Source organism: Gymnogyps californianus, chromosome 3, assembly GCF_018139145.2.
Source record: "Gymnogyps californianus isolate 813 chromosome 3, ASM1813914v2, whole genome shotgun sequence".
In the NCBI taxonomy this organism is placed as follows: domain Eukaryota; kingdom Metazoa; phylum Chordata; class Aves; order Accipitriformes; family Cathartidae; genus Gymnogyps; species Gymnogyps californianus.
Genome location: NC_059473.1, coordinates 7,811,538 through 8,758,225, shown reverse-complemented (window position 1 = coordinate 8,758,225; position 946,688 = coordinate 7,811,538). Strand labels below are relative to the sequence as shown.

The 946,688-nt window shown below is 39.6% G+C and overlaps 2 protein-coding genes and 1 non-coding gene across 6 annotated transcripts; 1 reads left to right on the top strand and 2 right to left on the bottom strand.

Annotated features, from left to right (window-relative positions):
• Positions 1 to 5,884: 5,884 nt before the first annotated feature.
• On the bottom strand, positions 5,885 to 904,638 carry MACROD2 (mono-ADP ribosylhydrolase 2). 4 transcript variants are annotated; one of them, XM_050893412.1, is made up of 19 exons: positions 904,465 to 904,638; positions 899,751 to 899,867; positions 879,516 to 879,623; positions 711,140 to 711,169; positions 629,703 to 629,819; positions 382,307 to 382,428; positions 301,901 to 301,931; positions 271,786 to 271,859; positions 94,584 to 94,665; positions 79,601 to 79,642; positions 72,209 to 72,292; positions 58,190 to 58,252; positions 54,680 to 54,748; positions 45,091 to 45,168; positions 44,386 to 44,460; positions 43,660 to 43,761; positions 13,868 to 13,951; positions 7,928 to 7,996; positions 5,885 to 5,994 (listed from the first exon to the last, which is right to left on the bottom strand). In XM_050893412.1, the coding sequence occupies exons 1-18, from the start codon at positions 904,508 to 904,510 to the stop codon at positions 7,935 to 7,937; spliced, it is 1,386 nt and encodes a 461-aa protein (XP_050749369.1). In that variant the 5' UTR covers positions 904,511 to 904,638; the 3' UTR covers positions 5,885 to 5,994; positions 7,928 to 7,934. The 4 variants fall into 4 exon arrangements, with proteins under 4 accessions (XP_050749369.1, XP_050749370.1, XP_050749371.1 ...); XM_050893413.1 differs by having other exon boundaries at positions 72,209 to 72,289; XM_050893414.1 differs by having other exon boundaries at positions 899,769 to 899,867.
• Positions 495,676 to 495,865, bottom strand: LOC127015349 (U2 spliceosomal RNA). Its single transcript, XR_007766327.1, has one exon. It is a non-coding gene; the product is annotated as a U2 spliceosomal RNA (small nuclear RNA).
• FLRT3 (fibronectin leucine rich transmembrane protein 3) lies at positions 793,765 to 798,841 on the top strand. Its single transcript, XM_050893408.1, has 2 exons — positions 793,765 to 794,227; positions 795,351 to 798,841. The coding sequence occupies exon 2, from the start codon at positions 795,396 to 795,398 to the stop codon at positions 797,343 to 797,345; it is 1,950 nt and encodes a 649-aa protein (XP_050749365.1). The 5' UTR covers positions 793,765 to 794,227; positions 795,351 to 795,395; the 3' UTR covers positions 797,346 to 798,841.
• Positions 904,639 to 946,688: the final 42,050 nt, after the last annotated feature.

Below are 946,688 nucleotides of genomic sequence, written 5' to 3'. Positions count from 1 at the left end.
CGTATGCTCTTCTACCGAGGAGAGGGTGATGCTCGGTAGGTTTAAACCGGAGGGAAACCTCACCTGACTCATGCAATCAGAAGTACCCCCCAAGCGACGAGCCCTGAGCTGCCACCAGATGGAGCAGCCTCCCCGAGTACCTCCTCCACCGGCTGTGTTTTCATCAGGACTCTTTTTTTTTTCTTTTTTTTTTTTTCTTCTACAGGAATTCATTACGATAAATGTTTTATCAGTGAATTCCAAAGAAATTAACAGTGATTTGCCACTTACTTTAAGGGGTTGCCGATAATTCTAATGGAACGAGAAATTAGGGTATTTAAATGTCTCCTGACACTTTTATTTCAGGCAAAAAAAAAGAAAAAAAGCCCAATCCAAACCCCCAAGACTAATTAAAATCCCAAAGCACAGTTTTCACCTTACGAGATAGATCAAGGTCATAAAGATCCCTTCGGAAGCGTCTGTGCAAGAGGAGAGGGGGGCGAGGAATCAAAGCCAATTTAAAGCATGCACAGAGCCCTCTGAGGAGCGGCAGGTTCGCGTGGAAATCCCAAAAGACAGCCCGATTCCTCTGGGAGAATCTCTCCGAGAAGGCTGAGCAGGAAAAGCGGTAACCAGGCCTCCGTTTCTGCAGACTTAGAGTGACCGCCGCCGTTATCCGCTCGGCAAAAGACTTCCCCAGGCACAAAGCTACCGCTTTTCCAAACAAGATCTGGAAGGGGAGGTGTCGGTCTGGCCAGCAGCAACAGGAGTATAATTAAGGATAGCTTATCGCTCATCTCGTCCTAGCAGACTCACTTGCTCTTTGCCTAATCCACATCATCTGGACAAACACCCATCGCTGCGAGGGTCTGAGCAGCCTCAAACACATGCCCTTCTTCATCCTCCAAAACCACGGAGGTTTTCCTCTCGACCCTGTGCTATTCAAAAAGGGTGGGACGGACAGTACTTGCTCCTAGAGGAGAGACGAATTTATTTTTCTCCTTTTAAACATATACACCTGCCACAGTCAAAAATGTTCCCTTGCAGCAGAAAGAGGCTACAGCATGGGGAAAGCCGGCACCTCCTTCTAGGCTGTACGGTTCTCGAGATACAGTGAGAACAGAGTTCTTGACGAACTGAATCCAACGAGAAGCTGTGTTACAGCTATTGCTGGTATTTCTCAGGTTAGCTCGCCGCTACTAAGACCGTACATGACAGTTGGGTCCTCCATCCAGCAAAAAGGCAGGCGTTCCCCGCTGCCACGCGTCTCCTGTGCCTTGTCCTCTTCCATTCGGCAGTCAAAGGGTTGCAGGCAAGGAAAGGTCAAATTTCAGAGAGGGAATCCATGCCTCGGAGGGCTTTGAACACACAGAGCCAGCCCCCTAACTTCAGTTATCAACGATTAAATCCTTGGCCTCGGCTAAGAAGAGTAAGGCAGGGTTGGTACAAGTGTTTTCATCTATACCGGTGCCATGGGAAGAAAAAAGCCACCTTCTCCATTTTTGCAGCATCTTCTACCCATTCAGTCTTGAAATAAGCGACGGCAGAAAGGGCAGATAACATCTAGCGTACACTGCGTGTTCTCTATTATACCTGCGGATTGCATATATATGGGAGTATTCTTTGACAGATGATAGATGCTGGGGATTTAGTACCGGTACAACTGCCGGGACGGGTTTTGTAACATCTCTGGTGCAGCGATGGGACCAACCTTTTCCCCTCCGAGCTGCCAAGTCCCCGTTCTTACCTTTCAGTGACACCATCCAAAAATCCCTCCGAGGTATCCGTTTCTCACAAGACTCTGCCATCAAGCGAACGATAAATTTAAACGAGGACCCGGCTGCGCGCGCTGGCGATCGCACGTCCAAGCTGAAACACCGACAACCGAAACGACCGCCGCACGATCAGCACGGTTAGGAGGGAACAAACACACAAGCGGCATCGCCTCGTCTTCAGGACGAGCTTTATTAACGTTTCGCTTTAACAAACATCGTCGTACGAAGGCATCGGTTCTTTAAGTTTTCCAACGCGTGGCACAGACAAAAGGAAAAATAACAGACTCGGAGGCAAATTCAGCCTGTAAGTGACAGAGTAACGGAAGAGGCATGTGTTAACCGATAGAGCTGCTAGACGATATATTAGAAGACATTTTGCAAGCACAGTCTACATTTCTTTGCATTGAAGTAAAAACATATTTTTGGATTGAGAAAATTACCTTTTTTAATTTTTAATTTTTTTTAATTTTTTTAAAACTTTCCTTTATATCACAAATGTCAGGGTAAGGCAAATCCTGGATGAATCATATGATAAAAACCCCTATTCCCCGAGAAAATAGATCCACATACTCTGTTAGGTTTGTCATTTTAAAAGCAAAGCCAGCATGCACTGCATATAGAGAAAAGGTTTTTGGTTTTTTTTTTTTGTAATATTTTTATTCAAGTGCCTAAAGCAGAACAGTGTTAATTCACAGAGAGGCTTTCTCAGTGCTTTATAGAAAGACTGGCAATTAGCTGCAGTGAACGTGTGACCCATTATTAGAGACTATGTCTCAAACATCCCCTTTGGATGTCTGTACGGAAGGAAACCCATTCGTCATCGGAGCAGTCACCAGCCCGAGGAATATCGTGCCTAACGGTACGGATGAGCACTTTCAGACACGGGAGAAACAACAATCAAGCAGAGCCCGATACTTTGTATGCAAACATCAGCACCAGAGGGCTGCTATTCCTTTTACGCCACCTACTGCAAACACATTTCGGGTTTAAACCAAAATCCTTGACATAGATCCCTGTGGGGCGATTCTCGGTCTGATGCTTGCTTTTCTACAAAACCAGCTCCCGCAAGAGTGGGCATCGAGGGGCACGGGTCCAGCCTCAACTACTAACTCAGCTGAAGAACTCACGCTGCCAAATTATCCTCACTTTACGACTAGTGAAACACGCCAACAACTCAAACCAAAACCCTCCTGAAGAAAGATAGATATGGACACAGCTGCAAATTGTCCTGTAAGGACTTAATCAGCTCCTACGTTTCCTTGCGTTACACTTCCTACCTGGGCTTCACGCTTTGTCACTGCACAGTTGGGCAAACGGTTCGTGGTTTCAAAGACTCGCTTGCTGTTCTAGGACCAAGGTTAAATGAAAAGTGCAATGAAATTACTGTCGGGGGTTAGAGAGCGTCTAATGTGACGCATCTTTGCAGTTAATTTTTTTTTTTAACTATCGGTCGGTCTTCACAAGGAGTTTAAGGAGTCTTTGTCTCCTTGCTGAACCGTCACACCTCGGCAGCCAGCCTCCTGCGGGGCTCTCCCTTTGGCTCCCTCGCTAAAACCGAGGCTGGCGATGGCGAGAGGGACATCCGATACGCGGATAATGGCAGCCTACAGCTCCGTTAACGTTGCCAATGGGCGAGCACGACGGAAACAAGAGCAGAGCTAGGCTCGGGGGACCAGATACTGCATTGACTGCAGTTATCGCAGCTCTGTGGAGCTCAGTTCACCCCGGCTGAGGACCTGGCCGCCTCGGATCTCCTCGACATTTCGCACAGCTCAAAGTCGAGCTCGCCGGGTTCATTCCCGGCCCTGCGGGGCCGGTTCCCTCACTTACCTAGACGGAGGGAGCCCTTCAATCCTGGTCTTTTCACAGCGACCGCACAAAAGGGGAACTGAGAGGAGAGACACCCAACGCATTTATTCCTCTTCCTCCTGAGGTATTTATCCACTCCTGCCCCACCTATTATGACAGGCCGTTTCAATCAAAATCACCCGGTACGGAAAATATACAGAAACATAGGGGACGCGCACCGTGTAGAGGTACTACCCGCAAGGCCTCCCACTGCAAAACTGCAATCAGCTGGAAACAAGGTGAAGGAACAGCGGAGAGAAAAAAAAAAAATCCATGTCCCAAAAGACACGCTCTGTCAAGCATGACCCCAGGGACGGGAAAGAAAAGCAGCAGAGACACCTCAAAGGGAGCAGGGAGTCCCTCCAAGGGTGCTCTGAGGAGAACAAGGGCCAGAGGAGTGGTATCTAGCAAATTTAGGTAAACTTAGCAATATTATAAACCCAATTCACAAGCTTACATCAGCTCGTTTACTCCTTCCGCAGTCGATCCAATTCAGAGTTATGCATCCACCGACCTCCAGGACAAACGGGTGACGAAGAAGCTCCTCGAGATCTTCTCCGGTGCTAGCGTCACCTGGGTTAAAACACCACAGGAGCTGGCACATGGAAATACTCTTCTGATCCCACCACAAGCAAACATGCTGGAGCTGCACATAGGGAGACAGGGGGCTGCCTTTCTAGGGGCCGTACGCTCCGGGCGAAATCTGGGGCTTTTCTTGTTTTCCTTTCTAATCCTTGTTTGTCCTGACACCCTTTTGAATTAACCTGCAGCTAACGGCAGCCATCAACTGCCGTAGCCGGCGCTAAGTGCGTTAGGGCCACGTTTGACTCGCTGTTACACCAGCAGACGATTTATGCCCAAACCTACTCTAGCTGGGATAAACCCAGATCGCAGGAAGACAGAGATACTTTTTTTTTGGCCAGCTAGTAAATAACTATTTTGGGATTCATGTATATTTGGGGGCGGGGGGGGGGAACCAGAATCAATTACTTTGCTTAAAAGGATCAAATTATTATCAGCAGCATTTTAAAATACAGTTTGTAGCACACCACACCCTGGACACAGGTTGTGCGCTCTTCCATTGAGTGTATTATCTATCGGTTTCAGTTACAGCACGGTTGGGAAATGTATGTGAAACCCTTTTGTTCCTTTTCTAAAAATTTCAGCGCAGCATTTGCTGGCAGAACAATTGACATATGGTGAGACATTCTTATCCAAATAACTGTTAATTGCTTTTTTTTTTTTTAAATTAAAAAAAAGAAACCATGCATATGCAGTAGAAAATATAATGAGGGCTCACACAAGATACAGTGTGAAGTTGTTAAAGCCAGGAGCCGTTTTTAAGGTGCCTTGAATGCAGAGTGCCTGTTATCCTCTGTCACTCGCAGGCTCGAGGAAATATCTGTTGCCTACCTGCGCTCAAAGGTCATACTTACGGCACTGATTTTGAGGTGCGTGGAACTAACCGGAAAAGAGCAGGACTGATTTGGGGCGCCGGCTGTTCGAGGCCACACGCGTTATTCGCGTGTAGGACCCACAGAGGGACGTGGCACGGCGTAGGCCGGTCACGGTTTAGCTTTCCCATGCCAAAGAGAAAGGCAAAGGGCAGAGCCACGGGCGATCCCGAGGCATCGGTATGATAGAGACCAAACTCCGCTTCCAGCATGGACTCAAGGGAATCCGGCCAGCGTCTCTTCTAGCAGCCAGGGTTCGGACATGGCGACCTGCTGGCAGGAGCTGCCGATCGACAAGCCTGGAGGCGGGCAATGTGCAGGGCTGTCTCTATCAATATTTCTGAGATTTTGGAGCGTCTAGTCTTTCAAATCCCTAGCACAAGGAGGGCGGCTGTTTATCAGTGTATGCGGATTATAATCCTTTGTGGCAGTTCATGTTCTCGAAGAAAATCTCCATTTATATCCTAGGGAACAGTTTAAAAAAAAGGGGGGGTGGGGGAGAGTGGGGGGAGGAGAATAAACTGGCTCGCTGTCCTGGTTTCGGTTGCCTGCAGACAGTACCATAACTGGGAAAGAAGATAAAGATGCTAGAAAAGGGGTGGGCCTGCAAACAGGCTACTGATGATACAATGCAGGAGGAAAAGAGACCCAATATAAGACAGGGACTCACAGTTCAGAAGAAACTGTTGTAATTGCAGGAATAATTGCAAAACATTGTTAGAACTGGGAAGTTATGTTTCTTTCCAACAGGCTTACAGAACAAAATGCAATGAAGAACAAAGAGAAATTAAAGCAAAGAGTCATTTCCCCAAAGCTCCCTCCCTCCCAACCCGCAGAGCATCTCTGCGTGCTCTTTTCTGCCAAGAATGATGCTGTAGGATGTCAGCGCCTGCCCGTCGGGTTTCCTCGGGTCTCTCTTCTCCTGTATCCTTCCTTTGCTGCAGCAGGGGAGAAGGAAAAGAAAGGAAAGGGGGGGAGAAGAAAGGCAAAATTTCAAATGTCTGCACAGAACCCAGGTCTCATCTTTCTAGCAAAGATGCCTTCCGTCACACGCGCAGCACGTGTATGTGTCACACAGTTTCTATATAACAGCCGCTATTATCTCTATAGCAAATTAACCGTGCGCATTAGGGTTTCTTGGTTTTCCATAGCACCGTGCCACCTAGCTTGATATCAGAGACCCCCAGCTCTGGCGAGTGCTTTGGTGCTAGACCACAGAACATATATTAAAAACAACACATTAAAATACTAAACATAGTAAGCAAAGGAATCTCCTTGGCTCTGAAAGACCCTAGCGAGACCCTTTGAAGTTTAACAGGCTGATCGGTCCTCCCTGGTGACCCGCTCCTTGCAATTAAAACAGCGGCAACAGGGTCGAGAGGACTTCGATAGAGAGCCGTGAAGGATTCGATGCCTGCTTCTAATCCTGCGCATGCCATTAAAACGCTGGGCAAGACACGGTGCGCCCCGGCTTGGGCTCCTTTGCTTCAGAAAGGCGCCAGCAGAGCCAGCTCTTGCAGTGGAATTGAAGAGATTTATTAATTGATTGCTAATTGCGGTCTTATTCCTGTGAACTCTGCCTTCGTACAGTCAGAACAACTCCAGCCCAAAACATTCACAGATATTCATTTTCCATAGGAAAATGCAGCGTGAAACACAGACTTCCTACAGGCTGTGTGAAAGCAGTAATAATCATCAGATCCATTTTTTTAAACTGAGGAAGGATATTAACCTTTCCACATATTTTTAACAGCGAGGATTTCATTAGTTCCTCTTCCTTTTTTGATTGAACAGAACATACAACCAGAAGCTAGGGGAGGGGGAAGGAAAAGTTGTGGAAGCCGTATTTTAACGGCGAGGGTGCCTTCTAGTTTTGCTTCAGTACTTTTTACCAGGGACCCCATCAGGCCTGTTTCTCACTCCAGCAGTACGGCAGCACATCGTCTATATGCTGACAAGGACAAAGGGCTACGCTCAGTAATAAGACTTTGTATTTTAAATCTCTGTGATACAGCTGCTGCCGTCGTAAAGCCGCTATATTTGGTCTTGAGCTACACGAAATCCCATTACAAGCATAAATAACGCATCTTGCTGTACGTGATATTGGCATCTCACGATAACCCTACGCCAAAGGAAGCGGTGCGCATTAACGCTTAAAAACTACTTCCGAGGGAGAAATGGCAACCGCTTCTTGTAATTGGGGATGAGCCTCGGCCTTCTGTCTTCCTACCAAATTATTCATTTTTATCTAGGGGCGAGGCTGTTTATGCCTACGACGAACTCTGCCGCAACAACAACGATTGCACGCTCCTGCCATAGCACTATCATTTATCGTATGAAGCCATAAAAAGCTCCGAAAGGCGGCAGAGCTCCAGAAGGCAGCTCGCTGACTTTGCCTTGTTTTTCAGTGGTATTGCTACAAGTGACGTTAGGCATCAGAGAGCCAAGGGCAATAAACCCCTCGTGACGTGAACCTGTTGTTCCCAGAATACAGATCGTGCAGAACTGAACTCGGTTCCAACCGGTGTAAATTGCCTGTCATTTTCCTAAGCCACGCCAAAAATTGTTCACTCGGTCCCTCTTCTGTTCCTTATCTCAGTGCTATCTTGCCTTCTGATGATCTAAGACCGTGAACTGCCTAAATCCATTACAGTTGCAGACTGCTTCTATAATATTTACTTGACAAATCAAGTCTACTGGATGTTTTCATTTTTTGGCGTAATATGGGCCATATTAGACAGTTTCTTTTCCTTTGTATTCTGTCTTCCTCCTCTTTTTTTTTTTTTTTTTTGAAATTCTACCTTTTAAAGCAAGTTTTCAAACAGAAACTGAATGGAAAATGGGGGGAAAAAATAGCCATAAAGGTCTTACCTGTTACTTAAGCTTCCCGCTCTGTTTCCGTAGGATCATTTATACTTTCAACTTGACTGTTCATTTCAGCTGAAAACAAAACGAGACAGTCATCAAATTCTATTCATGACACTTGTTAAGTTTATCACATCGAGTAATAACCGCTTCTAACCCAAAGGGAACATTTATCGCATTAAAAATTCTACGCCGTAAATCTGCAAAAAGGTCTCTTAGGCCAGCCATCCTAACCTGTGGTTCCATGGAAACCCTGATGAGCAGTCCTGCCAGGGTGTAGGCTTCAGCATCGCTACAAACGCAAGCCTCCGGATCTAAATTTTCCCTTTGGTCCGCACGCATCCCGTTTGACTTTGGCGCCCAACCGAGGCGCCCAGCTCAAGGGCTCAAGGACCCTCCTCCGTTTCTGTAGGCCACAGGCAGAGATACAGGTATCTCCAAAGGGTGATCTGGAGTTTCGTTGGGCTAAGGGGTCTCGATCCTGTGATTTGAACATCCGCAGGCTTCTGACAAAGTCCCCGGCAAGACCCGGGGCTGAGCTGTGGGCCGAACGCGGATCCATCTCCAGTTACAGAGATGCTGCCGCTGCCTCCGGGCGTCCTCGAACTGCAAATTGCTGGAGCCTAGGAGAGGATTCAGGGGCAACATCACTATGCTCCCACACATACTAGTTCGCTCGTGTACTATCCGTTTACAAAAACCAATCTTTTTTTTTTTTTCCATTTAAAATTAGTAAAAAATAAGAAATAATTTAAATAGAAGGCTTAAACTCATTTCAGCGTGACCTTTGTCAAAAATATCAATTAAACTATGGCAGGTGTCATCAGTCCTATCTAGGCTAAATATAAAAGCGTTACTTCAGCACATGCATTTTTAAGATTAGTATTTGTTCTGCAATGAATTTGAATGGAGCCATTTATATTAAGACTTTGTTTCCTTTCTTTAAACTTGCTTTATGTTGTGGTATCAACTGCAGATTACGAGTCATTTGACGTGGGTGACGGGGAAAAACCTTAAACCTGAATGGGAGATTTGGAAACTAAGGGAAGATGGGAGGGGGGGCGGGGAAAAAGCCAAAAATCAATAACCATGCTACTGCCAGCCAGGCAGTACGATCTCTTTCTGAGTCAATATCACGTCAATACACCTGTTAGGGTTTTGATGAATTATTTGTAAATTATTCATCATCCATATGCAGAACAGATACCGTAATGGCTTCCTGGATGTATGCAATGAATAATAAGAAAAGTATCCGCTCCTGATTACGGAGCTCTGATGCACATCGCATTTAGCGATGTTGTATTCTTTACGCACATTTGCATAGCAAAGACAGGATGCTTAATAAAAAATCATTAAGGGAAGGCTGCTGCGCACTGACGACAGCAGCCTTTCTCAGCCTCATTATGCCAGCCAGTTTCACTGGCTGGGTTTTCTGAAAATACCATGAGGCTTCCACTCACGTTCTACAGAGATGTGCAAAACCAAAGCTTGATTTGAAACCTGAGGTTAGGCTCCATCAGCATCCCAGATGAGTACGCCTCCTTCCCCTTCCGTTTTTTTTACGGCTACGAGCAGTTGACCCCCGTCCGTCAATGCTGATAGCACGTTACACAGAGGCGGTCAAATTGTAAACCACCCGGGAATGCTTTAAGGGCAACGCAAAAGCACGGGGAAGCTCCGGCGGAGGCGTGGGACCTGGAGCCCCTGCCAGCAGGGAAGCAAGAGGAATCACCGAGTCCCACTGTTTTGCAGTGGAAATGGCAGCCAGGCATCCTGCATCAGCGGCGCTAAAAGCATCCGCCGTGCACGCCGCAGCGAGGAGGCGGCTCGCAAGCGCTAAGGCACCGGCAGGTTTCATTATTAGCTTTTTCCTATGTGTTTGTGACTAAGCTCGGCTCTTTGCATTAACGCTGGGAAGGACAGGCAGGTCTAACTGAAGGATAAGCTTCTGCAGACCACCGGGTGAACCCCGACAACAGACGTCACTACGAGGCCACCTACACAATCCTCTATATTTAGCCGGCAAATAACACGGCAGCAAAGCACCTACCGCAAGAGCAGATGGAAGAGCTGCCACCGGGTACGGTGGGGATGTGACTCACAGCCCTCGTTGCCTCCCAGCACCAGTTAGTGTCAGAAAGACGTTGTTAGCCCTGGGCACGTTACATCTGATCGCATCGCAAGCCAAAACTGGCCTTTTCCCTGCTAAACAATGTTTTTAGAGGCGTTAAACTGCTAACTTACGTTAGCGGTCTTTTTGCACCGACCGTAATACGCTACAACAGCCAGCAGCTCAGTAAAGCACCTGAAGTTCAAGGAGGCTGCACGTGTCCTAAATTCAGTTTTACCTATTCCCCCTTCCGCAGCTTCACGCGGGGCTTTTTAGGCCAGAAATGGACATTACCGTGCAATGGAAACGGACATTCCTCTGCACTCTCTCTGTCTGTTTTCCCTTAAATTTTGGCCTGTTGGGGAAGCCTGCACCTCCTCCCTCAATCTGTGAGCTGCTTAGCAGCTCTCAAACTATGACCAGGGAAGGATTTTCCCCCAAAAGCAAGCAAGTTCCCCTTAAGAGGAGAAGAAATAACCCAGCAAATAGTTCACATCCATCAAAGCGCCGCAGTCGCGGCTGACCCGGTGGATGTGTGTCGGCAGCAAGGCATCCCGCCTCTCCCCTGCAAAAAAGCTACATGCTTAAAGGTCAGCTAGCCAGGAGTCACGGCGCAGCATCTAAGTAGAGAAGACAGGCAAACGGGAGACTGGAGAACCAAGTTTAGAGTTGTCTGCGAGAGAGCGAGCGCACTTCCCCACCCCAGGATATTATGCTGTAGACCTGGATGGCAGATGACACCAAAATATTACCGTCTTCATTTAAAGAGGAGCTCGGTCAGACTCTTACTTGCAAACATAACCTATTTCTTCAGCCACTTCCTAAACAACGTTTCCCCCTTGCATCCACTTAACTTGGCTATAGCACATTCAGCTGCAACTCCAGACTGCCTAGAAAGAAAACCATCTATCTTGAATTCAACCCGCTGTGCGGTGGTGAAACACGTGCACCTGTTTACTCGGTAGTTACTCGTTTCTTGGATATTACATCAACACCATAAAAAGCACGAGGGTGTTAGCTGTTCAGATCTTGCTTTTATATTGCTTTGGTGAATCACGTGAAGGTCAGATTGCTGACGGCGCATGCATCAGCCCGCACAAGCTTATAAAAAGAAAAATGAGAAATTTCAGGTTTGACACTGCCTTCATCTTTTTCTTTTCTCCTATTGTGTCAGCAAGTCAGGATGCAGCTTTCCACAGGCTTGAAATAAAAAAGGCAAATGAGTAACCCCATTATGAAAGGAGTGAAGAGTTTGATCCGCCTAATACCAGCTGGAAACTAACATCTGCCTTAGTAATCTTTAAAGCTTCGGTGGCATAAAAAAAAAAAAGAAAGAAAAAAAAGAGAAGAATAAAAAAAGGCTGCCAGCAGGGAAACATCGTCTAGGAAACCAATCACCAAAGGTGGGGTTTGTCATCATTAAAAAATACTAATCAGCCAATCTGTCCCGGGTACAAGAAATTTAATATCCAGGGGTCTTCGCTCCGGTGGCCGATGGAGATTGCCCGTAGCAACCTGTATCTCTGTATACACGTCTCTATTCGGGCTTACGTGCGCACCCTCTGACAGCTTTCCTGACGGATAATCACGCCCAGCTTTCAAATAATAATAATTTCTGAAATCTATCACTATTATGGCCCTGCCCACTAGATGAACCAATATGGAGATCCACCTAAGCTGTCTAAACTCTCTGCATTTCTAAAGCACTTTTCGCTGTGACACGGTACATGAAATTAAAACACGAGAGCCGGGCCGCCAAGGGGTACCTGGTGATATATGCTTGTGCTTTCAGCTGTGAAGCGATGAGCTCTCCTGGGGCGGAAGGAAGGGGACCAGAGAAAAATAGGCAATTTACATAAAAATTACTGTCAAAGGGAACGTTTTTCGTTTTTTTTGTTGTTTAATCTCAACTAGTACCCAGTACATTTAAAAATCTTAGGGCCTTTTTTCAGCAAAACTTAACCCTTTAGATAAAACAGAGCACGGGGAGTTTGATCCTTCCTCTGTTCTGATTTTTTTAAACATGTAACATACGTCCACAAGAAAAAGCACCCTGTAATATAATCCCAATAGCAACTTAAGCTGTAGAGAAATGAAGACTTCCCTGAGCAGCAGAGTACTTTTCTGCAGCCTTAGCAAACACCCTTTTCCTGTCCTTTCATATAACTTCAAAAGTTCACAGAAAAGGAAGTTACAAGATGAGTTATATGTAGAAGACCTTACAAGATAAGCAAGATTTGAAACAAAGAAACCGATCAAGATCATCATTTCAGAAGCTGTCAGCTGATCCAGCTGTGCTGCGCTACGCTACAGCACACATTACAAGAGCTATACGATCGCTTTTCTTTCCAGTGGGAAATCCCTTAAGATATTCTTTTAGTAAATTTGGATTTGTTTTCACTAAGTAGCCCACGCCATTCCAGGGATTCGAAATTCAAATATTTTAATGTGACTATGACTTTTTGGTTTGTTTGTTCAGAGGATGAGGAGAGAAGGCTGGTTTGGCTTTATTCTGCACACTTACTAGTAATAGCATAATCTCCAGTATTTTTAAAAAAAAAAAAGAAAAGCCATTATGCACGCTTGCTTTTCCTGTGCTTGCAAAAACTTCCCTACAGGCCAGTATCTAAATCAGCCGTCGATTCAAATGCAGCAGCACGATCTCACATCAGAGAAAAGAAGTCAGCATTAGATTCTTTGTATAACTAATATCAAAAAGAATATAATTGTTTTGTCTTTGAGATGTAAAAAAGTGTGCCTTGAATTTATACTATGTCAGTGCTGAAGAGGTTAAAGGAGGAATCAAAAATCAGTCTGTGCTACAGAGAGGGGTCCACTTCACGATAATAAAACAGAGACTGGAACCCCAATTCCAAAAGCACTGCCTTTTCGGTAAAAACCAAGAAAGCCCCTTCTATAGCTTTGTTAAACTATAAGAGCCTATCCAGAGGATAAAGGGTCTGCCTCACCAAAACCTAAGCACCAGGACACTGATTCCATCCGGTATTTCTTTACACACAGGAAGAGCCTAGAAAGCCAATTTTGTTGTTGTTGTTGTTGTTGTTCACGCCTACGTTAGGCACCGCAGAGCTGGCGCAGCATCCTGGTACTCGGCCCTTGCCGGGACTTTGCCAGACAGCTGGGTCATCTGCTCACTGAGGTCCATAACAAAAAATTTCATTTCCAAGTCAGGAGATTCGGGTTGATAATGTCCACAAACCTGACTGCAACTGCTGCTGGGTCACCAAATCGTGACAGTTTTATCATTAGTAAATGTTCTAGGGAGAGCACTTCCATCTGCTGCCGGACTGAGCTACGCAGGGACTCTGAAGGAGGAGGAGGAGGAGGAGGAGGAGGAGGAGGAGGAGGAGGAGGAGGAGGAGGAAGGGAAATCAGCTCCGAGCTAGGAGGCGGCCAGCGTATGAGTTCAGAGTGGTTATACGGCCAACGCTTGCCCCACGATGGAGTTGGGCACTAGCACAGAAATTTTCAAAATATCATCTTCTGACTCCTGTGTGAGACCACACACATCTTGGCCAATTTGATATCCAGACCAAAATTACAGTGGGCCTAAAATATTGTTCAGTTAAAAGGCAAGCAAATTGAACGTACCGATTGAACACGTAAATCCAGTCAACTAGAAAAGCAGGGCTATGGCCCTGAAAGGTACTTCCACTAGACTTCCAAGACAGAAGAGATCGTGTAAACTCTCAAGAAGACTCAGCTGAAGAGACTATAAATATAACTGCTATTTTTGGAGGGAAGTGTACAAACAAAGCCCAGAAAGACATGCTTCGTATCCACCTCAGGACAATTAAAATATCAGAAAAACATACCATCCTTATTTGAAACGTCTGCTGCTTCACATGCGAGGTCAACTTTCACAGGCTCCACAGAAGTTTCCTCTTTCCCTTCCATCCCTGTAAGACAAGCCAAAGAAGGAGAAAAATCAATACTTACAGTATCCGATTAACGTATAATTCTCAGACTCTCTATGCCCGTTTTTTTCCTTTTTCTTCTGGCATGCTCTTACCTTTATAGACTCTGCTGCTGTATAGTGGCAGCCATTAGAGAAAAGGGCAGAGGATATAGGGGGGGGAACATGGCTTGAAAATAATTGCTTGAATATTTGTAGCAATGTGCACTCTTTTCTAACTGGGATTGTTAAAACCACATCACGGTGTGTGCTTCTGCCTCCCTGCCATTCTTTTCTCATCATTTTTGAAGAATCCCTTCTGCTCATGAAATGCAATATATGATGGGGACGTAATCACACTTATAAAGTTTCTCTAGCTAGCAGAATAAAAATAGATACAGTGAGAGTTCAAATACACCAGGCAGTCAGACACAAACCAGAATTTGAATTTAGAAAAATGCGTTTTATCACTGTAACTCAACATTTTTACCTCTTCTGCTTCAGGCTTGTCTAGAAGCTTAGATTCAATCTCCTAACAATATTTGAAATGGAAAAAAAGAGTGCTTTTGCTGTTCCGTACACAGTTCTCCTACTATTCTGCCATTTAGAGTGCCGAGAAGCCAATTTTTAGTTAATTTCCGTCACGCTACTTCTCTACTTTTGTGGCCGCTCTAAAGCCTGTTGCACCTATCCTGTGGTTGAACTACAGGATGTCAAGCTATCGGTTGCTAAGTGATGCAGACATTTGGGCGGTTATTACGAGACAGCAAAGTGTAGCAAGGACAGAGACATCTCAAAAATGGTTTACTCTTAAGCTGAAATCATTTACCTCTTCAGCAACAGAAATTAAACGTTCCCAGTCCCACAAACACCTCCTTCCCCTTTCTGTGGAAGGCTAGAGTGGGTTTTTTTTAATGCATTTCAGTGCACTACAGTTATTTTGTCCATAAACATGTATCTACCACTGAAGTTTTCAGCCAGTTTTTCCTTCTAATCGTATCTGCAAGCCAATACGTTGTCACGGAGATTTTAGTCTCCTCTGTGCTCGCTATGTTGGCAATGCTATTCTCACAGGCAACTTCCAGCGCACTACCTATGGTCCTACCAAGCATCGAAATGCTAAAACAAGGACCCAGCACATACAGAAATCAACAAAAAAATAGCCACCGGAAAGCTCAATTAGCCATCTCAGCGAGCACGGGGGAAAGCACGATGGATGACTTTACAGTGATGGACATGTCACCCATCATTTCAACAGATCTTACTTCTACTGCAGAAATCCTTCAGTGGATCATCGTATCACCAGCTCCACCTCTTCCTCACCGGTTTAAAATCATCTCCGCGTACAAACAAACAAAATACCTGTAAACATCTGTGACTGCGAACCCCGCATGTCAGCGAATGCCTGAGATGGCCCCTTTGCGGGTGCGTCAAATCCCTGATGCTTCTCCGGGGAATTCAGGAGAACGAGCGTGGTTTTCTCCTGAGGTTTCTTACGCACCAACAGGCCTAAGCTTTCCCAGCGCTCGCCCGCGGCTCTTTTTGGCTCACGCAAAGGATAAACCCAGGTCACCTCGTCGTGGAAGCACGTGCACGCGGCAGGAACTCGTCAAGTACAAGGCTGAGAACGTACGTTCAAAATCCCTGCCTGACTTCTCCTAGCAAAATCAATATGAAATTTGGGTGACTATGAAAGCACTGATTGATTAATCAGGAAGATACACTGAAATTCAGGTTGTGCTACATTTTGATTAGCTGGGGGAAGCAGCTCTACGAAAAGCAAAATTTTGGAAAATCAACTGTGCCACCGCGAGCGCAGCCTGCAGCGGACGCAGCCCTTGCCACCCAGACACTCAGATGTCTGACGCAGGGATTTGGGATCCCTGTTAAACAGCAATGCACTCCGACCGGCAGCTGATGCCTCTGAATCCGACTTTGCCTCCTCTAAAACACCGTCTATTAACCATATAAAGCAGATACGATACGACAGGATACGACAGGTTACGCCTTGGCTCCCAGTTTCTCTAACAGCTAGAGATACCTAGTCGCTCTCCCGTTGTCAGCTCCTAAAGATGCCCGCGTGAAGTTCCCAGGCCCTGTCCCAAGATCTCCCATTAACTAGCCGTCACGCCTGGCTTCACTACGCTGCCGAAAGGTTTCTCGCTTGCAATTTCAGAAATCTCTCATGGAGCTGACAGGTGCAAAGGATTATTGGCACGGCGCTAGGTGAAGACAGAGCCTAATTAAAGAGAAGACAGTTTGTGCATATGCATGCGTGTGTGCGTGTGCACACGCGTGCACACGTGCTAATGAGGGCTGCCATTGCAGGGACGAAAGCAGAAGGTATTGAAGGCCCTCAACACCAAAAGCTACGGGTTCGCCTCTCAGGGTGGGCAGCCCTAGAGAGAGGCTGGAAAGAGTAACAGCAGCAGCAGCAAATTTGCAAAGTTACTTTTCGAGAGGTTTAGGGCCATAAACATTGTCAGAAGAGCACTAATGCATGTTCTGCTTTTTCACCTTCTTTCCAAGTCTGAATACCTGATTCCCCATCCCTTCTAGGAGGGGATTATGGCCGTATCGGGGGGGGGTTTATAGCGTATGTTGATTGTTGGATATCGTCAGCAAGAAAATGATAGTGGGAAACAATGTTCAGGGACAAACAAGGCAGAAGATACTTTAAACCTTAGCAAAGCCAAGCACCACCGCAAACCCTAGGAGGAGGCTTGCACGTTATATCGTCCCATTTTTTGGGAAGACTTTCAAACTCAGTTAATATAAATCTTCATTTCTTCCCTTGCTATTATTGTGGGTGGGGGACAGGAGCATTCCCTATGCTGCCATGTGCATGTGGAAAGGGTATTATCCAAAAAGCTTCTTCCCCACCGTGCAGTAAAACCGAGTGCCACACAGAAATGAGCCCATTTCACATAAACAGCAGAACTCGATCAATACCAGAACCACCTTGACAACCAATTTATTCTAGAGGCCTCCCCTCATCCCCTTGTTTTGATTGCTTCAGGTTAGAGCAGAGACAAGCGAGGTATTTCGGGCCTCCGAGCAGGAGCTGAGAGTTACCGAACGGGAGGGAGCCCGGGAGATACCACTTTCAATTTCAATTACCATTTCCAATTGCGCTCCTGACAGAGCTCGTTACCTGAACCCTTTGCAGGCTGGTTACGCAACCAGCCTAGCACTAAGCGACAACAGGCTTCTGGCGCGGGCAAGGATGGCTCCCAGCCTTTTGAAATGCATAAGACAAGTATATACCAGGAAGATAGAAATCTCTGTACGGTTATTTCGTCTTTTTTCTCCTTTATAGTCACAATCCGTCAATAGTTCCACGTGGTTACAGCTAATACACTGTTCTTTCTCTAGAGAAACGTGGCTCCAGATTCACGTACGATTCACAAGATTAACATGAAGATGCGGCGGTTGTCGGTACATTAGCATAAATTTTAAAAGTGCCCGAGCACAGAGGTCAGACATCTATTCTCCACGCCCCGATAAATCCTAATAAGTAAAAAGTGGAACCCTCCTCCCTCCTCCTCCTCCCTTTGCACAAGGTTTACATCTATTTCAAGCAATAAAAGCAGGCAACTATGCAGGCTTAGAAGCTGTAACACAGAGCAATCCATAAAACTCATTTTTACCTGATCATCAGGAAGGCTTTGCTGTGTACTGAAGAGCGCTTTTGTAATCAGGAGAGAGAGGCAGCCTCCTCTCCCAGGTAATTCAAAGCAAAATCCCACCGTGGTCTCCCTAGAATCGATGAATCATTCCTGGAAGGCACCTGAACTGGGTTTCTGCTCTGCGCTGCCCCCCTTAAGGGAGTTTATTTCTCTTTGCTGACTATCGAGGGAGCCTGGGAGACGGGGCTCTCTCGGCAGAGCCCGGCCTTCGAGACCAGCCTTGGCAGAGTCCTCGCACCAGGTGTGGGTAAGGGATTGTCAAGCGGGCTCTGAATCGGGAATCTGGATTTCTGCTATTAGCTCCTAGCTTGTTATAAGGTCGTAGACTAGCTTTAAGACAACCAGAAGAACAGATTTCATGGATACGTGAGTTCTGTCAGTGCAATCGGGCAACATCAAGTTAACTTAGATCTTAAAAATTCCCCAATTTGAGAAGTCTTGCAACTCAGTGGGAAATCCTGGCCCTAAGATCATTCTGAATATTGGAGGAGGAAGAACAGGTTATCAATAAATACAACAGTCCAGACAACTACTTCTATTTTTACAGGCAAAATGGCAAGGTCATTATTCCCGACACATGTCTGCCCAGCAGTTTTGGGTGTTGTCACAGGAATTCCAATAAAATACTATCCTGCCCATGGACAATTTGCAACCAGGGAAAATTCATTAGTCGTAAATTATTTGTAGAGCATTTGCTTCTACTCATGTTATATACTTTGAAAAAAATCACCTCTGTCATTATGCAATATGAAAACCACATTGCAGCTATTCTGAACGATTCAGATTTCCCTGATTCATACCCACTGAATAAAATTTATTATTTTGAGTTTAGCTGTAAATACGCTTCCCCTAATTGGGAGATTCCAAGAGACGGAGGCTCGTTAAAATCCAAATTTCTCTGGTTAAAATTTGAAGGCACCATTTTTCATCTGCAGCAACAAAACCAGACAAAGCTCTTCTGACCCACAGCTGCATTGTGTTATCTGTCAAAACCAGTTCCATTTTTCTTGCTCTGCAAATAGCCAGAGCTGTTTTTTCCTTCTTCGCAGTCACTTCACCGTAGCTCTTTGCTAATGTGACTGTCAAGCCTTCATGTATTTTGTTTACCGCTGTATTTTAGTAGCATTATAAATGCTGTTTCACTTAGAAACTGAAGCCGTCCGTGATACAAGGGCTCAGTTTGACTCCGGGTCGACACCTCCATCTGGGATGACTGACCCTTTTAACCAGACCAGATTCTACCACGCAAAAGATCTATGCCGTCTTCTTGTACGGGTCTACATGCAAAACCACCCAACCTGCTGCTCTCGGGGCTCCGAAACAAACACAGCAACCGCGGTGCGTCTGTACTTCGTTACGTTGAAATCGGCAGGCAGTTTTCCCCCTCGCTATCCTTCTGCAACGCACAGGTTGAGCACGACAGCGCCGAGCCTGCAGGAATGGCACTGCTGCAAAGGTGCCTCTTGCTATTCAGCGTGGCTTTGTTAACAACAAACATCTCCGTCTGTTAAATCAGGAATATTCTACCTCGATCAAAAAAACCCCCAGCAATTAGGCACCATAGAGATGAAAAGAAAACTCAAGGATGCAGATTTCAGAGGAAGGTGTGCTGGCCAGGACGCTAGCTTTGCCAGGCTTTCGAAGGCATTGAGCATCATTTCTTCATGCAACGCGTGGGCTGTCAGGATTCACGTTGCAGCCCCTTCATCTTTAAATGGAGCGTTTACCCTCCCTTTTGGCATTTTGGCTTTGTCTCCCAGAGTAACCCAGCGCAATGAAGCTCCCCACCCTTCCAGCGTAGCGTGCATCATCTCAGCTCTCTGTGTTTGTGCACGCAACTGTACCTAAAGCATCGCGCTGCTTCCAGCCGCTGTTATTTCCAGCTCAAGCTGAACCGCAAATTTTTTTAACGCGATTTAAAAGTGTCTAAGATCCGCTTATCCCTATCCCCTTCCAGCCCTTTATTAAACATACTGTTACTAAATCTCATTATGCCTCCTCTTCCCTAAAGGTGGGAATGGGAGGGTAGTGAGGATTGTCTCTCAGCAATACGGTCTGTAAGACCCATACAAATTGGGCGTCTCTAAAATCGCTAATGCCCATCAGGAGCTCTTTGTATCTTTTGTCTCTCTGTAACAACAGGATAAACCTGCACACAGCAGGCTCTTGATGAATACAAGGGCATATCGTTTTAAGGAAAGCCCTTTTTGAATTTTTTTATTCTGAAGAAGCCTTAGCTGTCTCTAAGAGGCCACGTTGCTGTTTTCCAGACGCTCTTTCTCTGAAACCTCTCATCAGAGAAGAAGCCTGCAGCACGGAATATCTGAAATGGAGCACCCAGAAGCTTTCATCGCATTCCTCAATCGCTGGCTGTTAACACAACTAAAATATTGCCTGGTTGTATTCAAACTGGGAGATCACCTGTCCCGAACAGCTTCCAAAGCCTCTGTGCTCCATCTCCCTGCCTACAAATAAGGCAGATAGCATGCTCAGCGGTATTATGAAAAGTGAAGGGTTTCTGGATGAATAGAAATGGCATGATTATTTACCTTTCTTTCCCATTCTGTCATTTTCCCTGCTACCTTCAACCGTTTATGAAACTCTTAAGTGATTTGATTCAGTTCCTGATCACTAGCCTCCTGATCCTAAAAAGCTGCGTAGGTGTGAGGAATTACAGCACTGGAGGACCCTTTCGCGTAAGCCGCAGGAAATCTCCAGGTCTCCTAAGGCTCAGCTTTCACCAGGGGGAACGACGTTGGGCATTCAGAAATGTTCTTCTAATTCCGCGGCCACGGAAGCAAGCCTGCTGAACGACCGCCGGCTGCCAGAATGATACCTGCACCTCCACTCCCATCACAACATTATTTTCTCTGCACACTCACCGTGCTCATTACCACGTACCTAGTCTGCCTCCAGCTGTCCTTGTACAGCAAGTTTAATTCCTCTTTGCACCACTAATCTGGGGTGAAGGACTCGGTCCTTAATTTTGAAGAACCGATCCAGGAATCCAATGGCTTTAATAGGCCTTGCTTTCCCCTCCATCATGAACAACTTAATAGCTCGTGCTGCTGCTGGATTTTCCATCAGTACGGACTGTGCCTCTATTCCATTTCAATCTCGCATTCACTGTATTTGCTGAGCATTTCAAATGATCTCGAGGCAACCGCAGCAAAGCAATAGACTGTGAAAGCAAAGAGGTCCTGGATCTCCTAAGTAGGCCAGATTTGTCAGGACGCCACGCTATTTCAGAAAAGGGAAAGAAGCTTTCCGTTTCCCTCCAAAGGGGCCGCGCCAAACAGAAGACACCGTGCCAGTCCTCAGCCCCGAGCAGCTGCGTGAGAACTAGGTGGGTGCTGGGTGCGAATAGAAACAGTATCTATAAAAAAAATTATAAGGAAAGGGTGGGGAGGGAGAGGGTAAGAACCTGAGAGGACACAAATAGCAAATTGCCCAAGAACTGGAAGTTAGAAAAGTTCCTGTCAGACAAGCACACTCATCTTTTACGAAGTCCTCGTTCCCTGGCTACAGCACAGAGGACGATGGGGTCAAAAAGCACGCCATCCGCACAGGACAAAAGGAGGCTTCGCCTGAGTTTCTGATAACGTACAGGCGGGGCTGCTCACCCTTATGGCTGCAACCATTTATTTCTGGGGTCACTGCTTCTGAAAGAGATTGCTGCTGAGTCAAAGAGTAGCCTTGGAAAATATTCTGTTCAATTCCTTTTCAAGGAGACTATTGCCAAGTATATGAAGAATGAGCTTCAAAAGTAGCAGGGAATAGCAGCAGAAGGGTAAATAAGGAGGGTGTATGGATCTACCTGAAAGGCAGTAACAATACGCAGCGTGGGAGAAAGACTCTTCCCTGTTATTTATCCAGAGACCCCAACCTAAATTTTGCAGCTTAAAATAAAACAGAATATTCACAACAAGGAAAGGCGCATGAAATTCAACAAAGGTTTGCTAATAGATGTAACCTTACAGGTACGCTGTAATTTTCAAACATTTTGTGATATAAAGATACAACACCCAGCATGAAAAATAAAAATTAATTAAAAAAGCCCAAACACCAAAAAAACCAAATCTCAATAAAAACTTGGTAGAGTATACAACACACCCAGCTGAAACGTCTTGCTCTTTGGAAGGAGTACTTGCGTTTCTAAAGGCTCATCACGTCCCGACCGAGCACTCTGTTTGAATTTTTAGAAACCTGTTAGCTTCCTAAAACCAAGCCGAACATAACATAAAACTCATTTGCTTCCAAAGAAGCGGTCATTGGCAGCGCTCAATAACAAAGACCTTCCAGGTGATACTTATCATATCTTTGTCCCCTATCGAGACACATGTTCAATAATGATCATTTTTCAAAAACAATTAAAGAACTGTACCCTTTTTTTTTTTTAAATGAGCTCTGCTCTGACTCCTTCAAAGCCAAAATTTTACAGTCAGCTTTAACTACATGATGATAAACACAAATCTGCTATAAAGGACTCATTTTGCTACTGAGCGCCTCACCTGTTCCACTTCTCAGGGCTGTTGTTTTGGACATGGATGGTGACTCATCAAAATATAACAGATGTTTAAACACCACACACACGGACACACTTGTGTGTATATATTTACGTTCAAGAGCAGTAAGCAATTTTTCATAAACAAATGGCTGGGGGTTGTTTTCCCTCTGTAAAGAAGGGAATAGCCATGTGATAGATGGCGGTGCTGGATCTGTTACCCAAGGCAACGCTCCCCATTCTGCTTGGGAAGCGCCTCGCGCCCCGTGGAGAGAAGCCATCGCTGAAATCTGGCTTCTCGAGATTCGTGCGGCTTCCGCTGTCGGAGGATGTCGTTAATGCTGATTGCTGCCCCCATTTCTCTGGTGAAAGCCTGGCATCCTCCTCTACGGCAGCGAGTGAGTCAACACCAGCCAGCCTCAAAGGAACGGGAGGGAAAGCAAACATATTGCAAATGCTATATTACCTCGTAAGCGTGGATGCCATTTTAAATTTCTGCTCATAACTGGATGAATGTAAGAGCAAAATTTTACAATGATGACGTAGAGTAAGATGTTTCCCCAGGAAATAACAGAACTACATCAGAGCAAGGGGTGGTCTAACCTCCAGCTGCCCTATGCCAGCAGGCAATAACCCCATCCTCCTCCGAACACAGAGCATATAGAAATAAGCCATGAGAGGACCAAAATCCCCAAATCACAGTGCCGCCAGAGGGAATCGCATACCACCTACTCCCAAACCGAGACAAGCCTAAAAGAACAACCTAGCTACTACCGCGGGCGTTTCAGCTCCGTGGTGGCAATCGTGCTCTTCTACCTGTTTCAGTGGCACGTCTTAAAAATCAGCTTTTACCACTGACATTTTGGGGAGTGAGGGAAGTGCAGAGCCAGACAGCGATAGCGTAGCTGGTATTTAACACTTGAAATATCCACTCGTCCTCCTGACACTCACCTCCTCCCATGAAGCCAAGAGTATTTCCAAACCACTGAAAAGCACGATGGAAACGATGACTCCTGTGGGTTGCTTTTAGAAAAAAAAGTAATCCACCAGCCTGGGTGTTATCATCTGCACCGTAGGAGCGTATCGCCACATGATGATCGGCTTGGCCGGTATTTCCTGGCAAGGCTACAGACTGGATTTAGATTACCAAATCAGTGAGGTTTATTTGCTCTATTTCTTGGAGAAAATTTTAAGACCAAATTCAAAATTCACAGTGTGGGGTAGAAAAATTTTGCCCGCAACAGAGCTTCCAGAAAAGCAATTTTGCAGGCCAGGAAAAAGCAACTGTCAGTACTGGCAGTCATACGCTTGCTTCTCTTCCTTGCAGAGAGCCATTATGCAGTGTTTTCTAAAATTGTAAATGTTCTTTCTGGCTCACAATAGGAAACAACACTAATATGCATCACAGGGTGTGAGATAAAATGTGCGGCGCTATTGTTGCCTTTGATTTGTCTTCCATTTATATCAGCTCTCAGTAAGAATTACACAAAGACAGAGCTGCAGATTTTTCTTCTCAACTTTTTCACATTTCATCCTTTGTTTGGTTCATAAATTCTAGGCTCTAACTAGGATGTTACATCAGAGACAGGAATTTACATTTAGATAACATAATGCAAAGAATACTAACAACCATAATCCTCCCCCCTCCAAACAGCTCCAGAGTACCTCCCAAATGACCTCAGCTTTGTAAAACAGGGATCTGGCTTATTTGCTTTAAGCTGAACATTTCTTTCTCTTTCTCCAGTAACCTAACATTCAGGATTTTTTTTGGTTGGGGTTTCGTTGGTGTTTTACGGTGGGGTTTTTGTTGTTGTTGTTTCCCGCTCCCCCCTCCCTCCCTCCCCCCCTTTTCCTCGATTTTAGCGAGTCTCGCTCCCTGTGCTGCCCCTGACTTAGTCTCTAGCTATGGAGATGGCTCCAGTTTGTAGTCTGGGAAAAGGCCTGGGAAAAGACCCTGAGCACGGTGGGGGAGTGTGATAACTGCAAGAGGAAGGCCACTTTGTTTCTTGCGAGTTACCTAAAAAAATAGGTAGCAGACACCCCCAAGAACACCTTTCTGATTGCAGACGCTTAAGAGAGACAGCTTTTCTTGTTCAGGACCCTACACAAGGACTCACTAGTCGTGGGCAAGCAAAAAGCCAGCAACGTGCATTAGAGCCACGGCAAATCGCTCTGGAGAAGTCCTCAGTCAGCTTCATCAACTCTGACGTCTACCAACGTTGACACCCAGGTCCAGTGATTTACCAGATTTGCAGCTCAGTCTAGGTGGAGGGGGCAAGTACTGGGGGCTTTTTTTGTCTCCCAAACCGCTTTACTCCTAATAACACTTCCCCTTATACGAGCTCGTTCCCACTGTTTGAAGAGGTCCATCTGCTGTTACCGGTCACTCTGGCAACTTTATAAGCAGGAGAACAAGGGGTCAGAAATTTACTCTAGGTTTCACACATATCAGAGACTTATTTGTATCAAAATAAAGTAAATTCAAATAGCTAATTAGACCAAGGCTGGCTTACGACTAGATCATTACTGTTACATTGGGTAAAAATCGGAGCAACTCATTCGGAAAGCTTACGCACATTTTTTTCTCAACCATCTTGCTTTCACTCCAAATTATTAGAAGATTCCTCAAAGTCCTGTTATATCTCGAGGCACCAAATAGAAACTGGAGGTCAAAAATACAAACCACATAACACAGAGTCAGAACAAAAGTCTTTAAGAAAAAAAAGGGGGAGGGGGGAGGAAACTTTCAGTTTTGTCTCAATATGTTTCTTATCAGAGAATATGCTTTCAAAAAGACCGGGATTTTTCCCTTTAGCACTGGAGGTTGTATCCCCTCTCTCCATCAAACACTTTTAACACAGAGGTTGTTCTAGATGCCAGCAGACATAGGTCAGTATTTTCAAAAACAGGTGACTAACATTAGAGGCTCTTTAAAACAGAGTTTAGATCCTGATTTTCAAAAGCTCCAAGTGCCCAGCAGCTCCAGCTGGCTTCAAAGGGTCTCACTTCATAAGGCGTTGGGGATGTGCTCAGCATTTTTGAAAATCAGGCCACTTATTTGGGATCCTAAACACGGAGTTAAAAATTCAATGCCAATTCTCACTGCACTAAGGATGACACCAGCTCTCTAACCCATGCTTAGAAAGCTCAGTGACATTATAACTAACAATATGGCTTTTGGCTTCTTTTTCCCACAACAGAATTTACAGAACTGCTAATAAAACCGGTGTCTATCATGAAAACTGGCAGACTCTTGAGTCTAACAAGATAACTATAATTTTCCTTGAAGCTATTGAGCAAGTCTATAACATCTCCCAAAATCCTCTTAATAACTGACGGCTAACGCGGGTTCCTTACAATGAGGCGTCCTGCAGGTCAGCCAGAATACAGCAGCCAGTGCTGTGGGGTACTCAGAAATGCCACATGCCATATGAAAGTACTGAAACCCAGGCTGGCACACTGCAGCACTTAGCCCTTCCCGTAATGCCATCCCCCTGCTATGGGGTGCCAGAAAACTTAAAGGCTTATATTTGGGATCTTAGCACCAAAGTCAAGACCTCTACCAATTAAGCCAGAAGACAGTAACTGTGTTAGCAGTTGATAGCAGCAGACTTTTGTCCTGCTAAAGGAGGATGACAATCACCCATTAAAAGCATTTCCTCAAGCTAAACTCGTTCAGATTGCCAGATTTGGACCACGTTTTATGATTTATTCATAATGAAGAGCTTCCTAGCTCGTGAACTTGCAGATGCCCAAAGACTTTTCATTATACAGCTTTCAGCTATTCTGGGCTTAAAAAAAAAAAAAAAAAAAAAAAAGGAAAAAAAGAAATTGATATAGTGGTTCCACCCTTGGGTCAACCAGCAGCAACATCTCCCCTCTTCTTCTCCCCTTGAGTACCCACAGCTGGAGGACAACACAGAGCTTTTGCCAGCACATAGCACGAGGGTCAGAATTAGAGGCTACAGATGTGCGCTATTTCTCGTGGTCCAGGTCTGCAAGAATTTGTATGCCGGCGTAAGGATTGCCACTGCCCACAGTCTCCACAAATGCCTCGGCGTCTCCTACTTTCATGGGAACTACCGAAGCTTTCAAAAGAACGCAAAAAGTGCTAATCCCCTGGTGCAAGTGACTTCAGCCTTGACAGACGTTTTCCCAGAGTCACAGATAAAACTGAAGGATTCAGCCATAAAGGATTAGGAGTGGTGTCACCTAGAATTAAGTCACTGGCCTTGAACCACGTTTTTGTTCAGCCCCGTCAATAGCAAATTTCAGTCTTAAAAACAAGGTTTATTGAGTTTCTTTAAATATATATCTTGATTTCCTGAGTAGGTTTAAAGGTCTAGACAATTCATGTTATATTGGTTTATAGTTTCCATTTTTTACTACACTTCACTGCACTAAACAACATCAATCTGACAGTCTGAGGAGACTCAAACAACTTTTCACAACTGTCCACAGGATGTTTCTTAGGTATATAAGGAAAGCAAGGAAATAAAATAAACACCTTGCATAGCTCTTTTCACATAGAATCTATTTTAAATACTACAGACCCTAAAAGGGGAGGGCCTGTTACATAGAAAATAGGTGGTCTTTGCCTAAAGAGTTTATAGTTCACAGCCAATCTAGATAAACACCTTGCCTACTTAGCTATCACGCTATTCTGATGTAAGCACCTAAAAGAGGTCCCTAAATGAGATGTGTTTTAAATTAAAAGTCTGCAGCCTTTCAGTCATCAGGTGCAGAGATTACTTGTGATGGTAGGGGAGAAATAAGCCTTGTGCCTTAATGGGTTCAGTTCGCATTGAATATCTGTGACAATGCCGATTGTCACTGATTGAAAATCTTATGAAGGTCCTAAGCACAGAGTACCACTGATCCTCAGCCTGGTAAAACCTGCCATAATTTGGGAGTATCGTCTAAAGCTAACTTTGACTTAGTACTGTGCACTACCAGTTGATGAGGAATTTGCACGGCAGAGGCTAACCTGCATTTACAGACGATAGCCACAGGTTTTAGGCTTGTTCAAGGAATACGATCTTGCAAAAATGTAACAGCTGAATAAAAAAAACCCTTACTTAAGCCTCAAACGTACCTCAAACACGGGGAAGGAGGAGGAGAGGGTAAGTCTCCATGTCACGCCACGTCGTGCGGCACCTCGCAGAAGTTTTGGCTGCTTTGCTTCCCGCCATCAAAGCTTGCGAAAGCGCCTGGCTCAGGCCGGAGACCGGCCGGGCAGTCGGCAGCAGCCTCGACACCACGCCAAAGCCACCGCAGCTACCGCATCCCGCAGGCAGCGGGTGGTCCTGCTGCACAGGGAACCGACTGGAAAGGCACATGTGGAGTTGATCAAAATATTTCTAACAAAACCTTTTCCTGAATCAAATTACTTTTTTTTTCTTCTCCTTTCAAAAGAACAGATAGTTTTATGGGAAATGTCATGTTTTCAGGGAGTCATACAAACGTAGCCTGAGAAGCCCAAGATTTCCCGACAAATGTTGCTGGCTCTTGCCAAAACTATGAACTGAAGCTATCGGATTTCTGTTAAAAAAAAAAAAAGTTAAAAACCTCCCAAATTTAAAAGGAAATGAGTATTTTTTGATTTTGTAAAACGTTTTCACAGAGGGAGGAACAAGAGGGAAGTGCTTCTGACTAGCTAGCAGGAAGCACCTATGAGTGTGTGTATTGGTCATCCATGCAACAAGTATTTCTGGCAGAGCTAAGCGAGCTATTCTTTAATCGGCAGGAGCTGGAGGAAGCCTTCTGGTCACAGATGATACATGTATAAGACCGCAGTACAACTGCGTTAGAAATCCATGAAACGCATGCTCCAAGTAGGCTGATAAGCACGCAAAGCCATGAAATTTAGGCTGTGCGTTCCTTGGGTAGAGACAACCGTGTACGGCACCTTGCACGATATTACCAGTTCAAGTTTAGGAACTGTGTTGCATGCTGTATGGCAGTAATGATTAATGATGACAGTAACAATACTAATGGTTAAAAAGATCCTGCATATCCTTCTGCATGTTCCCTGCCAGCAAAATTCTTCAGTTAAGTTTCATTTCGTTAATACAGCAGTAATTCATAACCCAAGAGACGACTTAATAGTGTACCAATTATGGTACAATAGAAAGTATCATGAAAATAGATCCAAATGAAAGCTCGCTAAGTTCAGTTTACCAACTTTTCGCTCTCGTGGCACGTTTGCTATAGCAAGCTTAGAAGTTCAGATCCATTTTATTTCTGCCTGTCCTCAGGTTTACTAACTCTGAATTAATGCGGCTCCTTCCGCAGCCCAAACATGAACAAACTCTGCAAATAGCTGAAGGAAATGATAAGGACACCAGGTGACATAGATCACGTACTGTACACAGAATTACCTTCCCCAGAGTGAGCCCAGGTAGCAGCGTTTTGTGACATTCATCATGAAAGTTCAGTCCTTGGAGCGCTGCCATCGTGGTCATGCGGAGCCGGCTCTCCGCTGATAGAGCGGAGCTTATAACCAAAGGCCGTCCCTCCTGAGGGCAGTGCAAAAGTGAGTTGAATATCAGGCCTCGGGAAAGGTGGTTTTCTAGCCTTAGCTGGTTTTATTTCAGTCTTTCAAGGGCTGCTAGTGGGCCAATCAGTTTAAGTATGTGACGGTTTATAGCAACAAAACTGTGAAGTCTCCGGAAACTAGAAACCGGTGAAATGTGGAAAAAGAGTTGCCTTCTTGCCAAAACAAAATCCCCGTGTTGGATCAAATACAAAATATTTTGTAGAAACACAGAACTTGCGCAAAGCTTGTCACGAAGGCTTTGGGGGCTGCTGGGCGGCAGCCTCTCTGGTGTCCTTGGCCACCCTGACTGAGCGCAGCCAAGGCTGGACCAGCCTCCTGTCCCTTCCCCCAGCTTCTCTACGGACATATCCTTCCAGCTCTGATTTATTCCCCACGTGGGGACACACATCACCAGCAGCAGGGCTGCTCAGTGAGTGACTGGGGAGCCCCTGCTTCTCCAGGCAATGCCGCCTCAGGAACTCCCAGCAGCATCGCAGCAAGAGGACAAGCGAGACAGTAATTGTGAAGCGTGCCTGGCAATTCGTACGTGCTGCAGTTGTTCTTGAAGGGTTAGAGCTCGCTCCTTCATTTCCAAAGCCTGCAGTAGGTCTGAATACTTCAAGTATCAGACGGGATAGGGATACAGGAAAGCACGGAGCAGCTTCAAGTGGTGCAGTTTCATTCTGCATATGCATCCTTTGGGTCCTGGAGTCTTTGCCCAAAGACTCTTCCACCTCTAAGTCAATTAAGAGAAGGTGCAAAATACCAGAGACATGGCATTTCCTGGCAATACTGACACACAAAGTGTGTGTATACATATATATATTTATAACCAGCTACTTTAAAAGCAGACTTTGAAATGCCACTGGCTTGCTTCGTTCTGAGCGCATTCCCAGGGAGAATGTCAGGTCGCATAACTCATTTGTTATCTTTACACAGAGGAGCTCCACTAAGCACCAGCCATCATAAAAATACTAACATTCCTTTTTGTGGAAAACAAATATAAAAGAAAAACGCAGCATCTCTCTTAAAAAAAGCCAGTTAGCACTTCAAAGATTACCACATGGTCTGTAAATAGCAATGTCAATACACCGGGGAGCTGCGCTCCTCTTTGTTTAACGACAGCCTGAGTTACTCAAATGGAGGTAGCAATGTTACAGGCCTTCCCCGTGACACAAAACTACATCGTGCATTTATTTAGACACACTCTTTGCATTTTCTTTCCCTCGATGGCTTAAAAAATACCGAGAATTGGAGTAGCGTAAGAACAGCATTTCAATCTAGCCTTATATAAAGCACTGCTCTCCTCTGGGCAGTGTGCACCCAGCAGCATCTACTTTATACATACCACGAAGGGGAGCGTCAGGGAGAAAACTGCAGTAATTGAGGTCACGTCCTCCGTGCTTGTGAAGAAACCCCCTCCCACATTTTTCCGTCATCCACGGACACTTTAATGTATTTACAGCTAGCCGTTTTAATTATATCTAAATATTTATCTCCCGAGTGGCTAAATTAGTAGGTATTTAATTCTAGTGATGCAAATATCTGATGGCTGGGAGCTCTCATTTGCCTGTAAATGCGAAACACAAGCCACTGAATTCAATTACGTGGCAAATGTCCACAGGTACCTCTGAGGTATCTGACAACCCACACAAAATCTGTGCTTCACATGCTTAAACAGCTCGCTCTCATGCTTTATGGGGAGGGAGGGAAGAAGGGAAAGAGTTGTGTTTTGGGTTTTTTTAAAAATCTCATTTGCAGTCGTACAGCTAAAGCTCGGAGATTAATAATAAAAGTGCATATGTGACAATGCAGAAACAAATGCTGTTCAATGTCAAATACAAAGCAAGATGCAAATTTATTTTTCTGTTAATTAACCAAGCTTTCATCTCAACTGCTCTGATCTGTAAATAAAGCTCACATGCTAGTTTCAAACAAGTCCGGGAATTAAGCAAACAAATAAAAAAACCCCCTAAACCAAAATACCCCAACCCAACAGTCTCCTAGCACTGGTTAGCTAATTATGTTTGCCATTTTTCATTCAGGGGGACCTAAACAGATTAAAACAGGTTGAAAGCAACAGTACTCAGGCACTGGCCTAAGGGCGACAGCCCTCCTCTGAATACCAGCAGCCATCAGACACTGTGAAACACTGCCAAGAACCAAGGGGCATCCGGTGAATATTCTGAGAGATAAGAATGGGAAAGACGGACAGAAGGATGGATGGGAGGACAGACAGACAGAAGGAAGGGAGAGAAGAAAGAACAAACAACTGGTCCCCAACACTAAATAACATTACATTCTCCTGCAGCTATGCCTAGCCTCTAAGGATTTGCTTTCCAAGCTCTTTATTGAAATTGTTCAGGTCCTTAACTGATCTCCTGGGGGGCAAATCGAGGGGGTGGGGGGTGGGTGGGTGGGGGGCGCTGAAAAGCCTTAAGCTAATTAAGCATGGCTGAGACATGCTTGATGAGATGGGAAAAACACGAAGCTTTTGAAAGGGTGAAAAATCTCCGACCATCTGGTAGTGGCGTTGCAGAGAGAAGAAAGAGGAAGGACAAAGGGGCAGCTCTCCGCAGCGAGGAGGTACAGGACTCCTTTAATTACCGGGTCACTGAGACCATTACCGCTCCAAATGCCTGTGAAAGCCCGCGAAACAAGTTTAGGAGGCTCAGGAAAACCAACAGCTCTTAGCAAGAAAAGCATCTGCAAGAAAGTGAATTGGAGCAGCTTTCCCCAAGATATGTCTGCTAATTAGAAATCACAGGTAATAGGATGGGGGCGGCGAGGCCTCCGGATCAGAACAAGACTTTTTCCGGCAACCTCTCTACCTGTCTCCTCCAATTGCTGTTCTCCAAGGCCCTGCAGATGGTGCTCTCTTTAAATTAATACCACCCCACCAGCCAGAAGGAAGCTTCTGTTGTACTTGGCAATCCAGGTGAACAGCCTGCATTTAGGTTTCAAAATGAATGCCCCAGGTGTTTCATCAATCTGGCAAGCAGCTGATGTGCTCCAGCCTCTTCAGGCCTGGTTAAGGCTCATCTGTGTTTTCCCATCTCTAAGACCAGCTAGAGAAAATCACAGCATTCAGAGGGCGAACTTCGCACGCCGGAGCAAAATCTGAGCTATCTTTGCTCTAAATGGCTTTGTCAGCCACGAGCTGCGAAAGTGCCAGTGCGATCCAAATGAAGAGCCCTCCCCTGCCTTTTCCTCTTAAATGAGCTGGATACGGCTACAGCTGACTACAGTTGCAGGCTAGCAAAGAGCAAGCTGGTTTCGACACCAGAAGCTGTGACCAAACCTCTGCCAAAAAGCAGCGCTACGCTAACTCTCGCTTCGGGATGCGAATACGTGCAGCTGATTTCCTTCCCTCCCACACGCAGATTCTTCTCCAGTTATTTCGGCTGCGTGCTGTGATCCAGTCAGATTCGCAAGCTGCGCAAGAGCAGGCTACATCCATCCTTGGATGGGAGACCTCGTTAAAAGAAGGAAGCGGTACCAGCGATCTAACGCATTGCACTGCGCTGCTGTCTCCAGGATCAGACATAAAACCCAGGCCTTGACTACCTGTGGTCGTTAACTATCCCGTAGCAGTTGTGATAAGAACAAATGGCATTAACCCTATTCTCCGGCCAAATCTCAACGTGAATTTCTCTCCACTGAGCTCCCCTTGAAGGTTCATTTGGAAAGAGTTCCCATGTCTTAAACTATCACACTTTTAATTCATTACTGTTAAACATTGGCTGCATTTAATGCCAGAGGGAACAGTTTCACAAGCAGATTCTGTGATCTCTGTATATATCAGTTTCTAAGATAACTTGGGTTCCTTTAAATAGGTACCGGATATATATGTATTTCATATCATCTGCTTTTCACTTCAAGAGCCAGCTGGATCTGCAAGCAGAGCTGCATCCAGAAAATCTATTCCCCTCCACGTCCTACATAATGCTGGAAGCAGGTAATATTAGAAATATTGTTTAAGGACTTTTTCCTTTTTCTTTCTTTTCTTTTTTAAGCAAACTTGCCCATGTTGCGGGGCCAGAAGATTCAAAACCAAGCTAAAAAAGCATCCAAACTTTTGGATCAAAAGCATCACCTGAAAAGCAGCTGTGTTCCAGCTGGCCCTTGATGCTGTGGGGGGCCGCAGTACCACCGCCTGGTTAGCGAGTCATCTGGTGCAGACCGTGCAGTTCAAGACTTCGGTTTATATGTGCAAGCAGATTTATGACAAGACAGGCACTAAAAAAATTGATAATTGTATAAAGTGGCCACAATAGCTGTACTTACTACACACTGGACAGTTACTACTTTGGAAGACAGAGAGATAAGACAAACACAACCACAGAAGATGCCAGTTTTGCCACTCCAAGACCAGCGTGGGAGTTGTTAGCTACACTCATGTAAGAGGAACTGTAAAATATCTGCCGTCCCAAGGAGGAGGCCCCAGAATGTAAGCGCAACTCTGGTCTCTTTTGGAGATCCAGCTTTGTAGACCAACGTGACCACCAGAGAGGAGCTCCTGATACCCAAAGGAAGGACTGGGTGTGCTGGTAGGGACCACAGCAAAACGCCGTGAACGCGCGAGGTGAGATGCCAAGAGGCAGGACCAGGACTGAACTGAGACGTGATCGCAGCAGCCATGCAAAACTCGGAGCCGTGAGCAGCTAAACCCAAGTGAGGAAGAGGGACCGTGCCAGTGCTTACCATTGGCCTTGTACCCTGCTGATCAGAGCATGCTGGAAATAAATCTGAATTCAAGTCCCTCTCCATGCTGGAAGGGGTCAACTCCCGACCCTCATGTCCTAGAGATCCCTGGCAAGGCAGCCGTGAGGGAAAGCCCCTTCCATCCCTTCCATGCATGTTGGAACACCATCGACGAAAACGCATGACCTGCAGAGCCCTTTCAACACTCAGAAAAGAGTAAAACAAAAAGCAGCGTAGCTGCTGTACACTCGAAACAGCAAGTCCTGCTCAGTCTTCCATCCTCTCCAGACCTGCTGGGTCCTGGGCTGATGGAGGCACCACGCTCAGGTATCGGCACCCCAGAGAGGGGGAGATACTAAGACACAGCCCTGCCAACTACCTCCCTGCTCAGTCTGAGAGCTTTTCTGCTATTCTTGCCTGTTGCCTGGACAGCTGGAAGAATCAGCCAATTTAATTTCCTTGAATCGAGCTGCTGGAGTTAGGTACTGATTTTTCAGCACAGTGACATCTTACTTTGAAGCACCTGAGGTATCTCCATTTGCGCTCATTTGCTGCTTTTGTGCTACGTTTCAGGCTGACAGATCATACAAACACATCCAGCGAATGCGTTTTAACTGATGAAACACCTCGTAACCATGATAGCATTTGGCCACAAATTGGGAATCTCAATTTTTTCCAGGCACTGAGACAGTGACTTTGCCACCCTGACCCCCTAACTATATACCATTGTTAGCTGTAACCAGGGGGCAATGGAGAAAAGATTATTGACTTTTTCTTCTCAGAATCCAGAACACAGTTTAACTGATTTTCTATCCAGGTAAGAATGGTATAGCCTGTAAGTGACTGCTTATTTCCTCCACAGAGCAAATGCTGAACGTGTAAACACGCTGCCTTTCAAGGGCTGTCAAGTAATGTAGGTATTGAGTGTTTTTTGACAGGATGCTGTAAATGGAATAAAGGCATTTTTGGTCTCCGCAGTAGCTATGATTACTGGCAGAGCTATGCCCTTCACACTGGTGACTGGGGAACAAACAAACAAAAAAGGCTGCACATCTGCAAAGGGGAAAAATGAGACAAAAGGCTTACGTGTCCCAACATTTCAGGGTAAAGACCCTGCACCAGTGAAACAATAACGAAGGGCGTTTTGTGGTTGAAATTTGCTGGCTGCAGAAAGCTATGGATTTTAAAACTCAGGATAGAAGTCACAAGTAAATTCTGAACCTGGGAGAAAAATCCTTAATAACTGTTTGAGCAAAGAACAGCGTTAGTCAGGTATGGAACAATTACGCTATGAGCATCCCAGCACGTATACGGGTAAGTAAAATACAACATCATTTCATACTCTTCATACTTCTCTTGGATCTCTCAAACAACACCAAGTGCTTCTGCAGTTCCCCATAGACTGTCTATAGCTGCAACTCAAAGTGCATCGTCCAGAGCATCTGCTTTGCTGGACTGGTTTAAGTGCAGCTACGAACACATTCACAGCGCACAGGAGTGCTCCAGGACAGGACCCCCAGAGCTCATGCAAGACCCCAAAAAAGGAGATGCTGAACTTTTTGTTAGAAAAAGGAAGTCCCAAAGAGCTGCACTCCTGCACCAATACGCTGAGATACCGCTACTGCATGATTAAGATACAGGTGCAGTCACAGAGATGTAGGAGGTGAGATTAAATGCTAGCTTCCTCCCTGGCAGATCATTCACGGTGACTAGAGACAGGGTCAGCTTGGGCTGTTGGGCTAACACTATGGGCCAGGTATACCGGTGGTGACCTCGCATGCTCATCTGGAGGCGAAATGTGATGAAAGCCAACCAAGCGGAGGAAAACTGTTCCAGATGGCAAGATCTGCTCGAGAGAACGCTTACCTGTCAACCGCATTAGGAAAAGGTGAGGGGACAGAAAACCTGCTGCCAAAAAATTATGGGTAACGGGCAGAAAAAAGGAAGAGAAAATCCAGAGGTATGAGGAAAGCATAATGCTTCAAAGATCTGAACGAGATCGGGTGGGATTTTTCCTGCTCTGGGTCTGCAGTAGTGAGAAGCAGATTTAATCTCAGTCAGAGTCATGCCCTATCAAGGCAATCTCCACTTTACAAGTTGTAGACACATCTTCCCCCTCACTGTGTAATAGTCCCTCCTTGTACAGCACTGGCCTTCCCCTCCAAGTGCCAGGAGCAAGGGCACCTATGAAGCCACGGTGTACCTCCCTGGCAGAGCCAACACCGTGGGGATGCGCAGAAGAGAAAACAGAACAGAGCTGAATCAAAAAATGTGCCTCCTGACCCACCTCATAGTATGCAGAGTGAGTAAATGCCACCCTTCTCATATGAGAACAAGGTTAACTACTCACCCACACCATTGGGCACAACTAGAGCAATAAAGCTACTGACAGCAAAGCAACAATGTCGTTCCCCCGCTCCCCCAAAAGAACAAGTGAGGGAATCTTTTGATGCTACGACATATGCTGCTTTCTTTGAATTTGTTCCTGTTCTGCACTTGAAATAAAAGACAGTTCTCCCAAATCATTCCCTCCCCACTCCCACTGCTTGTGTTTTTTTCTACACTCGGTTATGACTCCACTCGCTCTATTTCATGAAAATCACTGGCTAAGTACAGTTTCTTTCTCTGCTGCCCTAAGTGTGTGCCATTTGTGTTTACGAAATAGCTATAAGATAACGCAACAACCTGGACAGCATGGTACATCCATACATAACGTAAGCAAGGGGGAACACAGAATTTCCAGTTCCCAGAGCCAGCTCAGTTGGATCTGTGCATATTCCATGATAAATAAACTTTAATAAAGGAGGTAAGATTCCAAAATTAATCAGTTCATAACAAAATGAAGCCTCTTTTTGTAGCAGACAGGGCACAAGAACATAAAATTTGTCCACGAGGGATCAAATTCTTTCCTTGTGTAGCTCCCCACACTCCATTGGTCTGCTGGACCTATTCTAATTTAAGACTGAAGTTCTTAGTGTTGCCAACAGGAGTTAAGCCCACTGTTCAAACAGACGCCTTTGTAGCTGTATTGTATATTTAAAAATGGTGCCATTTCTCTGGAGGAACTAAAGCTAATTTCCAGATACGCTGTTAACTGCGATGCCATCTGTAACGCTGCAGTCCTTGGCCAGCGAGCCCTACTTTTTCAATGTGTTACAGGAAAAAGTTTCTAAGATGTCAGTGTCTCTCCCATATTCCTTTCACTTGTTCCTTGGGTGCTATTTGAGATGATTTGAGAGAGATACGCGTTTCGTTTGCATAAGGCACCGCCGCCTCTCTGGAGATTTGAGCTAAAACCAAAGCCTAGTAGACTTGGACGCCACCACGTGAAATATGGATTCCATTATCTTTCCAGTTTTCATATGCTAAAAGGGCATTATCAGTGTCTTAAAGCTCTTTAAGCCTTGTAGCTCACAAGTACAAAACATGTAACATCATGTAATACTATTATAAACATATGAGGACTTAGAATGACTTCATAGCATCTGCTTTTCAGTGGGATTTCATGGCTTTATATTTTTTGGCATTCCTACCATGGAAAATAAAAATGAAAATGGCACTTCAAAATATTCCATTAAAAATATCCAGTTTCTCCTCCAGCTTCTCAGAGGACTTAATTTTTTTTATTTCTTTTTATTTTCTGGATATGGTAAAGAGTTCTAAAAATTATTTTACTTGATTTAATGCTGACTGTGTTTCAATTCAGTACTGTAACATGAGTTAATTAAACTAAACAAAGGCCACATTGTCAACACTTTCAGCAAGAACAAAGAAATGATATTTTTAAATGAAATAAAAATTGCCAATTCATAATAGTATTTCTATTCTGCTTACTGAAAATGAAACGAAGCAAGCAATCAAATACACACAATAAACCTTAAACACTATCATTGTTAAAGTATTCCCTTTTCTTGTTTCTTTTTTTCTTTCCTTTTGGCTTTTTGTCTTGTACCTACCACCAAGCCTGATAACATAAAGTGACTGTGACAGCAGGCAAAATGTTTAAGCTGAAAAATTCCCTACGTTTTCTACTTTTTATTAGAAAAGCACACAGAAAAAATGTATCGTTTGTCTTTGAAAGAGATAAAAAATAATTAAAACTTAAAATTGATCTTGCACCACCTATTTTTTTACATACATTCAGGCTAGAATCTGATATACGGAGAGTAATGAAAAGAAACAGATTCCTTCTGAGGCAGGAAAAAAAATATGACTTTTTTCCCCCCAGGAGACCGAAATCAATATCTGGAGCAGACTACTGACAGTATAATAACCACCCCCGTCCTGCCAATGCACAGCGCTGCGCAGCACAGGCCAGGCAGTACCCTTAGGGAAGGCCTGCAGGGGGGCTGCATCCCATTTGCCGCCTCTCTCAGAGCTGGGGAGGAACACCATTTTGGGCAGCGTGCGCTGCCTGATGCGGTATGACTTCTGCACCGGCCTGTGCTTAGAAAATGAATGAACCCCGTCACCTCCGTGGTCCTGCTGGTGCATACCACCGGTCATGACAGCCCGCAAGGGGCCATGGAAGTAGCAAAGCTGGTCCGCAGAAGCGACGCTCCCTCCTAATAATCTTGCTGATCCTTCGCGCCATCAGTGAAGCAACTGCTGATAGCACCCACCCTTTGCTGATATAAGAGCCCGGAGACCTCCCAGTTCACAACTGACAAAGCCACCACAAATATAACCGTGGACACTGGGACCAAAAAACCCACTCCTCTTCCGCAAGCTGCAACATCCAAGCGGAGCACAGAACACGCTCGCACAGAGCCAGTCACAGGCAGGCCAGCCTCACCTGTCTTCAGCTTTTAACAGAGCTACCCCAATTCCATACCTATGCAGGACGTTTTAATTGTGTTCACGAAATTCAACATACAGTTTGCAAACTCGGAAAAAAACGCCGCCTACCCTTCCAAAAGTAATCTTTTGCTAGGCTAAAAGGTTTTTTTTCCCTGCCTACAGTTATGGCCTTTGCTGCTTCCACAAGGCATAGAAATTACCTGGATACACTTTTCTGCCACGGCTACGTTGCCTTCAGAAGAGCAAAGTACTTTGGACAGGGAGATACAGACCAAACAGCCCTCGGACCACCACAGATTGACCACAGCAGGCTGGCAAGCAGAATCTGGTCGCAAAAGCTCCTCATCTGGCTGATATTGCAACTGCAAAGTTCACTTGAGTTTCATGATGTTCTCGAGAAAATAAAGGCATGTAAAGCGAGGCTTCTTAAAACCTAAAGGTATCCCATGAATAAAGGCACTTTTGTGGCTTTCCGGCGATAATCTTGTTACTATGTACCTCCAACTACTTCCAGCTACTTGCTTTGGAACAGTCCACCTCTCTGCGTAGCTTAGAGCTCTAGACATGTGAGTTTGAATACCCACTTGCAATTTTCTGGTTCCACAGCTCTTCCAGCATTTCTGCAAAAGGTCCAAAGGTGCACTTTTTTTTTCTTTGCCAAATATCAATACCTGTCAGAAGCAGATTTTAAAGATACATTTCATATTTAGGGCCAGACTGTTCTGTAACAGCCCCAAAAACGTCATCTGATTCATTCAGTATGGGTTGTTATCAAAGACCAAACACACTGTATCTGATTCGGGATATTTATTCCTTTCTTCTTTGGGCAACTGAATAAAAGAAGTTGGAGCCTTTATACTAGATCTTCAGAAGCCACAACATTCTAAAATATCTTTGTATTCTTTTCTTTCAAAACAAAAAGAAAATATCTTTTTAAAGATATATAAGGAAGATTTTAAAAATCTCTTTTTTTCCCCCAAAATGTCTCATCCACTTGAAGCTGAAAAGAAGTTTGGTTAAGAAATAAAAGGTAGTTACAATTGCCATGACTCAAGAATAAAGATGTCATATTTGTCCAAAAAGATCTTTCTCAAGAAGTATTTCATTTCTCTATAGCCACAATGTCATATCAAACAAAGTCATTATTTTGACATTATTTACAACTGTACCAATGCATGTAAAATCCTATAAATGCCTGAGACTGAAACTATAAAAAATTGAGAGCTCTTTTCCTCCAGGTTTTGGAATATTTAATTCTCTCCAACATTATGCCACAAAATTATGTCTCTTGCTAAAGTACAGATGGGGAAATGACCTGAAAATCCAGCTGTTTAAGTGAAGAATGGACGAAGTAATGGCTACAGAGTTACATAGCTATTCATGCCACAAAGACTGTTGAGCAAAACTGGGCTTAGCTAGAACAGAAATTAGGCAGAATTCAAATTTACAGTAAACAGGCACCGACCAGAAGCCCGGCAAAAGAAATTATGTATACTGCAAATGATTTAAACCGTGAAAACTCCCCCAGCCCGTTCCCAAGCCTGCCTTGACACTGCATGGTTCATACGGGAAAAAAAGATGGTTAATACAGTTCCCTAAACATGGCATTCAAACAGGCTAAGACGCAACTGCACAGAAATAGTAATTGTAAGGGCTGTGTCCTGCTCTTACGCTAAGTCCCTGGACACTTTAATATCCTTTTTATAGGCATTAATTATGGCATTTTGCTCCTTGATTGTGGTTCAGCAACAACCTGCTTCTGCATTTCTGGACTTGTCCAACGGAAAATAAATGTGTCCTTTGCCCAGGGAGGATGCTACCCAACCACTCTAAATTTGTTTCCTGGGTGGAGAAACATCCCAGGTCAAGCTCGAATCATGTTCCAAACAGCACAATAAGACAAAATATTTTAGCCCGAATACAGAAGAGAGCCAACAGAGAAATAATGGCTACTTCTGTTCATATTCCAGTGCTCTGACGGAAATCTTATTCTCCAAAGAGTTAAGCAACTTCCAGAGACGATCAGTGAGGAAAATCATCATATCTAATGTCTTGACGAAGGGAGATAGAAAGAGCTGGGAAATAAGAAGATAGAGGGGAGAGCAGGCTCGGAGGAGGAAATGGCTACATATTCACACAAATAAACATGAGTTTTATTTCTGTGTGCTGCAAATTGCGTTGTGGAAGAACTGTGCTGATTAAAACTACAACTAAATGCTGAATGCTTGGTCATTACAACATGACAGGACTATTTCCAAGTGTACATACAAAGGGACTGCCAAACGGTCTATTAAAAGCGTGTACACTTACCTAGTCAGCAAATAGGTCAGCGATCACCACTTACTCTGCTTTTTAATAAAGGGATTTGAGAATATTCCCTAATCTTATAAGAAACACAGATTTTCATTATTCTTCTGTGAACTAGAATGAGTGCATTATAGTAGCTGGAAAAAATTAAAAAGGCATCTTAGTTTGTCTTTTTTCTTCAGTTGCTCCCTAGTAATATATAACTTTAAGTTACGGTAGGAAAAAAGGGAATAAATTGGCACATGCTATATTTTATTACTGATTTTGGAAAAAGCAAGAGCAGGTTTTTATGAAACACATACAGTGCCTTACATTGTTAAATTCTTCAGGGTAATCTGGCTTGTTTCTTACTGCTGGCAATGGGAAACAGTAGTGAGACTGCCAAGACTTTGATTCGTCGTTCCTCTGGGCTCCGGGTGCCCCAGAACCTCGAAAGCGCCAGGATCCATGACTCCTTGGTAATACGCACTACGGCGTGACCCTGGAGCTGCGAAGCCAAATGAGCTATACAGAAAGGACCCTGCAAGCCCTAAAATCCCCCAAAACACATAGATGAGCCGGTAGTAAAACTTGCACAATTAGATCAGAAGCTTTACCTACGGTTTGTGAGAAGTTTGTGAAAACTGAGACACATCTCAAAACCAGCAAGAAACAGTCATTTTTCCACGAAAAACCAGATTGCTGAAAAAATTCCTAACACGCTTCAAAGCCACAATCAGTAACTAAGCAGAAATCTAGCTTTAGGTTGGAAAAAGGACTTTGATCTTGGTCATTTAGTGGCTTCCACAGCTCCAGTGCTGGGGACAGCACAGGTCACAGATGACTCCCATTAATCTAATGGCTCCCAGTGGGGGGGGGGGGTGGTGGTGGTAAGGGGGGGGCAGGGAGGGAGAGGAGACAGAGGCAGCTATGTGCTACCCTTCGCTCCAGGATGAGCTCGGCAACACAAAACCCACTTAAGATCTGTGTATTTCTATTTAATGGGACTAGCAGTCCCACGTTAGCTTTTCTTTCACGTGTTCTTAGACAAAAATATGCCATTTCATTATATGTCAAATGTACTCTGGATGCTGCTGGAAAACTATTGAACTGAATTAGTTTATGAGGTAGCACTTGGGTTACATGAAATAATGTTACTTATTAAATCTCTGTTTTATGCCAGGTTATCTCTTTCCATTAAGAGTAGTCTCTCTTTGGGGAATATATCTTATTTTATCAGCCTGAACTTCAGCTGATTTTCTTTTTTTACCTCTCTTTGTCCAGATCCACCTTGCTTTGTGGTGAACTTTCAAAACTCACGTGGCAGAGTATGTGCCTACCAGAACTGGAAGCATCTCGCAAGATGAGCGCTGAGGGTACCCTACGTGTTCTTATACTCGTAAGAATGAAACAAAGCAAGGGAAAGCCTTAGTTTCCTTTCCTTCTCAAAACCCTGAAGAAGCACAGCCTCAATTACCTTTCCTTCTCAAAACCCTGAAAAAGCACCCATTTATTTTCCCTGACCCAAAGACAGTATGTTCGGAAGAAGCTAAACAGAATATCTATGCAGTTACGTAAGTGCTGTTACCCTGCAGGTAGACTCAACACATCATCTCCTCTTATTATTGAGCTGACCAAAAGCTCACTTAAATCAGTGAGAGTCCTTCTATGAACTTCAACGAGCTTTGGATTAGACAAATCCTGCACAACAGCAATACCTGAGCCCCCAGGTAGGAAACACATTCCAAAATGCTTGGAAAGAACCTTTTACTTACTTAGTACTTGAACCTATTAAATCAGGGGCAGGAAAAGGAAAAGTGCCAAGAACAACCCTTTTCTGACATTACCTTCTTTTCCTTAATGTTGCATATTTTAATAGTAGGTAGAACAGATGGTGAAATATAATCTCTCCACCGAGAACTAAATGACAGTCACTAGCTGTAGGGGACACTAAAGTATTAAAGAGAAGGAAATGTACAAATAACGAAAGTACATTTTGTCCAACTTGCTTTTGATGAGGCATAAAATAAAATGTAAATAATTTCTATTAGGAGGAAATTAACATAAAGACTTTGGTATTTGCAATCAGAGTCAGCTTGTATTATATAACCCGGATTTGCAACTGAGGTAGCGCAATACCATTTACCTGGATTTGAAGCAAGTATTATATCAATTCTATTTTCACTATCAGTAATAAAGCACAAAACCATACCATTAACATGACTGATAATAAAGAGATGTGAGTAGTCTCAACTCGGATAGGCAATAAAAAAAAAAGAAAGGAAATGTTGTTTAGCTGTATATGAACAAAGAGGTTCTATTAACCTGGGTTTGCAGTGAAGAAAAGTGTCAATATCGCTAACGCAGGTTTGCAATTAAGTTGGTGTCAATGGGGCTGGAAAAAGGAGTTCATAATTAGGACAACACAGTTAGTATTGACCTGAATTTTCAATAAAAATCATGTCTGCATTTTAATTTGGAACTGTAAAATTCAACCCTGTGCTCTACAAATGACCATATAATTATTAACTTGCAGTTACTTTACAATTAGAGAATTATTTACATAATACGTTATTTTTTATATAACCACGTGCCTGTTACAAATGGTGAGCCGAACGTAGGATTCCCAAAAGTGGCCAACACTTAAAATTAAACTTCTACATTTATTTGCAAAAGTATTCCTAAGGATTTAAATACTTCACTCCCAGAAAAAATTACTGCTTCAGCAAGACCCTGTTCCTGCTCCAAATATTGGTTTCTTTATTAGAATTACTAGTTTTAGTTAATTACTAGTTAAATCTCTATTAATGATCTCACAAATAATTATCATACCCATTTATTGTAAATATTCCCGACGCTTCTAGCAAACATGATCAAGAGGGTACTTACATGGACATAAATTGGTTGTTTAACCAGCCTTATGCACTTTAATGCAGAAAACCAAAAATGAGAAGAATATTTACTTTAAAGTCACTTTAGAACCTGAGCACGCACTTTTTTGCACTTATTTTCCTGTGTAAATCCAAGTCCAATATATCAAAACAACACTCAAGGATAGGCAAAGAAGGATTTTTCTTAGGAAAAAAAAAATAATGCTTTTATATGCTCTTTCCATCTTTCCTCACAACAGAAAAGGAGAACATGAGCCCAGCAGCATTCTCTGTCTCAATCTATTTTATAAGTAGCCCCACCTCCTCCTTCTTGTTCTTCGTTTCCTCCTTCTTCTTTTTCCTCTGCATCATGAATCAAAGGTATCTCAACTTCTGTTGCATCTTCCTGGTTCAACAATGGCTCTGAACAAATTTGAAAAAAGAAGATGAACAGTAAGGCTTTTCAGAACAGACATAAAAGGATTAACATACACTAGAGAGAGAACCATTAAAAACACTGGCAGAGGAAAAGGATCCTTTTCCCCGAAAGTACAGATACAAAAGCTGTCTCGGGGAAATCCGAGTGGCTGTAGTTGAGAGCAAGGCCTTGATCCTCCAAGGTGCTGAGCCTTCTGGGATTTAGCACAAAAACCCCACGGGCCCAGCTCCAAGCGCGGGCCTTCACCGGGACGCGTTGCAAGCCCAGACACACACGTACTCAAGTGTTTTGCTGGACTGGGGACAGAGCATTCAGTGCTCCGAACGTATAAGGCTGAAGTGCTTGTCATCAGGAATAAGAAATGCAAGTTCACTTCTCTCTCTAACAGTTGCAGTCATTAAAAAGTCCGCTTTTATCACCGAGAATCCGTAGATACTCCCCTGCTCAGGGCTGAATTTAGAGTTACCATAAGAAGATCCAGCTCCACAAATTTAGCTTAGTAGGTATGGAGAAAGAAAGGGAACTTAAACACTACTGATAATATCTGAGCAATAACTAGTGGTTTTGCCTGTTAATCTTCCTCTTTGATTTCAAGGCATGTGCAGTACCTTCTATTTCCATGCAGGAGCTTTGGGAATCTGCCCCAGTTTTCATCTCCTCCTCTGCAGAAACACCCTGTTGTCCTGTTAACACGACAAATTGAAAATGACATCAGCACGATGGCTGCGTGCAGGCAACGGCAAGTTCATCACAACAGGACACGAACCTAACATATAGCACGGTCCTTTTCAGGGCAAGTACCACTTCTTTTCTATTAAACGAACAATGTTGGATGTATTTTATATATGAAAATACCACTTAACAAACTCTAAGCATTAAGTACGTTAAATGGCTGGTCAAAACTAACCCTGAATCAACTTTTTTTTTTTCCTTCCTTTGTAGCTCAGCCTTGATGCTGATTCTCATAGGAGCTGTTGCAAAGCGCTCGCACTTGACAGTCGACTTAGCAGAAGGAACAGAATCACCCCACAGGCTTTTAGAACAACAACAACAACAAAAAGGACAATAATAACAATGTTATGCACCCAGGATCAATATGGTGAAATCCACATATTTGGAGACAAGTGTCTTTTCCAGCAACACCAGAGATCACCGCATCACAACCGGTTGGCACACAACCTCTACTAGCCGACAGCATTTTCTTAAGGCAGTAGAGGTCAGGCTGAAAACCACTGGATGCTGAAACTGGAAGAACTAAGGTTCCCAACAGGTTCGTTATCTCTGTCTTAAAGAATTTTGATACGAAACTTTACCTTTGGCTTGCTCTTGTTCACACCCCACAGGATGCACTGGGTCACTCTCCTGTGCGCCTTTGGAGTCCTTCAGCGAGTCTGAGGAGACAGCAAACAAACAAACAAACAAATTCTGCAGCAGTTTTCATGCTGGAAAAGTCTGGTAGTTACTTCAGACACAGATAGCCCTTAGGTGCTAGCTTCATATCTGGCATTCTGATACGCTGACAGATTTTCTATCTGTTTAACTACAGACTTATATACTACAAAAGTATACTCATGGGTTTCAATTATTCAAATTGATTTCAAAATCTGTACACTTACTGAGCAGTTTTTTGCCTGCAGTACAAACCTTAAACAAGGAGCTGGCAAGAAAGGACACGTAAGAATAATCAGCAGTGCTACTGAGAATTTTATTTGTACTGAACAGAGTGGCACAAAGTTATGAGAAACAGCACGACCTACCTACTTGATAAATAAAGTGATTTCTTATTTATTTAGAACAATGCCAGCAGTTTTCATGGTTGCACTTCCACAAGCTTGACAAACATTAAGTCCTGTAAATCCCAGTGCAAATCCTAGCTTCGTTTCACTCGATGACAGAACTCCCAAGGTCATTATCGTGGCCAAGACTGCTTTTCCTTTTGGGGGAGACCAGCAAAATGAACTGCCCAAAGCCATACCCTGAACCAGTGGCACAGTGAGGTTTAAATTAGACGACGTAAGTCCAATCGCTATGCTATCTGCAGTCTTCATAAACCCAGGGCATTATTTCGTTGTGTCGAACGAAATTTTCTGACAACAGCCACTCCTCAGTTTTTGCATACGGGATGCAGAAATGCATCATTCCACTGCAGTCAGGAAATCACAGCAACACAGCCACCCGTTTTAGCTCTGCTCATCTGCATAACACACAGCTTTCACTGGATAAAGAGCTCTCTTTGAGCCTCGTTAAAAAACGTCGGTGATCTAACTGGACATTTCTGCAAACTACAGGGGTAAGTACACTTGAGGTCATAACAATGGTAACAGATAATCAGTATTTGTGTTCCAGAGCGAAACACTTTCTAAAATGCTGCTAGATGGAAAACTTAAGTCACAGTGCCAAAAGATCTACGGTGCATGATAACAAATTACGCTGTGACAGTCTTGTTATGGCTCTACTTCTGGAAGGTCCCTTTCTACAATATAGCAGAGCAAATCTTACCATATACCAAAGGATGCCCCTGTAAAACTCTGTTCCTGAAACTTGCCAAGAATAATCTCTGATGGATAAGTGAGAAAGCTGGGTTGTTAACATCTGATCCAAATTTAATAATCTGTAGAAAAGGTATGCAATGAAAGTGTGTGGCTTTAATTAACTGCAAATAATCCCCCAAGGCAAATATTTAATTACCTGCACAGCTTCTTACTTCTTTCGTGGCATGACAATAAGTTTATAAATCCAAGTTTGAAAGCAGAATATCTCACTGATGTACAATTTGCTAAAATAATTTGCCCTTGCTGCACTTTTTTTCACCCTACTGTGGACTTAAAACGCTACTCACTGCTATCAACTGGACTGCTCTGGCCTTTCATGCTAGGATGCCACATTGTGCTATGAGTTACAAGCGATTATTCTGTCAGCCCAAATCAGAGCAAAAATAAATTAGACCTTCATCAAATTCCAAGTTTAATCAAAAAGTGAGTGGAAGGACCACTTGGTATAAATGGGAATGACACTAAAAATCTGTAGGGAATTTTTCAAGCAAACTTTCAACCCATTGAGTGAAATTCTGGCTTTGCTGAAGTTTTTGACAAAGCTTTCAGGATAACAAACAAGCCAAGACTCGTACCATCTGTAGCCCCATACACTACATTAATATAATCTTTTTCTGCATGATTTAGTTGCATGTTTGTAAAAGGAACTGTACTGACAAAGCTGGAATCAGAAGTCCTCTGCCTTAAGTACCGTGCAGCCCTTCAAACAGCCAAAAGTGATGATAAAGTGTGACATTACCTGCTGTGGGTGGGAGAGATGCACACGGCTCTGTCCCATCAGACCCCTAGAGCCATCTTATCCTACACCTATTGCACAGTACTTCATACTCCCAGACCTGTGCCTTTAATCTCAGTTCACAGATGCCACCTTTTCTCCCAGAATGAGGAATGACTGCAATTTCATGCAAAAATCAATCCCCAGCATCAGAGGAACAATTATGCGCTTTGGTCAATAATAACAAATGGAGTTTAGGGAGTCTCGTGCCTGGCTGATGTATGTGCCCCATCACGCTGCTGTTTGTCGTGGAGCATTGCATAGCTTACGGCAAACTACAGCTATCACACAGCGCGGGGAGCTGTCGCTACTCCCACTCTTTGGCACAGCCGGCAGCCTGACCCCGCAGCTGCGCCGAGCGTCAGCATTAGGCACCACAGCTAGAGACCACCTATGCTATTTGGCACATCTTCACACATTCCCATAGCTGGCTCTACACGGTTTATTCTTACGGGATTGTAATTTTGTGTTAAACTTTCATTTTAATCATAAACAGTTCTCTAATTGTTCCAGGGTTCAAGAAAGCAATTTAATTGCACAGAATTCCAAATTATCCCAGGCAATATACAATGATAATTTTGCACAAGTTATTTTTTGTAAGCATGTTTCTGAAAAGAGCAGAACATGGACAGGATTTACTGCCTAGCTGTAAGAGTCCACTGCTCTTATTTCAGCAGCAGAAATCAGTCTTTGCGTTAGTATGCAGATTCTGAGTTTCAAAATCTTTAAGGTCAAGACCATGTCAAAGATTTCTTCTTTTCAAATGCAAATATTAGATCAAATATTCAAGCCAAAAGGTCCAAAGACAGATTTACTTTTCAGATTGACAAGAACAAAACAAAGCAAAGGAATAAACTCAGATTCATGAGGAAAATCTGAGCCAAGCAAGAGTAAAAGTGTAAGACCAAATGCACCGGTCAATAAAAGCTGTTCCCAAATTGGATACGAGGCAAAAGTGCCACCTCCATTTCACTCGGCAAGCAGCGGTGGGAATCCCACCAATGCTGATGATATACTACTTTCTGCATGCAAGTTTTCAGTAGGGTAGTGGTATTGCTTGGGCTCAGCTCGTCCAGCCCTTTATAGCCTTATGCAACTGGGCATAAGCCGGTATCATAGTCCTAAATGATTCCAGGGTCTACAAAAGCTCTGGCCATCCTCTAAAGCCTTCATTCATCTCTAATTGGCTAGGGAACTAACTCTGATTTTTTAAACGGCATAAAGCAGTGTTAGTCTTCTCCTAACACAGCTACTTATCTGTGAAGTCGTGCCAGAGAATCCAAGTCAGGATATTATTTCGCAGCACAGTATGCTTAGTTTTTTGATAATACACGCTGGGCACTGTTTACCTTGGGTAACCACAAATTGGGACTGTAAGGGTTAACATTCCTCCAGGCAGGACTGAAAATAATCAGTGTTTCTGATACTACACTGCAGCACAGTTCCTAATGTCATCATTGATCACACATGAATGAACCAAACATGACATTTAATGACATAAATGAACCGAAGATAGGCCACTTTTATCTACTGCACATCAAGCATTGAAGTGCTCATTGAAGTCTGAGCATCCCTTCGTTCCTTCAAACCTGCTTTTACTCAGTGGCTGCAGTGACAGTGTCCACGCCAGGAGTGCTTGGCTCTGCACCCCTCCGTCGTACTGAAACAACTGTCTCGTGGGCCTGCATGTTTGAATGCACCTGGGAATTAGCCCCAACCTTTAACAACCAGTGAAGAAAATATGTGGACTTTAAGCAAGCCGATCAGAATACTCCCCAAGTATATTCACTGTTCCAACGTATCAACTGTATGTTGAATTAAGCTCCAAGAAAACCGTGTAGCTTGCAATGAACTATCAATCCTACCCTTCCTGCCAATAATCAGACACTATTTTGTTTAAATACTGCATAAACCCCAATGCTTTTCCATGCCATTCATATTTTTTTTGACGGTATAAAGCAATGCTGCTCAAACAAAATTTTGCGAATGCTAAAGAATAGGAGAAATGTTAAGATCTGAATGTTAAGTGGTTTTAATGATCTTTTAAAATTCACTTCCTCAGCTACTCTCTGTATGGCTTATTTACTGAGTCGTTTCTAATGTGCAACACACCTGGGTCCTGCACACAGCATAGATAAATCACCATGTTTTAGGGAGCTGTAAGAAGATTAAAGAGGGAAAAAGCAGGTCATTATGAAAGAAACAGGTTCAGTGCATTTTATTTTTTAAGCATGATACTGTGAAAAATGACTGGAATATTTCCAGAGTGAAAGAAATCAAGCAGGCGTCTAAAATTACAGGTAATGGTGTGCATGGAGGCTGCCACATGATTAGGGTATTCTTTTGCCTCATAAACTGAGGAAAATGTGTTAAAATGAAGTACTATAAAATGGTGATTTATGAGAAGTTAGGGAGATATTCTTGAGCTTTGACTTTAAAATGTTATTTTTATATCCACCAAGATTTCATTTTAATCTATCTTTATGACAGATTAGATTTATTGGAGCCCAAGTTTATACGGCTTGGTAAAACAGACCCTTTTAGGTGCAACAACCTGTAGAGATATTTTTGCAAGTGTTCGGGTAATAGACCAGGCAGTTCATCTCCGCAGGTGGGGTCCACTGAGTAACGCTCCCACCCGCTCGTGCTTCGAGCTAACAGAAGGGCGTCTCCTCTAACCTCACCTTCTGTCCACAAGAGACATTTCAGGCGCAGCTGGTACGATAACCGTGGGCATCCCGCTGCTGCCGTCAGGGGCAGGGCCTGTCGAACAGGGCACTGGGAAAGGAAAAAGCTGAGAAAAACCTGGCCGCCTCAGTTCGACCCTTCGCTGGAGAAGATGCCACACAGCTGAAGGTAAGGGTCGAGGGGGACAGATGGAAGGAGTAGGTGCTCGCATCAGGCTGACGGGAGCGCAGCTGGATGGCTCCAGGTCAGCTAATATTTAAAAATAAGTAGGATCTAAATAAACCAGCTAAGTAGATTAGTGTTAGCTGTTGTGGCTGCCTGTACCGGCGAATGGTAGAGCAGAAATACCTCTTGAGGAGTTTATGGGCTGGACCCCGTCTGGATGTGCAATGCTACAGACAGGTCAGATTAAAAGGAAAAGTGAATAACCCGTGTTATGTACAGCTCGAAGTGACAATTATGGAGGGCGTTAGGAGAATAGGCGCTCGGGTTGGATGGTGATGGTTAGGTCCCCAGTTTAAAAAAAACCCAACAAACCACACCATTTAGCTTGTGTTAGCCAATTTGCTTTCATAGAAATCCTTCTAACCAAGGGAGAGAAAAATGTTATCGCTGTGGCTGGCAGGCAGAGCCACAGCTACGGTTGGGGGTGTTGAAACTCTTCCATTAAAAAAGTTCTTTTTCAGTTACCTATAATTGAAATTTTTCAGGCTGAAATTTTCCAGGTCTAATCATAGCCCAAGGGTGAAGTAAAAACATTTCATTGGTAGCTGCTGAGCGCTCAGCACTTCTGAAAATCAGGTCATTCATTTAGATGTCTTAATATATACTTAAGAGCTGATTTTAAACACCTCTTTTTGAACATATTGGCCTTTCAGTCAATCTTTTTCACCCACTTATCAATGTCTAATTTACGTCGATTTGCACAGCTCCCCTGCATTTGAAATGCTCTGTCTTTCAGTTTATCCCTTCTCAATCATTTATGTCTTTAGGACATCAAGATTTTTCCATGGTGAGAATTACAGCTGGCCAAACAGGAATTTTATATCCATTATGTTTTACAGGCAGGATACTTACAGGCTTCTGGGTCGCACAAAGTGAGTTTTCAGGGCTAACCCCTAGCAAAGGCATATACTTAATTCTGTTTCTGACAACATAAGCCCTCCAGCTGACTGAATCTGACTCCATTTCAGAGAATGTAGAAAAATAGTGACTTGCTTTAAATGGCACTCCCACAGGAGCACAGACTTTGGTGAACACCTGGAAATAATTAATCGCTACTTTATTTTTAAAATTAATTAGCATATGATTTAATTTAGTTGACCTTCAAATGAGAATTCAGTTGTTATTAAGTGCTAATGAATTAAAATCAGCGTATTGTGCACAGAAACTTCGCCATGATTGCATAATGGGGAGTTAATTCTTCACCTGTGCTAAATCCAGTTCCTTTTTTCATTTTTCTACCAGAAAGCCCTATCATTAAATCAGGTTAAATAGCAATTGGTAGGACAGGTAACCGAGATGAAGATGCAGAACACTCTCTCACACACACACGCATGCACACGCACACATACTCTTTTTAAAAAAAAAAAAAAAAAATCCCAGGTTCAAACCAATCCACAGCTATATACAATATGGTCCATTTAAAATGACTTTGTAGTCCCAGCACAATCTTGTATGGATAGGCATACTAGACTGACTGCAGCCTGTCTGATACGTGTTTTATCTGCTGCATAAACATTAATGACTTTAATCACTTTGTTCTGCCCTTACACTTCATAAAGAGAAGCATCTCTAACTTGAAATACGCTGTGTATAAAGGATCTACTTCCATATGCACAGTAATGAAGCACTACGAAGGTGCTGCCTAGAGATGTCAGCTCTCCCCCCAAGAGCTAGTAGTTATGCATGCAAGTTTTCAAGGGTAAAACTGCAACATTTCTTTGCGGTATTTCCAGACAGTGGAAATAGAAACTTGGTACAGACTGGAATAAGACGATACCTCCACAGCATAACATCAAACATCTTGATATTCTTGGAATATGACTGTTCTGCTCTTTTTTTTTTTTCTCCTGAGGATGGACAGAGCACTCAAAAAATTCAGTCTGCTCAAATGCCACATGCAAACTGGGCCCGTGTGGACTTTTTTTTTCTGGACAGTGTCTCTTCTATTGTGAATAACAGAAGAGATGCACTTTCACATTCATATGAGATTTGTAATCTCACAGTAGGTTTTCATTTTAATCGGAGCCCCTCAAAACATGATTCCTGCGCTGTTCCACACACTTATCATGAAACATCCCCTTTCATGTTCCCATCCTTTCCCTTTTCCTTTAAAAAAAACCTGATAAAGACAACTCAGGTAAGACAAAAATACTAGAACTTCACGGCAGCAGAGATGCATGTGCTCTGTTTTGAATATCACCACATTTTAGAGCAATAAATAACTATTTCAATGTGTTTGCTATACTCTAATCCCAGAAATATGAGAAAAAATAAGCAGAAAGCCTACTAGTCAACTCTAATTGGAGTCAAAATACTTGTTTCGGTGCACTCACGAGAAGTGACAATTGAAAGACTGCTATACTTCCTTGGAAACCTCCTATTCCGAGTGGTTTAAACTATGCATTTTGGGAATATGTAGCCTAGAGTTATTTGCCACAAATCTCCTTTCACAGTAATTAGGTGGAAGGACTGGAAAAACTAATTTCTTTAAATGCTTTACATCCAGTTCATTTAGTTGAAGATAAACTACAGAAATGAGTATGTTCCAGAACCTGGCAGGTTTTAGCTGTGTTAACTCAGTGGGCAAACAATTTGAAGGCTGAAATTTATTTTGGGAGCAGCAGGTGTTTTCAGAAATGCCAGGATTTTGTAAAAGTGCCATTTCCCAAGCAGTAGCAAGTTTTCTGTAACACTAGTAGTCATTTTAAAACAACTCAAAATCTAAAATCTGAAAAGTTGAAAATCTACTAATGGAAATAAAGATTAAAACCATGGCCCGGTGGATGTGGTGGCCTCATCGTTCAAAATTCTTGGTTACATTTAAAAAACTAGCAAGCAAATCCCACAACATGTTGTTTTCCCCATCATTCCTTTTTTCTACTTGTACCACTTTACAAACAATATATACGGAGGAGCGTCTGTCTCGCTCCTTTTTCCCTACCAGATGCTTTCCGTCTTACTTTTGAGGAGAAGTAGGACATCAAAGAGAAACTGCCCTTTGGATTTCTCAGGGCACTACCTCTTCTGTCAACCTCTCAAGAGAAGAGGGGAAAACACTATACTCTTAGCATATTATAGGAAAAGTGAGACCTATAGCACCAGGATGGCTACTTTCCTGAGAAGAGACAACTAATACAATGGGTCAAAAAACTGGAGTGGTTACACATTGAGATGGTCACCGAAAAGCAGATCAGAAGACACTGGCTTCATAGTCAGGAACAAGCACTCAAAGCAATACCAAAATGTTGGGATCTTCAGTAAGACTGCAGACAGCAAAAAAAAAAAAAAAGAAAAAAAAAAAGAAAAAAAAAAAGTCCAAACTCAAAGCCTCACCATGACCCTCACATTACGAAACATAAAACACACATCTGATGGAGGATCTTATAGATACAGGATACATAAACAGGCCAAATGTCAGCAAAATAGAGAAATGAATGACAGGCAATCACCAACTATGCTGGGGCCAAATCTATCACTATTTCTGCCTTCCGCTAGCCTTGCCACGACTTTCATCTGTGAAGATATCAAAAGCAAAAGCCAGTGCTCCAGCAAGGGTTTGTGGGGTTTTTTTCCCTGCAGGATCAATCAATCAGTTAAGAGAGCACTTAAATCAACCTGCACAAGGCTTTGAACTCGTAATCAGGTAAGTATGTGGGGTCTCTAGCATGTGTCTTTGGAACAAAAGGGCAAGATCTCACACCCTGTCACACTTATCTAGAAAAATGAGAAGAGAGTCAAGCAGCAATGCTGAATTAAACATTAAATCTTTTAAAATAAATAAGTTAATGGATGTTAATAATTATATTATCTCAGTAAAAAGCATTAAAATTTTCTATTAGTCTTTCTTGAAAGCTGTACTGACGGACTGTATTTATTATAGATAGCATAACTCCTGTTTTGAATTACCAGTAGCGAACATTTTATAAATCACCCAGGCTTTTTCCTGACGTACCTCTGCAAAAATGCCCAAAACCGTAGACCGGCACAAGCAATTAATAGTGTGATATCATAAGAGTATCAAAAACAGTACGTGTGTGCACTGGTTCCTATCTGTAAACCAACAACTCCACAGGAAAAATCTCAGCTTGAAACATTTAAATTAGCTCATCTCTCTTTCTTGTTTCCTAAACTCCCTGTCATTTGGCCCCGTGACACTTTTAAATATTTATCACAAACTAAATGATCTGAGTGCCCAGCACAGTCTGCACAAGATAAACATTACTTTCTCCCTCTCAATTATGACTTCATCTCCTCCTGTCTCCTCTTGATGTGTTTATAGCTATTGTGTTTTTCTTTTTCCCCATCAGGAGAGCACCAAATAGGGAGCTAATATTGCCGAGATAGATGCGCACGCTTAACTTTACGCCTGTGAATCGCCCCAGCCAGCCCAAGCTTTGGGCTCATTTCTGATATGTCACGTATGATATTTTAGTATTACTTCTATAACAAGGGGACTTAGGAATTCACAGCATCTCTCCTACCAGCACAACAGCTGGTGCCAAGTACTTCATTACAAAGACTTTTGTAAACGAAAATCCAAGCGTTTACCTATTTCTGTATTGTTTAACAGTGATTTTGGCAATTTCCAGACAAAGGAAAATAAGGCTTTACGAAATGTCCTCTTGGGACTGGATAGTTTGAAACACAATTTACAATCTGTACCTTTATCCTCACTCAGTTCTGTTTCTTCTGATGATGATAGGCTGGCTACAGCTGAAGGTTTCGTCTCATCTGTAAGAACCAAGGAAATGGAAGAGAAGTTATTAATTAGACAGCAAACTGATGAACCACTTCACTGGAAAAAAGTGTTACGCCTTATTGAGGCAAGATACTAGACCTGAATTTGATTTACTGGGCTTCCATCCATTCACATTGCATTCACCGGCCATTACTGGTCCGATTGTCTTCCCTAAGCCAGGGGTAAACTTACGCTACAATACTGCCAGATCAAGTCTATATTTCAATTTCTCAGTACAGAGAGAGGAACAGCTATCAGTTTCATGGGTAGGCTGGTGTTGCTATTTGCTTTGAGATTCCTTTTTTCATTTAATCCATCTATTTTGAGAAAAAACAATTAAAGCCATTCTGAACTTCAATCATGTCCATGAATCCCATTGGAATCAGAATGATTACATGCAAATGCTTTCCTGAAAATAGAAGCTTTCATGAATCAGGGCTGAAATTTAGCAAGTCCCTGAAAATCAGCGGCTTGGAGTTTTTTAATGGTAGAGCATGCAGGTAAAACTATTGTATTTAATAGATAAAACTAGTACCTGAATTTAATAGAACGTTCTAACTTTCACTGTTGCTTTTTCTTGGCCATTTTTATAGTTCTAAAACCTTTATAAGCCTTTGTTTTCATTTCTAGCCTTTCATTTCTTTCAAAAGACTTGCCTCTGATGATTCTGACCATTTTTTTTTTCCTAATACAGTCATCGAGTATTTTTAACTAGCTTGAAACAAGAGCTCTGAACCACCTGCCATTTTGTTTTTCCACGGGTTAACTGTGAAGTTCACTGATGATAGACTGGAGGCCAGACTTTAAAAAAATGACACAGTAATAGCTGAAAAATTTCAGGCCAGTCTTCGTACCCTATAACTGGCTTTTTCGCTACTGTATAATAAGAATATACAAATCTTTATGTAACGGACTGGGTAAGAATACAGTGTCTATTTTTTCTCCTACATTTTCTTTCACAATATCAAAGCATACGATTCGTGATTTGTCACACTCAGATGACAGTTATGCCTTTTGGTTTAGAAAATTCAAATAAGAACTTTAACATTTGATAGGATTGCTACTTACAGTGATCGTTCATAGTGATTAGAAATGTTTTAGGCATACAACTGCGTATCTTAGAAAATCAAGTCATTTCCTACTGCCAAGAAATGGCACAGAAGCAGCAATCTAAAAGTTCCTGATGATGTTTTGTCTCCACGATGAGTAGAGTGGAAAGCAGCAGCAACTCATTAGCTGAATGTAACTAACTCGAGGTAATTGTACACCTCTCTGTTCTTGTCACTATGTGAACCAGCAGGGATAGATGTTAAGCCAAATAATTTTTTCCTGTAACACCGTGTGCCTGTGGCCAGGGAGGTGATTCATGGACTATGCATAGGCACAACGCTATCTTTAGGCATGTATCTAAAACGCATTCCTAAAGTATGACATTTTCTGGATCTGGGACCTAAAATGTCTGGATCTTTTCTTTGACGCTCTTCATGAGAGTAACAAAACATGACTACCAATATGAGATAGCAAAAGAACGTACATCATGGCCCTGATAAACCAGCTCTGACAGCTCGTAACGTAACAAGTCATAATGACGGTTTTGGGAAAAACACAATACATTTAAGACAGCTCCAGTAGCAAAGTAATAATTTAGAGAGGTACATATTCCTTAATTCTCTTGGGAAAAATGAAATGTATCTCATTCAATCAAACTGTTTTGTGAATCAAAATACCAGGGAAATACGCACCCCATCAGAGTGAATATAGCTGACAAGCACAATGGGCTGTATTTGGCATCTGTAGACAGTAGCATAACCAGGTTTAACCGGAGCCTCTGCAGTTGGAGCTAGGAGCTCCTAGCAGTACTAGCTCTTAGGCGAGCTAGCAGCCAAGCAGTACTTGGTACGGTTAAAAGCTCCATATTGCTCGGGCAAAGATACGCCCTGCCTAGTCAGAGATTCAAAACAGAGCCTAGATTCAGGCAGAGCAACGCATTCCTCCCTTCTCCCTGGCCCCCTTCGCCTGTTTTAAAACATGACTAGCATAAAAGTGAAAAACCCAGGAAAGGAAATGTGGTTGTCCTCCAGCACTTACAAAATACCACTGCATGCTTATCTTGGGGAGGATAAAGGGCCTAGGTCCAAAGTTTGCTGAGGTCCATGAGAATCTTTTTCATTCTGTCATACTGTGTGCCTATGGCTTCACCTCCCACTGCTTGCCCTGCCCGAGGACATAAAGAAGAGGTGATAAAGAGGACATGAAACATAGAAGGACTTCAAGCACTTGTGGACAGCATCAGCTGTTAACACCTAGTTGCAGAAGACCGACCTGTGGAGCGCAGGCAGAAATGCTGCACTTCCACATACACATTGCTCAGTGCATAGGACAAAAAGAAGGACCCTCATCAAATGAATTCCTCATCTGGAAACAGCCATAATGCAGTAAGCAAACCGGGTAAGTCAAGAATCTAGGCCTTCTAAATTTTTTTGCTGCATTTACTGGCTGGCCCGCTTCAGCTCAGTCTTCCACATATTGAAAACAATCTTCAATTCTGATTTAAAAAAAAAAAAAAAAAAAAAAAGTTCTGAAGAAAACCGTTTCATGCTCTCTGGATTAAGTATCTGTAAGCAACATCCTGCACTACAATGAGAAAAAACCCAAACAGCCAAGAAAAGCATTGTGTTACATGTAATACTACACTAAAAGAAATCCTTAAGAAATAAGGGGATTTACAGACATTTTGATTGTCACTTCAGCTCTTCTGATAACTGATTAATTCTAGTTGTCTTTTGCATTGAACAGAGTTGGGTAGGATGAAAAATACAACCATAAACAGAAAAAAATAATAGAAAATCTATTGTGAACAGAATGACATTGTATTTTAAAATATTGAATTCACTATAATTTATAAGCATGCCGTCTGCAAAACCCACTGCTCGTGAACTCTGACATTCATTCACAGTATATGCAATATCTTTCTGTATGGATTTAAATCTTGATAACCCCTGAGACTTGTGTAGACAATTTATTAAAACTTGAAAATACCCTTCAAAATCTTCAGAAGTACAGTTTTCATCAAAAGAAGCCTGCTTCCTTCATCTCCAAATTTCCTTTTCCCCCATTTCTATTCTATGTAGAGGGCTACTCTGTTGTAGACAGAGGGAAAATTATTTCTTTCTAGTTAGAGGATTACCTAGAGGTAGTCCACCTTAAAGGGAGAATGTAGAGCTGGTAAGCTAAAGAGGGAAGCCTGCATTCCTGCATTGCAATACGTTCATTCATAATGAATGGAGCTTCGGTCTCTAATGGGAGAATTGCTCAAGACCTGAGCTAATCTGGTGAAAATGTACAAACACTCTCTGTCAATAGCATTGACTAAGGTTATTGTTCACCAAGGTGGATAAAACCTAAGAAAGTCCTTTAAGGAACTCGGCACACACCTGCTTCTCGGCTCTGGGCCTCCATTTCTTCGGTGTTTTGCTTCTCCTCTGTGCCATTACCACCTATCGAGGAAAACACATAAAAATTATTTATGATATATCTTTTTATTGGTAACAGCAGCAGCAATATTAATTGTAACCAATTCAGCACAAACTGCTAATTTACAGCAAGGCGCCGTGACAAAAGGGGAGACATATAAAGGTAAACTGAAAATAACCTGGAAACGTAACCAGTCACATTTAAAACAGTCACGTTTTCACATCTCAAGCTGAGGAAGGGGGGTTAGATTAAAGATTTTATCTCAATAGGCACACTGGAAATATCTCTATACCAAATAAAAGTATGTTTCCCTAAACACTGTCTGCAATAGATGAAATTGTTGCTTGATCTTAGTCTATGTATTTTATAAAGATTTTTTTCCAGGATTATTTTCCTCCAGTAACATTTCCACAAGATCCTTGAAGTGGCTGTGTTTCCGACTTGCAGAACCTACCTTAATGCATACGGAAAGCAAGAATAGGAGGGGGAGAATTGCCCAAATTTTATTTTAAAGCAAAAGGCACAACACCACTTAGCATAAAGTATAAAAATGCATCACAAACGACTGCAAAGAAGAGAGCAAAATAAACCAAACTAAGATTGCTAGGATTGAATGCATTTTTCCCCTTTTTACATTCACATTCATTCCCAATTTTCTCCACTACTTTGCATTCGCATTCATTATCCTTTTCCTTCCCTCCAGCTCCCTTTCAGAAGGCAGGTACCAAACAGCGAATTACCACCAAGAAAAGTAACACCCTGGGGAACGTCCACGGACACAAGATCAAGCTCTCTTAACCTTTGCTTGGCCCGATTAGAGATATATCAGGAAGTCTGTATTTTCAATGATGGAGAAGGCTCTTTTAGCTTCATAATAATATTAGAGGCTGCAGTGCAGCATGCTGGATCAGATGCGATGGCTACGCTCCCTCTTTTCCAGCATGGCGAGATAGACGGCAAGAACAGCTGAGTACCAGCCTTAATGAGGCATTTGAAAAACTGACTGCTGAACATATACACTGGGAGAAAGGAAATTCATTCCCAGGCCTGTAAATGGCTTGATAATGATACACATATTTTTTGCTGTGATCTTTTCTGGCTCCTGGGTTTTTCTGATTACAGCTTCTCTAAAGCAACGTGGTTAAAGTTCCTCGCGCCTCCACCTTGCTTTTACTTAACACATGGAGTCTGTTGAAGAGAACAGCAGTAGCCCAAATGCAATTAGGTGGATGGAAGAAAAACAGAGAAAGCGCGTGTTTTTCAGAAGCAAATGTACATCTGGTGGCAGGCGGCATTCAGCTAATATTTAAAGGCTGAGGTATGGTGCTCTCCCTCTTTTCAGCAGGCAATACATCCCGGCATCCAGCAGATGGGACTAGCGGAGAAGTATTTCCAGGCTGACCCTGCACAGAGCTGCTGCTCTCAGGAGGAGAGGAGATGGAGCAGGAGTTTGACACTCCACCTGAGAGGGGAGAGGTGGGCAGGGAACCACTGATGGCCATCACCCGGGACTCGGGCCTCCTGCCTGCTCGGTAACTCTTTGTACCGATTTTAACCAGCCTTAATGGATGACTAGCTATAGTGATTTCTTAGCACATTAGTAAGCTCTAACCTGTAAAAAATTGCATTACATGGATGACCAAAATGGCTTGATAAAACCAGCTGGGTTTTTTCCCTCCCCCCCCCTTGAAATAAAAAAGTGCTCTTTTCAACATCAGTGTTCTTCCTGTCCAGGCACAATAGCAGAACTGCATACAAAATAGGAAATTAGCTGTACTAGAAGATAAACTTTTCTCTCTCCCTCCCCCTTTTCTTTTAAAACATGGACTTGGGACTTTGCAAGCTTTGCAGCAAGCAATTAAAATAAATAAGGGGAAAAAATCCTTTGCACCACCAGGACGCGTTTCAAAGGGATAAAGTCACCTAGCTCAGGAGCTGCAGAAAGGAACAGCACGTTCAAGACAATCCTGTAACGCAACAGCGCCGTGACACTTGAAAAATCTTTACCGTTAGGTCAGATCCAAAGAGAATATTGCATCACTGCGAAACAAGCGGTGCCAGAGCATAAAGGATTTCATTATGGCCAAGTGCAACATGTTTCGCTTTGCACAGAAGGACTTTACATTCAGAAAAAGCAGGTCAGGCATAAATGGTAACTACCGATATATCACTGAAAATCATGTCAGCAATTACCTCACTGCATTCACAACATAAAACTACATTTCTGGATGATACTTGTTTCTACATCCATTATAACAAGTATGACTATAACCATGAGTTATTTGGCTAAACCCAGGTATTTCAAGGATTCATTCATGTTTATTGCCAAGGGACTACATCTCTTGTTAAAGTCACTTACTCAGAGCAAACTTAAACTACAAAAGAAAGTTTAAATGATCATTTGGTTCATCAGATTATCAGATAAAGCACATATTCATCAGTACATTTTGTCAACTCTAGGTCTATTATTTCACTGGAGATTCACTGTTTAAAAGTGGTATAATACAACGATAATTACAGCACTATATATTGGATTCTCAACATGTTTTCCATCTAACACTTCATTTTGTTCCATTAGAAAGGAAAATGTAAAAGACTTTAAAGCAGAAGCTTCACCTCTTGTACTCTGACCCCGTCCAACAGACTGACTGGATCGTGACATGAAAATTAATCTCGATTGAAAGTACGTGTTGTGCCTGCCAAGTGACTTCGATAGAATTAGAGACAAGGAAACGCTAAAAAATCAAGAGTGGACCAGTGATTCTCAAGTAAATGACTTGCAGAAGGAAGGGTTAAGCTCTGCTTTGCCTGGAGAATATCTTCATCTCAGGAGAAAGGGAGGAAGCGGAGTACGAATACACCGATAAGAAAACAAACTATAGGGTGGAGAAGTGACTAATCCCAAAGCGTCTGACAAACAGTTTTTTCTGTTTTTTAAAAACCCTTCTAATAAGCCTCTCACTGAGTGTCTTCTACTGATGAAGAGTCTGTCTGTAATTATTGCTCTCCATTGGAGCTGGGTGCAGGGCAAATGGAAAGGCTTTAAGTAGCACACGCTCAAGGCAAAGAGCTGGAAATATATTTTACAAGAGTAGCAAGCCAATTTTTCACCATATTTTTCTTCACCCCGGCTCTCCTTTTCTCCAGGCAGAAAAGCCAGACCCAGTGCATTTCCCTTGAGTCTTCCCCATGACATTATTAATAATAAAAATGTCTTTTCCACTGGATGGCTTCTATAGTATCTGCCATCCTTCTCTTTCCACTACTGCAGCAATTGGCGATTGCATTTCCTTTAGGTGAAAGCTGTCCTCACAATATCTGCTTTTCTATTATACTAGTAATAGAACAGCAATCTGTCACTCACTCCAAAGGAGATAGGAAAAAGTGGCGAATGACCTGTCGTGTCATTTTAGGCCAGCAAATGTAAATGATTTTGAGCCACATCAGAAGACAAATGGGAACATCTGCTTCTTTTCCCCAGCATGGCAGTCAGTTGAAAAAACAGGAGTTTGAGAATTACAGTAGCACCGTACAAACAAAATAAGCACATCAGACACTAAAATACCTACTTCTGGCCATATATTTTGCTTTCCCTTGCGAAGCTGACTACTGCCTGATAAGCGCTTGCTCTCTCCTCTTGGCCTTTTTCTTTGAGATCAGCAAGAAAATTCCCCCCCAAATGATATATACCCTCATTTATACTTGGTAGAAAACAGGCTAAACAGTGATCAATCAGCACACTCAGCAAGCTGGCAGAGCAAGCGGCACTTCTAACTAAACTAGAAAACCGGATACTCTGTGAGTGCCTGCCCACTTTATGTTAAGGAGAGATATTTAGCATGCACAGTGATATGCCAGCTGCAGTAGCAGCCCCAAAACGAAGCAGATGATACGATAAATAATAAGCTGACAGTCAAGTGGGAGAGGGCTGGGACAAGATCCCTATGAAAGTCCAGAGGACAAACTCTAAGCAGCAGCACCAGAGCAGGTTTTAGTATTCTTCCCATTTTCTCTGCAAGAGCCTGGAGGCATGTGGCTTTTTACATCTTTCACTGTTCTTGCGACAAACATGGCAAGTCAAAAATATTAATAGTCTGCTGGTCTCTTGGCTCGTCCCATTTCAGAGCTGAATAAGTGCCAGGTTTGCTCATACACCTACTCCTCTTCAGCAGCACCTTTCTTCTCAAGCAGTCAGCGACGTACTTAGAGCTGAGGCTAAAGTCAGTGTCTCAAAAACGGGTGCAAAAAGACAACTCAAAAACTGGTGAAAAAAGACATTCTCCAGAAGAAAACAGAATTGCAGATAACGTATTTCTATTTAAAGGAAGAAATTCTGCATAACCAGTACAGACCAGTCTACTTCTAGCCCTCCAACATAGACGTTATTAATAATAAAATTGTATTCACTACTGAGAAAGCTGTACTTCTATCATCCATAGCGTGTCAACAGTCAGAGTAAGGTTCCTTCGAACAACCTCCTCCTTCCTGGAGTAGAAATAAAAGAGACTGAGGGCCAACGCCTCAGGCTCACATCTTGTTTGCCCCTCGCACATATCTGTGTACGCACCACATCCCCAAGCACCAGGTTTGACCCTGTTACATCCCCGCATGGCTCTTGCCATGCAAGTCTGGATGCACCCTCTGGTTCTCTGAGCGGCCAGCGACTGTGCATCTCTCCTGCAGTGTGGCCTGCGAATCTCTCTTCAAACTGGGCCACGCTTCTATGACAAATGCAAACACAAACCAAGATCTGGCAGATAAAGGATGCCAGTTTTGAATTATCTTTTCTACAGCACAAAAATATTGCCACGCTAATCATACTAATGATACGAAGGTCCTTCTAGGATAATAGGGAAACTAATTAATGAGAAAATTAAAAATATAGGCCTTGATCTTACAGCTGTTACATTCTGTACACATGAGTAGATATGCTGACTCCAGTGAAACTCCTAAAATGCGAGAAGAAAGCCCATGTATATTTATATATACACTCAAGATCATACAGCCTGCAACCATTTTCAGACTATTCCAGTGGCAAAATGATATCAGATATAAAACAAGAAGCACATACACACAAAGGCCGTTATTGTACAACTACAAACGCATTAAAATGAATCATTAGGGTGGTGGCCTGAGGTTACTGAACATTTTCAGTTTGCATTTTAATTTCTTTTAATTAAATTATGATTTAGGTCAGTTTTAATCACTACTTGTATATAACCCCTTTGGGGCAAATTTTAAGAAGGGTTAGTAAAGAGTTATCTGCAGTAATTGTTTAATGGAGTTATGAGACTTCTTCCCTCTGTGCTGCTTCAACAATTTACCTCACTGCAGATGCAGACCTGAATGCGCTGCTGTCAATGCACCCAGCCTAGCGAAGCTGTCAGCGTAATAAATAACAGGTTTTCATTTTCATGCAGCATTTTGTCAAGAATTGTTGAGGAGTGTGGGAAAAGAATGAAAAAACTGTAGCTCGTGGGGATTATCTCAGAGGTTAAAAATAACACTATTGTATTTCACCTATTTAACATCCTGAGAAATATAGGAGCCTAATCTAAAGCCCACTGAAGTCACTAGGCGTGTTCCCCTTGCCTCACTCCTCCGCGGATCACAAGGCAAGTAACTCGGCTTCATTATACCTTTGCTGGCTAGGGAAGAACCAGGGGACAACAGCTACAGCATCAAATTAGGTGCTTGGAAGACATGAGCACTCAGATTTGTCCCAACCCACTTCATACATAACATTGCTGGGAACGTTGTGCTAGGCTGGTTTTCCACTGGATGTAATTCTTCTGTCTGACATACAGCGTGACTCAGATTTTGCAATACAGGTGCCTGGCAAGAGAAATCTAAAATTTCATTGCCAAAGATGCTGATCATCGCTGTTTCTGACAATCTGCAAGTGTGACTGTTCAAAACAAATGAAAGCAGACATCTCCTGGAAGCTCGAGCTGTCCAACATAACCAGACTATGGACATCACACCCTAGACGTCACATGCAGCCCGTACAGAGGACAAAGATACAATTGCCATTTTGAAGCAAAAAATACACACACTGTGCTGCACAAGTATTATCAGTGTTATCATAGTATACAAAAGTGGACAGAAATCGCTCATGGGAGTTGATGCACATTGAAAAGCAGGTCGAGGCAGAGCTCAGAGCAGAACGGAGGAGCCCTGACTCCGAGCCCTACAGGCAGTCAGTCCTATCTAAGAGACAGAGAAAGAAAGGGACCCCATACGTGAAGGTGCACAATACGATCACAAATTTTATCGTTACTGTGTCCATTTACTATTCGTTCATACTTTCTTGGTGTGCCTAAGAGACTAGGTAACTGCACACCATTAAGGACTGCGACACAGCTTCTTTTTGAAGCCACAGTCAAAATAAAACATGAGACCTATTTCAATTTTTTTGCATACAAGTCACGAAATCATGTGCTGTGGCAATGTAACAAAGTGAAGAAAAGGACAGAGAAGCCACATAGAAGATAATTTTTTGTTAAAACCAGCATAAAATGTGAACGAAAACATGCACTATTTTGTATCAATATTTCAGAATTAAGGGACAAGCCCTGTCTTCTGCACTGGACCTGAACGATCACGATGGTTTACTGTTATTCACATCATGGTTAGAAATGAGAAATGAATTCCTTGACAGATGAGTCCCCTCCAGGTACGCTGGTTTGTGACTGTGTATCATTCTCCTCTGACAACACTGCATTAGTCACTTTAGCAACTTAGTGTTTTGCACCTTAGCTCATCTCAGGAGAAAGGAAATCTGCTCTGAAGCATCTAGTGTGAAAACAGGAATTGCAACTGTTTGCCTGGTACGGTTTACACACACATACATTCAGCTGCTAAAAGAAACCCAAATGGATAAATGGTCAACACAACAGGACTGCACGTCACCTGCGGAGGCCAAAATGAGCTGCATTTTCAAAGTTGTCTTGTGTAGCCACTGCACGGCAATTTGATGAAACAGTAGAAGCCACTTCAGCAATGAAAAGACTCTTCTAAGAAGGGTTTGCTTGGAGAGCAAATACAAATAAAAATACAGATAACGTCCTGTTTTTCCCTGGCTAAGTGGAAGGTGATCACTCGATATTCTGAGAGCTGTAATCAGTCAAGACAGATGGTGGACTTCAAAACAGAAGTGAAAAAAGAAGCTATCAACCAAAGTGGATAGGGGTGAATAGCATCACTTTAAATATAACCAATCTGCATTAAGGTGAAACATTTCACAGACATGTTTGATACACAAGCTTCCCAGGAAATTTCTTCTGTAGTACTCTATCTTAATTTAAAATTTTATTTAAGGATTTGGTTTGGTGGCAAAAAGAATACAGTAACTTCTACGCTATCTTAATAAGAAGTAGCACTTTTAAGGCTGAATAAGGGAGCGTGTGTTTTTGAAGTATAATTATGTGTCTAGATGTTCATTTTTAGTAGATTAGGAGTGGAGCAGAAATTTACTGAAGAATATTACTGCCCTGTGGGATGCAAAGAAGAAATGTATCTACAATTTCTCAAATGATAAAAGAATTGCTTGCTATAAACCGAGGAACGTTTTAAAACTAATAGGAAGTCAAATCTAGTTAATATTAATCCATACCTTAAAGAGAGAGACAATCAGGCCTGCTTAGTATTAGAAGGCCCTTAGAAAAGATGCTTTGACCATCACTGTGTAGTGGTAACACAGAGCAGCTGTTGTACGCACCCTCCCCAGCCCCAGGAAGGGTTAAGCCCACCTCAGAGGAAAGCAGCACAAGCCAAGCACTGTTGACTTTTGTGGGTGCATACGCTACATCCCTCTCTATGAAGCTAGGGAGTGAGCAGCAAAGCTGCAAAATCATGGTATATAAAGGAGAACCAGGAAAGGGAAGCCTTATGTTAATCTCACAATTAAAGGACTAAGCCGTAAAATGAGTTTTATGTTCTAGTCCCAAGACTATGCACTTTTTGTCATTGGACAAAAACTTTTTGGGAGAAGGGATGAGGAGCCACGGTGTCTCCGTCTCGGTGAGCATCCTACCTACTCACTGTGAGCTGCTGAACCAATGAGTTGTTGCGATAAGATGAGACTCCATTTCGCCTCATTTCTACTGTGTACTCCAATCACTAGACTGACATCTCTCACGGACAGAGCATCCACCGAGCGAGGCAGGAGTCTGCTGGTGAGCCTCGGACTCCTGACACTGCTGAGCAACATTTCAGACATTTGATGTTGCCCTTGAAAGCCAAGGGGTCGATAGTGTGATGACCCCATCAGGCAAAGGAACCTACTCTACCAACTATCTTAAAGGTGATTTGTGTTCATTTTGACCTTCCTGGCTTGGCTTATCCATCAAACTGTTCTCCTTCCCACCAAGTGAACAGAAAGCAGACAAAGTTCATCCCGGACGAGCAATTCCAACAGACCAGCTCCTCGCACATACACTGAACCTCAGCTAAGGTGATTGCATGAGACCAACAACCTATCAATCTATCAGGAAGAATCTGGTCATTCATTTTGGGAGAAGCTTATGAAAAAAGCTGGAGCAAGACAACTTGCAGAGCTCCAGTTCTGTCTTCACATCCCTTGAGGGAGGGCAAGGAGGATCCTGACCCTCAGGAGGCACAGAAATGGCTTTTGCTGCATGGATTGATTACCTTTCTCCTGGAGGAGGAGAAAGATCAGGCATTTGTGCTGCTGTTATTAGCTGTATTAATTGTCGTTGATACAATATTGACCACCTGCAGACCATGGTGGAAACAGATGGGGCAGCTCTTGGGCAGGCTCCGTTTTATATCTGAGAAATCCTGTAAGGACGGAAAGGGCAAACAGTTTTGCTTCTCCCAGTATCAAGAAAATCTATTGCACGCACCTCGCCATTCAGTACATACAGGAGGACATTTGGGGAGGTAGCCAAGAGAAATAAGGAACATTTTAAATTTTTGTTTTGTTAGACTTTTGTAAAAATTGTTTGGTTTTGCTTGGTGACAATCAGTAGGATGAGAACAGGTGACCTGTGGCATTTCTGCTAACTCATGGCTGCTACGCTGTGACAAGTACTGCCATTTTGTCTACATAATTACTTTAGGATTGAGTTATGAAGCTACTGAACTAAGACGTGATAAGTTTTGTTTAGTGCCGAAAACATTTTTCTCATCTGAGACTTTACAATCACTCAGTCACTGAGTGCACCTGACTGAGGGGAAAGGCAAAATTATCACTGGCTGATTTTACTCTCCCAGGACCTGGTGGGGGGGGGGGGGGGGGGGGGGGGGGGGGGGGGGGGGGGGGGGGGGGAGAGAAAATTGCACTGCATGTTTGCAACATGTCAAACCTGAAATACTGCAGGGAACCTGGGAGTAAAGAATGTTTCTCCATGTATCCAGTCTATCCATTTCCCCAGACAATAACCCGCGCTACGATGAGAAACTACGGAATACAACCATTGACAGGAGAATCTGCTATGCAGTTCACACTTGCTTTTCTCTATCAACGGTCTGAAGGCAGAGAACAATATATCTAATAGCATAATAACAGACACCATTAATACTTTAGAGGTTCAGTATAAAATTGCTTTCATTAGCATGTCAAGTGTTTATTTTAGCTTACTGCAAAACAAGCTCCTTACATACAGCCACTTATTTGACTTTCCTTGATTGCAGAGAGGGTAATAATGAAGGAGCCTACTTTCCCTGATCTTCCGTGGAGATTTTTACATGCACTGAAAAGATATTGCTCCATTACCTCTAGCCAATGAACCAGCTTGGCATGCTGGAGAAAAATATTACAGCAGAAAGATTACCGAACTCAGTGGAATAGTTTTTACAGACTGCCACAAGGGCATGCATGAGGCTGTTAAAATAGCAAGTTGTATTCCCATCTTCAGCCTAAAAGGACGCTGACAACTAAGCAGAGGAAAAAATATCTGGTTCTTCCTGTGCCTCAGTGTGTATTTGTTAAATATTTTATATCTGGTCATGTTACCAAGGGGAAAATAATATCTTATGTTAAATGTAAGTATCTTTGGACTTGCTTTTATTGCTAAAAGCTATGGGTTGGGGTTTTTTCTGTTTGCTGTTTTTTGGTTGGTTTTGGGGGTTTTTTGGGGTTGTTTTTTTGTTTGGTTTTTTTTTATTTTATTTTTTAAACTTGGGGTACCTAAAAGCATGTGAACTATCCCAAAGTTAAAACAGGCTGAACACAAAGCACTTCAGTTTTACCATGAGGAAAATTCAACAAAGTTGACCTCAGGCAGAGTTTGGTTTTATTGTGTTTTATTTGAGACTGTGTTTATATCCATTAGCTAATTAGAAGTTCTTTTAAAAAGGAAAAAAAAAAAAAGAAAAAGGCAGCTTTTTGGAAGTGGAGACAAACTCCTACCTAAATAAAATTACTCAGACATGTAGTTCTGGTTCATGTCACATATTCACAGCTTTCATAATCTTCAAGGCTCCCCATTAAAAGTTCTTTTAAATTAGTCAAAACCAACAGCTAATAATTAGAACAGTAGAAACTAAATCCTGTTCTCAGACAAATGTGTGCAAATCCCATTTACTTAAATGGGAATGGCTCACAGGTGCGTTACATTAGACTCTAGCCACTCGGCAACTTTATAGGAATTCAGTGTCTGGAGCCTAACTGCTTGACTCCTCTTCAAAACAGAGGCACAGGTAATGCCACAGAAATCTGATCCAGGTTTCTTCCCCAGCCCCCCTCAGCGCACACTTTAATTACCTTTTTCCCCCCCATCACAACAACCCTCAAGTCTAAATTTAGACTTTCAATCCTAAACATTACAGGCCCGATTCCTGCCTAAGGAGAAGACGACTCCGTCGCCAGCTAGATTAAATTCTGCAGCAGTGATTATGTGTTACAGGCCTCAATTCTGCATCAGCAAAATCCACTGTACGGCATCAAATTCAAGGAGTTCAGGCATTTTACAGCTCGAGGGTAATGCAATCATTCTATTGCCATTCTATTTACTTCACCCTTCCAATGCATTTGTTTGTGCTCCACAAAGTGAACTGTAGGTCACCAGGAAACATTGACAGGCATAGTAAACTAGGAAACTGTATCTAGTAAGCCACAGAAATAGTTAGTGGAACAACATCAGTTATTTTTCCAATGGAAGGAAAACCTTACAGTTTTGCAACGCTTTTTTTTCCCCTCTTTTTTTTTTTTTAAAGACACTGATACAGTGAAAGCTTTTAGCCACACTCCATATAAAAATATATCATAAAAACTATTATTGTTTGACCTATTTAGGAATACGGAAAATGACACCACGATCCCACATGCCGTTTAGCCTGCATACAAATTGACATGTGGTTTGTCATCACTGAATTCTCTAATCCAAACGTAAAATTGGTATTTTAATTTCAGCTGGGTTTAGTGCAGCATGAAAGGAAAGACGACCAGTCAGGATGAGATTTCTTGGGTCCCCCCACACCTTCCAGGCGATGACAGCTATTGCTTTAAGTACTTGCCATTAACAACCAGTCACAATGTTAGTGACAGGATGTTACTAGCAGTTACTTAAAGTGATAGATGTTAACATTCTTCTGCTCTTTATGACTCACACTACACCCCAGTCAGAATATTTTAGGAGCTGAATGTACAGCGCTAGGTCAAAATGATGAAGATCGTGGAGCCACTGGTTGAGGTGCAGAATGAGACGTGTCATTTGAGGAACATTAGGTCAAAGAGAATCCATGATAAGGAACTGTCATGGATTAAAGATTAAGGTTCATCCTTTTAACTATTTCACATAAGGGGAATTCTCCAGCACTGGGGCATTTTGCTCTTCCACACATATGAAAGCAATGTGAAACTCTGAAAATAAGTCTTTGATGTTAACGTCTTTTAACAACGCTCCCCATGGGATACAGATAAATAAAAGATACTTTGATCCAATTTTAGAACATCGTAGACCACATTTACCTCTGTACACATGGACAAGCTGCACTGTGAAGACTCAAGTGCAGGAAAGCACTCTTAGAGGAACAACACTATAGGCATAATGTTAAGCACCTGTGACTTCTGACCATGGACAGATGTAATACACTGCATAAGGTCTAGAGCCATAACCACCGTAACTGGAGAGGAAAAGGATACAGCAAAAATTTCTTGTAGAAAAGGAAAGCAAGAATTTTATTGCTCCGTGTTTTGCAGCAGGTAGGTGATTCACCTGACCAACTTAACCACCCAGACTATGACCCAAGCCCCGCACAACTTTGTGTATTATTAATCACATAACGTCAGAACAGGTTAGAGATAAAACAGCAACAATTTCTCTTTATATATCAGCAATAATCAGTAGCCCATAACATAAAAATAGCATTTGTAATTCTGAATCTACCTTGAGATGAAATACACTTCAGAAGAATTACAATCTCATGATCTAGGCCAAAAGGAACTTTCCAAGTGTGTGCAAACAACATTCTTAAATGAAAGTTTTCCAGTTCTTTCCCGAGAATTCAGAGTAAACCTTTCCCCCCAAAATGCAAAACCGATTAATAGCTCTGAAAAGCTGTGTGGCGGTGCAGACCCCCTGGGCCACACTGCAATGTCAGGACCAGGCAACATTGTGTTCTTATGCAGCGAGTTGGGACAATCTGGTACTTTCTTACCCTAGCTACGGTACAGTGAGTTAGGACAATTAGGCACTCCCTAACTGCACCTGAAACTCCTGTTGCCTGGAACCGTACCTGAAACTCCTGCTGCTTGGATCATGGCCCACCTTGGAGAGTGCCAGAATTACCTGGCAAGAATTACGGCCAGAATGGAAATACACTGACCAAAGTCAATCATCTCATGATCCTATAAATAGTGATCCTAAGTCAGACCCTTTGAGCTTTCCGGGATCACAGCAGGCTGTGACCCACTATCTCCCCCTGAATTGGGACGCCTCTCAGGGTAGATTTCACGAGGATTTTTAAGGATAGTTTCGCGAGGATTTTAAGTGGTACACTTCGTGAGGATTTTTAAGGGTAGTTTTGCAAGGAATTTAAGTAGTAGATGTCGCGAGGATTTCCAAGAGTAGATTTCGCGAGGATTTCCAAGATCGTCTGCTGATAGATGCCAACGAAGAAGAATAGTAATTCACTACAATTAGATTTCACAAGGTTTTTAAACATCATTTGGTACCAATAATTATCACAACTGGCCAAGAGAGAAAAATCTTGATAATCGGTTAACCTCTATATCTGTGTGTATGTTTGTGCGTGTGTGCGCTTTGATTTAGGAAACTTTGTAGTGCTGATAGCAAACTTTATTAAATCACCCTGATAATCGGCTGATGATTAAGTATTGTTAAAAATCATATAACTTAATCTTGTGATTTATCGTAACAGTGTTAATAAATCTTAAATTGCTGCTACCTCAAAGTCTTATAGGATACATAATCACTTATTCCCTTTTTACAAATTGGCATAGTAATTTAACAGGAGATTTTCCTTACCCTTTGTATCCCTCCTATTAGGCATAAACCGTTGTCCAAGTCTGAGACTAAGTTTGGATCCAGCTGCACCTAGACTCCGCTCTGAGATGGAGTTTAGAAAGCAAGGCGGTCCATTCTGAACCTCGTGACTCAACGGGAGGTTTTTCTTACCCTAGTATTAATTCCATTAGACATAAACCATTGACTAAGTCTGGGACTACGATTGGATCTAGCTCCACCTAAGCTCCATCAGGAGTTTAGAAAGCAAGGGAGTCCATTCTGAACCTCGTGACTCAACGGGAGGGTCTCCCTTACCCTTTTGCGTCTCCGGTCTTGGTGTGAATCATTCTAACTCAATTCTAATTTGATTTTCCTTTGTATGTTTCTCCCATGTAGAAAGTAATAGAGTGAACCTTGCCATCGAACTTTGTTAAGCCGCACTTTTACAAATTCACATTAAAAAAATCACTTTTGCTAATATCTTTGACGGTGATTCTTTAAGCTATCTAAACCACCCCATTCGCGATAAGCTGTCAGACCACCTACCTTCAGCATCATTCTGCAGGTCCTCAGGCTGCTCTGCTTTGCTCTTTGTGGGAGATGCAGGCTGGCCTTTTTGTTCCAATCCTTCTTTAAACAGAAAAAAAAAAAATTACATATATTATTTTGAATTTTTTTTATTGTATCCAATATTACTATACGTGATACCACAACTGTGAGTACATTTTATCTCAGCACTCCATTCAGTACCTGATGCTTATCTTTCTATCATTAAAATTAATTAGTGTCATCTGTTATAAAAGTCATTATAGGTATCTTTCAGCTTGGACTGGCCTTTCCCTAACTTTCACATGACAGCAGTGATACTGTACTGCTTCACCAGCTCTTAATCTCTTCAGAAATAAAAAATTTATTAATATTTTAATTTGTAGTTTTTAACATAATATATATTGTACTGCATTATGGAACTGTAGAGAAATAATCTGAAGGAAATTATTTTTCCCTCTCAGCTCAATTCTTCATTCAATGTTATAACACAATAACACATCGATATTGACTGAAATTAGTAATGAATGAAAGGTAGGGAAGCAAGTTTGATAGTGAAGTAAACTTAAGGAAATGAAAGCTTTACGAGATAAAAATGTTCTGGTTGAAAAAATCCATTCAAAACTTTTAGCCAGAAAGCAACAGGAAGATGGAGGAAAAGGAAAACCTCCTAAGTAAAAACAGTAACTGAGGGCAGTTAACTTAAGATCTCCTGTAGGGACTGAAGTTCACAGTGTTTAATATCAGTTGGTTAAACTTTAAAAATTATGTACTTTTTCTACAACTTTTTCAAAATATCCTGTCATCTTAACATAAAGGATGAAATTACTGTTTGTTCGCTATGATAGACCTCAAGGCACAAACTGGTAGCACAAAAAGCCTGTTAGTACAAAAGGAAGGCCAAGCTGGAAATTAATCATAAAAGGTATTTGTAAATTAAGACATTTAATGAAAGCAGGCTCACTAATTAAAACATTCTTCAAACATTGTTGCTTAACCACGAAAGCAGAGAATGGCAGACAATTAAAACTCAATTCATTGCACCTATTGAATCTATTCAACCGTGACAGGAAAATGACTTTCTGTCATTTGACTTTCCATCAAACCTCCCGATTCCCTGTGGCCAACTGAGGGCTGAAGGAGAAGTCTAAAGAAAACATACTTTTGTGTGTGCTGGAAAGAAACCTTGACCGCTTGTAACCGGGAAATTTAGGAAGACATATGACCTTGCTCGATTTACCCCTATTGCTGTGCTGTGAGAAAATAAGAATCATGATATTACCTCAGACTGATTAGCTAATTAGCAACTGGGAGAAAAGCTGTCTACATGTGTATTATAAATTGCTTAAGTGTTCCGAAAACTCTCATCTCTTCTGCTGTCATACATACCCCGCACAATCATCTACTCTGTATGTCGCTGGATTTTTAAACAGCTCTCAGCAATCAGATGCCCAGTTCTCATAAAGGACTTGGCTCTGCTAAGAGCTGTAGATACTACCCTTTTATCTTCTACCCTTCCACAACTACATGTATCTAGAACCAAAATGCTGAAAGTTTCCAAACAGGAGATATGAAAGAAGTAAGAGAGGATGTGGAAAGGGAACCTGCAGGATCATGGGGAATATTGTGTTCATTCAAGAGACAAAAAGGGAGTGAATCGTTGGCTTTGTACGGAGCCCAGGAAACTCAAAAACATTCTCTGCCTGCCCTCCTGGGAAACTGGTTATTCTACTGCACTTACACATCCATAAAAAAGAAGAGCCATGGACTGGGAAGCTGGCAGGAATTTACAGGAAGCAACAGCTCAAAATGTCAACAAGAATTCCAAAATGGAGATCTGTGAGTAATTAAATTCCATCTCACTTGCTTAATTTTAAGGAATGAGCATTACCGAAAAAAGCCAAACTGAATCCTGTTCTTAAAAATTTCTTCTAGAAAGGAATTTCTGCTTCATTATAGAATTCCATATAGTTCAGAGCATGAAGGGCCCTTAGCAATCAGTAAATAAAGCTAGTTACTGCAAAGCAGAACACGCATTGAGGTTTGGCTTGGTATCAGGAGGTAGACCTTTCCTGACAGCACTTAACATAGGACATGTCATGTGTCATGTCATCACATTTGCTCATCTGAATTTGAAATTCAAATACAATATTTTGAGGAAAACAAGAGTTTTCAAGTGCTAAGATGAATTTATTTCTGGAGTGGTGAGAATGTAGGAGTAACCACAAGAAATACTGTGGGGAAAAATAAAGGCAAAAACTGCCAAATAAAGACACACTTTGTCAACCTTTTAAAGGGGTTACTCAGGAGCAATGGTGATAGAGTTCAACAAGAACTTCAATACAAAAGAGAGATGCTGAAAATAACCATGCTTTTAAAGATCGATTCCTGCCAACTCTCTCCCATTCTTTTAAAAAAATGACTTGAATATTTATAGTGGACCACATCGACGTATGGCTTCTTTGGTTCTAATCCCACTCTGAACTACCTGCTACGTTCCCTTTTTTGGTTGACAACGATTCACATCAGGGGATGAAATCAATAGGAGTGTTTCAATCAACACTCACCCCTCTAGTGACGAATTTTATCATTTAACCAGTCTGTGAGGCTTCCTCCAGTCCCACAAGTCAAATTTCAATCAAATTTAAGTGCAAATGTCCAGCCAGGTCTTTCAGAAGTATCTGAATACATTAGATAATATAACCAACATCTTAATTGACAGCACAAAGATGGAGAGGGAGGAGGCTTACATTCAGAGAAGTCAGAACTGTTACTATCTCAGAAGCAATGATCTTTTTGCACTCTATAAAGAACCTTAAAATGCTCACAAAAGGATGTAGAGGCACTGTCCTAGGAGAACAAGATTTCAATCACAATTTCACTGCTTTTTAGCAATTTCCCTCATTCCAGAGACAGAAAAGGATTTGTGCAGGCTTCAAAATAATGTCTTTTTATTATAGTCAAAATACAGCTCTCAACCCTTTCTGCTGTCCAACAGTATGTAAGTCTTTCAAAACAGTTAGCCAAATATTACAGAAATTTTGCCTGCAAATTTCTGTTTAAAAACAGCACACCTAGACAGGTGTCTGAACTGATCGTATTAAAAGCTTTTCTAATCGTAATCATCTGTGCAAAAAGGTTTCTGAGCTCTAACACTGGGAGAAATGATTCTTCTTTATAGGCTAATTCAGAGGGTCAACAAGCCACTTAAATCTCCCAGTCTGTCTCCGAGTAAGCTATTCCCAACATCCCTCACAACTTCCAAATCTCCCTGGTTACAAGTGATTGCTGTTTTCCTCTCAGAAAAAAAGAGAAAGTCTCCCTCCAAAAGAAGTGTCCAAGTATAAGAGCGTGCACACAGTGGAACATACAAAGAAATTCTGTATTTATACAGCATTGATTATAATAGGGCTTTCCTTGTTAGCGTGAACGAGATCCTTCGTCCTGCCATTCTAGCTGGCTGTGGCTTCTGAAGTAATGAATTGGTAGTTAATTAGGATGCTCAGGACAGAAACAGGATAACCAGCGGGGCATTTATTATGAATGGGAATAGATGGGAAATGAGAGACAGTAGTGTGGAGGCGTTCATACAGGTGAGGTCAAAAGGTTTTGGTACCTGGTGGAGAGTAAAGGTTGAGGGAGAATATAGATTCAGAACTGAAACGCTTTTCTGTTTCTTTTTTTCTTTTTTTAACGGTAGGAGAATTAACTTATGTCAGTGCATAATAATGCGATACTATTGTGTAGGAATCTGAACTGTGCTTCTCATAATAGCACATGCTTCTATAATTTCCACATGCAATCACTGCAATTGCGCATACAATTATGGCAGTATTAGGGCTTATTTTACACGCTTCTGTGCATGGATACGTGAATCTATGGGTATAAAAGTGAAGTCCTTCAGAAGTTAAAGTTTAGAATAATCTTCCCTTAATGGAGCTTAAAACATTAAGCATCACGACTCTGCAGTGTTAAATCACTGAAGTTAAAGGTAGACAAGACTATTAGGTCATCTGGTCCTTCTCTTTGCTTATGTAGGAAATCATTCATAAAGGAAAGCCGAGATGTAGAACTGCACAGGTCCCTACCCGCTATTGCTGTATCTGCTCTTTTGACTCAAGCCATTCTAACAGCAAACTGTATGACATATGATAACATCAAAGCACTTTGAATTAAATGGTGCTGTTAAGTCAGCAGCTGCTACAAGATACAGCATCCAGAATAACAAACTGATGGGTTAAAATCCCGTGGGTCAAACGCCATTAAAAGAGTGGTCTTGAGTGTGTATATTTAATAAGACTAGGTTATTTTTATTTTTAGATGTTTTTTCTTATTCTAGTACATCCAATATATGCAGTGATGTTATGTGATTAACTCGCTAAAATGATCATTCATGCTTGTTGATTTTATAGTATTAATGTAGATATTAATGGAGATTATCTGGCAGATGTAATTAAGAGATTCCATTATTTATTTTGAAACGAAATCATAGAAAGAAAGGCCTTTCTGCATGTAATGAGATATTTGCACTTCAGGGTGGCAGAAACACAAGACAGATTACTTTCATAATGTATCCATCACTCAATAATACACACATTTGGTCATCTGTTATTCCTTACTCCCGGCTAATTCTCTAGCTGTTCCCAAGGCCTAATCTGGTGTGCACTGAAGTCAATGGACACATTCCCACTGACTTCAGCTGACACCAGATCAGGATCAGGTTTTTTTCCTCTAATTATTGCCGCCACCTTTAAATTAGGACCAATTTTGTAACCTCCACCTCATTCTACTACATTCTTCAAATGGAAATTCGTACAGATAAAACGAGTCTACATCTCATTTGTGTCCCTGTACTTCTCCGTGTTTTCTCTTGGTTTGATATTGGCCCTCAGAAACACCTAGCCAACAGGAAGTTGGAGACACAGGAATTTAGGTGAAATTTAGAATATTTGAATCTCTGCCAAAGGTCCTACACACGTGTGTAGTCTGCAACATGTGCTCTCCAGGAATCCAACACTTCTTTTTTCCTTTTTTTTTTTTTTTCTCTTAAGCACAGGAATTGGAGAAATAACCCAAAAGCAGACTGGATATGGACAGCTCAAAAAAAAAACCAGGGTCATCAATATTGGTGCCAACTGCTGACTCCATCTGCTGGAGTCATGACCCATGAAGTCAAGTGGAATGAAGAATGATTATTCAATTAATATCTTGAAGTGGTGACTAGAAGTTGCTACTCTATTTTTCTCTTAGAACAGTAAAAAGCAGATATCCTTCAAACTGATAAAAATCTGAGTATAAAAATGAAAACTCCCCTCAATGCAGAAACTATGTATGTATTTATAGTTTCCACAAATGCATCCTACAATCATTAAAAAGTCCATATACAAACAGGTCAAAAGGGCATAACTTTTGTATATCTGCCTCACTACTGGAGCAGATATACTAAAGATACTTCTTTTTAGCTATGTAGGTATTGATTGCTGACAATCAATGCACTGATTCCCAAAATATCTCCAAGTGATAAAGAAATAACCAAGTATGTGCTGTTGAAGCTCACAGCACCATAGAGGCAAACCTGTGAGGGAAGCTATGATCTCATCTATCTCATATGCACAAAGAAACAGACAGGTAGGGAAATATCTTCCTCAAATGACTTAATTCAGTGATAATTTCCCAGAGCAGCTATGTAGCTTCACCTAAATTAATGAAGCTGTGAAGAATACAAGGCAAGAAAGAAGAGACTGGCTATTAAGTGGAAATGTACTTCCTTTTAATTCTAATATAAAATTCTTAAAAAAAAATAAAATCAATGTAATTTGCATAATCTCCATAAAAGCAACAAGATAAAAACTGCAAAATAATTGGACTTATAAAAGTATACATGCCATGATAACTGTAAAAAATGAAATTGGAAATGTTAGATGAATACTGCGAATTCAACTGTAGGATAATCTTTAGCAAATGTTTGTTTTATAATGAGGGTCTTTATTTTTCTTCTTTTATGTATGTATGTACAACTATACCAATCACACTAATTGTATTAAAATTTCTAAAAGTTCCTATCCAGTAATCTTGACACCAAAAAGTAATTATAATTATATGTAATAAAATCAACAGGCCAGAACAGCCATAAAAGAATGTGTTAATCCATCAGTGTAACACCTATCTATCTGTGTATATCCATGTTTTCACATCTATGCACATGCACCATTCTTCAAGTATTCCTAATTTCTAAGCTAATTAACTGGTTGCATAAATCATCATAATCCATTTGTCTTTAGGACAATCTTGCCAATTTAAGCAGCCATCATACCGCTTCAAAAGCTTTTACCTCTGTTTTCTGGCTGGCATATCTCTACCTTTCTCCATGTGGCTCTCGTTTCTGATCTCGCATCTTTTCATAAAGAGAAGAACTGGAAGTTCCTGCACAGTCACTGGGCGATGATGGGATCAGGGTCACAGAGACCTGGGGGACAGTGCACATGCCTGGTGCACCGTCACAGATGGGTACTAGCTGGTTAGGAAGGAGAGGCAGAGAAGAAGAGTAGGGGGAGCTACGCTGCGTATAAAAGGAGGTCCTTCACTGCACAGAAGTCTCTTATGGAATAGGGGATGTCCACTGAGAACCTCTAGGTGAAGGTCAGCAGGGAAAGTAACACAGAGTGCTGTGGTGGAGGCCTGTTACAAGCCTGACCAAGAAGATCAAGTGGATGAAGCTCTCTACAAAAAATTAGCAGAAGTCTTCCGACTGGAAGCTTTTGTCCTCATAGGAGATATCCAATCCTCTGTCCTCTCCTTTTCTCATTCCTCAGGCCCTTCTTTCCTTTATACTTATCCATCATTTCCATTTCAAGTCTATCCACATCCACAAACCCTAAACACATTGACACTTGTTTTAAACAGCAAACTAGGAGGAGCAGAAAAAAAGTCCTCTGAAATACTGTCCAATCAAGTTCAATGTATTTAAGAGTTTTCAGGAGAGTTTTGGTACCTTTTTCATTGCAAACAAATCATGGCCACTAGTCAGAATTGCAAATGACTCAAGAACGGCTGTATTCACACCTTTTTACAGACAGAGACTGCAGAATTTTAATTATTTCCCATTCATGTTCAAACTAGTTACTAATAAAAAGCAACCGAGTATCACCCAGAGGCTCGTGACAGATGATGACATTAAAAAGGTAGTCTTCAGCCATTCTTACCGTGTACTATTTATTATCAGGGATGGTTTACCCTATGTTATGTTAAAAACCAGAGATGACTGTCGTAACATTGGCAATAAATGATTGGCACTGCTTATCACAACCAAGGCAATTAGTTTCAAGAACTCTCTCAGTTTGGTTGATGCTTCAGAGAAGTGATATATTTTAGGTTAAATTATTGTTTACTCACCTGTCTCTTCACTCAGCTCAGTCCCTTCTTCATTAGCATCATCTGTCAAAAAAATTGAAAGAAAATGATTAATAAGAATACCAGGAAACATGTAAAATGAAATATTCCATGTTTCAAATTGCCCATATGTTAGTTTGCCTCCTCCCATTTAACATTTTGCAGTGAGATCTGGAGGTGGATGGGAAAAGAAGGTTTTGATACTAGATTGTTACTACCAGATACAGGAAATGCAGGGAATAAAGACAGGGAATAAAATTCTGCATTCTGCAAATTATGACTTGTATAAAATGAAATTGTATTCTCTTTTCTAGCAGAGTTTTTGGTTTACTTGTCAAGTTTCAGTTTGCTTTGTTTCCTGGGAACAGCTGGCTATGTTAAGAAGAGAACTAGTTATCCAGAAATCATACCACATAAAGAAGTTACCATAAATTTGCCAGACAGGACTTCGGTTTAAGACCAAACTGGGCTAGCCAAAAATTGTACACTTGTAATTATTAAGATGATACATGAAGAAAGCAGATTCCTTTTTGCAAAAGTTGCATTTCGGTAACAAAGGAATTTCTTACCGCAAGTTGTTTTGATGAGGAAAAAAAAAAATTGTTAGCCTTAGTCAATATCTAGGTAATTCAATGTTCCAGAACCTTAATCATCTAATAGAGAGCTCATTGACCACAGAAGTTTATGTCAACTATGTTCCTAATTCATATAGACTCCATTTATACTCTTTTAAATGGATTTGGGCACGTGCAAATTCTGTAGCAAGCCTACAATTTCTGTCTAAAGCTTAACGTCTTTCAAACTTGCCTATGTGCATATTATGACCACCACTTGAACCCAAAGGAGTTTTGCAATATTACGATCAATGGTAATGGAAACTAACAGTAGTATTTAGGTCCTAATTTACAGGGTCAGATCTTTACACTATAAACTCCACTGAGATCCAAATGCTGTGACACACCCTATGAGGATTAAGCTCTGCTTGCATTAAGATTTGGAGCCTGAAACTTTATTTTAAGTAGCATGAGAACAGAACAATTGGTTAATAGTAGAGGCTTCCACTGGGAATTATGTTTGCTATAAGCATTAAAATCACGAGTGTGAGAATTTTCATGGATGCTTGTGAATCTACAGTAGATTGATCTGTATCCATCCTTCTCCCCCTTCCATCTCATTCAGACATGATCTGGAGGACAGGACTTTCAGAAGCCACTAAATGACAGCAGGTTATGTTTCTCTTGAGTATGCTTTAGTCTGGCCCAAAGGATGAGGACACTGCACATTTTACTTCCTTTCTCCTTATTCTGCAAACAATTCTTTTGGAGATCAAAAAGGCACATGGACCCCTACTGTACAAATATAAATTTGTACAAAGAAACTTTAAGGAGCTTTGACAAGTAATTTTTGAGATAAAAAAATGAAAAAAATCTTGTTAAAGCCAATGGGAATTCTGCCATTGATTTCAACAGAGCCAGGATTTTCAACTGGAGTCCTGACATTTTTCAACAAACCACTCAGAAAACATTTGGTTAACATAGAGATTATTAATTATTCAGTTTCCAATAACATGTTCTTTCCATGGAAGCGTTTATAATGAAACCAGCATGATAAAATTTCAAATTAATCTAAGACTTGACACTAAATCAGCAGAATATAATATCTTAACATACATATAATCACCTGGTCTTCTGCGGAAGTTCTTAATTATACTTCTGTAAGTGACTTGGAATACGAAATTCCCAAAGCAACAGAATAGCTTCTAAGCTGGTGATAATGGACACAGACAAGAAATCTGATGTTATTAAAAAGTAGTGAAGTCATTATGCAATATAATTATGAAGAGGCAAAGACTGCTTTTGTGAACTAATCGTGAATTAGAGGCTGTTTTTTCTGGGAAAAGGAACCTAACTCTCGCTGAAAGGCAGTAAAGTCCTTACGTCATTTCTGAAAATGGGAGTTGGGCTCCCAACCGCTTAGCGACATGATCTCCAGGTCATTGTGGTGCCTTTGAAAATTCTACCCCAATTTCAATCTGAATCCGAGTTTCCTTTGGCATACAGCACTCCCCAGTCACTTCATGTGTCTGTAATTCTTACTCTCACACTATTAATGCATCTGGTGGAAGTGCTTCCCTGTCAAATACAAAGCGGTCTCTCTCACTGACCTTGGTGTGGCTGGCTGAAGTGATAAATACCATATTTAGTTGACAGAGCTCTATGACAAAACCAATTATTTGAGATAAAAAACAGTGTTTTAGAAATCTATATCCAAAATTCATTCACTTTCCCCCCAAAAGAATGATATTACAGGCAATTTCTTGGTTAGTGGTTCTGAAGAAGTAAAAGCAAGTAAAAATATTTTTTACTGATACTCTACATGCCTAATATAAAGCAAAATCAGTGCCAAGATTGCTATAAATTACATTTGTAATAGCTAGGGTTTGGGTGGGGTTTTTTTAATGTTCCCTATACATTTTTTTACCCCATCTAGAGGAAGCCTTCTAGAGGTTTGCTTTGGTTTGAAATATGCACCACAGAGAGTCAATCCCAAAGCAAAATTGAGTAAAACCACAGAAGAACCCAAAGAGTGAATCTTTGACACCAGTAAACATTTCTTCAACGACATATTGTCAATATTTCTCGCCCAAACTCCCCCATTTGAAAGACCAGAGGTGAGGTCCTCTGTAACTCGTCACCCTTACTCAAGAGCTGTTGAAAAATAATTGACTAGGAAAACATGCTATAGTGTGTGCACGCATGTATCCACTCTCGGTTACTCTTTCAGCTGGAGAAGCAGAACAGCGACCTTTCACGTGGCTTCCCCATGAAAGCCCTGGATTTTGGGAAACTCTACCAAGACAACCTTGCTGGAAAAGGAATGACAGACCTTGCAGCCTGGAGTGAGAGGAAAACTGACAGTGACTCCCTGCAAGGGTCAGCCCACCCCCAAGAAAACTCACATCAGTATTTAGAAGGCTTAGGATACAAGGAAGCCATCTAATCCAAAATGTGTCATATGGTTGAGAGCGTGAAATTTGCCAGCTTATAAGTTGGGCTATAGTATATAAAATTAAGGTATTAGATGGATGATCTATGGGAGAGCAGTTTCCAGTCAAGTATAAAATAATTTACAGTTGAGAGTCAACCTATGATTGAAACTCGCCCTCTAACTCTCATGCTATCTGGGGTAACTGTATCTCTAAAGATTACAGAGCTTTGCACTCGGTAACAAGTTGCTCAGAGCATACATATTTGTGTAAGTCACAGGCTCCCTGGCAGAGTCATGTACCAAGTGATGCCTGTTACTCTTTCATTGCCCTCTCCCTTGTTACCTGCCAAGCTCTGCGAAACAGAATAATTGCACCATACCTGCTCTTACTGACACTGGAGAAGAGGATGCCTTCTTCCGTCATATACTTTTTTTTTTTTCTTTTGCCTTGCTGGTCAGGTTCTTTCTCTGTCTCACTAGTCGTTGCATACAAGCAAACACAAGCCAGATGGCTAAACCCACCAATCTGTGTTAAGATTTATGTTAGGAACAGAGAGGTGAAAGGCTCTAAATACCACTACTAATCCCCAAAGACATTAAACTGCCTCCTCCTTGTTGCTCACGCTTCTATTTGCATTCTTCTTCATGTTAGCACGCAGAGAGTCAATGCTGTACAAACTCTTTTTATTTTTAACTGTGCATGCATTGAAGAGCCCTTACATGAGATCCAGCTCCATGCTGCAGGAGGCTGCTGTTTCATCTGCATTCAGGGCCTGCATCCCAGGCTGCCGGTGCTCCCCCAACAGCACTGCATGCTGCTAGCTCCTCCCTGCCTTCCTCTAACCTTTCCTCAGCTGCCTCGTCTCATCCTTCAGGATTTGTTCCTTTCCTCAGCACTTTCTGCTGTTTCCTGATTTCCAGACGTTTCCTTGTTTCCAGCCAACCCACGTGTCTCGGTCTGCTCCTCCTTGCAAGTGCAGCTCCGTGTACTGAACATAACCAGGGGAGGGGCCGGGAGGGCGCCGTGGGACCAGAGCAAACTCCCCTCTGCAGCTTGTATACACACGCACTGGCAAACAGAGCAATGAGAAGGGCAGAGCTGTACAGGAGGTTGAAGTGACAAGTTGGTGATCATACTGCTGATGCCTCAAGAAAAGCCAAAACCAAAAAAAACCATAAAACCTTTCAGCACTGACAGCTGCACCCATCCTGTTGAGCTTATTTGCTATACAAAAATAGGGGTCCAGCTGAAAAAGTTCCTGCCGTCAAGCATTTCCCTAGCAGGTGTTCCATCTGCCTGTACAGTTTCCACTAGAATAACAGAGGATGTGCAGCACAACAGTCTCGCAACATTGAGGAAAACGGTTCCCACTTTGGGGCAGTTCCTGCTTGCTCAAATGAAAAGCTTCTTGTCTCCCATCTCCGAGTGGGCAGCAGCGTGGGCCAGGGTACCCGCCTGATGCAAACTGTCTAAACCACGATAATATCAGGTTTCCAGCAGCTGAAAAGACCAAGTGGGTTCTCACTCTCCATATTTCTCTCTACCACACTTGTCCTTCCAAAACTTTGTCCCAAAGCTTCACCCACTTGTCTACATGATCATCTTAATATCCTTAGGGAGCTTTAGAATCATGTGTCTCATGTCTATTTTCAATCCTTAGTAATTGAAAAATCACTTCGTTTTGATTGCTTACAACCACTGCTGCTACTCAACAGGAGCTTCACAATAGTATACGGGCTCTATGTCCATCTCAACCTAAAAGAGTCGATGTTTTTGTAGCATAGTAAACCACACGAGAACCCCCTAGGGTTTGATGAAGCCCAAACATCCAGATGAGGCTTGCAATAACCTAGGAGCTCACAAGCTCTTTCGGTTGTTTTGATCCCTCCAACTCAGTTCTGCGCTGGGAGAATATAACAGACTGACCAATAGCACAGAAAAAGAGAATGTTTTCTTTGAGGAAAAGCAGATTTGGAAATCTCTGCCAGATGAGATCAACTAAACCCAGGCCTGACTCTTTTCACACCTACTGCAAGGTCCTGAACATGGGTCGGGGCAATCTCAAGCACAAATACAGGCTGGGCAATGAGTGGATTGAGAGCAGCCCTAAGGAGAAGGACTTGGGGGTGTTGGTTGACGAGAAGCTCAACATGACCCAGCAATGTGCACTTGCAGCCCAGAAAGCCAACCATATCCTGGGCTGCATCAAAAGAAGTGTGACCAGCAGGTCGAGGGAGGTCATTCTCCCCCTCTAGTCCGCTCTCATGAGACCCCACTTGGAGTACCGCTTTCAGCTCTGGGGCCCCCAACATAAGAAGGACATGGACCTGTTGGAGCGAGTCCAGAGGAGGGCCACAAAGATGATCAGAGGGCTGGAGCACCTCTCCTTTGAAGACAGGCTGAGAGAGTTGGGGTTGTTCAGCCTGGAGAAGAGAAGGCTCCGGGGAGACCTTACAGCAGCCTTCCAGTACCTAAAGGGGGCCTGCAAGAAAGCTGGAGAGGGACTTTTTACAAAGGCATGTAGTGATAGGACAAGGGGTAATGGCCTTAAACTGAAAGAGGGTAGATTTAGATTAGACGTAAGGAAAAAGTTCTTTACTCTGAGGGTGGTGAAGGCACTGGAACACGTTGCCCAGAGAGGTTGTGGATGACCCATCCCTGCAAGTGTTCAAGGCCAGGTTGGATGGGGCTTTGAGCACCCTGGTCTAGTGGAAGGTGTCCCTGCCTATGGCAGGGGGTTTGGAACTAGATGGTCTTTAAGGTCTCTTCCAACCCAAATCATTCTATGATTCTATACTTGTAAAAAATTGTATTTTCCACAAAGGTTTCCCTCATCCTCAGTGCTCGTAACAGGAAGAAGAAAAAAAGAAAAAGGTAAAATAAAAAGATCCTTAACAAAAAAGAACATTCTTCTGCTTTGGAAGAAGAAATAGGACTTCTTTTGGTTCTGAACATTTGTATCCTTTAATCATGCAATCCTGCATACAGAGCAATAGGCACTATATAAACCTCCACCTGACACTAAGCAAGTTTAATCAAATTTTTTAGTCTGATTATACAGAAACTTCCACTGATACACTCTGTATATCCTGGCCTTACTGCAGCACCGGTGCAGTTTTTCTTCCTGTGTTGCTTAGTTACACCAGTCCCACAACACTGGAGTCTCACTGAATGTAAAATGTGTTTGTAGCTTTTGAAGCCATATCAAATAGAAATCCTTAGTACCAACCTCCTAAGAAGTTAGGCACTGGTTTTTTTTGTCACCACATAGATGGCTTCTTTTATGTACTGTATCACTTGATCTGCTGTAAAACACATATACCCATACAAACCTCGGCTGCATATAAAGGCTACGTGGTAGCTGCCGTTCCCACTGCGAGTGAACTGGACAACATTGTTCCAGCGCAGGAAACGGTGCTCACAGCCAGGATCAGATTTGGATTTCTATTTCCCAGATGCTTCTACCTTACACAAAAAGAAAGAGGCACTCCCTGGGAAAATATACATCAGTTTTTAGAAAAGAACCTATCGCAAAACTTCCTTATTTCCTCCCTGCCCTAAAATACTGAAAACAACTGAGTTTTGTTTACACAAGTGCTGAAGTGGATTTCTCACCCGCATGTATGCTAATGTAGTAGTCACACACAAAATGGTATGTTTTGCATGTGGTGACACATTTCTAAATACAAGCTTCTAACAAAATCTCATCAGTAACCTCAGGCAGAGGCAATCAAATGAGACAAACACAAATTTAACTGCATCCTTTGCAATTAGAAGCACTTGAGCACATGAAGCGACTCAGTGTCAGTGACCAGAGAGAACAGGGTATTTTTGAGCATGACATAAAATGCATTTGGAATGCTTTACATGGGATGCCACAATATGCAACACAGCAGGAAGAAAAGATCCCTGATCAAAGATGTATTCACATAAGGTATTATACAGAAAAAGCTTCTGCTTGTTCATCTTCTGGTGCCAGGCATCCATGTGTGAAGGACTGAGTACAGAACAGAACAGTAATACATCTCCCTCCCCCATACCAGTCTCTCCTGAGCCTAAGGGTACATATAGACCGTGGTGATTAATAGCCACTGTTGGACCAGTCCTCTGTTGGTTGAGCTAATCCTCTTTTTAACTATATTTAAGACCTACAGGCTCCGCAGCACCTCATAGCAAGCATTCTTATACCCTAACTATGTGTTGGGTGAAAAACTACTTCCTTTTGCTTGTTTTCATCCTGATTCATCATTTCCTCGGACACCTTGCACTTCTTGTGTTACAAGAGATGGTAAATAATTGCTCCATATTCACCTTTTTAATTACTGCACTCATCATCTCCCCTGTGCTCTCCCACACTGTTAACACATGCAGCAGCCTGGTCCTTGCATCTGCGTGACCCTCGTGCCTTCAAGGGCATCCTCATCGCCTGCCACTTCGCTGTTTCAACGCAGCCCTTATCCAGGTGTCTCCCAGGAGCTGGAGAGCTCAGGAATTTGGAGTGAGTGGACAAATACATAGAAACAGCCATTTCCCCTGACTTCTGGATTGACTGCAGGCTCCATCGTCAGTCTCACAAAAGGAGACAAGGAAAATGTCTACAAGATGCTACTGGAGCAAAGAAGAGGAGGCTCCACTTAGCAAAGCAAAAGCTCCTGACAACAGCTCTTTAATATGTTACGGGCCCCTTGTCTGTCCATACCCTGCTCCAAGCAGTGCCATTGCCGCTATTAGGAATGAGGAGGCAAACAATTTTCCAGACCATATAGCAGACAATATCACAAGCCTCTGTCAAACCATGTACAACCAGAGGATCCAAGCCCAAATTTTGAGGTGACCAATACTTGCAACACGCAGCCAAAGTCTAGAGCAGTGCTCTGTCAGCAGTCAGCCAGGAAATAATTCAGAAGGGATTGTACCAGGAAGTTTTATTACAACTCAAACTGAAGCAGGAAACTGCCCATTAACTTTTTATTAGGTACTGGAAACCCACTGCTGTATTAGAAGGTGCTAGGAACCCTCTCTTGGTCTGCATATCTCTTAAGATGCTGAAAATAGTATCTGAGCCATCAATTACATACTCTGCCTCCCAAGCACCACAACTGAGCTGCTTCTTGTTCACCCTCCTGCGCTACATTGAGACACTGGCAAAAGGGGCTAAGACAGACAACCCCAATGAGTGGCAGGACTGACACAGTCACTGCCAGGGCAAATGAAGACAAAAAGCCATAGAAAAAATTTGTTTCACAGTTTTACGAACACCTTTAGCTTTTAGTTAGCTTGAGATTTTATGAGGTAAGTTGTTTCAGACACATTTTGAAATGGACAGATATTTTAAGCATTACGGCTATACTAAACTTTTGGATTGAGAACAATTTTTACAGCATCCTGTTTACATTGGAGTGTACTTTATCAGGATCTGTAGGCGCTGAGAGAGAGAACTAGAGCAAAGCCAGCATCCTATTCTGGTGCACAGGCTCCTCCAGCTCCCCCGTATGGGTAGTGCTTCCTTTGAAGCCTCTGCTACTGAGGGACAAGGAACCATCATGGGAAACAGCGGGGCTGTGCTTCTCCCCAACTGTTTTGAATTAAGTCCTTCAGCGAGGGGTCTTGCAGAAGCCATCTGAGGATGACATCCTCCAATATAAAGACAGCTCAAAGGGGTGCAGAGAGCATTTTGCACCCATGTGAAATTGTCAGTGTGTCACAGCTTCTCCATAACCGCTGCTGCCTTCCACCCACCGAAAATTCCTCACTCATCTCTGCCTGAACACAAGACTCCCCCCCGCCCCGATTTCCAATCTGGGGGGAATATTAAATGCTGGCATGGAGTCCAGAGCAGGCCAGATGGCTGTGAATGCATAAATATTGAGTGGTACCCCGGTACACTCTCAATGGCTTGATACATAGCCCTGGAAAGGAAAGGGATGCATGGTCATGCACCATCTCATGGCACAATCACCATTTGAAAAGCCAAGCAGGATATCCAAGAGACAAGTCAAAAGTTTCACAAGCCAGAGAAACCAGAGAGACCCCTGAGCATCCCAATACAACAGCAGGGATTGCAGCGCCATCAGAACTGTGGGGTCAGGGAAGCGAGACTCGTTTCACTCCTTCCAGCAAACAGGCCTGGGTCGCAGATGATCCTGCCTACAGCCAGGGCACAGGCCAAAGACTGACACCATGTCTCAATCCGCTGCTGCTGTGGCCGATCACTCCGGCTCTGTCCCAGCTTCTGCTCAGCCCCACATGTGTTCATGCACCCACAGCAGGTGTCTGCACACAAATTTAGGCTCCGTGTCATCAGCAAGGACCCAGCCCATCCACAGTGCCTTGAAAGCTTTGTGAGGGAAAGCAATGGAGAAAGGGAGGTGACAGTCTGACTGTCTCTAGTTTAAACCTGTGAAAACGCAGGCGGTTATCAGCTGTGAACATGACAACCTGAAAAATCTGCACAGAGACGGGATAGCAGCTGCAACCAAAACCTTCAGGATGGCCCTCATTGATCAGGAGGAGAAGGCCAAAGGGATTTCAAACTCCCCCAAATCTTACTCCCTAACGTCTATTTCCAGGGGGCTCCAAGCCCCAGTCGCCTTTGCACGTCTGCCTGAACCAGTCAGAAAAACCAGAGCCTCGTGACTTACGAGGCAAATCACTACCCAGGTGAAATCTCAGATAAAGGATATCGGGTACTTCCAGTAAACCGCTTGGCACCTATCCACATAGTAAAATAAAGCCCATGAAAAATATTTTGTGGAATACATTCAGGTGATGAATTAAGGAAACGAATCAGCTCATGAACACTGCAAATGCAAATAGAGAGGCTAAATTTATCAAATGAATTACCCATTTGATACAGGATTACTTACTAAGGGCTAACTTATGATTCCTTTTCTCACACCGAGGACCGCTTCAGCCCCAGTGAAGTCTGCCATATTAAGCGGAGAGGGCGATGCTTCTCAATACCAGTACAGAAATTACAATCTGCTTAAGAGTTCACTCACGTATTAGTGCAGGGATCTGCCTTTTTAATACAAAGCCCTTCATTCAGCCATTTAGACAGTTTCCAATTTGATTCCAAGCCTGGTAGATCTCTTAACAATGAATTTCCTCTGCAATTGTAATATATTTGCACATTTATGCACAACTAGGATGCTGTGCATCCTCCTGAAGTAACAGGAGGATTAATATAAGACAGTAGGCTCTTATCCATATGCTTTGGGTAGGGGGGACAGTGTTTTCATCAACCAGGAAAAAGCAGAAAATGCATTAAATGTCATAACCTGGAATAGAGGGGAGAGAAAGTTTTTTCAAGATGAAGCAATTTCTCTCTCTCTTTCCTAACACCAACTGATACGGCTCAAAAAAAATGAACAAGCTCTCGGGCTCAGCATCCTTTCATTAGCTCTGAAAGGAGACGGAGTCTAAAAGCTTGCATCTTCCATCTATCAACTGGTCTAATAAAAGTGCAAACCTGTCCTCTCTCTAACAATTTTAGCGATGCTTTAGTGAAGTAATTTTGTTACTCTGTTTAAAGTAGTAAGAATGTAATATAACCTTGAATGCTGCAGCTTCACAGTACGTACCCTTTATAACATTATTTTTGTCTAAAGAACATTTTCAGAAAAAATGATTCCCCTCTCCAAACCACTGATAACAGGTGGTAGATTTAGAAATACTTTAAGCATTACAATTTAAGATAAACCTTTCATAATATACAACAGCCACCACAAAAAAAAAAACATTTGCCAAAGGTCCTTACAAGATTATCTATTTGACATATTAAGTAGCTAGGTATACACAGTATACAGGAGAAAAAAAAAAGGTATCTTTGCCTCCAGCTGCCAACTGTTTACAAATACTCTTAATTTCACTCCTACAAACAGCATCCTAGAAGTATGTATCACTGTAAGGTAAATCTAGCTTTTCAAGGGGGACTGTCTTTATACCATTTCCTGGTCAGTCTTATCTATATTTAGCAATAAAAGTAATGCCTAGCATCTAGGCTCCATGTAGAATTCTGTTAGAAGAAACAATGAATTCCAAGAGAAAAAATGGTACGAGTATCAGCTCCTTTCCCGGAAAGCTCACTCATAGTACTAGTAGCAATGAATCCAGCAATGTAAGAACTACACATCTGAGCCAGAACTGCAGGCAAGGATATTTTATTTGCCTGAAAGATACATAGCAAGGCATTCTCTCAGATTAAGCAGAGAGAATTTCCCAACACAGTTGAAGGGAGAATGGCTGGGCTATCTCATTCCACTAGGAGACAGGACTCAACTGGTAAAAAGAAAAAAAAAAAAAAAAAAAAAAATCACTGTTTGTTGCACCTAATACGTTAAAACAGCGATCCGTCTTAAGCACAGAAGGTTGGTTGTTCTACCGAAACAGTCTTCCACCCTCGCTCTTTTTCTACCAGGACATACAAACACTTCTCAGCAAAACCCCAGAGGTTCACCAGAAAATTCTGCGTGGACCAAGACCCTTTACTTTCTAAACCAGTGCTTTTCTGGACAACCACTAGGATGAGATCCTAAGTCTGAGTTAAAGATTAAGCGGCGCTCCCCCTTGGAGCATGCTGGCTTTGGCTCGGGTTCTGTACAGGCTACTGATTACTGAGATTAAATCAGAAATGCTGAGACTGTGACAACTGGTCTGTTACCGAACAGCTTTGCTACACTCCTAAGATATGAAATTACTTAGAAGTCTGCCTCTTCCCCCTATATATTTAAAGTTTGCAAATGACAAGGCTCTTGGCAGTTGTCTTAATATCAGTACTATTACTCAACTAATTTCTTTGGCATTCCACTCGCAAAATAGGCCTAATGATATGTTCAACTAATGGAACAATTTCCCTCTATCTATATTCCACTTACTCTAATGCACTGAGGTGTAACTCTAGCTTCATTTCATTATCACTTGACTAGCTCAAGCACTGGGATGTCTTTTTGGATTTATTAATGCACTGGGTTTAAAGTAATAACTATTTATGTATATAACTCCATGAATATATTCTTCTTTCTAAGCATTTTTGTCCACATCTATTAAAGTAGATATATTTCATAATGTTTCTGAATGCGAGACACACTTTAAAAATGTCTTGATGTTTTTTCTCTAAGCTTAAAGCAATATCTCAGTGTTATTCTCTCCTGTGAGTTTTCAGATTGTGTCCTATTAATTTAAATTTAGGGCAAGTCTATCCTTAAAGACTTTCATTTCACTACATCAATAGATTCACTTAAAAACAAAACAAAAACACCAGAGTTTTGACGATTCCTTCCACAGTCTAAATATCAGGAATTTATTGCCAAAGGTAGAAACAGTTGCTAATTCCTTGACACAGAGCCATGTTGACTAAGTCATCTGTGCAAGAAACCAGTCCTGCAGAGAGATGGAATATCCCTACAGCAGGAGAGTCTGTTGATAACTTGTCAAAGTCTACTACGTTAAATGCAGATGGCAATTCACAAGAGACCAGAAAAAAGGAACAAACAGCAGGCATGACGGCCATCTGGTGCTCGCCATCCAGACCTTCAGCTGATGTTCTCACCAGTAGGCTGTAGGCAATTTAGGATGGGGCTGACTTCAGCTGACATCTGTTGAAGTGATGGTACCCTGCAGAAAAGTGTCAATTCAAGATGGCAAAGAAAGCCTGAGACTGTATATTAATCATTAGGGTGCTCCTCCAGGAGAGACACCCAGAGACTGATCATTTCTCCAGGGACACTAATGGAGAGTCATTTGGGTAGCATGTCTCTTTCCTGCTTCTCCCTGTCTCCTCACAAGTTGAAGATCTAAGTGACTCCTATAAGGGCATACCAAATGTCTGTGGTGATAAAAGACATTAAAATCAGATCCCCCGAATCACTGACTACTGACTTAACCCCAGGAAATCCTTCAGAGATTATGCTTTATCCCTGAGTCAGGGATAAAGTTTTAGATGCTAAACTGGTTTCTTTTAAAGCTCCAGCTCACCAGCCAATAGGTGCTCAGGTCCTTCTGGAAACCAGCATCATTAAGGCATATCAAAACTCAAATTCAGAACTAATAGTTATGAGAAAATTGCAGCGGGGAGCCTATGAAAATGGGTCCTAAGATCTTCTCGCGATCTATACCAAATTGTGGCTACTGAGAACCAAACCATCCTTCTCTGAACAGCCGTCTGTGTAAGCATTGGATCAACCTTTTGCACAGTCACATACCTGCAAACCACTGGATTTTCTGCACCTTAGAGGGTCCCCACCACGACCACCTCTCTATGGTCACATATCAAACTCCCAGTTTTAGTTCAAGCAAAAAAAATTGTAAAAACTTTCCATGCATGAGGACAAACATACTTTTAAAACTATGGTACAACTGATCATCTACATAATGTGGTGTAATGCAATTAAAAGTCTTTATATAACATGACATGCAAGCACACAGGTTCTCTGTAGACAGGAGTTCAACAATGTCAGGTTTTGAAAACCCCCCAAAAGAAATAAATAAATCTCCCATCTTCCTCTCTTTTCCCCTTTGCGCTTGCCATGCTCCAGCTCTGAAGCATCTTCTTGTCTCTCAGGCTTTCAAACCCATGTGGGTTTTACATTTATAACAACAATACCAGGCTTTAATCCACAATTTCAAAGACCTTAACAATGAAGGTGAGTATTAATACTCTAATTTGTTGACAAATTGACACTGTAGTCTACTCTTGCTTAATCTGAAGGGCAGGGACAGAGCCAGCAACAGTAGGCAGGGTACTGACACTTTATCCTATGTGTTGGGGTACACTGCCAAAAAAAAAAAAAAAAAAAAAAAAAAAATCATGCAATGAATGGATTAGACATGAATGCAGTCTTTGAAATGCATGTTCAATGTGCTCCAGACAAAAATATTAAGCGGTTAGACACCATTCTATGCTACCTGAATAATTTAATAGGTCTTTAAGTTTCAGCTGCCAACCATTGCAAACTGGAGATTACAAAGTCGTCTACAAAAAGCTTTGTTCTAGTGAGATGAGACAGAAACATCACAATTTCCGTACTACCAGCCAAAGCGAAAGGAAAAAACCACTGTGGCTACTGTGACAACACGGTCCTGTAGAATTAATGGAGACTCACAACACACCAAAGCTCTGCTTCCTATTACTCAAAGGCCCTTTCCACCAGACAGACAGACAGCGTGGGGAGTATTTAAGTGACTGCCACTTCTGAAACGGGTGCTAAAACAAAATACTAAAATCTGGATCTTGTCACATATAGTAGGACTGACGTTATAAAAAACAAAATAAAATGGGAGAAGGTTAGGGTTGATAAAAATACTGAACACAGATTTCTAATGATATATGATAAAAATAAATCACAGGCATATGGGGGGGAGGGGGATTAAAAAATTTACTATCCACCAGGTTTTCTTAAATTCTAGAAAGTAACCTCCTGTGTGAAACATAAGATGAATGGCTAACATTTCCCAAGTGCTCCGGCGAGAGCCATCTTTCTCCCATTCATTCTTGCACAGGGACAGCTCAAGTTTAAAGTTCTCATTCAGACACAGTTGGGCTCTAACCCCTGCGGTATCTTTTCAGACCCAGAGAAACCCTACCAGCATCATTAATGAAAGAGCAAAGCACGTACAAAGCGCATGGAAAAGCAATATACACTAGGAGCTATACACATTAGTGCAAATAATTTTCTCCTCAGAGTCAAGAGAGCCAGCACCACGGACCAGGTTTCAGGAGGAGATACGGATACAGCAGAGAATCAAGAAACTAGCTGTACTGAGCGTACAAAAGGCGGCCTTGATTTTGCAAAAGCAGTATCACAAGTAGTTTTACCGGTTCACAAATTTTAAATGTCTGCATTTGTCCAGGATCAGAGCCTCTGTGAGCAGCTGATCTTTAAAGAAAGTTCACATTTTAATATTTGGCTTTGGCAGGGAAAGAAGAAAGGATGCCAACTGTTGTCTTTTTGCTGCATCATTTTTTAAAGTCAGATGGCACTCAATTGCTACACCTACCTAGAGGGAAAAACTCGCCCATTTTCTTCTTGAAAATTTTGTAGTCAACCTCCAAAAAGACGCAGAAGATGATACGATCCACCTGTAAGAAACAAAATTATTCACAGTGAAATGATCGCAATCATAAACATTGGCAATAATAGTTAATAAAAGCAAAGAAACTTTTAAGCCAACATGCTTTTACGCTCCAGGCAAGCAAGAAAACATCACAGGGACGCATGTTTTGACTTTATTGTGCATCTGCGTTGTAATTTATAAAATAACATTTGCAATCGCAGCTTACAACTGTATTCTTTGTTAACTGCCTCCTGTTTATGCAAGCCACTCTTGAGCACAGTATAAATGACTTTTGGCATTCTAGATGAGTACTGGGATGCAATGTTTGATGAAAGAGTCACATGGGGGGCTTCTAATAAGCATACAAAAGAGTAAATGGGTAAGCAAAGAGCTCTTTTTCCAATCCTTGTCCGACAAACCTATTTGCAAAACCATTTAGTATTTTAAAATGGCTTTAAAAGGTTTCATGCGGTTTTAATTTACATGAAACCACTTACTCTTGCTATAATACAAGCAGAATGCAGCAAAAACAAAAGCTGATTAGATGACAGGTAGCACACGGGGTAAATAAAACATTTAATATGCCATCTACTTAGCAAGGCTGAGCATATCAATGAAACCACAGCCCATAATGTATGCGCCACCCACCAATGAGTTCAAATAAATTGTTTGGGAGATCATTGTATGTGAAAGGCTTTTCTAAAAGAGACCAAAAAAAAGCCAAACAAAATAAAAAACAAACAGAATTCCAAAGCCTTTAAGACTGAAAAACACCCACACTGGGCTTTACTCTAGCCTTGCTATTTCTTTGTTTTATCTGTTTGCATAGCCCAGCACAACTTGCCTCTGCAGCCAAAACCCAGCTCCAGGAGGGAGCTGTGGAAGTCAAAAAGACCCTCCCACAGCTGAGCTGAGGGACCTGCAACCCAGTAATCAAGTTTTTCTCTGAAGTGCATGAGAGCTTAACCAGAAAAGGATGAAGCCCAAGCAATAGGAAATTCAGTATCTTGGCTGGCATTATGCTGTCCTCGTGTCTCCATGGGCAATAAGCCGATCTGTCGTAGCAGAGCTCCTCAAGAGTGCCTTTGCACATGCTAGAAAAAGCACCAGCCTCCCCCCTGCAGGGAAACCAGCGGGAGGAATGCTCTCAAAAAAAAAATGCCTTCTTTCCCTTATCTTCAGTAGAAAATGCTGTCCTTCTGCTAGAGCTGCTCTTCGAAGCAAAGTGCAAGTCTTGGCTTCAAAGATACCATTATGCTGAGCAGCTCAGGACGTCATTTTAGAGCTCATTTTGGAGCAGCCTGGTAGAATACAGAAGGGAACGAAAGCAGGCAATAATCGGTTACGCTGGAAAATGCTAGTAGTTGCTAACAAGGACATCTCTGAATCAAAGCTGACTACAAAACCTGAGAGAGCAAACTAGGTAGGAAATACGAGACTGAAGGTACAGGTTATGTGGGCATTAAGGAAGAAAGAGGCTTGTGAGCAGGAAAGAAAGCAGCAGGGCAGAGCTTGGGCGGACGCTGCTTGCCAGGGAAGCCTATCGGCAGATTTGTGAGCAAGAAAACTGCCTGTTGCTGTCTGCTCGTATGATGTTCACAGAAACAAGCTGTTCCGTGCATCCCTCGTAAACAAACCTGGCTAGACCTTAAAAATATGCTGGACTATGTTATCAGCTACTCTTCACGAGGGATACAATAAAGAACCCAAACACTGGTGAAGTGCTCAAGCCAAAAAGCCATACTCATCTGTGTACTCACAAATTTATAACATAAAGCACCAGTGGCAATAGATGCCACATTTTACCTATATGAGAGTTTCAACCTAAGTAAAGTTGTGTGTTTTCAGGAGGGAAGCTTTAGACAGTGAATGCTTAAACTACATTTATTGTGAAAATTGGTTTAGGATAGTGCTGGGGTGATGCTAGATTGTCATTTTCTATCTTCGCCTCCCGAGTGGAGCAGATATTCAAGCATTACAGTGATAGGCCCAATACGTGAACCAGGACAGACAAAGGCGCAAGGATGGAAACTTATAAACCACAGAAGGAACGATATTCCCACGCAGAGAAGTTCTGAGTCGTCTTGCTTTCTATAGAGTCTCATATTCTCTGCTGTAAATACTGCAGACATTCCCCTCATTTTATATAGTTCAACTTTTCAAGGTGTTCCCTTTACTTTTATTTATTCTGTGCAGTTGACAATGATAAAACTTCTGTAGTCCTGAGAATTTCTACTACTAATATAATTCCTTAATTTAAAGATAGGGAATCTCTCTAGAAATGGCAGACTATTTCAAAATTTCTACCCTCCTGACTGTATACATCCTATATATAAACCTGTTCAATTTCTTCTTGGTGTGAGAAAAAGTGCTCTATTTTTAAGCATGCATAAGATATTGTGATGACAGCTGAAATTCTGTGTTTATCTGATTGAATGGCATGTGTTGGCAGATAGTAAATCTGAAATTAAACCATATTCTATCATCCTGCCAGTCATTGACTATTTTATCTAACATCCCCAGCTAAAATAACTCAAAATTAGGTATGGAAAGTAACCCTTGTCCTCACTGTTCCCGTTCCAGCTACAATAAGGAAAGGTTTAATCCAAGTGACTCCAAACCTGCCTTGCCTGCTGGCTCACAAAAGCTCAGCAGGCCTTTTGGGATGCGCACTTATGAAAGCTACTGCTTATTCAAAGAGGAAATCTCTCCTCTCATGTGGCTAGGAAATGCCAACTTGATTAGATGTTTCATGCCGCCCCTTTATAGAGGGCAGGGAGCAGCCCCCAGGGACTCCCCCGAGCGTGCCCAGGGAGCCCCCAGCGCTTTTTGTAGGTGCCCGGCCCCTCCACAGCTGACCAAGCACCACTCAACTGCAGCAGAAGTTTAAAGGAGCTGCAAGTTGACGGTATTAAAGCTCATCCTTGATTGACAGCTCTTTTTTGGAGGCCAGTATTAAAATCAACCATCCTCTGTCAGAGCCTGATTAAATTCTGCTCGCTTCACAGCTATGAATAGGTGGATCAAAGAACCCCAAAATTAAGAGCGCCGCAACACAGGAAGAAGGGAGTTAAATTGCATGAGCTGTTCACTTAGTAGGCAGCTTCACAGCTCAAGGCTGAGTACATTGATTTTTTTTTTTTTTCTTGGGCCCTGCTCTCCTTGCGAGGCTCCATTTAATTTTGAGGGGGATACCTTCCCGGTGGTTTTGTTAGCTGCACCTGATAAGGATCAGTAAACTTCTGGGGCTCTGCAGGGCTCACAGGGCTCAGGCTGTTTTGCAGTGGAATGGACCCAGAGTCAGTCATTAACGCCAGGATTTTACAAGGATACAGCCAATTCTTACGAACTGAAAACCCCTCCACTGAGTATAAAAGCACTATTGGTCTTAATAGCAGCAGCGTTGATCTTAATACAAAGAAGCTAGCAAAAATATTTCCTCCTGTTTTTTGTTCAGTGGGGTTTTTTGTTTGTTTGTTTGTTTTTTTCCCCAGTGAATTGGAGAGCGCTTTGCATCTAGTGAGTTTTAAGTTTATTGGTGGGTTAATGCACCTTGGCTTAGTTCACTCGTAGACCACTAATGGTCTAGAAGAGCTCCATGGGAGGCTGGGGCTGGCGGGTGCTCAGGAGCTGCACCGTCACCGCAGCACGGGCACGATGAAAAGCTGCTGAGGGTCCCACAAACCACACGGCAGAGCTGGGAGCTGCACCCCTCTGCGGCAGCCGAGCTCCACCAACGCACAGACACTGCCAACCAGAGACAGCTCTGCCCACAGAAGGCAAACGGAGCAAGATGGACAGGCACCGCTTGAAGAAATAATCGCAAGCCTCGCCGCATCCAAAGCCACAATAAAACAAGAGTCTGCTGATGCTTTCTGGCAACTTTACAGTCTTTTTTATGGATTCTTTGAGAAGAAGAAAAACCCCTGCCTTCCTAGCAAACTAAAAGTACACACCAAGTTCCCTAAAGGACCCTTCCCCCCACCGCAGCATGGGGGAGGACACTGCATGCATACGCACACATCTGTGCATGCAGCCACTGATATAGGAGGAGTTTATATTCTACAGCTGTACCTATATACATTTTAGGATCGAAAACGTCTCTGTATCTCAGCTCTTTTGCTGTGGCCTCTGGCAGGTTGTCCGATTCCTCTGACTTAATTTCCCTATCTGTTTAGGGGACAGTAATACTTAGTTGTGCACTTATGCATCGCTACGAAGAGGTATTGCCAAGCACAATTCACAGGACATGCCAAATGTTGTCATACATATAGCTGTATGTATACCCGGGTGCCATGCTGTATATATCAAGCACAGATTTGAAGCAGAAAACTGATCAAAAGACTTTCTAGACTATTTTATCTAATGAGTGTTACCGTGTCATTGCCACCTTGTGTCCTAACAAAGTAACAGCTCGCAACGACAATAAACCCAACTGCATTTCAGCACTCCCAAGTATTTCATCCATATCCCCAGTACCAAGACATTTACCCAGCAGGCAGTGACTGCTTTTTTTATACGCAACAACAAGTTTCATCATAATTTAAATCTTACCAGAAAATGCACAATAGAAAAACAATGCTAACTTGTAAAAAAATGTTTCCCAATCCCAAATCAAATTAATGGTAACAAACAACAAAGAGAATGAAGCAGCTTTCTGCTCTTTGTACGTGTAGCAAATCCCTTTTATGAAATGCCCTTGGCTGATCCCACTAGGACCTATTGTTGTAAGGCGATGGTGAACACCAGAAGCTTGCTGTAACATTTTTAGTTTATCAAACATTCTGTGGACTTAATTTGAAACTCAGTGAAGCCAAACGGAGGCTTTTTATTGACTTCAGTGTGCTTGGATCAGTGCCTATACTCCATAACACCAGAAATAACATTTGCCTCCTTCAGAATTAAAGTTCTTCTGATATTCAAATTTCATTACCCTAAATCTTCAGATACTTTCTCAAACATATCCTTAACAGTCACAGTTCAGAGCTGCCTGTACCCATTAAGACTCCTTGACTACAGTGCCTGTAAGGAAGAAGCCCTGAACCTTCAATCGTGCCGCAATCCCACATTTTCCCTCTGTTCGGACTACGTCTTCTCGGGCAGCCCCGTTGGCTTTCATTGCCCGGCAAGACTTCCCTTGTAGAGACCAGTGGGAACAAAGCCACCTAAGTCAGGTTTCCAAGGCATGCTCTCGTGGAATCAAAATCTCAGTTGTGGGAAGCAAAGAATAAGGAGGAAGAGATTTTTTAATGCACCCCAGGATCAGGCTACGAGTGTCCTAGCTGGTCGCTGCACACTGTGTAAAATTGCTTCTATTTCTGTGGCAAGGGCTCAGTTTGCTGTTCTGAAGTCCACATCTCTCTCTCGCTTATCTTCAGGGACCCCATTTTCCATCTCTTTTCTAGCTTTCTGACAGAGTTCCTTCCTGCCCAGGACCGAGCTGACGCATTGAATTGACTACATGCAGAGGTACACTTCAAAGAGACCAACACCTGTTTCTGCCCCCTTAAAGTACTGGTAGATGATGCTCTTGATGCTGACAGTCTCCCCTTCAGCCTACCCTCTGCCCCATCTGATGCTCTGGTAATCCTACTGCAACCAACTAACAGATGGAAATACCAGCTTTGTAAAATAACACAGGCATCTGCCATATCCCTTGCAGCAGCTGTGATCCGCTTTGCCAGAGGCGCTGCCTTTCCTGAGCACCATGCACATCTGGCCAGCTGTCCAGATAGCAGTCTGCCTGACCGAAAGACAGAGCAGAGAGGACTGCATCCCACTTGGAAACGAGCCGTGGTCGAGGCCAGAAGTTTTCACACACTCCTTCCACAGGTGAATGCTTCAGGCCCTATAAAAACTACTCATTTCATAGCACTGTAAATTAAAATTCAGCCTCCTGGTATTATCACTAATTTCACAGAAACCATTAAAGCATAGAGCCTAGCTGACTGTCTGCTCCTTTCAGCATGACATCATGGTCTATAATTGCAGAATTACCCTCAAAAAGAACTTCAGTCAAGTATTTATGGCAAATACAAAGCTTCGGTGCCACTTCCATCCTCATAACAAGATTTAAGCGGGGCAGAGCTGTCAGACTGGTGATACGGTGAATTTGACAATCAACGAACTGTGTGATGATGTTCACAAAGCAATTCACCTAGCCTTAAGATCTTTACACCTGGCCCAGCTTCAAAGCCACTGCAGACCTGAGCCAAAACACCCCCATGTTTACTTGAACTTGCAGCCACCCAAAATGAGCCCAGCATCAGGCAAACAGGCAATCTCTAGATCACCCTTCAGTCCTGCTGGTGGAGGGAGAAAGACGTACTCTCTCAGGGCAAAGCTCTTTGATTTTCATGGACTTGAGTTTTGAGATTCTTTGAATCCAAAGCAAAAACGTAAATAAAAATCCACATTACTGTAAACCTCCTGCAAGTAATGGTATTAATGGAGCGTTATGATATCACATCAAGAGCAAATATCCGTTGAGGACTAGCTGTGAAGAAGGAACTCTTACTTAAACCATCATATTACTTAGGCATTCACTGAAAGAAAAAATAATACAAAACACATGAATTATAAAATGATTTATGCTTATCATAAATAGAGTGGAATGTTTTCTATAGTGGTCTTACTGAAGTTAAAAAACAGAAACAAAGTTATTATTAGTGCTTTAATATCCTACTTCATGACAGAAAGCATACTTTGCTTGGAGTGGAAGATAATTAAAAGTCCAAAGGCAATTTAAAAAAAACCAAAAAAAAAAAACCCCAAAAACCCACAAACAACAAAAGAACTACCAGAAATTTATTACGAGTTTAAAATATTAATACAAACAACATCCCAAAGGAACGGTACATAAGGCTTTGCAGCAATCCCTGCCTCTAAAACAAAATGTAGTAGCAACACGCTTAGCAATGAAACTCAAGATAAATTTAAAACATGGTCAGAACATCTCTCCCTGCCTATTGTGCCTGTTCCTACAGCTCTGCTCATATTCAACAGATGAGGGCAAATTACTCCCTGTATCACACTGGTACCAGACACACCACTGCAGTTATCACTATGGCACAAGCCTATCTCCATATTACTGAAACACATTAAAAACCATAAAACTTTCCAGGGGAGAAACACTTTTACCCGCAGATCTCAAATACAGGTAAGCATTACAGTTTGGTGATAGTTCTGATAGCTCTCTCTCTCCAGGTGCAGATTTGATGTGCCCAAGGTCACAGAGAACAAGAGTAGCAGAACTGGACCAGGACCCTGGGATTTTTTCTCCTGTTCTCTCTCAAGCAAAGATGCTACAGGAAAAAAAAAAAAAAAAATCCTATCCATGGTCACAAGCTTCACTGCACATCACCAGTTTTCCTCTGGCATATCCTTTCAATGTACCTATGTATTGTGAGAATCAATAATGATAACTCTTTTTCCCTAATACATTGGTTGTTTTTTAAAGGTTACTTATTCTCCGTGAGAGAATTCACTCTGTGCCTTCACTACCTTTTTAATACAGTATATTATTCAAGGACAGGTAGAGCTTTCCCTTTTGGACCTGGCGACTCTTTGCGCTGAGCTGTTACTTTTTTGTGTGAACAAAGCACCTGCCAGACAAGCAGAGTGGCTGTCCTAAAGAAGCAAACTGGATCTAAAATAGGAAATTATGACAACATTTTAGGAGGAATTTACAAATGGTCAGCAACAAAATTGCATGTGTCCCAGTTACTTATACATTGCATGATAATATGACAAATAAGACATGATAGTCCTGTAGTGCTAATATAAACACAGACAAACTGTAAAAGAACCAGTAGTTAATAGTCCACATGTGGCTTTTTGCTCAACAACTAAAAGTTTTTCAGTTTCCTAAAGGTGAAAAAACCGGTAAAATCAGCCTAGGATTTAAGGCAACGTCTCAGTATATTTCTTTTGATGGTCACTAAAACTTGTCAGGAAAGGGGCAAGAGAGTAGTTTAAAAATGCATTTGTTTTTACCAAGATATCCATCAATCTGCACAATTCACTTTTATGCCACACAAACACGATGACATAAAGCCCATTCATCTTTTCCAGCTTAATACCTACTGTCCTTTGAAGATACATGTTTGGAATATCTGAAGGCGACCTCCATTTTTCACAGTTACCAGTCATAGGGCAGCTGACACAGCCAAGATAATCCTGTATTCAGCGAAACCGGGGGAATGAATGGATTCTGATGAATGTAATTTGCTATCTCAGTGACAAATGGCAAATGTGAAGAGAGGGTATGCATGCAAATATAACTGCGTTAAATAAGGACTTGTGAAGGATAGTACTCTGAAAATATCTGATAGGCAGTTTTACAACAACCATGTGTTTTTGAGGAGATAAATCATCAGCTTGCTTAAAGTTATCATTATATCTTCATTGTGGATCTCCGCTGAATAAGATGGTATTGTGGCATACAATCAAGCAGGGCGTTATAATCCCATAAGCCAACTTTTTGCACCACATTTTACCTTACAACGTAAATTTTTCTGTATCTTTTTAGTACAATTTGGACTTAAATACCCCCCCAAAGTTCCCAATGATTATGAGCATCCTAAGCCTGTTTGGGCATCCAGTCTGTGGTAGACTAATTCCCAGAAGATGCCATGTTCCACTAACACCAAAAGCTCGTTGCTGGATCCCCTGAGGCTGAGGTGTCACTTCAGAAAATTCTTGTATTCTTGATGTTTTTACCAGCTTTGTTGTACTGCGTAATATCCACCAATACAATTTCCACTCCTTCCCAGGGCCAGCAGGAGAATCAGCACTACTTGCTCAGAGTCCACCACTCAAGAAAAAAGAATATGCTTGAAAACAGAAATGTAATCTCCTCCTTGCCATCATCTTTGTGGCTGCTGCAAGATTCTGAATATAAAACAGCCCCAGGTTTTAAAAACACACAGAGAGACCAAGTGACGGTACCTCTTGCCCTTCAGACAGATACGAGTAATTTAGGTTTGGATGCTAGAGCCAGTGCCAGGAGGAGGCAGAGCTGCCTGAGGCTGGGGACCAGCAGGGAGAGCAAGGGAGATTCATGCCCTGGAAAGCAAAGCTCCCTACTGCTGTGCTGCCGAGGCAGGGGATGGCAGTGACTTCCAGGCATTATGAGAAGTCACCAGGTCCCTGAGCAGTGGGAATCACATGTCCGTCAGTCCCCAACAGCTCTGCCTCCCTCGCTTTTCCCTGTGGCAGGGGTGGGCATCCCCTCCTGGCTCAGGAACAGGAGCGTGCTGGCGTCTCGTGGCTAGGACAGAAACATTTGTTTCTGGCTATGCTGCTGAGAATCCCTGAGCAGGCTCCTGACGATGCACAACAAATGTTTGAGCTGCGGAAAAAGAGCAGAAGAAACAGTTCCTAGAAGCAGCAGATGATAGCTTAAATAACTTTTTAAGTGCGCTGTTACAGGCAGGGTAAATTTGCAGTCATGATAAACTCAGCAACAATTTTCTCACTGAGGTTGAGCAAAGGTTTTACCTCACCTCAGGGCTGGGCTATTTTACAACTGTTGACTGCTGTCACTTGGGCTTTTCACATTATTTTCCAAATTACTGACAGATGAAAAAATTCTGGCTTCATCTTACAAAGTTGATTTAAAATTCAACTTATTTAAGTATTTCCATCAAAAGAGGCCAGATGACCCCCACATACAAAATTACACACACACCTAGAACCTGGAAGGTTTCAGCTTAGAAAGCTTTGCAAAACACATTATTTGATGTAGAAGTCCCTCAAACCTAACGCAATTGAGAGCAGTCCCTGAAGGAAGCTCGCACTGGGTATTTCCCTTGTTTGCCATTACATTTTCTTTAATCATTCTCACCTTCATCCTACATTAACGTTGATGTTAGTCACTCTCTATCCAAAAGCTGTTGACTTCAAAGGGGTTTTGGATCAGTGCAGCTCAGCATTTCCCACCCTGGTGGGAAGACAACAGCAGCACTTTGGACACCAAGTTTGTCTGACTACAGCTAGGTTTCCAAAAATTCAACAAGCGTCATAAAAACTGCACTTTTAGGGATGAAGAGTGCTAACTTAACCTGTATTAGCAGCACTACCACTGTGATCATCTGCAACGTATTGCAGGTTCTCCTCCCCAGCACCTCCATATATTCTTTATTCGAGGGAGAACATAGGTAGAGATAACGCTGGTGTGGAAAGTTAAGAATTACTCCCCATTGAGAGGATTAAAGCTCTTGTAGTGGAAGCAAAGTGAAGGGGCAACATACCTGCTACCCAGGTTATAAAGGAACAATATACACACAGAGTTTGCAAAACTCTTATTCAAAAAGTTTGTTGTAGATAGAAAAGAGTCCTTCTCAAAATTTTTAAAAAAAAAAGAAAAAATTGCTTTCCCAAGAATATAGGTCACATTGCATAACTTGAAACAGCTCTGAAACCACTGCTCATTCTAAAACCTGGACTGAATCTCATTTATGTAAATATTACCTTATCTCTCTCCTTGAAGAAAATGTTTTACGATTAAGTTATCTGTCATTCACAGATCAAATTAAACTCATTAATGCAAGCTATTAAAGACCATTTTTTAAAGGACAAAGGCTGGTTTTCTGAAATACTGTATGTGTCTCATTCTAATGCTAGAGATAATCTTTTTTGCCATCAGAAAAAGACAGAACCAGGCAGAAGAGGAAGCTATTAAATTTCCAGTACTGTTAGGAAAAAACACTTCCATTCCCAGGATGCTTACTCCAGTGTCTCTTCCAAAAAAGAGATCAACTCAGGATCATTTGCTTACTGCATGTCAGATAGATGCCAGGTAAAGTATATGTAATTTTTAAAAAAATGTCTATTTATCTCCTTCCTACGCAAAAGTTCTTTCTTCTTTTTGTAGAAAGTCACTTACAGTCACAATTACACCCTATTCATGCCTGAGACACTTAGATAGGTACGACAAAATAACGCGTGGTTTTGTTAAATAAGAATGACTGTAGAGTAACGAGTTATTCTCACAAGATTTTGCAATGGTTGATTCCCAGCATCCTGAAAGAAACCAAGTCAGGAGTCTGTATGTTCCAAATGCAACCTCTGCAGCACTTCTTGCTCCTCAGAAAGGAGATCAGGAGGAACAATGAGCAGCGAGACAGGAAAATTTGATGTAAAATCCTTATTCCCCAAGAACTCAAGAACTTGAGCTGGCGGCTGGGTCAACTCAGGGAATGGCTGCACTTCAGAGCCTGCTTTTGGGATATTTGCACCTGTGAGAGTCTGGGACCAGTAAGGCAGATCTATGCTTGAGAGCAGACGTGATTATAGATTTGGCATGGGAGCTCGGTCTGCGATTCAGCCAAAATGCCCTCATGTGAAAGGTCATTACGCCAGCTTGATACAATTGACGAATGTCTTCCACAGAGGATACTGCAACTTTAATATAAGTTGTTTAGAAAAAAAAAATCCGCTGGGATATAAATGTCAACTGTATGCCAACATTTTTCACAAGGATTGGGAAGGGAAAAAAGAGCTTCATCTCTAAGGGATCACTTTTAAATTAATTTTAATAGATAGTAATAGGCTGACAGATCTCTGAAAATAGCCAGCAGATGTTCCAGCGCTTTACCAAGTCCCGATGTCTAACCTCGGGTACACCAATTCCACAAAATTCATCTTCTGGACGCAGCTCTGTTTCCGCAGCTGGAATGCTAATGACGGCTCTTAGTGGTTTCTGACTTCTACTAGTGTTTTTATTTCTGTGGCAGATCATGGCGCACAAGCCACAGAGGCGGGCAAGCACAGATTTATGTTTTATTAGAAAGGACAAGAAGATACCTTCTTTATGGTACGTTGCTATCTACAGATAACCTTCGCTCTATCTATCTGCTCATCATAAGATAAAAAGCATCTAAATTACTAAGATGTTGCTCAAATACAATTGAGAACATTAGAACATTAGCACAATTTATGAGCTGCTCAAATGCACTGATGCATATAAAGTCTCCAAAACCATTTATTGTCAAAATGTCAATGCTAAATGCACAAAAATGTAACTTACTTTATGCCATTAATTAAGTAATGTTTGCACAGCACTTTGAAAATGTAAAAGCACTTTGAACACTGAGAGCTAAGCAGTATTATTTTTACTCGTGTGGACTCACTGTATGAATCATACATAATAATCACCTCTTGTGGAAAGTATTTTTGGTCCACAGCCAAAACCTAACCTAAGATTTGGCATTTCTGTTCAGTAAAGCATCTGTAAATGGTCCTGTTCATGTTTCAGCTGGAAATTTTCTGCAACACATTCATTACTGAGTCTTCACCACATATACCAGGTATAAGGTGCCTTCACAGCTTTGTAATTAACATTGTATAGCGAGACAGCAAACATTTTATTGTATTTTCCTCATCTGCCCAAAACATTTGAGAATAGTGGTTCACTAGTGTTAGCTGTGACTAACTCCTTCTCTTTGATCTGTACAAGATGCAACAGGTTTAATGGATGTAACACAGGATTGGGACTCCCTTTCACCTTTGTGAGAGCTGTAGCTCTCAAATTATTTTGTGATCTCCTGGTGAAAAGCATTACATAAGAACTAGATGGTATCATCATTATCTACCCCCACTCTGTGATTTCCTCCCCTCTGATCACCCTCTGTCTGGGCTTTTTTTTTTTTTTTCCCCTCTTACCCTTTGTGACTGAAGAGGTGCCATGACCGTGAGTTTTCCTTCCGAAGTGAGAGCACAGAGAGCTTTCACAAGGTCACATTTTATACCTACAAGCACATCTGTTGCATCAGCCTTGAAAAAAAATATGCTTGGCTATCCCATCTTTGCACAAAATTGCTTCTCCGTGATCACGTTCATGGGGGAAATCTAAGTCTAAAATAACCAGAAACCAACAAAACTTGACCATTCTCCTGTTCTGATTAGTTAACAAGAACGATGATGACTTACAGCTGGCCTGAGTACCACCTGCAGTCAGGTCGGCCCCATGTTTCCAGAGGGTTTGGCTTCTTGGCTGACCTTGTGGTGATACGCTCCATCATTGTTATAACTCTCAAATCAGGAGATATTTTATGCATGCCTTGTATTTGTTTAAACACATGTCTATCCATAATATAAATTAGTCTTTGTGGGATTAACCTAGCCAAGAATTTCTCTTCTACAAATCTGTCCGAGCGTTCAGATTTAAAGAGTTTTAAAGAACCTTGTCTGTAATACACCACACCCATCTCCTACTAACAACTACCCTACTATACTCTTGATAGCCGATAAGTATATTTATTCAGCATCGTTTTTTATTCTTGAGCTAATGGAGAAAGAAAAACAAGAGTGGGAAATATCTGATGCAGTTAACATTGATCTATAAAGCTTGGACCTATTTTCTCCACTTGGAATACAGAAACTAATATAGGGATTTTTAAAAAGAAACAAAAGAAATAAAAGATATTTGAACCGACTGACTTTGAACAGATGAGACATTTTACGGTGTTTACAGTGTAAGTTTACAAACCACTCTGGGGCAGCTACACTGCATATCTTATCCATAAGGTAAACACAGCGAGATCATATACTGGCTCCCAGCATTGTGCGGCCTTTCAGGACTAGCACTCCATTCGGTGCAGCTGCCAAGCCAGGCTCCAGAGGGGCCACGCGCTCAAAAGCAAGGGGTGCACCGAGCCTGTCGAGAGGGAACTGAACTGCTGGAAACGTTGCTCACCACCTGCCTTATTCTGCCTGGCTCCGTGCTGAGCTCTCAGTCTTTCCCTCTCACAAAGCAACATCTTTATCTCATTTTAGCCAGACAGAAAAAGGGAAAACGCAGGGAGCGCAGAGGAGAGTTGGCTGCTGTGAATGGAGCGGGCTGGCCCTGGTGTAAGTCAGCGTAGCTGGCAGGGGGACTACAGCAATTTACAACAGCAAAGTCTCTCGTCTGGCACCTCACTTTCACGCGGTTCCTCTCCAGGTTCGGTAATTCTTGGTGTTAAAAATCTGTACAGTACAGTCAGGATTCCAGATATATAGATTATTCAATAATAATAAGCTACAGACTTACGTAATACTCTCCACTGCCTTTTAATCTGCTGTAAGTGGAGGAGGAATGAAAGAAAGAATAAACGCACATCTGTCCTGGATGTGCGGATTAACTCTATCCCAGCCAAAACCGGGACAACATCTCATGCAAATGTTGAAAATAAACCATTTCAACTCAAACAACCACCTCCCATAACAGACATGACTTTACCAGGCACCTCTTTTCAAGAACTCCTACCGATTCCCAGTTCTCTGCAACCTCAAGTGCCAAGAGGACAGAGAGTCCTTGATCTCATAGTCGGGGTAATTTATGGCACTTTTCCCCATGACACAGCCAGGACCTGACTATAAAGCCTACAGAGACGAGTGGCTCTATTCAGATTCCTTACTACTGACTTCACCTGCAAGCACTCGCGGAGCATCTGCAAAGCTGATCTCAGAGACAACTCCAACTGATTTAGCTTCTGTCTCTAACGTTCAGTAGTCCCATGTTAAAATCCACATGGCTTGTCCCTGTATTTGCATTATTCATGATTACCAAAACCAAATTATTACTTGCTGAGGATCACATAACACCCACCCAAAGCTCCACGTTCTTGTATCTGGTAACTCACCAACAAATTCCACTTCTGTAAGTCTAATGTGCTGAGCGACAACTTGAACACGTCTAAATCTCTGAAAAGTCAAATCAATTTTCTCATGTATTTTCTGTTATAAAAATATCTGCTCCAGGGCTGTGATTTTTATGCCAAGTTTCAAAGCAGAAAGACTGTATACAGTTAAATTACAACCCTCTAAAATGTGGATTTATAATACATATAATGGAAGTCCTATAACTATAACATTTCAAATGTGACATTCCTACAAATGCCAGTTTTCAAGGGATGTTATATGATGGTTTGAACTGCCTCTTGATCCATGGCAAGACGATGCCTTCTTGGGGGAGGAAGACTTGTTATTTTCCAATTATTATACAGAATGAAGATGGCATCTTCCTCCTTAGAAGGCAACTCTGCCTACTAATAAGAGATCCTGTTGGAGTGATAGATGATTGAGCTTCTGTGGGACTAACGCAGCTTTCAGTTAGCATGTGCCTCATTCTGTCTGCAGAACTCAAAACATACTGTTGCTGTAAACACCATATTTACATCCTTAACCATCCAAAATCATGACAACAGCTTTAAAATCACAGCATTTCACAAACTAATAATTGCGGGCATCTCTTCTGCCTTGTCATTTCTGAGCTTTTAGGAACTCAGGTCATGTTTTCACTTGTGTTTTCCAACTACAAAGACTAAAACATATTAAAAGCATACACACGCAATAGCTTGAAAAAAAAAAAAATATCTGTGTCTTGTATGCCTTCAAAGCTCAGGCTTTGAGAAAAACATCAAATATCACAAGAGCTGGCAACAATGTAGACTGTGCTATCCATTCTTCAGAAGTACAGGAACATGAGAAAACCACCAAAGCAGAGGCATATGACCTAGTTGAAACTCCCTGATATGATTTGCAAGGTTGCTCTGGCTCCGACCTGTTCACACGGAACTCAGTCGGGCTCCTTTGATTATGAGGGGACTTGGGTCAGGCTTTCTGTGATGGCCTTTGCACACTTCTGCCTCCGTGGAAGAGAACAATGGGTCGCATCCCTCCTGCCATTATCTGTATATAAGCGTCTCTGCATGGATATTTTCTCTTTACTGTGCTGAAAAGGAAGGCGGCTTTTTTTTTTGTGGAGTGGGTTGTCTTCTCCTGAAACATCCAAGAAGGGGCTCTGAGGATTTGAAGCAGCAGCAGCAGAAGGAACAGCTCTGGGAACGAGTTTTTTTTCTGCTGCACTTTATCGTACCATGTACCCCAGGACGTACTGCCACTTGGATCTGTATTTCTAGGCTTCATTTCCCTGCAGAGCTCTTCCACTGGAGCCTGTAACACAGCACTAGGGAATAACACCAATGATATGGAGGACTTGCTGCAGCAATGCTGCCAGGTACAGAGCGAGCAACATAGCAGCAATCGGCTGTAGCTCACACTCAAAAAGCTACCACTATCCTAACCCTTCCTCTCCTAAGAAGAAAGTGGCAAGAAAACTCCGAAATAATCTTGAGAGGATCTTGCCTTTGGCCTTGGAAGCCTTTCGTGGGACTTTCCGTATGAGGTTTCAACTTGACCTATTAAGTTTACCTGGAAAGTTAATGACTTCAGTAATATTGCCTGTTGCAAACTCCCATGAGCGCGTGTTGCTTGATTTGAGAGTCCGTGATTCGAGGTGGTGAGTGGGGAAGTGCTGCAGACAGGATTCCTTCAGTGAATCAGTACAACTCGAAACGAAAATACTCACTTTACAGTAAACAGTATAGCCATGGACAGGTTTTAAAGCCTGCTACTAAACACGTTCTGGCAACAGAAAGTAGCTATTAAAAATATTTTCAAACGGAGGAACCGAAACGTGCTCTCTTTTGAAATGAGGCAAGTATACAAATCACTGTTTTTAGGAGTTTTTATGGTTTTTTACCCCATCGTAACATTCAGAACCATCTACTTCCCTTTTATTCATGTTGTGTTTATTTAAAAGGTTCAATCTGCCTTAATTCAAAGCAATTTTGATTGCAAAATGGTTTTTTTATCATTCTTTTATGTGCTATTCTTTTTCTTTTCTTTTTTTTTTTCCTCTGAAGCCAGGCTACAGCAGCTCATCAAAAGGAAGCAAGGCGGCCTGAATTTTATCTTACTGTTATTGTGATATAGTTGCAGTGGGCAATCTGAACTCATCAAGAAACAATTGCAGTAAAGATATCTAAGTGGATGTCACAGCTCTGCTGAAAGATAATAAAGTGAAATGAACCAAAAAAACAATCTTTCCAATACAAATCACATAGTTTAGTTGCAGTGATTTGCAAGCAGAATATGAGTGCGGGAGGAGGGAGATATAGTCAGAAATGCCCGACTAACACTTTTAAATGATTTTTAACACATTTGGTGAGTGCATAATTAAGGGATTTACAACATTAAAACCTGGAGCTGTTGTGCAGTACTACACTAAATGAGACAATCAGTAACAAGGGAAAGGGTGAATTACACCACCTTCCACTGCAGTTTGAACTACTGTCTCCTAAGATAAACACTATTGATTGTTTTTAAGCCTCCTCTCTATTAGAAAGAGACTTCTAATTTTGGGAAATCAATAATAAAAGATAGCAGAAAACCCCAGATTCTCTCCACATAAGCCTGCAAACAGGAAAAGGCAGAACCTCACATTAAATTGGAAGATCATCCCCGATTTGCAGGGTGGAGGATTTGCCCCTTGGGCTGTGTTCTTCTTCAACACTGAATCTGCATCAGTGTCCACAAACTGTTGTTTTAATTTCCTGAAGGAACAAAAATGTCTTGCCACACATGTTTTAACATTTTTTTTCTTTTTTTTTAATGTCAACTCTGCCTTCAGTGCCTGAAAATTAACTCCTTAAGTAGTTTAACAAATCTCTCTCCTTTTCCAAAGCAAAGACTTTTGTTAGAGACCAAAATAGCATCAGCTTTCAAGCTGTGGGGTCTTTTCTACTTCTTTTGTCTATTTAACAGCAAAGGAATGGCGTGGTGGTATTGAATTACCAATGCTGATGTGTTGGGAGACTGTTTGGGTCTCCGCTTTCTGGTGGGTTTTTTGGGGCAGGGCTGTTTTTAAAGGCACATACTGTATAAGCCCAACAGACAATGCCAAATCTCTAAGAACAGATATACACAGAACACTTCATAAACCACATTTGGGCAGACATTGTGCATTATATACCATGCAAGATGCCCAACGCGCCTTCCAAGAGAAACACCAACACCGACTGAACACGGGCCAAGGATTTTCTCATTAGCATGAATAGAGGTTAGGCAGGCACACAGCGTTTCCCCCTTCTGTTTCCCATTTACAGAGGCTACCACTCCTAGGCATATTATACCTAATACACAGCTGGATCTTCTACAAAGAAATAGTTGTGGTTTTTGCCTGACTTTTGCTGCTAAACTCCTGTCTGCTTGGAATTCACATGATTTCCTCTGAAACTGGTGAGGTTTACCATAATATGACACTGCTTTTCTTACAATCTAACAGGGAATGGTCATCCCAGGCTGGTATTAAAACAGCAATTTCACTGGTGACTCTCTTGTTAAAGCAATTACCTATGGCCATTATCTAAATGCATCACTTAGTCTTTGACGGCAAATTGTTTAAATAAATAAGAGGGAACAAAAATAGCTAGCAAATACCAAGAGATAATTGCATGGTTAACCCTATAAATGACAGCGTTACGAGAACAGCGGAGGAATTTTTAATAAAGTAATCACAAACAGATTAATAGTTTGGAAAGCAACAGGGGATTTTCTCTTCCACAGCAATGGGATTTTCAGCAGACCCAAACCAGCTCTCATCTAAGTAGAAATGTGCTTATCTATATCCATCTCCCCTGATCGCCTCACTTCTCACCATAAAGGGAAATCAATATGAGAACTTGTTATTCAGAAGAGTCTCAAGAGTCAGGCACTGTGATTGCACCTCTAATCCTGCAGGAATCTATTTCCAACAAGTACATCGTATCAAATGCAACAGGCACATTGTTTACAGCTGCTTTGCAAAGCCTACAATATAGGGAAGCAAATAAAACCAGATATGGGGTATCCAAGCTGACCTCCTACCTCTGGGTCCGACTCTTAGCGTCAAGAGTAGTTGCACTAAAATAATCCTTTTGATTGCATGCATTTCTAGGATTGAGACCTCTGTTATTAGCGAAAACAGTTTGCTTCTCTGCACAGTGCCTATATATGGATTTCTCTTGCACTCATTTGGCTGACCAATTAGGAAAACAAGGGCAGTGTAAGGGTTAAACATCGATCTCCGGGTTCCCTTGGCATGCTAGGGAGCTGCTGCTAATAACACTGGTGGCAGTTTCCTGAGCTGTAACTCACAGCGTGATGAGAACAACTTCTGATCTGATGAAAATTCCTCCCTCACTGCAGAAAAACACCCTATCGTTTAAAAGTTTTGAATGTGCTAACAGCTAATTTATTAAAGGAACTCCTGCAGTGTCCATGTTTACAGGGCTCAGGCTGCATACAAAGAAAAGGCCTATTCGATGCACATAAGGGGAGCAGAATTGAGCTGTATTTTTGGAAAGGCAGCACAGTGTGCCAGAAGAAGGGCTGGACTGATGAAAGGAACAGCTATGATGTTGTGCTGAGACTTCTTTCAGCCTTGACTAAAAAGAGCACAATTACTGATTGGAAAAGAAGAACAAATAAGAATAAGTTGTATTTTACAAATGTCGAAATAAAGTAAAACGAGTTCAGGCCAGATTACAAATACTGAGAAATATAAAACTTTCCTAGATGCTCAGATACGGTAACGAAGGAAAACGTACATGAGGGCAGACAGACATTTTAACTCATTTCTTGTTGTAGAGTGTTTTCTCTTTTTAGGAAGGTTTATACTTTTCCCTATAAATCCCAAGCTAAAATTTCTCAGCCCCCAAACTAGTCTCTACCCCCAAACCAGGGGCATAAAAGGGATGAGGGGAAAGGAGTCTTTTTCCAAAGACTTTTGCTTTTAACCAAGAAAATAAGATACCGTCCACAAATTTTAAATGAGACAAATCCCCCTGTCTTCTGCACAAAAAAACGCTGTAACAGACGTTTTCGGCCATCTCCAATAACAATCACATTCCAGATGTCTCTCTCTGACAAGCTGTTAGACTGCCAAAGCCTGAAAATGGAAGAAGTCCAAGATAGAATTAGGTGTCCTCTACATCTAACAACATTACCTCATTACCTGCAAGTAAATATTAGGCATAGCCTGAGTTTAGAAAATAAGGCTAAGTGCAAGGAGCACCTGGTTAACAAGCTAATGGGCTAAATAATTCTGTATAATTTTCAGACACTAACACTTATGTGTTAGATTTCCTCCTCCCAGCTGTGTCGCTTTGCTGAGAAGTATTCATAAAATAATCTTAACAACTTTGCAGTATTCATTTAAATTAAATATATACACTTCAGCTTTCACTAAAATACCATTGTTAGAAGCCAACCACTTGATGTGTTGTCAAGTGACACTCTAATGAGTATGATTTTTAATGGGCTTTAAGTAGCTGAGGGGAAAGAAGTAAAACCATGGATTGAACACCATGCTGAAGGTACGTGTATCTGTTTGAGGTACTACATTGTCCCTGAGCCTCTGATGCATACTGTATGAAATTACACGTTTCTATAATGAGTATGCATAAATAAGTATGTTGACATTACCTTTTCCTTACTTCATTCAGCCTATTTTTAAAGTATCATCTTAAAATATATTCACAATATTTTTGGCTCTGTGAATAAAGTTACATATTAAGTAGCACTAATTATAAGAAGCAATGCTCTGCTCCTTGCTATGCCCAGTCCATACGATCCACATATGTCTAGATTAACAACTTCCTTGCCTTCGTGGGGCCTCAAAACAAATGGCATGTGGCACTTCCAGCACAGCACAGTCATATATATGATGGGCTGGCCTGTGCACAATTTCTTCCTCATTCAACTTTACCTTTTACCCATCCCTTACTATTTTTAGCCCCTCAAGTCTCCTTGAAAGAAGAAACAACGTTCCTAAATCCTTTAGTGTTTACTACGTTTAATCCTTTCTAACTTACAACAAAGCTGTTCACAGCACAGCTCCATCCACCGAAATCTTTTTAACTCCCCACTTGCCCAAGCTGTGATCCTACCACTGTCTCGTGGTTCCCCCACCTTTTGAAGCAGTCAGGTCGCAGTGCGTTGGGTAGTTTTATCATCTGAAGCATTGTTAATATCTCAATTTACCTCAAAAAGCTTAATAGTCATCTTCCATCTGTGATTTTCCTATGAACGGGGTATTTCTGTGCCTCTGCTCCAGCCTGGTTCTGCGTGTGGCTGGCTAGTTCCGCCTCACTTGCTCTATAAACGGATTTATATCCAAGTTCTCCACCAAGGACTCATTAATCTCCTGAAGCTGGTCAGCAGCCTTTTTAATGCTTTTGCTCCCTGCACCAGAAAGGCGCCTAAACAACATTTTCTGCCACCGTTCTTCTCAGGGAGCACAGTGGGAGAGTTTTAAGATGACCTTAATGCTTGTCTTTGGATGTCCTGTTTGCTAAGCTTCATTAGTGCCTGGCATGATCGACCACGGGCAGATGTGGCTCCACGTCGCTATCAGGAAAGCTGAGTGGTGATGCCCCACAGCAGGGACGTTGGGGGAAAAAAAGAAAAAATCAGGTACAAGAAAAAGGGACAAGAAAAAACTAGTTTGGAGGAATGCACAGAGAGCCCACAGAAGAGGATTAAACCTTGAGGTTTAATCGGTAGGAGACCGGTATGCTCTTTAATGTAGTGCCAGGGCTGTGAAGTAACTTGAGGGGTTATTTTGATGCCAGTGGCTGCTCAGCCTATAGATCAGTGTGCTTTTGCAGCTATGGATGCATATATCGCTCTCACCTTGTCTGCACCTCGTTTACTGTGATACTGGCTGGTAGCGCTATTGGGCTCATAATCTCCTTTCGTCATCACATTACTGTCTGCTAAAAAACATCCTATATCACCCTTCTGAGGTTTCTTAGATTGCTGAAAATATTTTGCTTATAAACAAGTCTGTGACATTTGACATGAAGTCATCCATAATTATAAGGTACTGAAAACACATTAAAAATAACCCAACATATTTTTTTGAGTAAATACTCTTGCAATGATAATATGCATGCACTAGGCTGAGAGGCCAAAAACATTTTAATATCCATTTGCAAGGGGCCAGAAAACTTCCCTTCTGGAGGTTACATATTAAATTAAATTAAGACAAATTCCTTCCTTATGGATGACAGTCCTGTAAATGTCACCACAAGGCCAGAAGAAGAGGGAAAAAATATTTTATACATCACCCTTCTGGAATGTAACAAGGGGAAAAAAGTCTTGATGCCAGGAAGGACGGTTTCATTGCAGAGGTCACCATCCTGTTGAAACACACACGTCCAAACGCGGGATCCGGTCTGAGGTCTCTCTGGAGCGCAGCAGGAGTGTCAGCATATGTAAAAAAGACTCACAAGCTGTGATTCACAGAGGGGATATGAAAGTGCCCCAGCCCTAAAAGCACACGACAGGGGCGAGGGGGCCCAAAGGCAGCTATGGCGTTTCTGAGCTGCGGGTCTGGTTGCGGGAGTGAGCAGCACCTTCAGGGGCTACGGGAAGTTGGGGAGGTTTTCCAAGAGCACTACAGAAATTCTGCTGTCCCCTCCTACTGCATCATCTCTGAGGACTATTGTAATTTTATCTGATAATGCATGCATCAATCTGAGATATTCAAAAGAGTCTCAATTATTTCAAAGCACCTATCTGATGCGCTTTCAGAAGCTCTGGTACTAACAAGCATCTTCCTTCGATGCTTTTGATTATCTTTCCTAAGCTGCTGGAGATTTTGATGGTAGTCATGAACCAGATTCCACAACAGATTTTAGTCCATAAAAACAAATTAGGCAGAGAAAAATTCTCTCTACTTATTGGTACGGCATTTCCCTGTTTGTCCCATATATTCCAGGAAATCCTTGTCATCACATGGATCATAAAGGCTAAACCAGTCACCGCGTGAGGATCTAGACATTGGCCTCCAATGCCGATAAGAAGACATAATTCCGAATCCAAACTGGTTAAAGGATGCTGGTGGGGTTTGTGGTTGTTGGGGTTTTGGGGGGTTTTTAAGTTCTAGCTTTTGTTGACCAAAAAAAGGAAAGCTCCAGCAGAGATCAGTTATTTCTAAAGGTATATTTAAGTTCAAGAGTCAAAGAACCAATTTTTGACAGCCTCAAAAAATGATACTGCTGCAGGATTTGCAAACAGAAACAGCAGAACCAATATCCAGGGCAGCATCTCTGAAGAGACATGTCAAATTTGTTCACTGGCTAAGTCCAGCAAATTCTGTCATCATTTGGTACCACAGAAATGTCTGTCAGAAAACAAAGAAAAGCCTTCTCCCAACAGTTAAAGAATATTTAAAGATTTGTTATTTATGCTCTCTCTAATCGTCTCCTCTGAGCCTGTGGCTGGGGACTAATTACAGTAACTACTGAAAAAACAAAACATATATTATGCTGTGTATTTTACTGAAAATATACTATAATGAATTTCAGTGGGAGAAGAAAAACAGGGTATTTAAATCTCCTGGCAGAAATGTGTATTTATGAAAATCAGCCCTAGGATGAGGCGATGAGAAGAAAATATTGTTACCTATATGCTAACAAGATTTCTGACATATGTACCCCTGTAGGTCAAATAACAGACAAAAAAACCCCATCCTTGGGACTAAACTTGCCCTTTAGCATTCAACGACTTGTAGACCAATTCCAACCTGACAAGTACAAGCTGGACGGGACAATTATTCCCAGAGAACAAACAGTAATTATGAAACTTAACACTGCTTTAAAGGACCCGCATGCACATGAGACAGGGGTTTCTAACATTTTCTCTAATTTTTTTTCATTCCTTCTTCTTTTCCATAAAATAAAAGCAGGATCTATTCCTTTCTGTTCCCTCTCTTTTTAGACAGCTATAGCTTTGTTTTGGACATGATCGAATGAAGAGAACTTATAATTCATAACATATTGTTCTCAAAATCTTTATGCCATACCTGGCAGATGGCTCGATAAATAAACTAGGAACATCAATAAACACAGCAAAGAGCTGTTCTTTATAGTGGAAAGCATGGTCCCAATCCTTGCTAACATACACAGTGCAGCTCTGGCATATGCAGAGGACACCCGCGAGATGCTCTTGCTTGCCCCAGCGAGGAGCTTGGCTCGCTCATGGCTTCCTTCGCTTAGATCAGCCGAGCTGTTCCCAGTCCAGGCGACGAGAAAACTGCCATGAGAGCGGGAGTCCCGGGGTGCTTTGAACCCCTCTCTTTCTGCACAGGGATGTGCTCGTGAGGGACCGGGTCACGTGCGGGTCCTTAAAAGCGCCTTGCTCCAGAGGCTGGAGACTCACTGATGTGACCTGCACTGCCCCTATTTCCCCATTTCATGGGGCAGCTTCTCTGCATAATCACCGTTTCTTTGCTTCTCTTCAGGCACCAAACCGGCCCCAACCTGTAATGCACTTTGGCCATGCAAACTGGGGAAAAGCTCTTCCTCAGCCTCTGTGCAGAGCTGCACAGAAAGGAAGGAGAATCTGCTCCAGTGTCAGCCGGACGCGAATGTGAAAAGACCAGGCCATTCCGAAGTGAGGAATTACAATCAGAAAAGTCCCTCCTTTTATCTTGCACATTAGAGAAAAAGAAAAAAAGAAAACCTGAGAATAAAGAAGCAATCACTTCAGCTTTTCTGCATAGAAGGGCAAAAAGCAGCTTCAGCTACCAACTTCATTATTTTTGCAGTCCTATAACTTACAGCTCAAACAAACTGCTCTCAGTTCTAACATTTGTTTCTGTTTTCAGACTAATAGAAATCTAATTTCCTTCTCCCCAAGAGCAAATGTCAGCACAAGCGGGATCTGAAATTTGTTGCTTGACACCTGCAGCAAAGAGCTAAATTGAGAGTAATATTTCAAAGAGGTACTTGGGAGGTATGCACTTAAATTTGGTTAACAGACAAGCAGGCTTGTGTATGTTCCTCCTGCATACTGCCTCTAAAACGTATCCCCCATCACCCTGGATTGACGTAAGGCAAAGGAAAGGGAACTGCTAGAACCACTGTGATTGGAACCATGCAGGCCAAATTCAGCGTTTTAGGAAACTTCATAAGTCTGGCTTCAGAAATGAGCATGATGATTTTACACTTCTAAACACACAGGCCAAAAGAGCCTGCCTAGCTTTTACATCGTTTGCTGGGTTAACAGTAAAAACAGTCTACAAATAAAATGAATATCTGGTATTTGTGATTCGGGATAATTCCAGATTAAAATCCTGACGGCTATACACAGTCAGCATCCTCTCTCCTCCTATCCTTGCTTCGGTGTCTAGATTTCTACACCACTGCGGGCAATCTGCCTCTGAGTTTTGCAAGAAGAAATCAGCAACCAGTACTGGCTGTGAGCTACTAACTGCAACCCAGGGATTTCTGGAGAGTTTATGACACTCAGCATCCTGTGAATAGGTATTCAGAAATTCAGCATTTAAATGTAGCAAATCAGCATATTTCTGTAATGATATTTATTGATATTTATTCTAGCTGATCTGTAAAATGCACTATTCCAACACAACGGTTGGGCAGTGCAGCACGCGAGCTACCTCTAGTTTGGTAACACACTCCAGGCTGAGAAGGCAGGCTAACTCCTATCCAGGTCTGACTCCATGTAACAGAAGCTCACAAATTCACTATATTTTACCGCTTAACTGGTATGGCTTGCATAATCCTTTCGGTACAATTGCTTCGCACAATTCCGAAATTCGCAGTGCAGATTTCTCATTTTGGGAACAGGTCCCTGAGCTAGAAACCGATAATGCTCTAAAATACACTGGCAACTCCTGTTTGAAGATGTCAAAGTGCATTTTCAGTTGTCACATCAGCCTGAATAGACACTTATCTTATTTTTATATAAACAAACTCACGCTCAGGACAACCAAGCCACAGAAATGTAAGCAGGGAACCAGGTAAGACTAAAAATCAAACTGCCTGCCTTTTTGTCCTCTGCTACAAACACAGGAGTACAAGAACGTATATGGCATTTCAAATTAATAGAGCATAAATGATGTAAATTAACATTGCTTCCACAATGCAAAAGAACAAAGCAAAACTAAAAGGATGCGACAGATCTTAAATTTATCTAAATTGTCATAGCTCCATTAAAGTCATAGGGACCGAGGTGGTAATCCAGTCATCTTCAATACAGAAATAGCAATATTTGGAGAGGCTAACAGTTATTAGAAATTCCACTGGCATGGAGTTTCTTTAATCTTAAAATCAAGTGATGTCTCAGAGGCGCTAACTGGAAGACTGCCATTACTTTCAGCACCCTCTTCTAAAGCTGCTACAGAACCAATAATTAATGCAAAGGGCAGATTATGCACATGCAGTAGTACAAACACATTAAAAGTTCTGATTTAAGTAAGAAAAAAGATCGCCTGTAGCCTGCCACCCACAGGGACCATTCTACTATTTTTAAGTCAATTAGTTCAACTTCTCTCAAAAGTCAGCCCTCTCTATCCTCGTTAGTGGTGACAAACACAGTTTACTGCACTTATTATTCCTTTAACAGCTCATTAGAACTGGAATACATTAGTGCCAAAGGATCTGAAGGCCATTTATCATCAATTTCTTTAAATACAAAACAAAAGACAAAAGCCATCTAAAATCTCCAGAAGGATTGCTATTACTGTAAATAGGGTAACTTAGAAAACTGAAACAAAAACCCAGCAACATCTGTATTTGTTGATCATTACTTCAGAATTAAAAGAAAGTGGGAATCACTTTTTCCCAGCTCCAACTGAAAAAAAAGGAGATTATTATATTTTCTTAGCTTTCAAAAGTGGAAACACATTCAAAAACCAATAGGACGATTCTCAGACACTGCATTGATGAGGAGCACGGATGTACCAAGAGCAGGAAGAGTCTGACCGACCGATACCATGAAATGTAGTATCTTCTTACGAGAAGCATCATTCAGAAAGTGCCATATTCACCATTAAATCTGGTTGTTTTCCAGCATAGCGACTGCACAGATCTAGTAAATGTCCACAGAAACCATATATTTCACTATTAGTCACTTGTATTGGGCTTTTCCAGAAGTGTTGTATTATGATAAAAATCATCAGATGCATTTTAGGAAAAATAGTTAAGCTTTCTGCATGAAAAATTAATCATTATGTATAATTACAACATAATAATAGGAATTACCGGATAAATAGTCTCATCAATTCCTATAAGGAAAATGCCTCTAGATGCCTTTAGCTGAAACTAATTGAGTTGAACAGGAAAATAGTCTGAAAAGCTGAAGAATTTATCAGAGAATGACAAGCTTTTTATATATTTTTGAACCATCTTATGATTTCTATCCCATGGGCATAACACTTTGTGCTTCTTTTTAAAAAAAAAAAAACCTCTGCAGAAATATTATCATTACCTCTTAAATTTTACAGTAATTTTTCATAAGGGAAACACTTTTCACATTTGGGGAAATCTTTAGGACATAAAAAAGACTTAAATGTGTATGCATTAGTCTGGAAAAAAAAAATGAAACGCGTATTTAAAAACCGGAGAATCAAAACAAATGGAAGTTCTTAAAGCCACAGTGCAAGAAAAATCCTACCCAAAATGGACCAAGGAAAAGTGTTTATAGCCTACACCTGAGAGACTATTAAAAATACAGATAAAAATAAAGACTGGATAAAGACCTTTTTAGATACCCGTGCAGACTAGCTCTAGCATGGCTTTGCATCATGAGTCCTGCCAAGGTCAGAAGGGAGAGCTAAGAGAGGAATCCCAAATGCCAGCCCTAAAGAGCGTCGAGTGCCCTCTCCCCTTGGTTAGCAGGAGCAGAGGGTAGCTCAAGGTTCACAGCCAGCATTGTGAAAAGCTGGCAGAGGGCTGAAGTGAAGCGGAGAGATGTCCTCTGAGAATCTGGGGACCTCAGAGAGCATCGCTGTGTCCTGCTGAAAGCATCCTCTGCAGGCGGGAGGAGGCCAACAGGCAAGAGGTGATTTACTACCAAGTTCCTTTCAGTCATAAAACACGATGCTTTTTGCCGAGGCTGGGATTTCACATTTGAAAATTTAGGTTAGAAGCAAAAAAAGGTGATCAAGTTAATGCAAGTTAACAATTTACAGCTCCTTACCCGAGCACAGTAACCTATCACTCCCAGCACTAGCCATTTATAAATGAAACACTAACTTGCAGCACAATACTTTAACCCCATAACTTTAATTCAAGCACACTTTTTAAGCAGCATCATAAGCCATTTAAAATGGAGCATTACGGAAATGCCCGCAATTTTTTCTATATGGACAAATTAGAGCCATTGACAGTAGCTTCTAATTTTACCCAAACCTATGCAGGTCAAAAAGACAGTTTTATAAAAGCATTAATGCTTTAATGCTCTGAATTAATGTAGAGAAGCCTCAATTAGTCAGCTTCTTTCCTTAGGGAGAATCTCTCCTCTCTATGTTTATTTTAATTAAATACCAAACAATGTCACTAAAACACATCCTCAGCACTGTGCAGGAAACAAGGCAGTTAATCCGATTTTTTTTCTTTTTGAGGATATAAAGACAAATGCATTCAGAGAAAGGGATAACTGCTTTTAAAATACAGAACTGATATTCCCTACCTAACATAATAAATTGGAAAACACAAGTATATCTAATGCATATTTATGAAAGGCAGCATTTAACTGCTCTATAATACTTTGAATAAAACCCCGTAGAAGGTCTGTGCAGCTTATTCTGAAGGCGGTCTCCCACGTACGCAAGAGCAAAGGTGCCGACATCGCAGGTCAGGTGTTGGGCACGAACCAACAAACCTCTTCGCTTGCTACAGACTAATGATGAAGGATGGCAAAGGCCCCTGCATGGGCACCCGCTCCTGCACCCATGTGCACACAGCTTCTCAGTGCTCAACACCGCATGCTGGCGAGACCATCGGCATATACAGTAACAGGTACACTATGTTCTACTGTTCTTGAGTATTGCCTTTAACTTCATAAAAAAGGAGTTTGTTGTTCTCAAAAACAGTTTTCAAGACAAGTAGTCTGAGACGTTTTACAGGGCTCAAGTGTTCAGCATTATTAATGTTCTGTAAGCTTTTTCATCATGTCATTACTAAATAAAACATCAGCTGAACCTTTCTAAAGTTCTGCAGATATATGAGGCAGTTGTTAACTATATTTATATGGGACATTTCTGCCTTGCTGCTATAAACTATTCTTACTGCAGTGGATTCTGATTCAGCACTTCCCTTTCAGGTGTGAAATTCATGCAAAAAGGAGAAAATCTGGTTTGTTCATTTCCTATGGAAACACTAAGGAAAGTCACACTTAATTAACTTAGGCGCAAACACATTAATATGGTAAGAGTACGCATCCATACCTGATAAATAGCTGTGCAATGATACCAGCTAATGTAAAGGGGGGAAAAAAAAACAACCCACCTCTTTCCAGAACGAGTGTAATTAGTAATAAAGGTCCCCTGTAGTTAAGCTGAAATTACTGTAAGCGTTGCAAAGACAGCTACCACTTTTCCCCATGCTCAGCCTGTCAAGCCATGGCTGAACACTGCGTGTGCTCGGGGACACGAAGATGACACCTCCATGCCATAGACACTGCGCAGCAGCAGCTTTTGCTGGAGGAAAGGGATGTATAGGGCCTAATCTACAGAGCTGGTGGCTGGGGACAGGGTGCAGTTCCTATCTGGCCAGTGCCTTCTGTGCAAGGGCATCCAGGAAGAATTTCCTTTCCTTCCGCTTCCCTTCCCCAAAAGTACCAGCCACAGGAGAACAGAGACGAGGATGCATCAAAATGAAATGCTTGCCACCCATTTCAAAGGAGTTCGAGAGCCAAAAGGAAAATAAATCTAGATCAAAAGAGAGATGAAAAAGAAAATACAGCTGTTGAAAGAACAAAAAAGAACAACTAAGATGGTAAGGAGAAATATTACTTATTTATATATGCTAAAGACCATTTTCAATAGCAAATAGAGAAAGCCGTCCTGGGTTATAATCCCTCCCCTCCAAATACACAGGAGCCCAAGGGGCTTCACATTGCATTTTCTGATCTGGCCAACCAGCCACAGGGCTCTCTGCTCCCACCTCCTCTGCTCTGCCAGACTGCTGAGGAAAAGGGGGAGGAATTTTCTTTCTCTTATGGCCTGCAGCTTTGGAGCAGAGACAGAAGACAAAGGGCAATGTTGGTAAATGCAAGATGGAAGGTGAGGTGTCATAAGCTAATAAATTCAGAATTAAGGCCTTTTGCTTGTTTCAGATCATATTTGCAGAGCTTTGTGCAGCGGGAAATCTCCCAAGGCACACCTAAATGTGGCTTTGCAGTTAGGCATATGTGTACGAGTTAACGGTAGTAAAATCCCAAACTCTGAATTCTTAAATTCCCTGAGTTTAGTTCAAACCAATTTTTGAACTAAAATATTTCTGCATTTAGCAGCAATCTTGCTAATCGATGGCCATTGACCATGGGCTCAAATCCAAAGTATGTTAACTTCACTTCAATTCTGAGACACAGGAACTGCTATGTTAGAATAGACCGAGGGTCCAGTATCCTTGTCAGTGCCAGATGCTTCAAAACAAGTTAGATTAAATTTTGCTGCTAGCAAGATTAATTCACATACTAATCAACTCAGCTGAAACCAACATAGTGGTGAGCCCTAGACCAGATTTTGACCCTTACTGTACAACTTACAGCATGGGAAAATAAGAAAGATTTCTTCTGACCACAACAGATGATGCCCTGGAGCAAAGTGACTGATAAAAGATTGGCACGCAGTGGTAATTCCATTTAAGCTAGTGTATCCAATTTGGTGTTTTGATCTTTGAGGATAATGTTACAGGATAACATTTTCAGAAATGCCCAAGCAACCTTAGCCCTTCGGCTCCACTGGCTTTCGGCGGGGTTTATACACTAAATCACCCAGGGACATTTGAAAACATTGCCAATACACTTGAAGCTCTAGATGTAAACCAACAGAGGCAGCCAGGCTTTGCACTGTGAGCTCCACAGGGCTTTTTTTGAGGGAGCAGAAGTGGCTTTTCTTTCCATCCCTGGTCTGCACCAATTTTTTACAGTCAGTGGAGCAGCAGTTGTCACGCCTCCATGGCTTCACCCCACTACATCAGGAGAAACACGGGAAATGTCAGTCCTTTCTCTGGCAGGCTCCCAGGTCCCCAGTTTGTGCTCATCTGGCCAGTTCCAAAATGGAGCAAACACGCCCCCCACTTCCCAAAAGTTAGCGGGAACTTCCCCTGGGGCAGCCTGGCTTTTGTTTTTCCAGCTCCTCTCCTGGCATGATGAGCTTTTAACAGGCACATTGCAAAGAGGCAGAATGTTTCATGCTTAGTGCAAGGGTAAGAAATACATCAGAAATGCAGGTCAGTTAATTTTGAACACTATTTTTAATTACAGACACTTCATTATTTATTTTGTACTCTGAACAGCTTATCAGGATGATCCATTCCTTGTATCATTAATTAAATTCTGTGGGCATAATGTAACATTTCAAATCGCTCTTTCTGCTCATTGTGTGGCCATATATATCACCTCATCTCTTTGAATCTTCATTTCCTTGGAATTATAGGCTGTTTGTTTTCTTTAATTCTCCCAGATTCTGTTCTCTGAGTTTTCTTTTCCCACTGCATTCATCCCAGGATGTTAAAATGACATACCCAGAACAACACCGCAGTGCGTGTCACTGATGTACGCCCGGTTTGGAAAGTATGCTCCCAGTTTGACGGATGGGGTAAAGCTCTCTTTTTCAGGTGGGAACGTACTGCTAAGTCTATGCAGATGGACTATTTTTTCTGTGGTAGAGCAACATGAATATGGATATCCAGCTGTAGTGCTTAGGTGTAATCAGGGAGGGAGATGCAAAAGCACAATGACAAGAAGGTCAATATGTTTTGGTCTAATAACAAATCCTACTCTTGGTGCAGCTGAAAAAAAGAGCTGAAGGGAAAGGCTGGCATTAAAAGAAATATATTTCAATAATTATTTCATTCCAGGAAATGTGATAATTGCGTATGCACAGAGTAGCCACCGGAGACCAACTGCAGAAGATATGTTGATTGAAAATGCATTAAAACAACAGATTAATACACAGTAAATATTGAAAAGATGTATTAAATGATGCATCAATTAGAAGAAATACATAATTTATGTGCATCTAAGTATTCTTAAAATAGGGGAAAGCCTGTCATGCTCCCACATGCATACATCTCTGGTTGCAAGTATACTCACAGCCAGCCTGCGTATGTAGACGTGTTAAATATAAACTGAGGCACTAGAGCAAGCTCAGCACAGGAAGATTCAGCTGCGAACAGGCAAGTCTTGGGATCATGTAGCCAATGTCATGGTGTAGCCATTGCTGTGAATGGCAGCAGTCCTGGAAACAGCCTTATCTTCCCGCCACCTTCACTGAGATGCCGACAGCCAACTCTGTGGCCTGTGGTGGACACAAGGAGCTCAGTCCTATGTCCTTCTCTCTGGGCCATCGTACCCAACCCTGCAGTTTCCTACACAGCAGAACTGGGTAGACGGGCAGCAATCCCCGGCTACAACCCCCTGCATGTCCACCACACACGGCGGTGCAGGGCGCCTACGTTGCACTGCTCTTTGCATTGGTGCTGAACAGCACTGTGGCCACAGGGGAAGAATGGGAGGCTTAAAACCAAGCAAATCTCTTTATTTGCCCTTTCCCATACCTACTGCCACAACAAAAGTAAAAACTGAGGCACTCCAAAGTACAAAAAAGCCACACTTCTTTTGCATGCAAAGTCTCTTCTCCAGGCCTGCAGGGCTAATGAGAATGATACCATGACAGCGTAAGCCATCACATTCTGCATTTTACCAATTTCTGTGCCTTATCTGAATCCTGACAGCCAAGAAATATGAAGAGATCACACCAAAAGCAGAATCTGTTTTAAAATACTGAAAGAATTAGCAGCATAACTGGCCCGTGTGAATCTCCAGTGCTCATTCATGCACCACTCCACATGAACTCTACCTGCTAAGTGCAGCAAAAGGCTAAATTGTTGACAGCAATTTACAATAAATCAATTCATTGATCCTTCCATTGTTGAACCAATATATATTCCCATACAACTTCAATTAGCCCTGTGAACAAACTGACACCTGGCAAACAGAACCATAAATTACCCTTTGATGTTATCACATCCTAAGGCGAAGTACCCAGGGGTTGTTTATTCTACTAGAGGTCCACATTCCTGAGTATACTTTACAAGACAAAAGGAACGAAATGCACTATTAACACCTTTGTCTAAGGGACACTTCTGTAGCTGTTAGAAAGTCCCTAGTTCTTTCTTCCTTAGAAAGGAAGAGACCAATAAGGAGGTGTCACCTGAAAAGACCGCCACTGGAAGAATATTATAACATCATAAAATAACAGAAAATAGAAAATGCTGAGGTGTTTTCTCAGCACCCCTTCTAATCAGCAAATACATAATGAAATGCAAAAGTGAAAAAAAACAAAACAAAATGCTGAGCGGGGAGCATTTGAAATGATGAAAGGCAATGAAGCATGTGTTTCAGAGCCCACAGCCAGGAGAGCCCTGGATTCTGCCACTAAATCATTCTTGGGGAAAACAGTCCTTAAGCGTCCATCTCTCTATCTGCAAACTCTCATAACAGCAATTCGATTGAGTTTGGAGTAAATCACTTAATATTCAAGAGATATAAAGTCCTTTAATAGTGTGAAGTAATACTATAAAATATCACGGTTGCACAAACAAATCAATAACCTGAATAAGGAAGACCAGCCAAAGACTGAATCAGGGAGGTGAGAGATGGCAGTCCAACACAATGAAACAATCAAAATGTGCTATTGATATTTCTGAAGCTCTTCTGCTCTGACAAACAAAGGTCCAGAAGGTCTAAAAGTTTGGAGTCGACATCGGAGGCTTTCACACTGAATGCTAAGTGAGCAAATAAGTTATGAAGCCATGACTCAGCTTTTACAATGATGGAAAGTTTCATCTATGTTGAGCACTCTCAAAGCTGCTTCCTAAATCATCCATGGTGATTACTCCCTAAACAACATTTTGAACAAGTGCTGCTTAAAAAAATAAAGTCATTTGGAGCAATTTTTTAAAAGCATTTAAGTGTTAGAAATTCTTGACCTATATCCAGGATTTTGTCCTCTTTCTGCTTTGTTTTGTTAAGTTCACTGTCAAGGAGCCTGAGACATCAGGGATCCCCATCAGAGACCGAGATGGCCTGGCTAGATTTTGCAGATTTTCCCTCTCAATCAAATCAGCTTCTGGCATAGTTTAGCATTACATTAAGTGTATCTTGCAAGATAAACGTAATGCACTCAATAATTGATGGCATGTTATGCTATATTTGTTAAAGAAAAGCAAGGAACTAAAGCATTAAAACCCACAATATACACTGAAGATGAATAAATAGAGTAATTAACAGCATACTCTGCTAGATATGTTGCAAGTCTAATCGACCTAGAGGACAAAATGACAGACAGACACAGTACATCACCAGAACTTCACAATCAGGATTTCTCCTCCAGGACAGCATATTCTGCAAAACTCAGTGCCAGTGAAAAGTATAACCTTTCTCACTTTAAAGACTTAGCTCCACTATACAATACTCTTGTTTTTTAAAAGCCCAACTCTCTTTTAGCTTCCAGCTGAAACACTGCAGGCCAGACCCTCATCTGCAGTTAATCAGCGTGGCTCCACCAAAATCAACAAATCTGTGCTATTTAACACTAGTCCAAGAACTGACTCTATGTTATTTCCCAGCGTATTGTCTTCAGTTGGGACTGCAGATGTAATTATTTTGATTCCGGCATCTGAAATATTTGATCAAGAGCAAGTTAATTAGGTTACTGCCAGTAGAGCGTCTTAAACTCCCATCATTTTTGATGTTCACTAGAACAATACATATTCCGCAGCTGAGTAAATATTTCTTTGGGGAACGTAACTTATGAATTGGTTCTCACTCCAGATGTAGATCGCATTTATACAAATTTGCACTGTGGCTTTGATGTGAATCCTATCATCCTCTGGTCTGTGATAACTGAATGCCTGTAGACTCACAGCTATATCAATAGTGATACTCTGAACTTCTGTAGTGCCTTTTTCTATTTAGTGCTTTACACACATTAATGAACTAAGCTACAAGGATCCCTGTGGGGTAAGAGTTATTCTATTCATTTTACATATGGGAAATTTATGATGTAGAAAGATAAAGCCACTTGCCAAGGTTGTGAGGGAAGTCTGGAGCAAAGCTGGAGAGAACTGCAGTCAACACGTAAGAAAAGTTCCAGCCTTATTGAACAGTGAGAAAAGTTTGCAGAATTCAAGCCGCGTTTTTAAAATGTTGTTAGGTAGACAAGTGTCATTCAATATAACAGCAAGAAAGAAAAAAATATTATGTGATTTTGCTGAATGAGAATTAAATGCAGTGCATATTTATTGAATACGAGAAGTTTTTTTCTCCAGCAAATCATTTTCCCAAAAGACTTCAACTTATATGTATTGGAATTTCCTTTGCTGTGGAAAAAGTCTCCCTTAGTGCATCCAGTAACAAAATAGCACAAGCAATAACTATTCTGGGTGGAACTTGCTGGCATTCATTAACAGTATTGGCTCAGATGTGTGGCGTTTCTGGAAGTGCTTGGAAAAAAAGGGGCGTTTCATCACTGACTTCACTGACAGCAAAGGTAGACCAGTCCTGAGCTGTTTTTAAAATCCTGCCCTCTGTCATGACATGTTGAAGAACAACAAAAGCATGATTCACTGATCGCCCGATACAAAATCAAATTTTGATACACAGATAGCATTTTCAAGTTAAATAGTGCAAAAGGACTGTAGACAGATATTTAAGAAGATACTACAGATCATACAGCTCAAGTCAGACAATGTTTTCAAACAACAATGGTTAACTTGACAGTCAGTAAGACAAATAACTATCCGTGGCATTAATAGCTGCGGCAGCAGAATGAAATGCTTGAGGACCAAACAACCCTTGACTCCAGAATGGCTCTGACTTTAGAGATGAGTATTACAGTATGTTTGAGAATTACTTCAGGAAGGACTGCCCCATCACTAGCCATATAGGTTCAAGGCTCAGTGGTTATAAGGATGGCAATGGAGATGTTGATTCAGGAAAACTTCCTCCTTCAGGAGGGAAAAAACCAAGTCACACCTAGTTGAAGTCAATGGACTTCATCTTGTGCCTTTGAAGAGCTTTTGGCGGGGGATGTACTAAGTGCCTATGTCAATGTTCTAACAATACAAAAGAAAATGACAACATCATTTCTTTAAGGAGCAATAAGATTAAGCAAAACATACTTTCTAACAAATATCTTGCTCTACCATATATAAAAAACCAGCCTGTATATCAGGTTGAAGTAAAAAACTGTTGAACATTTTAATTACTAGATAATGTTCTCTCTTTAGTATGGAACTGTCTCTTTTCCTAGCTAATGTTCTGTATTTCGAGTGGAAATATGACAATTTATTGGAAATGAGACTCTGGTCTTGTACATTTTCGTATTTCAGAGGTCAATTTGCATACTAATCATGCACCTCTTCTCTTCTATATTCCACAATACGAACAAGTTCATTCGCAAAATGTGGTACGAATTGACAAGGCATAATAGTTTCTGTTAAAAATACAAACACATGAACACTGTCGAGTTACAGCTTAAAGCAGATCTTTCTTTTTGGCAACGTTAATTTGCAAATAGGGTAGTCACGGAACTGCTGGAATTCATGCTACAGACAGGTTTCAGAAGAGGAAAAACGTATAAAGAGGAGAAATAAAGATGCTAGGCAACACTAGAAAGCAGGAAATGGCACAGAGAGAAAAAGATAAAGAAAAAAGAAGTGGAAGGATGCACGTTCTAAGGAGGAATGAAAGGGTGGCAAATGAAGGGGAAATGGTAACAGAAACAAGGCTGATGTTCAGCCCAAAAGGAAGGATCTCGGAAATAAAAGCTATTTTTTGACCACTAAATTTTGCTGTCGGATAGAACCAAATAATTCACTAACATTGTCTGTTGGGTAAATAACTACTTGCAAATGTGTGCTGTCTTTTTTTTTTTTTTTTTTTTTTAACCAGCTCTTCCACTGGTGATAAACAGTGGCTAGATCTGGCTTTTCTAATGCTCTTTTCTAACAAAAAAAAATTAGAAAAAGAAAATTTGGGTTTTTTTCTTTACTCATTCTTCACTGACACACAAAAACACTAACTGCTCATAAAACACTAAAAAGAAAGCATCGCAGGAGAGTTCTTCATGGCTGAAAATAAAACCTAAAATCACATCAAAAGTATTGGCCCAAAGTCATTTTCAGTGAACCACAACTGTTATTTCTCATGCCAGCTGGGAACATAAAGAGATTTTATTAATGCATGATTTCTGCGTTTACCTCATATTTCTAACTTGGAATAAATTAGAAACAGACTTAAAGGCCCCATTCCACAGCATGAAGTAAACAAATGTGTTCTACTATATATGCTTTTCAGAATGAATTAAATTCACGCAGCATTTGTTCTACTTGCTCAGAGCAGACAGCTTTCATTCTGTACAAAAGTCTGTAAGAACAACAGACAACAGAGTGAAGGCTGGCACTTAACCTTCAAACAACAACAGCCCCATCTACTTCTGCCTTGTTCCCACCACTGTTGGGTCACTGCACTGAATAGCAATGGAGCTAACTATATTTTTAAAACAGTAACTATATTTCTGTGACTGCCAACTGAAAACATAACTTCTATTCAGCATGGTGTTATCAGGCTAGAACACTGATATCTCAAAAATTAACCATTATTTAATGCAGGAAGAAACATGGGAATTAAACTCCCTGCTCATCCCTACCAAAAGTGAAGCAGTAAACCAAAGCAGTACGAGACTGGGGATGTGGTGGCTCTGGAAGGCTGCCTGCTGCCCAGAGCTGCTTACATCTCATCGTTAACAGTTTCATCTCATGGCTTGTTCGGAGAAGGACTGTCCCACAGGTCAACACATGTGATCTGTTAACAATACCTAACCAGAAGAGCTTCCGCTTTTATAAGCAAGCTGAAATGGGTCTTGACCTTTTTGGGGGGCCTTTTGTAATTTGGGGGGGGGGGGAAGAAGATTAAAAAAAAAAAAAAGAGCACTGCTGTTCCCAAACTCAAAACCATCAGATTCTTTTTTCTTTTTTCAAAGGGGAGCACCAAATTCTACTCCAAATTCAACCTCATGAATCTGAGGTTGAACTGAACTGAATGAAAAGTTGGGTCAGGCTGAAGCTTCTGCCTTCTCTCGGAAGAGAAGGACCCAAAGAATCACTGCACATGCTCCTCAGGCCACTTTTAGCAGCCTCTAGATCCACCACTGGGATAAGTGCTGCATGAAAATATAGCTCAGAAATGCAATAACTACCTTATAATAACATCTGAATCGCTTCTGTGGAAGATAAAAGCAGGTTATGCTACATCAACTACATTTTTCCCGACCCAGAATTTCAAAACATATTTCTATCAAAGAGACTAACTGATGGTGCCAACCTCTCACTGTAATCAAAAGCAACCACCGCAGTTCATATGCACAGGACGTCTAGCTATCAATCAGGTAAATAACTTTAAAAAAATTTCATTACCGGAATGGAGTTTGGATTAAACCTTTAGAAGGGAGCTAGCAAGTCATTATTATGCACACCATTTTGGTGGTTTTGCTGAGCAGCACTTCACTCTTCCTAAAGACCCCCAAAAGTCAATAAAGTTGAACTAAACAACTTTTAAAGATATAATCTTACACCTGGGCCAAAAACGCTAAGGCTAAGGAACACCTCTAGAACATCATTTACCTGAAAACAATGCTCAATTCTTTTCTCATTTGGTGTGGTGAATACCTAAAATAACTTGGTGTCTATCCAATGGAAATAAAGGGGAACTCTTACTTAAGCTATGCATGAGAATTAGCTTAAATTCAGAATTTCCCCACTAATTATGGTTCACAGTGAGACCTTAAGACTATACGCAATGAACAATATGTTGCTTATATGGCAGTCACTATTAAGGAAAAAACGTATGGAAGAATTAATAATTATGAGAAACAGAGGTGTTTGAGGTTAAATACATAAGCAGTCCTTACAAAATATATTTTCCAAGCTGTTTTTATGACAATTTTTACAGACATATGGGCATTTTAGTAGCATAAGCACAGATTTCCATAAAGAAATTCTTAATCAGATTTACCACGCCTTCATTTCTGTTTCATATCAGTTTTTAACATCAATGAAAATAATCTGGCTGTACTATTGAAAGACTGGATTCATACACTGGGGTGTCTCAATGAGAGTTATTAATTTACTGACAGCAATTTATGTTCCAAAGGAGATGCGCAACACATAATAAACATAATGACATGAAACAAGACAAAACATTAAATCTTGAGTTAGCCCCTCTGGGATAAATACATTCAGACATTCTGAACGATTAATGAATCGGGTCATCCATATAAATCTCTCATTTCTTAAGTGGAGTGTCTGTTTAGGTCCCATGTATGCTGCATTTATGAATAACGGAAAGGATTGTATATCTTGTCCCTTCACACTGTGTCTGACCTGGTGTTTTCACTGACAGGGATTCTAGCCGTAGTGCAAATAAGATACATCCCAAATGCAAAAGCAAACACGTAATAAAACTCCATCTATAAGCACAAATTGGAAGGAAAGATAATCACTGAATTCAGGTGTTAAGCAAACATTTTAAACAACCTTTCATTACCGTGTTACACATATCCCTCTTAATCATCACTGGCATTGGCAAGCTCCTAAGATGGTTAACTCATCTGCCCATCACTATTAAAAGTATTGTGAAAGTCTAACGCCACTCATTCAAATCCATATCAGGTTACTGTACATTGCAAAGGCAGCACTATTTTTCTTGGAGGAAAGGAGATGGCATCTTTCAGCTGTACGTAACCTTTTGACCGCTATGTATGTTAAACCAACGTGCTCAGCAATACAATTAAATTAGTGAAATGCTGTCAATCAGAGAACATTTCTATGCATGACCTAGGGGCAAGAGGAACAAGGGGTTTTGGGTACAAATGCTGGCTCCAGTTCAGGAGAGCACTTTAGCATACTCCTGAGCGAGGCACTGAGGGTCTTTAAAGCCACTGGACTGTAAGCAAATGCTTAATTACAGAATTAACTATTTTCAGAATTCAGTCCAAACAGCTTGATCTTGCAGTAGATAAACACTCTCAGCTGCCATTATATTGAGAGTTGTTAATGCTCGGTGCTGAAGTGACTGAAAAGTTTGTGTGCACACATGCTAGCTGGAAACCATGTCTCTAGCATTACGGAAGAGAGGCAGAGGTGTGCTAAGGCTGAAGATCGGTTGCTCTTCTTCCCTTAAAACAAATTCAGCACTTTGAAATGTGGTACACCCCCTTTTATCCCGTGAAGATAAGGAATACAAACAACCTCCAGGGTAAACCTACAGAAGGATGAGAAACTCAGAAATCCAAAAAGAGAAAAAAAGTTTAACATCGAAAAGTAGGTTTGAAAACATTATCCTCTGTGGCCAGGGTAGTTTGTCTGGGGCAACTTCTGCGAGCAGCAGTAGATTGTAAGTGTTTTAAGTGAATTCTAATGAAAGACCCCTTTTCAGCCCTACCTTGCTTTTAGCAGCATTATTTCATTATTATTAGCATTCAAGTTTATTAATTGTCCATTGCATGCCTAAAAGTACTTTTGGGGAGCTATAATAGCAGCACTTTCTGTGATGGAAGGAAAACTTTGTTAGCAATTAGGCACTTGAAATGTGTTAAGTGGTTTGAGAGTGGTGCAACTTGAGCCCTGGGTGAAAGTGTAAGTAGATTCCAGAATATCTGACAAGCAGGATTTAGATACACAAGTTTAACAAGTGTATACTAATGCAGATAAATGTCAAAACAGAAAGGAGATATGTCACCCTTGAAATGGCAGATTTTTTTTAACTGCTTGAGACTTTAAGAATGCATATTTGATTGCTCATTAAAGTGATTATTGTTACAGAGTTTCTTAAGTGCATTACACTGCCTCTTCGCAAGATTTTCTATCCAAACCATTCAACTGTCTTTTGTTTTCTGTTTAAATAACATTTAAATTATTTAACAGAAAACTGGTGCAGTCTGGTGACCAAAAGTTCAAAAAAACAAGCAGAACTTCTAATGAATAAATTGCGGGAGCAATTTGAAAATTGTAGGGCTGAAAGAACATTACAAGTCTCATTTGAGGAAAAAAAATCTCCTCGAAGAACACTATTTATCATTTCAAACACATTTCCTTGCCTGCTGAGGAAGGAAGGAAGGAAGGAAGGAGTCTGAGGTCTTTAAGACTGAGCAAGTGGATGAGATTTTGTTATGAGAATAGATTGCACAATTGCAGTAGCCCCAGCCTCAACCTTCAAAGCTCAAATGTTTCCTGTTGACAATTCATGTACATCAGAGAGGCCAAAAACTTAGTACACAACAAAACTTAGTACACAGAAAATAGGACCAGAAATCCAAATTTTTTTTAAGAGTATGTATACATCTTTCCCTCCTCCTTCATATATATCCATTATGCCATAAATGCATTAACCTGTAAGAAGATGCAGTTTCTACCCTAATTAAAAAATAATCAAGAAGCTTGCCTGTAGAAATAATGGCAGTAATGTGATACATACACATGAACCTCAAAATTAAAATTTCATCTTCCATAGCTTGCCTAAATAGGAATCCTTTTAAAAAACTGTCTTTAACTGTGGAAACCAAACTGTGAGAATCTGGCCCTTCATGCCTGTTAAATCACTGACACACAGACAGGTCAAGAAAAAGGTAGGGAACAACCGAAAGCAATCTGAGGATACTAATTTGCAGAAGATGGTTTCTATATATTTTCTCTCATGGATTTCTTGTTAATAATTTACAGGAACTACAGCTGAAGTTCAGTATGCAGTATATTACACCCAAGTCTACAGCATTACAAAATCTGCTTCCATTCTAGGAAACATTAATGAATCCAGCAAGGGTCGCTCATTTTACATGCAAAGATTAGCTCTCAAATTACTAGAAAGTTTCAAAATAGAAGAAACTTTTGCAATATGTTTACATCTTCCTCCTAAAAATGTGGAATTACTTTTCCACAAAAGTGTACTATCTTGAGTACTACTGTGAAATTCAGCTGCAGCGCAGAGATAGCTTTCCTAGTCAAGTAAAGGTTATAATTTTTCAAAAAATGGCATTCACACAGATGGCAAGAAATAAGAGATTTACTTTTAGATTCCTAGTTTTTTGATTATTTTCAGCACTGCAGACTTAGATTCACAAAGAATAAGACACTTGGCTTTTACTAATATTCCCCAAGTATATACAAAACAGGTGGTAATATTATTACACTACCTGTCAAGTTCTTTGCAATGATAACATTTACTGTTTCCTCTACTTGTAAAAACTAATATTACTCCAAAGATATGTTTATTCAAAACATTTATGTTCTTCATGAATATACATTTTTTATTTTTGTAATCATACAGTTTTTCAATTTAGGTTGCACTGAAATTAGAGGAAATTTTATAAGTGGTATCTACCAGTCCCATAAGTTGACCAGCAGCCACACGCTGAGCATGAATCCAGTGGACAATATCTTATTTAGCCTTTATTCTCAGCAGGCTTGTATGGATATAGCTTTAGGTAGATTTGTAGCAGCTAAGGATTTGTTGTTTACAAATTATTATTTACATTAAGTTTCTTCAATTTTTACTAAATCATAATTTATAGGTTGGAAAACAAATCATCATCTAATTCAATTTAGAGACCGAAGCCACCATTCTAGTAGTGTCACTACTGCACCCAGAATGACATTGTCACATTATTAGTAGAAGTACAATATGAAATCTCCGATGTAATTATTTTAAAATATTAATGTGGAAATAAAAGAATATGAATAAAGCTTTTCTGTGTGCATGGGATATCCAGGGCATTACTGTTTGTCAGTTTGCTGTTGACAAGCCAGGACACTGACAAGACAGGGCCCTGACTTGCAGCATACGTATAACGGTGCCGAGTCCACGTCCTCCTTGTTTCTAACCTTCATTATCCACAAGACAGCCACGCCATTAGCATCAGTCCTTCAGGAGGCTGCCGACTATTCGACTTTGTGTCTTACAGGAGTTATTACTGAGCTATTCACTGTTTTGGACATGTACTGGACTTACTGAAACACTCGGGTATGGGGCCTAGAGGACAAGGCCTAGCCTGTACAGAGAATTTTGCACAGCCACGCTACATGAGTTTAGCACTTGGACCAGTTTACCTTGCAAGGCAAGCCTAACACAAAGTACAGTAAAATGATATGAACGTGCATTAAATGAGACAAAACATCTTTTCCTTTAAGGAGTTTTCCTGAGGAAAACAAATAGATTTAATGACACTTCCCACTACTCTGGGAAACACAAAGGACCAAGAGCCTGAACATCACTAAGGAAAGCTGAGGGTGGCAGTAACAGAAATACTGTTTTCACTATTTCTCCCTCTCAGCCACTACTATGACCTCTGCACTTGCGGGGCTGCGAGCTAGCTGCGGCTCACCCCAAGGTAGGCTGCAGCAGGGAGAGCTGCAGCTCTGGGCCTGCCTGCCCGCAGCACCTGAAGCTCTGAGGGACACATTCGAGCTTGCTCCCAAATCCCAGCCCTGCTGAAAGGCCGTTTTTCACATTTGGTGGCAGTGTTTCGCAAGTCTCTCGCTGTCCGCCTCCCAGCCCTGCCCCGCACCACCCTCCTCAGCGAGCCCAGATGCTGAGCACAGCAAATGGCATCAGGGAACTGATCCATCACAAGACAGACACGGGGAAAAACTATGCTTTCTCAGCTGTCAGGCATGCAAAACGTCTGTCACAAGAGGCTGTGCTGGCCAAATGGGTTTTCCCTTTGGTTCGAAAGGTGAGATCCCCTTCCAAAGCGGAGACCTTCTGCGGGGTATTCCCTGCAGAGTGCTGGCTATAAACCCAGCTGCAAACAGCATGGCAGCTCCACACAGCCTGCTCTTTCCCTTGGTAATATGTACAATCTGGGTAGCTGGCTTTGAAGGAATAAAGCAAAACTTGCCTAGCTACAATCTGGCCTTTTATTTCTTTATACCATGCACCGTACAATAATAGCGGTTTTCACTATCAGCCTCCCTCAGTCAGGGCTTAAACCTTTGCAGATGCCAGCAAATCTTCCATTTCACTTCCATGTGAACTGCAGAAGCCAGCAATCCTACCGTAGCTTGTTACACGTTTCCTAATGTTAACCTCTGCAGTTTTGAACACCAGCAGAAGTTGCACGTGTGTATTTGAAAGGAGCCTGCAACCCCCTGCCAGCTCCCCATTGGGCTGCAGACAGCGTGGCCTGTCCCCACGAGGAGCTCTGCGCACGTGCTCAGATACCGACCTGACACACAGAAGGCAATGAGTCAGAAATACCACCTAAGCACCGGTTGTCTTACTTCTCTCCTTTGCCTCTGTGCAGCCCGTTTTCTTTTCATAGCTGTAAAATTCAAGTAAGGGACAGACTTACTGAAATTTCAGGTGTCTCTGTCAAACAAACCATTGAAAGACTTGTTACTATATGGCATGATATCAATTCAGTAACATTCCTTCAGCTCCTAGAGCTTACCTACTTTGTGTAAATGAGACAGGCTACCCACAGCTTCCCAACACAAAATCCAAACTCTTTCAAAGCCTAGCGTTGCTATGATAAAATGCACATGATGTAGGTGCTGTTCTGTAAGCGGGAAAGCCCCATAGCCCTGGTTGCTTGGAGGAACTTGTATTTTAGAGCCAGACAATAATCAACAGTTATCAGAAGTGATGTCTTTTGTTATTGCTCTTTGCTTTTTTTTGCAGGCACCTGGGTTTGCCTTTTATATGATACCATCACCTATAGAGGAAGTCACAGTAGTAATAGGCATCTTGACTCTCCCTGGACATAAATACAACCTAATAGTTTAAAAATTCTCAAATCCTAGATAAACCTTAGCCCTTGGAGCATCCTTCTGTGCTCTTATCTATGGCCTATCATGTGACTAAAACCTGCTTCAAAGCAGGTACAGCACTTCTCCATAACAACACATTCCTGCTGCTTTTAAAAGTGGATTATGTGAATTCAGGAACATGCTGGAGCCCAGGTGACGAGCCGCCATGCCCGGGTGCGGGGGGATGCTGGGGCTGCAGCAGAGCACACAGGGCTGTGGCAGCTCAGCCCCTTCCCTGTGCCAGAGACTGGAGCTGACCTGGGTTGTGCTGCAGCTGCGGGCTTCACAGGCCCTACGGGCTGGGCCTGCGTTAGGGAAATCAACTCTGGTATAACTGCACATCAAGAAATGGAAAGTAACAAAAGCATATTAAAAAATGAGGAAAAAAGCGGCATCTGCAGCAATTCAAGTTCTCCTTAATGGTGGCCTCAGTTAATAGTCCCAGGATGTTCACATACAGAGATATAGGACTCTCCAGCACAGAAAAGTCTTCATTCTGTGTTTGCTTCTGGGTTTGATGCACTGCTTTTCTCACAAGAGAAAGGGCAGTTATTTTTTATCTCGTCCAGGAGAGCTGTGGCTGAATTACTGAACTACAATACAGGTGCTTGCGTAAAAAGAGATAGCTCACCAGCCAACAAAGCAAGTTTAAAATGGCTGGGGATCCCTGAAATCACACATTCAAACCCCAGCAGGGCTGCCTCAAGCCTTCAGCATTTTAAGCAAAGTAAATTGCAGAGGGCACATTTTAGGCATGGGGTCTCCCTCACCAAGATGAAAGTGAGGAGGAAAGCAGGAGGCTGCCAGCCGCTTCAGACAGAGCCTTGTCAGACCAGTCGCATCCCCCGGCCCTGCGCTCTCCAACTAGGAGCAAAGTCAATTCCTTTTCTCCTGGGTAATTCAAATGGAGACGGAGAAACCATTAAAAGATGAGAGGGGTGGGGGGGAAGTAAATACGTGTTATTACCAAACTCTATTTAGTGGTAAAGAAAAAAGATGAGTAAATCTGAAGTTTTTATGCATCTTTAAAGCCAACGCTGGTGTCCTCCAGATTGTCATAAGCCAGCCCTGGTGTTTTAAACACAGTCATAATATACCTATACATTACCTCTCTGTCACTTCATCTGAATCATTAATGTCACGATGAAGAAAACAGTCTTACTTCCTAGGTAATTACTGTATATCTATTAAAATGAATTAAGTCTCTATTGAAAATGCTTGTTTGTTCCATATCCATCCTGTTAATGTGCATCTTTTCCTTCATTATATCTGGTAAAATGTCAAGCCCGCTATGTTGGGGAAATCAATAATTAAATAGCTTTACAGTAATTACTCCAGTAACACACATTCTTGCCACTTAACAATACAAATTAAATCCACTAAATTAAAATTTACACTAACAGACAAAGATGGGCATGTCAAGCACTAGCCCTCAAAGAATGTCTATACTGGTCAGAAAGTCATTGCACTGAGCGACAAGTCTCCTGCAGAATATTTTACGGAGTATTTTATTTGCTCATTTGTCTTTATCGTCAGCGTGTTTCAAGGCATGAGAGGCGAGTCAATACAAAAACATGGCAAGCAGCAGCTGTAGGGAAAAGAGCGTGCTTTTCTCATACAGCACAAACAAATTGAAATCATTTGCAAATAATTTCAGTGTAGCTGACCTCCCTGCATCTGATCCTGTATTTACAGTAAATGCCTACATGGAGACATATGTAATATGAATATAATTTTTAATATATACATACAAATAAAATATTTTCATATATTTATTTACAAGCATACATTCACTGCTTTGATAACATGTATAATTGGATGCATAAGATACTAGGCATTTTTCTTATTTCAGGAGGTTTTTTTAAAAATTAACTGAACACTGCTCATTTCATCATTTATCTGAGAATTAATATTTTGGCGTATTCTAACTAAAGAAAACCAAAGCGTGCAAACAGGTGTCGCTGCAGACATGTAGGCACGTTCATCCCGGATTACGCTAAACGCTTAAATTGCAATAGCTCACTCCACCGTTATTAATCCCAGCCTATAGGGGAGAGATTGATGGCAAATTTTTAATACCATGGGTTCACGGACACAAGCCATACCACAGCTGCACAGCTAAAATAAGGAAGCCTGTGCTCTCCCGCCCACCCTGACTCCTTCCTTACTTCTGAGGCACTTCCACCCCGATGCAGCCTCATGGTAAAATTGATTTGGGATCGGAGAGGCTAATTTTAACCTCCATCATTGCCATTCTCCATTTCCCTGGGGTTGGAGTGAGGAGAAGGGCAGGGAGGAGCCAGGAGTGTCGAACTGCTGCTTTGCAGGGTGGCAGAGACAGAAATTATGATCTGGCAATCCAAAAGCTGAGGTATCTGGAGTCTTGTTGAAGGACCAGCTATAGACATTGTGTTTTCCTTTAGGCCAAATTCTCTATCCAAGCAGTAATTTTAATGGCTTAGTCATATCTGCTGAGATATGAACATTTTTGGATTCTCATTTTAGAATAACCAATATTTTGGCCTTGCCTACCTCAGGGAAAACGCTTCTTTTTTCTACAAGAGGAAAAAAACAAATAATCCGAAACCCCGACTGAAGTCACAGCATAGGCAAGAATCCTGCAATTACTTTAAAAAAAAAAAACCAACAAAAACCTGACAGGAATATACTATAGTCAAACCTACTCTCATTTTAACTGTCACTTCTTCATAGATTGGAACAGGTATCTGTGCTCCACACGTGGAGTTAACCAGCAAACCCAAATTTCCCAGTTGCACTGCAGTACATATTAACATTATCTTGATTTTAATATTATCATATATATGGAACAATTTCATTTATTGAACATCATTACCCAGGCTTGAGCACTGAGCACAGATGGATGTAGGGGCGACTTCAAGCTCTCTGTTCAGCGCAACGCTGCTCACAGGGAAGCTTTGCGACATGCTTCTACAATGAAATGAAGATCTGGGCCCACAGAGTTATTTAGGCTTTTCTCTCATTTATGGCAAAGATTAGATTCTCTCATTTTTTAGTTCAGCTAAGCCACTGATATTCAATTTTTGCTGAGAAGTTTACAAAATAATCACTTGACATTTCACAAAATATCACAGTATTCTTCCTTACAAAAAAAAAAAAAAAAAAAAAAAAAGCCTTGCTCAAGCCTTAGGTAGAGGAAATGGATGTACTAGACCAGTGCTGCCTAAAGACATAAGCCTTCAACCCACAAACCCTTTGGGGAGCCAACCACAATTCCTTCTAATCTTATTGACTGAACCTTCACCAATGATGATCGAGTTAAATTTCAAGGCCGCTGGTTCATGCAAACATTTACAAGATTATTTTAGATGCTGACATACAAAAATCTTTAGGTGAGATAGAGGGGGACATAGAGGGACATAGAGGGAGCAGGGAGAGCTGCTATCTTGTCTCTACCACCAGCCTCGCTATCCTGCACGTTTCTGTTTTCACTCCACGCAGGACCACTGCTCAAACTTAAAAAGTCTGTTTTGGCAACGGAGAAGCAATTCCCTAGAAGAGTCTGAGAGTCAGCTCTGCTATCATTGAACCTGAAGAAAGTGCTCTGTATTAGGGTGACTGATCCTTGAGATGAGGGTATTTCAGATGCTAAGTGTACTTTCAATATCACATGGGTCAGGAAAGGCTAAGAGGTGTGGAAGAGACCAGAAAGGGAATAAAGTGTAATCACAGGGAGAAAGGGGGGAAAAAAAGAAGCAAAAAGATCAGAGATATCTACTGTGAAAAGCGCTGCGTTATCTACTGATGCTTAACACAGCTATCACACAGAGCGCTACTCATATCTTTTTTATAATACATATCTTTTTTCTTTGTATGCTCCAATTTATATTTAACAAGACCTCTCATTCACCCTCTCTGCACCCAAATAATAAAAATAAAAAATCAGAAAGAAAGCCCCACTGGGACTCAAATAAGCTAACACTTATATACTTTTGATGTTAGGGTAAAGAGACCAACAAAATCATGGTCTCTTGACCTACATGGGAAGCACTGCTATTATGCTGAGGCAGCATAGGAAAAAAGAGAAAATGCTTTCCCTTGAAACAGCTATGAAATAATGCAGACTTTGCTGTGTGCTAAGTGTACAGCTACTGCTGCTCTGGCAAATGCTGGCGTGTTTTTTTCCCCCATACTGCTTCATGAGATAAAAATTAAAATATCCAGGAAAACACTTGAAATGAAGCTAAAGTTGAATTTTTTCTGCCTTTTGAGTTTCATTGCTAGATAGATGTTTTGACATCCCCCTTGACTGCATCTGTGTTCATCTAATCCATTATTCTCACCCAAATTTTAAATTGTACATTAATTAAGAGGATATGGCAAGCAGCTTCTGAACTGGTGCCCTGATTGTATTACAACTGGGAAATGGGATTGTATCAGCCTTCAAAAAATACAAATAGTGTGTGAGATTTGTGAGTTATGAATTATCCATGGATACGAAATTAACAACAGATAACTCAAATGTACCCTTTTCATCATATTCATCCCAAACAGAAAAAAAAGAGTGCCAAACTGCCATCAGTTGCGTGATTTTCAAAACAAAAACATACTTTCTGGATGTCTGATATTTGTGTCACATCATGCTACTTGTAAGCTATCTGTCATTTTAGGCCAGGCTCTCCCCAGATTGCAATCTCCTCTGCCCTCTCCAGATAAAGCAGCCCTCTCTGCACATACACACCTATTCTCAACAGAATGGTCATTACTTAGGAGGGTGCGAGCGTCTTGTTGAATGTTGTTCTAGCCAAAATAACAGAAGTAGTCATGGACAAGCATCTACAGTAGTAGAGAGGTGATAGTAAAGACTGCCATACCGTTATATGCATGTACAGGAGAGAACTGATAGGTTTTTTCCCTTGCAGCATTATTGAAACTCCTGGAATCATTATTTAGCCAACTTGAGAACAGTTTACTCAGTCACAGAAGAACTATTTAATATTTATGGAAGTAATGGACAAAGACAACAATTGCATCTCATTAGCTCTTTAGATAATGTTTATTCCAGAGCTGGGAATAACCATATGTTATTGCCCCGCAAATGAGCAATGCAAACCCAAAGCGCTGAGCGTAAATTCCCTGGCTATTTAACTGAGCCAGTTCCCAAATCCTGGTCCTGCGTCACTGCACCAGGGAGCCCTCCTGACATGTGGCCAACAGGCCCATGTCCTCAGCTGTAGCTTGATGGGCCGGAGCATGGCATCAAAGCAAGTGGCAGGAACCCGGCTCAGCCTTCCCCATAATTTGGCACAGTCAGACTGCTACCTAAGCTAAGGATCTCCTGAGCACAGCTCTGTTCTGGCATCTGCATGTGAGATGTGAGTTGGTCGTGTCAACCCATTTCCCAGCATTGTACCCAAACCTCAGCCACCATCATTGAGTGCTAGAGACTACAGTGCAGCTCTTTCCTTTGGCTGAAAAGAAAATTTTCTAGCACTTTTTTGAAATACCGTGAAAGTTATACCAAAAATGAATATGCCTAGAAATACGGAGCACATTAGTGAATGTTAAACTTCTTACCAACCAAAAAAAAAAAAAAGAGTAACAATCAATTTTTCCAGATTTTCTGTGCATTTATTTAGAGTATGCATTTTCCAAGTTCAAAACAAATACTAAATATAAATCATAATTAAACTTTGCGATGGTTCTGCAAGACATAACAAATATCTAACATGGCACGCTCTCAGTTTTTATATTGGTAAAGAATACGTTCATTTTTTAATTACACCATGTCATTTATTTCAGCTGCAAAAGAAGAAAAGAATAATGTGTGCTCACAAAAGCACACCAAATCTATACATTTTCAGTCCCTGAGTTGGTGGTTATGGCAGGTTCCCAATAAAGGGGATTTGTGGGGTGACAGCCTCCCTAGCCACAATGTAGAGCTATAAAGACCAATGAAAGAAAGTCTTTGTTCAACCCAGTTCTTAAAAGTAATGATGACAGAAAATGCAATCTTGCTTTTTATATTATTAAGTGGTCCCTTCGAGCAGTGGATGGAGCTGTAATTTTTTCTAATTAAAATATCATTATTACCCTATGCGTACTGTTTAAAGGAGCTTGAAAATTTCAAGGTTTCTGAAGAGAATCCCTTATTCTTTCTGCCTACTTACCAACTGCAAACTACGCATACCTTTTATATCGCCAGTGAACACCTAGGATTCATTCAGTCCTAGTGAGCAGCAGGCTTATACTGACTGTCCAATTTTTATAGTTAGATGAATATTTGGGTAATAGAGTTTGTCTGAAGCCAAATTAGAAATCAAATAAATGATAATATTACATGCAATCATTTTCTGTGGCTGATAGCTTAATAATAAGGACCCATTTTAATGCTATGCCAACTCCATAATCCCACAAAATTGAATACATCGAAATCCATACCTCCTCTATTATACTTAGTTAACAACTTGCTAATATTGTTCATCTGTTCCAGTATTTTCCCAAAATCCTCTGCTTGGAACAGGGCATTATTTCATGATTGAAAAAACGGCAAAAAAATAAAAGGAGCAGCTGTTAACTTCAGCAATCACAGACCACGTGCAACTATAAACGCATGAAGTACTCATTTTTTAAAAATTACTTTTTTTCATTTCTCTCCATGTGTTGAAATCCAAGTTTGGATACACCAAGATGTTGCCAATTAATCTAACACGCACAGCAGAATGATCACTTAGCTCTAAGCAAATTATTCATATTACACATTACATCCCCATTCATATTTACTCTACAGCTTTACATCTGGACATAGCCAATAACCTCCTCGGTAGCATTAACTGCTCTGATATTTATAAATCCAGATCAAACAGGATGGACTGCAGTGGGAATCCACTGAACCATCGAAACACCACCGGGCTTCACAGTTCTACTTTGCTCGGTGGTTTTATCAAATCTCTGCCAAGAACGTTACTTCTAAATGTCGATTGCTGAAGAAAGTTTATCCAGTGTCAGAGTCACCAGCACATAAGTCATTCTAAAATAACTACTTGCCTCTCATTTTGAAGTGTTAAAAAAAAAAATGCTGATGAGAAACTAAAATGGCACGCGAAAAATGAGTCTGTGAAAGAGGAGGGAGGGAGGCAGATCTGTCGGGACGGCAGCTCTGAGGATGGGGCTGACCTTGCTCCACATAAACGGGTAAACCCTCTATAGGTAAATATAAGCTGGGAGAGGAGAAAACAAACAGGTGAGAGGGACTGGTATCACATTAGAACTGGGTGAAGAAGGCAGCTACAAACATGAGGCTGCAGAGCAAGACTAGGATTGAGTCTGGGTACAAAGACCATGAAGAGAGTTGGGAGCCTCACAAGCGAAGACTTGACTTGAGTAGGCAGCAGGAAAACCAATGGGACAGGAATAATTAGAGGATGCCAAAAAAAGTCCAGGTTAGGGGACCACGCAGTTTCTCCTGCAAGGTGCCTGGAGGAGAAGTCATCGCAGCATCTCGCGATGCTTGTCTACCAGCAAATAGCCCTGAGAGGCTCTACGGTGCCTCTCTCGTGCTGTGTCACGTCAAGGCTAACAGCTACTTCTGCCACCAGCTCCTCTCTTAGCGAAGTACAGAGGGCCCTGATGAGTTACAAAAGGCATCAAGTGGATGCCTCATCACAGTTTCTTCTTTTAAAACCCTAGGCAGCTGCATTTAAAGACCTACACAAAAGAACACCAGAAAGGCTGTCATCACTAAAAAGTTAAGAAATGCATGAAATAAGCGGCCCATACAACCTTCCTTCAACTCCCTTCTCCATATGCAGATGTCGTGGCAACCCAGAACATGAGCGACACAAGGCAGCTGGATTCATATTGGAGAAATGCTCTTAACGTTGGCATTTCTTAATTTTTGACTGCTTTGCAACCATAATAAAGCTTACTTCTTTTAAACAGTAAGTGCCATTTTTACGTTCTTTAGTAGGGGGCTTCTGAATGCCATAATTACAGTGTGGCATGTGCGATACCGCATTCGTTGTACCTGCTCTCTGAGGCTTGGTATTGAAATTGAAGCCCCTTGAGATCTTCAGCCTTTTTGTTCAATGTATGTAATCTTTTTAATATGAACTTATATGTAGGTTTTGTAGCACAAAATTCCTTCAGGCACACACTAATGCTTTTTCCTCCTGGACTAAATTGTTGGAATGAGCTGCTTTGAAAGCTGTCACAATGACATAAAACACTTACTCTATCTGCCTCTTCCTTCACCGCCAGTGGGCAATATTATTTCATAAACAGTCTGCTTCCTGGCTGATGTTGCCCACAGTAAAAAAAAGCCACAAAGCCAAAAGGCAGTCTTTTCAAAACATAGATTTTAAGCATCCCATAAGGTCTAACCACATGTACGCTGTCACATAAAAATAAATGGGAATATTTTTACACTACAAATGAAGTAGCTGGTGGAAGCAGAGGAGAAACAGTGGCAGAACAGTTATGGCATCTTGCTAGAGATGCAGAGGGTTTTTCCAGACTCATGGCAAAAATACCCCCCCCCTACTGACACAGCTGTAATGGGCACACATGTCCATGACCTCACAGAAATTGTGGTTTAACCAAGTGAGACGGTCTACTGCTGCTTCAGAGGCCTTGACCTGCTGATCATGAATGCAGTCAGGGATTATTTATATTTCAAGCTGGACTCATCCTCGAATATGAAAAGGAGTTTTCTGCCAAGTCGATGCTTCTCCAAAAGTAACCACTTTGCAGATACTCTCCACTTTTTGTGAAAAAGACTCTCTTCTGAGAGCGGAAAGTGTCAACCCAAAGCAGCCACGGAGCATCCACCACTCCAGCGCCTTAGGGGAGTTGCTGCTCATCATCTCCTGCTCTCATGCTTTGTGCTCTGGACTCCCAAACCATACTACAGCAGCCCTGGCGCATCAGAGTATTCCCTTTTTTCTAGCACACTATGAAAATCATGGGGCCATGGCGTAAAGAGGCATCTGAAGGAAACTTGTTATGAAGAGCATCAGTGACTTTTCTGACACAAAGCCTTTTTGCCCGAGATGTTGCCTTTTTCCCCAGAGAAAAGGAACAAAAAAAAAGAACAGAAACAAAACCAAATAATACATATTTTCTCAGTAACTTCTACAGATGGATCTTTAACCAGATCATCTGAAATGGTAAATCACAACTGAACTTTGAAAATATTTTTTCTTTACAATAATACACCTATCTTCAGCCTCTTGCTCATGAATGTAGTATCTACCCGCCTGCAACTGCATAGAAACAACTTTAAAAGCCAGCAATATCTTGATCCGGCTTTACTCAAATGACTGCTGCAATCAAAAGGAAAGCCAGAAGTAGATGAAAACCTATTTTCACTAATGCAATAACAATAATTCTATAAACATATTAACAATTTCCTGCCTCACTCTTAATTTTATTTTCTCTCCTTTGTATTCGTTTAAAAGGATAATGATATCATTTGTTATTCTGTCTAATCTTTGTTGAGTATACAGGCTAGGAGAAAGACAAATGAGATTGCTGGCATTTAGACAAAAAGGCAGATACTATGGGACATAATTTGGGTATAACAAATTATTAGGCAGGTACATACTTGTAATTGATACTTAGCTCTGCAAGTTTATTACACATAAGGTTGCATCTGTAATGGGTCCACAATGTGCTTCCAGCTATTACTCGAGAGAGTAAATCTTACTCAGGCAAGTTCAACAGAATTCAAGGCAAACTCTTTCACGATGAAAGCTCGCAGAAGCCAGTGCTGCATGAGTTGGGATTGATCAATATGTTCAGTGTCATTTATGGGGTTTTTTTGTTTGTTTTGGTTTTGATTGGTGTTTGTTTTGGTTTGGTTTTTGTTTTTACTTTATTACTTCAAATTAAATTTATCTGTAATTTCATTTGTAGAAAGTGGAGACAAAACATTAAAACAGCATGCTTTCAAATAAATCCTAATTACTTACAAATGCAAATGCATCAACTAGGCTTGGACATGCAATTAGATAGCTAATTATTATAAAAAAAAGACAATCACAGATTGTAATACACGCTGTCAGGTCCTGCATTCACAAAATATAATATCATCTTCAAGTGGCCTGGGAAGAAACTTTTGCTGTTTTTCACAGGATATAAATGATGGAGTCACCGGGGGGATCGATAAGAGCCTGCCACAGCGGGAGGTGGTGATGTGTCACCTCGCGCTTCCCCTGGCAGGAGCTTACAAGAGAAACGGCAGGACTGGGGCGCTGGTTAGAAACATTTCTAAGTTGTGGCCTTCTCCTGGGCGCTGCCAGCTGCACCCGGGTTCCCATGGGAGCAATGGAGAGATTGTAAGACCTGGGCAAGAAGCACATTTGCCAGTTCCACAATTTCAGTATTCTCTTTGCTTAGGGATTTTGAAAGAGGAGTTCCACTGAAATGAATATACTTTTACAATTCTGCTTCTCTGCAAAGAAACTTCTCCATGAAATCTTTCCTCTGTAACAGTCTTAATCAGATCACAGGCCTACCCGTAATCCTTTGAAGGCTTCACATCTCTTCTTACAGACACGTAGCCCAACCCAGGAACGCCACTCCAACAACCACCTGCTGTGAGCAGAGCTGGGAGAAAGGGAAACCAAAGCTCTCCAAAGTAAATTTCCATTCCTAGGCTGCTGAAAGAGCATAGAGCTGACACAAAAGTAATAAAGAAGAAACCTTCTCTGCATGAGCCACCAATCAGCACAATATGATTAGACTGAGATCATGATAAAAACAGATTTGCCCAAAAAAAGATTCTGCAGAAGCAATAACTCACTAACGATACACCTCACGAGCTGCTCACTTGCTGATGTAAGAGAGATCTTAATCCTCCTAGAAAAATCACCAGAGATGAATAAAAGGCTGTGTTTATTTTATATGTTATTTTTAAGCATTTTCCTGTTGATAAAGTCTCCACATTTCCAGATGCTTTTGAGACTATATATCATGGCTCTGATAGCAATTAAGAGAATGCTACTCGAATCCATCTGACATAAGTTACCTTTTTGTGCCAGGATTTTGCCATGTAATATTTCCAGCTGCATTCTTTTTGAAATGCTATTACTGCTTACAGAAATGTAAAACAAATCTGTCATTTACCTTTTTTCACTGTACCAAACACACAAAAAGTATAAAAACACTGAAAGCATTTTAAAGCATTCCTAATTCGCTTTGCCTACAAGAAGCTAAAACAGTTTTCCAGATCAGCCCATGAATCGGAGCATCAATATAAAATGCAGATGGCAGTGCTATTCGGCGTGCATCCACACCAGCCAACTTCCCCGTTGGACCACTCCTTTCACTGAGTATTTTGTAGCCTGTGGCACTGGCGTGAGATTGCTTCAACTGATTTGATTCAGCTTATTCCTAGAGTTACATATTAGAAATGGCAACAACGGTAAAAAGCATGAGCAGAGACAGGGGCAGGGGAATACAGGAGCCAGACGATAAGCTTTGGTATAAGAGTAAGTTTAGCCCAGCGATCTCGGCAGAGGCAACTGTGGCAAGATGGGATTTGTCATAAATCCCTTTTGATCCTGTACGGCCGGTGTGAGTGCATTCAGGAGAGAGAAACGCTAAACGTCATCTGCACGACCTAGGTGGCACTCAACGTACCTGACTGTGTTTCTACCCTTTGGGATTTTTTTAAAAGTACTCTCAGGGATTTCTCTGCGTATAAACCCCTCACAACTCACCTGCCGTTTTTAAGGCTGTGCTTTGAAGCAGCTACTCAAAATAAATAATACCCTACTGTGTGAGTAGCCCTGCTATAAGCGAGGAGACCGTACATAAGGTGAAGTAGATCATTGTGATTAAAGGATTGCAGCACTTTTTCCTTAATCAGCAATTCACAGTCCCTTTTCTTTTCAGGTATACAGTACCATGGCTACTCTAACTACAGTGTGAGATACTTTTCCTCTCAACAGCTCCTTTACTTCTGGTTCCCCTTTTTTCTCACTCACACGCTTTCATGTTATTTCTGTTTTCACAAGCTCAACTTGGCTACGAGACTAACTTCTGTTCTTATTCCAGTATTCTGGGGTGTCATATGATTTTTTGTTTTTCAAGATAGGAACAAAGTCAAGTCATACCAATTCCAGCCACCACAAACAGAAGAAAATGCTTACAATCAGGAGCCGCGGGAAAAAAACCCTCAAGGTGCTTGAAATGCTATATAGACAGGATATATACACTCTGCCCTATCCCTGCTGAAATCTTTGATTGTTTAGGCAGCAGTCTATGTCAAAATCCATTTCAATAATACCCTAACTGGCTCAGCAGCCTCCTCTCATTTAGTAGATTCAATCATTTCTTGCTGACGGAAGGCAGAAATCACAACTAAAAGATGCCATTTACAGTACATTTCTCCCATGACTGTAATGTTTTATCACTTACAATCTTTTGGACACGATTCCATATCTTGCTCAATGTGTCATGAAAAGGGAAAACAAACATGAGGCAGCAGCAGCGGCAGCTTTGTCACATCTTTACTGAACTCATTAATCAATGTTTGTACCATTAGTGAACCAAAAACCAGGCAGGACAGCAAAGGCCCAGAATGCTGCCTGCAGCCTTGGGGCTTTTTTTCTTCCCTATGCAAATAATTTGCCTGTATTTCATACTGCTAGAAGTCACATCTATTATTCAATTATTCAAAATACTTCAGCATAATTCATATTTTATGAGCCCAGAGTAAAATCAGGTTAATTGGTTTGTGTCAGATTATGAGTCTAATCCAGGAACTCCAAGCAGTCAGGTCAGATTAGCAGTATTTCATTCCTTTCTCAGAAAAATCCATTACACTGAAAGGTCCTGATCCTGTACAGTTGAAAAGTGTGGGAAAACTGTCATTAAACCAAACGAGAACACTTTCAAATAATAAAACCCATTCAATCTTTGTTGCAGTAGGAAAGAAATATATCTAATCAAAAGTAATTTAAAATTTTTCACCTATCTTTTCCTAAAAAAACCCCAACAACACAAAAAACCAACCACAGAACAAAAAAACCCAACCCCCTCCCCCCAAATATTTGGAAAACATTAATTTATAACAGTAAACATTAATTTTCAGAGTGCTTTGGGGCTATATATATTTCTGACTGGATAAGTGGATTATTGGAACTAATTTTCTATCCCTGCACATTTTGTATGCTAAATTGAGGAGGAGGGAGATCTGGTGGGTTTTTGCAGTAAGAAGCACTCATTCAAGGAACGCCCTCTGACGTGTTTATGGCAACATCAGCTAACAACTATTCATTACATCAAGTGAACGTCTTTACAACTTGCTCCCCAGGTCTGCTGAAAAGAGCAACAACACAGCCATTAGGAAGAGTCTGAAAATCACGCAAGTATACCCCCTCCGGAAAGCCCTGAATGATGTAGTCTTCCCAGATGGTCTCCTCATTTCTCATGGGGAAAGGCCCTGGTTGTCAGAGGTGTTGAGCACCTACAATTCGGTCAATAAAATTTCTGCTGTAGGCTCGAAACTGAGAACTGATTTTGTAAAACTATTAAAACCCTGTAATATTCACTTTGCAAAGATTGCTTTTCTTGTTACCATGTTATATCTTCAATTTCCATGACAAAAATGCAAACAAGACATAAAGGATGCAATGGATTTAGGCCGTATCTTCCAAGGACACTACCTGGCAATAAAACACAAAGCTGGATATTGCTTATTCATTGAGCGTGCACAGTGGCTTGAGTTGGCTACCTTCAACCTCCCCTTTCCAACTTCATCTCAGCTCTACTTTGCCCTTTTTGGAGCCGATTTCTCACTTACCTATTATACTGCCTATGTCCTTTGCGCTAGGGTTGTAGAAGCCAAAACAGGGGTGTTTTAAAGGAATTGTCTTCAACTTTTTCTTGCAAGAAATATATGAGAATTCCCTATTCACCCCACATGAAGACTGTGAGTACTTATTCTGTGAGAGACTGGAAAGACATTGAAAACCCACAAGAAAATATCAGATTCCCATTACGGCTGTGAACATTATTCAAGCTCAGATTTAGATAAGTAATTAAACTAGAAATAGCAATTACGGTCATCAATTTTTCTACTCACACCTAAGGCAAAACCCATTGGATCACGGATGATCCTCAGTATCCCCACCTCTTAGCCTGACTCTTTCAATGACTAATTCTATTTGTTCACATCATCAAAAGTCTCAGGGAACATTATTTACTACTATTTCATCAATTGCACCTGAATTCTTATAATCTTCATAGATCAGGTAAATCAAATAATAAGTAATCAAAACTCGTCAAAGGCTGATGGTCATGAAAGGACAGCCATTTCTGAACAGACTCTTCCAGCAGCATTTATATTGTTAATCGACATAAATGAAAACAAGACCGAATGCTTGAGACACAGCCACTCTTTCAGAAGGGAAACAAAATGAGGATCTTCTCATCTTTACATTTTGGTGACGCCAGATGAAAGGGGACATGCACCCAATAATAGCCAACTACATACCCTGTATTTGCTGTAAGCGAATAATTGACCTGCAGATGTGACACACTAAAATCAATAAGTGCACCTGTCGGGATTCTGTAATTTACCCTGCTGCGAGACAGGGAGTACAGGGCAACTGGTTATCCACAGAGGGTACGATTACCCGGCATGAAAAGGAATTTAATGACCTTGCAATGCCCTCTCTTTGATAGCCACTTGCTCTGTGTGATCAAAAGTATGAGGCTGCATACCACACTATAGAGTTAATAAACAGTTTCTCCAGGAAATCTCTTTCCAAGCACCAAGAGACTACAGATTTCTACAAGTACAGTTGACCTTTACATAACACTTAATTCCCAGGTGGTATCTCAAAATGACGGACCCATCTGTAAAGTCATTCTTTCATCAAATTAAATGTTTGACAGCATCCAGCAGATTTAACTTTCATCTAAGCAGAGACATAGTAACTTGCCCTGTTTTCAACAGTCTGAAATTTGAAGGTGAACACGCTGATTAATTATCTCTTTTCTTAAACCATTGCCATTTTTAAGATAGAGCTTCAGCTATCTAGTGGGGAATATGCCTATAAAGTAAGGATTAAAAAAACCTCAGAATTGAGTAGATGCTTTATTCAAGATCAAAAGATAGGCAGGTGTCAAAATTCATCTTTGATAACACACCATCCATCAGCTTTGAGTCTCTTCCTAAAGTTTACATTTTTCTTTCCACTGCTACAGTAATGACATTTTGCACAACACACCATGCTACACTTTATATGCTCCTATAAAAGCAATTTTCATTCTTGTTTCTAAGTCTGTATCCAAGCTTAACTTAAGCTTTGCATCTTTGATAAAGTAAATCATATAAAAGGTACACAATTGGCAAAAACGCATTCTTTCCTATTTTAAACTCCATGGTGATTACTAGCAAAAGGCAGCGCATACCCCATTAAGAAGTGTTATGCTTCTGTATACAAACTTTACTCCTAATGGCTTGTTCTTTCAGAATAAGATTACCTCATTAGCATGGTGGAATGAGTTTGGGTAAATGAATGGTACCTATATTGTCAGTAAAGCTGAAATACTATTACATACATACTTCTCTAGGGAGATTCAAGTAAAATTTAAATCAATTCACAGTACATTTTTTATGATATAAAAAGGGGGAAGAAAACAGGTACATCTGGTGTGAGCTGACCTTCCCTTGGGACACAAAACTATTGATCCCATTTTCTCCAGCATCTGTTAGATGTCATGGTAAATGCAATTAAATATGTGGTATGCTATAATTCTCATTTGTCATGCTTTCCTGTAGGCAGAAAGCACCTTTCCAAATTCTAATATTTACCCCTTTATAATATCTGTCCCCACTGTCAAGTAACAACAGCTGGACTTCACTAATCAGGAGGAAAGTTCACTTTACATTCCCTTCTGAACTCAGATCTCCCATGTTTCGCTAATGAAGAGATGACAAATTCCTCTCTCCATCATCTGATTTCTTTATCATCTATAGGGCAGTGACCTGCTCAACACTCAAATTCACAGGTGCTAAATGAACAAGCTCTAATTAAACCATTTACTACATATGTAACATCACAACAGGGTAATTTAAATAAACTAAGTATTTTAACACAGAGAAAAAGCTGTTGTTAATATGTTGGAGGAATACCTGCATTCACTTACATTCCATGTGATGCCTTTCCACCGTTTTAAAATAGACTTGGTATTACAGATCCAAAGGATTTCAAATGCAAACTTTGTTTCACTAACCAATTCAATGATGTGTGCATTGTACATATAATACTTGGTCTTTTATCTGTATTCCAAACAGAGATCATGCTCCTGATAACTTCTCCATTATTAGCCAACAATACTTACACCGAGCTTTCTATCTTTTGTACACAGATGAAAGATTGAGACCCGTGCTATATACCCATGCATTCAGAGACCATAACCTCCTTTTAATCATGCAACACCCCCCCCCACTTCTTAATATTTGGTAGCCACCCAGTCCTGAATGGACTGAAAATCAACCTATACCTTTCCTATACCAGCCACTTCATCACCAATGAATAAGTCTTCTATTAAAATTTCTGAAATTTTTTTTTGGTGCAATTTTGAAGTCATTTACATAACTCTGTAGAAAATTGAGTCGATAGGAGGAAGCTTTAAAAAGATCAGAATTTGGCCAGTTTCTGAAAGAGTTGTTAGTCATTGTGAAGAACCAGAGCTTAGAAAAAGTCTGACTGCTTGTTTTCAAATTTAAAAAAAAAAAAAAAGAAGCTTTTTTGTCTGTGTAACACACATATCACTTGCACAAGGGTTTTATAGCAAAATCCTCATTGAATTTTGACTGCAGTAATTACAAAGCAATTGCTTTTACAGGTGACTTGCTTAAGATTCATGACTAAAAAAACGCCAAACAACTCCTCCCACAAGCCCCCAGCCTCAAAAACTTCTTTACAGAAGGTCTATCATTTGGTGCCATCATGCACCACAGTGTTACAAGCTGAAAAGCAAACTCCACACCACTAAACCAAACCACCCCACCTCTGACATTTCAGCAGGAACTTCAGTCTGCATTTCTATGAGCACTGGAACAAAGGTGGAAAAGAGTGGCCACATAGGTGGCATAAGGAATCTTCCAAAATACACTGACCTGCTCTAGGGCAACCTCTGAGTAAAACACCATAAATCTCTCTTAGCAAGAGCTGTTATTCACAACAGCTTTGTTCAACTTCAGGATGAACTTTCAGAGAGATTTACCTGTAGAGAAAATCTGAAGGTTGAAAGAAGCCAGACTTCAACATAAAAATTCCAGTTTCCAAACATGCTAAATTTTAAGATGCACCCTTCCTTCATACTTTAATAGGACCTCAGATAGATTTAATAAATCTCAGATAGATTTCTGAATTACTGCTTGTGAAGTAGAACACCACATAGCAGGAATAAAGCTCTGACATCGAGTGATCTGTAATGTAAAAACTGTCAAACTTTGCAGGTTTTTACTAAATCTTCAGCCTAAATTACTTTATTAGTCAGAGCTACAGAGAGATTAATGTGGCCTTAGAGCCCTCGAGCCAACTTAATTCGGTACTACCATCTGTACTGGCTAGTTAAATGTTTTTGTGTAGTTCTTTTTCTTTTGCCATCCCTCCCATGCTCAGACCATTATGGGAACCTGAGCAGGATTACTACTTCCATCAGTCCAAAGTGCAGGCGGCCTTTGCGTTTCTTTTGGTGGACATTAAAATCAGAATTCATCATTTGAGAAAACTTCTCCATCACCCCAAATAGGGCTTGCCCCATTTCCCATTCTTTTTGGGACAGAGACACAAAAGAAGTGGGGTAAAATTACTCCTTTTGGAGAGGGGTTGCAAGTAATTTTGGTGCAAGGGCAGCTGATTTTATCCATCTCACCAGTACAATGCAATGACCATACATTTAATAAATGTGCTACAACTAATTTTTTCATATAAAGAGCCATCCTTCCTTCCTCTCTGCTTTTGCAGCGAAAAGGTTTGAGAACTTGGCACATTTGGAGCACACATTGGAACAACTTCTTGGCAGTCACATAGGCTTTGAGATCCAATTTGAACATGATGAAGGAGTAGTCCCTGACCCAGGAAAGCACTTAAATGTATGTTTTACTTTGCAGTAGCAATCCTAGTAGTTCAGTTTTAGTGAGCTAACACTTTACTACTAAACCCCATCTATTTCTGAGTATGCAAAAACAGAGAAAGTGCCTTCATGAATCTGAGTTTTGCTTGCAAAGGTTTGGGGAGTTTTTCCCTTTGCTGATTTCACAGCTCAGAAGTAGAGAAACAACTTTGCCTCTTGACTGAAGATGTCTGTCAATTTTGCAAATAGAAACACACAATTTTCTCTTTGCTGCTCAAAAGTAGTTTTCAAAAGAAGTGGAAAGACTGGAAAAAGTTGGTTTGGTATAAAACATTAAGGCTTTCTTCTCAATCACCAACTTGAGTTTTTGACAGGAGAGGGAAAGGGTAGACTAGCAGCCCCAAAAGTGATAAACAAGTGGGAAACTCCTCAGGACAGCTGACTTTCTGTTTAAGTGGAAACACAGGCTTGACTGTAAACTCTGGGGATCCTGATCAAAGCAGGTCACCCGCCTTTGCAAAACAGACCATCTGATCTCCATTTTATATCAACAATAGATGAACTGACGAACTAGCCACAAGTCTGACACAATAAAGGCAAAAAGCTTTCAGCCTACAATAAACTTACCTTGAGGCTACAAGAATGTCATCTTTGAATGTTTTCTGGCATTACTTGATCTGTCTCACCCAATTAGTACTAATACACTACCCAGCTAATACAGCGACTTCAAGGATTTGTTGCCCATCATCATGACGGTAATGAAGCATTCAGCACAGGATAAGTCATGAGGTGGTTTTGTTCTGGTTTTAAAAATGTATTCAGTGAAGTAAAATTCCAATATTATTCTGCAATACACTTTTATTATGTGGAGGTTTATAAATTCTTCTCCAGCATCCTGTGGCTCAAAGCTGCTTAAAGCTGTTATTTAAAAATCTTAAAAATTCACCTGCCATTCACTCTCAATGTCTTTTCTTTTAGGAAACTCAATTTTAGATACACACACACCTAAGTACGTATACATAAAGAGATATACCTATAAATATATATTCAAAAGCATGGTTTATAATTCCCAATATTTCTATCAGCACTATCACAAGTTAAACATTCTGAACAGTTTCTTCCTTGAAAGAAAAAGATCTGTATGAGAGAATGTGAAATTTTCAAATTTCTTCCAGAGATGCGCATGAGCTAGCAGTCCTAGCTACATCGGCATGCAGGTTCATTAACCTTGATGAAAACCAGGGTAAGGGAATCTAAGCGGAGCCTCCATACACTTCCAGGGCTAAACAGCTCCTCTAAAGCTTTTATCTACACTGAACTCCCACCGGGAGTGTCAACATACCTTGATCTCTTTGTACTCTATTCCCCATCTATAAAATGGGGATATTAGTCAATGCCAAAAAGGAGCTCTGTAATATATTAAAGAGCGTCAGGTTCTTCAGTCACAGGAACCACAAATTCCTAAGTACCACTGCACAAATAAGCTCACTTCTGATTCCAATCCAAAAGTTTCGGGCTTTAATGCAGTATTATATTTTAACATCTCTTTTTAAAACACAAAACCTATCTCTTTTGCAGAATCTGAACAAAAATAATCTCCTGAGATAGCTGCAATCTCAGCATAGTAATTACTGCATCTTTTAATATGCTGATTTTAAAAGGCACACTTACTGAGAAAGTAGCTATGTGATCCCTTATGTTTGGCAATACCATAAACTAAAAAATAGCGCTAAGAAGTCTACAAATGCATTTTATGGGTGGAGAGCAACATATTCCATAAAAATTGATCTTATTATTTTGCATATCTCTAGACAGTGGATCCCCTCTGTCACAAATGCTCTTACTGCCAGTTAACCTTCGATTTTAACAGGCAGCTCATGCCTGACATTTAATTAGTGACCCAATTAAATCTTTTGCTGTTCTCAGCTTATTTTATCATTTAGAAGCAAAAGAAAGAAATCAAGACAGGCATGAGGAAGAAATTACAACTGCCTTTATTAGCTGTTAGAATAGTCATTCTGGCAGTATAAAGAGATAAGGACTTTGACCATTTCCCTAATATTGGCATGTTTGTCTCAGATCCTCAAAACCATTCCCAGAGATCCTTTCAGTAGTTTTATGGGAATGAGGCAATTGTAGAAAAAGAAGTATCAATGTATTATGTACTGGCTATACTGACATTAACAATACTAACACATGGTTCACTCGCCAAGGTACGATAGAAAGATGTCCATGAGGACAGTGGACTGTCATGAATGGATAATGAGTACCTAAATGCTGATCTGTAGAGTTCTGTGTCCTCTCTTCAGTGTAATTTTACTCACCCTACAAAGATTTCACCATTAGCTAAGCTATACATTCTGAAGTTGTTATAGCAGCTGCTCAGGGTGGTTTCATTATGTTTATACAGCATAGTTAACTAGTAATCCTGCATATCTGCAACAATATTAAGCTCCTTTCCTTCTTCCCAGGAGAGGAAGGCTTTTGTCCAACTCTTCCCTTTTTAGATACCTTTTTGTTGTTTTTTTTTGTTTCTGGAAAGATGCTCCCATAGAGGAAAAGTTTTCTGAAAGTTACAGCTTTTACTGAGAAGTCATTAGGAAAGCGCTGGTGCAATGTCCATGCTAGCAGCAGTGTCCCTAGCTGGCTGCCTGCCGTCTGCCTGAATGCGCTCCTGTGACAGTCTCGGGAATTACTCCATGCAAATGAACAAATTGAAGCCTAATCCCATGAAATCTCCCCAGTTGCTACTGTTCTTGTATCTTCCTTGTATATCATCCTTTGTACGGATCCCATCATATTCGCCTGGCATTACAGTGGTACCACAGGGTTGGCCCAAAATGCAGCAGACATCAAAGATCTCCAAGAATCGAACTCCTCTGCCTCGTCAGGCTAATGGAGGCAAACTGAAGTCCCCCAAGTTAACTTATAAAATCCAGCAGGCCACATCGCCCAATTGCACTCTTAGTGCATATCAAGTGTGTTCACATGAGAGTTAAAGCAGAGTAGCTAATGTTCTGTTAAATCCCACCTTGAATCACTGCACACAGCCATCCCACGCAGACAAACCCAATTAAGGGCAACTGAAATCAACCATTCCTCTCTCGCTAGCAGGGCTCTGGGATCTGAGACCGATGTTCATCTTTAGCAGGGAGGGTACCAAGGCAGGAAATCTTTGTACCCAAACCCACTAACTTCAGGTTTTATTTGTGCCATTGCATTTATTTAGAAATCAAAGAGAATTTTCTTTTTTAATCATTAATTACGGAATTGTTGAGGCAACAACCAGAAATGTCATCAGTAAAAGTCTGTGCTAAGGGTGTCTTATTAGAAGATCTGTTTATAGATTTTTGAAATTTATTTATCTTTCTTTAAATCAATTTGAAAGTGACTAGCGGCACATAATTTTCCATTTTTACTAATCACAACTAAAGAGCAGTATTAGGATGAGACAGTTATAAATAAAGCCTGTTGAGCAGCATGTTGTCATTATTTTAGAAAGCTTAAGTTGTGCCAAGTTAATAGATGAAACTTAGAGCACATGTAGAAAAAACAGATTTTGTTAACCCTTGCCGTGCTAGTAGCTGAAGACCATCGCTATTTCATTAAAAAATACTGTGCTACATCAGTATTTACATAATTCTTTTGATGGTAGTCAAGGAGTTAACAAACATCTGGAACATGCCTTTTTAAAGATCATGAACACATTCAAACTACTTTTATCTTGGAAGTGATTCGGTGCATCTGATCTACTGTGGTATAAAACTGGAGGAGCTGTCACATACAGTAACTGAACGGTTTGAAGGGAAAAACATTTCCAGCTGAAACATACAACAGTTTCCATATAACTCGGAATACATATAGTAAATGATCTTTTTCATGAGAAAGGGGCTAAGTTGTATCACAGGATTGAAGGGCAGCCAATGAATATATACTAAAACTAGGATTTTAAATTTATTATTGATGATTTGACAACTGGATTTTCTGAATTATGAGCTCTGTCCTCCAATTACTGAACTAACTCTTTTTCCTTTCTGTAGCATGAGCAGTAATAAAGTTTTGGGTTTGAGTGGAAGAGTTTTGTTAGATTAATTTTCCTGTTGCCAACGCTACCTATACTTAATATACTTTGGGCAGGTTCCAACAGGCAACTGGCTAGATGATGGTAAATTTGCAAACCTACACAAGCTAATAAGATCTGACAAGAAGAACAAGGGGTCCAGCACTGAAGTGAGTCGTATGATGCAGAAATACACCTGTAGACTCACAGCACTGGAGATCCCTTGAATCACAGCCCGGTGAAGTTCTGGCTGTCAAACTTCCATGTGGTTAAACATTGCAGTCTTTGACAGAGCGTCAATGAATTCTGACTACGTATTAGTCCGTGCACATGCTCTCCTCTGCCTACCAGGGAGATTCGCAATCTGCAGTTGAGTCGCAAAACCATTAAATGATGTTGGAGTATAAGAAGATGGTCCTGTCGCTTAGGGTTGGAGAAGTAACAAGCTGACCACCAGAACGATGTGGAATCTTTGCCAATACGCGGTCGTGGGCTAAAGCAGCTAGTGATAAGTGACTGCTTTGCTGTGGAAAAACTGGGGTCTTCTAGCTATGTGCTTGGTGGGAAAGAGGGGTGACCTACTTGGTGGGCCTGTCTTACAGTAGGGTATCACTGCATCTGCTGTTCACAGTTAATTCACAAATAATTAATATTTGTGATATTCTACAAGGTACTAAGGAAATCGTTTTCTACTGGACTCGATCATTTTCTCTATTCTGTATTTTAAGATATAAGAAAAAACACACTGCAATGAAATTACACTGTAAATAAACTGTCACGTGGTTTCTAACTGAATGCCCAGATAAGACACACATGGCCAGAAAAGCTGTGTCCGCTTTATTTTCTTAATATTGAGGAATGCAACCTCTGCAACAAAATACTCTTACCTGAAGCTAATCTACCTTATCCTCCTGGATAATAATTGCATATTATTTCCTCCCAAATATTTTGGAACTGCTTACTGCTGGTCCTGCAGGCTTGTGTCTTACCTGAAACTAGCACGTTGGACAGCCCTCTTCTGCTCAGTTTTTAAGATATGAAAATAGGGATTCTTGAAAAGCGTTTCACCACCCTGATCCAATATTAGGCAACTGATGCATTTGAGTTTGTCCTCAACGGATAAAGAACATTAACCTGTGGAGTTTTCAGTAAAAATCGACACATCACCTATTAAAAGGTTTTTGCAATATGGCTTCTTTTGTAATTCATTTTCCTCTCCCATACTGTGTGATGTTACCTGCTGCAAGAGTCCTAACACATACTATTTCAATTGACGATGTCATATTTCTGCTTATTGATTCTCAGTTTTGTGCAGCTGATGAAATATGTCCATCTACTGTGATGAAACAGCTTTTTTCTAATACTTTGTCTATGTGAGGAAAATAATGCATATTTTTGTCACTAAAGACTCTCTCATAATATTACTTAAGACTAATCACTCTATTTTCTCCCATTCTTTATCTTTATTATATGCCAAATTATTCCATTATTTATCACTTTTTCCTTCTTTCTAGAGATTCCTCCCCTTGATTTGCCATGGTCTTTCTTTTCATTGTTCCTTTCTCCCTTCAAATCCCTGCTTGTCTGCGTATTCAGAAATTCCTACTGTTCCTTCGTTCTCATCATTTAGTCTCTCACATCTGTGCAGTGACACACATCTGCCAGTCCCAGTCCTGCCCCTCACTCCAGTGTTGCTGTCCAAATTTTCCTCCCTTTCTCAGATACTTCCTGCAGACTAACAGAGCTCACTTGTAACTCCAACTCTCAGAGGAAAGATGTCTTCAATTCAAAACTAAGGTATCTATTACCTGAGTTAAATAATTCCTTCTTAGCTATCATCATCAGCACGCTCCCTGCCTGCACACAGGCCAGCTGGTAGACAGCAATATTGCTCTTTTTTCTGAAGCTAGCAGGGTCTGTATTAAGCCCCGAGTTATACTCTTCCAAACTTCTACTTGTCTTCCAGAACCTGGAAAATATAGTCACTGATTTCCTAGAAATTTACTTCATCCTCCTTTTGCTTACTGCAAGACTACTTCGTCTTTCCCTGAAGAGGGAGCAGAAGAGTGGAGGCAGGCTGTCAGTCTCCACATGCTGGGAAATCGTCCGCCACGTGCATTTTTGGTTTCTACAGCTTCGCTCAGTTAATCAGGCACAGAGTAAGCTATGAAACCCCAAGATGGCATCTGCCATATCTAGGGAACATCCTTCTCTGGCAGATATGTAAGACAAGCTGCCAAGTCCACTGGAGCAATGAAAAAGATCTTGAGCAAGTTTTGGCCCATGCCCTCTAGTAATTAAAGTCGCTGTACAGCTTCCCATTTGCCTTCCATAATTATTAAGAAAGAAGCAGTATCATTTGTTGGTTCACAGGCTGCAAAATGCACAGAGTGGAAACACTAACTCCAGCTTACCTGAAAGCAGCATTTTTACCCTTTATTCCTCACTATAGGTATTAGCCTGTTCTTCTAAACAGAAGTTCTTTGCACTCTGCACATGCAGAATTGACACAGAAATGAGGTTCCAACGCACTCAAGGCTGGTACAGCAAAGAGGGGGCCTCTGTTCCCACCAGCGTGCCAACACTGCAAAGACCCTTCAATGTTTTAATTTTAAATAAAAACTTAAAATGGTCCACATTCTTGTTCCAAAAGTCTTATAAAGAACAACAAAATTTATCTTTTAAAGATTATTTGTTTTCATGTCATTCTATAATAACAAAAAGTAATTTAAATCTATGTACGAAATTAAATTTCCCTGACAAAAGAAAGAAAAAGAAATAGTTAATCTTCTTTTAAAATGCTACCATTTCTGGCTGGCCTGATTTCAAAATGGTGTTTGTACCACAAATGCATTTTGATATCTGAATTTGGGCACAAAAAGCACTCTCGCTCTTCCCAGGAACCAGCTGGCTTAACAGGGCCCATCGTACTCAATCACGTGACTCTCTTTTACAACCTTGAGAAACATTTCTCCCCCAGATAGCAGTGGCCAGGTTTCTCCCTTTTTTTCCCTAATTATCATGAAGAACCAGTGCTAAGCCGAGGTCCTTCTAATGTTAAGGATCCATTTGCTACTGGGTACACGTCCTCCTCCTTAAAGTTATAATATGCCATGATAACAAAACAATTGTTGAGGATCAGTAATGCTGTCACAAATGGACAGCTTTAATTACATTTGGAACAATTTACAGGTACCGAGGAACTTAAAATTAAATGCAGACAGCCTAAAAATAAGGACAGAAATGAAAGTAAATGAATATCCAACATAAAATGCAATGGACACAAGATTTACCCAGTACTTGCCTACACTGCAGTTCTTTAGGTCAATTTTGCACCTGTATACTATTCACACCATTAACATGGAAAACCAGGCAAGATAAAAATGAGGACAATTAATCTGGATTAAAAAAAAATAAATTGAAGGGCTTGCATTAAAATAACAATTTCTAAGCACTTGCTTGTAAGGACTGATCAAAAAAAAATACCATTTTAAGGCAGACGGTGCCAAAAAATACTGACTATTAGTCCCTTTTGGAAAACACTTGATATATAACTTGTTAGATGTCACAATCAATAAGATATCTTTTATTTTAACATGTTACACACTAGTGTTTACAAATGTAATCTTTTGCTGTCTCTTTGGAAAAACACTCTACAGAGAGAGCATTACACTGTAATGCAGAAACCGGTATAAACTAGGTCTTCAGATCCAGCTGAAATGAAAACATTGGCAAAAACATCCTTTAAAAAAATAGCAATGTGCAAGTCCACCCACAAAATAAATACTCTAATGCCTTATTGTCTTTGAGAGTAACAGAAAGTCTGCATATATAAAGCTAATGAAAGGATTGCTCAATTTATCCGAGCAGAAGTGCTTTTAAAGCCTTGATAGAACGTGCAGATACTCATTAAACATTGCAAGTAGCTCACAGGCAAATGGGCATAACTTTCCCCCATGGGAATATGCAGCAGATGATCAAAGACAAGCAATGAAGAATAAAACTGGCTAATATGACAGTCAAGGCTGGAAGGATTTGCTGAGATAAGAAATGGTTCTCAGCGTTCTGGCAAGTGTATTGTTGTCAGACTCTCAGTGCTTTCCATTTACAGAGAGTTTCATTGCTCTTTTTTATTTCAAGAATTAGCATATCAGAAGATGAAGCCTGGAGCTTTGTGTTTTTTGCTTATTAGCTCATCAAAAGCATGTGTTTCTATACCTTTTGATTTACAGTAAAAAAAAAAAAGGAAGAAAATAATTCTATCCATCTTTCAAATTTCTTGCTTCCCTGAAAAATACCCACAGGCTAGCTTGGCTGAGGAAATGACATAAACCCTGCTCTGGTAATCAGAGAACGCATAATGGTGAGCGCTAGATGAATGTAATTTCACAATTAATATTACAGAGTTGATTTGTGATAGTTTTTTCAATACAGCCATAAATTGTAGGGACAATTTCCTCAGAATTTCAAAAAACTGCAGGTAAGAATTCTGAAAGTCTATACAAAGATAAATTCAGCATTAGATATCAACTTGAAAAATAAAAATAGACTGACCACATTTAAAAGTCATGAGTGCCTTCATGGAAACGATCAAGACGTGATTATTTTTATTGTACAAAGAAAATAATCTGTAATAGTTTGAGGCTTTTTAAGGAGAGTGATTTCACCAAAACTGAAAATGTTTATGTACCAAGAAACAAAAATAAGGGGTCTGAGTACGAAATACGTCAGATAATTAAAAACTGTTTAAATATATGTCACCAACTGCCTCATAACTCACAATCGAGAAAGAAGGCTATCTATACACAGAAAAAAAAATTGGCACAAGGAAGAGAGAAAACAGCCCTCCATGAATAAAAAGGCACACATACTCAGAATGGCTTACACATACTCAGAATGGCTTAAACAGTGAAAAAAAGGGGTCGCCATTAAAAACACGAAGGAAAAAAAAAGATTCAGTCTATGGATATGTACAGGCCCTGCATCAACCTGCAATGTAAACATGTGTGGAGATATGCATATAAATAAATTCTATTACTTTTGTTACATGATATATCAGTAAGGCACTTAACAGAGGTGGTGATGCACTGCAAGTAAGAATTAAAGGAAAAGAGACAGAAGAAATTGGCAATTATTGGAGATGCGAGTAATAAAAGGGTTTTCTTTAAAAACTGTTAGGAACAAAATGAGTCACAGCAATTTTGCTTGTTGATTAGCAAATGAAAACAATTAGTCGTCAATACTGATGTAAAAGGGTGCAAGCATTCAATAAATTTCTCTCTCCTGTATCTGGAAAATAAGGCAGAAGATAAAGTCATACCATTTAATGATGATGACACTCATCTTTCATTCTAAAAGTAACCGAGGGTGATCTTAAAGAGAAGCTTCTAAAGTTAGGCCTTTTTAAAGCAGCAGGCCTGCATAAGCTTCAGGCCAACACCTTCAAAGAGTATTTTTGAAGGAGCAATTTTTACCACCATCATCAATTTTGAATAACTCTTTGAACACTAAGGAAATTCAAGAGGTTTGGAAGAAAGTAAACATGCTAATATAGCAAAAAGAGTACTTGGTGATATAAGTAGGTAGAGACCTGCCACCTGAAATCAGTCCTGGGCAAAATTATGAAACAAGCAACACAGCCTTTTTAAGTAATTAAAGAAGGACTGTATCAATCAGAAGTGTTTATGGTCTTGTCAATCTAACTCAAGATATGTGCTGATGACATTACACACTATAGGGTTAATAAAGGTAAAGGTGCTGAGAAGATAAACTTCCCTGAGGTATGCAGTTCAGTGTTGTGTAATATTTTGTTTAAGAAATAAGAACACTACAAATTTAATGTAATACATTAAATATACGAAAGATCAGCTAACTGACAAGTTTTAAAATTGAATTGGCTGTTGTCCAAGCAGAGGCCAAAAAGGACCAAACCTCTACCCTACTGCTACTGAACATAAATCCAGAAACAAAGAATAAAGACTGTATTTAAGGAGTAAGGACTTTATCCCAGAAAGCGGCAAGTGAAAAGGACGTGCTGGTCACGATGACTAAGGGTGCTGGGCAGCCACTTGATGCTACTGCAACATCATCTTCAAAAACTTATGACAATTGTGCCCAAGTCCAAGAAGGGAGAGGAGGAGGATACAAGAAACTACAGGCCAGTCAGCCTCACCTCAGTTCCTGGGGAAATCATGGAGCAAATCCTCGCAAAGCCATCTCCAAGCACATGAAGGACAAGAAAGGGACTGGAGAAACCATCAGGAATGCACCAAGGGCAAATCTTGCCTGACAAACCTGGTTGCTTTCTATGACCCAGAGGACAAAGCAGGACTAGCAGATATTGGTGAGCTTCATTTCAGCAAAGCTTTCATCACTGTCGCTCACTGTAGTATCCTGTAGCCAAATTCTTGTGACGTGGTTTGGATAAATGGTCTATAATGTGGGATCTTGATCCTTGGAGAGATTCAAAACTCAACTGGACACAGCTCAGAGCAGAGCTTGGACAGTGTGTCTCCAGAGCTCCTTTCCAATCTGAATTACTCTTTGATTCTGACTCTATAATCAACCAAGCATGAGCTCCTAATACAACATTACAGAGTCTTTAACCTTGTGGACTAAAGAAAATGGGTAAAAAAAAGAAGTTAACTAAATTCAGGCTAGAAGTAAGGTGCAAGAGTTAACAGCGATGTAGCTAGAACTTTAGTGACCTTACCAAACAGTGATGGATTTTTTTAAGATGTATTCCAGTTCAAAATTAAGACATTAAAGTCAGAGTATTTCAACTTTATCTTGTCTCTTCCAGAAGGCCTATGAGTTCATCACAATCCTCTTCTCCAGCCTTATAATCTATGCATCTCTGACAAGAAAACAAGATTCCGCCCCCCCATTCTAATTCTTAGGAGAATTATACTCTATTATCCCTGTGACGGAAGGAAGAAATAATAAGGGAAGGTGAAACAACTGTAGCACAAATAAACCAAGAGTAATGTTCCAGCATTCAAGAATCCAAACATTGAAAGTAGTCCCGGCAGAACATTAAATCACTGCTCCAGGATGCCATCAGAAGTATAAAGCTGGGTAAACTATTAGGAACTCTACAATTGCAAGTATCACTTGGGGAGAAATTCTGACAAAGAGAAGTGATAGACACATCATGTTGTGAATATACAGCATTACTTCTTTAATGTTTATATGCCCAGAGTGTTTTGAAAACAAATGCTTTGTGCATAAAGAGACATAATAAAAATTCTTACTACTTCACAAGATCTCATTTTTTGTGAAAATATTTTTCCCTATAAACATTTGATGTACACATCTGCTAGAGCTAAAAGAAAGTTAGAAACTTTAAAAAAAAAAAAATCACTAGAACCAAAACCTGCAAAACACACATAATGTAGTCAAGGAGTAAAACTTTGCCTGTTACGTTTCTATACACCCGAAATTAAAAGATTTATAGGAGTCCTTTTGTAACCTTCTCCACTGAAAACAATATTTTGAAAATTTTATTTTTAATTGTGTAACATCTATGATGTTATTCAATGCACTGAAGTCCATGGATGCAATTTTAAAAATAAAATTAATTATGATTGGTCATAGTTTCACAGGCAATTTGAAGAAGTTAATTACACATTCAAAGTGCTTCTTTCTCTTTTCAAATTAAAAACAGAACTGACACCAGCATTACTTAATAGCTTATATAACATAATTATATCCTTTTATTCATGCACAGGCTACATTTTTATATCACTGATTTTGTCCAGTGTGTAAGTTAGTTCCTGCGATGAAGACAGTTCCATCGTAAGATTCTGTTGGTTTTTCTTCCAAATAACGAAAGCAAAGCTCAATGGATTTAATGTATAAAACTCCAAGATATTGCCAGATTTTCAGAAAAGAGTGCCATGAAAGCTGATGCAGCTTCACCGGTTCACCCCTATTTGGATCTGCCCTCTCCTACACTCAACACTTAGGAACACATGGTTTCCACTTTAAATATAGTTAAAGACTCAACTGTCGTTTACACTTATCTTTTATCCTCTTGCTGCTATCAGATCATCCTTTCATCTCTGACCACCCACACAGCCTGACGGTTTGGATTTCAACGGAGCAGACATTCTGTAATGTCCACAATATATATAGTTTTTGCCATATGCACTTCTCTTACCATTTTCTTTTTAAGGACTTTTCTAATGTCACTTTCTGACAACAGGCCAAATGTTTCCCCTTCCACGGAGAAAAACAAAGAGGAGAAGGGAGAGAAACAAAGCCAAAATCCCCTTCCTAAATAGGTGATGAACCCAAAGCAAGGGTGGAAATGGTGGCCCAGAGGTGTAAACATCTGAAACGCCACAGAGAAAAACACACATGCAATTATGCTCCAGGTCCTCATGGGAATATGTACGAGTACAGCTGATGACCACTTTCAAAACACGCAGATCTTGATCCAAGCAGAGTTTTCCACAGAGTAACACTGCCAAAATTGCAAGTCTAGAAACATATTTCCCTTCTTTTTTTGTGCATTTGTTTTGCATTTGTTTTCTAACATACTTGTAGGCCAGAAAAAATACCAAGCCAACAAATAACAGAGAGGTAAGAGAGCATCTTCTATGTCTCTATTTCAGATTTTTCTGACTATCATGCAGAATAAAGAACAGTTACTGTTTGGTTACAGTTAGTGAACTAATGGGTTATTAGTCTGACAGTGATTTTACAACATTCTGGTGTGAGGATATAAAATGCTGCAAGAAAAGATGCAGTAAGAAAAGAGCTTGTAAATACATTAGGAGCAATAAAAATGAAGGAAAGGTTCTTTACTTACAAATACTAAAGTAATGGACAAATGGAGATGACTGATACATTCAGTCGATGCCTTTTTGCTTCACTCTTCACAAAAACATTACATTGATCAAACCCTTAACGTAATTAATTTCAACAACAAAGAAAAGGAATGAAAAAACTGAGAAAGAGTACATTTGAACATATTTAGGTAAAAGAATTGTCAGTGGAGCCTGATGAAATCACTCCAGAGTCCAGGGGAATATTGACCATTCTCCTGAAGAATTCACTGATGATGAGAGAAATCCCAAAGGACAGGTAGGAAGCAAGGAAGGGAAAATCAAGAGAATGAGGATTTAAGAAATTACAGAGCAATAAAATAAATAAGAAAGGTTCTAATCTAGAGAAAACATTTAACCACCCCTAAGCAAACATCTAGAGGATAACAAAATGCCTGAGGATGGCCAGCATGGAGCTGCTAAAAACAAATGCTGTCAAACCAACCTGATTTCCTATAGTGGTCTACAGTGGGCTAAAGAGAAAGCATCAGATGGGATCTACCTTGACTTCAGTCACGCTCTTGACATATTCCACTCGACATGGTCCTAAGCAAACCGCAGAAATGTAGGTTAACATGAAACCACAACAGAACAGGTGCAGAACTATCTGAAAAACTGAACTGCTCTGAGGGACAATTACCAGTGATTTCCTGGCAAAACTAGAAAACATATCAACACAGGCATCAGTGGCTCTGTTCTGGGCTCTCATGCTTGATTGTTGATACCATTAATGATGGAATGAACACACGTATAAAATTGGCCGGTGAAAAAACTGAGAGGAAGGGCAATTACTTTTGAGGATGAAGTTAGAAAACACATCTTGCCGAATTGGAGAAGCAGTCTGAGATCAAAGACAAGTGAGAAGCACTTCACCTGCAATACACAAATCGTAAATACAAATGGTCAATGCCAGACTATGAAAACAGGATTTGAGGAATGTAATGTGCATCACAGGATAAGCGAATAAACAATGTGATGCAAAATTTGCCACAAAGGATGAAAAACATTATTCTAGGAATGCACTAACAGGAGTGTCATTTGTAATACCCCAGAGCAATTAGTCCATTGCTATCACGAGTCCAACAACGATGAGGTCTCAGGTGGAGTACACAAAAGATAACACCAGGCAAACTGGTGAGTCCAGAGAAGAACACAGAGGAAAGGTGTCCTGGTTTCGGTTAGGACAGAGTTAATTTTCTTCCTAGTAGCTGGTATAGTGCTGTGTTTTGGATTTAGTAGGAAAATAATGTTGATAACACTCTGATGTTTTCAGTTGTTGCTAAGTAGTGTTTATACTAAGTCAAGGATTTTTCAGCTTCTCATGCCCAGCCAGCAAGAAGGCTGGAGGGGCACAAGAAGCTGGGAGGGGACACAGCCAGGACAGCTGACCCAAACTGGCCAAAGAGCTATTCCATACCATATGACATCATGCCCAGTATATAAACAGGGGGGAGTTGGCCGGCAGGCACAGATCGTGGCTCGGGAACTAACTGGGCATCGGTCAACGAGTGGTGAGCAATTGCATTGTGCACCACTTGCTTTGTATAGTTTAATTCTTTTAGTATTACTATTGTCATATTATTATTATCATTATCATTGTTTTTCATTCCTTTCTGTCCTATTAAACTGTCTTTATCTCAACTCATGAGGTTTTTTTTTTCCTGATTCTCTCCCCCATCCCAGGGGTGGGGGGGCAGTGAGCGAGTGGTGCTCAGCTGCCGGCTGGGGTTAAACCACGACAAAAGGTTTAGAAACGTGCTTGTAGAAAGGCTTAGAGGAGTAAGTGTGCGTGTGTGCATGTGTGTGTTCAGCCTACAAAAAGATGACTGAGGAACATGCTGCAGCAACACACTCAAACATGGTTGAGTGGACAGTGATCGTCAAATGCTCCATGCATCTGGTCTGGGGAAATGAGATCTCACCAGCTGAACTTCCAGCAACATACCTTTAAGGTACTAGATCAAATTACCTCACTGTACATTCACTTAAGCGTTGGAACAGAGCAACCTAAAGACATAGCGGAATCCACATTATTGGAGGGTTGTTTCAAGATACAGGTTAGACACATCTCCCAAAGACATAAGGATGTTCAGTACTGACTCAGATCAAGAGGATTCACTAGACACCTTCGTGAGGGCCTTCACAGGCCTGTCTCTGTGATCTGCCTTTACGTTTGCTTATTGCCTGGACACACATTTCTGAATTGCCGGCTGCTTTAATACGCACATTACTCGGTAACAACTATATTAGTTGGATGAACTTCAATCTAGCTTTAAGAACAGTTCTGAGTCACCAAGAATCCCAATTCTTCACTTTTTTTTCCCAGCTGAACTATACTTCATTGCATTGCGGCGTCTATAAGCCTTCAGGTAACTGTGTAAAAGCACACCCATCTACCATTTCCTCTGACAAGACTACAATGAGATACAACCCTACAACATGCGAAGGTGCATGCTTTAATGGGGCTCCTTTAGAGCAGCTCACTCATGTGAAACAACAAATCCCAAAGCTGTCCTTTTTCTTGCCGCTTCAGACTAAAGGGAGACTCAAATCTGAGTCTCATGATTAAGAGCCATTTCTGAAGACCAGCTAGGACTCAATATTTACTAATAACGTGCTTTCTGCTTGAAGCACTGTTACAGATACAGCGGCTGGTATGTTCAAGTTTATTCCCTACTTCAATGGGACAAACACATTAATCACAAAACACACCTGGCAAGAGCTCAACATCAAAAACGCTGATAAAAAGCAAAAGTCTGAAAGGAAGATGTGGGGCTGTCAATGCGAACGTGTAACTACTGTGACTATTGAATGCTTGAATTTTTTCAGCTTGAGTCACAAGTTCAGCCAGCAAAATCTGCATACAAATCTTTACCTGTCTCCTAAGGGTGAGAGCTGTTAACTGTGCCTGCTTGGGCAAAAGGCAGTAATATAAAGCAATGGTTATTTCTGCCTAAAACTTTCTAAGGCTTTTTTTTTTTTGTTGTTAAGATTCCAGAACCAGGAAGCTAAAATGAGCACGTATCTAAAGCAAGTACAGAAATAGGATCTCTCAACCAGTAATTTCTATCATACCAATCTTCTGCAAGGGATGTAAACAAAATATAAAGTGCTATTTTAGCATAAATGCAGCCTCTAGGGTTTGTTTGTAAAATGTTCTGGATCAGATTTTCAGTATCAGATGCATAAGTTATGCCAGGGGAAAAAAAAAAAAAAAATAGAGTGCAAAGCAGACTTCACTGCATGTAGTTGTCCCTTCCAGGCACAAAGCAGATTCTGCCTCACGCAGTGACCTGTCTTCAGTGTGTCATTCTCTGCTTCTCACAATTAGCAGGGCATCAGGCCAGAACAACACAAAAACGTGTGCTTCATCCCATCGCCTTTGTATTTTTATATATTTGGCTGGTGAATTTGAAAATATGCATGCTTAATTCTAAATATATCCTGCCATAGATAAATTGGCTGAAGAATAAAATGCAAAATGAAAAAACCACAAACCCCGGAAATGACAGAAAAGATGCACACTTACTTTATCTTTCAAAACGAAGAGCAATTGTAATTAGCCTTTTCCCTTGTTCTTCCTCCATGAAAAATTGTGTTTTAACAGATCTTAAACATCAAACAGCTGATCCTCACAATAATTTGTGAGACAGGTAAGTATCCCATTTCTTTTTATAGAAGCAAGCAGAGACAGATCAAGGTCCAGGCTGAACGCATTTACTCACCAGAGTCATCACATTGTTTCAGCACTAATTCTGTGAAATAGCTGCTCCAAGATGGAAGTAAAGGTTCACAGGTGGGCTTTAAATGATTCTCTTAAGTTCACAGTGCAAAGCATTATCAGAAATTCAATTTAATCACAGGAGTTCCCAGGGGTGTTTTATATGCTCAGTCCATTACAGTAAGCTACCACTAGGAACAATGATAAGGTAATAAAGTGGCTCCTGAAAAACTTATTAAATGTGCTTTTTGTATTATCGATACCCACGGAGATGACTGAGTTTTTCAAATCATCATGCCATTCTACAGATTGCTTTACACAGAAAGGGTCACAAATCCACTTCAGCTCTTTAGCTTTGTGTCTATAAACGATTTAAAGCACAAAGTTTCTTTCTGGTATTATAGTCATCAGGGACAGGGCTCTATAGAATGAATATCAGGTCTGCAGAAAGCAAACGATGAGGAAAATGTCGTCCGTGAGGGGCACAAGCTGAAAATATAAGGGGAAAGGGTTGGTTCACAGAGACCACGTTATGTGCCTGCCCCATATGTAATCCATTTGGAAAACAGAGTAGGCTAAAGTAAGGCCAAATTGCAGCAGATGTGAAAAGACACAAGAGAAGACTTCTGGCCCAAGGGAAGTTCAGACATAATTCTGGTGCTAGCATTTAGATGAGATGTAATGGTTCCTTCTGAGCCAGAAAGCCCTGAAGACGTTATATGTGCAAAACAGAAAGACCCGCTATATATACAAGCGATTGCTCCACATTTTCATAGCCTTCAGAGATGCACGTGCCTAACACTATCCCCAAACTTCATTGCTTCCACTGGGGAGGGACAGCCTCCCTCCTCGTCTCTCTTTAGCTGCTTTCCTCATGTCTAACACCATCCTCACATTAATTTCAGCTAATTACACTCCGGCCTGTGTTCAATACCAAGAGCTTGGGTAACCAGGCAAGGGGTAATGGTTCCTGAGAGCCACCTGAAATCCTGAGTATATATACATATATCTTCTTCTGCTAGGAAACCTGCTAATTCTTTGGATGTAGTTCTTGGCAATTCTCTTTCCAACGTTGCTGCACCTGAGAAAGGGGCTTTCATCAGGCTGTGTTACACCACACAAACGAAAAGAGCTGCCAACAATTTACCCAATTTGCACACCTAACAAAAATATCGCTTAAAATAATTAGGTACAAAGTTATTTAAAAAATCATCACTACAACTCATGCATACTATCATTGCAGTAGTAAGTACAGTATGTCATTGTCAGGTTTCTAGGTGTTTTAAATTAGGCCTGCTCTCTACAGGAAAGCTAGCAGAAAATGAGCTAGGACAGTAGTTTACAAGATGCTATTTCACACCAATCTCAGTACAGCTATTTTCTGTCTCCACAGCGAGGATCTTTCACAGGTGTAGCTTAATGTGTTTGAGAACAGGTCAAGCATTGGAAGTACCTGAATCTACACAGGTAATAGGATCTCAGGAGCTGAGTATTCACAATAGCTGATTTTAGGCACCCGAAGTCTCTTTCAGCAACCTGTACCCAGATGGGATATTCCCTTGCAGAGAAGGCATCTCCGCTGGAGAGCTCAGGGCAGGACCTTACTCTCGACCACCACACAGCCTCCCCACCTGCTAAAAAAAGCACCTAGTCAAGCAGGTCCACACCACGAGGCAGTAGAGAGCTGCTAGCAATCTATAAATTCACATTCCCAATCCTACCCTCTTTACACCCTTGAGCAGAAAAGCCCATTAGAATAAAAAAGCTTTCAGGCAAATAAAAGTCCCTCACAGGGGGACTATTCGTATAAAGAATTTTCCCAGTGACTGATGTCTCCCTTATTTCATGCTGTCTTTGTCTGTGCTGTATATACCCTATCTAAAGGCACCCATAACATTTAAGTCTTGCAATAAAAGTTGTGAAACAGGGATTCCAGATGTTATTATTTCTTAAATCCTGGGTAGCATACTCCCCCAAACCATTTGAACAATTCATTCCCAAGTTATGTATGCACTAAAACAACTTAAGTCTGTTGTCAACAATTACAATACAAAATTACTCTCCAAGAAGCTCTGCGCTTTATGATAAATGCTAAAAGGAGATTAAGTATCTGTGCTGCAGCATCACTCCTGCCTGAAAACTCATGGAGAAAACCATTCATTTATTCTTGGCATTCTAACTAATATTTATGCATGGTGTTCAAATAAATTCAATACTAGTTTTCAAGGCAAGCAAAGCCAGTGACTTCTAAATATTATACAAGCTATCACTTAAAATATTGGGGATAAACTGTTCATTAATGACGAGTTTTATTATTACACTCCAAGAACCACTAATTATTGTCTCCACTGGTCACTTTTAGAGGGAAAGATGCAATAAGTTAGTAATAGGGCATCAAGATGATGACAGGAAAGCTCTGACTTACGGCTTTAAATAAGATGAATAATGTGAATTAGCACCAGGATTTAGAACAGTTGGCAATGACAGAGTTTGCAAAATTTAATACCTTTCATTTTAGATGTGCTTATTATAAAATAATGATCTCTTCTGAAAACTTAGCTAGATACGAACGCCAGTAAGCCCTCCACTACACACCGCTGTAACACAAACAGGAAAGGCTACAGAAGAAAGGTTTCTGACAGTAAAATATGATGAGCAAATTTTTCAGCATATTGTTTACAGTAACTCAAAACTGTCATGGACAGTGAAGTCCCAGGAGGAATTAATGAGGCATCAGTCCTTGGACTGCAAACGGTAAATGTCAGATAGGCACTCGCAGTTTCTTACAAATGTGTTACAGGTAAAGCAGACATCTTATGGACAGGTGGCGGAGTTTAGACAACTTCTTTTACTGTGTTGCTACTAGCAACACTATATATCTATATCTATATGTTCTTGAATCTTGTCCCATATGAATACAGAAGATTTAGTCAGTAAATTTTTATGAATCTGAAAGTGTTATGCTGTACGTGATACAATTAAATCTTATGTTGCTCCCTAAACCAGACTATGAGATACTGTCGTAACTGTTGGGAATGCCAAGCTGACAAAATAACATACTTTTTGTTGCTAAAATGGCAACCCCCCAAAACAGACAACATTCCCCTCTGTCATTAATCTAATCAGTCTGCACGAATCACGTAGAATGAGATTTTATTAATTTTCCCTATTTCTGACCCTCCCCCCAACAAAATTAGTACGTTTACATGCCCGCAAAAAATTCATTGTTTGTATCAATTCCAGATGAATTTCTGATTATTTTGTACTTTTCTGTATTCACCCATCTTTATTTAAAACGAAGTAAAGGTGTTCCAGTCATTATACCCTGGAAACCTCATGGTGGGAAACACTGGTTGGAAACATTATTTTCATGATACAAATCATTGCTGCAAACTATGGTCAGTTATTTTCCCTCTCCTCCCTTTCTTCAAACTGCAGTTAATCCTCCGTACCATTTCGTACATCCATCCATTCCCTCTTCCTGCCCTAAGGATAAATCTCTCAATCTGCTTCTAATGATCCGTCATCAAACTCCTTCACTTGGCTATTTTGTAGCAAGCCGTCCCCTACCGAAAATGATTTTATCAAAACTTTCTCTCTTACTCAACAGTTCATTGACATCAATGTCTATTTCTCTATCTATATTTTATAGGTCCAAGCAAAGCTATGGACACACAAAAATTAAATTCTGCTTTGTTCTCTCAATTTACTACCCAAAATGGTAAGCATAACTTTGAAGTAAGTAAACTCAATGGTTTGGGGTTTTTTTTCTCCATCTCCAAAATCTCTGCTGGTGTCAGAAATGGTGGCAGACACCCACATATGGGGAAATGAGGGAAAAATACAAATAGTGCAGTTCTAGAGAGAATGATAAGTGATGGTGAAATGAGATCAAAAGGGCTTTCGCTGAGATTCTAAAATTGCACTAAGGTCCCACTGACCTTCTGTGCACCGAAGTTAACAGCCGATTGCTGAGGGTAAGGGATGAACTCTGCATCCATTTCACAAACGCCCTCCTGTCAGCTAAATGGCAGGAGTGGCAAAGCCGTTTCACTTCTCTCAATCTGCCATGTCTATCAACAAGCACTTTAGTAAATTCACCTCCAGTTACATTTTTTCTCTCTTTCAGATACTCAAAAATTATGAATCAACTTCAGGCAGTAGAGTGTTTTCCATATAAACTGTATCCATGACCACTTCATAGAATTAATACAATCCAATGACCAATCCATGGCCCTGCACAAATTGCAGAAAACAGTAGAAAGACACATGGCCATATCGTGCCATTGATTTTTAAAATGAACTCCCAATTGGAGTCAATAATGAAATATGCTTAAAAATCAATGACATGCCTACTATGTGGTGATTAAATCTGTAAAACGAAGAAAATCCATTAAAACTTTGATACTTAAACACTCCCAAGTCACTAACATCCCTGTTTCTGAAATTCATCTTGACTGCATGTCAAGACAATATATTTGACTCAACTGCAGCAGTAGGAATTAATATTACAAGTCTCAAAAAATCCCAAAAAGCCATTTTTTCCAAAAGCTGCAACATACAAAGGCAGCGTATAAGTGGCCTCAAAGTGCCTCAAGGCTACTATTTGTACTTAAAAATAAAACTCTTGTTGCAATGTTAAAATGCAAGGGCAGATGATGTCTGCAATCATTTCTCAGGATGAAACCATTGACTGAGTAGTATTAGTTGCAGCTCTCTGTCTAATCATCCATTTTTTTATTTCGTAACAACAAAAATTCACAGCAATCTTCAGCCCTCCCCTAGGAGGTTGTTAGTACAAATTGTTGATGTTATACTGGAATGGCACACAAAAATCTTGTTGTTGCCACTGAGAGAAAACCAGGTCCTGGCTACACCACCTGCAGGAAAGCAGCACCGAGAAACACTGAGTATTAGCCAAAATTAGGGATGGAGTGATTAGTTTGCATTGATGTCCCCATGCTTAAAAAGAGAAACAATCTTTAGTTTCAGGTTCTGCAGCTGTCAGGGATGAAAGTGAGATAAACTGGACTACTAGTTTGGTCCAGATGGCAATCTCTGCTCCTATGGTTTTCGGAACGTCACAGAAAATAATACTGCATTGTTTTCTTGTTAATAAAAATGCAGGGAAAAAGCACGGCATAATAGTGATTTACTGTACATGAGTGTACAGCAACCATTAATTACCATTATCTCTGTTTGTTCCAGGTGCAGTCAGTAGCAAAAAGAGCCATTTTCAATTATCCAGAGATTCCTCCTTGAAAGTTAAATAGCACCACCCAAGTCCCCACCCAGAAATGTGGGAAAAGTTGATAACTTCCCTTGAGCTATCTTTATAGGTAGTATTACTTTACTGAATTGCAGGGTTTAAAACACAAAGAATTCTGCTGGGAGGTGGGGAAGGAAGAAACATCAGGAAAAAGTTGGAAAATTAGTAAGTAATAAATCATCGTAAGTCTTTCAAGTGAGATTCCAATCCCCAAGGGCATCTGGCAATTGTTTTAGCTTCAGCTCTCCTCCCACGATTTTGGGTGGTTAATGATGCAAAACTGGTCAGTGTTAGTTGCTTTTCACCACTCTTTCCAGGCCCAGGCGCATTTACAGATTGGTAGAAGCAGAGAATGTTGGAGGAGCCCAGAATTTCAGCAGATAACTGGCCCTAAGTGATGTGCAGCTTGGGCAGCTCCTTTACCACCTCACCTAGGGAAGCAGCTACAGGATTAGGCAGCCCATGCCCGAACAGTTCAGATACACATCTATTTGTAGCTCTAGTCCTGTACTTCAGAGAATATTTCAGTATTTTACTGTACTTACCCTAAGCTCAAAGCTACCTAACCACTTTGCCCTCCCCTGCCAGGGCTGAAAACACAGCAGTTTCTGGAAAAAAAATGCAACAGGTGAGAGCACTGACAGTGGGAGCCTTTGCCACCATAGAAACCATCTCAAAAAAAAAAAAAAAAAGTATGTGCCCTTTTAGTCAGTCGTTTTCTTGCCATCTTTCTGGCTTGCAATGGTTATAGTTGTGGACATCCGACCTTGGCTGTGTCTGATCTTCACCTACACACGCTACATACTCTCTAGGGTTTGATACCTTCAAGGGTACCCTCCTAGGCTTTGTATGCATCATAACCATCTAAAAGCATGCATATAGACTGCAACAACAATTCAGATGCTGTTTCAAGAAACACTACAGAACGTGCTTAAATCCAGGCCCTGTGACTAATAGCATGCATAAAGCTAAGCAGTGTTGAAGTGTTTGTGAAAGAGCACCATGTACAGGTACAGACAAAAGACTCACATCCTCCTCTTCCAGTCAGCAGACACATCTACTTACTACCGGTGGCCCTGAAAAGAAATGAGCCTTTGCAATGTGCCCCAAAGGTCAACGTAGCAGGTAACAGAAGGCGTATTTTAAACGACATGCTTTACAGTGAGCTATTAAAGCACCTGTTCAGCATTCACTTCTCCTAACTTAGTTTGATTTTTGAGGCCTCTAATGTTTTAAGCATATATATTCAAAACCCAGTTAACATCATACTTTGGGGGTGGTACTGATACTGTGCTTTTCACTTTGACCACTCTGAAAGCTTGGGACAAATTAATAGTTCAATTATACAAATACTGAGTGGAGCTTTGGTATTTAAGGTATTTTACCCCTGATCTTTGTAAGACAGATTTATATTTGGGATGCATCAGCTGACTTAGAAAACATCCAGAGTTAGGCGGTTTTTTTGGCATTAACCAAAAGATTGGGTAAATTATGGAACCAATAAAATTGCCAAGATTTGTACTTTTCACAACCAGTTGCTGCATTCCTGATTTATTAGCTAGAACTTCAAAGGTTTGTCATAAAGATAAATAAAAGAGCATGGATGGGAGCATAAATACACGGACTCGACAGCTCTAAAATACACTGTTTACAGTGAACCGGGAGAGAGCAGCATTTCAGGTCATATTTTATATCTAGCAGAGCAAAACATCAGAACTGATATAACTGATAACTGCTGTAAAGAGTGCAAAACCGCTTTCCCAAAGATGGAAAACCTTTAGATATAGCTGACCAGTGTCCAGCTTTAAAAACTAAAAGCAGCCAAAGTGTTAGAAACGGACTCATGTTTGCTGTGATCCCAGACCCTTCTCAACAAAAATTGATATCCCTTCGGGAAGGGGAAGAAAGCAAGATCTCTCTCCTGCATATGATAAACAGAACGTAAAAATGCAAAAAGTAGCACAGTTAATTGATTTTGAAGATTCATGCATCAGAAAAAAAAATGCCCCTTGTCCATCACCTCAATAAATTCAGGACAACAAAAATGATGATACTTTATCCTTCAAAACTATCCATATTTGATTCATATGCTGTAATAGATAGTACTTACAGAGCCATGTGAGCAGGTAACAGACATATGAAACAAGAGAAGCAGTTCAACCAATTTTACTCCACGAAGAAAAGAATCAAAGCAGACAGTGGCTCACAAATGACATCCTGGTACTCTGGTAAGGTCAATGCCAATTCTGCCATTCAATTTGCTGAGGTCAGGCTTTCACGATGTCCCATCACATTGTTTCTTGGCCACACATGCCAAATACTTTTTCACTTTGAGGACCAAGCTGTCATTTTTCACTTTGTTATCCTGCTCTTTAACTGTCACTAAAGTGACACTGATGTATATCCCAGGAAACAGAAGGACAATTTTTTAAATTATTATGTGCCAGGAACTCGTTCCCTTTTAAATATTACAGTTGCTGAGTTGCTATTGCCTTGTACCTTATTAAGGCTAACATTTACAATGTTGGCGTGTACACAGTACACTCATTAACTGGTTTTGCAGTTACTGAGTCTGAAGTTAGTATTTAATTGCCTGGAAACACTGTTTTTTTTAATTTAAGTTCTTCTCTATTCATACTACTCCTCTTAAAAATGAGTATGTTCAGTATCTATATCCAGTTTCACAAGCATGAGGTTTTGGTTTGGTTTTTTTTTAAATAACTATAAGCAATTAACTGGGAATATATAAACCAATACTGAATTTTCAAATTACTGATTAAAAGTGAAACTTTCGCAATCTTAAAAAAAAGCATGTCAAGAAACACATTTGTGATTTAACAGAAAAACTATGGCTAAACATAGTTAAGCCTTGGCATACCACAGCTCATTTCTGGACAGAAATAAAAAATAATAATCCCGAAATAACGAAAATCATTGGCTGAAAAAATACATATCAATGAATTTAGTGAAGGTTTACCCTTTAAGGGATCAGATTCCAACCAGGGACAATCCTGTCTTGGGAGATGAGAGCACCGCAAGGCTTTTGCGGGCAGCCCAGCGGGGTCGGGTTGGCGAAGGCAGCAGATGTGTTGGCGGCTGCAGGGCATGCTCTTCTGCAGCAGCCACACAGCGCTTCCGATTTGCATCCACACAACCCAAGACTTTCTCCAACTCTTTGAGAACGATCCCCAGTTAGCCATTCCCTGCCAGGTGTGAGACACCATTAATGAAGATTTTAATAAGGCAGCAAAGGTCACTTCCCAGAATTCATGCTCTAGGGGATCCAACCTCTAAACTCCTTGGCGCCACGCTAGATATTTTCTTTGAGAGAGGCGCTCCCTACCTGCTTTTATGCATCAGCAAAGCCTCCAGTACCTTTCACAGAAGGATGAACAGCTGTCAACCTGGTGGTGTTTCAAATAACATTTTCATTCTCTCGAAAGTCTTTTTGTGCACCTAGTTTTCAAATCGGTACTTGTCCTTTTTTCTGAAGCTAAAGACATACCCTCAATACTTAACGCACGGAGAATTTTTACACCTGTTATTGCCATACACCAGCAAAAAATCTGGTATGGTGGGTTACTCTCACCGGTGGCCACAGAGCTCTTGTGTGTGTGGCATGGACCTCCAGCATCACATGGCACAGCAAAGAGAGGCCCCTGCCATGCAGAAAAACATGCTCCCAAGCCCTGGTCCTGGGAGGGCCAGTTTCTTTCAGCTCCTCCAGTCAGAGCCATGGGATTAGGGAGCACCCACAGGAATTGGGAACATTCCTGGGGAAATTCAGTCCCTCCCCATACTGCAGGCACCGAGGACTCACCGAAGAGTGACACTCCCTCAGGCTCTCTCCTAATTTCCCCCTTATATCAAGTACATTTTGGCCTCTAGAAAGGAAAACTGACTTCCTGCTGCCGATGTATGTTCTAACCGTTCATTTCAACATGAGTTTTGACAATTCACAAGGAGATGTGGAATCTGCTTCTGCACACTTCTTCCATTCTCCATATTTTAGTTTAATGGTCACTTTTTTTTTTAATAGGGAAAAAAAAAGCTTTCAATGTCTTTTTTATTTGAATAACGAAGGAAATGGCATGTTATCATTCTGGCTAACGTTTGGAATGAACAATGGTGCATTTACTTGGCCAGAACCTCACTGTAACCCAGTGATCTGATGTTTTCAAACTTCAGAGTCCATAAATATGTGTGGGTGTTCTCAAAGGCTGCTAGTGTAGCCAGGCTGAGCTCATGATGCAAACAAAGTGAGCAAAAAAGCCAATGCTCAAAAAGAAGTTTTATGTAACTGTTCAGAGACTAAAAACTATATAAAACCCTCCAAACTCCTTTTAGAGTAATGCCTCAAATTGAAAAGTTTAACCAATGACAAATTCAGTGAAAACTAAAAACAAACTCTTCTAGCCGTCTTAGCTTTTTTTCCTCCTTTTCCTAAAAACTTTTAAAATGTCACTGCTCAGAAAAGCGAAATTAATGGCCCCAGATCCTGAAATCCTCTGCCCAAACTTTCTAACAATGCCACTACATTTCAGAGCAAAGAGGGTTATCACATTTTCTACCCATTTCACCACTGACCTCTGTCAAACCTGCGCAGAAGGGAAACACAGAAGAGCAGAAAAAAGCATGTGCCCATTCTCCAACAAACTGTTCACTTCATAAAATTGGCCATCCAACAATATCACAATTTTCTCTAATTACCTGCCTCTACTCAAGTTAAAGTGGTCGAGTCTAAAGCCTCTAAACTTTTAGTATTTCCCTTGCATGTCTAAGACTAAACATGCCATATAAAACAAAATTTTAGTATTCAAAGCTGAAGTTAATCTTTGGTTGTGATTAATAAAACAAAAAAATATTTTCTGAATGACCTGATATAATAAGTTTAACAATCCCAACTGAAGTTTTGATTAAAAAAATCTGAGAAGTCTCTTTGTAAGATTTTTTTTTCATATAACAGTGCAAACGTCAATGACCAGTTCTTTGCTACGATAAAATTAATGCTCTCCAGAAACATAACAATTTTGCTTAACTTCTGCAGCATTCTCACCAGCCTGAGGTGTTCTGTGACACAGAAACAGCGCATTGCTCCCACTTGAATGCTGTGCTGAGGACCATAGGTATTTTAGGAAAAGCAGAAAAGGAACCGAACTAAACAACAAGACACACTCCAATTTGAAAATTTGTAATTTCGTGTTCGATTAAACAAAAGGATAGAAGTAGGTAGTGAGAGGAAATCCAGTGTTAGGAAATCAGAATAAGCAATACCGAATTTGCAGTCACTTCTAAACTTCTAATAGACTTCTAATACTTTATCTCTTGATATATAGTCCTATATTCTGTAACTTATAATGACACAATTCCACTCAAAAAGCCAGAAACAGAAGAAACAGAACAACAAAAAAAAATCTGATAATTGCATAGAAGCACCATGTAGTTTTCTCCTGTAGCTTTGTGCTCAGGTAATGAAGTGGGATGACACCACGATGATTTTCGGCCTGTCACTATTGCTAAGCAACACTTTGCCTTCTAATGGCTAATGTGCCTGTGTCCTTAAAGAAAGGGAATATATTGACACTCATTGCAGAAATACATATTTTCTTGAAATTGAGCCATTTTGCTGTCTCTCAACCTTACAAGCTATATCATTAGTTATTTTCAAAGCCACAGGATTTAGGGATTTAGGTAACTTGGACAAACTTGAACTCTAGATGATGCATATTTCTAGGGAATTGCACGCCGTGCTGTTCTCCTCTCGGTAAGCAATACCCATAAAAGCTCTATTTCATGACATCTCAAACACATTCCCTCTAGTAGGTTGGAAGATTGAAATCTTTCTAAATATCCAATTCTCAGCAAAAAATTATATCCTGCCTCAAAGTTAAATGTAGTAAAAGTATGATATGAAGAAGTTGCAAACATTTATGAATGTATTGTCAGTTACATACGCCAAAACCACTTTGACTTCACATCAGCTAAATCCATCTGACAATGCAGTAAGGTTTTCTTGTTGCTTCCTCAGACAGCAATCCTACTGCAGTCTCTAACAATGCTACACAATCACGTTGCCTATGCAAATTAGCACATCATAATTGGCAGCAGCTGAGCTTAACTTCTAATGAGCCAATCCAATCGTATATGTAAATGTCTTCTGGGATTGATTATTGGAGCTAATAGCATTTGGAGTTTGGGTGGCTTGTCTGCCTCCCCCCGCCCACAGAGTTTTAAGATAGCCTTGAAGTAAGCAACATCATCTCAATTTGGCTACAAGCTATTTGGTCATGAACCTTGATTTTAGAAATATTTTATTTCAACAGTTCTGCATTCTGATTTAAGTGCGTATGAAATAGGATAGCCATGTGGTAGCACTTCACAATTATATTTGTAAAATATAGTAACGCCCTTCTCAAGAATCACTGGTTTTTACAACCAAATTGACTATCTGTCCTTGATCCCTCATGATCTATCTCATTTTTTCTGAAACAGATTAAAGAAAGCAGCAGAATTTCTGTCCTCTATTTACATAACCCACAGTCTAGCCTGGCCTAGAGCACACAGCTTCTGTACCCAATGGCACTGCAGTGAATAATGCGATTACTATCCTTTGTGGCAACTTTGGCCTCTTAACCTGTATTGACCAGGTAGCTATCAATACCTAGCTCAGAGTGGGGTCAGCCTTCAGCACAAATTGACAACTGCTTTTTCAGAGTGCCCTAAAATAGGACCTTTTTATTTAAAAAAGGCTTTTTTTATATATATATTTATACTTGTATATATGCTCTTTTTTAGATATAAAAATAAGACTGATATAAACAATGCAGAATTTTGAACTTCGACTTTACCCATTTTGGCATAATCCTGCACTGAAGTCTTTGCATATAAACCCACAATTCCAACATAAGAGCAGTTACACTGGAGCAAGACAAAGGTCTACATGGGATCCAATTAACTGTCTTTATCACCAGCCAATAATGGATGCTCACATAAAAGAGGATGAACTGGGCATGCAAATAGTGGCACCTCCCCTGAACACCGTTTCATTATCAGGGAGAAAGCATTTCCAAAGGCCAACAACTCTCAACGTAAAACCACTCTACACCGAGACCTCGAGGTGACTTGGCAGCAGCACCAGCAGCAGCTGAATGTGCCGACAGTCAAAGTGGTGATGACTTATCCATGGAAATGTTCCTCATCTGTAATCACGTCTTGAGGCCACCAAACCTTGACCACTTCTGTCTAGGATGCACTGCATGCTGCAATCTGCACTCGTATCTTTCCACTAAATAGCATCTGTCTGCCTCCCCAGGACCCAAAATGAACCTGTTCCCGTGCACTTCCCCACAAGCGGGAAGGATTTTGCAATCTGCTGGGCAGCATTGCATCAATTCAAATAATGTCATCTACACAGCACTTGTAAGCCGAACAGTGAAATGAGTCATCCATTCTTTCAGGAAAGAATTTCACAGTCTGGAAGTAAAAAGCTCTGTTTGCTATGAACATTTGCTTTCTGATGCTAAGAATTTGGAATCATGGAAAATTCAGATTGACTGGTCCCTGGAAGAGAAAAATGTCTAATGTAACACTGGTAAATGGACCGTGGGTATGGGCAGAAACATCTGTTACTTGAGCAACTTGGGCTTTATTTTTCTTTCAACATGGTAATATGAAGCACTAAAGAGAAACGACATCTGGCACAGAATATTTCATTGTCAGCTAGACCTTTTGTGACTTGTAAATGCGCTTAAACTGGGGATGCAGAAAACAAAACTAACAAATATTTTCTGGAGCAAAAGCACTGAGTGGAAGTCATATTGAGAGAGACATATATATTTTTTCCCCTTTAAAAAGAAGAATGTCTTTCTCCTTTCATACTCCAAATGCAAACATTAAAATGTTCTGGAAATCAAAACATTCCTGATGAATTTGTTTGTGTAAGTAGAGTAGGCAAACGTCAAGTGACAGCTGGCACCTGAAATTTTGTAGGAAATACCAATACTATCACTGTTCTGTATTGTTACTGACCAGATGGTTATTTATGGGCCTTTTGACCTCAATTTCTTTTAAACTGGGAGTAGTAGAGTTGAACAGAATATAAGATAAGGGTAATTATTTTTAAAGAACTGCAATGTAAAACCAGAGCATTATTTTTTTCCAGACTGACATCAACTTCAATACAAACCAAAGGCAAATTGTCTGGCAGGAAATGAGACCATTTCAGCTGCTGATTCCAACTTTTACTTCACATTTTTTATTTCCCTAGGTAGAATATATCAACTATAGAAATCATCACCAAATTTTGCTAGAAATTACCCCAGAGGGTACTCAGTCTACATAGAGAAGTAAAAGATTTATCTTGATACCATTTTGAAACCACATGGAAGTGATATCTTTTAAATGCAACTTCTGTTAAAGGTGGGTTTTAAATCACATCCATGCAGCAGATATTCAAATAACAGAGTGTGAGTAACTATGTTTTCTCTTTAAACAAAGGCAGCATGGAGGTTATAATCTTTCTAAAATCACCTTTTCAGACCCACTCAAAGCTGGGCACATTTTAAAAAAAAAAAAAAATTACTTCAAACCAGATCGCAACAGAGCTAGATAATAAAGCCTGCCTGGATATCTTATCTTTTTAAGCAAGAGAGGGAAAAACTGGTCCTGAACACACACTGCCACTACAATTACAAATATGAACACCTACACAGCTACAGCTCCACTAAAACCACACATATTTTTACTAGAAGTAAATGTAGCTTATGATATTTCACCTTTTCTTTTGAAGAATTCCAGACTTCACTGTATCCCCTACAGCCTTATCCCAGAGTCTTTTCAATTTTGTCTACAATGGTATTTTGTTATTTGTTCTGTAAATCCAGCACAGAAGACGTGTTAGCTTCCAGCTCCCTGCAGACGTTACTTTGGATGATGATATTCTTAAAAAGCTGATATTCATTTATACTGAGACATGCCCATTTTAAAGGAGGCCAAAACTGTCATTTCTGGTTCATTCAGCAAAAGGAGGGGCTGAAACCGTTTTAATGGTCTCTTATTCCAAAATTTAATTATAAGAATTTAGTATTAAGCCCTTTAAAGATGTATAGAAATGAAAGCTTGATGGATGAAGGTATCAGTAATGTGCTATCTGGGCTCTGCAGAAGGCAGGGATGCAGTACACGTTCTCACATACCTTTATAGGTCACACACATTTATGTTTTCTGTTTGAAAGTGACAGCATACAACAGTATCCAAAGACCATGTATAATTGGTATGGCACTACTCTCCTACAACCTGCCTTATGAGCAGAGATAGACAGATGTGGGAAAAGTTACCCAGTATTTCACTTGCAGAAGTAACAGTGAAACAGCTAAGGAAAGGATAACACCAGATGTGCTACGCATCGCCCATGTCTACAGAGCAATTTGCTGTGAGAACTGGTGCACTGTAGCTGGAATGGCAATTACAACAAACACACATCCACTGAAACAATCTGGGCCTGTTATTCTGCTTTATGGTGGCTCCATTCCCTATGTTGTTAGTGAGGAAAAAAGTACTCCATCTGACATGCCATAAAGAAGAAGAGGACATGATATGAGGAAATAATGCACTGTGCGCCTTACAAATACGTGCCCCTCAAGATTTTGTCAGTATTGAAAAACCCTACTGAAAGCAAACATAAAATAAAATAAGTGGAGGACGTGGAATCAGAGAGAGGCATGGATAAAACAAGGGAAACTTGTTTGTATGACAAGTAATGAAACCAACCTCCAGCGACAGAAAGGATAGCCGTGAAAGAAACACAGCAACAAAAAAATGCACAATATAAGACCACAAATTCTTGCTTCCCCATAAAACTGCCATAGCCAACTTTATCATGTTTACATGGGATGTTGGCTTGAGTTTAAAGGAAACACTCACTATACTATATATAGCTGGCAAGAAAAAAGGTTCTCTCCAAAGCTTCTGGGAGCATATGTTTTTCTGAATACATGGAATAAGAGTAGTGATTTGTGCCATTAGAATATATATTATTCTAAAATGTGTCTGCATGGCTCAATCAGATTTCTTCATTTAAAAATATAATGCAATGTAATTTTATTCAACTTTTTAGAAGTGAAATACAACCCATGAATAACCTCTTTCAAATCTCTGCCATGAGAGCAAGTTCTCTAAATGTTATTCTGAAGCACCAGATAATGACTCCCAGCATCTAAACCCCAAACCACTTGTGAAAATTCAGCCTTTCGAAGTGCTCTAACTCTATTACTTCCAGCTGCTTGCATCTGCCCAAATGTACTGAATCTCGCACACAAAGCCAGTAAATCAAAGGAGGAAAGTGGAGGAAAACGAGAGTAACAGAACTCTAAAAGACGCATACTGAAAAATAATTTGCTGCTATTAGGGTCACTGAATTCTACATATTTTCAAAAACACCACCAGCACTGAAGCTCCTAGACAGCTCTTTCCACAAAAGAAGCCATTTCAATCTTAAACATGCCTTATATTTCAAAGTCATTTTTCCTCTAAAACCTGCCCATTACCACAGTCAAGAATGAGTTTCAGAGAAATCTCACAGTAAACATATATCCTAGTGCATGACGTTTTAAATATCTGCATATATGTAGCAAGTAGCATAAGACAGCTGAAACTGTCTTTTACACTACAAAGACAATATATTTTATAGAGGAAGCTTAAATATATATATATAGCCAGTTCAAGTAACCTGCACATTCCCCATCAGATGCGAGGGCGTCAGTAAAAATTAACGTCAGATTTCAGTAACTTTGAAGACAAACAGCTTGACAAATGGATACAATTTCTGAAGCTTTATGATTTTAAGTATCAGACAACAGACTGGCAAACGCTCTTGATTCTGTTAACATACTTAAAGGTTTTTTGAAATGTTAGAGCACTTTTGATTTCATTTTTTTTAAACACTTTTCTAGCCTTCCTGCTTATTGGGAACACAAGAAATTGTGATTTCAGTATTTCTTCACTCCCTTTGGTTAGATTTATTTTTAACAAATATCTAACTGAGATAAAGCTCATATGCAAATGCACTCACTAACAAAGTCACCAGAACTGGACTCTTTACCCTTTATCTCTAAAACATTTGTCCTTCCATCACCAGAGCTAAAGGACACTTGTTCCATTTGCTAACAATAGCAGTACTCTCATCCTTCCCTTTTTGCTTGGCCACTGGAGAACCACCTCTCTCACACACATGTAAAAGATCAACATTTGACATGCCTCTCCCTACCATAAAATAGTACAGTCCTTTTTGTATATCTTTTCAGTTTTTCAACTGAACTTCATCTTCGACTTCAGTCGAAGGAAAACCTCAAATACAGCAAAATGCAAGGCTGGAAACATCTTTTTAAGGTAAGTATCATCATAGGTCTAATTTAAAAAATCTTAATTGTACCTTTTATTAGCCCAAATTAACTAGTCATTTTAATTATATATTATACTATATATATAGTGTGTATATATATAATTATATATATACACTATATATTATATATATTTTAATTATATATATTACCTGTCTTCAGGTGGGAAGCATCTATGTCTATTATCTGGATAAATCATATAGATGGCCTAGTTTCCCTTTATTTTTAATTTCCCTATATTTTGCCAAATCTGGCCAAATGCTTTGAAGTACAGCTAAACACAGGAAATAAAACCACAGTTTCACTGAAACCAAAGAACTCGCTATAAAATTCAATGGGAATAAGATTTCAGTTTAAGGCCAGGCCTTGAACTGAGAACAAATTAAAAGCACAGCAAGATTTAAGACTAAACCAAGTTGAGAACAGAATAGAATATCCCTAAAATGACCAACCTGCTTTGAAAATATACCAGCAGACTTTGCCAGGCCCCATTGCTAGCTCCTGTGCCTCTATATACCGTGTGTATACATGAGCAAACAGTTATTCTTTCAGATGCTCATCCCAGTTAGAAACGGGATCATTTCACACAAAAGGTGGTGGGTGAGGAGCTCAGACCTGACATATTCCTCACTTCACTCCTAACTGTTGCAGATTTTCCCAAATTAACTACTAACATGCCCGGGGAGAGATGCTCTATATAATCTATTATCTTCGAATCTAAACAGTAGGTAATGACAAAAACACTGAGTCTTAGGACACACAATTATTAAATATTTGTGGTGATTCTTTCCTCATTAAAATTGAATGTATCAACAGAGTTGCGGTTACAGAATCCATTTCAACCTGAAGTGAGACTGTAATCTATGAGAATCTAACTCAATGAAATATTTGACCTCAGTGAATCAAGTGTCAGAAATATGGGTTCCTCTCCAAGCTGCTTGCACATACCAGCCACAGGCCCTATGGCAAATGATCCATCCTTCCCTTTGCTTCTGAATGGTCTTTCCACATCTTTCCACAAGAGGACCATTTTAAAAACCTGTGCACTTGAAGAAAGCAAAATACAGACGTGACTTACACCATTTGCCCTTTTTTCCCCGCATGTTAATATTTTAGGTTGTTTTTCACATAAAGTAATTACTGTTTCTGTAGTTTAAAAGATAAAAAAAATCCCTGTCATCCCTATCCCAAACATTACATATTTTGTTTTACAGCTTTGAATTGTGGTAGAAAGTAGGGCTTCGTTATCTTACTAGTCCCATTAGTAAGGCCTAGTGGTTACAGTAATTAGGAGACTAAAATTCTGAGGAAGAAAAAATTATCAATTTCACCCTGTTACACCAGTGAAATACAAAGAGATAAGCTCTTACACTTTCCCACTAATAGCTCTGAAAATCTGTATGTGTTTGAGCCTTAGAAGGAACTTTGAGTGATTAAAGAAGGTACATCACAACCTTTCCCAAATCCATACTATGTGCAGAGCCACCCATTCAAACTCACGTCTGGGGCTTCAGCAGACTCTCGGTAGAGCACAGCTAAGCCCCACCAGTGAGGCTGATGATTTGTATCAAACATGGTCAAAATTTCAGTGACTCACACTGACTGAACTAGAGAATGAGCCAAATCCTCAGCACAGCTGAGCTGATGGGGTCTGGGATGTGACCTGTTTCTTTGACAGCTTGATCCTGGTGTTGAATTGGCATGACTGCTCCCACGTGCTTCCTACCCAGGCAGGACGAAGAGCAGATATCACACAGCCAGTATGCTCGGTGTATGTGCTGCTAGTGAGAAGACTCTTTGGTAGCCACATTAGGTATGCTAACCATCAATTGTGCTTTATTACAGACACTTACCAATAAATATTCATGTGGTGTAAAGCACGTACTTAGAGAAGTGGAGGAGAATAGCATGTTTAGAAGCCAGCCCAAATGGTATCCACTACAAATTGCTCAACATTGAACAAAAGACACAGTAAAATAGCAGTAACATATCTCAAAAGCTATCAGGCCAATGGGTTAAATTTGAAATTTTATGGTGGGATTTGTAATAGAAAAATAAGTGTCTCGCTTAGGTAAACTAGACAGTACAGCCTAGGTAAACTAGACTAGGAGGTGAAAAGAAAGTTCCAAAGACGCAGATGAATGATGTAGCCAATATGAGAGATGAAGATTTTAACTAGAAACTCTGAGAAAGAGTAATGCTGATGCAAAAATTGACTTTCAGAGTCATTCCATAGAAATGGATGTGGTCTAGTGTTCGACACTGTGCTAAAAGAGGGAAGGATAAGTATTTGCAGGGATCACTGATTGACAGAAAATGGAGAAATCATTTTTCATGCTGATAGAAGTATTCAGAAGGGAGGTATCTGGAAAGGTGAAATGGATGAGGGATAGAGTGTATGCTAAAATGGTTGAAAAAGCGAGGCCTTCTTCAGGACTTGGCTAAGAAAGCACATGCATTAGAATAAGAGTTCCTGGGACCATGAAAACAAAACAAGGGTTTCCTCAGAGATATAATAGTTTCAACATTTTACCTAATATTGAACTCGAATCATTACTACTGTGTGCAACAAACATCAACTTAAATAATTAAATCAGCACTCAATTGGTTTTGAAAAAAGTTGACATACTTAAGCTTAAATCTTTTTTCTCTTCTTGTGCTCTCTGACCCTCATATTACTTGTAGTGTTGTTACTTAGTAGATAGGTCATCCTTTTCTTCTCCACTCTTTTTCTTTTTTAACATGCCAAGTGAGATACAGAAAAGGTGCACTTCATCTTGTCAGGTTATGTCTTATCCCTGCTAATGTTCAAAAAATAGAGAAGTCCTGTCTAAAAGAAAAAACAAATGGCATCAAGTGAAGCTTAAAATGTCAGCATGAAACATGAAGGCAACTTCTTTTTCACACAACTTTGACCATGTGATATCAACACTTCCAAAGCTTGCCATTTCAAATAGAAAAGGAAGGATTAGAGCCACAAGATAGCCAACTGAATTCATTCACTTGCAATCTGCTTCCGTGCTCAGGATCCCAGGCTTTAAGAGTCTACGCGGGCAACATAAACAAGCTCCTACAGGGAAAAGCCCATGTCGCACTGCAGAGTGTCCTAAGAAAATGTTCTTTATTTAGCTTCAAATGTAAGGCAGATAAATATTTACAAGATTAGCTCAGCACAGTTAACACAAGACTTCTGGGAATTTTGTAAATTTCTAGTTACAGTTGTCACTCTAGACAAACAATTCCTCAAGTGGAGGCAAATTAAGAGAGTCTTTTCACTCTGTATTAGCAAATTTCATGGTGTGCTCATGGCACACTTGCTTGAAGTTTCAGAGTCACTCTAACAGTTAAACTACTGCTTTATTCAGACAAACTTACAGCCTCTTTCAAAATACTAAATCCTTTTCAACTACACACATATGCAGCCAAACATCTAATTATATTTTGCCATACAAAGTACTATGAAATAAACATTCACTTTAAATATGATTATCTTAATTATGGTAATGGCTTCAGGAGAAACCCACAGAATTATGGCTGATGACATTAGTCTGCTCAGTCTTAAAAAATACTACACACCCAACAGCTATGTAGATCTAATAATAACGAGAAACAGCAGAGTAGAAAGGTAACTATAGCTGAAGCCATGCTGACAATTTAGTGAATGCTGCTAAAGTCAGCAGCTAAAGATGGATAAAGATGCCCTGTTTTCAAAGGAATCAGAGTTCAGCCTAGCTTTTTAAGTTTAGTCAGGAGAAGAAGAGTTCTTATTTTTATCCTGATAATACACGTGTTGGTTTCCTAGCTAGTAACATGCTCCCTGCCTGATTGGGATAGCTCATTACGGAATGAGGTAGACTCCCATAGACTAGAAATCCAGAAATAGTGTTCAAGAGTTTTCCAGCCTGTACGCAATAGGCTGCACTCCACCATGAAAGATGACTGAGGAGGAAACAAAAACAGGAGAGCGAGGAGATGGAAAAAATTGCTGTATGGATAAAGGATCTACGACTAGAGGAAAGATAGGAGGGAAAGAGAATTAGGAATGCCTTTACTCTGTGTAGACGATGTTGCTTTGCCCCTAATCTAGTGCCATTGTACCGTGCCTCTGGCAAATGTCACCATGGGATAATAAAGCATAAACACCATGAATGATGCAACCGCATCTCATTTATTTCAGACTCCAGTTTAAGACTTGATTTCTTTTCTTGTAATAACTACAACAGAATTGGCTGCAGTAGGTCTTAACAAATATAGCTTCAGTTCACTTCAAATTCATGATAGTTTCTTTGCTGCAGCAATGCAGGAACAGGACCACTGTCTGTGTGCTGTGCGCTACTGAGGGACACGAATTGGACAACCAGTGCATGCCCAGCCCGGCTGTCCCACACTTACTGAATAAATCTGATGTTTTCAGGATGCCTCAGAGGAACTGTACTGTTCGTGCAAAACTCCCTCGAATGTGTGCTGTTATTGGGAATTAATGAAAAGATGCAGATGTGACTCTTGCTAGTAAAAGGCCTTTGATCATACTGTACAAACGGATGGCACTGTTGTCACATTTCAGAGAAAGAGATCAGCAGTTTTCATGCCATATGGTTTTCTGAATCTGAGAATCACCACCACTCTGTAAACACCTTGATTTTGGTGTCACCTGCAACTGACAAATGCCGGCTTATTATAAAAAGGGCACAATAGCTGCTAACTAATCATAAAAAGTTTTGTTTTGTTTTGTTTACTCAATGATTAATATCCACCAAGAACACACTTCTTTCTTCTTTTCCTTCCAAGGACTTACACTGAACTGCAGCAAGTAGACTAGAGACTGTGCCTCATATAGATAATGATGAGATTTTACACTTCCAGCAGCAAATCTCAGCCTGTTGTTCTTAGAATGAAGAACAGCTGGTTATCTACGAGGTGTATTTTCTGGATTGCCAGGGATGTTATGTATAGTATCCTTCAGCAAAGCATAAGGAGATACAGAGTCTTCTCACCATCTGGGAACATCCCCCTAGTGTCATTTAAAAATAGGTTATACAAAGGGGATGCTAATGGCAAAGACCGTGATGATAATGCACAGGCAGAAACCACTTCAGTTATCAACAGCCTGTCTGGCCCTGACAACAAGAGCTGCTGCAGTACTTCAGAGGTCACTGGCATGGGCAAGGCTCACTTAAGAAATATTGTGTGAACACAAAAAAAATAGTCCTGAATTTTACAGCCTCATTATAAGATAAGAGACAACAGATGGATGCAGAGAGATGTCAACTATTTTGCAAGTATTATGCCAAAGGCTATTTTAAGGAAGGACTTCAAGGGTTTAACAAATTTTAACAAATGTTTTCAGGGAGAACAAGGGGAATGATTTGCAGGACGCGTAAAAGGTCTTGTCTCAGAATATAACAGAGAGGCTGGCCCAGCTGAGGAGCTGACTTCTCAGTGTAGAATCATAAGGAAAAAAGGCCACAGAAGTGAACATGTCCATCTGTTGTGCTAGAAAAAGGCAGTGCAAAAAAAAGGAGGAAGATGGCCAAGGCAAGAGATAAGGATACGACCTTTACAGCAGCATCCCAAACAGGTAAGAGGAAGCCACAATTGAATTTGGGAGAGCCAGAGAAAAAATAAAGATAGCTGGAAACAAAATGTGAGATGATGTTTGGACCAGAGTTTCAGTTCTGTGACTAGCTAAAAAAAAAAAAAAAGTGTTTATCTTAGAAATCTTCCAGCCTTAGACACAGCATGGATGTGAGGCTCTAGAGAGAAGTAGCAGTGGCCCCTCATTACAGGATGAGGGGCAGCAATTTAGGTTGCAGTGACCAGTGGAGGAGACAGAATTATTTTGGGAAATGTGACTGTTTGGGAGCCGAGGCAAGGATTGAAGAACAGTAAACCTCGTGCTTGGGTAAGAGAGAGCTCACCCTCGCTTATGTATGTGCTTTAAACAGATCTCTGAATAACAGACAAAAAAAACCCCACAACAGTTTAAAACCATTGTTCCCTCTCCCTCAAAAAATAATTGGGGTGACAGCACTGGTGCAGTTTTCTAACTATACAGAATAGTACTTTATTCTTATGAGAAATGGTTTCCTGAAAAAAACTCCCTTAATGCATTAAGCCTTATGTGCTTCAATCATAAAGATGCACAAAGCAAGCAAGGGGAGAGCAATGTATTTCAGGCAATTAGATGCAAGATGACATAGCTGCCATTGCTCATTGACTTCCTTTGACAATATCTACTGCAAATGGCACAGATCCCTATGGAAGTCTTTCAAAAGCTCACACTATTTAATCTGCCGGCATTTTAATTAGAAATAAAAGTGATATTTTCTTCAAACAGTCTGAGAACAGGGTGAACAACAACGATCCAGACAGTCTTAAAGCACTTGAGGATAAGGCTTTCAACAAGTGATACGCCTTGCGCACGCTCACAAGCTGTGTACATAGCTTGGCATTTTAGAAGACTGAATGGCAAAATCAGGAATATGTTTTCAATGGCATGAAAGGTGGGTGGTGTTTGATTCATTCTCCAAAGAACGTGAATATCTTGTTTAGCTCAGAGGCAAAAACTAGAGGTGGGGGGGGGGGGGGAAAACCACACACACAGAAAACCCCAACAAAAAAGCCCTGTTCCAGGATGTGTCTGGAACATAAAATCCTGTCTAGCATATGTTATGGCATGTTATCAAACAGAAACACACTGTGCCCACATGCCGCTTACAAAGAGATGACTCCACCAGTAATTTTGTGAGAATGCCTCTTCTCCCGCCATCCTGTGGAAGAGCTCCGAAAATCAGCTTTGGGCAAACATCTAACAGGATGTGAGGATGAAACCAACGGCGAAAAGCTGTAACCTACAGCACTTGGTAATCAGCAAGCGGGTTTTCCAGGCTGAGGATGAAACAAGCCCCCATCTTCCTCCCACGCTGGTAGCCACAGTTCAGCATTGTGGCGTTTACAAATACAGAGCACGTGCCTCCGCCATTCAGCCACGGTCCTGCCTTTCTGCTCCGTCAGCCCTCACGCCTGCAGAAGTCAGCTGCCAGCGTTTTAAAGGGGGAGGTACTGACTGGGTTCAATTCACATGTTTATCCAGGTTTTGCTTTATCCAGGCTACCCCCTCCTGCCAACACCCCCGGAGAGCCCAGAGTTGATTGTCTTCGGCAGATTCTCCCAACAACTCGCAGTTTCCACAGCAGCTGGCCATCGCCAGCCCGGGCAGCAAGCAAAGAGTGCTACTCTGCCAAACTGAGGCATTAGCCCTTTATCAGTAGTTGCCACTTTTCTCCCATTTTGTGACGAATTCCAGACAATCAAAACCATATCAAGCAGAGGCACAATTGACACAACTCACTAGGTTTATTCCAGCTGTGTGCCTCCTCTAGGAGAGGAAATACCTCACTTCTGAGCAAGGCATCAGGCAAACACAGAGCTACTGACAGCGTTACGGTTATGGGAGTAAACATTAATGCATGGAAACAGGAAGGTATTGTAGTATTGATTTTGCATCAAATTTCCATCTGGAATCAACTGTGCGCTGCAAGATGAACCAAGGGAACCACAAAGTTTTCATAAATAGGTGATTTTCAATAAAGCCACAAGGCTGCTGCTCCTTCTCTGTTTTGGGACTCCAAGATACAATCTCTGACATAGGCTTTTAATAGTTAAGCAATTATTTTATAACTTAAATATTGAGAAAGTGGGACATATGGATAAGCCGAAGTCCAAGCAGCTGAGAAGCTTTGTGGTAGACTAAAAGTTAAATTAAAAAATGACCAGGTTGTTCCCATAACAGGCCCAGCTGTAAAACTTTCGCAGGCTCCACTTCTAGCCCAGCAAAATATTAATTTCTAACAGAAAAACGCTGCTGAGAGGGGTGCAGGTTGAACAGAAGAATTACAGGCACAGCAGAACTCTCTGGGATCTGTTTTTGTCTTAAGCCCAGTATAGGTTCTGCTTCTTCAACGATTTTCAGTTCGCCACTCTATGCCATGTTTCTCAGCAGCACAAGTCTCAAGATTTTTCCTCTGGAGAAATCTTGCACAGATTGCTTGTACCAGTCCAGCCACAGGCTGAGCAATCTGTTCCTGGTTTTTTATTTTGTTTTGTTTTTTCCCTTCTTGGCTTTACCACAATAAGCTCTTTAAAGGCACCACAAGCTGTTTCCTTCTACACCAGAAAACAAAAAATTGTCCTGAAATTTTAAGTTCACCCTTTGAATTCTTATGTTTCCCACCAAGTACGTTCTCTAAGTGGATGTTTAGCGGAGCAGGAATACAACAGCAGACATAGATTGCTACCAGCAATTTGAGCATTTATCATTTTTGACACAAGACCTTGCAAAAGTTACAGCCATATAGGAGTATAATTTTGATAATAAATTGCAAAGTGAATTTCTAGAAACATCTTTTCCTCTGTTATACACCCCAGACTTCTTAGGAGTTTTAGGTACTTGTACCAGGCATCTTCATGCAATCCAATGACAAGTATGCTTAGCTCGTGTATTTTCCTAGACCTCCCAACAGAAGTCTGGTAGCTTCTTGGTACTGCTAAGGGATCAACAAAGAGGTTTGCCCCACTGTAGCAGTCCAAATCACTGACCCATTGCATTACACGTGATGCAGAGAACTTCCCATTCATTCCCACAAAACAGACAAAAAAGGCTGTCAAAAATTGCCTCAGAGGCTTCTAGAAAAAAAGACCTGAAACTTGATGCATCCCAGTTTTCTAATGGACAATCGACACAACATTGTTAAGAGATGAAAGGGTTTTGACCGCCTTTGGTTTGTGTAGGTCTAGACTATTTCCCCATTTTACAGTCAACAATGAAGCAGTGATTATCTGATTTAGAAACCCCAACAAATCTGGGAGAGAGCCAGAAAGGACCTCAGCCTGCTGGAGTCACTGCCCCACGCACTGACCATGAAACTTCTCCCGTTATCGTCTGCTGTCTCTCAGAACTGAGCTCTTAATACACGGTCACAGAATCTTGTTTCATGCCCAATAAAAAGTATATTGTTGTTGCCAGGGATTAACTGCTCTTGAAAAATGGAAAGATGAAAAACTAGGTAGCGAGAGAACAAACAACATTCTAAGTATAGATGGCTTGCTCCTGATCCCACGTACCTTAGGACATCTAACTGCCTTTACCGATTTGTGTCAAAAATAGGGAGGAAGCTGCTCCGATGTTGCTGACAACAAGCATGAGCTGGTTTTTAATGTAGAACCACAGAAAAAAAGAGAGTTGTCTTGACTAAATTACATGAACTTCAGATAACAACATGTGCTCATCAGGCAATCCTCAAAGCCACAAATAACGCTCTTTTTTAACTCTTTCTATGTTCATTGCTACATCTCTGAGCATGCAGTTAAGCACTTTTTATCATGTACATTTTAAATGGCAGATTACTTCACAAGATGAAATTTATTTCTTTCTCTCCTGTAAGAGGGAAGGGCCAGTGATTGAGCATTGTTCCAGAACAGAAGGATAAGTTATAAAGCTTACTTGTTCATGGGGGTTTTCTTGGTGGGCTTTTTTTGGTAGGGTTTTTTTTTTATTGTTCCCTCCCTGGGGCAGAAAAATATATGCTTTTAATGGAAATGAAATGAAAAGGAACATGGATTTAATAATGAGAAAGAGCAGAGGGAGAAATTCACATAATTCAAAACTCATTTTGTGATATTCAAAACGCTTGGAAAATGTTTTATCTGCATTACAGAACTTCAAGCTGTACTAAGTTCCCCCATCCCTAACTTCAATTGTTACTCGCTAAATATTTTCCCAGAAGGAATATGAATTAAACATGAAAGGAAAAATTCCACTAAATACAGCCTAGAGAAAGCAGGTGCAGCTCTTAGAGAAGTGCCTGGCCCCAGTTCAATTTGATGGTGTAAATTACATCTCCAACGTCCATGTTGTTGGCATTAGATTAAATTAGGAGTGGATCCTATGAAATCCCAAAAGTTATGCTGATGTAAAAATACGATAAGAGAAGGGAGAGCTGGGAGTGGGGAAAGAACGATGAGAAAAAGTGAGTGAGCATGGCAGAGTAATGTAATGTATATGAACAAACAAAACCAGTATGAGTTATAGTCTCCATTAATCCTTTCCTTCCTATATTTACTTTTTTGCCTAGAGGGAATGTAACATAAGGGAGAATTCCTGGTTTTAGATTATGCTTCTACTATCCAAAAAAAAATTTCCAGAACCAACATGAGTCTGGAGACTTCAGTAATTGGACCCATACATCACAGCGGGTTGTCAAAATAAACTTTTATTCTGCTTTGCAGAGCTGGTTATTTCATAAGTGAAGACCTAGGAAGGGACCAATCCTAAACAGTGCTGAATGCCCCCTGCAAGGTGCTAAGTGCCTTGAATGTCCATTAAAGTAAGTGAGAATTGAGAGCAGCCAGCACTTCACAAGAGATGCTAAAATGCTTTGCAACACTGAGCTACAGATATGTCAGATCCTGAATGCTTTTTTTGTTGTTTTTTTTTCTTTTTTAACAAGGTCTGTGTGATGCCACTTTCATCTGTGTTCTTTAGAGGTGAAGACAGCACTGGAAATGTGCTTGTACGCAGCATTCTGCCATCTTATAATCCCCTCTGGTTTTGTTCTAACCGGCACATACTGATGTGAAGGAGTAGGGCTCCCCGCGTTACTGATTGGCACCACGGGAACCTGCTGACCCGCGACGGCAGCCGAAACAGTCAGGAACCTCTGTCCTCCCCACCAGCAGTATTTGGCCTTTTAGAGGAGCTAGGGCTCCCGCTGAGCTCGAGCACGTTTCTTTGCTCCAGAATGCCGGAGCGTGCAGCAGGCACCCTGTGGGACCCAAGCTGGAGCCAAGTGCACCCTCCACGCTGCAAACGGCATCTGCGACGCACACTCTCCCCTCTCCCTGCACAAGCAGCAAGCTGGCAATGACCTGCTTTATCCATCCATCAGTGCTAGGCTTGGGGGAACTTCATCTGAGCACATCTGGGACATATCTATCCCATTTACACAATGGCAAACAGCATGGGAACGGTGATCTGCATTAAAACCCCAGATATCCAGGCACTCCCAACAAGGGAATAAGTCCCTATTTGTGACATAGTACAACTTAAATTGCTAGACGGTGGTTCCTTACTGGTACAAACATACAAATCAGCAAACAAATGAATTTACTATAATCTGAAAGTTATAAATGCCTGGCTATAATGGAGTGGGGGATTTTTATAAGGAAATGCAGAAACAGACGTTGGCTGCGGTGGACAGCATAACGCAAGGCACTTTCATCTTGTACTATCGCAGCTTGTCACATTAACAGAAGTACTTATTTCAATTTCCATGGTTTGGAGCAGCCAAAGGGAAACTTGCAGCTGATATAAAACCACGAAGCAGTCTGAGTAGCTTTAGAGCAGGCACAGTATTTTCACAAAGCAAGTGCAAGTGCTTTCTGTGAATATAAAAAATACTGCCATGACATGACAGACCTGATCTTTAATTACCTCTATTCAGTACATTAGCATTTGTCTGACAAAACAAACATCAGGAATAAAGCAAAGAGGAGATCCTGTGAAATAAGGGGGAAACACAAAAACTATTTCAATGTGAATAAATGGACTCTGAACAATTTCTTGTTCACTGCTATTTTAACAATCAATTATACGTTTCCTGTAGGATGCTGTAATACACAAAACAAAGGCAGCAGCAGTCAGACTCACTAAAAGAAACAGACTTTTAAAAAAAAGAAGTGACACAATCCATTCCCTGAAAACACAGGAGGAGGAGAGGGAAGGAAGAAAAAGGAAAGGGGGGAAAAAAAAGAATAATCTCTCTTCAGTTTGACAACATTTCATTTATATAAAGTTAGATCTAAACAAAATGTAGGATGGTATGATTTCAGCCTATGATTCAAAGTCATAGGCTGCCTGATATAAAGTGATGAGGCATTGAAAATATCCCTTTCTAAAGCATTGGTTCTAATTAATTGATTTCCATTTAGTGCTTGCCGATACAAAGCTTTGTTAAATCTTTTCCCCCTTCAAATATCTGTCGAAGAACAGAAAAACTCCTATGCTTTTGTTTCTCTTTAGAAAATATCTGACTTAGAGTGGTAAATGGGAATTGGTGAGACAAGTGCAAAAATAATTGGGACCTGCATGATCTCCGTTGGTATGAACATCCCAAACCACAACCCAGCCATTAATAATGTAAACTGCAAGGCTTTGGGAGGCCGAGAGCATCTCCTAGGATACGTCCTGGCATCCAATCACGACCGTTTCGGAGACAAGCACCACCAGGAACGTGTGGATTCGGGAGGTGTACAAGTGTCGAGTCCACATGAGTCTGCTTGCGATTGCAAGTGACATTAGGCAAGTGCAAACTTGCAAATAGAAGAGACGATGCAAACAGAGAGAAGCCGAACGTGATCGGATGGGAACAGGTTTATAATGCTTGATTGTCGTAACAAAAAGACATGCCAGAAAAAGGATTTGTTAAAACGTATAAGGAGAAGGACTACATTTCCAACACTGAAACACAGTTTATATATCCAGACCTAAGCTCTTTTGGATTAAAACCAAAAACTGGTGACATTGCCCTGCAAGCAAGACCCTGATCCAGGAAAGCAATTAAAATGTGCCATAGCTGTTCTGTGTGTTCACAGCCTAAGACAGATATAACCAATTTAAATAGCCAGAATGTAATAGCCTACGACTCACCAACCCTAACAGTTTACCTACAATGCTCTATTAAAAGTCCTAGGGTGCTTTTAGAAACCTTTAGCTACTAAAATCAATTCCCTGATTCTCTTTAAGTCAGAATCCGATAGCTGGCATCGCACCTGTAATTGCCCATGAACCCTTGGAAAGGCACGTGCAGCTCTGCAGCACCAAGAGCACGGCTCAGCTGTTACTTCCTTCTCCCCTGCAGCTAAGGGAGGATAGACATGGCTCTCCGTAAACCTGCGTTACCAGATTAAATTAAAGCTCTAAAGTGCAATTCTGCAGCCAGATCCTAAGTGGTTGGAGACAGACAGATGATGAAAAAAAAAAAAAAAGGCCCCGACCTTACTGCTTGACTTTCTCCACCAACCCAAAGTAGGATGTGGAGAGTTCTGATAAATAAAATAAAAATGAGAGAAAAATAATCTAGCTGCATGGGTTTAAAAATTGTATTTTGCAAAGCACTCAGACTGCTTTACCAGGCACTGGCCTTGAGCACTGGGAGCTGAAGAAACAGGAAGGATTTGTATGAGTAAATACAAGGCAATGCTGTGGAAGAGGAGGAGGTGTTCTGAAAAACTGACGGCATTAGCTATGGTTTTAAGGACAACTATTAAGCAGCTGCCTAAACAGGCGCTCATATCCCATCTCAGTCACAACACAGCACAAGAAAGAAAACCTCTCTCAGACTCCAAAGATGAACTAATACAAATGAAAGCACAAAAACCACTTTCTCCTTTGTGATTTTTTTTTTTTTTTAAATTGTTGTAATGGCAAGCTATCTCCAAATGTGTGAAAATAAAATCCAGGTATAAGCCACACTGAATGCAGGATGAATGTCAGGAACCCTCAACACACTAAGTCTGTTTATGATAAGTAGCATAAGAAAAAAGCATTTTAGCAATTGCTGCCATACCCAACTACACAAATCAATTAGAGACTGCGTTTACTATCATGGGGCAGGTGTCCTCGTATCAGCATGGTAGATGTAAGTTATGTACGTCTTACACATACACCAGAAGTGTATACATTTCTACAAATTGGGATAGTGCTATCGAGATTACACTGGTAATCAGGGGCTCTACAACACAGGATGCTATTTGTCAAGACAACAAAAATAGCAAAGGCTACGAAGTAAATCCTGACCTACAGGAGCCCATGACACAATTCCCATCGGAGCTGACAGAGCTGGAGTCAGCCTACAGTCCTTGCTGCAAAAAGCTTGTGAGTTAGAGTCTTAGCAACAGCATAGATGGAGTGGCATAAAAATGGTTGGACAGTAGGATGAGTTGAATGTAAAATGAGTATGTCTGCATAATAAGTGGGAATCTAAATAGACTAAACTAACAATTTTCAGAGTACTAGTATTTTATAAATCTTCTAGGTGAGTTGAGTTCAACGGGTGTATTTTACCTTCTAAGCAATGAAAGATAAGTAATGGATTATGAAGATATAAGAGATTTTCAATTCACTTAAGTTCTTCATGTGATAAGGTTAAAGAAAGAGTTCAATTATGGTGCAACATTCAAGTTAACATGGAGATAACAATGGGCAGGTAGTTGTTACCTGATTAGCTGAACAAAAGAAAAATGAATATTTGCAAGGAAAAAAAAGATTGGGTAAAAAATAATTAATCTTGAATACCTACGCAAGCGTAGGTGACACTTGATAAGCTCATTCATTAGAATTTCAGAAGCATTCTTTTTGAAGGAATTTATTTCACTGGAATTTCTAGACTCACACACCCCTTATTCTCCCTTTCCCTTAAAGCAATGTGAGATTTTTCACAACAATCTGCTCACTAATGAGAATTTAATCATTTAGTATTATTTGTTGCTTGAGACCGCTCTAATAAAGCGAAGGATAGCAGTGAACCTTATGTTGAAAATAAGACTGATAAATTCCTTTGCGCATTACCTGGCCGTCTTTTTACTTTGATTAGTAGAAAGTAAGAAAATGTAATTAATTCTCACAATCTATACCCACATATAAATGACATATTGCCTAGGGCAAATAAAGAGAGAATTTATCCGTGGTGTTCATATTTCTCTGTTCATGCAAAAGGCAAATGCCTCTTTTCAGAATGGCTATGCAGCAGTGAAACAGAGTAATCACTATTATTTATCACAAATACTAGAAATACCTCTTACATAGAATTACATTGTTCCTAATGAATAGTAGTTTCATTTCTCGAATAAGTGCAGGAATGTGTCACATTCTTCTGGATATTTACAGAAATGTATGTTACGTGCAAACAAAAACATCGTTGGTAAATACGCTTCTACAGAAAAGGGTATTTCCAGGAAAATGTTTTACTCAAACTATCATCTCTGCCACTGTAAACCTGAATGGGAGATAATACTGATAATGCAGTACGAGCTAAGCTTTTTAGCAGAGAGGAACGCTATAAAACCAGCATAGTAGCATACAATCTCCCAGTAAAGCATGTAAAGCTGCGCTGTCACTCTAGTACTCGGGTCCTTTCAAAGCTCTATGTATTTCCACAGTCAGATGTTGCCGGACACTTAAAATCACATGCTCTTGTCAGGTGACTCAATGTTATCATCAGGTAGAGCTGGAGAGAAGGAAACTATGCAAACTGTTGGGTTATCATTACAGAGAAAATCTTGTGTGTTCTGTTTACAGTGAAACAATATTCATTATTGCCTGTGCAGGCTTCTGTCTGGCTTAAAAATCGTTACAGATTTTCAGTGTTCACTTACAGTAGTCTTACTCCTCTTCTTAAAAAGCAGGGCAATTATTTTCTAGCATCAGACTCATCACCCATTTGTTAAAACAGCGATTTCAGGAGCCGCTATTTCTGGGGCTAAGGCCAAAGAGCACAACTGCCTGGAATATCTTGGGATTTTCCATACTCTGCGCTTTGGGTGTTGGAGTGCCACATTTCAGAAGCTCAGTGAGTGGAGAGTCTCTGACCACTTACCAGTTATTAAAACCTCCTCTTCTGTGTGTTTCAACTTTATTTGCTAAGTTTTGGGGTAGAACAATGAGGAGAGAATATCAATCACATTTAGCATTGCTTCCCTTCATCAGTAAAGGAAAATCAGCAGGTAAAAGAAGGTCACTTCTAATAGCTTGACTTAGGAGAAATTTCCTCAAGGGCAGTGGCCCTATACTGATGTAAAACATCGTAAATATTAAGTGTCACTCCTGAATAAATATCTGGGAAACCATTCCAACTTAGGTGATATGATAATCAGCTGAAAAGTATTTGATATTAGCTTCTCAGTTCTTGGTGCTGCTAAGTGTGCCTGTGACAGGAGCTGCTGAGCTAACTCAGCATACAAAATTAACTGGTAATTCTAAATACGGGTAGGATAGAGAGCTAATTGGAAAGTCCCCTAGCATTAAATAATTCCCATCCGTCTTCAAAAGCATAGTATCAATCACAGCGACTGTTGCACTGGTCTTCCTTTTCTGGCATTCTCCAAAGAGGAAATGGGAAAAGTACAGAACATATAAATCATTTTGATATAAAAAGAAAGTGCTTAGGCAGCCATGTAATGAATCCCCGGCACTGTCATCTAGGTTAAAGGCCATGAAAAGTTTTGTAAGGTCTTGAATATAAACAGCATAGCATAATGGAAACCTGGTTTACAGCCTCACACAGCAATATGAAACTCTATCTTAAACAAACACACAAGCTAAATTCTAAATAAACCCATAAACCAATAACCATAGTAAGATAAGGACTAAGCTGTGTGTCTTACTCTGAATCTTACTTTGGTTTTTGCATTTTAGCAGCAAATATTGGATTGCCAATTAGATTAGCCACTTGCAATTATTTCCATATTGTGAAAAATGTCTGGGTTGTTTTCAAACAGTCCTTCTTTCTTTCCCACTGATTAGAAAGCAGGAACTCAAGCATTCAGTGGAACTCAAGATCCAAAGGTGATGCTATCTCACACAGTACAGAAAGACTGCAGCTTAGCATTAATCATGAAAACCATACAGAACAATTATCAGATAAAGAATAAAATGGCTTGTGCCTTGTTCAGAAGAGAACCATGCTCCTCTCTGTTAAAAAAAAGAAAAATAAAAACAGGTAGGGCTATTTTTAGAAATAAACAGGTTTTCTCCATCCTACTCAACACATGCCATCCCGGACAACTTCTAAGTCAAGTCAGCAAATGTTTGCTGTGGACTCTGCAACACACTGTCTGTGCCTGCAATTGCATTCTAATTATTTGTGTCTTTGTGTTTTGTATACTTATGTTTATCTAGAACGAGTGGCTCTTAACGTGAACTTAGAGATGACAGATACACTAAAATACATGTGCCCTTGACGAAAAAAAATATCAAAATTATTTAGGTTTTGTTTGAGGGTTTTGTAAAGAAAAAGAGTTGATGTCAAATGAGATTCTGAATCTCAGATTCGAGGTGGGTTGCGCCCTCCCATCCACGGCCCTTCACTGCTATGCCTCCCCCCAGGGACCGAAGAAATGGCTGACCTGGGTGTTTGGACTTGCACTGCCAAGATCAGCCTCTCCTTCGTTACATTTAAGGGGGCATCTTAAACTGCTCAGTCTGGTGGTTTACCCCTGTATGCATCAAGCTGGATATAATGAGATATATACATATATATGCACGTATGATGTCCTCGGTAATAATGGTTTGATATTTGCAAATGAAAATTAAAATATAAAGTTTGCATATTATTAATAAAGTAATGTAAAACAATAATTGGGTGTTGGCTTGTAGGACCCTTGGAAGATTCCTTGGCCAAAGTATGATGCAGAACAATAGACAATTTCAATAAGGATGAATATATTAAGGAGAGCATTTTTAAAATATGTATCTTTTAAAGGTACAAGAATTTGACTTCACATAAAATTATCATGAGACTAAGTACTGCTTAATTTTTTTTAAAAGTTAATTAATATAATGATGGTGATTTCTAATATACTTTCTATCAAGCTGATAAATATTCATGTTACTTTAACGCTGTCACACAGAGACGAACGAACATGGCATACAGCTCACCAAGAAGCAAAATCTGAGCTTTAAATGTATGCATTAGAGAAACAGTATTCAACTACGACTACATAAGTCTAAGCTCCATTTAGTGTGGTTTAAGAAGAGACAGGCAAAAAGCCAAGGATATTTAATAACAACATTAACAAGGGCAACAAATTTTATTTCTGTTTTCTGCAACCTAGCAGCCAATTCCATATTTTAGAAGTTATAAAGATTCCTCTGTCTAAGCTGTGGACATCAACATAGTGCTTACAAATCTGCAGATTACTCACATTAGCTTGTAAAATTTACCTTACGCTTTCATCAGGCACCATTAATCCTTCTGAAACTTTAGATATTTGTATGTACCCAGTGTTCTCTCCTGATTCCTCCCTGTAGGATTTTCAGTGATTCACCCTTAGCATATTTACTTTCATAGTATAGTAAGTGGATTTCCCTAGCTTTTCAGGAACTTCTTTGCTCCTTTGTCAGACAAGTGAAAAAAGACTTAAAGCACTTCTGCTACTGACCAATTGTCGACATTCAACTGGGACAATCTGGTTCAGATCTTAAGATACAAACCAAAATAATGCCAGTAATGAGGGATTAAAAACTGAACTAAATTAGTATTTTTTCTTAGCAATTTTGCAATCTACAGAAAAATTAGGGCAAAACCAAATAAATATTGACAAAGCATAAAAACCGCGAGGTATTTCAATTAATTTAAAAAAAACAAAAATCAGTTCTATTTATTTGGTTTTGAATTTGCAGCAGCTTTGCCTGCATGCGGACAGCAGAAATGGACAATTTCGTCATTCTCACTAATGCTCTCCACAGTAGTACTGCTACGTGTCTGTCTGTCTAAGCCTTTTTCCACTCTTAATAAACCTAGAAATCTTGGTACCTCCCTTACTATAGCACTAGAAGCTCACATTTGCTTCTCTTAATGATTTTCAGTCATATGGCACAATTCTCCCAAATTGGGGGGTGGGGGGTGTCACCTTCGACTAAATATGATGTATAGACCTTGTCCCAAGATAGACAACCCCGCAACAGAGCTCATCTGACAATGAGTTTGGGTAGACAGATCCCTGATAGCTGTGGGATAAATAATACAGAAGGTCCCACTTTTGAATACCCAGCATTAAGTTAAGAAAGTCTTCAATTCCATGATGCAAAGATTGACTGAAATAAATTTACTCTACAAGATCACACTGGTCAAAAATTGTTTTGATGGATGAACAGTCCCACAGAAGGCATTAAGCCATATTAGGAATTATCTGTGTTTTCACCCTCATTCCTAATAATTTAAGCTATCATAAGCTCCATATCACATGCTTCAGGTAATTTGATCTTATGTCTACATCAGATCAGATAAAATCTGTACTTCTATTTGATGCAGTAATGCATAGATTTAATATTAATAGGCATAAAACTGTGGTCTATATTTCTAGTTCCAATTGTTATTTACCCAGCCAGCAATTCCTCTTGTCTTTTCCTTATTTGTTCAGAAACTCATTGATAATTTCCATCCACGTCAGCAGTAATGATTCTGAACTCCATCAGATACTCATTTAATGCAAGTGTCTGCATAGTCAGTCTCAGAAAGGCTCAGTGTCAGGCAATCCTTCATATAGGGAGAGACAGGTCCACATGTAATTCCTGTTCTAAACTCTCAGGCTGAGGGTCCCCAAACTAAATGCACATAAGTACATGGAAGAAATGGGTATTTATGATAATTTTTAGTCAAGTGGGTTTAAAACTGACACACAGCATGCTTTTCAAAGTCATAGGGTAAAAATACTACATCTCACTTGGAGGGGACTTTCTAAAGAATAAGCAATAACTTTTACTATTAAATAAACACCTCTAGTCTATAAAGCATTTGTTATACCTTTCAAAATGTAATTTTTCCATGAGTGCCCTGCATCAGTAGTTACTCATTGTTGTGGTTTCTTTTATTTAGCTGAAAGTGGTACGGGCCTTCTCTGCCAGTATTAAAGGTGCCACAGTAATTGCTGTAGCTATCCAGGATAAACATGAGAATTGTCCTCAATTTTCATTCCCTCTTACTTGCATTCACTTTTAAATTTGGCTTTTGATCAGAGCATCGCTACCTACTTTCCACTATTGCTAGAAACTTTTAAAATAACTATATTTTCATTCCAATTTTCACTATGAATTTAAATTTTGTGATTGATGAGACTTAAAAAGAAGCAGTCCCGATCCTGGAACTGTCAAATTGAGATGAACAGAACTGTTAATACACTTTAAGTTAGGGAAGCATTTCAGTACATACGTGGCTGTGGGCTGTGATGGTTTCGCTAACTGGGGCATTTGACTGGTCAGGAAAGAAACACAGATTTTGGACTGTCACAGGGTGAGTTGTTATTTTCCCTCTGATACTCAGGATCCCAGAAAAGAGGTGACCAGGTGGAAAGGAGGCAAGCAGAAGGGCTTGTAACTCACCTGAAGACTAGCTGAGCAATCATCAGTCTTTCATCTGTTCTTGACAATGTTGAGGGAAAACTGGAGATTGGAATTGGCTGTCTGCAGTTGCAAGGCCCATGAAGAATTTTTCCAAAAAAGAGCTGTCTTGCCCCAAAGCAAGGAAGGCATCTCACGTTCTTCTTATGACAAAGACAACAGATACCGCACATGGAAAGCAAGCTTCTTGTGCACTCACAGCTCAAGAGGAAAGGGGAAACTAAGGAAATACGGCTCAGGGCAGCCAGACAGCCAAGAGTCAAATGTCAGAGGTAAAAGAGCAGTAGCAGCTTGGTGGCCTCAGAGCCAGGGCCAGAGGCCAGCCTGCCACAACAGCTGCTGGGCTCCTGTCCTGTCCAAGACCTATGGATTCATCAGAATGATTGTCTAACTCTTTCCTCAAGGCTCCTAAAGGGACCAGAGAATTTGGTTTCTCTCTATTATGGAACATCTAACTAAGCCCTTCTGAGCCCTGCAGTAGACAAAGCTTATGCCAAGTTACGGACATGTAATATACAATCTAGCCTGACATTTAATCCCATATGAGATACTTGTATAGGACTTTACCCAAGCACCCAAACCAATGGTCTCATCACGTCTGGCTTACGTTATCACAATCCACACAAACAAGAAAAAAAGCTTATTTCATTTGGATGATGGGGTCACTGGCATTTGGCAAACGCTAGGCTAAGCATTATTGATCATACACAAGGAAAGTGGCAGAAAACTGCTACAGTTAACAGGATGATGTCTCAAACTTTTTGGCAACTTGACAAATGCACTGCTTTTTTTAGTTGGGCCCCTCATCCATAGGTGACATCTACACACATCAATACCTGAAGACGTGGATCATGACAGGATGGCAACAGTCTTGTAAAGAATGCTACCAGTATTTTTGCCTGATCTTTTCTTCTCAAAAACCATATCAAACATACAAGAGACCCTGAAACTACAATGACTGCATTAAAAGTGTTTCTACAAATTCCTACTGTATAGAGCCTTTCTCACCATTTCTCATCTTTTATCCATTAGTTTAACTCATTTAAAACCCATGTTTAAACTACTCTGAAACAGGCAAGCAGCACTATGCGTTTCAGTTGTCCAACTGAATGTGTTACTTGAAGAATGTCTTCCTACTTAGATTGTTCATTTTTGTACTAGCTGTGAGAAACAACCAGTCTTGACGGTTATTTTAAGATTTAGATGTTTGGTGTTAAATGATGCTGGGTTTAGAAAGTTATTGAAGAAGTTTATAAAATATGTGTTAGCAATTATTAGGCAAACAATTTATGTTTACTATAGTACTTCTGATAATAATCAGGAATAGGGGGAAACCTCCTGAAACCATAAAAAGTCATTAAATTGTCATCTTGCTATAAATCCCCATTCTCAAGTATGTTTTTCAATTGCCAGCTTTGCCAAGGGGAAGATATATTATTTGTTCACACGCTGGATTAGAAAGCTATATCAAAACACTTATTTTCCGTGGGGTTTCTTATCCACATTCTTTTACTGTACCTTAAAACATTAGCTTATACCAAGTGGTTGTTGCTTAAAACTAAGTTACTGTGTGTCACGACAATTTCAGGTTTCGTTTTGCTAGCTGGAAGCTCAGATCCGGTTACTGTAAACATAGAGACATACTGAAAATATTTAGATAAATCAGAATAATTAAAAACAAGCTTGGGAATAATGAAGGGCATTCACCATTTCACGGATCTTCATTGGTTTGGGATCTACAAGGGAAGAATTACCTAAGATTCATTTTGCATGTGTAGTGCTTAAAGACTGATGGGATTTACACAGGCCTGAGAACTGTATATACCCCAAAGCACTGCTAGATGCTTACATAGTCACCGAATAGAGAAATATGAGTCCAGCTGCTCACCCTAGAGATCGAGCTATTCATAACACAAGCACTGTACTAGCTGTCTTACAACCATTTTACCAAGCACACTTCAGTAAGAGCTTCTTAAAAATCTTAGTGCCTCTCACTGGGACTTCTGACAGTCCTTTAATATTCAGTGGGAAATGTAGGTGCTCAGCCCCTCTGAAAACCAGGCTGTTCCTATAGGCGTCCAACTTCAGATACTCATGTCAAAAAAAATCTATAATCTCTCCCAAAGAGAACGAGAGAGGCAAAATGTTTATCATAAATCTTCTATTAACATGTTATGTGTTCTCTAAAAGTCTGAACTATTTTAAATTTGCACAAATGCTCAGAAAGATTTTTAAATTTTGTCATGTATCTCCATTGAACAAGATTAGTAGCTTCATACAAGCTTTTATTGCAAAGAAGATGATTACAAGGATATTTTAAAGTCAAAATTTCACTACCACGCCTAAAATTCTCATAGCACTACATTAGCTCTGTGATCCTGAAGAGATGCACATATTTCTATGCTACATCTGTCACCCAAGCGTAGCTTTAAGTCACTTTGATCTTCTACATAGTTACAGTCACGCGGATGACTTAGGGAAGCCCTACTAGGTGCAACAAGGCTTCAGCGCCTGAGGGTCAGCCTGCCCCACTGTTCCCCTTGGTACTCAGATTGCTTGGCCATAAATGTAATCCTCTGGCCTTCAGCAAGGTCTGAGCACAGGTTCCCTGCGCTGCCTTCCCGGGCTGGTAGCAGTGGACAGTGCTCAGTGTAGGCTCATGGTCCTTAATAGCATAGAGACAACTGTGCTGCTGCTCGCAGCAAGGCAATAATAAACAGCTGACGAGGCACAACTATTTCAATAAACGTGACTGGAGGAAAGGGGGAAGGTTTTCTTCTCTGCTTCATTGAGAGCAACCTGCACTTTTGTTCCTCCACTTGACTCTTGACATGACAGGGAAAGTGTTATGAGAGGAACAGCACCTGAGAAGTACTTTCTATCAATAAAAGAGAAACAGCAAACACTTCCTGAAGAAAAACGCGTTTCTTCTCAGTAATGAAGATGATGACACAACTAGTGCAACTTAGCTTGGCGGCTTCTCTAGAGTAGCTTCAGGAGTTCTGCTGCCACAGAAATCAGGGCACAAATCAATCTTGTGAATGACAGGACAAAAGTCTCATCAGGACATGTATTTAACAACGGCTGTAAATATCAGAGATTCTCTTTCTAACACAGTGAAGATTAAAGCAAGTCTATGTTACCACTCTGCCTGGAGAGACCTAATGTGAGAGAAGTAGGTGGTGCAGCCTCACTGCATGAGATGATGATAATGTGCAAAGACAACCTGGACATCAACATTTAAAAAAAAAAAAAAGCCAATTGCTTCCCCTTGTCTCGTAGATAGGGTGATGCGGAACATCGGACTAATCCCACGAGGAACTCAGGTTACTTGGCGCTGCCCTTGTACCCTGCCCTACAGGAAAGGCAGACGGACCCACACGCCCTGGCACTGGGATGCAGGCAACCCCGCTGCAGCTCCCAAATCCCTCCCTGAGCTCACCGGAGCTGCTAAACCGTCACAGATGTAGCGGGACAAAAAGAAGTAGTGCTCTTTTCTCATCCTATTTTTTAACTTTCTTAAGTTTGAGACCTCCAGGACAGGATTTATGCGCTATAAAGGGTGTCTATGTAGTGTCCAATGCTTTTGGTAGGGAGTGCAGGTACTACTGTAAATTGAATAATAAGCAACTACCTAAATGTACCCTTAGAAATCCCACAGCCTGGCTTGCTGATTTGGCCCTGAGGATCCGAGTCCATTACAAAACTTCCTCTTCTTTTGCCTTGCAAGCATCTATTTAATAGTAGTCACAATCTATTTTTTACTGCAAAAATAGAACAGAAAAATTTGTCACAGATTCAACTGAAAACTATGTGTTAATATGAATCATACATTTTCTAACACCCCCCCCCCCATTAAATTATTCTCTGGATTACAAATCAGATATTCTTTTATTAGCATATTTCATTTCTAAGCCTTTCAAAACATAGAAATAATATTTTTTAGCAAGAGACAGCTCTTAGACAATAAAAAGATATTAAATTGTAGGTTTAAAAATTTCCTTTCCACTGGAAGTCCGTATATATTGAGATGGTAACAGAACAATTGTGCTACCTCAAGATTCATTAACTGCTGATCTCACTAACAGACGGGCAAGAGAGAAAACGAGGAAGGGAATCTTTTGAATATTTCATTAACTCTGATATTCAATTATTACAACAATGCCACTCAGGAGGGCTTGCGCTGAATTTCTGTCAGAGATTGTTATTTTAAGAAAATGATAACTGATCAATCTGAACACTCACAAAATTGTTTTTCAGTTTCATTATTAACATATATTACTCATCCTCCCTTCGGAAACAGGAAAAAACCTGTTTATATTGCACTAAAATCCTTAGGATTTGAAGCAAAGTCACTTAAAAACAAAATTTGAAACCTACATATTTTTACATGAATAATGACAGATGCATATACAATTTCTGTATTTTACATAATGGAACGTATACAGCAAGAGGACTAATATTTTTTCTTTCTTTAACCTCACCAGAGCGTACTTACATGATAGAGTAGCTTTTTTTCAAATTGTTCCTATTTTTCACATTATTATATTTCTTCTCACAATTTTCAACATTTCTCAACTATTCTCCTGTACATTTTGGTAGCTTGCAGCAAGGCTTTTCCTTTTAATTATTAATAGGGACATTTTTATTTTTCACTAACTAGACATCTACAATATAAACGGGTCCTATGAAATACTTGCCATGTCATTAAAAGCCCTCAGCAGAAGTTATCTTTAAATGGCTCTTGTATGAAAGTGATGCAGCATTGTTTCCCCCACTCTACTTCCCACCCTCCTTAGACATCTAGAACTGCAAAGGAAAAAAATGTTGGTTTAATGCCTTTCCATTAAGCTAAGTAAGTAGAAGCAGAACTGCTTCTGAAGGTAAATTAGTCATAACAGCTACAACAACAGACCCAAGGAAAGAAATCCTGTATCTCAGCTGATGGACAACCACTTGTCAGTTGGATGCATGGCAACTGAGTAGGAAAAAATTTAAACATTTATTTCCAAAAGCACGTAAGTGAACACCAGTAAGAGGTTTTCAAAGGATGTACATGCCTAACATCCACTGGAATCAGCAACTGTTTGGCACTTTGTTCCCTGCGAAGGAGGAGGCGGAGCTGCCCTTAGCATCTCGCTTTAAGTACCAGAGACTCTCCCGTCTCTGCAGATGACGCGACAGCCTGCGCACCACTTTGCATTTCACTGTTCAAACAATGGAAACTTGGCATGTGCGTCACCTGAAAAATTTCAGCTTTGGGAACTGTTTTACTGAGATCAATACTAGGATATGATTCCCAGATGAATTTTGAGGCTAGTTTGTAATATCAGAATACTCTATAGCTTGTCACAATTACATTTCCACAGTTATATTCAGAGTTCAGTACGCATATGAGAAAAGACAGGAGGTTGCTCTTCTCCACATTGATCTTTACTTTAAAAATGCTAATTATTTTGCAGTCTCATATTACATCTTTGATATAAAGATCAGATGTCACAGCCACAAGTGCTGGTTATCTAATTACACGCAAAGCACATCTCTGTATTTTGAAAAACACAGTTAATGCACACATTCCTATTGCTGAAAGCCAATTTCCTTTAATTTCATTGACTTCAGCAATAGTGGATGAGCAAAACTGCCCCTAAAACACAAGCAGACAAAACCATCCCAAGACAATCCTTTTATCTGCAGCTAACAATTATGTGCCATTAATGTTCTCTGAAAAAAATTCACACAAAACCCACACTGAAGCTAACATAAGACATCAATTACGTTCAGCAGAAGCTAACCCACATATGAAAAATATGTGTCTCCTGCACATAGCTCTAGCCTCAACCCAAGCTGTTGCAGTGTGGTCACACAGATAGCCATTTGTAAAATTACTGCTAATGTTTAAAAGGTTTTAGAACAAGCTTTATTCCAAGATTCAGGAATTCTGGTAATACTTTTGAAGTCCGTCAAAAAACCCACCCCAAAACCAAAAAACCAAGCACATGTGAGTTCAGATGCTCAGATAGCTTCAACCAAAGTCTTATGTTCCCCGTTTGTAAAACTAAGATGATGATACCAATGTCACCTACCAGGGCTGTCAGAAATTCGTTGGCTAGTATTTATGAAGAGCCAAGTGCCAAAGTTGCTCTTTAATGCTGACTTTGTCAGGATTCTTACTGTCCAAGGCCACAGTCAAATAAAAATTGAAAACAAGATGACCACTACCACATAGGCCACAATATGATAGACTGCACTTGAAAAATAGCTTTAAGAAACAATTATGTTTGCACTTAACAGCATCTCTCTATACAGAATGATTGTGCTTAATTACGGTTAAATATAATACACATATACAGAGAGAACTAAACAAACACGTTTAACTTCCGCTGCTTTTGTCACAGGAAAGGACTTTGTTCCTATAACATTGAGAAAGACTATTTTTTTATTTTCCTCAACATCATTATTGGAAAAGATATTTAGTGTGAAAATTAGATACACATTCAAATTTTTTCTCTCAACAGATAAAACTGACACAAACATATAAATTCCCTTTATTTTCAATATAACCATTTTACTTCAGCTAAAACCATGTTTATTAAAGGTTCAATGATCGAAGATAAACTAATCTTTAACTACTGTTGACAAACGATTGCTTGGGGACTCCTGCTCATCTAATAAAGTGAATCTGCGCTCCCCACATTTCTCCTTGCTATCACACCATAAACTATTTTTATAGCATCTTCTATGCAATGCATCACCAGGCACTTTATATTATAAGACTAATCAGCAGATAAAACACCACTGGAGCTTATAACACTGACATAAAATTCAACATCTAGCAAAGTCTAAATCAAAAAGATAAGTTTTCTACATCGATTTGCAGACTAAGAGAAACATGCACTCCCTGCACTTGAGGATGGGAGAGAAGTCCAGGGATGTGGAGCAGAGCAATTCAAAGCTTACATTCAATAAAGCTTGCATGCAAACCTTAGAAGTTACGTTGGGAGATTTCAAAGGGCCTAACACACACAGAATGAAAATGTCAGGTGCTAAACCCATGTAATGCACATTCAGTTTTCTAAGAACACAGGTTTTAAATGTGCATGAGAGCCTTGGCCAAAAGCAATTCCAATTCTTTCAAAATTGTCTGACGATTGCTTGCATTATCTCTGTTTTGGAAAGTAATAAGCAGCTGTTTCTCTCACTACAGAATCAGTCAAATTATTTTATTGAACCACTGAGAAGGTAGAGAGGTAAAAACAGTTTGGAAGGTAAACTAACTCAGCCAAAACCTGATGAGAAACAGAAATGATTCAACACTTAAGATATTTTGAAAATAACAATCTAATCTAACAGTTTATTTCAGAAATATTTGTCGGGAACCCAGTACTCCTGCCCTCACTTATCAGGATTTGTGTATATAACTACACGAATTCAAACCAATCATAGATATCAATGAAGTATAGAGAAAAAAATTAACTGTGTTAACTTCTAGCTGAAAGAGATTGCAATACTTATCTCAGTATTAGTAAATATACTCATCTACAGGAATAGGACTCCTGCAATAGTGATTATCAACCAGATTATACGGGCAGAATTCAAAACTCATATAAACCAATCTTCAGTGTATTTCAGGGAAGAAGGAGCTTTAAGAGGCTGAAAAAATCAGCAACGAAATAAAAGTCAGGACTTGTGAAGTCCAGAACTTAGATGCAAACCAACTCTATTCCACAGTGAGCTGAGAAAAGGGACCTTTAGCTAAAATGCCCTGAACTATACAGCATTTTAAAATAAACAGTAGCAAAAGACACATTTCATGTTGAAAAACAACAGTGTAGCAAGTTCTCCAATGTGGGATGAGGATACATCACAAGCATCATCATAGGACTTTATATAGAGAAAACATTCTTAGGTGGGCCGTATGTGTTAACAAAACCACCCTGAAAAGTTTTCATACAAATTGTCACATGGAAATATTTTAACTTGCAAAATCAAATTAAAATGCTTCCCCTACAGGAACAGGGATTGGAAACGGAAAAGGGGTTTGAGACATTGTGGCTAACAAGGCCAAAGGATGGCCAAGCCTATCAGCGATGCTAGAGCCTGCAATAATAAAACAAGATCTGAGATCTACATACAATTTCATGTATTATAACTGGATTTGCAACTCAACAGTCAACATCTATTCAGTCATACACTGTGAAAGTGAAAACACCCTATAATTTTATTCTTCTAAATCCAACTAACATATTAGCAGGTACCAGTTAAGTCCCAGTACAGTAAGAGTTTGTTATTGCTGCAGTCACTGTAGTGCTTGGCTTTTAATAAAAGCCCAAACTATACATCCTGTTACTTGCAACACAAAACAAACCCAAAATGTATTAGCCCACCTGATATATATCGCTTGGATTTAAAAACCAGAAATTTTTCCACTCAAAAAAAGGAGTTGGATACACATTGTGGCTCACAAGCCCTAACCCTACCTGGAACACTTGTGTCCTGGCAGAGGTAGCGTTAACACTATCCTGCATGGGATACCAGCACATCGCTGCGCTGGTAGCTGCTCACTGCAGTGAGGCCAGGTATTATACCTCTGCAACAACATAAATACGCATAGAGAACAGTCTGCCTTGACCATGCTTCCCTTTCCTCTAGTGGAAAGAGCTGATACGGTAACAAACAGGAGTCTGCAAGGAGCAAGGGAGGATGACACCCGAGACTAATCTTTGAGCATTTGACTGGAAGACAGAGAATCTGACTCTATTCTGGGCAGCTGCTGCATAAGTACACTCAGAAATGAGAAACAAGAAGGTGTTAAAAAAGTGTACCTTGATATGTGGCTTAAAATCCTTGCAAAATAATCCCCAATCCTCTTATATTTCCTAGATCTAATCCACACAAATCATGAAGACAATAACACGGAGGGAGTAACCTTGGACATGGCCAAATGACTTTGCAAGATATGGCAACTATATTCACACTGTTGCTTATGACCTCGCAAGGTCAAAAATGAAGTGCTTCGAGGTGCTCGTACGGCTTCTTGCTGATCTTAAACCATCGAGGCAGCAGACATAGCAACTGCAGTATCATCTGCAACAGATGTGGTATACTGTATACTTGGACACATTCCCTCACAAAGAGCCAAAATAGGACTGTGAATAATTATAGGGGAACAAGTAACTATTACAGGGAGCGTGGCCTGCAAGTTGAACACCAGTAACAAAGAGCTAGATTGCGAGGCTTTGTGATGAAGAGCAACTGAAAACCCCTGCTCAGTGGATTGTGGTTTGAAAAGCTCTGCCTGAATTGGCCAAAAATTTACATGATGATCAAAGGTAAAATAAGTTTAGCTGAAGAATAGCAGAAACGCGCTTCCATTTTTATAGGCAGGATGGGAGATGGCATACTGCAGGCAAAAAGATGGAAAGTAGCCTGAGCGTTGCAAATCAAGGTTGAGACATTTGTCACTGGATCAAAAATTCAGCTGCACTTAAGATTTTTACTGATATGCAGGTGTTCAGTCACTGTCACATTAAGGCTTAGAACGTCAAGCAACGTGCACCCCCAATGGTCTGACAGGACAGAATTGTGATCATGACCCTTGTTTACAGAGGATATAGGGTGCAGAGGCAGCAGAAGCGATAAACTGAAGATCCCAGTTACAGAACTGGAGGGCGAGGGGTCCTGAGAGTACTTCTGCTTCATAACTCTCTGTATTATCACTGCCACAAAAATCAACCTAACTGGTGCCTAAACAGCATAAATACAGATAGCTGTACATGCAGGTACATGCGAATGTGAAGAGTCTAAAACAGAGCTGCGTGAACATCAGCCACTCCTGTCACACTCCTCTCTGCATTCAGGACTCGCCTTGTTGTGGTAGTAGGACATTTCTATTAATAGGCAGATACATCACATTCAAGAATTCACTGTACCTTTCATCAAACAAATGGACAAGATTTTTAATACCTAAGGGACAGCCTCAACCTTAAGTACCTCTTTGGTAATGTAGAATGAAAATAAGAATCTGTTGCTGACATAGAGCTGGTTGTCTTTTACATATTCCAGATCCTAAGTTCACAGATCCTAAGTTCACTAATTAAGCGCTGAACTTTCAATAAAGCTGGTGTTCAATTGTGTTAGGTTAACTAGTAATAGGTAGTCACTTAGCTCACCCGTACTCAATAAACTGAACTCCAGCAGAAGACAGAACAGATATACGCAACCACATGGCAAGAATATAATGGAAGGCATTAATGGCACTATTGAGAGGCGCAGAGGATGCCAAGAGATTAACAGATTGTCATAAACTTAGTGTCCTTGAACAGCTTTCAATTAGAAGGCCTTAGACAAGTTTACAAGTGCAAATAGTAAATCATTACATATCTGAGCAGCATAAGTAACTAAACACACTTGCTTCCTGGCTTAATTACAATCTAGTCAGAGAACTACATTTTTATATATCAAAAGTCTATAATCAGAAGACTCATTATCCGGAAGTACACTGTTAAATGGGAGACGGCAGCCAATAGCTATATACATAATTCAAATAGTTAGCTGGGATTACTCACTGGTTCACATCCTCCTGGGCCTGAAACATTAGCTCCAACAGTCATCAAAACAGCAATGCAACAATACAAGTTGATGAACTCACAAAGGAAAATCATCTCATGACTGTGAATAGACATTTACTAATAATAAAACATAAAGAAACGAAAACTCAGGACAGTGTTAAGTCTAAAATTTGTGGTAACATAGATGTGAAGCATCTCCAACAATTCTTTTTCCCACAGAAGAAGCATTTCCTGACAAAGGTTGTTTCTAATTTCAGCTGCTACCTTGTTCCCAATATTTGGCACACTCTGAGCAGATGATGAGGACCAGACACTCAGGCCTAGGTCAGTACTGGAGAATTCAGCAGTTGCAAAAAACCCACGTTCTCTGCAAAAAACAGTTATTCCTGCTTGCAAACCTGCAAAACTTTTGACGGAGTGAAAAATGTCTTTCCAATGTAGACAGATGAGCTCTGACCTGTGACTATCAAACATAACATTTCTCTACTCTGATGAAGACAGCAGAGCAGAAAAAGTGAGATTAGATTCCGATTTCAGTCACAGGAGTAAAATCAGAACAACTCCACTAATGTACTCTCCATACAGCTAGTGTTTGGTCCTTTGAGTCCAGAAATAAAACCTGACAACAGAGTCTCAATCATCCTTCTGAAAATCATAGTCTCAGTCTCTTTAAATGAGCCAATGCTGACTAAAGCATGGGGCCAAAGAGGACCACCAGTGGTTTGAGAGTGGTTACATCAGATTTTCTGATGGAACCTGATGGAAACGTGATGCATCTAATGGAAAGTCCGCTACCTGCATGCAGCATTCATATAGACAGCAACATGCTGTGCAAGGCATTTGGGTACTCAAAATTACTTAGGAATATGAGAAATACTACTAGAAAGCTGTAAAAGAATACATGGAAAACAAAGTGTAATCTTAATGGAAGATCAGAAGCAACAACTAAAGCAATCAACGGTGAGCAGTTACAAAAAAAAAAAAGCTGGAGAGAAACACAAACTAAAGCCTTCAGTGCAACGTGAGCTGCCTCTCAGCTGGATTAGCAGACTATAAAGAAGAGGAATCAACTTCCAAATTACAATGCAATTATTTCACCAGGTTCTTCCTTAGAAAAGATAATTATACTCTTGCAAATACTGAAGGGACATACAAAAAAATCTGAACTGTGGTGTTTCAAGAGACATTTCATAGTCCAGAAAATCAACAGGCAGTTCTACCTTCATCTGAGATCAGAAAAATATTTACAGGCAAGGTAAAGGTGGGGGGGGAAGAAGCATCTCATATTAGCAAAACCCTGATTCAACTAATATTTCATTTTACAAGCATGGAGTTTAATTACATGCTAGGCTGAAGAAAGTTTAAAATAAGTTACTATATGAACTTCATGAAGAAAACAAGCCTGGTTCAATGAGGATATGGAAATCTGGAAGGTTGGCTAACAGTTGTATCATGAACAACTAAATTCTTCCATGCCCTTTAGCCAGCAATAAAAATAATCTTATTCCAGGTTTTAAGCATGACATCTTGGAGAGCTTGGTCTGTCTCTCACAAGAAGTTAGATTCTACTAACTGCATCATGTATGCAACATTAGGCAAAATGCAGAAGGAAAAAAAAAATGCAGACTTAGGGTAGTTCACAACTCCTTTAGCTTCAGATGCTTCCAAGCAGAAACAATGCAAATAATAATAATAAAAAAAAAAGCTGCCTGTAGATTTTTAGGATCATATTTTTTAAGTTATGTCTTTCACTCTTTCCATGACTTGAGGCATACCTCAATACGTTCCTGTGAAATCCACTTAAAAATCCATGCTCTGCACCCAAAACCTGCCAGAGGTTAGGGAAAGTAATCTTCAAAAAATAGATAATAATTTAAAAAATAAGCTCCCTCTGTATAACTCTTTATAAAAAGGAAAACAGACTTAAAAATGAATTTCTGAGATTTCCTTAAAAAAGTGGGAAAATTAGGGTCTTTCATTACTTCAGCCTTTGCTACTTCACAGGCTTTCCGCACTGTTTGTCTTCGCTGCCTTGGGGAACAGTAACTATGATTATACAGTGCAAAATAAGTAGCATTAGCCCTAAGGTCGGGATGAAACAACTAAAAATTTCTGACTCCTTTCAGGGTTATGAAAATGTACACTGACTTTCCCCCTCCTCCCTTAATAAGATGAGTAAGTTGTGCCTGAGGCCAGTTGAGTTCCAAGCAGCTTCACTAAGGAGCCTTAGTACGAGTGTGATTACCCATCGGCTTCTTCTGGATGATCATTTCAAGTTCCTCTGTACATATCAAATATACCTTAAAAATGTACATGTATTTTTTTCTTCCAATAACCTTGCCTTCAAGGTAACATTGCAACAGCACAGGTGCAAATTTGCCAGACCACGTCACATTCTTTGGGGAAAACCTGACCTTTTATATTTTTCCAAACTTCCCCAATAAGAATAAAAAAAGAAAAAAAAAAAAAAAAAAAAAGGCTGTCTTCCCTTCCCCAACTAGCAGTGTGGATCTATGTAATAATGAATGCTTACTGTCCTTTTTAAAAACAAAATATGGAGAAAAGCAAAAAGACTCAATAAAATGTTTGGCTCCACAGGTTGATAAAAGATTAATATTATAAAGAAACAATAGAAGCTGATCAAAATACTACCAATTTGGTCTAAATGCTTAGGATTTATAGCTATGCATGTATCGATTTATATAAGTGGTTTTGGCAAGCATTCATATTGCTATAACAAAAAAAAAAGTGCTATTGTCTCCTCCTACAACTTAATGTCACACTGCAGTGAGTATCTGCACGGTGGAAGCCCACATCCCTATCTGTTTTACTGCCATAAAAGACAGTTTTAGCAGAAGAGATGTTTACGATGTTATCTCATACATATCTGTTACAAACCTAGGGATGTACAGTGCAATGAGGACAACAGATATTTGCAAGTCCCATCATAGGTTTGCCATATCCACAGGCACCTAATAACATTGCTCACACTCTTTGGATATTGTACATTATCATCCTAGGCACCAAAACAAATACGTGAGGACAGTCCACAGCATACACCTAACGCTGTATTTAAAGCGGTATTTATCATTTTACTTTAAATTGAGAGTTGGTTTCAATGATACTACTGTTTGCCCCAGGGAGGAAACTTGCAGCATTTTTCAGAGGTTATCAGAACAACTAAAAATGAAATATTAGAGTTTGACAGACAATTAGCACAAACACCTTTTCCAATAAAACTAAAAATGCCCTTTAAGTAAAGAAGAAAACATACTTTATTACGTTAATTCTTACAGCTTCACGAGATAATACTCAAATCAAAGCAGCGAAAGTGTAAATTCTGGCTAATACTGATAAAACTAGGAAAGGACAGTTGTTTTTGGCAAATCTGAGAAAGCAAGCAAGGCTTGCAAATCCTAAAAGCTTTTAACAGAATGACATTGCACACATACAAAGTGAGGTTTGACAAGGCAGACTAGAAAACAATCAGCAGCTTGTCTCAGCCTTTCTAGGCTTGATGAATTCAAACAGAAAGCAGCATGATAGGATTCTACCCATGTATGTATTTTTCACTTCAAGGTCCTACCAAACCCTTTCTAACAAACTGTGAATTGTAGGTTATGGCTCTCTCTGCATAACAAGGCTCCTAGGTAAAAGCAGAGCTTGCCTTTTACTACATTCAATTCAAACTTCTGTAATGAAACTATAATAGAATCAGGCCAAAAGCTCAGTCCATTTAATCATCTTTAAGTCACACTTGCTGGAACCAAATCCAGATAAATCACAGAATATCCCCCAGCTCAGTGGTTTGGCCACACTGTGCTCCTAAAGTACAAGGAAAAGATGAGTAAAATAACGTTTAGACTAGCAGCATGTGCAGCATGCTCCCTGAAGACTTTGGTTTCATGCATGCACCCTGATATTTTACAAACACACGTCAGGCTCATTGCGTGACACTCCTTCCTCTCCTGACCCCCGTTGGTGCCCAGCTTTCCCATCTGGCTCATGTAGCTAAAATGGTGCTACAGCTTAAAGCCAATTTAAGATGAACAAAAATAAAAGCATTTATTTGGAATACCCAAAATAAGCAGCACAGTTACACAACTTTATAAAAGACATAGGTGAAGAAATGAAAGGAAAGCAATGCTTTAATTATACTGTCTGCTTTATACATCTCCTTGCTCATTGCACAGTTTCGCTCTCTGTGCATAGTTTATGCCTGAGGTTGTATCTCCTAGACAGCACCTACATCTGAGTTTTGTCAGAAAATTTCCCTGTAAGGGAGAGTTTCCCCATGGAGAGCTTCCAACAAAAGAAAACCCTTGGAAGCACCTGTCAGAGCTCACCCTCACGTGGCTCCACCTTCCCCGACCATGCAAGCTTTTATAGCTAATCTCTCCTTTGAAGTTTCCCAGGTGTCCAGAGAGATCTGATCTTTCATTCCCAAACGCACTCTAATCTCTCCTTATCCAGAAGATGGTCTTACTATTTTTTTCTAATAAAATAATCACTGCTTTCCTCCTTTAGAGATGCAAATGTCTCTAAGACACAATGCCAGTACTGAGTGGTTACTGAGCAACTCTCCTTGCTTTCACAAAGGAAGGAAACCTCTCTCTGCTTCCCTTCTGTGACTTACTGCAGTGCTCCTGTATCAATCACTACAACTACATTAGATATAAGCATCTAACAGGTACATAAACATGTGTAACTCCTGATTTGACTCTGGACAAACATGATGCTAATGAATTTCTCTGGGGTTATAAAGGGCTTGTGGTGACTTAAAAAACAAACAAACAAACAAACAAACAAAAAACCAAAAAACCCTACTACATTATATCTTAATTCTCATATTTAGAATTATGCTGGTCTTATGCCCACATGGTCAGAAGTGAGTCCTCCCATGTCCTACCTGTATCCCCCATTGCCTTTCTCAAATTTTGGGAACAGCACTAAAATATAACCCACCTGTCTCAGGAGTCATCCGCTTGCTCCTTCTGAACAAAACACACTTTTGAAGTAAACACCCTACCAATTCATAGCATCTTTCAGACCCTTCTCCAAGTGTTTCCAGGGACTGAATACAAGAAGTTTCAGTGTAGATACCTGGTGGTTATGGATGTTTAACTAACTGTATGGGCAATGCTGATCTGATGGGGAGTAAGGCGTATGAAGCATGAGACTTGCTCCATTCTACTTCCCTCCTATCAGATCAGTCCTTTCTCTGCAGCTTGGGAAATAGGACTCAATGCTCATTCAGCATCCAGGAAAACATTTCTGTGGTTGAATAGGCAAAAGATAATCGGAGCCATTCAGAACTCAGATCAGGAAAAGTGGCAACAGGTACTAAATGCACAAATCCCCTTCTATTGTCCTCGTGTGTAAACACAAGCTTTGCCATGCTGTTAACAAATTCCTGCATGTCATATGGACTCTCCCCCAGGTGAGTGAATGAATGTGTCATTCTTGTAGCAAATCATTTCAATAGCCTGGAACTTTTAATGCAGCCACATGGTTCTTGCGTATATCCTGTCATTCAGTAAGACCATAACGTTTATTTTGCAGCCCACACTACACAGTAAAGTAAGATAATCCACCCCTTGCCTGCAAGAATGCACCTACACAAATCTTTGGTAACTTGCTCTTGAGATTGTCCTCTGTATGCTATATCCCCATGTAGGAAATGTAAAGTTTCCTGTTTGCTCCATTTACTGCCTTACACACAAAGTCTGCTAAAGCACTCAGATGGAAAGAGCTAAATAAGTTGAACCATACAAGTATATGATCATATACTGTATTTTTCCACATTGTTTGTTCTTTAACCAGTACACAGAATACCAACGTTCACAAAACAAGCACAGGTTTAATGTTCTGTACCTCTGAACAAGAGGAGGAACTAAAGAGGTACGTACTCTTTCCCCACATCCCCACCTTGCTAACTGCATGCTATTAAAAATATTCTTCAACAATGTTAACTTTTCCCTACTATCCAAGTACGGTGTTCCTCCAAGCTTTACAGACATTCATGGATTTACGCCAGCAGGGTGAACAAGGAATGTTGCCATAGAACTTTACAGACAGGGAACTGAGGACAACAAGAAGGATGAGCTAAAGAAATGTCCACTATTTTTGAGCATCCTATTTGAGGTAACTTAGCTTTCTCGCTAATGCTGACTCCAGTTGTTTAGCTGTTGAAAGCCAGATCTCAACATTTCTCCTCGGACACGTGAAGAAGTTCTGTTAAAGTCATGCAGGATGACTCATTCACAGGCCCAGACAGGCACTAGTTCTCAAGGCAGCTTTCTTGGCCACCATATGATCCTTTCTCTCTTTTACAAGCATCCATCATTTTTTTTTTCACCTTCTCAATTCTGCTACATATGGTGTGACACAACATCCTTATGAAGCTCCTTGAAACAACAGCATCTTTTTTCTACTTAGCTGTGATTTGTCCAAAGCACATGCCATCTGTGCATCCTGGAGAAAAAAACCTGTAGCTAGCGAATGCTTGGCAAACGTTTAAGCAAAGGAAAGCAGGTCATAAAATGGGACATAATGGGCTACATCAACTACAGATCTTAAAATCAGCCCTCCCTAAATTATACATGCTAGGACATTATATGTTAATTTTACTGTTGCATATTGATGTGATGCACAGATCTAAACCACAGATCTGGATGATAAGCCACCACCATCACTACTAGTTTTTGCTCTGTTGGAGATTTGGAGAGTCATAAGAATAAACTCCAATGCCTTTCACAACACAGCAAACATCCAAAACATCCACCACAGATCTAGAAGACCTGGCCCTCCTTCCTTAATGGGTACAGAGGGACTTCTATGTAAAAGCACAAGTAATTTCACTGAGAACAGAGAAGGGGGGGAAAAAGAATCCCCCTAACACTGAAAGTTAGAGACAGTCTTTGAGGATGCAGATAGACCCCAGTTAACACTTACTAATGCTGTCTCAAAGTTTTTATTTTCTATGCATTTTAAAAAATTAAAATAGCTAAAATAAATGACAAAAGCCTGGAAAGGAAATACTATTCATTCACTTTTATGACATGGAGCTTAATGCTCTGCCAACATGCCTCTCCACAGAGAGCTCAAGGGGTGACCATTCACCCTCTGACCATTCATTTCTTCACATCTCCTGCGAGGCTGCCGACAAGCACGCTAATTACTGCCAATGATGATAACACTTTCTATGTTGTGAAACGGATACCTGGCACTGGACTATTCAGCTAATTTCACAGAAGCGAACAGTTGTCAAACGATAATGATTTCTGGCCGCTACAGAAAAAGCCTCTATGGGGAACTCTAGAAAAAAAGTCATAAGACAATGACACAGAGGGAAAGAGAATAACATAAGATGTGACATCTTCTTGTCACAATGTTATGTCTCTTTTCTCCTTTCCTCTTTTAAATGTGTAGCACCACCAAAAAGCCAATCACTCTAACCATTCTGCTCTGCTACTCCCTGGGGCTCACAAGAACACAACTGGTTGTGCGGCCACCCCAGCTGAAAGTAGCGGTCCTGGAAGGAGCAGCCTTGAGACCCTCCCACACACCCCTGCCAGTCTCTACTTGTTTTCCTGATGCCAGTCCTGAAAGTGAAATGGGAAGGGATGGGAGAACATAGCTCAGAAAATGAACTATAAGACCTGTGAGGATTTTAGGAATAACTATGGTCCTCTCTGGCTTTTTGTCTTGATTATATTGAAGTATTTTATTTGGGATGGGTCCACAAGACCCAAGGAACAGAGTGGAGCATATATCTGTAAGGTGAAAAGCGCTGTATTTTTACCACCAGACTGAAGCAATTCAGTCCTTTTCCAACTTTTTTTAATTTTAAACAAAAATGGTTTAAACACAATGACTTTTCAAATTTTTACTTTATCAAAAAACCCTGCATATGAGCAAAGTTCACCTGCATTAATGCTGCTTAAGTGTACCTATGTCCTTGACACTTTGCCATATCTGTGCAATAACATTTATTTTTATTAAAGTCTCAATGCCATTTTTCAAATACTTGAGCCAGTTCTGTTCAGATTTACAAGAAAGCCCTTTTCAGCGTTACCGTGCAAGATGATTCACTTACAACACTGTCTTCTGTTAAAATTATTCAATTCTGCCAAAACAAAACAAGCAAATAAAATCCTTCTAGAACACCGCCCAACCTATTAGCCTACATAATAGAGATGTTTTAATGAGAACATCTCAATTTCTCTTCTGAAAGAGTTGATTACAGAATCCCACATACAGTTAGTATAGCGTTTAGCAGATTTACAAGTTGTCCTCGGGAGCATCTTTTATCATTGTTTCAGTTTTCACCTATAGGCAACCTCTCTTGGGAATTCTGACAGGAAATTTGCATTTGTTAAGCCTTCTGCTCAGAAACTTTTATTAAGGAGGTTACAGGTTAACCGACAGGTTAAGTGGAGCTGCTGACAATTGGAAAACATTGAATCATTTATAAGAACAACTGTAAAAATACTATGTGTAAATAAAGATTTTATTACAGACTACAGAGCAATCTACTCTTTGTTCCTGTGATCTGTAGCTCTGCTAACCAAGGATTATGGTACCATCTACCAGCCTTTTACCAGCTATATCAACAGTACAACATCCTCAACAGGACATGAAGTGGTTTAGAGCTTTATTCTGTGGAATAGTACTGCATGATGTGTGCAATCAGCTGCTGCAGGAGTAGAAGGAAGTCTAAAATAAAAATATAGTTCAATATGCAGAGGGCGAAACGGTACTGGGGAAAAGAAGGCAGATTCATTCATATTCCCTCATGGGATAAGATACATCCTTTTCATCATCTCTAATTTTTTTTACATATTCTACAGCCTGTAACAAAAGATGACCTGCAGGCACTTTCTGTCAAATGCCTGTCAAAGTTACGTTGTATATAACAACCTAGAAGGATAGCAACTAAAATGTGCTAACATTTCTTAATGCATTCTTTGAAACTCTTACTGGTTTGGGGCTGTATTGTAATAAACTTACTGAATATCTTTATTGCTACGATTTAAAGTGATAGCAACTGACGTGCAACCGATGTAGCAAATACTCTTTCAGTGTCACTTGCCGTTGATACTAAACTGGGAACACGTAAACCATCTGGAATAAATGTACGCACAAGGAAGTTTAGTGGGGATCTAGACCAAGCACAAGTTTTGGCTGATTTAAATGAACTTATTCAAATCTCCTTTTTAATACCAAGCAATAATGTAGAAACAAAAGGAAAGAGGAAGAAACGCTGTCCTTTGTTTCAGTAATGATCAAACTAGACCACATGAGCGGAAGATTGTGTAAACTTCTGCCTTGCCACATTTAGCCCAGGAGGATATACATGGCAGTGCACCCTTTTTCTAGCTAACTACTGTCTAAATAGTTGATTGAGATTCTGTTCCAGTCCAGTACAATGCTAATTTTTAAACTCTGGAGAATGATAAAGTATATTACCTTATTTGTATAATCACTTCCTTATTTCTTCCACTGACCACTTCCCTATTTCTGGGAGTTGGTTTTTTTGGGGGGGTGGGGGGTGGGGGGGGTGGGGTTGTGGGTTTGGGGTTTCTTTGAGAGGGAGGTGTGTGTTTGGTTTTTTATGGGAAGGGGTGGGGGAGTGATGAAAAAATATTTTGATTTGTTTATCAGTTAGATATTATTTTATTGTCAGAGGAATTAATACTGTCAAGATTTTACAGTTGTGTTTTGTAAAGCTGCTTGAAATATATTTCTGAATATTTCCAAAACATGTGAGCCTCACCCATTACATGCATTTAAAAAACCACAAATATTGAGAACGTGGAATATGGCCATTGAGAAATGTCAATGTATACTTGCAACCGGTCCCTCTGAAAATTGCAACCCTGTACCAGTATCCTGTATAGATAGGAACCATATAGGGAATCTGACATATCCATTTTGGTAACTCTGTACAGATCCTAGCGATGCACTTATTTATAAATATTAACTAAAGAAACAACAGAGTAGATGGAACATTTTTATTTCTCTTAAAACACCGAGGTCAGATTCTGAAACCTCACATCTGGCTTCTGTAGATTTATGGTGTTTAAATATTTTGCTGCAGCAGCAGCAGCTCTTCTTGGTGTTAACCTCCTCTATGTGTTTAAATACCAAGGTAACTATGTGAAAGTCTGAGTTCTACAGATAGCTCACTAAATCCAAGCAGATGCCAGTACTTCTGGAGAAACCAAAACCCAAAAAACCTAGACTATTTTTGTTCGGCTGCTTAAATACAGAATTAACACTGTAGCATTAGGTGTTCCTGTTTGAAAATTTAGACAAAGAGCAACTTGGACTCTACAACTCTACCTCTCTGAGTTCAGCCTCCTTTTGCCACTGGCAACCAAGTCATGAGCCCCCTTCCACAAAGTGATTAAGCTCTGTCTTAAAACTAATGAAGCTATTTTGTCCCCTGCTGGACAGGTTGCTCACAATTTCTCCACTCTGATATTTAAACACCTTCTTGCCAGCTTCAACTCATTTGTGGCCAGTTTATCTCCATTTGCTCCTGTGCCAGCATTACCCTCCAGCTTCAGCAGCTGCTCTTGTTGTTTACCTGCCTGATGTATTTATAGAGAGAAACGATATCCCCTCTCTCAGCTTACTTTGGCTAGGTTCAACAAGCCAAATTTTTTTATCCTCCTCTCAATAAGCTCTCCCTGTTGTTTTCCAGTGCCAGTCTGTGTTCATCCTTCTCAAACACAAGTGATCACAACGGTACGCTGATTTCAAGACCAGGTTTCTCCAGTGTCTTTCACATCACAACTGTGTCCCTATTTTTACTAGAATATTTCATACCATACCTCCTAAGACTGCATTTGCCTTGGCCACAGCTTCATCACATTGCTCAGTCATTATGTGATTTAATAATCGTAAACCTTTTTCCTCTGTCATTTCCAGCTGATGAATCTACACGATACAGTAGAAATTTTTATTAACCACAATGCGTATTACCTTATAACTGTCCTGCAAATTTAATCATGTTTCTGTTACTCAGTCTTCAACATTTTCTGTTATTGTTATGGATAGCAAAAGCCCCACGACTTTCATCAACAAATTCCATCGGTTTCATCTAACTCTCACATCGAAGCCATCAGTGGAAATAACAAAGAAAATCAAAACCATGGCCAAAGTTTGAGAACCGTGATCTTTCTCTAGCCCACTACTTGTTGTAGGCATCTCATCACCTCCACAGCCTTGGCCAGTGATCATACAATTTTCTACAGATCTCCACCTTCTTCAGCTAATGAAAATTTCCTACATAATATTGCATCATATGCTTTATCAAAATGCAGGTAAGATCTAATGTTTTTGCTTCAAATAGGAAGTCAAGTCCATTATCAAAGAAAGGTATTAGGTAATATCTGAAAGAACGTCTTTGGCAAAGTCACGGTTGCATTTTATCCCAGTTCTCCATTAACCTCTGCGCCTTTAATTATTCTTTATTTCCTTTCTTGCTCAAAAAATCTGCATATTGTTCAGAACAGATTAACAAGGTTGTAGTGGGCCAGATCACTTTGTCTTCCTCTTTCGATTGGTTGTCCCTGATTTGAAAGATTTATCACCAACCCTTGCTACTAGAGAAGTCATTTCATATTATCAGGTCTTTCTGAATTCTGGAAAGGAGATTATGCCGGCTCCCATGACTTCAGGGCATTTATGTAAGGACTTTAGAGCTTGGCTTCCACCTTCATTATGATAATATCCATTTCCATATACTAATTCCTGTGAGGCACCCTGTCTCTGCCCTACCTTCTCTACTGAATGCCTTTATTTGAACTATATCTGTGCTCGCTTTAATTTTTCAGTGAAGCATATTTCCATGATGTAGTCAATATTAATGAGTGCAATGATGCTATGCATGTGCACACTGAGAATGTGTTACTTTGAAAGTGATGCGGAAATCAGTGGGGTTTCTCACAGAAGAGAAATTACTTGGTATGAATAGAGATGGCATAAGACTTTTAAGACTTACTCTGAGAAACAGACCAACTGAAGAGCATCTGTAGGATTAATGTGGAAGGAAGAAAAACTCAGTTTCTGGGAGAAAAAAAAAAAAGCAGAAGTGTAATTGCCTCCACACCTCTGAGACAAGTGCAAGCAGAAATGGGGAGCCTTCTGCCAGGTTATTTGAAGGAAGGGTCAGGACAAGAGACACTTAACTAAATCAAAGCCTGCACCTCTCAGAGATAGGAAATAGCACAGGGCAACTGTCAGACTGCATTGCTCAGGGGAAAAAAAGCAGCATCTTCATCGCTGCCTTGCTTTGCCTTCTTGCGGTCACCCGTTTTTCTCCCAGGAGAGAGGAGAACAGAGAGTGTGACAGCAGCCGAGGACAGGCAGCGTCTTGCTGGGTCAGAAATATGAAACTAATCTATACTAAGCTGAGAATGTGAAAGTAATCTATACCAGGAGGAGAGCTGCGGACTTGGGCAGCTAAAATTGACAGTTTGAGATAGCTTCTGAATGTGTGAACTAAGCCGGGATGAGAACCACTTTTACAGTGAAAGGTGTGATCAGCCATTGCTGGGAAAGGAAGGTTGAAATAAGAAACAGGAAACACCAACCCATTATGGCAAGAAAAAGCTGTTTAAGATGTAGGAGGGCTCTGAGCTACTGCTATCTGAGTAGGAGTGCAAAGCCTGGCGATGGCAGCAAGGACAGAGAGTGAGAAGAAAAAAAGTGAAGTAAGAAAGGCAGAAAGGAAGCAAGTTGCTCCTACTAAATAAGGCAATATTGCCACATCTAGCTACAGTGTTGTGAGATGAAGCCTATCTGGAACAGAACAGGGGTAGTCAAATGAAACAAATTCCTGAAGAGGGTTTATTATCCTGGCCTTGGTCAATAAGTAGCCCTTCCCAGGGACAATCCCATCCGTACCACAGGAAATCCAAAGTACTTTTCCCAATTTGCTGTCACAGTTTCGTGTCTCAAAGACATATAAAAGGATAATTGCATCTGCATTCCAACCTACTGTCCCAGCACACAGCAAATAGTGATGCCACGGTCCAGCACAGATCTCTTTCCAAAGCATTGCTGGCCAGAAGAGAAAATTGCCTCTAAACTGAATCAAGCTGCACTATCTCTCTCCCACTTCAAATCCATCCTCAAGATTCACCTCTACTTTGAAGCCGGAAAAAAACCCCAGCTAACCAATTATGGCTAGGTAGTAGCTGGGGATAGCTGATTAAAAAAATTAAGCTTTTTGCAAACAATCATGCAACAAATAGCCAGTATAACAGTGCAATTTTAGTTTGCACTATTCTCTGTTTTCCCTTTCTGTTCCTTTCATTTGTCACACTTGCACTTCAAATTGGACTGTTACCTCTTTAGAATAGGGACTTCTAGCTATATGGCACGATGATCTAAATGGTGATCATACTAAAATAATACATAATAATATGTGCTCAGGGCATTAAACAGGTACTTGTTTAACACAAAGATGTCAGGAAGAGATTCTGCAATATCTCTTACTACACCGTGGTTTGTCTTGATATTTCTTTTAATTCCCTCAACATCTCCCTAGGTTTATATTGTTACAAAGGAAAAAGCCTCTCAAAGCCACTGTATGTGCCAGTTTAAGGATAACTAGTGCTAAATAATTTACTGCAAGCAACAAAGGCTAAAGAGTTACCTGAAGATGCCACGGGAGCATTCTGTGCACTTTCGCCGTCTTAATTTCAGTGCCAAATGATTTTGTTTGATTTTTATCCAAAGGCAAAACCCTGTCACTGACAAAGAGGTGCAAAAAGTGCTGACTTCAGAAAACAAAGCAATCGTGGTGATGACAGCATTTAGCTTTGGTCTACTGGTGGCAGATATGTCACTTTTATGCAACTTCATATAGAATACACTAATAAAACATGATAAAAGTCTCCTTTACTTACAGAGGCATGCAGCTGATGATAACCCACAGTGGAAAGTTAATTTTAAAAAGTCAGCATTTTAATTCTGCTAGCAATTTTTAATTCTCCATTTTAAAAAGTACATCTTCAGAACAATATGTTTGATTAGTAAAACTATACACTCTGTGTTACGTGGGCTGAGATTCTAAAATATGCTGTCATTTACAGCCAAGCAGTCTGAAATTAAAACTTCCTGAACATTATCAACTGTACTAAGATTTATTTTTAAAAGCACTAGTTTTTGAAAAAGCAGCATACACTGAAATAAAGGAAAGTTTGTGTTTGAATACAGTTTAGTGTGTATCCTGCCTGACACAATATGTAAGCACCGAAACATTCCAAACTTCTTCAAAGAAAATGCCCAGAAGTTGTAACTTATACCATTTTCTGAAGTGAACGGAACAGGCCTGATAATCTCACAAGAATAGCTCTTGTTATGTAGTTTGTCCCTCCTGCTTTGAGCTCTAGCTGGATCCCAGAAATGAAGAAATTCAAGACATGTAGGATAACGACATACTTTGAAAGTGAGACTGACTGCATGTTTTTCTGTTCCCCTGATGTCCCTTTTTATTTCAGGGATTAAATTTAAAGACTGTTCTTATTCTATGTGAATCACATGTCTAACATTTGCCTATCCGCAGGAGGGAAAAAAAAAGGTAGTAACATCTAGTAGTTTGGGGACCACTATCTGGCAGAATTCTCTAGCTGGCAGAATACTGGCAATCAAAAGTGGATCATGCACACTACATCTTATATAAAAGAGCCCACATGCCTCTTTGCACTAAAATAACAGCTATGCTATGCTAAGCATAGTGTTCGTCGTCTTTTTCAGCAAAGCCATGACTGCAGAAGAAAGCCAAGTGTGGGGTGCTTTTATTGATTTGTATGGAGTAAACATTTTTTTGGTCACAGCATCAGAGAAAACTTTCTTCTAATACATCTAGGCAAATGCTTTAAACAAATAAATAGCTTGCCAAAGCCTTTAGACCGCCACAAATATCAACTCTGACCTGAAAACAGTAATGGAACAAACTGCAGATTTCTTAAACGTGAACAGGTATTTGTGATCATTATAAATACAGCACTTAATGTTTTTCATTCACTTCTGTGTTGTTTTTTCTTTCCCTAGATCTAATCCAATTTTCCAGAAAAGCTCTTCTTTTTCTGTCTCATTCACGTCCACAGTCCAGCATTCAGAAACTAGGAACATATACGATACAGCATATGCTGATACTTGCAAATATCAGCATTGAAAGCAGTGTACTACAGTGCACGTCTCTGAAAAGAGGCTACAATGAATCATTTCAGCATGCTGATTAGAATTTTTACTACTTTTAAATTTCAACTTTCATTTTTTTACTGCATCTTAATGCACTGTTCTTTCCCTCTTTGGCTGGCTGCAACTCACTGTTTATAACTAAAGAATTCTTTTTCTGGTTTATCTCTGACTGTAAAGTAGTTTACGATGTTCTCCATGGTGAACAGCACATATAAAAATAAATTGTATGCTAAATATGCTCAGAAGGTAATACGATAGCAAATCAAGAAACAGGAAGATTTAAACCTCCCTTGCTGCTCAAAAGACAAACAGCTTAGCAGAGATGAGGGATATCAGCTTTGGTTCAATATTCTACTTCTCCCGTAGAATAAATATATATATTACATATATGGATATTATGTTTTCTAACAATAAATACTCTTTCATGCCATTCCAGAATACCAAATAAGATAAAAGGCTGGACAGGTAGCTGAATTTCGATTCTCCATACAAAGCTACTGCATTTGATTTCAGCTCTTACTGCCACCCAACATATAAAGGAACGATGCAAGCCTAAAATTACATTGTGCAATGTACTCCATCACATGTTCAGAGGGGTTAGCAAGGCATCCAGGCACGTGCTAGAAGTTATACACATGCTTTAGGACTTTGCTGGGTGGGGGACATAACTGTGGAGCAAGGCCACTGAAAACACCAACTTTCCAATAGTTATTCCTGGTGCACGCACAGCTTGATGAGTGCTCACTGGAGCAAAGTGCTCTCCTCACACTGCCCCATCCTCTCCCAAAACCAAACAACTGAAGGAAAACTCTCCATCCCTCAGAAACAACTTTCTAGAGTGCATAATATATATTCCAAAAGGTTAGAAAGTGTTTGTGCATCTGTATACATACAATTAAAGTGTTTGTGCATCTGTATACATACTATTTATCAAATTAATTACATTAAGAAAAAAGAGCATTAACTTTAAACCAGGTCTTCAGAAGTTAAAAATAGCTATTACACTGTGCTACACGCTTTACTACTCAAGATCACTGAGGAGGAAACATATAACCATAAATAACATACTACATTTAATAGGGAAACTATAAGAGGGCAGTATATCAAAACCTGCTATTTACTTGACACAACTCACACAGTAAGCTCATTTTTGTTGTAAGTAAATCACCTCAGTATAAACAAGGACTTCAGAAAAACAAGCAAGAATTCATAGTCTAACTCAGGAGTACCATAAATCTGAATGTTTCCATATGAAAAAAAAAAATGACACAAAGCCACTACTTGCATCAAATTTTCAGCATACAAGAAATTTATCTTGTTAGCGTGCATCATATCGTTACAGCACTATTCATTGAGATGCCAGAACTGAAGACTCCCCAAACAGTCTGAAATGGACAGATGGGTAAAGCTTTTATGATGTTCCCAGAATGGCTGTTTTCATGACATGCCTGAAAGAAAACACAGACGTATATGACCCTTTTTAATTTTCCTCCTCCGAGCCAGTATGCTTTGCTGAACAAGACATAGTTCAGCAGCAGGTCTCAAAGAGCGATGAAAGTGAGTGCTCCATTTATGACTCCTGAGAAATAAAGATCAGGGCACTGGATCCCAAATAAACTACCTTTAGTCAGAAACAGATACTTGTTCTCCATCTGAACACTCTACAGAGCTGTAAATATCACAATTGTACACCCAAATTAATTTGCAGAATTGCTTCGGGTGAAGAATTCCCATTGAACAATATAAGCATAGGCCATAAACCTGAAATGTCATTAGTTCTCATCCGCATCTCCCCGGACTTTCGATGCTCACAGTAATTTATTTTTAGCTAACTAAGAGCAAACCTCCCTGGTTATGATATCATCTTCATACCACCATCCAAGTAGGCTACTTCACTGCAATGACTTTTATATTAAAGTATTGATAAAACATGGAATTGTTAATAGGATCACACAATGAATTTATATTTTGAACAGCTGAAACTACAGAAGCAGAAAACTCTAACTATAAATCTGCATTACATAATTTTACTTACCTTGCTACAGTTGGAAATGTTACTCAGAGCAATTCAACCCAAATTCTTATGGCCAAAGTAGGAAACAAGTAATGGCAGAAAACACTCTCTGCAAATATTCATTCTACGATACATTTCGGAACATCTATTTTGTGCTCATTACCCACAAAAATCCAAGGCACATGAGTTTACTCACAGTGCTACTCACCAACAGCACATTTTGATCTTACTTACTAAAACATTCAGAAGAAAATTATCTACAGTATGTTCCCGTGCTGACTTTCTGATTCATGCTGAGATGCCTGTTCATTCAACCCTGTAACATCAACATCACCATGTGACTTGTAAGTCTAATTAGCACTCCACAAATTATGAATGGCAAATATTCCCAGTGAACCGTTCCTAAATACTCGGAAGACTAAGAAATAAATACAGGAGAAGTTTTTTTTTTATGACTTTTCATATTTAAGAAATTGGTCATTTTATTATCAGAGGGGAAAAAGTATTCTCTGCTATTTATCAACTGCGCGATAGACCTGGGTACATTAACAAGTACAAAAATAAATAATAAGCAACAAGAGGAACACATTTCTGTTTAGCTTTGTGACTATCTCACTTTGCCCTCACAGCTAGTGAGGGGTTAGCATCCTGTTGGGCATCAAAGAAAGGCGTGTCAGAGGAGTAAGACTTAGAGTTGAAGGTTTTACAATGTCTAAGGAATTAGGAAACTATATAAGAGCATCTACTTCCCATGCAGAAGAACTCCATATATAACCACCGCTCCCCAGACTAGCTGGCTGATGGGATTAGCATTTGTTTTTTACTTAAATTGTATCTCAGCACTTGCTCTCTCCTCTTGCAATCAGTGCTCCTTAAGCAAAACTTTAAAGAATGAAACTTGAAGGGTAAGAAATTTGTGAGGACTGTTCCTTCAATGCTGAATCAGCTGATATATACCTAAAAGTCCAGTTCTCAGGAGTGAAGTGTGAGCAGCTTCAGTGAGGCATTTGATCATTTCATAACAACATTAAACAAACAAAAAATAATATATTCAGTAAACCAGAATAAAATTCTATTTACTCATGTAAGTGCAAAAACTCATATACAGATCCTGTTGAGGTTGGAGGATCTATTAGTGTGAAGGGCTACTTGTGAAAATAAACAAACATTCATAGTCAGATGCTCTTGCCACTACTCAGTATTCACTGAGTAAAATCCCCTACAATTAGAGTAAGGGATAGCAGGAGACCCTCAGTTACACAATGTGTGAAGTGTTTATTTCCCGGTGCTTATCTAAGCTCACATGTAGCTTGCTTATGTCAAACCTCCGTGATTGCTCTGGCACATACACAAATAAATACTTAATATTCTGTTTACATCAAAGAAGCTTCGTTAGTGGCATCGATCAGCAACAAATAAATTTCATGCTGCCAACACAATCCAAATACATATCAATCTCTGATTTTTGCAGGCAGGATTGGGCCATGACAAAAGACTCAAGGACAATCTTAAATCTAACATGGCACATCTAGTACTTTCCTAAAAGTTAATTATCTTGTGATGCCAGTCCAACAAAAATAAATCTGAGAAAGTACTGAAAATAATGACTGCTAGAATCTGGCAGAAAAGAACAGGGAGGTGGAGGAGAACACTTTGTATTTAGCCTATTATTTCTTCTCCCCTCTCCCCTTCTCAAAGCACCTGGCATTGGTCACTCAGAGAAACAGAGCAGGGCCAGCTTGACATGTGGTTTTAGTCATTGTGACCATTTCTACATTCTTATGTCAAGTTTTTACAAGACTGGGGTTTCTTTTCTCTGTCTCTGGGTTTGTTAGCCTTTTACACTGGGTCTTCAGAGTTTCCTCTATAGCCACCAGAAAAGGAAAACTCTTTCCTTTTCAATGAAAGCTAAGATTCTTGTGTGATTACATGACCTGAGGCTTTAAGGTGAGCAAGCAATGCAAAATTCATAATAAAATCGTGTTAGCAAAAAGCAAAATTATCAGAAGCAACGATTACAAAGTATTTTTCCTGAGGCAACAAGGTCATTTGGCATATATCTTCTGTGTGTGTATACTGGGTAAAATTCATTCCTCTGCAGAGGGACGGCATAAAACCTGTGAACCACTTCAGTCTCATTTAAGACTTTAAATTAGGACTTAAGTAAGTGATGCATAGGCCTTCAACTGGATGCTAGCATGGAGCTGAATCTTACCCTCAATGGATATTGATCTCATCACAACTGGTGCTGCTCTTACATTAGGTGTAAATTCTTGCATAATTCATTTCAGATAAACAAAATTATTCTACAGCTACCAAGCATTAATTCTCTTGCTGAATAAGCCACATGAAAATTTCATTAAAAAATGAAACCAATTTTTCAAACCCATCCTCATATTGAGAAAACAAAGCACTCTGTACTACATTAGTTTCATCTTGTGATTCCTTAAAAATACCTGCCTATTAGCACATGCCAAGGCAATAAACCCAGAATTAGAATTTAGTAAAATAGTAAGATATTTCCCATCAATATGCCTATAACAACTAAGCAAGCATTTCATAACCGAAACCCTTTGCTGCCACAACTAACACTGATGTGTGTATTACTACGGTTAGTTAGGAATATCAAACGGAGTAGTTCGAGACCCTTTGCGCATATTATACGGCGGTAGATCACTTCAGGATTTACTGGGGGCAGCAGAGAAAAAAGTACTGTTTTTATCAGGAAGTAACACCACGTAAAAGCAATGCAGAAATTCTGATGGCATTCCCATGGTTCTGACTAGATCTTTCTACCTACTTTGCACAAGAACATGTGACCCGAACTCCTGTGCTGTGCAACGTGACAGATAAAAAGAGAGGATCCCCCCTGAAAGTTAGACTTCCAAAAACTCACAATACAGAGACCACAATTTACTGATAATTTAAAGGTTGCCTTTGCAAACTGCCAACCAAATGCACAGCAGTCGAGAAGGCTAATGGAAGATACTGACATGTTAACTGTGTGATATATACAGAGGCAAGTTCAAAGCTGCAAATATAGTGCCTGAGGAGAGTGGCGAAGAGCCAGATGCTGCTTCTGGCAGAATGTCTAGGCATCATTGCGCTGACATCCATCAGAAGAGGACAGCATGTCAGGAGATGGCGAGTGTAAGCTGCATTTCCTCACATCAAACACCTAAAGCTGATTCTGCTTTCAGAAAGATTAATTAAGGAAAGGCTGATATTTGGACAAAGAAAAAGATAGGCAGAGAAAAATGTGATATCAAATTCAACAAAAAGGCACCGTAAACAATGGTGCAGGGACTGCTCGTGGCAATGGATCCCACCAGTATACCTTGTGGTGGCCAACCCCACCTGAGGAGTGAAGACCGGCTTCATAAAACCAGGTAACCAGATAACACCTGCAGAGATATTGAAACAACACAGTTGCATACCACCGAATTAGGATTCAGCAAAGGAATAGCTATAAGGGCATGGAGAAGAGCTCATGCGTTACCATGACGCAGAAAGAAGTTGCACCGTATTATTCAGAGATTTTGCTGTAAATAGATACATCCTAATGGGCTCCTGATCCGAAATATCTGGTTATTTCCTTTCTGGGGCCGGGATGGTATTTCCATTGACACTTCCATTTTCTTGCTTGCGATGGGTAGGAGGGAGACTAACAATGTTGCTGATTCCCTTCAGCAACAGGGGGTGGGCAGGAAAAGGCGTCGTGGTGCTAGTGCCTTGTGGTGCAGCTCTGCTAGCTGACTGCAGGGGACTGGGGATGGCAGAGTGTTGAGCTGAAATGTTAGTGGAATGTATTTTGCATTTATTCCAAAAAGAATGGGGACATTTTAAAAGTTTTTTTTTTTCTGGCTCAAGCTAAGAATTTCTGGATTCTTCCATCCAAGAATCTGACTCATTTTGCAGTCTGGGGAAAGACACAAGTAGGAACATTTGTAGCTCCTCTTTCTCTGTGACACGATCTGTAGTTGAGTCTTCTTAGTGGCAAGAAACATTTGGCTGGAAGTCTGCCTGGGAGGAAGGAACTGAACATTATCTAGTCAGAGCTTTCTGTACCATGCCTTAAAAGCAGCATCTAGATAGAAGAAGAAAAAAAAAACACATCCAGGGTTGGTTCAAGACTCTAGAAGCCATTTTAATGCTGTGGATGTTTTTTATGCCATAACTTAAATTCAGTTCAAGTTCTGTAATGGCTTAGAAGTAGCAAAGGAAAAGGAACTTGATACCAAAATATAAGATCTACTCTGCAAATGTCCAGATAAAAGAAAAACGGAGTGAGAGAAACAACCTTAGATGAAGACAGGAATGCAGCTATCCTAACACAAAGCAAATTCAGTATCAAAAAGTCATTTCCTGAAGAGGACAGACAGAATAGAATAGAACGCCTTCTAAGAAATAATACTCGGAAACAGAAGGGAGGAGGAAACGTCAAGGATAAAGTCTAATGCAAAAATCTATTTGATCATATTTTACAGATGGTCATTTATATAATTGCTATGGATGTTATTGGATCATATATTCCAAGACAGAGGACATAATGAATGCCAATAAATTCATGAGAAATGGGAAGTCTATATCAAGTATTTAGGTCCAGCAATAACATACAGCTTTGGTATGAACTCTAAGAAAAAGGAACAGTCTCTGACAGATTGTTAACAGCAAAACACTGGAGATTGTCATGCTTTAACACAGAAATTGCTAGTGCAGCTAGTACGCTTATAGAGCTCTAAGAAATGTTATAGCTTATTTAGCTCCCAAGGCAGCTTCCATAATTTCACTTCTACCGATAATGTTTAAGACTGTGGACATCTCTTTAACAAAGCATTCATTAAAAAATACAACTTTGCATTTTACTTCGTATGTTAACATTTTTGAACTGGTGTTCAACGCTAGAGAATCAGTTACTCAGCATGAATCTTTATGACAGTGACATCACAAATCAATCAAATCCTTCTTTCTATGCCAAATCCATAGAAGCTATCAGTTTGAAAGCACAGATAATATGCAAAGACATAATCCAAATATTTGACAAACACACATCTCAAAGTTACAAGCACATTTACAAAGACTTGCAAACCATTTTTTTTACTTTAGTGCAGCCAATGGGGCAGATTGCTAAATCATGAATTTTCATCATTTCCTCTATTGCTAACTCCCAAGAGGGCCAATCCACATTTATTATCAAATGTAAGGAAAAATATAATAACTTTATAAAATGTTTATCCATCTATGCACGCACACTTTTCTCTCCCCTGTGAAACACATTCAGCAAATTGCTTCATCTAGGCTTAAAGGACCACTGCAGAGTGATGGACTTAAATAAAAAACTAGAGAAGTAAGAGTTAAACAGATGTAAAAGGCTGGCCGCTTTTGCCTGCCTGAAGGGCTTGATCCTGCTGAGAAAAAGCAACAAGTGCTCCACGGATTCATAAAGGCAAGAGATTTATTCCCCCAAGCTGTTGCGTGTGTGCCCAGCAATCCTGAGGGGTCAATTCTCTGAGCAACCAAACTTAGGAAAAAAAACTTATTATTTTCTTTCTTCTTAAAACTCAGGAAGAAGAGGAGCTTGGATGACAGTCTAGGAGAGAGATCTGCTTACAACAGAGAACTAAACAGTTTATCAGGATTACATTAGACGATCAACAGGGGGCTCATGTAGCTGATTTGCAGCTTAATATTTACCTTGTACCACTGATTTACGGGCACATAGGTATTAACTGGACTGCGAGCATACCATGCAATTCTTTCATCGTTCAATGTGCTTCTTGTACCTTTGCCAAAAGTCATAATTTTCCAGCATCCTGGATAGTTGCATAGCCAAATGATAAATGCTTTCTCAATGAAGAGAACATCATTTGATTGGATTTCTCCTTAAGCTCAAGCCTCCCTAATAATAAATATATTGCTTAAAATTCTGCCTGCTTGGAAACAAAGGACAAATTAAATAACTGCTTCACTATGAGAACGTATGTGTGTGGGAACCTCCACTTCTATACGCAGCTTCATTGAATTTGGTGAGACTTGGTGAAAAAAAAAATTAAAACATCCATAGAGTGATGCCTCTGCAATTCAGGAAACCATAAATCAAGAAACCTGGAAGAGGCAGAGTGCAATGGCAATACACTGTAGTTGGTTAAAAGGCGTATCAGCTGTCAAATATTTTGCATGTATTCTGCTGAGGAGATGCTGTTGAACAGTAAGGAGGTTTTTAGATATAGCTCAGTGAGCTGTCCTGCTCTGTAAGTCATATAAACAATTCATTTTGGTTGAGTCAAATCTCCAGTCGCATTTCATTGTTATGCACAAAAAGATACAATATGCTACTTCAGAGGGTCTTTACTTTTAAAATAAAACATATTTGAATGAGTTGCTTCATATAAACAACGTTGATTGTTCCAGTACTGGAAACAGGCTGTGGGTAACCTGGAAACAAACCTGACATAACAGATTTACACCAGGGATTCCTCTGAGACCATCCATGATCCAGTCACATCTGTTAGTACAGCCTTATCTGCTAATGGAAGCAGTCAAAAACGGTGAAATAATACTAGCTTAATGCCACCCCAAAGCACTCATCCATGCCAAGGGACGTGACAGTTACCAACTATGCATGTCAACCACTGCGATGGCCAAATAGGCCCAACGGGGCAATGTGTACCTGTCACCACAAAACCTGCTCTCTAAGTTACAGCCATTTTAGGAAAAGCACTTACTAAACCCAAACATAAGTTGAAAGATTTGGAAAAATCTGCCGTCAGAGCACCACAAAATAATGACTTCCAACTCGTCTTTAGTGGAAGGCCGGAATTTCCGACTCTGATGGTTTCGTAATATCAGGTCTTAAATGTCACTGATCCCACAGAAAAGCACTGATGTGCTTTGGCATTGGTTCAGCTCCGTATGGGTATGTACCAGGCCTCACACTGGTTTAGTTTTCATTACCTGAAATGTCATTTTGAAGGGTTCCCCATTTAATATATAAATGCCAGATGCCAAAAAGATGTTCAGTGACCTTCTGAAATAATAGCGCTATCATTTTGCTTTAAGGTACGCTGATTTTCTCCTAGGCACGGTGCCCACAAACCAGCCTACAACATAGCAGCACCATCATAGGATGATATTGGTGGAAGCAACTTTAGACTAGAAGTGACAGTGGACATACGGCAACAATTACTCTGAGGCAGTCTTGGCAGTTCAGGCGTGTTTGTATTTCCATGCGAGGTATCTGAGTCCAACTGAAGTAAAACTGTCAGAAGTACTTCACTGTCTAGGAGCTTCAGCTACATTTCCAAAGGTTACTTAGTGATTCAGGACACCAACTCTCATGGAAAGCTTTTGAGATTTCTCACTGAAAGTTAATGGGACTTTGGCTTCTAGGTGTAAGAGATACGCTTGACATAAGACTTAAAAATTTGAGTAACATAAGCATATGTAAAATATTTACCCGTATGCACTGTATTCATCTTGAACTTAGGGGCTAATGGCAAAGTTTCAAAACCTCTGGTAATAAATCCAAATTTTAGTCAGTTTTACTGGGTCACTGAATCACTGTATTTTTATAGATGTTACTCCCTATCCCTTGCATCCTGGAAGATGATGACAGTATTATAAAAGCATCTCAAACTGATAAGAGAACGAACATAGAGTAAAATCAGTACGGATTTTACTAAGTGCAAGGGTAGTGATGACACTAGATGCTACCTGAATCTCTACCTAAGAGACTTCTCTCTGACTGAGATTTCTTCTAGAGTTCATGTTAGTCTCAACATGGGGATGATAAAAGTGTAAAAAAAAAAACCCCAAAAAATCTGGCAAGGGAAGAACACAGACAGTATTTTAAAGTAAATCATCCCATGGCAAGATAACCTAACACACTGCTTCCAAACAGAGGTGAAAGAAGGCACTGCAGGAACGCTTTGATTATCCTCCATCTTATGTAGCTCAATTCAGGAAAACTTCTACAGTGACCGCGGTCTTGCAGTTCACCTGTTCAGGACAAAGGGAGCCTCTCCTGCACAGTGCAATTCAGTACAATCCTGCCCAGCAGCAGGGAATGCTGTGAGACAAGTGAAAATTAAACCCTCTGCAACAGATTATTTGAAGTGTGAACTGATACAAAATGTCAGCTGCAACTTCCTTCTCAGATGTGAGCAATCATCCCTTCTGCTGTTCTACCTGTGCAAAAAGTGTCTTTAGCTGCAGGAAAGGGAGATGTGTGTACATCTGGCCAACACTAATAAAAAGGCAACTGCGTGAGCGTTTTGGGGAAGATCTTGAACTAGTGGGAAAAAATAACACTGAAACGGCTATTGATTTCAACCAAACTATGTCTATTAAAACCGCCCTCTATCTTTGGAGCATCATGCCAATACACATATATTCTAAGAAGAATAGACAATTTTCAGAGTTATCAAAACATATACACGACACACTCAGATCCATGGAGACTTTCAGCATAGAAAAATAAACTATTTTTAAACAAAGAACTGAAACCACAACATCCTCTGCCCCATACAGTCCAGATGTAAGTTTTATCTGTATTTTTCAGATAGAGTTACAAGCTGTATCCGCCTAAACTGATGCAGAAAAAAGGGACAGAAAACTATCCCAAAACTTCAGCAGTTTCCTCTAGGCCTCAAGGGACGTTTTAATAATCCTTCAGGAAATTATAAAAATAGTGTGACATACTTGTAGCTGAAAAAGAATAATTCACTCATGACTCCACTCTATTGTCCATTTACGACCTTTTGTTACGCTACAGGGATATAAGTACCAAGAGGAGGAAAATACTTGCAGACAACATCCTCCTTACCATTAGCCTAGTAGTGCAAACGGTCTTGCATGCCTTGTCTGGAAGCATGGAGAACTTCCTACAATACAGTAGTAATAGCTACAGTACAAGTAAAGTTGGCAAATTTGTCAGTGTTACGTCCAGATTCAAGGGGTGCTCCCTCAAAACCATGCTCTTAAACAATGTTCACCAAAACATCACCAAAAAAAGAGAAAATGTGCTAAGCTGTATAAATTTGAATATTTTTTTTTTCATTTACTCAGCTGTTTATCAGCTTAAAATAGAAGCTATGTTGGTTTTGAACTCTGACCTTTTGATTAGGAAAACTCATTAAGGAAGATAAAATTCATAAACCTTATTCAAGAATGGTCCTGAACACTTAAATATGTCTTTTGTTACAAATAAAAGGAAAAATTTTACAGGATTATAAAAAGAAAAAATGCTTAGACTGTTCATTCAAGTTGTATACTCTGAAATGTGAAATGCTAAACTATCTGTGCCCAAGCTGAAATGGTTAAACTGGGGAGAAAAAAAAACCAAACAAAAAACGTGGAAAAAATAGCAAATCCCCACCCACTCATTAAAGGAAATTTAATTTCCAAGACACAGCCCAAAAACACATCAACATGGTCCAGTTCTCTCATGAAATTTAGTAGTATGCAGTTATACAATAGGAAACTGCAGAGATATAGACACTACCATACTCTGGTATGGTCTAAGAGCCTCTAGCTGTATGTACAGGTTATATATTAGATGACACATAGGGCCAAGTCTTCATGTATGATAAAGCTTCCAAGCTTCACTGACAGGCACTGGGAAGCGGCACGGATATTGTAATCATACTTCAGTGGTGAGAAACTTTCCTCATTTGTGTACTGTCTCCATATATTTTTTAAAACTCTTCTTTCATATATTTTATCCTACAGTTAAAGTTTAAAGTTAAATTCTTCCACTGTTTGGAAAACCTACTTTTCTATTACAACAAGTAGTTCGGGTACATCTAGATTTAAATAGCTTCCCCGTCAACATATCTCTAGAGATGTTTGATGTTACCCAGAAAGACATATCCAACATCATGTTTTTTCACAGTAAGGCTTGGTTTCTAGGTATGATTTTAAATTGGCATCTGCTAGAAATATTTTGTGTTGCTTCTAAAAGAATCAGTATGTGAATTAAATTATAAATCTGCCTGGACAAGTGATTATCAGTTTGTTGTAGCATCCTTCCATAATAATGACAGTACAGGAGGACTTCATTTAGAATTCCTTCAGAAGGGAGATTGCATTTAGGTCCCTTACAACTAACGCATTTGTTAAAGCTTTTATTATGCAAGTGTTGCTGCTGCAAAATGTTGAGGGTATCTTGTCCTACATCAAAAAATAATTAGAATTATACAGAATCAATAAGCTAACTCATAACTGTGCACTATATGAATCAGTTCATTCCCCAAAATAACTTTCAATTCAAGATTGAAAAGATTTTGCCTTGCTTAGACCAGAAAAGGAAGTTTTGAGATAAAGACCTAGCTACTACACACTCCCCAGATATATTTACCATAAGTAATTAAGGAATCCTTTATGAAATGAAATATTTATTCCAAAAATCAAATGAACACTCTTGATGTGTACTTCCCCTCACTTGCTGACCCAGTACTCCTACTTAACCGTATTAATAATGAACCATTTTCAAAAAGCCAAAATGGTTAATACATTCCTCATAATCTCCTAGTCCTGGAAGCTGAAGATAGTAGTATAATTAATGTTCACGATGAATGTCAGAAAGCTGCTGCTTTGTTTCTTTACTTATATGGGGGGGAGAGGAGGAATATATAGAAAAACACTGAAGAAAAGCCATTGAGCCCTTTAATATGTAGTTGTTTTCTTCTAAGTATTCTTACAGAAGACCAGCCTCTGAAGCATTGGAAATAATTGACTCTTTTCACTATTTCACAAAACAAGAAACGAGTGCCCAGTCTTGCAGTGTTGTCATTGTACAGCAAAGACAACCCATGTGGAAGAGATAAAAAGCCTACACATTCCCAGTTCACCTCCATCTGGATGAGGAAGAACAAAACCAGAGGGTGATGCATCTTTATCAACAACTGCCAGTCACTACTGTTTTACCATATGCAAATGCATTAGCATTCACTTGCTGAATTTGTTCATCAAAGCAAAATGCTTCTGGAAACAGAACTGCTGACAAATATAAGGAGCTGTCACGTGGAGCACTTTGGTAAACCTGCCTTAAACTTGTTGCCTATTGTCATTTTTATTGTGCTTATAATTGCAATAATAAACAATACCTCATGTTCTTCCACTCTCATTCTGAAGATACAAATTGCTATTAAAATCCTGAATTCCAGAGAATAGCTTTTGATCTAATTTTCTAGAGCTGCCTTCTCTTAAGCATTAAAGTTCTTGCCATACTGTGCACATAGTAAATTCTCATTTTTTATTTTTTCCATTTAAGATGCAAAATTTGTAGGTGTTTTGGTAATAATCAGACCTAAAATTTCAAAACCATCACCCAGAGGCTTAGTACAACAAAAAAATTACGTATCTCTGTGTGTGTGTTCATCCAAATCCACCCAAAACTGTAGGCCTCTGACTCCCTCCCCAGAAGGCTTTACCAAACGTAATCGTCAGTGCTCCACTGTGAACAAGGCTATGACCTCTCTATTGATGTATTTTCATTGAAAGTAAAGCTACAATATAGCTAATCTATATCTACTGTATTCTAAATAACAGCTGAATATCACCGACCTCACAAAATACAGATAAAGAAGTTGACAGAAAAAAAAGCCATAGAAATAATTACCTTCTAAAATTATATTATTTATAGTCTTTTCTGTTTGCCACTGTCATTTCTCTAATCATTCAAACACACATCTAGAACTGGTACTTGCAGACTAATCAGCTAGCACTGCTTGATTGATTCTTATTGCCCCAGAAACAATATAATCTGCAAAATTTATTGACAAATATTCTACAGAGTCACCAATCTCGTGCATGACTGGTACTACAATGATGGAGTATAAGTTCATATCATTATTGAGAACTGGGTCAGTTTAGTCCAAAAGGTATTACTGAAGTCATTTAGATAAATCAGATTATGTTTAGTGAACCCATAGATCACCAAAAAAGCTAATTTAACATGTACATGGCAACTGTTTCAGTCTTGCTAAGGCCAAGATGAGCTGCAATGTTTATTTGGTGTATGCAAGTCACTCAAACCACCTCAGTCATACAATCATTTGTATAGATTCACCAGCATGATTTTCACTGGAGTTTCACTTCCACTAAATTTGTTCCCTTGCAAAGTCAGCTCAACCTCCTCATATTTCTTCTCCCACATGCCAAGCTCAGTCAATACTTGAAAGACCCATGTGCCCACAAGAAAGGTGAAATATGTTTAACTGTGTGCTTGCAATGGAAGTTATGGATGGCTGATTGTTTGTAATCACGTGGAAAATGTTTACGTCAATTTTTCTTCTGTTTTCTTGATACAACTCCATGTTTTGTAATTTATTTTTTATCAGTACCCACAAATAAACAATATAATGTGGCTTTTTTCTTCTTTTTGAGAAAATTCTTTTCTATACTCTTGTGAAATAGGAAGAGTCTATTAGGGATTGAGACAATAAAGACCCAAACGTCCATATGGCACCTTTACACAAGCAGTGAGAGGGACTATGGATCATCACAGAGAATTTGCAGCATATACTTAACAATATGTTACCCCCAAGTACTTACTAAAGTTGCTGAAATTGTAACTGCTATTTGTGGGTAAAGGAGGATCATGTTTGATGACGTATTCACAAGTCATCAATCTTAACTCTTTACATGTAAGCACAAAGCATACAGAGACATCTACAAATATTAAGAACTCTTCTCTGGTTTTTAATACAACATACATAGTGAAAACAAGAGAGGAAACAAGAGGACCTTCTTCACCCAAACTTCGTATATATTGTGTAGGTATATGGAAGGCAGCTAAGCTAGGGAAAGGCAGAAAAAAAGGAATAATACATACATAGCAAAGAATTAACCATATCCTGGCAGCCTGGATATGCTTCCCTAACTTCAGGACACGGCACCATCATCCTTGCAGCAGAAGTAGTCTCTTGGTAAACTCGGCTCTAACACCTTGCCTTACGCCTGAAGTTTTACCATGTCTTGCAGGGACACAGATTCCCTGCAGGGGACCACATGGGCCAGGATCCTCCTGGAGAGCTGGCAAACACCCTGCAAGGCAAGTATGGTTGTAAAGAGAGTAACCTCATTTTCACTTGGCAAGCAAAAGACTACTATGGACTGATCTGAACCAAAGCCTTATTTGAGGTGTCCTCATACAAGTATCATTCATCTAGGGAAAGGCGCATTGCAGCTTCTTATACTCGGTAATATGTAGAGCATCTTTCCATGCATCTTCTAAGCAGGCAATGTCTCACACAAGACAGTCAAGTATCAACAACCGTATTTTACAAATACGTCAACTGAGAGGTTGCATGCAATCCTTTCCATAAGAAACAAAAGATGCATTTCTAATACAGCAGAACACAGATTCCTCTATACTGCCTTTCAGAGTGACTCTAGCAAAGTAACTACATTCCCAGAAAACACTTCTGTACACCACTGAAAAATCCTGACTTTGTCCACCACTGCAGCTATCTCAGTAGCACTTGGCCCCGGGCTGGCGATCCACAACTCTCAACACGCCAAAGTACTTCAAAGCTGCAGTAGAAACAGGGAGCAGGAAAAGAGCACACTATTCCTGAGATACAGAACCATGATCTCAGCTTATAATTTTACACTCAGCTTTTCAATTAATCAAACAAATGATTAGCAAAGAGATAAGACGTAAACAAAAGACTTAGGTCAAGAACGAATTTCCACTTGGATCTTGATCTGCATTTTATATATGTTACAGTGGCACCTCCTGAACTTTTGAAGGTTGAACAAAGTGTCCTGAAGACATTGTTTTAAGCCCAACTTGATATTATTTGAAGCAAAATGCCAAGAAATAGAACCAGCCAAGGCACGAAGCTCGACAACCAATTTTTTTACATGCCATTTCCTGCATTGCTTTTGTTTTTAACTGAAACGTGACCTGCCAGTAAATGAACAGCCAAGCGTTTATTGTCACCAGATCTCTGAAGTGACAAGTCTTTAATAAGACTGCCTTCTGCAATAAACCTTTTTTGTAAGAAGAGATGAAAATTGTCCCTCAAAACATATTAGTTAGATTGGACAGATTTATATAACAGCACAACAGAATAGCAAGTCATGAAGGATAAAATAATTATCTTAATAATGTCCACTACAATGATGAACTGAAGCAGTTTGTACATTAGTAGGCTATTTATGTACACTTTGATTGCATTAGGTTTCTCTGCCTATAGTCACCTCAGAAGTGCACCAACAGCTCTGTAACTCACTTTGTGGTTTATTACTGAGAGTGCAGCAACTAATATTTCACTTTCTTCCCAATTTTTAAAGCAAACATTTTTGCCTTTTTAGTAGTTGCCAGTGGAAGTAAGACAGAAGGAAGAGGGTAATGTATACCATTTCATGCATAATATTTTGATATTTATGACAAAATAATTTTTTGTTATTTGTTTTTTAACCCTTCCTAGATGGGTCATTTCCAGACACAGCTATATCACATCCCCTTTTTTGCTGTCAAAAAATAAAATCCAAAAGTAATTCCTGGTAAACAGAGACCATATCTGGACTCATGGCATTACTGAAACAAGGAAATGCCATACTGTCCACTTTCCAAACTGCTGCCCACATCCAGTCTTAGCCTGGGTGGCCAAGAATCTGAAATAAGGGGAACACTGTCAAAATCCTACAGCAAAGGGCATTTCCCAACCAAATGATTCTTCTAGCACTGATAACAGCTGAATACAGGCAGCAAAGATGATCAGTGCTTTCCATTCAAAATCACGCCTTAGCAAGAGAAGAGCAGAAATAATTGTTTCCTCTCTTGGCCGATCTGCAGCACGAGAAGAGCAGAAGATCAACAGAGAAATATACTGAGGTCCCCTGGATGAGGAAAGACATGCAACAGGAACTGTTGGATTCACACAGACTTTTGGTGGGGTTTTTTTTGGTTTGTTTTTTGGGGGTTGGTGTTTTGTGGGGTTTTTTTTGGTTTGTGGTTTTTTTGTGGTTTTTTTTTTGTTTTGTTTTGTTGGTGGTGGTTTTTTAATGAAGAAAAGCATTGCCATCCAAAACTGCAAACTGGAAACAGTCCTGAGTACCAGTGCAGATGATGCATATGGAGCAGTTTGAAGAAATGGAGCTATTATGAAGGTATAATCAGGTTACACTGAAACCATTGAATATATTTTTCAGTGGTCATTCAAGATTGCCTGTTGCAACTTCAGTTTTTCCAGCATATCTCATTCTGCATCCAAAACGAACTGTCTGTCTTTACAGACTACAAATCAACCTCAATGTGTGGGAGTCTCTTGTATTGAGCAAGGCATTTAAGGTATGTTTAGTAATACAATATTTTTATATATTTATCATGGCATCTTGTATTGCCTTGACACTGCAGAAAAACGAATGGATATGTTTTGTTTAAAATAAACAGACATGTCTTCTTTGTCACGGTTTTATGATGATTTCCACTTCTGTTTTCATTTGAATGGTATTAAATGTGTTTGGTTTTAAACAGCCTTTGAGAAATGATTAGTGATAAAAACATTTAGATAATTGTTCATCTATTTTTGTTCACACTGACATATCAGATATGCCATTCTCTGCTGAATTCCGAAAAGATGGACGCAGTGTTACACAATATCCACTGCCCCCTAGTCTTTTTGTTAATCATCCCTAATCAGCTGTTGCTTCACAAATCAAATTTTTAGTCCTTTTAGGCATGCAGTGTGATGCTAATGTGTGGCAACAGAATGTTGATTATAGACCACTGGGTAGCACTAGCTGCCCCATTAGTGGCATCCAGCTGTCCAGATTCATGCATGAGCAAGAAGGATTTAATAAGTTAAGATGAAGAGCAGTGAAATGCCTGTAATGCAAACAAGGACAATACAGACATAATTAGCGTGAGGCAAACCATCTTTTCAAAGCAGAATTAGTTCTGAGGTAAATGACTGTAACTTCATTAATCACTAGGTGTATTGTAAACTTTTAAACTAACCTGCTTTGACACCACAGAGGAATGTAGGGTATTACAGAATTCCTGTACATAATTATGAAAGTGAAACTAAATCATTTCAAAAGTTGTATGAACCATTCCTACCCAGTGCATGAGAACACAATTCTGACGATTGTGTGACTATTCTGAGATTATTAAAAAGCATCAGCATTTACGAACTAACAAAAGAATTGACTATTTACGCCATAAGGCGTGATATTTCTTCTTATTCTGGAGTGAAACGAGCACAGCCACTATTTGTGGATGCATTAACCTCACTGCACAGTGCCAGACCCAAGCACTGACCACAGCCTGCAGTTCTTGTCCTGCCCAGAAAAGCAGCAACTCATTGGGTGCAGAGTGCTGAGAAAACAGTCACACACATTCTCCACAGAAACACTACCTCGTGTATATTGATAACAAAGTCAAGCGTCTCAGCTGATGGAAGTCTGTAATTCTTGAATTAAGGTCTCTCCGAGACAGGACAGCCACATTTGTTTCGATTCAACAAAACAGGACTTTTACTCCCAATGATTTAGACATCGGTATTTTTAAAAATATTTTTAATGCTTCGGTTAACCCTGTTTCTGGAAATGATGAACATAAAAGCAGAGTGCAAGAAACTGGGCATTCCAAGGCCTACAGTGCTAAAAATATCTATGAACAGCTTGAGCACAATTTCAAGGTTTAACTGTTTTAAAATAATTTAATTAATATAGAAGACTGCTACTCTTTTGGGATCCCTGTGTTTTCAGCTGCAGGAAGCATCAGAGTATCACTGGCCTCAAACTTAACAACATTCTCATCTTATCAGAATTTATTTTTAGTGTCATCTTTTAAAATCAGAATCTGGAAGTTTGCATATGGAGAGTTTCTGTATTTTTCAAATGTAAAACACTTCTGAAGGAACAGAAAACATGAGCATTCAGAGTGCTGTTATTGTACCCCGGTTGTTCATTACCAACTACCATTTCTTCATTTACTATTTTGTTCCTCTGTTACTCAGTGATAAAGGCTTTTCTAGAGGTCAGTCTTTTTTTTCCCCTGACAAACTTTTCCATGCCTGCTATTTTTTGCCTTCTGATCACAGCCTACAAAGACAAAAATCCCCCACCACGAGCTTCCTTCCAAATTGCAAGTGCCTTCCCAAAACATCACGGTAGTTCTTTACTTCTATATCCAATTGCTATAAGTTCTAACAGCTTCAAATAAAAGTGCTGAAGGTTGAGATTAGGCCATCATTACTTTAAAAATGAACACAGCACCTTTTTTCTTACTTTATACATCTTGGCCTAAATTTCCTTAGGGTACAGAACTTGGTTGTGTGTTACTCTGGTATAATAAACAGTCAATGGTTCCATAAATACCAGGGTCCAGCTTCTCAGCTGATGCAAATTGACTTAAACAGAGCTAAGCAGACTGACACTAGCTGAAGAAACAGCTCTGTATATCTAATTATACACACAGCAAAAAAAGTCCCTAAGAGCTCTATCTCAGTTCAGCCTATTTTACATAATTAACTGTACAATAAAATGTTCCATGATCAAATAGCTCAGTTCCTTTGAAGTACTCACTTTCCATTTCCTTCAATAAGCACATCTAAGACGAAATTCCTTTATACGTCCATGAACATTTGAAAATATCAGCACTAGAGGCTGCCGTTTTCTATTTTGTGCCTAATCCCAGCTACTCTGGAGAGAAAAGCAAAATCTCCAGCTGGGTGCCGTGACTGCAGAATAAGACTCTTTAAATACATAACGTTCATCAGTACAACAAGAGTCATGTCAGTTGTGGTAGGGACCAAAGCCATGTTCTCCATTTCATTCTACACAGGCCAGACGAGTGCAAAGGCCGAAAAGCTCTCAGACATGAACAAAATGGTCTGGATTTGAATCAGTGACCTGGAGGTGAAAGGCTTGCTAAGTAACCTCCCCAGCTTCACTCTGGCTCTCTTCTTTAGTCCTCATTCTGAAAACAAAGATGCATTCATTTTAAGCTCTGTTAACTTTGGGAGGGGGGGAAGACAGTAATTAGCATGCCTCCATTACATACATGGTTCATTTCTTAAACTCCTTGTCAATTCATTACTCCAATTTTTGACAAAGCAGCCTGGATTAAACCCATAAGTAAATGGATTTATGTCATTTAGTCACTCAGATTTTAAAACACTCTGAAGGCTCAGTGCACTGCCCTACTCCTACAGGAACTTACGTGCTATTCTCTCAGACAAAATTTATTAAGTTCATTACATCATTACTTTCTAAATCAAAATTCTCTACGTATTTTAGGAAATTGCCTCCTAGAATCAGTGTATATGGAGTCCGAGAACTGTTAAGTTAAAATAACTTCTCTTTGGTTATCTCTGCTTTATTTCTCCCTAGAAGCCTTTAAGCCATTCACAGCAGTCCCTGACAGAATGTGCTGGAATACAATAATATGTCAATTAAGTACAGTCAACCAGCTGCTAATACTATTTCTCCAAAATGTCTTCATTATTAATGGAAAGCACTGTGGTGTGGCAACATGCTAGAAGACTAACTGAAAAACAAATTATGACCCAGTTCTATGAATAATTATATTGCATTTCCTAACATTTTCCTATCACGTTAATTAGTACAGTTGTGGTTTTAAGTTCACAGATCCAGTTTGACCTCTTTTAGCAACAGCCCACAGAGGCCACTCAGCCAGCAAAACCCTATACTTGTCATATATTTTCATTTGATAAAGTTTTATAAATTATACACCATCTATGGCTTTACATTCATAGATGTTTTATTTAACCACCGAACATTTCTTCAAAACCACTTGCTAGCGCATTTAGAATAAAATAATCTGGAAAAAAGGTAACAGCTCCAAATGACTGTGTATGGAATTCCTCACATGGGTGCTAATTAATCTAGTCAAAAGCTGGGATGTGACAGCTCTGGAGAGTATTATAAAATATAGAGCCTTTTTTGCTTGTACATCATTAGGTCAAACACAGCCCAGGTGACACGTGTCTGAAAGCAGACGGCAGCTGGGGCCAGGGCTGCTTGGTGGCCTGCGTGGAACACACCGATTGTCTCAATCCAGTTCCAAAGCGACACACGTCACCATCACAAAAAATGCTCCAGGAGCTGGCACAAATTGACACCCTTGTTGGCAGCCGCAGCGGCGGTGCCAAAGGCTGAAGGGGGTTTGTGATTGCTCTGTTCTTTTGCTCACAGACGTTGTCATTTCTGATAATGCTGACATCTCAACACATCCACAGCCCAACACCCTTCAACCCCCTTCCTCCTTGCATCCTGCCAGGCAGTGTCACTACCTTGGGTGGCAAAAACAGTAAATTACCAAAATACCTCAGATAGCACATATACACTGTTTCTAGAGATACACTCTAATTACGTTCAAATCTCATTACTTTTCTAAACAACTGTAAGTTTGAGCAGTAATGCAGTGCATAACAACAACAATGCATCATTAAAACATAGGACTGCTGCATTATAGTTCAGAGATAGTAAATGGTTTGATAGCATTTCATGTTCAATTTTGTTTTAAATAACAGCTGTCTGTGCTTCTCGGTGTCCCTGCGGGAGGAAAAAATCAAAGCTAATACAGAAAAAAATACTACTCCCCTCCTCCTTTCCGAAAGGAATTCTTCAACTATTCAGTCAATTCAAATCTAAAAATAACTGGAAAAAAAAATACTTGGAAAGAAGAAAGAATGCCTTCCTAATTGCATATTAATTGCTATACCCAATTGTAACTTTCTTTTGCACTAGCAAGTAACATCATTTGCGCCATTATAAGGCTCTCGAGAATCCTGCCAACAGAGAATGTGCATGTCAAATAATTGATTCAACCTGCCACTTCCCACAGGGTCAATAAGGAGCAGCTGGACTTGAAATCCCTACCTAAAAACAACAGCTGCGACACACAAGATAGACCCAGAGCAGAGGTACAGTCTTTGTTTCCTCTCTCCTGATCCAAAGCACTTATTTGAATGCCCAGGCAACAGAGCAGAATATAAAGAGACAAGTTCACCACTCACGCAGGGGGCAGAACGGGGATAACTGAAAGGAAAAAATTGCAAAGGGAAAGAAGGTACAAACGAGGGGAGAGCAAGACGTACTGAACCTGCCAGATCCCTGTATCAGGAGTTCATTTTTACTCTATGCAACTGCTCTGGATACGTAGGACATCCAAAATCAACTTTTTCCACCAGCAAGCTTCAGAAAACCCGGTAGCTAACGATGCGCTTTCAAGGTCTATTGCAGCTTTCCCTTTCAACTAGGCTATCTGGGAACTAAGAAACCGGATCAAATAGCTTCTCAGCACTTCACTCCTAAAGTTCCCGCAATACCCTAGGTAAAAGACAGTGTCAGCCTATCTTGCTCCTGCTTATTACTCCCAGTCCTGACCACAGGGAAAAACCATACACACTCTTCATGGCTATCCACGGCTCGACATCTGCCCTCTCTTGCCAGACCTTAGCTCACTGGACCACAGCAGAATCCCTTTTTCCCCACATACAAAACATAGAAGGTGACCATAAACTGCCAACAAAGACAGGTTACTAACAATTTACGTGGAAATCCCAGTTCGCTGAGCAATCTGGCATTGAAGCAATATTTATACTTGTTATTATCTGCCTGTAAAGAATTCTTTATTCTCTTAATCGTCTCTGAAAAAATCTTAGTTACTTATTTCCCTCTCAGCTTCTGCTATTTGGAGGCATCATACAAGCTAGATTTATTTTTGTAATGCCATGGCTATAAATTGCATGTGAGGGGATTGTCCTTCAAATACATCTTTGTCTCAAAGTGAGCCTTGCAGAATCTGAAACACCATGCTCACAACAACACAAGTGCTAGTAAATATACAACTATATTTTCTGTAAATACTTGTACGTCCAACATGGGAGCGAATTCAGCCTTTTCATCTACCTCCTGTAACAAACACTAACACTGCCATCATTAAAGATACTAATGCCTGCTCTTCCTCGTTAGCAACTGGGATACAAAAATTCTTTCACTGCAAAAATTCTCTCTGCTAAAATTTAGGAGAGCTTTGAGGACTAGTGTTAGTCTATGGAAGCCTACCCTCTGGATTTACACTCAGAGCTTTGAATTACAAGTATCTTTGATCATCTGCAATGTTGCAGTTTCTTATATAGGCAGCTCCACCTTGCTAATAGGAGCTTCAGTACCAACAGCATGCCAGGCACTTTCCAAATTCCCATGAAGGCCTAGACCCCATCCTGACAAGCATATATGCATAAGCAACCTGTAGTTATAATGAGATTTTATTCTCATATGATATGCCCCATAAAAATCACACTGGAAAAAAAATGCCTAGGGTATTCTACAAATATAAGTATGCATATTAATTAGATATTGCACTTATGTTATATAAAGCTGTGTCAATGTTCATATAATCCAACAAAAATCAAGGGCAGTTGTGCCTCAACTGTCTGAAGGGAAATATATTTGCTTTGTAAATATTAATGAACTTAATATGGTGTCTGCAGGGAGAGATTTTTAACAGGGAACACAGAGCAGTGAGGCACCAGAGTCACAGTGAAAGTCACTAGGACTAAAGCATGCAATTTCTATTGTGCCCTTTGAAACATTTCCCCATTATGAGGTTATCATCATACAGATCGTATATTATTAGCGTGCAGTCCCAAAGGAAGATGTTTGTTTAAATGTCCACAGGGAAGAGGTTATCATCCGGCGGGTATCAAGATTAAATTCAGGGGAGTCAAAGTGCTATGTGATAAGTTTCTTTCATATTAAGGCAAGGTTTGCGCATTCACTTCAAAACAGTAAGCAGCAGCGCACGTTCAAAGACTTTTTCCACACATGGAAAAGACATTTGAGATACACTCTTGCAAAACAAGGTGAAAGTAAAAAGAATTAATGAAATTAATAAAATATACTGTATTTTAGCAATAAAACAACAGTTATACATTAACATATCAACTAAAGGATAAGACTATGAATATGCAAACAGAAGACTAAGGCTTTTTAACCTTTTGGCTTACAAAACCCAAAGGGACTTTAAATGAAAGCTGAAATTTCCAGCAGAAGAGGCTGAAAGTCACATACAAAACCCTTTTCCCCAACCTGAGAACATGTAGCTGGACTGAAGCTTAAATACACAGTCCCTTGTAAGTGTGTGGAAAAGCTGGATAGAAGAAGCCGGAAAAGAATGCAGAACCTGAAAAATTCCTTCCTCGCACCTCATCAAATCCAAGGCATCTGGAGATGGGCTCATGAAAGGCCCTAGTTTCCTGCAAGGGGGAGAAATCAGAAAGACACCTATCCCCCTGGATTTACTGTGCATTGATCATGTGGATGAACATGTAGCAGCTGGTTCTTACGATTTTATTTCAGACTGCAGTACTAAAGAGTACAGCAGTGTATTAGCATGTGGTATTTTTAGTCTAATACCAAAGACAAGACAAATATACTGGCTCAGAAAAGTTCAATACTCTTGGTTCAGAAAAGCATCCCAAATTCAGTTCTGGTAATATTAAAATGCACTCCTGAATCAGGATGAAGACAGACAGAAAAGCAGAGAGACATGGGCAACTCCAATCTGGTTATTTACAAGGCATAACTGCAAGTCAAATCTGTGCTCTGTGCCACGGTGACTTTCATTTCAACTGTAAAATTATACTGCTTTTAAACCAACTTAATTCTGCTTTAACCCTCAGGCAGTATTTATCATCTTAACCACTGATTGTTTTCAAGTTATTTTACTAGTCCCAAAGTACATTCATCCCCCCCCCCCCCTTTTTTTTTAATGTAAAAAAAGAAAATAAGACTTCAATAAATGAACCCAATTTAGATTTAGGAGCTGTAAACAGCCTATGCTAGTAAAAATTAACCTTCACTCTTATCTCATGAGAGATCAGGTTAGAAGCAAGGTGAGAACCTGAGCAAGTCTTTTTGTAGCCTTTGTTCAAAAACTCTTCTCAGGAAGCACTGTTTATTCCTACTGAAGTAAAGAATTTCATAGCTCATCTAATTTATTCTCCAGTTTTTCATTAATCCCAAATAAATGAAAGAATCACATAACCTGTCCTGAAGTCTAAGTAGGAAGGCGATACACACCCTTAAACTGTGCTCACATTTGAATTTAAGCAAGTTGTCCTGTATTAATTATCAGGAATTTTACCTTGGAAGCCTGCCAGTCATTCCCATGTTTCCACAGGTTCTTATTGTCAATGCTCCCCACATCCACAGTGCTCTTCTCATCTGTTCTGTCATTTCATATATAATAGACAGACCCATTTTTCACCTTCCCAGGAATATAGTATGATGCAGAACCTATGAAGTATGTGGCCAATATCATCTAACCTATTAAATGTCAGAATCATATATCTCAAACTATATGTCAAGATGCTGTAAGTCTAGCAGCAATGAACTCATTTTGTTCCTCACAGGGAATGCACTCTGGCTATGAGAATCCACGTGGGTTTTCTTCCGTATGGATTTGATTGTGACCTACGGTTGATGGCTAACATGCTCGGAGATGATGGTAGGAGTTGGCCAGATAAAATCTCAGACGGGAAGACAGAATAAAACTTAACAAAATATTCCCTTTATAGTTAAGCTAGCTTGTACCAGTTTGGTCCCTTGAAGGGTGATTCGATGCTTGCTCCAGTATGAGACTCGCCTAATGTATTTTTATATTTTATTATTTCACCCTCACATGCCATGCTGGACATTGTGTTTTGGGGAAAATTGTAGGCAACAGAACTGAATTTAAATCGAACAGAAGCAGCAGCTTTCCAGAAGCAAGACAGCTACGTGAGTTTATTGGAAACAGAACACCAAAAAGCAGACATCGTACGCTCTGCAGGATGCCAGGAAAGTGCCAGCAAAACAAAGCATGTGCTCTTGGCTCGTGTGGAAGGACCGCTGCCCATGCCAGCAGAGTGGCTTCACTTAGCACCACAATGTGCGCTGCAGCTGGGCAGGCAGCGCAGCCGTCAGCTGGTAGCCGTCCGCCCCGACCGCGTGTGCTTCCAGCACATGCTGGGCTGCACAGCTAAAGCACCTCCAGGGCGCTCAGAGAGGCCCAGGTCACATGGACTGACGTTTCTTGTCTGCAAAGACCGATGAACGCATCACCCGAGAGTCACTTCAGAGAACTGAAAACCCTGCAGCCAAAGGAAATCCCCAAATCAAAGACATCCTCTGCAGGCTGCAGCTACGAAGCGGCCTGCCCCAAGGCCGAACCAAAGGGACCCTCCCCTGGTTTCTGCCAGCAGCCTGATGAGGCCTGGGTGGCTGACTGGCATCAGGGACAGACTTCAGCTGGCCACCTGGTTTATCCGCTGCTGGCGACTGCCTGGCCATACCCATCCTCGGCAGACAGCTTCCACTGTGAGTCTCGCAAAACTCTGTCTTCATGATGGGAGCCTCCTTGCAAAACCTCCACAGAGCAAAAGGCAAACCTTCTCCTGCCCTCTCCTTCCTCTTACCCCATCTCAGCTCAGTTCCTGCTAAGATCCAGCTGTAATCCACAGATACAGTTCACCGGGACATGAAAGTATAGCAAAATGTAAATCACCACAGATTTATTAATAAGAAGAGCTCAGAAGCAAAACAAAGATTGCAACAGCAAATTCTCTGTTACATGGATGAAATACTTCATGAGTATCTCACTAGAACTACATGGATTGCTATTCCTCATTTATTCGTCTATTTATTCCTACGTACCCACGGGGTGAGAAGCACAAGCCAATTTAAAGAAAAGAGTCTCCAGAAGAGTAGCAACAATAACTGAATCTTCCAAAATGAAGGCTGGACATCTTCTGCATTGGGCTGATTTGACAAGCCAGTTGAAATTATTGGGATTTCTGGCTGAAAGCCAGCACTGAAATAAAGGGATGTTATCATGATCTTTTTTTGTCATGCAAGAAGTAACAGGAAAGAAAAAAAAAGTAACATTGTTTCTATTTATTTCTTAAGATCTTTTCACACAGCTTACTACAGTACCCAGGCCTCTCCAAACATACAGAAATCAAAGAAACAAGACAAAAATCTCAACCCTGAACTAGCGACAATTTTGTTCTACATGCCTGTAGAATTCTTGAGCTATTCAGTTCCTGTTATCATAACTGCCATTAAATTGTAAGGATAAAAAGAATAAATGCTTTGACAAATTTCAATTATTAGATAGTTAACTACTGTAAACACAAAAGAACCCATGCAGAGACCTATCTTGTATTAGTGACACTCATTAGCTGTAATGGAGTTACAGGAGTCATTATTTGTGCAGTACACTAAGTGTATATAAACTTTTACAAAGATACATTCATTGAAAACATCTACACTATGCATAGAAGTGGATTTCCTTGATCCTCAACAAATTTTAGGGGGAAGGGGTGACAGGAAGGCATGTTTCCAACTCCTCCTCCCCCCCCCCCCGTTTTTATTTGGGTCACAAGTAACTCAGAAACTGGTCACACGGGACATTGGTCACATGGGATATTCACAGCAATCACAAGCTCTAACTTTTCTTTCCAAGAGGGATGCCTTCCTGCCTTTCTCTCAGTAGCTGTATCAAAAATAACAAAAGCTTTTTAAGTTTAATAAATAAAGTATCATGTGTAATGAATACGGGCTTTGTCTGCTTTGCTTTATCAGCCTTCCACCTAAATAGCAGTCTGAAGAACACATAAGAAAGCATTGCTGCCTTGGCAGCTTACTTATCATTTCAGAAAATGACTTGTCTGTTGGGATGATAGTTAGGTTTGGGCTTTGGGGACAGCACTGAATCTCTTTGAGCCCAGTGAGAGAGCAGCTACACAGAGCAAGTAAATCATTTTAATTTTTTACAAGTTGAAAAGCATTTTTTCCTCGACTTCAGCTAGATGACAGTGGCATGACGGCTGATTTTCATTTCAATCAGAGCAGCATATGATTACCACCTAATTAGAATGTAGAAATAGAAAGGAGATCATTTTTTAACCTACCCAAGAGAACAGTGCTGGGGGAGGGGAGGAGATTATGTTAATCAAATGATACTGGCATATAAGAGCTACCAAAATAGCCACCTGAATTTTTATCGGCACCCTTACTGTCCTTGAGGATCTGTCAGTGGCTTCAGTCGAAACCTGTATTTTTCAGAGCTTTATTTCTGAGTAATAAATATACTCTAAAATAAATACATGTCAATGCAGGCCCAAACTTGTCATAGAAGTTATCACCTTAGGCATAAATACGTATTTTTTTTCAAAATTACACATAGTTTTGTTGACAACCGTAAAACCGTAAACATGAAAACTACCCAAGCAAAAACAAAAGTAATACTATCTTAGGGGGAGTTGTTTGCATTAGTGTTTTTTGTTGTTGGTTTTTTTTTTTTTTTTAAATATTTGCTTTCATTAATTAAATATTGTCAAGCTAGCTAATCCACTCCTTTTTGGAATAAACGCAGAAACTTAGTTGCTTTGCCTAGGGGAATATAACTGATGTTACGTTAAAGCAAACTGCATCAGACAACATTTTCCAAGACACACTGTCTCCATCTGCATCCTTCTGTAGAGATAAAGACAAAACCTCATCTCAAGATGCCACTTTGTTTAATTGTCTCTGAAGAATGAAGAGCCAAAATTAGGTTGCTGAGACCACCAAAGGCAGGAGAAAAGAGAAATTAAAAAAAAATTAATAATGAAATGATCTTTCAGGCAAGCAGTCCGCAGAAATACTGAAATTGGGTTGCTCTGATGTTTTCATGGGCTCAGGAGGTAAAAGCAACTTTTTGTTAGCTGCCTGACCCAATTTTGAAGGGAGAGACATGAGAAATGTTCCTACCCTGCTGTCTTACACCTGCTAGGTATATGCCTATGTACCACAACACTGCATAGCACAGATACTGCCAGACTAACGTGGTATCCAAATGGATACCATGGGGTGCCATGCTTACCTGCAGAGAGCTGCATGACACAAAGCTGTGATCATGTTAGTTTACCCCAAAGTAAAACTTTAGTGCTTTTAAAAGCTCACTGAGGTACACCTGCACTACCCTGCCTTGTGCAACAGAGAACAGTGGCAACTCCCTTTGCTCTGTCCTCGCAGGCAGTGGCTGTCCAGCAGGACATCGACCTCTCTCCAAACTAGGCACCAGTACCTAGCACCATTTTAGGTGCTTGGGATATCCTGCCTGGCACACAGATATCCCTCCGGAGGCCAATGGCTCTCCTGTGGGTCCTGTGCCATATCTGTCAGCCCACGCAGCAGTCCTGTCCTCCCTCGGGCACCTCAGACCAGCGCTCTTTTTATTTCAGCAACAATAACTCTTTGAGCCGAGATGCCTCAGGCTGGCTTAGGCCTGGGTGGCCAACATACAGTGCAGCTGGTTTAAGTCCTGCTGGACCTCTCAGCTGTGTCTTGACCTCTCAGCTGTGTCTTACACTTGAGGAAGCTGCTCCCTCACTGCCCTACTCTGGCCCTTCCTGACCAGGAGGAGACACCTGCTTACCACAGCATCAGGGTGACGAGCTCCATGAGGACAAGGAAAACAGCGTAATCCCTGAAGCTCTGCTTTCTCATCACAGATCCTCCCTTCCTTGAATTCCTACATACCCTCCCCATCCTTAGAAACTCAATTGGTCACGCTGCTTTTATCAGCATGACAAAAGTCCCTCCAGTCACATCTACAGTCCCCATCGCAAGGAGCGTTTCCTCAGCTCTCCCTGGTCTCATACGCGCACAGCTCCTCCTGGCGAGGCAAGGCCAGCCCAGCCCCTGCGTGCCACCAAGGCACAAGCGCGTATGCAAATTGGTGCGCAGGAAAGGTAATTCCACTTTCACTATCTCAGTAGTGGAAAATATCGCCATGATTTGGATGAAGCACAGTACAAAATGAAGCACAGGTGCAGGGAACCCGTGTTGTGCTGTGCCTAACTTGACAAACCAGGTGTTTCCTCCTGAAAATTTTTGTCATGACGAGTATAGCCGGTGTGATCCTGCGCCACACCACCCCTCCCAAAAACAGAGTTCCACTAATTTCAACTGTACCAGGATTTTGCTCATCCTGTTTTGCTGGAAACGTACAACATTTTTTTGGCAGTGGGATGATACATAACTACTTGCTAAAACACAGGGACCTAAATCTCATGTACTTCAGGCAAAATAAGAAAAAGTCTCTCTTCAGTAGCGATTCTAATGAAAAGGATCAGGAATGTGTTGATTTATTTTCCATTTATGTGCTTTTAATCTGCATCAGTTATTTCAATGGAACATATATTGCAATCGCACTTTCCTAGTTGTTGTTCTACTGGGGTGCGTAATAAATGTTGTGAGATATTGTGCAAGAGAAAGAACAATACTTTGAACTAAATGTGCTGTTAAATTAAAGTCTTTTCTTGAGCAGTGAAAAAGTCCTGAGGCTTTTCATGTCAGTGACATAAGGTAAGGCATACACTGAGCATTTTTTATTTTTCACCCTTTTGAGAAAAATAGCATGGTACTGAAGTAAAAGCAAATAACAGTTTCTAACATTGCAAATGTTCAAAGATACCTGCCACAGAAAACCAAGCATAACCCTCTCCCCGCTGCTCCCAAAAATGTAGGGGGGGGGTCCAGTATTTAAAGGTATCACAATTCTTTTGTGATACCATTATGGGAAATCAGGTGGCAATATCTCAAACCTTGCCAAATTATCCCAGAAAGAAACATTCTGAACTGTTCAAAGAGCTTAATGTGCATTTTTAAATGAATCCCAGTGTATAATTTCCTAAAGGATAGGATCCAATTCTATTTTGTGCTCTGAAGAATTCTATTAAACCTCTAGAGCACTTTGCGAAATGTGAAAATGCAGTTCGCTAAAGAGATAGCCTAGGTGGTCTGCAGTAAATTAACCAGTACTGCTGACTGGCCATTCTTGTGAGTTTGCTCCAAGGGATTTCTACACTTACAGTATAACACCATTTACCAGCTTCTAAACTAGATTTGCCCTCTGGCTGCAAGTCAGCAGACCTTGGTGTAAAACATGGCCAGAAATCAGTTTGACTAAGAGCTGCATTTCAAGACCAGAACAGTGCTGCATGTTACATACAACTAAGTCCAAACCATTACTTACCATACTGTTGTTTGCCCTCGTGGATTTTACGTAGTTAAGTTTTAGGCTGCTAGACTACGACGGCTGCTGCCCTGCCTAGCTGGTGTTCTGTGTTCAGTAAATTACAATACACCTCTCTGTGTTGCTTTGTAACAATTAACCTCAGAAACGAGCTAACTCCATTTGCATGGTAATGAGACATTCATCCGAGCGACATCGGAGTTAAGCATGCTAATAAGTTTTAATGCAAACACCTGAGGGGTCAAGCACAACCATGGACTTGGATAAGAAAACCTTTTATTAAATGCAAATCACTTTTCTTGTAAATACTATGACAGAGAACTTCGTAGGACTAACACAGCTTGCAAGAATGGAGTCATTTAGGTTATATTTTCAGGCCCCCAGGCTGACTAAGGAACATAGCCACTGATTTATTTATATTTTGAATTAATACCAGTGTGGATAAAATCTTCATTATAGCATCAAAGGAGAGAAATACTACAGGAAGGGAGAGAGGAGAAAACAACAATATTGCCTTATCTTTCACAAATTTGTCACAGTTTCCTAGGATGCAGGAAGGCAGATACGACACTGCTGCTGTAGAGCACAACAAAAGATTTACAAATTTGTCAGGTTTCCATCTTACTCACCTATCTGTTTTTGCCATGTGTATTGTTATGTAGGCAACTTTCCCAGTGAGCAGGCTATCATTTTGGTCTCTATCTTGCACTAAAACTTCTTGAATTCATTCAATCAATTCACATTCTACACTCAAAGAGTTTGAGATCTTAGTTAGGACAACCAGCACCAAACATTACAGGGGATAACTGCCTGCCAAATATCTTTGGGACTAAAGGAGCAGAACGTTCTCAAAGGCAAGGCAGATTGCACAAGAAGGAATGAAGGGAAGAAGCTGAGTCATTTAACTCTGGCAGAGCCAAGTGCAGGAGGCCTCTTCTGTTCAGGAGAGGCTGTTAGCAGGACACGCTGACTCATTTTGACAGCGCAGCCAGTGTCAGGGGAGCAGTTCTGGTTAGCGATAACAGGAGTGAAACATAGGCAGCCCTCTGAAAAGCTGGCCTCGTGGCAAATCGTTAGAGGTTTTGCTCCAGGACTAGAACATGTGAATTTAAATATCCAGTGGGTGTAGTGGGAGTTGCTCTCTATGACAGAAGTTTATAGAAAGGACTGTATCATATGGTTATCTGCGTAAGAGGAGACTATATTGTTGAGATACAGAAAAAGTCCCTTTCATTTCCGTTGCTGTATGAAGAGCTACATTTGGGAAAGTTTGGGTGATGTATAATATTACTAGTCAAAGCCCAAAATCTAATCCAAGAAGTAAGTGTACACAATATAAAATAGATCAGATTGACACCTGGCACAGAGCTATGTCAGTGCACTTAAACCAGATGAACTACGCTCACCTCGCTATATGCATTAAACAGCAACCCAACAACTGTATGCTTCTCAAATATCCCTTTCACTGCATAAGTTACTGCTACCTTCATTAGAATTGTTAAGTATTTTTATTTTGCTGCTGACCTATTTATGTCATATAAAACATGCTAGTATGCCATAGTCTAAAATTCAAGCCAGTAGATTGCAGAAAAACCTTACGAAGAGGGAAAGCTTTGTACAAGAAAGTACAAAGCTATGGATAACTGGACCCTCAAAATGTATCTTGACTGAAATCTAGTACTCCACTTCCTTCGAAAATTAACAGAAGCTCTTGGGGATTAGCTCTGAATTGTCATATTCACTGGTACGTAGTAATTGTATCAAATGCATCAGACGTACGTCTTCAAGTGCATCAAAGAGCACGAGACCTTAACTTGGTGAGTCTGGGATTCAGGGTGTTAGGAAACATTTATTATAACAACTATTAGCTATACTAGTCCAAATTCGAAAAACAGCTGTGATGTAAGCTCAGCAGGATAATTTTTAACAATTGTTTTGTAGTCAGGACAGCCTGGGCTCCTTTCACTGTCCAAACGTTGTAAACTACAGCTACTTATTTAAAAAGAATTCAGATTAAATTGGAGTTTGTGGGGAGCAAGACAGGACGTTTAGAGCTAGACAGCCAAGAAGGCCAAGAATTAGAAGGGAATTTGTTACATAGTGAGAAAGGAGGAATCATGCATATTCAGTGTTCGTAGTTTACACTAATCTGCGTGGACCATAAATATAGCGGCATTTTGCAAAAGCAGGCCAGAATACATAAAAAATTATTATAATTCAGATAAGAGTCATGAACATATATGACAAACACTGTCACTTCAATCACTATCTGCTATGAACCTCAAGTCTTCTTCCAAAACAGACCTGGAACTTGCTGAGGACAAGAAGAACTCCCTTGAAGTCTATGGAGGGAACCAGAAAAACGTGGAAGCAACACACTAACTAAAAGAAAGAGGGAAAGGTGACACGCAGGGCATACAAGTTTCCAGGCCAGAAGCAGAAAAAGGAGAAAAAAGGGAAGACTCAAAGTGTATTGAAAGTGAAAGTTGTCTTATAGCTGAGAAGCAATGGCTGAACTATAGAGCAAAATACTTCAGAAAATAGGTTTCATTGAGAAAACTTCTACACTTTTGATAGGCAGTCTACCAAATGAAGTCAGGTTTCTTGTAATACCACTAAGAGAAAAGTAATTAAGAGGTGTATATACAATACATACTCAGCCTTTGAGGAAGAAAAGCTTACTTCTGGAGCCAAAAAAGATTTTTAGCCTATTTTTTAAATTATGCAGTAAAAATACAACTAAGAGAAATTATAAGATGGCAAAGCAGCGCAAACATAGAGATTCTAGCCTTACACTTCAGGGTTAAAATTACATGCTAACAGACTAGATTCACAGAAATATAAGCCTAGAGCTAGGCTGATGACACTTAGGCACCTATAGCGTTAACAAAGACCGTTCATCCAAAACTCCCGCTTCACTGCTCAGCTCTCTAAGTCACAGGAAGCTACCAAGCGCTCAGTGCTACAAAGAACCAGCGTCCAAACATCTACGCACTCCTTAGTGTACCACCTTCAGGTTTGAAAACCTCAACTTACCATTCAAATCTCCACATAGTATTTCCTTTCAATTCAAAGTTGGTAAAAACCAAAACAAACCACATAAAACTGCTTAATGCATACCCTCACGTATCAGATTCTTGTGAGAAAAAGACCCCCTGAATATATTGCTAGAGGAAAAATACTACTAATTATGTCCCTGTAACCAGTGCTTCTCCACTGGATGCTTTGTTAAATATTTTCAGACAAAAATACTGAAAAAAATCTAGCTGTCTGAAATCTGCTGGCCGTCATCACGAGGAAACAGATATCTTCAGTTTAAGACATCATGATTATTTTATTTGTTCTGTCACTTCTTTGTTGCATTTCTCCAATTCAACACTAGGAACTATCAGCCTGCTAAGAACTCAAACCAGAGAAAGATAAAAACTAGAAAGGAGAGATATGGAGATCATTCTGTTGAAAGCATTTTTTTGTCTTGTAAAAATAATCACCATCATGTTGTCACTGGAAGAAGACCAGTCCTGTTAAAAATTCACAGTTGTATCACATATTTAGTGAGTGTTCTAGGGAAAAGGAACGCTTAACTGTAAGCAAACCAAAAAGTAATGAAAACAGAAAATACTATCATACAGCTCTTTACTGTAAAGTGACCCCTGGAACACCACTGACCTTTGGTGGCTGTTTCCACTGACAACTGTTATATACATTTCCTTTCCAAGAATCTCCTCATTATTACATGAAAACTCTGATGCTCAGACACAGCTTAGGAAGAGAATAGTCTTTTACTCTGCCAGGAAAGATTACAATGCACAGGAAACGCACAGTATGGTTTCAAACAAAGGTATTTCCCTTCAACTCCAGTGTAGCTTTTAAATATAACAATCTTCCCCTGGCTATATTGTCCTGACCTGATTTCATTGGTCTTAAGACTAAATAATAAATAACAAAAGACATTGAGGCTCAAGCCTGTGTTTACTCTTTTCACAGTTTTGGAGTCAAAGACCATAACCTTAAACAGAAATTTGAGAAATGTATATTTTATTCCATACCTCATTGTGATTCTTCCTTAACCATTCCTTAATAGTGTTAAGGGCAATGACAGCAGCAGGCTCATTTGGAAAACCTAAAGACAGAAGAAATGAGAGATAAATAAAAGGCACACATTTTTCTATACATATGAGAAAACAAAAATGTGGATTCCCCCCCCCCCTTTTGGACTATTTTGGGATTACAGTTGGTCAACTCCCTTCTTCACAGATTTGTATAAAGGTTTTAGGTAACATCAATTACTTTTTTTCCCAGCTAAACAAATTGAAAATAGGGCCAGTGATGTTTTATTGGATTTTTTTTTTTTTAAACTCGTTAGGAAAGCTCCACCGCTCAAGAGATGTAGAAACAATAGAGAGCTATGCATGTGTCTTACTAGGCAGGCAACAATATATCACATATATCACAGTAACAAATACTAAGCTTACATTTCATGGCATGCAAGAAAAATTCAGACATTTCTTAAGGCATAAGGGCTTTCTTTCTTTAATCCATCTGTCAGCAAAACTATACAACACTACGACCCCAACACCACAGGCCTTTGTGCTGGTTTTGGCTGGGACAAAGTTAATTTTCTTCATAGTAGCTAGTACAGGGCTATGTTTTGGATTTGTGCTGGAAACAGTGTTGATAATACTGGGGTGTTTTCGTTATTGCTGAGCAGTGCTTCCACAGAGTCAAGGCCTTTTCTGCTTCTCACCCCACCCCACCAGCGAGTAGGCTGGGGGTGCACAAGAAGCTGGGAGGGGACACAGCCAGGACAGCTGACCCCAGCTGACCAAAGGGTTATTCCACACCATATGATGTCATGCTTAGCATATAAAGCTGGGGGAAGAAGAAGGAAGGGGGGGGGGCGTTCGGAGCTATGGCATTTGTCTTCCCAAGTAACTGTTACATGTGATGGAGCCCTGCTTTCCTGGAGATGGCTGAACACCTGCCTGCCGATGAGACACAGTGAATGAATTCCTTGTTTTGCTTTGCTTGCGTGCACAGCTTTTGCTTTACCTCTTAAACTGTCTTTATCTCAACCCATATGTTTTCTCACTTTTACTCTTCTGATTCTCTCCCCCATCCCACGGGGAGGGGAGTGAGCGAGCGGCTGTGTGGTGCTTAGTTGCCAGCTGGGGTTAAACCACAACAGCCTTGTAAGGATAGAAATGTTTGAGTTAGAAATCTCTTAATTTATGACCCAAAACATAATGAACAACTTTGGAAATTAAGGAATTCATGAAGCATAAGCGTATGAATTTAAGACCTGATGTTGCATGATGTACTAGCAATAGTAACTCCCCCCAGCACTAAACAATATCAGAAATCTTTCCAGGAATATAGACTTTTTGCTTTGATGGTCTCTATCTGTCAAATCTAAAGAAGCCTTCATTACTTAGGCAGCCTTAATTTAATTTTCCTTTAAATTCCTAACTTGAGGGCAGCAAATAATTTTTGTGAGAATTTAAAAATAAAAACCCATAAGCTGTGTGAATAGCTCTCAGTAGGTTAGATTAATAGAACAGTCTTTGAAGAGGTGGAGCTGCAGACACAGTGTACAAGCAAGCAACGGGGCTAGACAGAAACAGTCAGGAAATTTGGCATACAGCTGCATACGTATAGCCTTTTTTACATCATTCATCACCCTCGCACCATCAACTGAAATGCAGACATTGCAAAAATTAGTAGATGCGTCCAGCTTTTTGACCTGGCACATTATCCTCCAAACTCCTATCTTCTTTAACCCTTTTTCAGAACTTGTGCACTGCTAGATGGGGGAGGGGGGGGGGGGGGGGGGGGAAGAACAAAATCCCTCCACCCTGAGTCACATCCCCAAAACGTTACTCCCTGTAACTGGACTCCACAAGGATTTTGTCCAGCAGCATGTGTACTGTTTTGAAGTGATAGATGACAACTATCCAGCAAGAGAAGCAACTAAAATACTCAATGTTTGGGTAATACTGATATTTAGCATGTCCTTCCTTTGCATACATTTCTCAATAAAGCGTATTTTTAAATTTTTTGAAATCTTTTTTTCCAGGTCCAAGATGGAAAATTAACTAAGATCCTACAAGTGTTACTGTGGATACTTCCACTGCTGCTGGGAAAATATATTCTTGTGACATTTAATAATGCTGCTGCTATCATCAAGGCATATTTCTTATGACACCAACTAATGAACACTAACGAAACCCAAACCAGGGACTTCCAACAGCCTCATTTTCATCATATAAAATAACAGATCTCTAAGCAGACCGTCTGCTCAAATTAATAATATCCTATCTAACAAACTGGGACTTTGTAACGTAGAAATTCTGTACCCTGAGCGTGGTAGATCTGCCTGGACATACAGTGAACGCCACGCAGAGGGACAAACGCGTATTTCAGACAACTGATATACCATTGTTTATGCACTGAATGGTTTATTTTCAGAACAATTCTCCCTCCAGCAAGATTAACTTTTCAGGCTTGTTTTTCACTCCCTTGCAGCAGGGTATTTGCCCAAAACTGTGATAAAGCACTGGCGATTTTATAGAATCTCTCCATAAATTGTACATTATTTAGAAAACTGCTGCCATACCAACCAATCTTAAATAGAAGCTTATCTAGAAAACTGGTGTTCAATTACTCCTAAGTAACCACAATGTAAAGGAAATAGTCCAGCAACCAAAATAAAAAGCCTTGAATTCTGTGTACGATTTCAGAAACTATCTTGAAATCCACAGAAGCCTTTTATGACTATTACCAAAAAACCCCAAAATCTAATTAGTATTTTACACACATTTCTGGCAATTTTAATGAAAGGATTACCTTATTAGCTTTATGCAGAAGCAGGATGGAATTTAGCCTCCTGTTCCATACCCTGCACCAGCACAAAAGATCCTGTGTCTCTGATTCTCGAACAGAAAAACATTTTGTTTTATAGGACTGGGTTAAAGGGAGATAAAGTGAGATGGGATCTTTTTAAACATGTTTTTGCGTTGTTTTTATCTCCAAGCTACATTTGTCTGCCATAACATTTCTGGTCTGCTCCCATCCACGCACCCATCCCCCTTCCCCACTTTCCTTTCAGCAAAAAAGCAATCTCAGTGAGCACGTGGGAATCAAATTACTTGAGAGAAATGAGCTCGAGGAGCCTCACAGTTAACCGACTGCTGGAGCAGCAGCTCAGGCAATTCTGGCTAAAGGCTCAATTTCACAAAAGATAAAACAGGTAAAGTAATAAGAGTGACACTGGCCCATGTTACTGCAGTGAGTGCTCCTCCAGAATACTGAAAAGGACAAGGGCACAAAAAGGCAAAGAAGCATTAGCCGTAAGGTACAGACAAGCGGTGCCTCCGTAGGACTTCACTGGGTTTATCTGGCTGGAGAAAAAGGGAGGGTTGGCAGGTTACATGTCATGGATAGGTGTGGGGTGAAGCGTGTACCTGCCCACACACACAGGCCTCTAACTTGGACTGGGCTTCCTACATCCTCCAGTGGCAAAGCCAACATTTTGGCAACAAATCCTATTATACCACAAAAATGGTGCAGGCTATCTTTGGTTCCTGAAGAGCTGCTTCAGCAAGTGGGAATTTTACTGCAGCCCTCTGCATTTTACAGTGCCCGCTAATCACATCTCACTGTCTATTACCAGGATCTACTCCCAACCCTTCAAGTACAGCAAATCCTAGAAGTGAGCAGCCACCACTTCTTGTGCCCCTCTCAGTTCAGAAGCCCTCCTTTAAAGTACAGTTTTATTCATTACAGCTAATGCCACAGTGGGTGCAAGCCTAAGTCAGTAGGAACGAGGGTGTGCAGAACTAGTCCTGCATGGTTTGAAAGACATGGTGGGTGAAGGAGAGATCCCATGTGCATGTATGGCCAGGGATGAGCTTTGCTCTGCTCATTCAACACTACCAACTCTGGAAAGTATGTCAGCGTTGACCATCTCCACGTGCCTGTCCCTCTGACCATATGGGAAAAGGCTGCATCGCAGCTGTGTCTCCAGAAACACTTGTTACTCCAAAATCTTTGTAATTTGCTTGGAAGCTGTTATGAAAGCTCTCACATCTTTGCCCAGTTGCTTCACAGCTAAAAAGTCACTCTAGACAGGACAGCCGCCTTTGCATACACCTTCAGAAAAGTGACTGCCAGCTTTAACACTGACTTGGGTACCAGCATCAGCCAAGCCACAGCCAAACTTAGAAACTTCCTCTCCTTCTCTTTGCGTGTTGCTAATAGATGTATATACTACTACATTCACTCCCTAAGATGAATGACTATGCCTTCACACTCCCCATTACAAAAACCCCATCCTACTACCATCACATAAAATATACCTCATCTGAACTCTACTGCTTTTGGTATGTCCTTGCACAGATACTACCCACAGTGACAGCCTATGAAAGCTTTAAAAGGTCTTCAAACTTATGAGCTTCTGCACCTCCTTCCAGGACTTTACCACCTTATTCCTGGAAATTGTAACACTGACCTGAGAAATGGCTGCTGAAACAAGCTGTACGCTGTGCAAGTTCTTTAGAGGAGGAGAACTAAGATAGTAACTGTAGAGATACACATGGAAGTTCCCCTTACGTTTTGTATTTATTCCCTGGAAAGCAACTGGTAAGAACATAAGTCCCCCTGTTTCATCAACGTATGGAAAATAGGCGATGAATTCCCTGTTGTTAGACACTCTAGTGTAAATGCTCAGCCTTTTGTGCTTGGGGCATTTAGCAGAGAAGCATTCACACTATTGTGAGTGTCTGTTACTGTATGCCTAATTTGTCTGTGCAGTATCTGAAAAATGTATACCAGAAGTTCTTCAATGAATAACGGTGCAACAAGGATTTTGTGAGATAAAATTAAGAGAGATCTATTTAAGGGACTCCCAAATTGTATGGAGATGCTGGTAGCTTTATCCATCTCTTTTACTGTGCTCAATCCAATGCTGCATCTTATTAAAAATTTCTAACTTACAATCAGGTAATGCCACCTCCCCATGAAAACCCCATTAACAAAACATAAGTACTAAATAATCAACCTTTAATATGATATAACTGAAGATGATGATAACAGATTATATCGGTTAGATTATAGTACCAATAAGCAAATGTCAATCCAGAAAATCACTTCAGTAGCTGCAGGGGTAAGTGTTATAATTTGTCAGTTTAACTGAGATGCCTAACGTTTTCCGTAAATCAACTCATCCCGCTAAAAAAAGGTCTGCATCTTCTTTTGTTAGCACAGCCTAAGTGCTAGACAGTTTTTATTAATTTAAAATATGCTCCCTTTTCTATGGTTTCTGAAAGGCTCATCACAATATTCTTATTTGCCAGTTTTAACGGTTTCATTTTGAAGCAAATAATGAAAAGAACCAAATGCACATCAACACAAATACTCATTATGTCTCATACTTTCTCAGAAAAATATCTACACTAGCATGTTTGTCCATATATCAAGATGCAACAGTTTGCAGACTGTTCCCATGTTCTAAAATCAAACCTGAGTCCCACTGCTTAATCAACATGACTATCAAAATATAACAACTTTCCATTTATTTAGTTTATATATTTTCAATGATGTTTAATAATATATAAAGGATGCTCTTCAAATAGTAGCTCAACAGTCACATTTTTAAGCTGTGGAAGTGTACCAAAGGCCCTCTCTGCAGTCAGTATGACAGGGTATTTCCACCATGCATCAAGTATTTGCTATGTGGGAATCATCAGCACGAGATGGTGTCGAAAATAAAGACGTTTCCCAGGTTTGTTTAAAAAAGAAAAAAGGCACTAAGTGTTTAGTCCATATATGTTCTGAAACCCAATATTACTATTGGCACTACAAATGCTTTCTGAATCACGACAGACGTGAATAACTGCGCTTCATTATGGTCATGTGGGTTAAGGCTAGCTATTGACAACACACTAATGATAACACTTCAGCCTTATCACTTTATGACAATGAAAGGAAACAAATGAGATGCACAGCCCAGCATGCCTGAGGTAGGGTTAACTATACATTCACTTGTCCTTCAGCTGTGAAACTAGCAGTATAATCTTGCAACTGATCCCATATAATCATCTTGTCAAAGATATATTTTAGTAGTCAAAATGAATTCACTCATGCTAGGTTGATTCCCATTACCATGGTGAATCTGGCCTGTTTGGAAGCAGAGGTGGTAGTATTCTACCAACAAGCTCAGGTTGTTGCTATTGTTGAGCTTTTTTTCTTTTTTTTTTTTTTTTTTTAATAACCATGGTCACATGGTGATTGGATAAACAAGCTGACAAGTTGCTAGCTTGATCATTTTTGTGGACACTCGCAACCTGGAAAGGAAGTGCCCTCATTTGGATCAGCTGCATTGAAGGCTAAACAAAGGAGCCATGAATCTTCTGCTGAATAACCTACCTTGCCTTATTGAACTCATTCAGCCAGAGAAAACCTTATTTGCTGTCCACTCAAAAAGTAACTCTTGGAAACACAGTGAAATTAAGTACTGTGAAAAGCCAGTAACCTTTCTGTTACCCCAGTTACTCCAAGAAACAAAGCTGCACATATTCACTGTATCCTTCATAGACTATGCTAGAGTAATTAATTAGCATGCATATAAAACGTCAAAGGAAAATGAGAAATTTTCAAAATGCATAAACAAAACATTCTCCTGAAGAAATCATTATATGTCTCTCAATTCCTCTCAAGCAAGGAACATGCCCTTTCATTTTCCTTGAGTGAAAAAATTCAGCAGCAACAGAAAAATACATACAGTTCCTGAAGAATGATTGCCAGTTGCATTCAACCGCTGACATGATAAAGAGGCAGCTGGCAGAAGATGGTTAATAAAGAAACCCAAAATAAGCATCTAGCAACTAATGCAAGAAACAGAATGTCTCTGCTATGATACAGTGACACAAAGCAGGTAGAGTATTGAAATGACAGAGGAGAGCCCTTCTTCATCCACAGAAGTACATTGGGTAACTCAGTGATCCCTGGTTAAGTCAACCAGGGTCATTGCTGGCGCCAGGGCACATTTATAATGTTTATAACCTCATGCAAGTCAGCAAAACCAAGAGAAGTTGCAGGCCAAGATGCACTGGCTCTCTTGACAACAGGGCTGGCTCAGCCTCGGCTTGTCAGAAAAGGTGCCCAGTGTGTGCTCATTGCTGTGCTGACTGACAGTGGTCTCTCGTCTGATCAGCACGGCAACCCACCTTCATCATCTACAACTCAGCCGCTTTTTCAGTACGAGTTGCAAATCTGGACTCAAGCTTATGGCTGCAGACGAAGAGAGGTCAGTTACAAGAGGGTAGCTAAGATGCAAGAAAAACCATGTCATTGCTGTTTCTCTGAAACACACAGTATCATAGCATGCTTCACTTCACACTCTACTACATTGATGATATCAGAAAAAATACCTGCCATATAATTGTGTTAAAAGTGTCAGCTGAATATAGACATACACTGTAATTATTTAGGTCATGTGAGCAGAGAGAGGCTTGCACTAACAAGTCTTAGGATTCCACTAAACTAGATTTCAAGTTTACCAAGTTGTTTGATATTTATTAGCATTGGGAGGAAAAAAAATGTTGTTTTACTGAAAATGCATTTACACTTGGATTGCTGAAGAAGCATAGAGCTTCCCTACGAGTACCTTACTGCAGGAGGCATTATACTGCAATTCTGCAGGAGAGCTGCATATTTGCAAGAATTTCACTTTTCTGCAGCAGTCAGTAGATTTTTATTAGAAGTCAAGATTTTGGTTTCATTCTTTTTCCAGCATTTATAGGGAGTACGCTTGCAGGGGGACCACATCATGGATAAATGAGTTCTCTAACAGTCTTGTAAAAAAATATAGCAAGCAATACTCAGAGACTCTCTGGGAAGCAAACTGCTTCGTAGCTGTGCTGTTTACTGTGCTATGTGATGGAGTTTTTCTGTCTGTCAGGGTATTTCTAATGCCCATGTGGAACATTAAGGCTTCAAGCTGAGCATAATAGGGGAACCAACAGAAAGATACCACCACAACACTGAAAGAGAGAAGATCTCACTACTCTGGCAATTAGCATTCTCATATGGTAAGAGAAAGTATATACAATGCAAATGCAAGTGAAATATACTCACACAGGTAGTTTCGCAATTATAAAACCTACCTATGAAAGTGTATATACAACGTTTGCATAAATTACACAGCCGTTTAGACACACGTATGCAGCTGTTCATGAGCTCAAGTACATCATTCTTCCTAAAACACACTTTACACCATATCCAGAATTGCTATTCCAGAAACAAGTGTTGTACAGAGTAACGTTAATTGAAAGAGGTTTCAAAATGTACACGAGCTCCTTAATGCAGAGTATTTCATCTTCTACTTATCCATATATAGCAAGCAAGTTGGGTTTTTTTTTTAGGGTGGCAACATAATACAGCAAAAGTAATTTGAAACAAAGTGTAAAGCACTAGTCAACTGTGAAATCTCCCATCATACACTGAATTGAACAGCAATGGGATATTGGCTTCATTGTAGTTACAATTCCAACAAGGTTAAACATTTATTCTACCCACTGATTTAAATAAAAATGCCTTGTTCTCAACTGAAGCAATGTGTAGGGAATCAATCCCACCTTCCTGAAGTGCCTTGCTAATGCTGCAAGAGATAAAAAACAAACAAACGCCCCACACACCCACACACTCTGAATTCCACTTGAAACTGGTAGTTTTTCTAAAAAAAAAATACGTGGTCCAATGCAGTGATGCTTAACATTCACTGACACTATCCCAGGCCCTCCTTGACACACACTGCCTCTAAGCACTGAGGGAAACCTACGTATCCAGAGATCTGCTGTTCAGCAATAGGAATAAAGTAACGATCCTGGACCTCCCAAAGCTCCGTTCCCTATGGAAATGCATTTCGCAATTGATTGCAGACTCTAATTGAAGGCTCGCCCGATGTTGAGATATTCTCGACGTGCCTCTCTTTGCTGAGTCCCTGATGTCTACTAATGCGTCTGCCACTACAGGCTGGGCGGGGGGAGAAATTGCTATGAGAGGCTCTTCTTGCTGACAGGATCTTTGTGCAGACAGTGGGAGCCAGGAAAGTGCACTGAAGTGCCGCAGATTGGGGTGGAAGAATAGGAAGAGAGGGAGGGAGCACAGGACGTCTTGCTGCAAAGATGGGGTGCAGAGTTTTGGGGAGGAGGGCTGACACTGGCAGAGACAATATCAGGGCTGTTGGCTTCGCTGGCACTCTCAGTATTTTGAGTAGAACAGGCAGCATATTGTGACGGGAGTTACAAGTACCAGGACTTGGGGATGTATACAAGGGACGTGAGGGAAGACAAGCTACCACAGCAAAATGAAGGGAGATGACAGTGTAAAAAGCCTGAGAAACTTCAGAGGAATAAAACATACATAGGCAATGGACAAAAATACAAAGTCACATAAAGAAAACAGACAGCGTTGCCAGCCCAGCTCTATCCTTTAAATCACTTCCACCACATTCAATTGCTCTGACAGATGCAACCCACAGACCTAGCTGGATTATCTAAAACCAACAGAGTACTTGGTGAAGGCCATACACGTACAAGAACAAACAAAACAATCTGACATTATTTCTACTGAAGCACAGTTCTTATCTCCTCTCTAAGGGAAATCAAAGATTTCCTAAGAGCACATAAAGAAAATCAGCTGAAACAAGATATACTTACTCCTTGTGAAAAAAAAGAAAAGGCGGGGGGGAACTAAAGATGTTCTTTTATCTTTTTCCCCAAAAGACATATATGGAAAAAAGTTATAGGGCAGGTTGGGTGAAAAAGCAAGATACTGTGTGAGGCATATTTAATCTACTTAAGTTTACTCTTTTTAACAAACACATTATTGATTCTTGGTTTGTGTATATTATTCACACTGTGGATTTTTTTTTCCATTCGTGCCTCAGGCAGTGATAAACCATACTAAAGGGTCACACAGACCAGCAGCTATTGTATTCAGGAAATCTACAACAGCTCAAAACTGAAGTATTTCCAGATAACGTGGAGTTCAAAAACGCCAGTACATTTTGGAGGAACAGAGAGGGGGGTGCATTTTATATTTGATGCTTAACAGCTTCTGTTCTTCACCGTACAGTAGGGCACTTCGTACTACTTCAACACCCGCAATGTGAATGCTGCTGAAACAAGTGCTTGTGCAGGATGTTTGACTTGAGACATCATTGCACTATCTCAACATTTTATGCATTAATTTTTTAAGAGGAAGCATTTTTCCTCCTTGCCTAGATGCTGCTTCAACTCTGTAGAAGTCATTTGCCTGGCAAGAGGTGAGCTTGCCATCTGAAAATACATATCCTTCTTTTTGTCCAGCAAGGGTCACGGTGCGCCTTATTTGATTTTATGCTATTGTCTGTACCAGCAACCAGCCAATCTACTCTAGATACTTAATTTCATGTCAGGCTATATTGCAGCAACTTTGTGAACAAAAATTACATGGAAGCCACCAGCAGCTATTCAAACTTCCTCCCAATGCTGCACTGAAAATTCTTTTTGCTCGTTCTGTTACCTGAGATCACAGCAATATACACAAAAAGGGAAAAGTGATTAGAAAGAGTTTTAGGGATTGGATTAATGGGAAGACTGGTTTAAAGCAAGGATAAGGAAAACTTGAAGTTTAAAACTCTCTTTTCAGCACACCTGACTGGTTACAACCATGCATCTCATACTTCCAATGCTCTTAGCAAGTCCTCATATGCTAAAGAGTACAGAACAAACGATTAATGGGTAAAATACAAAAATATCATAATCTCTTAGAAGACTCTGACTCTTCTTCCACCTTCTTTCTGTTTTCAAGGACTCATTCACTCACATGCTAATTATATATACCTGTGTTAGCACCTCCTTATCGCAACACTTCTCTCAACTGACAATCAGCCCCTAGCATCAGTTGCCTTTTAAACCCAACAACAGTAGTTGATCAACAAAATATCCCAGATCTCATCAGGTTCTTCAGTGTGTCAAAAGATCACAGCATTAATTGTCAAACAAGTATTTTATAAAATATGATTTCTGCTAGTATCTCTAATTTGCATTTCACTCACAATTATGCATTTACTGAGTCTTGCATACTTCAATCAAAAAGGAAATTAAATAACTAGTTAATGGCACTTCCAATCCCAGAAATTCAAATCCAATTTAGTCTTGATATGAACTTTAGGTCTTATTAACACTTGTTTTAAATAGCATTTTCAGCATGTATTCCGACAAGTTGTCAGTGTGATTTTTTTTTTTAGGTTTGTTTTTTTTTTTTAAATCATTATACAAGCAAATGTGTTCTGCTTTAGCAAATAATGGAAATTCCTAATGTTTAGAAAGGTTTAACAAATGCCAACATTTCTGGTTAGGCCAACATTGGTAAATCTGGCTTTAAAGTAAAATGATCTCATTTTGCGAGATGCCATTCTTCAGGGGAAAAAAACCCCAAACACACACGTTTTCCGTGTCATTTTGAACAATATTCAAATTGATACAGCAGAAAGAGAAATGCCAATGCAAATGACAATTATTGTAGTCAGAAGCATTGCCCATATTTGAAAAGAAGGAGCCTATGCTATGGTTGGTTAGATCAAACAGCGAAGGATACGGAAGACTAAGAAATTTCTTTGTCCAACAACCCAGTACAAATAAGAAGCTGATCTGGACAATTTAAATGTAAATTTCTTACCACCTGTCAGACAAGTGAGATTTAAAGACCTTCACTTAAAAAAACAGGCATCTCCAACCTGAGTCTTTAAGTGAAAATTGACCTCCCACCTCAATTTCCTTGTAAATGTGGCCATGTGGCAGCAAAAGGGGTGGTTTATTCCAGCACTTTATTAAATTTAGCTTGTGTGTACGCTCAGCATGAGATGACCCACGCTACGCCTGGGGAAAACGACATTTTTGAGGCAGATCTCCACGCTCCACGCCTCAGCCAAACACAACTAATCCTCTTGGAAACACGACATCCCAGGTAGATTAGCGGCAGGCGCATGGAAAAGCATTTAAACTTATTGGATGGAGAAACCTCATTGATTATCAAGCAATGAAGCAAACTAGGAAAAATAAAAGCTCTTTAATTAGGGGAAATGTAAAAAGAAGGTGGGTCAGTTCGAAAGAGTTTTTTACATAATCGAAACCAAATGTAAGCGTTAGTCAAGCTTACAGAGCGGCTTTAGGTAATGTGATTTCCATTAATTTTATCAGAGGGTTCTCTCTATTTATACAATTACATTCGAGATAGCTTGCATTAACACGATAGCTGCACAACTCCACATTGTGAAAAATACCACTGCAATATCGAGTCGGGTTGGGATTATTTCAGTGAATTATCGATATGCAGTCACCACCCTCCACAGCACAGTCTTCCCCACAACTCTGGGGACAGAAACCAGTAAAAAAAACCCCCAAAACTACATGGAGGAGGGAAAATTATCACTGTATAGGACAAAATCTAGATTGGCCAGGGCAATTAAGGTACATTTATAGAGGTTTTACCTCAGCTGTCCTCGCAGGACTTACCCCTGGAGGGGGAAAAGAGCCTCTCCCAGCTCTATGCCTTAAAACTGAAAGAGGCATGTCACTGACTCTCCTCCTCCCACTGCAGCGATCACAGACAAGATGGCAAAGAACGTGTCTAAATTAAAAATCAAACTTCATAATATTTCCTGGTCTCTGGCTAAGTTTTTGCTCTTGTATTGTGTGCAGACGCCAAGGCGCTGGCAGCGGGGGGGCTGCAGGGCCCCTGCGAGGAGAGGCCGGGGCTGCCCCATGCCGGGTGCAGCCCGTTCCAGCCGGTTCTGGCTGGCTCCAGCAGCCCCTCCGCAGGGCGCAGCCCAGACCCTCCACAACGCCCGCGGCGCCTCAGGGGAAGCTGGTTTTAGAAAGGGCAAAACAGCGCTCGGCAGTGAGGAGGGGGGCAAAAAAAACCAACCCAAAACCCAAACAAAACAGTGAGAAACAGCCCCTCGAGCCCCTCTTGCAGGAGGAGGTAGAGGATTTGGGGGTGAGGGGGTGACGTTGAGCCTGGGAAAGAGGGGGTGTGCAGGGAAGGCCTTTGTCGCTCACTATTCAAACCTATTTTAACTGGCAATAGATTAAATTAGTGTTCCCCAAGTCAAGTCTGTTTTGCCCATTATGGTACTTGGCAAGTGATCTCCCTGCCTTTATCTCAATCCACATGTTTTTTCCTCTTATTCCCTGCTCCGTCCTGCTGAGGAGGAGTAAGAGAGTGGCTGGGTGGGCGACTGGCAGCCAAGGTCAAGCCACCACACTACCACAGATTTCTCTATCATAAAATATTCTATTCTATTTTTCTTTCACCAAAACACACAATTTGAAAGCGTGCAAAATGAAGTCACAATAACATGCAGAAAAACTATAAAAAAGGCAGGGAATGGAAAATTAAGGCATAAGAGTACTTATACTGGTGAGACCAGTGTAAGAGTTTGTTCAAAAACAATCAAAGTAGTATTTTGGGGGCGTGGGGGAGCAATTCTAGTTAGACGTTTCTAGTTAGATTTACAAAACTAACAGACTATCATTCTACAATAAACAAGGTCGACTTTTTTATAAATCAATTGCTAAAGAAAGGACCTCCACAACAAAGCAAGAAAACCCACAGTACTGAGTCAAAACCAATGAGATCAATATCTATGCTTATTGGAATTATACATATTTATATATGAGCTTTGCAAAATAATCTCATGCAGCTTGATGCTTATGCAAATAAAAGCTACTGAACTTACAGTAACTACCTGGAGACAGGAAAAGAATAACAGACTAAAAGTTTGTAGGGTTATGCCACTGAAAGTCTGAACATTACCACTTAAAATTATTTCAAAAAGCAAACGAAGACGCAATTGCTATCTAAAATAGTTAAAAATAAATAAGAATAAATTATACTAACACTGTAATAGATACTAATATCAAGCCATGTTAAAACCACCATATGTCCAGTACTCTGTATTTAACTTAAAAGTATTCTAGGAATAGAGGAAAAAAAGTGGTGGACATCTGAATGAAAGAAGGATCTCCAAAATTCAGAAGGGTCAAGAAGGAGGATTTGTATTCCTTAGAAAATAGGAGATAACAATTAAACCTCTAAGACACAAATGAATTTGAACAAACAGAAAGACTAACTGCTGCAAGGTATCCAAGTTCACGCAAACACCAAAAGAAGGGAAATGAACTCAAATTAAGAAACCCCCTCTCCAATAGGAATTTGGGAAAAATTTCTCTATACAGATCAAAAGAGCAGGAAGGAGGAAAAAAAATGCTAAGGGTAGCAGTCAAACTAGCTTTTGCAAACAGTTTCAAAACTGCTTAGAACACTGTTTGAAGAAAAAGCTAGTGTGCAATAATAGTGCTAAGCCAAAGGAGGAAACAATGAATGTGTGAGCTTCTGGGACATTTCTTGTGCTGAAATTTTAGCACGGATCTTGTTTCCTATCAGTTCCCATCAGATTCCACATATACCTTTCTCATGTTCTGTGTATGTAAGAGTGCAATAATACCACCAGGTACACACTGAAAATAAGTAATGATTCAAAAGGATTGAGGTACTTTTGAAAATTCAGTAAACAAATGAAAAAAGCCCATGCACTAATTTTAACAAAGCAAGTTCAGAGTGTGGAAAAACATCACCTTCTAAATCCAGTTTTAACAAATGAAGACACTATTGCCGCAAGCAGCTCATCTCTGTCCCCCAGGAGTTACTCCACACTCAGACCTGCTGGCTGAACATCCTTTGCTTTGGTCCAAATCAAGCGGGATAGGTTGGCTTCAACAGCTTCAATCTAGGTTTTTTTTTTTCCAGCCACACTCCTTGGGATTGAAATGGATTAGCAAGCAGGTGGACTGACAGACGTGGGGAGGCCGTGACTCCTGGGCATGGGGCGGCTGAGGGAATCTGCGGGGTAAGCACCCTCACAGCAGATGGAACCAGGGTAGCCAAATAGGGCTTAGATAGGATTGTCTCAGTGTTTTGGTGGTGGTGGTTTTTGGGTTTGGTTGGTTTTTTTTTTTCTAAAGCAAAGTATCTTTTAAATAACTGCATCCAATGCGTATTAATGTGATGATACTGTCTTAAGCGCTGAAAATTATAGACAGATAATTCAGGATTGGATTGAAGCACATGATTACCTCCTAGTGTTTACTAAGTGGATATTTAGATTTGTTGTGAAGGAAGAGGAAGAGGAAGAGAGTTTCATCATCAGTTCTGACATTTTAGGGGAAGGGAAGAGCCTTATAATTTAGAGATCCACAGACATTAATGTATTTAGTAGGCAGTGACAAAAACAAGCAATAAATACAGAGTAACCTAAATAGCTTGGATCATACATTAAAAGTTACAAAATTAAGACTACACATGAAATTCAGGCAGAACCATTTTGTTTAGTAAGTAGAAAACAAGTGAAATATGTTGACAGTAAGAGTCATAAAAACAAATAATAAAAATAAGTAGATTAAAAAAAATTGTAGAGGTAAGAGAAAACTTACGACACCAAGAATGATAAAATGTGGAGCCAAGGCTGAAATATATTCAGTGCAAATATCAAGGTGACCTCTTCCTAGCCAGAAAGCTTTGATACTGTGAAACTTCAGTAATTTGTGAAAATTGATCTATTAAGTAAACATAATTCATTAGCCAATGTAATTTTTTTAAAAGTAGATAATTTCTTGAAATCGTATGTAATTTAAACATAATATACGTTTATGAACTACAAGTCTATGTTTTATTGGCATAAGTGCTGATGGAGAAACACTTCCATCTATTCCGTTTCAGAAAGTGTTCAGCTTAGTTAAGGTCAGCATAAATGCCATGTAATCAACGTGGGAAACTCAGAAGAAGGTCAACCACTAGGAAAAGAAATCCTGAAAACATGAAACAAGCTAAAAAAGGATTCAGAAGTTAATTTGTTACCATCAAATGCATGAAATTCCACAACTAGAACATCACTGACTGCCCTTGGTGAGACAATTTTGAATATGCTGGCATTATTAAAGAAATTCAATAGTAGAGCAGTTAAATATTTCCATGTCACTTGTGCACAATTTTGAAAAACGTCAACTGACAATATACATGGGGAGTTGATAAAACCTTGCGTATGCACATAAATTAAACAGCTAGAGATTCTTATACATTCAAGTTGGTCAGTTGTACGTTCTCCACTTCTTGGTTGCCGAGAATGGTAAATACAATCACTGCTTCTGATTACCTATATTCAATGAAATGGTGACAACTCATTAATCAGGCTACACAACAGCGAGACTGGTATAAGGTTCCACAACCTGAAATCCTCATTAGGAACGACACGGAAGCATTGCCAATGTGCAGCCTCATTATCTGCATCATGGCTGACAGCTTCGATTAGAAGGGAGCTTTGAATCTCACATCTTCCTTTGTGAAGAGCCTACTATACATCAGTAAACTATTGCTTTACTGAAAACTAGTAAATTATAACTTATGAAGTTGACAGCAAAATAAAATAGAAGATTCCTAGAGCACTGACCAGCATGGTCAGCATGTAAGTAGCATCACTGTTTTCTTCTATATTGTATTTAGTAATGTGGAAAATGCAGCAACTTTTCCTTTCTTTCTCCCTTCGGGAACTAGGCTTTATTTTTCTAAAAGGGATAAAAATCATCTTCTCTAAATTAAGCCATGTCTGTTTAGCAATGGAATTGTTCTTTTCTCTCATTCCTAAAGTCAGAAAAAAACCACCCAGAAGACTACAATCAGCTAGCAAATATAGTTCAAAATGTCGTTGGACTTACAGCAGTAATGCTCCTAATGGCACTCAGCTAAAAAAAAAATGTTCTGGACTCATAATGGTCTGCTATATTGTGTTTACTAGCTACAACAAAAAGAATGGTTAAAAACCTATCAGTGGCATAATGTTTAGCACCTATTATGGACACAAGTATAACTACCTTATGGTAATTAAAGGCATAAGAAAATGATTAATGTTCTGAAGCCATAAAACTGCATCAGTTGAAAAGCTATTATGATTGCACTGTCTACAGCTCACAGCCTACACTGGGCAATTTACGCTGATATGCATTCTGCATAAAACCGATACTCATTTTTTCCAACATTGGATAATGAACTGGTACATAAAGCTTAAACTACACACCACACACTGGTCACCACCGGAACAGTCGATTTACTCTTATCCTAAGGATGCAACTGTTTTTTTTTTTTTTTAAGATTAGGTTCTAGATCTTCCTATTCTGTATTTTTCTCATCGGAATGCCAAACAGTTCACACTGTCATCTTTTCCATTTTAGAAATATGCTTTTGATCATAAAAACTGAGAAACAGGAAAATGGATACAGAAAACATGCTACCCGGCTGCCAGCTGGAACAATGTGCTGACATTTATACCGGCTCTTATTTAGCTCAGGGATGTCTGAACCAGGCCCTCCCCATGCAGGATCAGCGTAACATTATTCACATTGAACAGTACCTTCCTCAACAAGTGACCTGTAAGTGCTACTCAATTTGACTAAGCAAACCAGAATTTGTTTTTTGAAAGAACAAGTCACAATGTGTGATGAAAAATGGTATTTCCATATGGGATTGTGGTGGGTTGACCCTGGCTGGATGCCAGGTGCCCACCAAAGCCACTCTATCACTGCCCTCCTCAACTGGACAGGGGAGAGAAAATATAATGAAAGGCTCGTGGGTCGAGATAAGGACAGAGAGAGATCACTCAGCAATTACCATCACGGGCAAAACAGACTCGACTTGGGGAAAAAAATCAATTTAATTTATTACCAGCCAAATTAGAGCAGGATAATGAGAAATAAAACCAAATCTTAAAACACCTTCCCCCCACCCCTCCCTTCTTCCCAGGCTTAACTTTACTCCTGGTTTTCTCTACCTCCTTCCCCCCCGAGCGGCGCAGGGGGACGAGGAATGGGGGTTTGTGTCAGTTCATCACATGTTGTTTCTGCCGCTCTTTCCTCCTCAGGGGGAGGACTCCTCACACTCTTCCCCTGCTCCAGCGTGGGGTCCCTGCCACGGGAGACAGTCCTCCACGGACTTCTCCAATGTGAGCCCTTCCCACGGGCTACAGTTCTTCACGAACTGCTCCAGCATGGGTCCCTTCCACGGGGTGCAGTCCTTCAGGAACAGACTGCTCCAGCGTGCGTCCCCCGTGGGGTCCCAAGTCCTGCCAGCAAACCTGCTCCAGTGTGGGCTCCTCTCTCTCCACAGGTCCTGCCAGGAGCCTGCTCCAGTGCGGGCTTCCCACAGGGCCACAGCCTCCTTCGGGCATCCACCTGCTCCGGCGTGGGGTCCTCCACGGGCTGCAGGTGGGTATCTGCTCCACCGTGGACCTCCACGGGCTGCAGGGGGGACAGCCTGCCTCACCATGGTCTTCACCACGGGCTGCAGGGGAATCTCTGCTCTGGCGCCTGGAGCACCTCCTCCCCCCTCCTTCTTCACCGACCTTGGTGTCTGCAGAGTTGTTTCTCTCACATCTTCTCGCTCCTCTCTCTGGCTGCAATTGCTGCTGCGCAGTAACTTTTTCCCTTTCTTAAGTATGTTATCCCAGAGGTGCTACCACTGTCACTGATTGGCTCTGCCTTGGCCAGCGGCGGGTCTGTCTTGGAGCCAGCTAGCATTAGCACTATCGGACATAAGGGAAGCTTCTAGCAGCTTCTCACCAAAGCCACTCTGTAGCCCCCCCCAGCCCCGCCACCAAAACCTTGCCACGCAAACCCAATACAGGGATACTTCCAGCTCCTTGAAAGTGAAGATTTAATGTTCTTATTCCAGAGATAAATGAAAATAGAAGGGGACAGAAAGTCTTCCACTGCCACAGGATCACATACAGTAAATTATTACCCTATAAATAGTATTATACATTATTTCTGTTAAAGGATTCTTTCAAACATCACAGAGAAAAGAGAAAGGGGGGGAAAAAAAGTGATATGTTGCATTGTCCAAAACTAAATTGGAAAATGATAGATACAGTTTATCATCTAGTAATATATAGGAAAGCAAGCACTCCACTCTCTCGTATACAAGTAATATATTGAAAGGAATAAAAAGAGAGAGACACACAAATCGTTTACAAATCAGACTTTAAAGTAATGTTCTTTCCAAGGGGCTAGATACTCTTTCAAGAAAAAGTAAGATAACAAAGTCTTCTCTGCCCAAAATGAACATTATAAGAAAGGTATGATACATCGGACCACATTTCTCCTCTGCTGAAGTCAATGAAGTTAGAGTCAAAGTGAACAGGGTCAATTACAAAAAGCTACATCTACTCCTCTAAATGCAATGGAATATTTCACAGCTAGTGCAAACCACTATAGCTTCTCTGAAACCAAGGCGTATGGACTTACTCCAGTGTGAGTTTAGCTATGTTTCCATTTTAGTTACCAGATGAAAACCTAAAATCATAGCAGTAGATAGTATAAAGAACATTATTATGAGTAGGCCAGTTAAAATAGGGTTTCATATTCCAAACATAACCCTAGAAGCCACACACATACTGCACCATTCCAAGAAGTATGTAAGAAGAAAGCTAACTAAAACATCTACCAAAAGATCTCAAGTTGTTTTCCATAGCTGACAGAGCAAATCTAGTTCTTTAGGCTGCCATTTCCTCCTTTCCGTCTGGAACCAACCTAGGTCCTATTCCCCGGGACAACTTTGGAAACTAGCTATCATCGCTCACACCTGCTAGCAAGAATCGTTGCTGTGACAGGCTTCTTGTGCAGTAGCCGTAACACGTCCACCCAAACCAAGGAGCCATTTCGGTTCCTATGGGATCAGACACAAAATCACTCCTCACAACATAATTTAGGTTGAGCTTTCTCCAGGGATCTTGTAAGCCGCTGCACAGTGACTCCTTCCTGCTCAGGACTAATCCAAGTGATCCTTGTCCCACAGCAGTGATCAACGAGGTGCCGGGTGGTACTCAATAACCTTTATCGCACCCGCCAAACCCTAGCGCCGAGAGTGAACAGTTTGTTTATGGGTGGTGCTGGTGACAGGCACACCAACAAGTCCCCTCCTTCAGTCTAACGGGGCGAATTGAAAGATTAAGTCTGTCATGCCGGCATGAGGCCTCATTTTTCTTCTGTGCTACATAGGTTGCCCCCTTTCCGCAGCCTGTATTTGATTGTGATTAATTTGTCAAGGCTGGCTATGGCATGGAAATGAAGAAATGGATTGCCAATTACAGTTAGTCTTCTCACAGAATACCCCTCGAACCGGTGCTATTCTGCAGTAGTGACAGCTCAGAAATAAAGTGAATTCAGCTTTATTGAGCAGAAACCTGACCCAAAGTGTATTTTAAAGCAGAAGGTGACTTCCTCCCCCAACCAGCTCTTCAGTAAATGGTTGACTTCTATCCTGCCTGCCAGGTACACAAAAAGGCCATCCACATTTATTTTTGTAGTCACCTTGTTAAGATGTACTGAACTTCTGATTTAACACTCTTCAACAAGGTGCACATTTGTTTCTGCATACCTCACCCTGAGTAAGCCTGAAGGGGAATCTAATATGTATACCATTACTGCTAAGTAAACAAAACCAGCAATGATTCTACTCAGTACAGAAGCTCTTAAAAGCATTCAAACTTTCTCCTGAACAGTATGCACAGAGAGGTAAATTTTGACACTTGCTGCGTTTCCTCTGCAGTAAACCTCACATGTTCTCACAAGCTGTTTAATATTTCATTGATATAGACAACTAGCTTAAATTGAATAATCAGATTCTGATAGATTAATGAAAGAGGAAACAATTCCATGACGACCTGATTTTTTATTAATAATTATTAATACAGAATTCAAGAAATAATACCTCAGTCCTGGCAACACATGCATGCAATTAATTTTATGCACTGATACAACCACCAGCAAATTACTCAAGTTGCATAAATTCAAAGCATGTGTACAAATCTAACTTTCTATTACCTTAGAAATTCAGTTAAAAAAAAAAAATCCTTTTTCCCTCAAGAAAATTCAGACCACTATAATAGATGCTTCCTTCCATTGTTGTAATTCACTGTATTTTATACTACTGTCTCGGATATCACATCTTCAGACAGAAGAAAGGTGAAAGTGTTTCTAACAGTCAGCGGCACACAATGGCTTTAAATGTGTTCTGAAGACAAAAAGGCACAACTCTCTTCCAGGCCCAAGGTGGCCTTCCATTAACACAACCACCACCAAGAGCTGCGGTGTGCAGAACTGCAGAATACATCTTATAAACAGGATCCTGGCTTAGAAACAGGATTAGTCGTTCATTACACTGAATCATCCGACTTTGCTATTCTTCTGCCTCAGCGGCAGTTGCCCTTTCCAATGACATATGGTAGCATTCCTATCTAACAAAGATGCAGAAAGGAGGACAACACAGTGAACGACCCTTGGAGGCAGAGACACCTTTAAATTGTACTTCAGGTACTTCAGTGAGACTCAGAATAGCAGGTCTATTCCGTTGATCTTTTCTTTCATTTCAGAAGAAAGTATTTGCCCTAACACCGATACATTTTTACCTTTCACAGGCCACCTAAAAGCCCCAATATTCTCACACCTACTTCTTCCATACTTTTTGAAGTGACTTTCAGACACCAAACATATGAATGAGAGATGATCTTGGTAACATAGAGTAAATTTATGTATATGGTGACTTTCTGTATTTGTACTGGAGTAGTATTTAGGGTCTCCAACACTGACTAGGTATCATATAAATACACAGTAAGAGACAATGTCTGCTGTGGAGAACAAAAAACAGGACAAATAAGGGGCAGCTCCACAATATTCTGTGGCCAGACCTATCACTGTGCACTAGAAATAAGGAAAGAACGAGAAAGAGGAGCTGTTTTCCTAAGGCATTGACTATCTAATGCAGTCACAGAAGTTAAAAAAGATATAGCTAATACCTTTGTGGTAAAACTAATTGGTATACCCCACACCACAAATACTATTCCTAGTCAACTTTAGTGTCTCAGGGCTTTTAAAAGCTACTTAAGGACACACAAGCACAGACTAGTATGACTATTCTGTTCTCATAGAATAAGTTTTAAGCTGTGAGTGGGATTCAATATTAACTGAATACACTTAACAGTTTTCATTTATAAACGTCAGATAAAACATGTACAGTATTAAAATGATTTTGGGTGATGATCTAGGACTAAAAATCTTACCCTAGGCACTTTTTAGGTCTTTTTCTAGCTGCTAAAGTATAGAGAATGTGTGTTGTATAACTAAGATTACACACAAGACTAGTTGTGCCACAGTGCATGGGTAAAAGAAATCGCTGCTAATATGACACACATCAGCTCTAGTGCAAGTTTTCAAACCCAGGAGTAGTTTTACAGCTGTCAAGATGATATCTATTCTTCTTTAACTAGATTAATTTTATATTAAGTTCCTCCTTTCAAGGAAGCTCAGTTGCATCATGAAATTTGACTGAAACCATTAAACTAGCTGTCTGTCTTTTTACAATGTGTTTAAAACTCAGAGGTAACATACTTCATATACAACGTTTTCTGTAGAAATGAGGAAGACATGAAAAAGATGTTCTTGTAATTACTAAGTTGTCACACTACATTTAATCACGAATATGGTTAGAAGACACCCACACCACCACAATGTGCTCCTTTTGCAAAGAAAACCTGCTTTGCTATAGCACCTGATGAGATCTCACCAAGGAATCGAAGGTAATGGTGTGATTCCCTGATACGAATCTCACTTGTCAATGAAGTAAACATGTAAGAAGCTTGGAATAACAAAAAAAAACCCAGGTTGGAAGGGCTACGGCACCTCTGGAGGTCATCTGGTCCAACCTTCTGCTCAAAGCAGGAACAATTTCAAATTTGGATGAGGTTATTCGGGGCCTCAGAGAACCCTAAAAGAGCACATCTTTGTCTTTGCTTCTGAATGCCGACTTCTCAAGATGAAATATAAATGAAGTAGTCATGAATAGCAATATACACACTTAACTGGTTGATTTAATTATCTGAATAGGTATCCAAATGATTAGACTAGTTGCTAGTAGCCTCTCAACTCTTTAAGACAGTAGTTTTTAAGTTATCTTGGGCCAGTTCATTCCTTTATATACATTTCAAGATAAATAAAGTGAAACTGCATAATTTTGAACTTGGGCATCCTTCTGCTGCTGGCTTCTTCCACGACGCTGTGGTATGTTCCACACTCATTAAAGCCAATGCAAATGGTGGAATTCACTAACGGATCGGGCTCCAAGTTCAGTTTTAGAGACGTGCTCTTTTCTGGGGGAAGGGGCAAGATTACATCAAAGAAAAATTTTGGATGGCGATAATTGGGCCTTTTACCAAGAAGTATTTTATACTTCATGTATCATGTTAATTTAATGTCTCCAGGACAAGGTCCGTATATCTTTATTTTCTTACTTAAATTCATTTCTTAACAAATTAGCTTCAAAGAGCTTTAGCTTTTCCTCATTGTAAAGCCACAGAACAAACACATAAGATTATCTTGTTGACATCAGCCAGGAAAATTTAGAAAAGGGAATTAAGTGATACTGTTGGTATATAACAATACAGAGTTTTAACTTTCATTATGGTAATTGAGACATTCTTAATTCTTCGAATGGAAAACCACAAATACCAAAACAAACATTATATCTGACCAGCTGAAGCCCTGTTTGTGATATCTGCAATATGTTTTCTGAATACCAGATATCTTTTCCAACTCTTTTATGCTTTGCAGAATAGTTTGCCTGGGGAAAAAAAAAAAAATGAAAACAAACAAACAAAAAGTGAAAGGAAAAAGGGGAAAAGGGCCCAAGTACAATGTGCTTTTGATGCCTTTGGAAATGTTACTGGCTTTTCTTCAACAGTCTGCCAATAACTATATATCTCATTGCAAAAGCAACTAGACATGAGCCACGCTAGAAGCTTCGAGATGTAAGCCACTATGAAATAAGAGCAAGAGAGCACACAAACAATTGTTTCTTGAAGAGTAGAACCAAGACAGTGAGGTTCAAGAGTGCGGGCAGAAGTTGCAAGATTGAAGGGGGCAATTAATATACGCAAATATAAACACAGAGCAGTCAGCCCAACAAAGGAACCAGGTTTTCCAGACTTTACAAAGCCTTAAGTTCTTCATGCTTCTGCCGATTTTAAAAGAAAAAAGTAACTAAACAGACTTTCTATCTCTTCCTAAAAAGAAAAGGGAAAAGATAAAAAGCAAGGCCATGAGGAAACTGAGTATTCAGTGTTCAACAGTCTAAGCTTTCGAAGGGAAATTTTTAAGGACAGTCACTAAACACCATTTTAATGAAGGACAGGATTTATCCTCTAGTATTCAGGGGAAATGCTGTAAGTTGGACCAGTCAACAAGAACTTCAGAATAGATAGAGTTCTAGATAGTCTAACTACAATATCCATAAAATGCCAATTTCCATTGAAAAAGAAAGCTTATTAAGTCTCTCGTCTGGAATCAAGTTTAAGCTTCTCTTTGCTAAATACATCATATGAATGTTAATTTGAGACTGTTGAGAGCTCATCGATTTACACTTTCCAGTAATAATTTTTTTAGTATTTAAAACATGGGAAGAGACCAATTAGTAGCATGGACACTATACTGTCTGAAATAAGAACACTGTTAAATAATGCATGCAACAAATTTTTATACAAGTAGTAATTAGATTTCTAGGATTACTTGAATATTATAATAGTAATTTCATAGCTGTTACTATTATTAATTTTAATAATAATCTCAGTTAACTGGTCATCAGTCCCAAAAGAAGCATTAAAAAAAAAAAAAAAAAAAAAGAGTTCTATACCTTCATTTTCGCTAAAATATTACATTAAACAAATTATGGAATAAATAACAAAATGCAATTAACTTCCCAATGAGTTACAAAAAACGACTGTTAAAACCACACAGTAGTGTCAAAAAAGTTGATGCAGCCTGAGTTGAGGGGTGAGGAGCTGCTGATCAGGCTAAAAAATTGGCTTAGTTAAGAGACAATCTTCTTAACGGGAACTTTCCTTATGTGACCTACTGGATTTTCTTTTATTCCCCCCCCCCCCCCCCCCCCCCCCGAGAATTTATATGATAATATCCGTTTTCCTAGATCACCATAATTGACATCACAATATTCAAATGCTGATGATCACATACAGCATCAAGCCATTGTGATGGTTACAGGGACTCAAAGCACCAGACTGGAGATAAATACAAGACTGCTTCATGGTTACTTATTATACATTTGTGTATAGTGGCTCTGAAAAATTTGCAGCTAACTCCTGCCTTGGAAAGATTACAGTACAACCCTTATTAGAATTGCTCCTTAAAGAAATACATATCTTAGGAATGGAACGCCAACAGAAAATGAAAAGAAACAGATGGGAAAGATGGAAATAGCAACCTTTAGCCCTGTGTCAGGAATTTATTCTGCCTTTGAAAACATTTGGTTTAGTCTTCTGACTCAGATTTTCAGAGGGCTTTTGTAATCCTCCAGTAGCGCACCTGTCGGTTAATCCCTTGTTATAATCTATCTTGGATCACCTCACGGGGAGAAGAGCTGATGGATACGGTCCCAGCCCTCTGTGGATTGGCAGGATGAATCGTTCTTTGGATACTGAGGAGGACGCACTGGAGGTCAGGACAGCTGTGACACGAGCTGGCACTACACCAAAGGACCTCTCTCCCAGATAAAGACAAAGCAGAGCAGAGGATCTGTGATACCTCCCTGCATCCTGCCTTGAGAACGTATTATATGCTGCTATTTCCTATACATACTGCATACTTTTCTTTTTTTCCTTTCCTTGCTTTCTAAGCTTGCTTTTCAGACTCCCTTTTAGCAACACATAATAAATTTAATCTTGCAATGTTTTGCCACGACCAGGCCAAAAGCTACACGTAAGCACAAGTGGCCTGATTCTAAAAGAAACAAGTCTTACTCCAAGGTAATAAAGGTGTTTAAAATGTGGTGAACCTGTGCGTTTCCACTGTCTAAATCACCGCAGACATTCTCCACTTTCATGGCTTTTGGTCTTTTTCTTTCTGTTTCTCTCTCTGTTTTTTTTAAAGAAATGCAAATATACATTCTTAACAAAACCTAAGAGCTACCATTATATTTTTTTCTCAGAAAGCATAGATGATATCATTTTAGTGAAAGTCAAGCTAAGGTAAAATACACAGCTATACTCATGTAGAGACAAAAAGAAATACCAACTGGAGATTTCTCTTAAAGTTTTATCTTTTCCCCCTCTTTCCTTTTTTTTTTCCCCCTCCCTTAAGTTTAAAATAACATTTAAATACTTGCTTATGTTGCCAGAGAGCAGCTTATGTTGCCAACATAAGTATCCAGGAACAGAAGCCAAACCCTGTATTACTGTAAAATAACAGTAAGAAGGTAACAAATAGGTGTGCATAGACCGTAACGTCTTCAACTCCTTCCATATGTAGTCCACCCCATAATTATCTCTCAACAGAGTATTGTGACAAACATGAAAATTCCTGTCTTCTCATATCCATCTGCAGAGCCTTGTTTTAATTTTGCAGCTCGTAAGGTTTGTAGCACCATATCAGACATCCTTGTTCACTTCGCAGGCTGCAAACACCAGAATTTGTGGATAGCTTCTTAAAGACATGATAATGAGGTGCTCTTCCATAAATTCTACTCAAGAAAGTCGCCTTTTTTTTTTTTAGTATTATTCCTTCTGGCAGTACCTCAGACATAACAAGATGGTAATTATGGAGAAGTGGATGTGTAAATGGTGATTCACTGTGTATAAGGTGAAAATCTGACACACTACAGCCTAAAATAACACTTTTTACCCTCTGGACTACAGATTTGTCTGTACATTTATTTTTATCACTTAATTTTATTTTTTTTTAAACAGATAGTAAAATTGCTTTGAAAAAGGGAAAAGAGACAAAAATGTAAGAAAACCCCTAAAAATCTAGCTGTCCTAGAGAAAAGCTGTGATAAGGTGAAGACTGCACTCTCGCTCATGTTTGAGTATTATTGAACAGCTACTGAGGATCTGTCGCTTGATACTCCAGTACCTCCCTAACGATACGGGAGGGACGCAAGTCCTCCGTACTCCTGAAGCAGCTTTGTTTGTATCAAGAGCATGAAGTTTCATAAAGGAAAGTATTTATTGCAACAGAAAAGAGCAACCCAGGATCCATGCGGATCTGAGTCTTCACCACCTTTGCTTTCTTAGACTGATTATCAGTTTATAAGCGTACTAGAGGTGACAGGGATCTCTTAGGAAAAGATAGCACCTCTTTCTTTTTTTTTGTTCCCCCAAAGTGCCTGTGGGTAGACCCTTACTTGTTTTGCAGTCCTTACAAACATTCAGCATTGGTTGCTTTCTACTTCATTTTTTAAAGATTTAATCCCTCATTTGAAGCTATCAGACTTCTAAAACAAAGATCCCTCATGAGTCAATTTGTTGCCAGCGCTCTTTAAGTAGGAGCGCATTAAAATCAAAGTTTTGACTCCTGGCACAGCGCCTTAACGGCAAATGGCCTTCTTGGGGCTTTAACTCGTTCAAGCTGGAACATCCAGTGCTATGGGTGGAGATGGAGTGTCAGGAAAGTGTTTGGGGAGGAAAGGCAGACCTTTCCTCTATCCAACACCCTTCTCATGAAAAGCAATCTGCCCTTCGCCAAAACCTCAGAAAGCGGCTTGCTTGCTTGTTTCTTCCCAGTTTCCTTTTTATGGGAGAAAAGGAGTGCTCTGCAGTGATGAAAACAGGAAAGGATTGCTCTCCAGAGAAGCGTGACTACTCTCTCCTAATAATAATAGAAAAGGCAAGCAATCTAAGCATTTACAAGAATTTGGAGCAGAATGCAATCCAGATTCTTAAATTGGATACACTCAGTTGATCTCTTGCAAATTTGTCCACTTCCATTTGGAGGTGAAACTCAATTCTCAGCCAAGGGTTTCTGAAGGGACAGCACTTGTTCGTATGGATCCGAGGTGAGAAATCAAGGCTGTGTGTTCCTTCAATAACATTTTATTGGGATAGTCCAGTGTTAACTGCACAATACGCAAAGCAATACTAATCAGCTAGGCCACCGGGAATGAAGTTGATCCACTTGCTTGTCTAGACGCTGACTTTATCTAAAGGAATGTGCATGTATAGAGGAGAAAAACCCAACAAAACCAGACAGATGAAAGCACAGCTTTGCGGGTTTTGGGTGTACTTTACACCTCAAACACATCACACAGCATAATTTTAGCACTGCAACTGCTATCAAACATTCTTGAAAATATTGACACCTGCAGCCTGATGCAGGGTTGCCTGTTTAATTACTACTCTCAGGCAGTACATCTGAGAGTCTGGAAAGAAGGTAAGTATTTTTTTCATTGATGAATAGAAAGTATTTATTAAAACGTAAACAGTAAAATCAATTAGAGATTGTATTCTCAAAACAAACAAAAAAAGCAGCCTCAGAAAAACAGAGTATTTTAGCAGAAGTGTGTCTTAATTCATTTCCAAAGGTGAAAACAGCAAACAATTACTGAAAAAGCATCTGCCACACTATATAATGTTTCAGTAATGCCACAGCTTTCCAGTTAAAATCAATGCTAACTTCAAGAAAAGCATGCTAACGTCCTGAAAAGCATTCAGGAAAAGAAAACTCAAGATTCCTACCAGAGATCCTTTCCAACTTTATTTACTGACTTCAGGAAGCCATATTCCTCACCTGCTGAGACCTCTTCTATTAACTAGGCCAATTCTAAAATAAAATGAACTATTATTATTTGTACATTCCACTTACTAATAATTTCCATATATTTACACCATGTCTTGCCTGTTCTTGTAAACTACTAACAAAAATGTGTCTATGTTAAAGAGCAAGATTTAAGCCAGAGAGTCAAGAACTAAAATGCAGAGCTCCCCTGAAAGTTCAAGAGGGGGACCTGAACTGAGGACCAAGGCAGAGCTTTATCTGAAACCAGGTTCATATTCAGTGACTTCTAGTGTCTGTAGAAATGGTATCTGCACGTTCTTCCGCAATAATGAAAGTGCAGTTCAAGTAGAAAAGGATACAGCACCCAAAGTAATTTAGATTCTACCTTCTGAAGCCTAACTCAGATTTACAATCATCAAACAACAAATTTTAAATAAGAGGTCCTTGAAAAAGAAGAAACAACCCTAAATATTCCTGTCACTTTTTTGCCCCTGCATCTGCAGTATCTGGTTAGTCAAAACTCAAATGACTTTATCTAAAAATTACTATTTGTTAGTTTCACACAGCAGCAGCTATGTCATACTATGGTGTTACATGATGACTGCATCTTTTTTTTAATTTATTGCTGCTTAGCACGTTTCTTTAAAACCTTTCAATTGTACAAGTAATCCACCCTGCTATCATGTGTATGCATTTACTGAACCTAAATGAAAGAAAAATCAGCCTACGTTATTTTTAACTGAAAAAAGTATTTTTGCCCCCTCAGAATTTGCATGTCCTCTCAAATTTCTCCACATTTTTTTCTAAATATTGAACAGCTTGTCTTTTTCCTCCTTCAAATATCATACCCACTTCTTCCACAACGTCATCCAAAAAGCAGCTGACTATTAGTGATGGATTGCCTTAAGATTACAATAAAGAAAGTGACGAACTTTTATAATAACCCTTTCCCTCCAGTTCTTCAGGCGGTATTAATTTGCATGTAAATTAATAAACCAAAAATGTGGAAGCACTACTCAAGGGAGCTAAGACAATTTCATGTTATTCTAGCAAATTTGCTTGAGGAAAACATACTTTTTCCCCCAGTCTTGGACATTGGGGAGTCTTGCTTGCTTGCCTTCTGAATGGAAAATTTTGCCAAAACGCTATTTTTCCCTGCTGAAGCCACAGCAGTGTGTTTAAGAGTTACCGGAGCTGCAGAAGCGTAATCACAGTTGTGGGCCTTGGCTCACAGGCTAAGGGTTGTGCTAAGGGCTGCACAACGGTATCCCACTTATCAGCACACTAGTATCCAGTCACAGTCAAAGGCTTTGGGTCTCTGTTACTTAACACAGTATAAAACAGATTTGCAAGCCAAAATGACTGACGAGACATCTGATATGAAATATCACTGTTTAAAATAGTAATAATAGGAAAAACTGAGTAAGCAATAAGCGACATCTAAGGTCTTACTTACCATAAATTCCTGTTGAAATACAGGGAAATGCCTGTAAAACAAATGAAAGAAAAAAAAATCAGTGAGATTTCTGTTTGCCGAACTTTTTATCAAAACCAAGGGTATTTTTAAATGCCTGTTTTTCAGCACTCAGAGATTACAAGTTTAGCCTTCACTGTTACGGCAGTCAATTCACAGGCATTTTCATGTCATTATATGAAACATATTCCATATGTTTTCCTTGCTGCCATGTTAATAAAGCCGCATTCTTTTTCTCATCTTGTGCTATGAGCAACATTTGAACCCAGAATCATTATTAAAACTGCCTTTTGAGCTAAAAATTAATGCCATGAGCTAAAAATTAACGCCATAAGCTAGTACGGTAGGAAAAAAAGTCATATTCTCTGGGTAGAGTTAGACAATGTTTCTTCAGTAGTAAAATAAGCTCGGCCAGCTTAAACCCTGCCCTTCCCTCCCCTGCCTCTTTGGCATGCCCTCGTTCACTATAACCCTTTTTGTCTCAGAGCCTTTCATTTTTAACCTCAGTTCTTTCAGACATGTGGTTTATGGCGTGACCCAACACAGCCGTACTGGTACAAGTCAAAGGCTTGCAGACTGGTGCAGGGAGAGGAACTAGAAGATGCTGGGTGAAAAGAAAGCGTACATTTTTGGGTCAGCTTGGACACCAAAGAAAATGCATCATGCAACAAGAGATGGTTACAGACACCGTGCCAGCAAGAACGACAATTCACATTTCTCCTAGCTATACGTGTTGTCTAGAGATTTGCATTTCTGTGAGCCAGAGTCAGTTTTCCACCAGGAGAAACCAACGCCGTACTACCGACGTGGTTTCACAAGACAGACAATTTTCTTTGTGCGCAGTTGATATGTGATATCACCTTTGCCTCCCCCCTCTGGACTGACAGCAAACACAGCTCAAAGGTACAAGAGCACCTGAGACCAAAGTCTCAAATATCCACCCTCAGGCTCCCTCCAGATCCCCTGGCGATGAGTCATCATACAAAAGAAAGGAATTCTTCTTTACTTAATCACACAGGAAAACATCATTCAAAGCTAATGCTTGCTTTATATTTAACCAGGGAATTAATTAGGGAATGGTGATTAAGAAAGGAGAGGTCTAATGGAAAGAATACATCCTCCCCTCCCCTCTGAAAATACTTAAGTAAAATAAAGTGGGGGTGAATTATAGTCTCATTCCTTCTCACAACCACTACAACTTACATCCTGAAAAATACTTAGCTTTGTAGTTTGTACCCAATAAATCACAATGAATCAGCTCTTTAAGGAAATGAGGAATGGGGCAGGGGGGGGGGGACCCCGACACATGGTTACAGAGCTCAGGCTGAGGCGGCAACAGATGCTCCAGCAATAAGAGAGAGGCATAAAGGATGATTTTGTCCAGTTTAGCAACAGATTTTAAAATTCACCACTGTTGAAGTTTCACATGTTAAGAGGTAATTGCGCCAAACAAGTGTTTTGTTTTCCATTCTTTTCCACAACTTGAGTAACAACACATGATTTAGATACTCTTATTGGCCACAGGGAACGAGTAACAGAGTATTCAAGGTTCCTTCTTTTACTGGCCCCACAACTCTGGGCAAGGGGAAACAGTCCTGCAGCATCCCTGAAATCCCATAGCTCCTTGGGCAACGCCACATATGGTGCCTACGGGAAGCAGCAACACCACAGACGACTTCAGATCCCCACGTGTGTGGCAAAGCCACCCACCTGGGGGACCCACGGGCCAGGGCAGCTCTGCAGACCCCGGGCAGCAAAACAGCACATTGCACTGGCTCCCCCCATGTTGCGCAGGTGACAAATCTGCAGCGAAGCAAAGGGTATCTGGCTGATATGGTGTCCAAGCAAGATGCATCTACTTAAAGCCCTGATGGTGATCTTGAAGGGATTTACAAGACCGGCCGCTGCACTATGGGACAGGCTCGGCGCACGCTGTCAAGATCTCGCACCGCAGCTGTGTTTATTGGGGCCCCTGGAGCCGAGTGCCTGAAGGGAAGCCTGCGGGCTCCAGGGGACTCCGCTTCCTTTTCAGCTTTGCTCGGAGAAGAGAAGATCAGACGACCGCATTTTCAGCATTGCACGGCAGACGCTTGTCGCATTTGTTCATCTCCACTCACAGAATACACTGCTCTAAGGCTGTTTAGCAAGGTTTAGCTAGCAATTTGTGTGTTGTGCGTGTTTCTTAATACCTACTTCAAAATTACTGTGTAGACACATCATAATCATTACCTTGCTTTCAGTTTCTGTCATGCAGCTGAAACGTATCTGAATGGAGCTACAAGAGTGTGTAAAATCCCATCAAGCTCCTTCCGAATACCAGTCTGTGCCATCACTTAGATGAGCTCTGCCCTCTCCCTCATTCAGAGATGATCACAGCATATAACCAACAGAAGTAATTTCGTAAAATGTGACAGTGCTTTTATTCATTCAAGAAAGGCACGTGCCCAAGATCACATATCAACTGTGTTTCCTCTTGGCTCCTAGGGAGACAATTTAGTCTAGATGCCAGGTTGAAATTACTGGCAGAGCAGTAATGGGGAACTCACAGCATGGATATCAACATACTACAATATTTGGCTTATGGACAAAAGATGTTAAGGTTTCTAACCTTTTCTGTGCCTAATAATCTTAATTATATATTTGATTTCAATAAAAAATTCAGTTTCACAGTAGGAAACATTCATTCCTATTTCCACAATAAAACGTTTCTCATCTTAATTTGTTGCCGGTAACTGCTATTTATTGACTAACCTTTAATTTCTTTGCTACTGAAATAGCGTGTTTGCTTTACTTTGGGGCTAATAAGAAATGCTACCCTGACAGCACTCAAAACGGATACAACTCTGGAGTAAAACACAAGTAATAACGGCAAGAGCTTCCTACTACTATGCTGCTGCCATCATCTAGAGAAAAAGGGCAAATTAAATCAGCTGTGTGAATACTGTAAGACTGAAATTGATTTAATTCCTGTAGGAGAGGATGTGGGCCCTCAGCCTCTGGTACTTTTTAATCTAATGTTTCTTTACTAAAGGTACAGCAGCAGTGCTAATTAGGATGAAACGTAATGCAGTTTCATGAGGAAAATTTACAATAGTCATCATGCAGAGACCAAGTTGGACTCTAAGACATTTCAATAAGAGGGACCTGGGTATTTAAATACTTAAGGGCTTGTCTACAACAAGGGGTTCTAGTTCACACTGAGCTGCAATGTATTAACTGTTATACATTAGATGAATACAATTGCCATGTCTACATGACCAGATGCCTCCTACTGCGGTCCTAATAATTGCTTCCACAGAGCAAGGACTTTCTTCAAATTAAGTGCTCGGCATTCTGCACCGGCATCCCAGTGTCATTTCTGCCACGACCAAGCCACATACAAGGTAAGCACTTTTCTTCCAGCACATAACACAGCAGACAAAAATAATATCGAATACAAACTGAGCTTTCTCTGGTTTCACTGCATCACCTCATGAGGCAGACTAATACATACTCACGTTTGAGAGCCATTTCTTCATGCAACTTGCATTACTGACTCTTCACAAAGAACTCATGAACTTTTAAAAAAGTCTTTGTTTTTACTAAAATTGCAAGTAGAAACAATTTTTATCTAATTGTTCAACAAAGTCAAAAGTCTTTAATATCTGTGGGTTGAAGGTAGTTGAATGCATTACACACAAAACAACAACACAAGCTTCTCCAGCAAGTTTAAGGTAACATTCCCTTGGAAAAAAATTGGCCATATACTTTATACTTTGGCTTTTTTCTTGGTCACTCTCCTTGCTAGCTAGGGCCTGTGCCACCGCTGCAGAAAACCTTGCATCTGAACAAACTTGAGGATGTTAAAAAAGACTACCGTTCTCAGCATCTCAGTCTGGAGGAACTGAGGAGCAGTAGTGGAGCCTCCATGCAGCAAACATGCTCCATGTATCCTCAGTGCTCTGGGACCTGCGATAGAGGCATTTTGCTAGAGGAGGAGCAGATAAATGACACTGGGAAAAGATTTATTCAATAAGCAGCTTGCTCCTTTGGGATCTCCAGAAGTTGCCTCTTCATCTCCCTGTTCTTTTCCATAATCTTAGGTAGCAGCAGCCAGCCTTGCTCGATGAAGACAACGCCCTCCTGTATCAGCTCAAGCTGGGCTACTTCCCTTCCCCGTCATCGTCCTCCAGAGCCCGTGAAGCCTCACGCGCTCCTGAGCTGTCTGCCTTTATCCCCTTGACATTGCTAGGAGTTATCCGTTCACAGCCTCTCTTTCTGACCTTCTCCCTCTTATTTGCCAGCAAGTGGGAAGTTGCCTTGGGTCGTGGCTTTGAGCGCTGCACCAGTGCAACTGTATTTTCCATAGTGGCCAAGAAAATGATATGCAGTTATTTCTCTTTGCCTGTTTTTTATGGACCAAAACCAATTAACTTGCCTTCCACTTTGAAAGACAATCCCTACAGCGCCTTAGCAGCATTAAGAAATTGCACAAGCACTAACACCCCGACCAAAGAAAGACCCGAAGCTCCAAAAAAACCTAAGTGCCAAAACACTCTCCATGTCTGATAAGTAGAAACTTGAATCCTTGCTTCAGTAGGAGAATGCCCCACTCCTGCCACTCAGCGGACCTGACCCAAAACTCAGCCAAACTGTGCTCTCTTAGAGTGCCTCAGTTTATTATTTTTAAAGTTGGACTTGAGTTTTTGTTTTTCAGCTTCCTTCATTTATCTCAAAATATTACAGTAAGATGAGTTCCTCTGTGCAGTAGGCATTCTTGTCTCAAAAGTAGTACAGCGAGCACCTTTGCTAGATTGATTATCTTACAGTTGGTGATTGCCTCATGAACTGAAGTGGCAGGTGAGTGTGCAGAGAGAAAATTGCTTGTTTAAGAGCAGCCCTGACAACACTGCTCTGCTGTGATTCACAAGGGTGAATGCCAGAGGGACCCTGCAGAGGTAAAGCAGAGAGCTACAAGGTAAAGCTGCCTATGCTAGAACAAGCTCTGCCGCGTAAAGTTAAAGTACAATATGGGACTTTTCACACCTTAAGTTCCCATGTGTGTTTTCAAGAAGTTCACTGTAATGTAAATATATATTTGTAATAACTTTGTAGAACATCACAGATTAATAATGTTCTGGTTTCCTTGGCACTTTACTACCTCTCCGACTTGCCACGTCCACCTTAAAAAAAAAAAAATAGTATTTACTGCCTAAAGCCTATGCTTTCTGTCAGAAAGAAAAAACATGTTTAGATAGCGTGCTGTGAATATCTTAACATTCAACACCAAAAAGCTGTGGCACGTACATCATGGCATTATGAAGTGCTGTTATCAAGACTGTGGCACAGCGCTATGAAAGCTAAACCACAAAGTAAACTAATTTAAATGGTATCAATTGTTTGCGTAATGAATAATTTATTTTCATGACAAGATTTTATTATTTGAATCTAGTGGGTGGTGAAGAGGTGTGGTGGGGAATATAGTGGTGTACATTTATCAGTTGGAGCACGTGGTTGAGGTGCTACAACGGCAGGGAATGTACAGGACCTCAGCCAGGAAATGGGAATATGGGGAATATGGGAGAGAGCTTGGTGTGGTTTGACATAAGGTGTTCTTCATTTCCCTTGTTTGGCTGGTGATGGGCATTTTGTAGTCCTTACCCACACGCGCCCCCCCCCCCCCCTTTTCCCCCCAGGTACTGCTGACATTTTGTGATGAATTACAGTTGTTGAGCTGGAATATGAAACAGCAGAGAAGACATGGTCTTTCTTTTCAGAGAAAACCTTTCAGTTCTTTTAGGGGCAGAAAATTATATTTAACCATCAGTTGCACATGCTCCAGACCCATCGTAATCATTATTTTCAATGTACAAGCAGAAGGATTCAAAACTGGAAACCCTTCAAGCTCATCCACGCCCATCCTGGCAGCATCCACCTGGGCAGCTGGTACACACAAACGTAACATTTACTCGTTTTATGTTAAATCACCTCCATTGTGTGGACACTGACTTGTGATATGCAACCGCAAATAGCACCATCTACGCCCAACAGCTGAACAAGAGGATGATCTGTAGAGCTTGGGGACAGCAAGAGGGATGTAAAGCGCACTAACTAGCCATCCCTAAGTCTAGTATCAAGCAGTGTGAGTTAGCACCAGAAGAACCAGCAAATTACTGTTCCTTTCCCCTTGCCGTGACCATTCATCTGCCCTAACAAAATTTCTCTGAGTCAGAGAACCTGACAGCCTGAACCCAGTTACAGCACTATTTTTCAGTGTTCATCAACTAACTTCAGTATCAGCTACACTGATATTCCTGTTGATCAGCCAAAGCTCCTAAAAAAATTGGGTGCCTTAGACGCTTTTCAAAATAACATGCTCTATAAAATCACCTAACTCCAAAAAGCACAATAAACCTATAAACTTCAGGGCCTATTGTACCTCTTAAGCTGCACAAAATATTCACAGGGTACATACATACATATTTAAGATATCAGTAACATCAAACATTCAGAGTCAAGTTTCGCTACTTTTACAAGATCAAACTTACAAACCAAACCATTTCATAAACCACTAACTACAATACTATCCTGTTGCCTTTTAAAAATCGTTATACTACTATTTGGAAGAAAAATAAAATAAAAACTTATGTTATTTCCCAGTCAATCTCCTGCCATAAATTCTATATTTGTCATCATTCTGAACTGTAATTTAATGAACAATAAATTTTGCAAGTAGCTATCATTCAAAGAAAACTTATTAATAGAAAACGCTAATGCAATTCCCTATACTGAAAATTAAGAGAAAAAAATTAAATGGAAGAATTGAATATGAGAATGTTTAAACTCAGTTTTCATTACGGACCATATTAGCATGTTTATTAATCCGTCTTTGAAGTAATTATTGCCTCAAAAATGAGTCTCTTGAATACAGCAGATCACACACAAACCTTTAGGCATTTGTATGAGCTTCCTCATTCACACACTGGCAGGTTCATGAGCTACACCATCCAGCTGCTCAGCACGGTCAGAAACACCGGGCATGCAAGTGCCAAAAAAAGTTGGGGGGAATTTTCTGGTAGAAACATAAGCGTTCAGCTATTTTACACGCCTAAAAGTTTACATGCCAGCTATGCGAAGGTTCTTGAAGAACGCTGATAGCTGACAAAATGCGGTCAAGCAACTACAGTTGAAGTTCGGATTCAGATCGAACGTGAAACATCCTTTCTGTGTTGTGGCTCAAGACTTTTCTATGCACCTTTTTTTACCAAAATGTAAGTTAATATTGCACAATCGAAGGACAACAGGTTTAGAAAGTGATACACAGCAATAATTAAATTTAAAATAAAAATCGAACAGCTGGGTGGCAAATGATTACTGAGAGAGAGGATCTGTCGCAAAGCTACTGGAAGTTGATTGAAGGACTCTCATTTAGTAAAAATGATTTGCACCAAGTGCATAGAGAGCTTCACCATAACTCAGAAAACACAGAAATCCAAACCAAATATGTCAGTTTTTCAGAGGATCTCCACAAGTTTCCCCTGCTGGTCACACTTAAAGACTGCTCCAGGTAAATATTTACCACAAAGACTGCAGTTTTTCTTTAAGTCTGTTGATTGATACAAAAGAGCAGTTACTGAAAAAGGCCACCTCAGAGGTTAAAAGGGCCAAAAGAACATCTTTAATATTTCCTGTTAACCAAACCAAATAGATCAAGGGGCTGCGGGGGAGGTTCTTCCTTTGACGACCTGTTTGCCACAAAAGCGGCAACGTTCTCATTGTCAAACTGTGTGTCTCATCTCACACAATGAGTGACAATTTTGTTTAATTTTTACTGAAATAATTAAAAACTTAAACCAAAGAACATTCATTCAACAATGAGCATGTGGGGAAAAAAAATATTGAGGAATCACTACCAAGATTTACAAATTATTTTTAGCAGCTGTGTATTCTAACTTGATATGAATTTAAAATAGATTTTTGAAGACATTGAAACCAGCTGCTACAATGAAATATGCACGATAGTAGAGCATTGTAGTATGGAATTAACTTAAGAAGATTCACTACTTCAGGAATCTCACCAAGTTTTCATTTTAAAATTTTCATATATATTATCTTTCAGTAATTAAAAGGAATAGCTCAATTAACTGCCTGGATAGAAACCTGGACTGAAAGTTGGTCAAATAATTTATTTGATTTCCCCAAGTACAAACTCAGTTGTGGGGTGGGGGTTGTCTGGTTTTTTTCTGAACTATTTGCACATTTGTAGTTAGAATGAAAAGCTTCTAGGGGAACTACGCACTAACAGTTTGGTCCACATTTTTAAAAATCATAAATCATTTATATTTAGAAATCCTCAGAAATGAAATTGTACTTTCCAAACAACCGCAGAATAGCTAAGGTTGGAAACCACCTCTAGAGATTGCCTCGTCTAACCCACCTGCTCAAAGCAGGGCCACCTAAAGCCAGTCATCCAGGACCATGGCCAGTCAGGTTGGAATATCTCCAAGGATGGAGACTCCACAACCTCTGTGGGCATCCTGTTCTGCTGTTTGACCAACCTCAGAGTAAATAAGTGATTTCTTACGTGTAAATGGGATTTCCTGTATTTCAGTTTGTACCTGTTGCCTCTCATCCATTCAATGGGCATCACTGAGAAGAGGTGCTCATCTTTACTCCCATCCATCAGGCATTTATGCACACTGGTAACATCGTGCCGCTAAGCCTCCTCTTCTCTAGGCTAAACAGTCTTCTCAGCACCTCCTTCTGGGAAAATACAGTCCAAGCCCTTAATCACCTTTGTGGACCTTCGCTGGAGTCACTCCAGTATGTCCATGTCTCTCTTGTACTAGGGAGCCCAAAGCTGAGTAGAGGTGATCCTTCTGATCACCTCCCTCGACCTGCTGGCAACAGTCTTCCTAACGCAGCCCGGGAGGCTGGTGGCTTTCTTTGCCTCAAGGATGCGTTGCTGGCTCATGGTCAGCTTGCTGCCCACCAGGACCCCCAGGGCTGCCTCCGCAGAGCTGTTTTCCATCTGGTCGCCCCCCAGCATGTACTAGTGCATGGGGCTATTCCTTGCCAGGGGCAGGACTTTGCATTTCCATCTGCTGAACTTCATGAGGTCCCCCTCTGCCCAATTCTCCCGCCTGTCGGTGTGCCCCTGAAAGGCAGCACAACCACCTGCTGTATCAGCTGCTCCTTCCAGCTTTGTACGTCCTGAAAACTCCCTGGGGTGCTTTCTGCCCCATCATTTAAGTCACTAAGGAAGATCTTTAATAGTATGGGCCCCGCTATTGGCCCCTGGGGTACACTACTAGTGACTGGCCTCCAGCTGGACTTTGTGCCACTGACCACAACCCTTTAATCCCAGCAGCTCAGCCAGTTTTCAGTCCACCTCTCACACAGCAAAAAAATATGGACAGAAACATAATAATTGGGTTTATAAGACAGCATCTGCCTAGAATGTTCAGAAGCCGTTGCAGTTGAAACACCAATTAAAGCAGCAAAAGTGCAGATGATGAAGAGAAAAGAATAAAACAGCAAATTAGAACTTAGAACAGGTTTAATTATTTTTTTTCTTTCTATACTAACCCATACCAAAACAGGCTTGAAATGAATGACAAACTGATTTTGAACCACATCTGTGATGTGCTTTTACCCCCAGTAGAGAACAGTTATGAGTTTCCTTCATGCTGAAGAGCAAGAAATCAAAAATCCCCTTGCCTTTTTCAGGAAGAGAAAGGGACATTCACCTATGCGCCCTGTATTGCATCAGCTTCTCGGCACTGCAGAGCACGGAGCAGTTCCTAGGTTTGCCTCTAAAGTCCTGGAACTATCAGTGTCTGTTTTGTGAAGAGGAGCTTGAATATGCAACTTCCTTCAACAAGAACACCACAGACAGCCCTTATTACTTTTTTAAAGGAAGGATATTGACTATTTTCAGAAGACTAATAATACTATCTAATCATACTCACTTCAAAAAAACCTGTTGTATTAAGGTATTCCAATTCTTTAGCCTCAGAGGCCATCTTCACAGCAGTGTTTGGGCATCTCGCCTCCACTGGCATATGTCTACTCACAAGATCCTGCAGGATCCACTGACCTCATCTTACATGTGTATTGCTAAGAGGAAAGCTAGGATCCAGTTTCATCTCAGTTAAGCCATCTCGAGGCTGGACTCCTGGTCTAAGGTTCTCTCTACAGTTAATAAAGAGGGTAATTCAGCTGTTTCAGGTCAAATGAATGGCTCTCATGGGGAACCGCTGACTACAGATTGAAGCTGGATACCTAAGCTAAATTTAGGTGAAACAAATCTCTCCCTGAGCACAGGAAACCATACGTGTTTGCCAGAAAGCATATTCAGGAACTGTCTTTCTCTTGAGTCCTAACCACAGGAATATTCTTTCCATTGATTCAATATAAAATTACTTCTAATGAAAAATGATGGGCCAGACTTCTCCAGCTTCATGAGATCATCCTGTATGGTAGTCAGCCTCGTGGGTGTGATCGCGAAGGAGAGCTTAAAACAGTCCAGGAAAAGGTCTGTCTGGCACAATCCTGCCTCAGACAGAACTACTCACATGCCAGCACTGAGCAGGCACCTCCAGGCCAGTGAATACACTCTGTTTCTCAAAAGGGCTAATTAAGAACTACACAGCATCCTCAGTCTTGTGCACTGGTCTCATTTCCAGGAGCACAGCTGTGAAAATCAGATCTGCTGGCCCCAGTGCAAGCTCCTGATAGTCCAGGGTGATTTCTAGCCCAGGGGATGCAAAGGCTGAGATATACATTGTGCTCAGAAGGCGACAGACATTGCAAGCTTGGCCTGAGCCCACGCAGGCTGGTAGGAGAGGACATACCTAATGCAGCATTAGCATTTCCGGCATACAGGTCGTTACACTTACTAATACATTCTTAACGAGCTCCAATTTAGTGTGTAGGGCCCTGATCCTAATCAATATTGTGCCACAACTACAGATCAATACTAGCTTAACATTTATAATATTTTCAAATGAAAAGAAAAAGGAATAAGAATCCACAAGACTACATTAATATAAAAACATTTGAAAGGAGATATTCAGCCACAAACGTATTTACTGACTGCAGTGACAATAACTGCTTCATCCTTAACACTAGGTTAGCCTGTCCTTACTGCTTCATCTAAACCAACATACCCAAGGAAATACCGCTGCACCTTTACTATGGTCTGATTCAGATCTGAGCCAACCTTCCAAGAAAAAGCCATTAAATAGCATTAATGTAGTACTGAGATCATTCTCTGACAACCAAGAATAATGAGGTAAATTAAGGGCAGATGGATATTGAGGCTTTCCTCTAAATGTCCTTAATTTTGTAGGTTTTAGACATACTGTCTCCTGAACCTTGGTGCAATTTTAGTTTTACTATTTGTGGTATTTATAGCTCCCATTTATATAAGTAATATGTAATTTTAATGCAGGTCTAATAGTTCCAACTGCCATTGACACAGACTGTAAAATGAAAAAGGGAGGATACCTTGTTGAGTAAGACGCTGTTTTATTTCCTTCCTGCCACCTTAGCCACTGCGATACAGTGGGTTAATGTCTTATTTGGATTCCAACCTTGTCAACACATCAAAGATCCTCCCGGGTGAAGAGGAGCAGGGCTATGCAATTGATCTCCCCTAACCTGTAACGTCTGTGTCATTCTGGTCCAGGGTAAGCGACTGAAATGCATGTTTCTTTTTGAGAGAGGTAAGAGAGCCGCTGATTGCCTTGAAGAAGTACATGATGATGAAAGGTATGAGACAGGAGTAGACCTTGGGAAATGTCAAGGGAGATCACAGTCAAAATTGTCGTCTTTATCCAGAATAAATAACAGCAGTTGTGGATTACGCGACTGTAATTCTGTTGAGGAGGGCTGGTAACATAAATCACGATAAAGACGACTTGAGACTCTTTTTAAAGACCAAGGAGGTTATTTGTATTTTTTAACTTATTTTCTACTGTTCCCAGGCAGTCTCTACAGATGTTTCTATGGCTGTCGTGAGTCCCCTCAATGCAGTATTTTTCCCCTCACAATTTATTCTCTGCTGTTACCCCACTCTAGCTTTTTCCTTTCCGTCCTTCCACCCCGTCCCAGATGACATACTGCTGCCATCCGCCCCATTCTGAATTCACTGCTTCCATTATCGCTTCCCTTACAGCTGTGGCACATCTGCTTTCAGATCCACTTTACGATTTTTCCTAGGGCCCTGCCTTGCTTTCAGCGTTGCTGGAGCGCCTGTGCAAGAGGAGCAGCAGCAGCTACAGGACCCTCATCACCATCTGTGGCTTCATGCGGAGTCATTGCAGGCAGCAAGAAATCCTGAATTGCAATCCAAATCCTATTTCTACCATTTTTCCTCTTTCAAACTGCTGTCGAATGACACAAATAGACAAGTTAAGCTGCACCAGTATTGCCAAAAACAGGTCAACAACTCTGGAGGCCTCATTTCTGGTACAGTAGGGTTGGTTCAGAAAATGGAAAACACCACGCTGTCTGAAATGTGGTTTTGGAAAAATCAGTGGCAATGTGTTCAACAGGGCACTCAGAAAATGAGGAGTCCTGAAGAAAGGCCAGTCCAGGTTCGCAGGTTCTGACACGTTTCCTCATTCTGAGTAACCACAACAGTGTTTCTAACAAGCTGAATGAATCTGCATAGTGCTTCACTTGGCATCAGTAAATGTGTCAGGATACGTCTCAATAAAACTTCAATGTCAATGCGAGAAAGGCCACCACACACATTGGAAAAGTAAAAAAAAAAAAAACAAACAAAAAAAACAAACAAAAAATGAAGAAAAACCCACACCACAAAACCTGAGAAAATATGTATATTTTCTCTAAGTTCTTCCAGCTTTCGTTCTCTTACAAACATTTATTCTTTCTCTCGATAGGTGCTGCTGCAAAAATACAAGGTTAACAGTTTTAAATGGAAGTGTGACATTAATTTTCTATGTCCTCCTGTTTAATACAATGATCCAGACAGATTTTTGTATTGGATTCAAGCAACACTTAATGCCTTGTCAAATTCTTCCTATTTTCAAATGTTTTGTACGGAAATAACTGGTATGTATATTTTTAAAATAGTAGAAGCGGCAAAACTGGAGAAAAGGCATAAAGATGTCTCTTTTTTTAAATACGTATTTCCCAAATGAAGAAAACTGCACAGAGTAACCAAAATGGAACAGAAAAATATAGCTATCGCTTTGATTTCCCTGTCTTTTCTGTTCGAGTTGCCCCCAGATGCCCTTTTCATTTTTTAAAAAAAGCATATTGAGATCCTTGTGCTGTTGCTTTGAATTTTTTTTTTCTTAAAGGAAAGACAGACATGAAAAGGTCTAAACCAGAGACGCATTATTATTCAAGAAACGTTATAAGGAACAACCACTTGCATTACTAATACTTTATCATTCATGCAAACCATTTCATGTGAGAGACAAAAGCAGCATATATACATCTAAACAGCTATGTATGCCAAATAGATACCAGTTCTGGAGAACAAATACAGCACACAGAGGGGGGGAAAAAACAACAAAAAACCACACAAAAAATCCCAAAGCAGTGAGGAAAATGAATGAAATTAAGAACTTGCATCTGTGGATGGTAAAGGTTTAAGAAACTGATTTTACAATTTCTTGTTTTCAAATACTTTGAAGAGAATTAAGAAATAACCCAACGGTTGTGTACCATGTGCTATGGTAAAGACTGTATAAAAGAAAAAGGGAAACGTTAGTATTAAGGGCCCGGTTCTTCTTTCTGTGTTTTCTCCAAGCTCCCATTGATTTCAGCGAGAGTTCTGTACATGCAGTGACTCCAAAACGGGGCTCTAATTTCTTGTGTTTTCAGACTGATGCAAAGGCATTAACACGGAGAAATTTCCATTTGTGGTAATGGGATCTGTATGGCCAATGATACTTGTTTTTCTTCCTGAGCATATTCCCCTGGTTCTTGTTCTTTTGAGATCTGCTTCAACAGAACACTTCTGTCTTGCATTAAAATACAGTTACGAAATTCATAACTAAACAGTACTTTAAACCATATTGTTTAATCTATGACTTTTCCTCTGACAAGTGTGAAAACGTGTGCAATATGACAGAAGGTTTGCTACAGTAATTGCATGTTGTGATTGAATGATAGAGTAACAACCATGGAAATAACTGTCTTGCTCAAATTGCCGCAGAAGGTAAGTTGCTCCTGTACAGTTTTAACTTATGCACCATCTGTTTTGCCAGTCCTTTAAATGTTCCTTTAACTAGTTAAGGGATTTTATTGTTGTTCGTATAGGCATTGCCACACTTTCTCTGACCTTTTGCACATCGTACTTCGGAAAGAGTGTCTCTCTGTCCCTTTCTGTCCCTCTCCCTTCAAACCCTACTCTCCCCACCCGGGACTCAATCATCCAACACCCACATCTGACAGACCTACCACCCATGTTTTCTAAATTATTGCCACATTAGCTAGCAAAGAAGAGATTATATATATGGGCAAAATGTGTAGGTCCTTTTGAGTATTTTTCCAGTAGATGGAGACACATCCACAAAGTGTTTATTTCCCCAAAAGCTGACATTATTAACCATCAGTTCAAGAATAAAGTAATATTCCAAAATTACTATTACAGTCAAGACTTACCCAGTTGTGAGAGAAGAAATATATTTGGATAATAATCACATTGTAGACTTGAATTAAAATGCTAAATCATTTGCAATATAGCACTAAGTAACACTACATTAAACTTAACAGATGATCAAGACACTAATTCTATATTAAAAACCAAACAGCTGAAGTTAAAAAAAAAATTGAAGGAAAAACCTCTTCCGCTAAAGTGTATGCATTGTCCCCTTTACACATCAGCAAAACCCTACGACGAAATAACCAACACAATAAAACTGTGTTATTATAGTGTGGCACACAGTGACAGTACATTATGTTACAACAATAAGAACTAAGGTTCCTTCAAATCAAACTTGCAGGTGGACAAAAAAATAGGGGATATCAAATGAAACCAGCGTGCTGCAAGTTCAAAACAAACAAAAGGAGATGCTTCTTCACATAAAGCAGAGTGGACGCCACACAAAAGAGAAAAGTTTATGGGAGTTGAAAATCAATATTACAAATTCACCTAAGAAAAAGCCAATGAGGGATTTAAAGCATGAAGATAAAATTTGTGGATCATGAAGTCCCTTAGCGATGAAAAGCCAGGGCTAGGAAAGCATTCTGACAACTGCCATTAAATGCTTGCCCCGTCCTTACACTCCTCACCAAGCATCAGCTCTCAGCCAAAGCAAAGGCAGGGCACAGAATGAGACAGACATTTGGTCTGACCCAGTGTGGCCCTTCATACAGTCTTCAACAAACTTTCTGCATAACTATCGAGAAAATTATGGACAAGCTGGCAAGAGGAGGGTTGTTTTGTTTTTTTTTTTTGTAGGCTAAAATCTGTGAAAATAACAAATTGCATCAGAACAACAATAATTGCTCAATAGGAGGAGAGCCACTAAAGCAACAAGCAGCAGACATGGATCATTGGGCCAACCACCGGCTCAGGCGTACGCGCCTCACGGAGCCGTCAGCATGCCACCGATGGTCAAGGGGAATGGCACACGTTGGCTGGACGCCAGCTAGTGCTCACCGCACCGTCCCTCTCCAGTGACACGAGGCTCTTCCTACTCAGCGAACGCCTCCTTGTCCTTTCACCAAGACTTCAGAGAGTCAGCAAAAGTCAGAACCAGAAACAGCCTAAAAAGGACCTATTATAAGAGGCATGGGACTGTTGCAGTACCTTTTTGCAAGGGGAGGGAATGTCTCCATCACACAGCAGCAGCCCACCAGTCTCCTCTGCCCTGCCCAAGACACAGGGTTTTGGAGAGCAAGTCTTTCATGCCATTTTCTGCCATGGACGTCCTTTAGAGCAACCCTCACCTGGAAAGAAGGTGACAGGCATTGGAGCACCTGTGCAATGTGCACTTGCTTTGCCATGGCATGAGCAAGGAATGTGTATCACGCTAGTCAGTGCTAATTGTAAAAGGGACTACTGACCCTCCATATCCTTGCTGGATTTGCCTCCAGCCACAAAGCTTTCTCAGTTCCCCTGTGAAGATTTTGTCTCTTTGGCCTTCATTGTTTCCTCCCAACGTGCTGCTGTGGGAGGCTTTATAAAGGACTTCAGCCCTGCACAGTGAACAGCTCTCCAAATCGGGAAAGTAAAATACTACATTGTCTTACGTTGTTATAGCCCTCTGGCTTTATGACAAAATAAACACGTGTAAAGGTATGTTTTAGACTCTTCTTTCATGAACATATTGAATACACTGATTGTCATCATATTTTAAATATTTGACAGATCTTTACTACTTCTGCTATATCCTTTTTTTGTAACTCAGTGCCCCACCTGATAGCAGCATTCACATCATCCACCCCCCTAAAAAAAAATCATCCTTGGCCACATCTTAAGACCTGAGCATTTTCTTTGCCTTTCCAGCCAGCACTGTTTCCAAGAAGTCATCTAAAAACTCTTTCAGAAAATTTCTCCCCAAGGAGTTGCCACTAATGAAGAACCCATCCGTGTTTTAGTCATTTACATGATTCCATTGTGGATTCTGCAATTTTTATCTAAAGTCTTTGAAGTTTATATATAATGTCAGTCATTCTGAGTCATCATCAAATTATAGCCCTCTTTACTGCGCTGCTGGAAACGCTGTTAAATGTATGGACCAAAACTGGTCCTGACACTGCTCCCCCTAATACTACTGTTAACCTCTTGATGAAAGAGAATGGCTTTTTTATTCTTTGTATTCATTTCTCATCTGCTAATTGATTTTTAATCCATAACTTCCAAAGGCTATCAACTTCTCCATCTTGTCAATTTTTTTTTTCTATTGTCAATAAACAACGTTGCTTATTTTCTCAACAATACCTGGCAATGAAAGGGAGATTGTCATTGCAGCACAAGCCTTCCTAGCCTAGTTGGTGCCAGAAATAAAGCAGGAGACTACCTCTGGGGCTGCCAGACAAGGCAGTCAAGACTTCCATCCTTATCTCAGTGAAAGGGGGCACACACCGCCCAGGACAAATAGGTAGAGCTGGGCAAAAATAGCAATACTAAGCACAAGTGGAAGCAAACAGAAAAGAGGGAGGCCAATACACGTAACATTTCAGTCAAGTTTTGACCCGTTCTAATAACAAACGAGAGAAATAGCCTGAACACTGCATGTTATTGAGCAGTGGTCCCTGACCTTTGTTAGTCCATACACCGCAAACAACATCAGCCGTTGCCTTTCCTGGCACCCAGACCGCTGTGACAGCAACGCCGGCTTCAGCTTGCTCGATCCCGAGGCCACAGAATGGAGAGCACTAGTAAACGTCTTTGGCTTTTCTTCTTAAAAAGAAAAGATTTTATTATATAAATATTACAACAGTAAGCACCACTCAGAAAAACAGTGGCACATAGATTAATGCTATATCAAAATACTGTGTTTTAAGCTGTACATGGAGTATATTTGGGGTAATTCAGCTGACTGCCAACAAAGTACCACAACTGAGGCACAAAGCTGTCTCATTTCTCTCCTTCAAATTATTCCTTAAAACCTTTTGCTTTTACATCAGCGCCTAAAAAACTTGACAAAATGTAATCTGGTGTTACGCTGAGCCTACTGCAAATCATGACAGCTAACACCACCTCTTCAGTGGGCTCCTGGTCTTTAAGCAGCACTCTTAAATACACCAGCAATAAAAAAGCATCAGCTGTGACTGATTTGGTCTCTTCAACTGCTGGGGTCAGTAAAGACAACCCATAAATTCTTTATGGACTAAAAAGCAGAACATTAAAATATACAGATTAAGCTAAACCCACTTTAATGTAATTCAGGATTTTGGCTGCCACTTCACCCGTAATTAACATCAACACTAATATGTTTTACTGTATTAGAACAAGTATAGCCATAAGTCTAGCATTATGGTATGGAACAGAAAGTGGCCAACTCCATAACACGACTCAAAAACTGTATGCGATCTGGTGAATCTGACTAGTCACTTCTATGTCCATCCCTGCAGCTGCAATACTCCTTCATGGGGTCCCCAAGTCCCAAGAGTTTCCGGGACACGGCTGTGCCATCGTTCAGGATAGTGAAGGGTCAGTTACAGGACACCTGTAATGGATTGCCATTTGCAGAAAAGCCTTGTCTGGGAATTGTAATATTATGCCCAATTAAGGAAAATTGTGGGATAGTGGAGGGGAGAAGGGGAAAGCCCACAAGGATACAAGTCTTGCTCTAAGAACACTTGTTATATCAAAGAGATTCAAAGAGCATTTGGCTGCAATCGCATACACCATAAACCTATCCAGCATTTTATTTTAATGCAAAAACTCCAAGAACAAGTAGCAAACCTAATTCATGTAACACTAGCACGTCCCTCCTGCAAAATAATTTACCTCTCTACATGTAGCTGTGTGGACAAATAAGAGGAGGAGGGGGGAAAGGGTCCATCCCCAACTCAAAGCTTTTTAGGAAATTCCCAGAAAGCAAGAGACCCCTGTATTAGAAGCATGTAAGGGAAAAGATGAGTTGTTTCAAGCCAAACTTCACCGAGCTACGTCACATTTCCTTTTTAACTATTGTAAATGTTTATACTCTCAAAACATGATTCATTATTGTGAAATTCTACAACCCAGAGTATTTTATACTTTTAAGAACTTGCAAATCACACTGAATGTCCACCAGCCATACCCTTGCTAAGTTATCTTTTGACCATCTCACTCCTGGTGATACACAAATCCAGCTGAACTATTGCATTATGCAACTGAAGTTGCCAAAATTCTTTATGATCATGGTTATTCCAGAACAGTTTGAACTTCCTAGAGTGGAGAAAAACATACCAAACACATGTTGGTTACACGAAGAATGAGCCTGAAAGCCTGGTCGTGCCTAAATGCTTATGGATCAGTCCGCAAAGGTAGTCTTTGCTCTCTGGAAGTTGATGGGAGGAGCTCTTTGGGCTTCTTTGTTGTTTCTTTTAACCACTACCTTCAAAGCCGAGCCAGCAGCGCCCACGGACTGGCCCAACGCTCCCCACAGCTTTCCAAACATGACAGCTGGTCAAATTTATTTACCCAGCATTGCAAACTTTCCTGTGCAGTTATAAAGCACCTCCAAAGACAGGTTTTTGCTGTGTTACCAATTTATATGTGTCATGGTTTAACCCCAGCCGGCATCTAAGCACCACGCAGCCACTCGCTCACTCCCCCCACCCAGTGGGATGGGGGAGAGGATCGAAAAAAAACCCAACCAACCTCATGGGCTGAGATATAGACAGTTTAATAGGACAGAAAGGAAGGAAAAATAATAATGATGATGATAATAAAAAAATGGCAATAATACTACTAAAAGAATTAGAATATACAAAACACGTGATGCACAACGCAATTGCTCACCACTCGTTGACCGATGCCCAGTTAGTTCCCGAGCCACGATCTGTGCCTGCCGGCCAACTCCCCCCTGTTTATATACTGGGCATGATGTCATATGGTATGGAATAGCTCTTTGGCCAGTTTGGGTCAGCTGTCCTGGCTGTGTCCCCTCCCAGCTTCTTGTGCCCCTCCAGCCTTCTTGCTGACTGGGCATGAGAAGCTGAAAAATCCTTGACTTAGCATAAACACTACTTAGCAACAACTAAAAACATTGTTTTCCTACTAAATTCAAAACACCGCACTATACCAGGTACTAGGAAGAAAATTAACTCTATCCTAGCTGAACCAGGACACCACGAAAAAATAACAAGTTTTTACTAAAGTAATTAATAGCTTTTCCCAATTATTTTAACTTAATTCTCAAGAACTGAATTAAATCCGAAAAGCAATGGCAAAAACCAATAGTTTCACTATGTTTCCTTATTGTCATGAAATAACTACCCCCAGAAAAGACAGATGATGTACATTAGTACAGATTTAGTAGACGGTTGTATACAAAATTGAAATTATTTTTTTTCCCCTCAGTATCATCTCTAATTTCCAAATCTACTCTAACAATGGAAGACATTTTACTGCCAATGAATAAGTCAAGTTACAGCGCAACTTCAATGTTTTTCTATTGCAAAATCATTTACCTCACTTCATGAAGGGCAGGAAGGTCCATTCTTTTGTATTTCATGCCAAAAAAAGACAACATTTACCTACTCTGTTTCTAATTACTTAGATGTAAAAGGAAACCAGTAAATAAATAAATTTTACTCCACAAAAAAGCTGATAGACAATACTTTTCACCACAACCTAGATGCTACACTTTGCCATGAAATCCATATATCGTGGTCTAAATCTTGAGTCCAGGCTATGAATTATTATGAGAAACACACCATAAACTGACCAAGTTTTGTCGTCATTAACTAGAATAAGGCAACTCTTTGCCTTAAAAGACAAAACAAAAGCCCCAACAACCTCTTATTGCACAAGCCAGGAAGGGAAAGTATCCGTATGTGATACAGACCTGCTATTGGTAGTATATTTTACACAGACTGTGCTCAGAGTCTAGTGCTGGAAGGCAATACGGCACTCGGAGAGGGACCCCAAACCTTTGCCAAAATGGAAGAAGCTGCAGGATCAGCGATGCAACGACTGGGGACGCAGAAGGACGGCATTCCCAGTACTCGCCTCTCCTGACATTGAGGCAGCTGTGTTCAAGCCTTAAGTACTCAAATTATGCAATATTGGGTTTTACATAGTAGAAATAGTGATCTGCTCAAACAAAAATAATGGGAGTGCGCATTCTTCTCTGTAATTGTTCCTGTTGTGGGGATGAAGACAATCCTGTCACATGTGGGACTATCAATGGCTGCGCCTACGTGGTGTATTCAGTTTCTGATACCATTGAAACATTTTACTTAAGCTGCCTTTTTGTCGATACCATGTTCATTTCACATATATTGAATGTACAGAGGTAGTTTAGCCACAGTAAATATGATTTTCAATCTCGCCGATATATTCGCTTCTTTCCTGACAGAGAACAACTGAGGAGGAAACAAACTTGAACATGGATTATGCATACTATGTGAAAATCAGCTTCACATAAGCATTGTTCTATATTCAACCAAAATTTAAGGACAGCCAGCTAAGATTTTGTTAGAACACAATGGGATAATAAACACATCAAACTTGTTGGGTATTTGGAAACCTTACAGAAAAGGAGCACACAAAAGCCATCGCCTGAAGTACTTGCAGCAGAGGTGCCTCAGTGCAGACATTATCTTGTTTCAAGCCAGATACATAAAAATCTGAACCTGACCCAAGACGTAGTCCTTGAATAGGTTATTATCCTTCACATTTTAAGACAAACATATTCTGGGTGCTACCAGAACTGCAGCAATAGGCTTAGCTGAACCTACCTTAATCTAGGTGCAATTTTCCCGGTGAGCTACTGTCTCAAGTAGTCCTTTATTGAAGGGAGAGGGGGAAAAATGTCAACATTTCCAAGGGTTTAAATATTACAAATATGCCACTCAAATGAACCTATCTGCGTCATATCATAAGAGATTTTATTGGCCGTGTAAAACCTGCAAGCCCCGGGAAGGCCTGCTGCATATTCTTGACTAAGCCGATTTCTCCATCAAGGAACTATTTACATATAAACAGGCTTTGCTATAAAAGCATGCCATGACACTAAAGATAGAGGGGGAAACAAGTGTTGGCGAGACTGTTTCCAAACACAAATGTATTTGAAGCTTGCAAAGTATTTCCTTCAGCACACAAAACAATTTTTATTCAGCCATCTCTATCTCGTGTACATTTTTAGAAAGATAAGATCTCTGAGCTACCAATTAGACCGTTTAGTTCCTGGGAACGAATGTAACAAAGCTCTGCATATAAAGATAGGTTTAAAAATCTTTTTTTAAGGCTGCCAATGCAGACATTGAAAAAATCACAAAACTCTAGAATTAAGATTGTTCATACAGTTTTTCATTCATTCACTCTTCCTCAGATAGATTTTTTTACAATTTAATGATTAGTGTATTTCTTTCTGCTGAGCCCTACCTTGTTCAGTTCGTAAAAGCACAATTCAAGTCATCAGCATGAACTAGGTCATTTTAAGCATCTTCTGAAGGGTGCGCCTCAGCTTCCTGGGCCTTCCTGACTCTCCAAACCACGCGTGCGACCACGCAACACTCGCTAGCAAGGCTTTGTGAATGTCTGGATCCATCGGCGGTATAAACTTGACTGGGATTCAGATGGACTCACGACCGCATTTCAGCTGAAGGAGCCAGAACACCAGATACAAAGTTTATGTTGGCTTTGAGCTGGCTATACTATAGCAGATGGACTCTAATCCAGCATAAAATTAGTGAGGTGCAGAAAGGTAACACCTAATATGACAAGGTTTTCGAAACTGAGCCAGCGTAATGATTTTATGCCAGAACAGTGTTGTTCATCAGCACATGGCTGTGGCAGCCTTACCGCAGCAGTGAGAGCCCCCAAATAGATTTACTGTATCATCAAACCACAGTTGAAATAGGAGCAACTTGATTTCCTAGTGTGGGGTATTCACATGTGAAAAAAATCAGTATCAGAGTTAGACATATAGCTGCCTGACTCATCTCTAATTTTTTTTTTTACTAGAGATTTGTTACAGCTGGGGAGAAATCTGTGCATTTCTTTTGATCACTGATGAGCTCCCCTTACATCCAGCCTTTTAGAGCTATATCAGAAGAACAAATTTTGGAAAGAGCGCACACCTGTCCCTCAATTTGGCTGCCCTAGAAGGCAACCCTGCAGCGGTACCACACGACTGTACGGCTCGATCGCTGGTCCAGCCAACTCCTCTGCTCCCAGCAGTGATGAAATGGAATCTGTGCTTGTGTACTGACAGCGGCGACACAGAGGAAACATGCTTCTTGCTGAGCCCCAGGTTTTGTTTCCAGACTCACAGTCTGAGCACTGACCCAACGCTACCTGGCTCACGAAACCTGGCTGTATCTCACAGTCTGGGATGCTCAGGCTGCAGGCAGCCTTCAAATAACAGCAACGCTGCTCAGGCTCTCAGCTCTGCTCACTCCGTGTACCTTATACAGCTGCCTCCTAACAACAGCCAGTTTTCCCACTCTCTGCTACCGAAATAAATTCTTTCTCTACAATTTTGAAATGTTTACTTCAAAACTATTTTCAAAAGAATATAATTTTCAGAGCACAAGTGAATTCATGAGACACACAAATGGCTGAGAAATAAAAAAGCACAAGAAACAAGTCACTCTGCTGAACTTCTCCTAAAAGCAACAGTTTTTCTCTAACAATTTAACAAGAATTTCAGCTCCATACACACAGGTGCTTCACCCACATTACCTCCTCAAGGATTTGCTTCTCTACTGGTGTGAAGCCCCACTTCAGATGCCCAGGTCCTGTTGCTTGTCAAGCAGCAGCTTGTGCAGCATGGGCTGGAATTCTGGTATTTCTGGTGATTTCAAACCCCAGTAAACTAGTTTATCAGACATGTCTTCCACAGTGTCTGCGAAGCTCTATAACTTGCCTGTTTCTTCAGTAGTAAAACTTGATGTCCATCGGCTGCTCATTAATGGTAGTCACATTATCTGCCTTCCTATATTAACAGTGTAATACAAGCAGCCCTCACTGTGAGAAACGCTTTTGATCAGACAATGTCTGGTTACAGAGCATTAAAGAAAGCATTCAGTTATTTACAAAAAAAAAAAAAAGGCAAAAATCTTCTCACCTGTTAGCAGAATACAGAGGGAAGAAACTTTAGGATTAATTTGCATTCTGTGCAAAATTAAATTGCTTTTCTTGCTACCCTGATCTTTATTAAATATTCCATTTCTATTTGCATCCTTGAAGCGATGACATCTTACTGTATATCAATGTTCGGTTGGAGACAAATAAAAAAAAACAGAACTCATCCTACTGGGATCTAATTACCACAGCTGGATTATGTTTTATCAAACAAATGCTTGTAGATTTTCTCCTTCACTGTTTCTTTCTGGAAAAGACCTCTAATATAATTTTGGAAGTTTCCCACACCAGCTGTACTCTGCTAATCAAACTTCATGGAGTGCAGAAACAGCCTCGTTTGCTCTACCTGTGAAAGAATTTTCTGAGTTTATATATTTCGAAAGTATCAAGACGAGCAGCTTTTTCAGAGAGCCCTTGCTCTCAGCAGTCTGCCCTCACAGATCAGCCCAAGGCTGGGACTTCATAGAGTCATTTTCATGATGTAATAAATCAGCAACATGAATCAGGCACATCATTAACATAATCTTGTTAGCTTACAAAAAACCCACACATTAAAAATCTTGTTTCCCTACCAAAGCAGAAGCAAACAGCCGCAGGCAACTTCTCAGCTCTGCAGTCGCCATGCCTGCAAAGAGTCAGTCAAGGCTGGAAGGTTGAGCCGGCGATTGGCTCTTACTCCATAGCAGATGGGACCTCCTGTCCTAAAGAAACGGCCAGAGTCACAGGCCAAGGACTAAAAGGTGACGCAGCGATGGAGCGTGATGGCTTCTGCCAGAGAGATGACTATTAGATGTTCTCCGCACGACCCCGATGGCACTCTGGTAAACCCTATGGCCAAAAAGTCCCGTGTGCCTATTTCCACTTTCAGTCACACCCACAAGTTTTTCTCCAGCTCTCCTCACCAAGCACATCCAAGTCTACCACCAGTACAGTCACCACCTGCATTTGCAAATAGCACTTCTCCCTTTTTAACAATATTAAGTAAAGGAAAAACAAGGTTTCAGGAGAACATCATCTCTGCAAGATCAAGCTCACCTGCGACATCTCTTTTGCCTCTCTGGTTATGGAGCCCCATGCTATAAAGCTTTCCCCCTCTACCCCGGGAGGCATTAAGCAATTCTCCCAGGCTTTGCTGGATCCTGAACTACAACACTGAGTATCATATCAGTGCCCCAGAGTCACCAAACTCCAGTTATTCCTTCTACTCTTTCTTGCAGGAGTGGTGGCCAGTTGAAAGACCAGTAAGACAGCTTTCTTATATAACAGATGTGTTCTTCAGTTTTAGAGGTGGGAACAACACATAATTGTATCATGACAAGCACTTCCCTTGCAGGGTAGGTGTGCCACAGCTAGCTGATACGGCAAAGCTGAAGCTGATGCGCTGCTGACTGGATCACAGTGAATACCAGAAGATCCCAATAAAAATGAGCTGAGGAAAAATTGGCAAAAATGATTATTTATCTCTTGCTGTTCTCCTCTTTCCTTTGAGCTCAGCCGGGTTGGGCTGTCTAGGCTCTACTGCGTTTCCCTCATTTGATCTGCTATTCATGGGTTCAAATACAACGACAGGCATAAAAATCACTAATCTTATACCAGCAGCTGAAGTTTACAGACTTCATATCCATCTATTCACATCCTCCAGTGTCAACCATTAAAAGCAAAATACCTCAGAAAAAACTACCAATGAAGAAGGTAACATGGGAATAGCTCCAAAATGTTGACATTCCTCCCAAAATATTTTCCCATTGTTTTGAGTTAGACACAGCAGGCTTCACCAGACCCATCTTTGTAATCTGACGATTGTATGACATAACTTCCCCTCACAGCAGATATATCTGTTTTTAAAATTACAGTAGTGATCAGAAATCCATGCAATTGCAATTGTGCAATGCACTATTATTAAAACAAACAAACAAAAAACCCCCATGGTTACCATCCCAAAAAACTTTGTGCTGGGGAGCGGAGGGGGACAGGGATTCATGTCAGCTGACCTACAACTCTCTGCACTCCCGAATTATCATTTTTTAACCGTGGGGAAAAAATGAATTCTGCTACTGAATAAATTTAGCATAGAGTCAACTTAATGATCACATTAGTCCCTGTCTGTTCTCCCAATGCCCATTCACTATTTAATTAACCTATTTTTGTAGGTTACTTCTTGGAGCTATTTTTAGGTAGTTTAATCTAAGTTGTCCCTTCTCTAAAGATGGTTACACAAGTTACCTTTCTTCTACCAACTGTGTCATTGCCATTTGGATGTTAGCAAGAAAAAGGTTATGCCAAAGCTTGCTCTGACTTAATTTGCCAGTATACCGCTGCCCAAAATTCACAAGATTTTTTTTTTTTTTCCAGGTTCATACCTAGGACAACAGAAATCATTCCTGCTACCTTACCAACCTGCTAGAAGATGGATTTTCTTGATTCAGGCCAATAATGCAATCTTCATCATGGGCTGATTTAACTGGGGGGGGGGGGAAGACCCTATACATCATTTTCCTGGAAGCAAGACCTGTACACCAGAGATCTTATGACAAAGCCCTCGCGTGCCAGCCCGCACAGATTGCAGCTGTACCAGCCAGAGGGGTGTCTGGTGGTGAATATGCTGACAAAAAAAACTCATTATACAAAATGGGGAAGTGACGTGAATATTCTTTTTGTCTGCAAAGGGTGCAGGATGGACATGACTAACAAGCGAGAGAGTTGTTATTGTGGTTTGTTTGCCGCAGCTCATAGTTAACTGTAAACCTAGAAAATAGGCAGCTAAAAAGCTACTAAAATAAGTACTAGGACAGGAGCCCAGCAAAGGCTCAAAAACTTGTAAAATTCCAGTTTAGAGCCTGGGATTTGCCTGAACTGTTTGAAAAAGGAACCTCAAAAAAGAGATCCTGTTTTCCCAGCTGATCCACAGAGAGACGGGGCATCTTTTGGAAGGAATTTATCATTACCACGGTAACATTTTGAGCGATTGTGATATTGGCTGTCAAGATCCCACATGTCTTTAGCTGTAACAGATTGCTGTAGACTAGTCTTTCCCTTTGCTGAAAGTATCATGTCTGAGATTTTAACTGGGAAAAACAAACCTGTTTTGTTCTGTATTCTTACTGCATTTTTGACTAATCTGCTAACATATCAGCCTTTCCATTCTCAAACTCTGCTTACTGAAAACACATCAAACAATTCCTTATACCTCTAATGGGTAAGAGATGATGACTAAGGCTTTCAAGTTCCTTTTCCAAAATATTCCATCTTTGGTTTAGTGAAAAAGCAAGCTTTTTGGACTTGGGGGAAGGGGGATGTCTCTGCAGAAGACCTTAGCTGTCTCTATTGTTTTAATAAAGTCAGCTGAAGTCCCTTAAAAGTAAGGGGGAGTTACAATGCAATCTGTGTAGTGGAGAATCTAACTCCATATTCTCTATGTTCTTCCAGCAAGTAGTTGAAGAAAGAAGCAGAAGGTAAAGGGTTGTCTTAAAAGAGTTAAGAGTATAGTTTTCAAGTAAGTCAGAAGTGCATTTGACACACACAAGAAATAACATGGAGAAGGATAATGCTAATGAAAAGACTAAGTAATCAACGAGATTCTTAGTGATCACAAAGCCTCACCTGTAACTAGCTGCTTTCAAAGTAACTCGGCATAAATATCAAACATTTGCCTTTTCTAACCTTCATCTTGCAAAAAATAAAGTTCTGTTCTCAAGTGTTCCTATATATACAATAACAATTATATATCTTTGTTAACAATGTAATTGTTATTTTATATAACAGTTGCTGATTATATATCATTGCTAATATATAATTTTTATATATGTTAGCAAGAAAACAGTTATCATAAATCTTGCTCTGACTTAATTTGCCAGTATATCGCTGCCCAGTATCGATGAGATCATATACATTGCTATATAAAAGAACAATTATATTATATTAACAATGATATATAATTGTTATTTTTATATATATATGTATGTGTATATTTATATGTATAACCATGCTTCTAATCTAGCACATTTTTCACCTTATATATATATTCAACAACACTGGAGATCTGTAAGATACATAATTTTACAACAAAGATCTTGCCAAGTAAGGATACAATCAGCTATTAGGTTTTCTTTAAATATCAGTAATGTTTTGGTTAATAAGAAAACAAGAAAGTTAAATTAAAGGTAAATGTAGTATAAATAAAATGTACAGTTTACTCAGGCTGATAAGTTTACAGGAGAAAGACGAGAGTGTGCATACCATAAGTATCCGTTCTTTTTGTATCGACCTTAACTTCCAGTATTCTGCTGGGATCTTTTTAGACTGCCACCCTAATTCATCTTAGGACACAACATATTCATTAATATCCACAGTGGACCCAAGATTTGTTATTCAGTTAGCATACTTAGTAACTGCAGAAAGTAAGAACTGGTGCACAACCTGTAAAGCTCTTGCTGGATAATTGCTTCAAGTTATTTTTTTTTTTCAAGTGTACAGTGGAATACGTGGCTGGCTGCGGCTTCTCAGGTATCTGACTGCACCAGTAACGTTCTGCAGCAGAAAACACCCTTATTAATGCAAGATCTGCCAGCAGATACAATCCCAGTTGTTTTTTTGCTACGTCTAGGAATAAAATTAGCTCTTCAAAAGGATGCCTGCAAGAATGAAGAAAAGTTGACACAAAACAGAAGCTGAAATCAATAGGGGAAAATGGAAGGAAATTCTGAGCTTTGGGGTCTTAAACTTCATGTTACCTTACCTTATGTAAGAATGACAATAAATATATGACAAAATACCTTATGACAACCTTATGTGTTGTCTCTAAGTATTCCTACCTCCCCCTCTCCAAAAAAATTCATACTGAATTTGATAAAGACAACTAAAGAAAATTAAATAGCATCTAGTTAAGGAGCACAGCTGTTTTTTACCTTTTCCAATTTTTGTCCCTGAACACCTTTCTCTTTTAAACATATACTTCTTCCTGATAACTGCCTTAAAATACTGTAAATATCTTGTAAAATCCCCATTGAGCTGTAAGATTACCTTTCAGCTCTGCTGCAAGTTGATATGCTAACAACCAGCAAGCAGTAAGCTTTCTTGACCTTGACGGGACAAGCTACTGCAAGAAAGTGAAAGACTGTATTTCACCAGAACTGCGAAAACAACTCCAAATCTTAGTTTTCCCATCCCAAGCCCAGATCTGAGGTGTTGTCTCAATGAAATTTGGAAATTACATGTCAAAGGAACTTTGCTAAGCCTAACGTAAAGACAAATTTCTCTTTTGTAGGAACTGACAGAGAAAAGATACAGTGTCTGCAGTGCCAAAACTGATACCTGCATTCACCATCAAGAAAATCAGTTAATAACTACTTGTTGCTCGTATTTTCTGAGCTCTTCCAAAGGGACTTCTTGAAAGCACATCTTTAGAAAGGGGAAAGGGGAATCCTGAAAACAAGTGTTAGGAGGTCCCACTGAGAAATGCAGCGATGACAAAGAAATCTTTCATTACTCTTACTACAATGCATATAAGTGTTGATCAAAATCCTCTGTTCAGGGTCAGCCTAAAACTGTGACTCCTTGTCATCCAGCCATCAATCCAGACTGTGGAGAAGGTTAATGGGATTAGGACTAAATTTGTCACGGGTATGACGAAGTCATGTTCAGTATGCTTCTAGAGGTACTGGGAGAGCTCTGGCCTCGTTAGGTGTTAGCTCTTTGTGGCTAGGAGAAAGTTTAAGGGGATTACTGGGGCTATTGTGGGTTGATTGAAACTATTGATTTCTCTCCATGGGGCAGAAGTTGTCGGACACATAATCGTTTGGTCCGTACTCAAAATGTAGTATTCTGCAGTCCGTACTCTTACCAATCCCTGCTCCTACTGCTACTGTCTCCTTTTCTGATTCAGACTATGGAGAAAGGCTACAAAGAGAATGGAAAGCCTTCGCATCCTCACCTGATCCCTCACCTGGGTCCTTGCCTCTGCCCATGCACAAATAATGCTGATTCTCCTTCCTCCTGACAACACCCAGGGGCTAGAAGTTTTATTTTCTTTATTGCTCACTGAAAAACGTCTGCAGGTACCTGACATTATTATTCTTCTTTGCTTTATGAAGGTAAGCAAAACATGCTACCGCGCTGAAGAGCTGGATTAGCACCACGATTGCTGCAATGACTCTGTACGCTCCCCTGACAAAACAGGACCAGGCACCTCCGCAACCCTCGAGGCTCCTCTGTGCAGAGCTCCCCGGAGCCTGCTCCGTCACGCCTCGCTTCAGTATGCGCATGGGACGCCAAAAGGAAGTACTGAGATACTTTGGGCGCTGATCCATATAGCATCCACAGCATAAAATAAACTACCGAGTTTCAAGGGGAAAACCATAGTTACTAAAGTAACCACACATTTGAGTTTCTTCCTTTTTCCATGCCCTCAAGGCAAATTACTTTTATAAAGTTTACAGCAGCCCAAACCCAGAAATAACCACTATAATAATGTATTCTGACCATACTGCAACACATCCATAGTACTTTGTCGAGTAATATTTATTATGTACTGAGTAATTGTAGCTTACCAGAAGACATTTCTGGAAAGATATTGCACCTTGCTTTACAAATTTCAATGGACAGAGCTTAGGAAACCCCAAACTTGATTTTAAAACAAAACAAAAACCACCTTTGGCAGGGAACCATCCAAGTTCATTTTATACTGTTTCTCCCTCCATTTCCCTACCTCTGTGTCTCAGACTCCTCTCTCTACCCACCAGCCTGTGGCTTCCAGTTATTCTAGGCATTTGAGTGGCAGAGGTCTGGCGTAAAAGCCCACAACTGGACAGTTGAACTGGCATCAATTTCATTCCACAGGTTTTCTTGGTTTAAGGTTTGTTCTTAAAGAAAAGTTGAGGACAACATCCAATTCTTTTCCACACTGCTGCCTCCAGTGATTCAGGCTGATGTAATGAATGAGGGCTTAGCCTATAAAATCTATCAAAACAAATTGCAATCTCTGTGTCGACCAATTTGCCCTATCTTCTAAAAGAATAAGCACAGAGGTTAGAATGATATTGCACTATTACGAGAGTTTTGCTGCTAACTTTTAAGAGGAACAGATTGTACCTCTTTTTCTTATTTTTCCCAGCTTCCCCAAGGGGAAACACTCAAAGCCATGTAAAATTTCAGACAACTGGCTTATGTAGCCATCCAAAAGAGAGACAGAGGGAACACAGATGTTATACAGAAAGCCAAATTCACCCTCAGTAATGCAGCAGCAAACATATCCCTTAAATTTAAAAACAGGCGAGTGACAATAATTAGTTTAAATAAAATAAATAAATAGTTTAAATTAGTAAGGATTTTCAGTACTCTCTTGAGTTGAAAACTTACATTTAACGAACTTTAAAAAAAATACTCTAGTTGCAAAAAATATGAAAAACAAAGTATGTCCACAGGACACGTGCATGACCCATGCATTGAATCATAAGAACCATTCATAATAGGACAAAACAAAATTGCGGTGCCTTTTGTTCCGTTTGAGTAAGGCTTTACTCCACCAATAGTCCTTCCAATGTCCAAAAGAGGCAGAGTGATGGAATCAGTACCCCAAATAGCATGTAAAGCATTGAATTTCCAGTCTGAATAGCTCACTACATACACTGTCTATTCTTTAGATAATTGCCACAGGACCTCTCTATAAGATCACTGCAAGAAGCCTTTAGAAAGCTTACCAACTCTGACCAATACATTAGCTACAGTTTCAATTACCCTGTTAATGTGAAATGTTTTTCAGCATGCAGTCTCACAGAAACCAGTTAGCAATACCATTAACTTCACACTTAGTGGGTGAAGAATTGAGAAAGATTAACATTCAAGCAAAGAAATGCTTAGCTGACTTATGCAGGTAATAATCATGAGCGCATAATTATGCTAAACGGAAAAGAAAACACACACACACAAAAAAGTAATGAAAATGCCAAATCTTAAAAACGATCCTATAATGAATAGTAAGGCACAAGATACACTATTTGTAAGCACTGCTGGCATACAAATGAAACGCACTGAAAGAAAACTACCCAATACAGAGTGCAATCGCAAATGTTGGTAAAGTGCACTCCATAAATTCATGCAAACAAAAGAAATCATTAAAAACAACTTTGTTTGCCAAAACCAACATACTATAATACATTTTCTTTTAGACAAATTCTCTTTCGGTATAACGAATAACTATGTTAGCCAGCAACGCAATGAGGAAAAGAACACGGTAATCACTGCAACAGAAACCACGCTGTCCTTGCAGAAGTAAATGTCCCTTTAGAGTATATCTTATTTGCTCTCCATATTTAAAATATAAGATGCTTTTTATCAGCTACAGTATTCTTCTAATAAGTCTTTTGAAATGGCTATATTTACTGTAGCAACTGAATAACTGTGAATTAACAGAAGTTTCTGTTGGTACTTTTCTTCTTTTGGTAAGAAACAACATGAGCTCTGATTGTGAAAATGACTTAAATTCCTGCACTATGGCCCACCGCCGAACAAGGCATTAAGGTTCTTATGTGATTTGCTAAATCGCGATGAAATTAAGCGCGTACTTAAATACTTTGCTGAGTCTGAATACAATGTTTTGCTAAGCCCGACTGCACAAGATTGTATACGCTGCCAAACTAGTACAAGCTGGCATATAAAACTTAGATCACGTGCCAAAGAAGGTTTGTTACAGCGTGAGCCTTAGACATTTATTTAGGAAACTTCATGTACCAAAGACGAGGTCTTGCTAGCTGCAGAAGGCCTTTGGCTCTGTCCAAAGTAAACAGGAACAGAAGATGTTTGAAACGCAGTCAGTAGCCTGCAGACTACTGGTACCGAACCACATGGGCACAAGAACCTGTTCAAGGGAGACGTTTCACCTGAAAGCCAGAGCACCATCCAGTACAGGAGACCTTGATTCAAATTCACGATTCTGCCCGGACACTTGACCTTTCTTGGTTGCCATCCTCCTCCTCTCTCTTATAGGTGGGAAACGTCCCTTGAGCTACTGCTTTGATGTAAAGGGATGAACAACAAAATACAAGACATCAGTAGTGGTGCTTACTAGAAGACATCTCCTCTAAAAAACATTTTGGACTCATGGCACCACCAGAACAAAATTCCTGACATTTAAAGATAATGCAGTTGCATTATGCAACTCCCTTCACCACTGAAGCCAAAGCATCCCAGTCCTTGGGCTCCTGGGATCTCCTGGTTTTCAGAAGAATCCAGCCTCTGTGGCACGCGCTGGCTGGATGATGCTACGGTTGCCATCCTCCATGTCGTTTCTTACTTATCTCTCTGCATCCTCATTACCCCAATATCTTAGCTCATCTGTCTGGCAAAAACGCTCAATTCATCTAGAATTCAATCTGCTCTCTCATTAATTAATATACAACTCTAAGCTGCACAATCTTAGTAAACCCAAGCTCGGCATGCTGTGGAAACCTGCTGCCCATACGGCTGGGGGACAGACAGACTCCAGAAGAAGGAGGGCCGCCTACCAAACCATCCAACCCACTCTTCGTGTGCCTGCAACTACACAGATTTTTCCTTGGAGGACTTCCATCAAGGCCTCCTTAGGCTCAGATTACTTAAATCACTGCTTTGCACCCCTGCTGCAGGCCATATGCTATGCAGGAAACTACTATGCATTTCTAGGAGGCAGAAATCAAACAGAATTGTATTCCTTTGGGGGCAGGGGGGGGAATCTTTTCCTGTCAGTGAAACAGTTTCAAAATGTCTTCAATGCTCCTCTCCTCCTGCCTGCAGCTCTGTTTTTCGAATTGGACTTTCCAGATAATTTGGATGCCAGCACAAATTATTTGGCAAAGGCTGGACTGCTGGCAGGTGGGCTGCTACTTTGGCAATTTCAAGTTTAACAAAAAAAAAAAATTAAAAAAAAAAAAAAAGAAAATCAATCTACAAAACACAAAACGGCCAAACAGATTACTCATTGGCTGGTAAGCCATATCCCCTTGAGGCTGTTGATCAAGCTCTACCCCTGGCTGCCAGCCTGCTGTAGTACAGATGGAAGAACTGGCTGCTAAAATGCTTCTCTCACCCACAGCTCAGCAGGAGAAGGGATCCCAAGTCCTACTGGAGAATATTTCCTTGGTAACTTATCTTGTACTTATCAGTGCCTTTCCGCTGCAGAAGCAGTATTGCTTTTCCTTATGCGAGATCTGAAGGACATTATTAGTAATTTTCAGGTATTTCATTCAAATCAGTTACTCCTTGCAGAACACTGAGCACAGTTAATTGAAATTGTTTCCTTGCTCAAAGATTTCATTTTCACTGCAACACAACCGGAGACATTAAAGATAAAAACTTTGCAGCTGTTGTTTCGTGGGCTGAACTTCTTCATTTCCAGATATCATGTCATTCTCTTTCAGCAGTTTTGACAAGGTCTTACCTGTATTTATACTGAATTTGCAGTGTTTATATCTTACACACTACCTGTATATTTCTGTAATAAACAATAAGCTCAAATCCAAATAGGTTCTATATTACATCACGATGAATCAATGGATTAAAAGGTAATTTTCTTCCACAGTCCCCTAGGTGCATTTAGAAAGTGTGGTATGGTTGGTTTCAATCACAAAGCTTTTTTTACAAAAGCATTGGTATCATATCGTGTGCACTCTGCAGACGCCTGGAAATGGAGCAAAACCAATCCCCAGTTATAATATGCCCCTAACATTATGACATGGGTATGACTGTGATGTATAGGCACAGAGATTAATCAGTATTTTTTCAATTTTATGAAATCCTGCAAATTTAAGCAATAAGTGAAAGTTCGAAGTGGTCACGATTAATGCAAATAAAAATAACATTCAAATGAAATACAAGCCGATAAGCGAAGCCCGCAAGCACCAAAAGCAAAATCTCAGACTTCAAGAGTTAGATGTGACATTGTTTTGGTTTTTTTACTTAATTCGTATTGTCCCTTCTGTTTCCTTAGCACACAGTATATAATGCACAACACACAAACAAGAGTTTGTTTTTAATTTTCCAGTTTAGTGAGTTCTCCTAATGCTCTCCCGATCTCTCGTCCCCACCAACTTGTTTCTCGTCCACTCTCTGACGGTGTCCCGTGGAACAAGCGATCAGCACAAAGGGAGCGTTACGCAGGTCAAAAATCCCTTCTCCTAGCCCCATCATTTGTTCCAGTTAACTGTCACGTTTAATCTCTGTGCAGTGCCAAGGGCGTGATATTAATCAGCTGTTTGTATAACTCTTGCTTCTTAAATTATATTCTCTGCTTTACCCGGACCTGCTCAGAGCTGGCGGTTTGATCAGATGACAGCTGGGGGGCCCTCGCAAGCGATGTGACTCTGCGAGTCCTTCAGCCCGTGGTTTGGCAGGGGGGACATGCCAAGATGCAGGTGCAGCCAGCAAAGCAGCAGGACACCCTCGAGAGCCTGCAAGGGACTTGCCAGTTACTGAGCTGACAGCAACAGCATGTCACGTTAACGTCTTCTTGCAACTTTATTTCCAATCTCCTACCAAGTATTTAATTCTTACTGTAATCAAATCAACTTCATTTTGTCTTCACTTGCAAATCCTGGATGGCAAAGATGCCTAGGAGCAGGGACATGTGGAGAGACCTCAGATCCCACAGGAGTTGTCACAGTTCTTCTTATTGAGGACGAACAGGCAGAGCCTGGAGTGCCTGCCACTCTGCACATGTTGCGTGGCTCTCCAGAGCCCGGGCACAGCCTCCCCATGAGCTGCCAGGCTTAGGTTGGGGACTGCCGGTACCAAGTGTCAAGTGCGTGAAGAGCATCCCTACGCAGATGTCAGGCTGGGCCTCTCTGGCAAAGAGCTGGGGAAAGGAACTTTACAGGTCCAGGAATAGTCACGTTTGGGACGAGTTTCTCCCTGCCAAGAGTTACGAAGCAGAAGGACAGTCGCTAGCAAAAGGCAAAACACTTTGATTTCTTGGCTAGCACTGGCATGGCCGAAGAAAACAAGCAAGTCTACCAGAAATCGCTGAGGCAGTGATATTGGACAAAGTAACAGTCCATATTTCCAAAGGCCAAGTAGAAGGGGGAGGAAACAGGGGACTGTCATAACCACAAAGGTGAGGGAGATCATAAAACACTGAAGAAGGCTGTTTCTGTGCTACAGCCAAAACTAAACCCAGGCTGTAATAAATCTTTGGGGAAGGTGCCCAGGAATAAAAAAAGAAAAGTACTTCCTCAATTATTTTCATTAGAAAAGGCAACATCAGGACTGGATAAGGGTATTTTTAATATTATTTTTAGCCATACAGAATCAATTGTAAGGAGTACAGGGAAAGTAATATAAGAAAGGAAAAAAAAATAAAATTCCTTAAAATGGTAAGGAAGTGCCAACAAGAGACCAAATGATCAGTATGAGAAGAGCTTGGAGTTCATGCTGAAGCAGAAGAGGGTCAAGAGAGAAAATCATTAATCTCCTGTTTAATATTTTTAAAGGTTCAAAACCACCATAAACAGAGGGTTCATCAATATAATTTGATTCCCTTTCTAAATGGCAGCTTCACATTGAACTACCAAACTGGTTTTCTTACTCCTTGATATTTTCCTCCACCACCCGCATTTGACTCAAGTCATTGCAGTAAATACATGGCAAGCTGTGGAAAGTATTTTTGGCACATCATATAACTCGTAGGTACTTGGCAGGCACAGCAGACAGTTGCACTGATTGCCTCGGTGTTGCCTCTGTCACTTAGTAAAGTCAGTGACAGATTTGGCCGAGCTGCCACATCCTCCTAATGCCGCATTCGGCTCGCTCTCTCTCCATTCATTCTTAAAAACAACATATTCAAAACGAATGCGTGAGACAAAATACATCACCTCAGATCTACACACAATGTACTTTTGCTACTGAGCATAAATGTATTCCACCATAAAACAGCAACTAACAGCAGTTCTTGGTGCGCCGTGCAATTGAAATGCTGGAGCTGAAAATGAAGTGGTGGAGGAAAAGTGGTTATAGAAAAGACAGAAATGAAATGGGACTATTATTATGAAGGTCTTTTAAAATAACTTGTAAACCATAAATAATAAAGAACCAAGCTGGTTTAGCAGCAGCATGCTGTTACTGCCGATTAGGAAGCTGGAAATGTGTCTGTTAAGTCCATCCTCCTCTTCTGCTCCAGATGCGAAAGGCTTTTCCTCTCCAACTATTTTTAAAGCTTTCGAGTTTTCCAGGTTACCCTTTTACCTTTACTACACGGTCCCTAAGACACAGCATAGGCAGGACATAAACAGTTGTAAAAAAACCCTCAGTAAACTGTTCAGTATACTGTCATTTCCCCTCCATTTTTTGTAGAGGAGGAGAAAGGCCCAGAGAAGCATTACGCAATCATGTGCTGAGATGCACCCAGGGCAGCAGAGCTCAAGAATAGGCTCTTTCATCATTTTAACACCTTTAATGAGAACAAAACGTAGCTGGCCACCACAGGCTTGACTCTTGGAAAATACACGCAAAGGATATTGCGGAATTTAATAGTGGCAAGTTGGGGTAAGCAGGAATGTCTAGTTCAAAAAGAAAAAAAAGATTTATGGTCATACTAATGTACAGCAGCATTCCAACAGAGCTCAATACGTACCATAAATCAAACTGAGCTATAAGAAAATAGCAGTGAAGCCAGACAATATAGGTGCTTTACGGTATAAAATAATTATAGCAACTGACTGACTGTACTTTCATAACAGTAACACTCTACACTGCTCAGCTTTATTTTCTCTTGCCAATAGTAATCATTTGTAATACACTATTGATGAGAAAGATACCACTTAAAAATCCACATCAGGCACACATCTATTCTGCAACTAGAAAATGCACGCATGATATCGTTGTCCCATGCCTGTTGATGGGAAGTGGTACTATGAAGGAAGACTTTGTATGTTTTGCATCTCAAAACCAGCACGCACAACAAAATATGATGCAGGGAACAGGCAGAATGGTCTATTTTAATCGAACTGAATAGAGCACAAGCATTTTCTTGCCTTAGAGATCTGCCTGCAAGTGACTCCTGCTGTTGATTTTGACTTGCATACGTGATGTAAGTTGCATGCCAGACCAGGAATCGTTTTCACTGCTCCAATCTGGTATGACCCCTCTCTGATCGCTATACTGCTGGACAGCACGGAAGGCATAGAGAAAGATGAAAGCACGCAAACCGCAAGATGATATAAGAATAAATTACACAAGAAATATGTACTAGGAATTTCTAGTCCCTCTCAGAGATCAAAGTGGCAGCGAATGAAACTGAAAAATAGTTGAAAATGCAAAAGGAATCGGTGCTTGTTTGGTTGGTTTTTATGCAACACAGAATTAACTATGGAACTAACTGCAAGAGAATGAAATTGAAAATAACAGATAAACAACATACAAAAATATCAAATAATAAATGTGAAAGCAAGATATCTGGCATTATAAGCATTCCAGAAGAGATGCAATGTCGTCTTGCATGAGAGTTGAAGCTAGCCTCTGCTAATAAGGGATTAACAGTAGGCAACAGGCAGGATATCCCTTAACCATGTGCCACAGGCTTTTTTCCTTGCTCTTCTGAAAAAGCTGTCAGACAGCAAACTTTGAGTTAGATGGACTCCCGCCCTGATCTGTAAGGGCAATTCCTACACAGCCCTAGGCAGAGTGCCAGCAGCTATGGGCGAACTCTTTGTAGAGCCTTGCTTGTACATATAAATCTTGATCTAAAGTACACTCGTTATTTCAGTTCTAAATTGTTCTCAAATCAGGGAAGCGAAAAGTGTCAAACTAGGTGGTGGTTCTGCAATGTCTACAAATGCCAGCTTGGGCTCAGGCTGACATTACTGAATTAATTTTCTCTTCTGATCAAAAGAAGATTTAGTTTTGTGTAGTGAAAGACTAACAACTAACCTAGTTTCTGGAAAACCTGGCAGTACTGTGTATCATTTTGGTAGCTTGATCCCCTCTCTCCTCCTCTCTGAGGATCAAAATCAGGCTAAACAAAATGGGAGCAAACTGACAAAATCATCATACGTAATAATTTTAAATGTAAAGCAGAAACCTGAACTAGGTTATTTCTGTGTATTGCACAAGTCTCACTATAATTCTACATTAAATGTGCTTCTGTCTATATATAATATACATCTATCCATCCATAAAAATCCAGGTATGTGTGGATTTATAGCTCCACAGTCACTGGAAAGCCTTGGATTGATGCAAATGAGGAATGCAGGAGTTATTTTAATAATGTGCACTTCTCTGGCTGGCTTCAACAGATTAAGTCTTTAAAAAAAAAAAAAAGAAGTAGAATTCTTTAACCAACGCATAACAAAATTGTCTCTTTTGCCCACAAAAAAAGCCATTAAAACTCTTCTTCTAATTCAATCAAAAATTTCAGCACTGACAATGCTAAGAACAGCACAGTCTTCAGATCTTTTCCAATTTCCTAAGCTATCACAATCAATTTCTTTAAGACCTGGAACTTATCCTAATTAAGATCTTTGCTTTGATATGCTGAGAATGACCTCAAGGATTCATTCTAATAAACAGAAATAATTCTTGGTAGTCTGCGGTCCTCATAAGCTTTGCATCAGAAATCAGTTAACTCGTTCCATGACAAAATAACTAGTGGTTGATCGTTCTGTCCCAAACAGTATCTGTAACACACTGACATAGACTTGAAAAGCAAGACATGGGTTGCTCATCTGAAATGAAAGTTCCTCAGGAAGAACTGTTTTGATGATTTCTTCTTTCAATGCAATTTTGACAAATAAAATGCAGCCGCCTCATCAGTGGAGAGGAAAAAAACCCCACCATTCTAAATTAAATGACATCTCGCTGAAGCTGGTATCCTGATTCATGCCCCCAAAAGACTACCGTGACTCAGTTATCTCCACAGGCTCAAGACTTCTGATTTCTCCCAAGCGTCTACCTCAGCCAACAGTAGGCTTTTCACAGATTTCAGCTGGAGATAGCTTAGAGTAAATGACCACAGTGGAGATGTTATACAGCTCTGAAGAATTATTTATAAACTCCACTTTTTTTTTTTTTTTTTTTAATAAAGTCTACATTGTCTTCCCGCCCTAAATTAACACTTCCAAAAAAACGTAAACTTTGCATAAAAATTCACTGGTTACCTGCTATAACAACACTTACTTACCCTGAGGGTGGTCAAACACCACAACAGGCTGCCCAGCAAGGCTGTGGGGTCTCCATCTTTCAAGATATTCAAACCCCAACTGGACATGGTCCTGTGCAACCTGCTCCAGGTGGCCATGCTTTGAGTAGGGAGGTTGGACAAAATGATCTCCGGAGGCCCTGTCCAACCTCAGCTATTCTGTGATTATGCAAAAAATATTAATGAATTATAGAGCAGGAGATCACTGCACTGTAGTCTACGAAAGATCACATTAATCTTAGTCTGCACGTGGCTCATTAATAACTAACTATAATTCAAAATGTAGGCAGATTTCATAGGCAAAAACCCCATGGTCACAGAAACATCTTCCCCCCTCACCACAAAACAATTCTTTGTATCAAGAAGCTTCTCCATGCAGTTAAAACTTCGGTTTGCTTTTTATGCATGTAGAAAAAAAGTCAACACTGAACAAGGCTTTGTCAAACATCTTTCATATGCCACTGGAAAGGATAAGGTCATATTATTAAATAATAAATCTTATCTGCTTTTACAGATTCCAATATATTACTGAGAACTGATATCAAAATGGGAGTACTTTGAGCCTCTGTTAATGAACCATGCTACTGTGCTAGGTCAGCACAGTTCTGCTATGCTTTATTGAGCTGATTCCCGCCCGCCGCCCCCCCCCCCCCTTAAAAAATAAAACTCAAATAATCTTATTTTAGAAAAGAAAGACAAGACAGCACTAAGGAATCAGGCTTTTATGTAATCCCCAACCCCCACGTTATTATCAGGGGAGCATACAAATGTGCTAATATGAAAAATCACCTCCATTTTCTAGTGCCTCACAGAGAAAAGCAATTTTATTCTGAATACTTACTCAACTCTTGGACATGTCCAAGTGCACAAACGGACAGTAGTATATTCATCGATTAAGTAAAAGTGCCAGAACTGCTTCTAGATGATACTATGAATCTTACGGCTATAATGTATTGGGGAACAAGGGGAATGCAAGTCTTTTACTCACTATTGCTTATTTCTTACACGTCTGTCTCAACAACAAATATATTCTTTTCCCCAACTTTGTGTTTGGTCAGTGAATTCCCTTTTATAATCCTCCATTTTCATTAGTGACAGTTACATAAATATTTTAAAAATAACTAATTTAATTGTTCCTTAGAGAGACAGATAGTTCAAATAGCTCTGCAGATACTTTTTCAAACTTTCTAGCCGTTGACCTCAATAGTGATCTGTAGAAAATTTGTTGTAAAGTGGGGAAATAATTCCACTTTTGTAACGGCTCACAGCATAAGCCTCTAATGAACACAGAAACCCACTAATTCTGTGCAAGTATTTGAGGTAGTTTATCCAGAGATCAGAGTTGTGATCTTCAAGCTCGTTTAGCATGGTAGTATATATATATTAAGACACAAACCACATATTTATTATTGAGATAGGGTGCTATACAAGCCCATTCAATACTTGTGTCTCTGTGGGGCAGTTCACTTATTGCAGCTTTACCATGTACATGTAGGTGAGCCTGAGAACAGGAACAGAAGAAACTTGCACCCGCTTAGATAATAAAAAGCTCAAACCACCAACCAAGCCAAAAATGAGGTATAGATTTCCTTCCCACACTCCAACAGATTAAAACTCAGATTTGCTGAAATCCATTTTGAGATTTCAGCAAATCCATTTATCTCCGTTATGCACCCTGCTGTCTTCCCATATTTCTTACTCCATGGCCTAAGGTTAGGATGAGGGAAAGGCAGACATCTTTAGATCTCCACAGAGTGTACAACGGAGCATGCAGAAGACCCCAGCCCTGCAAGAAACACTGCAGAACTGGATGTCCAGCTGCAACATCTAAGAGAACATTACTTTCACAGGCATAAGGGCATTTCTGCAAAACACGTTCCCCACTGACCATAAAAGCATTAAAAGAAGGATTTTCCGTAACTTCAGAGCACTACTCTATCCATTTGTTATGAAGTCAGGGTAGAATTGCAATGGACTTCAGTGACTTTAATGTACTTGAAAACCTTCAACCAGACCCTTGACTAAAATTATTTTCTAATACTGATCTAAGGTAAATTAACATCCACTAACAGTAGACTAAAACATGAAACATACAATAATGCTCATGCATGTTTTTCCCCCATTCCAGGTACATTATTTTCTATTTTTAAGCTTCTTTCTCTACATCTGTAGTGACTACAACAGTTTGACCGAAACAGTTACACAAAAGTTAACTGTGTTTGCATCAAACATGGCTAAAGTATTTGGGGATGGATACATGCCAAGCATGAAGTGTAATTGCAATTTATTGTCACTATTACAGTCATAGCTAAATCTAATGGAAAACAATGATACGGTGCTATGGCATCTGCAAGGTAAAATTTCACCAGCACCTTTTTTTCCACCATTTGCCATAAACACTTCTCTCACACACAGAGTACGCATACATCTACTAACCTTATTTCAAAGGAAAAGGCATTGTTCATAAAAATACCAGTATTTTGACTTACACCGCCACAAACAGTCAAACAAATAGTACTGGACTAAAAGTAGCACACCATGTGCAAAGCTCCAAGGTAAGTGTTTCACATCTACAAGCCTGTTTAGACATTGCTTAGGTATTACTTGATGGGAGTTTGACATTTGTGGAAGTCTGGAGGAAAGTCTTTACTAAGAAAGCCACCTCCGAAATTAGAGAGGAAGTAGGTAGGTTGTGGCTGGAACTGCCATGACTGCACAGGAACAGTATGTGCGTGTCTCCACCAGCCATTTCCAAAGAAGTTTTGAAACACAAAGTTATTTCTTTTTCCAATCCAGTCTATTCTGTTGTACGTAGTGATGAGTTAGCTTAAAATCCATATGGAAGAAACATAAAAACTTAACTCAGCTGAATTGAGCATAAATATTCCTTTTGACTCGCCAGTGCCAAGCTCTCTCTCTCTACATAAGTAGTATCGCAATCACTCACATATTTTGGCCGCATAGAATGAATCTGCTCATGTTATGTTATATAGGTAAACAAAGCCAGAAAATATTTCCTGCCCTGAATGCTTCACAAAAAGGAACCCAAGTCAACCAAACTTGCTAAGCTTCTTCCAAATGTTTTATTCCATTTCTGTTTGCTTCTGAATGATGCCAACACACGCCCTTTGTCTGAAACAGGGAGAGGGAGGTAAACTCAAAAAACCTGGAATAGGTAAGAAACTTGCTCCAAGTATGCACTGAAACATTTCCTTACCTTATGCGGCATTGTGTTACAGGACTAGGATATTCTTTTTTTTATGTAATAGTCTTTTAATACTTCAGTAGTTACCTTTCATTTGTTGGAATGGCACATTAGTAAAACACTGGTTTAAAAAAAAAAATCAATCCGTCAAGCACAATCTCATTCATGTTATATATAACATTCATATTCATATATCACACAATGATGTATGGCTACAAAGACATCCTTTCAGCCTGAAAAGACTAAAGGAAGAGAGAAAACGTAGACCTTGCTAATTTTGGCTTCACGTTGAGCTTCATGAGTGAAAAGGAACAGAATAAGAGTTACAGCAACCTTGGCAGAGAAATACTCAAAATGGACGAGAAAGATTTGGAACCAATCTTACTTCTGCAATGTTCTGCTTAAAATAGCATCCACATCCACCCACAGTATTAGCACAGTTAAATTTATGGGTACTCCTTACGCAAATTTTAGCTCACCTCTTTTTCAGGTTATTCGGTCAAGATTTGTCTTATTATATAATGGCTAATAATAAAAGGTCTTGTCATGGCAAAAAAAGCCTTTGTAGTTAACAGAGATTGGTGATTTAAGTAATGAGATACAATTATGCATCTGATTCACAGTGTTAAGGTCGGAGCTAAGTTACACAGTAAGTGAAGACAAAGAAAAAGATGCTTGGCCTTAGAAATAGGTGTAGCAACATCAGCAAAGTTGCCTCTGCAAGCAGAACAACATCAAATGGAACAGCCAGCCCAAGCACAATCAAGTGAGAGGAAAAAATAAAGTTACCTATCATTTGTCAAAGGCTAACTGCAGGCACGCAATTGTTAAACATTTCTTAGCTATTGGAATCATTATTTCTTCGGGCATAAAATACAAAAAGAACTAAAACCAAAAAAGTATAACCACTCATTCCATCTCCGACTTATGGTAAGTAATTTCACAAACAAAGAAGTGATCAAAGAAACCCAGTGAAATTGAGGCCATGAAGAGACAAAGGCACTGACAGAGAGAAGCACTTGAATACACACTGTATCAGCTACATCTTCATTTTTAAAAGATACCACGCAAGACCTCCCTCTGTCCCCAAAGCTTCTCATGTGCTGGGTGAGTGGTTCCCAGCCAACGGTCAGCGAGGCACAGCCAGGAGCTTGCAGCTGCTCCAGCAAGTCACATTAACCAGTAAAACTGCCACCTCTCAGCTCTAAAACATTTGACAACGAAGAACGATGATGTTTTTCCTCAAACACTGAGACCCCGTAAGAAGCTGTTTCCTCCAAAAAGTTTGTGAATTACCATCTTGGGCGTCTATTATGTGAGTTAAGTCAAAAGCAGAGGGAATTAATGTACTTGCTTTAGTTTATTCTCAACTTCAGTGCTACCGTCACTCTAAATTTGAACTATAGCACTTCAGCCTAACAAAATCTTTGTTCCAAAACAAAGGTTTAATGCCTCAAATGAAGGTCATAACTATTTGCCTGTCTCTAATCTAGATTCAATATTTTCTCCATGTGATTCGAAAAGATCAGAACAAAGGTTCTAGGGTATATCATAAAAAAAATGCCAGACATCACTAAGACATCTGCCCTTTACCCAAACCTATCTAATCTTCACTTGTGTACAATAATATCTTAGGGAATTAATATTCTGTGATAACCAAAACCAGAATCCTACCTTAATTGTTTGACAATAATCTGAAAATATTTGCCCAGAACCAAAAGCAAATGAAAGAATAAACGAAAATTGGATTCATTCTTTCCCTGAAGAAAAGGTTTTCTTAAATGTCATCAAAACTGCTTACTGCAGTCAAGATAAAACACCAGCTCCTCCCAAATTATTAAAACAATCAAGCATCACATAATTTTTAGTAATTAGACTTATTAACATTCCTTAGAGACTGATTTGATTCACTACATGAAACACACTCTTTCTTCTTACAAAGCTTGTTTTTTCACCCCAAAGGAAAACTCTAAACAAGTACCAGAGATAGTGAATACTCCAGTGTAGCATCTTAAAACTAACTTCCAGCGACAGTGTGAAATGGTGCCATTAATATGCAACAGTCTTCCATTAAGCCCATATTAAAAAGCAACTCAACATCTAACAAAAAACCTTGCGAATACTTGATTGACACTGTATTGAACTCAGACAACTAAAGAAAGAGAAGCTGTCATGGAGCAAGCAATCATATTATATCCAACTTTGCCAAAAAATAGACCTTTTTTCCCAGCCATAGACATAGCCGTAACGACAGCATACAGCAGATCAATAAGGTGGTTTAATTGAAGCAGACCGATTTCAGAGGTGGCCTATTTGACATCTCTTTCCAACTCATATGTGTTTCTTCCCCTTCTGTCACACAGAGGACAAACCTTTCTGCTATGATTGACTAGAAGCTTTAGATACGCAAATCAAATAACATGAAGGGTCTTCTAAAACCTGGTGAGAAGCAATAGTATTCCTTGCATATTCTCTTTGTAAATGTTCCCTCAGTATGACAGAAGAGCACATATGGTATAAGGTGATGAAAACAGTTAAGTTAAATTCCTTTTTCCACATATTTCAAGAGCACTTCCCTACCTAGCAGATTGAGGAGTTGGGGTCTCTCACTCAGTCCGTCCCATTGAAGCTGCTCCAGTTTATATAGACAACTCAGTAATTGTTTGCTCAGAGAGGATGGACAGACTTACATGGAACCTGCGTCTCCCACATGATGAAAAAATCCCTAATCTTTAGCATCAGTCTTTCTCCATATCTGTATCAAATATTCATCCAAACGAATATTTAATTATCCATAATAAGTAAAACAGGGACATCAGGAGAAGCTGAAGAAGAGGCTGACAAAACCACGTGAGGTTTAGAGAAAAGCTGCAGCGCCAGGGAAGCATGCATTTTTCACAGCTCAGGAGATTACCCTATCTATGAGGCTCTTGCTTAGCCTAAAGCAGGGTCCCTACATCTTGCTTGCTTTGGGGGCAAAAGTTTGTTAGGCCATAAAAAGATTTTTGTTTCATTCCAAACAGACCTAGAAATTCTTCACAAAACTGGTCTTTCCGGCAGTTCAATTATTAACAACACTTCATTATCCCAGTGTTTTAATTAACCGTCAAAATTAGAGAAAAAAGAAGTAATATCCCAAACCGAGAGCTAGAAATTGTTGGCAAAGAGGCTCAGACAAATTGCTAATAGTTTTGTTAGCAGGAGTTTGTCAGAGATCAGCTGCCCAGTTATCTATACGTTAAATAGCGTCAGGTTTGAAGAAAGTGCCCCTGCTCCTCTATTGAAGAAGAAAAAGTAAAGAAACATCAATATCCGCAACTTGATCTCCCAAATCACTAGCAAAGGCTTTTGCCTCCTTTTCAGTAGCTCAATACTAGAACTGCCTCTCTGAAGCACCCAGACACACCAGTGTTAGCGCTGGGGATGGAAGGACATCAAGTCTGATGCAGTTAAGCCAAGTCCTATCTCAGTGCTGAATCTAGAGTGAGGGACAACTACTGAGCTATGACAGCCTGGTTGTAGTTTAGTAATAAAAATAATATTTAAAATCTCTCAGGCATTACAGCGTTGAAGGTTGTCGAAATGAGAAATAAGATTAGGAAGAAGATAAAGTATGAAGAAAAGATGTTAAATGGTGTGGGCTGGAAGACTGCCTTAAGCATCAACCCCAAGACATCTGCAAGTCATGCCAAGACTGGTTTAGTGAAGTATCAGCAAGGTAATGCTGTTCTGAAGAGCTGCAATGCATTTTTGATACTGGCAGTCCATAAAATTGGTATCCCCTGTTGAGACTCTGGAAACGTGCCTTTGTGAGGACAAGTCTACAAATACAAATAACATGCAGGTTGACTAAACAAGCTGTCATTCATTTCAAATGGATTTTACAGTAACATCTACAGCGAGGTAATGATTCAGCACTGAAACCATATGGATAGTGTGATGCATTTCATAAACGTACTGATATCATAATCCACCAGGTAGCAGAGCTAAAGCCTGCAGCTCTTGCTCCTACAAGTATGCACGTGCACCAGAATGTCAGCCTCACTTTTTTTCCTAAAAAAACTTCTTGCAGTTGCACAGAGAAATGGTCCAACCGTAACTGACGAAGCAATTACCTGTCTGTGACTGCAGATCCCCCAAGAAAACATTTCTGAGATTCGACCTACTTCATGTATGTCGATAGGTTGTTAACACAGCAACCTACTGCGCAGGCGGTCCTTTTCTAACCACGTGTCGGGCAGAAGCAGCAGCAAAGTATATTCGGGCTGAAGTACTCACTGAAGTGGGTATACCTCTAAAGGTGGGGACAAGCGGTGTAGGCTCCTGTTGCTAAACAAACACCCCAGGAACGGGAACCTCTCCTACAGACTGGAGTAAAAAAAGGGAGTATTTTGTTTTTCTAGTGATTAAAGAGATTTAGGGTGTAAAACCTATGTGTGTCAATGAAGTTTAAGCTTTTGAGGTGGAGGATCCCTTCATACTGTCAAACTCACTCACTACAGAATACATAAATCATAATTGCGACAGCAAGAAACTATCAGCTACAAAAATGGCTGTAGAACTTTAGACAATTTGAACAAGTAGCATCTGTATGGCCCACAGAACTACTGTATCAAAGAGATATTGGCAGTTTCATAGCGGGCTGCAACTTGCAGAAAGGGAAAAGGGCAAAAAGTGTTAAGAAATTGAGTTTAAAAGTTTACCCTACATCATCTACTGCCCCCGTTCATTTTTACACATTTATTTAAGTTAAAAGAGTTAGTTTTACTTAATGTTTGAGTCCCTGATTCAGCAAGTTGTTTAGCTTAATATAATCCGTTCACAGACCTACGCTCTTGCTAAATGGATCTTTACAGATTAATATTACACTAAATTCTTGCAGACTTTTTATAATAGATGGAGGAGCATGCAGAGCAGTAGCTTTAAGATTGTCTAAAAAACCAGCATTTCTATTTAAGGCTATTTTAGTTTCAATATGGTCTGAAATTTCCACCTATCAGGCTGTGTCCAAAGCTGAATTTTTCTAGGTACTTTGAAGAACTTGATTCAATCATTTTTGCATGAACAGTCAAAACACATTTTTCATAAACATATAATTAAAAAAAAAAATCCTTTTGTTCAACTTCTTCAGTACTGAAACAGCTGGGAGTTGAAAAATGACATTTTTCTGGAAGTATCCTTCAGTGATAAATAATTAAGTTTTCCAGTGAACAGTATTTTGATTTCAGTAAGCTTTTTGAAACTATTCATGGAGGATGTGCAAAACTCTTAAGAAAAACAGTGACAAATTAAATCAAGTGATTTTTCTCAAGCAAAGAGTTCTATACTGCACAGGTAGGTATGATATGATAACCAAACGTAGTTTCTGCTACTTTGTGCCTCCAGCCTCATTTTTCTCCACTCCTTATACGCAGGCAAAAGGTCACTGACTGTAAATCATGCAGTGCCCACCTTAACACAGGAAAAAAAATGTCACCAGGAACATGGAGGGAAATAAAAAATAAATCTGCATTTCGCCTTGATCCCACCCATGTTTTTTTATAGTTTCCCAGTCAATTCAGAAATCTGGTTTTGAGGTGAGGGTTTTTGTTGGTTGGTTTGCTTTTTTTTTTAACCCTTCAAAAGGAGGAACTTCCACAGTGCAGACATTCATGTTTTCTAGATCAGCAGTGAATAAGGTGTAATTTTATGTCTCTAATCACTTTATTTTGCTTACTATGATTGTATTTATATGCATTATATAGGAAGGAGCTTCCGCTCCTCCTCTTCTTCACCCTCTCCAAAAGACAGATGAGAAATGAACATACCTGCCTAGGAAGAATTTACCTACCCATTGTACGTCTGGATGCACCAACTGTGCTGAAAAGTAGACACACAACAGTAACATGACTTTGTTCATGTCCAAATGTGTCACTGTGGAACAGTTACCAGTTATGCCTACACTACACTAGGCAAACTACTATGAATTTAAGAATTTGTTCATGAACGAATGAATACAAAATGTTAGAGGGAGCTTCCCCAAGAGTCTAAATCATCATTCACTTCCCAAATGCACGGCAACCCTTTAAGCACTTAATGTGGTCCGAGCACGACTTTGAGCAAGGGTTTGGGGCACGACAAGGAGGCATACAAGTACCTCAGCCTCAGGTTCCTGATGTTCTTGCCCCATTTATGTCTGACAAACAGAAAACATGACCTAAATCATGCAGTATTTATAAAGAAGGCTTTTTTCAGCTCTCTACTGTTTTTCTCCCTGCAGATTGCCTAGGATATTTGCCTTTGTGAAAATCCAAAATGAAACTGGGAGATAACAAGAGTTTTCCTCCTGGCTCCCAGCTTCAGGATAGCTAGTCTACATGGTAAATCTCACAACATTCATCAGCTGCTTGGAGGAGACAAAAGAAACAAAAACAGGCCTAAAAAAGGTTGGAGAAAGAAAGGAGAAAAGACATAAGACATATGGAAACTTCTGTGGTTTGGCCCACTCCCAGAAAGAATCGCCTCTGCAATTCCTATGAACTACCCCAGCTTCTTCAGAAGTCCTCCCGTGTTACAGCAACCAGTCATTCTGTCCTATTCTGTCATCTTAAGCTGTGCGGTGTTGGTATAACTAATGAAGAGAATGATCTATTCCTTCTAACGTGTACCATCAATAACATCATGCCGATGCAACTCTTATGTTTCTCATATTGTTAAGTGGCCACAAATCATAATTAAAAGTGTAATTCTTCCAAACTATCTACTCATGCAGAACACTGCAACTTCAAACAAACAATCCTTCAAACCTACGTATTAACATTTTACATTGTTCTTTTATAGTTTTGAAAGGTTCTCAATAGAAAAATCCATAAAATATGTTTGGTCATGGGACATGCCTTACAGCATTTTAAATAACCTCATTTTCCTCGCTTCCAAAGTAGTTAGAATATTGAAACAACTCTGAGACAAATATTCTCCACCTCTCCATACAAAATGCTCTCTGATCATTTAACTGTAGTATCATAACACTAAAATAACATGGTATTTTCTGAGTTACAGTCAATACACTGTAATGCCTACATGCAAAAGAAGGAAGTTGGTGGACCATCTACTTGGTTACTCTTGCTGTACCTTTTCCCCCCAGTACAAAACATGACCGTTACATTTTAAGTACATTTAAATATATGTCTAAACAGAAAATCAATGTGTGCTATGATATTTAAAGGACAAGGGAGCTCAACAACATTTGTTACCACTGTACAAACCAAGAGGCATGGTATTTTTGAAAGAGTTTTGCTTTGACAATTCTGTCGTCACTTCAACCATAGTTTCACCTATTGCTCATTGGGAAACTCCTATTCTAGAAATACAGCAAATTGTGACAAAGGCTTCCTCTGTATTTCAAATTTCTCTAAATCTTAAAAAAAACCCCTAACTTGATAAAGATCTTCCCTTTGTTTCCAGTCCTATCCTGCAGATTTTTGTGCATGTGTGAGTGCACACTGACCTCAGAGCATAGGAGAGTATCAGCTTTTCCAAACAATTCTTTGGACACAGCAGCATAGGAAAGAAAGCACATTTAGCCTTAAGGAAGGGTGAGAAAGTAGAGGAATAAACTGAGGATATTAGACCACATTAAGCATTCGACTAAAGTTCATGGACTGACATTAATAAAATCAAGTTAACCCAGAGTTAAAGATAACAAATATTTCATAACAGTTCCTATGTATTTTGATATTGCAAAAATGTTAACTAGGATCACTGCCATAAGGAAAGCCCAAGATACTGGAAACACTGGGGCATGCAGTAGACAGGTGTCAGCACGGATGATTTGAGAGGTTATGAGCACATCAAGCACCACCAAAAGTATTTTGTAGAATTAGAGAGGGTTCAAAGACTCCTGAACTGCCTAGAAAAGCCCTCCTGAAAAGCAACTGAAAAGATTGGAATCATTTACCTTAGGCTGCATCTACATTGCGCAGGGTCACATGCAACGAAGCAGAGCAAATCAGCCTGTGCCAATGCCCATACGGCACTGCTGTACTGCTTTTGGTGTCCCAGCTGGCTCATTTGAAATTGATTTAAATATTCGGTGTACTCATATGTCAGAAGGAAGACGCATAACAAGGAAGAAGACTGAAGTACAGAGGGGGCGATTAATATACAGAAAAAGCAAATTATGACTTTAGTTTCCATTTTTTCATGTTGCTATAAACACTCTTGTCACTAACGTAAGATTGGAACTGTGGAACTCACTGCCACAGGACAGTTCAGGAATAAATTTACGTGACTCAGCCTTCTTGCCAATGGTTTCAATAAAGCTTGAATTTTCTTAATACTAAATAAGAGACAGTATGTACATTGGATTTGAAGTTTAGATGGGAGCTCTAAGAATGAGTCAGGGATGTGGGTCTCTTTTGGAGGCTAAGGAATCAAAATATCTGATGTTGTATTTGCAACATTTGTCTCAAAGTGGCAAGGAACAATAAACCCTATGACATTTCTGAACAGAAATGGGATAGAGTGCTGACTGTTTCTCCTTCACATTTGAACAAGACAGAGAAACACATCCATATGGGCTTTCTCATTATTAGTAGAGAAGATTATTTTTTCTGTGATGGTTATTCATGAAATAGCACCGTGTAGCATTTTCATTATGTCTTTCTTACTCTGCTTGACAACCACTTTCATTCTCCATATTTTTTCAGTAAGAGACCTCAATGGACTAGCATGACATTTTCAATCACCATTTTTTTCCTTCCAAAAACTGAATTAGAACTTGAAGTAGTTGATTTAAAAAAAAAAATAATGAGGCTTGCATAAACCTACCCCCTCCCAAATCTTTCAACACAGAATTGCAAATCTATCCATCATTGGAATCACGATGCAGTTAAAACTCCCAAAGCTTTCAGCTGGACCAAAATGTTAACTCTTAACACTCAAGTCCAGCGAAATGGGAGCCTGTAATGCAAAAACAGCAAGACACCTCTGACTATCCTAGTTCCAATGGGTAAAGCAGCAGTAAAGCGTGATTAATAAGGCAGTTAAACTGCTGCATCTCTCCGTGGTCCTTCAAAAATCATTCAGAAATAAAGAACAGCTTTTCCCTGCCTGTGAGATCAGATTTTGAGATTTTAATGAATCTTCCAAAATTCAATATTCCTGCCAACTGCTTTGTTACAACCTGTTTCTACTTCAAAACCTTCTATCACTTTCCGACAGTGAGCAAGGATTTATATGCATCTTAGAAAGCTGCCCAATCACCAGTTTTGCAAGATTTCTAAGATACAGACAGATTTAAAACAGTGTGTCCTTGACTATGAACATTACACCAACCTCCTAATTCTCTCACATCATTCCAGGACAAATTAAAAGCAGTAAGATTATGAAATTTGCATTTAATTATCAAGAAATGTAACTGCTAATGATTAAAAAAAAATCTTTATTAAAAGTTCCCAGTAACAGGAATAAAAACAGGAAAATTATTAAAACTATTATTTAAAACCGACATTTAAATTGTGTTCTCTGGCAAAAGATAAATTGTCAAAAAAAATAGTGTCATAATTATTGAGAAAATAAGCTGTCCCACAGTAGTCACTTAAATGACTAAAGCACTCATTAAGTTTTTTCTTCCAAATAAATCCCCTGTTAAACCTTTCTTTGTATTTCTTGAAACAACTTATGAACATATAAAATCTCATACGACACCTTGATGGTGTTTTGAAGCATCACTTAGCCTGGGAAGAGGGAAGACAGGGCTTTGGTTTTTTTATTTAAAGTTAGTTGTTTAAGAGCAAGACATCATCAGTCAGACACAGTCCCATGTCTCAGTCACATCCTTTCTTACTGGTTTGTATTTTATGTCTTGTCACCATTCATATGCTTTCCTAATCCCCCCCCCCGCCCCCGGTACAATACCCCTTTAGGAGAAGGTTTATTTTGAAGGCACACAATAAAATAATTAAAAATACAAATACTCCTCAGAGGCCTCATCAGACTAAAGGAGTTTTCTCTAAGGAGGTAAAAAAGTGCTGCTTCTCCCCAGGCACACATTGATCAAAACATAGCCATATCTGGGCATAAGATTTACACAAAACATCTAGACCATTTAACGGGTCATATTTAAAATTAATTAAAAAACAAATACGAGCACCCAAAACCACCCCCCCCCCAAAAAAAAACAAACCAAAACAACCCAACCCAAATTAATGATGCTGCCTAAGGTGTGTAGTTCCATTTTTTTCCAAGAATACACCACCACAAATCTGTGGCATTTCTTCTCAGGAGACAAATAATCTTTTGACAGTAATGTTCTTAAGACACTAATGAAAGACAAAGAAGTAAATGTTAAGCAAAACTCCTTTATTATGCTCACACCAGCACTCATTTGTTGACTCGCACTCCCCTCTGGGAGCCAAGCATCCCAATGTCTCTCACCAGCATCTATCTAAAAAAGCTGACAGCAGTTTAGTTTAGCTTCCTACTACCAAAATTCGCAGCCTGTTTGCTACAAGCAACTCACCAAAGATGCCTTTAGCCAGTGCCACGGAAGAAGGATGTGCCGAGAAACATTTTTTTTTTGCAATGCAATGAGAAGGGATCATTTATGAAAAAAGCACGGACAACAATAACAGCACAAACGCTAATAAGAGCAGAAAAGGCATGCCGATCTTTCAGAGGCAACAGCAGTGCAGCTGGGAGTACAACTTCTGGAAGAAGTGTTAAATTGTAAAATGTGGCAGATTCGGACTATGACCTGTCAAAAGGAGCCTCTCTTATCAGAAGCCTTAACCCATACAAAAACACCCACATCTGCAAGGGTGTAGTGTTTCTGATCCTAAACATGTTTTCCTAGAAAAGCAAAATGAGACTAAGCCAGCAGCAAATTCAGATGGGCATGTCAAGTGACGAGGACTTTGAAAAGCCAGTGAGCCACCTCTAGCACCACAGAAAGCTCCGATGAACTACTACAAAAACCTAAGCCAAGAAATGGAAGCAAGCAAAGGAAGCTTGTCCAAAGGTCAAAAGCATTTCTAACAATGCTAGATGCAATCCGGCCCTTTCTGAAATATTCTGAAGAGCTACAACCCTTAAGACTAACGTCTCAGGACAGCCACAGCACCACCATCCCGCCCACGCCCCCCTTGCTGATTCCTCTAAGACTCAGCACAGACTGCCAGAGGCCACCAAGAAAGCATCTATGTGTCCACCAACAACCCTGCCCTTTGGCAGGGACCTGCGCCTGGGCGAAGCTATTCAAGACAGCTGAAAAACAAATCTCACCGCAAACAGCTGCGGAAAGATGCCACAATAATTGACTGCTTAGGTGATGAAATGGCAGATGAAATACTATGTTGACAAATGTAAATTAACACGCATTGAAAAAACATTCCCGACTTTACTTACACAATGATAAGCTGTAATTTAGCTATTAGAACTCAGAAACAAGAGCTTGGAGTTATACGTAATTCTGCAAAAACATCAGCTCAGTGCTTAGCAGAGATTAAGAAAAGCAAACAAAGATCAAAAATTTTCATATCGCTGCATGCTTCTCCTTTGCTCATACTTTTCTCCAAATACGTGCGATTGGCCACTCTTCAAGAGCAGACACCGAGAGTTAGCTAGATCTCTGGTCTGACTCAGTAACACCTTTCTGGCGCTCCTGCTACAAGAACAGTGCAATTTGACAAAGAGACTATGAATTAAAGCATTATTAAATTCACAAGAATTTCAATTTAATAGCATCAACACTAGATAGGCTATAAATGCTTTCCTGATTGTTACACATTCTATTTACAGGATGAGCCAGATGGCTCAACAAAAACCGATACCAATTTGGAAAGTTTTATTATTGTATGTTGCCACTGCAGGTCTAAAGGAAGCAAAGTACAGCATGTTAAGTTTGAAGGTGCCTCAACACCCTATCTAACACTGTGCTTATTAATTGTGACCAAAATAAGGAATATATAAAGAGGACAGTTGCAGATCTCTTTAAAAGGACTTTTAGCTTAATATGGACTGACATCAAATCCCACTGAAGTCAACAGCAAAATCCCATTAATGAAATGGGCTTCTACCCCAATGTTGACATGTGTTTAGTTAATAGTAAAGACATAGAGGGAACAGGCAACTTCTGTCCTCCTCAGGGAATTCATCCATCCCATCCTACGCAAGAATGTGATACCTAAGAACATCTCAAGGAGAACGCATAATATTTTAGCGCCAGTCTCCTGATCCGAGTACAGATTGCAAAACTGCACACCTACAAGTCAAGATCCAGAGAGCATCACTGTTTCTGAGCACCAACACTGTGGCCACCCCGGAGGAATAGCTCATGAACTGCCTAAAACAAACAAACAAACAAACAAACAAAAAAAACAAAAAAGAGGGGGGGTGGGAAAAGTCTTCTACGTGTATAAAAATTCAAAACATCTTAAATTGTTACAGAGGACAAACAACTAAAACTGCAGTAAAGTAACTCACTCCACAGTGTACAACTGACAACAGTATGTCACTACCAGCTTAATGGCTTCAATTCTGGTATTAAGCATTCAAGACAACTGCAGTGAGAACATGTATGCTTCCTTGTAAATGTTCTTGCTACCAACTCAAACCAGAAGCTAATTACACATCATATATGCTGAGCTCTTGTTGGAGTAGCTGTAAAACTATTTTTTTTTTATCCTCCTGAAGCCACTCTACTGTAAAACCCTTGGATCACTTCTGTGGATTCTAGACCTCCGATACACTGAGGGGCAAAAAAAGAAATAAAGTAAAATAATAACATTACAAGTGAGACACTAAATCAAAGCAAAAGATATCCAGAAAAAGAAAAATGTAAAAATGGAGGAGGAAGGATTTAAACTCCATTTAAATTCCTTAGTGCTCAAGAGTGTGATGTCCAACTCTAAGTCCTGTGAAAATGTTTTTGTCGTCTTTAATTCTGCAAGTGAATCCTAAAATGGAGCACTACCTTCACAAGAGAAATTTGATCAAACAAAGCTTTCTTTTCAGAACACATCTACTCTATATCTTTAGTATTATTTTGACTTTGAAAAAAATTATTAGAGCAATTATTTGACTTAATTGTAATATTAAATTAATTTTCCTTACATTTACCTGTCCCCCAAATATTTTACATCAGGATATACATGAAAATGCTTAGGAACAAAGGAAGTCCTCTTAGAAATGTTCACATAAACAACTGATCTGATAAAAAAAAAAATCCCTTAGGAACTGAGATTTTGCTGGATCTCTAAAAAATCAGCATTTTAAAGATAACATGGGAAACAGCTTGCAGTCATCATGTTGCTACAGGTGCTATTATGTTATTTGTTTGCTCAAGAAATTCTTTTCTTGCTTCCAATTTTACAGCACACAAATTTCAAATTACGAATCTGAGATTCAACTTTCTAATGTAATAAGAACAAAGACTGCAGCATCACGTGAACGTTTTGACTGGCTGTCATTTTTTTCCTTCACCACATCCTAACAGACATATCGAGGATGGTAACTAAAGCATAATAGGAGCTACAACTGTCAAGATTGAACAAAATAGAGAAAGACAGGTTTAGTCCTGCAATATTGTCCGGGGGGGGGGGGGGGGGGAAGAGATCATGGAAATCCTCTCACATTCTTTAACAGCAGAGTTCTTCTGAAAAGCTATTAGTTTAGATAATCTTCCATAAAACCACAAAACTGCATTTCTTATAGCATATGAGAAATCAAGCAAAACTGCTAGGCAGAAGTTAGTCATTCAAAGAGTGTGACTAAGCTTGATTAGCTTTCTGCTGAAGTAATTTTGAAATGTACACATTTTCTTGGTAAGCAATACTGCCAATGGATTATTAAAATGGATCGCTTAGCTGTGTTACTATTTGTGAGCTCAGGAATTCCATTACAGCCTTTACTAAACATAGAATTGGTCTAAAAAGGCAAAATAATTTCAAACAAAACCGATGCAGACCTATGGGTTAGGACAATTTTTTAAATTTACTACTTTTTTAATTGGAAAAGCCTAAATTTTTCCTTTTTTCTCTTAAAAATAACATACCAGTTGCCCAGTGATTGGTATATTTAAATATTTTTATGCTGAGGGAGTCACGGTCACACGCAAGCTCTTTATTCAAATTTCACACACTGCAAACCATAAAGGAGACCGGAAGGCACCCCAGTCAGTCGCATAAAGACAAAACACACGACTCCCTTGCGTGGGTGTTGGTGCTCCAATATCCAAATGCGGTGGTCCATTTTGCCTTGGAAGGGGCTGTCTCTTAGCAGCCTTCCTCAGTTTCACTGCCTCGCCTGGCTACATCTGCAAAGCTAATTGCCCTTCCATGATGCAGAAATAAGCCAGCCAGCCAGCCAAGGCTGCATTAGTCAAAAAGTGAATTTTCTAGCAGTGTTTTTGGTCTTGCTCTAGACAAAAGAATCAGAGCTGGGGTAACATAATATCCTGGCAGCCCTGACAGACACTCCGTCTCCCAGATTCGGGTTTACAACTAGACTTGACTGGAACCATCCCTTGCTGAGTGCAGAAAACAGAGTTCCTTAAATAGCTGATCTGGCAAGCGCCACTCATTCAGGCTCATCTGGCAGAAAGAGCATCTGCAAAATCACTGGGAGTTAATAACGCATTCATCGACACCGAAAATGACTGAAAATTCCCTTTTCATTTATTATCCTACCTCTCTAATATGTTTTAAAAGGAACTGTAATTACCATTGTGCACTGTTGTTATGAAAGAGAAGATCAAAGCCGCTCTAAAGCGGCCGCACGGTCCCATCTCTCTTTTGCTCTTTGCTAAATAACAAACGTGTGCCTTGAAGTGATTGCTCCACAGCGAGAAGTGACTTGTGGGAATGAATTGCAATGACCTTGGGTTGTTTACTGGGGAACTTATCAGAGCTACCACTTAGGCGAGTGCAAAAGAGATTTGATGTAAGCAAACCCAAAGAGTTATATCTAGAACAAATAACACTATCTTCTAAAACGCCTATGGCACCTTAGCAAATACAATCCCTGCTTCCAAACTTTATTATGTTCAGAGCGATGACTGTTTGATACGGTTCGCATCTGATCAGAGAGTGGGCAAAATCTTTCCTAAGAGAAATGTTAATGTTAAGCCTATTTCCAATTTCCAAATAAAATATAATATAATAAAAAAAAAAAATACCCAAACCTCCTCCCTCCAGGTTCCTGCCACCAAGACTTCAAAAGTGCAAATGAAGTGAATGAAACATGAAAATGAAACAACACACCAACAAAACACACTGCTGCTGGAAGGCTTTAAGAAATGCTAAATGTGTCACCTATTTGCAAACTTTTAACGAAGCTGTTGCTGATGAATGGCTATAAATATAAAAGAGTAATGGAACATGAACAAGAACAAGAGCCCTAAACAACAACAGAAACAGTGCCTGACTGGATGAGTAAATATAGCTTAACATGGTTTTGATTCACTGGTAATTTATGGGTCTTTTATCTTTATGAATATAATAACTAATAGGAGCCATAAATAAAGATAACAAATGTTAAATATGTATTACTGTAAGATCTGCTATACAAAAAAAATTAATATATAACAATTGTAAATGGTCTACACGCCAAAAATACTTAAAAAGCTTAGCAGCATTTAAAACAACAACAAAAACAGTTTCTCCTTTTCTTGTAACCACATATAACCTTCAGAGCAAATTAGGCCAAGACTAAATCACAGTTTCCTTGCTGACAAACATGGGAAAAACAAACCTTTGAAGAACGAATGCTGTATGTAATTTAGGTACTGAAAAACGCATATGGTATTATTATAAAGTTAACAGCAGGGAAAGTATCAATAAGGAAATGATATATGCAGCAATTTTTGAATTTCCTCTTACGCCAGAGGGTAGAGGGGCAAAATGGTTCCCATTTTCACTGTTTAATAATAAACTGGCAAAGCACGGCTCAAACAAGCCTCATTAAGGTGAGTAACTTATGTGCTGTCTTTTATCCTTTAGTAGCCTGTGTGGTCTGTTGCTTAAATCAAATTACCAGGCATAGTGTGAATTATAGATTACTACTACAAAAGTTGGCCCTGCTATGGACAATCTGAGCAGTGACTCACAGGCCAGAAGTAGAAGGGTGATGATTTGAGAGCTAGTTAGTAATTAATGGCTTCTAATTAGCCAGCTGAATTACTTATTTGATGATCCCTAACTAGCCTTTTCCCAAAGATGAAATAGCTAAGAATATCACTATATAGTACATTTCCTGTACAACACGGCTGCATAACAAACCAATATAATAAAAACAATTGATTGCCTATGTGATATAGTATTAGTCCCTTACCTCAACTCCATTCACCTAGAAAATAAGTTAAAAAGCACGGTTACACTAAAAAGCACATGGCTTATAAGCTGTGTTTTCCCGGAGGAAAAAATTGGTACTAGCACCTCCATATCTGATTCATAATTCTGCTCCATCTAGCTCTAGCTGGCTTACTTTGAATTACAAACAACTGAGACTCAGCGTGTTATTTTCCCCACAGTATTTAGCTGTCAAAAGATACTGATCTAGAACATGCACTGTTATTTAGCCTTTTAAAACTTTCTGTAGTCGTCCTTCCCCCTGAAAAACAAGGCTTTCTTTTTCAATATGATCCTTCCAATGCTAAGTGTGTAACCAGGCTTTGTCTTGTGAGTGGCAGCTGGTCTGGAGCACTACGGGGACAGGAGGCAACCCGAACCCACAGCAGAAACAAAAACCCACCCTGCAGCGAGGGCAGCAGCCCCTGTCCACACAAGAAACCAAACGCACGTCCCAATGGCAGGGCAGGACCCCCCCAAAAAAGATGCTTCCTCCCCTGCCATAAGCCATTCCCAGAGCCTGCCCCCCCCTTGCACTTTCAAACTTGGGGCTGTTCAATAGCACCTCATAAAATAATGTTCTGTAAATGCTTCCAGTCTCTCACCTCTGCTGAAAAAACTACAACCTCTAGTATTTAAATACACATGCAACTAAAACAGCATTTCATGCCCCAGTGGTCAGTAGTTTAGATGGCATTGTATTGTCACTCAATATGGTAGAGCTTTTTACATCCTAAGGAATACCGAGAGATACTAAAAACACCATCAGGGGTTTCATTTCAGCCTCACCTGCGAGAGCACAACGAAGTTCACAATTATATTTTGCTGTCTATCAAACTACAATAAAAAAATTACAAATACGAAGCACCTATTACCTGTAAATTTTTTATATATACCTTCAACAAAGTATCTATTCGAACTGCTTAAAGGCTTGTGGAAGGGAGAATTGTTTCACAAAGAAATAGTCCAAAAATAGAAAACTTTCAACAGGGTTTACTGAAAGTACTAACTTCAAGTGACATTTTCTAATTTTTTTTTCCTCTATATAGATCTTCTGTGGAAACTTTTTACTTCTTTGACACAAAAGCTGCTTTTTCCAAAAAAAAAAAAGTTAAAGAGAAGCAACAGAAGTCACTAATGGTTAGGGCTTCCATTGAGAGTGAAATAAAAAAAAACACATTTAAGGGACGAGGCATTATAGGCTTTTTTTCTCTTTCCCTTACATCTCTCTTCTTGTCCTCTTAAACCAGAATGTGAAAGGAAGTATCCAACACCACCACATAACAGGAGATATCAGCTAATGTTGTGAGGAAACTCACCAGTCAACAGTTATCGCAAACTGTATTATTTGGATGTCAGGCAACTACATTTTATATTGCAACCATATAACTGCTCTTAGAACCATTTATTTAAAAAAAAAATTATTGGCACCGTACGCCTGGAAAGAAATTCTCTCATATATTCTCAAACCATCATGCAGAAAATAGCAGCTATACAAGTTTTTAAGGACTTCAGTCTTTCCAATGACTGGAACTAACAAAATGTATGGCATACTAAATGAAATGGTTTTGCTTGACGAAGGCTGCAAGTTCTTTGAACAGTGAACCAACTGGGATTCAATATTCTAATTCTCAATCATATAAAACACCATGATGGACAGCTCTGTCAAGCTCATTAATACTAAAGCAACTGCTGATAATTGCTCCAGGTTTCAACCTCTAATTAAAGCTAAGTGGCTGGATTTGCATATAGTAAACAATAGAAGTTTCTTGCAATCACACTCCCAGAGGCCTTATCAGCTTTACAAATACAATACCATTAAAACTTGAATGCTAATTACAGTTAATTTCTCAATGCAAATAGGAGTAATTCACTGGATATTTAGGTCTTTCTTGCTCAGACTTAGCACTGTAGTTTATCTAAATATACCCTAGACACTTACCAAAAATAACACACCAGGAAGAACAAAACATTCCACCACTCTCCCTTCTCCATCACATTTAATAAAATGATGTCAAATGTTATCAAAAGCATTCTGATAAATTGAGCAAGGTAAGTCCATTAGCCTTTCTCCATTTGTTCCGTTTATCTGGGTAACAATGTAAAAAAAAAAACAAAACCCAAATACCCCTAATTAAAATACTTCAGGCTAAGCTACTGTGCGCACGTTACAAACTTTGGTAATATCATAAAAAGACTTTTCAAAACTATCCTTATTTTAAACATTGTCTATATAATGACAAAAATGACAACAATGTGGAAATCTACGTCTGTTGGGAAAACGTGTAACATGCGTTAAAGCATCTTACAATAACACACTTCTAATGTATTTGTAATCTCTCCTTCAACCTCCCGTGTCAACTCTAAGAAAAGAGGGAGCAGGGGAACAAGGGAGTAGAAACCATTTTCCCCCCGTGAAATAGCAGCCAGCACTGCAGCAGCCTCAAGAGCAGGCTAAGAAATGAGCTTCGTGTGCCAGCCTGCACACCGAGAGCCCCTCCGCACTTGCAGCCTACGAGCGCAGAGGATGGCGATGCACGCCACCACGACGTTGTACCGAGGCTTGTATGAGCAGCACCAAGAGGTGAATCGCTCTTACTCAAAGAAAGAGCCCCACTGCTCAGCAGCATGCGCAGTAGTTGATGCTCGGGATATGTCATCCCGTTAGCTCAGGCCTTTCCTATCCATCTGCTTCAGAAAAGTCTAGGATTTTCTCCCATCTGCTTCATTTCAAAACTGCATGGACTAAAGCGCAGCTTTCTACAATGGAGCGACGAGTCACCTAAGAACGGCTCATCCATAGCTACTATAAAAATAGTAGTGCAACACTGACAATGTCACTGGCTAATTACTGACTCCGAATGTACCAGGGAAAAGTTACAGTTTTCTTCCCACTGCTACGAAGGCTGCATTAGTGAGTCAGATTATGATTTCCATTGAAAGTCCCTACCATTTTTACATGCATCCCTGTGGGCTTCCACACTCCTCCAGCCCACACCAGTTAAGTAACAGGTAGAAAGTGAGTAATTAGGATTCAGAGATACCTGTTTCACAACAGCTGCATCACATAGAGAAGAGTAAACTTCACTTTCCATGTAAATATTTATGTATGTATGTGGCCTCTATAGGGTCACCAAGGCACTCCTGCCACTGCTTTGCATGGAACCATCATCTCCTCCAGCCTGCCTCTGTCCACACCTGCCTGCCTCTGTCCACACCTGCCTATCTGCTTTTCCAAGGAAAAAATAAACCTCCAAGCAGTACCATGAAAATATTTAGTTGGCAAAACCTTATTGTCTTTTCCCCCTTCCCTTTCAGAGAGCCTCCATTTTTCTTCTTTCTTCACTAGCCTCTCATCCTGGCCTTTTTCATAGAGACTGCGACCTTCAGGTCACCTCCCAAGGCTTCTCCCAAAACATCCAAGCTTTTGTTTTACCTTGATCCCAAATTCATTTAAAAAATAAAAATAAAAAAATCCAACACTTGCTATCTTATCCTGCCTCCTTCCAGTTCCAAGGTACTGTGACTCAAACTACGTTCTGCAACCAGATCATCTGTCTAATCCGATAACCTAAACTTTTATTTTTTTAAAATTACATTATTCTTCACTCTTTCTGTTTCTGTCAGTGATCGCATAATCAGAGCCCCTCTAGATTTAATTTCCCATCCCCTTAAGTGTGTCTTTTTCCATGCTGGACATTACTACAGGAACCTCTCCAAGTTCATAGTGCACCAAGTTTTTTAACCCTCTCTCAGTCAATCAAAACAGGACACAGAGCTTCCTCCATGGAGCTCGCACACGCTAGCCTGTCAACCAAACGTATATGCTTTCATGTTACTTTGCTAGGTAAAAAGGCTAAAACCAAGGCAAGCAAAATAAAGCAAACATAAGATCAGCCTCGGTTCTCTGTGTACACTGTATTACCTGCTGCAGTTTATGAATCTGAAATCTACCCACGTCAAACATTTCCCTGCAGACAGAACATCACACCGAATAAGGCAGCCTTACTCCTGCAGTTAGCCCTCAATACGCCTCCAATTATTTGCAACTCTTCCACTGCTGGGGCTTTGTCCGTCACTACTCCTTATGGCAAAAGTTGCCTATTAGCTTTCAAAGTACACCAGCATTTTTTTCTTTTAAATTATTACTTTTTGTAAGCGTTTAACCATTTTTGTTACATTGAACTGATTGGAAGCCAGGGACCACGATCTGCAATGAGCACATTTAAATGGCTTGCAGCAACAGCTGAGCACTTCTGCAGAGAAACCTCAAGTATACGATGATTCATCTCACATTAGAAATGAAAATTTATAGAAAATCATGTAAATCTTTTTGCAGAAATTTAAATTTTTGACACTCTTCTGCTGCAGAATATTGCCCCACTTCGATTGTTTCCACTGGTGCTGTTTTCTGACATCAGTGCGGTGATGCGTGATATACCACAACATTTAGAGCCTTCCCTTCTCCAGTCTGAGATTTGATTATTACTTATTGATTGCAGTCGTTACACCAACTGAAGTCATTTTGGGCGCTGAGAGTTTGGGAGATTTACTTCAGATATACAACATAGGAGCTTGACTCAATAGCTTCGGCTGAGTTCAAATTTTTCATCCACAATGGTTCAGAAAAAGTACACTTATGATCACTCTCTTTGAAAGTCAAACAATTTCATATTTTTTGTTTTTGTAAAAACAAACATTTCCTAATGTGTACCCAGCAATTGCTCAATGCCATTGTGTTCAAGAGCCCTTGAAAGGTTTTATTTCTTCTGATAATACCTCAGAAGAGGATACTGGTATAGCTGCAAGCCTACTCTTCACCATTAAGAGAGCCTGCTGCATTTAAGCGGTTTGATTTATTTATTCTTCAGTATAAAACATCAGAACAATGTATTCTGGAAGAGCTTAATAAACACACTACAAATACGCTAGAAAAACCTTGGGAAAAATAGGAAAGTGGCCCACTGGACACATACCCTTCACTTATAGATTTTATGCCTTCTGAAATTTTACAGATAAAAACCTGTTCTTATTCTAAGTGAGCTATCATTTGACGTGAACTTAGCTCACTGACTCTAATTTTAAGTCTTTCAGGACAGTGCTTTCCTCGACGTCCACAGAACCCACAGGATTTACAAAAAGAAGACCTCCTGAGCCATTCAAAGAAAGAAAAAAAAAAATACAACTTACAGTCTAGAGGCACAGAAGGTTTCCAGAGACCTTTTTAAGGCAAAGGTCTGGACACGCATTCTTAACAGTTAATGGTTTTTGTCAATATAAACCAGTTCTTCCTACCGATGGAGAGATCTTAGGACTATTAACAGCACCACTATTGCTTATTCATTTTTGGAGGAGCACTGAATCTTGATCAGCTGCCATTTGTCTAATGGATTTCAACCTCTTTTGCATACCAGAAGACACTAAGATGAGACACGCAAACATCTCAGTAAAAACTTCACTGCTGACCTTGGCACTATCACGCTCTCAGCACGCACCAAGGTGAAAAGTGTATGCACAACCAGGAAGCACCCAGTAACTCTTTCTAGGAATAGTCTAATTAAACATCATCACCTGTACATTCATAACTTAACAATACATGGAATGGTTATATGGCCGATGTATTATATATATGCTTTTAGGAAGTCTTTGACTGCAGCTTTCCCAACGCCTGCCACCAGTCCCCACTGTAAAGAACTAAGCATCTGCTTCTAATTAGCCCTCTCCACAAGCATTCATACAATTTGCAAGTTTGCCTTGGGTAGGATTTTTCAAGCTCTTCCTGACCTATACTTATGTTACATTCACGCCTGAGTATTCCTGCCTATTTGCTATTCTCCCTTTTGGATTTAACCGCTGAAATAGGTACTATTCACAAGTCAGAATTACAAGGGAATTGTTATCTTTAACTAACAAAATCTTTCACGATTCAGCCCAAACTATCTAACATTTTATTTGGCTGGAAATGCTTTTATTAAGTCCAGGCTATTATTTAGGTCCTATTTAACTTTGTATTTTATACTCCAAAGCCTTTTCTGGAGCCTGTCATTTAACCAAAATCTCCCTGACACTTGTGTAGCATTCCATTATTCTCCCCAAACTACCTCATAAAGACTTGCAAGGTGCACGCATTTGTTTTATAAACCATCTCAGCTCTCCCTCCTCTGGCAGGACTAAGTACAAAGGGATTCGGTAGAATATCATTTTGTGAAATGATACTTTGCATGTTTATTCACAGAAGCCCTAACACTTGGGGAAAACGCAGGGGCTGGTTTTCGTAACAAGGAGATAATAAAGAAAAATGGTTTCATTTACTTAAAGTACATCTGCACTGCAAAGGAAAGGTATGATGATAAATCGTACTAACGCATCCAAGCTACCCAGTTCAGGGACTACAGGTGGTGCAGCTATGACGGAGCTCTTTTGGGTCGAGATTCATGAGTATTTAGCCAGAATGGGATAAGTTATTTCGATTGTCTCTGGTACCTGCAGAAATCCTTCAGATGATGTTGATGACACTGGATTAGGCTTTCCAAAAAATAAATCCAACTTAGGCCAAATACATGACAACGGCAAAATATTCCCCCCCAACTATAAATGAAGGAAACAGATGTACCGCTGAAATGATGCACAATAAATGGTGATGAAGAACACCAGCAGTTCCTGCTTTTAAAAACATCGATCACTAGCAATTTTAATTAAAGTCAACAGTGCAGTAGGTGATTTGGCTCAGCATCCTTGAATTTATCAAGTGGGTTGTTTCTAACACCTGATTACAAGCTGTAGTCACCACCACCATCAGGCCTAAGTAGAATTAGCTGTCATTAACATCATTAGCTTCTGGGGGTGAAGTCCTGAAATGAAATATGATGGATATACATCCTCTCAGATGGCAGCTTATTTTGAATGAGCCAACGTCAGGCTGCGTCGCCACCTTGCAGTTTTTTAGCAATATGTTTCTTGGACCACCAAATGGTTGGTGGTCTAATGAAACTTTTTCTTTTTTTAAATGATTCCATCTTTTAGCAAAAAATTTTGTATTTTATTTGGAATATACCTGGATATAGTGCTATAAGCTTGCTTGCTTTCCTAAGAAAACAGGGAGCTGCACTTTCTGAACTGGTGAATTACGAACATTCAGATATTAATACTGCATCAAAAATTCAGCTTATATACCACACTCCTCATCTCTGTGCCAGGGCACTGGAGAAAAGACGTGTAAGTGAGATAACAAAATGAGAATCTTTACGTATCTGCTGTTTTAGTTAGGTCTGGATACAGCTTTGCTTCTATATAATACAACTCAGCAGCTTTGATAGTCAAAGACCCTTAGTAATTTTGCAGATGATTCAAAAGGGGTGAAATAATGAAAACACGTGAGAATATAGAACAAAAGGGAGATGAAGAGAGATTAGGGAAATGGATAAACAAATGTCCTATGGAACTTAAACATTATGAAACACACTTTGAGGGATCAAAGAAGGGAAGTACGTAAACACTTAAAAGGAACAAAGCTACAGACAACAACAAACATAACTCAAAATTGCAGTAAGTAATAATATAATGTTTGGAACACTGTGTTTCTCTTAAAGAAAAAAAACCATGGCGCTACAGTACGTAAACAGAGAAATTAGAATGCAAGGGAGACATTAATTCAGCAGAAAGAAAGAAAAAGTGACAGTTTGATGACTTACATTTGTCTTGAACCTGTCCTTGTCACCAGACTTAGTCTTGGTGTATTTGAGAATGGAAGAATAGATAAGAAAAGGTCAAACAGGAATGCCTGCGTGTAACAGATGTATGAAGAAATGCTTTGCACCATCGCGTATTTTGCTTTGAAAACCAAAATTCTAATCTGCAATGATCCAGTTGCAAAAAACGCTCGTACAAGGACTTAGAAAGGATATAAATGAGAACTGAACAGGACATGGAGATTTAAGACCAATATCAAAAACATTTTAGTAATCCAGAATCATTGATGGCAACATTTCCTCCTTCTGCAGGAGGCAGGCAGGTACAAAGCTTTCTGTATCACGCAAACACATGGATGTTCAGCTTCAGGGATGTGATGGGCGGGGGCACGTTTCTGTTCCAACATGCCAAAACACAAAGAAGCACATTTACATGGGTGGCCAGAGACTAATCCAGGGCAGGCAAAAATAAAGAGCACAGAGAGGTCATACTGAAACAGCATCATCTGCTTACAAATTCGGAGGATTAATCCCATCACTACTACGCTAGCAAAATTTCCTGCACAAAGCCTGTCTGCGCTTGACTCAGGGAGGGATGCATTCCATGACAAGGAATACCAACAGGCAATAAATACAAAAACTTGTTGGGCTTATGCGCTCTCACCTTTCATATAGGCTCTGACACACTTGTAGTTTTCCTCTTTTTCACACAAGCAGGGGAAAACTGCACTGTGTTTATGGATGTGTAGAGTCAGGATCAACTGTTCAAGGAGGACACGTTAGTGGATAATCCTGCCCCAACACTATCTAAGTTTTCTCGACTGAGATCATCAACCAAGGTTTCAGTCCAAACTATGTCATTTGGTATGAGCAAAAACCATTGTCTCATGTCTGCTCCTCTTCTGGAAGTACACGGTTGTGTGGAATAGACACAGGTCGAGATTTAATTCATAAAGATTTAATCCAGCCAGTATATGTCAGAGAAAGTTCAAAAAGGTACGACAACTCATAAAACCCAGCAATACGTGGATTTACTTCCTTAGAAAAAGAAAAGATTTGCGATGTAACATATTCTCTATTCCAATGTGAATAGAATAAATAATAATTTTTAATAAGACCACTAGTAAAGTAAACGCTCAAGCTAACTGCAGGCTACAGAAATGTGTGTTCTTGGCTTATAGCTTTAACTTAGGTAGTCATCTTTTAGGAAAGGCATAACAAGAGAAAACGAAAAATTCATTTACCTATAATTATCCCAATTTAAAAAAATTCTCCTCCCTTGCAGTGATGTCCTTCTATGACAAACCATGGGAAGTCATGCTACAATACACATCTTCTTTATCTTACTTTTCTTTACCAAAACTACTAACTCCATTTGTTGTATTTGTTTTCATCTGTGCTATGAACAAATCTCTAAGTCCTACTTGGCAGACATCACGAGGAGCTGATAAGCAGGCCAGCTTTGAAAAAATAAGGCTGCTAAACTGTTTACTTGAATATGGACTACATGTAGTTTATATGTGGTGAGAACAGTTTTTCAGATGGAAGAAATTAATATTTCATCAGAATACAATACTGAAGTACCAGTCATATTACTTTAATTATGTTATTCAAATTACAGTGGGTTTACACTGTACCGGCCTTAAAAGATAACATGACATCATCATACTGGAATAATATTAAAAAACCTCTCAGGTAAGGGTATAAATTTTGTAGCTAACTACTGATCATTGCTGTTTATATGTAGCTATGGCATAATATATCATTTCTGCATAACATATGTGGCTCAAAGTGACTAGTAGAAATTCAGGGAAAACATATTTAATGAGCTGACAAACAAGGCTCATGAAAGCATGCCCCCTCTGTTTACTTTTCAGAACTACTTTCCAATATATTTACTCTGATCCTAAACAGATATTATGCTGTAATGAAATACTTTTTTTTAACTTAGTTAAACATTATGATGCCCATCTGATACACAGAATAATTTATGCTTTTAATTTTTCATTTCTTTGCTTTATATTAGCTATGTAAATATAAAAAACAATGTTCAAAATAATCAATTTTTTAATTTGCTATTTGGAAAGTGGACTGATTTCAAGGAAAAAAGCAGATACAAATTTCATACTATAGTTTGTTCTTTGCATAGATAAATTAAGGCAACATTTAAAAAACTAAATGGGATGTACAGAAGTTGTCTCAAAATTATCAGATAAAAATGCCAAGTGACAGGGACCTTGCGAGCACCATGCAGTGCTAAAATGCAGCATCATGCGTTCTTTTCCTCACCATTAAATTGCGAGGAAAAAAATCTGGTAGTGACAAGTCACTATCTGCCAGACAGCCCTTCATACATTTCTAGGTGTCACGGAGGGTACCTCCAGCATGAAAACCTGTGAATAAGCAATTTCTAATTTCAGCAGAATTGGACTCCACTTCTGGTGATGGAGAGAGTCACTGTAGTCCGTGTCAAAAAAAAAAAAAAGAAAAAAAAAATTGACCCTATTGCAACTATTATTTTCCGTTACTGCTATTGCTGTGAATCCCCATGTGTCTTAACAGGGATTGCACCTTCGTAGCACACACACACTGCCCTTAGAGAGCAAATACAAGCCCTCCCAAAGAGCCTATAAACGGTGAAGAGGATGACAGGGAATAGGTCAATGAAAGGAAGTAAAGTAGAAGGACAATGATGACTTTGCACAGAGCCTGATGGCCACAGCCCACCAGCTCTATGGGCTTTGTTAGGAATTTGTATATGCCATCAACTTTTATTATCGATTTCCATTACAAGAACCTGCTATTCAAATAATGACAAGCATCTTATACACTTGAGTCCAGACAGCCAAGATTTGCATGCAAATAAGAATTCCTCTAGTCTATTTTTATATTTTTTTTCTTTTCAATCAAAATGAACATTGTTTTCCAGTACAATTTCCTCTGTACAGAAACATCAAGCATTCTCTTCCCTTGCACTTTATGGTGTAGACTTTCCAGCAATCCCTAGTTTTTATGAGCTGTCTCACATAACTAGCATTGTGGTCCACTGTCTGACAGATTTGTACTTTGTCCTTCCCTAATGAGACAGTTCCCCAATTATCGAGCCAACAGGCAGTGTTTCTAGAAAGTTTCATCCTTTTAAGCACAGGATTCCCACAGGGTGATTGGCGAATTATCACACGTTAAACCCATCCCATACACAAACTTGCAGAATTTATTCCTGAACAAGCCATTTCCTTTTTTATTCCACCAGTTCAGTTGTTCTTTTTTTTTTTTTTTAAGTGTATAGTCAGTGTTTCATTAAACCCAACAAAAATAACTAACCTTTCTCCCTCTTCCCATCACAAAATCACCATGTTGCAGAAGAGCTACAACAGTAACATCACGGAACAACAAAATGGAGAACAGACTCCCCAGTAATGCAATCTGTTTATTAAAGCACCACTGTTATTTCTTTATACTATCTAGACAGTTGTTTGTGGTCAGGCAGAAGATGAACCAGGCAGGTGGAAGGGCTATAGTGGCTTTTGTCCTCTGTTAATGCCACTTGGTGCAGTATCTAAGCCTCAGCATCCCGAGACCTGTCTGTTTGTAGAAGTTCAAGCACTTGCTCAGTTTGGGGCTGTACCTGTCCCTGTCTGTACTCAAAACACTTCTGAACACCTAGGATGGGAGGGGAGAGGGAAAAAAAAAAAAGGGGGGGGGGATATCCCTATTCAGGAGTCACCATATCATACTTAAAGGAAGAATCACATCAGGTCACACCATCGTCACTGTTACACAAATAATTTCTGTGTGGTACATCGCTATGAAACATATTCATGACTGATCAATGTATCCCTCTCAACTGCTCCTGCCACTCTTGGCCATAGAAAACAAACATTGTAATACGCTTCAAGCATCAAATAAAACAAATCCGCTTCCTCCTAGAAAATATATATTGAATATATAACTGTACAGTAGCAGAAACAATATTTAAATGGATTAAAAAAAACACAGTAGCATACACAAGTCTCAGAATGTTATTGCATGTGTTATATGTGCACCCTAAGCTGGTGCATCTTCTCAGTGTCTGTACAAAACCCTCCATGGTGAGAAGGAAGGGGAGCCAGATAGCAGGAGAAACAGAAATCAAAGGCATTTATCTCAACAGGAAAACCACCCCCCAGTGGCACACTGGCAAGGTGGAAAAACAAATTGGCAAGAAGGGGGGAAAAAAAAAAAAAACCAAAAAACCACGCACACAAAAAAATTGTGCAACTGTGTGATCAAAACAAAACAATGAAAACACAATAGCATTAAACCCACTTTTTTTAAAAAGGAATTCTGTTTGCAACATAAAACAATCTGTCTGCCTCTGCACTGCACAGCCAGCTCCTGCAGTGACTAGGCTACCTGCCGATTTCCCCAAGGCTGCAACAGCCTTGCTGCCGGAGCTCAGCCTTTTGGCTTTTGCAACCTTTGGGCTTTTGGCAGTGCTTAACGCATTAAGAACCTGGGTTTCAACAAATGCTAGTGATGGCCGACGTACAGATACTGGTGGAGCCATAACTTTTCTAAACAATTTTCCCAATGCTTTTCCATCCTCCCAACTAGGAAATTCCTCATAATCTCTAGTCTAAAACTCCATCCCTATAAATTCAGACTGTTACTCCTTGTCCTGTCCCCAGACAGACAACAATTTATTAACTTTTACTCTTTGATAACCTTCTATGCGTTAATTTTTTTTTTCCTATCTTCTTCTCCTCACTTTCAGTCTTCTATTCTCTGGACTTCAAAAACTTTTTCTTCCACTCTATTCTTGATGCTGTTTCTAACTCCATAATCATCCCTTGCTGAAACACTTCCAGTTCCCCACACCGGGCACAGTAGCCCAGTTAGCTCTACTAAAGTAGCACCATAGGTAACTTCACAGATCTTTCCTGTTTAATTGTCACTCTACAGCTGCTCCTTTCTTGGTTTTCCCCACAACAGGGTGATGTTGTCAACTCACACCCAGTGCATGTGCCACTACAAACTCCAGCTTATTCTCTGAGGAACCTCTGCCTAGGGCTACAATCATTCCTCAACTTTTCTCAGTTGAATGAGCATCTCTGTTTAGGTGTAACGATTTACACTTGATCTTGCTGAATACATCTCATTTAATGAAAACCTTATTGAAGAAACAGGATTGCGATTCAACCTGCCAAGATCATTGTCGTGGTTTAACCCCAGGCGGCAACTAAGCACCGCACAGCCGCTTGCTCACTCCCCCCAACCAGTGGGATGGGGGAAAGAATAGAAGTAAAACACGTGGGTTGAGATAAAGACAGTTTAATAGGACAGAAAGGAAGGAAAAACAATGATAATAATAACACTATGATAATAATAATACTAAAGGAATTAGAATATACAAAACAAGTGATGCACAATGCAATTGCTCACCACTCGCCGACCCACGCCCAGTCAGCTCCTGAGCAGCGATCCTCCCCTCCCAGCCAACTCCCCCCAGTTTATATACTAGGCATCACGTCATATTGTATGGAATAGCTCTTTGGCCAGTTTGGGTCAGCTGTCCTGGCGGTGTCCCCTCCCAAATTCTTGTGCCCCTCCAGCCTTCTTGCTGGCTGGGCATGAGAACCTGAAAAATCCTTGACTTAGTATAAACACTACTTAGCAACAACTAAAAACATCAGTGTGTTATCAACATTATTTTCATACTAAATCCAAAACCTAACACTATACCAGCTACTAGGAAGAAAATTAACTCTATCCCAGCTGAAACCAGGACAATCATTTTGGAAGAAATGGTTGGGAGCACATGCAACACAAAGCAGCAGGTTCACCTTGGGTTAACGAAAGCATGGCCAGCTATAGCAATTTCTGTAACCAAAAGGAAAGATCACAACCTCCTCATCTGACACAGATGTAAAAAGCCAACGTGGTAATTGAGCAAACTTAAAAACTTAACGGAGTAGATTAATTTTTAAAGATATCATCTGGAAAATATCTAAGAGAAGAAGAAAGTTAATAAGCAAAATAAAAAGAGGAAGGCTAAGCTGGAGAGAAAACTGAGTTTGAAAATGTAAAATCAGTCATATCATAGCTTACAAGTTAAACAAGTGTTTCAAAGAAACAAATTAAGTGGATTTATGATGCTGCGGAAATTTCCTTCCAAAGCAACTCTTCTGATTGATGGATATGAATCTGTATCAGAAAACCAGATGATAGAATAAAGTCAACCTTTAGGAATTTCAGATTTATAACTCATTGCTATGGCAACATTCTCAGCAAGAAATAAGTTTCCTTAAAAATAAACTATAAAAAAAAAATCGCTTCGCTTTTCCCTAAAACATAACTCTGCATCATAAGAGAACAAGGCAGGTAAAGGCAAGACCGTAAAACAATCTGTTAGACCAATAACGTTATAGTACACCATTCTAAGTGCCTTTCTACAATTCAAGTAAAATTCCTCTTTCACGAATTTTATAATTTAGAAGAGGAGGAGCTGAGAACGCTCTGGGTTTGAAACTGATATTAAAAATTTAAGTCCATGAGTTACAATTGAAGATTCAGGCATCACAGAGGCTAAATATGTCTCCACTCAAACGAAGCTCAAAGAAACAGTGCAGCCTATCAGAAGTACAACTTCCTTTTAAAGGTGAATACAAATACCAAGAATATCAGTGCATAGCTGCAAAATCTATTTTTAAAATCCCCAGTTGCAGGTGGGGACAAATATTTAAGACAATTAAAAAGACAATTCGGTTATTTCTTAAGCACTATAAACGGATAAGTGGCAGGTACCTTTCCTGATGTATTTTTATATGCTGCTCTGAATAATTATTAGGTTGTGTTTCTGTACAAACGAGTTATATTAGTATTGGTATTAACTTTGCCAATACCCAGACAACAAATATAATTAACGTAGGTGACCTTTGTTTGTGAAAAACACCTACAAAAAGGATGAGTCGAAAATCCCTGTAGATTAACTTAATATTTATATGAAAGGAATAAAATAGGAAAGCCTCAAATAACACTTCAAAAGCACTGCATATGCACAGCTAGTAATATGCATTGTGTACACTGATTTAAGACCCCAGAAATGGAGGCGCAATGTGGATTTCAAAAAGCATGCCCCGATCCTATTTAGCATACTTTTGTAATAACCTTAACCAAAATGCAGCATAAGCCATGTGCACAGGAGGGACCCACTTTATCCAGAGTCAAAAGAGACAACCTACTCTCCCAGAAATACCCCATCATTACAGGTCACTAGCCATCCCACTGCCAAGTGATGGCTTTTCCACTCGACCTGAAGATGAGCAAGTCAGCCCTTGAATAGGTCCTCTTACTTCTGAGATATTTCTAGATCGCCTGCTGCCTTTATATACTTTAGACAGAAGGAGCAAGGTGGTTGTGCTGAGAAGTAAAGTCCAGCTAAGAGGCTTTCCCTGGAGCAGGACTACCTTTTGCATTCATAGCACAAACATCCAGGCAGAAAGACAGATTGATATTTTTGGTATGTGTTTTTTTTTAATGCAACAGCAAACTAATCTAGTAAGGCTCTAGAATAGCATGAACTCTTCCCTACCTGACTCTAGGGAACCGATAGAAAAATTTCTGTATTTTGTATTTAACCCTGTTAATATATTTGTTGGTGACAAGCAGGCCTCCTTCTGCAACTCAAAGTCGCATTCTTTGAGGATTTCCTCCAGCCCTCACACACTAGCCGTAATTCTTCCTAGAGGTGGAGGTCAGAGAGCGCGGTCTAAAGAAATGCTTCTCGTTAAAGCTTTACAATTCACCCCCACCGCAATGCGGAATGCTGCCCTGAACAACAGCAGAGCTGTAGTCCCAAACAAAACTTCTCCATTTCCCTAAGCATGGCAGAGGAAGCCTGCCCTGCCTTCTGGGTGAGGGATCAGCACCAACTTCCCCGCTCCGCAAACGCACTACAGCCCTTTTGACTTGGATCCCACCCACGACAATGCACAGCATCTTTTTTTATTTTCTGTGTAGCTCATAAAGTGTCCAAGTGCAATCCTGGCTTCGACTGACATCAATTGATTGAGATTTTTTTTAACCACAAACAAAGTCTGAAGGAAGTATGTGGCAGGGAAGTGCTTGATGTTCAGAAAAGTTCCAGGGTATCAGACGGCTTCAAAGCAGCGTATGCAAAGAAAAGCAGGACAGGAGGTCCTCTGAAAAAGTCAGAGCACACAGAGTAAATAATTTCAAACAATGTGTAAACACGGGACCAATTTAATCCCTGAAAACAGTGATTACAACTCCCCCAGTCTGCCTGATAATCTAACCATTAATTGGCCTGTAAGACTCTTATTTAGAAACCACTACAGGAAAACAGAAAAAGCATGTAGTGGACTATTTTTACCATTTCTTCTTTCAGTGAAGATTTGGTGCCTACAATGTATTCCCAGTGTTTCAGGCAGCGGAGATTTAATTGATGCAGGATAGCAATCGCTACTAGTGTGTTAGAGACCAACATCAAAATATAATTTTTTACATTACTAGGAAATCATTCTGAACCTTTAAGAAACTTAATTTGCTTAAATGCCAACTATTTACTCCTAAAATAAATTCCTTGTATTACTTTAAATATTTTTTTTTCTCCTGTTGATCAGTACCAACTTAAGTGGAGATAAACAGAAACAATGTCTCAAGTATCCTCTTAACCAGACAGAGGATTGTATAAATAAGGCTCGTCCAACACAAAAGGTTCACCCAGCACCAATGACCACACAAATAGTGAGAGAGCAGCTCAAGTGTCCTACAGTGGGCACGGCTACATAAACAAGTGCAAAGGAAAAAGCGCTTGCATGTTTTTGGGAATGCCAGATAACAAGTACAAACACAAACATAAATTTCACTTGGGTAACCCAAAAGGCAGATGGAGTAGACGACCTGAGAAACTCCTGTATGAAAATAGCTGATACGGCATTTGAAACCTCATATTGAACGTAAAAGGTCTGAGAAAACGGGCGCAGGAGACAAATCTCGGGGGTCATTTGATTTCTCTGAACAATCCTGCGGGCAAGCAAATTTGTTCCTGAGGCTCTTCTTTCTGCCTTAATGGCTATGCAAATCTTCGCCCATGGCTGGGCTGCTGGTGAATTATGAACCTCGGCAATGACGCTCACTGGCATTTCATTATATTCCCTCATCTCATTTGGTAGTTTTACCTATCGCTTTTTTTTTTTTAATATACTGAGATTATAACATTTTCAGAGGAGATTTCAGTGCTCCCCCAAGAGTTAGCAGAGAGTTGCTCTCATCCATGCCTGGACACCTTGGATGTGAACACAACCCAAATTAATATCAGCTACACCATTTAATTGCCGTTTTGTCATACACACAATGACATTCTTCTCTTCCCCCCTCCATACAGCTGCATCTCCCAATTTACACAGTATTTCAAGATCACTGCTTCCCTTACTCAGTATGTAAAACTTCTACATACACATATGTTTAAGTGGGTTTTGATCTATTCCAAATCTTATTCCTGTTCTCCCCAGTCCATTTTGAACAGAAACTACCACCTCTATGGCATCCATCATTTCTCTATAGGCAGCTCAACAATATGTAATACTGAAACAAAACAAGTGACTGCCATAAGTATATCTAATTTGAAGCTTATTATTCAAGACCATTTCCTCATTATGCTGGTTTTCCAGCACGCTTCTCCCTTTGACTATTTGTGAACTGGGTTATTTTTCCCCACCATATGCTACTTCATCTTTTCCCATGCCGAGTTACACTGTAGCTGTCAGCTCTGGTTCTGACCTATCTTCCACTGAAGTGGAGGCAAATGCTCCCTTCTGGTGCTGTAGCGGATGCTGGATGAGGTTATATTCGCAGTCTCTGTAATCAATTGTCATCATATATCTCTGTCCTTTTCTAGTGTTTGCAACACTGCCTAATGTAGTATCATTTGTAAATGTAATTAATGAGCTGTTTATGTAGTCTTCAAAAATCATTAATAAAGATGTTAAATTAAACAGCGTTTAGCGGTGCACCCTGAGTCACCCTGCACACTTCTGTCCAACTTGATACATTGCCATTCATCATTACTCTTCACTCATAATGCCTCCAGCAATTCTAATTCCTCTGACACGATTCATGTTCAAAACAATTTGTGGGTTTTTTTTTCCTCTTTTTGCACAAATTTCTAGACTTGCTATCCTTTCTGTTTTGAAGATAAGTAACACATTCATGTCGTTACAATCTTTTAATGTCTTCCTGCTTCATTCTCACTTACTACAACTGCTAGTGCTCCAATGCTTTCTGGTTTAGTTAATTCTTGTAGTATACTACAACTTGCTATCATCAATACCTGTTTATTTATATGTCATATGTATACTGCTTTTCCTGCTTTTACTCAGTACCTATTTTAAAATTCCTCATTTTCCTCTTTCCCATATGTATTTCATTTTGTTAAAGAGGCAATCAAAATATGCTGTCAATCAACACAGCTGATTTTCTCTTCCTTATTTTACACACATAACCTTCCCCCCTCCCCCCCATTTTTGCTTGTCTTCTCCCTATTGCAAATATATCTGTTGCCATAATCCAGTCCACATTCAGATGTTGTCTATTTGAGTACTTCTGTTCTCTCTACTGGGTCTCTGCAAGCCTCAGAAGTCTGTAGATATTTTTATTCTCTTTCCTTTCCCTCTATGTCTACTGTACTGGACCTTGCGAAACCCACTTGCACTTTGTATTCTTTTCTTCAGACTCACAGTAATCTACTGCACCTTAATTGAATGAATTATACATTTTACTTTGCTCCAGGCTTGATTTGTTCATTAGGGTAGACACTCAAGTAGCCTTCACTTCCCAAAGCATCACTGAAATCACTGGACTTAGGGCTTTTCAGAACAGTTCACGATCTGTCATGTGGACTTTAAAAATCCATATTGCTTGCTAAGCTTCTTAATGCTGGTATGAATGAATGGCTCTTGGCTCCTGTTCAGCTTGTGCAGCTGTGTTCTGCAAGTCTGGGCGTTGAGTATTTTTTATCTCAAACAGGTGCACAGTCAACAGCTCTTAACCAGCAAGGAAATAATCCGTGGATGATTCCTCCCGTGGTCATCTTTTCTTACTAAAAAAATCAGGCTAATTTTCATGAAACCCATGACTACGACCACTCTTTTTTATTCCATGTTAAATACCAAGCTACCACCTAGAATGTCCTAAAATTACAGGGTCCCTACAGATGCAAGCTTTACCAGCATTGACCAATGCCCACTGCAGTTTTTCCTTTGTTATTTCAATATTCTTTTTTACACCATTTCATTATTATTTTTTTTTCTTTTCTTCCCCCCCCCCCCTCATGTTAGGAACTTTATTCTCACTAACCTGAATGCCCCAGAAGCAGCATGTAATTGCCCAGAGCCTAAAGGCAGGAACAAGGATGAATGTAGGAGCAACAGCACAGAGGTCTTACTGGCTCCAATGAGAATCACAGCACGACAAACATCGTTGTGTGTTTAAACAATCCCAGAGAGGAGGAGTTCAAAACATGCTCCCTTCCCCGGGTTGCTTTCTGTTCTAACTTATGTGCCTAGCGTTAAAAGGAAAAAAAAAAAAAATCAAAAATCAAGTTACAACTACACTGGGTACCACCTCTCTTTTGTAGCTGGATAATGGCAGAGAGAAGGCTTACTGGACACCATTTTGAGAAGAAGAGAGAGGATTTCATTAGCAGAAAAAGTGTGAGGGGCCAGTTTACACCAACAAGAAAGAAACAAGCAATATTCGTCAGGCTTGACTCTGAAGGGAACATCTAACTCAGGCTCAAAGCCCTACACCTGTCCTGCCCCTCTCCCCAAAAAGCTTTATTTTCTATTTGTGACTTTTCAATGTTAATAGCTTTCCCTTACTGAGTATTTCACCCTGATATAACACCATTGGTCCAACTAACATTTTTTAGATTAAGTGTGTGTGTGTTCTAAGTTGCCAAACATACGTGCTATCACACAACCAGCCAAAATGACCCAAAAGGTGTGAAGTCAGGCCCAGGTGGTAACTTCCTTCTTGGTTAAACGTACAGGGAACTAACCTATGGATATCTAAAGACTTCAGCTGCAATGGTTTGAGCTACAGAATCAAAGCTCCAGAGCTGGAGAGGGAACAGCTCCTTTTCTCTGTGAACTTTGAAAATCTGGCCTTTTAAGGTACAAAAATGTAAGATGTATTTCAAGCAATCAAGGAACCTTTATAATTCAATGGAATATCATGTAACAGGCTATTTTATGATTGATTTTGGTGAGGGGGTTGTCGTGGTTTAACCCCAGCCGGCAGCTAAGCACCATGCAGCCGCTCGCTCACTGCCCCCCCCAACCCTGGGATGGGGGAGAGAATCAGGAAAAAAACCTTGGGAGTTGAGATAAGGACGGTTTAATAGGACAGAAAGGAATGAAAAACAATGATAATGATAATAATAATATGACAATAGTAATATTAAAAGAATTAAACTATACAAAGCAAGTGGTGCACAATGCTATTGCTCACCACCCATTGACCGATGCCCAGTTAGTTCCTGAGCAGCGATCCGCCCCTCGCAGCCAGCTCCCCCAGTTTATACACTGGGCATGATGTCATGTGGTATGGAATAGCTCTTTGGCCAGTTTGGGTCAGCTGTCCTGGCGGTGTCCCCTCCCAGCTTCTTGTGCCCCTCCAGCCTTCTTGCTGGCTGGGCATGAGAAGCTGAAAAATCCTTGACTTAGTATAAACACTACTTAGCAACAACTGAAAACATCAGTGTGTTATCAACATTATTTTCATACTAAATCCAAAACACAGCACTATACCAGCTACTAGGAAGAAAATTAACTCTGTCCTAGCTGAAACCAGGACAGGGGTGCTATAAACAGTGCCACTTGACCAATATCTTTATTTTTGGGAAGAAACATTAACAGACAGAATAAGCAACGAATTAATCACTTCTCAGCTATTTAGGAAATAGTATTGCATGCAGTTATCCTCCTGACCAGTGGCTTCTTAGGTCTTTTTTAATAAATAATACAGCATAAGAATAAGCCACAGGAACAGCTCCCTCCCTTTCTTAACAAGACAGTTGTTTGTGCCCCTACTACCAGGCCAACTTTCCCTAACTCCTAAAATAAGCATATCCCTTTCCTCTAGCAACTATTTTGGCCGAATTATATTTAATTTCTTGCTTTTTCACGTCACATACAGCAAGAAATCCTTCTGGAAGCCTACCATTATAATTATTCTACAGCAAGAAAACAAAGATCCAAGTTTGAAAAAATAATGTGTTCTCATACAGTACTTACAATTGATCTGATATTGTTTTCTTTTGCCAGTTTCAGAGAGGATTTATAGCAATTTGCCAAGTTTTCTTTATGAGTGTCGGTGAGATGGCCTCTTGCGATCGGCCCAACAGTATGGATCACATCTGCAGGAAATAAAAAATAAGATTTAAAAAGTTAGAAATCCTATGGTGTTTTTTTTTTTTTACTTATGTCATGACTCCGCAGAACTACTACATTGCAAGTCAATCCATTCTGGTATTGTAACCAGACACAAAGGTAGGAATAATATTGTAAGAAAATGTTTAGAACTGGAAATCACATAAGCAGCTACATCTGTGATAACTAAAAGTGAAGAACAGTAAAGGCCAAATTTTGAAGTATTGGGACTAAAGGAAAAAATGAGAAAGATGCACTAAACGCTTGTGTAACTTATTGTGTATATAAACGTAATGTATTGTGTACTTATACATGTAAGGAATTGTGTACATAAACACTTGTGTAACATATTGTGTACTGCAATCCACATGCAGGATAGATGAAATGTTTTCATATATACCCTAAATCTTTAGGGCTGTATAACTGTAAATATTGTACAATTTTGAAACAGTTGTTCCCAGCCCTTCAAGGTCCACTCACTGAGAAAGTTCACTACATAGAACCTCAGCACATTGATGGTGATACACAGCTCATCTTTTTTTGTCTAAGACTTCAAGTCTTTTCTCAGCAATCATTTTAAGAGAAGAAAAGTTGTGACCTATGAACGTGTTAGTTATTCAAAGAATGTGCTTCCCTCTCATATCAGACCAGATGAAGACACCATGCAATAAAACAAAATATTCTGTTTGAAGGAACTTATAATGAACAAAAAGAGAAAGTACAGTTAAGGAATATCTTAGGTATGATGCCTCTGGACTCATCAAAATCAGATACTGCAATCAAAGTCTCTAAAGTGCTATAAAAAAAATGAAGTAAAAAGCCTGGAGTAAAAAAAACCTTGAAAAGAAATCTACAAACTAAAAGGTGTCATGATTTTTTTATTTTTATTTCCCCCCCACACTTGACTAGTAGGAAGCACTTTTACTTTTCAAACGTCACTCTTCTATAGCACGTGCGAACACAATAGAATGAGTTATGGTGGCAGGTACTTTTTTTTTTCCTTCCTTATCATCCCCTACAATATACAGCAGCAGCAGCAATAAACAGTGGCACTATTTTTTTGCAGCGTTGCCACAAACAGGGATTAGGCCAATGCTTTCAATTGCAGTACCGCTGGTCCCATTGGTCAGGTTGTGTTTCCATCCCATATGGGACAGGATTCCAAGAAACATCTGCTGTTGTTACACTCCAGAATATTTTAATTTGCTCACAAAATCCTACAGTACTCACACCATTATCCTTTGTCCAAGCTGTCTTTGATTATTTCCCTCCAACCTACACCAAAGCATAAGTGAAAATGGACAAACTAACGTTAAAATGTACGCTGTCTTTTTTATCCAGACATCATCTGTCAAGTCCTGGTCTCTATTACTTAAAAGGTGGCTTATGTGCTGAGGCATAAACGTTTTGAATGTTTCCAAAATTTTTCTTTACATTAGCCAGAAAGTATTGATAATTCAGCAAATAAAAGCATTTCAGAGAATCCCAGTACCCAGAAACACAGAGGAATCGGCTGTGATGGGAAACTGAAACCCGCAAGAGCTAAACTTCCCAACTGCTGCAGAAAACCACCCTACTGAGAAGTAAATAAAAGGTTAACTACTCTTCTTTCCATTTTGATCACAGTAATTTTCTCCAGTTGTGGGCACAAGATGGACAGACTGGATAATTTCTGTTGAATGTCACAGCTGCCAGACAGTGACTCCAGCAAACCCTCCCTACAGCACTTCAGGCAACAGAACCATCAAGTAGGTGTTGAGTCTTTATCCACTGATGAGCAGGATGATGATAGCAGGTGACTGAAGCAAGCAGAATGGCTTCACCTGGGAGTTCAGAAAAGAGAGGGGTTTTTTGTTTGTTTTTTGTTTTGTTTTGTTGTTGTGGGGGTTTTTTGTTTGTTTTTTTTTGTGGGTTTTTGTTTTTTTGTTTTTGGTTTTTTTTTTTTTTTTTTTTTTTTTTTTACACACATCTTAGCTACTACAATAAACTGAGAACTATTAACACCTAGGAAAAAAGAAATAGCATAGCTAGTTTAAAATTTGCTTCTGCTTGCAGAGATAAGGAGTGTGTGAGTACTTCCATTAGGAAAGACCATAATTTCAGATCATGACTACAGCAGTTTCCTTCAGGTTGAAACTTTCCAAGAAAGGTTTCTATTTGGAAGTGTTGGCACTTGACTGCAACTTCAGAGACAGAAAAAGCTTCTCTAGACTTTTTTTCCTTGTTTGTGTTTGAAAGAGGCCAGCTGCAATTACTGAGCAAGGGGGAAGGAATATACTAGCGAATCTGATCTCAACCAAGGTCATTCTACATTTATAGACACTAAGACTGGAGGTACCGTGATGTATTTCAAATTCACAACACCCACCAGCCAACAAGCAAATAAAGGAATGACTATAAAACCAACTTAAAAAGTGTAAAAGATGAATAAAAGAAAGAATCATAAAAGATTTCGCTCTTTCTGCTAAGGCTGAGTTAACTTGCATTTCAAGGTGCAGCTGCATAAAAGCTGAAGGTTAATGGCTTAAATTATTAATTTATTACTTAACAACAAGAAGGAGTTTTGGGGAACAGCCCAAGTACCAAATTCTTGCTTGGGTCTTTCTGTATAAAACTCCCCTTGGTATAATATCTAGATGCATTTCACTCATTAAATGTTTAACTCTATTCCTTTAGTCTTCCATTATTAAACAATAATTTTAAAAATTCTCTGCTCAATAAATGGGAAATGTTTTTCTTGTCATCTTTTTTCAGAACTTCCTGATTTAGCATTTTCATGGTGCCTCAATAGCAACCCTCTATCGCTGCACCAGACACTTCATGTAAATAGGTAACCTTTAATGCAGTTATCAGCTTTTATGTTGTAATTTTTACAAGCCCATCATAGGTGGCTCTTTAGACAGAACACTGAAGATGGTTATGAATTGGTTTATAAAATATCAAAACTATTGTAATTGTTTACAGCATATCATTGGCAAAAATTGCTTTTCTTAGGCACTTTATTATTATGAAACACGTGATAGAGTAAGATTTTACTAGCAGAGCAGCATTAATAACATGTCAGTGTTTCATGGTCAGCAGACGAACAGGGAAGTAATAATTTTATTGTTGTACTTTGTCAATAAAATCAGTGTATCCATACATTGCCTATACATTATTCTGCTCAAGCTATTCCACGATACGTTAAAGTTTGCAGGCAGGCAAACCCCTCTGAGATTTTACAGGCATAAAGCAAACAAACCAGAAAATAAAACAGCTCTCCCCCCATCCCCCAGCCCATGCAGTTAATATATGAGGATCAGACTTCACAGGCTGAAGCAGAGCCATTTATTTTTAATATATCTATGAAGACTGTGTCAATCTTCCAGCTTCTCTGTCACAATAAAGTTTCCCTTCTGCTCACACATTCCCTCCGTCACCCAGCTGCACAGAGACGGAGAAATTTGTACGCTATGGAGCTGGAGGACAGAGGAGGGTGGGTGTGCTGGAGTGGGGAGGTCTACAGGCATTTATCTACAAGAAAATTAAGGGGCAGAACCGCTGCACTGCTGCTCTGGCCACCCGCTACAGCAGCCAGCCCCAAATGCAAACCTCCAGCACTGCTGGTGAGGACAAACATGGATGTGCAAGCCCTACTTATCGCCTTCCACACCAGTCTACCCACAACCAGAACGAGCATCCACCCTAGAGAAGCGCACGGCCTTTCTGAAGCAAACACGACTTCCAGGTCAGACTTCCAACAACGGTGAAGGACCGTCACAGGACACGTGCAGGGAAGAGTTTCACCGCAGGAGAAGGCAAACCGACTGCAGAGGGCAACACAGATGGGAGCACCAGCCATGGGGACGAGCACGACAACGGGCTGAAGATAAACTGTGCACGCAGAGGCACAATGGCATGAAACAGAAGCAGTCTCATCACCTAAAGATTTTTAAACTGGGGGGAATGCAGAGAAACTCCAAAAAGATTTAGTTTGGCTGGAAAAGCCTGGTAGAGGTCCCTGCTACCAAACAGCTCCTGTTCCTTCTTGGAGCTCCTGCACCCCTTTTGCTGTCTGAGCATTTCTTAATGAGGTCAAACAGGAGCAAAGGATATGAACATTTCCCCAAAGTGTCCCCTAATATGGTTTTTTGTTATTCAAAACCAGGTAAACAGAGTAAAACTGGGAACAGTCGGCTCTCAGAGAATGCCACACTCACCATTTGCAGTACTTTAATTTTTATGTCAAATGAAGCTGCCAGCCCTGCTTTGAAGCTTCTGATTTACTATGGTCAGTCTTCCAGCCAAGCACATTGATAAGAAACTTCATTAAAAAGAAAGCTGCAATCCACGTGTTTGTAAATCACTGTCTCTGTGTACACAGAGCAGAGATGTTTGCCTACATTTTTAATAGTACACCGAGGTGGAGAGCCCCAGAGGGAGGTATATTCTCATCTGGGATTCGGGCCACAGCAATGGATCAAACTGCTTTTAATGCTAATGAAGCTGCTTAGTTTTAAAGTGGTATTTATAAGGGAAGGAGATATTTTTTTCCTACAGAAACGCTTCCAAAGAGAAGGTAGGGGCGGTCAAAAGAAAGCATCAGCACAGATCTACGCTGTACAACTGTGTTTTTGGAGCTCCTTTAGGGCTGAAGCACCATTTTATTTTTACACTGGCTTTTCCAAGATTCGCGTTGCAACACTTGGTTGATCCAAGGAGACCTTATAGGATCTACCGCTCTCTTGTTGGTCATTTGACTTTCAGGCATTTGGTTAGAAATTCTGGCGGCCAAAGCAAGGCCTGTGACAATCGCACCCCGATTGGTGTGTGCGCACCCCCTGTATCATCTCTGCTTGTTTTCGTTCCATTTTTGGTTCTTTTTCCCTGAAGCACTATAATGAAAGCAGACAAGTGAATCTTCTGTAAACCACAAACTAATCTGGAAGTGTAACAGGCATTTGGGCATTTAAAACATCCTTGTCCCTACTTAGCCACCAGTGAAAATAAATATAATTCGCGCATTTAATAAACACTTCAAAAGCACAGCAACTCTCCCCTCAAACTCCCGTATAGGCCAGTCAAAAATGAAACTACGTCTGCTGTAGCATACAAACTCTATGTTTAAAAAGGCCGATGAGGCTTGTTTTCGCTGGTCTTTTTTATTAAACAAGTCAGTCCATACATCTTAACATGCCGTTTGTCACACCAGTTTTTATCTACACTGCTACGGAGAAAGGGCAGAGCCGCGTGGGCAAAGACAAAACCCAACTTCCAGTTGCAAAAGGATGAAGAGAAGCGACTGTGCCTCAAAAACCAACCTGGAGGACTGATGTAACTTACTTCTGATGTAATTTACTCTTCCCTTGTTCTTCGTAAAAGTGACACTAGATGGCAAAAATATTAGCATAATGAGTTTTTTCCAAACAATTGAAAAAGTACAAATAAGTTTCTCCCATTTCTTCCCTTACAGATGTGAGTGTGGCGCATTCACACCGTTAATGAACCAGCCGACTACGGCTAGAATCAATTACACATTTCTCTCATTCATCCCATTCACACATTCATAGCCATAATCGGCCCATCTAGTGAACTGCATAATGAAGCTGTACCCTGTCAATCACAGCAGGAACCGTATGAATTTTAAGAAGGAAGCTACTGCACTGCGTGTGCCATTGAATTAAAAAAAAAAAACCATCTGACAAAAACTCGGAGCGTTTAGGGCTCCATTTGTAAATCTTATCAGTTGATTTACACCATAAACACCCACCATATTCATGCCGAAAAGGGATAGCTGAGGTTCAATTGATGGGAAATGGAATCATCTCTAGATATTCGTACATACTGAATATCCCTGGTCTTAAGGAATGCACGTAGCCTAACGCTTTGGTACACAAATTTGCTCGGTTTGTTCATTTTCTATTTCTAGTTACATGCACTTGCACATAAAATGTGCATTTTCAGTGCGTAACAAACAACTGTTAATTTAAGTTCAGCTTAAATGAATCCCCTAGGACCACAGCCTAATTTAAGTTATTTACTAATATATGTCTCCAAAACTAGATTAACGGAGCTGAATATTTTAAATGCAAGACAACATCTTTTATAGATCACGCAAGGCTATGCATGACTACGTATGACACAGCTTCTCAGTTCGGAAGTATTTATTTGCTTTATATAGATATACATTGCATTTATCAGCAGTTAAAGAGACAGGCTCAGTTTTTTAGGCTTGAAGCAATAAGCACTGCTTACTCTGAAGTTTGTACCTTTTATAGCTGCCTTCAGTGATTAATTAGCTGTTCTGGGTCAACCAAAAAAATGTTTCATTAGCCACAAAAGCTATGGTATCTAGAAGTCATTTGTTTAAAATATTTAAGCCATTTTCACCTAAATGGCATTGTCTGCCCAAGAAAAGGTAAAGAATATGTTTATTGTAAATGATTAACCAGCATCCCTCTTTGTGGGTTAGGTGTATATTTTAAGTACGAGACAGCAGAGACAGTCAGAAAACAATATTCCCAAAGGGAGAGGCAAAGGATTTGCCAAGCCCAAGAGATCCTTTGGGGAGCCACAGAAGTCTGCACTCAATAGCCAGCATTTAGCAGAGAGCGATCGCTTGGCATCCGTGGGAAGCTAAAAAACACAGAGAGCTTGTTCGCAATGGTTATACCACGGCCTCAACAGCCGGCCAGAGAATTAAGTCACACAAGTCAGAACCCAAGCCTTTTTGGCACTCGTGCTCGTCATAAAATACAAGGCCCAAGTATGCCCGTGTAATCCCAGAGCAGTTCCCCTCCCATCAATGAACTCACAGCATTGCTCTGCCATCAGGGCCTCGCCATCAACATCGGAAACAAAAGTAGGCTCTGTTCAGGCAGGAGAAGCAAGTGATGCAATTAAGAGACACTATACTATATCCCAAAGTAATAGGTTTTACAAAGCAATTTAGTACTACGATGACAGATGTCAAAACAGCGGCTAGACAGAGAGCCCCACAACTTCGATTGAAATAATTGCCTACATGTAAAGCTAAAAGGCAACGGCTCCATTTGGGATATTCATAGCGTGATGTGATAGGAATGAACATGAAACGAACACGACATGACTCAACATGAAATTATGACATCCGTGACTTGCCGTTTCTTTTTTAATCTGGACTTGAAGAACTTGCAGCAAAAATGCTCAAATGTTATCCTTGTTCCCCTCTACAAATCGTCTACCCAAATAAAGACCTTAATATACCTAGGAAAACAGAACAGACGAAATGAAATTATGTTGCTCCAAGCAGATTTTGTCCTCATCACACTACAGCAAACCTCATTTTGCTGTAGCAGCAGAGGAGCTCGGCCAAGCACCGTCCTCATTGAGTGGCTTGGGAAACACATACCAAGTGACCCTCTTGACCCAAGTAATGCTCTCCATCTTCCTCTGACTATTATTCTTTGCAAGTGGACAAGGCTATAGACAAAGATGCCTTAATCTGTCTTTTAGTTTATGTTTGCTACATGTAGGAAAGCAAGAGCCACAAAGATCCTCTCTTTACTTCTCTCTTTATTGGACAGCAAAAGATGTTTGGGAGTGAGTTTGGTTTTAATTCATCTAATAATTCAGTCAGAAGGCTTTCCAGCACTCAAAAATAAACTTGTTTGCCCTTAAATTGAGAGTGCTTATTCTTAAGACACTAAGTAATAGAGAGTTTCAGTCTGCCATTCCACAGAAATTTCAAACCAAAATACACAGCATGGTGAAGGATATAACACTAGCCACATAAATTCAAGGTATATTTAACCACACTTGATTCCTGATTCAAAAGAGAAGCTTGCAAATATTACCCTAAAAACGTGCAACACAAATCCAGTCATAAAAATATGCAAACGGGGTTTAAATTAACTTCAGTTCTACTTTTGGAATCGGATTAACTACAGGGGCACAGAAATCAGAAATGAGCTAATGCTCTCAGCTTCTTAAAGCACAGACCCCTTGCCACACTTGGGCTGTTTTCAGTGTCCAACCTAGTTCCGTTAAAGCTGATTTAGTTACCTCTGTTGGTGTATTGCACAGTTAAAGCATAAATATGCCCTTGAGGGGGTGGGGGGTGGGGAATCAACCCAAAACCCCCCAAAACCAAAAAAAAAAACCCAAACACAAAAAAGCCCACTCAGCCTCACTACAAAACATAGTACCAGACTAATTCTATCCAGAAAAGATTAACACAAAATGGAAATTCTTCTGCTTTCCTTTGAGTGCCAAACAGTGCTACAGAGTGCTCTAATAATTTAACAACAAGCTATAGCAAAAGCCCTTTATTTCCTATTTTAAGGATTTTTCCTGTGCAAATTCTGTTTTGGTAACATTACTAACTTTTGTTATTAAACCACCTTTTGTTATTCGGTTGCGATTGTTGCAAGGACGCTGAAACAAAGGAAGGCATCCCCAGAGAACTACAGTAAAAGGACTAACAAAAAACCTCCACACAACCCAACATGTAATGTTTGCCATGGCCATGGGAAATCTTGAACTGGGTCTTGAATACAAGCAGGTCCCCAGACCGTTTGCAGGGCGAGTGTCAGAACCAGGGTTCGTTGTGCCAATACTTCAAGGCTTTCTTTCCCTTCGTGAAATTATTGAATTACTCAGATTATTTGTCCTTCACATGGGATTTAAGAATATCAGCATAAAAGCTTACAAAGCACCGATCTTCATTTGAAAGGACCAGCGATTATAGCAAAAAGTTTTCAGAAGACCAAACTAAACAACCCTTAATCACACGTTAGCAGCAGAATAACCTCAGGTGAAACGAGAGGAAACTGCCAGCGCTGTTTTTATCTGCCTAGTGAAGGGATACAACTTTTTAAATCAGATCGCTTCAGGTAAAAAGGTTTTTAAAAATCAGACCGAAAGAATTGTTTCCTTAATAGGAAGTTTTATGGGCTCCTTAAAGAGGCAATAAAGTATGACTTAAAGTTTCAAGGAAAATTTTATTATATTCAGAGCTTCACTGTGGTGCATCTATTCCTTGATGGCGGCATATTACAAAAAGTTACCACGCTTATTTTTTCATTTACTTTTTCTACATATTTTCTTCAGAATAAACAAACTTCTCCCACCTCCAAAAATTGGAGCACATCTTTTTCATGTGACGCTTCTCTAATCTACATAACCTTCACAGTACAAAATACATGCTTTGCTAAGAATTTTGCATGTCGTCTTTAAGAAAAAAAGAAAAAGGTGACAAAATGACAGGCTCTCCGCATAACTCCTAAAGAAACCAGTGGCAGCTAAATCAGCCTGACGAACTTTAAAGTTTGAACACTTAAAACTTAGGAAACCATGCTAGGAAAGTTTAGTATTTCCCTTGCCACAAACACACTGCTCTTGGAATACAGACAGGAGAGCCTCGTGCAGCCTGTTGGTACCTTTTATCATCTCTCAAAGCAGAGTGGATGCAGAGGGAGGAGAAAGCTAGAAACAACAAGACTGAAACCATTAAACATTTTTTAAAATGAGTGTTCCCAGTCTAAAAAGACAGAGCTGAGGAGACGTGAACCGTGCTACAGGACTGCATTTTATATAGGAGATACCGTATTTTCCTCATAAGCAACAAACATAGTGTTTATAGCTCTGAACTTGCAAACTGCTTTCAAGTCTGGGAGCAGTCTCACTGAAATCAGTGAGACCATGGCTTAAAGACAGCAAGGATCCAAACATCGGCAAAGGAAACGACAGCACACCTTCTGCCAAGATGAAGGAATGCACCTTTATCACTTAGTCTTTCAAGAGGCATCACTGAAAAAAAAAAATCTCACTTTTACTACTTCTTTATTTTAACAAGAAAAATATAGATAGTCTCTCCAATTTACTTCACCTGAAATATTTCTCTTCTGGACTTTCAGCAAGTCGCATTTCACAGACCTTTGTCTACAGTCAGTTCCTTTAGAGATTGTTTCCCCTGCTACACCCATGAGCCCATCACAAAACAATGGAAAGAGAAAAAAAATTATATTTACTATCACCACTTCTCTCCCAAACTCACTCAACAAACGCAGTCAATGGAAACAGGGACATATGCGGTACCCAAAAGTAAGTTCAACTCATTTTTAAAAGCTGACTACGTTTCAAGTTGGCAGTGCCACTTTAATTGCTTCATATAAGTGTGATAAGCGAAATAACTGGACAGCTCTTTGAACCGTAACATGAGGCTTCATGCCTAGAAGAGGAATCTCGCTTTCTATCATCAATTTTATTTTAATTTTAGGTGGCTGAAACCATGCTAAAGTGCCCTCCTGATATCAACATATTCCAGATACCAATTTATGGGAATGCGGTACGTGCCAAGCATCCGTGATAAATTCCTTTGACCATTTCCTCCCAGTCTCTTCCCCAGAGATGCTCTCTAGTTTGAAAGATAGTTTCATCAGCTGGCAATGAGACAAACATTAGCACTTGGAATTCACTGCTCTGCAACCCATGTTAAAAGCAAACCCACCAGACGATGGAGGCATGAGCAAGCCTGAACCTAAGGGGAGGGGAGGGAAAATGGAAAGACATGTATCTACACAGACTATACTATACCATAGACGCAGACTAAAGAAAAAATAAAGAGATTTAGGGAAGAACTTCAGTGCCTCAACCCTGCTACCTGCATGCTTTATTAATAAACAGCTATTACTTCTCCAAATACTTCAAACAAAATGAGCAAACAGGCTAATTTATATTATTAATAAAGCCAGCAACTATTTTAGCAGAACTAAGTAAACGTGAGGCTTGGATCGAGACTGAAAGCAGATCCTTTGCCCCGGTGAGCAAGGGTACGGTCAAAGGTACGGTTGCCCTGACAGCACTCTCTTCTGTGCACACTCAGCCGACCGGAGCCTTTGCCCAACGCAAACAGGACACAGCCCGTGACTTTCCAGCTACGTCTTGCTCAGTCTGGGGACTCCTTAAATTTGAGCCCAAGCTTACAATTTGCGCTTCAGTCCGTACCTTCGCAGATGGGGCCGGCAGGATGCGCCCCTCGCAGCAGGCGAGGGGGGAAAAAAGAAACCGTTTTTCTGGCTGATATGGCTGCGTCTGAACATGGTAGTCTCTCCTTAACGCTGGGTCTGCTTTTATCAGTTTTCTTTCAGAAACCTCCGCAGAACTGAGCTTTCACAGACACCACAGAAACATCACAATGAAATCTTCTGATCTCTACTCCCTTCCAGCTCAGAGAGAGAGATGCACCAGAGGAGACGAATAGCAAAATGTAAACAAAGCGCTGACAAGAAAACACCACCCATCTTTACTCCATTTACTGTCTGGATTGCGTTCATGTCACAACATCTAACTCAGCAGTATTTCACATTAAGGCATATACACCCTCTCACAGGCTGTGACCAGCTCAGCCAGGCTACCGGCCCCGCTGTGCTACAGAAGCTGCCTGCTTACATGGCAGCTTAGCTCACCAACGACATGGGTAAGCACCACCGAGGTGGAAAGGAGCTAAGAGTCTCCAGCAAATGTGCTCAAAAGTGCTGGCAGATACAAAAGCTAAGTAGAGAAATGAAACGCATCCAACGAGGACATTTAATGAAAAGTGTGGTATGGTATTTTGCACAATATGTAATGCTCGTGTGGATCCAAGTGAAAAACAAGCTTTGACAAACATCTTCACAGTGTTTTGCATCAGTGGAAGTTGTAAACAGTTGAATTTGCAGCAGGAGCAAACATACCAAAATAAGAAGCAGGGAAACTATTTTTCTTTTGTTTTGTCAAGATAAAAATGTCTTGCAAAGCAAACCGTTAGCAACTTGCAGAGGCTTATTGCACTGCTAATATTCTCCGTGTCAATGCCACTAGGAAGAGCCCTTGGAAAAACACTGGTGTCATACCTTGTTCAGCTCAATCGAGAAAACGTATTTAAAACAACCTTCTGGAAAGTCATGTAATGACCTAAAAGAGCTGCTGAAGGGCAGTCTTGAGCTTAGCCTTGCTGTAGAAGAAACACAGATGTAAATACAGTCAACTTATGCTCTAAGTAACATCGTAGCATCCCACTAACCTGTCACAAGCATTTCATGATAATCGCAAGCGGGGAGTTTCAAACTCCAGTCCCTTAAATAGGCCATCATGGTTTAGGAACTGGGAACCAGAAAGAGTGGGGCTAGAAATGGTAGCAGTAATTTGTAAACACAGTAATGCCTTCGAAAAAAACCTGATGTGGCAATGGCAAAGCTTGCAAGGGTGACAAGTGTCGGAACAACATGCCGTTTCCAAGTGCGAGGCTGTGCCTTGTCAAGGCGGAACTGCCCAATTTCTGGAAAACCATATTAAGAAAAATATTTGGAAATTTTATTGCACTTGTTACTGAAGCAAAATGGTTATTTTGCCACCCGCAGTGCCCACAAGCTCAATGCATCATTTCTCCAGGAAAAAAGGAAATGTCTGCAAACTCACATTATCCACTTTAACGCCAGCCTGAGGATTAGGTGGAATTTTTAGAAGTCTGTGTGCAAAGTTGTACTTCACAGCACCGTCTCCCCTTGCGTGGGTTGTCAGAAAGACATACTGCTATTTTCACAGTGAAAGCAATTGCTTCAAGAATAATGTCAGCTCTTATTGTTTACAAAAGGCCAGAAATCAGAGCACATGAAGCAGCAAACAATTTGGCTGACCTTGCCAGCTAAGCAATACACAGTCAAGCAAGCAAAAACATGTTAGGCAAGACAGCAGTACAGAAAACAAAACATAGACACGTGCTTTCACATGTTTTCATGAAACTGCTGCAAATTTTTTTTTCAAGGCAAGCCAAATGCTTGATACTAATCATGGTAAACATCCTGACCTTATGCACATGAATGTTTTCAGTGTAGTTCCCATGTCTGAAAGCATTGGAAAAAGCTAAATCCAATTGCTTCACTAGCACCATTTCCACGGTAAAGTGCCTGGGCTGTGGTATGACTCAGAAGATCAATTTGCAGCAATGGCTCTTAGTGCTTTGAGGAGTCTGTAGATACTACTGGTGCTGCTGCAGCAGATGGAAGAGGCAAAGGATGAGGAATGTAGGATGATGATTTCACTACACTCCCAAAGTTTTAGAAAAAGGTAAAGCTTGAGCGTAAGCACAAAGGCATCTTTCCATTTTTAAGAAAACTCAAGAGGAAACTTTTCAGAAACAAGTAATTTAGCCTATGTTAGTGCTGACAGTGTTAATGTTTTAGAATTTAAATATTTGTAATACTTTGGCTTAGTAGAAACTTCATCTTTCAGAGAAGCCAGGATTTTTCTGCATGTTTGCAGTAAAATCTATTAAAAATTATTAATCCAGAACCTTGCAACCTTTAGTTACAAGACTGTGGTCTCCTCTATAGCTATCTTCAGCTACTTTCAAGATAACTTTTTCTAAACCGATACCCTTGGCTTGAGGGGGGGTGGGGGGGTGGGGTGTGGAAGCAAAGGCAAAAAAAAAAGGACACCAACAAAACTAATTCCCTGTCCTGATTTCCCACAGAATGAAATTCTAATACATCTGAGTGCTCCTTTTCTTCCTGCTTCTCAACCAATAAAGTTTTTGTTGGGAACTTCACCTCATTACAGAGTCCTCATCGTCTAAATAATGTTCAGCAATAACAAAGAACCCTGTCATAAAGCTTTTGATAGATGTTTTGCAGCCAACACGTTACGGTCAGGATTTATGGGAATGATTTGGAAAAGTAAAAAATAGGACTGACTATCATTTAGCAGAGAAATTACAAATGCAAATTCAGAGGAAGACAGTATCCTTTTCTTCATGGAGACAAATTTTTTAAACTAGTTTCTGGAAAGGGGGGCCATGTAATAAACTTCTAATTTCAATAGCAACATTAGGTAAGGAAGGAAAATTACAATAGGCCAGGTACCATGTCAGCCCTGATATACTACTACACTTCTTTATGAGCACATTACAATTCAGAGAGCTAATAATAAAAAGAAGTGATGCTGAGATGATGAATTGATGCTATGCAATTAGACCTATTAGAATTCACAAGAGTCGACAGGCAATAATCAAACCACTTTCATGCTGCCCATTGCAATTATCTTTGCACTTAAGAATCAACAAAGCACATAATGACTTGCTCTCGATTAAGGAATTCATGAGAAATGGAATTTTAATTAGTGTGTAGAAAATTTGGGCCATTTATTACTTTACAGGACAACAGATTGTGAAAACTAGTTGAGTAGTTTATAAGTGTTCAAACAGTGGTTCACGGCCAAGAAGAACATATCGATGCTTCCAAAAAGAAGTTCCTAATAACATCCCTTGAAATGGGATTGCCAAAATAAGTGCATGTTCACTTCTGCTAAATTCTGGAAAAAAAAAAAAAAACAACAAAACAAAAAACCAAAAAAACCCAAAAACCCCAAACAAAACTGTTGGAGGTTGAGACTAAAATGGAAACCATTGCTGATATTTTCAATTACCAGCTGATGGACAAGTCAGGTAGAATTGTTTATTTGTGGTATGAACCACAGATACCAGAAGGTCTAAATCTGCATTCTCATCGCAACATGAGTAGGACAACAAGACAATGAAAATGCATCATCAGTTAAAATAAACAGAGTCTGAATAGTAATTTGAATGCTGATTTAAGTTTTCTTTTAAAAGCCCTTGAATAAGAAGATTACTTAGTTTCAAACAAAATTACTTCTCATCATCTTAGTACGAAACAATTTACTAATAATTTCAACAAAAGCACCAGTTAAATTCTGGAAGTGGAGTTCCTTGATACTATGAAATAGAGGTTGATGGGGAAGTTGAACAATTATGCTAAACTCAAATGCTATGAAATGCACTTTTTTAAAAATGCAAACAAAAATCCATACTTCAAGTGTGAATCCTGGCAGTATAGAGATTAATATAATGCTATCTGCTCAAGGAAATGAATGGTAAGTCAATATGATATTAAATAACATCAATTTGTTAAAAACATAGTATTTATTTTTAAAAAATACTACTAGAGGTCCAAAACAGTTAAAGAACAGTAAATACCGGGGCATTTGGGTTATTCACAATCAAATAATAAGCAATTTGGATTACTGTGTGATTATCTGAAAGAGGGTGCCCCATGCTTTGAGCCTTCTCAATTTCCTGTTTCGCTATGGATAAGCGATTGGATATTTAGTGCTTAAAATCTGTCAGAACGATGTTCTTTTTTTCTATTGTCAGGGAACTATTTCAACATTTCTGGTTCTTGGTTCTGTGGGAGAACCCTGTCTTTCCAATAGCCCCATTAAAACAACATTCACAACCACCTGAATGGCTTCTTGTAAGTGATGATACTTCAAAAAAAGGAAAAAAAAAAGTCACATAGGGATTCACTCTTAAATTCACCTACGTGCTCTGTGTAGCGAGGACTCTGGGAAACAGCAGGGAAAGCAGCAGGCGCTGCTGCCCTAGGGCCATCCCTCCCACAAAGGGAACATTTACACACTGCTGCAGAGCCACCGTCTTCACCCCACGCAGCATTTTCAGGGAAAGGGCACTTGTGGATATACCTTTCTGTCCCCAGCATCTCCAGCGCTGCCGGAATTGCCCCTTGGGAGCAGGGAGAGCTCGTCACAGGTTAAAGCAGCTCAACATGCCGCTGTCACTTGCGATCAGACGAGGACTGGCGACTGGCTGGCTCAGACGCAAGGATACAGAAAGCTGGCACCAAACTCTCCCTGTCTCGCTTCCCACCTTCTGGTCTTATGTCAAGCGCAGCATGTTTAAACCAGCGCATCTCAGCCAGGGTATTAAACGCGCCGCTGAGAACTGCCCTTTCTTCCTACGCAGCGTTCATTCCCGCAGTCGCAAGACGAGGAGGTTGGGGAAGTGGCATAACCTGTTTACTTTGCTGCAGTTGTTAAACATGAGTGGTGTCTGTGAAAATAATGGAATTTGACTGGCTTAGGCGTTGCAGCAAAGATGCCTTTGGAAAGGATCTGAAAGCAGCGAATCCCCTCGGAGTCCCAGGGTGGACACAGGGTGAATAGTTCAGACATACCAGGAATTTTTGTTCAGAAGGCAAGCAACAGCATCATTGCTTGAAAAACATAAACACAATTAATTCCAAATATGCTTACAAGGTAAAGAAGACTGTTACTCCAAAAAGGGCTCCTACATTAACATCAAAATCTGTTAAACAATGTCATAAAAACCACTGCGCTGCTGAGGATTGTTACAAGTGAACCTGAACTAAGTGATTCTCTGTGCTGCAGAATTTACAAGATCATGGCTCAGTACCTCATTAAAATTAGGGTTCCGTTAATTAAAGTCTTCTTTCAAGTGATAGATGGCTACTGTGGATATAAGCTGTGCATACTGTTGAAACTTCATATTAGGAATGGATAACGCACATAAAGTATATAGCCCTGGGTAGAAATAAATTTGGGGGACAGCTCCTACGGAAGCAAAGATTCATTATACTGCAATACAGAAAGGGGGGGACAGGTAGAAGGTTCTGTAAAATTCAGGAAAGGCTTATTAGCCCTCAACTTCATCTGAAAGTCTCTGAATTAACAAGTATCCTTTTCACAGGTTTCCAGTCTTGCTGAAAGCCACAGAAAGGTTTACAAGGCGATTCGATAGCCTTAGGAGTGAACTTTTTTGCACCCCTGCCCAAATCCTTTCATCTGAGAATTTAGAAACTACGTACTTCATTAAAAGGCACAATGATAAAGAAAAACAATAGCTAGAAGCGTGCTTGATATACTTATGAAGACACAGAGTGCAATTTATTTTATCCTGAGAACTTCTCACCTAAAAACTCCTTGATTTCTAGGAAAACACAACACTACATTTTAATGCTGAAGAGGACTTCTGAGAGAGGAGGGATATCTCCTTCAGAGAATGAAGCCAACACTGCTTAAAAAGAGCACAAAAAGTCTTAGGATTTTTAGAGATTCATCACAGATGACATGGAAAGTCCACTGACTGCAAGAAAGTCAATGAGGCACCTCTAAGGTCACGTAAAGGGGATGCATCAGCTGTGCTATACGATGAGAAAACAGGTAGCACGCTTTAAATACTTATCATTTAACCAATAAGGAATAAAACTGCCAAATACAACTTCTGTTTAAAGGAGGCTTTCTTTTTTTCCTTTCAGTAACTTCTTAAAGAGGAGAGCATTTGAGAAGAGCATTCAGTGCTATTTGGCTATTCAAGTCTAGTCTTTATACAGCTGACCCTTCCAAATGCTTTATTTCATTCTTTAATAGTTTCTGTGGTTTCAGTGAATTCAATTCCTTCCTTATTTCCATGACTAAAAGGTAAGTTCAAAACCCAAAGATTTGGATTACTTATAAATTAAGCGTGTGTAGAGTCTAGGTTGTGTTGTAACAAAACATAGAGAAATTATGGAGATCAGAACACACTTTTTTCCCTCCCCCGTATCAGAAAGTGTAAAGAACAAACTATTAACCATATCGATAGTCACCGATAGCTCTGAAATCTATCTACAGAGACATCAGTTCCATGAGCACCGTCTGCAAATACTGTAAAAGCTAGATGTTTGGATAAAGTTTCCAGAATTAGCTGCAACTGAGGAGACTCAAAACCGTGTGTCTTACTCCCAGTTTTGACCCAGTAAATGCAAAAGGTGGAAGACGGTACAGACCTACATTTGGCAGGGGCTCAGTTTTAAGCGTAAGCATTATCTTATTTCTGTGCAGTGTTTCTGCGACTTCAATGGGAATAAGCTGGCAGGCAAAAATACAACTGCAGCATATCCTTAGCATTTACTTGCTTTTGACCCCTAAGTGTCAGCACTGGCCTATGGAGTAACACAGCCATCACAATAATTGGCGTAGCAAAAAGACAGCAAACTGATGAAACGGTGTTCTTATGTGAATTTTTCTGCCTGTAATGGAGGGAGCTGTTCCCAGATGGGACTTGGAAGTTTCTGTACCTTCACCTGGTATCATGTTGATGAGAAGCTGTTCCTCCCCTGCTTTCCCCCAAAGGAAAGCATCCTCGCTCTGGGGAGCTAATTCCCTGCCATAGCTCAGGGCTGTGCAGAAAGACACTCTCAGCAATTAGGCACAGCTATACGAGCCTTTTCAAAGGGACGATGCTTTCAAGAAAGTAAAGAGGCAATTGGGCCTTGTTGACCAGAAACCAGGACAGTAAAACCCTGGAGAGTTTGTACTGATTGGCTTTTTATTTTTGTGTTTTATTGCAAGGAAACTAGATGAATGAAATGCAGCCAGACATGTTTTGACCGCATAACAAATTCATTTAAACCCAAAACTTCTACCTTGTATTCGTATCTGTTCTGTATAATGGCGCCTCTCCCTTTTTCACTCTGCCCCTACCCTTCTTCGCTAACACGCTTATGTATGTTAATGACTTTCTGAAATACAGAATTAAATCAAACCATATTTTAATAAAAATAAATGGAGCAGAAGATAAATAAATCAATATTGAGTAGCATTTTTTACAACTTTCCCAGAAATAAAACAATTAGCACATTAGCAGTGAACGTAATAATAAAATTAGCCAATTAGGATATTTAAGTGATTACCACATCGAATCAAAAGATTAGCTGAAATAAATATGGATAAGCTCTGCTGAGATAAGCATAGAGGGTCTGCACCGTCCTCGTCTGTGTCAAATGGAGAGTGTTTATGGAACACAGTAGATTTACTGCCACGCACGCAACCTAATCTGATCTGTTACTCTTGCTGCACCAGTGTTCGAAGATACCTTAAAAGCAAATGAGATTATAGTTCTGCCCATGTTAATTGTTGCTGTAATAGTATTTGTGGCATCCTTTGACACCAAAATTTACTACAGTTATAATCAATTTTTTAGGAATGCTACCAACTAAAAAAAAATCTAAAAGGTTTAAATATTAATAGCACTTCAATGCTTCTCTCCCAGATGGCAACACAGCTGACTGCCATTCCCTCCTATAATACAGTGCTGTTTATCCTCTGAATGTCCCCAATATAAAACCGTTTTAATCTTTTGTTGCTGTTGTAAAATTTGATCTACTGTGGGACAAAATAATTAAGTGTCAACTTTTGGATATATGGTACAAAAAGTAGATAGAATAATCCAGCCTGTACGTCACCAATAATTCAGTTTACGGCTCAGCGATAATGGGATTCCAGATTATTAGCTGAAAGGCGCAGTATTTTACCCCTCGCAGCACTGGACTAAGGTGTACTTCGGTTGCACTCGGTGCATTTTCGGTGCGTTTTCTTGCTGCTCCTTTTTCTCTTCCATTAGCCTGTTAAAAGCTTTACGATACTCATGCTGTATGACTGCACTGTGTAGCCAACTGGAAAGAAACAGCACTTTGATTACAAGTGTCTGATGACCTGTTAGTTCTTGTAAAAGTTATGGAGCCGTTACGAAATCTAATATAGGGTATGTAAGAAGATTAGCAGAGGAATAGGATTTTGTATCAGTATCTTAAGGAAGATGAATGAAGGAGAGTGAGCAATTAAAGCAATTGTTCTTGTCTGGGGTTTGAACACCCGTATGAATCTGGACATCTACCTATGCCTCTCTGCAAACAGGCACACAGAGGACTGAGCGCCATCAACAAGCCACTATCCTCGCTATCCCTACAATAAAGAGTGGGAAATAATGACACACCGTGTTAGGAAATATTTGAGAATATCTACGTGGCTATTACTAGATGGTTATAAACGCATGCAACTATAACAAAGCTACACTAAAGTCAGAGAACAAGTGGGAGATTAAGAAGCAGAAAAATTGAAACTGAACATTAACACAGAACAACATATTTGTTGAACTATTTGTTGGCTTGAAGCTATTACATACTTTAAGCAAATAATTCAGAAACTAGGCAGCATGCTGAAAAAGCGCATGGCCATCAGAACAGCCACCACCTACCCAAGCAAGTGAGAAATGACAGTAAGAGAAAAGAAGAAACTCGCTCTTCTGTAGCCACAATTAATCTGTGAGCCTTGAGCCTTCAAAGCTGATTACACACAGGCAAGGTTTGCCCCACTGGGTCCTGTGCCCGTGCACTCAGTAATACCAGCTGAGCAAACAACACAGCCTTTGATGCACCAAAAGGCATCGAATATAAGCCAAGATCCACGTGCTCTCTCAAATATGGGATGCTATTATAGACAGACAAGTCTTTGACAAATACAGCAGCTGCTGCACTGGCTAGGCTCCTCTGAAGGACTCGCCCAGCAAACTGCCCTGCTTCCATCATTACAGCTCTGCCGCAATCATCTGGTGACCTGCGAGAGGGACCACACATGCACAGCGGCTTTTTTCTTCCCTTTTAACTGCAAAGATGAATCTCTGGCTCCTGAGGGCTGAACAGTGTCATGTGAAGTAACGCAGCGAGATTGCATCCGTGAGGCACTGCCATGTAAATAAGTTACACGAAGGACAGAAGGGTTTGCTTCATTGACATATAACCTCTATCTACAACAGTTAACCTAATGTGTTTACTTCATTACCCACAATATGCATCCGTCGAAAGACGCTGCAGCGTGTTATTTATACACAAACCATTACGAATATTTTTACACAGCTGCTATTCCCCTCTAGCGCATATTATTTCCATTTTAGCTTGGTAGTTTTCTCAACGAGGGCTCCTTGGTGTAGGTCCACGTGGGAACATCAACTGATAAGACTTTAAATCAACCTCCTTGTTAGTGGAAGCACACAATACTATTATCCAGTGACTTGATATTCCTGCTAAAGAGCAGGAGGTCAAGTCTCTTCGCTGAGTTAATACCTCCACAGAGTAATTCCCCGGCTGGCGCGTCAAGAGAAGATCGCTTCGCTGCGTGGCACAGCCCGGGCCACCGGGACTCAGCGGTGACCCCAGGGACGACCAACTCTCTGGCAGCCGCCACCATATTCAGATCTGGACCTGATGCTCCGCCACGTTTCACCAGCTCTTTACCCACGTTAGCCCAAAAGGCTGTTGCGGAGAAAATAAAGCTAACTGTGCTAGGGTAAAAGCAGGGCAGTGTACCAAGGAATCAGGCATGATATTGTTTTTCTTTGATGCTTTGAAGCCAGCAGGGTTATGCATTTTAAAACATTGTTTCTTTGCGTAGATCTAGTATTCAAAAAATAAATCCAGTTAGTTTAAATAGCATCTGTATACCAAAACATCCAAAGGGAAAAATCCTTTACTTTTTTCTTTTGCTTATGTGTAAGAAAAAAGAAAATTAGACCCTGCGAGCAACATGGAAACCAGTCAGTTCCACAGATTTCATCTGCATATTGAAATAGATGCCCAACTGCAAATTCACACGCACATCCAGCAGAGCACGTAACCACGTCTTTTCATTCAAATCCTGCTAGAGTCAATCAGATGCACGTACAAGTATCTGCCAGTGACATTGTTCAGTATTGAACTGGATTTTACACTTAATATCAAATTTCATTTTGACACTGGTTTCATGCAATTTTAAAAGTAAAATAAACCACACCCCACACCTTTGTGGACTAAGTATTAATAAAAACAAGTTTCTGGAGAGAAGCATTTTTGTACCAGCTTTTGAGCAGTTCAACAGTAGCAAAGTAAGAGTAAACCATTCAAATCCATCTAGTAATTTAATACCCACCCTGGAACTATTGTGTTTTTGAATAGATAATAAGCCTTACATCAAAAAAGTATTACACTAAACATAAATCAGAGAAGCTTAACACGATTAACAACACTGGACCAGTCACCCTGATAGGCGGCTCACTGCCATTATTGAACCCAGTGATGAACAACAGTTTTCCTCTTCTCAGGCACTAGCTAGTACTATAGCATTCCCACCGCTTACCAAGAATCAGAATCTCAATTTTCAGCTGAATTAACTGAGATCAACGTGATATCCACCGTCTGATTTATTAGACTATATATACTGAGGATGTTTATAAAAAACTCTTTTTTTAAGACTCTTGTGCATTTATGCTCACGTCAAAACAATATTGTAGAATACTATTATTATAAATAATTACGTGGCAATTTCATCACGAGAAACAGAACTATGCAGTTAGAAGAATGAGATTTAAAGATAAAACATTTTGAGCACATTGAAAAGAATGCCATCCTAGACATGATGACATGGTTCCAGGGTTGACAGATGCTTAATCATAGGGTTCAGACATCAGGGGCTGACCATGTAGCACATAAAAGGTTGCCAGTACGGTAAACGCAACACATTTGAAAATATCATCATATAAAATGTTGATATGCCCAAAACCAGAAGAGTTTCTTTCCCTTATTTTTAAGGAAGATTTGCAATCATGAACTTCAGTGCTTACAAAAGGACTGAGGCATTTTGCTGAATCACAGAATGAATGACCAGTGACAGAAAATGTTCTGCTTTATTATCATGCCCACGTCCCAGCTGGGATCACTTGAAGCACCGGAGTCTCAGCTCAATTCTGTACCAATTACTCCTTGGCTTTCTGGCAGCATTTTTGCCAGATGTCATTGGCTTTGAGGGCTCTCTGCATGAGTTCACGTGTTCACATGTCGTGAGCATGTGCCACTTGGTAACCGAGCTGGATTTGTCCCTCTCTGACTTCAGTTAGGCATTTGCAAATACATCTGGTATTGGGGAGGAGTTAAACATCTGTTGACTTTCAGTAGAAACAGGTATTTATGCTATCATGTCTTTGAAGGTATCTTTTTTTCCCATCATTTGGCCATCCCTTTGAAAGAACCTGACTAGTATTTTGGGGAAAGAAATAGTATCTCCTACTACAAAAATAAGCCAAACAAGATAGTCCTTCAGTGCAAGATTTGAGAGTGGTAGTTAACAACCAGTTTTATATTATATTAAAGTGAACCACTGTGCACCAGCAGCACCGATTTTAGCAGAACCATTTAGAAACATCCCCACGCCCCGTCCAGCCACATCCGTAGACTCCAGAACTTTTCAAGCCGTTACCAGAGAGTACACCCGCCTGCTGTCAGGAGCAAACTTTTTATTTTCATTTCAAAACTCAAAGCACTGCAACGAAAGGCAAATTTAGAGGACCAGCTGCCTTGGTGCAAATGTAGAGCTTGTTGTTCTGTCCATATTGGAGGAAGTTTTGTGGACATTTCCAGCACAGATGGATTGAAGCTAAGACAATTTATTTTGTGAATAAGTGGAACAAATAATGACTATAGCAAGTCCCTGACAGCACTGCCATGAATTAGATGCAAGGCTCTCTGAATGGCTCACAATTACAGGTTATTTGTGTCTTGCACTATGCTTCTGCTCAGTACAGAGCCCTGCTCAATGCCAAAATTATTGGGAAGAGTTAGACAACAGATGTTAAGATCCCCAAAACCCTGTCATTGGAGCTAGAGGGACAATCATGATCTTTGATTATAATGCTGTTTTACTCTGCAAGATCCCAACGTGCAGAGAAGTACGGTTGTTCCGTACTTCATAATGGGAAAAGCTTTTTTGAAAACCTTGGCCAGTTAGTCTGTGTCCTGAAGCACTGGGTAAACTGAAATCCCAAGAAGAGTTTACAAATACAACCATAACAACGCACTCATATAGAGAAAAACGTCAAGCGTCACTAAAGCCAAAGAGATCCACTCCAATTCAGTTATCATGTAAAAGACGGTGCCTTTGCAAGTTCAATGCCTGATGGCATTCTGGCAGCGGTGTAGATTTAGTGGAAATTCCAGTAAGTCCCAACACAATTAAAAACCAAAATAACATTGCTTTCTTTATGAGCTCTGCATCTAAGTCCTGACCCCATCCTAGGCTTCTCTTGCAAACTCCATGCCACATGACACCAGGCTGGTAAACATCACGTTATGAACAATCTAGATCCAAAATTAGGATTTAATGGTCAAAGAAAGCGTGTCTTACCAAACTTATACTCAATGTAAATTGCTATGCTATCATATTCTGCAATTATCCGATTTTTACTTTTTATTTTTCAACGGAATACTGAAGCATTGCATGGGACTGTTGCCTGCAAATATCTCTCTTACTTGCAGATTTCATGAATTTATGTATATGGTCAGCAAAAAGTATAATTTTCAGGCATAAAGTCAATACAATAGATGAATATCTTTTCAACAGAAGTGAATGAAAATTACAATGCTTAAGCATCCTGGTTTCAGCTGGGACAGAGTTAACTCTCTTCTTAGTAGCCGGTACAGTGCTGTGTTTTGGATTTACTGTGAGAATAATGTTGATAACACTCTGATGTTTTAGTTGTTGCTAAGTAGCGCTTATCTTTTCTTGGGTATTATTTCTTTTTTTGTTGTATTCCTTTTCATTACAATTGTTATTATTCTTAGTTAGTAGTGTATTTTATTTTTACTTTAGTTATTAAGCTGTTCTTATCTCAACCCACAAGTTTTACTTTTTTTTTCTTTCTTCCTCCCCACCCCACTGGGAGGCGGGAGGGGGAAGCAGCTGCGTGGTGCTTAGTTGCTGGCTGAGGTTAAACCACAACATTAAGGCAAACTATGGTTAATGTTTTTGAATACCTAATGACATGTTTATTCTCCTCGCTTTTTCTCACCAGCTAGTATCTTCATAGGATGTTTTTTTTTTTTTTTTTTTTTGAGAGCCAACCTTATATATTTTGCATAAAAAAGGATTTTATTTCAAGCACACGGAGCCAAAAAACCAATCTTGCTATAAGCTGGAAAAAAAAAAAAAGTGTTTTTTGTTTAAACCATCAAAAATTAACCATGCCAGGACTGGAATGTTAAACTATTTTTGATACTGATCTGCCAATCTGTATGGAGTCTTTACTTTTTATTAAGTTGTGTTTCTCTAACAAGAAGAATAGTATATTTACCAATCTCAATTTGCTTAGTGCAAACAAAGTAGCAAGGTACTCTATAGACAATATATCATGCAAAACAATTGCACAGAGTCTCATGACCACTGTAAGCTAAGCTATAGCTATAAGTCTTAGATAGATATAACTTAAGATATAAGTCATGCTGTTCTGTGCTCTTCATTCAATGAAAGATTGAAATGCTTGGTTTCCCACTGACAAATACTTCAGCTGGCCTTTATATTACCTCTGGTTATGCCAAACCACCAGATTCTATCATGTATTCATTATGTCTTATGTTACATAGCCAAATGCAAAGCAGAGAATTGAAATACTAAGTTCAATTGCTACGTATCTTATAACAGAAACTTCATTTGCATTTACAGTAAATTCAGCTGTGCTAATTTGATCACACAGAAACCAAAAAAGTTAATTATGTCTCACAAATTTCAAAGCTTGCTCAAAATAAGCGCTTTTTAGTCAACAAAACTTAAGCATCTTGCATATGTCCCAGTACAATAAGACACGAGAGGTTTTACAAGTGTACATATTGCATAGAAGGGCAGACCTTCCTCCTCAACACAAACTGCATTCAGAGTTAAAATAAGGGCGCAAAAAAGAAAAAGTCAGAATAGGGATTGTTGCAGAACACAATCCACATGAAATTCATCAACGTACAATTTCAAAAAGGAACTTCTCACTCTGGCAGACCCTACAATAAACTCATAATGAGGGATTTGCAATTTCTGTGGTGATGGAGGATTCAGTGCAGAATTGGAAACCGAGGGGCAGAGCAGGGGGAAGTCACACACCAGCAGACATCAGCAGGCAAGAAGAGTCAGTCATTTAAAAAAAAAAAAAAAAAAATCACCAATGAAATAATCTGGAAGCCCCTGTCTCCCTGCAGGTTAGGTTTTGAGGAGTCCCAACAACTGCTTCCCAAGTGACACCTGATGAAAGCAGGGATAGCACAAAGCGGAACATGAGGCTCGAAGGGTCCAGAGAAATTCAGACCGGTGTTCACAGAGTCGGAGGGGAAATGAGGGAGCAGCAAGCTACACTCCGCCAACCTACTCCACTCCACCATGTTATTTCTTTAATTTGTTCTACCTGTCTGCTCAGATTATCTGATGTGAATCTTAAGCTGCAATTACACTGCTGGCCAAGCCATTGGATAAATTACTTTTGACGGAATTAGGAAATTTGCGCTGTAATTGGGTGTTCCTCAGTGATCGACACGGGGCTTTGCCTGATCACCACACTGAGCCGGAAAGGAGATTTCAGGCCTGGTGGGTTTTCTGTGCCAAGAAGAAAAGATTTCTGCAGCTCCTTGAAGCTAGAAGCAAAATTCCTTCCTCACACCGTTAACTAAGCTGCTTACAACACTTCCTAGAAAATAGACCTAATAACTGCCTACAAATGTTGGCGATCTTTGCCGAAGGCTTCAGCGGGGAAAAAAGCGATAATTTTAAGAGTAAAGCTTGGTCCAATGTAAGACTACATACTCGCAGAGACCACAGAAGGTAAATGTGTTCCCCAGTCCGGGGGTACTCAGAAGTAGAAGGGAGAGCAAGACCCCAACCATTGTAGGTTATTCACGTCCTGCCACTGCTTTTCCTACTAAGAAACCGAGTCCATCCACAAAATTCACATCCGTGTGTATTTTCCTAGCCATTTACTACACGAATTTCAGAGAAATACACTTCCCCAGATAGCATCTTGAGCTCACGTAGGCCAGAGCAGAGTTTGGGCCAAGTTTTCCCCATAGAGGAAAAACAACAATATTGGAAGACTCAACTAAAAAGTTAGAGTGTTATATAAAGCATGCAGATCTATGCTACCCATCAGCATGCACACAGTAGATATACTTTTTCTTTCCAATTAGCCTGGTATTGGAGGGAGAAGGGGGGGTGGGGGGGGGCGGGAAAAGCCAACACAGTTTCAAGTGCACAGAGCCTGCAAGTGGACTCTTGAGTTTTTCCCGTGATTTGTAGCTGATCTCCTGAAGGAGCAGAAACTAATGAGAAAAACAAAGTCCCTCTAATCTGTCTTTGCTTGCAAATTCTTTCCTATAATCCCCATCTTTGTTCCCTCCTGGTAGGCTGTTCACCAAATTTACATTTCAGAGTCTTCCCAAACATTCCTTTCATGCTCCTACTGACACAACATATAATCACCCTACCTGAGCCTACTACTTATAAACAAACAAAAGGATTGCCAGCTTTTTTGTGTGCCTTTGAAAAACCTAAGTGATTAAATATTGAGAACATTCAAATATTTAACAATACACTCAGCACACAGAAAAGAAACCTGGAAATTTATTTTTCCAACAGGGAGTGTCACCCATGTAAAGTGAATAGGATGGTGAAGAGCTGCAGGTGGATTTTAGTATCTTAAATTATATTTACAGAGTAAAGAGGAAGCAGTAGGAGGTGACAAAAACGGTAACTACCATATAAGTATTAAAAAGCAAAAGGGAATAACCACATCTGCCCTGGGCAGACACAGTGAGATCGGTTTAAAAAGGGAAGATACCCAAAGGTGAACATAAAACTCAACTACTTATATTCTTGCATCAGTTCTGAAATTTCAGGTTTGTTATAGGGGAAGATCTCTATGTAAAACATATAATTATCTTCTAGAGATGTGTTAATGGGAACTGTTAATTTTAACAAGGTAGAAAACCAGACTCTCAAGGAAAGCTCTTGTTATTTTAAAAATACTGTTTTGAGGGAAATGTTTAACATACATTAGAGGTTCGCTTCTTTTTGTTGGGGAGCAGGGGGAAGCGATCACTAGGGAATAAACATTAGGTCTGTTTGCCAGAATGAATATTTAGATTCAGTAAGAGCACTAAGGGCTGCTGGGGTTGCACCACAGCCCCATGTTAAACCTATTAAATCTTTGTAAAAACTGGCATTAGCAGAAGCATTTGATTAACAGGCTAATGAACACATTGGTACTCTCTAGTACTCTGGTTTTAATCATCAAAAGGTAATCCTTATCCCAATTCCCAAACTTGGGGATCTATCTATGTTTGAATATTAGCGCTGGTGATCACAGCAATATCAAACACAGTCAGACAGCACCATAAGCTTACAGGAAAAACAGCATAATGAGATTTACGTCAGTGTTTCTCACAACGTTCTCAATTAAAAGCATGCAACAGTGATACCAAACTAAAAATTGGTTCTGCGTGACTGAAACGAAGGCCTACTGCACTGACTGTATTTATACTCAATTACTGAGCAGTGACCCTTGACTTTCCAAGGAGGCAGGCAGCCAAAAAGTTGCATTAAAACATAGCTTGAAATCTAGCCAGTTTCCAGAATTCTCCTGAAAGGGAATGAACTCTGTGTTATGCAGAATTGGATTAATTTGATGACGGTCTTTTCACCCATATTCAGTAATTGCGGCCCTTTTTTCTACTGGAACATCATTTTCTGAGTCGCCAGGTCTAGCAACGTACTGCCTTGCACGTAGTAAGTAGAGAAAATACAGAAAAATTAAATCTGAAATCACCCCATCCCACTGATCCTGCTTCTTGACAACATTTTGCCCCCTTCTCCCTCCCCAAACTTGCAGGATTTTCTGGCAGGCTCTCAGTTTACTTTTCATTGAGCAGGTTACTCTCGGGTTTAAAAAAGCCACGCATACAGAATCCATTTTTATCACTACAAAGGTGTGATTCAGGAATTCATATCCAAGTTCCCTGCGCAGCCAGAGTCCAGAAAGCATACACTCTATTTGTTATTGTCACCCTGACAATTCATATCTGAACTAGGGTTTGAACTGAGACATAATTAATGTGAATTGTGTCCTAGGTTTATAATTTAGCTATTACAATATAAAAGAAATTAGTACCCACCACTAAAAATGTCTTTGACTAAGGAAATGCACACAAGTTACATATCCTGTCAAAGCATATCACACATTGAACCACCGTTAAGTTTACAAAGCCTAAGAAAAAATTTGGTTGTTTTTTCCAAAGCCTCCCATAGCTCTGAAACATTTCACCTTGAAATGTTTCAGATTTTTGTTACTGCCAGAAATACAGTATTTCTGGTAGTAGCAAATACATTTAATAATATTTTAGGATTACAAACACCAAGAACCTACACTTGTTAAAAAAAATGGCTACAAAGCATTGCAAACCAATGGAAACGTGCTGATTCTATTGCTATTAAAGACAAGATGAGCTTAAATAGCATCTGAATTAAATGCATTTATGTCACATTCATATTTAATTCTCACACTGAACATGGCGATTGGATGTTTGCATTTCATTAGAAATTGTCAACTGAAGTCAGTGGGAGCATTGGGAAAAAAAACCAACCACATTTCTAAGGTCACAAGATTTTTAATTTTTTAACTCCTCATTTTTCTTGGGAAGGAATAGCCAAGCACATATATTTGGAAAACTGTCATTAAAATAGTCTAGCATATAAAAAGCTAGTAAACATACAAATAAATACTTAGATATAATTTTAAAACATACTTCAGTGACTACATTTATAAATATGCTTAGGACATTAACAAAAATAAGTATTTAGTCCAGAACCATGCAAGTCTATCTCATCGAAAAATATATCATCATGATATCAAAACATAAAAGAAGTGATATATATGCATATATGTATGTGCCTGGGCACTTGCCTCAATGTGTGCGTTCATTCTTCACACACACACAAACACATACTTATTATGAAGGTATACAAAACTCTTCTTCCTAAAAGCCTTGTTGCATATGACCGAGCAAACGTAATGCAAGAGGTTCACACTAAATGTTTCCCATTAAAGTTCTGCAGAAACAGTAATAAAACATCAGGCTGCCAAAATTTCTAGGCAGTGACTTCAGCTGCCCAGGGACCTGGAAGGATTTAACCACTGCAGGTAAAACCTGCACTGGGTTTTGCAGGGAGGCAATGGTGTTACACTGGCTGGAGGCGGCTGAGTCTCACCTAAAGTTCCCCCTTTGACGCAAGCCTGCGTTTGGGGCCATAGATCTGCAGTTTTGACGGGATAAATAACCCAAAAGCTTCGTGATGGAGAGCGCTCAGCGTGGCTGGGAGCTACCCGTCAAACTGAGACCACGCAGAATCCAGGGATGCTACCTCCAAAAAAACAGCAGGATATTGCTCTCCTTCCCCGTGATTCTCCCATGGACACAGGCAGCTGCTGTGTTTTGCCCAGGACTTTAGGCACAGTCTGAACATGCCTGCTAGGCTGGGTCCCAGAGGTGACTAAGGTACAGAAATGCCAGATTTGTGCCTCTGCAATGGGCTTAGCTATAGGAAAGATCCTGAGTCACTGAGAACAGCTACACCGGGGCTGCCTCTGGACAACCTATAGGCAAGTATGCAACTTTACGCATCACCTACCCAGCAAAAAATGTATTTGTCTACAGAAACTACCTCACACATTGGTTATTTCAATGTTTGTGAAATCTTGATATTCTGAGCTCCTTCAAACTATGTCTAAAGCTGCAAGAATACCCAGGGCTTTACAGCTAAGATTTGAGGGATCTTTCTCAAATGAACACGCAAATTATCCAAACTTGAATTATCACTGCACTAGCTGTTTATTCTGTTTATTACTTTGAGTTACTCCAATACTGTATTTGGCCTGGCATCAAAAGAGAGCGTGACTACAGCTGCTTTCTTCTCATTTAACTCACATAGTTAAAAGATTCAACTGAACGGCAGCCTGCTTGGTCTTGCAATATAGAGAGGGTTAGAAATACCTTTCTTTCTCTCTCCCAAATCAGAGAAAATTCTTGCTGAAATAAGGTCAGCAAAGCTTTCGCCAACAGCCCCTCAAGTTCACCGGGACTGTTCACTGTGCAACACGGAAGAGCAGTTTTGACAGCGCTGGTGGTAGGCACAGAGCACTTGGGCAAAGCAAGTCCAGCTACGAGGCTCGCAAGGGGATGGGTTAAGTCTGCTGGAGCATCTGTTTGCAGAAGCAACTCACCCCCAGTCAGCTTTAAAATGGAAACATCCACTTAAATGATGCTACTCGTGGTATTGTAATATTTTTTAATATATTTCAAAACAGGTCCGTTTATCTTATTACTGCTGATCCAGCTTTTTTTTTAATGTACGTCAGCAAAAATAAATCTTTTCCTGTAAACGTGGTACACAGGCAATATCACAACAATTACAACTGCATTATTGATAATGAATACAAATCTTATTAAATCTTTTTTTAATCGTATATTATCTTATTCAAAGAAATACACAGGTACCTCAACAGCAGACGTACCTATCCCTGCTAACCTTGCGCCTTACTGTTGTCTGGTTTATATCCTCTTCCCCATCTGCTTTTTGTTTCTGGGAAATAAAGCAGACATCTCCCACAAAGTTTAAATCTTCTTAGCCAAAATACAGAAGCCAATCAAGTCTAGTCCTTTCTCCCTCCCTCCCTCTCCACCCCAATCCCCCGATGATAATAGCTGCAGATGAAGCCCATACATATAAAATGCCAGATGCTAGTCCAAACTGCTTGTGGTTACCTGACCACAATCGAGTTAGTTTGTGTCTATTCTTCTTCTTCGACAGGGAGCCATCTATGCCCCCCCTTCCCCTGGGCACAATTTATTTGAACAATTTATTCTAATATTTGTCTGTGGAAGGGGGATGGAAAGGAGAAGACTGCAGACCTCTTTGGAAGCTTCCAGTGCAAGCTTTGAAGATACTATTCTTGGTCTTCTGTTACTGTTATATCCTGTTACACTAGATTGTGTTCAACTAGGAGGCAAAGCAGTGTGCTGCTAAATAATACGGCTGCTCTCAGAAAAAGCAGGATTTGGCCAAATTTGGCTCAGACTGGACACCAAGACCACAACAGAGTTTTCCTGTGATGAGCTGACATCTCTGACGCCTCTCTGACTATCACAAGACAAATCTTGTATGCAAAAATTATTGTCCAAAATCACCCCACTATTGAGGCTTATGTCTTTCCTTGCACAGACAGTTTCTAAATTGTTTTGTAAAGTTTGTAAATGGTTTCAGACATGATTAAAACGTAGAAAAAACACATACCAAATGTTTCAAAAGGCTAAATCTAAATATTTGAGTTCTAAATTGCCTGTGCAAAATCAAAGCTCATGTAATACTTCAGAGACAAATTAAGGAACCAAAAATATTGTAAGCGCTGCACATTTTACCACGCATGTCAGCTAAAACTGCTCTCCAATTTGCCCCGAGTGTCGTGTAAATTACCATGCAACATCCTTTTGACCACCGATATATTGTAATTTCATCAAGCAAGCATACAAATCGAATAGCCTCTGGACTTTCTCAGTATTAATGAAAGAGCATTTGTTTCCAGGCATATACAGCATTAACTTATTAGTATTAACAGTGCAACATACAAGTGACAGTTGATTCTAGGAAAAGCTTACATCTCTAAAACCCCTCAATTTTCTTTAAAGCTTTCAAGAAAGCCCCTGTGCTCTGTGGCAACATTGATAAGGAAAATGCTTTGCCTGTGGAGTTAAGCCCTCCACGGGCAGCAATTAGCAGCGACTGACAGACCCAAAATGCTGAGGAGCCCAAGACAGGCTTTTCCTTGTCTTTTCAACCTGTCTTGAGGTTGAATTTTAACTTCTCTCTCTACCCGCACATCACTTCTTGGGGAGGGTAGGGGGAAAAGGGCAAGTGTCACGTGTGAATGATGTATTACTAGATCCCAGGCAATGCCAACCCACCAACTGGATCCAATTGAAGTGCTAGCCACGTGCACGAAGATTTCAGATACAGGGGACAAACAGGGTGGTTCACCATCAGAAGAAGGGTGTATCTGTACGGTGATCACTATCAATGCAGAAAAACAGAGAACTAACAAATACTCATGCTGCAAGCAGAAAGTATCCTTCCTGCTACAGGTTCAGGGAGTTCAGATCGCAGATGTTTTCTCAGCATCAAGAAAGCAATCCAAAAAACATCAAATAAACCAAAAAAGAAGCCTTGGCAACCACCCCCTACAGAACAACACACGCAAGTCTAAGCACTTATGGGGACTCCAGCAATAATGTATCATAATTAATTTAGTGTAAAGCATCCTATAAACTGGGAGCAAGAGGGTACGACCTCGGTCTTTCTTTCTGTTCATATCCTCTGGCTCCGTTTCCTGGATGGAAACGAGCGCTGCGCATGCTGATCTGAACCCATCTGTGGCACAGCCTCGCAAGCCATGTCCAGCGATCCCAGCTAGTGAGCTCGCTCCGGCAGAGCGCGCAACGCCCGCCCGCCCTCCCTCCTCCGCCGCTCTCTCCCGTGATCCTCTGCATCTTCATTCACAGCGCGCCCTGCAACTGAAAGACCTTTCACTGCCTGCCCCAGCTGGCCTCTCTTTTGAATCCCCAACAAAACATCTCCCCCCCCCCGCCCCCCCAAGAAGATTGTCATGGTTAATCCTCCCCTTGCAGAACTGCATTATCTCTTCAATGAAATAGCAACACTTCTTCCAGCCTGAATCATGAAGCGATTGTTTCCTTTCCTGTTCGCTCAAAGCTGATTTTCATAGGTCCTGAGCACATGATCTAATTGGAAATCTTAAGGAAAATACCACATTTCATCGGAGCTGAATCATTTCAGAGAGACATACCTTTTCTTTTTCAGGCTAGCTTTCAGAGGTAGACCTAAAGTATTTAAGTCAACAGGTCAGTAGCTAAGAAGATAAGAGGGCTGGACTCAATTCTATACATTGTCTAATTTTGCAACTTTCGATGAAAGATCTTGCCCTGCTTAACACAGATCAGGGACTTGAATTTTTATTTCCCAGCCCAGCAATGTAACTGTCCGTCTGTAGGGCTTATACATCTTCTGCACACAAAGAGACTTTTGTCGTTCACCAGAGGATGAAAGCCAATTGTGAAAGTTGGAGAGGCGCTGTAAGAAATTCCCCTCTCACGTTGGGTTTTGTGGAGCACTCCGAACTCCAGGTGTATTGCTTTACAGCCAGAAGGGTTACATTACTCTCTCGTGTGACCTCCTGCATGATGCAGGTCACAGCATTCCTCCCTGCCAAGCCTCTGTGTCTAGCCCAACTACTTCTGACTGCAACAGAGCGTAAGACGCGATTTAAACGCTTGCAGTGATGGACAGTTTCACCACATCCACTGGCAAGTTGTTCCAAGGACTAATTACCCTCACTTAAAAATATGTCTTGCATTTCCTGTTTGATCTTTGCTGACTTCAACTCACAGCCACTGGATCTTGTGGTTTTGCCTGCTAGCTTAAAGAGTCCTTTGCTCCAGACATCTTATCCCTCAGTGGGTACTTACAGACCATGATTAGATAGCCACTTAACCTTCTCTTCAGTAAGGTGAGTCCTATGAGAGCAGATGGTGCTGAGCACCTCTAAAAATTAGCACTGCAGCTATTTATGTCTGTAAATTGCCAGCTGATTGTTTCGTAAGGCCGGTTATGGAGAGCTGCTGGCACCATCAACAGAAATTACAGGTGCTCAGCACGGTCCAGCATTTGTTTTTCATACCCCAGTTCCTAAAGGCAAAGGACACAGTCTCCTGTGTTAGCTAGCCCTGACCTAATACAGCAAGAACCAACCTCTGCCACAGGAGATGCACGTTAAATAGGACTAAGTGCCTCAGGACTGAGACGGCTTTACCTCCACGGTCTCTGCAGCATTGGTACCAAATAAATACCCAAACCAACTCTGTTGCCAATTTTTAGCACTCCGAGGAAAAAGAGAAGATCTCATACTACTAAAGGGGGGAACTGAAACTGCTTTGTGCATGGAGGGGGAAACCAGGTCCTGGTGTAGCACAGGCAGGAGCACTCGAGTGGCTGACTGAAGGACAGCAATAGCACCGGCTCTTCCCTCTACTTACCAGAAACATCTCTGCAGCAGCAGCCGCTGCCCAGGGAAGGTGTCACTGTCAGAAATTGCTCTGCATCTTTCAAGCTTTTCAGACCTTTTGAGTCTCTTCTGCCCAAGCTGCTGTCCTTTGGAGAGCAGCTGAGAGAAGTGTCCCTCACCTGAAATGGCCCTTCATCACAGGGGCATTCCCATTGCCCCTCAGCTTCCCAGAAGTGATCATCGTACCATAGTGAGTACATCATTTTTGGTACGCTAAACAGTGAGACAATTAACCTGTATCTTCTGCCCAGGCAGTTTAGTAGCAAGATTCAACTGTTGCAACTCCTCCATAATCAGGCTGGAGATATTAGTGTCAAATATATAAAAAAATCTCCGAGTTCCTTTGCTACTGGTGCTGGCCCATACACATCTTGCAGCTGCAAGGTACTCCCAGTTAAGACCTCAAAAGCTCCAAAAGAGGAATAAGTAGATGGCTCTGAGGAAAGCCTTTTCCATTCACACAATACTATAAAGATGGCCTTCTTATTAGGTAATGAAGGAAATGGCATGAATTCCTGGACACACAGAGACAGGACCTGGGAAGATTTTTGGGGTGTCAGAACCTACAGCTTTGCACCCGATAGAATATGCAACTTTACAGTCACAGCAAACTCCAGCCTTGAAAAATTTTAATAAACCCCAAAAGATCACACTGATTCCCCAGTCATTCCTTTCTCTGTTATTTTTACCTCCTTGTGGGAAGTAAGCCCAACACTTGGAGTTTTCTGGTAAGTGCCTTAATAAACACTTAGGAAGTTGAGAAGAGAGGACACCAACATTGCATACTTTAAACTGAGAACTTCCCTCGTGCCCCTGCCATTTAAACCACGGATAATCGAAGGCATAGAAAGCATATGAAACGTCAGAATAGGGCCCGTATTGTTCTCATAATTGATAATGACTTCCAATGAACTGAATTCTGTTCTAATCTGAATGAAGCAATCTTTTTACATCCAGTGAAAGGAGAAAGAGGGTTGCAGCTTTTTAAACAGCCTCCCCCCCCCGAGAAAACATGCATACAAGTGTGCATACATGAAAGGGACAAACAAGACCAGAAGACAGAGAAGAGACAGAGGCAGAAAATGTGAATAAGGAGGGAGGCAGGCTATAGGCCTGTGAAATACTCTCCAGATTTCCTGCCAGTAAACATCAATTGAATACGAAGCTACTGAAGTATAATTACCTCCTTGTCAATCCTGACATTAACATTTTTCTAACTCTTCAATGACAATCACTTCTTTCAACACTCCTTAATAACAATTCATTTACTTATCCTTTCATGGATGTGTAGGACTGTCAATAACTTCACATCCTTAAAGCAAAACTGGAAAGCTGTGTATCAGATACAGCTACTGAAACTGAACTGGATTCCTGAACAGTCAGGATTTTTAGAGGACGCTTCCCACTTCTTTCAAACACCAAACACAGGAACAACTTTTTTTTTAAAAAGTTACTCTATGCATCTTTTCTCTTAGATTAATGAAAACTGGAAAAATTAGTACTCAAAAGGCAAAGATTATTATGGATAAACAAGTCCGTAAGACCCCTTCCCTGCATTCCCTTTCAAGCAGCTCAGGAAGTACTTTTCACATATATATGCACATAAAGAATACAAGACAATCCAGTTATTGTTCTAGTCTTTAGCACTGACAGGTTGCATGTCTTAGGCAAGTCACTTAGCATACACCTGCTTATTTTCCAATAAATGAAACACTCTAATGGTATTCACCTTCTTCAAAATACCAGCAAGAGTAAGGAAAGAAAAACCCAATACATGCTTTACATAGCATCAAGTCCTACCGATCAGGTCACAGCAGCAATAGGATCTAACACTTGTTGATGCTTTCTACAGTCGTCCTGAGCCATGACAAACATGATTAAAGCAAACTACTTTGAATAAGAAAGATTAACATCACATTCTTAGGTACAGCACAGTCCTGTGACCTGTCTTCCTGCCCCCCCACCACCTTTTTTTTGGGGGGTGGGGTGGTGTTTAAAATCAAGTTCTAGTCCTTCTGACAAAGTATCTTCAAAATACAAACCAAATGAATAGACTGCATGGGGCAACAGAGTTGGCTTTTCCCTAGTTTTTCTCTCTCCAAATGCAGAGTTATTCCTAAAGACTGTAGAAGCTCCTGCGTCCAGACTACACAAAAGGGTATTTGCTCACAGAAGATGGTTGCTCACGGAGGAGCTGCCGCAGTCGGATGTGAAGGCAATGGAAGGGCCGTACCAAGTAACTAAATGAAACAAAAGTGAAGCAAGATACAGAGGAGACTGTGTATTAAACCTTTTTTGTGATCACCATAAACTCAGAAAGAAAGTCTATATGCAGCCAAATAAAGACAGAATATGAAAGTATGAATTTCACCAAAAAAATTCCTGTGATATGAAAAATATTTGCAAGTCTGGACCTCAGTCCGTGAATTAGTCATACGTGGCCTCATACTCTAGCAGCAGGATAAGGACCTAGAATGCATCATGATCTCATTATAATTATCCCGCTCTCAATTCTATCAAGTCTCAGGCAGCATATTTAGACCCTTAATGAAAAACTGCCAGTTTAGCTAGAGAAATACTAAAACACCTAGCCAGCTCTCAACTCTTCTCTCAATGGATCATATCTCTGCCAGTGGTTTATCAGGAAAAAAAAAAAAATCTTGGTTCTTGCTGCTAAACAGGCCCCTGCAGGGTCATGTAAGAAAATCCCCATGTTAACAGATTAAGAAGTTTCCACAGGATTGCAGGAACAAATCACTAGGAGTAAAAGCCTGTCCTCAGAATCCACCCTCCGCCAAAAAAAAAAAAAAAAAAGAAAAAAAAGGAAATCTTTAAAACTCCCTTCAGAAAACGATTTCAGTTTTTGATGCACATCTCCAGTGCACAGACACAGCAGTGTCTTACCTCCGATTCATCTGGCTTCTTAACTTGTTTGCCATAGAGATGGGCCTGGTTATCAGAAACACTAAGCAACCACCAGTGCTCAGCATCTTTAAAACCCCAACTAATACTATGTTGTTTGAAAAAAAGCTTTCAATAAATCTCACAATTTCTCTGCATCCTTCATTTATAACACCTAAAATAATAATGCCAATTAATAAATCCTTACGAGAGCAGCCGAGCAGTGTTGTGCAACAGTATATAACTTCAACTTTAGTCTTGCAATGAACTCCCGCAGGGAAGAACTCTCTTTTCTGTGTAGATATCAGAGAGAGAAACCTAAACAGTTAAATATTACCCAAAAGAAATAAGAAGTGTTAGGCTTTTTCTATTAAGGACCTGCAGCCAGTTCTCTCACCTCGGACTCGCGCTCTTGTTGAAGTCAACAGCAAAACTCCCATTGACTTCAGCAAGAACAAGGTCATTGTCCTTCTGTGCCGCTGACTGGGTGATAGCACAGTCATAGGTCCTGAATTTAAAGAAGAAAGAAATCAATAAAAACAGCCTACAGTTGTCTGGTTACATCTCCCCAGCTACCTACAGACTCACATTGGGGACTTTCAGTAGTTTTTACTTTCTGGACAAAAGGTTCATATGAGAGTATATGATACGTTAGGCTTTATCTGGACTCTCGAAGGGGTTGTAGCCAAAACGCCACTGAGATAAACACGACTTGCCAGAGTCTGGGTGCCCTGCTGATGAGGCTGTTCCTTGTATATTACATGCAACCCACTGTGAACACACAGACAAATATAATGCTCTCTTTTATGGAGCAGCTAATGTCAACAGTGGTGCCTGCACCACATGATTTTATACATCAGGGAAATCCAGCCCAAACACTTCCTACGTTACACAGAAGAGGCATAAAAAGTCAGACCAGATGACTACAATGATTTTGGTATCTGCTTCCATTCATGCAAAACTAAGCACAAAGCTTGCCCTCAATATGTCCAAATACAAAACTACTTTGTCTTTTAAAAGAAAAAAAGAAATAAAGACCATCTGCATGAGCATTCATAGAAAAAAAAAAAATGCAGGTCCTCTCAATAAATATACTTACATTACATTCACACATATACAAACACACATGTATATATGAAAATCTTAATCTTCTGGCCTTACAGAGAACTGAATTTAATTTACAGGAATTTCTGTTGGTTTCAAACACTTTTTAAAATCCCTCATTACATTTAGCGTTTCCTTTGCTTGGCATCAGAAATAACTATTATAAACCCAATAAAACCAACAGCATAAGAACGTTGCTGACTGCAATCTAGAGATACAAATGAATCTTTTATACTGCCAGCATCAACTATCCCTTGCCTAAAAAAACCAACTGCTTAACAAATGAGTGCTTAAATGTGCTTTTACTAAACTTTAGCATAAACTGTGCAGTGTGCATTTGGTAAACTTTGCACTGGGATTTTAATTAAAGCCACCAGCCTTATAAAGTGCATTTTTTCTACTTCTTTTTTTTCCCCTATATTTGTCAGCTTTCTCTCTCCCCAGCTTTAAGTGAAGAGGCAGATCTGTCTGAAGCTACGGCCAAAGCCAAAAATCAAAGCCAGTTCCATTTCCTGGGATGGCTGTGAACACAGTTTACAGTGAGGAAATACACCCACGCGCATTATGGATGACCTTGGGAGCATCATTTCATTGACTACGCTTCTGGCAGCTGAGAGCTGGATCATCAAAAATCCTCCTGAACATGGAAACACACACAGTGTTGGCAGAGAGACAGCAATCCAATACACTCAGCAAAGCAAGGTTCAGGGAAGAAAGAAAAAAAAAAAAACCACCCTCATGCATCCAGTCAAAAGCAGCCAATCGTCTCTCATTCAGCTTTGCAAACTGGCAAAAGCAATACAACATTTACCTGCTTGCATTTTTCCTTTCCGAGAAAACTTTCGCCATAAATACTGCAGGTACGAATACAGTTATATCATCCATGACAGCTGGCAGAGGGCAGTTTCACAGCAGCATATTGGCTTATCTGGAGAACTTTTGCTGAAAAAAGTGCCTTTTTTTCTAAACCAGAACACTGACATTCTTACAGCATTAAAAATATGACAATACTATATAAACGTTTACAAAACATTATCCCCTAGATAATTCATGGCAGACTAATACAGAAGCGAAACTTAAGTGACTCGGAAAACACTGGCTGCAAAAGCTATCCACATTAAAGGCAACATTCAGAATTTTAAATAAGCAGCTACAGAGGCAATTTGGGAAAAATCTATCATGTTGGGATGCACTAAGAATACAATCCTTCAACTAATTAGAAACAACACATTTGATTCTTTTGCAAAGCTATTAATTAAACGTTAATCATCCAAGTAGCAAACTGTTTGCATTTTTGTCAAAAATTGTAATACATTGCCCAAAACTTTAAAAATTCCATATTAGCAATACCCATCAAAAGACTTGAACTTTCAATCAAACACTGTCTACAGAAGAGTGATGAGGCAAATTACGCAACGGTAATTTAACGATCAATCCTTGTCATTTCAGGATGACAGTACTATTTGGAAAAAAGCAAAAGGAAAATGGATTAAAGTGCTAAAATAAAGACGCTTTGTTCATCTGAATAAAACATTTGTAACTCTGGTCTGAGAGGTTACTTTCATTTGCAGCCAGTTTGATTTGCCACTCATCTTCCTTTGGGAACCATTCTGTTTCAAGTGCATTAAGAGATGATTTATTTGCATAAGCCAACAGAGGGTTATTCTTTCCTCAAAAAAACAGAGGATGACATTGCTGTACAAATGAAAGAAAATGTTAACAACTTCTGAAAGTTCTCATAGGTGATTAAGGGAATCATGCCACATATCACAAAATGATTAGCGTCAACGTGGCATATATTACATTTTAAGCATAGTTGAGCTTTTGCACTGTTTCTCCATCTACTAATAAACTATTTTTTGAAGACACATTAGAAATATTTGATCTTCAGAAGCATGTTTCAGACTAAAAGCAGAGATCACTATCCCTCATTTAAATCTTTTTTTCTATATAATTAGGAAATAAGTAGCATCCCTACACATATATTTTGTCATCCATCTTGAAAGAGGAGAAAGTGAAGCTGAAGATGGTCTTCGGTATTATTATGTTGTTCCCTATTTCTGGGGGCAGAGTTGCATCACGGCAAGACACAACGGTAGTCACAAATCTACTGTTGCCATGCCTCCTGTCTGTGGATGTCACTATTGCACTTTGTAATTACAAATATTAAGGGTGACATTCTGTCTCCTGTGCCGGAGGATACTTCCACAGCAGCCTCCAGAGCAATCTGGCTTACTGTAGCAGATCTGGGCGCTCTCAGGCAGTGCCTGCTGCAGTAGCAGTGCTAGCCCATAATGGAAACATCAGGTATTCGCTCCACGCCAAAGAGGCTTTGAAAGTCAATTTAACAAAAATGTCAGCCCAGAGCCTTCTGCCCCTCTTCCTCTCACCTCCCCGTAACGTCGCTTCTTACAAATGTTTTCATGCGCTTCAATTCCGTGTATTTCATCCTTTCAGCTTACAATCACATGTTGCAATCGGCACAGCTGGAGCACAATTTGACCATTAGCTTTATCATGATGCCATCCATTCCCCTATTCCTATCCTACACCCCTCCAAAAACCCTCACCTTACCAAACAAACCCTCGCCAGCCTCAGAGAAAGGCGGCTTTTCAAGCATATCCAGAAGGACCGCACAGGGAACTAGCTCCAAAACCAAAGGTCTTGACAGAGCAATGCATTACAGAGCCCTCACGCAGAACAAAACCCAAACCAAAACCCAAACACCCTCCAGCTGACATGCTTCCGTTGAATAACATAAATAATAAACATAATAATTTTCTGAGGGAAAGGGAGGGATTACAAGAAAGTTGCAGCGCTACTTATTTGTTAGAAGCTGAGACCAGCTCCTTGAACGTCATTGGGAAGTCTATAAATGGCAGAATACAACACTGTGCAACACAGCACTACTAATCTTCAAGCAATAACGGATCCCCTCTCATTTCTAAAGGTGCTGGTAATTAATTTTCATTTTTCCATACCACCCAGACCACTGTTCCCTTTCCTGGTAAGCCCAAGGAATTGGGCTCCTCCTTTCAAGTAAGGACTACTTTATGGTATAAAGCTCAAGGTAATACTCTCTCACTTTTAGGTCCTTGACTAGAAAGGTATCTTTGCTGTTTTTCTTTGGGTTTCATAAGGCAGATGACTATCAGTCACTCACTAATTTCTCTAGGGCTATTTTCCACGCTGGAGAACAAAACTTATATTTTATATTGTTTTCCCTCCCTCACCAGGCCACATTACAATCAAAAAAACTGGGAGACAGTAGGGCACAAGTAAGAACTTAGTACAAAAATTTTTGAAAGCCCAATTTCTTTGCAACTGAGAAAACAAAAAAGAAAAGAAGGGGCACAGGGATGAGAATATTAAAAGTCACAGTTGCCACCTCCTAACTCACCCAGGGCACAAGCCAAAACAATCACGGAGAGACATGTGTTGATGGCAATAAAACAATTACTTACATTCTGTGCCTATTTTAAATATTAAGTGCTAGCAGCACATTGCTTAGCAATTTAAAAGCCCCCAAATTTTAGTTTCAGAATGTGTGAATAAAGCACTGCATATGGAGGAAAACTGAACCCAAACATTTCTTTGTTTGCATATTGAATACCTATAATATTATGTAATCAAAAAATTATGGTTTAGAGCGAGTTTAACACTGCAACTGATAAGTAAAATCTGGCATTGAGGAGGACCATTTATATGCTAAAGTCTGTTTGTACACTAAAATATGTAGATGCATACAAGCTTATCTTTTAAAGCTAATGTACTGCGCACATAAATACAAGTGCTGGATCTAATTTAACAAGATTTGTGGTTATGAACACATGGACACCAAAAATCCAGAATGAATGCTAAGTTACAGTCCAATGCAGTTCCAGCTGGCTAAGATAGAAACATTTCTTTCTCAAACTGCAGTTGCTAGTAAAATCAGTATAGAAAATCTGATCGTACCTACAGCAAATACTAGTTTTATATTTTACTCCTTCCTAAAGTAATGCAAGGAACTATCTCGAAAACTTATCAGCTCGACAGCATCCTTTCAGCTTTCCTCCCTCAGCTATAGGGACAATTTGCCTGTCAAAAAACAACTGGTGGACCAAGACGACAGTGAGTCTGGAGATCAAGTCTGTGACTGAATTTGATCTCACTTTATTCTTTAGTACAACATATATGTACGTAAAACAGAGAGATGGAAAAATACTGCAATAGGAACTCGTGTAAAAGAAGAATGCTTTATTGCAGCAGTAAAAGTGCATTCAGGCAGTAACGAAAGCAGCACCAATTACTCATGTAACAGGCATAACATACACTAACTTGTCTTAGCATAATGAATAATAGTTAATTTGCACGTTGGGGTCCATGTTGAAGCAAAATTCAAAGCATTACAAAAGACATACTGCCCAGCAAAATTAATGTCACATTGATCTTCTATTAAAAGAATCTTTTTAAGAAAAGCAATAACTTACCAGTTTACATTTAAGGTTTCTTACTTTGTTGGTATCACTATAGCTGTAAATTGCAGCATGTTGGACATTAATTTAATCACAGCAACACAAGCCAAGTCACAATGGCTGATCTTTGGTATTGACTTCCGGCTGTTTCAATACGTATTTAAAAAAAAAAAACAAATGCCACCTTATTTTAGAAGCATTATGGTACTATTGCAAGACATCCATATTGGTAAAACCACCAATAATTCAAGGATTTGGTACCTATAAATCAAATTACTTTGCGTTTCACGCTTACGAAAGAGACCCTTGTGAAATATTGCCTAACCCAAATTTAACAAACAAAAGTTAAATATTTATAAACAAGACACACTGAAAGCACAGGAAATCCTTATAGAAGATATACTCCAATATGATTGACTATTCATGTACAGAGTATGACATACGATGGAAATGAATAAAAAGTAAACAACATACTCCATTACTCCCAACATCTGCAAAGCCTATTTTAAACTTCCTAAATCACACAGATGTAACAGCATGGAGCTCTTAAGCCTCGAGTGCATATTGATGAGATCGCATTTCTGTTTCTGTGATCCTGAAGTGAACAATTAAAGAACATACATTTCTGTACCGCAACTGAACAAATCCAGAAGGTTAGTATTTCTATTTGCAAGGCCATCTGACATGTACATCTGAGAGACAAATTAGCAGCTTGCCAGCAGTTCACAAGGAACACCTCACTATATTTTTTAATAAAATGAAGCAAACTGTGGCTAACTTGGGTGTATAACAGAGGTTTTATAGCAAAAGCTGAAATTTTTCTTCTTTATAAGATACATCGTCTCACATTAACATGGGGGTAAGAGAAATCTACATAAACAACAAGGTATAGCAGAAACTAAACAAATTATGCTAACTTCAAAGATGACTTATTCAGCTCTGGAAAAAAATAACAGGTTTTACCATCTCATTTTACCCCCCAGGTTTTCTCTCACCAGAGCCTGTTCTGTACCATCCTGTCCATCATCCTCCAAGACCAAATCTCACATTCCTGCCCAAACACTGTAACGTGGCAGAGGTGAACAGGAACGGCTGATCTCTGTAAACTCTAAAATTATCATACTTGCACAGGCGAAAAAGTAAACCCAGCAGCTAAAAACCAAGGCAGGCCTTTACCAAAAATCACCCATCAAGCAAGAGCATGCAAACATACTGACTCCCATATGCATCTTCTGATTGAGGTCATTAAAATCTGAGGACTCCAGAAAAATACTGTTATCACAAGGACACTACTGTAGAGAAATAACCTTTTTTATTATTTTCAAACTTTTGGTCCTAACAATGTTCAAATAAGAGCAAAGCATGGCTTTCACCACGAGTACATTCCCTCCTCCTCTTTTGCAATTCCCCTGATGTGAAGTCTAAAAGAAAACGAGCTATTGAGAGAGAGGGTGACATGAAAGCAAATCAATAGGAAAAAGAAAGAGAAAACACTGCCAACTTATGTGTTCCTTCGTAATAGAGTCCAGAGTCAAGCGCTGCACATGCCATCCCACTAGGAATAGAAGCAATGGTAAGCAGTATGGGGAAGAAGGAGGGAGAATCCTTAGTGGAAACAAGTTTTTGGAAAGCCTAGGGTTCAAGACCATGCACTGAGATCACTGAAGTTAGACGTGCCTAGAGGCCTCGATGAAACAAACTCCTACAGAAAAGGCAAAAATTCCCCATCTGTCAGTAGTTTGAGGCTCTGGGGGTTTTTTTGTTGTTTTGAGAATGCGGCAGAGCGGCTGATATATTGGCATCAACAGCCACGGAGCCAAGTTAAGTGGCTACATGAATGCTATTACAAATGAGTGATATTATGCATTACAGTTAAAGATCAGTGCAACAGCTTTCTAACAGTCTTATAACTGAGATCCAATGACAACTTTGATTGGCAACATAACTGAATCATTTTTTAATCTAAATAATCCCTTTTCCGTCATAATCATTGATTCAGCTCAACATTGCTCCAAAGATAGATCATACCAATATTAACAGATGAAGGTGGCATTTTTGCCTATCAAGTACTTACCCTCTGTAAGCCTTTTCATTTACAAGGAAACAACAAAACCCTCACAAAGATAATCCTCTTTTTCTGTAAGAATCACTCTAAAACTGAATGTCTAAATATGATAAGAAAAATCAATGATTTTTTAATATTAAAAAAGCAAGACTGGAAACTAAAGTTGTTTATTAAAAATCACTGAAATTCTTCATTACAAACGATATTTTAGCACTACGGAGGACTTAGTGCCCACAGAATGCTACAGGACTCTGCAATCAAAGTCTAGGGCAGTAAAAACCATCAAATACCCTTTCAAACCAGTGAAAGTGGGTTTCTCTTTTTGTGCAAAGTGTCTTTGTTCTGTGCTGCTGTGTGCTGTTTATCTCTAAAATGTAATGCTACTATGATGTCACTGTTAGCATCAGAGCTCTAAAAGCCCGACAGAAACACTGTTTTCAATTTCATTGTGGATTATTATTTAGAAGACATTTAGGAAAATATAATGAGCCCAACAGGAGGCTCAAAATCTAACACATCCTGTTATCTGCCTTTTCAAACAACCTCAAAATCTTTAGCTCAACGCTACTTGCTTTACACTTTTCACTTTTTTTGGAATGGTGTCTCATTTTCCAAATCCCATTTCTATTGATAGATTTCTCCATTCCGTAAACAAGGAAGCTGCTGCTTGCTTAGAAAGTGACCTTCAAGGCTAACAAGAAAACCTACAGCTACCAGACACAATCCAGGTACAAGAGTACGCACGATCATTTTTTTCTAAGAGACATCTCACTACTGTAAATACCAATCACAGCTGGGACAAGGCTTAACAGAAACCAACAGGTAAGTTGACAAACCATTCTAGAAAATCCTGTACTGTATTATTCCTGCTCAAGATCCCTCATGTACGTGGGGAGGACTGCAGATGAGACAGCCCTTTGGGAAGAGGCACACCCACATCATCATCATCAGGTTCATGTTTTACACTTCAAGTGGTTTTGAGCAGAGCTGCTCAACTAGAGGATAGGTCACCATCTTGCCAACAGGTGAAGGTCAGGAGCCAAGGACCAATGTAAAAAGAAGGCATCTGTGAAGTATTCTCAGGTGAAAAACATCATCATGAGATCTAACAGCTTTTTCATTTTTTGTTCTCACAACTATTTCATTAAAGTTTTTCTAAATATTTTCTGAGCGACTTGATACTAAGTACATTGTTCTAATGCACATGTGAAGGCAGCAAGATCTTTCTGCTTCACCAGCCCACCGTGTGTACGTGTTCCTGAATAACAACATACTCTGACATATGTGAGAACAGGCTTGGTCATATTTCCAAGACCTGTAATAAGCTGATGAACAGCAAGTTCACTAGTAACAACAGGGAAATCAAAATGCAAGAAGAATGATTCAATATACAAAACTAATAGTCAGCATTCAGAAAATGCTGTTAGTCCTACAACATTACTGTCAAAAGAAACTACAAAATCAAGAGATACAAGTGGACTTGCTAATTTAAAAGGAATTAAAATTCCTGGCTGGAGCACAGGGAAAAAGAGATGTTTTATTTGTCTTTTTATTTATTTTACATATTTGATTACATAAGTGGGAGCCTATAATTGAAATAGTTTCCATGGGCAAATTAGACAATAACATTTTGTTCTATAAATCAAGCATCACACATTAATGTGGAAATTACTGTTATATTTTAATACAATCTGTACTGCAACAGAAATATTGCCTCGCAAGAAATTCAGGGGCCACAGAGTCAGCGCTGCTTTTGCAAAAAGTAACTTCCTGTTAATCTTCAGGGATTAATTACATCTGTACATATTGCCTCAAAAATCCCAAATCTAAAACTTTTAGCACAAAATGTCCACTGGAAATATCTGCCAGGAACAGCAAACCATTAGTTTAAAAGGCATAGCAGAGACCAGAAATTAGAATACCTAAAAAAAATCAAACATGAATGGTACCGTGTCCTGCGTTGTGATGATATAACGTGCCAGCGCGATTTTTTTTTTTTAATGAAGGTAACGTATTATGATTGATTCCCAGAGGAACACACTTAAGACAGACATCTAACTATGCTTTCAAAAATGTAATTACAGGATTTCCACATGTAACAAGACAGGCGGTATTCCTTCCAAAAATGAAGCCAGCTTTGGCACACTGTAGCCAACTTTTAAAAAAGCAAACAAAAACCCCACAGTGGTTCGAGTTTGTTACAGACTCTCACTTCCACTCCCCTGTAAACACAGAGTTACTGGAACTAAAACCAAATGAGGCCATCTGAAATGTCAGTCTTGAAGTGCCACCAACCTGGCTGGTTTCTGTGAGCTACAGGAACTCCCCAAGCCAGTGAGGAACCCCTCGCAGAGGTAACCCACAAGACAGGGACCACGCAGAGGCTAAGCCAGCCCAGCTATCACGATGCTCTTAGCCCAGCGCTGCTGCTGGGCTCGGATCTTTACCTTTCCTGCTGAGCTGTGGGGCAAGTACAACACTACTAGTTCATTTACAATGCGTCTGTGTCATGAAATCAAACCTAAAATGCAAGCAACAGCAACTTTATTAGCACTTACTGATCCCAGGGGTGATAAATATGTTTGTTTACTTCTGCACGAGCAAAGCTGGTGGTAAAAGGGAAACCGATCAGACTGTTAAGTGGCTGAAACTCGCATTAAAAATCAAATGATAATATAATCCCAGGAAATTGCCAGGATATAGAGATCGAAAGTGCTGTAGTACCCGGGGCCACGCGGGCATCTCGCCAACAGACTGAGGGTCAAATCTATTCTGCATGTATATTTACATAAATTTACATCTATTTTGCATAACAAGTAAACATAGTATGAAATGCACTTTATAGAGGGACTGTCCTGAACTAGCTCATCCACTCGTGCAAGAGCACAAGGCTAGCAATTCCCTTCTTTATTTTTAACTTCCCATACAATAACTAATTTTGTTTTACAACGCAATCACGTGAGAAGACTCAGGTCCTCATCACAGGAAAGTTACTCCTCCGCTAACAAGGTTGTGTGCAAGAGGATCAGCGCAATGAAAAGGGATACACTACCTATTTATTTTACTAGGGGTGCAGATCCCTTTCTCCTATACACGGCATTAACGAATTCTTAACTGCTTTTTTCCTTTACTCCTATAGCTCTTCCCAAATTCAAGTCGTGGATTCAGACTTGCACTTTTTTTTTTTTTTTTTTTTTTTTTTTTTTTTTTTTTTTTACAGAAGGGGTCAAGAATCTTCTTATCAACATTCAGGATGAAAGGAAGAAAAAAATAAAATATGGGAAAACTTTTTATCCATCCCCCTATGCACAGAAACGCAATCTTTACTATGGTATCTATGGTCATATACAATCACATATACGTGTGCTGCGAGAGCCAGAAAGCATTTCCACAGTAAGAGATGAAAAAAGTAATCACAAACATACTTTCCTAGAATAAAAATGTGGATGTGTCCTCACATTACGACACATAAGCACAATCAATTCCTCTGCAGCTACAATCTGAGTAATTGCTTTCAACTGGTTTTGTGGGATGTTTTACTTTTCAAAACTATCAGAGTCCAAATATGTCAAACTGCAAACTATGCAAAAATGTGAGTTCTATTATTGTTTGCAAAATGTTGTACCATTTCAGAAAGTAACTAAACTTGAGCGATGCATAATGTTTTCTTTAAAAAAAAAATTTACTTTGTGCCACATTTCTAGACTTTCCTCTCGTCTCAATTCATCTCTCATATTATACTCTTCAGTCATAGATTCAGGATTGGATGTTTCATAAAGCTGTCCAACTAAGATGAAAATTTCAAACATATAAAAGTAACCCAACGCTTTCTGATATTATTGCAAAATAGAAACTAATATTCCGGAATGAGAGAGTGCAAACTTGCACAAACAGCAAAAAACAGCAGGGGAGCTACAGTGAACGTGCTTTGGACTACACGCACGTCAAAAACCTGGACTTAAACTATTATCCCTTCCTAGTTTAGATGTTTGGGGAACATCTCCAAATTCTAGGATATCAAAACCTTCTAATTATGATTAAAAATTGTAATCCTGAGGAAGGATCAGCCTACCTTTACAGTACAGAAGTCACATTTCCCAGTGCCAGGTCTGCCCTCTCTGAACCCGTTCTGCCTTTTGTCCTGAAGAAACAGATACCAAATGCCAAACAAGCATTATAGCCTTCAGGATAGTAAGCCTAGGCTATAATTTTTCCCTTCTTTTTTCCCCTAGAAGTCTATCTGATTTTGTTTAGAGACTCTTTTGAAAAGCTAATGTTTTCACACCGCCTTTCGCTTTGCAAAACAGTCAAGCGACTAAGTCAAACCTCTTCAGAAATCCTACAATAACAAACTACGTACACAGAAAAGAGGTTGGGAAATTTTGTAGCGTAACAAGATTTCATGTTTAAGCTTCCAGGGAGTTCGACTAAGCCAATCAGATTTTTTTCTTAATTTTTAAAGATTGTTTCAGACATTATCCGTAATAAAGGAATTGAGATATTCTGCTTCTCTGAACTGATTGCTGCTGGGAAATGAAACCAATGCATCTCCGTACAAAACCACGTGCTTTGCCGTACATTTCCCTCATCCCTCTAGTCATTTTCTTCTCATCTGTCCAGCCATACTTCTCATCAGCATCAACTCCCAATTTGTACCATCATAAACTCAGGCTGTATTGCTTCAGCAAAGTTTATAAATTCCTTATGCTTCCTTATAATCTCCGCAAAGAATTAAAACGAGATTTGTCTGGACAACCATCACATTTACCATGTTCACACAGTTCTGCTCGAGACAGCAGTTCATCTTTTCACTTCCAGTCTTGTATTTTAAACAAGAGAAGACGTCTTAATGCGACCGCATAGTCTCACAAACGCAGCAGCAGCAAAGGCTTTATTTTCCTTTATGTCGATCTATGTAAATAACATCTAATCTGGGTACTTAGTCGTCTTCTGAACGCTGCAGCTGAATGCAATGCAAGGAGGGGAAAGGGGGCAGGCAGGGGGAGATAAATCCTTGAAGGATGACGGCTCGTGATTTTCTTCTGCTACTTGTACGTACACGGCAAGAGACACAAAAGGCAAGCTCACTGGAATTTAATCTTATTATGATCCGTTTCCACCCATACTTCATATGCCTGGATGTTAAACAGACACTTATCCGAGCCGTCAGTCCCCTGCAGTCCATCTGCACTTCCAGAAGCAGCAAATAAGACATACTGCGCTCACCGAGAAGCCAGACTGGCTACGCAGTTGTCATCAACAGTAAAGGCAATGCCGGCTGAACTATACCAACGTAACGTGGACCCTTTATTCTTCCATAACCCGAGTTGCTGAAGTGCTTGAGATCTACCTGAAGTATTTTTATCACTATCTGGGGGAGTTATCATAGAATTACAGACCGTATTCAAGAATGAAATACGGTGCAGCCTGATTGGCATAAAAGCCCAACAGACTGTTTGGGGAATAGTTTGTTCTTCTAATGTTGACATTATATCATTTGGTTTTGGCAGCTCAACACCACCGACAAATTTCATCTTATTCAAATTGTCTTGAAAAGCTTAATAACTCTCTTTATTTGGCATACCTTTTAGAAGAAAAAGAAAATAGATACATTATTTGTAAAGCAACATATGTCTGATGACTTTGATCTCTGCTGATGCAATACCCTTCAAGGATAAAAGCAGAACTGTTCAAGAGGAGGAGTCATCATATGAATATACACTTTCTAGCAGCTTTTTGAAAACACATTTCTACTCAATTAGCACTTACAGTGATATCTAATTTTAGATATTAAAGCACTGAACTTTCTGTTGTCGTGCTTTCATGCTACAATCCTCTCCAATTAAAGCAGAATTTATTCAAAATGTTTCCCTAACATGTTTTATGTATTTTCTCTGCTTGACTACATTAATACACAACACAGAGACTGAAACACAGGTTAATTATTCATCTGCTAAATTCCTACAGAAAAGTGAAATTACAAAATGGCATAGGTTAAATATATACTACAGGGCTACAACATGATAGGACACACATTACTGCTCTTGATCTGGTTGTCTTGAGACAGGAACTAGTTATGTGATTCAGTCTTAGGTATGTAGATTGCTGACTATATGTAATCTTATGTCAACTTTCAATGGTTCATCATGCAAATGTATTTATATTAGTTAAAATGAGAGATTCGGGGTTAGTTTTGTTTTGGGGTTTTTTTTGTTTGTTTTTTGTTAGTGCTGTAAAACCGCATGATAAGTAACATATTCCTGTGGAGGATACAATCCAGCCACACATGTGCTTGGCATTCAAGTTTATACAGATGCTGACCCTTCATCTGGGTTATGCTTTGTCTTTCATTTTGATCATCCCAGACTGTTTATATGAAAACTGAAAAGCATTTTTAAAAATAAATCCTGACACATTTCTCCACTATCTGTGGCTGTGTAGTTTATATACAGTGCAAATGAAGTTCATTGTGAATACATACAAGATCAAGAAGTGCTTATGAAAAACAGCAGCAGATCAGCACTTGAAAAAACCTGGGGCACCAGGGGGCTTTTGTGGTGGTCAGAAGACTGGCGAACTGAAACACTTCAGAACACTTCTTTCTTTCCCAACTGCAATTAAGTTTTCCCCTTAAAATTCAAACTTCAGTCATAAAACCACCTAAAACCTGTATAATAGTCTAAATCCAAATCATAAATACAGTAGGCCTCTCTGACCGTACTGGCTGGATGTGACTTGAAAGCAAGATCCAGATTCTCTTAACAGTTCACAAAAGAACTGATTTATATCACATCCTTTTTTCATGCAGTATATATTTATGCAATTTTACAAGTCTGTGTGACGCTAGCCTTTTAGCAACTGGGTACAGATACATCAGTATCTTTATTTTGGGTTAAGTTGTTTTTTGTTGTTGATAACTCTGGGTATCATCTTCCCTATCTATCTCCATATTTTGTTACCTGTGATATCGAAGTCAGAAAATTCAGTAGTCTTACAGGAGACCAGCTTTGTTGTATGATCAATTTGAGAGAAAGTGAATACATCATTTTTTGATTTTTTTTTATGCTGATGATAAAAACGCTCCTCTGACTGTTCCTTGCACTTCGGCGCCTTTTTCTGAAAGGCCGCCGTAACATGTCCTGGGTTGGCATCTCTTCCCTGATCAACTTCAATCACTGTTCTCAGAATTATCCTCTGATTGTTCCTGATTGTTCAGTCAAGTTTGTAGGAAAACTACTCCACCCTTTTGCATATACAGTGGGACTATAAACTCAGAAGTACGTCTCTGAGGAAGCATGTGTGATTCACTCATTGTATTGGGTTTGCATGGCAAGGTTTTGGGTGGCAAGGGCGGCTACAGGGGTGGCTTCTGCGAGAAGCTGCTAGAAGCTTCTCCTATGTCCAATACAGGCAATGCCAGCCGGCTCCAAGTCAGACCCACCGCTGGCCGAGGCCAAGCCCATCAGCGACAGTGGTAGCGCCTCTGTGATAACATATTTAAGAAGGGGGAAAAAGTTACTGCACAACAGCAATTGCAGCCAAAGGAGGCTGTGACCCCGTGGGAATCCCATGCTGGAGCAGGCTCCTGGCAGGACCTGCGGACCCGTGGAGAGAGGAGCCCACGCTGGAGCAGGTTTGCTGGCAGGACTTGTGACCCCGCGGGGGACCCACGCTGGAGCAGTCTGTTCCTGAAGGACTGCACCCCGTGGAAGGGACCCACACTGGAGCAGTTCGTGAAGAACTGTAGCCTGTGGGAAGGGCTCACATTGGAGAAGTCCGTGAAGGACTGTCTCCCATGGGAGGGACCCCACGCTGGAGCAGGGGGAGAGTGTGAGGAGTCCTCCTCCTGAGGAGGAAGGAGCAGCAGAAACAACGTGTGATGAACTGACTGCAACCCCCATTCCCCGTCCCCCTGCGCTGCTGGAGGGGAGGAGGTAGAGGAAACCGGGAGTAAAGTTAAGCCCAGGAAGAAGGGAGGGGTGGGGGGAAGGTGTTTTTAAGATTTGGTTTTATTTCTCATTATCCTGCTCTGATTTGATTGGTAATAAATTAAACTAATTTCCCCAAGTCGAGTCTGTTTTGCCTGTGACAGTAATTGCTGAGTGATCTCTCCCTGTCCTTATCTCGACCCACGAGCCTTTCATTATATTTTCTCTCCCCCATCCAGCTGAGGAAGGGAGTGATAGAGCAGCTTTAGTGGGCACCTGGCATCTAGCCAGGGTCAACCCACCACACTCATCAATATAACTGACTTGGCATCTAACAATTTTAGACAAGTCAGTTTTTCCTATATTTGACTCCAGGAAAGTCAATTATATTTCTAAAGGGCATCCTTCCCATAGCTGAATTCTTTAAATTCTGTAAGCCACATGTTCACGGGTGCGTAACGAGTAACAGAAATTTGCATCCTCTCTACAGCTGCCTTTCAGCTATTTTCAAAATTCCTTTGGAGTTGACATTGTTTTACTGTACCCAGTGATACACTATAATGGACTTTGATTGCATTTGCCTTTCAATACACACTATGATCAAGTAGCATGTTCGCTTTCATAGTTTTCTCTTAAAAATACTTTGGAAGTTTTGGACTTCAAGTCATTACATACTGAAGAGTGGGTTTTGCAGAGAAACCTTAGGTATTCCGTTCCTGCTTTCACAGACATCACAGAACACTTTAGTTTATTTGACTAACCACTAACACTTCTTTTTCCATAAGAAAACGTGTCTTATGTTACTTGAGAAGTCACAATACTGGCGGTATTTTTTTCCATTATGGTTTCTTCTTCTGCATTGTTTTCATTAGCATTTCTTTCACATGAATGTTCACAGCCAACCAGTTCATTTGAATCAGTTGTGCAGCTTGTCCTTTTGTGCTCTGTTACTTTTTCCATCAGCTTTTCCACTGAACTTTCATTTCAAGATCAATAGACTTCGTTTACTGCAATGTAAGACTTTCCTGCTATCGCCACTGTCATTTTAGTCACCTTTAGTGGCTTGCAAATTCAGTTGCATTTGGTGAAACTCAAATGGCTTAGCAGGTAAGATTGAATACAAACTGTTATTTTCTTTTTAATGATATATTATGAATAGAAGTCTTAAAAGGGGCAGAGTTAGTAGCTGTGCCCTACAGTAAGAAAATGGATTCGTCTCATGCATTCCATTATGCATCACAGCTCCAACACAGTAGCCTTGAGTTTATTTGACCAAATCTAATCAGGACTGATGCTACAACCTGAAAAGCAATAAAATTCAAATATAAAATTTGAAACGGTTCTTCTTCTACGCTTTATATAGGCTCTCACTAAAATGATACAGCAGAGTTTTCCATGAAGCCAACCTGATTATAGTATAAACTTTTCAAGAAACCTAAACCTAATCTTGAAAAGCAATGGCACTGGGAAAAATCAACATATTAGAAAAGTCATCTGTAACAACGACATAACAGAAAAATTCAGCCTTCACCTGGACCAGAAAGAGACTTTTTTCTGCACACCCCCCCGCCTTGTGTGGAACATAATCAATAACATAACATGCTTAATAAATCATTGACAGTTAAAAATCTAATTGGAAATACCACCTCACTCACAGCAAAAGAGCAGCTAACATACACAAATGCCTACTAAAAATCAATTGCCTGAAAACTAATAGGGATCCATTTAGTTACCGGAATGGGTTTGCATTGATTTCTTCCTTTATCATCTTTCGTATGTTAGCGTGTGAGCAAAAGTCCATTGAAGGCCGCATTGCATGTTCAAAATTGCTATTTCTCCTATTACCTAGAAAACCTGCTGATCAAATTTTTTTGTAAAGGAAAACCAGACTGAATTCTAGCCTTGCATATGGATAAGTTTAAGGTTTTTTTTTTTTTAAGGAATATATTAGTGAGAAAAAAACAATACACCCCTCCCCCCCCAAAAGCCCTGGCTTCTTTCACATGAGTTTCCATTAAAGTTGATGCTTGCTGGCCTAAAATACAAAGCCGTTGTCATTTCTACACAGTGTGATTTAATTTGTTAGCTGTAACACTACAGGTGGACTGGCACAGGACTGACTAATCAGCTGCCACCATCCCATGTCTGAGTCAGCACAGAGGGGGATTTAACCTTGCAGTTGCAAGGTCAGCAGATCAACATTCCCCTCTTCCCCTTCAACGCAGCAGCAATAATTGCACAGATATGTTGGGCAATTTAACTCACTAGAATGTCAGAACTTCAACCTTTTTTGACATACGCCAGATTTGGTGTACATTGCACAGACATGACGTTTCCGTGCTTTCCCCAGCAATTCTATTTCAATAATGACCAAGAAACAGAATAGAGTAGGGAAATAGAAAAAAACCCCAACAACATGATGTTAAGGCTCCCCTTTAACTCGTCAGCATAAGACAAGGCGACGTATTTAACGAAAACTAAAAAAAAAAAAAAAAAAAAAAAAAAAAAAAAAAGCCTTCCCTAAACAGTGGAATGAGTCAATTATACAATGAATCACATTTTTATGAAAGTGAGAAACAGAAAACTTTCCTATTTAAAAAAAGTTGCAGAAAAAAAATCTGACTCAACATAGCTGTTCTGGCCTATCCACCTTAAATTTCAAAAGAAAATCAAAACATGAAAAAGGAAGGAAGAACCAGAAGCTATCAACTCCAGACTACTATAACCCCTTAGGATGCACAATTACTTTATCCCTATTACCATAAACAGAATTCTTGGCTGAAAAACATGATAGGAACTATGATTGAATAAGGCACGTTGCACAGTTAAGCAATCACAAATCACACTGAATTTTGATTTTAGTGAGATGTCTTGAAAATAGAAATTAAATATCTACAGCTCCGGAGACTTACAGCCAGATTTCATTTCAAATAATGTCTGCAGCTAAAGAGAATAGTTAGATAACAAATGTCACTTCATAGAAAATGTATCTCAAAATTTTTAAGTTTTAAGCAGCTGCATATCTCTCAATGTATTTTAGAAACCTTCTATGCTTGTTAAAAAAAAAAACCTCACACCAAAAAAGCCACTGGGTTTTCTGTTCACATTGTATTTGAGTTAGAAAGAAGTTATATGCTGTGTTCCAGATAGTAGATAATTATGAAATTTCAGTGTCTTAATTTGGAATTAAGATAGGAGAACAATTCACAGTAGAGCTGGGCAGAATAAGGCTAAAGGGAATCTGAACCTGAAACCCTCCCTCCTAAGCTCCCTTTTGGGGCAGCTGTTTATTGATGCTGTCTTCCAGAGTCCACTGTGGCAGCCAACTGCTACCTGCAAACACTACTTTCTTTGTAGGCATCAACCAGTCATGTCACTACCTTCATAGACTCAGATCCACTGACTACCAGAAGCCACCCAGCGCTTCTTCCTAAGTAGCAACCACAATAGTTTCCTACTGAGCCCTTGCAAAATAAGGACTATTCAGGTGAATAACAGACCAGGACAAAAATCTATGCAACTTAAGAGCAATCCAAGGCTGCTGTATTTGAGGATTTCCAATTGTGTGATTTTAATACCAGCTCATAGCTGTAACAGAACACCATTTAGCATCGGTTGGCTCAAGTCTCAAAACCATTCATTGAATTTCACTTCCCCCCCACTCCACCTTAGGTACTGGATCCATCACACTGGATGGCTTCTCCTTGTGTTAGAAGTTCTCAGAAATCAGTCCCCTTAACAACATATAATACTTCCCAAAGCTTAGATGTGCCAGAGCAGTGAACTCCAGAAAACACACTGTAACAAGTAAATTCTGAGCTCTTGCCATTAATCCACCAACCGCTACAGCTACAAGGAAACAGGAACCTGGAACCATGAAACCCCACTGCCCTGAGTCAGCCCATACAACTATCTTCCCCTCATGCTTGCACGCAGCTGTAAGCACAGCCTGCTCTTTTGATCACCTCCCACTCTGTGACCTTTAAGGATCTTTGCATACTTTCCCTCCCTACAGAAAGTGGCTTAATCTAACCTATAACTGACTTAAACTTCAGTACAAAAGTGTGTTCACTGTTTGAAATCTTACTGGAATTTAGCACTGTTAGATACAGGGGAGATAAAAGTTGTAGAGCTGGAAAGTTGTGTATCTAACCCACCCACTGCGGGCATAATCCCTAAACTATGGATAAAGAGCTGACCGCTTCAAAATCCCTTTCCCATTCTCCCTCGGCTCTCGTAGGGGGCTTATGCTCGAGATGGTAACTCATGCATACAGGGTGGCAAGCAAACAGCAGCTTCTATACCCAAAATGTCCCTTCTGGATTCACACAGCAGCTGCAAAAACACATGTTGGCCAACCCCACTGGATGTCCTGCACTTGGCAAACAATCACAAACACATGGAGCCGCTGGGGAGCGGGGAACAGCCAAGGGAGATGCAACAAAACAGAAAAAAAAAAAATCCCAAAAGAGAGAAAGGAACAATAGAAAAGGGTGAGAGGGGGAAGATGAGAAGGTCGTTGCAAGGCAAAGAAAGAAAAGGGCAAGAGAGTCTGGGAAAGCGGTGAGATAAGTGAAGCATATGAGGAAACAGGCTGTGAGGAAGATGTCCCGCCATCAGCACATAAAACAAAGCTCCTGCTGGAAGACAGTTGGGAACAAATGACCAGCAGAAACAAACAAAAAAAATTCTGCAAGACACAAAGAGAGCTCAGTCACACATTAGTAACCAGAAAGCCTTTCCAGTCCACAGCTACTTCTGTGCTGATAACTGAGAAAGCAACACACTGAAAGGTTTGGACACTGTCACTGGCTGAGTAAGTAGGTTAGGCTTGAGAAGACATGATGCATATCAAATGCAAAATGGAGAAAATTAAACATTTATTGACAACAGAAACAAACTTGGGCTAAGCTTCCAAAAATACTGAGCACTACCAAAATACAAGTCCTGAGACGGAGAGACAGCCAATGGAGCCTCCTACAGCTTTTAGCTTAAATGGCTTGCAAGCTATTCTCTTCAGGTCTTTCACACAGCAAAATTAGTGCTTCAGTTCCTGCTGACTGCTTTAACTGCTGCACCTGTGACTCTTTAAATTTGCCACAGCTGGGCTGCTCCCTGCATAATGGCAGTCTTCATCAGGGAGGGGCTCAGCACAGAACATGCCAGATCACCTCCGGGTCGGGGAGGAGGAAAAACACAATGTTGTTTCTCAGTCAGGTAGGATAGCATCGACGTCCACACGTTCCTGTTCGGAAGAGGCAAATAAAATGAAAGCTTTTCTCTCTTTCAGTAAGAGACACCCATCTGCTTTCCTAAACCCAGCAAGCTTCCAGCTAAACAGGGCAAAGAAAAAAAGAAATTAGGAGAAGGCAGAGGAAAGAGCCACTTCTTTTCTCTGCTGGAGAGGGAGATGCAATGGTTTATAGTGAAGTAGAGAACAGGTAAGAGAAGACTCATTTATAAGCTGTATTCACACACTATTCATATTACATTCCCTTCTACATTTGTAGCAAATTGGAATCACAAAGAAACTATAACCTCAAATTGCATGTTTCCTGGGCCCAAGAGAACAGAGATAAAGCTGTTCCCCAGCCTTCACAGCACAGCACTATTCCTGCTCCCAAGCTACACAGCACTTACGGGCACATAAAACCATTCTGCATAGGAGGCAGCACTGTATTTTTGTTTGCTGCTGGTTGCTGAGTTTGGGCTGGAAGATATTTTGTTGTTGGGTTTTTGTTTGTTCGTTTTTTTAGGTTTTGCCCACCAGAAATGCTTTTATCTTTATATCCAGGATAATACATGTGGTTGCACTGTAAAGATGCATTACACTGACACGGCTCATTCCCCCTTCCTGCCAGCACTTACCCTGCCAGCACAGGAACATCCATACTACAGAAGTCCGGAATGGTGACATGGTTGTCACCACACTTACTTAGCTAACAGATACACCTTCCCCCCCCCCCCCGCCCCCGACAAGGCTTCACCTCTAAAGGAAAAGTAACTTGCTCACAAAACCAAATTTATTTTAATTTGCAAGAGAGGACTTCCTTCTACACAATTTTTTAAACTGTGTGATTTAAGCTTACTTACAGTTAATCCATTTTTCTAATTACATTGTTTCTCTCACTATAGATCAACAGTTGATTAATCAGACTCTTCAGTGAAGCAGCAAGGTGTCTGACCTTCTTACTTGCTGTATTTGTAATGAACTTCATCTCATTCTTCAATGAAATAAAAAAACAATCCATTTCAAGCTATCTTTAGAATATCTGACTGACTACAGGGAGCCTATCAGAAGCTCACCTATGGGCAAGGCTATCAAATTTATTCTCTGTCAGTGCTTCTTCACAAGTCTTGTATCTTACTACGCACTCTTGGTGTTAACGAAGAAATATTTCAAAAGACAGTTTTTCATAACGTAATCTGCATTTGCATGTGACAATGTGACACATACAGCAGGTTGTAATTCACTGCAGCAGAAGGCTCTCCTACGAAGCTACAAGAGATCACCTTTAGTTGTGAGAAAAGCTGTTACCACTTACAAGAGATGTAAGCACTTGCATTTCTTCTGCATCTAACCTGCAAAGTGACTAAATACATAAAATCTCAACAAGTCTAAACCCAGTCATTTTCTCACACTCCCAGGAATTTGCCAGCGCACAAACCGCATTCACACAAAATGGAGGCAGACTATAGTACCCAGTCAGAGAGTAGGGCTGCTGGGGGTTTTGGGAAGTTATTTTCCAGCTTTAAAAGAAGATAACTAAACACGATGTTTTTCTAACTGTCCTTAAAGATTCCCAAAGATGGAAACTCCACCACCTTCCCATGTTGCTTTATTCCACTAGTTTGCTATTTTTATAAACAGACAGTTTTTCCTAGGCTTTAACTTTCTATCTTTTACCCTGTTGCTGCTCATCTCGTTCTTCACAAAGGCAAAACAGATTATTCCTTTTTTCTTTACTGCAAGATTACGTATTTCAAAAATTCCTACATCTCCTCTATTCTTTTCTTCAGGCTAAACATCTCCTGTTCATACCTAGCGGAGTCATGTTTTCTAGACCTCCCATCAGTCTCCTTCAGGTTTTCTTCAAATGGTTATTCTCTTTCCAAACTGGCACAGTATGCTAAGCTGAGACTTTGCCAAAGCTGAACAGAGTTTGGGAGAACTACCGGGTACCTCTGGCAGGCCATTACCCTGTTTATACCTTCAAATCAGGTGTCTTTTTGGGCAGCAACAGGATCTCATTGACTACTCAACAGCTTGTGATCTGCTATAATCCCCAAATCCCTGCCTGTAGCCCTCCTGCCTATCGGCTATTTGGGCGGCTGATTTCTGCTATTTAAAGCTGGTACCACAACACCCGTCCAACACTGAATGTAATCCAACTTTTTGGGTTTGTTTCCCTAATTTAAGACGACTTTGAATTCTACTCCTGCCTTTCAGTGTGCTTACAGTCCAGCCTGAAACACTTGCAGATTTAATAAGCACACACTCCACTCCATCATCCAGGTCATTAAGGAAAATACTGAACAGGTTTACGCATGATGATACACATTCACCAAAGATCAACAGGGAACAAGCCATGCCCAACCCTTGACTCTTATCAGTTCGTACAATCCAACCGTATTACATCTTTCAACACTTCTCACAGAAACAGAAATTGGGGTGTCATAACCAATATCCTTTCATGCTTACACTATGTAGCCCCATAAAACAATAAGGAAATACAGTATTGGTCCAGTATCTACCCCAAAAGATGCTATGTGAAGCATAGACTCTGAAAAAAAAAAAAAAAAATCACATGGAATTCAAATTCCTTTTCCCCATTCTTAAAAACATTTCAGAATTGGTAAATACCAACCCAAAATAGGGCCAAGTTCCTGTAAACTGCCACAGTTTGAACTGATAGCTGAGGTTATGAGTACTGTAAGTTAAAAAGCCTACAGTTGGAGTGAATTACCTTAATTCTACTTTTAGAAAAAGCTGTATTAAAGTTGATCTTTGTTTTGGCAGACTTGCTTCCCAACATACTACAGGAGTACCAACTGCATACGTTATTTAAAACAGAAGAATTGAGACTTGCTTCCCCCCCCCCCCCCAAAAAAAAAAAAAAAAGATAATGCATGTGTAAGGAACAAGCACACTGAAAAAGAAATAGTCTGGGCTGACCTGCTGCTTCATCTGTAAAAGCTGTTTTATTTTAAAACTCTGTTCTTCCCAAGGCTCCCCACTAACATTTGGCTAGCTGACTCACTGACTGTTCCCTTTAAACTTACATGGTATCAATTAATAGATTATAGGAGCCATTGATTTACCTTTAAAGTTCTAGTTTATGATCTCTGGTCCTCTGGGAAGTGAGTCGGTACCTATGTAGTGACAGCTCACATCTTCAGCAGCCTACAGCAAAGGCTTCCTTTACAGTCACCAAGCTAAGACTAAGTAGGACAGGGAAAATATCTGGGTTTCTAGCAAGGAGTTTGGCTCGCCTAAAAACCACTTGACCACAGAATATTTGTTTAGAAAAGCCAGAGACTACAGAGACAGTACTGCTGAGGCATTCGTTGAAACGACAGGCATGTTTATTTCTATTGGCTCAATATTTCAAACTCAAAATCATGAAAGTATAAGAATGTTCTGCAAATAAACGGAAACACCACTAAATGGAACAACTGGTGGACTAAGTCCAAATTGGACCCAGGTTCAAACCAAAGGCTCTCTCAGACATCCAGTCTACTGAAGGTACTCCAGTACGATCACACTGCTTCCCCATCATCACTGTGGAACGACCAGATGTTCTTGGTCTGGACCCTCATGCTCCCATAAACACCCGTGCTACCTCCAAGACTCATAACAGATACCAAGCTTTGCTACCATATCAAGAACAAAACCTCAGTGCCCTTTGCCAGACTAGTTACCAGGACAAAACAACATCTGAAAGTTACAGAATGGCCATTTGGAAGTGGGAGCAATATGAATGCTAAGATGTAAAACAATGAAGTAGGTATTCTAAACGATGCGCTTTATTGCTCTTCTTCATTTACTAAGCACCCGTGCAATCTGCACATTGGCCTTCATCCAGCCTTACAACTTCAGCTTCTTGAGCCAGGCTTGGCAATGGCACACTAAAAGCACAAGTTTGCACCAAATCCAACCAAGACACAAAGCAATGCATCTTAATATTCTCACATTTTTAGTCACTATTTATACCGCTTAAATCATTGCTCCAGCTCGCATGCTCACTGTTACGGAAGAACTCGTGGCATTCTCCAATTGGAGTCTCCTGATAAACTTCAAAAATATCATGTTTATTAATTGGAAGATTAATATTTTCAAAAGCTTTGTCCTTTAACTGCAAGTTAGAAAACTCAGTGAAGCAGCTAAAGGGATGCTATAGAGGAGGAAAAGGCATCACTACAGTATTAGCACACCAGCTGAAGGAACCTTACTGGACTGAGTGTTATTAAGTCACTTAGTTATTTTTAAAACTCTTGAAAGATATGGAAAGGGTGATTATCCTTTCCTTCAAAATCCCATCTGCTTTGAATTCTTACAGCTTCAAAATAAGCACACAGTTCTAATTAATTTTAATGATCCGTGCTGAATTACTTACCATCTAAACAAAACTATTTAATTTGTTAGTGTTTTTTAATTTTATTGTTTTATCTTTGCTAATTTATCAGTGCTTTTCACAAACAGAAGCTACAGTTCACCTTGAAGGAGATACTTTCAACTGTGATGTATGGCTGCATAGGCCTATTGTGTTTAGGCATGCTGGCAGGACAATGCTGAATCCAAATTAATACACAGCATTTAAATACAGATCACTGGATGCTCTTTTTTTTGAGGAGGTTCCCAAATGAATGCAGATCTCAAAGTCAGAGCAGGGATATCACAGTTAAAAGGACCAGTCCACATTCAAGTGAATTGAAGGCAAGGAAGGAGAAAATCACCATTTAGCAAACTTGCACATCTTTCTCAGTTAATTTAATCATTTATTATCAAGGAAAGCCTGCACAGTAACATCTTTTGTAATGGTTTTGTTTTAAGAAACACTGTATTCAACAGCTCAGTTTTCTATGGCTGTAGAGGGCTACAGGAAAAAAAAAAATGAGGATGAAATTCTGACTTCAGACTTGACATGGATTTTGCCATTTAGCTCAATGGGACCAGGGTTTCCCCCTCAATATGCCTGGTAAAATGAGGAAGTAGCCCAGGAACTTTAAAGAGTTTCATTTCTATCCCTGACCTTAAATAGCTTATATACTGCTAAACTCCAAAGTTTTTCCCCATTCTAGTTAATAAGGTGAATATTATAAGCAGAATATCAGCAATGTAATCACTAACAAAACACTGTCTTATTAGCCTGGGCAAACATCTCATTTTGACCTAAACGTTCATCCCCAGAACGGTTCTTTAGAGGTCTGTGAAACTTGCGTTGAGAAAAAGTATATAACATTGAGTTCCCAAATCAACATTTCTATTTTCCCCTGCCTTGCATGACACTTTTTCCTCTCAATACCCTCTTTTGCATCTGCACTAAAAAAACATCACAGGGCATAACTCAATTCCATGAATTAATTTAGTGTCAAAATACTATCAAACAATGCTTTTTTTTTTCCCCCTACTCCCTTTCAGCTCAGGGTTAACTTTGAAACATCTGTCATGTCCTGCTTCGTGTTTTATATTAGAATCTTGTTTCTCTTGCAGTCTTAGAGTTTGCAGCAATGACAACTGGCATTTAATAATTAGTTTCCCAATTTCCACAAAAGCACTCAGATTTCAGAGAATATGACCTGTGGGTAGTTTGCATACAGACACTTTACCCTCACTGACGCTTTCTGGAAAAGGAATGGCTCATTACAATGCAAATTAAGGTAACCCATGTCATGAGCTATTCTAAATTATAAAAAAAACCCAAACAAAACCCAAAACATCCTCCTCGTGGGTCTCTAAGATTCACTGCAATGGACATATTACAGCGGAGCCTTACGTGTTACAAGACCATCATGTTTTTTCTGGCCCTAAAATCTAAAGGTTTCCAAGCATTACTGGCACTTAACCTCCTCCCCTCCCCCAAGCAAACCCATTTAGCTTTCAAAAATATTTCTTCTCCCCAAATCAGCTTCAGTGTTTGATGCATACATACTACAAAACGTAGACATTCCTTCACTGAAAATGCACCAGAAACCCTAACATGGGTACACATCTCATTTCTCCAAGTTTATTTGTATGCTGCAAAGGGAAAAAAAATCATCTACATACTAAATTAAGACCATCGGAATACTGGGGGAAGAGGTTATGTTTGTATAATAAAATGTTCCTCTGCTTTCAAAATATGCTATATTAATAATACATTATTCTATTAATAATATATTAATGACCCTCCTCCTCCCTCTCGTGGAAGCTTCAGTCACTGAAGACAACAGTCAGAACGTGGCAGGAGTTAGCAATGTGTTTTCCATAATTTCAGTTGACTATGCAGAGAATAGTGTAAATGTGAGTGATCTCTTATGAATAGGAGTTATCCTTTGGCATTTTACAGGGGAAAAAAGGATTTGTTACAATTTGTTTGTTATCTGGACAACCTCCCCTCAAGCTACACAGACAGGATTTCTACTACCTCAAATCAGCTAAAACTCTCACTATTTGTAGACAACTGATTTAAACTGTTAGTAAGAAAAACTTGATTATTTCTCTGCAAGTCTCATTTGGGAAGACCATCACTACTCACCTTCTCCCTTGCAGGTGCCAAGGCTACGTGGACTTGCGAAAGATTTTGGACTTGACACTCAAGCGTTAGAGATTACAGACTAAGTCTATTACTGGCCTACATTTTCTATTTTCCAGAGGACTATGAAGTAGCTCTGAAAACAGATTCAGGGCCAACAACCAAAAATCTGAAAAGTAAAGAACTGCATGCTGCATTCAATGAACTTAACTCAAAGTGCGTGCTCATTCCAGCATCTAATGTATTGTATATCACTATCCGAGTTTCTTCCTTATGTATTTTTGGTGAGCGTTTTTTTTTTTTCTGTTTTGTTTTTTAAAGAGCTTCTCAAGCTGGAACCATGATCAATTGACTATTATTTCTCTGGTGACTTGTGCTGCTCAATTATGACATTTCATTTCAACCTTACTCTCCCAACACCTTGCATTAATCCACCCAAATAACTACTGGAGACATTTTTGAGATGATTGATTTTTCACATCTGAAAGACATTTGTTCTGGTATGCTAACAGTAATGAATGAGAGAGGGGCCTTCAAGAGTACAGAATGAAACTGAATGCCAAGATAAATGTTACATTTCAAAGTATAATGACTGAAAAATTTCATATAAACATCCTGCTTTTTTGAAGAGACTCCTTATTTTCTTTCACAATGTACATATCTATCTGTTTGTCATCAAGGATTTGATTACTACATTATCAGCATGATTAGAAACACAAATTGACCTATTTGTCATATCAATAGCAGCTATAGCCAGAGGATCAAATATCCGAATTTGCCCTTGCACATCAGAGAAGCCTCAAGAAAGCAAACTAATATTTCAAGAACTCAGCAGGGAACACATGACAAATTAAGTCTCCAAAACAATTACGACATCCCAAAGGGAAAATGTACTTCACTTGCAAATTACTCCTAGACTTTTACATATCTTTTAAAACACATTTTAAAAGGGCAGTACTGTCATAGTTTATAATAGATTATGTTTCCAGGATCTAAGGGCTCATGTTTTGAAGACCTGAAACGGATCCCCAGCACAGGACATACTTGGAAGTAAGATCAGGATTCTTTGCTCTGAAAGGCCATCTACCTTCCCAGGAAGGATATTTTCTATGGGGCTTATTTTAAATGCCATAGTCTTGATGTTTATAGTCTTTTATAATTGTGCTTATACTGTTAATTAATAATACTGGGGACCTGAAATACGGGGTTCAGAAACGTGTGTATCCGTGTGTACACATGCAATTCACACAAGTGGGTATGCAGCAGCACGAGCAGTTCCCACAGAGGGACTAACAGCAGAGAACAGGAAAATAGGTGGTGGTCAGGAAGGGAAGGATAAGGGTACAGAAAACACTGAAATAACGGGTGTAATTCCTAGCAATCGCTCCTACTTCAGAGGGTGGCAGAGCCACATAAAAAGCGATTATAAGGTCGCTCTCTCTTCCCAGCCCTCCAGTGCAACTGTGGCGTAGATCTGACACTTAATATTTACTTATGGGAATTGTATACATTTTTCAAAAGAGAACCGTTAATTTATCTGCAAGATAGGTCAAGCAGTATTCTCATTTCTTCAGAATGAATCCAGAACAAAGAACAGAGAAACACAAAATAACGTGGTTTTTTCAAAACACAATCCGACACTTAGCGTCTATATACACACATGCAACTACAAACTGTTCTCTCTTATTCAAGCTACAAAGATCTCTGTTGTTTGAACCTGAATCAGAAGTCTGACATGTTAGCAAATTTTCAGGCAATCGCTTCTCTAGCTTTATACTACTTTTTACTTCAATATAGAAAAGAAAAAAAAAAAATCATTTGGCAATGCCAGAGGCACCTTCAAGTCCAAAAATAGTTAATCTGAAAACATCTTTTTCTACAAGTCAAGGAAGAAAAGCTAAAGAAAATCCTCTGTAAATCCCACTGGCAAAATACTAAAAGCAACGAGTAGGCTAAAGTACATTAGTTGTTAGTAGGAATGCACAAACGGACAAAAGGTTGTGGTAGCTTTCGTATGTTCTTCTATTAAGAGACTTTAAACACCGTGTTGTGGTGCCAGCTTAAAAAGAGCAGTGAAACTGATTTTTTTGGAAGCTATAAAAATGAAGTAGGTGAAGCAAGGAAAACGTTATCGCATCTGTCAAGTTTTTTTAAATACAAAGGGATCTGATGACTGCCAGGAAAAAAAAGAAAGAGCAATATATGTAACTAAAAAAGCCATACCAATTTTTCCAGATAATTCTATGGCTTGTTATGTTCATCTCTCTCCCCATTCCCTTTAATGACTTTGTGTTTTCAGAGAAAACACTTTTCATAGACGGATCAAGTACAAACACAACGCCCACCAAAAATAGCAGTCTTATGAATGGATTGCTTAGGTATCACAACTATGTACGTTTTATGAAGGTCTGAGAAGCTTCTGCATAGCTTCAGTACAATAACAAAGACTTCAAGGAAATCAGAATAGATATCAACATATCCCAGCATTCAAATTCAGCATCACAGTGTTCAATAAAGGCAGGCACACCAAGCGCCTCACAGTACAACCCTGGTGTTCGGGCCAGGAACTCGACAGCTTCTGAGCTGGATTGAGGCTTGGGGATTTTGTCTTGTTTTCACAAAGGACAAGCCGTAGAATTTCCACACAACTCAAACCATACCACTGCCAAAGCAAAATTTTTTACCTACTAACTAAACCCAAGCAGCTCAAGTAGGAATTTAGGAAAGCCTCCTATTCGGGTGCATTTTTCCAAAAAGGATAGTCAGAGCCATTACAATCTGAATCAGAATGCATTTTGGCATGCATTTTAATATGTTTAAATGAAAAAAATGTTATAAATGTGAAGTGAAAATTCACCATTTCTACCATTTAAATACCCTTTAAAACTGAACTTCAGCATATTTTCAATGCTGTCAGCACAGGAGTATTTTCTACCTTCTCTCAAGCTACAGCCATTCAAGATTCTTACAGCTTATATTGTCTTGACAACCCTACAGACCTGTTCAACTTATATTACAAAGCCATCAAATAGGAGTGAATATTGTGTATAAGGCTGAAAAAGTATGTCAACTCTAACACTGTTCCATCTGCTATTCATAGCTCAAAGCAAGGTTCTTGTATTTCTTTTATATAGGCCTGATTTCATTCATTAAGCACATATGGAAAAACAGCATCCGATAGCATATATGCAAGAAATAGCAGGCCACATGTTTAAACTATCTTTTATTACAAGTTAAAAGCTGCTTCTGCACACAGGCACCACTTCATTTAAACAGACTTAAGTATTTGAGAATGGCAGAACTGAGTCTGATTGGTATGGTAGTCCTTTTATATAAGCTTTTTATTTTTTTTGGTCATTAAACACACACATATAGTCAGCAGCAAAGCACAGCCTGATTGAGACACAAGAGAAGCACTCAGATACGTGACTGTATTTCACAGTTCTGCGACATAACTGCATCATGCCCTAGGCAGGTCAGTTATCCTCTACCTTAACTTCTACTCTATAAACAAATGAAATAAGAAATAATACTTATACACTTCCCAACCCTTCTTCGAGAATGAATGTCCTCATTTTTTCCTAGATGTGACGTCTTCAGGGCCATAAAACTGAGACGAAAGAGCCAGAACTTACAACACTGCAACAGCTGCACTGATTCTGAGCTTATAAACCTCCTAATGCTACTATAAATACTGCTTTGTTTGTCATGATGTGTGTTCCAACCAAACAGTTCAGTCAGCCTGGGGAAAAGAAAAGTATCAGCAGTGAACATAATCTATTTTGTTTGTGAAAGAGTTTGTTGCAGCCTCAGAGGTCTGTTCTTTACCATACACGTGCTTAATTCCCATCAGCGTTAGTGAAGCTTAACGCAGAATTTATGGGGAAAAATGAAGGTTTTGTATTAGCCCAAGTAAATGATTTGCTTTATCTTTTGGTCCCTCTTAATGAAAAATAGCAGTTGCTTTTAAGCATGCTTTGTAGTTAGACAAGTCTTTGTTGCTGCAGAGAAATGTAAATTTATGAGAGTAACAAAACAAATTGATTAGTGACATGGAAACCACTTAATTCTTGCTTCCCATATGGGAGACAGTTAAGCAACCATTTAACCTGTTTGTATTTTGTAAGGAAGATACGGCAAGCCTTCAGCTGAGAGGCTGAAAATTCAAAGTTACCATCTCTCATTTTAACCTGCCTGCAAAGCTACAGTCTACTTAGAGCTCTACACGGGACTAACCGTCCAACTCTAAGTTTTTAGAGCACAACTAGGTTGTGCTAGGAAAGCAGGAAAAACTACCAAGATTCTGACTTAAAACAATAATACTAATTATTGCTGTACATTATCCAGTCAACTCAAGGCAGACAAAATGATCTTTTTGAGTACCATCTATGCAAGCCCAAACATCTAGAGTCCAAAAACCAGACTCACATATGCAAGCCATGTATATCTCTAGCTATGGCATTACACAGTTGTGTACAGTAACATACACAATTACCTGGTCCCCATTTTTACATACAAAAATCATACATTGGACACACACCCTAAATGCCACGTACATGTAACTCCTCTTAGTTCTAATGCAAACAGTCTGCAGTGATCAAAAAGGCTTAATTCACATTCAGATACACTTCCAAACTCTCCTTCCAACACATCTAAATGTGATAAACATGTATCAGCCACTTTGCTTCCTCAATTTTGCAATTTCATATAAGCAAATAGACTGAATCCACAGGCATTTTAGAACAGAATGTAGAACTACAGTTTATAGATAATTTTACAAAATGCCAATATAAAACTGTCCCTTCCTGACCAAACTGCTATACATTTATCATTCCCCTACAAAAAGCTCAGTATTTTAAAACAGAAATACAATAGCAAAATATTGAATTGACACTTATGATAAAATGCATTTGATTAAGACTTAATAAAGTAGTCTGTATATTACCAGTGAATAATGCATCATAAGATAAAGCTAGACATAAAGCAAATAGAGTGTCAAAGCTAATTCCAATGTGCACTTTTCAGCCGTATTACTTATTTTATTACTGGATGGATTTTAAAATGCACACTGAGATTCAATAGCACCCTTTTTTTTTTTTTTTTTTAGCAAATAACAATAAATCCCTTGAAGAAATTTATCTGATTTAGTCACGTTGCTAAATTAAAATCAATGCAAACTTTCCAGGAAACTAGTTAGTTCCTTGTCTGTCTTCATACTCTGAAAAGCACGGTTTAGAAGCAGAACACTTCAAGAAAACTTTCAGAAATAAAGACGGGTGGTGGGTTTTTTTCCCTCCTATGCATCAGGAAAAACAGAATACCACAAAAGAGCATCATAAGATGTGACTGATTAAATATTTTTGCTGAAATGAATTTTCCTAAAAAATTTTCTTAATATTCAACACGAGCCTTCCCAAATTGACAAGCCATAAACTAATTGTCTCAATAAATGATACTGCACACACTGGATGCCAAAGCACAGAAGCAAACACTTGAGGCTTACGTAAATGTATCTTGTCCCATATTGGTAGCAGGCTAGCCTTAACTGAACCCCAACAGTAAATCCAAAAAATACCTTTCCAATAATTAAAGTTTAAAGATATTTGCAAAGGCAAATATTTGTATGCAAAGCCAACAGCTCATTGCTTGGAAAATACATTCTATATTAAAGTTGGAAGTTTCAGAAGTGAGGTGCCCAGAACATCTCTAATTTCACCAAGTCCCCTATACAATTCCCAACTAAAATTTTCACTAAAACTTTAACCCAAAGTTTATAATAGTATCTAGAAAAATAATTGTTAAATTACCAGATTACTAACAATGCAGATGGTTCTCCTGCAAGCCAACTAGACTCAGAAACCACCCCCCAAGGCACCGAAGCAGCGTTGCAGCACAGAAGAGCTGAAAATGGACCTGCTTGGCCCATACACCGCTCTGCTGCTTTCCATGGTTTCCAAACTCTGCAGGAATAAACCCCACACAAGAAGGGATCTCTGTGGCATATAACTGCCAGGTTTCTCCTTTTGGTCCTCAGGGTCTGTGGACTGGGGTGAGAATAAACATGCCAGAGAGGGAACTCGCCCTGAGATCAGGTATCAGGGAAAAATCAAGACAAAAGCACTGACACTCTCAAGCATTACCACTGGTACGAGGCTTCAATTGCTTCCCAATGTTTTCACTCTTGAGATTTTCTCCCTTCGTTTTCCAGCCCAGCGGGCTCCCTCCCCGTTGTTTTCCATCAGTGAAATTCCATCCCTGCCTTTCATCTTCCTTTTCATTTGGCAAGTTAAAATTTTACTCTCCCTCTCCCACACATACAGATAAATATAGATAGTAACTGTAAACCACCACTTTGCTTGCATGTTAAAGCCCGTTGTTCCACCCCGTGTTTATCCTCCTTACTACAGAGATACTGTCACCATATACATTATTACCCTCCTGAAGTCACACTGAAGAAACAGAAGACAGTAGCAGTTTAAAAACATTCAGAATTCAAAAAAGTCCCAAAGTTTCAGGATAAGCCACAAGGCTCATTTATATTTCCACTGAATTGACAGTGACTCTTTCCACTTATTTTAAAACTTTAATAATTGAATTTAATATTATGTTAGAAGAAGTTCTGATGCACAGCAGTATGTAATTTCTAGAAATCTTACTTGTAATAACTCTTAAAGAGCTTTAAAAATGGAACATTTTAAATATTTAAGTATCGTTCAATAGTTTATGTTGTCTCACAAAAAGTTAACTTCCTTTTTCTCTGTATAAATCTCAGAACACTAAAGGCAGACTATTGGAAAATAATTATTAGGGTCTTTTTTTTTTTTTAATGCATTCTGTAATACAACGTGTTCCTAGTCTTTCCTAGTAAAAGGAAACACTGTTCGTATCTAGAATGGTACTAGTTAAGAGAAAAATGGAAAACGTTTTTGTTAAGAGACTGGAGCTTCCAGAGAACAAGCCTCTTGACCTAGATGGGCACAGGCCACTCCTTATCCCTGAGCTCTCTTCGTGCCACATACTGCAAATTAGCATTTGATTCCATGTACAATTGCAGAGAAAGCCCCAATACAACACTTTTTCTGTGCACTGTGTTGAAATGGAGCCTTTTAGTGATGAGCAAAGCTCACTCAGCATATTTACACATTTTAGTAAGAAAAACTTTCTATCGATTCTCTCTAATCTATGTAACAGAGGAGTAAGAACAGCCCAAAAGTGTGATTTATAAACTGTGTAAAATGACTGCTAGTCCTGTAAAACTCCTAAGGAGCAACAAAAGCATTTTTGTTTAGAACGATTAGCTCTGTAGCAAGTATAGGGAAGATTCGCTTCTGACTGGTTTGCAAGGAGCGCCGAGTGCTACGCACACTTCTAGCCCAATGAGTGATTGAGCCACATCCTGGGAAGTGCTGCTGAAGTGGATACTGCCTGATTTTAATGAAAATTTAAAACCACTCTCTGAAAACCAGACAAAAAGCGCCTCTTTTTCAGAGAGCGCCTATAAAAGTAAGACTCACTCTGAAGAAAGAATAGGATATCAAAGAGCTGCATAAAAAGCTGCATATGTAAACTAAATTTTGTTGCTGTGCATTAATCATAGAATGGTTTGGGTTGGAAGGGACCTTAAAGATCATCTAGTTCCAACCACCCTGCCACAGGCAGGGATACCTTCCACTAGATCAGGTACTTTCCTGCCACTATTTTTCCCAAGTACGTAAATAAGTTTTGAAAATGCAGTAACGTGTTATATTTTGATCGCTAAACCCAGCCTATGAACCGGTAAACACAGTCTATGAAAACAGCCTTCTTCCCTTCACCTCAAGAACCACAAGTACCAGCCTAGGAGAGCAGTAGGGTGTAGCCTGAGGCTTCCATTTCCATGCACAGCCCTACGCACTACTTCAATCTCCAAGTTACCAGGTCCTGTGAATTTTAACATCTCAAAAGGCAAAAGTTACAGCTCAAAAATCCTAACATATTTTTTTCCTCCTACTAAGTTTTCAGAATTAAAAAAAAAGAAAAAAAAAAATCACAGTTCAGTCAACGAATAAGAACTTCTGTTAAAAAAAAAATCTCACTTAACAGTGACCTAACCCTGCAGCCTTTAGGATTTACATTCTAAAAATGTTCTTTCCAATTGGGAAGATGAGAAACTTTTTGCTATTAAAACATAGGGCTCTAAACAACTAGCGTAAAAAGCTTTTTTGTACACATGAGCTCACTCTTCATGCTGAGTGATGATTGCTCTCCGAGTCAAGTTGACTTCCCAGGGAAAGAAGAAAAGGATGTTAGATCAGGCCCTGGCAGCAAACTAGCACTGTCGGAGAGCTTCTAGCCAGCTCAGAGTATAGGCAGAGCTTGTTCAAGTTTGCTTGCAAATGACTGTGAAGACATACCCTCAATAATATAGGCCTCAGACCACTCTGTCCTCATGGCACCACTCAAAATCTGCAGAAAACACGTGGCCCAATTCCACGTGCAGTATAACCGAGTGCAGCTCAGCCCAGAATGATCCAACCAAATATATTTAATCCCCATTATATGAACAGTTGTCAAGGTTCTCAGTGAAATATCAGGGTCTTCCTAATATTTTAGGCACAAGAAACATTTCAAGATATGTTATTCACCTCCTGTCTCCATCCCAGATTTATCGGAGGGGCAGAAGAATCGCATAACTGGAAGATGACAGCTTATCAGAGAACAAGAAAACAGAAAACAGCCAGGAAAAGGACACCTGACTAGAAAACACAGCACACAGGAGTCAAGCTAAATGCACATCATAAACACTTACAGCAATGCTTGCTTACACAGTAGCCAGGACACTGTCAATTTTTCTTTCTATTATTAAGAACTACTTTTAAAGTTTTATTATTTACTCAGGTAATCTCAGTCAATCTGAGACTACAAAGCGAGTTCAGGAGTAAATTTCCTGGAAAAAGATTGGTTTGCTTCATTATAATTTTGTCTTTTCAAACAGTCTGTTTAACTGGTTCTTTATTAGGATACAGCAAAAATTACAATAGACTTACAAATTGCAGATTATAGTACCTGCAGCTTAAAATGAATTTCAGTGCATTTTCTCAAGAACCTACCACAAGAAATAACTACTAATGCACATTTTAAGTAGCTCTCTTGGTCAAAGGAAGAAAAATAAAAATCACCAGAGGATCAGAGAAATACAGCGCTGGAAGAGATTATGTAGTTCCAAGCCTTCTATGGAAATACATTTCCATATAACTTCTACAGAAACACATTTGCATATCTACAGGGCTGCTTTAGATAGATAGATAAGTATATACGAATTCTCTTCCATAAAGGAAATTCCATTAAAAAATTATTTTAAGCCTATGACTTCGAAAATGTTTTCTGACATCCAAGAAAAACCATCTTTGCTTCAAATTAAACCAATTGCTTCTTGAGCTTCCCCCAAAAGACACAGAAAATGAATGATTACTATATTTTTAAATAGAAACCTTTTAAAATGAAAGACCCACCCCCTCTGCCCTTGTCTTTTTTTTTTTTTTAATGGAAACAATTCCTACTTTTTTTTTCCCTCTTAAGTCATGATTTCTACACATCCTCACACTCTCATTTCTTCTTTGGAATAGGCAGCGTAGTTCTGAGCGAGTAGCCTCAGAAGCACTGAAACAGAACTGTTGCTCCCCCTCCCAAATTTAGGCATGCAATTCCTAGTTATATATGCTCACTTGTCCACTTTTTTGCATCTTCATCATTCTGATGACACTGTAGGTCAGCAAAACATAATTCCAAAAGTATTGTTCATTTTAGAAGCCTTTACACACTACCTTCCTGACTATGGGCAGTCATGACTACTTCATGCCACAGTAACCAGCTGAGAGTTAGCTGGACATTTCTATGCTTCACATCCTTGTCGCTTTTGTCCTCACAGCAGCTGCTATGCAGTTCAGCAGCTCAGCCAAAATTACTTCTTAATAAATTTTGTTTTATATTTACAACAAATTCACAAAGGAGATCATATTTTGTTCCCAAGTCTGTCCTCAAACACATTAATGGGGGTCCCAAAGGAAGCAGCGTCGATATTTTCTGAATTTTATATGAAGAGCTACACATAACTAAGTTAAAACGGTCTGAACATAGCATATTACTTGCTGGACAAGATGTATGCTAACCGATAGGTAATTCCCTCAATCTAGACATTTTATTCCCAAAAGTAAACCCTGTAACTTGCTGCTACCATACAAGATGACCAACACCCATCAGCACTTATCTGGCTCACTCACCTTAGAAAGCCAACAAAGAAAAGTTAACCTAGTAGAACTATATATCCATTTGAACTCCAAAAAAAGAGACTGTACTAGTTGGTTCACTTAAAACTGGAGTACTTTCCAATAGTCCAACCAATCCGATTAGCAGAAACCTAACAGAAAATTATATAGCATTTCCCCTCCAACCTTACACATAAGTATGAACAAACAAAACTGACACTTCTAGCCTCACCCACTTTCATCACAAAAAAGTAATTTTTCAAACATAGGTCATTAATCTCTTTAATCAAACACTACAATACTATCCCAGAAGCACGTGCTACAGAGCTGCTTCAACTCCCATTAGTTTACAATGGAGCTGGACCTGGCAGGGTGCATGGAGACCCCCAAGCTCTTCGAGATGTAATCTGGAAGGGAAGCTTGGCATTGATTTAAAACTGTGTAGTATAATTTACACTTAATACTTCAAACCTTCACTAATGCAATCAGATAAACAGAATATTTAATTAATCCCATTCCTAACACAATTTCTTCTGAGTTGCCAGGAACAATCAACAAATGACAAGTTCTAAATCATTAGTGTTTCTTGTGATTGTTTTCAAAACAACTAAATTGTGATCACCAGAGGCCTAAAATACTGCTGGTCTTATTGATTATTGCTGTACAAAGACATTTTTCTTTCCTGTGTTCTCTTTCCAGCTTTGCACACAAAGATAATTAAGCAGCAAGACAGAGTAGTGCTGATAATGCACATCCCCAGTTGGGCAGCGAGGCGCCCGGGTGAAGCCGAGCACCTTCAGTACGCGCAAGTGTATGTTAATCAGCACTCAGCTACCACATAGTCCAGCACATCTCAGATTGCAACAGTTTATTCTGAATAATAAGGACACAAATCTGTATTCCTATGCCAGAAAAAAACCCTACAGATTAAATGACTACGACAGGAAACAGCACCCTACACCTCCAAAGTGTTTTATGAGCATTAACTCATCAGGTTCTCAATTAGATTTTTTTTTTCATTTAATTATAATTTTCAAACAAACATTGTTTGAAACAGTAAAGAATTGGGTTTTAATATTCTGGGAACTTGCATTTTTCTTCCTGAAATGCAATTTCTGGCTAGACACAGCCATGTTGCTACTCCATTGACTGATAGTTAAAAAAAAAATGTTGAGTAACTACACAGATATGTCATTGGGATGTTCCTTACGTACAACAAATAAAAAGAAAAGAATTACAGTGCAATAAGCCAGGCTTTCTATGAGCTGAGAGGACAAGGAGTCCCAAGATGAAAGAACAGCTTTTTGTAGGAAACATTTGGTGTTTTGTTTTGGTTTTTCTCTTCTAATAATGAGTTGTGGCTACATTCATCAAACTTATCTTCTGTTTTCCATTGCAAATTCACGTGGGAGCTGCTTAATGTCGCTGCAGCCCACAGTGCGGAAACACAGGCCACCTCAGCGGTATTCTCATGTTTAGGAATGGCACCAGGCTCACCCACAGGTAATTTCTTCTGAAGGTCAAACCACTGCTTATTTTCCATAATCAGAGAGTTAATTGGAAGGAATACCAGCAAGATGACCAAGAAGGGTTCTTGTTCAAACCTGGCATTATACAACACATTAATAGGTTTTGTCTATCGTGTGAACTGCACAAAAAATAATAACGCTTTAAACAATTCCACTCGTCTTTGCAAACGCAGACCCAAAACAGATGGAAAATCTCTCATCCAGTTCAACGCACACTGGATCAGGGGACCTTAAGAGTTCACAGATCTGCTACAGGGGACATTTCTATAGTATACATCAAATAACTGCCTGACCTCTATATCTATACATTTTAACTAGCAGCTGATCTAAAACATATTTGTGTTGGCAATGCTGATTTTCTTTAGTATCTATTGTGTATAAGCTATTAAAAGTGTATATAACTTACCAAAAATGTTCTCCTGTGCATTTAACAAGCAAATAATTTGGCTGAACAGGGAATAAAACGTGACTAAGTATAAAACTGAAAAAAAACCAGCTACTTAGCAGACCTGATTTGTAATTTTCCAGCCTCTACAACTAAACAGATTTCAGAACAATTTCAACTGTTTTATTTAAATTTCATACTAGCTTTAATAAGTTAATAGCATAATTGTATGCACAAATGCTCTCCCGTATGACACCACCAGAAAAAATTCTGCCTCTTTCAGATTGCTGTAAACATAATTAAATTGCAGCTTCTTATAATGTTTTATAAAGTAATATGCAAATTTCACTCACGATACTGTTACTGAAAGTTTCATACGATGTGTGAATCAGTAAAAGCATTTGACTTGACCTGTTAAGGATCACAACTTGTTAATATGTCATCATACAGCATTAAAAGAATCAAGCAAACGTACATTTTACAAGACTTGCTCATCTATAAAATAAGTTCATATACTAAAAATCTGGGTGTTTCAGAGTTTCTTCAATGGAAAGGTTATTTGCAATATTTTAACTCATGACAAAGAATGCTTCCCACCTAATGCTTTTCTTCAAATATGATCATTGATTTGGTAGAACATACATGAAAACTGACAAAACCAAGAGAAACCCAGAAAAAAAACATTATGCATCTATTGCATAATCTCTAAACGAGATCATCCACTAAAGGGAAGATCAACATATCAAGGCATAGAAAATACACGCTGAGAAGAAGGGAAAGTGGAAAACAAGTCAGTGAAGAAGGAAACAATTCTCTTGGGTAACAGCACAAACATACATGGCATCAGGTGAAGTCAGCTGGACTGCTTTCTACCACACAACCAACATTCTTGAATATCCTCCACAATCCATACATCTGGACTAGTTAACAAAAAAAACAACAGGAAAAGCAAGAAAAACCTCAGAAGATAATCCCATCTTGAGTTATGGCTCAAAGAGTGAGATGTAAGAAACAATATATGAAGCCCATTGGATAACATTAGTGACAAAAAATTACATAGCAATTTTTGTTATATTCTATTTAAAATATTTACTGTATTTTTCAGAGCCTTAAATGAAGTTTGAGTATTTTACTCCTGAAACAGGATCTTATAAGACAGTAAAACGTAATCTACCTTTCCTCAATTATTGCCTTTTAAAATCTTTTCTCAGGGAAGCTGTAAAACAATTGACTCAAATTCATACGCAGGGAAGTCAGAAGCCATGTGCAGACTGTATCACATTGCCACACTGCCAGTCAGTAACATTCATATGCTGTACACTTCAATTATTATGCCTGCCCAGAAAAATGCAACTAAGAGGAAAAAGAAGGAAGAAGCAGTGAAGAGAAGGGATGAAATTCATTTGTTGTCAGTCAATAAGCCTATAAACCCAGCAGCCTTGTTAGCGTCTGTTTAAAAGTGCGTTTGGAAGCAATAGAGATGATATCACCTGTTTTTAATTTTCTTTACTTATGCAAGCAACTGAAATAAAAGTCTTCCTTGTAACCAAAGAATATAAAAGACATTACAAATAAATTTTACTAACTCCATTTCATTTGCCTATGATAAAAAGCGCAAAGAAACGAGAAACAAAACACTCAAGACTTGAAAAAATAATAATCAACAACTTGAAGCTCCTTACTTCAAGGTTAATGTGAATGAAATTTACTCAAGTTGAACATCACACCAATTACAAAAGCAAAAAAAAAGGGTAAGCTCTGATTTCTAACAGTAGAGGTAGACACGCTGTTTCCAGAATGCTCATTATATATAGATTTAAGTTACTCCAGGGACTGATTAAGGCTAGAGAAGTTCTGTCAATACCATTATCTCACTAAGATGCAGTTCTGCCCTCTCAATGCATTTATACCTTCAAAAATGAGGACACAACTACAAATGTTTTAAAGTATCATATAATGTCACGGTTGCTCTTTCTTCTTAAGCTATAAGGTAAACTGTTTTAAGTATCAACTACAATAGAGACAAAATGATCTCACCTAGATAAAAAACAGCAACACATAGAAGCAAGCCCTTCACAAGTTGCGGGTGTAGCTGGTCCATTATTTTAAACGTTGGGTCAGAAACTGAGAGAAGTGTATGAAATTGAACACTGTCTTAAAACAGCACCTTCAGAAAGGTTGTGCTCTTTGTGAACGTTATTCAGCCCAAGGTTGTTTTTTTTAATGATTATTTCATCCTACACCGATAGAGACTTTTATACCCAACTTGACTACTGCAAGATTAGCCTATGAAGAGGCACTTCAGATTAAAAAAACCACCATCAAATGTATGTCCTTATGCAACTTGAGATTAGTTCATCTTCATATGCAATGTTTTCATTACTCCTTTGCAGTGAAAAATTAATAATATTAGTTTTCCTTTCCAAGGAACAACCATAATCCAGTTTGAGTTATGGGTTATATGGGTTATTAAGACCATGACCATTTTGCTGGTGACAAAAAGTATTTGTCTTTAGAAAAGCAAACCCAAAACACTCAACTTTCATTCAACAGTGACATTGACAACAAGTCAGAGTATCATCCCAACAAGCTTCCCAGCCAGATGTTGTATTGAAAAACTGGGTTAAACCTGTTTGCCAGGAACTACTGTATTTATTCAAGAGTTATTTTTTTTAACAGTAGAGAAAATAACTTATATACCTGTGAACAAAGCTTTCTTTATAAAAAAATGTTAGTCTTTTCCCATTGATGATACCTCTTCGAAAGGATCGACAGACCTATACATGCACAGATTCAAAAGTCACTAGTTCAAGCTACTTTCTGTATTTACCAGATCGTACTATTAGGATTGCCAAATTTGGACCTACTTCTTTGCATTCCAATGCAAAGATGCTACCAATTTAGGAGTAACAGGAAAAGTTATTTGCACTCATCACCTTTGAGAGATGACCTCTCCAGAGCATTTGCCACATTCATCTCCAGGTGCCAGCACAGGCAATAGCAACAAATTACATGCTTATGGTAATCAACCACAAACTATTATCCCCCTACATCAAGTTCAGAAACATCCTAAATTGATGCAACAAGCATTGCTAAGTAAGGATTTTTAATTTACACTATTGGATACATCTGTAGCTCTGAGTTGAGGTATATACACCTCACAAAGGTGTGCAGACTGCCAGAAGCCAACATCTTCCAATGATGCATCAACCAACTAGAAACACCCAAAGGAAACCAGTCAGCGGTGGGAAATCTCTTTAATTTCTAGTCAGATGACGCTTCAGTCCTTTAAGCTGGACTGTTTAAGCAGTGGTGAGGAGCCACCAGTGGCTTCTATCTTGCCTAGTGCTCTGCTGGAAGAGATGAACTCTCTAATGTAACATGACACGAGGGAAATCGTTTCTGTTTGCTGGGTGCTGCTGGAAAAGGCGCTACCGTGAGTCTTGTAGAACAAGATCATCTAGGTGCTAGATGATCCGAGAGGCATGATCAATGCATAATCCTGCAAGTTACCTCCTACTAAAAAAATACATATAGACTGTTCTGCTCATACCTGTGTCATAAGCAGAAATCAAGTCAAAGGAAACTTCACTCCTCACAAAACTTGAACCTCTGAACACCAAGCCGTCAGCTATCCACAAGCTGGAAACAAATGGTAAGAGCCCAAACGTCGTTGCAATCAGTGCAAAATAATGGGACGAGGCAACCACAAAATTATTTTCGGCAGGCCTGAAAGATATATTCAATCTTTGAGCTCGCTCTGACCTGAAGAAAGCACTGCAGTAATTTTAGTAGTGATATTTACCCTTACTGGGCACAGGTAATTGTTTTTTGTTTTGGTTTTCTTTAGAGCATCATTTCCCTGTTATTCTTCCAAACAACAATGTCATTTTAATCTTTATAGCATGCAAGTGAGAAAAATACGTAGGTGCAATAAGGCTAACTGTACAAAAAGCAACACTGCCCTGGGATCCATTCCAAGTCAAAATGTATGAGTGCATAGGGGAAAAGCAGAAGGGAAAATTCATTAAAGAAAATTAAATATTTTAGGCCCAGAGAACGGTGCAGTTAAGTCTTCCAGTTTCAGTAAATTGTGTCTATTCTTAGAGAAAACAGAAGCTATCTCAGATGAGCTGTTTCCCATTATCTTTGAGAAAAATAAAATAGGATCACATTTTAGCTCCCAATATTACTACTATCTTCTTGGGAATGTTTAGTTTCTTTAGTGAAATCAGATGTCTTCTTGGATCCCAAATCACTTTAAAGACATACAGATGGTCTAAATGCTTGCTTTTCTTTTCATCTTCTTGTCAACTAAGAAATGTCAGCCCTGTGATGGCCAGACCATTATTGATAGTATCAAGCACTTAATTCCCCTGCGTTTAGTTAGTCTTTCCTGGCTACCGGTTTTTCTTTCTTTCTTTTTTTTTTTTAGAGCCACAGGGTTTAGATATTCATTTGCTAAATGATTTGTTCACAAATAATGGGTGGGTGGGCGGGCAGCGGGGAGAAAGAGCAGTAATCTAACATCAAACAGGTTTGGACAGCATTGTGACTACCTATAGGAAAAGAGGTAATTAAAAATCTTGTAACACCAGCAACCTACCTTTCTTCAGACTGTCAGGTTTCCATTACGTAAGGAGGGGTCGTAGTTGGAAAATGGCACAGTTTAATATATTTAAATAAAAATGATACGAATTTTAAGTTGGATACAGCAAACGTACTCATTTTCTTAGAATTATGCACTTTACTGATTAGAAAATGACCTTCTAGCACATCAGGAAGGGCCATTCCCATTAAGAATAAAAAAGCTGGTCCATTAACTACTCATGTAAACAACCAACACAGAATTCCTAAAAAGCATGACAAAATAAACATGAAGGAATATGTACATTCTGAGCAGTACTCTGTGCTGGAGACATTACAAACACATCAGCCAGTGTTTTTTCCCTGCACAACTTTCCCCACCAAAAGAGGAAAGACTATTCTTCTGCAAGAGAGTATCATTAACTAGTAAGACAACTACTGCAAAATGCTGATGTAGTCAAAGGAAATTATACAATAATTATTTTCTTATTAAGAAACAACTGCATTCCTCCTTTTGGCCTCTTAGCAAAAATACCGATTAATGTAGATATTACATTTTATTCACATTATGAAAACTGGAGAGGCAGCTAAGCCTTGCAGAGGTTTCAAGAACTGCTCAGGCTGGATGAACAGATGAATTAACTGCTTCTATATGTTTTCTGTTCTTCACGTCTATCTGCTGACTAATACGAAGCAACCCATTAGTCATCCAACAGCTAGTCCAAGCAACATGCTAAATGAATACGCACGGGGCATTTACATGCAGTTACCTTAATTTAATGTATCAGTGGCTACACTCCCGCATTTTTTAACAGCGAAAATGTCGCTTTTACATTTTTAACTTGCCAGAATCATTCAGCTCTCATGACTTAAATATAATCAAGGCAACCATTCTTTCAGAGCAATAAACATGCAAAAGCGCAGCCAATGATACATACCTAAAAATGCATGGCCTACAGTTTCATCTTGCATTCTGCATTTATTTAAAATCTGAGTGCCTAAAACAGGCATACACATGCACCCATTGCACTTCAGAACTGAAATTCTTCTGAATTTCCATGGCCTTGAGGGAAGGGGCAAGGAAAAATATTCTTATCACTTCATCTCCAAGATGCATCCCATTTACCATACAGTAATTACAGTTACATTGAACAATCGGATGCAGCTGACGGAAACAGATTTTCTCAAGCAAGTATGTTAAATCCAATACATTTTACTGCAGAATTCAGCATTTTATTATCATAAGTGAAACACACACTAAAAAAAAAAAAAAAAAATCAGAATTTCTGTTTTCACATTCTAATAGCAATCTATTCCATTAGTCACACAGATATTTTGTTAAATTGGGGATCTTCAACAAAGGCATGATAGTATCCTGAAAATATTCTCTATGCTTGTTAAATATTTCCATCCTTTTAAATTTTCAGAATAATGTAGAATGTAATTAGTCTGACAGTTTATGAGTTGTACATTACTGTATGTGAATGTGCTGATTTTGGCTGGGGTAGATTTAATTTTCTTCATAGTAACTAGTATGGAACCATGTTTTGGATTTGTGCTGGAAACAGTGTTGGTACTACAGGGATGTTTTCGTTATTGCTGAGCAGTGCTTACACAGAGTCAAGGCCTCTTCTGCTTCTCACACCACCCCACCAGCGAGCAGGCTGGGGGTGCACAAGGAGTTGGGAGGGGACACAGCCGGGACAGCTGACCCCAACTGGCCAAAGGAATATTCCATACCATATAATGTCATGCTCAGCATATAAAGCTGGGGGAAGAAGAAGGAAGGGGGGGACATTCAGAGTGATGGCATTTGTCTTCCCAAGTAACTGTTATGTGTGATGGAGCCCTGCTTTCCTGGAGATGGCTGAACACCTGCCTGCCCATGGGAAGTGGTGAATGAATTCCTTGTTTTCCTTTGCTTGCACGCGCGGCTTTTGCTTTACCTCTTAAACTGTCTTTATCTCAACCCATGAGTTTTCTCACTTGTACTCGTCTGATTCTCTCCCCCATCCCACTGGGAGGGAGTGAGCAAGTGGTTGTGCGATGCTTAGGTGCCAGCTGGGGTTAAACCATGACAGGGAATTACAGCTATCGTGAACTGATTAAAAGTAGGAAAAAAAAAAATCAGAAAAAAATTATAGTCAAAAGCCCCAATTTAAAAAGACATTCATATTCAGGTATTCGTCTTAAGCAACTATGAGTAGACTGGGACCACAGGTCTTGGTAACTGAGACACATCCCGAGGATTTTTTAAGATATGATGCCACAAATTCTTCTTTTGTAAATACACCAGAAGTTACAAGTGATGCCAGCTGAAAGTATTACTCCTGCTTAGGTAACAAAGCGCAACAATGAAAAACTGTATTAAGCTAAAGCCGTGCTCTTGTGCTTCTACTCTCCTACTGTTTTGTAGAAAACAGCTGTATTTCACAATATACAAATTTCTTGTTTCCGTTATTTTAAGATAAAAAAAGTCTAAGCTTCAAAAAGGTTTTTAGTTCTCCTATTTTCGTATTTTTAGGAAGACAGCCACATGTGAAGCTGAAACGTAAACATACTATCACAGGAGGAGCACATGCTTTCTAAGTTTACTCATAAAGAGAACCATTTCATTTATTACTACACTGGAAGCAGAATTTCAAGCTCAAAAAAATAAAGTGAAAAAGTTCTGACTAAAGTACTTCATTTTCTCTTCTGATACATCCTCACAAGAAAACAATCAGGGAGCATATGTATCAAGTCTCTACCATTACTTGTCTTCATAAATATCTAGAATTGTAAATATATTGCAGGACGTGACAAATTAAGTAATTCAAACACGTTCCCATCATAATCCAATTGTGACTGTGGGAATGTTCCAAAGCCCTGTGAATTCAACGGACAGGAAAAAAAAAAGGGAAAAAAAGGTTAGAAATGATCACCAGCTTCCAACGGACTTCGTATCAAGCCAAAGAATCATTAGTACAGGATATTATCAAGTCAAATCTTGTTTATAGATTAAATACTACTTAGCTTTCAATAAACTTCAGAATGTTCAGCTGTATTTTTAGCCAATGCTGTTTTTAAAGACAGTAATTCTGTTTGGAATTGGACTGGTGATGCACAAAACAGAGTGGTCACATGATGCAAAAATGTTTTGCCCTTTCTTTTTAAGCCAGGTAGCTTCTAAAACAGAAAGCCAGCTTACATTCAGCTTCAGGATAACATTTTTTCATAGATCCCCTGGGAATTCCCACTCCACTTATGAAATAAATAATTTAACTTATTGTAAGGAGCACAACGTCAAACAGCAGCAGCATCCTATGGACAATACCTCTGGTCTTCTAAAAAGACATGCTTCAAAATCAGCAATTGAGAAATTTAGATCTATATAGAAATTTTCCTAAGAACAGCACAGGAAAGTATTACTAAGGTATAGCGTGTTTGCAAAGCAATAACACTGCTAACATGAGACACAAACTTTTCTGAAAGAAATGAGCAGCATAATAGAAAAGTGCATACTTGAAAGCCACTATATAAAGTAATTTGGAATATTTAAAGATATAACAACCTCTGACAGCTGTGCTGCTGTGTAGAAGGAAAGAGAGAGAACACTGTCTGGATTTTGTCGAGTCGTCCGTGTGTCATGTCCCACCCCCCCCATATAAACTTTATTTCTCTCTGGATTTAAAACAGAAATAGGCTTGTAATTTTGGGGGGCTTTGTTTCACTGTAGGAGAGCACCTTACAGAGCAGGAGATTTACAGCATCCTTTGGTTGGATGACACGGGACAGCACAGGCTCGGGGCAGCGCTGGGGACACGCACGCAACACTGAAGAGCCACCGCACACCGAGTGTCACCAGGCACAGCCAACACACTTATTTCATGCTGAACCATGGTGTCCAACTTTAATAAGCATTCACTTCAAAATCAGTCTAGGAGCATTTTAAACACTTCCTTCTCCCTCTCCCCATGGGAGGCTCGAGAATCTAAGTCTGGAAAAAGCCTCTCAGCAGGACAGATGTAGTTCAGCCACCTTGCTGTGATTAACAGAGCAGGGGTGGCACTGGCACGGCTTTCCCTGTCTGCCACGCGACAGCCAAAGGAACCGATCCGACATCTTCATTAGCATGAACTTGTCAAAAGAGGAACTACAGACTATTTTTTCCTTCACAAATTTGGGCTAGCCTGACTTTTCCCAGCTGTTATCACAAGAAAAAAGCAATTTTTTCATGGGAGCTCCTCTCTCCATTGCAGGAACAACAAAAGCCAAAGTATTTTGGTTTAGATCCTAACAGCTCACGAAAGCTGTATTTTCTTAGCTCTGTCCTCTATTTATCCTTCATCTCTTCCTATGTGCCTGAAGAGGACTTCTGTGATCCCAACTGACTGAATCACTTGCGCTGACACTCCCTTTATCCTGAGATACACCCTACACATATGAAATGGAGATGGTGGAAATTAAGAGGTAAAAAGAAAAAGATTTGGAAAAAGAAAAGACCCAACAAGTCAACATGCCGCTTTTCCTCCACCTTCCCACACAAGCCAAGTAATTCTGAATGCACCAGAGCCTCCTTGCCAGCCTACTGAGCTGTGATGGACTCAATTCTCTTAGAAGTGGCCAACAAAGTAACAACATTGAAAATAAGCTTAACATCTTTTTTAAAGTTAAAAAAATCTTTTTCTTTTGAGTTTCAAATACCACTAATACCTCAAAGAATGCACTCTACTTGCATGATAATGACCATAATTAGTGTGAGCAATCATTTACTGTCAGAAACTAATATCTCCAACCTAGTATATTAAATTCAATATATTTTCATTAGTTATAATAGACAGAGACTCGGCTTTTAACTGACAGTCACAGTATATTCATTGTTATTACTAGCACTATATAAGATAATGGAAAAGTGGGTGGGCAGAAATGGAAGATTTAAAAAACACCATGAAAGGAAGGTCTCGGTTTTCTATGTAGAAAGCTGCCCAAAAGCTGCGTAAATCACCTCTCGCAGTCTGACAAGCCCTCTGCATTTTTAATCAGGCCTCCTATTAGCTGTTACAGAACGTACAAGGAACTTGAATATACTGTAAGCCAGAAGACTTATGTTTTAATGAAAAAATGTTATATTCAGCAGCTTACATAAGTAAACTTACTTCAAAGAATTCTCATGTACTGTGATTTCAAAGTGAGATGAAAATAACAAAAAGCCAAATTCTTTTGTGACTTGGACCCAGTAAGCTCCAAAACCATAAATAAAAGTATACCTTGACCCAAAGAATGAGTTCTTTGGCGCTCCTAATAAAGACCTGCTGGAAAAAGCCCCGCACTGCTTCCTCAAAGAGCATGCAACATTTCATCTGCATTATTCCCCCTGCAAGAAGCCATTTCTGTATGGATCTATTCTCTTTAAAGAACTGAAGAATTAGCCATTTATATTTCCCAACTACCATTCAGAGTATTTATCTTCTCGTGTGATATGATATTACATAGTAACACAATTATTGGAAATTAATTATATGAAATGGCTCCCATGAGAATTACTCCATGCATCACACATTTAATTATGAATATTTTTGTAGTGCCACTAAATATGGAAGATACTCTATCTGTGTACGCTGATGTATTTCAGATAATAATCCCCTGCCACAACCCATTTCTTTCTAAAAATCTCTTTATAAAGACAACTCTGTGCTTAGAGTGTTTCAGCTCACTTCCATTACACCACATAATGATTGCCAAATAATAGAAATGATTGCATGCAGAAAGAAAAATACAGAATTAAGGGCATAACAACACACTTAACTCTGCTGGAGTGGTTTGTGGTGGTGTTTTTTGTTGGTTTTTTTTTTTTTAAATCAACACTTGTTATATTCCATGATTTGTTGAGAACTCTAAGTACGGTATGAAAAAGCAGATGAATCTGCATAACTGCATTGAACTAGATTATATATAATTTAATAAATATCAGAATAAACAATACTTACTAAAAATAAATAAATCACTATTTGTTATTTTTAGTATATATTTTCACCTTATCTTTTGCTCACTAAACTCAAGCCATCTTACTACAGTATCCAAACCAATTCAAGCTTAAGTTTCCTCAGCAAAAGCAAAAGCAACAGCAGAAAAAACAGTCCTGAAGAACACATTCATGAAATATTTTGCAGTATGTACAAAAGGCTTCTCACATGACTTTCTTGAAAAGCAGTCTTCCCTTAACAGCATAGTAACTGGTAGTAGTAGTAAGTACTAATATCCAGCTAGTACATGGGAACATAGAGAAGAGGGGCCTCTAAAAATCTACTAGTTCAAGGATAATATCACATAAACCCTTTCGTAAATTTTTCAAGTTCCATCTTCACTCCCTCCCCAGCACCCCAACTCAACACCAGAACCTAATTTTTTTTGAGTCTTTTCCAGGTTCAGACAAACAGGGCCAGCTCATGCCACCATCAGCATTTCTCTTCCACATCCCTACCTGACGTACGTCCACCCTGTACCGAGGGATAGCTCACTTCTCCAAGCAAGCAATGCTCTCTCTCCTCCAACGGTCCAACAACTCTTCACCTATCCCAGAGAGATCTCTCTTGAAGGCAGAGGATCAGAATCATACGTGATATTCCAGGAGCTTACCTTCCCTAGCACGGTCCTATTGCTCTCTGAGGCACTGCAGCCTGCTCTTATTCTTTTTTCCACAGCTGCACAGTATCAGCTGCTGATCACCATCTTCTCCTCAGCTAATCACCTGTGAAGCCAGCACACTTGAGTCCTTTCTCCCCACCATCCTTTCCAAGTAGTCCACTCCCCACAAAATGGCAGCAGTTTTTATTATTCCCCCATCCCACAAAAGACCCATTTCCCCCCTTTATCTCTTCTTACTCGCACAACCGCAGAACTCTCGAACAGATTTTGCCGATCACCCCCATATTTAGCTTGTCTCGTGTAACTCATGACACCCCCAGGCTCCTGCACACACCTTCCAAAACTTCCAGGGAGCTCAGCTGCATGGATATCATGTAAAGGGGTTATAAGCCCAAAGTAACAGAATAAAATCTGTTTTTTCCCTGATTTTTTTTCTGTTAATGGAAAAACCCTGTCATAAATACAAAAAAAACCCTCAGTATTCTCCGATTTCACAAGATCCTCTATGCCATTCTTTTCATGATTGCACTTAAGGAGAAAACTTATTGCTGATTTTTTAAGATCTATTTTTAAAGAAACACTGAAAATAAGCCCATGTAAGTACCTTAAAGACTGGGACTTCCACCATCAAAGTCTTAAAATTCTTCACAACTGTTCTTCCCTCGTAAGAATGGCAGAGATTGCGCTAACTGAACTCTCATGCAATGAAGAAATCGAATTTCTTTACGTGCTAGTAGTTAAACCACCTTCCTCTAAATTAGTCAAAGTGAAAAATGCACAAGCTCAAAAAGGAAGGACTTCTACCATCATGAATGTAACACGATGAACCATGGCGTATCTCTAGTCTTGGAACAATGTCCCAGTCAGATGCATTTCTGGGGCAAACCAAACCCATCCTCCAAAATAACAATGTTAGGGGCACAAACGAAGCAAAAAAGAGACCTGGGCCACCAGTCAGGAGGGTGCTGGTTTGGACATGGACCAGACTGTACCTGTGGACCCCAGAAAGCAGCCCACAGAGAGAGTACAAAGCCAAGATGTCCAGTGCAGATACTGCATTCTGCAACAGTACTGTTGAAAAACAGTCCGCAGTTCTTTTCTGAAAAGCAATTCTTCGTACCACCTCCTCCTTTTGGATCAATCACCTCCTTTGGGTATGGGGGGCCCACAGTCAACAAAATATCCCTACTCAAAAAACATCTGAACATGAAGTTAAGCAGAGACACACTTACATGCTACTGCTGACTGGAAGCCATTGCCTAATTTAGCAAAGCAATTAAATACATGATTATTCAGAAGTGAACTTATATTTGAACCATCTGAACCTTCCTTATGCTTATCTTTAAGCAGATTCTAAAGAAGTTGTCTGAAAGAAGTCATATGGATCTGATTTTTTAAATTATTTATGAGCAAATGTGTAGGGCTAGCTGTCAAAACAAAGGAAACAAATATGTCACATGTAAATAAATCTAAACAGTCCCTGATTTGCAAAATCTTTGCAGTTTTTGCATTTCTGAACATAACAAAATTCAAATCACGAGACAGGACGATGATGTTTCACATGAGCATTGAGATCATCTTTTGTCATTCACAAAGTTGTAATCTACATAAGATGTTATTTTCAGTCTACTAAGGATTTTGCTATACCCCAAGTAGTACATTCAATGTGCAATACCACCAGGTGGCAATTTGAAGCACTAACGTTTGGATCTTCTTCAGGTGCACATGATCATTCTACAATCAAGTTACACTGAAAATTCCTCGCACCAGAAACAAATCAGCTACTTACTGCTAGAAGTAGTAACTAATAAAAATCTGTATTTCTATTTTAGACAACATTTTCTATACAAGAACCTTTTTTACTTCATTACCATTTGTGAAAGTTTCTTACTAATATAGCAAAATGGGTGCAAAAAATGTTTAGAATCTTTTATACACGGAGAGTTTGAAAGATGAGGAACCCAGTTTGAATCTAATCTAACAGAAAATGGATTTTGCGACTAAAAGAAATCATTCAACTTGGAAGCCTCTTTTTTGAAGAAAATGTGGGGAAGCAGGATAAGGAGACCACTGTGGAAAATCTGTTTACAGCCCTACCCCCAGGTGTGTTTTTCTACCAAACAGAAATTATAAGAACTGCAAAGAAGTTGTGGGAGATAAAAAGAGAGTAGCACTATTTGAGTGAAGTTTGAAAGCGGCATTGGAGGGGAATACGGATACAGGGGAAATTTTAAGAAATCGCTACGCTGCCTAAGGAATTTAGGATGGGTATGGGCATGAACACCTGTCATAAAGGGAAGGAGCAGCGTAATTTTACAGATTTTGTAGGTTGTGGATTGAATCAGTTTGGATAGAAAAGCTGGAGAGTTTAAAGAGACTTCTTAAGTCGTGAATATTTATTTGTAGAAAACCTTCTGTCATTTTCTTATCACAGATTTCAGGCCTGCATTGTCTGTTATCAGGTAATTTTACAGTACTGGTACTAATGGCCAGTCAGTTGGAATCTATAGTAACACATTGATACAAAATGATAATAAAACAACAACAGGCTCCTTGTTTTACTGTTACACTTCATCTCAAAGGCAGAGAAAACCTATTCACATTAGAAATTGCACTACATCAAGCAATAAAACACATTGGATTTATGCTGCATGCCTCCTGAAATTAAAGACAGCTCTACAGGGAGGTCAGTTTTAAAAGAACTAAAAAAGATAAGTTGAAAAACTTTCTTTACCTCCCTCCAAAAGCCATTGTGGAAATTTAGTCAGGAGAGTTACCCAGAGGACCATCAACTGGCATAAGCTGAGAGAAGATATTTAAGTTCAAGGCCTGGACATCTTAATTGGGAGAAAGTATTAAAAGTTAAAAAGCCAAAGTCACTTGAATTTAAAAAGCCCCAATAAATGTTAGATGTCAAATAGGGTCAAACACAACAGAGAGGACTCGGCTATCACCCTGTAATGGAGGGCTCTTCAAAAGCTTCTTTTAAATTCATTTATTGCACTTTGTACTGCTAGAACAGACTGGAACCAGGGACTGCACTGAAAAAAAGGCTCCCCTCCTTCCATGACTTCACTCCACATGAAGGACGACCCTGAAATACTCCAAGCATTTGCACGTGTGCAAGGCAGCCTGAGCGTGGGTCTTGAAACTGAAAATAAACAAACACAGCCAACCTTCTAGGGATTCCTAGTGAGCAGGGAGGGACAGGGGAGACCCGTGGCCCACTTTGATTTTGGGATGTCTGTTGCAGATCTTCCCATCTCTCCTTCAAAGTATTCAAAGCACCTTAAAAATATACAAGTTAATAACATGTGAAAACCTTTGTTATGCCGCATAAGCCCACGCCAGCCTCTTGAAAACCACCTGTTGTCACTTGATTTTACAAAGCTCTTTACAACTCTAGCAAGGGAAGACCAATTCTGCGGCTGTTAGTATCCTGCCTGATGTCAGGGAAGTTCCTGCATCTTCATAACTCTCCCAACAACCCACCAGAGGAGACCACCAGCGATGCTGCTCATCTGTGACAAGGAAACCCAGAACAGTTTATTGAGCAAGCACACGGTGCTTTCTCACTGCATTATTTACACCCTGCTCTAGGCAAATCATTTCAAGCAAAAATTTCAAAGGCACAATGGATGCAGGGAGGACTCTTAGAGGGAAAAACGTAGGAAATTATCACCTAAAAATCCTGTGTCATGAACAGTCTCTCCCTTTATCTGTGCTTCTCCATCCAGAAAACAAGAATACTGCTAGTTGCTTAAGTATTTTTAACGATGCTTTAACAATTAATGCATTATAGTGCCATTTAAGTGTTACTAGAGAAAAGTACAGGCCTTTGAAAGACAGTACGGCTGAATATGTGGAGACCAGATTAACTGATCAATTCAAAAAGGAACCATTTTGACCATGTAGTTTAAAGCTGGCAGAGCAAAAGCCCTAGAGAAGGCTGAGCAAATACACCACAAAAATACTTGGACAAAAAGCAAAAGACAACAGAGCGTGCAAGAGAGTACAGAGGTGAGCAAAAGAATAGCATCAAGAGAGATGCAGTCACTTTTCAAAGAAGTGAAAAAATGGAGACTCAGAACAATAGGAGAAAAATTAAAAAGTAAATTAAGGCAAGAAAAATCAGATGTAAGGAAATGGATAAATTGTATTAGAGAATTGGGGAAGAAAACATAACGGAGAGAAAAATACAACTAAGCAAGCCATGCTGCAAACAGAATTAAGTATAAATGCGCTTCCGTTTTGCTGAACTTCCTCGGGGCAGAAACCCAAGGATTTTTACCTTGAATCTAGATGTGGGTAATACAGGAATGCAGTGAAATTCTCCAGCCTGAATGATGCTGTCTATGTATACGAGGGTAGAAGCTCTCCCTATGAAACTTTTGCTGCATCTGACTGAGGTTAGGATGGCTTTACACCCAACCTGAAGTTAAAAGCAGGAAAGGCAAATCAGATCTTCCAATTCTGAGATTTTTCTAGCACACATCTCTTTCTGAGGCAGAAGCATAGCTATTAAAACCCAAGTCAGCTAACAGGCTGTTAATGACTCAGTAGATTCTCTTTCATAAAAATTTTGGAGCAAAATGTTAAACATTCGTATTTAAGCTATCAAAAGATGAGTACTTTGTACTGGGACTGGAAAGAATGGCCTACCTTCCTTCATCCTTTCAGCCTCTCTTACAAGGGGAAATACAAGATATATTTAATTCTTTAACCACCACAGATTTTCTGTGTAGATTTCCTGACAAACAACTGTGATCTGTTCTGAGATTATCTTCAAGTACCTACATATGCAAGGGAAATTTCTGTATTAGCCTCTGAGGTCTTTGAACTTCAGATTCTTTCTTTTTATTCATTTTTATTAGACTGAAATTTTAAAGGAGCTTTATGACACTTCAGATTGCACAGCACAATTCGTGTTACATGACTCAGGAAGCCACGCAGGGTATTTGTGTATAGAGCCACAGCGGACCAGTGCTGAGTATTACCTGAATTTTGGCACCTTTTGGTCGGTTGGCATGCTTTAAGGGAGCAATGGCACTTTAACCCCTGGATTCTGGCTTACTTCTGATCCTTACACAGTTCACCCAGGTAATCAACATTTCGTTTAGCATACTTCAGTTGATAGCACACTTCAGTTTAGAGAGAGGCTAACTGCATTAGGATATTCAAGCTATCTGCCACAAGACGTGTAGGTCACAGAAACACAGTGTCAGATAAAAGGAGCTAAGCCTGATCTCTCTTTTGTCTCATAGATTACAAGCTATTCCAGAGTCTAAAAGAAGACGTGTAAATCCTGATTATTCAGGACTGCCAGGAGTATCAGTTTCTTGCACAAAGGAACACCTGGCACAAAACAAACCTGAACAAGTCTGACGTGAATATTTTTTTAGAGGACTTCCTGGGGAATGTCTTCCCTTTCCAGCTAGTACCTTCCCTATCCTTCCTTCCAGTGTGATGGGAAGCTTAGAATCATTCTTAAATCATAATTTAATTAAGGTGATCGACTAAAATAATTGCCCACAGAAAGCTATTCTCCAGCCTGCATATGGCTTAAAACTCAATTCTTTACTCACAGACAGGGTCCCCTCAATGGTGATTCAGACATGCACCATATTGATTCTCCTGCCATATACAGGCATACCTAGAAGTAATACAGAGGTTCAAGCTTGTGCAAAATGTGGCTGCTCAGTAACATTCATTAGCATTTCTGCAACTAGAAGGGATTAATTTGTTTCACAGTCCCTCAGGTATATTATCTTATGCTCCTAGTAGATTCCAGCTCACATCTATTCAAGCTGAAAACCTCCATCCTGATCTCCAGGGCCATTCAATAGAACAAGTCCTACCTATATCAATCAGGGATAATATATCCCTTTCTACATCCCAGGCTGCTGCAGTCCTTGGGGATTGTGCAGTCTGTAAAGCTCATGGATGACTGCACGTACCATCCTTGTTCGGAAGGATTTGTCAAATGAATTTTTTGAGCCTGAACACCTTTGCAGCTTTCCTATCCAAAAGAACACTTTCACAATACATGGCACGTACAAAATTATTATTCCCCAAGCTTGGATTTCCTTACCTAGGGGATAGACACTGCCTCAAATGCTAATAGCAAGTGAGAAAATGTAATTTCCTTAAACAATACCTAAATACTGTTTTGGTAAGAATAAATGAAAATTGCAATATTCTAAGTTAGATGAAAATAATCAACCTATTTACATATTTACTTTACAGAAAAAGCTTGTAACTTATGTGGCTCTATTTCATGTGCCCGGATATACAAATCTAAAAGACCTTGACATAAAAAGTTCATTTCCAACAAAACATTATTTACCAAACAATAAAAGCTGCTAAATTCAAAGGGAACATCAACTACATGATTGGCTTAAATACGCTATGCAATTTCCCCTCCTAAATTTTGGCTTGAATACTGTTTGACATATTTCCAGCAAAACGCAACAAAATGAATTCTCTACTTGTGCCCTGTACAAGCTATGTGACTTACTTAGAGGAAATAAAAGTTTTCACAAAGTGTTTGATAATGGACCACCTTCATCAATCACTATGGCATTCCCCTCCCGTGACTTCCTGCAAAGTCTCTGAATGATCCTGCTTCCCCTCCATCCAAAAGGCAACGTGAGTTTTGTTTAACCTCCCTAACCATAAAACACAGCTCTTCTGTTAATCTGTCCTCTACTAATCAAGACTCCATCCGGAAGGGCCCTGAATATCCGTTAGCAGCTGGAATGCTGCATTCAAATCCTGGTTCCTAGCAGAAAAATGACAGATTTTGAACTATTACTGGTCTAGGATAATTCTTCTTCCGCAGATGCAGGTGCTTGTGTGAGTAATTTTTAACAGTTGTAGTGCAAAATAAAGCATAAATCCCAGAATTGCTAATGTAGAACCATCCACATCCGCTACTCTGATAGGAGAAGTTTCCAAAGCACATCTGTCTATTAAAGCCAAAACTTTTCAGTAAGTATAAAGTGGATTTATAACAATGTGTGTCTCTGATGTAACAACTGAAAATATTGTACCCTTTAGTTACCAACGCAATGAAAATATCGCTTTTGACAATAAAAAGCAGCTTGTTTTCTGATGGTTACAGATAAAATATTGGGGGAAGTACGCTGCTGTTCCTATGTAAAATGACAGATACCCCTTAATATGATAAATTATAGCTCAGCATATACTTAAACAAGATTTACCCATATTTTTTAGCAAAAGAAAGTGGTGTTTCTTAGGATGGCTAGGGAACTACCATGTATTCTCAAAATCTCTGCGTATTTCAGAGGTTTCTGAAAGTTGGCACAAATTAATATATCTTATATAATCTTTATTACCAGCATCTTATTCATAAGGGACTAATTTTGCTCTATCCTGACATACAACATGGAAGGTAGATAGTGGGACAAGCTTTGCTCAATTCAGACTTTTTCCATCATCTGTCAAATGAATTCAGAACTTCTTTGCTCTCAGTGTTTTAAAGAGGGAACAATGAAATTTTGCATAGAACTCAATCTCAAAACATGCTGTGCTTTCTACACATTTTAAACCCAGTTTTTGACGGTATAATTTTTTTCAAACCTGTTTCACATAGCTATCCTAACAGTTCATGCTACTTCACCATGGAGAAGCAGTTGGGAACAAACATATTTTACTACCTTACATAAATTACCACGAAACGATGGCATATACTGTAATGACATTGATGTATTAAATGTCTTTTAACTTCCAAAACATAAAAAATCCACCCAAACCCCCCCACTCCCCGTCCCAAACGCCTGCAATTTCATCACCAGGTAACAGGCTGAAGTACAGAATATATAATAAAGTGCATGTAGCAACTGCATTTCAGGAATTTTACCAATATGAAGATTTATGACTGTCACTTTACCCCAAAATTCTCCAACATCAAAGAGTGGTGTTAAAGCACGAGTGATAGCCAAGACAACAGCTGTATGGATAAAATGTGGTTTCTGTAACACCTACCCTCTTGATGTAAAAAAGGTCAAGGGATGCTACTTTCATACTAAGGTGTTCTGGATGAGCATAAGTTCATCAGTAAAGCCTACCTTCAGGCCGTGAGTTTCTTAACAGTGACTGCTAATGTGCAGAAAAAAGTATTTTAGGGGTGACACGGGGGAACAAAAAAATCTGAGCTTGCCTTCACTGACATTGTGAAGATTAAATATTGGGAAAAGGTCCTGTCAGAAGTTCCTGCTCATTGGAATTCCACACATCAAAACCAGGAGCTTTCTGGAACTATGGAAACTTACTCCTGAATTCATAGACAAGCACACAATATCGCAGATGAAAGACTGCTGACTGCTGTGAGTTAAAACTACTAATTTACTTAGCATATTCTCTCTTTCTGAGATCTCCTTGCAGCTGTTCATTGCAAATGATCCAAGGCAACATTGACATACTTGAGACAAGCATAGCAAATTTGAACTAAGGAAACACTTTTAGGAAGAGGTGAAAAAGGATCTGAACTCAAGAGAAAAATATGAATACCTCCTGGTTCTAAAGCATTAAAAATGTATGCACTGATTTTGTAGTTTCTACAAAAGATAAAAATTTGTGCACGAAACTTAAAATAAAAAGGATTAAATGGTAAATAAATTATGCTCTTGTTTTACAAATAAGGGCAAATGTCAGCCAGTGAACTTACACGTTATTTTGTCCCTGTTGCATTTGCATTACACTGTTCAGAGTTCAAATTTACTTTGGGAAATAATATTAAATATAGGTAAGTGCACTTATTAAATGGTGGAACAATTATGGAATCTAGTCTAGAGAAAGTGGATTAACGGCATTTTGATAAAAAGCCCAAATTAAAGGAATATGAGAGAGGGGGGAATGGGGACACTAGGAAGTCACCTGGGAGCACGCTCTTTTTGCAGCTCCTAGTCAAAGGCTTGGAGATCTCCACGCAGACAGCTCTGTAAAACCACACCGAGGGACCAGGGAACTCATTTGGTGAAACGGGACTGGGAAGCAGTCAAGTCAATGGAGCAGGATTTAGGGAACTACAGTTGGTATCTGTAGACTTCACTGATCTACAGCGGGTTGAAGGGTGCTGTTTTCTGGCACTCCCTTGACCTCTGCACATTCTGTTTGGATTGATAAAGTTTTGGTAACAGATTTTTGTTTCATTTTGCTTTTGTGAGCTACAATTCAGAGACTCAAAAGGCAAAGTAATCAATAACCGAGATGCTAGGGCTTGAATTCTCTTTTAATTTTGCTCATTTCATACTGTATAATTTACCTTCTTTCCTCAAATAAAAACAGTTTGTGCCGTCTTGCTTCCTAATCCTGTCTGCCTGTTAACAGGAACAAAACGTGAAATGAAACATAGCGAGTTGAACATTAGAGTTTGAAAATCTGAGTGTGCTTCAGGTAGAGGTTGATACTGATCATTTTATTTAAATATAATTCCTAGAAATCTTTAGAAGAAACAGCTGTTATTGTTAATGACTCCTCACAAGACATGTATATGCCACCATATGTGTATACATGCTCCATAGTCTTCGTGCATGTCTCATGGTGAAGACTTACTGACATAAAGGCACTGATGCAATCAGCCATGCAGTTCTTTGTACAATATTTCTTTCCACTCTTTTCATAAGTCTCCCACTGTTATTTCAACCTGTCAAGTTTTCAGGGAAATAGTGTCAGTTGCAGTTCTTATAACTAGACATGGTATGCACCCAGGTGCTCTCAAGTTTCCGTTGGTGTAAGTTAGTACCAGCTCAGTCTCTTTCTTCTGGCAAGCGTTACTGGGAGAGATAATCCCCAGCTTCCCTAGTCCTTCACAACACCTCGCACAAAAGAATTAACAACACCATAGCTTAAATCTACCCTTTTCTCACAGCTCCTTCCTTCTGGGCACCCTGGGTTAGAGTGCCTCTCTGTCTCCGGTGACCGGGGCTGGATGACATATGTAACGTACAGCTTTGTAAAGAGGTCCTATGAACCTCTACTTTAGATATACCGAGAGATAAAAGAATATAGGAAAAAATAAGCCAAACATCCCTCCATCCCAAAGCCTCACTTTCTTCACTTCTGAATGCTTTTTGGAATTTAGCAGAACCCTCTGTGATGTCCTTTGGCACACGGTTTTCCTTCTATGTAATGCTGTCCCTCTGTCCTCCAGCCAGAGAGCTCCATCTCTCCAAATACTTCTGAACTATTTTGATTCTACCACTAATTCTGGTTTCTTTGCTCTCCTCCTGTCTAAATTCCCTTTCTTCTCAAGACTCCCAGCTCTGCAGGGGAAGAGGACAGGGGAATCTCAGGTTTTAAGCAGAGCCCACATTTTCTTTTGTTCTAAGTAAATTATTGCCAGCAATTGAGAAGACATCTGATAACAGTAAACAGATCAGAGGCTGACAGCTTGGCTCTGCTCTCTGAATGAGCAGCTAACGCTGAACTCAGTTAAAACGCAGTCATTCAGCCCAAATTAATTACAAACAAGGCAAGGAGCAAAGAGGAGAATGATCTACTGGGAGCTCCTGAAGGAAACTTGGCTGACCCAAAAAGCAGCACTGGTAAATTTTCCCCTGCCCTTGCCCTTTCTTTCTGACCAGGCCATAATTGCCAACGTAGCAATGAACCTAAATGCTAAGCACCTGATCAGCGCCATTGTAAATATCTAAGGGAGAGGGAAGATACAGGTTTCTAACACTTGTCTCCATGTTCACGTGCCCACAAGCGGCAGCCCTGCTCTCTCTGTGTAAAATCATCCTATAAAAACAAAATTCCAACCTTTTAAACACCATTCTCTAAAAAAAAAAAAATTCTATGCAAAACAAACATGTCCTCAGAGAGGCCAATGGAAAAAAGCAGGATAATTGATTCCTTCAGATTTTCATGATTCTCTGCTATCGCTCCTGTACCTAAAAGTGATACTGTTCAGATTTATACAAAAGCTAACACTGTAGGCTAGCTCTCCACCAAGCAGATGCTGTAAGATACACGTAAGACTTATTTTCATGTTATGTTTTTCAGATCCACCTTTTAAAAATAATTCTCTTAAATCTCACAAATCTTACAGAGATATCACGTCATTATACAGTCAATCAACTGCCTATTGAAAATATGATTCATTTCAATATTGCGCAAACCCCTGCTCTCTTACAACATTCAAAAAAAGGAAGAAAAAGAGGTACGCTAAGAGCTCCCACCACCACCACTGTAACACACAACCTGTTTTCTCTGTACCTGTCATGTAGGCTGTGAAGTCATTGGACGGGAAACAGTTTTGCATTCACCTCTTGCACAGTCCTGTGTCTATTGTAGGCACACATCTAAAAACATCTAATTATCGGTAATAATTTATTACCAGCAGATAGTTAACTGCAGATGCCCAGTCTCTCTCCATCATTTGGCCTGGGGGAAAATTCTCAGAGAGAAACCTAGCCACTCTCCAACTAGTAAAAGCAGCTGCAAAAGCTGCCAAAAAGAGGTACATCTGGTGATTCACAAATTTCTGAAGTTTCGATGCGTTTTCCTGTGCTAACTCCTCTTTTGCTTAGCAGATCATCGTTACTTTCCCTCCCTGCCTCTACCCTTCAATTCAGTTTCACTGTTTATTCATTTGTTCCTTTTCAGTGTCACATTTCCCTTCAACTATCTTGCATCTTCATAACCGATTTTTCTTCTCCCTTTCTCTTCTCTCCCATATTCAAACTGGAACTAGTCTGATATTTGCTGACATCAACTGTTCATGTTTTTTACCACAAAATTCTACCAATATCACTCACCCCTGGCTACTATAGGAGATTATAAACCCGTCCCCACGTGTTTCCACATTACCAAGCAAAGCTGGTCTTTAGGCATTACCAAAATAAACAGTATTAGCAACAATTAAATCTGCTTGATTCAGATCCCTCTATGTATGGTTACACCATAGATTTGCTTAAATCATACATGCAAAAGAGCATATAAATTTTCATTACTTTTACTGATTTAAAGCCTTACACTTTTTAAAATGTCATTGAGGAAAAAAACCCACAAACACATTTCTGAGGTTAAATACTGCAGTTAAAGTAAACCAGGCTTCAAATAAAAAGTTGGCATTTTAAAGGCCTGCAAAGAGGATTAGATCTACCCAGTCTGTATAAACATTAATAAGTGGAGCTCCATTCAGATCTAATGTAAGGTGTATGCATCTTTGAGTCATGCGAGCACCGGCGTGAACTCTCTTTAATTTGCAACCAGAAGGTCTGGAGGTTGAAAGAGGTAAAACAACTCAACAGAAAGGTTCACTGGGACATAGATTAGGATCTTACACTTTCAAACCTCTGTTTCTGTTGGCTGCAGCTCTGTCTGATCACTGCTGAGCTTGAGCACTCACCCACTTTACATCTTTAGCACTCTAAAGATATAAAAAATGGAATTCTTTATTCAAGCTGCTTCTCAGCCTAGCACATCCTAAGTAGCAGATTTCTGAGCTAGGATATTTCTCCCTCCCCACCCACTCCCAACCCCCACCAGTGCTGAGAAATGACATGACAGTAATGAATTAAATGATACTCTTGTTTAACTGTTCCTATTTTTCAGTACTATAGTTCTACTTCTGAGTAGTCCTGGCTAATGTTTTCTACAATTCCCCACTGATACTCTGTGGAATGTTATCCTGCTGTAAGCTACTTGTACGAGGAGCCTTTGCTCCTCTGCGCAAGCCATTGGCACGATAGGTCACTGGATGCTGGGAAGAAAGCAGTTCTTGGTGGAGAGCTTTCCCTTTCCTATCTCTCTGAAGGACATTGCAGAGTGGGTGCATTTCAGACACATCTCTGCCCCTTAGCAGAGCAAAGCAGAGATAAAAATCAAGAACGAGAAAAGTTTCTTTTGGATTTTGGGTTTGTTTGTCTGGGACTTTGGCTTTTTTCACGCTAACCAATGAGAAAACTTGCAGTAAGGATCAAAATCCCATCTCTCGGTTTCAGTATGGTTCCTGTGCTGCCCCTTGGGCAGCCGAACAACGCCATGCTTTCCACATGAGGCAAAATGCAAGGTTGCAGTCTAGACTTACAGCAATGACATTCCCGATGCGTATAAGACCAAAAGAAATGAACTATAAAAACTGAAAAATAAAACTTAGCATTTGCTCAGTTGTGTGTACAGCCATGCAAAGGATACAACATACAACCTTCCACATCCTATAATCTTTATTCAGATGAGCCTATCGTAAAATGAGGATTCACCCTTAGAAAAGAAAAGCACAAGTTTAGGAGTTAACAATTTAGTGGAAGAAGTTTATAAAAGAAAAGTCTAAATGTAGCCTGCAATATATAATGTGAAAACTGACAAAGAGATGGTAGCAATATACCATCAAATCCTTTGCCAAAGTAAATGAAAAAGTCACCCGGGCAGATAACATCTGGATATGTGCAATCTCAATTTAGTCAAAATCCCAATGTAAACAAGTCCACTGATAGCAGAAGGGTAGTTAAACATTCCACTGGCTTTGGATAATTGAAACCATCTTCCTTTTCTAAAAAAATAACAAACCTTTCAATTATCAAACTCTGAGGAAGAAACTGACAGCTATTGGAAGGATTCCATTAAAATTTCAGTTTTTCACTTTGCAGACAAACATCTCTGCAAACAATTTTTTGTTTATACAGGTTAGAACGTATATGGCTCTCAAATGGCTTAATACTTGTAAATACTAGTAATATACCGTATACGGATTATATATAATATAAACACAATATATTTGATCTGATTTATTGGACTGAGACAGATACATGTTCTGCTAACTCTATAATGGTATTATTACTTCCAGTGATATCAATATTAAAAGAAAATTTGAAAGAAAATGTATTTGCAGCTGTGTAACATAGAGTTTCTTTAACGTATGCACACCCCCCTGCAAGAATCCTAAAAAAAATGGTAGCAGTCACTCTGGGAATGGTAACAATGCAGCAAGGGAATTCAGTCTCAAACAGATTTCATTTAAAGGCTGTGTAGGATCAGTGGAAATGTATCATATTACACCAACCTAATTATATATTGCAATAGTCATTCAGTCAACCCCTATGTCAACTTACTGCATTAGTATATTATCACTGTAAATGAAGTTTTGACAGTAATCTGAAACATCTGCAACAAGTACCATCAAAGCCATTCAATACAGAATAGCATTAACAAAGTACTACTTTTTTTTTTTTTCAGGGCTAACAACTTAATATAGTTCTGGGGTAAATGGCACATTAGAAATAATTGTAATCATATATGAATCAACTTCCATGCCTACTGCTTGAATGCACATGAAATGGAATAATCTATACATGCTAGCAGTATCCAAGCAATTTTTATGCAACAAAGCTGAAGCCTGTACAGCAGGTCAAAGTCAAACACTCAAGAGCACTAACAAGGTTAGGAAGCACTAGGGGGTTACGAGAAGAAAAAAATTCCACTAAGTTCCATTGCAAAAGATAACAATTAAAAGGAAAATATCATTCACGTGTGCCCCAGCAAATCCTAATGCCAACTAATTAAAAAATAAATTGTAAAAATTCTAAAATTCTGTGTTCCTGTAGCTAACAAAGCTAAAAAGCTCATTTTTAAAAATAGGTCAAGTCTATCTTCTCCATATAACAGTGACAGAAGCAAGTATTAAACTGGTTGATTTAAAAAGAAAGGGATTAACAAAACACTTATTTGCACACAGTTATGCAGAAAAAATCACCTCAAATGAAATTCAACAGAGCCATATTACACTGAGTAGAATACACAAGTAAACCTGATAAACAACAGAGACAACTTGAAAATAAGCTATGAAGTTTCCAAAAAAAGAAATCAAAGAGGAAATCGCATATTTAAGAAGTTAAAACATGCAAAAAGCTTGCTCACCAAAAACTATCTAGTTCACATGAAAATAAAAACGTTACATGGTGCATTCGATGTTCATTGATAACTTCATTTTAAGATATACCACATCCTGACCGAGAGATCAACTGACTTACTCAACTCTCATGTACTGCAGAAGGTAAAACAAATATGAACTAGCTTTCGGGTTAGGGCTGGAAATGAATTTCAAAATATGGAACCCCTGAATTGATTTGCACAGTAAAAATCACATTCCACTGCCACTTAATAATGAAGGAATCCGGAAGAGATTATCTGACTTTTCTTGAGCACACCATGCCCAAATATCTGTGGCCAACATTTTCATAAGTGCAAAGATACAGGGATTTAACTTTCAAGACGGTCACCAAGACAGCCTCAAAATTAACCATTTTGAAGGTGTTATTCTATTGCCTTGCACTTTGTATAAACACAGCCTGGACAGATTCTGTATTACTGTATCAAGTAGACATGGGTATGTTAACAGTGCTGCATTAGACATGAATGACATAGTTCCATCAATCTAAGTCTTTGTGCTTAGATCCCATTTTTCTATTATTCTCTAACATTGGGATGCTTAAATATTATCATTGTAACCACAGACAGATACACGGAAAGAGGTCTCAAAGTGTATGTTTCAATCATTCATTCTCCTGCTACATTTTGGCAAGGGATGACTCATCAGCTGCCATGTATCATGGCTATACATGGGGAATGTTTTGTTAATTTTAAACGACTTTTCTTCTAGTGAAGAAAATAAAACTCATTCATTTGATTGTCCAAAATTGTCCTGTCCATTAAAAAATGAATGACTTATTTCTGCTGGAATGTAAGTTTCCAAATAGAAAAACTGAAACTGAAAACAGTAGCTCAGAATTATCTGATTAGTAGACCTATCGATCTCCTGAATCAAGTTTTGAGAAAGAGAACATGTGCAGAGTCCATGCTTTTTTCAGATATTACAATTCAAATCTTTAAATTACCTTAGTGTGTGTATTCGTTCTTAGTTTCATGTTAATACAAAGGCATGCTGGGGTAGTTAACCTGCTGCATCATGTCGTAATTCAGCCAGCCAACAAAGACTTTCATTTAAGTGGCACCCACAAAACAGCACTACACTGTGCCCCTCTAGGGGCTCCACCTTTGGAAAATGCTCAGTGTCCTCTTTTGAATGTACTTTGTGAAAAAAATACTTCGTAACTTCACTGAAACAACACGCTTCCAGCTTAGAGATTCAACACTCCAGAACTGGAACTTCAGATCTCACCAGTGGACACTCCTCTCGTCCCTCCCCGAATTCTTCCAGGAAAAAACCAAAACGAAACACATGTCATATCTGAGATACATCAGTCTGGAGGATATTCATGTACCACAGAACTCATTAACATCTCTATTATATTCTTCAATAGTTGCACTGCTTCATTTCAGAAATAACATTTCTGGAAAGTATTTATACTACGTTAAACTTAGATCCCCTGAGCAATGCATTGAAGGTAATCACCGGTACATCTGTTTCTGTCATATTTAAATTCATAGCCTAATTCAATTGCAAATAATTAGCTATTTATCACCATGAAGTTCACATTATAAAATTAGAAAGGGCCAACATGATCCTAACCATTTAACAAAAGATACAGGCCTTAAAAGGAGGAAAGGGGAGAAAAACAAACCCTAGCAATCAATCCCCCAGTAAATCAAACACAATCAGTTCTGCTTGCCCATCATAGCCCTGTACAACCCAAATCCCTTTGGTTTTTTCACAAGACTTACAGAATATATTGCCATACGTATCAGGTAAGTCCATCTTTCATTTTTATAGCCTGAAGAGGAGAATTATATAGTCAAAATAACATGAGTACACAGCTCTTGTAATACTGTTGTGACCTCGGTTTCTAACACCTACTTTGGAACATTACTATAACTCAAGAACTTTTTTCACTTGCAAGGACATCTTAATTATCCCACCCATGACATGAATGTTTTTGGAAGATAAAGTCTGTAATTAACTTGTTGCCAAACAATATGTTTACTGTCCCTGAAGGTCAGTTCTCCTATAAAGACATAAGGACACTTAACTTTGGGAGATGTGTATTGTAACTGCCGTCAAACATTAACCAAGTGGTCATCCATTATCTATAGTAGCAGCAATGCAGAGTATGAAGATATTCCGAGCACCATAAAATGGCTGCGTTAAATTAAACCTCTACTGAGGCTTGCAACAAATAAGTACAACTAGAGAGACAGTGCTTGACCCATTGTAACAGGATTTGTTAGAAATTCCACTTAATCTCAGTAGTCAGTTGGCAGTGGGAGAATTTGCTCAAGACAGTCAAACAAGATTGTTTCTGTACTATAGAAATCTGTCTTTGCTGATTGCCCTTGTCAGGAGAAGTTAAATTTTGAAACTGTTTTTAAAGATTTTACCAAAACAACTGTAAGGGCTCCTTGTCTTGTTTACTGCTGAATTTACACTAGAAATTTGCACACACCAGTTTGACTATGAAATCTGTGATGTGCAAAGGGCAGTGGGAGGGTGGGGGGGAGTACCGGTATAACAAGAGGTTTCATTAGCCCCGCAAAGCCATGAAGGGCAGCTTAGCACTCTTGGTACAATTCCTGTACCTAATGAGCTCCCTGTTCCAGGCAAATGAGAAGGTAACCATATTTGATTAAAGATCTCCTATAATACGTCAATTAGTTGTATACATGAGCTACGAGAGGTACAAAGAAAAAAAAAGGACAAACAATAGAATTAAAAAAAGGAAAATTATAATAAAGAAATAGATGTAAAGTACTTCTATGCTGTTGTGCCCAGTGTTACTCAGTCCCTGACTCACAGCCTCATCATTACTCTGTATTTCAACAGGAAACCTAACAGACACTTGGCCCTTACTTTGCCTTACACTCTGCTTCCAGTCAGAGACCGATGGAAGGAATGGAGGGCAAAGAAAAGCAGCTAAGAAAATCAAGGAGGAATAAAATAATCTTTGTCCAACAAGACACGCTCTTCTCATCCTAAGCTCACAGCACGCACTCTTTCACGTAGAGGAACAGGTAACAACTCAGAATGTGTGTTTCCCTCAAAGTGTTGGACCATATGGGAACTACTTGTGAAGAAATGGCATATGGAAGAACCTAAACATGGCAAACAGGCAAGAGTGAAAAAAGTAAACAGGAAAAAGAAATTCAGACGAGAAAAAAGGAAAAATGGAAATGATGAATATTCAAATAAGGGAGGGAAAGATTCAACTACAGAAGGGAAAATATTAAGAATTTAGAAAGGGAAAGAAACGGGAAATTAGGAATGGCAAGATCACTGAACATAAGAACTGGAGGAGGAAGGGGAGAATGGAGACGTTCACATGCAGGTGTGGCTATTAGCACTGGAGTGAACTAGTAAACGAAAGAGTTCTTTTGGCGTATCGCAGTCCATTAAAGAAGATACTCTGTATTTGTACCTTTCATGCAGAAGTAGTTGATTCACGGTCTCTGTTATTTGAAAAACTCATGTATGTCAGCACTTTAGATACTGGAATAGCTTGTTCACGTTGAAACATGGACTATTTGCTGTTTTTCCGTTGAGAACGGATTAGATTTCAAATTCCCCCACTTGGTTACCAAAAGCATTTCCATCAGCTGGAAACACTTTTCAATCCATCTTGCCAACTTTTGACCTATGCTAGTTTCTTTTGGAAGGTGAAACCAGTCAGGATCAGGCATGGATAAGCAATTCTCCACTGAGAGCATGTCAAATAGACACACAGCCTTCCCCAAGCCGGAACGCAGCAAATGTGTATTTCTTGAGAATGGACGCTTACTCAGAGCTGTTCGTATGGAAGCAAATAACAAGAACCTATGTCACTCTGTAGTTTCTCTTGTAGACGAGCGTGGGCATCACACGTGCTACTCATTTTCTGAAATACTATTGGAGAGTGCTGTTTATATGCTGCCTATAGACCATCTAATTTAAAGAATGTAGCATATTAAAGCAATTGAAAAAGGCATTTGTTTCTGCAGCACAAAACGAAGCGTTTGATTACCAGACAAAATAACTGACATACTGTTACACTATACACATTCGCCTGAATACTATGGTATAATAAGCCATTATATGATAAGACTTCAGCTAATCTCAGCCCAGAAACATTCAGTCTTATTCCTTCACTACTGTCAGTGATGCCCCTGAAGTGTCAGCCAGCTGCAAGTTGATTTTTGACTGAGCTCTCCCTTTTGTATGTGAAATGGAAGACAAAGATCTGTTGCTACGGCTGGCTGGCAGCTCATGGCACCTGATACCATAGCAGTATTATCTTTACAATACTGCAGATGGAAGCATACCTAAGTCCTTCCTCACACTCTTCCCATCATTCCCCTTCACCATCCATCCACACTTTTTATTTGGTTTTTAAACAGGTCATCACAAGTCCAGCTCTGATGTCTCTTTAATTTCCCAGATGATCTGCTGACTTACTGGTGGTTTGCAGGATCGAAAGCTTCTTGAAGGCTGGCTGCACCCAGCAGAGAATACAGATGCCTCGTTGCAACAGGAGGAAGAAAATCAGAGCTGAAGTCATTATCCCCTTCACCACCACCACTCTCCATCCTCTGTGTAAACTCTCTTGACAGCATTTCCCCCCCCCTTATCTTCTAGAGTGTCAAGAAAAATGATAAGGTTAAACTTGAAGGCTTGTACATGGCCTTTGGGTTAGATATCCACTTTTAAAAAAAAAGCCCTACATACAGCAAAATATTTTTAAAATCACAGAAACATTAATGTTCAAGGACTAAATTTGCTGCCTTAGCTGAATTACATGCAAAGTCTAATATTGCTCCCCAGAGAAATACTTAATACATGCTTCCCAAACTGACTATTGGAAGCCAACTTCAGAACCAAAATCTTGTTCCAGTATCCAACAACATGTCGCAGCTGCAAATCCCCCCGCTTTGAAACACCATACTCCTTTACATTGCTCTTCATACAAAAATATAGGGATACTAAAACTGGAACAGGTAAGTATTCTTAACTTTAATCTGGTCAAGGTTTCCTTTTTATTTTCTATATTTAGCATCTCCCTGTTCAATCCTCTTTCCCTCTTTCACATACAATCAATCAGACAGTAAGAAGTACAGACATAGTGCTGTGAAACCCTCTAACTAAAAAAGCCTGCTGTGACTCAGACTCAGTGGGATCACAGGCTACCACTCAATTTCACTCACAGCAAGAGCCATAGGTAAAGCTTCACGTGAAAAAAAAATAGAGCGTTACTAAATATTCAGCTTCAAGTGCTACGTGCCAGCAAATGTCCACTGGATGATGGATTGCCTTGCAGACTCCCTCTGCATGCAGTCACCCACGGCTCACCAATGGTTTGTTAGCCCAGGCTGAAGCCTACTGAAGGGAGCAACTTTTACAGTAGTTTGTAAGTCTTTGCAAAACATCAGCGTTTAGGCTTTCAGTCTTTTACAGTTAATTCAGAGGTATAGGGTCAAAATAGATGAGCCTTGGTTTTGCATTAACACCATAAATGATCAAAACAACTCGTTATCTGTGATTCATCTGTTTGTCTAGAAACAAGTAAATGTCAGTACTGTCAGGAAAGGGAAAAGTTTATGATTAAGCTCTGGCTATATTCATTCCTCATAATATCTGCTTGAAGATAGCATTCAAAAGCGTTTTTAAATGATTCAGCACTTGATTTTCCATCCACCTCATTGAGATAGTATTGCAGAGAATTCATACAAAAGAACATTTATGTAGAAACACATACCTTTACATTCAGTATTGTTATATGAAACCATTTTGCAATTAGCTTAATTTTAAGGCAGAAAAATAATTCAACAGAAAATGACACAGGATGACTGGAATAAGCATAGAAAGCAATTGTGTTTAAACACATATAGACATCAAGTCAACGATCTTCTGCAACTCAATGGAAAGCTCATGTGCAGTTCTCTGTTATCTTAACTGACTGTTTCAAACACTGACAGTCTTAACATTTCTGCTGCATGAATTTTTGATCTCCCCTCAAAGAGAAACAAGGAAACCACCCAGTGTTCCAGCATGTAGACAGTAACTACGTAATTCATATCATGATCCCACTGATAACACCTCCAAGTATGTCCTCCTCATCAGTGAAGATCACTGGGAACCCTGAACTGAGAGTCATTTTAGGATGCTTGGTTTACATTATGTTCATCTTTATTTGTTCAAGTCATAGCACGGATAAAGTAGTAAATGAGGTAGGGCACGGTGCACAGAGGCCACCTTCCTGTCTCATGAGAAAAGGCTCTCAAATGAGGAAAGAGCTGCTACACTAATGCAATCTACGTTAATAATAACAATAATAAAATATTATACCTTTGGGTATTTTGAACATGGAATTAAGTCATTTATTTAAAGTATCACGTAACAGCTCTAGAAACAATAGGCACAGGCACTTTATTTATTTTTTTGATGTACGAATCAGTTTTGGATGTAGGTACCTAGTGTCTTGCCATGTCATGACGGCAGAACAACAGAAGATACTTATCAGCTCAGCCTTAATTAATTTGCTCCCAAATGAATACCGCATTTAGAAGGAAATAAATCGTAATTTTATCCTGGAAGACCACTTCACACAAATGGGACAAACTGTTACCTTATCTGATTTGTATCTATTCTCTAATCATGCAGAGGCTTATTATAAAGGAATTTAAAATAATTCTAAAAATACCCAGCTGCTATTGCACATAAATATTGCATCTTCCTCTCTGGATAAAATCCTTCTGACGGAAATAGCTAAGTTGCTTAAGGCTTGTTTTTCTTACTTCTCACATGGACATGCCTCAAACACTCATATCACCGTTCCATCAAATTTTAAATCACCTATGTGGAAATATCTAGAAGTTCAACAACATTCCACTGCCTGTGTTCTGCTATTTTGGTATTTTAATTATGTTACTTCACACAGCAGAACAAAGTTTGACATTAGTACTGAATCTCATAAATCGTCACTTTAACAAAATGCATTCCCTTGAGGAGAGATAATACAGGCTATATGAAAATCCCCATTTTACCTTAAAACCTTCTCCAACAATCCTAATTGTTTTCAGAAAGTCAATGGCAGGATTATGCTCTGTCTGAGGCACAGAAGAAGTGAGTGAGTTATATTTATATGTTAGCTCATTTTTGTTTGTTTTTTATTGTGATGGAGATTTTTTTTAAAAATAACATTAGGAGTCAAAACCAAAAAATTAAATGAAACGTGAATTCAACATTAATGCAATAGTATTGACTCTGGAACAAAAGCATGACAACATGGTGCTGGAGATGTACAGTTAACATTGTGCTAGAGATGTACAATCCTTATCATTTTTCTTCATCTCTTCAAAACATTTTACTAAGGAAATGGCTGATGCTATAATACCACGACCAGTGTACAGCACATAAACATCAAAAAAAATAGTTTCGCAATAATAGCCAGTGATTCAGCAGCTTACACAGACTTTACAAATACCAAAGCTTATCATGTTGCAATAAATTCCACTAAACTGATTTCTTAGAATGCTAATTGTTGCTTTTATAATGGCAAAATCAAGACACCATAGGAATCACTCTCTAAAGGGAACCCAGCAATCTGGTCTAATTGTTAATTGACTAATGAAAGTTAATTTTTAAGTCAGGGCAGCGGAAATTTCACACTTGCATGACATAATTTCTACAGTAACACGGGCTTATGCTTTGAATCTGATAGCGATGCACATGGACACAGATTGATATAAAACACTATGATAGCAACAGGCATACAGAGTCATCTGCAAAGGTTCAGATGTTTCTCACAACATCACCTTATGAGAGCTGCAAAGAGAAGGAAGTGGAAGTGTGCAATTCTTTAAAGAAATTTGTCCAACTCTTCCCATTGTTGTTGCCTATTCTTTCAATTTGTGTATCAAGAATATTCCACTGAGCCCCTCTCCAAGGATGAGCGTGTCCCCTGTCAGCTGAAGAGTGGCCGTAGCAATGCATGCTGAGTTTTGTAAACATATTTCCATGCATTATCTCAACACTCTGCGCTCTCTCTTCCGTGTTTTCAGCCTATTTAGAAAGGGAAGACTTGGCTGTTGCCACCCTCTCTCCTTTTCCCCCACTGCACTGTGAAAAGGATTTCTGCGTGCTAAAAATCAGCACAGCAAAGTGCAGATCTTTGCTTTTCTCCAAAGGCTGTCTCTGGAAGGCACAATGCATTAGGGCCCTTGGTTTCACCTAGACCACCTGGTTTTAGGGTACAGAACCACTCAGAAGAGGGGGAGGTAGACAGGAATGAAGGCAGATAGATTCTACTACTTTTTGGCTAGAAAAAAGAAAGCCTGCAGTCCTATTGCTATAGACAAGCGGCCCATGAATCCTCCCTTGCTCTGCCCCAGGAGACATTCTTCAAAAGAACTAGCATGTATGTGCTGACCTAGGGGTAATGAACATACTTCTTGAATGCCGGCCTGTGTCACAGGTTTAAGTAGCCTGCGGGGTCCTGAGCTGCCCTTACCTCACCTGGGTGAATATAACTCACACTAAATTAATTTTCTCGGAGAGAGAAAAGAGAGAATCAATATTTATTCCAGGATCAAAATGCTTTTCGCTTAAAGAACTCAGCAGTCAAGAAAAATGAGGAGCAATCATTTTGTTCCCATGACAAACAAAAGCTTCCTTGCCAGTAGACACTGTATATTGACAATAACCTGTAAGCATCATAGCACGCATAGAAATAAGATGGTATTTTGCTGCAGTGGATTTCTATCTTGTAAATGCTATTTTTTGGTTCTAAACAGAAATTTTAAATAATCAAAATATTGTATTTTCCACTAAATAGCAACATTAAAATAGTTACAATTAACAAACACTTTATTCCCGCCCCCCCGAACATCAGCTTTATTTAACGTCCTAATTTAAATACTGAGGCCATAAATAATGACTAAGAAATCATCAACCGATTCAAAATGCAAGGAACAGGAAGTTTGGGGTTTTTTTGGAAACTATTATTTTATTTTATTGCAATTAATTTGGTAGTGCACCAAGCCACCACCAAAAATGTCACACCAAATTAACTTTCTTTTTATTAACGATGGCAGGTCAAATAATTAAGAAACTGAAGGTGTCCTGGTAATGGGACTTAACTCAAGGACACTAATTTACAATGACACAGGTTCCTCCCTTCTGTATTACCTCACATACTTAGTGAGAAATCCTTGAAGGGTCAAATTCTTATGTCATCTAGAAATGATGTTGATCACTCTCTATCTGAACTGTATTCATTTTGCTTCTAATACAACTTCCAGTTTTCACCCTGTCACATCAACTTGGCCTTTAGTGGCTTGATTCTGTTTCAAAAGATGTCATAAACCATGCTTGTCATCACCTGCTGTATTACACGGACCTCAGCGGTAACTATGTCACAGGCCAAATAAAACCAGCTTTTGTTAGCCGCCCACTGATTGTGACATGTATGAACAGTTCCGGACCTCCAGTTTACAAAATGGCATAAGCTGGTATTTAATCAATCAAAAACATTCAAGTGAACACCAACCCTCCATAGTTTTTGGCATATTTCTGAATATATTTTAAACACTGGTGACAGCAGTGCTTCCTCAAAGATATCGATCACATCTATTTCTTTCCAATGGTCTTTAATCAAACCAAATCAAATCCTATATGGACCATTTCACAATCATGTAGTATGTTTCTTCTCTTTTGGAATTTGTGGTTATTTCTGATTGCTATTTTATCTCATTTTTCAGAAAAACAGCACCTGTAAAAGTGGTCAGTGAAAATAAATAGCAACAGTGATGCAATAACTTGCTCTTCAACAAGGATGAGACTGACTGTAGGCTCACTGTATTCGGTAAGTACAAAGTAATGCCCAGTCCTGAAGGTGATAATCTGATGTTATAATACTGGACATTACAAAATGGATATTAATATGGATTGAGAAGACAGTGAAAACAAGATTAAAATGCAATCAGAAGTGCTAATTTATTTTATTTTTACAGGGGTTTTATTGAGGATCAGGAAAACCCCTGAGCTGAAAATAGGTGGAGATTAAGACAATACTTTAGAGAACCATAATCTATGCTTGCTCTGTTCCTGCTCTACCCTTCGCACTCATTTATGGTCATTAGGGCACTTGTTGCCTTTTTTTTTTTTTTTTTTTCTTTTCACACCATTCTAGAAACACAGCAATAGCCGGCTTCATGCATGGAGAGGATGGCGTAAGCTCCCAGTACATTTCCCAGTCCCCAAACTCATTTAATACAAAATTTTCAAATTGAGGACATAACAGATATTAAACAGATAAAAACATATGCTACACTTGATCTTTGCCAAAAGGTCAAGAAGCAAACACGAATCAGCAGACTCGATGGTTTCTTGGTCTGACTCAGTGAGCACACTGAGACTGAATCATCGTAAGATTTTAACACTGCAGTAGCAACAATTACGTAGCTTTATCACTCAGATTTATTTCAAGAAGCTGCAGACAGACTACAGACCCCAAATAACTCACTTCAGGATTTCAGTGAGCTCATGATTTTGCACACACAGTAACTGTTCCAGGACAGGAACTTCGGAAAGCTAACGATGCCATGTCCAGCCTCCCAAAATATTCCAGTCTTGGTCTGATTATTTCCTCTATGATAAACTACATAAAAAGAAAAAACACCCTACAACCTTCCCTCTAACCTCCTGCTGCCCCCCTACCCCCCGCCCCAAACACTTAAGCAATCTTCTGGTTTCCGAATCGTTACGGCGTTATTTTAGAACCTTCTCCCCATGGATTAAAGAGCAACACATCTCCTCTACAGAAGGTATTTCACAAAATTCTAAAAAGTTGAGGGACTTTTTAACAAATAACATACTAAGGACAGAACTACATACTGCAGTGCATTTTCTTAATGCGTGCTGGACTCATTAGAGCATCTTACACGCTAATTCAAAGATTACATCTCAGTCTTGTGAAAGCATGATTTTTAATTACTCTGTATCAAACTCCACAATAAATTAACACAGAAAATGTCAACGCACAAAGAACACTAAGACAATACTGGTAAAGCTTAAAAAAATCATCTCTGTGCATGGAAACTAAAAATGTCTTTTGAAGTTAATGAGTAATAACAAAAGACATTTGATTAACTTGGAACAAGACAACAATTTTTAAAAAATTATTTCCATTTTTGAGAACACTTTGTAAACAAGCTTGGAAACCTTTTTACTTCCCATTATATTTTCAATCACTCATTATAATCACTAATTATTTATAAGAATAGAACAGTAGGTCAAAAGTAAATGTATTGTCACAGCAGAAATACCCAGCTAATATACTGATGTTGGTGTTCCAAGCTCCACGAGAGCCAGCCAACTACAAGGTAATTGTTTTACTTTCAATACAAAGTATTCAGTGAATCAGTATCAGCAAATCTACTGGATTTTAATGAGTTAAAATATTTTAATAGCATAGCTTTGTTCTTTAGTTTAATCACCTCTCCCTAAGGCTCTGAACAACATTTAAGCATGTGCTTAATTTGCTATTGAAGTCAACAGAACTTTCAGTGAATACTGGAAGTTAAACATGTGCTTAATGAGATTTACTGAATCAGAATGCGTAAAAACCGATGCAAGCAAAATCAAAGCCCAGAGGCATTAGTCAAGTCCACCCTGAGTTTCCCTAAAGATGCAGGGCCTCCAAAATGCGAATGAAAATGTTATAATTATTATGACATGTCTACTGTACATCCGTATTTCTGAAATACTTATATAGCAAAACACATACTAGACTTTATAGGCCTTTAAAGTAGGAAAAGGAAAAGAACTCTTGAATTTACCCTAAAATACTAACTGGAAGCTTTTGTGGAATTTTGTTTGGTATCAGTAGTTCAGCAATACCCTTTGACATGAGACAACTGTTGATTTGTCTCATGTTTCCTCCAAAAAGAAAATGTAGTATAATTAAAATGTTTTGATTGGGGGCAGGAGGGAATGGAGGGATGGAGTTAACACATATATTCTAGCTATCTGTTCCTCTGTGAAAAAGAAGGAATGTAATCCAATATTAGTATCTCACTGCCTCAATCATTCAGGCAAACTGTGTAATCCTCTCAAACCTGCATATGAACATCTGCTTTATACCAGATGATACTCTTTCTCAGATTAAATTAAATTACCCGCATGCCTTTAAGCCCTCTTTTTTACTACCAAAGACTACCATTTCTTCCTAGTACGGAGGAGTTTTGTTTAACAAACAACAACTCAATAATCTTTGAATACAGTATGTAAAATATAAAACTGTTCTTTATTATTTTGTGTGACATTTAAATGGCTTACGTGAACATTTAATTGAATTGCAACTAATAAATACTTTCCCTGACAGTAAATATTAAAAAAAGGATTTGACTCCAAGAGAAAAATTCTTCAGATTCCACACTCACTATAAATGTTCAAAACTGACTTTGCAATATTTTAATTCTTTCTCTTCTAGCTTATATGGAGGATCTGGTTCTGACATCGAATGTCAGACAGACTTTTTTTTTTTCTGTCCAGAAAAACTAACAGTGCATTGGAGAAATGTTTAGCAATTTCTCCTAACAATATACTGTCACCAATCCTTTCTCGAATATACTGTCAAAATCAGCAAACATTACATGACAAAATTTTGCAAATTTAAATTTTGAGCCTAACAATTGTTACTTCAATATGGCAGTCATTAGCATGGAAGGAGTTAATCTTCCCCACTCTTTTTGAGAGCAAAAAAGGCTAGGAACAGCTGTCACTCAGGTGATGAATACAAGCTGCCAGCCTTTTAAACAGCAGGTACAGCATTTGAGCTCTGAATTAATTAGCATTCAGAAAGCCTAAACACCGCTTGATAACTCCGCAAGATAATTTTTGTCCCTTCCTGCAAATTAATACTGCTATTAAGATGAGCAAGGACACAATGCAGATTGTAATTGTACCCATTAAACAAAGTTTCACAAATAACAAATTAGAGGTTCCAGCCAAGAATGCACCAAGTCAAATAAAGCACTGCTGCAAAAAACGTACAGGAATTCAGCTTCACTTTTTCACAGCATTCACAAAAACACATACAATATGAATTCCTGTGTAAATGCATGAAATGTTTTCTGCATATAAGCACAGGCTTCTCAAAAGTTCAAGTTTCTAAATGTTTAAATAGTGGCTTTGTCTCAAAAGCATTCAGGCTACTTCCATACAAGAGCTGCTTTTAACATATGCATATAGACTGAAATGACAAGTTACCAAGGCCTTGGAGATTATACTTACAACGTCTTAAAAAACAAGGCCTCCACCAAATGCTGTTGCAGCACTGCATCAAAGTCTATACAACTCTGAGTGAAAAATCTTCCTCCTATACATATCATTTCATTTAAATGATGAGCATATTTTAAAAAGCACAAAAATGATTGATATCAGAATTTAATGATGTTTAATAAGTGGCCATCTGTCAACAGTCAGGGAGTAAAAAAGCACATTATTATTTCCCAAAAGATTAGAAATATTGATGCTAATTAAAAGGCACATTATCATTATCTCAAAGCAATGTCTAATCAGACTTCAGGTCCAGCAAAGGGGAAGGGGGGAGACCTACGGATACGAGTGTTCCCCAAATGGGTCATTTTGAGTTGATAATCTCTAAACTGGTGCTATGACAGCGTACAGATCGGGACTTGGCAAGTAGCAGGTAACTCCTGACTGGGTGGGCAAGCAATTAAACCCTGACCTGACGTATGAAAGATTATTTATTTTAAACTCAACTCTTTAGAAGAAATCTTTGGTACATTTTTACAAAGAATTGCAAAAGAAGAGAACTATGCTAAACAAGGCATTTCACTATTTATTTTTTCCCATTTTCCGTACACAGTATTTCAAAACAAAATAAAACTTGGCATCGCGGTGCCCAAACATACGATTAATTGCACCGTACTAAACTGCAACGTACTAGGTATTTTTAGCTGACAAAAGGATTGATGTCACATGCGCGTAAGGAACTTGCATGGCCAGTTGTGACTGAAACCCCCACACAAAGGAACAAAACCCACGAACACCGCGTCTGCGAAGCACTTTTGACTATTTGGGCCTTTAAGAACTCCCTTCTGGGGTTCAGGGCTGCTTCGGCTCCTCATGCTGAGTGCTACGGAGGAAGAAGGTACATAAAGGTAGGTGGTTCAGGCTGCTGCTAATGTTTGCCTGGAGCTCTGCCTCCAACATTAATAGTCAGTTTATTACCTTTTAAAATGTGGTATTTATTGACATTTTCATAATTCATCTCGATCAGAACCTCTTTTAAGCAAACAGACCTCTACTAACCTCAAAATCCATGCTTCATGTTTGAACAGAAGCAGCCAGCAGCCCATAACATGCTTTTTGTCTTAGTATGTAAAAAGCTGACAAGACTCTTGGCATTTATTGCTTGCAGAGAGGCAAAGTTATAGGCCATTGGCAAATGTTTCCCTGCCCTTGGGATACAAGAGATGCTCAAGCAAGATATGACTGATCCCACCTCCCACGTCATGGAAACTACATGTACAGTCCCAGGGACAGCAATACTGACTCTATGAGCCTTGCTAATCAGTTTATCAACTTTACGAGGCTAGCTGAACAGTTTTGTGATGCCAGAGGAAAAAGGCAGGTGAGTGGTGCAGAATACTCCAGCGCTGAGGATAAGTGAAGCATAGACAAACACAAAGTAAAAGGCATACTGAGAACAGATGGAGAAAATAGGGATGGGAGAATCACATTGAAAGTATGGAAAAATGGCAAACTGAAAGTGTCACAGCCATGGCTGCAGAAAAGCACAACTATGCCAGCAATTGAGGCCCAGGGGCATGAGTACCCGTACGTAATTAAGACCAGACTTTTTTTTCCCCATATTTTTAACAGCAAACTTTTTCACCTGTAACTGCCACTATCAAATTACCATCTCCACAGTGCAAAGCCACCTCTAGTCTTCCTCCTCAGGTCAGGGAACCCATTCATCACCGTCATGTGAAGCATACTTCTATTTTTACTTGTCATTTTCAAACTATCGCTTCACACAGGTGTGACCTCTGATCCTGATTTTCCTTCCAACACTCCCTTGCCATACTCTCACAGTCCTCCATTATCTCCTCCCTAAGAAATATTAAAAAACTTAAGAAAGATGTCCCTGGTTTTGATTACCCTATTCCAATCTAACTCCTTGATCTTTCGCATAAACACTTCAATCATTCTGGCATTTTCATTGACTCAAATTAAATGCAGAGCCAGTAATTATTTCACAATCCCCTTGCCCTTTCATACACAAGTCTTCTGCCTCACACAATGACAAAGTATTACCTCCCAGATCCTTAAACGGTTCAGATACTTCAGATAGGCTTTGGATATGAATCTGACACGAGAGGACTCTTCAGTAAACCTTGTGAGGCTTACCCAGTACTAATTATTAGCAATTACAGTGCTTTTCTAATGTTGAGCTCCAATGCTCAAACACGATGTGAGCCATATAACCGTACAATTGTTCCACTGATTAACAGGTTCCTCCGGGTGATCATGAGCACTAGGTACAATCCCCTGTATTTTGCAGCCTGCTAAGTGTAAATTCAGTGGAGCTGACGCCAAAAGGGAAATTCACAGTACTGTGTAGGTAAATTTGAGACAGGAAGTTTAGACAGACATACAGAAATGAAAAAATACCATCAGTATCCAGTTTTACTTATGTTATTTACTTCCATATTCACTACATTTGATTTTAAACTGTCACCAAATTCGTTATTCTTTGTGCTTCACAGATTTGCCTCCTGACTCTGTGCAACTGTTGTACATTGTATAGCCGTCAGAGCAGAAGTGGAATGTACTAAAAGCTGGATAATTGTAAGTTGGGGCATATGGCACTAAGGAGAATGTAGGAGTTAGTGGGAAGAAGGGGGTTTTGTTTTGATTTTTTCAAGAGTCCGGATATGACTAAAGCTTTTTCCGGTGGGCAAAGAAAATATCCCTTGTTTCTCTGTTTCTCCACAATTTGAAAAGTTGCTTGCTTCTTTTTTGCCCCCCCCCCCCCCCTTTTTTTTGGGGGGGGGGGGATACTGGGGAGAGAAGAAGAGAGGCAGAAAAGTTTAACATTAATTCTAATTTGCATGAAAAATAATAAACCTTCCTTCTGGTTCTCTTCCTCTGTCCCAAGAAAATATGTTCTCAAATAGCATGCATTACATTGAGTTTTTTGCAAAAAAAGCACAGAAATGAGCTAGTTGCTGCGTAAACATGTCGGACTTCATAGCTCACATGCATTAAAATGACCAGCACAGTTCGCTCTTCTCAAAGGTATTGCTTCAAGCTGATTGCTGACTCAAGACAAGAACACAACTCTGGTCACAGTGAGTTTCTGAGTATTTTCTCTGCAGCTGCAGGGTATAGAGGGTTTTCTGTTTGTTTTGCTTTTTTCCCCCTTTTTCATATGAAACCTCAGATTCTGAAGTACAGTTTGGCAGCACCAGGCTGAATTCACTGCCAGTTTCCTAGGGTACAGAATCTCTAATAACACAAAGCCCTGACTATCTTCTTGCCCAATAAATAATCAAAATTTTGCACCACAATCTTCCTTAAAAATATGACTTCTTGTTTTTATCTCTCAGTTGCAGCTAATCCTTTCTGTCAACAGGGTTTCATCCGTAACAAGTCTGCCTGTGACATGTTAGGTCCCAGTGCATCTCTTAACAAATCCCCCATGCACGGCGCGGTTCAGAGAGTGCACAGGCTGCAAAAAGGACCGCAGAGACAGAGCCTCTCTTCTCTAATGGGATCAGAAAGGCTGTGCTTTCACATGGAAGGCGCTCATCAAATGAGAGGACGGGAGAGACAGCACCGCTGTCAGGAAAGTCCAGGCTTACGTATCGCATTTCGAGTGCATAAGCAGAACAGAGCATTCATGCTATTTGTATTCTTGAACACCTCTTCTGTCGGGTTGAATTATTGGTCACGTGTTTATTGCTGTCGTGCTGGAAAGCTGACCCAGGCGATGTTTGCTTCATACTCAGCAATTTCAAACAGCTTTTTTCTAGGCTTTAAGGGCTAGCATTGTATAACTCGCTCTCTAGGACTTGTCCTTCCTTTTCTCCTCCCCTCTTCTGTTCCTGCTTCAATTTTACGCTGTTCGCTTCGCCCGACGTTTCAAAAGAAAGTGCACGAGGCAGTAAAAACTGGACAAACGTTTTTGCCAGGAGTGAATTATCAGAGGCTTCCCTTGATTTTGCAGAAGGAATAAAGGGAATAAACTCAGTGACAGCTATTTGCTCTCCCCACTTTTAAAACCTGCCTGCCCCACTATCCACAGCAGCCTACATTTAACGCGCAGTTGTGGAAGGGAGGAAGGTGACAGACACCAGCACGCTCTCCTGCTTCCTGCGGCACCGTCACCGAGCTCCCTTGCAAAATGCCATTACATTGTGTGGCCACTTTCTTCCACTTTCTCAGGGAAACAGTTCAATTTTCATCTCATTGACAAAGAAACAAAAAGTGCACTTAAATTCGCTATAGGGACACTTGACACCTAGGGGGGTCATTTCATCCAGTTATCCGGGATTTTAAACCAGTTAACACACGGCGCTCTGGGCTTCTCTGAAATCTTCTGTCAAGCCAAGAGTTTCAGTTCACTCAACGACCGAAAGTGCTGCCAAAGCTGCTCCTGATTGGTGCCCAACTGCTAATAACTTGAGAGATTACAATGGCCATGTAATCAAAAATTACAGGTACTCTAGTTTTCTCTTCTGAGATGTCTGAGAAAAAGAGTACGCCTCTGTCCATGTATACACACAGAAACATTCTCCAGTGGAGAGAGTGAAACCACGTAACTGAGGGTACTTTGAAATGGAGTTGTTCATATATCCTGTTCTCGGATGAATTAGTGCAGCAGAACGACACAGCTAAGCAGAGCGACAATGTGTTCACTCACATACTGCATCATTTTAAATCCTTTCAGATTTAGCATCTTATAACACCTCAACAAATACAAATTACAAAAATTATTTATCTGTAGTAACTTTTCAAATAATTCTATTGCTTACATTATGTTCTATATAGTTATTTAATGTTATAATCAGTTGAGACACCCGAAGTATACTCCGTAAAATTTCACCTTGGGCTTTCTTCTGAAATGCTGGTATTGCAAAACCTCCACGGGACATTTGCACTTAAGTAAATACTGCTGCAGGCACTTCAGAAAAATACATACACACAAGTCTCTTAATACCGTTTCCTGTATACAAAAATCCCAAATGAACCGGAGGCATTCATTAATAAAGTGCATTAATGGGCAGAAAGTTCTTCACATGGACTCTGTAAACCTTCAAATACTTGCAAGATAAACACTTTGCTTTTGTGTAATAAGACAAAATTTTAGTTTTGATGAAACACTTGGACCTAATTTTCGTTATGAGTGTATCAATGCTCGTACCAAGCACAGATGGGAAGAAGTATGAATTTATTTTATGCTCCCTTTCATCTGTTCATAGTAATCTAAATTTATTGTATTATTGCTAACTAAACTCGAGATCCATTCATCTGGGGAAAACATGTGAGGAACACCCAGATTCCTGGATGGATGTTTTTTGTTTGGGTAAAAGGCATTAGGCCACAGGCACTCTACACACCTTGTAATTAGGTGAGATTCTGAGGACTTAAAAAAAGAAGAAAAAGGAAAAAAGGGGCACCTGAACAGATTTTCCCATCTGCTTTCAGAACGGCTGGTCAATCAGCCGTCAGCTAAACAACTCAAAAAAAGAAAAAGAAAAAAAAAAAGACATTATTTACTAACTGTTCAAAAAGAGCACAACAGTAGCAAAACCACACAACTCTTCCTCTTGTCCAAGCAGAGAAGCCAGCATATGCTATTATTTCAGGGGGACACTTGCCTCTCTGAACAGTAACCCCGCTTCACCTAATAAATTGGGTTTATGTGCTTATATCCAGTAACTTCAGCTGAATTTAGACACCTGTTTAACTTTTTTGGTTTTAACTGAATATGAAAGTAAAAAGACCTACTTAAAGGCACCTTACAAGTGAATCAGATCTGCTGGAGGAAGATAATAGTACAAAGGATAAACAGGAAAATTGCACAAATGCTGTGTAACGGTCAAAGATCTTGGCTTTTCAAGGCATCTGGTGATCTAAACAAGTCCACTGGGACCACATGGCATGTAAACAAATTACCATTTTGTTTAAATGTCAATCAACAAGGTCTTTCCATCCAAACCCAGGTCAGCTGCACTGGCAGCTGTTAAAAGTGGTGACACTCCTGCCTTACATGGAGGCTAAGGACTGGGTGGAAACACCATTCTACTTTTAAAACATCTCCCTAAAACCTTACACTTTACAGTTCTCAAAATTTATACAAATACATGTTACATTACAATACCTGGGGACAATCTCCCCAATTCCTTCCTCCATCATCTTCTCACTCAAAATGTTGGAAGTTAAAACCCAAAACCTTTCACTCTTAAACAGCAACGAGTGCAATTTTCGTACATCATTCTCTACTGCTCCTCGTCATTGCCATAATATACTTTAGACCCAGTTTTACAGGGTAGTGACATAATGCAAACTCTTTGAGAAAAACACAGAAGGAAAAATACTGGCATAAAAAGCCAATCACCAGATCTGAGGATGCTTGCAAAGAATTCTGTCGGATTACCCTCTTAAGTTCACACAATTTGCAGAAGGGTAGCACCTCGCCACTCGGGCAGCGCAGTGTGAGCCCAGGAAGCCAGGCAGATAACACCATGTGATTCCGACAGAACAGCACGGCCCGTCGGAGTGAATCCTCAAAATCCTTCGCTGAAGGTGGCGCATACAAATCACAGGGTGAAACATGCTATGAGGGCATACTTGGGAGGGAGGTGGGGAAAGGTTGTGGGGCAAAACCAGGAAGAAATGAAAGGCACTCACAAAACCAGATAAATAATTTTCTCGGTCCTTTCTTTGTTTGTCAAAATTTTATGTAGCTTTCTTTAATGAGGTTTCTTTCAGTACGAAGAAACAACACTGAACTTTGCTAAAACCAGTCTCAATTTGTTAAATAGATTATGAACTGCAAAGAACACACACAAAGACATTCTTCCTCTTAGCCCCGTAAAAATACATGATCAAGCTGCAGGTGATAAACAGTCAAGAATAACAAAATCCGGTCTACTTCACTGCGAGTGAACAAGTTATGCACATAATCCCTTTCCTAGATATTCCTAGCACACTGTACAAGAATTTTAAAATGTGTCGCACATGACGGTTCTCCTAATACCTTTAATTAAAACACTACCAGAAGTTATAATGAAAAAGGATTACTTCTTTTTTAATACGCTAAAACCTCAAGCTCCTGTTATTTTACATTCTGGTAAAAAGGAAATGAACAATGAAGCCACATTTTGGGATTTAAGATAATCATAAGATTTTAAGTTGAAGGGCAGGAAAGAGGCTTCATTTTTAAATTTGCTTTTAACAGATACAACCCTTATGTTCCTTTATTACTACAAGGACTCTCATTTAAAATGTCACCCTTTTAAACTCCCAACATTTGTTCACAAGCTGCATCTTCCCTCTGCCCCAGTATAAATGACAAACACGGGCTCCCACTGAATGAAAGGAAGCTAGTTAATAATTGGCTTTATTGTCATTTCTGGCTGTCTTGTAACACCCTCTGGATTTTGCTCTGAATGCAAAATTCTTAATATCATTCTAGTTTTCATGGTGCTCAGCACGCTAGCATGTGATTACTTAAAACAAAACAGGGCTATTCACTGTTTGCAAATTCTCCCACTCCCATCTGACAAAGCCACTTTATCCTCTCCTGGATAAAAGCTGGGATAGGAGGGCACAGCAAGATGAAGGTCAGTTGACTTCAAGATCCTTGCGCACCCATGCGAAAAGCCGGCAGGTCCACCTACTAAGGGTACTCAACACTTTTTAGCGTTTTATGGGGTTCAGAGCGTCGCTCCCCTGATTTCAGTGGCAGCTGTAAGAACTGTAGTTGCCCAGGCCTCTGTCTCTTCGCTCCAGGAACGAGGACATCAGCAGATGCTGTCTGCTTGATGCGATGATGCCAGGTCCTCCGCAGAGGAGACAACGACGGTGGTCACGCAACGAGACAAGTAATGGGCTTGTCTCTTCTCCTTCACAAGACTCCCACCTCATGATTTCGGCAACAAAATGAGACAGGGAGCTCCTTCATAACACAAGCCTGATTCCTAGAGCTGTATCATCTTCTGCAATCCAAATATCTTTTGGGGTCTATGATCACATTATTAAAATCTCAATGATGGTGAGCATATACAAAGGAGAAGACTTAAGCAAAAGTGTGCAAGTCATTGTAACTCTCTGACCTTCTTTTAATGCATAGCCTCTGTATGTAATTTCTGGGATTTGGAGGCTGGGAAAAAAATTGAAATTGCTTTGTTTGGATTATTATTTTTTAATGTAAACCGGTTGTTTGGATTTTTTTTTTTTTTTTAATGTAAACTGGAAAGCCCAACTGATATCCCATTATGGAGTAGCATGTTGATGCTGACAGGCATAGCATCAGTTCCAAAGATCCACTTATCTAAAATCTGGTACCTAAGCAATTGAAGTAAAAGACAGATTATATTCAATTGAAGTAGATTTAATTATCTTATCTTTTAATAATCTTTAACTGAAGTAAAAGACAGATAATCTCTTATCACCAATCATCTTCTGTGGTAACAGGACAATAACATACATATCTGCTACTGTGTTTCATAAAGTATTTGCTAACAGCAGAGAAAAATCCTGAGTTCAATTCCAGATTCTCGATAGAGGTGCTGCACTTATTACAGATCCGTCCCACTCAGCTCCATTCCTCTTCCAGAACACAGCTCTAAAACGTTAACATCTCTGTTGAGCATGAGACAACAGGGGTTTTCAGTGCCTTACTGTAACTTTGAACAACTTAGTAGATGTTTTACAAGAAAAAACAAAAAACATAACCCCTTAAGAATTTTCAAACCCTTGCGCAAAGCCTGAGCTCTGCTTCCTAATAAAAAAAACTTTGTTGTTGTTTTTGTTTTCATATGGTCAAACCAGCATTCTACTTTACTCTTGGTCTCATAAATGCTTCAGCTGTTTTCAAATGGACTTTTCGGGGGAAAAAAAACATGCCGGGGCACACAACAGGTATAAAAATGTCTCAATTCAAACAAGTGAAATACGAAGAACTTATGAGCAGCTGACAAAAAGAATTAAAAAGGAAAAGTAATAAATACTGTAAAGTAAAAATGCTACTTGCTCCACCCACAATTATTTATATTACTGGAGTGCTTGAAGACCCAAGCACTGGGTCTTCATGGCACAGGGTTCCCCACCAGGAACTGTGGGACAACAAAGTCCCTGTTCTGAAAGGATTTAATGAATGTTGGCCTTAAAATCAGACCCTGATAATACTGCAGTGCAACTGCAATGAGAGCTTGAGTGTAACTGTGCCACATGAAGAACTATGTCCCACTTAGAAAACAAAATCTGATTTAAGATTTAACAGATTGGAATGAATTTGGGATATAACTATAGTATGACGTAAGACCGAATATAAATTCATTGCCGCTGCCAATATATTTTGCCCAATCGCTCTGCCAGGACATATCGACCGGGAAAAAGTAGTACGCATATGTGCGCAAATCTGAGTGCATTACACATGAACCTCTTCGAGAAAGAATACCTACGCAGGATTGATGGCTACGGACAGTATTTCTAATGGCCTTTTTAATTGGCACTATGATGATTAATTGGGGCCTTCACAGAACTCCAGGAGTTCTCATTACCAAACAGCATGATGTCCTGGCACACTGTGCGGGTGACCGTTATTACTAAATAGTCACCAGATCATGAGACACAGATAAGATAAATTTTATACAAGTCTATGAACCCCAGAAATTGAAGCCTACTACTGAGACAGCAGGAAAATTCTGTTTCCTTCTTAATATATTATTTCAGCAGTGCCCATATGCTCAAAGAAAACAGAAAAGGCCTTGAGAAAGATATTGAAAACAGGCTACATATGTAATAAGGATTATATACTCCATGCAGTATTTCTTGCCATTGCAAAAGCTTACATTTGCTCACAGCTACACACAGGATATTGCAATTATCCCCACAGACAAGAGCAGGCGTTAACCAAGCTAGGCCTGGTTACTACACATCAGCGATTGCTGGGAGAAGGGCAGGTATCTGCAGGAATGGCCATCCACACAAGTACCTCAACTACACCTAGCTGCTGCTGCCTTTCACTGAGAGAAATGGATGATGTGCTGCTTTTTGCACAAGACCCAACTTAGGGGTGTGTTGAGGCTGGCTAACCTGCCACCGGCAGCCTGACAGCTCTTCCCAGAGCAGCCATGACACCGCGGGCAGCGTGTCGCAGGACCAGACAGGAGGAGGCAACATGGAGAGGACCTTGAGCATTTCTGCTTCCACTTTTTGGGTTTAGAAAGTTCTCATCCGGCTTCCTTCATCTGTCCTCCTGCCATTTCTCAGCACAGCCCGAGCACAGAATACAGCGCTCGCCTCCACGCTCACCACAGCCCTTCTCAGCTCATGCCAGGTTATTGAGACTCGCTACACTCAAGTTTCACAGTTAAAGGATTATTTGCTGTCTCAAGGGCTTCCAGAGCCGCTACCTCCATGGCTCCGTGCAGCACCCACACTGTTTTGGGGGTTCCTGGCAGAGCTTGGCAGCGGGGGGGGGGTGGGGTGTCCCGCCGGGATGAGGTGAGGCGCTGCCCGAACCGGTCGCAGCCGGATCCCCAACAGACAAAACAACCGCGCCGCGCGCCAACGCCCGGCAGGGGCGGAGCTTGGGGGCCGCTGCGCAACGACCGTAACGGCTGCCAACGCCACAGCGGGGGCGGGACACGCTCTGAGGAGAAGGCGCGCAGCCGTCCCGAGTGGGGAGGCAGAGGGGCTGAGGAGAGGTCGGGCTGGGCTCGGCAGCCTCACCCGCTGTCACTGTGGCAGCAATGGGGCGCTCACGGGGGCGTTCGCGAGTGCTCGGCGCCACGGGGAGGTGCCGGTTGAGGAGACGGGGCTGCCCCGGGCGGCTGCGAGAGAGTGCCCGGCGGGCACCCCGGCACCAGCCGCGGGGACGTGGGGGACGCTGATGGGGGCTAACGGAGCCCGCTCAGTGCTTCCCTCACAGCCAGGTTACGGAAAGGAGGAGTGCCGGGGTTGCTTTTACTTCGCAATACCAGAATCGGTGATTAAAAGCTTCTTAATTGACAAATTAAATTGGTTGAAATCCTCTCGAATCAAAGCTGTTTCTAGCCAGTGACAGCACCTACACACAACTTTCGAAGTCTGCCATTTTGCTTCGTTGCTGAATAATTATTAATACTGTGGTGACAGTGTATCCAGCACATCTGTAACAGTGAAGGCTAATGGGCTTGGGTATACTCACAAACTCAATCGGCAAGACCCTGTATAAGCCCATGAACGTCTCCAATACAGTATGAAGAAACAGCCATTTAAAAATATTCTGTAAATAATGTTGGATAACATTAACTCCATCTTAACTGCTGTGAATGATTTAGGATTTTGTCGCGCGCTGACAAAGGACTCGGGTTCTCATTAGAATCACGTAAAATCTTCTTACACAAATCTCCTGTCAGCTTCAATCCATTAAAAATAATAAAGGTATGCTCAAAATTAGGGACCAAAACAAATTTTGTTTAGACTTAACAGATTCAATTTAGCATGCTGTTAATCGGATAGCACCGATATACTTTTCACTTGGCCTTGACAACGTGATCTACTATGACATTTGACTCCATTTACATCACATGGTGAATCTGTAAAATGCTGTCACAACTTAACACAGATTCAACCCCACCTGCAGGTCAAAATTAAGCACTTGGGCAGTTACCAGGCAAGCTGGTGCTCCCAAAGTATCGTCCATTGTGCTGAGCATCCTGTGTTTGTACCTTTGCAATATCTCCTCGAAAACCAGAACCTCCAATAACGATCGCCCACCAGCCAGCGCAGGAGAAAAGCTTAGATCATCTCTTGCTCGATTAACTGGCTTTTCATTCTCTTCCTTTCTTCTTCCCACTCCCCAAAAAATAAGAGGCTTTGCCATATCTGAAAAGGCTCTCACCCTAAGTGGAAGAAGACAGGGAACAGATACGATGATGAGCAGAATATATGTCCCATGAAGAGATGGGAGTAGCCTCCAAGAGTATGTTTCTTAAGAAAAAAAAAAAATAATAAATAAAATTTACTCTTCAAAGTTCAGGACTGCTTCCTGAGCTGAGCCCATACTGCTGGGAGCCAGCCAGGGAGACTGGTAGGTGCGAAGCACTGTGAGGGCAGTTGGCTGCACACCCCAAATACCCATGTGGCACACAGTTGCGTCCAGGCTACTTTGGGGGTTTGCTTTTAGTGGCAGCCTTCTGTTAAGAAGCACACCTATTCTCTGAGAAATATATCTTCCCGAGTGCGTCTCCAGCTGACTTGGCGCCAAAAGAATATATTGCAGTAACGTATTTTTCCGTCTCATTTTGTGAGCTAAGTAAAGGCAATGCCAAGGAAAAACAAGCCGACCAGTCAGTCAGTTGTCAGGAAAGCATGCTTTTGTAGCCATGACAGTAATGCTGGAGTAAACTGACTTTGAAAGATTTCAGAGTTTTGTGTTTTTGAGGATTTTATGAACCAGTTTTAAATGCATTTGGATCATTAAGAATTAGTTGAAGTTGTGCTTCCCTGAGAAAGAAACTACTGTAAATCAATCTTATTTTAAATACACATGAACAGCTTAAAATTGCATTGTATGCCATCACTAACATGCATTAGCTTCCAACTCCAAAGTAGATTTAAGTTTCACTACAGAGCTGAAGATATCATTCAGAAACAGATGCTAAGGTGTCATGAAAAGCAGCTATCTTACTGAATAAATGAACTTCTTTACAGCATTAAAAAAAAAATTAGGTTAAATAATAGCTGCCCTATTCAACATTTTTAGATGGTGTAAATAGCCACCTCTATGAATCACAAATCATGAGAAATTGCCGTGTTTCTGGAAACGGGTATTAATCTCCGTGAAACACATGCCCTTGCACTCATGACGCACGGCAAGCTTGCCCAGTAGAAGCTCATGGAAAAAAAAGAAAAGAAAAAAAATATCAGAAGAACTGACACACATGACACATTTGTAAGAATAACTGAGCCGGTGAATCACAAATCCTAGCCTTTTTCCCAGGAGCACTGCTTCGGGGGGGGGGGGGGGGGGACACGACACACAGGATGGGACGGGACGGAGGGAGGGGAGGGGGGAGGGAAGGGAAGGGAGGAAAAAAACCCACCAAAAAAACCCAACAAAATATGTCTCTGTTTTGAAGCGATCTAGATTTTTTAGACTATTACTAAATTTGAAAATTATTCTGTTTTGCCATTCTAAAGAAATAAGGGTAATAGCACATTAACTGTTGTTAAAATGAACCTTTACTTCAAGTTTGATTTAATAAGGAGTTTGTAAAAATCCTGCAACACAAATGAACTCAATATGTTCTCTGCCCTGGCCTCCAGTAGACAGAAAATTATATTTTCAAAATCCATTGACATGAGTCAAATTGTCTTGCCTCTAGAATTTTCATGGTTTCAGACATATCTGACATATCATTTTTGCTACCCTCTTGTTAAGTCTCTCGAATCATTAGCGGCATTTCAGTGTACAGGCGGAGAACGTTAAATTAAAGAGTAGATTTCAGTTTTTAAGCCCCAGGGCAGAAAAGGTTGAGCACATCACAGCGAAAATGTATTTTACTTCCAACTTGGATTGCCTGTGCTCTCATTACATTACCTCAGCACCCCTTCAGCTTCTGTGTGAAGCAGAGGTATATTAAGCTCTGAAGGGAGCTCATTCTTCTGTCCTGTAAGCTAAAGAAAGACATTTCTGGAGCGATGAGAACTGCTTGAGTTGGATGGAGAAGATACTTGAAAATGCCTCGTGGGGTTCCAGCCGTACAAGCCTAAGCATAATAGCACTGAATTGGGGGTGTGGCACACCAGAAATTTATAACTGCTGGTGGACAAAGCTTTTATTGCCTTTAGAAACACTAAGATGAAAGGGAAAAACAAGTCTAGATTGCGGGTGTGGGGGGGTGAATGCACACAATGGGGTTTTTATATATTGCCGAGACAGGCTTCTATTGCTATGGGACTTTTTTTCATTCATTGAGCTAAGAGGATAATTTTGTGGTGTGTCAGCAGACCAGCTGAAGGACTTCACTGCAGCGAGGAGGCCGGTTGGTTCATGCACACCTTGACAAATGGCTAATAGCAGCTGTGGGCTCTTTTGAAATTCTGAGCATTCGTATGTCAGCTAAAGAAATCACAAGTGAAATCTGGTAGAAAAGGAGAAAGGAAAAGCACAGCACCGAGATGGGAAGAGAGGGAGGGTTCATTACACACAGCAGCAGAGTAACTACAAAAGGACGTGCAAGAAGAGCACCAGGGTGCGACTGGTGGCAGTCATGAGAGGTGTCTAGAGACATTTGGCACAGAAAGCAAAAATACAACAGAAAAATTAAAGCGAACATGTATCTTTTTCCACCGTTCCTAAAACTACAGACTTCGGTTCCAAGAAAATAGAGATTATGAAAAAAGAAAAAAAGAAAAGAAAAAAAAAACCAACCAAAACACCCTCATGTACCAAACCAACCAACTTCCTTCCCACCCCATCTCTCTTTCCCTTTTCCAAAACCAGCAACTCTACAATGAAAGAAAAAAAAAAAAAAATCAGTTCAGTTACATGAAGGCAGGGACAGAGGAAGAAGCTTTGAACATGGTGAAAATCAGGGATAAGACGGCTGCATAGAAAGCAAAAGACAGCTGCACCAGCAGAGTAAAAAACATAAGTAAGTGTAAGAAACGTGACTATTCATAGAAAACCTCATTGCTACCTTAGTCAGGGAGGACATCCTCTCGTAGGGCCTAAGCTACCAAAGGGAAGCTATTGAATTGCCTTTCCTCAGACCGGGCCCTCAGCGTACACTTTCATCAACGTCTTTCAAATCTGCACATAATCACTCCTCATTCTGTAACGGCTAAAGATGCACTGCGTAATTTCTTTGGGGACTGATACATTACAAGAGGAGGTTGTGAAAGAAGGCTGCCCAAAATATTTCAAATTAGTTTCTAAAAATCCACTCAATACACCCAGCTTTTCAAAATACTGGCTTTTCATGCAGCATTTTCCAGTCTAACTGCTCTGAAGAAATAAATTAAATTTAACAGGAAAAAAAGGTACAATTTTCTGTAACTGGAAGAGGCAAATCAATACTTCATAAGTATGGTATGCGCTAAGATAATTAATTTTCCACAGTATGCTCAAATCTCAACAGTGAAAACAGTATAAAACCAAATTAATGACTAAATATTCTACATACTAAGAGCAAGAAAACACTCTTTCATTCTTGTTAAATAGATTAAATGGGAAATGGTTTCTATGGCTGTCAAACTGCAGCCAGTCTGGACACCTTGAATTGAATTCTGAACCCTATGGATAGTACCATAATTGTCTTTTCTTAAGGGTTTGTTAGAAGCTTCATATTGTATCAAAAACCTTTTTGAAGGGAAAGGCAACCTTTAAAGGTCTCATTCATTTGGACTGTGCCTCATTTCCATTATTCCCAGAGCTCATGTAGATTTTATCCCTCTCGTTCTTCGCAAGGTCATATTCTTCTGTCATTTTACTCGTTACATCCCGAGCTTCAAGATCAGCAAACACAGCCTTAAATGCACTTCACCCTCACACTAAAAAAAAAAAAAAACAAACCCACCTTCAGAAAAGGTGATTTTGACATTGGCTGCCTGCAGTTTGACTCCGTACCACTTCGCGGTGAGATCAAGAATAATGCTTCACTTTATAATGCTCACCTCGAGATTGCGTCAGTAATGAAACACTCCTAGCAGGGATCAGTTAGAACAGCGAATGGCTTTAACATTTCCAGGGAGCAAAGGAATTGAAACATACCACACTCCACATTTTCAGAACAAAGAGGAGACTAAAAGACAGAGAAATAAAAAAAAAAAAAACAACAACAACAAAAAAATTTCTTCTTGGTGGAATGTCTCGAAAGAGTGAATGTGTGTGGCTGAAGTAGCCGCTGTGCTGTATAAGGCACTATGGTTTTGTTAACCACAGCTTAGAATGAACAGTAAGGGCAAGATAAATTCTCACAAGAATGTTTTCTATAAGTATTTCAACCTATTTCTACTTTTTCATAAAAGCAAATACGTGACGAAAAGGCTTTCTGAAGGAAAGCGTTGCACTGCAATGCTTTCTTCAAGATCAGCTGTAAATTTGTTCCCAAATTTCTAACACTATACACAGACATACATAGGAAGTTCAAAAATATAGCGAGCAAATGCACAAGCAGAAGCAATAAAATAAAATCCAGTCATAAAATCTGCCCCCCTCTGAGTGGGATTTCACAGAATCTCAACTGGAGGAAAGTAGGCAATAAAAGCAGATCTGTGCCTGTTCGCACTATATGCAAGAATGTATGCAGGCGTATCTCACTGCATGATATACAAGTTATTTCACTGGAAATTTCACATCTTCTGGCATGTCATCCCTACAGACCAAGAATCTGATCTAATTTTGATAATTTCTGACAGGATATTTTTATATCGCAACGTATGGACAGAATCCAATGCCAGCCTTGCGCCATTAGAAAGCAGGGGAGAACTTGTTACCTGCCCCTCTTCTGAGGCCAGATTCTCTGTAATGGCCAGAGGACTTCTCCCCTTGTTTGAATCAAAGCAGAAACAGTAATCTTATTCTCAGTTTTTCAAAATTCCTAAGTGCAATTTTATCCTGAAGGGTGATAAGTTGAAGATAGCTCCTCCTATCTTTAGATCTCCTCCATGTGCCTTCAGTATTTAGTCTGAAGCTAAACAGGGAGATGATAGTTAGCTGGTTAGAAAGCATGAAGCCTGACTCTGTGTCTCTTGGAAGAATAGCCAGCTACAGACAAATACTTTTATTTGTGCACATGACATTTAATCTGAGTCATTGAGACAAATGAAGTGCAAAAATGTCATATCTACAATTATATCCCCTACATTCACTTTTCGGAGCGTGAGTATGTCCCTAAAAGAAAAAGGCTTAGGACTGTGCTTTCCGATGCAGTGAATTGTTACTAAGCTGAACTGGGGCTGCAAGGATGATGGGCTGGGTGCGTGAAATGGTCGCTCAATGGGATGAGGCCTAAGAAGATCATAAAAGGCTGCCGGTGACGCCAGCTAATGAAGTCACTCCTTCAGCTCAAGGGCTTTGGCGCTGTCAGTCTTGTACTCGGTCCCTGCTGAATATGTATCTGTATCGGTTTAGACTTTAAAGCTTCCATGTGTATTTTAAGCCTACTTAAGGAGAAAACTATAGTCTTAAGGGTTTTTTATGTAACAGTAGCACTGAGAAATAAAACCAACAACCCATTTTCTGAGACACTGTGAGTTCGAAGTAATTCAGTGATCACTGGAAACTGAAAAAACCCTATTTCTTGATTTTGGTATTTGAAAACTTGAGCTAACACAAGCACCACTATATATTGTCAGCCACTCAGACTTGCCAGTATTCTTAAAAGGCATGTAAATGTTTCAGATTATAGCATAATGATGTAATACAGATATATTTTCTCTCTTCTGTATATCTCTGTTTTGTAGTTACAGTAAATATTTTGCCATATTTTAATTTTAAGATAAGACTGAATGTATACTAACAGGAGGGAAAGTTTTCCATTAAAGAACATAATATTGGAAAACCTAATAAAAATACCTTCAGAAAGTCCACAAGGATTTTAGTTCAAGGCTTTCTTACCATACTATTAAATGATTTAATGTCCACTCTGTGTATGAAGCAACGTTATTTATTGCATACCTTCTTCCAGAAGAGCACTTGAATATTTGCAGAGAAGTACAAATACATCATAAATTTTCCTGTAGCTAACATTAAAAATGAAAACAACTGCTTTGTATTAAAGAATTACACAGTGCCAAACAATGAATTTGGAAGAAAAACATCAAAATTGCTGAAACTGGATATTGACTAGTACACTTCAGTTGCATTGTGTCCCAGGGTTCATGTCAACCATCTTAGATTATTTAAAAGTGAAAAGCTACATTATTTTCCACTGATCTTATGTTTCTGTTCCCATCATCGTACACAGATACCAAAAGTTTCTCTGTCTATTGTAGACAGTATGGCAGGCTCCCATCCCACTGGTTTGGGGCAGGTTACTGGAAAATCTAATATTTGTCTAACACTGCTGACGTAGCAGTGTGAAACAGCTCCCACGTGCTTCAGACCTGGACCACCAAAGGGGCAGAGCCGCGTGCCCGGGAGGGTGTCGGCCGAGAGCGGGGCTGCCGTCGGCTGCGGTGAGATCGAAGCCCCAGAGGGCACGTGTAATTGAGCAAGAGCAGCTCATTTTTTTCTTTTAGTCTGGTTTCAAAACGGCTTGCTTTCTCCTCAAGTTAGGTGGCAAGTGCTCAGATGGCTCAATGACACCTTCTGTACACGAACGGTGCTTCTGTGTGTGTAAAAGGAACAAAAATGGCATTCTGAGCAACAACCCTTTGTTCAAGGAATTTAGTAGAATTTCTTCAAAGGCACCTTGGGAGTTTGGTTTCCAGACCAAAAGTGAACTTCAGCATAATAAAACCTATCAATTCATATACTAGGGCACTGCTGAATCACACCAGCTACATTTCAGAGTTAAAACTCCGCTTTCTACAACTCTGATATGGTATAATTCAAGAAGTAGGAATAAGAGAAGTAGAAAGAGTAGAAAAAGCTCAGAAGAGCGTACAAAAGAACGATTACGACCAAAAAAAGTAACATTAATGTCTTAAATGACAGAAGTGTGCATTACAGTATCAAAATCTAAAGCATCCCTTGCAACCTTGCAAGGGTGAGGAGCACCGTCACACAGAGCCCTGCCCTCGCGTGAAATAATTTGTACTGATGTGCGACACCAGAAAAGAGGACGGGATGAACACCAGCCCCAGACAGCAGAGGTGGGATGCCAGCTACCAGGGACTTCAGTGGAAGGCGTCAGTATTTCCAAAAGCGAGGGCAATGTCTGGGTGTTACCGGAGTATTCCCATCACACCAGAAAGTCTTCCGGGGAGGTTTGGAAAGGACAGACCTGCTGTGCGAGGAGTTGGATTTTGGGGCTGAGCAGGAGCCCAACCCGATCCCCAGTGAAGCAGTTTGAGTTGACTCAACTTGGAAGTGCAAAGCAGTTGGCAAGAGGGACAATTCAAGCAACAGGAGCCTGAATTGAGACTTTCCAGCGTACAAATGAAAACCAGGGACTGCAGCAAATGGTTCTCAAGAAAGTAGATTAAGGAAAGCCATAGCCCTTACCCAACCTCTGTGGTCAGAGACCAATAAATTATATAATGAAACTAGGGGAACTGTGAATGTTGTGTTATTGTTGGGGAATGTATAACTATAACTTCCTAAAAGGGCTCTGCCTGGTCTCAGCGCTTATCCTGCTTAGCTAAAGAGATTATTTTAGCACTCAGAACAGTCCCCATTCGTAGAGTTAACTCCTGATTTGTTAAGAGGGTCAGGTACTTGACTGCGGAAGGTTATCTCTGGGGTGGGCAATTACAAGCTGGGATCACTTAACCAGCCTGCTGAGACTCCTACCTGACCGAGGTATCAGCACACAAAACCACTGTCAAACGCATGCTGAAGAATAATGTTCACTAACAGATGGAAAGATTTACCAGTGAGGACTGGGGACCCTTGACATTATTCAACTTCTAAAATGAAGATTCAACTTTTTAAAAGATTTTTGGACAGTTGGAGTTTTTGCTCGGTTTACTACCTTTTACTCTGATTTTCAGAAAGACAAATTATAAACAAAGTTTCTGAAGAACTCTCAGAATACACTGACTCACTGGAAGGAATCTCTTTAAGAAGAATAATAAAAAAAAAAGTAATGAAACTTAACATGAGGATTTGATTGGGCTGTAATTATCCTCTTGAAACTCAATTTTGCCAGCATCCCACCTCAAAGATGAGCAAAACACAACATGATTCTGTGATTGAAACCTGTCTGCCGTCAATCCACATAACTGCCTTATACTTCATATGGACCAGCTCATCTTGTCAAGCAAAGAAAAATCTCATAATCAGTTTTAGCACCCCGGAGCCCTTCCAATTCTCAAAGTAATATTCCAAACAGCTCAAGTAGAGCACAGTAACGCACAACTCAGCAGCCAACCTATTGTAATGCTATGAAAGAGCAGAACTTCAGATGATAGAGGCCATAAATTTATAAAATCCTTTTAAGGCCATCCATGCCGCAATATGAAACTGAAATGAGTACTTCTCCCACCTGTTTGTTATGGTTTTTTTTTTTCCTGGAAGAACTGGGAAGCAACAAAAGGACAGACAGTTACCTAGCACTGTACATCTGTATGTTAAAAAAAAAGATCATGTACTCCTTTAGTCTATGCAGCATGCTACAGAATGGGCTATAAACAAATATAAACACCTCTCGAATCCTACTTTACCTGTGTGCGTACACGTACATGAGCACAAAGGTGTCCTTGGAGTGGAGATACACCTGATTTCCTACTAACTAATCCCTAGAACAGCATCAAAAGAAGGAATCCATAGCCTATAATTATGCTATGCAGGCAACATATTTCCGTTGTTTTGGGGAAAATCTTCTGGGTAATAAATGCTGATTTATAGCAATCTAATACATTTATTATTAAATATAAGTATTCCTAATGATAATAATTCAGAATTATTAATCTAATTTTATTACAGTCTGCAAATTGAATTGGAATCAAATACATACAACGAACAACTTGTCCACAGGTTTGGGAGAACCTTCCTCTAGAAAAAGTCTTCAAAATACTTGCTTTCTGATGCTTCTGATACTTCTTAACTCAGCCCGTACTGCATTTTTTTCTTAATTGATCTTCAAAAGCATTACTACTACCGAAGTAGTAAAGGCACCTGTTAGTTGAAATGTATGGGGCAGAGAAAAAGGTTGAGTTCAGATTGCTAAGGAACTGTTAATTTTGTGTATAAATAAAATCATATCAAAATTAGGGTGCTGGGACAGGGCATTGCTTACTCCTGATGATGTTCACGAATCATGAATCAAGAAGTCGTATCTTAGAGGAGGAGATGGAGTAACAAAAGAGAAAGAAATGAAACTCAGAGGGATGGAAAAGAGGCAGCTCTGTTTTAACACATTATCTTCCACATCTGGAATCCAGCAGTGGGAGCCTGAGGGAGGGATTAGGAATTCATAATTCTAGATCAATATTTCAGCATAACAATGAACTGTATCATCTGGCTAAAGAATGCCTCATTTAGGTAAAGCTTAAACATCTGTCGCTAACATTAATTTCTGCACGTATCTTGTAAAGCTCCTTCAAACTTCCATCTAAAAGGAAGTTTAGCACCACATACTTTAGATATTTTTCTAGAAAATAAGCTAGCAGCTCTCAGGCAGAGGGAGATAGGGGCTTGGGGGCTGGGGTTGTGTGGAGGGTGTTTGGTTTTCTTTTTTTTTTTTAAAAAGCCATAAAGTGGTGCCAAACTCCGGCCCAGATGATGAATACTCTGGCCTTCATGTCACACTTGGGTTTCTCTGTAGCTCAACCCTGCCAGCTCTCTGCATGCTGAGTCTGCTGCAGAGAGAAACGGATTTGCCAAGTCCGTTTCTCTCGGCAGTAGGTTGTGTGAGCTTTACACATGAAAGGGTTGCTGAAGGGAACTCGCTGAAGTGGTAGTCGATGTCCTTCCCGAGGCCTTTTCATGTGTAGAGCCACTTCTGCTGCGCGTTGGAGTCCGGTAACAGATGAAGTTGCACATCGAAGTGTAAATACGCAAGCCGCAGAATGGGGTGAAAATAATGGAAAAGGAGGTTTACGGCTCAATGTTTTACAATTACGAAACTTCTGCGATCAAAGAAGCAAATTCAAAAGAGACTGCAGGAAAGGAAAAAAGGGCAAAAGAGACAAGAAAAAGTCAACAGAAGGGAGAGAAAGGAGAAAAAAAAATTGTAGAATTCCGTTTCTTGAGGACATAAGATGTAAAAACATTTCAAAAGATTAAGTTGCCCATTTGCCAAGCATCCTAGTCTCCTAGAAATCTGCATGTCATTCCTATTAAGATACAGTCAGTCTGACTCAAAGACTTTCACAAAGTCTGAAAAAGAAGGCGAAGGAAACTCAATGGGGAAACGAAAGCCGAAAATTCCTGTGGTCCTCATAGGGCAGCCACAGCATTTTCCTACTGAGTAACACTGAAAGCACAGGTTATCTTTATACAAATAATTCAGCACGTGCTTAGTGCTTCATTTAGGTGCCATTTCAATGCCGTTCGGTAAATAATTACACTTCACCTTTGTTAGCAGTGCCAAACTCTAGATTAAACCCTGAATCAAGGTTCTTGCCAAAGAATGAATTTGAATCACATGCTCTAAAACAATTCCCACCACTAACTTTTCTCTTAGTAAAATCAAAGATGAGGACTCAGTTCAAATACCCGGAAGGCAACGTTTCAGCTTACTTTTATAGTTCAAATTAAAAGCATGCTTCTGCCTTTACAATGCTAAATTTAAGTTTACCACAATAAAACAAGAATGACACTTATGTTACATAGCCATGGTATCTCTCCAAACAATTACCGTTTACATGTTAAATTAATTGTCTGAACTTGAAAATGAAAAGTCTTTTGCAGTTTTTCACAGCTGAGCTACTAAATGAATCTTACCAAGTCTTGCAGGTATGTCACTTAGTGACAACATAATTGTATTTTAAAATGTGCGTGCAAAAGATTCCCTAATCCAGTTTATACTGAGGCTTTACCTACATAATCATATCAACCAGTAAGGCAAACCTGTCCTGACTGGAGACAAGGCCTCATTAGGTTACGTTGCATTATAACAAGTTCATAACAGTGCCTAACCAAACACTTGCCATCCAGCAAAGTAAGGCGATTAAGTTAACAGTGCTGCAGCATGACACCATGTGGTAAAATGCCATGGGAAGGGTTTAATTGCAGAAGCTTGCATTAAATGCCGAGCTCCAAGCAAGCTGATCTGAATCCGAAATGATAGGAGAAGAAATAGAGCACTCTGAAGTATTTCTGGACTGTACATCTAATTACTTGTGGATGCAAGCTAATGAAGTGCAAAATATGCACAGCAAAGCAGGAAACATGACGGTGTGCTTATGTACATGTGCTTGTAGTTTTTTTAACCCATATAAAATTCACATCCCAAGGTTGCATATAGAGTGCATACATTAGGTCATATACGTGTATTTTCGCGGTTGTTACCAGTCAGGTCTCCTGTTTGCATAAGCAAATGTTGAAAGACTGATCTGATGAAAACCTCTACCCAAATAAATACTGGGCAAGCCGTGCTCATCAGGCACCGCGTTTTGATGTAGGAAGTTCACGCCACCTTCAGGTGCATACTGGCTCAATGGAAGTGAAACTCTTCACTTCTTGGCAGCAAACAGACAAGTTGTTGCCTTCCCATCCTGTTCTCCACCCACAGCAGGCATACTGAAGATTCAGGGCATACTGAAGCTTCGATGTGAAATTTTCATAAGAGCCTAAGTAACTTGGTCCCATCTTCCAAAGCGATACAGATGCCAACATAGCACTGGAAGCCAACAGGACCTCAGATTCTGTGAGCTCCAGTCACTTTGTACTTTGAAAGATCTGAACATTTTTCCTCTCAGAAAAGAAGAATCTTCTCATTTTCAAGTCACTTGATGACTTGAAAACTTGAGAGTTCATTGAGCTCCCCAACAAACTTCCTCTTAGCACAGCAAAACATCAGAGCATCTGCAATTTTATGAAACTTTGCAGAACATGGTTCACACGTGACAGCTCAGCTACTGTAGGTGCTGCACACCAGCAGCCAAGCTCTGATCTTGTTTTCCCTGAAACGTAGAGCCAGACTTCCGGACAGACTTGGCCCTTGATGCATGCAAATACTAGACAGCAGTAAAGGAAACTGCTCTTTGTTAAATGAAATAACACAGCTTGAGATGGATGTTTTAAAAATAAACAAGAGACTGAAGACCCGAAGAGGCACCATGGTTTTGGAGGCTGGGTTATCCTCTTAACTTTGGATAACGACAAGTCAGAAAATCTGCCTCGCCTGCCTGCCCGGCTGGATAGTCCACCTCAGCGTCCCCAACTGGGGTGAGCCGAAGGGGTTCCAAGCATTGGCTTTAGTAAGCATCTGAAAAGGATCTGTGGAAGAGTCCTCCTGAGACGTGTGGACCGACCACCTACCGGACCACCCAGGCAGGGCCCGGTGAGATAAATCTGCGCTGCCCGGGCTCCTCTGCCTGCTCTTCCAGCGCAGACAGTGAGTGCCACAGACGTCGCAGAGTTATCGCAGGGGAGCAGGGTCCGGGTTGCCTGGGCTCTGTTTATTTTTAAGCGTAGCCTGGGAGAATAAAACATGCTGTAAGCTAAACAATTAGCCTTCCAAGACAAATGGTATGGGTCGGACAGATATTACAGTGTAGCTTCTGATCTGCCAATGAAGTGGGCTACAGCTGCAAGTCATTACACTGAAGTGAAAATAGATTAACTGAATACATAAACTGCCTGATCCTTCTGTAAAACTGAGCAGAGGATTTGTGGGATCTGTAATCCTGGTATTCAGGTCTTTCCTTACGCTCGGCAGAGACGTCTGAATCTGTTTCAGGCATGTCACACAGCTATTTTCAGCTGAGTCCTCCAATATTGGAGATTTTAAAAAAGGTCTTTGTAACAATATTCAGCTACGCTAGACATTAACTATCACGGAGTTTTAAGCAAATGCATACTGCCATTCCCCTTGGAGGGGAATATTTATAATGCAGTATATACAGTATTACATACTATGTGGAGATTGTACTACTGTGACATTACTGTTTTCTGAAATTGTCACTTTTTCATTTCAGTTTGCAAGAGTTTGTCTCTATAAAGTAAAACTGTCTATATTATAGAAAAAACCCATATTTTAGGGCCATCACTACTTTGATGTTAAAAATATAGATATCTCCATTGAGAATGTAATGTGAATATACATGGTGTTTGTGCGTGTGTGTATACAGGTAAACCCAAGTACGGAGGTGCACATTTTAAAAGTCACCAAAGTAACACTCTTGTCCTAGAAATTAGCATGGAATTTTGCAAATATTTCACTAAATCTAACCAGTCAGTCTAGGAATACATATAAAAGAACAAAAAGCCAACATCACAAAACTCTTCAGATGGTAAAGGTGCTTGAGGAACCTATCACTGGCGGCTCAAGCTCTGGAACCCAAAGCAGGTCTTCAAGTTCACCCTGCAAGGAGGGCAGCAAAGACTGTGAGAGGCTCCCCATAATATGATGTCCTTAAAGTTGGATGAAGTTCTAAAATAGATATTCTTTTAGCCATAGATACTGTCACTGAAGCAGAGAACAGTATTAAAATAAATAGTATTCTTGAAGAGAACTACCTCATCAAAATGGTTACCTATCCGGGTCTCGCTACTATCAAGTGGAGTTCTGTTACACATAATTACCTGAAATCTTGGAAAAAATCTGATTAAACACACAACACTTAAGCCATGTTAATCATATCTGTACTTTTATCGAAACTCTCTCTTAGTAGTCCAAAATGCTCTCTCCTGGACCTTCTAGAGGAACCAAAACCATCCACACAATACAAATTATTTTACAATAAAAACATATTTCCTTGAAACACAATTTTATGAAGTACAATATTAACTCTTATAAAATTACAATCCAGCCTGTTAGTATTCATGAATATGCTATTCATTAATACGTAGGATATGCAATTTATATTGTTAAATGATTACTTGATCGTTTAAATGCAAAAATCAGCATTTTGGTCAGATTTTAATATTTTTTTGATTTTTAAAAACTGCATACGTGTAATACCAAAACCTACATTTGTAAGCGACAATCTCTAGATTTTTCGTACACTGTTAGCTTTCAGTAATATTATGCTCCAGTTCCAAAACCAGTAGATAAAAATGTGCATGAGAATCCGCAAATAGACTGAAGTTTTCTCTGAAGAAATAAGGAATACTTAAATTATCATAAGGAAGTGACGGTTTTCAAAGTATCTTTGTCAAGTTATTTTGAAAAGTGTCACTTCCAGCTCACCGTCAAGAGAGGGAGCATATATTTATGTGCCAACGAGGGAGAACGAGGGAATGCAAACTATTAAAATATTTCACAAGAGAACTTAGACCTCCTGCCTCTTTGCTAAAAATCTGTGCGTCAGAGAACCTAGTATTAGTCCATAATCTAACATCAGTATTGTTTTGGCAAGTAATTATTAATCCGTTCAGAAATAAGAGAGTTGAGTTAAAATCTAGCTGCCACTTTGGATGTTGAAGAAAGAGCTTGACACTTCTGAAAGACAGAGATACCTAAACTCTTGGTATGTGTCTTGACTGAGGTATAAATTAGCCGGGTTTTGCATGAGTATAATAAAGAACTCCTTTAAGCCCATTTCCTTTGCGTCTCCATCAAACTTTTGGTTTTAGTCATTTTGTTAAACAGAATAACAATTTTCTGATTTAAAAAAGAATTGTAGACAAGTATATTTTAGGAATTCAGAATTCTGTCATGCCATAGGAACTTTTGTTCTTTGTTTAAAGGGATATCAAATTAAAAGAAAATATTAAAAAAAAAAAAATCACAATTTATGTTTTTATTTCCACTACCAGCAAGGTCATGGAAAGATCAAAACAAAACTATATTTTCCCCTCTATGCTCAGTTAATGTTGTGCTCTTGACAGGCTTACGCGGATGATCAGTTCTGAAACTTGCAATAAATTATTCTGAATGTACTTTGCATGCAGGCAGCATGAAAGGCAGATACTCACAAAATAAGCATATCTGTAGGTATCCTCCTGGGTTGGTTTTCATCACTGAGAAAAAGTAACTAATTTTTTGACCAAACCAAATCCTTTGTTTTCTTCTTCTATTTGTTTTTTATCGTAACTCATGGAATATTTCTTTCTCTCCCTCTTCCATGATTTTGCTGGTACACTCAAACAGGACACTTTGCTATAAAAAAGGACCCATTTGCTATTTTATTACTTAATTGAATGTATTTCCTCGTTCTCTGTACTTTCTCAGAAAAAAACAAACCAAAAACAAAACAAAAAACCCCACCAAAACCAAATTAAAAACCCCAGTCCTACTGAGCAGCTTCACATCTGCAAGCACAATCCAGTCTCTCTCAGATCTGTTAACTTTGGCAAGGAAGCATAATGCAGTCCAAAGGGAAAAAGAAAAAAAGTCAAATACAACTCCTGAGACAATCAAATCCTGTACAAAATACTAACAAGGCTTTCAAAATCTTTTGAGGCCTACCTAAACGAAGAATCATCTAAGATTATGAAAAATACGGGATTTTTTCGCCTTACTGGGACGATTCAGATAGTCAAACACAGGAAAAGCTCTGATTCCTAAAGCCTAAGTAAAATTGTAAATAAAACGCAGCGTGAAAGCACTACTACTCGGCAGTCAATTCTTCAATAACAAGACGCTTCCTTGTAACCAGAACAGTTTATTCATCTGACCCAAAGTTCACTGGAAGTCCCAGCTTTCAATAACCGACCCTCAGTAGACAGCAGAACAGTTCAGAATGAATCTCCTACCACACACAGGACATGCTGATACACTGCCAAGACGAGTCTACAGCAGTCGTGTTCAAAACACGGAGTCATGAGATAAAGGTTTCAACTCACACTGTTGGAGAAGGAAGTGTTTGCGAGGGACCCATCCCTAGATGAGACCCAAAGCCTAGATTAATCCTTATAATGCACATACGGGCTCTGTTTTGATCCTGGCTTCCTAGAATAAACAAGACCCAGGCAATTTCCTCCCATCTACCTGCCTCTCCATCCTTTTCTATGGAAATTGTCTTCCAACACATTTGGAAGCCATTAGTGTCAGCTTCAACCAGACCTGGAAGAGGGGTGGAAAACGGTAGGCAATTAATTTCCCTTCAGTTTGGGAAATCAACAGATGGGAAGCCCCTGAATTCCCACCCACACAAAAGCAAGACGATCCTGCTGTGGCCGGCCCTGCCAGGCAGATCCCATAGACGCCAGACAGCTGTTCAGATGGCTCCCGGCCTCGAGGTCGTCGCAGAATGCCAAAGGGGTTCAGGAACCAACAACAGAAAATTTGAGAAAAAACTCAGGTTGTTTTGCCCTGCTGTCCACAGGACTCTTTCTTTTTCAATAGTTGTCACGATTAAGGATGCTTTCTGAAGTTTGAGGTTATGGATCGTACCGAGCACAAGCAACCACTTCATCTACCCATGCCCACCATTCATCACAGTCATTCAGAAGGGAGCTGTATGCCCTCCTTTATGTGACATGCCAATCCATTTCCAGTTATTTCATTAGCTTACTTTATATGTCTTCCCCTATAAATTATACACAAAACAAAGCAGGTTGTTAGAAGAAAAGCCACCTTGTTTCTCACAACACATCCTACCTGCAATATCCGGACAAGGGGGTTTTTTGCTAACTAGTTTAAAAAAAAAAAAAAATGAGGAATGGTGAATAATTAAAATTCTAAAAACATTTTTTGTAAAAATCTTTCTAAAGATGGTGTGTTAGTGGTTTGTTGCCTTTATTCTAAATCGGAAAAAAAAATTAATTCTGATTTGGCATCTGTGGCTTGGGGTTGGATTCCAAGTTTTACAGTCAAATAACTCTGTTCCATTGCACATGTGTGCATCTGTGAAAAAGAGCATTTGTATAGCTGAAGAGATATTAATAACAGATAACAGATTAATTTTCACACTAAAAGGCAAAAGACAGATTAAATATTTGAAAACACGTTGAGTCATGAATAAAATTATTAAAAGGCCATTTTGACAGTATTCTAATATATTCCTTACAACATTAAAGCATGAATTTTGGCTGTAAAAAAATACAAACCCCAAGTCTACATATTGTACACATTTGTCAATGGAAACTTCAGCCTTTGCCAGTGGGCACAGAATCAGTTTAGTTTTGCAGTTGAGAACACAAAGTTCTTTAATAGGCTTCTAGCTGTATTTGAATGATATGGATGCAGTCCTTATAATAAACAGCAAATCTGTGTAATGACATAATCAAATATATTGTTAGCTGTTACCCCCAGACAAAAGATGCTGAAGAACCATTCTCGTTTTTTCTCTTTTTATCACATTATGTTGTGGTGCAAGCTTATTTAAAAAAAAAAAAAAAAGTTGCAATCTTAGCATAGTACTTAAAAACTCACATTTTTTGAAAGAAACTCTCAACTCTCTGCATGTTGCATGTAACACCGTGTGGGTGTTTTTAAACATAGTATGAAGAGACGACAGAACCAGAGAAAAACATGCTTTACGTGGTGTTCCCATATTCCCATGTAAAAGCAATTAAAAAAAAAAAAACTTAAAAAATTCAGAGTATTGTGTAAAAAAAAAAAAAAAAAAACCAAACCAAAAAACCTACCCACAGCATTTGTACTGCAGCAAACCAACGTATCACATTCCACAGGCTTTCCAACAACTTCACTGCCATTAGCTTGGTTTGTATAATTACTGTTATTTTAGTAAACACTTCACATTCCAACTACTTAATACATTATTCACTGCAAATGGCTCCATTCTGCTCTCGTTAAGTCAGTATCAATACTCAGTAACTATTTGGGATTGAGATTATACTCAAAGAATATTTTTGTATTATTTTTTATATATAAATTTCTCTGTCCTTCTCTCTACAATATTTTTATATAGAAAAGAGTATGTGCCAGTTTGGGGGCATGGCCTAAATTCATTTGCACAACAATTCTCAGAATGTAGATGACCACAGCCAGCGAGATCTGTAGTCCCAGATCCTAACGATTCCCAATTTAGGATTGCATTTCAGGTATGGTGAAATGCACGATAACTTGGCTTTAGAAAATGACAGAAGCGTCATCTTTCTACTAGATTTAAGATACATTTTTTTCCCTTGATCTCAATTGTTTCAAAATTATCATACCTGTATGCTCCAGGGAAACCAAAGTATCACATCTTTGCAAAGCTTATAGGGCATTTTTTGGATCAATACCTCAATGCATTAGACTGCTCTCCAGTGCCAGCTTTTATCCTTCAACATGTTTCCTTTCAATATTCTTCCCTCATTTTTTCCTTCACCATTTTTTTTTTTTTTTTTTAACCAAACTGACATTCTTGGTCAGTGCTTGCCTCCACTCTGCCTTGCCTTCAGTCTTTATTTTCTGCCCTGGTTGCACTCATCTCAGGAGTGGGTAGTTCTGAAGAGAAATTCTCTTTCCATGGTTTTGTGAATGCAAATGTAGGATTATTTTAATTCTTCCATTTTCTGTCTGCCACCTCCAGCTGTTCACACTGAATTGCAGTAGTGAACACTATTTGATCTTAGCATTTTTTTTTTTTTTTCTCCTTCTCCACTTAAAAATGCAGTTTCTGTTTGTCTGGCATATCTGTAGTGTTTCTAGCTTTGTGGAAGTGAATGCATGGGATGAAGAGAGGGGGAGGGTTTGAGCACTCCCAAATGTCTACCTAGCACCAACTGAGAGCAAATATAAACTCTTCACTTACAAAACCTCTGCCTCCCTAAACATAAATCAAACTCTGCATCTGTGGGAAAAGATTGAACCTTGGTTTAGAAAAGATAATTTTCAATAGAACTAGACATTTTGGAAATTTTGCACATGCTAGCAAACGCTTTAAGAGGAATACGGAAACACGTGTGACAGGAACATTTTGGGGGAAGAGCAGAGCAATCCTGAAGGGGAGAACTGCACATCTTTCCCAAGCTCTGCTGGGGGCTTCCAACTCAACAGGGGATCAAGTAATGTCCTCCGAATCAGACCACAACACTTACCACTTACACATACATTCAAAAAATATTTATTCAGCTTCTTTAACGATAGCTACCAGAATATTAACTTTTTAAAATATCAAATACCAAACACTGAGATATACTTAGCTATTTCAATATTCTCTTCCCTCACCCCAACGGAGGTAAAATCAAGTCAATATAAGTATCCTAGACTGGCAGTACTGTTTCAGGGAACTATTTTAATTTTACAGACATTGGGGGGGTTTTTGGTGGGATTTTTTTTGGGGGGTGGGGGAGTGGTGTTTCTTTCTTTCTTAAGAAAAAAGAAAAAAACCCTGACTTTTCCAATAGAAAAAAATAGCTTTTTGTGAAAAAGATATGTCATTGGGACAAACCAGCTAAACTTGCTGACTTTAGCCCGGTGTTTGTGTCACCTCACCTTTAGCTGAGTGTTTTGTTCCTCTGATGATTGCAGGTCTTTCTCTCCATGAATAACTCCAATAGTTGTGAGCAGCAGGAACCCCCCTACACCCCCCCCCCGATTCTTGTCAATTCTACAGCTCCCCAACAAGACTCCAGTAGTACCGATTTGTTGTTTGTTTGGTTTTTTTTTTCCCTCTGCTTGGGTAGGTTATAAGCAAAGAAATATGGGAGCCATCTGTTTGTGGATGTTTGATGATAATCTCCCAAATGTAAACCTCTACAGGCCTATCTCTAGGAAGATAAATTCATTTTATTTTAATTGAAAACTTAATTTCCTAAGGAATTGATGAAATGGATCCCACTTCCTACCATGCCCTTCCAGATACAATTTCCTACTCACCAGTAGCAAACTGATCTTCCAGTGCTGTCATTAGCCCAGATATAAGTCCTATTGAAAATTTAATCTAAATGATTCATGGAGGAAACTAATTGGAGGGGTTTATTTCGCTTACCAAAATCTATTCTTAGCGTGAATTTACTATCCATCACCTACCTGTTCAATATGTTCCAGCATTCCTGTAACTTCAGGGTCAAACTCATGACCATACTTTCATGCTTGCTTTCCCCTTTGGTCTAGCTACTGCCTGCCTTTAATAGATCCCCGTCTGGCTCTGGTAAGGGCACGGTCAGGGTAAATAAGGCGTTTCAGATCCTTTTTGGTGTCATGATCAGAATATGACAACATCTGTCTTCTCCTTCCCACCAGTCACAAGTTCGACTAGAATTCAGTAGTCTGCAGAGGACACAGTCCCTTGGGTCTTGGGCCAACCTCTGCTGCAGTATCAGACACGTGGTATAATATTGGGAATATATGGGAACTGTTTGACTTTCCTTAGCCTTTATACCTGGAAGCAAAGCAATGCTCCCAGGAGGACAGCTAACATAAATCAAATTAGTCCCGTTTCTGAACATTTAACTTGCTGAAATTTCACCTTCATCGAACAATGCGAGCACAATTTTGAATGTGTTTTAACTTAAAAATGAAGGAGAAAGAGAAGGAAAAGTAATTGGAAACTTAAAGTGATGGCAAAAAAAGGAGGACTGTTTCTGCTCCATTACTGACAAAGGGCACTGGGCTTTTCTCATTACCAGAGAAATGGTCTCTGTTTTACTTTATGCATTGAAGATTTATTTAAAATAAGCCATATAACCAAACCGTTGCTGAAATGTGAATGTTAATAAACTGGCTAAGATATTGTCCTCTCAAGCCTAAATTAAAACTTGCCATATTTACATATTTTCCTTTTTTGTCTCCCCTCCATACAAAGAAAAAGCCATTCAGAGTCAAGTTCTGAACGTCTAATAAGAATTCAGACTTTGAATATGTTGAGTGCCTCTCAATTTATCAGACTCCATGCTGATCATCTCTTGGTTCTCCACTGGCTTTCAGGGGAACTAGGAAAACTTCCTAGCTCTGACTCTCAGCAACGCTATCATCTCTTCATAGCAGGTTCCTGACTGAATTAATTTTTAATTGTTAAAATAAATTACTGCAACAACCTAAGAAAAAGCGAAGTTCATTTTTCACTTTATTACAACTAGCCGTGCTAGCATTCTAGCTGCTCTTCTCTGATTACATTGTATTGAGTCTGGCTTGTGATACGGAAAAAGATCCCATTAGGAATTGACCTAATCCAATCATGCAAAGAGCCCACAGGCTTAACGGAGAGCTTGGCCCCGTATCATCCATCTATCAAGAGTCCTACATAATTGTTGTCAAGTAACACAGGGCATCGATAGAGCCACAGACTCTGAAAGGAGTTCAGGTATAAAGCACTTCACAATCAATAATAACTGCAATTATTTCTCTTTTTAAAAAAAAAAAAAAAAAAAAAGAATCCTTTCCCCCTCTTCCCCCCATGTTGGAAACCTGGCCAAACACCTGACAACACATCTAGCCGCTAGGTTTTGAGTAAAAGGACGGGCAAGAGCAGAAGCTACATCACTGCTCCTTCTTGGTCAGCCAACGGAGTTTCTGTTGTGGCTGGGCAGTCCTCCCTTCCCAGCCTCGTACTCTGAGCTCGCTTATCCTCCCATAGCTCTTTCAGCTGTTTTGCCTTAACGTGGAAGGCTGCACAACCCTGTTTCCACTGAGCAAATGCATTCAACTGTCAACTCGGTAAACGATCAAAATTTTGGCAGTACTCATCTGTAACGTAATTGTTGACAGAGCAGCATAAAGGCTGAGTCTGCTGCCTATGACCCAAGAAAACCTTCATAACGAAGCTGCTGGAGGCAGTGGCAGAGAATGAGCAAACGTAACGCTGGGTGGTTAGGGAGGCTGCGCGGTGCATCCTCTCGCTTCCTCCTCTCATTTTGCCTTGCTAGGTAAGGCCCTGTGAGAAGTACGGCAAGTCTTTCCCGGCAGACTGGAGATTGCTTGGTGCGCCAGTCCAGGTGGGCCTGGAAACCCCCCCAGTGCTGACGTTGAGCCCTTGGGCCCTGCTGAGGAAGCTGAGGTCATGCTAACACAGCCCCTGTCTCTGGATTTGGAGCCGGGTTCTGGATGCCTGGCTTGGAGAATAGGCAGTAGGTCAGCTTGCAAAAAAGAGAGAAAAAAGCCAGACAGGATGAGAGCCTGGCAAGCTCAATATTCTGCAAACAGCGCTTCCAGTAGTGAGCGTCTGAGGCCAGGCAGGCATTTTTATGCAACACAGAAACAGTTCATCGTCTTACAATACCTTTCTGATCAAAAAGCTGATTGCTCCTGTAGGCATAAAGAAATTAAAACACCAGTTCCCTTCCATCAGTATCAGAGCACTGAGGTGAAAGGGTGTGTGTGTGTGTGTACACATCCTGTCCTCCCTCCAGAGGACACAGTTCAAGTAATTCCCTCCCAGCACCTCTCGCTGCAATAGTTATGACTCAATACAACTCAAACTAAAAAGGCTAGAGATGCCTGTAGTTGTAGAGGAGAGCTGAGTTAGGGACCAGCTGTACAAATTGGACGTATACAAGTCCATAAAATAGCTCTGCTGTAAAGCACTTGGAGGTCCTGGCAGATGGCAAGGTGAATGTGAGTCAGCAGAGCACCTTTGAGGCAATGAAGACAAACCATGTTCTGGACTGCAGCAGGTCAAGGGATGTGATTACTGCGCTCTATTCAGCACTTGTTAGGGCATGCCTGGAATAGTGTGTCCAGTTTTGGTCCCCCCACATTTCAAGAGACACATTATAAAATTGGATAGGGTCCAGCGAAGGGCCACCAGGATGATGAGAGAATTGGAGAACTTATTATATGAAGAAAAGTTGAAGGAACTGGGCTTGGGAAGAAAAGGCTCAGAAGATCTAGGTATAATCTTCCAGTACCTAAAAAAAGTAGTTACAGAGAAAGGACAGGTACTCCTCTCATAAGGATGCATTTTGACAGAACATAAGGTAGTGGGCACAGGTTGCTTCAGGGAAAACTACAGCTGGATATAAGAAAAAAATTCTTCACCGTGAGAGCATCTGAGCATTGCAATAGATTGCTGGGAGAAGTGGTGGAATCTCCTTGGTGGAAATAATCAAGGCTCAGCTTGGTCATGTCTTGGATAACCTAATCTAAGGCCTGCAACAGAATGTCAGACCAGATGATCTCCAGAAGTCCCTTCCAACCCAGACTTTTCTGTGGTTCTAATTCAAAACAAAAAACAAAGGGGAAAAAAAAAAGCAACATTTTTCTCTAAATGAAGATATTTCCACAAATTAATTTTCTGCAGTCAATTCGTTTAGCAACAATCTTTTTAAAATACAACAACTTCCTCTCTCTCTCTCAAATCAAATAAAAAAAAGAGGACAGCAAAAGCCATCAATGTAACTTGCCACGCACAAATTAAACTAAACTGCCGGGTTGTAAAACTACGCAGCTTGTTGGAGCTACATTTATTTTTAAAACAGTTAAGATCCAACTCAATATCAATGGCAAAGAGCTTAAGCAATCATCAATAGTGCAAATCATTGTTTTATCCTAAATGCCAAATTTAAGTGACTCCGTTACTGAAAAAGGAGGATTCCACACAACTTCCCTGCAGTATTGTAAGGGAAATCAGAGGACGGCGCTGCCTGGCATGCAGCAAGCCTTGGTTTGATTGCTGAGCGGTAATCCACAACCAGATAAACTGACAAGTGGTTGTCTGAGACAGAAGGCCTAAGAAATGGCTAATAACAGGCTTTTGATGAATTACCTAATCAAAATCAACACACCTGAAAGGAAGAAGATTGTCAGATGATTTACTAACAAGGATGAGACTCCAGGACCATCTTAATAAGAGGAAGTGTTATAACATTATTTCTACATTCAAATTTGGAGAAAAAAAAAATCCTGCGTAGAATCTTAGAAGAAACAAGGTGTTGAGTTATGTTAGGTAGTTACACAGTCTGATCACAATGATCCAGCCCCATGCTGGAAACCACTAACAAGACAGCATTAAGACACAAAAATGAGAACAGATTAAAGTATCCCTAATTCAGTGCTTCTCCAGGGACAGTAAGGAGTTTCAGTTCTTCCAAGGTCAGGTTGGACGGGGCTCTGAGCAACCTGATCGAGTTGAAGATGTCCCTGCTCATTGCAGGGGTGTTGGACTACAGGACCTGTAAAGGTCCCTTCCAACCCAAACTGTTCTCTGAATCTATGGTTCTATTATTCCATGGCTTTTAAATTTCCAAGTTCAGTTGTGCAATCTGAATGCTTATCATAAGTTGCACATATTATTGAAATACCGTCCCTGAAAACTCAGTTTGTTGTTGCCTTATGCAGTTCGGAAAATAAATTTGACCAGCAAAGCAATGCTCAGCTGGAATCAAAACTGGGCAGAGACTTACGCTTACCAACTGCTCTTACTGATGCTCTGAACTTAAAGCTCATACGATGTCACTCCTGTTTCTCCTCTAAAATCAAAGCACGACAACAAGCATTTCATTCTCTGAAGTCTCTCTAATGGGAACAAAAAAGGGCAACAGCTCCTCACAGGTGTCTAGCAGGGGAAGAAAGATGCACCCGGTGCGGAGTGTGAGATAGCTTGTTGGGTCTCCCATTGAGAAACAACAGAGAAAAAGGAGAATAAAAAACACACACTGGGGGAAGGCAAGATTTGGGACATAAGGAAGAGAATAAACTATTTTAAAAACGAAATAAAGGACAAGAGGGAACAGGAGGAAGCTTTGGCAATTAAAAAGGAGATGACAAAAAACAGTTAGGAAAAAGCCTAAATGACACATAGGAAGGAGAACGCAGTTTGTTTGCTCCAGTTGCTACGTTTCCATGCCTCCCTCGCAGAAGCTAGGGAAGGAAAGGAGAGGAAAGCAAAGCACATCACCGAGAGCCGTGCGATGGGGGAATACTGTGGCTGGCTGATGCAGTCTGTGGGAGGAACTGCACAGCACCTCTATATTTCCCCAGGTTTGATCTCTGAAAAACAGCACTAAAGTAAATATATGCTCCTGTGGAAGTTCAGCGATGTCCCTGGAGCTCATTCATTTTCTAACCTTTTACCAGCTGCTGGCCTGAAATGGTAGGAGTTCACTTTAAGCCAGACTGGATTTCAAAGGAAAGGTCCCAGAGGTGACAAGCCGCTCATTAATTCACTGTAATGCTTTAGTGCTGGAGGAACTGTTTAAATGCACAATCTGAAACTATTTGGAGCCACCAAATAATTATATCACAAGAAGCCACCACACACGTCACATTTACTAATGTTAAAATATAGCTATGTAATCTGCTGATAGAATTAATGAAGAAAAAGGAGGAGACTGGCATTTTATTAAGAAATGCTAATCAACCTGGTTTTGAAGTGTCCCTCATTTGCATTACAAACATTATTATGAAAATTCAGCATTATGCTTCTCTGTGCAGCATTGTGCTGCTCTACTGAACATCAAAAATATTCACTTCCTTAGAGCAGGGAAAAAAAGGGAATGAAAAATCATGATCAAAGATAACTTCAATTACTTGTTAATTTCACCTTAATTCCACTCTTGGGATAATAAGCCTTCCTCATAAGTTTCCTTCCCTGTAACAAATTCTGATATATGCTTATAGGCCCCTAAGTATATTCCCACAAGAAGTACATGAATAAATATGCATCAGTGTAATTTACATAGCCTTCACCACAAGCATGGTAGGACTGTTCATAAACTCACTACTGTTTACTGTGTGAAAAACTCATTAGACTCCCCTTTGAATACAGGAATGAAACTTATTTTTTAATTTATTAGACATATTCTCATTGGTCTTCTATTCAACAACATCAAGTGAGGGATGCGCAGAGACACTTTTGCTCTCCAGCAAAAATAAAATAACAATGCAGAAAAATCAGAAGTATATACTTTTGACCACATATCAAAATTTCAAACACTCATTCCCGAATAAAATACTCTTTTGCTGTTGTATAGATTTGATAAGTTGATACGAAGAAAGTCTAAATAATTTTAAAGTTGGTTTATCTATCAAGTATTTGTCTACAATTTATTCCTGAATATAAACTCTTCCCTTCTCGCAGAGCTCTGAAATATTAACTGCAAAGATTCAGGGAAACAGACCTGACTCACTGATCAACTCTAAACAGGTAGAAAATTAAGAACTTATTAAACTTGAAAAAACAGGCAACAAATCGGTAGATCTCAGTTACTTATTTATCTTCATCAGCTGCACAAGAAATAAATTTCTTGAAAACATTTCTCTCGAGGAACTGGTGAGCTCTGAAAAAAACCTTTATCTTGGAAAATTATTGACCAGCTCTGCCTAAAAACACAGACGGTATAGTGTGATTTCCAGAATTTTCAGTAAGACCAGACAAACTCAGACTGCAAGAAATTTTTAAAAGATACCTGATCATCAACACGTATCTTCTCTCTGGCTATGACTCTGAAACTTAAAAAAGATTGATCATATGGAATGACAAAACAGCTAAAACCCAAAGACGCACAGCTGCTTCTTAAAAGACAAATCTTTTGAAAGGAAAGGTGATCTTATCTCAACTTCTGAATAGAAAAATACTTATTAATCTTTCTTGTGTGCTCATGCATGCGTTTGTTTAGAAAGCAGAACCTGAGGACCAAAGGTTGCCGCACTCTTGTCAGAAATGGAAGCCACCGAATGTTGGGTATGAAAATGGGGAAAAGCCCCCTTTTACAGACACATTAGGTAATGAGAACAAGCTCTCAGTAAAAAGGTGGATGCACTGAAATCATAAGATGCGAGTCTCTTGGAGACACAGCAGGAATTAAGAAGCTCATACAGTGACTCTGATTTGAAGACAGACACATTCTAACTTCCCTGTAATACAAGCAACAGTTTCTTTCTCTGTTACAGATTTTCTTGGGTTTGGGGGAAAAGAGAGAAACAGCAGCTAAATGCCTTTTGTATGTGTGTTTGTGTGCGTGCACATATTGCCAATACAGTAAAACAAAAGACAAAACTGGAAAATGCGAGATGCACCATCAACCAAGAAAAAGACATGGAATAAAGTCAAGCACCACACAGCCTGACAGACAGTGGCGGAAGGATCAAATTCTGTTTTTTTATCAGCTTTCTCAGATCCAGCTTGGGATCGGGGCAAGAAACACTCCAGCAAAAGATCCCTGGCCCTGAAGACTAGGGGCAAAACTTGGCTCACACCTGCATTGCCAGGGGCTAACAATCTCCAAAGGTGGCTACCGGTAAGGACACACAACCGTTTGTCCTCTGGACTCGAAGTGGTGACTCGAAGAGTCATATCTCTTGCATGCTTTTATTTCCTAAATTCAATTTACATGGAACAATGCAAGGATTATGTCGCAGCTCAGAAAATTGGTCATTTTATAGCATGAAACCAGAGGCAAATGTATTTGCCAGTGCAAAGCCATCTGAGATGGTCTTAAAGGACTGTGTCATGTAGAAGCAGCCCAACGTGCTGCAGTCTTGCACATACTATCTTTTTGGAGCAGTTCCTGAAGTGGGTTAGCTCTCCAGCCAGCTGCAGACTTGGTCTTTGAGAGAGCAAGTTGGAGCAATGCAAACCAGAGCTGAGGGAATGCTCAAGGTTGCTTCATCGCCCTCTCTTCAGCAGCACAGATGCACCCAGTGAGATTGCTTTTGCATCTATATGTCTACTATTAGTCGCGTGTTTTCCTTCCTTCTTTGGAAATAAGGTTAATCTCAGGGACAAGAAAAGAAATCTGTATTAGATTCCATTTTATCTGTTTGGGAGAGTATATGATTGTGACTCCATTAAGCCAAAATGTGGATGTTTCTGTAGGATACTAGGACCCACACTTTAGTGATGGGTTTCATAATTTGTTAAGCATATACACTTAGTAAAACAGCATCTCACATTGGCCCTTCACATGAGCAAGACTGAACTTTAAGCCTATAAAATGCATTTTGAAGATATGGATAGTGATTTGAGAATGACTAAACCATAGGGTACATAAGGGTACATAACTCTTCCCTCTTCTCCTCTGTTTGTCCTCAAACTCTATTTCCCCACCGTTTTAATTTCAGCAGGGGAATGGCTGACCGAATGAAAAGCCAAAATACATGGCCTTCTGCTGTTACAGATGCTTTCTCTGCACAGCGAGAGTCTTCAAAATTTTCTCCCTACCTGAAGACCAGGCCAAGGATCATTTAGCCTCAGTGTGTTAGGAAGGGGTCTCATTGGCAGACTAATAAAGTGATAGATTCAGCAGCAGCCTGCTTCTCTGTCAAGAGGGTTATAGATTTTTCTGACACAGTAGGTCTCCCAAAGGAAAAAGGTACACAGAAAAAAGGCCCTGTTGTGTAAGAGACGGAGAGCTAACCATGATCAGGAGTATGTCCCTAAAACGTATACTTCTCTTCTGTATTTCTGGCTGTAGATGAAAAACTACCCATATCCCCAGCGCGCAGCGCTGGGATGAATAATACGTTCATTACTCTTCTTTCCACCTGGACTGCAATTTTAGATGTCCTTCAAATTTGCTTTTATTTTACTAATCTGGATAGTTGAAATGTCACACACCTTAAGGGATATATAAAACATTATTTACTCAATTGACATTTAGTTTCTAAACTACAAGCATTGGTCTGTCCAATCAACGTGACTTGAAACACAGCATGCTTGCACAACAAAGTTCTGCGATATGTTTTCTGGATTTGTATTATTTTTGAGTTGTTTTCTCTGCCGCGTAATCCTCCCAAGGATATAAAACCCCAGGTAAATCAGCATATGATTTGTCAAACAGGCTGCATTCATTTTATTCAGCTATTTCCATTCACAGTATTTAGATATGGCAGACCTTAGGGAGCTGTTTGAGAAGCTACTCAATTCTGTTTTCCCTTTTGCTTTTAAAAACATGCATTTGTATTATTGAGGACTGGGATTTAGGAAAGACAGGAATACAGCAGACACCTTGAACCATCCTGATTTTCTTTCTTAGGCTACCATATGTTAAGTGACAACACTGGCTCTTCCAGTGGGTACTTCATCTTTTATTGGGGTGCTTGACAATCTTCACTGCTACAGTATTTTGTCTTCTAAGGTTCAACAGCTGTAGCAGTCCTTAATTAAGTCTCCTCTGTTCATATGTTTTTACGGCATAGCAATCTAACAAATACTAGGAAAACGAAATCTATTAAACAGAAATAGAAAAAGAATAAAGAGGAAGAAAAAAAGCACTTAGGTAGGTACAGGCAAAGCCACTGCTTAGATGGCTTTTGAATAAGCACCTGGAACCAGATACATCAAATCAAAGGAACAAATTACATTTGTGGATGCACTCTTTTGGGAGCTGCTTTTTTTTTTTTGCTAATTCACCACATTCACTGTATTAATTCTCTTGGCTTCCCATTCATATTGAGTTTCTCTTTTAATCAATACTTTAAACCAAGGGCTTGATCCAAAGCCAACAGGGACCAGTGAAAAGTTTCTTCGACTTCAGCAGAGTGCAAGCACCAGAATTACATTAAGTAACTAGTCTTCATTGTAGATAGACTATATGCAAAACAAAGCATAAAATATTTGAAATTACAGCTTTTTAATAATGCTTCAGTACCACTTTAATCACATAGACATTTGCTCTGCGACTCTGACTTCATATACCAAAATTCAAACAGAAGCTATCATTTTTGTCTCATTTACCCAACAGTGTACACAGAAAAACATACATTATAGCAATTATATTAAAACTATTCTAGAGCATTTCAAAAGACAAGTCTCAGTTTAAACCTCCATTTCTTATAGTCTGGATTTCAACCAGGATACCTGGGGCTAATAATTAAACTCCACAGAAATTACAGAAAGGGAACACTGAAAAAAAAGTCAATAAAGAAACCTTTTAGAGGACTATATCTTGGGAACACATGGTTGCAGTATTCATTCTATTAAACTGTACCTGAAGGAGAGAAGACTTTAAGCCAGTCCTTAGCATAAATGCTGCAGGTGCTACAAAACAGCTTCCTATCATCTGGCAGATGCAATTTCATTGCAGGGGGCTTTACTGCCCTTTAAATGACAAAAAATTAAGACAAAGCTCAAGTTTACTGAAAATCATGCCATTAACTTGCATTCACAACATTGCACTGCAGTAACCACCAGCGATAGATGCCGAAGTTGAAACATCAAGACTTCCCTGTCCTGTGTGCCTAGGAAAGTCCCGTTATATTGTCATTCAGGGGATCTAACAAATGGCAAGTGCTGCCTCACTTTATTCTTTTTTTGTTCTAAAAATAACTCTTCAAATGATAATCTCAGGGTGGTACCTCAAACTTCCGTGAAACTGCATGGAGCTAGGATAACTATTCACTCCATTTATCATTCCTTTGTTTCTTGCTTGACAGGGATGATAGCCTAATTTTTCCTCTGCATTAATAGAACATTCACGTCACATCAAATTCCGAAGTCATTAGTTAGTATATTCACCAGATCTACATTAATAAAGCAATAACTTGATCACTGGCTTTTAAAATGCCAATTCAAAATAGAAAAAAACAGGTGCTGTTTAAACAGCATAATCATTATTCTAATTGATACCTTATAGTTAACACTATAAAAGAAGGAGTAACTACAAGCACTGAACTCCCACATACATTTTAGTTCAAGCAAGCGTCTCTCACTCAGCGTTTAAGGCACAAGAGTTACTGGCATGGGAACAAGAACTGCTCCCGCTAATGCTTGCGGATCTCTGTCCTCATGAATGTATGCTATTGATTTAGCTTCCAAACGCCAAACTATCAGACTTCCTCGCTGTGGGAGAGTTGTAGAGGAACAGGAACTCCAGCCAGAGACAGGATCATTAAATGAACCACCTCTGAAAGGACCTGTTGCCAAAAATAAAAGCGCCTGCCATGATTCTATACTCGGTAGGTCTAAATCTGCTCCATGAGATTCAAAACCCTTTGAAATCGTAAGGTATGTCGATCTAAATCCCAAAGCCTGTAAAGCAGAGAGATGGAGAGAACTGGGGTTAAGAAGGGGCTCCACCGCATGCCCTGGAAGCTGAAGGATTGCAAAAAATGTCTAAAGCTTGAGAGAAGAGCTTAAATCACTTTTCTAGTAATCTCTCATGGAGTCTGTTGATTAGGCCTGCAACTCTTAACAGGCTCTGGACTTGAAGTAAACATTTCTCCAAGTTGTATCAGGGACTGTATAGAGCGCAGAGCAAAAAAAATTAAATCTGGAGTTGTCTAGCAGTAGGGAGAGATGGGGGGGGGGGGGGGAAGACAGCCTATTTCACAGTAACTGCCTGACTGTGCGCCCCGTTTACTGAATGACCAGGAACAAGGAAGTTTTCACCTGCAATTCTGATTAATCTATCTCTATGTATCATTAGTACATTTCAAATAGGCATAATCCTCATTTAAAATGCAGCGTAGATTAATCTCCTTAAAACTTACAAATATTTGGAATATTTTATTCTATCATTACAAAAATAAATACAGGGAGAAGAGCCCCAGATTCACTGCAAAATACCTTTGAAAGATTGCAGTTCATGTCCCAAGTAAAATGAACAAAAAGAAGCAGCAAATCTTACGGGTTTATCATTTTAACAATCTATTATGCAAAATAAATGTGCAAATAACAAGAACAATAGTACTCAAATTTCAAGCATATTCGTTTTCACACAATTGTTTATTCATCTGTCTTTTACATAATCCCTGCGACAGGCACTCACGGAGGAACAAAATACGCATTCACTGATGATACAACTGCACAAACAGGCACGTTTTGAAGCAGTTCAGGTATGCAGGCATATCTGCTCTACCTCAAAACTTAAGAGGTTTTATTTTGTTTAAGAGTACAGGTGTATTTGTAAGAAGGTAATTACTACTGAACAATTTACTGTTCCCTAACTGAGAATATAGTACAATTTCCTAGTGATGCTTCTTATACCAATATGAAAAGGTTAAGTAAAAGAAAAAAGCACAAATAGAATATATGAAAGGGCACCATGTCTTTGAACCCTTATATGAAAACTTAACAGAAAACATTGAGGTGGTACTAACAAAGCAGAAACACATTACAAAGCTACAATTTTGCAAAGCTTACACAAAAAACACCAAAAAGCAGCAGCGTAACAAAATATTCTAGAAGACTTCCCAAGAGGAGAGTTTCAGGATGACCCACACAGTGACAGATCACGAGCCAGAAAGTAGTACCCTCCACTACGGAGAAAATATCTATGGTAGAAAATGGGTAGTGGCCACTGAGGGAGAAAAGGGGGCGGGTGGGGGGGGAAGAGACACCAAAGACAAAGATCAATACGGAAGCAAAAAAAGATAAAAGATACGTAACTAGCCAGAGAAATAGGTGGAGGAGCTTTCAAACATTTTAACTTTACAGTGCCTCTGAGGTAAGTAAATATTACCTCTTTTTGCTTCATAATTGAGGCAATAAGGGTAAATGATTTATCAAGATCACATGGGAAGTCTGAGCCAGAGCCAGGAACCCAGATTTATTACCTAACCTCTACACCACGCTGACTCCCGCGAACATGTAGACAAACTGCAGGGAGTTCAGAAAGAAAAAAAACTAAGACTCCAGGCTGGCAAGACTAAGATACAAAATGAGATTTAAAAAAAGCAGTGGGGCTGGCACAGGTTTTCAGTGATAAAGTGAACAAACTCATAACTGCACACCAAACCTCCCACTTAATTAGATACACAGCGGCTCACGCACGCTAAGGAAAAGCGGCAAAAGATCCAGCAGAAACAAAATTCTGGTCTGCACGCTTTTCTCCCACTGGCGAGAGAGTAAGGGAACAAACAAGAGCGACAGGAATTAGTCACGTTGCTCAGTTCAATGCTTGATGAAATGCTGGACATTTCTGACATACTTTGGTGTAGCACAAGACCCATACAGAGACGTGCATCTAACAATTCCTGAAAACATTCAATCCATTCCTTGGCTAAGGAATGATTAAGTAGTCGTGGGGCTTAACTGTTTCCATACTGTAAAGGCCATCAATGGAAAGGACAAAGATAAGTTATTCGGGTTTATCTGAGGGTATATATTATTGGGCGTAATGGGTTGAATGAAGAACCATAAAATTTAGGCCTAATAAGAAGTAACAAATCACCTACAGATAGAAGTACTCCTCGTATAACTACTGACAAAAAAAAAATAAACATACTGGACAAAAGAACCTGTCTTGATAAATAGTCTAAACACCTATTCCAGCTTTAAAATGTATATTTGCTGGGAAATGGATCAATGGACTCTTTAGAGGGACCCAGTTTGACTTATCCAGAAGCTGAAAGTCAACAGCCCTGTAATTTCCACTTCGAATGTAGTATTTTTATGAGGCGGGTGAGCGTTACACAGAAGTGGAAAACTACTGCTGCTGAAGCAGCAACCTTCACTTGAGAGGACCTGTCAACACATGAAAGATTCGAACATCAAACGGGTTTAAGGTCAATTTTAGCTGTAACCTTTTAACTATTCCTTTAGCTTTAACATACATAACTGAGATCACAGCATTGACATCTATCCTCCAGGTCCTCCAGCAAAATTGATGAAAACAAGTCTAACTTTAGCAAAATACCCTGAAGAATTCTGTTCCTGGGATACCACTTCTAAGGAGTTATCTTACCTATTTATTTTTAATTAAAGCAACATTTAACACAACACAAAGCTGAAATGAGGACGTATAATCAGCGCAGCCTCAGAGACAGGGCAGCACTTGCTGGTCAAGCAGGAGGAAAGAGGTCACGGACCTTTTCTGGTTTAAGGTTCGTGTCCTCAGGTCCTATTTAAGTTAGTTGGTTTTGAAAGAGATCTAAGTAAGGCAGGGCATCATCTGTCCTAGCTGACAAGGTATATGGTACACATGTATTTTTTCAAGTGCAACTCACTTTTGTAGCCACAGGCTCCCAATAAGATACAATTTCATTGCGCTTGATGGGCTTGTCAGGATAGGGAATGATTCTCTCTTGCATATTCAAATTCCTTTCCCCACCATCACTACCACCAAGCAGCACCACCACCGCTTTCGGTAGCTATCCAGGCAGATCAGGATGCTGCTGCTTAAACTAAATCAATTAGCAAGTGGCAGATGTCCAGGGCAAGTATCTTTTCCATGGAAGTCTGGTTCCTTGAAACCAGTTGAAAGGTGAAGACAACAAAAGTTGAAGACTCTGGCTAGGCTCTAATGCCTGTCAGAGGGATGAGACCAACCACAGACAGAAATCACGTCAGGAAGGGAGAGCAGATGAAGGCAGCCCTACTAAAATCGTCAGATACCAACAGGAACCTACAGTGCGCTAGGCAACTTTTTGCCAGATACGTCTCTAAACAAATTAGTTCAGCAAAGCTGACACCTAATTAAATCTACTCTTTAGTGTGTGTCATTCTTCTTGCAAGTCCATGCAAAAAGGCTTATAGGAAACTTTTTAATGACATTAAACATTAATTTCTAGCTGTATTCTTATACCCTCATTCCAACTTACCAGCTCCTACATCAAAATTTATGCCATGCATAGAAAAATACTGTACAGCATATGTGAACACATCAGGATCTTGTGTTGTAAGCAAATCTAAAAGCAGATCTATAAAGATCTAGCATGTATTGGGAAAAACATTATTTAAAATTAAGGGGGGAAGGACCAAGACCTATTCTTCTATCGAGTAATGTGTGGGTACTGAGGGATTTGAAACCATTCTGTGTTATGCTCCATACACACTGCTGACAGCCAAAACTCATAAGGAAACCTATCCTAGTGGTATTTGATGACTGACAATCTCCATGTGGCAATATTTTCATTGGCAGAAAAGGAACATAAAAAGGACAGAAAAGGCAACTTTAAATTTCCATTGATCTGTCAGACTAAGTTAGAATCCTCATATTATGAAGCAGATTTTTTTTAAAAGCTGAACATGGAGTAAAAAGGAGACTTCAGACTTCACAGGACCTAAATCCATTCACAGTAAGAAAATTTTAACAAATGGTTCTTGACATCGCACAATGAAGACATGATATAGTGGGAAATTGTCACCTTAAACCATCATTATACATCTCTGTACATCTATCTTTTAATCTGTAAGCTTTGTCAAAATTTTTTAAAAGTGTATTTTAAAAGGAACTGGAAATACAAGGCTATGAAGATGAATACTCAGGTAGAATTTCTTCAGATCGGCAGAGGCATAGAGGACTCATTTTTGCAGTGGTTTATTTTGACAGCGCATGACTACTCTTCCATGAAAATCATGTGCATACAAAGGCAACAAAAAGATAAATATATCCGCGCAAATGAGACCTGGACGGTGTTCATAATTGCAAAAGTGACTGCACGTCAAACACTCTTTAGGTAGCTGGAGAACAGAGTGTTTGCCATGTATTTGATGGAGTTTATAACATGCGTGTCCCTATTGCTGTTGCATCTTTCTTCAATTTACAAACATTTACCTGTCAAAAAGCATTCTGAACACCCTTAATTGCATCATGATTATCTTCTCAGTAGGCTGCCATTATCATATATTGTGACAGCTTTATGTTTTGCCATATTTATGGTTTTCAAACATGACTAAAAAGAACATTACGGAATTGCTCATCATTACAGGGACAAGCACACAGACTGCCATGTTTGTGCTGTTTATGGCATTGACTCTGAATGGTATACATGTTTATCCAACCACGGGTAACGTTGCACTTAAATATTCCCAACACTGGAAAATACTTAAGTATTGGACACTAAAAAATGATTTCTTTAAAAAAGCATTTAGAGAAACCTCAAAACCTCGACAGGATCACCTATGCAAAATTTAAAGTCAGTGAATTCACTGACGTTAGACAAGTCATCACAGCTCTACTTCAGTGTAGCACAATTTGACGGCACAAGTTGAACTTCATCTGTTTTCCAAACTACATCTTAAAGCCACAAAAAAATCAGAATCTCCATTTGTTTCAAATACTTTTAAAAATGTACCCCAAAATATGTCTTTATATGGTGCATGATAGTGAATCATTTTCCAGAAAATACGATCTCAGGACTTGGGCAGCTCTCCGAGTGAAGGCTGAGGAGCCTGTCGGGTAGCTATGGCTGATGGACAGAAATCTGCTTCCGATGCACAAACTAACCGAGAATCTCTTTCCCTACCTCCCTGTTTCCATATGATACCAAGACAATAGATCTCTTTTCTTACAGTACTGTATTTCTTTAGGTTGTTTTCATAAAAACAGTAAGATTCTTGGTCCGTTCTGGACTACGGGGGCTGTCAGAAGCCCCAGCTTCCTACTGTCTCCTTGACAGCCTTTGAAAATCTATAGGCCATTATGGGATCCAGAAAAGCCAGCTGCCCCACTCATAGCCAAGCATAACCTCTTAGTGCCCTGACGTATCAATTAGAGCTGCTCGATGCATGTTTAAACAGCAGTGTGTTTAATAAGATGCGGCAGCAGACAGTCCATCTTTATTGCTGCTTTCTATGCTATTAGCACTAGGGAAATCGAAATGAAGCTAGCAAGACCAGGTTCACAGCACTGCAAATGTATTCTGCTATTTCTCCTCTCCGTAGGTCAACGCAGGAGTTTCTCATTCCTTCAGCAAGTTGGTTTCCACATTAACAAAAGTAGACCGGAGAAAACATAAGTAATTCCTAGCTGGCTCTCCCTTCTTTTGTTTAAATCACTTTTTCTCTTTTCCCATTTCATTTTCCTGACAATTATCTTCTCATTTTTATTATTCCATTTATTTTCTTCCCCTTGAGAATGCCCCCAATAGAAATGTGAAAATGCTAGCGTCGCTTGTAAAGAATGGGTTTGGCTGAAATAAATGGAAGGATTCCTCTGACTCATGAATTTGGCCACAGCTGGAAAGAAGTAACTGGGTCCCAGTTGAATGTCACAAGATATGAAGCTAGTGTATCTCAAACTAGGTGAATTCAGACGAAGAGTCTAAGCATGTCAAAAGTTCACCCTTCGCTCTGCAAAAAGCAAGAGCCATAAGTTTTCCTGGCTGCTTCCCGCTTGTTATATAACCTCCAATTTAAAATCTTATGGTCTTTGGGGAATTTTTTTTGTACTTCCTACTTATTACCTTAGTTACACAAGTCACATTTTAAACTGCTGCCGTTGATGGAAATAATCACAGCTCCAGATGACACACTTCTTATTTTTGCTGCTCTGAATGTAAAATTGATTGATGAGCCCTGAATTTAGAAGCATCTATACTAATAATCTTGGTTTTTAAATAGTCTCACCTTCCTCAGCTAAGACAGAATATGGTGTTACTTCCTGACAGTGAAATATATACTTATAGTTTTAGTAGATAGAGATTTTACGTCTACAAGCATATCTTGTTTAGTAAGAACAGCATAACCTCCTGTCACATGATTAAGGTAAAGATGTTGGTCTACAGACACACTAACTGTCCAATATCCAGAACATCCAGGGAAAAAAAAAAAACCTCACAATGGTTAAGTCCAAGGTCAAAAGTAAGCATTTGATGCTCAAAACTTGAAAAGTGGAACTAATTTAAATTCTTATTCAGATGTCAGTCTTGTTCATGTAAGAACACTTACGCTGGCTCCAGTTGCTAGCACAATGAATTGTTTACTACCAAAAACATGTACCTTTTTTTTATTATCATCCCAAAGGCCACATCAACAGGTATCAAAAAATATGACACATCTCTGATGAAATAAAGGTGGAAGAGCTCAAATATATTTATCAAAATATTCTAAGTTTCTTCTGCAGTTTGACTCCTCTTACAGCTGAAAATCAAATAATTACTGTATTTACATACAGATGTAATGGTCCATACATGCAAAGTAAACTCATTAGTTTTAAAACCATTCCTTTAAAAGCAAAAATAGAATATACCAGCACTCAACCAGCACCTCTTTAGGCAGAATTTTGTCACTAGGGAACACAACTGCGGAAAGCTGTGAACTTTCATTTACTCGACTGCTCAGCCATGAGCACCGGCATCTCTCAGCATTAATAAGGAAAGAGAAAGCCCATCGTGGGGAGATGGGGTTCTTGTTACAAAACTGACATCACAAACTGAAGAGGGATGATCAATATTAATCATAACTAATAAATATAATTAATAATTAAGAAACAACATGAGGCGCGAAACACTTCTTCCGGAGCAGCAAGACTCAAAAAGTCATGTTCAAAGAAGAAAGTGTGTTTCTGAGTGAACAAATGTATTGACACCTCAGTACCACAAGACCAAGATATACCGCAATGCAGTATTTTCAGAAAAAACAGAAGTCACCCCGGCAGCTTTGGAAGTCGCTCATGAGGCAGCACAGACAAAACTAGAAATTCAATATCTTGTTTTGCCCCTAACTGGGGACTGAGCAAAGAAGGATTTCTTCCTTTTTCGAGAGGTGAGCAGTTGCAAAGAGAGCTGACCCTTCACCCTTGCTGAAGTCTGTGGGAACAGGAATCTTTAAGACTGGACATGATTTATTAAAAGGGCAGGATCAATTAAAAACTCATATTTCTAGCTGAACATTTTATTACCAATAAGTCTTAAGACATTATCATTACCAAGGGGTAATAAAAACTTCTGCTGTGTTTTTTTTCCTCCAGTTCTCTGACTACGTGCACACGCCAGTTTGGCCAGGTAGCTCCCAATAGCTCATATGAGTATTTGGTATTTCAGAATGATAAAAACAGGCCACAAGCATGTGCTTTTAAAGGTAGAAATTTTCAGGAAGATGTCATCAGTGAAATACCTGAAACTACTCAAACTCCCTCTTTAGCAAATTGAAATATATAGCCTGTACTTAAAGAGGGTAAATATACAGGCAATCTAAATGCTGCCTAATTACAGAGATTACCTCCAGCATAATATATTGCATGCAAAATACATAGTTACTTATCAAAGTTTTAAGTATAGCAGGCTTCTCTTCAAATATTAGTATCTTTTAAGTCTCTTCCAGGTTGTATGTTTTATACGCGTCTCTCCCATCTACTGCGCGTTACTTCCAATGCAGCAAACCCCTGGAGTGAGAAAGTTCTTTAACAAATAAGTGAAAATTTTGCTGCCAATCTTGACAGCTCAGAAGGTGATGCAGGTGACATCTTAGAGGCAGTTCTCAGACAGTAACGTGGTATTTTTTCCACACACCCTCGTAGGCGTTGTGACACTAAGTAAAAATTCCGGCAAGAACTTGGTGCCCAGACAAGTTTCTTCAAGTCTTACCTGAAGTGCTATCAGCAGAATGGGTGTCAGCATTATAACGATAGCAAATCTGTATCTCAGGATTGTGACTTCTGTATTAACACTGCCTGGCCCAAGCTGGAACCAGCAGAGAAGTCACAGCTGTATCATCATCCTTCATCTAGCCTACACCTATCACAGATCAAGGGGAGAACGGGAAAAGCAATCTTTGCTGCATTAATATTTCCACTCAATGCAAATTAACACGAGAAACAAGCCTCAGCTCCCAACCACACAGTGCAATACAAGCATTACTTGCTCCAGAGGGAAACACATAGCTGAGTCCAGAGGTATCCAGCTAAAGGTTACCCACATCCCACCCATCAGCGCTGAGTAGGCAGAAAGAAAAATATGCTTCAAATTAAACTTGCATCTTTGAGACACTTTTGTGTAGTTCCAAAGTTGGAACATCAGTTTGTGCACCGCCAATACACAATGAAAACGTTACAGCTCTCTCAGGTACATGTTGTGCTGAACCACAGGCTGTCAAACAGCATAAACTTCTCGGGTGTCTCATGCACAAACTGAAAAATGTGCATGCTCTGAGAGAACGGAGAGCTTAACCGTGTGGATTTGCAGTTGCCCGTAGTATTTTCTTAGTAAGATTCCTTGAATTTGTAAAGTGTTCACCTTCAGAAGACTCTACGGTGGCTATGCTGTAGAGGCCAAACATCTATTTAAAACTACACAAAGCACAGAATCGTTTGATGAAGACCAAATATGTGCAAATAGGTAGCAATAAAGTAGAGCCTGAGAGCTAGTTTTAGCATTTTACTGATTTATAGCATTTTCACTTTTTTTTTTTTTGATGCCTCATTCTGAGTCCTAAAAACAAAACAAAAATCCACTTGAGTCAGGACAGAGGTCAGCGATCACCATTTTAACTTAAAAATATCTCCATTTAAATGCAAATACTAGCCTTTCTTCCTGACCTTTAAATGTTCATTTCACAGAAATGGAATAGAAAGTGTAAATTTTGTGTCTCGATATCTCTAAGCAGTTCCCATGTCATTTAGTCACATTTTTTGTCACATAATTCCTTCTTATTAAATATATTCCTTCTGATTAAATATATGTCATTGTATCAGTGTGCTCTAGCTCCTCAGAGACAAAAACCAGTAATTTTGCATGATGTTTCATTTCACAGAGTACACAGATTAAAACGGAGATTATCATTGCTTCTTGCTCTCTATTATTTGAGATAAACCCAAGTTTATGCGATACCAACAACAGTGCTACAGTATTCTTTCTGAGGCTTGATAATAACAAATTTAAACAATACTGATGTTCACAACAGAGGCTTGCAAGCTCTCCTCGAACCAGTTCATCTAACTCAAAACCTCACTCCCCAGTTTAACTACAGCTATGTATTACCCTTAAATTCACTGGCAATTAACAGACTATTATATTCATAAAACCAAGAAAATAAATGAATGAATATTTCTTTTAATATCAAGGGGGAAAATCTGGTCATTGCCCATTAAGTTATTACAGCAAAGACTTTCCAGATAGGGCAGGACAAGGTCTAGCGACTAGCAAAAAAGCGTGAAATGTAATATTGAGCTATTGATGTCTTAGCGCCGCTGGACACCGTGTGGCATGATTGCCTTCATTACCCATATTGTGGTAGCATCTGAGTCAAGCCCTAGACCGGCACGTTCAGCCAGGTCCCACACAAACAGACCCAAGAGATTCTTCCCTGCTCCTAGGAAGAGCCACCCCATGTTTCTCTTCCACTGAAGTTCTCCTGCGGAGGTCCTCTGCACCTTCAAAGCAAGGCAGGGAAGACCTCGTTCCTTGAAAGAACATTTTTCTGCCTGTTTAAAAAAAAAAACTTGACACTGCCATTTCAAGGAGCAATAACTTTGTAAGATATCAGATTTTTAGCTGGAGGGCAAAAAGGAACTAGTTCCTAGGTCAAATATAGTCACATCATCATCATTCCAGAGCAAAGGTCAATTATTATCTGTACCATCATTTCACACGTCATGGTCTCCCATTTCCTGTTTCACCAGCAAACCATGTTTATAGGTACAACTGTCCTCTCAGGGAGGCAGATAGGATGCTCTGTGCCTGCACATGCGAAAACATTTCTGTTGTTGCTGGTTTCAGCAATTCAGTCATTAGTTTCTTAAATTAGATCCCATCCCTTTCCATACATTTTACTTCATGATTCAAATCAGGACAGACTTAATTTTACTGTCGATGAATTACACATGCAGAATCGCATTGGTGCTCTGGCAAATGTGACTCTGACTGATTAAAAAAAAACATAATTATGCTTTATTATTCCATTTATTGGGGGATGGGGAGAAAAGTTTTAAAGATTGATTTTTCATGATGGCATTTGTTCCTCTTTGACTATCAATCTGGCTAATGGCAGTAGCAAGTCTAAGGAATTGTCAGAGTCTCATCTCTCAAATCAAAAAATAATGAAGAAAACCCAAGTGTGAAAATTAGTGTTTTGTACAGATTATCAGAGTAATTTCTGAAAAATATTTTGGAATGAAATATCATTGCTTATATTTTTTGTCATTGTATGAAGCATTTCTATGCTGATTCTGCAATTCAGAGTTTAACTAGCAAACAAATTAACTCTTTAACAAGTCGTATGGAGTTTAGAAAGACTTATGCATGCAAAGGACAGAGCGTAACGTCAGACGATTACTAATCACAGCAACTGGAGAATCACAGCACAGTCAATTCAATTTTCAGTGATGCCTCTTTAAGCTCTAATGAACCATGGTGCCCTAATGAGAGGTTTCACTGAATCCTAGCCAATCAAGCAGAAATTTTATGGAGAAAAGGGAAAAGCTAAGAAGCAAAACCAGTCAATACCTATATTTTACAGCAATGTATTCAACCATGGTTTAATGGTTACCCTTTAAATCTATAAAAAACTATCATGATAGAATTTTAACTTTGCAGCGCAGGTTTGGCTTGTTTCTTCCCTCTTCGTGCCCCTCTCCCTCCCCCCAAAAGTGGTAGACAGTGAGCTGTACGGGGAGAAGAAATAAATGCTGAAAACCAGTGAAAGGAATCATGATGCCCTAGTTTGTCAGACACTGTGGCAGTATCTTAGGCTGCCCTCATAACTTGAGCCACTTTGATTTATTGGGCCATTAAAGTTCTAGTAATAATTCCAGCGCACTTCCACAACTAATGGTTACTGACAGGAAGAGTTTCTGTCTTTCCACTTAACAGTGTTAAAAAATAATGGATGCAATCCTGACCTCGCTGAAGTCAATAGCAAAACTTCCACTCAGTTCTGATTGATGGAGTTTTACACAGACATGTCTTCCAAGCTGTAAAATGGTTTTCTAAAAGGGTAATTAAAATATGCCAAATAAGTGTTGTCAGCTGGCCAATTCTGTGCCAAAATGAAAACTTTGATCAGAGGGATGGGTAGTCTTCTACAATGTAAAGGACAAAAACGGGTGACCTGCTAAGTGTTTGCCTTTCAAAATATTCTTGGGTTTGACTGGTTGCAAGATGAGATATGTTTCCACAGTAAGCATCTGAATCTGCCGAGGAAACACGAGCCTTAGCAATAGATTTAACTTTTGTCTTACTAGAGCAAATCAGAAGAAAAAGAAAGGAAGAAAAGTAATCAATACCTCCGAATGTTTTCTTGTTGAAAGGGAAGAATTCGGATGTTGCTGACTTAGCAAAGGTTGTTCTCCGTATGAGAGTTCAAGCTGGGATGGACGAATAGCTCTTCATGATCTTCAAGACTATATAAGCTTTCTCTTCACAGGATGATGAGAAGGACAACATAGAAAAAAAACCTTTCCTTTCTGGCTTTAAGAATTACAGTAAAGATTAGCGTGTCAGCAAATCTCCCCTTCCTCCTGAAGAGGCAGAAGTGGGACACGTCATACTTACTCAAGCTCCAGAGCAAATTAATGGCTTTTGGGCCTCACTCTTTGAAGACTCCCAGAAAAACCCTGCGTTATGGGGAAAATAACTTCTACAGAGCACTTAACTGAGGTTTCATAGGCAAACTGGCACAGGAGATTCTCTGAGGAAAGGATACAAGAAACTAATCTAGTTTGCTTGGCATTGGAATAAATCAAGAGAAGTCATGTAGTCGTCACCGATATGCTGCCTTTCACCTTTATGTTATGTCCAGTAGGTCAAACTTGCTTTCTGTTCTTCATCTGTAAGACGGGAGTGATATCAATAGAGTAATATCATGGAATAATATCAGTGAATAATAATATAATAATATCAAGGAACTTCTGATCCTCTAGGTTCAGCCTCTCGCACAAGGATGGTAGATCGTATCTGGATATTAGTACCTCCCTTCAGTCTTAAAACATGTTTCACTCTGAAGCTACGATTGCTCTGTTTATAAGACGAGATTGTCATATGGCTGCGATGCTTCTAAACCACATAACCTCATCTTTTAAAATGTGCGTAAAAAGATTCTAGTGCTTCAAATTCTAGACTAACTAGAGACAAATGTGTGAACCAGAGGAGCAAAAACTAATTCCGCTGCTTTTATATGAGGAGCTAATGAAAATTTAACTGGAAAAATATTGTTTCATAAAGGTCCTGAAAATTAATTGTATCAATGAATTTTAACAGACAAATGTAATTATACAATCTATATGCTTGGAAGCATTAAAATTAACAACTGAATCGAGAGCTGCTTTATTGTATTTTTTTTGTGTGCCAGAAAGACATCTACCAGATCTTTCCCTTTTCAAAGCAATACTTCCAGTTTCCCAGTTTTTTTGTTTTAATTTCTAGGAGTTTTGTTAAAAAATATGAATATTATATAGATGTTCCTTGTAAGTCAATGATTTTCTCTCAAAAGTTTGGTGGTTTTGTGGACACCTAAGTCCATATACCCTGAAGAAAATACAGGATTTAACAACAGTTCAGTTTAGTATGGTCTAGACAGTATAAAGGATTGACATCAAAATACAGAATTTTTCACTGCTATACCTTCATCCTGACTCTGACCCGAGCTCATAATTACCTTCATGTCAGTGAATCAATTCAGCTGTGCTGCTAGAATTCATAAGTACTGACCTTTGATAAATGTGAAAGCAGATGGCTTTGTTGGATCATTGGAAATTTGGCACGTATCACACACCACAAAAACTATGCTGGCCTGTCAGCATCTTTTTTAGCCCCCTCCCTTTTTTTACAAGGGTAGAGAGCTGGATCAACACAGAACATACGTTACATTCAGACGTCAGTGACTACTGTTCCAATTTGCTCTACAGGCACATTTAAGAAGGAAGGTAGCAAGGCAGCACTTTCTCATCCCCTCACAAGCCATTCCTGCTCTCAAATGCAAGAGCGTTTTGGTTTAAAATTCACCTTTTAGCATCTTTCAGAAGGAACAAAAATGGCTTGACCACACAGAAAATAAATTATCAACACGTACAACAAAATTACTTAGAAAAAGAAGAATATTGGTAAGCTGTATTAATCAGGATAACTAGGACAAAGTGGCAGATGAATGACTTAGCAGTCTAGGAATTGCCAGACAAGATCATCTCAGTGATTCAACTTCTTCAGGATCGTTTCACCAACTGTGGCCAATAACAGATGTTTCCAAGTAAGATACAAGAAATCCAGATGGACACAGTTAAGGGATAACATTATGCTTAAAGATAAACGTTTTCTCCACATTGTGAACGTAATCTGAGTTTGTCTTTTGCCCTGAAGCAGGGTCATTTAAATTACTTCCAAAACCCAGGTTTTCTCATTTAGGTCTAGTTTCACATCGCAAGAAGGCTTATGTGACTGCTCTGGCCACGACAGTTTCCCTTCCTCCACCACCAAAATGTGACTTTTGAACCTTTTGGCCAACTTCATCAAAACTAAAATGAAAGGGCATGAAAGTCTAAGAAACAATCATATTCCCAGAGTATCATGAAAGCCAGCTGACACGCCTAAAGAAACACCTAAATTCATGCATCTGCTGAGGGAAAGACAGGCCATAGCCTGCAGCTATACATTCCGTTTGGCAGCAGCCAGCCGATCAATCACATCACACTTGCAACCAAATCATGCCTAACCCAAGCCAAAGGCTTTTTACTCGGGAGAGGTACGGGTCTCCTGCGCAGTCCAGGGGAGGAGAAAGAAAGGAGCTGCTGTTAATTCATTGGGGATATTCAGGTGACAAAGGACACATACCCAGAGGAAACCTGGTTTCATTCATTTGACTGAACACCAAGTAACTTGAGAAGCTTTTCCCTCCACATGTAACTATTGACCCCACACCTCCCCTGCCACCTTTTGCTTTTACTTCTTTTAAAGGCTTGGCCTAATATTTTAGAGCTGTAACTGATCAAACATTCCGTATTTTTTATATCAGCTTTTGCTTTCTGTAGCTCATGCAGTTTCATTAAACTTCTCCCACCTTTTTCCTCATGCGCCAGAAACCAAGTTCTCACCTCTGTGTTGTTGTATATAACAACTATTCAATGTTTTCTATGCCGTCCTCTACAGGGAAAACAATCTTTTGAGTCTTTCTGTACAAAAGATTCTGTCTGTGCCCCTAAATTATTTTCACTGCCTAAATGTGGATCATTTTGAGTTCTGTGACAGTTTTTCTCTGAGAAAACATGTCTAGAAGCATCCAAAGTGCAAACATGCAATTAATTCATCATTACAGTATCTTCTCCACACACTTGCAATCCATGCCTTAGACAAGCTAACATTTGGTTCATTTTTTTAGCTGCAATCATACATTGGTCAACAGTCCATGATAACAAACATTTTTAAAAAGGGGGGCATCTGAGATTCAATATATGTTTACATAGAAAGGCACTATATCAGCAATACAATCCTGTACAGGATAAGGAATTTAGAGATGTCTGAAATGCTGATATTAATTTCATCTGCATTCCCTTGTAGGTGTTACAATGACAGACGTAATACTATAATACAATACCAGTAATATATACTATTTGCTAACAAGCACAATAAAATATTTACTAAAAATTGGACTAAACTTTCAAGGATGAAATAATTATTGCAAACCTGTTTTATGATAGAAGATATGCACGCACAAAGTTTGCACAGCAACAGACAGTAAGAAAAAGCAAATTAAAAAATAAAACCAGAAGCGAACAACGCCACAGGATTTTACTGTCACTGATTCTACTGAATAAAATTGCTATTAACAGACCTACAGGCAGAAAAGGACCTGGAACAGGAGGAAACAGTTCACCCATACTAGAACACAAGCTGAACTTTTCATATAAACTTCCTTGTGTGCATGCCAGGGCACAGGGATCAACTTCACGTAGCACCTGAATGATACATGCCACTGTGACACATCCAAGCACACACCACTGAAAATATAGCATAATTCATTATGTAGGGGAAGGGTTACTGCACCTCCTGACCGTAAAACAAAGGGCTGATGAACACGTCCTAGAAAAAATAACTCTCGCCAGCCTTCAGCTTTGACATTACTTTATCCTTAAAAGCCTAAATAATGAGCATTGATGCCTTAATTTGTTCATTCGAACATGAGAGGCTTCCAGATCTATTAATTTGATGCTCTATTTAAATAGTCTCCTGAATTGCTGAACTTGACTACATTCAATTTGAATTTTAAGTAATTAATTTAAAACAACTTTTCTCCTGGAACAGCAATTGGTATTTAAGCTTTTAAACTGCTGTCAACATTTAAATTAGTCATATGTAAGTGTTTCAACCTGAAGGGGCAATAAATTAATTAGGTTTCATTTACTATGCCTTATCATGAGCACATATCACAAATGTAACCTGGTGGTCCCAGGGCAGTATTTTAAGAGAGAAAAGGAGCGGCTACGAAGCAGCACGTGGTGGAGGCACATCAACACAACGCAGCGCAATTCAACAGACACACCGAATCTGCCAAAAACAGAATAAACTATTAGAATAACAAGGAAGTGGACAGTAAAGTGCGTGAGAGTGTGTGTGGAGTAAGATCTAGGTGGACGCAGAGTAGGCAGTGCTCTGTAACAAACAGAAAATAATTGATGGAGCAAAACCCCCTTCCCCTGGCAGGAACCAGACTCTTGGATTTTTGTGGAGGTGGTCTAGAAGTCTTTTAGAATGCCTCTTTATGCATCCTTCCTTTCATAAGATTTTATTCTTTTGAAAGCACATATCTGACTTCTCTATCAGATTGCATATGATTCAGATTCACTGTGATGAAGCTACAGGACAACCATCTGCTCGTGTAATGACTGTCCCCTCAGACTGAAATGTAACTCAAGTATGTCTTATTAGAGTAGTCTGACTTCATGTTGTCTGAAAGAGCAGATGAAAACCCAGCTCTGTGACTAACACGTGGGGACCAAACTGCTGCTTTCAGCTGGCCACTCACTGCTTCTCACCATTTGATCTAGCAGCAGCAAACAGAGGTCAAGGGATGCACTAAAAACATTCGCTCTTGGACCTGTCTCAATCACTACCTTCAGCAAGAGTTTCTATAGAGCAGGGATGAGGCGCTGGTACACCACAGCAAGCCAGGTTACACATATTTGTTCTAGTCAACAAACTATCTAGTATTTATTGTGGAACCTGGATACTCAGCACAAAAGCATCTTCTCTAAATCATATCCCACCCCAGGTTAAAAAACTAATAATATGCAGATCAGCAACAATTAGTGATATAAAATACTTAAACAATGACCATGGCTTATGAGGCCATGCACAAAACTCAACAAGCTGTGCTTTGTTATCTCATTTGTTATTTTCTGTCACTGGACTTATTTTATATAAAGCAGAGAGCGATGTTACTGCAGCTTCTAGTCAGGCAAGGAAGCAGTGCTGATAATTTTAGTATGTCCAGGAGTAGGTTCTGGCAGGTTTTGTTCTGTCCTGAAGCCCTGGTGACAGAAGTCGCTGACCTCTCAGTGACTGGGCGAGCTTTTGCAACCAAACCCACTGTGGTGTTCTTTGCAACAGAAAACAGATTTAAGAAGAAAAAAAAAAAGAAAAACAAAGACTGAGAAGCAAAATAAGTCCACACAGCAAATACTAGGAAGCCAAACTAACCACTGCTAGTATCCCAAAATTCATCTCAGTCAATTTTATTTTTTTCTGCCAGGAAATAATTGTGAGAGCCACCTGCCAAAGTAGTACTAAAACCCTCTTCACGTTACTGCCATTTCTACAGGAAATTCGTTTAGGAATATTAAGGGAAAGCAAATGTTCTCCCACAGTAAGAAAACAGTACGGACAAAAAGCAATTGAGGGGAGGAATGAGTGACACCACCAGATTTGGACTGGCTGGTCTGAACTGGCTCCTTCTAGGCAACGAGATGGAATAACCAAAGGTCACAAAAGGAGTGAGTGGAATGGAAAATCTGATTTTCTCTAATCAAATTTTGTGCATACAGGTATGTGTAATCTAATTCCAGGCTGCCAGATTAAGATATTAACCCAATTATGTTCATTTTATCACCTTGTAAAAATGAACCATCATTTTATTTAAATTTGTTCAACTGTTAAAGGCTAAGAGAGTAATATATTCCAATGTCAATACAGTGCCAAAATACATTTCATATAGAAAGCATCTATTTATATGAATCTTAATCAGTCTAGACAAGTGCAGAAGCACTTCTTAGTGCGAACCCAGAGGCATAGCGGATAGTAAATTGAGTGGGTATAGAGAAGATTTACATTAGTGAAACTGAAAACTCATTTCCTAGGCCCATTCATAATGGGGAAATTATTGTCCCATTCCCTACAGACTTTCCATTATCCCATTATAGGAAAGCCAGAACTTCTATCTGTGCTTCCACGCCCATGCACATATTGCATCAGGAGAGTATGTGAACTTAATTTGGCCGAGGGCCATAAATTCACTGTGAAAGGCAAATGAAGATCCTCTCAATCTGGTCACCAAGGCATGACATCCTAAAATCCAAGTAAGGCAGAGCTCAAAAGCCTTGTTGAATACAGCATGTTCTACCTAGGTGGTAAAGACCAACTGTGCTATAACAACGTGGGTGTCCCAAAATTAACAAAGTAAATACATATATATCTCTCTCTCTCTCCCTCGGGGCCCAATGACCAATTTTCAAACTGTTAAACCAAGCAAATTGAGAAGGAAAGTGCACAGTGCTGCAGCTTAGCGGCACTAAATTCTTCCAAATTGTATCCTGCAAAGCCAGCCCAAACACCAGTTCTTCTAACGCTACAATGTTATGTTGAAGGCAAGGGAACCTTAGTGCTAAAAGATGGCAGTTTGCAGGAAAATGGGATACCAGCAAAAAGAAAAATGGATTTTTAAATCAGACCACTAGAGAACTTCCCTTACCAGCCATTTGTTCACCAGGGCTCTTCAGCCCACGCTTAAGTGCTTTGGTGAACTGGGGCCACGTCACCTTATCAATCACATTCACATTAAAAAAAAAAAATCCTTAAAAATATATACTGGAAATTTTGAAAAAAGTTATCTATGAAATAACACACCATATCCTTGTCAGAGGCAGTCTGTTATGAAAAGAGAAGTATCACAGGATGAGGAAGACAACGATGAGAACTTCTGAGGTCCGTTTTATGAACCGTAGACTAGCATTCTCTTTTCTCAGTGTTTTTTCTCCCTTTCCTGTTTTGCCTGCCATCCTTCTCAAATAAACCATCATCTGTTATGAAGATTTTATGAAAACCACTGTTTTATCCTGTCTTGTTGCCCATGTCTGTTCTTTACGAAATCAGCCAGATGGAGTCACCTACAGGTGACTACAGTTTACTCTTCAGAGAGGGATTCTGAGAAGGTTGTGAAGTTTGTATCAACACTGTCTAAACACGCCAGGCACGACACGGATGAAGCATACAGGTCATAAAGAGGCACACATGTGGCACTGACCTCTCTGCTGTGGCTGCTGACTAATGTGTAATTTATTAAGGCAGGTTCCTGTGCAAGTTATTTAATGCCAGCTAGAAAGGACAGCTTATCCAGTAATGGAGGTTTCAGTATGTCTCTACCAGTCCTCAGAACTACCCCATCCCACAGAGCACGTAACTCTAACTCTCAGGGTTTACTACCCCAGGAGATATGCCATAATTACATTAAGAAGGATGCCCGCCTCTCTTACAGCCAACATATTAAGGTAAATGTAAAGCAAATTACATTAAGGCAGATGTAAAGCAAAACATGCATGATGTAAAATAGATGGAAATAAACTATAGCGTCCTGCCCTTTGAAAAATGAGTTATCAGACCACATAAGCAGCAGCATTGCATTAAGAAAAAAGGGTGCTTGCTACGTAGATGATGGACCTCTCTCCCAAGAGCTGCACAGGTAAAGCTCACCCTGGAGAACAGAGCGCTGGCTGCTTCCTGGGTGCAACATAAACCACGAGAGCAGATCAAAGGTATTACCTTGGAGTTGTAAAAAAAGACAAATCAAAACAAAGAAAATGCAGCTCTACACACCCCTTCGGCAATCTAGTAATTACCTGTGTTTATATGAACACATGGACACCACCCTCTTCTCATAACAGAGAACTCCAGTAGGTTTTCCTTCAAACCCCACTAAAGGCTCCAGGAACTCAGCATGTAGCCCTAACCAATATGCAGAAACCATTAAGTATACAAAAAACCCCCACTCTCTTTCATTAATTAACATAAAATATTTTAAAATATCAACTATAATAATTATTACTTTAAAAAATTGTGATGAAGGATCATAGTAACTTGAGTGGCCTGGAGAAGGTGATTAAGTAGCAGCTGTTCACCGCCTCTTCATATGCAAGAACCAGAGTCAAATATAACAGGCAGCAGGGAGGTTGGAAAAAACCCAAACAGAAAAAAACAAGGGGACATGGTTCTTCATTACACATACAATAAAACAGTGAAAAAATATGACAGAATGCTACAAATGTGAAGCATTATGCGAGTTCAAAAGCAACAAGAGATATTCAGGAAACTAAAATCTTGTAAGAGTTATTAAAAAAAAATTACACTACCGTTGGCTGAGGAAGTCTCTGTTACAAATACCTGGAAGATGGGAGAATATTCTGAGATTCGAAAATACTCTCATTGGCCCCCAACATGCCACTGGGCTAAACACATCTGCAGCCTGATCCAGTACAGCCAGCATCATTTTCTTTTTTCAAAACTGGTAAAATTTGTAGATGGTTGTGAGGGACTTGAACTTTTAAACTCCGCTTCCAAAATTGTGACACAGGCCCTTTGATACAAAAGGCTACAGAATTCTGGTGAGCTGTTAGCTTGTATCTGTCAGTTTTTCAGGCTCCTTCAAAATTAAAAGTTGGTTTCTTTTAGTAGCCTTCCAGTAGGCTGGATGTCCTCTATCAAATCTTAAAGTAAATACCTATTCAACTTTGTAGATTTTCTGTTTTATTTATTTAACCGGTCAAAACACAGGTTTTCTTGTTTACACACTGCAATTATTCATTTGTTTTATCATTTTACACAACTCAAATGCAATTTTGTTTTATCAGAAGGCATAATAGGAAGATCACTTTAAGGCCAGCACCCCATATAATGTAATTTACCTCCATTACCCAGTTTGCTTAAAACATTTTGCCTGGGAACAGTCAGTAATAAAAAGCACTTCAATCCATCTCATCCTTGAGCTATGTCGTAATTTTCAATTCAGGGCGTTAGCACCATGAAAAGAAAGGTAATCTAGAGTCTGTTATAAAAATATCAAGTGTATTAAAAAAAAAATTGGTGGAAGAACTTGAGAGATCATTGTTCCTATACTTCTTCAATCATTCTAACAATTTCAATCTGAACCCAACTTAAAACATATTAATACATGCATTTACAACATCTACACTATTTCATTATACACCACATACAATTTTAAAGGTATCTTTTTCAAATGCACAAGTCCAACCGACTTTCAACAAAATTCATATTCTGACCTCATAGAGAAGTTGTGTGTTGCAGTTATTTTAAGCCTTGACTTCAGGACAAGACTCAGTTTTCCTCTTCTCGTAGCTGCTCTAGTGTGGCTCTTAACTATTTTACTGACAGAGTTACTTAGATTTCATACCACCACAGACAGTTTCACTTGACATATCAAAGATTCTAAAAGATAACATTTACCCTTTCCTATTTTCTGACAAACTGAGATTTTCTTACAAGGTGAAAACTATAGCTGTATATAAATGAGAGTTGTAGATACACATCCCTCTTATTTAAAAATTAATGAGCAAAACAAGGAGATAAGGGTACGACTGCAAATTCTTAAAAGCACCATGCAAATCTCTGACCTAATTGTATGCTTGCAAAATCTTTCTCACATAAAAACACTAAATGCAGCGGCAGCAGGCTTAACTATAAGCACCGATTACTGTGGACTGCTGAAGAATAACATGAGATATGATAACAGATTCACCCTCCTTTATCAGAGTAAAGAGAGACTGAACTGATCAGATCCACCTGTGATACTCACAGAGCATCTTCCTACTACCAAAACTAAACATTTTGGAACTGCGAGATGGATGAGATGTGAGGATACTCAAAGGAGATAAAAAAATTACTTTTTGCCAGTGTAGGGAGACTCACAGCACTCCTCAGCCCTCAGAAAATAACAAATAATGGCTTCACTGCACTGATGTCTGATCAAAATAATGGAGGTCAATGAGAAATTGTAAAAATAAAACTGTAGAAACAAAGAAAAGGTAAACGACAAAGTAATGAAGTGCAAGACAGGCAAAAATAAGAAAAGGCCACGTTTGCTACGTATTATGCATGTCAAATAGTCCCTATTACCCACCCTTCTCCTTGCCATCTCTAGAAGAGAGCTCGTAGGGTATAAAGTTACATCAGCAGATGCAGGAAAATCCAAACACAGATTGGTTATTTTTCTATACGGACCTCAACTCACACAGAGACCATCCAAGATTGTAAACAAACATTCTTTCAAAGCAGATAGTAAGAAAAAACTCAAAATTAAAGTACTGTGTGCCTCTGAAAGAAAGACTTGATTCAGCAAACGATTAAGAGGCACATACCTGTAAAGATTTACTTCAGTAGCATATTCCATGTCCTTTAAATAATAAACTTAGAATGTTTTCTTAATCAGGCCAGTATTTTCCTCTAATTTATCAAAAAAACCAAGTTTTGTTTCTTTCTTTTCCACTTGTTTTCTTTTCTTGAGGTGAGAGCTCTCACAATTAATTTAAAAATATATTTAAAACCACCTTACAGACAGCAATATTAGTGGCTTGATATCTGACAAGCCCCTTGTCAGAGAGTCACAGTTAAATCCAAAGAAAGAGTTATATAACAAAAATAAATTTTCTAAGAAACATTTGATAGACTTTGGAGAGCCAACCGAACCAGCAGAAAAACTCTTGCAGATCTGCAAAGAAGTCATTAGTTACGTGAAAGTGGATTATCCATTACTAAGTTGTTTACTCTCCTCCTCTCTTCTTCCAAAAGTCAATACATCGTATTTCCCTCAAGAAGCCGTTCTCTTTTCCTCTAATTCTTCCTATGTCTCTAATAATTAATTCATTTTGCTTACACTGCAGCAGCCTCAAAATCATGGTTTCAGTTTCTCAGTAATAGAACTCTGCCAAAGGCAATATGCCATGCCATAACCTCAATTACAACTTACACAGGAGAAGGCTCCACTTATTTTCTGCTGGAGTCACTCTTTTGTCTTAAATGAAATTCTCTATGGGTTACTGGGTGCCAAAGATGTACGGCAAAAAAGCATGCCAGATAATACGAAAAAAATCCATTTCAGAGACAAGATAAGAGATCCGTGTCAGAAAACACAGATTAGAGAAGTGCATCACTATTAGAAGTTATCCTGTCAGATGTTTTCACAACTACAAAATCAGCATCTACAAAACATTTGTGATTTAGCCTGCAACAGAGACTAAAAATAGTACGGGCAATAAAAAAAATTATTTCCAAAACATACGATTCTCCTACAAGACAACTGACAACTTTGTGTGGAAGGGTTTATTCATAAGATAAACTTTTAAAAATACGTAACGTAGTAAAAATTGGTTCTGAATTTCCTGAGGTCTTAAAAATTCCATTTCAGCATTTAAAGAGCAGTGCATTTAAAAAAAAGAAAAAAAACCAAACCCAAATCACTCCACCCCTGCCTAATCTTGCAATCCCCTCAACAGCATTTTAAGGGATACTATGTTCTTCCACTTCTCGTCACAAAAAGCTAACCGGGTGCTCTGCCGCATCCTTTGTCCCTCTTCCAAGGCTGTTGACAGGTATCAACATTCAAGCGCACGTTGTAGGCTACAGCTAATCTTCCAGGAGCCATTACTCCCCCAGTAAGTCCTTACAGGCTGCAAAAGCACAACGCTCTGATCTACTTCACTGACAGAAATTCCCAGCAGCCGCATCAGCGCCGGCTTTTACAATCCCCAGTTCTCTCTCTCATTTGCCCAATAAGGTTCCTCTTTGGCAGCCACACACAAATACTTTTGACAGACTTCATGCGTGTTGTTCCTTCATTTATGCACCAGTCAAAAAGGTCACCCGCTCTCTATGAAAGAGAAGGCAAGTTATTGGAGACTCGTGGCCAGTATAATTGAAGTAGGTAGAATTAGCTGTGCAAGTTTCAGAAACAAGCCGAAAAATCATTTATTGCCCCAACCCGTGAAGTAGGGAAAAAAAAAATTTGGGTTCCCTGAATAATGTCTTTTTAGAGATCTGACATTCCAATGGAAGTTCAAAGACTTTCCACAAAGTGAAAAATCAGATAGAAGACATTGAAACGTGAATGAAGAAATGCTTTGTCCAATTAACCTCCAACCTTAAAAAAAAGACAGTGTCTGCTGGCTTAAGATCACAGAAGCCAAAATAAGTGAGAAAGGATCTTTTACACAGGAATGAAGGAAATGTTTGAAGTCTTTTAGAGAGTCAAGAATGACTTGGAGTGAATTTTATTTATGAAATCACCAATGTAGTGACACAAAATTAATTTGTCTTTCCTTGCAACGAATAACAGTGAGTTAATTGTTTATCTTAATGAACAGTATTTATTCACCTGAAAAGACAGAAAACGATTTAGTTAAGTTTACGCAACTCTTATTGGACATGCATAGCAAGAAGTAACTCGTGGATGTGAATATGATAGAAAAACCTCAAGTCTGTTTTCCCTTCTACAATTAAACTAAACAGTTATTAGAAGTTACATGGTTTTATTCACAAGCTGTATGGAATTTCCTGTCAAAAGCAGCATTATGAATCAAAATACTGAAAGAAAAAGACTAACATTCAGTTAAAAATAGAACAACAAAACAACAACAGCAGCAAACAAAAAAGAAAGCTGTTGTAAGAATTTGCAGCAAGTTTTTAACAATGCACAATTGTTTAACAGGACTCATCACAGATTTTAGTTTAGTGCACTGAAGTAAGAAACCATATGATGAGGGTCAAACTGAAGGCAGAGTTTTCAACAACTGTTTAAATTTTACAAGTTTAGTCTTCTCTCTTAATTGCAATTGGGAATAGTCTAATGCTTTTCCCCAAAGTGTCTTCTGTGCTTAGCATAAGTTTAACATGTGTGGAATGTCCCTTTAATCACCATATTCATTGTGCAGGAATAAAATAGTCAAGGCATTTGCAATTTTAAGAACCGGAGTGTTTAATATATGGAAAGTGATGCATTGGAAAAGAAATAGTGTAATTTGAAAAGAAACTGAAAGAAAAACTGACAGGTGACAAAGACAACAGCAGAATTTTGCCAAATATTTTCCACAGCGAGGCTTTTAGAAACGAGAGGGTGGTCCTGTTCACTAATGCATCTTACTGTAATGGAGATGAAAAAAATAAATGGAAAACTGAATTACTGTATGACCCAAAATAACTGAAGCCAAAGGAGAAAAGAACAGAGCCGTCTGGGATAATGTTAAAGACGAGAGCAATTCTTCTTCCCTTTGTTTTATCCAAACCTGGGTCTCTTGTCAGAATTAGTGAGATCAAGTGACAGCAGTAACTGATGCTGTCAACAACCTCAAGCTAACTTCAAATTCACATGGTCTGGGGATGAACAACACAGCTACACAGTTGGCCAGAATACATAATGCCTTGGGCGTAATGCTGGTATTTGGTTTGTTACCTATCCATCAGCCTCACCGTGCCCTGTGACCCCTTACAGATTGATGCCCATAAAGTATTTTTAGCCAGAAGTTGTCAAAAGGGTACTTCATTCAACTTCGAATATAGCTTTGTGAACAACATCAGTGATGACTCCAACCTGGTTTAGCCTCAAAAAAACCAAAGGACGCACTCCTCTTTCAGACTCCTTTTGGTAATACGCTTTAGATAAACTCTTTCTACATATACATATGTGCATATATGTAGTTTTAATCAATGCATTATCATCCGCTTTTGCATATGCATTCTAATCTGAAGTCACAATCAGTTAATTTACTCCAAATTCAGTTCTAAGCCAGCTTTAATACGGAGACAAATATAGGAAATGCAGTTTGGAAGCTGAACTGAGGCTATCAAGATTATCTTGATGTTTAGCACAGTATTAAAAATTCCATTAAAAAGTGCTACTTTGGACCAAGAAACTTAAACTTCATGCATCAATTCACCTTTTCACATCCACACTGAATCTATCTCATGTGGCTAACAACTCAGTTCACATTGGCTGTCACAAGCCCAATCTGATTTACAAGCCTAAAACTAAAGAAGGAAAAAAACCCCCAAACCATCAGCGTATCATCTCTTTAAACCTTCAGTCTGGACTCTCCCCTTATTCTTTTTGGCTTTTGACACCTCTGTCATTCTCCCTCACAACTGTTACATCGTATCTAGAATGGATACCAAATGCAATGCCGATGTCAAAAAGTGAATCTAATCTTTCTCGCATAACATCTTCTCCAAATTTTCTGATATAATGTCACCTTACTTAGTTATGTTCCGCTCTATCAGTGAGTGACCTTTTTATACAACATATCATGGACTACCTTTATGATTTATATTTGTTTCTGCTTTTCCAAAAGACTAACCATGCATCAAAACTGAAGTTATAAGAAGCATTAATAATTAATAAAAGAATTTATAACACGTAAAACAGCTTCACGAGATTTCTGATCAGAAATCTTTAACAGAGGCAAGATTTACATATTCCTGTCTATTTAAAGAACCATATGTGCATCTTGGAGAAAGCTACAGGTTTTGGTTTTAATGCTTTCAAGTATTTTTCAAGCATTTTTAAACACTCTGGAAAATTATTTAGTTGGTCAGTATATCACTGATATGATACTAGGCTGAAGTTTTCCTTTTATCTGTCTCCATGTTCTATCTTCCATATACCCACGTCCCAGAGAGAGTAAGTGCTCTTCTCCTGGAGTACATGAAAGGATAACAACAGTGCATACAAAGAGAAAGTTAGGCAATTAAGCAATACAATCTCTATGACCTTTACTCATCTAAGAAGAATTTGACCTGATGCTACCAAAGTGGTCATTTAATGGAGCGTGGCTCTCCGCTAGCAGTTTGAGCAAGTTCATTTCTGTTGGCCTCTGTATTTGCATTTAATCTTTTATTTAGTCACAGAACACTGAAGTCACCTTTTTAGAAACCACCTACAGAAACAGGGGAGCAAGTGTTATGTTTCCCCGGTTCCCGCAGAACATTGCAAGATAATGGCAAGTGGAGACTATTTCTTCCATTAACCCTTTGACCCTTCCAGTTAATGGCCTTTTGGTTCAGAGAGATACAACAAACAGAGCTCCCTCTGAGACCCTACGCTAGAGGTAACCTAAGCAAGTAAGGGCTCCACAGTTACTTGAAAAACTTCCGAGGTCCATACGCTGAACATAGACCACACTTAACCGCCAAGTCGGAGGTTCACAAGTTGGCCCATTGGTTTAATCATCTCATGCAATAGATCATTCCTAAAAAAAGGCATACACCCAATCACTTCAGTTTTGTACGTTACAAAGCACAAATAGTCAGATCAACAAAACTTTCAATGAAAACAGTCTCCGTCGAATCAGTGGTTAAAAAATGGTGGTAGTCCCTTTTCACTCAAGAAGAATGCATGGTTAAATATCTGCAGAATATGTTTCAAAGTTAAAAACAATGTCCTTGTGATAAACAAGCACTTATAGCTAGTCAAATTAATACAAAATCTTAATGAGGTGACAGAAGCAATTACTTTCACTGATTTCATGCATTCTTATTACTGTTTTGCAAAGGACTGAATGGGAAACCTTTCACGCTGCGAGAATACCTTAAACCATGATGAACAGCATCACTGGAAGAGGAAGGCGTTTCCCAAGGCCAGTAAAATTTTTCAGCATTTGATGCTGAATACTGAGTTAAGGTATGCCAACGTTTCTGCTACCACCTTCCCTAAAATCTAACTCATGACACTAAGACTGTGCCTGAGTACAAGTACTTGGCTGCAAGTGTAATTTTGTATATTTTGCACAGGAATTATGAAGTGCTGGGTGTACTTGGGATTTCATAACCACAGAAGCTGGCATTCCTGTGATTTGGAATTTAAAACACAAACAAAAAAAAATCTATTCCCAATTTTAAAGACATCTGTGGAAGTCTGCAACATTTTGGCTTCTATAATGATTATAAAAACAATAATACCCTATTTTAAATCAAAGCTACACAAACCCGTTAGACAAACATACAGCCACAGAAGGAGCGCCAAAGCAGCTAGAGCAGGCTGCAAGTAGAAGAGTGTAGCAGAGACGTAGAGATGGCTCATTCCACCACCTAAGAACGGAAAGAGACCTTTCCAGTGTCAGATTTAAGGGCTACAGAAGCACAGGGAAGACAAAATACAGATACTCCTATTCTGATTCCTGTTTTCCCTTATACATCCCCATCTTCCTACTCTTTTCCAGCTCTTATCACACGATCACTAAATGATTTTATTTTTTCCATACACGGGTGATGTGTAGAATTTGTAATCCTAGATAAGCCCAGCTTTGCTGGCCTGCCTCGTACATCTATTCCACCTACGTAACCTTCGGAGGCATCAGGATGTGGCACATGGACCTATTCTCACATTCTTCCAACCTTAGGCTCAACTCATGGGAATGGGAAGGTGCCACGGAAGACAAAGCTGAGAAAAACAACACAGAATTCCTAATTAAAATGTTTTTTCTGCGGCATGCAAGGAAGTGAATTTCACCCTCAATAATCCTCATTAAAAACTGGTAAAATAAGATGGATATCAGATCCAAATTTCACAACTCGGTAAGACTTTTGTGGGCTTTGGATCAGTTTCTACATGAGGACAAAACAGATGCTGAGGCCCAGTATTGTGCCTGAGAATGAATCGGGGCAGAATATCTGTCTAAGTGGACAGAAAAACACATTAAAGCTCAGTAGCATTTTCAACATTAAAGTTGATGACAGTGTTTACGTACAAGTTCATTTATATTTTAATTTGAGCAGAAATGGTTATTATTTGTAGACATTCCCATGGTGATTTTAAAAAAATCAGGGTTCTGATTAGCTGCACGCTCTGAAATTAAAGTCCTTAGGACTGCCTTTTAAATAGAGAGGCACGTGAAGTCACGCTATATTCAAAACTTGTTCACTTTTTCAGTGAAAAACTTCTTTGCTGACAGATTAGGATTTTTTGCCATTCCCTATTTTTAAAGTGTCATGGAGACTACATTTCGTTGTCCATAAATACACTTGTAAAGCTGAGACCTGTGGTATAACATGGCCCTAAACAAACTCCGAGAAGGATCCCTTTGTTTGGGGCAGACAGCTGTTCTGATTCTTTCTGTCAGACACACGATAGCTAATCACTCGAGCGCTACTGAAACTTTATTCGATTATCATTTTCTCAATGAAAAGCACTTGTGAGGCACATCACCTCCCACGTTTTAAAACCGGATCAATTTTCTCTTATGGATTCCAGTTGTTTCAGGATCAGAACGCTCCCCAGAGCTACGCGGATCAAACACTGTACATAAACCAAAGATGAGGCAGGCTAGCAGTTGATTCACCTTATCCAGAAATACCGGTTATTTTTATTCTTTTTTTGTTTTGTTTTGGCAACTGGCACTCATAAAATATCTGAGAAGACCACAGCTACGTGTTGTTTCAAAAGGAAAAAAAAAAAAAAAAAATCAAAAACAAAACCAAAAAAAGCCCCATTTATAAAGAATTAGACCTTTAGGAGACAGCAAATTCCTCCTAGAGCCAAGAGAAAAGCAGACTGCCTCAGGCAATATGTCATCTTCTTAGTTAACACACTGTTCTTTTTCCCCACCCTTTTAAGTGAACTGTTGGAAATGTTTTAGATCTTGTCTAGAGATAAAAGTTAATTTTACATGGTGCCTCAAAGACGCAGCATAAACTCATAAACGAAATAATATTTTTCCAGTAAGCCTTCTGCTGGCAATGCAAGAGCCTGACTTTGCACTGTTGCAGAACCTTCCCATAAGAGCAAGTTTCTACACAGAAAGGTTTAACTTACTTGTCTATCAGCAGTATTCAATAAAACAAGTTCAGATTTATTAAGTGAAGTTCATCACTGTTTAATGTCAAATGCTGTCTTCCTCCGCTAAAAAGGCATTTAAAGTTTTAAAACTTTCAAAATCATCTCCCATTGCATGACAGTAGAGCACGTATTTTCCTCTCTTGTATGAGAACAACACAGACACAAACCCAAAATGAACTATTAAATAACAGCCATTGTCTTAATTATTAATTTAGTTATTATTTAATTATACAACATAAATTAGTTATTATATTTATTTTTTCCTTGATTCAGTAGATTGGTTTTAATTCTTTGCTTTCCCTTGCACGAAAAAGATGAATGCATCTTTTGTGGCACTTTCTGCATGCATTATGGATTTATTTTGATTGAAATTATACTTTTGGGTAACCCATGAAGTTCCAGAAGATGAAGAACAGCTCTACATATGTGGCTCCTGTTTTACAACCAATAAGAACTACCAGTTACTATGCACTGAACGAGCTGTTCTTGTCAAGACACTCATTTATCAACGGAAAAGGAAAACCACGAAAAGAAAGTCCAAAACAACCTCTGATGATGTATTTGTAATATGATAAGAAAGAATGTTAACATGACCTCAAAGATTGAAATACAAACGTTTAATACGTCAGCACAAGTATCTGATGCAGACCAGGTATCCCAAGTGTTTTGAGATACAGGTGTCTTAAACTAATGACTTCATGCACCAAAGACAGCTGCACAGAAAGCCTGTTTATCCGAGTGGTTCTTCAGTTTGACAGGAAAACCTCCCCTTACAACAAGAGTGCTCTGGCAGATTACCAAATGATTCTTTCATACCCAGATAAACAGTTTTAATCCTTAGAGGCTATCCTAGCCAATCCTCCGCCAAATATAATGAATGCAATTAAAGTCTTACCCTACAGTACTAAAGTGATAACCTCTCGTTGTGAGAAACAGCCAGCTGAATACACGTAATAAATATCTTCATCTGCACATATTAAAAACTGAGGCAAACAACCTTCCCAAACAACAGTCAGGATTTCTGCTCTGTTCGTTTTTTTTTTTTTTTTCCCAAAAAACAAAACCAAAAGAATACACTATAAATATGAAACCATTCCAAAGAAAAGCACACGAACTAAGTTGTATTAGTGATTATAAATATAGAGCAATATGAGAGGGCCTGGTGATGAACTCACCAGTATGACATAATAATACCAGTAAATTGAGCACAGAAAACATCCTGACAGTAGTACTTAAATATTTCCCATGTGCCTGAACAATTTGTGCATTAGCAGTCTATTGCCTCATCACTTACCCACAAAACAATCTGGACTGATAACTCTTTCTGACAAAGACTGCCATTTATTATCCATTCTTACAGCGCCCAGAATAGTGGTATTCAATTTATATCAGTAATAATCAAAAAGAAAGCATCCAGTTTGTAACACAGAGCCACTGTCCAAGAGGGGTTGCAATTTGCAGCCCATCTGCCAATAAAGATGTACAGAACAACCTACGCTGGTAACTGCAGCTTCACACAGGCATCACGGGGCACATATAGAAGCAGCTTGGTGCACACGGGGCCATGAAGAAGATGGTCTTGCCTTTCTTGGTGGAGACCCTCTGTTATTTAACCTCTTGGCCTAAGGCTAGTAAGCAGGTAACATGCCCCAGAAGAGGTCGCAGCAATGGGGCAGAGCAGGCAGGAGAGATTTACTGGCATTTCCAGTAAACTCAGACCAGGGCAGGGAAACAAATTGTGCAAGGTTGTGCCCCAACTCTGCTCCCCTTGCCCCGAGCACTGTGTAAGACAATAAAGAAGGAAAAGAACATCACAGCGTAATCAATATGGCCAAGACACAGCCATACATGCAGGGGTCGACTTCCTCATCAGCTCGTAGGAATAGTAGTTTTTACCCATCTCTCTCTTTTCTTTGCCTCTCTGTCTTACGCTCATCTTTACACTACAAAATGGTAGCAACTGAGATAAGACCTTCTTCCCCAAGGGATTTTAGACGTGGTGTTTTTCCAAACATATTTTCTTTTTTAGAGTAGATATGGGTTGATAATATAGACAGATATAAAGTAGTTATAAATACAATTATGCAACCAAAGGATGGCCACCTGACAAGACGACTCTGAATCAGGCTGGTAAGAATAAATACCTTGTCAAAAATATGGAAATACTCGGTCATTAACGAAGTCTGAAGCGAACCATTTACACAAAACACCACCAAGTCCATTAATTGACAATAACTGGTTCTACTTTGAAGCATCTCAAATTCACGTTTAATTATGCTTAATGCATCATTTTATTCTCCTAACATAACTGGTTAGCATAAGCACATAAAGTGCAGACAGTGACCTTTCTGTCTCAAATATGCTATTCACGGCTATTTAATTAATCCCTTACGTGTAGCAGGACATACAGCCTAATGTCGTACAGAAGGGCACTGAATTGGCCTTATTGTCACCATATGAGATGGCATTCATCTCCAAATGCCAAAGCGCAGCATAAGGAATGCAGAATAAGAATAGAAAGTATTTAAAAGAACAAGAGGAGAAGAGACTCTTGAATAGCTTGCTCTTTGATTATCATTTACAGATCAACTTTTTCAATGAAAAATATCCAAGAGATTGTTTTCCCACTTGTGCAGTCCAAGTCTTTAAATGCCGTGACTGCTTTTGCACTTCCAAGGAGTGTTTCTTCACTAACCAGTAATTAAGAGTCCAAGGTCAGTCAAGGCAAAATTAATCTTCTCCAGTTTTGTAATTTTCCCTCTTATCAAACTGTATATGTGCATAAAGCACAGACTGCGATGGCTGTCATAAAACAGCTTGAAAGTTTCAGAAGCAAAGAGAAAGTGAACTGTATTTAGCTGCTATGGTTCAAGCAGTACTGGAAATTTTAAGAGGTTCTACTTCTCTCTTTTCTGATCCATAAGCCTGTCAAAAAGTAAGAGATTTTCAGTTTGGGGATTTTTTTTGTTTGGTTGGTTGGTTTTTTTGTTTAAGTTTTGGTCTGAATAAGAGTACATTAAAAATGTATTTTAAATAATTCCAAGCACAATTTGAAGAAAATAAAAAAAGCCCCAAACTGTAAGTTACTAAAAATATAGAATGTGCTTAAGGTTAATAATATTACATTTAAGGCAAAATTATGTTTCCCAATGTATTTAGATGTCCGGTTATTTTGCTTCAAAAGCACAATCTCTAAACGACAGATAAAAGTGCTAACGCTTCTTCACCCACTAAACCTTCTGCAGCCTGTCCTCCTAGTGCACTCTTGTTTAAAATTCACACCGCATCTCACATACTGAACTGCCAACTTCTAACTTTATCACGAAAAGCAACTTACAACGGGTTACATATTTCTTAATAATGACAGCTGTTTACAGCTGCAAATCTCTATAGACAAATCAGCAGTTATTTTAATTCTTATTGAAAAGAGGGACTGTTCCTGTTTCGCTCTGTGAAGTCTTAAGCAAACTTCTTTCCATGGGGCACTAGGTAAACACAATTAAAAACAAATAACTCAAATGTCTCTTTTACACTGGAAATTTAAAGTACCTCAGAAAACACCATGAGATTTACGAAAATTTAATTGTATAATCTTTAAACAGTTCTACTGAAGTACTTTTACCAAATACAGTTCCCCAGATCTTTTTCTACTTCATAGTTATTACCAATAGCATGTGCTCCTTATACACACAGACTAAGCCATTAAAACAAATGCATGCTGCATGCAAAATCAATTTTTATTGATTGGTTTTGAAAAGCAAAACTACTCCTCTGTTTATATTACTTTCTTCTTCGTATAAGAAAAAAAAAAAACCACCCTTCATTTCTCACAGCAAGAATCCATGCTACATTTCTAAGAGAAATTCTCCTTCCTGAGTATGTCTGTCTGCTCTGTACCTAAAGAAAGCTGACGGTGGGAGGAAGGGGGTGGGGGTTAGTTTTGGTTGGTTGGGGGCTTTTTGGTGTTTTTTTGGTTGGTTTTTGTTTGTTTTTTTTTTTTAAGAGTTATAGACACTTAGGTTAGTCCCCATGTTTATGTTAAGTCAAACATACCTATATACCTGTTTCAGCCCATGAAGGAAAGGGATGTATATTTAGTCTACAGTCTCTTCAGGCCCCAAAGTCTCTTTTTAGCTTAGCAAGACCTGTTAAATCTGCAGCTCTGAAGCTTACGTTGAATGTCACAAGTATGATACTTACTCCACCATCAGACTTCTAGTGAAGAAATCAATAGGAAAACACTCTATGTTATCTCATTGTGCACTGAAAAATTATGGGATAAATAATTAAGGAAAGGTCAGGAGAACTTTATCCTTTTGCACGTGCACAGTACAAATTAGATTACTAACACCAGCTTACATAAATTTGACGCGTACAGAAAGAAATATTTCTTGGCACTTCTTATCCCTATGCACTTGCCTGGCACGGTCCCTACTTAGTCTTTTGCTGTTCTGCAAAACACCTGCTGATGTTTCCAACCCATTTCATTGGGGTATAAATTTAAATTCAGAATTGTGCTATTTAGAAAGCACATTCTGTTCCTAAAATGAAGGGACACTCTGAAAACCCAAACAGTTCTTTCAAAAAGCTATATGAAAAGTGGTGGGACACCAAAAAAAGACGCATGTACCAGGCCTTTGCTTTAATGGCAGAAGGAAGAATTACAAGGTAGCAGGCGTGTTAAGACAACTGATAGCTCATGAAATGTATTCACTCAGTACTATGTGCTGTGGGGATGCATGATCATATGCTTTGTCAAGAACAACTTGAAAACGCTGTCACGATAAACCACAGGACTACACTGCACTAAGCCTTACATGATTATTATTATTCTAATAAACATTTCAAGCAGCTCACGTGCATTCACGCTCTGTGTATCAGAGGGATCTTCCTGGCATTTTTGGATAGCTGCCTTTCAGATTTGACAGTTCATACTCTCTTAATCAACATTGTAAATACCAACAGTCCCTCGTCACCCCCTGAGGGCCTTAAGAGTAATTTCTTAGTATTTTATCAGAAATGACTGTAGAAACTGAAGTCAGAAAAGAAGCAGAGGTGTGTCACTGAGAATTGCAATCTACTCCATATCATAAAATTGAGATTCTGTTTTGGAGCAGCTAAGCTTCTGCAACTCCCTCTTCTCTTCTGAATCAATTATCTTTTACTTTTTTCTTCTTCAAACTCCATGCTGATGCTAGTCTTCTGTTCGGGCCATTTTTACCTTTAAAGGGTCATGACACCTGGCTGGCAAGAGCATGCAAAGGGACAGTGTGAAAGCCCTCAGGATGGTTGGGGAGAAGAATATATAGTATAATTCTTGGCAAACTGAATACCTCTTCAAAGCCTGCCATTCCTTGCTTACACATCCTTTTAGTACTAGTCTTTCTGCTCCATCCCGGATTTTAACCATAATTAAAGCCCCTTCTCAAAGGCTACAGATATTGATTCTAGATCAGTCTTCTATTCCCAAATAGCCCCATAATCTCTATTTACTTCCCTAAATTAAAACCAGCACGCTTTTCTCAGAGTTGCTATGCTTTCATTGTTTCCAGTGGAAGTGCACAGCTTCTCTAGAAGCTGTACAGCATGAAAGGCCTGGCTTGTGCGACTCTGAAAATGCTACAAAAAGAAGCCCACGTCAGAGACAAAAGTAGTCCTTTGTTCAGTCCACTAGATCACACAGCTTCATGTTACCAAGCCTCCTCTCGCTGCGAGACAGATCATACTGGTGTTTTCCAAGGAAAATTGCTCAGTTCCAGACTGTCGAGTTGCAAGAAACTTGAAGCAGCTCCGGGACCACGACCAATCAATAATGGTCCATTCACCCTCAACATGGCCAGCAGGAAAGTGGGAAAAGCAGAGCAGGTATCCTGCATCGCTGCGAGGCAGCTGCCAACAACCGGTCCCTTCAAGAAAATGAACTCTGAACACCGGCAAACATCCTGTATTTATTTCTTACACCAAAGGCTAGCAAACTAATGAAAGGATGAAACTTCCCCTGCTTTTTTTATTTTAAAATATGTGAGCATAGGTAACAGATGCTCCTTGGTATTTCCCGTGTTGTCTCAATTAGTGGCCCAGGAATCCTGGGTTTTAGATTCACACTGAATTCCCCCTCTACTAGACTTGCAATCTGGCACACAGCAGGCACCAAAGAAAATGACTAGTGTGGATAGGTATGCAGCAGAGATCAGAAGTGTGGATACAGTATACCTGTCCATTCAAGCAATGTGTGTTTTCAATATCCAGGCATTCGAGTCTCACATTCATCACATTCAGTGCAAGACAGAATACTTGCTTTTACCTGCAACCTATTCAGTGTACAGAGAATCTATATCCACATCCATCACATTCAGCGAAATAGAGTCTATCTGCAAATGTTGAGCTTCAATTTTCCTGCAGGGATCTGAATTACAATATGCTTCAGGTGAACATGTTAAATTTCTGAATTGGTAGACATGAAAAAAGTTCTGCCGGAGTCATTAATAAATGTGGCTAATGTGGAAAAAGACTCATTTCAGAATGTAGCTGTGCACCATTAAGGGTGCTGGAAAAAGCTCTTTTTCAGCGAGCAAATACAATACTTACGGCAGATGTCAGTGTGTGTAATAGAGATAAAGATGGAGCATCTGCATTTATTACTATAACATGTAAAATGCCAGTATCCACAGTGTAATCTACCCAGGCAATGCTGCTTCTAAACCTTCTAAGGCAACATCATGCACTTTCAAATTCATTTATCATGTCCATGTTGAACTCTTTTTTTCCCCACTGACAACCTATCAGCGATGCCAAGTACCAATGATGAAAACCTGCTTTTGGAGGAAAAGTCTATATAACGTACAAAACAGTGAACACCTATCAGACTCTTGAAATATTGTTATTGTTTTCAGGCACTGCTGGTCACTGCTATGGCACATGAAAAAGAAGGAGGGCTTCAAGTGAAGCGCATTGTCAGTGCACCCTTGCCATAAGTTATGCAAATACAAATCAGGAAACAAGAAAAATGGAACTCCACATAAAGACTAATTCAATTCACAAGTCATGATAATGCCCATAAGCCATCTGGGTATGTGAATACCTTTTAACTGCAACCTTGAAGAAAGAGATTTTGTTTTCTGGAAATGAACAGAATTAATGGTTGAATACTGATTAGTTCGGTAAGAGCACCTTGGTCCCTCAGCAATGTACTGATTTGTTTTCTTTGTAATCTCTCCTGCTGTACTGTTGGGAAATAGAGTATCTACTGGTTTCAGTGTTTGAAATTAGTTTTCAGATGAAAGTAAAAACTCCTAATGTATAGAGCATTACAAACAAATGAATCTACAAAGATGAGAATCAAAATAATCTTTGGACAATGGGTAGAGGGCTAACAGACACCCTCAGGGAAAAAAAAACCCGTCCTTGCTGCCATAACCACAGCACATGTGCTATTCTTGAACAAAGGTCAGAGAAAGGGTAATATGAATTGACTAATAAATTGGAAGAATCTCTATTATAGCAAAAAAACCCCACCCCAGACAAACAAACAAAGCCCAAACTCAAAACTGAGTAACAAAAGAGAGGATTCAGGTATGACTTCAGTTTCAATCTGCTTACCCCAGAATTCTTCCCAGCTAGGTCCCCCACAAAAACTGCATCATCTTTCCCTAAACCAGAGATTTCTGCTGGAGCCATCCTGCTCCACCCCCTTGACTCTTAAATAAACCTTGATGGCCTTCAGGAGGGATGGCACAGATGCACTTCATTCTGCTCACTGTTCCCAGCTGAGAAGTGGCTAATCATTCAGAGATGGGAACCGGCCCTGTCCCGCTGACAGGCTCCATCCACTCTCAGTGCATGAAGTTAAAAACTTTAAAAAAATTCCGCTTTTTTCTGCCTTGTTCCAGGCCAGAAGCTAGTTGGTTAAATAAAACATACTATCTATTACAGCAAAACTATCTGATGCAAGACATTAGATGTTTCTCTAACTGCTAGAGACAGAAAAAAAAAAAAATTGTAACAGTCCCTTTCCATGATGGCCTGATAAGTTCAAGTCTACTGATCCTGTGGAAAAATACAGACACACCCAACTTTTACTGGGCTTAGCTTGTGAACCCTCTTAACCATGAAATAATGAAACTAAGATAGAACAGTACTGAAATTGTATCAAATGGAGTGTGGAATGAGTATTATATAAGAACAATTTTCTTGTAATAACAAATCTTACTTATTTTTATGGGACTCTAAATAATTTCTTCCTAGATTTTCTGTATGGCTTTTCAGCACTGCATAAATGAATATCAAACAGCTATTTAAGGTCTGTCCCATTCCTTTATTAGTTGCCTCTTGGCAACTAGACTTCTTTAATAGGAAAATATTTCATATTTATATCTGATACAGCATTTCTGTGATACGAAAATAACTGAAAGCCATCCGTCTAACAAGAGAATGGGGTGTGAAAATACACACGTTCCTAAAACAACCTCTTCTAGACTTTCATACAAGTTTTCCTCATTAAGTTTTTATGTTTGGAAGAGGCATTATTAAATATTGCGTTTTAGTCCACAAGCTACCCAACAAGAACATCCTTTTTATATTTTCTGAACTCCCACTGGTGCCACTTTATTTAGTGTTCCTGTTAACCAAGATGTTCTTCATACCTGTGTGGTCTAAATAAGTCACTTCCATATTTTTTCATTCATTAATAAGACTGCTTTTTTTCTTTTTTTTTTTTAAAGTATGCAGTTGTCACAGGCTAGCATTAAAACATCACCTGGAAAGCAGCAGTAGAAATGGATCACTTCACATCTGCTTCAGCAAATGACTACGCAGACAATATTTCTCATGGTCCCCTGGAATCCATGGCAAGTCCCATTTGTTTGTTCTTGGTTTATTATTACAAAGCTGACATTTCTGTCATGAGGAACAAAAGATTTCTGTCCGTCAAAGAAAAAAGACGGGAACATCCTTTCTGCGTTAGGTCTTCAAACTGAAGATGGAGGATTTCAAGTTTTTCTCCAATTCATAACCATGCAATTTTTAACTTGTATTTCTGAGATCACGTTTGGGCATGCAAGTTATGCTGTCCATTGCACTCATCTGCTGGGTCTGGTTTTTTGTTCAGTGGTGCTATATTTCACTAAATGTTTCTTCAGTCTCTGTGGGAATTTGATATTTATTTTAGTATCTCAGATGCTACAATTTGACAGATTCATGCTTCTATGTTTTTATTCTTCAAAAACAGTTAAGGTTTCCATCTAGTGTTTGTTGAAGACACTTGGTGTCATGACTGACAAATCTAAGACTGCAGGTAGCCCTAAGAAATTTGGGCATTTTCCATCAAAAAAGTTATGCTCTCTCTTCCTTCCCCCCTTGGTCCCCTCCACCTCGCCCCTTCCCCTCCTCCTTCTGACCTTAACTGATTCCTCTCAGCCACTATCACACCGCTACGTACCCAAACTGATGGCATTATTTTTTTGGATATACTCCAAAATTAACTGTTTTCTGCTACTCTCTGAATGCGCTGTAACCTTTCCAACCTTTCATTATTTTCAGTTTTGAAGAAGAGGCTTATAACGACAATTGCTGCGCTCATTTAAAGCAGAAAAAGAAGTTTTTCTGTTCACTAGCAGAACTTTATATTCTTCCATAGGCTCCACTACCTCACCTGCCATTTTCATCAATATTAGTGCTACAGCGATGCCTTTCCTTTTGGTATTTCTGCATCCATTGCTGCATCCTTTCTCTTGCGTGATTTCCTCTTCCCGTTCTTCACTGAAAATGTGACATCTTCTAACTAGTTTCTTCCCCTGCCTTTTGTTCAAATACTTCAGTGGATAACACAGAGAGGTATGTCCTTAACGTTCATGTAGTCTCCTTGCCTCCATCTCCTCCTAGATTTCCATCTGAACTCTACCACTGAAGCGGAATTTTTAATGAAGTATATAATATGAACACCTCTGTGTTCCTGCATTTAGTTGTCTGTCTTTCCTTCTCTTTTCTTCAGACTGCCTTCTTATTCTAATACATACAAACCAAGAACTTCATCTAGGTTTCTCTACCTACCCAACACACGTTTTCTGGATTTCTGGTTCTCGTTCACTGGCTGTTTGACTTTTCCCACCCATTGCACAGGACAGCTCTGCCCCTCATTTACACTCAGCTGCAATCAAAGTTGGGAGGTGCTCTTTATGCCCTCAAATGAATGGCTTTTCTTCCATTGCTGGCAGACAGCCATCTGTTCCTAAAAATCCCTCCCCACTGCAACCACAGCCACCAACAGTGTTCAGTCACTTCTGCTTCCTTAGTTCAATTTCACCTGCCCGCTCAATAGAGAAAGCAGTCGGTGAAGAACACCATTGAGAAAAAACATTCAGAAAATCATTATTCCCAAAGGACCGGTGGAGTTTGTTATGCCAAAATGTGAGAGTGCATGAGTATTTCTTAAAAGACCCTAGTTATGAGTGAGAATTAAAATATTTATTTGAGGGACTAAGACAAGTAAACCTCAGAGGCTTAATACCCAGATTCAACAACTTAAAATGTCACCTAAATTTCACTAAAAAATTTTGCATTACCACTTTGTTGGGGTTTTTAACTGTCATCCTTCCTTCCTTCCTTAAAGTATTCATGGCATATGTAAAACATGTTACAATCACATCCTTATTCTTTACTCTATTCAGAAGAGATACAAATCTAAACAGAAACATTATTATGTAGATATTAAATTACAAATTATTGGATCAGATATGAAAATCTGATGAATAAAGATCCTACTTGCATAAGCAAGCAAATAAATGCTGCTTCCTTATAATACAGAAGGAAATACCAAGCTTTTCTGCAATAAAAAACAACACTTAATGATCCAGCGCATAATTTGTACAATGAATAATAAGGGAACCTCAACTGTATACATGCTTTGAAATTTTTCTTCACAAGTATTACTCTGTATAGATATGAATGTAATTTGAATTTTAGGTTCAAGGAGGATGTTAAGGCACACTAATTCCAAAAACATCTGTACCTTACTTAACACATAGTAAAATAGTATAAATGCAGAAAAATCCAATGCTTTACAAAACTTTAAGCAGAGTATCTACTTAATTTCTAGGATGGAAATTAATAAAAAGAAGCAGCTTGAAAACTAAAGAGAAGGTCACATCATAGGATACGGCGGCATAATTGGTGGGAAGACGGTGTGCCGTGTTTGAACGTTAAAAGTGTGAAAACATTTATCTCTTCTTAGATGTCAAACAGCTTTTAAAATTATGCACAATTAGACCTAATAAACATCACACTTCTTTTTCAAGCTACTGCACTTTGACTGTAGGCTCCACATATTGTAATGCTAGAAGTGTTGGAGAGGCATTTTATAATGCCGTTGCAGAGAGACAAAATCATTATGAACTAACATCTCTGAAAGTTACAGATAGTTGGAAGATACTCTTAACTGTAGATGCCATATTAATAAATTGCTTTAATCTGAAATACAGACAGTCATCTCTGAAAAGAATTCTACTTTCATTTACATATTGTCAGTGCACTGTACTCTGCCATTTACACAGAGTTTATATTGGACCTCTGATAGAGTTAGTCACACTCTTAACTGAAACATGTGGTATGTTCATGTCTGGTTAGAGCAGTTTTTTTCACTAGATCTCACTCTGTTTTATTCACAAGATACTAATACATCAGATCTATACTACAGACAGCACTCAACTCCTGCAAGGAAACTTTTGTTTCTCTCTCTTAATTTCTGAAGAACATTTGGACAGGTAAAATTAGACCCCCCTCAAAAATCATTCCTATTCACTTCTAATTGTTAACAGAGCAAAGAATGTGTTTTGTGTCAATGTTTAAAATCAATTCACTTTCCTTTGTTGTTTAGGATTTTTTTTGAGATCAATATTTAATGATACATCAGGGACTCGAAGAAATCAAACAAAAAACCCTACTGAATGCATTTAGCAGAAATACTCCTCCATGTGCGACAAGCGAAGAAGCAGATGGTGAACAGGTAAGTCCAGCTCTCTAATTCATTTCAAGGAGCAAGTGTGATTCACATGAGGTTCTGATCTGACCCCTTTTGTAGCTAACTCAGTTCAAAGAATACTATAAAAAGCAGCCAAGGTGTGGGAATTATGAGAAAAAGAGACACCATGAAAATGGAAAGATTAAGATAAAACTCCGGATAGTAACAACTGAAGTTGATACCTCTTGAGTTTTGTTTGCGTGAGCTATTGCCTCATGCCAGTGCGTACAGATGCTCCAATGAACTGGATTCACGCGGACAGACTTTCTGGGGACAAGCACAACTGTGGTGCACTTGCTGCTTTCTGTCCGATTAAGGAGAGGGTTGTATAAACAATATTTATAAATGACAATTTGTACAACATTCCAAGTCAGCAAAGGGTTATTAAAATGAAGGTAAATTCATCTTGATCAGTGAAAAAAATGACACACCTTGTTTTTAAAAGACTACAGTGTAGCAGCACATGGTACTGATTTGGTTAATATCAAATACTCATAATACTTCATATGTGAAGTTTAATGCTTCTTTGTAAGAAATATTTAAGCATTATTTTTTTCTGCCAAAAATGATTTCACACTTTCAAATAGGTGACAAAATAAGAACTACATTGCCAAGTTTACTGAAGTTGTGAATTTTGTTTTCTACCGAAGCAGAGAAAGGGCCCTAAATCACAGGTACCTTGTAAAAATAAAGCACTGTAGATCTACAAAACCAACAAAAAGTGAAGTCATCAAGTTTTCCCGTGAAACCACAAAAGTACAAACACCCACTGTGTCTTTGATTTTATTGAACATTTGGTTTTTGAACTGAGCTGGTGTCCTGGTTTCAGCTGGGATAATTTTCTTCATAGTAGCTAGTATGGGGCTATGTTTTGGATTTGTGCTGGAAACAGTGTTGATAATACTGGGGTGTTTTCGTTATTGCTGAGCAGCGCTTACACAGAGTCAAGGCCTCTTCTGCTTCTCACCCCACCCCACCAGCGAGTAGGCTGGGGGTGCACAAGAAGCTGGGAGGGGACACAGCCGGGACAGCTGACCCCAACTGACCAAAGGAATATTCCATACCATATGACATCATGCCCAGTATATAAACTGGGGGGAGTTGGCTGGGAGGGGCAGATCGCTGCTCAGGAACTAACTGGGCATTGGTTGGTGAGTGGTGAGCAATTGCATCGTGCATCACGTGTTTTGTATATTCTAATTCTTTTAGTAGTATTATTGCAATTTTATTATTATTATTATTATTATCATTATTTTTCTTCCTTTCTGTCCTACTAAACTGTCTTTATCTCAACCCACGAGTTTTACTTTTTTTTGATTCTCTCCACATCCTCCTGTGTGGGGGGAGTGAGCAAGCAGCTGCATGGTGCTTAGTTGCTGGTTGGGTTTGAACCATGACAGCTGGGCAAAGCATTTCGAGAAAACATCATAATCAAAAATTCAGAAATCTTCCATTGGAAATTTTCTTTTCAAAAATGGAGTACTAATGCTAAAGAATTAAACTCAGTTGACACGGGATATTGTCATTAAAATCACCTAGCTATTTTCCATTGAGGAATTTGGCAAAATGTCTCAAAGACAAAGTCTCCAGCTTTACAAAGCCAAGTATATGCAACATTTACTTGGCTGTTTACAGCCAAGAGTGTACTAGTGGAAAGCACGTACAGTACTTATTTTGTGATTAAGTTAGGATTGTAGAAATATGAAAAAAAGTCACCGCCTACCTTTCAAAATTTGATTTGAATACCTTGTACTATCCAGCTGGCGCTTGAGAGGACTCAAGGCATTGTGGTGGGAATAGCCACACCTTCTCCCCTCCTTCACATTCCCGCAGGTATCAGAGACCCAGAAAAGGCAAGAAGCTGGGACAGCAAGCCAGCTGATATGCAATCAAGCAAGTCACACGTGTTATTGAGGCATAAAGTTAAGAGACACAGGCTGCTCTGATCATAAGGATAACAGACAATTTGGCAGGTGTCCATTTATGCTGGAGATAATATCTGTGGCATGGGAAAGAAGAGTTGTATCTGAGGAACCCATTTTTTTTCCTGAAACAAAAATTATAGAGGACATCTGTGAGCCTCCAAAGACCACTTTCTCAGAGAACTCACTATGCAAGGAAGCTGGTACATAGCAAAATGGAATGAATGTATGTATAGTATATAGGGTCCTAACTGCAGTTGCTGTGGCTTAGACTAACTTTGTAAAGTAAAGCTACCTCATTCTGAAAAGAAGATTATTATTGAGCAACATGCTACGTATATACATTTGCTTTCTAGTTTATTATGTTCTAATTTGGAAGAAGCTATTAGCATTGGTTTACTATGGAAGGAAAATGAGCGTATATCAAAAAAGTACATCAATCCAAATCTTTATTTTAATATCCAAGTCTCAGCCAACACTACTGTTACAAGACAACAGCAAACTAGATGTGCTTTCTGGGTGTGGACATGCAAACAGCATAGCAAATGATCACAGATTGCTTCAGATTGTTATACCTGGGTCTGCCACGAGAAGTAGCTTTTGAACTAGAAAATGTGCAACCATGGGAGCACATATTTTATATTCTTTGGAGGCTCATTAGCACATTTCAACAATCTGCCTGGGAAAATAAGGCTTGCTACAGAGAATAACAGTCAAGCCAAGAATGGGAGATACTTCCACAATTCTGGCTTGCAAAACAGACAGGAACGAACCATGTCATTCACATGCATGCCCAAACCTGTTTGTTCCCAGAGCTGAGACAGCAGCACTGCTCATAAACAGCTGTGAGCGAGGGTAATGACATGCAAACGCTGAGCAGGTTAGATTTCTTTACAAAGCAAAGGAAATACTTACTGTATAATACATACTGCCTTCATGTCTTAGGGTATCACAGCCTTAGTGAAGCAGTGAAAAACCATTATAGAGAGTCAGTTTTATGAAGTTTATGTTCATACACAGAGCTGATTAGTGAACAACCAAATTTATGGCAGTGCATCCAATTCATAGAAGATATACTCTCTTTCAGAAATTCTCAAAGGACTCTGTTGGGAAAATGGCAATTTCTGATTCACTCAATCATTCCACGTTGAAACATTTAAAAATAACCAAGAAGCTTTATGTTTTAACAGAGAGGGTTCTTTAAGCAGAGGATGATAGGAAATCTTTTCTAAAGTCCTGCAACATTTCGTAAGACTTAGTGACTAGCAAGCCAGGATAGCATAATTGGGCATGCTTCTTCACTGCTCAAAAAATATTCTCACGTTTTATCCTAAAGGGGAGAAATAAAGAAAAGAAAACTTTTCTCTGTGCTTTACAGTAAGATTGCAATAATGTATTCTGAATCCTGGTACTCGTGCTCGAGACTTCTACTCATGCTACAGCCCCAGAGAGGGGAGAAGTCCACACGAGGGAAGATCTCCTTGACTATAATATCTGCAAGCCATGATGTTGACACATATACAGCACCTACCTGTTTAAACAAGGAGTTGCACCATGTGATTACATAAACTACATTTTAGAAATTTAGTCCCCATTATGGCAGAACGTGGCCATATCTGCCAAATAAGATAAAAGATTGCTTTTGAAAATATTTTTTTTCCATTTCAGTGAAGGAAGAAAGCAGAAATGACAGGATTTCCCCACAGCTTAGATAAAACTTGAGTTGTATTTTGTTGAGTCGAAGATAGGTGGTGCAGAGTTTCCCTTTCTTTCAGAGACTCAGATGGGACCCTGTTGAGCTCCATTCCTTGCCCACAAGCCATATTCAGAGATAAGTCCGACATGCTGTACGCTTGCACCAAATACTTTGGAGGCAGCAAAACAGAAGGGGACTCATCAACTAAGTTAAGTCAAGGTATCACCCATCAGAGAGCCTTCCTAAAATTCTTTTTATGCAAAATTCTTTTCCATAAGCAGATATGTACACTTTGCAAAAAAATCCCACATCATGCCTTTTACTGAACGTGCTCGGTAGTCTGAGTAACTCAAGGTTGGCATGGTTTTGTTGTCTTGTCCATATAGAAGATTCTTTGTTATTTTTTTAATCTAGGAAGACATGCAATTAGAAAATTAACACAGGCAAAATGGTTTTTTTGATAGAAGTTCACACCTTTGATGACTTTAGACAGCCAAATAAGATTACAAAGGCATCTGCTCAGCTACTCAACGGGTGTCTCCTCAGTAAAGGATCTCACGATTGGATCTCAAAGAAAATGTGTGGGCAGTCTTCAAGGAAAAGAGTCCCAAGCGATATCCGTTCAATTAGAAAGGATCTGACGCTGCAGCTAAATTCCTTTGTAATGCTATCTGATGTAGGTGACATGAGGTGCGTATAATTTCAGGGCCATCCCCATTCAACTGCAGCACAAGGCCTGTTGGTGGAACACATCTCATTTGCCCTCTACCCCAAAAATACCACAAGAGGGCATGTCATAGGGTAGGAACTGAAATATTTCGTAGTATCTGTGCTTGGCAGAGTTGAAAGAAAAAGCAGTAAGACTGAGATAATCATACCCAGTCATAAGTCATACGCAGTCTGCAACACCCTGAAGAAATGTGATGACTATGACCCAGTCTGAAAATAGGTAACACGCATCTGAAGAAGCCAGAATGGATCAGCGCTCAGAAGGCAACAACCCTCTGGACACGCTGGAACAGACTAGTTCTGACCTATGAAAAGAGGACGTAATCCTTTGGACGAGACTGGTCCCAATGCTTGGAAAAAGTGTATATAAACACCAGTGATGCACAGTGGAGGCTGGGGAAGAAAAGTGACACCCACTGGCTTTCCCCGTCAAAGAGCTCTCATGCTGAGCCAGCTCGACCTCAGGGATGAAAAGCCGTCACGGTTTGCAGCCAGCAGAGCCACCAATACAGCATCAGATGTACGGTACTGTACGGCTAAGGCTTGACTAATATGTTTGATTAATGCTTGACTTTTTGGTTGTTAAGTGATAAATGGCATAGTAGTTTAGCATAAATAAATGCTTCTTTGTGGTTCCTGAAATTTGCCAAAATATTCCCATCACAGTGGTCCCCAATTTCCTACTCAAAATAGCTGCTACACTTCCTAAATCACCCGTATCTGAGCCACCCATTTGCATACTAGCTCTAACAAATTACAAAACTTGTATTGGATTATTTCCAAAGTTGAGCCCAATGTACCATTTCAGAAATCCCAAATTCCTTTTTGCTGAAAAGAAATAAAAAGCAATTCATTTACTTTGGAGACAGGCAGGATCAGCTAACTATCTCTGGCAAACATGCTTGAATGTTGGATACAGGCTCTATCTACAAACCTACTATCTCACCCAGGCAATCAGACAAACACATCCTCCAAGAACACAAACATACCTGCTAGTCTGGATTGTACTAAAGGACAAGCTTTCCAACTCTTGTATTCTCTTAGAGCAACTATGTGCACAGATAAAGACTATGGATCAATGCCCGTGGGATCTCATGAGTGCAAAGAATCCCTTTCATGTGGTAAGATCACAAAACTGAAGCAAGCACAGAAAAGCTTTCTATTTAATGCATGAATTAAACACCCAAGACACAGAGGTCATTACTGCAGATGGCTATGATTTCCAACTGCACAACATACAAGGAGCAGTCAACCTAGCTGCTTAAGCAAAACTTCACTGCTGTCTGCGATAAGGAGCATAAACACTTCTTTTCTCAAGAGGCTGGAAGCAACGCAGGGGACAGCAAGGCAAAGAAAGCTGTGTCACAAAGACATGGTTAGGTCTACATAATGCTAGGCTGTGCAGAAGCATATAGAAAAAGAGTCAATGGAGAGAACAGAGCTGTAAACACAAAGAAACCCAATGATATGCAAAAGGCAGCTAAAACCGAGATCTTGGTGTGCTGAAAACACAAACGTTACTCTTCCATGCAGGTGGCGCTGCATTTCTCTCAGTACTGGAATGCCATCCCCAGAGGCAGTGGTATTACAGTCCCCCAAGTGTGGGGGCATGTCTCTTTTTCTATTAATGCAACACGTTAAGGGTGTAAAAAACAGACGAGAAAAACTGAGACAAACTACACCGGCTCGTGTCGCATCTTTCCAAGTGAAGACTAAGTGATGCAGTTGGTTGACTACAGGGAAGCAAGATGTTATGCAGCACATGTTCTTTGATAATGCCCTACTTTAGAACCAAAGAGCAGGTTGATTATGTTTTGAAAGCTACATGATCAAAGGAATTCAGAAAAAGCCTTTTGAATCATTTTAGTAGATGCTTCTATCAAACTGTATTAGGCCAAATCCTCCCTTTCAGTTTGAACAGTTTGAGCCATAGCATTAGTCTTCTGCTCTTTAAATCTATTCATAAACAAAAAATAAAATCCCTCCCCAAAGAAATGACCACACTAACCCATTATCTTGTGTAACCAAGTGCAATCAAAGAGCTTCATTTACTTTATGTAAATGTCCTCTCCCTTTCCCAGGCCTAATGTTTTCTTATTCTCTGTTGTGTCACCTCATATCTAACCTACATACTAAGATCGTCTGGGTGGAGACTCTGGGTAAAAAAGTCACTACTGACTAAAAAAATTCAGCACCTTGGTAACTTAAGATACTTCTGAAGTAAATACCCTGGTTCCTCCTTCTCTGTTTACAACATTAAAAAAAAAGTGTGCATGCAATATATCCAAATATTTCCATATTAATTGCAATCTATTTTCTGTCAATAAAAAGTTTACAATTCTTCATGATCTAAAAATCAAGGCTGATTTTCAGTAGCCTAAGACGTTTAAAGCAGACACACATACAGTATGATATTATTAAATATAGAATTCCTTAATGCTTACAGCCTTTCCTCTGTTAATGTTAATAAACCAGGCGTAGAAGTCAGAATTTTTCCCTCCAAACGGCACCACTCACTCTGCCATTGTTTCCAATTATGTTTCTGATCCAAAGACCGGCAGCAGAGAGCCAGCAAATGACAGCTGCTCCATTGTCAACGCGTCCTACGGTACAAAACCACAAGTCATGGCATAAAGGGGTTAAAGAGTGTGATGGCAATGACAGGATTTTGGGGGGATATTAAAGCTCTCTGAAGCCTTGGCGGTTTATTGCCAAAGCGTAATGCATTCCCATGTTTCGTTCTGCGGCTGGTTATGACAGTGTGAAGTATTTACTTATATGGCCATTCTTACTTCCACTCCGCTTCTCTCCTGAAAACTACAGTATAGTATTGGCAAAAATAACGGGTGATGACATTTTGTGGGCCAAGGTCTCCTCTAAGATTCAAACACTAACATTCACTAAACAAATGTGAGAGGAAGACTTGCCTGATATGCTTTGATACAATAGAGTTCGATGGAAGAGATTTTAGCTCCATTTTCCCTTGTTCTGTTTTCACTTAACAGGAAATATTTATGCATCGGCAGTCAGATTTCACAGCTAAAAAAATAATACCTGCCTTGAAAATTTGAGTCTTTCATCTATTTTCTTTTAGCGCACATCAATGAGTGTTTCATCTGAGATGCATCAGGACATACAGTAAGCTCTTAAACACATTAAACCAACTGGATCAAGTCCTTTAAATGTGTTAACTTCTGTCTGCCTTGCTCTTTCATTTTACATCGTGATTTCCTTTTCATTTATTAATTCTACATGTACCATACTAAAGCAGAATAAACTAGAACTAATATTTTCTCAGGCCATTCTATATCCCTTTCCCCTTCATCTCCTTGCCACTTTACATATTTCCAGTAATCATACCCTGGATAGACGACCAGTATCTCAAACACACGAGCAGGAAAAAATTCAATTGTTCCTCTTTCTTGTTGAATCCCTTCTGGTTGCAACTATCAGTGACACTGCCACTGCTCCACTATCAACCAAAGTTCATACTCTCTTGTTTTTCAGTACTTTCTTCCTTCCCAATAGTCTCTTCAATAGTTTTTTCTTTATTTACCCATTGCAGAATTTATAATAGCTCTCTCTTCAGCCCTTTTAATTTCTAAGTTTCCCATTCAGGTCCTAAGCATCTTTTAAGATTAAAGGATCCTCCTATTCTTGAGCTTCCACGTATCTGCTACAATTCCTTTTATATACATCCAGAATATTGCTGCTCAAGTCATTTCACGTCTCCTATCACTTTGGCTATGTCCAGCTTATGCTTATCTACATTTAGCTATTAACTTCTATTTAAACAAAGGACAACTAATCCTTTTACTCATCTACCTAATGTTACGTTAACCCATACTATCATTATAGCTGAAAGACAGAGATTAACTGTGTCATCAACCTAAGCATCACTGTAGTATTCAAGCCTTGTACTGGAGGTTGATGAAATTATTATTATTATTATTATTATTATTATACTCTGGCATCCAGCAAACGTTGTGCTGCAGCAGCAGCATGTGTACTGATTACAACAGAGTACGGGAAGTCATAACCTACATCTGCTCCATGGCAAAGATCTGCTGACTTCAGGGAAATGCTTCTTTCCTGCTCTAAACTTGAGTAAAGGTGATGTAACATATGGTTCCAACGAAAAGGAAACTGAATCCAAACAAACAGAAGATGGAGGTTAAGTTCGTATTATAATTTACACTAGTAGCTTCCAGAGGCTTGCAGTTTTCAACGTTATAAAAGGTCGTAGATCTGGCTTTCACAGTGAGCTAGGTCACATAATCTTTATTATCTTTGTTTCATGGATGCATACTGCACACAACCAAAATAACAAGAAAGAGGAGCTTCCACTCTGCCGTGGCACAGCCACGCATTTCAGTAAGTCAGAAACTACCACTTAAACAGCCAGGAGAACAATCTGTAGAATTTCCAAAGCTATTTCAACACCATCTCTTTTGGTAGCATTGCAGCAGAGCGCAAACAGCCAGAGCAATTTTATGTAAGTGTTTCACATAAATGTTGGTGGACCTTTTCTACCCAAAAGCACTTGAAAGAAGTAGAGGGAGGCAATTTCTTTATATACATTGATTATATAATTTGGTCTATTTGTTGAAAGAGAAGAGGAGTTGATGACATCTCTTTGGCTCCCTGCTAGTTTCAACCATGCTAACAAAAAAGGGAATGGGCAGAAATCTTAAACCCCTAGGCACTAAACAAGAATCCCGATGAACAGAAACAGTAAGAAAATGCACACGTGTGTGGCCAAACTTCAGACTTGACCGCAATAGCCCTGTGCTCCACTGTGGCTCGTCTGTAACAGAGGAAGAAATATGAATCTCAGATTCATTCCTGATTTCATCATTAAATGCTATGCCGGTGGGATACAGGCTGCACGAGCCCAGAGGATGTAAAGCTTGTGCTTAATACTTTTTAAAACTTATTTGCTTCTAGGGATGACTTGTATCAATTTTTATTTCAGGTCAGCATATATAACATACAAACACTTTTTTTTTACTACACACACACTATATTTGTATATTCACCTTTCCCTACACTCAGTTCTTCAAGACCTCCCATTCCATTGCAGTCCTAGATGTGACCAGGGACAAATCACCGGATTTTCCATTCCCAAGGCCATACTCAAAATAAGGAACTGGAAGGATAAGAAACTATCTGAATTTGAAACCTCTGTTTCTGCTATAATTAGCTTTCCTAGAAAAGGTGTTAGAAACTTAAAGTACAGCCAAAAACTAAAACACAGCTTTCTGCCTAATAATTTTCCAGTCTGCTGCATTCTATGGTGAGCAGTAACGGGTGAGTTTGGGACTTTAAAAGCCATTCCCCCTCTGCCCCAAAGAAAGCCACTGACGGGTCTAAGTTGTACAAATGACAGCATGCATGTATGTTACTCAAACAGGAATATGTAATATGAATGCAAATTGCACATGGTGAAAAACGCTAAAAAAGACAGGGGAAGAAGGGTAAATCTCTAAAAGGGAAATACATTATTAAAAGATATCTTTGTAATATATGCAAAGCTGTCTTTTTGACTAAGCTATTGACCAGGGAAAAAGGACTACAGGTCTTTGCTATTATAGTGTGCTGCCAGCTTTCAGCTTTATATACTCACTTCTCCAGTGAGATTTGAATATCCTAGTCCTTTGCCATTTTTACCCTCTCTCCCCAGCATTTGACTGAATTTTAAATGTCTAACACATTGAAATTCAGTGAATGAGATGGAATAAAAGTGTGCAGTGAATAATCAGCAGTGAATAACATCCGGAAAGCACTTGTGTATTTCTTTCCTACTGAGAAAAATTTCCTATTTGATTTATTTACCCCGATGTTCTCCTTACAGGGACTGACATTGCTGTTGACTGGGCATTTATTTATGATCAGCTGGTACCAGGCTCTGTGGGTTTCGTAGTAGGAAATGTGAAATTCATTACTCTTATCACACTACACAGTCCATCTTTTATGTATTATATAGTGTACCGATTTACCGCAGGTGTAGACTTGAAAACCTGAAAAATGAATATTTAATGATTATAACATTATATACGCCTGTATTTTGTTGTAAGAAAAATGTATCAGCGTATTTTGCTGCACATATTCCGTTACGTTTTTCTAACAGGTCAGTATTTGCAACGGTATTGTCCAACTGTTGGTACCAGACATTCATTTCTGCTTTACCTAGCATCACTTCTACCAAATCCCTTCTAGTAAAAGAGGTTCTACTAAAAATAGGAAGAGCAAGATGACATCTCTTCAATGAGCAAAACTATTGAATCTGATAAAACAAAAGCAACTTCCCCTGAATCAGAATTAGTCTATTTTCATATCTGTGCCTGGGAACCAAGCTGTTGTCTAGCTTAAATTAAATGACCATTGGATTCAGAATATGAGTTTAACAGCTGACTTCTGAAGTAAATCTTTTTCAATAAGCAGCATTCAAACAGACGTGTTTCCAAAGAAAAAGTTTCTCACTAAATTTTCCTTCATAATATAATTAAAATATAATGCAATATTGTGGTTGTTGACCTCAAATGCAACTTGCATATATTTCTATTTATAAGCTAAATAACTATGACACAAAAAGAAAGTAAATACTTCAGCTGGGGGGTTGGAACTAGATGATCTTTAAGGTCCCTTCCCACCCAAACCATTCTATAATTCTATGATTATACTCTAAACCTTTAAAGTACATAGTCCGTCGTATTAACTCTGCTTAAGTACTTGTTTGTGTGTTATCACGTTATTAAGATACATAAAACTTCTGTAACAAAAGTGAGCAGACTAACACTTCACATACCAGACAATGTCAAGCATATAATAGCTCAGCCAACCTAGCATTCTTAATTTGCTAATCTATAGCAATGAAATGAACCATAAAGGAAAAAAAAGGGGAAAAGGGGAAGAACACACAAAACCTCCAAAGAAAATAGCAATTCAGTTACAAGATTTTCTATGAAACCATGAATATTTATGGAAAAGCTAGGAGGTTTTTTTTTTTCACTTAGCTTCAAATGTCTCCTTTAAAAACTCTTCTCAAATATTAAGACACGTATTAAAAAAAATAAACTGTGCATATAAAAGAAGGCCAGAATGAAAGACATGCAGCTTTTAAGATAAGCATGCTTTCAGTGCAAGCATCTGCACTCAGAAGAGTATTTACACAAATTAACATATTTTATCCACTGTAAGGACCATAAAGCATTTCCAACTGAGTATATAATTTTTATTTGAATTGGTATGACAAAATCTTTAAGTGTAGCACTAGTAGAAGATATAAGAAGCTGCAGTGACCAAAAGTAACAGTGGATTTCCCTGCGTAAAGAAATGAATAACAATCAAAAAAAGGTTTGGATATTTGGGGCAGAGGGAGGGTGTTATTCTCAAATGTACAGCATCAGCTTCTTGTTACCATGATGTTTTAAAGCAAATATAATCTCTTTCTCAGTGAAGACAGAGAAAAAGATTACATGATATTACATGATATTACAATCCCTTCTCTAGAAACATGGCAATTTTGTCATCAATACATGGATGAGAGATGTTATTACTCTTGGAAAATAAAAGAATTAGAAAGCTACTACACAGCTATCAGGCACGGTGCTATGCCTAGCAAACAAGGTCACTCCACATTCAAAGCTCTACACTGTTGGCAGATTAAGGTCTGCTAATACTACAGCTAGTTGCTTCATCTACCAAAATTCAAATTGCAATGCTTTGGTACATGCCACAGATAGGGTTGCTATGGTACAGCACTCACAAAGGCAATGACTGCTTCCAGCACTTTATTTCATGGCTGCAAGGACTTGTCTTCCTTGATTAATTTTAAGTTAGTGATGAAAATACTAATAAGACTGAAATAGGAAAAGCAAATTCAGGGAGCTACATTGGCTCTTGGACTGTGCCATGATGCACTTCTCTGCAGTAAAACTTTCAAAAGAGATCGTTACTTCTCAGGTGTATGTAGGAAAAATACTAAACTACCTTCTAAATATACAGTGTGTTTAGTTGTACGTATAAAGCATCAATATAGTGGATAATAAGTTACTTGTAAATTAGCTTTTTCCACTTTACTTGCGCTTTGATGCACATAAGACGTCTTTCCAAGGTGGGTCCTGTATCAGAAAAGATATTTTATTCTACATTAATGATTACAGAAAACAGACTTGGTTAAATACATAATGTCCAACATGTACTGCCATCCTCTGAAAAGACTTTTCCAATAACAAATTGACTTTTGCCCATGTTTATGGGTGGCATTTATCCCACCCTACCATCAGACACTTAATAAATATGCCTAAATTATCAATTTAGCTGTCCCTCTTCAGGAGGGAGGGAGGGAGGGAGAAGCGCACCTCCTTCGCTCACATCTGCAGATACCTAAACTCAGATCCCTCAGTTAAGCACCCAAAGACAGATAGCATGAACTTGGGCCTTACCAGGCCACAGTCTCCCCAGTAGACTCCATGTCCTCACCTGAATATTTTCAGGGAATCGAGATGTTTTTTTTCCCCTGAGGCAGACTATGGCAGAGCTCCCCTTCGCAACCCTGTTTCTCAAAGGGTTCTTAGTCAATCAGAATTATTTTTTTTAATAACACAGGTGCATATAATATGGCATATGCACAGTAATCTGTCTAAAATCTATTGCAAATTATTCTAATGTATATGACTTTTAGTGTATTTCATTGCTTCATGAGCACCACAGTCTTACAGATTTAGAAACTGTTATTTTAATTTACAAACTGAGAGTCAAGTTCCTAGCTAAAAGTAAAATCTGCCCCAAAATAGGTGAAAATACTGTGAAGCAGCTGCCATTACTACCACATTTGAACCCTCAAAACCAGAACCTCCGCCTTGAACCTAAAGTCAGAAATCCACAGCCTGGATCTATGCAAGAAGTTTTGGCAGCTGCACTGTCAAATAAAAATCTCACTGAAATGATACCAGTAATTTGTTACCCTTGCTTAAACAACTTGTAGGAGAGAGAAGGCTCCCGGTGACTCAACAGGCAGGCAAACTGGCACTGTATTTACCCGTTGTCACTATCTGGAACTCCAGAGTAATAAATGGATGAAACGCAGCTCATAAAAATATTCATATGATGAAATTTATGGCTTACATTAAAGCGTGTTTAACTTGAAAAATGACTATGTAAAGCTCAACTGATCTGTTCCCTGTGTATATTCACAGTCATATCTGTTTACTTTGGAGCTGCATGTTTAAATTTATTTCCACTTGTGCATTTCCAAACTGTGTGCACATCCCAAACAGCTGAAACTTTTTTCCTCTCTCTTTTTTTTTTTTTTAAATTACATGCAGGTACTATATTTAAAGCAGAGCCTGGTACAATTCAATCTTCTGGACCACAGACATAGCCAAACCCTGAGATGGGTAGTGCAAAACCCCTGTCCCCTTCCCTCCGCAAAGCCGAGGCAGAAAGGACGGGCGAGCTTCGCAGCTGGCGGTGGAAGTAACCAGCCCTGCAAAGCCCAGCTTGCCGAGAGGAGGACTGTATCCAGAGCACAGGTTCCCCTTTCTTTTAACACACCATTCACATGGGAAGAGACACAGTTCTCCTCCGTGCGCAACGCAGCTGCCTGGGACCACGGAGGCGAACACGTCTAATATCAAGCCATCTTTGCCCACCTCAAAGGCCGCTGGGGGAAGGAGGCAGCGGGAGGAGGCCGGCCACATGAATCGACCTGCGCGGGCAGAGCCAGCTGGCTGCCGGTTAGGCAACCCAGCCTAAAGCTTCGACCAGAAAGCTGTTGCACAGATGACAGTATAGATTACATAGGTCTTATTTATACCTCTATTAGCATAACTAACAAGGAGTAAGCAGGATTCTCTTCCAGCCCCTATGTAAAACAAGTATCTCCTTCAAGTGTTTTTCACTGTAGATAAAGAGTGAAAAAAATCTTTCACATGCTCTTAAGCTTCTCAATTTTCCAGTAGCAACAACACACTTTTTCTTCTTTTAGGGGCAGCAGAAATATAATACTAGTACTTCTCAATTTAACATTCCCTACGGTTTTATTCTGTGATCTTTACTGTGGTAGCTAAATTTGTAATATACTGAGGGAATATAAATACGAAACTTCCACAATGCAATCTGCATGGTCTTCAAACAGCACACCATGTTCACAACAGGACTGAGTACCATCAGGGAGTCATCCCAAATTCCTTACCAACACACCGATAAAAGCAGCTAGTAATGAAACCCCTATGGACAATGCTACTCTTCAGACGTATTACAATGTATATGGGAAAATGAAAAATTATCATTCTAAAAATATTGATGGGATAGTAACAGGATGAGGTGTTTTGCAAGTGGACTTGCAGTCATAAGGACAGTACTGAACCAGAATGTTTTCAGTACGGAATTATTTTCCCTTTGTTTCATTCACAAATACAGGTCAGCCTTATGGAATTAATACTTTAAAGACTGAAGTACAATTTCCAGTATGTACAGATCAATTCATGTACAGTGCAATTCATGCTACTCATGTATTGAACTTCTTTTCATTGATCAGTTTGTGTAAAAAACTGCTTTTCCTTCTGCCTCAAAAAGAACTTATCCCACCCCCCAAATATATATATATAAATATATATATATATATATATATAAAAACTTGAGTGCAGTTTCTTTTTCTTTTCCCTTTTTTGAGACAAAAAAACCCAACAAATTGAAAACCAAACCAGCAAGTGCAGAGGAGGACAATCAGCCAGGGAGACCTGGGAGCAACCAGGTGACTTCACAAAACTATTGTGCATTTAGATGTGAATATTTGCAATTACATGCTATTGTAAGTGAATAGCACGTACAGCCTTTTCAAAACCAGCATCTATTCCTAATTCCATTACATCCAGTTTGCTAAAGAACAGTCTGAGTGACCTGTCATTTACAGAATGAGTATTCCTCAGAGACAGATACATTTAATCGGGAGGGGGGAAAAGACATAATTCAGAGGAGATGTGGATTGAGAACCAAACTCTTCTTAAATCTTTCCTGAACTGTCTTTTATTGCTCAGTTGAAAGGAATTTGCAGTGCAAAATGATAAGGAATACAAACCACCTTCTTAATACATATGCCAAAACATTTACTTTTCTTTTTAATGCCACTTTAATTTCTGGTAAAATTCCAAACCAAGGGTTTATATTTCATGATATTGTCAACTTTGCATAAAACTACTGGTACTACTCATGACTTATACAGCCTCAGGGAGACTATTGATTTTTTCCCCTTCATAAATCTGAAAATGCTCTGTCTTTTCCCAGTGGACCCATTATATTTATTGGTATCTATCCCAAAACAACTGCTCAAGGTTATAGCTATGAAAACATTTGGAGTTTTAATTCGCTATACAGAGTCCAGAGAAGCCCACAGATTTTGGCTCAGAACCCAAAATTTGCCCTGACTACAAAAGATATATATTTTTTTAATTGTGTGTCAGGACCACAGGGTAAAACTTCTCTGGACAAGGCTTATACCCTCTCTAATGGAACATTAAGCAAATTTTAAAGGGCGGTGAAAAGTGAAACAAGCCCTTCTTTATAGGCAGTCGAGATCAATGACAGTTACCAATAAATATTGGTATAAATAAATATTTCATAAATATTTATTGCGTAAATACTACTTCTAAACCTCAAATTTTCTTATGGAATAGGTAAAATAAAGAAATTATCCTGGCCCTCAAGAATAGACGCCAAACTTTTGAAAACCATTTGAACGTCTGACATCTCAGATGGAAATAAAATATGTGGAGGTGTGGTCAAGAAGATGAAAAAGAAGATTTAAGCTCTTCAGGTCATTAAAATACAGTATGTTGTAATGACTGATTATGTTGCTGTTGCTTTAATTGGTGTTTGAATCTTCAAAGATAACTTTGCATCACCTTTAAAGCTAATTTATGAAGGAACAAGGGCTGGCATCATGCAATAATCTTCTACTCCCTCTACCTGTACTGAATCCAAATGGAAGATTTGCATGTGAATTTTTTAAAAACTATACTGAGCCACATATCCTATGCTATAATGATCTTCCAAGACAGTATATGCTGACTATACCCACGCCTGTGCGATGTTCCTCTCAACACAAGAAAACTGCTGCCAATATACACCAAGGCACTTTAATCTGAGTCGTGGGGCTACTTGTGAACTTATCCACAGCCACCCCTGGAGCAGGTGCTAGAAATACGTAGAAGAGCGCTAGAGTAATGATTTTGATTTCTTTCCCTATGTTATTAGTATGGACTTGAAAGGTGGGAGTACCATCACCCTTAGCACGTTACCTGTTTCACAAAGCAGCTGCGCGCCGCACTACAAGGAGAAGAACGCTGCCTCCAAACTCAGCAGCTACAGCAATGTCATTTAGTTTTAAGACGTGTAAAAATATAGTCATCACAATAAAAACTGTAGCCTTTGCCAACAGATTTCACAAAGTGGTATCTGAGATACCATAATTTTGATTACATTTAGAACAAAAGCATATGCCTACTGTGCAGTTAAAGTACGCCAATGCTGACTATATATTGCTTTGCACTGTACTTTAATAAATTAAACACAGAAATTGCAGTATGTTATCCACACTCTACATGAAAATACCTACAGCATAATTTATAACTGGCAGCTGACCAGTTGGCAAGGCAGGCCTAGACTTTGCATATCACATGAATACATAGTCTTTCATTTGTAATCTAGCCTTCATAAAATGAGCAGTATCAAATTTTCAAGTCTGTAAATTCTACGCTGAACCAACACAGTCAACTATAAAATCTTGTGTCCTAAGAGTATGACCTGTTCCAGAAAAAAACTGGTTTTAGTTTAGATCATTTTACAGTGTCAGCTTTCATAAACATGTTTGGTGAGTAGATATCACAGCACATACTTCTGTTTTGCTATAGACCTTTGAAAGACAACAGCTTTCAACAACAATCCAAAAATGAGGGGTATTTCCAATAAGCTGAGATTGTCAAACGTTAACACCACGGGTTTACTTGCTTTCACGATGTGCTGGTTATTTGTTTAATGGCAATATTTTGTAACGTTGCTCTTTTTCCTTACTCTTCACAATATTAAAGTTACTATCACCAGATCATTGTAGCAAAAGAATTATCACAAATCTTTCCTGCTTTGCTCGACTTACATTTAACATATTCGAAATGAGAAAAACGCTCCATGTGTATGTACCACTAACTGTACATGGAGTGTGTTACAGATACATAGTAACGACAGAAACAGTAGCTTTCAGAAATTATTTACTAATACATTATCATTAAAATATGTCATATCTACAACTTAAAAAATGGTTGTCATAGTAGGAAACATTCTTACCCTACAATCACAGAAAAACTGTACTTCTAAAAATTACTGAGAAATGTATACACTGTATTTTGACCCACTCACATGTAGAATTAGTTTTCATATTACAATTCGTGAGAGGAAAATGTGGAATGTAAATTTATAGATAATTAAAATCTCTCAATAGTTAACAATAAATTCTTTACATAAATTACTGAGGCTGTGGGTGGGGAGAAAACACAGAGAAAATCCAGGCTTGTTTCAGGATTCAAGCGAGTGACTTCAAAGTAAATAAAAACACCTCTGACAAGCACAAAACATGATAAAATGCACCTTTTTTTCTTTTCTAAATGGGAATCATTATTAAATAAAACCTCTCTCTCCAGGGGAAAGCAACCATGTTGCATGTTTAAAAAAAGCACTGGAAACCACCGCACTTGGGCTGAAAGCCACAAATACTGTGCTGCAGCTTTTTTCCTTTCCTATTAGAAGCAACAACAGTTACTCAAAACACTGAGCTGATATGATGTCCAAGGGCAGGTTTCAGTGCTGGCCGTTCGCATCATCTTTAGGGACAAACGGGTGTGATTTGGGACTGGAGCTGCATTTGGAACCTGCCTTTGGCTGTCCAAGAGATCACCACACAAATAGAAAAAGTCACAAGGTAAGAAATGACGAAATATATTTGGTGTTATCTTGGTATCGATGTGCCAGTGAATATGGCATGATTCACTTGGTCCTCACAACCTGGTTTCTCCTAGTACAACTCAGATTCCTTACTGCTTCCCCTTTTTCCTTCTGAGCACAAAGAGAAAAATGATGCCTATCATTTCCCATGATTTCCCATCCTTCCCAGCCTACCCTCCGCTGACCCCAACATAAAAAGTCATCAAGCAGATTATGCAGAATTCCACATTAAGATTTTTCACATATATCTGTACAGCAAAATGAACATGTGATTTAGCATTTGCTAGACTTATTTTACATGTTAGATAAGTTACACTATTCTTTCGTTTCCTCTGCTAAGCAATGAAACAACGAGCAGTGGGGCTAACCATGATAGCATCTACCTTTTGAAATCACACTCACTGAAATAAATACAACATTCTCAGTTAGAAACATCCAAAATTTCAAATAGAATATACAAGTTGTATTTGCTTCACATTTACTAAGTTTTCTTCTCAACTGCAGAGACAGAGACTCTCTCACCCCTCTCTTTACGTGACAGTTACAGCTCTGAGAAACAAGAAGTTAGCCTAGTACACACTTTAGGATGAAATACGACTACGTGCGTAACCCTTTTTTCAGTGAATACTAGCCTGTGTAATATTATTAGGGGAAACGATGCAGCTGCATCATCTTTAGATCACCAAGAAGTTGTTGCTGTCATAAGAAAGTGCCCCAAGAGGCCAAGAAGCAAGTCATGACACTGTGATTTTGCACTGATTTTATAGAGAGGGTGTCCAAATACTGCAATGGTGAGTGATATGTTCATATCCTCAAGCCCGTAAGACAAAACAGAAATGGGTTAATTAGTGAAAGTAATTAACTGCAAAACGAGAATTTGAAAATGGAAGTTAAAAACAAGATGTATGAGGAGAAATGTAAGATTTTTAGCAAATTTAGCAAATATAATGAAACGCTTTGAATGGTACCTGTAAAGATACCTCACTTTCACCTACACAGAAGTTACCTTTCCAGAGGTAAGGTTAAGGTATTTCACTGAATTACATTTCCTACTCTCCTGTATCTGTGTTTACTGCAGTTTCAAAAGAATGTGTATGAGCACCACATGAACAGCAGCAGGAAATAAAATCTATTTTTAATAGGAACTACTTAAATAAAGTTTAAAAATAAAGTACTTATTTTCAAAACTAGATTGCTTAATTTTTTAAGGGCTTCGGCTCTGTAATGTACAAGGGTGCTCTAAGATGCATATACCCAAAACCCCGATTCACTTTAAAATTAGTGCTCTCTTAGAAGCATGAATTGCTCCATCTGGAAGTGATTAGGGTTCCAAGGATGTGCAGCATTAAGTAATTTAACTCGCTGAAGTACTTCTTTTTTAATAAGCTCTTCAATTTAAAAATAAGAATAGTTTAAAAAAAAAAACAACCTTCCTAGTACAGCTGTTCCGAGTCACATGAACCACTTCATTCATTTCATATACTGAAAGAGGTGGGGGGAAGGAATTACTTGAAGCCGACAGTAACAATTGTAATAGCAACGACCTAGAGGTACAACTGTACAGGGAAAAAAAGTCAAATACTTGACCTAAAATGTTTGTCTGTGATAGTCACTAGGCTATCCCTTCATATGGCTACTACCTGGATACTTCTTATTTTCATTGGAAGATATTGCTGGAAAAAAAGCAGGGACAGCATAATACCTACCGTCGTGGTTTAACCCCAGCCGGCAACTAAGCACCACACAGCCATGTGCTCACTCCCCCCCGGTGGGATGGGGGAGAGAATAAGAAGAATAAAAGTGAGAAAACTTATGGGTTGAGATAAAGACAGTTAAATAGGTAAAGCAAAAGCCGTGCATGCAAGCAAAGCAAAATAAGGAATTCATTCACCACTCCCATCGGCAGGCAGGTGTTCAGCCATCTCCAGGAAAGCAGGGCTCCATCACAGGTAGCAGTTACTTGGGAAGACAAATGCCATCACTCCAAATGTCCCCCCCTTCCTTCTTCTTCCCCCAGTTTATATGCTGAGCATAACATCATATGGTATGGAATATCCCTTTGGTCAGTTGGGGTCAGCTGTCCCAGCTGTGTCCCCTCCCAACTTCTCGTGCACCCCCAGCCTACTTGCTGGTGGGGTGGGGTGAGAAGCAGAAGAGGCCTTGACTCTGTGTAAGCACTGCTCAGCAATAACGAAAACATCCCTGTATTACCAACACTGTTACCAGCACAAATCCAAAACATAGACCTGCACTAGCTACTGTGAAGGAAATTAACTCTACCCCAGCCAAAACCAGCACACCTACCATGGGTGTTTGATCAATCAACAATGCATATATACCTTACACATGATAAATAGTAAACATAATTGTTGCGAGTATAATGCAAAGGCTAATATTTTGAGCACAAAAGTCAAAGTACGTTTCATTAGGGCAGAAACTGATGCACGCTGACAGAGATGACTCTATTTTCCCCTCTTAAAAGGCAGGGGGGTAAAAAAAGGACTTAGTTACTTTGTCATTTGCTTTCACCAGTCTTGCTAGACTGTTATTTGAACCCAGACCCAAAAATGTGTTGGGTATCTTCCAACTGGAAGAACCCACCGAACCACCAAGGACTGCACACCCCAGGCAAAGGGTGCGCATGAACAACAAACACGGACAAACAGTGCAGCACACAACTGCAGAGGTCAGTGTTGATTGAGCACTTTTTCTAGAGATCAAGTTTTCCTCCATCAGAAATGTATGCTCTCTTTTCATGACTTCCCACTTTTGCCACAATTAGTTTCCTGAAAGTATCACTACAGAAATGATTCTCTGTAACACCTGCAAACTCTTTCGGGAATATGCCCAAACTGGCATTTTAGAGTTCAATATCTCAGGCCACAGATTAAAACAAAATTAGTTGTTTTATCTTCTGGTAGGAACTTCTTCTTGACTTTCCATCTGTCTTTGAAATTTTTTGATTCATATTTCTTAGATGTTTTTAGGAGGTTATAACAGAAGAGAAGTTAAAAGTTGGTATTTGACAATGGTAATTTTGGCATTTTTCAGGTTAAAATCTCTTTGTAATTTTGAAGGGTTGAAACGTTAAGGTAAGAGATGCTAATTTCTCTGGGGAACATGAAAATTAAAATATATTTCTAACTTGAATGAACTGACATGCATCATCAGTTGTATTTTCAATTAAGGTTCTGCAATGTTGATTAATTCACTCATTTGAAAACAATTTACATACAAGATGGTCAGGGAAGTGGAATGTTGCCCTGGGGGAACTCAAGAGAAGAGTCAGGGATCAAAGTTTGAAAGCAAATTGACATAGTTGGGGAGCTTTCAATAGAATGATAGTGGTGGTTGAAGATCACAGCAGTCAGATGAGTGTTTTTTGCTTAGAAGACGGTTACTGCCATCACTGAAGATTTAAGTCTTCAGATTTTTCATAAACACACAGCCTTGTACACTTCAAACTATCAAGAAAATGCCAGCCATCAGTCTAGGGAAATATTTGAATACTGAGATGGAAATTAGCTGTAAAATTTGCATTTAGGAATGTGTAAATGTGTGGATGGGCTTTTACTTTACGAAATTATTTCCTTGTTTAAAAAACTGTACGACCTTTGCCAGCTGACTCCAGAAAAACCCTGACTTTTCCTCTATACTCAGTTGTTATGATTAACCAGGATTATTAATGAGAAATTGACCTATTTATAAAGAAATTTATAGAGAAAGATTACCGATAGTTGCTATAGTATTTCAATGGGACGCCCCAAGTTAGATTTCTGTTTGCTATGCTTAAATTGCAAAAACAATTCCAACTGCAATCAACTGCATGGTCTCTTTGAACTGTTTAGAAAAATCAGAGATGCAGCATCTGAGGAAATTAACGTAGCTAACTTTTTAAAAGCAATTCAACCAATTTAAAAATTTACTCACAATGCTGAAATACCATGCCAAGACTGTTGGTTTCACACTTCCCACGTAAGGAAATGTTTAGTAAAGTAAAAAAGCACATATTATATATAAGCTAAATCAATGTCAAGCAGAAACAAAAAATTCAGTAAATATTAGTTTGAACTTAGAGACAAACTATGAAATACGAAACCATGTGCTTTTTTAAAATCCATTTCATAATGAACAGCTAAAAGTGCCCTTCACCAGCTGTTGTTGGAAACCTGTCAGTTCATTTTTAAATAGAGATGTCAAAGGTCTGCAAACCTGTTCTTCAACAAGACTGAAAAGCATATGACTACGAACAATTGAAAAAGACTGGGGTGATGGGGTTAGGTGCAGGGCCACTTGATTTTAAGCAACCTTTTGGCTTGCCGTGTGCTTTGAAACTCAGTCCTCTGGAGCTTTCAAGGCTCTACTGTTACCCCTGTGACACATACATTCAGGACCGCAAAGCATACCTCAGCCTCTCTGCTCTAGGGGCTCCTAGTGAGTTAAAAATGAGAATGTCAGCACAGATGAACTTTCAGAAGTGAAAACTTACGCTATACATCTCTAGAGGTAAAAAGTACACCTAATTCTAAACTCAAATGCAACACACTTCTGCTCTAATAATACATTCTGCAAACAGAAAGCATCCATGTAAAATACCATCCAGTTAGTGCCAGATACATAGAAAGACATTTAGAATTCTTACCCCTTTATGATGCAAAAATACAGTTCTTTATTGTTTAAGTATGTTTTCCTATGACAATGTGAAGGTACATATTTTTACCGATGTAATTGTGTAATCTAACTCTGATGTGGACACTCTAAGCAGAAAGCTGCATTCATGTAAAAGTTCTACCTGTGCCAGTATATGACACAGGAACAAAAACTTCTCCATTTGCTTCAAACATCTCGTGCCACAAAAGTGATCGTGCTTGGGCAAAATTGAGCATCCAGCCTGAAGGAAAAATATATATATATATATATCTATATATATATCTCAACAGGTCCTCTTTAAATGAGAAATGAATAATACTATGTGTAATCATTAACAGAAATCAAGGCGAAGTTGCCCTCACCTGCTACATTTAGCAATGGCATCCAAGGCTTATTAATGCAAACAGTGAGGAACATACGCTCCCTTTTGCAGTGGGGGAAAAAAAAAGTGTGAAAGAGACAAATGCATGAAATGCAGAAACAAGTTGTTACTTCTCGTGCCACTGGTATCATGCAGATAAACCAATAAAGCAAAACCCCAGAGAGGTGTGGCTGAGCTGGGCGTCAGCCAGGGGTCCTGCTGCATGGCCCTTGGATTAGTGCTGCGTTCTTTATGCAGCATTCGTGTGTGGACCAATACGCAGGGCATGTGAAAGACGGCATTACGTTTTTAAAGATACAAACCCAGAATATGGCCAAACACAACGCACAGCGTTTCAAGAAAGTAACGCAGTCCAATACGTTTAAACGATGAAAACTCCACCGCTTAATGTGTGCACAGAGACCAACAGATTATCCAAAAGACTAACGGGACAGTCACGAAGAGTGCACAGATTAGGAAAAACACCTTCTAGAGATGGCAGGTAAAAGTAACAAACTATACTGGTGGTATCAGTATCTTGCAGAGTCCTTCCTGTGCAGAGTGGAGGATGACTACATGTGAGCCGTGCAGAAGGGATGCTGTTACAGACGCTGTCACAAGGACTTTGGTTGCTGAGCTTAAACTGTGGGAACTCAGGGCATTAGCTCTTGAACTGCCTCATTCAAATCAGAGCGCGCCAGCTGAAAAGGCAGCCATCGCGCATCTGTAAAACCCACTTCCCTCTATGGGCCACTCTTAACTGGCCTCCCACGCAAGCGAAGGGCTGGACGAGCTGACAAAGCCAATTCAGCAGAAACACAAAAGCAAAACATTTTTCTTAGTTTTAAAAAATAGGAGCTGACAGAGGTGTCCATCCATTGGCAGCTCTGACTCTGGAATCTGTGCATGCTTCGTTTTTAATGCTGTTTACTTCAAGTAGTTGACAGCACCAGCAATAATCATTGCTACTGTCTTTCTACAGGCAGCTTTGCAGGACCAGGGTCTATGCTAGTCATGCCCCCCAGGCACGGATCTTTCCTGCAGCAAGAATTAAAAGGAAAAGAAACAACAAACAGGAAAATACAACCATTAGAAAGTTTTAGAAGAAAAATGTGGAGGACACATTACAGTTGAAGATATTTTAACCATTCTTATTTAATGAAGGCAAGATGACTCTAAAAGACAGAAACAAAAGACAGCAGACTGCAAATTTATACGTAAATAAAAAGGGGAGAGCAAACAGTTGTATACCTGGATATAATCCTTAAGTAAGACAATGAAACATAGCTACATTTTCAATTTTGCTAATACTATTGTCAGAGTATTTCTTTTGAGGGAAACATAACAAAGAGTTAAAGCCCATTTAACAAAAAAATCCTGTGTAACTGAATGACTGTAAGGATTCTTCTGTAAAAATATCAGAAACATCCAACTACTTGAAGAGCATACATTTTTAAAAATCGTACTAGGCAATGAAAAGAATATGTCCTTTTCCCTTCAGCAGGCCTATTTATATCCCTAAAATTAAACACATGCCTAATAATTAAGCGTGATTAGGTTCCAATTACTTCGTTTGTGCTTCTTTAGTGCTTCTTTCATTTCATTCTAGCTGCATCAAAATGTGATAACCAGAGATATGAATGGCTGAGATTGACTGCCATCGGTTTCAGACACATTTCAGCCCACCCTGAAAAATGTAAGCTTCCTGTCATACGCTGTCAGTAAAACTCATGTCTTCCAAACAAAGGTTCTGAGAACAGAGCTTACATGGCACCTTTAGATTTTACATTTTGTTTGACATCTACCATTTGTGAGGAATGGCATTTTATAACCACTTTCCATCCTGTCTGTCCCCATCACCACCACCTCCACCAAACATAATTGCTTTTACTATAAATATCTGACAGTGCTAGTGAAAGTAATAGAGAGTAAGATTTAGAAAGCTCTTTTTGACTGCCTAATAGATTTGTTATATAAGTGCAAATCTTCTTCTAGTGTTAATGTTAAGTAGTTTCTTTTCTACCAAAAAAAAAAGGAAGGAATAAATCATCTTTCACAAGTGGATAGCACAGTCTGACCAGGAATAAAACAATTCTTGTACTTAAAGTACATTCGAAAAGTTAGCTTATCATCAGGCAGCGCACCACATACCTGCAAATTTCATCTCAGAGATTCAATATTAATGTCCTTTTTAGCAGCTTCTTATTTGAACATATCCTAAGTTTGGTAGGTATAGTACATGACTAAGCAAGAGGAAAAGGAATCAGGTTTGCCCAGGTAAATCCCTTTATCTTCTGACTCAAATACTCATTAAAGTAGGAAGTAACTGATGAGATGCACTGTATCAGCTGCTATGGAAAACGACCCTCAATGAATGTTCAGTTTACTGCGCAGATCTTAAAAAGTGTTCCAGAGCTGTCAATAATACCTGAGCGGCAAGCCTTGACAACAGAAAAGCAAATCAATCGATATAAAATGACACACAGAAATCAATCCTGTATTAAAAAGAAACTTGAGCAAATCAAACAGATGTTCACTTGAAAAGAGAAACATTCCAACACAGTTAAAATTAACAGGTATAATTCAGATTATATGTGTTATTCAGAGCACCAAAGAGCTTCCAAATTAAAACTGCAGGAATGTCTCCCTACAGAAATCATTCTGGTCACATTAAAAGAGGAGATGAGGATCTAAGTAATTTTTTGCCCTCTTCTTACCGCTCAAGTAATTCTGTAAACTGAGAGAGCAATTCTAGGTAAGAGTTATTGTAAAGACACAACCTTAAATACCAAACCCGAAAGACTTCCCTGAAAGTGTTCTTCGTATGTTTCTTTCATGGAGCAAAAGGCCTAGGTATCAGAATGGCTGTTCACAAACAGCCAACACTTGCTCCTTTGTGCTTTTGCAAAATTTCACCTATGTAAAACATACTTTGCTAAACTCAGTGAAGAACACGATCTCAGCCAGAAGGTCTCACCTTATCCCCAAGATCTTGGGAAATTATGAAGTCCTGAAGCAGCACTAGGACTGATGCCTATCTAGCGATTTCTCACATGATTACGCAAAAACATAAGGAGGAGGAAATGCGATTTTACAATCAGCGTCAAAGTTCAGGAATAGACTACGGCAACCACAGCCCATGGAAAAACCACCCTTCCAGCAGTACCCCTAAGTGGAAGTGACCCACCCCCCCCAGGCTACCCCTTCACAGCCCAGACCTTGTTCCCCGCCTGGTATCGACTCCCTGCCCTAAAGCAGCATCCTCTGATAGACTCGTATGTTCTCGGATCATCCCATACAGTGAGTTACAGGAGGAACTAGCCTGAACGTGATGGTAACTTGGCTCTGAAGCACACGGGACAGCTTGTACCTCTCAGAGCTGCCGTTTCCTAACATCAAAAAGTAATTAATCTGAGTTGACTTCCATCATGGAGCGAACAGTTTGCCAACAGTTACCACATAATATTATGTTAGAAATTATACATGTTCACTACACTGGAGATGTGCCTAAGGCATTAACTGTAAATGGTATTTTCAGCAGGGATGTGTATGTGGGCATGTGCACTGGAGTAAGAAAAGCTGTGGCAGTCATGGATTGCACAACCGTTTCCATAAACAGAATCTTCTGTTGAGAGCTTTTCCCCTGCTGTACTAAAGTTTTCCATGTTTGGCCTTGGAAAAAAGCAGAATTGCTCTAAATATTTTGGGAATGAAAGAACTGCTCCCATCTCAAATCCATCACTGGGGATAGAAACAGGAGTCTGATTTCACTGTGTTTGTTCTCTTCCAACATTTACTTCAACACGTGGTACCTTCTCCATTTTCATCTTTAGTTTTTGGTTCTTCCATGCAGAAGACATTAACTGAGGCAAGGTTTACTCAAATGGCTAAACGCAGCTGAGTAGAGGGAAGCCCTGTCAGTGCTTTAAACCACTTGGGACATCTAGGGATGGAGGGCTCATCAACTGAGCCTCGCAAAGTGTGGACCAGTTAGGAAAGGCTGGACAGCAGCTTATGCCCTGCCTTCTGTATTTTGGAGCCTGGAAAGGTACTCAAAAGCTGTCGTAGGCCTTAAACTACACAGTATGTAGGCTTGTTAGGGAGAATAGAAGAGCGGCACTGGCAAAATCCAATCATAAGTATGTAAAGATCACGGTAAACAGTCTAAAGCATTATTAGCTAAATTCAGTGTGAGGGATGAAATTCATACATGGAACCAATTCCTGCCTTATGTATCATTTAAGCTGTTATTTCCTCCGGTAGCGCATAAACCTTATGATGGCATTTTAAGCAGGGTGATTTCACACCGAACCATTTCCGGAAGTCCTGTGAGGTATGAAGATCTACTGGGTTGTTTACATTTGTTATGTTCAAAAGGAGGCTTCCTCCAGAAAGACTCACAACATAAGGTAGATAAGCCGCAAGCAAAGGAAGGTATCGGTCACACACACAGAATAAAGTTTTCCCTTTACAATCTGACATTACATACCTCAGCTGAAATATAATCTGTGTTTTCTTCAAAAACACTAGGAAAACAAAACAAAAGCCCAAGCATACACATTAAATTGTTATCACGAGGAAAATCCATATAATGCAGGTGACAGGTTCCTCTAACAAAGCATTTAAAATAGCAAAATACGGGAAATACCACTGCCTGCCTTCAAATACCCTCAGAAAAGGTTAAGGAATACAAAAGGCAAAAGAGGAAGAAATATTAGCACACAACAGCATAAGCTAAGAGTGTGAAGTGTGTTAATTAGTGTATTATAATGACTTCTGACAGCTTCACATAATGCCTTTTCATCATCATACTGTTTCAATTACGCATTCTCCACTTCCCGCATTAAAACCAGCTTCACTATTATTTTTCACCTGCTGCTTCAGTATTAGGTTTAAGCACTTATGTCTTTCAAGAAAATAATTTTATTTTCCGGAAGTTAATCACCGATTCCCTCGATAAACACTAGGGAAAAAATTCCTCTGCTCTGTGAAAGCATAAAAGGAAAAGAAAGGGAAATGTTATAATGCGGTATGCTTTGTTACCTCCAGTACACCATGATCCTCCATGCTTCACAAAGCCCTTGGTTAGAAGCCAATCATGCAGCTCAGAGTTGGAGCACATTGGTACAGAAACCTTAAAGCTGGACTAACTTTCCCCAAATGCTGAAAGAATGATGAAGCAGCCCATTTTTTTTAACCTTTAGCTCAGCTATTAAACATGGAAACAAGCATTAAGACAAATGTCTGGAAGTCTGATCTACTAACAATATAAATTAAAAGATAAAGTTCGCTATTTCATTACTAATGACCTGCTGGGGAAATATGTACCTTCCAATTTATTTTTTTTTTAACCTTGCGCCTTGAAGAACCACAAATAAGGAAATCCAAAATGAATGCATAAATGGGCCTAAATCCTTTCCAATATTTAAAATACTGGATTATTTCATTAGTCCCATTGGAATGGGGCATAACGAAGACTGGAAGACTACCTCGCTCCTCTCCTGGAAAGGCCAAGCAGTACACCGTGACGTCAAATGCAAAAGACGTGTACTGCAGGGCAGAGGGTGAACACGTTAAAGGAGCACAACTCCACGGCAGATCCCTACAGCCCCTCACAGAAGCGGGCTCTGACAGCAGACCCGAGACATAATGAATGGGTATCCTCCTACGCACGCCTCTGAGCTCACTCTGGGGAGAGGCAGCAGCGGGAGGACGATGATTGCCTCCGGGAAACAATCTTTCTCATCCCAAGCTTCACGGGACACACCCTATCTCCAGTCATGGTATGGGTGGAAGAGTTTTTTCCATGCACTCATAGACCGCTCTGTTCCAACAAGTTTGGTACATTCTTCCTCCATCCACTCCTGAAAGGTGCCAAGAACCTGTAAAGCAAGTTGAGATTTTTAGCAGCGCTCTAGAGGTACCCAGAGCCTTACAGGATTTGGTGTTCAGAAAACCACCACAGGCAGAGAAGTGTTACACAGGGCAAATGATCTTGATCATTTAATGATAGTTTACTGTAGTAAGCTTCAAAATACCCACATTTTCAACCACTTCTCGACTCATTTTATGAAACAATCACTTAGTAAGAAAACTCTTGACACAGAGCCACAAAACAGAAACAACTCCTTGAAGTTTTCATGCAGCAACTCATCACCCAATTATTCCTCTTCCTTTTACATCTCACTGAATTTTAACACTGAAAATGGCATGGAGCTAAGAGGCAACTTTTTGGCCTAAATTCTATATTTGGTCAAAGTTCTCAATTCCTCTTCTTCTCTGCCCCCTCTTCCTCTGCAACATAATGCTTTAAGCCCTTAATTAAAGTTTATACAGCTACGGTGACACTCCCAGGCAATGAAAATGTATACTTGGAGGTTTGACAGCAATATCTTCCATCAAGCAATGCACCACATTAAGTAGCTGCAACCTTTTTTTAACGCATTTGGATGGTTGTAGCAATCATGGATTGCTGGACTGAATTTTCAACCCCAGGCACCTTTTAAGTAAGACTCTTCAGGCTCCGCAGTCCCTTTTTTTTTTTTTTTAATCTAAAGAATTATTTAGTGGCCAGATTTTCCCATGTGCCTAGTACCCACACACTCATTCTGCAATCTCTCTGAAAAGGCGTCTAGTAAGATCTTAAATCAGCACTGGAGTGCTTAGAATTAGTATGTAGTAACAGATTTAGGCAATAAAATTTTAAGCTACTGAAGCTTATTATTTTCATCCTTAAAATCTATTCATGTAAGTGCAGCCACCTTCTAATGCAGAGCAGAAGATTTGAGATTTAAATGTAGGTTCACTTGAAGTGAATTTAACACACAAAAGTGATAGGAGTTGGAATACAGCTCTTTTGTGAACTGAAGAAAAAGAAACGAAAGAATAGAAGCAGCAAACAAATTACAAGACCTGTCAACCTTGTTAGATATTGTGTTGAGAGCAGTAGGGATGAATGGGGACTTCCCACTTCTATGCCTATCACAAACAAATGAAAATATATGCATGGTTTTGAATAAGGTATTTAGGAAGTGACAGATAAGTCTTGAGAAGGCAAGTTTGCTTTCCCTGCTGAGAAAATAACATATCTCAATAACACTACTTTCTTTCATATTCCTCAGGACAATGATTCACATAGGGCAATTTCAATTTATTTTGACTGTTTACTCTGTGTTGACATTCTGAATTGGTAACTTCCGATATTCTACTGTAGGAAGTAGTCTTAAACGTGACAGCTCAAGCTGTAAAGAATTAATACCTTCAAAATTATACATCTCTTAACAAACCATCTTTCTTCCCAGCTATTCCAGCCTTAATTCCAGCATTCCAGATTTGTGTTTGTTTTGTCCAAAAGGTGGGCATTTCATTCCAGAATGTTATTCTTTCCATTATTTTGGAATTACACACATCAATCATGTCTAGGTAAGCCCAGAAAAAATGAGAAAAAAAACCAATTTGGAAAATTATTTGAATGGCAGAAATTGCTATCCTCCAGAAAGATCTGCGCTCATTTATGTACTTGAAAAATTCCTTCTCTTAAGATTTCCCTTATTCGAAGAACACGACCATATGCTGTATGAACATACAGAATCGTAGTGCTATCCATAATATCGAAATAGATTTACGCAAACAGCATATTTAACTCTACAGTAACCATCTTAACATGAAGGGCACAAGCCAGAGAAAGAAAACCAATCTCTGCTTGCTTAACTAAGGCTCGTGTCACTGCCACAACCTAACCAATTGCTTTTAAATGTCACAAGAAAATCTGCAAACTACGTTAAGCCTCCAAAAAGGCTTTCCAAGCAAAAATTTTCCGCCACCACTTTGTTCAGGTTGCTGAAATGACATCTTTAACAGAAGGCAAACTGAAATTTCTTGGTCTTAGAAGTGTCAAACAAGCACCATTCCTCTCAAGCAAGACACTACTTTTATTTTTAAATTGTTCCATTCCTTTCTCTAAGTAGAAAAAGTACACCCTACTATTCGCTCACTATTGTCAAGTAATCTGAAAAGTACAGGAATGTAAAATTAAAGCTCTAACAAAACTGACATAAGCTTCAAAAATCATTCCACATCATTTGAAGATTCCTGCTTCACTAAGTTTTATTGTTCTCCAGTTTAGTTAATCTTCTGATATGTAAAGGTAATTGTTCCATGTATTTTGAAGGTTTATATTTATGCAGGAATGTAGGAATGGTTGTGTAGGTAACTCTGAAATCAATCCCATTAGGGTAGAAGAAAGAATAGATGCCAAAACTCCTCTCTTACAAAGATAAAATGTAAATGCTCTACAGAAAGTGAAAACAGCTCCTCAGGGAATTGTTAGGAACTGGGCAAAAGAGCAATGCAAACGTTTCATTAGTCAAGTAGAAACTTGAAGAAAGAGAACTGGGAGTGCTTCTGAGAACAGAACAGCACTGCCAGCATGGTGCAGTAATAGAGAAAGCCCATGCCTAGTTCACTGACCTTGCATGCTGATGTAATATCAATAAAAGGAAATAGATAAAAATCTGTACATATAAAGTATATCCCATTTATTCCTTAAAGGATTTAGTAAATTCCACAAGTCTTCAGAGGCATAAAGATAAACTAGCTACTCATGAAGGGCAAAGTGCTGTCTGTTCAAGCCAACTTCACCGAGTTTAGCAAGGACTTCAGGGGGAAACGGCGTTTAGTAACATCTCTTGCTGCTCTTAAAAAAAGAGCTACCTAAATGGGACCCAAAATTTAACCTTCTTCCCTTCGGAAAATTTTTCTCAAGAAAACACTTCAAAATGAAGAAGGAAAACAGATTTACTCGTCTCTTTCTCAGCTTGTTAGTTAAGATTGAATCCTCCATACATTACAATTATGTTCTGAATGCATTAAGTATGACTGATATTCAGGAAAAAAACAGCGGGATGTATTAATGATCCACCTCAATTTCTTTTACATTTTTTTAATTTTTAATATAATTTAACAAAATATGAAAATGTTAAGAGTGTTCAGCTGGAAGAGGAAAATAGAATGATAAATATACCACAGTCTCTTTAATCCAAATATTTTCTTTAAAATAAATTCCACTTTCAAGCTTCATTTACAATCTCATTTGCACAGAGTTGCCAATCCTGATTAGCCCGAATGAACTCCCTAAACATGAAGGTGAAATCTCCCAGACAGTGATATAGTAGGAGATTAGAACACCTGCAGACATCCACTGTGCCACAAAAGACTTTCTTTTTACTTGGAATTACCCTCAAATGAATACCTTCAAACATAAATGTACAAAAGAAAGGATCTCACAATCCTTGGTTACACAGAAACCTCGCATTTTAAAGACTGAAGAAATGCATGCTGTTTCAGACTAAAAGCTAAGAAACAAAGAAGTCTCTCTAGCTTTCAGAAACAATGATCACTTTAAAAGGGAGAAAAGTATGATTTTTACCAAAGTCTCAAAACACTTCTAATAGGATAACTAGTCATGAGTGATGTTACAGTAGGCAGGGCAAAGAAATATTTGTTCAGCCCACCAGTTGAATGCACAATTCGCCATGAAGACCCAAAACGCAACCATCTGAAAAGCCACGGTTTCTTTAAAAAAACAAACAAACAAACTGATAATTTTATAGATACCATGCATATTATGAGACTGATTGCAGATGAAACTCATTTCATGAAAATAAGTAACAAATGCCTTAATAAAGGAGGATTTTCACATCCAGCAAATCATCACATGCCATCTAGTCCTGTTGATTATGGCATTTATTTGGTCAAGTATTCACAAGTTAAAACTCTGTGTGTTTAATCATAGAGTCCGGCCTGTTATAAAGCATTGTGTCTTAAGACTTTAATTGATCAGAAGGCAAGCTGAGACTAGTTCTTGCAACTTTGAGAAATTGCAAGCAACCATTTCTCAACATCTGATAGGAAGAAAGCAGAAGGAATGCATTTTAAAATGTGTATGGTTTCATCAATGATACACAAGCAATGTTTCAACAGTTGTGATTGTTAAAAATGAAGGGGTATTCTCTGTATGTATAGAAGAGAGTATTGCACATATCACACCTCATGCAGTAAAAGGAAATGTCAATCATCTTTTTTAATGCATATATTAAAACAAGGTGCATAACCGAGATGAAAAATAAAATATCTTTAGTTATTGAACTTGTACTGTGAATTAACTATGGCCTGAATTAACATATTGGTTTAGATGAGAAAATAGTATTTCCAGCTCAACTGGAAATGCTTGAGCCTGGCTACACAGATACCTGATGAAAGAGGACTGGTTTGCTTCTGGGACGACAGCATTTCCATCTTCCTATAGCCCAAGCTCGGATGCTTCTCTTACATTTAGTAGGAATGAACCCTAAACCTTAATTCAAACTAGTCTGACTTTAATGAAACCCAAGATTTAGACCCAACTTTCTACTAAGAGGAAGTGTTCCTTTCATTAGGTGGAAGGAAGAAATAGAGGTAAACACTAAAATAAAAAAAATCAAAATAGAGTTCACATCAAACAGAAGCAAGCTGGACAACGAATGGAGAAGGAAAGACAAATGAGAAAGGGTGAGACACGGGTGGGAAGACACTAAACTCATCAAGGATGCTCTGCCAGTCTATGAAAAGACACAATAACAATATGGAGAGATCACCACTAGAAGTGACTGCCCAAGAAAGTGATGGGAAGAGGGGGGGAAAGTTTGAAGAACTAGAAAAGTGCAGGGGTGGGGGAGGGATAATATACTTGCCAGGCACAGCATTTAGATAAGAGACACTGTAGTTAAATCTGTTAATTGTACGCTTGCCATTTTATCAATTTGGAGGCTAAAGGTGCAAGATATAATGGATGCTGGGCTTGGAGCCAAATCACAGCTCCTGCTGTTGAACATCCAGCTACTGTAAGCCAATAGGGGTGCTTTTATTTTTTAAAACACTGGTAGGTAAATACATTGTTTTCCAAACATCAACAGCACGTTTCCATTACAATTGCTCCAATAAAATACACAATAATCCAAATGAGCATTAGCACTGGTTTGTATTAAGGATAGCCTGGAGCTAATAGTTAAATGCAAGACCCAGTGTCAAAGAAACACATTGAATTCCTCTGCCATGGGCTGGAAGATATGTTTGGCTGTCTGGATAATATGGAAAAGTGAGGAAAGTGTGGGAGGAGAACAAACGTGTACTGCACATGCGGCCGAAAATGGCACTACCGAGATGTGACCACCTTGGAGGCATTTGTTTCAGAGCAGGGCTCAGTGCAATTAGCCCTGCCCAAAGCTTTCCCAGTTTTAAAGACACTGAATTCACCTCCTAAAAGACCGGGCAGATTAGAAAACAATTCATTCGCTTTACAGTGATACATCGAAATCTCAGGCTGCTCACACTGGCAGGCTCCTGGAAAAACACAAGACAGGGACTTACCACACCTGTGTCTAATATGAATCGCCATTTATTTAATAAAATAGGATTCTTATGAGGAACTAGATTAGATAATGGGTTACAGAGCCCTTTGTTTATACACTTCTGCTTCAAATCTGACACTGAATAGCAGTGACAGAAAATTACTACCAACTGATGCCGGTTCAATGGAATAGTTGAAACGCACTGATACCCTCAGTTTGTTCTTGGTGGGTAAGTTACTCCGATACAAAAGTCACGTCCACAGTTGGAACTAATTCAAAGAATATTTTTTTAAGCACAGAATATTTCAAAAACTGAAAAAATTATGTTCCTCTCCTATTAAAAGATAGTCAACCTATGTCAGATTTGGAAACTTTCTCTTTCCCATTGCTGTCATGCCGACCCATCTGTCTAATGTGGGTTACACACAGGAGGTTTTTTATTTTTTATTTTTAAACAGGCGCTTAAAGTCTGCATCCCTGCAGGCACGAGTGGAGCTCTGAGCTGTCTGGGAGAAGGAGAGCAACAGCAGCGGAACGAGCTCTGCAGCTACAATTTCTTCACACGCCACAGGAACACGTGACACACCAAACAGCATCACAACGTGTGAAAAAGGCCGAAGTCCCCCAAGCTCTTTGGTATATGAGGGGAGGACCTGTCCCACCTTAGAGGATTTCCTTTCAGAACATGGTGTGTCTGCCATACAGGGGATTTACTCATTTGTGCTGCCCTGATTTCTTATTCATAGTCATTGGGCCCCTAAAACATTGTTACTAAAAAAAAAAAAAACAAAGACCAAACCAGTCCTCTCTCATTTTCAGCCTCACCCTCTATGTATGATCACAAGAGATTCTCTGACCCACGAACTAACTGCTCTTTTTGATAAAACCCATCTGGTAGAAAAGCTAAACAAAGCATTGTCTAAAATCAACAACAAAGAGACAGGGAAAAAATAAGATGAAATCTTACTGTGTTTTTAGAGATCCTGAAGTGTTACAAATTACATTAATTTGTCAAAAAGTGTCTGGGGAACTTAGTTGCATACTTAAATTTTTAAAAAAGGAGAAAAACCCAGATACCCCAATTGCATAATTAAAGTTCCGTAAAGAAAGAGGACTCGTGGATCTGTAGCCGCAACAGGACATCCAAGTATCTGTAAGATTCACAGACCTCCAACACAGATCTTCTGCCTCTTCTCTGACGCCTTTGAATTCCCCATGGGGGGAAACCAAGTTTTCTTTACTTCTACCCTAATTATTCCCATGCTAACACAGTGGCATTCCAGTTGATCAAACATAATTTAGATTTTCTTTCACATCCCGGTCTGGGGTGTCAGACAGGTCCCTTCCCTTGCCAAAAGCAGCAAATCCAAGAAAGGCCAAAGTGGTGGCTGTGCCATACAAGAGCTAATTTAACTCGGGAGCATGAGCTAGTGAGGAATGCAAGGACAATACTGGAAGCATTTTAACCATAACCACTGAAAAACTTTAATCCAAACAGGATTTTTTTTCTTGTTGTTTGGGGGGTTTGGGGTTTTTTTTTTCTTGTTTTGTTTTTCTTTTGTAATCTGGAGGGAAATATCAGTCTTGGCTAAAACTAATTTTTATGTCAAATGCAGTCCCCATTTATATAGTCCCTAAGCAAGACAGGTAATAAATATTCTTTAACAATAAATCACAACAAGAGGGTAGTTTTTATGCTCTTCAAAAACCATGCAATAAGGAGGGATCCTGGCAGTGATGGGGAGGCAGTTTTATTCTTAAGTTGTGGCCAATTGTTCAAAGCCAAAACTCATTTTCTGAAGTTGTCCTTCATTGCCAAGTGTAAGATTCTGATTTAAAGTGACTTGTTTTGCATCTTTGTTTATGTTCAACTCTCTAAACTGACAGAAATCCAACAATATTCATGGCTCCCCAGTCAATTTTGTGCTAACTTCACTTTCAGCTTCTCATGAATAGGGCTGTATTACGACAAATTAATTTTAAATGAACAGTCTTCCCTGGAAACACTTATGCTCCATTTTGCGAAAAAAAAGTTGTTTTAAACAAGATTACACCTCTGACAGGATTACACCTGACACAAATGCAATCTTTCACTTGAATGAATTGTGATTTTCAAAACTGCAGGCTTTCAGAGCCTATTATATGACATTATTTTGCTATCCATGACACCTCTCAAAGTCTCAAGGTTTTTTTCCCCTCTCTGCTTCACATATAACATGTGCGGAGTTTCCCCCGTTCTACTGAACAATTAAAAATGAATAATGTGGCTGTTAAAACAAAAAGTTTCACCAAGAAACTGTTTCCTCCTTTGTGTTCATGGGTACTTTAAACAGTTTACAGTCTTGATGACCTGCTGTTTATAGCCCATGCAGGCTACAAGATATTAAACAATATTCTTACTGTGTTCTTACTTTCTCAAAACTGACCCACATGTTTTAATTCTAATGCAAACGCTGTATAAAATTACACTGAAAGCACAGCAAGAAAGTTGCAAAAAAATAAGTGTGATCCAGACAGACATACATATAATTAGATATCAAAGGGGTTATTTTTAGTGTTGCAAAGCATTTCTCATTTATGTATTTATTTATTTATAAGCCTGGAAAAGCCTTGGAAAGCTACCAACTATTTTTATTGAAAACTAAATAGGAAGCATGCTTAGAAGTGTGCAGTGATGTATCAAACACACTCTTTCTTGCCGTGTTGAAACATTAAAATGGTCGGACATTTCTCTGTCCTTCTCTCTGATGCATTACTAGAAAATGTAAGATTTCGGACCACTGTGTCTGAGGTTAAAGCGAATTCAGTATAACTCACTTTCCCAAGGAGCCAGAAGAGAGGTTTGTAGCGTGACAAATAGCTAAGAAAGAGTATCTAAGAAGATGTAATTCAAAGTTGGTGACAGTTGTTTAATTAACACTTTCTTCTGACTTCTTACTGCGTAAATTGTATTATACAAGTTATACTCACCTGCAAACCAGCATGTGGGCAGAAACAGCCATAAAAAAGTTTACACTGAAAGTACGGTATCTTGCATTAATACACTTTCCTCCTAAACCTGGTCCTAGAACTAGTATCAGTCACCTGGAGTACCGCTGGGTCTTTTTTGTTACGGTTTGGTTTTTTGTTAATATTCAAAGACATCCAGAAAGGTGTAAAGCCCAGATCAGAGTGACTGCTGTGCCCTCTAGATGATGCATTTCAAAGTTCCTCTGTATTCCCAAAAGCGAAACTTCAGTCCTAATCCAGCCAGCTAAGAGCCCCATGCTGCAACCACTAAAAACTAACAACATTTCTTCTCCGAGTATTCTGAAAATGGCCAACAATCAATGACATCCAGAACCTATTTTTTCTTATCAGCTAATTAACCTAAAAGATACTGCTATCTATCCAGAAGAGAATGAGCGGTAGAACATTTGCAAGTCACGCAATGGTGTAAATAATCTGCAACATTGACTAGCATGCACAGAGAAAATATAAACACACACATAGATAAGTAGATGTATAGCTGCAGATATATAGTAATATAAATGTATCCCCTCCATCACTTGGTTTTCCTTTTTTTTTTTTTGTAAAAAGGTACAAAATCACTGATGGTAACTCAAGAATCTTCAGACGCATCATCAAAAACTCACAAATACCAAAAAAGGAAGGAAAGAATCTGAGAAGTCTAAGAAGAAATGAAAAAATAAAACCTAATGTATCCTCTTCAACTTGTATGAAATATTTCAAACAAAACTAAAAAAAAAAAAATCTGAGTGTGAAGACAATGTTAAGAAAAGGGGATGCTATCAGAAATCTAAAAAAATGGGGAATTAATTTTTCGTAAATTCCTACTGCTGCACAACAACAACAAAGTCCGTGTGATTTTGATACCCATACTTCAAGGCAAAACGTCGTAGATGATGGTATCTTTTCCCCAGTAGTGAAACAGCATCTTTAGCATGTAAAATAATACCAATTTTTTTTGTTGTTGTTTTTACTATCTGGTTAATAAGTATTTAGATTCTTTCCTACAGCAATTAAAACATTATTTACGCCCTGCAGTCTCACACCTGACTTCTTCTTCCTGAAGAGAAATGTTTCGAATGTTTGACCTCAGTTTTCACCAAAAAAACATGTTTTGGTCTGTGCACTTAGTCTATGTGAAACAGCCCCAAGATTCCTCTGCTGGGTGAAACAAAGATCTTTTAAAAACCATTTTACATAACTTTCCCATCATATCCACTTTAGACTGGTCTAAAGGAATTAGATTACAGACAAAGAACTCCTCTTGAAACAGTCTCACTTTTCATCTGTAAGATTCTTTCAAAATATATTCAGAAAAAAAGAAAATAAAATTAGCAGCTTTAAACCTCAAGTAAACAGCGAGGTTTGTGGGCAAGTGAAGGATAACTCAAAAAAATCACAGCACCTTTCACATCCATGTTATTCCTTTTGCTTTATTTCAAAATAGTAGAATGAAAATAGCTATGTCCTTATTTATTACCTATGATCTGATTATTTCCATTTGCAAATAATTTGTTATATTTTTGGCCGAGGAATAAGCAGATTCAGCACAAAAAGGAATCCTATACTTTGCTTGCAAGAAAGAAAATTAGGCTGTACTGTTTTTAAAACATTCTAGCTACAAGAATATAATTATTATTAATCTGAAGAAATGATATGAAGTTAATGACCTCCGAGAGGCTACAATTTTAAACCTTTTTCCTACCCTAGGGAGACAGAGAATCAGCAGTTAGTGTTCCAATTCAAGCCCCGAGCCTGTGCCAACATATTTTATAAGGTAAATCCAGGTTTGGGAGACAGGCTGCATATTTTTCAGAGACTAAACCAGCATAAATCACAAAGTGCCAACACACTATGAGGTTAATGTTGTGTTTTACTACAGTAAGCAATTTCTATCACCATTTAAAATGAGACAAGCAAAATTCAGGCAGACAAAATCTCATGCATCAAAGATTAATTTTTCAAGTACTGAGTGTAGGCTTTGGCTACTGAGGAAACGTATTAGAGTGGGAGCAGCAGTTGCTGCAGTTAAAGGAGCATAAACATCTCCATTATAACCCATTATAACCCCTTCTCCTTGTCAGCTGACTGTAGCGATCAGAATTTTGTTTATTTTTCTGCTACACTTTAGACTTTTTTTATTATTATTTGAGTAAAAAGGACCAACTATATCCAAATACGGAGGAAATAAAATATATTAGCCTTAAGGGGCACAACGCCCTGCTCCAGTGCCAACATGCCTGAGAAATGACTAGACGCCACCAGTGTGGAAAGGCACGTTCCAGTGAAAATTATTTTTCACCGAATTAGGAGACATTTTAAATAGTACCTTACACATAAATTAAGCATTAGGAAAGTGTTTTCACCTTGTAACTTACTCTCTGTTTCTTCAAGGGGGTATCCAGAGGGTGAACCCCAGTATGTTGAACGCTGACGCCAGGGAACAAACAGCGTGAGCTGCCGTCACCGCCACACTACGCGGCAAACTCAGTTCTTTAACTGTTTTCAATACCATTGAGAATTAGACCTTTGCAGAAATTGTAGATGTCCAGAATTACAGAACTAAGGCCAGGGCGGGAAATTCATAGCATCAACTTTCTGCAGCCCGACATTACATCGTATTAACACACAGGTTATACGCAAATTGTGGACCCAATTACTGAGCAAATGGCTCAGTCCTCCTATTAATTTTGTCTGTGCCCACTCCTGTCCTGGAGTTCAGTGTTCAATGACTGGATTGTAACAAGTGATGCCCAGAAGAGGAGGATTTAGATTTAGCACTGAGGATCAATAGTAAAACATTTCCTTTAGCCACAACGCGTACATTTGTTAACTGAACAATTTGATCTGAAACGAGGGTTGCCAGCAGTACATACCGTAAGTTAACCGCAGCACGACACTACACAGAGCACTGACAAACGCACACTCCGGTCCATTCACAAATTAAATTTTAAAGAATCTGTCCATTAAAAAATGTATATGAGCTAGGCTCGAATCCAAGGACAAAGACCGTATACTCTTGTGATGGAAGACTCTTGCTGATTCATAACCACACATTTCAACTGGTAGCTACAGCACTTGTTCCTTTTCTACCCAAACTGATGACAGACCCTGAGCAGACTTGGAAAAGGAGATGTTTGAACTTGTTTAGTTGAAGTTGATAAATGCATACCCCATCATTCCCCACGAGTCCTAACTTCTCCCTTTGTGTGTGTATGGCGGGGGGGGGTGTACATAAGGGAGAGACAAGCCATAAAGCTTTACAATATACCATAAAACTCTCGCTAAAATCTAAGCAGGTTTTAGGACCAAAGAAGTAATCATTAATATTTCCCTTCCAACATATTTACAGCATATGCAATGTATGCTGTTGTTAATGGTGAATATAGCAGGTCATTAAGATGACTGGAGCCAATTAGACCAAATTAAAACACAATAAAGACATCACTGCATTTATTTTCAAAATGGTCATAAAATACATAAATTGAGCTTATAAAAAAAAACTTTGAAACCCAGACACAACTCAGAAGAAAAACACACAAATACGTAGTAAGTGGTTTTGTTAACCATAAAAAAATCCGTTCCCAAAGAAATCTGAACAACAAAAATATCGCTCAAGAACAAGGGGTCTTGGACCTTTGATTAATTTAACTTGCTTTGCTTCATTTTAAATTTAGTTTTAAATATTTAAGCAATGATAAAGGTTTAAGAAATACAAAAAAGGGATAGCAAACAGCTGTTGCAGCTCAGTGCTGTTTCAGGAAATACCTATCTAGAGCTTTTTCCGGCTATATCTTTTTTCCAGTAGCTGTCACACAGTTTGGGCACAATGCTGACAATAATGTGATGCTACTCAGCTAAGACAAAGAGTATAAAGACATCCCTCCTGGAAAACTAGCATAACACTTACGAAGCTTCAATTATATTAATGATTGTGTCACCCTATGCTTATCAGCAGCCTTTTTCAACTGCAATTTCATCAAACTTCAGTCTAGGTATGGATCTGGTGGCACACCTGTTTTCACTTAAATATTTAAAAGCAATTGTGGGAGAATATCGAGGACCTTGACCAACAGGGAGCTAGTAACCAAGTTAGTCTTCTCTAAGCAATCCTCTTTCTTGGCCACATATTGCTCACTTTTAATGCCTTCCTTTTCAGTTCCCAGACTTATGTCCAATTCCCAGACTTACCTCTTTCCAGAAGAAATAGGGAGGTAGGAAACTCAACAATCATGCAAAGACGATGTTCTTCTGCACATCAGAACCACGCAGAAGAAAGGATCCCTCTGACTCTCGTGTATCAGAAATTTAGAATTGTTTGAAACAAAAGCTATGTATTCTTATATCAACCAAGGTTTTAAAACTCTATCCCCGCCGAAACCAGGACAGTAAGTAAACAAAGATCTTTGTGGAATCCTGGAAATTGGGATAATATGCTTGAATATTTTTCCCCATTTTTCCAATTGATCAGTTTTGGAGGACTGGACTAGAGTTTTGGAGTTCTGTTTCTGCATAATCAACCTTTTAATTACAGCTCTGTAAGCAATCTCCAAGAAAATATGGAGAGATTTAAAATCACTACCCTTACAGCCTTACTTTAAAATAATACCCTCCAAATATTCATCTTTTAAATACAGAAAATTATGTCTACATAATAGAAGCACACTTTTTAATCTCTACTTTTTAATCTTCACTTTTTAATCTGATTAAACAAATTTAAAGGCTGATTCCTCCTACTGCGTTTAATACTAGCACTCCTCCTAACTACCTACTTCACAGCAGGAATTGTCTTTGAGAGCACATTCACATTATTACTCCAGATTGATCTACACGGTGACTTTGGACCAGAAGACTATGCTATATATGGCATTTCCTAAAGGACATTGCTTAAAGTACTAAAAATATCAAGGAAACAGAAAAATTTATTCTATATATTATAGCTTTATTAACAACATAAAACAATGTATTAGAAACTGCCTAGCATTTCCAGCCAGGTACCTCCACTGAAAGTCCACCTTTCAGATTTAATTTACCAATGGTTGGCTCTATCCCATATTACAGGCTGTAAGATTTTATTTTCCTAAGTTTAGGGGTTTTATTATCAAACATTTTTCAGAAAAAGAAAGAAATTATTATTAGACATATTAACAGTAGAAAAAAGTTAGTTTGGGGGCCCTTTCCTGCCAAGGTTGGGGTACCGCTTACCTGTGTTGGATGTTGTCACCACGTCTTCGATTGGTTTTAAGCCTGTTAAATACCTTGCAGAACGGGACTGTATTTTCTAATGTGTTCTGACAGGGTCTTTTTTTATAGTGAACCTCTGCAAGCAGATAACAAGCCATGAGGCTGTTATGGACCCTTGGTTCCAGCCATAAACACAATTTACATTCAGACCATTTTCTGCCAGGAGAGTCAACTGAGACTATTAATCAAATGAGAAAGAAAACAAGCATTTGTAGAGCTTTAAACAGATACTGTTCATCTGTTACTTAAAGCATGACGGTATCAGAGTACTGCTCAATGTCTGAAGACCAGTTGTATAATATTTAGAATGAACTCTTCTTTAAAAGGAACAACAATATGAAGTACAGAAGTTAAGCAATTGATGATCGGTCTGGGAGAGCGTTAAAGGAAAATACCTCAGAGCAAAAAGCACTGCCTTTTTCAGCCCTCCAAAGCGCTATGGAAACTTGGGTGCCTGCATAGGTGTTTGCTGAAAAACAACAATAGATGACATCAACCAAATTATGTATTCAGCAAATAACTCGGTTGGCATTTGGGGGGGCTTTGTGTAGGCTTTTGCAGCACAGAAGGCAGATGGTGGTTACACTAACTTCTGTAAAACTGTACTGAACATTACATTAACTGGTAATTAGAAAACTCAATTTGATTTCACTTCTATTTTCACACAGACTGTTTTTTGGTGTTCAAAAATATATATCTTCAAAAGTTCATAAAGCAACATCTCTAGGCTATAGATATGTTAATCTTGGTCTGTTCACGCTATTAGGATAAAAAGATGAGGAAAAAAATGAACTATTTTATGTATTCTCTCCCTGAACATTTACTGTTACTTGTGTATTTCACAAACTGATCTCTGACTCAGATGCAACAAGAACCAATCACAGAAAGCTAGCCTATACCCTAAATCTTTGCATTTTTCAGTCAAGACATTATTTTTCAATTTTTCCTTTGTGAAGAAATTATTTATCAGACCTGTTCTTATTTAACCTAAGTAAATACAGCAAAGTATTGGATAAAAATACAATAGATCATAAAGGAGATTGCCAGAGTGTTTTTTATTTACCAACCACTAGCTTCCTAACAAAGCATACCTTCCCTTCAAATGCCAAATTTAATTCCAACTTCCTCCAAGTTGTCTATAAAACAAAGCAATATGCTGCATGATCTTTGAATACTAAATCTTCTTTAACATGGAGTCCTCAGCTTAAGCCCAAGTCCTGCATCATACAGCACACATGCAGGCTGCTCCGTCCCAGAGCAGCTTTGCTGATTTCAGCAAACTGCTTCCAAGCAAAGCATTTCAGGATCAAGAACTAGAGATGGGAAAATCCCAGGGGTAGGAAATACGATTGTAACATTTTACAATTCTGTTAAATAACAAAAAAAAATAACAATTCATCACGCTAGGAAATACATTTCACATTTACTATCATTATTCATCCAACTACAATCACGAGAAGAGCACCGACAACAAAATAATCATTGCACTACTCGAACTGTTAATGGATTATTGTAGTCGGTCTCCTGTACACAAATAGGTAAGTGAAAAGCAAACTCATCGTTAAAGCTGGCAGTTACCCATTCACCTATAACCTTCAACAAATTGCTGACACACCAAATTGCATCACGGTGCATCTGGATCGGGAAGTCCGGACCTCCCATCATGTTGCTGCTCTCATCACAAAAATCAGATGTAAAATAGTTTCCACAGTTAAATTGTCATACTATTATTACAAAGTGACACAGAGTGACAAAAGATATCCAGTGGCTCTATAGCTCTTTAAAATATGAAAACAGAGTCTTGATTGTTTGATCACTTTCAGATGAACGGTCTAAAAGGTACAATAATTTAATGAGCCTACAACCAAAAGCTTCTAAAGGGAAAAGTAAAAGAAAACAACAGTTGGTGAACACAAATATGTTTTAAGGAAAAAATCTCAGAAATCAAGAGTATCTAATTCTCAGCCTCTGCATGCAAACTGTACATTTCCCCCCTTGTGCCTGTTTGTCAGTTAATGTATCCTTTCCCCCCTCATGTTGCTGCATGATCAAATACAAATAGACATGTCTTTGATGCAATTTCAATTTCTAAGAATATTGATTAAGCAGAATATTGACTTTTCTCTATGTCTGGTTACAAGTTTTATTTCCAACTGCAAGTGATAATGGGTTTTCTCATTGTTTTGTTTATTATTGCTACATAAAGAACAAAACAAAAAATTTTCCTATAGTCTTCAAACAGGATCCCGTTCCACAAACCTAACTTAAGCAAGACCCATTAAACTGCTATAAAATGGAAAGGGAGGCCACGCCTCCGACATGACCCTTTCTCTTTCTAACACAGTTCAGTGCTCCTTGCTTTGATACCTTGTATTTAATTTCTCTCATTAAAATACATGGGAGGAATTATGCACCTATGGATGAGCAGCTTTTCTGTCCCTCCCAAGATATTTTTTTTTAAAGGGGAAGAATTAAACATCAAAAATCCCCAGCAGAGTAAATTACAATGTGTTATCTAACAATCCTATCCGTTTTATAGGAATCTGGTGAAGATTTTGGCCATATACAAACCCAACATAACTACCACATTGAATCTTCCTCAACAATTTCCCTGACCTCTAGTCAAATTAACCTTTCATAAATAATCATTAGCATGTGGTAAAACTATGTATAAAATACAGCAAAGTTTTCCCATATATAGCAATTACCATTGTCAAGGAAATAATTGGTAGCTCTCATCATCATCATAGAAGGCGCCAACAAATGACTGGGAACACCATTTTCTTCTTTACCTAAGGCATTAAGGGCCACAGGAACCTAAAAAGATACCTGCTACTGCAGTAAGCATTGGATTTTACATTAAAAAAGTGTAGAACAAATTAAGAGAGCAGATCTAAATATTTTTGAATGAGCCATGTTCCTAATGCAGACTGCATATAAAAAAAGAGAGCTTGAATTCTAGTTATATGCTGTTCATAATGCTTTCTTGGTATTTGTATCATCATATCTTAATATACTATTCTGTAAGATCCTAACTTGCAGAGATTTCCTAGTTTTTATTCTTACATAATAGACTGGCCAACTAACGTGCTGTCAATATGTTAGTTTTTTTCCCAGACAAGCTCAACATCTATGCAATAAGGTCAAATAGCCGTCTTCCTATTTTAAATACGATGGGAATTTTGACCATTCCACTTTCAAAGTGCAAAAACATTCCAGCACTGAGCTGCACTCTGTCGAAAGCTGAAGTGTGACAGATGCCTTCACAGTAATTGCCAATCAGCCTCTACGTAGCAGCTGAAAACACAATACATCACTTTGATCTCCTCAGCTCTCAAAGTATTCACAATCAAGGAATCTGCATGAAGAATATGAAATATGCAACATTTCCAAAAACTGTCTCCGTGGAACTTAAATATGATAATGTATATTTTGTTCATACTTCATAAAGCATTTCCAATCCTTTATTATGCACATGAAAGGATATGTTTTAGCTTGCAAAAAATAAACATGAAAGATGCTTTATATTTTAGAGACATGTAGGTTTTCATCGGATAACATAGGTGAAATAACCGTTTAGAAAGCCTGAATTGCTTTGAGGGGAAGACATTATTACAGACCATGCTTAATTAAGTCCCACTGCTAATTCTGTAAAATGAATACCTTGTTGAATTAGACTACAGGGAAATAAAGCATACATACCAGCTCCACGTGCTTCAAACAAAAAGAAAATGCGGAGAAAGGGTTGACTTACATTTTGCAGGTAGGTCATATCCACACGTAATTTTTGCTTGTCCAGTCTCACAGCCACTCAGGTTGCGACATTCAGCAACTAAGCAGGGCCCAGCAGCTCTGTGTATACAGCCATCCACTAGAAAAGCAAACCCAGAAACTCTTATTTCTCAAAAGCCAGTCTTTCTGTTGCCTTCACACAAATATACGGTCACAAACATCTACTGCTCATTTTTACATTCACAGCGCAGACCTACTGATCTCTAAGTAGATATTCAAATATATACAAACATTTTTTCTGCCAGAATTGGTCAATGTGTTTATCAAAAAAATAGTATTTAGTCAACTTCTGCTAATTGAAAACACCTAGAAAAGGTAAAGCAGAACTCAAATTTCAATATTAGAAAAGGGTCTTATTCCAGGCTCTAAGAAATTCTCACTACAAATTATGAAAACAAATTTGATCCCCAGCTAAATGCCAAACTCTCTTTTACTACATACCTCTGATACTTCTACAATTACACAGACCGTTTCATGTCACCATCCTATTAATGCCTTATACAAAAACGCCAAGAAACAATGCTTATGGATTTGAAATATAAAAAATACCTTGTTTTGACCTTTTTTCTTTTTTACATTTTTTTAAATTTTGCATTATTCATGCAATACTTTGGAGTTAATTAAATAATAATTACTAAAGGTTGCAATTGCAGCTAACTATGCAAGAAAACTAGTAGAATGCATAGATCTTATTACCCTTGGGAGCCAGCAGAAGAATAGTAGCAGCAGCAAAGAACAAAAAAAGGCTGCTGGCACAGCATTTCTGCCCTCTCAACATGCAATCAAAGAAATCATTTGCTGTAATTATGGCAAAAAGCTTAAGAAAAAGGAAACAAAAAAAAAAAGAGAAATACTGTGTGCATGAACATATTAACTACTGTAAGGCCCTAAGTCAGCAGCAATGAAGTTCAACTATGAGAAATAATCATCATATAAACTACAATATCAATTCAAAAAAGCTAAAATAAGCTCAAGTATAAAGGCTAAACAAATACTTACAGAGACAAGAAAGGAAGATTCTGTATGCATATCGTTCAATATTTATTTCAGATTTTATTTCAGATTTAACCAGTTCAAAGTTACAGCAGTACCCAACAGCATGTTTGAAGCAATTGAACCAGAAAAGGTTTGAAAAGCCAAGTGTAGATGGGTTTTCAAGAGATGTACATAATCTGTTCATAGCATAACCTGCGCAGCTTTCTACAGGCTAGCGTAGCAAGATTTGGGCAGTACAAGGCTTGGGCGCTCAGCATACCTACCAACCATTCACTGCCCACCGGGATGCAGGGAGACCAGGTAACTCCCTCACCCCGACGTGTTTTTTGAAGCTGGAATGGAAATGATGACTGGCCTTTCTGCATTAAGGGCGTAGCTAGTTTTGCAAGGTGTTGAGTATTTCCCTGAAGCCACGTATCCCCAAGTGGAGGGGCAGATAACATCTTTATCTCAATGAATCTGCCTTCTACTAACTGTTAAAAACTCAACTGCCTTTTTTGAGGTGTTCTATGCCAGAGTTAATATTCATATGACACAGTAAAATTGGATAAGCAGTTCCTTGTAATACTCCATACCCATCCTGGACACGGTGCCACTGATTTTTAAAAAGCCATTTTGAAATACTTTATATTAGACAGATAATTACAGAATGATATGATGTTGCACTTTCAATTAAATTTTCTAAAATTTTCACATTGAAAAGAATGTGGATGCCAAGCCACCAGTTGTAAGCTCGTTGTGCACTGTCTATGCCAAGACACCAAGTCTTCTTACTCTACCTTAGCTGAACTTTTGGTTTTAACTTACCCAAAATCTTTGCTCCAAGATGCTAATGCAAGAATAATATTTTGTAACCTCGAGGGGAAAAAAAAAAACGCTTGAAATCTATCCTGTGCTCATAATATCTGATTTAATTATTTTAACTTAATTACTAAATGCTTTTCCAAACCAAGCAGGATAAGTAAACCAGTGTGCGTTGAAACCTCAAGTATATTTTTATAAGCACCACCACCACAATCTTTACCAACATTAATATTTCCTGAGACATTAACATAAAAACAGCAGTGATGCTTAGGACTAGCACTTTCTGCACAATTCTTTACAGAGGAAGAAGTCTTTCACCTCAGGAGTACTGGACAAGGGCTCAAGTCCATGCAATTATTCTCTTGGCAGTGGATTAACATTTCCACCTCTGAGCTCCTTCTTGCCCCTAACAAGTAGGCACCGTCCCTTGAGCAGTGTCTGTACAATGATTTGTTCAGCGTCCCTCTCAACCAAATCATCTAGATAAATCAATCTCTTTTCCCCCAAACACCATTCACTTTAACCCAAGTCCAGCTCAGAGCACAGCCAAACAACAGAACCCGCAAAAAGGAACCACTGCCTCTGGCGGGGAAGAAGCAGCACAGATTTATCACTACTTCTAAATCTGCAATGTATTCATATACCCGATATGTTAACACACCACGTGCCACATCAGCTGTGACGGCCAACACACAGGCGGTCCCAGCTCCCCATCTATAAACCATCTCATGACGGAAGAAGCATGCTCTTAATGCACATACAGCTATGATACAGATGGTCTATCACTAGTTTCCTAGAGCAGGTTCCACACAGGTCCACGTCCAGTCTTTATAATCAAAGCACCTCCAGAAAGATGAAAACGTAATTGAAGAAAATTAAATTCTTAATGGAGGAAAACAAATTCTATCATAACCAATTTTGACATATGACAAGGAAAATGGAAGACATCTGCCAAAAGCAAACAAGTAGACGTGCATACTTCCCTTATAAAGGTGGCACAACAGAAAATGATTGAATACTTGGGACAGGCATAGATAGAAATGTAGACATTAGCATTTGATATACTTCAGTGACTGATGACATAGAAGAATGAAGGAGAGAGGGGACAACCACCAACAAAAAAACCTCCAAAAACCCAAACACCAAACGACCCAAAATTTTCTGAGTACCCTCTTTTTTCTACCATAGTTTATTAAATACTTCAGCAGAGATGACCTCTGATCTATGTACGGATTTTCCATTTAATACGATAACTCAATAAATCATGCTAGAAATATTCTGTTTCCAACAATCTATACAATCTATAACACAAGTTTGATAAAGCAAAAACCCTAGCAGTGAAATAGCTTGCCAAATATGAGCACTCTGCATAACATAAAGAAAAAAATTGGCAAAGGTGGAGTAGATTAGCAAATCTAAATGTGATACTTCAGTCTCTGCTAAAACATGTCTTAGCTGTATTAATTCAAAAAAACATGGAACGGGCATGCACAAAACATTTACGTGAGATACTTTGTTGTCTGGAAGTGTGCGCTGACTAGTAATGTAAGTGTAGAGAGAAGTAAGCACTGTTAACATGGAAACTTTATGGAAATTACAGATAATGGCAACAACCTCAGGAGGGAAAAATGATGGCCAAAGATATATTGTTATTGTGTAGTAAGGAGGAAGAGATTTACATGATAATAATGGCATGCTGCCAAATTACTTTTATAGGAAAGTGAAGAATCTTTGATATAGTGGTTTCAGATACTTCATCTGTATCATCAGTTTGATATATAGATGCTCATCTGCATTTTTCAAAACAGATTTGGAAAATGTTGAACCATATCCCACTGTTCCTTCCCTGGAATTTCTTTGTGCAACTGGCTGAAAAACCCAGGCACTTATGGTCAAATCTGACTTGCATCATGTGACAGTGATAAGGGATTAGGCATTATCACTGTTTTCTACAACCAATGAAAAATGTCATTTTATTTCGAAGCTACCACTCTGCTTCACAGTATGCCTTTTTTCTACAGGCTGCCCTTCCTGTCCAGGTTTACGGAAATCACATATATACTTTGGGTCATTTATATACACAAAGGACCTGTCATTTCACAGCTACAGGAAAGATGTGGGAAGATCCCACAGACATGACTATCAATCATAGTTTGACAAGAAATCCCATCTCCGGTCTGCATGCTGATTAATTGGCATTTCTAAGTACTGGTAACACTTGAAGGTAGTAAAGACAGGGCTGCTAACCATCCTTATTGATACTGTGCTTCTTGATATGAGTTTCATGCTTATAAACCAAGCTATTTCTAAGGATTTTTGAAAGCACTAATACCAAATGAGTCCTGCCCAGGGCCACCAGCAAGGCAGCAAATACCCACAGGATGGTCTCTCTTCTCTTCTGCATTCCCCTCCCAACAAGCAGGCTGCCAGGCTGCCTAATGCTCCCCACAATCTACCTTGAGGTAAAATAAATACTTTGAAAAAACACACAACACTTCTGCTTTCAAATGACTGCAAAGACTTGAGCAGGTCAACTTGTCTTTTGAAATGTGCTCACATTATTCACTGCACTGTCACATGTGGAGACCCCATACAAATGAGGTTTCTATATTTACTGTTTCACCATGGCTTGGCTGAACAAGCATGTGGAAGGGGTTTCTTAGTTTTGAAGACCTACATACATGAACTGTATTTTGAGGGCTGAAGAACAGCTCAAGGAGCTTGAGATTTAGCTCTATAGTTCAAGTTGTTCATGCTTGCGTGAAGCTATTAAAAGTACTACTCCAACATTTTTTCATTAAAAATAATATTAACAATCTCATTGCATGCATCCGTAAGTTTTAGGAGCCACTAGGGACAGCATTTTGTTCTCCCAACAATTCAGCAGAAGCCATTAATGAAGAAAAACTCTTTTCAAAACTACTGCAGTCAATGGTATTGGTTGCACAAAGAAGTCACCTGAAAATAATTGCTTAAAATACATGGACAAAATCAAGTATCAAAATAAAACTCCTAGGCAAAATGAGAATGTACTAAAACCAATGCATTAAACAAAAATATGGAAGTCCTTCACAACATCTTTCTACACTGCACACTAAAGGATGCTAAAAGGTTAAACCCTTTCTTATTTAATTTATTGTTGTGGTGGGTTGACCCTGGCTGGATGCCAGGTGCCCACCAAAGCCACTCTATCACTCCCCTCCTCAGGTGGACAGGGGAGACAAAATATAACGAAAGGCTCGTGGGTCGACATAAGGACAGGGAGAGATCACTCAGCAATTACCATCACGGGCAAAACAGACTCGACTTGGGGAAATTAGTTTAATTTATTACCAATCAAATCAGAGGAAGGTCATGAGAAATAAAACCAAATCTTAAAAACACCTTCCCCCCCACCCCTCCCTTCTTCCCAGGCTTAACTTTACTCCCGGTTTTCTCTACCTCCTCCCCCACAGTGGCACAGGGGGACGGGGAATAGGGGTTGCCATCAGTTCATCACATGTTGTTTCTGCTGCTCCTTCCTCCTCAGGGGGAGGACTCCTCACATTCTCCCCCTGCTCCAGCGTGGGGTCCCTCCCACAGGAGACAGTCCTCCACGGACTTCTCCAATGTGAGCCCTTCCCACAGGCTACAGTTCTTCACAAACTGCTCCAGCGTGGGTCCCTTCCACGGGGTGCAGTCCTTCAGGAACAGACTGCTCCAGCGTGGGTCCCCCGCGGGGTCACAAGTCCTGCCAGCAAACCTGCTCCAGCGTGGGCTCCTCTCTCTCCACAGGTCCACAGGTCCTGCCAGGAGCCTGCTCCAGCACAGGCTTCCCACGGGGTAACAGCCTCCTTGGACACATCTACCTGCTCCAGCGTGGGGTCCTCCACGGGCTGCAGGTGGATACCATGGACCTCCACGGGCTGCAGGGGGACAGCCTGCCTCACCATGGCCTTCACCACGGGCTGCAGGTGGATATCTGCTCCAGTGCCTGGAGCACCTCCTCCCCCTCCTTCTTCGCTGACCTTGGTGTCTGCGGAGCTGTTCCTCTCACTTATTCTCGCTCCTCTCTCTGGCTGAAGTTGCCGTTGCGCAGGTTTTTTTCCCTTTCTTAAACATGTTATCCCAGAGGCGCTACCACTGTCACTGATGGGCTTGACCTCGGCCAGCAGTGGGTCTGTCTTGGAGCCGGCTGGCATTGGCTCTATCGGACATAGGGGAAGCTTCTAGCAACTTGTCACAGAAGCCACCCCTGTAGCCCCCCCGCTACCAAAACCTTGCCACGCAAACCCAATACAATTATAAAGCAACTGTATTTGTTCTCCAGAATTAAAGGGTTAAAATTATATAGTAAAAACTAGCTAATTTACTGGTGTACAATATAGAATAAATATTTCTTACAGAAAATCTCTTAAAATTGCAAATGAAGCAGAAGCTCAGGAAACACAGAATTAAGGGTATCATGGGATGCTGCTTTAAAAAAAAAAAAAAAAACCTCAGCAAAACTAGCCTTGCAGTGCTGATGGTAATGAAAAAGGGTAAGGTAATCAAACACCACAGCAAAAAAATACAAATTCCCCTGGGAATAATAAGCCCCAAACTTCTTTCATGACCTTGTGTGTGAGTCTGGATAAATTGAAGTTACAGTGTAAACTACACGTGCAGATTTATCATTTTATATTTCAAGAATCTATATATTCTTTTTTCCATAGTAATTCCTGTTCTCTGGTGCTTCTCCAGATTTTCATTTCTTGTTTTCACTAGGAAATTCAGGAGATTTACTTATTTAAGAAAGTTAACTGTGCATGATTTATCTGTGAACAGTACTGTTCTTCCACATGGAAAATGCCAGGAGTGAATAAAAACAGAAAAATGTCATTATATCAGATATATCGCTAGGGACACAGAAGAGGAAGCTCTTTTGGCCAGACTGTGGCACACCTCTGGTATACGTATCCTCAGTCCTTGTGGACCTTTCAAAAATGCCCATTGCAAGGATGTGTGTGGAAACCAAAAAAACCAACCAAACAAACAAAAAAACCCAAAAACCAAAATCAAACACCCCCCAAAAAACCCCACCAAAACCCCCCAAAACAACCAAAAAAACCAACTCACAATCACAAGCAACCTCATTCTGCAAAACTGGTAAAGTACCTCTAGGAAGTTCATTGGAATCAAGTGCTGCCAAAGTTGCAACTGCACCTCTGAGACCGCTGTCAAGGGGAAATAAATCCTGCCCAGCAAGAGACAACAGCTGCTGGTCTAATGAACAAAGGTGGGGATCTTAAAAAGATTACAACACAGATGCCAGTCGGCTGCCGCTGCTAGAAACGGCAGTTTATATTACGGAGATGGCCTCTGCCATTGGGAAGTTTAATGAACTGAAGATTTTTAATCAATGCACTGGTTTATAGGCCACCGACATAATTCATTTTAAATACTTAGCATTTATACAGTACTTTCTGGCCAAGATCTCAAAAGAGTTTAAAAGCACGATCTGCTTTAGCCTTAACGTTCTCCATTTTAAAAACAAAAAACACAAATGAACCATTTATTTTGAGATGGCTATTTCACTGAATTACGTTCATGTTTCATCCCAGACAATCTAAATTTATAGTTCCTTAAATATTCTTATTTTCAGAAACTCTTAGTGCCTACACCTGAGTTAAATCAAGAGAAAACTGAGAGTCTTGAAAGTCTCGATGCTTAAGCTACTGATTACCTAATGTCACATTCTCTGTATAGTGCCTATCTTTATTTAAGAATCAACATTCTGAGGCTGCACAAGGGGCCTCATTGCAGCCAGAATTAAAATTCTGGGTCCTCCCAGCTACCACCACTAAGCTATGCTGCAGAGTGAGTTTAATGAAAAGTAATAATAAGATGTAATAAAACCATTATTCCAGTACAAACTGCAAGGAACAAAACTACTCATAACAATGGCACGTGTAAGCCTTATTGCAAAGTCATACATGGAAAGCTTGTATTTTAGAATATTGTTTAGCTGAAATCCTCCAAATTTAGCATTAAAAACCACCAGTTATTGCCTGCTATGGTGAAAAGTGCTTGGAATTAAATTTTAAAAACTACTGGTTGTTTTAAGAGAAGGCTGTCCTTAATCTGGATGCAGTTCACATTCAAGCATAACAAAAGCAGCTGAAAGATCCAACATAATCAATGTCCGTGCTATAAACTGGCAAAAAGACATATGGAAATAAAGAAGTCAACAGTGATTCGAAATAAAGCTTACTTACCCATGGACCTGTTAAATTTTAAGTGTTCTACATTTATTGCACTCAACCAATCATTCTTACTTTGACAAAAACACAAAACAATAGTAAACTAACAAATTTTGGCAGATTTTTTATTTTAGTCAAATATCTCGGGATATCAGAAACTCGTATTAAAAATATACGAAAAGCTAAGTAAAAGTTGTTCTGTCATGTTAGCAATGACGATTGGTAAATTCCTTCCATAAACGACTAAGCAATAAAGAAAGCATTTGTTTTACCTCACACTTAGGACGTCATCTTTCTTAGTCTCCGAGTGCTCCACTCCAATTTTGTAGACGGAGTTATAATGTCAATAGCATTCACACTTTTGTCAGCCCACTCAAGCAGCATAAGGGCTCAGAGAAACATGGGTCTGATAAACCTGTCTGAATGTCACACTTTTGGCAGGAAAAAAAGAACTAGGAAAGGCTCCAATAGTGTTTTTCCAGTTTTTCCCAGTCCAAAATGCTGACATTAAGGCATGTGTGAAGGAATCGTTCGCTTCCTTTTAATTGTGTTAGTGTTGAGACACCTGACGTACCACACTCTTCTACAGATGGAAATGAGACAGCCTAAGCCTTAAAAAGCTCACCGCAGCAAGCAGAAAAATTGCATGTTGTTGTTTATTGAGAAGTGAAGTGATAAGCTGAAGTTTGGTGAAATTTCAGGCTATTCTATGCTAGTAAACCAAACACAGCTCATGTTCATCTCAACTTGCTCCCCCAGCTTCCCAAACTGAATATTAAGAAGCTGCAAGGTTTTTTTTCATGTCGTATCACCCTGAAGAAACGGGTTTGATGACTCCAAAATCCCTTCCTCAGCCTCCTGGGCAGTCACAGTACTTCATTTCCAGCTGGATACCGCACAGATTGGAAGGACAAAAAGGCTTATCTACTTTTCATTGCCAGGATGTATACTTTGTCCTGGATTTCTGTTCATGTTAGTGTGCTATTATTACAGGACTCCCATTCTTCATCAAGAAAACAACTCTGAAGTCCAACTTCATGCACCATAGCCTCTTCTTATGCCCACTAAAAAAAATAAAAAGTGTGTGGAACAGATTAAGAATAAGACTGAGAGAAAAAAAGTGATAGCTATGTCCCTCTGAAAAGGTAGGAAATTAGGAGGGTTAGTTACACTCTTTGCACTACCCAATTTAGGGTTGTAAGTAAAATTCTCATAGTTAAGCTTTAACCTACCATTTAGGGTTTTGCACCACCTTGAACTTAAATGACGTAAATGTTTAGGGAGATGAGATCAGAACTTTTTTTCTCCCCCCCACTTTCACAGCCCTTTGCAAATTAGGCTCTGCCTAACACTTATTTCTAATGCCACACAGAAGAGTCAACGCCCGCTTTCACTTGGACCAAGATGCCAGCCTCCTCCTGCCCCTCACTTGTTTCTTTTCTAAACAAGCACCTTTGTGCTTCCTCCCTCAAGCACAGGAGAAACTCACAGTAAATATCCACATAATTGTTTTTAAAATCTCGCTGAAACTCTCTTTTGCCATGACGGCTATTAAGCTATTGATGACATTAAGCTACTACCATCATATCAATCTCTATCTAGTGCATAGAACTACAGAGTTTATTTTTATTCCTGTACTGTTTGGAAACATTAAGTTAAATTCTGAGAAACAGTAAAGAAACAAGTATCTAAAAAGATAAAAAACATGCCTGAAAGGGCAATTTTAAAAAGTCATTTACTAATGTTCTGATGCTGCGTGTTAATGAAATAAAGAACACAGAAATGGACAAACTGGTAAGACTCCTTGTCCCTCTGTCTCAGCAACCTATCTCACATGATGGCCAAAGGAAATGTTTAAAAGAAGAGGGAAAGATCAGAGGAATAAATTACCAGTGCTTCCACAGAATATTCTTCCAACCCTTCAGTACTGGCCACTCACAAACCTGAGCAAGATGTCTTTTCTGTATCACTCTGGAAATGCTTTTTTTCCTTTTTTTGGGGTTTTTTTTTTTTTGTGAGCATCTTAGACTTATACAAGCATTTGGATTAGTATCTTCCCATTTTATGTAGTCCTCTGTGTAATGTGGACAGCACCATTAGCAAGGAAATAAATACTGCAGATTATTCTGAGTAAAAGCATGCTGCTAAACCGAAACCAGGACACCCAGAAAAAGAGGATGAAAATAGAAAAACTACTGCGAAGTCTTTAAGGAAGTTTTTTGTTTGGTTTTTTCCCCATTTACAACACACACAGACAAGCGCTTCCTCTCTGTTGTTCGATAACTATTTTTCTCTGGTTTTTTTTGTAATACATCTTTTCCTTCTCTGTAGGTTTCAGCATTTTAGGGCTCCGCATGAAAACACAGGAGACTGCAATGGCATGCTCCATTACTTGCAAACGTTTCAAAAATACTAAGTGCATGGGCCAGTCATGGCAGATGAATTGTATTAAGGCAGAATAGGTATTTGCATATTTGGAGTACAGTTATTAAGCAGTCATCACACAGTGATTATACAAATTTATTCACTATGATCAGCTAGCAGTTGTCAGGCACAGGTCAAGGATTTAGACACAGCAGCCTACCAAGTAATAATTGTAAAATGACTGTGTAAAAGGGAGCCTTATAACTGTGGTGCATCCCCACAGCCCAACAGGCTGTTGGCATGTCATTCCTAAGAGTTTTAAAGGTATAGTGAAAATTAAAAAAAAAAAGTCTAAAGCTAACCACTTTTTCCCCACTGAAATGCAAGGGGATGTGATCTAAGACCTTCTCTTCACAGAGAACACGGAAGCAAAGGCATTCTCACATAGGTGTTTGCGGATTTGAAGCCTGAAGGCTTCTGTAGCAAAATACGACTTCTAACTAAATATAACTAAACCAGACACGGAAGAATGTGATGTTTCTCTTTAGCTATAGGGTGTACCAAGCACCAGAACACTATACATCACTGCTAGAATAAAAGAATACATTAAAGCTTTTGAGAAAATCTGGGAGAAGACACTGAGCCTGAGCCAGACGAAGGAGATATGTGATGCAAGGTGAATAGCTCCACTTCCCTTAAAAATCTTGCAAAAGAACAATGGGCAGGTCTGCCAAGAAAATGTTTTAGTCACTTATGATTTCAAATATTACATTCTAAACACTTTTTATGAGCAATTTGTTTGTTTGTTTTCAAGAGTCCTCTCTTCCCTTCCCCTCTAACCCATACGGGTTCAGCTTGACTATGCGACAGCACTGAATCTTCATGCAGATTTAAGTGATGCATTATCTACGAGAGAGAGAGAGAAGATGAAGAAAGTAACAGAGGAAAGGTTAGTTACAGAAGCAAAGTACATCCAGTTCTGGGCATACTTCAAAAGGGACTTAAAAAAACACAGGGATTGTAGGAACTCTGAATTAGGGCAGCAGCTGGAACGTACAAAGAAGTAAGACTAAGTATCAACAAGAAGATATTCTCTTGCTTGCAGTAAGGCTTAACAGGCTATAGGAATACTATGAATTATTTACTGAGTAGCGGCTGGTTTTCTTATTTCCTGGACCATTTTCACTTGTGCTAATTTACTTTTATCGTAAACCACTGAAGGGAGAAAACTTGGTTGAGATACTTCTCAGTCTGCAATCACAGAAACATCCTCTCAATTTGGAGTGCTGTTTCAAGCCAGATTAATTAACAGTATTAATTATACAAAAATTGCCTTGCAATAGGTAAATCCAATTGAACACATTACAATGTATTCAAATGGAATAAATACAAGGGAAGAAAAAGGTAAACACTAGATTAACCGGAAAATGATGTATGAACAAGATTCTTTCAGACAGTGTTTTAACACAAGCCTGAGAACTAATTACCCATAAAAAGTCTCAAATATTCTTTCCTTTTGTTGAGAGGCTATGACAAATCATATGTGCAACACATCTAAGACAAAGATAACTTAAAAGATCTTGCCAAAAGATAACTTAAAAGATCTGGGACACAATCAACATTCAGCAATGTTGAAGTATCAAATGTTTTCCAGCAACGTGCAAAAATATCACATACGCTACGTACAATTTCCCCTATAAAAACAGTATCATATCCTGATACAGACTAATACTGCAAATCAAATACAGAAGAAAAACTATTTACTCTCACTAATATGTCAGATTGCATTGCAGAATCTGACAAATCTATAAAAATATTAGAAGCATCAGCCTCTAATAATTAACTGTATAAGGAGTAAAGGGGGCAAGCTGCCATCATCAGACCCTACCTTCCATTTCCACTCCTGGACAGATTGTCTCTGACAGTAAAGTTCTGTTTCCAAGGTAAATGGAAAAACATCATACTAACCTAAGATTGTCAGATATATTCATAATGATCAAGTGGAATTAAAGTGACTGCATAACCATGAATAAAAAGAAAAGGAATAAAAACTCTTGAGTGTTTGTTTGTTTTATTTATTTAATGTCAGAAATAAAACAAGATAATGGAAAGAGCATTAGATTCAACAAAATGCCTTCCACATTGCCCACTGTACTTGGGGTTTTTCTTCAGTGTAATCACTTTGGACAAAAATAACTTTAAAAAGGAGAAGGACACAAAGCCTGATAATAGCAAGTGACCTTTAGAGTTCATGGAAGACTCTGAATCCAAAAGTTGCACGGGGAACTTCTCTGAGCTGTTCACTGTCCAGCCCTCCACAGGGCCGTACCCCAACAGCTTGTTTAATCAAGTCCCACACAAGCTTTTTTAACCCACAAGAAAGGTAAGCCTGTAATTAATGAACTTATTACTTATCTGAGATGGCTGCAACCCTCCTTATGCTCCACGAGTTGTGGGAAGGGAAATTAAAGTACTAAGCACAGCTTAAAACTACAATCTAATAGTTTTTGAGTAAGAAACAAGACATCCCACTCACATGGCTATATTTACCAGTTCGGTAATTCTGGTAATTCCCTCCCAAATAACTCTATGTTTGTCCTAAAACACTACTAAAAGAGAGATAAGGAACAGAAGAACTAAAGAGCTGGTTAATCTGTGCAGCATCATTATGTATTATTTAGTTTAATATCTTCTTGTAGTAAATACAAAATCATTATGTGCCATTTTCTTCAAGAGAACATTGTAGTAAATTTGGTGTTGCAACAGAACCATTAAAGTATAATAGTGTACACAGAAAAATTCTACTGATTAGCAAGCAAAAATATGTAATTATAGCCACAGTGTGGGACTCAGTTGGCTGGTGTTTTATTGCATACTGCTTTGTAAGACTACTTTGCTGCCAAAACTAATGAGGAAAATACTGAGTTGTTACTTCCAGTTGTACTAGAGGTTTTTGTCTTGATTTTATTGACATTTATAAAGTGATCATCACATGGAACAAACAAGCCACAGTGCCAACACTGTGAGCTGCAGTCTACAGTAATTAACAAGTAAACACCATCAATTCCATAGCAATGTTCCACAGATACATAATGTATTAACTGAATTTTTAAGAGGTAATTCTGAACAACAGTCTACCCAAAGCATCTCAAGTTCTCCGCAGTTTGAGCAATATTAACGAAATAATACAAGAGCACTGAGACATGACTTTAAAAGGAAAAAGCAGCTCAACATTAGCCCATAAAAGTTGTAGTAAACATATTCAAATGTACATATGTCCAATATATAAAAAAACACATATGATCATAAGTAGAAAGATTGAACAATATGTATCCTATGATATTTGGTATTACACTTAAGCCTCCAGATTTTCCTTTCCAGCTTTCATTAAAAGGGATGGGGGGAAGGGGTGGGGTGGGGTTTGAGGTATATTTCTAGCATTGTACAAAAAAGATGGAAAGTTCCAGTTTAAAAGGCTTGCAGAGAAATAAAAATAAGAAAGACCTAATCCATTTCTGAAAAGTTATGTCGGAACCTTTAAGCCAGACTCATTAAATTTACTGGTTTTTTAACCATACGTGGTTCACATCTAAAATGCAGCCCGATACCATTAGAAAGAAGTAATCATTCTAATATGCCAAAGAATAAAGTGAGAAGATATGTAATGCTGGCTGAAGATACCGAAGCTCCAAAGACTGTATCAGCATAAATTCCACTTCCAGATCGCCCTCCTTTCTGGAAACGTTTAAGGAACAGAATCTTTACCCATATTTAAAAAAAAAAAAAAAAAAAAAAAATCTTAATCGCTTATGTCAATGGTGTCAAATGCAGAATAAGTTTCAACATAATTCTTACTCCATCCACTGTCAGAAAGTATACTTTTTAAAATACCTTTGCCTACTTATTTTCATAGTAGCCAAAGGCTTGCAAATAGCAAGTTGTATGCAGGATTATGAAAAGAGACTATGGTGAATTTGGCAAGGAAGCTTGGAGAGGCATTGTGAACTGCCATCTGTACAAAGGGTATATTAAGCCCCATCTACATTTTTCTATTAAAATTTAGCACTTTGGGTACATCTTCATTAGCAAACACAGAGGACCAATAAGAGCACACCTGTGGAGTAAAACAACTGGTGTTGAGAACCTGTTGTATAAATACTATAAACATTTCAGGGGGGTTTTGGTGGTGGGGAGAAGGTTTGTTGTTTGTTTTGGTTTTTATTTGTTCTTACTTTGGGCTAGTTCTTGTCTGGTCCTAGGACTGAATGCCAGTTTTCCAGTGGAATGTATTAGGGACACATCCTCCAGTCTACTTTTAACAAAAAGAAACCTAGCTCATGTGCTCCAAGATACTTGATGATGCTAAATACCAAAGCAGTGAGGAGAGTCAGGGGATTTCCTTCAAAAGCACATTCTAGGCCCCAACTGTAAACAATAAGGTAAATGCACCCTTTAAGTATTGTTTTTAGTTGAAATTTATTTGAATTTTTCAGGATTTTTAGCAATGCTTGAGTTAGTGTACCTGCAAATAAATGGGAAAAGCCCCCATTCTCACACCCAATTAAAACAAATTTCTGCATCATAAGAGGGTGGCAGTTCTGTTACTGAGCCCTAACAACCTGTATGAATCAAAGTTCAAAAGATCGAAGTAACAATTCACATCAAACTCATACTCTGCACCAGCCACACACAGAAGTCAGCACGATAGGATATTCATCCCTTAAGGTTTTAGTTGTAAACAGGCACTAAAAAACAACTGAGCAATGGCAGAACAAAAACATTCAGCAGTCACCCTAGGGTACGAGCATAAACAAGCCTTGTCTTAGAATGACTGATAGGTTCTGCTTGCAGTGGTGATGTTAAGGGTGAAGCGTCGGGAAGCAACAAGACTGAGGGAATGATGGAGAACCTCTTTCAGAGCATCGAGATGACTTACACAAATAATCTAATGCCATAGTTCTAGTTACTTCTGACAGGAAGATGATCGAGAAAAGTAATCCCCCCGCCTTCACAATATCATACATAAAATTTTACGCAGCTAAGTACTTGTGAAATACACATCTCAGTTCAAACTGAATAAGCAAAATGCGTGAACATGCTGGTGAAACATAAGACAGCCTCCAGAAGACCTATGGTTAACTTACAATCCCACACCATAAATATTTCACATTTCAGTATTACCAGCCTCACACTGTAAAGACAAGCTTGTCGCGGTCCTATGGAAAGATGATGTCTTCCACTCCAATAACTGGACATCCTAGATTTACTAGCTTTAATAGTATTAATGTATTTTATTTTCAACATATATCCTTTCATAGAATCAGAGAATAACTTAGGCTGGATTGGACCCGGGAGGTTATGCAGTCCCACCCCCTGCTCAACTTTCCTTTACAAAACCAAAGCATGGTTGAAATAGATCTGCCTTCTACCCTTCTGAAGTAATGAAAATCTACAGAAAAAGTTGAGATGCTGTTCTACCATCTAAAATCTTTTTATTGTTATTATTTTTACTAATTATGTTTATGCTCCAGGGTAAAACAACACCCAACACCTACATGTTATTGAAAATAAATGTTCTTCAATAATTAAGATGGAAGAACAAAAGCTAAACAATAATTGGCACAAAAGGCTCACTCAAAAACAGTCCCAAGACGACACCTATTCAGTTTGGCCAGGCACCTATTTGTGGTGATAGCAAGAACCACAAAAAATAGGTGTAGCTAAAGTATTAAGGAGGATGAAAGGTCTAAGCTGACAGCAAATACAAACCAGATCTGAATACTCCCGTCAGACCTCCATTTGTGGAGGCCAGACTATTATTTGTTATCTGAGGATTGAGGTATGCACAACATGGGCAGGCACTGCAGGCAGAGGGATGAGCGCAAAGATCCTTAATGAGAGACAATCTAAAGCCTCAAATCTCTCAATACGTAACATGGTGTGATTCAAAAAAGAAAGGGCTGACTTTTAACACAGCTTTCAGCAGAGAAGTGGGGTTCTGATTTCTCTTCCTCACATCTAGATTATTTTTCTTAATTTTGCTCGTCCTTTTCAACAAGGTTTTTTATAACTACCTCTTCTCATTAGAAGGCCAACGTCCCGATCTATTGACCTATTGCACAATATGATTTTAATTAGTTCACGCTGGCATGCAATGCCTGGAGTTTAAGTATTGTTTTGCCTAAACAAATATATTTGCCCATTGAAAGCATTTACATAAACAACCCAACAAAAGCATTTTTAAAAATATTGTATAAAATCCAGTGGGATATAGTTGATTACTAGTCCGACTGTTGTAAAAGGGTAAGTGGCATTCATGACCTTCTGAAAGACAGTTTTCTCTATTGAACTACACTTCCTACTTGATATTTTTGTTTAAAATTAATAGGATTTTTTTTTCCAAGTACCAATATATTGTTCCTTCTCCATTAACACCTTATGTGCATGTCAGCACAGTTACAGATATTACAAGAATATTTGTTTTGAATAGAAATCTCATTGAGCAATGTTTTACAGACCAGACGTAATTTGAAAGCAAGAGTTTTTATCACATCAAAACAACTCCTCAAGGCTTTACACAGCTTTTTTATTAGAGGATTTTATGTACTTCACAAACGAGACTGACACCAAATAGGAAAATGCAGAGAGGGAAACTGAGGGTAAAATGAGGCATGGTATTTTCAATACCTTCCAGACCCTCCCTCTATCTCCAGAAAGCCCCACATCTCCAGTCTCCCTTCACTTACTCAGTTCTTCCACGTCTCCAACCTGGACCTTTTTGGTTTGCTGGCAGGGTAAAAGCCACACATGCTATACTGAATCTGAAATACTGGCCAGCCACACGATGCCACCAAAATATATAATGGTTGAGTCTCTCTGGATTTCCCCACCTTAAGAGAGGCTTTAGCTTCTCTCTGGACGCAATTTTTCAGAAATGTGCAGAAACCTACTTGTTTTGAAACTTGCAACCCTCTGTCAAACACATCTGCAAATAACCATTAGATTAAATAACATGTTGGGAATTAATAGCAGGCAACAGACAGCACAAGGAAACCAGAATAGGAGTGTTTCAAAATCTGCAGACTGCTCATATAGGATGTGGCATAAACAAAGCACAAATGGATACTATCACATATTTCCTTTCCAGTTTGACAAGAAATCCCTGACAAAACTGTCTTGGGCTTCAAGGAGCCCCAGGTTTCACTACAACAATCTGCCCATCTATGAATAAGTGTGTGCACCTGTGGTCACAACATTTATGAAATACAGCAAAGATCACGGACGTGACTGACAAGATGACTCAGTGGACATCAGGGTTTGAACTTCCACCTCTAGCACTTATTGGTGGAATATTGACCAAGAAGTCATTCAGTCCGAACATTTTCTCATGTTCAGCAAATTCCCTGTCAAATATGAGACGAGTTAGTGTTGCAAGCCTAACTACTTGAAAGCAACAAAATATCTCCACGAGACATTTGCACTTTTTTTAGATGCCATGATGTTAATCATTGTGAAACTAATAATGTTCTCTTGATACTTCAAATAGATACCCCAGGAAAGTACAGAATAAAAAGTGAGAAGAAAAAAGTTTAGATAGCCACATTCAATCTTTCCCTTCTATTATTCATAAACCTGTGGGTTTTAAAGGAGAATGCAATTATTAGGGGTTCTCAGAGAAACCTGGCCTAATTAAGTTTTAATTCCAACAGATCAGGAGGTATACTTCTTCCCTGCAAACACAGAGCCACATTTTAGCAGCATTTCCCAAAAAGACAACGTTCCTCGGTAATTCCACAATGGATTTAGTCCGAAATTTGGCACCATCTGTATATCGTAATAGGCCTTTGTGATTCAGGAGTCCAACCAGCCTCCTTGTCTACAGGACTCCAGATAGTCACTTTGGTCACAGATACCTCTAGAATCCTGTGAGGAATTAAAAATCATTGCAGAATAGCTCCAAAAAAGCCCCTTCCTTCCTCTTAAAACCTCTTTGTACTTAGTTGCTTCAGGATATGCTTAAACTTAAACTGATGTAGAAGTACTTTAATAGTAAAATTGTATTACCCAGGGATTGACCCCTTCAAAAACAACAACAAAACAGCAAAACAAGTCAGAGGGACTGCAGTAGGGGGAAGGAAGAAGAGTAGAGATTCGTATGTAAAGCTTTTTGTAGAGTATAAATACTAGGATGAGCCAGAAGACCCAACAGTCAGTGTCACTATTCTCATTTCCACCGATACATTTCTAAATTAATCTCAAGGACAAAATGAACTGTTCCCATGATGCAGCAGACAGTAAGCAGAGCAACTTCTTGCAATACTCAAGACTGCCTGACTCAGATGAAAACTTCACCCACGTTGCCATCAGTCTAGCATACTCTTTAATGGCGCTTTCTAAATATACTCTGGCCTTGAGCTTTGTGAAAGAGTTAAAATTGAAGCATTGCTAAAACACACTCAAAAATAATATCTGTACGGGGCAGAGTCATCACTACAGTCAATTAGGTATTCATGGCTCTGCTCCCATTTCTGCTGCAGAAGGTGTGATTGTTGTACTTTACTGTTTCCCCAATTCTTGCGCTCCATTTAGTTACACTGGTCTAGATACCGCTTCACTACACATCAAAACAAAACCCGCTCCAAAGTGAAGCAGAAACAGATTTACAACGCACAAAACAAGGTGTAATTTTTCAAAAGCCCCCAAATTGGATGCAATACCACATGGTACACTGCAGAGGGTAAATGTGGATATCTGAAAGGTCTCTTCAAAAATGAGGATTTTGCGAGCATTCTCTCCGGAATGCTGAGACACTTGGGTGAACGCACAAAAGCACCATGCTAACTGCAGCACGTACTTTTCCTTGACACGGGTATGGGAAAGCAACAATTAAGCTTTTGTCAACTTATCCTTTTTCCGACAAACAAACAAATTCTTCCTAAATACCTGTGCTGCCAATGTCTCTCACGTATATACAGTCTTTCTTAAAAGACTACAAACAGTCAAATAGCATTGTTAAATAACCAAATGTGTTTTCTCTATCTTACTTTCGATTATTCAACATTAGCACATAAATTGATAGTTATTAAGCAAATGATAAATTTTATCTGTTCATGCAAAGAGTGCCTTACTGAATCAAAACCATTAACAGTTCCCAAGAGCATAAATGTAATTCTTTTATAATGTTGAAAAGAAAAGCTTAAAAAAAAAAAAAAAGTTTAGATGTTATTACACTCAGGAACATATGCAGAGATTCCCCAGAAGAGGCAAGGAACATAGCTGACCTAACACAGTACAGCTTAAAAATCATTGTAAAAGGAATTTAATGTGTATAAGATTAGAAAACATGAAATTTGATTTCTTTTCCTTATGCCTCAGAGCTTCTGTTATGCTTCTAGTCGATTTTACCAAGCTGAAGAAATACTACAAATTTTAAGCATAAACCTACCCTTGTACAATTTTTTTGCTACACCATAAAATAAGTATCCTTTGTCAAGCACAATGACCACATTAAAGAATGGGAACTTAACAGAAAGTTATTTCTCTTCAAATACCCTTAATTCAACTCAGAAGATTCAGAAACACTGCAGAAACTGGAGGCACAGATTTTGAAAATTCTTCCAGGACAGGTAATGGTGACAAATAATTGATGTTACAATCTAGAAGATGTCCCACGCCCCTCCGTCTTTTCAAACATGGTATTATGGTGTTACTCTGACATCTGCCAGGGAAAGAAATTAGAAATATGCTGTGAAAGAATCAGTATAGTTTTTCTGCTTGGAGAAGAGCGTACCTCCTCGTAGCTGTAAGATATGCCTTGCCCTTCGGATGACTTCTTGACCTATCAACACCAAAGTTTACAAAACGCCCATCAACAAAAATCAGCAAAGCCAAAGAGAAAACCTCTTCTGTTGGTTTTGCTCTATCACACCTCTGATGCAAATGAGTGATACGAGGTCTCAGACCATAAAGTGAATATCCTACAAGAGAGTTAGAATATGGTTTTTCCAAAGAAAGGGAACAGAGGTACTTCTGGATAATAAGACAGGAAATGTGTAAATCCCATCCCACTTTCTCATTTAGAGAGTTTAATAAAGCAGCACTGTATTGTGGCACACCAATACATTTTGGCAGCTTTTGGAAAGATAGCACCTCCTGAGCTGTGAGTACCATATTTTACTGCACCCTGTCAGGTTAGATAAAAGCTGTCGGCAACTTTTATATTTTTCCTAGACAGAAGAGTTACACAATATTGCCAAGAAGCTTTAGAACCATACACGCTAGCCTATCACTACTGCCAAACAATTTTTTAAAATTGTATTTCCCCCTCTGTCTAAAAGACACTCTGGCAACTCTACAAACATTCAAGAAAGCGGCATATTCTGCAGCTACTCTGCAACACGCATTGAGACAAGGCCTTAGAGAGCCTGGCTTTGAAGACCAAAGTCTTACTCTTAAACTATTTATAAAACAACCTTTCTATGAAATGATTTTTCATTTTTCTTTCAGTTTCACAGTTAGAGAATAAACATTCTTTAAAAATTATGTTCCCTCTTCCAAAACTAGCCTTAAAGGAGTAAGGCACAAAGTAAAAGGAACAGGGAAAATAAGGAAATAGGAGCACACAGTAAATACGTCAATTATTTTAGCATGTTAAATATGAGTGGAGAGGAGAGAAACTTCAGTTAATAGCACCCTGATTATTCCAGTAGGGCCACTTAGTAGTAGTGATGGAAAGATAACACTTGCTTAACTAATGTTTGTAAAGTACTTCACATTCCTCAGATAGAAGAACTATAGATACGCAACGTATCATCATCATTACACTGGCTGCTACTATGACTTTTGTAAATAATTAAAGGCTGTGACATTACTCCTGGTAAGCATATCGTAATATAACATCTGGGGGGTGGGAGGAACAGACATGACCAATTCCTCCCTCCTATATTTTATGCATGAGGAGTGATACTTCATTGTGTGGTCAGAGCATGACCACCAAGAGGGATAGCTTGTAGCTGGTAAGGTTTCCTGGAGACACTGCGGAGTTCTTTTTGTTAAGACAATAAGCGATCTATAAGCTCGAGAGGTAAGCTGCGATAATATGAGTCAAATTTCAAAGCAGTCTTTCTTTTAAAGAAATTTGTTTTGTTTACTTTGTTGGAAGCTTTTAAAAAACATCTTCCAGTCCAGTGCTCAATACATCCAGGGGAGAATCACTCCTTTACCAGAAGCATTAATTAATTTTAATTACTCCTTCTGACAAATATTCTGTACAGAGTGTAACGTAGGTATGTTTTATTAACAATCCAGGAATTTAAGTATTTTACATTAGGAAAAAAACCTTTTATTATTATAACAACAATAATTAAAGTAGGAAAGATACAAAACATGCAACACAAAATGTATAAAATTCTGACTTTCAAACTAGGGAGGCCACTTTGTGAAACTCTGTGTTCAGACCATTTACGGTAAATACAATTTAGATTGACTTGTTTCTGCCCAAATGATTTTTGCTATTCATCTATCAGATACCAGGCCACAGCAGCATACTCAATTTTGCTACTCAATAGATAACGGTGCAGTGAAGATGGAAAGGCATGAAGCAAGAATAAGCCTATTCTAGCACAGAGAAGAAATACAGAGAAGTTGAGACACTTAAGTTATGAGAGATTGCCATTATTTTCAATGGTGAGGTGATTCATTAAATGATCTTGGGCAGACACGTCTGTCAATACTGGAACAAAGCTACGTACAAAAACATCATTTTAATTAAGGTCTTAGAGGATGTCCAGTGAGTTAACTGGTATTAAATCATGTACAAAGAATGTTCTTATTTCATCTGACGTGTGTGTTTTCTTCCAGACCTTCATCTCACAGGAGGAACGCTAAATGCAATGATAAAATGTTTTCTTTCTTTCTGTGTAGGAAAAGATTACCAGTAAGCTAGGAATTAACTTCCACTGGATTATCAGGGCACAGTAGCTAATTTTATATGGTACACATGTGGTTGTATTCCAATTAAATATATATTTAATTCATCTAGAAATTCTAATATCAGGATGCTGCTTTAAAACATGTAAAAACATGCATGCTATGAAAGCAGGAAAACACCACCAAAAAAGCACCTTGTTAATTGTATCACCAACTGAAGTTAATTAAGTTGGTGACACTCAGTGTGTCAAAAAGCATCTCTTTGTGCCTAACGTGACCTTAAGCCATGGCTGGAGATTGAAGAATTACTAAAAGGAAAAGAAAAGAGAATTATCTCCACTGCATGCCACAACACAGCAGAAAACTGGTTTTATTCCACAACCCAAGAGCGAGAAGGGAAGCAAACTGAAATATGCTACACAGCAATCAGAAATACTGGTGAGAAGAAACCTCTGGAGGTCCTGTAGTCCAGCCCCTCACTCAGGGCAGGACAATCTCCAGACACCAGACCTGGTCAACCTATGCATATGACATTTCAGGCGTCTGGAAGGGAGCTGGTTAGAAACCCACTGTTTCAGAAGAACGCCGTTCCTATCGTCTCGTTGCTGTTTCTCTGTCTTATTTCACGTCAGACGTATCTGCACAGTGAGCTCTCGCAGTCACCTGGGAGAGCAGGAAAGCACCTAGGAGGAGACAAGTCGGCTCCCTGAAGCCAGGCCAGGGAAAATCTTACCCACTGCTTCTAGCAGATGACCTCCACCATGCTCCCCCCATACCCACCTAATTAGCAATGTGTTTCAGGCACCGTACTTTCCACTTCGGTAATGAGGAACATTTATCAAAACTATTGTCTTATTTTTTTCCAGTACACTACAGACTTTGTAAAACTGATACTCTTTCTGCAAATATATTTTCCTCACCTTACCATAACATTTGTGCATTATTTATTAACATGATTTTTGCAGAAAGTTTTCCTTTCGAATGAGAAAGATCTGACTACTAGTATCGCGTTAAATATAATGAGAGGAGTTTTCCACATATTTGGGTTAGTTTTTAAACGCATGTTTCAGGGCTTTTCTGATTCAAGGCCAAACTCTTTCTTGTACACACATCCTTCAATATTACTCATGAACTAATTTAAACACAGGTATCACCTAGTTTCAATGAAAGATTGAAATAAAAACGACCATAATAATTTAATACAAACTGCTATAATATGATGAATAGTACATTTTAGAAAAGCATGCTAGGGAAATAATTTATATTGTATACGAAATAAAAAGGATCATACTCTCAAGAGCTTTTGAAACATTACTTTCCCCTTGATGAATTACAATGCAATTTTCTAGCCAACTAATTTCACTAAAGAAGATAATGACTTGAGCAAAAGGCTAATCAACTGCCAATCAGGATTCCTTGAAGCACAGAATGTCAGATATTGAAGCAATTTTTTTACAAGTCATAAAGTCACTTAAGTTCCGTGATATGTCATAAAACCTGTGATGAAAATCTGAAGTTGATGAAGCATTGTTATTTCTCCAGTGATATTCCTAAACAAACAACTTTCAACTTTAACCAAATCTTCCATTAATATTCAGATCTATTAAAGAAGCATCATCACTACACAATTAGCTGTGTAAATGTGAGTCAGAGAACTAAACAGATTAATCATCCAGGTTGTTTTCTCTACCAAGTGTCTGAATTGTCAATGTTATTTGATTTCTTCAGGAGTGGAGGGTGAGAAGGGAAATATTTTTTTTAAATCTTCACTTATTAGAGTAGATTTTTAACATGATAGGAAGCGCTAATTGATCATGACAATTTATTGTTAATTTAAATCCACTTTGGTTTTGCGTTCTGTAATATTCCACTTACACCTTTTTTTGTAATTCAGCAGAAAATGTTTCAGAACTAAAGCTTTGTAGAAAAACATTAATTGCCATTGTCTTTTCTTCATGAGAAACACAGGTCACTACTCTTTTATGTGTGGATAAATACTATTCTCTGAAGGCAGGACTTAATTATTTTTATGTAGCTTGTCTCTGCCTTTCTATGTTTAAAGTCAATAATTAATTATTTGTGTGGGCTTCTATTTCACCATTTTGTGTATTTTTTTGGGAAGAAAGCAAGGCAGCCTGAACCTCTATTACCCACTTGATCTTGTTGTGATGTTTTAAGTTGGATATGTATTGCACGAGCAGAATGTTAACACTGACAAATACTGGAGAATGGAAAAGAACATCTTTAAGCAATCTAAATCAACAGTGTTTTCAAACTCCAAAACTTTTGGACACCAGGAAGGAGAAAAGCAGACAGTCTAGTCTCATATCCTAAAAATCTATTTCTGAAAATTGAATACACTGCATAATCCCAGAAGACACTGGAAAAAAGGGTTACAGATTACAGATTAAATCGAATGTTTTTAAACAGGACATTGTGTGCCAGCTAAAACTATTCAATTAATTTTTGGTCCTTACACAATTAAGGACCATATCTAAATACAAGAAATTAAAGTCATCAAATGTTTTATTAGACTACCACATTTCACCCTGCTTCCAAAATCTGCTTAGAGTACAATGGCTGTATTGACTTATGCAAATTGGTGCAATTCCTGTGATGAGCTTAAAAAAAGAGTGGATATCACGTATAACGTGTAACTGAAACCCATGTAAAGTACAGATAACTCCCCTAACCACAGCACCAGTTATTCTTTCCATTCCCCACCCTCACGCAGCACACTGCTCCTCACAGAAGTCCCCCTCTCTTCTGCTGGCCTTGGCAGACCCGGAGAAAACATTTTCCCCTCCTTTCTCGCACTAACAACTGTTACATACAAGATTCAAATGGGCTTACTACTATTGATATTAGCTGTTCGATCCTGCTCCCTTCCCTAGATATGGATTGCACACAAATAAACACCTACAGTAGCCTGCTCCAACAAGCTAGCTGCTTCCAGCTGCTGGCATGAAGAATTCCTTGACGGTGCCTTGGTAGCTGCTACGCTTTGACTACTGCCTAACCCAAAATTCATGATCACCTCTCCATTGTGCTGGGCTTTCCAGGCCTGCTTTCTACATCTGCTTGTCGTCTCTTGTCCTCCCCTTACACGGTGAGCTCTTCAGGGCAGGGATGGTCTTTTATTGTTACATGTTGGCACTGAGAGAGAACAGCAGTGCCATAGTCACTAATTAGAGCCACCTGGAGCTATAGCAATTTATAAAAGAATTTTAAATTCTTTTCAGACATCGGAGGCAGCAGAGCAGCGGGATACAAGAACTCCCCCAGCAAAGCAAGGGCCCTTGACAGAACAAAGCAACAGGTAAGAATCAGTCTTGCAAGAGAAACAGCTGCATCTCCTGCTTGTCGGCCTTACCATCGCTGACCCTCACTTTTCTACAAATTGGGGTTGAGTGCTAGAAGAGGCAAAACACTTTTCAATGGAACAAAAAAGAAGAGATCTGGGCAAAGACAGGAAAATTTGAGGCTTTCTAAGGCAACGGGCCAACTCCTCAGCCAATACAGCAGGGACAGGAAAAATTCATTCCCTTTTTTCAAGAGAGAGATTTTATATCTATATATAAAAATGTGCATGTACACACACACACACAAAACCCAGGAAGACAAAGACATAAAAACAGTCCCTTCCAACACCCTAGGTCTTCCTTAGGCCTCCATCTGTTCCCAGAAAAATTATCTCTCAATGAAACGACTTAACGTCTTGTATTTTACCTCCTTTCTATCTATCAAGCACTTTGGAAACAATCAGTTCATTTCAGGGAGGGAGGAGGACGAACTAAGCTTAGGTTTGCCAAACAGCCGTTCCACCTTCCGACTGGCCTCCCCAAATCCCCCAGGTCTGCAGAAAGCTATCAGGTGATGACAGAGTCAATCAGTTAAGCATCCAGTTAAAGCAAATGTATTTGTACAAATTCTCACTGGCCAAACAAGCACAGAGAGCATACAGCTGGAGAAAGCCACTTCTGAACGTTGACCTGCCCAATGTGCATGCTTGCACCTCAGGAATTAAGATGGCAGACTGAGGGAAAAACCAAGACTGGGGGAAAAAAAAAAAAACCCTCTACAGGCAGCACACTATAAAATGAGTTACAGCACTGTGAGCACAGTAAGACGCTACGTGTTCTATATTCTTTGGATATTAACTCCAAGAACATCCTTCTGTCTCGCCAAACACTTGTTGAATGCTTAAGTATTTTAACATATCACGTTTATTAGATCACTGTTTGGAAGTCTTTCCAAGAAAACTGATCTGGTAAAGCAATCACTATTTCAGGGAGCATAGCTGAGCTGCGGAAAGCCACATGTGCTAGAAAAGCTTGACTTGTTTTAAAGCAGTCAGTGGAAGGGCAGGGTGGAAGAATAGGATAGAAATAACTTCCATAAAAATCCAGATTTAAGGAAATCGGGAGAGAAGTAAAAAGGTTCATGAAGGCCTATCAGACCTAATAAAATTAGACTTCATAAGACCTGAGTCATTTTCTCATCATGAGTATGGGCACTGTAGACAAAAACCGTAGCCCCAGACTTTCCAGTGCACTGCACTGTTTCCAGATACTTGTATACTTCTCCGGTGTTTTGCTTTTCTGACACAAGTGAGACAGGCTTCTTCTTTGATGGGAACATTTTAAAACATATTTGAACCAAAGAGCTAATCTGTGTCCATACAGAGGTAAAAAATGTGTAATTTTTACACTGTAAATTGCTGTCTCCTTCCTCACAAACTTCTAGGTTTATATTACTTATGTAGGATTAGCCCTAACCGGTCTGCCAACCTGTTCAGGTATGTCCCTGGGTGGCAGGGAAGAAGTCGGAGTGAAACAAAAATGCCAAATCTTTCTTGATAGACAAAAGTGTATCAAGAAAGAGACAATGCAATACAATTTTGCAGCTGACTATCAGAACATACTGAACCCCAGCTCAGACTTTCCAATAGCACCGCTGAAAATTACTTGCACATAAATTAAAAAGACTGTGATGAGACTTATTACGGAGATACTAGGGAATCACTGAGGATTTTTTCCTTATATATATGTATATATATAACTGCTCTGTTCCTAGATTATTTTATGAAAAAGTGAATCTCAAACGAAAACACACTAGGGAGTGATAGAGTGGAAAGCAGTGGCAAAGACTGTAATGGGGTGGATGAGTGTGGTGGGTTGACCCTGGCTGGATGCCAGGTGCCCACCAAAGCCGCTCTATCACTCCCCCTCCTCAACTGGACAGGGGAGACAAAATATAACAAAAGGCTCGTGGGTCGAGATAAGGACAGGGAGATCACTCAGCAATTACCATCATAGGCAAAAGAGACTCGACTTGGGGAAATTAGTTTAATTTATTACCAATCAAATCAGAGGAAGGTCATGAGAAATAAAACCAAATCTTAAAAACAACTTCCCCCCCACCCCTCCCTTCTTCCCAGGCTTAACTTTACTCCCGGTTTTCTCTACCTCCTCCCCCACAGCGGCACAGGGGGACGGGGAATGGGGGTTTGGATCAGTTCATCACATGTTGTTTCTGCTGCTCCTTCCTCCTCAGGGGGAGGACTCTTCACACTCTCCCCCTGCTCCAGCGTGGGGTCCCTCCCACGGGAGACAGTCCTCCACGGACTTCTCCAATGTGAGCCCTTCCCACGGGCTACAGTTCTTCATGAACTGCTCCAGCGTGGGTCCCTTCCACGGGGTGCAGTCCTTCAGGAACAGACTGCTCCAGCGTGGGTCCCCCGCGGGGTCACAAGTCCTGCCAGCAAACCTGCTCCAGCGTGGGCTCCTCTCTCCACGGGTCCACAGGTCCTGCCAGGAGCCTGCTCCAGTGCGGGCTTCCCATGGGGTAACAGCCTGCTTTGACGCATGCACCTGCTCCAGTGTGGGGTCCTCCACGGGCTGCAGGTGGATATCTGCTCCACCGTGGACCTCCACGGGCTGCATGGGGACAGCCTGCCTCACCATGGTCTTCACCACGGGCTGCAGGGGAATCTCTGCTCCGGCGCCTGGAGCACCTCCTCCCCCTCCTTCTTCACTGACCTTGGTGTCTGCAGAGCTGTTCCTCTCACTTATTCTCACTCCTCTCTCCGGCTGTGATTGCTGCTGCCCCGTAACTTCATTTCCCCTTCTTAAATATGTTATCACAGAGGCGCTACCACTGTCACCGATGGGCTCAGCCTTGGCCAGTGGTGGGTCCAACTTGGAGCCGGCTGGCATTGACTTTATCGGACACAGGGGAAGCTTCTAGCAACTTGTCACAGAAGCCACCCCTGTAGCCCCCCCGCTACCAAAACCTTGCCACGCAAACCCAATACAATGAGGCAGCAGGCTGAGGCGGGGAATAGCAAGGCAGGTACTGGGAGCTGCACTGACTGTGGGATTCTTCACATCCAGGGCACGTTGCAGAGCAATGAAGCACCATCTGTCTGACGGGTTTGCAGTCTGAGAGTAGGGAAGCGACAAAGGTACTTGCTAACCTGATGACCTGTGACTTAGTTTTCCATGATGACAGAAAAAGTAGTACAAATGTAATTTGCGTGAGTTTATACAGCCACGTATACCGCATCTCATTTATTAACACGGTTTCTGACTGCTTTTCCCATTTCTGAGGAAAATGTTCCAGACTCCCTAGAAAACTGAAGGCTGATGCTGGAGCAACCTTTATGCACCAGAGCACGATACCTTTACATGCAGGACATTTTAACTTTCCAGGCTAGAAAGAAATACAGATGGTGGGAATACTACCGCTAGATCACCTGCCTTCAGAAAAATGAGCAAAGAAGAACTATTCACAATAAAGATCTTCTGAAACCAATGGGGTACATTAACCAAGAAACAGGACACTGATTTTTCCTGCTTTTTTTATCCCTGTATGTATCCCACATTTATATTGACACTTTCTCCTTCCATTTTCCTGTCTCCACCTCAGCTTTTCCGACAAAAGAATGGCTTTTGCCATCTGTCTCGCTCTGCTTCTGCCACCAGGGAACAATGTCACTGACTAAGCCTCATATAAAACGTCATAAAGATCTAGTGAGCCATGGGACCTTGATGATTCAGGGACAATGGAGCGGCATGCACCCTATTAGCATGATACCGCTGCCTGGCCTTGCAATAAAAACAGAAAGGGCACGTATGCCCCAAAGACACATTGTTGTATGTCCTGTGACTCTGTTGAAAATAACAAGCTTCCACGACAGCGTGGAGTAAAGGGGCTGTCATAAATAAATGGCATTCAAGTGAACTGGTTGGATTTTAGTCCTACTATCAATTTGTTATTGATTTGCGAGGCTCTTTGCTCTTGAACGTGATGTTGCATAGAAGTCATGGCCATGATACACACACGGGCCCCGTTCTGAGAAGGTTTAACACACGTGTCTGAGCTGACCCTTGTCAGTGCCCCAGGGCTTTCAGAGCCAAGGCTGCATGCTTCAGCTTTGCTCACAACGAAAAGTGGACACAGGCACATTTTGTAAACAAATTGGAGACAGACCTAATCACGCCTCCACCAGCGGAAACAGAAGAACCATATTCAACGTCAGACACTAAAGCTACCTAATATAATTTCTATTTATTACTTGCACTAATTTTTTTTCTACTGTTTTTCCTTGCTATGACTTACCAACTTCTCATATTTCAATGTATAAGTTAACCCTCTATTTAATCAATACCTAACTATATTGTACAGAGAAACAAAACTTGTTGTAATGGCCCGCTACTGAGAATTAAATACTTAATAACCAAGCACTGCATTAATTTGTGCTTAAACTGGCTTTATCCTGATGATCAAATATCTGGGTAGACAAGTTTCACCAAAAAGCTCCATAAACAAGGTGCAATGCCAAACTAAACCTAATATATGTTTTTGAATTTAGTTTCATAGGTATAAAAACAAGAGATCCACATGCTGCTGCCAAGAGCTCACGAGTGCAATTCTTTCTGTAGATAACGTTCTCTTCTCCACTTTCTAAAAAAAATCATTGATCTAGTTTACGATTCGAAGTCTAGATAAGTGCCTGAATATTCTTTCTCACAACCCCACACCTCACTTTAAAATGTAGGCAATTTAGGAATAATGAAAATCTGTAAATAGTCAAAACATACGGCATATAACAAACCGTGAAACTTGGGATCAGTGATGGGTATATTATGAGAAGCTATATAGTACCGTCTTACAACATAATAGGAGAGAAAAAGCTCTGTGAGGCCAAGCAGAGGCCAGTACATGGCAATAGTTAAATTCTGAATTTACAATAAGTAGAAATGTCAAAACTCCTCTCTTCCTTTTACAGCCCTTCCACTTTCGGCTCACTTGCAGAAAACCTTCAGTCACATTAATAGCACTTTGGGGGAGCTGCATCTATGAAATGTGTCAGTACAGTGATGCTTTTTAATAGTCCTCAACAAGGCACAGTGCTGGAATTTTAATCTGGACATCATTCATAAGGGGCAGCAGAAGATATAATGGCCGTTATATGCTTTGGGGCAAAACTACCGACTACAGATGTAACAAAGCAGCCAGACACAGAAATTAATAGTGAAGTAATGAATTTCCATCTCTCCAGTAACGTAAAAATCAGTTTTGATAAGGATTAGCCTTGTACAACATATAACAAACCAGTAAAATAACCAAGGGAAACTAATTATTTGAGATACTTGAGGAGAAATGTCTGCCTCCCCCACAACACACACAAGCCAAGGACACGGCCAAGAAAACTCTGAAATTGCACACATTCACTTGGCGCGTCACGAGTATGTGAAGAACAGACACTAGACGTGAAAACCAGAATTCACAGCATTGAATTCACTCAAAATCGTGTAGGTTGAAACTACTGAAATTGGGGCAGGTGGGCAGTGAAGCGGTGCTAGGTTTGCAGAAGGCTCTTGCAGGAGGACATTTGTGATAAGATGGAGCTACAAATGGGTAGGTGGTACAGTCATGGCTGCTTGTTTTCTGAAACAATCAAGTAACACAGAGATTTGGCCTTAATTTAGTAGCTAACTTGTGCTGCTGTACCTATGCTGCAGAGCAGTGTACACATTCCTGGGCTAGTCTTAAAATCCCTATGGCAGCACAGAGCCAGGCGTATGTTAACCAGTTTGGTGTTCGTTCTTCAGTGGGTTTTGCAGGCTACGCTGGACTCCAGGCTCCAGCAGCTCTTGGTTATTGCTAATGCCCAGACAAGATCTGCAGTGACCACAGTCCACATGTATCCTCAGAAGTAGGCAAGAACAGCAGATTTAATGCAGAAAAAGGGAAACCACAACTGTGTTATGAGAAAAAAACTGATTTTGCCAGAAATTTTAGTATCTAATCCAAACCTTAAAAGCAATCCTACTGCAGAACAATTCTGACAAACTGTTGCAATCTGAAAGCAGTTTTATACCAAAAAGTGGCATTTTCCCAATCTTTTCTTTGATTTGAAAGAAATCTCCTTTGAGAGGCAGTATTTTATTTTGTTTTACTTCTCAGTTTACAGTTACAGTGTGTTGCCTTAAAAGGCTACGAAGAGGCACGGGGAGAGGGGGAGACGAGCTCTCTGCTGGAAGGAGCTGGCCCCTCCCTGCGGCAGAAGGCTCACCCCGGGGGAGCCGGCTCCGACAGGAAAGGGGGGACCCCCAGCAAGACATGGGGAGCCTGTGCTCCAACAGAGGCTGCCGCAGGAGGCACGGGGCCAGCAGCCTGCTCTCTGAAAGCTTCTTCCCATCACCCTGCTGCCATCCGAGGGCACCGAGTTGACTGAAACAGAGCTTGAAAGCAGGAAGCTGCCTGCCAGGACAAAGGGGGAGATTGTCTATAAACCCTTTTTATTTTTGTTCTGTCTTGCCTAATCACTTCAAGTTTTCTCTGTTTAAGATGTGAGATATTATAGTTCACATCCAAATACAATGTGGCTTTTTGAGTTTAAAGGCTCTGCCGCTGGGCAGATCCCCTTCCCAGCTCTGGCCAATTCAAGGTCTTACAACAACTTCACCTCTCCCTTCCTCCAGTGTAATCCAATTTACATGACCACAGAATTATTTAGGGTATCTTACCACCCTTCAAAGCACTATTCTTTGTGTACGTTTTTCTTCTATTCCAGAAAATACTTATTTCTTGCAAGCCAGTGTCTTTCTAATGCATTACTGGGCAAAACATGAGAGCCAGCACGCGCCATCAGTCTGGAAATTCATAGCGGGTACAGGAGGCGGACTGTGTTTGTAATGTGAAGGGCAACTCCACACTAAATGTTGGCCAGTGGGTGAGACTTCTGGCTAACAGGAAAATGCAAAGCTGCCAGGAGCAAAGCATCTTTCCAACCCAAGCAAACCTGCTTTGCACCTATACTTTGCTGTCCAAGGAACCGTCGTGCCTTGGAAACTGGAAAAGGAGCCTCACCCTACGAAGGGAAAGGGAAAGGGAAAGGGAGACCTAGGAGGACCACAACACTAGATGTTACAAGTCCCCTTGACATCCTGCCCCTGAAGAAAAAGCCCAAATAACACTGAGAATAGACTGGGAGTGGAAGATCAGTAGCTTGGGAAAAAGAAATACATTTTCCATCTTTCAGAGGAAAGACATTAATAAGAAAACACATTTTTCAGGTTGAAAAAAGACACTGTAAAAACCATTAATCTCCACAAAAATTTATGTAAACCCCACTTCAAATAAATAGCACTCACCACCCATTTTGATTTTATTGTTAAGAGTAACAATGTCAGTAGCAGTACATCATAACAATATTTAAATGCCATAACATACGCAGAAGAATTCTGCAAATATAAGTTGGAGCTAACCTCATTAACTGCCTGCAGTATTGCTTCAGTTCATTACATGACACAAACAGAAAAAATTTGTATAACTGCATCTAAAATTACAAACAGGTAGTGCTATATTTCCGTGACTATGTCTTAGCAGTGGTATTTATGCAGCCATGAATAAAGTCCTGCCAGCATTTTGATTATAAAACTGCATTTGTAGGATTATTTTTTTTTAAGTTGGTTAGAAAAATGTGATTTGACTTCAAAGTTACTATTAAGATTTTGTCTTTAGTGACCTTGTACAACTAAGTCGTCCTTAATATCTAGAATAATTTCACAGGGGAAAAAACCCAGACTCAAATTAAAGGAAGTCAGTAGTACAGGAATGAGATTATTTCTCAGAGAGATACTGACAAGTTCACTAGGACAGAAATTCAAACTAATCACAGATTTTCCAAATCTAAAATGGTCCGTGCTGAAGCTGAGCATCCTTTTTTGAAATTACAATGGATGTCTGTAAGGGTGAGAATCCTTACAGAAATACTGTAACAATCTAAATAAATGCTATTAAAATGCCAAGAGATTAAAGGCTGAGGTTAAATACACACGCAAAAAGTATTTGTATCTGCAGATGTTGACATCAGATCAGTTCACAGCTGTACTCCTTTGTTGTCTTTAAAAAAAAAAAAAATAATAAAAAAATCAGACCCTAAGACTACTTTTTTCTTCCATAACAACAATCTCTTTTGTCTTGGACACAGAAGCAGCAGCAGGGGGTATGGTTTAGTTAGGTTATAATTCATCTCCACTAAGAGTTATCTGGCAAAAACAGCGTGAAGTGTCATTCTTGCCTTCGTCTGGGAGCTGGTGAAAGTGGTTTTGTCTTGTTTTTTCTGTCCCTTACAATATAAGGTGTCAGGAGCTTCCAGTCTATTCCTCAGGTTTTTCTGGCATCTTTTGTCGATTTTTACCACTTGGCATTGTACCCTCCCACAAGTTTATAAATCTTTGATGAGATCATATGCCGCTATTCACTGGAGGTCTATATCTGGAAGGTGTCGAGGGTGCAGCATTGTGCGATACTCGTGTGTCAAGAGTTACCCAAACATCACTTAACTCTGAAGCCACTGCCATTTACTAACTCCTTAGGGGCTGGATCACAACAATTTGATGTTTTTATCACCATAAGTGCTATGAACACATACCTAGGAATCTCACTGCCCCCTCCCTCTCCCCTAATCATAATTTAAATATTTTAGGTAAATATTCATATAAATACTAGGTAGTTTTCTAGTATCTTTTCAAAGAAAAAAAAATTAAAAATAAAATAGGAACATATGCCTGATTAAAACCAAACAAACTAGCAGCTGAGGCCTATGACTCTAGGATAGGCTCAGATGTCCAGTGCTATGTATCAGTTGTTACTGCTTGGGATGTAACAAACCAAGACCTTGGAGCGTGGCTTCCCGGCCCCACACAAGACAGAAGATCCATCAACCTAAGCATGAGTCAACCAAGAGACCGCTGTCTGGAAACCACCACATCTGAAGCTAAGAGGAAAAATGGGTAACAAGCTGGTAAACCTTTTTCTCCAATGGACACGAAAATTATAAAGAAATAGAGAGCACGCCGTCTTCCCACCAGTCCCTGCAACACACGCAGAGATACCTGACATTAAAAGACTCTTTGATATAACAAACAAAGCAAAGGTCCAGTGGTTAAAATCTGAGTCCAGAAAAGTTCAGACAGAAATAAGGTTCATAATTAACATATATAATTAACCAGCTGGAACAGCTTCTGACACAGGATGCTGTAGATTACTTAGGAGCATATAAAAGAGATTTTTTTCAGTAAATTTTCATTTAAAACTTTGTAACAGAAAAGCTATTTTGACCCCCCAAAAGTGAAAAAAAATAGCTACCAATTGAAACAGATAGGGGTAAGAGGGGAATTTTTATAAACGTGTGACTGCTCGATATTTTTTTTTCTAATTTGAATTAAAGAGACACAAACCTCAAAACCTTTGCAAACAAAAAAATTGTGCAGTTCAAGTGTTGCAGAATCTCTAAGGGAAACTGAACAAAAACAGTCCTGACTCCACTAATCTGTTCATGCCCTGGAAACTGTTCTAACAAGACACACAACAATAGATTATTAAAGAGGGTTGTTTTGGGTTTTTTACTTTTTAAATTGTTATTACTCATACAGGTAAAGTAATATCTTTATGTTAAATATGAATCACAAGCTGACACAGCACATAAAAAAAATCCAGGCATTTATATGGCACGTCTCACAAAATAGCTGCCACTGAGATGCATTAGACTATCATCTGAAGTCTAGTCTCCAGGGGGAAGTGGAGCACTAAATTGGACAAAAAGCTATCACTGCTTTTGTGGGACAATCCTGAATGTGCCAGGAGATGGAAGAGATGATCTAACAAGTTCCATCTTCAAAGTGAGAATCTCGAGGGATTTAAAAAAAAAAAAGGGGGGGGGGGGGGTGAAGGGGGGGGGAATCTTAACATTTACTGTTTGAAAATTGTAAAAAAGTATTTGTTTGCAGAAGGAAAAGGCTAATGGAATAAACTTGGTAGAAGCTGCTTCCAAGAAAGGTGATGAACAGATTCATCAGGAAATTATGGTTTCTTCACATTAACCTTCCTCGTCACAACAGGGGAGAGAGCACAGCTGCCGGAGACTGCCTGGGGCGCAAGGACTCACTCTTTCTCCCAGAGAGATTCCCAGCTGGGGAGAAAAATGTGCAGTCCCCTGCTTCTGTCCATGGTGGAGAACACCCAGAAAAAAAAATAAAGATACTCTAGAGGAGGTTTCCATTCGCATCCTTGGTAACCCTTGCCTTTTCCAAATTTCCAGTGAAGGGAGCCCTATCTCAAATTAATTTTAAAGCTTATTTCTAATGGCAATGTGACATAAGTGGGCATCCAGCGTCAAGGGAGAGTGCACCTCCCAGGAAACATGTAGTATCAAGGTAAAATACCATCCTCAACAGTCATGAATGGGTAAGCAAGAAGTAGAAATATTAACACATTTTAAACATCAAAAGTTTAAAACAAAACAAAGCCTAAAGACTAAGTAATACACCATCTGGGGTTAGTTTGTGTGCATACGCAGTTTTAGAACTGAGCGAGTTAAGCAAATGCCAGGGATAAGTCTGACCACATTGCTCATCTTCTTCAGGTGTTTTCAAAACAGAATTGTCATTTGCCTGGAAGGGAAATTTTTTTCTCCATCCCAGCCTATTATCTATACCCTGAAGCTGTAACAAGGGCCTGTAACAGAGTTTTCTGGTTACAGTTTCTCTTCTAAAAGCAAAGGCCATTTTCATGCTGCTGTGGGCTCTGTGATCAGTTGTTCTGATTTACTGAATACAAAGTCAATGATATTTTAATTTTTGCAGGCTTATACGAGAGGCAGCATTCAGCTTGATTTAACAAAGCTTTTTCGACAATGAGGCAACATTTGGCTCTAAGTCTGCCATTCAAACAGCAGCTTACCTTCGGGAATGAAGAGTACATTTCTTTCCCAGAGCCAGATTTTTGTGATGATGAAAAAGCTCCTGTTAAGTATTGATGCATGTAACTAATTTAGACAACTTAGGAAACGCACTCTTTGTTCATTACCTGAAATTTACAGTATCTGTGGGAAAAATATCAGTTATGGCACAGATTCTCATAATGTCATCTGTGGATCACCAGTGCTTAGCAAAGAAGTTTCTAGATAAGCTTGCTATTATCTGATAGCAATGGGTCCTCTTCAACTGTTGAACTGCATTAAGAGGCATAAAATACTCTTGAAATATTTATTTTCCTTCTGAGCAACTGCTGAAGTATTGATAAAGCAGAAAGGCTGTATATGAAGTCAGAAGTGGAATGCAGAGAATCCGCAACCTAAAGTACAGCTAAAATGCGGTCCACACTACGAAAACATTCACAAACCCTTGACTTGAAGCACTTGGAGAGTAACAGGATGTTCACAGACATGCTTTATAAGGGCAAACACTTACATATAGAGTGTAAGCAGAAAAAAAGGATTGAGGTTACGAACAGAGGCAAAGCAGCTGAAGATGTGTAATAACAGCAAATTATTCCACATACTTTCAGATATGGATCTCCTCAGCACACAGTTCGATAGAGGTATCACTAGCTACACAGAAAATGTTTATCTTTTACATCAAAATTATGTTTTAAGATAATTATTGTATGGAGAACCACTTGAGAGTTAGGAAATGCCAGTATGAATTTTATTTGTATAGCCTTAATTCAGTCCATTGTATTATACAACATGGGTGGCGCTTTTCCCCCAATAACATCTGCCTGACTCAGTACAAAGAATGGACGATGCTCTAACTACTCAAAGTTTTAATTCTTGCTGTTCAGCATGAGGTCACTTGTTTACTTTTCAGTTTACTTTCTGCTCAGATGCTTCTGAAGACCAGCCATGAAAACCAATTTATAAAAATATCCTGGTAGGAGTCGTGACATTTGACATGGAATTATCTGTGTGCTTAATAACGTTCCTCAGCTTATTTTCATACTAATGAAATAGCACTATTATTTGCATTTGTGAACTGCATGGAAACATAGTTGCCTAAAAAGTCTCTTTCATCTCTGAAGCAGACAATGTTCCACATGGATGCACTCTTTACTGAAGATATTTGTTAAAATGTTAAGAAGTCTGAAAATTCAACTATTGTTTAAAACTTGTCCAAGTAATAAAATACTACCAGAAGGGCGGCAAATGCTCACCCTGTAGCCAACTATCAACTTTATACTCTAAAACTCAGGAGTACTAGAGCTATTTAAGGAAAAGAACGATTCTAGTCTTATTCGTGGGAACTGGAAAGCCATTTTACCTGAAAAATATGAAAAATGAATAAGCTTGGCAAACATCCAGCGATTAATATTTCATTTTGAACAAACAAGTGGGTAAATTTACAAGCTATAAGAAGATGGTTGTATGCAAAGGATCAAGCCATCTTGGAAGTATCTAGCTTTACTTATAAAAACAAACACTACTGCAAACATTTTAACCATTTTCCCTTTGGTATCGCATAAGTAGGTGGGACTTTTGTTTAGTAATGAGAGAATCAAGTTTAAGTCCTCTCATCTTAGGCCATCATTGGCCTTGCCCTTCAGTTCCCGGTGCAAAAGAAATTAATACATCCAAGGCACTAACATGCTTCCATTTGTCTGGGATGGGAACCACAGGAGTACCTAAGATAGTTAGAGATGCCCTGTGCTAACAGTAAATTTCAACAAATGTATTTTTAAAATAATTCATATTACAGCAAGAAGAACTTTTTCCTTTAAAGAGAATATGAATGATTTAATGCCCCCTACAATCCATTACTTTCATGCACTGTAGCAAAATAAATATTTTACAAACAATGAACTTCCACCTCTCCGCCTTTGAATTCCTTTTCATCTCCAGTTCCAAACTGTTTAAGCCTGGTTTCCTCTCTTACAGAGCTATATCATCCTGAAATGCCAGAAAGTTTCAGCACAAACGAAGTGATCTTTTCACAGTATGCTTCCTGTTTAAACTCACTTAATTAAATATGTAAATCTAATGATTGTCTCAAAAGTTTCTGAATATGCATTTTAAAAAATCCAATATACAGCAGAAGTCTATTTAAGATCATAATGCTGAAGTTAAAACCTATAGTCCCATAGAAGAACCCACGACCAAATAAATTGACATGTGGAACAATTAATTCGGAGAATGAGATCTGTTTAATTAGTCCGTTAAAACAACGTATACAGTTGTGAGATCTGTGTCATTAAGGGCCTTTTTGTTTAATCTATTCTGAACAGTTTTTTCAAATCTTTTCCACAAGGTATCAGCAGGTCTTTAAGATCAAGTATTGTTAGCAAATGTTCTCCTGATATAACCCATCTGTTAGGTGTTAGCGTTGATCTTTTCTCAACATTCATAAAACAGTCTCTTCTCTATTGTAGATTATAAATATCGGCAACTGTGCAGAAACAGCTTTGCTTAGATCTGCCAAGACCCTCAGTCCTGCAAAACGTTGAGCATTAATTTCCAGTAAAACCAAGTTTCACAGGATTTTTAATATTTTTTTTAATTAGTGTGTGCCTTTTAATATCATTAAAAGTATCATCGGCAGATCATTTGTTAGGTAAAAATTTCAATTTCTGTACATTGAGAACAAAACATAAAATTTGTATTTTATAGTATTAATACATTTTGATGATGTTCAATTTATCAAAAAAGCTGTCAATTTACATTTTAGTCACTTGCAGTCTTTAAACCTTACAGAGAATCTACTTAGACATAAACAGTTATACATTGAAAGATGAAGCTAAAATAGCCACAAAAAGGACAAAGGAGGAGGAAGCACATTTTCTACATCTGAGGCAAAGCAAACAATTGCAGCAGTAATTATAGCCTTTTTCTTTAAAGGAGACTTTAGACCAATTGTCCTGAGGCCACTGAAGGAAGAACAAGATTTAGTTACAGTGGCCATTTGATACTGCAATTTATTGCTTGCTGTATTTTCCTTGAAACAAGATATTTGAGAGAGCCAGTTGCTTGGTGTTAAAAGCTTAATTTTCAAAGCAAATTCGAAGAATGATTCCAGATTTTGACATGGCCAGTCTTCTTATTACTGCTCACATATTTTCCTTCGGCTATGAAAACAATTCCAGAGTCTTTTTTCATTTTGACCATAGCAAATGAATAATGCGTCCATGCAAGTGATACAGTTAAAAAATCAAGGTCAGGCAATTCTGCCCCCATGTTCTTTACTTATATCCTATATTAACATTGTATTATTATTAAATTACATGATTAAATAAGCTTATTTTAAAGCCGCTATATGCTTTATAAAATATTATATTTAGAATACTTTTCCATTATTAAGTCTTCAAATAACAACTTAGAATGCCCCACAAGTATTTTTTAAAAAATACTCTGTTTATGAAACGAATAGACAAAAGAAGTTTAACTCAGGACTATCTATAGGTATACCCACACAGTCACACACATTTTTAAAGACTCAGTATGTAGACATGAGACCAAGATCATCTTTGGGAACCTGAGCTACTAAAAAATGTATTTAAAACTTTATGGTTGAGGTTTTTCAAACATCCTATACTGATGTGACTTTAAACGTATTGAAATAAATTGTCACAGTGAAGTGATCTGATGTGGGCAAGTCTAACCTGCTGCCTGCCCTCAAGTCAGGGAGAGCTGACAGAGCTTTGAGCCTGTGGAGGAACGGCTTGGCACTGCACAGGGTTGAATTTTTCAAGTGCTTGTGAGATAGAGAGTTATGAATACGTACTGATGGATAAAACCTTTTTTGAAACGATAGCTCCCTTTGCTAAAAAGTTCGATATACAGTGGTCAGTCCTGGCTCCCAGGAGCTGACAAAACAGACAAGGATTTGCTAATACAACATGCAAGCAGAGGGAATATGATGGTCAGTAAATATTGAGCGAGCTATGTGTGTTCCTTCCCTACAGCTGGAAGGGGGCTTTGCAAGGAAATTATTAGGAAAGCAAAACAACGAAGATGACATAACAAAGGGCATAATCAGAAGGCCAAACTGAATGAAAAGAAAATAAGGAAACAAAGACAGGAAAAGAGTAAAGGGAAATAGCAATAAAGTTCATATTAGACTAAAAAAGAGCACTTGAGAGAGGACGGATGAAAGGGAGCGTGTTGAACACACAGCTGCAGATCAGATAGGCTGGAACAGAAAACGGTGGGAATGCGAAGGCCAGGAACATATCCAGCGTCTGAGAGCTTCACATGCAACTGGTTTTACAGGCTCCTGCCAACTCAATCTCTCTTCTGAGCCTGTTTCATCTCAGTGACGTTCTTCTTTCCTAAACCCACATCACACAGAGCAAAGCAGCATGCAAAGCATCCTGCTCCCTCTTCTCCTCCTGCGTTATCTCTGCTCTAACCGGTCCCATGCAGCTTCCTGCCGACTACCCATCCACACCCAATAGCCCACTCCAGTGTTAGCGAATACGAGTGCTTGAGTGCTGCATTTTTCTCCATCCATCAATCTCTGTTCTTCTACCACAACCGGGGGAAACAGAAAAATCCCCGTACGTGCAGCTGCTAGAGGAATAGATGGGAAATAAGAGAACTGATGAATCTAAAGCTAGCTTCTCAAACATCTCGCCATTAAAAATGTACCAAAACTATTTTGCTTGGTTTTTCTTATCTGTAGAGTGGGATTAACATTTCCATCTGCTTGTGCACAGTCCTTTAAGATACGATGATGAACATTCCTTTAGCAATGCTAAATATTAGTGCCATTAATGTCACAGCATGGTTGAGAGTAGAGGTATTATTTAATAAATGGTTATGAGCATTTGTCAAGTTTCCATCCCATCCAAACTCTTGAAATACTGGAATGGAAAAAGCCCTGAAAAATAGAGAGAAACGCTGATGCTGCTCCTTTGAATAATATGAAGAGCTAAATATTAGTGATCTCAGCTCAGTTTCCAATAGATGGTTCCTCAGAATGTGCAGCTGCTCTTGATTTTCCCTATCATTACTAATAGTAAATGTCTTGGATGTATCAGATGAAGACATTAAATAAATTAAAATCTAATTTTCCCATCAAAAGTAATTAGCACATGTTTTTGCATCCTTGCCAGGTACTTCTCTCATTACTGGTTATTCTCTTTGGCACATACATTGGATAGTGAGAAGAAGTTTATATTTTCCACTGTCCGACAAGACAGATTTATTCCTCGAGGACTATTAGCTAAACCATTTCATATATTTGTTAGAAAAAAATCGGCAAAATTAAATATGCAAAATCATCATGTAGCTGGCCATGAGAAATTCCAACATAACTATTTTTGGCAGAATCACCACTATCTGAAATGAAGAAATTAAAATACATTGCTGACATTAATACTACCCCAAAAAAGTGGAAACCAATTTGCAAAGTGATGCTGTAATTAACATGGCCCTTGGGGTCTTGAGCTGATATTCAGTCCACCTGCAGAGAAGAGGGGAGAAACTTAAAAGGTACCCAAATGCAATTCCAGCCTGCCACAGCACTATCTACAACAGCAATAATTTGTGTCAATGGCTTCAGAATTACTGTCGCTGAGATGTACTTTATTATGTTTCACCCCTCCTTCAGCATACTTTCGGTGCTATAGAGCAGAAGAAGAGCTAGGTCAGAAGCAATAACTCACTACACAGCAAAGTCTTCATCTTGATAACAAAAAAAAAGGTTAGTTACCATTTTCAGTCAGAAGGCTGCCACTTTATACCACTTAAACAACAGAAAAAATTCAAAGAATATTTTGATATATCTAGATTCAGTCATCCTAATATCCTTAAGACAGAAAGGCAAGTAATACATTGTTAATGATCCAGTTCATATTTCCAATTCCTGAATCATACAAGGCTTTTTGTCTCAGGTAGTATTCCAGCTTTCTCCAAATTTTTTCTCAGCTTCTACAGCTTGGTTGTTTTTTAAGCTTTATTCATCCATCCATCCAAACCAGCTACGCCCCAGACTGATAGCAAGGTAGTTATAAACATTTGTTTACTCTTGCCTCCTTCCTCTATACTTAATTTATGTCACATTTTAGAAGCTTTAATTAGGGAGCAGCTACTGATAACAGGAAGGAAATGGTTTAAAAGTGCAAGAACAAACTCACAGATAGGAATCAAGTCAAAATAAAAAGAACACATGAAAATGTTTTTCATTCTAACTCACAGCTGGAAAACATAGCAGTGACTTCCTCGTACCTTGTATCACTGACTACAATTTCTGCTCTAGAGAAACGGGGACTACCTGGAGATAGAATGTTTTATTTTATCAAACAAAGCCATTGTTTCATATATGAGAAAATATTAATATTGCAAATTAATTTGTATGCTAAAAGGTTTTTCCAAATTGCTTGAACATTGTTCAAAACATTCGCTGAAAATGACAGTCACCAGGTTTTGCCACACAAATTTTTTAAACACCATTTGCGTATGGCCTATTGCACAGATGATAACTGGAGAAATTTGGGGGTGGCGGGGGGGGGGGGGGGGAGGAGGAGGAAAGGCCATTTGTGGACAGATCAGAGCAAGGAGAGCAAATCTCTTGGGTTAGAGCAAGGGCTGTGAGACTTGCAGCTCACCCACGGCAGGCTGGGGAAGCTTCCTCTCTGTAGCTCTGGATCAAGTGGCCACTCTACTCTGAATGGATCCCAGAAAACCACTTCTTACTATTAGATGTAGAGCTGGTCCACAGCCCAGAATAACCACTTGGAAGAGATCCAAAGCTCTTGGCTCTCACATCTGCTTTCTAGATAGTGGGCTTGCCCTTGTTCGGATATATTTATGACCTTCGTAAATTAAAGATAAGGTTAAGAACATACCGCCCTTAATAATGGGCTTTAATAATTAATCTTTAGAATAGATTATTATAAAATTGGTATTATTTCCACAACACAATAAATCCAACACTCTTAAAACAGAAAATATACAAATCGGTAGAAAACTGGCCACCAGTACTTGTGAGAATATCTCTGACCTTTCCAGATGTATTTTTCTGTCCTTCTCCTCTCTCCTCCCTGCATTATTTTCTGTTTTGTAACATGGCTTTTATTCATCTGAGCCTGATAAGCTCCTGGGACTCACTTTGACCTCTCAAATGAGATTCCCAGAATATAGCCGTCACAAGAAATCAACATGGTGCATCCAGAACCAACTAGTTTGAAAGTTGTGCTTATCACAAGCCATTTTAATTATCTTACATAGCTTTGGTTCCTTTCCTTGGGGATACTAATTACCTGAGTGTGGCTTTTTTCTTTTACTTTCATAACATTCACTTTTTTCATGTTTTCTAGCAATATTCTGAGTGCACACTACTCTAAAACGGCACAACATTCAATTCAAGCCTTAATGGTAGATTGGCTTTAATCATCTGAAACATGCTATGCCATTTCTCTAGTGTCAGAGAGAAGCCTGACTTATTGGATAACCTAAATCATACTACTAGCAGGTTTGGTACATCAATTCCCACTTACTTTCGAGTTCAATTATTGCTATAAAAATGTATAATGAATCAGAATGGGTTGCAAGTTGCAAAGTAAAAGCTAGGTGTAACAAAACTTGAGTTTTCAGATTAGTTTACATAATTTGTCATTATTTTTTGTGTGGCAAATCAATGATTAACTAAACCAAATCAGCCAACAGTAAGTGTTTTACTGGAGACAGATATTCTTCACTGTCTAAAGTTAAGTTGTTATAAATGTTTTTTGGTACATAGATTTTTATTTTCTTTAGCAGCTCTCAGATTTATTTACAAGAGAACAGGGAGGCTTCTGTTCAGCTCATAACCATAAAATAAGCCAATACTAGACTGTCAAAACCCACAGTTGCAAAGTGTTACAACCAAAAAGATTAAGGAGTTATCATGTATTACTCTCAAGAACATAACTTCTCCTCCAGCCTCCCTATTCTTCTGTCTTCAAAACAAAAAAAGTCCAATACTAACAACTGTTCAAATCAAGTCTAGCCAATTTTTTTCATCTTCAGCTGAAAAAAAAATCCAATGCAATTCGGAAAACAGATGTAATATTAGCAAGCACATAAACTGGAACGTATATTTAAATGAAACAGAGGGTTCCTTACATTAGCTAACTTTATGTTTAATTTGGATACTTTGCAATGCCAGGTTTTACCCCCGCAGAAATGCTTACAGCCTTGTCTGTGTAACTGAATGCCAACTCTTTCAGATATGTCAGACTGCAGAAATTATCCTTGGCTTTTCCTGATTTAATCCAGATAGTTTACACATAATTTATGTAGGCTATGTATATGACGGATCTGCTTTTATCAAAATGAGTATTTTCATTTAGAAAATACAAACCAACTTTAGCTTTATTATCCTTCTCAAACTTTTCTTCAAATGACAGGCAAATCAACACATTTGCCAAGCATCAAGCACCTAAAAAATTTTTGTTTTATACCGAATGCACAGTGTGCCCCCAACAAACACATACTCTCCATTCTCCTGTGACACGTTATATTCTCCAGTCAACAAAACAGGCTGTGTAGGAACAAATGTCTTCCTGAAGCATATCTCACAAAACCAATGAAAGAACACTACTATCTTAGATTAAGTGCTTTTCTTTTTTGTTTCATCACAAGTGTAAGAGGGGAAGAGAGGAATCCCCCACCCTGTTTTTACTTCAGTCAACAAAAAAAAAAAAGGCTTTAAATGCAGGAAGAAGTCGGAATTAAGTAAAGTTGGGTCGTCTCTACATTCGACTGAAAACATTTATAGGCAAGTTTAATGTTAGCTTTGCAGGTAGAAATCCTCCAACATGTAGCCACAAATGAGGGGAAGACAGAAGGATTTAAAATTGGGAACAGCACAATGCAGGAAGAGGTTCAAGCGTGGTATTCCAGGCAAGCTGACGAGTCAGTGACCTAGGAGGAGATTCCCATTCAAGTAGGATTCACCTGAGACAAAATCTCTGTGCAGATTCTCCGATTTTCCCTGAATTGAACACGGAAAGAGGCAACAGCCAAAATCAAAGCAGCCAGTTCTGAAGAGGACTTTCAACTCCCAGTATTTACAGTCCAAGCATTCAGGGGTTTTTGAATTAGCTTATGTATTTTGGTCTTTAAAAAAAAAAGAGACAATTTTTATGTTTTATCTATTCACTATTCATATTTACAGGATTTGCTGGATATTGGTACAGCCCACGCAGAGAAGGACCATGCTATAGATGTCGTATTCATATCCAGTGGTAGGATAAAGTTCCCTGTTACAGCCCACTTTGATAAAGCCACTCTCTCTGGCATGAGAAGCAGTAACTTTTCAAATGAAAGATTATATTTTCATGTCATCATTTGATTCCACATGTCGTAATTTTAAAACAGATCGTCGTTTACCATCACATTTAGGATCTAATTGCAAATGAAAATACCACTCAAATCAAAAACATTTGTAAAGCTAGAAGCAAGCCACATACTATAATCTTGTCAAACAGAAACGTGCCAGTTTCCCTAACATTAGGAATAGCAAGGAGTAGGGAGGAAGCATATTTTCAAAAATAATCAAATCTATCCCCCTGGCGTCCCACGTAAAAGACACTTCAGGTAGAAGCACAGTGTTCAAAAGAGAATCCACTGGTCAACCCATCCGCAGCAATGTCTTCAGCGACTTCCTCTGACTGCTGAGCAAGGAATTGGGGCACAGAATTTCTATGAAAGAATTTGTTTCTTAAGAAAAAGACATGAAAATAACTTTCTAAATGAAAATGGACACAGAGAACAGTAAAGGAATCAGATCTACAAGGTGTTGAATGCCCTCACCTCATGCCATATTAGTAACAGTCACAGGAATCCAATAACTTACCAAAATGGACCCAGAAAGAACAAAACAGAACATCTCAGTATCACTTATTCTTCATTAAAAATAATAATAAAAAAAAAACCCACCACCCTGAAATCGTATCACTGGATACATACAAGCGGAAGCAGAAGCAACAGAACAATCTTCCTAGCCCTTGTACAATGTCAGAACGCACCAACAGTTTAAAGCTTTATACTTCTCAGTACAGCACAAGCGCTACCTAAAGAGATAATTTTTCATTGAGCAACTGAATGTAGGAACATGGATTTCTCATATAATGTACATGGTTCATTTACCTCAGAAAAGAAATACATTTTTACAGACATTAAATACAGACTACCTAAATGCATTGCACAGCTACAATTGCCATTCCTATTCTTTCATAAGCAATGCCATCTAAAAGGATAGAGCCACGGTTAAGACCTTCATTTAAACTAATCAGAATAAATGTCAACATAAGCATCAGCAGAGGAAGGCATGCCAAAAATAACAGAAAAATAGTAAAGACAGAATAAACAATAAAGTTAGTTAAAATCTTGGATACTGATTTATCCTAAGATGCAGCACAAAGTACTAGAAGGCAAAAAAAAAAAAAAAAAAAAATTACTCAATTTCCATTTATTTAAAGGATCTAAACATAAACACTGTCCCTGTGATTTCTGCAAACTAATGATTTTGAAATAAGTTCTTTGCATTTCTTTTAAGGAGCTATCTGTGCTAAGCTGGGACATTTCTGAAAACAGAAATATGTTCAGTCAGTGCAAAAATAGAGAAATGATACAACAGGAAAGGTTCTTCATGCCCACCTCCTCTTGGGCATCGAGGCAGGGGCGTTTGTACGGACACAGATTAGCTGATGATGCTGCTGGGAAAGGCACTTATGTAACAGAGGGCTGAATTTAGATGACATGCTCACAAAAATTATGGCTGGTAACTGCTACTTCCAAAACCATCAAGTTAGCATTCTTTAATAACTGTTATTTGTCTTAAACGTTCAGAGCTATGAAGACACCATCATGTCTGGCAAATTGGTAAAATTGTAACTCCCCAAAACAGAAGCCAAAATTAGGCAACTGATAAGGGAAGCATTACTCAGCTCAAATTGTTCAAAACTCTGGTTGGCACCTGTATACATTAATGTCAGGATTCTTAGGTTAAGACTCAAAGCTGAGTCTACTCACTAACTCCATAGTTTCCATTGCTCAGGTGCTGACTTTTGCTTAAGTTGTCTTCTATGTCTGGACACAAACCCAGACACAGGTCCATAGTCCAAAGCATTATGGGCTGCGTAATGTATTTTTTCTCTCCAAACAAAGCAACTGAAACACTAACAGGCAGTTATTAAAAGAAGAAAAAAAAAAAAGAGGATGATTCTAAGATGATTATGAAGTATGATCAACAAATGATGCTTTTCTCCCCAAAGTCTGAACTATTGACAAACTGATGTCCTGTATGCATGACTACATTAGCTGTCGGTAATCACTAATCAGAACTAGAATGTTGTGATGCATTTAATCATTTCCTTTAAATACCTAGTACTCATTATTTAATGTGATGACACAAACCTGGACCGTAAAATGACCTACTGTAGTCTCATTAGTCATTTTCCTCTTTTGCTCAAAAATGCAACGAGAACGAATCTGCACATAGATTGAAGCAGACTGCTTTTAGGTAACTGCCCAAATACATTGTAAAGTCTTTTCCTCTCTGCTTTCATGGCTACCAGCAGTCTTGCCATTCTTTAACAAAATTAACCTTGATCTAAGGCATTTGTTGCTACTACAAGTGACTTACCGAATATTACTATCAAATGCTAGACGTATAAAAAACATTGCATTAGTTCTGCTAATGGTAAACTTACGCTTGCAAGACATTTTGTCTCTTTCTGTAACAACAGAATAAAGATGAATTAAATGAACTAAGAGACATGAAGCCTCTAACCTATTTCTGTAAACTGTACAAAGGCATTCAACTCTTTAACCCAAGAAGATATTTTGTATGGACTTTGATTCCAAATCTATGACAAATTTCTGAAACAGACCACTGCATCTGGTTGGAAAGTCCTTCTCTTTGGGAATATTCAATTGCAGGATCAATGCCTCAATCTACAAACCTGAAAATTTACCAGTTTTCCATTTTCTTTAGAAGTTATGCATATTAGTAGTAATGCACAGAACAGTAAAAGACAACTGTCTTTGGAATTCTCATGACTTAGAAATAACGGTGTTCTGACCAAATAAGAGAATTTTTAGACATGCATCTATGCTCACATACTTTCCTCTATTTACTACCAAGTTGATTGACTTGAAGAGAGACACATACTGTTTTGTAATTTGAAGGCCAATTTGAGTGCACAGGATTTTAACAGCACAACAAAGGGTTAACACACATGCCATCACCAAGGGAAATCAAGAAATACAATCTCAAATGACCATATATTTCCCCAAGTAGAAAAAGGACCAAGTACAACTTCAGTAAAGTGCTACAAGTTACACAATAATGATCTAGCACTTTTAAAAGTAAAGTAGAAGTGAGAATAAAGGGGTTTAGGTGGTCTAATGCTGATCATCCACCAACACCTCTAATGACTTTTGGCAATTACAGAGATTTCATATATGAACAAACACCTTTTTTCTAAACTGCTGAGCACATACAAATGTGAATTAACCATTTAGTGAGACAAGCAATTAAGACAAATTAGAAAACAGTTTCATGTGCTTTCTGCATCACGAATACCTTATAAATGCCTTTCAGTGACCCAAAAAGTGAACAATAAGGACCATGTTAAAGGCTACTGTCAGAGAGACAAAGAGCAAAGACATGCAAGCTTTGTCTACACTCATCCAGAGAAACTCAGCAAATTGCTCTGTCATGCATCTTGTACCCTCCCCAGCAATCATTCGAACCTTTGCCCTTTTGCCCTGACAGATTAAATCGAAGCATGAAGGAGTGGGATCTTAGCCAAAGAATATTACATTTTAAAAGCTGACCTAAGCTCTTTTTATTTGCCCTTTCATTTTGATCTCATGATGATGTTTGAGTACTTTCCTCAGATACTGAGTTCATCAATCTCTAACCCTCTCCTGATGTATTTTAGGTTCCTGCATTTCTTCCATTTCAGGGAAGGGTAAGGTGTTTTGCACTTTACAGGTCAACTTTAATAACAGGGCCTATATGATACAAGAGATCTAGAATACTTAGTCATAAAGAAAATTTGTAATCTGGATTTTTTTTACCTCTCAAATTATGAATATTTTTATGCACTAAGACTTGAAATAGTAAGAGAATTATCACTTGTTTAAATACTAATTTTCCATATAATTTATCACTAGTCAAAGGATCTGCGCAAGCATCCCTTTCACTCACTCTCCCACCATCACCCTTCCTTAAACAGTTGCATTAAGTACCTTGTAAGTACTTTGTAATTGGGTGTTCAGCTTTCCTTAAACCTCGAAAACTGACATAAAGATTAATGACATTTGACACTGTGAGTGAATAACAGCCTAAACTATCATACTATTTTATTTGAAATTAAAACTCTCTAGTCTAGTACAGTTACCTTTTAAATGTGCCTCTGGCATAAAGCTTTCAGACCTGAAAACCGAGGGTACAATCTGCATGGCTCAGGACTTAAGTAATGAAACACTGAATCTTCTAGCTCTTTGAGTCTCAAATTTTTGAAAGGCTTAAGCACCTCACAGAAGTTAAAACAAACGAGTTGCCTCAGTCTAGATTTGAAATGGCGGTATCACTGTTATTCATAGGAACAAAAGCTCATGGACATTTGAACTACCTTCCTACTTCAAAAAATACACTTCTAAGTTAGGACCGAAGTTTGTAACACCATTATATGAGCTATAAAAATACTTGCTTCGGCAATTTTACTTGTGGAAACATGTTCAATTCATATAAAGCAAACGAAAACACTATTACAGAGAATAGTATTATAACATTAAAAAAAAAATCCATTTATGAAGCAGCACAGTAGAGCCAAAGACAGAGTATACCACCTCTGAATTTTTATGTGGGGGACACTCCATGCTAGGCACACAGACTGAATTTATGTAATTCCTGATGACTAAAAAGCTAGTATCTCTTCTTTGTACACAATGATCTAATATTACACACAATCATTCAAATCTTCCTGACAATGTAGCAGAAAAAGCACACATATTTGTACACAAAGGATCAATATTTAGAGACTGCATAATTTTTAACCTCTCTCGATGGGCCATCCTAGAAATTAGTCATCTTTAAAAGTGATATTCCCAGAGAAAAAGGATTTTTTTGCAGTGTGCAGATCGTCGTGATGGATACAGAACACTCAAGTCCTCTAGATACACTATGCTTTCTCTTTTTTAATTAGAAAACTCAGTTTTTTCTATTCCATTTTTCAGAGATAACAGTATAGAAAGGTGGTAAAGTAATATTCCAGATAACAGAGGACTTAAATTTGATTCTGAGAAAAAACATTCATTCAGATCATTTAAAACACTACTTAGCAGTATTTTATGACCAAATCTCTCTTAATTCAAATATTCAATGAAAGCTGCAAGACATTGCTCAGCTGTTAATGAGCCCTTACTCCTTGATTTAAAGGCTGAGAAAATTCACAACAGATACCTGAAACTTCCAGTAAATACAGTGAAGACAATGCTTATACTTACTAAAATTTAAACCTAACAATCATAAAGAAAACACAAAACCGAAAGACAAAAAGGAAAAGAGGGAAGGAAGAATATTACAGCAGACACAAAGCAAAACATAAATGTTTCCAAGCCTTCGGCTTTTTGACTTAAGTATATCTTTGGCATATCAATTTTCATGCATAAGAAAAATATCTCTGTACCACCTAAATCTGCTACTAGTTAATCAGCTTTGGAGCACGTCAGCCTGTTGTTGGCACAACCCAAGAAAATGGGTTTTCAAGGGCAGTGTTTCAATGGGCTTGACTTCGGCTGCTCCAGCCATAACAGCAGCCTATGTTTCCGAATGCAAATTCAACATTGTTACAATGTAACAAAGCCAGCATATTATAGCTAGCAACAGTAATTTCTCTCTTATTTAAAGACAACTGTTTACATTAAAGAACCTCCCAGAAGGATTTTGCATACAAGTGATTATCTGTTAACTGACAGTAAAGTCATTAGCAAAGTTATAGTCTATTATGAGAAGGTCTTTTATTATTATGCATGTATTAGCACTTCATACTTACCAGAGCACTATGCAAAATGTTTCTAATATTCATCGAAATAAAACCATTTCAATTCCACAGAGAACGTATATGTACTTAGATAGAAACTAAAACTGTTAATTATACGTATACTTAGAATGATGACTGAGACATCAGCCACTTCCATTATATGTAGCGGACAGCTTAAGGAAAGAGTCTCGAAATCCTTCTCTGGTCTTACATACTGCTGAAGAGAATAAGGTTATGTGTTTGTGGTCTCACATGCCTACGCTGTCTATCAACATGCTTTCTACCTTAATTTTATACATTTTATACAGAAAAATGAGCTAGCTGGTATTCTATGAAAACAGATTTGGTGGGCCTCTACGTATTTCATTCTGTTTCACTGGAAAAGCACGCTGAAGACGTGGATGGCTCTAGGGATGTTCCAGACAAAGCATTCTGAGAAGGCTACACTTTAAATAGTTAATGCAATTCTGGCAATCTCTTAATTTCTCTCCTTATCCAGCAGCAATAAAGCTCAATTATATAATCTGACATTTCCTATGCTTGGATGCCCAATTAGATAAATTGAAGTAAGTGAAGAATTCCTCAGAAACCATGGGTTTTCTACCCAAAAAAGAAAGTCACTCTTGATATGCTGATGTAAATAAGAAGATATTTCTGCAGACAGAATTCATAGAAATTAAGAACAGACCTCAAGAAGTCACGCAGTCCATCATTCCTGCTCTCCAATGCTACTTAAATATCTATGGCATCCCTGCCAAATCTTTATCTATCCAATGTTTAACGAGCCTTTCTATCTAGTCAGTATTTAACTGCTAAGTAGCTGAGATTTCCTCCTATTAAAATCCCCGTGCTATAACTTTAAGCTGTTATTTCTTCTAATGTTGCCACCAGGCATGGAAAACAATTGATCATTATTCTCTTTCAAACAAAACAAATCCAAGTCTGTCAACCTTTTCTCAAAGATCAGGTTTTAAATATATTTGGTTTTGACACATTCCTCTGGACTCTCCTCTCTAAAACTGACTGTTGTGCACCACAAGCAAACTGAGAAATACGTGGTGCTAAAAAGGCATCTTGAATCCTTCTCTGGTATGAGAAAGGTATTTCACTTTAATCACTCAGACTCTTGTATCCTTAAAAACCCGGGACCAATCTTCACAAAATCCTTTGTAGCTGCTAGATGTGTGGAGGTTCTTAGATATTCCAGACTACAGGAAAACCTTCAAAAGCCAATTAAGCTCCATATCTCTCTTGTACTAGGGAGCCTGGAACTGGACACAGCACTCCAGATCTATATATACCATTTATCATTCCTAAACAAAGACATGAGCTAGAGAGCATAGCACTAATTCCATATTTTTAAAAAAAAAAAAAAAAAAGTCTACATGAAACTTTGCCAGTGTAGGTGAAATTTCTAAATGACAAGTATTTTATTTACTTTGCCCTAGTTTATACATTTGGCAAGGGCAGAGAAAGCTTCTTAATTGCCACTGAGAGACCAAAGGTAATTCTTGCAAAGTGGTCTCCGTCATTTAAAGATGACACACACAAAACACATTACAAACACTTCCTTCTGTTAGGATTATGAAGCTAATCTAAATACGCTACTTGCTGATTACGCCTAGGCCATTTTATTAGATTTGAAGCCAAAGAGAATATTTCTTCTATTTTTCAAAATAAAATGCAAGAACTGAAAATAAAAGTGAGGCTGATAGGCATTTGGTTGAGTGAACAGGCTCTTTAGTAATCAATCCCCAACCCACAGAACTTCCCAAAGGAAGAGGGATAAAAACATGAAACACTTATCATTCTGGAATCACAGTTTTGTACGATAACATAAACAGATAGATAGCAGTCAAAACTGAGTAACGAAGTATTCAAAGACAAGATACACAGAACAGAGATACAAATCTCTTTTCAGTTCTGGAACTTGTAATACAAAGAAGGTTGAAATGCATCAGTACAAAGAAAAAAAGATTTAAATCTGTTACAAGGTCCAGAGTTTAGTTCATAACTTCACCAGATTTCAAATTTTACACTTTGGATTAAAAAAAAAAAAAAAAAAAAAAAAGAAGAAGAAGATTCAGCCAAGAAAATTCAATACTTTCAAGAACATGTCTGGACTATTTAATCTAAAGACTGAATTACAACAGCTTGGGGGCAGGGGAGGGAAACCAGACAGAAACGAGAACTTGGTAGAACTCCTAGTTGGAAGGATGGGAAAACAATCCGGGACAAAAAAGCTAAGAATTAGAGACAAAGTTACAGCTGGGGAGGCCTGTGCACTGATTGGCAATTTTTTGTGTCATGTTTAAGTTATTTTATTCCCTATTCTCAGTTTATTTTACCTACATGCAGCACATGTAATGAGAACACACCTTCACAAAGAAATCTGAAGTACCAAGAATTAAATTGTCCCTATCTCCAAGTTAACAAACATCAAGAGACTGAGAGGAAAACTTTTTTTTTCCTTTTTTTTAAATGAGCAAAAGTCAGCAGAGAATTAAACACCTTTATGTTTACAATATGAGATATTATATTGTATAAAACCTGATGCCTGAAATAATGGAGGCACTACAAGCTTGGCCAGGACAGAGTTAGAGTCTGAATATATGGAAGGTATAGCAATAATTAGGTTTTTACAAAACAAAGCATTCATTTCATTTCAGTTAAACCACAGAAATGGTGTGTGTTTACATTATCTACTCCAAAGTCTCATTTCCTTTTCACTTATTACATATACGAGACAGGAACTTCAAATAACAAAGCTGAGGTACATTAATGAAATGGAGAATGACTTGCTCTTTGTTATTTACAGCACTTCTGGAAGAAATACATGTATGTGCCAAAGAAACGTGGGTGAGCATCAGCACTCTCTTTACCTTTTGAGATTTAAAATAAATTACTCCAACACAGATTATCATACGTATCAGGAAGTGTTATACACTAAGGTAAGGGAATAGATGCACAACTCTAATGAAAAACAAAACACAGAGGAATTCTGCATCTGATCTGGTCATCAAAAGATCTGTATGGAGTAAATGAACAAATTATGTTCCCCACCTATGTTTCAAGGGATATTTTTATTTTTGCAAGTGAAGAGACATTTCTTTCCATTTTAAAAACTGCACATTCCAGACTGGCAATGAAGATATGTCTGCCATCCTCTTAATGCACTATATTTGTTGAAAGAAATTTACTATACTACACAAAGGAAGTTATTTGTTTAGCACACAGCCAATGCAGACAGAAATTCTACACACATAGGAACTGACCGGCAGAGACTGGGTTTAGTTTGCTTATAATCATGCCTGCTATTGTTTGTGAATGTCATTAGAGAGCTATAGGTTTCTTAAAATGTACCACATTTCAGCCAGTTGCAAGTTTGCTCTACAGGCTTGCCTTCACTGCAACAACATACTCTTAAACAAACAGTTTGTCAACAAAATGAAATGAAAACACTGATTGCTTCAACATGTCACTGATGTTTAAAAGAATTTTAAAAATTACTTCCTGAGATACATTTCCAGAGATCATTCCAGACACAAGACGATGGTCTTGTGCCCAGAAAGGCTGCACTGTCTCACAGCTTCCTCCCAAAAGGCCTCCGTTTCATTCCATGATCCAGCAACAACCCAGATAACATTCAAGTACCACACATACTCCCTTTCATCTTATTCATGCCTTTCTTCTAATAAGAATCTCTTTTCCTCTCAGACCATGCAAACATCTCCCCTTTTCCCTACTTTATCCGTGGAGCAAGAGAGGGAAGACACACCATCCTCCTTTGCTCTGTCTTGGGGAAATCAGAGCAACAATATATCCTTTAGTATTTTCTGGTATTCATCTATGAATTACCCTTGCTTTCTAAATAATGTACGTTGACATACGGACACCACCATATCCATCTGGAAAGAATCTCAGTGTTTTATATTACCAGTGGTATTTCAAGAGGTACTGCGAGAGATTGTTACAAAACGCAAGTAGAATAGAACAGGATTCTGCTTTCTGAGTGGGTTCCACGCCAGCACTGAGAAGATAACTCACTGAGGATCAATGTAATTTTGCTCTGACAGGAGTTTAAAGTGGTCTTTTGACCTCTCAAAGAAACCCAGAACTTGGCTTCTAGAGATGGAATAAACAAACAAGAAGGTCCCATCCCAAAAGCTACATTGTTCTGAGACTTCAAAAGATCAGGCCCATGCTGAATGCCTTGTCAATCATTTTAGTGTCCATCCTCCAAACAAAACACTCCTCAAGTTTTTTGTTGAATTGTGTTTTTCGCTTCTTGCAAGTCCCAGAAGTTAGCCGTTTTAGATACTTTTAACCAACAGTTCCCAAATATTTTTTAAATGACGTGTAACATCTTTGTGGCAACCCATCTTTCATCCAGGACTGTAAATACAGCAACATCCCTCTGCAACTATTACAGTTGTTAAAAAAGCGAGAGCATGAAAACTGAACTGAAATCTGCTAAACTCATATCTTTATATCTGTATTTATTACATACATATACACACACACACACAAACACATTTAGACAGATAGACAGATACGCACACACGCCCCTAACATGAAGAAAGCCAGTATCAAGGGAATACCTAAGCCTCGGGCCCCTACCACTGACTTGTAGACAATTGAGAGATTCAGACTCACTACAGCTTAGCAGTCACGTTTTTAATTTACACCAGTTCAACCTCCTTCTTCGTTGATGTTTCTACAAATACAGGGAACAAACTCAAGTTCATATTTAACATTTGGGCTGCCTTCGGTTTATCAACCTGCATCTTTCTCAGCTTAAGACCATGCATTCTTTGCTCCATTTACAGACCCAGAAGTTTCAATCTGTAATATCCCATCAGGTCTCTGCCAAACAAATAACGATTAGTAATTATTTCTCAGGTTTCAGATGCCCAAACTACAAGGGAAAGAGGTTTGGTCGAGCTCACAATCAACTCAAAGCCACAACTTCAAAGGCACTCAAGGTTTTATTAGTTCTAGTATTCCTAAAATAACTTGTTTTTACTAGTGGCTTGATGGCAATAAAACTTACAAAACTATTATTTCTGTTCTGCAAAAGCAATGTCCTTAATCAGAGAGTCACTTCTTGTGAACATGTGTGATTAATGTGCAATACAAAAAAAAACCCTTTCCCACTCCCTGCTTTCACCAAAGCAAAGAGCTGCTGCTTAGTAAATGCAACTACTACGCAAGAATTGTTTTAAATAGCCTCAACTTCTTAATTTCTAAAATAGACTCCAAGATTAGCTCCAAAATCACAACTTAATATATTCACTTCACATCATAACGATTGCTTCCTAAGAGTCTCTTATAAAAAATCCTCTTTGAATTAAAAGAAAAAAAAATGACTCATAGTATGTTGTCCTGGTTTTGGCTGGGATAGAGTTCATTTTCTTCCTAGTAGCTGGTATAGTGTTATGCTTTGGATTTAGTATGAAAATAATGTTGATAACACACTGATGTTTTCAGTTGTTGCTAAGTAGTGTTTATGCCAAGTCAAGGATTTTTCAGCTTCTCATGCCCAGCCAGCAAGAAAGCTGGAGGGGCACACGAAGTTGGGAGGGGACACAGCCAGGACAGCTGACCTTAACTGGCCAAAGGAATATTCCATACCATATGACATCATGCCCAGTTTATAAACCGGGGGGAGTTGGCTGGGAGGGGCGGATCACTGCTCGGGAACTAATTGGGCATTGGTCAATGAGTGGTGAGCAATTGCATTGTGCACCACTTGCTTTGTATATTCTAGTTCTTTTATTGTTATTATTGACATTTTATTATTATTATTATCATCATTATTTTTCATCCTTTCTGTCCTATTAAACTGTCTTTATCTCAACCCATGAGTTTTACTTCTTTTCGATCCTCTCCCCCATCCCACTGGATGGGGGGAGCGAGCGAGCAGCTGCATAGTGCTTAGTTGCTGGCTGGGGTTAAACCACAACATAAGTTATGTCTCAAATATTGAAAACTACTTTTCAAGAAACACACGTACATTAGCCATCAGTAACAGTAGTAAACAGCACCTAGGTATTGCCTAAAAACTGCACAAAATGCCATCTTTTTTTTAGGTTTCAAAGCTTAGAATTGTGGAAAGCAGCCTCGTCTTAAAGAAGCTTACAGATTCCCCAACGCGTAAGTCTGACCTTGTAAATAGTACGTCGTGACAAGTGAAGGGGCAGACAGGGGATGGCAGCACAAAATGGCCAGCCAAGAACAAACTATGGGTAGTTGGGTCTTGGGGGGATTTATTTTGAGAGCGAGTGAGCACGTTTATGTAGAAAGAAGACCTTCTAGGATTCATATTCACAGGAGCAACATCTTCCATACTATAAATGTGCCAACCAACCAAAGTATTTTTTTAAAGCTCTTCTTGATGAGTTGAAACCTCCTCATGGCTTAGGTACATATTACGGCATCTGAGTTTAGAAAGGACAGATATACCCTCAAAAGGCAATTAACTTCAGTGCACTTTGGTATTGTTTATTTAGAAACAGGTCCTTCTGGCTAACTTTTAAACTGCAGCATTCCGCTTTTGCAAGTGCAAGGTCAGAAAATTCCCCCAAAAGAAAACAAACTAAAAGATATGATGCTGAATAAGGTTCTAAAAGACATTCAGAAAGGTGATTTCTATGTACACATTCTCCTACAATGACTACAATCTTCATTGTACTATATGAAGCTAGGCATTGCTGTGGTACTGAATACGAATCAAACTATACATTCCAGTATCTCATCTGAGCATGTAATCACTTGACAAATCAATCAGCACTCACTTCACTCAAAAATACAAAGGGACAGATTCACCCCCTGGTTCCAGGGGGATCTGCAATCAGAGATTGAGATGAAAAGAGCCCAGGGCTTCTCCTGCTCCTCTGCTCTGCCTGTTCTGCTTCAGGCAGTTCCAGCAGGAAACGGACCATATCAATGCAGCTTGCCAATTAAAAGGAGGCACACCTTTCCCTCATCCGGCTTTTGAAAACGTCCAAAAGCCAACATGGGAACGAGAGATGAACTGGGGTCAAACTTGGTGCTCGAGCTTCTTGTCTGGTACCTTTCCTCTCCGCTCTCCGGCACGCCGCCCTTGCAGGTGATGAGCCACATACCCCATAGCCAGCCAGGGAGGCATTGTATTCCTTCCTAGTGAATGTATAGGAGTTACAGAAGAGAAGTAGGACAGAAGTAGTCTACCAAAGGGAGAAATAATTTTTCCACAGGCGGTCTTGAGGGAAGAATCTGCCTTATGGATGAAGCAGATACGAGGTAAAACTTACAAAAACATGAAACAGTGCTGGAGAAGAAAGATGAGCTTAAAAATCCTGTATAATGGAGATAGAGCTTTCTATTTGTGGTACCCAAAACTAAGGGGCAAGCCCTCAACCCAGAGATCAGTTAAACCTTGCTGCACAATTCATTGCAGCAGACTGCATGTCTAAATCCTGTGAAACACAAGTATTTAAGGAATTCATTTAAAATTCATTTTCTACATTGCAATGGGAGAAACAGCATTTATATCCTTAATAATACATTTTCACAGTGGAAAGACTGGCTTGTAACAAAACCAAAGTAGTCATTACAGTATCTGCAGAGATTGTGCCATTTTCCTGCATGTTTCAAAGCCAGTGTTCGAATCCAAAGCACTCTGGTCCTTCCCAAAGGAATTTTGTAGCAGGTGGTGTTAATAATCCTTGAAACAGGATTCTCTTTGCTGCACCAGCTAAAAGTTAGGGGAAAAGGGATTATGACAAAGACTTCACCTGACCCAGTAATGCCTCTGTCATTTGTCACCTATCATGTCAGTTTTAGAATAAGCAGGTATAACATTTCAATCATAATACTGCAGATTTACTTCTACACTTGCCAAGGTTGAAGGCTAATGTGCTCTTAGAGAGCCATTCTCCTGCAGGAAAATATATGGAAATTAGAAAGAGCTACATTCTACAAGGAACTGTCAGTTTTCTTGAGGGCTTTTACAAACCCCTTCTCCTCTGTTTAATCATTTTTTTTAAAAAAAGAGCGAGAAGGAATGGTGAGGTAGAGGTCAAACCAGAATGTCTCCAGTGAAATATCTGTGTGACAGTTTTCTGAAGTCACCTTATTGAAAGCAACACTGCTTCTTGTCTTAACATGAATGCTTTCTAGTTTTCATTTATATTGATTGCTCATGCAGTAAAAAATGTCTGGGGCAGCAATGTAACATCACATAAGGAAGAGTTGAAAGATATGATACCTTTCTAATATCTAATCCCAAAGTTACAGATACATCAGAGCAATCATTTTGTCATTAAAGTGCTATTTTTATAATAAATTAAAGACCTTTGGACCCACATTATACACTGGAGTTATATAAGTACATAAGCAAAGCATTTCACTATTAAATATGTACTTTTCCAAAATGCAATAAAAATAATTTATTTCATGTGGGACATTCACCAGACACATTTTAAATATACCATACAAATTCTTGGATGTTTTCCCATAAATATTTGAGGTACAGATGAAAAATTATAACAGATATTAAATAACTTTAATTGATATATTTAAATTATTCAATAAATTTCCAGACTTATTTAATCTTTTAAATGGCAATTTAGCACTTTAAAATGCTACAAGATAGGTATATCCACATATTTGAAAACACCTCCAAAAGGCAAAATCTGTATTAACAGCAAATTTAGAACATCTGTGCCTAGACATCTAATTTACTGATTTTTTTAATTTTTTTTTTTTTTTAAAGGAAAAACAAAATTTTCAGGAGCTGGGTCATATCAGAAAGAGATTTCATCTTCTAGTGCTACTGGCTAGAACCAGAAATATTAATCTAAAATACCCTCATTTTGATTTGTCACCTTTGATGCATTCAGCTATAACTGGGCAGAGCTACTGTATGGATTAGGTTTCTGAATAAAATTGTAATTTTCAAAAATGGTTATTTCTACGAAATTCTAGTCTGTAGTGGTTACAGTGTCATCAGAGCCATTGATTTTCTATCAGCTTTTCAATTCAAAGCAGAATATCATGACCACCTTAGTCACTGGAACCAAATTTTACCCCAGAGGCAATTCACATTCCCATTTTCAGACCATATGCTATTTTCAGCCGAACTAAAGTAGGTGCTATGATAACCTGTTAGAAAACCAGGGCACTGCTCTTTACACGTGCCAAGAAAAAACAATCAGCATATATTCAGTTTAAATAAAATGACTGGGAAGATTGCAACTACACAAATTATATACAATTGTATAAGATTTTAAACCCCTTAATCCTTAGGCATTTGAGAGATGTTTGTTTAAAGTACTAAGCTATTGAGGAAGTACCTTTTGGTGCGCTAGCTCTTCATAAAAAAAGCATTAATGTATTTTATTACTTGTTTTAAGCAGATACAGTATGTCAAGATCTGCTCCTCAGTGAGTAAAGTGGAGGCTATCTTACTGTAATAAGGCTAGCATCTTTAAAGAAAACAATAACACATTCCAGGAATTTTCTTCCCCCGTCCAATTGATTCCTGCCCACGTTTCCCAGTGCTCTCAATCCGACACTCAGATTTCCTGTTCTTCCCACTCCCTTTCACACACTTGTAACTATTCCTTTCCCCTTCCTTTTCAGCCCATCTCCCTTTGTCCTTCTAGCTCCATTGTTCCTATGACTCCACCTCTCCTCCCACTTCTGCTATTTCCATATTTCTTTTAAAACGAAACAAAAAAAGAGAGAAGTCCTCAAAGAAATTTCCCCTTAAAAAAAGAAAAATAACCCACAAACAAAAACTCAGGGAAAACAGTGAATAACCCTGCAACTGTACAGAGCTCCGTTGATCTGTATGCAACATTAGACTCTGTCATCTTTTGCCTTTTTATTTCTTTAGACTATAAACCAAACAAGTTAAGATCAGAGATTTAATTCAGCAGGTCACTTATTTGATTTCAGGACACAAAGATGGATGGCTGGAGGAGTTTAGGCGGCTTAAGCAACTACTGCAAAAAACAGTCAAAATTAAGCTTCCATCAAGGAGATGCAAGATCCTTCCTAAACTTATCGCCTTAACAGCATCCTAGCTGCATCAACAGGATTACTTACATCTTGCACTGCAACCAGTAGCAATCTGGGGGGCTCTGCAGTGTCTGGTTGCCATGTAACTATCGCCTACATCCGAAGATACATTCATGTGTGGAATAAGAACTAAGCTTTTCCCATGTTACTGGCTTTAACCGGAGTGTGGCTTCCCCTTTATCCTCCCCTCTCTGACTTCGCTACTTCTTTTCTCCAGGCGCTGAGATTAAGTGCCTATATATCAAAGAATGATTGCCAAGGAAAGCAAAAGTTAAATTATAATCAACACAGAGCTCGAGCCTCAGTCCTTACACTCCTCATATGGCTGATGTCAAAACAGTAAGTGCTCCGTATGCCTTTAGACACATTCAGCCTCACGTACTCTTGTCCCTTCACAAGGCCTGTGTCCCCAGCCTGCAATGAATAGTGCAAATGCACCTGCACAGATCTAAAAATTTAACCTGAAGTTCACATTAATAATGAAGCACTCCAGGTGGTCTGCAAGCTGGGACCGTAATGAGGAACTTTCAGTGACACACTAGTTATCAAATGTTGAGCCAGGTCACTACACATGAATAAAGTGATCTCCCTAGAAAGATGAAAGGGGAATTATTTTTTTCTTTTTAAGAAAGATTACACTTGCCTTCTGTAAAAAGTCTGAAGAAAGACAATGTGCTAAAACATTTAACTTGATTAGACTGGAACTGAATAAAACACATCAAGAACTATCAAAGGAGCAGAAAATTATTCTGAACTGTATATGCAACAGTGGCTAAATCCTGCCTGGTGCCCTCTCAACCCCTGCTGACAGCAGAGCTCTTAACTGTGGTCGCACCGCTTGCAAAACTGGTGGAAGAATAACGCTGATCTCAAGTGTTGCTGCTGGGGGAAGGAAGCAGGGGCACAGGGAACGTCAGAGGTGACAGCACTGGCCCTGGGAACCGGGAGCACCTTTCTCACAGCCCAATGCCTGTCTCTGCTCACCACTTACCAATTCCAGGGAGCAGGCTGCCCCCGAGCTCTGTAGGGAGAACCTTCAGGAAGAGGCATGACAGGCATCTGAAGGAAAATTAGGGTCTCCTTCAACCTGCGAGGGACTGAGCCCCCATTTGCCCTGCTTCACACCTGCTCTGTCCCCTGGCAAGTAGGAGGGATATGAAAACACTCTGGGACTCTTCACAGGGATCTTGCTCAGGTCAGAAGATGAGGGACAGACATTGTCTGTAAGGGATTGTTCCTGCTTCAAAGAGCCCAGGCAGTATATGTATAGGGAAAAACATACATAGGATATAAAACTGATGTCCTATGTTGCCTGTCCATCAGAAGGTCTTCATACAGCCCTAGATGGCAGGTCATTATAGCAGACAGCCACATAAGCAGCTACGTAACAGTTCTGGTGTGTTCAGTCCCACGCGTGCACGACCCATATAGCACATCTAGTACAAACCCCTTTGCGTTCTTGGCTGAAACAAGGCTTTGCCCTTGCTAAGGAATGGCAGGAGGAAGCAACGGTGTACAGAAGGCAGCTCATTCGTACAGCCACCTCGGGCGTCCCCTTTCATCCCACAAGGAGAAAACAGAATCAGGATCCAGAAATGAGAAAGCTGAGAAGGTCTTAGGCTTTACAGCCTTTTCTAAGTTTTTACCCCAGTGGCTTGCTGTAAGGGAAAATCACTTTTAAAGCTTTGCCTACTGAGAAAGAAATGCCAGTTATTGTAACAGGGAGCAAAGAAATACTGGATTGCACAGTCAGCAACATGTATCATGACTGTATAGGAATAGGTTGATAAAACCTGGAAATGGGGAAAGAATGAAAGAGAGCAGGATGGTCCCCTAAAAACTTAGCAACACTGGGTCTGCTTGAAATTCCCTACATATTGTAGTATTTCTGCGACTAAACACTAGAACAATATAATTATGTTATAAATCAAGTTCAGTTCAGGCTAGAAAAGTACTTCATATATTTCACAGATGCGTATAGTACAAGGACGCAGAAAAATACACGGAGTGAAGTCTCTAAATTTTGTTTGTACCTGATCCTGTAATCAAAGGCAAGCAAGCTTTTACTGTTTTCTACTCTACTTCTTCAGGAAAAAGGGATTTCAGTGAGATACCCGAAGATATAATAAAAAATATCCCCAAAGATACAATAAATCAGTTAGTTGTTCTTCTCATAAAGATAATTAAAGCACTATACAGAAATTACGGGTAAGTTTCCTTGCCAATATGCACAACTCAAAATCAACAGCATTCAAACCTCTCCAGAAAGATGAGCACATATGCAATCGTACCAGCTTGAAAAAAGAAAAATAAGTCTATTTACTGCATGACTCTGGAAACTAAATGTAAAGCTTTCCCTGAGAGAAAGTCAGCTCCAAATCTTATGAAACTGTTTTAGCTTAATTGTTTTGAGATGTAAATGTAAACAATGCAGAGTGACATTCTTCATTTGGGAGAAAAACCAAAACCAAAGAATAAACACAGTTGCTGGATCTGAAGCAAGCTGTTCACTGTCCTGAAATAATATAACTTACTTAGACATGTTTTCATGCTGAGAAGCTGGAGAAGCTGAAGTGTTTCTTAAGGGCCATTTGAGACACTTTTGCACCTAATGAGGCCAGCATATTTTTTGCAAGATAGTCTTATTTTCTTTTTTTCCAAGCATCCCTACATGGAAACAGATATCAACTGCTGAAATATCGCAGTCTGTGTATTATCACCCAAATAAATCATTGTACTTCTGGGGAAAAAAAAACACCACCTGGAACAGGAATAATGGAAAAATGAATCAAAAAGCAAAAACTTATAGGAACTAAGTGACAAGTTATTATTCCCATCAGTGTGCAGGCCTCGTTGCCAGAAAGAATTAATCCTGATACTGATTTGAAGGCTTCTATGAACTAATACTAAACATACCTATTTTAATCTTTTTAAAAATCATTTTTAGTAAAACCTGACCACTAACTCTAGCAAGCTGTTCTCAGAAGGCAAGGTTACTATTTTTCACATCGCCTGAAACATGGTCTTCTGCCCCTAAAGGGCTCTTTCTGCAGAAACAGTATGTTAGCATTCATTACTGTAACCCATTGATGTATATTTTATTTGTGGTTTTAAAGTTTTCAACCACTTTTCTTTGATGCAATGCATAATCAGTAGTAGTTAAAAGACTACCTTAAAAAATGGAAGCCTCTGAACAAATTTTGTGATAAACCATCAAAGGAGTGGAGTTCGAATTAAAAGCCTGAAGGGTAAGAAACAAACTGAACCTGAAACAACTGAGGTCTCTAAGAACAATGGCAGGGATAGGGGAAACCTCTACCATTAACAACACTGGAAAGCTTAATTCAAAACAACTATCAGACACAGCTTCTTTGTTTACCTGGGTCTAGAATTAAAACAATGGATGCTGTCAATCTTACACCAGTATAAATGTGAACCTTTATGTGTCTATACTGAAAATGGTTCAACAGTCAACCGTAAAATCATACTTCACAGCCCCATGAAAAGTAATCACACAGGATTCCTTAAATGAAAGGTAGCATATTTCAGGTCACTACTACTGACTTGTGGTGCACGGAGGGCTTAAAATCCTACTTTGAAGGAATCCACGAAAGGTAACTAAGAGAAGAAGGCATGCTGGCAGCAGGCTTAAACTCAAGGTACATCCATGCTATATTTCTGCTACAAAATGTATAGTCATTCACAAATTAGAAAAGGCTGAAAAATGGTTCTGTAGACAATTTTCATTCATTAGTAATGGGAATGTTTTATGGGTACCTTACGCTTTAGAACAAACACACATCAATCGTTTATCTAAGTTTTCTATTATACTTAATGCCAATTTTATGTAAATATAGATTGCTAATGAACGACTAGAAACTAGAAAATACAAGCTTTACTTATTTTTACTTAATAGATTAAAACAATTACCAATCTACAGGTGGAAAAGTTTACTGCAATTCCTGTTCGCTTTATTTAAAAATTAACATTATAATTTCAAAACCTTTTGAGAGTCACTTGCCTCCGAGCAGCCTTTTACATCATTTCAAAGCTCAGCTCCTTGAGCTTTACAAAATAATACTTGAGTTTATTATTCCAGGCAAAGAATTCTACTGAAAACTCTCTTTCAATGTTTGAACAAGCATTGATGAAATGGTGGCAAAAAGTTCACAGCCAGGCTGGCAGTCACAGAAGCAGTTTTACCAGTGCTCCACGAAATTCAGATTCAGACAACAGACCCCTACGTAGTTCAGACCTTTTCAAATAGACAGGGGCAGATCTGTCATGGAGTGTGGGAAGTCTGCCAACCCTCAAAATCAGCAGTATAGCTGGGAAAAGGAGTCTGAACTATTGCAACACCTGAAATCAAAAATGTAGAGCTCATAAATAGTTCTAAACGCATTTAAACTAAGAGTAATATAAACTTTTAGTCCTCATTAGCGTTTCCTATGTATATCAATCAGAAATGTTAATATAACTCCTTGGAACAACCAAATACTGTATGCGTTTTTTTAACTGCAAAATTAAAGATACAGAAAAAAGGTCTTGCATAACACAAAGATAAAAGGTTTCCTTCTGAATTCAGCTACTGTTAACATTTGCACCTGGTGCTTTACATAATTAAATACAGAAAACAACAATTGTACCCTAAGAAAAACTTAATTAGATTAGGCATGTAGTAACAAATGCAAAATTACCATCATTAGTATGTCAGTGTTCTACAAATGGCAATGCTTAATTGCCAAGCCTACAACTCTCATGTCTGATTTATTCCCAAAGATGAGGAGGAGACAGCCATTTGCACCTTTTGTAATTTCGGGGCAACTGCATCCAGGGGAGATTTACTCACAAAGGAGCAGGCAGGAGTACTGCTATCATCTTGTCACTCTCTCCAGAAATTCAGAAGGTGTACTTTCGTTTACACACATTTTGAGCTACAAAAGCAAAACCAGGTTGGGCAGCCTGGAACAAACTAATGAGTCTAAAAATCTCTTATGTGTCCTGACCCTTCATCATTAGCCTTGTGGGCGGCTTCACAGGCACCTGCTTTTTGCACAGATGAGACACTGTGAATGACATGACAGCTTCCCCCCACCCCAAGCAACAGGAATCCTTTAATTTCAGGCTTAAAGCTGTAACAAAAAAAAAAAAAAAAAAAAAAAAAGAAGATTCCAGGGAAAAACGTTTCAATGGCATAATGGTATAGACAGTGATGCACTGGAAAAGATTGCCTACAGAAGTTGCAGAGTCACAAGCAAGAACACAAGGAACAGTTTGACAAGTATCCACCAGAAGTGACCTAAGCAAAAGTGATACTGTCTGATCCAGCCTTGCTTTCCTCTGATTATATATAGAATCTTTTAAAATAGTTGGAATGCTCTTACCCAGACCTGCTAAAGATCAGCAGCTGTGATGCCTGGGTGCAGAGTCACATGAGGGAAAGAAATGATCCTCACAGTTATAATAAAATGAGAACTTTTCCAGTTGTCTTCTACCATCTTAGTTGGAGGGAACGGTACTCACAAATCTTCAAATCCCACCACCACGAGACAGAAGACTCGGTATGACTAAATACAACCACATACGTCATAGCCTTGTGAACCCAAATGTTCTATTTCACATGAAATGGGCACACTGCTGTAAAGCCCAAACTTACTGGTAGAAGTTTGCAATTCTCTAAATGTCAAGATACTTTAGTTTGTCAGGAATTAACGTGAGCTTAAAATGGGTATTTAAATGCTTTGTATATTTAATCAACTTTCCTCAATTATTAAACTGTAAATATTCCCTGAGTATTAGGGCATTAATTCGCTCTAAGAAGCTCCTAGAGACTACAGCAGCCTTCCTGGATATTTCAGGCCTGCGAAGTTATTTAAACATTACCACTGAAATTGTAAAGCTAAACAACTCTTCCTCACAGTGTCTCCCCTGGCAAGGCAGATATTTAACTAAAGCTAGCACCTAAAGCTAGATAATATTTAAACTGCTATTTGATAGCAGTTCCAGAGGAGAACTGATACAACTTGTTCAATAAGTAGTATTAGGTTTTAAATAACATAAATGAAAGAAAAACACATAATTAAGAATTCAGATTGTTTTTAAAAAACGTACAACCATATGCTTGATGGCAAACCTGTCACACCCACCAGCATGGACTCTCTGCTTTCCTTGTGCTGCAATACTAAAAGCCTGCAATCACATTTGGCCTTGCAAAAGGAAAAAAGCCTTCCCTTTATTAAGAAAACCCAGAGAAGTACTAGGCAAAGTTGTGGTCTGACCTTAAACTTCACCAAGTAGTCAAGAAATAAAAAATAAAAAGTCTGGTTTATGAATTTTTGAAGCAAAATTCACATTAAGATAGCATGGGGCATAGATATGACTGTTTCTTGAGATAACTATAGATACATAAGGTTACCCAGCTGTGCAGCCATTAAACATATTTTTCTTGATGAAATAAGGAACTATGGCAACCAAGGGTACTATGGCCTCACATATGCTGTAATAATGAGACATAATGAAGAGTCTTCTGGGAGCTCTCCCACAACTGTTAAAATTTTATAGCATCAAATTTGGGAATTAATTTTGAAAAAGAAAGAATCCTATTTAATATTTGATGTCTATTGGTACCTTTTTCCTTTATAATGAAACAATTTCCTCTAAACATCTCCATTCTTTACGTTTAAAAAAATTCATCTGCTCCTGCTGAATCAACTCTCAAGGGAGAAGAAGATAATAATATCACATATGAACTTTACAGTATTTGCTTAGTATATCCTATTTGCAGATATCACCTTATTTGAATAATCATATGTTTGCAATTTTCCAGCTCCTGATGAAAAACTGACCTGTCATCAGAGCAAATTTCCTTCAAAACTCACATGACTGTTATCTGTACCTGGTGTTATTAAGAATATTCATTTTTCTGACACTCATTCCACTAGTTATCTACATATAAACTTATACATATAAGAGGTCTCATCTCAGTCCATGGTGAGGTCATGCTACTTTTCTTTTCTGTAAAAAGTGACTCGAAATAATTGTCTGATAAATCCGCCAATTCTTTGTCCAGCTGTCATTTCAAGGGAAAAGTTTTCTGCTGAATCTTTTGTTCTCTGGGAGGGCAGGCAGTCCTGGCTGAAGCGCTAATTGCTTGTAAGCCCAGAGAAGAGACTAAATTCCACCGCAGCTGGGTTATATCGGGATTGAACAGAGGCCCCACCCCTGAACAAATAATCCCCATGGAGAAATTACTGCCCAATCATCAAGGGTGAAGAAATACAAAGAAGGTAGTAACACCAGGGGTTTTATCCTTTTACAATGAAAATACTGCCTTCATTCCTAAAAGCAATAGAACAGCAGACGGGGTGACCACCATGCTACAGCTAGGTTGGGCTAACCATTTAAAATCAAAATTGTGATTAAAAGACAAACAAAGATGATAACCTTAACCGTAGGCTTTCATAAACTTCTTCTTCACTTACAGCAACTCTGAAATTGGCAGTTCTCTTTAATTTGCTTGAGTAATGAATTCATTTGGCTCGACAAATTACTGCCTGTTCAGAACACTTTTCCCTTCATCCCAGTACAAACTGGCGAAAGGAAGGAGAAGGGGCGCTACCTGCATTTAGGGGCGGATGGCATGATTCAAGATGAGACAGACTGGTGACTAAAGCTGTGATTAGGATATGGCATAAGAGTGAAGCTAGCAATGAAAGGGCACAGGCACGCGAATTCAAAGAGAGACAATCTGGGAAATTGGCCTGGGACTAAAACTAAACCATTTCCCAGTAAAGAAATCAGACAGTCAGCCAGGAGCAGAGAGAAACCGTGACTGGCTAGACACGGAGACTAATTTTTAGAAGTGAACATTAAGGTAAGAAGTTAGAAAGGGGACACTCACTCCCCGCACCCCAAATGTTTGCGAACAGGGTCTCACATGACAATCTGCCCAGCAGCAGAGGAAGTTATCACTCATCTCTTCCCCTTTGCACTTGTTTCCACACCCATCACTCCTCTCTCAATCAGCTCTCTGCTCCTTAATCACATCAAAGCATTTTTTTAAGACCTCAGTCTGAAATTGTCTAAGTAAAAACTCTCCCTAAAACCAATCCTTCTTTAATATGTCAATTTAGGCCAGCGGTCTTTTGAATGGATGTGATTAAGGGAGCAGTAAACTGTAAAATGCAGGTAGCGGGACCGGGAACAAGAAGTACGAAGAAGGTGGGAGTCTCAAGGTGAATTTCAGTCTGACGATTTACAATGTTGCATTACATCCTGAGTTGATATACAAGTTCCAGTTTGCAGAATTGCTTGGAATTTACCAGACCTACTTTTTGAAATGTAAGGACTTCCATTTCTTTACAGAAATTAGTCCCCTGTTGTATAGCTTGGGCCTTAAAATTAGAATTCTGACCTTAATCTCTGATTAATTTTTTTCTTTTTCTTTTGGTGAAGATAACACCATTGTTTTGGGGAAGGCAAAGAAATTACCTATGAAATCTTTAATTTACTTATGAAATCATATACCAAGCTGATAAGTACCATAACAAATACTGGTTTGCAGACCAGAGTTTAAGTACACAAAAAGTAAAACATGGGTTTGCTTTGAACAAAGAGGATGACCGAGATGATGTTCCAGCTGGAAAAACAGTGCAATTGTACAGTTAGAGGCAATATCATAATACATATATGCATAGAGACTGCGAGCCTGCAGGCAACTTTAATTTTGGCACTTCCTAACTTTAAGTACTTGGTTTTGCACCTTAATAACATTCTTTTAACGTTGTGTGGGTATAATGCACTCATAGATCACTCAGCCAAGACATAATTGATTTAATCATCCACATTTGTGAATGATTTGTGAAGCTTACATGAGTTTGCTAAGTTGCAGCCCTGTCCAATAAAAATTAAAACAGATGCCTCTGTGAAGCCCAGAGAAAGAAGCTGATAATGTAAAAGGAACAGACTGAACTGTAACAGGAGAAGTGTGACAAAAAATATTTTGTTCTTTGCTACTGTATATGTAGCCAAAACTACAACACTACAGATCTGTCAGTCCAAATGGCAAAAATATGATTTTGAATTTTAAAAAGATAAATTAGCTTTAAAAAACCCTTGAATTATAAACCCTACACATTACAAGGCATTTACATAAGAACAAGGAAAAAGATGTAAATAAGGTGACTTTGTAAAGAAAAAACCCAACTATTTTACACATAATTATAAGGTAGCATTTTTAATGGGAGAATCATTCAAATTCTTCTGCTGTTGGAGGAAGCCAGATTTGGTCGGATAAAATTAGATACTTTCTTAATCCAGAGGACTCTCTCTTTTTGTCATCAAAGATTTTAAAATGCTTTGTTATTAATACTACACAAATTCAAATTAAAAGTAAATAGCTCTTCTCTAACGTAATACAGAAAAGCCCCAAACAAGAACAGAGAGTTGCTGTATATTTAGAATTATTAATGGTGGTAGCCTCAAATACATCATATTTTTCCTATATTCGGATTTTAGCTCCATTAGTGTAAAACTGGTTATCTAGCAGTATCTTATTTCCAGTTGGTGGTCCTTCTGCCATTCCTTTAGAGAATTTGCTGTATAACCAATTAAGGTCTAATTGTCAGAAAGTTGCTCTCAGTAGAGTATGTTTTCTCTCTTTCCAAATATCATCCTGTTTCTACCCATGAAACTGGTACTAAAATTAAAATTCCTCTTCCTTCCAAATAGGAATCAAAATTCCTATTTACAAAACTGATACAGGCATTATGAAACCCCAGTGAGTTATGCTTTGCCTTCAGAGAGCTGATTTTTGCTTTTTTCTATTTGGACCTTTTGCAAAACATACGGTTTCCTTGTCTCATTTTCCCAACTGTAAAATGGAGAAAACATTACTTCTCTGTTTACAGAGCAATTAGGATAAATGCACCAAAGGTCTGTGGAGCATTTAGATTCTGTGATAATAATGCTCCTATGGATGAGGTTCATCATGTGTTTTCTTTCATATCAAAGCCATCTTCAGCAGTTCTTGTCCCTGGTTACTTCACACCGCAGTTTACTGTTCCCCCACTACAACTGATTTTAAACATAAAGTCTAAATTGAATGTACAAAGTCATTCAGGCTAAACTCGAAGCCCTAGAAAGGGCGGGGAGCTTTTTTATTTGCTTCTTAAATCATAGGAGCTGTCTACTTTGTAGCTTGCCGTATGGCATTAGAATGAAAATTAGCAACTGGAAGCTGCATTACCATCCAATATTATCAGTTAGAAAAGATGAGCAACTGCAGAGACAGACTTGTACATGCAGGTTTTCCACTAATGTCTCTTAAAAATCAGTTCCACCTATATAAGAGTTTCAATCCTTTGTTAGCAATCACCATATTTCATTTTTTTTTTATTATGCTAAAAGTTCATTAGACTTTATACTATCTGTTTGATAGAGGGTTCTCAAAACTGGAAGGGAGATAGGCACACAGAAAACAAAGAAGGACAGATCTTTCCAAGACTCAACCACCTTGCCAGCTACTCCACTGGAGGTTTTCTGGGTTTTTGAAAAGCTGCATGTTATAATCTGTAAGCGTTTTGCACAGAACAAAGGAACTTTGGAAAAATGTGATCAGCAAAGAGCGACTCATAAATGAGTAGTGAAGCTCTGTGGAAAGAGCAGAACACTTGAAATAGAAGGTGAGAGGTGAACGCAGACCTGATTTCATAATCCTTCATTCTATGTGGCAAGAGGAGAGTTGTAAACTCTTTCTATAGTATCAGTAATTTCAATACTTGGTTTTTGCTTGCCTCTATAGTTTAATCCTAGGTTTTATTTCAGATTTTCTTTGAAAATATAGTGACTAAGAAGTAATTGCTTTCATTAGAAACAAAAAGAAGAAACTATTGTAAATTCTTTCCATTACGGGAGGTGGGGCATTAAGGATGATGACAACCTCCAATCTCTGACCTTTGAGGAATGCCAGTTTTCTTGCCCGAGTACACCAGCAGACATAGTTACAGCTATCTTCTCCCTCCTTCTGGGGAGGTGCTAGTGCCATGCAATGTCTGTATTTTCATTTTATTGGACATGCACACATTTTAAAAAGAATAACCAACAAGGATCAGCAAATAGTTGTTGCCATTTTTCTATGCCATTTTTCCATGCCTTGCTGCTCACATCTGTATACACATTTGATGTATAAAGTAATGAGCTTGTGGCTTGGAGATACTTTTAAGGAACTCTCTACTGATTAACGTCTTTGTTTTGTATTTAGGCATACCAGCGTGAAAGCTTCAGCAAATGGGCTGATATTCTAAAGTGCCTCTATGTCTACAAGTCAAGCACCTCCATCACTCCTTTATTTCATTTGTTCTACTTCTTTTATTATCAGCTGTAAAAATAAATAAGTGTGCTTTTTAAATGTTTTAAATTGCATTTCACATTTTCCTCCTACTGAATAGTCAGTACTTCTGTTACAGGACCAGGAAAATAGCTGTAGACCTTAAATGTGAAAAACAGATTTAAAAACACCACCACCCCTGTTTGAGCCTAACAAAACATGTCTTTACTGCAGCACTCGCTTCATTCTTACCTCAGCAAAAGGGACACTGTCGACATTGCTAGGCATGAAACTGAGCAACTTTGACAGGTGTCCCAATTTACAGATTTTTCTTTAAGGAAACCAACTGAATGCTTAATTTTAAAAAACGTCTTCTGTAGACTGGCACATATATACACTTGAATGTCTGACTTACTATATTCTCATTGTAGCACACAGCCACACACGTCGCTTCCTGCGCTCCCAGAGTCTATTTTCACCCTGGGAGCTGTGCTCTTCACCTTCAACTACAGGGGGTAGTTGATACCTCAACAGAAGTATCCTAAGATGCTTGAGCAGCAGCTTGGTAAATGAAAAAAAAATTGTATTTTCTGCATACAAGACGTACATGCGAGACATATATGTATTTGTCTATACATGGAAAAAGCGTTTAACATTTTTAGAGCGCGTGTCCAATTCACGTAACAAACATACCGTGAATTGCCTTATACATCATGTGATATCTGTGGATTAGGGAAGGTTTGTGATCTCTCATCCTGATTTGCAGCTCTGTCCCATAACATGAAACAAAACGGAAAAAAGAAAGGAATACATTCCTTACATAACTGCCTGCCTTTTCAGCTTGGATTTTTATCAAGAGCACCTTAAATTTTCAATGACCATGAACTAAACGTCTTTCCCAGTCTAACAAAATTAATGCCATATTTTTATTTATGCACATGCGCATGTGTGTGCCCACACACACTAAGTCTGACTTTCTGAAATGACTGCAAGATTCAGTCACAACCATATATTAGTGACACGCATATACATAAGTATGTATATATGAAAGCCATATATATATATGGCAGAAAGTGTTTATGTTCATTTTTTAGTTGTGGGTACATAACACTGTAATTACCTCATAACAGAATTAAACAAAACAAGGAAAGTCAGTGTGACAGTCTATCTGAGTAAGAAAAAGGCCTCACAATTAAATGGGAGCTTAGAGCTTTGTGGACTCACCACTCAGTAACTGATGAGTGAAAAATAAAACATCACCTTCTAATGCCTAATTAAGTCAACACAGCAGCAATATTAAAAGGCTGAGGACAGCAGTGAGTAAGTATGCCTGGACACACTAAATTTTAGAATATTTTCGTGACTGAAACATACAGTCATGTTCCTATACCACTGGCTGGAATAGGAGCACCGCTTTAAAGAATCATCACAGGCTGAACATATATTTTAAAAAAGTCATTGTTAGGCAAAGTCGTTTATGTGCATCAACAACTATACGTACACATTTGAAACTTAACACCTGATCACATACCTGTATCAGTTCCTGTAAATAGCAAAAGATAATTTATTTTTTTTTAAGTAACTGCTGGGAAAGTGTAATTAACAGGATACAATTAGGCAACAACTAAGAAATACTTAAAATCAATCCAGAGACTTCCTGTTTATGATTATTACCCATAAATATAAGAATGTATAAAATGACTACAGAAAGGAAGTTAGCACCCTATATAGCCAAAGAGCAAAATATAGATCATATTCAAACAAAAACAACAACAACAAAAAAGGAAACTAGAGTAGAGCACTCATGTTAAATACAATCATGGCAGTTTGGGTTAAGGGTCCTTTGAAATAAACTATGCTTATTTATTTATAGAGCTATCATTACATCTCTAGATGCACTACCAAATGAGAAACCCCACTCATTTTAATTAAAGCTGAACTAAAACTCACATGGAAATATCCATTGCAATAACAGAAGGCAAAAAGCAAACATACATCCACAGATTGAAGAAAGAAAGAAAAAACATTTCAAGAATAACTGACCTGTAAAGAAAGACTTTGCTTACATAGGAAGTTTGAATAAATTCTATAAAAGCAGTTAAATTACAGAGAAATCTATTTGCTTTGATCTGATGCAACAAAAAGCTCATAAATAATAACAAGATTTTGGGCTGAACCAAACACCTTGAAAGGGTTACAGTCTACCCTGAGCTACTGGGCTACCAATGGAACTAGTATTACAGCTGTACAGAAAGAAATACATAAATGCATAAATATTAAAATTTTAATTGGCTGAGGTACTGTCACAGTGGGGGAACTGGTGGATACAGCCTTCTCAAACCCACTCTATTTACAGAGATGAAAAAGAACAGCATGCAAATAGTAAAAAGAGATAAAACACTTTAACAACCCTACAGAATTGCAGCAGCAATCTTCCAGCAGAAAGGGATTAATTAGCAACAAAGGCAAACGGCCATTTGCCTTAAATTATCAGTTTGTCTACATGATTATTATTTGCTAGGAAAATCTTTGTACCTTCATAGCTATTATCTAAATACCTAAGATATGATGACGCAGTGTACAAAGCAACTGAAAGCTTTTGAAGCTAGCTGAAATCCTAGATGAAGCACATTTGTTCCATGAAGCCATTTGTTGCAAGCACACCCCAATCTGACAAACGTATTTGACATGATACAAGAAAATGCCAACAGACTGACATAAAAAAATACAAAATAATAATGCTTATTTTCTTGATGAAAGAATCCTGTCAGTGCTCCTTTCCCAAACTCTTTCTTCTCCTCTCAAGGGATGCATTCATGTTATGCATACGTCATGCACAAATTTGAACTTTGGATTTAAACCCTTGCTTCACTTGCATTTAAATTATGTAAATATCAAGCCCAAGCCCTGTGAAATCCAGAACAGAGAGCATCTCATCCTGGTTGAGGATAAAACAGGCTTGTCTTCTTCCTGTTACACATTCTGAATGGGCTAGCATAGGGCCAGTCTAATATTTAAAGTATTCTCCTTTTACATTGCTATGGGGTGCTTTGCAAGTTGTCTCATTCCTGCCTCCAATTTTCTCTTGTACAACTTTCACTTCTCAGGGTCACGTATATTCATTTGCCATGTAAGTTGCTGTCAAGTTACTATTCAGACAGTGAAAAACCTCCTTTTTTGGGTAGAGATTTAACTATCAGAAGGTGGCTGGAAATGCTTAGTAGTGTACCTAAGTCACAGCTGTGAGAACAAAAACTTTATCCCTGGCCAAGGGGAGGGATGTCAAGAAAAGATACTTGTGTCAGCTGTTCCTTCCTGCCACTACTGACTGGATAATCACTGGCTTTTTGAACTCATTAGCCTGCAATTAATTGACAAATAGACAGGCTGGCTGGCAAACACCAGGGACTTGGTAGCAGCACCCTACCAGCAGTTATCCTCTATTTCTATAGCATTAGCAGCAGCCATGACGGTTGTGCTACAGACCTGCTACACCCATGTTCGCAGACGAACAACTCCACCATCAATTTGGACCCAAGTGGCACAACCCAGAGGCTGAACTACTGGTACCTAGTGGTACTTCAGCTGTCCCAGACAAAGTGACATTCAACCCCACCCAACCCTGTGTCCTATCTGCCAGATCCATGCCTGTATCTCGGAGAGCCCACTGGGCTGACATGGCACTAGACGCTTGCACATCGGCGAGCGTAGCTGCTCGCATTTTGAAGCGGCATACTGACCCTCGCACAAAGTCTCTCTCCTGCATCATGTGATTTTGTGCTCCGGCTCAGCAAAAGACTCCAGCCATTGAATAGCTCATTTCCCTCCTGATAAACCCGTTTTCCAGGATAGAAGTCAGCCTGTGGTGATTTCTTTCTAGCAGGAGAAAACACTTTTTTTGCCACTATTATAATCTAACACAGATATAAAGGCGAACAAAGAAGGCAAGCAAATCCCACTTGCAAAATGGAGTCTACCCAGTAATGTACAGAGAAACCCAGTTCCCTACTGTGATCATGAACACAATACAAGTTCCCCATGCCGTAACAGTTGCTTAAAATGACATGCCTACAAACCGTATCTTGGCAGACTGGAGAGGTAGGTCTGGTGTACATTTAAGTTATGCTAACATACTTACGGCTATACAGAAATTAATTTTTTCCATGCCAGCAAAAGCCCTAGAAAAGACCTAGTTACACAGGCCAAAAGAGAGAGAGACGGAGAGATGGAGAGAAACAGAAAAGCAGACAGATCTTTTGGGACAACCAACTTAAACTGGGTCCAAACAATGCTTCCAAAAGACTGGGAATATAACCTGTCTCCTCTCAGAGTTTTTAAAGACAAAATTACCATTTTCAGGTACAGAGCTGACAAAAGTTATGTTCGTAACAGGACACACTAAACAACAATGTCTCCTTCCCCAACCCTAGCACAGGCAACAAAATCTTATGAGGGGAAAAAAAAAAATCCCTAGCTTGCTATTTTAAATATACCCTCAATTTCAGGTCAAAGAAAGCAAAGCAATCCAGAAATCAGCATGCAACAAGAACTTGATTACAGTCAGCAAATGAAGTAAAGGAAAAACGAACCCCAAGGAAAATAACTGAAAACGAGGTGGGGACAGTGGGGCACAAAACCCCCCAAAACTCCACAGGCTATCCAAAACCGTAAGGGGGAGAAGAAATCTCACCTCTTGCTCACTTTGCTTTAACAAAGTGCATGAAATCACATACTTTCATTCCTTGACACAGCTGTAAAAGAATGTAAAGAAAAAAATTGCCATGCAAAATAGGGCAGTTAGATTTCTCAACAGCCAAAACTTCATGATACGTTTTTAAAAGGGGTCATTTTTTCTCAAAATATCAAATGGTTTTTCCTCATTCCTTCCAAATGCAGATAATTTTCTTCATAATTTTCACCTTTGCGCTGTTGAACATAATGGGACAAATAATACACGATGCACAAATAAGTCATAATGCTCTCTGCAAGTTAATAGGAGCAGTGAGATGCTGAATGTGTGATAAATCTAGACCTGAAAGCGAAATATGCCTCCTAATTAAAAATCAATTATTAAAACCAGTAAAGAATGAAAAAGAAAAGAGGCTCACTCACCAAACTCATAATGAAATCCTGGAAACTTCAGAGTTATTTGAAAAGCAGAAAGAAACCTTCAACATCTATATTTAACTAAAGATTCTTCTAAGACTATTGTGGGTTTCTCGATTTTATGATTAAATAGTTCTGTGAAAAATTGTTTCTGGTATCTTTTGTGCTTTTATCTCTTCATTCCAAATGGTCATGAAAATGAATAGACAGCATTTAAATGGGGAATGCAAGAACAAATCATTACTCTGGCTCTGGGAAACCAAAGTACATGGATGCCCTGACGTGGCTCCGAGGTGACGCAGGGATGATAAGCAGCCACCCAAAACCACCAGGACCTGAACTTACAACCAAGTGCACTATGGTTACCGACAACGTCACCTGTTGGTTTCCTCAACAGTTCTCCTCCAGAAGATGGTTTTAACATACATATTGCGTAATTCGCAAACACTAGATCAGGGTATTCAAATAACTATTTCCAACTAATTTGTGTTCAATTCTGGAAAGATTTCAAAACACAGAACAGCTCAGAAGCAGCTCAAAATCACAAAACCTGTTGCACTAGCTTGGACAAGCGGAAATTTCTGGTTTTCATTTTCTGTAAAACTAAGATACGTATTCATACCCCCAGCAGTGACAGAGAGATTAAATTAATGAGCGTTACTGAAGAGATCTGAATCCCGTTATTGGAGAAACTACACTGGTATTATGCATTATCATAAATATTCAGCTTCTGCAATCAAAAGAAGGCTTTGGTGTTTACGTATATAATAAAGTTTTAATAATTCACTAGCAATATTTCATGTGGAGTGCTGCCGCCACTTCCTTCTGGAAAAAGGAAAAAATATATCTAGAATTTAAAATCATTCAACTGGAAACAAAATGATCCCTTCTACAGAGAAATGCGCGTTGCCAGTAACAAGTAATTTTTCCAAGAGGTAGGGGCTCCAGGCTTCATCTGCCTGTGGCAGGCAGGTGGGCCAGCCAGGGCTGCCTCCATCTTGTGCTCCCCTGAGCAAGCTCCAGCCTGCAGACCCCGTGCACCCTTCCCTTCTCCGAAAGGGCATGGCCAACGCATATGCCCAAGGACGGAGCCACAGACACTCCACGGCGGCTGCTCAAACTTGGGAGTACTTTGGCAATTAAATTCTCAGGATTCTTCCTCAAAAGACTTGGAAAACCTAAGCAAGTGCACTCTGAGGACACGTCGGCCACCCTACCCAAGGGTGGCTCACAGCACCTCCAGAGCACAAACGCAGCCCCTCAACCATCAGCAGTCAAACACTAAGCCATAAAATAGTCAAATTTGGTATTCAACCTGCATCGCAAGCAAGGGGGTATGTTGTTATCCTTCCAGCGGAGATTAAACAATATGGGACTGTGTTTCGCGGGGTTTTGGCCACGGAGTGCTGCAGGGAGGCGTCTTCTGTGGGAGGGCATTGGGGCTGCCCTGTGCTGCCCGCAGCCAGTCACAGCCAGCTCCCCAACGGACCCACCGTGCAGCAAAACTCAACCTGCCACAGGAGCTTCCCGCTGCTGCTGAGGAAACTTATTTAAGAAATGGTGGTAAAAAGCCCAAAAGGACTCCAGGGCAGGAGGAGAGAGGGGAGATGCAGAAGAAGGTGCAGCAGCACACTGACCCAGCCTTGTGTGCTGCCATCACCTCAGCCTGCCCTGAGGGGCAGGAGACCAGGAAGTGGAGGGAGGGCGGGGGGAGATGTTTTTAATGGCCAATAAATTAACTTGATTGAAACTCCCCCACTTTTAACACATAAAATACAGGAAAAATTCCAACTTGACCCGTGGCGTGGGCTCACCCCATCTGCCATGGAGGGAGAGCCACGTTATCTAGTGCCATGCTGAACGGACATCAACTTTTGAAGTAGGGTCCAGCTGAATAAATACCATGGAAAGTCAATAGCCAAATCCTTTCAGCAGCAGCAGTGCTCTGGGAACCTGACTGGAATTTGAACATTTGCATTGGTTTTGGTTTTTTTTTTTTTTTGGACGTTACCAGCTGGGAGCAAGTGCTGGAAAGGAGGTACGCGAACGGCTCCGCAGGAACATGAATGGCTAGTAAAGGGTTACCTTTTAAAGGGTTATCTTTTAAACAAAGAAAAATTTGGTATACTGCAAACAACTAACTTGAAACAAAAGAAACAGATTAATCCAACAGGACTACCAGGTAAGGCTTCCCTGTACTTGTCCAGACACACAGCTGAGAAACATGAACGGTTTTATTTAGACGGCCGGGTGCAGTTGTCAAGCACCTTTTCGTGGTCTACAAATAAGGGAGGCCTGTTCAGTTAAGGCTGTTAAAACAAAAGTTTTGATGACTTATCCTCAAGCCTCACAAGCAACAGCGATCTTCTGTCTTTTTATAGAGTCCTTTCCTTTACCCTTGCATATGTAAGCTCTGATCATCAAGTCCTTTTAACTCCAGCCAGGAAGGAAGATTAGTCGCTGCCTGTACCACTCCTGCACTGTGAAATTTCCAGAACTGAGCTCTTTTACTTCCCTCTGGGAGGCAGGGGAAGTCACAGAAAACCGAGATCAAGCTCTTCATGGGTTTTTTTTTTTTCCCCTGAATTGTTATCACTCATGTAAGCTTTTATGGCTATGGTACTACAGTATTACAAAAAGCAAAATAGCATCGATCTACTAAAATAAAACAGCATCCACATATTTGGAAACAATACACACTATATGTGCTTGAGCATCTCTGTCTTACTAGTAGACACATTGGTAGCATCTCTTACATGCACCAAAGATTTGTATTGAAATCTGCTTGAGTACTCTGCCAAACAGAATGGAGTAAGCAACTGAGTTAAAAAAAAAGTACAAAGATAAAGCCTTATTAATTTACTAAAATGACTTTTTACTGTGTTTAATTATTTAGCATTTCTTTTAAAACTGTTTATTTAACATGCATTCAAGGTTCCCTTGAAGTAAATTAAAAATCCTAAATACTTAAACACAACATAACATAAGTCAGTTCAGTTCCTTTATGTTTCAGTCAGCCTCATATACAGGTCAGCCCTATTCTAATCCAGAGGGGAAACTGGATTCAACAGCAGTCACAAACCCTGCCTCTTGATGATATGAAACGTTATCGACTCTGGTGAGTTTTCCCATCTAATAATTTTACATTTCCATCTTTTGAACTTATCACATATTGTTTTATAACCAACTAAATACTACATTTGTTCAGTATATATTTCACTTACTCAAGAATAAATACAGCATTAAGCAAAGACTCACCTCCTCCACCTCCAAGAAGGCTCGAATTAGCTGCAAAAAGAACAAAGGAGACTCGTTAGCATTGAGCTTCCTAAATATAGATGGAACCAAAACAGAAGATGTTTCACAAGAGATTTTCCATTATTTCAGTAACTTTGCTACTCTTCACTTACCCAAAAACATTTATTGCAAAAACAATAATTTATGCAAATTGCAATCACAGTCTTTACCTTTGCACTATTTTGCAATATCTTTGAACATATAAGCTAATAAATAAAACAGTAATACAATTATTAAAGCTAATGTGTTGAATAGCTTATGAAATTACAATCTTGAATTTATAATTCTATAAACCACATTCCTTTTGATTACCAAATGAAGTAAAAGTCTTTCATTTTAGAGAAACTTAAATAGACTTTGATGCAACTTTTGAATAGCTCTCCTTGTTTTCTGTGACATGGAACCTTTGAGGAGGATGATGAGAAACCTTGGCCCCATTGATATCAAAGGGTGTTTTACCATTGTATGCAATTAAGTTGGGATTTCACTCAGTATGCTTAATTGCCTCTGTACTGTAACCAACCAGCTACCCATGCCAGAAATGGATAAATCACTTATGGAAAGCAATTTTCAGAGCATGGTGATACAAGATGGTCCTTCAAATTAAGCTAGCACAACTGGAGCCATGCCAAACATTTTCCTTTCACAGCCTAGGCAAAAACAGAAAGCAAGCCTAGGCTTCTAAGCCTGCCTTGAGTAAAGTACTCACCCTTTAGATGTGTGGGAAACAAATCCCTGTCATATCGTAATATAGATAAAACACAGTATAAAAGCAAGAGTATAAGGGATGGACCCAGGTATTTCTTATTGCTCGCTGATGAGTAAAGGAGAAGCAAGACATGTAACCACTTCCTGCTCCAGGACAAGGGTAGAGGGCAAGATACACAGAATAAACTACATATTTTCCAGTATCCAAACGTTCTACTGTTATACCTCATTGCTTCTATGATTTCCTTCTGCTTCCTAAATAGAAGACTGTAAACAGTAGATTCCCTGTTGTTGTTTTTTTCCACCACTTTCTTGAGACGTTTACGAAAAAATCGAGTTACCTTTGTCTTCCTCATTTCTTTTTCAGATATTGTACAAACATCTTTGACTTAACATCCACTTTCAGCTCAGCCATTTGCAGCCAGCTTTCCCTGACACTGCAATGAAACTGTCTTCATCGAAAAGCTAGATTTTCCATCAAAGTAGCATACCCAAGATCTCTAATTTTAAAAGCAACATATACCATTAATACTATTATCTTACAGTGACTCAAGAAGTAGCTCTAGATTATTCAAAATGCAATGCTCTTTAAAGAAATAAATATGCAGCTTTGTATCCAGCATAGCTGACAAAATCAAATCAAAATAAACTGCAAACTACAGGGACAGTTATCCATCCTAGGACTAGTTGCTCCTACACTCACTGAGTGAGTGAATTGTTGAGACCAAGACCTAGAGGGATGTTCTCTTGCATCTTTCTGATCCAAGTCTGGTTCTAACACTCTGCAAGATTAGATGGAGGAAAATGGGGCAAATAATCTTTGTTTCTAAAACAGAGCCATTTGTAGCCATTTTCAAAGAAGTGCCTGACTTCCTTTTTGCTGTCTGGATTCTTCCTTCAGATGCAACTCAGTAAACCAGCTGAAAACAATCCACTATTCCTTTTGGTTCCGATTTCTGACACATCACTGAGGTGAACTGGCTCATGGAGAGATATACAAGTGGCGGGACGGTGTGGCTAGGAAAGAGAAGATGGGGCAACATAGTTTGGAGAAGACAGTGCAAATCCTCCCTTTTGGCTGTCACATACTGTTATATTAGCTCAAGATCCTTAACTTTCATGGATCTACATCCCATAAATCAACTGCGTTGCTCGGACATCACTGTCACAGTTACTTTGCTTTTACATAGTGTAACAAGACTGCTTTAGACTCTTAGCTATCCTCTATAAAGTGCTAGCAGGGAACAAATATTGCCATACATAAATTGCCTTTGAAAAAGATATAATGACAGTAATAATAAATGTGTACAGACATATTGCAAAGAGTGCCACTGAACTTCAATCTTTCTATGTTTAGCAGCTCTTCCCCTCACTAAAATTCACTATTAAAGAAAGACACAAATTAAAACCAGCCCCACATATTTTTATAGCAGCTTCCAAAGGCCTCCTGTAACAGGTAACATCACCTTCCCTGCAGTAAAATGAGTTTATCTGAGATAAAAATCAGCATACTTCATATCAGAAGAAAATAAAAGTAGCGAAGTGTCATCTACTGCCATGAGTCTGCTATTCAAGCTTATTCTTTTTGGCACTGTAGAATACACCTACAATTCCCATTCTAGTTCTTGAATGAGTCAAATTCTAAGATTTCAGTTATTACGTTTGAGAGACTTGAGAGACACAGCTAAGACCTGTTATACCTCACTGTAATCAAAGTTTCCACTGCTAAAAAAGTTTCTTCTGATACCCAGCCAACATCCCCATTGCAAACTCTCATTCAATGGCTTCTCAGAGAATTATGTTTCTCTCATTAAGTTTTCCTGACAATGTTCATCTTTCCAATGCTTTCTAAAACTTGTTAATAACATATACTATAAGTCAGCATCACACACCTCTATAGAAACAGCAAAAACAGTTCAAATAGATTTTTGGCTGCAATGCATCTACTACAGCTGTTGAAATTGCAGTAATAATTCATAGGCACTTTTTTTTTTTAAAGAATTATGCTTGCATACTAGAAGGAAAATCAAACAATTTTCCTATGATGCCAGGAAAGAACATGAGTGAATTATATTCATAATATCTTTTCCAGAAAGATAATGTGTCACTCAAAAAGCAAGAACTTTCATTTTCAGATTTCTCAGACCGTACCTGAAAGGTTCAATAAAATACACCTCTCTTTCCATCTTTTCCATCTTTGGGAAAGCCTTACCATTAAAGAAGTAACTTGTCACTTAGCACCTAACGAATACTTTTCACTTGGATTCAGAGAGGAGGTCAGCACAGCCCCATGGCTGTAATCACATCACATTATGTTGGAGCAAGCATGGCCTCTCTTCTCAGTCCCTCAGTGTTAATCTACAGCTGCATTTTATCCATCAGTGCTCCCAAATGATCAAGTCTTGCAAAACGCCTTGAAAGGGGCTCCTGCTGTAGAGGTTCCACTACGGGTGGGTATGAGCAACCAGTGGTGGGACTCTGGGAGCTTTCAACCTCCAAACTTGATGCAGTCCAAATTGCCCCCCAGGCTGCACCACTACACTGTGCGCATGCACAACTCCCCCACCTAACTCAGGGCATGCTCGGCCTTAGGTAGCACCTTACAACATTTGTAGACAACTAGGAAATCCATCTTGACTAACCTCTTGTCCTTATTTCTCTGTTCCAGAGCTGCACAAGATTCTCGAGTCATAGGAGACTTTGGGTGGGAGGAAAGAGGAAGACTGAGTTGCTGCCAAGTTACCAAGGCAAAGAACAGTAAAAGAAAACAAACAAGCGTAAGAGGGGCTCCAAAGAAATGTGAGGTAAAGACTTCTTGCACCTCATTTCATTCTCCAAGTTACCCTTTCAAGTCGACCTGCCCAACCTTTCTAAAATTTCCCCCTTACAAACTACAGTCTACAATAGATTCCCGGGCATTAATTCTGAAAATCCACTCACAAAACAAACCTTGAAATACTATTTTAATATGTACTCTTTTATACTAAGAGGAGCGATGACACAGAGTGGTCAGGCAGCCAGCAGACTACGTGCTTCCTTGTCAGACTGAAATATAACACAGATTGATAAAGCCCCATCCAAAACATCTCACTTGGCGATGGCCCGCAAGAGGCAGTAGAGGTGAGAGCTCATCTACTTTTAAATATTTTTCCTGCACCAGTAACATAGGCTTCAATAAAAATAAATAAATAAATAAATAAATAAATAAAAACCAGCCATATTTGGGGACCAGTTCCTGTGGTGTATTTTAAATAGTGGCTTCAGGATGATACAAATCACAGCACAGGAGATGCTGCGCATCGCCACTATTTTAAAAGGAGTCTTGAACTCTGCATTTTGAGAGACAGATCTCACCTTCACAGCCTGCCTCAGTAGAGCAAATGGAAATACATCTAGAAGTAGTAATATGGCTTTCAGCCCTTTAGTTCTAGATTTCTTTTTATTAGATACATTAGAAGCATTAGCAGTAAAAAGTATTTCTACAAAGTTCAGGCTCATCTCTAAGAAAAAATCCACTCAAAAAAAAAAAACCAACAAACACTTAAAAGAAAAATCAGTCTCTAATCACTGAGTATAGCGATTTAGCCGTTAATGAGATGTTTATGACCCCAGATGCAACCAGAAATTCAGTATTTCAAATGACTTGGCACCTCAATGGACTAGACATGCTTTTTAACATAGAGTAGCAGCACCAGGACAGCGCTACTAAACAAACCCCATGAACACTGGTCTGGTCTACCCAGAAAACTCCACTCGTGCTCTAAGAAACAAAATTCCTTCCAAAACACTTCTGTGGGGAGAGAGGAAAAAAAGAAAAGAAAAATAAAAGACCTGCAAGGAAACAATTTAAAGTAAGCTTAGTTTCTCATTATGGAATACCCACAATGAAATCTCAGGTTACTAAAATGTACAAATTTGAATAATGAATATACCAGCATATTTGACAAATAAGAACTGGACATGTTTTAAATCTCAGCCTTCTTAATTAGTTAAGTCACATAGCTTTCCAACACTTTTTTGACTGAATAAGCAGACCAGAAACTCTGGCACAGGTCTCAACATTTTCCTCAATGTTCTCTTTACAGCAGTGTCCTTGCCAAGAAGTAGGATTATTTGAAATTTTGTGGAAAGCAAATGAATGCTGAAGAAGTTCACCTCAAATGAAACTGAAAATGTTTCTGCGCTGTAAGCCAAAAGGTATAAAAAGTGAAAAAGGATGTATGTGTGGGTTGCTTAAACAGACATTTGCAGACACAGAATTATTTTTTCTGCTGTCAATTCTGTGGAATTTAGAAAATAGACAAGAGGTGAATACCAATTTTTGTGATGTCTCTGGAGATAACACGCTTTTAGCTTTGTTAACAACGTAGCTAAATAACTCTGGTTACTTTTTGTTGGCATATACTCATCTGACAACATTTTAAAAACATAAATTCTTCTGGGAGCATGTCTTTGTCAAGTATTAATGGCACTAGTAACTTAAATTGACATCTATGTCATGCAGCCATGCATCTGTCAGTATAATAAAAATATACTTTTAAAAGATTATTTGATATTGTCTGACTTTGGCAGCAGATGTTTGAGCTTATTTTGATGTAAAAAAGATTAAATATTTTTGTCAATACCTTCTAATTGTGAAATTTATTCAAGAAGACATCTTTACAACTGGCAGTGTTACAAGATGCAAGACATTCTATTGCCTCAGACACCATTTTTATTCATCAATAAAACATCATAACAGGCAGCTGGTGAGCAGAGTACCAGTAATTTATGGAACGGGAAGCTACATTTCTTCTACGTGTTTTGTGAGACATCCTTACCTGTCACTGCATTTTGTTTGATCTTTTCTCAAGAAAGCAGAGAGAACAAAGAAGAGTGAGCTAACAACTGCACCTTGTACATTCAACCATTTTTAACACAAGATGTGTTTTGATGCCTTAAAGTAAAAAGTTTTAGGCTTAAAGATCATGAAGTAATTTCGAAGTATATATAGTAAATAAAATACAGCCATACACAATATACTACAGTATAGTCACCACTATAATTAACTTTACTCAAACTACTTCCTTGCACACAAAGCCACGGCAATCAGGAGAGGTAAAACAACATTATAATAACAGACTGGACCAGATTTGCAAAGTTATGTAAGTGCCTAATGATGCAAAGCAGAGACTACTGGAAATTAGAAAACCACCCAGCCTACAAAATAAGATCGACTTAAAACGTTTAGGCACATCACTAAGCACCACTATTAGCATCTTCAGACACCTATATGCCTTCTGTAAATACAGCCTTCAGATACTTACTCAATATGGAGGGTGTGACGATAACCTGCATGCAATTGTATGCCAGAAACAGCTCCGTAATACGGATAGCAGCAATTTACATAACTGTTTTCTACGGTGCAGAAGATTTCTACAGACAAGTTGCTTCTCTCTACAGCTGCAAAGGGCTTTCGCCCCGCTGGACTAACACCAAAGAGCCAAACTGGGATTGAATGCTTTGGCTCACGCACAAGCTGGAGCCTCACGTAGACAGCTACACTCTGAGTGCAAGGGCAGTGGGCCAGTCCCCGCAGAGGACTGGCTGCTCTGTGCGCCCCGGCCCTCACGCCGCAGCTCCTGCATCGGCCAAAGGCCTGGCCTCGACCTGCTCTGCTCCTGAAGGCTCCTAAGACGCTTCCCAGTTTAGCCCAATAGTTTTGGGGTTTGCTTGCTTTTAATGGGTGATCGAGAGTACATCATATTCTCGATACACACTCAAAGACTTGAGCTTCCATGTATTAAGAAATCTCCTCCTCTTCTGCCCATAAAAAACCCCTGTAAATAGAAGTGAATGTCTACCCAGTCTTATTTTATGGTTAGTAAAAAGTACCACCTTAAAGCTCTCTTTCTAAAAAGCCAAGATGTCCAGAAGCATGACCTAATGAGTCCAAACAATTCAGCTTATGAAGTTTCCATCCTCTGTGTTAGCAAAACAGATGATGTGGGAGACAAAAGAAAGGGACTGAATTTTCCTTGCCTTACTTTCTTCCCAGATACTGAAACTGCACACTACAAATGTGCCCTGCTTTAAAGATAAATAAAATCTAACAGAAGGCTGTGTGCAATTAAAAGTACAGGTTTTGTATCTGGAACTAATGAAATAGCTTTGTGGTTTACTTGTCATACAACCTGTGCTATTCTATTCCCCCCTCACAAATTCTGTATAGAGAACAAATTGGTAAAACTAAGTTTTGCCATCTTTGCAAATAAAGTAGTAATTATCTCCAATTTCAGGCTTGTAAAGGGTATTTTCATAGGTAGATGAAGGAAAAGAAGAAAAATCAAATCAGCATACTAGTAAGTGCTCTGGAGTTGATCCTGTCAAGGAAATTGCCTTCACAACATGCTGAATTCAATAAGGAAACAATACCTGTCGTAACTTTTAAGTTTTTTTCCTTCTTCTAATACATTACCAACTCAATATATAATGTGCATTTATGCAAGGAAGCTATTTTTAAAAGTTAGATATTAGACCCATTAAGCTTAATCAGCCATATGCAAAGCATCTTTGAAATCTGATATGAAGAGTAACAAAAAAAACCCAAAAAACAAAACAAAACAAAACAAAACAAAACAAAAAAACCCCAAAACCCACCAAACCCACAAAACCCAATGTAGGCAAGGCAGCAGTCAGCAGCAGCAGCAGTGTACTGTGAAGGCAGTATAGAAATAAGCACACAGGTATCAGTCTGGCATTTAAAATTTAGAGTACATCGGAGGCACACCTTCAAAGTAGAAAGAGCAAAATGACAGGTTTTTACCTTACAGTGAAATACACTGATTACTCTAATGCAGAGTGAGGGAAAATTAACAGAAATTGAAGTTGACTAAGACATACTGAGAAAAACACATGAGAGAAGGCATTTGGCCTAGAGTACTTCCTAAATGCTGCTGGATAAACTTCCATATGGACTGAAGATTAGGCTCCAACTTTAAAAGAAGCCTAAACTTTAAAGTAGCCTGAGGACTCCAAATCACCACAATTGTTTCTTGGTGGGGAAGTCAGTCAACCGCAGCAAAAAATGTAATTTAAAAGAATATCCAAAAAAACAGATGAACTTGTTTTTAAGAATGGTATTCATCATCAGGAGATCTTCAGTCCCAACCACAACTCCGCAAAACATTTCCAGGTGAAATCCCGCAAAAACAGCAGTTCACACATTCATATCAATGAAATTCATACCCTTCAATACCCATCCACGGGGTATTTTCAGCTAGACAGAAACATCTATTCCAAATCAAAGGAAAGAAAGCGGTGCAAAAGGAAAAGGTTTCCCGCCAGTGCCTCGTGAAGGACAGTTAGAAGAACCTGCTTGATGAGACTGATCTCATTCATCCTTGGGAGAGAGATGACGACAAACTTGTTGAATCAGAAGCTGCAGTTTGAATGGGAAGGAGCTAGAAAAGGCTAAAACTGGCTGGTGACAGATGGACAGAAACGTCCATCGTCATGTTCTGCATGAACCCCGTTGCAGAAGGCATGCCCGTTTTTCATGTTCCTCTCATTTTTTCTGGCAAACGTGAGAAAGGCGCAAAGCAGGAATAATTCCATTCTAAAACACAGGTTGATAAATTGTCACACACACTACCAGATGCTAAAGGGAAAGCTATGAATTAAGATTTCATACATTTTGCGTGTCAATTTGTGGTTTGCTCAACCACTTAAAGGTGCCTTCTACATCATCAAGGTATTTTAGAATATAGCCGAGCTGAAACGTAAAGCAACAGGAACTTATTTCAGGGCAGAATAATGAGAAAAAAAATATTCAGGTCTACTACAGCCAATTCTTCATCTCATAATTTGGGCCATTTGTGTGGTTTGTAAATGTAACATTAAAGGGAATCAAAGTGCTGCAGTATATAATTAATCCATTTAAGTAGAGTAATCATCAATATTTAAAAGCCTACGCAAAATAGAGTAAGAGGTAGTTCTAGGTTCTACCTGCACAATTAGAGAAGAGCTTTGGTAGTAATTATTTCAAAATAATTAGTGAAATTTATACAATTCATGCATCTTTCCAGTATCCCAAAGGTACTAGAACATGTTATCTGGAAAACAGAAAAAAAATTAGAGCGAAGTTCTTTGTGCTTTCTTAGCTTTTGTCTTTTCAAAATTACAACCAGCTCTGAACCTCCCAAAGTCTACCTGTACACAAGAACGCTACCCTATGAGCTTTTTCTTCTTTTATTTTTTTTTTATTTTTAAAACACTGGTATGGTACTTACGGTGTAGCTAATCACAAGATTTCATTTCAATTTCCCTCACTAGGAGATAATTGCATAATGTTTGATTTCTAGAATGAAAATGTCTGCTTGCAAAAAGTTTTTAAAAAGCAACAATTACGCTCTGAAAATCAAAAAGAAATCAAAAGGTGATAAAAACCTAACATATTTCAGTCTTGAAACATTAATATTCAACATTCAGGCTTCAAAACAAGAAAACCCCCTAACTTGTTATGAAAGCAAAGGCCACTGCTGAAAAGAAGCTACCTGGGGCCTTGCCCTGACAGCAGCACAGTGCATTTTTCTGTAGGGTAACCAGCAGCAGCAAGAGGTACACCCTGTGGTGCAGGCACACCCCGTGGTGCTTCTGATTTACTCACAGGCAGCCTAAGCAAGGTGAATCCTGGCTACAGCTGCAGGGCTGACCTCAGTGGGTGTATTTTGGAGTAAAAGTAGTAAGTGCCCACACCACTCTTTTTTCTTAGGGTGTTAACACTCATGAACAATATTCAGTTTTAAAAAAGAAAAGGAAAAAGAAGGAAAAAGAAGAAAAAAGAAAGGGGTGGTGGGGGGGTGGGGGGTGGTGAAGGCACACCTCGTGCCCTACCAAAACAGCCATCGCACTTTTTTCCAGCTAGGCAGACAAGACTTCACTTGCAAATTTTGCCGCAAAGTTAGAGGAAGGCAAGGTGTTATTGCATTGTTTTTGCAAGAGCAGCCTGGAAGGAAGATTTTGACAATGAATTACAAGCTCCTGCAAGCAACTAGCGCAGACATGTAGGATTTGAAGAGCCTGCAAGTAAAGCACTGAAGTAAGGTCTACTTTAAAATGTATCCAACTGGGTGAATGTAATACGCTCTGCATATGAACGTGTTGTGTAACCTCTCTAATGATCCTTTCTTTATATAGCCTGAAATTAGAAGCAGCTCCCACTGTGGTCACTGTGAGCCACATTACAGAAGAAACAGAGAATCTGGTTATGTATTTTACTGTACTTTTTTTGTTTTCAAACATAAGCCCAAACTGTTGCTATAGGGCTAAATATTTGTATAACAACGGCCATGTATTCCTTTATAAGGGAACATGGAACTTAATAACCTCAGTATTTCAGTCAAACTACAAATAATGCATTACAGTAAAATATGGACTGGACATCTTACACTGTCCATAAGAATATTGTTCCAAATCTTTCTGTATACTGTTGTCAAATATGCTATCCATACTTTATCTTAACTGATTGTTTCAAAAAGTTACCATCTATAAGCTAAAAAAAAAAACAAAAACAAAAACAAAAAACCTTGAGGAGACATAAAAGATATTAAGAATAAAGTGTAACCATCAACTTACTCTATCAGAGAAATCAGAAATTGCCCCTTTTATGATAAAAGTAAGCCAGCTTAGTCAGAGAGAGATTGGTTATCTTCTCCATTTTACTGTTCCTGGAACATACAATCTATGACATGTCTTAAAATGGAGAAACATAATCTAAAGTTTGAAAAAATACAGGAAAAAAAAATATTTTTCCTGTTAGCTTACCATTTTCACATGCCTTGAAAACTTAAAAAACTCTATTTGGGAACTTTAAAGAAAAGGGAGATCACAAGTAATCAAAAGGATGTGAAGGCCTGTAGATATTTTCAAAGGCGTGACAGAGCCAAGAGCCTAGATGATATCCCTGGCAATGACAGGATTTCAGATTGTGTGGGACAATTCTTTGTTCCTGTCAGGTTGTTGGGGGTTTCTAATCTTTCCTAGCTGCAGATGCTCACAGTTCATGATTCATCTCAACAATCATCAGGTTGGAGCTCTACTGCTCAGTTACCTGCCTACCAAAAATTGCCCTGCACCTTATTTGCCTGCGTATCAGCTGCATACCTGCTCCTTGGGTACCCCATGGCTGCATGAGAAATAAAGCAAGGAGTCAGTTTTATTATACTCTCAAGACACCTCTTTAACACTAAGATTACAGGCACTTCTTAATGATGAAGGAGATTAAAGCTATTATCAAAAAAAAAAAAGGCAGTAAATAGGCACTGTTGTTACAAGACTGTACATTCAAGCTGATAGTATCTGGCAGAAGCGGTATTAAGGCTTTGATGAAAAATTTACTGAGGTTAGGCTGGACAAGAATCTTTCATTTTCTCTGAAGCGCAACTGGAGGGTAGGCTGGCTGCACTGTCGCACACCCATAATGCCCCACAGAAAGAGAAAACGTCAACCTGCAATACCTGATCAATAACTTCATCGTATATGCACCAGAGCATCATCCCTAAAATTCCCCATCCTTGCTTCCTGCTAATTCCACTGATCAAATTTAGATATGGAAATGTCGTCCATATCAAGCAGGACTCATGTAGGGCTATTCCCAGTTAGACAACGTATTTCAGCTGCCTAGAGCAGACACGACTTTTGGATGCAGATCAGAAGACCACACGTGGAAGACTGATTTCCCTCAATGGCCAATGACAAGAGGTAGGCACTGTCAGGTGACAATGTGGGACATCTGTGTTTTGTGAACCCAAGACGGATGATGTGAATTCACCCGCTGGTGGCAAGATGCTTGTGGTTAATTTACCATCATCACCACAAGCACTTCCACCACAAATCCTTTCAGCTCTAACCACTACCCAAAACCGCAAGAACTGCTTGTACTTGCTATTTTCGCTAACATTTTCTTTCGTTGCTCCTAGTAACGGCTTGCCCATTTACTCAAGAGTAGTACCACCGTGTAAAACAAGTAAGTGAACCAGTTTGACCCTTTGCCTGGGCCACAACCCGATCGCAACCTTTTCTGTATACCATAGCACCTAACTGTTGGAGGTATTCTCACTGAAAGCTTCAATAATCTTCTTACTAATCAGAGCTTAGGACAGAGGAAACAAAGCAACAAAAAATAATCCTACAAACAATTTCTACAGACAATTAGACCAAAGATAAATTTGGGAAAGCTGATTAATCACTTCAAAATATGCTCCTCCTTTTTTTCCTACTACTAAGTATTTTTAAAGTGTTGATCAAATAAGCACTTCTATGTTTTTGGTTCACCTGTCTTTCTGTAAGGCAAAAAGGGAGACAAATACATGTAGCACAAAAACCGCACTAGGATGAATGTGTGCAGTCCAAGTTTAGCCATTTTTCTCCCAAATGCTGCAATGTATACAGCCCATCTAGAGCAACTTTCTGAAAACATGTTCTCAATAAGTTGGTATTGTAATGAGTTATCTTTCCTTCTATACTTTATATCAGGAAAATTCAAAATCTTAAGAAGCTCCAAGCTTTCATATAGACCTTTTGCATCCAGGATTAGTATGTAACTCACAGTGATCTATTCCACATCTAGGAAACACAAACAGGGATACTATAATTTGTGCATAGCAAACACTTCATTTCATTATTCTAATACTACTAGTGTGATTTATGAGTCAGCTGAGTACTTTTGAAGAACGTACTAAGAAAACAAAGACAGAATTAGGCGAAGTACAGATGTTTCTTATACGAATAGAGAGACCAGTAATGTCAAAGGATATTACAGGCATCTTATGCTATATATAATCACATCTGTAAGGCAGGTAAAGTATGTTTTTATAGCTGCTCAGAAAAGAAAAAGATGAATCACCTTTTAAAGCTCTATATAAAATTACTTCTCTAGTGGCAATTAATAGAGAGGCACCCCAAAACACCGGTCACGTGCTCTAATCATCAGGGAGAAAGAGATTAAATGACATTTAAAAAAAAAAAACTACTCTATCGAATTATTGAACATGGACAATTGTTTTCTTTTGGAAAGCAACTACAGCAATCTCATATTCTATAACCACATTAGCAAACAAACAGTTCAGTGGGTAGCTAGAGAAGATCTTATGTCCCTGAAGCATCAGGTAGATAGATTACAATATGAAACCTACACTACTAAATACGTAGCATAAGTTTATGGTCATGATTTGCAGGAAGAGATGTCCTGTTAATTTATCTCTAATAATGTTGTGATCTAAGAATATCACTCCTACCGATATGTCTAAAACCCACAAACAGTCCAAAAATTTTACCAGAATTTGTTATGAGCAGCAAAAAACATGCAACTCTGGCTGGAATAAGTGACTGCGCAGGAGCACGGCTCTTTTCTTCCCCTGAAGTCTCAGGCAGTCTTTTCTTTATACTTCAAATAAATTAAATCTACCGCAATTAATGATTATAGTTTTTCCTTCAATCAGCCCATATTCCTCTAGGAAATTAACTTAGCTATTAAAAGCCTAAAGGCTGGAAAGGAACCTAGTTAGATGAGTTTTACCTCCTCTGTATTGCCTGTGTAATCAAATGCAGTTTCCCCACCAGTTTAATTCTAATCATTTTAATTACTGAAAATTACAATGAAAAAAACCCCTTACTTCTTACACCAGAACAAAGGCGAAAAGCTACACGTGGTAGCACAAGAATACTGGGGGGCAACAGTTTGATACTGCACGTGAGGGAGAAGAAATGACCGAAAAGAAAGACAAATTCTAATATTCCTCAGACAACAGCTATCAGACTGAGGAGGTGGAAATGACAAGCCACAAGCCAAGAATAAAACTCAGCACAGACTCCTTCCAAGGTGTGAAATCGGGGGAAGAGTTTATTACTTCAGTATTGCAAAGCCTTGATTACACAGGACCTGTGTAGCTCCACTGAGTCTTAAGCTGTATTTCCTACTCAGTCTTTTGGTCAAATGCTTGCTGCACAGAGCAATGGAAAAGCAAAACATGCACCACCCGCGATGGCTTAATTCTCTCTTTCCCACCAAAAGAAAGAAGCTAGTAATTCAAGCATAGGAGAGCTGTCTGTGCACATGGAGAGAAAACTAGGCTAGGAGCCACACTCTTTTCTTGCCATGTCTCCACAACAAAATTGTTCTGTTAGTCCACACTAAGGAAGGAGAAACCAAGGGAAAACATGGAGATAAATGTCTTAGGTGTAGAAAAACACTCTGGTGGAAACCAAACTGAAGAATAACACCAGGAGGAGAATGGATCCTAACAAAGAAGTCCAGGATTGAGACACAAAGGAAAGAATCCCTAAAACAGAAAAGGAGTGAAAGAAAAAGTATAAGCTGCTAATTGAAATGCTCTATTTTATATGATATAAAAATACTGCGATGAAAGGTCTCTTAAACAAGTCTCTTAGACATGCACAGAGTTATAAAAAAAATTTTAGAGAGAGTAAGTATGCATGTTTTCCTCCACTTGATTTCCACAGCAAAAGTATTTCTCAGTGTTATGAAATTTCCTTTTTAAAAAGTAATTATTTCATGGTATGTTTCTCTTATCTCTTGCCACAAAGAAACTTCTATGCTGATCAGAAAAATACACAGTAATATCATGCCTTTATTTCTTTTGAAATACACAAAACGTAAAACAAATCCATTCTTTCATTGCATCTTAATTTCTTTTTATCATTTTTCCTCTTTGACGATAATGGCTTTACTGTCTACTTCATAATTTTAAGGACCTCAATCAAGGCCACTTTAAATCTTCTCCGTCCAGGTGACTAATCCCAGTAATCTCATTTGAACTGCTAGTTTACATTCTACTAACACTGCAAAGCCATCTGATCTATAGAAGAAAGGGGTAGGAGTATGCTGGTGACTCTTACTGGAAGACATTGTGGTCACTGCCGAAAGTGGAAAACCAACTGCCATAAAGCAAGGATTGATGCTAGTAAGAGAGATACCAGCACTTAAAAGTCTAAAAATATTGGAACAAAATATTTCATTTTTGCTGAATTCACCGATCAGCCAGCTTTGTATTTTATAATATGCACTGCAGAATAGAGAAAATTTGGCTCACCACAGACAAAAATTGTAATCCTTCTCCAAAAAGGAAACTTGTGAAATCCAAGGCAAGTTTTTAATTAATTGTGTTCACCAATCTTTTAAGAATATTGGAAAATGGGGGTGGGGGTGGAGGAGAGAATACCATAGCAGTACTTAGCATCCTGGAATCTGCACAGAAACGTGGAAGGGTGAACTGTATAAACTTTACCGAAAGGCAAACCATGCGTGTTCTTAGAGAAATATGTCATGTCTTTTAAAAAAAAGACCGCTTTGTTGCAAGACGACACACATGCTTTTCACAAGGTCTCCTGTGCCAAAATGTCTGTAGCCATGAAGACTTTAAAAATCCCCTTAGTTTGTAAAGCACTGCAGAAAGCGGTAGTATCTTGATGAGCAAACACACCAAGCCTGTATCTGAGTCTACAGTGCTCTCCTGAAGGGACTATCTAATCAAGGATATCAAGATATAAACTCCCAGGGTGGAGAATCCTCATACTCATGGTTTATTCACAACCTTTGTTGAAAAATACCCGGCTTTGAACATTTAAAAGGCTGTAGTGTTAGTGGGATCAAGTATATCTAATAGGACAATACCCCTCAATCAAAGCTTTTAAAAGTTCTAGACTTAGATAAGATGTCCTCATGTATCCTTACGCACTCCCAATTGCTTTTCCCAAGTTTTTCGTAGACTTTTCTTCTCTTAGAAGATGGGGAAAGCTGCAGAGAAGTACCTTGCAAATCCTGAAGGTTCTGACTTTCGAAGCACTAATAAAACCTCCACTGAATAAAATGGGGAAAGAATTTAAATATTCCAGAAGCATGGATCTATTAGCAGTAACTCCTTACTAGCTGATGGTTTTTTTGCCTGCTCCATTCGTGATAAAATTTGTTTTTCCTCTGCAAGATCAACAACTAGAAAACAGAATAAAAGAGAGGACCAGAGGAAAAAAAAACCACAAAAACCAAAGAAACCTAACAAACAAACAAGAAACATTAATCACAAGGAAGCAAATAAAGGCAAGATTGTGACAAAAGATTTGCCAAAAACCCTGTCTCTCTTCCCCCCCCCAGAAGATACACCAATGTATCTATATTTTCAATTCACACTACAAATTTTAAGTGCACCTCTTGAAATTTATCTATGAGACGCTTCTTTAAAGAATTATGGTTATAAAAGCTGCAATAGGTCCTACGAGAAACAACACAAAAATAAGTTGTACATGTTAGTGGGGGATACCACTATCATCATCATGGGTACCTTTCCTGTAACAAATTGAAGAAAACTTCCGTCGAGACCCACACTAACTGCACCTCATATGGCAGGATGACGTCAACTGTTATTAAGGCAATCAGATGATATGTTCCACCATTACAATTTCCAAATTAATCTTTCAAAGAACAAAACTGTATTTGTTTGAGACACCTAAGATAGTTCTTTAAAATGAAGAAAAAAAAGCTGAACTAGAAATGAAACAGTCCATGTTAGTTTTGTAACAGAGAGTATATTAATATATACTCTATCATTGCTATCTCGTTGAAGCTGAGATTTGAAATGCATTACGTCTGGTGCGCAAAACATCCTTTCATAAAGATAAATTCAACCATCAGTGCATCCAAAGGACTCTTGAGAAGAATAAATGCACTTAACCTGTATTTCCTGTTCTTCAAAATCAGTAATTCCAGAGGACGTCCATTTGGAGGTTCCAGCCCCTTTCATGCAACCTACAGACCTCCCGTGGGACGCAGCCAAAACTCAGAGCTGCACGGAAAGCTCTCATGCCACAACCACCATGAGGGTCAGTATTGACTAAACAGCCAGGCTTAAAAAGATTAAATTCCCTAATCTGAGAAATACCATAGAAGCAGAAGACTGGGTATGTCCTAAGTATAGTTTCAGAAAACAGATCTTGCAGCTCAGCAGTTTTGCTTTTTACTGTAAGGGATGTTATGACAGCTTCACAGTGGATTCATATTTAAATATAACTTTAGTCCCCTCTTGCATCCTTCGAAACATCCATCACTGTAACTTTAGCCTTTTCATAATTTAAATGAATAATCTTCAGCTCGTAAGTACTGCTTTAGTCTGTTTTGACAGACAAAATTAATATCTCTTGCAGTTACTGTTGGAAAGTACTAGAAGCCCCAGTTATCAGATGCTTTGACCTTCCCCCTCCAGCCAGTTATTCATGCTGTCAGCTAACTTCCATGGGTCTCCGTACGCAGCACCCTCGCCGGGAGCGGCCCAGCCCAGCCGAGTGATGCCGGCGAAGATCTGCCGCGACAGCCCGGTGCGCGACACCGAGCGAACGCCGATCTGCCCCGAACAGCACTTTTAGAAACCAGGCTTCCAGTTACGCTTTTGGCTCCAGAGCATGAGAGGTTTTATGCTTTTAGAAACGGTGTCTACCATTAGAGGAAAGTAGGTGTTTTTACAACCTTTATAGGGAAAAATGTCCCAATGACCCCAGTGGGCTTAATTTATCCTGCTACGAGAGAGAACTGTAGAGCTACTATTGAGAAGAGGAGAAAAAAGCTCCACGTATCTTTTGTCAAAGCTGGGTTCTTTGGGGGTTTTGCTTATTTATTTAGGGGGATTTCTAGTTAATTTTAATATATGCATACTTTCTGTCTTGGGACTTTTGACCTACACTGAGCCTATAGATCAAGTGGAGGAAAAAAAAAAACCAACCCTGACAAAAATCAGGTCTCCGCTTTCACAAGTCTCTCAGAGTCCCCAGTCACAAACTGTTTTTCTGGCCAGTAAAAGAAAATGAGTGCAGGAAGAGCAGTAATGTTTTGATATTGTTGCCATGGTATAAAAGTAGTATTCCATATATGAACTTTCATTAAATTTGTCATCAAAATCATATTCAACAGGTAAACCCTAAGTACAGGCATGGGAGGCATAAGACCCTGATGGCCAGCAGCTTTAAGCGGGGTTGGTAAAGAGCCAACAAGCTGGAACCGAATCTTGCATTATTTCCCAAGGTATAAATCAGGTTTTACTGATATTAATTAAGATGCTTGGTGAACTCATTAAGGATCCTCTATTAACATCATCTATTTAATAACAGACGATGACTATTTATGAACGGTTTTGTACTCACATGTGAAAACATTCTGTTAAAAAAATACAGTGAAAAAGGATTACATGTTCCACTTTAACACATCATTTAAAAAGCTCATCAGAAGGAACAAAGTCCATGAGAAAAGATGCAAAATATTGTTTATTCATGGGACATCTTCTGAAGGACTAGAAACTATAAGAAAACTTTCTACATCCCAAAGGAATATTTTTAAAAGCTAAATTATCAGCTTCTATTTTGTGAAGCAAGAAATACTTTAGCATTTACTCAGCTGCAGTTAAAAAAAAGCTGTTACTAAAAATTCTGTATAGTATCACCTACTTATTAAATTCATTAAATGGAAAAAATATTAGTTTCTTTTGTTGAAAAGGAAACTACTAAAACCTATAGCAGCTTTAAAAACTGCCAGGAACACATAAGATTTTTCCCAACTGATATTCCTTTCTTCCATTTTATTCTCTTTTCGTAAATGGCTGTATATATATCATCTCTAGAACATCGAGTTGAGATATTTTTATTACTATTCAACCGCTTAATGCTTTTACTTTTCCATGATTTACACTTGAAGAATGTAATAGCAAATATACGTAATGACAAAAAATGTTTGCTAAACCAGCCAACTTTAATGCTGCTGAAGCCACATGAGTGGAAAGCAAACTGGGAATTTGTAAATGACAGTGTTTGGACTATTATATTTCAAAGGGTGTTCACAAATAATCATTTTAGCATAATGTACTGCTCTCCTTGGTTCCCTGTGTAGTCATCAGTCCTTCTAGAAAGCAAGTTGGAGCACGTAGTGGATGTAGCCACCGAACTTCCCATGCTGTGGAGCAATCTCCCTCTTTCCACCGATTGTATGATGGATCTAGTTAGCTTTTGTGAATATCCTTCTTTAGGTTCAGAAACGGCATTTGACCTATAAGCTTTACAGCATTCACATCATGCATATTCAGAGCTGGAAATCTGCACGCTGGAGGAGAATAAGGGACAGCCGATATCAATTTTCAAAACCTTGAAGAATAAGAGGTTACTGCAGTTTGGGAGCATGTCAGCATTTTCACTTTGGTACAATACAGTCAAACAACACAGTAGAAAAGTCCAGGTTTTCACTCACAGTAATACTCTTAGGCAGAAACCCAGAGTTAGAAACGAAGCGAGCCCTTAGCAGAAATGCACAGCAGGTACAGTGGGAGAACTCGAGCACTCAGCGGATACTGTCACAAGTAAGTGGAAATGCATCAGACACCGATTCAGACCAGGTTTTCATCCACAAACACAAGTTTAAGTCAGCTTGTATGAACTTACAGTTAGCAGCTGTACTTTCACATTACTCATTACTTCTATCTGGCCTGAGACTCCTGCAAGGGATTGTCTTATACGACCATTTCATCCTTCCGTGACTGCACATATGTTTAAATAAAGACAGTTGTGCCCAAAATACCACAATCTGTAGTACTTAATTGAAGGCAACCCTTTGGGAACTGCTACTCCTGAGCAAAGAAATAATCTTGAGCCCAAACAAGACGCTGTTATCAGGGCCAACAAGCACTATTAGTCTCCAAGATTTCCTTTCAGAGGAAAGCCATCCCAGCTCAGCGCTCACGCCTCTCAAGTCCCACTCATGGTTTCCTCCCCCTGACCTAATCCCTACATTTCTCCTCTCTTGCCAAGGCTCTAGGCATGACATTTTCTCACAACCACGTCCTCTACCAGGTAGTTCTTTCTTCTTCAGTTCCTCTCTCAGCTGCTTTCTCCCCCCCACAGGTCTATGCTGCCTAACCAGTTTGCTTTTCTACACCCTTCTGCTCCATCTGCTTCTCTGTCAAGCTGCCCTCTTACCGTTTGCTGTCCAGCTTTCCACTGCGATATGACATTTTGCCTTTCAGTTTCAGCACATACAGTTTCCAGTAACTGGATTAAAGTGACTTAAGTTAGAAAGAAGGCAAATATGTAAACAAGCAGCTATTAGATGTAAATGCCTAAAGCAGGCTTCATCCAAGCAACATTCACATTTGTGAAAATAACCCTTTTTTCATTGCCCCAATAAATATTGCCTGCAACTTCCTAACCGCTTTCCATCTTTCAGAGTCATCCTTCATGAAAGATACCTACAACACACCCTTGGGTAGTCAAGAAAAATTCAGATTCAAATTAATTTATCAGGGCTTTCTCTTAAGAGGGAATGTAGCTGCTAACTAGAAAACCTTATCTGACAACTTGGGAGGTAAAAGGTCACATGAGACCAGGAAGTATCTTGATTGAAGAATAGCCATTATCTTTTCATATGCATTATGGTAATTTTTTTCTCTCAAAAACGAAGCTCTTAAGAACATTTTACTGGACACCATACAGACCATTTAAAGTTTGTCCCTCAGTGTCTCATAAGCATTGGCAATATAATTATGAAACTGTAAACAAACGTGTTGCGGAAGCATACTATTTATTGAAAAACAGAAGTATGTAAGATATAAACGTATATATGCACTATTAAGATTAGACATTAAGCCATTTTTAAACTACAACTCATACATATATGCAAAAAGTTTCACTTACCAAGATTCATCATGAATATTGAATTATTAAACAAACAACCTAAATTGGATATTGAATACCAATCATTATCACAATGTGAAAAAAAACTTGGTCCCTTGAGACTAGACAATTTAATCAGCCTACAGGAAATAAATACTGAAAAAGTTAAATTTAGTGCTCAGTGAGTACTATTTTAACCTCCCTGGTTCAGCAAGATTTAAGATTTGTCTCAGACGAGTTATCTCTTCTCAAATAAACTTTACTCTCCCCACCCCTTCTTCCAGTTGTTTATGCGATCAACAACAAATGAAACAACAAAAACCTATATCGCAATTGCATTTCAACTCTAGTAGGTCAAACAACAACCCTTCTCCTACCATTAACTGAAAACTAACATTTAGATTAAAGCCCCAAGCTTTTTTACTGAAGATCGTTTGTCTGATTTTTATCCTGTATTTTCATGAAGGAATATTGATGGCAACATCTAGTTTCTATCCACAGCAGCAGACAATGGAAACCTGAATTAATGACTGAACTGGAGGCTTTACGACATAAATTAATCTGCCAGTATCCTGCCACCTGCTCTACAGGAACTCCTCAGGGGTGAAGTTGGGCTCTGTAACTGTGTGCGGTTAAGATTATAAACCAGGTTTAAACCAGAAATTTAACACCATAATACGTCATCTGGAAAACAGAGACTGAGCAATCATATTTGAAAAATAATTCCATCTAACAGTTCTTAAATATGAAGGTAAAGAAAATACTGAGCACTTAATAATGCAGATCAAAGCTCTGCAGAAAATGGCACACACAGTTTAGCTCTAGATAGGAATACGGTATCATCAGCCACTCTAGACTACCTCCAAATGCTGCAGCAGATCAGGTTTGTGGATGTCAGTAGAGCTTGGGTATTCAAGAGCCCAGAAGCTCTTCTGAAGAAAAACATGAGCAGCTCTTACTAAGAGGAGCTTATGGATCATGATTATGGGAGAGGCAGTCTATCTTGAAAGGAAAGTCCTCAGGAGGCCCAGTTCAAATCCACCAAAGTAGTTTTATTTTGAGTGGGTGGACATATATCAGCTATTTTTTCTACAATGGGTAGAATAAAGACATTTTTCCCTTAAATAAACCATCCAGAAGTAAAATTGTTCAGATACTCATCACAAAACACGATGCTTTCAAAACACTACTTGTGAGAAAAATGAGACAGAATGGAAACAGCTTACACAAACAGGGAAATACTCGGTATTTCATGACATGTGCCACGGCTCTCCACACAGCTTTCAAGTCACTGACAGGCAAGTCACAGAACAGCGTGCGCTAATTCCTGCTTTCCACGGCACTATCAACTCTCACCGATCAACCGCGACACGATGGAGAATGCAGAAGTCGTGTTTACATGGCGTTTGGCATGTTTGCTCCATGCAGGATTTTGAGGCCCGAGTAATTCTTTTACCAGAGTTCAGTCCTTCCTCAGCACTACTCTCTAACGGTAATTTGTTCCGTCAATATGGTTTGCGTGCTGCCCGTCGGGGAGGACGTGGAAAAGGCGATCAGAGCATCTCAAAACTAAAAAGACAAATTAGTGGCAAACTCGCTTCTTCGTCCTGTTTTCTCCTTCTTGATTTTAGTAATTTGACATAGAAAACATGGCAATCTCAAGCACCCTTGCCACTGAAACACCAGCATGTTTGGAGCTATTAAGAGCCATAATGAGGAATAAGCCATGAAGAAAAATGTAAGCAAAAGGTCCACCCAGCCTTCAGCTCATTCTCTTGCACCCAAATGCACAACATTTAATCACATATACAGAACACAGAACAAGCTTGAATTATTTTCACCTGAGTGCTAAGACTGCTAGTAAAAAGCTTTAAAAGTTCAGCTGTGGCTATTTTTGTTGTTGTTGTTTTACATAATTAAAAGAGGAAACCTTTGGAGCACTTAAAGCGCTTTATCATTGCCCATTTAACAAACACAAAAAGATGTCTCTTCCATCTGGCAACAGCAATGAAACAACCCCATTCGTTTGAAGCAAAGGTTAAACAACTGGGAAACAAAAGCAAAGCACTAACTAAACACGGTACTTCCCGAATAAAACCATAAACAATAGAAAGCATTAGCTGGATGAATTCCTGGCTGATATCTTGACTCTCAAAAAGCATGACCTTAAAGGCTATGAATTTCAAAACCACTACCTCTGAAAGGATTAGAAGGTTAATGACCATTTCTCTTAATACTATCACACTGCCTCATCCTTGCTGTCAATGAAAAACCTGCTTGTTGACTACGTCAGGCTAAGGAAGAGATGCTCAGGTGCAGAACTGGCTAGGCCCACTTCGCCAGGGGGAAAAAAAAAATCTCATGGGCCAAAATCATATTTTTTTTTTTTAATTTAGATGAGGGATTTGGATGAAAATACAGTGAAAGCCTTTTCTTCCAGTTTCTTCAGGTTGCTTAACCAAATAAGGATCCTATCACAAACAAGGCAATTCAAAAGTGAGTATCCTTTCTAAGAACTGGCAAGCATCTTTAGCTCAGCAGCCATAGCAGCCTTCCTAGGAAACTGCCTGCTGCACACGTTGGTTTGTTTTTTTTTTTTTTTTTTAATTTGTGTCTTTTCTTTCTCCTTTGACATGGAGAGATAGAACTTCCTGCTCTAAGGCAGGTACCTCTCCCTTCATCCACACCTGGGATCCTGGATGCAATGAAAGATATATTCTAGAAGTTATGCCCATAACACTGGTAAAAAGCTACTTAGAAGTATTTACAATGTTCTTTAAGAAGTATTCTGTTCTTATTAACATAATGTACATACATAAAACTAGACAGTGAATTCCAACTCAGGTGCCTACAGGTAATCAATTAACTTCAAGTGACTCAATATTTAAGAGTTGCTAAATGAGTTATCAACCAAGTCCTGCCACATTCAGTGGAAACTTTGTTGAGGAAATCTCAGGATCATCACAAGCGAAGTTCAGAAATGAGACAGATAGACATTAAAAAGTGTTATTTATGCACATAAACAGTTAAGATTTTTCTAAACTTCAACATATGATATGGAAAATATGCCAGTCAATCTTAAATTCTCTCTAATTAAAATGAGTAAACACTGATTGCCAGGGAATGAGCAATTTTTACAAACAGATATTCCCCCATACTTCCACATGCACTGAGGATGACTATTCACAGACACAATTCTAGGAAATCTATTTCAGCATCTTTTATTATGGACTAAAAACTGAATCCATACTGTGTAACAATGGAAAAATTGTTAACAATTATTGCCTCTAGAGAGGGCTGGGTTTGGTTTTGGGTCTTGTTTTAAGACTCTAATTACTTGTTTTTCCATTGCACTATTTTTTGCTGTTGGCTTCAGCGCTATCAGTTGTAATTAAAAACATAAAATATTATAACCCTGCTTATAACCCATCTCTACAAACAATCACAAATTCACAAATCATTGCAATACAAGTCATTGTCCAAGCATATATCTATCTTAAATATTACAAAGTGTTATCTAGGCTTCACTGGTAATCATACTTCTCCTCTGATTTCTCTTTCTAAAGTAACCCTGGCTTAATTGCCTGTGTCAGACTGAATGCCGCTGCTCCCTCCGTCACTAACTAGAAGTCTAAACAACTTAATGGTCCTAACAGACTGCCAAAAATTGATGGGGAAGAAACCCCACCCAAAACTAATGCTTACAATTAAAAGAATCACAGCCTTCTAAGTGCAACCATATTGCCTGCTCCTCCACCAAGAAGAGAGATCCCTGTGACAGCATCTACGGACAAAGCAGATGACATTTTCATCCTCAGCAAGTGCCACTGGACAACTATGAGATGCCTCCATGCTGCAGCAGCCCTGAACAGAATGCTTGTTCACATAATTCAATATGGTGAGGACCTGCATAAAATCTGCAGCCTACTCCCCACCCTCTCCCCATCCTGCTTAGACACGCATTTCTCTGATGTAAGGACCAGATCACACTGTACTGTGCTTGTACAGTGAAGTATGGATTCTATGTGGGTTCTGTAAAAATTCTAATTTAATATGACCTAAAAATTTGCAAAATCATATAAATGCAATACTTTAATGTGGCAAGTTGAATAGGATGTTTCCTAATCCTACTATTTTAATACTCCAAAGGCTGGACAAATGGAAGTTAGACTTCCGCGCTTCCAGTTCCATACAACACTTCTCTGATTTACAGCCTCAGGAACTGAAAAATAAAACGATCCAAAATACAGCCTCTTCTTGCAAGATGACAGGAAAGGAAATCAATACCTAGCCTGGTTCTAGAAATTCAGGTCCTCCAAGACAGAAGGCCAGTATCAGGAGGCAACTAACTGAAGTAAAAATGAGGCTAGGTGTGCCATTTATTCCCAAAAGGATGATTTGGTAAGTATGCTTGATACTTTTCAGTAAGGCTTATTTTGCAGTAACATGGAGGCTCACTGAGAGTCTGAAGTCCACTTTGCTTTTTCTATACAACAACTTACTGGATCATGTTTTATCCTGCCCCCTGCAATTGCCTTTTCCACGTCCTGCTTCCAGGAAACGAGCGCTCCTGCTGACAAGCTTGTGCCCACTAATCTCAGCAAAAAAACACAGCCTGCCGCTTCGTACGGAAGCCGCAAAACAAGATCTGAAAGGTCCTGCCCTCAGGAGAAGCACCTCTTCCCCCCCTTTCCATACACCAGCCTGGGAACCGAGCAGAGAGTAACCCCAACCCCAAAGAAAGAGCTAATGCTGCTCACAGGGCACAGAGAGCGGTGATGCACAAACTCAGGGGCTAACGATAGGTAATCAGGAGCAAGGAATGCAAGTCACTAAACAAAACCAAATACTATTATTTGACCTCCTACTCCCCTCCAGACATTCCCACCCATGCCTTCTGTACCGTAAGCCAGAGCATGGGATAAGAAACAGACTGTGTAATTCCTTTCAACCCTCCAGACAAGCACAAACTCAGAGGCCCTGCCCTAATCTTCCTTTGAGCATTTCTTTGCCCTCTTGTTGATAACTTAGCGCTGTTCTGCAGAGAGAAAGAGTGGAGTACAGCGAGACCACATGATGGATACGTGACTGGTCTACTGACCTCTTCCCGCATACCGCCACAGGATTTTTCTAATAAACTGTGTTTTCTGCCATTTGCTGGTTTATTTTTGTAACTAGCCTTTCATACGTGGCAGATGGTGTTCTGGAAGAAAAGACCATGAGAACTGCAGTACTATTTCAAAGCAAAGATCCACCTAGCCTGAGATCCTACTTCTAACAGATGTCACGAAAAGATGACCAAGAAAAAGTACGAGAACAGGATAATCAAGCACAATATTTCCAAATATGGTTATTCTTCCTAATACTACATACGCTTTCAGCTCAGGGAATTCCTCAGTCGGCTGTAGTTTCTAAATAATCCTCAGTGGCTTTCTTGTCCATGAACTCATCCAGCCTCTCTTTAAACCATAAGCATCTGCAATACCCTTTGGCAACAAGTTTCACAAGCTTAGTACCCATTGCGTAGAAAGCCTGGCTTTTGCATGCTCCGAATCTGGCGCTAACTGTATTTATGCAGGTGTTAAGAGTTTTAGTTTTCATTACACAAAAGTGTAATAACTTGCTCAGAACATACGAAGCTTGCAGGCTTGCAGTCCTCAGCTTTCCCAATGAAGTCTTCAAGATAATGACGTTACCTCTGCCACCTTACACACCCAAAACCGTTTTAGCCAACCGTTTACACCATTCACCTTTTCCATTCTTGAGCACCTTCACAATGTTTGAGAAACGCCACCTCATCCTGGAAACGTGCTACTGCTGGTTTTGTCCTTTTGCTTCATAACCTCTTTCGCATTTGTTTTATCTTCAGACATAGCCTCTAAGCCTCCAACAAGAAAGTTTTCCGTAGCACGAATCTCTCCAGTTTCTTCCAGAGACACAAAGTCATCACTTATCCTCCCCACTGGGGCTTCCACGTTCTCTGCTCCACCTCTCCTGGGCTGCACGTTGTTTCAATCGGCAACCATGTGAGACAGTAGCAGTCACCTCTAGTCCAGGCAAAGCAATTTTGCCAAACCTGAGGTTATCATCTATGATAGTTAGAAGCAAATGGATTTTGCACGGGGGCAGGAAAAAGAAAAGACAGGTTGTTTTTAAAGAATACAGTAATCTCCTCTGACCCTCGTCTCTTTTTGTTTTGCTAAGTGAAGTCAGTGAAAAACAATTTTGTACTTTGTACAGTTTGTACAGTCTCAACCCCCAAAAGAATCCTTTAAATCATTCACAACTGAATAATCAAATCACTTATTTTTGTCCATGGTTCACAAACTCATTGCTGAGTTTAAGTGGTCAGTTTTAGACCCCTTCAAAAGGTTTGAGTGGACTGTAAACAGGGATTCCCACCTTCAGTGGCATGGGCCTTATCCTGGAAGGCATCACGTGCAAAGCGTGCAAATGGAAATACCTCCAGAAATGCTCGACTTAAAGAAAGACAAGTGAGCCTGTGTCACCTACAGAAGAAAAAGGCACTAAATGTAATCAGCTTAAATTCTGCTTTCGGTATTTTTAAATTCATTAGTATTTTTAGGTAATGTTAAAAGTAATGCTGAAGGGCTCTTAGGGAACAGAGGATCTTGGGTAAAGCAGTATTTGCTATAATTTGATTCTGATGAGAATAAAATAGATGGAATTGTCTGGAATACATTTATAACAAAAAGACTTTACAAGTCACAGCATTTTGACTTGATCATGTTGGCATACAGGTATGCAACTCGTCTCTACAAGCTCTTCTTTAACTGATGACAGAATGAAAACAAATGAATTTGAATAAGAATGTATTCCAAACAAAACGTTACTTAATTAAGAAAACTCCTGTTATTTTCCTATTGCAGGAAACAAATTTCAGCCAACAAATATGAGGTAATACTTTTACATACATATAATCTTAACATATTAAAGAACCTTACTTGAATATTCATACCAAATTTTAAACATGAGACTTGCAGAATAACATATCAAGACAATTACTTTTCATTAGAAAATATTACTTTTATAAATATCTTTTAATCTGTACAACTTTTCTTCTTCATGCGTTGCTGCTGCTATCAATATGCAATTTATTTAGATTATATTAAATATTCTGTATATTCATCTGTAAGAAAACAAGATTATTTGCTTTGTCTTTCAAAAAAAGACTATGACGATTTGTCTTCCCCCCATGTTTAAGGGCTATCAACCTCTCTGGCAAAGTCAAGGTGATGAACACAATTAAAGAATCCGTTTCTGTTGATGGCGTCTACTCTCTTTTTCAAAGCAAAAATATTCCAATCACTGATTGGGCAATAAGAAACAGAAACAAACAGGTTAATTATTAAAATTAGTATTATGAGTCAAACTAACACAAACAGTCTAATCAACCAGCAAGAAGTAAATAAGAATTACAAAAGGACTACGCTAGTTTAAGATACGGTTTTCTACTTTCACATTAATATTATGTTCAGAAAAAAAAACCTTAACAGTGGCCGTACACCCAGTCCTTCAGCTGTTTGCACAATGCTGAAACTCAGACAAACCCAAGATTAAGATTGCAAAGAAGCAGATTTCTCCTCTGCTGTCAACACTTTTATATTTGTGTTGGTTGGCTTGACTCCTTGATCTCCAAGGAATCGTCCCGAAGATCACAGGCAGATACAGAACCAGAAGAGCAAAGAATATTTAAGTAGCAGAATTACTCAGTGGGAATATGCAGGTGTTTGTCTGCAAATACATTAAGATTCTGATGTTGTTTTATTTTCAAGTTCCTTTCTAGCCTAAATAGGTTAGATTTAAAAGCATGCTATTTCAACTGAATTGATTATTCTGATCATTAAATGATCAACTGTTTTAAAGTTTTACTTTTGGCATTCACTTGAAAGTAAACAAAGCAAAACAGATAATTTTACACTGCACATTTTTTTTGCAATATCTGTTTCTTGAGGACAAGAGAGGTGTTGATTTGATCTCGAGCCACAAAGGCAAAAAGCAAAACTCAGCTTGTATCATGTCAAGCAAGCACTTCTCCCCTGAAATCCACGTTGGACCATCTCTGACAATGGAAATTGGCAGAGGAAAAGTCTCTGCTCTTTGTGGTTACCAGCATTTCAGTGCAAATCCCTTCTGGTATGTGTATTATACCACAGCAATGTCATTCTTCATGTTCTACCAAAACTCTCCGTGACACGCTCCCAAATTTAAGAGCAGACCAGCTTTGGTACCAGAATACTCACCTGAAAACTGATTTCTAATAACCAGTGCAATTCATACAACAAAAACTTCCTCTGTAATGTTTGGGACTTAATAAACAAATATGGAAAAATAATTAATCACTTTGGAAATGATCCTAGCTCTGTGCAAGGGTCTCTTACTACAGATGAAATACTGTTTTTTTCAATATACTCTGGTCGGATCCTATTGCATGTCCTTTCCTGTTGGCATAAAGTGTTGCTGTGTCACGCTCTACATTTCAGCCCACTTTCACCACCACAGAGTTTGCCGATCAGTCTCAGATGCAGATGGCTATGCCAAGAAGGCAAAAGAGAGTTCAGCGTTACACTCATTTAATTACAGACCTGTCGAGTCTTTACTCGTAGTAGATTCAATGTCCCATTAAGTGAAAGGAAGTCTTCCAGCTGAAGTGGAAACCCTAGCAAGACTGTATCAGCCTAATAAATGCCATTACACACCTACAAAATTCGGACAGTTGTAATCAGCAAGATTTTTTTTACTCCTTGGGTCAGTTCTGTCATTAAAAATAACTCTGAAAGATTGACTGTTTCCTAAATTAATTCTTCAAAGATTCATCACAATAGATGGCTCGTTCACTCACAAACACCAGCTTCATGCAAAGGAAAGACAAACAGAAACAGTGCAGTAGCGACAGTTATAACGTCTTAGAGTAACTCCTAAGTTGGGAAATCAGGACAGACAAGGTACTCCTGAATATTAATAGTGCCGAATCAATGCTGGTAGAATCCAGCAAGCCTGTCACATCATCTTAGAAATACATTATATTTTGCTTAGAATCCAAAACTTCTTTAAGTAACACAATTTATCACCTCAAATTCTAATTATAACACCTAATCAGCAGATGCTTCTATGACATTTTGTAACGTGCACCTCACAAAGTCTGAAATTAAAAAAATTAAAATCAAATTACAATAGTTTATCTCACTGCTTTGCAAAGACTATATTTCAGTTGGAATTATATTTTCTGTTATGCCAAATATTCCACATCTAAACCCCTTCATATTCTGAAGTGGAAAAAAGCCAAAAGACAGTCACAAGCTTCTGCAACCCATTTCTGGAAAAAGAAAAAACTTTTTACTCTTTTAGTTTCAGTGTAACATTTTGTTCTAGATATACATATATATTTTTAATACAAGCTTATGTTAGCAAAAATCAGAACTAGGAAGCTGTTTCAGATCCAAACATTTCATGCTAAAAGAGATTTCCCCCCCCCCGAAGCAAAAATTCCCCATCAGCTCCAATTTTTTTTTTCCCATCAGAACTTCAAGTTTTTGATCGCACAACATTTTCCTAAAGGAAAAGCAGTCCTTCAGCCTTTTAAATTGCAAACAGGCTTCCATGCCACTGGAAAACCTGTTGATGTTACTGTTGAAGAAAAAAATAATCACTTTTCCTGTCTAACATAACCTTATTTGTTGGATTTCTATGCAAAGCATTCTGGAATTTAGTAAAATAATTTCCACACAAATGCCAACATTGGGCAGAGTATGACCTCAAAATTACACTTTATATTATACTTAGGATGTACACATTTTAAAGATACTGCAGCCTGGTCCCAATAGGATCAGCCACTATACTCGTATTAACCCACTACAGCATTTCTTTCCATCTGTAATTCAATGCATTAGGTAATGAGCTCTGGCAATTTGCAAAATGTTTTTTAAAACTTTGCTCTAAATCACATCAGAGACTACAGACAAAACTGAGTAACATGGTTATTATTTTACAAAGCATTTCCATAAAATTATGAGACCAGCAACCATTTGATAGCTTTGGTAAAAATAAAAAATAAAAAATGATGCAGCCACAGAATAAAACCCAAGACCATTAAGCTCCACTGCATTTTATAATGGTTTTTCAGACAGATTAACAAGAGCTACACAATTCAAAGCTACTTAAACACAACTATCGCTGCATAAATAGTCAACATCACGGTTTCACACCGTTGACAATAATTTCTATCACAAAAGAGATACGATACAATCTGCCAGTATTTGCTGTTCAAAGGATTTGGCATACCACTATGTTTCAAATGATCCTGAAAAGAAAAAAAAAACAAACTAAAACTGTTTTTTTTTTTTTTTACAAAGCCGGGAAGAGTTCTGAGTTTATGAAGTATTTTCAAAGCAAGCCATCATACGGTACTTCTTTCCACAACACCATCTGGAAAAATCTCTTCCATACAGAAGAGAGATCTCTCTGCTGCCCATGTCAATTATCAGAGCACATAAACTCTCCGCCGCCGGATTTCAAAGCAGACACTTGTTTTCATGACGGGAAGGCACCAGCAGTGCACAGCTGGAGACTCCCAAGGATTTGCTCGCTCCGTGCGCAGTCCCGAGGGATCCCGGCGGGTGCCGAGCAGCAGCAGAGCCACGGGAGTGAGCAGCTCGGGGAAGGGCTTTTTAAGCTCTCTCTGCCTGTGAAAACGGCCACGCATCCCATCTTCTACAGGCCTTCACCTTCACTTTGCATGGCTGCAGCCCTCAGAAAAGCTCCTCAAAACCAAGACCCCCATTGCACTCAGTTGCATACAAGTAAAGCAAATGCCGGTGAGGCATTAAGAGAGTTTAAATCTAGGTAATCTAAGACATGAACGCAGCCTGAGCCCAGCCTCTAAGCCCATGCCAGCAATGATGCCTCCAAGCAACTCAAAACCCTCCCGCTCCCCGAATTCTCCTTTTCCCCATCACTCCTCCTTGGTTTTCTTTATAATATACAACCCCAGCAGCCTTTTAGGCAATGGCCCTTTGTCCAGTGTCTCCACGGACACATTACCTACAGGAACGCGATACACAACCTAAACAGGGATTATACAGAATTTCTGTTCGCAATTATTCTTCCCTCACAGCATTCAGGATTTTTGGACTTGCTGAAGTTGCTTTTTGTGGCCTAGTTTATCTCTGATCAACCTTTCTCCTCTGTTACAGGGAATTTGTCCAACAGCGTTGTCAGAGTATCACCACAGGGTAAATCTGAGCTGTCACCCTTATTCCTAGTTTTAGATCTCGGTGAGACGCAACCAATGGGACACTTGCTTACAGCACACACCAGAAATCTTACATTAATTTATGCCAGGGAACCAGTTTTTAACAACCTTATAATATTTTGAAAACTCCCTTTGTGCCAAGATCCTTCACACGGAATGGAAGTTCCTTTCTGTATATGCAAGAGCCCTGTTTTGTGTTTGTACAGTAGTTGTGCCTGAATTTTAATGCTTTATAAGCCTTGCTACGAAATGTCTGTTCATCTGTATTGCATGTACTTTTTTTTTCCCCCCCTTCTTGGAAACCACACTCTAGCTTGTCTGCAGCAATGAAGACTGAATTCCTCCCATCTGAATTCCTCTCCTCCCCCCAACCTCCTCAATACAGCTTTACAAGTTCCCACCTCACATTTCTTCAATTCTGTGCGAGGGTGATAGTCTCTGCAATAACAATGTGCAAGCTAAAACTTTGGATTTTCTGTAACCTTCAACAAGTTCCTAAAACCTGTAAGTGACACAGATTTCTCAGACAAGTAAATACTAGTATAAAACTAACTTTCAATTAAAATACTCCTTCTTACAATACTTTTGTTTGCAACCTATCCGAAAGACCTGGCCATCATTTCCAGCATCAAGATTACAGCCTGTAAAAGGCTTGAGGTACTTGAAATTTTTGAGTGGTACTCACCACTCCTTCAGACTGGCATAGATTTAGAAAAACCATGGAAAAGGGGGAAAAGAAAACCCTAGTCTGGAGTTAACTTTCTTGCAACCAATCCTGTCAACTCAACTCACTATCGTACCTAATGCTTGGGGTAATCGTACAAGGGCCGCTGCTTGCAGGTCAGCGCTGTCCCTGCCAGACCAGAGCGCAGAGACTTTCCATTACAAGGTCCATACAAAATATGATGAAGCTTCAGCAGCTTCTTCCTTCTCTCCCCTCTGTTCTCATCGGGGCCATGCCCATCCTCGCTTTACAGAGGTGATGATTAGTCATCTCTTTTAGTTCAATGTTTTCCACTACAACTTTCCACTACTGAGCAAAGTTTTCCAATTCTGAAGGAGCTCCCCCTTCTTGTCTTCCTCTTCTCCCTCCAAGAAAAGGGAAAAAAAACCTCGATACTCGGTAGATTCTGCAGCTAGAGGCACCCTTTTGAAACATCTTATTTTACAGAAATATGTTATTTCCAACCAACCCATTCTTATTGTTCATTAGTACACAACTAGCTTTTTTATTGCAAAATAACACTTAGCAACAAATAGTTCTTCGGCAGATTTCATTCTTTTGCTATTTTTCGCCCAGCTCAAATGTATACACACAAAAAATAAGCTATAATTTTGGTTCTAAAACAGCTGTCATCTCTTATGAAAACTTGCTGCTCACAAGCAATGTTTGTTGCACATTCAATCCTATAAAGATATAATACCCATAATTACGCTATTGTTATTAAGGCAATCATAACAGATACCATATGGACTTTAAAGTGGCTTTGAGTACAATTTTTTAATAAACGCAACATCGCTAACACATTTTGCAAGAAAAATCCATGCCACAAACTGCACACTATTGGTAACATATATAGCTTACTCTGTTTGGGGTTTTTTACGCTGTATGTACTGAGAATAACAATGCAACTCATAGCTTCTATTGATATCTCACTTTCAAAGGCTCTCCAGACTCGCTGCACATCATGTTTTTAATACAACAGTGACTGGGTGCCAGAATTCAACGCTCCTGCAAATATGCCAACTTGTAGCTACTTTCAAAACGAGCTCCTCACCAGGAATTACTGCCAGGGTAAATCAATGGCACATTCAGCTAGATGTTCTAGCTCTACAAAATGAATTATACACTATATGCAGTCCTTTTGTACACGTCTGTCTCTTTTGCATCTTTATCAATGAAAGCTGAAAAGGCTAGAAATGAAGTTCCAGAAGGCTGTCAATCATCCAGCCAAGGATTAGCAGAACAGGAAGCAATTTTTTCTACCTGCACATTAAATATTGGATTCATGTATTAGAATAAATTCTGCACCATCTAAACGATTTCACCCCTTCTCAAAAAACCACCGCTTTCTTTCGATCATTACTGCTGTAACACACACAGAGCGGCTGGATGCTCATAGCTGGACAAGCAGTCTACTAATAGCTGAGTGCTGGAGTGTCGTTGGCAAAAAAAAGTAACTTAAATTGCGAAAGCTAATGGGCGGCAGATAATCGAGGGGAGAAAAATTGAACTTTTGAATGCTCAAGCGCAAACCTGCTACTTGCTAGCTGCAGCTGGTACGGACATGAGACAGAACCACAAACTAGGAGGTGGATCCCACATTGCGCTTCTGCTCATGGGACAGTTAGACCGGGAAAACGGGGGGTTGAGGAGCAGGAAGAAGGAGGTGAAGATGCTGGTTGGAGAACAGATCCTGGAGCTCAGGCTCATGCACGGAGGCAAATATCGGGGGCCACCTGGGGACCTTGGCCAGTGATGCCCAAGAGAGGTAACAGCGAGCAGTGGCACAGCACGGATCAACCTGACTTTCAGCCCCACCTCCCATAGCCAGCATCCTCCCTGCTGGGAAGGGAAGCAGAGCCCTAGGGAAGGTGACGCTGGGAGGGTGCAATGCGAGGGCGAGATCATCAAACAGGGTAAAGCCTGTCATCTCGTTGGTTCTTAAATAAACCGCAGCATCCAGACCCACTACGGACTGTAGGTTTTTTCCCTTTTTTTTTTTTTAATGTTTCTCATTCATGACATGGAGCTCGTTTCCTTTTTTTTTTTAAAAAAAAGACGCTGCCAAGTTGCACACTTAACCAATACGCAGTGCTCTTATTGCAAAATCTGATCAGCCCGAGGGCTGTCCACTCTTACAGTCAATACCCCTGACCAAACAGCAGGTAAATTTTAGAAGTAATTGAAGCGTGTGGAGTTGTGATTGTGATAGAGGAGAGGATAGCCTTCTCCGCAGAGCTAAATATTAATTTGCAGAAGAAGTTTCAGTGGCCTGATTGTGTCCCATTTATAAAACCTTCTTATTCACTATCCTTTCGTTCCCTTCAGACATTCAATCAATTTTCCATTCACATCTCAAAAGTGCAACTGCCTTACGAGTTGTGTGCATTTGTACCACGTGTTAATCATCTCCTCCTACAGAACCAGATTCCTTTATCTACTACAACCTCAGAGGCCCACGTCTAATTTCACCTGACTCACTATTCAGAGATACTATATCGTACTTATTTTAGTATGGATTATGCACAGTGCCTTAGGTGCTTATGCTATGGGCATTTTATAAGTGTAAACTTGATTGATTGGTCACAAGACTGTTTTGGATAGCTGTAAAATGGATTTGGCCCCCAGCCACGGTTTGCTCAGCACAGATATACTGTAGGACAGAGATAACTTAACATTTCAAGAATTCATAATGAATATGCTAAGAAGTATTACAAACCCATATTTGTACGGTTGATATTATACATGCATTTCTAAACATTTCTCAATAGCAATGCATACTACAAGATGTAAGAGAATTCTGGTTGGATATTTATCAGCAAAGAAGCCTTATGAAAATGTGTTTTCAATAACTGGTGTGAAGTCAGCCCACTCTCTGCTGATTAGATACAGTCGCAGTTCAGAAACAGCCCTATTCAGCATAGTAGGAAGCAATCACTCGCTGTATGGAGGCTTGAATTGAGAGCTTCATGCTTTATGCTGAATGACTAAATGCAAAAAGATCAAGAAGACTGCATTAATTGCCATCTTCAACTTGAATGGCAAAAAGAAACCCAAAATTTAACTCAACATCTTCACCTGGATTCTCTTTACGTGGCATTTTCAAGTGCTGTATCAAAAAGTCCACTTTGTAAGATTAACTCACTATAGTAACACTGTTTTATCAAAGCACAAAAGCACCAATATCCTAAGAAGCTATGGTGTTTATATAAACTATACAAGCTTAATATCAAGATTGTTTCTTATATACAGAATAGTCTCTTCGTACCATTTTACATTTCCCTTTCAGGTTACTGACTTGACTTTTCAGTCTTAGTAGTTATAAAGGAGCCCTCAAGTAAGCTGATGCACCTCTTCTTGAAATCTGGTCTTTAAGAGTATTAGTCTTGAGAGAAGAACCGGGGAATCTTCAAAGCGGTTAAGTCATCAGCATAACCATTTCCCACACGAGATTAAAGCAAGACAAAACACTCTGTTTTTCCTAAAGCCGTAACTTTCTAGGACTCTGCAGTTTCCCAATACTGAGCTGATAATGAAAAAGATTGCAGCTGTTCCAGCCAACCATGCGATGGATCATCCACTATTCTATTTCTGCACTACCTTCAAATAATATTCAAACCAATAAATTTCACTTTAAAAGTGTAATTCTCTTATTTTAATGTATTTCAGTACTAACATCTGTCATCTGTGGCAACATTACAGCTATCTTGATTTCAAACATTTGAATTTTATATTTTTAAAAAGCTACACAGTTGCATATTTATTTTTTTTAAACAAAAGAAATCAGGCTGATCCTGATTTATTTAAAAATTCTCTCACAAAAGGGGGTATATTACTAAAGTATTGTGTAAAATACATATAGTCTGGGTTCTTAAAAACATTTGAGAAGGAATTTATTTTTAATCCTTATGCTTTGAATAATCCTTTCTATATCAACTCACACATATAACTTTATTGCTAGTATAAAGCAAAATCAGACAACTAGGCAATACTAATAAGATATCTATGACATTTATAAAAGAAAATTATATTAAATAATTTAACTTCTACATATTTGTAGAACACTATTTGATACTAGAGTTTTAACTTCATATCCACAATAAACTAAAGACTGAAGTGATACCAATACAATGAGCACCATTTTTCTTTCTCTGGCGTTTAATGAATCCGTGTATTTTATTTCAAGAACCACGCTATATCTAAGCACACAGCCAAACTCTAACATATTCACACAGCAGCCAGGAAGGCAATGAGAACGGGGGATTATTTTCCCCCGACCTTCTTAAGTCTAAAGAAGAAACACACATTTTGACAGTAGAAGAGCTAGATGGCCTACCTCACTTATCCAGTGCACAAACAAGTTCAGAAACACCAACACCAACTTTTAACAGGAGAATGCTTCCTTTTAACAAACGTGCCATGAGCGGATAGAAAATATTTTGCGTTATAAGAATATAAGAATGGAATTTGGTAACACGAGGAATATTTCTTTCAGAAGAGGACTAGCTACGTATTTTGGAGAGAGTCTTACTTCTCTTTACAGAAGAAGCATGGGTCCAACCACAAACAGCATGAAACTCTCTCACGGGCCTCTAAACGTTTGACATGATAATTTGGCAAACCTCAACCAAGGACAAAGCAGCATTTGTCCAAGCCGGCTACAGGCACCAATTCCTAAATTTTGAGTCAAGTCAGACTGGAATAATGAATCTCATCTGCAAGAAAATACATAGGATTTTTCCCCCATAATAAAACCTGAAATAATTTCTAGGTGGTATCTCCAAAAAGGTTTGCTGGACACCACCAAAGAAGCACTGCTAAGGAAAAGCCACCTTTTTCCTCTTCATGACAGTCCTGACATTAACTTACAAATATCCTTGCAGACTGATTCACTAAAGCACCAAAGCATATGTTCACCTTTAAGAACACATATAGTCACAAGAACATTGACGTCAATGAAACAAGGTCCACGCTTAATGGTTTGCTGGATCAGGTCCTAGTCCACAGCTGGTTACCCATAAGCAGCACTTAATCTGTTGCTGATCATCTGCGTGCTAACACGGCCTTAGAAGATGGCATGGGAAAAAAAGAAAAAAAGATACAGAGACAAGATGGACCGTTATGACAGTTCACTGAATCACCAAAAGAGTGGCTTACCAACCACAGACAACAGTTAAATAAAAATAGGGTTTGGGGAACAATAAAATCATTTTGTCAAGATCATGCTGTTAACTGGCACCTAAACCTAAACTAACATGATCCAGCTACCATAGTTCAGGCTACCATTAAAGTTAAATTCCACCCCTTGGACTGCGGAGCTTTTATGACTGTCTTCTCTTTAACTTCTTTAAATTAAGTTGATTTTTAAGGTAATCCATTAAATCGTTAAGGTCAGAAAGCGTATTTTTCTCTCCTCAACAGAGAACATCCTTTAGTGGCATGGCAACGTCAGTTCTCCAACAATTAACCGGGCATCATTTATACAGTCTTTAGTATGAGTGCGTGGGACAATGAAATGCTTCCAGAAAATTGTAGGATTTTGTATTTTCTGTCTCAAGGGAAAGCGAATGAGACATGGGCCATCGTAGTTATATGTCATTTACAAAACGAAACATGGCACTTAACAAAGGAAAGAATATCTTCTAGGTAGGATGCTTGCTAAGTAGGTCCTAGCTCTCAAAGCATCAAAGACAATCACCTTTTCCTCCTGTTATTCAGAGTACTGACAACCTATCCATTACCATACTAAGAGAGATACCACTGAAATTAAAAAAAAAAAACCCTAACACTGGAATCTTTTGGTTTGCACACTACATAAGAGTCCATCAAGGAGAGCACAAGAAGGTTAACTTTCTTACTTGTGAAACTAATATTAAGAAAACATTTTTAAAAACTTCAAATCAGACATATCCCTCCACTGAATTCCCCAATTAAGTAATCTTCAATAGCTTGGCAACTACCAGGTTTCAAATGGTTAAGTAATGCCTTCTTAAAATGTGTATGCATATTAATGAAATGTTATAATATTTATATACATTTTTAAAACTGTGTAAAAGTCCAGTATTTATTAAACTAGAATTAGGGTGGGGTTTTTTCTCCTCCTGTTATTATCGCTTCGGCTTCCCCAGGTGACCTTAAATCCAGTGGAAGAAGCGTGTTTAAGAATTGAGTGGGCACTCGTGGCATACTGGTGCACAGTCCTCTGGGTAGGACACAACCGTTAGATAACCGATGCAGGAATGCTGAGGAAGTGTGCTTGCCCAAAAAAATCACCTGATGATGTTTTTGAGTTCTTTGCCGGAAATCACAAGAGGCGAGTGCGGGGAGGGAAGGCTTGGAGCTCTTTAAAGAGAAACAACATGGCTTGGGCAGATCAGCAGCACAGCTGCAGCACGTGACGGAGCAGCAGAGCTCATCACACTGAGTAGCAGCAAGAACTGCAGGAGAAATGTTTACAGTGCACAGGCCTGTATAGCCACGTATATGCTACAGCTGGTTCAACCATCCACTGCCGGAGCACTCTCCTCTGCAACTCTGAAGAGCTGATGATAGCTGCAGCATCCAGAGGAGTTCTAAACAAAAGCTCTTCCCTATTCATTCACTCAAGACACTTGCTAATAGCCTAAATATACACGCTTCCCACTATCACGTATGGCTGCTGACAAAGATTGAAACTGAAGATTATGCAGCTCCACACACATTTCTCATCACAATTGTACCCACCTGGCAAAATCAAGTGCTGGGGAAAAAACAACAGGGTTTGAGAGTAAAGACCCACACCGTTCTATCCAAAGGGTATTTAGGGAGAAAGAGGGAAACCATAATCTTAAACCTGCCATGTTTTCTTCCCCAGCCAAGCTGCTGTCTTGCTCCTGCCAGACACCTCCCTTCTTTATGCTCACAGCTTGTATCTTACGGGCCTCAAAATGCTCCTCCTCCTTTCGAGAATAAGTCTTTTGTAGATCTTAAAACACACACTCTGATTGACCTAGCATGGTTAGCGAAGTTAAATCCTGTAGCCTGGAGGGAAGCAGCTGCCCTGGAGCAGAGGAACAGCACTGCAGTCTCTCTTCGCTCAACTTACGGTTCACCTTAGCTCCTATGTGTGTTTTGGCCCAATACCGTCACTTTTGGTACAAGTACAAAGATCCTCTAAGTCCAGGCTGGCTGCTCTGGCTTGGGCTGTGGTTACAATTCAGATTTCTTTTTTAAACTTGGGCTAAAACCTGTCATCTTTGCAGGGAGCACAGCGGCAAATGCATCGAAGTGTTCATGGTCTTCCGATAAATTTCCTGCTATTTGCCCTAAAGGACGTGCCTGCTCCAAAACTGTCACGATTAACTTGGGCAAGGGGGAGAGTTGAAGACTGCAGAAGCATCTTAGTAGAAAGAAACACATGATATGTCCCAAGATGCTCTCGTGGGAGCGCAGAAGTAGCGCGCAAACAATAACAGGGGTGTAGTTCTGCTCCCAGTGCTGTCACACAGGCGTTCAGCCCCGGGTTCCTCCGCTCGCAGCCTCAGCTCCTCCAGGGAAATACACCCGCTTGGTACTTCAGGCAGCCACTGTAAGGCAAATCCCTGCCTGCCTCAGCTGCAATACAGCCATGCTGCTCAACAGCCCCAACATGGCTATTTAGCTTAAATTAGGAGCCAGTTTAGGATTTCCGTTCAGCTTTGTTAGTGAAGTTGATGGACTGAGAAGAACTTGCACAAAGCCACTGTCTCCAAGCCGTGGCCCTTGTAGGATGGAGGTAATTTTATTGACAAAATTGTTCCACGAGCCAAGCAAACTGTAGTTCAGGTAAGCATTGCTTACCGCTGCTGCTTTCTCCTCCTGGATTATCAGAAAGCATGTCATTCACCCCCTATGATAAGCATTTTAATGACAGTATCTGAATACTGTAGCCATTGTGATAGGCAAAGGAAACCCATTCCCAAAAAGCCATCATCTAAGACAAGAGATGAAAGATATTTATATGGAAGGTTGCTAGCTTATAATAAAACACAAATATATTCACAAAAGTATTTTCCAAGTAACTGAATACCAAAAGTGCGAGCAAAATAGATCACTTGGGGAGAAAAAAAAAATGAGGGTGGGAACGGAGGGCATCAGGCACTGAGTTGCAGAGACGACACACAAGGATGTTTCTGCAGTTAAAGATTTTAAAAACAACTGGTGGGACAAACAGTAACCCAGCTAATCCTTGGTACTGGCACGCTGCCTATTTAGAGAGAGCAGCAGCTGGTGAATCTGACGTAAGTCTCTGCATCCAAAGCAGGAACTTACTGTAATGAAACCACAGCCCACATTGGAAAAAAGACTGTAAACTCGACAAAAAAAATCAGGATCTCAATACATTATGTGCTACATTAAATTATTTCCATCCAAATAAAATTAACCACATAATATCACAATTAAGCTGATTCCAAAAAAAAAAAAACCCCACCCAAAAATCAAAACCATCACTTGGACTGAACCTAGTATTTAAAAAAAAAAAAAGGGTGAGGATGAAGAAATTACAAAACTCGCATCTTCTTTGGTTTGAAAAGTACAAATCTGAGACCTTAAGTGGCATAAAAACACCATTGCAGAAGCCTGAGGCGCTAGGCAGAACTACTTGGACTGGAAAAAATACGCACATTAGTGAACCACCTAATTCAGGATCCAGTTACTCTTCCACCCCCATTAAAGCGCTGCAAGAATGTCAGTCCCTTTATCTCGGGCACCGTGAGAAAAGCACCTTCCGATAAAAACATCCACACCTCTCTTTCCCCCTCCCTCCCTCCCTCTCCTCGGAGGAGGGCTAGGTTCATGCGCGGCTCTGAGCATCAATAGATGCTAACCCTCTGCATTTCCCTGGCCAACTGGTTTCCAGGATTATCTTTCTTCTTTCTTTCAGAGACTATAAGGGGGGGGGGGGGGGGGGGGAAAGGCTTTAAGGCACATGGTACTTTTTAATCTTTCTCTTTAGTTGTTTGATATTCATTAGCAAGGGAAGAAATGACCATCTATATAATGGCAGCAGTGGTCACACGACGTCCCTGAATCTCATTTCAGGAATTCCAGTTGCTGCACCTGGCAAGGGTAATGGAAGGTGCGGATTTCACAGACATAATCCTTTATAGGGGTTTTTGGGTGAAGGGATGGGCTGAGAGGCACACGAAGGGGTGAAGAGGGTTATATTTCATTTAGGGAAGCTAGAAGAGGAAGTCATCAGGTCATTAAATCGTTTCATTTGCTCCATAAGCAACTATGTGCATAAACATCAGAGTTCTGGTCATATTATCTCTCATTGACCTTCAATGTCAAATATGCTTAGTTTAGAAAGAAAATGTTTTCTTTTGTTTGTCTTTAACAGCCAGCCTTGTAAAAATAGCTCTGGAGCTGAAAGTCAAGCTGTGTTCTTTTTTGTTCATGCATCACCATAGAAATTAGTGATGGAAAACTTAATAGAAATTGTGACTGGAGTCAGCAGATATGGGCTTTCAATAATCTTTGGCAGCACCGTCGAGTAAGAAAGGGGACGTTTTCCAGAGCAGAACTCCTCTTGAAACAGCTAGATTGTGCCTCCAGGGCTGCACTTGAAGCAAGGGAGCGGAGAGGGGCTGTGCAAGATTAGGGGGGCGACGGGACTAAAACAACTCACTTTTTTTTTTTTCCCCTGACTAGCAGATCTTTAATGCAACGTACGTATGTCGTCGCCCCCGCCCCCACCCGCCGTGCAGAGTTTGGTCACATTGTGAATAGCTGTGATTTGCTGTCTCCCTGCCAGTAGCTCCCTGCCTTCTCCTACGCCAGCATAGGCGCTGTAGATGTGGCTCCAAAAACACAAGAAGCGCTATGAAAATTTTAGCTATTCTGATCAACCGCTCCTGCTTCTTAACCCTTTGCTAATTCCCTCCCGTATCACAGGCTGTGCTGCACATTCCATGAGTTGAACCTCAATTTGCGGCAGGGAACTCTGCTGAAACAAGACCAGCGTAGCTCAATTCAAACTCCAGACTGTCTTGACGCCGAGCCCAGTTCTGCTAAATGTTCAAAATCTTCACAGATTTCTCTGTGCAGCCAGGAGAACCAAGTCCAACACTGAAACTAAATCTGTTCTTCTTTCTCAAGATAAAGATCTTTCATTTCCAGCATTTAATTCACAGATTTTAATGCGTAAGAAATAACACTTATCTGAATTAGCTTCTCCATTGCTTTTACAGACCAGGCCATATCACATCGATCCAGGCTTCCCCAATGTAATTTGCTTTGGGATCGCCATCATCCAAAAGAGAAAGTTTGCTGCAGGATGGTGGTAGCAGAAACAGCTCCACGCTGTGCGCTGGGCAAAAAAGGGAGTTTCAGGAGGCATTACAGATCTGGCCCAGACCCTTGTCCTCCCATGTAACGTAGTAACTTGCGCTGGTTAAGGAAAATTTATGCAGCTATGAAAGGAGACACTCTTCTTTCCCCTGGAGAAAAGGCAGTTGGATGTCTCCATTTGATTTCTGAAGCGCTTTACATACCGCTGGCATTATGCATCTCACATTTCGACTTCAGTAAGCCATTATACGGCCGTTGAACAACATTATAAATAACACGCTGAAAACAAACTTAGAAGTATAAATTGTATTCACTGACTCAAAAATAGTTGCTTGGGAAGTCCCACGCCACGGGACCACTTGCCTCTTAATTATAGACTGCTGACCGTCTTGTTAACTTTGTCTCCCACAAGTGTCATAACAGGGAAAATGGTGAGATACCAAGTATGGATTATAGTTAATAAAGTTGTTTAGCATGGATGAAATTATTTCATACTATATTCATTACAGTAATCTTGCATAAAATAATTTCTTGGCTTAATATTCACAGAATTTCAGCATTCTTCACACAGGCTTTGCTTTAATTATCTATAATGATTAACTCTACCGTTTAAATGGTAATTTGAAACATTTTTGGCACTACGAGAACAGAGAAAGCTTTACAGTGATGTGATACAATCACAACAAGACGCAACTAGGTCAATGAAACACAATAAATGTAACTTATCGGACTAAAAGTTTTCATTATATTATTCAAATGTTTAAGTCTTCTTTATAGATTGATATGAAGATGCACTGAAATAACATTCTGTGTTGTCCCTCGCACAAGGATTAGGAACCAAGTTATCTGCCTGGTCTATAACACGAGCTGGGAGATGCTCTGGTGGCTGGACATGCCAGGACACCTAAAAGTGTTCTATATTTTGGACTTCTGTGACTAAGGGAGGAATAGATTGCTAAATATTACTGTTGGTGGTAAGGGATAGCCTCCTTCTGTTGCTGTTTTTTAATTGAGTGAGTTTTCTTCCAAGATGTCTGCTGGGCATGGTTTCCTGGAAGGTAGCAGAAGTGGTTTGGGATTTTATTTCTGCAGTGGGCTTTGAAGGCACTCATTTTTGAAACAGAAATCTGGAGACAAAACTTCTTTTTTAATTAAAAATTTTGGGAAAGGGGAGTATGTTTTGGTTTTTGAAGGTGTTTAAGTGATCCCCCCACTTTTAAAGATGTTTTACCTCATCCCGAAAAACAAGAGCACGTCTCAAAGAACCCGTGGAAACAGAAGATGTTTAACACCAAAAAAAAAAGTGTATATTTATAAAAGCATAGCAAAGAGATGGTGGCATTTTGGCAGAAACACTCTGCTCCTTCTCCTTCGCAGGGCTTTCACAGAGCCGCACGCTGGTCCACAGGCTTCCCACTGCAGCGGGAATTTCCCAGGACATCAGCTCAGCTGCATGCTGGGCACAGAAGAGCAGAGGCTCCACGCACTGTCGCATCCTTCAGACTCATCCTTCCTCTGACACGTCCTCCCCATCACCGCTGAGTCAGTCGGAGTCAAGCTGGGTGTCCGGCAGCACCAATTGTCTGCGCTACGCCGGCTGTCACACAGCTCGCGCCAGCTGATGAGGAAGGGGATGGCTTTAGCACCACGAGATAATTCGCCATGCTGTTTTGCTGCTCCTGAAGCTAATCTGTAATTTTACAGCATGTTATTTGATTTTTATAGGAAGGCTTCCATTGAAACAGAAAAGTCTAAACTCCAGCCTGGAAGAAGCTCTTCTGCATATTCAGGAGTGGAAAAATCTCAGACTCAAACACGCTGGGCCAACATATTTTTTCCCTGGAAGTGTTCTAAAGTAGTCTATGAAATCAGCCCCAAAATGTATATAGAAAGAAGTTCAAAACATTTCAAGTGGTATTGTATTTCACCCTAATTTCACAGTTTTCCTCTTCCTACAGCGTAATGACCTAAGTTTCCGATCTTGCCGACGGGTTCCTTTTTGTTTCGTATAGTACAAACACGGGTTTCTTCATAATAGGCCGCTTCGGATCTGTATAGTAAGAGTATTTCCAAAAGATCCGACATCCGTTCATTAAAATAGGTTACATCCCTGGTAGACTAAACGTTAACTTGAGAAGTCTAAACAGATGCTGTATGAGAAATAAATTTTTCGAGGCACATGGTGAAATAGCAGCACTGCTGTAACCAATTGATCCCGTGACATTACAGCGAGAAGATGCTGCAGCTAAGAAAAACGTCAACTTCATTTCAGCCCCAAACAAGTTATAACAGCAGCAACATTGGCTCAGGGCATTTTTAAGGAATTAATAACCAGCCAGGGTTAGTAGCCTGAGGCAAAGTCAAGGATTAAGCACTGTGAGGATAAACACATACAGCGGCTTCAAATAATGTAGTTGACTTCAGTTTAATCATTTTGTTTCGCTTTCAAAAAAACTTATGATCTCCAGACAGAAAATATAATTCATATCTGCAAAAGAATATACACATACACACACCCGCAGGCAAGAGCTGAAGAGATAAATGGAAACACTGTAAAAAGTAAACATTTTCCTCTTACCAACTGAAGGGGAAAGCTTCCATTGGTTACAACTAAAACAAGCAAACAAAACCTCCAGAAAACAGGCAAATACTACCAAAAAATAACCAAACGATATTAACGATTGTATGGAAGAGAAAAGGTAACTTCGGTGATCCCAAAGCTCATCATTTCCTCCCACAAAGAATCGTGGCAAACTCTCGTACCAAAACTTCGCCGCCTAGAACTGTTTACAAAACTGAGCTAATATACGAAACTGTATATACTTTCTTTTTTGCACAACCATTAAATAAAAAAGAATCTCTGCTACGTGTGTTGTTTAAAAGGACTACATACTTCTTTTCTGTAAAATAAATCAGCCCAATAAACTTCAGGCTAATCTGGAAATGTGTAGTCAGAACGAGATTCAGATTTCACTAATAAGTAAATAAAAAGCATCTTTAAGGCATTGTCATGAGCTGTAAGTTTACAAGACAACTCCAATAAAGAAACTAAACAAGAAAAGCAACACTTCAATTTTTAGTAAAAATATTTCCTTCCATCATTCAAAGTCAGGAAGGAATAAACATAAGAAAATATGCTTCAGCATCTTTTTATTTGAGAAGGTCTAACCAGCCTAACCATTCTAACTCAGAGAGCCTACTGTTGGAAGGTTTAACATCTATTTATCTTTTCCAGATCAAGAGGAGAAAAGAAGGCTGTTCTACCTGGATGACTTTTTAACACTTACGTCTAAATACAGTAGATGGCATTTGCTCTCCTGTGGTAGGTACATTTTTTTTCCCTTTTTTTTTTCCTTTTTCTTTTTTGAAGCAGTGAAAGGTCACTCTCTTACATCATTGCAAAAATTTAAAGGACAATGCCAACCTCTGATACTACTTGAAATTACTTTAGGACTCTTCTTCCAATATTAAATACAGTGTAGAAAATCTGCAGTGTAGAAAATTTGCAGTGAGTAACTACAAAGAGCCCGAGCTGAATCTTTCAGACAACACCTTCCATTTATTTGTACAAAAATCTGTGGAGCCAGTTAAATATTAACATACAATGGAAACGCTATCCATCTTTTTAATCTCTAATTTATATTGATACGGTGATAGAAATGAATTTATTATTAATTTACTTTTTAAAATATATAAAAAGGTAGGGATTTTTAGACAGCTTTTCAATACTTGAAATGTAAGCTGACCTCAGTGAAGTCAGAGGATGCTTTGTCATGGACCAAATTAGCACCTCACCGTAAGCTTTTATTTGATCATTCTTTGTTCAGAAACACAACAGTTATACCCTTAGAGAATTGTTTGATTGGAGTTGTTTCTAGTCAAAACACTTCTCATGCGACCAGCACTTCTTGACTCACCTAAAAAAGCCTGCCACTGCATAGAAAAGCATCATCTACCTCCCTGAGCATGAGCTTTACAACAAGGGACTCGAGCTTTAGTCCAAGTTCTTACAACATCTTCCTGTAGCTCCGGGGGGATAACGTCCCTGTAGACTGAGACAATATTCATGCATGAATATCACACAGGGATGCTGGAAAGGTTAACGTTTTGAGAGCACAACACTTCCTTCGCAGTGAAAGAAAACATGCACAAGAGAAAAAAAAACCAACTCCTTGTAAGTTATTGAAGACAGAATGGAAAACTCAAAAAAATGAAAGCGACATAAAACTTTTCAGAGGCCTTACATTCTAATATGGAAAAAAATCAGAGTATTTTAGTAAAAGTTACTTTCACAATTGCTGGTGATGAGCTATGAATGAATGCAATTCCGAGCACCGAGACATGTTTTCATTGCCTCTTATAGATGGTATACTTCTGAATATTGAGCTATATTCTTGCAATGCTTTTCTAGCTATAAATTCTACACTTAACGTAGGGTTATCCATTTGGTGAATTGCAAAAGCACATAATAAAATGCATTTTATCATATATATGCGACAGCCTCGCTTGCCATTAAAGTATCTTCCAAATACTATCATGCTCTTGAAGAGCTCTAAAATAAACATCAAATCCCAACCACAAGTCAGAATCTCTTTCCTTCTGAACAATCGAGCGTTGCCGCAACTTTACCCCTATCTCAAAGTACAAGTGTTCAGTTTGAGTCCAGAGTCTGCAGGGAATTACCTCATAAATTATCAGCGTCAGGTGCATCTTCTTTCTACCTCTGAGGAACAACCGGTCATCTAATTTTTTTACTCCTTAGACAAAACAGTTTCCATGCCATCAATCCACAAAGTTGACAATATTATGGAAAAGCCCACCCCAATCAACTTGTAATAGATTCAGGCTTCTACAGTACGTTTTATTTCTGCCTTTACTCCTAACTCAAAAATACTGGCCGGTCTCCATGTTTCAAACAAGTACTTTTTTTGACAGCTAGTGCCAGCAGTTCAGAAGGTTAGATGCCTGGGAAAAAAAAAAGCAAAAACCACCAAACAAACAAAAAAACCTCCACATCTTCTCTTTGCAGGTCATCTAGTGTCTTCCCAGACACTTGAGTGCTGGCCTCAAGTGGAAAAAGCTTGGCTAAAACCGGTCTTATTGCTATCCAGACCAAGGACAGTATTTCACAAGTACTTATTTTTATGTCTTGTCAACATTTGCATAGTCTTTGTGTCTGGAAATTTCAGACCACCATGCATGGGCTGTCAGCTACCTTTACACAGTGCCATCATTTGTCCTTCCTCAGAATATTTTTCCTCAGAACTCAGAAAATACTGATTTCTAGTTAGACAATGTAACTGTCACATCAAAATACATTCAATCATTTAAATCGTAACACATCGCTCACCCCAAAATCTCTTTCCAAAGCATATCTGTCACTGAATTTGTGACATTAAACAGACAGAACTACTGTCTGCTAAAAGCAGCATCCATAATTAAGCAAGCAGAATATATGAAGTGCAGCACAATAACAGGAAGGTGGGATTTCAGTCACCTAAGGTAAGGTTTCCCCGAGTTAATGTAACTAGCTCACATTTAACTGTCAAAGTTTCCTATAGACAATGGAAAGGAATAAATGGCTTAAGACAGCAATTACTCTAACTTATCTTCAATTCCTAATTTGATCAAGCTGAATCACTTTCTGTGATTTACTTCTCTCCACTGATTGTAACAGAAAGCTGAGAGATGTGTAACTCACATGTAGGTGTTTAAAGGTTAGACATATAAGAGGAGGTAAGATGGATCCTACCTTGAACTAAAACGTTTCATCCAAAAAGCATGAGTTTGAGATTAGAGGTATCCTCCATAGCAAACTCAAGCTATTTAAGAACTGTGGAAATGCAGTTTCATGAAGACACACAGTGCATATTGCTAGAAAAAACCCAAGGTCTTTCTATAGATACATACACAGAGATTGTCTAGGTTTAAATGATGAGAGCGTGGAGAAGTAGCATCTACAGCAGGAACATGATCTGATAACTGATGACTGTCATAGATAGTGCAGGCAGCAAAATCACTTGGACTGATGATCAGTGGATCTTACCACTCAAACCCCAAAATTCTTGCAGGCCTATGTCAAGGACCTGACGCAGGATTCCTGAGTCCCGATGGTCATGCCTTCAGGCATAAAAAGGACATTACGGTTCTGGTCAACTTAGCTGGAGTCCAACCAATCCTCTCGCCGTAACAAAGAAGCCAAAAGAGCAGATGCTGAACATGGAATGTCAAAGCATTTACCTCATTGCTCTGACAAGAAACCTCACACGCCGCACAGAATATAACTGGACCAGTAAGAAACACCCTAGTGTGTGTTTATGCATCCTCTGCACGACATCCTGGCACCTGCCACCTCAGATTTCCATTAACTGGAAATTCCAATGAGACCTAAGGCAAAACTTTTCATCATTTGGGCAGTTAAGTATTAGAAAAGGTTGCCCAGAAAGGTTGTAAAATCTCCATCCTTAGAGACATTGGAAGCTGGGCTGGACACAGCCCTGAGCAACCTGATCTAACTGGACCTGCTTTGAACACGGGGTTGGACTGGAAGACTCCAGAAGTCCCTTTCAACCATACGTATTCTGTGCCCGCCCTTTCAGAAAACAGCATCTTCTATTGTAAAACCATAATCTGTAGTCACATACAGGAAAGCAGTCCCAGTAATAGGTCATCCTGGTTTTGCCAATTTACACTCAGAGAGAAAAAACTCACTTTATTCTCAAATAAACATGTTAGAAAAATTTGCAAAACTACCACACTTTCGGGCAAACTACCATTTTGATTATATTTTTGAAGGTGTGAACATCTTTTATTATTTGCTTTATAAACCTGAATTTAGCACCTCTCCTCCTCCCCACCATCACACCACCCCCAGAAGAAAAAAAAAAGTCACCAATACATACAGATCAACCACAAACAAAATCATTTAGAGGAACACTGAAAATTCATCTTTTATCATCTGTGCCACCTAGCAACACACAGCACCAGATCCAGCACATTTGCAAATCTGACAGAGAGTAGTGCATAAGCATCAGAACAAGAGGAGAGATATAATCTCCTTTCCCATTTCAAAGATTCCACAGGCACAAAAGTTTTCCATTAATTTTGAAATATTGTCACGCTTACAACAGAATACATACATTATTTTTAAATTGCATACTCAAGTTTTGAGTAAATACAGTGGCGGGGGGGTTGTGTGGCTGATGATTTCATCTTCTATAAATCAGAACCAGGCCAGGTATTTCAGAGATACTGAAAATTATGCTGAACTTAAAAAGTAAACGTTGGGCTACTATGCTTTGCCTGATCTGTTGCGTGCAGGAATAGAAAGGGCAGTCTTTTCTCTTTAAATTATTACGAACGAATGGACAGACTTTAAGGTTTTACCCCAGTTCCCCTCTTGATAACATTCAAATTTCATCTGGGATAGTGAGTAAAGTATTTTAAAAAACCCCTAACGTTATTATATGCACACATAATTACTAGCATGCTACTCATTTAATAAAATTTCTCAGTTAGGTACTTAAATTCCTTACCTACTCGCACGTTACTGAGCCAGGGAAATAAACATTAAGAGACTGCAAGCAATAGGTCACAAAATTACAGCACATCTGGGGAGGGACTCGAGGCCTCCTGGCTTCAGTGTTCTAGCACTGGAGTAAATGTATTTCTGTTTTAAAATGTATTTAATATTTAAGTAGTGTTATCTATACAAACAATGCATGTGACATTCAGTTCAATAAACAGCATGATGTATGTAATTTTAGTTCTTTTAAAAAATGGCAAGATTAATCTACTACGGTACTTTGAGAGTCAGTCTAAAAGAAATAAAGTATTAAACATCTCTAATTTCAGTCAACAGTCTGGAAACTATTGTAGCGTTTCACTTTTTAGGCATTCCTATTCATAATTCAGAACTGGATACAACAAAAAAAATACTTTATTTATAAGCTGCAGAGCAGGTTCTGTGATTTGTGTGCACAAAACATTTAATTCAGGCTACATCTCTGGGAAACTTTCAAAGACATCCCTCTCCTGTTTTTTTTCCCTAGAAAAAAATTCAGCAAAATTCAGTTTCTGTGATGGTCAAAGTGCATTTAAAAAATTGTTTGGACAGACACATACATATTCATTCTGACAATTTCACCTTGATTTTCAGCCAGCCATTTCCCAACTGAGGTATCTTTTATATATATCTCTATCTATCTTATATTGGCCACCCTCAACAAAGGAAACATCATTATTCATCTTTAGACCACTTTTTCAGATTTTAAAATATATCACCTTTCCTGCAGATTCTATATTTTTTAAAAAAATTAGAATTTAAAAACAACAGCCTACTTATATCTTTGCACATGGAGGGGACTCCAGGAAAGTGACGAAAGGTTTGCCACTCAAAAGGAAGAGGCAACACGGAGACCAGAACTTAAATGAGCACAGGAGACGAAGCAAAAATAAAAAAATTGAAAAGAAAATCTGAGATGAAGATCAATGAGGCAAAACAGAGGTTCAGAAGCAAACATCAAGATTGACAGCTGTCAAGATCTGAGTCGCCTATTCAATCAACTAAGCAGCTCATCATGGGCAGAAGTAAGCTCCTCCAGAACACTTCATCAGCCTCCCTTGAATATGACTTAATGCAGCTCGGATCTCGCTGTTACAAGAAACCCCGTCTTTGCATTGTTTCTTCTTAAAATTCTGCGCTGCAAAGCAATAATCAGCAGTGACTGGTGATCCAGTATAATTTGAAAATCCATGAAAACCAGGCAAATCATGGCTTCATTTCACAAACTGTCACACAGTAGCAATTACTGTTGTGAGCTAGTACTTAAATGATATACACAGCACCTTGTCACCAAAATCAGAAGGAATACTTGTTTCTGTTTAAACAGGGGGAAAAAGTCAGCCAAACATCTGTGTAAAATTGCATTCTCAGCTCTGTTACAAGTTCACGTTACAATTACAAAGATAAAGCTGAAAACGGGAGCAGTACGTGAGCTTTGCACAGGGTAGAAAGACTGGGGTCAACCGTTCCCAGTAGGGCTTCAAGGACCTCACAGAAAGCCCCTGCAAACACAGCTTTAGAAGAGAGGGAAAAAATTATGCCATTTTAAAAAGCTTCTTAAAAGCAGTATTAACTTTATTAAGACTGTAATTGGAGATATGCACAGATTAGTCAATTTAAAAATCAGTTCACTTTTATTAAAACCAAGGAAATCTGGCCTATTAATTTTTGGTTCTTTGGGATATGCAAATAATTTCACTTCAAGTCAGAAAGGTGTGAGAACCAAGTAACTCCTGTTCAGGTTTTGCTTCCACGTATACAGCCTCACGATCTCCACTCCTGCACACCGCTAAATATCCTTATGCACCAAGAGAAGGGAATCTAAAAATCAGAAACATTTCTTCACTTTAGCTTTTCTATTGCCACGCAATCTACCTAATCATTATTTACTTGAGCATAGGGGAAAAAATATCTGTCCTCTTCTTTGTTTAGAAAGCTGACTCTTAGATTTCAATTATCAACAGATCTGTGCTGGTTAAAGAAGAACTTAGAGAGGATTTTAATACAGCGAAGCAATAACGCAAGTCATAAAACAGAAAACCTAGCACAATGCATTTAGTTCATTTCAAAGTAAACATAGAAATTAAATGATTTCTCCATAAAGTCTTAGAAACTGCAAAACAACGATAAAAGGGTAACTACCATACTGAAGTAAATGTTTTTATAGGATCCAATTAAGATACTGCATTGTTGTTTTGCCCTTTAAGTTCTGTTCAAAACTTCTTCTTTATCTGTGTCTAACATCCTTCACCCTCTCACTTCTAAAGAAAAATTCATATTAGCTTACTTTTAGTTCTTGACACCAGAACTTCGGTTTTCAACTTGACGTAAAGAGCCAAGAGCTGAAGCTCTTTTTCCAAGAGGGCTTCAGTTAGCAATTGTCCACGCACATACTACCCTCAGACCATCTTCCTCTGCGGAGAGACGGGGGACGAGATAAGATGGTACAGCAGATCTTGGGGCTACGGTTGAATTTCCCGGTGTTTCGAGTCTGAGAGATGGGATGCTACAGAGGTTTTGGCTGGTTAGGAAGACCAACTCCTATGCACATTTCATTAGCCCATCTCAGCATGGCAAGTGACTGCTAGGTTGGTATAATGAGTGTCTGACTTTTATTTGCTACTAGGGAAAAAAAAACCCACCTTTTAATTCTTCATAGAACAACCAGTTGTGAAGTTACCACCGTCATTTTTACTATTTACTACCTAAGTCCCTTTTCACCATAACCCTTGCTGCCCTATTTTTTTCTTTACTGGGCACTTTTTTTTCCCTTGGATGCGCAAAACACTTTCCACGAAGGAAAATAATTTATTTCTTTTTTCCTTAACTTTGTTTTATACATTGCCTTTTTTTGAACTCTTCAAACCAAGTATTATCTTCAAAGTAAACAAGTTTACTTATCATCCATCATTTCAGCCTGATGCAATGAAACAACATACATACTGATAAATCTCCATAAAATGCAAATGGCCAATTGATTCATCGACTGACTGCATTGTTTTGAACTAGTCTGCTCGTGATCCTTTAACCAGTTTTCAATACATTGCAGAGTGTCAAACAGTACTTAACAGTAATTTCTTTTTCAGGATGCTTATTTCGTGAGACACATACAAAAGGCTTGGATTCATTCACACTATCCTATGTCCTTTGTGCAAAACTTTTGTAATAATCTCAAAAAGTATTTTTTTCCAGTAATGCTTAATGATTTCAAGCTCATCCCACTTACTGCTCACAGCTCCATTATCCTCTGGCTTCTTGGGTTTTCGTTCCCAAATGCTGTTATATTTAGTTGGAAACTAAAGACAGTTTTTACTAGATAAAAACATTAAGGCTATTTTCTTCACTGTTCATAAAACCTGAAATCCTAATCCCCTTCGTTCCCTTTGCTTTCCTCCAACTGGATCAGCCTAGGATGTGGTTGTGAAGATAACTGCCATAATGGCACGAAATGAACTAATTTCTTACAAAGTTGGTGATATTTTGTCACCCAAACATGTCACTTACTACACAGACTAATTTTTCCACCCAGCAAAGCCTTCTATAGATGCATTGACAGGCTCTTCATCGCTTTCTAATTGCCTATGCTTCCTTCTCGCTAAAAGCTGATCAAATTAAAATTCTAATCTCGCCTCCATACCAAGTCTTTCCGTAGCACTGAGTAAAGCATCTTTGCTTCTTCAGCTGGGAAATGAGGATAAAATATACCACGTACGCGCACCCTGTGTGTGTGCGGGGGGCAGGCACGGTGCGTAAGGGCAAAGTGCTACAAAACAATTAACGACTGCATCCTTGCCTGCGATTGTGACTGAGCTGGCCTCCCGCTTCATTCTTGGCACTACTTGTTTATTTGTGTTTTGCTTCAAAAATCCTTTTCTGTTCTCCTTGGGTTTTTGCCTTTGCATTAATTTGGTTTGCTTCTAAAATGGAATGTAACAGCTGGTTAGTAGTTCATAGCTCATTTATAGTTTATTCACCTTTTGTTGCTCTACATTTTAGTTCTCCTCATTCAAATGAGCATTACGTGCTGGGATTTTAGCATTAAATAAATGCTTTTCTGCTCAGTTTCACCTCTTACTAGCTCCAAACCCATCAAATATGTTATAAACAAAGACCTACAACAGAACATATAAAGCAGCACTTAGAAATCCAGTTTACCAGTGATGGATTAGGGATTTACATTCCCAAACTACCAAATACAGTGGTCTCCTTGACCACCCAAATACAGTGATTTATACACAGCGACAGATCAAGCAGTCTTCCTGGTTACATATCATTAGTGGAAATCAAAGTCATGTCAGATATTGATGGTAATACCTTTCAAAGGTACATTACTAGCCAAGCTTTATGAGCAGCTTTCACATGAATTATTCAGCCAACAACAATGCTTAAAATATATGCATATATATACTCTCGGATCCTTAGACTATATTCATCACTGATGATTCTAAAAGAATGGAAAATGTACTCAAACTCGAAGCTAACCTGTACATAGAAGCAGCAAGTTCAGGCTATTCAATTTATAGATTTACTATTGTAAGTGCATTACCTTAAAGTGCAACAAGATCTCTCAACTGCAAAAGCAGAAACTCCTAAATGTCTAATTTCTAGCATTCAATAAACACAACTCTTTCTTTGTGTGCTGCAAATCTATTAAAATCACTGACCAAAATAAAAAAATTAAACTTTTAAACTTCCATTTAAAAGCATGCAGTCATTCTGGGTTACGTTATTGTGGATTAAAACTAATCTATTATAGGAACAGAGTAATCCAGTGTTGATGCTTATTTTAAAATTGAGAAGTGATGAAAGCAATTTTCATAGCCCATTTTAAACTTTCACTCAAAACATGTAGGTTAATGGAAGTTAATATAAACAGCACGGAACAGAAGGACTAAAATCTGATGAGGAACAATCAGAATAATTTGGTCTACCAGCCGAAAGGATACACATGTACAACTAAATTGAACTTTGTTTATGCATTTTGATTTTCAAGCCTTCTCTAAGATGATTACCCTATCTCCAGTTCTATCAAGGGAAAAAACGCTTCTCTCTTTCTAACTCTGCTTTTAAATCAACTTTTTAAATATTGGGGTCTTAATACTAGGTATGTCACTATTTAGTTTCTACTCTAAACATCTGCAAAGAAAGGTACCTACCACAACTCCTTGCCAACTCCTGACTTTCTCTAAACCTGCTACTATTATTTTTATAGTCTCTGATTTGTTTTTACCGTTCTTGGATGTAAGCAGGATTAGGGGAAGCCCCCTTTTGTTTCTCCCCTTGTACACCTTTGAGGAACGGGATCATAATTACAGCGCCAAACCATTTATGCAGCTGCAAGTAGTATTCCCGGGCACTTCAAAAGAGTTCTTGACCCAAAAGAAATCTCAGATCCTTTACAAAAATGAAGATGTTAGCTACGAACAGAATTAAAATGAAACATTACCTAAGTAGTGGTGCATAGTAAATGATGAGATTTAATATAGAAAAAAGAGAGGCCTCAACAAGCAACCTGCATTATGCTTGTGTTTATATTAAAAAAGCTGCAGTACTTTCTACCCTTAAGCGCTCGTTTCATTTTTGTACACAAATTACATCCACTCTGCCAGACACCATTTATAATGGCAGACAATCAGATCAGACATGACACTCCAGGGTTTTTTTAAACTTCTTATTAAAAAAGCAGCATGTCAGTATATTTGGATACAAGCTTCCCCCATCATTTAATTCACATTTGTCTTAAATTGGTAAACAGCTTAAAAGTTGTTGTACCTGGTCATCCATGTACCCACACCTCACGTGCAATGGCACAAGCCTCATTTTTTCGGACATCACTGGGTAAAATCTACTTTTGTGCTACTTTCAAAGTCCAGGGCGATTACAACAGGCTTCAAATTGAAAAGAAAAGTCTTCATTTCAAGCTTCCCAAATAAATTTTTTGGGACGCACAAATCGTGAAAACTTTAGTTCAACGGGTTTATTTTTATGCAGTGATGAGGATGTAACAAACAGTGGTTTGTTACATATGAAATAGGGATAATTGGCTTCGCTGTGGCAAATAAAGAAAAAATCACAGTACTTGATAACACGGAGATATCAGAAGTTACTTAATTACAACACATTAAAGTTGTTCTTCAGAAGTGGACTAAAATTCACTGTAAGTTGTGCTTCAGCAGTTCCATTTCGCACAGTAAGATCAGTACAAAAACAAATATCCTGAAAAAATAATTACAATACTCAGTATTTTTTGAACGGTTCCCTTTCTGAATCTTCTTGTTGAGCCTCCTCTTATCCAAGCTTTTTATTAAGAAAATGGATACCTAATCTAGTAATATCCTGGACACAAGCGACTTCACAAATTGTAAAACTTAAAACTAGAAGAATTATATCTCACATAAATCAGAGCTCCTCTATTAACATCAGGAAAGGATTGTGGAAATTTCCATCCCTGTCAACTATTTCCCTGAAAGAAACCAGACCTTTGAAGTGACTAGCACGGGCTGTCCTGGAGACTGTAAGGAAGAAGAATTATTTTCCAATAGGGAAAGACGTGGGCCAGTAACAGTGCCTCAAGTTTCACTGTAAATGAAAGCTCGGACACAGGGACTACTGACGGGGCAACATTAGAGAGCAGAAGAAAAACAGAGGCTTCATGGAGCTGTAATAAAAATAGTTGCAAAAGAAAGGATGATGATATTGTTCAAAGCAGGAGAGAGCAGATCAGACAAAGCACGGGCCTGTGCGCTCTGCTGTCAGTGATTTCAAGGGATCTCTTAAGCAGTGCAAAGGGAGTCGCTTCACGCGGAGGTTTTGCAAAGGTGCTCGCTGCCATTTTTCATGCCGTGGCTGCACCGAAGCCAGTGAAGGACACGGGTGTTTAATGAAGACAAGAACTGCATCACAGCATGTGGCTACAATAAAGCATGTGTCCGAATATGTGACTTAAAACCTAACAAACAAACTCACTACTAAGCTAGCAAATTTCCTTGGTTTTAGTGGTTATCTTGGAAAGATCTGGCACACAAATTTGTAGCCAGAGATCACTGTACTACGATTTTTCCTCTTACAGTATTTGTTCTATCAGGTTTACAATTCTTTTATTATATCCCAGCAGTCTGCCTCCAGTGGAGTATCACTCTTCATCAATTAAGGAGACGCAAATCCCTTTAATACACTTCATCACTGGGACATGGAAACTAAGTCTTGCCTTTTTCTTTGCCAGTGTTATGGAATAATAATATGATTTTAGACATAGTTCCTAACAATACTAATAGGCTATCTAGTGAAGCACATGTGGTAAGGCTCTAGAAATCAAGGGGTCTTAGGTTACATTTTCAAGGTCTAAATCAATCCATATACAAAAGGAGTTAACGCTTACATTTTCTTACTTCACAAGCACATTACGGTAGCTGGCTAGTGGTTAAAGGTTTGGGTTTGGGTTTTTTTTCTTTCTTAATTATGTCATTCTGTCAATCACGTAAAATTGATTCAAAATAATGACCATAAAGAACAGTGTCGTTACTGATCATCAAATGATCACAGCCAAATCAAACGCCAGCAACAGTATTTGACAGCTCCCAGAGGACATAAGTGCCGTGAGCTCAGTACTTGCCACATTAAGAAATACCTTAGTTGAGCTGTTCTATCGATAAAGCATTGAAAGGTACACAGAGCTGTGGGGAAACAAGGGGAAGAGTTTGCAGCAGCTGCTTTTTCTTCGTCTTGCAGGATAATATCTTCGCATTAAGAGGTCAACACTGAAAACAATTCTCTCTGTCCCAGGATGGCACCAGTACAAGGACCAGCAGTGCCTCACTCATTTAGTACATAATGCTCTATCAACAATTTACTATCGACGTAAATTGTTGTTCTGTGTTGGCAGCGCTCCCCCTGGTCTACTGCATTTAGATATCCTCTCCCACTCTGGTTGTATGCCATGGGCTAAGCCACAGTATTTAGTACATCCAGGTATGTCACATATATGAAACTCCTCAGTTTTCCCAAGGCCAAGACAAACCAAATTACTCTTCAAGAGAAATACTCTTCAAAAATATCAGTTTACTTCTTAAAGTCAGCTGACATATGAAAGTCTCCAAAACACCAATAAGATTGCAAGAATTTATACAACAGAAGAACTGAAGGAATCAAAACTTACTTCAGGCAAAAAAAATAGGTGCTAAACCAGAATGCTTTCACAGGGTAGGATGTGAGAGTATCAGTGAAACAATTTGGGCTGGGGGAGAAGGGCACTGTGAACACAAGAAACGGGGGACAGCACTTACCCTCAAGTACTACGTTAGCGTTCTGCGGAAGAAAAGGAAACATTGTACCGGGCCAAGTCAATGAGAGCCCTATAAAGAAAGAGGCTGTAATATATCCTATGGGGCTGGAAAAGTAATACCAGAAAATACGGAGTCCCTTCTTTCCCCTTACAGCAACAACAAAAAAATATTTAAACCTGATTAGAGTGGTCTATTCTTCATTACGATTAGAATAAAGACAACTTTGCACTCATGGAACTTCAAATCGAAAGGAACGGAATCTGTTAAATGCCAAATATTAAGACAAAAAATGTTTAGGAAAACTACCCAAAAAGCTAACGATGTACCTTTCAGAGGCAGAAGTAATGTATTAATGACTCTTATTTTAAAAAACATAAATATTTGTTTGTTATTCCCCTAATATGGCACAACAGACTAAGCCCTGACAGATCAGCATTTATTTTGCTGATCATCAGGTTTCCAAATTCTTCCACTACAATTAATTCCAGTGGATTGAAAAGGAAATACTACACGGTTCTGCCAATCGCAAGAAAAGGCTGTGAAACAGCCCCAGGTAACCGATGCCCTCCCAGGACCGACGCGACTCTTCCATCCGCCAGCATCAGCACACTCACTTGAGGAGAGTCTCTGACCCCACTCTTCAACTAAATTAGTCTTATATCAATAGTTCCTACTTTCCTGCTGTCAACTATCCCGATGATGAATTGATAATGCATTTTGATGAAGGGTAGAATATATATGTAATGAAAAATATTGATTTTGCTTACATACTTCACGATAAACTTTTTTATTCCTTTCGTACATTTTGGTGACTTACACATGCCATTAGTTGGATTTCCATTTCAAGAATAAATTCATGGTTCACACAGATGGTGTTTCAAAATCAGAGGTTTGCTGACGATACTCAGACACAGCACACATGAAAGCACTTTGCTTGGTTTGGGGGGGGGGGTTCAGTTTGTGGGTTTTTTTAAAAACTAACATAGCGATGACGTAAGGTCATCCACAGCTTCTCATTTTTGTGCAACATGCATCATTCTCTGAAAAAAGCGCAATAGTGCAGGTGTGCAAGCAATAAGATCTTATGAAGGAAAAAGCATCTTGCTCGTAAATTAAAATGATCATATAGCTGCTCAGTCTTGTTGAATTCTGATACAAATGCGCTATGTTAGACCAAACCACCAAGGCCTATTCCACGAGGAACCCATATAATTCATCAAGTGAGCCATATTTCCTTTTTTAATTTAAAAAGTCTCATTATCTAGAGGAAGAACCTAGATATGTTTTTAATATACATGCGACTATTACATGTATGAAGAAGGGCTTTCATTAATAACTAAGAGAAAGCAGGCACATAAACCACATTACTCTTGGCTTGCGCGTCACCTCACCGCTGCGAAGGAGAGAGCACGTCTTTCATCAAGAATGCTAATATATTCTTCCAGCTTACTATTTTACATCCTCTCTGAGGCTTTTAACCACTGGACTGAATCCTGGACAAAGGAATCGGATGCCCAGAAAGAAAGGCACAGGGGAGCAGCGGCTATTTATCCACTCTTTGCAATATTCTTCTGACAGTGTGAACCGAAACAGCCCGTCGCCAGTGCCCACCACCGCTCGATATTGAACACCGGCGTGCAGCGGAAAGGACCTTTCCATCAGATGTCTCCAAAGATCCTCCTATTAGCAAGACTTAAGAAGGCCTTTGTCATATCAAATATGCTCAGCTGCTTACCGCATGGCGAAGCGGTGTAAGAACCATTTAAAGATGTGTCTGACATCATTAATCTATTTGCCCTCTGACCCACAGAGCTGAACTGTAACTATGGCGACCAAAGCTTGACCTTACAATGCTGAGAAACTTTAAAGCTCGGTAGTATTTTGGGTCACATTGTTAGGCTGAACAAAGGAATAAAGAAGAAACGTGACAGTTTCCCGGGAATTAAGGTCAGCAGGTCAATTGCCCTAAAGCTTTATTGTTATATGATAAGCAAGACTAGCTGAAATAATTTTTCAGCTATTAGAATAAAAAAAAATACTAGAGCTTTTGTTGTCGAAAGTAGAAAATTGGTCTCCGTAAAAGCAATATATAACCCATCATTGAGCAAAATTACTCAATAGCCTTCCCTGTACCATTTACAGCACAAACACAGGAAAAAAATGGGTAGCAGGTATCAATTTCATACTCTCACACCGGATTTATTGTTAATTCAAGCTTTTGGGGGCGTACGGAAGGTATTTATTAATGTGTTTCTGCGATTGCATTTGATAAAATTGTCAGTGTTTTCCATCCTCCCTTTTCAAATGATTCATGAAAGTGAGTGGGAATAAGCAGCCTGAATATACTGATTTTGAACATCTGTGTAAAAGCAGCACATGCCTTAGACTTAGAATAAATACAGTATAGGAACTTGCCCTAACAAAATGCTATGACAAATACCAATCCAAATATTTACCGTCTTAATAATTAGGCTTATTAACATTGTTTATACAACTGCGTACTGTGAAGCTAGCAACGTTCACTTTAAGGATGTGTCAGCAAAATTCATAGGCGCCTCCATTTTCAAGTGGTTTACAATTTAGTCAAGGAAATTAGTTCTAGATTAAAATTAGCTAATTTACGATCACATTTTTTAAGCCTAAAAGCTTTTCAAATTTTAGGTATCCCAACCCATACCGTGTAGGACCATAAATGTAACCTATAACACCAGCTAAAAAGCAGATAGATACAAAAGACCGAGGTTGTGCATTGATTTATCATGCTGTTGGGTTTTTTTTTTTAGTTTCTCACATCATTGCTGAAAAACTACTGTAATGCATATGTACAGCACAGCACGTACATAACATGCCAGTTTAGCTGAGCACATTACCCACAAAAGTATAAAGGGAAAGTTTGTGAAGCAGTGTCCTCTTTCACAGAGGGTAAATTAAATATATATCCATTTAGTGTTCTGGAGTTCTCCAAAACTAGTATATTTTATTCAATTATCTAATAAATACCATGTCCCATGAAGCACATGCTGAAACAGTGGTGCCTGTTCATTAATAAACATGCAGGAGTACCAGTTCAAGACTCTAAGATATTCCTGCAATTATTAAAGAATATAAAAGCAAAATTCCACACTGCTTGCAAGACAGTCTGTTTTGCTTTTCATTTTTTAATACTCTAGCTGTGTCTGAGAAATAGAATTCTACAAAATTGGTTTAAAAAGGTCTGTAGACTGCCTGCCTGACAAGAAAGTATGGCAAAAATTATGCAAAAGTGGGGATGATATCAGTAAAGAATTCAAATGGTCTGCTGGTAGAGCGCTATCTGAAGCTATCACTGCTGCAACTGTGTCCACCCTGGGGAAAAAAAAGTTAATGGCTCTAGAAAAGCACTAGAAAAGTTCTACAAGAAGGAATTATTAAAAACCTAGAAAATTTACTTCAATGGGGGCAAGCGGAAGAACGTAATCAATATATGTATCCAACAGCAAGTTAAGAGTGATTTACCCGCAGCCATTAAAACCCAGAATGTGTGAGAACTCTTATCAAGTAGATTACTCATCTTGCAGAGAATGTCCAAAGCCACTGAAGCCGGACAAATCACAAACTAGAGAGAACAGATTTAATTGCGAGGGCAGTTTGAAGGGCAATCATGCAACAGTTAATACTGAAGATATGCAGTAGATTCTTCATTTCACCTTGGAAGCTCAGATGCTTTTTGAGGTTGCGCGTGTGACAGCTCTGATACCGAAAAATAACGTTGAGAAGTTATTTGGGCTCCATTATACAGAAGGTCACGCTAAATGTCATAACGGCACACCAGGTTACTTTCATCCTCTCTGAACCTGACACAAAACATTTAAGAGTCAAAAAGCATTGGCTCTTAATAAACTATCCTTTTGAAATCACTATATTTTCAGTTTATTTTTAAAATAATGACAAACTAACACTTGCCAACTTATTGTGCAAACACACAGTGCTGAAGCTTGGCACAGAAGGGGGGCATTACCAGGTGCCACACTCCTATTACCCACCCATGAACAAATACCTACTCTGGAAGTCAAAAGAGACTCTTTGAAAAACTCCTAAAACCTCAACAGTTATTACTTTCTAGACAAGTGAATCTCATCTGAAGTCGTACATTTAAGTACTCCTGAGTTGGCACAGAAATGGATAAAAGCCAGGAAATTCTAAGTTTAAGCTGACTCGCCATCCTTAGCACATACTATTGTCCTTTATCCCTAAAATTTAATTAAAACCCAGTCCTGACCAGTTGTAATAAGTAGTACAGAAAACTGATTATCGGAATTGCTTTCCTCCAACGGTCTATTGTGCTACACTTCCTCTCTGCAAAATACAAAAGCCTCTATGTACATTTTTCTTTCTCTGTGAAAAGAGGGCTGGGGAAAAAAAAAAAAAATCCAGTCTGAACTTTTATTTAGTTGCCAATTGTGCTGTGGAATGAAACTAAGCATTTTCTTTTAAAAGCTGATTCAAATTCAGTACTTAATCATGCCATAGCAGAGCAAGAGCAGCAACAAATTATGTTACAATTACATTAGAAATTCTTTTACAAGATTTTGTTTTCAGTCACTTCTAACCTTTCAATAGCTGCCATTTCCAGGGTTGATATTTTCCTAACAACATTTTTGCCTGAAACTAGCTGCTCTGATCAGAAACATTTGGAATGTAAGGAAAACATGTACGTGCACGTGTGTGCAGAACACAGACAGGGAGAAAAGCAGTCACACTCAATTATAAAAAAAGTTCTAGAAGCCATAAAATATTTCCTTTATTCTTCTAAATTTTTTTTTTCCTTATTCTAGCAGATTATTTACTCCTGTACTCCTAACCAATTTGTTTTCTGTGCTGCAGACCACTGCAATATACTATTACAAAGTAATAGTTTTAAAATTTTAAAAGGCATATTCTATTAACTCCATTTCAAATAACAGACCCAAAACACAGGCCTCAAGTACCTACATTAAAGTAGACACACCACTAACTACGTGGATGACTAAGCCATCCAGAAAGTCATAAAGGAGCCGGCAGGCAACGGGACACACAAATTGACAGCACACGTTTTAAAAGTCCTCTTTGTCTGCAGTGTTCTCCTCCTTAACCCAGAAGAAGTCAGATGATTTGGAAATATCAAATAACATCTGTTTTCTGAACAGCACACTAATGCCTGCAAAATTTACAACACCCACTTTTGAAACCATCCCGAAAAGACTCAGCTCAGTTTGCAAATCCAAAAACTTTAAAGGAGCCTTCATTTGGAATTTCAAAAAGATGCCTATAATCCAGGCAACTTATTCCTGCCATGAGATGAAATAAAAAATATATGTAAATCTATCTACAGTATTATAAGGATATCCAACAGAATTAGAAAGTTTTCAGGTAAAAACTATTAAACTTGTATAGCTTCAAAGAAGGAAGGTACAATCCTTCAAAGGCCAGCAACAGGTCAGTGCCTGTTACAGCGATGCCTCATCATTATTCTTGTAAATGACTTATGGTTTGGCTGCCATGGCTGCCTTCGTTCTCATCTACCTCTGCTTTTCGCCACAAACACAACACAGCAACACGTTTGCTAGCTGAAATGAGAATGCAAAACCATCCCATATCCTCTTGGCTCTCTGGCCGAGCATATACGAATACGCTTCTCTGGTATACGGTCTTCTACAGATCGGGATCTCGTAGCAAAGGACAAACTGCCAGTTCCCTGCGTTTCTCCGTAGCATTCCCAGGTTTACACAGTTACAGTGATGTTTTTCCAGCAGTCACTCCAAAAGCAACTAATGGTCAATGTTAACAACTTCTCTTTGTCTGTAAGAGGGACAAGAACCCAAACCACCTTTGGATGAGAAGGCGGGTGGATTTCATAGTTGGCTACGTAGGATGAATGAACTGTACTGTCTTTTCTGGCTACCAAGCAGCAACCCCACTGCTCAGTGACTACCAGAAGAAACGCTGCACGTTTCATCAGTAGTTACATGAGACTGTTTCTACTTGAAATCTTAAGTAACGTAAGCACCACATTGCAAGAGAGCAAAGGGTTGCTAGTCATGACAAAATGAACAGCTGCCACACAGTTTGATGAAAGTGCCAGTTTCCATGCCAATACCACAATCCCTTCAACGAGGCATTTTGCCAACATATTAAAATCCTTAAGACCATTGGGAAAACAACAACGTAATTCCACAGTTAACAGCCCCAGCATGTTATGGTATTTAACACTGAAAAATACAGTAGATGTAGCATTACAGGTTACAGAAAGAACCGAGTATTTTTTCGTTTCAGAAATTAAAAAGCAAAGAAGAAAACTGTTTTTGTAGTAATATGACAGGCGACATAAACCATAAGAAAGTTGATAGCTGCATATGCCAAGCTCGCACGTTTACTAAGAACAAGTTTATACGAGAGCTCTAAGGCAGAAGTTCACAGATGCAGCGTTGAAGTCAGTTTTGAATGGCGATGGTGGGTGGAAGACCACAGCTAACTAGCAGGCAGCAGGGCTTTGCAGTTGTTTTGCAGGCAGCACAGAACGGCGAAGTAAATAAACAAATAAGTGAAACCGAGCCAGCAGCAATTTGAGACGTGCATTGTCACTGGCTGTCATTCAGAGCTGGATCATCTGCTCTTCCAGCTGATGTATTCTGCTTGAAACTGTTCCACGCACACACATACACAGAGAGCTTCCACTAAATCTGGGGATACTAAGTAGAGCCCCTATCGAGGCTTGAAACTTGACTTTTCATCTTTTTGAAAAGCGTACCTGCAGTACTCTTAAAGCCGACCACAAAAGCCAACTTCAGCTCCACAGTGCAGCGTGCCTGACCTAACCATCAAACTGCAGCGGAAGAGGACGATCCCGCTCCTTTTTTTGCAGTGGCGCAGGCACCAGCGCTTGTCTGGCTCCATCATGAGCTGGATGGGAAAGCAGCACCAGCAGAACATATTTTATTTTGGGAGGAAGTCTGATTTTCTGGCAGCTGAGCTAACTAAAGGATTGGCCAAACACAAGCACTGATGCAAAAGTGGAGACAGGGCTGCCCTCTGTGGTAGCAGCCAGCCATTATAACAGCCCAGCTGTATTATTAAAACCCATTTTCAGATGCTCTCGCCTGGAGTATCAGGGAACTGAACTCAATAACCTGAATCCCTTCTGTTATATGCTTTTAGGCTCCACTGTGTGCACAGAGTACAGAGCTGACCCAGCACAGGCCTGAAACGATTGTGGTTGAACAATCCATAGCAATCATGACTTGTTCGCTGAAGAATTTACAATTGCAATCAGAGCCTCTCTACATCCCCTGGGAAAAATGATCAAGAAGAAATGAAATAGGCTTTGTTATAGCCACGAACAATAACGTAAAATAACATAAACTAGAAATAAAGACAAATGCTAGGCAAGCTAACAACAAATAGAGTTTTCGTTTCTCATTGGGGTTATTTTTAGATGTGTTCATATTTAAATATAAAGGTAATTTCCCAGTGTAGCTGTTAACAGCTCCTCCTGAGCTTCTCTTGGAGTTTGGGTGTTGCATCTGCTGGCATTTGCAAGGCAAACTTCTGGTTTTAGTGCTTTAAAACTACAAAAGCAAACGTTTCAAGCATTACTTCCAAAAATCATACTTTGTATCTCACGAGATACTATGGTCATTTTATTTGTAAAAGGTTTGAAGTTTTATGTATAAAACTATGTTGCTATTGTAACAAGCATCTTGTGTGTTTTTTAATCTATCCAAAGACATACTGAGATATGAATCAGGTGAACAACAACTATAAATAATGTGCTAGTTCACGCACTGCTGGTGGTTTCAGAAATGCATGATTTTAAAGAACCATTGTTAAGGTCAAGAACTACTCCAATTTTAATTAGGGGACTTGGTCTGTTTCTCTCATTCAAATGAAGGTTTCTTTTTTTTTGTTAATAAGTGGAAATTAAATATTTCTCACACGTTATGGTATCTGAAAGCCTGCTTATCTGGCAATAGATAAATTAATGCTTCAATTAGGACCGCAGACATGTCATATTTGATTCAGATCGTAGGTCCAACTAGCCCTGTCGCACCACCAAGTAGTTTTTGCTTTCATAGCAATGTGCAAAACTGAGTTTTGCACCTACAAGTTTTGTCATAATACCTGAAAACGAGAAATTGATTGATATTCTGGCTTTATAACCTGTCCAGACTACCAAGCAAAGAAATGAAAAGCCAAACCACCTAAGAGTGTATATCACTGATCTCTCTATTCCATGGCATCACTTATACCGCAATGACTGTACTACAGGCTTTTCGCTTTACCTGCTGGCTTGGCAGACCTAGGCCTGCCTTTGACCTTCTCTCCAACTCCTCTCCAAAGGGAATGAAGATGAACCCTCTGGCCTCGATGCCACAAGCCTTCAGTGGAGAGTTGTGGGATTTAGGGTGGAGAAGCAGGTGGGAGAGTGACTGTGAAGCAGCTTTGAAAATCTTTTTTCTCCATCAATGAATTTGATACAAAGCTACTATAGTGCAGACCACTCTTAGGGGAGACACAAACATGCTCTACTATGCATGTGAAAGCCAGGATGCGTTTGTTTTTCTTACTTTTAAGGTGAGAGGAAAAACAAAGAATTCAGATAAAATACAAGACCTTGATGAAAGTGTTCAGCACATGCACAGCTGCTGCACCTCAAAATTTCCATCCTGCATTCTGCAATCTTCTACTTCTCCGAACCATCCAGAATCAGAAAGACTCTGTTCTTCAGTAACAAAGCCACTGCTGCCACCATCTCAGACAAGATATCTGTCTTGCATGCCACACATCATACATGGCTACATCCAACCTGAGCTCAACCAAAATGCCTTTGTTTTCCTGAGTCACAGAGCTGAAGGTCTCTTCTGGGTTTCTACAGGTTGCTTCTCTTCAGGATTCCCAACATTTCCCCCAAGGCCTTGGGACTGGCAGCAGCAATTAGCGCGTGTTCACAAAAGGGCAAAGAACAAAAACTTTGAAGAAGGAGATTAAAGACGGATTAAGGAAGAAGAAAAAATGTAGAATACTGCTCCAGATACTAAGCGTGAAATGACTTTGAGATCCCGTTTCCCATGCAACCTCAGCCTCTCACCATTTCAAGGAACTTCATATCCTCAGTAGCAGCAACGCATACCAACTAAATAATGCGTGCCCATCACCTGTTCAAAGTAATTCCCAGATCTCAGACCTTCTCCTCACTTCCCTGCTTGCCAGCAAGCCCTGGGCAGGCACCTGACGGGGGAGAGCTTCTCTCTGCTCATCAGTGTTCCTGGTCATTCTCTCCAGGTGTTGCAACTGGGACACAGGTGAAAACTGAAGAGGGATGGCTCTAGAATACCCAGGAAACCCTCCAACATGCATGTGCTTCTGAGGCTCGAAGGAAATAGTACGCCTCCACCGAGCATGCCAGCGCTTTGTCAATGAGATCTCCTTTACATTACATTCCAGGTAAATTCTAGAGAAAGTTTCACTGGTAAAAAGTAAAATTAGGATTAATAATGTATAACTAGGAAAAGCAAACGTGAAAGAATACACATATGCCTTACAACTACTTTTTTTTCTATTTAGCTTCGAGGAGCTTTCCACAGTACATTCAGCCAGCAGATGTTGAAGAGAAGCCAGCTTCCACACTGACTCACGCAGATGGTGCTGGTGGAGTTGGTTCTCGTACAAGAGCGGCTTGTCTTCTCAACTGAGATAAAGTTTTACTCTTTCTGAGTCAGAATCTCATCAAATGTAACTATACTCCTCATGGCCAGGGAAATTTCAAAATTCCTGCTAACTCATTTTTAATCACCATACCAACTTGTAACTTTCTGCCAACGGCATTAACTGCTGTCGTGCAAAGCCATTTCTAAAACGCCCCCTCTTGCTGAACAGACAAAGACAGAATAATCACCCCTACTTACGACTAAACAAATCTGTTCAGACAATGTAAACTTAGTCCTTCCTGAGAATAAACACTTTTGAGTTATTCATATATTCAACACTGGCACATAGCCTTTCGTAATTTCAAAACCAGGTATTACACAAGCAAATCAGCAAATGCACAGACTCCAGCTTATTGCTAGATGTTAACACAGACTAGACGCAAGCAAAGCAAACTAGGGTGGTGCATTTGGCCAAAATAGCATGCTGATGCTTTGATTTGATTTGCATGCAAAGCAGAGGGTGTACTTTTTTTTAGAGATAACAGATCACCACCTCAAGCCTTCAGCAGCACTATATCCACGCAACTGCTTTCACTTTACAAAGAATGCTAAATATTCAAATTGGGTAACTAATACATTATAGAACTGCACAGAACTTGGCCACTGTAATTTTACAAGCCTAGACCTATGTGAAACGGCTCAGCTAATCTAGAACCAATAGGAGAAGGAAAGAAAATAGGAAACTCTTGAACATGTAAAAGGGGGCCAAAGGAGAAGGACAAGGAGGGAGAGAAGAGAGTTCAGCAGAAGCAGCTTCTCACGGCAGAAGATCAATGCACAAAGAGCTGGAATGTAAACGCTCCTGTGTGGGTTTGATGTGCAGAAGAACAGCTATTGGGCACTGCAGGAGGAGAGGAGGTGGGTAAGAGGCAGGGCATATGCAGAAAGCCTGGCAGAGAGAGGCTGACAGTGGTGAGAAGAAAGAGAGAGGCAGCAAAAACTCTGGGGCTATCAGGAAGTAAAACAAAACAAAGAGAAAGGACCAGGAGAAGAACCATTTTGGTGGCCTGAAAACAAACTTGTGAGAAAGAACGTGAATGTCAAGCTTTCGGTACATAGCTATGAAGAACTAAGATTTATGAAAACTGCATATGGAAATATAACTGGTCTTTTAGCTACACGCATTGTTTAAACTTCTACCTCAGAAGAGGGGAAATTCCACCATAAAAAAATATCACCAAGGGAACATTAACTCCTCCATGAAAATATTTCTTTGTCTGAGAGAATCTCATTTTGAGTCAAGATATTTAATGTGAGAACTGGTCTTAATTTTGCAAAGTGAAATCACACTCCATCAAATAATCCTCACATCTAGGTAACTACTTCAAGATAACTTGTAATCTAAGTGCGCTTACGGTAACGGTTTTGTATTTTGTTATTTAACTTCCAGCACCCAGATTTTTCATCCAAAAAGTCGCCTGAATACTGCCCAATTCCTCGAGTAATGGAGAAAGCAGATTTAATCTTCAAATGGATATACACCTGCTAGACCCAAAGAATCCAACAAGAAACAGGAATTTTCACCAAACGGATGCCTGCTTGGTATCTAAACAGTCAACAGCATGAGCAGCAAAGCGTTCACAAACACCAACAGGCAAAACAGGAACAGGAACACAGACAGAAGGGAGTCATCCATCCCAAGCCCTTCTTAGCAAGCCACAAATCACTACTGCCTTGCATATCTCTCTATCGTTGAAGGCTAACTTCGGGCAGCTGTCACATAAGCAGCAATTAAAGCTCCAAGAAAAAGAGTCCAAGACCAAAACTGCACTAGAATTTTTCTTTTTTTTTTTTTTGCCATTTCAGGAGGTTTAATTTTTTTTTTTTTTTTAAAGTATTTCTCTACTACTGAGAGCCCTTACATAGAGGCAGGCGTAAAAATGCATTTACCGCTTTGTTCGGCTTAGTATAGGCCGCATCCATAAAAACCTGAATCTGCAAATACAAGAAATACCCTCAGGGAAGAACAGCAGTTTTGTCCTCTACAGGATTCTTCCTCGCACATAGTAGACATTACCAACAATCTCTAAGTTTTCAAGGTTGTTTTCGGGGAATGCTATTTTTTCTTCCTTTAACAAACTTTTAAAGCCACGTCAAGCGTACAGAAAGCGTATTGCTTACTTTGTCAAGTTTGCAAGCAAAAACTCCATGTTCTTCATGGCTGTGAAGGAGTTAGCTCTGTTTCCCCTAAAAACTTTGTCGTGGTGGCTTCACGGTTTGACAACTAACAAACAGAGGAAATTGCCTTCTAAATACAAAAAGCAATCGGCCTTAAGCATTAGGAGCAAACTTTCTTGGTATGGGCTTTACCCAGCCAGCTTTCTTTATCCATTTCTGTATGTTCCGTAAATAAAAAAAAACAAATACCTTACTCATAGGCTTTGCAATTTCAAGTACTCTATTAAGTTACTTAATTTTGCTATCAATAGCACATGATCTGATAAGCAAAACTGTTTATTTGCCTTAGGAAAAATAGAGATGTGGTTGCATCAGGGGTGTTTCTGAGTTGACAGGGCTTTTCCCTGGGGCTGTTTAGGAGAGTTGGAAAGAAGAACAGGGAGAGAGAGCGGAGAGAAGGGAGAGGAATGGCAGAAAACACAGGTGCAGTGGTCTAATCTCCTGGCCCTTACAGACAGAACAAAAGAATAATCACAATTACAACTATTACCTCTCAAACATTCCTCTGTCCGGGGAAAAAAAAGAAGCGTTCCTGAGCCCACCTAATTTTAAACAAGTATTTGGCTTTAGACTCTTCATACCTTTTTAGCTGTACTGTGGACTGTCTTGCATGATTACATTCTCATTTTTGTTGCATTTGATACAGAGCTCCCGCACCAACTTTGACGAGGTACTCTATGTACATACACAATGCTGAAAGCTGAATTTGACAGGCATTTATTTCTGAAGGAATGTATCCAAAATTGGGTTCTAATTTTGAAATGGTTCAGATCATTTAAACATTAAACTCTAATACAAACTGCAATACATATTTGTTGAGAAACTGTACTTAGTCAATATCAGAAAACCTTATAGGACGTATCATACAAAAGTTCATATGTTATAGTGTTTTCTTTTCTTAGATGTCTCTACAAATCAACCAATGCCTGGCTTGGATTTGGGACAGCCTGCTTTGAAAAATCAATATAACCTGATAAAAGCCTAAAGCTAAAAACCACTAACGTTCATTTCAGGGTATTTCATTGAATATCAAACTATTACTCTCAGCTTTATCTAAAAGAAATCCGTCCTTGGGAAGCTCAAAGAAGCAACGGTTCAGTTTCGATGCTTGAAGACAGCTCGCTCTCCTCTGCACTGAGGATGAGTGATCTCAGATTCAATTTCACTTCCCGGTCAATGTGTTTGCTTTCTTAACATTTCATAAATGTCCTGCCCAGAAACGTTTATGACTGGAACCCGATTTACAGCAGGACAAAGTAGATCCAACATGCCTGTCGAGTCATAGCAAGAGTCATTCAGGTCAACCTTTGGCTGAGGGAGTTCCCAGAACCGTGAGTCTTACCATACCATCAGGGTGCTCAGGAAAAAAAAAACAAAACCAAAAACAAACAAGCATCATTATTATCACATTGACCTAACAGCACCTTACAAGTGTGTGTTATAAACTTGCATTAAAATTCTCTGAAACACATTATGTAGTGTAAGTACTCTGAATTTCCCATCTGCCACCTTTTAAACTCTCCCAGCCCATTAAGTGTTAAGAAGACTGCCAAGTCTTCCAAAAGGCAATTTCCCTATAGGTTGGACAAGAACTTTAATCTCCATGTCACGAGCATTAATTAATTCTATAAACAAAATACAGGTAAAAGACTATTTTAACTTAGAAATCAAATTAAAATATCTCATTATATTCCTAGGGTTTGATATATCTGTGTTACACGTTCATTTTTATTCCCCACATACAAGTAACTCCATCAGTATTAACAGAGCTCCTCCATTGTCCTAGAATTCAAGAGGCCTTGGCTTTCTATATTTTAAGAAGATGGAGAACATGATCAAGGCCTCCACGTACAACAGCTTTTTTGTGCAGAGTATTTTAAAGGCTACCCATGTTCTTAAGAAGTATATTTACGGAGTTTACATAAAAGAATGCAGTCAAATATCTGCTTGCAACAGCATATTAAAGACCTTTCGGTACTCTAGAGCAGCTGTAACCTGGTAAAATCTAATTATTTCTCACATGCCCTTTAGAATTCTCCAGGAATATTTACTGTAATTTCTAACTGGTGCCATAAGCACTGGGCCAGCCTTGGAATAAAACTGAAAGATAGCTGAATGCGTATCATATACATCTTTTATGAATATCCCACAGATATATATTAAGGCTTAGCAAGATGGCACAGCAACATAACGCTAGAATCTGTTAACTAATACAACTAAGTCAGGCATGAGAAATACCAAATACATGATGTTTTTGAAAAATGCTGCTATAATCTTCACAGAATCTCAGTTTAAAAAAAAAAATCTACAGGATATTCACAGCATCTCAAAATGCCTTCTGCATTACCATAGCCCACTGTTCTGTCCCACACGACGAGACACAGACACGCTATAATACCAGGCATACCTATGTTTGTATAGTACATGCACATATGTATCCGTAGAGGCATGCATATAACACTATATATACATTAAGACGTATATGCAACACAGTTGTATATACTGAGCTGATTAGGGCACAGCTCACTCTGCCAGGACTATCAATACAGACAATTGTACCTTAACTTGAAGTCAATTTATTATTAGTTTTTACTCTCCTCGGGGAAAGACCAGAATTGAAGTGATAGAGAGAAAAAAATCCTTTTCCCTCGTTGTCAAGGAAAATCAATCTAGGAATTTTTTTTAATTAGTTGAATAAATACTGCATGTATATAACATTTCAAACATCTAAATACCAAATACATCAAGGGATGTTCAAAAATCTATTAAAATTCCTCTTGAGAAAGGATGAGGTTTGACACTTTCTAGTTTGTCTGTTTTTGCCAAAAGGTAAGCAAAGGGAATTTAAGTATTCAAACTTTATACGGAAAGTGCAACTATCTGGCAGTTTCTATAGGCCTTAAAGAAATCCAGCTCTCTTTAAATTTAACGGAGCTTGGCCTCGCCATCTTCTGATACCAGCAAAAAGTGCAACTGCAGGACAACTGGGATCGGCAGAGACAGTTTTTGGGAGCCTGCCTTCCCCCAGACACCAGCTCCTTGTGCTGGCGAACGCGTGTAGTCAAAACGCTGCAGGAGGTGGCCAAGATCACCTATGCACCGCTAACGAAGCAAACAGGATACTCATGAAGGTAGCGGCTGTCTGCCTTGAAAGAAATCCCCACTTTGATGGAAAACTTTAAAAAAACAACAGTGGATGTCAACTGCATCTGCCAAATCCAACGCTACTTGTGTGAGTTAGTAAGCTACGAGTAAAAGGAAACTAGGTTTTATGAAAAAACATCTAGGGAATATATTTTCTAGCTTGTCCTGCGACTACCCTAAGTTTTTAGTTTTGTAGAAGAGTAGAAAGTTTGTTTTCCAATGAAAAATCTCTGAAGACTGCAGACCAGCTGGTTCTCACTCGTCCTCAATCTCAGTCTCGCCAGGCACGATAAGATATCTCCAAGCGAACGCCGTCCCGGGTGGAGCACAGAAAACAGGCAACTCTTATCCACTTGCTGATTTTAAACGGCATTAAGCACTAATACCTCGAGAAAACCCTTAAACCTCCCGAAGCCGCCGCCGTCGCCTGCGACGCCTCAAGCAAGGCGTTACAGCTTGGCCGTTGCTTTTGGAGGATGACGCCAGAGGAGCGACGACGCTCACGGCCATTTGTTTTCAGAGGCTGAGGAAAGCAACACCGATTTATGAATATTTTTCTTCTAAAAGCACTTGTGCAACTGGTAACCACCCCTGATCTTTGGGCCAAAAACAAGGGGAAGGCGGCGGCCGGGGTTAACTTTCCAGCATTGCCCACACCGTCGGGAGCCCAACCGACACCAAGGAACCGAAAACGGTCCCTCGGGGTTTAACTCGCAGCGCTGAAGGGACGAGGGGGCGCCACCTCCCTCCCAGCACAGCCAGCAGCGGCACCACCGCTGTTCTGCTGGAAAAAAAGGAGGAAAAAAACCTAAAAATCAACCGAGAAACCCCCCCTCGCCGCGGGGCCCCCCGGCTCTCCACAGGGCTGAGGCGCCGCCGCCCCTCCCCCGCCCCCAGCCCAGCCATCGCGCCGCCTGCTGCTCCCCCTAGCGACAGCGCCGCGCGCGCCCCGCCCCGCCCCTCCCGCCGGCCCCGCCCCCGCTGACGTCTGGCACCGCCCCCGCGGCTCGCCGCTGCCGCCGCGACTTGAGGGCGCGCGCCGAGCTCCGCGGCTGCCCCGCGCCAGCGCAGCGCCCGGCGCTCTGCACCGCGCACCGCTCCGCGCCCGTCCCCGTCCCCCGTCCCCAGCCATGAGTGGAATTACCGCGGCGGCCGCGCTGTAGCCGGGATCGCCCCTTTCCGCGCTCCGCAGGTAAGTGCGGGATAAGCGCTTTCTCCGCAGGAGTTGCGCGGGTCGGGGTATGGGGGGGGGGTGCGGAGCTAGAGGAGGAAGAGGATGCGGCGGGAAGTTTGGGCACCCACGCCCCCCCCCCCCCCCCCCCTCAGCCGCGGGGTGCGGGCACGGCGCTGCGGCGGGGAGCGCCCCGCTGGCTGCGCGGCAGGGCGCAGAGGAGCGCGGCGGCCACCCCCCGCGGGCACAGCGGCGGCTGCAGCCGGCCTTTGGCCACCCACCCGCCGTATACTTGGGGCGCAAACCGGCTGCTCCCGCAACTGGCAGCGCGGTGCCAGCGTCGCACCGGCCGCGGGAGAAAGAGCGCAAAACCGCCTTCCGCGGGGGCGGAGGGAAGCCCGGAGGGACCCACATAGCAACGCCGCCAGGCCGGCTCCCTACACGCCGCGTGTGCTAGGACCCCAGCCCCTCGTTCTAACGGGGCGGGGGGGGAGAAAGGTTCCTGCTCGTACCCCGCATTTCTCCCCTGGTTTGAAAACTTCCCCCCCTTCCTCCTTACTGCATATATATATATATATATATATATATGTTAAAAAAAAAAAAAGGGGGGGGGTGCACCCTCCCCAGCGCTGCCGCTCCTCACGCACAAAGTCTGCGGGCGAGGAGATGGGGAACAAAATGGTTGCACATACGTTAAGAAAATGCAACAGGCCCAAATTTCCTCAAAACCGCCCCACTTTCTTTGGGAAGAAAAGCTGGCTGATAATCCTCCTGGCATTCGAAAGGTCCTTGCTTAGTTTGAATCAACTTTTCTGCTGTTTTCAGTTTATTAAGTGATTGTCTGCCCCCGTACAAGCACAGCAAATGCATTTATAAATGGCTTGCAAATAAATATTTCATCCACTTTCTTCCTTTGCACACCTCATCTCTACGTTATTCTCCCCCCGAAAACCGTTTCACGACTGCTAGATGTGCCAGTCTTTTGTTTTACCGTTTTCCTCGAACACAATTAGGAGCTGCAACTTAGTTGATAAGGCGAAGCCCGAGTATCCCTGCATTTCCCAGCGTACCACCGCTCAACGCAGCAGCATCTGCCATAGCTTATAGTATCTAGGCACAGCTTTCTGATTTTGGGGGGGCTTTTTTGATTCCTCCTTAGTTTTCAACATCACCCCCTCGGCGAATAAAAGCTCTGCTCTTGCACAGACAGCTGCCTTTCTGGCTCAGTCCTTCTCTTTGAGGTAGCCTAAATTTTAATCTCTCTGACCGCAAAGGGGTTTGTTTGAGCGCAACCCTGGCGCATCCAGTCAAAGTTGCGAGGAGTGTTGCAAACGCGACGACGAGTGCATGTAATTAACTAATTCGTGGAGTGCTGTTAGCCATGGGTTACTAATTTGGAATGAAAGGCAAGTCGCTTCCCTTCTTCAAGGGATCAATTCTGCTCAGTTAACAGAGTACAGCGGAGTATTTTGTACACCAGATTCACACCGAAATACAGAATTACTTTACAATTAAACCGTATTCCGGCGAAAGGGCACATCAGCTGAAGGCATTTTGTTATTGCCACTTAGAAAAAGAAGATTCACGTTTTGCATTTCCATGTGAATCCTCTACGCAGAGAAAAAGTATAGAAAGAGGAGGCTGAAAATGTTCAGACTTTAAAAAAACAATTCATTATCCTGACCCCAATTTCCCTGCCTAAAATATACTGCCCAAAAAGACAGAAGCGTCAGTTATGCTCACCATCTATTGCCTGGGGATATGGCGTCTTAATGAACATTTCTTTGAATTAGAGTGAAAAATGCATTTGTCAATTCAAGTGTACAAAGAAAAGAATTATTTGCTATAAAACAGAAAGATCAGTATGTGTTTTCCTTGTCAATATATGCCACACATTAGGTCATACTTAAGAGGTTTCAGTGCCCTTCCCTCCCTCCCTCAAAAAAACCACCCTCAAGTTTCCTTTAATTTATTCCAAAACCATACAATACAGCCCTGTTTAAGATCGGTTTTCAAATATTTCATAAACAAAAGGTATACCTGAGTTTATAGAAAGCCAATTATCTTAAAATATACTGAGGTTATTCTAATCCTTCTATTCATGCTGCTATCAAGCTTTTCTATTTTTCCATTCACATTTAATCACTTCTAAAAGCTGTATTTTTTCCTGCCTTCTGTGCTCCTCCTATATACCAGAAACAGTGACAACCCTTGGCATACATTTAAAATGCTAATTCTCTCTTCCCCCCCCCCCCCCCCATTCATACTATTTCATTTTAACTGGAGAACGACCAGATAAATACCGTGGTTAATACAATCAGCATGAGAAATAAGATTCTGTAAACTCTCTGAGTGATTTTTTTTTAATTTTTTTTTTCCCCCCCAATTCCCTCCTTTGGAGGCTGCCTCTGTTTTTCTCAACAGGAGACTTTGTTGTAATTAAAGCAGAGAAAACTGGACAGCAGCAAAAAACCATCTGACTTGTGGCTCTTAAAAAGCACAGTTTTTGTAGCGTGTACCACCCCCCAGTGGGCAAAAAACTCTGTAGTAAACTCGCAGCAAGCTTTAATCTCCAGAAATAAAGTGTATACATTTTACAGCAAGAACAAAATAAAAGATGTGTTTCTGGGTTTGGGTTTTTTTTTTTTTTTCTTTTTTCATTTTTCCTTTGTCACCAATAGCTAAAAGTTGAAAGATATTATGTAAGGCGATGGTGACTAATGAAAGCAATTGCTGGAGTTTGCAAACTTTGCGTTGCAGTTATTTGAAGTGGCTTCAGTTGGTAGATGGCCATCTTTGTCTCCTTCTAGCAGGAAGCGTGGATGCTAATGGCTAGTTATTTCTGAAGTTTTTTCCTTAATCACTTCAAAGCACAGGAATGCGCAGAAGAATTAATATGTGATTGCTTGTATTTATTTTTAATAAGTGACCAAATATCACTCAGGGCAGGCACCTTGAAAAGTGTTCAGTAAATATATTCTATCATCGCAAACTCTGTTCTTCCTTTCATGAGCTGTAAGAATTCAAGCAATCCTACAGCTTCACGTTTTTTAAAGCCTTATTTTTTGAGGAGCAAATTTAGTAATCGGGAGATGAGCGAACAACTGTTTTAAAAGGGAAAGAAACAAAACTACTGAAACTTTATCCAGTGTTTAAGTAATATTTTTACATGCCTAACGTTTTGTGCCAGCAACTCCCTATCAGGTATAATTCCACCTAAACTTGTCAAGAGGGAGAAAACAGATTTTACCTTGAAACAATGGCAGCATTTGTTCTCTATTCTTTTACTTTAAGCACGGGCGAGTTACCTCAGCAGCAGCTCTCAAAAGAAAACCTAGAAGCCATAATTGACTAAACTCAAAGAGCACTAAAACACCAAACAAAAAGCCATTGCAAAACACTCCCCCTCAAAGTGCTTTTTTAACGTGCAACCTTTGCAGAAGCAGAGTAGTCAAAACAAAGAGTGAGTAGGAATAGCATAATAGTCTGGATCTTTTCAACCTAGCATCTTCAAAAACAGGAAAGGTTTTAAAAGTAAACTTCAGAAGAGAACGACTCTTAGTTCATTTCCATCCTCTACAGCAAATACTCGTTTGGCTCATCTTAGGCGTGGAGTCAGGCTTTTACTCAGAATCCATTTCTAAGTCAGATTCACTTGCATTTGAGGGAAGATCACATCAAAATTTGCATTTTTTTTTAAGACACTTGAGTTAGAACTAGGAAGACAAAAGCAATATTATATTCAACTACTACACGGGGGGCGGGGAGCAAATTTTATACAAGTAAATAAAACCTTCTCCAACAGAAGAAAAAAAACCCCCGAATTTCACCAAAACACAGAGATACAACCTGACTGAAGGGCTCGCTCTCACTTTAACAAACTCCTTTGCATTCTTTACCCCTTGGAAAAACAGCTAGAGGACCTTCTGCTTGCCTAGCACCAAACAAAAGACTGGGGCACCTTCCTGAAATATGATGATCGTGGAAATTGCAGCTCCTAGACAGGGTGCTTAGAAAGCATTTTGCTGTCACTATCAACTAACCCTGAGTAATACACTCAAAGAAAACAAAGTATGGGCATTGTTTTAAGTGTGGATTAGCACTGTGGAACTTTTTTTTTCTTTTTAAAGTTGGTGAAGCTATTTAAGAGGCAGCGTGACCTTTGTAAACTAAACTGGCAATATATGCCGTAGACTTCACAAGTATTTTAAAAGATAAGCACATTTTATGTTTGATACATTTCAGATTATAAACAAATACGGAGGTAATACTGGAATGTAAGTACACTGATTAAGCAAAATTGTTAGGCTTATCAAATATGTATATTCTAATGTTAACTTTAAATGATACTCTTGTCATTTATAACCTAAAAATACCGAGCCATTTACCTTCCCCCTGTTACTTTGATGGTTAGAAAGAAGCCACTGAACTACCAGAGTTCCTGCCGGAGAACACAGAGGTAGATTAGAAATTCAAATAAGCATTGTGTGACCTCGAGTGAGGCAGGTCTTGATTTTATTCACGTTTTATCACAGCTTGGAAATAAAAGATATCTTTGGCACCATTTTTTGAAAAACTCCCAACTTTTCAAATATATCAAAACTTTTTTTTTTTTCTTTGCCATTGCCTGCCTACAGGACAGGGAGTGCAGCTGGACTCCATACCTTATACTAAATACAATGTTCTCCTTCGGTACATTTTTCTTGTATAGTGCAAATTACTTTGAACGTCTTAAAATAAAATGTCCCTCTGCTTAGCTGTACCACAGCGATAAGTACACGTGCAAGGCTCATGCATTACCGCTATCTGTAGTAATACACTTGCTTACACAATGTCCCAGGAAAAGTAATTTAACCATGCAGTTCAGCAAAGTTCATGAAAACATCCAACTTGGAATAAAGATAAGCAAAAAAGCTGCTGTTCAGTTGCTCCAACGTTACTTTTGTTACCAAAAAAAGTCATTTTTGCATTTAAAAAATGAATTTTAGCACACACTTTCTAAAATATGCTCTGTTCAAAAGTAATGGCTTCTTTCAAAACCATGTGTCCATGAAGCCTCCCAATTTGATGTTGCAGAAACCTGGACACAGTGTCTGTACCAGTGGGGGTCACTTTTCTTTTCATCCTGCCGGATCAGCTATAATGACTTGATGTCAGGGAATATTTAGAGACAGCTCAAGAAGGGGAAAGTTGGAGCATGGCAGCAGGATTCCCTTCTCTGTAGACAGATCACTGGAGCCTTTGATATGCAAAAACATTGTTTTCAGCTATGGCTTGAGATATAAAAGGGAAGTGCAAGATATCAAACAATCAAGACCTGAAGAAAACTATGCTAAGTTTAGAAAAGGGAGTGGGGGGTATAGTCTTAATCCACATTTTTGAAACAGTGTCGTCTTCTCCAAAGAGACCTGCTTTTATTTTTCTCTCTCTTGTTTTCATGTAATTTTGAGAGCAGGGATAAAAAAAATTCCAAGAACTTAATGAGCTTTAGTGCTTTCATTTTAATCCTACACATTACTGCTGTTATAATAGCAGCAATAAATGAAGGGATGACTATCAAATGGAGCAAAGAGGAAACAGTTTATATGCTAGAAAGGTAAAACAAATGAACTTACTTTCTCATGTGTGTATGTATATATGTAATGTGTGCATACTAGAGCCTCTGTTTTGCTTAATACTAACGTTTTTTACAGCTCTAAAAGTTCTAAAGAAAATTGATGGGGTTTTTTAAGTACTTAAAAGTTATTGTAGCCTTCAAAGGCCTATTTAAGAAATTTATATTCCTACTTCACAATATACTTCCAGAAAATACCCTCTATCACAACTTCACATTAATTCCTAAGAGATACCACTTTTTTTACAGCTGTTAAGCAACTGTTTATTTCCAAGTTTCAGGAATAGAGCCTGGACTTCTTTCCCCAAACACTTCACTAATACAGACCAAAAAGACTGGACACTGCAAGAATATGGAGCCTTTCTGTTCCGTTTTATAATGATTGCATAATTTACCCAAATTACATAAGTTACCAAAAAATATGCATTCCCTTATATTCTAAAATGTGGCCACGCAGATTGAGTTTTCGCCTTAAATAAAGCATACGTTAAAATACTTATTTATGCCACAGCGGGGGGTCTCTCATTTTAAGTTACTATTTTCATTACACAACTGCTGAAAACAAGGTGCAAAAACAAAGCTCAGATGAGCATGAAAGCAGCATCAGGGGAGAAAAGGCTTTACCATTCCCTCACTAGACAGTCATACTATCTCTAAAGTAGGGGGCTTTTTTTTTTCCCCCAATGGTCAACATTTTTCTATGAAAAAGAGCAGCATAATAGGTATCTATGTCAATAATTTTGTATCAGTGCAAATTTCCTGTTGCTATAGGAGTATTACTGATCTACTTCATGATGGACCTGCTTCAAATTGCAAAAGACAGAGTTTTAAAACAGAGACTGTTTCTGTTTAGGTCTAATATTTTATGAAGGACCAGAAGCTACTCTAGTTAAGCTCATAGGAAGGCAGCTAAGCAAGCATTAGTCAGCATGCTGTTTCCTCCTAGCATTTCAGTTCTGAGGAGTGTGCTCAGTTCTCTGGACAACATGCCATCACGAAAGGGAGAAGCAAGTAACCATTACGGATTTTTGTAATTTCAGATTTAACCATTTGTATTTCAGACAGATACTACCTATGTGCTCTCAGGGAACACAGACTTGGTATCTGCGGGGGTATTTTCTGCAATAGTGATATGAAGTAGCCCAAGTTAAAAATACCATTCAAAAATAACCAAATAATTAGAGTTCTTTAAGAAATACAAAGAGCTGAGACTGAAAATATTTTTCTTTTTTTTGAAATTAGAAAAATCAGATAAAATGCTAATCTAAACACCAATTCCACTGTGCAAAGTGACAAATATAATAGCTTAAAAGTTCAGACTGCAAATCGAGCACATTTCATGGACAAAACCCACATATGCATCTCTGTTGTCAAAGAGTTGATACAGATGCCTAGCTAGTCCCCAACTCAGAATCAGCATGTTGCAAATGTGAAATATTAATACAGTATTTTAGCAAAACTGCTTCCATTTTCATCCGGTAACTCCTGAATGGTAATTAGCTCCCTTTACATTTAAAACCAAGGAGAGGATCATCATTTACCTCAGTTTACCAAGAACACAAAGCAAGCAACCATTTTGGCCTCCTCCAAGGAGGCAGGACTGGCATTTGTAATCAGGGGGAAACATCATTTACAAATATTTTGTTACTGTCTGTCAGTTCAGGATGACTTTATTCTCTACTGAAAGGAAAATATAGTTCCAGCAAAAATGCAGTAACGTGAGACTAAACAGCAAAACATTTTCTTAGAGAGCTCTGTATTTTGCTGAAATACCAGTTATTTTGGGAAAACAAGATGCGCTAGTCATGTATACAATAAGCACAGCATGATATATATAGGGGATGCAACACAATTCTGAATACTAGTGTCCACCAGTGGTTATTAATTCCAACTGTTTTTGTTTGTTTTTACTTTCACAGGAAATTAAGAGTTCAAGGAAAGCTTTAAAAGGGGAGTTTTCTGGGAAGGAAATCATATTTTTGTGGGGTTTTTTTAAATGAAGAAAACCATCTGAATTGCCTAACATTTCTACAGTAGAGTAACTTGCCTTCTTGCAGCGCAGGAGGAATTCTTTCCTGCATTACAAATTTGGAAGAAGTGTTAAAAAGCGAGAGTCGGAAAATGGTTCTTTCAAAGAGACATGGATGTATCAGGATGTAGCTACTGTACAAAGTTTATACTTGGATAATTCTGGACAGGAAAAAGCAGCCCCGTTCCTGACCTCCTGAAGAGGCTACCATCCTTCAAGCCTCAGCATAATGAATAGTTTCCATCACGCAGCGCTGAAGTTACCACCTCTGACTACTACGCTGCACAGAAGAGTTTGTAAGAGTTACAAAGAAAGTAATTCCTGCTAAAGGCATTAAAGCAAACAAAAGAGGCTCTTCATTCACAGACTTTACATGAGGACAAAAATAGAGGGAAGCTGAAGCTTTTCTACGCCCCGGCCTGGTGTGCTTATGTACCATGATAAATCTTGGTTGGAATGCTCATTGAGTATCGTGCCAGGAGCCAGGAAACACACACCACCAAGAAGGACCGTCTGAGTAAACACCGCCGAGAAAAACACCGCTCCATGGAGTAAACCGTAAGAGTGACTCGCAAGAAAGACATTCCTTTACTGGATATCCTCAAGCACAAAATTTACTCATACCTTTAAATACGGTAGGATCAATATTAATTTATTTTCCTTTCCGTGCCTCAGAGAATAAAGTTCAATTAATATATGAACCCACAAGAGAAAAGGTCATGACACCGCTTAATGCATAGGTCATCTTGCAGAAGTTCTCACAACCCTAATTACAATGGTAATTGAATTATGTTGTCTTAAAAGCTATAAAAATGCTAATTACCTGAGTCCAATGTACAAACACACTACCAATGCAAAGTACAATTTCAGTCTCAAGAGTTAATTTATATTATCCTACCCTGCACAGTTTGAACTAATAAGATGGGAAAATGTGGTTAAACCTGCCAAATCGTCTCTTATTAGTGTACTGCTTAGTAAGACGACTTTTGAGAATGACAAATATTTAAACATGAAATTAAGCATGTAATGAAATATTCCATCCAGTCAACTAGAAAGCCATAGCTCTACCAGCTACGTCAGGTTGTTAGCTACCTACCAATTGTAACATTCACCTTTCTGAACATTCCAGCTCGAAAACTAAGAGAAGTAGGCTGCAGTATTTGTAAGATACACAACGTGACGTTGAGCACTCGGAAAACCTTGGAAAAAAGTCTTTAGCTGGCCCTTGCTCTTTTGTCTGCATTTTATGCTTTGCCATTAGGACTTTTCTGAACCTCCAAAATAGCTACCACTAAACTTGTGGGTTTGGTAAGGGTTTTATAGTTCACTTAAGGGCTCCTGGGGTAGTTAGCTGGCTTAGGAATTACTTCTTATCTTTCAGATATAGAATCATTTACTTGAACTCTGGTGTGACTTCAGCTCTGTACTTACGTGGTATCTGCGAACAAAGATTGTCTCTACACATGAAATGTGAAGGAATCCTTAGAAAGAGCCTTCTTAAGCAAAACAATTCACAGATCAGACATATTTGTTTATATTATTTTCAGTTACTATGCAGAATAACCTATTAACTTAATTGAATTAGTACAAGAGGTAGCACAATTATTGAAGTAAGGAAAAGAAAGTAAAATGTGTCTACGAGCTTGAATTTTAGTTCAATATGTGTGTTTCAGATGTCTTCTGTAATGTTGAAGTTGAATTTTCATTGCAGTTTCTTCACTGATGATCTGGATAATTTTGTTTGTTTGGTTTTTTTAGATTGTTGAAGATCAGAACTGTATACAAATCTCATCATTCCTGACCATGATTAGTGTAACCTGGAGCATCTTCCTAGTTTGGACTAAAATAGGGCTGTTACTTGACATGGCACCTTATTCTGTTAGTGCCAAACCATGCCCTTCAGTATGTCGCTGTGATGTGGGTTTCATATATTGTAATGATCGCCATTTGACGTCTATTCCTACAGGAATCCCAGAGGATGCTACTACCCTCTTCCTTCAGAACAATCAAATAAATAATGCTGGGATTCCTTCAGAACTGAAGAACTTGCTTAGGGTGGAAAGAATATATTTATACCACAACAGCCTAGATGAATTCCCCACTAACCTCCCTAAGTACGTTAAGGAACTGCATTTGCAGGAGAATAATATAAGGACCATTACTTATGATTCACTTTCACAAATTCCGTATCTGGAAGAACTGCATTTGGATGATAATTCCGTTTCCGCTGTTAGCATCGAGGATGGAGCTTTCCGGGACAACATCTATCTCAGACTTCTTTTTCTCTCTCGAAATCACCTTAGCACCATTCCCTGGGGTTTGCCTAAAACGATAGAAGAGCTACGCTTGGATGATAATCGTATTTCCACAATTTCAGAGCTGTCCCTTCAAGACCTTACAAATCTAAAACGCCTTGTTTTAGACGGAAATCTTCTAAATAATCATGGATTAGGAGACAAAGTCTTCATGAATCTAGTCAATCTTACAGAACTGTCATTGGTCCGCAATTCACTCACAGCTGCACCGGTAAATTTGCCGGGAACAAACCTAAGAAAGCTTTATCTTCAAGAAAACCACATCAACCGTGTGCCACCCAATGCTTTCTCTTACTTAAGGCAGTTGTATCGACTAGATATGTCCAATAACAATCTTAGCAATTTACCTCAGGGTGTCTTTGATGATCTGGACAACATAACTCAGCTTTTTCTTCGCAACAACCCTTGGCACTGCGGGTGCAAAATGAAATGGGTACGCGACTGGTTACAGTCATTGCCTTTAAAAGTTAATGTACGTGGACTGATGTGTCAGGCACCAGAAAAAGTACGCGGAATGGCTATCAAAGACCTCAACGCGGAACTATTTGATTGTAAGGACGATGGCATGATAAGCACCATCCAAATCACTACTGCGGTACCAAACACGTTATACCCGGCCCAGGGACACTGGCCGGTTTCTGTGACCAAACAACCAGACATCAAGACTCCCAACCTGAACAAAAACTACAGAACCACAGCAAGCCCGGTACGCAAAATCATTACAATATTTGTGAAATCCGTAAGCACGGAGACTATTCACATCTCCTGGAAAGTTGCACTACCGATGACTGCTTTAAGACTGAGCTGGCTCAAGATGGGTCACAGCCCTGCCTTTGGATCTATAACTGAAACGATAGTTACGGGCGACAGAAACGACTATTTGCTGACGGCTCTCGAACCAGAATCGCCATACCGTGTATGCATGGTTCCCATGGAAACTAGCAACATCTATCTCTCCGACGAAACGCCTGAATGCATCGAGACAGAGACAGCACCTCTTAAGATGTACAACCCTACCACGACCCTCAATCGGGAGCAGGAGAAAGAACCTTACAAAAACTCCAGCTTGCCCTTGGCCGCCATCATTGGCGGTGCGGTGGCGCTGGTGGCCATAGCGCTGCTGGCCCTGGTCTGCTGGTATGTCCACAGAAACGGGTCCTTGTTCTCCCGGAACTGCGCCTACAGCAAGGGACGCCGGAGAAAAGACGACTACGCCGAAGCAGGAACCAAGAAGGATAACTCCATCCTAGAAATCAGGGAGACTTCTTTCCAGATGATACCAATAACCAACGACCAAGTGTCCAAGGAGGAATTTGTAATACACACCATTTTCCCACCTAACGGCATGAATCTGTACAAGAACAGCCACAGTGAAAGCAGTAGTAACAGGAGCTACAGGGACAGTGGTATTCCAGATTCAGATCATTCACACTCATGATACTGAAGGACACGAAAGACTGGTTTGGGTTTTGTTGGGTTTTTTGGGTTTGTTTTGTTTTTTAAAGAAAACGAGAAAAGACTGACTTAACAGTTGCTGTTCTACTGCAAAACACTGGATTAAAAGACTGACAAAGCAATGTACTGTACATTTGCCATATAATTTATATTTAAGAACTTTTTATTAAAAGTTTCAAATTTCAGGCTACTGCTGCGATTAATGTAGTGGGGATACCTGACCACAATTCTATATTTTAGTATTTTTTAGTAATTTGTACTGTATTTTCCTTGCTAATATTGAAGTTACAGACCATTTAACTTTTGTGTTCTACTGAGTAAGATGACTTGTTGACTGTGAAAGTGAATTTTCTTGCCGTGTTGAGCAGTCAGAACATTCATCTGAGATCCTTGTAAGTGTAAGCACAGGCCATTTTTCACTTTGGTATCAATAAAATAATGTTGAACCTGGCAAATCAGGAAGATCAAGAAGTGGTTGCAAAAACTCACAGAACTTTCAATGTTGGGTCTGTTAAATCTGTAAACCACAACAATATTCAATAAACAAAAATGCGTGTAGTAATGGGCAATATCAGCTGTCTGGATATATCCATTCAACAATGGTGAAATCCAATTTAAAAAAAAACAATCAAATCAATGACATGCGTGAGACTGAAGCTTTTGACACATGTAAAAACAAAAAAAAAAAATTGATCCCTGGAAGAAAGAATAATCAAATTCCTAACAAGGAATTTAAAAAAAAGCACTAGGCTCTACAAACCAAGGGGGTAGATACAGTTTAGGGATAGATTCTGGTTATCAAAGCCCCAGTGGTCTGCTTATTACAGAGAAAACAGTGATGGATGGTCACAGGCATTTGGGAGGCAAGGGCAGGAGGACCGAAACAACACTTAGAAACTGCTTTGAACAGAAAAAGGGCTGAAAGTGCAGTTTCGTAAGAAAAAAAGATCAGGACAAAAAAACCAGGCCATATAAGCAAGGTCTCAAAAACTTTAGTCACAAAGGTAAGCAGACAATTGGGGAATACAACTATATTCAAACAGTATACAGGTGTGTGTTCAGTATACTGCCATTACAGTCAGGAATACTGCCCATTACTGTCACAGTTTTCCAGAAATTCCTTGATAAATCTGTAAGGTAACATGTTTCTTTCTGCCTTCCTACTGAACTATGAGCTATTTCATGTTTAAACCCCAAGCCACTCTCTGTTGCCATAATCATTTGTTTCTTCAACTAAAAACCAAAGTGCTTTGTATGCCCTTTGGCCAGTCTTGTGTGTGCCTTGATCCAACGCTACATGTATCAAGCTTTTAAAACTAAAAAAAGGAAAAAAAAAAATAAAATACCCACTTTTTCATATGTAACTTAACTATGAAAAATACTGGTCTTATTGATGAATAAAGTTGAAAAATTAGTCCAAAATAATGCTGCACCTCTGCAGTGCACTGATAGGAAACCCACTCAGAAGCTACTAATTTTCAGGTCGTGAGCTTCACCTTTTTCTCTGTTCCAACTTATTACACTTGCAGGGTTTCTGTATTATTAATTACTTGGAAAACAAGTTTTCACAACTTTGAAGTGTGTGAACACTGAAAGGGAGGGAAGACATGGAGTTACAGCCTCTGAGACAATTTTTTTCAACAGAAACAGAAAATAAAAATACTTAATATTTTGGACAATATCTCAGACAAGAAGGAACGTATACCAAATGCAATTCAATTTTAAGAGAATTTTAGCAGTGCTTGGCCTGCCTCTTTCCCTAAGAGTGGTAAAGGATGGAAGATGACAAGAAAAAACAGTGACAAACACCGAGACTGATGGTTTCAGCAGTCACCCTGCAAACAATTCTCCTGCCAGGGATCCATCTAACTGCGCAGACCCAAAACTTCCAGTAACACGCAGCTCTTTTCATCGTCATTTTCCAGATGTGCCCAGGGAAGTTTCTCTCCAAACCCCCTGTGCCGCGGTACTGTTTCCTCAACCTCACCTTCAAAAATGCCTTCTCTAGTTCCTGAGCAATGGAGGAGTCCCAGATGGAGGAGCAGCACTGTGCTTCCCTACCAACCTTACACAAACCACATCTTCACATGGAGCATTGATTGGATCCACGATGCCAAAAGTAACAGAAAGGGACATGTTACGCTAAACAACTGTGCTCAGCTCTGTGTAATGCACTATTTTTGCTCTGTTTTCCCATCAGGTACAAATCTAGGGAAGGGCGAGAAGGCCAAGACTAAGCACATGGAGCCTCATTACATTCTTGTGTGGAAGGCTTCCCGAACAGTAAGCAGGAAAGGAAAACCAACACAGATAGAGAAGATGGACCTGGTTTGCATCTAAGCTAGCATATAGGGACCCCTTACATCAGAGATACATTTAATGGCTGGGTCACTGGCAATAGATTACTAGTTCTTTGCCATCTGCTCTCCGATAATGAAATTAAATAGGTTTTGCTGGATTTTCAAGCTATTTACACCTCTCTCCTAGTTGACTCCAAATTTGTGTTGTCAAAAGAGTAAAGTAACACTCAAGGGAGTACTCTCCCATGCCTCTTCTGAGGCACCTCAGCCAGAGATAGCCTGGTAATGGTACATACCGTCTACTGCGCATCTCAGGTGATGCCATGCAAAGGTCATACGGGCTATAAAAAAAGTTGCCATTTGAGGAGGAGATAATTGCATGTAAATCTTAAGTACGAGGACTTTTCACGTGAAATTTATATACTGTGAGGCTGTAGTATGCAAATCCAAAGCAACTTCAACAAGTTGGCCCAGTTGTTCCTGGTTCACCTCCACCAGAGAGCAAGAGAAAACCTGGACAAGTGATTCTGTCCTCTCCAGAGAGCCACGCCAGGTTTGCAGGGAGAGCTGGTGTCCTCCTCCTGCAATTGATGTCGATGGAAAATACGGCACATCCATGCAATCAAGATCTTCCTTTAGGTTCTACAGCAACTTTTATGCAACATGCATAATACTAAGATTAATTTGGCAAGTGAAAGATTGATTTCAAACTAAACTCTGTATTTTTTTCATTGGATATTTATACAGATATCTATTCTGCTCCATGTTATGCCCGTCTCTTCAAGAGTCTTCTACTTACAGCGCTGCAGTTATAGCATGCAATGCTTTCTAGCACCATGCATAAATCCGTTCTATTAGACAGTTATATACATAGGCAAATCGGATTACTACATTGAACAGTTTACTCAACAGATTTCTCAAAATAACATTAATCTACATTAAATTTAATCTCAATTTTCTAATTCCATGTTATTTCAGTGTACTGTTCAATATTTAATTGTGGAGCAAGGAGTGAAATTTTTTTCAGCGTTGCCTAAACCTATGTGCAGAGTTAATTTAATCAGCATCTTCCATATTAAAATACTATGCCAAGTATCTTTTACATTCTTTATTACCATCCCTTTTTTTTTTTTTTTAAATTTATGTTGCTATCCTGAATTGCTCACAGTTCTGTTTTAACCTGAAAGCTGACTCCAAAAAAAACCCCCGGTACTTTGGAAACCATATTAATTTTGTCTCATCTCAGTACCTTCCAGAACTAAATTTGCTTCATTTATAAGCTATTATTTCCTAGCTTTGTACAACAGCCTGAAATGCAACAACTGTTGGGTTTTTTTGTTGGGGTTTTTTTTTTTTTTCTTCTCCTGGCTTTAACAGTACCAAATTCAAAGTGTTATGGTCTTGGAACACAGTTACCATTTCTTCTGCTAATGCACTAGCTAGCATGCAAGCTATATTATGCCAATGCTGTACATATTGAATGTAGAGCAGCAAATGCAATAAAGCAAGAGCAAAAGTAATAAAGCCTTATTTGCTATTAAAATAATTTACTGATGACATAACGCACTAAAGCACGTATATAGACTTCTCTCCTAAGTAAGAGGATGCAATTTTGCACATTCACCTGCAGCTAAAGTTGGATAAGATCTTCAAACGTGAGCTGGCAGATGCCATCTCCCTAGATCTATCCAAACCACATTTTGTTTGGGATAGTTTTGGATGGAACTGTAATTCGCATGGATACCCTCTGCTTTCAAAACACCTTAACCTTGCTTCCAAATCCATGTATTGTTTCAGCATCACCTTGGGACTGATCTTGGTTTAATTAACTGTTTCTTTACTGATAGCAGAACAACAGCAAAAGCTTCAAGCCACATGCCAGCACTTACCACCAGTGAAGTTTTTTTTTACAAAGCATAACGTTACTCTATAACCGGGGAGTTTCTTCTTCCAAACTAGCCCAAGAGTGGTTTACCCAGAAAGGAAAAGCCCATCGACTGAATTCAGACATGAAAATTTTACACTTTTTTTTCTTTTTCCTTTGCAAATGAATTTAATTTTGGGGGTGGCAGAGTAGGAGTCCCACCTTGTGATGAAATTAGAGCCCTTTCGAACACTCTGAAGGTACAACCATGACACAGGTGTCAGATTCTGGACATAGTTGCTTTAGAAGTTTTTTCTTTTGGTAAACATGCATGTTTGATTTAATTTTAATAGTTATTTCATCAAATCATTTCCTGCTCCTCTAAAAAAAAATCTAGATTAAAAACACACAAAGTACGTGGATCTCACTAAAACGGTGACAGAGCATCTAGCTCAAAGCAAGCATCACCTGCGTTTTGCCAGCACTGGACATCAAGCAAGATACTCATTTTATGGTAGTCTTTAAATGATGGCTGGGGATCATTCCTGCCCTAGGGGGAAACCAAAACACTTCAACAAAATGGGTGTTAAATAACCATCCTCTGGATTATCGGTGTTCTAAGGCAAAGGCGCACAGCACACATTTTGGAAACTGAGCAAACGTCCATTGTGCATGGACATCATAAATGTCCTACACCTGAAACCTGCAGGCCAGGATTGCAGAAGTGTATTGCCCAACTTCAACCGCTTTTCAGAGCCCCTTTGTGTTTTCTGAGGATGAAAATGTCGTGGAGTCATGGTATAAAACCCCTCAAGACTACAAACTACATGAGCTGAAAACACTTCTTGAAATCTGAAGCTGGACCTTTTAAGCTTAGCAAGAGCACTCATAAATAAGTTATAAAAATAGAAGCGTCTTAATAGGGCTAATTAAATAATCTGACTTGTTAAGCTGGTTGATAGTATTCATATAGGCTGATACTCTGTCCTGAACAGCCCTCTTAAGTAATCAAAAAAAGGGAGGGGATCATAGCCAAGTGGATCATAGCACACACGCGCGCTCCTGTCCCCTTGCTGAGCTTAAGGAATATCTATCTATAGACGCAGCCGTGGAAGGTTTAATTGTTCAAAATCAAGGGACTGCACAATGTTCTTTAATCATTAACTGTGGGAACATCATTTACAAAAGGATGAAATTATGCACATATTATGCATAATTTAACTTTTTTAATTTATGCAAAATATTTAAAGAACTATTTAGATCAGAAATGCACATCCGATTTATGCAATACTCATTCCTCCAGTGGTCTTAGGCCCTGATAAATGCCTGCTAGGCAACTGGCTTTGCACATGGAAACAGATGTTTTCTGTGGGTGTAGGGATTGGTTTTGTTTAGTTTAGTGTTTTTTCTTGTCTTTTTAATTAAGAGGCATAAATAATTTCACTCCAAATCTTTCCGTTTTCATTGGATACAAAAGTGAATTGGTTGATCATTTTAAGTGAACGCCTATCTCACATCAACACATGTTTAAGACAGGTGCTGGTGGGGTAAAAGATCTCCCCACAAACTTTCCTTTCCCATCTCTCCTCACAATACCGCTTTCCAGGATTTCAACTTGAAGTCTTGCTTTTATTGCAAGAATTGCACTAGGGTTATGAGATCACTTTTCACCACTGTAAGATCCTGTTCAAAATTTGGGACTTTTTGAGATGTACACGAGCAGCTCTATTTACATATGCAGTTATGGACTAGAAGCAGAAATCTTTCAGGCTGGGTAATACACAGCAGACCACATCAAATCTAAGCCTTTGTCCAACTCGGAGCCTGCTATATTAACATCGTTTCCTAAATTACTAGAACAAGCATTAGCAGCTTAAACAGAGAGAAAGTGTCCTTACCTTATACATCATCTTAGGCTACCGCTCTGTACATGTAAAGTGAAGTTAATTTGGCTTCCTTAAACTTAAATGTTGTTTTTCCATGGATTCAATGGTAAGTAAAGAAAACTTAAAAAAGGTAAACCCTTCTACCCAGGAATGCTGATCTTCTGACAAAGCAGAGGATTTAACAAGTCATGTTATAACTCTTACTCCAGAAGTACCTGCAAAACTCAAGCCTGTATAAACCCTACGCACTTTTTGATTGCGTGTGTTATATGCTTATCCCCTATTTAAGCTACATTAATCAGGAACAAAAGTTACTTGCATTGCACTCCTCTAATAGGAAATAAACTAGAAACTCAGTCTATTTTCATTTTCTACACAGTTTGAACAACAACATAAGAATGTGGACAACTACAGAATCTGTGGGGTTTTGTTTGTTTACCTGGTTTCAGTAATCTTCCCAAGAAATGTTGAAGACGCTTATTTTTGAAGCCTGACAGAATACTTTAGTGCCCATAAGGAACATGAGCTCATTAACAGAAGAAAGCTGTATACAGGGAAAGTGCTAACCCAGCAAGTAAACATAATTTTAGGGCATTAGTCGATAATGCAGAACCTCTGTGCCTAATGTCTTTAAAGCAATTACTTTAAGAACTCTTAATGGCATGTTACCTACTTCATCCACTAAAACCCTTTTCATTTCTCCCTGATACAGAAATGACATAGAGCATACCAAAATACAAATTAAGAAAAAACCCCACAGTATTCCCAGATCTTGGAAGTTGGTCGCTGAAACTCAGCACTTAGCAGCCGAATGAAGTGAAAAGTCAGGAACAGGAGAATACCGCTGGGGGAGCTAAATCGCTGACCTCATGCAATTTCCTTAGATAAAGGAGAAAAGGCAGCGATGGCAGCAATGGAACTGTTATGTAAGACATAAACAGCTCAAGCTACGGCTGTCTCAGACCCCTCAGCTCTCAAGTTACGTATCTCACTGCTTTTGACTACAGGAAAATTTTTGTCAGTACCTTGAAGGGTCAAGAAGGTTGAGCATTAGCAGGACCCTAACTACCTCTAAGCTCTTCTTTCTATTCTTTTTCTTTCTTTTCTTTTTTTTAAATAAAGCTCATTGAGAGAGTTTATTCAGTAAACATGACTGATTTGCATGTAAAAACCTCTTCATTGCTAATTGTACTTGTTGATACATAGTGGAATAGTGCTAAACCGTCCTTAAAGAGTTTGCAATTAAATCCAAGGTAGGCACATCACAAAATATTTACCCTGGAAATCTCCACTAATCTCCACTATTACCTGAGCTTACAAATACATGGGGGGGTGGGGGGGAGCGGGGAGAAAAGAATCATATTCCTAAGAAGCTGCTCTCAACGCTGCTACTTTCCCCTGGCCCATACCTGAACTTAGGAAATCCAAATAAACAAGGGCAATTAAAGAGAATTTGGGGGAGAGATGCAACACCTCAAAACAACATTTCTACTACTGAAAATTGAATTATACGGAAAATAAGAATAACTACGTGGTTTATCATAGCTTATCTGTCAGTCAGTGCTCAGGTCTTTCATTATCTCCTGGCCTGGGGACCCAACAGATGACGGGGCTGCACTGATCAGTGCGTTCCTTGGGTGCGGACAGAGGCATTAAGAGGAGCCGAATGCACCCAAACAACAGTAACGGGGACTGGTTTTGTCCAAAAATATTTGTCCCAAATTTTTGGTTCTGTCCAAAAAATTTTGTCCCAAACTCTGAAATCTATTACTATCCTATGCTACACTTTAAAAAAAACTCCCAAAGAACAAATGACACAGCTTTGAAGCGTGGATGATTTGATGTAATGCCCAGTTTTACCTGTAAAATAAGTTTTAAAGGTTTGGTCTATTTGAATTCATACCCAATGCTTGCTATCATGAGCACACTTAATTAAGGCCTCCCCCCCCCCAGTATTTTTTCTGTACATATTCTGCATAGAAGTAAATGGAAGTTTGTGCAGCACGGCTCATCAACATCTTCCCATTTTCCCTGTGTTATCAACTGACTTTTTTAACATTTGTACAATTGTAGTCATTGAATATTAAAAGCACAAAAAGTGGTTTGTCAATTTAGTTTTTACGGTATTAGAGATGGGAGAGGGAAAGGAAAAAGACATTACACTGGGATGCTAATTAGGGAAAAAAGTGTGCTACACTATGCTGCAGGTAGATTCCTTGTTTTACTGATGGGGGGGGAAAAAAAAAAAAGGACACCAAAACTTTCACAAACCCAGCTATATTGACAAAAGAACCTATGGAGCTGCTCATGCAAGAAATGGATCTTGTTCCCGAAGCAACCGCATCACGTTGGGAAGGGAGGGGAAGGGAGTCTCTTTCTTTGATATTGATTTGAAGGTGATATTCTGCATCCCATGAAGGAGCACCCCACTGATACACTAAGTACAGGCCTGATTGTCTGAATGCCCACTTTAAACTCAATAGTGTTGCTGCAAAACTAGAGGGCAAGCAACCCAGTGTATAGTTCCAGAGGCTTCAAAAAAAAAAACCAAAAACCCAAAAAAACCCCAAACAAATAAAAAAAACGACCAACCCTGCAAAATCCTCAAAAAGCACCTATCAAAGTGATTTCAATCCAGTGATCCGGTACAAAGTCAAAGGATGTAAGCTCTTCTAATCCCACGCTTTCAGCTCCTCCAGGCTCCAGCCACCGTTGCCAGGGCCTGGCTGACACCTCCTCCAAAGGACGGGAGCCCCGCAGCTCGGTGGTGCCTCACCACACAGCTCTTCAGCCGTCTGCGACCTGACAACTGTTGGCTTTGGGTTTACACGCTACAAAAACAACTCAGGAGGCAAATAGCGTGAACAGCACCCTGTTCCGGTCTGGGAGGTTTTATTACAATGAGTTTAGCTCTGGGCAAGCTGCTGTAATCAGCACATTTTTGACAGGTATTTTATTTTTCCTCCACAGAGTATCTAACACTACTGAAAGCACTCGCTGCCACATTAAATACTGCTGTTTTATTTAGAAAAAAAAAAATAATAAAGATTACCTATTGTTCTCCTCCTGCTAATAAAGACTAACTTTATCCTTCAGTATAATCCCTCCAAATCAATTAAAACACATTCAGCGGGTTGAAAGGATTCTAGTGAAGTTTTAACAAAAGCCTAGTTTGGATTATGCAAAACTTCTGCAGCAATTGGCTGATGCAAAGATTTGGGTGGCAAAATACTTTCAAGAGAAGCAAAATAAATCTAACTTAAAAATATTTCTTATTCTGTTTTGCTTACTAGTTCTAGCAAGGTATTAGGTCAAATCTCCACGTCACTGACCTCTTTCTAAGGTTTGCAAGTCAATCTGTGAATAAAATGTGTAGTCTCTCAGAGTCATTCATAGAAATCTCTACAGCGCTGCCATAAACTGGTGCTTAAAGACACCAAATAGGACAATGTCTTAAAACAGAAGCAGCTCGCATCTGGGTATGCTCGGGTCCCTCACCATCAACTGATGAACCCATCTAGGATGTGCTCAAGCTTTCCCCAGAATGAAATGGCATTCCTGAAGATAGGGAAATCACCGTGCTAGGTGTCAACGGGTGTTGGAGACCTGCCAAGGCATTTGTTCACACGTCTCACGGTCTGCTAAAATGCCAGTATGGAGGGGGAAAAGATTTTTTCCCCCTACCCAGAAGAAGCTCCAGCAGGTGCTGTTACCTGTGCTAGGTCTGGTCAATGGACAGCCACACTGAACTGCCTCCTTCGCAAAAAATAACAATTAGGATGAACTTTCATCTGACGAACAAGCCAGGGATCACGTTTCCTGCTGCTTTTGCATTTGTAGGAAGCTGCCTCTGACGTCTCACCCTGGGGCTTGATCAGACAAGGAAGAAAAAGTAGAGAATTTTAAAGACACTGGCAAGCGTCTGGTCTTTCAAAACATCATCGCTAATCTTCACATCATCCAGCCTGCTCAGTAATCAAGACAGAAGAACTATGCAAGTGCAAATTAGTGTCACTTATGTCCTGAAAACAAGAAAGAAAGAGGATATAGAATAAGTATGCCCAAAAGCAACATCAAATTTGTTCTCCATGATCAGATGAGGGATTACTGAGGTTTGCTTCACCTCACACAAAAAAACCCAAACAAACACGAACCAAACTCCATGACATTTACCGTTTGGCTGAGCAGGTTACTGCTACATTAAAAGGAGCACAGGCTCAATGGCACTGAGAACAGGAAGGCAAGGAGTGGTCCTCAGCTCCTCCAATGATTTTCAGACACTGCCAAGATAGAAAACCCAACTCCTACAAGACTTTTTTTTTTTTCTTTTTCTTTTGGGTCTGTTAACAGAAAAATTAAGAGGAGCACCAAGGTTATTTTAGGGCATTATGCATCCCAATGACCTAATATGAGTAAACGATATAAATTTATGGCACGTCACCTGTTCAGGTGCAGGATAGACATCTAAAGAGCAGCGCCATCATCAATCCCAAGGCACCGCACGCTAACCTGAAGCATCTCTCTCTTTCGAAAGAGGACAGCAGCACTGTGAGCCCACAGACGAGCAACCTCAGCACAGGACTCGGAGAGCACATGAAAAACTGCCAGCATTTCCCTGAACTGCTGAAGCATAACAGGGAGGCGGCCGATTGATACGCAGGCACTAGGAAGTAGTCCAAGACTTTTAAACTCTTATTCTCCTGGGGGCTAACCCAGATTTGACTATTTCTCTAATGGTAAAAGAATCACTCGCTACTTAATACCTGTGATACACGATTATATGCTGATGATGCAAGTTCCTTGAACACTGCAAAGTGCCGGGGGGTTATTAAATTGACAGTTTTGCAGGAGTAATCATTGTATCTGCCTAGAAAAAAAACATGCCCTATATGGTGAAAAGCAACAATGATAATTGCAAGTGTTTCCTATTAGAATAAAACTAGCAGGAAATTAAAAGAAAAAAAAAAAAAAGAAAAAACCACTCCTGCCCACCATAGTGACCAACTTCCATATTCCAACTTGATTTTAAAAACCTGGAAGTATTCTGTGTCCAGAAAAATCTTTTTAAAAAAATATGCTTTATAAGGCCTTTTTGTAATACTTTCTTCACTAATGATTTTTAAAAGTTCTTGTAATCAGCTTGAAAGAGACCTTACAACTTGACAGTAATTCTTAGCTCAACTGTAGCAGCAATAGAAGGAATCAGCACAATATGCCAGAGGAACGTAAAATGTACTAACCAGATATGAAAACAGCTATAAAATACTGAAACCCATGCGAGTACATATCAGATCGTCTGTTTAACACTGCAAAATTTGTGATATTTAACTGTACCATTCAAGAATGCTCTTCAGATGACACTTACCCTGAACTCTCAAAAGCATGTATTATGCACAGCCATAGTGCAAATGAGAAAATTAGGGCTCTAAATCCATCTATTCTCTGCTTTCTTCGAAAGTATAATAATAATTTATTTCTCCCTTTAAATTAAATTTCATCAGTTATTGTCCTTTAAAATAAAGATACAAACATATGGTCACATATTTTTCTGTATACAGCATCATCACTCTTATGGTAAAATTAATAGCTCTTCCAAGCAATTTTTGCTAAGTAGCCAAAATCCAAAAGTAAAGACTGAGCAAATTATAATACTAATACTAATTTATTAAGCTACTTTCAAACATGTTCAGCTTTCCCTTTTCTTTGTTTGCAGCATTATAGGACCATTTGATAAAGCAAAATTGCAGATGTTCAACCCTTTGTTTACTAAGATAACTGTGGCTGAAAACGAGATGGAAGTGACAGCACTAGGGCTACCTCATCTTGCCAGGAGTAACGCTGTGCTGGAGTGGTTGCTGCTGGAGCAAATTAAATAGCAGAAACTCTGAAGGATGACATTACTGGGGTGCTCTGCAATCCAGACACTCAAGAAGGCAGGAGTGAGAGCCTTGGAGAACCGCTACCACCTCCCTTCGATGAACCACTTGCATACCTTTCCCACTACTTGTTTTCTGGGCTATGCAATATGTTTTCCTATACCTGCCATCCATACGGAGACTTGAACATGTTACACTGGACTCAAACATACTGGCTGCTCTTGGTATAAGCCAAGCCTGCCACATTTATATCTCTATCAGCACTAATTCTGCTGCCTTTTGAGGCGGTGATAAACCTCACGTTGCTCTGCTGCAAGCAGAGGTTCATCACAGCTGAGCACTTCCGAACATACTGCGGGTTCACAAGACAAATAAAAGCTCTCAACTTTTACTTGCAGGTTGTCTTGTAAAATTCTCTCATTACGGGCACACCTACCTCACAGCAACTTCATTTTTTTTAAATTTTCCTAAAGCAGCTGCTTTTCAAGGCAAGCACCACAACGTTTGGTCTTCGGGATTGCATTTTAAATGAGAAAAGCTAAAAGGCTCTGATTAATCAAAGCGATTTTTTTTTCCCCCCGTCAGAAGATCAACTGTTTCATACACCTACTGTTGGAAAGAAAAGAACAAATCCAGGCAATATTTTCTGTTCCCCACTCCTACTCTAAGAAACGTGTGTGACATTTATAACCATGGTATAAAAGCTCATTAATACTATACACTGACCTATATAAAAAAGGGTTATTGGCTTAACACAATAGGAGACACTCTAGTGGAAAACAGGCAAGGAAAGGAGAGAACGGCTCAAGATAAGCCATCTCTCCACAAACACTGGCTCAAAGGATGAGATCATTAAATGACAGTATTAAAAGTGGCCAACATTTTTCACCTCCTCTCTGCTCATTTAAAAACTAGTTTAAAACCACAGAATAAAAGCCCAGCGAACACCCCAGTACATTTTAAAAGGTAATTTTCTCTCAAAGGGCCGATAGCAGGCAGGGAGTGGGAGAAAGGTTTATTTTAGTTGAGCTAATTTGACAGACTGGCACCTACTCAGAGGTGTCGGAAGAAGTCTGGCGCGTCCACGCAACCACCAAGAGCAGCAGTAAATCCTTAAGGAAGACAGGGCTGCCTATGTGTTCCGTTCACTTTTTAAATACTTCTCTGGAAGCTCTGTTCTTTCTTTTCAAAGAAATCATTTAAAGCAAGCTCCCCAATCAATGTGCTCTGAAGAGAGTTACTTCCAACACTTGACCTTGGGGTTTGCCAAGACTAGTTAATGCTCAAGGCACCGTGCCCATGGGGAAGCACCAAACGGGGTAAGAAATAATGTGCCTGCCAGCCTAAGTGGATTCCATATTTACACCCCGTGCCTCCTCCTAAAACCATCCTTTAGCTTAAATAACTGTGCTTTTTTTTTTTTCCTTCCATATACGTATGGAGAGCAATCCTATCTCCTCTCAGGTTGTGTTTTTCTAGGCTGAAGCCAGGCTCTTCCAGGCTACTCGTAAAAAGGCTGGCCAATCCTTTCACCGTCATCCTAATTACCCTTCCTCGACCTGTGGCAATTTAAACTCATCTTCCTAAATACAAGTAGGACACCTTCATTCTTTGCTGCTCCCAAATGATGAGGCTCAGCTTATAGAAGAAATTAATATAATCCGCCCTTAAGCACATGACATTCTCCTGAAACCAATTAACAGCAGAGGAAAGCGGTCCTTCTCACATAATAATCCAGTCCTCCCTCGCATTGCCAACGTCTCTCGGCTTTGCAGTTGGCAAATTTATTTAGCATGCTTCTAATTCTTCTGTAAAGGCTGCTAATGAAAATATTAAATAAGGCATGATTTGATCCTTGAGGAACTCCAGCAGTAACTTCATATGTTCAGCGGAACAAAAAAAATAAAGTCATGGCGATACAAGGTTATCAAGAATGACAGTGTTGAAAGACTTCAGTTTTTAAAGGTATTTTAACCACCTTAAAAGCTCTTCTTGCAGGATACAGGATTACCATGATGCAATCAAATTATGCCCAATTAACTCAAGTATTTTGAGCATTTGTGCCAGCCACCCACCCTAAAGAAAAACAGAAACTGAAATAAGACTGTTTGACACACACAGATGCAGCAAGACCAGTGACTACTTTTATCCGAACTAAACCGAAGAGGCGGCCATCATCATCATCTGGTTCTCCCGAGAGGTCCCCATCATCCACAGGAAGACGCTTTTTTAGCATCACAAAACAGCTTGCAAAGCACAGATCCCCTATGATACCGCAATTAACTCATTTCCTATACTGAAATCTCTTATACAGTGAACAGCATTTTAATTAATTCTTTAAATATATATTCCTCCAATAGGTTAAACCTTAATTAAAATTAAAAGGGCCTGATAGCATCTTCTTATCTGGTTACAGATGTGTTTTTTAAAAATTTGCAGTGATATAGCAACCACATTAAAAGGGATACATATTTAACTTTACATTTTTTCAGTTCAGCATAACACTAAGAAAATTCGATCTGCATTCAATCATTAATTCAATCTGCATTTACACTCACTGAATCTGTCTCCTGTTTCTGTAATAACTATTTTTGCTTTGTTTGAAACACAAATTTTACAAAACTGTTTTGGACTTTGCCCTGGGCACGTCTCTGGCCACCAGAGATTTGCTGATGCTTAATCTCACATTTCATTAGTTATTGCTTAATTAGAATCCCATTTGAAAGAAGTTGAATAAGAATGGACCGTTTAATTATCGTGAGACATGAAAGAGGCAAGAAGTTCTTTGTAATCCAAGCTGCTCCTCAGCAAGTTTTTATCATGTTTATCACAGACATCATACCTGACTTTACCTTCTATCTATATTTCACCTCTTCATCTCCTGATGCAGCTCTTCAGTCAGCACAGCTGCCACTACTCCTACATTCATCTTCACACAACTTTCCTGGCATCGGGGAACACCACGATCCTGCTGCTGGGAGACAGGTTCATGCAGTCCATGACCACCACCACCAGACACTTCCCAGGCCCCACCTCATGCTTCACCTTACTTTTAAACCAAAAGACCAGCACAGCAACCACAGGAAAAGCTCCACCAATATCTTTTCATTGCATGGAGTACGTACAAGAGTCCTTTTTAAACCTACCAGAGTTTCTTACACCTCTAAAGCAAGTAGGGCTTCTCCACTACTAGCACTACCCTTAAATATTGCTCAAAAAAAAAAAAAAAAAAAAAAGATTTATCTTGATTCAGTCTTCTTAACTGCAGCCTTTTCTCTTTATAGCCACCTAATTAACAAAACTGGTAAGTTCACAATGCAAGCACAGAATAACCAAGTTTACCTATTACATGCACAACTAAATACAGAATCGTTTCAGTACTTCCCCACCATCCTTGTTCAGGAACCATTTATGCGCAAATGCCAAATTACGTTCTGTTTTCGGGCTTGGGCATCTGAGTGTAATTTTGGCTTCCCGATAAATAACAAAATGTGCTCAAAACCAGCAATTTACTTGAAAAGCATTCACAAATTTCAGTCGTGTCTGAAACCACTGTCTGAAAGGCTTATTCATGAATTGTGAATTAAAGCGTTACTGCTGTATATTATGCAAATAGCCAAATTCTAGCATTGTAACAGAAGCTATGAGCTTGTTATCCTGTCAGTCCTGCAAGCAGACAGCCACCTTCTTAGCGCATGATTTCCAAAAGTGCTTGTGTGTTGCCTTAACTGTACTAGTTTTGATACTAATGAAGGATTTACCACCGACTTACATGAGATGAGATTCACCCAACAATGAGCACCTCTGAAAAGCCGACCATTTATCTGTAACTTGGTATGCAAACAATATTGTCATACTTAATAAATATTCCCGTAAGAACATTTATATTAACAAACACAGGATATCCAATGAAATTGAGCAGTAGAAAAATAAGATAGTAGATATCAGGACCTTCATTAAAAAAGCATCACACAATGCGCTCTCAAAATGCAACAAATAGCCTCATTCGGGTGTTCAACAATTAGCTTTGGTTAGATAAATCATATAGCTAAACAGTTGTATGTGAAAAATAAGAGTACGTGCAACTGTCTTCAGATCATATACATCCCGACAGTCATCCTTTATGGAAAAATTATGCATATGGTGCGTGTGGGTGGACTGAGACCACGAAGGGATGAGCGTTACCTCGTTGCATCTCCGTAACGCGGGCCAGAGTGGAGGGTTCAAAGGAGGCTGGGCGCTTGTCATATACATCAGCACATAAATCAGTGCATCGGTATCAGCAACTCAAGTCACGTGGATCCCATTAAATCCTACAAAGTTACCTCATCCCTGCACCGCTCAAGAAGGCGTCTTCAGACAGACGCTGCCTCCCACCCGCTCCCGTTCAGGTAACCGCCTTGCAGACGGCAGGCGACGTGAGGATGGGCCGTGCCGAGGCACGCCGATCGGCATGCCGCGCCACCCGGCGTGCTGGGGCACGAGAGATCCCCATCTCCTGCAGAGCAGATAGCACCAAACGGCAAGTCTGATACTTGCTCCATTTAAGATGCAGCCCTAAAAAGACAGTACAGATCTGCCTTCTGCAACAGACAATGGGATTACAGACGTACCACGTCACTAGGGACAAGGGTGCAGTCCTAATTGCTCTGCTGCTACCGCACGGAGTCTCCTGGCCTGTCTGGAGAGCAAAGCATAAATAAATCCAAAAATAGTTTTGGAAGCAAACAGGATTCTGAAAGCAGGAACGCATCTGAGCCCCCAGTCCATCCTATTTCATCCCAGAGCAATTAGCATTATGTTTGCTTATATTCAATCCTCTTTTTTTCCTCATTTAAATTGATTACATTTTACAAAGAAGTACTCAGTTTTAATATATTTCTTCTTTAATCTTTCCCACTGTGTTATGCTACTTTCTTAATAACTTGCATTACAGAAATGCTTCCAACACCCGTGTGCTTTTGTTCAGACCAGAGGTTTCAAACGTATCTGTCATGTCGAATCAAAATAGGAAAGAGCTAAGCTCTAGTGTCTTGGGATACTAAAACGTTGACAGTATTTGCACACTACAGCTGAAAACAATACACTGATGAAGCATCAAGTGGCATTTCTATCAGCAGACAGGGGGAGCAGAAATAAGGTTCCAACACAAGGAAAGGAACTGGTATGGAACTTGATAAGCCACTTCCATTTCCTCTCATTTTTCACAGCTATAAATTAGCTACTCATCTATAGAACTGGTTTTTGGGTTTGTCTTAAAAGCAGCTAACAGGATTGGCATGGCTTGCAGGCTTATGCATGTTACACATGAACAAAGCGGTCGCCACCATCATTAGAACCACGGCAATATCAGAGGTACCATCAGAAACGATGTTGAAAAAAAAGGGTATTTGCATGTATTTTGTTTTCTGGAATATCAACACATGCAGAGCTCTGGCCTGCAATCTAAACGACACCAGGGGAATGCTCCCTCTTAAAATGCATTGATACTGCTCAAGTGAAAAGTTTTCTGCTGATGGGTTTTATGTGCATCTAAGCTGAGCCAAGTGAGCTCAAGACCATCTAGCAATTCCATCATTTACCATGTTACAGTAAAATATGGCTTTTTGCTTGTTTCTAATTATATTCTCAGATTGCACAACAGACTTATCTATTCCCAGTACCCTATAATTGACAATGCTGTTATAATATTTAGTAATGTATTTCCAAACCTTTAAAAAAAAAAAAACAGAAAAGGAACAGCAAAGACAGAGCGAGAGGATACTATCCATGCTTCCACAAACACTTGAGCCAAGTGTACTTACACACCAGCATAAATCAAACAGGCACAATCCAATTTAAATACAAGTCCTGCAAGGCTTTTTCATTAGCGCATTGTTCATGCTTTTGTCATCTTTTGACTAATTTTATTACATAATACTGAGAGATTTACTATATTACATTACAGCGCAGCTAGTCATAACAGAATTTAAAAAGTTAATTTTGTTTCTCTGTTTCAGAAGCTTGAGAGTATATTACGTCTTGCTGGTTTTCCATCAGTGCATTTTTCTGAAATTCCTCTTTTGTTCCTTCTTCCCATTTTACGTTAAGAAATGTGTGTCCTATGTACTACTGCTATTTTAAAAAGCATACCTAAGAATGCTTCCATTCTTCTGTGCACTGCCTCTCAAAAAATCATAGAGTTTTAAATTTTTTAGCTTCTTCTCTCCTTCGCCCTAACCTATTTTTTCAGGGTCTCTGGTCAAGCAGTCATAGCTCAGCAGTTCAGCACTGACCTCACAGAAAAAAGATATAGGACCACTGCCTTCGTATTTCCCTTACTTGAAACAGCACAAATAACTCCACTTAAATTGGTGAGATACATTTATGGCCCATTTTTGAAGATGGGAACATAATTCCCGTGAGCTATTACTAGCTTTTTGTCTTTTTTTATTGTCTTTCTTAAACAGCTGCTACTGAACACTGTCAGAGGCAGGATGATGCTCTGCCCCGAGACTGCTGTGCTTGGGAATGAATCACCACGTGCCCCATCGCAGAGAGAGGAGCACCACAAGGAATAAACTTGCTGTTGAACATTACGTACGCATTTATCTCCATTTCATCATTTTAACTGGGATTTTTCTTTGTTTTATTCATGACAGTTTTGTTCATATTCCTTAGTTCCTCAGCAGCAATACACAAAACGGCCCAGCTAGGGTCCAGAAAATTGTCCAGAGCAAAGCAAGGGCTCCCATGCCCACATCACCAAACTAGAGTCTTGCTTAGAAATTCAAGTCTAGCGTCCCATATATTAATGTAAAAAGAGGTTTTGGCCCAGAAGACTGCGTAATGTGCATCACATGCAGCAGAACAGAACAACAGGAAGACAACCCTCATTGTACAACGTGTTGCACATACAGCTTGATGCACACAAAAAAGCACATTAAAAAACCTAGAAGCCAAGTTACTGATAAAAACACCTTCCGCAATGCGTGGTGGATGATATACCTTGTATTAAGGATTTTCTAGCTTTTTTTTTTTTTTTGCAACTGATTTTAAAAGGACCGCTCAGAGGAGCTGTTGGTTCCAGACTAATTAGTTCCAGATTGTGTCAGATTTTCTCACATACAGAAACAAGTGGCATGCTGAATTTGGTCAGATCAAGGCATTTCCACCAGCTGCTTCACAACCACTTAGAGAAACTCATCTGGATGCAATTATGACTGTACTGCAAAGTTTTTGTCATTTTTTTTAAACACTGGACCACAGAAATCATGTTCCTCATTCAATTCCCATTGAAGTAAACAGGGTGGTTTCCATAGACTTTGATGACTTTTGGATAAGGTCCCATAAAAAGACAAAAAATAAGAACTCTTTGTCTACCAGGGAAAAGAGGTTAATCTCTTATCCTTAAAGGCTGCACATCAAAGAACTCCGAAGTTGCACAGAATTGCTGTACACAAAGTCCAATATATGGCCGTATCAGCAGGTATATTTATAAAAACCAGTATTTTCACCAGCATTGTTTTCTAGGTGGCATATTACAATGTCCAGTCATAGTTTAAAATGAAAAATATTTATATAGAACACATCTCCAAGACGAAGGACTTGGATTCAAAAAGACTACACTCTTCTCAGTGAGGTAGCAAGTTGTCAATTCAAGAGATTAGCTTTAAGTTAGAAAAAATACAACCACTATTTCATTCATATTTTTTTTTTTTAATTTTACAACTAGATAAAGCAACCTTATTGAGTAGGGTTTACTTTTATACCTTCAATTTGTCACAAAGCATAGTAAGACGTATTCATACATATTTTATATTCAGTTGATGTAGTTAAACGCAAAACTGTTTAAATGCCCCTAGGGATGGGGGAATCCATTAAACCCTTTTCCCAAGATGGGAGTTACAGCCGCCACGCAGAAGGTTTTCAGCACGGTCCTCTTCAGGAGATACTAATCCCAAGAGGCACTTTGAAAGAAAATACTAACTTGCCTGAAAGACCTCTACAGAAACCTCACTTCCGAATTCAGACGCAAGTTGTGCCACCTGTGGTAAAGGTGTCTTTGCAACAGGCAACCCCAGTAAGCTCTTTAACAGAGAGCACAGCTTGTAAGTCACATGCGTAATGACCGCAGATGCATATTAAAAAATATATTTCTTCTTTGCTCAAGCATCTACAACCAACAAAAGCATTAAGGAAAGTGAGAAAGCTGTAGTTTTACAGTAGTTGCTAGCTATGGGTGTCAATAATCTACAGACTTCATAGCTTTGCTTTTGCCCAGAAACATTTGAAGCTTCTTCTATTTTTCTATATAGCCATGATGATAGGAAAGCAGCTGCCTTAAGGAACCATATAAAGCATACTGGAAAGAGAGGCTGGGGATGAGACCTTGTTCTGCCTACTAAGAAGTTTCTCTGCCACTATTTTTACTCCTCGTCACATACTCAGTCTCTGAAGTAAACACACATTTCACCTCAAGACACTGATGACGAAATATATAACAAAGCTGTATTCTACCTTTTGTTAGAACTGTGTTGGCAGTGTTGATTTTAACTTTATTATGTTAAAAATAAAGACTGAGTAGGTTCAAACAAATATTCTTAGCAAAGCAGTTTTTCCTCAAAGTTGCAAAATCAACAAGTGAAAGAAGGCTGCCTTAGCAGCCTTTTAATAAAACTAGAATCCTGCTCGCTTCTTTCATTAGCGATGGACCAATTCCCAACGTATTATCACGCTGAAATACAAACTGCTGGCATTCTTCTCTGGCATGCCAGCAATGATGCGGCTGTTTCATTCTGAATATGACAACTGATGTTTTGCATATACTGAATAATCTTGTACATAATTGTTCACTTTTATGTGACTTGTTCAAATCAGGCCATAGTTAGCAGTAACTGAAAATTATCAGACGATGGGAAATTAGATGATGGTTTCATTCCTTGGTAACAATTAACATCTTTCTTTTCACTCTAAAAACTTGGACATTGGCACCTGCAAACCTCTCCTCTCTACCTGTTCTTCCAACTCTGAGAGAAATAAAAAGTACTTTTTGCATAAAAAAGTACTTTTTGCATACTGTAAAATTTAGCTAGAGCCTAGAAACAGACGTGTAACAGCAGAAGAAAGACCAGTTGGACTTGCATAGACTGCAGTGCAGGCTAGGAAGAAAGCAGGGAAGGAAAAGATGGGTTTTCTTTGTAAATTCATATAAGCTGCTGTAAGATTAACCTAAAGCAAAGCTCCATCCTTCACCACCAGCAATTTTTCAACCATCTTCAATAGCCATTTATTGGATACGCCTTAATTTGGGGAACCCAAGTCTACTGTTTATCATGTCATATTCTGGAAATACTTGTACAGAGATCAGAATGTATTAAAGTCAATTTTTTCTGATAGTTGGTAAGACTAATTATGTACTTACAGCACTGAGGAACTTACTACGTGTATTTCCTAAAACATGTTTCAGTAGTTGGGTTTTTTTTTTCAGTGAGCAAAAGATAGCATCACACAAGTACAATAATGTTGTATGTGCAAATACGACAGGCAAATTTGTCAGAAAGGAAACATTTTAAAATGTAACAAGTGAATAAAATGTCATTAAAAGAAGAGATTTTAAGAAGTGGAAATGAGAAAACGCAAAATTGTTCAATAACCAAGGAAAGCATCAGTGTAAGGAAAGCCTTCATGCATGCAGCCGCAATAGGTTTTATTTGCTTGTTTCTCTGCTGGTAGCATTGTAATACCGTTGATGATGATCAATATTATATCGTTTTTTCACCTGTGTATGATATCTGAAAAAACATAAGAAACTGCAGAGGATGAAACCACATTCCACCAAAACCAAGAGAAGTTTACCTTTGATTTAATCAAAAGAGTATTTCACTCCAAGTTGAAGTGATTTGTCCCCAGTGGCACAAGTTAGAAGCAGAGCTGCTGGTTGTAATCAAAGTCCCTCGACTCCTCTTCTCCTAACTTACTCTACTGGATCACTCACCTGCCTGTTTTTGTACAGAACAGGCCACATGTTACAGTACAGACTAGCTCTGCTCCACTGTCAGTCATCTCTCCTCCTCTGAATTTAGTCCAGTACTCCATGTAACTAAGAAATGACCACAGATTTCGTATGTCGGGTGGGGAGCAAGAAATCAATACACACTACAAAGAGTACAGAAAATCCTTTGGCCTGACTCTGTTCGACTCAAATTGAGAATCCTTTCACAGATTTCTCAAGAATTGAAGTCTTCGGTTTTCTCCCAAGCATTGCTGTAACCGATCAGAGCATCGCTAAAGCTTCAGCAGAATAAGAATTAACTCGTCCCAAATGCCCTGTAGGAAATGCGTTGACGATATCATGCAAATACCGTCCCTTTCCCACCCAAATCTGCACCCAACAGTTTTCACTGCACTTGTCCACAGAGCACACATGTTTTGCTAAGACTCAGTCATTTTAGTTTTTAGTGGTTATCCGTAACGGACCAAATTCTGCTTGTGTTTTTCTCCAGATAAGCAGCTCCAGTCACTGCAAGGAATTACTGATGGTAGAAAGCAAGCAGAACTTGCCCCAGTTTCCTTAACTAGATTGAAAATCTGTCCAATTAACCCTCTTAAAAAAAAAAAAAAGCCTATTAATGCACTGAAAATTATAGCTCTATTGCATGTAGCACTGAAAGCCTGCCAGCCAAAGACTGCAAAAGATCCTTTAAAGAACAGTACTGGGGGTTTGGTTTTTGCCATTTACTTTTGGTCACTGTGGGGAGGCCCTTTACTCATAGGGGTGGGGGGTTTGTTTTGTTTTTTTAAGAACAGTTGTGAATATTAATAGCTGTATACCTTCAAGATTAAAAAAACTGCTGGGAAAATTCACACCAAAGGACAAAACTTACTGTTAAAGAATGTAACTTACTGTTAAGCATCAATTTATCTGCTATGTTAACTGGAACACGAGCTTTGCAACACAGAAATAAAGTATTGAGATTAGCCAGTGCAAAACCACAATAAATATCATCTCAGACGAGTCCCTTCCTTGCATGGGATGGGGTCCGGTGTCCAAACATCCTTACTGACATGTCTTAGGTCCAGAAGATCTCGTTTTCTGTCAGCAAGCAGAAGCTACATAACAATTATCCTCCTTTCCCTGTAGCATCTACGTTATCCAGATTCCCTGATGTCAGGGGACTGCTTTCCACTAGATTCACAAAGGGTGTTTGGTTTTTGCCTCTTAAAAAAAGGAAAACTGGTAAATTAATAAGAAAATGTTTAATAGAGAATGCAAGAAACCCTGCATATTCTTGAAGAAGATCAATTGAGCCAAACAAAACCAACTAGAAGAGACTGTCAAGGAGATAATAAAAGCTGTCAAGCTTCTTCTGGACTTCAGCTGCCCCTTGGTGACGTGAGAGAGTTTTCATCTTTTCTCAAGACAGTGCCAGTTACGCATCAATGCTTCGAGTGCCAGCCTCATTAAAGTCTACGTTGGTACCAGCTCCTATAGCCAGCGCAAAATTAATATTCAAACTTCGACTGAGAAGATTGTCACAGTTGCTCCACCAGAGTTTGCATACAAGGAAAACAAGTGTTACAGAACAGGAAAATTACATTAACTGTGTTCTCAAATTGCTGCTCTGAGCATTGCATACTAATGTATTAATATTTGTTTTTAAAATAAGCATCTGCTACTGGAAGACTGGAAGAGAACATAAAAGCAGATACTACCCAGAGCGACATGATAGTTCAGGAAAAGGAAGGCTGCAGGTCACCGGCATCTGTCCGTCCCCTGTAAGGTAACAAGGACATTAAAACCCAACCTAGTTAGGGCAAGACCAAAGGAAAGACCTTTCACAAGCAACTGGAAAGAAACAAAGCTCAGAAATTGTTTCAGAGCCAAACTTGTGGGCAAGTATTTAAAATACAGATTGAAGCCAACTCTTGATTTCATAGCAGCCAACAGATTCCGAGTGTACGGGGAGAAAAGAGAGATTTTCCTTCTTATCATCAACCAAAAGATGTTTGGCCACCTGAAGTCAGGCAGCGGTTGATACTGGAGTTGGAGACAGATAAGAGCTAATCGATATTTTAGGGGCCTCCCGTTCTCCCTCCTCCATCCTACATAGCTTCCTTGGGCTTACTGTGCCTCTAGTCCAGTAGCGAAAGCAGCAAACACGTGCACAGAGGGTGCATGACTGTAAGCTGATAAAAAGCTGCTAAGCTAACGGATGGCAACTCTGACCTTGCTAAACCGCTTGACAGGAATTTAAGAAGATAAATATTATTATTTCAAGGAGCAAGATTCTCATGGATACACCATTAAACTTCAGGAATAGAAACCCACAATGGTGCAGCCTGAACACGGAGAGCAGGAGAGTGATGTGCATCTGTAACATCAATGACAGAATTATTCAGGGGGAATAGGTACATACAAAATATAAACCAACTTCTTTATTTTTTAATAACATGCCGAATGCTCCCAAGTTCTCCGAGTAAAAAGCACTTCAAGATCATCGTACTTCACTCCTCCTAATGTTTCCCTTAACTGCATTATTACTTTTTGTGCCAAGACACATCCCAGTACCGCTTCCATACTTGACACCACCTCCATCAAGAAACTTAAAGTTCAGAGCCAATATAAGGAGGTAAAAGCAATCTTGTTTCCACGCGAGAAGATTCTGTTCTACGCTGTATTTATTTTAGAAGCCTCATTTTTAAATAAGTGAAATTACATAAGCAGTAAGATAGTTTAACACAGAGCAGTACTAAATTCTTGAACACCGCCTTTCCTATCTTCAGGACAGCACTATAATTCAGCCATGGGCAAGTAAAAATGACTTGATTCAGTTCTACTATAACACTAAGTCTTAAAACTTTTTTTTTCTTTTTTAAATAAGTCATTTATGACTAAGCGGAACAAGAGACTGCTAATTTGAATGCTTCACTATACTTATGTGTATTATTCAAAATAGTAATATTTTCGCTAAAAATAGGTAAAAAATTATATTCCAGAATCCTAAGCTACACACTGAAATTTGCTCAATTTCCCCTTTGTAAGAAATACAATTCAGTTGCTCTTTCAATTTTATTTAAAAGTTGTAATTAATATTTAGCAAGCCCAAAAGCAATTTATCACTTAAAGCAGCAGGACTGAGAATTTACCTGTCATCCTGGAAAGAACCGTTCCAACACACTACATTTTTTTATTGATAAAGCATGAAAGAGCTTTTTTTAATTGCAAGCCACCAGGTCAGTAAACCGCTACTGCAGATACCACTATTCTCACCTATTGCTATTAGAGAGATGGAGAACAGCAATGGAAGTTATAACTCGCTGGCCGTACTCCAGGGAATTTACAGTAGCACAAGTTATTTTACATTATTCTGAATCAATTCTATTTTTCTTAGGGACAATTTTGTATAAAAATCCAGCAACAGAAAAGCCAGACCCGTAATTACGCTCTCCAAGGGAATGAATGCTTTGTAATGCAGAGACAGATGGCTTCGTTTCATATGCTGTACTCCCCCCTTTTTTTAAAAGTTCTGCTGCGATCTTATTGTATGGGCTTTTTAACTTGCTTGTTTGCATCTGTCATCATATTTCGTGAGCTGTGTGGCTGTTGAATAGAAAAAAAATGTTTAGTTTTTGAGATGGGAGCAGATTTTGCCCATTTATCATAATAATCCTCTCAATTGGGATACGGCTATTTTCTCATTAAGAAAAATTCGAAGTGTAACATGATTTTATTGCTCTGCAGTCAACAAAAGCAAAACGGAGCATTTTTTAAAAAAACAGAATAATGCCTCTGGATCAATAAAGGTCACAGCTACATGGGTAAACTACCTCTGAAATGTGCTAGGTGGCCTTTCGTCTCTGAATAAACCTGTCCATGTTTACAGCTAATTGGAATAACCTGCTCTCAGCCAAATAAAACAACCGTTTACCACTGTATAAAAGAGCTGCAAGACCCAAGCTGAACATCAGATTAGTATTTCCCGTAATGGTCTGGTCATGTATCTCACCTTTATTTGCTTTAAAATAATCACAATACAGTTTATTTTGCATGTGCACTCCATTTATGTCATTGGTCTCCACATGCCCACGAGCCATTGAAGGCTTCTATTAGATACAAAAAAATTAAATTAAAAAAAATCAGAAATTAAATACCAGAAAGAGGTTTGCTATCAGTTTCAAGGCAGAGCAGTTCCCTTTAGAGAAACCATAACAGTTTTGTCTCTGCAAACCTCTTTCCTCCCCTTGCATCCATCTGTCAAGCCATGGCAATCCTGCGGGCTCCCTCAGCAAAGCGCCGCTGCACCGTTTTCAAGCGATTTCGTACCAGGGAAGACGCACCCTTTGGCTACCAGAACTGCAGCTCGTTGCAATTTATTTTTGGGGCCCAAATTCTGCTTCTCCCCTTGACCTACGCTACCCCAGAAAACTGATTTCCCTCCCCAATAGCTCATGCTGACGTGGCACCCGACACTTTGAGTTTGCTGGGATGGATACAATAGAAACATTTAGACAATTTCTCCTTCTTTCCCCTCGTCTGCCCTCAAATCACAGAAAAACCAGCACGTTCTGGCTTCACAGCACTATTAGCACAAAGTGCCCCCCGGAGCTACCAGCAGTGATTTACCTGGGAGCAAATATCAAATTTGTATTCTGCATGCGCATGCATGGGCACAAACCTCTTGCCGGCAACGAGGAGGAAAGGTTTCACATTGGCCACTCCACAGAAAAAGCCTGTTTGCTTTGAACAAAAATTTGCATTAACAACTGAAAAGCCATCTTCTCCCTTTACCCAAATTTATGTGCCTGTTTTTATGATGTTAAAACACACAGAGTATTTTGAAATAGTTAGATCCCATAACCTCCACCCCCATCGCGGCTCAGTGTAGGCTCCATGAATAGTTTCAACTTTGACAAAGATAAATATCGACCAAGATAAACATTCCAGAACCAGGAGAGGTGTAGAAAACCCACTAGGTGTAACACCAGGCAAGAACTAGCATGGTGCAAGAGGAGTAACCCACACGAGCTGCGGCAGGATCTCGCCTTCTCGAACCAAGTATAGCAAACGGGAGAGTCTGACGATCTGACATGGTTTGTAAATTGAGGTGTTACTCAGTTATATTAAATAAATAAAAAACATCATTGCATATCATGCAATGGAAATATTTCCTTAGCAACTGTAAAAGTAAAAGGTTTATTTATTGCAAAGAAAGAAGAAAACTTTGATTTTACAGCAAGTCCCGCAGCAACTAGGTATTAAGCTTATGCAGAGTACACCGTAATATTCAGATTTTGTAGTCACTATCTCAGCTAGTATGACAAAAAGCAATTGAAGGGTTGCTAAATCACATGTGTGTCTTTCTCTCTCTATGTATATATCCATCTATATAAAAATTTTGTGCATAATATAAAGTTTCCAGTAATACTGAAGTCCCACTTTGACAATTTTATTTTTAATCTCTTTCCACCTTACTCTCTCAAATCGAGTAGAGGACATGTCAACTATCAGGCTTAATTTCTGTTCTCATTAGCTTCTACATTATGCAGATGTCAGGTCAGGAAGAACTGTATCAGATAACCAAAAATTAGTCATAATTAACCAATAGCAGTGCAGATTGCCCAAAGAGACCTATTCCTTCCAAGTGGTAAATTATTTTTTAATTATCCCATTGAGATGGAGACTTCTAATTGCAAATACTCTAAGCAAGCAAAAAAAATACACTGGGGAAATCCCAGATTATTAGCAACTGTGCAACTTTCTACATAGGTTTTGCAAGTAATAATACATCTTTTTCAATTAAAAAAAAAGAACTTCCTGGAACACTTCCTCATCGATGCAGATAAGCCTGAAATTGAAGTGCACGAGGAGGATAATGGAATTGACAATTCAATTTTTAATGTCCAAATAAACAAGTCAACAAAATAAATTGAAGCCAGACCTATTTAAAAGGTGCAGATATAAGAAAATGAAACGGGTTTTGAGCAGCAGACATATTTTATTAGCTTAACTGTAGATGACGTCAATATATACCTATTTATTTTGCACTTGAGAGGCACTTCATTTGTTCCAATATGATTTTACAGATCCAGAATTACTCCTGAGCCCTTTACCCCGCCTTTCCATTACAGGGAGAAAAGAAGAGACATTATTTAGTACCTGGGAACTTCGAGCTTTTTCCAGTATCCACAACCATCAGATTAACAGCTCCTCACACACTAAAAGAAAGGAACTAAAAAAGTCCCAAAATTACCACTGGACCTCCACCAGCACCACATTTTGGAAACTACATGTTTGTGACCGCTATTGAGCATAGCAGCTTTAAATATCGACATAGTTTTGCTTTCAGTGGTCAGCAAAACATAGTATAGCTGTCTACTGCTGTCCCCTAACCTTGCCCAGCCCACAGGACGAAACAGAGGGGGAAAAGCAGCTCTGACACTTGTTTTTTCTGGTTCAACCACAAAACCGGTGCTCAACGTCCTCATCCCATGCCCTAACAGTCCTTTAGCTTGATCTTGCAGGGAAAGACAGGAGTTCTCCACCTTTGTCTCCTAAACAAACCCAGCCGCCTCTTCAGGGGACAGGCTGTAACTGTCCCTCAAACTGAGCAAAATTAGAAGTATATAGTGATATCCTGAGCATCACTTTTAAGATGTTGGATCTAATCAGATGATCACCGATTCCCTCCTCCCTTCCCCCCACCCCAAGAATAACATTCTCAGGTGGCCAAAGACAGCAGTAACATTATACTGTTAGCACATCGATTTCTGAGGCCAAAATGCCCTGCAACAAGCATTTAATAAAAACGTTGGCTATAAAATCCCAATGGCTAATTTGTCACTTCAACATTTCATAACAAGCATTATCAACCTCTCCCAGGATCACAACAAGCGAGGTTAGTACTAATGTGGTTCAGCCACAAACACTTCTATTAATATGGCTCATGCACGCATTTTCTACCTAATCAGCCATCTGTCACCGACTGGAGACTTTCCTCAAAGTTTGAAGGGTAGAGGAGAATATTATGCACTAAAGTTAGAAAAATCAAAAATCCTATTTCATGGCTGCATTTTTTTTAAACCAATGTCTTCGCTGCTGAAAGTTGGAAATGGTACCTAGGTGCAGAAGGTGCACAGATTTCAGCTCTGTGGGTGCAAAATATAGTTTATAGGCCAAGTGAAAACTATAGTCAGCATCCAGTGAAATGAACTGCTGGCCTTGCAAACAACCATACTGCAAGAAGAAAAAAAGGCAAGTACGTCTCCTGAGACAGAGCCTTCGGGTGAGGCAGGGCATACAATAAGTATGTAGAGAATAATAGCCTTTATTTTGGGCTCCCAGACAGTTTGGGAGGACGATAGTTTCTGAAAGAATGCCAGTAAGACGTAGAAAGCTTTTTTAAATATTCAGTGTAATTTCTTACCACCTTCATTCACATTATTTGGAATTTCACATACAAACCCAGGCTGAAATGGCTGACACTAAACCCCATACCTCGAAAAGAAATCTGGATTCTTCTCTAAATCTGTACACAACATTATCAAAGCTCAGCTAGTTTTGAGGTTGCAAGCAGGCAGGGCAGCACAGCTGCTACATCCATTCAGCAACTCTTTCACCCAGAAGTTAAGTCATTAGAACAAAAAAAGCTCAAAAATATAAAGTTTTCAATGAAGAGAAATAATGAGCAATTACCCTTTGTAGTATTTTCTAAAAAACACTTCAATATGCAGATTCTTACCTGTCCTAATTCCCTCAGTGCTACCCTTGCTTTTCAAACCTTTGTCCAGAAGAGAAACAAGGTCATTGCAAAAAAGTCACCGTACGGCAAAAACCCTCCCATACGCAACAGACCCATTTTAGCCCAATACGGCAAGCGTGACATCTATATCCAGGCCATCTTACTAACTTACCCCCACTCTTGCTGGAGCGCTTATTTTCTCATTAGGCTATTAGAGGAGAAAAAACTATCAAGAGGCAGGAGCCACGTCTATGATCTGACCTGAAACCACACAAGCTGAAACATCTGTAATTAATTGGCTATTCAGCATATTGTCCCACACATGAGCAGAAGACGACGTGTTAATTGGAGGGGTCCTTTCAACTCCAATTTGTCCAGTTCCCATGGTTAGAAAAGACCCCTGAAGTCAGAGCAATTTTTTTGATTGTCATTACTGTTATTTCACTTCAAAAGTAGCCCCCAGAAAGCCTACAAAATTAAAAGAAAATTTGATTTTATCTGCATCAGATTTTCCCCCTTTTATATAAGCTTTAATGTAGCTCATAATTAGGCACTGCTATTTAAGGGAAAACTAATGAAATAAGAACAGGCCTCCAGATGAAGATTTTTTTAAAGCATGTGTCAGTGACACAAATTTTTTTGTTACGTTAACATATTTAATTGAGAGAAGAGTGGCAGAAACTGGCTAGAAACACAGATGACCTCTTATTCTGCTTCAATGCATCTGATACTTTGTGATCACATATCTTCAATGTATCAGTATATCAGCGTGCTTTTTCTCCCCTTTCCCAACTACAAATCAGAGAGAAACAAAAATGCCTATAGATTGGGGGTTTTGTTGTTGTTATTTCTTTTAAAGGAAAAATAAGATGTTATCTGTTGCCCTTTTAAAAATGTATCGTTTTACTTGAAGACACAAACGTTTCTCTCCAGGTGCACAGAAGATATAAAACATGCATTTAACGTGCCAAAATCAGTGAGCCCATTTCAGAATAGGAAAGGCTGTATTTATATTTACAAAGAATACAATGTATTTGCCACGTAAAAACCAGAGTTATTCCCTCCACAATTTCAAAAAATAAATAGAAATCTAATCAGAGAAAGACATTTCTTTTTCCTGGCATTTTAAGATTCAAATATTCACTAAAACCCTTTCGATAGAGTTTAAAATTATGTTCATTTAATAAATTCTTTACTCAGCACTACAGTTGTTCTTTGAATACACCAATTATATGATTAAGCACTTCTCAGACTGCTTTGGACAAAAAGACACATTACAGTATTGTCGCTCCAGTAAATACAACAAAATACATATTCTTTCTGAATATGGACACTGTTGATTTGTAATTGCAAAGCTGCCTGTAAGGCTGCCATTTCACCGAGAAATTTGCTAAACACACAATTATTTTAACAAGAATAAAATACTCCAATGCAAATATATACAGCAGCCTGCATTTGACAGAGAAGGGATCAAGTCCCTCAGAGGAGTCTGGTAATTTCCTATTAGATTTGTGCCATTTGCATCGCTGCTGTGACACCAGATGCCTTTCCCATTCAGAATTGTACTTTGACATAGTTATTTACAAAAATAATACCTATTTTCACCAATTAGTTTTCCTGCTTTCTAGTGCTGCTGCCCTACTTTTACATTGTTACTGCAATTTACTACTGAAGTAGAAAGCTGAGTCAAGGAGGAGAACAAATAGATTTCATTCTCCTTCCTTTCTGTCTCAATGGATTAGGTTTTCTCAATTTTCAGTCCTTTTAAAATGGCTGCATTTCCTGATCAACCTATGTTAAATGCACATCGAAAACAAACCGCCTCTCAAAAGCTTAAGAGCTAAGCAAAGAAAGATCTATCAGAAGAAAATAAACCAAAGCCCCAAAAGGAATAAAATTAGAGATGTCTACTAATATTTACTCTTCTCTCAGCTGATCAATAGAAATTGGTATAAAGCAAGAACTTTGTTTCCGGATACCACAATATCTTGTTTTATTAACTGAATTCAAAGCAGTGGCTGTGGGATATACAAGGTCCTCACACGTATACCAAAGCAGTTAAAAAGATGGACTGCAGACAGAAGTACGGAGCACGTGGCCGGTTCTCAAGGCCAAAGAAGGATCATCAGTGACACCCCACAGGCAGGAGAGCTAGGGTCTGTATTCTTCACCGTTTACAGGTGACCCGGCGAGGAGGTCAAACAGGGACGTGATGAAGTTCACTGACTGTTTTCAGCATACAGCACTAGAAATCTTCCACCTGCAAAGGTGAAGGTCTTACAGGTGAGACTGGCACAGAGAAGACTACGAGGGACTGCTTTTCCCCATCTTTTCCAATGCAACGGTTAGGCAAAATTCAGTGAAACTGGCAAGTATCAAAGTTCAAAAGAAACCACTGGGTATATAGTTACGCTATAGTACAGTTTGAACAGGCTCAAAAAGTGACTGGATAAATTCACAGCAGAAAAATGACAAATACTAAAACCAGAGAGACCGCCTATACTCAAGCAGTCTCTGAGCTACCCGTCAGAGGAGGCTGAAGGAGTACTCTAGGAGAATATATTACTGCATGCTCACTGCTCAGCATCCCACTGCAGTCAATCATTGACGGACCAGTATAACCCTTCTCACATCCTTATTAAAAACTAGAAGACTAAAACAAGTGAACACCGTATCTCGAGGTAAGGGCTTGCCACCACAAAGTTGGCGAGCAATTGAAATCAAGGCTGGGAGAATGAATCCACTTGCCAGGACACAACGGTCAAGGAAGGATTTCTAGGTGACGCTCTTAATTTCTTTTACACGTTCCCATATCATTTGACTTCTGTCTGAACAGTCGATTATTCTAGTTTATAGTATAATAAAACCTGCCTTTTTTTTTCCTGTTTCAAAGCCTTCCAACATTCATCGGAGTCTGTGCAGACCCACCTCAAAGCTCTGCCCAGCAGCAGGACCCTAAAACTTACTTCTAAAACCAACGAGCCTACAGCTTCTTTAGTCAAAAAAAAAAAAAACCACCAAAAACAAAACACCAAAACCCCACACACACAACAAACAACCCAACAAAAAAACACAAACAACAAAACCAACAAAAACCAAACATTAACTAAGTTTCAAATGCATCTCAACTTCCCTTTAATAGGTTTTCCAGAAGAAGAAAATTAACAGTAGTTATACAATTTCTGCTGAGTGCAACCTAGCCTGTACCTCAGTATCACTGTCTCCAAAAATCTGAAGGGTTGATTTTCATGAATGAAAATTCATGATGGAACACCACAAGGAAAATGAGAGAAAAAGGGAGAGAAACAACTTTGAAACTTGATTACTTAGCGATGAATACATAAAATTTATCTAGATCTGTGAGTAATTTCTATCCTATCTTAAGGGATGATAAAAGGTAGCAGATTTCTTCTTCTCAAGTTTTTGTTTCACTTTTATGCAAATCATCTAGAACCTACCTTCATATCCCATCATGTAAAATAATTCTTCATGGAAAAGCGTATCACATTTTCCTATGTCAAGCACGTTCGGAAAAAGCTTCACCTGATAGACCAAGTGAGGTACAGAGCAAGGTTCTCCATTTGGGAAATCAGCGACACCTTCGTAACGAGTCCTGAAGCTGAGCTGGTTTTTCCACAGTTGCAGAGGTTCCTGGAGAGGCTGGACTCAGTTTCTGCTCTTCCCCACTTCTCTTGGGAAGAAATTGGAGAAAGGAGCTTGCATGGAAAGCCTATCTAACATCACTCCTCCGTAAGATTAGAGAGAAGTGGAGCGGAGCAGCATGGAACCAGAGCGAAACAGAGTATTTGGAGCCAGAAAAAAATCAAAAGCACTATTGATATACATGAGAGGATGTAAGCGTGTTCAAGCCTGATGAACAGTGAAAGGAGCACAGGCAATGATAAGAGGTTTAGCAAACACATATTTTGGGAAAGTTTTAGAACGTGAAGCATAAAATGCCAGATCATAAAGAAACAGAGAATGAAAAGCCCCATTAAAATAACTTGGAAGGCAGGAAAATGGAAGAGGCCGCTGACAAAGAAAAAGACCATGAAGGGGGAATAAGTACACAGCAAGACAAGAGTGGAAGTAAAGACAGACAAATAGAAGATGGTTTAAGATAGAAGAAGAGTACAAAAACCAAGGAGTGGATACAAGAAGTTAAAAGTCTACTTGTTAATCTGCTCAGATCAAACATTATTGTAATAACTAACTGTATTGGGTTTGCGTGGCAAGGTTTTGGTAGTGGGGGGGGCTACAGGGGTGGCTTTCTGTGAGAAGTTGCTAGAAGCTTCCCCTATGTCTGATAAAGTTAATGCCAGCGGGTTCCAAGACGGACCCGCCGCTGCCCAAGGCCGAGCCAATCAGCAACAGTGGTAGCGCCTCTGGGATAACATATTTAAGAAAGGGAAAAGAAGTTACAGGGGAGTAGCAGTTGCAGCCAGAGAGAGCTGAGTGAGAAGATGAGAGAGCAACAACTCCGCAGACACCAAGGTCAGTGAAGAAGGAGGGGGAGGAGGTGCTCCAGGCGCCGGAGCAGAGATTCCCCTGCAGCCCATGGTGAAGACCATGGTGAGGCAGGCTGTCCCCCTGCCAGCCCGTGGAGGTCCACGGTAGAGCAGATACCCACCTGCAGCCCGTGGAGGACCCCACGCCGGAGCAGGTGGATGCCCAAAGGACACTGTGACCCCATGGGAAGCCCGTGCTGGAGCAGGCTCCTGGCAGGACCTGCAGACCCGTGGCCCCATGGAGAGAGGAGCCCATGCTGGAGCAGGTTTGCTGGCAGGGCTTGTGACCCCGCGGGGGACCCACGCTGGAGCAGTCTGTTCCTGAAGGACTGCACCCCGTGGAAGGGACCCATGCTGGAGCAGTTCGTGAAGAACTGTAGCCCGTGGGAAGGACTCACTTTGGAGAAGTCCGTGGAGGACTGTCTCCCGTGGGAGGGACCCCACACTGGAACAGGGGGAGAGCGTGAAAAGTCCTCCCCCTAAGGAGGAAGGAGCGGCAGAAACAAGGTGTGATGAACTGACACAAACCCCCATTCCCCGTCCCCCTGCGCCGCTCGGGGGGGAAGGAGGTAGAGAGAATCGGGAGTAAAGTTAAGCCGGGGAAGAAGGGAGGGGTGGGGGGAAGGTGTTTTTAAGATTTGGTTTTATTTCTCATTATCCTGCTCTAATTTGACTAGCAATAAATTAAACTAATTTTTCCCCAAGTCAAGTCTGTTTTGCCCGTGATGGTAATTGCTGAGTGATCTCCCTGTCCTTATCTCGACCCACGAGCCTTTCGTTATATTTTTCTCTCCCCTGTCCAGTTGAGGAGGGGGAGTGATAGAGCGGCTTTGGTGGGCACCTGGCATCCAGCCAGGGTCAACCCACCACCCTAACGCACTACAATGGTAACATCTAAGACCAGAGTCACAGCTCCAGAACTCTGCTAGAAGTTGAGAAGATACTGACTTGGGTGACACGAGCCTCACTCAGAACAGCTGAGACCTCTGTGCCAGTGACCTGCCAACTCTCTTCACGCAGCCTACCCAGTTACAGTCGTTGACCACCTTGTTATTGGGATAGAATAGAGAGAAATTTAACAAAACAAACAAAAAGGTCATTTTTTACAGGAGAGGACGACAAAAAATGCAATTTGCAAAAAAAAAAAAAAGCTAGTTGTAAGAATTGATGTAAAACTGTCCAAAAGACAGCCATGTTTCAGACTGAAACAAAACTAATCATTTAAACCCCAATTGTGCAACTGGCTGTGAATCAGAGACACACTTGCACAGGCTGTCTACCTTCAGCAGACTGTGGGAACACACCCGTAAAAGCTTCCTAGCTTTTCCAGTGCACACAATACTGCAATGTCTGATATCTGAGGGATGTAATGCTTGTGTGGCAAAGCTGGGGTGGCGAAAATGACAGCGATGCCAGATGGTTTAATGTCAAACCCAACCACTTCCATGAATTTGAGGGTTTTTTCTTCCCCCCCCCCCCCCCCCCCCCCCCCCCCCAAGAACTCTACTGCCACAGAAGATTTTTTGAGAATAACTCAAAAACATACACACACACACAGTGGCTTAGCCTCACTCTTACATTATGTTTTCATCATTGGAAATCTCTTGAGAATTTTCATTAAAAGCATTTTTTAATTCTTTACAAATCTCTAAAGTATAGCTCTACAAGGATGTTTATTCTCTTAGGTGAAAAGGTTTAGTCTGACTGCTGCTTATCTCCCAACCAACACCGACTGTAAATGCTGCTGAAGTCCTGTACATTACATAGCAAGCTGTAACTTAAAAACCATGCAGCTGAAAACATACACTCAGGCAGCGGCATTGGGACGGGGAAGGCTGGGACTCTCCGAACCAGAAAGGAAAAGGTGGAGGTGAGACACAATCCAGGTTTGTAAAGCAGCACAGGTAGTGGAGAGGCTGAAAGCACAGCACAAAACTGAAGGGATTTAAGCCTAGGAAAAAGTCCATTTAAGACAGGTAAAATAATTCTTCACCCAGCGGGCAGAGGACCCCCAGAGCTTGCTGCCACGGGGATGGTGGAGCCAGTCTGCAACATCAGGTCAGAGATGGTCTCAGCTACCTTGGCGCAATCCTCTCTCCTAACTTGCCAAAAAAAGAGCAACCGAGGAATTCAAGTTAAAGACTTTCCCGTGATGGTGCGGGGAAAGAAAAAGCCATCAGAGGTGCGGTTTGCACCTCCCCCTTGCACATCCAGAGCTTGTCACCTATCACCAGCTAGCACCTAGGCATGGAGTCCTGTGAGAGCCATATGTCCCACCATATGTCCAGAGAAACGCTGACTTGAGGGAGGAATTGACCCGTCTTCACTACAACACGCTACTGCTGCTACAGTTGAGGCCCCTGGATAAACGTATTTGCACTGATCAATTAGGAATACCAGGATTTAAGCTTTAATTTCCTGTGCAGCGATAGAATTAGGTTACTTTGATTTGATTCAGACTAAGATTTCTACCAGCTTTCTAGCTTCTTACATTTGTATTTCCTAGACATAGCACGGTAAACAAAGAAGCCGGGTTAACAGATGGGAGGGAATAAAATTGATAATCTTGGATCCATTTCTGCTAAATTGACAAGCCCATTTCTACAAACTAGATGTTATATACATCATACAGCCAAAAAATTAAGTATTTTAGTCCCTGAACTACCTAACAGACAAAGCTACCCAGAGAAATTAGACATACTGTTATCTTTGCATGCCCTGGGGGGGAGATGGGGGGGAGATAAATTCATAAGCTTATTCATAACCACCTATCTTATTCATAACCACCTATTTTACAGCATTACAGACACAAGACCTCAGATTTTTACAGTCTCAGTCAGTACTTCTCATAGGTAATAAATCAGCTTCAACCGTTTTCTAAGAGTTAATTCATAAAGCCAGGAGTTCCCATAACACATGAACATGCTGCAGCTGTTTTATATTCAGCGTTTTGTGTAATATTGTCAATTTTCCCCAGCTTTGTTTCTTCCAGTTTTTCCCCCAGAAGAATAAAAGTAACTCTGAAGTGGGGGGGGGGGGGGAAATCATTCCTTAAGTACCTTGAGAAGTATGTTGGCATGACTATGAAAGCCGAGCAAGCTTGAGGGATACAAGGTCTTGAGATATACAAATTGACACAGTTATTGAAAAAACCCACAGATTCTCCTCAGGAACATCTGAGGAGAGAAGATTCCATGAAATCTGATGATATCAGAGAAAACAAATCTGGTGTACTAAGTATCAGAAATTTTCCTAAATGAATACAGAAGATGTCTGATAAACTTTGCCCTCAGAAAGGGAAATGGAAATTTTTATGCATGAACAGGAATGAGACCCAGGGCCACAGCTAGTTCTGTATCCCCTGTTCCCTGAGGAATTACAGAACATTACAGAGAAATGAGAAATTTTGATGAATGACAAAATATACGCGTGAAAGAGCCTGGAAACCAGGAGGCTAGATCATGAACTTCACAGCATTAAGCTTTTTAAAATCTCATCTTCCTGCAAAACACACACACACAATCAAGTATTCAGTAGATTTTTAATAATACACATTTTGTTACACATTTTCAACTGTGATGACTTTTTCCTCCAGAAATCATTTGCGCAAACAGCAGCCGTGTTCTTAAATGTAGAACTAACAACTATTAGTAATGACCTTATTTCGCTTTTAAGAAGTAAAGTATGAAATCCCTATTATTTTTGCATTTTCTAGAACTCTAGCTACTGGCAGTCTTTGGGAGCGCCATCCTCTGAAGTTACTCCAAGGTAAGAAGGGGAAGATATTGGCCAAGGCAGCTCAGGAGACTCATCATGGTCTCGAAAATGGTTGTATCAAGAGATATAAGCCAGGCCTAAGAAACAACCTGCCTTATTTTATTCAGTTTGGAAGCAAGTACATCGCACAAGAGCAGCAGCAATCAATATTAGTCCGAACTGAGACAAGCCTTCACGTTCAGAAGTTCAGCTGCAACCAGGGTCAAAAAGAGCAGAAAGAGAGTATTTGAATAGCACAGTGATCCATGAACCTAAAATCAAGGCGGTAAATAACATCTGTGCCCAAGTGAGCTATAATACTTTATAAAACAATAGCAAATGGTTACACTTCCGATTGATAGAAAAGTATTCGATCATGGAACAGGCAAAACTATTGCCAGTGTAATCTTTTTTCCTAAGGAAAGGGACTTTTGTGATCATTCCTTGCTGTACTTTCAAGCTGGTTAAGCAACTTCAGAGGCACAGAGATTAAAAGTATTTAGTTATATGTTCGGCAACAAATCAGTGAGTCAGTGTGGATTACAGAGACCTAGGTTAACATCTTGCCAGTCTTACAAAGCAGCATACACGCACCAGCATCAGCCATGGCACAGAGACCTCTTGCCCAGCCAGTAGCCGGGGGCGGGGGGGGGGGGGGGGGGGGGGGGGGGGGGGGAGGAAAGGCATAAAGGTGGCATTTGGGGACACAGGGAGGGAAAGATGCACTCTGACATCTGGGTATAAGAACATTTACCTTAATGCACATCTGCATGGACACTCCAGAGAGAAATTCCTGGACATTTTAGACCATTAAGAATCAGAAAACTGTTCTCACTCTTCCAGCAACGCATGGACTAAATTTGTCAGGCAAAGACACAGTTCTACTGAGTTTAATAAAGACAGACGTTAGGTTTATTCCTCTTGGTCAGTGCCCATTGAAGGGGATGAAAAGCAGTCAGTAAAAAAAAAAAAAATCTGGTGACCCTCTTGTGCTATATAAAGCACGAAATACAAAAGTTTCTTCTTGTTTTGTGACACAGTGAAACTGGAAAAAAATACTATTCTTCATACTTGAGGGATTTTTCCCTCAAGTGAATAGTAAAACAGAAGCTTTAAACAGGTTCAAACAATTTAGCCAAGGTCATCACTGAAATTTTTTTCATCTAATCAAGATCCAAATTTTACAAAATTTTGACTAAGTTGTCATATAGAGTACCATGAGAACTAATCCATTTCAGGTTTGGCCATCTAAAGCTCAATCCAAGCTTAGTGACTACAGGAGCAAGAGAAAAAAAAAAAAACCCAAACAATCTTCTTCCATTTCTTCTCCTTCCTTTCTCTCAGAAAAGAAGCATTTCATATTACCCATTACACCTTGATTTTACCATCCTTGATTTTACCGTCCTTTTACATACTGCAAACTGTTGACTGACCAACTGTAAATGTTGCTAGAACAAGCTGACTTTATACATACAAACCCCAAAACATTTAAAAACTAAAAGCATACACACAATCAACATCTCTCTCATGTTTAAGAGTCCAGGATACATCAAACAAGCATAAACTCCAGGTGCTACTATCTAGGATGCTGTAAGACAGATAAAATAGTAATTCCAATAAAATTGCTGAGAAAGTTAAAATATCACAGGTTTCTAGGATGGTTTTTATGAGTTTAAACATTATTTTTATAAGATAACCGATTTTTCTTCAACTTCTAAGCGGTCCCTAGGGGTAGTATCTCCTGTGTAAAGATGCAAAAGCAGTGCCGCAGGAGCAGCGTCACATGTGACCACCGAGCGTTACTCGCGGGTAAGAAACTTACTTCAGAGAACGTATTAATTTAGAACAGTAACAGACACCACAGTAAAAATAAGCTATTGTACACACGGTTTTCACAAGGCTTATTATATAAGTGTTATCAAAATGCCTCGCTTAATTGAGATCGTCAGCGTGCGCTCTCACAGAGGGGAAGCACTGCAACGAGTTGCTGGTAATTTTGGTACCCTATGGATATAACAGGCAACAGTTCAAACTGGTCACCTGATCATTATTTACCCAATTAATAAACTCTGAAACAAACTTGCGCTGTCTGTAATTCATTATGCAGTCTAAGAGAATTTTAACATTTGTATTAAAGGAAATTATTTGCACTTATTTCAAAAAATACGTTTGTAAAGAAATGCTGACACACACCTATCATTATTGCTAATTAGATGTGCAACAGAAGTTACATGCAGTAGAAAAGGCTACTGCTCTTCAAGTGATGCAAGGCCGTGCAGTAATCAGGCTTAACAAGAAAATAGCGATTACAGATTTCTGGTACTGCCTTAAACATGAATCCTGACATCATATAAACAATTATCTGCAAGTGTGCGATTCTAATTAGAACTTGTGCACTTTGTGTGAAAGCGAACATTACAGTGACTTACTGTTTAGAACACTTTAAATTTATAAATTTATATTGCAAAGCAATAATATCAAACAATTAACTGAGATTCATACCCATCATGTCATTTCTGGTTATTATAGCTATTGCGTTATATATATACACACACGCACACGTATAGCTTAATAATTAATTCTAAGATAAACACTCCCTAAGCTGTCATATGTGTGTTTCTGATTTAGCTTACTTTTCCTCTAAGAGCTTCATTTTATTCTAAGTCATCTGTTTTATACAACCATTTCATGCTAAATTCAGTATTTAAGCACTTGTACTGCAAGTGTAACATCACGTATTGCACAATGCATTAAATTGTTTTTTCTCCTAAATCAATTTCTTTCAGAAACTAACTTTCCCTCCTGTATTTTTCAATTCTAGTAAGGTAATAATTTCATTACTGTCAAAGTATTCTTTATTGACTAATGCTTTATGTGAAATTGTATGCTGTGAGGCCGCACTTGAAAAGCTGCATCAAGGACTGTTTCCTAAGGCAGAAGAGTTACAACCTGATACTGCACATCCTGGCTTGTTTGCTCCAGCCTTGTCATTTCTTTTCGTGTTTTGAAATAGAGCATCCTAAATTTCAATATACTTTTGAAGCAGCTTGTTGCTTTTAATGATCATGACCATTTTGAAACTAAGCTGAATGGTGCCTTCAGGGCACCGTTATTAAGGGAGGAGAAATTCACTGATCCAGCCACGAGCACACGCTGCCTCTCAGGCTCTATTTTTATAGACCATTAGAAGTCTGCCACGTTTTGTCACATTCCCTAGATGTGGCACTTCAGGGCTTTGCTAGCGCCTACCCGACGTGGGATTATTCTGTCAAATCTTATGAATACCTCGCTGAGTCTTCAGGGATTTTGACAAAATTCAATTCCAACTTCGGTACCCTCCCCGCCCGCCCCCGTAAAGACACCCACTACCTTCAACCTTTCTTGTACCTGTCTGTAAAAACTCTAAGAAACAACTTTCTTAACAGACAACGGCAAGTCACGTATACCTGTACTAGTATTTGGCATCAACACGTGTAAACTGTGTCCCTAAAGCTCAAACAGTTTGGCCAAGGAATTTTTAATACTACATAGTCTTATCCCCTTCAAAGACAAATACTGCATCCACCTATGCATGGGCATTAACTGGATTCCCTACGGGTTCCAAATAGAAGCTGAACACTATTAAGGTATTTCACAGGGATCAGCATCACTGTACCATATGGCACATCCCTGCCTGAAAATATCCTCACCCAAGTTTGGGAGAGTTGCCTTTCCTTTTTATTACTATTGTAACTTCTTCATTGCTATGAATCATCCTTTCTCTCCCCTACTGTTTCCGTTCAATAGGATTTGCTGGAACTTCTCTTTGGCACCAAGCTCTGGCATCTAGCAGAACCAGCTGCTTTTATGCAAAAACAATAACTACTTTTATACTTCTATTAATATACAAACCAAACACTTTCGTAACAAACATGATTTCGTCACCAATACTTTAAGTTTCTTCAATCCCCCTTGTTATTTCTTTAAAGAAAAAGAAAAAACATTCAGTCATATTCCTTAATCGAAGTTTAAACATTAGATACCTGGGATGTTCCCCTTCCTTCCTCTGTGCTCAATCACTGACAGGACCATTTATCCAATTCCTACAAACCAACAGACTATGATGCACTACAACCAGCAAATGGATTTTTCTAATGCAAATTCTATCTGAAGAAGGTTAGCGGCACCATTAGGGACATCAGTAAGAGCTCTCAGAAAAGTTTTTTTTATTTGCCAAAAAATACACAATACTTCCCAGTTTTATAAGTGCCACAATCACCACCAAAAAGCTCTAGCAGCTCCTGCTGATGGCTTCTGCTCATGCTCACCAAGAGAAAAGCTGTCTGCTCCGAAAATTGTTTACTAACTTTTATGCTTACTTGGCAACGTAACAAGATATGTAAGAAGAGAACTTGGTTTCATTATAGCTCTAGGAAACAAAATATCCGAACAAACCTAAATTCAATCTGTGAAAATTACCATGACTAACTAAAATGCCATTAAAAGCACCAAAATACAAACCAAGAAGCTAACAAATTCCTATTTCACATCCGATACCAAATCCCATATAAATTAGTGGTGGGCACAGACACGTGGCAAAGTGCTTCCACAATAATCCTGAAGCCCTGATTCCTGGTGTCCTCCAAGTTCTGTCTTTTGCTTTATAACACCATGTTTGGTAACTGTTGAAAACAAGCAAGAGTAAGTTAGGGAGAAGGAGTAGGGGAAAAAATTATTCAAATGGTTTTTGAATACTTGGAACAAATGCCTACTTGTGTATGAATTTATTTAAAGCTTATACAAGCTTTCTCTATCAGATTTTATTACAAGACCGAAAACTTGGCCATGACAAGGTATGGAAAAAGTTACAAATATCAGGCCTGCTGATGCACATACATACACTGGCAGAAACCAGCAGGACTAAGACCCCTAGGATCCAGGGGAAAAAATTTAAACAACTGAAGCAAGGGGAAGCAGAGACAGGGACACCTGTCCACCTTCTCCATCATCTTGGATTTCTCACCACCACCATCCCCACTCTGAAACCCTGAACAAGCGAAAGAGCACTGCCATCCAGCACTGAATAGTTACGTTCCAGAAAAGAGCTAAACTGGCAGGAGAAAAGTACTCCCTGCAACAAGCCTCCCATTTCTTTGGATAATCTTTTCCAGTTCCAGGATTTGGAGGTTTTCAGTTCTTTGAACAAGTGTTGCTTACACTTAATGCAATATACAGCGAGCACATGGTAGGAGAGAAAAATAAAAGCCACATGAGAAACCTCACGTTCTTTTGCAACACTGCAGGAAAATGTAAGTTACATGGAGAATTTATTCATCTTATTTGAGTTTGCAAGTGCATACAATTGTTTAACAGAGGTAACTAAAAACTTACAGATGATTTTTTTTTTCTGCCTGATAACTGGCAGCCCCAATTTAATCCTAACTATCATAACTAAGAATTACAGGTGGATTTTAGCTGTTAATAATCTGGAAATAGCAATTATGTCAGGGCTGCCAATTACTAGCATATATACACATCTGGATAAACCACTACGTGCACAACAAGAGACCTGAATTTGGTGCCAGTATCTCTATATGACCATAGTTTATGTGAAGATACGTTTCCAATCATCCTGACCTGCTTCACGGGACATGAGAAGCCATAGCGGGTCAAAACTTCTCCGCCTCATAGCAGGATTTTTAACGTGAAACCATTAGTCGCCCACAGGCATTTTTAGCAGGATGCCACTGCATGAAGGTGCAACAGAGCAAAGCTGACAGCAAATATTACAGGTTCAACGGAGGAAAACTAAGACAACCAAGGTTACGCACGGTGTTCACAGCATCACACAGCACTAGAAGCTAGAAGCGCAGCCTGAACCTGCAACAGTCAGGGACCGTCCCAGCCAAGGGAGATGGACCCGGAGCGCGGTACCGTGGCTGCCCGGCAAGAGGAAGCAGGGACCCACTCCTGACAAACACCAGCGGCAAATCTGGAGGCAAATCTAACAAGCCTTCCAGCCAGTGCGCCGCGAATTTTGATTCTGAGCTGCCAGTGAAACCCAGCGTAGAAGATTTTATGGTTATAAGAGTTTTAAGAAGTTTCCTAGTAGTAGGAATAACAGCAAGAATAACAACATTCAAACAGACTGAAGCTGAAGGATGGAAGTACATCTATAGAAGGAAAACAAGGTCCTATTTTCTCAGTGTTTTAGCCTTTCTAGAAAAAAGTATTTCCATTTTAACCACATCAAAACAAGTTTTAGTTTCTTGTATAGAAACAAAAAGAGGTAAACATTAATTATACTGCTGTAAGTGCTTTCCTGTTCTGAACGTTTACTTACCCAGATTTGGGGTTATAAGAGCAGATACACAGAAGTTTTTTGTTGCCTTTTGAGAAGTCATTGCAACCCAATCTTCCATTCTCCAATACATTAGAGATACATGTTACTGCTGTACTGCTTTTTCCCCTCTTAAAAAAATTTACATGCAAAAAATTGTCTCTTATATTATTTCATCTGCATGGTAACACTAAGCATGAAGCATTTCAATGGAAGGAAAAATTTTTTACACAACCATTCACAGCACCAATATATATGAATTAAGTTAACTCAGTGGCAGAAAGATGTGTTAAAAGCACCCACCAGAACTGATTACTATCGAGGGTTTCTAAGTGAGACTATTGTCCATTTCAAAAGAGTGTCTCAAATATCAACTTTCATTTAAGGAGGAAGCTAAGTTAAAATATCAGAACATATTTCTGGCCAGGAAAAAAGAAAGGAATACGCCTAAGAAGAGACATGTCACAAATTCAAGTTACTGGAAGCTAAATGAACTAAAGTATTTTTAACTACCTGTAGTGTTTATAACCCAGTATTTTTAAAATGCAGTGTGTTTGTTTTTGTGGCATTACACAATATACATAAATATGTGTAAAGCTGCTGCTTTACAGCTTTAAAGAACTTCAGCAACAGGAATTATTGCAATGCAAGTATGATAAATTACAGTGAAGACTTGTCCATAAGCTAAATTAAAGGAGCTGTTACTACTCCCGTTAGTTGTGTATATGCACTGTTTTGCTCATGTGTGCACATCTGCTGTACCTGACCTCAGAACTTAATCGCTTTTGGAGCAGCACAAACTCCTACAGTGTCCTTGGGGCAAAAACAACAGGACAGAGGCATCTGGTTCTCCAACCATCCCCTTTCTTCACTACTTTTTCATCTGACCGTGCCGGGGGGCGGGGGGGAAGACAAATTCTGGGGCAAAAAACCAACTATCAATGTAGGTCAGAGAAGAGATTAAGTGTACTTTCTTTTGAAGTATCAGATAATGATTGGAACTGTAATGAGTTTCTAAGTAAAAGGCTGCATGTCACTAATTTTACATTAATTCAAAGGCAGGCTTTTAGCAAAAAAAAAAAAAGTCATACTAGCATATTTCTTAGCACACATCCTTCAACCATGTTTCAAAGTGAGAGACTGACATTTATTTTTGCTGTCACAGAGGTGTAGTTTACAATTCCATAGTTAATAGCTGGAAATGTTTTCACTTAGCAATAAACCCAACATTTACTGCAGTCGTAGAATCGAGATTACACCCAGCTTTTGATCACTGCGTCAAGGAGGAGTTTCAACACTTCTGCGAGATGAGAAGGTCATCGTCTGCTTCCCAGCATTACCATACTTACTCCACAAGCTCAGAAAGAATAAAATTCAGAGCTGCAGAGCCTGTAAGTTTTGCATACCAGAAACCAAAGAGCGTACACACACAAGAAGGGTCACATACAATTATAGCAGATCCATGCTACGGTATGCATATTGTCTAGCAAATTAAGGTAAAAATGCGAGTTAGACTGCAATTACAGACAAGCATTCAGCATAAGATACGGGTGTTGCAAATGCTGGCATTCTCTTGACAGCAAACAAGTCGTAATTTTGACCTGCAACTTGACAAAACCACCAAAACCAAGCAGATGGTAGACTGTAAATTAACATCTGGAATTCAGTCCCAGGAAAACAGATGCATTAGAGGCATTTTTGTAACGTTATGGCAAGAGCAGTATTAGTTCTAATGATGTGAAATACCAGGTACCTATTTGCAGAGTATTCGCCATTTATATTCTGCTGACTCTTCAAGAAAGTGGGGGGGGGACAACCAAACAAATTATACTGCTGGTAAAATTAAGCCTTCTTCAGCTGATTAAGACGACAAGTATAATGGCCAACTTACCCTTCAGCTTAACAGTTTTATGTCATTCAAGAAAGAATATAGTGGGTTCAAAAATTTCAACCTAAATCACTTCACACAAAATATGAAAAAGGAAGCGCTTTTTCCTTTGTTTTACACTTCAAACTGATATTAATCAGTCAACATTCAAAAGGAGCCCACTGCTGGTCAAATTATGGTTCTAAATCCATTTATTTGGTGGCTTTTCTTCCTGCATGATATATTCTATTATATATTTTAAATAGCCTTGGCTGCTCCACAAACTCTTTTATTTAAAAGGAAATAAAGAAAGATGTTACTATACAGGGTATTGGGTTTTTTTACTTCCTATTCAAAGGAAGGTAACAGAAAAGATGACAAAATCATTAAGCTTAATCTAAGCTACAGAAAAAAGACTTTTATGTTAGCAATCACAAGAGCTAAGTTGGCTCACAGAGAGCTAACAGCAAAACTGCCCCGCAACAGCACGCTACCAGGACCGAGCATCACACAATTGTCTCAAATGCGATAGCGCCAGGCACATCAACTAACGAAGACTTCCAGATTAAAAACAAAAAACCCACAAGCCTCATGACCCCATAGACTCAAGTTCTCCAAAATCCTGCTGTGTCAGACAGCTTTCCTGGTTACCACCAGCTGCATCTTTGGTTGAGCCCCTCTGTGACCCTTCTGTAGCTGCTCAGCCAAGTCTACCTGGCTTATCTGGGGACACCACTGTTACCCTCTGGATATTCAGAGAACATGCTGGGAAGCACCTTGTTAAGGTGTCCCAGTTCAAAGGCTGCCCATGTTCCTGAACAAGAAGCCACTTATCTCGATGTAAACAGGTAGTAACATCCACTAAAGCCCAGTTCAACTAAACGGAAATAACAGTCTGAAACAGTTGTTGCAAATTTCCATTAAAGGTGATGAAGTGAAAGAAGTTACATTTAATGTATTTAGACCAAGACAAAGGTCTAAATTAGATATTTTTCTTAGGTTAAACACTTTCTATCTCTGTCTACAGGGAATGGAGAGACATCAGTAACTCCGAAAGAGAATCTACCTCAGCTGCGAGGCACCTATTTTAGGAAAGGTTGGATTGCCTTTTGGAGATGCACTCTTGCTCCACTGCCTATAGAAGCAGCAGAGGGCCAACTTGGACAGTTGAAATCAAGGCAAATTCCATCCATACTATTTTGTCTACAGAAGAAATACGTTATTACAGAAACATGATGCCTTTGGCTCACTTAAATAAAAGAGGAAATGAAAATGTGAAATTGAGAAACATTTCTTTCCTGCATGCAGACAACCGAAATTCAGCAACTCTGTGTTTATTTTAAGTCTGACTTTATCAGAAGTCAAAGTGCAGACTTGTAAGTGTGGACAAAGTGGACAAGAAGTTTCACGCTCTCGCAACACTACTTACAACCTAAATACTCCCTAATGACTTGCTGAACTACAAACATTGTGTAATTACATGGATATATTAAATCTGAGAACTACAAGCCCAGAGCATCTTGTAGAAGAAAAAAAAAATCAATTTTATTATTACTTGGTTAGTTATGGCACAGTATAATTAGCCTAGCTCATTAAACCTAAGACAATGAGTACAGAGCATCTTGTATAAACTTTATTGGTAATACTGCATATAATTTGCATCTTGCTGAAAGGAGTAATAACTGCATCAATTTTCTTTTTAAAAGGATAAGCTTCATATTGCTTAATGCTAAAAGAAATTAAGATTTCTACAGAAACTAAAGTCTGCAGTCATTATTCCCTGAAACAGAAGTCATACCAAAAATGGACTTTTACATCTTTGGCTGGAGTAACTCCATCCTGAAGAATCAAGTGAACTTCATCAACCTCTTTTCTTCTCTAAACCTCCCCACCAACATTCACCCTTTATCTGTCCCCATCAGTTCTGCTAGCTTCCCCCTTAGCCATTTTGCCTCATCATACCTACCGCCACCCCGCCACTGTGTGGGTGGGGGGTGGCTATTCATTTATATCTTCTCAAAAGTATCTTCTCCTTACCAAGAGAAAAAGTAGTAAAAAAATTTCTCTCTGCTGTCATCACACTATTCTCCCTCTATTTCAAAATTTCTCTATAGAGGTTCCTTCTCTCTGCTATTTAAAATATGCTTTTGAGAAAGGAGCTGCCTGCTACCTGCAGCTCTGTGTGCAGTGTATTTCTAAGCACTTCCCCCACTACTTCCTCCCCACCCCCATTTCTCTTTTTTAAATAAATTCTTCCTCTGACAGCGGAAAAAAAAATGAACATAAAAAGAGTGGTACGTAACTGCCTTAAGTCCCATGCCACTTACATGTAAGAGAGAAAGACTGGGTTTACAACTACTACTAAGATACTCCGGATGGAAGAAGCCTTCCTTCACTATTGAAGATTTACTAATTACTGGCCAGGAATATTTTTTCCAGGAATTGCAGCAGAGAAGGTCCTGGTTATTAAGGGAGAACAGTAGTCTCAGATTTCCAGCATGGGGAGTTCAACCAGTGATTTAAGGTGTCCCTGAAAAAACTATGAAGTAGCTAGTATGACTTCCGAAAAACAAATAAAACACAAGTCGCATTCGGAAGAGTGGTTAGAGTTGCAAATGGGAACTGTTAGTTTATTAAAAAATAAATTGCATCTTAGACATTAACAATCTGTGTGTCCTATCATGCATAAAATTTCAATCCTGTTTTATTTGTCTCACAGTTATATGAATTGTTTACAATATTCACTGATTACAGTTATATTAGAAAACAATAAAACAAGGAGTATGAAAAACAAGTCCATTATTTAAACCTAATGTTTAATTTTGCTTTGCATCGATATTCAGCAATATCAATTGGGAGCAAATAGGTTTTGTGCATGCTGTTTAAATAGTAAGAACAAAGAAACTTGATCAACAGCAGGAAAGGCATACAGAAATGAAGGAATGAAGTGACTGCATTAAAAGTCACAAAGCATTTTTAAAAGCATCATTAGATTTAGAAATGTATCAAAAAATCACCTCTTCTGGAAAAATCTATAAAATTACACAATTGAAATTACAAAGTATGAGATCGCCTATAATGGGGGAGAAGAATGGAATCTGAAACTTCCCTTTACAGTTCAAAAAAACCAACCCTTATGGAAGTGCACAGCTGCGTCTGAGTGAAAGAGATAGGCAGCTCAACATCTTGTATCAGTAACATATGGCTTAAGGCAGGTACAAAGAGATTTACTTCCCATGTGATCCATTAAAATCTCCAGATACGTTTAAAGCTCACGCTGTGGAATTACAGTAATGGAACCATCCTGGGACCTCAGAGCTCCGGACCACAAGTGTCTTTTGTTAAGAAAGCCGCCAAGGCTTGAATTTCCATTTAATATCAGTTTTCTACAAAAATATAGATAGCCTATCTAAAACATATGGACAAATATGCTTTTTAACATAAAGCTTTTTAAAAAATGATTTTTTTTTTATTAACCCTTTAAACGTATCTTGAAGTGCTTTGTTGTCCCATTGGGACAGGACTTCAGGAGAGCATTTCCTACTACTTTTTGGGTTTGGGCACTACCATTTACAAGTCCTAAGACCTACTCTCCTAGAACGTGAAACGTATACAAATAAAATCACTTTGCCAGGCAAACTAAAGAAAGAGCAGCTAGATCATCTAAGACTGATAATCAATATTGCAAGGGATTTTTTTTTTTTTTTTAAGTATTCGCATATGGATAGAAAATGCAGGTAACTTGTCCTATAATTCTATAGTGTGCTATAAAAGCAAAAGCTTTCTGAGGTATTGACATAAAGACTCTGCTTTTCAGTCTTTCATCTGAATAGAGTCAACACAACAAATGAAAAATCCTCCACTTGCCTAGTGACAGTTGTGGCTGTTTTTTGTTTTGTTTTAAAAATCAACGCATTACTTAAAAAAACCTAACTTTGTTTTAATTCTTTTGTGTGTGTAGATATGGATCTTTAAAAACATGTACAATCTGTCCAAATCTCAGGATTGCCTGTGTTGACATGGAAGGTAATGACTAAGGGAGCATTGCTTTACTTCCATGCAAGCTTGCCCTAAATGCTCTCCCCAGATGTTACCTTCCTCATGAGTCTCTAAAGAGACTCTCATTAAAATGAAACATCTGGAAAAAATTAAATCTGAGACAAGTAGTTAAGATGCTACATTAAATTATCAGTTGATTATAAACCTATCCCATAAATTCCTTCAGCACCGCCCTGTTTCAAGACTCATTTAAGAACCTGGCGACTCACAAGAAGTCTGGCAAGTATCTGGAAAGGGATACTATTCCTGCTTACAATACACAAAACTTCACTTGCAGTTATGCTTTATGAAGATCTGGCTAGTGAAAATCTCATCTGTTGAATCAAGCGAGAGCTCAATTCTGTAACAGGTCAATTGATGAAATGAATCCAAAGTCTTGCATTTGAGTTTCCTTCCTTAGAACAGCAGCACTTCGTTGCAAATTTCGTTCCATGAAGTAGTTTTGACTCCATTACTATTAAGCATTCCAAAATTATAAACATGTGTGTTGAATAACTTGCTATTCAAGGCAGAAAATGCAAACGCCCTCAGCCTTCCTGGCTGCTTTAGAGGCAGCAGCTGTACAAGGTCGGGCCATGCCTCGGCTCGGAGCTGGTGCAGGCAGCGTGTTGCATTTTCTTTCGCATTACTGAGCTCAGCTGCTACGACTATTTTGCTCAGGAGAAAGCTCCAAATTCTTCCCTATGATCCAGTTGACATTTTTGCTCTCTCAAATTTATTCCAATTTCCAAAGCGTAACTTCTCCTTGCAGGCACACTCCTCAGAAATGAGTGGATGTGCACCCCAGCTTCGTTACACCCGCAGCACGCCTTCACCTTCCTCCTCTCACCTAGGGGATGCCTCTCCAGGCTGCCACCCAAACAACTGCATATTTTAGGAATAAAACTACCACGTTGATTTCCAAACACTTGGAATTCCAAACACGGGTATTTCTAAAGAATTTGGTTACTTGTATGAAATAGTTACGATACAAAGAGGTAAGTAAAACCTGACAGAGGGAAACTTATCACCGCCAAGGCAACAGGGAACTTCATCCTGAGGCTTACTACTGATGCAGATCACCGAGCGCTGAGTCTCAGCTGACAGTCTGCTAACACGCACCTGAAAGCCACAGTTTTGCTTCTATCAGCTAACCAAATGCGAGTTAACAAAAGCTTTCCAGGAGCCCAGTAGGAGATTTCAAGGAGAATCAAGGAGTGCCTTTAGCTTCATTTTAATCAAGCTAAAATGTTTAAGCACAAAGCAGCTACAAGAAAAATTAATGTCATTAAAAAAGAACAAGCTCTACCACTATTCCCATCCCTCTTCGTTACACTGCAATCTCAAACCTAAATTCAGTCTTAAAGGAATTTTTTCCTTTGTATTTACATTCCAATGCAATGTTGTCTGTATATAAATGTATCACTTCATTTCTGCACCAAGGAAAAGAGACCAAGAAGAAAACTCTAAATCTACGAATGAAGAAGAAAACTTGGTCTGTGTACAGCTGTCAAATAAGCTCAATAAAATGCTGCTATATCAAGGTATTTATGTCTGAAATGCCAAGAGATACTTTCCTTAGTATATGAAGATAAAATAACCTATTGAATTTCTTTCCTAAATCCAAGAGGGAACTTTCCAGAGTTGCCCGAGACAGGCACCTAGGACTCCTGGGCTTTCAATGGAATGTAACCTCATCCCAACTTACTTCATAAGAATAACCTTTTTTCCCCTCCCTTCGCCTAGATTTTAATATCTTTAGAGAGGTGAACACAAATACATTAAGGAAAAAAAACAAGTGTTCTTGTTTACAGTAAGCTACAAGGCTTTTCAGTAGACTCACAAAAGAAAAACAAAGATACCCATATGGCCAAAAGCACAGAGAACACCAGAAGAACAGATTCAGCGTAACTCGGATCCCACACGTCTGGATTCAGATCATGTACAACGCTTAAAAAGGCTGGGGAAAAAAAAAAAGTGTTACAGGGAATTAAAAGCAATTAAGAAGAGCCTGATACAAAGATAAGGTTCAAAAAGTAGTCATTGTGTCAGAAGTTTTAAATAATTCTTCATTAAATAGTGAGTTTAATGAATAAAAATGCATGCCATTTGTTTTCTTGCCTGTCAACTTCATTAGCAATCCAAGTGAAATTATTTATGCATATTCAAATTTCTTACTTGTACATCTGGCGTAACTGAATACACTCTTGAATTTGTTGATAAATTTTTCATTCTCAAGGAAAACAATTTATTCAAAATATCTGGCAATGATATTCTAATGACTAGTTGAGCATTACTATTATGAGGCAAGGAAAAATAAGAGTTTCCATTAGAAAGAACAGGAAATATTTATGTAACTTTTAATAGTGTCATAACAAAAGCGCTACCTGGTGCTACCTTTCTGTTAACGTACTCTGTAGACAGCATCTTGATATCCTACCGAACTTCTGCATTACGGTTCTAAGAGAATGATCTTGCCATGCTACAGAAATTTTGAAAAGGAAATTGTCATAACACATATTGCTTGAAAGATGGTTTTAAATTATTCAGACATTTCTGTTGTTGATTTCTTGCAAAAGCACTGAGAAGTGTGAATTTGAAAAGATAAGATTTGACTAAGAGAAGCCCAAGCATGTGTATTCACAACTCCTGTTCTCATTCGGAAATACTGAATTCCTTATTAAGTCATATGAAACTTTAAGAAAAAACAACTTCAAAATTATCATTCCACCGAAATATCTCTGGTTTGATGAAACTGCATTGCTTAGACAACAAATTTGGGGCAGTCCCTCTCCAGAGTAAGTGACCAGACCCAGCTCCCTGCTTTCCCTAAGAAGAGGCAGAAACACCAGAGGAACTGAGGTTTAAAACGTATTTTTCCTTCGTTTTAGTGCAGCAGCCTGCACTGGAAGGGAAGCAGAGAGCAGCTCGTAGCACAAAGAAAACTGCTAAGAACTACAACGGATGCTTCTGCTACTACATTTCTCCTTGTCTCCGTCTCATTAACTTCTCCCCTACAAAGGATTTCTGCTTCCAAAACCCTGGCTACCTGTCTTACTTCCAGAGAAATCCCATTAATTATGACATTCAACAACACCAAGGAATCGTTCCAAGGAATTCTGCTGATGGTTACCGCCACCAAAAAAAAAGTTGTAAGGGCCTTCAGGAAAGCCTACAGTACTACTTTAAGCGATTTTTTGATTTTTTTTTTTTTTTTTTAGATGAAGGGATTGAAAGGAGGAAAGAAAGGTGACAAAGTTAATGCTCACAGGCATACAAATTAATTCACGCATGGCTAGATAACAACCCTTTCCTTTACTCTTCCCCTTCTTTCCCCGCCATGCTGAAAGCTATATACATAAAAATGAGTGCAGCATCTGTCCTGAAGATAGGCACAGGACTGATCAAAAACACAACGCAGCCTGACATGGATACCCAAAGGAGTCTGCAAGGCTGGACAGAAAGTGGACTTCGGAGACAGGGGGGGTGGGCTGAGCAAATGCATTTTCTCATAAAGTAAATAAGCTATGGAGATAAGTAAGAAGTAGGTAATACTCCATTAAACCATTTCCCTTAAAAAAAAAATCAGATTAGACTCATCTCAGGTGTCTTTGTTACCATGACAATATACATATACTGTTAATGGCTCTAATACCATTAAACTGTTTATTCTATAGTTTAAACTGAAGAATTAGCAACGAATCCTGTTTGTCCTACTCACAAATACATGTACAGCACAGTCACATTTGCGTGTTCATCGCTGGGGAGGCAGGGAACAGTTATTATACCGTACGTGCTGTCATAGCAATCGATTAATCCACCAGCTACCGCTGCTGGAAGCGGGCCCTCTGTTTGACCGATCTTAGAAAAAATAGAAATATGAAGAATATCTTTGAGCTGGTAATGCTACCGTGCAAAGTCCAAACCCAAAATAAATCCTAAAATAACACACACTAGCAGCTGAAACTGAATGTATTTCATTGCCTTCTCACGTCAAAATTAGAAAAAGTTCAGTTTACAAACATATAAGAACACAGGTACTATAACCAGCTGGGCATAAAGGCAGCAAATAAAGCCTCAGCCTAAAGCCTTCTTGGGGCTCACACCGCCAATCCCATAAGTCTAAATTTCACCAGTTAACAGAAAGCAAATGATGAGGATGATGTTAAAACAAAGTCCACACTATAAAACATGCAAGAACCACTTTCTCAGCTATACTAACTCCAAAGCCTCCTAAATAATGCTTTTTCAAAAGCAAACAAACATGATTCGAGCCTTGACCATATTTACTGAAATTCATGTGGCAAACCTACTTTCATTTTATTGTTTTTGAATACCAACAAGTGAGAGGTGCCGACTCCTCTCCATCCTTCAGCCCATGTAACACCAGTCTGAAGAACAAAATCCATGTGAATGGGGGAGGGAGGATGAGATCAAACCCAAAACCCACTAAGCTAATGATTTTTTTTTTTTTTTTTTTTTTTTAAATATAGTCTCTGAAACTGTATTTTAGCTCTTACCATCATTAAGACAATGCTGGTAGGAATTGTAGTACAGCCTGCCATGTCAGTACATTAGCTGTTAGGGTTATGTATTTAAAGAGTTATTGGTTTAATTCAACCACTTGCTTGCCATCTGCTACTTACTTGTGGTTTATGCATTTTAATTATTCTGGAGACTTTCAAGATCTCTACTTTTTAATAACCTTCTGTCACATTCTCAGTTATCAAAACACTCAGAAAACAGCTTAGATTTTGGGCAAACGTTACATAAGACACAGATAACGAAGATAATGCACGAGGTTACTGTCCATTTTCAGCATAAAGACACTACTGGTTATAGCCAAGAAAACATTGCTCAGGTAATTGAAACCGTTCCCTGTCTCGTCCCTTCCAATTTTTTTTTGTTTTAAATCGCTGATAAAGATATTACCATACTTGTGCCCTTATGTTCAGTTTTCTCCAGAAGCACCCAAGACTAGTTTCTTCTGACTTGTGCTTTCATAATCTGTTCTTAAAAATGACAAAAGTTTATATAATGAAAAGATTAAACCAAAAATAAAGTTACATAACTATAAAGATGCAGACAGAACAGCTGAAGGGTGTAATATTAATAGCCAAAATCAGAGACCTCAGCTTAGTTTTCCAGTAGTAACTGTTCAGGTTATAAAAATATAGTCTACCCTTTAGGAAGAACAACCACCGATGTAGATTACTTCATCATGTTATAGATAGAATGCTAGCTTCTTGTGATATTGAGTTTTCCGATATGGTATGGTAAAGTAAAATCCATACACAACACACACACGGAGGTAAACAGATGCATTTGCAAGAACACCGTTTTTCTACAGACAGCCTGGCGTGGAAGAGCAGCTTCGGGAAATATCAGTTCAGGCAAGACGCAGGTATTTGTGAAACCCAACTCAAGACAAATGGCGAGCCTATATCACTTCCAATACTTTGCAACGCTATATTGGCGTTTTATAAAGCGATCATTCATCATTTCATGTATGCATAATAAAGAAGATGATTATTGAATTGTGGAAGAAAGCCACAAGCAAAAAGGTGGACAACAGTCTAGTCATAAGAACTATAGATTGTAGATTCATCTATAGCGTGACTATGCAAGATAAACTTTTTAAAAAACACTTTGTCTCTAGCTTCATCCATAATGCATCCAAAGACCTTTTTCAAAAGCAGCGAGCATTACATACAGATGCATCTCCTTCTCAACTCCTAAAAGAATGCAAAAAATAGAGGTACTCACTGCAGACTCCCCATAGTTAAGTTAGTTTCATGTAGTTTCCTGTTTTAAAAGCAAATGCTGCACTTATAATAACCACACAAAATACAAAGATCTCCAAACACAAAAGGAAGGCTCCAGAATTCTATCAAAAGTAACTCTGAGAATTTAGGACTTAAAACCGATTCGGCGATTACAGCACACAATACACAATGTATTCACAGAGGCAGAGAGAGAGGAACCAGCTGACAATTAGGAGAGCACAAACACCATGACTTAAAACTAGGTTTAATTCCATGCTGTATCCAGGAATACATAGTCTCAAAGAAATCAGTCTCTACATTTCCCCATATATTGCCCAAAACAACAGTACTCCTCCCTCCCCACCCTTTCACACAGGGAGGCTGTGACCCTACTCCGTGAGTACCAGAGAGAATCGGAAAACCGCCTGGGCGCTTTGCGGTGCATTATGCAAGTGTGTGTGCTTAACCGGTCCTTGTCATGGGAGCGGCTTCCCATCAGCATGGGAAAAGCATATCTGGAGAGGAAGATCCAAGTATTTTGAAAAATTTAAAAAAAATGCTTCTGTACGCTAGCAGCATTTTTTCCAAGGCTGTGACTGGCAATATCGTAAAATGTATAAGCTATGACAGTATCTTCACATATTATCATAGAAAAATGAGGGAGGTGACTTTTTCAGTCATTCAAGGAATGAAGAAATATTTTAAACTTATTAAACTGCCTTTCCTGTAAGCACAGCCACATGTAGGTACATGGAACATATTTCCAACACTGCTTGAAAGAGACCTTTGCAACATCTTTTGCAGGTCACCAGATAAAATTTCTCCCATACAACAGAACAGCAAGACACCTGCAGAAAAATCTTAACTCTATTTTCTCATGGTACCCAGTGCTCCAGCACAAAGTAACCGAGCAGTAAGTTGTCAGTGCTTTTATCTTTCAAGTGGCTTTACTATAGAGAGACATGGCCCTGCAGCATATAGAGGAGAGGGACGGAGATGTGTGTGTGATTACAGATTGCTCTTCATGGAAACACATAAAGGGGATCGGTGTTTCAGCTCAGGCAAGATAGCGAACCAAATAACTCAAGACAACTTTTGTTCCTAAAGAAGTCCAGAAGGTAGCACAGGCACATCTCATCCACCATCAGCAACGTGGACAATTGAGAAAGAGGAGGGAAGTTTCTGATGCACAACGAAAGCGTCTGCCCCTAACCTTCATTAAAAGTCAATGGGATTTCAGCTCCTGATTCTCATTATGGCTTTTGAAAGTCTCCCCTTTTGTCCTTCCACTGCAGACCACAGATGAAAGCAAAACCATTTCTGTTCGACACAGGCAGCAGCCGCTTCAGTTAAGGCTGGCGGAAAAAAGCATAAGTTTCACTTCTGCCTCAACCTGGCGTTTTTCTATTTGCACGGTATTGATCAGCCGATGGGTAATAACCGAATTATAGCAGAGCCGGCAGTTGCGATCAATCTGTTCTCAGATACAAACATGACCTCTCTCACCAGCTGCAACCTGGAAGCTTTGGGCGTTTTTCATCGTAAAACAGTAGATACTTATTTGTTCAAGTGCTGGTATGAAACATGAAGGGCATATTTACTGTTTACCAGCAGTAAACAAAAAACTCCACTTTATTTCTCAGTGTGAAATACTCAATACTTACGCTGAAGTACTTGGTGATAAAAACCATCATGTATGTGTACATAATATCACTCAAAAATTATCTTTTGACATACAAGTACTGAAAGTACAAGAATTTTACTGATGAAACAAGACATGTAATTTAAACACTACAGTTACTGTTTTGGCACCGTTTGAAGGCCTGTCTCCTTTATAATCATAATTTAATCCTAAAATTCCAACAAAAACAAACAAAAAAATTACAAAACCCCAGCACATAGTTTCTGCTTCAAAAGTCTTTCATTTCCTACCTGGCATTGGTAGCCCTCAAAAATCCTAAACCAACCCCAAAGCAAACAAGAAAGCGATTACAAGCTTTAGTGCCTTCATAAACAGATATTCACATTCATTTTAATTGTTCCATGATAAACAATAAATAAAGACCTTCTGTTTTAGAAAAGGAGATTTAGTAGCTTTTTCCACCAAATATCTGTGTTAAAAAACAGGATTAAATAACTGGTGGGCAGTAGAAACCAATCCCCATAAGCATACCGAAAAACAAGTCATCCAGGGCAGCATAACAAGCTAATCCACGACTTCTTTGATTTGTTTGCTTGTTCGGGGACTTGTGGGTTTTAGTGATTAACATAAAGTTTCTAGATATCATTAACAACTCAGACTGGCAAGTGCAGTTTGTCATGGTGTAGTTTTGAAAGCTAATTTGAAAAAAAAAATCTGGCAATCCACTGCGAACTTCGCAAGAAAACACTCTAGTCTTAACTGTGCTATGTACATAGAAACAACATAATACTTTCTCCTACATGCTCTGTACCCGATTAAAATGCTGTGGTAAAAAAGCATGTGTGTATGTGGATGCACATCTCTATTTTAATGGTTATTGCTCATTAATGCACCCAACAGCAAATCCCCAACAGATACCACATTCAGCTCAATCACTTATAGCCACTTGGATATTCCTGGTTTTAGGAATACAGTGCACCGCTTCACATCAGTGAAGCCTTGGTTGGCTTTAACTACTAGAGTGCACACATATAAATATACAAGCCACTCCATGACATCCCAAATAGCTAGATGTTGCTGAAATAATTGAACTGTCAGTCATTACAAGGCAACTTGTGAACATAAAAGAAAAAATATATATATTTAGAGAAGGTGGACTCAGCTTGCAACATTTATTCCTACAAGGGAAGAATGGCTCCAGACATCAGTGTTATCAGAAATAAATGCAGAAATATTTCCTCCATATTTTATGCAAATTTAAACTTACTGCTGATGACAGGGGCAGTGAGGGGAAATGAGTCCCATCCTGAGAAGCCTGAGCAGTTTAGTTTTTAAGAGTGAGAGATACCTACTCCATAATACTATTAAGAGGAAAAAATGCCTTACCAGGTAAGACTAATGGTCTGTCTAGCCCAGGATTTTCTCCCTGATGGGAGCAACAGGGGACGAAGTTCAGGGAGAACATGTCAGCCTGGCAACTGCCTGCGGTCCCTTCCCCTTGCATTCCCCCTGCATCCGTAACTGCTCCGTTAAGGATGTTAGAGCACGCATTTATGTCCAGTCCTTTTACTATCCATTTATGACCCATTGACTATGAATCTGTCTAATCACTTTTACAATAAGAAGATTTAGAGGTTGAGAAGAGAAGTTTAACACTGAACCTACCTCTGTTTTTCTGAAAAAGGCTAAGGGCAGCCAGCCCTCCCTCCCACAGGGAGCGAGATGGCCAAAACAGAGGAGTTTGGTAAAAATTGGTCCCAGATTTTTACAGCAATAGCAGCAAACAATTTGAAATACATTTTGCATTAAGAAAGTTGGCATTTGGAGGCTGCTGCTCGATGCTAGAGCCCAAGTTCCCCACATCCATAAACACGCGACAGCATGCTATGGTCAAACGGTGCCTTTCTCCTGCAAAGGCAAGGGGAGCACCACACAGACACAGAGGAACTGCCACGGCCGAGCAGGGGGTCAACTCTCTCAGTAGGGTAACACGTAAAGACAGCATCCAGTCTAATATGCTTATAACATAACTTTTTATTGTTAATAAATACTTTTAAGATTCTTCTACTGAAAAGTGAAATACAGCAATTGCACTGCCTCGCTTTTCTCAACGTACGCAGCGCAAGTATATTTTTCCCTTTTCAATAAAAAGGTTTTGTTAGTTTTTAACATTACATGTTGACCACTCTGGAGTCATCTCCATGGAAGTTTCATAAACTGACATTCTGGTCAGACGGGTTGCCTTCCTCACACAGTTTGAGGCAACAAATTGCTAAACCCCAGCTTAGCAAGCACCTGCTACAACTAAGAGTTATCCCGATCCCACGGGGTTCATTAGCGTCGCTTTAGATTGCCATTCCAGTCTGGTTAAATAAGTCTCCTCTGTGTAGTTGCTGTTGAAAGCTTGCTGTGAACAGTTACAGGTATTTGAACTCGCTGTAAGGGTAAGCTCTACAACAACAAAAATTCACAGGAAAGGAAACAGTATTATTTCATAATTGTGCTTAAACGTTATTACTAAAATTATACACAGACACTACAAAGTCAAAGCAAGTCTTACACAACCTGTTTGATCTCATATGTTTACAATTTTCATATATGAAAAATATCTGGGCAACAGTTAATAGCCATAAAAGCGCCTCTTTGCAACCTGCAATATCCACTAAGTTTTTTTACTTCCTAAGACTAATGCGCAAAGTCAATCGAACCCAATACCTTTAATGAAATATCAGGATTGAGACATCCAAAAGCACAGAAAGTCAACTGACATCCAACCCCCACTCATGCTTTCAAGCTTGTCTCAATGCTCCTCATTATATTCATGCACAATGGATATCACATAGTAAAAATATATATATATATACACACACACATATACATGGTATACCTAGAAGTAGCACTTCAAAGCTGCTCAGGTAAAATAAAGAGAGGAATAAAAAAAAATCCCAAATGAATTTGCAAGGGCATATTATTAATTATCCCAGTTGGAATTTAGCCAGTCAAGCCTGACATCTAAATTTCATGGTAAGTCTACAGTAAAGCTAGGTGAAACTTTAGAGGTAAAAAGTTTATTTATTAGAAGCGGTACATACAAGTGAAATACATCTTCAGCATACATCTCATACATACTTCAGCAAGTAGCTCTGGCTGATATCAGCCTCTTGACTCCACATCTTCTCAGATCTTTTTCCTCCCCATGTACAAATAGATCCAGCTAAATTAAACAATAAAACTGTAAATGAGTTTTTTAAAAATTACCACCTTTTTTCTTTCTTTTTTTGGAGGGAAAACAGTTGGACTAATAAGTAATGCAAACAAATTTATTTCTAGACAGTTCTTCAGGCAAAAACATAAATTTCACCCAGATATTGGCCCAGCGCCATTCCTGAGCCCTGCTATGATAAAAAAAACCCGGTACCTAAATTTTACATCTCATCCATAAGAAAAGCATGAAAGAATGACCTGCTTGGCTATGTTTTTTCCACACGCACGTGTGCACGCATGTGCGCATAAATGAAGCGGCTTCCAAAGGTTCGTGCTGTTTCGTGTCACAGAAAGCTAGAACTGGGTATGTAAATACAGTAAGCTGGACACCGGAAAACACATTTTCAAACTTTCCACCTCCAAACTACAAAATGCAAGATTGCAAAAATTCAGTTTTAACATGCTGAGATCAAACCTTGAGTATATACACATACCTCCACATAAATGCGCATGTGATAGCAAAAAAAAACCCCCAATAATCCCAACTCCATTCTTTTTAACCATTTCAGATTTTTAGGAGCATATGGATAATGTATCCTCATTATATATAGCGTTATCCCCTATACAGATTCTCACAAAAACCTACTACTGACAGTGAGTATAGGCTCTCTATTCTTGAAAGTGCCATAAGCATATTTTGAACTATTACACATGAGTATTTGCTTGAGGGAGGAATACATTTATCATGATTTAAAAAAAAAATTCCAGAGTTTCAGGATGGTTACACCACTTAAAACTGGCAAACTCATGACTATCTTCATGACCAACAGCTCATTCAACAGAGTTTGAGGTCAATTGTATTTGGCATGACATTTGAAGAATTAAGAATATTTTAGAAAATTTAATATTCTATCAGACTTTACAGTCCAGGAACCTGTATTTGTTCTCCTGAATCTTGTACAGCTGTTTTAAATATATAGAATAACCCAAAGCAGCTTTTCTGAACCAAAAGTCTTAAAGCAGCCTCCCGATGAAGTTTCTTCATCAGAATTCCTCCCCACAAATGAAATAAAACAACAAAGGAGAAGGCAGGCATAGACAAAAAGACTAATGGGTAGAGCTGGCAAGACAGGTAACTCCATATTACAGCCTGAATATACCACTTGACATGCTAAAATAGACATACGCAAAGGTAAACATACATACAAGAACTAGAAGGTTCTTGGAGGTCTTTTTATTATGAAGACAGCTGCAAACACGTAGCTGTTAGCGTTACTGATTGAGAAAAAGATTCATTTATTTCAAGTAGCAGCTAAGCAACCTTTGACCACTGTAAGACCTGACAACTTTAATTAGTTTTAGCTTAAAATGGAACCAAACTTGGCTTTGGCATCTCTCCAAATAATTTTATCCCAGACTGCTCTCTGTTGCTAGTGGAGCATTGCAGTGTAATTACTTTAATCTCTTCATAGGCATGTTCCATTTGCTAGCTTTCCAAGGAAATTTACAACCTTAACATATAGCTCAAAAATAATAAAAAAAATTATTTCTCATATTAGTGAAGCAAAAATTAACAAGCAGCATTCGTCCCTCGCTGGCCTGAAAAGAGAATTTTTACTTTTCGAAAGTTGGTGTGCCAAACCTACGTTCATCACGTTCGATTAAAGACACGGGACAAAACAGCTCCATGCAGTGTATGAACAGCGAGGCTGCTAGACCTGTTTGCAGGGTTGGGTTTTTTTTTTTTTTTCAGGTTTAGCTTGTATCATTCTAGACAAGAAAATGACCATCTGGCACAAATTCCAGACATATTAGCAGCCGTAACTATTTCCAGATTAAACAATGTTATCACATTGCCATAAAACACTAACACCACTTAAAGATTCTGCCAGTCTGATTTGGCCACTTCATCCACATGCTCAACGGAAACAGAAAATAGCTGGACAACCTATTTTTGCATAAAGTCAAAATTATCAGAGGGGGCAGAAAAGGGGATGCTTCAGCAGAGTATTTTGTCCTAGCTGTCCTAATCTGCGCTCGTATTTCCCACAGTTTTCTGTTGAATTGCACAAGATGGCCTGCCCGCTTCGCAGAATGAGTTACAAGATTAATACCGGAGAATGCAACAGCACATGCAGCTGCAAGTAAAACAGAACAGGTTGTCCTGACAGTAGCCTGATGCTGGTAGCTGCTGGTAACCCCGTTGTGTATAAAGGGGTGCTCAGATAGACTTTGCCCTTGTATTAGATTGCCTTCCAGTAGAGCATTAAGCAACAAGCAGAAGTTTATTATTTGTTTCCTTCTTTGCAGAACGTATAGGTATAGAAATGTACACGACACCATGCTTTTTCTTAGCAGGCTTTTGGTTTCGGAAAGTTACGACTTTAAAAATATGCTTTTACTTACATGGAAGACAGGTTAATCTCACACTTCAGATGGAAGGCAATTGTCCTTCGTTTCTGTACGAAGCCTCACAACTTCAGCCCTGTCCCTATGAAAACTGCTCCCTGCACAGCTGAGCTTTTATTCTCACAGCAGAAACTCACAGTATGCCCGCAGAGGAGAACTGTCAACCGTGATCTTCATCCAAGAAGAAGAGAAGACATTATGGATTTCCCACTATATTCCAGAGTGCAATTTTCATCAGAGGATGAACTTAATTAAAATAAGACAGGACAGCAGAAGTAATAAAAAAAAATCTTTTAATTACATTTCTACAGTTTTGGATTTGTCCTCAAGCTAGACATCCAGACTGCCTCAGCCTTCACCAAAAATATGAGAAGAATTCAACTGTACAAAGTTTTCCTGACCAAGCAGAAAAGCACTGAATGTCAAAAAAAAATACTTTCAATTTGTGCATCTCTATCAAAGAATAACTTGCATGAACATGGAAAACAGATCACATTTATTCTAAAAAGGCAGAACTAAGACTTTTTGATAAAGAAAATGAATAAGTTTCCAAGCACTGTGTATACAGTGCGCTTTCTTCCATACACAGCCCTATGCAGTAGGTCTGCATTTTCTTCCCCACATTTACCACCACAAAGCTCAAAAGCCCAACTCCATAAACATCACTACACAGCACCGATAAAGGGTTTAATTAAATGCTGTTGATACCAACTCTTCATAAGCCATCAGCGTGGCAACCTCGTATGGGCTCCTTAGTCGGCAAAATAAAAGGCAGCCGTAGGGACGTTGTAATGCTTAACGACACGATGCTCTCCTGGGGCACCCAGGTACCAGGCTAACAAGCCACCAGGTCATTCATTGGCAGGGAAGCAGGGTGTAACACAAAGAAAATAGCAGGGGAATTCGCTCAAGTTGCCCAGGCGACAGCAAAGCGACGTGATGAAAAATTCACGGTTGCCCAGCGGCAGGGAAAGCACTGGGACGAGCTCGCAGCCAGCCCAGGCCACGCAGGGCTGGGCTTGCAGCACACTCTAGCGACCCGAAGTCTCTACAATAAAAACTAAATAAATTCAGTACTGCACTCACCAAAAAAACCTAAAGAACAGTGATTTGAACTCTGCCTCCATTTATAAAACATTTGATGCTTGTTAGGAGGCAAAGGATAGACCAGCGTTGATCTGGGATCACCAACCTTTTGCTCTGAATATAATGTGAAGGCAACTGTGGTTATTATACAGCTTGCCATTTCTTTGGATCAGATTTAAACATTGATAATCATTTACGAGCTATGGCTTTGCACTTTGTCTTACTGGCTGAGAACTTAGGTGCAGCAGACAGTGTTGTACCTGCATGCAGAAGCCACAGCACCATGCGCAGCACACGAGCTCCAACAGGACTGCACCAGGACACCCCCCCAAAACCCTCCAGATTCAAGAGATCTTTGCACACTGTGGCATCTTCTCGCACAGTTTTAGGTTACAAGCACAGTCTGCACTGTAAAACGTAACTGAAAATCAGCAGCTTTTTAACAGGTGGTTCAGTTACTGTAACAAACAGTCCATTTGCAATACCAAAAATAACTAAATACACAGGTTACTTCTCTCCCTCCCCCCCGCCCAGTAAGCATTTCACAATTACCTTGCACACACTATTAACAAAAACGATTTACATAGAGTTGCAAGCTAAATTGCTTCACTAAGGTTGGAAAGGTGAAAGAAGTTTACCAAACAGCTGACCTCCACATTTTCATGCACTTGCCCAGGACAATCTTGGGTTGAGCAGCTTCCAGGGGAGGAGTTAAAGCACAGACAGACCCTCTCGGAGTAAAGTGCTAATTGGTTTTATTGCCAAGAAGCTTCCAAATTGCTGTATAATTACAGCCCCAACCCACAACACCCTGGCCAAGTGACCCTCTGCCGCTCCCTCCCACTCCCATCTTTAGCACATCTAAACATTCCCTCATCTTCTCATAAATTAAAAGCACCCATTTCTTCACGTCCTACAGTCTTATTGATCAAACTTCACAATCTGTAGGCATTGTCTTAATCATTAAGAGTTGGGTCCATAGAGTTGCAAGATGAGCTTCAATAATTCAAACCTGTCAAATCACTAACAATTTCTTCTGCATGTGCCCACCCGTATTTCTGTGCTAACTTCCTTCTCCCGCTAATTGGCAGCACTTTGGTTTTATTTCTCCCCTTTCTCTGTTTTCCTCAGTGTTTGCTGTGCCTTTGTTTCTCCTTCTCTTGCTTCAATTTCTTCAAATGTGTTTTATTTAAACAAGCTTTTCCAATCATTCTGCCATATCTATAGTTGTTGTTCTTGGTTTTCGTGCAAGCATGAATTATTGGTAAATCCAAAGCCATGTACGTACGCATGCACACATTACACATGGACACACAATTTCTGATATTCTTCTCATAATGACTCTGCAGAACAGTTACCATTACACCAAGACACATGGAAGTGCATTTGGTACACCTGGTATTACCGTTTCAGTCAGGAATACTATTTTAAAAAATATATCTATCATTCTGGAGAGTTTAAGTTTCAGACTGTTAAGAACATCATGACTACAGCAAGTACTTACAATGGATCATTGTACTTACTAATGAACAAAGCCTGTTGAAACACCAAACTACATGATTATTGCTTAATTTCTAGATGTGGATACACCTCATTGCCTCTCTGTACAGACTACACTTTGAAGCTGAAATAATGAACTACAATGATTAGAGAGCAGCTTTTAAAGAGAACAAAACTTAGTGCCTTTTTATTAAATACTTGGGGGGGGGAAAAACTTCAATGAGAAATAGCCCTTTAACACATCATCTTTCAAGACTTGAATATGTCCTTAAATTACGTATGAACAATCCCCTCCAAAGTGAACGTGACTATGCCTACACTAGAATTTAAGAACTTGCGCAGCTTTTTCCAGGTTCAAGGCTTAAACTCAAATCTATCCAGTGACACAACTACCTTATTTAAAAAACAGCATTTTCATAAAACTTGCAAGCTATTATATACGATGCAAGTATTAAGCTTCAGAAGAATAATGTGTTAGTACCAAAGAGAGTCACCCGTGCACTCTGAAAAGCAACCATTTTGGACACAGTATAAGAAAGTTGCTTTGGCAGTACCAGATTGAGATTTCCAATTCTCAAGCTGAAATAGCTGACATAACTTGAGCATGGAAATCCTACATCCATTAACACATCAGCTTCTCCCAGCAAGGTTTTCAAAAGAAAAGAGCAAGCCACCAGTTGCATCAGTATTAAAAAAAAAAAAAAATCCATAAACAATCTTTTCAAACAACATCTTTCTTTCCATTCCCTTCTCCCATCAGGTATCCTCACACATGCATGCATGTTACATGGCAGGAAATTCAATTATGATCCTATACAGAAAAAGAAAAGAGCATTTAAGAGATGATCTAATTGAAAGAAAGATTATACAAACTTCTGTAATATAAAAACAGTACTTTCATGTGGGCACCACTGAAGTTGTATTAATACATTTACCTCAATCTTGCTAAGAATTAGCCCGCTGTGGGATACCTGGACCAACTCGTACAAAAGTTGAATTAAAAGCCTAGGGCTGTTCAGCAACTGTTTTTACTTCCAGTTTATATGCATGTTTTCTTTCTTACCTAATTCATAGATTCATTATATGCACTCACAAGAGGTATACTGCAAGGGAACAGAATTCAGGATCATAACTTAAAACTCTTCAGTCTCACTAACGATACAGGATTTATCTTCAGTATTTGTACAATGCTGATGGTGCAGGCTATTTACATAGCTAGTCTGGAAAAAAAACACTTAAAACTGCAGCTAAATTAAAATCAAAATACAGTGAGTGCAAATATACACACATATTACATGTTGCGGTATAGGCACTGAGAATGAAATACTAAAAGTGTATAAACATCAACTAAAAAGATCCTATGTCTAAAAAACAAACAACCCCAAGCAAAAAGACGTGAGCCAATTCATAAACTGATTTCACGACAACCAGAAAGCACCCAAAATTCCACTTCTTAAATCATTCTCCATTTCACCAGACTAACTCCAAATTTGCAGCACTGTATTCATGCCAGGATTGAAGAAAAATTAGACCCAAGGTAGAACAAGAAAATACTAACCAAATTATATAATTAGTAAGACTACATAAGATAATGTTGTTTAACAAAAAAAAAAAAAAAATCAAAGCCAAAGCAAAATTTCGAGCAGGAGTAATGTTGCATTTGGCCAGGGAATTTAAAAAATACTCCCTTGATCCAGTTAGAGACCACGTTGGGCAAGAGAGAGACTACTTAGTTTGCACACATCCAAAGTGCCTGTCCCCTTTTCCTAAAGCCCTGGATCTTGAGGCCACGTCCTTCCCCCACTCCCACAAGCAGGTCCTTCGCTAGAGCTCCAGGCTCCCCAGCTCACGGCCAGATCCTTTCTTGCTGAGGAGTGATGCTTTACCATCTTCTGCACCAAACTCAACGCATGCCTGCCTTGAGTCCTCCTCCCCTTAAACAAAAAGGGGAAAATAAATTCATGAGTAAGAAGCCCAGCAAGGGTGGCAATGCCACTGATAAATCTGATCCACGTTCCAAGCCAAGGACAGGTAACGATACGCTTCAGTTTTCAATTCGATCAAAGCAGAAGAGTAAGCTTTTCACTCCACAGCCTGGCTAAAAAAGGAACATGTCCTAGCTTAGCTCCATCATGCCTGCACCAGCAAATTGACTGAATTGTCAGCAGGGGATTATGAAATATGAAGTGACTCCAGCAGTGCCCAGGGGAGACTCCCAAGGCACGGTGTCTATAGCAAAGATACCAAGGAGACATCCATCTCGCTCTCACCCCCAGGCAAGGCAGAACAGCCTTAGATCTCTAAAAGAGGCCGACAAGAAATAAGAACAAAACTCGGCTTTCCTGGATGCTTAGCACCAGCCCAAATAAAAAAAAGTGGTTTTAAATACATCAGCACAGCTTCCCTGACTGCTGGTGCCCACGGCTGCTGAAACCAAAGGGTGAAGGTCATGATTTGAGACACCAATTTGCAGTTACGAGGCTACATCTGGTAACAGCTCATAGGGGCCTTTCTAAGGAGAAAAGGCAACACCGTGTACGCTTCTCCTCTCACATCCTTCTCCCCAAGAAGGATAAGGGTGGAAATGGTAGAAAGGGAGGCTGCAGTCAACACAAGCTGCTCTGCTGGATGCTAGCACTAGAGGATGGGAGAGAAAAGGAAGGCAGCAGAGATATTGCTAAGCTATCCTTTCTGGCTCAAATCCTGTTTTGAGTCTGAGGATGCCAGCATGAAGGAAAAGGAGAAGCCCCATGCAACTCAATCCCTGGGACACGGGCACTAAGAAAGAAGTAGGGAACCAAAACCTTACCCTGTGTCTTTGGTAAGAGTATATAATAGAGAGAAATACTCCCACCTGAAAACACCCCTTGTGCTGTCTGTCAGGGGATTCACTTTGAATTTAAGAAACAGCTTTTATTTTAACCTAATCTATTACTGGTGTTGGGGACTAGTCTGAACTAGAGTTGCAGCCTCTGAAGCTGTACACTCCTGACCTAAAGAGCTTTTGGGCTCTAAGCCCTATCAAAACACCAAGTTTGGGCCTCCTAAGCAGGTTCATTTTTGCCAGAAGGAGGTGCAAGGTAGAGAAATCACTCTTTGCAGTGAAACAGCCCTAATGCTGGTCACTCAGCTCTCTGAAATGCTGAGGCTTGTCATCTGGGGGTGGGGCGGAACTATAATTAGCTGGGTCACGGCCAAGGTTAGAACTGCTGGTAGGCAAAGCTCTGCTGTGACACAAGGCAAAAATCATCTGGCCTCCAGCATTTGGAGATGCCTTCATCCAAGGAATCAAAGGAAAACTAATAACTGCTGTGTTTGTCCTAGTCCACCCTTCCCCCAGGACAGATTCAGTTGTTTTGTTTCTTAAGGTAATGGCCAACCCAAAATGAAAATTGTCACAGAACCTCAGAAATAAGAAGTTGTGCATAAATTCTGGATTTCTGTTACTTTTCCCGCTATAGTTTAGTGAACTCTGCAGCTAAAATCCAACATTTTTCACTGACTGACCATTCTGGAAGTCATTATAAAATTTGATTTTAATTTCAGAAAGAGTAATATCAGAACTCAGATTTGCAGAGATTCAAAACTAGTCAAGTAGTGACCTGGACCACACTGCTCAACATAATCACTTCAAAGTGGACTGAAACCGACAGGATGAAAAACCAGAGTTTCTCTGAAATAGGCTATACACCACAAATTCTTAGAAATGTAAAGGAAATGGGTTGCCAGTTAATATTATCTAGCATATAAAGTCACTGGGAAGACTTACATTCCTCTATAACCTGGTTTGATAGAGTTGAAAGCAATACCATCTCTTTCTTAAATAAAAAGTTATTTCACATGACACAAGAGTACAGTTCTCTTGAAAAAGCAATATGGTTCACACTTTAAATTTAAAAGCATTTCTAACATGGATTTGCAATGCAAAACATTCTATATACAAATCAAATATAGCTGGCAGAACCATCTTTTTGAGACAGCCTATAACTAGGCATACCAGATATTAGCTATTTCTATTTATTACTCTACAGGAACCAACTTTAAAGCATAAAACAAAGGTGCTACAGAGACACACTTAAGTGATTCATGTTGTACACCAGATTAAAGTTACTGCAGCATAGACATGCAAGTGACAAAAGAGAGAAGTAGCAGTAATCCTAAAAAGTTTTCTGAATCAGTGTTTTTCCACAAACTTCAACTACTCAAACACAATAGGCAATAAAAGCCTCAGGCTTCAAGGCATCGCTGCTGAAACCATCTGAGAACAAGGGCCATTACAACATAGCTCCTACAAGAGCCAAGTAATCTCTTCTTTATGAGACTGCCTGTCCTCCAGCACAGCTCAGGGGAGAAGTTGCAAAGCTCTGAAAAGCTCCTCCGCAGCCAGGGGGCCAGTATTCGGGACAGGGTACCCCAAAGGAGGAAGGAACGCTACCACCCATGGCCCCTCTTGGCCATTCGAGCACGTCGTGCAAGTGACAATCCAGACAGGAGATATTAAAATGAACCTCGAACGTTCTTGTCACCTCTGAGTGAATCAGAGATGTATGGGAGCAGCAGCAGCTCATCACCCCACTGTTGTGAAGAAAGCACAGGGCTTTGCAGCATCTTCAATACTATAATTAAAACAATTCCCACATACATCCAAACAACACAGCATGTTTCAGAAACAACTCTGAAAAACGGCATATAAACATACAAGTGTCTATTACTTGCACATGATGCAAACAACACTTGCCATTGTGCTTGGATTAACAAGCAAATACCGCTTTCGCAAGCCTCCACCGTGCTTTGATGTATATTTAGCTGCCATTACTGATTTTTATGACTGTGACAGGTCACAAAGGGGTTTGGAGTCCAGATTTTGAAAGCCAAGTCGTACCCTTAATGCTAATTTTTAAGCAAAAGACATTCTGAATTCCTCAAGAAAGCAACTTCTGGTTTTGCAACAGAAATGTTTTCCTTTTGTCAGAAAAGTCAGTTTCTAACAGCCATAGGTCAAAACAAAACCTAAACTGCATTTCACAGTCCATAATTATTTATGTAGCAAGTAACTGAAACTGTATTTCACGTTACTAACATTTCTGAAAAGCTTCCCCAAAATCTGCAGCAAATGGCAAAACACTAGGCAAATCTGAAATCCTAACAAAGGGTGGAAGACACAGCATCAGTCTTCTACTCAGCAGCTAAGAGAATTAAGCAAAAGCGATGCCTCCTGCCGAAGTAGAAGGAAGAGGAGACAGACAGGGTTAGCCAGACTGCTACACAACAGCATTTTTGAACATCAACTCTCATTACCATTTTGGTGAGTAGCTATCCCATTTTCTGCGTCTAGTAAGTTAGATGAGATAAACCTAAAGCTTACTTGCTCCAATCAAAGTAGACCTTCCCCTATTCAATACTTAACTGCATATATCTAACAAGATTACATTACGCATAGAAATACTAATTCCCATGCTAACATTACTGTATTACTTACACTGACTGATACCATGTTGAGCTAATAACGGTACAAACCCAGAGCAACCTAGTCCATCCCAATGAGTTTATAGTTACAACATAAAGGTAGGAAAGAGCAAATATACATCCAGACAGAGAAGTATGAATATTAACACTACATGGATAATCTCAGTCTACCAGCTGACCACCCACTGCCAAGATTTTGTTGGTACTGCAGAGAGAGGAGACTTCAAAGAAGTCTTCTCTTTTGTGTCCTAACACTCTGCAATTACTAGAAGCTTGACTGGTTTGGGTTTTTTAAAATGCAAAAGCTTGAAAAAAACACCATGTTGCATGCCTATCTTGACTGAGAACATACTGTTGCAACTATTGGCTTGCACAATCCTTTGGATAATCCCCCACAAGTCCTGATTAAAAGCAGATTTAATATTATGAAACGAAGCATAATTGTTCAAGACGACCTTGAGTAGTTTCTTACACCACACTGCTCCATCAGTGCACTCAAGATGACAGTTGCGCTGTCAAACGTAGGATGAGACAGGCTGATAGCAAGATCCTTCCTAAATATTTTCCTCGACGAAGCAAAACAGATGCTTACAGTTCTTCCAAACCACGTCTGTCTCCTGTTTCACTTCAAACACACACTAAACACATGCAATGAAATGCAGAAGACATTTAATAAGTACGAGCCGTATCGATGGCCTATCTAACAAGCAGTCCTAGAATACATGCATTTTGTTTACTCTGCTTTAAGTCATTACTGATTTTATGGCCAGGAAAATTAAGGTATACAGGCACAAAGCGGATTCACAATAACAGTGGCACTATTGCCACCTGCTGTCAGAAAGCATTCATGGCATCCTACACCACCTCGCACTTCACAACTGCAAGAAGTTCAAGACTTTTAAGAAATCCAACTTTGCAGGTGTTTCGCCTGTATGTTGCTAGTTTTCTCTAGAAAGGGCACACAGAAAAGGTCCAGGGTAACCGTGGCATAAAGGATCAATAATCACATTGGTCTGATAGTTAGTAAAGTCCACATTACAGTCCTGGAATACAGGAAATTCTACTGACACGAGCAAAGATTTTAAGTTATCACCCCCTCAAACCACAAAGGATAAAATAAAGCAGCATCAGAGGACAGAAAAGCTAAGAGAGGAGATGATACAGTGAAAGGCCTGACATTTCACCGCCTGTTACTATTCCCCTTAATTACTCAACGCTGCTAGAAACCTGGATCTCCAGCAGATCCCACGTAGCTCTGACTGTCCTGCTTGCAACACATACAGTCCCTGGTTTTAGGGAGATAAAATATGCTAAGTTTGAGTGGCCAAGCACAAACATGAGAAGCTAAGAGATCAAGTGAAAGCACAAACACTACAATACAATGGGTTACTTCTAAACCTGACAAGTCACAAACGATGCAAGTAGTGTCCTCTACTCCCACCCATTCTTCCTCTACTCCAGAAAGTGTCAAGAGTTACTTGAAGTGTTTTATTTGTACTCATAATAAGCTCCCAAGCAATTTGTACTTGGGGTTTTTTATGAACAAAAATACCAGCAACACATGGTTTATATAGACAATTATTGCTCCAGGGAGCCTAGAAATAATCAGACAATAAATGGGTTCAACAATGGATGCACAAAGAGATAAGGAGAACATACTGGTCTACGTAAAACAGACAGTGGCCTGAAGGCATCAACACTGATGAAGACCAGATTGTGAAATAAATCCACGTACCATAGATCATCAGGTTAGATTAGGCTACTAAAATGTTTACCTTGCCCATTTTATGTTAGATTCTCAGAAGACTAACAGCCTATGCTGAATCCAGTCAGAGGAGATAGTTGGCCGTCTAACTTTGGAAGGGACCTTCAAAGAACAGCTAGTTCAACCCCCCTGCCATGGTCAGCGACATCTTTCACTACATCAGGTTGCTTAGAGTCCCATCCAACCTGACCTTGAACAGTTCCAATGATGGGGCATCCACAACTTCTCCGGGCAACCTGTTTTAGATACGTAGATATTAGATACTTAGATGTCCTGCACCCTCATCTCATTCTGCTCAGACTTCTATGCCAGCATGGAACAACATGGAAAGTCAAATAGCATTGCTCTGAACCTCAACTTGCTATGCGTCTGGTGCCTCAGTCCACAATCCGTTAGTTTAAGGAGCCTTTTGAGCGCATTTTTCCAATGGAAAGTGTATTTTCTTCTCTACTTTTTTTTTATGGCTTCTCAGTAAGTCTTTGAACACTCACATCCCACTGCTTGTTAATATGAAGTGCCTATCGTTTGCAGTATCTGGCCATATGGCAGGCTGCTCAGCAAAGCCTTCCTTGTAGGCATGCAAGGTTTAGGTCTTCATTCCATCACCCAAGACTCTCAGCTCACAGGCACGACACATGATTCGGCAGGATAACGCCCAGGCCCACGTCTGAGGCACAGACCCACCCAGAAGCCATCTCTGCTACCTAAGCGACACAGCTGTCAGCACACTGGTGGAATATATTGACATACTGAAAACGTTTCACCACAGTTAATTTCCCCCTCCCAAAGCACCCCAGAACAAGGAAAAAAGTTCATTCCTGCCATGTGTCTGCAGTACTGCCAATCCTTTCTTTTTTTGTTCTTAAGTTTTGCGTTATACTAATTATACCCGGGATATTTTCAAAGTATATTGTGACCATCCTTGCTGCAGTACAATTCTGAATTAGTCTCCTCAATCTTAAGCCTTTGCCACATCCTTAGAGCAAATGGTGTTTGACTGAGACAGCAGCTAAAGTAATTCACCTGAATTAAACTGCTCCTCTAGCTGTACTTTTCTTTGGTTTCATTCTCTTGATCACTGTCACTTTACACAGATTTTTAGTTTTCATCCAAATGAGTATTACACTAAAGGGAAGAACTACACTGAAATCAGATTAGACCAAAAGCATAGGGCAAGTTTAACCGTGTCTACTACTCACCAGGCGCACTTAAAGTATTTTCCACAGAAAGCAGTAATAAACTCACTCACAGATATCATGACTGAGAATGACCTATTCCCTCAACTATTAACATTGACTTTTCTAATGAGTAAGTGAGGACTATATATAAATTAGTCTGGGGCTTTACATGTAAGTGTAATTGCACCAACTGTAAATTAACTTAAGAAACCTTTGATTAATACCACAGTCTGCTCACACTAAAGATGAAAACCAAATTAACAACAATTTGTTAGCATTATTGGTTCTATTCCTAGAGGAAATTACAACAGTGTAAGTTACATAGGCAGATGCCAGATGACTCCATGCAAGAGATTTCAATACAAGTTTTAACACAAGATTTCAATACAAGCATGTTACAAAACATGCTACTAGACATCAAACTTACTAAGAAGCTCCCAGCATAAGCAGCCATTTGTGTTTAGCTCAGCTGGAAAAAAACACAACAAAAACCCCCACAAAATTGATGTTAATAAATGCAAACATCCCATGCAAAAATCCCATGAGCAACTTAAGGGTAGATTTTACATTCTGTTGATTCCACTTTCAATAGCAGGAACATTTGAGTTAAGGGACTTATAGTGAACGAAGAGTTGAAGAATAATTTCAAATAAGCTCCAGAGTAAGAACTACTGGTCACTGTAAAATAAAAAGGGGGAGAGTAAGTATATACACAGTACTAGTTCAGGCCCAGCGACCGACTCAAATACCTTCATAATATTCAGACAGGCCACTTCTGAAGTAATTTCTACTTCAGAAGCTGCAAGATGAAAATTTTGTGTGATAAATTAAGTTGCCAAATGAAATGGATTAGCAATCAGTGAAATTGCCTGATGTCAGATCTGTTCCAGATTAGAATCCATCCTTTTTCCCCACCTGTTCATTAAGCATCAAGTTCAAGGCAACTGCAGTGACTGATTGCGCATTAACAAGCTGTTTATGTGGAAAGGCATAGTTCAGCCACTATCTATACTTACACACTCGTTTAAGCATAATTCACTGATAATATATTCAGTTTGCAGTTTCAATACATAGTACTTCTACCTTGATGTGTAATTTTGGACTTGAGAAAAATGGGATGCCTCATAAAATTAAACAATCAGATTATACTTCAAGGTCAAGGCCAGGAAAAGAGTTCAGTAGAAAATCTGTTGCTATCTCCAGTTAAGAAAACTGGAGAAAGATACTGCTGTCACACTAAAACACTTAAACACGGTTGTGAAGTCAGAAGTCTGAGGGAGGAAAGGCATATTTCATTAGGGAAAGCTGAATCTTAATACGAAAACAGCTATTTCATCCTCTAAGGCAAGTCATGCAGAGGCTCCAGTCAAAACCAGTCCTGCAACAAGGAAAGCAAACATGGCATATTCAGAACAGAACGTGTTCCAATTCCAGATGCTTCCAGTACTGGGACAGGGAGGTACAGCAGGACAAGCATTTCAAACCTACAAATTTGGTAAAAAGACTCAGATGTAATTCAGTCCCTGAAAACACGCTTGCCTCTTCAAGCAACCAAGAGATCCTCCCCTCTGCTTACCTTCACTCAGCTGGCCCTGCGCAATGTGCCAAGGAAGCTAAGAAACCTGTGCAGCCTGTCTCTGCCAAACCAGCATCCCCAGCTGAAGTGACTCACTGCATACGGAGATGGTTTCCTGTAGAGGAAACCTCTTCTTGAACAGCATGAGGTTCAGTAACTAAATTCCAGCATTACAGGTTAGTAAAAAAGGGACATAAATAGTGAAAAGAGTTAGTAAAGAAAATAAGTAAACAACTTTTTATCAGAGTAAGATTGTACTTCCCATTTGTTTTCTCATATGGAAAAAAACATTCCCTTTAAAAAGTGACAGTCTCTCCCAAAATTTGGGAGGATTAGAGATGATTCCAGCACTCAAGTACAGTTTAAAAGGAGCCACCTATGTGCTATAACTGTAGCAACTGTCTAATGGCTAATTTAGAAGCAACACTATAGACTTATTGCCAGAAACATCTACTTGAATAGAACCGATCACCTTCCTTTTTCCTGTAGATTAAAGGTTTCTGTTCTCAGTATCATACTTTTGTACAGATATCCAAGAACATTCTTCAAAGCTAAGAAGTAACTTTTCTTCTAGTGTTCTGCAAGTCATCCTCCTCCACCCAGTCAAATAAAAACAAGGATAATCCTTTTTTCCCCCCAGATAATTGTTCCCTCTCGATCTTGCTCCTAGTAAAAACTCACTCACAAGCACATTAATACATGCCTTCTGATCTTAGAACTGGGCCAGTAAGATTTATTAACAAGTAAGACGTGAATGAATACCTGAGGTCAGTGGTGATTAACTGCTGCTTAAGGTATACCAGGTACATAGACATACATATCACACTCACTCCAAAAATGCAATTCCTTTATCTACTTCAGATTTAAAAGTTACTGCATGACATAAATAGCAACATATTTTTCCCCATATTTATTAAAAATGCAGAGGAAATTTAGTATTTACTGCTTAGCTGATAAGTATTGCACAATTTATTTTTCAAACCTTACTGAGGCTTTTACTGCTTATTTCTGTATTTGGGATCGGCTGCTCTATAAAAACAACATACTTGAAGAAGCCTAAAAGTGAGCAGAATCAGCTCCATGACTGGTGGACTAATCCTTTTTGTTTTTCCAATAGGCCCTGAAAACTTCAGTCAGCACCAGCTTTACTACATCAGGCACACCTAAGCCATGAGACCATCATGTCATACCATCCAGACTTTAAATAAGCAGAGGCAGCAGGCAAGCAGACTCAGAGGGAAAAACTTTTTTTTTTTTTTTAAAAAGAATCACAACTCAGGACATACACCACTTATTTTGGACTGCTACTAAATTAACCGCCAGTAGAAAGACTTGCTCCCTAAATCCATATCGTACCTTGGAGAAAGCAGCTCAAAAACTTTAAGGTAGAGGGAGCTGGCGAGGCGGTATTACACATTTTGTGGCTTTAGTATTCCAATATTATCTGAAACTATTCTTCTCACACAACCGATTTGGTCCACAGAAATGCTTTCTATCAGGAAATGCCTGCAGTATGAATAAAATGTGTGTTAAAAGAGCTAGAGGAAAGGGCACAGAGGGACTAAACCTCCCTCTCCCTCCCCTAAACACACACAGACACCTCAAGCTCAGTTCCCACAGGTTATTTGGAAGTCGGCTAATTGCGGTTATCTGGCTTCCAGGTGCTTGAAGAGCTTTTGGCATCAGGATGAAGTGACATCCAGGAACATTTAATTTGTTAAAAAGGCCAGTTATCACAGAGTTAGACAGTAAGTACAGGCCTCAGGGACAGCCTGTTCACGTTCTTAGAGCGTAACACCAAAAGAGCAGAAAAGGATATAGGAGTAACAATAAGATTTTTGTACAACTCTTAGCTGAATCCTTAAAAGAGGGGAAAGGAAATTAACATAACAGGACATCTTAGGCAAAACATCAAGTTAAACTAATATCTGTCTGCAATGCAATCAGCAGCAAGGAAGTTTTAGGGAACCATTCTGGAAGGATAAGACATTTACAGGGGTAGATAATTGACACTGATTTTAGCAAAATGGCATATCAGCTCCCTTTTCAGCTACCTTCTCCGTCACACTGCACCTCAGGTTAATTATCACTCTCTTCAGAAGCCAGAAAATAGATCCTCACTCTGATCACAAATGATTTCAAAGCAGCTGTTTTGATACGGTTGTTTTGACAATGAGTGAAGACACAAACTTTTACTTCAACTGTTTCCATAGTTGTCCTCTTTTAGCATAAAATATTTGTAAAACATTTTTGGAAAGTAACAAACATTCAGTTTGTCTGTTAAAGTCTACGAGAAAAGGGAATCCTTTTGTAGCAGTGCTCATCAGTGATATCTTGGTATTTAGCTACATAAGATCACCATTAACACCTCTGTTAGCCTAAAGCGATAACTGAATTTCTTTCGTTAACTGTCTCATTTATATGTCAGAAAGTCAAAGGGGAAATAGAATTCAGAGCATAAGGTAAGCTACTAAATTTAACAGAAGTGTTTGTGTAGTATAGCTCAGAAATAAACCTGGCCATACTCCAAAGAGTCACGCTGTTATCTGGATACCCAAAGGAGGGCATCACAGTATAAAGTCAGCTCTATAGGCAAGTTACTGCACATATTCTCACACCCTGATTTAATCAAGTAAATCCATTTGTGTCTCATTTAACCCTCACAGGCAAGTATTAGAAAACGTAAGTTTTTTTGCTACTATGTTTGTTTCCAGATCTGTAGACAATTTGAACCACCTGGCATCCTTCCACAGCCCCAGAATTTGCCATACAATTCCCTTTACTGAAGGCATATTTTGTTGTTTGCGTAAGTCAACGTAAATTAAAATTCAGACTGTAAGTATCTTCCTGTTGCTTTAATTTGTATATGACTTGCGGTATTTTAAACTATTACAAAAGGTAGTTAATGGATCCTAAATTCAGAGAGAAAGTCTCAAGAGGGTCTCTTCCCTCCTTCCCCCTGCCAGTTGCATGCCCTGGGTTAGGGAGGGTGTCAGTCATTAACATTCGAGGTAGCCAAAAGGCTTCAAGTATGAAAAGAACTTGCACAGATTTACCTCCAAAAGTCTGTCTCCTATTCCGTGTTCGATGGGCTGCATTTCATTCAGCTTACGGACAGAAGCCGGTACTGTGGGGATTGCATTAGTTACACCATAAGAACGCCTGCAAGACTGAGCTTTCCAAAGGAGAAACAGGACATGACTACTTTTTGCTTTATCTCTTTGAGGCTTGGATACTTTTAATTGCAGAAGGAAAAACAATGGAGTTCTTTGCAAAAGCGTCATAGAGCGCAGCAGTATGTTTTTAGATACCATCCAAGAGACACTACAATTTCACTGAAACTTTTTGGATTTAAAAAAAAAATCTTGGTGCAGCAACTGGATTTTTTTGCATAAATAATATAGATCTTGAACCAAAACATCCCCTCGTTTAGCTTTCCAGCTATCCTCCACAATAAGTTTAAAAGGTTTAACTTCAAAAGAAAAAGAGTAACACTGAAACCATGGACAAATTGAAGGCTTACATTTTAAATTTAATTACTGCATTGACATATAGGGAATATTTGATTTTTCAAGGTAACTATAGGTTAGTATTTTCATCTAAGCATATTAACAACTCATAATAGTTAATATATTATGCACTTTAGGAACTATAAAAGATTACAGAAGAAGAGGGCTAGAAGAATCTCAAAAACTGACCCGTACCAACGTCCTGCCCCGGGACTGCTGCTACATATCAGCCTGATATCACGCAGTACGGCTGTCCCTTCCAGTAAGTAATTTTGCCAACACATAATCTGAATCTCTCATTAAGCCCAAATCCAACTCCTCTTTAACTTACTTACGGAAGACATCAGTAGAACCAACTTCTTTCTTTTTGCCAATAGCCTTCTAGATACTTGAAGAGTCTTATGTCCCTCTTCAGGTCTTTCAACTTCAGTTTTACTGTGTTGTTTTGAGTGGTCTTTAATCCTTTCCTCAAAATTACCTATTAATATGTGTTGATTTTAATTGGGTTCTGCTTTTTACTTCTACTTAGATAGATGCATTCCTTACCAGGATGGCAGGCAAGTTTACAGCTAGATAATGTCATCAGCAGCCTGGGATATAGGTTTTTGGACATTTCAAGAGAAAGGGAGAAAAACCCTTTAAATCAAGAAAAGCAAAGTATTCCCATTCTGAAGCTAATCTGCAACCAGTTCCAGCCTGTAAGTCAAGGGAGACCTATGAACAAAGAGAATCTAAATATAAATCGAGAGAAGCATGCTAATATTGACTTACTGTGGAGTAATAAAGGAAGTCAGCAAGAGCACTACTGGAAATGTCATCTTGAAAGAATCAGAAGGAAAAAAAATTAAAAGATTAAAGCTTCAGAGGCTTTGCCAACAGTGAGGAGAGGATCGTGTTCCTGCATGGATGCTACCGTATTGTTTGCCTGTAATTTGGAAAGGCTTTTGTACTTGAGTAAACTAGAAGATTAAAAACTTTTGCATGGAAATACCGTCCTCATTGCTTACTGGAGTGCAAAAACGCATTTTGAGATAACTAAGGATTCTACCTGTACTCCACAAAACCCAGTAGCATGTCTCCACCGTAAAGTGGGGAGTTAGGCAGAGAGAAACAACATCAAACAATCCAAGAGTCTGTTTACTAACTTCTACACTGTATGAGCAAACATTTCTGTACTCTTTACAGACATGAGCCAGTATCTCCACACAGTTTTTTAGTGTGGTAAGCCAACACATCAGTTTTGGCCAATACAGCCTTGGGAATCTCTGCACTTTATTCCATCACAGAGAAGATACTGCAGTATGTTTCCTTCCAGTAAATGAATAATACCAAAAATAAGTTCCTGAAAATGAATCAATACTTCCAACAGTTAAGGACAATGCCAGCTAAATACTAGGGGCGGGGGGAACACCAATTTCCAGCCTCAAGACACACAAACCATATTCTTTTCGGGGTGGGGAATGCAGGCAAGATTTGGCTGGGGCACATGTGTAGGGGGAAGCCTTCCCATAGTCTTTCCTAACTAGCCAAATTAGCTTATTATAACCCAGTGCACAAAGAAATTAATTGCATAGGCATTTCCTTCCTCCTCTTATGTCATAAGAAGATTGTCCTGGTTTCGGCTAGGATAGAGTTCATTTTCTTCCTAGTAGCTGGTATAGTGTTATGCTTTGGATTTAGTATGAGAACACTGTTGATAACACACTGATGTTTTCAGTTGTTGCTAAGTAGCGTTTATACTAAGTCAAGGATTTTTCAGCTTCTCATGCCCAGCCAGCAAGAAGGCTGGAGGGGCACAAGAAGTTGGGAGGGACACAGCCAGGACAGCTGACCCAAACTGGCCAAAGAGCTATTCCATACCATATGACATCATGCCCAGTATATAAACTGGCGGGAGTTGGCTGGGAGGGGCGGATCGCAGCTCAGGAACTGACTGGGCATTGGTCAACGAGTGGTGAGCAATTGCATTGTGCATCACTTGTTTTGTATATTCTAATTCTTTTAGTATTATTATTGTCATAGTATTATTATTATCATTATTTTTCCTTCCTTTCTATCCTATTAAACTGTCTTTATCTCAACCCACGAGGGTTTGTTTGGTTCGCCCCCCCCCCCCATTCTCTCCCCCATCCCACTGGGTGGGGGAATGAGTGAGCGGCTGCGTGGTGCTTAGATGCCGGCTGGGGTTAAACCACGCCAAAGATGCTACGCGCAGTTCTTCACCTCAGTTGCACAAACAGAGACACGGTCACCAAGCGAGAAGAGGTACTAAAACTAAACCCATCCCTGGAAACATTCAAGGTCAGGTTGGACAGGGCTCTGAGCAACCTGATCTAGTTGAAGATGTCCCTGCTTATTGCAGGGGGACTGGACTACATGACCTTTAAAGGTCCCTTCCAACCCAAACTATTCTATGATTCTATTTAGAACTCCGTAGGTGACAACCAAAAATTTGAAAGATATAATCTCCCTACAAGAAAGCAAATATTCAAGTCACATAAAACAGAAATTCAGTCTTCCTATCACTTATTGTTAAGGTTTTCACATTATCTAGCCCACAAATGGCTTGATTTATAAAAACAGACCGGAATGTACTGCAGTAGCTTAGTACCAAAATTCAGCCTTCTACGCTATCAACTTAAGTAGCTAAGACTTCACACTTAAGTCAAAAGACGGATATAAGATCATGATTTTTTTCTTGGTGACCATGCTATTAAAGTTTCACAATAATCTTGTCACAGTAAAAGCACACAGGATGAACAGATGCAATATAGAGAAACTGGGAAAAAAAAATATGTAGTTTCCAACAGATTTCCACAGGACATACCAATTTCACGCAACTTTGCAAAGTTCCAACTTGTAACGTGGCACTATAAAGGATTTTCAAGACATAACAATGTAAAACATTTAACCACCTACCAGCATTAACGATGGCATCAACCTCAAGCACTGTAATGTCACCTCTATAGAGAGAAACTTTCTCGCTCAGACTTTTCTTCCCTTGCAGATCTTCTTTAGCATTTTCACCTACAAACGAAGAAAGCAGTAAAACCAGGTTACAAACGTGGGTCTGAGATCACTATTTACAAGTCCAGAGCAGGTATCAGCAGTTTCAGTTACACTACTGCTGTCAGACTGCAGCATCTTTCGGTTTCGCCTCGAGAGGGCACCGGTAACTCACAAAGATACCAGCATTTCCCTGAAATCACACTACTTGCTTTTGATTTGTTTTAAAATACAAGCTACTGTGACGCACTGATTCCTTGCCCATATACCATTTGATTAAAAAACTGTATATACACATTTTGTGGAGCTAGATCCATCTAATAATTATCTTTGGTAACCACAAAGGTGCAAATTACAAAAAATGAAGAATTAGTTAAGATAATCCTCTCACTGAAGCAATAATTTATCCAACCCAGAATTATTCCGAATGTGTACAACACACGAGCATGCCGTTTGCCAATGGCCCCAAAATTCAGAACTAGCCCTGGCAGCAGGCAGTGGGGAGAAGAAAAACCTGAATGAAAACACAGCAAATTTAAACTTGGAGCTTTGCCATTTTAAATCGCTCAACTAGAAGGGGAGGGGGTGGGGGGTGAAGACACAACATACATTAACTTTCAAAAGATTCATTACTAAACAATGTTATAGTAGGTCCCTTATTCCAGTAAACTCTTAATTTTTGAGTCACCAATTCACTTCATTTGCATCAGTCTACATAACTGTAGAGTTACCTCAAACACTTCTACAAACACATATTGGCCAAAAGCTTAACATAGTCTTGCATCGTTAGACATCCTCATCATTAGCAAAGAACTAAGAGAAGGAAAGATTGCTTAATTGATTTTTTTTATTATTATTTTTGAAAATTCTTTCCGACACAAGCCAAGTCTAAAGAGGCTTGAGTTCATGTATTGGCCAGAAATACAACTGAATTGCCAAAGTAATAATTTAAGTGGGAAACAGTTCTCAACCTTCAAAACAAGTGAAATTTTGTAAGAAAAAACCTCAAGAGAAGATTTAGTGACAAGGAGTCCAAACAAATCTGGCCCTCTAATTTTCACATCAGCCTTCATTTTAATCAATTTCCACAAATTTCAGTATACCTGCTCAAATTTGTCAGCATTACAAGCTACTACAAGTAGAAATAAGAAAGTTGCATTTATTTTAGGTGTTCCTCTTAACTTCAGCACAAAGGACTGGTATCAGAAATCACCATTGATCTCAACCACTCCAAAATAACTGGTCTCACTCAATTCTACTTTCTATTGCCTATCACACGCCTAGTGCAAAATCCATGCCACCTCCAGCAGAAGATACATTGCCGCTGTGACTTACACTAGCATAAAGGTAGTCTTGTATTCAAGTGTGTGTATTCAGGAGTTTAATTTTTGTATTTGGCTCCTAAAGCAACTATTCCATTGCCACCAGATCACCCTCAGTCTCATTTTTCCATAGAAGATAACCATTGCAGTTAGCTGTTGAGCTGTATTAAAATAAAAGTCAGCCTCTGTGACCAATTTAGAGTCTAGTTTATTATCTGCTTTCATGTTAACTGTATTCTGCCAGCAAGTAGGACAGTTGTTTTCCCCATCCCTCCCCAGTGAGCATCCTACTGGAGCTCTGCCAAATTTAAAACGTACACCATCATCCTCCCCTTCCACCTTCTGCCCGAGTTACTGCAACACTAGTTAACATCAAATCAAAACACATTGAATTCTCCAAACTAAAACCATTTAAATAGAAAGTACAGTTTGGATACTAGAGTATTTGTGCCAATATGATACAAAAACAAATAACAAAAAAAATCCACTGGGAAGAGCCATGAAGACAACAGATATCACACAATAAAAAAAAGCTAATTCTCTTTATCACTAATTTCTGAGTCAGAGGGAAAGCAGAGATGTCCCATAGTCAATTCACCAGCAAGGTCATCTAACTTTCTGTAGCGTGCCACACAACACAATGTTGCACACGCTGGTGCTGCCTCCCGATTTTCTATCCTCCACAGCCTTCCCAAGTTTGCCTCTAGTTCTCACTCTTTGCAAGTACTGAATATATTTGAGTGTGGTTCTCCCAAGACTCCTTCCCCATAGAAAAGCATTAGTAAATTCACTGCCTCGTGAGGAAAAAAACCCAAACACTCGTATATGATCTAAACACATCCTCTTCGGAAAGCCTGCTACCTGCCCCACAGTTCTTGGAAGAGCCCTGGTGACTGCTGTCTTTAATACAGTTGTCCTGGTTTCGGCTGGGATAGAGTTAATTTTCTTCTTAGTAGCTGGTACAGTGCTGTGTTTTGGATTTAGTGTGAGAATAATGTTGATAACACACTGATGTTTTAGTTGTTGCTAAGTAGCACTTATCTTAAGCCAAGGACTTTTCAGTTTCCCATGCTCTGCCAGCAAGCAGGTGTGCAAGAAGCTGGGAGGGAGCAGAGCCGGGGCAGCTGACCTGAACTAGCCAAAGGGGTATTCCATACCATGGAACGTCATGCCCAGTATATAAACAGGGGGGAGTTGGCCGGGAGGCGCGGATCGCGGCTCGGGAACTAACTGGGCATCGGTCAGCAGGTGGTGAGCAACTGCATTGTGCATCACTTGTTTTTTTCTTTTTCCCCCTTCCTTTTTTTGTTATATTCCTTTTCATTACAATTATTATTTCATTATTACTATTGTTAGTATTATATTTTACTTTAGTTATTAAACTGTTCTTATCTCAACCCACGAGTTTTACTTTTTTTTTCCTTTGCTTTCCTCCTCCTCACCCCACTGGGAGGGGGAGGGGGAAACAGCTGCGTGGTGCTGAGTTGCTGACTGGGGTTAAACCTCAACAACAGTTCAGCAGTAAAAGCTGGAAAAAAAAAAGCTGAAAAAAAGCATATGCTGCCTTGTACATCTTTGATAGATTACCCTCATTTCTTTCAATAGAAGTCTGATTTAACAGAGGATTTGAGCTTGCACTTACTTTATTTTGTTCTGGTTGTTACAGAAGGATGCTCAACAGTGATGGAAGTCGTGGACAGCCACGTCTCGTTTGCAAAGACACTCAACAAGTCTACTAATATGCTGCTGATTACAAAAGTAATCCCAATATCATACAAATAATTGAAGGAGAGATGACTCTTTCTTTTGCCATCTGTTATATCTCTGGGGCTGGCAGACAACATTTCCTAACAAAGTCAAAACTGATATCTGATTTGGGATATTTTCTTCTCCTGCAGTCAATTTAGTCATCTTGGAAGGGGTAGTGAAGTCATTCCTGGCCGTTACAAATAATTCACTTCCCACCTTTGTCTCCCATCTCTTCCTTCACCACACACATTTTTGTCTGCTTCTCAGATTTAAAAAAAAACTGCACTCATTTACTTCAGTCTCTTCCCAAGGTAATGATAAATTTCAAATCTGTGAATAAGTACAGTAAGTCCCCAAATATGCTCAAGAAACTCAAATGCTGTAGGTATTATCCTGTAATTCATGGTACTATAACTCAGCAAGGACAAACCAGCAATTCCAGGGCATTGCATATTTTGCAAAGGACACGCACCATGTGTACATACTAGCACATTAATAAAAATCCTAACAGTTACAGATTTACCTTGCACTTGTAGGGTAATGAGAATATTTCTTGCTCTCATTAATGAAACAGCTTTACAAACATCCTCAAGAAATAAATCCTCTGAAGTGATTGCTATGTAACCTAGTCTTCCAATCAAGACACAAAACAGGAGTTGAGTCCCTAGACTCAAAGGCCTAAGTTTTTAGAGATAAGAAAGCCTGCTTGCCAAGCAAATCAAACTTTCGAGTCTGCCTCCACACTGGTTGTCCAGAATGCACCTTAAAGGCAGAACAGTCGGAAAGCCAGAAAATTCAGATATATTCCAGTCCTTAAAAAAAAAACCAAACAAAAAGACCACCCCACACCCAAACAAAAAACCCACCAACTAAATCCACGCTACATCAAGGCTATGACAAAGTCCATCTCAGTTTTAGATGGAGGCATCACAGACTCCAAGACAAGAAAATATTTTGTTCGGTCTGTGGCTGTGAATATTGTAAGTTTTCAGGACAAAGAAGCAAGCAGAATAAGAGAGACTGAATTTTCTGAAGTACCTCCACAGGAATCCCAGCATAGCTACAATAAAATTTAAGAAGCACTAGAAGATTTTTAAGATCATCCAGCCGGGCAGTGAAGACTGCCTAGGAAGGAAGGCTCCCTCCCGGCTGGAAGAACTGCCCCCATCTCCCTCATCACCACAGCTCTCCGGCCTCACAAGCAAAACCAAACATGTAGCAAGCACCTGTGCAAGAAGCCTGGATGCCTTCAGATCACCAGTTTTAATCAAGCCACAGTTAGTGAAATGCTAAAACAACTGTTGAAATAGGATTGTGGCAGTATTAAGTATGAGCAATAGCTTCTGCTTTATTTGGGGTTTTATCCTTGTGTACCCCTGGGGAGACTGTTTCTGGGGCTTTCCTTCCCTCTGGAGGAAGACTCTGCTCCCACCTTCTACCCCATGTCCATCTCCATGGAAAAAGTAAAAATAGAGGCTTTTACTGGGAGACGCTCGTAAAAAACCAAACCCACACACACACAAAAAAAACCCAGAAATCCATGGTATCACAAAGCAGTGATAATCAGCATTAGTTTGGCCATCTTGATTGCCTCCCAACTCTCGCACAGCGAATTTTGTTATTCATTTTTCCTCCTTAATCTCAACAATTGTGCAAACAGTTCTGTATGCTGTGTCAACAGTGAAGATTATGAATGGACTCAAACTGCAGTTTAAGCACATTAACATTTCATGTATTTCATTTCAATTATGCATGCGTGTCAAAAGCAAATAAACCCTGTTTTTGTTTTGCTTAACGTGAATTTTACAAGCTATGTTCATGTAAAGTCTGGCTATCTAATTTCTGAGACAGTGCAATCCCATAGTCTTCATCCCCGATGACTTCCCAGGACCAGTTAATGCCAGCCCTGCCTCTGGAATAAAGGGCCCTAATTAATTCAAGACCTTGGGCTAAAAGCATCAGCAAAGCCATGATCTCCCATACAGGTAGATTTTCACAACCATTTAGAGCTTTCAGGTTCAGATGAATTCAAAGAATTAATTGGCACATAAAGAAAACTATGAAGGATGGGGGTAAATAGAATATTCACAAGCTTTTGAAATGCTTTTCTGAATTCCACTCACAGCACAATAGAAACTATACCGTAAAAATTACTGTAGGCATAACTACAGTCAGTTCAAGTCTATTCATTTGAAAGAAATGAAGTTAAATTTGCAAAGTGAGACACTGAGGTGTAAAGCAACCCCACACGCATGCCAAAAATCTGCATATTCACAAGCAGGTGGTGACCTAACAGAACCTTAAGGAAACGCCCAACATGAAAGCAATTCATAAGACATTAAGTTTTGAATTTTTTCCCCAAGTGCCTACTCAGCCTCTCTGCCACTTTTCTGACCTAAATAATTCTCAAACTTTTCTCCTCTGCCTACCTAGCCCTAACTCAGGTCTTATCCATCCCTTCTCTGGGGTAATTTTGATGGGGGGGACAGAAATCAAGAAACAACATCTGCTAGGGAAATGTAGCAATATACTAAAAAAATACCTAATACAGAAAAAGCAAAAAAGACAGCTTTAACTTTAGTATTGCTAACAAGTTTACTGTAGCCCCTATTAGCAAGTAAACTCAATGGTCACTAAATCATCTTTGCATCCACACGCACAAAGGATAGAGTTGATCCTGTTACATCCTTCCCAAAATCTGTTTTGTTTAGGCTGTTTTTAAAGACACACAACAGCGGAGACACCACAAATGCCCTAGGTCCTCCTCTTCCCTCCTCTGCCCCAGCCTCAGGAATATATTAAAGTTGAAAATCTTCACCATAAACAGTTGAAAATTTATGTCCCATCACCATTTTTTCCCTCCAGATCCACCCCATCATCTTCTATCCCTCTGTTTATACAATCCAACTTCCCTTAGCTTTTCCTCCTAGGTCACACCCTTTGGGCCTTTAATCATGCTCCCAATATCTATGAGTCCACAGAGCCACATCATGAAGTATGATGAAGTTGATCAGCTGAGGTCTTAATGCCAAATACAGCAAATAGGCAGTCCTATCCCTCAGCTTTACTTGCAACTCCTTCCAGCTCGCACCAAAGAAAAAGGACCTTTACAGCTTACACGTGTGCAGAAAAATGTATTAGATTTAGCGAACAAAAACTGCGCTTGGAAAGAAGACACGTGAAGTTCCTTAGAACTAAGAGGAAAAAGGACTTTCAGAACAGCTCACTAGAGGGAGCCCCCATAAAGGGCATGAATACACTCAGCTGGTGCGATAGAAAAGGATAGCACAAACCTAACATCATTGTAAAATCAACTCTGAAACTCAGTCACTGCTAATATATCCAAGATTTTAAAGTCTAGTACACTTTAAAGTATCTTAATTTTTGAACCAAGTCTCAGACATCCAATTACAGAAAACCCTACAGCAATACCAAAGAGCTTGCAACCAAAGGGAGAGAAAAACCTACAGCTGGAAGAGCTTCTGTTAAAAAACACATTTTCATTCTAAAACTATTTGATAATGAAAGAGTAGAGTACGCACAAAGTAGTAAAAATAGTTATTAAAGCCCCATAGTATAAAGCAATACCTATGGCAAAGAAAAAGGCCCTTGGCACTCCATGAGCAAAAGCAGATAAGAGAATAAATCAAAGAATGAACAACTGAAAAGGATTTACGGCAGCTAGGCTCACAGGCTTGCACTATTAAAATGAAATTTTGTTAAACAAGTCAGACAACAATGTTTTTTTCCTCTAGTTGACAAAACAAGAGTAACAGACTGAATTGCAAGAAACAAAGCTGAAAATGGGAGAGTTTCATCATTTACAGTCAGCTTTAGAACTCACAGCTGAAACAAGTAAATTAATTCCAAGTTAAAAATAAATAAGTCTGCCTGCTATCTCATCCCTGCTACAACAGCTACTAGTAGAAATACGTATCCCCACAAGGAAGGCTTCTCCAACAGCAGTCTATAACATGATCTGGGAACAGCGCTGAGAAAAGAACCTGAGCAAGGGACAAGAGTCCCAACATTGGCCCCAGACAAGAGCCAGCCCTTCCACTCCTAGGAGAATCCTCAGCAGAGGCTGGACTGGGACACGGCTCCACTCTTCTTGGGCTGCTGAAAAAATAAAGAAGTTGAGCAAGCTTTAAGAGTACATCTGACCACAGGGAAACGTGCAGCAACCATTCTGCTACGTACTCTGTGCTCTTCCCTTCGGTGCTTTTTTTTTTTTAATGCTTTGTTTTTACAAGTGTCTTGTACAGATTAGAAATGACAAACTATTAGCAATTACTAACCTCACATATAACACAGCTTTCCATTCCATTTGTTTCTGCATAGGCTTACGAAGCATTAGGAAAGACAGATTGTAAGATCTGTTACATTACGTGCCTGCTTCTACTCCTACTAACCGTGGATGATTGTACAGGAAAGGCAATTGCTTATCTAAACCAAGATCAGCATTATTTCCATATGTTCCATCACCAGGGGGAAAGCATTCACAGATGCACTCCACTACTTCAGATTTGTAGTACAGATTTGCTCTATCACTTCTTGGACTTAAACGAGACCAGAACCTGAGCACAAGGAAGAAACATCTGTTGCAGACAAATCACTTTCTACCTAGCCAAAAATGCAGCACAACATGCAAGTCAAAGGCACTTCACAATGAACACCACCACCTTCTCCCTGGCTGCACACTCTGCCAATATGCTCTGTTTCAGCTAATTACAAAGTGGCATAATTGGATTAGCCAAGGACTATAGCCAAGTACGAAGCTTATGAGGCATACAGACACCACGAATCACACAACTGATGAGGCTGGGTGGGAACTCTAGAGATCATCAAGTCCAACCTCCCCACTCAAAGCAGGATCACCCAGAGCAAGCTGCCCAGGACCTTGTTCCAGTTGGATTTTGAGTATCTCCAAAGCCAGAGACTCCACAACCTCTCTGAGCAACCTGTTCCAGTGTTCAGCCACCCTCACAGTAAGTGTGGGGTTTTGTTTTCTTATGCTCAGAAAGAATTTCCTCTCTGAACTTATGCCCATTGCCTCCTGTCCTGTCACTGTGTACCGCTGAGAAGAGTCTGCGGTCGTCTTCTTCACACCCTCCCATCATATGTTTATAAAGATTGATCAGATCCCATCTGGGGCATCTTTTCTTCAGGCTAAACCCCAGCTCTCTCAGCCTCTGCTTCCAGAAGAGATGCTCCAGTCCCTTAATCATCTTTGTGGCTCATCTGGTGCATCAACTACACTGCCCACTTTTGTACCACTGACAAATTTGCTGAGATTGCACTCTGCCCCATCTTCCCGGTCAGGAGGTCATGGTATCTCCCATTCAAGGTTTTTCAGGAGGTATGAAATATCCCCATCCGAGGACATGAGCACCACTTGACGTCCACTGGTTAACTGAGGAGCCCACATTCAATGAACCACACCATAATTGAGTTCAACAGTGTTGTAACGCACCCCTCTAAAGCTACTGCAAAAAGCCCAGAACTAACTCACTTGGTCCAAGTTAAATGCAGCGATATGGCTATCAGCAGCCCACAAACAGGGCTGTAAATATAAACCTCTACTTTCCAGCCACGATTGAATTGGAGCCATTGAAGACTACGTTACACATTAAAGACAGAGTGGTGTACCATGAGAATTGATAAAAAACAGCCAGTCAGTCCTAACAACCCGCACACAAGGCTCATGAAAAATGCAATTATTCTTATGTTACAAAGGTCTTGCATAGTCCTTATAATGTTACATTCCAACCTTCTCCTCAGTCTATCCCACACAGCTCTGTACGTTCCCCAAAAACAAAACTGAGAGGCAAAAAACCCCTTTAAGTCTGGGAGAAGAGGAAGGAGAGAGAATGGAGAAGCTTGCCCTTTTTCTGAAGTTTTTGTAAAACGCGGGAAGACTTGGTATGGAGTGCAAAAGTACCGAAGACTGAAGTTTGAGAAAGCAGTAATAACAAACAAGGAGAACAAGAAAAGGAATACATTCTTGATTCTTACTTGTGATGCAACCTGGTCTGCAGGGACACGCAGTTGTCAATTCATAAATCAAAGTCTTCTCACTTCAGCAGCATGCACAGTGACAGCAAAGACACAACATAAGTAGGCTGAGGCCCTAGGGTATTTGTGTGTTTACTTGGAGAGTCAGCATCCAGCTGCTATGGTTGCTATGTTTGCTTCTGCTGGCTTGAGATTTCATGATTTAGGGTCCCTAGGAATGGCTGCTGGTTTAGCTGCGACCCAGAAGGAGCTGTGCTTTGTGTATTTGAAGAAAGTCATTCAATCACTGTCTCGTTTGGTTGTTTTTTTTAATGTGAGCCTTCAGAGGGATTCAAGACTTTGTGACAATATATTGGAATAAAAATGCTGTTGGATATAGCATATTTACTAAGTTCTTGCCCAAGCCTGATTATCAGTACCTCAATCTGAGGGATACTAAGAATTTCACTGCACAGATCCTCCTTCCCGAACAGCAGTGAGTTGTACTGAAGTACATTAAATGGTCAACCAAGGTCATACGGAGGCAAGAACTACACTGCATCGTCTCCAACTTTATAACCTCCCTCTACTACAGAGAACTTGTGATTAACAATGGAAGTCCAAAAATTGAGAGAAAAACATTACGCTCCTTTAGACCACTCTTCATTGCCTCACAGAAATACGTTGATACTTTTCTATAAGGCTAGAAGACTACAGGTGATGCTACGTCGCTAGATCCCTTCAAAGACAAAGCGGGTCACCTTCACTGCAAAAGTTGTGTCTTGGTATTATCACAGCATTCATACAACTATTCCTGGCACGTTCAAATCAATCCAGTACCTCCCAGGATAACTATGAGCCTTCATCCAAAACTTACGCTACCAGCAGCACAGTATTCCTTCACTCAGCTTTAGAAACTGGCCAGAAAAAAAAAATGCCTTTTCATGAGCAACCAGGTGTTCGGTCTTCAGTAGCATCTATTTTATTTACCAAGAAGTGAAAACCCATTTTTAATAGGTGTGAAGAGCACGTACAGCACCAAGCAGAATTAAAATAAGTTTCTAGTGGGAAACCACAAATTCATTAGCTTTCATTCATTAGCTTACTAAGCAGTCAGACAATTTTTACTCTACATTCGGTGCTTTTTTGAATTCCCTACACCATTGCTAAGCAACAGCTTCTCTAGTTGAGCACTACAGCCTTTTGTAGGACGTACTGTGGAGCTTGGAAATAAAAAGTTACTACCAGCAAACTATGAAACTTCTGCAAAACTGTCAGCAAATATTTCATGGCATTGTCATTCAAGAACCTCTCTGCATGAGATATAGTGACAACTGCTTACCAGATGGGAGCAGGAACTTTAGTCTTCTAGTACCAGGGGACAGACAGGGAAGTTTTTATGCAAGTACAAAAGATAATGTTTTCCGCATGAAGACATGAGGCTTGGTGGGTAGTGCTTACCTTGCAGCATTTCCCCTCCCCTACTCCCCGAGATACCACATGTAATTTGCTACCCTAAGAAACAATAGGGCTTCAATCCAAACAGCAAGGTACAGAAGAAAATCTTCAATATTTGAAGAGGACTCTACCAAGACCCATTAGTGTTGTGAGTCATACTTGCTTACTTTAAGGACTTGAAAAATAAAAGAGTAATACAAACTCACTAGCAGTTAGGAGAAAGATTTAGCTCTATCTCCTTCTGCATGTCTACTGAGAAAAAAAAGACACACCAAACCTCAAAGCCCTTAAGTGAATATAGGCATATGTTGGTGTACACCACCTATTCTGTCTAGATTTAGTTATCTGCGATACACTTACAAACCTTCTCCTGTAAGAACTCCAGTAGCAATGCAGAAAGGGGGGGGGGCGGAAATGGAACTCCACTTTTTCTTTAAATATAACTGATCCATACCCTCCGTGACAGTCACATCAAGTCTGGGGTTTGCTTTCAGTTGATGCAGATTAAGTATTCCCACAAGAGGACAGCACTGCAACACACAATATGTTTGTATGATAGCAGTGTCTTTTAAAAAAAAAAAAAAAAAAAAAAAAAAAAAAGAGTACCTTATTCATATGGAAAAAATTACATTAAGCATACAGGAAATAAATCCAATGCAGGCTGAACTTCAACTACAAGTCGTATTTGTGCAGCAAATGAAAAACAAGTAACTTACAACACCTTTATAGACCATCAGTACCAGAGAGACAATCAAAAAGGCCCACAATTGCATAAACTAGCCTCTGAAAAAGCAAAGGGTAGGATAAGGCAGGTAAATGTTTTAAAGCAAGACAGATGTGCCAACAGTTCTACGCTTTCTTCATATCTGCATTACAGATGGACCGAGTCTTTTGGACAGGATCCTCTTGGTAAACTATAGAGCAGTCTTTTCTAACTCAAGTGTTTGATCATGAACTCCTAGAGATGCTATTAGTGCAAAGGTGCATGTAGAGAACTACTTCCACTTTTGGAAATAAATGTATTGGCTATACCAGCACAAGGTTAAGAGGTTTAATTTTGCAAAATGTGCATTCTATAGCATCCCCTCCACAAAAAAACATCTGGAAACTTTGGTAAAGGCCCTTGTGACGTACACTTCTGCAAACATGCCAAGCCAACACGCAACAGCTGCAAGTCTCAGTACCTTTTCTGTGCACAAACGTTATGCTTCCCCCTCCCCCCATTTAAATAAGAAAGATTTCTTAGTGAAATGGAGCCACAAATCAAATTGTAATTTCAATGGTTTTTAAAGCTGTGCAAAATAGAAGTTTAAATATAAACTGGATTGTTAAGCCTTCTCTCCAGCACAGAAGAGCATTTTCTGTGCATCGTAACGAACACGTCTGTATGCAGCACTTCCTACAGGGCTGAGGAATTGCGTGTCAACTGGATTTTCCAACGGCACATCAGCTAGATGCCCTCTCACAGAGAAAGCCACATATCACTTCACACAGGAAGTACTACGACAACTTATTCGGACATTAATTGGTTTGTTAGAGACATTTCTACGTGGTGAGCGGTTTGGCTCTAGTGAACCAAAAAAGAGAAACCAAGCTTATCTGGTTTCCAGTGATTGGGTTTTTAACACGTGTATAATCAAGTGTTTAATTGTGCATGAAGCAAACGCAGCTGTGCATGAAAGCTGGTTAATATGACCCAAACAGAGAGCTCAGTGAGCTTCAACTACATCAGTGATCCCCCTACCTTATCAAGGGAGTTAAAGCAGTATCCTTACGTGGTGGTGAACTTGCAGACTTGATGCAAGCCTCCCACATCCAGAAAGCAGCAGTTGACAGGCCTACCCTGTGTGATCACTAATTACTATTAGCCCCAGGCAGCAAATCCTAGTTGAAGCAATAGTTCAGCACCTTCAGAAATGTCTTAATTCACTGCAGCTCATATGTGACAGACAAGCCATACCAGCCTCTTACTGTCTTATCAAGAGGCTCCCAGTCTTCTGTAGGAGGACATCAGCTTTTTCCACCTACGCTTGAATCGAAGATATCCAAAAGTCATGCAGCCAGTCGACAGGGCAACAGGTCTACACTAGTAAGCCATGACAAGGGTACAATTTAACAGCTCGATCTTGGCCTCAACCTAATGGTAGACACATGGCTTCTAGTCAGGCCGACACGTTGGCTCACATCTGCCTGCAAAAGACTGTGAGGACATATGCCACAATCCATCATAAATTATAGATCGGGGCTCTAGCCAAGCTACCGTACTGAGCAAAAGTAGATGACTTACCGAAACTGTCTTTGTAGAGCGAGAAATTAATTTGGGGATTTGATCTTGCAATCCCCTACACTCAAAAGGGGCTCATCCTTTATACACAAAAAAGGGGAGGGGAAAAAAATAATAATCAAAGGAGAAAAGACAGACATATACATAAACACAAATTACTGGAAACCAAGATGTATAACCTCTTACTTTTCCTCCACATATATTAAACTACCTCACTCAAAAAGTTACTATTCTTCTTCTTTCCTTTAGTAGTCTTGAATATGAGACAAGTCAGGCACTGAAAAGCTCCAGGCTGGAACTTGAGAAACCCCAAACTTTCTCAGCAATTTCTGAGGAACAGCACATACCGACTTACACACAGCATCACTGCTGCTAAAGCCGTCCTTCCTCACACTCTGAACGAGCCTACCAGCTGCCAGCACACTGCATCATCTGGACTTTCTAACTCTGGTTAATACTTCCTTAGGGACCTCTGTAAAAAGCTGCAGTGCACAGTGATGTTCAATAGCTACAAAAAAAGGATTGTTTCTCATATTGCATGGGACAGAAGCTTGGGAGTTATTAAATCTGGTCAAGACTCATGTCGCCAGCACTTAAACATTAGAAATATTCTTTCTGGCAAAGACGTGCTTAACTTCCCTTTGCCTCTCCACCTACTATTACATTCTAAAACACACCGAGAGCTTGTGGAGCTTCAATAAGGATACTAATTTACTGTTGAGGGCAGCATCCTTTCCTACGGTTAACTCTTGTCCCTTGAGGAGCTGGCTGCCACTGGAGATAAGAGGGTTCTCTCAGCTGCATGCAAAAGGGCCACAAAACGATAACTCTATCAAGGACCTGTATAAGCTTAACGCTGTGTGGAAGTTAACTTGTTAAAAAAAATCATGGAACAGCAACTTAAAAAGAAGTCATCGTCTTAATTACATCAAAGACAAGTGATTTACTTTCTTGGAGAGAGAATTAGCCACAGTGGATTATGTGTTCTTAATCTATATAAACAGAGCTGATTTTTTGCTTTTTAATAATCATCTCACACTTGCTGAAAGCAAGATTTTTTGTTTTTCCCCAAAACACTTTAAAGAAAACTGTAACACAATCGTCATTTCTTTGACAGCTAATCCATCCTGTAAAGGTTATATGCATGCAGCTCACCAGGGAATTACAAGGTCAATTGAATACATATTGGTTCTTTTTGTTTACCGCAGTTTTTTCCCCCACCACACTAAACACGCTGCTTTATCCACTTGCATCAGGGATATCACTAACTAGATAGGAATACTTGCTTCTAAAAATGAACCACCACCACCCCCCTCCCTCAAAGGTTATTTCTCAGTTTACACTCAAGTAAACTTGCACCTGAAGAGTTTTTCCCATCTCTGTGCTGTGCAAGGCTATCTTCGGAAAAGAATAGCTGAGGTATACGTTTAGGAAGACGGAAAGGTGCGTGGGGTCAGTAGATCACATGGTCAGATTTGTACCACTCTGCAGCTTTGCATCTGTTCAGGACAGATCCCCAAAGGGCAGCCAAGAGCCTGGGAGAAGCAGAGCACACAGGGCTCCGGTTACTCCCCGTTGCTCTGGCAGCCTTTGATAGCTGTTGCAGCCAAACGTAAACCACCACAGCCTTAAAGTCACTCCGCATTACGCCACGGGCATGCAGACTCCTGGACACCTTTAGAACAGACTAATAAGCTGCAAACATGGTTTGCTGTTGTTACCACTCCAATTCCTTTGCTGCTTCCTTAATATATGCATAACATGGACAGACAACAGAAATGAGCAAACAGATTTATAGCCATTTCCACCAAAAGCATGACATTTCCTAAGCATTCAAAATACTTCATTGCCATGATCTTCACACAATTCATCAAAGCCACAGATGTTAGTCTTTTAGTGGAGCTCCCCCAGCTATTATACACAGCAATTCATAAGCAGTGATCTCCACATGCATCTAAATGACACAGCTTTCTAACCTTAAACACACTAGTCTTCAAGAAACCTTGTGACAAAACGTTTAGCATGAGTAACAGAGCAGCATGCCAATATATGAAAAGTAAGGACAAAACCAAATATAGCACTGAGCTTAAGCGAAGCTGGAACTCGCATTCAAGGCCACAGCTAATAGCAGGAGATCCTGAACTGTGGCGCACAAGTTATCGCAGTTTTCTACGTGAATTCAGCAGAAAAACTGCTGTACTGTGAACTTAACCAAACAAAGAGTTTCAGTAGCAAAAGCACCATTTTCTTTGACTGACGGGTAGCAAGTATCACACTGACCTAAGATGCCTCGATTTACTGTCATCCCTGTCATTCAGCTAGAAATCTGTTCTAAAGACAGTTGTTAATGCCACTATAAGAAAAAAGATAACACAAGCTGATGGACTGGGGTTTTTTGGTGGGGGGGATGGTCTTGAAGCGTACTAGTTTCACATAGCTATTACAGACAAAACTTGTTGATTGTCGGGCAACTTTTGACAATCTTAATGTTCTAGTAGAACACAATTTCTTTCTCTGTATAACTCACTGAAAATAACAAGTGGTTTAGAGAGATGCTATTTCCCACTTGTAGACGCCTGGCTGAATTTCACTTCAGCTTAGCAGTGGCATTACTTTCCAAAGGCCATTTGATGATCGTCACCTTGATTCCTAGTTCCCGGAGGACAGCTGTTCACATCAAACAGAGCCACATGGAGATGCTCTGAAGAACCCAGTATTACCTGTGGTTAGTTAACCATCTCAAGAAATGCTGGTCAAGGGAGCTCGGTATTATCACACATTTTCTTTTCAGCATGAAGCGTTTCAAGTGGCTCATCTCGATGTTTTGTCTCTATAATCTTGTGTCAACTCACTGTGAATATTTAGAAAGCTAGAGATTCATAGTACCAAGATGCTTTTATTAAATCCAAACCTTACTATTATACATAAAATCCTCAGTATTAAAGTAGATTAATTCGAATACAGTTTGAACCATATCGTTTTCTAAAAATATAGCAGATTAAGAAAATCCAGAGGATGCCAAAATATCTAAACCTACTTCAAGACTTGCTTAAAAAGACTGCAGACCTTTCATGTCATTTAATCTTAAACAAAGATAAAAAACCTCAACAGTTACTGTGTTCTTCCTTTTTAACTTCATCTAATCAGAAGTAGTTCTTAGCATTAGCAAAGATCTTTAAACCATCACCTGAATTTGCTGTTTTCTTGGCACTGCTGCTATACCAATGAATCCCAGAGCCTGTGAGAGTCAGCAGGACTGTCAGCTGCCTTGAGTTAAACTATATCATTTATTCCATTTTCTGAATTATCCCAACAAAACATTTTTCTACCAGTGACACACAAAAGTCAGTGACAACAGAATTCTCAAGACCCTAATTTTTCAAAAAGCTTTCAAGAAAAAGTTTTATGAAGTCATCTCTCTCATTCCCCACTGAAGAGTAAAGACATCTTTGGGAATAACTGTGTACACAAAAAAAAGCTAATATATGTGTTTAACTTCAAAAAACACTCTAGTTATTTGTCTACATGGTGGCATTTTATTCACCAAGCATCACAACTCGTAAGTTACCACTGCTGTACAGGATGAGTGCCTAGCATGAAATGGTACATAATAAATAGCATTGAAATAAAGGTATACAAATTCCAGAGCTTCAGAAAACAAGTCCATTATTCCCACGTTGTCAGGAAGGAACTCTACGTCAAAGTACATAACAGAACAGATGAGATGTGTCTGCCTTTGGTATATCTGAAGGATAAGAAGTGGGAGGAACGATCGATTACAGTATATATGTACTATCCAGCCCTGTATGACAGGCTCATTCCTCGTTTCCAAAGTGGACAACTCCCCATTTCCTTAATAAATGCAGTTAAAACAAAGACAGTTTACAGAACTACTTCAAGAACAAGAATTTTCTTCCCTTCCTACCATCCCCTCTGACATTAAAGAGGACCACTTGTCAATAACGGTAATGGAAGGAAAAGGGACAGTGGTACAATACTTGATCTCTGAGGTCCACTCAGGCAGCCTGGCAAGTTGTACACCAAATCCCAGGGGCGTTGACAACATAGTCCTCCTGGAAATGCACGCACCCCCATCAGCTTGCTTCCCTCAGTTCAGAGCAGTGGGCACCGGGCTTAGTCCCCGCACACCACATTGCGCCACCCCCCCTCCCAGAAATCAAAAACTATCAGAAACATTGGCCAAATTCCATGCCAAAACACACACCAACTTAATTTCTTACAGCTAGTCAAGTCCACATGAGGACACCTGCAAAAATCGTAGGTTTTTGTTTTAGTCACAGAAGAGCAAAACAAAGACAAAAAACTATACACAGGTGCTTTCAACTTCCAAATGTTTCCAAACACCTTTGCTGCTATAAAAAAAGACAAAGCCCTTGTCCGCTGCCGCTTAGAATTCCCTAACTTCGCTCCTCAGAAGCCTTTACGTTGTTACACATCTCCCTCTTATAAGGGCTTCCAGCCTTGCCAAAATTTACCTTAACATCCACTTATTCCAAGCTTTACTGGTTTTCTTCAGAATTTAGTTCTGAACACAACTTCATACCAAAGGGTGGACAAGGAGAGGTGGGGAAGAAATACTTTCCTCCACAAACTAAGCTGTGGTCTCCAAACTTGTCAATAAAGAGCATGCAGAGGTATCATGGCGGTCAAGTTGGTTCCTTCCCAACATGAACCTTTTAGGTCATTTCAGTTTCAGCAGTTCTGCACACAGACTTTTCAATAGTCTTCTGTTAAACTTTCATGTAACAAAAATGTGTGCCTAAGTGGAATCTCCTAACACCCTCCAGCGAGTCATTTGCATTTAAAAATGGTTACCGTAAAGCTTTTGTACTGTTCACGCCATTTTTCCTAACCGTCAGCGCAAAAATTTGTGTAGTCCTGAACACCCTTAATCTCCAGTTGAGTATCTACAGGGACTATTGCCAGCCCAGATGCTCTCCCCTTCTACAGCTTCTTACTCCAGCAGCTGACTGATTGCACCTGCTTCACTTTATTTGTTCTTGGTTCCTTTCTTGATTTCTCCTCATCACTCTTCCTGAACAGCCACTCCACACTTTACTAATCAATCTGTCATTTTTTCACTGTATACAGTGTGGGAAGTAAATGGTAAAGAACTTTTTCCACGTTCCCCATCAGTTGCTGGTTTGGCTTGTCAAGCACGCAGAGAATTCCCCCCCGCCCCCTTCAGACCTCTTTAGTTTGTCACTGCAAGTAGCCTTTCACTTGAAGAAAATACCAGAACTTGGGCGTGGCATTGTCAAGTCATCACCGATTTCGTCATACCTGGGGCTTCACTTGCTCTGTCCAGAGTCTCATTTAGGTTGTACCGGTTGCCCTCCATATGTCCCAATATATGGAGCAGAAGTTCTCATCAGCAACAAGAATGAAATTCTAGTTTTTCAGTATTTCACCTCAGAAAGACAGTTCTTACACACTCTTGATCCCTTAGATGTTCACCCCACTCTGAAGGTAAATAAAGTTTGAAACAGATGCAGTAACAGTCACATTAATATACATATTTCTTTTAATTGTACTGATCAGTTGAAAAGTGGAAGCATTTCAGCAGTCTAACCTTCTAGAAGTTCACTATTCCACATGGCTTATTTACAACAAATACATCAAAAAACCAAGTGACTATGGGTATTTTCCCCTGAATGTACAGTGTAACAAAAGCTTCAAGTAGCAGAGAAGTGTTTCAGCACAACTTTTGCCTTCCAGCATTTTTTGCTGTGTACTGGGTAGTAACAGAAAGAATGCAAGAGCAGCTACAAGAAAATAAATTCACCACTGCCATGATTCAATACCCACATATTAGACACTGACATTTTGCTTATGTGAAGTGTAACAGCAATCACAACGCAAGTCCACACCTTGTCACGTTCAGCAGCCCAAGCAACACAAGATTTGTGAATTTTAGCACGTTATACGGAATCTGAGAGCAGTTAGAAGAAAAACATAGTTTAGGCTAGAAAAGACAAAGAGTCTCCCAGTTAAACCACGTGACATACTGCATATCCCCATGTAGTGCAGGCCTCCGAAATGAACTTTGGAGAAGTCAGGTCATCTTTTTATGCAGCCTTTGTTTTCTACATATAAAAGGCCTGCTCTGATGGGAGAACGGGGTCTATGGGTACTATTGTAATACAACTACTCATCAGCGTTGAAGAGCTCAGCAACTTCCGACATATTTTCACTTCAAAAGTCATTAAAGATGCTTTTAGGAGTAGATGATAGCATTAGTTGTTTATGACAATGGCATCTGCAAATCTGTCAGCTCCTCCAGATTGTGCTAAAATAACTGTTACAGCTTTCCCATTTTATTAAGAACAGCTGATTAGTTCCAGGCCTCATCTCACCTGGAGTGTTATCATAAAGACCTGCATTCACCTGCAGCCACGAGATTACCCTACACAGCTGTTCACACAGGCCAGTATTTGTCCTTAATGATAACAAAAGGGTCAGAAAACTAGTCCTGTATCTGCAGAAGCAGGAAACACTTCAGATCTCATAGTTAGAGCCTCCTCCAAAAAACACAAGTTTCAGCCAAGTAGGATAACAAGACATAGAAAGGAAAAAAGGAGGAGGAAACCAGCTCAGAAGAAGTCCCTCTTCTTCCACACACTTGTGTGAATGAAAGAGAACTAGACAAAGAACAAGGCACTGTTACAGAATTACGTACAGAATACAGAATTTTCGAAGTGAATCGTATTCTCATTTTTGGTCAGCCTTCACTGCAAGTATTTAGACAACTGTGCTGGTGATCATAACCGTGATAACACTGCACAAGCTAAGAGAAGGGGAGTTAATCCAGGCCAGGCTGATGTTCCTCAGCCCAAGAAAGCAGGCAGCACCATAAGTAAGAGGCTTCAAATCCAATCTTCTCCCATTTCTGGATTTTCAGAAAACAACACGACTTGCGCACTTCCCCTCTGCTTTTCAGCCACCTACAAGAACAACACTATTTTGCTGACATTCCCCATATCATTATGCTTGCTAAGTTTGAAAGACAAAGTTTATTAGGCATGGCTGACTGCTGGAGTATCTGGAAAGTAAGACTCATGCAGAGAATAGCTATTTTACACACTTAAGGGTATCGGTGTTGTTATGACTCTGGGGATACTCGCAGAATTAGTGGAGACCAGTGAAGCTTTAAGACATTTTCTTGGGGTTTTCCCCCCCTGCCCCCAAAGTGCTCTTGTTCCCATGTTAGGCTGCTGCTTTTAGTAACAACATGGGTTCTAAGTCTTGGCCCTCCTAAAAGTAACTTCAGACTGAGAAAACAGAATGGTCTGTATTTCAAAAGATTCCCGTTTTACTTACCATCACTTTCGCTCTTACTTTTTAAGTCTTCCATCCACGTTGGAATATTTTTCAATGCAACATAATCCCTTAAGTACTCTTTGCGTCTTTCTTCCAAGGTCATCTTCAGCAAACGCTCTGTTTAGGGGAAAGAGAAATAAAAAAAGTTTTGCAAACTTTCATATATTCTTGCACATTAGTCAAATAGTGACCAATTCAGCATCCTTGATGCAATTAAATGCCATTCAAGAGAACCAAGCATGGGTGATTCAATGAGTTACAAGTAATAGGAGCTAAACATGGTGCCTCTAAACAACTGCATGCACCTATTTCTGGATATCCCAGTTCAGCAAAAAGAAATGCCTCTTCACTGCGCTCCTGGCTGTCCAGACTTCCTCCCCATATCGCTACTGTGCCTCTTCTTCCTGCCACTTTAAGTATCAGAGAACTAACAGCAAGCTTATTAAGTAGGAAATTGTTGTTAATTGTTGTTTTATAGAGAGTTTTCAGGTATTAAACTCTATTCTTCAGGTTCTGCATTTGTAAACCAGAACTTTAAAAAAAGTTAGGAAGATCAAAATTAGAAACATTCTTACTGAAATGAGTTTACCAATGCCAGCAAGTAAAGGCAGGGAGCATGGCACAAAATTAACAAAGTGCTACTACATTACAACAGAAATTAGAGCTAAAGCAAACGTTATGTCACTTTCTAGATGGCTGGGGTGATAACAAAGGCATTTTTGTTTGGTTGGTTTTTTTGTTCCGCAAACAATGTAATTTTCAGCATGAGAAAACTGCTGTCATTTGCTTTAGACACATCCAGGGGCATTTAATCCCATTTTGGGCCAGAAATCAGTAGCTGTAGAAAATACTAGGATATCTGTTAGGTACCCAAGAGTAAGTAATACAAGTACATACATTCGACAAACTCTGGTTGAACATAATACAAAGCGCCAGGAAAGCCCACTGCCAGCCACTGGCTAAACATGTTTCTAAAAAGCAGACCAGGATCAGCATGAACCGCATCTGCTGGATTTAAAGCGCTGCAAAACAGAACCTGGATTTAAAGCGAGCAGCATGGGTTAAGCTTTAGAGATTTTTATTTAAGCATTAATATGATACACTTGGTTACCACACTAAAACACATATGGATGGTTGTTTTCTCCTGAGAAAGTCACCACATCTTTTTTCAGACATTTAGTGAAAAGTAAAGCCTCAAAGATTGTACAATTATGACGGCTGCTGCCAACTTCACTCTTCTTCAGACCTTGCTATAAATGGACTAAGTTCTAAGACAAGAAAAAAACATCCCAACGACACAACACTGCAAACAACCCCGGCGCTTCAGCAAGACCCTGTACCCGATTTTTGCAACCACATCCTCTTCTCCCTCCCCACCTCATCAACGCTTAGTATTAGCTCAGCACAAGATGCAGAGCTTTTCCCCTTCCAAACAGAGAGGGGAAAAACAAAAAACCAAACCTGTAGAGCTTTATCATGACACCCACATGCTAATGAAGTTTCTGGGTCTGTTTTTACCAGTGGCACTGTACTACTAGTAACGTACTAATAGTTTTTCTTGACACACTAATCAGTAATAAATGCTCTTTGATGATTCAAGAGTTTTTAGGGGAGTAGTGGAGGACTAGACCTATATTATTTGCCTTTGGCGTAAAGGACTAGATGGACATGAAAAGAATATTTTCATCTCAAGTTGAAGGACCAGTGAGCGAGTTGAACATGGAAACTGCTTTTCAGATCAAACCTTAAAAAAAGGAAAGAAAATCACTTTCACTGGGTTTGGGGTTTGTTTTGGTTTTTTTTTGCAAAATAGTTTCCTAATTATGCAGGCTGCCATCAGCACAGTCTAATAACCAAAGGCAGGTTTTGAGCACAGACTCCCTTATCAAAGTAAGTTTATTTTTATACTTTTGACAGTATTACCAATTTCTTCAGTTGACAAACATTTCTCTCCCATTATTCAGGCCTGGTATCTTAATTGGATATTTACAAATGCAAGAATAAAACTAATGTGATTAGGATCACCATTATGCACAACAGATATGCGCTTAACTCCATTTCTTGATCTTCAAGCATACAAAACACCAAGTATTTAACGTGGATGTTAGAAGTACTACAGAAGGGCAAACCTGAGAGGGTGTGTATCTGTGCGTGTCAGGCTTGAGGGACCAACAGGCAGAAGAAGTTTGACTGCCTTTTGCTGAAGAGGTTACAGAGCCAGTTCTGTGCCTTCAAAACACAAGTTCCTCTCTATAGGAAGGTTTTATAAAACTTTGCTCTTGCGAGTCAGCAGTGAGAACTTAAACTGAGTCTTAATTATACACAAACCTCCTGGAAGATGCTTCCAGCAGCCTTAGCTACAAGTACAGTTTCCAGGCAGACCAGTCCTGTGTCTAAGCCTCTGAAATCAACTCCATTCCCGCTCCTACTCTGTTTCAGCTGTCCTCAAGCAAGATCCACCCTGGGAGAACGTGGACCAACCCTTAATTACCAAGAAAGTAATTAAGAAAAGCGAGCTTATTGTCAGTGGGTTTGAACTCAATATTTAGCCATCAGTGCTTTTTCATTTTAAAAAGTTCTTCAGAATATAAAAGGCTGAGAACGATTGCCCTCAGAGCTTCATGGGAAGAGCAGAACCAGTGAGCACAGCCAGCTTTACAGGGGTTCAGGAGTACCTGGGAAAGGCAAAGGCAGACCTAACAAAATATTTGATTTCAGAAGTACAATCTGGGTAGATAGGAAGGAAAGAAGTTGGGCTTCTATAGTTTTCCTCTCTAGTAGAGAAGGTACTCTGTAAGAACAGTCACACAGGGCTACAAGCTGAACAGCAATGCCAACTATGAACATGGAAGTGTTTTCTGCCCTCCTCACTCAAAACACCCAGGGCCAGTATCATCAACGTGGTGCTGGAAAGCAGTTACTGGGGCAGAAGACTGGCAAATGCTGTTTGTTCTCACTACGCAAAGAGACACCAAGTTCTGGCCAGCTAGCACTCACAAACATGCTTCCCCAGATAGAAAAATCTCACCAGCAGTCATGAGCTCTGGTTTGCATTCAGTAACATCACCGTACTGATAGAGACCACCATCCTCACAGTCAAGACAACAAAAGCGTGCCTGCAGCTCAGGTCTCCAGCTTACCCTCCAGCCCCTCCACTTGACCCTCCTTACCGAGGGGTTTGAGTTCACGTGCCAGGCTATGAATTCGCACAGACAGCGGCAGAGCTGGAAGAGACAAGCGGGAGTAACGGGAACACTCACCAGAGCCTACCAGAAACCCTTCCCCATCTGCCCCCAGCACAATACCAGCATTTTTTGAAGGCAGCAACATCCAGCATTAAGGACATGCACAGGGAAAGTCAGTTATAGTTGATTGCACATAAGCAACGCCTGAGAAGATTTAACTATATCTTCTCTGTTGAAAACAGAAACTTAAAACATCTGGTAGAAATTTGTTGCCTCACCTTAACTACAGAAGCATGCTTTGTAAGACAGTTTTGAAAGAAAAAAGTACACAACAAAACACGCTTCGTTTGAGGGAGCAGCTAACCTACAGAGACATCAGTTTGTTTGTGTTTTAACAATTTTTCCTTAGAAACGTGCACTTGATTTCTGCCACACACAAAAAGGATGAATCCTATCCTTCAAACTGGTCTTCTGCCTTCTTGGCTTGAAACGCACACACAGTCATAGGGGTGATGGAAGACAAAGAAAACTTAAAATATGACCCACTGGTGTGTTTTTGTTTTTCTTCCTCTCCTCCTTGTATATTTCTAGATTATTTGTAAACACACCAGGCAAGAAGCGTTTCCTCCTAGCCGATGTAAATATTATGCTTCCACTGTGTCAGTTTCTCTTAATGTTTACATTGCTCTCCACATGATCAATATAAAGCATCAAAATGGCAAGGTCTGCATAAAACACTTGACCCACGGTTTTCATGCTCTAGAGTTTGACGATGGGGTTTTATAAAGTGAGACTACACAGGGTGGGGGTGCTTAAAAAAAAAAAAAAAAAAAGGAGCAAATATTTGTTGGGGGGGGCTGTGCTTTGAGAGCCCCCATACCCCACCCATTTCACCCCGGCTGATCAACACTAGAAGCTAAACTCAAGTGCATTACACCAGCGATACCAATAAACCATATTTCCCCTGGAAAACATACGCGTTAAAATGAGAAAGGGCACCTTTTAACGGCATGTGCCTAACTTTTCGGCCTGAAATACTTCCACAAGGTGACTCGGGGGCGGGAAGCCCTCAGGAGAGGGGTTGTTCTTTCTCCCCCCCCCGCCTCCCCTCAGCCCCAGGGCCCCCTCTCCTCACAGGCAAAGTTAGTCAGCAATAACCAAGGTGGAGGGAGAAACAAGCCTTAATGCCGCACACTCGGGGTCCCCCTCGCCTCTCGGCAGCCCGGAGGGCTGCCGAGAGGCGAGGGGGACCCCGAGTGTGCGCAATTTTGGGGTGTTTCAGGTGGGAGACCCCAGGGGCAACGGCGGAGAGCACGGAGCACACCCACCCCCCCACCACCACCACCCCGTCACCTCAGCCCCGGGCGGCGGGAAGCGCCGCCGGACACCCCGCAGCGAGGCGGCGACAGCTCTGAGAAGACGGGACACCCCACCACCCCCCCCCGCGCCCCCCTCACGGGTCAACGTGAGGGAAAGGCGGGAAAAGCGGGCCCGGGCCCGGTACCGGGCGGCGGGAAGGGCCGTAATACCTTTCTCCTCCCGCCAGAGCTTTTTCCGCTTGTTGCCGGGGTACATGGTGGCGTGGCTGGCGGCGGCTTTGAGCTGCAGGTTCCCCAGGCTCACGAGGGGGTGGATGAGACGCCGCGCCAGAGCCGACCGCTACCGACGCCGTGCGCCGCTGTCTGCTGCTACCGCTCCCCGCCGGCTTCGGCTCCGCGCCCGCCGCCCGGCTCCGCACGGCGCCCGTCAGCTGGGTCACGCCTCGCTCTAACCCGACACCCCCGCAGCGCCCGCCCCCGTCCCCGCCGCCCGTTGGCTCCGGCAGACGCCGCTCAGCAGCCCCCTCCTCCGCCCGCCGCCGCTGCCGCCGCCGGACCGGGCCCGGCGGACGCACCGGCCAGGAGGGGCCTGATGCGCGGCGGAGGGGCGGACGGCAGCGCTGTGTTGGGGGAGGGGAGGGTTGTGGGGGGGCCACCGGGGCGGGCAGGTGTGGTGGGTGCTTGGGTGCGACAGCTGCCGCTCTGCGCGGCGGCGGCGGCGGCGGCGGCGCTCGGTGCCCCCCGCGGGGAAAGAGCGGGCGGACACCCCCCTCCCGCCCCGTCCCGCCCGCCGCCACTGCCCCCCGCCCCGCCTTCTCCGCGGGGGCGGGGCAGAGCGCCCTCTGCTTCCGGGTTGCCGGCCGTTACCGAGCGCGCCGCCGATTGGCCGGGAGGGCGGGAGCCGTTGCTAAGCGACGGCGTCGGGGCCCGGCGGGGTCGCGGCCTGCGGCCCGGGTACGGCGGAACCCGGGGCCCGGCAGAACCCGCCCCGGCTGGCCCAGCGCTCCCGCCCGCCCTCCCGGCATCGTCTCCCGGCATCGTCTCCCGGGATCCCCCTGTCGCGCGTGGCGGGGGGGGGGGGGGGGGGGGGGGGGGGGGGGGGCCGTCGCCGCAGCGGGACTGGAAGCGCAGCCGGCCCTGGCTCCTCGGGACGAGGGGGAAACGGCTGCCACGGGTCGCCTTAAAAATAGGTGCCGGGCTGACGTTACAGGGAGCGGGGGCTCCGCTCGTGTGTGTGTGCTGTGATCTCCGCCGCTCACCGCTGCAGACCCGTGCCTCAAGCGAGGTCAGTGTCCACCCGGGGAGCGAAGGTCAGGGGAGGCACGCCTTGGCGCCTCCTGCACTCCCCCTTTTCCTCACTCCTTACGGAGATTAGTTTGTTCCTTGTCTAAATAAACACGCAAACTTCGGTAGGCTAAATAAATAAATGTCGAAGCTTCCCTGCAGCTGTACGGATCCTCTTCGCTTCGCCTGCGTCCGCGTGGAGGCAAAGGCCCTTCCTCCTGCAGGTGAACGGGTTCGGCCCTGGAACACAGCGGGTGCTGGCAGGTGCTTAATTTGGAGCTTCGCAGGAGTTACGAGGGGTTGGGGGTGACGAAGGACATCCTCACGGCCTTGGTCTGCCTCATAATGCTTATGAACCAACACAACTTTACCTATAGAGAGTAGTTCACGGTGGGACGTAGGTGCCTGGTTGAAGTCAAGCATGTGAAGGTGTCCGCATCTGTTCACGTGAAAAATGTACCATTTCAGCTAAATCATACAGAAAGTATGATATGTACACCTTCTGGTCGAGAACGGGCTTTTCTTTGGGGATACACCCTTTTGCTTGACCTGTAACAAAGAAAGGTGAGGCACAACGGAGGAACATTTCAACTTCTTTTCTCATAGTTTCTGATAAACAAACACATTAGCACCTCTACTATTACCATTAATCTTAGGTCACCGTACAATTGCGTACAGCAAAATCCTTAGTCTTATCACACTTAGTGATGCGAGGGAGCACTCAAGAGTTTACCTTTTAACCAGTTAAAAATCAGACTAAGATTGCTCTTTACAAACATATTTAAATATTCATATTAGATCACTTGCTAAGGGTATGTTATTATCTTCTCTCTTTACTCGATTTCTTCACTTTGCCCAGGTGATGTGCTTTGGTAGCCCAAGCACAGTTTTCTCATCTTGATAATAAAAATGAGAGAGAAGCCAACAGGTAAACAGACATTAAAAAAAGAGATCTTAGTTTAAATCATGCTTGCTTGCGTGATATGGAGCAAATATTTGAACCCGTACCCTAGATCACTGCATATTTACCAAGCTACTGAATATTCTAGTGTCCTGGGGGATCTGTTCCACATTTTATAAATCAATGTTTATTGGACCAGAAGGGGAGAGAGAGAAAACTTCACTCTCTTCCTGTAAAGGGCATCAGCATACATTCTTCAGTTTCATTTGTAAAAGCAGCTACAATAGCCGTAATTTTGGAAAATATGTAAAGAAAGTGTGTACATATATAAAAGGAAAAAAATTAGGAAGCCTGATGTTTACACCAGCACCAAAACAGAAGACCAGATAAAAGATGGGAATAAAACTTTCTTCAGCTTAAAAATAGAAATGTTCAAATGTTCCGTTGCCAGTAAGAAAATTATTATTGCATTTTACTTCTTTTTTCCTCAGTTGCTGGTGGTACGATTGATTCCACTGAAGCAGTAAGAAATTCCGTCACTGACTTCAATATGAGCATGACCTGTCCTTCGCTTCTTACACTTGTTGATTCTGGAGGCCTTAAATCAGAAAAGTGATCAGCTGTATCGCACGTGGTGGCAAAATTTATCTAAAAAGCAGCATTTCAGTACTTGGATGAAAACCAATCAGGCTGCAAAATAGGAGATTGTTTTTCTGAGAAAACTGTAGTGAGCTGTGTACGTGGTAGGCTAAAGCAATGCTCAGAAGGCTTAAAAATGTTCTGCTGAAACAATGAGCACAAAAATGAGACTGAGAGGAAATTAGTATTTGTCTAATGATCTGGGTGTATTCAGTCCATCCAAGGCCTAGTGAACACACTGGTGACATTCTGCAGAGGAAGATGGGACAACTGGGAAAGGTCCAATAATAGCATTTAAGACATATATAGCCTGGGCAGAATATAGGTTTCTACTAATAGTTGTAAAATGGACATTTAACATATGGATAAAGGAATGACTGGTTAGAGAGCTCCTGTTAGAGATGGAATAGGAAATGTAAATTAATACGAGAGTGAATACTACACTACGTAAGTGAATAAATGTACCAAAGGAGAGCTAGAGCTTCAATTGAAACTGCTGGATCATCCAGCCTAACTAGCATTAAGGCACCTACACACAGCATTACGATCGCCATCAACCGTCTTGACCAAAATAAAGGCAGTGTCATAGCAGATCCCACGCTGAGCCTATAGCGGAGTAAAGCTGAGCAGATTTAGGTCCCTGGAGGAGACAAGTTGTAGCCGCTGGATGCGCGGTGGCTCCATGGGGGTCAGTTGTGGTATGGGATACACGGCACACCAGAAGAGAGGAAGGAGAGGGTTGGTCTGAGTCGCAGATCTTAAAGGAAGGATAAAAATAGCAGTTGCTGGAGAAATGGAGAGGACGGGAATGGAAGTCGGCTGTTCCACGTCTTGATACTCTCCTGTGCAGAAGAGGGAAGGGCACTTAGACGTGGCAAACGGATGCCGCCTTCACGAACACAACACGATTCAGGGCCAGGGCCTGCGCTTGTGGACATTGAACTGAGGGCAGCAAAACCGAGCAGTTTGGTGAGAAAAGCCTCAATGTTTAACAAGAAGAAAATTTATACCTTTTTCATCACGGAAGCAACTGTCAGAAGCTGCTGCCTCATGAAAGAGTTCAAAATATTGTGAACTACGCATAACCTCTAAAGTAGGTATGTTCCTTTCAAAGGTCGTGTAACATGAGTTACCTGGAATAAATTCTTACTTCCTTGTACTTCACTTTAAAAAGCATGTTTATACAGATAATAAAACTCTTCTATTTGCAGTAAATGCTATAAAAAAAAAAAAAGTATGTTTCTTTCTGTGCTTGGTTTGGGGTTTTTTTGGCTTGGGTTTTTTGTTTGTTTGGTTTTTAATAATGGGTGATAATGATTGTACAGCCATGTTTATCTCATTTTTCAGACTTTAAATTTTTATTTTCTTTATTATTTTATAAAAATCTAAGCCAACAAAATAGTACATAAACTGCAAACAGAATCCATAGATAAACTAATTTTTCAATCTTTTTACCTAAAAGATTTTATCTCACCTAACAAAATATTTGAGTTTTTCTTCTCCCTCTTTTTTTTAAACTAGAAACTGTCTTGGTTATGAATTCATTTCAAGAGCATCTTGTACTGCTACAAAGTTAAATGCTGGGGCATGAAAGAAAAAAAATGAAATTAAGAGAAATGAAAATGACAGTAAGCAGTCCTTTTCATTGTGTATCATGGAAAGCAGTCCTTTATTTCATCGGTATTTACACTGTTTATTCCACTTTTCATTGAATACAGTGAAAAAGATAAAGATGAAATTAAGATGTCTTAAAAAATCTTAAGTATTTTTGAATTTTCATCGTATAAATGTCATTTTAATTGATAAAAATTTTAAATACAAATTTAAATTGAGATTATTTCCTCAATTTCTACCTCACTAAAAAAAAAAAGCAACAGAACGTTATGGACAGTTCCACATGTTAAGAGAAAGTTCCTTCCTCATGTATGTGAAGGTGCATTTTTAAATGTATAATTCCAGTAGCTATTAAACAAAATTGATTTATTATACCAATAACAGAGCAATATAAAAATCTAAAATGGGTTTATAAATGATTTATATTTAATAAAAATGTATTTCAACTGTCATTATTCTTACTTATCAAACCTTGCCTGCGCAGCAAACTGTGTGTTATGCACGGTCATGTTGATTTTGATTCAATCCTGTGCCGATGCACACTTCCGCCGCAGGAAATTCCAATGCAAACTTACAGCTCTTGTACATTAACCATGAAGTCTTTCCTCCTGTCCATTCATATCACATGCTAAAACTGCCCTGAGCTCTTTTCACAAGGCTTCCACAATATCGCTGATAAAACGTCACCTTTTATTAGCCCGTGCACTCTCAGATACGCTAACGTGCATTTAAAACATAAAATGCACATCATCCATCTTTTATTTGACAGTTGCATCCTTCCTTCGGAACTTTCAAGCTACTAGCATACTTGGGTCAAGCTTCTATTAATGAAACGGTGCCTAGTGACAGGTAGAGAGGGAGTTAACTGACTACAAGCGTTTGATAAACTCTTACCTGTAATTTCTCTGGTTTGTTGCCTTGGGCAAATGAGCTAAAAAGGAGGCAAGTAACTACAAGCCCCATTTGTCCAACTGGCTGATCGGAGAGAAAGATGAAAGGCAATATACTCACGTGTTTCTTACAGCTTTATGATTTTAATCCATTTTGTCAGGGAAATACATTTTGGTCCATCGAATAATGTGATAACTAAACTATTTCAAACAAAGAGAAAAAGCATGTTTCTGTACTGTTGATCTGTTTGTTTATATGATTTACTATGAGTATTATTTCGTGAGTAGTCAGACGCATAGTATTTCAGTTTAATGTCTTTTATCCACTAAGGTTATACTTGTATCTAGAAATGGTCATTTTTGATAGTAAAGAAATAAAACATTAAACACTTAAAACAATTACTTTGAGATAATTATTCAAATAATCTAATATAGACACATCATTAAGGGACTCTTATTTTCTAGTATTTAGATATACACTTGTCTTCATTTGATTTGTTAGAGCATCACAAACACTTTTGGAAGAGAAATTTGTAGATCCTTTGAAGTCAGACCTATTTTAAGTCAACTATTTTGGAAAACTTTGTTCCGACACAGTAATATCCTAACACACTTTGGTCTTATAACGTAAATGACTGGAGCCTGTTCCCAAACCTTGCAGAAGTCCCAAAACTTAATTACAGTTCAGAAGTATCAGGTGTGATTATGTATGCCGTGTGAGACTGATGCACGTTTTAATTATCGCAATGGCAACCGTGTTGTAGCTGAATGCCGCAATATGGTGAATGTTACCGTTCACACCAGCCATATCCTATGATCGAAATCCACGTTTGCAAAGGCAAAGGAGAAGGAGCGTGTCAGAGTTTCCAAAAGAACCTCACAGACTTGAATTTTTTATGTGCAGCAGAAGACCGAGAAAAGACAACAGGAATGTTCAACTCTGGCTCCTTTCTGGTATCAGCATCATATGGAAGAGATAAAAATACAAGGTAAAAAAAACCCAGCAGTTGATCTAGACCGAAACTGTTTTCTGCTCCTGGAACTATTCCTAGCTCAGAGAAGAAAAGAGGAAGAAAAGAGAAGTGTCCCACCTTGGAGCTGACTCAGTGGAGTGGGGAGAGGAATGCCAAACTGGCACCCTGGTCCCTGCTACCAGGGAGTTTGCTACAGTTCAGATATTTGTAGTTGTGATGACGGTGCTTGTACGAGCCTTTTCAGGCCTCTGCCAGTGGCTGCTGGAAACAGAACCACCTCAGTAGTCTCAGTCATTCTGTATCAGAACGAACTAAGATGTATTGCAGAAAATACTTAATAAAGAGGAAAACTTTTAAGCCGGAAATCACTTTTCAGTATGCCACTTGAAAATGTGGAATTCCTGCTCAGCCCACAATGTCCTCAGTAAAAAAATGGAGATTGAAAGCACGAATAGAATGAAACAGTCAAAGTGACCTCAATACAGAAGAACAGAGAAAAAAGAAAAAAAGCAGGGCTTAACTATGTGCTCAAACTTAAAGTACATAAAAGGAATTCTATTGACTTCAACTGGCACCACTGACGTACTATACGACCGTTGGGAACTTGACCTCTGCTGTGTGCAACCTTCTTATAAGCAAGAGAGTCACATCATCAAGTGGCTTTGCAAGGACAGAAGATAATTAAATGCGATCCCATCTAGCAGAGGAAAGCATACTATTAATCTGCAGTAGTAGTAGAAATATTTCCTAATTACAAAATTCCTTAAATGATTGCTTCTTTTCTTTCCAGAAAAACAACATCCTGGTATTAGAAAGGTTTACGTGGGGTGACTATAAGAAGAGGTAAACAGACGCATTTTGTTGTTTTGGTTCTTCCATTGTCACTGCACGCATCTACAGCTATGCTTTGATTTGTATTTTAAGGCTGCAAGGGGCAGAAGGCGAGTAATTTATTCCAACACGCTGTGCCAAATCCCCAGTATACAGCTGAGCAACTGGGACTAGTTGGGCTGGGAACTAATTGGTTGCTAAAAACAATAAAAGATAGGAGTACTTTTAAAAGACATCTAACATGCTGACTGTATAAAGTTAGACTGAAATGACATTATTAAAGAAAGCTTTCAAGTGTCAAAAATGAAAGAAGGTCATATATACTCCACTGAGGAAATCTAGATCTCACCAGAGGGGACATCCACTTTCATTATTCTGCTATTTTATCTGTTTTGTCTTTTACAACAACTTTGTAGCCAGACAGAAAAAAAAAAAAAGCTGAGAGATATGGTTGAGAGTTGAAAGAATGAGCACAGAGAGTACATAAAAGATCTAAGAATTGGAAAGACAAGTCAAAATTTTAAAATTATATGTAGTGCAAAGCTAGTACAAAATAGTTATTGATGAAAAGCTAGGCTATCTTGAATGTCAATGTTATACATCTTACTATGTTTAACAGATATCATGTATCATCAACATCAGTGGAATTACACCACTAAAAATATATATTTAGTTCATATGTAACAAGAAATAACTGAATTTTTGAACTCTTTGCTTTTCCATCTCTCTTCTTTCTTTGGTTGTTTTGTTTGTTTTGGCTTTTCTCCCCTCCAAGCGATGCCATCTATTCATGGCTATCTATTCTCACCACTTCCGATCGATTCTGTTGTTTTAAATGCATCAATTCCTATGCACCTTTTGTAGATTGGAGGCAAATCTCTTCTCAAGGCACATTTCAGTTACAAAAGTACATCTGCTAATTACCATTAGTGAAATAGTGCTTGTGATATACACAGAATCATAGCTTGTACAAAAATTAAGGAATCACAAACTCACCGTGGCGGGAGGGCCCCCGGGAGGTCTCTAGTCCAGGATTTTGCCTAAAGCAAGGTTGCACTGAGCTCACATCGGGGTGCTCAGGGCTTTTACAAGTTGGGTGCTGAAAACCTCCGGGGACAGCGGATCCGCAGCCTCTCTGGGCAGCCTGTCCCAACCTCTGCTGGGTTTGCTGAAGTTTATCGCCATCCTTCTTACATCTCCATCTAGAGTGAAGTTTTAAAAAAACAGTTCAAAGAATTTCAGTTCAATCAACTGATGTACCACAATACATAAAACTGCATGAGAGTATCACCATTACTCTGTACCTTTCTTGCACTACATTCATTTTGTCTTTTGCCTTGAACTTCGCGCTGGATTGCATGGCTTTTAGGCAAAGAACTGTGTCTTTTTACTTGTATGGAGTCCAACATGAAAAAAAAAAAAAGGGGTGGGGGGTGTGTTTCAACTTTGTTGAAGCAATGGGATGGTTATTTTCTAGGCTAATTTTCTTTCTAATTTTACTTTACTCTTTTGTCTTCTCTTGCATTTTGTTTGCTTCGCCTAACCTTTCCTGTTGTTTATTGCTCACCTTTCCATTAGTAGTACACTCTATTTTTGTCCCCTATCAATACAACACATACTCCTGCTCCTTTTCTTAGAATGCTTCCAGCACTATGCAAAAGCATATCTACATTTTCCTTGTATTTTTCTTTCATCTTGATGCAATATATCCCATATCCACTTCACTACTTTCCTCTCGACTAAATTGTTCTAAATTATTTGTTTGGTGTGAAGGGAGAACAGTAATGTAATATAAATAACTGCTTTACCTTTGATCACCTGGGTATCATAACAGTTTGTGCGTACTGTTTTTAGTTTAATTATGTTATATTACTTGGCAAAAATTAGTTCATAATTTGGGAGTACAGGTCTTATAGGAGATTCACAATAATACTCAGCCTGAATGCTAGTAATTAAAATGTCCTCCCTATCAATTGTATTTTTTTGGTTTGTGTTACTAAATAGCATCTCACTGTATCATTGACGTTGTAGTATACGATATACTAGGAAAGTAGGATATTTACATCACAATTCTTAGAAATGTTTTAATTCTGACTTTCATTTTTTATAGTACTCATCACCTTAAGCCTTAATGTATGTTTTACCTCATTACAATATTTTTTGTTGCTAGTATATTAATGGCTTTTCCTAATGTGCCCAAATCAGTGCTAATCTTTTTAGTAGTAAACCATAATCCACAAGTATTTCCTAATCTGTCGGAAACAGGTTTGTTTTTATTTTCCCCCCTCAAATTGGTCAAGAACTGTATTATAAGCTCTCTTCTGCTTCTATTGAACTTATCAGGAAAACCTCTTTTTATTTTGATTGAGAGTGAATTATTTACCGTGGATACAGAATTTCATTAACTACAGTGAATCGGAAGCCTAGGTGCTAACAGTATTAGAGAAAGCAGGGAGTATAGAACGTTTCACTCCTGCTATGAGCTGGGTAGGACTATAATGATGGTCACAGCCCACTCTCGTCTGAGGATCTCCGTGATTCTCAGAGATGGCGTCGCATTGTCGCCAAGGCTCTACAACGCTGGCTTCCTCCCACCAGGTCATTTTCTGGCTGTGCAGTAATGCAGAAGATATTTGCGTTGCGTATCCTCTTCCATGGGTTATCTACAAGCTTGACAAAGGTCCCGATACCCTTTTTATTGTAAATCCATCGGTACTTATATACAAGAAGAAGTACAGTTAAGGCTGATGTATAGCAAAGACTCCAAATCATCCATTCCGGGAAAAATGCAGACTTTCTGCCTGCTCATGCACAGCAGTCTCGGGGATAAATGGCTGGCCAACCAGGGAAACACTACTTAATTTATGGTTATTCATGTAGGTAGTTACAGCTATGTACTACATTCTGCCTTTTGTTGGAAAATGGATTTAATCTTTTTTTCTTATGGTGATCCCTTCCTGGAAGCCCTTTCAAGAAGAGGTCTGTAGTGTGCTCATTAGAATTTAATCTCTTAGATTTTAATAAGCATCCTAAAGAGTTATTAAGGTGCTAGAATTATCTCTAAAGAAAAAGAATGACATTATTAGTTAGCAAATTAAGAAAATTCGTCTCCCAAATACCTTCTGTTTGAATAGAAACAAAACAGTTTTATAGCAAAATGTACCCCCTTATTGCTAACTTATTTATTTTCAGAAGCAGAAAACATTTTTTTGAAAATCACAGAGAAATAATGTTTCAAAACAAGTAAATGCATCTCAAAGTATAATGTATTGGGATGGAGGTTTAGTCCCTCCAACGCAGTCACAAATTGTGTTGCATAGTCGTTATAAATGGGGACATTATCTCTCAATAAATTTGAAAAGTGGTCTTAAATACCGTTATTCTTTACTAACACCCAGCCTGCATCCACCCAGTTATTTAAAGGTAGCATGGATAGGCAGCAGTCCCACGCATTCACTGTTAAGAGAACCTTTGGAGCTGGGCATTAAGTGCCTACCTGGGAAGCAGCTTTCAGGAGGCTCAAGGCAGGCTGTGGTGGTAGCTGGAGCGACCCAAAGCAATGCTGTGGAGGCCAGCAGGAGCTGAGAACCTGGTTTAATTGTCCCCTGGGTGCCACGGTAATGAGGTTGGCCAAGCTTGGCAGAGAGGAGCGTACACCATTCACATAACTGAGCAATAGCAGGAAGCGAGGGCCAGTCACTGCATGGATCCCGAGTTTCCTGGATGCAGGCATCCTTCAGCAAACAGCGTGGTTGATATTTGATTGTACGAACGACTTGCCGAGCCTGCCACAGCTGGAAGATTACAAAGCAACGACAGTAATTCTAGTTGCCCTCTGGGGCACGTGTAGGGACGCGTGTTTCTTGTTGAGCCCTGACTTAGAGGGTTACCGTTCCATCTGGACACCGAGATAATACTTGGGGAAATAGCAGACTGGAACAAGAGAGGGATCAATTGATAGCCTCGGAGACACTCACAGCTGTTATAAATAACCAGAGTAGTGGGAGAGAATCGAAACAAGTCTCCAGGGGCCAGCTTCCACAGAGAAACTTATGTCTGCAGAAGGTGCTAAAGAAAGAAGCCTATGCACTTAAGAGTGCAGCTGCCTGCGTTCACCATTTGGCTGTCCAACCCTGGCCACCACGGCTGTCGAGGGCCACGTGCTCCCAAGCGAGTTGTCGCCAGAAGTAGCAGGAGATGTCAGGTCTGCACTTAACAGCAGCGAAGTCCAGCCACTGTGTCACGTGCTCAGGGAGGAGCAGGACCGTCCGTGGGATACATCGGCTGGCATTTGTCCCCAGGACCTCACAGAAATCATGCTCCTTCCCACAACTGCACGTCTTACTACCCATGGATTTACTAGTAATTAGTTGAGCCACAAACACCTCTCATCTTCTGTCCATCTTTCCGGTAGCTGCTCGCCAGTACATAAGTAGTCAGTGAAATACATTTGAACACAGAGCATCTGAAACACGTAGAACAAATGAGAGCTAATTTTTAAGTCCCGAGTCTTAAAAACTGTTTCTTACAGCAAGTGTTCTCTCATGCGATGGTTGAAAATTTTCAGTAAAATTCTTAAAATTACGATATAATATCATTATTGTGGTGAAATAGGTCATTATTATTGGAAAAAAATAAATAGCAATAAGCTTCTATTATATATAATACCATATAATGTCAGTGTCTTGCTGCTAATAGAGCAAGAAACTGAAAAGTACTTCCAAGACTGATAAATCAGTCCAGGTTCTTAAACTAGCAATCAGGTGGAAATGGCAATTCACCAAATACAGCTAGAGTTGCCCCACAATATTTGAGTACAACTACATTTTGCAAAGTGGTCATTATTTTTGGATCTGCTCATTTTTAGTATCCAAATCAATATCCCATAGATGTGATTTGTGAAGATGCCACTTATTAAATGAGTTCAATTTCAAGCGTTAAGCTATAGCTGTGCTGTATGTAAGTGCTTATCAAAGATTTGCTTCTGGATGTAATTATTTTAGTAGTGAATTTTTGAAATATTATCTCATTTTATGCCTAAATCCAGTTGCATATCAATGTTTTTATTTGAAATAAGAAGCTATATCACAGAAGGTTCTTATCTATGAACAGTATTATCATAGGCTGCTCTCCATAAGCTTTTTATTGCTAATTTTTTCTGCTGGAGACTTGCGTGTATTTTAGACTGAACCTTTTTTTGCTGATGCTTTGCATGTGGAGTAATAAACAGGTTTATCAAAATACAATCCACCTGAAACCAGTGTGTATTTATTAAATAATTCAGTTACTTCTTTGGACATTGCTTAAGTTGCATTTGAAGACAATGTTAGCTTTTCTGGATAGGTAAATAGCATGGTAAACAGAAAGAAAAATACCATGTTCATCATGAAGGACTTCCGTAGTTCGTGAAATAGTAACAGATTTCTGTATACGAAATATGTATTCTAGTTTTTAAAAATGTTATCATTATAGACTGCCTCCATAAAGGTAGCAAAACAATTTTCATGATGATTTCTGGTTTTGACACTGATCTTATTTGTTGATCATTTCGCATATTTAACTTCACCCTAAAAATGAAATAACAGGAAATGTTACAAAAAAAAGTTGTTTAATCCTAACAGATTTAAAAACACAAAAGGAACACCTCAAACATGCCTTCTCAGACCTTAATAATAAAATGCTCCTTCTGACAATCTAATTGGACAGCTTAGTGAGCTTCTTGTACAAGGAAAGCCAGCTACTTAGACCAAAAAAAAAAAAGTTAGATAAATTAGTATTTCATGTCATAGACTCAAGTCTCTGCAAAACTTCAGTCTCTTCATGTTGCTCTAGTTGTACAAAATGGGGTAGAAATAGCCTCAGGGAAGAATCCAAGAGTAATGAGGTTAGTTCAAGTAGAGCTGACAGAACAACTCGCTATCAGTCCCCTACCACTAAGCCATGTATCTAGATGCAGCAGGTAAAATTCACCTTAAACAATCACAAGATCAGCTACAATTTACCTGTAAATAAATTGTGTTCCTACTTCTGTTTTTCTGGTTAAACATACAGCTTAAGATAGCATCAGAAGTTATGCACCATAACATTTATGAGAAGTTAAAATGCTAGATTAACAGTGGACTTAGAAATATACGACTACATCTGCCTTAGCAGAGTTTTGCAGTAACTAAGTTTTCACAATTTTCCCCTTTCTATAATAACAATATCTGCTTAACTTGAAAATAGTTTCTGTATGAAATATGGAATAACAGAATGCATTTTAGTTCGCCCTGGCCATTTTATAGCAATATACATGCTAGATATACAATGTCACAAGGATAACTAATTGTGACATTGCCAAAGGGACACGACACTTTTTCTGATAAATTCTTTACATCTTTCCAAAGGGTCACAGTCAGTATTTCAGCTTTAGGCTGGTTTATTGCCTAGAGCAAATCTGATTTTAATAGACTTACACAAGCTATGGAAAAGGTGATCTAGAATGGTTACGTTTAAAATGTGAAAAACGTTCCAGGGGAAATAGGAAAGCTGCTGCTCTTGAACTTCTTCATGCAAATAAAGTCTTACCTGAATATAAATGATGTACATTCTTGAATAAGACTGCCAAGCTGAAAACAACAAAGCATATTAATATGATAATACCAAGATGAGATAGTTTGATCTTAGTTTGATAGAAATGATTTAAAGACTAGATTAAGGAGGCCAGTAGAATGCAAATCATGAATAGGAGAAGGAAATGAAAACCCAGAAAACAGAAATCCTAGCAGTAGTTATTTAGCAAAAAATCAATTTAAACCCACTCTACAAATAGTTCCAACTTAGAAACACTAGTGAATTTCATTTTTATTATTTTTTTATTAATTCTCCACTATCCTTCCAGTATAGACACAATAAGGCTGATATCAAAGTGCTTTTGTTAGTACAACTGACCTTGCTCGATGAACCAATAACTGCAATTCTTGCCAAAATGTTCATTTACCGGTATAACTCGGCCAGAGACTTTTTCATATGTATTATCCAGCCTCATACAAGATCTGTCTCTACCTTTCTTTCTATGCTTAATTGGCCATCACTTTCTATATGCAGTTTCACATTATGCTATTCAAAGGAAATACTGCAGTGATTCAGCAGTGATAACTACACGTTTATAACGTTTACATTAACTTGACTTTTTTTGGTATGCTAGCCTAATGTAAGTAAACTGTATAAAACTGTCAAAACTGGTCTGATGTTAAAGTCTTGTTGGATCCTCACAGTATATTCCTGATCTGAGCAGGACTAGAGAGAAGTCTGAAAAGGTTTTTAGTCCCAAAGGGTAGCTGCTGCAGACAAAAAGTGCCCACTGCCTTTAATGATGGTTGAATATCGTCCACGGTCAGAAATGCCATTTCAAAAGCGATGTCAAGTTCCAATTGAAAAAGTAATAGCTTGAAAGGGAAAACTAAAATGGGATAAGGAACTACCTGAACACAAGAAGTTACGCTCCAAATTCTGACGAAATGATAATGAGGATGCTGAAATTTTATTTCTTCAAAGAATTACAAGATTCTCCCTTTATAGAAAAGATTTTTATAAGCATTTCGTTCTGGAAGAAAAAGTAGATCAAGAATAGCTCCAAACACGAAGTAACAATGAGGGGCATTAACAAGATTTATATCAGTAGTCACGGACAGTATTTGGGGGGGTGGAGGGGGGTGGGGGTGGTAAATTGTCTGTGTTTAGTTTTTAAAAAAGGAAACAACAGTATGCTTTTCAGAAACCACAGAAATATTTCGGTAGGCAGCTCATATATGAGAAAGAAGAGAACTATAGGGACAAACAGAATTTGGGTTCCTTGGCTTAAGAAACAGCTTCTGCAGGACAAAAACTGAAGGTTTCTTATAGGTCAAATTCCAGCAGTAATAAAACAAGGCATATAGCTACTTTCACTAGATCTGTCTATATCCCCAGGCTGTCACTAGAGGCTATACTGACTTACAGCGAATGAAACCTGACACGACCTTTCAGATGTGGGTAAGTTAGGTCAGGCTAATATGAAATACAATCAGGCAAGCATTTAGAAAAAATGTTTAAGTAATTGTGATGCCCGTGGCACTTACACTAAATGAAACAATAGTTGGAGAGAATTTCAGTGGATTTGTATGCGCTTTAATCAGGAATGTAAGACTCTTCAAAGCGTATAATGAAGGATGTCACCAAATGTGGGCAACGTTAGCATAAGATGGAACGATCATCCCTAAGAAAAAACAGCTTTCACGCTGTGCCTGTCATGCTTGTAAGGACTGATATAAGTCAACAACAATAGACTAGACCTCAGTTATTCTGTCTTAAAGCTGAAGATATCTTATTTTAAGCCACCATATGGCTGTGAATTGAAATTTCTTAGGTAGGCAATTTTTTAAGTCAGAGACTCTTGACAGTACTGAAAAGAAGATATATAGTGTTTTTAAGAAAACACTTCAGAACAAAAGTGATCTTTACTTTTAAAGACATTATTTTGATACCGTGTTTAGCAAAATTAATAATTGCCAAAGAAATCCTTGGCACTACTCCAAAACAAACTCTTGCTCTGAAGTGAGGGCATTTAACATCGTACGTTTAGCTGAGCGGTCAACAGCAAAGTCCTCCAGATCTGCAAACATTAACCACAAGCGCCTGGGCTAGAAGTCTGGTTTGCTGCCGAGTGGCCAGGGCTATGAACCTCCACGATGGCCCGGCTACAATGAGATGGGGAGCAGCTTCACCTGGGGCTTAGGATGTAGGTAGAGAGATGGTAACATTTCATAACACATTACTAAGTAGTAAACCGTGACCAACCCACCTCCTCAGAGAAAGCCCCCCCGAAATAATTGCATTCGCATTACGTTTGACAGATATTATACTTGGAAAGAGTCTATCAGATTTACTTACTTATTGAGACACATGCTTTGGTTCCAGGTCTGCAAATTATAGAAACATGTTGACTTGGGTGAAATAATTGTGGTGCATAAATGTAAGCAAATGCATTAGTCTGGAAAAGAGCAGGCTCCTCGAATGAGAACAATTCAAGGTGGGGGGGGGGGGAGAAGCACAGATGCGAAATTATTAACAGTAACAAATGGAAGGCGTAAATGTTTACTACACAACTGTTCCTTCTTTTGCTTTTTGTTCTCTGCAAAATCTAACAAATATTAAATATCGTTAAATACGAGATTTCATAGGTATCACTGGAGTTCTCATACATGTTATTATTAAATTCCTAGTGCTAATAAAGCAGAATCTTTAAATACTTATTGAAGTGTCTTCTGCTAAACAGAGAATGGGCCATTACTCCTGTTTATTAAAAGTCAATATATACAGTGTACATTTTCTTGATGATCACACTATTTGCTGCTACCAATTATAACCTATTTTTCTTCTTCAATCTAAGAAGCCCAGATTCCTTCAGCTCATACAATATGTGAACATATTAGTGCCATCTCAAAAGCAGATAAGCTGAATTCTTAGATGTTTTATTTATGGGATTTCAGTCTTAACAAATGTTGCAAACACAGCTCAGTAGCTCACACAGCAGCATAACAGGACTGTTTAATTTATACCCTATACATTAGGAATAAAAGTAGAGAATTGAGTGACATTTTATTTCAGTTACTGCTAATGTGAATGATGTATGATATCTAGCAATACACATAAATGTATGTATACCTCAAAAATAAAAATGGTTTTGAAAGAAATGGTGCATAATTTCTTTTCTTCTCATATCCACGACACACTGAACGGAATTCAAAGATTAAGAATGTAAGACATAACCTCTCTGCAAGTTAACAGCCTTGGCTGTAAGTACTTGTTTTCCCCACATGCCGTTTGCCTTGTGTAAAGCATGCTGACAGTGTAAGACCATGGAATTGCAAAGCTTTTCTAAAACAGAAGTCTCAAAAATTTAAAGCACAACCTTTAACAAAGTTTCACTTTCTTCTACTTTTACTTCTTATATCATGTCCGCTCCAGGTATCCCTTGTAGTTAATTCAATATTAATGAACAGTTTAATGACACCAAAATGAGGATTGTCACCATGGAAACCGTAGTAAAAGGTCATTTCTGCCTCTCATTTCACACATATGGTATAAAAAAAAAATTTCATGCATGCACCAAAAAACTACAAGTTGCAAGTAAAGCACATGTATAGATGGGAATACCTCTTTGCCTGCAGATCAAGCGTGGAGGACTGCATTCCCCAACCTCATCTTCCTTACTATCGCTATAAAAGAGGACAATGAATCAGTAAAAGAAGTGTTACGCTTGGCTTCTGGGTGCTCATATTTTTGTCCTACAAACACGGCCTGCTTTCCCGGTTCAGCAAGTTAATCCCATACAGGGTTAATTTTGAATTCATGCTTAAAGGTACTTCCATATGGTAAAATGTTTGAGCATTTGCTTAAACTTTTAATTGAGTGGTTTTTTTGAATGCGGGCCCAATTCATCATTGTTTACTTAATTTGCATTTGGGAGTAGGTTATGTATTTTACAGAAAGGTTTTCAAAAAATAAGATTATAGATTGTACATAAATAAGTGACTCAGTGGGGGAAAATGTGTGGTCAGCACATCGAAATGAAGAAATAGTCATGGTTAGGGGAAAAACATGAAGAGTTCTTAAACTCTTAAACGTTCCACGTATTTTAACTGTGAAATACACAGACTTTAGATCTATATTGTGGTCAACAGTAATTTTCAGTGCTGTAGTATGTGTCAGAGGGATTCAGGAGGCAAAGGCATTTTCTGACCTAGTGCTTTTAGAGCACTGAATAGCACATCTATATCAAATATTTTTTTACTGCCTACTCAGAAATCAATTAAATATTTATAGTTAGCAAAGTTTATATTAATTACAAGCTAATTCTAATAAGCTACCTGTTTCCCTAAGGTTTCAAGCTAAGTTGAGCGACAATGACATTTTGTCTCCTCAGGAAGTATTATGCGTTCTTTTAAGGGCAAATTACAGAGAAGGGCAAAAACCAGAGGCGGACAGTTTAAACAATATAACAAGTTACTTCAGTTCTCATACGGGTCATTCCCTTTTTAAGTGCTTTATCAGCTATACCAGGTCCAGGAGAGTCTGATTTGCTTTGCTGGCAAAAATTAATTTGAAAATAAATAGATTTCCTACATTTCAGGAAACTGAGGTACAAAGCAACGATTGTGTTGGTTTGGGAATTGCATTTTTACTTTTCTTAAACTCCTGGTTCTTCAAGTAACAAGTAGCATCTGTAAAACTCAGTCTTGAAACCTCTGCTAGAGCCAGACTAATTTGCAAGAGGCTTTGGAATTAGCTAAATCTGTCGAAAATCATCTGTTACATTTAAAATGAGGCCCATCTGGAGTTGAATCTGTTGAAGGATGTGAAAAAGAAAGGCTTCTACAAGTAGATCAGCAGCAAAAAGTAGTCTAGGGAAAACGTGGGCCTGCTGCTGAATGGGACAGAGGACCTGATGACAAAGGACACGGAAAAGACCCAGGTACTCAATGCCTTCTTCACTTCAGTTTTTCCTGTTACAACTGACCTGCAGTAAAGAAAACTGCCACACTCTTCTCAGTGGTATCTAGACAGGACAAGCAGCATACAGGAAACTCCGGCTGAATATAAGAAAACGCTTAGTTATGTGAAGGTGTTTGAACACTAGAACAGGTTGCCTGAAGACGTTGTGGAGACTCCGTCCTTGGAGATATTCAAAACCTGATGGGACGGGGTCCTGGGCAACCTGCTCTGGGTGACCGTGCCTGAGAAGGGGCATTGGACTAGGTGATCTCCAGAGGTCCCACCCAACCTCATCCATTCTGTGATTCTATGATAAAATTCAGCAAAGCAAGCCAATTGCCTCTATTACAAAAGACAAAAGCCAGAATCACAGTATTTTTCCTTTAACGTAATCTAATCTGTACTGAAGTACCCCAAAAGAATAATCATCTCTTATTTAAATTAACTGCTGGATTTTTCCACGTAGTGCATTGCCAGTGCAATTCTTCTGATTATTTCAAGTTGATGTTGTCTGTTTGCTTGTTTCTACTTTACTGTCATGTGCTGAGATTATAGATTCTTTCAAAGTTCGTCAAAGACTCCTATTTTGTGTCTACAAGAAGATTCAATGAACGTGTCACTTTCTGAATGGTAACTACAGATAGCGTATTACTTCCATTGTGATTGACAGTCCTTTTTAAATACATTGAAAAGTCTGTTTCTGTCAACTATTTATTACTAAAGCTGTTTCAGTAAGATATTAGATGGGGAAGAAGAAAATGTCTCTTACCCATTATTGGTGCTGTAATTTATTTGGGTGGTTCTGTTTGCCTGCAGAGCAGCCCGGCAGACTGCAGCGAACCTCATTATGGTAAGGATTACTACCATGCAAGTAAAGGGACAGTCCCCTGCTAGTGATGATAAAGGCATACCAAACGTAAAAGCAGATAGCTCAACCATCTATTAATCATGGAGCAAAGCAGAATATTGCCCATCATTCTACAGAATGGATGGTGTCTTTCATAAGTGGTAGTTATTTTCCCAAAGTCTTAAAACTGTTTTTATAAGATTTTTTTTTTCCCCCAAACTTGTCAAATACATATTTTTCTCTAGTCTGAAAAAGTGATGACTAAAAAGGGGTATGACAAAGATCTGCAAAATCATGAGTGGTATAGAGAGGTTGGATAGAGACCAAGTATTCATTGCCTCTTCCAAAACAAAAACTGCAGGGGATCAAATTAAGCTCTTAGGAGCTACGCTGGAAACAAATTAAAGAGTTTTCTTCGTGTAGCAGAGAGTAGATTTAAGGAACTGCTTGCCAAAAGGTATGGTGAGTGCCAAAAGCTTACAGGAGGACTAGGGGAGTCTGGACAACTTCATAGAACGTAAAACCACTGAGGGTTATTAAATACTGAGACACCGTATCTAAGTCAAGAAGTCTCTGAGCTACTCAGTAGATGGAGGCTAGAAAGTATCCTATGTACTTACCCCGTTTTTAATGTTTCGGAAACATTCTCATTTGGCCACCGTTCCTTTGAGTCTCCTGCTATGGACAAGCAGAAGTCTGCTCCCAAGGCTGAAGTGTCCTCCCTAAGCAATGCAGGAAGAAACAAATAATTAGAGAAAACAGGAAACAGAAAAGGTGGAGAGGAAGATCAAAAAGTAAGGGGGGGGAGGGGGGTTTAAAAAAAAAAAACCAGGGAATTGGAAGAGATCCAGACCGCCCTTGACAGTACTCACTGCTCTCTTCAAGTATACATGAGCTGGTGAACACTGGACAGTGGTCTGGGACCGCACGATCTGTGGTCTGAACTGTATAACCATTGTCAAATGTCAAACATAGTATAAACTGTACAGTAAATGTGATAATAAGATGTATCATTTTATAACATTATTGCAATAAGATAATGCTACTTTATGCCATTATATTAATGTGATTGCCCAAATTATAAATAATGATATTAATTTGTATCACATCAATGCATTGCTATTACAAGGTAAATAGCTCTATAAAATAAGACGTTAGATATGTTAAAGACATTATGTATTGAAATAAAGCTTTTAAAACACAGTGACATTCAATTAGAATCCAGCTTAGCTAAAAACAAGATAAGCACAGCAATACCTGAATAAAATATTACATTTAGCTTTAATAGATTTTATAAGTACTAATCTTTGATAAGCATCTCCTTAAAGTAGTTGTAGGTTTTAACATAACAAAAACAAAGAAATATGCAAAATAATGTTAACTTTTAATCCTTAAAAACACACACAAAAATAGCTGAAAATCTCCTTTAGAACTTGAAGATGAGGGAAAGCAGATTGAGAAGAAAGTGTATTCTTCATAATAAGGCAGCAATTTTTACTTCTCTAGCAGCCATTCACAGCACAAATGTCTAGTAAACAATTCAAGAAATTTGTGGTGACATACGCTCACTCATCTTCATTATGGAAAAATAAGCATCCAACATGCTCAAAAAGAATATAAGACACGTGCATTGAAAGATTTCAGTACCTAAGGCACCTTCCTATAAAGATTTGCTGTCTGATGCACAGCACTCTCTACAGAGAGAGCACTCGTGGCTGTAGTACCCTACAAGAGGAAGAATACTCCTCCACTTAAACTTTTGCAGTACTGTTGCCTAATGTTACCTTTATCAAGCAATAACAACACTGAGCAATTTTATTTTAGCTAGTGACAAACTTTTGAAACCACCGGTTTGAGGGCATGTATTTTCCCTTTTTAAGAAGGTACTTCCCCATTTATTCCCCAGAACAGCCCAACTGACTACCAAGGTGCAAAGCAGTCGTGTAGCACGCACACGCACACATGTGTACATACTCTGTCCCTCTTCTTTCTCCTCAAAGGAAAACTCTCTGGGGCCGGTAGAAACAAGGTCTCCAAAACCACATACTTTCTACCCAGAAATCACGCTTCAGAACAATACATTTCCAACCGGAGGAATTACTGCTGACCCCTTTAGGTAGAACGGAGGAAAATGGGTTGTTTTTTTTCTCTTCTGCTTAATCCTCAAGCAGAATTTCCTTTACACCAAAGACAACTATCTTATAGTTCCACATAAAGTTTAAGTTGGCAGTGCATTGGTGCCAAAAGAAAGAATCATCTCTACCTCGGTCCCTTGTTCTTACCCCATGCCATCCTCCCCTTGCACTGGCACAAGGGTTGATGTGGGTGAAGAAACTGATCTGGGTTATCAGCAACCTGACAGTATTTTACTGGCCCGTCTTCTGGTGGCTTCCTTTAGGTTTCTGCAGCTTTCAGTGTAAATCCAGCTCTGGCTTTAATAAATGCAAAGGGCTTGTCCTGGTTTCGGCTAGGACAGAGTTAATTTTCTTTTTAGTAGCTGGTATAGTGCTGTGTTTTGGATTTAGTAGGAAAAGAATGTTGATAACACACCGATATTTTTTAGTTGTTGCTAAGTAGTGTTTATACTAAGTCAAGGATTTTTCAGCTTCTCGTGCCCAGCCAGCAAGAAGGCTGGAGGGGCACAAGAAGCTGGGAGGGGACACCATCAGGACAGCTGACCCAAACTGGCCAAAGAGCTATTCCATACCATATGACAACATGCCCAGTATATAAACTGGGGGGAGTTAACTGGGAGGGGGGATCGCGGCTCGGGAACTAACTGGGCATCGGTCAACGAGTGGTGAGCAATTGCATTGTGCATCACTTGCTTTGTATAGTTTAATTCTTTTAGTATTGCTATTGTCATATTATTATTATTATCATTATCATTGTTTTTCATTCCTTTCTGTCCTATTAAACTGTCTTTATCTCAACTCACGAGTTTTTTTTTTCCTGATTCTCTCCCCCATCCCAGGGGTGGGGGGGCAGTGAGCGAGCGGCTGCGTGGTGCTTAGCTGCCGGCTGGGGTTAAACCACGACAGGGCTTTAGGAGTCCTCTCTCTCACCAGAGGCTTTATGTAAGCCTGAACTAGACATTTCATCTCTAGAAGTTAGCTTCCAGTTCATCTTTTTTATTCCTTTAACGTTATTAACCCTAACCTGATGTTAATATTAATGTTACCAAGTAATAGTCACATTAAGTTGAAACTACTGCTCTGAGAGTGTGGGAGGAGAAACAGAACTTGAAAGATCTCTGTTGCCAAAAAAGCGTATTGTAGTTAGCTTGCCGACAGTGGAATAAAAGCTATCGGTGTTCAGACCAGTGCTCTACGCTGTCTATAACTACTCTTAAAGGCTTTGGGAAACACTGAAATTAAATAATTAAATTTGAACCCCATAATTCTGAATTAGACTCTACCAATGCCAACAAAACAAGCCATGGGAAATTTGAATGCAATGAAAGTAGTAGCTCCTGATTTACTCTTCAGTTATGATGGCCTTCTGCACATAATGCCACTGCAGCTGTGCTGCTGTATGACATCTTGGCGAAAAAAAAGGATTTTATAAAAGCCAAGCTAAAAGTACTATTTAAAATTTTCTTTTTAAGTGTATAAAGCTTTTATTAGCACTACTCAGCTGGAAAGCTTATAAATATTTGAATAGCAGTAAGATGTAGTTTACTTTTACATATATCTTAGCATAAATTGGGGTCACATGTAATTATCAAAATGACAGTATCCTCTTTGAGATCGTTTTAAGAGGATCACACTTCCTGATTAGTGTGGGGAATAACTAATTTTAGTGAGAGCCACTGAACCTTTAATGTACTACTTTTTTATTCTTTAAAAGGATTACTTACGTTCAGAGCTTCATTCATATCAGAATAGGCTGTTCCATGTCACTTTTTGTGACAAGTACTAGAGTTCTGTTTTATTCTGTGGTTCCAAAGATAATAGGCAATGTTTAACTAAATATTAAATATGACTCCCCATGAAGGTTTTAAACCTGAATTTTGAGTGAGGTATAATATGAGAGATGTTTTGACTATTTTACTTCTGATGTTCTTACACTACCACTGAAAACTATATTTAGCTGTTGAAGTTATAGGTTTGTCTTTAAATGTTACCAAGGTCAAAATGTTTTCCTGTGGAAAAACATCAGCTATAATTAAAAAATAGAAAATATTTTAACTTCTTACAATGCAGTCTTTCCGATTTGCTCAAGTTCCTTAAATACCAGATATCATTCAGAAGAATTTTGGGCTGAGTAAAACTCCTTTGTGACTACATATGCACTAACTACATGGATTATAGGGATTCCCTTAAAAATACCGCGTTATTCCCAGTTGCTCTTTTCTGATGATTCATACAAGATTCACCTCCCATTACGACTCGCTAGCATTTAGCGTACCTTCAACTCCAGAGCCAGCCAACATTACCACTGTGAACTCCCCACTGGGGATCTCATTACAAAAAGAAATCAGGTACTCCAGATTCTATTAATTTCATTCATAATTATCAGTGGATGAGATCCTCAACCTTGTATGTCTGCTAATAGCTTCCTGGATGTTACTCATTGTATTGTTTTGTACAGACTAATATTTAGTCCAGCATGAGCTGAAGTGTTTTAATTGATGCCTGATTTCACGTAAAGGGGGATCTCCAGATGCCAAAGATTTACTTGTATGAGCATGCTTATTTGGTATAAGATACAGAGTAAAGTAAATGTGAACTAAACTTCGCAGAATTCCTGGTCACTCAGGAGGGTATTTTAACTGACCTTACCGTATTCTTGTTATGCCCTGGTATTGCTCTTATCAAGGTTTTGCATTTTGATTGCATGAATTTCCTTGTGAAGAACACTTTTTTTAATTTGCTTCGGATCCCATGGCAACTATGGCAACAATAGGATGAGCAGTCAGGGTTTCCAGTTCAAACTGAGCATTAAACACAATCTCAAATTTGTTATACATCTGGAAGGTAGACATTTGAAACAAATGCTTCATGCAGAGGGGCTACATCTTATACGGGACAACTTCCAGCTTCTATTGAGGTAACTCATCTATATTTCAAAGTATTCTTTACAAAAATATTCAAGAAACACCAGACTGATGCAGCAGGAATTCACTGCACAAATGCTGGGATTTTACATCATCGGTCTAAAGAAACTACTGTAACAATAAGTTCACTGTAGACATTAACATAATTGCATATTACAGATACCTTCCCCTCCTGCTTTCTGTAACATCCTCACATACCCAGCATTGCAGTGAAAGTCAGTCAAGTTCAGTAACTAAAAACCTACTCCAAATGCTCGGTTAGATCAGAATTTCTGTATTTCTAACTAATGATAATCGTTGAAATAAAAATATACAGTTAGGAACTGTAAGCAACTTGATATACTAGAAGCCCTGCAAAATGGTAGGTAAATGCAATACTACAGGACTTGTTCACATCTCTTGGATGAAGATAGTTGGATTTAGAATGAAAGTAATACTGAAGCACAAAGACAAGCCATTTACCCATTTTGGCATCTGGTGCTTTGCTTTTGACTGCAGTAGCTCCATAAGCCTTAGCTAAGCTCGCTCCGCGTTGTCTATTTTTCCTTTTTTTTTGTTTGAAATGTATGTTTTCCCATTGGGAAAAAAGGAAAGGATTGGCATATGTGATATGCTGCAACTTGTTGCCATCCTCCTGGGTTTAGGATGGAGGGTCTTGCAGTGAGGAAGCACCAGTGCTGTGCTCTTATCAGAGATTTAAACAGCATATTCCTCAATGTTACTACTGGGTACAGTGTCCTGAGAGTTCAATACAAGTCCCAATCTTGTAACACTTACTTTGCTGTAACTTCTGGTGCCGTCACATACACGTATTTCCATTTATATTGCATCCATACCAATATTAGCACTTCAGTTACAAATCTCTACACCGTGAAGTAGTATTGATTTAATTCCAGTCTACTGGAAGCAGACAGTTTACATCAGTAGCTCCTATCTAGGCCTCCATTCCAAAACCACCACTTCCTACAATCCGGAAAATAATTTATGATAGAGAGACCTGTCCTGGGACAGAACCCCTCCTTCCAGCAGGCATGGGTTATGCTATCAGCTAAAGAGCTGTCACTCTTCCATGTGGCTCCCAATGCTTAAATCAGACCTTAGAGTCCATTGGAATCTTATTCAGGATAGATTAATTTAAAATTTTTCCTGTTGGTTTAATTCCCTGTCATGGTAACCACGGTGATAAGCTCTGCAGGAATTAACAGAATCATTTGAAATATATTAAATAAATAATGTCACCCAATATCCATTTTAATGCGTGCCATCCTTCAGATATTAGCTCGGAATACCGTTAGCGTTGAGGTCCAGCTGACTTCCGTAAATACTATTAAACTAATTGATCCATCTACTAACAGTATGAGGAGACATTTGCTACCACTTAAAGTACACTATTTCACTTTCCTGGACCAGTTCCAAAGTAGAGCATCGCATATGGGCAAGTCCCATAGCCTTCTATTTATTTAAGAGGAGAATTAAATCATAGAACTAGAGCATTATCCATGGTTATTAGCAATGCACTTCTGCTAAAAAGGTTTTAAGGATTTATTCAGCAGTATCAGTAGTAGTTCTATAGACTGCTTCTCCATTTTATGTTCTTTGCATTACTGTACAGTGTGGGTTTTTTCATAATACTATTGTGCTTTTTGCATTCACTTGAGTAGGTGACTGTGGTGAATTTTAAATATAAAATTATTCAAGGAATGTACATATACCTTTCTATATTTGGAATGAAAAATGAGGAACAGAGTTTGCAAACAAGAAAATAAGTAAGCGAGATATATCATAAACAGAATACAGGAAAAAAACATTCTTTAATCACAGGCAGCAAGACATGATTATCTTGGAGTTAAGGTTGCTAAGCAACTTAGCTGTTACAAAACCTACACAGTAAAAACGTTACTGTTAATGAACTGTAAGTATGGTAATGTCCAAAGTAACATAGATTAAACTGATAACATTATGTTTCATATACTCCCTTATCTGTACAAACCAGACAAGTCATAGTAATTACTAAGTACGTAATCTCGTTCCCATTTTTCATTATATTAATTTTTAATTTTGTTGAACCATTTATTACTGTGCAATAATATAGTATAGAAAATATAGTCTAAAAGACAACGCATAATGGATAGTAGAATAAATATCAAGCGAAGGCAGAATTTTCAAGACATATTTTCACTTACTACACATACTACGGAAAGTGTCTTACCTGAAGAGCTCTTATGTGCTGCTCCTTACTTCATTCACAAGAATCCCATAGCTGTAGAATTTGAAGACCTTTTAGGAATTTTGGTCTTTAGGTCTAAATCTTAATTTGTCTTAGAGGCATAAAAATCACTCTGGAAACTATTAGCGGAAAGATAAAACAAGTAGATTATAATAAATCCCCTTAAAACACTATGTGGACATATTGAATTTGTCCCAGTAATTACAAGTTGTGCTCCAGGTATTTAACTAAATAAGCATTTGATGTGAAAAGAGGCTGAACACACCAAAATGATGACTAGAGAAGTTCATCGTGTAGCTCTTATTTATAATAAAATAAATCAGGATATGTGAATCACAGAACAGGAGTGGGAGAGAAAGGAGACTATACTAAAAATTTATTTTTTCCAGGAGAGGCAGAAACTGAAATCCTCCTCATTCCCATCAAAACAAAATTCTGCAATTTCAGGAACTACCTCCCTGGCTTCCTTCAGAATTGCCCACATCCTTGCACATTTAGTTTGTACGGAGCTGACACTGGCGTCCCCAGAGCTTGAATCTGACCACTCAAACGCTACGGCACTGAGCTCTTCGCAAGGAACAAGCTAAGACAACCATTGCTTGTACTGGAGCAGAGCTGGGCGGGCTGCGGCCGACACGGCCTTTCTTGTACCATGTGCTCCTCCTGCTTCTGTTCCTTACCTACAGACTGTATTCTAGGTTATTATTATCAGTCTTTGTGGGAAAATAAGGCAAATTCAAGACAGTGTTATCTAACGAAGGTTACGGCTCAAGCAAAGAGTTCCAGAAGTTCAAACAATGGCACTTACAACTTCAAAATTCAATTGCTTTACCTGATGAAATACGAAGATTTATTGGGTCAGTGTTCAGCTCCTTGGGCACTCTATTCTGCAGTTCAGACTACGGGGATAAGTGTAATAAAAGTAAGAATAAATGCATTTAAAGTTGATTTAGAACTTAAGTTAAACAACCTTATTTCCCTCATACCTTTGAGCCATCATGGCTGTAACAGTACTTACACTAACACGGTCTCTAATCTGTAGGGCTACGATTACTTTTAAACTATGAACTATGTAACCCTTCAGATTAATTTTTCTGGGTCCTTGTTGCCTCAATACTCATCCCAAGGGCTTTTACTCTCGAGCATTTATCCTCAGCTGGTCCACTGACCACAAAGCATCACAGCAAAACAGGGAGGGGAAGACATTAAACATCCAGTGAAAGATTTCTGCTGACTTCAGTAAACATTAGATCAAGCAAACAACCAGGCGTCAAACTATATTTTGATTAATGGGTTTCAGCGAGAACATATTTCATAAGCAAAGCTTACAGAAAGGAAACATCCATTCTTGTTTCTCTGAACTATCTTTTAGTGGATGGAGTATGGAGTTAGAGCACCTTGGCAGTGATCTTTTCTGTTGGTTACCAGCACGTGACCATGAGCAAGAGAACTATTACACCCATTTCTGATACAGGAACCACAGAAGAGGTCGAACAACTAACTGTTCAGGGAGTACAGGCTGTCTCTATAAAACCTGAAACTGAATACAAGTCTTCTGCATCCCAGCTGAATGTCTAAGCAAACAGATTAGGCTTATCAACACAGGAACAGCTCGCTCTTTAATGGGTATCAACTGTCTGGCCTCTATAACCTATCCTCTTTAACCATGCAGCTTTGAATAACTTGTTTTAACTGTTGTGCCAGGTTGTGTCTCAGGCAGTTTGAACTTCCAGATTTCTTTGGCATGAGCCTACCCTTCATCAGATGACACTGATTTGAGTGCCCATCTTTCTTCTTCTTTTACTCCTGTGCTCAAAAGGAAAGACTATCAATCTCTTGTGACATTACTCACTCAAATGTAGGAAGTTAGGTTAATTTGGACTAAGAACTTTCCAAACCATGAGTGGAAATCATTTGTGTTAATAGCTGTAGATTGTCCTCTGTGGATTTTTTTCTTTTTCAGTACCATTTATAAACACTACTTATAACCAAGCTCATTGTTCCACCTTATTTAAGAGCTATTTAATATAGTGGCTTTCCTGTTTTGCTCAGGGAAGGGAAGGAAGCCCATGAAAAGAAGGAAAAAAGAGAACCATCATTTTGATAGCTCTGCTGTAATGAATAGTTATTGCTACCTCTAGACTACTTAGGTAAATGACCCATCTAGTGATTACCACATCTCTGGAGCTGATTGAACCTGTGATCCCCGTGTGGTCTCCCCTCAAGGGCACCTGTTTAGCTTTCAGGCAGAAGCAGTTATCTTTCTCTGATCGGAACCTGTTCCTCCTCTTCCTCAGCAGGGTATTGACCTGAAGCCTCCTTGTAAATGATGGTGATCGTTCTCCACTGTTCAGAGTGCAGTTCTGTACCTGCAGAACTCTGCCCTCAGAGGGTAAGAGAAAAGCAGCTGATCACTGCCTCACTTTTGCAGAGCAAAATAACAAGTTCGGGACAAAAGCACTAGGGAAAAAGCAGATGAGTGACTGTAAATGACTCATATACATGCTAATCAAACCAAGATTTGTATCAACTTTGCCCACTCCTGGATTGAGCAAGAATTTCTTTTCCAAAGCGAGGGCTCTCTCTCCACTCATTTTGCCTTTTTTTCTTCCTTCTTAAGATGGAAGAAACAAGTATTCGAGGCTGAACTGAATCCACTGAGTACCCTGGCAGGATCTCTGTTTACTCTTCCCCATGAAGTTTGTATTTCAAAGGAGTGGGATACCACACCTGGCACAGTTTGGTACCTACCCCGTGACTGCATCCCACTGCAGAGGAGTTGATGCAAACTGCCTTGGATGGCATCAGGTGGAGAGAAGAAAAGGCACGCGTTGGCCCAGCGCCATTCACCTCCTTCCCTTGTCCCTGCAAGTCAGATCTGCTCATTCTACTTTCTGTGCGCCAGCTGGGTTTTTTTGTCAGTAAAACAATGTCTCTTACCTACGTTTCATTTGATGCACCCCACAAACAGAAACCTGGGGCAGCTGCCCCTCTTGGGTTCATCCTACCAGAGCTCTGACACTGGATGCCTTTTCCTACTTCACCGTGACACTTCTTTGTCACACATATTAGGGATTTGCATTAGCTCGTAACTTCAGTTTCTACAAGAAATCTGTCTTGTTCAGCCGGGAACTAGAAGGCTTGTATAGTGGTAATTCCCTGTTCCTGAGCTGCTCCACAGTCCCACAGCATCTCACGTAGCAAGGCTTCTTTTGAAACTTCTGCCTGGCAGCCCGCTCCAGTCTCCCGCAGAGAACCTGAAAAATAGGTTTCTTTTCCTGTAATTCCTTTGTGATGTTTCCTGTAGTTTTACAGTAGACAAGATTAAAAAGAAACAAAATGCCATGACCAACAAGGAGTTCTGTACTAGGTAACAATTTAAGCTGCGATTGTACAATAAAAGATTGTTAGGATAGCAGTTTGTTACCGCTTTGCAAGAAACAGCGTGCCACGTTGCAGTCATACTTAGATATCGTCACTCTTAACTATGAAGCTTCCACTGCCTTGGTCAAAAGTCTCTCAAGTGCTTCAGCGTGTTTTTCCTTTATACTTAACTAACATTTCAGAGTTCAAACTATGGAAGAGAAGTTCTATTTCTTCCTTCTTTAACATCCCAGCGCCTTCTTTTAAACTGTACAGGTGTTTGGTTTTTTTTTTTTCTTCTGAATCTTCCCTCTTGTGCAGGATGGTAGGCTGCAAATGGTACATGAATTATGCACTCATCTTTCCCCTTCATCCATTTTAAAGGCTCTGAAGAACTGTTTCTTTCTTACAAAAAATACATTATATCCATAAAATGAAAATCAATTAAAAAATAAAAAAAAAATCTCCCAGAATATTTTACACATGGTACATAAGTGGTACATGGAAGGAGCTTTGCTATAATGTCTGCAGGATCTCCTGTGGATTTTTATCCTTCTAATCTCATAATCATCATTAATGTTTTTAATTCCAGACAGTAGCTATCGAAAAACTTGGAATACACGGCAAAAATGACATACCCCAGATTCCATATCAGTTTCCATTACAGGCTTGACTTGTGGGTTCCCAGCCTTTATGATTATGTGATTATGTGCACTTCTGAGACATCACCACCCGTTTACTGGACTATGTCCAGTTCTCAGTAGCCTAGACTGGAAATAATGCCGATGTTTTTGAGATATCAAAAAGATTTTTATTCTAGACTCAATCCAAAACTTGAGGTTTTGAGGTGGTTTTTTGTTTGTTTTGTTGTTTTCTTTAATGAAAAAGATGACTTGCACAGAGGGGGAACTTGGATTTCACCACCAGGCAATTAACTCTCTTCCCATTCTTCATCAGAATTTCCAAAGCGTGCCTATGAAATCTTTACTAAATCAAATGAGTATACTTCTTTCTGAAAAATATTTCTGGTTTGAGTAGCTGACATATTCTAAGAAAAAAATTTGCAGAGCTTCCACCAGATATAGTTTGATGCATTTTGTGCCACTGTAGACTTGCATCTCAAATTTCAACTGTGCATTAGTGCTTTAAGCCAAGAAATTAATCTGGCTGTAGAACTTTGCAGCTTTAATGGCTTCACATTTGATTATACTTATACCCTATTTAGTCTTGCAAAGCATGAGAGAACTACGTTTAAGATTTCATAGAAATCAAGTTCAGCCAGCAGAGCCATAGCTCATGAGACCTGTACTGCTTCACTGACATTATAAGCAAAATCTGCTCAGCCATTTGAGTTACGAGTTCTCCAAATACTTTTTTCTTTACAAATGACTGTACTCTACATTAACTGCAAGAGTAGGTGTTAAGTTTTATCATACAATTTAAAACCATACTATTGCAATTTAACAGAGCTGACTAAGCTTCCTGTGGGAACTGGTGATGAGCTCCATTCTGCAAGTGGCAGGTGCATAGAGATAGGAGCAATGTTGACCCTGACACTGAAGGGTTAACTAGGAGTTTCCCCAATTCACAAAATTATACTGTACTTTAAGAAAATGTAGCCATGTTGTACCTTACGTCATATATTTTTACTTTTAACTTTGTTTCTGAAGTATAGTGAGCTTCATAAGAAATTGTATTTGTAATGGCTGAAACCATATTTTACCATTTGAAGTTAATATAATCAATTTGAGTTTTCTTATATTATTCTGTTTTTGCAGAAGATAATTTTATCCTTAATGCATCATCAGTAGAACATGAAGTTTACATGAGTGATGGTAAAATGAAAGTATCTTATTTTGCAAACCGACAGTCTTGAAATGGTTCTATTAGCGTAGCAACAGTAAATACAGAGCTCACAGAAATACCCTACATTTTGGTAAATATGATCATTACTTCTCACTTCTTGTTGGCCTTGTATCTGCAGCCACATGAAGGGTAAACTGTTGAAAATTGCCAGTGTAAGCCCTGGCACTGACTGTTTTTTCAACTTTTAATTCTTACCTTTTGCCTCATAGAGGGCAAAACAGTGGAGGCTCTGTCTGCACTCTCATTCTTAAACCCAGCTCCTGTTGCACCATTAGCAAAACAATCAGCGTGATAATTTGTTAGAGGCTTTTTGGTAGCTTTTCACATTTGACCAATATACTTGGGTACACAGGACCAGGAGGCAGGCCAGTTATCCTGAATCACACTACAACAATAACAGTAGAACTGAGGCATTCTTTCTTAACAAAGAAACCTATCTACGTATCTTCCTCCACCACCACCCCCCAAAAACAACCCACTCTGTGCTGACTTGTTCAGGAATTTTGCCATTAGTAAGAAGTGATCTTACACAAAGATACTGTTCTTGTTTTTCTAAACTGTCCAATAATTACTAAAAGCAGAAATGAAAAGCATTGGAAATATTTTCTTGTGCATGTTTATTCTAGTTGCCTAGCAAGTTTATACACAGTTTCATTATATTTAACATAAGCTGGCTGTTTTGATATCTTTGTTTTACTATATACTGCTATTTCATCTCAACTTTAGGTCTTACAGTTTATTAATAACTGCTGTTAAGTTAAAAAGATTGAAGATATACCAGTTAAAAAAGTTGAGCCTTTAACCACTAAGCTATGTGTTAGGTCACAGAGGGTTTGGGGGACACTCTCAAATATTTTGTTAAAATTGTTCAGGGGTGTGGGGCAAAAAGGGAGCAGTACAAATGGAAACACTGGTTTGGGTGTTTATGTGGATGTGTTTCAGCCCTCTGCTCTAACAGAGTTTCCTGAGTTTTGCTCAAGATAGTCACTGTCATACACAACGAACCTTTAAGTGTCATTTTGTAAGTCATTAGGGCCTGTGTTTTGGGCACAGAAAATAATAGAAACCACAGATTCATTGGAAGGTATTAAGCCATTGGTTTCAACTGGTTTCCATTCAGATACATGGATTCATTAGGCACGCAGGATTTGAACTTCTTGGACACGGATAACGTGTTTGCACTACTACAACAGCATGTTTTACTAACAGTGCTAATTTTGCTCAAGAATGTACTTTCAAAGTAAATCTCCCGATTGTCCCCCTTTACCTGCTTTGGTTCACGTCGTGGACCATTTTTGGTGTGCACTAACTAGACTAGTTTAAGACGAAACGAAATTGGAAGTGCACATCAACCATTAACGGGCATTTAGCTCACAGAAAGAGATCTTAACTAGTCTGATGTAAACCACCCCCCCCACACACACACTTCAGAACACATACAGGGAGTACACTGAGCCTGCAACACCACCTGTTTGTTTCTGCAGATCGACATCCACTGCTCCACACTATTTACTAACACAGACACAGCCTACAGAACCGAAAAGCTCACAGAAGAGCAGATTGTATTTTAAGACTTCTTGGGGTGGAAGCTAGTTCTTCTACTTGTTTTCACTGTGCCCAGAATAATGAGACTCTAACCTAGATCCTAAGAATTTCTAATATTGCAATAGTTATAAAACCTGGAAATATGACAAAAAGATAATAAGCTGCAAATCTGGAATCAAAGTAGGTTCTAGGTCTCCAACTAAAGGGGGACAGAGGCTGCCAGACAGAATGAAACCGGGAGAAAGTTCCTTCCCGCTTCAGTGCTATAGGAAAAGCAATTAAATCAGGTGAGTCTCTTCTCTTTCTATTCCTACTGTCAGAAGAGAAGATATAACAACTTCTGACTTACTAGGTCAGCATAGCCTGCAAGGCTTTGCAAAATAACAAAGATGCAAGTACTTTCTTATGCCTAAGGCTTGCCCTCTCAAAAAGACATAAATATAAATCATACACACATAAATATATATATTGATTACATTTTATAGTTTGCTGAGCACTTTCAGAGATACTATCATCAGCTGGGCAGAGCAGGGAATAGACTTTAAGTGATAATACTTATGAAAACTAACGCATGTTTTCACAAAAAGTAATGCATCTTCCATATATACCAATTCACTGCAACGAGCATTTCAGATTGCTGGTTTGTACGGTTCTAGTAGAGTTAAACTGACCTTGTTCTTTAGAGAGAAGTCTTTTCAGCTGACATATATAACTGTTCTCATATGACCTCAAATTCAGCCACTTTCCACCTCCCACACTAAACTATGGCTATTTTGTCATCATGAATCTCTGCTGAGTGGGACTGCAGGTGCAATAATCACTTTTTGCAAGAAATTACAGATTAAGAACCTAATCAGGGACACCCATTTTTGTGCATTTTAATACCTTTCAATCTATATAAAACAAAGTGAAAATGTACAATATATCAAGCTTGTTTCACCTTTTGGGGGTGGGTAGAAAGACTGTCTTATTTTAAAGAAAGCTTTCTACTATTTCATATAGACAGCCAAAATAGGGCATACTAATGATATGGCATTTTGGGAAAAGGTATGTATTATTTTAAGGCTAGTTTGATAAATCGCCATAATGAAGGACTTCATAATGGCTAGGTTTAATGCAGCTGCTCAGGTAAATAAGAGTAGTATGATGCCTGCTCTTTGTTCTTTTCCAGAAAATGCTGTAGCTCGACTCAAGCGCTGGCGACAGAATGGGCTGATTGCCACTACATCACAACCACGTAGCATGGAAAAAGGTACAAAAGAGTAAAGGGCAGAGTTGAGCAGAACAGAGCCAGCATGTATGCACAATGGGAATTGTTCTCTTATACGTGCAGTAGTAAACTAGCCTTCTTCTCACCTCTACTTACCCTTAGAGCCGGGAAACAGAATTCAGCTCTTAGAAATCATGTAATTAGTGACTCAGTTTGAAACCAGATACATTTGAATTAGTGACAGTATTATCCAAAGAAATCTCTCTAGGATACAGATTGAGATAACTAGTAACATACACTTAGATTATACTTAAGTCATACCCGAGCCAAACTTGGGGCAATGCTGTATATTTACCTACTACTTAACTCCAAAGATACAGGACCAAGTTACACTGAGCATTTGGGTTACATTGAGCTCAGTGGAGAACACTGGGCTTATATCCCCCAACTTTAGGGACTAACAGGGGCACCTAGATCAGGAGTGTGGCTGCCTTACAGTCAATAAAGGGAGAGAGGTGGTTTCAAGGGTGATGCAAGTCTTAGGTGGAGATCAAATCTCTAGAACAACTAATCCCTCTCATTTCTATAGAGAGTCTTAACTGAAGAACCTTAGTTACGTGATTGATGTTAAATGGGTTGAATTTAGATGTGGGCCTCTGCAAGCTCATATGAAGAAAGGTTTGGGTCTACAATGCTTGTCTTGATCAAATTTTAAAACATGCAAGAGAATTTTTATAAGTAATTCTCATAGATTGATTTGACCCTAAGTAGCTAGTGGAAATAGAAATGTTATTTTGTTATTAAATAAAACAAATACTTACCAAATTAATACATAAGCCCCTACTAGATTTACATTTTTTTCTCTGTTCCCTGAGCTCTACCAATATTTAAGTTTGCTGGTGTCCAGATAACCCACATCCAACAGAAACCTTTGAAGGAAGTCATTATTACCCAGAGACTGAAAGGATAAAATAGGCAAAGAAAGAATTCTCTTTAAATGGAATTCAAGTGGGAAAGAACAGAGCATATTTCATCTGTGATATTTCTGACTTTATCATCACATCTATAAGGAGAAGATATAGTTTTTATATTGACCAGATGTTTCTGGAAAAAAAAAAAAAAAAAATCAGTGTCAGAGTAGCTCTTCTGTCTTTAAGAATTTCAGAATGGCAGCTGAAAAGGTGTCATCTCATGTTTTTAATATAATATTGCAATATAATATTTGATCTGCACTTAATTACGAGAGGAAACCATGTAATCCGCTTAATGAGACAGAGTTAAATATAGCAGAAAGGGGTACTATAATATATAATTAATTTTGGCAGCTGCTTATGTTTAGGGAAATAATAAATTCTGTCCAAGAAGTTGGAAGGGCTGAAAGAGGAAGGAAATTCTCATTGTACGCCTGAAGTCTGAAGGGCTATTCACCAGGGTACTAACAATCTGCAGAGCCAACAGCTCAAGATCTCATTAAACCATAGAATAGATTATGCATATTAAAACACTAATGTCTGGCTGATTGTTCAGATGCGCTGCAGAAGTGTAAAATCTCATTTAGTTCTACTGCTCGTTTTCTGTCCAGCTTTACCAAAGTGCTTTTGAACTGGAAAGCTGCTCTAAGAACTTCTGTACTGCATATTTTCTTTCCCAAATTGGTGAAATCAGTCCACATTTGGTTTCGTACTGCGAACTGCAGTTATTCTATCATCAGAGGATTTATTCTTGCATCAGTTCACAAAATAAGATGTACTATAAAGCCTTAAGCATATTAAAAATGATGGACAGATAGTAGGTTTTCACATCCTCAGGTTGTACAACCATACTACTCATTCACCTAATCATCATACATGAATATTCTTTGCATCAAAAATTATCTACCATGTACAGTCTGTATATCTACAATCAGTAAAGCTGTAAAAGAAAAAAGTTGTCTTTAGCTAAATGAATCTCTTCCAGAAAAAATGTCATCTTGTTCTCTCAAAAAAATTGAAGGAAATTAAGCATAAAAATTGAGAGAAACGGGTAAAAAGATGTTCCTTGTTAAACATACAGTACTTAGTTCAATTAACTACTATTTCAAGAATAAGCAGTTCTAAAAACATTTACTTGATTCTTCATCCAAGTGTGTTAAAATATAATTTGATCACCATCCACTCTTGGATAAGTTTTGACTCTGAAGGGCTACAGTCTTACATAGCAATCCATAATCAATTCAACAGCTGGAAGCTCAAGATTTAAGGCTGAAGGTAAGGTTCACCTTTTTAAAAAGTGAAAATAATTAACCATTGCAAATAAGGCCTGTGGTAGGTTCTCTGGCATTTGAGCTCTCAGATCAGGATTAAATGTCTTTTGGGTCCTTTACTGAAGTCATTCAGGCTTCTTCGGTAGTATGAATGATGCCCCTATGAGGTGATGGCACGAAGACAGATGTCAAGCCCCTGAAGTAGTCAAGACCCTAAGCACAAAAAGCTTTACCAATCAACATGAAAAACTCCAAGATATTTTCAAGCAAACAGGACTCCACTGGAGCCTTCGAAAACTAATGGACTGTATCATATGAAGCTGCCAGCATGAAGAAAACAGATATCCTTAAGTACGTCCTCACCGTATCCTTAAATCAATGCGTAATAACTCCTACTGCAGGACTTAACTTCTCCTTCTAGATAGTAAAATATTTATTTGGAAAACAGAAACGTGCCTTCTCATCTGCCCATTAAAAACAGTCATTTTTGCTGTTGATGCCTTACCTTTGTCTAACAATTTGTATGACATCTTTCCTCATTTTTATTCACTTATTCACAAAGCAAGCAATTACAGGGTGGGGGGAGAAAATAATCTCGTAGACCAATGGGATGGAAAAAGCATAACATAAGTAGTCAAGAAGAGACAGACTCGCTAGGTCTCGTAGCAGTTGCCATGACACTGTGTCTGACTTCTTGTCTACAATGGCTGCAGACTTACTCTCTCTCAGGCAGGCAGAAGCAGCCACAGGAGTCACTTTTCATCCTCTCTGGGAGAGGAAATTTATTTTCCCCTCACCTCTTGGGCATTAAAACTCAACCTTGTTCACAGTGCTGAGAAATACTGAGCTTACCCTGGATTTCATATAGAGTCGAGTCAGCCTACACCACTCTCCACACTGACTCTCCCCTCATTTTCAGCCTCTCATCTTCACCACCAAACCTGTTCCAGTGAACCTCTCTCCAAAACTTTTGCAGTGTTTTGTATAGCAAAGTAATTCCTGTTGCTCCACTAGTTCTAAACCTTTTGAATCTACAGCATACTTTTCCCTTTCCTTCACTGAAATTTGACTTATCCAAGCGACCAGGAAGACACTGACAAAGTCCAAATCTTATCTCCGTAGTATTTTTTTAATCTTTTCGATGATTGCATCTATCAATCTATATAATGTCAAAGAAGAAAGGAGAAGTAATAACTCCTCCTCCTCCAACTTAATCTCATTGAATAAGCTGATAAAAGAAAAATTTCCTTTTCCTGCAGCCTCGAGAGGAGCTCTTTCGGTGCTTTTTGTCTCTTTCACCTAAATGACATCACCTATTCTCAGTATTTCCAAAAGCAATTTTTGCCTTTGAGTGATCTAAATCTCTGCTGGCTGTACTCCCAGCTCCCATTTTTAGCAGCAGAATCGAAGGTGTGCCTTGTCACCTCCAGCTAACCAACAACAACAACAAAATGTTTCAAGTTTGTTAGATCTCTTCCCCTTCTGTCAAACTTTTTCTTTTCTTCTATCATCAGAACACTCAAACCTGTTTCTCCTTTAGCTAAGCTATTGCTAAATCCTGTCTGCTTTCCTTTCACGTTGTTCTCTAAAGCTGTTTTCCTCTCTCTCTGATCCCGAAACCATAGTAGATACTTTTGACATTACCCCTTTTCCTGCTTGTCACCCTGCTTTCTTCGGTTTATTGGGAATACAGCTGCTAACCACCCCCCGCCCTTGGCACCTGGTTTTGTCATTCCTTTCTCTTTCACATCACATTCAGGCTTTTCATTTTCAGCTTCAGAACTCTCCGACTCTTACCTAAACTGACATCTCGGGCTTTACTTTAGCCTATGGTGCCGTCTGAGTTCTCCACTCCAAATGCCCTGTTTCTGAGTCCTTTTCATAGTCTTCTGTGTTCTCTGTCAGTACTTTGACACCTTTGTCCAATACTATTCTTTCTGTTTGGAATAACCTCGATAGATTTTAGGTTAAGACTTTTTTTTCTTTCTTCGTCTCTCTCCTAGTGATTATAAATCATAGGATTCTTATCATAGAAAGTGTAATTCTTCATGTATCTTCATTTTAACACCAGATAAAAGGAAGAAAACTTTGGCAAGTTCTGCAGAAAAAGTAGGTTAAAACTTCTTTTTCTCAGAAATACTTTCTAAATTTGAAATCAGCAATTACCACTCCTACATTTGCATAACAGCTTATATTACAGTTAATCCCAGCAGTACTCAATCCACGTTCAGTTTGGTATGTATCCATGAACACGGTTTAGGTCCTTCCATGAGTAACATGGGACCATGGTGAAGCTGAACATATATGAAATTAACAAGGAAAAAAGCAGTAATTGATAATTTAAATTTTTACAGCTGATTTATTATTATGATTTAAGAGGCTTGGCGAGGCACAAATCTCTCATACGAGGGAAAATTAAAAAGGGAGGATGAAGTGGCTACAACAGACAGGTACACACTGAAATACATGTCATAAGGAAAGTCAGTTGCGTCAAAGTCTTTTGGCTCTTTGGTTCTCTGATGCTCCATGGACTATCCTCTCCCTTTGACAATTCTCACTTAGCATTTCCCTAAGAAATGAGGTAATCGCTGTAGAGTCAGTATTAAATAAATTTAGCCAGAAGGGGACTGGATGGTTTCAGAGTAACCCCTGTACCATCAACTAAGTAAAATCTAGCATAGTTGCCTTCCTCTGGGGAACATGGGGAAAATGGATGTATCTTTAGTGTGTCTCAATCATCTGTCCCCTCAAACTTATATTAGTCCACTTCCAAGACCTATTCGCAAGGGCAGAGAAGTCACTTTAACACAGAACCGTAAACCCAGAAAATCTGAATTCAGAGCTGTGCTCTGGATACATTTATCGTATTCTGGCTCTACTTGCCATTCAGTGATGAAAGGGAATTTTCTGACTCCTCACTCCAGTTAGGCTTGTGGAGCTAATGTAACTATGATAAACGGAGTGGGATCCCATCCACTTTTAGTTTTTTCCCCTGAGTTTTAAGTACATATGTGCAACCCCATAGCAGTACAGCTTTCCTGGCATAGCTGCAAACATTCCTAGTTTAATAACACTTTTTATTTTTGGTAACAAGAAGAGGAAGCAAAAATTCTGTCTTGAGTCACATCCCAAAACAAAGGCTTTGCCCTCAGAAGTCCTTCTACTTTCAAACTGAATACACAACTGTAACAAATATGCTGCTCTGGACAGCTACTTTCATTTCATTTCGGGAGAAAAAAAAATAGATAGCAGAAACTTTCAAGCCACTTTGCAAGCTTTGCACTTCAGGGCCTGAGCAACAAGGGGCAAACAGAAACTACGAGTAAGATTCATCGTTCAATTCTTTGTGCCTCCTGGTCTTCCTTTGCAGAGGCACAATCATCAGGAGCCTGCTGCCTTAAACTGGAACTTCCAGCCCTATAACTATCTAGGACCGCTTAGAACAACGACATTATTTATATACTGGCCATAAATGCCAGCTTCACTGTTTGTAGCTATACCCTTTATTCCCTTTCAGAGCAGCATATGATAATAATCACCAGCTTTAAAAAACAACAGCAAATTCATTCAGCAAAGGAAAACACAGATTGCGATAACTCAGTAATCTGGAGGTCAAACTTCCAGACCTGCTCCAGCCAGACTTGTGTGACCTACTGTCAGATTTTACATGCAACTGTGCAACTGATTTCTGCAGAAGTAATAAAAAAAATCCCTGAGCTCAAGCCAGCTTCAAGGCTTATTTCCATGTCTAATCACATTCCAGTTCTGTAGCCACACATCTTCATTTTTTTTTTTTTACCTTTTTTCTTGTCATTATCCATTCATTTTTTAATTAAAAAACCACCACAGATCACAGTTGTATTACCAGTTAGGGAACTTCTGGTTTGTCGTTAGTTCTGGCTGTTGCAGAAAGTACTGAAAAACATCTACGGACTTACATTTTTCAGTGAATTTGCTTTAGTTATACTGGGGTACTTCTTGCATTTACTTTCCACGAGTGCTCCAACAATTGAGTTTTCCTGACATAAATGCCTGTGGAGAGGGAATGAACGTCAAGGTCTTAAACCAAAGCATTTGTGGCAACCAAACCTATCATTCAATCCAGAAATGATGTGCACTCTTTCATTTAGTAAATGGAAAGAAACACACCGTTGTGATTTATGATTGTGATTGATCTAAGCAACGCAGCTTGAAAATGAAAAGCTAGCAGAGAGTTGTCTACAGTATATAAAGGGGAAGGCAGGGCACGAAAAGGTGAAATGGAAAAATACATATGGAAATCTAAATTATTAAATAAGGTTAAAGAAAACTATGACTTTTACTTTTTTAATCTTGAGTTGGTAATACCTTTAAGTCTTTGTCATTATTTTTGAATGTGAACTTCAATACACAAATTGTGAGCCATCTTTCCTTCCTTAGTTTCCTTCTCTTGTCTTTGCTATTCTAGTTCTTGGTAAAAGAGGCAAGTCTTCATGGTTATCACACACGTTCATCTACTACAGCTGTACCTTTTCAAGTTACATTTCTCTTCCATCACAAACTTCCTTCTCCTGTGGTCAATTTATACTGCACTGTTGAGTAAAATTTACCAGAACAGGGATTTTCACACTTTGTTTTATAAATATTTATGCCTTTTTGCCTTTTGAGGAAAAAGTTAAATATAAACAGTCAGCAACATACAGTTAGCTGTATTCCACAGAGCTGGACAAGCTGCAAAACAATTTAACACAAGTGACAATAACTGCAAATATAGACACTAAAAAAAGAGTAATTACATTCTATATTTCTGCAAAATACATTTTAAAAAATGAAAGATGCGTGTTTTACTAAAACACAAACCATGTGTGGCCCACAGAATACTGATTTTAATGTTCTCATTACTGTTAAATGATTTTCTTCTCAGGTGTACCATTTAGTAAAAATATTGTCAGTTAATGGCACTGCATTGGAGTTTAAATTTTTTTTTTTTTTAAATGAAGTATGCTCAGAAAGTCTGTTCCATAAGAACACTGCTGAAAACATGATTACTAGGAAAACACTAAGATCAGATTTAGGTAGGACTTTCAACAGGCGGCTGAGGGGGTCACTGTAGGTCCCTATTCTAAATGCCGAGGGTTGCATGAAGACAACTGCGTATGTGTACAGCAGTGTGCCGGGGTTTACATTGCAAATCTTGAGCTCTAACTCGTATGCAACCCAAAAACTGTGAGAATGACTCTACAGAAAAACTCTGACCTAAGAAATTTATATGAACATAGATTATTTTACTGTTCCCATCATTGCAACACTGAAGCGTCTTTCCCAAGCAGTATCTCCTTAAGTGAAAATGAGAATGTGATATTAAAGTTGTATATGGGATTTCGTAACTTTTCCCCCCTTTTAGTTGTAATTTCTCCACTATGTAAGAGAAGGCAAGTGGAAGACTGTA

What these genes read in the sequence shown, in the direction of transcription:
- MACROD2 (XM_050893412.1), bottom strand. Translation starts at nt 904,510, where the DNA reads ATGTACCCCGGCAACAAGCGGAAAAAGCTCTGGCGGGAGGAGAAAG. An exon ending in CCTGCAGAATGATGCTGAAG is followed by an intron (nt 58,253 to 72,208) that starts GTAGGTGGTCTG and finishes TTTCCTCGATAG; the next exon opens with GTGGTAATGGCACAGAGGAG. An exon ending in TGAACAAGAGCAAGCCAAAG is followed by an intron (nt 44,461 to 45,090) that starts GTAAAGTTTCGT and finishes TCGTGTTAACAG; the next exon opens with GACAACAGGGTGTTTCTGCA.
- FLRT3 (XM_050893408.1), top strand. Translation starts at nt 795,396, where the DNA reads ATGATTAGTGTAACCTGGAGCATCTTCCTAGTTTGGACTAAAATAGGG.